General features: G+C 44.1%; 1 protein-coding gene and 12 pseudogenes across 4 annotated transcripts; 7 read left to right on the plus strand and 6 right to left on the minus strand.

Moving 5' to 3' along the window:
• Positions 1-33441: 33441 nt before the first annotated feature.
• Positions 33442-734207, plus strand: NRG3 (neuregulin 3). Of its 4 annotated transcripts, XM_066620602.1 has the most exons (10): positions 33442-34183; positions 334732-334861; positions 556560-556635; positions 613638-613659; positions 688193-688295; positions 702199-702325; positions 718443-718570; positions 721437-721439; positions 727258-727428; positions 733703-734207. In XM_066620602.1, exons 1-10 carry the CDS (start codon positions 33442-33444, stop codon positions 734205-734207), a joined length of 2007 nt encoding a protein of 668 aa, XP_066476699.1. The 4 variants fall into 4 exon arrangements, with proteins under 4 accessions (XP_066476699.1, XP_066476697.1, XP_066476695.1 ...); XM_066620600.1 differs by lacking the exon at positions 721437-721439; XM_066620598.1 differs by lacking the exon at positions 721437-721439 and having other exon boundaries at positions 556560-556633; positions 613633-613659.
• Positions 145650-145768, minus strand: LOC136646422 (5S ribosomal RNA; annotated as a pseudogene).
• Positions 179944-180063, plus strand: LOC136646846 (5S ribosomal RNA; annotated as a pseudogene).
• Positions 235879-236001, plus strand: LOC136646703 (5S ribosomal RNA; annotated as a pseudogene).
• On the plus strand, positions 252478-252594 carry LOC136646223 (5S ribosomal RNA; annotated as a pseudogene).
• On the minus strand, positions 309897-310013 carry LOC136646358 (5S ribosomal RNA; annotated as a pseudogene).
• LOC136646636 (5S ribosomal RNA) lies at positions 368615-368731 on the plus strand (annotated as a pseudogene).
• Positions 380309-380425, minus strand: LOC136646689 (5S ribosomal RNA; annotated as a pseudogene).
• On the minus strand, positions 411866-411984 carry LOC136646711 (5S ribosomal RNA; annotated as a pseudogene).
• On the minus strand, positions 413288-413407 carry LOC136647158 (5S ribosomal RNA; annotated as a pseudogene).
• LOC136646246 (5S ribosomal RNA) lies at positions 511392-511508 on the plus strand (annotated as a pseudogene).
• LOC136646955 (5S ribosomal RNA) lies at positions 653037-653156 on the plus strand (annotated as a pseudogene).
• Positions 715718-715835, minus strand: LOC136646755 (5S ribosomal RNA; annotated as a pseudogene).
• Positions 734208-1153433: the final 419226 nt, after the last annotated feature.

Below are 1153433 nucleotides of genomic sequence, written 5' to 3' on the forward strand. Positions count from 1 at the left end.
AAGCACTAGTTATTTCCCATGAGCAGGACTATTCCCAAAAGAAAAATAATCCTTCATAAAAGAAGGAAGCATCTTTTATGGCCCAAGATAACAATAGTTACTTTAGTATTATCTTGAGAAGCAAACTCTCTCTAAAGCAGGGGAAAAGCTCTCAGCCTACCCCTTCAGCTGGAACATTGATAGATGGATATTAATATTTGCTTGTGCATTTCGGACCTGATGGAACGCCATTCAGTTTAAATGAAAGGCTCTCATTTTCTTCAGTGGTTTTGGAATCAGACCCTCTGACCACACGTTTTTCTTCCCTTTTGGCACAGACTTTTTTTCGTATTACTAGCTGAAGCCCTGTTAAGTTTGACAGTTAGGCCATGAAGAATGAAGCTGGAGAGCTCTGCTTCAGTCCCCATCCCCACTCTCTTAGTTCTCTTTACCTACCTACCTCCCACCCTGCCCAGGGCCAAGCCAGGTGTAAGAGCTCTGGTGATTTCCTCCCTAAAAGGAGGGAGACAGGATCACAGAGGTGTCACACCCTGCCCTGCCTCTGCTGCCCACTCTGAAGTTCCCTAGACCAGCCATTTTCAACCACCATGCTGTGGCACCCTGGTGTGCCATGGATGGTGTGCAGGTGTGTCACGAGAGTCATTGGTTAGTAGGGGAGAGTCATTGGTTAGTAGGGCCACTGGGGGATGTGAGCCCCTACTGTCAGTGCGGTGTGCCATGTCAATTGTCCAAAAACTGATGGTGTGCCTGGACAATGTTTGCACCTTCTCAGTGTGCCTTGAGATGAAAAAGGTTGAAAATTGCTACTCTAGATTATAACATGAAACATACTGGCCTACCTTACAGGTGTGTTGTAAAGATGACTGAGATAATGCATGTGAAGAGCTTTGAATGCTTGAACTGGGTTATAGAAACTAGGTTAAGTAACTACTCTGCCCTTGATCTCTCTTGAGCTGCTAAGTATCCACACCCTTGGCATAGCTTATTTAATGTCCCATATATAGTTTGTACTGAAATTTCTACAAGGTCAGTAATATATAATATTTCCAGAGAGAGAGAGAGAGAGAGAGAGAGAGCGAGCAGGAGTGTCTATAGCTCTTATTTATACTGTTATCCTTTAGGGTGGGGAAAAATGACCCATGGTGGAATATAATGCTTGAAGACAGGAGTATGCGAATCTTTGCTTTTGGTGCTGTGTGATGTATAGTCCTGAAATGACATCTTCATCTAGCATGCCTAATGTGCACAGCTATATGTACTTGAACGCGGTACTGTTTAGTCTTGCTTCCTCTGCATGATAAAAGTGTTACAGGAACACTTAGATGGACTTCAAAAATAGGTTTGCCAACAATTGGTTTTTATTTAACTGGGCCTCCTTCTGTGCTTTTTACAGCAGCCTGGCATGCAAAAATCATGCAGGAGAAGGTTTCCAAACACTTTGCCAAGAAAATCTTTACCAGTTAAATTTCTGCATGTCAGGCTGTCATTAAAGGCATTGGAGCAGAGCCAGTAAAAGAAGTTGGCAATCACTTTAATAAGAGCATTTTATGTCTGCTCTGGTCATTAGCCAAACCTATATGCTGAGTTCAGGGAGTATTTTTTTTCCTTCCAGCTTCACTTTTCTGTTTTATTCCTTCCTTCTCTTGATTTTGGCTTTAGCACTACTGCATTAAAGTCTTGCAAGCTGCTTCAAAATAGCCATTAAACGTTGCCTAGCATAGCCAGCAGTGACAGCCCTGTGCACAAAGGGCTCTGGATCGAGCCCTCACTATGTTTGGAAGCAAGATTAGTGATTTATTCATTTAGTTTATTTGAAAAATTTATATCCCACCTTTCCCATTCTGAAGCAAATGCCCAAGGCGACTTACAAAGCTCCAGAATAAATCTACACTGTATCACAACAATAAGTAAAAAAAGAAAAACATCAAGCAAAGCATTAAAACATTGATTTTAACATTAAACATTAAAACAAAACAAAACCTGACACATATTGTTGAGCCATGGGGGAACAAGCTATTCCAGGGAAGCAGTCAAGCCACGGCGCTGTTGCAGAGGTGCAGAGAAATTGCCACTTCAAACACAGTGTCCAAAGTGTTGAATGAGCTTCATTGGCTCCCAGTGGAAGTGTGAGAATCTATCTTGTGTTTAGTGTTCTATGTGTTGGAAAAGTGACAGCAGGTGATATCAGCCACTCAGTGTGTACAGGTTGAGTCTCGGGGTATTTGCGAGGGTTCCATTCCCAGAACTCATGTGGATGGCAAAAAATCACATTAAAGCAAATCCATTTAAAAAACAATGTCCCTTTCCTCAGAAATTTAAAAACAGCCTTGCTGACCTTTGTGATAGATGATAGAGTCATTAAGCAGACAATCCATCAATCAGTCTCCCTCCAGGCGCTTAGAATGCTTCACTCTGAGCCAGGGACTCCTCCCTTCACACAGAGCAAAGTGATTTTCTTTCAAGTGCTCAGGGGGAAGGGAAAGGGTGCTTGCCTTGCAGAGACAGTGATGAATTGTCAGCCAGCTGCCCTCTCTCACATTAGGCTATTGTTAAACAACTGTTTCCCTTTAATTAAGGGCCCTTCTCATCAGCTTTGAGGTAGAAAAATCCATGGATAATTAGATTAATCACTTGCATGACTGTCTCTCTACAACAGTAAGAAAAGCAGTTGTTTTTTTTAAACTGTGAATTTAAAAGGATGCATTTTTCCCCTTCTCCAGGGATCAGCACATTCCTTCTCATTTGCAGGGGCCATTCGTGTTGAGTCAAATCCACATATCAAAAATCTGTGTATAACAAGGTTGAACCTGTACAGCAGCATTTTTCAAACTCTCTAGGAGAGTTTGCACCGCTGTAAGTCCTTGAGGGGGTGGGGGGAAGAAGTGGGGGTGAGGGGAAGGCAGCAGTACTCCCCCAACAGTGGGCTCCCTGCACCCCCAACAGGTTGCTGCAGGGACTGGTGAGTGCATCCCAGTCCCTGCAGCCCTCCTGAGCGGCGCAAGCCTGGGGATTGCATAGCTGCCTCCTCCCTGCCTCCCCCTCCCCCGCTCCTTAAGAGGAAAGAGGCCAGGACTTTCAGGCTGGGGTGTCGCAAAGCCCCATTCTGAAAACCACTGCTGTACAGTATATGGTCAGCAAGTGTGTTCGTGTTGGCTTCCAACAGTAGGGGGAGTTTGTTGTTTGTTGGTTGCTTCTCTCCCTACATGTGCTTAACCTCCCCTTGATTTCTTTTCCTGTCCTCTACCTATGTGTAACAATGGCTGCAGTTCTTGCCCTGTTCAAATAAAGCTCTTATAGACAATTTGCTGTGCATGGAATGGCTTACATAAGAAAAGCCCAGTTGGATCAGGCCAAAGTTCCATCTGGTCCAGCTTCCCATATCTCACAGTAGCCCACCAGATGCCCCAGGGAGCACACAAGACAACAAGAGACCTGCATCCTGGTGCCCTCCCTCACATCCCTCCCTCAAACTTTCCACTCTGCAAAACTGTGAAATGCCATTGGCCACCATGCTGGCAAACTGTCATGGAAACTCTGCAATTGGATCTCTTGATGTCTTTGGTTAAAAGAAGTCCTGGGGCTCTGTCTTGGATTGGAACTGTGGTGCTGGGGGGAGGGAGGCCTCATTTTTTCTTTGGTGCAATTTCCTCAATTTCAATGGCCCCTCCCAATGGGGGGAAAGATAGGTACAATTGTGTGTGCCAATCTTTTTTCCATCTGCAACCAGCAGTGGCTTTGAGGAGAAAGGGTGATTTAAGTTGGGAAGAAGCATGGAAGCGAAGGGTGAGCCCCTCTCCCAGTACTGTGATCACCAGGTCACACACCCTGGATTATCTGTTCGTGGATCATCACCTAGTTTGGGGCTCTTAAGGTGTAGAGAACAGGATGGGGGGATTGAAGAGTCACTCCCCAAAAGTATATCCCCCAAACTGCAACCACCATACTGGCTTTTAAGACACTATGGGTCCCATTGGCATGCTGGCCATGTGCATCTGAGTGTTGAACCACTTCAGTTGGCATGTGGGGGATCGCATGACTCGCATGGGGGCTCACTTTTAAAATATTTTTAAAATTTCACATTGATTAGTATGTCTGAGAGAAAGGCTCTAGTGCCTAATCTTCCCTCTGACATCCTAGTTATTTACGTGGAGGGAATACTGTCTTGAATTAACTCACGTGTATTACGAAGTGATATAGCTTGGACATAGGTTTGCCACCTCAGTGAGAACAAGCTCCAGTTCTCCGATGAAAGAGCAGGCTTGGGCAGTGCTGGTTGTATTTGTTTGCTTACCAGAAGAAGCCAATTTGCATCAAGAATGTAGAAGATAAGAGTGAGTTTTTTGAGCAACGACTGGGAAAAACATGTGAAGCTATTCCACTTAATATGTGTGTATTGGCCAAAGGCAAACTGTGATAGCCTATTCAGTTTTAAGAAGCTCTTGTGATACTACTGCCGAATAGGCAATGAAACTATTTCCGTAAATTCACAGGTTAATGATGGGTCTCAAGATTCCCTTCTCACTCTAGTCCTGCTCAACTTATATATTTATTCAACAGCAAAAAAATTCCATTAAAAAGCAGCATTAATGTAGCCAGTTGGGACAACTGACAGGTCAAAAAATGAGGACATTTACTGTCCCATTAAGCAATCATTAACTGGACACAAAAATCGTATATGTATTCTGTGTTTCCAAATCTCTATAAGGATGTGAAGAACTCTCTGGGAAGTTTTGCTTTCCTTGAAATTCCTCAGATGGTTGTTTTGGGGAGGAATCTCCAAATCTGCCCCAAAATCTTGATTGAGGGGATGTTTAGTGGCACCCCAAATCCAAAGTTGTATTATGAAAACTAGTGGTTGGCAGTGGCAGACCCCCCCCCGCCCTGCACCCCGCAGCAAAGGCCCATGATGGCGCCCCCCCCCTGTGGGCTGTTGCTGCCTCCCGCATGCAAATCCACCACCCTTCCCACTCACCTGAGACTCACAGAGCCTCGCATGACCCAAGGCTGCATCAGGGAAGCCTCTCTGAGGTTCCCTGATGCTATAAACTGTGTTTCTCAGAAACCAGAAGCACTGTTTCCGACCCCGTCGGGAGCCTCAGAGAGGCTTCTGCAGTTGGAACTGATGGTTGGAGTAAGGAAAATAATTGATGTGTTTATTACTATTAAATAATAAGAATATTTATATACCACTTTTCAACAAATTGTTCACAAAGGGCACAATCCTAAACCCTTATGTCACTGCTTTCCAGCACTGGCATAGCGGTGCCAATGGGATATGTGCAGCTTCCTGCAGTTGGGTGGCACTCACAGAGGCCTCCTCAAAGTAAGGGAATGTTTGTTCCCTTACCTCAGAGTTGCATTGCCCTTTTGTCAGTGCTGGAATGCACTGACATAAGGGGTTAGGATTGCACCCAAAGTAGTTTACAGACAAAATCAAATAATTAAATGGTTCTCTGTCTGAAAAGGACTTGCAATCTAAACAGATGTGGAGGAACACTAGCAAACAGCCACTAGAAAACACACTGTGATGGGGTGAAGAGGGACAGTTACTTTCTCCCTCCTAAATATAAGAGGTGCACCACTTGAAAAAGTTCCTCTTAGCCCAGTTAGCAGAGTTATTTTCCTGCATATTTGAATGAGAAATATGCATTTGTGTTTCCATAAAATTCACGTCTGTAATAGCAAAGGCAAATTCATAAATAAGAACTACAAAACGGCACACATAGAAGAACTTTGTTCTCATGAAGCCAGAGATCCCTTGGAATATATATAATACCCAGTTACTAATACTAATACAGTTACTAACACTGGTGTCCATTGTTTGAATCCATCCCTCCCAATTCTGCCACCTCAAATTCCGCCACCCATCCCCTATCCCAGCTGTGCATGCATGCTGGTGTGCACAAACCCCCAGCATGCAACACTGATGGTGTGCATTGGAAAGGTGCGTGCCTGTCCCGCATCTGCCAGAAAACCCCACCCTCTTTTTACACACTCTGAGGAGATCATGGATTGCTTACCTCCTCCTCCAGCATCCAGCACCACTGCCATCATTTCTTCTAGTGATCAATGGAGAGTATGCTGGGAGCTTTTTTTTTCTGCTGGCCACTAGAAGCAGCAGCGGTGTTGAATGTTGGAGGAAGTATTTAGCTGACACCAACGACCTTCACCTCTGCTTATTTCCTCCAGCACCAGTACTGCTGCTTCTCTCAACCAATCACTATGAAAACTGGTGGCCATGGTCACACTGAACATTGAAACATTGCCTTTCCATCCATTGAAACATTGCCTTTCCATCCACCACTTATGAGAAGAGGATGGGGCAAGTCACCAGGAAGGCAATGGGCTAGACAAGGTGGCTGGTGATTGCAGAGTATCTGCCCCAGCCCCACCAGCTTGTTCCCCAGCCAAAACTGCTGCCTCATGTGATATTTTCAACCAGTCTCATGATTAGGCTGCTCCTAAGCAACCAGCCACCAAAAGCCATTTATCAAGTATCCTCAACTACCTCTAGAAATATCAACTGATTTTAATCAATTTGAATGACCACTGAAGAAACATCTCTAGCTATTAGCTCAACAGAAATCTCACAATCTCTTCACTTGAACCAGTACCATAGCATTCAAACCACAATAACTGACTGCTGTACATTTGTGTGTGAACTAGGCAAAGAGTTAACAGCATGACCTGCTGAACTGCATGGATTCTGTCTAATTAGCATGCAATTGCACTGGTCCACTCTGATGCTTCCTCTCTCTCGCCTTATATAGACACATATCCAGTACTTCTGGGAAATCAAGATAGAGGAAGCCATGATGGATCCAACAGGAGTTCCACAAAGACCTTGATACTTACAAAGGTGCACACATATACTCTTTCAAAGCAACTCAGCCCAAGACAGGCTGCACATACCAGTTCAACTCTGAGCGTGAGGAGTTCATTCCCCCCCCCCCCCCCACTCAGAGTGATGATGGAGATCTTCCCTGGAAAGCCTGAATTTCCAAACACGTTGTCAGGAGAGATCACTGTCACCAAAATGGAACTGTCAACCCAAATCATATTTTGAAGTCAAAAGGGTAGGATAAGGCAGCTGGCACCGCATACCCCTTCAGCAGCCTTATCTCACACCAAGAGACAATCTGATGTCTTTTGAGGTGTCGTGTTATGCATGTCTCCCTACTTCAAGAGCTGTCTCAAATGTTCTGAATGACCCCAGACCACTGAAACCATGCATACGTGCTCTATGCACAGCTCCATTGTTTGCTCATAAATGATCTGGAGTTGAGAATAAGCAATGAGGTGGCCAGTGTGTGGATGACACTAAGCTCCTGATGGGATTGTGAAAAGCTCCAGAAGCCTCTCTCTAAACTAGGGGAATGGGCAGCAAAATGGCAGATGCGCTACAATGTAAGTAAATGTGAAGTGATGCACATTGGGGTAAGAAATCAAAATGTCACATATACGCCAATGGGTTCTGACCTGTCTGTGATGGATCAGGAGGCAGAACTTGGAGTGGTAGTGGACAGCTCGATGAAAGTGCCAACCTAGTGTTCTGCAGCTGTGAAGAAGGTCAATTCCATTCATGGAATCAGGGATTGGGAATAAAGCAGCCAATATACAGGCATTGTACAAATCGATGGTAAGGCCACGTCCAGAGTATTGTGTTCAATTCTGGTGCCACATCCCACAGCAGAGCGCCACCAGGGTCAAACAGTCTCAATATTCAGGCCAAATGTCCAGTCTTGGGTGTCCGTACTGTGCTGTCCTTGAGGGAATGGGGATTTACCCAGAGGCTGCATATCATCATCATCATCATCATCATCATCATCATCATCATCATCATCATCTTCTTCTTCTTCTTCTTCTTCTTCTTCTTCTTCTTCTTCTTCCCTCTGCTCTTCCTCTGCCTTCTGCCTCCCCTTCCTCAGTTCTACTTTCCCCTTTCCAGAGCTCCCATCTTTGTTGCCACCCCGCCTCTTCTATTATCCCAGCTGATTCGCTGACTGCTGTCCAGATTCCCTTGTCACTTGAAGATGACATCCTTGCCAAGTCAATAGGGAAGACATGGAGGCTCTGCACAGCTCCATGTAGCAGTCATGGGGGTACTCAGCTTGCCAGAGCTCCTGCTAGCATAGAGAGGACATGGCCTTTGGGTGGCATTCACATTTGCAACAAAAGCGGCCCCTCAGCTAATTGGACGTCAATTGACTCTTTTTCCCACTGGAGGCAAACCATCCATGAAAACAGGATTTGAGACTGTATCCAGGATTTGCATGCATTTGTCCATCCCAAAACAAAAATGTGCATTCGCACACTTCTCAAGCAAGCATCCCCCAAAAACCCAGTGCTATCAGTTCTTCAACATTATACTTTTCCCATGAAGTTCCAGATCTGCTGAACACATTTGCCCTTGTGACATTGGGGTCAGTTGAATGATCAGCAGAATTAAGTGGTAAAGTTTTACTGGACTGTACTATTTCAGACTCTCAGTGGGGGGGTGGAGGTTGCATGCTTGAATGTTCCATAGCTAAATTCTGTTCCCAGGGAAAACTAGGATGTAATGTAGAAGGCTAGGCCAGGCTGGGGGTGGGTTGTTTTTTTTCTCTCTTAAAGGGAGTTTTATCCATTTTCTATGTACAGAGAGCCTTCAAACATAAAGGTATTTTGTTGTAGTCAGGAAGGTACAGTGCAGGAAAGGCTATACCACTTCATTCTTCTATAGCCCAATCCACATGATTTCCACATGTGGAATCCACATGATGTGCAGGCAGATTTCGCAGTCCATTCATGCATCACATAGGCTGCCATTGCTGCGGTTGCTCCAATAGTCTGCTGCCCGCTACTAAAAGTGCAGCAAGCTGGTAAACCCCACACTGGAAGCGATGGGCTGCAGATAAGCCATCAGCGCAAGTAAGTTGGCATTGGGGGGCAGATTGAGGTGGGGATCTGGCCAGACTGGGGGTAGGTGAAGATGGATTTCAGCAGCAGTGCCATCCATAGAATTCTATACACCCATCGTGGGCCAACGCACCCCCTTTGGCCTGACAGATTTGCACCAGCAAAATAGCTGGCTTAGGGCCCAATCCTATCCAATTTTCCAGTGCTGGTGCAGTTGTGTCAGTGGGGTGTGTGCTGCATCCTGTGGTGGAGGGGCAATCACTGGGGCCTTCTCCAGGTATGGGAACATATGTTCCCTTACCACAGGGCTGCATTGTGGCTACACCGGAACTGGAAAGTTGGGTAGGATTCGGCCCTTAGAGCTGAGTAGGCCCTTTGAGGACCAGGAAGAGGCAGAAGAGGTAAGTAAAAATTTTCTTTACTGGCCTCTCCTGGCCAGCCTGGCCCCCAGCTGGCCTGTAGGATGCAGTGGAGGCTGCACCATCATCTCTGCATCACGCAGGCTGGCTGGAGATAGTATTGGTCTCTGAACAGCATAAAGCAGGCTTTAGAAATAGGATTTCAGTCACCCTAAATCTGGCACTTGGTTGCTTCTTTCTCTCCTTATTGCTAATGTCATGATTTCTAGCTAGGCAGAACAGACACTTGAGTCACAGACATGTGCTGCTGGCATGGCTTCAGCTATAATTTGAAATATTCCCTGGTGCTCTGAGAATTGCAAAAGCAGATCTCACTTGATTTTGGGGAAGGGGGAGGACAAAAGACTGTGTCATGATGCATTTAAAAAGACAATCAAGATACCTGCTTGCTACAGAAAATGGGTGTTTTGCTGGTTTGTTTTTTAACCCCATTAGGTTGGCGAGGGAATTGATATTCGGTCTTCCTTTCATAGGCTGAGATAGCAGGCATCCCTCCCATGGCTGAAATGAACTGTCACTCACTTTGCCACCTGTACTTGCCTGACATAATGCTAACTGGCAGTTTGCTAACGTTCCAAATTGCCACCATGCTCTTTAACTCAGCACTGGAATTCTCACTCGGAGTCTGCTGCTTGGCAGTGCTCAACACCTGCTGCCAGGGAGCCTGACAGCACAGTGGAAGGTAGTCTACGAAACAAGCAAGAATGTATTCTAGCACATGGTGAGCTACCAGGTGGAGCTGCTCACAGGTGCTGCTGCTGCTGCCTGAGGCTTGGCATGGCCAGGGCTTCCCAGTTAAGAGCCCAGTGATGGCATCATCCTGGAGGCTTGGAGTGCCATCAGCCTTACAGCTGGCTGTGATTCCAAGGGGTGGGTAGAGGTGATTCCAAGGTGACTGGAGGGTTCAAAAGAAGGAAGGTTGGGGGTGGAAGGAGGATGCAGGAGCAGCAGTGAAGGGAAAGAAAAGAACGGAGATCAAAGGCAAGCAGGAAGAAGAGACAGAGTGCAGACGTAAGAAAGTTGGGAGGTGGCATGATCTGAGAGCTAGGAAGAGAAGAAGGCAATGTGCAAGAAAGAGGTCAGGAATACAACACTAGGAGAAAAGGGAAGCCATTGTAAAGATGAGAACCCCAGAGCTAGCCCTAAGTCCTAAGCTAACAGGTTCATCAGACATTTGTACCATCTCCAGGTTGCCCAGGGTAAGAGACCAGCAGTATTCCCAGGCAGGGATCCCCCTAGGGGAAGTATAGTCCAAAGAGCCTCCATTTGATGCTTTACTTATGTAGACGCTTTACTTATCTAACTAGTTGAAAGTTAACATCCAGCTGAGTTAGTCTAGTAAATTAATCTACTTAGTCTGAGTTAGTCTAAGCAGCGAAATGCTCTAATCCTGGAGAACCTGATTCCATGCCTAAGAACATAAGAACAGCCCCACTGGATCAGGCCATAGGCCCATCTAGTCCAGCTTCCTGTATCTCACAGCGGCCCACCAAATGCCCCAGGGAGCACACCAGATAACAAGAGACCTCATCCTGGTGCCCTCCCTTGCATCCGGCATTCTGACATAGCCCATTTCTAAAATCAGGAGGTTGCACATACACATCATGGCTTGTAACCCGTAATGGATTTTTCCTCCAGAAACTTGTCCAATCCACTTTTAAAGGCATCCAGGCCAGACGCCTCCATCTTCTCTGCCTGTGATTCCCTTCAGTAAATACCTGGCATTGAGTAGCATTGTCCGGCTTTCAGATTTGTTCTTGGGTAGAGATCTACCAAACATAGTTCCCCAACCCAAACAAAAGACCAAAACAAAATTGAAGAAGAGCACCAGCCATTGAACATACATTTCAGTTGGCAGGACTTGGAACACTGACCACTGAGAATTCTGGAGGATAAAAAAGGCTACCAAGCAGTGTTCTGATCTGGAACACTGGTCCTCAACTGGTGTGTTGAGATCCATATATAGGGAATGCTGGAGCGAAGATGGGTTTGAACTGGGGCACCATCTTAAGCTTTTCCTAAAAGTAAACAATACAGCTACAAGTAAGAGGGAAAAGAAGAAAAATAAAGAGGCGAAGAGAGAAAGAGGCATGTAATAACATACATTAAAGGTCAGTTCCCTGTTGGTTGGTGCTAAAGTTGGATCTAAAATCTTAAAGTCTGAAGAGTATTGTTCAAAAAATACAAAAGACCACTTGCCAAGAGGAAGGCAACACTTTTTGATCATCTGAGTGCTCTTGGTCTTTGGCTTAGCCTCATCATAGACCCACAACGCCCCACACTCTTTGGTTGTCTGTCTTGTGAGCAGTCAAATTGACAACATGCCTAGTGCTTGTGATCTCTCTCTCTCTCTCTTTCTCTCTCTCTCTCTCTCTCTTTCTCTCTCTCTGTGTGTGTGTGTGTGTGTGTGTGTGTGTGTGTGTGTGTGTGTGTGTGTGTGTGTGTGTGAGAATCCATTCTACCTTTAGGACCTAACTGTGAGTGAATGGCTAAGAAATATAAAATTCCATCAAATCTTTACTGTCCTCTGAGACCATCAGAGAGGTCACTCTTAACCATGCCACCACTGAGGGAGGTCAGGGGGAAGGCGGCAAGGAATGGGGCCTTCTTGGTAGTAGCACCCTGATTGTGGAATTCCCTCCCCTACGACTCCCTCCTTGAATGCCTTTCAGCCAGACTATAAGATCTTTTTTTGACATTAATTGGCTGACATTTTAAATCAAATTTTCACTGTTTTATGTGATCCTTGGGACTTACTCTGTATTTATTGTTTTCAATTATTTTTTTAATATTATTGTTTTTTTAATGCTGTAAGCCACCTTGATTGCCCTCACTAGGAGAAAGACAGGATATGAATGAATGAACGAACAAACGAATGAATGAATGAATGAATGAAGATGAGTTGCTTTATGTTGATTCCCCTCTCTTATTATTGCTAAATTATCCCCACAATAAAAGTTTGTTTGTTGGACCTTTCACCTTCTTCATTCTCCACCAAACCACTGAACTGTTTGGTTCAGTGCAGCACTGAACCAGCACATTGGTCACTGTGCAGCATCCCTGCACAGAACATTGTTTTCCCTCAAGTGCACGTTACATGTGTTTAAAAGCACACCTGGTTACAATGATCTGCAGATCAGAAAAATACAATGTATGGATTGTGCGTTTCGAGTCTATATGCATAGGCCATTATGCACATGCTCAATCAATGCATAAAAGCCACACATGCAAAGGGGAGGGGCCTGCCAACATGATTCACACACATACAAAAACACTAACATCTGCAGAGATGTACAATGAAGTAATATACACATGTATGTATCAGCTTAGAAAAGGAATCTAAGCTCTATCCAGGTATACAGAGCTTGCGTCCTGAGTACACTTCTGTACTGCAGCGAGTCATGGACTCTTCGCTCACAACAGGAGAGGAACGCTTTCCACATGCGCTGCCTCCGGCGCATTCTCAGCATCACCTGGCAGGACAAAGATCCTAACAACACAGTCCTGGAACGTGCTGGAATCCCTAGTATGTATGCACTGCTGAAACAGAGACGCCTGCGTTGGCTCGGTCATGTCATGAGAATGGATGATGGCCGGATCCCAAAGGATCTCCTCTATGGAGAACTTGTGCAAGGAAAGCGCCCTACAGGTAGACCACAGCTGCGATACAAGGACATCTGCAAGAGGGATCTGAAGGCCTTAGGAGTGGACCTCAACAAGTGGGAAACCCTGGCCTCTGAGCGGCCCGCTTGGAGGCAGGCTGTGCAGCATGACCTTTCCCAGTTTGAAGAGACACTTGGCCAACAGTCTGAGGCAAAGAGGCAAAGAAGGAAGGCCCATAGCCAGGGAGACAGACCAGGGACAGACTGCACTTGCTCCCAGTGTGGAAGGGATTGTCACTCCCGAATTGGCCTTTTCAGCCATACTAGATGCTGTTCCAGAACCACCATTCAGAGCGCGATACCATAGTCTTTTGGGACTGAAGGTTGCCAATGAGAAAAGGAATGTCCGAACTGCAGAAACTGCCCTGAAATTTCCAGTGACATACTATGATGAATCCAGCTGAGAAAATGTAATAATAGGGATTTCATTACAATAAAAGGTGTTAATAGATGCTGTTTTCATCTCTGTTTATAAGCTTACCATATATGCTTCACCATATGTAATTCAATGAGCCGTAAAAGAAATCGTAGTGTCAGTCACAAGCCAGAAGCAACACTATTGCATGAAAAGGAAAATCAGATATGGGCATAAAAAACAATCTCTGGTATGGTTACTCTGAAATCAATTTCCAATCACTGTGTTTTATTTGTATACATATTCTTAAAGAAATAGAATTGGCGCCCCTGTGAAATCTGATTGTCATTTTATCATCTACTCTTTATGCCCGCTCTCATATTAATGTTTTAAAAGAAGATGGAATTGAACACTGAACTGATGTGAATAATTCTTGTCCAGATAGTCTGTCTTTGCTCAATGAAAGACAAACAGAGGCAGAACATGCACACTCACATTGCACAGCTGCCTAATTGCATAATCTCAACCACCCCTCCACACTTGATTGGGATATTTTAAATTTAAAATAACTATTTTAATTGGATGGGGAGCAGCAATTTGGACAAACCCACACCACCACATGATTAGGTGGTGGAGACCCAGTAGGAGGGGAGGAGACAAGATATATAGGCTCATGGCACAAAGAAGCCATTTGGACAAGTATCATCTGAACCAATTCTTGTCTTCATTACCCTGAGCAAAAATCCATTGTAAGGAAGCTGGTCTTCAAGAGACAGTCATTTTGTAACAGATATAAGGACACCTTGATTGTCTGGCTCTCGTTATGCATGAAGGTTTAAAAATAGTTCATAAGGTGGTAGACCAGAATGCTGGCCAGGGATGGATAAAAGGTAGATGGAGATCATCTCGATTACGGGGTGATTTGCAGTAGATCAGTAAGGATTTCAGACAATTGTTCAATGGTAGCAAGAACCACAACAACAACATAAAAATGCAGCTGATAAATGGGACATGAACAGACACAGAAATAATTAAGCTCCCTGCTAGCCAAGCATGTAGCCAAAGGGAGCTTGAGGGACAGGAGCTCTGAGACTTCTATACCAGGAATAGTGATGTCACCAACAGGAGCTCTCAGGTACTCACCAAAGGCTACTGAAAAAACTCCACAGTAAGGGAATTAGAGGGTAGGTCCTCTCCTGGACTGAGACCTGATTGAAGACCAGGAAACAGAGAGTGCATGTCAATGGGCAATTTTCACAATGGAGAGAGGTGAAAAGCGGTGTGCCCCAAGGATCTGTCCTGGGACCAGTGCTTTTCAACCTCTTCATAAATGACCTGGAGACAGGGTTGTGCAGTGAGGTGGCTAAGTTTGCAGACAACACCAAACTTTTCCGAGTGGTGAAGACCAGACGCGATTGTGAGGAACTCCAGAAAGACCTCTCCAAACTGGCAGAATGGGCAGCAAAATGGCAGATGCATTTCAATGTAAGTAAGTGTAAAGTCATGCACACTGGGGCAAAAAATGAAAACTTCACATATAGGCTGTTGGGTTCTGAGCTGTCTGTGACAGATCAGGAGAGAGATCTTGGGGTGGTGGTGGACAGGTCGATGAAAGTGTCGACCCAATGTGCGGCAGCAGTAAAGAAGGCCAATTCTATGCTTGGGATCATTAGAAAAGGTATTGAGAACAAAACGGCTAATATTATAATGCCGTTGTACAAATTGATAATAAGGCCACACCTGGAGTATTGTGTCCAGTTCTGGTCACCACATCTCAAAAAGGACATAATGGGAATGGAAAAGGTGCAAAAGAGAGTGGCTAAGATGATTATTGGGCAGGGGCACCTTCCTTATGAGGACAGGCTATGGCGTTTGGGTCTCTTCAGCCTAGAAAAGAGACGCCTGAGGAGGGACATGACTGAGACATACAAAATTATGCAGGGGAAGGATAAAGTGGATAGAGAGATGCTCTTTACACTCTCACATAACACCAGAACCAGGGGACATCCACTAAAATTGAGTGTTGGGAGGGTTAGGACAGACAAAAGAAAATATTTCTTTACTCAGCATGTGGTTGGTCTGTGGAACTCCTTGCCACAGGTTGTGGTGACGGCATCTGGCCTGGATGCCTTTAAAAGGGGATTGGACAAGTTTCTGGAGGAAAAATCCATTATGGGTTACAAGCCATGATGTGTATGTGCAACCTCCTGATTTTAGACATGGGCTATGTCAGAATGCCAGATGCAAGGGAGGGCACCAGGATGAGGTCTCTTGTTATCTGGTGTACTCCCTGGGGCATTTGGTGGGCCGCTGTGAGGTACAGGAATCTGGACTAGATGGGCCTATAGCTTGATCCAGTGGGGCTGTTCTTATGTTCTTATGTACTGCCTTTGAAATGCTTTTTTCCAAAAACCTTAGCCAAGAAGGAAGCATCTGGCTCAGCAGAAGGGAAACTGAGAAATTAGCTTAGGGGTGTACGTTAATGTCTAAGCCAGGGGTGGCCAGCCTTTCAACTTTAGGTCTCCTGGACCTTGAACAAATGTGTAGAGGAGGTGCAGGTGCAGCTTGTCATCTTGATGACCCTCCTCTATAGGAGGAGTCCAGGAACCCTAAAGTTGAAAGGGCTGGTAACCCCGGTCTACTGTAGACAATTATCTTTTCCAAGAGCAGCCTGAGAGATAGCATGTGGCTCATATTACAGTGAGGACACTTTCCTGTGCAGATTTAGCTGGGAGTAAGTCCTACTAAACACAGTGGAACTTTTGAGTAAACATGCCTAAGTTAGCACTCCAAGGACCCAATGCTATTGGGCTGCTGCAGATCGAGTGGTATACATGCTTTACGGTGGTTGCAAAGTGGGACCCATAATTCAATGCAGCCAGGCCACTGCCACAAGCAGTGAGTGGCTGTGGCCACAGACACAGGAAAGGCCCCAGCTCCAGTAAGTCAGCACAGGGGGTGTGCTGGGAGTGGGTGAAATGTAGCAGGGAGGGGGAAGAGTGGGGTGGAGACTGAGGCAGGAAGAGGTGTGTTTCAAGGCCAGGAAAGTGGCAGTATCAGTGGGAGAAGCACTGCTTATATCCTATCCCCTTTTCCAACCGTGATCCACCTTCTCAGATCCACTCAGACTTGTGCCTGCAAAATCGCTGCTGCAGATTCAAGTAGACCCATTCAGGGCAGAGGCTTACCCCAGGCAAGAGAACAAGTGTTGCCTTCCCTGGAGGAAACCTCTGGGACTGCCCCCTTCAGGATGTGGCATGCACTCCAGTGGCACAGCTATACCAGCAGGGACAGGTTTAGATAAGATTGGGCTTTAATACACCTTTTATAGTTATCTGGGATTTTTTTTTTTTTTAATTTCCAGTTTTCACTTTTCATGCATTTGTTTTAAATTATTGTAACCCACTCTAAGAGTCTGGCATGAAATCAGAGAGATTTTTAGAAATCAGAGAGATCAGAGAGAGTGGTGATCAAACTCCTTTTGGATAAATTGCAGTATCCGCCCTGACCTTGACACCTGGGAAGCTCACCACCAAGGCGGTTCTCACCTTACGCCAACTAATATGTCATCTTGGCACCAATCAAAAGAGGTTTCATTTGCCCAGACGCAACCTGCAATTTAGCTCTCCCCCCCCCCCCCCCCATTATTCTGCTTGGCTGCTTTTTTAAGGAATGCTTACTGAATGCTGTGGGATGTCTAGCTGCCATTTTTATTTCTGGCGTTTTGTATCAATTTTGTGATTTTTTTTAAAATTGCTGTATTGTTTTATCTTTTATTAGGCACCACCCTGGTAGATTTCTGAACCATGGATTTTTGAAGGGCGGCTCAGAAATAAACATTCTCACATTGTTTATTGCCCAATCAAGAACAGAGGCTCAAAGCAAGTTCATGCTTAGCAAATCACCCCAGTTTACTGAAACACACTAGCACAACTTAACCGCACAGCATGAGCAACTGAAAAGTGCAGGCAACTTGTTTCTGCCTTGTTGACAGGTTCCTAAATGTCATTCATCTTTTTGTTTGCTCCATGCACTCCTGTATCCTCAGTTTACACAATCAGCAGAAATGACCAGCAAATCTTTTCCTGGACTCTGCTGCTCCAGGCTGCAAGCTGGGAAATTACATGTTTGATTGCTGCCCCACCAAAAAGAAACACCACATCCCTGCATGCAGAAAAACAGCACAACAGGGAAAAGGCTCAGCTAAATGTATCATATCATGGAAAAGGGCCCAGTGGAAGGGCATATGCTCTTCCATACATACAAAAGAACCCAAGTTCTACCTCTAGGATTTCTGGCTAAAGGCTCTTGATAGCCCACTGGGAAAGGCTTTTGCCTGAGGCCTTGGAGAACTGCTGCCAACCTTCCTGTGTGTCTTGCTGTCTTCATTTGTCCAGTCGGTGGTGATGCACTTTAGGGCCTTCTCCACACTGCAGAGGCAGTCTGCTTGTGAGGTATATGGTAGTAGTTTTGTTTGTTTGTTTGTTTTTTGCCATTTATTCTCAGATGTAGTGAATGTTGGAATCTTTGCCAAATGGCAAGGCTTCTCCATCTTTTCGCAGGGGTAAGCTGGACACCTGTAGTGATAGAAGTCAGGGAGGCTATCAAAAGAGAAAATGCTGTGATATTGGTGACTACAATTATCCTCATAGTGACTAGATAAATGTACATTCAGATAATAAGAAATAAAATTCCATATACGATAAATAACTGTGCCTTAGAGTAGTTAGTCATGGAGCTGACAAGAGGGGAGGGAAACCTTGATTTAATAGTGATCAGGTCTGATTAGTGATTGAGTGTCCAATTCTATGCATGTCTACTTAGAAGTAATTTCCATTATTGTCAACAGAGCGTACTCCCATGGAAGTGTGGATAGGATTGCAGCCAGTGTTTCCAAAATGCTAGGTGGAGAGCAAATTCCAGCACCAGCTTATGAAGGTTTACTTGGAAGTAAATCCCATCATTTTCAGTGGGGCTTACTCCATTGAAAGGACGTTCAGGACTGCAGCTTTCAACACATATGTGCATGGAAATTACCTTAAAAGTCCAGCAGAGTATAACGCTTAATTTCATGAGAAACTCTAAAATGAGGTGATTAGTTAAAAGGGTATCAAAGTGAGAAGGATCTCCTCAAGAAGCTCAAGGGTTATTTAAAACCCCTACAACAGAAGTTCAGATTTTTAAAAGGGTACACCATAGAAGAGAAAGGATGTGAGTAAAGAGGATGCCAGTATGATTAGAGTGCAATGCTGGGAAAGACGTAAATGGCAACACTTCCTTTGAAAGTGAAAGCACTTTAAAAGTGGAAGTCTCAGATACTCAAACGAGGAAAATAATAGCAACAAAACAAATTCAAGTTAATGATCAGACAAGCTGAGAAAGAATTTGAGGTTCAATTGCTAAAGGTATACAAACAAGCATTTATTTATGATGATATGATGATTGTTATTATTATAGCACCATTAATGTACGTGGCACTTTACATAGGGCAGTGTTACTGGTGGTGGATTTTAAAAAATGCTGTTTTGTATTATTCCCTCATATTCATGTAACCCATGAGCACTGCATTCTGCACTCTTTTCTTGGAGTCTCTATATGCATCAGTGAACTATGAACTATGGACACTGCCCATTTTGGAACTTAGCTCTCCACACTCTTGATCTCTGCAACTAAGATGCCAACTCACATATTCTGGAGAGGGAGATAAGGCTGCAAAAGTACTGATGCGCTGATGTAATGTTGCTCCCGTCAGATCTTTTAACTATAGATCTTTTAACTAACTATCTGATCCCGTCAGATCAGTCTTTTAACTATTGTGGCATGCCGTTATGTTTGCCTGATCAGTTGGAGGGTCAGGAAAAGTGTGGAACATCCTCCACCCAAAGGAACACACCCCTAAATACTGACCAATGCAAGCATGACCCCAGACACTCAATAGATAGCTTGCTTAGAGTCCTTCTGCTGGCCCTGCCTCAACCAGTACATATGCACTCCCCCGGACTCCCCATAAATATTGGGAGCCTGCCCAAGTGATTTTGTGATTCAGGAGTGTAGCAGAGACCATTGGTGTCCTTGCATCAGGGCCTGTGAGAAGAGGCCCAGGAGGCAAAGGAAAGGGTCCAAGGTTAAAAAAAATAAAATAAAATAAAATAAAATAAAATAAAATAAAATAATAATAATAATAATAATAATAATAATAATAATAATAATAATAATAATAATAAAAGGAGGCCTAGAAGCCAAAAGAGGACAGCTGGAAATTTTGTGGGATCTCATAAAATGTTTGCATATATTGTAGGAAGACTAGCATTCACATTTTGTGTAAGCTACATGGTTTTAGATATTGTGATTTGTAGAAATTCTGATATAATGAATTTGGAAATTATGATCCAGTGGAGAAGGGTACGGCCCAAAAGAAAGTTTATACCCCCTGATAAAATTCAGGGGCTCTGCGCTTTCCCTTCCCCAATCAGGGCAGCTTTTACAGGGTCTGTGGGGAAAGAGACCTGGAGACAAGTGGGAGGCAGGCAGCCTGCTCTAGAATCACTGGCAACAATGGTCAACACCATCCTTTTTTCTTCTTCTTCATGTGCCTGCTGGCGTCTGCACCAGAGGGAAGGCAGGCAGGCAGAGAGTCACAGCTGAAGGACTTTGATGCCAGCAGACTCCAGTGGAGCAGGGCTGTGCTGAAAGCCCAGTCTGGCACCCAGAGGGGTGGGCAGAGACACAAATAACAGCTGCTGCTCTCCCAGTGCTCAGGTGGCCTGTATATGGGACGGGGAAAGCCTTTCCCCCAGTCCGTCCGTCCCTTTGCTGCTCCTGGAAACCTCTAACAAGATTCGTAGGGGAAAGACAGGCTGAATGGGACCAGGATTGACCAACAGCGTTCTTGATTGACCAATAGCTTTCTTGACCAATCACTATTTACAGTGGATTTCTCCTGAGGGGTCGCAGAGTTCCTATTGCAACCCCTCAGGAGAAATCCACTGTAAATAGCGATGTAACTAGAAAAATAGCTTGTGCCTGGCAGCAAACTCTTGAGATCCCCTTGCCAGAGGACAAAAAGTGTTTTGAAATTTATGCTCTGAGGAAGGAGAATGAAAGTTTGTGCAGGAGTGAGAGAGAGAGAGATTTGTTAAGCCATTTCTACCCAATGTTGCATCTACGCAACAGGGACCAAATGTGTACACCAGCTGGCCTGCGGAAATGGGTTAACTCGTCTCTTTAATGAGGTTGTGGGTCTGCTGGGCCTGGGAACTACATTTCCAAGAGGCCCTGCTGTGATCTGGGACTCTGAGCCTGAAAGGAGGAGGAGGTCTTGCCAGAGGGCTGGAAAAGGAGGGAATCAGAAGGCCAGAGCCCTGTGAGAGAGGAAGGCCTATGAGCAGGCGGGTGAAGGCCCAGCAAGGAATGGAAGTGGCAGGTTGGGGAGAGGGAGAGAGAGCTGCAGCTCTGTGGTTGCACAGGCTGCACTAGGGAAGGCCAGAAAAGAAGGGCTGAGTGGACTCTCCTTCTGCAGCTGTGAAGTGAGACCTGTGCTGGACTGGCAGCCACCTGGTTTAGGACCTTATGCAGCTCCTCACAGTGATTGCCAGTCCCCCTGCATCGCCTGACCTATTAAACCCTCTGTTCTCATGAGCCACATATTGGGGTGATTGCTGGAGCCCCCCATCCCGTGTTAGGGCAGAGAAGCAAAGCTTCTCTCCCAACCCTCTTCTCAGCCAAGACGACAGCAATTTGGTTCATTGTTTGGTTAGAAAACAGCCAGAAGTGAAGTTGCAAGCATGCTTCTCTCGTGATTGTGTGAAAAAATGGTGTCCAGCCATTGAACCCTGCATGGAGGCCAGCTTGTTCCTACCATTAGAACTCAAAAAGCATGGAGGCTGCCATGTTTTCTAGTCTCAAGCTCAAAAGATAGACAGCTAGCTTGGCGTGTGTGCTGGAAGATGAAAAACAAACACAACCTTAGTGCGTTAGGAAAAAAAAGTAGTGCAGGGGTGTCAAACACAAGGCCTGCAGGCCAAATGCAGCCCCCGGAAGCAATTTATTAGCCCCCCCCCTTATCCTTGGGTTCTCCCAGCTTGGTGATCAGGCTCTCTCACATATCTTGAAAATATGTACAAGATTTGCACAATTTCTCTTCTGTCATTTGCAGATAATGACTTTCTATGTGAGAATGAAGTGCTTATTTCTGGCCTTCATCTGCTTAATGATGTCACTTTCTGCTTAACGATGTCACTTCTGGCTGTCAGTAGACACCATGAATACTAACTTCGGCCCTCTGTATGAAACGACTTTGACACCCCTGCTGTAGTGCTTCTAGAGCTGGAAGCAGAACAATGAACACAGCCTACATTTGAGAATTGTTGGTTTCTAGCCATCAGGACTAATGTCAGTTAGCTTCTAGCTAATGTTAGGTAGCTTCTAGCCATCAGGAGTTCAGGACTAATAGCCTGATCTTCTGTGAATCTCCCAATCTCCCTCTGCAGCCATCACTCCAAATAGCGGAAAGGAGTTCAAATATGTACAGGAAGCAGGTGTAAAAGATTAAAAAGATTCATACAGGTCTCCTTTCTCTTCCTGACAGATAGTACAGAAACTGAAACAAAGCAAACCAAAACAAACAGTTTGATAACAGAAATGGCTGCTGCTCATTCAGGCCAGGTAAGGGGGATTTGCAAATTTGGCTTCTCCTCCTGTAACATTTCTAGCCACAGTCTTTTTGCTTCAGTCTGGACTATCTGTACTACACTAGTTCCCCCCCCCCCCAACAGTCTCCTTTTCCTGTACGCTAAAGCCATCCTTCTTCCTGTGGAAAGCCTAGCTAATCTACCTCCATCCCTTTCCCCCCTACATTTTCCCCATCTCTGCACTTCTTCAGAGGTGTTTCTCTTCCTTCCCCTTTCCTTTTTACCTCCTTCTAGCTGACCTTCCTTAGGACTGTCTTGTGTGTGCATGTTGGTGATACGAGTCCCCCTGTATAATTTAAGAGTGAGTGTGTTAGAAACAGTTCTAGTTAAAACCCCATTTTGGTTCTTAAGAACTTTCAGTAAACTTTGGTACACTTTATTCTTGCCAAAGTACATAGAATGGCCATTATCTTCAATACCTGCACACTGTTGCTTTCCCCCTTGTGTGACACGTTATTTATTTTTGTAAAAAGCACTGCTGGTAACATAGTGCAAGGGCTTGAATGGGTGACCTCCACCAAAGCCAGAGCAGTAGAAAGTGATGTCATGTTTTTGAAAATGGGGAAAATGATGGGGATTATAAGGTATGAACGCCAATGTATAAGGTTCTCAGTCGTGACTATGCTTTCCTGGGAATACACCTCATTGGAAGCACTGGAGCTTACTTCTGGGCTTGCGTGTATAGGATTGTGGTGTCGGTTTGGAAGCTGGAATGGAAGGAAAGGATCCCCTTAGCCTCCTTTCAGGGAACTTGGGAACCTTCATTGGAGCTGGAAACCAAAAAGATGAGTTGAATACAAAGTTGAGAATGAATGTGCGTGAGAATGTGATTTCAAATTTAGAAATGTTTTGAACTTTCATGGAAATGAGTACAATTCTCCTTTTGGATTGCAGCCATGGCCAAGGTAGGTCCAGTGTTGCTAATAGGACATTTCTCCTTTTTCTTACAGGATCCGATTTCATTCACAGAGATAGCTCTGTATTTCAGCAGTGAAGAGTGGGCTCTGCTGAGTCCATGTCAAAGGCTCTTATATGAGACTGTCATGATCGAGAATTATGAAAATGTGAACTTTGTAGGTAAGGATGATCCTTTTGCCCTGAATTGATAAATGCCCAAGGTAGGAACTTTTGCTCCATTAGATGTTGCCAAGGGGAGTTGGTGGCCAGGCTGCATGATCTGGGCATGGCTGCTACTACACCTGATAACCCTACATCCTCCCCTTCTGGCAAGCCCAGACCTGGGTCTTTTGATGAGAAGGGTAGCCTCAACCTGGGGGTGTGATGCAATAAATTAGCTAGAAGTCCCTTGGCTGCCCTTTGGAAGAGGTGGATGATTTGCAGAGCACTTCCCCCTGTGTTTGGGCTCTTGTTCTGTGTGCAGGACCCAGCTGAGAAAGAAACAGCCTAAGTACTCCTACAATAAATAGTGAAGTTGCATTGAGAGCTCAGATGGGAGAGCAGCAGGGGTCAGATATCTCTGAGTAATTTGGAACTTCCTTATGTAGAGCATAGGTTGGAGTACAGACCACAGAAAGAGGAAAATATCTTCACTGCAGACTTATATCAGTGTACTACTGTGATCGCTCTTATAGGATCATGGGAATTGTGATTTGTGAAAAGCTTTGAGAAGTATCTGCAAGAGATGGTGACTGATTCTTCAGGTCCAGTGTTTGCTGTTGAAACCCAGGAACATGACTTTGAAACTGGAGTGATGGCAGGAGGCCTCAGATCCCAGAGGCCTGAAGGAAGGCCACACTTTTAATTGTCAGAGCAATCACCAGCCACCCTCACTCTATCAGTCAGGCCAGACATTTGAAAGAAGCACATTTCATGCATGATCGCACCTTGCTTGCACAGCACATTTGACTCAGTGAAGAAAAGCCACATCCTGGGAGCTTCCTAACTTGAAGCAGAGGCATAAAAAACATTTGAAAACCATAGGTGGCCTCACCAACTTCATGGCCATATTCAATCGAGTCCCTATTGATGAAGCAACTGACCTCCAGAATTAGCTAGTGCACCCTTGGTAAGTTGCAAAACAATACCAGCACTCATTTAGGGCTTATGGATGAGCCATCAAGGGCCATCAAGCTACAAAACCTTGATGAGCTCACTCCATAAAAAGTGATGTTGTAAACCCTAGATGGACTGCTGGCTACCCTGAATCATACTTTGGTTCCTTTGCAGTGTCTCATAGAAAGCATGGTCTGTGCTAGCAGGAAAGCCTAGCCCTCTCTGTACTGTCAAAAGACAAGAGAGTTGGATGTCCTTGTGAAGACAGGCTCTATGCACAGAGAACTGGAAATCCTGGCTCTTTGAAGTTCTATAGTATATCTATCTGCCAAAAGCAGCGAGGTGCCAATTACTGTGAGTTTTGCATTACTTTTAAATTGGGCATCCAGAATGTGTCTGATAGTTACTCCAGGTGAGAATGAACTCTTTATCCAGTAGGAGTGGGAAATATTGGGGCACTGTCATGGAAGATCAGAAGATCCTCAGGTGGATGATGTGGTGTTGACAGCGATTCCATGTTTTGACAGATGGTTGATAGCTCTGGGAAGGGCAGGGCTGGCTCCACAGCTGTAATCAATCAAGGCCAATGGAGACCTGGTTGGACACCTGAGCTTCATTTGACCTTGATGGGGCTCTGAATGAGCTAAGGAGGTAGCTCACAGCTGAGCTGCATTTGCACTTAATGGGACACAAAGGATAAAAGGCAGCTTCAGAAAGACCAAAGGAGCAGGATGCTGACCCAGCTGGAAGCTGGCCCAGAGGAAAACCCAGACCCTGATCCAGAGGGAGATGCTACCTGACCCGGAGGGAACCAGACCAAGAGGGCTACCTGACCCAGACCTACAGGAGAAGGGGACTGCCAGGACTCTGCTGGAGGACACAGAAGACTGGGAAGGCTGGACTGTGCTTTGGAGACCGGATTGGACTTGAATTGGAGGCTTCAGACCTTTACCCACTGAGTTAAGTGGAGTTTTGGGGAGGGAAAGCCTCTGAACAAGAGGACTTGCAGGGAGTGTCTGTGTTCATAGCAATAAATTTGGGTAGTTGCTATAGATAAGGAGTTCATTCCTTTGCACACCACAGTGGTTGTTCTAGAGATAAAGAGGGTGTTAATTAGCCAAAAAGTGGGCATTAGAAGGGAGCGGAGATATTTGGATGGGACAAATTGGCATAGTTGGCAGGATTTGAAAATTAGGATAGGACAGGCGCCTCTTTCAATCACTGCAGACAGTTGCCTATAAGTTGATCTCACAGATAAGTTAAGGGCAGGTTTTGAGCAAAAAATAATGGAATTTCTATGACCCCTGGATAAGTCAGGGGTCTGACTATAGTTTTGTCTGATTTTACCTGAGGCCAGATCCTGAAAAATAACCTACCAGTAATTGTTACCTGAGAACTGTAGTCTATAATTTATTAAAAATGCAGAAAAAGATTCTAAGATACATTTTTATTTAACTTTTTTAATTCTGGTCTTCACAACATCTTTGTAAACACTATTAGAGTAAGTGCACTGTAAACAACATACCAGTTGAACCATGAACCTTTAAGGTGCCTGGTGTGTTAAGCCAGAAGCTCTACATAGAACATGCAACATAAAACATGAAACTGGGAGTGTGTAATTCAGTTCACAGCAGAGAGACGCTCATCAAGAAATGAGCTTCAGCAAGCACAGCTACACAGAGCTGCAACCCTGTTTACTCAGAAGTAGACCCATTGCTTCCCATGGGTGGTATTCTTAAGTCATGGTGCACTGAATTGTAGCTGGGACTTTGTTTCAAATGGAAATGAGGATTCCATCCTGGTGTTTAAAAACCAGTCCCCTAAACTTAGGGGAGGTGAATTTCTTTGAAAATGACTTGCCAGGAATGTTCTGGGTCAGCAGCACAAAGAAAAAAAGGAGGCGCCTTCTCCAAACTGGAAGGGAGTCGAAGGTGCTTATGGGAGTTGTAAGCTTTGTGAGGAGTAAGTGCTGCACTTCCATAGCAGCAACCCTCATATAGACTACAATTCCCATAAGTGCCTTCACTTCTCCTCCTGTTTGGAGAAGAAGCTAAAATGGCTGCCTCTGAATATCGTAATTACTAGTAAAAATTTTCTCCACCCCTGTGTCCTGCTTCTCAGCCCAGTCCCACTGCCCCCCCCCATTTACCAGACAGCTGCTAAGCTTCCCAGAAGCTCTTGCTTTATTTACTGTATTGACCCAGGTATGATTCAACCAAGGTTTTCAGGCGCTGTTTTTTAGCCATAAATTTTTTAACTTGCAGTCAAACAGTTATGGATTAGAGATGGGGTAGGTCAAACAAATGATTTTCCCTTGTAAATGAAATTTTAACTGTAAGCTTTTTTTGTATATCTCATTTATGCCTATGATAGGATTTGGTCCCCCTACCTGCTTCTCAGGTAGCCCTGGCTTTATACTAGGGGACACGCACTCCCAAGAGGGGGAATCACTTTCAGATTCCTAACTTCATGTTCTCCTCCTTTAGTGAAACAAAAGTTGAGGCCCTTTTTTACATCAAATAATTGATGTTTGAAAAATTCCTGCTATTTATGCAGTGTTTGTTTGAAAAGTTCATTATCTTCTTGTGTTTCAAAAAATAAAATGTGTCAAAATTGCCCTGTTATTACATGCTTGAGAATATGGACTAGCTTTGCTCAGTCATTGTACAAGTTGGATTCCAGCACCAATCACTATGATACAGTGAACCCTCAATTTAAAAGACCTTGATTACACAGACTTCAAATGTTGATTTCAGACTTCAGAAATTGACACTTTCTGCTCCACTGAAAATTAGTTGTATACATTTTGCAGACGCACATCTCCATTGACTTCACTGTATTTGGGTTCAATGGACTTTCAGCATTAATAGAACCTCTCCTATTATTCCATTAAATTGAGGGTTCACTGTATTACCAATTTCATATTCCTTATTAGGATCCTTAGTAAGCTCTACCTGTCTGAGGGAAATTCCCAGCACACAAGGGGGAATTGAACTTGCGGCATGACCATGCCTTCCTGAGGGCCAGAATCAGTCCCGCAGGCAATCGAATGCCCACTGTCTGACCGATCCCCTTGAAAAGCTGCAGATGGTGTCATTACTTGGAGCCACAGCTCACTTTGTTCCTTATGCCATTCAAGTCAGGGGTCTAAAGCAGAACTTAACTGAAAGTCCTCATAGTGGAGAGTCGAGGCATTAACAGCATAATCCTTACATGTGTGGTGGATGTCCAAATGATCAGTGAGGGGCCCTGTCACGACAGAGCCAATAGGAGGCAGTACAGGAGTAAACTGTATCCGAACCCAGGGTCAAAGAGGGGACCCAGAAGCCAATGGTGGGGGCCTGGAAATTTCCTAGGATTTTCCATTTTCCTACCTCACCCAGACTCACTGCCCATATGGGATCCCTGCAGCTCTTGCTGCTTGGCTGTTGTTGACACCACTATCTTCTACTCAGGCTCCTGCAAGTCATTCTGTGGGCTGTGCCTCAGGGTCTGCAGCTACAAGCTGTATGTGCTGGGCGGAGGGATGCATACACAACACTCCTTAACATACTGTCAAATCAGGAGGAAAGTGGCCTGCTACAGTAGCACTTTGGCTTGTGAATCCACTTAGCATAAAGGAGTGCATAGGAGCTCAGGGACAGAGCTGCAGGACTGTAGATGTTGCAAAAGTAAGTTTTGGTACTTGGAAAGTTCATGGGATCTCATCTGGTCTTGTGAAATGCAAAAGATGGAGGCTGAGCTGATTGAGAGGTCAGGTCTACTAGGCAAGGAGACCTGGGCTCTGGAGACTATTTTGGTCATTGCCACCTTTGCCCAGTTTTGCCCCCTCCCTGCCCTGTTCCACCTGCCCCCAAAATCCCCATCCCCCTGCACTGTTCTGCCCCCTCCCTGTTTAGGAAAGGGGCCCCAAAAAACTTTGTACCCCCTGAAAAATTCCTCATAGAAGACCTGCTTTGCATCATTCTTAGCATTGTAAAATGCTGCACGAAGCCCTAGCATTAAGACTTGGCAATACTGGTGATCCAGGGCCAGGCTCGCAGAATGCTGCCTCCCCTCAGGAGAGTGCAGCCACTGCTGCCCCCCACCATTGTGTCTGGGGGAGTCTTCTGAGGGATGGAGAAGACTGCTAGAAGCCCTGTCTTCTATGGCCTCTGGAGGAACACCACTTCCGGTTTTCGGGCAAAAACCAGAGGTGACATTTTAGGCCCTTCGAAGGTCTTTGTAGGGCTGGGGAGGCTTCCCTGTCCTCTAAAGGCATCCTCTTAATCATCACTTCCAGTTTTCACCTGAAAACCAGAAGTGGTAAATAAAGGCCTCCTGAAGGCCTACACTGTCAACTCACCTCTATCCTTTTAAAAAAAAAAAGATGAAAAAGATGGGCTCCACTGTGGGGAGCAGCAGTGTGGGGAAGTGGATGGTGGAACAGCAGTACCCTCTCCAGCATGCCGCTTGGGGCATTTGCTATCCTTCTATCCTCCCCAGGTATGCTTGGCAAATTGTCTCCAGAATCAGTAACTCTCTTGGCACTTTCAACTCCCTTTTCTCTCCAGTGCCCTTGGTCTCTCTCCTTCCCTGTCTTAAACTTAAGGACTGGGATCAAAAGAGTAAGACTCCCTTCCCTGAATGTTGTCCTCTTTTCTTACTCTCTTGGTGCACAAAACAAACATTGCAGTCATTCATCCACCACCAACATAGTTGTTAGGATTGAAATCTCTTACTGCATGTTTATTGAACTATTAGTGAAAGGGTATCTTTGGCACACATTATTTTTGAGGCCTGTCCTTTTATAATAAATCTTTAATCTGTTAGATGAAAAGCTCTCTTTCTCTCTCTCAGACTATTCTTCAAAGGGGGTGTTCCTTTTTCTGCACAGCATTGGCTTTAGACCTAGTTTGAGATTCCTTGATCAAGGAGCTGTCTCACTTTGCCTTAGTTACTTTTTCCTTGGAATGGGCAATACTAGCCATCTTGTGTTTTTCTCAAGGAAAACATTGGTTAGATCACTTCCCATGCAACTCCCTTGATAATCACAGAAGCCTACCCCGAGAGGCTAACAGTCTAGATCAGGGGTGCTCAAACTTTCAACTTTAGGGATGCTGGACCTTTAACAAGTGTATAGAAGAGAGAATTGCAGCAGGTGCAACTTGTCATCCCACAGATGACAAGCTGCACATGCTGAAATTCTCTCTTCTATACGTAAGCTTAGGGCCAAATCAGACATTACTGCAATCATGTAACATGGTCCTTTTTTGCTTTGGCCAAGGGTGTCCAAACTTTTTGGCAGGAGGGCCACACCATCTCTGACACTGTGCTGGGGGCCGGAGGAAAAAAGAATGCATTTACCTTTCAAATTTGAATAAATTTATATAAATTTACATAAATGAATATACTAGAGATGGAACTTATATGATGAATGAATGTCTTTTAATAGCTCAAGGTCTATAAAAGACCTTGCACAAAGCAAGGTTGGCCTTTCCTTCACTGCCTCTGCTGCATCACAGATGTAAAACAGCAAGCAGTGGAGGGAGACCTCATCCTGCAGCTCACGCAAGAGGTTGAACAGTCGCCCTCACACTCAGAGCAGTTGTGTCAGGCCAGCACATGCTCCAGCAAGTCTCTGGAGGGCCAGAGGCTCATTGGAGACTGGGGGCTTCCTGTGGGCCAGACTGGGAGTCCCTGAGAGCTGCAAGTGGCCTCCAGGCCGGGGCTTGAGCACCCCTGGCTTTGGCTAATCAAACTTTTAGGATTCCTTGAGAAGATCACCAAGCAAACTGGTAGATGTCATATGCTTGAACTTCCAAAAAGCTTTTGACAACATCTGTTTCCTAAGGCTCCTGAGTAAATGTAATACACTGGCTCCCTGAGTTATGAATGTCCAAGTTACAGATGGCTGCGTCGTTGCTTTTTTGTGCAGGGATGACAGAGTTGGGCTGACAAAAACCAGATGTTTCAACTTCCATATAGACCCCTGAAGCCTAACCGGAATGTAGGAAGGGGGGCTAGTGTAGTTATTGGATAAGAGGACAGGTCTTCTTGTTTATCTTTAGCAGGTCAATGAGCAGGAAGGGGAGGAATATCAATAGTTTTCACAAAGGAGGAAAATATGCAGAGGGTTCCCTAAGGGTTTGTATTGGGATCAGTGTTTTTAACTTGTTCATAGATGACCTGGAGTGGGGGGAATCAGTGAGGTGGCAAAAAGTTGACAACAAAATATTCAGGATGGTGAAATCCAAAGCTGCTCCAAATGTCAGAAAGATCTCTTTAACCTGAGAACTTGGCAACAAAATGGTAAACAAGTTTTAACGTATGCACAAAACCAATTACAAGAGAACAAAATCCAAACCATGCAAACAGAGGTGGAATCTTCATTGACTGTGGCTACCCAGGAAAGAGATCTTGGGATCCTAGTAGGCAGCTCACTACAAACATTAACTCAGTGTGAAGCTGAAGTGGAAAAGACAAGTTTGGTGCTGGGAATGATTCTTCATTCCCAACTCAAAATAAAATGACCAGTATTGTTACACCTTTGCATACATCTATGATGAACTCACATCTGGAATAATGTGAACAGTTCTGGTCAACTCCCATCTTAAAAAAACCCAAAAAACATTGTATCAGAGGTGTTGTCAGGTACTAGCTGAGGGCCTATGTCCAGCAGATGGTTGGGCTGACCCAGTGGCAGTGCCCAGTGTGCCATTAGGAAGTGGATTGGGGGTGTGTGAGTGCAGGGCTTTACCCCAGAATCTCCAGCAACCTGGCCCTGCATTGAACAGCTGGAAAAAGGCCGCAAACATTATCAAGATGTGGAATACCTTCCGCCTGAAAATTCTCAAACATTTGGGGCTTTTAGGAAGAAAAAAAAAAAAGACAGCTGGCGTGACAGAGGCTATAAAATTTGGAATGGTATGGGAAGGGTGGACAAAGATTTCTCTCCCTCACATTATCCTAATCCTCAAGGTGACCTGATGAAGTTAGCATCAGTCGGTTTGAAACAGACATACTTCTGAAAAGGAAGTTATTGCACACAGCACTTTTTCAACCCAAGGAATTCACTGCCACAGGATGTGGCGATGACCACTACTTCAGATGGCTTTAAAATAACTGGACAAATAATTGTGTTTGTCTACTATTATTGGCTATAATTGTTAAATGAAACCTCCATGATCAGAAGCATGAGAGGCTGATACAAGTCATCTAACGCTGGTTGGCAGTGGCTCTCCAGAGCTTGGGGTGGGAGGGAGGTCTTCCCCAGCCCGACATGGAGTTACTAGGGATTCGAGTTCCAGAGACCATCTACATGCTGAGCAGGTGCTCTCCCACTGAGCTCCAGCAGTCCCACCTTATGCTGCTTATGCTCTGATGCCTCTGAATATCAGATGCTGGAACCCTACAAGGAACAGGGGAGAACTGTTGCCTTCCTTCCCTGCTTGTGATCTTCCCAGATGTAGTGCCTGGTGGTTACCTTTGGGGACAGCTGTGCTGGGCTAAGTGGAGACTTCCTTTGATCCTCTTCTCAAATGAGGCTGTAGGTGGCGTTCTCAATCAGAATGTGCATTCTTATCGTCCTTGAGCACACAATCCTTACAACAACCCCACGAGGTGGGTCATTCAGGCTGCGATCCTATACAGCCTTACCTGGGAGTAAGCCCCCCCCAACACAGTGGGACTGACTTCTGAGCAGGCGTGCATAGGATTGCACTGTCAGCCTTGCCCAGAGGGGGCGGGGAGGGGTTGGCCCCGCCTAAGAGATCCCAGCAGGGGTGAGCGTTCTTCCACCAGGGGGGATTCCTAAGCCCCATCCGGGTCCCCTCGTTAGTGCAGCCCAGGCCAGCTCCACCTCTAGTGGCGATTGCCAGGAATGAGCGCGTCCCTGCATTGACGGGTCTTCAGTAATTCCACACCCAAAGTGCTGCCACCCTCCCAACGCCTCCCTCCACTCCACACACACACGTGTCCCTTTGGACATGCGGATGCGCCGCAGCGGCAGATCCCCCCAACCAGGGCTGGGCGGCAGCAGCAACCCCCTGGATCTCCTCCACCCGCGCCCTGCCATCCCCGAGGGGGTGCGCCTGGATCATCGATTTATCTTCGTGCGCATTAAAAGAAACCACCATTAGGTTGGAGAAAGGGGGAGGAGGCTTCCTTGCCAAGCCAGCAGCAGTCGCGCCGCCCCCCCTCCGCTTCCTCCCCCCGCCTTGCACCGCAAGAGGAATACACAATCGCACCGAGACAGGGGAGTTTCGAGCACCCCCTTCCCTGCCCGGAATGCTCCCTCTTCCCGGCTCTCCTGGGTGGGTCGCGGCCATTGCGAGGGGTCTCTCCGGCTGTCCCCCTGGAGGCTCCCGCCCCCTTTCTCGGATGCAGCCTGACGAACTGCTGCCTGCATAAATTCGTGCCCGAGAGGCGATCGCCACCACCAGCCAGAGATCTCCCCCTGCGCCGCCGTCTGTAGTCCAGCTTGCAGCGGGAGGCGACGCTGGGCTGGTGGTGCCTGCGCGCTGCCTGCTGCTGCTCTCCTCCAGCTCTTGCCTCCGCTCTGGCTCCGGATTGGTCTCTCCTCTTTAAAGTGCTGTCCAAGGGTTGGCTGCAGGGCTGCTGAATAACAGGTGCAGTTTGCTGCTCCGTCGCCTCGGAAAGCAAAAAAAAAAAAAAAAAAAAAAGAGAGAGAGAGAGAGAGGGAGGGAGGCAGCCCAGGAATGTGGCCGCCGTCGCTGCTGCTGCTGCTGCTTCGGGGGGAAAAGGGGGGCTGCTTCTTCTTCATCATCATCAGCACCACCACCACCACCCCAGCTCAGGAGCCAGAGGAGAGTCTTTTGCCCCCCTCCTACGGAGACATGGGCTTCGTGATCACTGCTGAATGCGGATCTTTGGGCTAAAAGAGGCACAGGCGCAAGAAGCATCCTCGCCTGGGTGGCGGATTCTTGGGGACTCTGCTTCTCTGTTCCTGCGCGGTGGGGGTCGTGGGGTTGGAGGGGGGGTGAGGCTGGAGAAGAAGACCACGCCGGGATCCTTTTGGGGACAGGGAGGGGGGAAAGCCAGGCGACCAAGGAAGGGAAGAACCGAAGGTAACCCGGAGAAAAAAGGTGGATACTTCTTTTGCTGCTGCTGCTGCTGCTGCTGCTCAAGGATGATGGGGAGAGCTTGGCCGTTTCAGCTGATTCAGCAGCGGCTGTGTGAATGCGTGTGTGTGTCTAAAGGCTGAAGGGGGGCTCGCTAGACCGTGCACTGGATGGGAAAATGTCCTTTTGCTAACTGGCGGCCGATCCCCCCCCCATCCGTCGGATCTTCCTGTTTTTCTCTCTTTCTCCCCAGCCTCCCCCCCTCTTTGCTCCGCATGCTGCTCCCTCCCCCCCGATGCCTTTTCTTTCCCCCGGGGGAGGGTGTGAAAGGCACCTAGGAGGATGAGCGAAGGGGTCGCCTCGCCGCCTGGTGCCGCAGCTGCTGCCGAGGAGGGGGCGGCGGCTGGAGCCGGGGGTCCTGCGGACGGCGATGGGGGCCCCGATCCGGCGGCCCGCGAGGTGCGCTGTAGCGACTGCATCGTGTGGAACCGGCAGCAGACGTGGCTGTGCGTGGTGCCCCTGTTCATCGGCTTCGTGGGCTTGGGGCTCAGCCTGATGCTGCTCAAGTGGATCGTGGTGGGCTCCGTCAAGGAGTACGTGCCCACCGAGCTGATGGATTCCAAAGGGATCGAGCAGGACCCCTTCTTCCTCTCCAAGCCCACCACGCCGCCCAAGAGCATGGAGACCACCACGTCCACCACCGCCGCCACCACCACGTCCAGGACGCCCAACCGGATCAGTACCCGCTTCACCACCCTGACCAGGGCGCCCACTCGCTTCCCGGGCACCCGGGGCCCTATCCGGGCCAGCCCGCCCAGATCCACCACCGCGCGCCACACAGTGGTGCCCCCCACCGTCCTCGCCACCACCACCACCGTCCCCTTCAGCACCACCGTCCTGGTCGCCCGGCCGGCCCCTGGCACCCCGGGGACCCAGCCCTTGCCCATCTGGCCCACTGCGGCATACACTACCTCCTCCTACAAGACCTATCTTCAGGACTCCGCTCCATCCTGGACCTTATCGCCCTTCCAAGAGGCCAGCACCACCACCACCATGCCGGAGGCCAACACCAGCCCCAAATACCGTAAGTGGAGCAAAACTTTGTCAGCAGGGGCAGGCTTCCCCCTGCCGGCTTGGGATGTGACACCCTTGGGGCATTGGCATGACTGAGGTGCGAGCTCTCTTCTTCCAGGTTGTTTCCTTTTCCTCTTGGTTTCAGCCCTGGGGCAGCATCAAGGGATGCCCAGGGTTGGGTTAGCTGTGGCTTTCTTGAAGTTTCTGTCTGGCTTCCTGTCTGTTCTGGATTCCCCACCCCCTTCCCTTCCCTTCCCTTTGAGGTGCCTGTGATGATGGAGCTAAAACCTTTCTTTGTAGCAGCCATTAGAGGTGGAGCTCATGCACCAGAGGAGATCAAGAGGAGCCCACCTTCATCTCCCACTTTCTCCCCCTTGCCTCCCTCCCCTGAAAAAATACACTCTAAGGGCAAAGGAATGCATGGAGTTGGGGACATCAGTGGTCCTCTCAATGGCTGGTCTGGGCAATCTGTGAAAGATGTTGACCTTTGTGATTCTGTGGCTTTTAGGGTGATGAGGAGAAGGAAGTTCACACTGATGAGAACAAAGTGCTTTGGATGAGAGCTTTGCCTCAGTTGTGCTCAGCGCCTGCATGTGCGTGTGTCTCCGCCTTCCACCCAAGCCTCTCCATTCCCTGTTGTAAAAAAAAACACAATCCTCTCCAGCCCATCTGATCCACAGCCCCCTTATGTTGGGTGCTCCACCATTGCAAAATCATGAGTGCCAATGCCATTTCACAGAATGGAGAAGAGCAACATCCCATGAATATATGTGTCCTCTCTGGGAAGCCGCCTTTTCTGTTCTTTTCTGAACAGAAGAACAGATGTGTCGTCTCTGGGAACCAGCCTTTTCTGTAAGGCTGGCTTATCAGATGAGTCCATTGATAGATTATATATATATTCCTCCTGGAATGTGGGTGGATGGCTTGGGATCCTCTTTTGCTCTTAACTGGGGTCCCTGTTTCCTACATGAATGCCCCCCCTTCCACCAAACCCTTTACACAGAGTCTGTCCCCCATCCCCATTTGAAAAGGCATTGGATTGTGTACAGTCTTCTGTGAAGGTTATCTGGGACAAACATCATTTCTCTGCGAAACCAACTTCTGGGTGCTGCTATTTCCGTGAAAACAGTTGTGGTTGCAGTCTGGTGTCTTTTGACTCTCCTTAGATACAGCATAGGAGGCTAGGAATTCTGGCTTTCACCATTAATTTTTCTTCTCACTGAAGATCCAGTTCCACTGAATGGTACCATCTGAAGCAATTTCCCTGCCTTATGCCACCTCCCTTTTTCATCTTAATCTGGGGTTATGCCACTGGTGGGTGTGCTTATTTAAGACTTAGATAGATTCTTTTTATCTGTCTATCTTTCAAAACCTATTTGCTGTTTATCATCTGGAATGGATAATCCATATGCGGAAGCCAAAAGATGCTGTCTTTGGTGAAAGAAGCGGTGGGGGTGGGGGGTGGGGAAGGAGAGACTGGGAAATATCCTGGAGGGTCAATCAGAAAGGGAGTTTGTAAGGCAATATGATACTAGCCATGATCACTTGGGGGTCATATCCTGAAGTCAGTGGGCAAAAGGCTACTGAAAGACTGTAAGAAGCATCTGATAGGTTTTTGTTATTGGCAAGGGGAAAAAACCCTTCTTTTCAGAGAATCAAGCTGTGACTGAAATGTATTAACACCTTCCCCACTCCACTCCCCCTTTCCCTCTTCAGACTGCCTGGTTTTTCATTCATTCTGTGCCCCCCTCCTGCGTATAAACCTCTTCCAGAAAACCTATGTGGTGTTTCCCAACTGCATTGATTTTGTGTAGCTCTGAGGCTGGACTCAGGGATGCTGGACAGGCAGAGTGCTGTGAAATTTGGAAAAGCCACCTTGCAGTTCATTTTCTTCCCTTGTTTTCTCTCCTATGTTCCCCCCCCCCCATCTGTAAGAAAACTGGAAAATCTGCTATTGTTTTCTGTTCTTCCATGCTGAGTTCTTAGATTATAGAACCTGCTTAATACATGACTGTCAGCTACTCCCCACCCAAACTCATTCTCTCTCTCTCTCTCTCCCTCTCTCTCACATGTGCACACACCCTATGACACATATGTGATCAAGGGCTCTTTATACTTGCAAACAACCCCTGGTCTAAATCTTGCTAATCTTAACTATTTGAAAATCAAAGGTTAGATCAGGGTGTTCTCTCCCTCTGCTTTATTCTCCCTCCCCCCACCATGCTTCGCTGAAGCACAAAATATAAGAAGTGCAAATCCACCAGAAATTGACCCTGTTTGAGCACATTGATAGCCCATGATTATCATTAACTGGGGATTAAATAGATTACATAAAAAAGGATTGGAATTTATAGGGCATGTGGAATTTCTCGCTCCCCTTCCCCCTATGAAGCGGCACTATTTTCTGATTCAGATTCAGATAATCTTTTCATCAGGTTACAGTAGGAGCAGAACAGAGTAGCCACGATATTGTAATCTTTCTTTTGAAACATGGGGTGCATGACCCTCTGACCTGATACCTGTATCCGCCATTCACTTTTATCTTTAATGTGTTTTTTTATAAGGTTTTTTTTAGGAAGGAAAAAAACAGATATAAAGGATTCCATTTTCTGAAAATTCCATTCTGGTTACCAGACTTTGCTGTCTGGTCCTGTTCTTCTCCTGACTCTTACTGCTTAATTTTTATTTTTATTTAGGAAAGTCATGGTTCCTGCAGAGTTGTGTGAATATGAAAAATGGGTGTATCGGTGTTTGGTGCTGTAATTCCAGTGTGATCATGTGATCTGGAAAGGCACATATTGAAGGCAAAGATGTTCAAGGCCAATTAGCAATGGCATAATTTAGAAGATGGCCTTTCTTTACAATGACTTGGGTTGTCTTTAATTAACAGCCCAATCCGGTCCCCTGCCAACCTAGACCATGCAGTACTGCTGACAGAGCATGTGCTGCATGCTGTGGGGGGGATGACCAGACTGCCCTGGAGAGGTATATAAAAATCTTTGCTACTTACCTCCCCATAGGCTATCTGGCCTCCAAGTGGTGTCCTAGGATCTGTGTCAGCTGTTTAGCTGGTGTAGGTCCAAGGAAACTTGGGGGGCAGTTCAGGCCGGGGAAAGTGGATAGGATCTTGGCATGCAGGGCTGCCACCAAGATAATTCCCACTTCCTGCCTGGCCCAATTCCTGCCCCATTTGACCCCACTGCCACCTTACCTGCTCTGGCAGGTGATCTGTGGCCCACTCCTGTCCCTGTGTGGTTCCTGGCTGCCATGCTATGACTAATAGGCCACAGAATGGCAGTGAGGCTGGGCAATGTAGTATCACATGATGTGCTAATGTATCGCGAGATCTGTCAGCATATTGCTCTCATAGGATTGGGTCACCAGTCATCTTAAAGGCAGAAAAACAGTGTTGTTGGAGAAATGTCAACTGGGAGAACAGAAATTCTTTCTCCTTATGGTTCCTGCACCCATGGGGTATAGCACACTTCTAGCTCATAGTGGTTTAACAGTCATCATCCTTTGCTTGGGGAACCTGGGAAATTTTATCTTTGTGAGGGGGTTGGTCTTGAGATACTTCACAAATTCTCAGCACCTTGCCAAACTACAATTCCCAGGATAATTTAAGGGAAATCAGAAAGGTTAGAGTGGCATAAAACTGATACAGCTTTTTTAGAAAAGAAAGGCTCTGTGTATATCCCTTTGGTGTGTTTGGAGGAGTCTCTTTGATATGCACTTAGATGATGTTGGAGAGTTTGGATGGCATTTTGGAGGAAAATTGTTCTTAGTAAACTTACTCAGTTTCCTCCAGCTACTCTTTTGAACAAAGAAGAGCCATTTGGTCACTATCCAATGCTTATCAATAGCAACCATAAGCACAATGTCTCTCTTTCAGCATCATCCATAAATCTGCTCTAATTTATTCTTTACTTCATGGATGTCAGCAGTATTGCTCAAAATGGGACACCTGACACGTTTTGTGACCCAGGAGGCCTGATTTGTGGCATGTGGACTGGGAACAAACAAGCTCTGAACTCTGAAGTTGCTTGACTTTTCTACTGAAACAGAAATGTATATAGTACAGACAGCGATAATGGGAAGGTGGAAGAAAATGGTTGTGGCTGGAGGGGAGAAGTAGTATCGCTAGGATGGAACAACAAGGGCACCTGCCCTGGATGCAGACTGGACAGGGACATAAAATGGATACAAATGATCCTGCAGTACAAGTATGTACCACATAGTGACATTCCGGCGACTGACTCACCTGGTGGTTCCTCCAAACTCTTTCCCTCCCTCATTGCTGGCTCAACTGGCTAACTGGCACTTCTTGCACTTTCCTTTGCACTTTTGCCAGCTAGCTGCATTCTTCCTGCTTTCTCGGCTCCACAAGGTATTTTGGAGTGCATTCCAGCTGCCATTAGCAGTTGTCTGGGCAAGAAAGGATGCACCTAATATCAGGGTTTGCAGAATGTATCCCCGCTGTTAAGCAGCATATACCCTCCATATTGGAAATTATGATAATCAGATAACATTTATTGTCCAGAGGCATAGTGAGGGTAGCAGGCCAGGTAGTGCAGCCCCATGGTATTTTCTCACAGGACTGGTGCATACAGCTTGACACAGTAAAGCAAGTTCACTTATCGGACACTGCTGGTCTAATTTGCTTCCAGGATACTGAAGACATGTGACATTGGACAATGACAACCAGCAGGTTCTTTATATAGCTTTTGGGAAGGAGCAGTCTGAGCAGTGAGAACTTGGAATTTCAGCATTAGAATCCTGAACAGCCCATGACCATTCCATTCTTAACCCATCCCAGTGCCAGTTTAAGGTGGGCGTAGAAAGAGTGCCAAAAATCTGCCCTAAGATTGGGCAGTTATGGCACTGGAGGGCAGAATTTGCTGAAAAATGTGGTAGTGGCTTTCCATCCTCTGTTGCAGAAGGTTGAGAAACTCAAGGGGTGGGGCTGGGTCTCTGGAAAAAGCCTTGACAACACACACATGCTTGTGCATGCACATGTACATGCGTGTACACACACACTCAAGGACTGAGAATGACAGGAAGCGAATATTCATTAAAGGAGAATGCACCTTTTTCCTGACTACTACTTTTGTTTGCAATTGCTAACATAAGCTGAGGTGATGGGGGGATACATGCTCTTGTAGGACTGAAAGCATTGATCGAATGTGTAGATTAACTGACAGGTTCATTCACTGCAGATAAAAAAATGGATCAGTGACTTTTAATCTGAAACACCTCTTACATTCAGGGCTGTTGTCACAGTGTGTACTATATATGACTCTTTGACTTAATCAGTGTGCTGTGGTTCATTTTCTAAATAACTTGCTTGTCTTTTGTAGTTGAGAAAAGCTGTAATCTACCAGTAACTCGGAGAGTCAGTTTACAGTAGTTGGTATGCTGTGGTATTTAATCTGTTAATGAGTCTGTTAGATGAAGCAACACAGTCGACTGACTTGGGGAAACTAACTGGTTGATAGTCTTAATTTTTTTCCCCTTTGATATTTTTGGTTCCAGCATGACTTTGTTGCTATGTAAAGCTGAACGATTATACTTCTACTCCATCTGTAAGGATTCATCTGTGTACTGAAACTGCTTCCTCTTGTTTAAATTTATGGCCTAGTAGAGAAACTCAGAGCAGCCAATTCTGGATCACAGAATGCAGAAGAGCCAAGAGATGTCACAAAACTCATAATCAATACCCTTCGGAGAAATGCAACAGAAAGCACTTTATAGGAGAATGAGTTGCTGCTTGAGATGGCTTAATTTTCTTTTTGTTCTCATTCAAAAATGTACAGTTTCCTGACGGTAATCAATTAGGTACAACTTAGGTGGGACAACCTAAAGTGTCAGGTGCCCCATTAGGTGCACCTTGCAATTAGGTACATCAATTAAGCGCAATGCACAATGTGCATTGTTATGATGGGCAGGAAGGCCTGTAAGCTGTAGAGACACCTGCAGGTGGATTGCAAAGAGTGCACATAAGTGCATTCCATCTTATTAATGGAGGTTGAGCCACCCTCTGTCATAGGCTATGATTCATAGCTGGTTAGGAAGTTTTGCTTTTACTGGAACATGGGTACCATATGCAGTTCTTTATTTTTCCAACAGGAGTACATGGTAGTCATCTGCGTATAAGGGAAATGCACATTTAGGGACAACGTTGAAGGGCTACATCTGCCCCGAGGAAGCACAGTATCTGGGATAAGGTATAAGTCCTCCTCTCACAAGTCGTTTCCCAGATGACATGCTTCTCCCCATGGAATATTTTGGGAGCCATCAAGAACTCAATCAGTGGTTGTTTGTACAGCCTCACCCTTTGCATATTTCCTGCCACTGCTTCAGTTTTTTTGTGCAATGCTGGTGCAGGATGGAATTTTGGAAACACTGGAGTGTGATGGTATGTTGGGCTTCTAAGGGCACAATCCTAGCCAATATTCCAGCACTGACCTAGCCACAGTGCAGGCCCAAGGTAAGGTAACAAACATGCCCTTACCTTGAGGAGGTTCCCCTTGACTGCCTCCCACTGCAGGATGCAGTGCACGCTACATTGGCACAGCTATGTCAATGCTGGAAAGTTGGTTAGGATTGCACCATAAATGTGCAACAAAGAGCACAACCAGAGCCAGAAAGGAGCAAGCACACCCTTAACAAGTGCTCAGCCCCATCTGCTCTCCTTCGCCAACTCCAGTTTTGCTAATTCCATCAAAACTCGGGACCTGCTTCAGGAAAGATATGGTTAATGTGAGATAAATTCTTATTTCTTTTTCAGAAGCCTAACTTGTGGGTCAAGGTTTGCTCCCTGAAATGCACTTTGTCCCTTTCTGTGACCCCCTTCTCCATTTTTTTTTTTCTGGTGTCCCTACTGACAAAAACAGAATGTTGTGATGTATAAATAAGTAATAGTTGTTTGGCTACAAGACATAACAAAATGAAGATAGCACACAAACTAAAAACAATACTATCAAGAACTATGATTAGAGAAGTAGACATGTACATTCTAGACCAGTGTTTCTCAAACTATGGGTCGGGACCCACTAGGTGGGTCGCAAGCCAATTTCAGGTGGCTCCCCATTCATTTCAATATTTTATTTTTAATCTATTAGACTTGATGCTACCGTGGTATGTGACTGCATTTGGGGAAATGTAACAGACCTGTACTTTTAACAGGCTTTTATGTATATGCTTTTAACAATGATAGTAAATGGGACTTACTCCTGGGTAAGTGTGGGTAGGATTGCAGCCTAGGATTGTTAAAAATTTCCCTGCTTTATGATGTCACTTCCGGTCATGACATCACTTCCGGTGGGTCCTGACAGATTCTCATTCTAAAAAGTGGGCCCTGGTGCTAAAAGTTTGAGAACAACTGTTCTAGACAGATATACTATATTTGTTATTAATACAATGAATGCTTGATTTAATGGACCTCAGTTTAACAGACTTCACGAATAACAGACATTGTTCACTTTTTAAAAACTAGTCATATATGTTTTGGCTATGCACTGTCATAAATGCATTCAGATTTACATGGCCTTTTGGCATTAACAGACACCCCTTTCCCCTATTAGTCTATTAAATTGTATTATTAGTGTTAGTATTTGTATTATTTAGAATTTTGGTTCAAGTAATCGGTTTTGGCAAATTAATTGGGAGGAGGGGATTCAATATTGTAATTCTAGTGTTATTTAGATAACACTGTACTTTAATGAGAAGGGTATTTTTAAATAATGATTACAGGACTGAAGGAAATGATCACCAGTGAGGTTTACACAGAAGGTAAATCACATGGAGGCCAAGGTGCACACTAGTGAAAGTCTATTCTTTGCATCAAACACCTCCCAATTTAATTGACACACCATTTAGCAATGTGTTGAGACCTTGGTCAAATACAAATTGAAATCAGTGCACTTCTTTCATTGGGCAGTGGATTAGACACTGAACATCTGCAAGGGATTTTGTAATTGAATTAATTTGTAATTGAATTCTGAGCAGAACTCTCCTCCTCTTTTTTTATGTTCATGTGCATACATCCACATCATAATCAGTTTGAATTATGCCTCCTTGGAAAATACATAGTGAAATTGTTATGTACAGGTGTGCACCACTTAACGATGGGGACACGTTCTGCTATCCCAGTTGTTATGTGATTAGGTTGCTAAGTGAACATTCAGCCCAATCTAGTGCCTTTGTTGTGTGAACAGACACTCCCTGCCAGACACTTACTGGCTGCACAGACTACTGGAGACTGATTGCCTCTTCTTTGCATTAAGAGCCTCTCTGTTGTGTAAACAGACACTCTGCTGCAGGCTATGGGAGACTTGATTGCCCCATTAAGAACCTCTTTGTTGTTCTTTGACCACCATCATATATGCAGTCCATCATTATGCGGTTCATTGTTAAGCAGCGCATGCTTGTAAATTATTATCTCCATAAGGACATATGATACTGCTTAAATGAATCAAACTTTGACAATGGCTTCAAAGGTCTCAAGCAGAGATCTTCACCAGTTCCTGCTTGTTGAGTTGATTTTAACTGAAGATACAAAGGACATTCTGCATACATTCTACCACTGAGTTGTAGCCCATTCCTTGAATGTTGGCAACCTTCAGTCTCGAAAGACTATGGTATCGCGCTCTGAAAGGTGGTTCTGGAACAGCGTCTAGTGTGGCTGAAAAGGCCGATTCGGGAGTGACAATCCCTTCCACACTGGGAGCAAGTGCAGCCTGGCCTGTCTCCCTGGCTGTGGGCCTTCCTTCTTTGCCTCTTAGCCTCAGACTGTTGGCCAAGTGTCTCTTCAAACTGGGAAAGGCCATGTTGCACAGCCTGCCTCCAAGCGGGCCGCTCAGAGGCCAGGGTTTCCCACTTGTTGAGGTCCACTCCTAAGGCCTTCAGATCCCTCTTGCAGATGTCCTTGTATCGCAGCTGTGGTCTACCTGTAGGGCGCTTTCCTTGCACGAGTTCTCCATAGAGGAGATCCTTTGGGATCCGGCCATCATCCATGCTCACGACATGACCGAGCCAACGCAGGCGTCTGTTTCAGTAGTGCATACATGCTAGGGATTCCAGCACGTTCCAGGACTGTGTTGTTTGGAACTTTGTCCTGCCAGGTGACAGCTGGCAGGACTGCTATAAGCCCATTCCTTATAAAACGTGATATTACTACATTATTTTATTTTTATCCATTTTTATGCATATGACACTTTATATGCAGTATGAGAGCAAGATGGGTTCCTTCCCCATGGCACTTACAATCTAAATTTTTCTGCAGATAGCTGGAGAGGAGGGAAACCACAGAGAGAGGAGAACAGGTGACAAGCCACAGTGTGAAGAGCAGCACTGGAGAGTGATACATTATCATGTTTCTCCATGCGTGACAGAAATTTTGCCTTCTTTGATGTTTATCATTCATTGTGATTTGTTATATTTATATTGAACTAGTTGCTACGAAACTGAGGCCCAAATCCTAACCAACTTTCCAGCTCTGACATAGCACATGTCCCACTGGCACAAATGCAATCCTACAGTTGGGGGTCAGTCACAGTGGCCTCTTATCTCAGATCTGCATTGCTGAAAAGTTGGTTAGGATTGCTTCCTGAATGGCTCAGTGCATGGGGTGTTGAACCTGGAAGATCCATGTTCCAAACTCAGTGTCATTCATCATGGACTTGGCAAGTTGGGCAGCTATAGAATGAAGAAACAGCACTGTCCCTTCCTGGTGGATATTAGCTTTAGGTCTCCAAAACAGGAGAAACTGATTGTACCTTGCAGGGTTTTGTGAAGATGAATGAGAAAAGGCTGATAAAAGCACCTTGTCAACACTTCTCTTTCCACACAGCATAGTCAACATATTACTTTTCAGATGTATGATTGCTCCATAAAGGCACTGAAGTAATCTTTTCTCTTTTCCTTCCTGTATTTCTTATCAACCTTTGAATAGGTTCTCCGTCTACTGTAGGTTCTCCATCTGCTCCATTCACTAATAGTAAAATGCCTGTTATGATGCTGGATAATGTGCTGTGAATTTGGAGCTCAAGGGCCTCTGATGGGGAGTAGTGCTTCTTCATGTTTCACAGAATTCAACAGGGTTCGTTAGGAATTGCAGTCATCACTATCTGTTTACCCCAATCCCTTGATCTGAATATTTCTGTGCAGGGTTTCATTTCTTGGTGGGACCATTTTTTGATAGCCAGAATTGTGCTTAATTGTGCAAGTAGGTCAGATTTATTTTTTTTTTTTTTTGGAGGGGGTGGGTAGAATTAAACCACAAGTCAGGGGGCACTTGGGGCAGCAAAATAACTCCCTCAAAGCCTAACTGTATAGGCACAAGGATTGTGTGAGGCAGTAGATTAAGAACCAAGTTAGATGTGATACTGGAATCATGTGGAGTGATGGCTCATGGTTTAACTATAATACAACTGTGATGTGTATGTGTGAATTTGGTCAGAGTAGCCCCTGAGAAAAAGAATGAGTTACCTTTTCCCCAGAGGCCATTTTCTCACCTACCTGCAGGGGAAAAGATACCAGATCTACTTATCTTTTCTCCTGTCAGGAAAAAAAATAACTGGGGAGAAGGTATGGCCTGTGGGGAAAGGGTTAAACACATATACCCTAGTCAGTGCTCTCATCAAATTTGGAGTGTGTGTCTGTCTGTCCCCCCAATAGCTGCATTAAAATGCAAACAATACTTGTTGGGTGATACTCCATGAGTTTACATTATGTCTAGTTTGGCTTCAAGGCCTGCAGATTGATTCTACATCCCACTGAAAATGAAGCAAAAAAGAAAAGAGGTACAAAGGCACAATTGAATGGAATAGTTCACTAAATTGCTTGTTCTTGGTTCATATTACTTAAGAATTCAGCTCTGCTTCCATGTTTACAGCTGAAAACTTTGCTTCACCTTTGGTTAAAAAAAAAATGGCCTAAAGCAGTGGTTCTCAAATTCTCAGGGAGAGTTTGAGCCGCAGTAAGCGTGTGCGGGGGAGGCAGCAACCCAAAGCGCTAGATCACGCTGCGTTAACGAAACTGGCTGCGATTGCCATTTTGACTGTCTCCACATGTTGGGGAGCTCTGTGGAGGCTGCTGCAGGCTTTGGTAAGTGGCAGCAAGCCCCTGCGCCCTTCCAAAATGGTGCCATCTAGTGCATCATGTCACTGCCTTCCCCCCCCTCCCCACCACTTAAGGGGGCAGAGGCCAGGGCTCTCTGGGTGGGGCATTGGGACGCCCTAATTTGAGAACCACTGACCTAAAGACTATGCTTCCGGCTTTAAGAACAAGGTTGCCAGGTCTTCGCTTGGGGAAAGCATCTATGCATTTACTGTATGTGTTTTGAGTAGGGTGTCTGACCAGGATTTCTGGCCAGTTTCCAAAATAGAAGATAGCAAAAACTAGACAAAAAAAATAGTTGTATGTTTGGTATTTTTGTGCTCCCACTTCATTATAAATTGTACTTTGTTTCTTTTTTTAAAAAAAACACCCAGAAAATGTTTCTTGTACACATCAGTGAGACCAATCCCCTGCTCAGAAGCATTTTGGTCATGCACCAGTATCTTTCAAAAGAAGTTATATCTGTAAAAGGGACTTCAGGCATTCTGAGGCACTTCAAGTTCTGCACTCTTAGGCACAATCCTAACCCGTTATGTCAGTGCTTTCCAGCACTGGCATAGCAGTGCCAATGAGGCATGTGCTGCATCCTACAGTTGGGTGTCACTCACAGAGGCCTCCTCAAAGTAAGGGAATGTTTGTTCCCTTACCTGAGAGCTGCATTGCCCTTTCTAGCACTGACATAAGGGGTTAGGATTGCACCCTTAGGATGTTAGATTTTTTGAAAAGGCAAACACACCAGAACAAGTTTAAATTGTACTAGATACTATGAAGTACTGCGGAAGATTGCAACCACTGTGCCTCTCACTCTGTTCCTCCATTGGTTGTCTTCGGTGGGAAGCTAGCAGGTTATTAATTTTGCCTTGCAATGGAAAGAGAAAGAAATGGCTGGGGGCATCAGCGGAGACTCAGCAGCCAGAGTCTAACTCAGTATTTTCTATTTATCAAAGCAATTTTTACCCACCTTCCACACACACACAATGGGGTGCCCAAGACAGCCTAAAATATACAATAAAATATACAACATCATAAAATAAAATGTCAGAAGTGCAATAAAATGCTAATTAAAAGGTCAAAAGACACAGCACAAAACACAACAGCAGAGCAGATAAAATAAACATTATAAGAACAAACTCAGTGCTAGGAGACTATAGACAAAAGCAGCATAAAAACAGGGCACATGACATCAGCAATAGCAACACTATACCCAAAAACAAACTTACCCCACAAGGGTGACCAGGTGCAGGAATTTTGGCCAGCACAAACCTTTTGGCAGGCATAAATTTTGGCAGGGTTTTTAAACCTTACCATGTGAAGCTGCACCTGCCAGAATTCCCTCTTCTGTTCAATGGTTAAAGGCATAGGCACTTTGGGCCCAATCCTATCCAATTTTCCAGTGCTGGTGCAGTTGTGCCAGTGGGGTGAGCGCTGCATCCTGTTGTGGAGGGTATGGGCCTTCTTAAGGTATGGGAACATGTGTTCACTTAACATGGGACTGTATTGTGGCTACACCGGAGCTAGAAAATTGGGTAGGACTGGGACCTTTGTCCTCCATTTTATCTGGTCACCCTGCACCCCGCTCACTCACCAACACTACAACAAAAAAGACGTCCCCAAAATAAAGGTCTTCAGACCCTGTTGGAAGACCCCAAGGGAGGGCATTGATCTTGTCCAAAGGAAGGGAATGCCATAATTCCAACACATTTTCAGTTGTCACCTTTTCCAAGTAAGGATCCAACCATCCTCTTTCAAAGCTCAAGGTTAGTGCAGCAGAAGTGCTGCCTCCTGTTCTACAAGTCTCCTGCTTGCCTGCTTTGGGATGATACTTGTTTGAAGTTGAGCTTAATTCACCAGGCAGAATAGAAGGGCAAGCAACGGAATCATCTGAGCACTGCATCAGGAGGCAGAACTGCTGTGTGTTTTTCACTGCCCTGGTATTCTTAACACTTAAGAACATAATCTCTGGGCCTGGAGACTGTTTAGAAATGAGAGCCAGCGGGTCAGTCAGAGCACTTGTCTAGCACAGTGGCTAAAAGACTGAGCTGCAATGCAAACCAAGGAGTCCCCAGTCGCCAAAATCCTGATTTTGCCATGGTCTTCCTAGGGCTGCAGTACCAAAAGATATTTACTTGGGAGTAAGGTCCATTGAACTTAGTGAGTGTTACTTTTGAGTAACGAGGTTAAGAACTCAGAACTGCATTTGGCTTGAGACAAGCCACCATCCCTTATTTGCCCCATGGGAATAAGCATACAGGGATGCTAAATGTAAGTGAAGTACCTCTAAAAAGCTGTATATAAGCACTATTGATGTCATATTGTTGTTTTATTATTGATCAGCCATTTTGTTTCTGGGATGTCCACTGTGTTACATACGGGGCAGCCTAAAAATACAATACATGTATCTTAAACCAGAACAAATTATCATTGGCTGCTTTATATGCTTTTATTAAAAAAAAAAAAATTGGCAAGCCTATCTTTGGACTGTGCTCTTGAATTTTTACTTCAACACTTTAAGCACATGTGCTGCCCCATTTAACAGGTTTGTGCAGAAACAGCAGACGTTCTAATTTAAGGACTGTTTGTATAACACTGTCAGCTGCAAGGAAGATGGTATGTATGGTTTTGTATATGTGGAAGAAAGAAAACAGATTCTGTGTTTGAGGCTTTACTGTTATCCAAAGTGATATAAATACAGTAGTCTTTATCCTTTACCAGGGGTCTTCAACCTTTTTTGTGCCACTGCCCCAATCAATCAATAAAGTATGAGACTGGGGACCCACTGCCGATCCTACCTCCTCCTGGGACCCTAGCTACCCACCCAGGCTCCCCCTACCTATTTTTTCTTCACAACAACCCTGTGAGGTAGCAACCTGAGCAAGGCCAGCCTTAGGAGCTGCAGTGCAAGACAGTGAGAAGAGGCTGCATAGGATTATATCAATAACTCAGTTTTGATAAGGCAATTGTTGGACTGGATCCAAGCCCTCTCTTGCACGGGCTTTGAAAGGTTGCCATGACCCCCAAATGAGGCTTTGTGACCCATTTGGGGTCATGACCCACTGGTGGAAGAACTCTGTCTTATACTATGCTGTGTGTATTGTGATGTCCAGTTTCTATGGCCGCAACAGCCATAACAGAATGGGCTGCACCATTCCAGACTACAGGTGGGAGGTAACATTTTCCAGTGCTTCCCTGCTTTAAAAACTCTGTGTGAATAGGTTCTAGTTCAGCTTAATGCACTGTGTGAGCTAGAATTGGTTCTCTAGCTCAGCTCAGTTGCAGTGAAGTATCCAAAAGCGGTACCCCAGACACACCTGCAGTCCATTCCAAAGCTTCATTCTGTTGCTTGTGTAGCAACCACCATGCCGTTTTCAACCAGTGCTGTCTCTGTGATCATTGAAGCACCATTTAAACCAGTGGTGGTCTGTTCACTGTTTGAAGCCCCTTCATGGCTTGACAGCTGCAAATTTCCGAGAGCTCCTCTCCCTATGTGAGTGCCCCCCTACTTGTTAAGGCTGTTCTGGTTGGGGCTTACTAAATGCCCCTATGCTGAGATAAGGTGAAAATATAAGGAAGCAGGGCATTCACTATGGTTGTTCCAAGACAGTGGAATAATTCTACTAGGCCTGGTTGCTGAATTATCCTTCTCTCTTTGGCTTTCTAGAAAAAAATGGGAAATATATACTTTGGGGTTGACCTATGGAAATTGTGATTGTTGATAATTGCAGCACAATACTATGCATGGTAAAATTCAATGGGACTTACTCCCAAGTGAGTGTGTATAGGATTGCAGCCTGTGTTCTGGGTTTATGTGTTTGTTTTAAGTGTATGAATAGATTTTAGTTGCTGGAAGCTATCTCGCGTTTTTGGAGAGGCAGTATTCCAATTGGGGTGTTGTGTCTGGGTACCAGAAGAGATTGCTCAAGATATGTTGGTGCCTGAGGCAGAAAATTCAACTGGTGCCCCCCTCCACTCACTGACAATGGAAAAGTGGTAAACTAAGAGCCCAATCCTAGGCTCAACACGCTGGCTAACTGCCAGCGCGCACTGTCACAAACATGCCGTAAGCACCCGTGCTAGCCCAGTGCTGGCCGGCAGGGAGGAGGTGTTCTGGGAAGGAGGTGTTCCGGGGAGGGGGGAGGCAGGGAGAGAGTGGGGAAGAGGTGTGCCAGGGGAGGGAGCGGCTCGGCACCCTACATGAAAGCTCTTCCCTCACCGCTGACATTTGCAGGGCTACTATCCCATTGCGGGGCTACTTCCTTTACCTGGGAGAAGGGGACAATAGTCCCCTTCTGCTGAGGTGTCGCCCGCAGCTGCCGTAAGTGTGCTGGATGTGGTAGCAGCCGTTTTCGGTGCTCCTGCAGCCGAATGCCACAGGAGTGCAGGATTGGGCTGTAAGGCTGTAGTCCTGTACATGCTTTTTTGGGAGCAAGTACAACTGAACCCAGTTGGACTTCCATCTGAATAAACAGGTGTAGCGCCAAGTCACATGTGTAACTTGAGTAATAATAAACTCAAGGAGACTTACTTTTTAAGGAAGCATGTTGAAGACTAAGGTGGCAATTATTGACAACTTGGAGCCTTCTGGTACCCTAAAAGAAACCACTTCAGGTGTGCCTCCTAATTATGTCTACCTGAATGCAGGGCCTAAGAAGAATTGCACCTGGGGGTACACAGTTTCTTTAGGACCCCTTTCCTTCTCCATGGATCATAATTTCATATGATCCTTGGATCATAATTTTTACAAATTACACTATATAAACCTATGTAGGCTTACACAAAATGTGAACGCTACACAATTTATGCAAACATTTTCTGAGATCTGGGGAAATTTCTGGCTTCCCTCCTTTGGCTCTCAGGCCCCCTTTTTTATTCTGGGCTAAGGTATGATGTACCCCCTGCACCCCATTCTCATGGGCCCTGGCAAGATTGGAAAATATAAGATTCCTGGAAATTTTTTGGGCCGCCTCCTTTATAACCCTGGGCCCTTACTCCCTGCACCCGCTCTCATGGGCTCTGCCTGGATGCAAATGAGAGCCGAGTAGGAGAAAGCGAATGGCAGCCAAGTGGCGGAGCCTTCAGCTTGGCCCATGTAGGCCTGAGGTTCTCACCTGTGACTTAAAAGCAAAACCTTGATGTACAAAGCAAGTGATTATTTCCAATGTTGGCTGCCCTCCTGAGATGTGTGTCTGCTGCTGCAAAGTTCATTCTGGTTTCATTTGTACTGACAGACATAAAGGATTGTTTTCAAAAGCCCTGTAGGTACTGGAATATCTCCTTGAACTTTAATGGTACCTTTTTCACACTATGCATTTTTTCCCTCTTTAAATAGCTCACTCCAGTGGCCTGAAATCATTTTGGATATTTTCTAATTCACATCAGATTTCCCCCTCCCCTCTCTCTCTGAACCTTTAGAATCCTCACTCATTACGCACTGAGACTTGATTGCTGCCTGTTACCAGATAGAGGGGCTCTAGCACTGCATAATAGCATGCCATTAAATTAGCATTAATAGCAGCAAGCTTCTTTCACAGATCGGATCCTTCTCAGGACTCGTAAAGCAAAGCAGCTGACCTAAGACAGTCTTACTCTCTTGCCTTGTCTTCTGCGGTCTCTTTATGGGAACAACAAAGGTTATTTCTCACTATTCCATTTGGAGGTGATTTAGACGCACAGAGGGTAGCTGTGGCTGCTGTTTTCTGAGATACAATCAGGATCTTAATGAAATCAATTTAGAATGATTTATATCCTGTAGCGCTGTGATGTCTCCGAATGACCTTGCAATCCGCAACACCAATATTTTGCTCCTCTTTGCATGCAATAAAAAACCTTGTGTAATTTATGATCTCTTGCTCTCTTTCAAAAGCTAGTTCCCTATATTTCATTACAATTTTGTGTGTAGAAAAGAAACAGAACCCAGGATTTGGCTATGTAGGGAGAAGTTATAGTCTTTTAGGAGTTATGTGGGGCAGAAAACAGGTTATGCTTTCGTTCCTCTGTAGTTCCTGAGCACACCCTTGACTTTCTACCATACAAGTGGATAATGGTTTCCTATGGGGAAAAATGAAAGGCTGTACTTTATCTGGAAAAACTTTTAGTGAGGGTAAAGTCTGCCCACAACTCTTTTTTTTATTACATGAATAAAAAAGAAAAGAATAAAAAAGAGCATTACATGGGTGCATAATTATAAATTACATTTTTTGAAAAATGAAAAAATATATATACATATACACAACCAAAGTTAATCTGCAGATCAACACACTTCATGGGGTTTATATCAAGGAATTTTATATTATATCAATGAATGGCCTCCAGATAGACTGAAATATATCCATGCGCAATATGCCATTCACTCGAATACTGATAAGTGCAAAATATCATCCATCTGTTGGGCATATGTTAGTGGGCATCCTTCCTTCCAATGAAGTAATATAAGTCTTTTTGCTACCATGAGGGCACAGAGAGTCTATTTCAGATGTCTAGGTGTAAGTCTCCAAATAGCAGGTAAACAGTTGAGAATTACATACGTATCTGTAAAAATCAAAGGTTGCTGTAGCACAATCTTTATAATATTAATTATTTCATCCCAAAGTCTGCCCACCACTCTGACACTGAGGGCACAATCCTAACCTGGTCTGCTTAGAAGTAAGTCCTATTTTGTTCAGTGGGGCTTACTCTCAGGAAAATGTGGTTAGGATTGCAGCCTGGGTGACCTGGCCCTCACTGACACCACATGGGGTTCAGTGTGCTCTGAATGCAGAATAAACTGAAATATACTGCAGTTCCTAGAAGCCTTTGAAATATGTAGATCCTCCCTTTTATAAAGGTGTCACCCTGTATTTGCTGGGGATAGGTTCCAGCTGCCACAGCGGATACTGAAAACCGCAGATAGAAGTGAACCCTACAAAACGCAGTTCAAAAATCCTCCCCATTGTGCAAATGACTTTTCTTCCTGTGATTGCAGACCTCCTGTTCTTGTCTCCTGTATCTCACTGGCTCTTTGCTGTCTACAAATGCTAGCAGGAAGCATTAGCAGGAAGCATGCTGGGGCAGAAAAGAACACAGCATTAAGCTTTATGAACTCCATGATACACATATTATTTTCAGCCCTACAACTTGCTTCCTGCTTCCAACAGCCAAGCTTTACAGCAGCCAAGCTTCAAGTGATAGCTAAAGAGGGACACACAAAGGTACTATCTATTACAGTGGTTCTGAGTCTATGGTCCGTGGACCACAGGTGGTCTGTGAGACATGAAGAAGTGGTCCACAAGGTCTCAGAAAAAAGATAGCCTTTGATCACGTCTGGTATCTCACTGAGCAAGTGCTCCCACAGAGACCACTTAACTATCAGCTAAGGCTGCAGGGGGAGCACTCACTTGGCGAGACTCTTACCCATGGACACTAGAGCTGGCAGGGAACAGACCACCCTCAGCTGGCACTTCAGTGCCTCGCTGAGCGCTCCTCCATGAGCCCATTTTTAAACCAAATTTAGTTGTATTTTTTTGTGTGCAGGGGGTTGTGCATTGCCTATGGTTCACCAGTATTCCAATTTTTGCCTCAGTGCTCCACGGTTTCCTAAAGGCTGCGGATCACTGATAAGATTTGGGACAAATCTGGTATTTGCTTCTTTTCAAACAATAAACCAGATGAAACCTAATAATAGTAGGCTGCAATCCTATCCATATTTACATGGGAGTAAGTCCCATTGACTAGTTAGTTAGTTAGTTAACCTCTGAATAGTCATGCATAAGATCGAGTTCTCATTCTGATTGCTTCTTACGGGCTTACTACATGGTGTGTAGAAGCGTGTGTATCAAAGCACTGATGCAACTTTTTGAAATAGAAGAACAACTTTATGAGGGGACTGCAAATGAATGAGTGCACAAATGTGGGCATGCAAGTACACTTAGGGCAAAATCCTAACCCCTTATTTCCAGCACTGGCATAGCGGTGCCAGTGGGACATGTGCTGCATCCTGCAGTTGGGTGTCACTCACAGAGGCCTCCTCAGAGTAAGGGAATGTTTGTTCCCTTACCTCAGAGCTGCATTGCCCTTATGTCAGTGCTAGAAAGCACTGATGTAAGGGGTTAGGATTGCACCCTTAAACCCCTTTTCCATCCAGCTTTCGCTGCTCCAAGTTGCAGCACAAACCCTGTCCATGAGTAACTCCCAGGACATTCAATTGGACTGACTCCTAGGTAAGTGTGCATACGCTTGCCCTATATGCACTTACTTGGGAGTAAGTCCCCTTGGACATAGTGAGATTTTCTTTTGAGTCAGCAAGTATATGATTTCACTGTCAGTGGTTGTACTACTGTGCAACTAGTTAAGCACAAATGATTGTATGTTGAGTAAGTAAAAATGGTTTGCTATACTTTTTCTATGACGGTGGTTCCCAAACTGTGTGTTGGGACCCATTGGTGGGTTGAGCCTGATTTTGGTGGGTCACCAAAGGGTGATGGAAAGATCAGATAATGAATTTCCTCAAGCCCTGAGGCTATTCAAAAATCAGATACTGTAGCTGCTAATTACCTTGCAAAGAACTCATCTCTTGCAGTTTGCAAGCATGTGTAGATATCGGCAGGGCTTTTTTTCTAATGGAACGCAGGGGAACGGAGTTCCAGCACCCTTTTGCAGGGGCCCCTCCCCTTCGGAGGCATTGGGGGGGGAGCAAAACAGAGCCATTTGCTGGGTGGGTGCTAGGGGGTGCAGGGTGGGCGGGTGGGCGCCTGGCCCCTGCCTGACCTCACAACAACCCCCTCCTGCCCCCATCTCCAAGCTCTTGCCTGAGCCCAGCCCACCTCCCTTCCCCCTGTGCACACGCGCTGATGCCAAGGAGGAGGACGGACAGCCAGCCAGCCAGGGAGACAGGCTGCGGCACCCACGGAACACCCAAGTACTGGCTTGGCGGCGGAGGAGGAGGGGAAGGAAGCTGGCTGGTGCAGCCCCCCCCCCCCCGCCAATCTGCAGCAGGAGCCTCGGTGTGTCTACTCAGAAGTAAGTTCCAGTGTGTTCAATGGGGCTTACTCCCAGGAAAGTGTCATAGCCTTGCAGCCCGAGTAGACAGGCAGAGGAAGGGCTCTGAGGCTGCAGTCTTCTCCACACTTTCCTGGGAGGAAGCCCCACTGCCTCTAATGGGACTGACTTCTGAGTAGACAGCCATAGGTTTTGGCTCTGAGGCTGCAGTCCTCTCCACACTTTCCTGGGAGGAAGCCCCATTGACTCTAATGGGACTGACTTCTGAGTAGATAAGCACAGGATTTGGCCTATCCTATCCACAGTAAGCCCCATTCACTATAATGGAACTTACTTCTGATTAGACAGGCATAGGATTGGGCTCTTAGGCTGCAATCCTAGGCACTTTCCTGGGAGTAAGCTCCATTGACTAGAATGAGACTTACTTCAGAGTAGACATACCTAGGATTGGGCTCTTAACCCTGGCAGAGATATATATCTGCACCCGTTTTCATATGCTAAACAAAACAAAAAAGCACTGGATATAGGGTGATAAATGCCTGAGGGTCTTTTCTGGTTATTATTATTCATCAATAAAATATTTTAGTCTAGATCTCCTTTTTTAAAAGTCTGGTAAACCTTGTGGGTCTCAATAGAGTGTCATTTTAAAAAGTGGGTCCTGGTGTTAAAAAGTTTGGGAACACTGTCCTAGGAGGTTTTCTTTCCTTTTTTCCCCCCTCCTAAAATCAATTTCTTAAACCTTTAATACACTTAACCTTTGTGGGTTTTTTTTGTAAATTGAGATCTGTTTCTAAGTTGTTGACATCTGCATTTAACTTAATTGTATGTAATGTTGGAGAAGATTAAAATAAATCGTTTCTTAAAAAGGACTACACGACTCTAGAAAACCCCAACAGCACCCCTGCCCTCCCATCAAATCGGTTTGTGTATAAATGGGCTAAGAATTACAGCTAAAGTAGCAGTAAATTATCCCAGCTGTTTGACATTGAATCCTTCCAGTAATAGCTATTAAACAAACAGCAACTAATGGATTTCCTAGATGCTGTGTTATATATGCATGGTTCCTCTCTTCCCTCCCTCACCTCATTTGATATTAGAGAAGAGGGGGAATTAATGCCCTCTCTAAGTCTGCAAGTGGCTTTGCTATAGAGAAACGGGATTTTTATTTGAATGTTGCCGAGATAAACTGTGTGGAATGGGTATGGTAATTTTTTCTTCATTTAATAGTATTGGAGACAAAGGCTTTGTGGTAGTAGGGTTCAATGGGGCAGGAAACTTCACTGAGTGGATTATCCTTATAAAATGCCATTGCTACTGGCTTAGCTTGGAGGTGGCTTCATAATTATTGCATTTAGAAGCTATTTTTCAGGGTCTCTCCTGTGAATGGCTATTCATTTCTGGGTTAGGGCTTTATGTTTTTTCCTCTTTTTTTTTTTTTTTTTTTTTGCTATTTGACCTCTGCCTAAAGAAGGCTTAGCACAGCCATTAGGGATACTGTCTTCTCTTGCTTTCTTTTGCAGCACAGTGTTATGTGTATATATAAATTATCTTATTCCATACTAGAATGCATGTACGGTGACCTGTAACATCAGCTCATTTGCTATCTATTGGCAAAATACTGACCCCTTGCCTCAGCTTCCTGTATATAATAGGAGGATAAACACTGTGGTCTATCTTACGAAGATGTTTAAGCTAAGAATACAAAGATAATGCTTTCCTCATCCCAGTAAAGTACTTAAGATATTTTCAGTTCTCTGGATGTAGAAGCAGAGGCATATCTAGGGTATGGTAAGTAGGAAGCATATCTTGGGCAGCACTTGAAGGGAGGTACCACTGACTTCTGGCTGACTCCTGTGGAGTAGCTGCAAAGCGCAGTGCTGTGCTTGGGGGAGCCTGCAGTGGCTCAGCAGAAGCTGAAAATCAGCCGTAAAAGTTGGATGGTGAAGGAAGGGGGGGCTGCAGCCACTTTGTGAAGCCCTCCTCCGAATTTGGAAGTGATGTCACAGCCCTTTGTCTTCAGAGACTAAGATCTGACATGCTGATGCCGGTCCAGCTCAAGGTGAAGTGGCACCATGGTGGGGTGTGTGTCCCCCCATTTTTGTGTGTGCCCATCAGTGCATGAACACCTGACTTCTGCCGCCACCACCTTTCTCACGTGGCCTATTCTGAGGAAGAGGCCAGTCAAGGAACTGGGTGAGTGGTGGACAAGGAGGTAGCAAACAAGTGCAGGGTTCTGGGCACCCCACTGGAGAAACTTTGCTATCTCTCTATTGCAGAAGCTGCTTCACTAGAAGCTGCTTCTCATTAGTGAGCCAGCCCCACACTGGAGCAATCTAAGGTAGGGCTGGCTATGTACACTTACATTTTAGTAAGAAACATGGGGAACATGGTTAAGGTTGCGCTCATTGTCAATTCCCTTTTTTTCTAAAGGGGGGAAAATTATGGTTGGCAACCTTCAGTCTTGAAAGACTATGATATAAGCCTACAGCACCCAGTATTCCCAGGCAGTCTCCCATCCAAGTATTAACCAGGCCTGACCCTGCTTAGCTTCCAAGATCAGATGAGATCGGGCATGTGCAGGGTAACAGTTGCTATCTATTTACACCTCTTCTCAATTGTTGTGAAGAGTTAAGGCTTCTTGAATTAGTCACTGTGTGGGCAAGAAGTGTTCAATATTCACTCAACTAGAATTGATTTGCCTGCTGCATGCAATTCAAGAAGTCCATAGAACGTTTTTTGTTTTTTGTTTTTGGAAGAACCTTAGCAGGGTAGAAGCAGCAGGCTCAGTCAGAAGGAAACTGCAACATTTGTCAAGGTGCATAAGTGCCAGTCAACCTCCCCCCTTCCCAGATGGAAGGGGACAAGATAGATGGACAGAAGAGAGAAGGCATGAGTGGGTCATGCTCCCCAGGGAGGGAAGTGGGACTTGTTTCTGTCTTTTGTTAAATGAGAGGCCCCAGGAGATGCAGATGATGGTATAAGTGACAAATTACACATAGGATTATGTTTTAATATATCATTTTATATTTATTTGAGATGACTTTTTTTATCCCACCTTTCAATTTTTACACATTTCATTTATATTCTTGCTACCTGCTCCAAGATTCTGAGATGCTTTCATTTAAATGAGTATTTAAATTCTGAAATACTTTCATTTAAATGAGGAATAAATTGGGAATAAGCAACTGGAGAAGAAAACCCTGCAATAATGAAATTTAAAGTTCATTGTTGGTTTAAAGCAGGGGTGTCCAAAGTTTTTGGCAGGAGGACCACATTGTCTCTCTGACACTGTGTTGGGGGCCGGGGGGGGGAAGAATTAATTTACATTTAAAATTTGAATAAATTTACATAAGTTTACATAAATGAATATATTAAAGATGAACTTATATGAATGAATGAAGGTCTTGCAATAGCTCAAGGCCTATAAAAGGCCTTGCACAAATCTAGGCTGGCCTTTCCTTTGCTGCCGCTACTGCATCACAGACGTGAAACAACAAGCAGTGGAGGGAGCCCTTATCCCACAGCTCACGCGAGAGGTCAAACAGTCGCCCTCACGTTGAGAGCAGTTGCGTCGGGCTAGTGTGGACGCCAACAAATCTCTGGAGGGCCAGAGGCTCACTGGAGACTGGGGGCTCCCTGAGGGCCGCATTGAGAGGCCTCGAGGGCCGTAAATGGCCCCAGGGCAGGGGTTTGGGCACCACTGGTTTAAAGTCTTAGTGGCATGTGACTGTGGGGGAATCATGACAGCTCCTGCATTTCAAAATTAACTACTGCAACACTGTAAGTGCTGTATGGGATTGGAATCTCCTTGAATAATCCAAACACTGAAAGATGAGATTGACCAGCATCGCTCTGGATCTGGAACTCATAATTGTTCAGTAGGTTTTGTGGAAATTCACCTACTTTGCAGTGTTTATTATATAGTATCTGAGTGCAATTCTGCCTTTTGGGGTGTGTATTCTTGTCTGAATGAATTTTTATACAATTTTTTTTTCAGTGTTAGGTGTAGATTTTTGGCAAAAGCCCTTGAAGATGTGTGTCTACAAGCAGGAATTTGAGCTAGGTTGAAGGTGTGGATTTAAATTCTTCCTTGGCTATTGGTTTTCTGAGTAGCTTTGCGCAAATCATGATAACCAGACTTCATCCTACTTTTTTCTGCATAAGGCCCATTTCTAGATGGTTATGAAGTCAAATGGGATTAATGCTGGGGTAAATGGTTGAAAACACAGTGTAGGTGTAGCAATAATTATATATTTAAACTGAATTCCAATATTACTCATTATCAAATTATAAATGAATTCTGCCCAAAGCAAAGCACTGAAGGGGTTGGTCATTCATTTCATTAGGTCTATGATTTCTGCTTTAGCCGTGGCTCACCTGTGCAGTGTTAGGTATCCCTTTCCAGTGTCTTTATTGGCATGGAAATCATTCTACTGATGCTACCCATCTCAGGAGATGTCTGTTTAGCTAAAGGCAACCTCCTGTGACTTGAAGAAAGCTATCGGTGGCTATTGCATCTGTTGGTGTTACATATGGGGCTAGTTCTGACCCTCATGTAAAATCCTCTGCATGATGTATCCCTGTGGTGGTATCCGCATGGACAAAATAATGTCCAGTGGAGCCCAACTGAACTGACAAACACTACTTAGAGTAACTTAGCCTTGGAGTAACTTAGCCTCGTGAACTCCTTGAGATCATAGATGTTCAGGCCTTAGAGTCTCCAATCCAAAATGGATTCAGATATGACTCGCCCTGACAATTCTTTACATTGACAAATTTCAAGGCTTTGTAGCAGCCATTTCCAGTTCACTTGTTCCCAAGCAATCCAGTTCTCAGAATGATGTTTCTTAAAGGCTGCTTGTTTCTTGCTCTTTTCCAGCTAGCTAGAATGTGAAAAATGAAGTGCACAGAGATGCATGATTCTGATCCTTAAAATGCACTTACGCTAATGTTAGAGATGTTTTTTTTTGGGGGGGGGGGTGACTGTGTTTGTGCTTCTCTTGCTGTATTCGGAAAAGGGAAGGATTTGAGAGTAGGTAGAAGCAAAAGTATAAAAGCTTTTGGAAAAATAGATTACTATAAAAGTAAGCTTTAAAGAGAGCAGTTTATGGGATTCTAGAAAAAAAAATTACTCTTGCATAATAGTTAGGTTGCATGCTGTGAATATTTTGCCAGTGTGAAAGCAGTTGTGGACGTATTGCAGCGTCTTAGCATTTTTCCTCTTAATGCCAATCCTATAAAAAGATTCTGTAAGATTATATCTAACTAATTAAAAGTATATTACATTGGAATTATTTAACTGGAGATTATTTTCTAGCAATCCGTTTTCAAATCTTGCTTTTCTATTGTGCTGCAACTCAATTGAAGAAAATCATGTGATTGTTTTATAATGCATTTAGATTTTAAATGTGATACCTGCTGAGTCAGTATTTTGTTTACGTGATCAAAGATACCCAAGGTGCTTTTGTGCATGATTACTCTGTATTGGGAATCCATGCTTACCTTGACAGAGAATCCCAGGATATGTTTGCTGTACGTTCTTGATTTACTACTTGTAAGAAAATTTGATTTCCATCCACCATTCCATAAAGAAGTCCGTATAATCAGTTTTGCTCCTGTAGAAGACGAGCTGTTTTCCGAAATTTAGGGCGCAATCCTAACCGGCACTTATGCTGGCAAAGGAGCCCCGGGAGGGTCGCAAACGTGCCGTAAAGCACGTTTGCGCCTCCGTGGGAGGAAGCTGCGTTGGCGCTTCTAGAAATATTTCCTAGTGGCAGGATAATTTAGACAGTGAATGCTGATGAAGGAAACAACTGGAGACTGAGGGTTCTGTGAGTCTTCCCACACAACAGATTGTAAAAACCTCATTGAAAAATGGTGGTTTAGATTAGCCTGACTATGTAAAGTACCTTAAATGCTTTGTAAACCGAGAAAGGCGGTATAGAAATACTTACGTATGTATCTATGATTCACACATGCGGTCTACGGTATGGTCACCACTTGACAATCTTTGCCTTTTACACAAAGCTTTATTTCAAGTCTGTGGGCCCAATCCTATCCTCTCCCCCTCCCCAGTAATGCAGCTGTGCCAAAAAAGGCTTGTGCTGTATCCTTCAGTTGGGGTGGGGATTAAGGGCTTACATATGTATACTTGACTCTTGGTAAGCCCTAGGGTCCCCTATGGGTCTCCTTGGACATACACTACCACTTTTAGATCCACCCCCTTCTGCCACCCCCGTTACTCCCCCTCCCGCTCTCTGCCTAGTTTTGCTCCCAGTCTACGCCCTCCCTCCCCACCCCTGCCTCCACTGCTGCCATACCTGGTCCAGGATCCAGCGGTGGACTTGCGATGCTTGTGGCAGCGCTTTCAGAAAGCGCTTTCCATTGACAGTCATTTCTGACAGCAGAAATGACTTCTGCACAAGGTTGGGCTGTAAATTGCATTAGAGTCATAATACTGTGAGTCTAATCCTATGCATGGAAATGTTCCATTATAGTCAATGGAACTTACTTCCAGGTAAGTGTGGATAGAATTGCAACCTGTATTTTCCAACTAGGCAGCCTGTTAGCCCAGGTGAATGGTATATACACCTAGAGCTCAACAAACTTATTTGACTAAGGGCATTTTTTTTTCTTAATTTTTTTCAAGGGCTTTTCATAAAATTAACTGAGCCCACTGGGAACTTTCAATAAAACTCTTTGGACAAGTGTAATTTTATTTTGGAAACATCTGATAGGGCATCCCACATGAAGCATATCTTGTGTGTGTGTGTATGTTTAATATAGTTATATGTTTATCCAGGAACGAGGACATTTTTCAATGTTATCTTATTTCCTAAGTTAAGCCTCAGTCCTATCCCCTACCAGTTTATGTGGTGCAACATCATCAAAGGAGCACATATTGCATTCTGTGGTGGGGGGAGGGGAGGGACCCAGACAGCCTCTGTTTTTTACTTACCTCCTGGTAGGCTGCTTTTTCACCAATAGGTCTCCTTGGACCCACACCAGTTGTTTAGCTGGCATAAGGAACCTCAGAATGGGGTCTGGGCTGGGGAAGGGGGATAGGATCTTGGCAAGGGCAATTGTTGCTCCTCACCCCAATCTTCCCTTGAACGGAATTGTGCTATTTATTCATAAAGGAGAAAACCTGGCACTTATCTCATTGAAAACATTGATCAGTATATTTCTTGTATTTTTTTCCATGAATTTGTAGAGACAAATCTCTTTGTCTCAGATTTCTTGCCCATTTCTTTCGGTTATTTGATTGCTAGGTTTGATTAGAAGGTTGGAAACAAATGACTACTGATATAGGAAAAACCCTGCTTTGTCCCCGAAACCTGTTGTGTTGGTTTGTGCATTTCTTAACAAGGAAAAGGCATTTGGGGGCATTCTGCCAAATGAAAGGTTTCAATGCTGCAATTCTTTCTATTATTAGCAGCACAGTTAGGCCTGTCTACTCAGGAGTATGTCAATGAGATGTCACAAAGGCAGTGCTTTTGCCCTAACAGAGTCACAGGGATGGGAAGCGGTTTGATGGGGCTTTCTCCCAGGGTAGTGTACATAGGATTGCGTCCAAGGTCATCACTGTAAAATGAAACTGCTAAAAATGTATGCAACACTCCTGAAGATTGCTCCTGGCACAGTGCAGATACTTCTCTCTTTCTTTGGAGTTCTGGTTGCAACATATTGTCAGTACAGTAATAGGTCATCTTTTGACTTTCATTTATTTTGGGTGAATGACCCAGATCTCAAGAGCTGCATGCATCATTTAGCATGTTATCTGCTATGTGTGATGACCAGACTGTGTGTCTCTTCACACTGTCCATGAAGACATAATACTAAATATTTAGTAGAATTGATAGAAATTTTATTAGGGTTTTTGTGGTCATTGTTTTAAATTTCTTGATTTGGGCTGCTGTTTATTTACTTACAGCCCAATCCTATTGGGCTTGTGATGGAATGAGTGTTCTGCCAGTGTAGACTATCTTACAGCAGTTGCAAAAAACTCTCCAACAGCATGCGATTTTGCTGGCACAGGTCTGAGTAAACCTGTCAGCACCACTGAGGCTTACCTCTGTGTAAGGGAACAGATATTCCTTTACCCAGAGGAGACCTCTGCAACTGCCCACTCCTGCAGAATGCTATGGTAGCCATTTTGGCATTGCTGTGTCAGTGGGGGGGGGGGGGATAGGATTGGGTGGTTAATATTATTCCAGAAAGAGGAGTGGGATTTTTTTTCAGAGTTCTGGAGACGGGCCGTAACTGAGGGACAGAGCACCTGCTTTGCATGCTGAAGATTCCAGACTCAGTTCCTGACATCTCCAGTTAAAAGGATCTTGGCAAGTGAGCCTGGGAAAGACCTGTGACTGAGACTCTTAAAGAACTATTGTCAGTTGGAGTATTCAGCAGTGGGGTAGATGGACCAGTGGTCCAATTTGCCACTACAATTCATATCCCTGTGTCTGATGAATGCTTTTCTGCAGAAACACATTGGTGTTCCCTACTGAACTGGTTTCCATTTCCCAACTATTTCTGCTCTTTCTGTCTCTTTCCCTCCAATTCCCATGGATTGTTCCAATGGCACGGGCTTGTTTTGTACATATAGACTTTCTAATGCATTAAGGGTGCAATTAGTTACCCCTGGGGGCTGGGGGATAAGAATAGGCCCTCAGTTTGGCTGTACTTGTCGTAAGAGGCGACTAAGCAGCCACCGGGTAGATGGGACTCGTCAGCCTGGGAAGGCAGCTCATCTGAGAGAAGGAAAACTCTGATCCCAAACCTCCACTGCCTTGTGGCTACATCCAGTTATGGAAAAGGCTTCAGGAGTCAACCTCGAGGCAAAATCCGGAGCTGGAGTCCCTGAGGCAGTTCATGGCTGAACACAGTCACGTTCTGGCAACTCCTGTGACGCCGCTGGAACCAACCGTATTGGCCTCTGCCTTTCCATTGGACCATTTCAGCAATGTGGAGGGGGGGATTTGCTGCATGGGAAACAGTCTCTCCTCCATATCTACTTTACCCAGGCTTCACGCACTGGAGAGAACACTCTGTTCCAGAACCACCATTCAGAGCGCAATACCATAGTCTTCCAAGACTGAAGGATGCCAACAAAAAAAAGGGTGCAATTCTAACCAACTTTCCAGTACTGGCATAGCTGCGCCAGTGGGGCATGTGCTGCATCCTCCAGTTGGGGGGCAGTTACGGAGGCCTCCTCAAGGTAAGACAATGCATGTTCCCTTAGCTCGGAGTTGCATTGCCTTTATGTCAGGGCTGGAAAGTTGGTTAGGATTGTGGCCTAAGTGTTGGAAATCTCAACCACTTGTTTAATCCTCTTCCATTATGTACAAGACTGCAGTGCTTACCCATGTTGTCATATCATGGGGGTTGTGCATTTTCTTGGCTTCTGCATCATTGAATGCTGCTGATGAGGTAACAGAGCAGACCATGATGTCAAGATATTGGCATGGTGTTCTAGATGTTGTGGAGGATGGAATTAAATGCATGACTGCTGTTGCAGTATCTTGTTCAGGGTTCTGCTGAAAGTATTTGCTCTTTGGGGGAGCAATTTTAGCGGGTTAAAGAAGAACTTTTGCATTTGGTGACTTCTTTCAGCAGCACCTGCAAAAATGTTGACTTATTCATATACATTGTCCTCTCTTGTACACACTTTTTCAGTTGACTTTTACCCCAATTTTATAAGGCCTATCTGCTGATGGAGTCAGTGTTCCACCAGTGGATACTGTCCTACAACAGGCACAAAATCCTCTCTGCATGTAGTAGGCTGGCAGAGGGAGGGTGGAATGGGTTAGGACAGAAGGGGGTGGCGATGGGGGCAGGGGGGAGTGTGGATTAGGTCCAGGAAAGGAGTGGGTTCAGCAGTGGTAGCATCTGCCGAAACCAAATTCCCTTCCCGGACCCAATCCCCCAACTCAGATCCATGTGGACTTTCGCCAGCAATATCTGTGGCACAGTGGCATCAGCAGACCTGTCTGTGTCTCAAATGTTTACCCCCAGGCATGAGAACAAATGTTCCTTTAGCCAGAGGAGCATGTGCTTCCATGGCGTGACTGCATTGACTGGGAAAGGATAGCATTGGGCCATTTGATATCACTGGTGTCATAACATGGTCAAATCTAACTGGCTAGATAGTATAGTGATGTAATTTGTGATCCCTGGTTGGCTGAGATCACCCACATGACTCATCTAGGATCAAGGATAAAGCAGCACTAGCCAGATATCAAATGATTAAAAACGTTGTTCTCCCAATTCAAGAAATTTTATTTGCACCCCACATGGCCCAAAAATTGAAATGGGAATATATTCAGTGCAGTTTTTGAAATGTGTAGTTCCAGATTTAAATTGTCAGTTCTGAAAGTTCCATGCGTTCTTTTGATTTTGAAATACCCTTCATATCATTTTGGATAGTCACTTTAAAAAATAAAGTACTAGATGTGATATTAAGCGTTTACGATAATAAAGCGTGGAAGGTCTGCTTTTAGAAGGTACACGTAGTAATAAGATGGAAAACACTATTTGTGTGTTTAAGCTTTACTGTGGATGGAGCTTTTAGCAGCACTAATAAGAAAAGCGATTTTATTCAGCACAAACAGAAGCTGTAAAAGGTTAACTCTTTTGTTGCTTCATGTTTTACTGTGTGAACATAAATGCTGGTACTTGCTGAAATGGACGGATAAATCCTGTGTATGCTAAAACTTAGCACTTAATATGTTCTGTTTACTGGAAGAAAAATGTATGAAAAGAGCTGATGAACCTCTGTGACAAGAGAAATAAAATTAAGTCAGTCTTAATAAAGATGTATTATTTTTTCAAATTCGGTTTTATTTTTTCAGAAATGGGTTCATGCCACTCTTGGCATTCTGTAGGTCCTGGAGCCATATAAAATGGGCTTTGCATTCAAAATGCTGCTTGCTTTCTAGTGCTAAACCAAGTAACCTGAGGAAATTGTAGCCACTACCACTTGGAAGAGTAAGTTGATGGGGGCAGCTCGTTGTCACAGTGCAGTTATCATGCCAGTCAATGATGGTGTGTTCTGTCTCGCAGAAGCCATTGGTTTAGCTTGCTGATGGTCTTCAAGGCAGGCCAGACTCCATTTTTTTTTTCCTCTAAAAGGGAAATTTGTATGCCTTCAAGTGGAGGAAAACATGTTTATCCTTCTGCTCCCATAAGTCAAGGTGGCTTTCAAAAATCTTAACATAATAGCAACACTGTGCGTTCTGGGTGTGGGGGGGAAGCATGTATACTTTCACACTTTAAGTAGGGGCAGTCTTGGGAATCAGGTTGGGCTTGGTGGATAACTACTATGAAGAGACAGTCCTGTCTCTGCTATAGCATGCAGCCACATCAAGGATGTACGCTATACCCTTGGGGGAGTGCATGCAGAGGCCCCCAAGGACCCTATCCATGGATAAGTGAAACTGTGGATACAGTGGCCCCCCTGTATGTGGAAACCCCACTGAAAAATGAAACTAGCAGAACTTTATCAACATTCTTGTAACTTCCCTCAAAGAGATGTTTTGCCTTCATTGGTTAATCCCCAATCTTTGCAGCATTCTCCCCCTGTCTGCAGTTACATCCTCTTCACTCTTGGCTTCCCATGGTCCGCAGCCGCCGCCTCTGCGCAAAAAGGCATTTATGTGTGACTGCAAACTTACAGTTGCACACCAGTTTAGCTGTCATGATTCCTCTTCCACCATCTTCTAAAATCTTCAGTCTGCAGTTTGTAGTAGTGGTGAGAACAGTGGCATCTCTAAGCAGGGTCAGCTGGAGCAAATCACCCAGGTGCCACAGCCTAGAGGTGTGATAGACATGTCGCTTGAGCCCCTGGCGAGAGGAGCTCCGTGCTGCATTTGGCAACAGATGTGCCCTCCCACCTGCCCATGGCTCCAAACAGCTACAAATTGCAGTCCTGGAAGCAATTCGGTGGTGCACATGATGATGTCATCAGCAGTGCCCACCACTGCGTTGTAAGGGGGTGTCGTACAATGGGGAGGGGCATCATCGCCCTAGGGTGGGATGCTCCAGCAATGCCAATGGGTGATAATTCTCTGGCAGAATTTTGTCAGAGATCTTATTGTATTTGCAGAACTACATTTCCCAGGGCTTCACATTGAGAGAAAATAACTCTCTTTAAATCTATATTGCCAGTATATCCATGGAGGAATGCAAGAGTCTTTATGTTGCACAGCTTTATATATAACTTTAAAACTCTGCAGAGTGATTAATTGCCACAAGGGTACTAAAGATTTTCCCTGGCATCCTTTGGCATGAAATGATCTGCAAAAATTGAGGGGAAAAAATTTAAAAGCAAAAGTCCTTAGTCATGTACTGTGTTATTTATCCTTAAAACCGTTAAAATGCCAGTCTGCTTATCCCATTCACAAATGAACCTTGTAATAAACTTTTATGTTTGTTTGTGGTGCTTTCAGTCTCAACTGTTAGTACTCTGTTAATGTGTCAGTAGAGTACAAAGAGCTTCTAAATGTACCACAGCCTTCAGTGTTCTAAGAATTTTTCTGAATCTTTAAATTAATTTTATTCCTCTGCTCCGTCTTTTCCCCTAAAAATCTTTAAACCATATTTCTGTTGAAAACTGTGTACAATTTATTTTTTTCAAGCAGTACACACTACTCTTTACTACACTTACCACCCAATCCTATGACTGATTTACAACAGCAGAATCTCTGTTCAGCTGTCGTAAAAAACCCAGTGATGGTGTGAAGATCGTACCACTGCTGGGCCAGTTGCAGCCACCACAGCTAAAAAGCAGCAGCTCTGGATCCATGCTGCCATGGACATTTTTTCACCTCTAAGGCTCAGTCTGAGCCTGGCAGAGGCCGCGGACAGATATCCATGGCCTCTGCTTGTCTCAAAGGACCCTTTAGAGGTGAGGGGAGCAGAGCTCCCTTCACCTCCGGAGCTTAGGGGTAGGCGTTCCCTCGTATCCACAGATTCAAGTATCTGTGGGGAGTTCTGGAACTGAACCCCTTTGGATACAGGGTCACACCTGTACTTCTCGCTTCCATGAGAATGCAGAAGATCCTCCCATCCTCCAGCATTAGAGTTGTCATCTCTGACTGAAGTGGGTCCTGAAGATTTTCTTTCCCTACATGATCTGAAGTTGTTGCACTGAGGACAAAACACGTAGACGAACAGGCCTTGCTGAGGGAGAATCAGCATGGCTTCTGTAAGGGTAAGTCTTGCCTCATGAACCTTTTAGAACTCTTTGATAAGGTCAACAGGCATGTGGATGCGGGAGAACCCGTGGACATTATATACAGGTGGAGCCTATTTATATGCATTAGTTCCGTTCCGTGACCCAGCTCGATTAAGAAAAAAACGCATTGTGCTAAATTCCATAGAGTTAAGCAAATACGCTGCAGCCTGACACTTGGGGCTGGAAGGAAACTAAGGCAGCTGTTATCAATCCCCTCCCCTCCACTCCTTCGCCTCCCCCTCCTCCGCTCCATACTCAACCCTCACATTACCAACTGTCCCCGCTTCTTTCACAGGTGGGATGCTAAGCTTTTAAGAGTCCAGTCCTATGCATTTCTACTTAAAAGTAAGCCCCATTGTAGTCAATTGTATCAAGCCCCTAGTCTCCAATGAGCCTCTGGCCCTCCATAGATTTGTTGGAGCCCACACTGGCCAGATGCAACTGCCCTCAGCATGAGGGCAACTGTTTGGCCTCTTGAGTGAGCTGTGGGATGAGGGCTTGCACCCCGGCTGTTTGCTTTCTTCCCAGTTCCCCATATTTCATGTCTGTGCACCTTTTTTTATTGCTGTTTCACACTGTCTCTGGTTCAGTCTCCTGATGGGTTGGTTCAGAGGTGTTGCTAGAAGGGAGGGCTGTGCACTAAGTTTTGCAGAGAGCCTCCCTGCAGCGTGCAAGTGGCTCCTCACCTCCCCTTTGGAGCCATGTGGGCAGGGGGGTGAGGAAATGGAGGCGAAAGGCTCCTGAGGGGAGGGGGAGCAGCCGCTTGCACACTGCAGGGAGGCTCTCTGCAAACCGTAGTGCATCTTCCCCCCCCCCCCTTTAGCGACGCCAGTGGGTTGGTTTCTTGGCTTCATCTCTGGCCTGTGATAAACTCTGGTGCCAAACTGATGGCTCACGTTTTCTCCAGGTCTTCCTTTATTATCTTCTTTATTTTGTGCTCCTTTCTAGCTGTGGTCCCAATCCTGCTGGTGCCTGTAGTTGCCAACTCTTTGTGCTCAGCTGCCTGTAGTTCAGGGCTGACACTCTTTTTCTCTCTCTTCTCAGGCTTTGGGTCATGCTTAAGCTGATTCAAGCTATTACTGCTATTACACCTTAAAATTGGTTAATAGAATTAAGTTGTAGGAAGGTAGCTTTTAAAGCAGATCCAAGGAATTCTACTTCTTTATTCATACAATAAACAAGTGATTTCCAGGAGTGCCCCAGGGAATCATGGGCTTCCTCCAAGCTTTATTAAGCACCCTCAATGGAAATATCAGTAACAGTAGATACATTTCCCTTACGTCAGTTTACTGGAGAAAAATTAATAGTGATAGACAATGTGCAGAGTATCAGGAAGATTCAAGGGTCCGATCAATTCATGGAGCAACAGAGAAGAGCCTAAGGGCCCAATGCAATCCAACTTTCCAGCGTTGATGCAGACATGCACTGCATCCTGTGTGGAGAGGAGCAGTCACAGAGGCCTCCTCAGGGTAAGGAAACTTTTGTTCCCTTATCTCAGGGCTGTGTTGTGCTGCATCAGCACAGGAAAGTTAGATAGGATTGAGCCCTAAAGCTGCATTTTTTATCTCATTGTGAAATTATGAAATGCACTTTGCATTTCTGAACACGTATTCTTTTGTCCTTTTCTCTCTTTCTCAGAACACATCGACTCTGCAGATAAACTGGCTTAGCATGTGTTCAAACTGGCAATTGTAGTTTTAGGGTGTGGGATCTTGAAATTGCGAATAAACTACAATTTATAATAGTAGTTTATAATAAAAACTCTGGGGAGTCACAACAGTTAAGCTAATAAGAATTTGATATAAATTTGCAGTGCAGAATGCTTTCTTTATTTCTCACTCCCCTTCCCCTTTTGGTACTTTTTAAGGCAAATATTGTAGTTTTGTCTACTCTGTGTCCCAGTCTACTTGTTGAAGACCAACAACTTAGAATGTGACCTAGAATCCTTTGCAACATGGAAGGCTTCCGTGTCAGAGAAGTAATGTGGAAAGTGTATCCTGAAAAGTTGGATATCATTGCAATAAAAAATGTTTGGTTTAGCTCATGTACCCAGACTTAAACCTTGCATCCAGTTCCGGAACTCATTCTACTGAGGACCCTGGAGATAGAATTTCTTTGTCCATTTCACTTGAAGCAGGCTTCATTCCTGCTTGTAAGGCAGTAAAAATTTCATCCCTGACTTGTGCTTAATGTTTTATGAGAAGTGTATCATCTGAAGAAAAAAATTTACTGTAAACAGCAAGTTATTTTCCCTCTTCATATTCTGTGAACATGTTTGCAGTATTTTTTTTTCTGTAAATGCAATACCAATAACAAACCTGATAACGCCTAAAAACAAATGCAAAGACAAAATGTCCAAATATCGTAGAAGTCATGAGGATACTGATGTCTGTCGAAAATGATGTGGTGGTGTCTCTCGGCCTCTGTTTGAATGTGCACCTACCATTTCTCTGAAGGCCTTAATGTACCCGTATCCGTGGTATTGCTATTGTCCTATATACTAATCTTTATTAATTTTAGAAGTACTAAATTCTGTTTATTTGGAAACATAGAAGGTTTCTATGTTCCAATCTATTCAGTTTATCACTGGTGTGATCCAGTGGGATTCTTCTGTGAATCTGCAAGTCTGCAAAAAAGAATCCCACTGGATCACACCAGTGAGCTCCGTTGTTAACGGTGGCCAACCAGATATTTCTGAGACGTCTGGCACTTGAGACAATTTACAGCCCAATCCCTAACTCCCTGCAATGCAGTGGCATCAGCACAGCTATCTCTGTATCTGGTAAGGAAGTTTCACCTTCAGGAGGTCTCCTCGGGGTAAGGGAACATTTGTTCCCTTGCCCTGGGGTAAGTCCCAGCAGCTGCTGTGGGTCAACTTGGACCCACGCCAGCTCAATAGCTGGTGCAAGTCCATGTCGACCAGTGCAGGCAGATCGGGACTGGGAAGAGGGTTAGGATAGGGCGGGCACTGCTCCCACTGGACATGAAAATATCAGAATGCCCATCCTTTGTCCAATGATCATCTGCTCCTTCCTTCCTATCAGAGGTAGGAAAAGAGAGCCCAGTCCCTCCTCTCCCCTCCTGCTCACAGGAGCTCCCCTCCTGCTTTAACCCTTTCTTGCCTCCTGGCTGAAACTTCCCTGATGCTCGTCCCGTCGGAAAAACCTTGTCCCAAAGGTTTTCCACTCCATGAAAACAGTAAGCAAGCACACCCAGACATAGGCAGACTCATGTCAGCACGAATGGGGACAAGTGCTGAGTTAGAGGGGCCCTGACTCAAGTCTTTTTCAGAGTCTTCCATGTGCACAACTCCCAAGTCAACAAGTCACCCCAAAGCATGCATTTTTGCAACTCAAGTCCAAGACACTGACTCGGGTTCCCAACCCTGATAACGTGAATGCTCAAGGGTTAGAAATCAGATAGCAAATCATGGGGGGGGGGGGGGGAACATACACATTTTTGTTGTACTTCAACACTATATAGTGTAATCTACGTATGATGGTTTTTAAGGGCTAGTTCCAAGTTTTTCATTTGAGGAGAGACATTTTTCTAGCTTAGGAATCTTTGGGCCCAATCCTGTGTAGGTATACTCAGAAGTCAGTCCCACTGTACTCAATGGGACCTACTCCCAGGAAAGTTTGCATAGGATTGTAGCCTTTCATGATACGTGGAATGTTCTCATACGTATAGCTTGTGACCTCATGAAGATTATATATTAATGGTGTTAACGAGATGCAGCTACTAAATGCAAATTACCTGTGTCCTTTCAGTTATGTATATATACATACAGTAGTATATGAATGTCTATATTAATATTATAACATATGTAATAAATCTCATTACATTAATTGCGCGCAATTATCAAATGCAAATTGTTGATGGCCGTCCGGTTCATTTTATGTGTCTTTGAATCCGAATAAGTGCCTATTCCAGATTGAGAGAGTGAGGCATCTGAAATGCTCCTTGATTGATTGTGGGTCGGGACCCACTAGGAGGGTTGTGAGCCAATTTCGGTTGGGTCACATAGCACCTAGTTCAGCCACCGTTGAAAATACAGAGCTGAAAATACAGGATACAGAGCTGCTAAGCAGGATGAGCTCATGGTGGGTGAGAACATGGTGCTTTACCCTGAATATGTGGGAAGATGGGATGCTGGAGCCGGGGAAGGGCTGTGTGGTTGGAGAAGGATCCAAGTCTGCATTCTACGTTGACCTCCGAGCTGGATTGTTTTAATTCCAAGCTATGCAAAATAGCAGCACAGATGTGCTGTGTAATGGGACCTTTGGCTGACCATGGCTTAGGTTTGAAGCCTAAATTGATGACATCACTTCCACATTAATGACATCACTTCCAGGGGTCCTGACATATTGTCATTCTAAAAAGTGGTCCTGGTACTAAAAGGTTTGAGAACCACTGACCTATGCTCCATAGTATTTGGAGCGCTCCAAATACTGAAGTATCGGTGCTCCATAGTATTTCTGTGGTTAAGCCATAAAGAGCCTCGGTAGCAGATAGAAATGGCCAGAATTAATAGACATGTAGGTTAAATAGTTTCATCTGACTTGTCCATAGTAGAAGGATGTAAAATTGCTTTAAAAAAAAGTCACCAAGGAATTGCAGCTTTGGGGAATAGAAAAAGCAGGATATAGCTGGTTTGGAGCTGACCTCAACCACAATTTGCAGATAATTAGAATGGGCGGATATTATTGGAGGACTAGCAGTTTGCTTTTTAAGGTATTCAGGGTTGACAGCTAATGGATGATAATCTTTGATAGCTCTTTCTGGAGTTGAGCGCAGCTGGTGAGAAATCGATAAGAAAGTGACTTTAATTTTGCATATCCATTAATTTTGACTTTAACAGATGTGTTTGGGATGCCATAGTCACCTCTTTAATTTGTTGTCCCTGTACACCGTGATCTAGGTAACCTCAATTAGCAAAACCGATTAGGACTTTAATTCTTTGCCAGGAGTTTTTCCCCATGACTACCCAATGTGACTGACACCATTCCTGGGACATGGCTGAGAAGCTGAGGTTGCCCATGGAAATTGAATTATGGGTATTACGGTACATTCAGAGCACCCTGAAATTTTGGAAATGTTTCTATTCTTTACCTGATTTGTGGTCATAAGTACCACTTTTGTTTGCAGGAGTTTATGACATATAAGGCAAGAGTTTCGAGTATCATTGAAAGGGCAAGTGCCAAACTAATGAACGTTACACTTTTAGTAGTACCTCCATATAACGTTTCGATGGCACACTTTCATAAAATTCGATTAAGTAGGTCGGTAGAATTATTATTAGTACTACCTCTGTTAAGTATGAGGTACTTTCAGTAACTTCTCTTATCTCATTTAGAAGTGAAAGCCTTTCAGAGAATGATTATCTGTGCTTTTTGGCAAATTATTATTAGCTTACAATAGAGGCTTTCCGTGAATGACTTGGCTGATTTTATTTCGAATTGATGAGTGAACTTCCTCCCCTTGACAGCTCCCACTTATGTGAACCTCCCATCTCTCTCTCTCTCTCTCTCTCTCTCTCTCTCTCTGTGTGTGTGTGTGTGTGTGTGTGTGTGTGTGTGTGTGTGTGTGTGTGTTTCCTTCCCCTTTCAAGCTCATCCCCTGTGACCTTCTTGTCTTCTCCCATTTCAGGGGACCACTTAAGCGTTCCTAGTCATTATCCTATTTACCTTGGCCTGCAGCCTTTTTGGACCAGAGTCTCCTTTCCTAGGCTCTCTAGCTTTTTCTGCCTCTCCTTTCCCAGGCCCTTCCGCCTTTCTTGGACCTCTGTGATATTAGAGGAGTCAGGCCAACCCCTACCAATGTCTTCATTGGCAGCATCACCAACTCCCTTAAGTGCATTGCACTTTAGAGTAGTTCAGCTTCCCTAAGGATTAGCTAATGATGTGTGTCAGGTTTACAGGATCTCCAGTTATTATTTTTCAAGTATTACCCAGTTTCCAGCCTGCATCATAAGTTCTTTCTGCCTCCTATTTATTACACTCCTCATTGGGTTGCATTTCCTTGTGTCCAAAGTGTATCTCCCTACCCCACAGATAAAGAGCTATTGCTTTGTTTATTTATGGAGAGTTATCAGCATTTATTATTTATATAGCAAAGGAAATGATCTTCCCCATTCATGTGTTCAAGGTCAAAGCCTGTTGGATCTTGTTTCCTGCAGATTGCTTGTAGCCAGTGAAAGGCTCAGAATCATTCATTCCTTTTGCCTTCGGCTCCGCCTTCTTCTGCTCTTGTCTTTCTATGAGAGAAATGTCTTTGACCTGCCTTATTCCTCTCTGTGGCTAGTAGCCAGGATAGCACAGAAGATGAATGGAGGGAGGAAAGAAGACAGAAAGGAGGGCTGGCAAGTCTTCTAAACAAAAATCCTTTAAACGTGCTGTAATAGAAAGAAGCATCCAACAAAAGTAGTAATTTTGTGTGTGAGTTGAATGCCATTGTACGAGATAAAGCTTTGGAGAAAATATAGACAACAATTTTATAAACTAGACAAATTATAGTGCATGAAAGATATTGTGGGTAGACTGTAAAGTAATCCATTTTACACGATGGAATAATAATCCATTTTATAATTTCTTTAAAAAAAAATAAAAAAAAACACTACTCCCCCCCCCCCCTTGAGTAGAAGTGATGATGAAGTGCTTCAGTTCATAGTCAGACAAATCCTGTAGGCTGGTTATTTGTCACAAGGAATCTTTGTTGTGCTGAAGCTTCTGTGAACGTGTTGCATTGTTTCATCCCATCTCAAGGATTGCAGTGCAAATGCAAGTGACACTTGCATGATGATATCATTGGCTGCGGTAGCTTTGCAGCACTGCCCCTGAAGTGGCACCTTTTCAATGAAAGTTGGGTGAAGCGATGCAGTGTGATCTCTCGCCACAGAAAACCAGGATCAAACCCTTGCAGCTGGATCCCATGTGGTTTGTCTCTGGAGTCCCACTGTTCCGTGGTTTGCTTTTCGGAACACGCAATATTTGTATACTGCTTTTCACCAAAAAAAGTTGACAAAGTGGTTTGCAGAGAAAATCAAATAAGTGAATGACTCCTGTTCCAAAAGGGCTCACAAGATACAGGAGAAACAACAGCCATTGGAAAAGATGCTGCACTGGAATGAAGAGGGACAATCACTCTCCTGCTAAATATAAGATGAGCACCACTTGAAGAAAAAAAAATGCCTCTTTGCTCAGTTCGCAGAGGATGCGCACATGGTAGAAATCAGTTTGTGTGTTGGGACCAGTCCTTGGTGAATGTGCATAGGATTGCCAGATTTATAAGCAAGAGGACAGCAGCTGTCTAATGATGTTAGGACAACTGTTTCTTCCTTTGGATTGGAAGGGTCCCTCTTTGGCAACAAACTAGTTCTGTGTTTTTTAATCATCCTTTAAGCTTGCTTACCAGTGTTAGAAAAAGAATATTGGGTTACGCAGACCTTGATGTGATCCATCAAGTTGGTACTTAATGTTCTTATCATCATCACAATTTGCAGATTCAAAGCCCGTCGGGAACTAATGATTTTCACTTCCATGTTTTATGCAGCAGTTAGCACACTGTTTGCATTATTTAGCTGTTAAATGGTAATAATAAATCTGCAGACCTGTTAATACAGGTATGGAAAATATTTGGATTATGCAGTGCATCTGAGATATCCACTATATTTGCTAGCAAACCTTTGGTGTGTATACTATGCTCTCTCAGCTTCCTACTCTGTAATAATTCTTTTTCCCGGTACAGGTTCAGATATATACCTAATGACGTTGACATAACATTGCTGGTATCTTAAAGAAGCAAGTGAGTGATTCTAGCTGTGTGGAAAATTATTTGAACTGCATAACCTGGATCATAATATAGTTCTGAGTCTTGAGTGATACAGATCTCCTAGCCATCAATTTTTAAGCATATTTAATTGAACCATGTATGATTGTTTGTAGGTTAAGGCTGCATTCACACATTCACTTTCAACCCCAATATTCTTGGTATTTCCTAATCATGTTCCCCCTCTCACCCATTGAACCTCTCAATGCCTATGGGAGATAGTTGTTTATTGCAGCACCCAAAAGCAGCCCCATGGCAGGAAAAACACATGAAACTTTTCATTGTAACTGAGTGTGTGAATCCAGCTAAAGAACTACTTTCTCATGTCAAAAACTCTGAGATTTACCAGTTCTTAAGCCAGCAAGACCATGCTGTCTAGTAGTCTTGACCCATAGAAGCAGATTGGAAGTAGGGAATTTTTGGCTCTCATAATTTTTGGTTCAGATTGGCCTCCCTTGCATTTGTCTCTAGCTGTCAGTTGTAGGACGTGTGTCCTGCTCAGGGTGTTGTTAGCATATGCACAGGGGACACAACAACCCTGTTTGCTGTAAATTCCCTTTCTGGAGCAAATGACTGTTTTGGGGGGAATGAATTTCAACAGGAACAATGGCACAATGTGAAGTATTAATAGCCCATTCCCTGTGCACTATGGTTCCCTAACCCTTCTGGCTTTTGTCGTAAAGAAAATTAGCTTTGATAAGAACAAACCTATTTCAGAGAATCACTGGCAGGGTGTGTATGCCTAACTCTTTTCCTGACCCCACTTGTCTCCTTTTCAAATCGCCCATTATGAAATGGTTTCCACCCCACGGGGATTAAAACATTCACAGCACAATCTTATGCATGTCTACTCAGAAGTAAGTCCCATTATGTACGAGCCTCGTATATAAGCCTCGTACAATGGGGCTTATTCCCAGGAAAGTGTGCATAGGATTGTAGCCATATCTGCTAATGCAAATGTAAATTTTTATTATAGAATCTTAGCATTGGTAGGGGTCCACAAGGTCATGTAGTCGAACCCTCTGCCTGTAGCAGGAAATCTTCCTAGAGCATCTCCAGCAGGTGCCTTTCTAGCCTCTGTTTGAAGATCTGCAATGAGGGAGAATCCACCACCTGCCTCAGTAATCTGTTCCACTGCCAAATCACTGCTACTTCAGCCCCACTGGGGAAGAACATTTTGAGGAAGGCACTATTTGGTGTGGAGAAGGTGTGGTTGGGAAAGAGGGGAGTGCACTGCTGGCCACTGACTCTGCACCCCAAATATTCATCTTCCAAAGGTGCTTTGAACCCATTTCTGCCCAACCCACAGGTGTACACATTTGATCCCTGTTACGTATAGGCAACGCTGGGCAGAAATGGCTTTTAACATGGAAGCAGCACTAGAGCCTCTTATGATTAGCTTCCTATAGAAGCCAAAGTTCACTCCGCTTATGCAGAGGGAATGTTTTACCTTGGGGAAGGCTCCAGGCAAAGATGCAATCATAACTTGAAACACATAGGTGAACATTAGAAGAGCCCCACTGGATCAGGCCAAAGGCCCATCTAGTGAGTTCCTGATTATTCTCACTCATGTACCCCTTCTTGAGCTTTGCTTGAATGAACACTTACATTAGCAATGACACACACACACACACACACACACACACACACACACACACACACACACAGAGCGAGCCATGACGAACACTAAAGGAACTGTGGTGCCCCTTATTATATGGTGAACTTCTCATATCATCATCATCATTTCTTCAACATCTGTGCATTCATCACTGTTCTGCCCTGGCACACACACTCTGACCAGGAGATACAGGGGCACAACCAAATGATAGGGGCCTGGTCCTTTTGCTTGTGCAATTGTGCAGAATCTAATCAAGAAACAAGGGATAAAAATGGAAAACTTCTGCTCTGGAACTAAGCGGAATTCTCAAAAGGTCTAATCACCAAGTGTTTATTCAGACAGAACACGAGCATCACTGCGTTATGCATCCGCTCACTTCCCCAAGAGGGAAGATGTCCCACAGGTAGGTAATGTCACCTAATTTTATTTCCTTTGGGTGAGAGAAAGCCTTTGAGACTTTCTAATATCTATTTGTTTATTTATGAATGTGCATACAGAACATCTTGGAAGCGAACCTATTTCCAAAGCAGACAGCACAACCCCTGTTCCGGTATCAGTTTCAGAACCAGAACAGTGTCAATCTCCCTGCAGCCTACCAGTTTCAGTGTAGCTAAGGACTCTCAGCATTGTCTGCTTCTGATTCCATATTCAAATTGCAGCTTCTTCTAGCTGTCTTTCAGTCCCTCCTCCAAATTATCACAGGTGGCTCATTCTCAAGACTTGAGAGTGATTCAAGATCGTTAAGGACCATTACACCCTTTTCAGGCATCTTTGATCACCCATCAGAGTTTTCAGGTAAAATCATAGGATGTGTCTATGCAAGCTAATTGAGATAGGAATTCTCATAATGCCTTATCATAATTTATTTATTGCCCAATCCTGTGGGTGTGCAACACTGCCAGAACAAGCTGTCAGGTGGCCAGCTCCATGCACCAGCAGCCAATGGACACCTGTCAGCCCCAGGAAGTGCATAGGGTAGGAGGGAGGTGGGGTGAGTGGAATGGGGGCAGCCATGGTAGCAGGGAGGGCCAGATCAGGACAGGGAAGGGGGCAGGTTTGGCAACAGCAGTGTCCACTGAATCCAAACCCCTTTCCTATCTTGATCCACCTTCATGGGTCAACATGGAACTGTGCCGACTATGGCGCTGTAGACCTGATGGTGGCCTGGCACAAGTTTACCTTAGGGCAATGGAACAAATGTTATCTTACCCTGAAGGCCACCAGAGGCTAAACTCCCCTGCAGGATACGGCAGGTGCTCGTGCCACTGCATCTCCGTGCAGAACCTTAGTTAAGATTGGGCTGTTAACCAGCCCCAAAAGTTTCTAAATGCTGTACAACAACATACTAAGAAACAAAAAGAAATGCAGTGCTCTTGCTCCAAACTTGCAGTCTGGATTCTTGGAGCATGATTAACTGAAGAGGGAAGCCTTCATCTTTTTATTTTCCTATCAAGAAATGTTTCAATATCCACGATACAAGAAAAACATTGCCGAATTTCAGTGCGTCCTCTTTCAGCATGCCTTGAACAAATTAGGATTTCCAAACAGCACTTTGCAATGCAGATCCCTGCAATGGCAAGATTGCCTCAGTTGATCGTGCCAAGAAGCTTATTGCTGCACTTAAGTGTTCACAATCTTGCAGTGAAAATTGTTTGCTAAGTTGTACTTTACTCTAGGCCAGGGGTCCTCAATAGGTGGATCGCGAGCTACCGGTAGATCGCAAGGCAAAATGAGTAGATCGGGGAGCCCTGTCTCTCCAAACTGTTAATATGTCAGTTTCGTCTAGTGACTAGACGAAACTGACATATTTAGCTAAACTGACACTGAAACTGACACTTTAGCTGCTCTTCAGGCATGCAGCAACAAAACTGACGAAACTGACTAGACTCCAGCAGGGGCTCCATACATTAAAGGGGATGTCTGTCAGACGCTTCCTTCCCCCCTGGTAGATCTCCGGGCCTTGCTGGGTTTCAGAGTAGCTCTCGAGCCAAAAAAGTGTGAGCACCCCTGCTCTAGACAATCTCATTGGTGTCCTTGAAAAGGCAAGTGCATTTCGCAAATGTGCACCAATCCCTGTTCTCAAATTAGGCCTGAGGAAAAGTCAGAGAGGTTGAGGGTGAAAGGTGGTGGAATGGGTGTTGATGTCAGAAAGGCACTGCCTCCTCGCTGTACTATGGACTTGGAAAGCAATAACACACCTAAGGAAATGTGTCCATAATCAACATGGCAGCAGTGTAGCCTATACTTGCTGGCTCCACTTGCAGCTGGATTTTTATGGGCTCCAATGACAGGCAAACCTGTTGTTTTCTTTGCCTTAACTAATGTCTGCAATCCTTGTGAAGAGATGATATTTCTTGCACTATGAACTTGTTTCTAAAAAAATAAATTAAAAAAAACAACATGAATGGTTGGTTTTGCATTGGAAATTCAAGCTTTGGAAGGTTCTGCCTTAAAAATATCTCCCACTGCTTTTGCTTTGCAATGTCCCAATGAGAAATTCCATGCATTACCTTGTTGTGTCCCTCATTTGGGGCCTAGAGTTCTGTTCTGCACAGAAACACTGGCATTGTGGTTCATGAAGTACTTAACATGGGAGAAATATTGGTCAATAAGGTGTTTATCCAAACTGATCCCATTTGTATAACATGGCCATCCCATTCACATATCCCATCCATGGAAATAATAAATGGACGGTTCTGGCCTTGATCTGTATTCTTGTCAACACTATTTATGCAAACTGGCTCACACAAACATAGGAACCTTGGCTGACAGCTGATGACAAATTGCCTTTCCCTTGCCTTTTCTGGTCCCCATCCAGATTCAATTTTCTGTGATGCTGTTAAGAATCAGTGATGATGGTATGAACCTGAGAGACAGTGAATGGAAATTTCTGCTTGCTCACTTACTGAAGTCCATTAATGCTGATGATTACCGGCATGCTAGATTCAAACCATTACTGCAAAGTTAGTCCGGCTTGCTTCCTGCTTCCCAGTTCTCAGCCTGGCAAATTGAAGGATGGGTTTTGTTTTCTGCCATTCTCATTAGTTCAGTGGTTGTCATACATTTAGCACCGGGATCCACTTTTTTAGAAGGAGAATCTGTCAGGACCCACCAGAAATGATGTCATGACCGGAAGTGACATCATCAAGCAGGGAAATTGTTAACAATCCTAGGCTGCAATCCTACCCACACTTACCCAGGAGTGAGTACCATTTACTATCATTGTTAAAAGAGTGAGGGCCCAAACCTATCCAACTTTCCAGTGCCGATGTAGCCTCAATGCAGCCCCTAGATAAGGGAAAAAGATTCCCTTGAGGCGGCCTCTGTGAGCATGCAGTGCATGCCCTGTTGGCATGGCTGCATTGGTGCTGGAAAATTGGATAGGACTGGTCCCTGAGTCAGTCTGTCTTTCTGCCCCCCCTCCTCTCTTCTTTAAGAGATAAAATCATCATGGAAAAAGGAAAGCTGGAAGTGTCGTCTGCATGTGTCAGATATGTCAGGACCCTTCTGGTGTCACCACAGCAGCACAAAATAGGAGGGTCCCATCAGCTTTATTGAACATAGCCACATACAAATTGCTTCTGGAATGAATGCTGCAATCCTGTATACACCTACCTGAGAGTAAGTCCCATTAAACCAAATGGGACTTACTTCTGAGTAGACATGGATAGTAGTGCACTGTAAGGTATTGGTCTTCCTTAAAACAATACTTAACTTCATTCTATGCAGAAATCCCTGTCACCTTCACTTCCAACTCAATGCTAAATATCTGTGGGGTTGTTTGCTTGCTATGTGTGAGTACATGCGCATGTGCGTGTGAATTTAAAAAAAACAACCCTGTTTGTTTGCTTAGATAATTCTACTGAAGCCCAAAAACAAGGTGTAATAAATTCTAAAGATTTATATCCTAGATCAGTCCTAGAAACTGTTGAATGATCTACGTAGTTTTTGAGTGAGTTAATATGTTACACAGAAGCAGAGGAAACCGCCGATAGGAGTGAGACATGCTTGTGCTGTAGTGGAACTTGCAGTTCCTGCCTGTGGAAGGATGTGTTGACTCCAAATGTTGTTTCAGGCTCATGGATCTTGCGGTGGGTGAGACGGATGAGTCCCAAGTACACATATTTTGATTCACAAATGTGTGTTCATCATTCAAGTATGGAAGAATGCTGAGATAGTAGAATGGCATAATGGCAGAAGGTGTGGATGGGATTTCATTTTTAAGAATTCCCCTGTGTCCAGGGCACTGGAAGAGGGAATTCTTACACCCACAAACATTTTCGCTGGGAGGCAGAATTTGCAGCCTCAGTCTAAGGAAGATTGGGGCTTGCTTCCTCACCCTATCTTCCACCTACGGTAAGCCCAAAAGACTGGTGTTCCCTCAGCCCAGAAACCAAATGCCACAGGAGCAATCTGGGAAGCCCACTGACTAGGTTAACCTCAACCTCTCTGCACCCATGCATGCTCTGGGTAACGAAGCCCCAGGTAGCCATCAAGGACAAGGGGAGATTGCTCTTGGCAGAAATTCATGGGTACAAATAGAAAAAAAAATGATTAAAAACAAAATAGAAAGGCGGAATGGTGAAAATGACAGAATGGTTGGAACTTTCTTACAACTTCTGTACCCATAGCCTGTCAGTTGATAAGCTCATTAAGAGATATAAATCTTATTAGTCAATAACTATTCTTTCATCTGAATTGATCACCCAAATTGCTGCAAAGTTTGATCTCCTTTACATTAATCACCGCTCTGAGCAAATCTTTTTCTGAATGAAGAAGCAGATGTGTGCTAGTAATGGGTGAATGCCTCATGGCTTGATTTGAAATTGGCTTGGTAATTGCTAGTTTTCAAAGCAAGTGTTTAGGAGAAAAACCATCTGTTTCTGAGAGTTCTCTTCTAGCTTGTAACGCTGGTGCATGTGCACCAGTGGTGTTGTGCACTGATGATGTCATGTACATAAGCCTCATCCTGTTGCCTCTTGTGTATTATAATCTGCTATGTGGTAGGCTGTCTCCAGGTTTACTGACAAAGGTCTTTCCTTACCAGCCTTACCTGGCAATTGAAACAGCAACTTCCTGAATGAAAAGCGGATGCTACAGCTGTCTTCAAAAGTTTGGTATTAAAGAACTTTGGAGCATATGATCCCAAAGCAGCTGATACTGGGTGCTTTGTTGCCTGTGTGCAGAATCTCATTTTGCATTTTGGTTTGTAAAAATGTATGGGGGAGGTGATGAGAACCTTTAAGGGAAATGGTGCTCAGTTCCTAAGATAGCTGAGCAGTACATGCTGAAAAAATTCATATGTTAGTCCATTCAGATGAATTAAACTCCCTTTCAAAGTTCTCAGTGCTTATTTATCTAAAAAAAAAGATGTGAATCCTATGCCTGCTTACCTGGAAGTAAGCCCCATTGAACATAATGGAACTTTTTTCAGGAAAGCGTAGTACACTGTACATTTCTCTTCATTCAAAAACCAGTGGCGCTTGAGGGAAGCATCACACCATTCTTAAGTTCCTTTAACACTCATTGATTCTTCTGAGGGGAAAAAAATTAAGCACACGCTTGATTTTTCCATTGGAATCACTGGGTACTTAGCTGACTGGATTGAATCCTAAATTGTTCACTTTCTGATGTGAAGCAAAGACAACTGTAAATGTCTTTCAACAGATCACCAAAATTGGGTCCAGAAATGGCCCACATTCCACGACTGTGCTTAATTTATTCACATGCTGCTTGCTGAACCATTTCGAACCAGAGTGAATGTAGATATCTACAATACATAGTAAGTGTAAAAACCAATGGTAGAAAAGAGGCCAGATTCCCCTTGAACATTCCATGCGCAGCTTAGTTCATGTGCTGTTAGGGTAAATAAGTGATTTTCTTCTTTGGAACTGCTAATGGTGGCACTTTCCCCCAGCAATAAAAGTTCCTTAGAAATATTTGCCTAGTCATCAAATAGTCGCTTGTTTGCATGTGGCTTTATACTGTATTTGCAAGATTTAGATGTTGATACTTGGCCAGCTAGCATTAGAAATAGATGACCTCATTACTGCTGAGCAGTGATTAAAGATCAGCAGGGAATGTTTACTTCTTTGAGCAGCTGCCTCAGGAAGCAGTGGAAATGAAATTTCAGCGAGTGTTATATTTGGGTATAGTGCGGGCTTAGTAAGCATCAGTGGTGTGAGAGAACTTTGGATGTCTTGGCGGGGGTGGGTGGGCTGTTGGCAGCTTTCACTGTATTGATAATCCAGATAGCTCTTCCTGTTTTCAGTATTCCTAGATATTATTAATGTTGCTGCTAAGAATACTTTTCAACTAAAAAGCTCATGGAATGGTTTTATATAGCTAAATAAATATTATCTGTGACAAAAGGGCATAAAACCAATAAAGGTTTGCAGTGTTAGATGTACTTCATATCTTCATGTGAAACCAAGTGATCCCATAGGAGAGAAGTGGTTCTGTCACTAGCTGCTTTTGTAACCGAAATGAGTGTACTCGTAGCTCTTTCCTTTTTAGATAGTCTGTCTTTTCTTTGCTAGCACTGGACCCCCACCCACATGAACACAAAGCCCACATTTGAAGTGTTTGACAATAACAATGCTACACTTCAAATGATGATATTGAACATCGGGGCCGGAAAGATCTCTTCGGAAATATTATTAGAATGCTACTCACGGCTGGGCTGTCGGATGGAAAAAGATGAGAACTTTATGGAAAGAATTGTGTATGATTAATGTCTATGAGCTGAATTGTGGTTATTCCAAGACACAAATGCCTAGTTATACACCTATAAACAAAAATAATTTGGTAACATCTCTGTGCATGATTTATTAAACATTAGCATATTTTTTCCACATAAACTACTATGTAATGAAAATGTACTTTGTCGCACCTAAGTTCTAATTATCTGTAAGTTGTATTAATATCCATTAAAGGCTGAAGAATAATACAGTGATGGCTATTTTGTATAAAGAAAAGCCTTATAGTGTGTGTGTAAAAGAGAAAAACAAAGCAAACAGTGTGTTTGTTTACCAAATTGTGTTTTAAATGTCAGGATAATCTACTTGACTGGAGTGTCTCAGGAATAATAAAAAAACATACCTAAAAACCAAGGCACATATCCGTTAAGGTGGATAACAAAAAGCCTTATTAACGTTATTGTTCATCACAAGCTTTGGATGGTTATTAATTTCAATAACCCTACAGTGATAAGGATGGTTTTCAGAGCCAAAATACTCAAGACACTTATGAAACAATATTAGACCTGAAAGTGTTACTGCCCAATTGTCTCTCCAACCATTGGTGCTAAGGCAACTGAATCCAGTGGTGTGGGGGGTGAGCGATCAGACAGCCAGCAGGAGGCAAGTTAAAATATATTTTACTTAGAGCCCAATTCTGTGGTCCGCCGCACGGCTCTGTGCCGCGGACCATAATCGCAAATGTGCCATAAGACACGTTTGCGGGGCTTACTACCAGGCTCCTGCCAGAGCTAGCCCAGCACCAGCCGGAGCTGGGCTAGCACGTGGTGGTTGCCTGGGTTCTGCGGCTCGGCAGTCTCCCGGACCGCCGGGCTGCGTAGCGGGAGGCGGGGGCATGGCCGGGAACTGAGCTCCGCAGGATCCAAGGCACTCGTGGAGGGCTGTGCCCTACATGAGTGCTTTGACTTTAGCACTGACCTTTGGTCGGCGCTAAAGAGAGTAGCCACAATGCGGGGCTGCTTCCCTTACTTGGGGGAAGGGGATGAACGTCCGCTTCTCCTGAGGCACCTCCCGCAGCAGCCCTTCACGGAGCCGCTGAGCCTGGGCACTGCGGGCAGCTCAGGATTGGGCTGCTAGCTGCTAAGTAGCCTACACAGTAGGCTGCTGGTTAACCTAGCAGTGTTTCTCAAGCTGTGGGTTGGGACCTACTAGATGGATCGCAAGTCAATTTCAGGTGAATTCCCATTATTTCGATATTTTATTTTTAATATATTGGACTTGATGCTACCATGGTTTGTGACTGTATTTGGGGAAATGTTACAGATCTGTACTTTTAACAGTCTACTCTGTATATGCTTTTAACAATGTTAGTAAATGGGTCTTACTCCTGGGTAAGTGTGGGTAGGATTGCAGTCCAGGATTGTAAAAATTTTTCCTGTTTGATGATGTCACTTCCAGTCATGACATCACTTCTGTTGGGTCCTGACAGATTCTGTTTCTAAAAAGTGGGTCCCAGTGCTAAAAGTTTGAGAACCACTGGCTTATTGGTTTCCTTAGACCTGTGTTGGCCATTTTGTTGATGTATGTCCAAGGAGAGAGAAGGGATTGACAGCCCAATCCTGAGCTCCTGTGGCGTGCAGTGGCGCTGGAAATGGCTGCCGCCACATCCATGGTTAAAGCCCCCCTTCCATGGTTTCAGTTCATGGGGACCCCATCCAATTGTCCTTCACTAAAGGACACAAAAGGACTTCCATCTGTAAACAGGGAGTAATGGGGATTACTAGGTGTAGCAAGGGCAAACAAGAATTAAAATTGGAAAGAAGATTTCAAGTTCCATGCAGTTATGACTTCAGATCACCTCTGTGGAAAAGCTGGAGACGGGGGGGGGGAGGGGGTCTGTGGTTTCAGACCTACCTTTAGCAGTACTGCTGGAGAACATGTCCTTCATTCCTGAGTGATAAAATATGGTGTGATGAAGGCAGTCTGTAAAATATCTAGTTATAGCTAAAGACAAACATTGGCTGTGCAATTTCAGTTGATTGTTGTCCCCATTTTAATGAATGATGGAACTGAGAGGCATATATTTTATCATTAGGGACATCATTGCCTGTTGGCATTTGGCTGTTTTTCTTTCTGCCAGCAAAGACAAAGACACTTCTGAAACAGCTTCAAATGGTTTCATTTTTTAAAGTTAATGATTTCCAATGCTCTTGTTTCAGAATTTAATCAGTTCCTTTTTCCATTCCATGTTCCTTCTGCCAGGGCAGACACTCTTCCATATGTTATGAAACCACTCTCTCTGTATATGCGTGTACATATATGTGTACACAGAGAGATCGAGAGAGAGAGAGAGAGAGAGAGAGAGAGAGAGAGAGATCTTGCACTTTCTTTTCCCTTCAGGGAGGCACCCAAGGTGACTAATGGAACAGATTTAAAACAACACTAAAATCAGTAATACAGCAAAAAAAAAAACCAACAGAGTGTTGCAGGACTCTGAGTCTAACATGGCCAACTATAGCTAGGCATGCTTGACCCAGGAAAGGATGCAGCTGACAGATGAACCTAAACTGGGGGAAAGCACCTAGGGCCAAAACTGACACCTGGACATCCCGCTGCAACGTCCGGTCCAGGAATACTCCTAAGCTGTGAACCTGTTCCTTCAAGCGGAGCACAACCCCTTCCAGGAATTCTTGGAGTTGGGCTGCTTGAGCACCTTGATCCAAAACATGAGGATGGAGAGCAGCTGATAATTTCCAGTATGATGGGGGTCAACGAAACCTCAGGAGAGGGCAGAGCTCTGCCACTTTAAGGCAAGGAAGTATTACATCCTCTCCCATATCTACATGAGTGATTGGCTAAACAGAGACTATTTCAGTGTTAATGTGAAATGTTTCAGCTGCTACCTTCATCAGTAACACAGTTATGACTGAGATACAGGCCAAGGTGGTGACAGTTTGGAGAATGCTGGAGTTAGTTGAATTCTCAACCGAGTGGCTCATGAGAGAATTAAAGGGAGATACACAGACGAAGACATCTGCCTTTAATTCTTAAGATTGAGATGATGGGGTGTGTTAAGGTCTCTAGCTTGTAGATCCAGAATTTTTCTCTTCCTTCCAATACTCCAGGATTTGATTGTTTCTCAACGGGAAACTTCTCTGAGGCTGCATTCCTGTGCACACTGGGAGTCAGTCTCACAGTGGAACTCAGTGGAAATTAGAACTCAGTGGAACTGAACTCAGTGGAACTCAGTGGAAATGAACTCAGTGGAAATTAGAACTCAGTGGAAATTACTTCTGTATAGGATTGTGTTGGTAAGTCAGAGAGGCTTTGTCCCTCAGAACTGAAAATTTTTTCAACAGGCTTATTGAGTGTCTTTGTTGTTGTTGATTTAAGATTTTGGAAATATGTGCGAAACACAATAAACTTGTATTTATTCTTATTATTATTGCCAACATACTGAATGTGGAATTCAGGATGCTAGCATTCAGTAGTGTATACTCCATGGATTGCTTTGCAGTTGATGTTGTGTTTTATAAAATGTAACATTTTATATATTTTATATATGGGTGTTGGTTTTGTGATGTGGCCCAATCTCTCATGAGCAATTATCTTGAAGTAGGTTGTAAGGATTTGGTACCTTGCAATGAGTGGATAGCTGCTCTCCATTATCATTATGAGGACAGCAGGGAGCAAAGGAATCGCAGCAGGCCTGGATGCAAATAAGCCTCTCTGAATGGTTTGGGGGAAGCATTTTTCTTTTTTAAAACAGTTATTGGCATGAACATTCATTTTGTTTATCTGCCTCAGCAATACACCCATATAGCTTGTAATGTTTGCAAATGTAAAATAAAAAATCATACGGCTTGTTCAAGCAATTACGAGAAGTTAAATGATTCAGTCTTCCGTGCAGAAGATCTAGCATTTAATTCTTCATGGCTTCTTTGCTGTTTTACTGCAATGAGATAACCCCCTTTTTAATTCTTCCTTTTTCTCTGCTCCCTCTGCAATATCTAGAGTCTGGATAACACTTTTGAGCAGGCTTGTAAATAGTTGCTTGCCTGGTCACTGGTGGTGAGCACAAACTGGATGAAGGTGAACACCATGGAAACACTCTTCATCAATTACTTGGATGAGGGGATATAAGGGAGCCTCATCAAATTTGCAGATGACACCAAACTAGGAGGAGTAGCAAACACACTAGAAGACAGCAGAAGCCTTCAGGAAGACCTAGACAAAATGGAATACTGGGCTGAAATTAATAAGATAAAATTCAACAGGGTTAAATGCAAAGTTCTGTACTTAGGCAAAAACAACCAAAGATGTAGGTATAAAATGGGAGATACGTGGCTCGGCAGCGCTACATGTGAGCAGGATCTTGAAGTTGCAGTGGATCAAAGGATGAACACGAGTCAGCCGTGTAATGCAGCTGCAAAAAAGGCAAAAGAAATTTTAGCCTGCTTTAACAGAACTGTAACTTCAAGCCACAAGAAGTTATGGTTCTGCTTTACTCTGCACTGGTTAGACCTCACCTGGAGTATTGTGTCCAATTTTGGGCACCCCATTAAGAAAGATGCCACCAAACTGGAGCAGGTTCAGGACGAGGATGATCAGGGGGCTGGAGGACAAGCCCTATGACAAAAGGTTGAGAGAACTTGCCATGTTCAGCCTGGAGGCTGAGAGGGAATATGAGAGCTCTCTTCAAATACCTAAAGTGCTGTCATATGGAAGAAGGGAATAATTTCTCAACTGTCTCTGAAAGCAGAACTAGAACCAATGGGTAACTACAAGACTACAAACTACAAGAGAGAAGATTTTGAGTAGACATCAGGAAAAAATTCCTGATGGTCAGGGCAGTTCGGCAGTGGAACAGATTGCCAAGAGAGGTGGTGGACTCTTCCTCATTAGAGATATTCAAGCAGAGGCTCAACAAGCACCTGTTGGAGATGCTCTAAGAGGATTTCCTCCCTAAGGCAGGGGGTTGGACTATTAGGCCCCTTCCAACTCTATGATATGTTTGTGCACTGTAAGAGAGATGATTTTTTTTTTCTTTCATGCCATTGATGTGCCATAAATACAATCACTAACATCAGTACATGTTACTAAGGTGGGCAAGTGAACATTTTTGTATACTGCTAGCTTTTAGGGCATTATTTGCAAATCTGATTCTGAATATCCTATATAGATTCTGAACTATTAACTTGATACTACGGTATATATTTATTATCAGTCCTGACCGTCCCATTTTAACCTCACATGGGAAAACATAATGTGTCACTAGCAGAGCATCGATTCCCATGCTGGCCTGAAAAAGTAGTGATTTCAGCTAAATCAAGTTCGTTGAAATTACCTCTCCAAGACTGCTATTAGCACCAGGCATTAGGAAGAGTGGTAATTAGATTGTTGGCATTGTTTAGTACCTTATTGACCCATTTGTATGGTTAGCTGAACCAAGTGGTAAAGTGTTTACTGGACTATCCCACTTCCCCAGATTGCTGATGGAGTGTATGTTTACCCATGGCAAAAACAACACCACCACCAGAAATAAACCAATGACCTCTGCATGTAGTGAATTAGATGTCAGGGATTTTGTCCGAAGTTTCTTGATAAACTGTTTTTCTAAGGGCAATGAGTTCTGTGGTCAGGGAGGAACATCAAAACATTCAGTCCCCCCTCTGCAATCCAGGATGGACAGGTTTTTGTTTTTTTTTTTCTTATGGCATAAACTGGCTCCAGGAATGAGCAATTAGAACATTTATTGCTGTTGAACTCATTGGAAGAGCATAAAATTTAAGAATCTTATTAAATGTGTGCTTCAGTTTTCTCCCTTAAGCAATACCTGCCCATAATATATTTTTTTTCTTCTGGGGCTGGGGTGTAAAAGATCAGTATCTACACTGACTTGTGTATGTGGAATACCATGATGCATGGAGACATGTAGACTTACATGTAGACTTGTTAGCAACTTACTAACAACAGTAATAAATGGGAATCAAGTGTTTGGCATGTTCTGCAAGCTGAGTGGATGTTTTTTTCCACCTCGTTCTTTCTGCTTGTAGACAGAAGACAATGAAACTTGCTGGGAAATCACATAATAAGGTGTAAATGTCAGATTTATACCGTTCATTATCCTCATTTGCAGAATATCTGAGTCATTAAAAATCTGAGATGGTTTCAGTTTAACAAAGATAATGAGAATGAGATGAGACGTTGCATGTATTAATTCTTCTGGCTTGCTACTCACCAAATTAAAAAATAGTACAGTGAATCCTCCTTACCCATGGACTCAGCATCCATGGATTGAATATCCATGGATATCAAGCCCACAGCTGGAAGAAGTGGCATCATTAGGGTTTGTGTCACCCAGTGTGGAAGGCTAGTACGTCACCCTATGGTGAACTTCCTCCCTTGCAACACCCTGGACGGTGGGCATGGTGATGCACTATTGCCCCACCCCACTGGTTTTTGGCTATAACTTTTAATAGAGATATTTGAATATGGTTTGTTTCATTGGATTCTGCATGAAATCATGCACTGAATGATATCTAACATGATAGTATTATTCGAAAAGACCAAGATTTTAAAAATTTTGGCCAGCAGTGGTGTCACCCTCCTGAGCACATCATCTTGTGCCACCTGCATCCCCCACACCTCCCTAGCGACACCACTAGCTGGAGAGCCTCACAAGGCCTCCCAGATGTGACTGGATGTGGCTTCCGGTCATGGCTGGAAGGTGATTGAAAGTGCAGGGAGGCAGTTTGCAACCTCTGGAGGGCCAGGCATGGCCATCAGGTAAATATTTGTGGTGCTGTGGAGCCCCCTATGGATTTCATTATCCACATATCCGCAGGGGGTCCTGGAATGGAGGGCCAACTGTATATAAAGTTGGGATACCAGTTAAATATTGTCAGTTTAACCTCTACTATATAACCAGAAAAAAATATTCTATATAATTAATGCCCCAATCCTATCCTAGGCCTAGTTGGCACACACACTCTCCCGGCACACACTGTCACAAAAGTGCCATTTAACCCTGGATGTGTATTGACAGAGCTATTTGGCTAGCACCTCACCCGAGTAGAAGAATGGGAAAACACCATTATCTTACTGGGTGGGGAATGGCATTCCCTCCTCCACCACTGGCAGAGGAAGAGAAATGAAACAGAAAAGCTGGCTGTAGGGAGTTTGCATTGGAATTTGATTTAGTTTTCTCTCCAGTTTCAAGGATCTGTTTTTGGTTAGTCCAGAGCAGGAGTGTCCAAAGTTTTTGGCAGGAGGGCCGCATCGTCTCTCTGACAGTGTGTCGGGGGCTGGGGGAAAAAAATAATTAATTTACATTTAAAATTTGAATAAATTTACATAAATTTGCATAAATGATTATGTTAAAGATGAACTTATATGAATGAATGAAGGTCTTGCAATAGCTCAAGGCCTATAAAAGGCCTTGCACAAAGCAAGGCTGGCCTTTCCTTTGCTACCACTACTGCATCACAGATGTGAAACAGCAAACAGTGGAGGGGGCCCTCATCCCACAGCTCATGCGAGAGGTCAAACAGTCGCCCTCATACTGAGAGCAGTTGCATTGGGCCAGTGTGGGCTCCAACAAATCAATGGAGGGCCAGAGGTTCATTGGAGACTGGGGGCTCCCTGAGGGCTACATTGAGAGGCCTTGAGGGCCACAAGTGGCCCCAGGGCTAGGGTTTGGGCACCCCTGGTCCAGAGGTTCCCAACCTTTACGAGCTTGTGGACCACTGAGGCAAAAATTGGAATTGTCATGGACCACGTGCAACTGCACCTATCCCTGCACAAAAAAATGCAATTCAAATTTGTAATAATTAGAGAAGATTTATTAGAGATGTATTATTTATAGAGAAGATTTGAAGATTGCTGTTTTGTTGCTGGCTATGGGCACTCCATTCTCCAACCCCTCTGGTGGTCCACGGGGAAATATCTCCTGAGCTATCACTCCCCCAAGGACTACCAGAGGAGGCAGAGAACGAACTGCTCATGGTCGCCATTTCATTGCAGGCTGTGGCTGTGGTCAATTTGTTCTCAGCCTTCTCTGCTGGTGCATGGGGGAGCACTTGCTCGGGTGACACTGAAAGTAATTGAAGCCTATTCTTTTTTTCCTGAGCCCTTGCAGACCATTCCTCAGGATTTCATGGACCACAGGTGGTTCGTGGACCATAAGTTGGAAACCAGTGGGTTAGTTGAATCTTGCCTACTTACCCCCCTTTTCCTTTTTCTTTTTAATGAACTCTTTCTATTTTTTGAAAGTGCCCCATCCTCTTTTATTCAGAGCAGTGATCTGTTGCCATTCAGTCTCTTTCAAATAGGTCATGAGTGATTATGTGTGTTTGTAAAAGTACAGAGGAGTAAGGGTGTATCTGTTCAGTTGACTCCTCAGAAGCTGATTGCTAAAGAAATATCTGTGCTATAGGAACCCTGTATTGGGTTCTTTTCAGATAAGTGGATGGCTAAAGCACACTTTCTGTTCTGTCATCTCAACTGAGTAACTAGAACAATCCTAGTCTCTTGGTATGGTGTTTCGGGTCATATTCTCCAACTGGTTTGCAAATATCCAGGAGTAATGTTTCAAGTATCCCTGCCCAGAGTCCTTTTGATGAAGCCTGACCTGCTCATTATTTGTGCATTATCAGGCACACATTATTGTACTCATTATTTGTGCATTATCAGAGAACCAACTGCTCAGGGTAAGAGCCATAAATAGTAGCAGCCATGACCATGCAAGGAGTTCTTGGTACTGAGTCAAAGTTAAAATTGCCTAAGGCATTTGGATGAGAAGTCGAAGTTCTTCCTCACCACAGAATAGAAACAAATTTCCTCCCCCAGATGCTTCTTTTTGTACTTTTGATGTGGAATATAATCTTATCACTTGAATAGTCAGTCAGTATTCCATATCTTTACTGATAAGTGTTCCATGTATTTGATTTCAGTATCTGATTATCATTGCCGTGTAATAGTACGCAGGGACCAAAGTGCAGCAATGAATTATCAAAGCTGAGCTGCTTTCTGAGGTGTGATTTTTCCCACCTAGAAGTGGATTAGAAAAAGAGAGAATCCAGAGTCATTTCCTCTTCTTTTTACCAGCTTCCACCTGTGTGTGGAAAGTGGAACTCCCTAATAATCCATCCAACTCACAATGTGAATTTCAGATAATGTAGGGGTCCGATTTGTAAGCCTGACTATAGCAATGTGAGGAATGTACATTAGAGGGCTCTCTCAGTAATCCTTACTGATTTCCCTTATTGACTTGTGTTCTTGTTCATGTGCTATGTGCGGGTGGAGGACGGAGGCTGAGAGAGGTGGGCCTGCTTGAGGTTGCCTGAAGAGTTAAAGGTGTGTCTAATATTTGCACTTGAGACTTGCTGGTTCACAGCGTAATCCCTTTACTGCTACATGCCATTTGAAGAATTATTTGGGCAGCCCAGTCCTATCCTTTTCCTCCCAGCCGATGCAGCCGTTCCGCCAGAGCATGCGTTGCATCTTGCAGCAGGGGCAGTCTCGGGGATAAGCCTCGGGGGGGGGCCTACTCAGGGGTGTCTACTCAGACCTGCACCTGTGATTCACTGGCACAAGTCCAAGTGGACCTGGGAAGGTGAATCGAGGCCTGGAAGGGGGGTGGAATATCTGAGGTGCCCCTGCAGCCAATACTGCCTCCTTCCAGGCCAGAATTCATTCCTGTTCTGTCCTGTCTCCTCCCTGTTCCTCCCCCTCCCTGTTCTGCCACATCTCCCGCTCACCTCTCTTCCATGCTGACTTCCTAGGGACATCCAGGGACTGCGGGCAGGCTGCCGTAGCTGCTTGTGGTGGTAGCCTGGCTGCTCAGACTGGAGTGCTGTGCTTTGCGACAGCTGAGAAGGACCTTACACTGCTAGAACTATCTTGGAGTGTAAGGTCTACATAGGATTGGGTTGCTAGATAACATAGGAGTCTGCCAAGTCACCTAGCTCTGTATTATTTGCACCAATGGATAGCAGCTGTTCAGGCTTCCAGGCAGGGGCCTTTCCCTGTCCCAGCTGGAGAGGGCAGGGATTGAAACAGACCTGTGTGCTGGATGTGTCCCTGCATGCTAGGGAACTCTCAGTGCAGAAGTAGTTCTTCAAATGTAGTGTAGCAGCATGTCCTTAGTTCAAGTATTTCTTCCATTCTAAGATGTCTGAAGTCAGAAGCTTTAAAGAGCAGTTTGTTCCTTTAGCCAGCAGCTGTCCTTTTTTGGAACTGTTTCCTCTCCATCTTAATATGTGCCCTCTCAACATTACTTTTTGAGAATAGTTGATAGTCTCGAGAATCCACAGAGTGCTGTCATTCCTGCTTTGTGTGTCTGTGTGTGCTTGCCAAGAATGTGTATTGGCTCTTTCTCAAGAGTGATACTTATTTTTTTCTTCATCTTTATAAATTGTCTTTAAAGGAAGCTCTTAAAACCAGCAGAGAAACAATAACAAGCCACAGAGCCTTGTAACTCCTAAGGTGGAACCTCTCTTTATTTGCAAACATTCAAGGCCCTCTACCTCTTCGCATGATTGTTGTACCCATTACAAGCAATTACTGTTTAGTGAGGAAGTCAGAGAAGAGTTCTTCTTCTTTACCTCTCCATATGAGTAATTACCTCTCTAATATTAAAGGTAGTGAAGTGCATAATAATTGCAGCCACAGAATGGTCTGTGATTCATTTTCAAGTAGGCACGTAGAGAAGAAGCTTGGTGTTGGTTGCCTGGGTCGGCCAACCATGAGGTCAACAGAAGCAGTTGCTTCCGGCAGCACCTTGATGGGACATGCCCATCTCTGTCCACCTACTTGCCTCCACTAATCCTCCCCCTCCTTCTACTCACTGGATTGGAAAAGGAAGAGAAGGACAAGAGGAAGAGGAAATATGCAGTGGAGTGCTGAGCTGGAACATTGTTTACTTGAGAAATGTTATACAGGCGTGCCTCAGTATTCCATTCCAGAACCCCCCGCAGTTATGTGAAACCGCAGATATCAGGGATGCCCCACCCCCGCCCTCCGAGGGCAAGGGGAGCTGCACTCCCCTTGCCTCTGGAGGGTATTCTAAGTTCTGCAGAGCCTGTGTGCATCCGCCCGTGGCCTCGATGGGCCACAGAATGACTGTTTAGGGGGAAAAAGATGCAACTTCTGGTTTTTCATCAAAACCAGAAGTGACGTTTTTATGCCTTTAAAAGGCTTTAGGAGGGGCGGGTAAGTAGTTAACTGAAACTGTAGATACGGGATCGATGGATACGGGGGCCACCCTGTATCTCCTTCCACTGAACTAGTATGGTTTGTTTGCTCGAGACTGTCCCACTCATGACGTGAAGTGAAATGGCTGCTTTGCATCGCAAGTTGGTGAACTGGCAAGGGTCAGCCTGCATCCCATATCTGCCTGCTACTTCCTGTGGCCTGCAACCTGCTGTCCCATTCACTTCTTGCTTTTTCTCTTTACAGAGTGAGCAAGAGAAGAACGGGGAGTCACTTACTCTCTTCTTCAGCACCGCTGCCCAAAATCTCAGCAGCAGTGTTGGAGAAGGATGTATCCTGTCATCCTATTTCCAATTGGCCAGGCCTGGTCTTGTTGTACCATAGATAATGATGGAAAGAGTAGCTGCTTGGGGAGGCTAATAATCTCTCTTTCTTGAGGGATGATGGTTGTGTTCCTTACTACATGTTGCAGTATAGCTGCAACCTGAAATGCTATGGGTTGAGATACCCATGCTTTGTGGTGTCATCCCCCATAGCTGGCTGCTTTTCTGGCTCCTCAACATGCTACTACAGTCTGCTCCTGGATGGAGGCAGCACTGTAGAAGGTATGATGGTACACTACAGATTAAACATTTCTGAACACTATAGCAAGGCATGGTGATATTTTCATTTTCATTTTTTTTAAAGTGACCTCTCAAGATACCACAACCAATATTGCAGCAATTTCTTTAAAAAGAATTAATGTCTAGAATCTGATGAAATCTTGTTACATTGAGAACAGTATAATAAAATTATTTTGCAGAACACCAAGAACAGAATTTATTTCCATAGAAGAAGGGAAGGGGGCGTTTTTCCACCAAAAATGTTTTTCTTGAAGCTGTTTATGTTAATGCATTGCTTGGGTTGACTTGAATGGTTTTGGTCTTTTGCGCTTGCATTTCTTTGCCAGCTTCTGGATTTGAATATTCAGAAGCAGTTCTACTCCTTTTAAAATGCAAGTTGTCAAGCAGAATTTTTTTTCTCCTTCAGTTTTTCTCTTAAGTAAAACGGGGATTGCCAGCTGTTGACCGATAGGAACATCTGGTGCCTGCCAGTTTTATTCAGACACTGGTAATGCTGCCAAATGTTAATCCAGGGGTTGTTAAAAGTGTGCCTGTAGTTTCATTTGTAAGAAAAGGATGATATGTATGTGTGTGCGTGGATGGATAGATGGATTGAATCAAGTTTTAAGAGAAAGAAAAGCCCTGTTCAGGCATGCAGAAACTGGGTAGATTGAACTCTGGCATGGACAGGTCCATAGCCATGCTGTCTTCTTTGCCTGGGTTCAGCGCATAGCTGCAGAGGCAAGCACTGACCTTGGATAGAGTGACTCCCTTTCATTTGGAATGCTGGCTGCCTAGGGCTCCAAATCATAGGGGGAGAAACTCTCTCCAGGGTCAGCACTTGCCTGCACCTAACTCAGGGGAACAGGAATTGTGGCTGTTTAGAATGTTGGTGCCAAGAGACATGGCTCTCATTTGACTTGGCTTGGGTACAATGTACCCAGTTTCTGAGCACCTGAACAGTGCAAGAGAATCCACACTTTAATGTCCTGTTTTAGTTTGGATAGTGGATGGAATGATCCAGCCATAGCTGAGTGTCTGTGCACCATCACGGTTAAACCCTGAACTCTGCATGGTGCCCATTTGACTATGCAGCTGTAGCATCCTTAAGGCGCCACAGGTTGTGTGGCAAAACGCACTTTTAGTCTCTGGAGTAGGCAGTGAAGAATAAAGTGTTCTCCACATTTATTGGCTATCTCCTGAATGAGAAATTAGCGCATGGGAAACTGGAGGTAACTATAGTAGCAGCAGGAAAACAGTGGCATGCCAACATGCATTTTGGTACCTAAATATAAAATAACCTCTATATGTGATTGTAGCAATCAGCCATCATTTAGTACTTGCTGTTCCCGATCATTACAATCAGGTCTGTGCTCTATGAGTTATGAATGCCTGATTTCACATTACCTCTACAATTTGCAATCCCCTATCCTTGGAGCTATGTAACTCTCAATGTAGTAGATTGTGTGGATGTGGTGGCAATGTGCACACTGGACATCCCTCTTTTGGAAACCTCGTCATCCCTTTTCTTCCTCAGTCATAAACCACCAAAATAGGTAGTGTATGTCTGAGAAGACCCATAGGTGTCCCTAGGTGTGGAGATCTCTTACTGGGATTTGTTGGGAATGGGTTACCCAACTTCAAATAACTAAATTTTTACATACCTCCTGTTTGCCTTTGGGTTGCCCTCTCACCGTAGGATGCAGTGCACGCCTTTTTGGCATTGCTGCATTGGCCCTCGTGGTGATGGACAGGATTGGGGCCTTAATTACATGGGGTACAGCTGGTCTGAACTTTTCCAGTGAGTTTAGTAGTGCATGTAGGATGATCCACTTTCCATCCGATCAATAGTACTAACCAGAAAGCAAGCAGAGGGACCCAGAGATGCCTGATTCATGAGTGTGCTTGTCCATAATTGCATGGGGCTGGTTCCGGATATGAAATATTGTCTGAACACCATAGTAAAAAGAATTGGAGAATAGCAGCATTGCTTTATAAATAAATAAAAAGACCAAATCATCTGCCAGAAAGAACTTTAATGGTTTCCTTGGGGAGATCTTTCTATAGAACTGGTGATACCCCTGAAAAGACATCACCTCATGCCCTAGCAAATCTTAACTATGTACGGAGGTAGCACAGAGCAGAGCCTCTTCAGATGCCCTGAGCAAATGGGAAGGTTTCTGTAGGAGCAGGCACTTCCTGAGATATGCTTGCCCCAGGCTCTGTAGGGCTTTGCACAGGTTGAATAAATGGGTTGCAAGTTATACAGTGAGATCTATTTTTCTGCAGTCAGTAGATATGCTCTGCTGCTCACACGGAGGTCTGTACAAGTGTACGTACATCAATGCCAGGGAATGTATCCCATGGTAATGGTCAGCACAGAGCATTCTTCAGCGTTGTCAAGAAGGAAGCAGCAGCTGCTCACATGGGAACTCTGGGTGCAGGAGACTGTTTTTTTAAGAGCTTCCAGTAGTGTGCAAGTAAATGCTTGGGACGCGGGTTGCATGTCTCAACCTGTCAAGAGTCTCTCCAGGTTCTTGCTTCCCTGCACTATTGGGCCTGATTCATGCATGTCTGTTCTGGCTCCTCCCACTTGCTTCCCCTGTTTTCTTTCAAAATCTTAATCATTTGGGGGATGCATACAATTTGGAATTTTTCCAGGTAAAAGGGGGGCGGGGGAGTGAAATGAAGGGAAAGGCTAGCATGCACTTTTAACATGAGCATGCACATTATTTAATTCACGAGGCTGGTTTGGGGGATAAAATAGAATCTGAACCTGCCCAAAATCAGAAAAGAAGTATTTAGTGTTTACAGGTACATTCTGGTAAGTTACAATGGTTGCCTGAAAAATCCCCCTTTGTTTATATGTCAGAATCCTGAACTGAATATAAGAGTTGTTGGATTGGGTCTTTCTTGGGTTAAATGCATTGCCTGTTCACTGGAGAAGGTCCTCTCCCTTCGTAATAAATATTAGCAGGAAATGATTGAGCAGAGAAAATTAAATGATGCACTGACTTCTATGAAGTCATAATTGACAAACTAAATCTAGCATCTGTCTGCGCAATCTTATCCAACATTCCAGCGCCAATGCAGCTGTGCCAGTGGGGTGTGTACTACATCCTGCAGTGGGGAGGCAGTCATGGAGGCCTTCTCAAGGTAAGGGAACATTTGTTCCCTTATTTCGGGGTTACATTGGTTCTGGAAAGTTGAATAGAATTGGGACCTGTCTACCACTCCAAGAGCATTGGCAATATTTGATTTTATTCTTGCCAAATACTGGTGATTTATTTGTGATGCAGTCCCTCCCATCTCGCATCTAGGAAGGACAAATGCTTTAATTTTTTTTCATTTCCAGCTGAGGCTTAGACTTGAAGTGTGATAGCATAAATGAAATGTCCATGATTTATCCACACTATCTGTGAAGAGCTTCATTTTCTATATATCATCCTGTTAGCCTTTAGATTATGTTTCCTGGATTCTGTTAAACAGCTCTTTGATTTCTTCTTTACTAGGGATTTTTAAACATTGTTAAAATGTTGCAGGTGATTTTGTTATCAGTGCCAATAGCAATAACTCCCATACATCAGCCTGGAACACATTTGCTATGTGGAGGAATACTGCCTGAAATTCAAGTAACCTTAATTTTGTTTTTCAGAATGGGATGGTTCATTATATGAATCTAACAGCTTTTTTTAAAAAATCCCATATTGCCTTTTTGTTTCATTTAGATCAGATCTATATTTGAAGTTTCTGTTTTGGGGTACATACAGGTGACTACTTCACCACACGCCTTTAAATGATTTGTGGTAAAATTCTCCTTTCCACTTGGCAGGAAGATGTTCTGGCTTACCATGTGGCACATATAGTGGTAAGGTACCATGATAAATAATGTGTATTAACATAAGAACATAAGAAGAGCCCCACTGGATCAGGCCATAGGCCCATCTAGTCCAGCTTCCTGTATCTCACAGTGGCCCACCAAATGCTTCAGGGAACACACAAGACAACAAGGCACCTGCATCCTAGTGCCATCCCCTGCATCTGGCATTCTGAAGTAATCCACTTCTAAAACCAGGAGGCTGCACATACCCATCATGGCTTGTAACCTGTGATGAATTTTCCTTCAGAAATTTGTCTGATTCCCTTTTAAAGGCATTCAGGCCAGAGGCGTAGCTAGGTCATTTGACCACCGGGGCCCATAAATTTTTGTCTTCCCATGCAACATAATTAATTAATTAATTATATTCTTAATTAGTTGTTCAATTCGCATTTTTATACCACCCTTCCTTTAAGCAGCTCAGGGTGGTGTACATATTTCCTCCCCTTATTTTGTCCTCACAACAACCCTGTGAGGTAGGTGAGACTGATAGTAAGTCATGACATGAAATGGTCAATAATGGCCAGAAAAGAAATGCAGTGAATATTTCCCCACAAGCAATGGATGAAATTCTGCATCAAATCGTATATAACATGATGGTATTATTCCTAAAGCCAGGATTACCTGAACTTTGGTCCCTAGGGCAGTGGTTCTCACACATTTAGCACTGGGACCCATTTTTTAGAATGAGAATCTGTCAGGACCCACCAGAAGTGATGCCATGATCAGAAGTGACAGCATAAAGCAGGAAAATTTTTAACAATCCTAGGCTGCAATCCTACTCACACTTACCCAAGGGTAAATCCCATTTACTGTCATTGTTAAAAGATTATACGCAGTAGCTTGTTAAAAGTACAGGTCTGTAACATTTCCCCAAATGCAGTCACATACCATGGTAGCATCAAGTCTAACACAGTAAAAATAAAATATTGAAATGGATGGGAACCCACCTGAAATGGACTCACGACCCACCTAGTGGGTCCTGACCCACAGTTTGAGAAACAATGCACTAGGGTGTCACCCCCCCCCAATGTCTCATTACCCTGTTTTGAGTTAAGGCAGTGCTTCTCAAACCTTTAACACTAGGACCCACTTTTTAGAATGACAATCTGTCCAGGACCCACCAGAAGTGATGTCATGGCTGGAAGTGACATCATCAAGCAAAATAAAATCATTATAAATAATTAAAGACACAATCCTAACCCCTTATGTCAGTGCTTTCCAGCACTGACATAGTGGTGCCAATGGAACGTGTGCTGCATCCTGCAGTTGGGTGTCACTCATGGAGACCTCCTCAAAGTAAGGGAATGTTTGTTCCCTTCCCTGAGAGCTGCATTGCCCTTATGTCAACGCTGGAAAGCACTGACATAAGGGCTTAGGATTGCACCCTAAGTTAAAGAAAAAAGATAATTAAATAAGGGGAAGCCAGCCCTGTTTCACCAAGTGAATTAGTGAATTTTCTCTGTAGTCTGCCTGCAATAACACCCCCCCCCCCGCACAAAAAATAAGTGAGATTTTCAGCCCTCCCCAGTGCCCACCTTACCAGCTCAAGCCTCTGTTTTATTCTGGGGGAGGGATGTTGCCTTCTGGAGCATTTGTTGAGCTCCACTTTCATCAGATTGGGACCATGCAGCAAGCTTTGCATTCCCCTTTGCCTGACTTCACCAGCAATCAAGGCACATTTGCTTACTTTTGAGTAAACACAACCGTGTGGCTTACTTTCGCTTTCCATAGGGCTCAATACATTCATCTGCTTGGAGCAGTGGTACTCAAACTTTTCCGGCCAGTGGCTCCCTTGACTCCTGTGGCTGTTGGCCATGACTCCCCATCATGTTCCTGAGGGCTGGAAGTGACATCATTAAACAGGAAACGGCCAGAAATATTAACTATATTAAATATATTAAATATAATATTATATTATTATATTTATTATAATATAATATTAAATATTAAATATATTAACTATATCAATATTAATTATATTAATCATATCATTAATTAAATGCAGATCTTAAGATATATATTATTAATACACAGCAATATACATGCTTTACCCTGCACATGCCTGATCTTGTCTGATCTTGGAAGCTAAGCAGGGTTAGGCCTGGTTAGTACCTGGATGGGAGAGCGCCTGGGAATAATGGGTGCTATAGGCTTATACCATAGTCTTTTGAGACTGAAGGTTGCCAACCATAAATGATCAGCTGCTGATCACTGTTGGAGACAGGATGCTGGAGTAGGTAGATTTTGTCTGGTCCAGGAAGACTCATTTTTTTAACTTCGTAAGCATACAAATAGAACTGTTTTATCAAATGAACTTTGTGAACAACCAGTCTGACCAACATAACACACACACACACACACACACACACACACACACCTGTGGACCCCAATCCAACTAGTCATTTCTATCATTCTCCTTGGATAGGATTGAACCCTTTATTAATTTAATGAGATTAAATTTTTCCAGCAGCTGGTGGGGAAAACAAAAATAGACTATGAAAATATATCAGAGCTGATAAGGGTTTGGTTAGGAAGCTGATTTGTCTCCTATACTAGGAGATGCACAGCTCAAGCCTATGCATGTCTACTCAGAAGTAAGTCCCATTAGAGTCAATGGGGCTTACTCCCAGGAAAGTGTGGATAGGACTGGGCTAGCAATCACTTCATCAATGGCTGATAAGTATTCCCTTCAAGTAGCAAGATTCATCACTTTAAAAATACAGCCTCTCCTCTTCAGTCAAACAACAAGATTAATAAATCACTTTAAAAAGAGTCCCCTTTTTCTGCTCCTGGCCAAGTAAAGTGTGTGCTTGTCTCTCCCCTCCCCCTTTGCCAACTGCATGGAAGCAACTTTAAGACCCCTGGTGACTGGTAAAATAGGAAGTGTTTTATTTGGGGATGGGGAGGAAAGCAGGAAGGTTTGGAGATTGAAAGGGGGGAGTGGAAGAGGGAGGGGTTGAAAAGACAGATTTCACTTTGATGAGAAGCGATCCCAGGCTGGGAACCAACCAGACAAGGATCAAGGAGGGTTTCTTTCTGACGGTCAACAAGGGCAAGGACTGCAAACTGAGCGTGCTCGGTTCTTGCCAGATGGGGGGGTTGGAGTCAAAGAGCTTTACAAGCAACATGCAGTTAACACAGAAGGCAGCAGCCTCGGAGTGGAGGGAGAAGAGGGCGGGGCTTTTCTTCGGCTTTCAACTCCCGTTTCTTCCGCTTTATAAAAAGCGCAGACCACGGGCAGAAGACGGGCTCATATTCTGCCCAGGGGTGTGACTGTATTGCTGCGAGAGGACATCCCACGCCTCCCTGGTGCCTCCCTAAGGAGCCGCACCTCCCAGTTTGAATAACACTGGCTTGGAGGGAAGGACTTACTTCTTGGGTGTTTTTTGGGGGCTGCTTTCATTGGATAGGAACCATTCTGGTGTCCTTGAATTCCTCTCTGCCTGCCCTTTCCGTTGGACTATGGCACATTTGCCTACTCCTGAGTAAATGTGCAACATGGCTTGGGTTCACTTTCCACTTGCCTTTATTGTGCTTGATGGAAGGAGACACTGAGCACATGGTTGCAGGGCCTGATGACCATGCTTTTCTTTTCTAGAAATTAGTTTCCAAGCTTCTTCTAGAGAAAATGAAGACAAGCCAATTTTTCTACTCATTATTGACAAATAAAAATAAGCTATTGGACTGGAAACACACAAACAGCCTAATCCTACGTGGGCCTTATACTTCCGGAATTAGTGTTCTGGCAGAGGAAGGGTGCAATCCTACCCTGTGCTGGAACAGGCAAGCCAAGAGGCTTGCACTGTATCCAGCACAGGATAGGGGCCCAAGGCGGCTCAGCCAGAGGCAAGGGGAAACTTTTCCTCTTACCCCTGGGTAAGGCACCCTTGCCCCTATGGGTCTCCTTGGACTTGCATCACCTCCTGAGGTGGTGCAAGTCTGAGGAGAGCGGAGTGGCTTCAAGCCCTGTTCTCCCCAGGAACAGGGGTTGGGATCTGGCATAACTGCCTGATCCCAATCCCGTGTCTCGCTCCCTGCCTGCCTGCCCCTGGGGCCACCTACAGGCTTACAGTGTTTTAAGCAAGAAACCCACTGCATGAAAAGCTTTAAAAATACTAAATGGTTGCACGGTGGGGTCGTGTGGAGGGGGGTGTTCCCGTATCTGTGGGTAAGTGAAACCGTGGATATGGGATCTGCAGATACAGGCACCCCCTGTACGCATGACTCTCCAATATGTGAATTCAGCAAAATAGTCAAATTCTACTCAAAATGATGGATCTGTCAAATTTCTCTCCATTCTTCTATAGATCAATAAATGATAAATGAATGGCAGCTGAGTCACGAGCACTTATAAACATACAAAAACACACTCTTTTCTCCTACTGTTCCCTGAGCTGCAAATGGGTATCTCAAAGTCCTCTTTTATTAGACTCTAATACAATAGGAAGTGCTTTAGATTAAAAGCTCTGTTTTTCTGTACTTTCAGAGGAAATTGGTAGTTCCTCAATTTTTGAAAACCCAATAGGCTCTCAAATGCTATCTTCGTTGACAAGCTAGCTTTTTTCAATGTTTCTTCAAAAGGTGAGCCAACAGCTGAAACAGAAGAAAATATAGACAGAGCCAGCTGGGTTTTTTTTTTAAAAAAGGGATAAAGGCGTCTCTACTGAAAAAAAAAAAGAATCAGCGTAAACTGTTAGAAGCAACATGGTGATATTGAGATGATATGGAGTTGGAAAAAAATGTACAGTCATTACTACTATTACTTGTGTTTTGTCAAAGTGATTTAGGTGTCACATGATTGATAAATAGTTGAAAGCTATTTGTAAAATCTGTATGTTTGCATATATGTTGCTTTGGGGAGAAAAGCAGGATAAAAATATAGGCAGTCAGACAGGGGCAACCCAATACTAAGCTTTCCAGTGCCAGGAGGAACACTGGCACTGCCAGAGGTCTCCTCGGCGGAAGGGGAGTTTTCCCAGCCCCCACAATGGGGCTTCTCATGTCCGTGCCAGCTATTTTGCTTTGCAGCCTGACATGGAGGATAAGATCCAGCTGAACAGGGCTCTGCAGGTCCCACCTCCCTCCCGGACTGTTTCTTTCCCTGTCCCACCCTCCCCCACCCCAGAATGCCTCCCCCCTGCCCCGAAAGCCTGCACTGCTGCCCAGATCTCTTACCTTGCTCTGGGTGGCATCTTTGCTCTGGACAGTCGACTGGTGCTGACCCAGCACTGGTGCTCCTTCTTCCGAAGGTGCCGTAAATGTGCTTTACGTCTTGTTAACAGCACCCGGTACTGGAACTCAGCGCCGACACTTGTCCCATTCGGATTGGGCCCTAAGTAAGTAACTGTATTGGCCATTATGTGATTCCTCTAGTGTATGGAGAAATGTTTATGCCAACAGAGTCCTTGTGTCAACATCACATGAGCCTCACCCATGTTTGAATAATTTGAGAACGTCAAAACTTCCCACCTCCCCCATCAAATTATCTTCTAAATTGTTCAAGGTGAAATGTCAATTTCACTGTATTAATTTATTAGTAAATATGAGCTTAACATATATTTAAACTATGCAGTCCCTGGGGAAAACCTAACTACTATACTCTTCTTTCTTTATAAGTACTTTTGCTATACGGATTTTGACTTATTCATGCTGTACATATTAATGCCATAACTCTTTATCCATACCAAGATTTTGAGTATGGAGAGAAGAAAAGACCAAATCCCTCATGGAGACAAAGTCTACCTCCCATTTTACCCAGTTGAGTCAGAGACAGAGAAGGGGACAAATTTGTCTCACTCCCCAAAAGGAGGTCCAGGAGGTCAGATCAAATTTTGGATTTCTCCCCCTGCTGGTACATATGTCCAGAGGTGCCCCCTTTCTCAGGTGTGCTCCTACTGGCTTTAGGAGAAGTGCACATCAGGGCCTTTGGAGAGCTGAGCACATTTAGGGAAAAGGTATCCTCATTTGTGTGAGATACACTGCCTGATGGATAGCACATTCCCACACTTTCAATGCACATGCACTACATGTTCCCTTTTACAGTGTTCCTTTTTTTGTGTGCTGTGTTTTTACAAATTACTGTCAATATACATCCCAAAGAACTGAAGATGAAAAAAACTCATGGGAAAAGGGGAAAAACAGGTTGCCCATAGTCTGTAACTAAAACTTGAATTGCTAAACCTCATTATGTCATGCTAGAACTTCTGAAACATTTTCATTGTCAACCCTAACATTTGATTCTGTATAATGTTATTAAATGTTATTTTTTCTACTGTGGGCACAATCTTAACATGTAGTTCGGCTGGCCCAAGGGATGTTTGCACCTCTTTGGGAGGAAACTAGGCTGACGCTCCCAGAAGTGCTAGCCTGCAGAGGCTAATGGAAGCCTCCGCACTGGCTTCCTCCCATTGCCTTTCGTTGGCTTGGGTGAGCTGATGCAAGGATGAAAGGTAGGTGTGGGGGAGGTGGAGAGGAGGAGGGACGGAGGTGTTCCTGGGCGGGTGGAGGGTGGACGGTGGGCGGCCCTAGGGGCGGGCGGGCAGGGAGAGGGAGGCGGGGCTGGGATCTGGCAGTTATGCTGGATCCCAACCCCTGTTCCTGGGGAGAACAGAGCAGCTTCGCTCTGCTCCGCTCTCCTTTGACTTGTACCATCTCCAGAGGTGCCACCTCCAGAGGTGGTGCGAGTCTGAGGAGACCCATTGGGGCCAGCATCCCTTACCCAGGGGTAAGGGGAAAAGTTTCCCCTTACCTCTGGCTAAGCTGCTTATGGCCCCTATCCTGCGCTGTATCCAGCACAAGCCTCCTGGCCTGCCTGTTCCAGTGCAGGATAGGATTGCGCCCGGTGTCACGCAACTATATTTTTTGCCCAGTGGTTCCCAAACTGTGAGGCACAGCTCCAGGGGCAACTTGTCAAACCCCCAGGGGCATTGTGGAATGCTTACTGCCCCCCAGAGCTGCTCAGCAGTGGGAACACAAAGACCACACACTGACGGGAGAATTGCAATAAAAGGCTTGATTTGGAGAGTAGAGCTCCATGAGTGCTGTTTTTGGCGCTTGAAGGGTCCACCCACCTTGAGCTGCTTACTACTGCTTTTTCAGTTGCTATGCCATCTCAGACAAGGAAGAAGTGTGGTTGCATGGACATCATTGCGTCATCACCATCACTTCTGGGTCTGGAGCTCTGCCTTGGCAGTGGTAAGGGCTGCACGCAGTAAAAATGTGTGGGGACTTTTGCCTTATGCTATTAGGCATTTAAGGTGATTTTGAGATGAGCTTGGAATGGCTTTGGAATGCCATGTAACAATTGTACTCATTATCCAGATTTTTACTATGAGGCTGTTATCAGGAACAGATTAGGTATATCTGAAGAGGGAAAGGTGAGCATTTGTTTCCATTTTTAATAATAATTTTGATAGTCTCTCCCTATTTTCCTCATAAACCCTGTTATTTTTATTGTACAAGTTTCATTAGCGCAAGGTTGAGACCAAGAATGCAACTACCATGTTATAGCATAAATGAACGTATATTTAGGCTTTTAGGTACTTTTAGGCTTTCAGGTCTAAATCTGAACAATTCCGTTTTCAAGTTTGCATCCAAGGTTTGCCGTTTTTGAAATGCAAAATAGATTCAAAGCATTTTGGAGACAGATCAGTCCGTCTTGTGGTTCCGATGAGTCATTCATTTCTTTGTGGATAATAATGAATGTGTGGGGTGGGGGACTAAGATTGCATATGCAGGTCCACCCTTCCTTCAAGAGTTCACCCTGGTGGCACAGGGGCCACACCCTCCATGTTTTCAGGGGAATCGCATCTAATGGGCCTTTGGGTATTTGGGTTATACATATTGTCTGCTTGGTCAGATGCGGAGGCAGAAAACACAACCCCCATTTCACCCTATCTTTAGTTTTTCATTTGCAAAAATGAATAGCTTACCTTGTGTAACACAAAGTAGCAAGGATTGGATATATGTATTTCTCTCAAATACTATTAGTAGTACTAGTGGTACTGCCAAAGCTGAGATTAACTGCTGCACCTGAGACCTGCAGTGATAGGATCCAAAGGTCCTTGTGTGCACAACAAAGTAGTTGCGAAGTTGAGGCTCTGCTGGTTTTCCTCAACATGCTGCACCCCCTTCATACTGCAAAATATATTTGATTATGAAATTTAATATGAGTCACTTTTTGAGAACCCAGTGTCAACTGGATATAAATGAGCTGGATATAAATTTTGGAATGAATAAATAAATATTGTTTGCAATGCATGTATGCAATGCAATGGGCACTTCCTTCTATTTGAAATACTGTACATAATCTAAGGTCCCCTTATGCTGAAGGACTGGGAAGCAATAGCCATGAGAGAATGTTCGGCTGTCACTGGGCAACTAAGCCGTAATGCCTTCATAGCACTTTTGGCTGGACTTTTTCTAATTCAGCATCTATCTTTTTGACAGCCCAAGGAATGCTTTCACACAAGGCCACTTTGTTAGCTAGAAACACAAAGCAAATAATTCAAATTCAACATGTCAGGAGTGTCGAGAGGGTGCTTTGGGCCTCAAACGACTTTTGCTTTTTTGATTCAGTGTATGGACAATTTCATCTCAAGGCTCTCAAGAAATGTCAGTCAACAACTGCAGTACCCAAATCAATGTAGAAGTTAAATTCATTACTTAAATGAATTAATGTTAATAACTATATTGGAATGAGGAGGTTTCCATAAGGAGGAAACCTTATGGTTTCTTATGAGGAGTTTACCATATATAGTATAGTTACCCCCCCCCCCCCGTATCTGCAGATCCAGTTATCTGCAAGTGCCTCTGCTCCCCTTGCACCAAGCATGTCTTCCCTTTACTGAATGCTTAAACAGAAATGCAAAAGGCAGGCAGGCAGGCAGGCAGCCTGTACCCTAGGGGAACACAGAATGTTAACAGGAAACCGAACAGTTCTTGCTTCCTGTTAACATCTCTCCATCTAGTGTGCAAGCTTCTGCTTGCCTTTTGTATTCCTGTTTTAGTTTTCACTAAAAGGAAGACACAGACCAGATGTGGGGCACCTGTATTAGGATTGATTCAAATAAACAAGGAAAGAGAAGCATATTGTGGGAATACAGAAATTCAAAACAAGAGATACCGTAATTAAAATTACTATACTTCTGTCAGCAGTTAGCAAATAAGAGCTTAGACGGACATTAAAGTAATGACAGAAAAGGTTTTTAGTTGAAAATAAAAAAAATAAAATTCTGTCTGACTTTGACTTGAGCTAAGGCAAAACACAATGTAATAATTACCAGTTATGATGGACTGCTGTGTTTCCTGGGGAGTCAGTTCATAGAAGTGACTGACTGGTGGTTTGACCATCTTTTTATTGACCAAAATCACAAATTAGAATTTTAAAGGTTAAGCCACAGGAACTGCTAAAATGAACTGTATTCATCTTGTTTCTGTGAGTCACCCCAGGGCTGCATATGAAATCATCAGGTTACTTTTACCTGGGAAATTGGAAAGATCTAACATTAGCTTGGTGTCATCAGTTCTCTATCCATTCATAACTCCATTCTGGCCTTGACTTCTTGTCTGAATTTGAACTCTTCCCTTTTAGAGCTGTAAACAGAATCTTACTTTCAGCTCCTCTTGATCAATGCATCATGCAAGCTGATGCTGAGCTTGACTAGATGCAGTTCTACAACTGAAGCGACTCAAAGTTCATTGCTGGCATGAATCATCCAATCTGTGACCTTCATGTGGAAACCTGTTACACCAAGCAAAGTCACAGCTGCTGGATGTGAAAATGAACTGCATATTCAAAACATGTTTGGAAATAGCTTTTCTTTGAGAAGAAAATACTGGGCTTAAAAAAATATTTTACAGACACAGACTTGCAGCTCAATCCTATCCTCCTCGCCCGTGGGATTAATTAGCACTGCGCCAGTGGAGGCTGCTTTACAGCTGTTGCATAGCAGCCTTCCCACATGCATGCTGTAGGTCTGCTGGCAGGGAGGCCAGAGTGGCCACCCATGTGCTGGCAGAACCACAAAGACCCATAGGAGCAGGTAAGCTTGCACAGGGGATTGGAGGGAGGGGTTGAACAGGATGGAGTGAGTGGAATGGTCTGGTCTAGAGGGTAGAGCCTCCGTCTGCCTGAAGATAACATCCACAAGGTCGCCAGTTCGAGGCCACCGGCACCGTGCGACCTTGAAGCAGCTGACAAGCTGAAGCTGAGCTATTCCATCTGCTCTGAGCGTGGGAGGATGGAGGCCAGAATGTGAAGCCAGATTGGAATGAAACACCTTGAATGTAGTGGTTCTTGAAAGAACCTTCTTTCAAATTGTAAAAATCCCTATTTAACAAGGGATTTAAATAAAAGCCTGCCTATGTAAACCGCCTTGAATAAAGTCTTAAATAAAGAACAAGAAAAGCGGTATATAAATACCTGTTGTTGTTGTTGTTGTTGTTAATGGTGCAATGATGTGGTGGGGAGGAGGGTGGATCAGGCCAGGGGGTCAGGATCAGCAGTGGCAGTGCACACTGAATCCCAAGCCCATTCCTGGGCCTTATCTGCCTTCCTGAGTCAATGTGGACTTGCTCCAGCAATCACACTGGTGCAGGTCTGAGTTGACCCATACTAGCTGCTGGGGCTTACCCCGGGGCAAAGGGATAAATGTCCCCTGACCTGAGAAGACCTCCAGGAGCCAAAAAAAAACCCCTATAGAATATAATGGTAGCTGCGCCGGTGCCACTGTATTGCCACATGAGGATTTCAATAGGATTGGACTGCCCATGTCTCAAATCAAACCTTTGTGTATCTTTCGGCCCAGTCCAATGGTGGTCTTATGCTGATGAATCTCATGAACTGTTAGTGTAAGGCCATGGCTGCCATGGTGCAAGCCACTCTGACAGTGGATGGCTTGCTAACAATAGCGTGGGAGTAGGGAAGCCCCATGTCACCAGTAGCAGGTCACTGAACCCATACATGAGCAGGTAGGTCAGTAGTGGGGAAGGTTTGTGGGGCAGAGACTGGCCATGCCAGGGAGTGTGACAGGGATGGGAGGGGAGGATCTTGACAGCATCAGCACATACTGAAATCCTACCCCCCTTTTCCTGGCCCAGTATGCCCCCTGACTCTCCTTGGACTTATCCCACCAGCTAAATAGGTAGCGTAGGTGCAAAGAGACCCATTGGAGGCTATACACTCTAGGGGGTGGGGGTGGGAAAGTAAAAAAGATTTTCGCTTAACTATATATACTTGTGTACAAGTTGAAAAATTCATGCCTAACAATTGAACCAGAAAACCTGAGTCGACATATACGCGGATCAATACAGTGAATAAGGTGGGAACTTCTGGGAAGCTTAGCAGCTGACTGGTAAAGTGGGGGTGGGTGGGAATGGACTCAGAAGCAGGACACAGGGTGGAGGAAAAGGAAAAATTCTCCTAGTAATTATGGTATTCAGAGGCAGCCATTTTAGCTTCTTCTCCAAACAGGAGGACAAGTGAAGGCACTTATGAGAATTGTAGTCTATATGAGGGTTGCTGTTATGGAAGTGCAGCACTTACTCCTCACAAAGCTTACAACTCCCATAAGCACCTTCGACTCCCTTCCAGTTTGGAGAAGAAGCTAAAATGCCTCCTTTTTTTCTTTGTGCTGCTGACCCAGAACATTCCTGGCAAGTCATTTTCAAAGGATTTCACACACCCCGCAGTTTTATCCCCACCCTGGTTGAAAGCCAGCCAGGGTTCAAAGCTCCCTTTGAAATCAAGCAAGCCTCGTTCTCTTTGGCAGACCCTGTTGCAGCCTCATTCCACTTGGCAGAGGTCTGGTTTTTTAAAACACCAGGATGGAATCCTTGTTTCCATCTGAAACAAAGTCCTGGGCTACAATTCAGTGCACCATTACTTAAGAATAACACCCATGGAAAGCAGTGGGTCTACTTCTGAGTAAGTAGGGTTGCAACCATGTGCAGCTGCACTTGCTCATGCTCATTCCTTGTTGCTTGTCTCTCTGCTGTGAATTGAATTCCAGTTATGTGTTAAGTTTTATGTTACATGTTGATCCTCTGGCTTAACACACTAGGCAGAGAAGGATTTGATTAATGGTTCTGTTGGTATGTTGTTTACAGTGCACTTACTCTGACAGTGTTTACAAAAAGGTTGTGAAGACCAGAATTTAAAAATTAATGACTAAAAATGTATTCTGTGCTCTTTTACTATATTTTAAATAAATTATAAACTGTACAGTTCTTAATTAACAATTACTGGGAGGTTATTTTTCGGGATCTGACCTTGGATAAAATTAGACAGAACTATAGTCAGACCCTCCCAAGTTTTACTCCCGACTTATCAGAGGGTGATAGAAATTCCATTATTTTTGGCTCCATATCTGCCCTTGACTTATCTGAGATCGACTTATAGGTGAGCATCTGTCCTGGGCCTTCTGATTGCCTTCCCCAATCATAGCATGCAGTGCATGCTTCATCAGCAGTGCTGTGTGCTATGGGCAGGCATGGATAGGATTAGGCTGTAAATGTACCAAATCAAACACATAATTTTAAATAAATAATTAATTAAAATGCTCAAGTAGACCATAATGCATTTGTATGACTGCACAATGTGACACATTCATGGCTTCTCTGGAGAAACACCAGTGTACTAAAAGTGTGGATTGCAGAGAACAACCTGCTGTGATTATCACCTGTAAATGACTGTCAGCCCAATCCTAAGGGGCAGCCCAATCCTGAGCTGTCCAGGGTGCCCCTGCTTGGCAGCACCACAAGGGCTGCCACTGCATCCAGCACTTCCTGTGGTACTGCGGGAGGCACCTCGGGAGTAGGGGATGTTTGTCCCCTTCCCCAGGGTAAGGGAGGCAGCCCTGCAATGGGGTACTCTCTTTAGTGGCGCCCTTTGGGCACAGTGGCCCAACTGTGACTGTGGTCCACACCACGGAGGCGCGATGCAGACCAGAGGATTGGGCCCTGAATTGTCTGCCAGGGTACCAGAAGGAAAGACCTGGGTGACAGAGGACACCATATTTTTAAAATTGTGGAGAATGTAGCTTCATCAGAGGTGAAATCTAGACTTGCTCTGTTTATATGTGCTCAAATCATTCACATTCCACAGTCACACGCAGGAAGTAACCTACAAACTGATGGGCCCATATACTTTCTCTGTGATAAGTTGTGAGAGACAGCAGCTAGTTTTCTGTCTGCCATACTCATGTGAATTACCAGCAGGAAACTCATACAGTACTTGGAGGAAGTAATATATGAAGTTTCTGCTGGCAATTCACATGAGTATGGCAGATAGAAAATACATATGAGGTTGTAGCTGTGGGACCACTTGGAGGGGAGAGTTTCATATACAGTATATTAGCTGGGCTCGAGTCATGGAAGTGTGTTCCCCTGTGTGGGGATTCCATGTCATTAGAATGTGATCATTCTAAGTTCTTTATGATGCATTGGTGCATGTCTTGTGCATGTACAGAAGACATCTGTGGGGAAAGCTAACGGTGATGCTTTTTCTTTATTCTTCATTTATATGTTTTTGTGGGGGGGATTTAGAATGGTCAGGTTCTACTTTATGCACATGTATACCTTCCCCCAGATGAACTCCTCTAGGCCAGTGGTGGCCAAACTTGCCACCTCTGCGCAACAGAAATGCAATTCTCATTTGTACTGCTCTGCCCAGGCTCCACATGTAGTCCTCCTCAGTTGGGGGACAGGGATGCTCTGGGCAGTCTTGTCTGCAGCCCAGTGTCCCAGAAGGCCACACAACAGGGTGTCTGGGCAGATGCAACTGCCCAGAGGCTCCCTGTCCCCCAACTGAGGAGGACTATATGCGGTGCTTGGGCAGAATGGTAAGGTCCGCTCACCGGGAGGATGGGTCCCTCTGAACCATGGATCCGGCCCCCGGACCGGGGTTCAGGCGGCCCTGCTCTGGGCCATTAAATCAGTCAGTGGAGGTTTTTTTTCTGGTGGAATTCTTTAAGGAGGTAACGTCTGATCTTGCTGACACTCAGAGCAGGTTGTTTTCTGCGATCCACACTTGCAGCACATTCATTTTTCCCCAGAGAAGCTTGGCAGGGTGCCTCACTGTGTAGTTAGTCAAAGAAATTATTGTTTACCTGAACATTTTAAATAATGTTGTTGGCTGTTTGATGCTGTACACCAAGGGGAGTGGAAGTCTGTATTGACAAAATACAAAGAGAACCAGCATTTTCCATTCAAAATTAAAATAAATTCAATTTCTTAACATGATTTAAATATGCAGGCTTCATCAGGGGTTTTCCAAACTCTGTTTCAGATGCCTTTCTGTCACCTGCTGTGGTATAGAAGCTCATGGCCTGTCTCTGAATAGAACTTGCTAGGGATTGTGTGGAGGTGTGTGTGAAATTTTCAAGAGAAAGGACACCATAACACACAACTATTTTTAGGATATACATAACCTATAAATTGGTTTTGTTATTTTCATATGCTGCTTTCTCACTCCACTTTTAAATTAGGTCATAGGAGGACCCACAGAAAAGAGGCTGTGCAGAAAATGAGTTTTTATATACATGTCTGTATGCACTGATACTTGGGTCGTTACTAAATGCCCAGAAGCTCTGGAGACTTACAGAGTTCCTGCATCCAGGACTTGTTGTTTCATCACTGTTGCTTCTTTGTGCTGCCAGGTTAGTTTAGGGGGGAAAGGAAGAGGAGAGTGGATGGATTTGCAAGATTATGGGGGGGGGGGGGGCTTGTGATGTTGATGAGACTTGTTTTTTGTTTCTACTAACTTCTGTAAAGCCACCTTTAAAGTCACCTTTAAACACCTGTACAGCTACACATCTTTTTAATCCCACTTAGTTTTCACTATGTTGGCACAGATGAATCTGTGTGCATTTGCCAAAGGTTTTTGTTCTATATAAACACTTTTTCTGTACCTTCCAAATGCAATTTGCAAGAACATAATATTGTTTTTTATCTTTATTCCAAGTCTGAAGCGAAATTGAAACAATATCTTACATGCTTTAACATGGTTATACTATGAACTAGAAATAAAATCTCTTTCTAGATATATGTATTAGGCAACCTTAACTGCTATAATGTGGAAAGATGAATTTACTTTGTCTGCTTTCTTTAACCAATTATGTTGTGCATGTACTAGACTCTGAATGGCAATGAAAATGCTATTTTCCTCTTGTGCACTTGAAGCTCTCCCACAACAGGTCTGTTTGTGTAGGAATGATCCTCATAACCCTCAAATGTTGGTTTCTGGCTGAGCACTTTTTACTGTGGGTAAACATGTCCTACCCATTCCCAGTAATCCAGTCAGGACTCATATATGACACATTCCTCTGCAGGTGCCTTGCATGCAATATATTTGGGCTCCTCATGGGAGAAGCCTATTTTGAGGGGCCTCAGAGGAGAGTGTGCTGTTTAACACATAGGAGGATTTCATGGGAAGTAATAGTAGAATACTAGGGGACCCCTCTGGGTACCCAAAGACTCATTTACAGAATATCCTGTATAGCTTACTTAGGGCCCAGTCTTATGGACATGCTGTGCTGCTGGAATTCACATTCTGGTGGGTGCTTAGTGGCAGTCGGGAAAGGTGATGCACCAAAGGTGAGTGGTCATGGCCATGTGCCAGTGGCCCCAGAAAAAGCCCTGGCACCAATAAATCAGTGGGGGGGGGGGGTCAGGGGGGTGATCAAAACAGGGAGGAGGAGAAACAAGGCAGAGACTAGGGCAGGAAGGAGTGTGTGTTGAGGCTGGGAAGGGGTCGTATCAGCGGCAGCAGCATCGCCAATATCCTATCCCCCTTCCCTGACCTCGATGCTCCTTTCCAGGTCTACCCAGACTTCTGCCAGCAAATTGGTGGTACAGCTCCAAACAGACCCATTCGAGCAGCAAAGGCCTACCACTGGGCGAGGGAACAAGTGTTCCCTTAGCCAGAAGAGACTTCTGGGACTGGCCCCTTCCCACTCAGGATGCAACATGTGCTCCTGTGGCATGGTTGAATTGGTGTGGGGGATATACAGAATTATTATTATTATTATTATTATTATTAACAACAGTATTTATTTACCGCTTTTCAACTAAGAGTTCACAAAGCAGTTACAGAGAAAAATCAAACAACTAATGGCTCCCTGTCCCAAAAGGGCTCACAGTCTAAAAAGATGCAAAATGAACACCAGCAGACAGCCACTAGAAAAGACACTGCTGGGGTGAGGTGGGCCAGTTACCCTCCCCCTGCTAAAAAGAGGAGCACCCACTTGAAAAAGTGCCCAATTAGCAGGGGAACTGTTAGTTTGGTCAAGTCTCAGGCTATAAAACTTCCAGTTCCACCTCCTAACATACACAAGATGCAGTTATGGGGTGCTTTGCTTCACATGTTGCCCATTCCTTAACTTTGGGTGATTTTTATTTTTCATGTTTTCACCTACCTTCTCTTCCAGCTTCAGCATCAACTTCATGACCTGACCAAATGTGATCTAACCTGTGAATGCTGCAACATCAGCCAATGCCATTGGCAGGCAGTATGAAGTCTCTGGGTAGCATAAACATGTTAGGAGCCTTGCTGTCTGCCTTTGCCTGGTCAACAAATGAGTGTCTCCTTTTGGACTCCCTAGCTGTTGCCAAATGTAGCTCCCAACGAAGAGACTCCCAGCCTGGTTTGGGTATGCCTGTTCACACACCACTAACACGCTCTGTGTGTGTGAGTGCATGTGTGTGTGAGAGTAAGTGTGCTGTTCACTTAGAACAGGGGTGTCCAAAGTTTTTGGCAGGAGGGCCACATCATCTCTCTGACACTGTAGAGGGGGCCAGGGAAAAAAGAATTAATTTACATTTAAAATTTGCATAAATTTACACAAGTTTACTTAAATGAATATATTAAAGATGAACTTATATGAATGAATGAAGGTCTTGCAATAGCTCAAGGCCTATAAAAGGCCTTGCACAAAGCAAGGCTGGCCTTTCCTTTGCTGCTGCTTCTGCATCACAGACGTGAAACAGCAAGCAGTGGAGGGAGCCCTCATCTCACGCAAGAGGTCAAACAGTTGCCCTCACACCGAGAGCAGTTGGGCCAGTGCGGGCTCCAGTAAGTCTCCGGAGGGCCAGAGGCTCATTGGAGACTGGGGGCACCCTGAGGGCCACACTGGGAGTCCTCAAGGGCCGCGTGGCCCCAGGGCCCAGGTTTGGACACCCCTGACTTAGAAGACCATTGCAAACATCCAAGGAAGCAAGTGCTAATGCCATCATTAACATGCTAGTCTTGAAAATGCCACAGCACACTTTGTTGTTTTCATGACAATGAAGTATTTCTGCTATGCTCTAGAAATTAGACTCATTCTTTATTTCCTGCAAATGTCTAAAAGCAGAGAGAACTGTAATGAGCTACTTATGACATTAGAAGTCTTTGTTCTTATATCAATGATAAAATTATTTTAAACTTTTTATTATCTTCAGTGAAAATCTTACAAAATGCCATGAAGTGCTTGAAATGCATTTACCAAGAGGGAGGAGAAGCCCTGGAATCCTCAGATAAACCTTTAATGCACTTTAATGCTTAAAGGAAAGCTTTCAAAAGAAATGTGGGCTTCCCACATAGTAGACTAGTTCCAGAACCTATAAATAAGATTGGAAAGGTTAAAAGGTCCTCTGGTTATTTTTTAAAGAAAAAACATGATCACAGCATCTTTTCTTGCATACTGACATGTTGAATAGTGGAAGAGAGATCTGATTTTTTTTTTTTTTAAAGGCTGGTCCTGTTTCAAAGTCATAAAAATAATGTATATGACTTGGGGCGCAATCCTAACCAACTTTCTAGCATGGCCATGTTGTGAGGTGAAATGCGAAGTCCGCAGCAAACTTCAGAAACAAACTTCAAAAGCAAAGTTGAAAACAAACTCAAAACAAATTTAAAATGAACTCGGTAGGCAAGAATGATGATCGTCTGCAAGCTTTATTCGTTGCCAGCAATGGGCTTCTCAAGAACATCTGTTCAAAATGGGGAGCACAGAGAGCTGTGTTAACTCTCAGTGCCTCCAGAGAATAGCAACGTTTCAATGGGTGTCTCTTGCTTAAATAGTTCTGGCTTCTTTGTCTGAAAAATCTCACTGTCATTGGTTAAGAGGTGGGTGACATCAGAAATGGGGCTTTTCACATGATTGGCCACAAGCTTTCAAACATCTGATTGGTCTGTGCCATATATGGAAAACACATTTCCAGAAAACACTGTTTTCCACCAACCTGTAGGTGGCACTGTTTACCCATTTATTACAATGCTATTTTGAATTATTCACTATTAATTAATATAACCCTTCGATAAACTACATTTTAAGTTCTCTATGATCCTCAGTATGTATATTAACTCAATTTGAGTTACCAAACAATCCAAATTCTTAAAAACAAGGGCTTTTAAGAGGCTTCTCTCTCTGTTAAAGTCTGCTCTCTCCCTTAACTTTCAAAATGCAGGCAGAGTTTCTGGAATGTTTTTGTTAGTTTGGGCCCCAAATGATACTCTCCAGATGATCTTACTTATCAGTTCCTGTCCACCAAGATTTGTAGATGTTTGCCTCCTACCAAGCTCCATATCTGTCCTGTCATACAAGATTGACTGTAAACTACTTCTGAACCCAACTATCTGCTTCTTGGGTCCACTATCTGCCTCTGGCGCCAGGAGAAAGTCGTTAATTGTCTGATCTCTCCCTTATTCTCTTGTCTGCTGTCTTTGAGTTATAGTCTGTCTCTGCTTTGTGTTTAATCTTTCTTTGTATTTTCCTAGTTCCAATTATAAGTCTTTAAATCTGTCACTTGAGTCTACAGAGTTCTTATCAGTAAACTGTAACTTCTCTAGTGTCTTCCTGTCAAACTTCTATTTGGCATCTGCATTTTCAAGGCTTGAGACTTAAGTCTTTTACTACATTCCAATATTCTATGTTTTTCATGCTTTAACTAATTTTAAAAGCTAGAATTCACTCTTCCTTATATTGTTAATTGTATTCTCTAACCATTATAGCAGTGAAGAATATCAACATACATGCTGACCTTCATGATTCATTTGGCATTCCTATGAACCTTTGGATGTGAGGCTTTAGCAGCTTCCAGATATCTCTTTCTGTTAATACACAGTAGCCTGCTAGTAGCAGGATCTGTAACATCTTCCTAATTTATTGCTTGTCTTACTGGCTGCAACTTCAGAGACCAAAAATGCTCTCTTTGCTCTAAACACTGCTAAGCCTAATATTTTCCTATTCCTTGAATCATAGAGACAAATAACTAATTTAGCTATAAACACCCATTAACATTTCGTTAATTACCATTTGCATCTTTTATAAAAGGCTTGGGGTGCTTTCCAGAAAACATATGTAAAATATGTTTTACATATGTAAAATATGTTTTACATATGTAAAATATGTTTTACATATTTTTAAGCAAAAGGGAGGATTTTCTTTTAAAATGAAACTTAGTCTGTTCTGCCTAGCTGCATCCATCAATCTGATAGCTACTAATTCTAGCCTTCTCTTATCTGATGATGTGACAATTAAGTTGTAAAACATCTTAGATTTATGGTTTTTGCCTCAGCCCTCTGTTTAAACTTCTCCAGAGGGGGTGAATTAAAGTTCATATGATTTCCTTTATTTCTTAATCCATATAAGCCTAACTAATCTAACATGGAGCTTTGGTGTATTTTGATTCTAGAAGAAACCTTATGAATATTATTTATAGCTATAGGTTTTCTTGCTATAGGTTCTAAAAGAATCAAAAGGAACTTCTTTATATACAGGCTGGGGCCAGCAGGAGGGAGAGTGTGTTAGTCCATAAATCTCAGACAGTGGCTCTAAAGGAGCATCTCTTTCTCGCAGGCTGTCACATTCCTTAGATAACAGCCAATTTGCTGATGTGCTTGAAGCAGACAGAGGAGCAAAATGAGATCCAATTTTTCCTATAGCTGCCAAACATGTGAACATGGAATATTTTGGTTCAGCATAATGGCTTCACATGACATTATGACATGTGGCTTTTGCTAGCTTCTATCAGCCATAGCTGTGCCAATGTGGCATGCGCTGCGTCCCGCAGTGGGGAGGCAGTCAAGGGTACTTCCTCAAGGTAAGAGCATGTGTGTTACCTTAACTTGCATTGCGGCTAAGTCAGTGCTTGAAAGTTGGTTAGAATTGCGCCCTTATTTGTACAAGGGAGCAGCTTGACTCATTCCCCAAATCTGGGATCAGTTGCACTTACTTAAAATCTTAACTTTGAATGTATACATTTATCTGAACATAAGAACGGTCTTGTGGGATAAGAGCAGATTTTACTATTCCAGCATTGAATTTTTAATAGCAGCCAGTCTGATGTCCCAGGAAGCTGCCAAGCAGGGTTTGATTATCCTCTCCTAATGTTTGTATCTAACAACTAATAATAGAAAATATTTCTGATCATCTTCACCCCTATCAGCTCCTGCCTCCACCATACCTGCTCTGATGGCTGGTCTACAGCCTGCTGCTACTGGCAGAGGGCTTACCAGCTGCTGTGCTGTCGGCAGCGAGCTACAAAATGGCAGAGTTGCTGCCATACCAACAACCCATGAGATACGCTAGTGGACCTCACAGTCTGGTAGTGTAAGTTGTAGATTGGATTGGGCTGAAAATTGTTTCTTGCTAGATATTTTCCCTTTCCACTCAGGTGTGTGTGTGTCTATATTTATACTTACAATGTCTCTTGATGCATTTGATATAGCTGGCCTTGCTGTGACAGTTCACAATATGGTATCTCTTGTTTCAACAGTCTAAAACAACTACTAACATGGATAATTATTTTTGGATTCTTTATCTGCCTTTCTCTTCTCCTCATCATCTGCCTTTTCTCCTCTTCTCTGTCTTTTCTTCTGTCTTTCTGTTAAACCAGGAATAACTATTCTGGCTTATAGCAGCTCTCCAAAATCTCAGGCCAGAGGTTGTGCTCTTTTAAGTGGAGAAGTTAGAGTTAGAGCTTAGGGCCTTCTTTATGCAGTACATGTGCTCTGCCACTGAGCTATGGGAATTCCTACCTGTCTTATCTTTCCAGACCTCTTTAAAATGGTGAGCATCTTCTATGAGATGGTGAGTCAGACGTCTTAAAATCCTTTGGAATCTTCACACAATGAGGATGGTGGCATTTATATTCCATTTTTGGAAGAAGCGAAAACTGTTTGTTCAGACTAGGGAGACATCTGTCAGATTTCTTTCCATCTATACAAGCTGGGCTTCTGTTTGCTATGTGCCACCCATCATTGGGTATGATGACTATTTCAAAACATAACTTGTATTTTTTATTTTATTTTTTGCACAGTACTGTGTTTTTGGAAGTAGGTGGAGGATGTGTAGCTGTGCTGTGAAGGAAGGAAGAGTAATCTATGCTGAGGCTAGATTACTGGCCAGTGCTTATTATGGGGAGAGTGCAAATGCTTTAATTGGATGCCAATTCATTCTCAGCCTCAATTAGAAGTGCTGGTTTTGACCTTTATGTGACTCTATGTGACTTGGGTCTGGGATACCTAAACATCTGCCTTTTTTCCACAGTGAGCCTACCTGTTAATTTGTGGAAATCCTGTTTAGTCTTCCACAAAGATGTTTCTCCATGTCCAACTTTGGAATTGCATTTGGCTGGGACAATTGAGAAGGCCTTCTAGGGGGCAAAATCTCAATTTTGAAACTCCCTGCATAAGATCTGCCATGCTCCCTTTCTCTTTGGTGGCCTCCTGCTACCAGAAGACTTTTTTTGCTCTGGAAGTCAGAGAAAATATTGACACAAAGCCCAGACATCTTCTTTTTCCAGGATGTGTCCTCTTTTTTGTGTTGTGTCCTAGAAAAGAACTTAAATGTCCTCTTTTCCCTGTGAGTGGGGCATAGCCTCCTTGTAATTGATAAATTATATGTAATATAGTTTTAAATTTAATAATTAATATAGTGTTTAAAATAACCACATAAAATAATATACGAGTGTTTTTAGTTTTTATTTTACCTACATTTTTCTTGGATGCCCTACATTTTGGGATGCCTTGTCCTCTTTTGTGGTTATGACATCTGGTCAACCTGCTGTCTTGGCAATGATTTGAAAGCATGAGTGATTTCTTAACATGATACAGAGACATCCTATATGCTGTGAGAAATGCAAAAGAATTTTGGTGATGACTAGCTATCCAAGCACATTCTTCCCTCCCTTATCCCCAAGAAGTTGTGCAAGTGTTTTAAAAAAACTCTCCTTGACTCCCTCAACATGCCATAGATGCTTTGTCACACAGAGCAATTCTATTGTCTTAGAAATTCTATTGCCTCAGACTTCTATTCTATGAAATTCTATTGTCTCAGAATTTTACTTTATGTGAAACTCTAGTGATGGGTGTTGTTTATCAAACTAATATTCCATTGTTGCAATACTCTGTGAACATCTGGCAAATACTCTTTAGGTTGCTCCACACATTCATTTGGGTTTTTGATTTCTCAAGGCACACAGTGACTGGAACATGCCATGTAAGTTTTAGCAACACACCTTGGCATACCAAAGGGCTTTTCAAACTGGGGCGTGACACCCCAGCCAGAGGGCCCTGGCCTCTTTCCCTTTAAGGGGCGGGGGCAGGGGGTAGGCAGTGACACAATCCCCAGGATCGCATCACTAAGGGAGCTGCAAGGACTGGCATGTACTCACCAGTCCCTGCAGCAGCCTCCCTGGGGTGCGGGGAGCCCTGTACGAGTGTCTGCAAGGCTCCACGAAGCTTAAAAAGTGAAAGCACAGTGATCACGCTCCACTTCCAGATTTTGTGCTGTGTTTTCACTTTTAGCAGCTTGGGGAGCCCTGCAGATGGTCGCGCAGGGCTCCCCGCACCCCCAGGATGCTGCTGCAGGGACTGGAGAGTACATTCCAGTCCCTGCGGCCCCCTTAGCGGTCCTGGGGATTGCATCGCTGCCTGCCCCAGCAAGAACTTACAGGCATACCACTGGCATACCACATCGAACAGCTACCCTGTGGTAACTTGAGGCATGCAGCTAAACATGGTCACATGGGTAATCATTGTTTTGAAAATACTTAAGTTTGTGCAACTGACAATGGGTATACTGTACATATTTTTTATCCTGACAAGTATCATTAACTTGTTCAGGATCGCAATAGGTATTTATGCTTTTCCCAGCCCTTACTTATAAACATAGGGAGCTGCAGGTCAGATCAATGGACTGTCTAGCCCAGAAATGCCTATACCAGTGGTTTCCAAACTTTTTAGTACTGGAACCCACTTTTTTAAATGACACTGTATGCATTGGGACAAGACTTTTAAAAAATCTAGAAATAAATAGTACTTTTATTTATTTACACGTAATAATAACCAGAAAAAAGATGCTCCAACATTTATCTTTCGATATTTACACATGCTTGCGCACTGCAGGAGCTCTTTGCAGGGCAATTCTGATTTTTGAAAAGCCTCAGGGCTTGAGGCAATTAGTTATCCGATCCTTGCAGCACCTGTGTTTTCATTGGAGGGTCTGCTCAGCTGCTATGGGACCTACCAAAAATCAGGCCGTGACCCACCAGTGGGTCCCAATCCACAGTTTGGTCTATATTGACTGGCGGTGGTGCTCCTTAATCTGAGTGGTCTTTCCTAGCCCTGCTGCCTGAGCTCATCCTTAACTGGAGATGTCAGCGACCAGATTTGGAATGTCCCATATGCAAACCATGTGCTCTGAGCTATGGCCTCCTGCAGTCAATATATCGGAATACAAAAACATTAACTCTTATTTTTGCACTCCATAAAGAATAATATTTGAATTGACTTTATAAGCCCTTCTGAAAACACCAGATTGCACAGATACCATTATATATGGCAATTGTTCTCTCTACATTTTTTGTAGCAAATGTGCCATTAATGAAGTATGACAGCGCTACTCCCCTTCATGCTACGGTTCACACAGAACTCCCAGTGCCATAGTAGGGATATTCATTTAGACTGCTGGGCTGTGGAACAGGTAGCAGTGCAGAGCAGGAGAGCAGTGCAGGACTCTGTGCCTGGCTCTATGTGATAACATAGTACTAATGTCTTCTGCCCATGTCATAAGTTCTGCTTACAAGGGAGCTGCTGAAGGGTGGGGTGGGGTGGGGGAATACTGGCCTTTGTGGCAAGTGTAGCATCCAGCTCAAGCATATGTACATAGTGTTGTATATTATATGCTTCTGTTTTAGTATCTATGCACTTTCTCAGGCTAATTGGAAGCCATGAAAAAGGCAGGATGTGAGGGGAAACTTTGCAGATTAAAGAGATGTATATACAAGACATAAATGTGGGTGGATGAAATCTTGAAGTTTCATCAGTCAATACTCATGCATTATCTTCCTTTTGGTTTCTGTACTAATTTCTGAATGGGAGCGATGAATGTGTGGGTGGAAGTATAGCATATATTCTCATGTATCTCTCTCTCTCTCTCTCTCTCTCTCTCACACACACACACACACACACACACACACACACACACACGTAAGTTCTCCTGCATAATGTATTATTGTGGTCCCTTGTGTAAAAACTGGCGATTGGGGAAAAATCCTGCTTCCTTCTCAGTTCTTAAACCAAGTTATTAGTCCTTAAGGTTTTAAAGAGACCCTTAATATGAACTTCATTACTCTTTGGATGGAGCTTCTGTACTTGGTTTGACATATGCCCTTGTTTTGTGCCACGACATGATACTGATCAGATTTATAAAGGCAAGTTATTAGGTTGTGTCACTCTCCTCACACTTAAGGATTGCTGCAGAACTTAACTAAGGCTTAACCTACGCATGTAGCGGAATGACAGCCCAACCCTGTGCTTGGTGGCACTGCTCTGTGGCGCCGAGCACTTTTGCCAACGTGCCATAAGGCGCATTTGCAAGGCTCACCACTGGATTCCCGCCCGTGCTAGCCCAGTGCCGGCCAGGGCTGGGCTGGCGTGGGGCGGGAGCCCAGCTTCTGCGGTTCGGCGGTCTCCCAGACTGCCGAGCCATGGCACGGTACGCGGCGACAGGGACGGGAGCGGGGAAGAGGTGTTCTGGGGAGGGGGAGGGTGGGGGAGGCGTGCCGGGGAGCGAGCGGGAGGCATGCCAGGGGGAGGGAGGGAGCACCCCCTGAGCACCTACTGAGTAAACCCTGATTTCATTTAGGATGAAAATGAACATAAGAACCAGAATAATGGTCCTGTTGGTTCAATACCCCTTTCAGCCCAATACCAACCTATGTTGGAATAGGTAGGCTGACTGACCTGCCTGACCGGAGGTAGCTGTGGCACAACTCAGGGCAAGGAGATATTTTTCCCCTTACCCTGAGCACTACCCCAGCTACTGCAATGGGCTACTCGGATCTGTGCCAGAGAAATTGCTAGGTTAAGATCTGGCCGAAGTGCCAGAGACTGGTCCCACCCCCCTCCTGGGCTTGGTCTGCCTGCTGTCTGCTGCTCACCCTCCTCTTGCCCTGGAATGCCCATGAAATACCCTTCCCTGCCCTCCTCAAACCCCTGCTCCTGCCTCCCAAGTCTGCACAAACTGACCCTTGTGCTGCGGAGGCCAGATCCGGCCTCTGCTGGCTGGTGCACATCCGTACACTGGCCTGCCAGTTCCCATGTCATCACAGGCATGCCTTACGGTACGTTTGCAACAGTCCTGGGTCAGCGCAAGGGACCTGCGCTGGTCCATCAGAAGGCTGGGATTACGCTCTAAGATTCCTAATATGTTTTTTACAAGTAAGAATTGTTAGAAATGGATTAATGATAAATCCATAAGCTCAGAAAGCAGAGAGCATTAACTTTCAAGCAGTGCTGTGCAAGCACAATCAAAAGTAACTTTTCTGAAGGTATTTCTGCCGCTTAGCTTAAGTAGCACACCTGTCCATCACAAGGAGGAAAGAGGTTGCTCAGTACTCAGCTTACCATATGAGCCATTCCTCATTCTATAGATTCTTGCTCATGCTTTTGAAAAATCAATATGAATAATCCATGGCAAAAGTAATTCTGCTCATAATAATCTACAAATGAAATAAAAAAGGACAAGTGTCTCATTATTAATACTGTTGCCAGCTTCTGACAGTTCTGGGGATAAGTTAATTGGATCGTTTGTGGCAATCTTTTGCAGCTCTTGTACTTTCTGACCTAAACTGACTGGGAGTATTTATGTGCAGCAAGTATCTATATATGGGTCTACAAATGAATAAACCATCTGGAGGTGAGTTGAATGGCTTTTGTAATTGGCTTCTTCTGACTTTAAAATTGCTTGGCATGACTGAAGTCTTCCATCTCCCACTGAACTCCATGGCAAAATCCCCCACTGTACTGAAAGGGAAACTGGATTTTGAATCCCTGAGGAAATATTGATCTGGTTCACAATGTACGTCTCTCTCTTGGTTTCTCAGGGTTTGATTATTCAGCACTTGATGACTGGCAGCACATGTGTCAATGAGCTCTGTGGAAAAAGCACTGGTCTGAGTCAGTGTAAAAGTAGGATCCATGAAGGTTCATTCACAGACATTAAAGTTGTTGTATCAGGAGGTCAAGAATCAATAGCTTTTCATTCCTTTTAGGAAAAGTAACATTGGCCCACAATAAGATCCAAAATTGATTTTCTTGTTTGTGGCAGAGACCCTGCCATTATCCAGAAATGTAGTCATCTTGGCTACAAGACATCTCGCCCTCAAAAAAATATAGCAAAATTTATGAAAGAGAACGTTGTCTGTTGGAGAAATGGCATTTTGTAATAGATGTGTAGAGTGAAATATTGTTGCTTCTTATGATGGTGGTGTTTGGATGTTTTGTGTTTTTGTTGATATGGCAGACTGCTTAAGGAAGAATCCCTTTGTCAATGATGATGCAGCCATCAAGGGAAGAACAGGTGTGTGGATTAGACTGTAAACCTAGTTTGGCCACAATCCAGGACAACCCTGCACATGTGGGGTAGAAGCTGATGTGATTTTTCCATGTTGACTTACAATGGCTTGCTTGCCTAGGTTATGTATGGCTAGAGCAATCCTGGCTGGAGCTCCAATGCCACCCAAGCCACCCTCACAAAATGCTCCCTGCACACATTTGCCCTGATGCTGCTGTCTCCTCCCCCCAGATGGAAAAATAAAATTTTTGTGTGTGTGTTAGGATCTGTCCACCCACCCAACTGTGCTCCACGTGCTTCCATATGGTCATTTGGAACAGCCATAAAGCAAATCCCAGCACCAGAATGCCAGTTCTGGAGGTAGGGAGAGAAGATAGGATTGTGCACTATATTACTATAGATCAAACTGGCCCAACTCCTAATCCACCAGGCCAAAAACAGGCTTGCAACCTACCCTGGATATCACAAAGCACCTGTGTTTCTTTCCTGCACAAAACTGCAAAAACAAAGGAGTTGCCCGGTAACGTATCAGGTCATAATACATGGCTGGCGGGTTGTGTTTGGCTTGGTGGGTCATAGGTTGGATTGCTGTGGACACTCCAAGAATAAGAAACAAACCATACAGTACTTCAACTATTTTTTTTATTGAATCTGGGAGGGGGAGGCTGCATGATGTCCCACCTCTCTGGAAACCACTGGCTTTGGAAAGGAAGCATTAAACGGTTAAATTTTCCACTGTGGAATCCTGTCTGACGGCTGTTGTGTGGGAAGATGACCCTGTATCCTTTCACGGCACATAAGCTGCCCAAAATCAAACAAGGGCATTGAAACTTTCCTAACAGTAGATAAGGGAGAGCTAAGCCTAGAAGCTCAAGACCTGCAGTACTAAGTGTATTATTTTTCCTTGTCTTTTTTCCCCCTCTCCTTGAAAGCAATCTCCTGGACACAATTATTGAGGACACTTTCTTACACTACCAGTCCTTACTGTGGAATCAAATATCACTTCTCAGTCTTCATTTGTCTTCTTATGTTGCTTTTCAGTGTCAATAGTGCCTGACCTTTTCTTACTGGAGACACCTGTCAAGGGTTTTGACTCTGGACAGCCTTGTGTGCTGATACCACAAAGATGATCCATCCATTGTTAAAATGTGCAGAGAATACAGATAGCAGAGCTGTGTCAGGTCCACAGCACTGATGTCTGTTGTCACACAAGTCTGTCTTTTATCTTTAACTAATGCTATTCAGTTCAAGAGGTGATAGTACATCCAGTGTGGTATACAAATGTGCTGCATTACCCATTATTATGATCCCTGTAATTAGATAAAGTAGCCCTTATGGCCATCACTGTAAAATGCATTTGATTAACTAATATACAGGTCCAACCTCGTTGTACATGGATTTTTTATTCACGGATTTGACTCAACACGAATGGCCACTGCAAATGAGAAGGAATGTGCTGATCCCTGGAGAAGGGGAAAATGCACCCCTTTAAAATCAGTTTAAAAAACTGCTTTTTACTGTTGTAGAGAGATAGTCATGCAAGTGATTACAGGTATAACCTAATTATCCACAGATTTTTCTATTTCAATGTGATGAGAAGTACCCCTTAAATTAAAGGAAAACAGTCCTTTAACAGTAGCCTCATTAATTCGAGACAGAGCAGCAGGCTGACAATCAAGCAATCATTCTCTCTCCAGCTTCACTCCTCTCTTCCCCCTGAGCAAGTGAAAGAAGGCTAAATGATTAAAGGCAGTGATTATCACCTTCTCCATTCGTTCCCCCTCACTGCAGCTCCTGGTGAAGGGAGAGATTGCTGCCTCCTAGTGAAGCCTAAGTGCTTGAAGAGAGACTGATTGCCTCTATGTGCATTTCAAAAGGTCAGCAAGGCTGATTTTAAATCACTGGAGCAAAGGAATTTTGTTTTTTAAATTGATTTGCTTTAGTGCTTTTTTTGCCATCCACATGAGTTCTGGGAACAGATCCCTCATGAACAGGGGTGTCCAAAGTTTTTGGCAGGAGGGCCACATCATCTCTCTGACACTGTGTCAGGGGCTGGGAATAAAAAAAGGATTAATTTACATTTAAAATTTGAATAAATTTACATAGTTTTACATAAATGAATATATTAAAGATGAACTTATATGAATGAATGAAGGTCTTGCAATAGCTCAAGGCCTATAAAAGGCCTTGCACAAAGCAAGGCTGGCCTTTCCTTTCCTGCCGCTACTGCATCACAAACGTGAAACAGCAAGCAGTGGAGGGAGCCCTCATCCCACAGCTCACGTGAGAGGTCAAACAGTTGCCCTCATGCTGAGAGCAGTTGAGTCGAGCCAGTGTGGGCTCCAGCAAATCTCCAGAGGGCCAGAGGCTCATTGGAGACTGGGGGCTCCCTGAGGGCCGCATTGAGAGGCCTCGAGGACCGCAAGTGGCCCCAGGGCCGGGGTTTGGGCACCCCTGTTCATGAATAATGAAACTCAACCTGTACAGGTCATGCTTCGTTATCCATTGGGGTTCTGTACTGGAATCTCCAGTGGATTAAAAAAAAAATCAGTGGATACCAAATCAGTGGACAAATAGCTTTAAAGGCCCACTTCCAGGTTTCTTGCTTCTCTATTGTTGCCCCAGAATGCATTGGTATAGACCAGCCATTTCCAACCACTGTGCCGTGGCACACTGGTGTGCTGTGAATGGTCTGCAGGTGTGCTGTGGGAGTTTAGGGGAGGAGCCCTCCACCAACAGCATGGTGTACCTTGATAATTTTAATACCTTGTTAGTGTGCTGTGAGACGAAAAAGGTTGAAAATCACTCGTATAGACACTATACCACATTCAGCCACTAGATGGGGTGAGTAATGGAATCTAGTGGAATAAAATTATAATTATTTAACAGTGTGAAGGTACAAAATTAGATTTTGGTGCTTTTTTTTCCTTGTTACAAGACATTAAAGGTGGATCTTGGTATCAGTGGTGAGTCAAATCAGGCGATACCAAATCAGTGAATATCGAGGTCCCACCTGTAGTTCCTTCTGAATATGTATTGTATTCAGGTATTTCCCTACTTTATCCACAGTTGCACTTCACTTGGTGCTTGGGGAAAGGATAGAATTGAACTGTTAATCACCCTAACATCCAATTCTTTCCTTTTCCTTGCTATATTATGCAGCTATGCCAAAATAGGCTGTGCTGGGTGCTATTTGGGAGGGCACTTGGGAGGCTTGGGAAAGGTCCCTTCTATAAGCTTCTGAATTGCCACTCGGTGTTTTTTGACCTGTACCAATTGTATAGCTGGTGCAAATCTGAGGAGACAAAGGGGGTGTGTTGGGAGGCTCCAGAGGAGATAGACTCCTGCACAAGTTGCTTCTGCCAGGAGACACCCTTTCCCACCTCTGACACGCCCCTGCCCCTGCCCCGCTAGCAGGGACAGGGAGAGACGTTTGCTAGTGGAAGCACAAGGAGAGTAAGGGGGCAGGGAGGCTGCAGGGAAGGGGGATAGGATCTGGCACATGCTTTTGCCACAGGCCTTTGCCACCTCCTTCAGCCTTCTCCCCGTTATGTCCCTCCCTGTCCAGGTTTTCTGCCTCCCTGCCCCTGTTCCACCCTCCCCCACATCCTCCAGCCACTCCTGCTGACTTATCTTCTCCGGTGGGCGGCGAAAGAGGTGATGACATGCATGGGAAGTCTCCAGCCTTCCAGCCAGCTAATGAGCGCACTGTTGAAAAGTGCTTTACAGTGATTTGTCATTAGCATTCTGCCAATGCTGAAACCCAATCTGTAAGTCCAACTCCAGAACCAATATGTGATTGAACATGGTATATACAATTGAACCTTGCTTTGTAACGTTCTGATCAGTGATGGACCACATATACAACGGTCCATCACTGTTCCAACCCAAGCCTCCAGAGCAGGGGTGCCCAAACCCCGGCCCGGGAGCCACTTGCGGCCCTCGAGGCCTCTCAATGCGGCCCTCAGGGAGCCCCCAGTCTCCAATGAGCCTCTGGCCCTCTGGAGATTTGTTGAAGTCCGCACTGGCCCGACGCAACTTCTCTCAGCGTGAGGGCGACTGTTTGACCTCTCCCATGAGTTGTGGGATGAGAGCTCCCTCCACTGCTTGCTCTTTCACATCTGTGATGCAGCAGCGGCAGCAAAGGAAAGGCCAGCCTTGCTTTGTGCAAGGCCTTTTATAGGCCTTGAGCTATTGCAAGACCTTCATTCATTCATAAGTTCATCTTTAATATATTCATTTATGTAAACATACGTAAATTTATTCAAATTATAAATGTAAATTAATTCTTCCTCCCCCCCCCGGCCCCCGACACAGTGTCAGAGAGCTGATGTGGCCCTCCTGCCAAAAACTTTGGACACCCCTGCTCCAGAGCGAGGCAAGCTATGCTTCCCTTGCCTATGGAGAATTTTCTGAGCTCTGCAGAGGTTGGGCATGTCTGCTCGCAGCCTCTGCAGGATTCAGAATGGCCATTAAAGCAAAAAAGAAAGGGGAAAAAACCTCCCAGTTTCTGGAGGGAAACTGGAAATGATGTTTTGATGCCTTATAAGGCATTCTGAAACCCACAGAGGTCAGACTGTGGTCAGACTGGCTATTACCCATTTTAAGATTACAGTGGTTATACAGTATACTGCTCAGGTCATTAATGTTCCAAACAGTGGGGAAAAAATCAGAAAGAACATTGGGTACAAGGTCATTATGGAGAAGAGGGACTGAGGAACTAATGTGCTTCTTATACGATACCCTCAAGAGGAAAATGGACGATGATCCTTTGCATTAGTATCTCATGTGCATTTTGATATTCACACATTCAGGTAGTCCTCCACACACATTCAGGTAGTCACCAGGATCTCCAATCAACATCTGATAAGAAATCTGATCTGAAATGCAAAACAGTGGTCAGAAACTTTTGACTTCTTCCCCCATAGCACAAGAAAGAGGCAACAGGAGCCCAAGGTTTGCGGCTGCTCATTCTCAGAATGACATCCATGGCTTCTCATTGATGAATTGGGCCACTGTCTTATCGTTCTTGTTCTTGCAGGTGAAACGGGTCCTGTTTTTAAAGCACATGCTTAATAACATTTGACTGAGCACCAGAGCCAGATTGTGTGACTTTGATAATCTGAATCTCGCTTGTCGGTTATCCTTGCCATAAAGGGCTTACAAATCTCTGAGAATGTCCGTGCACGTGTTACTCTGGTCTTTGGCATGTTGTTTTCATCTCCTTAAGAGACTGAAATTAAATAAGCGAAGCAACAATTTTCCTTGTTCATTCCACTGAAATGTTCATTCCACTAAAATTAGCAATATTCCTATCTGGTGTGGCTAGATACAGTTTATCAGCATTGATGCTGCAGAGCTATATATAGAAAGAAACTGATTACGTAGACTGATTCTGTTTGTACCAGTCATTGTGAGCTTGGAGAGGAGGCAGGGAGTGATTTTTATCCCTGAATCCAATAGATTTTTATTCAAAGCTATTATCTCCAATTTGCTACATGAGGAAACTTGTGCATGTTCAGTTCTTTAAATGGAGAAGCTTTTTTTTATTTTGCCAATTTTAGTTTGACGTTAATTCCCCTTTCCTTCAAATGAACGAAGCATTGTAGAAGCTGTAATTTGTAGATCAACACTGCATCTGTCAAAGGATGATAAACAGTTAGGGCTGAGCCATGCTGTGGTATTCTTGTGTGCCCAAGGAAATAGAAACACCAAAATACTTTTCTCCCCAGTTTTGTTTGCCTCCTAGTGGATGGCTGTTGATTAGCAAGTGGCTAATAGGGGTGCATTATAGATCAGAGACAGATTCCACTTGCCAGAGTCCAGATCAGGGGTTGCCCAAGACAATCTGCATCCTGAACCCACCTCCAAATTCTGCTGTTCACCCCAGAACCCCACCAGTGCACAGTATTTGTTGCAAGGCATTACCCCATCAGCAGCCTGAAGTGAGGGGTTCAACCATCCCTATGGCTGATCCTGACACCTATTTTATTTCTAAACCACACAACTATGCATTATCCTTTATTTAGCTCCCTGGATGGCTATGCACTGTATCAGTCTTGTTTTTTCTTTTTCGATTCTGTGTAACTTTGGAAGTTTGTCTCACACTTAAGGCAGTTTTTTCCCCCCTAGTGTGTTCCCTACCATGCATATAAAAGCATGTCCCTATCACCCACTTCCAGCATCATGCACAAACCACATGCCAGAAAGCAGCTGTCGGCTGTTTTAAAGTTAGAAGCACACCTTTGAAACAGTCTCTGTGTATAGAATAGTGATATCTAGTACAGAATTTAGATTCATAAAACGTTTTGCTTACATTTCTTTAGAGGAAAAAATAAGCACAACCTCAGATTTAGGGGAATGCTGAAGAACATACAGTTACTTGTAATATGGGGTAGGGATATGCACACAGAGAGGAAAATAATTTTGGAGCCCATTTGTTTCCAATTAGCTTTGTTGTCATTAAATTTAATCTGTTTATTAAGGACCAGTTTAGGGCAGTGGTTCTCAAACCTTTTTCACCGGGAATCACTTTTTAGAACAACAATCTGTCGGGACCCACCGGAAGTTATGTCATTGACCTGGGAGTGATGCAATGGCCGGAAGTGACATCATCACGCAGGAAAATTCTTGTATCCACACATATACTGCAACATTCATTTCAGAACAAATGGAGGCTGAACAAATGGGATCTATTCAGTTGTTTAGGTTCCATCCATTTAGAAAATAAGTACACACCCCTTTGGGATATTGGGATAAAGATATGACTTGCCTCACAGTAAGTACTAGTGATCAAATGTATCTGAAGCTAACACTCCAAGTACTATATACATTTACAGGATTGTAGCATATACTGGAAATATGTATCCAAGCAGTGGCTGGTGCCAAGTTCAAAATGTTGCCCCAGAAGTGATGTCACAACCAGAAGTGACATCATGCCTGGGCTTTTTAAAAAGTGAAAATTGTGAGGAACCTACCTCCTCCCCCATCAGCTCACCACCCACTTGCTCTGTTGCCTCCCCCTAGTTAAGTGACATAGCTAAGGCATCTACCTACTACATGGGGTCAAAGAAGATTTTGTAGCCCCCCCTGCATGACAAAATCAAATTTAATTAAGTAAATAAATATAAAGTTATTGGTTCCATGCTGTATCATAATAACATCTCATTGGCATTCAGAACAGTCAGTCTCATAGGTCAAAACTCAAGTTAAGCAAATCTACTTTTTGTTCTACAAGGCAATTGTGTTTTGATTTTCTGGTTAATTGGCCATAACTTTTGATAGAATACAGATATTCCAGTGCCGTTTGTTTCATTGCATTCTGCATTAAATTACCTTTCCAGTGTTATAAAACATGATGGTATTATTCATACATACCCAATTTTCACAAATTTGGTCACTAGTGTCAAGCTCAGCTTGTCCCCCTAAAGCTTGATGCCCGGTGCAGCTGCTACCTCCTGCACCCCCTTAGCTACGCCACTGTATCCAAGCACTAAAAGGAAACATTAAAGATGCAATCCTAATAAAGGGGATTATTTGCATATGTGTTATTTTTGTCACAAGTTATACTCAAGTGTAAAACACACTCTTCTTGGTTCTGAATGGTGCCTTTAAGTTTGGCAAGATGTACGCCTCACTGAAGATAGTGGGGGAAAAACTCAGTGGTTGCTAAGCAATTGTTGAAATATTCATTTGAACAAAAAGTATTCATAAGTTGCATGTCACAGTCGTATACTAAAGAAAAGATCTCATTTAGCTGGCTTAATGAGTTGCACAATATCCAAGACCTACCAGCAGTCAATCAACACACAGCTACTCAGTGTGTTTTACATACAGGATGAGTCTTTTATAGCTGAAAAAGAAGTGCTGTTTTAATAATAATAATAATAATATAATAATATACAGTATTTATATACCGCCTTTCTTGGTCTTTATTCAAGACTTTATTCAAGGCGGTTTACACAGGCAGGCTTATTAAATCCACGCAGGGATTTTTAATTTGGGATTAAAATAGTTTTTAGGATTTCCTTAGACTTCAGTGATTTTCCAGTCTTTGGGCAACCCACATGATGGCAACCATATTCATAAGGTCTTCTATAGTGATGCTCACAGAAGGAGTTTCAGTGGTGGTAGTGGTGATCTGCAATGTTGCCCAACGACTAGTGGAAGAGAAATGCTTTGATTTGTGCAAGAGTTAGTACACCACACTAGACGCTGTTCCAGAACCTCCTTTCAGAGCGCGATACCATAGTCTTTTGAGACTGAAGGTTGCCAACAACATAGTACACCATATTGCACAATGTCTTCTGCTAACATAGTGATTTTCAACCAGTGTGCTGTAACACACTGGTGTGCCACAGATAATCCAGAGGAGTGCCACAGGAGTTTGGGGGAGGATCATTTATTAGTAGGGCCACTGGGGGATGTGATACCCACCAATAGCAGTGTGGTGTCCCTTCTCAATAGTCAAACTGGTGTGCCTTGACAATTTTAATAATAATAATAATAATAACTTTATTTCTACCCCGCCTTTCTCCCCGAAGTGACTCAAGGCGGCTTACAACATATTAAAAACAATTTAAAAGCAAATAAAAACATATTAACACATACTAAAAACAGCAGTCAGAGTAAAAATAGGTAAAAAGAGCATAGAGCAGCAGCAAGTCATAAAAGAATCAGGCCTGTAAAAAAATATTAAAAGATGTTAAAAAATGTTAAAAGGCCAAGAACTCAGAAGGCCTGTTTAAACAGAAGGGTCTTCAGGCCTTGCCGAAAGGTCTCAAGAGAGGGAGCCATTCTTAAGTCAAGGGGAAGGGAGTTCCATAGCGTTGGTGCCACTACTGAGAAGGCCCTATTTCTTGCAGCCGCCCCACGTACCTCCCTAGGCGGCGGCACTTGTAAAAAGGCCTTCTCTGATGACCTGAGAGGGCGAGCCGGATTGTACGGGAGCAGGCGATCTCTAAGATACCCTGGTCCAGAGCAGTATAGGGCTTTAAAGGTCAATACCAGCATCTTGAATTGGGCCCGGAAACGAATGGGCAGCCAGTGCAGCCGCTGGAGAAGCGGACTGACAGGGTCGAACCGCCTACCTCCAGTAACCACACGGGCCGCCGCATTCTGCACTAGTTGCAATTTCCGAACCATCTTCAAGGGCAGCCCCACATAGAGTGCGTTACAGTAATCTAATCTCGATGTCACTGAGGCATGGATCACCGTGGCCAGGTCTGCACGATCCAAGTACGGCCGCAGCTGGCGCACCAGCCGAAGCTGAGCGAAGGCCCCCCTAGCCACAGCCGCCACCTGGGAATCCAGGAGCAGCTGCGAGTCCAGGTGGACCCCCAAGCTGCGGACCTGCTCCTTCAGAGGGAGTGCAACCCCATTCAGGGCAAGCCGATAGTCCAGCACCTGCATCGAGGATTTCCTAACCAGGAGAGCCTCTGTCTTATCCGGATTTAATTTCAGCTTGTTAGCCCCCATCCAGATCCTCACTGCCTCCAGACAGCGCTCCAGGTCCTCAACCGCCACCCTGGAGTCTGGAGGAAAGGAGAGATAGAGTTGGGTGTCATCAGCATATTGATGGCACCCCACTCCAAACCCCCGGATGACCTCTCCCAGCGGTTTCATGTAGATGTTAAATAGCATGGGGGACAGAATTGAGCCCTGTGGCACCCCGCATCTCAAGGGCCAGGGTGTCGAACAGGCATCCCCCAGCACCACCATCTGGGACCGACCCTCCAAGTAGGAGCGGAACCACCGCAAAACAGTGCCTCCAGCTCCCAACTCGGCCAATCGGCCCAGAAGGATACCATGGTCGATGGTATCGAAAGCCGCTGAGAGGTCCAGCAGGACCAACAGGGACGCACTCCCCCTGTCCAGTCCCCGGCGTAGGTCATCCACCAAGGCGACCAAGGCGGTTTCCGTCCCAAAGCCCGGCCTGAAGCCAGATTGAAAAGGATCCAGATAATCCGCTTCATCCAAGACCCTCTGGAGTTGGGATGCCACCACCCGCTCAATTACCTTGCCCAGAAACGGGATGTTGGAGACTGGCCGGTAGTTATCCAACACAGTGGAATCCAGGGAGGGCTTCTTCAGGAGGGGGCGAACCACCGCCCGTTTCAAAGCGAGTGGTAACATCCCCTCCATCAAGGAAGAGTTGACCACCCTCCCTGTCCACTCAGCCAGCCCACCCCGGGCAGCTCTTATCAACCAAGCTGGGCAAGGGTCGAGCAGGCAGGCAGATGGCCTCACACTCCAAAGGAGTCTGTCCACATCCTCAGGCTGTACAAGCTGAAAAGAATCCCACAACACAGGACAAGCAGTTGCCAAGGGGACATCGTCAGACACTGTCAATGTGGCATCCAAGTTGTGACGAATACGATCGATTTTATCTGCAAAATGTTGCGCAAACACGTCACAGCGGCTGACCATGTATTCCTCCTGGTCTACTGGGGGGGCCTGATGGAGGAGGCCCCGCACCACACGGAACAGCTCTGCCGGACGGTTGTCAGCAGACGCAATGGTAGCAGAGAAGAACGATCTCTTCGCTGCTACCACCGCCACGGAATAGGCTCTGTAATGGGCTCTACTCCGTGTCCGGTCGGATTCATCCCGAGTTTTCTGCCACCGTCGCTCTAGACGCCTGCCCTGCCGCTTCATCCTTCGCAGCTCCTCAGTGAACCAAGGAGCCGCTCCGAGTCTGCGACGTGGCAGAGGTCGCTCCGGAGCAATCTCATCCACTGCCCTGGTCATTTCCCCATTCCAGAGGTCAACCAGGGCCTCAGATGAGACGCCAGTCTTGGCAGTGGGGAAATCCCCCAGAGCCCTCAGGAAACCTTCAGGATCCATTAGCCTCCGGGGGCGGACCATAGAAAACGGTCCCCCGCCTCTGCGGAGGTAGGAAGTCGCAACAAGCCTAAACCTTACCAGGAAGTGATCTGTCCATGACAATGGAGTGATCTTGATCACCTCTACGTCCAGATCACTGCCCCCATGCCCAGCTGTAAACACCAGGTCCAGCACGTGTCCTGCAGTATGTGTTGGGGCCAAGATCTTCTGGGACAGGCCCATGGTTGTCATGGCGGCCATGAAATCCTGAGCTGCACCTGACGCAGGTGCCTCGGCATGCACATTGAAGTCCCCCAGCACTAATAGGCGGGGGGCCTCCAATGCCACCCCCGAGATCACCCCAGTCAGCTCAGGCAGGGAGACTGTTGGGCAGCAGGGCGGACGGTACACCAACAGAATCCCAATCCTGTCCGGTCCTCTCAACACAACATGCAGGCACTCGAACCCAGCAAACTGCTGGACAGGGCACCTGGTAAGGGAGATGGACTCACGATAGACCATTGCAACTCCCCCTCCCCGTCCCTGCAATCTTGGCTGCTGCAACACCTGGAAACCTGGAGGAAACCTGGAGGACATTTTAGCACCTTCTCAGTGTGCTGTGAGATGAAAAAGGTTGAAAAATGCTGATCTAGAAGCTGGTCAAATAGTCAATGCCCTGCAGCAAGTTCACGACCCTTTTAGATCCTAGTTGGGATGTGCATGAAGAGAGATTGCTATACTGCAGGGATCATTGAAGCAGGGTGCAGAGGAAGGAGAGATGTTGTCTGCATGTTCTGCACACTGAGGCACATTGCATCCCTTTAAGGAACTCTGTTGGTGGAGACTCTGCCACCAAACGTTGAAGGTATGTTTGTTCTACTACAACACTGTTTGGGGGGGGGGGGAAAGATTTATAGTGCAGTGAGAGAGCACATGCTTTGCATGCAGAAGGCCCCATGTGCATTGTGTGACATCTCCAGGTAGGTCTGGGAAAGACTTGTGCCTGATAACCCTGGAGGTCTGCTGTCAGTCAGTGTAGACAATCCTGAGCTGGACAGAACAATGGTCTGACTTTGTAGAAGGCAACTTCCTTTTTTCCTAGGTGTTGTGACGTAGTTTTCCCTTGGCCATGTAATGAAATTCTCCCATTCACTTAAGTGGGAGAAACTAAAGGGGGTGTCTTCTGCACCATCATTGGAATGGAAGGGCTAAACCTGTCCCTGATGTATTCACTTGGTGTCTCAAGTACATTCCCTCATGTGCCCTAAATGTACTGCATAGTCTATTAACTGGGCAGCCCAGTTCTACCTAACTGTCCCCTTACCCTAAGTAGACCTTGTGCTTGCTAAACCCCTGTAGGATGCAGCATAGCCCATACCGTCACTGCTGCATTTGTGCAAGGAAGTTAGGTAGGAGTGGGCTGCCGAGGTACGTAGGATCACAGCCTTCCACAGGACTGTTCAGCTCAAATGATTCCAAAAGCGACATTACTACATTAAGAACATAAGAACAGCCCAACTGAATCAGGCCATAGGCCCATCTAGTCCAGCTTCCTGTATCTCACAGCGGCCCACCAAATGCCTCAAACTACAGTTTCAGGTAGACTTGTGCAAAGTATGTCTTTATTTGATTGATGGACTTTTTTTTTTGGTAGTGAGGTGGATGGTTCCTGCTGATCAAGGTCTGGCTGGTTGATGGACAAGGAAAGCAATGGAGAAGCTGTGGCTTCTGATTTGTGTGGTTGAGGATAGATGGACTCCTTCTAACCACTGATCTGATCTTTCTTGCATTATGTATGCAGAATGGAGAATGTTTCATGGTTACCTAGGTAGTGCGCTTCCTTCCTCAGTCCCTGCACAATACATTTATTTTATTCTGTTTTTTTAAAAATGTACAGTCTGTCTTATTGCCAAAGACAAAGCAACTAACAATAAACCATGAAGCAGTGGTTCTCATACATTTAGCACCAGAACCTACTTTTTAGAATGAGAACCTATCTGGACCCACTGAAAGTAATGTCATGACCAGAAGTGACATCATTAAGCAGGAAAATTTTTAACACTCCTATGCTGCAGTCCTACCCACACTTACCCAGGAGTAAGTCTCATTTACTATCATTGTTAAAAGCATATACAGGCATGCTCCACTTAACAACCGTTTGCTTAACAACAGACCGAATATATGATGGTGGTCAAAGCACAATAAAGATGCTCTTAATGAGGCAATTGTGTCTACCATAGCCTGCAGCAGAGTGTCTGTTTACACAACAAAGAGGCTCTTAATGCAAAGAAGAGGCAGTCTATCTCCATTAGCCTGTGCAGCCAGCTAATGTTTGGCAAGGAGTGTCCATTTACACAACAAAGACAACAGATTGGACTGAATGTTTGCTTAATGACCTAATTGCATAACAACAGGGATAGGAGAATGTATCCCCATCGTTACATAAGGGGATACATACGGGTTTCAAGTCATAGTAGGTATGTGCAAGCTCTTGGTTTTAGACAAGTAATACAGCTATGTGCAAGCTGTTGGTTTTTGAGGCAGGCTGCCTCTGATTGCCAGATGCAGGGGAGGGCACCGGGATGCAGATTGTATCTATTGTCTTGTGTGCTCCCTGGGGCATTTGGTGGGCCACTGTGAGATACAGGAATTTGGACTAGATGGGCCCTTGGCCCGATCCAGCAGGGCTCTTCTTATCTTCTTATGTTAAGTGCGCACACACCTGTACATAGTAGCTTGTTAAAAGTACAGATCTATAACATTTCCCCAAGTGCGGTCACATCCCGTGGTAGCAGCAAGTCTAATATATTACAAATAAAATACTGAAGTGGATGGGGACCCACCTGAAATTGGCTTGCGAACCACCTAGTTTGTCCCGACCCACAGTGAGAAACACTGCCATAAAGGAATCACCAATGCATAAAACTATAGCAGCGGCGGCGGCAGCAAGTGAAGTGATAACATCCAACATATCAGGATTAAATGCAACAAATAAAATACCTTAAAAAACCAACCTATATTAGAACCTGGAAAAAAGGAGGGGACATTTTTTGAGGGGTCATAAGGCTGATTGCAATGTGTGATCTAATTCCAAGAGGAATGATGATAGCATCATGTACTCCTACTTATATAATCCGAAAATGTAAGCCCTTCACAGCAGTCAGAAATCAGAAAAGCTCCAGGCTGGCTTTCCTTGTGTTTGACCTCCTGCCCTGCTTCTTTGAAGAAGTGAGTCTGTCAAGGGGACTATTCTTGAGAGTGAGTAGAAGTAGCTTTTCTGAATTTGGGGGAATCTTCTCCCAAGGCTGCAGGGGTTTGGAGTCTTGCCCTGTTACATAAATGTGGTGACTGAACAGAATATTACTCAGCAAGACCAAGTGGGAAATCGATTATGAATGTTTGCCAGATACAGTCCAAGGTTTGTAGCTGGACAGATTCCTTTCAGTTTCTTCCTCAAGAGTTTCAGTGTTCTTTAACCAGAAGTGTTGCCAAAGTTCTTTGGGTCTGGGTTAAAAAACAAATTGAAGGAGTTTTAAATCTACCCTCCCTGAGTGGGGCACTCTCAAAAATCAGCTTCAGAACCAGATCATGAAGAGTCTCTGTCCTGCTTCACCAGCCTTTAATGCCACCCTTTAGTGCAGGGATGTTAAACATAACGCCTGGATGTGGCCCGCACAAGCTCTTTATCTGGCACTCAGGATCTCCCAGCACCACCATCATTGGGTGAGCTGTGCTGAGGTGTCACTGCTGAAAGGGGAGCCCACATGATAAAATATGAACATGAAAATATTATCAAGATTTACGTATTTTGCCATTTGCAGCTAATGAGCTGCTAAGTGGAAAAAAAAAAATGCTTATTTCCGGTCATGACCTGATTAATTACATCACTTCCTGCTTAATGACATCACTTCAGGTTCTCAGCAGGTGTCATGAATGCTATTTGGTCGTCTGTATGAAACAAGTTTGAGACCTCTGATCTAGTGCATCCTTTCCTCACCACACCAACAATGGGGAGCAACTTCCACTGGCAGAGATTGCATAGTGGATTGAAACTGCAGCATGGGACTTTTTTCTCAGGAAGAAGGGGCTTATGGAATGATAGCCTTTGTGAGTCTTTGCTACTTCCACTGTAATAGCCATCACAAAGACTACAATCCTTCCTATTTGAAGAAAAAGGGCGGGGAACTGCTGCACAGTTTAAGCTCAGGCTGCCTCTGCCAGAGGGGAGGGGGAAGAAAGGACTTCCTCACTGCTGTTGGGGTAAGTAAAGTTTGTGTTGGGGTGGGATGGAAAGATGGTAGAGAGGGAAGTGCTGGCAAAGGCATTTACCAAGACTCAAAATGTGTCACTGAATGCTCCAACATTTTGGAGAAAAGTGTACATCATTTTTTAATCATTTAGAGGTGAACCTCAACCAGCTCACTCAGTGCTGTTAACAAATGCTGAATTTTACACAGGATATTATCAATTTGTTCCCCACAAATGCTCCTGTTGTCCTTCCCTTGACTCTGACATGTTGCACACTTTACAGTTGCTTCAGGCCACAACATTGAGAACCATTGGTACTTCCCCTTTCCCCTGCTGGTAGAGAGATACAGTACCTCCAGTGAATCCGTTCAATATCTGGCTTTGAACTTTTGAAGTGTTGTGAAGCATATGCTGGTATTGTAGGAGATCTAAAAGCTGCAGTAGTTGCCTCTACATTATAGCTGTGGCATTCCATGAATGGGCCGTGACAAAGATCTAAGAGAGAGAGAATAGTTGGTTTAGAGATTCATGGAGAACTGGTGCTTGATTCTTTGGCTTGCATGATATATCAGTATGTACAGCACAATTAGAACTGGCCACGGAGAGCACCTCTTTAAAGCACTGAACATGCTCTTTGTTTAAAAAATAGTCATCTGAAGAGGCCAGTGGCTTCACTTCTGGTGTAGGACAAACTGTTCGCAGAATAAACATGTCTTAATGGAATGTGCAGAATGAGAGTTTACATGAACTTTTAGCACTGATGACCTGTGGCATTTGTGAGGAAGGGGCTAGGGCAGTGACGTGATCCTGGATCCCCAGGACCGCGTTGGTAAGGGGGAGCAAGGGGTGTGTGCTTCTGACTTACATTATGTTCAGGGCTGTAGAAGGGGCAGGGAGCCCTGCGCAACCGTCTGCAGCATTCCCCAAGGCTTGGAATGTTCAAAAACAGCAGGAGCACAGCACCTTGTGCAAAACGGAAGTGCTTTGCGCCCACTTTTTCTGAATGTTCTGAGCCTTGGGGAGCACTGTGGAGGGCTGAGCAGGGCTCCATGTGCCTCCTGCAGCCTGCTGCAGCCCTGTCTACATGATGTAAGTCAAAAGCACCCAACTCACCCCCCCATATAGATGCGATCCTGGGGATCACTTCCCTGCCTCTCCCCTTGCCCTGCCCCTTAAAGGGACGGGGGAACCTTTACACAAACTGGTGGGTTGCAACCCACTACTTTGAGAACCACTGGGTTTGAGTGTTGTGTGTATCGGGCAGCTACGAATGGGCCAGTTTCCTTCTGAAGAGAGCATACTGGAGTTTTTTGGGGGTTTTTTTGCCTCTTTGAGTTAGCAGTTTATTTACCAATATACACATTGAGCATGGTGGAGTAGCCTAGCATCCAGGCAAACAGTGCAAGCATGATTCCCCAAAAGCAAAACTGTAGATGCTTGAAAAAATTGTGATGTTGCCTAATCATGGAATTAACCACGTATGAAGGTGGATTTGGTGTGCTCACAAAGAATTATGTGGCAAGTTTGGGGATTCCCCTGCCCCAGTAGTTTACCACCAACTTGGATTGTAATCCAAAAGGGAGAATCATTCCTCCTTTCCATTCTGATATCCCTGGTGGCAGTAGTAGAGCGGAAGAGGCATTTCTTTTTCCCTTCCTCTGGAGGAACACAACATTCCAAGCAAACAGAGAGAAGGAAGAAAGAGTCTTCTCTCCCTGTAATTATTGTCATCACCATCACTGCAGCTGCCCATATCTTGTAAGGGTGGTCAACTGGGGGCAGGATTCAGATTCTTTTGCTGTCCTGATGATATCATTAGGAGTGTCCTGTGGTCTGGATTGGCTGAGAATGGGTCTCGGAATTAACTGAGCTTTGTTTTCCAACTTGTCTGAAGAATAGCTCAGCTTGCTGAGCTCAGTTCTTTCTGATCAAGCTGTGGAGAGGGATTGTCCATCACTTGACCATCACATCAATTGACCATCAGTTTCTGTTAGCAAATAATAATAATAATAATAAACAACTTTATTTCTATCCCGCCCTTCTCCCTAAAGGGACCCAGGGCGGCTTACAACATATAAAAACAGATTAAACCATAATTTAACAGATAAAAACATATTAAAAACACATTAACAGATAGTCAAGTTATACAAAAAGTAGTTACCCCTTCAGTTGACACAACTGAATGCAATTTCCATTACAATATTTTTGTTCTTATTTAAGCCATCTGGGTGAATTCAGAGGCAACTCACAATAGCTGGATGCTAAAGAGAGACCAAGAAGGTCATTACCCTTGTCTCTCCCCTTTGTCTCTCCAGACTTCTTCTTCTTCTTATTATTATTCATTTAGTTCTGGTCCCAGAGTGCTATTTAGGACATTCTCCATGTTCTTTGTGTCTCTCCAGACAAAAGGGTATGGAGCATGTGCTAAATAGTACTCTGGGACCAGAGCTAAATGAATAATAATAATAATAATTTTTTAAAAATCATCCCCAGTTTGCTTGCTGCTTCTAGGTAACGTGACCTGTGTTCCCCCTCTCTCCATTTGTGATTGCATCTTTTCTTCCTGCTGAGGAATTTAGAAGAGTCCTGCTTTATCAGATCAAAGATATATAAAGATGGGATCTAGCTCCATGATAGAGCATCTGCTTTGCATGTAGAAGGTTTCAGGTTCAAACCCTGGCAACTCCAGATAAGACAGGAAAAAAAAAAACCCTATCTGAAATCTTGGAGAACTGCTGTCATACAGAGTACTAGCCTAGATGGGCCAATGATCTGATATGGTGTGAGGCAGTTCTGTATGTTGGTAACAGGTCTGTCTACTCCAGCAAGTTTCTTCTAGCTGTAACCAGCCAGATGTCACTGGAACACTCATATGCAGGGCATGTAAATGACAGTAGCCTTCAGATGTTTCTCCCTATACCCAAAAATATACCATTTCTAAACATGTAGATTTTATCTGGGTAAATCACTGGTGACCTGTCATCTGTGAATTTGCCTCATCTTTTTTTTTTTCAAGGTAGTAGACTTTACCACATTTTTTGTTGATGAATTTCTTAAGTTAAATATGTATCATGTGAAGAGCCCACTGTTAATCCATCTGCCAATCAGTTTCACTGTATGACACTGAGTTCTGGTGTTATGAGAGAGGGAGAATCATTTCTCTCTATCTACAGCCTCCACACTATGCATAATGGATACAGAGAGGTTTTATCTTTGTTCTCTTGTCTCCTTTTCTGCCTCCTGTAACAATACAATACAGGCAAGATCTCTGAGTTGTCATCCCTTCTTCAGACTTGCATAATTGCAACCCAAATATTGTCCTAGTTTTACTAAGGTTTTGCTGGTGAGTAATTAGGATGAAATTACTGTTAAATGCACCACTGGCCCTGGCATGCTTAACTTTTGTTTACTCAGCAGCAGCCACTGGAGACAAGCTGGATGGGAATGGTGGCATGAGGAAGCTTTAGCCCCTTCCCTTATCATGCTCCCAATCTGACCTATTTATCTCTGTCTACTATTTTCCCTGGGAGGGGAAAATTCCATGGGAACCAATGGGAGCTGCCATCTCAGGACAAATAGAAAGGGGGGACCCCAGGAGGGGCAAAGGCTTAAAGCCCTCTGCACACCTTAGTCCCAGTCTGTATTGGGTCCTTCCCTGTCTGCTTTTCAGTAAATGGAAATTAAGCACATCAGGATCAATGATTTGTTGAACTCACAGTCAAAAATTGGGCTCCCCATAAAACTTGTGTCACTGTTCTACAATTCCATGCTCCGGTAATTCATTAACTGTGAGGAAGTTTGAATGATGGTGCATGAATTCTGGGCCTCCCCTACCACATCTAGTGAAAAACGGATGTGTCTATTTTTACAGCTTTAGATTACCTGTACTGTTTGAATGATGCTAAAAAGTTTGGGATGCTAAAAAGTTTTAGTGTGCTAAAAAGTACACACTATACTGCATGAAGAGTTAGTCCTCCACCATCCAAGAGAGATCTTATATAAGCAGCTATCGTCAGCTCCGTATCCCAAAAGACTAAGTGCAAATCCTGACACATGTTCAAGCTATTATGTCATAGTTTGGGTAATCAAGATTGCAAGCTTTGAATTCGATAAATCCCCCTTTTAAAAAAACAAACAAAAAACACTAGCAGTTTTTATTTTCCTTCTCATTAGTGCTCAGAATAAATCACTGATGTATGTTTCAATACTCTGCTGTGTGCCACAAGTAAATGTGCACTTGGAAAACAGATTCTATTGTTGACACGAATGTGCCAGAACACATGTGCACTCAGCCTCCCTTTAAAAATGAAACATAACAAATGTTATTCCCACAGCAGGAAACAATGTCATAGGAGAATAACTGCATGGTTGGCATCCTTCAGTCTCGAAAGACTATGGTATAAGCCTAAAGCACCCAGTATTCCCAGGCGGTCTCCCATCGAAGTACTAACCAGGCCTGACCCTGCTTAGCTTCCAAGATCAGATGAGATTAGGCATGTGCAGGGTAACAGTTGCTGTCAGGGATGTTATGAAAGGTTTATTCAGATAATAAGAGTACATTTTGAGGGCAGCTCTTTATCAAAGGCAGTTGTACTGAATCCTGCTGTGTTTTAACAAGAGAAGCATTGTTTTTTGAATAAAATCTTGGAAAACAGATTGCCCTGCTCACTGGGCAAAGAGGCAATTTTGCAAGTGGTGCTCCTCTTATATTTAGCAGGGGGAGAGTAACTGTCCCTCTTCAGCCCAGCACAGTATCTGTTCTATTAGGTTCTGCTTGTGGGCCTCTGCATCTTTTTAGATTGTGAGCCCTTTTGAGATAGGGAGCCATTTAGTTATCTGTAAATCACTGTGAACTTTTTTTTGCTTGAAAATCATATATATGTATTCTGAATAATAATTAATTGCTGGAAAGTTGGTAGCAGAGGCATGTTGTCTCTGAGGCATGTTACATCTGAGGCATGTTGTGGGCAGACCAGGGGCGGGAAGGGTAGATCTTAGCGGTACCAGCATGTGCCAGAACCTATATCCTTTCCCAAGCCACCCCACAAAATGGCTGTGTCAGCACCAATGGTGGGGGATAGGAATGGGCAGTTCCTGTCATAAGAAATGAAAAAGATATGGCAGGAGTGGCAGACTTTGTTTATAACTCCCTGGATTTCAGTATTATAAAAAAGACACCAATACTGAGATTTAGAAATAGGTGCATTTATTTCAGTTCAGTTGATTACAGGGCAGATTTCTAATCCACTTAGAAGTGTTTTGTTCAGTGGATGGTCCTAGTATGAATTGGCATCTCTTATTATACCTTTTTCCCTGTGCAAGTCTGAGCTATGATTACATTTCAACCATTTTGATGGTATTTTATATTTTAATGTACCAGACAAAAGAGTGAAACTCTAGTCCTTCGAAGAAAGAAAGCCAAGATGGTTGCATAATTGTGCCAGAGTAGGTCAAGTACGTACTTTGATCAGGAGTATAAGTCTAAATGATGTCCCATTTTATCCAAGGGCAAAACCATAATGCTTCATTAATGCCTTGTGGCTGCTTTCATACACAGCTTAAAGATGGGCGTCAAGAGAGCATGCAGAGTCTTTCAACTAACTGAGGGAAGAGGATGGAAATAGATGGAAATAGAATATCTCTAGCCCTGAAAGAGACAGAGGGCTAATGAGAGCCAGCTACACTGAGACTTTCATTCATGAGCAGAGATTGCTTTGGAAAGGATGCTTACAAGTCATTAGACCATTATTAAGCAAGGATTTAAGGATATAAAGGACACAGGCTGCAATCCTATGCACACTTACCTGGGAGTAAATACCACTGAATTCAGTGAGGCTTACTTCTGAGTAGACATGTTTAGGCTTGTGCAATCAATCAGATAATAACATATTTAACTTCTGTGTTGGCATCCTTCAGTCTTGGAAGACTATGGTATCACACTCTGAAAAGTGGTTCTGGAACAGTGTCCTCTCCAGTGCGCGAAGCCTGGGTAAAGCAGATAGACTGTTACCCATGCAGCAAATCCCTGCTCTCCACGTCGCTGAAATGGTCCAATGGAAAGGCAGAGGCCAATACGGTTGGTTCCAGCGGCGTTGCAGGAGTTGCCAGAACGTGACTGTGTTCAGCCATGAACTGCTTCAGGGACTCCGGCTCTGGATTTTGCCTCGAGGTTGACTCCTGAAGCCTTTTCCATAACTGGATGTAGCCACAAGGCAGTGGAGGTTTGGGATCAGAGTTTTCCTTCTCTCAGATGAGCTGCCTTCCCAGGCTGACGAGTCTCATCTACCCGGTGGTAGTGATGCCACCGGTGGAAGTGGTGCTACTTCTGTGATGCCATGTATATTTGCACATGGGGGAATTCTATTTTGTGTGATAGCGGGGGGTTGTGGGTGCTTGATGAGTCTGCGCCTAGACCCAAGATTACTTGTCCTTTCTCTATTGATTCTTGTCACTGTGTTGCAGAGAACATGGAACTTGAATGTTAGACCAAGTTGAAAACAGAGCATGAAATGCAGAAAAGAGGCTTGGAAGCAAACCCAGAGGCTAGGCCAGCAATTTTCAACCAGTGTGCCGGGGTGTGCCATGAATGGTCCTCAGGTGTGCCACTGGAGTTTGGGGTGGGTCATTTATTAATAGGGCCAATGGGGGAAGAGAGCCCCCACTGACCATGTGGTATGCCTTGTCAATTGTCAAAAAGTCTATGTCAAAAAACCTTGACAATGTAGTGCCTTGTCAGTGTGCCGTGAGATGAAAATGGTTGAAAATTGCTTGGCTAGGCTGTAGCCACAGACAGAAGAGAAGCAGGACGCAAAAGCCTGAGTTGCTTTCCTCTGAGGAGAAAGAGGAGCATTGCAGGGCAGCTCACAAAGGGTGGCTGTCCAGCCCAAGTAGCAGCATTTGGTTGCGCTCATGGGAAGGGAAGGAGGTTGGAAAGGAAGAGGGAAGCAGGTGGCTACCAGTCCTGCTTGGCATGGTTCTTCTTGGGGATTGTCTGATGACTTGGTTGACTGCATGTCGAGAAGTCAAATGTGGCTTTTGTTCCCATAGTGAAATATGATGTGCAAGGAAGTTGTGACCACCCATGAAATGGTCCAAAAGTCAGGCAAACCACCCCCTCTAAGCTAGCATGATAGAGTGGGGGGGGGGGTGATTTAATTGTCAGAGCAAAGTGAGGCCTTCCCCCTAGGCCTGTGGGATTGAAGGCCTCTTTCCATCAGTGCTGCTTCTAAAGTCACAGTACTGGCCTGGGTCATGCTCTCCTGGCAAGCATCCAGCGCCAGGTACACATGTGTGTCATGCTGTACATATTCGCTAGAAGAAATAAAATGGTAGTCAGGTGACATGTAATAAGAGAATTGGGCACAAAAGATTGTCCTTGTTAAAGAAGGCAGTGTATCTGTGGTGGGGATTAAAGCAAACCTGTCATCAGTTGAAACAATGTTAAACTTTTTATATTTGTAGAAATTAAAGAATCCAGGTTTATATAATTTTTTACTCTAAAATAAATGTCCTTGAGCCAGAACTTCATGTACAAACCCAGAAGGAACATATTATGTAATGTTCCTTGACTAGAATGTATTGTTGTTCTTTCTAGTATTTGTATGTCATCTTTTTATAAAAAATATAATTAAAGCAGCTCTGTATAATCAGTTTGCTGTGAGAAGGCCTTTATCATCTAATGTGCTGAAACAAAGTTTTAAAGAAGGACTCTTGGCTTCATGAAACATGTTGTGTATTGCCTGGTGCTTAGCTAGACCTCGCTGTTCTGGCTAAACAAGGATGTGGATTGTGGAGTTGTTGAATTTCAAGGTCATTTCAGTTATGGTTTCCTCATAAGAACATAAGAAGAGCCCCGCTGGATCAGGTCAAAGACCCATCTAGTCCAGTTTCCTGTTCACAGTGGCTCACCAAGTGCTTCAGGGAGCACACAGTAGGACACAACCAGCATCTGGGTGCCCTCCCCTGCATCTTCTTTGCAAACATGTGGATTCCAGGATGCCTAGCTAGTGATGTTGCTCTCTCAGTTTTATCTCACATCTTAGCTAGAGTTGCCACAGAACTTCATCTAAATGTGAGTCACAATACCATTTCACCAAAAGTGAGGTGAATTTTTGGTGGGCACAAGAAATGGATGAAGTTATGGCGGGGGGGGGGGGTAACCATAACAGTTTTGATAGCATAATTTTGGGGTGGTGTTTTACACATACCTAATAACTCCTACCAGTGAATTTGCTCATAGGGGTGTGTGTGTGTGTGTGTGTGTGTGTGTGTGTGTGAGCTTTATTTGTAATCTGATAGATGTAACTCAGAAAGTTTTGATAAGTAAATAACCAAGTAACAACTCTTTCGATTATAACTTAGGAAAAGTTGAATATGTCTGAAAGTTTACCTTCCAGGGTGCTCTTCCATATCTTTGCTCATGGGCATACCTGAGGGGGATTTGCCCTGCATCGGACTGTTGTTGAGCATTTGGATCAGGAATTAGAGGCACACTGCCCAACGAAAAGCATGTGATTACCCCAGCAGAATCACAGAGAAAATAGGATTTTCATGAACATCAGACTGGTCATTTTTGTAAACACTTTGGGGACCTTACAAAAAGTGATGAAACTTACACTGCTAACTCCCCTGGGCATAAGGAAGACAACTTTGTTCTTCATGAAGTTCTGCGGCTTTAGAAGGAGATATAGATGATCAACAGACTTTGCATTCAGATATTCAGTGGAACCTATGTCATTTTCCAGAGATACTTTCTACATCACACACTTCTCCTTCAGATCGATGACTGTGAGGCAAACAATGAAAACTGTTTTATTTAACTGAGCAACTGTTACTGGATCAGACAATAAATCAAAACACGATGGTCTGAAATCCATACAGAGCAAGTTCAAAGACTTGAGCTGACACATGTTTCTTTTTGACAAAAATGAGTGTCATATAGATGAAAATGATGAAACGAGGGCATTTTTGGTACCCATGGCAAAACTGCATTAGAAATTTAAAAATGATTCCCCACCCACCCTCCATCCAGCTTCAGACTGTGGTAATCCCTTTTTCCACTTAGTGTTCCAACTTGTAATTTATATGTCTAGGATAGGTTCCCCATACCGCTATCCCTGGGAACCCATACCAGGGGGAATTAAAAATAGTTGTGTAGCCTATAAGGTTGCTGCTGCTGCTGAAATTCTCACTTTTCAGATATACTGCTCCTGCTTAGAAACTATTTTGCTTCTTCCACCAAATCCTGTCCTTCCTCTCAAGCATGGGGCTGCTACCAGCTCCAGCAATGTACCTGGCACAGATCTGAGAAGCCCACCAGCAATTCTACCAGCAATGTAACTGGCACAGATCCGAGAAGCTCCATAGGACAGGCTGGGGTGTTACTCAAGGTAAGGAAAAATATCCCCTTACCTCAAGGAGATCTCCAGCCTGATCCTCATGAGCACTGGATACAGCAGAAGCTGTGTAGATCCACTGTGCCTGCTCTTGTTAGGACTGGGCTGCCCATCTCAAATCCAGCTTTGGCCCCCCATGGGGCACTTCAACCTTCTTTTTTCCTTTCATGTTCACTGGTCCTTCTTACCCCTATGTAGCAACATTATCTCTGTGTCGTGGAGTGCCAATGCATATTTTGATTTTGTGATTCTGTGACCTATGTATTTGATGTTGCAGATAAGCATCCCAAACATGCAACAAGCTTGCAAATACTATCTGCACTGTGAGGTAGACAGTGTCAGCCTCACGCAGGCATTCCAGGAAATCTGGTCAAGGCCATGTTAGACCACATTCCAAGAAGTGGCAACTTGATAGTCAGGCAGATACAGCCGAGTGAACTATGGATAGCAATACCCATGCGATATGCAGTAATGATTTGGATCTGCTCGGAGAGAATGACATTTAAAGGTTTTGTAGGCAAGCATGCTGATGGCAGCATGTGGGATGGTGGAAATCAAGGGGCATGTTTTGAACAGCTCTGTCTTTTTCCTCTGCTTTTCCTTTTCAGTAGGAAAAGCTGCACTAAACCACAGTCGACAGTGGTTTCTTTTTTCTCTTTCCCACCTGCAACACAAAACAAAAGGCAAGCCTTGCAGAAAGCTGCCTTGGGCAGCCTTGCAGAAAAACTGGCCTCAGGTCTGTAGCGTCCTGTGTTGCTGCTGCCAAATCAGCAGGACTAGCACAAAGCCCCCCTGGCAACTTTGGGTAGGAAGCAGCCACACAAGAACCAGCCAAGCCAGCTTTTGTATGTGCAGTTTCTCTTGGTGTGTGTTAAATCTGTCAGATTGTTGACAGATTTAAATCTGTCAAAAGATTCCTTTTGAAAAGGAAGCCTCCTAAGGAATTGGAGGTTGGACTACAGAAAGTATCACTGTAGGAGAACTGACAGCTGTTAGCGCACTTGTGACAGATGTGGCAGTGCAGACCACCTGGCAGTGCTCCACAGGGGCTTTGGGTTTGAGGATCACTGCAGTAAGTTAAGCATTTGAAGGCTTGTCCATCACTGGGGGTAAGATTGCCCTCTCGACTACATCTAACATGGCCTTGACCGGATTTCCTTTGTGTGAGACTGACACTGCATACCTCCCACTCCCCACCAATTTCTGGGACACATTGTTACCTGTGCGACTTGCTATCACTTGTCTAAGCCTCATTAGCTTTCAAAATCCTCACAAACAGCTGCTTTCTGGCTCATTTTTTTTCAGGCTGCCAAATTAGAGCTTAAAGGATTGTTCAGACTCTGGGGCCTTAGCAAAATAAAGGACAGTAAATGAATTCTGGGATTATTAGTCTGTGTTTGAGATCCGCAAGGCATCTCTTTCTCAGTAATCTTTAGGTAATTCCTTGGGTAAATTTCCTCAAATCCCATATGGCTCCATTTAAAAAATGTCAGGCTCACTTGCAGTTCCAGTACAAGTTTATCTAATCTGCAGTTTTGACAGTGCTGATGTCAGGTGTGCTACGTCTGGCAAGGAGATTTCAGTACCCAGGTAGCAGGGATGGGCCAAGGTTCAAATGATGTGGACTCAAGTCATAAAAATATGCATTTTTTTCGACTTGTACGCACTCAAATTACACATCTTTGAATCTGGAAGTGTGAATCTTTGAATCTAGACTCGTGTGTTTTTCTCAGACACAGGTTTTAACTTGTTCATTGGAGGTTATTAACACGAGCCAATTGCCCTCCAGTCTTGTCCGCTGTGTGTCTCTGTGTGTGCTTGCTTACTGTTTTTGTGGCTTCCTCGGCGCCCCCAAAACCTCTTGGGCGATCCAGAGGCCGCATTCAGAGCAGCATGAGTGACAGGCTTGGTGAGAGGAGAGTGGGTTGGTTCCAGGAGGTGGAGGCTGGAGGAGGGGCGGAGAAAGGAAGGCTGCACGAAGCTGGGGGAGTGACCAAAGGAAGGTGTGGGTAACCAGGACACTGGGGGAGCGGGCTCTCTTGTCCATCTCGGAAGAACCAGGCAAATGATTGGCCTCATGGAATGGCCAGATTTTTTTCTTGTCTCTGACAAGGGAGGAAAGAAGGAGGAGCCCAATGGAGAAATGTCGCTTAGGAAAGGGGGCTAAAGAGGTGGGCAAAGCAGGAATAAGGAGGTGTTTTCTTGCAATAGAATACCTTCCAAACTCATAACTCATTTGAAGTGACAGACTTCAGCACACTGCTGTTGGCTGATGGGATGGGAACATCAGGGCAGTGTGAAAGAGAAATCTGACATGCACCTCACCCCCACCAGCACCTCTGTTTTTTTCTGTGGCTGCCTCACAGTTTCATTCGGTTTTTGAAAAGACTCATAGCAACTCTAAAAATGGCACCAGATGAGTCTCTAAGGCTGCCCGTTATGCAACTCAAGCTGGGGGGGGGGCAGAAACTTGGGACTTGACTCTGGCACATCCCTTCTAGGTAACCCTCACTTGACCAACAGGCTGCAATCCAACAGATACCCCAGGTCTAGAGGAAGGCAGGAAAAACATGCCTTCAGACATGGAATCAATCTCTGCTGCTAGAGTGATACTCAAAACAATCCAAAGACATCATAATTAATCTAAGATTAGAGACTAGTGATTAAAAAAAAACCTGGCCAGTGTTGTCTAATGAATATGTTAAGTTCACCCCTTTGATTTTCTGCTCTATAATCCTCTTTGCTTGGTTGGCCAGTTGCATCTGTGGGCTGATTCAGATGATACTCCATGAACCATCTTGTCTTTGCATGATCAAGTGTGGGATTATACACATCTTCTCTTTCCAATGTGTTTTGCCCTTTTTGCTAATCCGCTCCCCCCACAGTACATATACTAATTTAAACTTCAGATGACCGCCTCCACACACAGGATTAGCAAAAGTGGTAAAAATGGGGAAACTTGATGGGATGAAGGAGTGGAACATGGGCAATCCTACTTCTCACAGTGCAGAGAGGGGCTGGTTCTGCAGGCATTGTCCATACCAACCCAATATGAGAAACACATTCCCTTTCCATGCCCCTCTGTCACCTTCTTTGTGGATGGTCTCCTGCTACTCGGGGTCCATGTAAAGACTTCTTTCCCAACTGTGTGTTTAGCATAGAACACAGGTGATACTTTTTCCATTTTTGTGATATGCTAAACACCCTGCTAGAGGAGCCATGTGGGTGGAAGTCTTACCTTTTATGCTGACCTTGACCAGCATGGAAGCCACTTAGTAATAGCAACAACCACATCCCTCAGGGTGCTTGGTCCTTCTCATTCCCAGATTGTGAGATGTGTAGGTGCCTTTAGTCAGTGGAGGTCTTCGAAATCAGAAATGGCTATTGAGGAAATAAGAATGATTGATGCTAGAAATATTGATTCTAGCTGAATCATTACCAAACCATCAATTCTAAAATTTATTTTGGAAAGATGAGAGTTTGGTCTTATTTCTTTTGTTTGATCTCCTTAGAACAACAATTCCCTTTTCTAAAATGCCAGCTAGGGAAATGATACTTTCCCAACTCACCCAGAGTAGTCAGCCCCTGTGTCCTACCAAAGCTATCCCTGTCCTAGCCCCAAGGATTGTGTAATTGACTGGCAGGGGCTCCACAGACTGTACTGGGGACAAGGCTACAAAGTCTAATGAAGTCCACAGTCTTATATTTGGCATTTCTGGCATCTTTGGTATACTCTCCGAATAATGGACGGCATCCTGTAACCCACCAGTCACAACTCTTCTATGGATGTTGGTGTTGGGGATAAAAATGTGAATATGTCATTGAGCATTCATTGTGCAAACTATAATTTAGCCTTCATATTCCTGAGGAGTGTGCAATCAATTGTATGTGACAGTAAGAGTCTACAGTATTCTTTCTTAAATGTAAAGCTTATTCTTTTCAAGGATATAACGTGGTCAGCATCCAGGATGTACCAAAATTGATGATGGCAATTGCATTTATCCAATAGTGGAAGACAGTTTAATCTTTTTTTTTTTTCCAGTAATATTTTTGAGGTACATATTCCCCTTCTGACACTGGTGCAATATGTTACAAGGAAAAATAAACAGTACCTAACTGTACCTACCTTTACTTTTAACTTGTTACTTTAATTCAGGGTCTGTGGCAACCATTTGCAGAAAAGATCTGGCAGGTAGGACAGGATGCTTAACTCTTCTCCTGCCCATCAATAATTATTTATTTTTCACGTTTTTATACCTCTGTTTCTCCAAGGAGCTCATGGTGGGAGTTTACATGGTTCTTCCTCTCCTTTTGTTCTCGCAACAATCCTGTGAGGTAGGTGGGGCTGAGAGATAGTGACTGGCCCAAGGTCACCCAGGAAGTATTATGTCTGAGTGGGGATTTGAGTCTGGATCTTCGTGGTCTAAGTCCCCTGCAAATATCTCATAGGTAATTTTCAAACTCTTCCGCCCCAACTTGGATCTGAAAGAAGAAGTATGTTCAGCTGGGAAAAATGGAGTCTCCTTCAGGGATGTATTTACAGAAGAAAATGGTGTGCAGGGGAGAGTTGGTGAATCATGAGCAGCCTCTACATTTGCTGAAATATTGTGAACTTACAAATTTAAGGCACAATCCAAACCAGGTCTATTCAGAAGTAAGTCTGAATTTTCTGAAGTAAGAATTAATTTTCACAATGGAGAGAGGTGACAAGCGGGCTGCTCCAATGATCTGTCCTGGGACCGGTGCTTTTCAGCCTCTTCATAAATGACCTGGAGACAGGGTTGAGCAGTGAGATGGTTCAGTTTGCAGATGACACCAAACTTTTCCAGGTGGTGAAGACCAGAAGTGATTGTGAGGAGCTCCAGAAGGATCTCTCCAAACTGGCAGAATGGGCAGCAAAATGGCAGATGCGTTTCAATGTCAGTAAGTGTAACGTCATGCACATTGGGGCAAAAAATCAAAACTTCACAGTGTGACAGATCAGGAGAGAGATCCTGGGGTGGTGGTGGACAGGTCGATGAAAGTGCCGACCCAATGTGCGGCGGCGTTGAAGAAAGCCAATTCTATGCTTGGGATCATTAGAAAAGGTATTGAGAACAAAACGGCTAATATTATAATGCCGTTGTACAAATCAATGGTCAGGCCACACCTGCGTCCAGTTCTGGTCCAGTTCTGGTCACCACATCTCAAAAAGGACATAGTGGAAATGGAAAAGGTGCAAAAGAGAGCAAAAAGATGATTACTGGGCGGGGGCACCTTCCTTATGAGGAAAAACTATTGCATTTGGGTCTCTTCAGCCTAGAAAAGAGATGCCTGAGGGGGGACATGATTCAGACATACAAAATCATGCAGGGGATGGACAGAGTGGATAGAGAGATGCTCTTTACACTCTCACATAACACCAGAACCAGGGGACATCCACTAAAATTGAGTATTGGGAGAGTTAGGACAGACAAAAGAAAATATTTCTTTACTCAGCGTGTGGTTGGTCTGTGGAACTCCTTGCCGCAGGATGTGGTGACAGCATCTGGCCTGGATGCCTTTAAAAGGGGATTGTACAAGTTTCTGGAGGAAAAATCCATTACGGGTTACAAGCCATGATGTGTATGTGCCACCTCCTGATTTTAGAAATGGACTATGTCAGATGCAAGGGAAGGCACCAGGATGCAGGTCTCCTGTTATCTGGTGTGCTCCCTGAGGCATTTGGTGGGCCGCTGTGAGGTATAGGAAGCTGGACTAGATGGACCTATGGCCTGATCCAGTGGGGCTGTTCTTATAAGTCCTATTTTGTTCAATGGGGCTTACTCTCAGGAAAGTGTGGTTAGGATTGCAGCCTTATTTGAAGAATGCAAACTACATGTTTTCATCACATAGGAATGAAGTTTGCCATGCTTTTTCCAAACATTATCTGTCAATTTGACTTGGACAGCCAATAGCAGCCATAGCAAAGGTCCTATTGGAATGAGGAGGCTAGAGGCTAATGGAATGGTTTGTAAGTGACAGCCAATCAGGTATTGTCAATTTGCATACTCCAGAGTCTGGACTTATTAGCCATGTACACTAGAATGTCCAGTCCCTCTGTGGCATCAGAGGAGGTCAGCATGTAGAAACCAAGAGAGCTACGGGAACTCTTCATGGCCTAATGTGACAACTGACAACATGGTGAACAGCCTAAACAGACACTGGGAAGTCAGGTCAAAAGTTGAGTTATAATCAGAATGAAGAAGGCAAAGGACAAGAAGAGGGATATGGGAGAACATGTACAAAACCCATCTTAATATCACATATAATTGTGTATATATAGTGTGCACAGTTGTATATACCTCTACAATCAAATCTTTCATAATATCTCCCTATGCCTTTCAAAATGTTGTTTGTTTCAACATACAAAGTTCATCTGTTTGAGTTATGTGAGTCTAGCTACACTTCTTATCGCTAATGGGTGACTGTATAGTTTAAAGCCTTGCAACAGATTGAAACTGTGGAAAATGATGTTAGCAAATAAATCTGATAAACACCTTGCCATTTCATGAGGAAATTTAAGGACATTTGCCTGCATTATGGTAGGAAGGTTAAAAGAAAAATGGAAATATGCAAGGCAGGTAGCATGTAGATTGCCCACAATCATCTACAGAAAGACATAAATTGGCATTTTCTAAATTACTGTATTTGTTCTCATAGTGCAGGATGTAAATGCATTAATGAAAGAGCCTTTTGTATTTGCACAATCTAATCTGAACTTTTGGTCATATAGCTTCCTAATCAATTTTGGTGTATACTGTGTGGAACAAAAAGTTCTGATTGTGTTTTACAGCAGGATAAGCAAAAAGGAAAAAAAAGAAAAGGAAAAAAACCTAGAATTTCAGCTTGAAGCTAAATACAACTAAAAGAGCACCCACTTTGTATGCAGAAGAGCCCAGGATCAATCCCTGGCATCTCCAGGAAGGACAGGAAGCCACTCTTAGGGCACAATCCTAACCCCTTATATCACTGCTTTCCAGCACTGACATAAGGGCAATACAGCTCTAAGGTAAGGGAACAAACATTCCCTTACTTTGAGGAGGTCTCTGTGAGTGACACCCAACTGCAGGATGCAGCACATGTCCCATTGGCACTGCTATGCCAGTGCTGGAAAACACTGACATAGATTGCGCCCTTAGACAACAACTGGCAGTCAGTGTTGACAATACTGAGCTAGATGGACCAATCAAGCAAGCAAGGAAGCAAGGAAGGAAGAGGTGATGTGTGTTTCCACCAATCAGGGTAGGGAAATGCCCCAAACGTTGAAGTACGGTTGTGGTAGCTAATAATGGCTTGCATCCGGTCTGGTACTTTGTAAATGCAAACTCCAGGAGAACTGCAGTCATTAAAGTGGTCATTTTGTGAATGGAAGGGGCTTTTGTCGTGTCTCAATGTCGGCCCCCCCAGATGCCCTGACCCCCGACTTACCCTGGAGTAGGCACCCAATGCCCAGAGTGGGGAGGCTTCCCTGACCTTGAGGGGGGCAAAGAAGGCTGGCTCACCCCAACCAGGCAAGGGAGGCTGGCGAGGCAAACAGGTAACACTGAAGGAAACAAGCCAGCAACAGGAAAGGCCTTTTCTGCCCCACCGGGAGGAAGGGGAGGGGCCAAAGGGGGCAGGCTTGCTCCATAAAACAGGGAAGCCAGGGATGAGAGGCAGTCACTGTGAAGCTGAGAGCTGTGAGGTGAACGGCTCCTGCTCCTAAGCCAGGTTTGGCAGCTCTGCTAGGGAGGTGGACAAGGGTGCTGGAACCCCCTCCCCCCTTTAGCCTATCTGAGGCCTCCCTGGGGGTGGGACAAGCCTGCTCCAGGCCCCTCCAGGGGTGGGACCCTACACTCAATTTATGTATTCTTTCTGTTAATTTATTTGTATAGCCTCATCGGTGTCCATGTTGCCTTGCTGAAATCAAAGCAGAGACCAAGCCAGTTGAATTTTCAACATTTATTTAAAGTTGAATTTGAACTAGTGTTTCATGCATGTTCTGAGGAATGTTGAGTATTTGAGAATATTCATTTTGTCGCAAGTCCTTTTGACTTTTAGAAGAGTACATGTCTCTCTGCCCAGTGGCGGGGAGGGGATGGGGGGACAGGGGACAGACTGTCACAATAAACCAAAAGAGTGTTTGAAACTCCTGATCTCACTTTCTCATGGCTGCATGAAATGTTAACATTTGGACCCATGGCACGTTATGGTTGAATGGATCCTTTTTCTAGATGGTACCAGAATTTGGAGACTGCAGCAAACTGGTGTTAATTATGGGGGGGAACCATGACTTTTGTGGCATTCTAAGAACTCTAGACATACTACAACAAAAGAATATCAAAAGACCAACAAAAAAATATTTATTTAACCTGTTTTTACCTGGCCCACAGGTGTGTACATTTGGTCCCTGTGGCGTATATGCAATGTTGGGCAGAAATGGTTTAAGTACATCAAAAACTGGAAACTGGTCAGGGAGGCAGTTGGGCTAGGACAAGAAGGAGGATAGGGAGATAGCATAAAGATTGAATGAATACTTTGCATCAGTCTTCACTGCAGAGGATGTAAGGCATATATACCCATGCTAGAAGTGACCTTTTAGGGAGGGAAACTAGGGACCTGAGTCAGACAGAGGTGACAAACGATGACAGTTTAGGCTTTACTCTAAAAGTTGCCTTGTTTTAAAGGGTTTGGGACCTACAGCTGGTATTCCAAAAGAGCTACTTCAGATGTTTCCAAGGTCTTGCGCATGTCTTGCACTTGGATTTTTGCATGTCTACAGTGCATGAGATCATGCTCGTATAACCCTGCCACCAGGTCCAAGTAGGATTGGGCGGGAAAGTGCACAGAGTTCAATGAAACTAGTTTTGCTGAACGTTTTTGAATTGTGCTATCATTGTGAAACAGCAGCCCCTTTTGGAGATTCCAAGAATAGCTAGAGCGTAATTGTTATATAGTGGGTCCATGCGAATAAAGGAAGGCTTAGAGATAACAGCTCAATACATTTATTCCATCTTCAGAACAGGACCTGGCAATGAATCTGAATGCATCTGACACAAGGCAAACACCCCTGGCTTTTATAACCTTTAGCTCTGCCCAGACTTCCCATGATTGGTGCAGTTGAAACATTAACTAGAGGGCCAATCAGATGGTAGGATTTCAATCCATCACCATAAGTCTGGGCCAATCAGTTATGCAGGATTTCGATCCTGCATAACTTGCATACATAACACCCCTTCCCACCAAAGTACAGTTCAAGGTTAACAAACATAGTCCTCAGGGTGGCGGGGCTGTACCCACATTCGCAAGGTGTGGCGAAGCTTTGGTATCTGGACCTCTAGTTCCTTAATCCGCTCTGGAGTTGGCACAGCAATGGCAGAGGGACTCCCCATAGGTGCACTGACATCAGGTGGCTCAGATAAGTCCAGGGAGGTCTCCGGTTCCCACGGTAATACATCAGGAGCCTCTCCGGTCTGTGGCAAGACCTGATGCTGGTTACCCGGGACTGGAATTGGCCCGGCGAGTGCTGAATCAGCCAGGTGGTGACGCATCTGGTCCGCGTGATGGCGGAGAGCAGCTGTCCTGGATGGCAACCACGTATGAAACAGGACTGGTGACAGTTGCTGGGATCCATGCTGGACTGTTCACATAGTTCCGGACGTACACTTGGTCACTTGGGCTGAACCCACGAATGGCCTCTCATATCTCAGAAGTCGGTGGTCTTTCCGAAGTTCTGTCTGGCGCAGGATGAATGTTGTTAGCATCAAAGTCTAATTTGCAGATACTCTGGGTCCCAGTTACCTGGATGCCGAGAGGATCAAACCACGCAAGGCAGCTGGTGGTTATCTGGGAGGGCACCAGGATGCAAGTCTCTTGTTATCCAGTGTGCTCCCTGGGGCATTTGGTGGGGCCGCTGTGAGATACAGGAAGCTGGACTAGATGGGCCTATGGCCTGATCCAGTGGGGCTGTTCTTATTTTCCTCTCCTAGGCCCACCTGTCCAGACGGAGGGGCTGCTTACCACCCTTATCTTTCTGGGAATCCAGTTTGCCACTTAAGGTGAGTGCTGTTGCCCTCGGTGGTAATTAGGCAGGTAGGGCCTGCTTAAAGCAGGAACCTTAGGAACCTTAGTTCATTAGGTTCCTTAGGGACCTGCAGGTGTTTGTCAGGCAGTTACTCTGCTTACAGGGTAATAGCCCCAGTAGCGATATTGTTTCAGAGGTTATAAGCAGCATAAAGGGGTGGAAAAACCCCATTATTGTCTGTGTGTACCTTGGGAGATGTGGGAGGACGTGTGCACCTGGCTGCAGTTCCTGGAATTTTGTAATACAGGTATCCTTGTGGCGGACAGGGCAGCAGGTTTAAGCAGAGCTGCAGTCCATTCCTACATAACTGGTAGCTAGGGGTTTAGCATTTATTTCAGGGACAAGTGGTGCTCTGCTCCATGGCCCAATGCATTGGTTGAGGATAGGAACACCAGAGATATGACCTGGGAACAGTTCCCACTGGTGGCGGTGTACACCTGTGGGCAGAGGAAATTTAACAAGCCTCAGTGCATTTATTGCATGACAACCAGGCAGCAGAGCTGGTTGTCAACCAGCAAACCTTTAAACCACCACATGCTAGGTGTTTAATGGCGAGCTACCACAGTAAGGCGAGGGAGTTTGCAGCTTATAGGGCAGACCTGCACTTATCTCAGGTAATGATACTTAATATTTATGCCCATAATTCCCATGCCCATAATACTTCTGCACTTTATGGGGTTCCTTTTGTCCTTCCAAGAGATCCAGTTGTTAAGTGGTCTCTGGCTGTGTACCTAGCAGCCCTGGCCTGCTGTGCTGGTGCCCCTGGGTTTGCTGAAGCCATCGTGGACTTTAATGATAGACAGCTGGTAAAGGGTCTTACGCGGAAATGCCCCTCAGCCCCAGACTGACAAGAGCCTGTCACACCGGGGCTTCTTAGACTGGTCAGGCATTTGGAGGTGCTATGCTTAATTACCTATGAGGCTCTGGTTTTCAGGACAATAAGCATTTTTATATTTTTTGGTGCCTTCTGTCCCATTGAGATTTTGCTATGCCTCGGCAAGGGACAGATCTGGTAGGACCCTCCAGCTCCATGAGGTTGTTATCATGGCTAAAATGGTGATTAACCTCAGTCATTAAAACTGTTCAGAGTACAGCTTGAAGAGGCAGCAAACCTGACTTTGGGCCTCATGATGACCCTCGGGTCCTATCTGGTGGTTCATCCACCCACTCCTGATCAAGCTGATCAAGTTTGATCAAGCTGACGTTACCCTGGTAACCTTTTTCCATTTTTCCAGTCTTGTCCCGCAGAGCTTTAGCTGATCTGAGGTTGCAAAGCGAGGACTATGACCTGCACTCCTTTAGTACTGGAGCCGCATCTACAGCAGCTGACCTCGGGCTGCTGGCACGTGACATCAGCGAATTGGCCATTGGCACACAGGCGCATTTATGTATTATATCAGAGACCCTGACAAAATTGTAAGCCGTTTTTGGCATCCAGCTGCTCACAGCTATGACCCTCTCTCCTGGTGGTAGGGGGAGAGGGCTAGTTAATACCACAACATTATATGGGCATGGTCCATGATCGTGGTTAAATGCAAAATGTCACACTGGCTCTGCTGGGAGGCACTAGTTTGGGCATGTGTTCATGGCCTTGGACTACATCCCAGTAGGACCTGACCAGTTTAGGTTCTTTTTGGTGGGTACTCCATTGTCTTCTGGGCAAGGAAGAAAGTGGCCTCCAGTTGCTTTCACACCCAGCTATGGCTGGGTCCCGTGGCTTGGGTGCACTGGGTCACAAGGAAAGGAACGTAGTCTGCGGCGAAGAAGTTGCCCCAGACTGCATTTTATGACTTTTGAGGTCCCAGGCCCAGTCTTAGGTAGTTGTAATCCATCTGGGGGAGAATGACCTGGGCCAGAGGGCAATGGTGTCCTTGAGGCTCCAGGCCCATAGTGACATTCTTCACATTAGTTGGAGAATTAGCTGTACCCCTGCTAATTGGGTAAGAGGCACTTTTTCACGTGGGTGCTCCTTTTTTAGCAGAGGGAGAGTAACTGGCCCATCTCACCCCAGCAGTGTCTGTTCTGGTGGCTGTCTGCTGGTATTCATTTTGCATCTTTTTAGATTGTGAGCCCTTTTGGGACAGGGAGCCATTTAGTTATTTGATTTTTCTCTGTAAACCGCTTTGTGAACTTTTAGTTGAAAAGCGGTATATAAATACTGTTAATAATAATAATAATAATATTAATAATAATAATTAATTAGTTCACTTTTCCCTGGGATGGTTGTCTTATGGACCGGCTTCCTGCCACATAGGGCATGACATCATGCCAAGAGTGTCAAAAAGATAGAGTTAGCTAGTAAAAAGTTAAATATGCTCTTAAATCAGTTGATTCTAGGACAAGGTAGTGAAGCATTCCTCATCCAGACTTTGGGCATTATGTGCCGGAGTTGTTCAGAAGCAATGGAGTATGCCACTCAATTTGGGTAAAGATAATTTTCTTCAGGACTTGCAGCAGGGATTGGTTGGCAACCTTCAGTCTCTAAAGACTATGGTATAAGCCTACAGCACCCAGTATTCCCAGACGGTCTCCCATCCAAGTACTAACCAGGCCTGACCCTGCTTAGCTTCCAAGATCAGACGAGATTGGGCATGTGCAGAGGGACTGTGGAAAGTGATTTCCTTATGGGGCAGAGGGGGCCAAGCGCTAGGCTGACCCCCCCCCCCCGTGTGGCATGTGTTGTGCGGGTTTGGGTAGGTAAGGCAATCTTGGTGTACACCGCGGGGTGGCAAGGGCTGGGAGGACTCCATGCTCGGTCATGCTGGCATACCCGGCTGGGTGATGCGGGCTGGCCAAATCTCAGCCTGGTGGCAAAGGTGCACTGCGGGTTCGCTCGGGTGGCCTGTGCTAGCCAGCCACCCTGACCCCTTTGGGGTGACAAGGAAGGGGGTAACAGGCATTGTCCTGACACAGCCTGGAGTCGGATGTGGTTGCCCGAAATGGGTTTAGGGGGAGGTAGACAGGCAGCTCCGTTTCCCCCACATAGAACCCGCACAACTTAGTCCCAGCTGCAGTTTGAGCTGTAATTTAAATAGTTAATAAAGTGACCCTTTCTACCATAGACCTTTGCCTGTGTCTTTATTGTGGGGTGCGGGGTAAATCAATGGTTTGGCATGTAAACCTTGTGTTTTACATAGCTTTTCAAGAGAACCACTTTCTCACTCCAACGGGATTATTTGGAAGTTCCTTTCTCTCAGATATCCAGAGGACAATTTCATTAAAAGGATCTTTAGAACAAAACAGAGCCACCTTCATAAAAGGAGTTCCTAAAATCAGTGGTAGTGAATGCGCACAGCTAAGATTGCAGTTTGCTATTCACATTTTTTAAATGGGCATGATTTTCCCTTGTTTTCGTGAACCACACTGCGATTCTCTATTGTTGTTATATTTTTTGAGAAGGCATAATTAAATCTTACAAAAAGCCAAAAATAAATAGCCTTTTCTGGTGTTTAATAAGTAACTCTGAGCACCATTGTTGGGAATGTGGTTTTATTCTTTTCAGTAACAACCAAATGCATCTACTCCTTTGGATTAATTACAGCCTAACAATGATCTGGTTTGTCTTTTCAAGGTCTCCTGATTATTGACCCAACTGATTGGATTTCAGCAAGTGTTAGAAATGATGAGTGAGATGCCATTGTTTCTCATGCCCTTCTCTCCTTTGCAGTGTTTTCCTCCTGTTATTAAGGGCTCTAACAATGCCAGTTGCACTTGGGTGTTTGTTTCAGGTAATGAGATGGCTGACCCTTTCATTTAGAGAGAAAAAAGAGGGGAGGGGAGAATTCCATCATTGCAGGGAGCTGAATGAGTGCCTCAAGAGCAGCTTCATGACAAAAGGATAAACAGTGGGCCATTCACATTACATCTTAAGACTGCTGCTTGCAAACTGTTTTGTACCCTGGTGCAGATACCAAAGTACAACATATGCACTTACAAAGAGTGCAGTTGTGTATGAACCTGCTTTTTAAAATACATACAATGGAAGCCCGATTCTTTCCTAGTTGCCACTTGCATGTATTTCTCAAAGGAAAAGCTTTGATGTATTGTATACAGTGTATATGTACGTTTTCTTCATGAGGCACTGTGATACACGTGTGTTTGATACCTGAGCACCACTTGTCCCCTAAGAAGCGACCCATCCTGAAACAACTTCTTGTTTTGAAAATGTTATGCCTGAGTAGGATTGCTTGTAATTGCGTTTGCATGACTGGAATTGCGGAGCATCTGTGATGTATCATCCAACATTTACAGCAATCTATGCAATTCCAGTCAAGTGCAGATTTTATTATATATTTCTTATCTGTCAGTTGATGGCTTCTATCTAATCTACAGGTGCCACTGTGTTTCATACTTTGTTTTCTTCCTGAATGGAAAGCATACATCATACCAGGAAGAGCTCTGTTCTTTTTTAGAGTGTGGGAAGAAGAATGACCTGCCTCTTCTGAGCCAATTGCATGCCTTTCTGCATGAATCACTGTTGTGAGCACACTTCCTGATTTGACAGAGAGCTTGCCCAGAGCAGTGACCTGTTCTGAATATGATTAATTCTGCTACCTCTCTGTATTGAATGACGCAACCACACCTAATGCACAGATTCAGCCTAGCTACTTGCTTGGCTTGCTGGCTTACTTGCTGGCTTACTTGCTTACTTGCTGGCTGATTGGGGGCCCAATCCTATTCAACTTTCCAGCACCAGTGCAGCCGCAATGCAGCACCAAGGTAAGGAAACAAATGTTTGCTTACCTTGAGGAGGCCTCCTTGACTGCTTCCCCACCACAGGATGAAACACACACCCCATTGGCATGGCTGCACTCGCACTGGTCAATTGAATAGGATTGGGCTCTGGGAGAGTAGAAAGCTGGAGCAGCAAATCAAGCAGAGCTTCAGTGGGCAGCCTCTTTAGTGGCTGAGCACTTTGGGCTGACAGAAGGCTTTTATTGTAAATGTTTTTCTTATAGCTCACTTTTGACCCTGGACACAATTTGAGTATTTTTTATTTTTATTCTTTTATTTTCCACATTTTCATACCACCCTTCCTCTGAACAGGAGTTCAGAGTGGTGTACCTGGTTCCTCCCCTCCTTTTGTCCTCACAACAACCCTGTGAAATAGGTGAGGTTAAGAGTGAGTGACTGGCCCAAAGTCACCCAGAAGCTTCATGGTCAAGGAGGGATTTGAACCTGGATCTTCCAGGTCTAACTCCCTAACCACTACACGATCCTGGCTCTCAGGATCTATTTACTGTTAGAAATATTTGATGTATTTTTTTTAATAACTTTTAAACAAAAGTGATCTATACCAAAGTGTTGTTTTAAATAGCAACCTACTGTTAATAAACTAAAATTCCTGCCCTGCAATATTTCAGGATGGATAACAAGATCTGTAATTCCACTATTCTGTGTTCTGTTTGCAATTCCATTGTTCTAATGTTCTAATTCCCACTGCAAAAAAAGTAAGCAAGCACTCCCAAACTCAGACAGACTTGAATCTGCATGCGTGAGGACTCAGTGTCAAGTCAGTGCCAGAGTCATTGACATGCCTGACTCGAGTGTACACGAGACAGCAAAAAACACATGTGTTTGCGACTTGGACTTGAGTTGCCTGACTTGAGTTCCCATTCCTGCTGCTTGTTCTTTCCCCTACCCAGGGTAACCAAGTTGCAGTGGCGTAGCTAAGGATCCTGTTGCCCGGTGCAGAGCTCAAGATGATGCCCCGGAAGTGACGTCACATCTGGAAGTGACGTCACTCCCGGGTTTTGATTTCACACTCACCTTTTTTTAAAAGTGCAAAATAAAAAAATCTGCCACATCCCCCAAGCTGCTTGCTGCCTCCCCCCAGCACCAGCTCCCTCCTACTCACCCCCAAGCCACTGCCACTTCTCCAAATGAAGAGGTTGCTCCACATCTCCGTTCCCTCTGAGGTCTTACACTGGGCTGCTGCTGCAGCCCTGCCAGGCTCGTTGGACGGATGGGGGGGGAGAGAAGCAGTTGACCACCACCACTGGCACATGCTCCACCAGCCAGGCACATTGGACTACAGGGGGCAATGGGCTACAGTGAGCAGAGCCTTGTGTGTGTGTGTGAGGGGAGGTCGGGGCATGCCCCCCCATCATTTTGTTTGGTGGCACAGCTCAGGTCCTGCAGCTGCCTTGAGGGGGAGGGGAGAGGAGGCTGTGGAGAAGCCACCAGCCTGCTCGCTGGTTCACAGTGGCTGTGTGGGAAGGAGAACTCAGCACAGGCAGGTGGGAGGAAGCTGCGCCTGACTGACTGAGGCTCCAATCCTATCTACACTTACCTGGGAGTAAGCCTCATTGACTATAATGGGACTTACTTCTGAGTAGACCTTCCTGTGCTAGGCTCTCAGGCTCCTGTCCTAGCCCCACTTTCCTGGGAGTAATCCCCATTGACTATAAGGAGACTTATTTCTGAGTAGATGTGCCAAGGATTGGCTCTGAGTGGGTGAGTGAAAGGAAGGCTTGCTCGCTCACAGCGGTTGGGGGGAGGAGAACTTGGGCCATGCAGGCTGGAAGAAGTTGTGCCTGACTGAGTGAGACTGCAATCCTGTCCACACTTTCCTGGGAGTAAGTCCCATTGGACACAATCGAACTTACTTCTAAGTAGACATACATAGGATTGTGCTCTGAGGCAGTGCAGGAGGTGGTGGCGGTGGCGGTGGTGGTAACGCGCCTCCTCCTCCCTCCAGCTGCTGCCTCTGATGGGAACAGTGGCAAGCAAAGCAGAGGTGGTTGGCAGCCCCACCTTGACTTAGCACCCTCAGGCGGCTGTTGGTTCTCAGCAGAGGGGGCTGCAGTGTCCTCCCCCCACATTGAAGCATCCCACAAAAGCCTCCCACAGCCCCGCTGAAGTCTCAGGCACAGCGGAGCAGAGCCGTAAACTTTCTCTGCTCAGTGCCTGCTGTCGCCGCCTCGATCCCCTTCCAGGCTCCACCAATGACAGACACGCAGCGCATCTCCTCACCTCTCCTTCCCGCCCAAACGCAGAGTAAGGCCAGCTCAGGCAGGGCTTTCCCAACCCTGCTCCAGGGAGCTTCCCTGTTCCCTCCTGGCTGCTGGAGGCTGCAGCAACAGTGTAGCTCATTGCCTCAGGAGCGCATACACTTGGCTTCTGGCCAATGTGCCTGGCGGGTCTGCAGCAGCCCAAGGTAACTTGCGCATGGGCGTAGTTGCCCCAATTTTGCCCCCCAGCTCCTGATGTTGCCCTCTCAGCAGCTGCAGCCCGATGCATTTGCTACCCCCTGCACCTCCTTAGCTATGCCACTGCCAAATTGTTAGGATAGGTATCATCCATTTCTCCTCATATCTGTCAGGACTTGTGCCACACCCCTACTTTGGACCTTCTCTGCTCTCTTTGGCTTTAGATTTTCAGCGGTCTCTGCAAAAGCAAGTAGGAAGAAGCTGCTTGCAGCCTGATTACAAGTTCTCTGGCCATTCCGGATCTTTTCCTTCTTTATCCTTTGTCTTGTTCTGTCTTGATCCTCCTTGAATCTGTACCTGCCCTGAATTGTGTGCCTGCTGCATGCCTTTTGATTACTTAGGTATTACTTGAACCTAACTATTCAGGCCCCTGTTCTATGCTATCCGCATCCCAAGTCACAGTTACCTGCCTCTGGATTCTTATTTACCTTTACTCATTGCAATGGTAGGTTTTCAGCTACACTGACAGTTTCTTGCTACCATTAATTTGCTCATTTAGCCATATAGGTGTCTGCATATACAACTGCATATACAACGGTGATCAAAGCACAACAAAGAGGCTCTTATTGAGGCAATCAGGTCTCCCATAGCCTGCAGGGGAGTGTCTGTTTACACCTCGAAGAGGTTCTTAATGCAAAGAAGAGGCAATCAGCCTCCAGTAGCCTGCTCAACCAGAGAGTGTCTAGTAGAGTGTCTGTTTACACAACAAAGACACTAGACTGGGCTGAATGTTCACTTAATGACCTAATTGCATAACAACAGGGAGTCATCCCTGTCATTAAGTGGCACACACCTATATTTGAAGAAAAAAAAAAAAATCCCAACTCCTCCAGAGAAGACAGTATAAGGAACATAGGATGTTGTCTCAGATATATTCTGCACTGGAAAAGCTACTGTGTGAGTAATTTAAATTAGCAAAAAAACTTGATTATCTGGCCATCTAAATTTTCCAAACCAGTTAACAAAGGAAGGAATGTGTTTTTGCTTGAGTTCCTTGCAGACTGTCATGTAGAGGTTGAAAATGTAACCTCTGTCTACTCTCTTCTTATGCTGCTACGTGCTATTTTTCATCATAAACTCCTTTTTTTCAGTACTTCCTGGAACTCTGATATGCAGGTTATGCTAATTCTTGCCTTATTCAGCTTCTGTGCATTTCCCTATTAGCTCTGCTTTACTTGCATCTTTTCCAAACTTGTCATCTTTCTGAGTCCCAAGCACCTTCACAGCAATAAACATTCAGTCCACCTCTCTGTGTTCCTGCTTTTCATTTTTCATTTGGTAGGATCAAGCATATTTCCAGCTACTGTTTCCAGGAAAAGAAAATGATTATTAAAAAAAAAAAAGAGTCATATTTGTTAATGACAGGGGAGTGGTTTTTAATCTGTTAAAAAAATGGTTTGATGGCTTTTCAGGCATGTTTGTCAGGTGCCAATTTCATGCCTTGACATGACAGGAGATTTTCTTTTTTAGGCTGAAATGCAAAGTCGCTAGCTGTACTTTACTTAACCTCTTGCAAGAGACTTTTCTCACCAAATAAGCAGTCGGCCAGAAGTTAACCTTTGTTTTAAGCCTGCTGAACTTTACTCTTTCTGTGCCCCTTGTTTACTCTCTAAGGGCCCAATCGTATCCATCTTTCCAGCACCAATACAGCCGCAATGCAGCCCAAGAGTAAGTGAAAAAATGTTCCCTTACCTTGAGAAGGTCTCTGCAGAATGCAGCATACACCCCTTTGGCATGGCTGCCTCAATGCTAGAAAGTTGGATAGGATTGGGCCCTAACTCTTGTGCCAAGTCACTTCCTGGATGCTGTTCCCTCAGTCTGTGACTTTCCTCTGTGTCACTGAACTATTCCTCCTGTCTGCTTTCCCAGCTCTCCTAGGAGGTTCCACTTGTATTGATACATAGTCAGGATATCAACATCTTAACATCTAATAGCATGTCTAATCACTGATCAGATCACACTGGCTCAGAGATGGGCCTGATGGCACCTGACCCACTTCTGCTGTTGAAGACATACTTTCTAAACTCCTTCAAGTGTAGTGTTGCAAGAAGTGCTGCAAGAAGGTGTCATATCTGCCGCTGCAGGATCTCTCAGTTCATTTTTTCAATATGCATGAATGGCAGCCATTAATTTGTATAGGTACAAGTGTTTTCAGGGATGATTTTATGTGAGAACTAAACCTGTCTCTGATGTCCCCAATTTCTTGGGCAGTTGTGGTTTTGCCATCCATCCCCCCCAGCTTAGCCGATTGTACCCCATGTACTTTTTGCCAGTGGGTGCACACTTGGAATGGTGTTCCCTCCAGTTTGCTTAGCCAGAGCCCTCCCTCTTTGTCTTGGCCACAGTTAAGTGTGACAAAGAGGCCAAACCCAAGAACTAGGTTTTGTGTATGCGACATCTCCTAAACCAATGTCACTGTAGGTAGTGTTGCACTGAGGTAGATGATTAGCATGCTAGCAGCATGGTGACAAGTGAGTGGGTGAAGCACAGTGTTCCAAATTCCATTAGAGAAATAATGACCTCCTTGCTTGAGTAAATTTTTTTTAATTAAATACCAACCTTTCCTAGTAATCAGTGAACCTATTAGCCATGAAATTTGAATACCTTATCTTGGGCTGTTCATAGGAAAGGATTGAATGCGCATACCATTTGCAGACAAATGTTGTGTAGAGTTTCCAAAACACAGTGGATCTGACAACATTAGCTTCTCTGCAGTCCATAATTTTTTTTTTTTTCACTGCATGAATTGCCAAAAAATTAACAAGAAACTATAGTTAGCATTTCTGTTCTTTTGTGTCAACAGTCTGCTGCATTGATGAGAACCAGTTTGATCAGTCTGTATGATGGGTTTTTGTCAGATGGCTGTGATTGGCATATGCTGTTTCTGATTCACTGGATCTGCTCACAGGAAGCAGAAGTATCTTTCCAGGGAGTGAAATTGCACAGATTGCAATGGCATCCTACCTACATTTTGGAAATCGGCGACAATGATTTGTTTCAGTTTATTAGAAAGGTAGCGTTGCCGTAATTTGCCATGCATTGATTAAAGAAGGAAATAAGAAAGTACTCAAGGATCTTTAGGCAATCATATTGATGAAGGGTATTTCATACATGAGTCATAACATTTTTTTCCCCAATGGGTATACAAGTTACTTTATACCCATGTAGGAAGCAGCCACTTGAGTCCTCTAAATCAGAGCTGATTCGAAGTGAATTACATTTTTTTGCAAGCCTTTTCATCCAGATAGATTCTTTAACTGATTTTTTTCAGTGGTTCTTTGCAAAAGTGTTTGCTTATTCATTTACGTTGCCATCCCCCCCCCCCCCATTCTTGAATTCTCTTTATTTGCACTCAGTGATGGGATCACATAACCAGATTTGATGTGCTACATCTTGGTGATATCCTGTTCACTGCATGATCACTGATGGAATAGGATCATCCATAAAACTAATTCAGGAAGGAAGAAGCCTCAGCACAGGGGTGAAGTGTCAGCAGTCATAGGAAATAATGGCACCAGTGATGGTGTCAGGTTGCTGATGGTCCTAGGGCAAAGCCCTTCACTGGTCCCCATGGCATTCCCTCTCAATCCAGAGCTATTTAAAACAAATGAAGACTGTCAGAGTACCTGACCAGGAATTCAGTGAGTCGTCTTAGCTATGTCACAGTCATAAAAACTCAAGAATATGCCATACTTAGTGACCTCACACCAAGAAACAACAAGCTGGTAAACTAAGGCTACAACCCTAAACAAACTTTCGTGGGAGTAAGCCCCATAGATCACAGTGGGTCTTACTTCTGAGTAGACATGCATAGGATTATGCTATTAGCAGATAGGGACTTAGTTCTCTGCAATTTCTACTGAATTTTGTATGATAATGTCAATAAATGACAACAGGAGACACCAACTTGCACTTCTCCCCAGACAATGGTTCAACAAGTTCCTTTTAAGTTTTGATACGGAGACAGTATTGTACTGTACAGGCATGTGCCACTTAGCAACCATTAGCTCTGCGGTTTTCAAACTCTTCAGGAGTTTGAAACCCACAGTAAGTCTTTGCGGGGGTGGGGGGAGGCAGCAGGGGTAGGAGGAAGGTAGCGATGCGATCCCCAGGATCGCGTCACTCAGGGGGCTGCAGGGACTGGGATGCACTCACCTGTTCCTGCAGCAGCCATCCCCGTGTGCGGAGACACCTGCGTGAGTGCCTGCAGGGCACCCCAGGTCAGGGAAAGGGAGAGTGGAGCGATCTGCTCTGCCTCCGCAAAAGTGGAAGCGGAGCGCAATCACCCCACTTTCCCTTTCCCTGACCTGGGGAGCCCTGCAGGTGCTTGCGCAGGGCTCCCCACGCACAGGGACAGCTGCTGAAGTGACTGGAGGGTGCACCCCAGTCCCTGCAGCCCTGTCAGAAGGGAAAGCGGAGCGACTGTGCTCCGCTTCTGGTTTTGCGGAGCAGGGCACAATCGCTCTGCTCTCACTTTTCCTGACCTGGGGAGCCCTGCTGAAGGTTGCGCAGGGCTCCCCGCACCCCCGGGAGGCTGCAGGAGGCTTGGGCAAGTGCACCCAAGCCCCTGCAGCCCCCCTGAGCGGCGCAGTCCTGCGGATTGCGCCACTGCCTTCCCCCTGTCTCCTGGCTGCCCCCGCCCCTTAAGGGGGCAGAGGCCAGGACCCACAGGCTGGGGCATCGCAACACCCCAGTTTGAATACCACTGCATTAGCTTAATGACGGACTGCATATACAATGGTGGTCAAAGCACAACAAAGAGGCTCTTAATCAGGCAATCAAGTCTCCCACAGCCTGCAGCAGTATCTGTTTACAGAACAGAGAGGCTCTTAATACAAAGAAGAGACAATCTATCTTCAGTAGCCTGTGCAGCCAACTAGTGTCTGGCAGGGAGTGACTGTTTACACACCAAAAGCAATAGATTGGACTGCATGTTTACTTAATGACCTAATCGCATAACAACGGACATTGAGGTATGTATCCCAGTGGTTAAGTGGCGCACACCTGTACTTTTTGTGGACTGTGTTGTTATATAGTGTGGCAGTATTAAATGACAAAGAACCATGCATTTCTTTGAAAGGAAAGTGCTGCAGTTTAAGCATAAGCACTGTTCATAAAGGATGTGGTAATCATATGTGTTGTGCTCCAGTGTTGGAACCTAAGTACAAAATGTCTCATGAGTTGTCCTTAATGGGAATGTGGGTGTAAATTTGCAGCACTTGTTCTAACATTAAATTGTATTTTAAGTCAATGGGTATTAGGAACATGTTAGGGAAATGCAAAACCCTCCTGAGAAATTTACAGCACAATCCTAAATTGTGCTGGAACAGACAGGCCAGCGGGCCTGCGCTGTATACAGTGCAAATTTGGGGCTGGCTGTGGCTCGGTCTGAGGCAAGGGGGAATAATTCCCCTTACTCTGTGTCGTGCTGTAGCAGCCCCAATGGGGCTACTTGAATCTGCACCATCTAGATAGGTGGCGCAAATCTGAGTAACCCGGAGCTGCCCCAGGCTGCTTTGGATTGGGGCTAGGTTCTGGCATCAGCGCCTGATCCTGGTCTCACTTCCTGCTCCTCATCTGCCCACAGGAGCGCCTGCCACCTGCCCTCCCCCCAACCTAAAACACCTCCTCCCGCTTCTTCCCCATCCTCTCCATGCCCCACCAGACCCCTGCTGTGGCCTGCAAAGCCTGGAGTAAATTTACTGGGCCCAGAGCTCACATTGGTGCAGGGAGACCAGATTGCATCCTTGTGCCAGCCTCCCCAACTCCCAAGTCGGCGCAAATGTGCCTTATGGTACGTTTGCAACAGTCCTGGGCCGGCGTAATGGTCTTGTGCTGGCTCAAGGGCGTGTTAGGATTGCGCCCTTAAGTAGTTTTATTGAAAGGCCTTGTATGTTTCCTTGAAGAAGAGCTTGAAGAAAATCTTCTAAGCTCTTTCTGAATGTTGCCTATATGCAAAATAAAATAATTGGGATTTTAACAATGTGTAGACCCTGCCCAAGAAGCTTCACTAGTTCTCTTGAAGCTTCACTTCCTTTCCCTTGAAATTCATTTGTTTTGCTTGGGGAGGAACCCGAAATTTGCTTGAATTTTGCTTGAAGTAAAATTTTAGTAGCAGCCCTATAAACTCTGCCTGTTCCTTGCTGCACAGCTATTCCTTGCTGTGCATGAAATTTATGCAGAGACTGTATCTGATATTATTATGAACAACTGGCTTCTATCTCTCTTTCCAGATATAGCCTGGTAGAACAAGTTGTGAACCACAATAACTAGGTATTTCTCATCTTCACTGAATTTTGATTATCAAGGGGCAAAGGTCAAACCACGTATGTAACAAAATCAGAGATGAGGAAGAACATGATTTCTCTGTTGTGTGTTAACTAAAAAGGGATGGAGCATTTTTTTAAAATAAAGGCTTAAAGAGTTGAAGGTGTTTGAGTTAAGTAACCAAAACAGTAATTGAGGGTGGCTATGAATGGAGGTTAATAGGAGTGCATATTGCATAGAGAGAGTAAAGAGAAATTATTCTTTTTTTCTGATGGCTAGGATTCAGGATGAGCTAATAAAATTGATTAGCAAGTAGGTGTGGAACAAATGGAAGTGCTTCTTCATACAATACATAAATAACTTATGGAATACATTTCTACAGGATACTTTCCGAGTCACTATCATAGGTGGATTTAGAAAAGTCTGGACACATTTGTGGAGGATAGGTTTCCAAGTGACTATTAGTCATGACAGGTGAGAGTGGTGATCCACACACACCAGGCGGTGTATCTCTGAGTACCAGAGATACTGCACAGACAACAAAAGTTCTCAGTTATGATCTGATAGAGCAGCGGTCTCCAAACTAGAGGCTGCTGCACACCGCAAACAACCTCCCTGGCACAACTACAGCTTACCGTTCCACAGGGGAGACTTCCATTGTCACCGCCGATTGCTCCCTCGTGTTCGCTCTGCCCCTCTGTGTCTGCCAGGAAATCCTGGAGGCCCTGCTGGGGCAGCAGAACACAGAAGTGGCAGGGCAGAGTGAACATGGGCGGCAATTGGCGGCGACAGTGGTAGCCTCCCCTGTGGAACACATCTGTTCATGCGGGTGAGGTATTTAGCAAGGGCACTGGATCCAGTCCTTGGGCTGGAGTCTGGAGAGTCCTATGATACATGGAGTGCCCCCATGATAAAGAGGGAAGGAAGCATGAGTGGGTTGTCTGTTGCTGGAAACCAATTGTAATAACTGGTCTGATTCAGTGAGGTGGTAGGTGGTACGTTTGTTCCTAGCGTATTGTTGTTGAACTGGGAAGAAGCCCTGAGGTTAGCAGGTTTTTCTTTTTGCAGATATTTTTAATGGGGAAGGGTGAGGTGAGGCTCTCTGCAGCCCAGTTTTATAAGTTCTAAAAATCTGGGGTGGGGTTTGTGTGGGCTTCCCCCATTTCAGTACACTGAAAATACTGAGAGAGAAGAAAAGCTTTGCCAAAGGCTTTCCAGTAGGGTTTGAATCCAGGTCTTCTTTATCAAAACTTCACACCCTAGTCAAGCAGGACATGTGCCTTGCAATCTGCACCTTACATGTGCCTTGCAATCTGCTAATTATGAAGTCTCAGGTGGCTATGAGAATTTAAGACTGGGTCTTAAGAAGGAAGGAAAATGAACAGCTTTAACCTCTTGTCCAGTTTCTGCTGTGGTGGAATCTGTGGGTTCCAGAAGTCATATGGAGCTCACAACCTTCTGAAAGTGTGCTCCAGATAAGATTACTGGGCTGTAATCTAGAGATCTGTTGTGCTTGGGTTTATCCTTTAAATTACGTCATGTACCAAGGAAGGAAGACCAGGGTAGCACACTTTTGATGAAGAAATTGTCCTTTAAAGTACTATAAAACATGTCGAGGTTGTGTGTGAGATGATTACGGGGCTGGGGCACTTTCCTTATGAGGAAAGGCTACGGCGTTTGGGCCTCTTCAGCCTAGAAAAGAGACGCCTGAGGGGGGACATGATTGAGACATACAAATTATGCAGGGGATGGACAGAGTGGATAGGGAGATGCTCTTTACACTCTCACATAATACCAGAACCAGGGGACATCCACTAAAATTGAGTGTTGGGCGGGTTAGGACAGACAAAAGAAAATATTTCTTTACTCAGCGTGTGGTCGTTCTGTGGAGCTCCTTGCCACAGGATGTGGTGCTGGCGTCTAGCCTAGACGCCTTTAAAAGGGAATTGGACACGTTTCTGGAGGAAAAATCCATTACGGGTTACAAGCCATGATGTGTATGCGCAACCTCCTGATTTTAGAAATGGGTTATGTCAGAATGCCAGATGCAAGGGAGGGCACCAGGATGAGGTCTCTTGTTATCTGGTGTGCTCCTGGGGCATTTGGTGGGCCGCTGTGAGATACAGGAAGCTGGACTAGATGGGCCTATGGCCTGATCCAGTGGGGCTGTTCTTATGTTTCTTATGTGTACATGTTTATTCAAGTTTGACCTATTTAAGAGTTGGCCCTTACGGTTTGATCTCATGATGCTTTGGAAAATGAAGCAGCTATGGTTTCTCCTACCTGTAAGCCCCCTTGAGTCTATCTCCCCATCTCATTTGCTGTAACGAGGAAGCCACTAGGCATGGTGCACATCACTTTGTGCACATGGTGTTCATCCCCAAGGGACAGGTGCGAAAGGGATGGATGACAAGACTAAGGAAGGAATACGCAAGAGAAAGTACAGCTGAATTATCTTCTGATGCATTGAGAGACTTAAAGCTACATCGAAGAACTCCAGGTTACAACAGTGCAGCCCTAGGCCATTCCCCATTTCTCCTCCAGCCTGGGAAATCTTGGAAGAAACACAAGCCATTCATGTGTGGCCTTCGTTTTCTTCAGAAAAGATGCTGAGGCCGTTTATTTAAAAGTACCTGAGTTACAGGTGTGTTTTTCTTTGTATTCAGAGTCATCCTGTGGCTGAAATAATTGACTTCCAGAGCGGTGAAATGCAGCACTGTGTGGCTCTCTGTGTCTAAAAGGAAGACAAGAGTCCTCCACATAGCCTTTAAACTGCTGATGGGTACTATGTCTTTGAAATACAGCCCTGTTTAAATCTAATGAATAAATCTATTCTCCTTATGAATATTAATCTCTAGGCCAAGCACAGTCCAGAAACGGAGTACAGAATTAAGTGCTGCGGTAAATAACTTTTATATGGAATGGAGTTTATTTCCCACCAAGTGGGCTTTGATTAGTGTTGTCAGATTAACCTTGACCTATTTGTTCTGAAGTCAGCACAAGAGCCATATTGAAAAAGTTTTGGATTTACCACGTGGGACCATTTTATGTGGCTTCTGGGAGGTCTGTGATCACTGTTTGTTTTAAATAACACACCAAATAAATTGATACTTTAGAGATGAATCATTCGTTGTCTTTCTCTGTCGGTACAAAAGCTGCTAGAATTATAGTCCAACAAAGTAGCAAGCCATCACTTTGAGTGCATTATTTTCCCTTGTGGTGTGTGAACTGGACTAATGACCAGAATCCTCTGAAGATACTTGCATTGCAAAGCAGCTTTTTGTGGCACACCTTGTTCTCTGCTTTGGCACATGGAGGTTTGGGCTGTGTAGGAAACAATGATGCGGGGAGCAAATGGAATGGAGCCTCACAGGGCTGTGGGCACCAGCACCAAAATCCAGACCCAGGATGCGGGTGTTTGAACTTTGCACTTCTGTTGTCAGTTTCTGGTAGAGTTGCCATATTCCAGATCACTGAATCTGAGTCTGACTCTGGCTCCAGGTCCAACTTCATGCAATTGACCCCGCTCCCCCTTAGCTATACCATTGTTTGGACAGTCTGATTTTCGCGCCTTGCAAATCATTGGCTAATAAGGAAATCTGAGTGGTGGATTGTGGGAGGGAGGGGATTTAATCATCATTGCTGCATTTGCATTCTAAATTGCCCCCTCCCAATGTTGCTTTGCAGCAAGGTAATGGTCCTGTAATTTTTACTATGTATGTATGTATGTATGTATGTATGTATGTATGTATGTATTGTTGGCATCCTTCAGTCTCGGAAGACTATGGTATCACGCTCTGAATAGTGTTCTGGAACAGTGTCCTCTCCAGTGTGCGAAGCCTGGGTAAAGTAGATATGGAGGATAGACTGTTTCCCATGCAGCAAATCCCCCCCTCCACGTCGCTGAAATGGTCCAATGGAAAGGCAGAAGCCAATACAGTTGGTTCCAGCGGCATCGCAGGAGTTGCCAGAACGTGACTGTGTTCAGCCATGAACTGCCTCAGGGACTCCGGCTCTGGATTTTGCCTCGAGGTTGACTCCTGAAGCCTTTTCCATAACTGGGTGTAGCCATAAGACAGTGGAGGTTTGGGATCAGAGTTTTCCTTCTCTCAGATGAGCTGCCTTCCCAGGCTATCGAGTCCCATCTACCCGGTGGCTGTTTAGTCGCCTCTTAGGACAAGTACAGCCAAACTGAGGGCCTGTTCTTATCCCCAGCCCCAGAGCTGTATGTATGTATGTATGTATGTATGTATGTATGTATGTATGTATGTATTGCAACTTATCAACCCTTTGATTTGCTATAAAATGGCTTCAGGGCAGTTTACAGTAATAACGTGTAGTTGAAAACTCAAAGGCGAAAACAAAAGAAATTAGTTTTACAGCCCAGTCCTATATATGTCTTCTCAGGATTAAGTCCCATTGAATTTGGTGAGACTTACTCCCAGATAAACAAGTAAAGGATTGTAATTATATAGCACAATCCTTAACAGGTTTACTCAGAAATAAGTCTCACTGAGATCAAGGGGTTTGCTCCTTAGTAAGTGTGTTTAGGATTGCTACCTCAGGATCTTATAATCCTTTCCTGGAGTAAACCACATTGAGCACAATGGAATTTACTTTTAAGTAGACAGGCACAGGATTGCACCACCAGTCTAATAAGGATGCAATTCTATATCTACTTCTATGGGAGTAAGTCCCATTGAATTTAATGGGGTTCACTTCTGAGCAGGCATGCATCAAAATGTGCAGAAAGTTAACTCTTAACTCACTGCACAAACTGCAGTATCTTCTGCAATATGTTTTTTCTCTGTTTAATGAAACATGGCAATTCCTTGAGGGCACAATCCTGACCAATTTTCCAGCATTGAGGTAAGGGCAGTGCAGCTCTGGGGGTAAGGGAACAAACAGTCCCTTACCTTGAAGGGGCTTCTGTGACCACCACCCAACTGCAGGGTGTAGCACATGCCCCATTGACATAGCTGAGTCAGTGCAGGGAAGTTGGTTAGGATTTTGGCCTTCATGAAACATAGTAATTCATGGTAATACTCATGGCCAAACCAACAGATTTGATTTTCTGCAGGTTTTGGTATCCACAGGGGGTCCAGGAACGAATCCCTCATGGATACTGAGGGTGAACCTGTACACAAATTAGTGCAAGGAATTCTGTTGCTTCTTTGCTTCAGCTAAGGTCTCTGGGAAAGCCAGAGTAGAGCTCTGGTGGTGGGTAAGAAAGCAAGTTCTTAATAGTTGCACCATAGATACTTCCCAGATTCTTTGGAAGGCTTTCTCTTACCTCCAGGAATGTAAAAGCAAAGACGGGGTTTCAGCTCTTGCGGCTGTATTTTTTTCCCTTGGGGCAGAAGTGAGAGCTGCACATAGAATACAAGTAAGAAATCCAGAATTTTAGCATACTCATGATTGACCAGAAGAATGTTCCCATCCCCACTGACCAGAAGTATGTCCCCATTCCTTTCTCACTCCACCTAGGTATCAGGAAAGATGTTTTAAAACTTTTTTTAAAGCTTCTAACCATTTTTTTAATTGCCATTGCAATGCCAGTGCAATCTGTTTTGCCCATATTACAGTTTGGGGAGACTGATTCAGGGACAGTTGCTTATGACAGATTCGCAGCACAGTACATTATTATTATTATTATTATTATTATTATTATTATTATTATTATTATTATTATCAGTAGTAGTAGTAGTAGTAGTATTAGTAGTAGTAGTAGTAGTAGTAGTAGTACAGCAACTGTTACCCTGCATGTGCCCGATCTCATCTGATCTCGGAAGCTAAGCAGGGTCAGACCTGGTTAGTACTTGGATGGGAGACCACTTGGGAATACTAGGTGCTGTAGGCTTATACCATAGTCTTTTGAGACTGAAGGTTGCCAACCAGTATTAGTAGTAGCAGTAGCAGCAGTAGCAGTAGCAGTTGTTAATGGAATTATTCCTGCATTGGAATTAGCACCTGCCTTTGCTGCCACCTTGGGGGGGGGGAGCATAAACTGCCACCTAGGCACAGCTAAACTAAAACTAAAATCCTGTGTTTCTCCATTATGTTCTGCAAGGTGGGAGTGGTTTCTTCTCAGTGAATGATTGCACTGAAAACCATCTGCTTTATTATTATTTGTCTAATAAAAACTTTTTGCACATGGTGGTAGTATATATAAGATTACAAAACAAGCAGACAAAGAGAAGACTTTTGTGTTGAGGTATTGCCCCTAGATGCTCCTTGTCAGCTTCTCCTCACAGAGGCCAGTAGAACCACCATCCACCAGTAGAACCACCTTCTGAGGAGGAGGAGGGCAAATCAAAGTCAGGAAAACAATAAGTTTTAGGCTTTTTAAAAAAAATAATGTAAGCCATTCTGGGAGCCATGTCACCTAAAGAACAGGGAAAAATGCTCAAAATATAAATAAGTACTGGGAAAAGCTTTGAGAAAGATAAGCTCCTCCTAACCTATCAATGTGAGTGTCTTTTGTAAGCAGGGTATAGTGAGTACTGTATACGCACCTCAATCTCTGAGTCCAAGCTCACTGTTCTAGCAGCAGAGCCAGCACCATTTCCCTCCAATGCTCTTACTCTAATGGCAACATATGACTTGGGCACATAAGAGAAAGTTATGCCTCTTCTATTTATTTTTGTCCATGTCCATGTTCTTGTCTTCCATGTCCAAGGGAGGAGGAAGCATTTGTCCTTTATTATTGTTAACTCCTGTTGAATTTTCTCATATGATGTGCATCCAGCCAGAGTGTGAAAAACAAATCTGTGAGCTAGAGAACCTTTCTAAGGCAAAAACCAGCAGGGAGTTTATCTGAAAATTACAAGGGGTTGGAAAAGGTGTAACTGCTAACAGAAATTTCTTCTGCATTACGAATGCATAAGGCTGTGCTATTTTGGGACTGACTGTCCTTTATTCCTGAAGGCCATTAAATGCTAAGGATAAGATGGCGGTGTTGCCACCTCACCCGCATCCCAATGAGTCATTTCAGCTCTTTGACCAAAAGTAGAAAAGAAAGGAAAGGCAACCACCAAAAACAAGGGATCCTGACAATAGGGCTTGTAGTAGAAATAGGGCTGAGTGATACCTGACCTTTGTTTTTGTGCTTCGGAATGCACGACATGTTTGGGAGAATTTATCTTCAAATAATAAACATGTAATTTTTGTTTAGCCTTGTGTCATAAACCAAAAGATGGATCCTACAAGGAGCTTATATAGCATACATTTTGGCAGTACCAGGGAAAACCAGAGAAGCAAAGAAAACCTTGTGGATGTGACTGGACATGCAGCATTTAAATACGTAAAATGAATGCAGGGCTAATCCAAGGCATTTTGCACTTTACAGTGCTATCAGAAAGACTCACTAAGGCTGCAACCCTGCACACGCTTTCCTGGAGGTAAGTCCCATTGGATACAATGAGACTTACTTCAGAGCAAACGTGCATTGTGCTATGAAACAGGAGAAGACCACCAAAGCTTGTGCTACTTCCATGGGGGTGTGTGTTAACAAATAAGTTATCCAAGCTGTTTTAGATCATATTCCCATGAACAATATGCATGTAAACGCATGGACCTGATAGTCATTGCAGCAGCATAGTTGTCAGCATAAAGGAAAGTATCATAGACCTGCAGTCAAGTGAGGGAGAGTGTTTTCTCAGTGACAGAGGTGTGCTACCCTGCATTTGGGCAAAGCGAGGTCTGGTAGCCCAGATTTTATAGTGATGACTGGTGGACAGTCCTACATCATCACAGGGATTGGAAGTCTCATGACACTTCGGAGGAATTCAGGGAGTATGCATGATATGGGAGGCTGCATCTAAGGGCAGATGGGTCATAGCCACTTATAAATCTCCTGATGCTTTGCTAAGAAAGTAGGACTTGGGTGCAGGCTCTCTTAATCTGAGGTTACATTAGGGAGCACTGGGCAACAGCTATCCTACGGCTTTTACAGACAATTCAAAGAGACCTTGCTGATTTTTACCACCCCTCTTACTTCCACTTCTAAAGGGCTAGTGGTGTTAACCTGTAGCAGGAAAACTAAGAAAGGATGTTGTGGCATCTAATTCTCACGTGATCAACTGCTGTGTATGTTACTTCCATACTGAATTAGGTTTATAACCAATGAAAGCAAACTTGTATAGATCTGTGTATGAGCATCTCTGGAGTGAAATAGATTTTACATGGGCATTTTCATCTCCCCCCCCCCAATGTTCTTCCTCCGTAAAAGAAAATAATACAGGCAGTGAAATTAGAAAGCGTAACCTAATTTTATAGAATATGATTCTTCTGTGACAAATGCAAGCTGATGAAGCAGGGTAAAAAGAATCTGAAATGTACACCCACTCGCTGGCTAGGGTCAGTGCAGAGTATTCTACAGCTGAAGGTAAATTAGAACAAAGAAGGCTTTAGAAATTCAGTTTGTAGTGCAATAAAGCAGCAAAAGAAAAGGTTACTCTTTGTGATTTGCTGTTTTGTGATCCAATAACCGTCTGTTTACATCTAATACATGAAACAATGCAACTGCATTGAGAGAAGTTGATACGTGGTGAGCAGTAGGAGTGGTGACAGTGAAAAGTTGTATGCTGAGCTTGGCATTCAGCACTATATCTCTTGCAGTTTGATTTGTTTTGTTTCTCTTCCACCTTCTGTCCATGATGAAACCAAAAGTGGCTCATGGACTTCCCAGGCAGTCTCCTTTCCAGGCACTGACCAAACCTCAAGCATTTGAACATAAGAAAAGCCCTTCTGGATCAAGCCAAGGCCCATGTAATCCAGCATACTGTGACCCACAGTAGCCTGCCAGCTGCCTGTGGCAAGGCCACAGACAAGAGAAACAGGAGGAGGAATGCCTCTGTCTTACCATTGCTCCCTTGGAATTGGTATTCAGAAGCAGGGTCAGCCTTAGGAGCTTTAGGGCCCAATCCTATCTAATTTTCCAGCACCAGTGCAGCCACAATGCAGCCCCAAAGTAAAGGAATAAATGTCCCCATACCTTGAGGAGGCATCTGTGACTGCCCCCCCCCCAACTGCAAGATATAGCACACACCCCATTGGCATGGCTACACCGGCCCTGGAAAATTGGTTAGGATTGGACCCTTAGGACGCAACTGGAAACATTTTTTGCACGGTTCACAGCCACGGTCTGTGGAATCTTAGGGCTCAGTCCTAACTGCATCCTATGCCAGCACAAGTCCCTTGGGCTGGTCTGGGAGGGCCGCAAACGTGCCGTCAAGCATATTTGTGCCTCCTTGGGAGGAAGCCAGGCTCCAAGAACCACTGGCCTGCGGAGGCTGACAGAAGCCTCCGCACCAGCTTCCCCCAGCTCCTTGCTTTGGCTCAGATAAGCCTTATTGGCTCGGATAAGCCGACGCAAGGATGAAAGGTAGGCATGGGGGGCGGGGAGGAGGAGGGAGGGAGGCGTTCCTGGGTGGGGGGAGGGCGATGGGTGACCCCGGGAGCGGGCGAGTGGAGAGCGGGAGGTGGAGCTGGGATCTGGCAGTTATGCTGGATCCCAACCCCCATCCCCAGGGAGAACGGAGCGGCTTCAAGCCACTCAGCTCTCCTCGGACTTGTGCCACCTCAAGAGGTGGTGCAAGTCTGAGGAGACCCATTGGCGCCAGCAGCCCTTACCCAGGGGTAAGGAGAAAAGTTTCCCCTTGCCTCTGGCTAAGCCGCTGCTGGCCGCAATCCTGCTCTGGATACAGCGCAAGCCTCCTGGCTTCCCTGTTCCAGCGCAAGTTAGGATTGCGCCTTTATAAATAAAATTTAGTATAGACTTAATATCTCTATGGTCAAATGGAAAGCAATCAAAATGTAGGCTTAAAATACATGTATATTTACATATTTGTCTTTCAAACTTTTCAGAGAAATAAATTTTTATGCTGCTTTATAATTAATTAATACACTGTTTCTTAAACTATGGGTTGGTACCTACTAGGTGGGTTGCAAGCCAATTTCAAGTGGGTCCCCATTCATTTCAATATTTTATTTTTAGTATATTAGACTTGATGCCAACATGGTGTAAGACTGCATTTGGAGAGATTTGTATTTTTAATAGGCTACAATGTATATGCTTTAAACAGTGATCAATGGGGTTTAGTTAGTGTGGATAGGATTGCAGCCTAGGATTGTTTAAAAATTTTTTCCTGCTTGATGATATCACTTCCAGCCATGACATCACTTCCAGGTTGATGACATTACTTTTGATGGGTCCCAACAGATTGCCATTCTCAACAGAGTGAACCCTGGGTTAAAAAGTTTGAGAACCATTGAATAAATATATAGTTCAAGAATTCTTTGAAGTTCCAGAACAGAGCGGATGATTCTGATCTCAAATGCATATGAATGCTCATACCAGAGACTCATACCATGCCCAGGACCAGCAATTGGTGATCTTGACACTGCCCCCAGGCCAGTTTGTTGACTCAGAGGCAAGGGAAATGTGTGGTGGGTAGTAGCAGTTGTGGTCCTTCGACTTGCCAGCAGTCCACTTGGAGGGGTGGTGGTGGGAGTTTCCTTTCTCCTTTTACTCCCTCTTCAGAGTTGCCTTCCTGAGAAACTAGCTTTGGGCAGGGGTGGGGCAGGGGCTCCTTCCTATTAGGAACATGTTGTCGGATTCTTGTACTATGCTTGCTGAAACTATAGTGTTTGTGTCCCATATCTGAGAACATGTAATATGGATGGATGCCACAATGTACTCCTAATGGGCCATGGTTCTTTTCAACCCATACCAGTATAGAAAAATTGTTTTTCTATCTCACTGTGTAAAACAGCTCTGAATCCTGATGCATATGATTGGGTTGTGAAAGAACGGAGGAAAATATCATTAGAAATTGAGACCCTGGATACTGTTCTCAAAACCACACAGAAGGGAATGAGCTTCACAGAAAGAAACAAAACGCTGTGTTTTGAAGGGGCCCAACTGCTTAAAGTGAAATCAAGAAAGGTCTACCTCTGTGGAATATCCAATACAATCTAAACCAGTGTTTCCTAATCTCTGGGTCAGGACCCACCAGTCCGTTATGACCTGATTGTTGGTGGTTCCTGAGACTGAAACAGACAAGCTGATAGCTGACAAGGAAAATGTATTGGGCCCTATGGAAAGTGAAACTTAGCCACATGTGTGTGTTTACTTCCAAGGCAAACATGCCCCAGGCAAAGGGGAATGCAAAGCCACCAGAATGGTCCCAATCCAGAGAATGTGGTGCTTAGCAAATACTCCATAGTAAAGTGAAAGGAGAGGCTTTGACCTGCTGGGAAAGTGAAATTTTTTTTGTCTCATAAAGCTAGGTGGGTCCCAACAGAGTGTCATTTTAAAAAGTGTGTCCCAGTGCTTAAAAGTTTGGCAACCAGTGATCATAGTAAAGTGAAAAAGAGAGGCTTTGACCTGCTGGGAAAGTGAAATTTTTTTTGTCTCATAAAGCTAGGTGGGTCCCGACAGAGTGTCATCTTAAAAAGTGTGTCCCAGTGCTTAAAAGTTTGGCAACCAGTGATCTAAGATATCCTTGGCACCTAAGCAATTGTGTATTAACATAAATTCCCTGAATCTGTTTGTGGTGGTGTATTAGGAGTTGAGAATATTCCCGTTAAGTGAAAAGAGAGAATTTTGGACTCTCGGGATATTTACACTTTCTTAAGGGAGCAATATATGGCTCTGGCTGACAAACAGCATATACAGCTATTGCATAAAAAGATGTTTTGAAAATCTACAAGTATCATAATAACATGGTATGGACATTGCTATGTACCTACTTTACCACCAAATACGTTATTAATCTACTTGATCTACTTTCACTGCATGTTTGTTTACTTAACTTGAACACTGAGCTCTGTACAGTGATCAAAATGGGAGAATCTCTTTGCGCAGGTTTACAGTCTAATAAAAAGCCAACCAACACTGGACTATGACATCAGCTGCCACAAAGGGACCAGAATACCATATGTACCCCTCCACATACCCCTATTGTGATTGTACAGTTGTGTTCATTTTAATTGCAAGCTGCTTTGAGAGCCAGTCTTGACTGAAAAAGTGGGGTGTAAATAGAAGAAACTAAATAATAAAAGACTTCTCTGCATGAAAGGCTGGGGAACGTATGAACTGAGACACACAAAAACCATCAAACAGACAAGACTTTACAGTAATTGAGGCTGTCACAATAGAGCCCCCAAACTGGGTCTTAGTTAGCAGGGAAACTAACCAGCCCTGAATGAAATCTCATAATCAGTTGAGATAGGACTTTACTATAACTGAACCTAGCATCTCTTGGTTGCCTCAAACCTGGAGCCAGACCCCTAAATGCAAACAGTGGTAACAAATTTAAAATATGTGGTTCAGAAATTAGGCACTGAACTGTCCAATGTATAGTTACTGTTTTATTTTCCTGTGTTTTACACTGTTGTATGTATTTTGTTTATCAGAACCTTAAAAAAACAGTTTTAAAAATGATAAATATATTTTCTCAGTATAGGTAGTTATGGTCTTCATTTTATAGAGTTACACTGCAAACAAGGAAGTGTGATACTCTCAAGTGGAATGCATCTAAACCAGTTCAAAACTCATTCAGTGAGTCTGAACTGGTTACAAAGTTGCTTTTCAAAGTTAGTATCTGAAGCAGAACTGAACCAGAGTGTTTAAAAACTACTGATGAAACCAGAATCATAACTGAACCAAATGTTTAATGCAGTGGTTCTCAAACCACTAAACTGAGAGTTCCGCCCCCACTAAAGCGGAAGTAGAGCAGGATCGCGCCACTGCCTTCCCCCCGCCGCCAGGCTGCCCCCGCCCCTTAAGGGAGCAGAGACCAGGGCCCTCAGGCTGGGGCGTCGCGACGCCCCAGTTTGAATAGCACTGGTTTAATGGTTTGACTTCCTAGCAGTAATGACAGAAACAAAGTTCAAGGTGACAGAGAGGCTGCAGAAAACGGGGATAGAATCTGGGGCATGCCATCCTGCTGGATCCACTGCCCTCCCACAGCCTCCTTGCCCCGTTTTACCCCCTTCCCACCCATTTTCCCCTGCCTCCACCACTGCCTTACCTGCTCCAGCAGATGGCTGGCAATTTGCTGACAGACTGGGAGACTGGGAGAGCTACTGTCTCATGTGACATAGCACAGTGCTTTGTTGGCAGCCATTTCGTGACAGCAGAACTTGCTTTTGCTGTTGCAAGAGGCTGTGTGTGGATTGGGCTTTCAGTAAAGATAAGAATTGAATAGAAGAGAAAGAGAAGATGTAAACAAGTCCTTGGTGTGGTTTTCTATAATATGAGCAAGGAGGCAAACTACTGTATCTAACTCCAGTGTGAACTCCTCTTCTGGTTCCCCATGATAAAATGTCAAATGCAGGTGAATTTTGGAATATGAAAACTTGTTAGTGTGAACAGTTTGGAGGAAAAAAAAGACACAAGATCAAAGGAACAGTTACTTGCATACTCAGCTCCTTGAAATGCTTGGCTGCTTACACATTTCCATAAAAATGACAAAAGTGTAACTAAACTGAAGTGTAAAATATGGATGATCTCCATTTTTGTTTGTAAGACTGTTTATTTCTAACCCACACCTGCCAAATTAAAGGATCTCTTACGGATACATTTTGGAGATAAAGACTGAATAATGTGGACTGGAAAGTCATTCTATTGAACGTCTAGTCTTGAGAATTGCAGGTGAATAAAGTCCTCCAAAATGGTTTTCCGAAATTGTAATTGCCTGTCAACATTCTGCCTCTTCTTTTAATCCTCCCAGCATCAACCTAGACAGCAGTGCATCAATGGGGAATTGGTTTTGACTTTTCTAGCTTTTGAAAAGAATATTTCCAAAATGTCTTCCATCATACTTGTTGAAAATATCCCAAAAGGGAACCAAGTGGCCAGTCGCTTCAATTGCTTTATTGAGGTCAGTGCACTAAATCCAAAGACACAACTGTTGGTAGCAATAGATCAGAACAGCAAGGAAGGAATTTTTACACCTCTGTTTGATACACCATAATGCAGACAACTGTTAGTGTGATTTCTTATTTGAAGCATGCCTACCTACATTTAGTGCTTATGGTTTGCTTTCTGGCTAGCATTTTGTGATTAGTTGTTTTTTTTTTCCTTTTGACATATGCCATGGGATTTTGGGAGTTTGATTTGCTAGAAGCAGACAGCGCTGACATACACAATAAAAGGAAAATCAAATTTCCTTTCCAGATTACTGGTGTGAATTTGGTTAATGTTAACGACGTTGCAGAAGGTGCACGCCTAAATTCCCCTTGAACGTCTTTCATTTGGTAGGACTGAGGTTTTTCAAGCACAATTATTTCTGAAAATAAGCCAGTGGTGAGTTTAAAAAAGAGGCTTTATGTTAGCTTCATGTACTGTGCTTTTGATATTGGGATCACTTTTTCAAACAGTTCTATGCTACATTTTTTTTTCCCTCAGGGAACTACTAGGTACAGTAGACTCCTGCTGTCTGCCAATTTCCCTTCCTCTGTGTGAGTGGATGGGTGAGGGGGCTAATGGCTCACTGCTTTTAGTTTCTTGACTCTAGGCAGCCATTTTTACCTGTGTACCCTTAACACAAAATAGCAGACCATTCTCTCCAGATAGAATGGCTCTTGTCAATTTAGAGCAGGGGTCTCCAAACTTTTTGGCCAGAGGGCCACATCAAATATCTGGCGTGGTGTGGAGGGCCGGAAAAAAAAATTAAATATAAAATTTAAATAAATAAATTTGAGATGGAACTTAGATGAGTGAATAAATGAATGAATGGGTTCATTTATTCAACCTCTCTGGCCCTCAGAATACCCCCCAGACACTATTAGAGCACAGTTCTGGTCATGTTCTGTTGAGTGGGCCAGAGGCTTTCAGGGAACAAGAGGTTGGCCGCGGGCCAGAAAGAGGCTTGCTGCGGGTTGCATCTGGCCCCCAGGCCTGGGTTTGGAGACCCCTGATTTAGAGCACCATGTTCTTCAGAGGAAGTTAAGGTGAGGTGAGGTAAAAGTTTGTGACAAGAGATGAGGTAGCACAGCAGCTCTCTTGTTGCTTGGACTGAAGGCTTAACAGCCTAATATTATCAAGAATTGGGCTGCTGACTGGAATGCATTGTGACAGCAGAAGGCACTTCCACTGTCACAAAATGGTCTCCAACAGTGCCCAGAGCACTCTGTTCGTGGCCACTTTTCGTGTGCTGCTGCAACAGCAGTGCTACCATGTCACCATGAGTTCCTGCCACAACGGCATGAGCTGGTAAGGTAGAGGTGTAGGTAATGCGGGGTAGGGAGGATGAAACAGGAGGGGGAGGGGAAGGAACAGGGCAGGGAGGTGGCAGAAGGTGTTAGGTCTGGTGGCAATGGCCTGTGATGGATCCTCTTCTCTATTTTCCAAGTTTCCCCACTCATCTCCTTGAACGTGCGCCAGCTGCAGAGCTGGCACTGGTTTGAGGCAACCCATTGTGGAGTGGGAGGCTTATGAAGAGGTAAGGGGAAAGAATTCCTCTTTTCCCACCAAAGCCTCCCAATCCCCACCCCTGCTGGATTTCTTATTGGCATGGCTGCATCTGTGGTGGGGAGGATAGGATTGGGCTCACAGTCTGAGTTAGGAGTGGTTACAAGGGTCAGGGCTCCCAAATGCCTGCATGTCTTGCCCTGTTAACCCAATTCCCTTTCCTTGAGCAGGTCTTCATGACTGCCCCCCTCCACTGCAGGATGCAGCACACACCTCATTAGCATGGCTGCATTCACACTGGAAAGCTGAATAAGATTGAACCCTAATAGTACCAGTACTTTAGTGGCGCATACATAGAACTTACTTCTTCAACGTACAGGTGGGGCCTACATATCCACAGATTGCATAGCCGTGGATCTAGTTCAACATGGTTCCCCTGGACTTGCATTGAGCCAGACTTGGGCCCACCTGAGCCCTCTAGAGGTGACTGGAGCTGTACTCCTGTCACCTCTGAAGTTGAGATCAGAAGTAGCATTTTTTTTCAGCCAAAAAGGTCATTCTGAAGCCCGCAGAAGCCGCAGGTGGATGCATACAGCCTCTGCGAACCCCACCAGTATATTACATCCATTATCTTGATAACCTGTCCAACATCCCTATAAGAATGGCAAATTTTTATACTGAAGAGGCAGAGAGGGCACTGAGAGTGAGAGAGCGGCTTCTCTTAGGCCATCATGCAATGAGTTTACACCTGATGCAAGATTTAAATTGTAGATGTCTTGTCTTATGTCTCATTTCCTTAAATACTAGAGCAGTTATGGCACTTTCACACAAAGAAGTAGGTGGCGAAAGAATGTTCTTTCCCTTACCTCGGAGCTGCATTGCGACTGTATTTGCACTAGAAAGTTGAATAGGATTGGGCCCCTAGTAATTGTACTCAGGTAACTCAACCACCATTGGGGCTGCCAGGCCTTCACTGTATCCAGACTTGTAATTGAGCAGGTAGGAGGTCTCCTTGGGGTAAGGGACCATTTGTCCCCTTACCCTGTGTAGTGCCCCAGCCTGCTCAGTAGGGCTACTCAGTTCTGTGCATTGGCTGCTCAACTCCAGCTTTGTTTTCAGCATCAATTATGGATGCTGCTGAGCCTTCCTAGTGGAGGGTTTTTGAAGGAGTTGCTCCATAAGAAGAAACTAGAGCTTCCTTTCACTTTTAAAAGTGCACTTGACTCTCAAGTCATCTGCAAATTGGGGATGGATGTAGTGGGATGGGGGGGTTTTTCCTCCTTTTTAAAACTAACAGAATAAAACCTTCCATGTAGATTCAGAATGGGGGAAGCAACTCTTAAGAACACTGCAGTGTAAGAGCTGTCAAGAGGAGATAATACCATGGAGTACCACAGTAAAAATCGGTAGGGAACATAAAATGTATACAGTAATTGGAAAGATCTGAATATGGGAGATCTAGATAAAAGACTGTGTTGTAATTGTGCACACTATTAAGAAGTAGGGAGAAAAAAGTTTTAAAACTTTGTGCATACAGGCAGTGCCCCAGCATAATATCTCTGGGCTTGGGAGAAAGGTGTAACAAGGTTCCCTTTACCCTACTCTCCACACCATGATTCCTTGTCAGTTCTGAAAAAAAAAATGACAGAAAGGACCTTATTCTGGAAAATTGGAGGATTTTTTGGTATTCTTTAGCTTCTTTTGATTCCCTTTAAGCTGCTTATGTTGCTGGCTGTCAGACACATTAAGTATAGATGAGTACACTCAGACATGCCCTTTAGGTGTTGCTCATTGTCCTTGGGATCTAGTATCAGCTCTTCCATGTCTGCTGGAGACCTGATTCCTTGTCTAACAAATTAGTGATCATATTGGTTGTTTTGGGTTACTTCAATTATCCTCAGTAGACTGGGTAAATTCATATTCAGGCTATGATAGAGAGAGAAAATATATAGTTCTGTAAATGACTTTGCCCTAGAACAGGTGGTCTGACAGAGGGACTTTGATTGTCGACTTACAGTCCAATCCTATGTGACCCTCCCCACTGATGCAGTTGTGCCAACAGAGGGGCCAGTCCTATCCAACTTTCCAGTGCCGGTGCAGCTGCAATGCAGCCCCAAGGCAGGGGGACAAACATTACCTTACCTCTGTAACTGGCGTTCCACCATAGGATGCAGTGCACATTGCATTGGCACAGCTACACCAGGCTGGAAAGTTGGATAGGATTCAGCCCAGAGTGTGGACTGCATCCTGCAGGGAACGGTGTTGGAGGTTTCCTCTGGGTAAGGAAATTTATTCCCTTGCCAGGGGTTAAGCGTCTGCTGCTTGAATGAGTATCTAGACCTGCACCAACTGTTTTGCTGGTTCAAGTCCAAGTGGATCCAGGAAGGGAGATTGAGGCTGGTAAGGGGGCAGGGGAATAGGCTATCACCAGTGCTGCTGCTGATACTCTTTCCACCTGGCCCTGACACCCCCTTCCCTGCCTCAGTCTCTGCTCCATTTTTCCTTAAATGGAAAAGCTACTATGTTGGGCTTCTTAGCTTGGAAGAAAGGCAATTAAGGGATCATGATGGAGAGTTATAAAATTTTGCATGGTGTAATGAAGGAGTTTTTCTCCCTCTTTTGTGATATCAGAACCAGGGACCATCCACTTAAATTGACTGAGAGGTGATGTAGGATGGACAAAAGGAGGTACCTCTTCACACAGGGCATAGTTTGTGGCATTCATTGCTACTAGATGTGGTGATCAGCACTAGCTTGAATGACCTTAAAAGGATATTGGACAAATGCATGGAGAACACATGTATCAGTGGTCACAGGTCATTATAGTTGGGTGCTACCAGATCCAGTGGTACGTAGTATATCTCGAAATACCAGTTGCACAGAAGCAGAGATGAAAAAGAAATATGCCTATCTCTCTTGCTTGTGGGCTTCCGGGGTGCAGTGAGCAAAAAAAAAAAAAAAAAAAAAAACAAGTGCAAAAAAGACTGCTGAACTAGATGGACTCTTGACCTGATTTAGCAGGGCTCTTTTTCAACATATACATAGAGGTCTGCAGATTCTATCTGTAAATCACTGTCCATGGGCTGGTTTGGGACGTGATACTTTGAAGTTCATACCTATATGACAGGTTTGTGCTCATGGCGTGCACATTAAGAACTAAAGAGGAAAAAAAGTTTTAAAACTTTGATGTTCCTTTGTGCTTACAGATCCTGACCCCTCCCACTGAATCTGGTCAAGCGTGTTTCATTGCACGGACAGTGACAGTTCATCCAAATCACTCTTCTACATTCCAGCTCCAAATACTAGTACCAAACTCACACCTCCTGATGGCACGTTAAGTGCTTCTGCTGCCACCATCAGGGGCTGGCATGGCAAGATGGGACCTGTGGGTGTCTGAACCTTTGGGAAGGGTCCGACCTGGCTGACCCATTACATATAAATATGTATTATATATACTAGAACATAAATTTGCATAAACACTAACATAACCTACAAGTTAGCCTCATTTTTTTTTTTAACATGGTAGTGGCACTTGCATCTGAACCCCACTGGACTCCTGGACCCTGGTAAAGTGGATCCCTTTCCCTCCCCACAATGCCAGGTTTGAGCTCTGCAGACAAGTAAACCTAGTGACAAATTATAGAAATGTAACCAACAAAGAGCCCTGTAGCATTATAAACACCACTAAATTCATTGCAGTTGTGGGCCAGGTCCCATTTGATCAGGTAAAACCAAAGAGCCCCAAATACACTTTGATGACACAGAAAAAGTGGAGGGGGATCACATTCCTTTTCTCAGCCAATTTTGGCCTCCATAGTGCCAATCCTACTTTTTTGATTAACTAGTTAGGTTTCTATAAATGTCACTTCTGTGCTTTGATCCTGCAGTTATTTGAATATTTGGAGAACAGCTCTTATGTCATTAAAGTGGCCACCTTAAATCAAAACTGAGAATGCACCCCCAGGGGAATTTAAAAACCTTTGCTGTTCAGGGTCTGGAAACCCAGCTGCTTTGTTAACCTACTTTGCATGTTTCTGTGTGCATATCTGAGCGCTAGATTGTGTTGTTGTAAGTACTTTCTACCTTTAAAACCTCCTTATTGTTATTTTTCACTCTTTTACGCTGTGCCACTTGGCAATTTGTGCATAGCATGTTTCCCTGTGCTGAGCTGTATATGTGGCTTATGATTTATGACATGAGTTGGGAGTCTGCTGCGTGACTTATTAGTATCAAATCCCTGACTGGGTCATGCTATTGTAACTCATCCTCAAACTGAGTACAGAAGGGGAACACTCATCGCCATCTTCAACAGAGATATATTTCTGGTATCAAGCTCGATGGGGAATTTTTTTTTTATTGTGTCAGGTTCTCGGGGAAAGCAGCTGTATATTTCTGAAATGTCCTGGATGAATGCAGCTGAAGTGATTTCCTACCTGGGCAATTATCTTTCAGGAAACATACACACTGAGTCTGAAAAAGCCCCTTTGCCAGTCAGAATCCCCCATAAAAATGGTTTCTAATAAGAAATAACATTTTCACAGTTACCCATCGTTAACTGTGTAAATATAAAGTGTGTAAAAAAAAAGTGTAAATATGTAGGTAGTTGCTAGTGATAACTTCAGTTTAAACATATATGGAGGCTTTGTTATCTGTATATTAAGCTATGTGCAAACTACTGAGAGCCTGACCTTTTGAAAGTGATAGAAATTATTTCAGTTAGAGCCCCATTTCAGTGTTATAAATCCAAGACTATTATATCCATAGTAGGGGAACATGGGATGCACCAGTCAGCCCTATCCCCTCTGCTGACACATTTCTTAGTCACACCCCCTAGCCACACCCCACAGACATCCTTGCATTTAGTGCTTGTCTGCAGAAACGTGCTGAACACAGGAAGAGTTTCTGCCTGAGCATTCTTGGTTCTAAATTGTGGGTGAGAAACTCTGCAGACGTGTTGAATGCAAGGGTAGTTGGAAGCTAAGTAGCATCCCAACGCAGGGGGAGGGCTAACTGGCATGTTTCCATTTCCCCCACCATGTGTACACTAGGAATGTTAATAAACTGTCCCTGGAATCACTGTTTTTTGTTGTTGTTTTTAAAATGACTCAGGGCTATCTGTTTGGCAGGGGGGAATTCAATTTGGAGGCTAGGTCTATGCACTGCTGTGAATTCTAGGTAGAGGTGTTATCCCCCAGGAGTTCTCAAGGCAGAGGACAGATCTGTCCATGGCTTCAAGCAGCCAAGGGAGGGTCAGTGGGAGCAGTATGCCTCAGGTACCAGTGGCACTAGGTATGCCACTGTCCATGTCTACAGAGAAAAGGAAAGGCTGATAGCTAAAAGTGCAAAAAAAAAGAAAGAAAGAAAAAGAAAATAGAAGACAGACTCAGAATGGGGCAGATGATATAAAATGTATTATTAAATGTTTAGTTTATTTAAAAAATTTCTAGTCCTTTTTTCAAGAAATTACCAAAGCAGCACACAAAATAATTAGAAATAAATAAGTAGGAACAATAAAGATAATCTTTTTTAAATTAAAAAGGGGCAGCCTAATCCTGAGCTGCCCGGAGCTGCGGGACCCGGCGGCTCCACAAAGGGCTTCTGCCAGATCCAGAGCCTCCCGCGTGACCATGGGAGGCTCCTCAGGAGAAGGGGACATTCGTCCCCTTCCCCTGAGTAAGAGATGCAGTCCCGCAATGGGACTACTCACTTTAGCGGTGACTGTTTGGTCGCCGCTAAAGTGAAGGCACTCATGTAGGGCGAGCAGCCCTGCCTGAGCGCCCTGGATCCTGCGGAGCTTGGCTCCGTGGACCCGCCTCTCCCCCACCCCCGACACGCCTCCCCCATGCCCCCAGCCATGCCTCCCCCCTCCCCGGAATGCCTCCCCCACACCCCCGACAACACCCCCTTCTCCCGTTCTGCAGCCCAGGGGTCACGGAGACCGCCAAGCTGCAGAACTCAGGCACCCGCCGCGCACTGGCTCAGCGCCAGCCGGAGCTGAGCCAGCTCCGGTGGGAGCCTGGCGGTAAGTCCCGAAAACGTGCCTTACGGCACATTTGCAACTGTGGTCTGCGCCGTGGAGGCGCATTGCGGACTACAGGATTGGGCTCTCAATCAGACTAGAAGGTCTTCATTATTCACTGGAAGTCATTAATAAAGGGAGCCAGTCCAATATTCGTCAAGAGGGCATTCCACAGGTAGGGCACCAGAACAGAAAAGGTCTTATTTCTGGTTAAGTGATGTCTGTCAAATTTCTGTGAGTGGTAGGCCTGATGAAAAGCTGATGATCTTAAAACAGTGTGAGAACTACTGTTTTAAGATCATCAGCTTTCCATCTGGCCTGCCACTCATTTCAGTTTCAGCACCAGGACCCACTTTTTAGAATGACAATCTGTTAGGACCCACCAGAAATGATGTTATTAACCTATAAGTTATGTTATAGCTGGAAGTGACATCAACAAGCTGGAAAATTTTTAACATTTCCCGTACAACAAAATCAAATCAAATTAAGTAAATTAAAAGTTTACAATAAGTATTTTACAAAAAGTTTAAAAATTTGTTTAAAATAAAGAACCCCCCTCCTAACCCTCCCAAGCTGTTGCTGATCTGTTTTAAAAAAAATCCTCCTAACATGCCAAAGCCTGCAATCCTATCCACACTTACCCAGGAGTAAGCCTCATTAACTAGCATTGTTCAAAGCATGTACATAGTAGCCTGTTAAAAGTGCAGATTTATAACATTTCCCCAAATGCTGTCACATATCATGGTAGCATAAAGTCTAGTACAGGGGTGTCAAACTCGTTTTGTACTGTCAAATAGCATTCTTTATGTCTGCTGAGGGCCAGAAGTGAATGTCATTAGGCAGGAAGTAATGTCATTAAACAGGTCATAACCAAAAATAAGCACTTTTTCCTCACTTAGGAACTCATTACCTGCAAATGACAGAAGAGAAAATATGCAAATCTCAATATATTTCAAGATACAGGTCAGCCCAGTTTTTCAGCACTGCTCAGCAGCTGAGAGCCTGAGGGCCCAATAAAAAGCTTCTGCGGGCCACATCCAGCCCCCAGCCCTTATGTTTGACACCCCTGGTCTAATATATTAAAAATAAAATACACATTGAAATGAATGGTTTTGAGAAGAATGGGCAGGCTCATATGGAAGCAGATGATCCTTAAGTTCCTTATGCCTCCAAAGCAAGAACTACTTAGTGGGAGTCTTTGCCACATTGGGGCATAGTGGGGTATATGCTACATTAGTGGGGACACGGTGGCACCTTGGGTTAAACCGCTGAGCTGACGAGTCTGTTGACCACAAGTTTGGAGGTTTGAATCTGCATGATGGGGTGACCTCAAGTTGCTTGTCCCATCTCCTGCCAATCTAGCAGTTTGAAAGCATGTAAAAATGTGAGTAGATAAATAGGTACCACCTTGGTGGGAAGGTAATGGCGTTCTGTGCGCTTAGGTGTCTAGTCATGTCGGCCACATGATCACGGAAACTGTCTATGAACATACACCGGCTCTTTGGCTTAGAAACGGAGATGAACACTGCCCCTAGAGTTGAACACAGCTAGGCTTAATGCTGGTGGGGAACCTTTACTTTTATGCCACATTAGCATTTCTTTTGTGCCCATGAGGAAGGCAACAATGGCAAAGCACATTCAAGCTAGACAGAAATTTTAAAAAGAAATTTCACATCATTTGAGCCAAGGTTTTCAATCTTTTTAATCTCATGGCACACTGACACCTCGCTGACAGCAGGGGCTTGCATCCCCCAGTGGCCCTACTACAAATGATCCTCCCACAAGCTCCCACAGCACACCTGTAGACCATTGTGCCACGGCAGAATGGTTGAAAATGGCTGCTGAGCCCTTTGGTGTCCATCTCTTCCCCATTTTGTTTTGTTTCCTTTCATAATGTATGTCAAGCAACTGTTACCCTGCACATGCCTGATCTCGGAAGCTAAGCAGGGTCAGGCCTGATTAGTACTTGGATGGGAGACCGCCTGGGAATAGTGGGTGCTGTAGGCTTATACCATAGTCTTTCGAGACTGAAGGTTGCCAACCACCCAAACAGATGATGGGGCCAGAGCAGGGCTTCACTTTCTGGGAACTAGTTTGTGAAATAATACAGATCATTCTGTTAGAAATAATCAGAAGTTAAATATCGTCCACAATTGTTTTGCAATAAAACCACATTACTGTTTAATGTGCGACAATAATCAAAATGTCAAGCTAACAAAGCTGGTGATGCAGACAGCTTCCAAAGGAATTACCTTAAAATGTTTACTTTTAAAAAATGCAATAAAAAAATGTGAGTGCATTCCTCAGGTATTTGCAGTGGGAGACCTTCCCCCCCCCCCCCCGCTCTTTCAGTTACTATACTTCGCATTGGAAATGAATCAACACTGATCTTTTCAAGGGCATGAATATCAAACATCTCTATAAGCAGATGTTTGGAGATCAGTGTAAGGGATGTGCTTTCATTTCATCTCTAATGCAGGAGGCCCTGTAAGGGAATTATGTTTTTTGCGAGCAAAAGTATAAACTGGGATTCTCTGTGTGGCCTGGGAAGCGTATTGATCTGGTCCTGAACTGCCACTGCTCAATAAACACAAATGGAAAGAGCCACTATAACGGTGATTCTAAAGATAGAGAAGAAATGACTGACTGCCAATTGCCATGAATGCCTTGGGTTTCCTGCTATTGTGAATTATAGATTAAAGAAGCCAAGAACGTTGTTTCAGATATGGTTTGAATGCATGGTATACAATCAGATGGTTAACTTCTCAGACAGGGTCCAATCTCTGCAACATGGGCCTGGGAAGAGTTTCATAATTTAATTGTAGGGTAAGGCAAGACTCATCAAATCCCTCTTGTGCCTCCAGGGAATTCTGAGGCTGGTTTTGTCTGGGGTGTAAGCTGCATGGAGAAAACCACTCCTGGTGGAGCTCATTAGGCATTTTAGTCTGCAAATGAAGTGTGCACACTTTCATAACTACCTGTTAGCCAGCAGGTTTCATCTTTAATTTCTGCAACGTGTGAAGGAGCTGCTGTGCATGTGAGGACTTTGGCACATTTGGGATCTTTAGACTCCTAAATGACAATTATAAATTTTTGAGGGCTGCAAAATTGCATTGGTTTCAAAACAAAGATAGATTGATGAAGGATTTTTTTTTTCCTTATTTGAGGGCTAGAAGCTTCCTTGATCTCCATGCCCCCTCCCCACCTTTCCTCTGAGAAACTAGAGACTAATAAAACTATTGAGTGAACAGATTTGGGCTGAGGGTCCATGTCTTTTCTTCTTCTTCTTCTTGGAAAGACTCATCTTTGGATAAACATTGTTTATGGCTTCAGGCCATCCATAAAGCTAAAAAAGGAAGTGCTTTGCAGGTCCTTGTTAGGATGCTTTGTGATGGAGTATCAGGATCCAAAAATGGTGCTTTAGGATGGTGAGGAATTCCCCTGGAGGAATTTCAGTAGTCTTATTAGCCTGTCTCCAAGCAGGAACTTCCAGTTAGTATAATCATTAAGTGAAACTTTGGTGGCAATTCTCCCATTGCAGATGGATATGAGGGCTGAAGCAGCATTGGTACAAGTTTGTACCTGTGCTCAGTTGGTTGCATTATCAGTGTTAAGTCACACAGATGTAGCCACATTCAGGACCATTAAAAAGCAGCTTTCATATCCCTCAGCACACACCAAACATTCTCAATGACATATTTCACCAGGTATGCTATGGGGTGTCACCCCTGGAGGGGCCTGGGGCAGGCTTGTTCCAACCCTAGAGAGGCCTCAGATTGGCTGGAGGGGGTTCCAGCACCCTTGTCCACCTTCCTAGCAGAGCTACCAAACCTGGCTTAGGAGCAGGCACCATACACCTCACAGCTCCCTGCTTCACACTGCCTCCTCTCATCCCTGGCTTCCCTGTTTTATGGAGCAAGCCTACCCCCTTTGGCCCCTCCCCTTCCTCCAGGTGGGGCAGAAAGGCTTTTCCTGTTCCTGGCTTGTTTCTTTCAGTGTTACCTGTTTGCCTTGCCAGCCTCCCCTGCCTGGTTGGGGTGAGCCAACCTTCTTTGCCCCCCTCAAGGGCAGGGAAGCCTCCCCACCCTGGACATTGGGTCCCTGCTCCCAGGTAAGTCAGGGGGGCATCTGGGGGGGCCCCGACACATGCAAAGCATTGCATGCTGAATGAGTAAAAATGGATCTCTAGCTCATGAAGAATAATCCCCTTTACTACATCTGTTTAACATCACTTTCTTATTGGGAGTAGGTTCTTTACACTGGTATGTGAATGGGAGATTCATAAAATAGGAAAACTGTCTAGATTGACATTTTAAGAGGTGACTAAGACCTATTACAGGAAGAGAGTCTCTTTGATGCTTTTTCACCTGAAATAATAAGGTGCTGAGTCAACTTCCAAGCCAAGTCCTTCTAGTAACAGTGGACCATTCTGTATCCACTGGTGGATAAGTAGGATTCATTATTTCAACTTCCTGTTAAACAGGATTTTCTCTCCTTTTTGCCTTGAAGCAGATCTAAATCACATTGTCAGCATGCTGCTTTTGAGCTATCAGCTTTAAAAAGAAGATCTTTATAGCTTTGCTGTAGCCAGCCAAAGGCAGAGATAGCATTAAGCTGTTTCCAGTATGCATGTAATTTTCTTTTTAAGAAAAATCTTGTTCAGGAGTCAGTAAAGTCAGAATATAAAGCTGTCAGGTGATGGGCACTGAATGACATGGGGGAAGGGTGTTAACATTCTTTTGTTAACTGAGAACTGGATTCAAAACAGCACAATAGATGTAAAAATGCCCCATCTCTCCTGCTATGGAAAGGAAGAGTTGATATTTTGTGTGTACCTGCTGATATAATAAAAATGTCAATTTGGGGGAAACTGTGAGAATATGTAAGAATGTTTCAGTGGTTTTAGAGATATATGATGAAATAAATTAATTAGAAGAGAGGCTCCAATCCAGCTGAGCGATATTACAGATTTTACTAATTAGTCCTTTTTGCAAAATCATCCGCAGTTAATGAGTCAGACTATTTGTTTTTTTTAATGTAGCAGCTTTATTTAAATAAGTTACTTTTTATTCAGACCCTGCTCTTTAGCTTTTAACAGCTAAGTATCATTCCCCCCCATTATTTACATTATTTTACTCTATTTACATTATTTATATGTCACTTCATCTAATGTATGTGAGAATTAGTCCTCAGAATTGATATCTTGGGAACACAAGGAAAGTTCATGAGATGTTGGGAAGAATAAGTCCCTTTTTTGGCTTCGGATGTTGAGCTCCATGAAAACTAGAGAGGGCGAAGCTCACTCTGACTCACTTTGTAACTGGTTATGAGCTTTTGTGGATAACTTTGAGGGAAAGCTTGGGTTTGTTCCTGAGAATTCTTTTCTGCCTCATAATATTGTTGACTTGGAGCTGGGAGACCTCCCTAGCAGCCCTCCTCAAGGGTCCCCAGAGTTTCCATTGCCACTGGGGAGCATGTAATTAACAGAATGCCACGAATAACAACTCGTAGAGCTGCAATTTTCAACCCTTCTCATCTCACAGCACACTGACAAGGCACACCATCAGCTTTTTGACAATTGACAAGGCACATTCATTGACAGCAGGGGCTCATATCCCCCCAGTGGCCCTACTAAGAAATGACCCTCCCCCAACTCTTGCAGCATACCACATACTAGTGTGCCACAGCCCAGTGGTTGAAAATGGCTGTCATAGAGTATCTAGGTCTTAAAGATGAAGCTGCTTTTCCTGCTTCCCATAGCCCTTCACCACTGGTCTCCCTTTATAGCTACAGGGTTAGGATGGAGAAGGACCAACAGTGGGGAAGGTTGCCAGGTGACAGGAATAGCTGGGAAATTGCAAATAGCTCTGAACTCCAGTGGGGCTTTGGGCTCAGTTCATAATATGCTCAGAGTGCTCTGATCTGAGGCAAATTCACTTCTAACAATTCTGAACTTCAGTATTATCACTAATAAGAAACAGGAGTCTTCCCTTAGTTGCCCATAAGTAATATGGACATCCCATTTTCAGTTCCCTGTTGGCTTTAAAAACTGGCATCCATACAGAAAGTCAGGTCCTTAATCATCTCAACAGTTCTATATGCTATAAAATTGTAACTATGATGCAAACATCACATTTTTTTTTCAGCTTTCTGAGTAGCAAAGCTATGTTAAAGCTAATACTGCTTTCTAAGATATTCATGGTTTTTATTTTGTTCCCATCTGCCTGAAAGATGGTGTTCTGATTTCAATATTCAGTTCTGTGCATGAGTTACTCATAGGCAATAGTAATGAAATGAACAAAGACTTCTAAGGCACCTCTTGCTGGAAATGGTGTTGATAGGGAGATAGTGTGACTGATTACCATTTATTAAGGGAGGAGATCAAGCAACACCTTGCTCCTTCACTCAATGCCAGGGTTGGTTACTATGGCAACTCTCTGAGGAGTGACCTCCTTTACTGCTTAAATAAACTAGCTGTGTGTGCTTAAATAGTGCATCATATTCTTTAAGACAAACTGCAAATTAATCTACAGTATTATCAGTCTCTCTATTGGGAAAAAAGATATTAAAGATTGTGTTGTGCTGGCTTAAATATGTCAGTTTAACATATCTGAGAAAAACTGAGGTTGATGAGGGCATGATTCTTGTATTCCATGTCTTTGCTATCATTTTAATTGTTCATGTTAGAAATGGCTTCATAAAAGGAAGCTGGAGATATCGTCCTGAATAATTAGCTTCACCACAAACACACTTCCACAGACTTCCACACATATATCAAGCACTTTCAAATGGTTGCAATTGTTGCATCCATTGGCATGAATTTAGCAGAGAGTACTTGAGGAATTGCTTAGAGCTTGTTCATTCTTTGGCACGTCGGTTGGTTTCCCCAGTAATTCAACAATTGCTCTGAATGGATGCTTCATCTTCAGCTTGGAGTTACCATAATGCTAAATGATGATGATGATCGTCCATTGTTTTTGAAGACTTTGACATCTAACGGGTTGTGGACTTAATGCTAAATAAGCTACTGACCGAGGCCTCAGCCAGACACAGTGCCTCTGCACTTATTTTGAACTTTCCCTGTGTGAAATGTATCACCATCTTGAGACTGGCGTGGTACCCCTGTAAAATTCCTGCGGTGCAGCTGCTGACCCAGTTCTGAATTGACCTGAAGGGAGTTTGCCTATCACTAGTTGAGATTATTCAGTGGTTGAGAAGATTTCAGGGATACAGCAGGATAAAGCTAAAACAAGGAGAGCCCAGTTTTCACAGAGATATTAAATTTGTGTCTGGGTTGTACTACTTTGGACTGCAAGGGGAGGCTCACATAACTGAAAGCTCGTCCATCCACAAGCATTCAGTACTAACTTCTTAGGGAGATGAGTTCTAGCCTTACCTTTGACATGCTGGTTTTTTATATGTAGGTACTTTTTTCATGGCAGAACATTCAACCATATGAGTATCCACATACAGTCTGAAATGGTACCTGTTTGGGGGAGGGGGTAGAAATTGCAGGGGAAGTGAAGATGTTGACCCTAACTCTACCCCCCTAAAAGCTGCTCTTGTAGGCTTAGGAACTCTTGGGGACAAGATAACATGGAGTGGGGGGGGCTGCACAGGGAGTGGGGAATCCACTGAAATCAGGCAGAGGTCCCTTGAATGAGCCCATTGCATCTGTTCAGGGGGGGGGGGCGCTGCAGAGGAGAGGAGAGAGAAGGAAAGTTCCCTTCCATGAACTTTCTTCTTCTCTCGCTAGTCTGGATATAATCCATAATTTTTTTCTGCATGCATTCATTTCCAGGAATCCTGCAAGATTTCATAAAACTGCTGGGGACATGTAGTGTGGAGTAGGGCAAGCAGAGGGTTGCCTAGGCAACCTTGGAGGAGGCTCATTCATTCAGTAGGAAAGCCCCAACCTACAAGGCTTACCCTCCTTTCCCCATCTGATGCGCAAGCCACCATGAAGCATACAAGAGAGACCTTCCTCCAGCAGAGCAAGAGAGGCTTTGAATTCCTGTCCTCTGCTCCCCTGCTAGCTGTTTCATTGAGAAATGCTTGCTTAGCTAGGGCAGAATGTGATGGGTCCATCTACTCTATTGATCCCTCTCCTTAGCCAGAATTAAATCGCATGTCACCAATGTATGCCTGTGGGGCATACTAGACTATTTTGAATTTGCAAGTTCCTTAACCAAATGATCCTCAGGACTGGAGCTAAGTTACTGTTTTACGAATCGTATTCCTATATTAAAACTGTTCAATCCGCCACAATTTCATTGAGAGTAAGGGGTTAAATTGATACCTTGAGCATGTGCCAAACATGTCTGCCTCTTTTGAGTACTTCGTATGATGAATGCAGATTGTGCAGGTGCAAAATGATGCAGTAGTTCATAATATTCTTAGTTTAAGATCTTCACTAAAATGCAAAATGGATAGCAAAATACAACAGCAGTAGTACCGCCACTGGGCCTTTGTGGGGCATTAGCCAATTACCCATAGTCATGCAAAGACCCAGCATGAGACATGGCAGTGTAAAGCTCAGGATAAATTTGAGAATTGCATGCTAGGGAGCTTCATTGTCCAAGCTTCCAAGCTTTTTGAACTTTGGAGATGTTGATTTCCCTTATTCCATTGTGTTTTCCTTTGTTCCAGATCCTGTTGTCCCAAGGTTCTCGAACGGATGTAGGTTCCTATGGAACCTTGCATCACTGTGGCATCCTGCTGTGTGTGTGTGTGTGTGTGTGTGTGTGTGTGTGTGTGTGAGGGGGGGAGCAACATGGGAACGGTTCTGGTGGCATTGCCAAGCATTGGAGGAATCAAAGGGAGGCGTGGGATCCCAGTGGGCCTCTGTACCAGAGGGATGGAGTCTTGGGAGAGCAGGGGATTTAAAGAGGAGGAAGCAGGAGGAAAAAGAGGCAATTGAGGAGTGAGGCAAGGTGGAGCAGAACTGTCACTAGCACAGTTGTCAACCTCCTCATGCTGTGCAACACCCCCCCCATACATACCCAGAGTGGCATGTGACACCCAGGAATGATTTGGTGATATCATGTCATCTTGTGCTTGGGATGGTCATTTCAGGGTGTTCAGAACCTCAGAGAGAGCAAGATGGCCCATCTGCAGCCAAATGTGGCACAGGCCTCCATTCAGAGGGGACTTGGGTGGTGAGCCCGTCACACACACACACACACACACACACACACACACACACACACACCCCAGGGGCAGACTGTCCCCCTGCCTGTTATGCTACCGGAGTAGAGTGAGAGAGAGATACAGACGAAAGGAGACGAAGGAAAGGTGCAGAGAGAGCAAACAAGGTGAGAAAGGAGAGTGGAAGCGGAGGAGGCAAGTATGAGGTAGTGGCCAAGGGAAAGGAAGCTGAGAGGAATAGGTGAGGGAACTGTGGAAGGGAATGAGAATGGCTGAGAGAAGGGGTGCTGGAAAAGAGGCCAAGAGCTGAGACAAGGTAAATAAGAGATAGACCAGGAAGATGGAAGGCAAGGTCAGATGAAGGCTGGGAGAGATTCAGACAAGATAAACCTCCTGGTCCAGCTGCCCAGAGGCAAATGCAAGGGAAAGGAAATCTCTCTTTGTGGTGTATGGCTGGTCAGTGGACAGAGGCTATAGCGCCATCATCGGAAGTAACTGGTGATGACATCATCGCCAGTTACTTCTGTTTTGGGAGGCCAGATGTGACCCAACAAGCACCAGAAAGAGGCTCAGGGTGGACGGGGAGGGCTTTTTGAGTGTGGAAAAACGTGCTTTGGAGCTTCCTACTGCTATTTGTTGTGTGATGTTCCTGGTCTTGCTGCTGGGCAGCAGGTGCCCAGGGGTCCTGCAAGTACCACCAGACACCATCTCAAACACCACTGGTAGTACTCATCCCACTGGTTGGGAAACACTTGATCATCATTCTCTATTTCTCCATGCTTCCTTTCCTTCTCCGCCCCCCACTTTTCTAATTCAGGGCTGGGGAGGAGGAAGAGCAGTGGAGGCGAGTGAGTGAATGGAAGTGCCTCCACCCACCAATTTGCGGTTTGAAGCAACTGTTTCAGTCAGCCTCATGAATTGGCTGAGCCTAACTCCATTGTATGAAACAGAAGGAAGTATCTTCAATTGGGTAGCCCTCAGGAAGAGAATAAAAGATCTCTCTTCAGCATATGAGAAGATGGTGAGGAGTAGGAGAACATTTTACCTGGGGAAAAATAGATTTAGCTACCTCTGGGTGTCTATCCTAGCTGAATTAGTGATTCTCAAACTTTTAAGCACCAGAACCCACTTTTTAAAACAACAATCAAGACCCACCTACTTTTTGGGATTTTACAAAAGGTTTCCCTTTACTAGCTGCACAAGCCTTTGTTTTTATCTCTTTTACTATGGTTTTGGGAGGGCACCTTCTAGAGCATTTGTTGAGCTCTATATTCATCTGATCAGGACCATTCTGGTGGCTTTGGCTTCCTCTTCGCCTGGCCTTCAATAAGAGATGAGGCATGGTCATCTCGCATGTAGCATCTCGCGTGTAGCACCCGCAAGTAAATGTGCACATGCTACTCCATTTTGCTTTCCATGAGAGTCAATACATTTTCCTTGATAGCTTGGAGGGGGTATTTCCTTCTCAAGAGTTTGTTGAGGCCTGTGGTCTTTGGATCAGGACCATTCTGGTGGCTGTGCGCTCCCCTTGGCCTGCCCTTCAAAGTGAACAAGGCATGTTTGCCTACTTGTGAGTAAATGCACACATACTGTTCTGTTTCATTTCTCCAGAGGACTCAATACAATTTCCTTGTCAGCTATCAGCTTGTCAGTTTTGCGACCCACCAAAAATTTGGTCATGACCCACTGGTGGGTATCGACACACAGTTTGAGAACCATTGAGCTAAATGAAAAAAGAGGAAGTCATGATATTTAAAAATGAATACAGTACTACAACCTAGCAGAAGCGTTCCAACACAACCCCCCCCCTTTTTTTTTACACCAGTGTATTAAATTACATGGTTAAGGAAGAAAAGCACTTTGAAATTACAGTTGACATGACAGTTTGAATTGAACTCTGGGAAGAGAATGATATGCAATTGTCAGAGCTTTGAAAAAAGAAAAGATGTTTATGTGCAAAACCTGGCTTCTTGGGATGAGCGGAGATAATGTGCTTTTTTTAACACGTGATTTTACAGGATTTGTGCGGTTTCTGCCATACTTATTTATGGTTACTTTTTCTCCACCTGAGAGAAGCAGGTTCCCCCCCAGTTTCCTCAGCGGTTCACAACCGCAACTGTACTGAGTCATACACTTTGGTAAATGTTAAATCGGAATTCACAGTGCTGTCATCATAAGTAATTTGAATATGTGGTTTTCAAATGAAAAACCTACAAGTTTATTAAATACCAAAGGTTGAGGACAGGACAGTCACTCAGACCAGAGTTACGCACACCTCTCTCTCTCTCTCTCTCTCTCTCTCTCTCTCTCTCTCTCTCTCTCTCTCTCTGGATTCAAACAGGCTCTAGAAGGCAATAGGGCCCCTAGGCATAAAAACACCTGATGAAAGGAGAGTTGGGTGTGGGTAGCAGAAGGAGGAAAGCTGGAGACTGGTTTAATGGCTAATGGAACTGCTGATGGACTGATTGGTGAATGGACTTTGGAGACTGCTGGAACAGACTGCTGGACACACTGAGATTGGTGTTTGGCTGCCACGCCCAAGACCTTAGGAGGACCAACCTGCTGCTGTAGTGGCAGGAGGAGCTGCTGGCAGGAAAGGGGAGGAAGGAGGACCTCTGCAGGTGGAACAGGCTAGCTACCCTGGTTGTGGGGTACAGCAGTGCTGCAGGGCAGAACTAGGGTCATTCTTGGGGAAAAGAAGGGGAGCTAATCAGCTCAAAGTGGGCATAATTCTCCAGGCGGAGCTTGGATTGGGAATCTGGCAGAACACCATCCAACCATCCTCACATAAGAAATATGTGCACTTATGGACCAGTCCACAGTGTTTTGGGGAATATGTATTCTTGCCTTTAATTGCATGACGGTGGTTTATCTGAATTGCTCCTCTGTATGCTCTGATAAACCTGCTCCTAGGGGGTGATTATGTTGTATCATAGTCCAGTGTGATTAAAGAAAATGCTCTAAATTTCCCCAGATGTGAGGAGCAGAGCCAGGATGTGCAAGTAATGTGAGCATGCATGCTGCTAATTGGGTGAGGTCAATTAAGACACTAAAATATCCTCCAAACCAGCCCACATGTTTCCCAGAAAAGGATAGTATGGGATAAGGAAGTAGGTGGAGGGAAACATTTTCAGAAACAAATCATCAGGTGGGGGAGGGGGTAATAACATGGTTAACTCTCCCTTTGCTCATTAATTCTCCCCTGCAACATCTCCCTCCCAGTCCCACCCCCAGTTTATTTCTAGAGTCAGGTGGAGAAATGTAAGGGGAGGAAATAGATGGAGAGAATCAAATGGTGGGGGCTAAGCATCTTCTCATGTCCACTGATTCTCCCTTGCAAATGTCTTTCCCTGCCCCAGCCTAATAACCACGGGTTTGAGATCCTCATCGTGTCTTTATAACATACAGCTCTATGCTAAGCTCTGGCCAAATAATATTTTTCTTCATTTTATCCTGCTCTGTCTCCCAAAAGTTCCGTGTAACATACATGGTTCTCCCCTCACATTTTTATCCTTACAGCAACCTTGTAAGGTAGGTTAGACACAGGTTGCAATCCTAACCACACTTTCCTGAGAGTAAGCCCCATTGAACAAAAGAGGACTTACTTCTGAGTAGACCTAGTTAGACTTGTGCCCTAACAGCCCAATCCTATGGTCCTCTTATGCCGGCAGGACATGCATTCCACCAGCATCACACGCTTTACCGCGGTTGCAAATGTGACCATGCCTGTGAGTGCAGCTTGCCACTGCTGCAAGTGGCAGGGTCCATGCTCTGACAGACAAGGGGCACCGATGGGGTGCAAGTAAGGCTGCACAGGAGGTGAAACAGGGCAGGAGGATGGTGAGAGTGAGCAGAACCTGAAGGATGTGCAGGTGGGAGGAGAGCAGATCAGGCCTGGGAGGGGAACACGTTTGGTGACAGTGGTGCTTGCCAAATCCTAATCCCCTTCCTGAGCCTGATCTGCCTTCATGGGTCAACATGGATTCGCACCATATATAGACTCTGAGCTGACTATAACAGCTGCTGGGGCTTACACTGGGGCAAGGGAACAAATGTTCCCTTCCCCCAAGGAGGCCTCAACATGCCAAAATTCCCCTGTAGGACTCAGCAGACACCATTTTGTTGCTGCTGCACTACTGCACAGGGAGTTAGGTAGGATTGGGCTTTTCAAGAGTGTAGCTATCCCAATGTCACCCTGTAGATTTTATGGCTCAGCCAAGATTTGAACTTGGGTTCCCTTCATTTTAAGTCCATCCACCACACCACATGGACTATTAAAGAAGGGAATTGCAAGGTAACCAGGCAAAACAGCGAAAGGAAAAAAACAAAATCAGCATGGGCTAAAGAAAGTCATTTGTTTGAGCTTGATTCAAATAAAAGAGTATATATCCCTTGGTTTGTTCTCTGGTATATGCAACTTGTATTTCCTGACTGTGCCTAGTCTTGGCTGGCTCCTAGGAATTTCACCCATTTCCAACTTGGCAGATGCTCACAGAGTTTTCAGCTGGCTAGAATTTACTGGCCTGACCTCCTCCTGGACAACTGCTGGACAAGAGAAATTTAAAGCGAAAAAAATCTTGTGTGTGTAATGTGGTTGTTCTTTTCTCTGCTTTCTTTGACAGTGAATTTCAACCCTTTTCATCTCATGCCACACTGACAAGACATTAACATTGTTAAGGCAGACAAATAGTTTTTTTGACAATTAAGGGCCCAATCCTATCCAGTTTTCTAGTGCTGGTGCCAATGGGGTATGCACTGCTTCCTGTGTTGGGGAGGCAGTCATAGAGGCCTCCTCAAGGTCTGGGGACATTTGTTCCCTTACCTCCAGGCTGCATTGTGGCTGCACCAGTGCTGGAAAGTTGGATAGGATTGGGCCCTGACAAGGCACACCACACTGCCTGTGGCTTACAAAGTTTGGGAAAGGCAAAGAGGCTAGAATAGGAAAGCGAAGTAGTTGGAGGACTGTGACTTAAAACAACAATAACATCTTTTATTTTCTCCATTGTAAAGAAAGTTCTCCATTTAAAAACAAACAGATGCTTTGTATTTGAAAAATGAAACCCAGGTAGAACCTTTTTGGATGGTTTGTGTATGAATAAATTTAACAAGTGATTATCTGAAATGGCATATCGATTTGCTTGGTGAAAAGGTTTTACAGCTTTCCCAATACACTGTAGGAGATAATTGCTTGGGTTGGAAACATGCTTACCCCATCTAATCACTTCTTCCAAGTCACCCAACTTGATTAAGAAAAAAGCTGGTATTTTATCTTGTATTCTTATCTTACCATGTGTAATGGCTGCAATGCATTGATCCTCCAAATGAGTATTCCAGAATGCTCTTTGTTATCTACAGGCTGGTCCAGTCCTATCATTTATACTGGACTGGCAAGGCAGAGGATGCCACTTGGGAAGGAGGAGCAAGAGAATCATTAGTTATATATGGAAACTATGGTATTAAATCTACCATTTTGTATCTTTCAAATGCTAAGCCTCTTCTTATTTTCCACTCATCAACAGGGTACACATTCCTTCAAAAGACATTGTCTTTTAAAATGAGCATGGCATCAGGGTCTGTTCATCCTCTCAATACTCACAGTCTATTTTTTAAAAATCTTTCTAAGTAAAGATAATTTAAGACTTGCTAGAACCCTCTTCAGTTTTGGTGACAGACTAAAAAATGGCTAGTAACTACGGTAGTTTTGAAGCAACTGTAAGCTACAAAGTCGCATTTAATTTTGGTTTTTGTTATGACTTTGATTTTAGTTTGTTTTAAATTTAGTTTTAACTTCCCATTAATGGTGTCAGTGAAAATAATTCTGACCCTTAAATTAGCTCTCTGGTCCTCTCTAAGTTCGCTTAGGATTACAGATGAGGGCTTGTGTTTGCCAGCATCCTGGCTGATTCTGTGCTGGGAAGGGGATTGAACCAGTGCATTGACCTTACCTGTGTCTCTGGGGGAGGAGCTTATTTTACTCATTTTGGTGTGGCCCAGGCCTTTACAGTGAATGTAAGACAAGAGGAACATGCTCCATGTTCTCTTGAGAGCAGGTACAGGTTGTCAGCTGCTAAACCTGGGACTTACCAGTAAAGGTATTTTGACAGTGGAACAGACAGCCGAGGGAGCTGGTGGATTCTCTCTCACTGGAGATCTTCAAGCAGAGGCTTGAAAAGTACCTGCTGCAGATGCTGTAGGACAGAGGTTCTCAAACTGGGGCATTGCAATGCCTCAGCCTGAGGACCTTTACCTTCGTCCCTCTAAGGGGCAAGGAGGAGGAATGACATGATCCCCAGGATCGTGCTGCTATTGGGGAAGCCAGAGGCTTTCTTTTACTCACAGGAAGGAGCAGCAGGATCTCAGGTGTGTGGGCAGTCCCGCGAATGCCTTTGCAGGTCTCCCCAAGGTGCGGAGAACGAAAAAATAACAATTGCAACCCACTTCTGGTTTGTGAAACTGGAAATGGGTCACAATTGTTATTTTTTTCATTCTCCACACTTTGGGGATCCCTGTGGAGGCATCTGCAGGGCTCTCTGCTCCCCTGGGATACTGCTGCTCCCAAAGAAAGCTCTGCCCCCCCCACAGCAGCACTATCCTGGGGATCATGTCACTGCATTCCCCCCCTCCACCGTAAGGACTTGCCTCATGAGTTTTACTCCCAAGGAGTTTGAGAACCCCTGCTCTAGGAGGATTTCCTGCTACAGGCAGGGGGTTGGACTAGTTGACCTTGTAGTTTCCTTCCAATTCTATGTTTTAGGTGAGAAGTCTGGAAGGCCTGTTACCACCAAGCCACTGTCTGCTGCTTTAGAATTTTGTGGTTGAGAAAGTGTGACTTGACCTAACTGTAGTGCACTAGTGCAAGTTGCAACACTGTCCCTTGAAATTTAGGTATTTATTTATCGAGGTATTTGTATCCTCCCTTTCTGTCCCCAAGGCAGCTTACAGTCTTTACAGTGCAATAATTAAACTCTCAGACCAGTGCTGGTCTCTGTAGGAGCCAGTGTTTTAAGCTCCCTCAGACCTGGGTGCTTCTTTTTCCCCTCAGGGCATGTAGGCTTCAGTCCTTCTTGTGGGCCACCAAGATTTGTTTAAGCCATTTCTGCCCAGTGTTGCATATATGCAACAGGGATCAAATGTGTACGCTTGTGGGCTGGGCAGAAATGGGTTAAGATCCTAGTCTTTGTTGGTGTAGCCTCTGTTCAGGTGCTCTAATCTTTGCAATCCTGCAATTCCAATATCTTTTTATTCCCTTCTCTTTCCTTGTTGTGTCCACTCAGCTGATCTTGAACAGCATCCTTGTCTGGCTTGTACCCTTCATTGGCTAGTCTCCTAGTGACAGTGTTATATATACATTTGCCTCTACCATTATTGAGTAGGCGAAGTGTTCTGCAGTTAGTCCCAGTGCTTCTAAATTACCATTCAACCCAAGTCAAAAGAAGTAAGTTTACAGAACCACTGAGAATTCTATTTTGCTTTAAGGCAGGGTACAAAGTTATCCCTGTAATCCATTCTTTAAGCTATCTGCACCAAGTAGAAATGCTGTGAGTTTAAGCAATTAAATAGGATCCTTTATCTCTGTGTTGTTTTTTTTCCTCTCCTGTTTGGAGAGTGCTTTGTATCACTTGTTTTTTGCTGTTTGAGTTATATGATAAAAAACTGTCAAGTGGTAGCCCTGTTATATAAAATGCTACAATAAATTGCTTTCCTCTCTGTTGAAAGACGGGATGCCAGAACAATGAAAAATACCATATTGGGTCTTTTGAGTTTTCTAGGCTGTAGCTGCAGTTGATAAGTCAGTTAAAAAACAACCACCAACAACAAACCACAGGAGGTTGGTTGTAATTTAAACGTTAAAACAGTTTAGGGTATGTGATTATCATCTATCCATAGTCTGTTTACCAGTTGATAATTTTGCTGATTCTGCTACTAATCATTAATTGCCTCTGCCTGCTCCAGAATTTCATGATGGTAAAGTGAACGTCATGCTTCTTAAGTAAAATTCAGCTTAGACTTCTTGTTTTCTTCTCAAAAACCAGCCTTTATAATGAGTAGACCATATGGTACAAATGAATGCAATTCTGTAATTGGGGGACACTGAATGGAAGCAACCCTGCAACTACACAGTGGATTTCAACCCTGATTAACTCTGTGCAAAGCCAGGAACGGCTGTTTGGCCATGCACCTCGAAGGAAGTGCCCGAGGGGTGTTGAGAGCTTATAATGTTGGAGAGCTAAGGAAGTCTCAGTCTGATCAGTGCTTGAATGGGAAGCTATGAAGGAGCCTTCTCTGAATTTCCCAAATGAAGAAGACCTCCTGAGGCATTGTGTCAATGCTGCTATGCCTTTTATGTGGCCATGTCAGATGTTGCCCTCCCTTTTACTCAGCAGCACACCAGTTGCTGCTGCTCCCTCAGTTTGAAAAAAGAAGATGAGAATGAAGCAGGAGAGGAAAGTAGGGGGGCTAAGTCCCCTCTCCTCTGCTCCATTCCCCACTTCCATTTCCTGGATTTGAAAAGCAACAGACGCAGATAGTGGGGGCTTCCACCTGAGGCAACCTCTCCCGTTGGCCTCATGAACACAGCAGGATACAATGTAATGAAAATAAAACAACAATTTCTAACAAATCTTGGACAACTGTGGTATTTTCTGACAATCTAATGGTGTCCAGAAGCTTCACTTTAGGAGCAACAAGCATCTAACTGTTCAGTAATAATCTGTGGGGGTGGTTGAAGGTAATTGTCAAATGATAATGGACTAGTGCTTTGGAACTGTGGCATATGCAACAGTCGATAACTTGTTTGTGAAGAACTGACATGTGTTGTTTTCTGCAAAGGCCAAGGTGTCTTTAGATCTGACTTCAAAGTGACAGAAACAGTTAACATGATCAAAAGATCCTTTTTGGCAAAGAACTAGGTGTGGGGAGATTTTTTTATTTTTATTTTTTGCTTTCAAGGTTTCTCTTTTATTGGACGTAAAAAATGTTTTATATTGGATGGTTTCTATATGTCCTTAAACCTTGGGGGCTGATCATACTTCAGGAAACCTACACAGAGCAGATTTTTTTACCTACTGTCTAGTTATGTCTTTTGGACTTCTTACTTCTCTGTAACCTCCTCTTCTCGGGCATAAAAGCTACTGAAGCAAAGCTCCTATGTTAACCTCAGCCTTTTCTCTTGTGAAAGATGGCAGTAAGGGAGATATGTAATAAACCCAGCAAGAAACATACCCATAAATAACCATTTCCCGTGAACTATTCAGAATTGAATTAACCCTTGTGCGGAGTAGGATAGTCTCAACTAGAAGACAAAGAAGTAGGATTTGTCCTATTTTCTGAATAAGACCTCTGTTTTCAGAGGCACTGAGAAACTTGCGGTCTCTTTTTGAATAAAAACAATACTATTTACCGCAGTAGTTTTCAAACTTTTTACCTTCGCAACCCACCTCAGTGTCTGTGATACTGTCAGGCACTCGGTTTTGGTGGAAACTTTTGGGGATGTCTCTTAAAAACTGATTAGCTTGAGTTATTGAAGTTGCCATTCTTCAGGTATCAGTCTGAGGAGCTTGCACAAATACTTAGTTAAGGGTGTGTGTGTAAGCTCAATCTCCAGATATCACCAGGGGTGTGCGTATTGGGGTGAGAATGGGTGTGTGCTGCCTTTGTCAAATGGCCAGCTGTGCAGGACATGCAGCAGTTGATGAACTGTGCAGTGTGTAATTGCTCCAGTGATAATCCTTGGTGTAGAAGTAGCAGGATTGCTAGTACATAAATGAATCCCTATTTTATCGGTGAAATGTTTGAGGCTCGACATTTGGTGACAGCCTGGCTTCATGAGGCCCTTTTCAAGCTGTTCTGAAAGCAGCTGCTGTCGAAAGACCGGTGGTTATCTAAAAAAAAAAAAATAAGCCAATCATTTGACAGGCGTTGGTATTTGCTGTGGTGTATAAGACAGTGTTTGAGAAGGGTATCTTTTTGTGTGTGTGGTGTGCTTGATAAATGAATGTGCTTTGTCATTATTGGCTTGAAATAAGCTCCAAGTGTGGAAGTATCATAAAGTAGTTAGCACATTATCCACTAAGCCATGATGATTCAAAAAGTGTCAAAAGCACTTGGTAGTAAATCAGTGTTTATAGGGTGACAGACTTAGTACTTGGTTATTGTTCCCAAGGCAAGTGATATTGCTTCCTTTCATATCTGGTGATGGCATTTGTCAAAGGCTATTTACTCGTTCAGCTGTGGAATGGTATCACGGTCAACAAAAGAGGGAATTGCTTGCTTTCCATAGGGTATTGGTAATCCAATTTCAGTGTGTACTTAGGTAGGCAGATGAATGACCATGGGCAACCAGTTCAGGCTGCATGTCCTTTTCATGACCACCAAACAAGAAACTCTGTTCTGGACCATGTCTGCCGTTCAGGAGTGGTTTCATCCTTCAGTTGCAAATTTTGTGCCTCCCGCTACAAGCAAATCCCATAACCTGTGGTTATGAATGCAGCTGAATACTGCTCGCTAGCCATACATGGGCATTTTCCATGGGCTTGGATCCCCTGACTCTCCAATCTCACACAGGCAGCACGACTCTAAAAAACAGAATCACAAAAATGTTAACTGCTATTTGCAGTGGATACCACCCCAAATATTTACATACCACTTTTCAACAAAAAGTACAGTTTGCTCTTAGTATCCACAGGGGATCTGTTCCTGGACCCCCAGCGGATACTGATATCCACATATAATGGAATCCTTCCATTATACTGGAAAAGCTGGAAATGCCTTCAACACCATCGACCATGGTGTCCTTCTGGGTTGGTTGGCTGCGTTGGGCTTGGAGGCATTGTTCTGCGATGGTTCTGCTCCTTCTTGGATTATAGATTCCTAGAAGGTGGTGCTGGGGGATGCATGTTTTGCATTCTGGCCTCTTAGGTGTGGGGTGCCACAAGGCTCCATTCTGTTCTCCATTTACATGAAGCCACTGGGAGAGGTCATCCAGGGGTTTGGGGTAGGGTGCCATCAATAGCCTGATGATGCCCAGCTCTTTGTCTCCTTTCCTTTTGATTCTGAGGAGGCAGTCCTGAATCGTTGTCTGGAGGCTGTCGGGAGCTGGATGTAGGCAAACAAGCTACACAAAGACCTGGGTTCAACTCTCGGCATCTTCAGTTTAAAAGGATCTTGAGCTCAAAGTAAACAGAAAGACTTCTGAATTTCACACGTTCTTCCAGGTATAGTAGCCAATACGGAGCTAGATGGGCCAATGGGCAGACTGTATAAAGCAGCTTAGTATGGGGTAGATTTTGCCCCAAGGCGATTAAATATATATTTAGAGTTTGCATGTTTCTTCCAAACAATGTGCAAAAATAAAATCCCTTCTGGAGATTGAAGATAATATCCCTCCTGAACATTTCTAATCTGTTTATGTGCAATATATCACTGTAATTATCGAACAGACAGAAGTGAATGCCATAAGCACCTATCTTTGGTGCCCCATGCTTCACTACATCTCATAAGCTTGTCTTGTAAACGCTAATTAAAAATATACTGCAATAAAGAGCGACATAACTCACAGCTAACAAGTTTCTGTTAATTTGACTTCCTGTTTATGATGGAGCTGCTTGAAATGCAGTTTTATTTAGAAGGCATGTCTATTGTTGGAACTCACAAGTCTTTGAAAATGAATACAGGGCTCACATGGAACATCATTCACCAGCAGCCAAGTGCACATCAGTATGGCTGGTTACATTTACCAGGTCGAAACCACATCGGCCTTTCACTTGTCACCGGTCTCTCCTCCGGCATCCCATCTTACACTTTAACCCAATGTACAGTATCTCTCTAACATATAAAGACCCCAAAGCTGTTATGCTCATTCTTCATAGCCCAACTCCAAACATGCAAGAGAATAAGGGTGTCTAAAGTCTAACATCAGCCCCTATGAAAGGCAGCCAATATGGAATATCTGCATTGCCCATAAATTGTTTAAATACTTGGAGTCTGGCCTTTCTCCACGCCTGGTTGAAATAAAATGACATTTCTTTCTGTTCCTGTCCCAGCTATACCAGCTGACCTCAGGCCTATGAAACGGAGAATATGCACTGTAGCTTTGCGTTAGGCCAGGGGTGTCCAAAGTTTTTGGCAGGAGTGCCACATCATCTGTCTGACGCTGTGTCGGGGGCCGAGGGGGGGGGAAGAATTAATTTACATTTAAAATTTGAATAGATGTACATAAGTTTACATAAATGAATATATTAAAGTTGAACTTATATGAATGAATGAAGGTCTTGCAATAGCTCAAGGCCTATAAAAGGCCTTGCACAAAGCAAGGCTGGCCTTTCCTTTGCCGCTGCTACTGCATCACAGACGTGAAACAACAAACAGTGGAGGGAGCCCTCATCCCACAGCTAATGTGAGAGGTCAAACAGTCGCCCTCACTCTGAGAGCAGTTGCGTTGGGCCAGTGTGGGCTCCAACGAAGCTCCAGAGGGCCAGAGGCTCATTGGGGGCTCCCTGAGGGCCACACTGAAAGGCCTTGAGGGCCGCAAGTGGCCCCAGGGCCAGGGTTTGGGCACCCCTGCATTAGGCTATGGCTTTTATGGGCACCTGCATCAGTCATCCTCAAAATGTGCAACCAACATACTGAACACAGGCCAGCATCACTCTGCAGTGGCAGCAGCCATGCTGCAGTTGATTTGGTCCTGCAAAGGAAGGGGCAGTAAATCTATGTGCATGTAATATATGGCAACACCTTGTCCTCTGTCTTCTGCTGAGCTTTCTGCAGATAGGAGGGTACACTGAACAGTGTGGTCTTCAACTGACTCTTTATAGATAAGTAGGATGTGTTGATCTTTCCCACAATTTCTTTAGATCAGAACAGTGGTTCTCAGACCTTTAGCACTGGGACCCACTTTTTAGAAGGAGAATCTGTTGATGTCATGACCGGAAGTAACATCATCAGGCAGGGAAATTGTTAACAATCCTAAGCTGCAATCCTACCCACACTTACCCAGGAGTAAGTCCCATTTACTATCATTGTTAAGAGCACACACATAGTATCCTGCTCAAAGTACGGATCTGTAACATTTCCCCAAATGCAGTCACATACAATGGTAGAATCAAATCTAATATATTAAAAATAAAATATTGACATGAATGGGGACCCACCTAGTGGGTTCCAACCCACAGTTTTAGAAACACTGGATCAGAGCATAGGGTGGATTGAACATGGGCATTTATGTATTTGTTCACAGACTAAATTGCAGTCCTGCAAAGTATTAAAATTCTGAGACATGTTTCAATTCATAAATTACACTTGACATCATTTACTCGTAACAATGAACTCTGAATGAAGAAGATGAATTTTATATTCTGGAATGAGCTGGTTATAAACAAAATATCACCCTGTATTTTTTGTGATTTCTTGACTCTTTCCCTTTCTAACATATTAGGCTTTGAGAATCTAGACCTTATCGACTTCTACATTTTGCAGTAACAAAGTGATGGGCATCAAGTGGGGTTGATGATCTGAATGGCTTAACCTGGCCAGAGAATGAATCTATTGGAGCAGGTTACCTACAGACAGCCAGTTTCCACTGGATTCTCATCCCCTGTGGACCAAGTGTAAAATGCTGAAGGATGTGTTATGGTTACAAACTGTTTCCATATGTTGTATTTTTAATGCTTGCATTTCTGTTTTGGTTTTTGTATAGCTGTTTCTGTAAATTCAAAGTGTTTTTTTTTTTCCTAAGCAATTATTACTTCATTACTGTAAGTGGCAATTAAGAAAACAGCATATTGTCCAAAAGTTGATTATAATTGTGTTGGCTTTTATATGAATTTAGAAAATATGTGGTGTTACCCTCATGGCCTCTATGTGTATACCTCTGCTTTGCAGGAAAGGCTAGGTTCCAATCCCAAAACAAAGCCTTCCTATGTTATGTTTTATTATCCACTCAGTTTTATAATAATTGGAATGTTTTTATTCTGTTGCTAGGAATTATTATTTCAATTGATGCTGCTGTCATAACTGAACTACACTCCTAATGAAGCTATGCTAGGGGTTCCAGTTACTGTCTTTGAAACCACTAATGAAGACAGAAGTACTTAGTCACTGCATGACTGCCTGTTACATTTTTGCTCTCCTACATTTGGGATGAAAAGGTGGTGAGCAACTGTGAAGTCCATGGATGGTTGCAGTGCTATCCTGATGCCTAATGCTTTGAATCATGCTTTTCAGCACTCCACCTTAGGTGCATATTCTGATCATCAGATGCATAGTCTTTTAGCATTTTCAGACAACCATGCCAGCTGTCGCCTTGAGTCCTAACTCCACCTTTTAGTTTCCCAATAATAATAATAAACTTTATTTATACCCCGCCCTTCTCCCCAAACCCAGGGCAGCTTACAACAGGTTAAAAGCAGATTAAAACATAATATTAAAAAACAGATAAAAACATTAACATAATAACAAATATCATAAAAGTAATCAGATTAAAAATCAAGTAAAAGGAGCATAGAGCAGCAGATCATAGGAATCAGGCCTGTAAAAACTTCTAACCTCTGACTGACAATTCTACCTGTATAAATTGCTGCTTAAGAATTTTGAAACAGCTTTGATCTGCGCTTGGGTTTCAGGCCCGAAAACCTATCACCTCTGTTATCATTTACTGTTCAGTTCTGTTGGTTAAAGCGGTTAGAACTGGGAAAATAAGCATGTGAGTTTTTCTTATTATGGTCTGTTGCATAATATTATTGACATGTCAAAACAGCCCAAGAATCAATCCTCAGAACAACATAGAGATCAACAAACTGTTTTTGGCTGACTCCTAATTTTTAGAAATGGGCAGTCCAATCCTGCCCCTGCCAGTCAACAGCATACAGCCCTGCTGATGGTGCATGCTCTGCATGCTATGGTGGGTGGAGTGATCGGATGGCCAGCAAGAGGTAACTACAGGCATCCCCCACTTTCGTTTTTCTACTTCTGCTCTTCCAACACATTTCAATTACACCAAAACTCTTTAGCTCTTTCAACCTCTCTCTGCTGGTTGAAAGGCTAAAATTGCCCTCCCCCATATTGATTTGCATATGGCCTGGTGATTCAAACTGTTTTGGGGTGCTTGTGAGAGAGAGAGAGAACACAGGCCAACTTTAGTTCAGGGTCTATTCCCATTCCGGAAGGTGTTAATGGGAGTCCATTTGCAGAAATCTTTATGTGACAGCAGGAATTTGCAAGATAAAAAAGGCATTTGCAATTTGTTGACTTAAAAAACATTGAAAGCAACATTTGTAAACTAAAAAAAAGACCAGTGTTTCCGCTTTTCATCACGGCTCCCGTTCCTAACATGTCAAATGAGCGGGAGATGTCTGTAAAAATATTTTTTTACTTACCTCCCAGTAGACTGCCTAATTGTCAAAGGATCTGTTTGGGTATATGCCAGCTACTTCGCTGGTGTAAGTTCAGGCCAGGAGAGCAGGATAGAATGCAGCATGTGTAACTGCAGCCAATATCCATCTCTCCCACCCTTCAACTGCCTGCTCTGATCCTTCCCTGAATGTTCCATAAACAGCTCCTTCTGCCACTTCTGCTCCTCTGGCCCACTCAAGTGAGCACTAGAGCTGTGCTAAGGTTGTGTCTGGAGGGTGTTCTGAGGGCAATCATGGAGGCCTCCTCAAGTTATGGGAATGTTTGTTCCCTTACCTTGAGGCTGCATTGGTGCAGGAAAGCTGGATAGGATTGGGTCCTTAGTTTCAACCATTTAATGCCAAATTGCCTAGATCCAGATCAGAAGGGTGATGGATTCTGTCCACGGCCACTTAGTTTTTAGTAATGGTATACGATTGGATGTGCTAGCCATTCAACTTGGCCCCAACTTTCAGTATACCACAGAAGTAATTTGATCACAGTGCTTCATTGCTAGAGAATGAACAGCTGGCTTCATTGTTTGAAAACCAAACAAACAAAATGCTTGCAGACAGAAGTCTCTAGAGGAAATACCCAGAGGACAGCACATCACAACAGTACCTTGATGATTTTTCTTCCAATGCAGTACAATACAGGGTGATGCAAATGTTAGCTGTACCCCTAGGGTAGTATTCACCAGCGCCAAGACATTTCAGCCTTGCTCATGCATTGACCTGCTGTTCCAGCTCTGATTTCTTTTTTTCTGAAGCAGTGATTGTTATGTGAGCCAGAAGACTAAGCTGCTAGTCAGATTTGTTGGCGTGTATTTGAATAAATAGATTAGAATGTATATTAGAACATCCCAACTGTTTCTCTGCTGTGTCCATTTTTTTTTGTTAGTGCAGAATGGGGTTTTTTTTTCAGTCTGCCCCCCCTTGATAATCCACAATTTGTATTACCAACACACAGCACGGATAGAACCTGGGGGTTGATATGCGTCATAAGCAGAACACTGGTTGGGAGCTAGAGGTAGCACAGGTATTTTTGTTTGTTCTCTTGTACATTCTTCCTACATTACCTTGAAGGACACACATGTTCCAAATCAACAAGGGGTGAAGCAAATGCAGGTTTGTTCTAGTTAAAATTTGGCTTGTTAAGTCACAAAATTGTCCCCTCCTTTCAATGATCTGGCCAATGAATGCAAAGGTACTTGACAAGCATTAGCTCCTGTTTTTAAATGTTCAGTTGTTCGTGTTTGCTTTATCAACATTAAGCAATATTAAATAACTGCAAACATGGTGGGCTACCTGTATTTATGTTCCAGCCATTCTGGAAGACCTCCCAGGTCTTTTGACCACAAAATATCTGCCTATGGTTCAGTCTGGAATGACACTGAAGTTTAAAAACCTTGAGGGATGTGTGTGAATTGAAAGATTTCCCTCCAGGGAAGAATAGAGGGGGAAAAAATGTGGCTTACTGTGATTATGTAAGCTAACAAGAAAAGAGGTCTGGCTTTTTACATTTCTCAAGTCATTGATAAGTTTAATCAATGGCTTGAGAAACGTAAAAAGCTGGACCTCTTTTCGCAGTGTATGGCAACTGCAGTTGGCGTTTGCAGCTATTCTCAGTAACCTAGGGAGGCCTCCCTATCCAGACTAGGGAATCTGAGAATAGTTGTTCATATTTCACCTGCATTATGTTTGGTACCCAGAACTGCATCTCAGTTCTCTCTCTCACCATGAAATGCTTAGAAAGGCTTACCATGTGATCCAACATCACTGCATAGTGAATTTCTGCCCCCTGCTCCATGTCATTGGCCCGTTTTACATAGCGGCACCTGAGAGGTGCATAGCATGTGCACCTCATTTCAACCCCATTTCAACCCCAAGGCCTTCCTACTGATGTAGGGTTGCTATAGTTGTAGTAGCTGCAAATATGACCTGTTGATCAGGAAGCTGGGCACAGCCCAGCAGCCTTATTAGCAGCAGTTGTGATTGGGCAGTGAAACCCTGACACTATATGGAGCCTTAGTCCATGGCTGACAGATTGATTTCAGCTTGGTGGGCTGCTACTAGTGTGGGCATGACTTATAACTGCTTGATATGACAACTAATTAGGTAGCTCTAACAATCTCTGGGGTATTTATGGATCCTTTAAATTTCTTATGCCTATAAATAATCTCTTGTAAACCTATTAAATGCAACCTAAACACAGTTAGACAGACATTTATAAGCCTTCTTTCTAAGTGTTCTTTTTTTTGGTTAGCAGTATGTGTGGGAAGGGAAAATAACCCATCCTGTGCTATTCTGTTATGATCCCAATAACCCTGCCTGTACTGTCACATTTTTCACTTTTCTACTCTAGTGATCATAAATTTGTGATCACTGATCCATTGAAGTGTGTACAGTAAGCTGTACAAGGACATTTTAATTCCTCTTTTGTCCTTTTGGCTCTCCTTTGCTCTGCTTAAATGTCCTGCTAAACACCAGTGCTTTTTCCCTTATCTGGCCAGCATTAACTGGAGTAGAAAGGAAGCTTCTGAAATCTCAGTACTGGGATTTGGAGAGAGAAGTGGTTTAGGCTTGAATGGCTACCTTTGCCACCACAAACAGAGCAATGTTAACTATTTCTGCACTTAGTGGTCCTATAAGAGAAGAAAGGTATGTGGCAAACAGTACTATTGTCTATCATTAAAATGTGTATGTTACAGCCCTGGGGGCTTTCCTGGGCCTCCTAATGCCTTATAAGGCATTAAAAAGTCACTTCCAGTTTTACAGAAAAATAACACAGAAGTTATATGTTTTTCACTCTAAAGCTCAGTCTGAGCCTGATGCACGGCCTCTGCTGGGCTCAGACTGAGTGGAAAACGTGTGATATGCACTTGCAAAAGTATGCGCTACTGTTGTCTGGTGGTGAACCAATTTGGCACCTGTTTTACCTTGGAGTTAATTCTCTTCCTTTAATAAAAAAAGTGTACATAGGTGCAAGATTTTAATTAATGTATAGTTTATTTTCTAAACTTTTTTGCTTATCTTGGAACTTCTGAGACGTTCTGCCTGAGAAGGGGCCCCTACCTTTACCTTGTTTTTGTTAATTAGTAACTCTGATGGGGGGGGGGAGTGCAATGACCTCAGCTCATGTTCTGTGCACATGAAATAGTGAATGAATGGGTTGGTATCGGAATGGGGGAAAGAATGGTCGCAGCATCCTTTTGTGTTGTTAGTTCTGTTGTCATTAGTCTTTAGCCCTGTTAATATCAGGGCTTATCTCTCTCCCAGTTTCCAAAACTCATAAGATATAGTGCTATCTCAGACACCACTAAAACTTTATTACATCCCAAGCCCACGGACTAGTGAATATATAGCGGAAATAAGGTCCCTGAAGATCCGAAGTTCAATTTTTAGTACCACTGTATATTACTTGCATCTTGCACACGATATAGAGTGGGAGAGAAGGCTATACTTATTTTAAGAAGCATTTTGTTGTTTGTGTGATGCTGTATCCAAAACTGTATGTTTCACAATGGAAATACTCTTGACTGTAATGTATGTTACCATATTTTTCTTTTTTCAAGAGAGGGATTGGTTAGTGAGGAGAAGACCGTAAAAAAACAAAGCATTCACTGGTAGCAGCTCCAGACCTTTGTTGACAGCATTGGTGAATGAAATGGAATACAATGCATGAGGGCCAGTTTAGATGTGTGGAAATAGCATATGATTTGCTCCTTAGAAATACCAGTTGTGCAAATTATCCTTAATGAGTCATCGAAGTTTCCATTTGCTATTTGAAAAAAAAAAAAAAGTTGATGAGTTCTGGGGGGGGGAACCCAACAGTTCTCAGTCCTCAGCATACTCAGAGGGAATGATCACAAAACTTAAATGAATTGGGTAATTCACTCACACCCACCCACAAGTTTCTGGGGACAAACTCTGTCTGGGGTCCCCCCTGGTGCTTCTACCTGTCCCTTGATGGCACATTCGGTGCTACCACTGGTGTTGATGGCTCAGAGCTTTGTCTGACTAGACAAGCCCTCTCATGGTCACAGACCCTCAGCCAGTAGTCAAATCCTGATGCCACTTCTGTACACCTCCAGTGAGCTACTAGACTCTCCCTCTCTTCCCTGGCAGTGGGATGGAGGCAACAATGGCAGCACCAAGATCTCACTCCCTAGTGTATATCTCTTCTCCCAAGTGCAAGAAACTCTGGGAAATATAAGTGTGGGAGGAAGGAAATGGGTTGTAGGAACAGAAAGGAAAACTGACTGGCAGAAGAAGGGCAAAGCTTAGTACAAGGTAAAACATGCCTACACCCAAATTTTGAATGGGTTTAAATTGGGATGAAGCTTTTCTTCAATTCCAGATTCAATCTCATTAATAAGTGCAAGTGGGGAAATAACATGTCTGAATACTGTGTCCCCTCTCCTTCTGTCCTCATGTTTAAACAACCAACCATCCTTGCATATTTGTATATAAATTGCTAATGTTGTTTCCCTGGTATTCCAGTTTTTAAATGCATAGGATTCTGTTTTATGGGGATGTGCTTGCACCGCCTCTCACACCCCAGTAATCTGAAGTATGGTCCAGGAAGGACAGCATCAAGTGTGTTTTTTCTGCATGTTGGTGATGCTACTGAGCCATCATTATCACTTCTTCAGTAGATCTCAAAGGTTCTTGAATGGGTGTTGCCTTGTTTGACGTCTTAATCCTCATGCACGCAGAAAACACCCTGCTGCTTCATAGAAGCATGTTCACCATTTGATGACTTGTATGTGGTCTATAACTCCACGTAAAATACTGCAGTATGGTTTCAAAAGCACCACTTTTCATTGGAATTGGTTCACCCGTTCAGTTGCCAGCCATCGAGAGAGATGCACATGTGTGAGTGAGACTGCCCTATTTCTGTGTGGTCAAAATCTTAAATGTACAAGCACAAAATGAGGGCTGACCCAAACATTCTTTTAATACAATATTTTTGAACATGAAATGCCTTTCAAAACATGAAATGAAGCACACAGGATGTACGGCAGCATTAGATATTCCAAGACAAAGTTTGGGTGCCCTACACTGTTTTCTTCTGGAGGCTGAGGGCATTTTCAGGGGAGAATCACAGGACGGGAGGAAGGAAAATGACCTGGAAATGAACTCCAATGGCTTATTTATCTCCTCCCCCACCCCACCCCCCCCCCCGCTGGAAATTAGAAAGTGGAGATGGGCTGAAAGTGAAAGCTAGGAAGTAAATAGCAGTGGGAAGTTTTCAGAGGAGCTTTGCTCCACCAGATCCAGAGCCTTCGTGTTGGGCTTGCTGCCCTTCATGGAGACTCTTGATTCACCACCAACCTTTGGGAGGGAGGCGGGACCGGTGGAGCTTTGCTTGCCACCATACATGGAGGTTCTTGATTCACCCCCCGATCTTTGGGTTGGCGATGAATCGAGTAACCTCATTGCGGGGCTACTCTCTTTACCCAGGGGAAGGGGACAAAAGTTCCCTTCTCCCGAGGAGGAGGTGGTGGCTACCCAGAATGTGCAGGATGTGGTGGCAGCCATTTTCGGTGCCACTGCAGTCCCGCACCCCAGGCAGCTCAACTGAGTGTCTAGTCAGACTTCCAAGGTTCTTCTGAGCAGCCTACTACTAGTGTACTAGAAAGCCTTTTGTACTAGAACTGAAAGAATAAAACTGCTCCCAAGGTGTACAGTACTTCTCTCCCTACAGTTTGGTTTGGATGAGGATGAGACCTCAGTCTCTATAAGAGTTCTGGCCCCAGCTAGTGGTGATATGACATCATAAAAGTGATAATGACACATATGGATAAGCAGCACTCTAAGAGCTGCTTGAGATTTTCTGAATTCAACTCAACTCTTCTCTGCCCCGAGGCCAGAAATATACGAATGAAGTGGAATTTAGAAGTTGTTGCATAGTGATGTGGTTTTAGATAAGCAATTTTTTTCCTCTGCAAGTAATGATTGTCCCCTTATGCCAGGAGGAGGAGGAGATGTTAACCAAACGACCACTTCATTAAGGGATACACAGAGATGGGTGCAATAGTGTTTACTGTATTCTAGGCAGTCAGCTACACTCCTTCCAATCTTGCCTCTTTGCTTTCTGGTCTGGGGATGGAATTGGCTTCCCTGGCTTCTTCTCACAGCCATGAAGGGATCTGCCAACCCTAGCAACCCATGAGCCATCTAATTAACTAAGCCTAACCAGTCCCAGTATAAAGACCTACATTGTGGTGAGCAAAGCAGAGCTTTGATGCAGCTTCACATAATTGAAACAGAGCAGTGGATCAGTCCATACATGTGCAATTTAAGAGTTCATTCAAACCAGTAAGATTGTATCAGCCTCAGTGTTGTTCCCAGTATTTTCTTTCATCTTATATTGTATTAATACTGTGTACATCCTTTCAGCATAAATAAGTGTTATTTCCTGCACTGTCTGCAACATCTGTTGAAACCAACTAGGTGAAAATTGTTTGCCTGTTCTAGAATTTACCTTTTTTAAAAAGAATATATAAATGTGACAGTTTAGCAGCTACTCTACTACGGTTTTATGCATTAGTTTTAAAAAGGACCTAAAAAGTGCTGGGAAAATATCTTGAAGCTAGAATTGTTAATGCAGTTCAGAAGACAAATGTCACCACTATCTGTACACTATCGCTACACATGAAGCATGGAATAAATACCAGGGGCAGATTTTCTTCCTGGTTTCTGATTTCATGGCTGGTTTCTGAAACCAGCATTGAGTGCTCTTTCCTCTCATCTCTATTAAGTCCCTTTTTCTTGCTGTTTTAAATATTGATTTTATTCAGGAAACATTGCATCTTGCTTTAAAATCAGGTGGCTTCATGGTTGGGCTGGCAGTGCTTTTTCTGGATTGGCAGCAACCAGGTTGGAATGTCTTTCTGCTAGAGCAGTGACTTTCAACCTTTTTTGGCACACTGGCAAGGTGCTAAAATGGTCAAGGCACACCACTGTTTGTTGTTTTTTTGGGGGGTGGTAATTGACAAGGTGCACCATGTTGCTTGTGGGGGACTCACATCCCCCAATGGTCCTACTAATAAGTGACACTCCCCCAAATTCCTGCAGCACTTTTGCAGACCATTCACTGCACACCCATGTGCCATGGCACACGGATTGAAAATCGCTATGCTAGAGACTTAAGATTTAGAGACTTTCTAGCAGACTTATGTCTGCTAGAGATGTAGAGGTTGTGGCCTCTACAATCTTTTCTTCCAGTTATTGTGTACTTGACTTTCTCATTCTATTTTTGAAGACGGATGAGTGAGTGATGTTGTGGTTTTATTGGGGGCTTGGATGGTTGAGCTGTTTCTGTCTTTTGTTTTAGTTACGTTTTTTAAATTAAGTGTGATAAGCCACCGTGAATTACTATGGCGAGAAATGCGGGGCACTCATATTTTACAGAAAGCTGTAATACTTAACAATAACAGAAAACCAATCCATTGATTATCTCCAAATTACAAATGTTCCTTGAGCTGGTCTGTATTGTATTGTCCTAGTGATGCTAAAAGCCATGTAATACATAATGTGTGTGTGAAGAAAGTTCATAAGCAGAAGTCACACTGCTGTTACCCCAGTAATAAAGGGGGAATCGCAGCCAAAAGTAAGCCAGAGATATTGGGGACTTGCTGAAGTGCAGAGCCAACCATGTCATTGGCAGAGCTGAATGGTGGGCATCTGAAAAGGAGGTGGAACCACTGTCCTTCAAGCCTCCCTGCTAGCAATTTTATCCCATGCCTCCCTCTTTCCTCTGTGTCCCTGTCAGGCACTGGTAGAGATGAACAGCTTTCTGTGCATCTCCCTGAAAAGGGGGCATGCAGGCAGAGGGTGACCAACGTTCTACAGATAAAAATAGGGAGACAGTTGTGTGCTTCTAGTCCCTATTAGCACATCAAGGATCATTCTCCCTCCCTCTTCCACAGTGCTGGAGGCACTTCACCACTCACTGTATGCTGTTTATGAATTTCCTGTGCAATAAATCAGTGTCGTGCATGGATATAAAAGCAATGACTGCAGTCTTTTGGATTAAGATGCTCTAGAAAGCCTAATTGTCCTGTTATAATACATTACCAACCATTCCAAACTGGTGTCACTCACCAGCTGCAGTGAGGGAAGTGGCAGCTGTGAATGACATGGTGCCTTAATAGCCCTGTAGCTTTTATATATATGGAAATGTGCCTGTCTGAGAGTGAATGCATTGGCCCTCCCTTTGGAGACTGAACTTTCAGAAACCTGGGCACCTTGAGCAAATGTTAACAAGGCAATCTCCTTCCCAAAAGACAAACAGCGATTTTACCAGAAAATGGGGACAACTGATACTTGTATGAACATATAACCCCAGCTGCTGTCTGCTTTGGAACTGGAAGTCTCAGATAGTGCCATGAAGGTAGCAGTGGCACTATTCCCTTTACTGGTACATACCTCTGGGTGGAAATAGAATGAGAAGGTGTGCAGTATTGTCTCTAGCCATGCAGTTGTTCTGCAGAGACCTTGAATAATCCTTTAGATTGTGCATGTTCTCAGTTTATTTTCGTGAAATACTTAGACACTTTTTTTTCTCACTAAGAAAAACCTTATCAAAATTTCCTGTGACTTTTCTTGTAAAGTGATAATTTCTTTTAATAAGCATGCCGTTAAAAGGGCTTTGATGTAATAAAAACAGGTGTCTGCTAATATTATAAGAGTGGATCATTATGCTTACTAAATGTTAATTTTATGAGTGTGAAACAAGTGCTCCCCTCTCTCTCTCTCTCTCTCTCTCTCTCTCTCTCTCTCTCTCTCTCTCTCTCTCTCTGAGACTTGGTGCCAATCAAAAATGCCTCAATTTTTTCATTTTGTAAGAAGGTGTAGTACTTCAGCAGTAGTGGAAAATTCAAGGAGGAGTTGCTTCACCCATTCTTTTATGCTTCATCCATTAATTATACTTTAAAGTCAATCAATATCTGACTTCCAATTGGAGATGGAAACTAGAAATCAAAATTTGATCAAAGTAATATGGAAACTTGCAGTCCCATTTTTGTATGCGCAGGAAGTCTTTTCTTTAAATTGGGAGAGCAATCAAACATCTCCTCCCAGTCTTCAATTTGTACATCCTAACAAGATTCCAACCTGTGAAATCCTGATAACTCAAGACCAGCTGATCAATTCCATGCCACTGAAAATACAGCTTCATTATTAGTGCTGGGTTGAAACTTTGAACGCCTCAGTGGGACCCAGGTTATTGTGGAATCATGTGTAGGAGTACTCTCATTAGCATTTAGCCATTAGAGGGTCAAATGCACAACAAAGAGCACTGTATCGAAAAGTTGAGAGTTGTGCTTTAGAGTTGTTGCTTAACAAGCCTCTCAGTACTTCATGCTGACATTTTGGTGTCTGGTTACAACACCCTAAAGTTCAGAAGCATGAAAGCAAAGCATCAGTGATATAAGAATATGTATGTTATGCTTTCAGTAATTACAGCATGTGGAGGTGGTGGTCACTCCCCCCCCCCCCCAAAATTAATTCACCAGCTCAGTTCCAGTAGAAATGTAGCAATTCACTCCTAAGCAATAACAAATCTGTGTATGTAAATGTCATTCAGAGTGAAGAATTAAATAAAGAATAAAGAGGTGTGTGTAGGTGGGGGAGGATTTTCATCACAAAGGAGATCTTATTCCTTCTTAGTTGTAGTGGCCAATTGCTGTATTTCTGAGACTCATCTGGTTTGGAGAAAATAAGTGTGTTTTGCTACACTATTCAGTCCCATCAGCCTCCTCATGAGGCTAACATATGGAGGCCAAGCAGGCTGCAAGCAGGCACATATGAGCAGTTTGAGAATCGCTTGGCTATTGCTCCCATGTCAAGACTGAGGAACTAGGCCTGCTTAGTGACACTATAAGACAGGGGTGTCCAAACATTTTGGCAGGAGGGCCACATCATCTCTCTGATACTGTGTTGGGAGCCAGGAAAAAAATTAATTTACATTTCAAATTTGAATAAATTTACATAAATGAATTTTTAAGAGATGTAGCTTATATGAATGAGTGAAGGTCTTGCGGTAGCTCAAGGCTTATAAAGGCCTTGCACAAAGCAAGACCAGCCTTTCGTTCACTACCACTGCTGCATCACAGACGTGAAACAGCAAGTAGCGGAGGGAACTCTTATCCCACAGCTCAGGTGAGAGGTCAAACAGTTGTCCTCATGCTGAGAGCAGTTGCATCAGGCCAGTACAGGCTCCAGCAACTCTCTGGAGGGCCAGAGGCTCATTGGAGACTGGAGGCTCCCTGAGGGCCGGGTTGGGAGCCCCTGAGGGCCGCAAGTGGCCCCCGGGCCGGGGTTTGGGCACCCCTGCTATAAGACCATATGGAAGTCTCCTGGCCCTTTCATATCACTCGACAACTGCTGTACCAAAAGCCTCAGTATCTCTTTTCTGGCCTGCAGCGTTGCTGAAGAACACCAGAGTGAAGGTCAGCAGTTCCTTCCTCTGTCAAACCACCAAATGCCACAGAAAGAAAGGCATCTGGGCCTATTTGCAGGAGGCTTCAGTGAGAGGCTTATGCTGCATTATAGTGCATGCAAGCAAGCTCAGCTTTGGCGTTGCGAAAAACAATGCAAAAAAACTCAGTAAATGTACCATTGTGTAGCATTTTTCTCCCCTGCTTTCTAATGTATATTCAGTTGACTATTTTTCTTATTGAGCAGACCTGGACAAAATGTTTACAATGCCTTCATTAAGATTTGGTAGGCTAGGTCAGTGGTGCTCAGACTTGCTCCTGGAATGTGGTCCCCATCCAGGCCACGTCTGCTCAGGTGCTGTGTGATGTTCTCCTCTTTCAGAGGACAGGGATGCTATGGGCAGTCGCGTCATCTGCCCGGTGACCCAGAAGGCCACACGACAGAACATCCAGGCAGATGCGATGTCATGTGGCACCCAAGCGGAACCGAATGGTCCACTCACCAGGTGGGTGGATTTGCGTGAATGCCGGATCTGGCCCCCGGGCCTGGGTTCATGCAGCCCTGGGCTAGATAACAGGCCAGATGCAGCTCAGAGAACATCAGTTGCCCATCTTTTTATTATTAGTCTAGCTCCATTAGTCTAGCTCCATTAATGTATATTTTCAATCTGACAAGGGTTAACTATTCGCATTATCCATGCAACTATTGCACTGCATCCAGCTACCAAAAATGTAAATTGTTTTAAAAAACACACCTGTTCCAAACCGATATCCCCAAGTTGTCTTTGCTCCATTTCTGTTTGGTAATGATTTCCTTGCTACTCTTATGTGCTGTGCTCAGCAGTTAAGCTGAGGTTTGTATGGAGAAAAAAAATCTCTATTTTCCTGAGCTGCTCTTTTGTTAAATTCTCTGCCAGAAATGTCAATAGGTGTTGGCTTTCATTCACTGCAGTAAATTTGGCTGCAAGCAAAAAGCATTGATTTTATCCAGACCACCTTTCCTTCAAGCGTCACTTCAATAAGAGAGCCTGAAGAAGTGAGCTGTGCAGAGCTTTTTGTATATTATGCCAAATAAAGCTTGTATTATATATACTTAAACCTTGAAATGGTAGCAGAGGGTCTGACAAAGGGCTTTCCTGTATCTAGATATATCCAAACGTGAAGTTACATTTAATTACCTGCTGTGAAATAAGCACTGTTCAGAAAGGTGGGGCATGCAACCCTCTTGCTGCCTCCTTGTTTTCTCATGAATTTCCCCGTTTCTCCTTCTAGACAAAGCAGGGAGTATTGCTGTGGCAAAGATTTATATCCCACACACCCCCACAACAACCCTTTTCAACACTGCTTGTCATATCATTAGCAATTTGACACTATTCCCTCAGCACCTGTGCCATTTTTTGCAATTGCAGTATTCGAAAGTAGTTCATTTTTTCATCAGTTCTTGAGTTACTCTGTGGCCTCATGGTAAATGGTGAAATGCAGGAGCTTGTCATGACACCCCTCATAACCCATCCCATTAAGACTATACAGCAGGAAAAAAAAATCAACTTTAAATATTTTCATTGGCGTGCTAAGCCTGCTGCTTCTTTTTGGTGAGGGTCTTTTGAAAAAAAAGTTTTGAACGCAGCACCTCAGAGCTCCTCCTGATGATGAAGATGATGCCACTTTAGCTTGTAGAATCCCAGAGTTCCATTCCCTCTTGATGATGTTCTTGGTTTTACTGCTTAACAGCCCAATCCTATTTCCCACCAGCCCAGCCCATGCAGCATCACTGATGGACTGCATGCTGGGGAAGGAGGAACTAGACAACCCTGGAGAGTCAAGTTAAACTCTTTCTTTACTTATTTCCACATAGGACCCTTAGCCTCCAGTGAGGTCACCTTGGACCAATGCCAGCTATTTAGCTGGTGTATGACCGAGTCTTGGGGTAGAGATAGGTTCTTGGCAGTATGCATGGCTGCCGCCAAGATCCTCCCCCCTCTTCCCCCTGCCTGGCCATATCCCTGCCCCAGTCTGCCCCTGAACCACCTCTGCCACCACTTGATCTGCTCCAGTGGGGGATCTGCAGTCTGCCACTAGTGGCAAGGGACATCTGATTGCTGCTCCATTGCCAGCAGGCTGCACAATGGCAGTGATGCTGGGGTGACATCATATTGCACCCACACCATTGGGCTGTCAGGGAATGAGTGCTCCTGCCTCCCTTATATTATTCAACTACAGCAGCCACTCAGATACACTTGTTAGAAACAAGAAAGGTATCTTCCTAGTCTTTGGCACTGCTCCATCATATTGTGGATATTTTACTATGCATTCTTCAAAGACAGTACACCTCCCCTGGTTGTGTTTTTAAATGTACCGCTCCATGTTGTTCTCCATGTTATTGTGAGGCTATTCCCTCCCTTCCCTGAAAGAGTGAGGCTATCCCCTCCTTTCCCTGCAAATAAGGATGTTCTACTTTTGCTACAGTGGACCTTACTTCCAGTGATCGATTGGTCCAGTGGTGAATAATAATAATAATAATAATACATGGCAGGTGGTCTGGTCTAGAGGGTAGAGCCTCCGTTAGCCTGAAGATAACATCAGAAGGTCGCCAGTTCAAGGACACCGGCAGCTCCCTGAAGGCTGAGAATGGCGAGACCTTGAAGCAGCTCACAAGCCCAGCTGAGTGATTCCACCTGCTCTTGGTGTGAGCAAGAAATGTCTTGGCTGCCCTTCATGTGAGAGATGGAGCTGCTTGTCAGCCTACATGGGAGAACTGGATGCCAGAAGTGAGACCAGACCAGGAAGATCCACTCTGAAATGTTGTTGGTTCTTGAAAGAGAGAACCTCTATGATTGTAAAAATCCCCTTGAGAGATTTAGAAATGCCTGCCTATGTAAACCGCCTTGAATAAAGTCAGAGGAGCAATCCAATGACCAGAAAGGCAGTATATAAATACTATTATTCTTATACTGCCTTTCTTGGTCGTCAGATTTCTCCTCAGACTTTATTCAAGGCGGTTTACATGGGCAGGCTGTTCTAAATCCCCGTAGGGATTTTTACAATCGAAGAAAGGTTCTATCTTTCAAGAACCACAGCATTTCAGATGGATCTTTTTGATCTGGTATCACATTCTGGCCTCCGATTTCCTCCCATGCAAGCTGACAAGCAGCTCCTTCATCTCTCACATGGAGGGCAGCCAAGACGCTTCTTCGCTCACACCAAAGAGCAGGTGGAATAACTCGGCTTGTCAGCTGCTTCAAGGTCTCACCATTCAGGGTGCCGGTGGCCTCAAACTGGCGACCTGCGGATGTTATCTTCAGGCAAACGGAGGCTCTACCCTCAAGACCAGACCCTCCTGCCTCCTGCCCTGAATATAGCACAATGGGAAGTGCCTCAAGCTTTTCAATATCTGGCAAAGCCCTAACAACACCAGGCAAATCTTAAAATGAAGGGTTAGCTTTAATCATTAGCTCTATGGTATGAAGTGCTTCAGTGTACCACCTTCTCAGTTCATGAAGGTAATGCCAGAGGGCTGCAGGAAAATATTATATTTATATTAATATGTATGGGATTCTCAAAATGGCCCTCAAAGTAAATGATAGTCAAAATCAGAAAGAACACCACTGCATTATTAAGGCCCAAATCCTAACCAACTTTCCAGCACTGGCATAGCTATGCCAATGGGATGTGTGGTACATCCTGCAGTTGGGTGGCACTCACAGAGTCCTCCTCAAAGTAAGAGTCCTTGTTTCTTTATGTTGAAGCTGCATTGCCCTGATGTCGGTACTGGAAAGTGGTTTAGGATTGTGCCCAAAAACACTGACACAGCAGTAGTATAACATCACCATAGAGACATAAGAGATTTCAACAATAATTGAGCTAAAACCAAATGCCTGCAGGTAAAGAAAAATCTCAGCAGACCTTAGCTTAAGGGCCCTGTGAGCCTCTAGGGGGAGTGGTTTCCATAGCTTAGAGACCACTAACTAAAAGGTCCTCTTCCATGCCATGCCAACTGTGCCTACATAGGTGGTAAGATGCAGAGCAAGCCCTCTGCCCAAGATCTTAACAAGAGGATGTCTCAAAGGTGGTTTGGACAGAGAGGACTGAAGAAGTGTGTCCCCAAGATACCCCGGGCCCAAATCATACAGGGCTTTTCACCAGTACCTTGAACTGTTTCCTGAAACAGGTTCAAAGCATTCTGGACCAGTAGCAGTTTCTCATCACTTTTCGGGGACAGCCTTGTGTCATGTTGAGCCTAGATGTGCTCAAGGCATGGTTGAGCCTTTCTTTTCCAGGAAAGGAAGTATCTAGTGCTTTGGCTGAAGCTGTGCCAAAGCACTCTTGGCCACAGCCGCCCAGGAACAACACAGGATCCATAAGCACCCCCAGACTGCTAATCTCTTCTACAATGTTTCATATACATAATGGAAAAGGGTTTTCCTGTTAATTGAACTTGAAGATAGGTTCAGCTTGGGTGTTGGTGGGGATAATGCTTAACTACTTCTGTAAAGGTTTTATGACTATTAATTTAAAATGTATGAAGATGTCTTAAATATTAGAAGAAAGCATTCATTTTGCAACAGTGAGATTCTTAGCCTGCAAGAAAGGATTGTGACTCTTTTTAATGTCCTTGGATTTGTTGAAGTGTATCTGGTATTTATCATTTTAGCTGCAGTGAAATATTTATGTAATCCTTTATATGCTCTAATTACATCTCAAAGAAATAAGCTCCACTGTAATAGAAGTCATTAAGTGTCATTTTCATTGGTTTCCAATATTTTTCCCCCTCAGTAAGTATAATGATGCTCTATAACTAGCAGGAAAATCACTTTAAAAACAAGAAACAACCAAAAAAGAAAAGAGGCTATAGAACAGAGATGTGTGGGAAGTGACACGCTCGCAAGATGATAAAAATTATCCACATACCAGTTCACAAATTTAGATCCCAATTTATTCCTTGTGAATATCTCCGGGAACTTCAAGTGAAAGTCTGCTATTCCTGGTGAAAGAACTATTAGTACTCTCAGATTAAAGCCAATGTTAGACTGTAATTAACTATTTGAACTGTAATGCTGAATTGATCAATCAGATTTAGTTTTTTAAAAAATGCTCCCAGTTAATTAGGAATACTTTATAAGAATTTTTTTTAACATATTAAAAACTCCAGAAGGCAGGTTCCATCTTGGAAGAAGTATCCCCCCTTCTCTCATACACAAGGGGGAATGCCTTTTCAAATGTGGTTCCTCCTGCAGGCATAATCTAAGTTGCTGGAGAACCGTGGGGCAAAGCTCTCCACCCTGCAGATACCTGATCTCGTCTGATCTTGGAAGCTAAGCAGGGTCAGGCCTGGTTAGTACTTGGATGGGAGACCGCTTGGGAACACCGGGTGCTGTAGGCTTATACCATAGTCTTTCGAGACTGAAGGTTGCCAACCAGGCCACCCCATGGCATCTTGGGACTCTATGGCCTCCAATCTTACTAGAAGCAGGTAATGGCCAGTAGCAGCAGCAACTTCTCCTTCTCCCTGCCCCACTGGCCTCTGGTGGATACTACTATTTGTAGATGGGGTGCCAGGCACAGTCTTGAACTGCCACTGGTACTAGGGAGTTCTGTAGTCAGTCTGGCTGGACTGGCCGTCTGCTGAGCCCGAGCCTTTGGCTGCTGCTCATCCTGGCCACACTGGAACTCCTGCACTCCACAGGAAAAGGAACCTGAGTGAAAAGCCGCCAATGTTTCCTCCTTAACTAGGGCAGAACCTGGAGGCTGTCTTATGCCCCTGCTTGGCATAGCACCCAGGACCACTGCTCCTCAGGCCCTGCCCCAGTTATGGCTCTGATCCTGGCCATCCTCAGCACCATGACTGATAGCTGAAGAAACAAAGCATGCTGTTTTTGTTAACACTATTTGTTGTATTTTTGTATTAGTGCAGATCTTATTAATTGAGGTAGGTTCCCATGATTCTCTGACTAAGGGCGCAATCCTAACCCCTTATGTCAGTGCTTTCCAGTGCTTAGTCCTAACTAAGATTGACAACATTGGAACAGAGGTTCTGATATCATAAATGGACTCTGCTGACGGTCATTTTGGAAACACTGTCCCAAATGGCAGTTGTGTCAATGGCCCAGTGCCATAGCCGGCTACCTGAGAGAGCACACCTAAGCAGGTGTGAGGGAGCAGGCAGTGGGAGCAACGGGCAGGGAGCATAAGAGAAGAGTGTCTGAGCAGGGAGAAAAGCAGAATGGGGGAGGGATGGGTCCAAGTGGCACTGGCATGTGCCAGGATCCTACCCCCACTCCCTCTCCCTTCCCTCTCCTCTGTTCAATGCCAGCAAAACCACTGGGGCAGATCTGAGGAGACCCATTTGGGCAACAGAGGCTTGCCTCAGAGTAAGAGGACAAAAGTTCCTTTACCATGAGGAGACCTCAACAAATGTCCCACATAGGATGCAGCACACACTCTATTAGTGTGGCTGCAGTAGGGGATTTTTTTTTTTAAGTAGGGATTGGGCTGTTAATGTTAATGGAAGAAGTTCTTGCTGTGGTTTATGTGCTTCCTACAAACTAAGATTGGCCTCCAACAATGTGGTTTGATCCTGATTTACGAACCTGGTTTGCAGGAAGCATACATCAGTTTCTTGGTTTGGATATCACGGGAGATGGTGATTCAACAGATCAGAAATACTTCTATGAACTGGGTGTTCAAGTGGAGAATGGAGCACTCAGGCTCATTGCTTATTCTTCTTCCAAACAATCATGGCCTATTGGATTAGGTATGTGATGTCTGATATGTGCCAAAGACTAATTATTTGGAGGAGCTGGAAAGCCTGGTATTACTGAGTCACTGCCGTCATAGTTGTCTTCCAGTTCTACAATTATCATCCTAGTGAGAGAGACTTCAGGAACATCAAATTATAGGATAGCATGCTGAGCTTTGAGTCATCATAACATTGTTGGGAAATGAGTATGTGATTAGGTTTTGATTGCTGTTCAACAAAAACTCAACCCACCCATTGTTCAGCAGCCATCCTGCTGTCTGTTGAGTGAATCACATATCATGTAATGGGTTCTCCCCTACCTCGTATTGGGTTGATGTTGCACCACTGATAAACTGTATGGATAAGATAATGAAAGAGATGAGAATTATGTTTTGTTTTGGGTTTTTTGTTTTTTTTAGAACACCTTCCTTCTCGCTTGCTTCAGACTCATTCTTGCTACACACCGCTGTCCAATTCCCACTGATTGTCTGGTTTTTCTTACCTAATGTCTGTAAGGTTCTAGGAATCTAGAGCAAGGAATTCTGTTATCTAGTCCCTACTCTATGTGTCACCAGGGCATCCTGTCAAAAAGAAATAACTGATGTGGTGCTGTGCTGTAGTTAAAGCACCACTGGTATATCTGGCCAGAAGGAGGTGTGGGGAATTTTAGGGGTTAAAAGAATTATAGGGGATGATTTAATTCATAAAACAAAGAAGGGGGTAGGTTAGTATGAAGTAGCTGAGGGAAATTACTAAACAGAGAGGGAAAGGAAGTGAGAACCTTTGAAGTTAGAACTGTAGGATTAGGCAAAGTAAGGGGGGAAAAGTGTGAAGCAACAGGAAGGGGGAGGAAGAGTTAACTTTGAAGTGGAAAGGAAAAGAAATTCAGAAAGCCAGTTGGCCTTGAGGAATAGGAAGGATAACACCAGGGCACGGAGATAACACACAGGTGCAAATGGTGAGATCACGCCAGGGAAGAGAAGTACGTGCAGGAGTTTTGATTGGATTGATGGTGAAAGCGGACCCGAGCGTATGATTGGTAGAACAGCATAAGGGGGATGAGTATGACTTAGCAAGGTTGTAAAATTTTGATTGGCGGGTGGCAAGATAAAGTTGCACCAAGCCTTGTCTCTTAGTCCCCTCTGGGGTTGGCAAATGCCAAGGAAAAACTCTGCTTCTCTGAACACGGTAATGAAAGGAGTATGTAAGTGTATATAGGCATGTGCAGAGTAGAACTAGTGAGGTTTATTATTTTCTCTGTAGCTATGCATGTACTGACATCTCCAACTCCCTTTGAGGAGCCCACTGTATTGGGTGGCAGCTGATTAAGTTGCTAACCTCAGTTGCAGTAAAGAACTTTTTACTTAGATTCTGGTGAGTGTGTGTTCAAAGGTGGGATGGGATGGTTCAGAAGAACCCAGGGGCTTGCACGGGCAAGCAGCAAAGGGAGCTGGGGCGGCCCAATCCCTTCACAGGAGGTAGTGCAGTTTTTAAATTTATCATATTAAAAAATTCAACACAACCCATTTTTGTGACACACAGAGTTATGTTACAGAAACATGGGGACCTTTCTGTAACATAGCACTGTGTATCACAAAAATGGTTCATGTTGAATTTTTAATGTTTCTTATACAATCCAGAGGCACCGATCCTAACGGTAATCTTAGTATTTTTGTATCATCAAAACGTTTTTAGTTAGCTTACATTTGGTGTTTTTATCTACCCTATTGCCTAATGCATTGTAATACACGTATTATACAACTGCACAGTGTAAATTGTGGCTAAACTATTGATGCTATGCCAAAAATAGTGGCGTTTTTGAAATCTTCCCACCAAAATGAATAAAGAAACATTGAAATGTTCAGATAAACATGAAGTTGTTCAAATTTTGTTACACAGTGTAATCAGAGTAGCTACAAATATTCTAGAAAAATATCTCAGTGAAACAATAAGTTGGCCTACAACACTGATATTTATTTAAAACACATTTTTTAAAAATCAGAAAGCAGCAAATTTTCAAAATAGCCTTAACAAATTTCAGTTAAGAATGGCATCCGAAAGAGTCCACTGAATAAAACTGTCTTTGCTGGAAGGTCAGTTAGGTGTACTTCTCTCAGGTATCCATTCCTAACTGAAGGCAGCATGGCAGGGAAAGTTCTTTCCATCTTTTGTTCTTTCCATCCACTGTACTTCTTGTTGTGGGAAGGGGGCAGATTTGGAGCAGGGCCTCAGACATAGATCACTGGCAGGTGACACAAGGGGTTCATGTTTTCATTAGGACTACATGAAACTTTGCCTTGGCTCTCCAGTCCACATCAGATCCCTTGAGTTTGGACCAAGCTGCTATGTGATCGTCTGTCCCTACCATTCTCCTGTCTGCTTGCCAGCAAATCCTACCTGCCTGCTCAGTATTGCCTGCCTACCTGATTTGGATGCAGCCGTATCTCCAGGCTGTTAATGTGAGGCTTATCCACTATGAATGCATGCAACTATCAAATGGCATCATGGCTAGCAAGATTATCTCATTATTTCAAGTACTCCTGTCTAGCAATGAATGCTAAGCTTAAACTGGCAGAGAGCTATTGGAAAGCAATATCATTCTCCTCTGCCCACTTGATGGTTCATTTACAATTGACTTTCTATGGCAGAAGTTGTAAATATTAAGATGCAGTCAATTTCCTTTTGCCTGCTGAATGGTTTATATTTGCGGAACTGTCACTGCATCCAAGATGCACATGGGGGTGGGGAGCCAATAGACTCCCCCCTACTGTGCAGAAATTGTTTCTAATTTACGTTAACGAGTCATTTGGCCAATTTTTAAAATACAATCCTATACATTTCAGTATGTTATACCAATTGCAAAATCCATTGTACCAACATGCAATTAGTTCTCCTTTAGTTGGGAGTGAGTGAGTAGAAACTTCGTTCTTCACAATAGCAGGGAACACATTTTCCCACAACTCTTCTTTTTGTAATTGTCGCACAATCTAATCAACCATTCTGTGAAGAAAGCAACAGGCTGCTTTGTCTTCCTGTGTGCCAGTCCTCCCCCCCCCCCCAAATTTGAATTGTTGCTTTGATCCCCATCCTCAAAATCCTAGGCAAAATCTATCCCTGGGTCCAATCCCAGGTTGTTCCCAGGCAAAATCTAGAAATGCCCACTCTCTATATGCATATGTTGCAGAGCCCAAAAATGTTGCTTGCAGGTTGTCCTGTGCCAAGATAACATCAGTCCTAGAGGGAAGTCCTGGACATGTCAGTCAAATACCAAGAGCTATATATATTTTATCCTCTCCTACCTTTTTTCTCTCTCTTTTTAATCCCTCCAAGCATATCACACATGCACAAAGTCTGGAATTGCTCAGCAATAGATATTTTGACAGTGGATTATTTTATATTTTATTAAATCTTAACCTGATGTTTGCAGTTGAAGTTTTTTTTAGGGTGTAGAATATTAAGTATGGTTAATACACATACACAAAAATGCAAAAACATGACCACCACTGTGTGTACTCTGCCCTAAAAATTAATATTATGTTGGAAAAAAGTAGAGGTAGTTTAAACCTTGCAAATCTGCTTCTACTGCCCACCGGGAGAGTCTATGAATGCCCCACTTTCCATGAAATCAGTGAGAGTTTTATTCAGGGACCCTCTAGGTTCTGAGATTTTACTACATATTGCCCATACCCACACTCAAGAATGTTGTCACAAGGGCTAGAAACTTGAACACAAAAGTTGAGATTCCCAGGGAACTGAATTCTGTACCTAATGCCACATTTTGTCCATGGCTTTTTTTCCCATACATACATAGAATTGCAGTATACACAACATTGGTGGTGTCTATTTTTAAAATTATTATTTCCATGTATCGGGATGTAGAAATACAGTGTATATTCGTATCTCTTTATAGTTGCACACATACTCTGTAATATGATTTATTTCTTTGTGTTTGTTCATGAAACAACAGCCAAATTGACAGTCATTTTGCAAACTTAACAGCTCTTTAAAAGACCAAATTCAAACCTGCTAAATTACGTACTTTGATCTAAGTGAAAAACAGACTGGAGATGAATAGAGAAAGACTGTTGCCTTCATTTAAATGTCCAGTGGCATCTCTTTGGCTGCTGTTGGAAACACAAGACTAATCTAGATGGACAATGGACTAAATCCAGCAAGGATGCTGCTATGTTTTCAAATGATTACTGGCTGATTTCATGGCTAACTTCCAGAGTAAAGAAAAGAAACCGAGAAGCTGCCTTTATAGGCTTTTGATGTCTGGAAAGTGCAATTAAATAGATGTCCACAGGGATCATACTGTTCAGAATAGATTGTAAACTGAGGTGAGGGCTTTAGGCTCATAGAATATAAACTTTTGGAAGCTTTCTATGTCCAAACTGCTATTTTTGAGTGGTATCCACAGAGCAGCTACAGCCCCAGGAAGGCTGATGGGCATCTGGCAACTTGGAAAATCCCAGCTTTCCATCAGTCTTCAAGGGCAGCCCCCAAAAGAACATGGTCCATTGGTCCACCATCAAGACTCCAAAGCATGGAGGGACTTTTTTTGTAACAACCTTACCGACAAGTCCAACCTGGGTTAAGCATCATTTTAACATGCAGGGCATGTTAAATGTGCCATTATCACAAATGTTACGGTGATCCACTTTTTCAGGAATTTTTGCCCACAAACAAAAAAGCACAATTGGGCAAATGGCAAGATCGTTGCACTGAAGAATCAACTTATCTGTATGCTCTGTATGCTCACCTCTCATTCATCATCTTAGAAATAAAGTCAAGCCACTTTGTGCCTCATAACAATTTAATAAATATTGCTAAAATATGGCGACTGCCACAATTGGCCATTAGCAATCTGCTAATGTCATTTGAAGAAGTCTGACATGGACTTTGGAAACTGTTCTGTAAATGTAACATACAGTAATCAGGGAAAAAGTCTAGAAACATATGGTGAGCTTTCATCAGCTACCCTCAGGGGACTGCACCAAAATCTCTCTTCTTACTACTTCATGACATTGAGAGGAGAAGCAGAGAAGATGATTTTTTTTCTTCTTCAACAAAAGCTGAATCAAATAGAATTGCAATTCAAAGGCCATGAAAGCATAAGGGTCTGAAGGAGTCATTCCTAAGAATCAGTCAGTGTTCTGCAAGGGAATGAATGATTTGTGTCCTGTGCTGTTCATTCATTGATTCAAATTCTTATCATGTACCCTTCAGGTCCAGCCTTGTAGTGTCTGGTGTAAGTGGAATGGAAGGTACTGGTGGAAGTCATTGGCTGTCTATGACAGCCTGACAACCCAGACAAGGCTTGCCTGGCCATAATACCAGGTCCCCTGAGCTGCCTTTGGAGGCTCTGACTCTTGGGTGTCTGCCTTGAGCTAGAATAGTCCATTGGAATAGGGCTGTGTTTGTGCCTCCATGATGCCATGATTCTGTCCTAAAGAGGAGCAACTTACTTTTTATGTATCATTAGGGATGCTATGGTAATTAGAAAGATACTATTTCCAACCCAGAAATTTTAGTTGCTTTGGTGTGACCGGTTATCCCCAAACCTCTTATATGTGATTCTGTCTAATTTACATACTGTCAGGGGAAAAGAAAAACCCAGTGCTTGTATTTGCAAATGCTTGCACAAACTAATTGAAGTCTTTGCTGAAGAATCATTATGGGAGTCAAATGTATTTCTCACTGAAAGTGATGCAACTGTAGACAGCGTCTGTATTAGAGAGTCTGTCAAACTTCTCCATGCTTGACCTTAGTAAAGAACTAAAAGCCTGCCCCATTAATAGTCAAGCTGTTCATGTCCCGGTTTCTTCTCTAGCTTGGAATTAAAAACCAAGCTGGAGAATAATTGTGGACTTCCCTCCTTGTCCTGATCTTTCCTGTCACCAAAACACCCTCTTTGTCAGTCCTCAGAATATTTTCCTGCCTTTTCTTACTGGCCAGCATACTTTTTTCTTACTTTTGTTATAGTGGTAGTGTCAGGAACATGCACTGCTGAAACAGAGACGCCTACGTTGGCTCGGTCATGTTGTGAGAATGGATGATGGCCGGATCCCAAAGGATCTCCTCTATGGAGAACTCGTGCAAGGAAAGCGCCCTACAGGTAGACCACAGCTGCGATACAAGGACATCTGCAAGAGGGATCTGAAGGCCTTAGGAGTGGACCTCAACAAGTGGGAAACCCTGGCCTCTGAGCGGCCCTCTTGGAGGCAGGCTGTGCAGCATGGTCTTTCCCAGTTTGAAGAGACACTTGGCCAACAGTCTGAGGCAAAGAGGCAAAGAAGGAAGGCCCATAGCCAGGGAGACAGACCAGGGACAGACTGCACTTGCTCCCAGTGTGGAAGGGATTGTCACTCCCAAATTGGCCTTTTCAGCCACACTAGACGCTGTTCCAGAACCACCTTTCAGAGTGTGATACCATAGTCTTTCGAGACTGAAGGTTGCCAACTGGTCAGGAACAGCAACAGCATATCAGAAGATGGAAAGAGTTATCGTTGTTCCCCCCCATTGCCCTGACGCCCTGGTGGGAGAGTATACTGGGGGAACAGGGCCATGAAACATAGTACTTGTAGTCTTCCCTAGGTCTAGTGTTATTGCAAGCCTCAAGTCCCCAGGGACACTGCATGTTTCATTCTAGCACATTGCTTCACAGTGCATCACAATGATAGTGGGCGGGTCCTTGCCAACTTCCATTTCCCTACATGACACTATAGCTGCATTGAACTACATTGAACTATTAAGCAAAAGGGCCGGGGGAGTGTGTTTTAGGGTAGGAGGAGCTGGTCTGCAGGGTGTTTAGGTGATGGGAATACTGGTGGAGAGTCATTTTCCACAACTGAGATTGACTTGGAAAACGATCGAAGTTCTGGTGCATCTAATAAGGAATGAAAATTAAAACTAGAGAGATTACCTTTCCTTCTAAGAACAAGTCACAGCTTTTGGTTTATTACACTACACTGTAAGTAATCTTACATGTTCTTCAGTATCTCAAAATATTCTTGTGTTTTTTTGTTATGGTCAAACATTTACATTTTAACATTGGAATTTTCAGGCAGATGATTAATCCCTGTTGACATGACTACAAATAAAATGTTGAGGGCAGGAGAATACACAGAAACTGTGTTGTTAGTTGAAACTTGTGGCAGACCACAGAGATGGGCTCCTGTGTTTATAGCTGAGGAAGCTAGTTAAAGAAGTTTCTAGAGCCAGTTGAATGAGGACATCAGAGCCAGTCGGATGGTATGGTGACAGCATACTGAGCTAACATATGGGGGAAACTAGGGCACTGTGAAAGGGAATGCATGCAGCCTTTGGGGAAGGGAAAGTATATAGTGCATCACTAGGCAGCTTGTCTGATGGAATAGTTCATCATGCAACACTAATTCTGACTCTGGAGGAAATTGCTTTCTCGCTATGCTAGTAGTTTGGGTGTGGAACCAAAAAAAACAAAAACCAAGGATGAGCCTTGGGAGATAAAAATAGAATGGAAAGAAACCAGCAAGCCCTTGAAAATACTGTCAAGGAAAGGTTGTACAAGGAGGCAGAAGTTTGTGAAAGTAAATGATATTTAGGATGCGCTCAGATTGCTGAAATGGAGACGGTTGCCCATCAGTGTTCCATAGACGAGCTCTGCGACACTACTTGAGATCCTTATATCTTTTCTTGAATGTCTGTGATCTACACATGCAACAGAATGAATGTGGAAATGGTGATCTTCAAACAAATTCTTCAAGTCATTAAAAGAAAATATGTCCTAGCTCAGGTTACTGCCCATTGAGGGTGTGCGCATGAGCGAGAGAGAGGGGGAGAGCTTGGAGGTGTTTTTCATGTGGAGGGGCACACAAAAATGGGAATCTGAAGTACTCCCATCCATTCTGTACCCTCATTCCCACCTGCATGTGTAGACCTGGGCTTCTTTAAACATTTCTGAGTTTTGGAATGTGGTTTCGCAGCAAGTTTGTCTTCAGTTTGCTGCCTCTGTGTTTCATGTATGTCCATTTGTCTGGAGGTTTCTCCAAGGTAGCTGACCTGTCTTCAGTATCAGATGTATCTGTGTTGCCGCATGTCTTCCTCCTAGACACTCCATTGCTATCTCTTGCTCAACCTCACTTGTTAACACAATGCAGCAGTGGTAGTATTCTGGGGGAACATTACAGCGCTGGTCCGATGTCTGTCGTGGCTCCTGGTAGTTTGAATGTGTTTTAAGATGCTGCATTTGAATGACAGTGTCCTAAAAGAGATTGGCCTTCCTGATTAAGTACCGGGTGGGGGAGTTGTACTTAGCAATGGATAGCAGTGGAGTGTCCAGGAGGAAGACATGTGCAAGTATATATCTGCGGATCCCCTATCTGCAGATTTACTTATCTGTGAATCAGGTCTGCAACACTCCCCACCCCCACCTGTGCCCTCTCAGGAGACAAGGGAATCTCTGCTCTCTCCGCCTTCGGAGGGTCCTCTGAGCCCAGCAGAGGCAGTGGACTTTCACTGAGCCTTAGACACAAAAAAGTCACTTTTGGTTTTACAAAAAAAAGTCTTCTAAGGCCTTAGGTCTGGGGAAGCAGATCTCCCCTTGCCTCCGGGTGGGGGGGTGGAGGTAGGCATCCCCTCATATGCATGGATTTCGGTATCTGTGGGGGGTTCTGAAATGGAACTTCCACAGATATGAGGCATGCCTGTATAGTTTCCTTCACACTGTCCCAACAACTTATTTGGTCTCCAAGATGATCCAAGAAGGCTCCCTTAAGGAAATACAACTTGTATACCACATTCAAAGAAAAGAGCATGAAAAGCTTTCAGTTGTGGCTGATCCCAGCTGAGGTCTGATTCATTCAGTAGTCTGAAGGCTGACTGCATGTTTTCTGAGTTAACATAAGAACATAAGAACAGCCCCACTGGATCAGGCCATAGGCCCATCTAGTCCAGCTTCCTGTATCTCACAGCGGCCCACCAAATGCCCCAGGGAGCACACCAGATAACAAGAGACCTCATCCTGGTGCCCTCCCCTACATCTGGCATTCTGACTTAACCCATTCCTAAAATCAGGAGGTTGCGCATACACATCATGGCTTGTAACCCATAATGGATTTTTCCTCCAGAAACTCGTCCAATCCCCTTTTAAAGGCGTCTAGGCTAGACGCCAGCACCACATCCTGTGGCAAGGAGTTCCACAGACCGACCACGCGCTGAGTAAAGAAATATTTTCTTTTGTCTGTCCTAACCCGCCCAACACTCAATTTTAGTGGATGTCCCCTGGTTCTGTTATTATGTGAGAGTGTAAAGAGCATCTCCCTATCCACTCTGTCCATTCCCTGCATAATTTTGTATGTCTCAATCATGTCCCCCCTCAAGCGTCTCTTTTCTAGGCTGAAGAGGCCCAAACGCCGTAGCCTTTCCTCATAAGGAAGGTGCCCCAGCCCCGTAATCATCTTAGTCGCTCTCTTTTGCACCTTTTCCATTTCCACTATGTCTTTTTTGAGATGCGGCGACCAGAACTGGACACAATACTCCAGGTGTGGCCTTACCATAGATTTGTACAATGGCATTATAATACTAACCGTTTTGTTCTCAATACCCTTTCTAATGATCCCAAGCATAGAATTGGCCTTCTTCACTGCTGCCGCACATTGGGTCGACACTTTCATCGACCTGTCCACCACCACCCCAAGATCTCTCTCCTGATCTGTCACAGACAGCTCAGAACCCATCAGCCTATATCTAAAGTTTTGATTTTTTGCCCCAATGTGCATGACTTTACACTTACCGACATTGAAGCGCATCTGCCATTTTGCTGCCCATTCTGCCAGTCTGGAGAGATCCTTCTGGAGCTCCTCACAATCACTTCTGGTCTTTACCACTCGGAAAAGTTTGGTGTCATCTGCAAACTTAGCCACTTCACTGCTCAACCCTGTCTCCAGGTCATTTATGAAGAGGTTGAAAAGCACCGGTCCCAGGACAGATCCTTGGGGCACACCGCTTTTCACCTCTCTCCATTGTGAAAATTGCCCATTGACACCCACTCTCTGCTTCCTGGCCTCCAACCAGTTCTCAATCCACGAGAGGACCTGTCCTCTAATTCCCTGACTGTGGAGTTTTTTCAGTAGCCTTTGGTGAGGGACCTCCAATCTGCTCTCAGAAGTTCTCCCAATGATTGTAGCAGCTGCCTGTCACAATGGATAGCTGCAGGTATCCCACAGAGCCCCCTTAACACTGTATACCAGTGTTTCTTAAACTGTGGTTTGGGACCCGCTAGGTGGGTTGTGAGCCAATTTCAGGTGGGTCCCCCTTCATTTCAATATTTTATTTTTAATATATCAGACTTCATGCTACCCTGGTATGTGACTGCATTTGGGGAAATGTTACAGACCTGTACTTTTAACAAGCTATCATATATATTTTTAACAATGATAGTAAATGGGACTTACTCCTGGGTAAGTGTGGATAGGATTGCAGCCTGGGATTGTTAAAAATGTTCCTGCTTGATAATGTGAGTTCTGGCCATGACATCACTTCTGGTGGGTCCTGACAGATTTTCATTCTAAAAAGTGGGCCCCGGTGCTAAATGTGTGAGAACCATTGATGTATAGCTATCACTACTTGTTCACTTGCCCTCCAGCAACACCTGGCTGCTTTTAAGAGCAGAGGGGAATAAGGAAGCCCCTGATAATTCTGAAATTCCTGGTAAACTAGAATTTTTAGAGTTAAAACCAGATACCTGGAATATTGCCAGGTGCAGCACCAGGAGTGTGTCTATGTGGGGGGAACTTTAATAAAATCTTTCACTCTGGAAGCCTCTCAGGCACATGCATGACAGACAGTTCCAGTAAAGGAATTTAACCCTCTTTTGTTCATCCAGACCAGGCATGGCTTTAGTGCAGTGTTATTCAAACTGTGAGGCTCTTTAGGGGGGGCACCAGGAACTCAAAGGGGAGGCCGGGGATGTCCTCTTGCAGTGATACAGTCACACCCCTGGGCAGAATACGAGCCTGTCTTTTTCTTTTTTTTTTAAAGCAGAAGAAACCGGAGTTGCTCAGCTTCGAGAGTGGTTGCTGCAGCCCTGCTTTCTTCCGAGCATGCTCGGCTTGCAGTCCTTAACCCTCGCTGATCCTTGTCTGGTTGGTTCCTAGTTCCCAGCGTGGGATCATCACTTCTCATCAAAGTGAAATCTCTTTTCAACTCCCTCCCTCTTCCACTCCCCCCTTTCGATTTCCAAACCTTCCTGCTTTCCTCCCCATCCCCAAATAAAACGCTTCCCATTTTGTCAGTCACCAGAGGTCTTAAAGTTGCTTCCATGCAGTTGGCAAAGGGGGAGGGGAGAGACAAGCACACACTTTACTTGGCCAGGAGCAGAAAACGGGGACTGTGATTCATTAATCTTGTTGTTTGACTGAAGAGGAGAGGCTGTATTTTTAAAGTGATGAATCTTGCTATTTGAAGGGAATACTTATCAGCCACTGATGAAGTGATTGCCAGCCCAATCCTATTCCTGGAAGTAAGCCCCATTGACTCTAATGGGACTTACTTCTGAGCAGACATGCATAGGCTTGAGCTGTGCATCTCCTAGTATAGGAGACCAATCAGCTTCCTAACCAAACCCTTATCAGCTCTGATATATTTTCATGGTCTATTTTTGTTTTCCCCACCAGCTGCTGGAAAAATTTAATTTCATTAAATTAATAAAGAGTTCAATCCTATCCAAGGAGAATGGGAGAAATGACTAGTTGGATTGGGGTCCACAGGGGGTGTGTGTGTGTAATGTTGGTCAGACTGGTTGTTCACAAAGTTCATGTGATAAAACAATTATATTGGTATGCCTACAGAGTTAAAAAAATGAGTCTTCCTGGATCAAACAAAATCTACCTACTCCAGCATCCTGTCTCCAACAGTGATCAGCAGCTGATCATTTATAAAGCATGTATATTTCTGTGTATTAATAATGTTTTTAAGAACTGCATTTAATTAATGATAATATATTTAATATTTCTGGCCACTTCCTGTTTAATGATGTCACTTTCAGCCCTCAGGAACATGATGGGGAGTCATGGCCAACAGCCACGGGGGTCAAGGGAGCCACTGGCCAGAAAAGTTTGAGTACCACTGCTTTAGGGCAACAACTTAGGCTCCTGCCACATACCAGGGAAGAAGGGAATTTAAACTGAAATCTGGGAGTGGGAGGGCAGTGCTTCCCCCACAGAAACGAGGATCACTCTGGGGAATGGTGCTTGTTCAGTCAGGAAGTATGGAAGCAGGTGCTGGAAAAAAGGAGGTTTAAACAACGCTCAGGGGAATGGGAGTCCAATACACCCACCCACAGCAACTAATATTACATCACACTCCCTTCCCACCCAATATGGGAGAACACACACACTGCCACACAATTACTACAAAAACCTCAAGTTCTCTCCCACCCCACTTCTCACACACTGCCTTTAAGATGGCAGACTTCTGGATAAGTTTAAAGTAATTCTGACTTTACACTGAGAATCCAGATTGGGAACCACTGAGCTAGGAGAATAGTTTCAGCTGAAACCAAGACAGAATTTCCAACCAGGTGGGATGCCAGGACACCATTACCAAACCAGGACAATCCTGGTCAAACCAGGATGTCTGGTAAGCCTATCCAGATGCAACTGGAGCACAGCTCCAGTCACATTCGGAGCAGGCTGCGGGGTGGCCCTCAGACCACCAGCCCTCAGCAGGGGCTATGAATCTGTTGTGGCCCCTGCAGTAAAATGAATTTGATACCCCTGCCCTAGGCAGGCTTTAGGAGCATGTGTAGTAGGGAAGAAGCAAGGCTTTTTTGAGCCCCATGGGGATCCCTCCATTCAAAGGTGCTGTGTCTGTACAGGGTAGGGTCTTTACTTAAATGTGTTAGTCTTCAAGTTTTCACAGGTTTCCTTGAATGATTGATGTCAGTGTCAAAGACTTCATAAGCTGTAAAGGGCTCAAGCCATCCAGGGCATACCAAGAATACCAAGTGTTCATAAGTCTGACACTCCAAGCGTCTTGAATACTTTAGAAGTACTATAAAAAATTAAGCTTGCGCTCCTAGGCAGTAGTATTTGCATCAGAATGTGCTGTACAGTCCATGACTGGAAAACCCATTAAAGATCACTTTGGGTATCAAAAGCTATGTAACATGTGTACTGCCTGGAGGCAAACACTGTTGACTGTGTACGGCAATAACAAACAATGGCAAAAGAACTGAAGCTGCACCATGGAAATGGGAATGAAAGAGATCCCCAGGAAGTCACTGAACTTTGTTGCAAAGGTTTAGTCAAAGAGGCAAAATCTCTGATGACAGATCATTTGCAGTACAAGTGTGAAGAGAGCGATGATCCTGTGAACAAATGAGAGGCAGTGTTACAGCTGCAGTTGTTCCATGCTCTTATAAATTATAAGAGACCAGAGTTAGAACAGAGATAGCGCTGGGCGTAGTATGCTTTTGTGCTGACTTTTCCATTTGAGGAAGAGTGGAATGGGTAAAGCGTTCATGTGACCCTTAATTGTGCAATTTTTCGAACCAACAGTTTGTTCAGGAGTCTCATCTTGAAGAGGGCAAAATTACTGTCATCCTGGGGTGTACCACTTTATCCGAATGTGGGCTCTTTCACTCTTTCATTCTTGTGTCCTGAGAGACATTAGTGTATGTGGGAGACAGATATGTTCAAATAAACATAATGGAGCCAAGTTGGTTATTACCCTGCTCTGCACACATGTTTGTGTGTGTCTCTTCAGATGGTGCCATAAGAGCTGGGTCGCCTGTGTGATTAAGGATGCCCTGCTCCTCCCTACTGGTATATCATGCCTGTGGTCCGGTTTGAACAAACCATGTTCTATCGCAGCATTTCTGAAACTGGATCCGGACCCACTTGCTAGATCATGACCTGATTTCTGGTGGGTCCCACAGAGCTTCCAATGAAAACGCAGGTGATGGAAAGATCAGATAACTAATTGCCTCAAGCCCTGAGGCTATTCAAAAATCAGAGAGTTACTAACTGCCCTGCAAAAAACTGAGTTCCTGCAGTTTGCAAGATAGCTGCTAATTGCCCTGCAAACAGCTGAGCTCCTGCCGTTTGCAAGCTTGCGTAAAGGTAGGAAGATAAATGTTTGAGTGTCTTTTTTCTTGTGTATTTTTTTCCAAGTCTGTCAATCACACATAGTGGGGGCAGGTGAAGGATGGGTCTCATAACTAAGCCCCTATAGCCTTGGGACTATTCATTAGGGCTGCCTCATGATGAGAAATATATTGGTTTTTTTTACAAATGAATAAATAAAATATTACTTGTAAATAAAAAATATTATTTCTTTCTAGATCACCATTGTCTCTTGAAGCCCAATAGAGTGTCATTTTTAAAAAAATAGAGACAACGATTACCAGTTGAGCTTGTATGGTTTATTTTTCAATCCACAGAAAGTAGGCTTTGTTGAATGATAACTATAGCTTATTAAATACATAACTAACAACAAATATTAACTTCTTCAATAACAATTTTCACAGTAAGCCACTGACAACTAATACCAGGAAGTAAAATAATCTGTTAATATGTAGGGCTTTTTGTGTTGTTTTTTTTAGGATGAGCCAGGAGAAGTGTTAACTGTGCTGTTGCTTTACCTGGTATTGATAGACCTGGAGTGAAGACCTACTACCGTCTCTTCTCTTTTGCTTTGGAGCTGCTAGGGAGGTGAGGGGGTGCAGGCCGCACTGGGTGACGCGCATGGGAGAGGATACCACTATTGACCAAATTATTTTAAATCTTGGTATTTTCGAATAACACCGTCATGTTATATATCACACAATGTGAGATTTCATGCAGAACGCAATGGAACAAACCACATTGAAATATATCTATTCTGTCAAAGGTTATAGCCAAAAAATGAGCGGGGGTGGGTGACGGTGCATCACCACGCCCACCGGCCAGTGTGTTGCTCCGCCCACTGCATGGGAGGTGGTCCATCATGGGGATGACGTGCTGCCTCCCACACAGGTGTCACAAACCCTAGTGACAACACTGCTGCTGTGTGCCAATCAATGCTTGTGGCCAGAATTGTAGTCTGTAGTCCTTAACTTGTGGTTGAGTATGAAAGTCCTAGATGTCTCTTTAGTTTGTCCATAGCTGTTTCCCTGCAGATGCCTGATCTTGTCTGATCTCAGAAGCTAAGCAGGGTCAGGCCTGGTTAGTACTTGGATGGGAGACCGTCTGGGAATACCGGGTGCAGTAGGCTTCTACCGTAGTCTTTCGAGACTGAAGGTTGCCAACCAGCTGTTTCAGCTGAAATCTTTTCTTTCCCATGATGTCTTTCTTTTCCTTTCCTTCTGCTAAGACATTCTGTCCCGTTGCCTTCACTGTCGTGGCATTCTCCCATTCTGCCCATGTCCTGCATTCCAACAGGTCCTTATGCATACAGATGAACTCTGGCCTTACTTCTGAGTGCTCATCTGATCTATAATCCAGTTTTCAACGGGTGCAGTATTTTGACTCCAGTCAGACCCTTTCAGTATGTCCTTTAAAGGGGTTTCAGTGGATTATTTTCACCTTTCTGGAAGGAAGGGGGGGGGGGAAACCTGCCTTGGTGTTGATTATAAATGATGTGATTGTTCTTTCTCATTGATTAATGAGTGGAACCGCCTGAATGACCATGTCCTTTAGAGTGGTCTGCTTTTAAGAGCTGGAGAATGTGTGCTTCGAGCACTTGGATGAGTGAATCTTTTTCTTCACAATACAAGGCATTTATCATTACAGGCAAGATGTCTCAGAGCAGTAGTCCTGGCACTGGGGTGCTAGCTTTCCTAATTGTCCTGAGCGAAAAGTGGCTGTTTTTACAAGGTCATCAGGGGATGATTGCTGATTTTTTTGGGAAACTCTTTGAACCAGTGAAAATGCCAACGTTGCAAGATAGAATGGAGGATAATAGTATATTAATTGCATGTTTATCCTATACTTTCTCCAAGGAACTCAAGGAAGCACGTTCGACTTGTGCTCTCTCTCTCTCTCTCTCTCTCTCTGGCAATATTGTAGATACTGTTGGGCCCCTTCAGCTATAGAGGCTCAGGGCCCAATCCTATCCAATCTTCCAGTGCTGGTGCAGTTGTGCCAGTGGGGTGTGCTCTGCATCCTGTGGTGGAGGGGCAATCACTTGAGCCACCTCAAGGTTTAGGAACATGTGTTATCATACCATGGGGCTGCATTGTGGCTACACCAGAGGTGGAATTTGGATGGGATTGGGCCCTCAGAGCCTAATCCTATTCCCCACCACTTACAACAATGAAGCCATGCCAAAAGGGCATGTACTGCATCCAGTGGGGGGGGGGGGCAATCAGGAGACCTGCCATATGTAAGTAAAAATATTCTCTACATATCCCTGCGTAAGCTTCCTGCTGACCTATAGGTCTCATCAGACCCATTACAGTTATATAATTGGCATACATCCGAGGAGCGAAAAGAGGCAGGATGGGTTCAGAGAGAGGAGCTAGGATTCTGGTGCAAGTTGCTGCCTCCGAGATCCACCCCGTCCCCTGAACTGCTCCCTGCCCTCCCCCTTCCCACTCATGGCACATCCCTGCTACCACCTTGCCAGGAGTGGTGGAGCCTCTGGGAGTCACCACTGCATGAACCACACTACTGACCATATGCAACAGCGATCCAGAAGTGCATGATGGCGGTCCATAAAGGACCCTTCTCTGCTGGAACTCTAGTTCTGGCAGCGCAGCCCAGGAAGGGTTAGGCCCACATTGTTTCCATATTAAAGTAAACGTTTGGGAACTAAAATTACATCGGTTTGCACCTTCACTTCAGTCATTGGTATGAATATAGGCAACAGTCTGAGGCTCTAAATTACCTCTACAGCAAACATTTCACTGAAAGGTGGGGGGGGGAAGCCTTTACATCAGCCATTTTCAACCACTGTGCCATGGCACATTGGTGTGCTGTGAGTTGTCCACATGTGTGCCACAAGAATTTGGGGGAAGGTCATTTATTAGTAGGGCCAATGGGGGATGTGAGCCCCCCCCCCCACTGGCAGCATGGTGTCAATTGTCAAAAACCTGATGAAGTGCCTTAACAATTTTAGTCCCTTGTCAGTGTGTGGTGAGATAAAAAAGGTTGAAAATCACTGCTTTTATCCTGCAATAAGTGGCATCGTAATACAAAGAAGCCCCTGGGGGCTGGGGGCTAAGAATAGGCCCTCAGTTTGGCTGTACTTGTCGTAAGAGTCGACTAAACAGCCACCGGGTAGATGGGACTCGTCAGCCTAGGAAGGCAGCTCATCTAAGAGAAGGAAACTCTGACCTCAAACCTCCACTGCCTTGTGGCTACATCCAGTTCTGGAAAAGGCTTCAGGAGTCAACCTCGAGGCAAAATCAGGAGCCGGAGTCCCTTAGGCAGTTCATGGCTGAACACAGTCATGTTCTGGCAACTCCTGCGACGCCGCTGGAACCAACCGTATTGGCTTCTGCCTTTCCATTGGACCATTCCAGCGACGTGGAGAGGGGGGATTTGCTGCATGGGTAACAGCCTATCCTCCATACCTTCTTTACCCAGGCTTCGCGCACTGGAGAGGACACTCCAACTTCGCCATACGGCGTCGGCACAACACGGGAAGCAGCAGTTTACCGGTTATAAGTCTTTGCTAAGAAGGAAGGCCCATAGCCAGGGAGACAGACCAGGGACAGACTGCATTTGCTCCCGGTGTGGAAGGGATTGTCACTCCCGAATTGGCCTTTTCAGCCACAAGGTTGCCAATACAATAAAAAATAATACAAAGAAGCCATAACTGAAAGACTTTACTATGGGAACTATTCAGTGACAGAAAACCCGTCCAATCCCCTGTGTATATTGGAGCAGATAGTATATTGGAAGCTGGATTATGTCTGTAAAATTTGGAAATATTTATGTGTTCCTATTGTCACATTCAAGGCAAGCTAATTAATAGTTGGTTCCAGCCATGCAATTTTGAAGATGGCATCCAGGATTGTCATTTGCTTCATATTTAATCCGTTCGGCTTGCACACCTTGTGAGACCCAGTTGCCTGATCTTGGATTTGGCAGGTCTGAAGACAGATTACCAGCAGATGATTCAGAAGGCAAGTGTGAAGCTGACAAGTCTTGCATCACTTATGTATTCCCTTTCTACTAGGGATGTTGTTTCCATGGATATTTCCATTTGTTTTTCCATTATGAGCTTGAAAAACTTTTCCCTAAAGTGAATATGCAGTTTTTGCATCTTTACAGTTTCTGAAGGTACAAATACTAGGTATGATAGCAATGCACAATCATTGTTCAGTTACACACCATTCTCATTCAAACCGCAGCAGGATAATGCTGATCTGAGTTGTCGTGCAATTATTTTTGTGTTCTCCCCTTCATGGATACATCAATACTAGTTGCAAGTCTACTGTTTCTTTTTGGGACAGCTAACCTGAGCTTACTGCTCCAGAAGTGGCAGTGCATGGCTTGAATAATGCATGGTGCGCTGATGGATCTTGCATTAGCTCCCAAGATTTCACTAACTGATGTTCTGAATCGGTGAAAAGTCTCATTCTTTAGTCGAAACTGAAATGTGTAAAAGGAAAAGTTCAGTTCAGTTTGGAAGTTGAATTCTGTGGTGATCATCACACATGCTCTGTGGCTTTTCAGTGTTCCCACAGAATCCTAACATACACTCAGCCTCGCTTGTTATATCTTACATGACATTAAGATCTCCTGTGCTAGTACCGGTGCAATTTTACAAGACATGTCAGTGCTGTCATTTTATACTGGCATGAAGCTGTTGCCAAAGCCTGATATGATGACACAGGTGTTTTGAGTGGTAACATTTGAATTCTAAATACAAGCATTGTGACTCTCTTCTGTGTTGAGGGCAGAATTAATGTGTTTGTCTTGGCATCAGCAATGGAGAAGTGGCTGGGCATAGGCTTAACCCATTCCTGCATGCCAGTTTTCCTTTGTAATCCCTCCCTCTATCTAGGGCTCATCAGGTGGGTTTTTCCAGTCAAATGAGAAAAGGCAACTGAGAGACGAAGTGGAAAGTGATGGGTGAGTGAGGGATTAATCACATACACACTCCTGCTCAACAAATGTGCTTCTGCTGTGCATGCAATTGACAGACCAGCATTTTGCTGCAAAGTGTCCGAGTTCACCCATGGCAGTGACAGGGTCTTACCTGAGAACAAATGTTCCTTCAAGGAGAACATAAGAACAGCCCCACTGGATCAGGCCATAGGCCTGTCTAGTCCAGCTTCCTGTATCTCACTGTGGCCCACCAGATGCCTCAGGGAACACACAGAACAACAATAGACCTGCATCTTGTGCCCAAGGAAGCCTCAACACGCCAAAATTCCCCATGTTGGCGCCAGTGCATCACTACGTGGGGAGTTAGGTAGGACTGGGCTGTTAGTGTAACCTAAATCTGAGCTTCCCACAGCTCTTATGACAGTTGCCAAATTCTGTTTTTTTTTAGGAAAGGACACGGCTGGCCCACCTACAAAAAGACACTCTTGCGACTCCCAAAACCATCTACCACGTAGCATTATGTATCTGCAAAAGAATTGTGATTCAATCTATGAATAGAACAATAAGAAAATATTATATTTCTATAGTTATATTTCACATATTTTAACTGGGATGTTTCTTCTCTTTCCTGTGTTGTGCAACAAATTACAGCAGTGGTATCATCAGAGTTGTTTACACCTTCAAAATAATCAGGAAAATGCAGCTGTCTTGCTTCCCCTAATGCATCTTTTGAATTCAAATGTTCTCTAATGATGTGTTTCCCCACCCCTGCAGTGCCAGAAGCAGGCACACTGCTATCAAAAATCCACCATTGAGAACAGAGCCTAGCGTGCTTGGAGATGCTAACCTGGTGAGCGGGCTTGCTCTTCAGCTGAATAGAAAATACTCAGGGCATTCAGAGAAGGCTTAATTAAAATCTGTGGCAGAATTAAAATGAGATGAACATTAATGCAAAGTTGGACAAACCAGGGAGTGTACCCCTGGAAAGGGTGGAGAAAGGCATGTGATAGAGCTTATGTTTGAATTGATTTTGATCTGTTGTGCACACATAATAGAAGATTGGGATTTTTATTAAATGGACTCATTTAAAGGGCAATCCAAACCCCGTCAAAGCTAGACTGGTTCAAATGTGCAGCCATGCATGCGATACCATCTTCTTGGAGAGCTTTATCATCTCAAAAAATTGTATAAGTCAGTGTTGGGTCTGGGACCCATCAGTAGGTCATGACCCAGTTTTTGGTGGTTCGTGAAACGGACAGGGTGCATCAAGGGTTAGACTAGCTGCTACTTGGGGGTAGGAGCAATGCATCCCAATCACCATTATAATCACACCCCTTGGCAGTCATAAATCAGGCATCAGCCTCTCAAGGGCCTCTAAAAAGTTTGGGAACCAGAGATTGTTGGATTGCAATCTCTTGCAAGTGCACTCGTGGCAAAATCGAGGTGAGAATCAAAATCTTTCCTTTGATGTATTGGCTTTAGGAACTCTTGACATCACCATGCTTTAAAAAAAAAAAATTCCATGGACATTTTGGGACAGTAAAGTCTTGGATTACAGTTGTGTTACCTGCTAGGCTGCATATTCTGATATGATAATTCCTGTTATTTTAAGGGTTTAACAGTGCTTCCAGGTGAGAATGCATAGTTTAAAAATAAAATTCCATGAGTATCCCAGAAAAAGGCAAGTATTTTTCTGGGAGACTAATCTGTTGATCAAGGCAAAGTAGCCAGTCAACATGTTCCACACTAGTCATGTGGACAACAAGGACCAGCACAGATCGAAGCATTGTGCAGGCCTGGTTTCTAAGGATTAGCAGTGTTGAAACACGGCTTCAGGCCCCCACTTCTGTTTGGCAGGAAGTAAGAATTAAGTGCTACTACTCTAGAGCAGGGGTGTCCAAAGATTTTGGCAGGAGGGCCAAATCATCTCTCTGACACTGTGCCGGGGGCGGAGGGGGGGAAAGAATTAATTTACAATTAAAATTTGAATAAATTTACATAAGTTTACATAAATGAATATATTAAAGATGAACTTATATGAACGAATGAAGGTCTTGCAATAGCTCAATGCCTATAAAAGGCCTTGCACAAAGCAAGGCTGGCCTTTCCTTTGCTACCGCTGCTGCATCACAGATGTGAAACAACAAACAGTGGAGGGAGCCGTCATCCCACAGCTTACGCGAGAGGTCAAACAGTCGCCCTCATGCTGAGAGAAGTTGCATTGGGCCAGTACGGGCTTCAACAAATCTCCGGAGGGCCAGAGGCTCATTGGAGACTGGAGGCTCCCTGAGGGCCGCATTGAGAGACCTTGAGGGCTGTAAGTGGCCCCCGGGCCGGGGTTTGGGCACCCCTGCTCTAGAGACTGAGCATGCGGCAAAGAATATATCCAAGTGTGCAGTCCTGTGGGTACAGACTGCTCCATCCACTCTCTTAAAGGAGACCAACGAGCTCACAGTCCTCACAAATAAGCTTGACCCCAGTTGGAACTGTCTTTTCATTTCCCCTTCATAACTTACCTTCCAGCAGCAGTGATTAGAGCTGGAAGAGGACTGTTCCTTGGGCAAGAGAGACCCAGTGAAGGTAGTCTTGGCAAGAAGATTCAAGTGTGGAATCCGATCCTCCAGGTCTCCTCATCTTTCCAGTATATCATCGTAACAGGAAAAGATCAGTCACCTGGAATAGGGGTCAGCTTTAAAATGAGCTAATTTGGGCCCAAACAGAACCCAAACATATCTACTTGCTTTAGGAGACCTTGTTCCACACTGCAGGAATCATTGCTAGCTTTTATTTATTCAGCATGTTTGGTTTATTTATTCAGCATGTCTAGCCTAGTTTGGTTTATTTATTTTAATAAATAATTTTAATAGTTTGGTTTATTTATTCAGCTAGCATGTTTATTTATTCAGCATGTCTAGCCTAGACGTCTTTAAAAGGGGATTGGACGAGTTTCTGGAGGAAAAATCCGTTATGGGGTACAAGCCATGATGTGTATGCGCAACCTCCTGATTTTAGAAATGGGTTAAGTCAGAATGCCAGATGTAGGGGAGGGCACCAGGATGAGGTCTCTTGTTATCTGGTGTGCTCCCTGGGGCATTTGGTGGGCCACTGTGAGATACAGGAAGCTGGACTAGATGGGCCTATGGCCTGATCCAGTGAGGCTGTTCTTATGTTCTTATGGTTATTTTAGATGGTTGTAATGGTTTCTCCTGTTTATTTACATGTTGTTGTTTTATGTGAACCGCCTTGGCGATCCTTCTTGACTGAAAGGCAGAGTAGAAATTAAGTTGATGGTGATGACAATACACATTTGATTGCAGCCAAGAAGAAGGAATTCTTGTGTGTTGATGTGATTTTCCATGCTGAGAACTTTAATGATAACAATTTGCAGCCTCTTCCTCCCACCTTTCCCGCCACCGCAGTTATTATTACACCTGCAATATATTATGAGCAGTTGCCCACTGGTGTTTAAAATCTGTCAAGTGACAGGCTCATGGGAGCAAATACACTGCTGTCAAAGAAGTAATGGATTAAAGGGAGAGAAACATATGTGAACTGAATTATAGGGGTGGGAGGGGGTAAAGCATTAGGGAGTCTTCAAGTTTTTGTCCCATGTAGCTTTCTCTTTGTGGAATTGCATAGCAGGCAGGAAGAAAAAAAAGAAGGAAGTCCACAGTGGCTCACCTATACCACACATAGACAAGAGCTGCTTTATCGCCATTTTTGTTGTGCTAGCTGCTGAGCAGACACATTATAAGGCACAAACCTATAACATTATATATCTCATCATCTAGGAGGATCAATAGAAATGAAAATTATGATTCTTAAGGGTCTTCATAGTCCCTAGTTGATATTATATTTTCTCCTGTGTTCTTGCAAAGCCGCACCTGAAGTTCTGGTCCTATCAGTTTGCTTTCTGTGTAAACAATTGAGCGTTGTGGCATGTATATAGATTCCAGTGTTGTTGCTTTTTGTTTGACTTCATGTGCTTCATTTTATGCTTTTTTCCCTCCCCACCCATAGATTTGCATATGTAAATGCAGGCAGCTGAAGCAAAGAGAATTTTGAGCAACAACATTTGCCTCATCATGTTTCCCAGTGGAAACACCTACACACTTCTTTTTTGCTGAATGCAAAATTGCCTTGAAGAGTTGGCAGTCTCGTTTAGCAGGATGATGTCAGTGAACTTCTTAGAGCCCAGTCCTAACCAACTTCCCAGTGCTGATGCATGCAGAATCTTACCTCCTCTTCTGTCCTTTACTGATCCCCCAGTTTGGCCCACTCCTTCCATGAACCAATTCCTCTACCATCTTATCTGTACTGAAGGACCAGTCAAGCTGCTCCGGCATGGGTATGGAGCTGCTGGTGGCTCCATAGTGCGTAACTGCATCTTGACATTTGCACCGTTGCAATGCAACTAATTGTAACAGATCACTAGATCCACTGCCATAAGTTCCCCATTGCACTGGGGTTAATCTTATTCATTTTCTGTGTGATTTGCACAAGAACAGTCAATGTTCTCAGACACAGGTTCCTAAGTGGTGTATCAAACACATCTATCAAAGGGTTTTTAGAGGTGATAACCCAGCACCTAGTCTCTCACCTTAGTGCCCACTGCTAGCACCCAAACTACTCATTAATAAGGCTCATGTGATCTGCTCTGGCATACAGAACCACCCATGTAAATCACTGCTCTAGAAATTTTAATTGTATTTCACTTCTCAGTCACAGTTTCTTTTGCTCACAGTACTGTATACTTTTCTGGAAGGTAGATGTTTAAAATAAATCTCTCCATGTGTCGTCTATCCAGATGAATTTTGTGCAAAGCTAGAAGAGAAATTCTTACGGCACTGAATGAGCACAAAGCGGAACACAGTCTAGACAAATTTGGCTTGCATTTGTCAAATGTGCTGATGGTCTTACATTAGGACTGCTATCCATCCTGGTAGTAAATGGGTCAAATCCTCCCTGCCAAGGTACTAGAGCTACCTTTTGATATGCTATCACAGTATATTTCTCTACTCCATTGAATAAACTCTACTCATGTGTTGCAGATCTTTTAGACGAAGTGTCATTCAATGTGTTTGTTCCAGCCTACATCAGTCTTGTGTCAACAGTAGCAATCATACTGATCTGCCTCTGAACACTGTTTCTCCCTGCTATTTTGTCTCAACACAGAGGATGCACAGCACCAGGCGAGGCGGAAGCTACAGGACTAGGCAGCTGGGCACACTAGTGGCACAGTGTGGGAAAAGAGCAAGTGTTGTCCAGTTGTCTAGACAATGCAGGCGTACTTCTCCGATTCCGACCTGTGCAGCACATTACAGAAGCTAGGCAGGCATTCCTGCATTACTTAGGGCCCAATCCTATCCAGCTTTCCAGTGACATAGCAGCTGTGCCAACAGAATATAGACTGCATCCTGAGATGGGGGGGACAGTCACAGAGGCCTCCTCAAGGTGTTTTTTCCCTTTACCTCCAGGCTGCATTGCAGCTATATCAGTGCTAGAAAGTTGGATAGGACTGGGCCCTTAGGCAACTGAGAAATGCTTATTATCATCTCTTGTAGTCTTGCTATCCCTGTGAAGCTGCAGCAAAGCATGGGACGATAGGAAGCATTGTCCAGTTGCCTAGGCAATGTGGAGATCCACTTCCTTCCCCTGCTCAATGGGAACTTTGCCTTGCTTTGAAATGGGGGCAACTTCAGGGACAATCCATGCCAAACTGCTTCCTGAACCCCCCCCTTTCTGCCCCATCCCCTAACCCTACTAGTGTACAACCTCCCTGACTATGTGCACACACACTTTCCAGTGAAGACAGCTTACCTCTGAATTTGTTTAGTGGCAATGATGACCACCCACCCACCCCATGGGCTTCTCTTACATGTATGCTGTCATCCAGCACCACTAGTTCTCCTAGTAGCCAGTGGAGGGAAGGCTGAAAGTGGAATCTCCCAGCCTGCCCTCCACTGGCCACTATTGGAAGCAGTTGAAGGCTATCTCTCCTCACTCTTCTCTTATGAGCTACTCCACAACAGTTGCGTGCCTGCCATAGGCTGACCTGGGGCAAATGCACCGAATGCCAGCCTCTAGGGTCCTGCAGAAGCTTCTCTGAGGCTCCCGACAGGAGTGGAAACTGTGCTTCTGGTTTGCCGGAAGCACGGGGGAACCTCACAGAAGTTTCCCCGGCATGGGAGGAGGTTGTGCGAGGCTCCGTGAGCCTTTGGTAAGTAGGGGGGACAGATTTCTGCCCGAGGGGGGCAGCGATCACCTGTGGTGGGGGCGGCATCACAGAGCTTTGCCCCGGGTGCGGAGCTGCGGAGGTCCGCGGCTGCTCCACAAGAAAAAGATGGACCTGGCCTCCAGGTGGGTGGCAGATCAAGAGGTGGTGGATGAATGTAGAGCAGTGATTCTCAAACTTTTTAGCACTGGGACCCACTTTTTAGAATGGCAGTCTTTCGGGACCCACCAGAAGTGATGTCATTAACTGGGAAATGATGTCATGGCTGGAAGTGACATAATCAAGCAGGAAACATTTTAGTATTCTCCACATGCCAAAATCAAATCCAATTAAGAGTTTACAATAAGTTTAAATATTTATTTAAAATAAAGAAGAACCCTTTTAACCTTCCCAAGCAGTTGCTGAACTGTTAAAAAAAATTCCCCAAATGTCCAAAAAGCTGCAATCCTATCCACACTTATCTGAGAGTAAGCCTCATGGACTATCTTTGTTAAAAGTACATATATAGTAGCCTGTTAAAAGTACAGATCTGTAACATTTCCCCAGTTGCAGTCACATCATATGGTAGCAGCAAGTCTAATATATTAAAAAATAAAATACACATTAAAATGAATGGGAACCCACCTAAAATTGGCTCGTGACCCACCTAGTGGGTTCCAACCCACAGTTTGAGAAACAGTGATGTAGAGTATACGGAGCCCCCTGCTACTTCACCCAGCCCCATCTGAGGTTAAGTTTTCAAATTACCTCATGGCTATGCTGGCCCTGGGCTGCAAATACTTCAGTTTATTTGGACAATTAACAACATCAGCATGTGTGCCTAGACCAGGGGTGTCCAAAATTTTTGGCAGGAGGGCCACATCATCTCTCTGACACTGTGTCGGGGGCCAGGGCAAAAAAATTAATTTACATTTAAAATTTCAATAAATTTACATATGTTTACATAAATGAATATATTAAAGATGAACTTATATGAATGAATGAAGGTCTTGCAATAGCTCAAGTCCTATAAAAGGCCTTGCACAAAGCAAGGCTGGCCTTTCCTGGAGGGAGCCCTCATCCCACAGCTCACGTGAGAGGGCAAACGATCACCCTCACGCTGAGAGCAGTTGCATCGGGCCAGTGTGGGCTCCAGCAAGTTTCCAGAGGGCCAGAGGCTCATTGGAGACTGGGGCCTCCCTGAGGACTGCATTGGGGGTCCTCGAGGGCCGTAAGTGGCCCCAGGGCCGGGGTTTTGGGCACCCCTGGCCTAGACTATGCATACGTAAATAATAACTTCCAGCCTGCATGGAACCACAGATTTAGGAATGGAAAAACTACAGATTTGCACCATCCCTATTTTCCTCTTGCATTACTTTGCTACATGAAAAAGCACTTATTGGAACACGATTTCTCAAATGTTATTACCTGCAGAAAGGAACTCCATAAATTAAAACACCAAAATACAGGCTGTTTTCCATGTACTGTACATTCTCACTTGTACGGATTTCTTAAAATTTTGAATGTCAGAGAGCCAGTTCCCATAATAAATTAGGTATTTGCACTGATACCTGTGATTATTTATTGTGATGTTGCAACCTTTGCTCAGTTTGTAGTGCTGGCTAATTATATTTGGTCGTGTCAACTCATTAGCCTAAGTAATGATAATTAATTTTCTCAAGTGACTTTAAGATGGATTGTATATTCATATGAGAACCACAGAATGCTGGGGTAACCTTTCAGTACATGAAACATGTTTGTGAATGCCATCACAGCCTTTGCTATAGTTTTAGATAATGCTTTTAATCTAGCCATTCAAAACCTCAAATAACTTTAGAGAGGATAAGGAGTAAGATCAGTTCAGTTCTTCAGTTCTTCTGTCTGTTCAAAGCACAGTGAAATTATCCAGTTCTGCAAGGAGAGAGAGAGAACATCAAGTCAAAATTTAGGATGCTTTTTTGGCAGACTGATAGCTGATTCACAGGCATGTGCCCATGTTCACAGAAGCATTCAGTCATGGCCTGGAGAGATAAATGAATCATTGGAGAACAAGAAACCTTCTCCATATCATCCCTCTCATCATGTTTTTCAGTGGAATCAGTTTGCATTTTCAGCTGTCAGTCATCAAAGAGTGAGAAAGATACAAGTGTGTGTAAATGAGGTGGTAGGTGCTGGAAAAAGCGTAGGCCCTTGGACATAAGAACAGCCCCACTGGTAGTAGTAAATCTTTATTACGGTCATAAGACCAGCCACATATAGAATGTCAAAATATATAAGCATATATATAAATATACAAAGATATGCAATATATTATTATGATTAGGTTTAAAACAATAAAACAATTTATCATTACGTTTATGTTTAAACATAAATGAGCCCCACTGGATCAGGCCATAGGCCCATCTAGTCCAGCTTCCTGTATCTCACAGCGGCCCACCAAATGCCCCAAGGAGCACACCAGATAACAAGAGACCTGCATCCTGGCGCCCTCCCTTGCATCTGACATTCTGACATAACCATTTCTAAAATCAGGAGGTTGCGCATACACATCATGGCTTGTACCCCGTAATGGATTTTTCCTCCAGAAACTTGTCCAATCCCCTTTTAAAGGCGTCCAGGCCAGTCGCCATCACCACATCCTGTGGCAAAGAGTTCCACAGACCAACCACACGCTGAGTAAAGAAATATTTTCTTTTGTCTGTTTTAACTCTCCCAACACTCAATTTTAGTGGATGTCCCCTGGTTCTAGTGTTATGTGAGAGTGTAAAGAGCATCTCCCTATCCACTCTGTCCATCCCCTGCATAATTTTGTATGTCTCAATCATGTCCCCCCTCAGGCGTCTCTTTTCTAGGCTGAAGAGGCCCAAACGCCGTAGCCTTTCCTCATAAGGAATATGCTCCAGCCCCGTAATCATCTTAGTCGCTCTCTTTTGCACCTTTTCCTATTCCACTATGTCTTTTTTGAGATGCGGCGACCAGAACTGGACACAATGTTCCAGGTGTGGCCTTACCATAGATTTGTACAACGGCATTATAATACTAGCCGTTTTGTTCTCAATACCCTTCCTAATGATCCCAAGCATAGAATTGGCCTTCTTTGCTACCGCCGCACATTGGGTCAACACTTTCATCAACCTGTCCACCACCACCCCAAGATCTCTCTCCCATCAGCCTATATCTAGTTTTGATTTTTTGCCCTAATGTGCATGACTTTACACTTACTGACATTGAAGCGCATCTACCATTTTGACAGTTGATACCAGGTGATAGGGAAGTCTTTCTGAGGTACTGAGATCGTGTTTCACAAGTGCATATCATCACTGTGGTACACATCACGGAGTGATGACAATTCAGGTGAGACATTGTCCTAACTGAGCAAACCCATCTGTGTTAAGGCACAAACCTATGCATTGCAATTCAGAAGAAAATCTTGTTGTGTTCAGTGAGGTTTACTCTTAGGATTGCAGTCCCAAGTGGACACTTGCTGAGGGGCTTGGGAGTGCTTCTGCCACCAGTTGGGAACACTGTGTCACCACTGTAAGCAAGGATATTATCAGGTGCCTCCACACACCTCTCCCTGTGAATTGTGGTAGAGAAATGGAGGTGGGTGAAGTATGGGGGGAGAAAGAATGCCCTGAATCTAGGGGTGGGGGCAAAGTTTACCTGTGTGCTCTGCATGCAGATATGTTCCACACTATAGAGTTCCTGCCAGTGGAAGGTGGACCACCCAGGATCAGATAGTGTGGGCCGGGCTTGCCTCCCCCTGCAATTCTGTACCCTTGTGCTGTACTCCGCTTTTTGAATAGGAGTAAGGGACACCCATTCACTTAATAGAGATGCTCTTGAGGACCTCACATGGATAGAGACAAAACTTGTCCATAATGATCCCTGTGTCTGGTGAGTGTTAGATTTTGTACCCTCTGACCCGTGAGCCAGATGGCGTCTTGCCTGATTTGTCCCATAGAACTAAATGAAAGTCACTAAGAAGCAAACCAGCTCTTATAAGTCGAACTCCAGCCTGAGTTCTTTTCAGAGACAATCTTGCATGTATGAGGATGCATTCAGACAGCCTTTGCAACTTGTTTCTACAATGTACTGTATACGTTCTGAATGTTCAACTAGGCTATTGAGATCAATGTGATTGTGTGATAATCCTATTTAAATATCAGATAAATCTCCTTTTGTGCTTTATAGTTATCACCAATACCTAAATGGATAGCAAGAAACTCATTTTGGTGGAACTATGCTAAAAGTATCTGAGTGGTACTTTTGGGAGACAATGGGAGGAGAGGGAGAGATGCAATTCTGCATTTTGAAGTTGGTACACCTGAACCAATAGGCCTCTGCTTAGTGATATTTCTCAGTTACTGTTATTCCTAACAGTATAGTTGCCTCCATTTGCCCCAAGAAGACAACTAGTAGAAGTCTATAAAAAGGGGTAAGGTGATGCTGTTGTTATACAACCACCCCTCCTGTTGCTGCCCCCCAAGGTAATCTGCAACAAGGTTGTAGAGCAGGAGTGTCAAACATAGGACCCGTGGGCCGGATGCGGCCCTTGGAAGCTTTTTATCTGGCCCTCAGGCTCTCACCTGCTGAGCAGTGCTGAGGTGTTACTGCTAAAAGGACAGCCCACAGGAAAATTGGGCTCTCTCATATCGTGAAATATGATCAAGTTTTGGGTGTTTTCTGTCATTTGCAGCTAATGAGTTCTTAAGTGAGAAAAAGTGCTTATTTTTGGTTATGACTTGTTTAATGACATCATTTTCTGCCTAATGACATCACTCCAGGGCCCTCAGCAGGCACGCTGAATGCTGTTCGGCCCTTGGTATGAAACGGGTTTGACACCCCTGTTGCAGAGGGTACGTTCCAGGTCCATAGCTATCTGAAAGCATCCTCATACACAGAATTATCCCCCCCCCCATGCCAAACTGCTGCCAGAGGAGGCTGTCTGAATCGTGATGGTGTTAGAATCATGGAACTGTGCTATAAGGGTAATGGCAGAGGTGGGAAAAGATGATTGGCAGAAAGAAAGCTGTTCTGGTGTGCTTTGAAACCATGTTTGAAATGATGTGTGAAATGTCTGTGTCGGCTCAGTGCAAAGAGAACAAAGGATTCAGCCAGCATGTTCAGCCAGACTGATCATAGGGAACAGGCACATGGTGAATGTTAAGTAAATGTACTGAGCAAATAAAAATGGTAGTGCAGGAAAGCATCGGAGATACTGACGATGCAGCAATGATAGAGTTGTTGAGGAAGATAGCCGGATGTTGTCAGGGGTGGCCGTCTGGAGGAAAGGCAGCACCAGATGGGAAACCAGCAATAAATAGACTGTCTAGTTTGTCTTTGTGTCAAGTTATGAGCTGCCTAAAATCCAGGTCAGAGGCTTTTTAGAGCCAGGTCGAACCCTACTGATCCTTTCATTCCATCTGACCACTATTGAGCTAGAAGCTGCAGTTCCACCCCCTAGCACTGATGCTGCCGAAGTGCAGCAGAAAGCAGAGCTCCTTTGTCCTATGAGCAGCTGTTGGTAAAGGCACTTTGATCTCCTTAGCAGAAGCCCTGATTATGACCCCTGGAACTGTGTTGGTTCTGTGGCAGTCAGCAGTGCTTCATTCTAGTTTGCGTGAATCGGATTCACCCAATAGAGTACATGAAGTGCGTAGTAAAACTTTTCCTTCTGTACTTGAGCTGCGAAGACCATCCCTGAGCATACAGTGGACAGATGTGCTTTACAATGCAATCGTACGCATGTTTATTCAACAGCGAGCCCCACCTAGGCACATTTCCTAGTAAGTTTGTTTAGTAGAGTTACTGCCTTCATGTGTGAACTGGACAATCATTTATTTATTTGCATTTTTATACCGCCCTTCCTCCACAGAGCTGAGGGCGGTATACACAGCTGCTCCCCTCCTTTTGTCCTCACAACAACCCTGTGAGGTAGGTGAGACTGAGAGAAAGTGAATGGCCCATGGTCACCCAGAAAGCTTTATGGCTGAGGGGGGATTTGAATCATGGCTGGAAAATAACGTTGTGGAAGCTCCCTGAAATAAATAAGCAGATATAAAACAAGACTAGTGCCTGTCTTGTTAATTCATGTTTGCATGCAAGTTTGGTTGAATTTCTTTAGATCGCTTTAGTACCATTTCAGTGATATTTACTCCTTTTGTTTATGCAATGGAAGCTTCTGTGAAAATCAATGCCTTATTATGAAATCCAAGGTGTATTTTTGTGTGCCTGTGGCACTATGATAAGGAATATATCTGTCCTAGAAATCTCTGTACTAGAAAAATAACTTGAAAGTTTTGTGTAAGAAAATAATCAATTGACTTCTCAGCAGGAGTAGGTTATAAAAGAGGATGACCTCCATGTACGCCACCCTAAGCTCCCCGAAGGAAGGCCAGGATACAAAATTTAGGAATTTGGGGGGAAGCCAAAATGACTTTTGTTTAGATCAGTGAAATGCAGTATATCAGGGTCTTCAATAGTCTTTGTTTTTATGAAGTGGATATTGGTTTAATGATGCATTAGCAGTGCAGAAAATATTGACTGCCTGGCATGCATTTGTGTACCCTGTGCTGGACTACTCCAATGTCACATAAGCAACCTAGGACCAAACAGGCAGGCGGACCTCATTCTCCCTAGTCTGAGGCTAGCATCCTGAGTCCTACATTGTGTTGTGTTCTTTTGTTGCATCTTGGTAATAGAGTAATCATAGTAAAGTAAGTCATTGCGACCGCTTAGATGGAGGATAATATGGTTTCCCCCCAAAAAAACATTTTTATGAGTGACTTTGATGAATCAACCTGTCACTGGTACAGCATTTGATAAGGTCAACCATCACCATTTTCTTTGAAATTACCCAGCACAGCCTTTTGATAGCGCTTGTTAAATTCTTATGGTCAGTGGTCAGGAAGGAGAGGAAAAGTGCATTACCTTGCACAGCGAGAGAGTGATCGGAGGGTATGTGGTATAAGTCTGTTACGGAAGGTCAGCAAACCTGGGCCTGGCAGCTGCCTGGATAGGAGATCACCTGGAAAGTAAACCATGTGTTGGCTCTGGAGAGAAGCAGAGAAAAATGTGATAAATTAAGTAAAGAAACTTTGATTTGCCGCAACTTCCTTAACCCCTAGGGTTTAATGTAAGGTATACAGTAGAGTGCTATGTCCAGTGGGGGAGGCTTTAATGAAATATTTTGAAAAGGGAGCATTTGGATATTATATTGGGGTGAACATGAACAGAAATAAAGATGGTTATTTCTGTAAAACGACCAGTGCATGGTGTGATCCTGCTCCAAAGCACTCACCAAGAGGGTAGGAGGGACTGCCCTGCGCATTGCTTTTTTCCATGCGGTAGCTTGCCTTTTAGCAGGTTACTTCCTGTGATTCAGCCCAATACGAGGATTAAAAGTGGTCTGCCTTACCAGGTGGGAAAGAGGATTGTTGAGTACTTAAGTGAAAAGCTTTGAATGCTCAAGAGATCTATACAAATCCTTATTATATTAGAAGATAGTGATATAGAGTTTCTGACTGCACCTGGAAACGACCAGAGAACATTATACAGCACAAATCCAATAAAGTCTTCCTGCCCAAATACATAGAGTGAATTTATAATAATGTACATCTTCACACAGAAGGTTGTACATAATGTGGCTCTGTGATGTATCTATGAAGTTCTCCTGCTCTTAAAGTGCTATTCTTATAGTTTCATCTCTTAGGACAGTGGTTATGAGTACATCAGTCAAGACTGCAAGATTTGCCTTCAGCTACACTTTGAAAGAGTAGGCATTCTCAAAAGTAATCCCAACTGGAACATACCTTTGGCCAGGAGAGCCAATTAGTCTGGAATTGCAAGCCAGTCATTCAAATTCTTCCTCTTCTAAGATATATACAACTTTTGGTCAAGTTTTTAATGAATGCTAGAGAGGTTTCAGCAGGTTGAGTCCAGGATAAGGACAAACCCTTAAATTACCTGATAATATGACATAATAATATGTATGGCCTCTGCTACACTTTTCATGTACCCCGTCATGGCCTGAGAGCTCATTTCAAAGCAAGGTCCTCCTTGCCTCCTACTGAAGCGTTCATGGATGCAAGCATTCTTTCCAACCCCCAGTCCTGCCTCTATTGAGAGTAGGCTACATGCCATTGTCTGGGAAGGAGGCAGTTGCTGCATGCTTAAATGTAAGGTAAGGAAATCCTCATCAGTGGTGTCACTGGGGAGTGTGAGCTGCAGTGGGTGACACACATGGGGAGTGACACACAAAAAAATTTAAAATTTTTAAAATCTTGGAGTTTTCGAATAATACTATCATGTTATATATCATTTGATGCATACTTTCATGCAGAATTCAGTGGAAAAAAAACACATTGAAATATCTCAATTCTATCAAAAGTTATAGCCAAAAAACCAGCAGGGTGGGAGAATGCTACATCACCATGCCCACCCCCTGCGACATTGCTCCGCCCACTGCGTGAGAGGAGTTCCATCATGGGGGTGATGCTTTGGCCTCCTGCACCGGGTCACTTACAGCCCAATCCTGAACTGCCCAGGGCACGGGACTGCAGCGGCACCGAAAATGGCCGCCGCCGCATCCTTCGCACTACAGACAGCCCCTGGCGGCTCCTCGGGAGAAGGGAACTTTTGTCCCTGCCCAGCGGTAACCCAGCATCAGCCAGCGCTGGGCTACCACCAATGCTCACTCAGTGCTAGGGCCCACAAACGTGCCTTATGGTACGTTTGCAATAGTGTGCACCGGCAGTAAGCCAGCGCGCACTGTTCAGGATTGGGCCCTTAAACTGTGGTGACGCCACTGGTTCTCATCTTGAATTCTAGGCTGTAGAAGTCAATAGCAGCCAAGTGTCAATGTGGCATAATGTGGGAGAACTATGCTGGCCTCTCAGAGAGCCAGTCTGCTCATACGGATCACTCAGACTGCAATCTTATGGATACTTTCCTGGGAGTAAGCCCCATTGAACATACTGGAACTTACCTTGGAGTACACATGCATAGAATTGTGCTGTTAGCAGCTAATTTCTTACAGCCTTCCAATCAGAGTTTTCTGTTAGTCAACATGTACTGAAAGCTTCCATCTTCAGCTTCCATCTTCAGCTCCATGAAATCAACTAAAATCCTAATCAGAGCATCGCCTTATTGGTGATATTTATAACACAGTATACAGTATGTACTTTTGGGGTTGGGGGAGGAGGGGAGATCTTCAGTTGCAGAAACATAATTCCTAGCAAAATAATGCCTTATTTGGAAGCATGTTTTACGGAGATTGTCATCGAAGATTCTGTGGTTGGAATGTTGGAGCAAATTTGCTGTAAACAAAGCAAGAAAACCATAAAAGATGGTTTTAATGGTTGTGCTGCTGTCTCATTTTCTCTAATTACAGCAATCTCAGTGATGATTGAATGGGATTAATAATTAACTACTGCAAGATTTCATTTTGTTCTGTTTTAGTCCTTAAATTAAAGATTTACACAGTTGGCAATATTTAATTAATTAACCCCTACGAGATTCATAAAAGAAAGCCATTTGGATCCAACATAGAATCATCTGCTTGGTCGTCACATGTGAAGAGTTTGAGAACCATTCATGACTGTAAAACAAAGGAGAATGAAAGAAAAAACTGAAAGGGTGAATTTGAATAATTATGTATTTGAACGTGTAGGCCGTCCCATCTACAAAGGCTACAGTGAAATGTGATGACTGTCCACATTAACTTGTAAATGAATGTTGACCCAGATGAATTTTGTTCATGTCTAAAATTGCAGAGATATATCAGTGAATGTTGTCAGTCACCTGCAGGAGTTGTCAGCATTTATCAGCGTATGTTTGACAAGATAAGATGTACACTGGTGAATTCTCACGTTTTCAATATTTGCCTGGGATTATCTCCAGTAGCATATGAATGTTGACATTCAGTCAATGTGGGGCATTCCATGTATTAAAGCACATGTATTAAAAGGCATAGTGATTGTTTAATTGAAATTGCTTGAAGCCAGCCAAAATGAGGTCTTTTTAGGAGATTCTTTGTCAACCCTTCATAGAAACAATTCCATTTCTTAAATGACAAAATGTGCTCTCTTGCCAGATCATGCATGGTGGTACAGGGGAATTTGCTTGCTTTTACACACTGTGATGGGTCATAGAGAAATGTCTTAGATTTGTGGGGACCAAGTTTTGTCTTTGGTAAAAACATCTTGGAGCTTCTCCAAGCTCTCATTTTACTAAGGATAAATTTGGTTTTGCCTTCAGTGTCATAGAATTTGGCTTTCCAAGTGTAAACAGGCCAAAGTAGCAAGAGATCATAGTTCCCATCCCAAGTAATGCCTTGGATGACAAGTTACTGAACTGGAAAAGGCTGGGAACAGCTGTCTTGCCTAATTGTCCAATCTGTAAATAAGTAATTAGATTACAGGTTGAGTCTCATTTTTCATGTGAGTTCTCAGAACTCATTTTGGATGACAAAATGATTTTTGGATGATAAAAATCGCACTATAGCAAATCCATTTAAAAAACAAAGTCCCATTGCTCCAGTGATTTAAAAACAGCCTTGCTGACCTTTGTGATGTTAAGATAGTCATTAAGACAACAATCCAACAATCAGTCTCTCTCCAGGTCCTTAGAAAGGATTATCTGTTCAGGGGGAAGGGAGGGGGTCGCTTGGAGAGAGATTGATTGATGGATGGATTGTCAGCTGGCTGCCTCTCTCTAACTATTGTAAAGAACTGTTTTCCTTTCATTTAAAGGGACCTTCTCATCCTGTTGAGATAAAAATCTCTACAACAGTAAGAAAAGCATTTTAAAGGGGTGCATTTTTCCCCTTCTCCAGGGATCAGCATATTCCTTCTCATTTGCAGTGGCCATTCGTGTTGAGTCAAATCCGTGTTTAAAAAAATTAGTGTATAACAAGGTTAGACCTGTATTGTGAGTCTGGCTCAAAGGGGGGGGGGGGAGCAGGGCAAGAGCTAAAAAATAGCTTCAACTCAGAGGGCCAAACTAGACTCATGGAGTAAACACGTGCATGTTATACATCTGTTTTTCCTTGCACGTTTAAAGTGGGGGTGGGTGGTTGGAATCTACACCAAAGGGAAGTGCACAGGGAAGGGTATGAAATCCCTGCATTTGCACTTCTGATCAGAATTACCCCAGTCTGGCTCCAACAGACAGACAACATATACAGGCATGCGCCGCTTAACAACCGTTCACTTAATGATGGACTGCATATATGATGGTAGTCAAAGCACAATAAAGATGCTCTTAATGAGGCAATCGCGTCTCCCATAGCCTGCAGCAGAATGTCTGTTTACACAACGGAGAGGCTCTTAATGCACAGAAGAGGCTATTATCTCCAGTAACCTGTGCAGCCAGCTAGTGTCTGGCAGGGAGTGTCTGTTTATACAACCAAGGCAATACATTGGACTGAATGTTTGCTTAATGACCTAATAGCATGACAACGGGGATTGGAGAACGTGTCCCTGTCAGTAAGTGGCGTACACTTGTACATGGTTGCCCTGCTACTCTATTTTGGCCCTAAGACAGCCTTCCAAATTTATGACGACTGGGAAGGGGCTGGTGGCCAGTCAAAACTTCCCTCCTGGGCCAAAGAGCAGCTATGGGGTGGGGTGGGGGGTGGATGATCCACATCAAGACCATGACAGGGAGCAAAAGATTAAAGCTCCTCCTTTTTCACAGTGAATCCAAACCAAATTGAGTCCCAATACAGCTGCTATTGTGTCTGGCTGCAAACTGAGGGCTTATACTGGCCCATGGTCTGACTTTTTCAGTGAAGGTAACTGTGTCCTTGAATGGCTGGACAAACTGGACATTGACATTTGATCTAGTCTAATTGATATATAAGTCAATGTAGTATATGCCACACGTTAAATAAATAAACAGCTGCTATAGACGTCCTTATAAAAAACAGACCTGCATGTACATGCCTCAGTGTAGCTATCTGCTTTTTTTTCTTCAGCCACAAGAATGCACCTTTTCATCCTGAATTAAAATCAGAAGCACACGTCATTCATACTTGGAAACATTCACTTTTACCTGCCTTCTAAGGAGTCTTCCCCCCCACCATGACTGTTCTCAGTGTCTCTTGTCTGAGGGCAAGTAATTCTGCTGTGTGTCTCCCTAAGAACAATTGAATGATCCAGTCATAATCAGTGTAAACGTATGGTGAAATATTCCAGCCCACTAGTGGGCAGCGACTTCTATTGCCTGCTGTTGTGGGATCGTAGGAGCCTTTAAGTAGTTCTGATGGCCCTTTCCCTGGGAATTCCTGATCTCCTCTCATTGTTCCGGAATTATTTTCTATGATACCAATGAAAATAGACCTGTTTAAGTCTAGTTGGTAGAAACCCAGCCACTGTTTTGCATACAGTCAGCCAGAAACCCACAACAGTATGCTTCGGCAGACTGAGAAACCACAGATACGCATTTGTTCTGCAGAAGGACATCTTATTGACTGCTGTCTGGGATTTTCTGTACTAATAAAGCTAGACAAGATTTTGAGGGTTTTTTGATTCAAAATTAATGCATTTCTCTGGGATTGACCAAGAATACCTTTTTGTAATTTCTGATGTAGTCTCAGCCACAAAAGAAATATAGGCAGATGAAAATCAGTTTTTTTCTCTTATTAAAAAGAATGGGTAGGGGGAGGTTTTCAACAGCCACAGAAATGCAGTACCCCTTTTCAGTTTCTCTCAATATTCGTCTTAGACGAGAAAAAAAAAGATCCTATACAGTTAAAGTTGAGGTACACACCATCTTGATTGTAAGAAGAAACTGGAGAGTGATACTTGACCTGGAAATCCCTGCCCCAGGCCATGATCTGTGAAGTACAATTTGGCTGTGATCTCTCCATGGTCTCGCACTGAAGCTTCTCAGTCAGGAATAGAATGTTGAGGCGGTCACAGCATTGCTTCCAATTGGCTGGTCTGGCATGTTGTCATGACTAGATATTTGAGGTCATAGAGGACTTTGCTGTTATAAGTAGTTAGGCATGGTCTAGTTAGTTGTTAGGCACACTCACAACTGATGTGAGCTTTTGGTTCTTTCCTTGGATGTTCGTTCTTCGTGCCTTGTCATGTTCTGTTTGGGTTTTAACTCTGCTCCTTTGGTCTTGCTCCCTTCTGGAACCATTGCTCCTCATGGATCTCCAGGTGGCAGCTACGGCCCAGCATCTGGTGGGGTGCCAGCTACACCCATACCGGAGTCATGTGGATCCAGCCATGGTGATCTATGCCTTGGTGACATCTCAATTAGATTACTGTAATGCATTCCATGTGGGGCTGCCCTTGAAGATTATTCAGAAAGGGCAACAAGTGCAGAATACAGTGGCTCATGTGGTTGCTGGATCTCAGTAGTCTGAATCTGTTGGGCCGCTATTACAGTGACTGCACTAGCTACTAATTTCTTTTGGGGGTCCAATTCAAGATGCTGGTGTTAACTTTTCAAACCTTTTACAGCCTTGGACCAGGGTACCTCAGGGTCTATCTGCACTTGCATATTCCTGCCCATTCTCTAAGATCCCTAAGGAAGAAGTTAGAGGGGTGGCAATGAGAAGCAGGGCCTTTTCTGTGATGGCATCACAGCTGTGGAACTACCTCCCTTACTGGTTGAGAACAGCCCCTTCATTAGAGCTATTCTTATTGGGGGGTGGGTCAAGGCATTTCTTTTTCAGCTAGCCTTTAGGATAGGTGAGTTGTTTTTATTCTTTTTCCCAGTGGCATGACCAGCATACGGTTTGTATTCTGTTTTGGTTGTCTTTTTTTTTTTTTTTTTTGAAGGTTTGCGTTTACTAGTTCTTTTTGTTCTGAGATTTATTACTCTTTATTACTATTGTTTGGAGATATAGTATTAATTTACATTCTGCTCAGTGCTGGTGTAGTGATCTATGGGGTACACACTGTTGCTTTGGAATTTTATTGACTACTTGTTGTGCTTTACTATGTATTTTATGGTGGTTTATGATTGTGTTTTATTGCATGCGAATTTGTTAGCTGCCTTGAGCTCTGGAAAGGCAGGATATAAATCTAAATAAATAAATAAATCATCTTTTTCACTGTCATCTTACGCAATTTGCCCAGCGCATGTTGATTATTGAACCCCTTCTGGAATTATGACTCAAGTCCTCACTGCACGGTTCGCATTAGATACCACCAGTCCTTCTCACTGTGTTTGCCTTGACAACTGTTGCCGTCTCTTATGCTTAGTTTTTAATTTGGGTGCTGGCCAGTTCATTGTGATTCCCTGTTGTTTTCTTTTTCATGGACCGTTCAGATCGAGTCCTGAAAGCACTGCCAGCTGGACTTTGTGCAAGCTCTGGATTTGAACAGTGTTCTCAAATTCCTACTGAGACCTTTTGCTTATCTATTTATTTATTTCAGTATTTGTATACCACAGTTTACATTGGCAGGCTGACCATAAACCCCATTTTATTCATATTGGTTTGAAAAAAACAAAACCCCCAAAAAGGTGTTATTCTATGAGAGAAACTCATAGAACACTCCATTTCTCCAGGTGTTTCTCTTCATGGTGCAGTTACCTTTCTGACTGCACAGCTCCTGCCTTCCAAGCTTCCATGGGCAAACACACATCCAGCCTAAGACAAGTTCTCAAGGTGTTATTCATTTCTTGCCAGTGGACATTTCCACAGTCCACACTTCTTCATGGAGCTCCGTCAGCTCCATCAGTAGCATTCTAGTCGCCCATTCAAAGCAAAACCAGGACTGACCCTACTTAGCTTCTTCAGGCAAGGTGGCGGCTCAACCTCCAGACCACACCTTGAGGCCAGACTCAAACAGCTAGGAGTTGACACCACTCCACAGGCAATGCATTGCCACCCAGTTGGAGGTCCCACTACTTACACTACGTGCAGGAGAGGGTTTTTACCCCCTTTCAAGGAATTTGAACCTGCTCCTAACAAGCAGCGCTCTCCACCACTGGCTCCCTAATTACAACAGGAATCATACTGTGGTGAAGGCCCAACTCAACAGTGACTCCTCCTCCATAACTGAACTGGCATTTAATGTTTGGGGTTTAAATAATTTCCCATCTTTGTCTCCTTTTTATCTTTGTTTGTCTCAAATGACTGACATGTTTCAAATCATACTTTCTCCAAAAAAAAGTTATAACCGTATCTATATAAATCTTCTAAGAGTGTGTGCATGTGTAATGCATATATATAGTGGTGGTGATGTAGTGGGAGGTGATTAAATGCTATAAACAACAGATGCTGTAGTTACACTGCAGCTCTGAGACCCATGACTATATTTCTTTAAATTCCTTCTGCTTTTCATTTAAATGAACTGTCACTCTTTCCAGATTTGCACTTCCAGTTTTTTAAAAAAGAACATGCTAAATGTTTTAGTTTAGAGGCTGACATAGTGGAGGGCATAAATCTCCACGCTCCTCTCCGCATTTCAGAAGCTGTCTTGAAGCATTTTACTTAGAGTTTTAAGTGCTCTATGAAATCTAAAGGCATTTTCATAACGTAAGAGCCTCTGATTTTTATAAGCACTTAGAGGTATGCTCCCGGTTGAATCAACAATGCCAAAGGAAATGGAAGAAAATAAGCTTTTGTCACTTGCCAATGAAAGAATATACAAGGCGTGTGGATTTAAGGAGATGTGAATGCAATGTTGAATGCTGACTTCTCTCACATTCTCAGGGGCATATTCACACTGCAGACTTAATCTGGTTTGGCAGTCTTGCTTTCTAGGATCTTATACAGAGCCTTTCCCAGTCCTTTAATCTCTTTTGAACTGAAGATTCCTGGGACAGTCATCATACAAATCATATCCCTTACTATGGTCTTTCTCCAAGACCATTGATCTGTGGCCCCTGTCCAGCTTTCTCTAGCCCTGGGGTTAACTATAGCTAGTAGTTGTTGCCCTTAAATGAGATCATAGGCAAATGGGTAAGAGTGTTTGGAAAGTAACATTAGGATGGGCGAACTGCATTGTCGCCAACAAGATGGCGCTTGACTGCACGGCTGTCATGAAGTGCTATGGCCTGCTTTTGCCATTCTCCCACCTGGATAACCTCCAACTAAGGCTTGGGGAGCTAACAAAGACATTTGTTTAAGGATCGCCTGGAACCTGGGTGGTCTTATTTCAAAGTTCCTGATGACTTTCATTTTGACACGCACTCTCTCTGTATAGATATATGGATAAAGCCCAATCTTGCATATATGCAACAGGGACCAAATGTGTACACCTGTGGGTTGGGCAAAAATGGGCTAAAGTCAACAATCTAGCTATCATAAATGACACAACGTATTTGAACCTATAGTTCTAGCCTAAAGAAGGCTACTAACGGGCATGGAAAAAAAGGCAAAAGCTGATTTTAGGAAACGAATGGAAAGACCAGCATTCAATTTATAAAATGGAAATTGTCTTGGTACTTTTGCCCTTTATGGACTTCTCTGGCTCCATTAGTGTGTGGACATTATCACACTGTTTAGAGATCGGCAACCCAGGCTGGTTTTAGGCCATGCAGAGAAGTTGTTTGGCTAATGTTGCTCCGTACAGCAACGTTTCCTTTGTCTCCTTGCATAATGTTAAGCAAATAACTTCAATTAGTAAATTGATTGGCATGGTCTCTAATTGCATTCCAGTAATTCTCCTTGCCTGTTTACAAACAGGATAGTTTTGATGTTCAGGCTTTGGCATTTGCAAATTAAGATTATTTTCAAAGAAAGCACACTTCTTCATCTCAGGAATTGTGCTTCCTGTGGGAACCGAAATGCTTTCCAACTTAACAGGATGTTGATTTTAATAGGCAGAGTCTGTAAATGATTATGTGCCGATGGGACCGGTTGCCCACATCGTGGCTTAACTGATTCTGAGATTGCATGCTGAAAATTCTGGACATGTTTACAGCTATGATATGAAGTTGTGAAGGCACCTGGTTTGTGGAGAAAGGGCAGGCAGAAAAGGAAAATGAGTATTTCGAGGAAGGGCATGGAACTTCCATGGAATGAGTACTGAGGAAAGGGATTTCCTAAGGCTGTGTTTCATCTGCATTTCTCCTACAAAGAGTTTTCTATCCCTGTTCCCCGTCCCCCCACTTTTTGTATGAATGGGTGGGAATGACAGGAAGGACCCTCTTCACACTGGGACAGATTCTGCAGGTTCAAAGCTTTATGGTCTTGTGACAGCAGGACAATTTTAAACCAGGGACTTGATCCTTAACAAATTCATGAAATTGGATTGCCCAGATAATAAATCCAGTTTCCCTTGTTTATTATCAAGCTGCTATCAGGTGGGGAATAGAGCAAGGCAAAGACAGCCTGTAGCATGAACCAGATGCAGCATAAGCAGAGTTTTCTACTTGCAAATGCAAACTAGCAAGCAAGTCTCATCCAGATCAGGGAGTACCACTTGACCTGGTCAGACCTATGGCTATTAAATAAATTCCCTGCTTGTGTGGCTGATAGCCCTAGAGTTCTCTTGACATGCCGGAACTTGATGGTGGTACTGAATCCCCAGATTCTGGACCCACTGAGTTCAGAATGTGTACTCATAATCTTGTGAATTTGGATTGGGAGTGTGCCCATCCTTTATAAAGATGCATCTCTTGAGAAATACATGACTCAATATGTACCTACTGAATACCAAGGTAGGGGGAGGCCATGACTTGATATAAAAGGACTCTGTTCCTGTTCACGTAACACTGTTTCGCTTTTAATTTCCTAACTCTATTATTCAGTGAAAACCATAATATTGTAACTCACCTGTGGGGGGGGGGGGAGAGAGAGAGAGAGAGAGAGAGAGAGAGATGACCCTTCCAGATGACACACTCCAGAACATCTATAGGATGTTCACTCACCATGAAAATAATTTTATGCCATCCATGATCTGATTTTGTTTTCCTTCAGCATGACTGCACAAATGGATATCCTAACAGAAACCCAGCCTGTATGAAAGGAGAGGATTGCCTTTCAGCCACTTCTATGTACCATTATTTTTAACCTGACAAAGACAAGGGGCTGTGCTTGCTAACTAGCCAAATGTTTTTAAGCATCTTCCTGTCAGGTTGGGAAAGATGAAAGGAAACTGTCAGCCCAATCTATCCCCAGCTCCCTGCACAGTGATGCGGTGGTCCTAACATAGTGTCTGCTGAATCCCGTGGGGGGGTTTTGACCTCAGGAAGCCTCCTCAAGGTAAGGGAACATTTTTCCCTTGCACCAAAGTAAGCCCCTGTGGGCCCAGTGGGTCAACTTGGACCTGCACCAGCAATATCAGAACATGAGTTCTGCCAGCATAGCATCCATTAGGATTGGGCCATTAGAAGACTTGGGCCTTGAGCTGAGAGTCTTATTTGATGATGTAACAACTGCTGTTGCATTTTCCAGAAGTGAGGCTCGTACCAAATTCCATATTGCATGTTCCAGCGTTCATATTCCAAGTGCTGAGAAGATGGGAGACTTGTTCTAAAAGAGTTAGCCAAACTTCTCAAATGTAATTACCATGATCCGGGCAAAGGTATGTAGAGCCTCCCCGGAAAACATCACAAGTCTTTTCAAAACATTTTTTGCTTCCTGCAAAATTTACGACCCAATTCTGATTATGCACTGAATCCAAACTCCCTTCCTGGGCCTGACCCACCTGCATCGGTCAACTTGAACTTGCACCATCTATAAAGCAGGTTCAGGTTCAGGAGGACTCATTACAGCTACTGGGGTTTACAGATGTCACCCTGAGGAGACCTTCAGCAGCCAAAAAAAACCCTGCAGAATTCAGCGTAGCCCATGCCAGCACAACTGCATCACCATGAGGGGATTTAGGTAGGCTTGGGCTGCCCGTTTTGCTGTCACTTTATTCAGATTGAAACTATCCCACCTAGTATTTCAACTTTGCAAAATGCAGTTGCAACCCTTGTTCCAGGTCATACCAACTGGCTTGCTGTGTGCTGAGCTGGGATTCTGAGACACCCAACATGACATCCAGTGCTGGCCACATTTCAGTTCCAGTACACATTCCTTAATAAACTATATAAAAAATTTCTGCAACTTCTAGCTGTTTCACCTGAGCAGGAACCTTCAAATTTACCTTGACATTTCACTTTAGATTAAATTTATTGGAACAGGAGCAGCAGGAGCAGAAAGTGAGCAAGTGGACCTGAACCACTTGGGCAACTGTCCAGCTGGAGCTGGATTTGAAAGGCTTGCCCAGCGAACAGTTTATAAAATCCTATTGTCCCAACAGCTAGCAGGAAGAGGCTGATAGATTTTATGGGATAGCTGGTCTGAATGTCAGCAAGGCCTTGATCCAAAACACATACAGTACTTGCATTTGTTTTCTTGAGTAGGGTGGTTGGAAGGAAAACCTCAGGCTGCCAAAGAAATACTGCATCACTATATCTGGGCTTCTGCATGGGCCTGACATCCCCACTGATATATGGGTTGATGAGCAGGATATGCAACGGTAAAGTGGTTGTCCTGATAGGTGATGTTGGGTCCTTCATTATTTCAGCCTCCTCAGGTTGGGAGGGAAAGGCATCTGATGGGATACCTTCGATCAGTTCTTCCGTCAGACCCAGCTGGAATTCCCTGGGGTTCTTGTCCACTTTGGAGTGGGGGCACTTTTGTTCTCTCTTCCAAAGAGATGTCATCAGACTTGGAAATGTAGCATAGCCAGGTCTCGACAGGATGTAATGTGTAGATGTGTTACACATATTTGGGTTTTGTTTTTGTGGTTTTTTTACTTCTGCTGCTTTGTATCCCTATTCATTTGTTCATCTTAATGGAAAGATGAATGTATAGTGCATCGACAAGGTGCACACTTAGCTCCACCCTTGTAATCACAATTTGTGTGCAGTGAATGTTCTTCCAGCTTGTGGAGACAAATGAGTGAACAGTGCTATAGTCTTACTGGAATTAATGACCCTATCCTATCCCCGTCTCCCACATTGCATGGATGGAGGCTGCTTTATGGCAGTTGCAAAGCATCCTCCACAGTGCGCACTGCAGGCCTGCTGGCAGGGAGGCCAGAGTGTCTCCGGTGCACAGGCGGATCCGTAAATCTGTTCAGGGGATTGGAGGTAAGTGGGGGGGGGGATTGAACGGGGCAGAACAGGGGGATGGGCAGGAAGGAGGATGGATCAGGCCCAGGAGGCTGATGGGATCAGCAGCAATGGTACACACTGAATACCAACCCCCTTCCCATACCTGATCCGCCTTCCTGGATTAACATATACTTGTGCCAGTAGTTGACCCATAGTGGCTGCTGGGGCTTACCCGAGTGCAAGGAGACAAATGTCCTCTTACCCCAAGGGAACCTCCAGCAGCCAGAAATTTATTGCGGGGTACAGTGGTAGTTGTGCCAGCACCACCACATTACCGCACAGGGATTTAGATAGAATTGGGCTGTAAATTCAATTGTTTGATGCTGCAGCGGCTTCCTTTTTTGTTTATATGCCATTCATCCAGTTTGTACCACCCCCACCAATGTCTGACATAAGTCGTTTCATGTCTCTTTGTAGTCTTCATTCTTTAGTTCATTTCTACGATAGGAAGGAGAGTGGGAAGACAACAGTATTCTTGTCTGGGGCTTGGTGAAACTTCTGAACACCCTAGTGTAGAGATGGATGAACTAGGAAAGAAAAGAGTTGCCAATGTGGAGAAACCTTGAGACTGACTGGAAGGACAATGTGGGGACCGAAGAGAGATGGGTTTTAAAAGGGTACTGGAAGAAGAACTATAGGAATTTTTCTAGTAAGACTATTCTGAGAAACTGAAACTGAGAACACTCTGCACAACATTGACACAAGTCACTACAGATGAGATTGCACTTCATTTCATTCATACTGTCCTAGCTGCCATGCTGTCTTGCTGTGAGTCCAACAGGATGAAGGGATAATGATTGTCATTAGGAGATATGCAGACTCCTTTGCTCTTCCATATGGGCAAATACAATGTGTGAATAATTTCAGCTGTGTCTGTCAGCGCTTCAGGTAATTCCATTGGCATTTGAGTAGCATTTACAGTTGCCCTGCCTGCTGAAATTCCCACTAGCTGTATTAGGGCCCAGTCCTATCCAACTTTCCAGCACCTATGCAGCAGCAATGCAGCCCCGAGGTAAGGGAACAAATGTTCCCTTTCATTGAGGAGGCATCCATGACCGACCCCTCACTGCAGGATGCAGGGCATGCCCCATTGGATAAGATTGGGCTCTTAGTGTTCTGATTGACATATTAAAACGGTTGGCAACCTTCAGTCTTGAAAGACTATGGTATAAGCCTACAGCACCCAGTATTCCCAGGCAGTCTCCCATCCAAGTACTAACCAGGCCTGACCCTGCTTAGCTTCCAAGATCAGACGAGATGGGGCATGTGTTGACTATTGGAGTCCATGGGGTTGGCGGGGGGAGTGGCTGTACCTCCATGGCTCGGCATATCCTACTACTGGGTAAAGTCTGTGACATCGGGCCAAATCCTAACCCACTTTCCAGCACTGGCCTAGCTGTGCCAATGGGACCTGTGCTTCATCATGCAGTTGGGTGGCACTCATGGAGCCCTCCTCAAAGTAAAAGAATGTTTATTCCCTTCCCTCAGAGCTGCATTGCCCTTATGTCAGTGCTGGAAAGTGGGTTAATCAGTTGCGCTCTTAGTCACTATAGAAGCCTGTACCTACAGAAAGCCTGGATAGCTCATGGTGAGAAAAGTATTGTGTGAACTAGCCTGATGTATACAGGAACTAGCATGTGTGTTTTCTTTTACTCCATAGCTTATTTAAAATGCATAAAACATTCCCAGAAATGAAACAATGAGAAACTACAAGTGTCAATGGAACTTTCTAATGGGGGAACACATTTTTGATTATTTTTGTTGCAGTTCAGGGTCTAAACAGATGGCTGTAAAGGAAAATAATGTAGTGGTATTTTTTTCAAAATGAGATCTAGAGTTAAATTATTACATGTAATGTGGGTTTTTTAATGCTTAAATAAAGGCAGTATAAGATTCAATATGGGTTGCTTCTCAAATCAAATATAAAAGACTGGCAGTTACATTGATCAAACATTTGCATTTTATGTTCATTATACCATCAAGACAGTTAGAATTAAGACAGAAGTGCAAATTACATTCAGATTATTGTTGTATGAGAGAGATACACAACCTGTCCGCACGCGCATGTGTGTGTATTCATTCATTCACTCCTTATTGGAATTGATTTGCAGGGTATCAAAATTGCTGAATACTTTCAAACTACCTAGCAACCAGATGTTTGATATAGTCCAAGATCCAGAAATGGGGCATTTGTGTATACAGTGTATCTCATTTTCCATATAAATAACAATTTGGACAAAGAAAGGGGCAAATGGCCATGCAAACAGAGGTTCTTTTATAAGTGTGAAATATGTTCAGCTACTTAACATTAGTTTTTTGATTGATGTTTCTCTTATACCCGGTTAGGGCCCCCAAGGCTGCTAACGCCTCCAGTGACACTGAATTTCAATTACAGGCAGAAATCTGATTTGAATGGGCAACGGGCACATGAAAGGTTCTTTGTCTTTCCCTTGATATCATTCCCTTGAGTCATCCAGCCTGTATGAGACAGATATTTTCTTCTACGAGTAATAAAATTTCTTGAAGTGAGTTTTAAAATAATCTTATGTCAGGTCCAGTGTGCAATGACATCAAAGAAACTGTCGTTAAATTAAGGGAGTAAAACTGTGTACTCTGTGTGTGCACAGATTGCCCTTTGTTATCCATAGGTGTGTTATCCATAGGTTTGCGATCTGTGGAGTTGACCAAGTCAAAAACTGGAAATGCCTTTCAGAAAGCTCCAGCAGGTCTTCTAAGCCGCAGGGAGGTCACATGCGGCCTTCCCGCACCTCAGAAGGCCTGATAGAGCCTTTTGAACCCGGAAATGCTTTTCAAAAGGCTCCAGCAGGCCTTCTGAGGTGCGGGGAGGATGTGCACGGCCTTACCCCCAGGTAAGTTTTTTAAAAAAACCTTCCTACGCAGCGGCAGCTCAATTGTGGCAATCGCCGCCAGTTTCTGCAGATTGTGTTGCTGTTGATTTCTTGGCCATGCCTCTTAAGGGGGAATGGCCTTCTTCCTGTTCCCTGGTGGGTCGCAATCCACCAGTATGAGAACCGCTGGCCGGAAAGCTCCTCTCTTCATTTAGCACAATTGTCATGCTATCCTCTAAAAACAAGTAACTGAGGGGAAGTGTCAGCATTCTTACGAGGGATCAAGCTAGCTAGTAGTATATACCCAGACTTCTGAAATATTGGACTTAATCCTATTTGAGAGCTAGATTTGTGTAGCGTAGAAGTGTGGGAAAGGTACTGATATTGTGCATCAATCTTTTAAAATGTGTGTCTTCTAGGTGGGTGGGGAAATATACATGTTGTGCTTCCAGAATGCTTTGGGTCTGTGTCAGTCATGGAAGCCCCTCATTTCAGATCTGTAGATGTCTTTGTGTGTATGTTTTGTTTTGTTTTGAACAGACATTGCATATTAGTGAGTGGGTTTTGTAGCTTTTCTTGCAGTCCTTCTGCTTATCTGCTCTGTGTGTTTGTGTGTGTGTGTGTGTGTGTTTCAGACTTCAGTTTCCTGAGAGTTAGCCCCATTGACCCCAATGGGACCTACTCCTGAGTGGACATGTGCAGGGTTGTGCTGTTAGGGATTTGTTACTGCCTGCAACTTGGCTCCCATTGGCAATTTCTTTCCCCTGTTTGGGTCTAATTTAAATGCTCTAGTTACAAATGGGATACTTAACTCCAACTACTGGCATTTGTGAACAGATGATGGTTTAGTTACGTAAGGAGACGTGCCGCTCTGGCTCATGTTGCCCCTGTCAGCTGGGGTGAGCTAGGATTGCTAGCCTCTCAGTTAGCAGATGAGCACAGGGTGGTGCAATCTGTGCTGGAGATTTAGCATTCTGTTCATCGCTATTGAAAAAAAGCTGCCCACTGCTCATTGTAAATCAGACACACTGTGAGAGATGGTGATGCATAATGCCTACTGAGCACCCATGGATGACTCTTAATCTGCATGTCCAGATTTCTGTTCTGCTTGTGGCTTGCAGGAAATCTTAATTACTCTGTGTAATGGAATTGAGACCACAGGGCACATCCCCTTTACTTAATATGGCTGTGCAAGCCAGGTAAGTCAGAATGCCCATGTACCTGAGGCCCCTGCCCATGGATTCCCCACATCCTATGAGCTCTTGAATACTTTACAATTTGGAGCTTACAGAGATTATACTAGCTAGTATTTTATTTTACTGGTCTTCCAAGCAAAACTATGAGCTGGCCAGTAACCCATGTGGAGTTCTGAAATCAAGTTGAGATTCTGCCTGGGATTAGATGCTAGATTCTCCAAAGCTCCTCCTATAATATGTCAGATTTCACTCTGGCTTCACCCCCTTACTTGTCAAATTCCTCCAGGTGCCACCAAATTCTGCTAAGGTTTCCTAACCTGACTCTGGCTGACCTTTCAACTCTGTGCATAATGGAGAAGTTTTCACTGAGGCTGAGGGGGTGCGGAATATAGATTTTTAAAAAAAAGTTAAAATGCTAATATAAACAAACAAATGTTATGAGTGCTCCCCCCCCCATAATTGGAATAAGAGTCCTAAGTAAATAAATAAGTATATAAGTAAATAAGCAACAGCCCAATCTACTTCTGAGTAGACACACATAGGATTGGGCTGTATGTAAGTGTGTGTGTGTATATATATACACATGGTTTTTTTTCCACATTTAGTCCAAATTTTCACTTCAGCTAAAATGGAGGATGGTAGCATTATGGGGCTGTTCAATTTCATTTATTATATATATATATATATATATATATATATATATATATATATATATATATAAAATTGAACAGTCTGAGTTTGTGCCCAAGGGTTTATGACACTTACTGTAACTTATTAAAAATGTGGATTTCTGCTAGCAGCTGAAATCATTCTTTCATTTGTAAACAACAATTATAAGTGAGTAATTTAAACCCCACCTCCATTTTAGCTGAAGTGAAAATTTGGACTAAATATGGAAAAAACCAGGAACTAAAAACATTAAAATAAGAGGAAAGGGGTGGGAGAGAAACCTCACCCCCTACTTCCAAGTTTGTATGTCTTGGAAGAGCTTGGAAGAAAGGAGAATACATGAATAATAATCCACTTCAAAGAGACTATGCAAGGCGAGAGATTTCCAAGTTATTATTGCTGAGGAGCTGAAATGAATCAGTTCCAAGGTAGAGCCTTCAAGCTGCATGCCAGATGGACAATGGGAATTGTTTGTTTAAAGTCTTTTATAACCTATTTTCCAAGCTGGCCAGGAGAACTCTGGTGGATGACCCAACTGATTTAATGCTTAAGCACCACATTAAAGAGGCTTCCCAGCAGAGTTGCTGAAAGAGACTCTTCCCTAAGTGCTGTGTTTCACAGAGGCTCAGCTCTTGAATTGGAAAGCAAGGAGGAATCCAGGGAAAAAAAGACCAAGGCCCTTCTGCCATTAACAGCTGGCAGATTGTTGATGGAAAAACAGATCAAGTAATTAAAATGATTGCCTTGATGTCAGGGTGAGGCTGGGACCATGGGCAGCCGTGCACACATCTAGACCTGGAGAGTGTGTACAGCACGGATGTATGAGCTCTCTCATCCAGGGGCTCTTTTGAATGTTCCAATCATATGCTTTGAAAACCTGGGTTTGCTTACTTACAAGCTCCTGGAAGGAAATGACCTTGTTGGGCTTCTTCTGTCTGAAGGGGGTCTTATGCCTCCTGTTAGCTCCTCCTGTACTGCATTTTTTTGTTTGTTTGCTTGCTTGTTTGTTGGCTTCAGGAAAGAAGGCTAGTGGGGAATGGGGCAGCAGCAGTGATAGGAAGAGGTAGGCCCAGATCCATGGGGAAACTTGCATTACTGGAGTTTTAATGCTGCTGGACTGCTGTTACGAACGCCAATGGTCACTGCCAATGTGATTTTAGTGCTGCTGGAAACATGTTATGTTCTTCTATTTGCTGCTGGTGGTTTGTCATGTGTTTGTGATTTTTGTGTTTAATTGCTAATTCCTTAGATGTATTTTTAATATGCTGCTAGCAGCCTTGAGCATTTTACTGGAATTGGAAAGGTGGGATGTAAATATTTGTAGTAAATCCCCCTTGATCAAAATTCCACCCAAAGCTGGAGGCAGAAAGTATCACTTTGATCACCATACAAAGGCAGGAAGCCAAGCTTCTAATATTTAAACTAGTTCTGACCAACCCAGAGGCTTCATACTGTACGCCCTTGGCAGAGGAAAGTGTTGGACACCCTTGTTCTCAACTATGCTTGAAATGAGCTCCAAAGTCTGAACGCACACAGTCCATGGGAGCTCACTGGCATTGAACTATGAAGCTCCTGATTCAGTCTGCAAATGTTCCCTTACCTTGAGGAGGTCTCCATGACTACCCCCCCCAATGCAGTACACACCCTGTTGGCACGATTGTATAAGCACTGGGAAGTTGGATAGGATTGGGCCCTTCTTCGACCCTGCTCTGTAACCTTCACTGTCAGTCCAAGGTATCATGTATGTATAATATGCATGCTCCTCCCTCACAAACAAGTTAGTGCTCTCTGCTTTATGCATTCTGTATGTTGATATCTATTAAGATCAGCGTGTTGAAATAATAGGAGAGGATGCTCTCTCCTTCCATATTCATGGTTTAGATTATACAAACTGCTTCTTGTTTAATGCATATAAAGTAAGTAGAGAAACTGGATTCTGATAGCCACCCATATTATTCATTTCTTTATTTAGATTTATAGACTACCCAATTCCCTAAGGGCTATGGTGGATACCATTATTTTCTTTCCATTTCACAACTGTTCTCAGCATTCTTATACATGTATGCCAAGGTTTTTTGCTGGTGCAAAAATATAATGTGATAGAAATATATAATAAAGTATGTAATATATGTAGAAAATTCAAAGTAAAAATGCTCATTAAAATTCTGTTGCAGCATGATCATGATCTATATTTTATTCCATGCAATTTCTTATAGTCCAATCCTATTCTGGATTAGACTGTCATGCACAGCCGTTTATGACAGCAGAGTATGACAGTGGAATAGCACAGCACTCTGTTGGTGGCCATTTTGTGAGCACTGCCTCAAGAGTCAGCAGCAGTGCTGGAAAGACGCTGAACTTACCTGGACCTACCAGAGCAGGTAATGCTGCAGCGGGGGTAGGAAGGGAGTGAAGCAGAACAGGGAGGGGAAGGTATGGGGGCAGAGGGTCTGAGAGAGGAGTAAATCTGGAGTGATGATTCTAGCCTCCTTTTTTGCAGCCAAAGGGGTAGCCCTTTGGACTCCCTGTTCTTGGAAGACTGTAGGTCCAAGGAGACCCATTGCAGAGTGGAGCCTTACAGAGAGTAAGGGAGTCTAAATCCCCTTTCCTTTCCAAAGACTCCTAACCTGCTGCTGGATACAGCATGTGCCCTTTTGGCATGGCTGCACCACCACCGGGGGGGGGGGGGAAGGTTATAGGCTTGGGCTGTTAGAATAGTTGAAAGGTCCTGTTGTTTCTTTATGTTCATGCAGACCTGTGGCTATCACAAATATTATAAATCGCTATAAATTCGTGGTCTTCAACCTTTTAAGTGCTATGACCCCAACAAATAAAGTTTGAGATGGAGGCCCACTGTTTATCCTGCTCACCTACTGGGACCTCCCTCTCCCTGCCCCCATCATTATCCCCTTCCCACCCCCGTTACGCCCTTCCAACACTATCTAAAGCAACCGCCTATACTTCTTAGAGAGAGCAGAAAAAGTTACATAAGAACATAAGAACAGCCCCACTGGATCAGGCCATAGGCCCATCTAGTCCAGCTTCCTGTATCTCACAGCGGCCCACCAAATGCCCCAGGGAGCACACAAGACAACAAGAGACCTCATCCTGGTGCCCTCCCTTGAAAGTTACCATGAAGTTACCATGAAACTTGGCACTAACAAAAATTATTCCTGCACAATTGCTAAGGACCGGGACACAATCTCCTGGTACCTGAACGGCTGGCACTCGACAGCTGATTGGACATCCAAAGCCAACTTCTCAGGTCAAGGCAAAGGCAGGGGTGCCCAGGGAATTGTGAATCACCCAAGTAAATGGACTTATGTCATCATTAGTCCTATTGTTTTAATGTCATGTATGCGCAAGCATGCTTGGGTGTGACTGTTATTTAAAGCAGCTGCTGTTTTGTGAAAGATATGCCCACTCAATGTGTAAGTGAAGAGACCAGACCTGGATCAGTGTAAACATCTAAAGCAGTGATTCTCAAACTTTTAGCATTGAGACCCATTTTTAGAATGAGAATCTATCAGGACCCACTGGAAGTGATGTCATGATCAGAAGTGATGTCATCAAGCAGGAAAATTTTTAACCATCCTAGGCTGTAATCCTATCCACACTTAACCAGGAGCAAGTTCCATTGACTCTCATTGTCAAAACATATAAGTAGTAGCCTGTTAAAAGATCTGTACAGATTTGTGACATTCCCCAAATGCAGTCACATACTATGATAGCATCAAGTCTTATTAAAAATAAAATATTGAAATGAATGGAGACCCACCTGAAATTGGCTCATGACGCACCTAGTGGATTCCAACGCACAGTGTGAGAAACACTGAGCTAGAACAAAGGTAGCAGGCAGTGCATTGCAGCAGGGGGTTTGTTTTGCTTCTCACTGCCATTTTAATATCCTTGTCACCAACTCTCCTTTGTCATTCCTGGTGCTTTTGGTACTTGTCTGGCTTTTACTCTTGGATCACAGCATCAGTTGAAAATAGGTTCTGCAGTAAGCAAACAAAACATAAGTACTAATACATTGCACATTAAAAAAAAAGTCACTCCAACCTAAACCAAAGTTCATCCCTCCTGCCATATAACCAAAGGCTATCTTTCTTCCTACTGCTGACCAAGATTGGGCTAAGCAAATTCTTACAATGCATAAAATTATACCTAAGTAGAAGTTGAAACCTGCTCAATTTCTTTTTCAGTCTTCCCCCCCCCCCAAAAAGTGTTTCGTTGTCATCATTAGGCCCATTTTACAGGTAGAGAGATGGGACCGAGAGAGAATAATTTGGCCAAAACTATACGGCAAGTCTGTCAGCTGACATAGGAATTGAGCTTCAGTCTTCCAATCCTATGTTTCTTATATCCTGGACCACAGTGTAGCACCAGTTTTTCTAAATGTTATGGGTAGAATTAGTCCATCTGCTTCCGAGCTTGTAATTTGCTGATGCAGTTGTAATTAGGGTTCATTTCAAAGACCTCTTTCTTGCTACCAGGTCTGGTTCCTGGTAGGTGTGGAATATTGCTTATATTAGCTAAGGAAGAGTAGTATATGGTGGCGCTTATTTTTGGACCATGAGAGCAACAGGAAAAGCAATATTCATGCATCTTTTTGTTGTTGTCTGGGAACTCTGCCCACTAAACAAGACATTTGCTGCACCATAGGGCAGACTAGCCTGTAAAAATCTTTTAAATGGTCAGAGCATTATAAAGAAATAATAATCATAAAGACATGGGGGGAAAACTCCAGGGGTTTTATTACTGCTCCTGGTGTGTTTTAATTCCACCGTCCCCAATTTCAATCCATACTGTTGTGCCTCATTTAGCAAAGTACACGAAGGTTCTGCCCAATCAAAACACCTAGCAGTATCCTTGAACCAGCTCAGCATTGATCTTGTAATGGTTTCCAAGGAGTGGTTACAGTGTGTAATGATCCATGGCCACCGCATAACAGACACACAAAACACAAGGCACCAGCCAGCTGAAGAGTGGGAACATGGGGGGGAAAAAAAAAGAATGAGTGGCTTCCAAGCACTGTGCTGAATGGAACTGCCCCAGTAGCCCAAAGCAACAAGAATTGGTGACACTTCATCTTTCATGCAGCCAGGGCTTAAATTAACTGTGTTTAAGTCAGGCCATCCAATGGTAATATTGTTATGTTTGAAGCAAACACTGCAACAAAGACAAACATGGCCAGGCTCAACATGCTTTATAGTGCACAACCAGGTCATGTATTTGTTCTCCCCTGCACGGGGTCACAGCAGTGGACCTCTTCCACCCTTCCAAGATCTCCTTTGTCATTCTCTTCAAGCAAGACACAGTGCAGGAGAAGCAACACCTACTCCCTCTGGGCAAAACCCCATTTGAACTGGGCATCCAGAAGCAAAAACAGCAGCACTCTTGGCTCTGTGACAGCCCACTCCTATGAATGTCTACTCAGAAGTAAGTTCCATTATACTCAGTGGGACTTATTCCCAGGTAAGTGTGGACAGGATTGCAGCCTGAGCTCCTAAACATTTTTGGGTCTGAAGATCTGTCCAACGTTGTTGTCAGCTTGTAACAGCGATGGTATAAAACAGGGGTGCCCAAACCCCAGCCCTGGGACCACTTGCAGCCCTCAAGGACTCCCAATGCGGCCCTCAGGGAGCCCCCACTCTCCAATGAGTCTTTGGCCCTCTGGAGATTTGCTGGAGCCCACACTGGCCCGATGCAAGTGCTCTCAGCATGAGGGCGACTGTTTGACCTCTTGCATGAGCTGTGGGATGAGGGCTCCCTCCACTGCTTGCTGTTTCACATCTGTGATAAAGCAGTGGCAGCAAAGGAAAGGCCAGCCTTGCTTTGTGCAAGGCCTTTTGTGCAAGGCCTGAGCTACTGCAAGACCTTCATTCATTCATATAAGTTCCATCTCTAATATATTCATTTATTTAAATTTATTCAAATTTGAAATGTAAATTAATTATTTTTCTTCCTGGCACCCGACACAGTGTCGGATAGATGATGTGGCCCTCCTGCCAAAAACTTTGGACACCCCTGGTATAAAATACTACCTGAGAAAGTAGGAGAGCTGTGGAGCCATTGATGGTCTTTGGAAATTGGGTTTCCTCAACCTGTGTACACACAATCCTAAGCAACTACAATGCTCCTGAGAAATGCCTGTCAAACCTACAGGGAGATCCCAGGCCCTACAGCCTTACTTGTTTGCAGAAAGAACTATGCTAGTGATTCAGATTAACAATAACAATATCCCAATTGTTTCCCGGTCATAGGCAATAACTCCTCAAAGGCAGCTGTTTTCAACCAATGTGCTGTGAATGGTTTGCAGGTGTGCTGCAGGAGTTTGGGGGTTGGTCTTTTATTAGTAGGGCCATTGGGGGATGTAGACCCCTCACCAGCAGTGCAGTGTACCTTTGTTTTGTTTTGTTTTTAAATGGTGTGCCTTGACAATTATAGTGCCTTGCAATTTTGCCATGAGATGAAAAAGGTTGAAAATCACTGCTTAAGGGATCCAGCTAGTGTGTGGGCTCCTTCAACTATTGTGCCAGAATCCTGGGGCATTTTCAGACACATGATGCCATGCTTGGACTTCAAGGAACGCCAAACTCCCAGCTGTGCAGAGCTCCCAGGGCTTTCAGCTGCATGACCAGGCAGCTTAGAGGGAACAGTGGCCATAGGTACTTTCACCCTGCACCACTTTGGCAGCTTTTCATGAAAAAAGGAAACTCTACAACTAGACCTCATTCATTTTAATCACTGCTGCTGCTCCAAGCATGGAAGTGCTATTCAGAACTGCTCACCTCCATGAAATGTGGGATTGGCAAATACCACTCGCCACCATGTTGGCAACCTTCAGTCTCGAAAGACTATGGTATCGCGCTCTGAAAGGTGGTTCTGGAACAGCATCTAGTGTGGTTGAAAAGGCCAATTCGGGAGTGACAATCCCTTCCACACTGGGAGCAAGTGCAGTCTGTCCCTGGTCTGTCTCCCTGCCTATGGGCCTTCCTTCTTTGCCTCTTAGCCTCAGACTGTTGGCCACGTGTCTCTTCAAACTGGGAAAGGCCATGCTGCACAGCCTGTCTCCAAGCAGGCCACTCAGAGGCCAGGGTTTCCCACTGCGAGGTCCACTCACAGCATCTAGTTGAATGGACAATCAATGTTCCTTCAGCAAGGCAGAACAAAATGGTGGCCTTGCATCCTTTGACCTTATTGTCATTTGTGTTGATCATAAAAAGTGGGAGCAGGGATTGTTGAAGGTGAGGGTTTAGTAGTAAGTTTGCTTTATTCACATAAGTAGTTAATAGCCAGAGCTGTCTCCCTCCTACTGGTAGCTGTAGATATGACAGACCTCATTATTAATTAAATATAAAAGCACAGTACTTTAACTGGACTGACATCTACTCCTTTCACTCTCCAATTACTCAACCACAGATTAATTGGCAGTAACACAAATGTTTCTGGCAGCATAAAATGTTGTTGACTCCAAGCTGGCTGGTTCAGAAGCATGAAAGCACAGAGAAGTCATGCATTCTGTTTGGAAGTGCTGGTTATAGCGTACTGCGGGGCTTGCATGCTCCCTGAGTAGCCCTGCAATTTGATGAGAAGGCAGTTAAACACAGTAAATAATATTTAAACCATCTATGTTGGACTGCTGTTTTGGTCTTTGGGAACAACTTAATGCTAGGTGTCTGCTGGGCAGTTGCAAGGCAGAGCTTCTCTCTCTGTCTTCAGTTACAACTGAAACCAGTCATTATTCCTACCAAAACATTCATTGGTTCTCAGATAAGCTTATTTCCTGGTGGCTAATTTCTAAATGTAGAGCCTCCATGTCATGACCTGGATCCTTCTGATCTTGACCTTCTACCTTAGAAGCCGTATAGCACTCAAACTCACTTGAATAGACATTGAGAAGGAAGTCTTCTCTGAGGAGGACAAGTTGTGAGCTGCAGAACCTGGTGTGGGATTTCAGATCTTCCTAGTGAGAGCATTACTACATCAGCCCACCAAATGCCTAGACTGACCACTCCCCAAGAGGAGGCAACAGGCATAACTTGAAGTCGCCCAATGGTGCCACAATCTGCAGCTGCAGATCAAAGCACCGTCCCTTTAAATACATTGCATTTTCAACCTTGAGTCAGGGCTCCATAATCTGGCCTACTTGTTTGAGTTTAGGTTATATTTGAGAGCTGGTCTTTGTCATAGTCATGTGGTTTTTAGGGCATAATCAAAATAGGGAGCGGCCACCTTGATTGTGTTTACCAGCATTGAAGCAATGGCATCTGCTTAGTCTAGCAGCCCTGCTTTGACTGTTCACCCCCCACACTAGCCCAGTTGAACAATAAAATTGTGATGAAAAAACTGCCTTTTGGTCAACCAACTGCACTTAAAATTAAATGAATAAAGAAGTGAGCAAGGGGAAAGGTGGGGGGAGGTATTTCAGTTGTTTCTGAAAGCACCAATTTCTTGCCTAAAATATTTACTTGCAAACATTTGAACCACCCCAGGTGCTGCAGCTACTGCCTCAGAGCTGATCAGCCTTTCTGCTATCCTGCCAGTCAGATGCCTGGTTGCCTTATTGTAGTCTCAATTCCTAGCCCCTTCTCTCTAGTGGTATAGTGGCATGGGAAATAAAAACGAGGCATGTTGAAAATGAGGTTGTGTGCCCTATCAAGAGCACAGCAGACAGGAGCTGTTTCGGCCCCAACCGAGAGTGTTTTCTTGCTTGTGGCTTAATGAATTATACACAATGATGGAGAATAAGGTTGGAAAGGGGATGCGTATATGACTTCCATATTAAGGAAAACCTTCTGGTGGCCCAAATGCTGCATATATTATTCAAGAGCACTCATTCCTCCCCAGCTCTGACCCCTGCCTGACTGCCAAGGTTGATGGGATCAGGAATTAGACCTTGCCGCTTAAGACTAGATTGCATACATTTAACGCTGATTGAATTAGAAACGTTCAATGTGCAGATCTACTGAAAATGACTGTTCAGACTTGCAGCTCCCTCTTTTTCTGCTCTAAGGGCAGCTGTGACCTTGTGCTGGTTGGTCATGTGTTTGCTCTGGATTAGAACTGAAACCAATCATTCCTCAGTGTTCTTCTCCACATGTATCGAAGGTGACTAATCTCTGAATATCTTTCGGAAGTGTGGATATTTGGTGAATATTTGCTGTTTAGCATCAGCATCAGGCATCTGGAGATGTCACAGTATCAATACTTGGCAGCAGGTATCAGCATTCAACAGTATCAGACAGTGCAGCAATTAATTATTGCCTGGTGGAGACAAGTGTTTAATGAATGACACTACTGAAATACAGAGTATACACTCAAATAGAAGGTGTGTTGCTCTCATGCTTTCCAGGCTAATTTGGAACGACTTAAAGAAAGGCATGTGTCATTTTACTGGTAAGGGGGTTAATTCTAGACCATTCTCTGAACATTATTCCGCTCCCACCAATGTCCACCTCCTTTGCTTCTGCACTTCCTATGACTTCAGCCTAGTACCTCCCCTCCCAATCTTACCTCTTTCCCTCAAGGACATCTTGAGGTCACATTTCGTATGAAAGTAGGCAGGTGTGAGGGTCAATGTCTCTGTTCAGATGGACAGCAGCTGTGAGAGGGCACAAGGGCTGGTTTCTCTCTCCAGCAGGCAAGCAGGCTCATGAGGTCACAATGGCCAGATTCTTAAGATGTTTGCATAGGCACTGACATCTATCAGTCTCTGCCAGTTTCATTGAAGTGGGCAGCAACAGCAGGGTGTAGATATAATGGCCACCAGCGTCCCTTGCAGTGAAATGGGCAACAGCATGTGGGCACAGAAGCTGCAGGCAAGGAGAGGAGAAGATGAGACATACAGAAATCCCAACTATGACAGGGCTTCTACTTACAGCAAGTAACCCTATAGTACCTTACATTTTGTGACTTGAAAATTTTCCCTATGCATGTTTACCAAGAACTAAGCTATGCTCTTTTCCATGTTGCTCTGTGCTAAGCCTGCTAGCCAATTCTCTCTTGCAGGGGTCTTCAAACCCTGGCCCAGGGGCCAGATGCAGCCCGCAGCGAGCCTCTATCCAACCCATGGCAAACCTCTGGTCCCCTGAAAGCCTCCGTCCCACTCATCCAAATGTAACCAGAGCTGTACTCCAGTCGCATCTGCCGGGGAGGCCATGTGCGGAGGGGAGGACATCCCCTCAGGGATGTCTTCTAAAGGCCTAAAAGCACACTTTGTTGTTTTCTCTACGTTTTGGGCCATCTGAAAGCCTTAGACTTTCTGAAGTTTTCTAATGTTTCTATTTAAATTTTATATTTAAAATTTATTTTTCTGGCCCTTGACACCATGCCAGATATTTGATGTGACCCTCTGGTTGAAAAGTTTAGAGACCCCCCTGCCCTACTGCCATTACAGTGGGGGGAATGGTGCACTCATTGCAGAGGTGTGGAGATTGTTTTTTTTTTGAGATGTGCACTGCTTTTCAGAAATGTAACCCTGTGTAAAATTAGAGGTGACTGTAAATGATTCCAGTTTGTAACATTTTATGCCCCAGAGCATTGATTGAGTTTCCCAAACTGCAAAGCTTGGTTCACACAAGCTTGTGTTTCACTTGATTTCTCTAAATTTCATTTTGTACACTACATTGATTTGCAAATGAACATGTGAACTGTCTCCATGGACAAACATTATATTTCAGGTAACATTAAAGTTACGCCTGTGATTTAAGATCCTCAGTAGCCCATTCACACATGCTAGTCATTGTTTGATGCTGCAGTCATCAAGTGATGAACATGCCTGTGCAAACTAGCCAAAGAATATTGTCCCTTCCTCACCACTGAGGTTTTTGCTGTGGTCTCATTTTGAGCAGGCATGAACCTCAGAGGGATGGCTGATTAGCAAGAGCATCTGAATTGGTTGGCTCTTCCTCAGCTGATGTCTGCAATAACATTAAAGCATAGAAATGACCCAGTAAGAAGATAAGGGTCCATGTGTGTTTAACTGCAGGTGGAACCAGGGCAGAAAACAATCTACCGTGATATAATCACGCAGTGTAATAATGCCAGCCACATAATCGTGTCTCAGAAACATTGTTTTTGGGGAAAAAAATAGTTCTGAAGTAGTAGGTAAATGAACTTCTTGCCTGAATAAAATGCAGGCACAGTTCTTCCTCTTGTGGGGTAGACTGGGGAATGTCATGACCCCCAGGAATGGAGTCCTTGCAATTGGGGGATGAAGCAAGCGAGTCCAATGAGGTGGCAAATCCAGGATACCCTGCTCTGGTAACCCCTACACAGGAATTGGCACCCCCTTCATGGCCAGAGGACATAGTCATGCCCATTTTCCTTGTGTCACAGTCAACATGTGAGAAGGCAGGGGTCATAGGCAGGGATCCTTCTAAGCCAGTGGTTCCCAATCTTTCCAGCACCACAACCCATCTCATCCTCTGTGGTGGGTTGCAATGCTACTGGCCGGAATGACTTACTAGGTGGCGTTCCGAGTTGCACCAGACTGGCAACCCACCCCATAGCTTTGTGGGCTTCAGAATGGTCCCAGAAGCATCCAAAAGCTACATCCAGTCAAACCATAAGTTTCCACCAAATACGAAAGTTGCTTTTGGATGCTTCTGGGGGCTATTCTGAGACCTACACAGGCTAAAAGAAAGGGTCGCCAGGCCAGCAAATTCCAGAAGAGGCCTCCAGAGGTGCCTGGTAAGTTGTTCCAGCCAGCATTGTCACTTGACCAGAACAACCCCCCCCCCCCACCGCACTCAGGCTTCCTTTTTTTCAGCAGTTTTATAAACACATACTCTGCTAGAGCAAAATTCCAGTTTCCTTGGAATGCTGTTTCTGGTCCATTATGTTCTGCAGTTTCCTCAGAGCTGTCCATTGTCCTGTCTTTTGGCACCTGCAGGAACTGCTGAATCCTTGGAGGCCTGGCTGTCCTGATTTGAACTCATACCATGTCTTTGGTCTCATACTGCTGCCAGACCACTCCATGGCTGCATCTAGAGCAGGATAGGAAGGCATGTTTATGCCCAAATATTGTTACAGACAGAAGCATTTTGCCTGTAAACCAGCCACACTTACACAGACCCATACCTTTTAAATAAACTGTTCGGCTCAAAGTACTCCAGGTGCTCCAGTATGTCCCTAATAATCATGAAAGCAGCTCTCCCCCCCTCCCCCTTTCAGGCTGAGCATCTGGAAAGATATCGGAGATAGAAGACTGTTGTGTCTTTTGTAAATTAAATAACACGGCTTCCAAGCACCGTGGTGGCAAGCATCTGTATTTTGTCTTCTGCTTCCTGTGTGAAGTAACACTGTGGCAAATCAGCCCCTTGTATGAATAATTTAACATTAGAAAACCTAAATCTAGCTACAAGCACACTGATACCTCCAAGGAGTGCCATCTGCATATGAGTTTCGTAATGTCTTTGTCCCTTGTGTCCTACATCATTTCCCTTTGCCTCCTCCTTGTTGGTCTCCACACCAATGAGCCAATTATTCCACTGCATACTATAATTTGTAGGAAGTTTTAAAGCCTAAGAACCTTTACACAAAACCATCATATGTGCGAGAACCATAAGATTGCAGGCCTCTTTCCAGCACCTCCCTCACAGCCCTTGCTACTTCTGCTTGTCTGTCCTGAAAATCAGTGGCATCTTCAGGGTTTGTGTCACCCAGTGCAGGAGGCCAGCGTGTCACCCCCATGATGGACCTTCTGGACCTTCTTCTATGCATTGGGTGGGGCAACAACCTGGGGCAATGTGCTGTACTGCCCCGGCTGGTTTTTTGGTCATACCTTTTGATAGAATACAGATATTTCAAAGCGGTTTGTTTCATTGCCTTCTGCTGTAAATTATGCATCAAATAGTATATAACATGGACGGTATTATCGATTTTGGTCACTAGTGGTGTGACACGCCCCCCCCCACAGGTATCACCTTAGTTATTGGTTACATGCTGTTCCATCCCCAGGATCACGTCACTAAAGGAGGCTGCAGGGACTGGGATGCACTCACCAGTCCCTGCAGTAGCCTGTTGGGGATGTGGGGAGCCCTGCACGAGCATCTGCAGGGCTCCCCAATCTTCTAAAAGTGAAAGTGGAGCGATCGCACTCCACTTCCAGTTTTGCAGAAGTGGAATGCGATCACTCCACTTTCACTTCTGGAACGTTGGGGAGCCCTGCAGAATGTTGCAAAGGGCTCCCTGCACCCCCGACAAGCTGTTGCAAGGATTGGTGAGTGCATCCCAGTACCTGCAGCTCCCCTTAGCGATGCACTCTTGGGGATAGCGTCACTGCCTTCCGCCTACCCCCGACTCTTAAGGGGGCAGAGGCCAGGGCTGTCAGGCTGGGGCATCGCGATGCCCCAGTTTGAATAACTCTAAGGAAATATACTTTTTTGTTACATAAGACAGTTGCATTTTTGTTTGTTTTTTACCATAGCTTTTGATAGAATGGAGATATTTCACTCCAACATTTTCATTGTATTCTGCTGTAAATTGGCAAAATTCTGTAAATTCTGCTGTAAATTGTGTTGGCGAACCTATGGCACGCGTGCCAGATGGGGCACGCAGTGCCATCTGTGTGGGCACGCAGCACTGAGCCAGGAAGCCTGGAGAGGGATGCTGAAGCTGTGTGTCACTTTAAAGAAAACAGGCTTTTTCCGAACCCTGTGTGTTGGGAGGGCGAGCTGCTTCCCTCCGTCCCCTGAGCTCACTGCCCTCCTCTCCCTTCAGCCCCACCTGCCCCGCATTTGTTTCCCTTTTCAATTTTCCCAGCTCTGCAGGCTTAAGCTCCCTGTTTTTCCCTTCCCCAACTCTCCAGCAGGCTCATCCAATCAGCATCCAGCAAGCTCCTGGCTTTTTCTGTAGGAGTGGCTCAGGGCCCTTCACTGGCAGACCACCAGCCAATCCTGAGCCATCCTCCTCCTCAGCCATTTCGAGCGCCCACCTTTCCCTGAGCAGCGCCAGGAGAGGCTTTTCCTCCACAGCAGAAGAGACATCCTGCGTGTCTACTCAGAAGTAAGCCCCATTACAGTGGATGAGGCTTACTCCCAGGAAAGGGTGCCTGGGATTGCAGCCTTGGAGCTACTGCTGTGCATGTCTACTCAGTATTAAACCCCATTACAGTGGATGAGGCTTACTCCCAGGAAAGGGTGCCTGGGATTGGAGTATACGCCTGTGCGTGTCTACTCAGAAGTAAGCCCCATTAGAGTCGATGGGGCTTACCCCCAGGAAAGAGTGGCTGGGATTGCAGCCTCAGAGCCAACTCCTGTGCATATCTACTCAGAAGTAAGCCCCATTAGAGTCAATGAGGCTTACTCCTAGGAAAGAGTGGCTGGGATTGCAGCCTTAGAGCCAACTTCTGTGGGTGGGGTTTTTTTTAAAAAAATATTTTCTTATTTGAGAAAATGAGCAGTGGGAAGATCTTGTAGCCACCCCCTCCCTGACAATAGTTCTTTACCCAGCATGTAATTCGTCTGTGGAACTCCTTGCCACAGGAAGCAGTGATGACAACTTGCCTAGTTGCCTTTAAGAAGGGATTGGGCAAATTTCTAGAGGAAAAGTTCATTAAAGGTTACAAGTAATAGTGGGTAAAAGATGTTAATGTTTTTTCTAAACTAAAACCTCAATATTCAGGTTAAATTGCCGTGTTGGCACTTTGTGATAAATAAGTGGGTTTTGGGTTGCAGTTTGGGCACTCCGTCTCTAAAAGGTTAGCCATCACTGGTATATAACATGGTGATATTATTCCTAAAAACCATGATTTCCACAATTTTGATTACTAGTAGTGTCACCCCCTAAGAGTGTCACCTTACTAACACCTTTTTGCAGTTGTTCTTAAACGATTAGCACTAGGATTCACTTTTTAGAATGACAAACTGCCCCAGACCCACCGGAAGTGATGTCATGGCTGGATGTGACATCATCAAGGAAATTAAAATAAATAATTATAAATAATTAAAGTAAAATAAATAATTAAATAAGGGGAAGCCAGTCCTGTTCCACCAAGTGAATTTTCTCTGTAATCTGCCTGCAATAACAACCCCCCCTCACCCAAAAAATCAGCAAGATTTTCAGCCCTATCCAGTGCACAGTTCAATTTAAGTTTTTATATTTAAACCATATCATTGTCAGGACCCACCTAGCTTTACAGTCTCAAAAAGAAGAGAATTCACCTTACCTTCTCAAGCCTCTGTTTTATTCTTTTTATGGGGAGGGGGGACAACAGCTGCCTTCTCAACCATTTGTTGAGCTCCACTTTCCTCCAATCGGGGCCATTCTGGTGGCCTGGCATTCCTCTTTGCCTGACCTGACTATGTTTTCCATAGGGCTCAATGCATCTGTCAGCATGGAGGGAGGGACTTTCTTCTCAGGTATTATTTGGGGGCTGCATTCATCAGATCAGGACCATTCTGGTGTCACTGGATTCCCCACAGCCTGCCCTTTCCAATGAACTAAGGCAAGTTTGCCTACTTGTGAGTAAATGTGCAATATGACTCAGTTTCACTTTCCATAGGGCTCCATGCATTTAAGACAGCTGCAGTGTTGTTTTCTAGGTTTTTTTGGCCATAATGTTTGATAGAATGGAGATATTTCACTCCAGTTTTTTTTAAATTGCATTTTGTTGTAAAATTCCACATTGAATGGTATATAACATGATGCTATTATTCCTACAAACCACAATTTTAGCAATTTTACTCCCCCCAGTGCATATCACTCCCCCAGTGCGCATTGCTCCCCACATCCTCTTAGCAATGCCTGAAAATAAGTAGCCCCCATGCTCCTGATGCTGCTTCTCCTGTTCAAAATAGTCTCATTCCTTCGGCTGGCCAGCCTGCGCATTCCCATAAATCTGGAGATCCCTTTTCCTTGAGAATGTACCGCTATCAGTATCTGTGTGGCTTCTTTTGAGCTGGAACACATGCTACATTTGCCTTGAGATGATTCCAAAATTGTAAATAAATCACTTACTCATCATAACATTTGGAGGCGCTTTTTAGATGGGTCAACAATGTCACACTGAGAATATCCACACTTTTTTCTATGGCTGTCAGAAATTTTGGGTAGAGGTGTGGAGAGACTCATCATTCACAGGGTGAGATCTTCCAAACCCTGGAAGTTTGTAAAACCCTGGAAGTAGGGAGTTGTATCAACCACCAAGGGGAGGTCGTTTTGGGGGGCTGCCCTCCAGCAGGTGTAATGTGTGCTGATCTTTAATCCCAACATGCTGAGCAGCTTAATGCTCTATTGTTTTCTTTCCACATTCTTTTAAGATTGGTGAATAATGTTAATTAGCTACCACAAGGTGTGATGATGGACAATAGCTTAGAGAACTTTGAGGGGAAGGATCAGAGAAACTCATGGAAGACGGGCCTCTTAGCGGCTATTAGCCACAATCCCAACTCAACCACGTTCAGAGATAATTGCCAGATGCTGTGCACAAGCAACAGAAACAGAAACGGTTTCATCATGCAACAGAAACTGGTCATCTCTCTTGATCCACTGCATAGGAGCTTGAAAGCAGAATGCTGCGGTCAACGGCTGTGCTTACAACTTTGCTGCAGTGGGGAGCCATTTGAGCAAAATCCCCCCCCCCCCACATAGAAAAAAAAATCAAATGAAAATGGGTCCCATTTTGAACTTTTTGCTTATGCTCCAAAATGGGGGAGAGGGAATGTTAGAAACTGGGGAAAAAAAATTGTTATATAATCCTTCTCAGAACAAATGGAATTTTCTAGGGCAGAGGTTCTCAACTGATGGGTCGCGACCCACCAGTTTGTGTAATGCTTCCCCATCCCTTTAAGGAACGGGGGAAGGGGAGGGAGGCATCGACATGATCCCCAGGAGGTTCGGGTGGTGCTTTGCATTTACTTTAAGAAGGCAGGGCTGCAGCAGGCTGCAGGAGGTGTGGGGAGCCCTGTGCAGCCCTGCACAGCGCTCTCCAAGGCTTGGAACTTTCACTAAAAGCGAGCGCAAAGCACCTCCTGCAAAATGGAAGGGCCCCTCCCCTGCAAGAGCTTACTAAGGGAGTAAAGCTCCCTCAAAGTTTGAGAAACACTGTTCTTGGGGGGGGGGGGAAATGTTGGCCCTTCTCAGAATACATTAATAGTTTTAGAAGTAGAATAGCTGCTTGACAATATGCATAGTTTAGATACAGTTTAATGTTCACATTCCTCATGACAGAGGTTATCTTTTTTCATTATTTTTAGATTTTTAAAAATACCCTATTAGGTTTCCAAACTTTTTGGAGGCTCTAGAAGCTGATTTATGCATGCCAAGGGGTGTGGCTATAATGGTGATTGGGCAGCAGTGTTCACCACCCCAAGCAGTAGCTTGTTTAAACTTTGATGTGCATAGCCTAATCTACCCTGTCAGTTTCGCGACCCACCAAAAATTGTGTCATGACCCACTGGCAGTTCCCAAACTCACAGTTTGAGAATCAGTGCCCTATTATTAATTGAGATATATTGCCTGATTTATCCTAAAGAGTCAGTGTAGATTTGTAGCAGTGTTTGTTTATTGTGGATATAAAATACAACAATTGCATGTCAAGCAATATATTTGACTTAATGTGAAGCAAATTATCCAGAAGCAGAAGTGGGTTTCAGCTTCCAGATCTCTTTCATTGCTACTGCAAAAGAAGAGATGAGAATGACATGATTGTCACCAAGTCTCTTGGAAGGGGGATGCTTACTGAGAGCTTCTCACCTGCCTGGATTGCGGTCTCTCTCTCTCTCTCTCTCTCTCTCTCTCTCACACACACACACACACACACACACACACACATATGAGAGTAGAAACACCCATGTAAGAACATAAGAAAAGCTCAGCTGGATTAGGCCCAACACCCATCTAGTCCAGCCTCATGTATCTCACAGTGGCCCACCAGATGCCCCAGGGAGCACACATCCCTTGCATCTGGCATTCTGAGGTAGCCTAACTCTAAAATCAGGAGGTTGCACATACCCATCACGGCTTGTAATACGTGATGGACTATACCTCCAGAAATGTGTCCAAACCCTTACATAAGAACATAAGAACAGCCCCACTGGATCAGGCCATAGGCCCATCTAGTCCAGCTTCCTGTATCTCACAGCGGCCCACCAAATGCCCCAGAGAGCACACCAGATAACAAGAGACCTCATCCTGGTGCCCTCCCCTGCATCTGGCATTCTGACATAACCCATTTCTAAAAAGCTTTTAAAGGCACCCAGGCTAGATGCCATCACCACATCATGTGGCAAGGAGTTCCACAGACTAATTACATGCTGTGCAAAGAAATACTTTCTTTTGTCTGTCTTAACTCTCCCAACGCTCCATTTAGTGGATGTCCCTTGGTTCAGGTGTCGTGTCAGAGGGAAAAGAACTCCCCCGTGTCCACTTTATCCATCCCCTGCATAATTTTGTATGTCTCAAACATATCCCCCCCCCCGACGCCTTTTGCTTGTGATGCTTTCAGGCTTTCTTCCAACGATGTGTAGTTGATTGACTTTTGATGTGTAGTTTGAATGACGTTTTGGTGTACACTTATGATATGTAATTAATTGGCCAGCATCAAGGACCTGCAATGTAACTTGGCAATCCCTGAGACCAGCTTTGTGCCCTTAACTTTCATGTAGCAGGGACAGAGTTAGTCCCTGGACAAGAAGATAATTTTCATGATGTTGCCTCCCTTGTGCCTCCCATTCTAATTGCCAAGGTAAGCCCCATTATTAATCTTAGAGTACACTCAGGGTGGTTGCATAGATGGCAGTTGCCGTGGGCTCCCACAAACCTGAACCAGCCTTGAACCAACATTCTGTGGCCAGGATATTGCCCCAGTCCCTAACAGGAAAGCTCTGGGTGACTTGCTGTGCAGACAAATAACACGGCAAGGATTTGTACATATGGGCATACCTCTGGTTTTCTTGTCAATAAATATCTATTTACATTCCCATATGATTTCTGGAAGTTCTTTTGTGACTTGACATTGCCCTGAGTGAAACAAATTGCTTCTGAGGTTAGCTTTAAGTGCGAGAGCTATTTGCAACCCATTCCTCTGACTTGGATTGCTTTGACAAGTGCCATAAAATGTTAGGACCCAAATGTGGCTGAACTTCTGCATTTGATAAATCGTATATGCCAGGGAAAGAGGTCGGGCAGCTTGTTTTAAATTTTAAAAGTCATTGCAAAATACACGTGTTGATTTCTCTTCAGAAATTGTATATCAAAACTCTTTTGGCTCCCCTCACCATTTCTCAGATGGAGAGAGGGATGAGGAGGAGAATGGATTGGGACTGGGAAGGGGGTGGGTTCGACAGCAGCAGCATTTGCCAAACCCTAACTCCCTTCCTGGCCTCAATTCCCCAATCCGGGTCCATATGAACTTGCGCCAGGTATTGAGCTGATGCAGGTCCTCATAGACTGGCGGCCTGGCATGAGTTTACCCCAGGGTAAGGGAAGAAATATTGCCCAACAGATGCCACGTTGGCACTGCCGCATCACCACACAGGGAGGATTGGGCTGCCGATATGCAGCTTTAGCTTTAATCTCTCATGTTTGACTTTATTTTGGTTCATTTGTGCTGCTGTTGTCCCAGTTACATGCTGCTGAACAATTTTCTTGTTGGTTTTGTTTGTCACCATATTTTAAGCTAGTAACTGTTGCAGACTACCAAGAAGGCCTTTTCTAGTTTAAAAGTAGTCTATCATGTAATACAAATTAAAATAAGATGAGTGATCCACATGGAACCTGTTATGACTGGCAGAAGAGTTCTGGCTCTGTGGCATGTTTATTTCAAATGTGTGTGGGATTGCAAGCTTTAATCCATAGCTCAGGGCTTCTCAAACTGGGGTGTTGTGACGAACCAGTCTGCGGGCCCTGGACTCTGCCCCCTTAAGGGGAAGGGGCAGGGGGAAGGCAGCGATGTGTTCCCCATGATCACATTGTTAAGGGGGCTGCAGGGACTGTAATGCACTTACCAGTCCCTGCTGCAGCCTCCCAGGGGTGCAGGGAGCACTGTGCGAGCCTCTGCAGGGCTCCCATGTCTTAAAAAGTAAAAGCAGAGCTATCATGCTCCACTTCCGGTTTGCGATTGTAAGCTGCCTTTTCCCCGTCCCCACTGCCTTCCTTGCTCCCCCTCAATGACTTACTACAGTCCTTAGACTCCCTGTGAGTCTGAGAACCGCTGCTTTAACTTTATCAGCTAAATATTTATCTGATTGATCAGTGAGGGGAAATCATCATTGAGAAGACTGCAAGATAAAGGCACACTTGTACACTTCAGGAGGCGAATGTATTATACTAGTCCAACCTTGTTCTACACCAGGGGTGCTCAGACTTTTTTGGCTCGAGAGCTATTTGGAAACTCAGCAAGGCCTGGAGATCTACCAGAGTTTTTTTTTACAATAATAGCATTTGCCATAACAAAATTAGACATGTTGGGGTCAACCTTATGCATGTCTACTCAGAAGTAAGTCCCATTAGAGTCAGTGGGGCTTACTCCTGTGTAAATGTGGACAGAATTGCAACCTCAGAGCCCAACCCTATGGTGTCTCCTCAGAAGTAAGTCCCATGCTAGTCAATGGGGCTTACTCCCGGGTAAGTGAGGAGAGGACCGCAGCCTCAGAGGCAGATCTACTCAGAAGCAAGCCCCATCCGAGACAACGGGGATACTCCCAGGTAAGGAGTAGCGGCTAGGACTGCAGCTGCAGCCACCCTGGCGTGCCAGGACCGCCCTCCCTGCCCCGCGCCGTGCCGCGCCTCCTCCCGGGCTCCCCTTACCTGTCCTCTGGCAGCGCTCGCCCTCCCGCCGGCCTCAGCCTTGCAGCACCCGGCGCCCAAGGAGAGCGAGATGCAGCTGGGGGCTGGGAAGCGAGCGAGGCCGCCCGTGGATGCTGGGAGGGAGGGGGACGGAGGTGGCGGCGAGGGGAGGAGGGGGCCCAATGCCCCCCGCCTGGCTTACTGGCCTCAGCAGCAGTGCCGCCTCCTCGGGGGACCCCCCTGCCGGGCTCACGGGGTGCCACCGCACGGGAGTCTCCTCCTCCACCTCCCTCGCAGAGCGCTGCCCGCATCCTGGGGGGCGAGCAGGACGGAGGCTCCTCAGCCAAAGGCCATCTCTGGGGGGGCTGCGGGGAGGGCCGGGGCTCCGTCGCCGAGGCAGGCAGGCGGGCAGGCAGCCCCTCGTCCTCCCCTCCCTCCTCCCCCCACCCAGCTGCCGCTTGGCTCCGCCGCCCGCCCACCCGCCAGCCAGCCAGCTAGCTCTCCTCCTCCTGGCTCGCCCACCAAGCCCGAATCAGCGGCCGCGTCAGTGAGGCGAGAGGGAGCCAGGCAGGGGGAGCTACGGCGGCAGCGCAGGGCTGGGGGGCGCTCCGGGGCTCTTTCCCGCCCTTCATTGAAGTTCATTGGCCTGCCATGTTGAAAGGGGCGGGAAAGAGCCCCGGAGCTTCCCGATTGGCCCAGCGCCGCCGAGTGTCCCGGATGTGATGGCGGGCCAATCGGGAAGCTCCGGGGCTCTTTCCCGCCCCTTTCAACATGGCGGACGGGAGGCTCAGCGCGCGATCGACCAGATTTTGCTTCGCGAGCTACCGGTCGATCGTGATCGACGTTTTGAGCATGCCTGTTCTACACGGATTTTTTATGCACAAATTTGACTCAACACGAATGGCCACTGCAAAAGAGAAGGAATGTGCTAATCCCTGGAGAAGGGAAAAAACACATCCCTTTAAATCACAGTTTAAAAAAAAACAAAACTGCTTTTCTTACTGTTGTAGAGAGACAGTCATGCAAGCAATTTCAGGTATAACCTAATTATCCACGGATTTTTCTGCCATGGATGAGAAGGGCCCTTTAAATTAAAGGATAAAACTTGTTTAACAGTAGCCTCCTTAGTGCAAGAGAGGGCAGCTTGCTGACAATCCATCAATCATTCTTTCTCTAGGCACTTAGAACTGCTTCACTCCAAACTAGCAGCCCCTCCCTTCCCCTGAGCACATGAAAGAAAGATAATCACAGTGCATTCTTTTCCAGCTCTGAGTGAAGGGAGGGGTCACTGGCTTCACTGGATTGTCTGGATTCACTGGAGTAAAGCATTTCTAAGTGCCTGGAGAGAGACTGATTGATGGATTGTCTGCCTAATGACTGTTACATCACAAAGGCTGTTTTTAAATTGCCTAGCAAGGGAACATTGTTTTTTAAATGAATTTGCTTTAATGTGATTTTGGCCATCCAAGAGAGTTCTGGGAACAGAACCCTCGCGAATAATAAGATTCAACCTGTATTACAAAGAAATAAAGATGGCACTTCAGTATAATGAAGAGTGGCAACCTTTGTGTACTCAAATTGTAAGTTATCATATAATTCAGTATCATAAAAGGATATCTCTGAGATTTTCGTGACATACAAAATGTATTTTGAACTTTATTGATGAACCAATAGATTAATTGGTTGAAAAGCAGATGATTAGCGAATTACACTTCCTCCAGCTATTGACAACCCTGGTTGGCAACCTTCAGTCTCGAAAGACTATGGTATAAGCCTACAGCACCCAGTATTCCCAGGCGGTCTCCCATCCAAGTACTAAGCAGGCCTCACCCTGCTTAGCTTCCAAGATCAGACGAGATTGGGCATGTGCAGGGTAACAGTTGCTGTCATTGACAACCCTAGTGACCTTAGATTGGAAAGGTTAGGATCTGCTCTTAGTGACACAGGTTCTCTGGAATTATTTTTGAGGAGTTGCCGTGTTTGTCTGTAGTGGTTAAAATAGCAAAGGGTCTTGCCACAACTTAAAGACTAACATTTACTTCAGCATAACTTTTCATGGACTACAGTCTGTTTCATTAATGCATGAATGAATGCATTAATGCATGAGCTTTTGTAGTTCACAAGAGCTTGTGCTGAAATGAATGGGCTAGTGCTGCAAGCCTTTTTGCTGTTGTTTTTCTGAAACTCCTGTTCTGGAGGTGGTAAGGCCCACCTGACTTCTTCCTTTATGGGTCAGTGGAGGTGAGTGAAAATCTTTCCTTTGAATTCTGAAAGACACTATTTTCTGCTTAGCTATATTTGATTATTACACTTTTCATTAGGTTTTAATGTTTTATTGTGCTTTTGCTTTGGTTTTAATTTTGCATCTCCTTGGGCATAGATTTCCTTTGGGAAGGTGGCTAATTAAAATTTAGAAATTACAGGTGGGACTTTGGTATCCACTGATTTGATTCACCACTGATACCACCTTTAAACACCTAGTAACAAGGGAAAGAAAGCACCAAATGTGTTTCCCACCTTAATGCTATTAAATAATTATAATTTCATTCCACTAGATTCCATTATTCACCCCATCTAGTGACTGAATGAGGTATACCATCTATACCAATGCATTACGGGGTGACAATGGAAGAGCAAGAAATCTGGAAGTGGATCTTTAAAGCTATTTTTCTACTGATTTGATATCCACTTATTTTTTTTTTTATCCACTGGAGGTTCTGGAATGGAACCTCAGCGGATAACAAGGCATTATTGTAATACCATGTAATACGAATTTAGCGCAACACTATGCAAAAATTTCTTACAGTTCCTTTAAACTATGGCCTGTGTGTAAAATCCTGAAACAATGTAGAAAATGTGACATGAACACTATACCATGCTGGCCAATAGCCAGATACAATCCCTTGGCTGTTCCTTTGTTTTTGCTTATGGCTTCTCACTTCTCTGAAACTACTTAGTTAAGCTGTTTAGGAGAGATCTGCCCCTGAGATTCGACAGTAGAATATGATGTGGAATGTACAAAGTTTGTTCACAATTGAGGAGTGTGGGAGTATCTATGGGAAATGGAAAATGATTAACAGTCATGCAGATGCTAACCTTGGTTATCAGATTTACTACTGTGGCATCTGAAATGTAAATCAACTTGATAGCTGTCAGCTGTCAACAGAGAGAACTAATAGCACCTACATGGTACTAACAGCAAGATTGTTCATCTGCCTGATGTTTGGTAACACTCCACATTTCAAGCATATGACAGAATATGTCATTTATGAGTGGGTGTCAACTGCAGTGCCATTGCTATAGAACGGCACCGGGCCTAATGAATTGGTGTTTCTTGCCAGTCACATTACTTTTGATCCTCAGGAAACTGCACTATTCCTGCCTAATTTATACCTCTCTATGAACTCTATTCTTTGGTTCCCTAAGAAGCCTCATCATCTATCTTCATAATTTCATTTTCTTTCTCCACCTTGAGAAAAATAGGACTGAGTAAAAATGTTCACAAGTTGTGAAGTTGAGTGGGGCATTTCAGGGATTTTGGGAGTGTGGGGCTAATTTACTGGCGAAGGAATCACACTCTCCCTGCTTCTGGGTTGTTGTTGTTATTTTTTATAACCCCCCTTTACTTATAAGACTCCAGAGTAAGGAAGGAAGTTTAGTCCCCTCTCTGATTGGCTTCATCAAAATGAGTTGGTTTGGACAGTCCCCCATATAGCTTAATCAGCTTAATCACAGTTTAATCAGACCTGGCAACTGAAGGTTACGTACATATCCTGGCCCATCCCCTCTCTTCCAAGAGGCTTTGAGGCACTTTCCATGATTTTGTAGGTTCAGTTTTGAATTGGGTTCATCAGCAGATGGAGAGAGATGGTATGGATGAGCCCTCCTCCCACATACACACACAATTAAGCCGGTGCCAGATTTAAACAGTGCCACAATTAAACAGTGCCAGATTCCACCCCCCCCTTTTTTTTCTTTTGGAGCATACGTACCACTGCCTCCTTACCCAGTGGCATTGGTAGGGGGTGATTGGGGCAGACTACCTTGGATGCCACACCCCAGGGCTGGGGATGATATGTGTACTGCCCGAGTGTCTGCTGAGTGGAGCTCTGTGCCAAATTTGGCAGTGGAAGGGTCCTCATGTCCACCCGTACTTCCAATTGGCTGTAAATGTGTGTGTGTCCCCCACCTGGAAGCAATTGGCAGTGGCGTGATGTGCCAGTGTTGTCACATCACTGCTGTATTACTTCTGGGTGCTGTGCTTCATGCTTGTGCACCAGCCCTTGGGCCCACTGCTGCCAACAGGACATGCTGCTTGTTGTGGTAAGGGGATGTTGCGCCACGTGGGGGTGACGTGTAGCAAGGGGTGGCACCTGCCCTGTGGGAAAAGTATATTGGCAATGTCACTGTCCTCAGCTCCTGCACTGCTACCATTTCTTCTAATCTGCCCAGGTGGGAAGGATCCCAGAAACTCTCTACACTTAGCAACCTCTTCGCCCAACTAGTTTAAAAGAAGCAATAGATGGCAGAGGGAGAAGGGAAATTTTTCTTTGTCATATTTTAGACTACTTCCCCTTTGTTTACTGACTGTCTGACAACATTGGCAGCATTGGGCATTAAGTGAAGAGATCTTGTTAGAATCAGGGAGTTGAACCAAAGGTGAACTCCAAAACCAAAAACTGGTTCAGAAAGTGTTTTAAGTGGACTGGAATTGAAGCAGAACCTAAACCTTACGACACACAAAGTAGTAACTCACCTTTAGTTTTATGATTGTTTTATTTTTCTGTTTTTTTCTGATTGTAGTTTGTTTACAAAAACCTTTTAGAAATAGAAATAACTGATTTAAAAAACTGTTTAAAAACTGTGTAAAATAATGTGTATTTTCCTCAAGTTAAGTACAGGTGGAATTTCGATCTGCAAATCTGACTCCATGCGGGTCCCCAGGACCTGCATGGAGTCAGACTTGGACCCACCTGAGCCCTCCGGAGGCAACTGGAGCTCTGCTCCAGTCACCTCTGGAGGCTCTTCTGAGGCCTGTGGAGGTCGCACACAAACTTCATTAGCCTCAAAATGGCCTCCAGAGGTCCTAGAAGGGCATGTCCAGTTTTCTAGCTAAAACTAGAAGTGCCTCTCTAGGACCTCTGGAGGCCCTTCTGAGGCCCGTGGAGCTTGTGCGCAACATCTCTGGGCCTCAGAAGAGCCTACCTGCAGCTATAGGTGGTCTCCATCCTCTCTGGTGGTTCATCTCCCAAGCGCTCTCCCATGGACCATCAAAAATGATGGAGAATGGACCACCCACTTCAGTGACTGTGACGGTGGGCAGTCCATTCTCTGGCCTCTTTGGTGGTGTATGGGAGATTGCTTGCTTGGCAAGACACTGGAAGTGATTAAAGGTGATTTCTTTCCCCCAAGATCACATGGACCACTTCTCAGGGTCTCACAGACCACCTGTGGTCCACAGATCACAGGTTGGGAACCAGTGCTCTAAGGAGATTGCTTGTTGAACTTCTTCATGAGTTGCTACTTCTGGGCATAGTGCATTCTAATCAGGAAGTATGTCCACATAAATGACTCATGAAGAAACCAAGCAATGGAGTGGAATAACTCTTACACTTCCATAGTTCAAAACAAAGCTTTTCAGGTGCGCACAGTGTGCCTCCAATTTTAAATCAGAGAAAAAGTGTATCTAAAATATCAATTGTTTGCAAAACGCTTCTCTAAAATCTGTACCCATAATGCACATCTTTAGAGGATACCTAGCGTATTCCATCAATACACAGACAATAATGGTGATGATAACCAGCAGCCCTGCAAAAGAGTTAAGTGCAGAACATTTAAATAGAATATCAATCCCATCTTGGTTTGATTGCGGAGATTAAGAAGTTACCTATTTTCCAGTTCCACAAGGGGGAAAAAAATCAGCCAAGTAGCAGACATATAATGAATAGCAGATCCATGGAGACTGCTGTCATTCAAAATGAAATCTCACAAAACTACCTGATTAGATTCTGGCTGCTATTTCAAGCACCATCTCCAGGGCATAGGTTTGAAATTTTGGCACAAACTAATCTGGGCTTCCAGGGCTGAAGTAGCTACTCCAAAGCTTGTCTGAAAAATCCTGTCACAATCCATCTTCCTGATGTTAGCCTGACTTTAAAAAAGAAAAGAAAAGTGACCTATACTTCCAGATATGGAACTAAGAATGTCGAAGGAGAAAGAGGACAAGAGCAATGATTCGGTAGTTCACATGCGCATTGCGCAGCATGTGCGTGGTGCACCATGTGGCTTTAAGGCTATGGCAGTTGGGTTGTCTGATTTTGTTTTTCCATGATTTTGTACGTTGCTGCCAACTCACAAGCAAAGTGTTGCCAAGGGCGGGTGAAAAAAGGATGCCATTACTTTTTGGGGTGTGTGATGCTGGCCTGATGGTTTTAGCATGCAAATATTACAACCAAAGGACGGGGGCAAAATCTCAGACAAGTTGTTTTATATATTTATTACTTCTAAAGTAGGACTGGCCTTAAGAACTGTGGGGCTCAACTGGAAACTTTCTTGTGAGTTCACATCCTAGGTCTGTAGAATTTTAGAGATATAAATAAGGTTTATTATAGACTTTATATCTCTATGTTAGAATCTACAGCAATCAAAATGTACGCTTAAAAAGTGCATTCATGGGAGTTAATTGACCAAATGGATGTAAGCACATTTGAATACAAAATTGCATATGTGTAAGCCTACAAGTAAACAGACAAAAGGCGTGATTACCTTTGAAATATAAATACAGGTGGAGCCTCTTTATCCACGGGGGGTTCTATTCCTGGAACCCCCACCCCCACCCCAAGGGACACCAAAAACTGTGGATAACGAAATCTGTAGTTTTCAGCACCCACTTGACAGGACAGGATGCCATTCTAAGCCTTGGAGAGGCTGCGTCTTGTGCAACCTCTCTAAGGCTCAGAAAGCCACCTGGAGCAGTTTCTAGATGCCTTCCAGTAAGCCAGAAGTCATCAGAATACTGCTCTGAGCCTTGGAGAAGCTGAGCAAGTTGGCGTGCGGCCTCTCCAGAGCTCAGAAAACCTCCCAAACATAACCAGAACAAGGAGGTCTAGGCAGTCTGCTGGGGGGCAATCTGGGGGTTCGCCATTTGTGGTGGGGAAAATCCACGGATGTCGAATCCGCTGTTAAAGAGGCCCCACCTCTTTAACAAGCCCATCTGTTTTCGTGTCTGTGAAATGATATAGCAAAAATATAAATTGTATTATTTTAGAGGGAAAAAAAACACATTCAAAATATCCATTGCAATGTGGTGTTGTGTGTATTTGACAAGACTAGATTACCCTATGGGGCCCAACTGGAGTATTTGGTCCAATTCGCATAAAGTTGGCCCTGTTCTGAAGCCTTTATTTTGTTTTATTTACTTTTTAATAAGAGAGTTGTCCTCAGTGAACAGCTAAGATACTTTTCTTTCACGCATTTTAATGGTTGGTTAGAAATCATTTCTTGGGCATTGTTACTGAAGCTGATTTACCGCCAAGTATTTGCATGTTTTCTGAGAAGGAAGTCTCACTGGTTTCAGTGCGGCTTACGTCATGTTACTGAGCTGTTAGAGATCATAATGCATAAATATTTCAGTGGGTTGTGTCCTGCTAGGGTGTATTAAAATGAACATCCTGCGGTCTCTCACACAGGCGCCCTAATGTAGCAGTGGGGTGTGATCAATGTGGAGGCAGGTGTCTGTGTTTTGTGTGTGCGTGTGTGTGGGGGGTGTATCATTGCAAGCTGTACTGATGAAATGTGCATATCTGAAAACTCATGCAGAGTTGTCAGGTTGTTTAGGGTAAACTTGCCTGTAGAGCAAACATAGAACATTGATTAATTGACTGTCCACTGGTCTGTCTAGTTTCCTACAATCGCTGCCAGAGTTTTAAGTGTGTTGTCTGACTTGTGCTGGCACTCAGAAGACTTTATCCTGTTACGTGGAATGATAGCAATTGAACTGTTTATTTAAGGGTACAATCCATGAAATATTCTTTCTAGGAAAGTCTCATTGGTTTTGCTTACAGACGCCTAGAGTGAGGAGGTTGACGATTGTGTCCTAATTTTGGAACAGCATTCATGATGTTAATGTCAAAATAAGAGCCAAGAGTGTGGATTTCTGTGTTTATTATTGTTATTTGATAACATAAGAAAAGCGTGGTTGGATCGGTCAAAGGCCTACCTGGCCCAGCGTTCTGTTTTCCATAATGTCCCATCAGCTGCCTCTGGGAACCCTATGAGCATAAAATGTAATATATTTTTAAAACGTCATTCTTGAGAGTCATTTGGCTTCTTTTTTCATAAAATCCCTGAAACTATTTTTTTTTCCCTTTAAGATTGTGAGCCCCAGGGACAGGACCACTGGCACACAGAAAAATACTGTAAGCCACTCTGAGCCCATGAGCAGAGATGGGTGAAAACAGTTTTATTTTTAGCTGTTTTTGGTGTTTTCCAAAGTTAGAAGTGCAGAAAGCAGTGTTATGTGTTCTTACTCCAAGGGTGCATTTTTATAAATTACAATTATAAATTATGATCACTTTGAACATGAATTAGGTAGGTGAAATAGATAGTATAGTGTCAGTAGGGATGTGTCAGTGTCATGAGGGATGCAAACATCATCACGCTGTACAGGAACAAAGGTGACAGGGGTGACTGCAACAACTACCGTGGCATCTCTCTCCTTAGCTTTGTAGGAAAGTTGTTTGCCCGAGTTGCACTAAAGAGGCTCCGGGTACTTGCAGATAGCGTTTATCCAGAATCGCAGTGCGGATTCTGAGCCAACAGGTCCACCACTGATATGGTATTCTCCCTTAGACAACTGCAGGAGAAATGCAGGGAACAACGACAGCCATTCTTTATAGCCTTCATAAATCTCACGAAGGCTCTCGACCTGGTCAGCAGGGACGGCCTCTTCAAGATTCTCCCCAAGATCGGATGTCCACCCAGGCTCCTCAGCATCATCAGATCTTTCCACAGGGACATGAAGGGCATGTTGTCTTTGATGGCTCCACATCAGACCCCTTTGACATCCGAAGCGAAGCAGGGCTTGCACCAACCTTGTTTGGGATTTTCTTCGCTGTCCTGCTGAAGCATGCCTTTGGAACTGCAACAGAAGGCATCTATCCCCGGACCAGATCAGACGGAAAGCTCTTCAACCTCTCCAGACTGAGAGCAAAGTTCAAAGGCCAGCTGAAATGCCTACATGACTTCCTCTTTGCCAACGATGCAGCTGTCACTACCCACTCTGCCAAAAATCTCCAGCAGCTCATGAATCATTTTAGCAAGGCCTGCCAAGATTTTGGACTGACGATCAGCCTGAAGAAAACACAGGTCATGGTTCAGGATGTGGACTCACCTCCCTGCATTACAATCTCTGCACATGAACTGGAGGTTGTCCATGACTTTGTGTACCTTGGCTCAACGATCTCCAACACTCTTTCTCTCGATACCGAGCTAAACAAACGCATCGGTAAAGCAGCTACCACGTTTTCCAGACTCACAAAGAGAGTCTGGTCCAACAAGAAGCTGACAGAACATACCAAGATCCAGGTCTACAGAGCTTGCGTCTTGAGTACACTTCTGTACTGCAGCGAGTCATGGACTCTCCGCTCACAACAGGAGAGAAAACTGAACGCTTTCCACATGCGCTGCCTCTGATGCATTCTCGGCATCACCTGGCAGGACAAAGTTCCAAACAACACAGTCCTGGAACGAGCTGGAATCCCTAGCATGTATGCACTGCTGAAACAGAGACGCCTGCGTTGGCTCGGTCATGTCGTGAGAATGGATGATGGCCGGATCCCAAAGGATCTCCTCTATGGAGAACTCGTATAAGGAAAGCACTCTACGGGTAGACCACAGCTGCGATACAAGGACATCTGCAAGAGGGATCTGAAGGCCTTAGGAGTGGACCTCAACAAATAGAAAACCCTGGCTTCTGAGCGGCCCGCTTGGAGGCAGGCTGTGCAGCATGGCCTTTCCCAGTTTGAAGAGACACTTGGCCTACAGACTAAGGCTAAGAGGCAAAGAAGGAAGGCCCATAGCCAGGGAGACAGACCAGGGACAGACTGCACTTGCTCCCAGTGTGGAAGGGATTGTCACTCCCGAATTGGCCTTTACAGCCACACTAGACGCTGTTCCAGAACCACCATTCAGAGCGCAGTACCATAGTCTTTTGAGACTGAAGGTTGCCAACATTCATTCAGTGTCAGTAGATGCAGCCACAAGCCTATAGAGGTGTTAGAGCAGCCATTTTCAACCACTGTGCCATGGCACACTGGTGTGCCGCGAGTGGTCCACAGGTTTGCCACAGGAATTTGATGGAAGGTTATTTATTAATAGGGCCAATGGGAGATGTGAGCCCCCACTGGCAACATGGTGTGCCTTGTCAATTGTCAAAAACCTGGTGGTGTGCCTTGACCATTTTAGTGCCTTGTCAGTGTGCCGTGAGCTGAAAAAGGTTGAAAATCACTGTTAGAGAATGGATTTATTTATTTATTTATTTACTTACTTACTTACTTACTTACTTACTTACTTATTTGCAAATAAGTAATTTTCTTTCTTTCCAAAAAATGAGAAGTGCAGAAAGCGGTGTTATGTGTTTTTATTTCATTATCACTGAAAACCCCCCACCTCTACCCATGAGATAGATTAGGATAAATAACAAGTTCTTGTTGTGAGCCACCCTGGTGCTCCCTGTGAGGTCTGAAGGATGGAATAAATTTTTTTTAAATCAAAGCAGGTAGGAAGGTGTGCAACTTAACAGGACTGCATTAAAATTTGCATATAACATTACACTGTTGGATATTTATGATATCTGAGCATAGGCTGTGTGAATCTACAGAAGGAAATATTCCAAGAAATGTGTACAGGTGGGCCCCTGTATCCACTTTTTCACTTATCCATGGATCTGTTTCGTGGGATCCGCCTGCGCCTGCTCCCCTCGCCTCTGGAGGGTTGTCTGAGCCTAGCAGAGACTGTGCACTTCTGTCCGTAGCCTCTGCCAGGCTCACACTGTGCCTTAGAGCAGAGATGCTCAAACATTTTGGCAGGAGGGTCACATCATCTCTCTGACACTGTGTCGGGGGCCGAGAAAAAAAAAGAATTAATTTACATTTAAAATTTGAATAAATTTACATACATGAATTTATTAGAGGTGGAACTTATATGAATGAATGAAGGTCTTGCAGTAGCTCAAGGCCTATAAAAAGCCTTGCACAAAGCAAGGCCAGCCTTTCCTTTGCTGCCACTGCTGCATCATAGACATGAAACAGCAAGTAGAGGAGGGAGCCCTCATCCCACAGCTGAGGTGGAAGGTCAAACTGTTGTCCTCATGCTGAAAGCAGTTGTGTTGGGCCAGCACGGGCTCCAGCAAGTCTCTGGAGGGCCAGAGGCTCATTGGAGACTGGGGGCTCCCCATGGGCCTGATTGGGAGCCCCTGAGGGCCGCAAGTGAGCCCCGGGCCGGGGTTTGGGCACCCCTGCCTTAGAGCAAATAAAAGTCACTTCTGGTTTATTTGAACGATCAGAAGTGACTTTTAATGCCTTATAAGGCACTAGGAGGCCTGGGGAAGCCTTAAAACGTCTTAAACATCACTTAGACTCTTTGAAAAGAATGGAAGTGACTTTTTTTTTTGTTACATGGATCAGTCTGAGACTGGCAGAGGCTGTGGATGGATGTGCGTGACCTCTACTGAACTGAGACAACCCTTCAAAGGGGGGAGCCTTCCCTCGTATCCGTGGTTTCACATAGCTGCGGGAGGGGGGGATTCCAAAATGGAACCCCTGCGTATACCAGGGCACGCCTGTATCATGTTTAACAATACTATTCATTGTCTGTGCTATGAGAAAATATTACTGAATTATGAACTGGTGTTCTAAATGCTGAAGCTACTCCTGTAAACCTAGCGAGTCTAGCAATGGACGTATTAGCTGAAATGTCTGAAGTTGATTTTAATTGCTTGCCAGTGGAGGTGGGGTTTGTAGACTGAGCAGTTTATGAGCTACATTTATTTTGAAGCTGATAAATATTTTTTAGCATTAGTTTATGTAGTATCTGGCAACATGAGCTGCCCTTCCTTTCATTGGTAGAGCTCATTCCTGTCCTTGAGAAATGATCTTAAAAACAGTCATAGCAATTGAAGTAGTACCTGCATACTTCTTATCTCCTCAAAGAAGTCTTCTGAATCTGCATATGCAGCAGAATGGTAGAATGGACTGTGGGTATTGAAGGACATTTTAAAAAAATATATCTATATCTATATATAGATATAGATATAAACTTGTATATAGTTCATTCTACCACTTCATTTCCACTGAATTGTGCTGTAAGTCAAGATCCAGGCCTTTATGATATCTATAGATATCATAAAGGCCTGGATCTTCTTACAGCACAATTCAGTGGAAATGAAGTGGTAGAATGAACTACAGTGGGGAAATCATTTTTTTCCTTCTTAGGGCCTGATCCTGAACAGTGTGAAAATATATATAAAAGCATATATATATTTAGAACAGCATTTGTATGTATAAATGTATATATATATATAAACTCCTTGCAAAGAAAAATCTTGCAATCACGCCTCCTCCTCACCCATCGCTTACCTCCCCCTGCCCTGAAACGTCTCCTTCCCGCCTCCCCCCCATGTCCCCACTAACCTCTCCACTGCCAAGGTTCACGATAAGTGTTCACAAACGTGCCTTACAGCACGTTTGCGACAGTGTGTGCCAGTGGTGAGCCAGTGGTGTCCATGGGCAAGATGCAGTTCTGATGCACTTAGTAGGTAGGTGGCCTGAGTATCGGCGTCCATGCTGAGTCTTGCACCAAAACAGCCAATGCAGGGGAACAACCTCCAGAAGATATGAGTGCATGAAGCTCTTACTGGGTCTCAAAGTCTTTTTTTTAAATATTATGAACGCTTTTCAAAATGGTAGCTGTTTAGTTACCGTATTTGATTTTCTCTGTAAACCGCTTTGTGAATTTTATTTGTTGAAAAGCAGTATGTAAATATTCTTAATAGTAATACTGACACAACTAGAAACAAGAGCCTGAATCAGAAGATGATCTAAAATGAAACACTCATTAGTTCGTTTTCACATCATGGAACCCACCAGGTTTACCACTCTAGATGGATTCTTCCCCCTGGTGTCTGGGAGGAAGACTCCCCTCTTGGCACATTCCCTGGCAGAACCCATTGCTATATTCTTGCTCCAGGCAGATCTCATTGTTTGGTTTGATCATATGCTGCCCGCTTGTTTGGGTTGACAAAGGCTTGTGGGACTGGATGTCCTCCAAGATTATTAACAGAAGAGCCCTGCTGGATCAGGCCAAGGCCCATCTAGTTCTGTATCTCACAGTGGCCGCAGTCATCCAAATGCTGGCCATACAGAGTGGCATGTTTTCATGCGTACTCATCCTGAAGATCTGGATACACACTTACCTGACAGACATCTCCCCCCAGGTTTCCACATGTGGAAGCCTCTGTACCCTGTCCTCCATGCGCACAGCAAGGGATTGGTTCATATGCTTATACCTGTCTAATCCAGTGGTTTCCAAAGTCCTCCTTTGGAGAAGGGACTGCAGGGTTCCCCGCGCCCCCAGACCCCATCGCAGGCTTCAGGTAAGCCAGGAACCCCTCCTCTTTCCCTGGCAGCAGTGAGATCCTGGGGTTTGCATTGCTGTAATCATCCTGCCCCCACCCCTTCAGGGGCCAAACCTAAGTGCTTCACTGGCTGGTGGGTCAGTTTGAGAACCACTCAAACCAGTTTGAGAACCACTGGTCTAATCTAATAAGGGAGAGCAGATGGCTGGAAAACACTGAGGCACAGGAGTTAAATTGTGGGTGTGGGAACTTCCCCACAAGCCTAGAAATGTAGAATTTTGTACATATGAAATGCAACACACCCTGATCACTGGAAGAGATTGGCAGTGGGCGGGCTCCCCTTGGCCATTCTTCCCTTCCCTTGTACTTCTTCTGAAGTAAAAGACCCAAACAGGCAGTAAAAAGATTCAAGGAGTGAAAATGAGATTTAAAAAAAATACACAAACATAAAATGAATGATGTATGGGTCCCTTTATGTGAAGGGATTCTGAGAATAATGTAAAAATTTCATAGCCTGATTGTATATTCCCACACCATTAGGATGTCAGAATGATAGATGCTGTAGTGAATAATAATTTTTTAGACATGCTACCTTGGAAAAAGGGACCAGTTGAGGGTTAAACTTGTATTATTTATCTCCACCCTGCCTTTCTGTGGAGCATATTCCTTGACCTACTTCTCTAGCGCTCTGGAACAAGAGCATAGCATTGTTGGTGAGATAAGCTATTAACAAATCTTTGACAACAAATAGCTTTACTTACAACTTAATACTTCTTCTATGTTCAGGTGCATGCACTGACATTTTAAAAAATTTCCTGCCATATATGTTTTCATGAGAAGCATAATATTTTTTTTTATCACATCAAGGCTATCCCACATGTGAGTGAATCCCTCTCCCCCTTCCACTACCCCAATCTTCACATTTGTGTATTTTAAAACATTACCAAGGTTTGGTTTGTTGTTGCTTTTCCCTGACAGTATCTGAAACGTGAGAAATTGAAAGGAAATTATGGAGAGCGCAAATCTTCATTGTATCTGAACAGTCAAGACCCCCCTCCCATGCATTTCCCCCAGGGCTTAGCTTCTTTCCGTGCTAGCATGGTAATGTTTGCATGCCAGAACCATGTAGGTCCAGTCAGTGCACCAAACTTTTCTCCCAGCAAGGTACCAATCAGATCAGATAGGCTTCAAAATGTTGGTGAAACTGTATGGGAATGCGTCATGGGGAGAGTCATTCTTGCACTACTGCAGGAACACATGAAGGAGAGAATTTCAAAGCATTGGCCTTGCAACAGAAAAGGTTTCTGTCCTCCTGCACATGATCACATTTGTCTAGCTGATGATGATTTCTATATACAGGGACAGGCCTTCCCTAAGGTGTTTTGAGCCTGAGACTTGTTATATATTACAGGTACTTTGACTAGGGCTCAAATCTAACTGAGAAGGGATTTTGGAGAAAGAACTGGGATGGGATAAAGTTGAGTGACTTCAATACCCTGAGGTCACTCAATTGACTGCTCAGCCTTCCCTCATCATCAGTCCGAAGAAGACTGTCTTTTAAAATTTATTATTATTCTTTCTCTTTAAAGTACTCAGAGAGCCTCCAAAATCCTCCTGGTCAGCTTGAGGGAGGTGAGGATTCTGAAGCTTCTTTAGAGAGTTTGTTTCCTTGCTTGTCTCCTTTGCTCAGATATGGGAGGCTATAGGTGTACTTGGAGAGCTAGAGAATTGGTCAGAGGCCAGTCGACTTCCAGGGTGCTGTAATTGCTACTGTGTTGTCCTTGCTACAGCTGGTCAGTTGCCAAGGTAGGGCAGGAAGGAACAGCAGCCTTATTCCCACCCATACAACCCATACAACCTCTTTCCTTCAAGAGAGTAAGCCTCGTTGAACACAATGAGACTTAATTCTGAGTAAACATGCTTAGGATTGTGCTGTAGGGGATACAGTGAGTGTTCTCTGGCTGTTCCTATTCAACCATCTCTGACTTTGATCTCATGGATAGACTAGAAGAATAGAACAGGTACCCCTCAGGCTAGTCTGAAGTTTCAAAGGTTTTGCCTTCTTCTTAAGAGTCTCTGTCATAAGCAAGGGGGCTTCAACTTAAGCCCCAAAGTCTATGGTTGTTCTGCCACTGACCCCATTGTCCCACACTTACAGTAGTTCAGGGGCTTATGTGCACAGTTTTGGTTTTAGTTTGAACTTGTTCTTCCATTCCTTGCAATCTCAAGATGGCACCACATACCTCGAAACAGCAATGCACAGTTCTTAGCCAAATATACCAAAATACTCCTACAAAGTATGAAATCTTAGTAGGACTGCCACCACCCTGATTATGTTAGTTCCACAGCTCAGGGACTCTGTGGACCTCCAGCCCTACACCACCCTTGCAAACTCTTCCTCAGGGACCCAAGCCTCAAGGTGCTGTATTTTGGTAGCTAGGCTGGATAGCTGGTTCCCATTCCTTGGTACACAAGACCAAAAATAGGCCTGTAAAATATATTTTCATTTATTAAAGGATTAAGGGCACACAAACATCAAAATGCAATAATTGCATGAGACTTAACAGTACACATCAGTTCTACAACAAAGAAGCTAGTGTTCAAAACTACATGGTTCCTATCTGTAACCTGGGGTCCCAAACCACAAAGAGAAGGCAGAACAGCTGGTACTCATATTGGAATAAAGAGCCAAATGAAGAAGAGGTGCAAACCCTTCCTCCTGAGGGTCCTTTTTTAAACCCAAATGGTAATTACAGCCAACCAGAATGCCAGATGGTTCAAATCTTCTAGAAGGCTGGGCAAGTGACTATTTGTGAACACTTGTTCCTACCCTACCCAAAAGAATCCCACAGCTGAACACAGTTCCCCCATGAGCTAGTTCTTGGCAGCTAATCTCACCATCTTGTTATCTCTAGCTGGTTCTTTTGGCCAGTGAGAAGCAGATAACTTTTTCAACCTTCTAATTAGCTCAATTTCCACCAGCTGCACAGAGGTAGCTGCAAGTTCCCAAGATGAATACAGTCGTGGGGCCTAGATTTGACCTGTTCATGAGCATCTTCCCTGATAATGTTTATGGGGGGAGTCCGAAACCAAACTGACGGGTTATTTTGTGCTTGACTTTGAGCCTCTTCTATTTGCTTCACCTGTGAGTCACGTTTAGGCTTTCCCCCCTTGATGAGTCAGGTGCCATTTTCTGTTCTTTCTCAAAGCTTCAGCCCTATCTTACCAAGTTCAACCACCCAACATGTCAGGTATTATCACTTAGCTCTCATCCTCTGTCCCCTACACAGCTTCTGAGCTTCATAAGGCCTGGCAACCCCATCAATGGGATGTACGCTATGTTGCTGCATGATTCAGTGTCCAGAAAGGAAATTAAATGAATCTTTTCTTTATCTCAGCATTTAGGCTAGATTTAGATTTAGAGACTAGATTTAGGCCTCTCTCAAATACTTCATGGATCTATATGGACATCTCATTGCTGGGAATGATAAATGTAAACTGTTGAACAGGAGGAGGCCCAGTAAGAGGGAATAAATGCTCTCAGTTAATTATGCTAGCTACATTGATAATAAAATATTGGGAGTTAGTTTTGATAGCAAGAAATGGCAGCCATCCAGTCAGACCATTTATACAAATGGTAATGGTAAAGAGCTATCAAATATTTATTTATTACCTTTGCAAGACTAAATCGCAAGATGCACTCCCATTATTTTTAATCTGTGCAGCATGAACGTTAAAGTTGCAAGTGTCTGCAAACCTTAGCAAGATAAAGTGAACACATAAAAAAATTTATTCTCAGCAGCAGCAAAATGCGTAGCCTACAATTTGATTTCGCTTATATTGCAGTGACATATGTAGTAGCTTATTTGGGCCCAAATTGCCCCAAATTGCCAATAACAAAACCTTCTGGCCTCATTCGGAGACAGGGATCAGCAATATTGGACACTGTTTGAGTCTTGTGGTCACAAGAAGTCTGGGACGGATTTGAGAAAGCTGAAGGAGCTGCATTTCTTTTGTTTCAAGAACAAGGAGGTCAAGGAAGGTCATGCTGAAAATGGTGAAACTAATTTGATGGATTCCTGGAAGGTTACAAGAAGTATCAGGGAAATGATAAAAACCAATGGGTTTAAAATACAGACTACAGGAAGAAAGATAGAGATTAAACATTAGGAAATGCAGTGTGTAACAGCAGTTCTGCCGTGTAATGTACTTCTTTGGCCTGATTTAAGCAATCATCTAAATTTGTACTCCCGAATTGTGCAAGAGAGATGTCCTCCATACTATTCAGCCAGTTAGAACTTGAGTCGGACCAAAAATTGCTTCTGAAATATCTTCTCAGATTCCTTTCTATGAGTTCTGATGTCAAGCATTTTTGGAAGTTGGTGTGGCAATTGCGGTCTCTCATATTTGATTGTTGAGGTAAAAATTCTCATTCAAAAAATGAATTCAGAATAATTTTTTTACTTTGAAATATTTGAAATATTGTATTCAAAATTAGTATGGTGAAGTGGGGAAGATTGCCCAAACGTGGGGCGTTTCTGAATATAATTTTCAGCTTCAATGAGACCTGCCAAACTGGCTCTTCGACTTCCCTTGTTAAAATCCTTGATGGCTGTGAAATAATGACTAAGGAGTAGGTAAGGGGAGAGTGACTAATGCTTGAAGAACAATTGGTAGGACTTAATCCAGGGTACTTGTACACCAGGGTAACCAGTATTGTCGCTGTGCTGCATAATGTCACCTCCATGTTATTTTTTCTGCAACTATCCTGCCCTGCCTTTCTGAAATGCTGAACTTGATTAAGATTTTGCAGAGATGAATGCATAAATATAGAGGAAATTTCCTAGGTTTTGCACATACTAAAAATGTTCTCATTTGTATTCAGTGACAAGCTGACACATTTGTTTCTCTTCTGGTAAACATTGTATTGTAAAGTGATACCTACCTATATTTCTAATGCGTTATTTCTTTCGCTGTTTGCAAAACGTGTGCCACGTCAACTTGTTCTCCTTTCACATCTATCAGATATCAAAAGTGGTGGGAACGATAAGAGCAAGCATCACTTATGGGCAGAATATAGATACATCTGTAATTTCATCTGTGGGACAGTTTGTCACATTACACATTAAAGATGTTGGTACATTTTCATGAGTCACGCCTATGCCTGAAAATATATGCAGAGGAAATGTATGACTGGCAATGATAAATTTGGAGAGAAGAACCAAGAATAGCGGAATCAATTCCAGAGTAAGTTTCCTTCCAACAAAGTTCATTGTATTGCAAGATGGTAGCGTTGACCAAGCAACAAAATCAGAGTCTTTCTATCATCTCAGTCTTTCAGCTTGTTGCTATTCATAAGTCGTGGTCTACACGTGGTTTAGAATACCGTAGGATGTGGTGGTGGAGTTCTGAGGTGTTAAAATGGACTGTAGTACGATAGTCTGCAAGTGGGAGATACCACTGTGGAATGCTCCCTTGTATTAAAAAGAAAAAAAAGAAGTCCCTGTGAATTGAAAACTTTTGCAGTAGCAAAGTAGAAAATTTCAACTTTGTGTGCTAAATATCTATCTGCAGGCAGTGTGTTTATGCAAGAGGGTATCCAAAAATGACTCCTCCATGCAGTTCAGAATAGTACATCCTTGCCTACTACCTCAAGTTGGCTCCATCGTCTCATTCAACTGCATGTATAGAGCAGGCCTCAGCTGGAGTGCCACAGATAATAACGTTGAATACTGCTGTCTGTAAACTTCTGTTACTTTTGCAAGTTGCTTGCCTTGTTGTTTTGTCCAAAGCAAAGAGCTACTTCCCCTAATAGTTCCTGGCCGCCTCCTGATGCTAGAGCTATATAGGATAACTGTGAGTCCTAAGAAATTTGGGTTTACCTGCTCAGCTGGCTTTGTGGATTGCTCCTCCACTCATTGGCTTCCATATTGAGGGAATGCTAGTTCTGTGGGCTTACCAAGATGGGAGGTAGGGTGAGAATTGGCACCCTGGTTTTATCCTTTTATTTTTGGTTGGGATTAATCCCCCTATCTGCTGGCAGGGAATCTTCTGAGGGTTTTGTTGCCCTTGCCCAATGACTGCACAAAATTATAGCAACCACAGAGAAAGAAGTTTTTAGTTGCTAGAAACATACAATAGTGAAAGTTTATTTTAGTTTTTTAGATAGTAATTCATCTTTTCAAACTGCTTTCAGCTGCTTATGGAATGTATACTCTTCCACTGTTGCCTCTGGTGACTAGGTTTTTACATTGTCTTAATAATAATAATAATAACAACAACTAGGTAGTTATATACCGCGTTTCTGGTCATTGGATTACTCCTCTGACTTTATTCAAGGCGGTTTACATAGGCAGGCATTTCTAAATCCCTCAAGGGGATTTTTACAATCATAGAGGTTCTCTCTTTCAAGAACCAACAACATTTCAGAATGGATCTTCCTGGTTTGGTCTCACTTCTGGCCTCCAGTTCTCCCACACAGGCTGGCAAGCAGCTCCATCTCTCGCATGGAGGGCAGCCAAGACGCTTCTTGCTCACACCAAGAGCAGGTGGAATCACTCAGTTGGGCTTGTCAGCTGCTTCAAGGTCTCGCCATTCTCAGCCGTTCAGGGAGCTGCCAGTGTCCTCGAACTGGCGACCTTCTGATATTATCTTCAGGCCAACGGAGGCTCTACCCTCTAGACCAGACCTCCTTGTAGTGGTTATCTACACAGGCGCTAGCCTTAGCCTTAGTATGTTGACAATGAAGCAAAGCACACTTTGCACATGCGCAAGAGCAAAGTCGGCACGGCCGTGGTGACATGCTAGGTCTGAAGCTTTGTAGCCTGTCAACAAGGCGATGTTATAAAGAATCATATCTAGGAATGTGTTTGTGGTTTAGCTAGAAAGCCGACTGGTTACAGCCAGTGTGAGTCTCATCATCCTTGTGGAAATTTCCCTATTACGCAGACTATTGACTCATGGTTTAGTATTGTAAACAAGATCAGAGAATGGAAAACCCCAGCCTGTTGTGAATTGTATGAGAAGGAATAAAAGGCAGAGAAGGCTGAATCCCAGAAGCGCTTCTTCTGCATCTGGCCTTCCTTCTGCATCTCGCTACTATACTTGGCTGTTGTATTCATTGTTCTAACGCTTTGCTGCCTCGAGATCTAACTTTCAAACCCTCAGAGTGCTTCTGCTTTTAAAACTCTCCATCAGGCCACAAGATATAGTCTTGTGTGTCTCCCACCAAGCACCAAGGCCCTTAAAAGCCTTGGGTGCTCCCCAGAGCAGCATCTTGCGCTGCTACACCTTCTGCCCTTGTCTTGAGACCTGCAAAACATGTTTGACCAGAGACAGCAGTGGGGCAAAAGAAATATTTGCCTGTGCTGTGGCAAGCAAGCGCCTTCATCAAACCCAGAACAGTTCTTGAAGATTATGGGCTTATAATCATTATTCTTGCGTATGAAAGACCTTAGAATCAGTTTATGTTATGGTTCCTGAAGATTCTCTTAAAGACCCACTTAAGAGGGTCTTTAAGAGAATCTTCAGGAACCATAACATAAACTGATTCTACGGTCTTTCATACGCAAGAATAATGATTATAAGCCCATCAAAGTCAATAAAAGTAAGGATAAAAGCCCTAAAAAGCAAGAATAAGGATTAAACAAGTGTTATTGAAACTGTGAGGCGCGGCTCCTTAGGGAGGCGCCAGGAACTCAAAGGGGAGGTGCGGGATGTCCTCTCGCAGTGATACAGTCACACCCCTGGGCAGAATACAAGCCCGTCTTCTGCCCATCTCTGCTCTTTTTTTTTAAAGCAGAAGAAATGGGAGTTGCTCAGTCACTCCCTGAGTGACTGCAAGAGTGGCTACTGCCACCCCGCCCTCTTCTCCCTCCTCTCTGTGTTCCGCCTTCTGTGTTCGCTGCATGTTTCCAAAGCTCTTCCACTCCAACCCCCATCTGGCAAATATCAAGCATGCTCATTTTGCAGTCCTTGCCCTTGCTGGCCATCAGAAAGAAACCCTCCTTGATCCTTGTCTGGTTGGTTCCCAGCCTGGGATCGATTCTCATCAAAGTGAAATCTCTCTTTTTCAACCCCTCCCTCTTCCACTCCCCCCTTTCGATCTCCAAACCTTCCCGCTTTCCTCCCCCTCCCCTTAAAGTTGTTTCCATGCAGTTGGCAAAGGGGGAAGGGAGAGACAAGCACACACTTTACTTGGCCAGGAGCAGAAAAAGGGGACTCTTTTTAAAGTGATTTATTAATCTTGTTGTTTGACTGAAGAGGAGAGGCTGTATTTTTAAAGTGGTGAATCTTGCTGTTTGAAGGGAATACTTATCAGCTATTGATGAAGTGATTGCCAGCCCAATCCTATTTACACTTTCCTGGGAGTAAGCCCCATTGACTCTAATGGGACTTACTTCTGAGTAGACGTGCATAGGCTTGAGCTGTGCATCTCCTAGTATAGGAGACAAATCAGCTTCCTAACCAAACTTTTATCAGCTCTGATATATTTTCATGGTCTATTTTTGTTTTCCCTACCAGCTGCTGGAAAAATTTAATTTCATTAAATCGATAAAGGGTTCAATCCTATCCAAGGAGAATGGGAGAAATGGCTAGTTGGATTGGGGTCCACAGGGGTGTGTGTGTGTAATGTTGGTCAGACTGGTTGTTCACAAAGTTCATTTGATAAAACAATTATATTGGTATGCTTACAGAGTTAAAAAAATGAGTCTTCCTGGACCAGACAAAATCTACCTACTCCAGCATCCTGTCTCCAACAGTGATCAGCAGCTGATCATTTATAAAGCATGTATATTGCTGTGGATTAATAATATATTTTTAAGATCTGCATTTAATTAATAATATGATTAATATAATTAATATTAATATAGTTCTGGCCACTTCCTGTTTAATGATGTCACTTCCAACCTTCAGGAACTTGATGGGGAGTCATGACCAACAGCCACGGGGGTCAAGGGAGCCACTGGCCGGAAAAGTTTGAGTACCACTAATATAAACCCTTAAAAATGGGAAATAAATAGGTAAATAATAAATAAATAAATAAGTGTCCACTGCCAACAACTATTGTTCTATTCATTCTTCACCTTATGAAATATGTGCTTCAGCAGAATCTGAGAATCTGAAAGATTTCATCTCTTGAAAAATTTCAGTGGTTGGCAAGCCCTATTGTTATAGGGTGGAAATTAAAGCACTGCATTATTGCCAAAGCAGGGCATGGATATTGGAGATTGGACACACACTTTCCTTCTGTAGAGCAAATTGTGCTCCTGAAATTACTGTAATTTAATATCTCTAGGAGTAGGGTTTTTTCAGTAATGTGGTGCCATACCCACCAGAGAGTAGCTGTCAGATGAAATCTAATTGAATAGAATTGAATTGACATTGTAGTGCATGTTGAGTGTGTGCAGTGGTTTAAAGAGCTGATTAAAAATTAGAATGTAACTTCACACTGTTTGACTTGGAATCGGAATTCATGGATAGATGAGGAAAGGAAAATGCCTCCATGGCCATACAACTTGCATAGAGTCTAGGTTTGGCTGCATGCTTGCTTGGCCTTAGCCTAATCTCCATGGGGCATCAACAATGTTTGTAGTTTCTAAAAAAATGTAGGTAAGGGTTTGTTCTACATTTCCTTCCAGGGGATGTAAAAACAATGTGGGAAGATAAAAATAGTATTTGTCTCTGCTGGAAGGCAGAATTTTTCTTAGAGATTGCTTTTTTCCCTACTGTCACCAGAATCACTGCTGATAATATTGAACCTGGGGTAGCATCAGAGGCTGACCAGCTTGGATGTTGGCCAAAGGTTCACCTGGCCAGATAGACCCCTGAATCCTCAGTAATGCTGGCAGTGCCTGATACCCCTATGCGGGGCCCAGTGCAGGACTTTGATCCAGGATCTCCTACAATCTCTTACCAGCAATGAGTGAACCTGCTTTAATGCTGATGTTGGTTATGCTACCCTTCTGCCTGCACTTTTGTTTCAGGATTCTGGTGGTTCAGCCACCACCTCTATACTTTGGGGGACACTATAGAACCTGTTCTGGGGAGAGAGACTGGAAGAAAAGATCTTGAAGTTACAGTGCTGCTTTCTTCCTCCCCTGCTCCCAGGCAGCCCCCTAGTGCACTCGGATTGTGGGGTAATAATTGTCACATTCCCAGAGGCTGGCAGGATATGTGTATTTCTCATCAGCAATAGCTAAGAAGCGAGGCAATGAATAGTGCCCATGATGGTTGTATGATGGGGAAGCTGATTGAATAGTTTGTAACTTTCCATCACCAGCAGCAGCAGCAGGTGAGGGGCACCCTGGCACCTGGTAATGGAGCGGGGAAGCGCTCCAGGCTCCCTCTTGCCTCCCATGGGCTCCACGGGCGGTGGCAGTGTCCTCACCTCTCCCTGGCTCAGGCAGGCGAGGAGGCTGGAGGGGCGCTCAGCAGGTCCCCCGCTCCATCACCAGGTGCCAGGGTGCCCCTCACCTGCTGCTGCTGGTGATGGTCCTTGCAGCCCCCCAGCCCACCCCTCTCCCTCCTTCCTCTGCCAAGCTGCCGCCCAACATGGCAGGTTTGCCCCACTGTCCCCTCCTCCCTCTCTTCAGCCCTCTTTTCAGTGTGGAGCCCGACTGCTGAGGCACCCTGGGATGGGCATGGGTGGCATCTCCTCCCCCGTGTGTTTGTATCTTGCCAGTCAGGCAGTCATGAAGGCTACCTCAACCCAGCAAAGATGAAGGAGAGCGCTGTCACCATTGCCACCTCTCGCAGCCACAACAAGCGAGTGCTCCCTTCCAGTGTAGCTACCCCACTGTTTGGCTTCTTTTAGCAGCTGGGAGAACAGTGATGCATCCCTATCTTTCTCCTTCAGCAGTGAGGGGGATGCTCCACCGCTCCCCGACATTTCTCTGATGCACACCATTAAAAGTAGTCAAACAGGTATGATGCATCTCTCCAAGTGCCTTGGCCTTCTCTTCTGCACTGAGAATATGTCTGAGAAGCTACAGACAGGGGGTTGGACTAGATGACCTTTTACTTAGCTTCCAGTTCCATGACTTTTGTGATCTTTGGGGTTGTATGTGAAATGGGCTGAAAGTGAGGTCAGAGCATGTGGCTGAGAGCATTTTGGTGATCTTCAGGGTTGTATGTCAAATGGGCTGAAAATAAGTACTGAGCAAATGTCACAAATATTTTTTTCCAGATGTTTTATTTGTATTCTTTTTGCTTGATAGCAATGGTAGCAGGGAGAGGAGAATTGTAAGAAGTTTCTGAGCTGGTATATTTTCTCTTCTCATTTACAGTTTGAGTTCCTAGGTAAGAACAGTGATGTCACTTCCTGCTTGATGACATCACTTCTGGTTCTGGCATCACAGTGATGTTGCTTCCTGTTTGATGATGTCACTTCCGGCCATGACATTACTTCCAGGTTGATGACATCACTTTGGGTGGGTCCCAGACAGATTGTCATTCTCAGAAGTGGGTCCCGGGCTGAAAAGGGTGAGAACCACTGGTGTATAGGGCTGGAGCCTAAGAAGGCAGCATTTTACCTAGCTGTTGGTGTATTGTAGCCCTCGTGCAAGAAATTTTAATTAATCTCTCCTAAATAGTGGGGCATTTTGGAAAGCATCATGCCTTTTGTCTGGTAAAGTGTAAAGCTATGGGTGGCACAGAGTGTGGAGACAGTTGGACATTCATACCTTTCAGTCTTCCTAACAAGTGTTGGTCTCATACTTCTGAATGTGTTGTCTGGAGTAAGAAGTTCAGTCCACAGTTTACAATTATTACTTCAAGCTCTGTTGCTGCCACTGGGCAATGCTAATGTTAATTACTGAATATGTGACACATGGGGGGGGGGGTCTCCAAGTAATGTGTGAACAGCACCATTGGTCTTAAGGTGGTGCAAGTTGAAACATTTTTAACATTCATGCAGGTATGAGCATTGCCAACTGTGAGTTTTATTGATCCAGTGCGTATGACTGATGTAAACAGTAAACTTTTGTTCATGTCAGATGTTGTTCCACACTTGCTAGATTTTGTGGTGTACGCAACAGTTCTGTAAAATAGTGTTTCTTTAACTGTACGGGACAATTTTCTGCTGGTTGGGTCTGGAGGACGTGAGCTGTGTGTGCAGTTAGTGGAGAGCGGTAGGCCTGAAAGTTTGTTCTTCTTAGGCATTTATCTTTTGGTCTCTAAATACAATTAGTTGAGATGCTGCAATATCTTTGGTGTGAAGCCTGTACTTAACAGAATTATGTGGTGATAAAAGTGGGATTGCATTGAAGCATAAGGTGAATAAGGAGGGAGAAAATGGTCACGTCTAGAAGGATGGAAGGTTTCCAATTTAATTTAAAAAAGAAGAAGATATTTTTATTCGTGTTTAAAAGCTGGAACACTATTTTAAAGCAAGTGGCTCTGAAGAAGTTGACAGGGGAAATGGTTGTGTTCCTCCTATTAGTATGGAGGTGAACTTTTGCTGGGGTGAAGGGTTTAGTTTACTTGCAAGAACATGAGTAAGACTACACAGAGTCCATCCTGGCTTTACCCCAGTCTGCATCCAAAGGATAGAGAACAGTGCCTTAAGAGCATTTGTCTCTCACGCATGCCATCCTGCCATGTCTGACTATAGATACAAATTGGGCATTCAGAAATGCAAGGAGCATAAGTAAAGTGAACCAAAAGAAACCAAAGGATACTAATAAATCCACCTATTCAAAGCAGACAAGGCCTTGCTGCAATCTGGCTCAGGCAATGCGCTTGCTGGATGGACAAAAGCCGTACAATGGCTTTATGTCATTTCCGAGATAAAATAGATTTTTTGACTGCCATGACTCATGAGATTGTATGGATGGGATGAGAATGGAAATGGGGGGGGGGACTGTTACAAATTTATAAGCAGGCCCAGAGAAATGAGGCTTGGGCAGTGCAAGGACATAGATCTTTTATCCTATACTGATAGCGTTTTTTCTCCATTGTGCTTTCTCTCTAGATACCACAACGTACTCCACTGAGCAATCCGAGCACTTTAAGCCATGTAAAGACAAGGATCTTGCATACTGTCTCAATGATGGGGAATGCTTTGTCATTGAAACCTTAACAGGCTCCCACAAACACTGCCGGTAAGTCTTCATGCCAGGGCATTGATAATAACTGCATTTGTGATAGTTGTATCCCAGGAGAACAAATGAAAAAAAAAGAATCACTTGCCTACCTGGGAATATTATTTGCAATCATAAATAAGTGGAAACGGCAGCAGGTTGGGCCTGTTACTTGAAGCTTGTGATCATCTGTAACTGAAAGTTGGAGGAAAAAAAGCAGTGGATTCCCACATGAACTGGTAAAAATGCATTTTCCAAAACCACTGAGAATATATTCATTGTTGGGGAGTGTTAATACAGTATATGCATTTGTAGGTAGAAACTGATGTTGTGTTTGATTGGCTTTCTGGAGTGAAAGTTCTGCCTTTCATGTCTGAAAACAAGGAAAGGATTTTGATCCTATCATTTCAGGTGTTCAGTAAAACATGTGAATGGTCTGTCAAAGGATCAGCACATCTGGTCATCAAGGCTCATGGTTATATGCAAAGTTGGCTTCAGAATTTTTAGGGCTTCTGAGCAAGAGACCATCAGTGAACTATCTTAAGCTGCAGGGGGTGTGGAGATGTGCAAAAAAGAATTGGCCATTAACAAACTGATTTTCATTTTGCTAACTACACCCTCCTGAGCGATGAGCAAAATTTGGGGGAAAAGATCAGATCAGATTTACCTTTTCATATTATCCAGCGATGTCTGTTTATGATTATTCAGGACATTTGCATCTCTTTCTAATGTGGCCATGAAGTGCCATTGGAGTGCCCCAGAACTAGTAATTAGATATGATTTTATTGCACGTATTGGTTTAATGTACATGTTTGGCATCAACTGCAGGATAAAAACTGGATTAGGAACAGCTTAAAAGGAATGTCCTTTAGCCCCGGGGGCCTTTCACGTGTATGCATCTGAGGGGAGAAAAATACAGATGCTCTCTATCCCCTGATCTGATTTGAACTGAAGCCCATTACTGGTGTTTTTAAACAGAGCATAGAACTGAGGGGGCATGAGTGTATTTCTGTAATCTGATACCTGAAATAACTGCTTTGTGGTAAGGCTGGTCCTGTTGATGGACCATATATTTTATTTACCTTATAGTTTAAAACATAGAGTTGCTCACTGGATTGTATTGTACAAAACTTTTGATAAGATGCTCATGATTGGAAATGGTAGTTAGCCTGCAGGCTGTATTCAGCCTCTAAAACAATTTCTCTGGCCTCTGGAGGCTGTACCAAATTCTTTTAATAACCAAGATTTTGTAGAGTTTGCTCTCAGTTTCATTCAAAAGAAAATTGATCAGGGGTGTGTGTGTGTGTGTGTGTGTGTGTGTGTGTGTGTGTGTGTGATGTGGGATGAACTTCCAGGCTACAGTATTCTTTGGGTTTTGTTCTGAGAGCATGTGCTCTGTTTATGATGCTCTCTTACTTCTCAGTAGCAATTACAATGCAGTCATTATTAGCTGTGAAGGGGTTACTGTGTGTGACAAAATTGATTTAGCCACTGTCTACAGAATAGAATAGAAAGAAGATGGACACGAGACTCTTCTGCTCTTAATTAAAAGAAAAATTAAGACTCAAAAGTTCCTACTCCAACTGTAAGTTCACATTTGGGCACAGTGATTCAGCCCGAAAGCAAGACAATACAGTAGTGCCTTGGCTAGAAACTGCTTGGCTAGAATTAAGCAACTGATTTATCTTGCTTCATGGAGCATATACTACTCTGTTCTGCGATGGACATGATCATTGTGTTGTGCTAAATGGAACGTTTGAGGCGATTTTTGAATAAAAAGGCAACTTAATGGATTTCAGCAAATTGGAGGCTATCTGGCAGGGATGGCCCAGTGGTAGCCTATTGATCACCTCCAACCAGCATTCCTTGTAAACTGTGTGGCTGGAATTGGAGCCCCACACAGCTGCAGTCAGGGCGCTTTGGAGCTGCTCCTGCACAGTCCCTGTGAAAATTACAGGGGACACTTCCTAAAACTCCTAAAGCAACTTTACATGGTCCCTGATGTCCCTACCAAGTTTTGATTAAGATGTGTTTCTTAGAAGAATGCTCATGGAAGTGCTTCCCAAACTTATATTTGTCACGATGCACCGGCAACTGGAAGGAAGTGGTGATGATGCGTGATGATGTCATCTCCACTTTCAGGTTTGAAATCCAGAAGTGACCGTACAAGCAGTGGTAAAGGGCTCAAGGCAGGCAGGAGAGCCTTTTCACGCACAAGAAAATTGTGCGTAGCAGCTCTTGCCTCTGTTGTCAGGGTCACAGTGTGATCTCACTGCTGGGCAGCAGGCATCCTGGAATGCCCCAGTGAGTGCCTTGCAACCCGCAGGGCATTGTGACATGCACTTTGGGAATACTTTGGAACAGTCACATTGATATCTAATACTGAGAACCTCTGGCTCACAGTATTTGGTATCAATGTGACTGTATTACTATGTCATGTGCATAATGGAAAGCTGTTGCTGCCAAGTCAACTCTTCAGGGGATCTTTCAGGAAGTACTGTCCTGCTGAGTGAGGTTCCTCCACCCTTTGAAGACGTTGCTGCAAATCGATTTCAATTTTATTGTTGCAAGGCCATGACAGGGTCTGACTGTGTTTAAAAATGAATTGTGGACTGGTGTTGGGAGAACAGAGTGGCCCATGAGAATCTAGAAATTGGCCACCCCCCATATAATATTTGAGGAGGAAGACTTGACTTTGCCAGCCCAAATAACATCGGAAAAATAAAAAGAAACACATCAAGCTTTCATATCAGTGTCTGGCTGGTGCTTTTGTTTTTCCGTTCAATCATGTCCGCTCCACTGATCAGTCACTTCTCCCCCTTATTTACTTTCCTCATATGACACACTTATTAAATTAATTATTCGGAATCATGCAGCGTGGAGATTTATAATATTAACTCACTAAACCCATCATAAAACTTTATAGGTACTTTAGGAAACCATTCCATTAGTAGCCAGGTCAGCCTTATCGCTAGGCTTAGGGCAACAGGGGAGGGGAAGAGCTTTCCTTCCCTTGCACCGCCTTAGTCCACCTGCTTTGGTTTTTGAGCAGGAAGCAAAGGCAGGATAGATGACCTCACATTGTAGAGAAACAAGGACAATGAAGGCAACAGGCATGAGATCCTTGACGGATCTGGGATATGGATAGGGTAGGTGAATGGCATTCTGGGGCCAGTAACCAGGGCTCCTTATTGGAAAGGGAGTGAACTGGGGACCCCAGTAGAGGATAATTGCTGAGTGAGGTTTTGGAATAGGGCATATGGATAAATAATCCTCACTGTAGCCAGATGAACGAAAAAATCAAGTGGGTGCTGCTGACGAGGGGCCACTGAATTCATTATAGGGGAAGAGTGGTTGGCAACCTTCAGTCTCGAAAGACTATGGTATAAGCCTACAGCACCCGGTATTCCCAAGCAGTCTCCCATCCAAGTACTAACCAGGCCTGACCCTGCTTAGCTTTCGAGATCAGACAAGATCAGGCTTGTGCAGGGTAAGTAGCACTCTTTAATTCATACAGTGGACCCTCTATCTACAGGCTCAGCACCTACAGATTTGACTATCCCTGGATGCCGAGACCACCTCCGGAGGGACTCAGAGAACCCTTCTGGTCACTTCTGAGAGGTGTTCTGAGGCACAATTTGGTATCCATGGTGGTGTTCCTGGAACTGATATTTGACCTTGAAATGCTCCAGGCCAGGTTCACCTACATGCAAGTCCAGCGTAAGAGCACCTGAGGACTGCGCCAGAAACTGGCCCCTTCTTGCCTAGTGGCATTACCAGCTGCCACCACCATCCTGTCTCCACTCACTCCCTGAATGTGAAAAGGGGGAGGGGGGCAGAGTTGCTGTGGAACTCTGGAGGAGAGGAGAGTGGTCAGCTAGAAAATCAGAGAGATACTTGCACTCCGTTATCCTCTTTCTTTTTGCATCTCAGGAGTGGGAGGAGGCGGAATGGTGGAGGCAGGCATAGGTGCCACCACCAATCCATCACCTGAAGCAATGGCCTCAGGCCTCATGGACAGGCCATCACGTAAACTGGCTTACTTCACACCCTTGAAGACTGACAGCTGCCTTGATTGAAAACACTGTGGCTGAAGTGGTATAAAGGTTCTGTATGTGATGTTGTGTTTTAGAGAAGTGAATCAAACGTGCGGTTCAAACTTTGAAGCTGCAATTCTTGGACGAACATGCATGTGTGGGCTTAGTCTCGAGTCAGTACAAGCCAGCTGATTTTCAACCAGTTCAGGTATCTGTCATTTCAAGCAGTTAGGTCCCCCCCCCCCACACACACACACATTCTCAGTCAAGAGAGAAACAGGTGGTGCAATTCTGGTAGGAAATAATTAAATAAAAATGAATATAGTCATTATGCGCTAGGTCAGTGAATATGTTCTTTTAGCAGATGCTTGGCACAGATTCTATTAATAAGGGTAAAGATTCTATTGATTAAGTGCCAGCAGGAATAAATATCAGCCATGAATTGCCTTTTATTTGCTGCATTTTCAAGGTTGTTACACTTCATTTTCCTTTCCACATTTCTGGTATGCTCACTGAGGCAATCATGTTGTTTGAGTGATAGGTCTGATAGAATAAGGATGTTCTGTTGGCACGACAGGCCTGCTGCTATTTTGCTGCACTAAAACATGCTCTCTTTCCTATTACAGTTTCTCAAAGGAATATTTAAGTGCCCCATGATGAGTGTCTCCAGGCACTGATTTGGGTCATTCACAACTTTTCCAATTGGGGCTGGCAAAGAGATGAATGGTTGGGTGTCATTGTATATTTCTTTAAAATATATCCTGTTTTTTCCCCACCCTCATTTGAAGATGCTTGAGATTCCTTGTACCAGTGGTTCTCAAACTGTGGGTCCATGGTGACCCAATTTGTGGATCTTCCTCCTTTTCGCAAAGCAAGTTGGTGTTTCTCTGTGAGGGGGGAGGACAAAAATCTTTAATAGGCACCAGGAGGTTCTCATTTTGCATCCTGTTGGATTTGACATAAAGAGTAACCTAACTGTGGCTGCAATGCTACACATCAGGGCTTTTCAAAGTGGGGCGTCGCGACCAAGAGGCAGGAACCAGGAGGCAGGGTCCCCAGGATCATGCCACTCAGGGGGCTGCAGGGGCTTGGGTGCACTTACCAGAGCCTCCTGAAGCCTCCTGGGGGTACCAGAGCCTCCTGCAGCCTCCCACGCGAGCGTCTGCAGGGCTCCCAGATGCTTTAGAAGTGAAAGTGGAGCAATCACGTTCCACTTCCGGTTTAGCGGAAGTGGAGCGTGGAAGTGGAGCATGATCGCTCCACTTTCACTTCTAAAGTATCGGGGAGCCCTACAGACACTTGTGTGGGGCTCCCCGCAGCCCTGGGAGGTTGCAGGAGGCTCTGGTAAGTGCACCCAAAGCCCTGCAGCCCCCTGAGTGGCGCGATCCTGGGGATCACGTCGCTGCCTTCCCCCTCCCCCGCTGTCTCCCCCCGTTCCTGCAAGGACTTACACACTTTCCTGAAAGTAAGCCCCATAGAACAAAATGGGACTTACTTCTGAGTAGATATGCATAGGATAGCACTGTGTGTTTTTTGTTTGGGGGGTGGTGGTGGTAGTGGAGATGGCTGGAGAAAAATGGAGCAGCATGAGACTCACATGAGTCCTCCTTCCCTCTATCATTCCAATGGAACACAGCCAATTGTTCCTTTGAGGGCATGAGGCAGCAGTGAATTAATGTCCTCAACTGAGCACAGGATCTCACTGCTACCCGAAGCTAAGATAGCTGCTGATGGGGAGGCTTCAGGAGTGAGCACAGTGGACATTTGGGAGCTTGTAGGCCCTTTGACTTGTGCCTGGCCTGATCAACCTCTGACTTCAGCCCTTCACATGAATAAAGGTAAACTGTTAACTACATGGTTGTGCGGTAAATGTAATGCATGGTTTAGGTCTCTGTTGAAGTGTATTGCATTGGAGGCAGCATGAGGCATGTTCTGGCTACAGTGTTCCTTATGTAATGACTCAAGTGTGTAGGTTGTCAACTGATGTTGCAGTTGCCAGGTGATTAAACATGCAGGTGTGAAGTAGCTCTTAGTGTACTCATAGATTATTGCATTCTATTGTGCTGCCCTTCCGCCATACAAAGAGTGTCATTCTCTGCTAGTTCCTTCATGAATGTTTCATGTAAAGATTTCTCCCCACATCTGAAAATCTGTGTTCATCTTGGTTATTGATATTCCATATGCATGAATTCAGTCTGAAGAAGACAGAAAGACGAGCAACCACACTAATTATAGCTGTAGAAAATTGTTGTGAGCAGAGCGGAATAGAGTTTGAACTAGTTAGCACAGGAAGAAAGAAGATGCCACACATGAACCTTTTTAACAGGGTTAAACTACACATGACCTGATTCCCAATTATTGGAATTGGGGGGGGGGGGGAAATAGCACAGAGGTAATGTGTTGAAAATCCTCTGCCTCCATGCTGAGGTCCTGATCCAAATCAGAACTCTGTGCAAGTTCTCCTCATAAGTAAAACTGAACCTGCAATTATATAAGGACCGATTTACTGTTGTATGTAGTTTGACCTTAAGAGAAGTAAAATTTTGAAGAATTTCTTTCTAACAGTTCTGGTAGCAGAGAACTTACCTGGTTTTTGCCCTTGAGGCTACCACTGAAATGTGTGACATGACATAATTTGGTTCCCAGAATTCACTGAGGAATGATTTTCTGGCGGTTTTCCCTAGACTTCTAATAGCTGTAGAAGTCACTATATACGTATATAGGAGGCACAGTTCATTCATATGCCCTCAAAATGCTTAAGTTTAGATAGTGTGTAGGAACAAGAAATGCCAGTCTTTGAAAGTGCTCATCCTTTGTGTTCCTACTGGAGCACAATTTTGGCTTCTTGACTTGGAAGGAGGCACACTCAGAGAAGTGACTCATACAAAGTCACAGAGATGATGGACAGAATGCAGAGATGAAGCCAGGCAGCCTTCTCGGAGGGCAGTCAGTTCTGCTGTGTCTGTAGCTTCCGATTTAAGCAGTGATGCTGCAGAATTTTCCATGCTCAGAGTTGGCATTCTTTAGTGATTTAAGCCTTTAGTGATTTCAGCTGCAACCCTAAACACAATCCTATATTTTCATTTTCAATCTTGCATTTTGTAAACAAAGAATGCTGTTCGTCACTGAGTTACGGCCCTATCTCCCTCGTATGCCTGAGCTCACCCTCTGGGAAATGTTCAACAGAGAAAACTGTTTCTCATCTTGATTATGGAGCAGTCAATACTGCAGACTGTTAACTAGAATAAAAAAGGTTGTTCTGAAGATGCCTGGCTGTCATGGATTTGATGAACGAAATGTTTAATTTTTTTAAGGCACAGCATCTGCTCACCGCATACACCCATGTATAAGTCTATCTCATGCGTAAGTCCGGGGCACGTTCTAAGCCAGAAATCATAGAATTTGCTATGGTCCGTAGATGTCAAGGCTAAAACTTAGCAGTGTGTAAAATTCTTTGAAAACCACTTACCAGTCATTGTTCCGAGGCAGCACTAGAAAGATTAAAAGGGGGGAAGAGAGACATTTTACCTTCTTCTCCAAACAGAAAGGTAGATGGAGGCACTTATAGGAGTTATATTCTTTGTGAGGTGTTTAGTACAGTACTTCCCTGGCAGCAGCCCCAATTGACTACAATTTCCATATGTGCCTTCACTTTTCCGGTTTGGAAGAGAAAGACCGTTAGCGCTGTGTGCGCTATCGGCCATTGCCCCGCCCCACCTCGTGCGGGCAGGCTGAGGAGGCAGGCTCCCATTGGTCTGCGCAGTTTGGCGCGGTGGGGGCTGAGCTCACGCGGGCGATTCCCGCCCACAGGAGTTCACTCAGGGGTGCAGCAGCAACCCCCCCCATTTGCACAGTCTGAGATTAGCTGGTCGCTCTCGCAGGGCCGGGTAGGAATTTTTTGCTGGCACCTTGATTGGCCATAGGTGTCAGTTTTTTTGCCTACCCCAGACTGCTGTAGTGGGAGGTGTGGTTTTGATAGGTTCTCTTTCCTCCGGTCACTTGGTGTGATGCGTGCGGGGCGGGGTAGGTAGGGCAACTCGGTGTCCATCCAGGGCAGCAAGGTCAAGGGGGGCGAGCCAGAACTGCCCACATGAGGCCTAGCCGGCTCGAAGAGGTAGGCTGGCAAACTCCCCTGACTGGTCTGGCTACGCTTGCATGGTTTGCCCAGCGAGCCAGCTGGCCAGCTCCCCTGCCCCCTTTGGGGGGTGACGTAGACAGGCTATACCCAGTTGATCGACTGGTGGCAGCCCGAGTCAGTTGGTTCGCCTTTGAGCCCCGGGGGAGGTAGATGGCTAGGTCCGTTTCCCCCAATTTTAGGCCCCCGCACGCTGGGGGGCTAGCCCCCTGGCCCCATCTAGCCCTGCTGCTGTTTGTGTTGTTGTTGTTAATAAAGTGGCCCTAGTTCAATCAAAGAAACCTCAGCCTGGCGTCTTATTTGGGGGGTCAGGGGTAAGTGAAAATGGCTACCTTTTTCTTTGTTTGCTTTCTGTTGCTGCCTCAGAAGAATTACTGGTAAGTGAAATCCCTCCATTCCCCCCCCCGTGGCCTGCTTCTCAGCCCAGCCCCCCCCCACCAAGCGGCTGCTCTTAGTAGCTTTATTTATCATATTGACACATGTATCAGTTGGTCTGTGTTTTCAGGGTCAAATTTAAGGCATTTTTGCTTATACCCAAGTATACATGGTACTTTTTTTGCTAACCCTCTGCCTGACGAAAGGCAGTCATTAACGACTGTGCTAAATGCTGTGCATATAACTATTTGAGAAGGTGCTTGTTTGCATGAATCTGCTTTGTTAAGGGTTAGTTCAGAGTATATGTGTCGTCGTCCCCGCTCTGCTTATCACCCAGTCCCAAGTGATAAGATGCATGCTATCATGTCATGTGCACATCTTGGTTCTTCCCTCTATTCTTAGTTTCTCTAATTGCTTTTAAAGTGCTGTAGGTTTAGTAATAGATGCACAGTTTAGATGAACTGACCCACCACACAATTAGAGAAACTGACTAGAAAGGTAGATGAAGGGGCAGATTGTAAGGACAGAGCAATACACCTGACAAAAGACAGCATCAGCGAGTACCAGACCTGTATTTTAAACAACGTTTACAGCAAGTGACTTTCAGAGCTGCAGCTTACATTATTACCTAAGCAACTGATGAAGTGAAGCATCCACTGGTGCACAATAGAATTACAATGATAAAAATGTTATGGTGTTAACTGGAAGGAAAATAACATTCTGTGACAACAGTTCTATTTTATTCGCATCTTTTCCGCAACTCCAAGCTCTGAGAAGGGTTCCAGCTCCTAGAAAAACTTCTTTAAAACTTCCACCAAGGGGCATTGGGGATAGTTTTCTTTTAATTCTGTCTGACAAGTAATTAATATTGAAATATGGAGCCTCTTCAAAGCATTGTCTGTGTTTTCAGAGTGGAGGAAAAGACGAAGTAAGCTGAATACATTTCTCACAGTGCATTTTGAGTGCATGTCTTGCAGGCTTCACAGAGTCTTGACTTTGAGAGGATCAGTCTAGATCACTTATGCAGCCTTTCCTCTTCCCTGCTAATTTTGATGATCCCTTCTGGGCAAGGTGAATTAAGAATGGGTGAGTCAGCTCCGCTGAACTGAATATTCCATTTGGCAGGATTTTTCTTTTTTGTTAGTCATTAAAATTATTTTAAACTCTCCCAAGTTACAAACAAGCAAGCAAAAAGTTTGGTAATGTAATGGAGGAGTTTTTCAGAAAGGAAATAAATCAAATTATATCACATTCTGTTTCCTACCTTCCTCTAAGGCAGTGTTTCTCAAATTGTGGGTTGGAAACCCATTAAGTGGGTTGTGAGCCAATTTCAGGTGGGTTCCCATTCATTTAAATATTTTATTTTTAATATATTAGACCGGGAAACTGTAGGCCGGTCAGCCTAACATCTATACCGAGTAAGATGGTGGAATGCCTCATCAAAGATAGAATTTCAAAACACATCGACGAAGAGGCCTTGCTGAGGGAGAATCAGCATGGCTTCTGTAAGGGTAAGTCTTGCCTCACAAACCTGATAGAATTCTTTGAAAAGGTCAACAGGCATGTGGATGCGGTAGAACCCATAGACATTATATATCTGGACTTTCAGAAGGCGTTCGACACGGTCCCTCACCAGAGGTTACTGAAAAAACTCCACAGTCAGGGAATTAGAGGACAGGTCCTCTCATGAACTGAGAACTGGTTGAAGACCAGGAAACAGAGAGTGGGTGTCTATGGGCAATTTTCACAATGGAGAGAAGTGAAAAGCGGTGTGCTCCAAGGATCTGTCCTGGGACCAGTGCTTTTCAACCTCTTGATAAACGACCTGGAAACAGGGTTGAGCACTGAGGTGGCTAAGTTTGCAGGCAAAACACAAAATTTTCTGAGTGGTGAAGACCAGAAGTGATTGTGAGGAGCTCCAGAAGGATCTCTCCAAACTGGCAGAATGGGCAGCAAAATGGCAGATGCGCTTCAGTGTAAGTAAGTGTAAGATCATGCACATTGGGGCAAAAAATCAAAACTCACATATAGGCTAATGGGTTCTGAGCTGTCTGTGACAGATCAGGAGAGAGATCTTGGGGTGGTGGTGGACAGGTCGATGAAAGTGTCAACCCAGTGTGCGGCGGCAGTGAAGAAAGCCAATTCTATGCTTGGGATCATTAGAAAAAGTATTGAGAACAAAATGGCTAATATTATAATGCCGTTGTACAAATCGATGGTAAGGCCACACCTGGAGTATTGTGCCCAGTTCTGGTCGCCACATCTCAAAAAGGATAAGTGGAAATGGAAAAGGTGCAAAAGAGAGCGACTAAGATGATTAGTGGGCTGGGGCACCTTCCTTATGAGGAAAGGCTACGGCGTTTGGGCCTCTTCAGCCTAGTAAAGAGGCGCCTGAGGGGGGACATGATTGAGACGTACAAAATTATGCAGGGGATGGACAGAGTGGATAGAGGGATGCTCTTTACACTCTCACATAACACCAGAACCAGGGGACATCTACTAAAAGTGTTGGGAGAGTTAGAACAGACAAAAGAAAATATGTCTTTACTCAGCGTGTGGTTGGTCTGTGGAACTCCTTGCTGCATGATGTGGTGATGGCATCTGGCCTAGATGCCTTTAAAAGGGAATTGGATGAGTTTCTGGAGGAAAAATCCATTACGGGTTACAAGCCATGATGTGTATGTGCAACCTCCTGATTTTAGAAATGGGCTATGTCAGAATGCCAGATGCAAGGGAGGGCACCAGGATGAGGTCTCTTGTTATCTGGTGTGCTCCCTGGGGCATTTGGTGGGTTGCTGTGAGATACAGGAAGCTGGACTAGATGGGCCTATGGCCTGATCCATTGGGGCTGTTCTGTTCTTATGTTCTTGCTTGATGCTACCATAGTATGTGACTGCATTTTAGAAATTACATTTCTAAAATTAGATGTTCTCACATTCCTCCGACCTCTGGGGAAGTGGCAGCCTCTGATGTGGAAGCCCAGCTTCCTAATCCCAGATATTTGAGGACTAACTGTGATTAGTAAATGGTGCGAGAAGGGAACTCCACACAGGGAATCTCTGCAGAGGGCATCACACAGTGCCTGGCATGTTTCACATGTTTTTGAAAGGTCCTGGAGACCAAGAGAGTGGAGATTTAATGGACAAACTGTAGAACAGGTTAGGACATTCAAATACCTGGGCATTCTTTTTTCGCATAATTTAGCATGGACGTGCCATCGTTATATGGCTCGCTCCCTTGCCAAAGCCTCTTCGCAAGCCATTGTTAAATTTTTCCATAGCAAAGGTGGCTCGTATATTCCAGCGGCACTGAAGGTCTTTAATGCGAAATGCTCCCCCCAACTTCTGTACGGGGTGCCACTCTGGATCCAATCGTTTAATAGCTCACTGGAGCAGATTCAGTCAGTCTTTTTAAGAAGCATACTAGGTTTGCCCCGGTGTGTTTCTTATGAGGTGCTCTGTATAGAATCAGGTCAAATCCAACTTGAAACTCTGGCATGGATTAGAGCAACTAAATATTGGCTTAAAATTCTCTACAACACTGATTCCAGCACTCTTCTATTCCATCTTCTTGATGACCCTTACTTTACAGATAAATTTTGGAGTACAAAAATAAAACAACTGGGAGTCGAGCCTGATTTACTTGGCCAGTTGTCACAAGACGAGGCATTTAGGCTCATCAAAGAGAGACTCCTGGATATTCATACTTCCAATATTTTATCTGCTGCCAACAAAGTCTGCTCACCATTATACTTTCATTTACCGGTCAGAGTAGGGGAAATTCCCAACTATTTATACACTTTGGAATGTCCAAAAACTAGAAGGGCCTTTTCTATGGCCCGTAGTAATTCCATTCCATCTGCTGTCCTTTGGGGCAGATTCAATGGTACTCCTCCACATGAGAGAATTTGTCCATGTTCTCAGCGTGCTGTAGAAACTTTAGTCCATCTTCTTTTCCATTGTCCGCTTCATTATGAGGCCAGAAGGAAATGTCCAGCTCTCCAACCCTATCTCAATTTTTTCTTGGAGGATTCTGCTATATTGCAAGCCTTATTAGCTTCCACTGACCCTAACACCATTTCCCAGATAGCCACATTTATCTCGCAAATTGTGGCGTCTAATCTGAAGCGTGCCCCCATTTCTTTGAAGTCTCTGAATTTTGGGAGTTAACTGCAAGTTGGTGTGTTATGTTATAAGCAAACTTTTTTTTTTATTAGCTGTATGAAAGTGTTTAAGGATTTTTAACTGTATGCCAATAAAGGTACTGAAACTGAAACTGACTGCATTTGGGGAAATGTTACAGACCTGTACTTTTAACAAGCTATTATTGTATATTTTTTTAACAATGATAGTAAATGGGACTTATTCCTGGGTAAGTGTGGGTAGGGTTGCAGCCTAGGATGGTTAAAAATTTTCCTGCTTGTTGTTGTCACTTGCGGTCATGACAGCACTGCTGGTGGACCCTGACAGATTCTCATTCTATAAAGGGGGTCCCAGTGCTAATGTGTAAGAACCACTGCTCTAAGGAATCTGGGATGACTATGTGAGAATTTCCTTTTCTATCTGCCTACCCTAACTCTTCTATCTGGTTGTTATGACTTTGTAATGCTGATTTGGCTGATGTTTTGGCCTGGCTATCACAGACCCATTCACTGGATCTCAACTACGAACAGCAACTTAGAGCTTTTTTTGTGCTGCCTGCTGCTTTATGCTCCATCACAGCAGAAAAGAGGCCAGGGAGGGTATCAGAATTTGTTCTTCTAGCAGGAGGAATACAAGAATTTTGTTGTTAACAGGCTGGGAGATCCTCCTTTGGCTATTTATTCCTGCTGGTGTCCATGTGTTCCACTCCTGTTTTATTCCACCTCTCACCAAATGCTAACTTGACTTTCAGATGTGCCCTCCTTTGGTGTATGGACAGAAGGAGGAAGGTATTATTAATTACACTTGCCAACTCTATCATCAACTGTAGATTACAATTTCTGGGGCTGAACTACTTTGCAGTTGATCTAGGCAGGGAGGTTTTAATATTCATGCATATAAACAAATACAACTGAGATTCAGCTTTTCTTCTGATAAGTTTTCTCCTTATGAATCACTGAATGTTTCTTGCTGACATAATATTTCAAATGTTGACATTTTTAACTTTGAAATTGCATAGTGTGGTCAATATTTGCAAGTGTGAAGATTTTAAATGTGTTCTATCGTGTATCAAATGCTATTAGAATTCCAGCAAATGTATTGTTTTGCAAAGCATGAAAAGGCAAGATATAAATTAAAATAAATAAGGAAAATATGCATGCATGCCAGCGAATGCATTATGTCAAATAGTAAATACTAATGCATGATTGCTCTCAAATTCAAAATTACTTTACCACAGTTTTCAAATACTGACAAATGCTAAAAACTTTCGGATGCAAACTAATACTATTGCATGTTAAATGCTACTGAATGTCATTTAAGAAATACTGTCAAATACTCAACATTGTTGTATGTCAGTTTTCAAACAATAAAGGCTAGCTAAAACCCTAATACTAAATACTAACACCTTGCATGTCAGCTATCAAATATCAGCCGCCAAATGAGAAATATTGCAGTGCTTCTATGCTTGTTCATACATGTGTCTGTACACATATGCACCCATAAATTGCATGTCCAAGGCAAGATCACTAACTCAATTCGAGAGGGTGGGGGCTTTCTCACTAAACTGGGAGAAATACCCTAAGCCGTGTGTGTAACAACTTGGTCTTGAGCAGTTGAGCATCACTATAAAGTACCCTGAAGGATAGAGTCAAGGGATACTTTTCTTTTTGTAAGAAAAGGAGTTTTATTAAATAAAAATAAGTAGATAAACCAAACAGGCAATGGGTTGTGAAGGCTGTTTTTATAAAGGAGAGAGCAGTAGCAGTGGGAGGATCTTAATGTGGTGGGTTATGGGAGAGATGTAGAGGGGGAAACATGAGAGAGAGAGAGTTTTTCATCACTTAGTTTGTTGGGATACAATGCAACCTCAGAGGGATGATCTCAATGGAAGATCCTGGCAGGCAGTGAACCAGGCAAGAACTTATTTTCTAGTATTCAGAAGTGTCTGGTGGGTGCCCGGTGTTCAGGCTTCCAAGCGGGGGGGGGGGGGGCTTCATGGGATCAGAGTTTCTGATCACCCTGAGCTGCAAGTCGTTGAAGAGAGTCGTTGAACAGAGATGCAGGAGTGCAAACTGTTGGTATGACTTGGTCAAGGGCATCCTACAGAAGGAAGCTGGCTTAAACATTGGGCCTACCAGATTTGTCTGCAGAAGAAAGCAACACTGATTTCAGATGTGGTGGACCAGTTGTAAGCAGCCGATTTACAGCGGCGGGCCAGTGTCCTGCTGCTGTAAATTGAATGTTAAGAATGGACTGTAAGGAAAGGGCGGACACATCTCTTGATTTTGTGCACTTCTCCGAAAATGCATACATATGTAGAAAAATGAACACTTAGTATGGTGCATAACCTGCCAGTTCACATGCTGGAGCTGGTGAGATTCATATTGAATGCTCACGTACTAGTACTTTTTCTCCATCTCTGCCCCACCCCATAACCTCCTGTGCAGAAAGTGAATGTTACTGACAGCCCAATCCTATGCATTGCGTTATTCAGAAGTAAGCCCCACTGAGTTCAATGAAATTTACTCACAGCTAAGTGTGTATAGGATTATAGCCTGAGTGTATTTGTGTTATAGCTATTACAGCATTCTTACAGCCAATCTTAATGTAAGGTTACACATTTTATTAAACTTCCTTAAATAATTTTTTTTAAAAATAAGGGAGTGTATTTCTACCCTTTGTTTCAGCAGGGCAAGATATTGCAGAATAAAGGAATCATCTTTCTTGTAAGACAACAGGACATGTAAATGCTGTATATTCAAAAGTATTCCTTTATTCATCTGTGAAATGTTGGAGGACATGAAGCTAATCTGTGGGTATGCAAAAGCAGTCACCCTCCCCCTATTTTTACTTCAGACATTCTAGGACTCAGACCTGGCACTGAAATCAGATTTAAAGGCTGTGACTTCATGATATCTCACACCAATTAATGTGGGCTGTAGTTTGACAGAGAGAGCTCACTAGCACCAGTCTATTTTTATGTCTTTAATTTGTTTGCGGTTTTTTTTCTTTTTACATATTCTACTCAATTCAGCTTGTATCCCTCCAGCACAGATGCGTGTGGCTGCTACTGGAAAGCTGCCCTTCCCTGACTGCTTTGAATGTGTGAAGGAATAATTGGTCTCTCCCAATCTGACATGCCACCTCCCACAGTTTGTGTGACTTGATTTGTTCTGTGCTGGGTTGCTGCTCTCCATTATGTGGGTAGACCCATGTCGCAAATTTTGATAGTTCACAAGGCCCTATTTTAAGACTTTTTCTTTTAATGCGTTTGTCTTGTCGATCATATACAGAAAATGTCAGGTGTGTAGCTTACCTGTTTGAAGGATTGGCCGCTTTTTACAATAGCCTCAAACACCCAGGCACGCACAAACACATACATGTATATATAATGATAAACAGTTTTGCTGAATGTTGAGAACAGCAAGATCGGAGCCCTATTTAGGGAGTGAGAAATCCTTCATTCTCCCCCCCCCCAAACAGGTGTTGAACTCGGTATGCACTGTCTAGTGTTTTATGTAATGAAGCAATTTTACTTTCCACTGAGCACCTTCAGAGGATCTGATTTTGCTAATGATTTCCCTTTGGACAACTTTGTTTACTAAACATTTTAATTTGCTGAATCCCTTCCTATTTTTGTAAGCACTGAAGCTTGCACTCACAACACAGGGCAGGTTATGAATTGCCAATGAAGGTGAAACTCTGCAGTTGCAGGATTATCTTAAAGGCACCACACTCTACTGACGGGATCTAATGCAGAGATGTTTTAATTCCAGGCATAACTCATTTGGACAGTTCAATTGACTCGTAATGCCCCAAAGACAAGAGGAATAATATTCAGAGCCTATTTTCGGTTGTTTATTTCAAATAGTCATCCAGATTAATAACCTCAAAAGGGGGCCATGAGGAATTAAATGTTATATACATACCTAAGCAAAGGGATTGTTGAGGTGCCCAGAATATATAATGGTTATGTATTTTTGCCAGCCTACATGAACAAGAATCAGGGCTGTGAATTATGGCTCCTGAATCAAGAGAATAATTATAGGCCAAGATCCAAAGAACCATGGAAGCCATTTTCATTTCCAAGGTGACTCTGCATTTTGCTCAGTCTGACAGTTTATAACTTTGATAAGGTCTCTGTACTTTTAAAGCCTGGCTTTTCAGTTGCTCTTTAGGCACTCGGTTTGTGCATAACTGATTGAGGACGATGTAGACCAGTCTGCTCAAATCCTTCTTCTATAAGATGAGTTCTCTCATCTGAGTGGCAGCAAGTATTATTTGAGGCAGGAAGACACCAGCGGCAGACAAAAGATACCAAACTGTACTATCTCATTGGTTGGTCACCATTGTCCTTGACCATCACAAAAATCACAGATGATTCGCTGCCAAATTTCAAGCACTCTGTTCTTATCCTTCTGGTCCTCAACAGCATTGGTGCCTGTCAGGGGTGTGTGTGAAACTTACGAATGAGAGGATAGAATAGCAAGAAAGAAAGATGAGAACCCCTTGTCTAATCTGGAGTGCAGTGGACACTTTCCTTATGAAAATGATTGAGAACATATGATTACAAAAGACCAGTGTGTATCTCTACCTCAGTGGATCAGCATTAGCATGAAGTCACAATGGTCAGTTTCTCTTCTTCAGTTGACCATCATCAGCATGAGGTCGCAATGGTCAGCTTCTCTTCTTAAGTAGGGCAGCATCTGCATGAGATCACAATGGTCAGTTTTTTCATTAAACCAGGCAGGAGCATCAGTAGTCTGTGGGGACAATCTCCCTCACTCACAGAGGCAGGCATGTGCAGGAGTATCTGGACATAGCCTGTTATTGAGATGGACATCTATAGGAGCATATGAGCTCAGTTGCTTTTTATTTTATTGAGGTGGGCAGCAGAAGTGTGTGGGTACAGTGGCTACCCATGTCTGCCTTATTGAAATGGGCTGTAGCTTTGTGAGTAAAGAAACATCAGGCAAAGACAGAAGGAGAGTTGGCAGCCAAGCAATCCAGCTGTGACAGAGCTTCTACTTACTGTAAGTATCCAAGCGTTGCCTAGCACCAACTGAAGTAGAAGAAATGGTGACAGGCACATGCATGTTTGCAGTGCCCCAGATATAATAGGGCAACATCTTTCTGACAGAGCGACAGACTGGCAAGGATGGGCACTTGACTTGTGGAGAATTGACTCGAATCACCAAAAAAGGGGTTTTTGGACAACTGGTGTTGATTCAAGTCATGGATGCCGCTGACCCCAATTCAACTCGCGACTCTGGGCCAGTGACTCTAAAAATAAGCCAGGTCTTGAAATGACTTAAGTCCCTCCCTTGTGTGTGTTCTTGCTTACATTTTTTTTACCACTTCTGCTTTGCACTGAAAGACTTCCTGGTCAATCCAGAAGCCGGCATTCAGAAGAACAATAGCAGCAGGGTAGGTTGGTTCCAGGAGGTGGGGATGGGGGGGGGGTGAACTTAAGACTTAAGATTTTGTTGTTGTTTTGTTTTTTACTGCACAAGACTTGTCTGTCAAAATGACTCATGACTTGACCTGAAAGATTCAAAATTTTTCACAAATTGAGTTGCGACGGCCGGACACTACAACTTGCGAGTCGAGTCACGGGGTCGCTGACTCAGAACCTGACTTGCAACATGGGCTCATGGACTTGAGCACATCCTTGGCAGGCTGAAGATGGGCAGAAAAGTAGGCACTGGATTAACAGCTCAGACATGGTACTTCAACTTGCAGCTTGTGCCATGGAGGGAGTAGATGCGGGAGGGGGAAGAAAAAGAGAGAGAAAGAAATGAGATGGTGGTTGGTGAAGAGCAAGAACAGGAAGAACATGAGAGAAGAGAAGAAGGATGAGAGGGAGACTGTCAGAAGGCATTGAGAATTTGGGCAAGAGGAGTTGGGAGCAAGGGGGGGATTTGCACAGGACTTTTCACCCGGGACTTGGCAGTATGCCATCCAACACAAGTTGCAAGGGTGCATAGGAAACCCCAACGCATGGAAAATTTACTTTTAGAGACACTAGCCACTAGGGAAGGGGAATTATTATAATAATTATAATAATTATATTATATATTATATTATTATATATTATATTATTATATATTATATTATTATTATAATAATAACTGTCTCACTGACAGTCTGCAGAGCACAGCCACTGCACAGGCTAGGAGGCCATGCGCTAGCAGCGACATCACACAGACTAGCCATTGGCATTGTCATAGTGGGGGTAGATTGGGGTGGGATGGAGTGGATCTCGGTGGCAGTAGTGTCCACAGGATCCAGGGCCCCCATACCAGGCACGACTCATGCCCTTTGCCCTGACAGGTTTATGCCAGCAAAAGAGCTGGTACAGATTTGAGTAAACCCATAGGGGACCACTGAGCAGCAGAGGAGTTAAGTAACAGTTTTTGTTACTTCTCCCAGCCAGCCTGGTCCCCAGGTGCCCCATCGGATGCAGCAGAGGCTGCAACAGTGATCCTGCACCCTGCAGGCCGGTCCATGATAGGACTGAGCCGTGAGACTGGTGAAGATTAAGGTGACAATTTGCAATTAAAACAGAGCAATACCTAGGTAAAGCTGGGGAGGAATGAATGGAACTCAGACAAAACATAAGAAAACTGGATTAGGAATGAGGGCATTTGGGAAACTCTGTGGCAGACTGGGAGCAAAAGTAGCAGTCCCAGACTAACAGATGGGGTGTCCAGAGCCCAATGAAAGGATGAACTGCTGCATCTCCCGAAAGGAAGGCATTACTGGGTCTCGTGTTAACAAAGTCAGGTTGAAAAAGGATCTTAGGATTCCTTTGTTCATTGGGAAAAAAAATGTTTTTAATGGCAGGATGATGATGATGATGATGATAATAATACAGGTATTTATATACTGCCTTTCTTGGTCTTTATTCAAGACTTTATTCAAGGCAGTTTACATAGGCAGGCTATTTAAATCCCCGTAGGGATTTTTACAATTGAAAGAAGGTTCTGTCTTTCAAGAACCACAACATTCAGATGTTTCTTTCTTGATCTGGCTTCACGTTCTGGCCTCCATCCTCCCACGCTCACAGCAGATGGAATAGCTCGGCTCAGCTTGTCAGCTGCTTCAAGGTCGCACGGTGCCGGTGGCCTCGAACTGGCGACCTTGTGGATGTTATCTTCAGGCAAATGGACGCTCTACCCTCTAGACCAGACCTCCTGCCCAGACCTGCCCAGACCTGTCCAGACCTGCCCAGCCCAGACCTCCTGCCCATTGTGACCAGGATATCACAATGTTTGTGTCATGATACTTTGGGTCCAGTTAAACCTTCAGCATAAACTGTGATCACTTTTGAGAAAGAAAAAAACAAAAAAACCCATGAGTTTCGCAGAGTGGAAGCGGCAGGGGGAGGGAGAAGAAAAGGAAAAATGGCTGCTAACCATGTTGGGGCTTTCATGCTCTCCTGGCATTAACCGTGGATCAAAAGACATATACCTGATGCCCCATATGAGAATTGGGGAGTTCTATAACAGCTTCATTAGTTGTGTGAAGCCATAAAAGCAAAGGGGTGTGTGTGCTCCAACTTCCAGTATCATTGTTCGAACCCATGCTATGGGAGCTGGAATAGGACAGAAACAGAAAATATGGAGAGATCAAAATGATCTGCGGAACACACCATTGTGAATTTGTTGTGAAGGTTATAAATAATACCATTACTGATGAGTACTGAGGTAGAGAGAGTTTTAACCATGGCATTTTTTTTTTGTGGTCTGCTTTATCCTGGCAGTCAAAAGCCTGTCTTCAGCTGACAGTTTGGAAAACAGAGATTTTTCAAATGTTTGAAAGCTTGCTTAGGACATAGGGGTTGGAGGTAGGAATCAAAATATGGTTGTCTGTATACATTGGATTTCTTTTAGCCCCCCACAGTTACAACACATTGACCTGAAAGGTCAAATATTACAAGAATTGGAAGCAAATGCCTCTGAGTCACTTCAAATCTTTAATAAGGCAAAGGGAATCGACATTGATCCTAATCAGAATGGATGGCACCATCTCAGAGCTCTCGTTTTTGACTGTTTCAGATTTTGTTGTACGCCGCAGTTCAGATGTGTAAAGTCATTTAGCTCGGCGGCAGTGGTGGGAGTTGTAGAGTGCCTGGGAATGGCAGTTTTCAACTTCCACACTGGGATATCATTATGCAAATTAATTTCAGCACAGAAGAAAGTCTGTTACTTATTTTCATTGTTTTTCTCCCCTGCTGTCCCTATTTGATTGTACTGTGTATTTTTGAAACTCTTTCAGGTTCAATGTTCAGTCGTCAGATTCAGTATCTGAAATGGATCTCTCCATTTATTTAGAGTGGTAATTCCCCAACTGTCTGCCTCTGCTGTGAGAGTATGGCGAATGTGCTGTGAGAAATAAATCAAATAATTAAAGGCTCCTCAGAGACCATCTAAAGAAGAGCAAGCACACTACTTCCATGCATGGTCCACAGGTCTGTGGACTTCCAGTCAGCCCAAACTGTAGCAATTTGTGTACTTTAGGATCTCTGGGTATGATTGAGTCTGGCGCAGGTCTGAGGAGACCTGTTGTGGAGCGGGAGGGTTACAGAGGGGTAAGGAGATTAAAATCCCCTTTTCCTTCTGAAGCCTCCCAATCCACACTTCCCCCCCCCCCACACACACACACTGGATACAGTGCACATTTTTTGGTGCAGCTGCACCAGCAAGGGGGAAGAATAGGATGGGCTGTTAGTACCATATCCGTGATTTTTCAATGGGAAGAGAAGGGTGCTACGTTGCTGCAATTGTTTTTGCATGTAAACAGTGTAACATAAGGTTATGGCATATATAAAATGTCAGTGTGCAGAAAATAATAATGTTTTTAAAAGGCCATCCCTCTGTACAGCACATTTTGCTGCTGCTTGTTTGTTCCGGTTGTTGTTTCCAAGTGCTTCCTTGTATTTGATTTGTCTCTTTCATTTCCTCAACCATTTGATTGGTTCGTGCATAACAGAATGATGGAATAAGACATTATCTGCTAGACACCATGATGTCTACTGGCCCATAGGCAGCTGAACATGTGGAGAGCTGGAAGGCGTGACTGGGGTTGAAATGGAGTACTGATTTGATCTGCTGAATATGTCTAAACAGAGCCTCGGAAGTAGGACTGCATTGATCAAGAGTATCAATAAACAGGCAGGGTCTGAGCTGAGTAAGCTATTGGAAAGGGGGTGGATCAAGGGTCTTAGGAGGCTGAAGACAGGAGGGCAGGCAGGTAGATCAGAAAGCTGGGAGAGAGAGAAATTGGTGGGCAAAAGAGAGAAAGGAGCCACACAGGAAAGGCCAGAGGCAGGCTGTTCCCTGGCAAGGGATCAAGCCTAACTTGGAAACATTTATAGCTAGGTCAGGTCTTGAGGAACCAATGAGGTATCCTATGGGTTGAAACTGGGGAAAACCCTGCTTCTGCTTTCCCCACTTTGCAACTACTAGTGACTCACTACAGGGGGCAGCCATGTTTAGACTTGTAGTTTGTGTTCCAGCTGATCTTGATACAGGTGCTGACAAATTTAGGAACAATCCTATCCAACTTTCCAGCACTGATGCAGCCCCAAGATAAGGGAACAAACATTCCCTTACCTTGAGGAGGCATCTGTGAGTACTCCTTATCACAGAATGGAGCGCATGGCTGCATCAGTGCTGGAAAGTTGGATAGGATCGGGCCCTTAGTGTGCAGTCCACAAATATCTCTCTCTCCGTGTGTGTGTGTTTTATACTCTCTTTATCAGAGCTTATGTGAGAGCTGCCAATGTTAAATATTTAAAAATGACAGTTACTGCTATACAAGTCTATCTGGAAGTCATATCCATCATGTTAGAAACTTCTTCTCCCTAACCCATGGTTTCTACTTGGAAAGGCAAAATCAAACACTATTTGATTCCGTCTGAGATTTGCTACACTCAGTGATGAAGTATACAATTCTTGTAAACAGTTTCTAGTAACATTGCCAACTACAGTTCACCTGCTTTAAAAGATTGCAGCGGGGAGAAGGGTTCTCAGAATTTCACCTGGCATTTTAAAGGCTTGTGAGAGAAAGTACAGGTGGTGTAATTAAAATGTTCCAAAGTGAAGACTTTCTCACCTCCTCCAAAGGCAAGTGGTGATGTGACTGTCTTGGGCAAGTTTTTCCAAATAGGTTTACGCAGAAATAAGTTCCACAGTGTTCAGTAGGGCTTACTCCCAGGTCAATGTAGATAGGCTGGCATTGTAAGTAATTCACAGCACAATCCCATTTGTGTTTACTCAGAAGTAAGTCCCACTGGCTTACTCCCAGTGTGTAAGTGTGTATAGGATTTTTTATTTTTTATATGTAAGGAAACCTTTAGCTGGAGAAACTGACATGTGTTTCCACATTTGCCCCAGACCAGTCTTTGCCCCAGTCAGCAGTGTGTTGGGTCTCCCCCTCCATAACAAACAGAAAACTTACCCGTAATCTTGGGTCTTACCCTTGTCAGCACATTACTCATTTTCCAGCCCCCGTCAAAGTCTATAACTGTGACTTCAGGGTATAGTATGTTTTACTACATGTTATGGAACAAAAGAACTTGACAGAGGACAGACATTTTGTCGCAGCTTTATGTAGTAGCACCTTATGCTTGACTTGAAAGGAAGGAATCTACATTTTTCTTGACATTTGTCCTGAACTTTGCCATTTGTTTCTGGTTCTTTTTTAAAAATGAAAACACATTTCTCTAACACGTGTACAGCAAAAGACTTGTTTTTCTCTTATTTAGCCACTGCCCATCTATTCCTTTACTCTGCCTTCTAACCCAAATTATCTCTGCTGAGTGAAGTTGATGGAGCAGCACAGATGTGTTTTGAACACTCCAGGGGGTGGCTGTCTCTCTATGGAGCAGCATGCTCTGGGCACTACAGTACAGCAAAGACATAAATCCCCTGCCTTCCTTTGTCTCTGATTACATTTTATTGCCTTGTGTTGACCACTGGTAATTGCTTCCTGAGACAGGATTCGCTCTGAGTCTGCCATTTCCGCTGATCTCTTCCAACTGTGTTGTAGTTTTCTAGCCTGCACTGTTCTCTGCATGACAGCAGTGCATTAGGGAACAGGTGGATAAGACGCAGAGAGCTTTTTAAAGGTATTCAACAAAGGGTAGGCAGTGATGTGCCCAAAGTGATGTGCTGCCTGCTTTCTGCCACTACTTTTGCTATTTCAGCCTGACCGCTACAAGTTGAAGCCTGCAGCCAAAAATCCGGGCTCTTCTGCTCTTTTCCTCAAGCATAAGAACATAAGAGCGTAAGAAAATAAGAACAGCCCCACTGGATCAGGCCATAGGCCCATCTAGTCCAGCTTCCTGTATCTCACAGCGGCCCACCAAATGCTTCAGGGAGCACACCAGATAACAAGAGACCTCATCCTGGTGCCCTCCCTTGCATCTGGCATTCTGACATAACCCGTTTCTAAAATCAGGAGGTTGCGCATACACATCATGGCTTGTACCCCATAATGGATTTTTCCTCCAGAAACTCATCCAATTCCCTTTTAAATGCGTCTAGGCCAGACGCCAGCACCACATCCTGTGGTAAGGAGTTCCACAGACCAACCACACGCTGAGTAAAGAAATATTTTCTTTTGTCTGTCCTAACCCGCCCAACACTCAATTTTAGTGGATGTCCCCTGGTTCTGGTATTATGTGAGAGTGTAAAGAGCATCTCCCTATCCACTCTGTCCATCCCCTGCATAATTTTGTATGTCTCAATCATGTCCCCCCTCAGGCGTCTCTTTTCTAGGCTGAAGAGGCCCAAACGCCGTAGCCTTTCCTCATAAGGAAGCTGCCCCAGCCCCGTAATCAACTTAGTCGCTCTCTTTTGCACCTTTTCCATTTCCACTATGTCTTTTTTGAGATGCGGCGACCAGAGCTGGACACAATACTCCAGGTGTGGCCTTACCATAGATTTGTACAGCGGCATTATAATACTAGCCGTTTTGTTCTCAATACTTTTTCTAATGATTATTATTATTATTATTAACAGTATTTATATACCGCTTTTCAACTAAATGATCCCAAGCATAGAATTGGCCTTCTTCACTGCCGCCGCACATTGGGTCGACACTTTCATCGACCTGTCCACCACCACCCCAAGATCTCTCTCCTGATCTGTCACAGACAGCTCAGAACCCATCAGCCTATATCTAAAGTTTTGATTTTTTTGCCCCAATGTGCATGACTTTACACTTACTGACATTGAAGCGCATCTGCCATTTTGCTGCCCATTCTGCCAGTCTGGAGAGATCCTTGGGGAGCTCCTCACAATCACTTCTGGTCTTTACCACTCGGAAAAGTTTGGTGTCGTCTGCAAACTTAGCCACTTCACTGCTCAACCCTGTCTCCAGGTCATTTATGAAGAGGTTGAAAAGCACCGGTCCCAGGACAGATCCTTGGGGCACACCGCTTTTCACCTCTCTCCATTGTGAAAATTGCCCATTGACACCCACTCTCTGCTTCCTGGCCTCCAACCAGTTCTCAGTCCATGAGAGGACCTGTCCTCTAATTCCCTGACTGTGGAGTTTTTTCAGTAGCCTTTGGTGAGGGACCGCGTCAAACGCCTTCTGAAAGTCCAGATATATAATGTCCACGGGTTCTCCCACATCCACATGCCTGTTGACCTTTTCAAAGAATTCTATAAGGTTCGTGAGGCAAGACTTACCCTTACAGAAGCCATGCTGACTCTCCCTCAGCAAGGCCTGTTCATCTATGTGTTTTGAGATTCTATCTTTGATGAGGCATTCCACCATCTTACCCGGTATGGATGTTAGGCTGACCGGCCTATAGTTTCCCAGGTCCCCCCTCTTTCCCTTTTTAAAAATAGGCATGACATTTGCTATCCTCCAATCTTCTGGCACCGTGGCCGTTTTGAGGGACAAGTTGCATACCTTAGTCAAGAGATCTGCAACTTCATTCTTCAATTCCTTAATAACTCTTGAGTGGATGCCATCAGGGCCCGTTGACTTATTGATCTTTAATTTATCAATGAGGTCTAAAACATCTTCCCTTTTAACCTCTATCTGACTTAACTCCTCGGTCAGGAGGGGCCGTTCAGGCAGCGGTATCTGCCCGAGGTCTTCTGCCATGAAGACAGATGCAAAGAACTCATTTAATTTTTCTGCCATCTCTAAGTCTCCTTTTATCTCCCCTTTCCCTCCCTCACCATCCAGAGGGCCAACCGCTTCTCTGGCGGGTTTCCTGCTTCTAACATTTGAAGCTTTTATTATTCCCCTTAATGTTGCTGGCCATGTGTTCCTCATAGTCTCGCTTGGCCTCCCATATCACCTTCTTACATTTCTTTTGCCACAGTTGATGTTCCTTTTTATTCTCCTCATTAGGGCAAGACTTCCATTTACGGAAGGAAGCTTCCTTGCCCTTCACAGCCTCTCTAACTTGGCTGGTTAGCCATGTGGGCACCCTCCTGGATTTAGTGGAACCCTTCTTTCTTTGCGGTATACACCTCTGCTGGGCCTCAGCATCAGTTTCACCTGCCCTTTCCTCACATTTCTCCGTATCAGTCCAACCTACTACTGCAACCTTCCTCCATCATCCTTTCCTCTTTGTTTTCCTTCATCCCCAAATTTTGTCCCTAAGTAAGGTTTGATCCTAGGCAAACTGATAACATTCTGTTGCTTTACCACAGCTGAATTGCAGACTGGTGTGTTTGCTGAGCAACTGAATGCCACCACTTCAACTGCTACTGGCATTGCACATCTACAGTGTAGGTGGGTCTAAGGGCCCCAGATCCAATCAACCAATGAAGTGTCTGCTCTGTGTATTTTTCCAGTCAACATATTTCATTGCAAACTTTTGCTTTTAAAGTCTTTGCTTTTAAACTTTGCTTTTATACTTTTTTTGCTGGGGCATGAACACTTAGATTAATAATTACTGGTGGTGACTCACCAATGCTTTTGATTGAATCTGATGAAAGCTGAGCTCATAAACTTTCAATTCAAACCCTTCCTCCTTTTGTCATTTTTGTCACTACACAAAATGAGGGGTCAATTGAACTAGTGAAATTCTAGGCTATACTGCTGCAAGTGCTAGGGAGGTCTCATATGTTTCTCCTCACCAAACCCCCCCCCCCCAATGAATTTTGTGTTGATAAAATCAGCCCCACTGCACACACACACACACAAAATCTGCCATTGTACAATTCAGGATTCTTTCTTAGTCTGCCACATTGTTGACATAGTGTACAGAATGTTTCTTGGAGAACTAATTTCAAAGCTTAGATGAGTCAAAACTTATTATACAGAAGTATAATTAACATGATAAATAAGAAACGACATTAGATTTTCCTCTTCTGTTTCAGTCATATTTGATATATGGTATGTTGTTTGACTTGTTATGAACATTTCTGGAAAATTGAATACAAATTGAAATGTGTGGAAAGGAATAACACTGAGCTTATCAGTTATGAAAATATTAAATTTCACGTCTCACTTAAGCCTAGACCCTTCAAGACCGAAAGAAGTATTGTAGTAATTTTTATTCCATTGGGGCAAGCAGGGATGCTGTGACAATCCATGATTTTCAGATTCTGAAATAATACCATACATTTATTTTTGTAGAAAGGTGTGCTGGTTATGCAGCAAGTTTTAAAAAATGGATCCCCCCAGCAAATCCCCCCCCCCCCAGATTTTGAAGTTCTTGTGAATTATTTGGCCTTGCTTCAGAAGTAGAATCAATGCATTAAGATTCTTGAATTGTTCCTTATTTTTATTTTTATTTTTTACATTTTTTTGCTCCTTGGACTTAAGCCAGCTATAGCTGGTGTAGGTCCAAAGAGACGGATCGGCGACCAGGAGGCCTACAGAGATAACGGAAAAAAATATCTTTCACAAATCACTTTCACAAACTCTAGATAATATGTGTGCTTCTCAGTGTGAAATACCAATACAGCTATAAGCCCATTTCAGACCGTACCATAACCAATTTTAGTGGTGTTCACACTGTTTAGAACTGTATTTTCTGATGGAAAAATTTATTTATTTATTTATTTAAAGGATTTTTATACCACTTTTCTAAAAACCCAAAGCAGTGTACAACATATCATAAATACATCAAAATAAAAACACATAAAATAAATTAAAATCATAAGACAATAAAAAATAAAAATAAAAGAGAAGATGGCTGATAAAATACTGTATAGCAACATTAAGTTAAGGGGCCTTTAGGGAGTACCTCCCTCCGCAAAGGCTAGGTGAAACATGGATCTTCAAACTCCGCCGAAAACCATACACTGAAGAGGCTGCCCTCTTATCTTCTGGATGCCGGTTCCAGAGGTGTGGGGCCTACAACTTGCTGCCATCCCTCAGCTACAGATGGCGGTGGTATCCTGAGAAAGGCCCTCTCTGATGACGCAGGAATATATGGGGTAGGCGCAGGAATATATGTGGGAGGCAGAACTTGAGGTATCCTAGTCCTATGCTGTATAGGACTTTAATGGTCATCACCAACACCTTGAATTGGACTTTGAAAGGAATGGGCAGGCAGTGTAACCACTGGAGCAGTGGCATAGCAGATTCCACAGGCTGAGCCCCAGTGACCAACTGAGGCCTAACCAACTTTCTGACACCACTACAGCCGGGAAGGGAACAAACATTCTTTTATATTAAGGAGGGCTCTGTGACTGTCCCTCCACTGCAGAATGCAGCACACACCTCATTGGCATGACTGCATCAGAGCTGGAATGTTGGATAGGACTGGGCCCTGAGCTGCTGCATTCTTCACTAACTGCAACTTCCACACCGTTTTCAGGGGTAGCCCCACACAGAGTGCTTTGCTGCAGTCTAACCAAGATGTCACTAGGGCATGGACCACCATCGCCGGATCTGACTGACACAGGTACGGCTGCAGCCTGCTCATCAGCCAAAGCTGGGCAAAAGCGCCCCTGGCCACAGATGCCACCTGAGCATCCAGGGAAAGCTGTGGTTCCAGGAGGACTCTCAGGCTGCAAACCTGCTCTTTCAGAGGCACTGCTACCCCATCCAGAACAAGTTGTGCGTCTAATGCCTACATAGCTGTCTTCTATATCAGGAGGACTTCTGTTTTATCTGGATTTAATTTCAATTTATTAGTCCTCATCCAGGCCCCAACTGCTTCCAGACAGTGCCCCAGAACTTCAACAGCTCCCTTGGAACATGGCAGAAAAGAGAGATAGAACTGGTGACAGAGATAGAGCCCCATCCACATATTGGTGACACCCAACTCCTAGTCCCCGGATGACCTCTCCCATTGGCTTCACATAGATGTTAAACAACTTGGGAGGCAAGATAAATCCCTGAGGCACCCTACAAGTCAATGGCCAGGAAGCCGAACAGGTGTTCCCCAGTCCATTTGGGTCCGATCTGTTAGGAAGGTGTGGAACCACTGCGAGACAGTGCCTCCAAGTCCCAACCCAGTCAGCAGGTCCAGAAGGACACTGTCATCGATGGTGTCAAAGGCCACTGAGAGGTCGAGCAGGATCAACAGGGGTGTACTACCCTTGTCCAAGCCTCTGCACAGGTCATCAGCCAAGGTGACCAAGGCCATCTCCGTCCTGTAGCCCTTGAAACCAGACTGAAAGGGGTCCAGATAATCATCTTCCTCCAAAATTCCCTGAAACTGAGATGCCACCACCTGCTCAACCACTTTACCCAATAATGGGAGGTTGGACAGAGGTCAAAAATTGTCCAAGACCGTTGGGTCTAGGGAGGATTTCTTCAGAAGAGGGAAAACCACTGCAGCCTTTAAGGCTTTTGGCAGCACTCCTTTCCTGAGAGATGAATTTACTATCCTCCCCAACCAGTCCATCAACCCCCCTCCCCCCCAGCAGAATATAATAACCATGCTGGGCAAGGGTCAAGAGGACAAGCAGCAGGTCTTGCACTCAAGAGAATCCTGTCCACATCCTCAGACTGTATAAACTGAAATGAATCCTAAATAACTGGTCAGAAAACTTGATGCAGCTTTAAGCTAATCAGAATTTACACAGATGTTTGTGTATTGAACACCACTTTTAAAAATATCACATGCATTGTGATGACTCAAATGTGCTCAGAGATTCATCTGATGCAGAACTATCAACTAGTATCAGGAGGAATATAGGCACAGTCATGAAAATAAAAAGTGAGATTTTGATGCATCATGAGAGATAAGTGTGGGAAGTTCTCAGACTGGCTAAAAATCAACTGTGTGGTGACCCTTTCCGAAGATGAATCCCTCTAGACCTTCCTTGCTTCCACTGCCAGAACCCTTCACGTAATTAAGGACATAACATGAAACCATAAGCCATAAATTATGGCTTCTACTTTTGCACTAAATTGCTTAGCTGCATAACTTGCTAACAAGAAAACAGTGCCAAAGGCATTACAACTTTACCCAACTACTGTTCCTGGGGTCTGTCTAATATGAACTTATTTAGAACAATGAAGCATTTACTTTATAAATCAGAGTGTGTGTTGCCTTAGCTTTCAAGCTGAGAGCATTAAATCAATTATTATTACTGAACGGAGGAAGAATGCAACATTACAGCTTTTCTGGCAGAACATGTATCAATGAGATATTGATCTGGCTATGATAAAAAATGCGCTGAATAGACTCAGAAGGAGTGTTATCTCCATCCTGCAGTTTGTGTTAAAATAAGACACACTCCCAGGAAGAGAGCTGTGTCCTTTTTCTTTTCTTTTTTAAACTATCTTTACATGGTCTAAGTGACAGCATTGACCATGCATCTAAACCACAGAAGCAAGAAATAGGTATATTTCAGAGTGATGCTTGCTTTCAGATCATTTAGGAATGATAGGTCATTGTCCTCACTACCCCACCCCACTTCTTTTAATGGTTTATTTTGTCCCACTAGCAGGCTGTGTGGTGTACATAGAAATCACATAGTAGTGCTGAAAAGACTTGCCGTTTCTTGGGCAGACAGCACAAGTATTGAGTGTGGTTGGGTGAACCATGCAGTAGTGCTGGCTGGATGTACATGATCAGGCCTGTATTTGCTGGGCAAAGCTAATTCAGGGACTGGGCAGTGAGCTGTTGCAAGGGAGAAAGGGGTCCACTTCACTGTGATAATAGTTGATACCTGCAAAGAGGCAAATAAGGTTTTAGTATAAAATATGCCAGAAAATCATGAGCTCCTTTATGGGAGCAAATCAGTGGGGTTGCACATGGGAGCTTTCAGTAAAATGTCATAAGATTGATACGCAGCCTGAAATTTGTTTAAAGGGGTGTGGAAGGCCTTGCTACAGGCTTAGTACTTTATTACTAATACCACTCATTAGTCACTCAATTAAGCATTAGCCACCACTCAATAATACCCCATTATTGATACAACTTTTGCAACCAAGACCTTCACGAACTTGTATTGCCTGCTTCAGCTTTATATTTTAGCCTTCCTATGTAAAAGTTTTTCTCTTCCACTTGGTATATACTTGCCAAGTTTCCATGCTTCTTTACTCTGATAAGTGCAGCTGGAGACAGATGTCTGCCTGCACCCCAAACTTGAAGATGCTTTGAGAGGCTGTATGTTGTTTATAGTGAATGTTGCTATCAGTTGTGAGGAACATTGTTAACACAGGTTTGGGAAGTCAATGTAATTCTTTATAAACATGTAAGACCTGTTATCAGTGGCATTAAAAATATGTCCCTTCCCCTGGAAATGATGCCCCTACTTTCATCTAATCTTCACGCTTATGAAAATCCTCAAGCCTATGAAAGCTCGTGCCAAAATAATTGTTTATTTAGTCTTTAAGATGCCATAGGACTTTTTTTTTTTTTTTTAAATCTTTGCAATTGATGTGACTGAAACCCTGGGAATCATGCAAGTCTGACCTGCAGGAAATTTCAGTAAAGACGTGAATAACAAGCAGTGCTGAGGAAATGGCACATTAGAGAACACTTCCTTTGTTTAATATGGGCTTTTAAAAGATGTAATCTTAAAACTAGGGAGCTGCATGAGTTGTGGTATTCAGATGTTTAATCCTGAAACTGCTGAGCACTTTGGTTCAAAGGTGTCGCGGGAAGAGGATCCTCTGCTTCTCAGAGGGCTGTTGGATCCATTCTTAATACCCGAAGGACTGTGGAGACTAGATTTATGTTTGAGGTAGAACAAAATGGTTGAATTAGGAAAGGGAAGTAGGTGGGAGCATGGATAGTATCAGTGTAGACTGAAGGTGAAAGAGACTATGTAAAATGCTCCTTTATGTGAAAACCTGCCTGCAAGTAGAAAATGAACACAGCGAAGTATCAGCCCAAGCTAGCTACTTCCACACATGTGCTCCAACACTGACCTCTGTTTACCAGGGACAACAGTACTTATTTTCTAATACCTGCTGCAGGTAAATCATTGTCTCTATTTAGTTTTTTTCCCCCTCTCTTTTTTTTTTGGGGGGGGGGTGCCTTTTAAAAATGTTGTTAGCCTGCATATATATGCTGTCATTCAATTTTCATCTGCCAGAAGCTAAATCTCTGTGGGATTTAAGGGGTACATGGATCTTGACACTAATGTGCAAAACTACTCTATATGCATGAATGTCAAGGCATGAGGTCGTGCACAGCCTGGTTCCCAGCATGTAAGGTTTCTTTCTTGTTCTGCCTATTTAGATAGTAAAAGCTATTGAACATGTTTAAGCATCATCATCATCATTAAGAATGTGTATATACCGTTTCAACAAAATGTAGTTCACCAAACAGTTTATAAATCAAAATAAGTCAATAAATGGTTCCCTGTCCCTAAAGGGCTCACAACCTAAAAAGAGGTGCAGAATTGACACCATCCACTGGAAAAGATGCCTTGCTGGAGTGGAAAGGGACAGTTGAGTTTCCCCTGCTTAAATATAAGAGGACATCACTTGAAAAGGGGCCTCTTTGCCCAGGTAGTAGGTAGCTGGTAGCTAGGTACTACCAGGTAGCTGCTATTGAATCATAATATTCAATATTCATAAACAGCCTATGACACTGTAATTTCTTAAGGAAACTTTAGTGGTCAGTTTCACATAGAGAGCTGAAGATAGCAATCATGGTGCCTGCTGAAGGCAGGACGTGACATCATTAAGCAGAAAGTGACATCATTAAGTAGAAAATGGCTAGAAATAAGCACTTTGTTCTCACACAGAAACTCATTAGCTGCAAATGAAAGAAGACAAAGTGTGCAATTCTTTTTTTAATATTTTCAAGATATGGGAGAGCCCAATTATCACTCTGGGAGTACCCAATTATATCAGGAGCCAGATAAATTGCTTCCAGGGGCCACATTAGACCCATGGGCCTTATGTTTGGCACCCCTGATCTGACACATCCTTCATCAGAAGTCATGCAATTACAGAGTAATTATTTTTCATATGAGAAGGGCATTAATTATCAAGCAGACGTCTCTATTTTTTATGTGTTAAATCTTTCAGAATATTCTGAGGGTTGTTTTTGTCTGTTTTTAATATATAAAGAAATACTTTTTAAAAATGACACATCATCTACCTGTAGCCTGAGATCTATAGTTAGAGTTGTTTGTCTCCAGTAAAATTTGATTACAGCCAGGCAGCCCAATCCTGTACTTCCCAGTGCCCAGGGCTGCAGCGGTGCCAAAATGGCAGTCGCTGCATCCCATGGGGTTGGGAAGTAGTGCTGGGTATACTCAGGGTAAGAGAGCCAAGCAGCACCAATGGATATCCTTGGATCTGCATCCACTATTGAGCGGGCGCAGATTCAAGGAGACCCATGTCAGGTTTCCTGGGTCAGAAGGGAGATTAGGATATGGCAGCAGGGCCTGCTGCCATCTCCACCCCCTCCTGCCCTGCTCCCTCCCCCACCCTGGAATGCCTACTGTCCCCCACCCCAACATACCAGTCTGTCACCTGGCACTTGCCCAGAACTCCAAGCAATGTTCGTCGGTCTTTCGCCCAGTGCTGGCTCAGTTTGGGCTCGCGCTGAGCCAGTTTCAGCCCAGCAGTAAGTGTTGCAGGCATGCTTTAAGGCACGTTTGCAACACTGCGTGCCGGCACTGGGCTGGCGTGGGCCATTCTGGATCAGGCCGTTAGTCAGCTGCTCCCAAAACTGTGGGGCAGCAACTGTTACCCTGCACATGCCTGATCTTGTCTGATCTTGGAAGCTAAGCAGGGTCAGGCCTGGTTAGTACTTGGATGGGAGACCGCCTGGGAATACCCGGTGCTGTAGGCTTATACCGTAGTCTTTCGAGACTGAAGGTTGCCAACCAACCCAAAACTGTGGGTGCATGGTCCACCAGTGGGTCATGACTCAATTTTTGGTGGTTCATGAAACTGACAGGGTAGATTAGGCTATATGAATCAAGGGTTAAACAACCTGCTACCTAGAGGGAGCACTGCTGCCCAGTAACCATTATAGCCACTGAGGCTTGAATGCCTGGTAAAATGAAACTTTTTTTAGGTGGGTCCTGATGCTAAAAAGTTGGGGAACCACTGGCCTAAGATTGAACACAATTAGCTTATGTCTGAGTAAGATAAATATCACTGTTTTCAAACACCTCTAGGTATAGTCCATTCCTTAACAGGACACTATTAGCTTATTCCATTGTCATTCTGCTGACTAGATCTAGCCTGATGAGTCATCTAGGTTTGCAGAGGTAGTACCAAGGAATATTGTTTGACCAAGAGCAAATGCATGAGACAGCAGTGATGTATGCAACATGGTCCTTGAAACCAGACTTCATGAATTTTAGATAAAGTGCAAAGTTAGAGCCCGCCGTTCCTCATGCATGATGGATAACTACGTAAAACCCGCAAAGATAACGTCCCCAATAAATCTTATAATAAGCAGAATTTCAGGCAGTGAGATATTCACATTCTGCTCCAGAGGGACATTGTTCCATTTTCATTGCTGGTGGTGCATTCACCTCCCACCGAATATGTGCAATCAGTAAAAATATGCTGGCTTGTTTGAAATAAAATCTAAATCCTTCAGTTTTTCAAAACAGAAACGAAATACTTACTGTAGTGTTGTACCTTGAATGCACCAATAAGATGCTTATAAGTGTGCCCCGCATCTGTGAGGGTTCCCTGCAGTTACCTGAAACTGCAGATACCTGAAACTGAAGATCCCTTGCCCTCCAGAGGGTCTTCTGAGACTCTCAGTGGCCATGCACATCCGCCCACGGCCTCTGTAGGCCTCAGAATCACTGTTTCAATTTTTAAAAGCGACTTTCAGTTTTTGGCAAGACCGGAAATGACATTATGCCTTTAAAAGGTATTATTAGAGCCAGGGAAGCCAATGAGGGCAAAGGCATAAAAACATCACTCCAGTTTTGCCGAACAACCAAAGTTTGTTGGTTTTTTCATTGATCCAGATATATAAAACTGTGGATATGGGATCTGCGCATACACATGCCCCCGTACGTACAAATGGGAAGGGCTGTAGCTTAACAAAGCTTATGTTTTGCAATGCAGAAGGTCCCAGGTTCAGTTCCTGGTGTCTCAAGGTGAGGTAGAGAAAACTTACTGTCTGAAACCTTGGAGAGTTGCTGCCAGGCCATGTTGGTGATACTAAGCTAAATAGACCAGTGATTTGCTTTGGTATAAGGCCTATTCCTATAAAACTTCTCACACGCCGTATGTTGTTATGCATGTGCATAGATTTTTTTTGGGGGGGGGGGGGTGAGATTAATCCTTAAGAGGATTGTATTACTTCTCCAGCACATTGCCTTTGTTACTATGGATAAAAAACGTGCAGCACAGTTCTAGACGTATCTACTCAGAAGTAAGTTCCATTGTGTCCAATAGTGCTTACTTCCAGCAAAGTGTGTATGGGATTGCAGCCTTGGTTGCCTGTGGAGGTTATTTTGTCAGGAGGAAATATTATGGATGTGAATGTGGAATACAAATAGGGTAATATGGCAAATATGAAAATAGCCAGAAATTGTTATTGCAGATTTATCAACATGGGAAAATATTTCCCAGTTAAACAGCATTTTCTGACATGGAGAGATGACATGCAATGCAGAGCTAGAGAACTCATCAGCCATGTGGCAGCCTTGCAACTAAGCCTATAGAAGTTACTGGCCCGCAACAAGTTCTTGTTTTCTTGCCTACACAGAACTAAGAGCCCAGTTCGATCCAATTTTCTAGTGTCGGTGCAGCTGTGCCAATGGGGCATGCACTGCATGCTATGGTGGGGAGGCAGTCACAGAGGCCTCCTCAAGGTCTGGGGACATTTGTTCCCTTACCTTGGGGCTGCATTGTGGCTGCCTCGGCACCGAAAAATTGGATAGGATTGGGCCCTGTGTTATTTGTTTGAGTAACTTGAGTGTCAGCTCCTCTGTCTGGTTGCTTTAAGGCAATTCTTCCTCACACCAGATGAGTAGCTGGTGGCCTGTCATACAGTTGCGTGCTAATTTGTTTTTGTCTCTGTCCCTTGAGATCTGGGAGAACAGATCTTTTTTTTCTCTGTGTCCCAACTCTAGTCCCAGTAGAATTATTGAGGGCAGGGGGCAGGGCCTTCTGTGTTGTGATGCCCATTCCGTGAAATATTGCTTTGTATGCTTTAGACTGGTTGCTGATGTTATGATCTGGTATTGCTGTTATCTTACTACTGCTGCTGCTGATGCGTGGTTGTGCTTAAACTGGATGTGGATTTTTATGTTTATGTACCTTGCATGTGGTGTTCATTTATATCTCGCCTCAGGTACCTTTACAATGTTGCTATTGGAAATAAATAAAATAAAATCCAGAATGAAATGTATTCCTGCATGCCAAGCAAGAGAATCAGTTTCTCTACTATCATTTTTCAGCCACATAATTCTGGTATCTCTGTGTGCTGCATATCTCTAGTGGTGAATTCCCTTTTTCTCAAACCCACAGAATATTTCTGGAACTTCAACACTCTGTGTAGGAAAGAAGTGCACTGGGAAGGGGACTGGGCTGTACCTGCTGGCCCTCCCCTCTCATGGTATCATTTGCACAGAGGTCAGGATGCTGGTGGGCTTCTTTGGACTGGGTAGGTGACAAGTTGTGTGGGTTTTGCATATTGCTTTCAGCATCCTCTCACGATTATCTGTTGTGGGACCTAAATTATATGGCTGTTTGTTTCAAACTTAAAATTTGCTGCATTGTTCAGTATCCACTTCCAGAAAACTAATATCTTGCCATTTGGGCCTTGTTGAGGACTAGTTTGCAGAATGAGCTGCAAGCCTCTGGCTCTACACAATGCCTGTGATATCAGCATACACTTGTCTGAGCTTAAGTGCCATTGTAATAAATGGAACTTCAACCTGTGTAATGAGGTAGTGGATTCCAGCCAATGATTAATTTAATTAAATTTTAAAAGCTGTGTTATGCCATCTTCATTATCTCAGATTTAAGCCAACTTAACTGGCTCATGCATTAGAGTCCTTGTCTGTTTCCTGCATTATCTTGTAACCTGAGGTTAGATGAACAGAACAGTGTGGAGAATAGCCTGGGACTGATTTATTTGTTAAAAGTATTTATATCCTCCCCCTCCTTGCCCCTCCCCCAAAGGATATACTCAAGGCGGTGCGCACTGTCTTAAAAAGCACAATAAAATGCATTAAAAATGAGGTCAATAATTATCACCAAAAAACCTCTGCATGAAACAGTATGCAATACCCGGGAAAATAAATAAATGAAATAAAAAGAGTGTGACTAAGAGGAGTTGTGGTTATATCATGTCTTGAAGTTATGCACATAAATAATGAGATTGACCTACATTGCTCAGATGGAACATGTCTGGTAAATCTGTGAAAAGGCAGAGCCTTTAGTTTTTGTTTTTCTTTTCTGATGACGCTGTCAAAATTCTGGAGGTTCACAGGTTTATGCCAACCAAGCTAGAGGTCTTGTGTATGTGCGCTGTACCTCAGAGCAGGGGTGCCCAAACCCTGGCCCTGGGGCCACTTGCGGCCCTCGAGGCCTTTCAATGCGGCCCTCAAGGAGTCCCCAGTCTCCAATGAGTCTCTGGCCCTTCAGAGATTTGTTGGAGCCCGCACTGGCCCGACGCAACTGCTCTCAGAGTGACGGTGACCGTTTGACCTCTTATGTGAGCTATGGGATGAGGGCTCCCTCCACTGCTTGCTGTTTCACATCTGTGATGCAGTAGCAGCAGCAAAGGAAAGGCCAGCCTTGCTTTGTGCAAGGCCTTTTATAGGCCTTGAGCTATCGCAAGACCTTCATTCATTGATACAAGTTCATCTTTAATATATTCATGATTGTAAACTTATGTAAATTTATTCAAATTTTAAATGTAAATTAATTATTTTTTCCCCGGCCCATGACACAGTGTCAGAGAGATGATGTGGCCCTCCTGCTAAAAACTTTGGACACCCCTGCCTCAGAGCAATTAAAGACACAAACATTTATATGCTAATGGAGAGCCGGTTATCAACCTCAGAGTTATGTCTGTCTTTGGATATAATATATCATTTGTAGACATATATCATTTAGGGCACAATCCTAACCAGGTCTACTCAGAAGTAAATCCTATTTTGTTCAACAGGGCTTACTTTCAGGAAAGTGTGGTTAGGATTGCAGCCTTAGTGTCCAAAAGACTTCTCTAGAAGCCAGTTATGGAAGTGTAAGAGCCACAAGTGCCATGCTGGTGCTCCCCACATGCTCTGCTCCCTTGTGTTTACATCATGTGCAGAGGCTGCAGCTGGGACACCCTTTCTCCCTTAGTGTGTTTAGGCAGTAGAAGCCAAGCACTACAAGAGAGAGTAGGTGGTGTATACTCATAGTACATACACTTTACTTACTGTACCAAAATGGGCTGGTTGAATAAGTCTCTTTCAAACCTGCCCAGTGATCCCAGGGACAGTGGAAGCTTCTTAAAGTTGCAGTTCTGATGGAAGTTATTCCTTGAGATTTCTCTTTTGAACTTGACATAATGTTAAGCCAAATAATCCTTGTTAAAATTTCCATTTCAGTAGTGACCTGGAGATTGATGCTGATTTTTGGGGACTCCAGGTCAATCTGAGGGGTGAGGTGGGGTCTGGCAATCCTTGAACCTGTGCTGTTCCTAGGATGTATAAGCTCCACAATATATGTGAGCAAGTGATTTAGGCCTCTTGTTTCCAGAGTGCATGGAAGAACTGACACTAGACTCCAGAGACAGAAAGCAGTGCATAAAGGGCGTTTATAATGCTTGTGTAATTAATATACATACATTCCATACTGCTGTGGCTGGCCATAAATACAAATCAAACAGCCATTAATGCGAGAGACCTTAAACTAAGGCTCTAAAGAAGCTAAAAGACCGAGGACCCAATCCTCTCCAACTTTCCAGTGCTGATGCAGCACCAGTACAGCCCCAAGGTAAGCAAACAAATGTTCCCTTACCTTGAGGAGGCTTCTGTGACTGCCCCCCCCCCACTGCAGGATGCAGCACACACCCCATTGGCACAGCTGCGTCAGCGCTAGAAAGTTGAATATGATTGGAGCTATAGTCTGTTTTCCAGATTTTCAAGACACATTCTAGGCCTCTTGAGGCGTTACTTACCCCGTCTGACCAGCCTTGTGTGTTTAATTATGTACATGCTCCTCATGTGCACAGGTCCTGTTCCTGCCTCTCACATGTTTAATAAAATCACTTTAATCATGGGGAAGGGGTTCAGACAAACTGCTTTCATATACATCCTGCTACACCTCTTTTAAATGTAGATTTAGCAGCACATGTAAGGGAATAGTTCAAAGGAACCCTTCTCCCACACAAATAGTGAGTTTTACAGAGGAAGTGAAGGCACAGATTATGCGCATGCCATGAGCATGTATATCACTGAACATGTGAGGCCTATCAAATAGGGTAGGTATCATCCAAGATGTTTCATGGGGGTGGTGACGGCGTATTACAAGTTCCTACTGGGCCCAGAGAAATGAAACTTGGGGACCCAAGGAAGTGAAAAGAAAAGATTGTGGATATATATATATTTGGACACATCCACATTTTTCAGACTCACAAAGAGAGTCTGGTCCAACAAGAAGCTGATGGAACATACCAAGATCCAGGTCTACAGAGCTTGCGTCTTGAATACACTTCTGTACTGCAGCGAGTCATGGACTCTTCGGTCACAACAGGAGAGGAAACTGAACGCTTTCCACACGCACTGCCTCTGACACATCCTCGGCATCACCTGGCAGGACAAAGTTCCAAACAACACAGTCCTGGAACGAGCTGGAATCCCTAGCATGTATGCACTGCTGAAACAAAGATGCCTGCGTTGGCTCGGTCATGTCATGCGAATGGATGATGGCCGGATCCCAAAGGATCTCCTCTATGGAGAACTCGTGCAAGGAAAGCGCCCTACAGGTAGACCACAGCTACGATACAAGGACATCTGCAAGAGGGATCTGAAGGCCTTAGGAGTGGAGCTCAACAAGTGGGAAACCCTGGCCTCTGAGTGGCCCGCTTGGAGGCAGGCTGTGCAGCATGGCCTTTCCCAGTTTGAAGAGACACTTGGCCAACAGTCTGAGGCAAAGAGGCAAAGAAGGAAGGCCCATAGCCAGGGAGACAGACCAGGGACAGACTGCACTTGCTCCCGGTGTGGAAGGGATTGTCGCTCCCAAATCGGCCTTTTCAGCCACACTAGACGCTGTTCCAGAACCACCATTCAGAGCGCGATACCATAGTCTTTCGAGACTGAAGGTTGCCAACAGCGTTTTGTAAGGGGAGATTATTAATTTTTCAATTAACTTTAAAATTTAGCTAAAGTTGCAAACAATATTTGATATATACATAAAAAATTCTTACCCTAATCTTTCAATGATTACTATTAGCACACATGCATTTCCTTAACTGTAATATATATCAATGCGTTTTATAAAACATTAAATATATGATTAACATCAACTGAAATGCGCGATTCATTCCATTAATTAATAATCACCATTTCTCACTGAAACAGTTACATCTTCATCTTCCCTTTCTTTAGCCTTACATAATATGTTAATTTAGCCATAATTTCATATTTATGTAATTTATTCTCTCATTCCTCAACTGTGAGAAATTTTCTTCTCTCAGATATTTAGCATGAAGAATTATAGCTGCTGTTTCCAGCATCCACTACTTATGGATTTTTATATATATAAGGAATATCAAACAGAATGAACAACCGTTGATTATTCCAGTTATTCTCTTAATTGATGATGGTCATTAGTGCAAGCAGATAAGCTCTTTTTAAATGGAAATTTGCTTTTTTTCCTTTTTTTCCTTTCTAGTGTAGGAGATTATAAGTATCTCTAATTTTGCACCATACTTCAGGTGTTAAATATGCCATCTGATTATCATTTGGTTTCAGTCTTCCCCTAAATTAGAAAAAAAAACACACACACACAGAAATAGTAAAACAAACAAAAAAGATGCCATATCTCCAGATACATTTCCAGACATCAACATTTAATTTGGAAGCCATCTTGTGATAATTCTGCCTTAAAAGGAGGGAACATGGATGCATTTAAATAAATAAATAGATTGAATGTCCTAGTTCTTGCTGCTTGTACTCAGCCTAAGATAAAATTTCTTATGTGTTTTCTGTCGTAGCATTAAAGCAGTATCTTATAATGATCTGACAATAAATGTTTCTTACCACCAGATCTCTACATCTCTCCACCCCAGTATAGTCTCAGACAGCCCAATCCTGAGCTTCCTGGGATGCGTGACTGCGGTGGTGCCGAAAATGGCTGCCACCACACCCTGCATCCCCAAGGCAGGTGCCGGTGGCACCTCGGGAGAAGCAGATTTTCGTTCCCTTCCCCCGGGTAAGCGCAGTAGCCCCACAATGGGGCTACTCAATTCATTACCAACCCAAAGGTCGGTGGTGAATCAAGTGCCTTTGTGTCAGGTGGTGAGCCCAACACGGAGGCTTTGGATCCGGTGCAGCAAAGCTCCCTCCCCCCTGCCCTCTCCCCAGCTCCCGCCTCCATGGAATGCCTCTTCTCTGCCTGCCTCCCCCCTCCCTGGAACGCCTCCTCTCCGCCTCCCCCACGCCCCTGCTTACCTGTCCGCTTCTGAGCGATCCATGTGACTGCTGAGCAGCGGAGGTTGGGTGCCCGCCCAGCAATAGCCTGGCACCGGCCAGTGCTGGGTTACCACCAGCGCTCACCCAGTGGTAGGGTCTGTAAGTATGTTTGCTACAGTGCGTGGTGAGCTGGCGCACTGAGCTCAGGATTGGGCTCTAAATCCTCTAAGCTGGAAATGTTGTTCTGTACATTTCTTTGCACAGCTTTTTTAAAGAAAATATTTGAGATACTCAGACCAATCTGGCTTTTGATTTTTCCATAGCATTGAATATCTTCATAAATGCTTAAGTGATTATAATATATTGAATTCATAGCTCTGTAAATGTTCTCTTTCTTCTCCAATGGGAGATTACATAATTTTTTTTTAAAAATACAGTCTGTTAGCAGAGATACCATATAAGGTGCAGCCGCCAGCAATCAACTTGATTGGGATGTTGATTTCAATCAGTTGAAATAAGCTTTCTTACTTAGGAACTCATTAACTGCAAATGACAGAAGAGAAAATATGCGAATCTTGATCATATTTCAAGATATGGAAGAACCAAATTTTCATATGGACTGCCCTTTCAGCAGTAACACTTCAGCACTGCTCAGCAGCTGAGAGCCTGAGAACCAGACAAAAAGCTTCCATAGGCTGCATCCAGCCCCTGGGCCTTATGTTTGACATCCCTGATATAGTGTCTTCGACTTACTTCATATGTCTTTTACCTGGGTAAGATCTATTATCTCACTTTCCTTCTCTCTCAGGCTCCCATCATTCCAGGTACTATGAAGCAATACAGGCATGCCTTGGTATGCACAGTTTCAGTTATCCATGGATACAGTGGATACCAGCAAAGCCTCTTGAAAAGATTGGGGAACATTAAAAAAAATCTTGTTTTACCAAAATTTTTAAACTTTCCCCTATCTTTTTAAAGGCGTCTCCAGTATCCATGGGGATATCGAAACGGAACCCCAGCCAGATACTGGGGCACACCTGTACTATATTTGAACATAAGAACAGCCTCACTGGATCAGGCCATAGGCCCATCTAGCCCAGCTTCCTGTATCTCACAGCGGCCCACCAAATGCCCCAGGGAGCACACCAGATAACAAGAGACCTGCATCCTGTTGCCCTCCCTTGCATCTGGCATTCTGACATGGTTGGTTGGCAACCTTCAGTCTCGAAAGACTATGGTATAAGCCTACAGCACCCGGTATTCCCAGGCGGTCTCCCATCCAAGTACTAACCAGGCCTGACCCTGCTTAGCTTCTGAGAACAGACAAGATTGGGCATGTGCAGGGTAACAGTTGCTGCATAGCCCATTTCTAAAATCAGGAGGTTGTACATGCACATCATGGCTTGTAACCCGTAATGGATTTTTCCTCCAGAAACTTGTCCAATCCCCTTTTGAAGGCATCCAGGCCAGATGTCATCACCACATTCTGACATAGCCCATTTCTAAAATCAGGAGGTTGTACATGCACATCATGGCTTGTAACCCGTAATGGATTTTTCCTCCAGAAACTTGTCCAATCCCCTTTTGAAGGCATCCAGGCCAGATGTCATCACCACATCCTGTGGCAAGGAGTTCCACAGACCAACCACACACTGAGTAAAGAAATATTTTCTTTTGTCTGTTCTAACTCTCCCAACACTCAATTTTAGTGGATGTCCCCTGGTTCTGGTGTTGTGTGAGAGTGTAAAGAGCATTTCTCTATCCGCTCTGTCCATCCTCTGCATAATTTTGTATGTCTCAATCATGTCCCCCCTCAGGCGTCTCTTTTCTAGGCTGAAGAGGCCCAAACGCCGTAGCCTTTCCTCATAAGGAAGGTGCCCCAGCCCAGTCATCATCTTACTCACTCTCTTTTGCACTTTTCCACTATGTCTTTTTTGAGATGCGGTGACCAGAACTGGACACAATACTCCAGGTGTGGCCTTACCGTCGATTTGTACAAAGGCATTATAATATTAGCCGTTTTGTTCTCAATACCTTTTCTAATGATCCCAAGCATAGAATTGGCCTTCTTCACTGCTGCCGCACACTGGGTTGACACTTTAATCGACCTGTCCACCACCACCCCAAGATCTCTCCCCTGATCTATCACAGACAGCTCAGAACCCAACAGCCTATATCTAAAGTTTTGATTTTTTGCCCTAGTGGGCATGACCTTATACTTACTGACATTGAAATGCATCTGCCATTTTGCAGCCCATTCTGCCAGTTTGGAGAGATCCTTCTGGAGCTCCTCACAATCACTTCTGGTCTCCACCACTCGGAAAAGTTTGGTGTCATCTGCAAACTTAGCCACCTCACTGCTCAACCCTGTCTCCAGGTCATTTATGAAGGGGTTGAAAAGCACCGGTCCCAGGACAGATCCTTGGGGCACACCGCTTTTCACCTCTCTCCATTGTGAAAATTGCCCATTGACGCCCACTCTCTGTTTCCTGGTCTTCAACCAGTTCTCAATCCATGAGAGGACCTGTTCTCTAATTCCCTGACTGTGGAGTTTTTTCAGTAGCCTTTGGTGAGGGACTGTGTCGAATGCCTTCTGAAAGTCCAGATATATAATGTCCACGGGTTCTCCCACATCCACATGCCTGTTGACCTTTTCAAAGAATTCTATAAGATTCGTGAGGCAAGACTTACCCTTACAGAAGCCATGCTGATTCTCCCTCAGCAAGGCCTGTTCGTCTATGTGTTTTGCGATCCTATCTTTGATGAGGCATTCCACCATCTTACCCGGTATAGATGTTAGGCTGACCGGCCTATAGTTTCCCGGGTCCCCCCTCTTTCCCTTTTTAAAGATAGGCATGACATTTGCTATCCTCCAATCCTCTGGCACTGTAGCTGTTTTGAGGGACTAGTTGCATATCTTAGTCAAGAGATCAGCAACTTCATTCTTCAATTCCTTAATAACTCTTGGGTGGATGCCATCAGGGCCCGTTGATTTATTGATCTTTAATTTATCAATGAGGCCTGAAACATCTTCTCTTTTAACCTCTATCTGACTTAATTCCTCGGTCAGGAGGGTCCGTTTGGGCAGTGGTATCTGCCCGAGGTCTTCTGCCGTGAAGACAGATGCAAAGAACTCATTTAATTTTTCTGCCATCTCTAAGTCTCCTTTTATCTCCCTTTCCCTCCCTCACCATCCAGAGGGCCAACCGCTTCTCTGGCGGGTTTCCTGCTTCTAACATATTTGAAGAAGCTTTTATTATTCCCCTTAATGTTGCTGGCCATGTGTTCCTCATAGTCTCTCTTGGCCTCCCATATCACCTTCTTACATTTATTTTGCCACAGTTGATGTTCCTTTTTATTCTCCTCATTAGGGCAAGACTTCCATTTACGGAAGGAAGCTTCCTTGCCCTTTATGGCCTCTCTAACTTGGCTGGTTAGCCATGCGGGCACCCTCCTGGATTTAGTGGAACCCTTCTTTCTTTGCGGTATACACTGGATTTGACTTAAATTAATTGACATCTGATACAGTCTCCAAATAGAAAATAAAATTAGAATGTATAAGACACATTAGTGTGTGTGTGTGTGTGTGTGTGTGTGTGTGTGTGTGTGTGTGAGAGAGAGAGAGAGAGAGAGAGAGAGAGAGAGAGAGAATGCCTGCCTGTCCCCCTCCCTTTAGCACGAAGAGACTAATTTCAGTTATACTGTGGGGAGAACCAGAAAATGTTTCCAGCCCTCATACAAAAAATGTTTTGTATTAGCCCTCAGTTATTCTGAAGTTTAATAATGGTTGGCAACCTTCAGTCTCGAAAGACTATGTTATAAGCCTACAGCACCCGGTATTCCCAGGCGGTCTCCCATCCAAGTACTAACCAGGCCTGACCCTGCTTAGCTTCCGAGATCAGACAAGATCAGGCATGTGTAGGGTAACAGTTGCTGCCCACTGGGTAGATGGGACTTGTCAGCCTGGGAAGGCAGCTCATCTGAGAGAAGGAAAACTCTGATCCCAAACCTCCACTGCCTTGTGGCTACATCCAGTTATGGAAAAGGCTTCAGGAGTCAACTTCGAGGCAAAATCCAGAGCCGGAGTCCCTGAGGCAGTTCATGGCTGAACACAGTCATGTTCTGGCAACTCCTGCGACGCCGCTGGAACCAAACGTATTGGCCTCTGCCTTTCCATTGGACCATTTCAGCGACGTGGAGAGGGGGGATTTGCTGCATGGGTAACAGCCTATCCTCCATACCTACTTTACCCAGGCTTCGCACACTGGAGAGGACACTCTGTTCCAGAACCACCATTCAGAGCGTGACACCATAGTCTTCCAAGACTGAAGGATGCCCACAAAATTCTGAAGTTTGCTCAAACTGTTTTTCCACCATTAGAAGAATTCAGAGCTCTTTAAGTTGTGTAAAACATATGGGTGTTTGGTGTAGAGGAGATGTGCTGAAGAATGTAACAACCAATTGGGGAGTTAATCAGCTGGATACAAATGTCCTGCCTCTTTGTTCAGTTCCAACAACATAGCAAGGAAAATGACTGCTAGATTGGTACTATTTCCTGTGTTCAAGGTCAAACGAGAAGGCAGTAAATTGCACAATTAACTCATTGTCCTATGAGACTGTGTTTACCAGATGTTCCCTGTACTTAATAGATGCCACTCATTTAATAGGGCTGTCCCTGATCTTCAGAACTGTCAACCAACTGCTGCACATCCTCCACATGCAGCTTCCGGGCTGCTTAAGAAAGCAGAACCCCCCCCCCCCCGGTGTGCACATGTGGTATATACTTAAGGGCTCATGAAAGACTAGCTTTTACCCAGTCCCTAGCCTCATGCTGAAACAAGGCAGCTGGCTTGGAAAGGGAGGCAGAGGTAACACTGTCATTTGTAGACGTCAAGGCAGGAAGACCTTGGGGATTGTGAGATACCCTCAGGAAAGGATGAAACTAGATTCTGGGGGTGGAAGGAAGTAAAGAATTCACATTAAAAAAATTTTTAAAAAAATTTTCTTGCTGTCTTACATCAGCCTTGTGGTTAAGGTCACAAGATGTACCCAGGGGGAAAAAAAGTGTGTCACCTGTTTCAGGGAGCTTGGTGGTGGGTGCTCTTTAGCAGAGTGTTCGTTTTTTGCTGTGCCACAGGCAGTAGTTGTTTCAGTTGCAGAGTGTGTGCTGTTGGAGGAAATTAAAAATAGTTTCCTCTTTGGGGGCGGGGAAGCAGAGTAGCTTAAGCAGCGGACCCCCCCTTTGGGTATCACCCCAGGGAACCTCCCTCACCCGGCTGTCTGCTAATCAATCAAAGACAAAGAGACAATGGCTTGTTAAAGTTGCAAAAAAAAGAAGTTATTTACTTACAGTTCAATTGAGTGTATATTTACAGCATCTGATTAGGATCAGAGGTTCAACTAACACTTAGAGATAGCAAGGCCCTGGAGCTACCTCGCCCTGCATGCCTTGTGCTCAAGATGGGCTGGGCATCAGAGACCTGGTGTGTGCCATCTTAACAGGTCGGTGGTCAGAGGACAAGAGGAAGTGCTCAGAGGAGAAGAGAAGGATAAAGGGTTAGGGCCATACCCCACAAGGATCACAGAGAGAACAGGTAGAAAGGTCAGAGTCACTGGGCCATAGCTTGACCCCTTCTGGACAGCATCTTGCCCCCTCTGGACAGCAGACGGAGTTGCATCAACTCCAACATATGCGGGAAGAGCTCTTTTTAGTTTTTAACCTTTTTTGTCCCTGATGTGGAGAACTGTTTCCCGTTACATTCTAGGGAAAAAAATTGACAGGCAGGAGTCTGTCATTGAGAATGCTGTCCTGGTGGTTATCTTGTGAAACCTGCCTTGCCTCTGTAATTGAACTGAGGCAGAAGCCAGAAGGTGCTGCATAGTGGGAACAGTTGGCATCTACATGTAGCTCAAGATATCCAGCCTATGGGGGGCAATAAAAACGGATTTCAAAATTGGTGTCAAATGCATTACACATAATGGGTTCCCCCATAGCACTGCAAAGGCATCATTTCTGGTAGATTGTGCCTGTTGTAATGGAGGAACCTTCCTTTTTTATCTCAGTTCTTGGAAGAGGATCTTTGTAATAGAGATCTATAAGCAATGTCTTCTTTGAGGCCTCAGATTTCCCTCAAAAGATCTCCTTGTACAAGTATATAAAGAGAAAGACCCCTTTTGCTACCATAGCTACTACTAGTTGCGTCTCCTCATCCTTTCTCCTTCCTGATCTCCTCCCCTTCCCTATTGTTTCTTGTTCACATAGAATGGGACTTTGTGGGGCAAGGATGCTCAATGATAATCATAGTTATAAAATAACAATAGGAAGGAAAGTTAATCAAGGCTCTAAAAAAGACAGACTTGTCTCCTAATTTTCTAGCAGCTACTTTCCCAGTGTTGTAATATAGAAGAAAGACAAAACATACACAGATTTATAATCATACATACACACATACATACATAATCCACATTTTGTTGTAGTGTACACCGTTTGTTACAGGATTCCCAGTGTAATCCACTTTTTGTTCTATAAGCTAGTTGTGTTTCCCTTTTCTGGTTTTTTGGCAATAACTTTTGACAGAATAGAGATATTTCAATGTGTTTTATTCCATTGCATTTTGCATGAAATTGCTTATCAAACAATATATAACATGATGGTATCATTAAAAAATACCAATATTTTTAAAATGGGAGGCGGCCTCTGTCATCCCCCTGCAGCTTGGCACCCTGCGGCTGTGGCCCCCCAACCCCACCATTTGTACATCACAGATAATAGATGAAATAATTCCAGGTTCTGTGGATTGCACCCACAGTTTCTTTCTTCAGAGGAAGGACTCCTTTCTTCAAAGAAAGCTGCTTTCTTCAGAAGAAGAGAAGGATTGGATGCAACCCAATCTTATCATACCAAATAGTATACTAAAGAAAAACCCTGTGCCTGAATATTGTTTGATAAGGGTTGAAGGTGATAGCATAGAGTGATTGCAGCTCACAGTCCATGCTTTCTTTTCTTTTCGTTTCCCTTTCATCTTCATCTCTGCTCATATAGTTTTGACAAGATTTTTTTTTTAAGCACTAGAAAATATGGATGACCATCATTGATAGTGGGGCAGAGAAAGAGCACACAATCAGCAAAAATGTCTCTATCGTATCGGTTGTCTAAAAATAAACCTGTCCTCAGCCTGAAACGATAGAACCAGATAAAAGGAATTTTCTGATTTATTTCTGGTATCCATCCATAGTTTCTTAGCCAGTGATTGTATTGTTTAATCATATGTCCAAAGCATTGTGAATGAAGGTGAGCTACAGGTCTTCCTCTTGTGCATTGAGAAAATTTAAGACCCATGAAAAATTCATCAGAGAGCAGAACAGGGAAGGGAAAATATTGTGCACTGTGCCAAGAAAGCACTTTTTCCCAAAATACTAGGTTATTAATTTATGTGTGTTTACACAGAGAGTCAACTTCAGCAGCTGGTTATATGTGGATCATAAAAGGTTATTATCCATTATTTATGTCCTCCATATCCTTGTCATGAAATTAAATGAGTATATTTATATGTTTTCCCGTTTCTTGGAGGCAGGAATTTAGGCAAGTAAGGAACCCATTTGAAGTTAATACTGGGGTGCTTATGCAAAGTATCCTTTTTATTATGCCTCAGTTCCTAGACCCTGCTTGTGGGTGGGTGGTGTGAAAGTCTTGGCCAACAGCTGCCCTGGAAGTTCTGTGTTCGTGAAGAGGAAACTGCCTGGTGGGTGAATCCTGGGCAAGGATTTCAAATGCGTGGGAACCAACAAGGAGGTGAAAATGAACTTCAATGAGGTGATTGACATAGATGACAGAATCAGCTGCAAGCCAGGCTGTTTTTTATACACCCAGGAACTCAGAACCAACACTATCTGTATTGGAGCTCCGTTCCTTTGCATCCAGAGATGTGGCCCTGACACAGAGGCTCTTGATTCTATGACAGTCCAAGGGTTGCCGCGGAATCGAGTAGCTCCATTATGGGGCTACTTGCCTTACGTGGAAGAAGGGGACAAAAGTCATACTGGAATGATTCCTAAAGCCAACTGTTTTGAATATGCTGTCTGGCTTCAGAGCTTTCTCTCTGGTCACATTACAGTTTGAAGGGTGGAAATGTCAAGGAAACTGTGTTCCTGAACCTCAGTTCCTCAGAAAACAGATTATAGCAACTGCTGTTCTTCATAAAGGTTATTTGTTTTTATTTTCTTAGGGCCAAATCCTATCCAACTTTCCAGCTCTGCTAATGGGATGTGCACTGCACCCTGTGGTGGAAAGGTAGTTATGGAGGCCTCTACAGGGTAAGGGATCATTTGTTCCCTCGCCTCGGGGCAGCATTGCAGCTGCACTGGTGCTGGAAAGTTGGATAGGATCAGGCCCTTAATGTGGTTATCCTTTTGCAAAATTTGTGCAGGAGATGAGGAGGCCCATAAAGAATCTAAAACATTTTGTTGAAGGTAATCCTCTGTTGGTTTTTGTACACTGGGTTACTTGGTATTGTGTTGCAGTTGCATAATGCAGTTGGGGAAACATTGGATTTTAATTATGTGCCATAAAGCTCAGTGTTCTCTTCCTCATTTGTATTCAGCACAGAGTAAAGCCAGGCCTGGCGCACAGGCAAGAGACTGACAATTACGTGGCATAAAATTATTAGGCCATTTGAAGCATTGTTAGTGAAAACTGCCCATCATCTAAGAACAGGTTGAGATGCACGTGACTTATTGCAAAGGGTCTGTGGATGGAATGCAAAATGAATCCCTCTGCAGAGAAAAGAAAGAAATAATTACTACTGCTACTAATGATAATAATAATTATTAATATAATAATTATTTCACACTGACAGAACAGCTCTGTTTTGAAGCAAGTGTATTTTAGTTTTGGTATCAGCCACTGTTCTCTTTGACATTCTTCAATGAATGCAAGGACATGTCTTTAAGCAATTACTTCCTTCTTCTTTCACACCAAAATGTTTGACACTTTCTGGCGCTTAGCATTTTTGCTAGCTTTGAGGTTTGCTAGCTTCAGAGAAGCCCAAACTATAGCCAGCTAGGGATAGAATCATAGCTTAGTAGAAGAGTTCATGCCTTGCATGTGGAAAAACCCAATCTCCCTGTCTGGCATCTCCCACTAGGGTTGGGTAAGACTGAAAACCTGGAGAGCTGCTGCCAGCCCAAAGAGACAGTAGTGACCTGGAGAAGCCCATAGTCAAAGTAACTTCATAAGTTTATTACTGAACAAATACTAGCTTTATCAGCGATTCTGTGTCCTCTTAGTTTTGTAGTTGCTGCTTCCTCTTGGTGCCAATTTCTTTGTCCTACTTAAGGACAAAGTTTCATTTTGAATACGGAGACAAAGAGCAGACCAGTGGGAGACAGAGAGAAGCCAATATTTGTTACTCTGTACAGGTGAACCTTTTCCCTTAAATCGATAATAGCAAAATACTGTGTTCATATGTGCCTCTGGGTAGATGTAGCCTTCTTCTGCTGGATGGAGCCCACTTGTGGCCCACAAGTTTCCTATGGCTCATCTGCAGCTGGCCACAAGTGTTTTCTTCTACTAATGCTGTTAAATGGTGTCTCACGCCCCCTCTTATATCATTCAGTGGGAAGAAGTAGCTGATGTAATCCTGGGAAGATGACTTCACCCAGCATATGATCTTGGCATACTGCCCAGTCTTTCTTCTGATAAAATTAACCTGTGCAGACTAATTGAAGCAGGACTTCTCCCAAAGGTTAACCCAACAATGGAGGGACAGACTGACCATCAGGTAGAAACTGTGCAGACCACTAACTCCATAGCATGACATGGTTCTTTCACAATCTCCCAATACACTCTCACAATGTTTGCTCGCACTGCTGTTTCAGCAACATATGTTTTTTGTTTGAGTTCCTGTGATGTCTGTACATCAGGCATGATGTCTTGTTGTCATTGTTAAATTATGTGGCTCACCCCGCCCAGCTGTGATGCGTCTCTGTAGCACATGTAGGAACCATTGCCTTCTACAGGCTGTTGAAGTGTTTAAGCTCATGGAGGCTCTAGTCCTCCTATGTGTACCATGTCTAAATAGATCTGTTCAGGTCTGTCTTGAATTTATATGTACAGCTCTGTCAAGAACAGATATGATGCCATACACAGTCAGTGTATTTTGGCCAATCTCATTGATTTTTGGCCCAATCCTAGCTAAGTATTTACAACAATGGAATACCATTCCACTGTTGTAAATGACCACACAGCAGCCATTTTGGAGCTGCTGCAGCAAAGCTGGTGGTGTTGGCAGTCTGCTGCCATTATTGACTACTGATGGGAGCACACATGGCATGGGGGTGGATGGTGGAAGGAATAGGGTGGGGAGAGAAAGAAATGGGGAGTATCTGGGTGGGGAGGCATATTGGTGGGAGATAGATCTGAGGAAGGAAGAGGTGGATCCTGGTGGCACCAGTTTGTGCCAGAATCCTATCCCCATTCACACTCCCTTAACTCTCCTTGGTTCTGTACCAGCAAAATGCTTGGTGCAGATCCAAGAAGACCAATTCAGGCACGGAAGCTTGCCCAAAGGCAAGGGAACAACATTTCCCTTACCATGAGCAGATGTCTCTGATTCCCCCCTCTCATTAGGATGCAGTGCAGCTTCACTGGTCCAGCTGCATCAGTGGGGATGGGGAGAGTTAGAATTTGGCTGTTAGTCTTCTAGCTTGACCATGTTCTTCCTAGGTTAGAATTGCCTGTCAGAGTTCAGCCAAGTTTTTTGAAACTTGTGGAATGTATCATTTCGGCTAATAACTCTCAACATCCACATAGAATATGTTATGTTTCCACTTACGTGTGGCGTACAATGAGTGAAGTGCATTAAAGGGCTGAGTAGCCATCAGAGAGCAATTGCTATGCCCATTTAATGTGCGTGTTTTTTGTTTCATATACCTTAATGAATAAATGGCTTTTCCATTTCCTCAAAGTGCGAAGTAGATAAATAATGAGTAATCTGAGTGGTAATTACTAAATGTTGGCATTTATAGCAAAATCAGTCACACATGCAGACAATAGATCAAATTAATATTTATGAAGTGCTTATTTCCTACAATTATTAAAAAATTGGTAATTATCACCAGAGCTACTTAGTATTTGTACATTTTTGAATAGTGTGATATTGGTGATTCCTCCCTGCACACCTTACTAGATATTCAGTCCTTGCAAAATTTATCTTCATTTCTTGTTTCAGTTGAGAATTCAAACAGTGTTTTCAAACTTCCCTTTATTAAAGCTTCTTTTTGTTACCTAAATTGCTATGGATGGAATTTTAATGGGACTGTAAGAGCAGCAGTTCTAATTTCCAGAAAAAAATTGTGCTACTGAAATTAATCGTGTTTTCTAAGCTGAATTAGTGTCTGGACAGTAATATCTGGAATAATTGCAATAATATTGCAATATCTGGATAGAAGGAATTTACAACCCAATCTTGAGTTGCCCGGCACGCGGGGCTGCAGTGGCACTGAAAATGGCTGCTGCTACATCCAGTGTGCTCCAGGCAGCCGTTGGAGGCTCCTCTGGACTAGGGGACTTTTGTCCCCTTCCCCTGGGTAAAGTGAGTAGCTCCGCTATGGGCCTACTCGATTCTCTGCTGACCCAAAGGTCAGTGGAGAATCAAGAGCCTCTGTGTCTGGCAGTGAACTTCACTCTACCGGTCCTGCCTCTCTCCCGTCCCACTCCCTCCCTCCAGAACACCTCTCCCTCTCCCCATCCTCTGTCTGCCTCCCCCCACCCTGAAACATCTCCTCTCCACCTCCACCTACCTCACCCCTGCTTGGTGGTCTGCATGACCGCTGAGCGCTGCAGCTCCAGTGCTTGCCTGGTAGTAGTCCAGCACTGGGCTTGCAAACATGCCATAAGGCATGTTTGCGACCATGCACACCAGTGGTGAGCTGGCGCACCAGACTCAGGATTGGGCTCTTAGACTCCACCAAACCTCCACCAAGTACAGGTATCCATTTGTCTCAGTGGGCTCAGTGTGGTCTTATACCACATTTTTACCTGGTGGCTTTGACTGAGATTAGAGGTCAGGCAAATGGAGGACCTCTGGGCCAAATATGGTCCTTTGAAAGGTTTTTCCTGCTCTGCCTCCCCTCCATTTGCCAACCCAGTGTTGTCTGCAGTTACAGAACTTGCTACCAGACCATTTAAGGAGGCAGAGGGTGGGCTTGCTGCCCCCACCACTTTCCTCCTCTTTCTCAAACCTCCAGAGAAATTGCTCACCGGGGACTCAGTGATGAAATAGGCACTTTGAGAATGCTGTTTATTTTGCTGCTGTTTGGTTTATTTATTTTTACTTTGCTATTTACCCCTCTTGTTCTCAAGGGCATGAGAATTGTGAAAGTCATGAAAACAGTAGTGAGTTCCCACCAATGGTGTAGTTTGCCTCAAATTGAAGTATATGTGAAAATTTTCTAGTGATTATAATAGATTGGGATTGCAGCATAGAATGCATATTGAGCACAGAACCATCAAGAATAGTTTGACTTTAGCCCACTGAATATGTGTGTTGTGTTTATATTCTGTTTTTTCTCCAAGGAGTTGAATGAGTGACAGAGCAAAGACGAATGCCCTGTTTTCATCCAGTTCATACATGGACTTTGGTTGTTCATGTTTATAGTGAGTTTTGATCCTGAGAACACACATTTTCCTCTTCTGTCATGTTGGGCAACAGCCTATCTGTTTTAATAATCATGATGGGCTTTAGCGAAGGGTATCTAAATATCAAAACAAGTATAGTTGGTGAAAGACCAACAGTACAATCCTATGCATGTCTACTGAGCGCATGTAGACATACAGGTGTGCAGAAAAATGTGTTTAGGATTGCAGCCTAAGGCTACAATTCTGTCCACACTTTCCTGGGAGTAAAACCCCATTGACTATAATGGGACTTTCTTCTGAGTAGACATGAATAGAATCCCATTTTCTAGTGCCAGTGTAGCCATGCCAATGGGGCATGTGCTGCATCCTGTGGTGGGGAGGCAGTCACAGAGGCCTCCTCAAGGTAAGGGAACATTTGTAAGGGCTGTATTGCAATTGCACTGGTGCTGGAAAGTTAGATAGGATTGGGCCCTTAGTCCTGTTTTGTCTTCAACCGGGGTAAGCAATGAAATATGGTAGAGAAGTGGCCCAAGGCATTCGTGTGTGAGCAACCCATATGTGGAAGTCTGGTTCGTGTGATTCTTCCCCTCTTTGTTGAGGAGTTCAAGAATGAATTGGAGCTCTTTGTGATTTAGGTGTATGCACAGAGGACCTGAAGCTATGTATATGGTGGAGGAAAAGGATCAGCACCATTCCTCAGTCTCATTACTTCATTCCTACTTCTGGCTGAATGTATGGACTGGGACTAACTCTCTGGAAAATCAAGGAGTGAAAATGTCGGCCATCCATGTGCTGCATTGAGCACCTTCTCTTACTGCACTTATATTTATATGCACTAAGTGCACTTACGTTATATTCCTCCCCACCGAGTTTCCTAGCAGGTGGCTATTACAAATTATACTCGTAACTGAGAAGTGTACATTGCCTATCTCATTTTTCTTGTTCTCTCAATACCATACGTCTGCAAGTGAATTTGAATGCTGGTGGCTGCGAGAGGTGGATCAGAATGTGAGATCACGCACCTGAAATTTCAGAAGGCATTTTGTCTTCCTGTCATTCCAGGTTCCTTCTTAATTTGAAGACTGTCACTTGAGATCATTTTAACTTCTAATTGGGAATGAGGCTTCTGGAGCTGATGTATAAATCCTGTCAGTGTGTTTTCTCCTGGGCTTCATATCCAAGCCAGCTCATGACATCTGAGTTTGTTTGTAAATAGAACCATATAACAACAACAACTAGGTATTTATATACTGCCTTTCTGGTCATCGGATTACTCCTCAGAATGGATCTTCCTGGTTTGGTCTCACTTCTGGCCTCCAGTTCTCCCACACAGGCTGGCAAGCAGCTCCATCTCTCACATGCAGGGCAGCCAAGATGCTTCTTGCTCACACCAAGAGCAGGTAGAATCACTCAGCTGGGCTTTGTCAGCTGCTTCAAGGTCTCACCATTCTCAGCCGTTCAGGGAGCTGCCGGTGTCCTCAAACTGGCGACCTTCTGATGTTATCTTCGGACTAATGGAGGCTCTACCCTCTAGACCAGACCTCCTGCCCTCCATATTGCATATTGCATATCACAGGTCTCAAGTTCTATGGCAGGCTGGAAGAGCATAGCCATTGCCCTTTCCTAGGATCAGGCACTTGGCAAGTGCAAGTGTGCACGAAGTCAGTGTCTCAGAAAACCTGCAATCTGAAGGGGCAGCAAAGGGAGAAAAGAGGGCCAACTTTATGAATGGACTGGCTCAATGGCACGCCAGGCAGCCAAAGAGAAATGGAAACTTTGCCCCCTTCTGAGTTTGACCAAACAAATCTGGACTTCCTATCCATAACAGCAGCTGTTCTTTGTCGTCTTCTGCTCCCTCTCTGATATCACTTGCCACTTCTCTGGGAGTCCTGTCACTGTTTGGTATGTGGCACCAGAATGTTGAATTATTTAAAGCAACACTTGGTATCCCAAATATACAAATGACCCCCCCCACCCCACAAAAACCCCCTTGAGATAAGGTCTCTAATAAGAGAAATGTATATTTGGAAATAATAATAATAATAATAATAATAATAATAATAATAATAATAATACAGGTATTTATATACCGCCTTTCTTGGTCATCAGATTTCTCCTCAGACTTTAATTAAAGGCGGTTTACATAGGCAGGCTGTTTAAATCCCCGTAGGGATTTTTACAATTGAAGAAAGGTCCTATCTTTCAAGAACCACACAACATTTCAGATGGAACTTTTGCAGTCTGTTATCAATTTCTGGCCTCCTCCCACACAGGGATTGCCGGTGGCCTCGAACTGGCGACCTTTGGATGTTATCTGCAGGCGAATGGAGGCTCAGCCCTCTAGACCAGACCTCCTGCCCAGTCCAGTCCTCCTGGAAAGAGGTTGTAATGCAGAAAACATACTCTAAATAAGAGGATCACCAAGAGACAGAACATCAGGTTTTTATATTGTTGGTTACACATATATGATTAGGAGCGCAGGGAAACAAAGATTTATCATAGTCCCTAAATCTTACCAAACTTGTACATTTTTAGGGCATACCTGAAACATGTGAACCAAAGTGCTGTGCTATGTTTTAATGATGTTCCCAGGGTGCCTGTTGTATTTATGTTATCCATGACAGATTAACTCCCTGGCTATCATATCATTTAGGGATCTAACTCTGTCCCAGGATCTCTTTCCATGTATGTAAACAGATTTATGGGAGACTTAGGGCCCAATCCTAACCAACTTTCCATCATCGATGCGGCCGCAATGCAGCCCCAAGGTAAATGAACAAACATTCCCTTAACTTGGCAAGGCCACAGTGGCTGCCCCATTACCACCAGATGCAGTGCATGCCCCAATGGCATGGCTACATCGGTGCTGGCAAGTTGGATAGGGCCCTTACAGCCCAATCCTGAGCTACCTGGGGTGCTGGGCTGCCGTGGTGCCAAAATGGCTGCTGCAGCATCCTGAGCATACTGGCACAGAGTAATAGAGTTCTGTGTCAGGCTGAGAGGCTTGACATGGGGCTCCGAATCAGGAAGAGCTGAGCTCCTCCACTCTTGCCCTGCTCCCTCCCCCACCTTCCCCCTGCTTTCCCCCTGCTCCCACTTACTTCTCTGCCGCCCTGCACCCACAGTACACAGCGTGGCAGTCACCTGTCCTCTGCCTGGCGCTGGCTCAGCATTGGCTTAGCGCCTGCATTGGCTGGGCAGAAAGTGTCTTAGGCAACATTGCACACCAGTGCTGAGCTGGTGCGGAAAGGTCAGGATTGGGCCCTTAATTCCTAAAGCAGATTGGTATGAATGTAGCACCTTTATTGGCATAAACAGACAGTTAACAGCAAACATATACACAACAACAAACAATAAACACAGACCGCAAGAGCAGAGTGAGTGACAATAAAATTAGTTAAAACTGACGTTCTTTACTTTCTAAGTAGTTACTACAAGACAATAAACACTTATAGTTTGGGGGAAAGAGTAAATAGTGTTTGGTGTCATTGGATAAATAACAGAAGATAAGTGGCAATCTCTCTAACGTAACAAAGTACTGGCATTCTGAAGCTAATAACAGACGGATACTGCTGTCGTCCAAGTTCCATAAATGCAGTGGCAAATAAGGATACAGGTTAGTCAAAAGCAGATTGGTTTCAAGAAGCCAACTTTGCAGTGTCACAGGAAAAAAAAGTAACCACTGTAACAGAGCAGGTCCTCAATCTCATCATTACTAAGAGAGAGCAGCAGGAATTAGAACTAGAAGTGTGTAACTTCAGTGAATGATTCTTTATAGCAGCTGCCTTAAATTAACATATTCATTATATTTAATAGTATTGTATCAGCATCATTAGCCCTGACAGGCAGAAGCCATGGGCAATATGGCTGGGAGCGGGAACATGAATGTGGGCTGGCAAGAATTTTTGAACAAAGTACCCCATGGTTTCAAATGCACAATGCTAAGCATGTTTCAGTTCATGAAAGATGTTCAGTACTTCAGTGAGCTCCACTTTTTCAGCTTCAGCATGAATGCTTTCCAGATCCGTAGTGAGATCATGGCATCCTGGAAGTAACAGGCAGTGACTGCAATACCCAAAAGCTTTCCTATGGGGTTGATTTGCCAAAACAACTTAACCAGGCTGCTCTCAGGGTCTCCATCCCTGTCAAAGAGTTCAGAGCTGACTGCAGTGGTTTTATACTCCTGGTCCTTTGGCCCTCGAGTGATGCAATACAGCTGCCAAGTTGGCTTTACTGATTAGCTGGCTTTTAAAAGGCCAACACTGTAGCTCAGGGGATATAAAAACACTTAAATTATCCAGAGTGTTATTCACAGCTCAGTGTGCATGTGTAACAAGTACTCCACGAATCATTGTGCCTCCTTGTGATCATTCTGGTTGTGTTTTGAGTGTGAATTATTAGTAATTGTGAATCATTTATATATTTCTATATGGCAGGCTCCTACTTTAATGTTTGAGCATTTTGGTTTGACCCGTTCAGAATTCTTTTTGTGTGGTGTGCTCCTGCATATTTTTCAAACCACTGGAATTTTAATGCAATTAGAATACAGCCACACTGAGGTTGCTTTTGGCAGTGTTTTATCAATGCTTATGGGCCCATTAGTAGAGGAGATGCGGGAAAAGTTATGAAGCATCTGCAAACTGCTGCAAACTGTATGCACAACTGCTTGCAAAATATTTGGAAATAAAAGAATGGTGCAAAGGATAATTCATGAAGCAGAAGGAACAAGAGCAAGTAATTTGGAATTCCAAAGCCTGGATGCAACTTGAATGAGAACAATTGTAGGACCTTCCCTAGATGACATACCACTGGAACCTTGGATTTTGGTAGGACATTTATGGCTGTCTAATAAGAAGAAAGGATTTTCTTTGGAATTGCTCAGAAGGATTTTTTAGCTGGGATGTGAATTAACCTTTCCGAAAGGTTCTGAACCCTCTCTGAAACCCTCTCACCGCATAGAATATGTAACTTTGTTTTGTAAGCAAAGATGATAATAAATGAGGCTACTGCCACCACAAAGAGGGAAATAAATTGATACTCAACATTGTTATCTATGTTAACAACAAGATAATGCTGACTTCTATTGCAGCAGCAACAGTCCCAAGAGCAAGTGATTACAATGTGATGCTTCTCTGATGGATACTTAGCAGCCAGAAGCTGATGTTAAAGAATGGCGTTTAGTCTCTTGACACTTTCCACATTGATATGGGAGAATTAAATCAAGAGCATGTTCACATTTTAATCTTTTCCCATCAAAATGAATAGATTTTCTAACGTCAATAAAATACAGTAGAGGGACATGTAATGAATCTCAGCTGGCTTACTAAAGATAAGTCATGTATCAAAGGGATGCAAACAGATATTTAATGATACCGTGGTATTTTTTCTTTTAGTTTCAGAATTCAGCATAAAAAATAATAATAATAATAATAATAATAATAAAAAATAGATCTTAGACATTTATTAGAGAAAAAGGCTTCACCCACAAACCTGAAGACGTGGTTTTGCCAGCTCTTCCACAGATGTCAGTGCAACGTCTAAAGGCTGAATCCTATCCAACTTTCCAGCACTGATGCAGCCACGCCAGTGGGATATGTGCTGTGTTCTGTAATGGGGGGGGGGGGGACGACAATCACAGAGGCCTCCTTAAGGTAAGGGATCATTTGTTCCCTTGCTTTGGGGCTGCATCAGCGCTGGAAATTTGGATAGGATTGGGCCCTAAGTTTGGCTGAAACCACACAAAGGAAGATGACGTAGTGAACGTGGTGAATTTAGATTGATGTAGTGAGTCTGGATTGTACTACATCAGACTGCAGAAGGGAACTCATGTGACTGAATGCTTATCCCCTTCCCCCCCCCCCCCAAATCCTTCATCTAGAACAGGGGTGTCCAAACATTTTGGCAGGAGGGTCACATCATTTCTTTGACACTATGTTGGGAGCCAGGAAAAGAAGAATTAATTTACATTTAAGATTTGAATAAATTTGCATAAATGAGTTTATTAGAGATGGAACTTATATGAATGAATGAAGGTTTTGCAGTAGCTCAAGGCCTATAAAAGGCCTGGTACAAAGCAAGGCTGACCTTTCCTTTGCTGCCACAGCTGCATCACAGATACGAAACAGCAAGCAGTGGAGGAAACCCTCATCCCACAGCTCACACAAGCGGTCAGACAGTCGCCCTCACACTGAGAGCAGCTGTGTTGGGCCAGCATGGGCTCCAGCCAGTCTCTGGAGGGCCAGAGGCTAATTGGAGACTGAGGGCTCCCCATGGGCCAGATTGGAAGCCCTCAAGGGCTGCAAGTGGCCCCAGGGCCAGGGTTTGGGCACCCCTGATCTAGAAGATTCATCTAGAAGATCTAGATTTCAAGGAGAAGAGTATTAGGCCAGCCTTTACTGTGCCATCTAGTGAAACAATAAGATAGAAGCCCATGGATGAAAAACCATTAACAGCTTAATCCTTGGTGCCAAAAACTAGTGATCGTGGTGAACTTTTTCCAACCCACATTTCAGGGGCTTGTTCAAAGAGAGGCAAACTTTACAAGCCCTATGAATTATAATTATTTTTTTCCTACTCAGATCAAAAGTGGAGTCACTTTTGTGGAGCCCTCCACCCAAAAATGTCTGGTCCCTAACTCCTCATTTAATGTAAAGCAACTCCCTGACTCTGTTTCATTAAATAGTGGTCAAGGGGGAATTTCTGAAGGGCTGCCTTCAAAGGGATCTTGGTGGAGATAATCTCCCACAAGGGACCTTCTGACCCAGATGAAATGTTTGCCCATCCTTGCTAAAAGTCGCTCTTAACACAGAGAGATTATATAACTTGTGCAATTGTGTTTGGCAAATCTTAGGTGAATTGACCTTTCTACTGTGTTGCTGACATGGGAAATTCCTTTCTAGTTCCATTTGTCAAATGGACAACATAAGTGAATGATCTCGGACAGTGGTTTTCAATTCTTTACACATCCCCTTGCCTGCTGTGAAATGTCTTTTTTGCAAAACAAGGAAACATCATGTGTAGTAAAAGATTCTGGGTTTTTGCTGTAGGGCAGTGGTTCTAAAACTCTTACGGCGTGTTACTCCCTAAGTAAGTCTTTGTGGAGGAGGGGCAAGAGCAGCGGCATGATCCCTAGGATCACATCACTAAGGGGGGGGCGAGGGGGGGTGCTCTTTTACTTACTATGGCCAAAAGCAAACAGCAGGAGGTGCGGAGAGCCTTGCACAGCCCTCCACAGGTTCTGCAAACCAGAAGTGGTTTGCGTGTTCTGTTTCTCAACAATCCAACACTCTGGGAGCCCCGCGGAGGTCTGTGTGGGGTTCCCCGCACCTCTTGCTGCTTGCCCTAGCCACCAGTAAGTAAAAGCACCTCCCTTGCCCCCCCCATAGTGACGCAGTCCTGGGGATCATGTCGCTGCCCTTGCTCCTCCCCTTGCCCCTTATAGCTTTACATGCACTAGTGGGAGAACCACTAGTTTGAGAACCACTGCTCTAGGGAGAATAGTCATCACTGGAGGATTTCTGGACAGACTTGAATTTGACAAATTCTTGTAAAATAGATCTGTCAACATATGTTAGCAATCATACTTAAAACCTGCTCTGCTCAGAAGCAATGCACCTTTATCAGGTGCCACTGAGGCACCTGAAACAGAGGTCCACTGTCATAAATGTTCATAGGGTGTTGCACTGTGTGCACTGCTTATGGCCATTTTGAAGCTGTTGCAAATAGAGTAGGTGGCCAGCCACTGCTACTGGCTATCCATGGGAGCGTGCAGGTAAACCTGCATGGGAGGTGGAAAGGTGGGAAGAGGGAAGAATGGAGGAGTCTCTGGGCAGGGAGGGCTGGAGGTGGAATAGGGGAGGTAGTTGGTAGATCCCAGTGGCAGTAACTTGTACCAAGATTCTGTCCCTGATCCTTCTCCCCTTCTCCCTTTGAACTTACACCAGCAATTAGCTGGTGTTGATCCAAGCACACCCATTGGTGAAATGGAGGCTTACTTTGAAGAGGCTCTGATGACTGCTCTCCCATTGGTGTGGCTGCATCGGCTCTGGGGGAGTTAGAACCTGGCCCTTAGTAGCTTATATTAGGTTAGAAATAGCCTCTACAAGAGTGAGCATGGAAGCCTTTTTGAGGCCACTGATGTATGCCACAAATGGCTAGCCAAGTATATATGGATAGGTAATATGGATAGATATCTGTACTTCCGCATTAAGTGGTACTTTGAATGTATTTGTACTTAGACAAATTCATCAAGGATTTATCACATGAGTGGTTATTAGCCATGGCCACCAAATAGAACCTGCACATTCAGAAACAGAGAATATGCCTCTGAGTACTAGGTGTGGGTGGGTGGGGGGAAGAGCAACTGAGGAAGTCTGTCAGCTTTGCATCCAACTTGTGAGCTTCCCAGAGGCACAGTCTGGGCACTGTTAAAACAGAGTGCTAAGCTAGATAGACCTTGTTTGAATCCACCAAGACTCTTTGTACAACCTCACTTCCACTATGATTGATCTAATCCTGGCTGAGATCCAGTTCTGTGCTGCTGTTTCTCATCACAGCCCCCCCCCCCAAGTCTCATGAAGGGGTCTACCAAAAATTTTGCACTCCATATTGCCTCCAGGTTATAACAAAAACTGCAGCTTTGGTCAAGTGATGCTTTGCCGTTTGGGTGATGTATATTGTGGATCAAAATTCCAATCAATGGCTAGCATTATGAAGAAAAAAGGGAATAAGACTGGGAATAGCTGATATTTGGGATGACCTTGGTGCCTGTATTCTTCACAAACTGTAAAATATATGCAAAGAGCAGTCAGAAAGTCAATAAAATAAGCCGTTGCTGTAGTCCAGTATGGAAGTCGGGTGCATAAATTACCACTTTAATGTTGGATCAATACCCCAAACAGTTATCCCTGAGGTCATAAAATGTAATTGGAACACAAATGTTCTTTGCAGGACAAAACTAGGAGAAACAATATTTTCCTTAAGAGGCCTGGCCAAGCTAGTGATGGTGCTTGGTATGTGGAAGATTCTGGTTCGATGTTAAATCAATCTCCTAATAAATTTGATAGCCAATGCAATGCTTATTACACAAATTAGGTTTATTGCATTAAAGCCCAAACAGCACATCATCACAGGTACAATCATATCTCAAAATCCTATTCGCATGAATTCAACAGAGTCTCTTCCTGTGCTGGTGGTATATCAGGTAGACAAAATTTCTTAAGCCTTACTGTATTTTTGATACTGAGAAATGGAGGAGGACAGATATGTGTAAGGGAGAGATCTCTTTATAAAGTCTTCCATGTAGAAGGACAGAAAAGACTTCATCCCATGGTGCTTTAGGAAAGAGAGGAAGCTTGTGACATTAGGCTGGGCAAGGGAAAGGCAAGGTATTACGTGAAAATCCCCTTTTTCCTTTTAGTTGTGATTTTCTCTCTGTCTGGTTATGGACTATGGACTAAAATATCATGCAGGTTAAACCTCAGCACACAGGCCACAATCAGGTCAAGTCACAAGGTTACAAAAGCTCCACCTCCCTGTGGTCACACGTTATGGGAGGAAGTCTGGCATAGTAAATCATTGTTTAAGTGTCTCCTATTCATTGTATTGTTTAACTCAATCACTGCTTAAGTACTGTATGCAAACCTGAACTGCCTTCTGAACTGCAACTGTGTTGCCCATTCATTGTATTGTTTAAGTTCCCCCATCTAGGAAGCCAGCCATTAGACCCCATTGAATTTTGCTGATAAGGGACATCCTGACTCCAAACACCCTGCTGGGTGGTAGTAAGCAAGCTACAATCCAGCTCTGTCTGAAAACCCCTTTTTAAGAGAGGGCTTTCTCTCACATGCTCTCTCTGGCTCTCCCTCCAAGGACCAACACATCTGTGTTGTGTCAGAGGGTCCTCTACACAGGACTCTCCCCCCCCCAACTGCTCTACAGGACAGGCAACTATCTTGCGCCTGAAACTCTTTCCCTTCTTTCCCAACTTTTCTCCCCTTCTCTCCCCATCTTTAGTTAGCAGCTGGATTGGCAGATCAGCGACCCCTAAAATCCTTCCCTACAACCTTTTTTCTAATTTCCTCGGATGCACCAAATACTCTCCACACGCAACCACCATGAAAGCTAGGTACGCTGGATTCAAGTATTAGGACCAAGAAACATACACTTATCATTTTTCCATGTGCATTATGTTTACCTTTGTGCTTTTGTAATAAAACTATAATATTTTATTAAAAGTTATCTTTCTCCCAGTCTCCTCTTTAAGCTAAAGGGAATTTCTCTGCATAACGCCGTCTTGTTATCCAGCCTGCAATCCTGAGGTTCCAGTAAGGGTAGTGTAATAATTCCCCTAAACAAAACAGCCCTTTTGGTAACAAAAGGAGAGGAATCAATGGCAGATTTTCAGTAGGTAAAGCAGGAAGGACTGAAATAGGAAGTTGGTGAGAATACCCAGATGCAGAATTGGGTTATACAGGAGCGCTTAAGCCATAACTCTTATCTATTTGGTCAATGATGAGTTAAACCTTTTGTAGCTTTTCTGATCTGAAGGAGCCTCAGCTTCCCTTGCTATAGAATACCATCATTATTGTTAATATAGCACCATCCATGGACATAGTGCTTGATGCCGTGTTCTTTTGGTTGCCAGTTCTGGGGAATCTTAAAAACACTTTGGGTTAAATATTACAGGATCCCTATCCTGAGTACACCTTTCCATATATGGGACCTTCAGCAGTTGGCATCACTTCCTTGCAGTGTACTAGGTGCACATCACAGAAATTGCTGAGGATCTTGGGGAACTGAAAAAAAAAAATTCTCACTGAACTGAAAAGAAAAGCAGAACTTTTAAATCACTGGGTTTTACAGAGGTCTTTTCATCAACCTTTTGACATATGGGAAGTTGGTTTGTAGACCCCAGAGGTCAAATCAACAGTTGTTTCTGGTTTTGTTGTTTGTCAGTTTGACCCGAAATAGCCAGCCCCAATGGCAGCAACCATTGCCATGAAGACAGTGCAAATGTTAATTAGAGCAAATGGGTCATTCACAATTCCCTTTTGTGCTCATCTTGGGTTGGAGCATGTCCCGGGGTAGAAATTATGCAACATCATTTCCAGCTGATAGATTTTCAATGGCTTTTCTAAATCAGCAAAGGCAGTCTCATGCCAGCAATTTTGGACAGTGTGGTGCACTCAGAGCTTCTTCAAAGAGCAAAGTTGTGAACTGAACTTAGGAACGTGGTCCAGACAAAGGATTCCTGAATGATCAACCTGATGCCCATTTTTTTTTTCCAAACAGTATAGAGAACATTACTGCTGATTGTACCTTAGGCTCTTGAGGGAAAACACTGAGGGATGATTGCTTTGTGACTTGTCAGAATTGGACTGTGTGGGCATCTGTGCCTTTTTCTCATGGAAATTTATGAGACAGGAGCACAAATGATGCAGGTATATTTTGTACGATGGTTTCAAGAGTGGTGCTACAGGTCAGCCACGCAGGCAGTGGCCAAGGGCCCGTGCCCACCAGAGGACCTGGATCTGACCAGGCTAACCACTGAACACTTTGTACTAATTGCAGTGGTCCTGCCCAGTGCCCATTCACAGGGTGGACAGGAGTGCCAGAGGGAGTTCCAGTGCAGGGATTTTTCCCAGGACCCCCAGCAACCAGGCATTGGCACTGAGTAGCTTCATAACTGACTTTCATGAAGTCAGGTAGAATCAAATTGGTCACATTTGTTCTTTCATTATCATTTGACTTATAATATGGTGGCTTTGGGACCCTAAATAGTTGTATCAACACCTTTTTTTGTTTTGTTTTTGTTATAATGCTCATGTAATGTGCCTCCATGTAGTGCATGTTTACTCAGAAGTAAGTCCCACCGAGTTCAAGGGAGCTTAAAGACCCCACCTACATTACACAGACTGAGGGCCCAATCCTATCCAACTTTCCAGTGCTTCTGATGCAGCCATGACAATGCAACATGTCCTGAGACCTGTGGTAGGGAAGTCGCCATGGAAGTCTCCTCAAGGTAAGGAAATGCTTGTTCCCTTATTCCAGGGCTGTATAGCATCTGCATCGGCGCTGGAAAAATGAATAGGGTTGGGCCCTGAGGGGGTAAGATGTGGTGATCAAATTCTGGATTGTCCCATATCTGACTGCAGGTGGGGGATCATATTTTAGAATGCTTTCCCATGCAAAAAATGTGTCACTGTGTGTAATGGATGAGCACACTGGAAGAAACACAAAGCACAGACATCTCCCTCATTTACTGGTTTACTACATGCAGAATGTTTTGGGAAAGAGGAGGGTTTTAAAAATAATTTCCACCTGCAGACTGAAGCAATCCAGAATTCTTCCACCTCAGTTTTCCAGTGTTCTATGTGTAATGTGAAGATTGGATCTGGTGTGTGTAGGATTGCAGCCTTAAAGTCATATCTGTTGCACTGTATTGAAATATGGCCAGGATTCAGTGAACCATGGAATTTCAAAAGCCCCAGGGACTTCCAGTGTGTTCTTCTCCCCCTCAAAAACAAATAAAAAAAGAAGCAGCCCCCATCCCTGAGGGAGAATTTTAAAAGCCAATGGTGATACTGCATGGTGGGAACTTCTAAAAGGGGGGGGGGAGGCCAATATTCCACTGTGTCTCCCTATAACTCCCTTTTCTGAGTCTTTGGATCCAGGCCATGGTTTCTGATATAATACTAAAATGTTGTCTTCCCTAAAGGTTTTAATTCATTTACTGAAAAAGAAGAGCAATTTTATTGCCTCCCCTCAGTGTCTGTCACCTCAGGAAAAAGAAGGTATTTTACAGCTGAAGCAAAAATGAAATCCATGCATGATATTAGCTTACAGCTGTTTAATGTGTGGCTCTTGGATCAGTGAAGCGAGATTGCATGGAAGAAGGGATGCAGAATGGCTTTGAAATTTCTAATGAGTCAACACAATCTGGAATATGTTAGGAAGGATCAAGTCAAGAGCTGGTGGAGGAATGTGACAAAAGGTGCCAGTGGAGTTGGGGGGAAATCAGTAACCTTTTTTTCAATAGTGATTTTTTTCACCCATTCGACTAGCCCTCTTTTTGTTCTTGTCCATGCACATGTAAGATTGGTGCTATCCCAACCATGTCACATACTTGAATTCTGTGACTATATTGTCTCTAGCACAGGGCAACTTGCATGCCCATATACACATCTATCATCTATCTATTGACATGAAACGGGTTTGACACCCCTACAACAGAAAGTACAAACATAGGTTGGAAGAGAGAAAATCTATTGATTGATAGATTGATCATAGGTTGGAAGAGAGAAACAAACATAAGTTGGAAGAGAGAAAATCTATCCGATTGATCGATTGATAGATAGATAGATTTTCTCTCTTCCAACCTATGTTTGTACTTTCTATTGCTTTCTCTCCCGCCTTGTCTTCCTCAACCTCTTATAAGGAATGTAACTTAAACAAACAAACAAACAAAAACCAGCATTTGTACCATGTGCAATGTTTACATTTAGTGCTTAAAGATATGAAAGTTGCCCTGCTGGATTACACACATCCAGCTAATTCAAAAGTAGTCACCCACATGCTTTTGGAGCAATCCATAAACTGAGCATGAAGGCAGTAGCCCTTCTTTGTGAACACTGCTATGTGGTGGTATAACTGGCTTTGTACATAGAAACTTTAGGGCCCAATCCTATCCAGTTTTCCAGTGCTGGTGCTGCTGTGCCAATGGGGTATGCACTACTTCCTGCGTTGGGGAGGCAGTCACAGAGGCTTCCTCAAGGTGTGGGAACATCTGTTCCCTTACCTTGGGGCTACATTGCGGCTGCACCGGTGCTGGAAAGATGGATAGGATTGGGCCCTTATTTAACTACCTGTTTAGTAGGGTGCTACCTGGGCCCACAGGAGGGCTTTGTCCCAGGACCACCAGGCTGGGTGGGGCGCCAATTTTGTCTTTTGCATCAGGTAGTAAAATGTTTTGGTCCACCCCTGAGTGCCACCCTTCAGGAAAAAGAAGTTGTGGGTTCCTCCCCCCCCCCCGTGTCTGTTGTTCAAAAGCGTCATTGCCATGCTTGCAGAATAAGCTTCTTCTTTTAAAAATGTTTTATTTTTTAAAAGAAAAACTAGGAAGGATTGATTTGTGTCAAGGTCATGCTGTATAATAATCTCAACTTCTAGCTCATCTTTTTGATTTATTTTTCTTTCACTAGAAAGACCAAAAAAATCAGTCTTCAAATATAGCACAGACTGGAGTGCGATAAAGAAGCAAGTAATGGTGAAAAAAATCCCAAACAACAGTACTTGCTAACCTTTTATGTGCTAAAATGTTCAGGGTTGAATTCAATATTGGGAGCAGATTGGAAAAAGAAATGAAGGGGTAATTATGAGCCTAAAATGAGTTTTTGTCTGTTGATGTTAGCTATTGTAGGGGTAGGGGGTAATTTTTAACGTGTTATTCGCAAAATCCATCTCTCAGTGTATGCTGGCTGACTTTGGCCCTAAATGAATGCCTTGTTTATTCCTACATTGCTTGATTTGGTTTGTATGCTTGTGTTGACTATAGCAGAACATTTAAAATGGAATAATCCTCTTTTTATGAAAGATGATTTCAGTGAGCAGATCTGGGGGAAAAAACAGTTGCTCTTTTCTCCTTTGATTCTTCTGTATAGAGCAGTAAGAAGCTTCTGTATATTGCTAGATGCTTTGAGCCAAAGAACTGGCTGGATATTTCAGATCAATTAATGACTATCAATGGTCCTCACCCCTGCAGCACCTAGTACTATGCATTTCTTCTCTCTCCCAGTTTTCCTCCCGGATTCCTCCCTTCTAAACCAGGGGTGGGCAAACCCTGGCCAGGGGGCCATTTGCAGCCCTTGGAGTCCCCATTCTGGTCCATAGGGAGCCCCCAGTCTCCATTGAGCCTCTGGCCCATCGGAGACAGTTGGAGCCCACACTGGCCCACAACTGCTGGTCATGACTGCCAGGCGTGAGATGTGGGCCAAGTTACAGCAAGGCCTTTTATTGCCTCCATGTGTTTTCTGCTTTTCCCTGGACATTATATTCACCACCACCACCACTCCCCCCGCCCGCCTCTGAACAACTTATGTCTCCTTGTGTTTCTGGCTTGGTCTGTATGTTTTCACTGTGCAAGAGGTGTGTGGCAAACAGTTCATAGTTCTCATGTGGTCAGGGTGACCAGATACAGTGGAGGACAGAGTGCCCCTACCTTTAACCATTATATAGAAGAGGGAATTTGGGCAGGTGCCGCTCAACATGGAAAGGTTTAAAAAGCTGCACCTACCAAAATTTCCTCTTCTATACAATGGTTAAAGTTAGAAGCATTCTGTCATCCATTGTATCAGTGACATCCAGTGTCACTCTGCATGTGGTTCTACATGCCTGTTTTATAGTTCTCATGTGTATTATAAATAAGCTCAGTAAAATTCATTCATTCATATAAGTTTCATCTCTAATGTATTCATTTATGTGAATTTATGTAAATCAATTCAAATTTGAAATGTAAATTTCAAAGCCCCTGATACAATGTCAGATGTGGCCCTCCTGCCAAAATGTTTGCCCACCCCTGTTCTAAACAACTGAGGGCGCAATCCTACCTGCACTGGAACAGGCAAGCCGAGAGGCTTGCACTGTATCCAGTGCAGGATAGGGGCCCAAGGTGGCTCCGCCAGAGACGAGAGGAAACTTTTCCCCTTACCCCTGGGTAAGGTGCCCTTGCCCCATGGGTCTCCTTGGACTTGTGCCACATCTTGAGGTGGCACAAGTCTGAGGAGAGTGGAGGGGCTTGAAGCCGCTCCCATCTCCCCGGGAACGGGGGTTGGGATCCGGTATAACTGCTGGATCCCAGCCCCGCCTCCTGCTCCCTGCCTGTCCCGGGGATGCCCACTGCCTTTATGGCATGCTCACGACTCCCCTGAGCTGGCGCAAGTGACTTGTGCCAGCCCAACTCATTTTCAGGATTGCGCCCTTTTATCCCTGTTTTGTCGCCTTCTCTGTTTCATCTGCTGCTCTCAGATTGCCGCCTCCTGTTCTAGGCCCTGTGTGTTCTACCTTGCCACGCACAGGCCCTTCTGCATAGTTTGCTCCTTTCTACAATCAGATCTACCAAATGCAGTTAGGCCTTTTACTTTTACCTGTCCAATCCCTGCATGAAATTAGGGATCTCAGCCAATTATGGCTGTCAGTTGTCGTCATCCCGCCGCACATGTCTTTATTTCAGGCCTTTGGGTCTTTCGTACATTACCTAATAGAATCTCTTCATAGGTCTTCTGGCTTTCCAGATCACTCCTTTCTATAGATCACTGATGATGCACAGTTTGAATTCTTGCCTAACCTTGCTCGGTTTCTCTGTTTAAGACCTGCTGTAGGTTGAAGTCCTTATGTACATGCATAAGCTTCGTTTCAGCTGAGGATGGAAACATGGAGGTTAAGCCAAATGTGCAGTATTTGACAGTCATCTAAGCATTCAGAAATGGTTCCAGCACAGATGTTACCACCAAGATGCATGGTGAAATGTAGACCTCATCATATGCATAGCCTCCATGTATTAATCTCTATAAGAATATCTAAAGAACATTTTCCTTCATTGCAGCCCCATTCAGCCTGACTGAATGATACATATTTCACTGCTTCACCACCGCAGCTATAACAGTGCCTGTAAAGGAGATATTTACTCCTTTCTTTGAAAGACTCTTCTTTGCGGTTTCCAGGCACCAAAAAGCTCACCATAAAGAAACTCATTCTTCCCTCATCCCCACCCCACCTCCAGAATGTTACCCTTGAAAAAGCAACTAGTTACTATCCAGCCCGCTTGGCATTTTAACAGGAGCAAGACAATGAGACAATTAAATACCCTGGTGAAGTTAACACATTGTAGATCTTGCCACTGTTCAGGTTTTAACTACCGTATTTTTCGCTCCATAAGACGCACCTGACCATAAGACGCACCTAGTTTTTAGAGGAGGAAAACAAGGGAAAAAATTTTCTGAACCAAATAGTGTAATAAAATATTTAATAAACTATAACAGAATAACATTTGAACCATGTAAAGTGAACAGCAGTCAACAGTGGCATTAAGAACCATTATCACTGTCATTAACAAATGGAGAGACTTAAAGGTTTGAGTACTCTAGTTTTCTGGAAACCCCAAGAACTCATCATCGCTAGAGTCAGAATTTATGAAGCTCACAAAAGCAGGTGCACACAAATAGGGGATCACATTATCTTTCTGCTACAATGATGTTCTGCCAAATTCCAAACCACTGGGCCTCGTGCCCGCTTAAGGCTGATCAGTCCCCCTTGTGCAACTCACCAGTGCAGCAAGCAAAAGTGAGTCCAGTTCCAGTCCACAGATGCCAAGTAAATCAGTCCCATCAATCAGAGTTACCAAATCAGAGTCCAGAGCCAATAAGCCAAATTACAGTCCAAGGTCAGGTTCCAGGTAGGTCAGTCAAATCCATCAGGGTATCCAAGTCCAGTCACAATCCACAGTCAGATTCCAAATTCAATAAACCCAGTCAGTCTCCTCTCCAACCTGCACTCCTTTAAAACCCACAAACCCTTTCTGCCTCTGGTACTCCTTATATCCCTGAGGGCCCTATTGCCTTCCAGTGGCTGCAGCTGTGCAGCACACTCTGCTGGATGCCCAGGCCTTACCCTTAAAGGGGCCACTGCTACCACATCTACCTCCTCACCAGATATTCCTGGATTCCAATACAAGGGGTGGGGGGAAGCAGATCTCTATACAGACCAGTGCAAAAACAGGGGAAAGGTGTGGGGGAGAGAAGATCTCTGTATAGACATCACAGCAAGACCAGTGCAAAACCCCTTGCACACAGAACCAACAGATGGAAGTGGGGGGGGGGGGCAGATCTCCATACATACCAGTGCAAAAGCAGGGGAAAGGTGTGGGGGAGGGAAGATCTCTGTATAGACATCACAGCAAGACCAGTGCAAAACCCTTTGCACACAGAACCACACAGAACCGTCAGGTGCTCACTCCCTGGGCTCCCTGGACTCACTCCCTAGGCTCCCTCCCTGGGCTCACAAGCCTGCCAGGGGCTCACTCCTAGGGATGCTTGGATGGGAGAGAAGCCTGCGATTGACTCATTTCGCCTGGAGATCGACTGGTAGCTCTCAATCGACATAATGAGTACCCCTGCTCTAGGGGCTTGCTCAGCAAGACTGCCACCCCACCCACGCTTTCCTGGGAGTGAGCCCCAGTGACTCTGAGACTTACTTCTGAGTAGACAGGAGGGCTTGCTCAGCAAGACTGCCATCCCACCCACACTTTCCTGGGAAGGCGAGCAGAGCAGAGCGGGCCGGGGGTGGAGTTGTTTTTTTTTTTTTTTTTTGCAGTATTCGCTCCATAAGACACACACACTTTTCCCCCCACTTTTTTGGGGGGAAAAAGTGCGTCTTATGGAGCGAAAAATACGGTATCTCAGAAAGAGCAAAAAACAGAACAGGTTGAGTATCTCTTATTCAAAATGCTTGGGACCAGAAGTGCTTCAGATTTCAGATTTTTTTCAGATTTTCGAATGCAGGCCTACCCTGGTATCCGTGTATTTGGTATCTGCGGTTTCAGTTATCCCCGGTTCTGCAGAAACCAGGGATGCCCTTTTAAAAGATAAAGTGAAGGAGAGTGCTAAAAATGACTCTGTTAACCTTAGCGCAGCGAAACCGCTGCGTTTTCTATGATGGATGACATCACTACTGAGTGTCTAGCGAAACCACCAAGCTGCCATGCAGAGAGAGAAGGGGTCTGCACAGCGGTGCAGACCCTTTACTTGGAAACTGGTCACAAGGTGCCAAAGAATCACAGAGTTGGAAGGGCCCTTCAAAATCATTGTCCCACCCCAATCAAACAGGCTGTGAAACCACAGGAGCTTGGAAGGCTTTATCTGAATGTTGAAGACACGAACACTCCATTTGAATTTAAGAGTAAACAAGTTTCCATTTGAATTTGGAGATTTGGACTTCATGGCTCAATTAAGGATGCTTACAAGTTTTTTTTTAAAATGTGGTCTTTCTGGTCTGTGGCCTCTTACTTGTCTGGGGCTTCTCTCCAGGTAGGTACATGGCACCAAGTGCTCAGATGCGTGTCTCCTGCATTCCTTGAAATAAAAGGAAATAAATAGAAATAAAATATTGACCATCTAACCAGAAACTTCCACCAATTCTTAGCGCACTGATGTGCTAAGATGATGATGGCACCCAATACGTATGCCTCTCTCTCCTTCAAAGGCTCAGAGTTCTCACAAAGTGATTTTTCCCCATGAACTTGGCAAGCCATTACTCCCTGTTTACTAAGTTTTTTTTAAGCCGTTGAACTTGTGGACGGTTCTGCACACTGAAAGGAGGTTATCTCATCCATCATTCCAATATACTATACAAAGGAATGGTGCATTAGAATGTTCTCAGCTCGGTGATATATAAACCTTTTTTGGATACATTATTTGGGGAGAAATGGAGAATGCATTTGTCGCTGAAATCAGACCAAGAGTGCCTTATTTTAAGTGCAGTTGTGGCTGTCTAGAAAATAAGTTTCAGGCCTTTCAGTGTATCCTGTGACATTTTGTTCTTTTGCATTAACAAGAGCCATAAAACTAATTAATACAAATTAAAAAGAACACTGGTGCAAAACTAGATCTTTTTCACTGGTCTTTTGTGTCAAATATAGTTGATTAGCCAAACTGGATTACACTTCAGTATTCTGAGTATTTATAATAACTGTGTTGTCTGGAACAAGAACAAGCTACCTTGTTCTTTATCATCACTTTCAATGACTTTGAATCACTCGCAGAATTAATTGACATTTTGCTAATAAAGGATTTGGGCTCTTCTGCTTTTCTCTCTTGCTCAGAATGCAACACAGAGAGACACCTGGTACAAAGCTGATGATCAGCGAATGTTGTCATGTTTGAGAAAATCCATGTTGCAAATACCGCTGGCAGTGTTGTTACCACAGAAGCTAAGTTTAGTGGGTGTATAACTGGAATGGCAACATGAAGTTTCAGAGAATCTGGTCAAGACAGTAAAGACTAAAAAGACTTCTGCACATTGTGCAAGGTATTCCAAAATCTGCATGAAAAAAAAATCTGAATTCTCCAATCTATAAATGGTGCCAATTGGCATCATTTTAAATCTTACAATTTATGCTACTTTTTTTTTTTTGAATCATTACAGTTTCCTTTTACTAGGCAAAGATTTCCAGTCTTAGATAGTTGAAGTCTCAAAGTGCAAAAAGGCAAGAACACAGTAGAGCAGTGGTTCGCAAACCCACTTTTTAGAATGAGAAACCTACTGGAAGTGATGTCATGACCGGAGGTTGCATCATCAAACAGGAAAATTTTTAACAATCCTACCCACACTTACCCAGGAGTAAGTCCTTTTGACTATCATTGTTAAAAGCATATACAGAGTAACCTGTTAAAAGAACAGATGTGTAACATATCACCAAATGCAGTCACATACCAGGGTAGCATCAAGTCCATTAAAAATAAAATATTGAAATGAATGGGAATCCACCTGAAATTGGCTCATGACCCAACTAGTGGGTCTCGAACCAAAGTTTGAGAAACACTGCAGTAGAGGGATCAGTGTTAGAGCTGGCAGAAAGTGAAGGCTCAGTCCCCAGATGTCTTTTAGGTTTTGACTGATTCTTCCCTTCATGTTTTTTGAACCCATAGCAGCCTGGAGCAAGCTGTGTCTAATGGAAGGATGTGTGGGGAGAGTCATGCCCTTTTTTCAGGTCAAAATTGCTCTCCTTAAATTTCCTTCTCCCCCCCCCCCCCAGCTTCAGGGGGAAAGATAGGGGGTTTCATTAAAAAAAAAATTCTTTTCTTTTTTGTTTGCATGAAAAGTGGTTGCTTTCGTTTATTTACGACAGCAGGATAAGTTTGAGCAACATATTCTTTTTCATTCGTCTTGTAAACATATTTTTTTAATGTTGACTTTTAAAGGAAACATTAAATAGTGTTTACTCCTGTGAATTTTCTTTAAAAAAAAAACAATCAAAAGAAGGCATCGACCTAGCAGACTTAAGCTGATAGCACATCACCTTTCTCTTTAAATCAGCAAAAATATTCTCTCTGAAGCCAGGGAAGAAGCATCCATCCTGCTGGCACAAGAGCCACATTAATTATCAAGCTCCATTTAGAGGATGGCAGGTGGCTGATAAAGCTCTTAAGGGAGTTTCCCATCTGTCTGTCCATCTTTCTATGCATTTCCAAGTGTGTGCCATTTTACCTCTCTAGCATTTAACTGAAAGTCAAAAGAGATGTGAATGATTTACTGATTTCTCCCCCTTGCAAATTTCAAAAGTGCTGTGAAAATGTGCTGGGTACTACAGAGGCAGAGCTCTGCGGGGGAAACAAAAAGAGAATGTACAAAACGTTCTGCACAGAGTCAGACAGTTGATTCATGTTGCTCAGTATTGTCCCCTCCCACATGCAGTGGTTCTCCAAGGTCTTTTGCATCTCTGTTATCTGGATGCTATTCATTGGAAGAGATGCCCAGCCCTGAACCTGAGTCCTTCTGCATCTGTTCTGTTCCTACATGCTTGGATGGATGTGTTCATAATATCCAGTCATTTTTTTTTTATTATTTAAAAAAAACACCTTGATATGTAATGCTGTTGATGAGAAAATATGAATTACACAGATCAGAGTGTGTGTCAACAGTATGCACTGGTTATAAGTATGCTACATTATGGAACAGTATGCAACAGCGCACTGGTTATGAGTGGTTATTTACTTGTTTGGGATGCCTGAGTACATGGAGCTGAGTCTGTTGACATAATCTATTGAGATATTTAGCTTGAAGATGCTACTGACGTTTCACCTCAAGCAAAATCTGAAGCAAAGTTGAAAGTTTTCTCCTCAGGCAAAAACACTGGAAAAAATATTAAAAGAAGACCAAAGAATTTTGATATCCCTGGAATAAAAATCTTGCACCTGGGGTGGAGGGGAGGAGAGCAGTTTCCACATATTGCATAGGTTGTCATTGGATTTTGCCTAAAGCAACATTTGAAACAAATTTAGAAGTCCCTCCTCAGGTGCGATATTTGAGAAACTTCAAAGGAAGACGAAAAAGTCTCAAATTTTTTCCGGGGCACTTTCACGTATCCCTAGTATGTTTTCGAGCACTGAGATTGCCACCATTGAAACCTCCTGAATTATGTTAACCAACATTTGCGTATGCTAAGAAAGGTGGTATTATAGGTATTAAAGAAAAAAAAAGTGACCTGTCACACAAACTATCAGGTAATAATTACAGTTCAAACCCAAAGTCTGTGGTTGTGTGAATCTGGTTGTTTCTAACCTAAACTGAATCTAGTTCACAGGTCTACTTTTAGTTTACGGTGGTGCAGCCACCGTAGCTTAGTGCAATGGTGAAAGCGTAAGAGCTGTGCAGCCAGGATGATGACTGCACAATGAATGAAAACATCTGGAGAAATAGAATAACATATGCAAAAACCCCATGGAGTTTATGGTCAGCCTGCTTATGTAAACTTTCTTGAGTTTACAAGAAAGGCAGTGTGTAACTGTAATAAATAAACTGCAGTTGATAGCATGGTTTTGTGAAATAGTTGCCACATATAATTCTCTTATTACATGAATACAAAACTCATCTGTGACAGGCAAAACAATCAAATAATACGTTGTTCATGCAATAATTACCATCTTAAGTAAATGGTTGACAACCTTCAGTCTCAAAAGACTATGGTATAAGCCTACAGCACCCAGTATTCCCAGGCGGTCTCCCATCCAAGTACTAACCAGGCCTGACCCTGCTTAGCTTCCAAGATCAGACGAGATTGGGCATGCGCAGGGTAACAGTTAAGTAAATATGCACATTTTGGAGCAAATGGTCCTTTCTATTTTATGCAGCTCTAAGGGACACAATCTTCTTTGTTTTATTTGCTGGGTGTGCCAGGCCTGGTTTTTCTTCATATCGTATAGAAGAACATATGGATTTGATCCTAACCATTCTCCAATGGTGTCAGAACATGTTTTGCATTTCAAACATTCCTCTATTGAACCTGCAATTAGGCCTGTGCAACTTGTGACCCACCAAACTGAACGTGGTCAGCTAACCATGCATTGTACCCCACCAGAGCCTCTCTGTTAGATGTCTCTTGGGGGCTGCAAAAACAAAAACAAAAACACGTGAATAGAACGTCTAGGCCATGACAGTTGTCAGTAGTGTGCCAGTAGTGTCCCTAAGGGCAGATATGAGGAAGGGCAGATATGAGTTGATCAGGAAGACACTGTAATTCTGTGCAAGCGTACTTGAGATTAGTGAGCGGCAATTATCTTTAGGACAAGGATGAATGGCTCTAAGAGTAAAGCACTGTGATCAGTGTTTTATTCAAAAGTGTTTTGAAACTTGGTCTGGTTCAGGGTTTGGTTCAGCACTCATTCTGTTTCTGTCTCAGTTGTAAACAAATCTCAGACTTGATCCAAATGGTTTCCAAACGATATCAACAGATGGAACATGTGTACTGGGTCTATGCATTATGCCATTTCAGTAATTCTATTTTTGTCAAAGCAAGCTACATTTGTGAAAATCTGAATGGGCAATGTGGAGCTTAATGTGTGAGCCCTGGCTCCCATTTATCAACCTGGCATTGGGCAGGCACATTTTATTTCATTCACTGCATCAATTCTGCGCTAAGGACCAAACTAGATGTGATACAGTCCTGTGCTTTTTTTTTTTTCCCCAACTTCCCCCTCCCCCCAAATCAAAAGCAGCTTTTTGAGACTGTGAGTTTTTGTGTAGTGGAAAACAGCTGTGGGAGAGAGGCAACTTAACTATTTCCTTCCAGGACTGGAAAATCGGGCTGCTCCTTTTTCCACCCCCAGAAGAGCAATAGGAACACTGTGTATCTACCAAATAGCTGGATGTCATCTGCTCAAAAGTGTCATTCCCTAGCATCTTTTCTCCTGTGGTGTTTAATCTGTGGTAGTTCCTTTCAACAACTGTCAGTGTTGCAGCTTTGGAGTGCTGAGGATGCATGTTATGAATGAGCCCTTGAAAGCAGGGTGGTAGCCAACCTTCCTTGTTCAGTGGGGCAGCCGCATTTTTCGGTAGAGCCTCAAATACATGGAGGGGTGGTTGGCAACCTTCAGTCTCAAAAGACTATGGTATAAGCCTACAGCACCCGGTATTCCCAGGTGGTCTCCCATCCAAGTACTAACCAGGCCTGACCCTGCTTAGCTTCCGAGATCAGACAAGATCAGGCATGTGCAGGGTAACAGTTGCTGGAGGGGAAATTTGTGCCTTATAGTGAGGCCAACTGAAGCAGTTGCTTCAGCCAGAAGGGGATCCTGCTGCTAGGTCCTTGCTCGCTACAGCTGCCTCACTTCCTCTCCCAGTACCTCACGTGCCCTCCATCTCCTGTTACCTGCCTCAATGGCAGCACAATGGGAGTCACACTCTTCTCTGGCTCACTGCATTTGAGAAGGAGGAGGCAGAACAAGTAAATGAAGTCTGGGAGAGAGAAGAGTGGTGGGGTGGGGTGTCTTCAAAATAGAGGCAACAAACAGATGAGATTGCAGGCAATGATGGCATTTGGTGCCCTGCCTCAGTTGCCCAGAGTTCTTGTATCTCCCCTGCCTCAGAGCCAACAAACTTACATTGCAGGCTCTGTAAAGGTTGATAGGGCAAGTGGGACTTGAAGCCTTGATTAAAACCCTGCATAGAAGCTCCAAGGCTCCTATTTTTCCTGGGCGTATGGCTTCCATTACAGAGATCTCTTCACTGTTTTTGCCATATTTAAGTTCTTTAAGCATGTTGGTCTGTGTCCTTCCAAACTGAGCTACCACTAAGTAAACCAGCCATTGGAACACGCAGATCGCAAGAATTAATGCTCTTGAATGGAAAAATGCAACTCTAGGATGTAATGACATCCAAAAGCATGTGATTTAGAACCAATGGAAACTTCGGGTACAAATTTGCATTTTACAACCATCACTCATGCAGATGCACAGGAAATCTGATTAAGACAATCTATTCAGGCCTATTGTATAGCTGTCAGACCACATGAATCAAAGTGAAGGAATACAATGAATGTTAAATAGTTTGAATCTACACTTCCCATGATCTCTTTGCCTTCTGGTCTAATCCAAGTTGAAGAGGTAAAATGGAAACTTACCACCAAGATGGCTACAATGTGGCTACTATAGAACAGAGGTGTCAAACTGGTTTCATACAGAGGGCTGAAGTTAGCATTCAGGGCTCCAGCTGAGGGCCAGAAGTGATGTCATTAAGCAGAAAGTGACATCATTAAGCAGCTAATGGCCAGAAATCAGACCCTGTTCTCATATAGAAACTCATTAACTGCAAATGACAGAAGAGAAAGTATGCAAAACTTGATCATATTTCAAGATTTGGAAAAGCCCAATTTTCATGTGGGCTGCCATTTCAGCTGTAACACCTCAGCAGCTGAGAGCCTGAGGGCCGGATAAAAAGCTTCCGGAGGGGCCACATCCGGTCCCCGGGCCTTATGTTTGACACCCCTGCTATAGAATTATGACTACTGCATTCTGTGAAAGTCAAAAAGCCTTGATCTTCCAGTGGAACATCGCTATTTATAAGCTTCCTTGTGTTGATCTCCTGCAGGGCAAACTGGTTTTTTTTAGGGGAAGTAGAGACCTTTCTTCAAGAAGAGTGGCTTAGTACCCAATTCTATTCAGTGTGTGCTGGCTCACCGCCCTAGCACCGGTGGAGCACTGGCAGAGCACAGGAGCTCTGCTGATTGGTGGTCGTGTGGACTGCTGGGTAGTGGAGAGATAGGTGGGGGCATTGGGGGGAAGATGGGGAGGAGGCGTTCCAGGGCAGGGGGAGGCAGATAGAAAGTGGGGAGGAGGCATGCCGGGGGAAGGTGTGGGGCAGATGGGACAAAGCTCCACCGGATCCTGAGCCTCCTTCTCAGGCCACCCACCCGCCCCACAGGCTCTTCGTTCTATGCTGACCTTTGGGTTGCAGAATCAACATTACGGGGCTACTCACTTTACATTGTGGGGCTATTCATTTTACCCAGGGGAAGGGGACAAAAGTCCCCATCTCCCAAGGAGGCGGTGGTGGCTGCCTGGGGTGCACTGGATGCAGTGGCAGCCATTTTCTGTGCAGCCCTGTGCAGCTCGGGATAGGGCTGTTACTCTAATACGATGCTTTATACATAAGTACAGCCTTCCAAGCACTGCCAAATGGAAGATTAAGAGTTGGTCTAGATAAAACTCCTACTGCCAGGATCAGCTTTCCTGTGGCAGGCTTTCCATGCACATGTTGCTTAGTATTGTGTTGGTCAGGACAAATCACTTCATGTCTTCTCCCACCTATGATTCATTTCTGTGGCACTCCCCAGTGAGGGCAGGAAAGCTCACAATGGTTCCTCCTGAATATTCGCTCATTCTCCCTCAAATAGCCAAGCCTGCTACTGGTAAGCACAAGTGACTGAAGAAGAAGAAGAGTTCAGACTTCTTGTCTGTGGTGTTAGGGGGGTGAACACACGTGAATTTTTCCTCCGTAATCAGAAGAAGGAAGATGGATTTACAGCAGGATTTGGATATGTTTAAAAGCAGAATTGAGAGCACAATCTTAGGCATGTGTACTCGGAAGTAAACCCCATTGTGTACAAAAGAGTTTACTCCTGTGGCTATGCATGCTTAGGATTTGTAGCCTAGTGGCTCAGTCCTATCCAGGACCAGCTGCATTGTGCGAGCTGACTGGGAACCAGGGTTTTGTTTGTTTGTTTTTTTACTTACCCTCCTCTGCTCCCTGCTCCCTTATGAGCCTTCTCAGATCCCACCTGTTAAGTGACTATTTGCTGGCATAGATCTGAACTACCACAGGGAGCATGTCAGGCCTGGGAAGGGGGGGGCACTTCTGGATCTCACAGAAACTGGTGTTGCCAAGATCCATCCTGTCTCCCTTATCTACCCCCAGCCCAATCTCCACCCCAGTCTGCCCCCACCAACACCTTAGCTGCTCTCACAGCTGGTCTGCAGCCTGCCATTGCCAGTACAAGTCTTACCAGCTGCAGCACCATCAATTGCGACCCTCAGAATGTTGGAGTGGCTAAAGTGATGGTGACCCGTGCAATGCGTTGGTAGCGTCTCGTGTGGATAGGATTGGGCTGGGAGTCTAAGGCCCAAATCCTAACACATTTTCCAGCTCTGGCATAGCTGTGCCAATGGGACGTGTGCTGCATCCTGCAGTTGGGGGACGCTCATGGACGCCACCTCAAAGCAAGGGAATGTTTATTACCTTACCTAGGAGCTGCATTGTCCTTATGTCGGTGCTGGAACATGGGTTAGGATTGTGCCCTAAGGGTCTTTGCTTGCTTGTCTGCTTCGTTTTTGCTTCTCCTCTAGCTTCCACACTACCTCTAGTTGCTAGTTTTCCATTTGTAGTGATTTTTCCACCCAGGAAGGAGCACTCAAATATATGAGCCACATTGCCACCATCTGCATTCTGCAGTGGTACCATCCAGGAACTGTTTTGCTATCTCATCTTCTGTTTTTATAGACCAAGTCGGCACTTCTAGAAGAAATCAATGCCAATTTGAAAACTGATTTCTATATACTCAAGGTCAGCCCATTTTAGTACAAGAAAATATACTCTCCCTAATAATATTAGAAATCAAACAAAGTTTTGCTGAGTTTGTTTTCCTTCTCCTTGTTTCATTTAAAGTTCATAAAACTCTTATCATTTTCCCCCACAGGAACCCCTTTAGCAAAACGAAACATTCATTCCAGTTTCATTCTTCTGATATAACACATTGTTTTTCTTGCATTGCATGCCACTTGTGTCAAGTTTTTGATCCTATTCCACAAGAAAGTATATTCCATTCCAGTAAAGTATGAAATGAAATGAAATTTTATTATATAACCATAGGTCATTACAATAGATAAGAGCACATATTCCAATATGTACATATAAAAACACAAAATAACATTTCAGCCTACATAACGTAAAGAATAAGGCAAGGGATTTTAATACTTAACGTGGGTCAGAACCATAAAACATTCCAGTAAAGTATAAGGCAGGCAACAGTTTATTTTTAATTTCATCAGCACAGATGTGAACGCAAAATTTAATGCTAATTCTCTGTGACTGATTTTCACTAAGGGCATAATCAAGGCATGGGCTTATGGGGAACAGAGCACTGGAACATACACCACAAGAGAAGCAGTGGTATTGTTGTAGGAGTACTCAGGTGCTGCCTTGAACCTATTTTCAAACCTATTATCCAAGAAGAAGAAGCAGGTTCAGCAGGAGAGAAATTGAGAAATTTGCCTTAGGGCCCAATTCTATACACCTTTCCAGCCCTGATGCAGCAGCAATAGAGCCCAATGTAAGGGAACAAACATTCCCTTTCCTTAAGGAGGCCTCTGTGACTGCCCTTCCACTGCAGGATACAGCACACACCCCATTGATATGGCTGCATCAGCTCTGAAAAGTTGGATGGGCTTGTGCCCTTAACCTCATTCCATGGTGAGTGGTTTCTAAGTTTATAGAGAAAAATAAAGTGCTGTATTCAGAGGGTGGGGGCAGAGGACTGTTGCCATGAGATAAAACTCTGCCCTCGACATGGAATAACCCAGCCCTCACTGTCAAAAAATCCAAGAGGAGGCACAATATGCCTCTAAGTACAAAGTGCACTACAGAGAAGCACTACTCATCTTCTATGGTCCTCCTTCTTGCTTCGTTGCATGCATATCCTATCCATCACAGTAAGGAGCATTTTGCTGGCAGAAATGTGCTTAGTACAATTTAGTAAGGGAACAATGGCATTGTCGTGGCAGTTTAACTTGGCTGGGAATAAATTGGCACCTATAGTTAGGAGGCTTAGACTGCCCTCCAAAATTAGATTCAGAATTTTAATTTTGGCGTCCTAAGTGACTTCGCATTCTGTTACATGCTTCTGCCAACATATTGATTGTAACCTCTTTGGGGTTATGATAATTAAAGGCTAGAACATTGCTAAAATATTCTGAACAGTGGATGACTTCATAAAAAGAGTGATACAGCCTTTGCCTTATTGCATTAAGCATGATTTGAATCAATGGGACCTAAAAAGTTAATTAAAATTGTATGAACTCATTTAATTTTTGTTACCCAATGGGAGCTAGAGACCTAATTATGAGCTTATTTTTGGTGCTGTAATGAACTGTCCTTAGAAATGGCAGAAATGTATCAGATTGCTGCGATTTAGTTTAAGATTAGGAGGTTCCTCTCCCCTGGCCCCCCCCCCCAGTCTTCAAAAGATCGAAAATGCAACAGACCAAAATGTCTCACTCCTCAAGTTTGGCAACTGTTCAGCAGAGGAACGTACTCATTTATCCAAGGTCAGGTTGTGCATTGTGTTCCTTGGTTGGGATGTCCTATTCTAGGTTTATATTTAGCCTGCACACAGAAAATCTCTAAGAAAATTCTCCTCTTGCAACAGCATGCCAGAGGACTATTTTTTTCCTGAAGGATTTGCCTGTCCTTTGCCTCGACAGCTGAAAGTTTCATCACTCGATATCACTCGACTCGACATCACATCACTCGACTCAAGGCAAGAATAGCTTTAATGGGTGGGCAAGCCAGATCCTGCAGTATAGCAGCAATTTCAAAATATGTCTGTTTCATATAAGTTGGATTGTCGTAAGAAAAATATTGTTATGCCCCACAGTCAGTTCAGCTTTAGGGCTGTTGGTTTGGGACAGAGCATAGGGCTTCCAACTCTGGCTAAAACTTTCTCTGCATATTTTTTCCCTCAATATGACATCATGTCATTCATTATGCCGGTTAAGATCTCCAGGGCTCATTCCAATAGTCACCTGGAGATTGATGCTGACTCCTGGAGTCTGCAAGCCAATCCTGGAGGATTGGCAACCCTAGCTGAGCAGCTCTCTCACTCACTCCGTCTCTGTCCTGCTCAAGGGAAAGAAAGGCTCCTGGATGGAGATATTTCACTAATCTTGTCAGAACTCATTTTTGTTTCCTTTGAAATTCCTCCAATGTTTTGTCTAAGGAGGAACCTAGCTGGCCTCAGAATTTGGCTTTCCATCTAATCCTGGATTGGACTGCAAGGCTTACTTCTCTGGGTCCAAGAAAGTAAAAAAAAGATAAGCGCAGAGGCTTGAGCAGCTGGTATAGTGAAACTTAAAAAAAAATCTTGTAAAGCTATGTGGGTTCCGATACAGTGTCATTTTAAAATGGGGGTCCCAGTGCTAAAACATTTGGGAAGCACTGTTTTAGAGCACTCAAATATTTGGGTGGTGGTGGTGAGTTGTATTTGGTGGGGTGAGGGGTTGAGTTGTTTAACCAAGGATCTTGGCATATGGGTTATGTGCTATTTACATTGGCATTTACACACATCAGTCCAGCTCCCATTTGCATGTCACATGCACTGTGAAGGCAGTTGATTGTACAGCCTTGAACAATCCAGGCCATGGGTATGGCCTCTCGCCTATGGAACTGGCCTCTAGCCCAGTCATTCTGGCAACCATTCTTTGAGAGGCAATGAAGGGTACGTTGTGTTCTCCCTTTCAAAAATAAGGGTTGATTTTTCATCACAACAATTAATTATTTTCCTCATTTATTATTCACAGCCATAAGCCAATAAATCAGGAGAACCAAAGCTTTTATAATTTGGAAGATAACTTTCATGTATCTACTGCACACAGTAGCATCACTAGGGGGTGTGGGGGGGGTGTGCCGCACCGGGTGACGCGCATGGGGGGGGAGACACGTACCTGGGGAGTGACCTGCTAAAATTGCAGTGGTTAGGAGTAACCCCATCATATTATATACTGTTGGGTGCGGAATTTCTCCTTTATATCAAAAGTTATGCCCAAAAAACTGGAGAACAAAAAATGCATGGATCCTTGGAAAGTGCAAGTGAGCCGTATCGCATGTTTACTCGCGACTAGGCGAACATGCCTTAGTCCGTCAGAAAGGACAGGATGAGAGGAATCCAATGACACCAGAATGGTCCTGATCCAATGAATGCAGCCCTCAAAAGCACCTGAGCAGAAAGTCCCTCCCTCCAAGCAGACAAATGTATTGAACCCTATGGAAAGCGAAACTAAGCCTCACGGTCACGTTTACTCATGAGTAAGCAAACATGCCTTGGCTGGTGGTCAGGCCAGGCAAAGGGGAATGTGAAGCCACTAGAATGGTCCTGATCCGATGGAACTGGAGCTCAACAAATGCTCCAGATGGCAGCCTCCCCTGCCCCCCCCCCCCACTAAAAAGGATCAAAACAGGCTTCAACTGATAAGGTGAACTTTTTGCCAAGATTTGCCAAGCCAGGTGGATCCTGACAGTGATCTGGTTTAAACAGAAGTTCTTAAATTCGACTGGGCACTGGGTAGTGCTGAAAACCTTACTGGTTTTGGAGGGGGTGTTATTGCAGGCAGGAGGAAATTCACTTGGTGGACCAGGGCTGGCTTCTGCTTATTTAATTATTTGTTTTACTTTAATTATTTATACTTATTGATTTTAATTTGCCGATGATGTCACTTCCACCATGACATCACTTCTGGTGGGTCTTGGACAGATTGTCATTCTAAAAAGTGGGTCCCAGTGCTAAAAGTTTGAGAACTGCTGCAATAAGGTGTTAGTAAGTTGACACCCTGGGGTGTGTGTATGATACCACTAGTGACCAAAATCACTAAAATCACAGTTTGTAGGAATAATACCATCATGTTATATATCAATCAATGTGTCATTTCATGCAGAATGTGTTCTATCTTTGTTCTATCAAAAGGTACAGCCAAAAAACCAGTGGGGGCGGAATGATGGTACATCACCACACCCACCACCTGGGGTGTTGCCCCGCCCACTGCATGGCGGGTGACACGCTGGTCTCCCGTACCGGGTGACGCAAACCCTAGTGATGCCACTGCTGGAGGCAGTGAGGATCTGGATAGAGGCTAACAAGCTGAAATTAAATCCAGATAAGACAGAGGCTCTCCTGGTTTGGAAATCCTTGATGCAGGTGCTAGACTATCGGCTTGCACTGAATGGGGTTGCACTCCCCCTGAAGGAGCTGGTCCACAGCTTGGGGGTCCACCTGGACTCGCAGCTGCTCCTGGATTCCCAGGTGGCAGCTGTGGCTGGGGTCTTTGCTCAGCTTTGGCAGGTGCGCCAGCTGCAGCCGTACTTGGATCGTGCAGACCTGGCCACGGTGATCCATCCCACAGTGACATTGAGGTTAGATTATTGTAACGCACTCTATGGCGCTGCCCTTGAAGACAGTTCGGAAACTGCAACTAGTGCAGAATACGGCGGTCCATGTAGTTACTGGAGGTAGGCGGTTTGACTCTGTTGGGCCGGTTCTCCAGCGGCTGCACTGGCTGCCCATTCGTTTCCAGGCCCAATTCAAGGTGCTGGTTTTGACCTTTAAAGCCCTACACTGCTATGGGCCAGGGTATCTTAGAGATCGCCTACTCCCATACAATCTGGTTCGTCCTTGTAGGTAATCAGAGAAGGCCTTTTTACAAGTGCCGCCGCCTAGGGAGGTAAGTGGGGCAGCAGCAAGAAATAGGGCCTTCTCAGTAATGGCACCAACACTATGGAATTCCTTTCCCCTTGACTTAAGAACTGCTCCCTCTCTTGAAACGTTTTGGTGAGGCCTGAAGACTCTTCTGTTGAGACAAGCCTTCTGAGTTCATGGCCTTTTTAACATCTTTTTAACATCTTTTAATACCTTTTTAACGCCTGGTTACAAGCCTGATCCTTTTATAATTTGCTGCTCTATGCTCTTTTACCTGACTACTTTTTTTATCTGACTACTGTTTTTATGATGTGTTGTTAATATGCTTTTATCTCTTTTAAATTATGTTTTTTAATTTGTTTTAACCTTTGTTGTAAGCCGCCTTGAGACCCTCCAGGGAGAAAGGCGGGGTAAAAATAAAGTTGTTGTTATTATTATTATTAGTGCAGAAAAGAGATTGGGCTAATGTTACACATTTCAGATGTCAACTCTCTTCCCTTCCAGCTGTGAGACTTCGTTTCTTGGACATGCAATAGAAATGACTCTCAGGGCGCAATCCTCAGGTCACAATCTGCAATCCAGCAGGTCTGCACTGCATCTAGCGCAAGCTTGGGGCCAAAAGCAGTTCAGCCCGAGGCAAGGGGAAACGTTTCCCCTTACCCCCTGTCACGCTGCAGTGACCCCAATGGGTCTACTCAGATCTGCACCACCTGATGACGTGGTGCAGATCCGAGCAGCCCGGAACTGCACCATGCTGCTCGGGAACAGGGTTAGGATCTGGCATAACTGCAAGACAGTTATTTAAGTCACAATACTACAATACTTGGCCTCGCCTCCTGCTCCCTACCAGCCTGCCTGCCCTCCCCCTGCCCTGAAACACCTCCCTCCTGCCTCCTCTCCACTTCCCCCATGCCCCCGACCCCTGCATCGGCCAAGCTTGGCTGACACAACTCACCTTGTCCCTGGGATCCGCGGCCTGCGGCAGTGCAGAAAAGTGCTTTACGGCACTTTTGTGACACTCCTAGGCCAGAGCAAGGGACGTGTGTCAGCCCAAGTGCATTCCAGGATTGCGCTGTCAGTTGCATACCACTGTCCTGGATCTGTGTCCCAATCTATCAGTCTCTCTGTCAGCCAGCCTCATGGGTGAATTAAATTAACTTGAAGATGTAGTATTGTGACTTAAATAACTGTTTTCCGTTTAGATGAAAATATACATCATTGATAGCATATAACAGAGCAATAGCTTCAGTGGCTTCAAGGCAAGGTGACTGGGACAAATCCGTCTAGTTGTGTCGCATGTTAGTTCCAGCAGTTTCTAATAGATTATTTCCATGTATCAGATGCATCTACTTGCATTGACATGAACAACCTGATAATGGAGTTGCAGGTATTTGTAGGTTGCTAAGTTATGTGCTATCTTTAGTCAGAATTAGGAATGGGTTCCCTGATTATCCAGGGGCTCTTTACTTGCTTCAGTTCATTTTCAATTTAATCATTTAACCTCTGCAAACAAATAAGAGATTAGAATAGGCCCCGGGGCTTGTGCCTCGGGGCTGTTCATGTAAACAAATCCTCAGGGAGGCTTTTCAAGTGAAAACATGAGACCATGCAATCCTGCACAATAAGAGTAAATGAGTAAGATGAGTAAAACTGAGCTAATTTGAACTTCAACACACTGCAAAGTTTGGGCCTTTTAAGTTTTGAAGGTTAAGCAACACCTAAGGTTGTCAAGGCCTCTAATCAGCCAGAGGTAAACGAAATCGTGGTTGTAAATGTGCTTGGTTGATACTGCAGAGTCTTTCAGGTCTGATGCCTTTCCCCAAAAACTTTCAAGTTTTTCTTGACCCACATTTCTAACTCCTCTTCCCATTATCTGCGGTTCAAAGATTGAGCCATCAATCACATAATTCTAAGTGACATTCAGGGCCTTGACCGTAGCTATTTCACAGCCAAGAATATGATTTTAAAAATTAATGCTGATCCTGTGTCTCCCTAATATATAAATTGCAATTGTAAGGGGAAAGGAACCCCCCTCCAAAAATCTAGTACTGTTGGCAGCTTACAGAATAACAATACAAATACAAATCCCCCGATCTTGTGAATTAGTCTTTATGCAAGTTTTACTGATAACTGTGTGGAACGTGGAAAGAGGTGCACAGTACCTGCAAGAGTAATTTCATTATTTAATGGCTTGACATTGTATATGTGTACTCATTCAGAATCATATTTGAGGCTTTAAGATTAAATGGAGCTGTCAAGAATCGCTTCATACCACATCATTCAAATGTTGCCAGCTGGTGGGGCTTTGGAAGAAGATTCAAACCTTTTCCAAAGAGAATAAAAATTTGATTTGCCTTGTATTGTTGCTTCGTTATATCTAATGATGATATCCTTCTAGAAAACTAAAAAAGACTGCCAAATGCTTCTTGGCTTTTGAAAAGAAGTACTTGTACATCAATTCCCACTAGTTCCCACTTTCTAGACATTTTATTAAGATTCAGAGTCTCACATTGTGGGCGGTGATGGGTCACCCACCAGTGGTAACACTGAGAGTGATCTACTGTAGCTGAAAAGATTAATAATTCATGATGAGGTTGCCCTCCCTTTCTGTCTCAGGTTAGGGTGGTGACTATACATTATGGTGAGTCTCAGTGCAGATCTGTAAAGGGCAGGAAGTAGAGCGATTTCAAGCAAAAAAAAAAAAAAAAAAAGTAGATAACTGTCCCATGCCAACTGCTTTTGTTCTCATAGGCCCCCTTCCCACCCACTTTTCTCCACACCAGGCCTATTTCTCGCCACAAAGTCACAGTGCTCTATCATTGCCAGAACTAGTATTCCGGCAGCGGTAGATGCTTTTATGGGAGTTGTAAACAGTGCTCTGGAAGTGCACGGAGACGCATACTTCCAGACTTCTGCCCGAAAGGCTGAAGCAGCCCTCTGTACCCACCAACAAAGGTGAGTCAGCTGGGAGGGAAGAACAGGGTAAGGGGGATACAAAGGCAGTAGAGGGTGTCACCTGGCACAAACCATTTGGAGTGGATGCTATCCCCTCTGGTAGCAGCCGACATGCCTCATTTGTCTTCTCAGACTTGCACCAGTTAAAGAGATGGCACAGGTTCAAGGAGACCCATTGGCAATTGGGAGGCTTACACTGGGGTAAGGGAAAATGTTTTCCTTTAATATTTGCTATAACAAGGCTTGTGCTCTTGTTTCATCTGACCTCTCTTCCAAGGGCACTATCTTTCTCCCCTTGCTCTGCTCTGCTCTGGAATGTATTCCTTTGATGTATCTGTTTGTGTGAGTGGGTTGAAGGGGCTTGAACCCTGGTGCATGGGCTCCTAGCAGCTCCTTGCTTTTGTCCCTTTGCTGCTGATCTACTGTAACTCCTGTAGGAGAGAGGAGTGCTGAGGCATCTTTGTGTGTGTGTGTGGGGGGGGGGGGGTTGTCTTTGAGGCTTATCTCCATAACTGGAGATGTTGCCTGTTGCTATGTTGCTCATTCCTATTGGCTGCCACGGGGGTGTCACCCTAGCATTGGTTGTTCATTGGTCCTGCCCCTGCTTTTTCTCAGTTCACTGTGGCGATGCTTCTCTTGCCGCCAATGTTGCAGATGATTCGATATGCTGATTGGCTCCTTGAACGTCACATCAATGGTGACATGCTGACATGATAGTGATAATACATGAATGTCACACCAATGATGTGCTGATGTCATGGCAATGAGGCAGAAAACATAGCACCAATAACAACACCGAATCCACGACTCAGGTATTGAACTATTGCCCTTCTCTGAATGGGGTTGCACTCCCTCTGAAGGAGCAGGTTTGCAGCTTGGGGGTGCTCCTGGATCTGCAACTATACTCTTGAATTTCCCCTGTGGCCAGGGCAGCCATTGCTCTGCTTCGGCTGATTCGCCAGCTGTGACCATACCTGCGCCACTCAAACCTGGCCATGGTGACCCACGTCCTAATATCTAGATTAGATTATTGCAATGCACTCTGGGTAGGGCTGCCTCTGAAGATGGTTCAGAAACTGCAACTAGTGCAGAATGTGGTTGCTGGGCTCGCCAGTTTAACTGAGTCAGGCCGTTGCTTTGGTGACTACATTGGCTGCCAGCTTGTTTCCAGGCTCAATTCAAAGTGCTAGTTTTGACTTTTAAAGCCCTTTATGGCTTTGGTCTAGGGCAGGGGTCTCCAAACTTTTTGGCCAGAGGGCTGCATCAAATATCTGATGTGGTGTTGAGGACTGGAAAAAAAATTTAAGTATATAATTTATATAAATAAATTAGAGATAGAACTTAGATGAATGAATAAATGGGCTCATTCATTCAACCTCTCTGGCCCTTAGAACACACTCCAGATGCAACCAGAGCACAGCTCCAGTCATGTTCGGCCAAGTGGGCCAGAGGCTTTTGAGGGACAAGAGGCTGGCCACGGGCCGGACAGAGGCTCGCCTTGGGCTGCATCTGGCCCCCAGTCTGGGGTTTGGAGACCCCTGGTCTAGGGTATTTGAGGGACTACCTCCTTCCATATAATCCTACCTGTCGTCTCAGGTCATCAAAGGGGGCCCTTCTAACAGTGCCACCACCAGTTGAGGTGAGGGGGATGGTGGCAAGAAATCAGGCCTCCTCGGTGGCGGCACTCCATCTGTGGAATTCCTTCCCCTGGAATTGAGAACAGCTTCCTCTTTGGAGTTACGCAACTCCACTGCAGCCAGACACTTCCGGATGGAAGGAAACTAAGGCAGCTGTTATCAATCCCCTCCCCTCCATACTCAGCCCTCCCCATTGCCAGCTGTCCCGCTGAGCTTTTAAGAGTCCAGCCCTATGCGTTTCTACTCAGAAGTAAGCCCCATTGTAGTCAGTGGGGCTTACTCCCAGGAAAGTGTGGAGAGGATTGTAGGCTATATCTCATGCTTTGCTTGGTGGGAAGGCTTGCTTGTGTCAGTGATATTATTATTATTATTATTATTATTATTATTATTTATTATTATTAACAGTATTTATATACCGCTTTTCAACTAAAAGTTCACAAAGCGGTTTACAGAGAAAAATCAAATAACTAAATGGTTCCCTGTCCCAAAAGAGCTCACAATCTAAAAAGATGCAAATGAATACCAGCAGACAGCCACTAGAACAGACAGTGCTGGGGTGAGGTGGGCCAGTTACTCTCCCCCTGCTAAAAAAAGGAGCACCCACTTGAAAAAGTGACTCTTACCCAATTAGCAGGGGTTAACTGATAGCCTGCACCATGGGGGGGGGGGGGTTTGCTTGTGTAGGTGATTGTCTGCACCATCTCAATGGGGGGGGGGAAGAATTTGGCAAACACTCCCTGGGTTTTTTAAAGCAATCCCCTCTGTTGCTACCGCACCTGCCCCTGTGTGTGTGTGAGTGAGTGAGTGAGAGTGCTCCACCTTGCTGCAAGTGTTCTGGCTACAGAGGTTTTCTGCCCCCCCCCTTCCCCTCTTCAGCCTCGGCTGGCTCAGGGGCTCCAGGAGTGATACTGTTCCTTTGCAAGGGGAACCTCTTCCAGGGCTATTTCCCTGCCTGGTCGAGACAGAGCCTTTTTGCGAGACGCCAGCGCAGGGCAAAGGAGGCAAAGGAGTGCGTGACTTTCGGTTCCCCCACCCCATTCACATTGAGACAAATCTGCAGATAAAAAATCCGTGGATAAATAGGCTGCACCTGTAGTGAATAACAGATTGATTAGTGATGACGTTCCAGTTCACATTGGTAGCTTGCTGATGTTGTGATCATGTGCTAATGTCATGGTGATCATGTACTGATGGTGTACCAACATCACATTGATAATTCACTAACATCAGGATGCTAACAGGCTATGGGCGCAATCCTAACCCCTATGACATAAGGGCAATGCAGCTCTGAGGTAAGGGAACAAACATTCCCTTACTTTGAGGAGGACTTTGTGAGTGGCACCCAACTGCAGGAGGCAGCACATGTCTCATTGGCACTGCTATGCCAGTGCTGACGTAAGGGATTAGATTGTGCCATATGTCAGTTTTTCCATGTATACTCGTTACTTGGAAGGGCTGCACCAGTGTTCTTGGCAAAGCTTGGCATATGACCTTTGCTGCACTGGGCAAGGGTCTGTGCCATTGTGCCATTGGTATCGCATTGCCAGGGAAAGCTGACAGACATCTCACTGGTGTCCATGCACCCTTGATGTGGTGCCCAAATAGGATTGAGCTGAAAATTAGTACCCACTGCAGGTGAGCCAAGACTGAGGCTGTGGCTACTTGTCAACCCACCTTACCCATAGGCTGGCTGCTGTATACTACACTTAGCTGCAGCTTCTGAATTTTTTTCCAAGGGCTGTCTCAACACAAGACGTAAACTAAAGGTTACTACCGTTGCACATAAACCCATTTTTTTCTCTTCCTTATAACCTTCACAAACTGCCATAATGAAAAACAGTGTTCGTATTTATTTTAAAATACAATGCAGTTATTTCAACAAGAATTCTGTGACCTGTCGGTTGCCATTATTGCTAATTATGCCTTGGTGGTACTTAAATAGGTGTTTGTAATAGACATATTACAATAACTGTATATTAATTGATTTAGCTCTCCTATGTTTACAGCATGAGTGCGATTATGGAAAAACCAACCCAAATTTAAAGAAAACAAAACATTCTGCATGCACACCTTTCTTTAAAAAAAAAAAGGGGGGGGGGAATAAAATCTACATATTTAATATATTTGCTGAACGAATTGTAACCCTCTCACCCACCTCCAAATATGAGAAGGTGTGCATTTTCAATAGCAACTTTATTTCTGTTCCTTCCTTAATTTAATTTTTTAATAAATGGTTTTGAGAGTTAAATCTATTGTACGATCGTATTTGCTGCTTTCAGTATATACTTTATGAGAAGTAGGCCCAATCTATGGGGAAATGGTGTGTACTGCCTGCCCTCTCCCCACTGCAACTCCCCTTGAATGTTTGGGTGAGCGCACCCCAAACTTTTCCTCTGCTTCAATGCAGGAGAGGCAAAGGAGGTGTCAGCACCCTCCTAAGTTCTCACCCCCCTTTTTCTTTGTTATATTAGTGTTCGGATCATTGCCTTCTTGTCCTTCTCCTTGTCAGCCCAACCATTTAAAGCAGGCTGAGCAAGGAAGGGAGGGAGGAGGGAGAGTGTTGTGCCATTCAGCACTGTTCTTTTCTTGCCTTGCAATTTGCTCCCTCCTAGTTCCCAGCATGCTCTGCTTAACTTCTGCATTTGAAGAAGGAACAGTGCAAGAGGAAAAGGTGGGGTGAAGGTGCTGCTCTGCCTTCTTACTGTCCTGGGAAAGAAGGGAGATGAAGCAGTCCTGTTTGGCTCAGTCTTCCAGAACAGTTGTTCTCAACTTCTTTTAACTTGTGTACCCCTTGACAGCTCATTTCCACAAATTGTACCCTCATATCAGCAAAATGTTTGTAATAAATATAGTTGCTGTTATTTCAAATTTATACATTTTCATCTACTACTCCATATCTGATAAAATACAATTTGATGACCAAAAACTTGCAATTGGTGGGGCTTCGCAGCCAGCTAGCTGCCATCCTTCCAGCCTTGCCAGTACCACAAAGCATTCTAATAGAGACCTGCCTTTTTCCGCCATTATTCAATTTTTTTTTAGTACCCCTAAAGGTCCTGACAAGTACCCCTGGGGGTACATGTACCCCTGGTTGGGAACCACTGTTCTAGAGGGAGTGATCAGAATGACTCTGCCTCCTTCCTCCAGCACAGTCACTGTGATTGCTTATGGCAGCAGCGCTGGAGGAAGAGGCCAGTTGTTGCTGCCCAGTTCTTTTCTTTCTCACTGAGCAAGCAGAAGATGAGCAGCTGGGTAGAGGGCAGGCTGTCGAGGTGTGGTGGGCATACACAGGGCCCAGGGCACCCCTCGTCGGTTTGCTGCATCTTCCAGCCTGCCATTTCAAGCAGCTGCTTCAGTCTGCCCTGCATCTGGGCTGGCATGCAGAATCCCTTACTTGCTTTTGCAAGTGGATAGAATATAATAATAATAATAATAATAATAATAATAATAATAAACTTTATTTATATGCCGCCCTTCTTCCCGAAGGGACCCAGGGCAGCTCACAACATATTAAAAACAGATTAAAAACATAATATAACCACAGATAAAAACATATTAAAAACACATTAACATATACCCATAAAAACCATAGGCAGATAAAAAGTCAGATAAAAAGAGCAAAAACGTAGCAAATCAGAGGAATCAGTCCTGTAAAAACACTAAAAAAGATACAGAAGAGATGTTTAAAAAGGCCATGCACTCAGAAGGCTTCTTTAAACAAAAATGTCTTCAGGCCTCACCGAAAAGTCTCAAGAGAGGGAGCCATTCTCAAGTCAAGGGGAAGGGAGTTCCATAATGTTGAACTCTTTGACCAGATTTCCTTTCCAGTCCTTTCAAGTCCATAAAAAAAGATTAACTGCAGTTTCTCTGCTTTGGTCATTTTATGTTGAAAATTCTGTTTTTTGTTGGTTTTCCTTTAATGTTAACCACTCATGGAGCGTTCTGTAGGAGGAAAAAAGCAGAATATAATTTTTTAAATTTTGTTTTAAAAAATTATGTTGTGCATTATTTTTTTTAACTTCCTGATTCTGTCTAGCGCCTTTGTTGTGCCATAAGATACATATGCATTTTTATGACTCTGTTCTATCCAAAATGCTAATTCTGGTCTGCAAATACTGGGAATAGAACCATGAATCACAAAGGTATTGATCTGCTGTTTTGACTTGTTTTCTTAGTTTTTTGTGCATGTCGTATTGATTCAGTGTGGAAATTGTATTTCTAGATATTGCCATCAACAGTCTTATGATCAGTTTTTTGTGGGACACTCGTTCCAAGTGTCCATCCAGTTGGAACTATCCATCTAGAAGGATCATGTGTGCAGCATCATTGTGCATGGATACAGAAATCCTGAACATGAGCTTGTTTTTAACTCTTGTACACAACTGGGAATCATACTCTAGGGATATTAAAAATATGCAAAACATTCTTTCTAAGATGTGCTACATCATACTTTTATGTATTCTCCCACTAAATAGGTTGGTCTGTAATATTTTCAATTCTCTTCCCATTTAGTTTTCATTAACTAATTTCTTCAAGGTTTTTGCTGAAAGGGCTTTAGAATCATCTCCTTCTTAAAATTCAGAAGAATTGTGATGGAACACTAGGTGCCTGTGGTATTCCTAAGGACCATATTAAATGTTACCCTAAGCCCATGTCTGCCGGTATCACCCTGTTTGCAATACTGTAAAGGCATGAACTGTGATGTACATGCCTTTATGATGTCGCAAAGCCCAGTTAGGATTGGGCCCTCAGTGACATTTCTCTTTCAACAACACAGTCACTACTTTATGCTGATATGACAGCTACGAGGAGGAGACATTAATCATTTAGCATTTCAATTCGTCTGGCAATGACATTTTGAGTTGAAGGAAATGTGCTTGAATATGGTATCGGGGTATGAAGAACTAATGTGAGTATGAGGGGTATGAGGATGGAAATTAATACCTGGGGGTATTTCACTTGGGAAAGGACCAAACTACAGCAACATGGGCAGTCTATGACTCAACCTCCCACTCTTTCTTTCTTTCTTTCTTTCTTTCTTTCTTTCTTTCTTTCTTTCTTTCTTTCTTTCTTTCTTTCTTTCTTTCTTTCTTTCTTTCTTTCTTTCTTTCTTTCTTTCTTTCTTTCTTTCTTTAAAGCAGCTGTGGAGGTACTTCAATTGGATTGTAGCTACAGTGCTGGCGAAAGGGTGTTTAATTCATTTTCCCCATTTTAATCCCTCCTGGTGCTGCTGTTAAACCATGGAGAGGGGAGACGTGTGCAAAAGGGGCACCTGGCTCTCTCCCTGCACTTTTGATAGCACCTGCGGAGGGGTGGCGTAGGGCCCAATCCTATCTGATTTTCCAGTACTGGTGCAGCTGTTCCAGTGGGGCATGCACTTCATCTTGTGGTGGGGCAGTGGTCACAGAGGCCCCCTTAAGGTATGTGAACACTTGTTCTCTTACCTTGGGGTTGCATTGCTGCTGCACCGGTGCTGGAAATTGGATAGGATTGGGCCCTGAATCAGGGAAATGGCACTGGAGGAATGATAAATCCTCCATTAGCACATCTGATGCCTCCTTCCCTTCCTCATGACCACTCTGAAGTAAAGACCAAAGATATGGGGAGGTTTAAGGAATTCTCTCCATCATATGTAGTTTGGCCTGCTCTGGTGTTTAAAAGGCATTTTAGAATTCAAAGTACTCTTTTGCTTACAAACCTCATAATTTGCCTGTCCCTCTCTCTCGCTCTCTCTGTCTCTCTCCCCCCCCCCCCCCATGATCTTTTTATAATGGTTAAATCCCTTTGGTTGTTTTAGGTTTTTACACCCCCCCCCCCCAATTTTCAGATATTCTTAATACCTTTTAAATATTTTTTTACTTTAAAATGAATAATGGTTAAATACATATCTGCATTTTTTTTTAAAAAAATTGTTCATTGCTTCATTAGGACCTATTTGATCCCAATATCAAAATTGGGAAATACTTTCATAAGCATGGGAGTGTTAAAAAAAATGCCTGTTTGTAAAATTCTGAATTTTTGGCTTGATGTCATGTTTTGTTATAAAACTGCAAATGAATCAACATAGTAGATTATAAGGGCAAATGAAAGGATGAATGCCACTTTTTATTACTTGGGAGTTATTATCTTCCCAGGCACTGGTTAGGAAGTGCTTGTTTCTTCTCAACCCAATGTGTTTGGAAGATAGAGGATAAAATACTATCATTATTTGACTGGTTTTTGCATATTATAATTCTGCTTTTATTCTCGGTATAATTCAGTTTTGGCATTTTGAATATAATAGTTTTTGAACAAGAAGTGCATCAGGATTAAATTATCTTTGGATTTAAACCCATCCGCTATAGGCAAGTGGCAATTCTGTAACTTGGGGAAGCTTTTTTGTTTTGTTTTGTGCATTTTTTAAAATTAAGCCTATACATGCCTTCTTGATGTTAAAATTATCTCTGTTTAATTATGTGAGCAATAACCCATGAAGCACAAAGTTTTAAGCAAGGAAAATGAACTATGGGAACTGCGTTGTGTGCTGGGATAAATGGCAAGCACTTGCTCTTCTGTTGGCCCAGCCCTAATCATCCTAGTTCTGATCACATTGAAGGGCCCTGGACTAGAGAAGCAAGCTGTCAGCCCAAGTGTCTGATGATTGCATCATCACTCTGCACCTGCCAGGGCACAGTGTTGATGTAATTGCATGTAATTACGATTATGATATAATTATGCATGATGGTGCTTCATAAAGTTCCGTCTAGTCCAGCATATAGTGTTACTAATGGTTTCTAATGGTGATCATGCAAACAGTTGGGACTGAAGAGGGCAAGCGTTCTCTGTTCCTTATCCCAGCATGTGGTATGTGATTGATTTGGCCAAACTTCTGTGAAATTTTGTTCATTAATTTGTCTCATGAATCCACATATTCTGCTCATACATCTTGCGTGTCCGCAAGCCTGCAAGAATGACTTTCCAAAACTCCCTCCCTGACCAACCATACTTGCTTATTAGTCATTTATGGCACATAAGACTCCTCCAAAACATCTTCGTTGCCTAGTGTCCTTAGTGCTGGTGCCTGGGTAAGTGTCTGCTGTAGACATGCAGTGGCATTGCTGGGGGGTGCGGCCCACACCGGGCGATGCACACTTTGGGGGGTGACGCATACTGGGAGGGTGACACCACTAGTGACCAAAATCGCAGTTTGTAGAAATAATACCATCATGTTATATACCATTCGATGCATAATTTACAGTAGAATGCAATGAAACAAACCAGAGTGAAATATCTCCATTCTATCAAAAGTTATGACCAAAAAACCAGGAAACAAAAAATGCAACTGTCTTATGTAACTAAAAAGTACATTTCCTTAATTCAAAATGGACCAATGAGACTGATTGTTCGAAGAAGCAATGAGATGTTATTATGACACAGCATGGAACCAATAAGGTGATAGTAAGGTGATACCCTGGGGAGGGGTGATACCATTAGTGACAAAAATAACTAAAATTGTGGTTTGTAGGAATAATAGGAATAATGTTTTAGTTTGTAGGATCATGTTATATACCATTTGATGCGTAATTTACAGCAGAATGTAATGAAACAAACCACTTTGAAATACAGGTGCAACCTATTTATCCATGGATTTTTTATCTGCAGATTTGTCTCAATGGGAATGGGGTGGGGGGAACTGAAAGTCGAACACACCTTTGCCTCCTTTGCCCTGCGCTGGTGTCTCCCTTCCTTTCCCAGCAGCCCAAAACACTGCAAAAAGGTTCCGCCTTGCACAGGCAGAGAAATAGCCCTGGAGCCATGGAAGAGATTCCCCTTGCCAAGGAACAGTAAGACTCCTGGACTCCCCTGAGCCAGGAGGGGAAGGGGGGGCAGAAAATCTCTGTAGCCAGAACACGTGCAGCGAGGTGGAGCACTCTGTCTCTCTCTCTCTCTCTCTCACTCACTCACTCACACACACACACACACACACACACACACACACAGGGGCAGGGGCAGTAGCAACAGAGGGGATTGCTTTAAAAAACCCAGGGAGTGTTTCCCAATTCCCCCCCTTCAGACTGAGATGGTGCAGGCTCTCTGTGCTCTAGCCTACGGAAACAAAACAGCTCAGCAAGCAAGTCTTCCCAGCAAGCCAAAGCATGAGATTTAGACTACAATCATCTCCACACTTTCCTGGGAGTAAGCCCCATTGACTAGAATGGGACTTACTTCTCAGTAGGCAAGCATAGGACTGGGCTCTCAGGCTACAATCCGATCCACACTTTCCTGGGAGTAAGCCCCATTGACTACAATGGGTCTTTCTTCTGAGTAGAAATGCATAGGACTGGACTCTTAAAAGCTCAGCATCCCACCTGTGAAAGAAGCGGGGACAGCTGGCAACGGGGAGCGCTGAGTATGGAGCGGAGGAGGGGGAGGCGATTGAGAACCACTGCCTTAGTTTCCTTCCAGCCCCAAGTGTCAGGCTGCAGAGTATTTGCGTAACTCTATGGAATTTAGCACAATGCGTTTTTTCTTAATGGCACCGGATCATGGAACGGAACTCACACGTATAAATAGGCTCCACCTGTATCTTCATTCTATCAAAATGTATGGCCAAAAAACCAGCAGGGGTGGGGGGATGGTACATCACCATGCCCACCCACCTGGGTTGTTGCCCTGCCCACTACATGGGAGGAGGTCCATCATGGGGGTGATGTGCTGGCCTCCCGCACCAGGTGACACAAACCCTACTGATGCCATTGCTGTTGCGTCTCTGCCTAACTTGCTCTTCTGTCCTGGTCTCCTTCCAATTGGCCTGTGCTGATGGTAGGTAGTTCTGTATTGGAGTGATTGGATCATTCAGTTATCCCTGATGTAGAGATACAGCAGAATTATTTACTCTCATGAGGAGACAATGTGATGATTCAGGAAAGCAGATAATTCTTACACATTTGTTAAGTTGACCCTTTCTAGTGTAAGATTGCTTTGTGTCTGCAATTTTACTATACAGTGTGGCTTATCTCTCAGATGTTTGACAAAAAAGTGCTGAACATAGCAGGTTCGATGGACTAGTGGTCTTACATTAAGTGGACTTAATGTAAGAGAACTTCATATATATTAATGCATACTTTCCCTAAATTAGATTCTTTTTCCAACAGTTCACCGGAGTCAATTTCAGATAAAGGCATGAGTTCCTTACCATCTCAGAGTTACTAGCTGGAATCACAGCTCTGTAGAGTGCAGAAGTCCAGGCGGATAAACTCACAGCCCAACCCTATCCCCTGCCACCAGCACCAATGCATCTGCACCAAAAAATGAGCACACTTCATCCTATGGTGGGGGCCTACAGTGAAAACATTTTGTAACCTCCTGGTAGACTATCTGATTGCCAATGTGTCGCCTCAGACATACACCACCTATTTGGGGGATAAGATCCAGCATGCACCATTGTTCCTGAATCCACCCCCTTCTGCCTCTTCCCTGCCCCTGCTTCCTCCCCTCTTCCTGCTCAGAAAGGCCACAATCCTCTCATTCCATATCCCTCCCCTTCCACAGCTCACCCTACCAAGGCCAAGGGCTCCAGGAAGACCATTGTTGCCTGACTGCGGCTTGTTTTGCCTTTCCGCACTGCTGAGAGATCTGGAATTATTTTCCCTTTAAAGCCCTGATGTTTGTTGTCATTTCTGTTCAAGGGTGAAAGCATCTGCATTTAAATAACAAAATCTGCCTAAGGAAATTGCTATTTCAATATTATTACAAATACAACTGATGGGGGGAAAATAAGGGTACAGGCTTTTACATGTTAATTTTCCTATCTTTTAGATTGTCCTCAATCTTTGTTGTTTATGTTTTGCTGCAAATATTCTTACCTTTCTAGCTATCAGCATATTCTTTTGTAGGAAAGTTATTGGCACATCTGCTCATAAATATACATAGGGATGCATAGGATTGTTCTAGTTAACAGCTCCGCATGAACATTATACGACTTGATGGGTCTAGATTTCCATGGATCAGAATGGCTTTTGTATTAAAAATTTAATCTGTGTGGATACACTGTGGCATGCACACACATCACATGCAGTGCATTCAGTTGTCTCCCTAGATTCTCTCTATGAGCCCAGCAGCTAACCACTAAATTCCTTACCTTGCATCCTCAAATGTTTCCTCATTAACATTCAAAAATGACACACATGGTAGTATTCACTGTCACAACTTGAAAAAGTAGGACTACATAATTTCTTCTGTGTTGCTTTCTGGACATATAGAGTTTGTCCATATGGGGATAGGGAAACCAGGGACAGGGAAACTGAATTACCTCAGTTTCTCGTATAAAAATGAAGTATCTGTTTACTAGTAGCATATAGCAGCAAGAGAATGTTTAAATGTGTATGTATGTAGACCAAAAAAGGGGGACCCTGCCTCACTTTACCTCCCATCTGGAAGGAGCCCAGTTACTGGGGTTTCCTTAGCAATGAAACCAGCTGCTAGAAGTATGATCAAAAATGCCAGCTAGCCTGGCTGACTCATTTCTTTGCACCAAGTGTGCCTTTCATTAGGCCTGGGTGACACACCAGGAAGCACAGGACAATAGTAATTAGCTCCAGTCAAAGAAAAACTGGCAAATTACTAGAAAAAATAACTGGAGTTATTGTCACCTCAGTCCTTTCCCCCACTATTGTCTATGATGCAGCTGCGCTGATAGTGTGCGCTGCATGGGGGGGGGGGCTCTGCCCAGAAGGCCAACCAGAGGTAAGTAACTTACGTCTACGTTGGCCTTCTGGCTACCTATGGGTCTCCTTGGATCCATGTGAACTTAATGTAGCTGCTGTAAACCTGAGGAAAGAAAGGTTGTGGGAGCAGCCAGAGGAAAAATAGAAAGGATCCCAGTGCAAGTTACTGCCACCCAGACCCACCCCAACCCAAGCAAGCAAGAAATTACTTGCATAGCTTCATTTTTCATCTCCTGGAGTAGGAAGGGAGGGTGGTCAGATGACTTCTATGCATTATGACTGAGACTAGCCAGTTCCTTCTATGGGATTTGAAGGAGTCAAGATTTTACCCTTTGATTCACTAAGGCTGCAACCCGATACACTTATTGTCTGCTTATGTGGGAGTAAGTTCGATTAAACGCAGTGGAGTTTACTTTGAGTAGACATGCATAGGATTGCAATATAAATAAATGGTGGAAAAAACCTAGGTCACCCCTTGAGCCTTTCCTTGTCCCTCCTCAGGTAGATGGACTTGACTGCTGGACTGGGGCGGGGGCAAACAAAATCCCACCAGGTGTTTTCTTCCTGGTCCTTAGGGCTAGGTGTGAGCCACACTGTGCTTCCAGTACACATCTAGATTAAGCATTTCCTGTGGATGTGTAGGTTGCTATGGTCAGAATGGTAAAGCTACACATGCCAAGTCATCCAAGGCAGCAACACACACACATACACACACAGAGAAGCTTTTTACTAGGGTAAAGAGGTCTCATCCACCTCAGTATTTCAAGGTGAATGACATTTCATTGACTAAGCCAGGTGGAAAAGGGGAGAGCTAGGGCAGAAACTTAGTGCAAAATTATTTCAGTTATCAGTGCGCAAAGGTTCTTCATATCCTTTATCTCAGTAATTCATTCTAGAGCAATCCTGCAGGGAAGGCCAGTATCATTTTCCTCATATTACAAATGGCATGGGGGGGCTGTGGCCGAGAGACAATGACTTCCCTAGAGAACTACAGTGGTTTGAGGACTGTAAATGTAAATAGAAGTTATTTGATTCAAAATACCCATGGAGCACTTTAGTGGAGCAGATGATAGGTTATGTTGCAGCTGACTGGCTTTCCAAATTAGATTTGCATGATTGTAGTGATTAGATACAACAAACAAGCTTGAAACAGGAGCTTTATTCTGGTAAGTGGGGGCCACAGCCAAACATCTTTCTCCTCGTAAATAAGCTGATTTTGATAGCATCATGCCTGGGACAAATCTTAACGGCTTTCCTCTCACTCGTTTATAGGATCTCATATTAATGGAAGACTGAAACCATTGACAGGGCACGCACACACTGCCAGTTTAACTGCATTGCCTCTTTCATTTTGAAATAATTGACCACATAAACAATAGCGAGGTCATTATGTCTGAAGTTGAGTAAAGAATGTGGTTAACACTCTTTCAAATTTTTCACCTATCAAAGCTTGGAAGGTTAATTCAATATTACAAACAAGGATCCATAACTCTTCTTAATAGTGTAACTTTGGGCCAGGTCTCTTGTTCGTGTTTCTTTTATTATAAAAGATTTGTAGCCTACCTTGCTCTCAGAAGAGACAGGTGGCTCAGAAGAGAGAGGTGGCTAACAATATAATAACAATACCATAATTCTAAAAAGGATACAAGACAATAGAACAAAAAACATCTAAGATAGCCCAAGGGAAAGAGCAGAGGTCAACTGAAATTAGACATAACTACAAAATGCCTGACAAGACAAATAGGTTTTTAAAGAATGGTGGAAAGAGAGAATAGACACAAGGGGAGCATGTTCCACAAAGATTCCTAGGGGATAATTCCTAGGGGAGCATATTCCACAAACAGTGAATGGACACCATGAAAGTTCTCCCAGTCGTTCCTTCCTAGTGCACTTCAGACAGGCTCAGAATGCTTAAGAGAACACTTCTGGAAAACCTCAAGGCATGGGTAGACTCATGTGGGGACAGGCGTTCCTACAGGCACTTTGGTCCCAGGCCATTTTGGGCTTTAGAGGTCATAACCAGCACTTTGAACTGCACTGGAAACGAACAGGCAACCAACGCTGCTAGTTCAAGAAGGCTATAATGTGATCACAATATCTCACCACTATCAATAATCTTATGCACCATAATGTACCATCAGAAATCAGTGTGCACCATCTTTAGCTGCCAGGTGGTCTTCAAGAGCATCTGATTTATCCCTTGATGCTTGCGGCATCGATTGTTGATTACCACTTAGCGATAAACCATCCTGGATCAAATACCACAGACAGAACGTTCTTGTCATCTTGTATGCAGTGTTTTTAGTTGAATCATTTTAAGTGATTTGTTGCCAGTTGTCAGGTAAAGAGGAGTAACGCAGTGTACGTGAAAGTGTGGACGGACTCCATTAAAAGCATGGCATTTGTGATGCTGAAATGGTTTTGTTTATCTTGAGATGGCTCATTTTCACATTCAGCTTGTCATTCAGTGCTGCAGCCATCAAGTGATACACATGTAAACCAGCCCTAAACCTATTTAGTTTTGTCCTTGGCATAGATCAGAGTGGAGAGGAGGTTTGCTGATGAAATGAATTGATCATTGCTGATGACAAATGGTACAGGTAACTTGACTTTAGGTCATGATAGCAACATTTTATTATTAATGGCTCAAGTGATGGTTTAATTCATTGTGGCACCCAACTGTTCGGAATACTCTGAGGCAGATTCAGGAAAAAAAATCCATTCTGGGTTTTGGAATACACTGGATCCCTGAGTTATTGACATCCAAGTTACAGACAGCTGTGCCAGCACTTTCACACAGGCACAGTCCATCTACTGAGGTGCACTTATGCAAGCACAATAGCTCTGGGCCAGCAGGAGTTGCCTGTTTAGACTTCTATATGTTACTGTTTCTGAACAAGCCTCCGAATGGAACTGGTACGTAACTTGAAGCCTTAGGGCCTAATCATATGAGGGAATTGCACTGCGGGAACTAGCATTCCAGCAGTGCAAGGTTCTTTATGGCTGCCCCCAATTGCAACATGCCATTCAGTGTAGCCAGGCCACCACTGCAAGTGGCTGTGGCCCCATACCTGCAGCCTAGAAAAGAGCCCCGGTGCTAAGTCACTGTGGGAGGCGGGAGGAAGGCAGGTGATGGGGAGAACAGGATGGAGAAGAGGGAGGCTCAAGGCTGGGAAGGGGGTAGTATCAGTAGCAATGGTGCTGGTCTGTTGTAGAAAGATTCAGTTAGTGGAGGCTTACCCTAGGCAAGGGAACAGAAGTTCCCTTACCTAGAAGAGACCTCCAGGACTGCCCTTCCAGCAGGATGCAATGCATGCTCAGGCAATGCAGCAACACTTATGGAGGTCAAGGCTATTTTCTTCCCAAGGTGGGTTCTTTCAGTTGCCCTGTAACTGATGGCCACGTTCTTGCTGGTGGATCAACACGTGTTCAGTGAGCAATACTGATTCTCAAAAAAATGTTGGAGGATGTTGGCTTGTAATGTGAATGCACGTTCAGGCATATAGAATATGAGGATGTATGTGAATGCTGCTTGTCATATGACTAATGTATGGATGTTGGAAAATTTTGCTAGCAAATGATCACATATGACCCCCACTTCACAAACCTGTGGATCAGAATTTTGGAGTCCAAGATTGGTGTCCACCATTTGCATTGTGCTTGTGTTTTCATCCCAGCATATGTTTTAGAATACATGTTTGTGTATGTGCATCTGCATACAATTAAAAGGCCATCCACAGTTACCTGTATGTGCCAGTGTGTTAGGACCGAAACACAGCCTCCATGGGCATCCCATTCTCCCAGTCTGAGAAACACTGCAGTCATTGTTTTGTTCTGCTTTTCTTTAACCCATTTTTGCCTGACCCACAGGTGTACACAATTGGTCCCTGTTGCATATATGCAACGTTGGGCAGAAATTGCTTAACTAAAAACACCTATGCTGATTGGTGAGATGGTTAGATGCAGTTGTTGTCATCATCTTCATCATCATTATCCCTACCATATTTATTTCAGCTCTTTTGTACTATAGTATGTTTTCTTTTGCCTGCTATGTTTGCTCAAAGTACTTTTAAAGGTGCCTAGCAACTTCAGGTCATCTAACAGTACTTTCCATTTATTCCTGCTTGATACTTCCATTGTACTAGTTTTCTTTTCTCTTTACAAAAACTTTTAGCTTTCTAAAGCATATCACGCTGACTGCAGCTATCAGGATAAAAAATGTTTAGAGGATATCTGTTTAATTCTTTGTCTGTCAAGCTCTCAGTCTATCATTATTGTTGTCTTTATTTGGCATTCAGTTGCATATTTCATATGTGACATATGAAGTTGTCTATTCTTTTGACATTCTTGTTTTTTTTAATCTGTACTGCATTTCCATAGTAATATTTATGAATATGACTCCTGTTGCTAGGCTAAGTAATAGGTCTGTACTTCATTGCATAAATCAGAAGGTATAGGATGTATACCAGCAGGTAGACATATGAGGCAAGAGACATCAAATTGGAATTAATTGCTCAAAAAAAGCCTCTTTTCTCCAAGGCTCATACTTCGAAGTCACAAAACCAAAATAAAATGAGCTGCATGCTTTCATGGAGGACAAATCTGAGTTGTGGAAATGTTAGTTAAATGGAAAGAGCAGTGACAGGGCTGGGAGAAGCTTTCAAGCTCTGTCATGCTCCCTGATATATCATTTGGAGAACGTTGGTGGTGAACATCACAATGATCTGGAAAACAATGCAATTTGTTTCCATTAAAAAAAAAAATTGCCTGCATCCACTATGGACTGAGTCAGCAAAAGACTTTCCTATCTCAAATTTTGTCTCCTGTGTCACATATTGCAGCCCAAGTACCCAAAGGAAGGCATTGAGATGCCAGTCTTCACCTTCTGAACCTTGTGTCTGGTAAAGCCTATCGTGATAATGATCTTCTTCATGCTGTATTGAGATGGAATATTGGGAGCTTGCATCTGGATTTATATTTTGGGCAAAACAAACTGGAACCACTGTTTTAATTGCAATCAGAATTGCATCAAAGCCCCCAGAATGTGGTTGGGGCGTGCAGGTGATAAAATTTTAATTTAATTTTAGTTTTTACTGAATTTAGAAGGCTGGTTTGAAGGTTTACTCTTTCACCCAGACACCAACCATTCTCAAGTTTGCTATCTAATTCTTCCTCATTCTCAAATGGTGACTGATCAAGAAACTGGAAATCAGCAGGTGGACAAAGTATAGAGAGATACTACCACTGGCAGCCAGCAGGAGTTAGAGGGCGGGCATCCCATGTTCTAAAAAGCATTGGTGGACATGTCTGAAGAGGGGTGAAATAGATCATGCAAGTGGTGGGCAATGTGTGACCACAGGGTGTAGTGTGGCTTTGTCCTTTGTGGGGAATTATTAGTATGAGAGGACCCAGGTGAGTCACAACCCAATCCTGAGCTACCCAGCACCCGGAGGATCAGCGGTGCCAAAATGGCTGCTGCTGCATCCTGTATGTGCCGGGCAGTCATTGGTGTCTCAAGGTAAGGGTGCAGTTTCCTGCAATGGGGCTACGCAAGTCTGTGACAGCTATTTTGCCCATGCAGAGTTGAGAGTCCCAATGTCAGGCTGGAAGGCCCAATGCGGGTCTCAGGGTAAGGAGGAGCAGAGCAGGGAGTGCCTTACGGCACGTTTGCGACACTCTATGCTGACATAGGTCCAGCGCCAGGAGCTCAGGATCCTGGCAGATATCAGCATCTTATGTCACAATGGCCAGTATCTCTTTCCGCTAGGCAGCATCACCAGCCTGAAGTCCCAATGGCCAATCTGTCTCCTTCAGCTGGGCAGCATCATCAGCACAAGGTCACAATGGCCAGGCTTTCTCCTTCAGTTATTGCAGGGCTCCTACTTAGAGGTGAGTTCCCCAGGATGGCCACCAAAAGAGATAGCAGTAGGGGGTGGGCACAGACAAGCTGTCACCCCAGATATAGCAAGACAACAACTCTCAGAGTCTCCCAGAGGTTGACACCATTTGGAAGGCAAGCTGGCAAGCTGCAGATGAGCAGAAGAATTACAGGCACTGGTGTGACATTCCAGGAGCAGCAGAACTTCAGCTTTCAGCTTGCATCCCATAGGAAGCTTATAAGGAGAAAGACTTCATGGCAAGTGGTGAGCACAGGAGCATCAAAATGTGAGAGAACTGAATAAAGAAGACAGGGTAAATTGACCCGTTGAGTTGAGAACAGACAGAAAGGTGTGCATAACCTGCAGTGGCAGTGCTCGCCCTGGGTGGATAGCCACCCCAAGTGGCAGGGTAGCTCAGGGAACCGCATCAGTGGCACTTTCAGGAACAGTAGCTGTTAGAGAAGGAAAAGGATTAGGAAGTGTAGAGGATAGGGAAATCCACACCGATAAACTGAGACAGGGAAAAGATTTAAGTGGGGGATGGGGGACGGGACAGAACAGCATCTAGTTAAATCTAAGGAAGAAGGATTGAAGTAAAGTGTAAAAATGAGTGGCTTTGAAATGAGGGCATGATATGGGAAACAGTCACTGGAGGGGGAAAATTGCCAGGCTTTGGGCTCATAGAAGTAACAGCAGACTGGAGCTCAAATCAACAGGACCCTGTAGTAATACCTTCCTCACTTTTCTTCTCCCCAGTGCCGCTGACTGGGAATTGGCATATTATGTGGCACCATCAAGCATAGCTTCATGACAGAATTTCTCTGTGCGTATCGCAGAGTTGGCGAGTGCATTTTTAGTGCCATGATTCTTGTTCGCCCCTCCCTCTGCTCAGATTTCTACATCATTTTGCTTCTAGCCTCATTGTAGACAGTGAGGCAATACTAAAATGAATTTGCTTTCTTAGTTAATGCAACGACTAAAATAAAATTGACCTATTTACTGCCTAAGCCTATCCCCCACCACAGTGAAGCATGCAGCCACACCATGGAGATGCATACTGTATGCTATGGTAGGGCATGATTGGGAGACCTGCAAGACGTAAGGGAAAATATTTAAAGCTGGCATATGTCCAAAGAAAGGTGGAAGTAGGGCAGGAAGAAAAATGGGGTGTAAGATCCAGTGTGTGCAACTGATAACAAATCCACCCCCTTCCTCTCTGACCCTCCCTCCAAATGCCCCATTACTCCCTCTCTCTGCCCACAGCCCGCCTACGTACCTCCTCTAGTGACGTGCATAGGCTCTTGCCGACGATTCATGCTGGTGGCCCTGTTGCACAGGTCGGCCAGAGAGGGCCTTCCATTGACTGAATGCTGGTTCCAAAAATGGAAGGAGCCCATAGGATTGGGCCCCTAGTTTGGTTATTGTATTAACTAAAAGTAAATGCACATTCTTGGTGTATGTTAACTGTTACACATTTGGTTATGGTGGGAAGAGCATGCAAACTTGCATCAGGCAGCCTCCCGGTCACAGAAGCCTTTGATTATTTTAATTCATTTGTTTATTATGGAATAGTACTGTGTCTTGGTCTATCTGTACTCTTGAGCAATGACTCCTCCCTAACTCTATACGAGTTAATGAGCGAGAGTTGGGAAGCAAAGGTGTCTCTGCTAATTAATTTCTGGTTACCTGAGGCACCTTGCCCTGATGATATCTTCCAATGACTATACAGTACATCATTTGTCCATCACCCTCATTTTGCTTTTGCTGTAATGAAAGTAAACCAAACTTTAGACATTGTTTTGCAAGTTCTGACATATAAGCATTTATTGTAATGGGATTTTGCTAAGTAGCATTGCTACCTGGAATATTTTTAGCATTGTCCTTTTTAACACCTCATTTACAAATGTCTGTCCCTAGGCTGAGCCTGCAGAGCTGAAAGAACAAGTCATGGGTTGTGACAGCGTGATTCATATGTTTTATGAATTTGTTGGTTTTTTTGTTTAAGATCTTGAGTTGATGGTGGCCTGGGCTGGCCAAGACTTGATAGAGATCTCCTGATCACTGCCTCTGATCATCTTTGTGAAGTACAGCCTCTCCTTGCACGTATTAGCTTTAGTGAGCAAAGTTAGTGAGCCATTTAGGATCCGACGAAACAAAAAATACTCTTTAAGGTTGCGCCAGAAGCCTCAGAAGACTTTTCAAGTGCCTCGGAGCGCTGCACTGGGCTTTGCCTGCGGAATGGCTCCAACAGGTGGGAGGAGGCGGCAGTGATGGGGTGCAGTGGATGCAGCGCCTGGGGCTTTTGCTGCTCCTGCCTCCCCCCCCCAGGCCCGCCACTGGTGGATGTGTAAAACCCTCCTAAGAAATATTTTTAGTCCTATCAATTCCTTTTACTTTTCTCAAAATTCTCCTTTAAGTGAAATTTGGTGGCCAATCAAAATACAGGTCACCTTTGCTCAATGAATATGTGGAATGTGTCTTTATCAGTTCTAGACATGACATCCAGTGCTAAAGAAAGGAACATAACATAACTGAACTGGCAACTTAATGTTGCATAAATGTTTACTTTGGACCCAAGCAGTGGCATCGCTAAGGGGGTGAAGGAGGTACAGACTGCACTGGGTGATGCACTCGGGAGGGGGGAACACCACTAGTAGCCAAAAATGTGAAAATCTTGGCATTTTCAAATAATAACCTCATGTTATATATCATTTGATGTGAAATTACATGTAGAATGCAGTGAAACAAGCCACGTTGAAATACCTGTCTTCTATCAAAGGTTATGGCCAAATAACCAGAAAAGGAAAACACAACTGCCTTATGTAACAAAAAGCAGATTTTCTTAATTCAAAACTGAGCAATGAGACTGATTTTCTGAGAGCCAATGAGGCTATTACAACACAGTGACCACTCTGATCAGTACAGAATTAAGTCCTATTTAGATTATTTATTTAATTAATATATATTTTTAAAATGTTTCACAAAGCAGTGGTTATGACATTGTGTGCAGTGGATGAATGGAAAGGAACACAGCATTGCAATTGCTGACCCATCCCTTAACTTTGGTATTTTCAGCTGAACTTCTGAACTAAGGCCCAAATCCTAACCAACTTTCTAGCACTGGCATAGCTATGCCAATGGGACATGTGATGCACTCATGAAGGCCTCCTCAAAGTAAGGGAATGTTTGTTCCCTTCCCTTGGAGCTGCATTGCCCCTATGTCAGTTCTGGAAAGTGAGTTAGGATTGCACTCTAAGTCTACTTGCTTCCAGTTTGTACCCAATTTGCCTTTCTTCATGGGACTGAGAGTCTTGGCCTTTCCAGGGTTGCCCCTTCTGTGTACAGAGGCTACATATATCAAGCTGTATACACAGAGTTACTGCTCAGAAGTTTGGCAGAGGTTATGAAGGGCAGGTCCACTGGCTATGTTCCCACTCACCCATATATATTCAGGGTACGAAGAATCACCATTGGAATAGGACAGTTAAGGCTGTTAAACTTGATGGGGAGCAGAAAACAGAAGTCTGCTAAAGTAATGGAACTGAATTCTGAGAAAGGGGTTCTATAGCTAACATGTTCTTTTCTTTTCTTTTTTTAAGCAATTAAATGTATGGGGCATAACTGACTGCCCCTTATGAACAGACATGATAAAGATAAGGTGTCTGAATTTCAAAAAAGAATATATTGACTTTTAAACTGAGAATATAGATGCTGTGGAATTGTAGCACTGCAGGTTGAATATGATGATAATAAATATCCCAGAAAATTCTGAAGGCAGAAATGCTGACACTATTGCAAGCAAATCTACTTAAAGAATTATTAAGCACAAGAAAATCTTCCCTCTGGAGCATCAGAGAGGAAACTGCATCAGGTCTTAATGGGACCATCTAATCCAAGAGTCTGACCCCAGTTGCCTTCTCAGCAAAATATCTGGACAAATAGATTAATTTATGAAAAGTCAGGGAAAGTTGTGAAATGTGTTGGAATCAAACAAAGATGTATTTCTCTCCAGACTTTTTACTTTGCTCTTTTGAAAAGATGACAGATCTGTAGAGATAAAACCTCAGCTCTTGTCAGCTTATAAACCATGCATTAATCAAACATAAATGGAAGCAATGGAAACATTTTTCACTTGCAGCTTCCAAATGTTTTGCTTTTTTAAAAGAATCATAAGGACAATAATCCATCAAAGGTTTAACTGAGGCATAAATTTGGTGCAACTTTTAAATGGATCCCCCCCCCCCCAAATAATTCACAGTGTGCAGTCAGTGGTCGCACTAGGGTTCATGTCACCTGGTGCGGGATGCCAGCGCTTCACCCCCCCATGCAGTGGGTGGGGCAACACCCCAGGTGTGGCCGTGGTGATGTGCCATCACTCCACCCCCACTGGTTTTTGTCTGTACCTTTTGATAGAACAAAGATAGACCACATTCTGCAAGAAATTGATATATAACATGATGGTACTATTCCTCCAAACTGATTTTAGTGATTTTGGTCACTAGTGGTGTCACACACCCCCAAGGGTGTCAACTTACTAACACCTTATTGCAGCAGTTCTCAAACCTTTAGCACTGGGACTCACTTTTTAGAATGACAATCTGTCCAAGACCCACCAGAAGTGATGTCATGGTGGAAGTGATATCATCAGGCACATTAAAATCAGGAGGGCAGGAGGTCTGGTCTAGAGGGTAGAGCCTCCATTTGCCTGAAGATTAACATCCACAAGGTCACCAGTTCGAGGCCACCGTGCGACCTTGAAGCAGCTGGCAAGCTGCAGCTGAGCTGTTCCATCTGCTCGGAGCGTGGGAGGATGGAGGCCAGAATGTTAAACCAGATTGGAGTGTAACACCTTGAATGTAGTGGTTCTTGAAAGAAAGAACCTTCTTTCAATTTGTAAAAATCCCTGCGTGGATTTAATAAGCCTGCCTATGTAAACCGCCTTGAATAAAGTCTTGAATAAAGACCAAGAAAGACGGTATATAAATACTGTATATTATTATTATTATATTATTATTAAAATCAAGAAGTATAAATAATTAAAGTAAAACAAATAATTAAATAAGCAGAAGCCATCCTTGTCCACCAAGTGAATTTCTTCTGTAGCCTGCCTGCAATAACACCCCCACCTCCAAAATCAGTAAGGTTTTCAGCCCTACCCAGTGCCCAGTTCAATTTAAGAACTTCTGTTTAAACCAGATCACTGTCAGGATCCACCTGGCTTTGCGCATCTCAAAAAAGTTCACCTTATCAGCTGAAGCCTCTGTTTTGATCCTTTTTAGTGGGGAGTGGGGGAGGTTGCCTTCTGGAGCATTTGTTGAGCTCCAGTTTCCATCAGATCAGGACCATTCTGTTGGCTTCACATTCCCCTTTGCCTGGCCTGACCACCAGCCAAGGCACGTTTGTTTACTTGCAAGTAAACTTGATAGTGAGGCTTAGTCTCGCTTTCCATAGGGCTCAATATATTTGTCTGCTTGGAGGAAGGGACTTCCTTCTCAGGTGTTTTGGGGGGCTGCATTCATTGGATCAGGACCATTCTGATGTCATTGGATTCCTCTCAGTCTGCCCTTTCTGATGGACTAAGGCATGTTCGCCTACTCGTGAGTAAACGCGCGATACGGCTCAGTTTCACTTTCCATAGGGCTCCATGCATTTTTGTCTCCATTTTTTTGGCCATAACTTTTGATAAAAAGGAAATATTTCACTCTGGGTTTTTGCATTGCATTCTGCTCAAAATTCCACATCTAACGGTATATAACATGATGGGGTTACTCCTAACCACTGTGATTTTTGCATGTCACCCCCAGTGCGCGTCACCCCCCCCGTGCACATCATGCAGTGAGGCCCGCACCCCCGTAGTGATGCCACTGTGTGCAGTAGATACATGAAAGGTATCTTTGAGTCTCCTGGTCTCAGATATTTTATGATTTATTTTCAAACTATAGGTGAGTCCCTGTTGCAAAGGGTGCAGGGAACCTGAAATGGGGCACAAATGATATGAGAATGAACCTGCAGAAGCCCAGTTCTCTCACACTGCTTCTGCCTCACTCTCCCTCCTTTGTGCATGACAGAAAGATATTGAAAGCTTCTGCTTCTAACTATACTTGGTTGACAAACTAGGATGTCAAATTGTGATTCAGTCCTAGTTGGTTTTAAATAACTATAGTCTCACAATTCTCCAAGTAAACATTTTTGCCTTTTCGGCTCTCACCTATCCTTCTTGTAAAAGGAATTAGTTTGTGGAATTCCTAGCGTGTAATTAGTTTGTGGAACTCTTTGCCACAGGAAGTAGTGATGGCATCTTACCTGGATGCTTTAAGACAGAATTGGACAAATTTCTGGGGGAAAAGGTTTATTACAGGTTACAAGTCATAATAGATATGTGCAAGCTCTTGGTTTTAGAGGCAGGCTGCCTCAGATTGCCAGATGCAGGGGAGGCACCGGGACACAGGTTGTGTCTGTTGTCTTGTTTGCTCCCTGGGCATTTGGTGGGCCACTGTGAGATACAGGAAGCTGGACTAGATGGGCCTTTGGTCTAATCCAGCAGTGCTCTTCTTATGTTCTTATGTTCTTTTAGATTTGCTTGGGCCCAATTTAAACATCATCTGAATGGTCAAGTTGCTCCAATAACATTAGAAAAGTCTGCCTGTGTGATTAGGGCAAGTTGTATGGGGGGAGAGAAGGAAGACTTTTTTTTTTTTAAGCATTGCTGGGGTATTGTGAGAGAATTCATGGGATGGCGGCAACCACACAACTCAGGTAACGTTTGAATTGGGCCTCATTTTATCACTCATCCGGCCCATAGTCTATGTCTTATTCTTCCATTGGTTTTTAAGGATATATTCCAAATCCCCTTTCAAGAAATATCTTTTCTTTAAAAGGAATGTAATTCCTTTTCACTCTTTCCCTTGAAGATGCTGCTATTTTTGAATACAAAAAGTTTAGAAAGGCTCGTAGTGGATGAAACTGCAATTTTTAATCACAAAAGACAGTATATTCTATTATCCTTATCCAGATTTGATGCTACTAGGTCAGTGGTTCCCAAAGTCTTCCTCAGCAATTGGAAACCAGAAGTGATTTCCAATCAAATTTTTTACACTTACACAGGCTTGGGAAGCCCTGTATAAAGCTTCATGGGGCTCCCTGCACCCTGCCCCTGCCCTGGCAGCAGTGCGATCCTGGGGATTGAAATGCTGCCATCCCCCTGCCCCTTAAGGGGCCAGAGCAGAGCGCTTCCCTGGATGGTCAGTTGCAACCCATGAGTCTGGGAATCACTGTGCTATGTAGTTCTCAGTCTCATCTTGATGGTACATCTGACTACTCTTAAGTTAATTTCAGAAAATATATTTGTACAGTGTGTAAAGCAATCAAATGTCACATATATAGCCTGTGGTAGAATTCTGTTTCAATTGTACAACTGTCTTTCTAAAATTATTTGTTGAAACTTGATTTCCCTGTCTGTTTATGGATACTGAACAGTGGAATGCTACAGCCATTTCAGTTTACTGGCTTCCTGCAATTTATTTGTGAAACCATGGACAGTAAAATCATGGTAATCAACACTGCACTTTAAAAACTGAAGGGGAGCATAGGCTGTACAAATCTTTCATTTAATTTGTGTTAGTTTTAATATCTGTTAACCACCTAGGACAGTTTGTAGAAAAAAATTCTCTGTGCATGATGCTGAACAGGAACCCTTAAAAATATACAGCATGGCCCAGCCAAAATTTACTATTTCTAAGAATCAAATTAGATGCAACTTTAAAAGCCATTCCTCCCCAACGTTGCATATTCGCAACAGGGAACCAAATGTATACACCTGTGAGCCGGGCAAAAATGGGTTAAACATGTATGACTTTCTGGGTTATTTTTTATCATTTAATATTTTTGCAATTGCAAGGAGGTGTGATTTTAATCAGCATCATGGTATATTTACACACAAGAGCGGTGTATGTGTGAGAGAGGGGGGGAGGTGTTAAATTAACACATTTTTTAATTTAGACAGAGTGAGACAGAACTGTGAGTTTGATGAATGCACACTAAGGTGATGTTGGATTAGTGGTTTTCTTTCCTGTTCCTAGGAGCCTTGATTGCTTCCAGTGTGTTTATTTTAAAAATATACAGATTTTTTTTTTTCTGTCTGAGAACAGCACTCTCTAAGATGGCCAACAATAAGATAAAATCAATGCATGTTAAACATAGTATGGATTTTAAAAAAGCAGCGGCAAAAACTGTGAGGGAACCATGATGTAAAATATACACTCTCCAGTCCTAGGATTTTCCTGCTGCTGTGGCTCTTCCAGTATTTCTCATCAGAGGTGACCATGGGGAGACAAATGACCCTATTCTGCAAATTTTTTTTTTCTTCCTCTAGTCAGTGGGATATTCCTTCACTTACGCAGCTCGACATTGTGCAGCTCCTGGCTCTTAGTGTTCTGTTGTCAAATGGAAACTCAACTCAGTAGTGTTGTCCCTGTATGTCTCTGCTCTCAGCCTCTTAAGTATTGTAATAAATTGCCCCTGTTCAGACTGAACTGTTCAGTCAGATGCTTAGTGGAAGTCGGACTCTCTTCCTGTACTTTAAAATACATTGTTCGACGTTTATGAAAAGCAATCTATTTAAATGGGAATCCACACCTCTAACCAGCGCCCTCCCACCAAACAATATTAATCGTAAACATCCTCTACTGGTTCATAATAACTGAAGAGAGATAAAGTAGAAGCAGGACAGGTGGCTGATTTACTGCCTAAAGTGGCATCACTGGGGGGTGCGGGCCGCACTGGGTGATGTGCATGGAAGTTGGTGACACTACTACTGGCCAAAATTTTTAAAATCTTGGTATTTTTGAATAACACCATCATGATATATTAATCAATGCATAATTTTATGCAGAATGCAGTAAACCAATCTGTGTTGAAATATCTCTATTCTTTCGAAAGTTATAACCAAAAAACAAGCAGGGGAGGGGCAATGGCACATCACCACACCATCACCTGTGTTGTTGCTCCGCCCACTGCATGGAAGGAGGTTCATCATAGGGGTGACACGCTGGCCTTCTGCACTGGGTGACACAAACCCAAGTGACGGCACTGACTGCCTGGCTACTTTTAACTGGGAACTTACTTCAAAAGTAGCCAGACAATACAGACCTGGCGAAAAGGGAGATCACCTTTTGCACAAGCTCTGTTGAAAAGAAAGGGACCTGTGCGTGATTGCTACTGTGTGCTTGCCCAGTTCCCATTTGTAGCAAATGGGATGGAAAACCTCCCAGTGGGCTGTGCTCCAAAGCTTTTAGAACTATGAGCCAGCTGACATTTTGAAATCTGCTCAAGCATAACATAATGTAGGTGGAGGGCCAGGAGAAACATAAATGGACTCAAATGAAAATCTCGAGTGGATGGCCATTGACTGACTTAAACCTGTTTTGTTCTTGCCAAGTAAACAGCAAAAGGATTGGGGTGCATCTTTCTAATGTTATTAATCCCTGTGGCCTTGAATCCTAAGAAGAGTCCTTGGTTCCACGGTTCATTTTCCAGAGGTTATGAACTTTCTGTACAGTTGCTCCATGGTTCTTATTTCTCTCTCTCTCTCTTTCCCCCTCTCCCTGAATAATGATACAGGCACAATAACTACACAAAAGTGCATTCTTCTTTTCAACAAAAACTTCTCCCAGAAAGTAATCAAAGGCCATAGGTGTGACCTCTGAGAACCTGAGCATTTGGGCTTCTGAAATATTCATCCTGAAAATATGGTGCTTCTTCTTTTTTTTTTTTTTTTTAAGCAAGCTACCGTTTAAGAATGGGGAGAAATATCTGGAAAGAACTGATATTGCTCTTATTGATGGAAGGTGGCATTGTTCCTGCACGACTTGATCTCTCTTTCCCCCCTCATAACTGAACATTGTCTAGATTGCTTCTAAGAACTAAGCATGGAAGTGACATAGCACAAGTAAGTTATTCTAGGGAAGCGATTCTCAAACTCTCTGGTTTCTTGCAGAGTTCTGGCAAACCGGAAGTCACTCCAACCAGATTGGAGCAATAAGTTGCTTGGGGGGGACCCACAGAGGGGGCTGCGGGCCTCTCAGAACCTCTCCAAGGTTTGCTGACCCCTCCTCCAGTAGGGAGACAAGTCTCTGGGTGCCTGCAGTGCTGCAATTGCTGTGGCGCTGCTGGGGCACCCATTCACATCCTATGGTTGGTTGTGACCTACCAATTTGACAACCAGTGTTCTAGGGCAACGCAACTTGACTGCATGCATTTTCCAGTGGCAGGTGCTACTGCAATGCCAACCCCCTTTGTGCATTCATTGTATGCACCACAATGTCTGAACAGGGGTATTTTTGGCACGCAATGCTGTTGAATAGTTGACTATTTTCTGTTCTGTTCAAAAGATCCCATGGCCATGTCAGAATCAAAGTAGTCAAAGGATGGTCAACCAGTCTAGCACTCTCAAATTTGCAAGTAAAATGTCACATTTAAAATCTTGAATGGAAAGCCATTTACATGTACAGTAGTGATTCAATGTGTGGATAAGCAACCCAAACGTATTCTCCCCCATGCGACATTATGCGTGTCAAAACAGGCAGCAGGGTGTGCTTTGGGGGGAGGACTGATTGGGGGAAGGTGTTAGAGAGATAAGGGAAAATACTTTCCTTTGCTCCTCCATAAGCCCTCCAATCAACTATATAGCTGGTGCAAGTCCACAAAGAGAAAGGGGGTATTCTGGGAGAGTCCGAATAGCATCCCAGCACATCACTTGTGCCAGGAAACATCCCCTTCCTCTCCCAACATGCCTTCTTCCTCCCCCCCCCAGTCCACTCAGGAGTGTCCTCACCCCCTGTCCAATCTTAACTATTACAGACACTTGGGATAGGAGCAGGTTTAGGGCCCAGTTGTATCCACCTTTCCAGTACCAACGCAGCCACAATGCAGCCCCTTATCTTACCTTTCTTACCAGGCCTCTGTGAATGCCCTTCCACTGTTGGCATGGCTTTATCAGCACTGGAACACTGGATAGGATTGGGCCCTTAGTCTCCTTCACACAGAAGTCTTTCCTTTCCCTCTGCTTCAACCATGCTATTATGCCCATCACAATGATGGGAATGTTTTGCTGGTGAAAACTATGCATTTGTGTGCTTACTTCATACTTAAAATGAAGCCAACTTTATGCCTACTCTGCAAATATCTCTAAAAGTCTGTGGTATGCTAATGTAGTGAACTCTGAGCCCAATCCTGGGCTCAGTGCACCAGCTCACCACTGTTGCGCACTGTCACAAATGTGCCATAATGGACGTTTGCGGGCCCTACCTCCAGGCAAGTGCCAGTGGTAGCCAAGTGCTGGCTGGCGCAGGCTACTGCCTGCGCGCATCCAACCTCCACTGCTTGGTGGTCTCACGGACTGCTGAGCAGCGGAGAGGTAAGCAGAAGGTACGGGGGAGGCTGGCGGCTGGCAGGGAGAGGGCAGGGAGGAGGCGTTATGGGGAGGTGGGAGAGGGCAGGTGGAGGCATGCCTGGGGGAGGGAGCGGGGAAGGAGGGAGGCAGGACCGGTGGAGAGTTGCTCCTCTGGATCCAGAGCCTCCGTGTTGGGCTAGCCACCCTACATGGAGGCTCTTGATTCCCTGCCGACCTTTTTGTTGGTGGTGAATCGAGTAGGCCCATTGCGGGGCTACTCTCTTTACCTAGGGGAGGGGATGAAAGTCCACTTCTCCTGAGGAGCGCCCGGCAGCTGCCAAGTGTGCAGGGTGCAGCGGCAGCCATTTTTGGCAGCTCAGGATTGAGCTGTCAGTGAAGGCACTCAGAAGCAGCATTATTCCAATGGGTGTGGTTTTTGGCTTTTTATTGTTTTAAGGGAAAAAGGAATTTATTGTGTCTATGTTAGAGGTTGGTCCCTCACACCCCAACAGGCACGCATTTATTCAACTGCAATGCCTGGATTTGGGGTGCTTTGGTAATGCAGAAATCATCACCAATACCAGAGGCATTGGATTATTAATCATCTAAATACTGATATTTATTTGTTAAATTAAGGGAATCTCTATTATTACATTATATAAGTCAGGCATGCCTGCTACAATTAGTTTAGCATTGAAGTACTGATTAGAAATGATGAACTATCTTCTCCCTTCAACCAAATCTGGGGATTGAATGTTGCTGCAACTTTCCTGATTCCGTTTGCTCCCCCCCCCCCCGCCCCAGGTGCCTAAATATAAATAGAATTATTAGGGGATTATGCAGTAAATTATGTGCTGTGCCTTGGAATGGCACAATATATGATGCTGACTCTGTGTGGGGAGGGGGGGTTGTATTTGTGTGTGCATCTTTGGGTGGAGGGAATGCATCCTTTTTGCTATGATAAGTGAGTCTCTAGCTGCAGGTTTTCTGGTGACATATAAACAGCCTATTTGGCATTTCTTTTGCTTTTCTACTGTTCAGAGAAATTTGTCAGTACTTCCAGCGCAGATCTTTCTCAGCATTACTAGTATGGAGTTCCTAATATTTTGCAAAATAGAACATAACATTGGGAGTGAAAGTAATTGTATATTTTGCATTTTTGATTCTTCATGTGCATCATAATTAAACCTAGCATTCTTGATTTTCAAGACTTTCTAAAAGTTTAGCAGGAAGAGAACAATAACAGATACATATTCATCACCATTATTAACAATGGTGAACAATGCTCCCTGTAAGGAGTCTGAACCACACTGCACCCAGGTGGGAACCAGAGCTTCCAGTGGAGGCAGAAGCATTTCTGGAGTGAACCCAGGACCCAAAGTCTTTCTGGTGGGTTCCAAATCAGCTCTAGTAATAAAATTGAGGGTTTCAATTCAAAGAAGGGGAGTAGTTTTGCCTCCTCCCTGCCTTGGATGTCTTGGAATATACTGTAGCACAGAGGTTCTCAAACTGTGGGTCACGACCCACTTGGCAGGTTGTGATTCAATTTCTGGTGGGTTGCGAGAAGCTGGCGGCCGCCATCTTGAAAAAGGGCAAAATGAAGTAGGCAGTGCCATTTTGAAAAAGGGCTAACAGACCCTGGGGGCCCCATAGGCTTCCAGGCACAGAGTAAAAAAAGCCTAAGACCCTTAGGCTTCCAGGCACAGAGTAAAAAAACAGAAAGAGCGACTTGCACATGCGCAGGGTGGGCAGCGTGCTGCTTTTCCTTTGTGAGCATGCTGCTGCCCAGCCCCATTTGAAGCCGAGGAGAGCGTGCCTGGAGATTTTCGGGTGCATGCTCCCTCATCATTGGGGGGTGCAAGCCCATTTGTTTGGCTCCCTTTTAACCTTAGGCAAGTGAGAGGGAGCGTGGAGAGGCGCCCTGGGGTGGAGCCCGTGGGTGGCAGCGGAGGCTGCAGTGCCCTTACCTCTCCTGGCTGAGCCTCTCCTCTCACCTGAGTGTGTTGGTCCCTGCTCCATCACCAGGTGTGCCGGTGTGCCCCTTGCCTGCTGCTGCTGGTGGTGGTGGTCCTCACAGCCCCCCAACCCACCCCTCCCTCCCTCTGTGAAGCTGACCCCGCTGCGCCCACTGTGGCGCGGACCCCTCCCACATGGCAGGCTTGCCCCCACCCCCTCTTCTGAGCATGGAGCCCTGTCCCCCATTTGCTTGCATTTTGCCAACCAGGCTATCATGGAGACCCCCAATCGTTGAACCTCGCTACCTCTCCCAGCCAAGACAAGTGGGCGCTCCCTCCCAATGTAGCTACCCCACTGTTTGGTTCCTTTTAGCAACTGGGAGGAGAACAGTAGGGCATCCCTATCTTCCTTCTTTAGCTGTGAAGGGGATGCTCCACGCCCCCCCCCCCCACTTCTCTGATGCACACCATTGAAAGTAGTCAGATATGATGCTTCTCTCCAAGTGCCTTGGCCATCTCCTCTGCACTGAGCATATGTCTGAGAAGCCACAGACAGGGGGTTGGACTCGATGACCTCTTACTTCCAGCTCCATGATTTTGATGATCTTTGGGTTTTTATGTGAAATTGACTGAAAATAAAGTCAGTGTGTGTGGCAGAGAAGCATTTGGAATCTTCAGGGTAATTTGTGAAATAGGGTATGTTACTGATGATGGGAATGGTGGTGGTTGTCCTGGCAGCTGAGTGATTTCAAAGCCCACACTCCTTGCTTGTATCTCTGGTTCAATCTTCAGAGAACTACAGCTCTGCCATGGTCTTTCACCATGGCTGAACCTTTGTATTTCTTCCACTTCTTTCCCTCTTTCCCTGTTCCTTTCCCTTCCCACTACTGCCAAATCGCCAGCTTCTGAGCCGCAATATTTTCTCTTGTTATTTACAGTTTGAGTTCCTAGGTAAGAACAATGATGTCACTTCCTGCTTGTTGATATCATGTCCAGCCATGATATCACTTCCAGGTTGATGACATCACTTCCGGTGGGTCCCAGACAGATTGTCATTCTCAGAAGTGGGTCCCGGGCTGAAAAGGGTGAGAACCACTGCTGTAGCAAGTACCCCACCAAGTCGTATCCAAGTAATGTCTAATTCCTCTGAATTGTGCTAGATTAGCATTTCCCATTCTTCATCCCCCGATGGACCACTTCACATGGTTCACCTATCAGAGGTACCACCAGAAGAAACTGGTGATGATGTCATGATGATGTCAGATGTTATGCAACAAACACTGGTAAGAGGCTCAGGGTGGGTGGAAGGACTTTTTCAAGCGTGTAAAACCTGCACACTAGAGCTCTGTCCACTGAGCAGACTCTCCTACCACTGTTTGTCAAATTACGGTCTTTCTGCCAGGTGGTGGGTGTCCAGGGATGCCATGCATACCACCAGATATGGATACTACTCTGAACACCACCTCACATACTACTGGTGGTACGTGTTCCACTGGTAAGTGTACATGTTCCACGGTGAAATGCAGTGCTAGATGGCTTCCTCACCAGCCAAGGGTTCTCTGATGCAAAACAGCAACTATGTTCTTAACACAGGCACCAATTCTTTCAATGCCTTGCACTTTAACAGTAACAAACTCAACTGTCTTGATAGGTTCGTTGTCTTGAGTAAATATTACAACCCACCTGTTGGCTCAGAAATATTCCTATTTTCTGTAGTATAAATTCTGGACCTTGTTTTGTGCAAAGGCATGCCAAATTTGATACGGTAAGCAACATTTAGAGAATAATTTTTGAGTGCAGAGGCCTCATATTTCAACCAGAAACTCAATATTAATGAAGTTGGGCAGTAGTCCTGTCTGAAAGGCATTTGTCTTTTTCTCATTATTTCATTTTTGTTTTTAAGGCCTTGTTTCTATCATGATAAAGCAGAATTACTTTCACTTCACTTCCCCAACCTGTTGTTCAGCACTATGTTAAAACAGGCTTCGGGCCTGCCTGACACAACAGGCATTTCTTGCTCTGCATCTGAGGCTGGGTTATCTGCAGGGCAAGCTAATGAAAATTTGACACCTGAGGCAAAATCCTAGTGGTGCTTTTCCACACAGTAAAATAAAAAAGTTAATACATGACTTTTGAATGGTACCCAAATGCTGCCACCCGAAGCGACTGTCTCATTACCTTTTGGCAATGCAAGCCTTGGTAATTTAAATCTTCCAAAAATATTTTTTGTATTCCGCAAGTGCTAGGAAGTGTAGCAAATTGAGCTTTGCTTATCTCCAGAGCAATGGAGGTTATCCTTTTGTAGGCTCCTGAGAGCATAAGAAGCCACTTCTAAGTAAGAACGTAAGAAGAGCCCTGCTGGACTAGTCCAGAGGCCCATCTATTCCAGCTTCCTATATCTCGCAGTGGCCCACCAGATGCCTCAGGAAGCATGACAAGGCAAGGCACCTGCATCCTGTTGCCACTCCCTTGTATATTGCATTCAGATATAGCTTACTTCTAGAACCAGGAGATATACCGATCATGGCTTGTAACCTGTGATGGAATTTCCCTCCATAAAATTGTTCTATCCCCTTTTAAAGGAATCTAAACCAGGTGCCATCACCACATTCTGGGGCAAGGAGTTCCACATATTAATTACATTTTGGGTAAAGAAATGTTTTCTTGTATATGTTCTAACTCTCCCAACATTCAATTTAAGTGGATGCCCCCGGTTCTGGTGTTGTGTGAAAGGGAAAAGGACATCCCCAGTATAATTTTGTATGACTAAATCATGTCTCCCTTCAGGCGCCATTTTTTCTAGAGCCCAAAACGCTGTAGCTTTTCCTCGTAAGGGAGGTGCCCTAGCCCAGTAATTGTATTGGTTGCTCTCCTTTGCACCTTCCCCCCCCCACTATATCCTTTTTGAGATATGGCGACTAGAACTGGATGCAATATTCCAGGTGTGACGTTACCATCGATTTGTACAATGGCATTATAAATATTGGCAGTTTTATCCTCAATCCCTTTTTAATTATTCTGAACATGGAATTGGTCTTCTCCACTTCTGCCGTATACTGGGTCAATGCTTTCATCAAGCTGTCCACCAGCACCCCAAGATCTCTCTCCTACTCTGTCACAGACAGCTCAGAACTCATTCACTTATATTTGGATTTCTAGCCCTAATGTGCATTACTTTACACTTGTAAGTTAAACCTTGTGATTGCTAACAATGTTAGTATTAGGAAGTAAAGCAAGGATAACTATTACCAGATCTCAGGTTTTTGACCTGAAATTCATATTCTGGAGGACGCTTTTTCTGGCTTTTTCACCTCTCATCTCCCCACACTAGCATCACAATGGAGTGTGGTAGTATGGGAGGGGTGACTCCACACTGCCCAAGCCTCCATTCACTGAGCCTCCATTGACCCACTCTGGACCCAGCTGCCTCACATTCTCACCAACAATAGTGTTTCAGCCGATCACTGGCAAGAACATGAAGCGGATTGGGCCTGGAGCAGCCTGAAGATTGCCAGATGGAGGTGGTCCAAAGGCGAACTTTTCACTTTCAAAACAATGCGATTGCCTAGAAAGTCAGGGACAATGTGATTACATCATTACTTCACCCCTGAACACCCCTTGGAAGAATGCCAAGCTTTGATAGCACCCACCTCAGGGACGCTTCTGCCTCCCCGTCTTCATTCAAAATTATTATTATTATTATTATTAACAGTATTTATATACCACTTTTCAACTAAAAGTTCACAAAGCGGTTTACAGAGAAAAATCAAATAACTAAATGGCTCCGTCCCAAAAGGGCTCACAATATAAAAAGATGCCAAGGAATACCAGCAGACAGCCACTAGAACAGACACTGCTGGGGTGAGGTGAGCCAGTTACTCTCCCCCTGCTAAAAAAAGGAGCACCCACTTGAAAAAGTGCCTCTTACCCAATTAGCAGAGGACTTGAGTGCCCTGACTGAGTGCATTCTGCTGATGTGCCACCTCCACCTCCTCTAAATGACCTGAAAAGAGATGAGGAAGCAGATTGTTTCCTCAGTTTTTGATGTCACAGCCATTTGACATCATCACGACCTGCCTTATGATCACACAAGATCCTCCCTTTCATGCATATTGCATATGTGAGTGAGGGAGAGAGCATATGAGAGTGAGTGTGATTGATAAGCACTAGAACACGGGTGTCAGACATGAGGCCCATGAGCCGGATATGGCCCACGGAAGCTCTTCATGATGTAGCTGCGGAGACCTACACAGCCAAAGTTTGGAGGTCTGCAATGATGTTCTGAGGTGTAACATGACTTCAGAACCCATGATCTCAAGGAATCATGCTTATGGTAACATCTAGAAAAACAGCTTTAAAAAATAATAAATCAGAAACATAACTTTTGAAAAATAAATGAGAACAAAATTGTGGCCACACTATCATTTAATAGTCAAGAGCAGCAATTTTCAACCTTTTCCATCTTACGGTACACTGACAAGATGCTAAAATTGTCAAGGTACAGCATCAATTTTTGGACAATTGACAAGGCACACAGTGTAGCCAACAGGGGGCGCATTCTGAGGCCTGGGGAAGCCCCCTGGAGACTCTTGGGCCTCTCTGGACCATTCTGAAGTCCGCAGAGGCAGTGTGGGGAGCCCGGCGCGACCTGCAGCAGGGCTCCCCGCAGCAGTGAAACTGGATGCGGAGCAATCGCGTCCCGCCTCCGCTCAAAGCGGAAGTGGAGTGTGATCGCTCCGCATCCACTTTCACTGCTGCGGGGAGCCCTGCTGCAGGTCGCGCCGGGCTCCTCGCACCCCCGGGAGGCTGCAGGGGCTTGGGTACGTGTACCCAAGCCCCTGCAGCCCCCCTGAGCGGCGCAATTCCCGCGCTGCTGACTCCTCCCTGCCTCCAGGATGCCCCCACCCCTTAAGGGGACAGGGGCCAGGGCCCACAGGCTGGGGCATCATGACGCCCCACTTTGAGAAGCCCTGCTATATGACATGGCAGGATTTGCATATTTTCTCTTCTGTCATATATAGCTAATGAGTTCCTAGGTGAGAACAAAATGCTTGTTTCAATTCATTTCCTGCATAATGACATCACTTCTAGCCCTCAGCAGTCACCATGAATAGATGCTATTTGGTCCGCTGTATGAAATGAGTTTGTCACCCCTGCTCCGGAGCATGTTTCATTTCATGTGTTCCAGTTTGCTGCGATATGGTGATGAGATGTAGGGAAACCACTCAGCTAGAGATACTGATGGTGGAACTACACATTAGGTATCAAATGAGGGATGCCCAGACCCTTGTTTGCTATTCAAAACAGTGAAGAGAAGCAGCAAGTGGGGCGGGGGGGGGGTACTTGATCCAAACTGGTCACTTTTTCTCTGCAGGTTCTTCCCTCCAATCATTTCTCCTCACTTGACCTGCAAACCTCAGAATGCCAATTGAAGAAAAAGCAGTCAGAGAGAGGAGAAAAAGTTAAAACAGGGTTGACCTCCACCCATCTTTTCTCACTTACAAATGCCTCCAAGTATCACCAGTTTGTACTTTGTTCATCAACATAAGGCTGGGAATCCCACGTGTGCAGCTGAATATATAGTTCTGTCCTGGCACTCTTTTTATTCTTACAGCACAGTCAAGTGCATGTCTACTCAGAAGTAAGTCTCCTTAAGTTTAATGGAATTTACTCTCGGGTAAATGTGTAGAAGAATTGCCTTAGATCTGTGTTTCTCAACGTTTGTCCCCCACCATAGCACTTTGCATGGTCCACCTATTGGAGGTAGCACTGTAAGTGATGATGTCTCCCGAGTTGGGAGGCCAAATGCGATGCAGCAAAAACTGATAAGAGCTCAGGGTGAACAGGAGGGCTTTTCTGAGCGCACAAAAAGTGCACAGTGGAGCTCTGCCCGCTGAGCAGAGCCTCATACTGTTGTTTTTTGCGTCACGTCACTGATCTTGCTGCCGTCAGTGGGTGTTCAGGGGTCCTGTGCGTACCGCCGGAACCACCAACCACCATTGGTGATGAGTGAACTACTGGTTGACCAGTTCCTTAGACTATGTTGTTGTAAAACTTTTAAAATGTTTAACAAAAAGGGAGAGCAGCACAAACAAATCTGCCTGTGGAGAAAAATACAGAATATTTGTTACTGATGTCTGATTACCTAATGTATCCTCTTTGCACAATAACTCTCTGCTGCGGGGACCTCTTCTTTTTTCCATTCAATTGACTGTTAATTTGTGAAGTGTGAGGTGTTTACAGTGGAATCCATGCCTCTGGTGTTTGTTTTAGCCCGTGGGTCAAATAAAATTAGCTGCAAAAAGATAGTGAATTTGCGGGTGGAAGGTCAAATTCATTACGTTTGTCAGGGATGAAACTCAGCTGAAGGCTGAGCACAATTTGTTGTTTTTGTTTTGAAATTCCTTCCTGTGTAAGAAAATGAAAAGAGATTGAACAGAGAGATCAGACAAGCTGCAAGGTCAGAGTTTGTGCTCTGTATCTTACTTTCTTTCTCTTTCCCAGAGAGGGATTCTCACGGGCAATTGCCCATTCTTACAGAATATCAATCATACTGGTGCTAAGTGAGTATTAACTCCAACTCTATTTTGGGCTCGTTAAATATTCCATAAATTAATTACGCCTGCTTTCTAGACATTTCGTAGCGCAAAGGCAATATAACTGGACTCACTTTGGACCTTCACACGGCAACTAATAATTTATGGGGCATTTCTCTTAATGAAACCTGTGTGATAAAATTGACTGCATTGCCACGCAGAAGGGAATTTTGGGTGTCCTGGAATTTTTGCTAAGGAAAAAAAAAGAAGCATAGACTGGAGCAGTGGCCCCAAACTTTTTAGAAGTCCTAGAGGCTGCTACCTGATTTATAAATGCCAAAGGCTATGACTATAAAGGTGATTTGGGAGCAGTGCTCCCCCCCCCCAAGTAGTAATTTCTTTAACCTTTGATGCAGATAGCCTAATCTGCCCTGTCACTTTTGCAACCCACCAAAAGACCCACTGGTAGGTCCCAGATACACAGTTTAGGAACTGTTGGACTACTAGAGGTAGATCAGTATATAATCTCAAGCGGATATGGGGATGGGGGAGATGGGTTATAATGGCAACAAGGATCCAAAAGGCTGCTTGAGGCAAGCCCTAGGATTTGCAGTAGCTATGTCGACTCCCCCCTGCTTTGGATGCCAGTCTCCAATGTCATATCACAAAATGCTTTTGAAAGTCCTCTCTGCTTCAGAAGTGGGTTGCCATATAGCATGAGAGAAGGTGCTGTTTGAGAAACACAACCCAAGGCTCCCATTGAAATTCATGGATTTGGTTTAAATGTCCATAAATGACAGCACGACAACTAGAATATCTTTATACCTTTTAAAGAAATGAACAACCCAATCCTAACCAGTGCTGCCGATTTGGCCCACACTGTATTCAGTGCTGAGAAGGAGCAGGCTGGAGGTCTCCTTGGAGTAAGGGGACATTTGTCCCCTTACTCCAGGTAAAGCTCCACCTCATGCAGTGAAGCTACTCCGATCTGCTCCAGCAAAATTGTGGGTGCAAGTCCAAGAAGTCCTGTGTTGGGCTTCCAAGTTCAGGAGCAGAAATAGAATTGGGCATGCGCTAGCACCACTTATCCTTCCCCTCTCCTGAGCCTGATCTGCCTGCTTTGCCCCTCACTTGTTCCTGTTTACCACACCCTTGCCCTCCCCTCTCCCCTTTGCCACCCAGTAGGAGTTTATCTGCTCTGTCACACACTCCTTCAGGATTCAGCACTGGTGGGAAGGTGCAGGCCTTCCCACCAAGGCTCCTTAAACTCCAGGTGTCGCTATGTGCTTTTATGGCACATTTGTGACACCCTGTGTCACTGTCCAGATAATCCTGCACTGGTGTACACGGAGAACAGGTTTGCACCATAAGAGGCACATATCTATATGTGTTCACATTCTTCACCTTAAAAGTAAAAATTAAAATGTTGCAGAACATTGCTGATTGGAAGAGTGGCATAATTGCATGTGGTGTCCTATTCTCGCTCTCCTGAATCACTCTGCATTTAAATGAAGGGTATTCTGAATACTGGTTTGAATCATTGTTGCTCAGGGCTGGGCTGGGCTTTGTTTTTTTTACATATGCAATGTGTGATCACTCCTTCCTCCCCTTATGAATTTAAACTGTTTGCAAACTTGTTATGTTTCTTGGAACACTTTTCCCAATAGTGAATATGTGATGATCACTTTGAAAGCAGAAAATTACAGATGTTCATGGCTTGCCTGTTTACTGCTGAGGTCTTAGCAATAAAGCTGTAGTCTTTTTTCTATAATATGCTTAAGCTTCAGTATACAGATCAAACCTGATTATCCACAGGGGGTTGGTTCCCATAGAAAAACCACGGTTACCTGAATTGGAACTGGAAATGGCGTTTTCTGTAATTGGGAGATCGGGATCATCAGCTGTCAAAACAAAGAGTTCACTAAGAAACCTCATTCTACATTTGCTTTTCTTGCAAGAGTTCAGAGGCATACATTTTCCAAGCAGTTTATTTTTTATTTTTTAAATCTTGCAAGTACATTTACTACATGCAGATATCTGTGCAAAGCACAGAATAATCACATCATTATTTATATAGCCCCCTTAAGCAGGGGTGTCTAACACAAGGCCCGTGGGCCTGGGCCAGACACAGCCCCCAGAAGCATTTTATCCCACTCATTATAATTGGGCTCTCTCAGAGCCACCTTTTCAGCAGTGCCCGCTTCTACTGAGGCTCTGGGACAGAGAGACGGAAGGAGGCCTCAGACAATAAGGAATACAATGGGGGAAGAGGCGGACCAAAAGGGGTGAGCGACGGAGATGCCACTGAGGCTTTGGGAGAGCCCAATTATCACTAGATTGGAAAAAAACCCATCACACAAATTTGATGCAACACTGCTCTTTACAGTTAGCCCCATACTGCAGTTAGGGTTGTTAGAATGTTAACATTCCATACTCTATATGAATGCACTAAAGACCCAGCTGATAACAGGTTAATCCAATTTAATTTAGTGCAGCACATAAGGTTACACCAAAACAAAAGGCAAATTCAACATCTCAGAGGACACTTAGGGCCCAATCCTATCCAACTTTCTGGCACCAGTGCAGCTGCAATGCAGCCCCAAGATAAGGGAATAAATGATCCCTTACCTTGAGGAGGCCTCTGGGGCTACCTCCCCACTACAGGATGCAGCGCACCCCCCACCGGCATGGCTGCACTGGCACTGGAAAATTGGATAGGATTAGGGCTCTTACTTGACACATGCAGTTGAAAAATAACCAGGACTAGATGTCTTACATGAACTTATTCTAACTCTCATCTCACCTCAGCTTCAAACCTTAAGAGCAGTTTCCTCAGCTTATCACACCCCCGGCTGAGGCAAATATTCAGGTTAAAAGAATTAAGGAAATTAAGGATTCTCCCCACAACCACATGCACTCCCTCTTTTTTACTTCCAAACTCTAACCAAACAATTCCTTCCCCACTAACCTTAATTGCTAACCACTCACAGCTACTTTAATGAGTGAACTGCTCAAAGTAAAATCAAGTCTGAGCTAAAGCAGCAGCATGACAAACCTGTTTAAAGGGGAATTGGATCAAGGCCAGATACATTTACCTATTCTTCACAAGGGTGCTGGTATGAAAGTCAGTGGCTTGCCTAAGATACATATTGGTCCATTCTTCTTATCTGCACGTTCAGGACCTGGGGATTTTGCCCAAGGTGTGTCAGGAGGGCCAGTCTGTACCTACTGGACATGATTGGAACTGTGTTCTGTTTGTGTCGGAAGGAAGGCTTTCTGAAGTACAGAAAACCTTTTAAAGGCTAAACCGGATGTGCACTTTAGAAGGCAGGTCTTCTGAAGTGTGGGGAGGCAGCACACCACCTCCTCGCACTTCAGAACACCTCTAGACATGGGTGTTTCCAGAGGTCTTTGATGGACCAAAGCCATGGATTCCATTATCTGCAGTTTTCTGTTTCAGTGGGGCGGGGGGGGCCGAGAATGTATCCCCTACATAGATTCCAAGGTCCAACTGTACTTAGTGATTTTGAGATTGAGGGAAGACTTGAAATGGGAATTTCCTGGATCCCAATCTTAGCTGCTTATTTCAGAATTTTGTGTGCCTCTATTCTAATATTCTAGTATCTTGTACATTCCAAGACAGAAATTATTCGCTGATTGTATTTAATGAAGATACATGCTCATTGGTGATTACCCCATCCCACTGTCAGGGAAAGTCAAAAAGCTGTGTCAAAAAGTTAACAAATAATTCCACTTGCTTTCATCGTCGACAATATATAATAACGCACACTAGAAGTGGGTTAAAAATCATGTGTCAAAGAATAATCTGGAGTCAGTGCCTGAAAGTGTGATTTGTGCTGTCCACTTTGTAGCCTCTTCGAATGAACTCCCCATTCATTTCTGAAAGCGAAGCGTATTGAGCCCTGCACATTTAATGGAATCATTAAAAATGAATATCGAAAGCAGTAATGTGAAACGGGTAATCAATTACTAATCCGAGCAAGCTACTTGGGAAATTCTTCTTGCTCACAGCTTTCTTGTTAAATAAAAGTTACATCTATAAACTTGAGCTACGATGAAACTGAATGAATCAAAAATTGCAAATGTAAACACAAGTCCTTGCCAGCAGCAGTCTGTTTGTCTCTGTTGCATATGTTCCCTGCCCATGTTCCAATAAATTTGGGGGAGGGGGGCACACATGGGGTATTTCATTTTATCCTTGTAACGAGCTTAGAAGATGGGCTAAGTTGAGACATTGTGATGCAAACCAAGCCACTCAGTACACTTCATAACTGAGCAGGGATTTGAATTAATATTAAAATATTTGTAATTTTAAATGCATCAGCATGCTCTGCGGTAGAATTTGTTTGACATGCCTACAATTGTGCTTTAAGGCTGCAGTTCCATGCAAACTTACTTCAAAGTATGTTCCATTGACCTCAGAGAACTTCTGAGTTTACCTTTATGCACTGTACTGCTCATATATATATATTCCACTTTTGGCAGTTACTGGGCAAAATTGTATGTGGTCTAACATGAATTTGTAACAATATTAATATATGTTACAGAGAAATGTTTGATGCGTATTGGTACTATTACTTCTGAATGCTGATAATCTGAGATGACTTTTGTGACTGCCTGAAAAGAGACATATATATCTTCACTTTTCATCCACCAAAAGTGAATGCTTAACTGTTCACTGATCATCAGCATTCACTTTGTTCTTCCTGAACATCTTCCTGGAATTATCAACAGATATGAATGGGACATTTGGAACATTAAGGGCACAATCCTAACCCACTTTCCAGCACCGACATAAGGGCAATGCAACTTATGGGCAGGGGGACAAACATTGCTGTACCTTGAGGAGGCCTCCGTGACTGCCCCCCAACTGCAGGATGCAGTACATGCCCCACCCTACATTATAATATAATATGGACACCACCACCTTGACTTTGCTATTCGTGTACAGTATGATTGTTGGGAATGAATTCAGAATGATAGTGGTGGTGAGCCTTGTTCTAGTGAGGCTACCCTTGGAGACCTTGTCCAATGAGTTTGGTGTGTCCGTGTATATTTTAAATAAAACTCCTAGTTTGAGTCAAAATGGCCTGCAGAAATTTAGTATTCTGTTATACTGAGCAATACAAAATAATAGTTGTGCTTATGCAGCCTAGGACTTGATCCGTAAGTCTATGTATGGAAGAATTCTCAGTAGAGTTGTAGAATTCTTCCCCATGGTGCACTCTGCTAAAAACGCAGAACAGCAAAAACAGCGCACACGTGTGCAGGCACTGAACAAAGCCATTATGCCAGGTCTGTACATGTGTCTCCCATTTATCCGCCCACATTTATCCCACGTTTATCCCACATTTATCCGCCCTTCCTTACACAAGGAATTCATTGGAATATCTCCCATTCCCCATAATGGTATGGTACATTGAGCACCCACTTTGGACTGGAACATGTCCCTATTGTACCAATCCTAGCACGTCACAGTTTGCTCGATGCTTGTCATTTCATTTGTATGTAAGGGGAGGGGGCTAACTTTTGTTTGAAATTAGGATAAAACCAACATAAAAGTAATTTGATGTTTGAAACGCATTTGATTTCATTTTCTTGTCCTTCATCGCAATACATATTTCATTGACTTTGTTTATGGTGTAGTTGGCACTGATGTGTGAAGCACTGCTAACACTGACAGTGCGATCTGTATTTGTGTTTTTTGTTGTTAATGAGGCATTGTAATTTCTGGAGGAATGTCATTTTGCATGCTGAATCCTAAAAGGATGTAGTGTTCTTTAAAAGCCGCTTCCCTCTTTTAATGTTAGAGGTTGCAGGTATCCAGTGTCACATCTTAAGATGTGGAGCAGATTGCCAAGGGAGGTGGTGGATTCTCCCTTGCTGGAAATCTTCAAGCAGAGGCTCGAAAAGCACCTGCTGGAGATGCTCTAGGAGGATTTCCTGCTACAGGCAGGGGGTTGGACTAGATGACCTTAAAGGTCTCTTCCAACTCTATGTTCATATGATTCTATGTGTCAGAAGAATAACACACGCTTTTCAGAAGTACATGTAGATTTTACCTTACCCATGTTGTGTTTTATTCATCTGAAAAGCGCATCTGTCTGTGCAGTCATTTCTCAGGGTCAGGCTGGCTCTGGATGTGATCTGTTTTACTTGTTTGTATACTACAGATTTCCTTTTATGATCTCTGTAGAATGCTAATTGAGTGGGTGCAGCAAAAACAATTATGCTAGCAACTGACCTACAGAAAGGTCACTTCTTTTCTCACTGAAAGCACAGAACCCAGTTTGTTGTGGTGCACTGTGCCAGGCGACTGCTCAGAATTCGTTTTTTGTTGAAAGCAAAGATGCATCTGGAACACAGAAGCCACTTTACTGAAGGGAAACCTGTATCAGTTACAGCCATTTTTAGAGACTAGGCATTTTGCAAACAAACCTGGAGTGGATAAGCACTGCTGGTGTCACTAAGTATGTGAAGGAAATCCAAGATAGTGACATCGTCACCCAGGATGACACATCTATAGTGTTTCGAATTTAGACATGCTTAACAGCTTACCATTGTATAAGCTTAGATGCAAGCAGATAATAATTGATAAGGCGCAGCCACCCGCAGTTTGCACCCTGGAAGTTGTAGTGCTGCATTGGAGAGATCTGAGCACTGCGTTATATCATCTATCAGTGACACTGCTGCATGTTGAAATGGGGGACTGTAGAAGTCAGGGAAGTGTGATGACGGGCATCAGAGAATTCAGTGCAGAGATTACACCCAACAGACAGATCAGTATAAAAGATTTGCAGACTGGCATGAATTATATCAAGTCACAACTGTGATGGGTTCCATCTAGGCTACTCCTGATAGAGATTGATGAGAGCTGCTTCTTCTCAAGGTGTGAATGGAGTCCTTCTGATTTAGGTTTGCCTGTGTCTGGCAGCTCCCATTTCCTTGAATCCAGTTGTAGCTCTATAAGGAAAAAAAAAAGTGCAGGATGTCTCATTGCAGATTAACAATTATGTTTGGTCAGATAATGATTCGTTTATTTGATTCCTTGGTAGGAAATGTTTCTGAAGCAATAAGGGCTGTTTCGTATATCAGTTAATTACAAGGCAGTAAGAAAGTCATATTTGAAAAAGGCTGAGCTCCCAGTTGGGCCAAAACACTATAGAGATTAGTCAGTATGTGCTGAACATTTGAGCGCTTCCTGTTCAAACTACAGGAGGGGAGCTATCACAGAGTCTCATTAGAAGGGATCAAGCACTGTAATGTCTTGGAAGTCAAGGATCTGCCTTTTTGGCTTATTGGACTTCAGAAAGTGATTGATGCTGCTCAATACAAAACCTTAGTTTCATTTCCATTGTTTCATAAATGTGGTTATTGGTTTAGTACAGGGGTCTCCAAACTTTTTGGCCATAGGGCCACATCAAATATCTGGCATGGTGTGGAGGGCCAGAAAAAGAATTTAAATATAAAATTTAAATAAATAAATTAGAGATGGAACTTAGATGAATGAATAAATGAATGAATGGGCACGAACCTCTCTGCCCTCAGAACACCCTCCAGACACAATCACAGTTCTGGTCATGTTCGGTTGAGTGGGCCACCGGCTTTCAGGAGACAAGAGGTTGGCCGCGGGCCGGGAAGAGGCTTGCTGTGGGCTGCATCTGGCCCCCGGGCCAGGTTTGGAGACCCCTGGTTTAGTATATTGTGCAGTTTTATATAGCTCCAGGGAAGACAGTGCTGAGGCCTTCATGTAGCCCAGCTTGATGTTAATCTTATAGATCTGTTTGTTTCCTGGATGTGTTGATAGTAGACATGCAATTTTCACATTTGCAATCTCTTAACAAGAACCAAAATGTTTACCCAGATTTAATTGACACAGCCATTTTAATGTGGTGGAAACTGAGTTGAGTTTTGCACATGCGTATGCAGTCACCATGGTTTACTGCAGATTTGGATTGTATGTGCCTGTAAACCCTGGTTAAACTAGCCGTCTAAAATATGCTGCCAAGTGCTGCACAGGGTGCCATGATACACACTTGTTTGAGTCCTGTCTGGATACAGAGATATAGTAAAATTCTCTGTTCTGTTTGGGAGGTCAGAACTACCTCCAGGTTTAAGAAGGTGAAATTTCAGGGGAGGGGGGAGGCAATAGTGGAGGTTCACACATTCTTAGAATCTATTCTTCCTCTGTATTGATTTAACCCTTATTTTATTGAAGGCAAATCGAAAAAATTGAAAACTGAGTTAAAGCTGAGAAAAATTAAGCTGATTCTTTGAGTGTTTAAACATTCTACTGCATTAGGTTTTTGTATTCTTACATCTCTAGTTATTATAAAATTGTTTATAGCTACAGGAGGGGAGATTTAGTTGACTATCAGAAAAAAAAAATTCTTAATAATTAGAGCAGCTTGACACTGGAACCAATTACTGAGGGAAGTGATGGGTTCTCCCATGCTGAAGGTTTTCAAGTAGAAGCTTGACAGGCACTTTTTGGAGATGCTTTCCAGGATGTTACCCTGCTTTAAGCAACAAACTGATTGACCTTAAAGGCCCCTTCCAATTTTATGATTCTCTGAATGGCCATTGTCGGTTTTAAAAATCCAGGCAGAAATGTACACTGTCATAGAATGGACTTTCAGGTACAGAAATTGAAGAAACACTCAGATTTCAAATTGCAGAAGAAGAAAGATGGTCACTTAGGCAACTCCTGCCAAAACCCTCAATGTCAATGGAACATATAGGAAAATGATGGTTCTGTGTTGACTGAAGAATAGAGTACCAATTTACAAGTGAATACAAAAGATCCTGTCATAAGGAGAAACTTGGGTTTTTAACATCTCTGTGTAGAAGATAGTACCAATCGGTTGTACCTATATTATCCTGCTCTAAGTATTTTGATGAAAATTTCCTCTTTTTCACAAATCTTTTCAAGAATGTTGGAAAGTATCAAGGGATTACAGCCCAATTCTGAGCTCCCATGGCACATAGCTGAGGCGGCACTGAAAATGGCTGCTGCTGCATCCTGTGTGCCAACAGCAGCCACGGGCGCACCTCGGGAGAAGGGGACTTTCGTCCCCTTCTCCTAGGTAAGGGAAGCAGACCTGCAATGGGGCTACTTGATTCACCACCAACCAAAAGGTCGGTGGTGAAGTAAGAGCGTTCATGTTGGGCGCTGAACCCCACACAAATGCTCTGGATCCAGTGGAGCGGAGCTCCACCTGACCCACCTCCCTCCCTCCCTGCTCCCTCACCCGGCACGCCTCTCGCCCTCCCTCTCCCTGCCTCCTGCCTCCCCATCACACCTCCTCCCCACCCTCTCCCTTGTCCCCACCTCCCCCCAACCCGCTTTCCTCTCCGCAACTCAGTGGTCCATGCGACTGCCAAGCAGCGGAGGCAGGGTGCCTGCCCGGCGCTAGCCTAGCGCCAGCCAGTGCTGTGCTGTCACAGGTGCTCGTCCGGCAGTAAGCTTCACAAACGTGCCTTACGGCACATTTGCAACTGTGTGCACCAGCGATAAGTCGGTGCATCAAGTCCAGGACTGGGCTCTTAGTCAAGATTGTTTTGAAAGTATTTACTTTAAAAAAAAATTTCACTCACAGTTGGTGTTGATTTATCTCAGTGCCCTCACATGCCCAATCCTGATTGACTACATAACAGTAGAGACCCTGCACTATATATAGCTGCACATATCAATCCCTAAGATTGGTAGTGTGAGCATCATGTGAGCAGGAAGAAGCAGAAGCAGATGGCAGAAACATTTATGAATTTATACGTTTTTATTTACACACACTCAAATACATATTCCTTTTCTCCTTTTCATCTGTGGCAGAACATTGGTGCAACTGTAGAACCTTTGTGTTTCACTCTCCAATCAACTTTCCTTTGCACATACACTTTTGATACTGCTGCTTAGGGGACACCCTTTCTCCTGAATTGGATGGGCTTTGGCCATCTGCATCACTTTGCTGCAACATATGGTTTCTGTGGCTGTAATAGCCAGGCACCTTTGGCTGCTCATCCTCTAGCTCAACAAGGCGGTTTATAGATGCAAATGATGTTTGCCTTTGGAGTGCTTTTTTGATAGCAACATATTTTGCAAATGCAACTCTCGCCAGATGTCAACAGACTCCTCTAAGGTAAATATCTATTGACATGGATGTTTTACATAGATGAGGTATCATTTGACTGAACGATATAGCAGATCAATGGGAGAACTTAGGATAAAATCTATGGGACCTCACTCTCCAAAGCAGACACACCGTCTCCAGTGACAATCATCATCCAGGAAGAGAGAGAGTCACCTCGAAGTAATTCCGTATTTCAAAAATCAATTTCATTTTCATCTTGGCATCACCCAATGTCATCTTTATGCTGACAGTGTTGAGTATCTATCCCCAAGAAATTGCATTTCCATGCCGAGTCAGATTTCCTCCCTCTCTCTATATTTGTGCTTGTTCTTCTCTGGTTTTGATGTGGCAGTTCACGTAGGTCTCCAGCATAGAGTGTCCAAATTTTAACTAGTGAATGGATTTTCTTACTTACTTAAGGTTCTGTTTTCATGCAATTTATTATTATTATGCTCTCAGTATTATAACTTAAGTCCATTACGACATTATCCAGGCTCTAAGAGTCTCAGAACTTCAAAATCCTGGAAGAACAAGATGCCACCTTCACTTCTCACTTCATAAGTTCAAGATGCTCTCGAAAAGACTGTAGTTAGATCCAGTACTGATGTCCCAATCCAATAGGGGACATAAGTCGCAACAGCGTGAACATGCACACTCTGGAACTGTTAGTGAAAATAACCCAAGGCTTCATGACATGTCACAACCACCCAGACACCCCAACAGTGAAGGAAAGGTGTGATAGGGGGACTGTTCATGGGTGGTCCAAGAAGGATTGAGGTGGGGAGTGGGCCAAACAGGGGAGGTGGTTTGAGAGCAGGGGGTGTATCTCAGGGGTAGTCACACACGCCAGGTCCTGTCCGCTTTTCCGGCCCAGCCCCAGCCCCTGTGGCTTCTCAGACAACAGCAGCAAAATAGCTGTTGAGTACTAACAACTGAGAGCTGAATCTTATGTTACAGGGGTAGTGTAGTTGCTGTGTTTCCATGGCTTTGTTGCATAGGACTTTAAGGGCTTAGAAACTGCTTGAATGGAGTAGGATATCATGTGAAAAATTACCCTTACATCTGAGGCTGACAGGTGTAGGTGGCATTAGCAAGGTTATTCCTGTGTGTCCCATCCATCCATGCCTCATAGTTTTCTATATTCATACATTATCAAAGCACATTGAAATGCAGCCATGGGAGAAACTGAGACAGCATCAATTACGCAATGTAAGAATCGAGTCTCAGTTGTTGGTAATTGCTAGTTTCATATTAATATTACATGGACCCATAGAGTGGTTTTGCAAATAAGAGCACAAAAATCACTAGACCACAACAATATTTACTAGCTCACACATACCAGTTCTCCTGTTGTTAAAAAAAAAAAAAAAAAAAGGCCTAGCTTCTCTCCAGTTTGGTCACATTTAAAAGGTTCTACTCACTATGGGCAACTAGGCATATTTTGCTTTCAAGTCTACTGTAGGGGGGTGAATAAGGGGGAGATCTTAGAAACTCCCTGAGAAATTTTACTTATATTAGTTTCCCTTAAAAATCTGCAGATACCTTATCCTTCACATGAACCCTGAAATATGCTTTGAATTTCACTTTCTTGACGTTTTGGTGCCAGCCCTAAAATAAATGAACCAAATAGTTATTTAGAGGGAAAAATCCCACAGATGACTCCAGTAAAAGAAGGTGACTGACTGGCTGGCTGGCTGGCTGCCTGCCTGCCTGCCTTGAGACATCTCAGATATGAGGAAAGGAAAAATGTTGTAGTATGAATTATTCAGCAAATTGTGGTCTATGGCCAGCTTCACTTGAGTAACTTTTAATTGTATGTCTAAGATTTTTTTGATTACATTGCATTAAAAATGATGGAAAGGTGACGCTTCCCCCCCCCCCACTAATTTTCCCCTGTGAGGTTCTGAGGAACTAGAAAAACAATTATCTGATCAGATTGCAAGGTGTCGTCTGCAGTAAGGCGTATAATAGATATTCTGATATGAAAGGAAGGGCAGGGGAATGAATTGAAGCTGGCAGTGGTGTAATGGGGTTTGTTCCTATCTGTGGGGAAAATGGCTTGTAGAATTCGTAACAAGTACACACAGGTTATTGTACGTGCCACAGTATTGCATTTGAAATCCCAGCTCTGAAGAGGAGTCCATTACTCTGCACACACCCTTGAAATAGAGAAAATGAGAAGCCCTTGTCTGCTAAATCAGCAGAGCAATTCAAATAGATTTGAATGTTCCATTACAAAATATGTGTCAGCTGTATTATATTATAAAATATTTATATACCACTTTTCAAGACCAAAAAGTCACTAAGTGATTTACACAGCCAAAGAAATTTTAAATATAGGTAGACCCAGAGAGCCATGAATACATATATGGATCTATCTTAATGGTAGATTACAAGGAACTAACTTACAGCACAATCCTTTTTATCGCTAGCACCGGCGCAGCACGTCACAAACGTACCATAAAGCATGTTTGCAACCACTTGTGTGTAAGTGCTGGCGGAAGGCCTGTACCGTCTTGCCAGCGCTACATCCAGATCCCCTCCTGCTGGCGGAGGTAAGTGCTGAGCAGCGTAGGGGCTGGGGAGGGTGGAACAGAGGTGGGGAGAGGTCTTTCTGGGTGGGGGAGGATGGAACAGAGGCAGTAAAACCCAGGAGGGGGTGAGCTCAGCAGAGGAGGCGTCTGCCATATCCTAACCCCCATCCTGAACCTGCAAGTCAGTTATGAACTTGTGTCAGTGGATTAGCTGGTGCAGATCTGAGTAGCCCCATTCAGCAAGCAGGGGTCTGCCATGGGGTAAGGGAGCAAATGATTCCTTACCCCAAGGATACCTCTAGTTATCTTCCAAGCTGTACGGGATATAATGCAGGCCGCTCGGCCCTGCTGCACCAGCGCAGTTTAGGATTGGGCTGTTAGAATCATGGAGTTGGAAGCAACCTATCTGCAGGCTGTCCACAACTACAGCATCCCTATAGATGGCTGTCTATCCTCTGCTTATAGACCTCCAATGATGGGAAAGTCTTCCATCTTCCAAGGCAGACTATTCAGTTTTATTTGTGCAGAATCACTATTTCTACTGTAATTTCAGTTGTAGGGGTATTTTGTTTCCCTCTGTGTGGGTCATTCTTTCCCCTTTCTACCCTATCTAGAGAAATCATGGTGCTATACACATTTGGATTGTAAGAGGGGAAAAAAATAAAAAGAACCGGAATAAGTATAGCCTTGTAGGGACCTGAATGGTTAGCATGTTAAATATGTGCTGAGAGTAGTATCAGATCCTGTCAATGTGTACAGACTTGCTTGTTCAAATCAGCTGGTTAGCTTCAACTCAATTCCTGTAGCTACTGCACCAGAACAATGCATGTGACCTCCAAGAGTACTATCTTTGTTCAACAGATATGCAGAATTAAGTAAATTTTTAAAGATGAAGTGTTTTAACATTAAGTTCAGGGGAAAGATCCAGCAATTTGATGCTCCAGTAACTTTGAGACAACCTTTATTTCACAAGGTGTCCCCTGCCCCTTTTCTGGAGCTGTGCTGATAACTGCATTTAAAGGGAAGGAAAGGATGTGACTCTTAATTGGAATTGCTTCTGGCTTCAAGTGTCATATTGCCTTCCATGAAGAAGGGTGCAATGTGGAGGCTACTGACAGATCTACTGTGGAATGCACAGTAACATGGAGCCCTCTGCAAATGGGCTGTTGAGCAAACCATACTTGCACTTTTTCAGTGGTTCCCAAACTGTGGGTTGGGACCCACTGGAGGGTCGTGACCTGATTTTTGGTGGGTTGTCAAAGAATGATGGAAAGACCAGATAACTGGGTTATTGATTACTGGGCTGGGGCACCTTCCTTATGAGGAAAGGCTACAGCGTCTGGGCCTCTTCAGCCTAGAAAAGAGATGCCTGAGGGGGACATGATTGAGACATACAAAATTATGCAGGGGAAGGATAGAGTGGATAGACATATGCTCTTCGCACACAACACTAGAACCAGGGAACATCCACTGAAATTGAGAGAGTTAGAACAGACAAAAGAAAATATTTCTTTACTCTGCTTGTAGTTAGTCTGTTAGGAACACCTTGCCGCTGGATGAGGTGATGGCATCTGGCCTGGATGCTTTTAAAAGGGGATTGGACAAATTTCTGGAGGAAAAATCCATCACAGGTTACAAGCCATGATGTATATGTGCAACCTCCTGATTTTAGAAATGGGCTGTGTCAGAATGCCAGATGCAAGGGAGGGCACCAGGATGCAGGTGTCTTGTTGTCTTGTGTGCTCCCTGGGACATTTGGTGGGCCACTGTGAGATACAGGAAGCTGGACAAGATGGGCCTATGACCTGATCCTGCAGGGCTGTTCTTATGTTCTTTGCTAATTGCCTCCAGCACGGAGGCTGTTCAGATACTGTGGTTGCTAATTATTACCCTGCAAAGAGCTCAGCTCATACAGTTTGCAAGCATGTGTAAATATAGGGAGATAAATGTTTCAGGGTCTCTTTTTCTGATTATTATTACTTATAAATAAATAAAATTTTATTTCTTTCTAGATATTTTTTTAAAGTCTGGTAAACCTAGGTGAGTCCAGATAGAGTGTAATTTTAAAAAGTGTGTCCCAGTGCTGTAAAATTTGGAAACCACTGTATTCTGTCCACTAGGACCATGAATGAAGGGCATGGTCATATGCTGCCTTTTGAGGAGGAGCATGCCCCCCCCCCAAATAGGATTGTAACCCAAAACATTGAACCTAAGTTGTAGGTCTTGTTTGAGAAAGCAAATGTGTGCCCTTATATCTGTCTGGGGTCTTCAGATCTTAAAAGATGTGTGTGACATTAACTGGAGTCAATGAGAAGCAGGGTTAGAAGAGAACAAGCAGCATTCAAATAGTGAGTACTGACTTCTAGAACAGAGTGGGGAAGCAGATAGGCAGGCAATGCTTGTATAAGAAACAATAGGACTTGTAGTTTGACAGAGAGATGTGAGCCATTTGATGGGACATGTTCTCTTAAGAATGAAGTCACACCAACAAGATGTACGCTCCATTCTATGGTGGGGGTCAATCAGACTGCCAGCAAGAGGTAAGTAAATATATTTTCCCCCAACCTTTTTTACTTATCTCCTGGTAGGCCCTCTGAACACCTATGCATCTCCTCAGACCCACCCCAGCTACTTTGCTGGAGTTAATCTGTGGAGACAAAGGGGGCAGGGTGGTTGGAAAAATTGGGGGTAGGATCCTGGCATGTGCCTTTGCCATCAAGTTTACCCCTCCAACTCATCCTCTGCGCTCCCCCTATACATCATGAACCTCCCTTAAATCACCCATGACCTGCCCATAGCCTGTCCCCCACCTTCCCTGGGCTTTCAGAGCATCCAGGTGAGTCTGGTGATTCCACAATGCCATTGACCATTTCCTCCAGCAGTTATGTCACGTACAACAGCAGCATGGCTTTCAGGCTGCCACAACGGGACCTATGGTAGTGCATTATGAGATCCACTACTGTAGGCATTTGGTAGAATTGGGCCAGAAGAGACTGAGCTGCATGCTAGGACTTCCTTGGTTCAAATTGGAAATGTTGGAGCTTGAACCTGGGACCTTCTGTTTGACTAACATGTGCTCCACCACTATCCTTTCCATAGAAACATTAATTGGGAAAAGTTAGTGAATGGTGTGACCTCATGGCAGAGTTTTGCCATGCTGTCTTTTGCATCCTCTATTATAGCACATTGCTTCTCTGATTCTTAGGAAAATTATCACCCAGTGATGGGATGTGATCTGTTTGACACCTTTTCACTAGAGCCATTCTAACTACAGGGTCCAACATTCTGGAAACCTGACTATAAATTCAGTGGTTCACAAAGCCCTTATAGGCCTCCTGGCATACTCCATTTATTTCAGGCTTCCAGCCAGGCAGCTAGCTTTCCAGCAAACAGCACATTAATAAGCAGGCAATCAATCACTTTCTCCACTGTTGATGCAGTGAATCTGAGCCCAAATCCGGTACACCATGTGCTGGGTCCTAAACAGGTCAATATGATTGTTTAAGGGGATGTGAAAAGTCACTGAAACACTGCCAAAAACATTTGACAGTCTTAAGGGTGCTTGAATAGTACAAATGCAGATTAAGAGTATACACAAACTTTCTTTTGTGTTGTGGAATGGGAAAATATGTGAAAAACAGGTATTATGTCAGTAATGCTCACAAAATCCCATAAGGAAGGCTAGTGTTATTTCCCCCACAGTACAGACTGAGGATCTCAATCGGGTAATTGCCTTTCCTATTCTTTATAGTGCTGCTGTTATTACCTCCTTTCTGCAGTTGCACTACTTAAAAGGGGTAGTTGGCTTGCATTGGGGTTGATGAACAGATATGTTACATTGTTTTTTTCTAGATTAGATCAAGAAAATTAAAGAATAATAGATGTAGTGATCGGAGTAAGAGGCTGACCCTGATGCACTTTGATGACATTTATTTGGAAGATCTGACTGCTTTTCAGATGATTTTTTCCCCCCCAATTAAACATGTTTAAAATTATGGGGAAAAATAATAATGAATTAGCTTTGAAGGTCAGCCATGGTATTAAAAGACAACAAAATTGATGCAGATAGCCTTGTTTATAGATAAAATACTGGTGCACATAAATGTACATTGCCTTTCGGAAAAGATAAGCAGGCGTTATTTTGCCTTGTGATTATTCTGTACACTCTTATGGTGGCTGCTGTGATGTTGATGATTACCCTTTGATTACAACCCCTCCCCTTAGACTCTTTCCGTTTGATCAAGTGGTGTCATATCACTTCACTGGCAAAGGAGCTTTTAGCACATCTGAAACCTTTTTGATGGCTAACCCGTTTTCAGGCCAATTGAGGATAACTCGACAGCAGATTTATGTAATCGTCTCCTAACTGGTTTTTTTTTTCTTTTTTTCTTCTTTTTGTTAATGAAACATAGCCATGGGAGGCTGGCATTCACTGAGGAAAGGGGAGTAGAGAAAAGGAAAGGGTTACCTAGCTTTTGCCCCCTGGCCATTTTCCAAACAAAGTTGGCATTTCCAAGCTGTGCTTCCACTCATGGGGGAAGAGGTTGCAGAAGTGCTTGGAGAATCTTTCGAACTGACCCATGAGCCAAAGCAAATGTATTTGTCCACAAGAAGTTCCACTAATAGTAGTCATGTGGTTAAAAGTTTGCTCACTGTTTCACTTATAAGAAAAAGAAAAACATGTTTTCAGGTGGTAAAAAAAAAAAAAATAAGGCATCCTGTAAGTTACATCTCCCTTACTTGGATTTTGAACCTAGAGTCCCAGCAGTGTTTGAACAGATTTTCCCATGACTGTGAAGCTTTTATGCCAGATGTTGCCTGCTAATTTTATTATGGAAGCTTAGCATTGTTTGGGGATCAGTTTGTGCAGCAAAATGCATCTCCAGCCCCACCCCTCTCACTGTACATAAGAAAACCCCTGCTGGATCAGACCAAAGGTCCATCTAATCTTGTATTATGTTTCAAACAGTGACTAGCCAGATGCTTCTGGGAAGTTTCCAAGCAGGTTGTGCAAGCTGCAGCCTTCTCCTGTTGCTGATCCTCAACATCTGGTGTTCATGCAGGTTTTGTGTAGCTATCCCGTTTCTAGCATCACTTAGGAGTCAAACTAGACATTACACATGAGGCATAAATAAGTTTCCTTTTTCAGAAAAAGTGAAAAACAGCGATGGAAAATGACAGTGAGTGCTGGTTGCTTAACTCTTTATCCCACAGCCATTCATCCCATATGTTTCTCTACCTTCAAGGAAAAGATACAGATGTCCATATCTTTTCATCCAGGAGTGGAAAAGCAGAATGGAGGCTTATTTTGGGAAAATACCTGGAGGAGATTGTGCAACCTCCTCAACCTTACATTTTCATCTTGAGCTTTTAATTTTTTAAAAAGGACAAAAACGACCAACACATTGGAAGACTTAAATGTGTCTCTGATGTAACATCTTATTTGTCTCTGAATTAGTGGCCGTTACTACATCTTGTGATATTGAACACCATGTTAAGTTATGTATTGCGTAAAAAAAGTCCTGTTCTTGATTATAAGGGAAGTTCTTTCTGTCTTTCTTCTGCCATTCATGATTTTATAAACCTTAATAATTTCTTCGTTCATAGTGTTAATAAAGAGTTCCACCTCCTTGAGGACATAAAAAATTTGTCCGTCCTCTAACAGATCATACTGTACTCATTCCATGGGTAAATCATGCTAATCTGTAGCGGGGAAAAGAGAGGGATTTTGAGTACTATGTTTATAACAATTAAGTCATAAATGATGTGAGTGGAATTGCCATCTTAGCATATTAACATATTATAGAACTTTATGGCTCTGACTACTATAATTCAGAATGGAGGAAAAATAATATAGTCCAAAATGACCTAATAAACTATAATTATCTTAAAAATCACAATTTTATGGTAAATGCTCAGGTTGTAAAGGAAACTGAGCCATCTTAATAATTCATGCAAATCAAATCTCATTTCTCCCAGTAGGAGAATAACTTGAAAAGATCATTCCATACTACAAACTTCAGGAAATACACTTACAAACTGGGTCAAGATTCACATTTCAGATATAGCCCAGCAGCAGTGGCTTAGGTCCAAAGGCCTACTTAGACCCACTGGAGGGCTTGGGCATGGCTAGTAGAATCTTTGACTTCTCCTCCTTTTGAGTTCCCCTTGCCATGTGGCAATTGGCTTTTCAAGGGTTCCTCAGTTTCAAATAAGTTTTGCCATGCAGTGTGGGAGAAGGGCTGCTATTCAAGAAACTCGAGCCCCAGTCTCTCTTGGGTGCATGAAACTGGTGATGTAGTTCTTTGGATACATTTCAGTGAAAAGTTTGTGGGTGGTGTGATGTTCACACTCTCTTCACTGGAGGAGTTGTTAGAAAAACCATGAAACTCTCTTGGTCTAGTTTACCCTGAAGGATAATTGCAAGGATTAAAAGAGATTGCTCCCTCTGCACTGCCCTGTTTTCTGTGGAGGAAAGGTGGTGGGATAAGATGTGATACAGAATGATCAACAAAATAAGGAAAAAACAAGCAGTGACCCCCTCCCCCAGTAGAAGAAATTCAGGGAACGATACCTACAAAAGTTTAGTTTGAATTTGAAAGCCAATGGGAGCCTGCCTCCCCCCACCCCATGCTTAAAATAGTAGGGTGGACATGATTGGGAGTGAAACAGGTGGCAATAAGTTCAAATGCCCCAACCCCCTCATGGTGTGCTCTGATTTGCCTCCCCCCCCATGACTGCTATTAAAAAAAAACAAAAAACAACCCACTAGGCCGCATTACATATTTAGAGCTGGATCCAGCACTGATGCAGCCTTGCCAACAGGGCATATACACTGCATCCTTTGGGGGGCCAGTCACAGAGGCCTCCTCAAGGTAAGGACATGTTTCTTCCCATATATTGGGGCTGTACTGTGGCTGCATCAGCACTGAAAAGTTGGATAGGATGGGACCCTTACCCTAGTGTAATATGTTACTTGACCAAAGATGCTACAGGACATGTTTCTTTTTATTTTTTTGCTTCAAGCAACTAATGTGTTCACTAGAAGTTCTAAGAGGTGGCTCATAAGTATCAGAAAGAATGTTTGTATATTCCAGAACTTTTGGACATTCCAGAAAAAAAGGGAGACAAAGGGTGGAACTTGGTAAATTCTATAACTCCTTTGGAGTAGTGAGTTACTAAAAGTAGGGTACCACCACCGTGAAAAATTCCACATAACTTCATAGTTCCAATGAGAGGATTATTTATGCGACCCCCACCTTCCCAGGGTTGGCTTGAAATCTGTGTGCCCCGATGGAGGAAAGAAGGAGAGATGCCCAAGCCAGAGGGAGCCTATAGCACTGGCTCCCATGGAATCCATCAGTAACCTGTGAGTTTTGTTATTTTGTCATTGCACTGTGATTTGTATTTTGTTAGCCATGCTGGACATTTGCTTTGGCGAGGGAAAGGCAGGGGTATAAATTCTTTAACTAAATAAATAAGAGGGTGCAGAGCTGATCTGAGGAGTCTGGAAGATGTGTTTGGGAGGATGCACTCCCTCAGTTATATGCAGGGCACAATCTGTGTAGGGCTATATGTATATGCTACATCAGGTTCATTGACCTGATGCTGCTGATTTTCAGTCATGGGGAGTGAAAGTAAAGGAGAGAGGTATGCCTTTCTCTCCTGCTTGTGGGCTTCCCAGAGGCAGTGGTGGGACACTGTGGGAGCTGAACTAGATGGGTATTTGGCTTGATGCCGCAGTATTCTTCTTCCATTATGTTCTCTTGTAAGAACCAGCACCTTGAATTGCACCTGAGAGGTAAGAAGTAGTCAGCACAGATGGCTTAAACTGCTTGCTTGCTCTCTCTCTCACCCCCCCACCCCATGGTAGCCCATGCAGCTTTGCATCCACCTTGATGTTTCAACTGGTCTCATATCTGTGCCTAACAGCAACTGAATCTTCAGCAATTAGCAAGCACCTGTCTCTTTGTCATAAAAAGCCTCACCTGCTGATTTCTGCTGTATTTCCAAAGGCACAAGAGCTGTTTTTCCAATTTGTTGCCATGGGGCTCTATCTTGGGAGTGCAGCTCATGTTTGTCATGGAGATGACCCCAGCTCACATCCTTGGCTTCCCTGGTTAAGAAGATCAAGTAGCTGGTGATGGGAAAGACCTCTGCTAGTCAGAGTGGATAATAAATGGGCCAAGCATCTCACTTGGTATAAGGCAGCTTCACTTCTATGGATCTGAGTGAGCACTCTCTAAATTCATTTTGCCTAGTCAACTTCACTGTTCGTAGGTATAGCAGATACAGAAGTGGGTAAAGAACAATTAAAAATACATTTGCCAATGTCTTCCATCCCATACTTTTAAAATCCATTAAAAATTGTGGTTAATAATGCAAAACCTTTATAAATTTAATTTTGGACCCCTTGACACCTGCAATTAACTCCCGATCATTTTAAACTATAATAAATGTCCTTTTGAGGATTACAGAGTTTAATTACAATAATTCAGTGAATGTCTGATTATGTATACAGAGTATTCATATATTGATTTTCTAATGATAGATTAAAACTCCCCCTAATAAATCTTAATTGCAATTTTATACTACAAAGGAATTGGTTTGATTTAAAGTTAGAAAACTAAAAGCTAAGTTAATCCTTATATCCACTGGCTGTCTTTAAATCTAATGTAGCTGCTTGTAGCTTAATATGTTTAAAGGACAGGAAACTGATCAGTCCAATATATTCTCCTAGTAGTGCTTTTAATAGTGTTTCTTTTTTTCTGAAAAAGTAAAGGTGGCATTGAAATGATTGCAAAAATGTAGGACCTGCCCATACAACATTCCTTAGAGTACTGGTAAGCTGATTTCAGTCTTTAGTATTTTATTTTAAATTTGTTTTTCACTTGTTTATACTGCTCTTCCTCCAAGGAGCTCAGGGTAATGTATGTACATGTCTCCTTCTCTCCATTTATTCTCATAATAGTCCTGTGGGGTAGGTTAGGCTGAGAGATAATGTCTGGCCCAAGATCACCCAGGGAGCTTCATGGCTGGGCAGGGATTTGAATCTGAGGGTGCAATTCTAATCCTGCATTAGGCTGGCCTAAATCTCTTGCGCCAGCCTAGGAGGGTTGTCAACATGCCATAAAGCATGATTGCGCCTCCTTGGGAGCAAGTTGCACCAGTGCACGGAGGTTTGTGGTGGCTTGCGCCAGGGAGGTTGCATCAGCCAAGCTCAGCTGACGAAGGGATCTGGGGAGGGCAGGAAGGAGGGAGATGTTCTGGGGTGGGGGGAGGGCAGGCAGACAGCAGGGAGATGTTCTGGGGTGGGGGGAGGGCAGGCAGACAGCAGACCCGGGGGCGGACGGGGAGCAGGTGGTGGGGCTGGGACCCTGCTGTTATGCCAGATCCCAACCCCGTTCCCCAAGCTTGAAGCCACTCCGTTCTCCTTGAACTTATGCCTCCTCCTAAGGTGGCCTCCTCTAATTCCCATTGAAACCCTCATTTGCAGGACTTTTCCATTTCCCCAGGTTTTGATGCTTAGAACTTTTTGGCAGCCATGAACATTGAGATAGTCACAGAACTACTACCAGCTCTGTTTCAAGGATTTTTGCTTTGATTCTGAAATAATTTTCGAGCAGGTTTTCTATAAGTTGCCATTTTAGAGTGGTTTTTAAATATGCTTGTATTGTGTGTACATGAAGGTAGGAGAGAGACCACCAAACACCCAGTGTTGTCTTGCTATCCTTGGACTGCAATCCTGAAAACAATTTCCTGGAAATAAATCCCACTGAACACATTAGAATTTCTCGGCAGATATGGCCAAGATTGGTGTAAGATGGGTGTAAGGCACTTCTGCATATTGTTAAAAGTGAGGATATGGAATTGTGGTAGAACAATCGGATAATGTTTAAAAATGTAATTGAATTTATGAACTTGATAAAAAGAATGATTGATTCCAAACACAAGTCAATTTTTTTTTCTTTTTGCATCTCTTGTTTTTCTGAGTCTGATTGAGGCACTTGGCATTTAAAAGAAAGGGCCCTTTATGATTCAGTGCACCTGCACTGGCTTTATCAGAATCGGAAAATCTGCAGGACCAGATGTTGTAGATTTGATGCTAAAGATTCTACTGTCTTCTTAAAGATGTCATTAATTACCTATGATATTAAAAGGTTTAATTGACTGATATATTATTCATTACTCTTGCCTGCAAAGCTGTGTGGGTGCAGATCGTGAATTGAGAAAGCAATTTGTGGAAATCTTCAGAGTTATGAGCAGACTTTTAAATGGATGGACATTTTCATTTTTCATGACTGTGAATATCTCGCTGGAATGCAAGAATTTTTATTTGGGTGGCAATATTATACATAGCCCTGGGGAGTCCGTCTCCTGCACCACCTTTGCAGAGCTTTTACCACTTCCCCTAAATGTTTGTAACTTATTTGGAAACCAGAAAAATGATCTGGATTTCTTTTGTTATCTATCATACCAAGTCATACCATTTCATACCATAATCATACCATTATTTTGTAGTTTGTTTGGCATTTCCTCTTCTGAGCTGTTAACACAGAAATGAAATGTCATCATCATTTGGCATCCTGCACATTTCAATGTCAGAAAATCTATTTTCTGCAGAAAAAAAAAGTTAAAACTTAATTTGGATAAGCAAAGAAGCTTCCCCCATTACTTTGGTATGTTCTTGTTCTGTATGTTTTGTTTATAATGTGATGAACATTTTGCTGATGTCTCTTGTGTGCAGGTTGAGTCTCAGTTTCCAGGAGTGTTCTGTTCCCAGAACCCACATGGATGCCAAAAATTTCGTAAAAGGATATCCATTTAAAAAACAATGCTCCTTTGCTCAGCGATTTAAAAACAACCTTGCCGACCTTTGTAATGCAGGACATTAATATCAGGCAGACAATTAATCAATCAGACAATCAATCATTCTCTCTCCAGACACTTAGAAAGGCTTCATTCTGAGGCAGCAATTCCTCCATTCACTGGGATTGAAGCATGGGGAAAGAATGCAAAGAGAAGGTGATAATCACTTCCAGTGCTTTTTTTGTAAATAAAAAGGTGCAGGAACTCACAACTTGTTAATCTTTTTATTTATTTATTTATTTATAAACCATTTTTTAGTGGAGAAATAAAATATTTTTTATGTGCTTCCCCCCTAAAGATGAACTTACTTCTGAGTAGACATGCATAGGATTGGGCTGTCAATCTCCACATCCCCTTCCCCCTAGCTACTTTTTCTACACATGGGGAAAAATACTGTACAGGTGCACTTGTAACGTGTAGTATGTAGTGTGGCACTACTTCGAGGAGAGGAAGCAGTGAATGGATTCCGGAAATTGGCTTACATGAGTTCCATGTAATAAAATTACTCTAAGCAACTGTGGGAGTAAGAACAAAAAAGGAATTCTTACATGAGAGGGGTCCTTAGGTGCACATAGAAACAGCTACGTTTGCAAACAAGCGATTAAATATGGTTTAATTCAGGTATCAGAATATTCTGTGTCTTTGGGAAGGGGTTTGGCATGCAATTGTGTGTCCTCTGCTGCCCTGAGCTGCTGCTGTGCATTGCTGGAGAGGAGCTGCAAACGCTGGCTGGCGGAGGGCATGCTTGTGGGGGGAGGATGAGGAGGATCTTTGGCAAGGCTGGACAGCACGTTGTACACATGGAGAATCCCTTTTCACCTGCCCTTAGCATGTGAAAATGGTACAGATATATATTTCTGCCAGGATTAAGAGCCCAATCCTAGGTATGTCTACTCTGAAGTAACTCTCGTTCTAGTCAATGGAGCTTACTCCCAGGAAAGTGCCTAGGATTGCAGCCTAAAAGCCCAATCCTATGCATGTCTACTCAGAAGTCCACTTTAGTGAATGGGGTTTACTGTGGATAGGATGGCAGCCTCAGGGCCCAATCCTGTGCCTGTCTACTCAGAAGTCAGTCCCACTAGAGGCAGTGGGGCTTCCTCCCAGGAAAGTGTGGAGAGGACTGCAGCCTCAGAGCCAAAGCCTATGGCTGTCTCCTCAGAAGTCAGTCCCATTAGAGGCAGTGGGGCTTCCTCCCAGGAAAGTGTGGAGAGGACTGCAGCCTCAGCGCCCCTCCTCTGCCTGTCTACTCAGAAGTCAGTCCCACTAGAGGCAGTGGGGCTTCCTCCCAGGAAAGAGTGGAGAGGACTGCAGCCACAGAGCCCTTCCTCTGCCTGTCTACTCAGAAGTCAGTCCCACTAGAGGCAGTGGGGCTTCCTCCCAGGAAAGTGTGGAGAGGACTGCAGCCTCAGAGCCCCTCCTCTGCCTGTCTACTCAGAAGTCAGTCCCACTAGAGGCAGTGGGGGTTCCTCCCATGAAAGAGTGGAGAGGACTGCAGCCACAGAGCCCTTCCTCTGCCTGTCTCCTCAGAAGTCAGTCCCACTAGAGGCAGTGGGGCTTCCTCCCAGGAAAGTGTGGAGAGGACTGCAGCCTCAGAGCCCCTCCTGTGCCTGTCTACTCAGAAGTCAGTCCCACTAGAGGCAGTGGGGCTTCCTCCCAGGAAAGAGTGGAGAGGACTGCAACCACAGAGCCCTTCCTCTGCCTGTCTACTCAGAAGTCAGTCCCACTAGAGGCAGTGGGGCTTCCTCCCAGGAAAGAGTGGAGAGGACTGCAGCCTCAGAGCCCCTCCTCTGCCTGTCTACTCAGAAGTCAGTCCCACTAGAGGCAGTGGGGCTTCCTCCCAGGAAAGTGTGGAGAGGACTGCAGCCACAGAGCCCTTCCTCTGCCTGTCTACTCAGGCTGCAAGGCTATGACACTTTCCTGGGAGTAAGCCCCATTGAACACAATGAAACTTACTTCTGAGTAGACATGCTTGGGCTCTCAGGCTGCAAGGCTATGCACCCTTTCCCAGGAGCAAGCCCCATTGAGCACAATGACACATACTTCTGAGTAGACACACCTAGGCTCCTGCTGCAGATTGGCACAGGGGCTGCACCAGCCAGCTTCCTTCCCCTCCTCCTCCGCCAAGCCAGTACCTGGGCGTTCCGTGGGTGCCACAGCCCGTCTCCCTGGCTGGCTGGCTGGCTGGCTGTCCGTCCTCCTCCTCGGCATTGGCACGTGTCCCCCACACCCTCCACCGGCTTGGAAGCTGCGCTGGGAAGCAGAGCGCGGGGGGAGGGGAGGCGGGCTGGGCTCAGTCGAGAGCTTGGAGATGGGGGCAGGAGGGGGTTGTTGTGCGGTCAGGCAGGGGCCAGGGGCCTGCTCGCCCACCCTGCACCCCCCAGCACCCACCCAGCGAATGCCTCTATTTTGTCCCCCCCTCCTGGAATGCCTCCAAAGGGGAGGGGCCCCTGCAAAAAGGTGCCGGAACTCCGTCCCCCCGCGTTCCATTAGAAAAAAAGTCCTGATCACTTCCCTCTGCATTCTTTCACATGCTCAGGGGGAAGGGCGGGGGTCACTTGCCTCAAAATGAAACTGTTCTAAGTGTCAGGAGAGAGAATAATTGATGGATTGTCTGTCAGTTGCCCTCTCCCACATTAACAAGGCTATTGTTAAATGACTTTTCCCCCTTAATTTAAAGGACTCTTCTCATTGTGTTAAGATAAAACAACAGGTGAAAAAGCTGTGAATAATTAGGTTATAACTTTTTTTTTTAATTGTGAGCTCTTTAGGACCAGGGAGTCATTTATTGGTTCATTTTACTATGTCAACCACTTTGTGAACTGGTTGAAAAGCGGTATATAAATATTCTTAATAACTTAGGATGTGAACGATGGACTCCGTATGCCTCCAACTTGAAATTCCTTCCTTTTTTTAATCTAGCTATGATCAAATGTTTCACTTGCCCTTTGCAAATCATGCAAGAAGAAATTATTCCCTATATCTCAAAAAGTTTTGAATGTGCCTTCTTTGAAGTCCTTTATTAACCTGAATAAATGTTCTTACAATCTTATTCACTTCTACTTTACAAAACTGTATCAAGGAGTCAGTGTATTACAATATATCTGAAATCCCCCAGAGGAACTTTAATAGTGTTACAGAAACTATTTTGGCTTCCATTGAAATGAATGTTTCACCTGAGGTGGAATCCCCGAATCTTCTCTGAACTTCACTTTATCAAACACTGGAGCAGCAACTCTGTTACTTGTCTTCTTCTCTTCCCTCTACCACTTCTACATAGCTAGGCAAGAGGCAGCCCAATCCTGAGCTGCCTGGTGCACAGGGCTGCAGCAGCGCCGAAAATGGCTGCCACCGCATTCTTCGCGCTCCAGGCAGCCACCAGCAGCTCCTCCTGGGGTGCGGGGAGCTCTGCGCGAAAGTCTGCAGTCCTCCCGAAGCTTAAAAAGTGAAAGCGCAGTGATTGCACCCCGCCTCCACAAAACCAGAAGTGCTTTCACTTTTTAAGCTTTGGGGAGCCCTGCAGATGCTCACACAGGGCTCTCTGCACCCCAGGGAGGCTACTGGAGGGACTGGTGAGTACATGCCAGTCCCTGCAGCCCCCTTAGCAATGCGATCATGGGGATCGTGTCACTGCCTCCCCCCCACCCCACCCTTTAAGGGGAAAGAGGCCAGGGCCCCCTGGCGTCACAGTGCCCCAGTTTGAAAAGCCCTGGATTATATTGTTGAATTCCATCATGTAGTTCATCTGACGGCATAGCTAATGCCCTCCTCCCACCTCAGTCTCTACCCCATTCTGCCTGCCTCCCCACCCCCTGCACTGACTTACTAATAATGCCATGCACAGCCTCCCCAGGCCCCAGAAAGCTTCTTGGAGGTGTCAGAAAAGCACTTCTGATTTTTGGCAAAAACAAGAAGTGCATTTCCTGCCCCTCTAGGCAACACTCTGAGATCCTTCAGGCGTGGGGGTGGCACCCACAGTGAGTCAAATCCTCAGGTGTCAAACCCGCAGATGACAAGGGCCAACTGTAGTTGCATTCATGCCAATGTATTAATTTTGAATTGGGTAATTGTTTGTAAATGGGCAAGTTATGACATTTAATGGATCACATAGCAAATACAGAGGCAGGTACATCATGACCCAAATCTAATATCTGGTTTGTTGTTTGTGACCAGGGAAAAATAACCTTAAGAGTGGAAGTTGCATCTTGATGGAGCACGATACATAAGAACCAAACACATCTTAATCTGCTTGATCCAAAGATGAATTTGTGTCCCTGCTTAGTTCAAACAGACGGGCTTCTATGAAGAATGGTGTTCATTTCCCTGTTAGCTAGAAGCAACGTGCGTTCTGCAAATGGCCTTAGCTGTTGCATGTTTTCTGAACGCCTGGCTGTGAATGTGAAAGAAGAATATTTAAGAAAAGAAAATGTTATTTGTGTGAAGTACATTTTTTTTTGTTAGGATGAATGTTGGCAGCAAATTGTGAAATGGGTGCGTAATGCAAAGGCAATCATTCCTTAGGCAGTTGGGAGAACAGAAATGTTTGTTGCCTGTTCTTTTCACCATTAGTCTGGCCTTCACAGAGCAGACCAAATGTAAATTGCAGGCAGCTTCATGGTTTTCAATCAGATTTCCTGCATCACTAGGCCAGTCATTTCTCTGCCAAGCTCATATTGCTTTGTGGCAGATTGGAGGCATGTCTGAGTGTGTTTTTCTTTTTACTTCCAAAGATCAAACCAAGCTTCGGCATGACATATTGCAGATTGTTTAAAAGGTGTACCAGTGGTGTTTTGAAAGGTCAGGATGAATACGAGGGGCTGTGAGCACAATCCTGCTTGATGCACATGTGGAAGGTAGTGTTCCCAGAGGGGGAACGCAGCACTAAGTTTTGCAGGGCACCTCAGTGTGCTGTGTAAGCTGCCCCTCCTTCGGAGCCATTCCAGGCGGCAAGAGCAACAGTGTGTTGGGCAGCTTACACAGTGCATTAAGGCACCTTGCAAAACTTTGAACGGGAACGCTATTGTGTGTGAAGACCCGGGGCAGGGAGCATCTCGGTTGTAGCCATAAGAACATAAGAACAGTCCCGCTGCATCAGGCCACAGGCCCATCTAGTCCAGCTTCCTGTATCACAGTGGCCCACCAAGTGCCTCAGGGAGCACGCAAGACATGTCCTGCATCCTGGTGCCCTCCCTTGCACCTGGCATTCTGACGTAACCCATTTCTAAAATCAGAAGGTTACAAATACCCATTATGGCTTGTAACCTGTAATGGATTTTTCCTCCAGAAACTTGTCCAATCCCCTTTTAAAGGCATCCAGGCCAGATGCCATCACCACATCCTGTGGAAAGGAGTTCCACAGACCAACTACATGCTGAGTAATGAAATATTTTCTTTTGTCTGTCCTAACCCTCCCAACACTCAATTTTAGTGGATGTCCCCTGGTTCTGGTGTCATGTGAGAGTATAAAGAGCATCTGTCTATCCACTCTATCCTTCCCATGCATAATTTTGTATGTCTCAATCATGTCCCTCCTCAGGCACCTCTTTTCTAGGCTTACGAGGCCCAAATTCTGTAGCCTTTCCTCATAAGGAAGGTGCCCCAGCCCAGTAATCATCTTAGTCGCTCTCTTTTGCACTTTTTCCATTTCCATTATTTCCTTTTTGAGATGTGGTGACTAGAACTGGACACAATACTCCAGGTGTGGCCTTACCATCGATTTGTACAACAACATTGTAATATTAGCCATTTTGTTCTCAATACCTTTTCTAATGATCCCAAGCATAGAATTGGCCTTCTTCACTGCCGCTGCACATTGGGTTGACACTTTCATCGAGCTGTCCACCACTACCCCAAGATCTCTCTCCTGATCTGTCACAGACAGCTCAGAACCCATTAGCCTATATATGAAGTGTCAGGGCAGCAGGGGAGGATAGCCCTTGCCTTCCCGATAGCAGAGTGGCACAGGAGCAAAGGGACAGAGCCCAAGAAGCAGGCGATCCCAAACAGAGCCAAAGAAGCAGACACAGGCTTGTTTGTTGCAGAAGCAGGTATTGGTAAAAGGAGCAGGCAGAAGAATAGTCAGTCAAATGGTCCAGAAGTCAGGGATTCAGAGAGGCACAGTCACAATAAGCAGTCAAAGTCAGTACACAAACCAGCAGCACAACACACAGAAATTCCACCACGGCAACCCACATTTGGTGTCTGTTCTTACCCCCATATATACCGGGGCCAGCCAATCAGAATAGGGCGACCTCATTGTCACAAGACTGTCTTGTGACCCTTTCTGATTGGCTGTCCAGTGGTGCACCACTCCACCATAGCCTATGTGACTCTGCACACATCCTCCCAGGTCACATGGCTCCCACCTAACACAGGTGCAGTTGATTGCTAATCACACACAAATACAGTGAAGCTGTTCCTTCGTTTGCATTTCATACCAGGCCTGGACATCAAGGCCCCTCCTGCCACATCCTGGCTTACAACAATTCAGGGCCTGGGATGCCAAAGGCCTGACATCATTTTGATTTTTTGCCCCAACATGATTTTACACTTACTTACATTGAAATGCATCTGCCATTTTGCTGCCCGTTCTGCCAGTTTGGAGAGATCTTTCTGGAGCTCCTCACAATCACTTTTGGTCTTCACCACCTGCAAAAGCTTGGTGTCGTCTGCAGACTTAGCCACCTCGCTGCTCAATCCTGTCTCCAGGTCATTTGTGAACAGGTTGAAAAGCACTGGTCCCAGGACAGATCCTTGGGGCACACCGCTTTTCACCTCTCTCCATTGTGAAAATTGCCCATTGACACCCACTCTCTGTTTCCTGGTCTTCAACCAGCTCCCAATCCATAAGAGGACCTGCCCTCTAATTCCCTGACTGTGGAGTTTTCTCAGTAGCCTTTGGTGAGGGACCGTGTCGAACACCTCCTGAAAGTCCAGATATATAATGTCCATGGGTTCTCCCGCATTCACATACCTGTTGACCTTTTCAAAGAATTCTAAAAGGTTTGTGAGGCAAGACTTACCCTTACAGAAGCCATGCTGATTCTCTCTTAGCAAGGCTTGTTCGTTAGCCTGAGAGAGATGTTCTCTCCTCCTTCAGATCTCATCAATACCCAGTTATCTCTATATGCTGCATCACAGCCCAAGTATTCCCTTGGAGGCAAAACCTTCACCTTGCACTTACGCACTCCGCGTGCTACTTGTCTTCCAGGTCCTTGGATCCATCCTTTGATCACAGCTTCTCATTTGTCTTTGGTTTCTGTCTATTCAGCCTTCATAGTCTCTCCATTCTGCTAGTTTTCTGTGGTTGTTAAACCTTGCAGCTTATTTCTGTTTTACATCTTTATGTGTGCTCCCCCCCACCTCGTTCCTTATTTATGGAATTCATTGCTTGCTAGAACTCAGTTAATTAATTCTCTTCCCATGCTTAAAAAAGTCTCAAGGCACATCTATTTCAGCTAACCTATGACTAAGTCGTTATGGATTTAATTTTGGCACATTCCTCCTCCGGTTTTTAATTATCTTTTTACTTTGTTTTTGTTGTTTATGTTAGATTGTAAACCAGTTTGGGCTGGGCCTGTCTTCTGACCTGATGTGTGCAGTAGCTAGCTTTTTTAAGGCATTTTAGAAATGATAAATATGTACTAATGTTATTTCTACAGCTAGAACATCTGTTACTCAGGGTTAGTGTACGTCTGAATTACAACAGAAACCTGAGCAAAACCTGAGGCAAATTTAGAGGTCCCTAATCAGATGAAACGTCTGATACATTTTAAGGAAAATTAAAAGTTTCTTTAAAACTACTGCAGTTCTTTTAGCAATGTGTACGTGTACAGAAATAACCAATTAAAGCTAAAAACATGCTACTTTGGGGGTTTATGCCCAATATGTGTCTACTCAGGGCTGGTCTTTCCATGAAGTGACCTGAAACAGTCACATGGTTTTTGGTCAAAAAGCAGGAGCTTGCATTCATTGACTATGGAAGGGGAAGTCTTGTGCGTGCGTAGAAGGTACGCACAGGCCTCCCATTTACTGGCATAGCAAACTGAGGGTTTGTGCATGTATCTTGAGGGGTAAGTGAATAATAATAAAAAATAATAACAAGGTATTTGTATACCACCTTTCTGGTCATCGGATTACTCCTCTGACTTTATTCAAGGCGGTTTACATAGGTAGGCGTTTCTGAATCCCTCAAGGGGATTCATAGAGGTTCTGTCTTTTACAATCATAGAGGTTGTCTCTTTTAAGAACCAACATTTCAGAATGGATCTTCCTGGTTTGGTCTCACTTCTGGACTCCAGTTCTCCCACCAGGCTGACAAGCAGCTCCATCTCTCACATGGAGGGCAGCCAAGATGCTTCTTGCTCACACCAAGAGCAGGTGGAATCACTCAGCTGGGCTTGTCAGCTGCTTCAAGGTCTCGCCATTCTCAGCCATTCAGGGAGCTGCCGATGTCCTCGAACTGGCGACCTTCTGATGTTATCTTCAGGCTAACGGAGGCTCTAGACCAGACCTCCTGCCCAATGGATGTGGCTCTGTTACAATGGTATCGCTAGGGAAGTGCAGGCCACACCGGGTGACGCGCATAGGGGGGTGACACAACTACTGGCCAAATTTTTTTTAATCTTGGTATTTTAGAATAGTACCATCATGTTTTATATCATTTGATGTGTAATTTCATGCAGAATGCAGTGAAACAAACCGTGTTGAAATATCTCTATTTTATCAAACATTATAGCTGAAAAATCAGTGGGATGCTCGGGGCATTGCCACGTGCATTGCATGGGAGGAGGTCCATCTGGGGTGATGCACTGGCCTCTTGCACCAGGAGATTCAAACCCTAGTGATACCACTGCTCTGTTATGCCTTGTACATATCACTTCACAAGTACTGGGCCTACAGAAGGAATTTTACCTAAGATACAAAGGTAAAATATTTTACAGCATTAAAATGATCTGAAAACCAAACTGAGGATCAGTAGTGTAGGCCAGTATTCATCACTCAACCAAGTCCTCTCTATCATCTCAACAGTGAAAAGATTTCCCAATAAGGAAACTTTTGGGCTTCTCTTTTACCCTCTACTACAGATCATGTCTATCCCTAGCAGGGAAGGTGAAGGAAAGGCAGTAGGAGAATGTTTCAGATCCATAAGGCTTAACAGCTCAATTCTATCCTCTCCCCCACCACAGGATGCAACTGCTCCAAAATGTGGGGGGGGGGAGGTGTCAGGAGGCTTGGGAGAGCTTGGACTTGTAAGCCCCTCAATTGCTTTTTAGCTGGTACAAATCTGAGGAGTTGGCAATTCAACTATGAGGGAAGGAGGTAGCATGGTTCATTGAGGGAAAGGGAATAGCTATTCCCAGACCATTTATATTGGGGGAGAGATCCAGCAAGGCAGTTTTGCCTTTGTTTGAGATCCTCAGCTTTCAACCAACTTCATAGCTATTTCACATAATTCTCAGTCCTCTCCACCGGTGTTTCTTGACTCTGATGCAGAGAAGAGTGTTATGGCCTTCTCACAAAGGCCATGAGGACTCAGTGCCTTGGAGTAATTAACAGTTATCGTTGTTGAATGCTTTTTATATTCCTCTGACTTTGAAACCTTCGTTTTAACAACTCTTAGCAAAAAGTACTGAAACAAAATATTAAATGACGATGAAGAAACCATATTAAAATGAATTCCCTTTGACATGGTAATAGTGTTTAATTGAATTTAAACAGCTCTTTGAGAACCTTTTATGAACATGCTGTTAATGCAAATGAATGAAACCCTTCCATTTTGTTGGATCAACACTTTCTAAAGAATATATGTCAAAGGAGGAAATTAAGATTCTAACATTTCCAAAGTGAGTGCAGTATAGACTGAAACGGTACAGACTGATCATGTTGTACTGTTACGTATATTAGATTTTGCAAAATAAAAGAGCCACACCACTAGTGCTCACTAGACTCATATACACCTCTGGTAACTAAACAATTTTTAGCATGGAGTTCCATTTTGAATTGATCAAAGGACCACTAATAGTGCTGTAACAGATTTTTACACAAGCACAGACATAGGCATAGGTCACTTTAACCTCCTGCTCTCCCATGTGAATACCAATAGAGGCTCTGTTAATAATTCTTTCATTATTAACCTCAGGGTATTCTCCCTCACTTACTTTAAGCCCACTGATTAGCAGAATAGGTTAAGCAAAGGATACTTCTGGAAGAGAAAATTTTCAGGTTATAGCAGACTAGAAGTTCTCCATCTTACAGGGCAACGGTGATACTCATTTTCAAACTACGTTGACTGAGCTGTGTTCAGTGATGATGTGTAAATTATAGTTTGCAATTTGACACTGATTTTTCTTCTTCTCATCATTGTGTTTCTTTCTTGTGATGCTGGACACTTGCTTACCCAACAGACCCAGGAAAAAATGAAAACCTTTGTCATGGAAGTTTGAAGGGACTAATTTATCTATTTGCTTTGTCACACCAACTGTTGCAATAGGGTAATTTTTAGACCAAAGGATTGTTTGGACATTGGTCACAGTGATCTAATCATAAATTACAGAGCAGCGAACCACTTGAACCTGTCATAGCAAGGTGCACTGGAGAAGCAGTCACTATAGTAACAGGCTTGTGGAACAATGGATGAATGCATTTCAGAAGGAGAATGTTTAGCTTTTGGCCTTAAGCACCAGCAGTTCAAAAACTATTGAGCTTTGTGACATATGCTGGCTTGATCCTCATAAAATTGGAGGCTGTATAAAACCTCAAATCATCACATTCCATTTGCAGGACACATTGATGTGTCGGTGTACTTAGAGTACAAACTTGGCCCTCACGGAAACAGAGTGGAGTGCTTCACGTAGGGTTTTCTATGCAGATGAAATCTGAGGCATGAGAGGAAAGTAATGTTGGTCCTTGTCAATGGGCAGAGGATAAAGGGTAGCTGGGATGTCCCCCCCCCCCTTTTTCAAAGAAGACAGCAGAGGAAACATCACAGTCTGCCTGGTTCTAGCTGTTGCATGTAGAATGAATGAGTACTAGGCACATGAGTACTAGGCCCTAGTTTCCACCAGCTCTGCCAAAAAGACCTCCCGTTTTCACTTGCCCTGTGGTTGCAACAATGAGTGCAAGAAGACTCTGATCCCTATATCACTGACCGGAAGGCCAGAGGCCACTGGGTAGTTATGATATTTATTACTTTCCAACAAGAACATAGTTACAGAGAGGCAGCCTAGCCTCAATTACGTGTTGTAAATGCCTGGCTGCAACTTTGTTTTAGAACTGGCATCTCCCACTTCTACCCTTTCATTTCACGTCATTTCTTCTCATGTGTCTAAATGTACCTGTACTAGAACTAATGACACTTAGGGCAACCAAATTTCTAGCACCGAGATAAGGGAGCAAACATTCCCTTACCTTGAGAATTGCCACTCAATTGCAGGATGCAGCACATGCCCCACTGGTACCATGTGTCAGTGCTGGAAAGTTGGTTAGCATTTGGACCTTATTAACCTGCTTACTTACATAGCACCATTCAGTGGTAGACCTCTCATTCGTTTGATAGGGCAAATGCTCTGGGTAAGGAACCTTGTGCACCTTTAGGACCCTGTGGAAGCCTTTCTGAGGCTCCTGACAGGGTCAGAAACTGCAAACTGGAAACACAGTTTAAAGTGTTGGGAAAGTCCCAGGTGGCTTCCCCAACACGTCTTGGAGTTGTGTGAGGCACCATGTACTCCAGGTATGTGTGGGGGCAGATTTGCGTGCAGGGGGTGGTGGCATCCCGCAGGGAATGCCATCACGGACCTGTGCCCTGGAGCTTAGGGCTGGTGAGTTCTGCCACTGGCACCATATATGTACAGGGTACTTTTCAATAGACGAGAGAACATGGTCCTGCTCTGAGTGCTGCAGGCTGGTGAAGGCCATGGGCCAAACAAAAACTAAGTCATTTAAACAGAGCAAGTGCTTGGCATTTTGATGGGGAAAATGTTCAAATGTTTGCTTGTGCTGATGGGCCAGGTGTTAATGCAATGTTAAGGGTATTTATAGCTGAATTAGTTAAGTTCATATGTTTAAGGAATAGGGAAAAATTCATATGCTTAGCAGCTTAATAGGGAAAATGTATGCTTAGAACAAATCAAATGTTATGTTTATATGTTTAGCATGCCCACAAACAAATTTGCAAAAAATCCATTTAGCTCTGAGGCTTTTCTGAAACTGCAAAAGCCAATAAGCAGGTTGTAAATTAAGGAATGTTTCTTAAGGAATGTCAAGGACACAAGATAAGGTTCAAGCTTCAAAGCACTGTTTATGAAAGAAGCTGGAATTTCCAGCTGTCAAGTTTAATTGGTAAAATGATAAATGAAAGCTAAACTGAACAGATGAAACCCATGGCAAGAATAGGCTAATTGGAAACCTATTATTCTATTAATTCCCTTTAAAACAAAAATATGCACTGGGAGAGCTATTTACACCAAAGCTTTATGTCAAGAAAGGTATTTAGATGGTACTAACCAGAGTTTCATGTCAAAGGATCACAAAGTTAGCATGTAAGCCTAATGATGCTTCAATATTTTAATAGTTATTGCTTAGAAGTGTAAATTAATGTTAGTAGTATCAGAAGAGAATTTTAGCTGTTAAAATAGTTTGATTATAATACACAGAATAAGTGGAAGCCATTAAATTAAAAGCCACAAAAGTGATTCAGAATGCAACCTTGAAAAGGCAGATGTATAGCAAAGTTAATTAGGAGAGTCTGACAAGAAACACTGGAATGTCGTATGAAGTTACAGTTTACAGATAAGACTCTTATCTAGGCAAGGGCATTCCTAACTTTGTATGTCCCGCCTGTCACTTTTAATTGGAACTAGAAAGAATTATAACTCAAAGAGAGACAGATAAGGAGTAGTCAGGATACACTTGCACCGTTAATTAGGAACAGTTATAGCAGATAACTAAGAGTTTATACACAGGTGAAACTCAGTTTTAATGGAGAAGAAGACCTTGACAGAGACAGTAAATCTGTTGCTAATTAAAATAGAGTTTGACAAATACAGACATCAGCAGAAACAGACAGGAACAGATAAGCAAAAATAGACAAAAACAAGATAATATAAGAAAGCCCCTAATTAGCAAACATTCCTGAAGACCTCTGTCAGAGCCTCTAAGCTGACAGAGGAAGCTAGATTTAATTAAAATAAAGAGAAAAGTCTCTTAAAATCTTTATTTACAATAAAGTTAGTTTGTTTTGAATTAAATATAAGTTTACACATAGAAGATACCACTATACATCACAATAACAAAGTCACATATTGTGAATCACACATGGGATAGAGAATTAAAAACCAAGAGGCTTAGTTCAAACAGAGGTTAGCCCACAGAGTTTAATAAAACCAGACAGAAAAAATGTTGAATAGCTAAGCAGATGGCTGTTTGAAACATGTCAGGGTCGGGCCAGTGAGGAATGGCCAGAGATAAGCAAAGACATACCAAAGGCCAGTAATAAATAAGTAAGATAAGAGCAAAAGACATAAAGTTATCTGTGGCCAATCCTGAGAAGGCCTCCATCTCTGATGTCACACATCAGCCAATGAAATGTAAGACTCCTCAAACAAAGGAACCAGAATCCAATATAAGGGAAAGACTCACACTGGAAAATTGTGCTCTCTCTGAGGGCTTTGAGAGTTCCCACATGGCTCTCATTGCTCTCTTCACTTTGGACAAGGAATCCCTGAGAGGCCCATTGCTGGCAATGAAATAGAACTTGCAGACGATCACCACTCTTGCCTACTGAGTTTGCGTTTGAGTTTGCTTTTGACCTTGCAACACAAGGAGCTCACAGTTTTGAAACAAACATGAAGGTGACAGCAAAGGAAGAGGAGGGAAATGATGGCAGGATAAAAAAAACAGAAAAATATGCTGTTTCCTGTACTGTGTACATAACCTTACTGTTTATTACATACTGCTACTATTACTACTTAGGATTAGTGCTGGTAGTAGTCATTGGGGACAGCAAATGTGATAGTGTACTTCCCAGTCAAACCAGTTATTTTTCTGTGGACATGCTGGCAGACACAAGGCCATCAAGTTGAAGGATGGAACAGAAGACATGGTGATTAAAAATAGCACCTAATAAATGAATAAGATCTCTTGTTTCTTTTAAAAGGAGAGAAGAAGACATATTACAAAGATGCAAATGTGTTATATCATGCTGGTTTGTAATCTCTAAATATTGTCACATTTATATGACAGCTATTTAGAATGCAATCAATCACAGGGAGAAATCCAGTTTTGTGGTCCTCATGGAAAAAAAAAATCCAGTAATCTTCTTCCAAATGCGGACCATTTGCACAATCTTATGTCAGTAATGTGGCATATAAATAGTTCTCCTGACAAACGCAAATCATAGCTCCTCTGATTCCAGCTCTGACACTGTACTTTGCTCTTTGGGATGAAGTTCCATTTTGCAGATCTATTTCAACCCCACAATTGACTTCTTGTACTTGTATCTACAGCAGTTCATGAACGAACCCCCAGGTGAAAAGCAAGGTTCACCCCTCCCCCAGTCAACATGCAGTTCCATTCCAAGTTGTGCTCCCTACTGTTTTACAAGAGTACTATTTTGGCTATATCAGTTACACACACAATGAGTAACACCTTCTCTGTGACTGCTCAACAGCTGTTGAACTTCCTTGCATTCAGAATTGCTTGTGATCATAGAAAATGACAGATCTTTTGCATGTTAATTCCAGGATGTAGTTTCCTCTGAGCATTCCTGAAGTTCATCAGATTTTAACTAGGCAGACAAAAGCAACAGTCTTAATGTTCCAAACCTACTTCCTCGAAATGGATTCAGACAGAAAGAAATGACCACTTGCAACAAAGCATTATTTCCAATATGAACTCTTCCCCCCCCCCCCCATTTCTTGATTTATGTCTCAGTAGGAATCTACATCTCTGGACAAGATGCTAGAAACAAAAAGTTATTACTATATTGACTATAAAGAACAATTAATTGACTAGTATTCTGGTATCATTACAACAGATCTTGCCTCTTGCTGATATGTTTTCGCATTTTTGGCTATCTTTTTCTGTCGGAATCTGTGGTGAAGAAAATCTTAAAAATTCATCATCTGCTCCCTAGAATTGAATTTTGCTTATTAATGTTAAAGTGTGTGTGCTGCATGTGTAGGGAAGGGGAGATGCAGTCAAATACTCCTCTTCTCCTTTAGGTAAATTGTCACATGACAGTATTGCACTAGCCACATATTGTCAACTATTATGCCTGATATGATTGCACACTCATACATCAATATATATTTTAAACTTATTAATGTTTGGTTGTTCACTTTGTGGAATCCATGGCTGCATGTGGATTAGAAGCACCCTTTGTCCCCGAAAACCAGTTTCTAGCATCATCACTATTGAATTAATATTTTGGTTTAGATCCTTTCACAGGGCATGACACATTGCTTTCATGTTTTCCTTCAGGGTCATTTTCTTGTTGCAAGTCTGGCCACACTGATGTGATACTATTTGTAAGGCACTTGCTATATGAGGAAGTCTTCAGAATGTAATGGCCATTTTTAACATTTGGCGTGGGCAGTCATTTTGCTGTTATTTTTTGAGCCTACCTTGCAGAGGATTATCTCTTATCACACCGTAGAATGTGCATTATGAGGGATAGTATCGCATGGATAATATGATTCACATTTCAGCCAGGGCCTATAAAGGGACCTGGGGAAGTTTTAAAAATTGCATTTCTGTTAGTGAAGGATTGCTGCTGTCACCAGCTTCCCGTGTTACTTGAGCCACTGTACATTGAAACATTTGTCATTCTTTACATTTGTGTGAGTGCTGGGAAAATGCAGTCCACATAAGGGGAAATATTTGGCTATTTGACCTCATGAAGCATGGCCTGGTAAACTGTCTTCTTTTTGCAAGCCCTGTACTTAACATTTACAGTACTTTTTGGTCTCAGGTAATTGTTTACAGAATCCAGGATGGGTTTTTTTTTTACTCTTTGCCAAGGATTTGCCAGAATCACTTTCCCCGAGTCTCATGATGAGACTTGAGTCAGCAACCCTGTGACTCGACTCATCCACAAATCATTGTGTATGCCTGTCATGACTCACCTTGAGTCACTTTACCAAGATTTTGAGAAATGTTGAGTTGCAGAAGCTATAGGGAAGAAAAAGCAAGCAAGTGCACGCACAAAACAGAGTCACAAACTTGCACAAAAGCGACTCGAGTCTATTCAAGTCACAACTCTTTTCTGAGTCACTGCCATGAGTTGCAAGTCAGCTCCGTCACTGGTGTGCATGACTCAAGTTTCCCACAAATCGTGAAAAACCAGCTTTATCACAATTTGAGTCTGAATCTCAGACTCGAGTTCCCATCCCTGCTTTTTGTACATATGTATTTAGAAAGACAAGGAAGTGGACACTTCTTAATTCTGTAGCATTTCAATAGAGATGTAGAACCAAAGAGACAGATCAGTATATGAAGCCTGACTATGAGCGATCCCCTCTCTGCCTAGTCTCTCTCTCTCTCTCTCTCTCTCTCCCCTCTCACCAATTTCCTACCCTCTTAAGACATCTCCTTCTGTTTTTCTTCTCCCTTCTGGAAATCTTCTTTCTCTGGTTCCATCCTAATTTCTGTCATTCCCTTTGGCCTGGTATTTTCCTAGGCCACTATTCCAGGTATTTTTGCCCATTCCTTTTTCCAGTTCTAAAGGCAAGTATGCTGCTGTTTAGCTTATGCTAAAACAGATATTTTGTAAGCCAAAATGGGTCAGTCACCTTTTCTGGCTGTACACTACACCAATATTAATCCAATTCCACCATAGTCTTGACAGCCATTAGGCATATATTGCTGCACTGAAGTAGATGGCTCTACAGTGGCTGAAATGTCTTTACAAAATACCTAGTGCTATTTCAGATTTGTTTCTGAGCAGTGACAGAACATTCAGTTTAATGAAAAAAAGAATCAAACTTCCATAGATAATCTCTTGCCGGCTCGACTGGAGAAAGGGTTTGTTTTTCTAAACCCTCTCTCCCTGTGGCAAACTAATAAAAAATTAGTATTGCCCTGTAATAACACTTGCTTTTTTTCTTTTTCTTTTTTTAAACTTTACTTTCCTTTCTTCCAAAAGTTTCTTTTTCAACGTATTTTTGGAGCGTCTATTAAAATATTTGATTATTTTGTCAGTTATTAAAATGTTTTAGTCTTTCAGTGGCATCATGATGTCATCATAGTGATATATGGCCTAACATCATATATTTATTTCATGAAGTAGAGAAAGGTCATGCATCATTGTGAAATAACATTTGCCATTTGATTAGCTGTAGAGATCCATGTCATGTTGTTTATGAAAGTCACTGAAATAAACATGAGAGCAGTAGTCGCAGCCTCAGTGGTTCTAGGGGCAACAGCTTCCTTTTCCTGCCCACAGCATCAATCTTTTCACATGTGGTGTGGCAATTCATACTAGTGCTTGTGCCAGATTGCTGGTGACACTGGAACAAAGCCCTGCACTGGGCCTCCATAACATCCGTTCTTTTCCATGATGGGACATTTGGCACTGCCACCAGTATTGAGAGTTCAAGCGTTAATCTGGACAGATAGGCTTCCTTATTGATGCCCCCACTGGCCCATATTTAACACCATATTGTAAGATATACATGACAGTGGGTGCATGACGGCAATTGTGTTAGGGTTCTATGCACCATTGTTAACACCAGGATTTGGGAGAAATTATCTAGCTAGCTATCTAGCTAGCACAAGATAGTGGCCATAAGCAGTTCAGCCAGAGGTAAGGGCTGCTGGCCTCTATGGTCTACGCAGACTTGCGCCACCTTTTGAGGTGCTACAAGTCCGAGGAGAGAGGAGCGACTTGAAGCTGCTCCTTTTTCCCTGGGAATGGGGGTTGGAAACCGGCGTAACTGCTAGATTCCAACCCCACTTCCTGCTCCCCACATGCCTGCCCGCCCGCCCACCCGCCCAGGAATGCCTCCCGCCGCCTCCCCCACCTACCTTTTCTGCTTGCATTGGCCCAGCCAGGCTGACACAAGCATCTGAGAGGAAGCCGGCATGGAGGCTTATGCCAGCTTCCTCAGGCCGCCACTTCTTGGAGTGCCAGCCCAGCTTCCTCTCTAGGAGGCGCAATCGTGCCTTATGGCACGTTTGCGACCTTCCTGGGCTGTTGCAAGGGATTTGCGCCAGCCCATTCCTGGATTTGGATTGTGCCCTACACCTCTTAATAGCCCTTGTGCTCATAGGTTATTCTGATAAGATGAATTATTACCTTATGGTGTTGATCCAAAAGGACTGGAAACAGAACCTGATGGAAATTGCTGTGTCAAAGAAGCATGCTTTTAAAGAATTTGGCAGCTCATGTACCTGTGGATATCATCTGGGGAGGAAAAAATGGCTAACCATGTTGCATTCAAGTAAGCTTTGGATCCTAGCAGGGTGTAGTCGGTCACAAAAATGTGTATATAAAGAAGTAACTGACAAAGCAGAGAGAGGCTTAACATTATTTAGCTGAATATTTTGGCTTCTGCATTTGTCAGCAATGGAGTTTACCTTCAGAACAGGCACTGGGAGCCAGGGTGATAGACCTAAGAATGCTGAGGATGGAGAGAATTCTCACAAAAGTGACATCTGCTGTGTTCCGTGCAAGAGTTCTTTGCACTTGTTACAGCAGATGTCACCTTCCTGAGAATTCTCTCCATCCTCAGCATTCTTAGAACTGTCAACCTGGCTCCCAGTCTGGTCAGAAATCTAGCGGTTATTGAAAGAATCAGAAGCATTTTCCTTTAAAGTAAGTCACTTATTACTAGTTATTATTAGTTATTATTAATACAAATGTTTAAGAATATTTTCAAGTGTCCAAGTTGCAGTACTGGCCTGAGGTTGTACTGGCAGGTTCCTAGCACATCGTACACGTGTATACAGTGGGCCCTCAGTATCTGTGGGGATTCATTCCAGGACACCACAGAGGCTGGAAGGAAGGAAGGGGGGATGTGTGGGGGAAGGGGAGGCTGGGAGACTGGGAGGCTGTGTGGGGGAAGGGGGGACCTGGCGCAGCACCAAAATAACTTACCTGAAGGCCACAGCTGGCCTTCTGGAGGTCACACCAGCCTCCCAGTCTCCTCAGAAGGCATCCCAGATGTGATCATAAGCCACTTCCTGTTTGCATCAGCAACTTCCAGTTGCATCTGGAGGATTATTGAAGTGCAGGGGAAGTGGCTTCTGGTCACATCCTAGAGAACTTCTGAGTCGCAGGTTTGGCATCCATGGAAGCTGAAATTCGTGGATTCCAAGCCCGCAGATAAGGAGGGCTCCACTGCACATGTACCAGGCATTTCACCTTCAAATGAAAAGAAATAAAAATGCTTTTCAAGCAAAAATGGAAACTAAAAAATAGCACAACCTTCTTAAAGAACCTTTTTTTCTTTTTTCTTTTTTTTTTTTTAAAGAAAATTATACTTTTGATATATGCAGGTTAGTGCTCTGAAGGTCCCCACCTCTACCCCAGTAAGGTAGGGAAAGTTAGGTGTAGAAATACTTGCTCCAGCTATGGATAAATGTTGGTGGGCCTACACCAGGGGTGCTCAAACTTTCAACTTTAGGGATGCTGGACCTTTAACAAGTGTATAGAAGAGAGAATTGCAGCAGGTGCAGCTTGTCATCTGCGGGACGACAAGTTGCACCTGCTGCAATTCTCTCTTCTATACACTTGTTAAAGGTCCAGCATCACTAAAGTTGAAAGTTTGAGCACCCCTGGCCTACACTTATTTAATGCTGCTTCAGTTACCTTTTTTTTCCCAACTAAAATATATGATTTACTGAACTTCTGAACTACATACTGGAATTCATTGGCTTTTTCTTTTTTATTTGGGTCCCTATTTTCTTTCTTGTTTAGCATGATAGCTAATCTGGAGTTTAACCCCTCATCCCCTTTCTTTTCTTTTTAAGTGTTCTATAATATTGTAGTTATGCTAATTATATTCAATTATATGCTAATATAATATAATTAGCATAATATAATTATTATTATAATATAATATATTTAATATATTAAATATAATTAATATTATATAATTATATTATGCTAATTATTATTAGCTCAAATGGAGAAGGGGGAATGTTGAGGAGAGAGTGCAAAGCAAACGGAGCTCTGTTTCCCTGAAGAATGAAGGGCCACTGGAAACCAATGCTGAGTTTCATTTCTCCAAAGTAGTTTGAATCTCAGTGGCAGTGCAAAATTTGTAGCCCTAAAGACTCGTACATGCAGTAGTTATTCAAGAGAAATAAATTACACCTGCAGGTTTAGGGTCTAGGAAATAGATCTACAAACAATATTTTCGTCTCTGTGTTTCACTAGATGTTATCCTATGTAGCATTATATCGTAATGACAGGTCTAACATGCCTCTCTTCCCCACATCCTTGGCTTGGCAGCACAGAGCAGAGGCTATGTGAAATGCGAGAGAAAAAGAAGAATACTGGCTTGATTGTTGCAGGGCAGTTTATCTTTCATTGCAGGTTTTTTGGCATGTACAGCCAAGTCAGCCTTGAAGCAATTTCTGAAGCAGTATATTTGCACAAACCAGTTGCTTATTAGGCTTATGCTGTGATGCTGGGTATGCCTGTTTTGAAAGGCAGGCAGATTGCACTGAGATGTTGTTGGGTTGCAAAAAAATATTTAAATGAGTTTGGCGTTGAAAAGAGAGCCACAGAAACGTTATCATTCTAAATGAGAAAATGCTTAAAGCTCTGTCACAAAGGACCATTGTGACTAGTCTCCCAAATCCTGTGATGCTGACTGTAAGAAAGTACAGAGCACCCAGAACCCCTTATAAAAATTGATTTAATTCCCTTTGCAAAATACCTTGGATGTTTCTCTTTGGTAGGAACTTTGCCAATCTATCTGAATTTTTTAAAAAAAAATCAATATAAGCCCTAACATAGCGAGCATTTACAGGGTTCTCTAGGAAGGGAATTATAACATATATATCTTGTTTCACTCACCAGCTAAAGCATTTGTCTCCTCTTAAATTGAGAATTCATAGCATGACCTCGTTAGCTGCTTTCAATGATTTAGAGCAGGGGTGTCCAAACTCCTTGGCAGGAGGGCCACATCATCTCTCTGACACTGTGTCAGGGGCCGGGGGGAAAAAGAATTAATGTACATTTAAAATTTGAATAAATTTACATACATTTACATAAATGAATATATTAGAGATGGAACATGAATGAATGAATGAAGGTCTCATGATTGCTTAAGGCCTATAAAAGTTCTTGCACAAAGCAAGACTGAACTTTCCCTTGCTGCCACTGCTGCTTCACAGACATGAAACAGCAGGCAGCAGAGGGAGCCTCGGCCTGCAACTCACATTAGAGGTCAAACGGTTGCCCCTCACACTGAGAGCAGTCACTTCAGACCAGAGGCTCATTGGAGTCTGGGAACTTCCTGCGGGCTGGATTGGGGGTCCCTGAGCGCTGCAAATGGCCCCCAAGTTGGGGTTTGGGCACCCTTGATTTAGAGAGTGACCAGTTCTTCTGATCTGTCAGGACGAGGGAGTGAAGAACACCAGGAAAACCACATGTAGGAGGATTGGGTAGGGCTAATCCGATATTCTTGACACAGGGTTGCTAGGTGTCCTGAGGCTCAGAACGTCATTGGGCAGAGCCTAAACACAATGGGATTGCGTTTTTACAGGTCAAAGTGTGGAACCTGATGGAATGATGTAGAGCAGTGGTGCTCAGATTGGTGGGTTGTGACCCACCATTGAAATTTAAAAGGGTCACTTTCCCTTTAAGAGGAGTGACCCAGAAATGGGTGTCCTGATGGCGTGACAATGGTCAGGGCGCCACAGGCACCCAGAAGCATTTCAGTGTACCTGGGGAGACAGAGCAACCTTGCAGAGGGTCCTGGAAACTCGTAGCCCCTCTGCAATCCTCCCCTTTGTAGCAGTGGGCTCCGATCTACAGTTAGGGCTCGGTTTGCTGCTGGAGCTCTGGAGCTCAGAGTTTCCTAAACTGGAAGTACACTCCGACTGCAGATCGGAGCCCATTGCTGCAGGGGGGAGGCTCATGGAGGGGGCTTTGAGCCTCCAGGACCTTCCAGGAGGCTGCACAGGCCCCCTAGATATGTTGAAATGCTTCTGGGTGCCCATGGCACCACTGCAGCGCCATCAGGATACCCCCCATCTCAGTCCCCACCCCTACATGTACTTACCAGTGCTTCTCAAACTCTCTAAGAGTTTGAGAACCACTGATGTAGAGCCTAATGAGGGGGTAGAAGGGGGGTGAGTTGGACTGAAGGGCAGAGACTGGTTTGACCTCCATGTTTATCAGGTTCCATATTAAGCCAAAAGGGAAACTAACATCAAAAGTTGTCAAGTCAAGCAGAAAATAACTTTGGGATCTCCCCTTGAGATTGTATTTCTTCTTCTGAAATCTGTGAATGGGAGACATGTAGGTGCAACCCAATGCATGCTTACTCAGAAGGAAGTTGTATTGAGTTGAATGGGGCCTGCTCCCAGATATGTGAGCTTAGGAGTGTGGCCTAAAACTATGCAGTTTCAGGTCAAACTGTGAGACTTGGGGTGCAATCCAAATGCATTATGTCAGTGCTTTCCAGCACTGGCATAAGGGCAATGCAGCTCTGAGGTAAGGGAACAAACATTCCCTTACTTAGAGGAGGCCTCCCTGAGTGACACCCAACTGCAGGATGTAGCACATGTCCCATTACACTGCTATGCCAGTGCTGAAAAGCACTGACATAAGGGGTTAGGATTGCGCCCTTTGTAACCCAAGAAGTTCTCTGGAGGTTGGTCTTGGGTCCCCTTTAACCATTCAGCTAACCTCAAGGTGCATACTATTCTTAACCCTATACCTGCACCAAACCTGCTAGCTGTGACCTACCAGGCTAACAAAAAATCCATTCCAACCAGTGGCATAGCTGAGACATCTGATGCTCAGGGTTTCTCAACACAGACAATGCAGAGTAGGTGGGGGGGGGGACGACCACCAAGGCAAATCAAGAGGAGAGCAAAAAGTTTGTACTCAGCTCTAAAGAAAACCAGCTCATTTTGCATTGTTAATGGGAAGGAGGGGAATTTGAACAACTCTGCTCATCTTCAGGTGGCAACTAATGGTGGCAAGAGTATGTGTACTCCAATGGCCCAGTAATCCCCGCCCCCAGCCCTAAACTACCAGTGGGTTGATCTTCTACCATGCTCATCAGCATGAGGGATGGCAGCAAAAATGATCCCAGCCCTATTCCTTCTCCACAGATTAAACGTCTGCATAAGGCTACAGCTTCTCAAACTTTGTCAGAGTGGTTATCTCTGACTCCTCCTTTGAGGCAAAGAACAAAAACATGCTGCTTGCTTTAATACAATGTATCAGCTTAAGTTGTTTTTTTCAAGCAATATACAAAGACGCACACACTGTTCATTGGCAGCTCATGGACAAACATCCTCTGAGGCTATGGAATTGGAGCTTACAGTTTGTATTCCCTGAACAGCGCAGCATGGCTCAGGGACAGGGAAAACTAGAACTAGGCTAGTCTATCTGCAAAGACATTTTGATTTTTTAGTCCAGTTCCATTAGTGTTATTTTAATCTTGTTGCTTTGAAATATTTGTTGATTGTGTTGTTTAAAATGATTTCAAAAGTGACTAGGAAGAGAAAATCTATTTTTTTTCCCCAAGAGCTCCCAAAAAGGCATTGCATTAGGCTCACACAATTTTTCCTAAAAAGTGTACTTTACGGTATATGCTTAAAATGTAGTGTGGAGTGAACATATTTATGGAGAAAAAAAAAAATTGTGGGTTTGCCAGTCAATCTTGTCTTGTTATGCCACACACTTTGCCTCTTTCTCATATGGACCAAGAGGGGATTTGATCCACCTAGAATATTCTGGAACTTTCGTGAGAGGTACTTGCACTGATTATTCTCTTCCCCATCCTTCCCTTTAGATTCAAGTTGCCACTGAATTTTACCTGAAATGACTTTTTAAGGCAAATGTGGAGAGTTGTGCTCGAGCAAAATAATCAAGGAGTTTCAAAGGAAATCCAAATAATTTCAATAGGACTCATTGTAGCAGGGTCTTGTATTCCCCAAGCCTGCCACCAGTTTTCGCCTCAGACACTATATTGACAGGTGTTTTGGAGATTTGGGATAACACAGCACAGTAACTCCAGGGGAGCAATTCTACATAAAGCTGCACTGTAAAGGGACCACAGAAAGGCAGCACGTGTGGGAAAACTGAGGATGTGTCTTGGTCATAAGAATTCAGCTACAGTCTGAGAGTAGAGTTCCTCAACCTTGTTCCTACCTCTTTGGGCTCTGTCACACATCACTTTCCCCCACGAAATCCAAGTAAAGAGATGCTTGTACCTTTATTATGCAAAAACCATAGGAGTGCTGCCTTCTCCCATTTCCTCCCTGCAATGATATGTTCCTAGATAGAAAATGGGGAACTGTATCTACAGTTTCCATGCAATGCATAAAGACACATTTTCCTACTCATACAAATGCATATGTTTAAGGAAAAGGTAACATATGAAGCAGCCCTTAGGCTACAGTGCTATCCACACTTTCCTGGGAGTAAGCCCCTTTGACTGTAATGGGACTTACTTCTGAGTAGACATGGATAGGATTGGGCTCTTAGTCTCTTCCCAATCTTATCCTCAGTACTATTAGCAATTGTAGTATTGGCACTACCATTGCCACTATGATTCAGTGTTTATATAGCTCCACCATTTTCTCCCTGAAAATGGGAAGGATACATTCTTTGCAATAGTTTACAATTTCTTTAGTTTTTTTTTCCATTATATTTCCCAATATGGTTCCCTTACAACCCTGAGGTAGAGTAGATGCAGTGCAGTGGCTGAGAGCAATAGCTGCGACCCTGGAAGACACTGTTCAAATATTACCTCATGCACACACAAAACAATATGGAGGATAATAGTAATAGATTCTCATATACAGCTGTGAGAAGGCATAGTGAGCTCATGCCTGTGAAGGGCTTTGGATGCTCTGAAGTGTCATTAAATAATAATACAACTTACTCCCAGTAAAATTTGGCAGATGAGTCTTCATCTTGGCTTGCTCCTTCACCTTACCCAGGTTGGTTAACTTAATACATAACACCTTCAGCACTTACCCTGCACATCCCTGATCTTGTCTGATCTTGGAAGCTAAGCAGGGTCAGGCCTGGTTAGTACTTGGATGGGAGACCTCTTGGGAATACCGGGTGCTGTAGGCTTATACCATAGTCTTTCGAGACTGAAGGTTGCCAACCATCTCCATCTCTAGTAGTAGTTCAAGTGGGCTCTGCTCAGGACACAGGAGGCTGACAGAAGACCGTCTATGCACCAGAGTTCTGTTTCTGTTGATTCAGTATACAAATTCGACAACACATTTTTCCCCCAATGAATTAAATCCAGCCATGCAGATATATAAAATAACATGTTTGGAATGTTGGTTTTGCTCTTTATACTCAAATGCTAGTAAACAAAGATACAACTAAAATATGGGCACCCTCCACAAGCTCTGTGGCTTTGAACTTATAAAGTAGGAGAAAGCCAAAGACCCTGGTAACATTGAGGGCTTCCTTCTCAGTATGATGGGCCAAGGCATTACTGACATTGCTCCCAGGGAATGCTTTGTGCTGAATTCTCCAGTGGCCAAGAATACCAAAAGCACCTCCCTCAAAATCAATACATCAAAAGAGCAAAGCAAACAGTCTGATACCTTTAGCATTATTGATTGGATGTGTCTTAGACTTGTTACCTACCAAAACAACACCATATTCAATATAGCATTGTCTTGTCTTTTGAAAAGCAGCAAGCAAAATTCACTCTTTAATTCTGTACCGTTTATTGTATTAAAGAATGATTTTTTTTTTTTAGTGCTTTGATAAAGATTGCATAGAGTGGCATCACATGAGGGGCAGAGTGAACTGAGTGACAGATCCTATTAAATCCTATATTGTTAGGACATATTTCCTAATGGGAACTTTCCATATCAGTAACCAGTAGCAGAAGCCTCACTATTGATGAAGCCATACGTCGCATTGTGCATAACGCAGTTGTTGGTCTAGGGACACTAAAGTGATTTATAGATACAGCACTGTATAACTGCATATATAGTTGTGGGGGGGGGTGGACACACATTGAAAACAGGATATACTTTGAGATTTTAAAACTGTAATGAAATAACTGTGTGCACCATGAAATTACTTGCGCATCTGCGAGTGTTTTCTCTCTCCAATCAGTATTTGACCAACCTGATTAACTAATGGAACTTTCTAATTGAAAGCAGTTCAACATAAGGTGCAGAAGGAGATGCCTAACAGAAGGTTTTATGGTTCCTAAATTGAATTTAGCCCACCCTTCCAATTACTTTTTAATCTGCCTCCAAACTCTGGAGCACCCTAGTAATTTGTCGCGATGTTATTACCAGGTGGCCACTACCAGGCAAATTCCAGGCCATAAAAAAATGTTGCCATTGACAGAAACAGCCCCACAGAGACATATTCATCAGAAACTTGAAAGCACATCTAGAAGCTTGAAGCATATGGTCTCCAGCTTTTGCCTGAATCCAGTTGACAAAAGAAGACTTTTTCTAAATTAAAGAGTTATTTAAAAATTGCACAGTCTCAGTGCTTTAGGTTTCTTTTTCTTTTGTTCATTCAGATGTGAAGCGGATGGCAAGGTCATCCTGAAAAACACAGTTCACACTTGTTGCCAACACCGCTCATTCACATGTTCCTACACATGTCATACGCAATAACTCAAATTGAACCAAATTGGGGGAATTAGCAATACAGCATAAGATTAAAACATACTTAAAAACAAAACTTTAAAAGCCATTTCTGCCCAACGTTGCATATACGCAACAGGGACAAAATGTGTACACCTGCGGGCCAGGCAGAAATGGCTTAAAACCACAGTAGGCAGAAATCTGCAGTTAAAATAAAAGTTCAAGACAAATAGCAGATTAAAAAAGTGCAGCAAGCCCCCAACATTCTCAGCCATCAGAACTTCCCCCCATCCTACCCACCACCGAAAGCCAACCTGTATTCTATTTCCTATTTGAAAAATGTATGTATGTCTGTAGGTAAGGTAGATGGGACTTCCAATTTATCTTGCTAGTCTTAAATAAACTGGTTATGTTTTCATACTTTTGTGAATTTTAAGACAAATAACAATTGGAACATGCAGGCTTTTGCACTACACTGGTCTGTAGCTTGACTCATTCAAGATCAGGAGTAGGAAGCACCAATCCAAAGATCCCTGACTAGACTTTCTCATAACCATTTCTGACAGGTAGTTTTTCTACTGGGATGTTTGTTTTGTTTACATTTTCCATTATACCTGACCCTAAACTTCCTTTCCTGTCATTGGGGGAAGGAACTTTTTTAAGTGACTTCTTGCCATGGCTCTCATCACACAAGGGATTCATTCATTCATTCATTCATTTTATGGTATTTTTTATACTGCCTTTTTCCCCAAAGGGACTCAAGGTATAATAATATACTAGAATACCTGGACATCAAATACTTACTGGAATATTTACTGTTTTGGTAGATGACTAAGGAAGATGGACAAGAAGTCATAAACCGACACTTCGTGCGCTTTCTTGCACATGCATTTACAAACGTGCTCCAGAATCAAGATAACTGCTCCACTCAGAAGCAAACTAGATGTAACTTTAAGCTCGTGCTAACATGTAAGGGTGATCAAGATCCGGACCACAGGGAAGGTGAATTTAAATCCAAAGTCCCAATTTCCACTGGAACCCCCTGCTTTTGCCCCGGTGGGGGCCTCTATTTAAATAGGAAAGAAATTACATCTCCAAGTTGAAAAGCAGCTACTAGGCAACATTCTGCATTAGGGCTGCCTTCTTTTTTACACAGAGCTGTGTATGCACACTACTATTTGCATGTACTTAAATTAACACTCAGAGTGGTGTGACACTCAAAGACTTACATCCCAGACATTTGGGGAGTGGTCTGAAACCAGAACGACGGCAATTCTGGCAAACATGTGAACACTAGCAGAATTTTATAAAGGTTTTTCTACGAAAGACAGCATAGGGCCAGTATTTTACCAGGGATGGTCCCTAATAAACAGGAATACTTGGTGTGTATATTCATGGTACCTGTCATCCTGAAGATCAGGCAGTTTAGCATATGAAATCTAGACTACATAATGCTAAAGATCACATTGTAACTCTGTTCTTTTCCCCTCTCACATGTCTTTTCTGCACATAATGGAGCACATGCTTGGGAAAGTGACCCTCATCTTTTTTGTGTAATAGCACCCCTCTTAATTAGTATTAGTAATTCTTGCTTACTGAGTAATCTTTTTTAATACTCTGTTGTTTCAAACAATTCCAGATATTCTGTCACTTTGAGAAACCAAGAAAAGTCATTCTGGTCAGGCGCAACTTTGTGTGTGTGTGTGTGTGTGTGTGTGTGTGTGTGTGTGTGTGAGAGAGAGAGAGAGAGAGAGAGAGAGAGAGATGAGCAAAATGTCAGTTGGAAATTCAACTCAAAAGAATGGAATGTCCTTTACAGAACATCAGTGGGCAGAAGTGGCATTCTTTTGAATAGCAGCTGTTGAAAGCAAAGAAGAGGGACCAGTTATTTCTCTCATATGGCCTTGTGAGCTTCCATGGGGCATTTTGGGGGCACTGTTGGAAACAAAGTGTTAAACTAGATGGACCCTTGTTCAGATGCAGGAATGCAGCTCTTGCATAATCTACAACCACCCCCTTTGTCTGATTGATTGCCGTGCAGTGGTTCCTGAGTCCAAGCATGCTTTATCACAGCAAAATACTAAGATGTTAGCTTACGCCTGTGAAGTTTTGAGTTTAGAAAAGTGCGGGTGGGGGTGAGGAATAGAGTGTTCCAGTCTTTTTCTCAGTACCACTCCCCATGTCTCCTATCCATCACCGAGGCAGTTTCCTCAGGCATTTCAAAGCTGGGCTCTGACTCCTTTCCCTCCAAATGCAACATGGACTGGGAAGAGGGCAGATAATACCTCCCCCTCCAATTAAAGAAGGATCTGTATTACAAATGGAGCCAGCTAGCGCCCTAGTCTATATACCGCAAAATGAATTGGGTATGAGATAGTAAATTTTTGAAGCAGTATACAGTAAACTGTGCCATTTCGGACATTGTTGAATTATCCCCTCCATTAAACTAAAAGAAAAAAGAAAATCTTTTTGGATTAAAACACAACCTTAAAACATATTGCCACAGTGTGCTAGATTTGTTTTTGTTTTGCTAGCAGAGAATGTTTTTTGTTCCTTTTAAACAATGTGTGTATAGCATTCAAAAATGGCAGCCCTACCTACACTCTGAAGGGATAGAGCCCAATCGGCTATCTCAGAATCCAATTACATTCTAATGAATGCTGGCTGAGACCGGGGTGGTGATGAATGCTGGGACAATGTTATGGGAACCGGCTTTTGCAGAGAGTGGGAATAGCAAAATATGTGTCATTGTGATGAATAGTGTATGAAAGGCTGTATACAAGTAACCCCGGGACCTTTCTGCACATAAGTACATTGATTGCTTTCGTAATTCCTGGAAGTGAGAGACACCAATTAAAACTCCTATCTGCATAGCTCCTTCTGGGTTCTTGTTTTTGATAGATACAGCAAGCAGTTTTAATAGGCTCCAGTGAACACATGGACACAATGATAAAGTTGTAACATGTTATTGAATCAGGTAGCACAAAGAGAAAATGAGTATCAGTCTCCTTTTGCTTCCCACAACCTTGTTCCTTTTCCAGTGTCCCCTGCTGTGATTGAGCTGTCTTCAATCTGCCCTGCTGTCTCTGCCTGCCAATCACCACCCTCAGCAGTCCATCTAATGGCAGCATTTCTTCTCTCCATCTTGGAAGGGGTCATTGCCCAAATCATTCCATTTGCCATTTGAAGCAAAAGCTATAGGAACCCACTGGGAATCTTTAATGGAATGCTATCCCTTTAGTAGAGAGCATTATGCATTTTTAATAAACAGTTCACTGAGATTATGTGGGAAAGACATTCTTATCTGAATGCCACTTGAAAATAATTCTCAGTGTAAATCCCTTTGTTACCATTCATGAATATGGGTTGATTCAGTTTAGAAAAAACTCTTTATTGGAAACAACTCCTTTTTTAAGAAATTTGGTTGCTTTTGTTGATGACTGGATGTGCGTTCCATGAGGTTTGTAATCAGTGGTGGCTTGATGGTCTTTTTTGATGGTAGCTTTTGTTTTCTTGTAGATTGATTGCTTGAGTCGGTGTGCCCCTTTGAATTATACACTTAAAACGGTTCCTTTCTGGCATGTTTTTCATGCATTTTTTTTTATTTTGTTTCTTGTAACCCCTGCTAATTGGGTAAGAGGCACTTTTTCAAGTGGGTGCTCCTTTTTTTAGCAGGGGGAGAGTAACTGGCCAACCTCACCCCAGCACTGTCTGTTCTAGTGGCTGTCTACTGGTATTCCTTGGCATCTTTTTAGATTGTGAGCCCTTTTGGGACAAGGAGCCATCTGGTTGTTTGATTTTTCTCTGTAAACCGCTTTGTGAACTTTTAGTTGAAAAGCGGTATATAAATACTGTTAATAATAATCTTGACATTTTTGGGGTGCAACAGTTAGCTGGTTATGTGCAGCTTTTAAAAAAAAACACAATAGGACTTTTTCTTTGTGTCATTTTTTCAATTATTTCTGACTGTCTACTTAGCTATGTGTTTTTATATATTACTGCAGAACTTAGGTTTTGGCAAACAGAATTCCTGATCTCTCACTTGTTCTCAAGATGAGAGTATTGGTGGGGCATTTGCTGGTGAGTGGTTGAGGGCTTGATGGGATACTTACAGTATCTCTTCTGTTAAGCACAGACTTAACAGATTTGTCTGATGGTAGACAAATCCCTTAGAGGTGGATAGGTTGAAGGCAGGCAGTAGACTTTAGAAAGATGAGCTACCTGATGCACAGAAGGAGAACTGCATGGCCTCTCTCAGTGACACTGGCATGTTGCCCAAAGTGAGGAAGTCAACAGCTCTGACAATTCTTATAATTGCTGAAACACCAGATTGACCCTCCTGCATCAACCTACTTCCCAGGCCCGTAGGATTTAGGTTATGTTTTGAATATTCTGCCCGCAATTACGGTCAATGCCCCTCTGTTTTGAGCCAGTGCCTAATCTGTAGGTCTCCTGTTTTGAGCTCTGCAGTGTCTGATAGACTCCCCTACCTACTGCTTTCCCTCTGCAACCACTCATATTAAGCTATCTTATGCAGAGTCAGACCATAGGACTGTCTAGCTCAGTATTGTCTCCACTGATTGGCAGCAGGTCTCCAGAGTTTCAGATGAGAACTTTTTTTGGTCCTACCAGGGCAGAGTGTGAACCTGACACCATCTTCAAGCAAACCAGGTGCTCCACTGCAGAGCTATGACCCATCCCTTGCCCCCTTCCCAATGATGGACTTTGAGATATATATGCTGTTCAAGTGGGAATGAAATTTATTGACTAAAGATTGGTCCAATAACCTAATTTCCTCCTTGGCGAAGAAACCTCTAGGTCTCTGACCAAGTGCATTAATGTTTTAACATACTTTGATAATGTTTAGGAAAAACAAAAAACTTTGCATGGATAAAAGTTTCCCCTAAGATAACTGTTTGTATCTGCGAGCCCTTCAGGCAATTTCTACATTTCTCTCTTTCCTGCCAATTTATTTTTGTTTGCCTTGTTTTTACTGTACAGGGATACTTACATAAAGTTGTCGGCAGAGATTGGCATCTCAGTGGGCTTGGGGGTGTGACAGTAGAAAATTCACTACTATGAGTTTTGGACAGGAGTGTTAATATTTAAAACAAGCTGATTTGTTTTTGCAGTTTATCACTGATGTTCGATGCCAACTGGGCCCAGCTAAATATGCACTGCTCAAGGGCAACTGCTTAGAGGTAAAATAGAAGGAAAAAGCAAACAAACTAAAACCCAGATTAAAATCCACATGAAAGGTAGTAGACGATTTCCTTGTCTCATTGTTTACAATGTGACCTTACTGACAGATTTTGCCAGTTTGAAGTGTCAATAGTGGCTTGATGATACTGGTATATTATGTGAAATGCTGAACTGAGAGAGAAAGGAAACATCACAGCCCTAAATGGCTTGCAATGACTAAATGGTTGCAGTGACATTAACATCAGCAAGACGGTGGAGAGAGACCCTATAGACTAAGGACAGAATTAGGTATGGTGGCAAACAAGCGATAGCCACCAAAAACAGCAGCCTCACCTTTCCTCCTCCTCGTACCCTTGTAATGTCTAATAATAGTACATCTGTGATATGGTTGCATTTCACTGCCTCTGCTTTACTTCAGTGCAGAGCACGCTATCATCCTTTCACACAGGTTGCTACTGTTGCTGGATGCCCCTGGGGAGAGAAGGAGAACAAGACATAGGGAGGCTGGTTTTGGCAGTAGCCCTGAGCCTGCTGTTCCATCTAATAGTGTTCGTCATGGTTTGGCAGTTCTGTGAGGAGCCATCATGCTGAACAACTGATCTTGCCTTCATTGTTGATGTCATGTTAAACTGGAAGACTTTCATTCCAGGTTTTCCATAGAGTTAAAGGGGGGCTTCAAGGCCATCTAGTCCAATCCCCTGCTTGAAGCAGAAAAATTCTCTCTAGAGTGCTTGTCAAGCCTCTGCTTGAAAATCTCCAGTGAGGAATCTCCCCTGCTGAACCGGTCTTTCTGTTAAGCATGGCTTCCTGTTGTAATGGAAATGAGTGAGGATCTGGATGGGGGCTAACAAGCTGAAATTAAATCCGGATAAGACAGAGGCTGTCCTGGTTCGGAAATCCTCGATGCAGGTGCTGGATTATCGACTTGCTCTGAATGGGGTTGCACTCCCTCTGAAGGAGCAGGTTCGCAGCTTGGGGGTCCTCCTGGACTCGCAGCTGCTCCTGGATTCCCAGGTGGCGGCTGTGGCTAGGGGGGCCTTTGCTCAGCTTCGGCTGGTGTGCCAGCTGCGACCGTACTTGGATCGTGCAGACCTGGCCACGGTGATCCATGCCACGGTGACATCAAGGTTAGATTACTGTAACGCGCTCTATGTGGGGCTGCCCCTGAAGACGGTTCAGAAACTACAATTAGTACAGAATGCGGCGGCCCGTGTGGTAACCGGAGCTAGGCGGTTTGACTCTGTCAGCCCGCTTCTCCGGGGGCTACATTGGCTGCCAATTCGTTTCCGGGCCCAATTCAAGGTGCTGGTTTTGACCTTTAAAGCCCTATACTGCTCTGGGCCAGGATATCTTAGAGACCGCCTACTCCCGTACAATCCGGCTCGCCCTCTCAGGTCATCAGAGAAGGCCTTTTTGCAAGTGCCGCCACCCAAGGAGGTCCGGGGGGCGACTGCAAGAAATAGGGCCTTCTCGGTAGTGGCACCAACATTATGGAACTCCCTTCCCCTTGACTTGAGAATGGTTCCCTCTCTTGAGACTTTTCGGCGATGCCTGAAAACACTGTTGTTTAAACAAGCCTTCTGATTTCTGGCCTTTTTAACATTTTTATACATCTTTTAGTTTTTTTTACAGGCTTGATTCCTCGGTGACTTGCTCTTTTATGCTGTCTTTTAATCTGACTACTGTTTTTATGGCCCTGTAATGTGTTTTTAAATGTTTTTATCTGTTATGGATTAATGTTTTTAAAATTTATTTTTTTTAATATGTTGTTAGCCGCCCTGGGTCCCGTTAGGGAGAAGGGCGGGATAAAAATAAAGTTTTATTATTATTATTATTATTATTATTATTATTATTATTATTATTATTATTAAATGCACAAGGTATCCCTCAAGGAGATAGGGTGTGGTGTCAAATGTGGCCCCTTGCTCTGGCAGGCATGCCTTAGATTGCAGTGAGTGTGCTGCACAGCTGCAACCACTTGAAGGCAATAGGGCCTTCAGGGATAAAAGCAGCATCTGCAGGAAAGAAAAGGGGTGTAGGTAACACAGGCCAATACACATTTTGCTTCCTTAAACGTTACACCAATTCCTGGGTATATTTGGGGTGCCGATTCAAAAAATGTCATCCGTTTTGCCCTATCACGTCTAGTTTTGGAGACATGGCATAGCCTCTTTAGTGAATGGTTCAAGCAGCTTCCTCATGAAGAAGTCTACACCATGGCTTCCTCATGAGGAAGCTGCTTGAAACATTCACTAATGAGACTATATTATAACTCCAAAACCAGATGTGATAGAGCAAAACAAATGCCATTTTTGGAATTGGCACCCCAAATTCATATCAAACCACCATAAAGTTTGGGAAAAACTTTTCTGACCCTCAGTTTTGTAGGCCTGTGTAATAGGCAGAGGAAAGCTTGAGGAAGGAAGGACGGACAGAAGGAAAGTAACTGAACTGAACTGATGGATTAATGGACTGAGGAACTAATGGCTGATGGACTAACTGACTAAAGGATAGATGGGTGAATGGATTTTGGAGACTGCTGGAACAGAGACTGCTGAAGACATTGGAGATTGGTGTGTGGGTGCCATGCCCAAGACCATCTGAGGACCAAGGTGTTGCTGTAGTAGCTGGAGAAGTGCTGGCAGGAGAGGGGAGGAAGGAGAACCTCTGCAGGTGGAACAGGCAAGCTACCCTGGTGGTGGGGTCCAGCAGTGCAGAACTAGGGCCATTGTTGGAGAACAAAGGGGAGCTAATTAGCTGAAAGTGGGCTTAGGTTCTCTAAGCAAAGCTTGGACCAGGAATCTGGCAAAACAACTGTTACCCAACCGGAATTAGCTTCAGACCTTCCCATTCACCATGTTCTGCTTGGCCAAGGTTAAAGAAACAAGGCTGATTCTGACTTGTACAATTGGCATGTGGGAAGTTAGCACTGACCTCTCTCATAGAGGAGCTTGTGTTATTCTCCACTCCTTACAAATGTCACTTATTAAGTGTTAAAAATTTTACTAATTACTGACCAAGCAACAAAAATAGACAGGTTTCTTCTAGAATGGTTTACATAGTCTAATAGACTCACAAAACAAGGCAGTGAAGTGAGGAAGGAAAACATACAAATTGGAAGTTAAATGATGATCACGTTACAAATCATCAGATAGGATTGGGTGGAAGAGCCTGTTCTGTGAGGGGGAAACCCACAGCCCAATCCTAACCAAAGGATTAGCAATCCTAGCAGGACCTGTGTTCCACAGGTGACGGCTGCTGCAAAAGCACCATAAAGTGCAAAGGCAGCTGGCACGCCAGGGGGAACTCAGTAAAATGCATACAGTAGACCAAGAAGTTCCAGTGCACAATAAAGTTCAGCACAAACTCCACTACAAGTGTTAATATTTATTTATTTTTTAGATTTTTATACCACCCTTCCTCCAAGGAGCTCAGGTTGATGTACACAGTTCCTTGCCTTTTTTGTCCTCCCAACAACCCTGTGAGGTAGGCAAGGCTGAGAGATAGTGACTGGTCCAAGGTCACCCAGGAAACTTCATAGCTGAGTGGGGATTGGAACCTGGATCTTCCAGGTCTAAGACCAACTTCCAAACGATTGCGCCATCCATCATCATGAGAAAATAGTTCTTCTACCTGTGAATTTGGAACAAGTTGGAAGCTCTGTGTTAAAAGGAGGGAAAGCCTTTTTGTCCAAAAATGAGTCTTCCTGTACTTTGTTTACATTTAAACTTTCTGCTTGCTTCAGTGACAACTTGTAATTGCAGTGTGTTGAAGACTCATTCCATTCCATGTGTGTATAAGAGGGCCTCAATGGAAAAGAGAATTGACCCTATTATGTCACATAACTAAAGACTATAATGTAAGTAGTAGCAGATTGAAAGTTTAGCATGGCCCAGAAATTGAATCTCTCCACAGAGCAGATGTGCCGTGCTAGTAATCACTCAGTTTCTTGCAAGTTCAGCACACTCCTGGTTTTCTTTTTTAAATATATTCAGATCAAAGTCCCAGTCTTCTATGACCAGCACCAAAATGTGTAGTCCCTTCCAGTTTTTATACCACAATGCCTATAGGTGTAAAGCAGCATCACACTTTGTTGATCATCTATCACCACTTGATGATAGTTATTCATAACTAGAGATATCACTAAGCATCATTTCTTGGTTCATATTACAAATCTTGAATTGTCATGCCCTGCTCAAATATAGCATGGAACTTTATGACATTACTGTTGTGAGTTCTTTACAGATTCAGTTTTTAATTGGAGTTGGAGAAGAACTTCGTTCCTCCATCCCATCCACCTGCTTTCTTCCAACTTCCCAGCTACCCATTTACCTTGTTGCTACATTGTCAGTAGCAAGAAGGAAGAAATTTCACTTTCAAAAAAAAAAATCTGTATTATCTACAGTGATGATTCTTGTTCCTCTGGCTATATTTATTTAAAAGATGACAATTTTTCTTATGATCAAAGTGGTGTACAACAATAAAAAACTAGATAAAAGATCAAATTAATAAGATACAATTAACAGCAATTAAAACACACTGATGCCACTCTGAAATGTGACATTTAGGAACAATGCCCTTTGGCTTGGATGATTTTGCTCCTTTTTCTTAGTTAGTAAAAGCAAATGTTCACTCTGAAAATCAATGTTCTGTCCACCTCATTTTGCAAAAATATGAAAAATTGATTCGCAATTCTGGCAATTAAACAATAAATTATCAAAGCATCTTAATCATATAGACTTCCTTTTCCTGCTAGCTGATGGTACGTGTTGCCTAAAAAATGTCCTCTGGGACAATATAAACATAAAGGAACAGCCACTGTGGGAGCATGAAATGGTCTCCCAGGTACCTCGAGACAGATGCACATTTTTGTTATTTGTCAGCAAATGTGAATAACCATTTCCTGTCAGGGAAATGCAAGCACATTCAATTTAACACACCTGCTGACAAACGGCAACATTTCATCTTCTCAGTTAGTTAGCCGTGATAGACTCTCAGGCAGTCACCTTAGACCAATCAATATGTGTGGCTCAACTCAAGAGTGTTTGTCTATTTTGTGGTGCCAGTATTAATAGCCTCCCTATTCTTGGATGTTGGGTTTTTTAATGGTTTAAACAATCATTCCAGCTTCACTGGATTTATTGTCTTGCACAGCAACATCCCCCAGTGAGGTACTTCTGCAAAAGTGTATTTAGCTGGGGGGAAAAGGAGTCCACTGTGGTGATTTCACTGATAGGCTACAGCTGCTAAAGATAGCAATGTTGCTGCCATGATGGTCTTGGAAAATGGGACCATTTAGGGAAGATTGAGCCTTCCTACTGAACCGATGCTTCTCAGCTGGCTAGATAACAGTTTCACCCACAAAGTTGGTCTGATTACTGAGAGAGAGAGAGAGAGAGAGAGAGATCTTTGGAAGGCGAAACATCAGTAGGAGTTTTGAGGGAAGGTGTTCTGATAAGGGGGGTGAAATTTCCCTGGAGTGCTTCACATGTATTTGCTTTTTAGCCTTGTTCCAGACAGTACTGCTGAGTTGACAGAGACAAGCCTCTTTTCAAGCCAGTGTGGCCAAGTCAATGAGGGATGCCAGGTTCCTTAGAAGCATTGTTCTCTCACCTGTCTCACTACTAGATTTGGTACTGAGTTTAGCATAAAATAAAATTTGTGGCGATTGTGTCAGTTTCTGCTAGGGCAAAGCAGCAAGCAATTGCAAGAGGAGCAAGAAGCATTTTAGCGAGTGACACATATTTGTCAGGGAATGGGGCATACATCCCCCCGTTGTGGTCCTATTCCATGGTCACTTGTGTTGGGACCATTAAAACATTGTTTTGTAAGAGAGAAAGCAGTGGGTGCTTCAGGCAAATAGAGGAAAATGAGGAAGGTAGCAGTACTGTTGTGCAACTGGAAGGAAATGCAAGGAGAAGGAAGGCACTATAACCATCTTCTATATACTGGGTTGAAGGATCTAGCCCAGCGGTTCCCAAACTGTGGGTTGCGACCCCACTGATTTCTGGTGGGTGGTGACCCCACTGATGCTGCAACTTAAAATGACAGACCTGGTAGTCGTGCCTGGGTCACACGTGTGTACCGCCACATCATTTTCTGCATCGCGACGTGTTTTCCAAACTGTCACACTATGTGAACTGCGGCCCAATGTGGAAAATGGCATGGGGGCATGCCTGTGACCTGGTGCAGCTTCTGGGCCTGCCATTTTAGGTTGCAGCCTCCTCAGCTCGGTGGGGTCTGGTTTCACCATGGATGATACAGTGGGTTGCAAAGGCAAGGAGTTTGGGAACTCTGGCCTAGCTGAAGCTCTCAGGCCCAGACTATGCTGGACATAAGGAGACTACTTGAAATTGTGATTGTTTCCCACCTCACAGAGCAGGTTTCCATATTGTCCTTTTCTATTATGTTGTCATGGGGCAACAATGAAGCCCCAAGGTAAGGGAACAAAACTTTCCATAACTTAAGGAGGCCTCTGTGACCGCTGCCCCGCCACAAGATGCAGTGCATGCCCCATTGGCACGGGATAATTTGATAGGATTGGGCCCTAAATTATGAATTTCTAGGGAGGAACCAGCCTTTTATTTATTTTTTCCTGTTTTTGTAAGGACAAATTGCATTCTCCCCTCTTTGAAATTCTCAGAGTGACTTGCTACTTCCAAACATTTGCAGTCAACTGAGTGAATCAAGCACCTGTTCAAAGTTTTAAAATTATTTAAGGAGACAGCTGGACTCTTCTGCAAGAGCACCCACAAGTGCAGTAAAATATTACAAGGGCTCTGTTTACTGAAAGCCTTATGTGAATCAAATACCCAACCAGAGAAGGAGCTGGCTTGGTGCCAAGGGTGGAACTAGATTACTGCACATATTGGTTGAATGTATGTCGTAGCTGTGTTTCTCGTGGGCTTATTTACTGATGCTGCCTCCTGAATTTTCTAAATTCTCTGCTGTCGTCAGAATTTTACATGAAAGAATGTGATCTGTCCCAGAGGGAAACTTGTGAGTATGAGAGAGATTCTGCATTACATTTAATCATGTCACATGGTAGTTATCTTTCTTTTTATATATTTCTTTCTTAGTGGCAGGATTTTTGTCAGAGCAAATAAGCCTTTGCAGATAATGTACACACCTAGGGTCTTTTCATACAGTACTCTGATTGTGCATAGGTCAAAGATAGGCTTCTATAATTTTGCTGTTCCCCAAACTACAGTAATGGGACATCTGGATGGGGCTCGATGCCAATGAAGTCTATTCAACGACTTAAGTTCTGATATTATTAGAGACTGTCTGTTCTTTCTCCACACCGTTCACGGTACCTTACAAACCTCTGTGTTTGTTCTTGTAGACTAAAACGCCCCAACTTCAGCCTTTTCTCCTAGGGGAGGTACCCCACCTCCCTGATGCCACACCTTTTTCAGCTCTACAGTGTCTTTTCAAAATGAGATGAACTGTACACATTGTTGCTAGTTTGAGTGCATCATTGATTTCCAAAACAAAATTGTGATAACTTGTTATTTTCCAAACATAACTATTTTTACTAATGATTCCAAACTCTGTTTCTTCCTGTCTTTTTTTTTTAAACACTGCTCTGTTGATGTTTTCAAGAAAAGTATTAAGAAGCAAAGACAGGAATGACTATAAATAACACATTTGCATGTGTCATTCGATCTGATGGTTTTCCTTAAGCTTTTGCTGAAACCTCTTCTGTTAGTTTTTGTAAAAGAAGCGCTAAGCTAAAACACCTGATTATATCCTTGAGCATGTTTTCTCTCCGTTCAATGCATCTTTGAATGGTCTGTGGTCTCCCTACTTAGAAGGCAATACTAAAGGCGGCTCAATAGGCAATGTTCATGGAGGCCCCTTGTGTACAGTAGATGTATGATTCCAAAATTGAAGTTCACTGCACAGTCCTATGCATGTCTACACAGAAGTAAATCCCATGGTGTTCAGTGCAGCTTACTCCCTGGAAAGTGTGAACTGTATAGGATTGCAACCTCAGGCTCCACTAGAAAGCTGTGGGACTGTAGGGGTAGATGAACTTGCTGTTGGTGGTAGATGGTAAAGTTAGTGAAACAAAGCTTGTTAACAGATATCAAGGTAATTTCTATAGATATTTTTTCCCTTGTAGAAATCTTTAGATTTCCATCCAATGCTGTTGTGCAGAAAATGATGTGCCTTAGGGTCAGATGAGATGTTCCTTTTAGCACGTTTGGAGCTAGCATGCTTCTTTTTTCTTTAGTACATAGTCGTGGAATAGGGAACATGGTGTGAAGGAGAAGGCTTTAGCCCTGATCTTGATTACACACACCCCGTGCCTGTCTGCCCTGGAAAATTAAACAAGCAGCCCAAGGGAGCTTTCCATTGCAGGGCCAAATGCAGTGCAGGGGAAGGGGGTAAGAATCCAGTTCAGGACCATGGTGGGGCATGGGTTAAACCCCTCCCCTCACACCATGATCCTGCTCTTCAGGGTGGCTATTCAGATGGCTATTTACCAAATAGCTCCAATTACATGTTTAAAGTAATGTCACCTCCACCAGCTTTTAGGATTTGGGTGTTTGGGATAAACTCAAGGGATTGAATGATGAAATTGAAATGTTTGCCTGTTCCTTACTTTAACAGAGTACAGTATTGCTTGTATTTTAATCACACAGTGAAGTGCATTCAGCTACTGAATACATGTAGTAGAGGAGCCAAAAATCTGAGATATCGCTCATTGCAACTAGCAGAACATGTTCGTCTTTTGCTCAGCAGCTTTGACCTGTGAGAATTTTGCATTTCAGCCACAGAACTGTTTAAGATTTGCAACTATTCTTAACTTCGTTCTGTTGCTAGAAGAAAGATGAGTACAGAACTGGGAGCATGCCTTGGGTGTAAAAATGGCTACGGCACTGTGGTCTCATTGCTGATTTTAATTTTGTCATTAGACCCTCATTACCTTTAATCAGGGCCTATTCAAGCAGCAAGACAACTGCTCAGACTGATCGGAATTCAGCCTCTCCGCTACCTTTTTGTTTCTGCGAGTTTTTGGCAACTGATCTATGTCTCGGATCATTTGCTAAGAGTGTTCCAAAGATGCACTGCTGGTTTCATTTAAGATGCATTCCGCTACTAGGAACAAGCAGTTCATTTGTGCAAATCTCTTTTTTTGTTATGACTGAAGACAGGGAATTTTTTTATCTGAACAGATGGTCTGAAAATCTTGAAATATTGATTTAATTAGCAAATATCCTGCCAGCAGATGGCAGTTTTTGTGGAATGTGACACAGGAATCCAGGCCTTGGGCCTGGGGGCAACACTGTCCATTTTAAATGAAATTGACTAAGATTTAGATCATCCTGACTATAATCAGGTAGGATAAAGGAATGAAGAAGTCACTTTAGAGAACAAAAGGAAGCCTTTTCGGGTTGAAAATCACCAATCATTGTGTTTATTGTTCAGTAGCCACACAATGGTGAACTTTTGACCTTTAAAGGAGAGGAAGCACCTGTCAGTGGCAAATCACTAGTTGAAAACCAGTCCAGCTGAATCATTGACTCCCGGGGACTTTTTGCTTGAGAATTGCTTGTCTTCTCTCTTGTAATGTGCAGTAATTGAAATGATGCTCAGCTTCCACTGCATCCCATAGGGGATTTTCTGCTGTTGGAGATATCCTCGGGGTAAGACAACATTTGTCTCCTTGCCCCTGGGTAAGCCCCAGCAGCTTCTATGGGACAGCTTGGACCTGTGCCAACTCAGCCGTGTTGCTCCATGAAGGCGGTTCAGGCTCCTGCACGGCAGTCAATCCTGTCTCCTTCCAGACCTGATCTGCCATCCTCTCCATCCCTGCCCCATTCCCATTCAAGTCCCTCCCTGCCTCCCTCCAACTCCTCCATGGGCTTACCTGACCCTGCAGGTGTCCATGAGCACCCACAGTATGTGAGATGTCGCTGCAGACTTCCCTCCATTAGGCCTGCTGCATGTGTCATTAGAGGCTTGCTGTCTCTCTCTCTCTCTCTCTGTGTAATCTTTGGAACTGGGAAATATTAAAAGAAAGTCACTTTTGTATCCTCTAGTCTAAACTAAAATTGTGCTAAGCTTTTGACAGAGATTGTTGTAAAGTAGATGGCAGCATTATGTTTTGTAAATGTTAGTATTATAATGAAATCATTTTCTGGAGGTGCCTTCTGATAGTCTAATTAGTATAATATCAGCCATGCTTGAGAATAGTTTCCTTCTACTTTTTTTTTTTGTTAAATCACCATCTGTTTTGTCATAAAGTCCTCTTTACAAGCCATATGCATGCCTTACGCTTACTCTTTGTCTGTGATTTCCCTTTTGTTTGCTCTGCTTGCCGCATTCCATAGTGTGGTTTACTAAAACAATCAGACTAGGATACAAGGGTCAAAAGTCTCACATGCTTTCATACAGAGGCAGAAAATAGGGGGGGGAGTATCAATGGAATAATTGATAGATGGGAAGTTTTACTTGCCTCACTTAAAGTGATCAGACTTTTTAACCAGCCTGACCCCCCAAAATCAACACAACACCAAGACAACCTAAAAAACATAATCAAAAGTCCTCTTTTGTCAATAGTAATGAATATAACATGCTTAAGATATGGGTGATGGTCTGCTTAGGGCAAGGCTGGTATCAGGATTGGTACTGTTGGGGATTGACAGTGGGACTCCTACAGAAGCAAGGTCCATGCTTCAGTAGGGGTCCCACTGCCAATCTCTTTAGTTCCCTGGCTCTGCTGTGGCTTCTAATGCATCTGAGTGGGTAAGGAGGAAATTAGTAAGGAACAGCAGTCTCTCCCTTTAGGTAACCTTGCAGATTGGGCTCAAAGGGAAGAGGACTACTGAAAGGCTAGTGAGGAGAAGATGGGTCCACTTGGAGGGGGGCCCACTGAGGGCATTGTGAGGAATAGGTGAATATATCAGGGTTTGGCCTGATCCCCTTTTAAATAAGTTTGTCTTGCTGGTGCTCTAGCTCAGACCTGATTCCACTTGGAGCAATTTGCTCATTTTAGCAGCTGTGAGAGTTTAGTAATTATAAAGGCAGTGGGGAGGAATTGCTTGATTAGAGTTTGGAAGTATAAAACAGTGACTACGTGTGGTTGTGAGCAGAATCCTTCCTCTCTTTTACTTGAGTACTTGCCTCAGTAAAGGAGTGCGGCAAGTTGAAGGAAATTGCACTTAAGTTTTGAGGCTGATGTGGGGTAAGCGCTAGAGTAAGTTAGTGTAGACAATTTAGTCCTTGTAAATTAAACTGTAAGTGTCCTCTGTAATCTTGAATTTGTCTCTGTGGGGAATAGTAATGTCTTGAAAAATTAAACCACAATGCTGAAAGCATCTTGTCGTATATCCACTGAGGCAGGGAGGCCCCATGCAGCTTTGACTCCCTCCTGTCTCCTAACAATATATGACCAATATATGATTGTTGTGTGTGTGAGAGAGAGAAAGAGAGGAAGGATAGATGCATCTGGCACAGCCTGAACTAGAACAAAAGGTCGTTTTCCTTACAATTATGGGGTGCAGAAAGCATTGGACAAAGGAGGTCACTTCTTCTGAGAATAGTTTAAAAAAAAACACACACACCTTGGGCTATTCCACAGTTGCTAGCAAGGAAAATGCTTGCTCACTGCTCTGGAAACAGGTTGAGATGGTATGTGTGTCAAGCGTGCAGCTATATTCCACATGTCAAGGATTTGGGAAATGCTGGCTCAAAGCTGTGTCTTATCTGGTACTGACCACTGAACAGGAGCTTCAGAGCAGTAGAATAGGTAATTAAAAACCCAAAAGTTACTGTCCAGTATTGCCTTGATCTGTTAGGCCCATGCACACTTCGAACTATCTCCTTCAGTCTTAATGAAACAGACAGTTTAACTCTAATATAGTAATAGTAATAAATAGCACCTAAAATAATTCCAAACCAGAGAAAAATGTCCATTGACTTGCACCAATGGCTGAGGAGAAGGTGCTTGCTACACAGTAGTGCAGAAGAGAGACTGCTGAGATGAATTTGTTAAACCTGGGTGTGATCTCACCTCTGATGCAGGCTTAGATCTGGATTAATGACTCTGTGCAATTTTAATTCCAGAACAGCCTCAGCTGCTCTGCCTGAGGAAGAATGGAAGGCTGGTGGTGCTTTGGAAGGACAAGTGGATGAAGCTAGTGAGGACAGAGAAGCCATGAACGAGACAAGGCCCAAAAGAGGGCAGGCAGAAAGAAATGATTCTTTCTTTGAGATCTATGGTGTAGCAATGGCCCTTTACAACAAGTCAGCCACGAAAAAGGCTATTTGCTTGCTCATTTCATTTCTATCCTGCTGTTCTCCCCAAAGGGCATCCAAAACGGCTTACAAAACATAAGAACCACATTTAAAACAATAACTTACATCAGTGGTTCCAAAATTGGTGTTTTGCGACACACCAGCCAGGGAAGCATTTCTTTCTGGCCCCTTAAGGGATGGGAGCAGGGCAATGACAGCAATGCAATCCCCAGGATGGCTCCACCACCAAGGTCAAAAGGGGTTTTTCTTACAAAAGTCAATGCCAGGCTTCTGGGAGTACAGGGCGCACTGCGGACACCTCTGCAGGGCTCCCCAAGCCTCTGATTGCGTAAAAATAATGATTGGAAACCACTTCCGTTTTTTGGTTGTGGAACTGGCTTCTGAACATTATTTTACTCAATCGGAGGCTTGCCCTGCAGAGGTGTCTCTGGGGCTCCCTGCACCCCCAGGAGCCCGGTTACACTTAACCTTTGTTAAGTGTCTAAAAAAAAAAAAAAAGGCGGCACAATCCCGGGGATAGTGTCACTGTTAATGCCCCACCCCCGCAAACACTTAAGTGGTTCCCAACTCCTCTGTAGGAATTTTGGAACCACTGATTTACATGTAAACATTAAAAGAAAACATTAAAAGAACCTTAAAAATCTTAACAAAACCCCAAACCGGCAGCAGTGGTCACCTCTTAAGAAAGGACAAAACCCATAAAATCTAAACAGCATGGAAATAAAAGGCACAAATTTAAAACAAAACAAAACATGAACTCAGAAGGCTGATCTGAAAAGAAATGTCTTTAGAGCTTGTTGCTGCTGGTGGTTCTTCCATAGCAACACAAGACCTTACACTGGTACAGGTGGTGTCTCAGCATCTGTAGGGGTTCTGTTCTTGGAAACTTTGAGGATGCCAAAAAAAGCGTTAAATAAAATCAATTAAATTTAAGACTGCATTCTTTATGCCGCAAAAAAACCCCTTTCTTACAATTGTAGCATGGCAGAGCAGCAATTAGGAAGTCTCCAGGTCTTAAAAGCTCCATTAGAGTTTGCCTTGAGTCAAGGACCCACCCTGGACATGAAAGAATGCAAAGCAGAACTTATTTGGCAAAGGGGGAGGAGTTCTATTTCCAAAAAGTGAAAGAATGCAAAGTGGAAGTTCGCATTCCATTCTTTCGGCTCCACAGCAAACAGGGAGGAGGTCCCTGCCTCAGCAAGAACTCAGATGGAGTTCTCTTAAGCTCTGGATACTTCCTGATTGCCACTCTGTCATGCTATAATGGCAAGAAAGGGGTTTTTTTTTGCAACATAAAGAACACAGTTCTTTTTTAATTTAAAGGGCCCTTCTCACCCGCGGTGGCCGCGTTGAGTCAAATTCGCGGGTGGTGAAACTTCGGATGAGAAGGTTGGGCATGTACTTCTTACCTGAATCTCCCCACTCACTTTTTTCTTACCCCCCTGTTTCAGAAGGATACAGGGGTAATTATAGAGTGCTTTGATCTTGCAATGTAATACTCATAGCTTTGAAGGATGCTCAGATATTTCACCTTAGATCAGCGGTATTCAAACTGGGGCATCACGACGCCCCAGCCTGTGGGTCCTGGCCTCTGCCCCCTTAAGGGGTGGGGGCAGTCAGGAGACAGGGGGAAGGCAGCGGCATGATCCGGATCAGGGGGGCTACTGGGGCTTGGGTGCACGTGGTGTAGGGAGCCCTGCGCAACCTTCGGCAGGGCTCCCCAGGTCAGGGAAAGTGAAAGCGGAATGATCACGCCCCGCTCTGCAAAACCGGAAGCAGAGCACGATCGCTCCGCTTTCCCTCATGACGGGGCTGCAGGGACTGGGGTGCACTCACCATTCCCTGCAGCAGCCATCCCTGTGCAGCATCACCTGTAGGGCTCCCCAGGTCAGGGAAAGGGGAGAGTGGGGCGATCGCGCTCTGCTTCTGCTTTTGTGGAGGCAGAGCAGATCGCTCCACTCTCCCTTTCCCTGACCTGGGGCACCCTGCAGGCACTCGCGCAGGGCTCCCTGCACACGGGGATGGCTGCTGCAGGGACTGGTGAGTGCATCCCAGTCCTTGCAGCCCCCTGAGCAACGCGATCCTGGGGATCGTGTCGCTGCCTTCCCCCTGCCCCTGCTGCCCCCCCGCCCCCGCAAAGACTTTGAAAACCGCAGCCTTAGATCAATTATCTGGAATTAAAATTGCACAGAGTCATTAATCCAGATCTATGCCTGTATCAGAGGTGAGATCACACCCAGGTTTAACAAATTCATCTCATCAGTCTCTCTTCTGCACTACTGTGAACTGTGTTATGGATTGCCTTCTTTTTTCTCTCCCAAATTCTGAAATTTGGTCACAACTTTGGGGGCCTCTGTAATTCTTTCTGTCCTGTTGCCTTTTAAGCATCTTGAAGGAAAGATACAGAAGGGATGTTATATGTGTTTTGCCAATATGAAGCAAACTGTAGGATAAGACATATGATCCCCTATTGTCTTTCCAAGGGTACTCTGAATATGTGTGTGTGTGTCTCTCTCAATCTCTGATGAAATTAAAATGGAGAGTTCTGAGCTGCAGGGAGATTGTGGGCCTTTAATTACCTATAAGTTTCTCTGTGGGATGAGATAGTTTTGAAAAGAGTTTTTAAAAGAAAATTACTTATCACTATCAACGCTCTTTAATTTTCCCTGATATGGCTCAAGAGACAGAACTGAGTAGATTAAGCTTTAACTCTCTAAAGGAACAGTTTGTTAAAATAAGAATGTACATTTCTATTTAAAACAACGAGCTAACTTTGTCATAGTCAAGAAACTCTGACCTTCTCCCAATGCTGCAGTATCCATTTGATCATGTAGTTGGTATGTGGTCACAGGAGGGGTTGAAGACAATGTTACCAAATATTTGCTCAGTAGTTGCACCATTAATGGGGAATACAGACAACCAGCTACTCTGTGCTAGGAAAGCTTACCTTGGGTTCATGTAAAGACTATGTCATAGAAGAAACTTCCCACAATGCAAGTTGCTATTTGCCTGGTAACTGTGGTGAGGAAGAATTATAACAAGGGTTGTTGTCAGCCAGTTAAAGAAAACTTACAGTACCCTCACCCGTAGTGGTAAGTCACTCAGCTAACCTCAGGGAGAACTTTTTGTCATTGTCCTTTGTTTTGAGATTTTTTTTTTCTAGATTCTTTGCAAAGCTGGAAGGATTTGTTCTGTAGGGAAGAGTGATTATGAGACATGGGACTTAAAAGAGTCTTCATATGTGAGCCGTTACTGGGATCCCTTATAATCAAAGTAGGTGGAGATATTTTATCTCTGCTGATAAACACCAAAGGAGTAGAGGAACCTCAGAGAGACTACTTGCAGTAAACCTATTTCTGGTGGATTATTCAAAGTCCCATACGTGACTAGCAATGCTTTTTAAAAACACATATGGTATGTGCACATGGGGGTGGGGTGGGGGTGGAATGCTTTGTGTGCAGGGATCCTGTGTAGTGGCCAATGGCACAACTACATGATTTGGTAGGAAAAGGAAAAGAGGTGTGATTGAAAGATAACATAAATGGATATTTTTGTAATAAAAAATGAATTAAAAATTGGGCTTCACTAAACGAGGAGATGTGGGATTAAAGAAGTAAATGTTTCAGGGTATAGAGAAGAAAGAAGGAGGGAGGAAATTTGGGGAAATCAGTGGAAAAAGAAAGGAAGTTCAGACCAAAGTGAAAGTCTATGACTGGACAGCAACTCCCTGCTCAGGGCTACAAGCAAGGTGTGAGCCTAAATGCAGTTCATGAAATCCCTTCATCCACTTTGGTGATGAGTGTTTATCCAGTGGAAGAGATTAGCTCTCCCACCAAACACTTGTCACCCAAACCTTGGAAGGTGTTCCAGTATAAAAGCTCTGTTTGGGGGAACTTATGGGGATTTGTTCACTATGAACCTGGATAGAGCCTTCTTTTCTCCAAACTTCAATAATCGTTCATAGGGTTAGAAGAAAGAGGTGTGGATAATGTATTAACAATGTATTTCAGTGTATTAAAAGTGCAATAATATGAATATCTTATATTCACTGGAATGTACACCCAAGAAAGCATATAAACTAAAGGATTGTGGCATTAATTATCACTAAGTTGAAAATAGCGATTGATGTGGCCTTCCTTCTTTGGGAGCTGCTTTGGAAGTCTGATCTGAACCTGGGAGCCCCCTCATTCAGGTTGCTTTGGCCCTTATTTGGAACCTCATTAAGATTGTCACCTGAGGTGGGGAACCAGGGTTCCTGCCTTTAACTGGCAAAACAATCAACCATTGAAGCTTTTCCAATCATGGAACTATAGGAAGGGACAAAATTAATTTATTTTCCTATTTGCCACACAGCTGTTTCAGATACAGAAGCACAATCGAGAAGCAAGAGATGGCAACGTGCAGAACCCATTCCTAATTAGGATTGAGCCAGTGTGCAGAGGCATTAATTGTTTCACTGTCATAGTGTTCCTCTGTCATAAAATGGCTACCAAAAATGGATACAGTGCTCCGACGGTGTCCATTTTGCATGTGCTGCCACAAAAGATAGCGCTGCTGCAACCTAGCCACCAGAACCCACCAGAGCGAGGGTGGATGGAATGGGGTGGTGCTGGACTAATCAGGGCAGGTATTGGGGGCCTTGAGGGGGGTGTCATGAGTGGGTAGTATCGACAGAACCTTCTCTGCCAATATCCTGTCCACCATTTCACCCTCAACGCATCTCCTTGGGTGTGCTTGGACTTGCACCAGCAAAATAGCTGATATAGATCCAAATAGGCCCTTTGGAGTGGAGTGTGGAGTAGGGCAAATAAAAAAAAACCTTTTACTTACTCATCACCTCCACATGGTTTCCAACTGCTCGCAGGATACAGTGGAACCTATGTTGGCACTGCTATGCCTTGTGTGCGTCATTTAGTTAGGATTGGGCCCTTAGTCTCATAACTGCAGCTTGAATTTTAATCTGCATCTGTGTACTCTTTGAGTGTGAACATCATGAGCAATGCCAGAGTAGCTCTGATGTTTTCAGCTCTGCCCCTTTGAGTATGATGCTTTTTGCATATAAAGGCTTTGCCATTTTACTGAGAAATTACAAGCAAGAGAAAATGCAATATATACTGAGCTTAACAAAATCACAGTTTCAGAGATAGATATGACACATCTCTAAACACAAATTATAATGGCTTTTCTCTGTAATAAAATGGATTATATTTCCTGCCACATTAATTTTCTTCTGGATTTTCTCTTTAATAAATGGAAAGGAAGGGGTTTCATTTTAACTGTCTTTGTTTCCTAATTAAATAAATTGATACTTGGACATGTGATGGGTTGCATGAATATATAAGCAATGCCTAAATTGTGTGCATGCATACACGTGCAATTTTCAACTTTTGTCCATGATTTAGACTCAGTCCGTGTGCCTTTACTCAGAGGTCCCACTGGCTTCAGTGGTTCTTTTTTTCAGTCAACAGTTCAAAGGACTGTAGCCCTTTTGGTTCCGTTATAACTTCAGAGAAGCCCAATTCTGTGCTGGCCACTGCCCCACGATACATTGGTGCCAAAGTGACCCCACTGTGTCCTGTGGGGCTGAGGCATCATGTCAGGCTCCAGCAGCCTCTATGGGTCTCCTTGAATCTGCACCAGCTATTTTGCTGGCACAGAAATGAGGAGGCACATGTAGGGCTCTGAGGCTCAGGAGGGGGGATTCGGTGGCAGCAGCCTCTGCTGCCATCCCCACCCCTTCTCCCAGGCCTGAACCACCCACAGCTCTTCCTTCCTCTTGTCCAGTTTTGCCCCCTCCTCACCTTCCCCCTGCCCTGGAATACTTCTCTGCTACTCAGCGGGTTCCTCACTGCTGGTGATTCCCAGTCATCATCCCACTGGCGTTGAGTTCGAGCTACTCCGCAGTGTGAGCGTGACAGTTCACAGAGCAGAAACTTTGCTCTGTTAGGTGAGGGCTACACACAATTTGTTTTGGAACTACCTGACCTCTCTGACTGTTTTTATGCCAATTTTCGAGCGCGACCCGGAAGTAAGTACCAATGTCATTGTGTTGTGCATCATCGGCATTTACTTCCGGGTTGCACATCAGGCGCAACTGGAGGAAGGGCGTCTCATTGCAGGTAAGTTTAGGAACACTCAGATGCCGTGCAGTACAGCAGCCTTCCATTTCATTTAATGGCCCTTTATTAGCATGACCTTGCCTAAGAGAGCTTTAGCCCCTGGTTGGTTCCGAAGAATGTTAGCCAAGGAACACACATGTAGTTAGGAGACTTTGCACATTTTGGATAGTGAGGACACTGGCAACACCTTTCAGTGGAGTAGCTTTTATAACGCAGATTCAACACCAAATAAGCACTGACCAGATGGAGCCCATAAAATCCATTTATTGCATCAGTAAAAAGGCCAAAATACATGGGCGACAGCCCCACTTAAATACGCCTATGCTTCACTCCCCCCAGATTCCCAATAATCATTCCCACCTGTCCTAGACACCCAAGTACTGGGATCATTCTGAATTCCTCAGCTGTTCTACAGACCCTCCCCCTGGCAGTTAACCCTTTCATACACAACAGCAGCAGTGGGAAAGCCTCATGAAGTTCTCCTCATCGCAGAACTGCATGCCCCACAATGGATAAACTGTTCTTGCACTGCTGCCTGCATTTACGAAGGAGGCCTCAGCCACTTGAAAAACTGAAGGATGCCAGAGGTAGGCTTCATCTCATCATCCAAGGCTACTAGCAACTATCTTACACTGTAATTATTAGAGGCATCATGATGGGGATGTTTATTTGTGGGCCCCTAGCAAGGCAAAATGGCTGAAGTATTTTAATAGTGGCTAAAAGGGTTTAGATGACACTAGTGACGTGAAGGCCGCTCACCTCTTCTTTAAGTACAGAGGGCCCCTGTATCAGCAGATCTCATATCCACAGTTTCACACATCCATGGATACGGGCAGCCCCCCTACACTTGAAGCCCTGTGGGGCTTCCCCAGCCCTTTTAATGCCTTTTATGGGCATAAAAACGTCACTTCCGCTTTTTGGCCGAAAACCAGAAGTGACTTTTTCAGCCTAAAACGGCTGTTTTGAGGTTTGCTGAGGTTACAGGCAGATGTTCGTGGCCTCTGCAGGGCTCAGAAACCCCTCTGGAGGGGAGCGGGACTGGGCTTGCCTTTGAAGACTCCAGTCCGCAGGGATGGGCGTTCGCCCATATCCACGGTTTTGGCTATCTGTGTGGGGGTTGTTCTGGAACGGAACCCCCCATGGATAAGGGAGCATGCCTGTACGTATCATTATTTGTTAACTTAGTCTGTTTAGCATTACTAACAGATTATGCACTTTGTAACAGGAACATATATACAGTCATGCCCCGGCATCTGCAGAGGTTCCATTCCAGAATCTCCCACGGTTAAGTGAAACTGCGGATACCGAGTTTCCCTCCCCTCTCCTCTGCAGGCTTTCTGAGCCCTGTGGTAGCTGCCTGAGTCCGATGCAGGCTTCAGAATGGCCTAAAATGTAAAAAACACAGACACACACACCTGTGACCAGTTTTATGATAAAGCCGGAAGTAACGTTTTTAATGCCTTGTAAGGCATTGGGAGACCCAGGGAAGTCTGGGGCTTAACTGAAACTGCAGCTACAAGATCCATGAATATGGCAGCCCCCTGTACCCCCTTCTGCTTTCAAACACTGCAGAGTATGATATAGCAAGTATAATTTTGACTACAGTGTACATAGAGAGGCTTTTAATCTGGGCTTCAGAAACAGAGTCCTGAAGATGCTTTGTAGTATAGTTCAGATTGTGAATGCCCAAGTCACGTGAAACAGTATTTCTCTGAGGGCTCGTTGCTACAGTGTTGATTTATCTTATATCCCAGACCTGATTACCGCCTTTGCTCCCCATTACTTCACAAATGGTGTCAATCATGCAGCTGCCCCTATATGAGTGGCATTTTAGCAAAGCACTCATGCCTAATCAGTGCTGCTTGCCACAATTAACCCTACTAGTATTGCTAAGTGTGTTGTCACCATTCCTTTCTTAGCAGGTCAATTTTGATGAATTGTGGCCTGCAACGGCTGCTCACTGTGTGAAAACAGGCCCTGCAAAGTGTAGTTTGTCACCTGCCAGCCAATGAGAGATACATTCAAGTACATCTGTCACTCATTTTATGCACTATTATTTCTTAGTTTGGTGTCAGTTTGGTTACTACAGTTTGGCCCTATGAGTGGCACCAGTGTAAACACTGAGATTATTTATTTATTTACTTATTTACTCATTTTGTGCCCCACTTTTCTTCCCGGAGAGCACCCAAAGCGGCTTGCAGAGCCGTAAAATCACATTTTCAATAATAGTTTAAAATATAAACCTTAAAATACCCTTATCTGCCTTGGGATCTAAGGGTTGTTCATGTTTATTATTTGTTATTTTTTTTACATCTCATTCTTCCTTCAAGGAGTTCAGGGCAGTGTAAATAATTCCAGGATGGCATCCGGAACTGACCAGGTTGGGTATTGGCCAAAGGCCCAAGTCCTTCAGAAGACCCACCTGGCCAGATCAACCCCTAGATCAGCGGTTCTCAAACTCTCAGAGTTTGAGCTGCAATAAGTATGTATGGGGGTGGGAGGAAGGCAGCACTGGATTGCGCTGCTTTGGAGGGGTGCAAGGGCTTGCTGCCACTTACCAGAGCCTGCAGCAGCCTGCAGAGGGTGTAGGGAGTCCCCACGCCAGCCTCTGCAGGGCTTCCCACATTGCAGAAGTGGTTGCGATCTTGGTTTTGAGGGTCTCTGCAGTGTGGGAAGCCCTGCAGAGACTGGCACAGGGGCTTCGTGCACCACCGGGAGGCTGCTGCAGGCTCTGGTTAGTGGCAGGAAGCCCCTGCATCCCTCCAAAGCAGTATGAGCCAGCGGACTGCAGTGCTGCCTTCCCCCCTCCCCGCCCCTTAGGGGGCAGAGGACAGGGCACTCTGACTGGGGTGTTGTAACACCCTAGTTTGAGAACCACTGCCCTGGACTCTCAAACTAGTGGCAGTTGTATCCAGCATACCATTAGGGCTGGAAGGAGGCATCATTGGGATCACAGGTCACTGCGGAACCAGCTATCTACATGTCTCCTTCCATGTTATCCTCACAACAGCCCTGTAAAACTGAGGGAGAATAACTGGTTCAAGGTCACCCAGTGAGTTTGTGGCCAATCAGAGATCTGAACCTGGATCTCTTCCGCCCTAGTCCAATCAACATTCTAACCACTACATCACCCTGGCATATAGAATCATCCTATCCATGCTCAACCATACAAATGAGTTCTGGGAGGAAATAACACAGAATCAGGATGAGATACTGGGAAAATCACACAGAAAGGCGCAGGGAGAACATAAGAAGTAAAGCTCCATAAATGTAGCACAGAAATTGGAACACACTAGAGGCATAATCCATCACATGCCAGTGTCCAAATGAAGAAGTCCTTCTGAAGGAAGGTGATGCAGCAAAGATGCAAACAGAAAGGCTGACCTGGCTTATGACCAAGAAAATGAGAACACCAAGAGTCAGGCAGGGAAGCAGGTAAAAGAAGTAGAGGCTGCACAGAGAGGGTGGGAGAGGAGTAACACAGGCCAAAATCATCTAGAACAAAGAACCAGGTCTGTTGAAAAATCATTTATTGTAAGGCAAGGAGAGAGAAAGTTAATGAATTGCGCCACACTGGAGACTTGTGTGGACTGTTGGGTAGACAATACTGTCCTCATCCTCTGCGGAATCATTTGCTGTACAATTCTACACCATTGCCACACCATTTTAGTGAACAGACATAGTATTGCTGGAGATGAGACTCCTGGTTTGAGTCCTAGTAGACCCTGAAAAGGGTTGAGCAGGACAAAACTTTGGGGTCATGGGTGGAACATGCCTGGTCCAGGTGAATTGAGCCATCACCAAAAAGTCTTTGATCAGTTCTGTAGTTTACTGACCTTTTATATCCTGAGAATGCAGTTTTACTAGCTCATAATGGATGGTCAAAACTTTAATCTATGGCAGGGGTGCCCAAACTCTGGCCCGGGAGCTACTTGTGGCCCTCAGGGACTCCCAATCTGGCCCACAGACAGCTCCCAGTCTCCATTGAGCCTCTAGCCCTCCAGAGACTTGCTGAAGCCCGTGCTGGCCCGGCACAACTTCTCTCAGTGTGAGGGCAACTGTTCAGCCTCCCACGTGAGCTGTGGGATGAGGACTCCCTCTACTATTTGCTGTTTCATGTCTGTGAAGCAATAGCAGCAGCAAAGGAAGGGCCAACCTTTGCTTTGTGCAAGGCTTTTTATAGGCATTGAGCTATTGCCCGACCTTCATTCATTCATATAAGTTCCATCTCTAATACAGTCATTTATGTAAATTTGAAATGTAAATTAATTTTTTCCCCAGCCCCCAACACAGAGACATGATGTGGCTCTCCTGTCAAAAAGTTTGGACAACCCTGATCTATTGGGGCATTATTGGGTCAGTTAGAGCGTGGATTATATGATACTTGGTCTTGTATAAATGCTATACAGGGTCATTTCCTTATCTGAATGAAATTCTGGCTCCTTCATAGTTTCTTCTCATTCTAAACAGTACATGTTTTCCATTTTAATAAAACCAGCTTTGGAGGGAATGAAAGCATCATATTTTCTGGTTACAACTTGTATTTTTGCTATCAACCTGAAATGTTTTGGTTTGGTTTGTTTTCTTGGTGTTCTAGCACTGATAGAACTTAAGGTTCCTACATCACCAGCCATACATAGCATCTCTGCCTCTGTCCTTTTCTTTCTTGTCCTGGTGACTCACTAGAGCCTGAATCAGTTTCTGGTAATTCTAGCTTTCATAGATCTCACCCTGGAATATGGAGCTGATAAGTGCTATTTCTTCCATTTGGAGTTCTTTTGCCTTGACAGCACAATATGTTAAAACTCCCTAATTGTTGACATCTTTCTCCTTTCATTCCAACTCACTACCACCAATTACTGTACATCCTCCCAGCTGATCAATGTCAGGCTTTTCTTCTAATCATTTTAAACTGCTATGCTTTATGCATTGATAAATCCTGAGTGTGGTCTTCCAGAAAGAACATTTGCAGCTGAGGCACAGTGACCTTTGACCCTAGACTGCAAAGTCATTGGATAGCCCAGTAAAGTATAAACAAAGACAGAATCATTTTAAAAGTCTGGCTAAAGCATAAAGGCATATAGAATAGTAAAGCATAGTAAACGCTTGGGAGTCTCACAAAAGGCTGTGTTAATAAGGTTATTTAGAAGCTGTTTTGCTAGTTTCACAGAAGTTTCACAGAAGCTGTATGTTGATACACTTTGGAATTTGGAAAAGGGAGTCGTATCTAAGGCAAAGGAGATAGGCTTCATCTTGGCAGAAGCACACGTCTTACCAAGGACATCACAATGCTGAGAAATATGGAAACATTGTAGTTATTAGAAGTAATTTTCGACTGCTTGATTTTAGAAAAGCCTTAAAATTAGACAAAAGCTTTAACATAAGGTTTATCAGTTGGCAATGTTTCTTGGCAAACTAACAAAGCATCTAGCTAGCTAACCACAGACATCTGCAAGGGATGAATTCTAGAAGACGGAGGACAACACAAACTTCTGCTTTTAGAGTCCCTTTGTTTGAATTGCAACTGAAATGGAGAAATGTATGTTTAGAGGAATTGGTCCAGGTTTGTTAGGAAGGTGCAGAGAAAGAGAGAGGCCTAGTGCATGTAATGTAAAGAAATCTGAGTAACTTGTTTAAAGGTAAATGGGAGAAGGATTTGTTAAAAAGGAAAATGTGATGCAGTGAAAGTTTGAAGAATCAAGCAGGGAAAGTGACATTGCTGTGATGCTTCAAGGATATAAGAGAGCAGATTGCTGGCTGAAGCCTTAGCTCAAAGAGATTACACTTTAGCAGGTGCTAGGCAACCACTAAAAAGGGAAAGAGATCACTTCTTAGCAAGGATATATCCCTCAACACCAAAGTACACAAGGTAACTGGTCACAGTAGTCATGTAGAATTATGTTAGTGAAATTGTTAAAGGAAGTTTAAAGGACTTCGCTTCGCAGAGGTTTGTAAAGAGATCCACAGTGTTTTACTAAAATCAGGAGATAGGTGGCTCAAGCAAGGCCATCCTAATTAGGAAGGGTCTGAAGAGAATATATGCCAAATTGGGGTCTCCACACCTGTGTTTAAGCGTTCTAGTGTTAATGAGGATGTTACAACGAACCCTACTGGTTTTTGAAAACTTTTGGAAATTGTGTAATTTTGGCTAAGTTTTAAGGTGAAACCCCACCTGTATGTAAATCAGAGCCAATCAATGGTTTTGCTCACTTGTTGCCCACCTATTTTCTATCTTCTGTGTAAATGGTATTCTATATCCTATTAGGAATTAGCCCCATTTATGATGTCAAACTTTCAGAGAATGGGAAGTCTGGATTTTCAGACAAAGGGCCAAGAGTCGTATAAGAGTTCCGGACACAGTCAAACCAGGACCCATGCTTTGGACATGAGTCCCATGGACCAATTGTATACAATTCAAATAAAAGCCTGTGAACCTTCATCCCTGTGTACCGAGTCGTTCTGAGTTGCTTATCTGAGTTGCTTATCTGCCTTGCAACACAGCCAGGAAACAGTCCTAAAAGAGCTTATACATTTAATTCCCTCCCAGACTCAAACTTCCACTGGTAACGTGATCTAACAAATAATAGGGAGATGTGAGCAATCTTTGCTGGAAATTACAGTACAATGGTTCAGAATACTAGATTATTAAATTAAGATCTGGAACTTTTCGCTGTCAGGTCACCAGTTCAAAATCTAGGCCAAACTTGATGGAATGTTCTAGAATCTGTGAAGCTAGCACATTTTGAGTGAAAAGGAAATTATTTGTCTATTTACTTAAGTTCGTAGCATTTATTACTTTGCTCTTTTGCCCCAGAAGAACTCCTAGAGCAATATACGATGAAGTCGCTAAGATTAAAACAGAGCAACTAAAAATTATCTGAGAATATACATGGCCAGTCAAACAAGTTTCGGTTAGACAAGTGAAATTGCTCAGGAGGGTTCAGCATATATCCTAAGGTAGATGCTGAAATTGTACACACAGTGAAATCTGAAGCAATTTTGAAGGGTTCCTCCTAAAATGGAAAAAAAACTGAGAATTTTCAAGAGATACCAGATGAGTTACATGTTCCCCACTGGAATTTCTGCACATTATTCTTTTGCTTTGGCCAAATGCTTTGTTTTATAAAAGATGAAGCAATTCTATTCTCTCATTCTCAAAAGCTCTGATTTGGGCCCTCATTCCACATTCAACCCTGCTGCTCAGAGTGCTTTCAGTAGTCAGTCCCCTGATTTGCTTTGGCTATTCCCAAGATCAACCCCATTGTTTACCATTCCAAGTCTGGGATTGCATTGGGCCAATGTAAACATCTTGAGGACTGCTGTTTTCTGTTTCTCTCTGAACGACACAAATCTTTCAGAAGGCAGAAGTCCTTATTTCTCTGATTTCCATCAAATTTGCAGCTGCATGTATAAAGAGCAGGCACTAGTATTTCAGAGCTACCAGATTCACACTGCTGATTGCATCAGCCACAGAGTTTAATTACATGTTTCATCTTACTAAATTTGAAACGAATAACACTAAGAAAAATTATCCTGAACTTTCTGAAATGGCCACTATGACACACATTTGAGAACAACAGAATTTAATATTGGTCTAGGTGACAGCGATATGTTGTAGACCTGCCTAAGACTACATTGTAAGAGAACCAGTATGGTTTCAGATAAGAATTTTTTAAACAATGTGAAGACTGGAACAGATTGATAGGAATTTGACTACTTTTGAGAGGTTAGTAATGAATTGTTTTAAGAAACTGTGGCTTGTTTTAAGATATTGTGAGTTGCATCATGCTCTTGTGGGATGGCAGAATAAAAATAACATCATTGAAAACATAACAGGGCCTAGAGGCCTTGCTGATTTTGAATGGTCAATTATTCAGTTCTAATCAGACTCATTGCAGATTGGATGTAGGGGAGAGGGATCCACTCATCTCTACTCTTAATTAGTGTCCAACTTATTCCACAATTGCTGCCCCTCACCCGTGTATGTGGAAGGGGCTGTCCTTTGCCTTGGTCCCAGCTTGCACATGAGATTAGGCTGGATGAGATTGCACATGAGATTTGTGCCGAAGTAAGCTGAGGGCAGGGCCAGAGACATGTAGCTTGCTTGTGGCCTCCATCCCGGCATTCTGAGACTGGAGGAGCTCATGGCCCAACCCACCCATCATGAAAATCTGGGATTTGCTGGTTGCCATTAGGCGCTGTGTAGGGATTTTTTGTTTTATATCTGATTGGCTAGTGGTGTGGAGTTTTTTCCACCTACCCCAGACTATCCTTAATGTGTGGTGTTTAACCATGGTAGCCATGACAAGGAGCCGGAATTTGGTGTCTATCCTTCAGTAATTGAGAGTAGAGGGAGAACCAGAACCAGAACCAGTTAAGAGGCTCAGAGATGTGTGCTGGTGATCCTTCAGGCTTGAACTGTGATGTCTATCTCCAAGACTTGGAGCAACAAGTTTGGTGTAGGTGGAGCAATTCGGCTTCCTTGACCCCCTTCCAGAGGTTGGTATGGGAAAGCAGAGGCACCCTCAGTTTGGAGCCAGGGTAGTTTTGCCCAAGGGGGTCTGGACAGATTAGTTGTCTCACCCAACATAGATGCCTACACTTGAGTGGGGAGGAGTTTGTGTACATAGGACTCACTACATTTTAAAACTGATCCATTGTTATAGATCAGTATGGCCCATATTACTGCAAAACACATGGCCTTGTGTCTTCTGTGGTGGATTCCTGGGCAAAACACAATATCAAATCTCTGCAATCATCTCTTTATACCCAGTCACATGGCATGCTAAATTGAAGCTACAGTTTTCTTGGACTGGCCAAATATTTGAGATCTCCTCTTGTTCATTCTTGCCATATGTCTCTAATAAGCCAGTGTGACAAGGTGAATTCCCTCATCACAGAAACTGGGGATAAAATTCTGTTCTTTTTTTTTTTTTTCTTTTTCTTTTTCCCCCCTGGTACTTCCCTTTGACATTATCTCAGTCTGGTCTGGCTTGAGCTTTTGTGGCTTGGATGGAAGCCAGCTGGATAATCTCTCAGACTTTGAGAACTTGCCAACCACACTGTCTGAGTCAAAATAAATAGAAACATAGAGCACTGTGTTGCTCATAGTCCAGATAAATCACATCTGACATCAGTTCCCTATATCTTTCATGAAGGGTGCCGGAAGTAAATCCTCTGGTATGTTATGTTTCAGCTTTTTAAAAAGCTAAATCTCTAAGGAGTTCATGAATTTATAGATTATTGTTATCTACTTTCACCCACCTACAGAGATGAGTGAACTTCTTCCATAATGGTATTAGTCTATGGATTGACCCTTCTCTGTATTCACTGTCTTCTCATCTAATTCAGGGGTGTCAAACTCATTTCATACAGCGGACCAAGTAGCATTCATGGTGCCTTGCCTGCTGAGGGCTGGAAGTGATGTTGTTAAGCAGGAAATGATGCCATTAAGCAGGTCATGATCAGAACTAAACATTTTTTCTCACTTAGGAACTCATCAGCTGCAAATGACAGAAAATGCACAAATGTCAATATTTTCAAGATATGGGAGAGCCCAATTTTCATGCAATTTTCACTGCCTTTTCAGCAGTGACACCTCAGTACAGCTCAGCAGCTGATGGTGGTGCTGGGAGAGCCCAAGGGCCAGATAAAGAGCTTCTGAGGGCCACGTCTGGCCTGTGGGCCTTATGTTTGACACCCCTGGTCTAATTTAACATGGAGAATTTCTAAAATTATTTTAAGAATTGTTGCAATGTAGCTTTCCACAACTTTCAGTTTCTTCTATTAATTTGTGCATATTTTTGAGACTTTCTTTTGTTCTTGTCCACATCAATGAAACATGGCACATGTGCCGTGTCAGTAACCTAGATAGAAATAAGAAAAGATCTGAAGGAACAGAAGGCAAGGAAAGCTTCAGCCCTCTCCCACGTGCAGCTGCAGTCTGTACAATAACTGGAAATCAAAAATGAATGAACAGTAGGTTGCTAATCCACTAGGGGTGCTCAGCAAACAAGACCAGGTAATTTGAATCTTAAAAGAAATTTGGATGGGGAGAATTTCACAAGCATCTACCAAAGCAGATGGAATGCAAATGGATGATGCAAAGCAAATGGATGATGGCCGGATCCCAAAGGATCTCCTCTATGGAGAACTCATGCAAGGAAAGCGCCCTACAGGTAGACCACAGCTGCAATACAAGGACATCTGCAAGAGGGATCTGAAGGCCTTAGGGATGGACCTCAACAAGTGGGAAACCCTGGCCTCTGAGCTGTCCGCTTGGAGGCAGGCTGTGCAGCATGGCCTTTCCCAGTTTGTAGAGACACTTTGCCAGCAGTCTGAGGCAAAGAGGCAAAGAAGGAAGGCCCATAGCCAGGGAGACAGACCAGGGACAGACTGCACTTGCTCCCGATGTGGAAAGGATTGTCACTCCCGGATTGGCCTTTTCAGCCACACTAGATGCTGTTCCAGAACCACCTTTCAGAGCGCGATACCATAGTCTTTCGAGACTGAAGGTTGCCAATACTACCAAAGGAGAACAGATTGTGAAGAAGAATGTCTTGTCTGTTGGCTGTCCACTTCTCTAATGGTTGCCTGCATTCTACTATCCAAACATTTTTCACATTTTGCTTTTGGACATGGACATATGTCTCTGTGGGAAAGAATGATTGTGATCCTCATCATCAGTACCCCATCTACAGATTGAGAATTATTTGTGCAAATCTCATGGTGATTAGATCAAGTAAATTAATAATATTATGCATCCCAAGCCTTAGAAATAGGAAGTGCCTTACAACTTAAAACAACTTGCAAATATTGCAAGTGACATGAATACTGGAATGTAACATAAAATCATGACCCCTAACAGCTTGGACTCTGTATAACTTGTCAGCTGTATATCTCTCCATGTCCCATGGTAGGTTTTATGATCACCAGAGCAACTATGGTAGGGGTGTCCTCCAAGCAGTGTTAGCAAATGGGGAAAAAGCCACTTGAGATATTGTGCTTCAGGATGAACTCTCAGCTAGTTACAAGAGATGAGAGAGAGCACAACATGGAGCAAACCTAACAGTTAAACTGAGCTCTACCATGTTTAATTTAAATTATCTCTCTGGCCATCTGATTTAAACCCAGGTAGTATCTTCTGCTTCATGAACTTCTGTACATACTCAGATCCCATCCTTCAAAATCTTTCTCCACATTTTTGAGGCCACTTTGAAGGTCACAGAAATCAAGTCTTTCTTGATAGGGAGATCAACATAGTGCCTAAACCAAGAAATATTTTGCCTAGAGAAGTTTTTGATAACCATTTTCTCCAGCCCACTAGACAGAGAGGTTTCACAAAAATTAGAGCTTAATCCTATCCTTCCCCCTTCCCCGGTGCAGCCGTGCCAAAAAGCATGCTGTATCCAGCGGGGTGGGGGGATTGGAAGACTTTGGAAGTCTTTAAAAAGGGGATTTGAAAGGGAATTTAAATCCCCTTACCCCTCGATAAGCCTTCTGCTGCTCAATGGGTCTCCTCGGACCTGCACCAAGTCTAGTTGGCACAAATCCAAGGATAGAAAGAGAGTGGAGAAGCTGCAAAAAGAGGGAATAGGATCTAGTGCATCACTGCCATATCCAACCCCCTCCTGCAGCCTCCCTGCCCCCGTTCTTTCCTCCTCCCCACCCAGTTTCACACCTTCCCCACCTCCCCTGCAGCTTTAACTCTTCTGATGTCCACAGACAGATTTGGCAATGGCTGTGGAGCGCTGCTGCCTCTTGCACAGCACTCCCAAAATTGGCTACCAACAGAGCACTCCACATTCCATCAGCTGCCATTTTGTAAAGGTGGAAGTATCTTCTGTTATTGCAACACCCTCCATGGTACAACCCAAATAGGACTGGGTTATCTGTTAGTTATCCTTTGTTTTCCTTTTGCATAAGGATGACCCAGAACTATTCACAACTTTTTGTGACTATTTTTGACATGGTTGAAAAATATCATCTGTGGGGAGATTTTTCCATATTCCTTGAGAATGTTTGACCATTTAAATTGTCCTGACTTCCTTCTTGCTGGATGTTTTCTGCCATCAGTAATGTCAACATGTAGCCAAATCCGGTTAGCTTTGTGGCACTATGACATCATGGTGTTCATTGCATGAACCTAGAGGAGTGGGGATCACCCATGTGACTGATCTAGGAAGGTGGCAACAAGCAACAAAAAGCCAAAGGAAAACATGGCACTCAAGTAGCAACCACTGTGAGAAACAATGGCACTGTATGTGATGTCGCAAATGCGAATATTCACATGATCAGAGTATTTTGAGGAAAAAGATTTTTGCTCTGCCAAAATTATTATTTGAAAGCCTTTTGAGATGTCTTGAGAATGTTTAATTGCAAGCTGAGACGGAATGTGTTTAAAATGAATAAATTAACGCCTGAAAATAAAAACTGGAGAAAATTCACTGGAGCCCTCCTGACATGATTGTTTGTGGGCAGGCTTCCGCTAAAATTTGTGGTGGCTTAGGAACTTCTGAAGACCCCTTAATTTGTGCCCACAATCAATTATGTATGTCAGATATGATAAAGTGATCAACCGGCAAATAGCCCATAGCTGCTACTTCTGTTGCTTAGGAACTGTCATGGAAGTTATAGGATGCATATTGGATGTATATTGGGTGCAGCTTTGTGGTTTGCATGCTTAGCAAGAAGAGGAAGAAAAAATTGAGCCGTTCCCAATGCATACCCATTACCTCACCTAAGAAACATAGCATATTGTTCCCCACTTTTAATAGTTGGCTTCAAGTCAGGCAAAGTGAGCTTTCAGGAATAGCACAAAAGTTCTTCATTTCCATCACGGTGTCTAAGAATTGTAGAGTCATTTCTGACACCACAAAGGGGGAGGAGCAAGAATCTATTTCCTCTTCTTGACAAAGTGGTATGTCACCAAAACCCTATAATTTCTGACAAGACAGCCCTAATAATTACCTGATTTGGAGTTTTGAAACAGTATCTTTATGTGGTATAATTCTGTACGTGGGCTGGTGGGTGAGAACGCTCGTTTGGTAGTAGTGTGATATTTCTCCGCCAAATCACTCAGAGCTATCATCTTTGATGAGCCCGCCCACGGCCAGAACTTATGTCAGCTTGCATGTTCTATGTGAGTCAGCAGATCTCAAAAGCAGTATCTATCTTTGCAATTGTATGGATCTTTTTTTTTCCTCCTTTCTCATATGCTCTGACTAAACTGAGAATGGAAATACTTTCTAAGGCACTAGAACAAGTCACTTGGGACTTCAGAAGCAGGACTCAGCAGTCTCTCCATATCATATATAGAGCCAGCTGGCTCTCTGTATTGCTTCAGAGTCACCATTGGCCAGGGGACCGTATTACAGCTCAGCAGGGTCCATATGATGCTGGAAACAACTAGTGTTCTGCCTTGTCTTATACAGCATCCGTCTGACTTTATTCTTCAGTCAGAGCCGCAGGTCACTCTAGCACACACTGAGTTCACAAACAGGCACATCTTTGTACAGGTCCATCATCTGCAGATTTGGGACCTGAGAATTTAACTCACCATGGGTTCCAAACCCAAGGAAGAGGGCTGGTCCTGAGCTCCCAGATGTGACCAGAGAACACCTCTGGTCATGTCCAGAGGTAATATTGGACCAACCCATGGATTCGCTTACCTGTGGGTTTCTATATCTGTGGGGGTCCTAGAATGGATTCCCAATGGATATCAAAGTCCAACTGCATACTAGCTTGGCTGCCTGCCTGTTTATTTCCTAGCTTTGTAGCCTTGACACATTTGTGTACATGAAACTGGTGATGGGTTTCACCCATCAACTGGAAGCTCATCACACTTACAGCATCATCAGGAGTGTTACAGATCTGAACCCCTCCCCATATCCCCCCTCCCCAGTAAAACACAAATACTCTTAACAGGTGGTGGCATTGGTGGACAGCTGCTGTTCTAGCTGTGGAGAGGAAGGTCTCTTTTCTCCCCCTTCTCCCACACGTGAAACATGACTACTGCACTGTCACAAGCACCAGGAATGCTGGGAAATAGAGTTTACATTGCCAAAGAAGACAGGATAGTGAGAGAGATTCCAACTTTTGTAGCTACCTTATATTGAATCAGGTCCTTAACTCATCTAGGTCAGTATTGTCTATGTTGTCTGGGAGTAGTTCTTTGGAGTTTCAGGGTGGCATGTCTCCCAGCCTCACCCAGAGATGTCAGGAATTGAACTTGGAACCTTTGGCATGCACAAGTGGTGCTATACCACTGTACTGTAGTTTTTTTCTAGCTCCCCCCCCCCGCTACCATAGCCAGATAAATGGGGGAGAGGGCATAGTTCTGTTCTGAATCAGATTGCAACCCAAGCCAGTAATGTTGGGGTGGGTTGGAGAAAGAGCCTGGCCCAGAAAACTAACATGCTTTATGAGCATGCTATATTTATATACCCAAACTGGGTCACTATGGAGTTTTGGCATCATCACTATTTCTAACATGCATATTTTCCTATCCAGATCATTTGGTGTCCCTCTCCACTATACATTTCTGAAGGTTGTTCTCCACCTGCTGTATAGTTGCTTACTCTGCAGAAAGCCTGCCCTGCACTGAGTTGTGAAGCATGAACAATTGGCTTGTATACTTCCTTCTGATGGTCAAGATCAGATATTATGTATTTTCATACCATCTAGCAAAATAGTTGGGGGTCCACACAATTGCATATATTTGTATTGGATTAGGGAGTAGAATTCTGCATTCTAAGAATCTCAGTTTTCATTGTGTGCAGGGATGGACTGTACAGTCCTTAAGACTGTGAAGATAGAATTGAACAGTGTAATCAATACCTGGTGAAAATGCAAAAGGAGAGAGACTGAGCAGGATGATCAGTGGTCAGAGGATATGTAGCCCCCCCCCAGCCTTTCCCCATGAGTAAAGGAAAGAGAATAAACCATGTAGAATATACACACAGAATATATCTGCAGATTCTCTCAGTTTTCACAATATCAGATAATTTTGAATACTTTAGTATATAATTTAACTTTAAGCATGGTGCCTTTTATTCAGACAATTGAAGTTTATGCTCTACAGAAAAGGTGAATGAATTTAAAAAGTGTGCTAACTTTTGTTAAGAATGAATAGCAGTGACATCATAATAACTGCAGTGTACTCTACAGAAGCTACTCTTAAAGAATGTTCCGAAGCCATGGCTGATATTCTGAAGGGGGTCTTCTTATGGAGACAGTACAAAGAGGAACACATAACTCCAGCTTATAGCTTAATTGGTATATTTGTTTTTGAACCCATTCCAAAGTATTTGTACTTGCATTTAAAGTCTGAAAGGCCCAGTCCTATCAAGGACCTATGGCAGCAGACTGTGAGATCCACTGCTGTAGGTCCTGTTGCTGTGATGCAAAAACCCACGTCACTATCATGTGCCTTGGAGCCACCGGCACACCAGACCTGTCTGGACACTCAATCCATTCAGGTAAGGTGAGAGAGAGAGAGAGCAGTTTGTGGAAGGATCAGACCAGAGATTGGGCCAGGCCAAAGGTGTGTCAAGGATGGATCTCAGCAGCAGCAATGGTGCTGATATCTTATGCCCCTGGTCCAGGCCCAACACACTCCCTTGTACTTACTTGGATTCAGTTAGCATAAGAGCTGGTATGGATACAAGTAAGCCCTCTGCAGACCAGGGTGCAGCAGCGTAGGTAAGTATAAACGTTCTGATCTTACTTCTGGATCAGCCCAGGATAGGATGTTACTGTAAGTGGCTTGGATCCAAGTGCATCTTGGGAATATCTGCCTCTTTGTGTTCCATCCCCCCCCCCCTAAGATTAGCAAGAGAATCTGTTCCATCATTCTTTTTATTTTTATTTTTCCAGATCAAGTGAGCAAGGGGTAGGAGCATGGCCTTTTCCACTCTTATGCCCCCACTCTTGACCTCCTTAGATACATACCACCTCCTTCAAACATGTATTGGTGGTAATGCTGCTGCTTTGATTATTGATTTTTGGGGGTTGGTTTACAAATTTATGTCCTGCTTTATCTCCCAAAAGTGGGCATTCAAAGAGCATTCAATTATAGGTTATTGTGCTTTTTTAAATTGTATTTTCCTGTTGTCCATTGCATGTGTTTATTTTTCACATTTTTATATCACCCTTCTTCCAAAGAGCTCAGCGTGGTGAATATAGCCCCTTCCTTCCTTTTGACCGCATGACAATCCTGTGAGGTAGGTTAGACTGAGAGATAGTGACTGATCCAAGGTCACTCCAGAAACAGAGTGGTGATTTGAACCTGGATCAACTCTAGAATGTGTGTTTTTTTAAATTATTCTTGCTTTTCACTGTTTCCTACTTTTTATATTGTCTGCCAACACTCTTTTATATAACAGGGCTACTTTCTCACATTCATTATGAATCCTGTGATATTCCTTCCCAGGCATCATGCAAATATCTATGGAATTCTATCTAACTTTGGTGCATGTTACTGCCTAATTCTAAATATGTTGAGAACACAGGCATACTGAATCCCTGTGTAAACAATGCATACTTAAGCCAGAGGTCATTTTATTTGCCAATTCAATTAGATGATGAATTAACACAGTGTTCACATTACTTTAAAGAAGTACATCTTTAGAGTTTAGTATATCAATAGTTGTTGCACTGCCATCTATTTATCTGATAATATTTTAAAGCCAGCTAGTGACGGGCAGGGAAGGATACAGGAACTTAAGGGTGGGTGTGGCTGGGGCTTGATATATGCAGTCTATTGCAAAGACATGAAACAAAATTCTATTATGGCTCCTTCTTCCAGAGAGTATGCAAGACCACTGTCTGAGATTATGAAGATCTGTGAAATTCCATGATAGAAGTATGCTGATTTTTTACTTTTCATCCAGTCTCTTTCTTACTAAGTGTCTGATGGCTGTGGATAAGTGAATTGAAACTGAAATCAGATAAGAATGAAGCAATAAAGATTGTAAGACCTTACAGCTGGGGGATGAGATTTCTCATTACTGACTGGATTTGACTTTTTAAGATTTCTAACCCTGAGTGTTCCTGGCTTCACTGACAGAAAGAAATTGAAGAGATTACTTGGAAAACATTTCTCTGCTGAAGTAGACTTAATAATAATAGTCAGAAGTAAAACAGTAACTCAGAGAAGTTGAAGAGTCTCTTGAAATTTCAGTTAATCTGCATTCAACATTGCCTTCTGTAAACACAAGCGTCAGTTTTGCAGTGCACCCAGGACTAGTTCACACACACACAATTGATTACCATGCATTTGAAGACTAGCATCAGAATGTGAGAATTGGCTCAACTGAAAACCATTGTATTTGAGGTAATGTATGAAAGTTCTGCTCAGTCTGCAATGGCCCATGTAGATCATCCACTTAATGCTGCCATCATTAGATAACATGAAAGTATGAGCATGTAGTATATGTAATCTCCTTGCTAGATTGGCATAATCATAATTTGCTTTTAAAAAAACAAACAAAAACATCATGTCCTGTTCTATCCTCTAAGTGGGTGCTGGTGAAGCAAGGCAAGGCAGGGTGAGTTAGGATCAGTACCCTGGACAGCTCCCAAGCTAGCAACTTGCTCTGACAAGAGATCAATGAAGTTCTAGAGACTACTCTTCCCAGACTCTTACTGCCTATTTCAACAGTCGAAATATTTAAAGGGGCACGCTTCTGGCCTGAAGCCTGACATTCTTCCATCATTCCTTTGCATTCATCCTGGTCCATTCCCAGCACTGATACACACGTTCAGGAGATTGTGAGGTGCTGGGTATGGGAGCGGCTGCTTTTTGAGAGGCCCTGGCTCTCAATGTGCAGGCTCTGTGGTTTCCAGTTACAGGGTTACTGGCTGTGAGGTCTTCTGACCTAGGGCGGGGGGTCATTAACGGGGGGGGGAGTCTCCAGGATGGGGTTGAGGCCTAGAACTGGATCTGGGGCTTGTCATTCTGACCCTGCTGCCCCCCTTTCTCAGGACAGGACTTTAAGGTCAGGGCAAGGGTCATGTTGCATATGTTGATTTAGTTATTGTTTGTTATTTGTTAACAAATAAGTTGTTATATTGTTATTTTTTTTAAGAGTTGGTATGATTGGACCATAAATCTTACTAGAATTTAATAGATACCAGAATTTTCCCAACCCAGACCTGTGTGGAATTGGGAAATGTTTGAATCCTGTGCTCTTATAGGTGCTTTCACTATAATGTGGGGCTGATGTGACACGATTGTTCTGCTACTTGTATTTGCAAAATGTGTGGAAACCACGGGTCATGTTGGCCACAATTTGGTAGTCTGTAACCTTTCTCCCATGCCATCTTCATAAAGCTGACAAATGTACAAAATGCAGCATGAATATAGTTCTGAATCAGCCTACTTTAGGCAGAACCTAAAGGTGGACTGTGGCTGTATGATTATACACTAAGAGAAGTCTGTATGTATTTCTGAAATAGATTTTTGGGTCACACGTGCATGGGGTTTTTTATTTGATCTTCATAACAACCATTTGAGGTAGATCAGACTGAGAGGTAATGAAGGAGCAAAAGTTTCCAAATGAGATTCATGGTTGAGGGGGATTTGAGATATATCTCCCAGACCTAAATATAACACTTGATCTATTATTGCACCATAATAAGATGTCTGTAGATTTGCTCTTCTTCAGGCATGGCAAGAAAACACTGGAAATGTAATGACAAAGTATTCACTAGGTCTACAAGCTCCATTCAGTTTAGTCAACAAATTAGCCCACTTAAAGTTCAGGTTGATTAATCAGTAGAAGCCAATTTTGATCAGCAAGAATGAATTGCAGTCGGTAGGACTGCAAGTTGGGTGCACACATGTTTATGTATTAAGGCTATTTTGTTTCTGATGTATTACTATGAAAAGGAATGCAAACTGAAATACTTTATTTTTAATAAGGAATGGTAACAAATGAGCTGGTGCAGCCTAATGGCTAAGAGGCTGTTTGGGGCCTTGTGCTACCAGAATTAATGTTCCAGCAGTGCAGTGACCTTTAAGGTAGCATGAAAGCCAGGCTGCTGTTCGGGGCTGCTGCAAATAGCCAGAATCATGGTAGGCTGGACAACGGCTCCAGGAGGCTCCACAGGTGCCAGTAAATTGTCTGCAGTGGCAGGCCATGGGCAGGGAGGGGAGTGATCAGGTGTGTTGGGTGAGGAACCAGGGTGTGTGTCAAGGGAGGTAATCTGGAGGCAGTCACACATATTGGATTTTATCTCTCATTTTTATACCTGCCTCACCTTCTGGCTCTTCTTGTACCTACACCAGCTATATAGCTGGCATAGGTCCAAGGCCATCAGGGAGCCTACACAGAGGTAAGAAAAAATACCTATGCATAGGCTCCCTAATGGCCTACATTTGTTTCTGGTAAGAGAGGCTTGCAGCCCAAGTCTTACTGAACACAATGGGCTTACTTCTGAATAAAATAAATAACACAGTTTTTAAACACCTCTACCTATGAGCCTCCTTAGACCTGCGCCACCTATATAGCATGTTAGGAAGCATGTGAGAGGTAAGGGAAAATATAGCTCTTGCACATCTCCTGATCACCCCCCCCCCCAATAGCATGCAGTGTGAGCCTTCACAGCACTGTTATATGGTTCTGTGTGGTGGCGGTAAGTTGAGCTGGAGCTTCAGTGAGGCATAACATACCTGGCCAGTGCCCCATGTAGAACTGAGTGCATGCAGTTGAGCATGCCATGGAATCCTCCAAATGGCTGGTTTTATGGCAGGTGCCTGGGTACCTCAGCGGATGAATGGATGTTAAAAGAACTCCCTGAAAGCAGGAAGTTCAAAAACTGTCACCACTGGTGTCTCAGATGGTTAACATTTTAGCTCATTCTTAGCCTTGTGAGTTGTATGTCCAGTTGATTGATGTCTTGAAATTAGCCTGTTACTACCGCATGTGGATGTTTGTCATTTTTCCCCTTTTTCCCAGGTGCAAAGAGGGCTACCAAGGAGTCCGCTGTGACCAATTTTTGCCGAAAACCGACTCAATCTTGTCAGATCCAAGTATGTCAAATGTTTATTTTACTTCTATCTTTATTACATACTGGAGGCAACCTTTGCCATGAGAAATCACCACTTGTTCATTGTCAAGATTCTATCAAAACCCATTTCAGGAGCTTGTAAAGTATTTTGTATAGTAAAATAGCACAAGTCATGTTGTTCATAATGTCATGTTTTTTTTGGGGGGGGGGGGAGGCTTGCACAGAATGAAAGATGGTTTTTTGCCACTTGATATCCAAATGGGGGTAAATGTTACAGAGAAGGAATGCAATCTATTTTAAAATAACTAGGAAACTGCCTATCATTATAGCTGTAAGAGCGTTTTTGAAAACAGGATCTATGTATTATTGTTATATGTGTAAACCACCTGGCAACACAAAAGTTACCAAAGCAGTTTGCATAGTAAAGACAATATCAAAATGATTTCTTTCTTAAAGGACAACAGTTAGAATGTGGGGACTTGTTAAGACCTGCCTCAAATAGAACACAAGTTTTGCAAGTCCAGTTTAGGAAAACTTGACCAGTATCTTGGACTGTCAGCTCTTGTTGGTTGGTCTTATTGCTCTTGTTGTTCGTCAGACAGATGCCATCCCCAGCTCTACTGCCTTTAACTGAAGATATCAGAGATTGAGGGTCCAATGTTATTCAACTTTCCAGTGTTGATACAGCCCCTTACCTTGTGGAGGTCTCTGTGACTGCCTCCACTTAGCAGGATGTAGCACACACCCCATCGGCATTGGTACCGGAAAGCTGAATAGAATGGGGCCCTGAATCTTAGAACCTTGAGCTGTGCTCATTTCCCTAATAGCCAAGTCCTGAAGAGCTATGTATTTTTATTTTATTTTGGAGTATATTGATTGAGCATGTTTATGTACTGGTTTTGTTTTTTTTTAAACAAAAAAAGGTTTTCTATGTGGTTTACACAGCAAAGACATGATAAAATGATTTCCTATCCCAAAACACTACCACAATCAGGGGAAAAAAAGCAAAAGGGGAGACACCAGCAAACAGACACTGAATAAGATGCTACCCAGGGATAAATAGGAACAATTACTCTCCCTCACCTAAATAGAAGTCACCACTTTAAAAGATTTACCCAGTTGTCATGGATATATTGTACGCTGGAGGACATCTTAAACAGTCCATTAACTTTCCATCACCAAAGCCACTAAGAAAAGAGGCACCCCTGGCTTTCATTTGTCTAGCCTGTCCTGGATTTCATTTCTTGGTCATGCTACAGTGTGATAGATCTGTGGGATCTATGGAAAAATACGACTGCATGGGTTTGTTGCATATGTGGATGTTTATGTTACAGGGTTTCTATTATTATTGCTCTTTTTTATTGGGCTAATGACTATATGTTGGATGGGTTTATTTTCATTGTTTTAAATGTTTCATGCTAATTTTATCACCATTAGCTTCTCCGAGCATGGGAAGGGCAAAAGTGAAATGACTGAGTACATTTGTGCGTACACATGCCAAGGCTCTAACCCTCTTTTCTTGGCCCAACATACCCCCCTGACTCTACTTGGACTTACACCAGCTAAACAGCTGGTATAGGCTCAAGGAGACTCACTTGAATCCAGGCAGTCTTCAGGAAGGAAAGCAAAAAAAGATGTATACTTACAGATAACTTTCTCAAGCTGTCTGGTCTCATCCCTCAACCATAGCATACAGTGCTCACTCTGTCAGCGGTGCTGCATGCTATGGGGTAGCAGGGGATAGGAGTGGGCTCTTAAATATATTGTGGCACCCAAAACAGCTAGTTTCGGATAAACATTAATCCGCCAGCAAGGCAAGAAGGTCTTCAGCAGGGGTCTGCTGTTTGCTCCTCACCATCCTTATTCAGGGCTGCAACATCACTTCCGTATTTGAAAGCACAGAAAATACCATTATGGCTATTGATTTCAAAAGGAAAGGATTCCAATTTGGATTTGCTCACAGGTAAGCCCAACTATTTCCTGATTTAGGAGGACTAACTTGACCTGTTTCCAAGCCAAACTAATGTGGGCCCTGAGGTGTTCTCCTGTTTCCACTTCTGAATTTGATATCTGCCAACTAACAGCTTTATTCTTCCTTGTTTTCATACACAAGAAATGTAGATATAAAGCCAATTGTCACTGCTTCACTTTTTAAAATTCTACAAAACAGGAGCATGTTTCTTGAATGTTGGGGCTCCCCCAACATCTGTTTCTCTCTCTTTGTGATTTGCGAGTTAAATTTTTGTGGTTTTGCCATATTTGCAAAGGTGAGTTGGACAACTGGGGTCAGACACAACCTGTTGCTCTACGACTGTAGAGTTGTTGACACATTACTGCGTGTCCGAGTACAGCCTATCTGCACCTGGGTATATATTTTCACATGAATGCATGGAGCAGGGTTGACTTTTATATATCAACTATCTACGTACACTATCGACAGATTGTACTTGCTTTGAATGGAATATGTGAATAACTGTACCCGAATATAGACTAACAATTATACCAAATACTCAAATACAATCTACCTAGGTACAGTGTAACACATACACAGCCCTACTATGTGTCTGTTGGCTTCCATCATAACCTTCACATTTTGGACCAACTGTATTCCATTACCTTTAGCTACTATCCTAAGCTGATCTAGGACAAATGTATTGTTACTTCATCCCCTTAAGTGTGGGAACACACATGGGAGCTAAGGCTGCTGGGCAAGCTAAATTCACTGAGCATGGAGCTATGTGGGTAATAATATTGAAATAGTAAGCAATGTTAGGCCTAAAAGAGTGTCTACACTATAGACTCATCCTGCCCATCAGGGATTTAATAAACCTCTTGCGTTTGCTTTGACAGGACAAGCTTTGCAGGCTTGTAAAAGGTTTCAATTAGATTAACAATTGTTCCCTTCCCCAGGAAACTGTAATTGAAATTTTAGTTTGAAAGTGTAGGGAGGCAGTGCTAGGGACTTCAAACAGAGAATAAAAGTAATTGTTGGTTTCAGTGGGACTTGCTTCTAGATGCATGGAATCTGGGTCTATCAGCCCAATCCTTTCCCCTGCCTGCTGAGAGCATGCAGTGCCATTATCACCACTTATGCTGCTTGCTGTGGGCTGGTTGGATACCACATAGCCCAGGAGCTGTAAGTAAAAATATTTTTTACTTGTCTACCTGTAAACTGCTTGATCCCCAGTGGTTCTCTAAAGACCTACCCCAGCTCTTTGGTTAGCATAAGTCTGACGAGCCTCTGGGGGAGATCTGGGTCCCAGATCAGGCATGTATAACTGTGGCCAAGTGCTACCCACAAACCACCTTGCCCTGATCCACCATTGCCACCAACTTATGAGTAACAACAGAGGTTCTGTAGGCTGTCACCCATGTGTGGCTTTCGGGGCTTTGTGCTGGTAGCAGCAACCTGCAGAACTGATTGGCTGCCACAACAGAGAGCCCTGTTGGATTGCAAGATTCAACAGTGTAAGGCTCATGCAGGATTGCGCAATAGGGCACACAAAAAGCATTTCTTCCTGAGAGTCACATGCATTCCAGTGTCTTGTTTCAGCAGTCTGGAACATGTGTGGCAACAACCTCTTTGAACATGTACATATGAACAGTGGTGTCAGTAGGGGGTGTGGAGGGTGTGGGCTGCACTGTGTGAGGTGCACTACCAGCCAAAATGTTTACCATCTTGGTATTTTCAAATAATACCATCATGTTATATATCGATGGATGTGTAATATCATGCAGAATTCAGTGAAACAAACTGCGTTGAAATATCTCTATTCTATCCAAAAGTTATAGCCCAAAAACCAATGGGGGGCAAGGCAATGGTACGTCACCACACCCACTGCCCAGGGCATTGCCCCGCCCACTGCATGAGAGGAGGTCCATCATAGGGGTGATGGCAAATCCAAGTGTTGCCACTGCATATAAAGCTGAATGAGACCATGTGGACCAGCGCTATGGGGTTGCAGCTCTTGCAATTCAGGCAAGGACTTTCCCAGTCTAGTTGCCCGAGAATCTTTGCATTGAAACTGCTGGGGACGGAATCCTGGGCCTACAAATGCAAGGCCCTCCAGGCCTTGGACTGCTGGCGTGTGAATGCTGTGTGTAAAGTGGTCATGGCACTAGGAGAGGAACCTAAACGCTGCACCTTGTGGAATCCTGCATAGGTAAGAGCTTTTGCATGTGCCTCCTGTATCATATAAATCAACCCCCTGTCATTGCCTTCTGTGCATCTACAGCTCTTTTCATGTATTATAGATTTTTCTCATGTTGTCAGTCTCATTCCAGCTGTTTTCAGCACTGTTCTTATTAGGACACCTGCGTTTTTTTGTCTTGGGTTCTGTTTCTTAGAAGAAATGGCTTCTTTGTGTCTGTGGTTAATCATGTAATTGGTGTGTGTGATCAGTAGCCTCATGTAACAGTGTCTGTTGAAATCTAATTGTCAAACTCATTGGTCGTAGAGGTCACTCAGTTTACTTCTTGGGCATTGTTTTACTGAGTGTAAGGGGCTGTGTCCCAGCGAAGCTACTGCAGCATCTGTGAATTAAGAACTACTTGATCCTCAAGATTGCAATTGAAGAAACAGTTGCTTTGTTAGAACCCGTCTTATCTGGTCAGGTTGCACTTGGTTTAGTATGTTCAGAATCGCAATCCAAACTCTGGGCTGGTTCACATCTTAATTAGAGACCATGTGTGGACTAGCCTCCCTCTGCCACAGCAAGAAAGAGGGAGTTCTCTCATCAGCATTTGGTAGAGGCTGTGAAGACTGCCCCTCACACTCCTGGTGATTATTTTTCACATTTTTATACCAACCTTCCTCCAAGGAGCTCAGGGTGGTGTACACAGTTCCTCTCCTCCTTTAGTCCTCACAACAACCCTCTGAGGTAGGTGAGACTGACTGGCCCAAGGTCACCCAGGAAGCTTCATGGCTGAGGTGGGATTTGAATCTGGATCTTCCAGGTCTAAGTCCACCTCCCAAACCACTACACCACCCTGGCTCTCCACTGCTTAATTACGTATCCACTGCTGTTATATTCCCCCAGGCTTCAGCTGACCTTTGGGAGGCAACATAGGAGAGAAGATCAGCAACAGCAGCAATGACTGTCTTGGTCATTGCAACTCTCTTTTCACTGGGTATATACAGAAAGGCAAGAGGAACTCTGGGCTTCTCTCAGCTTTACTGCCCGATAGTAGTAGGAAGAACAGCTTCCATACTGCCAAGTGAAAAGGCAGGGATCAAGGTGAAGGACCACTGCTGTAGGCTGTATGTGCCTAGGCCCAGTGAGGGGTTAAAGTCATGTACTGGGTCCCCTGGGAGCCCCTGATCATTCCCTGATGCCACTGGTACTCAAGGTTCAGGGGCCAACCTGGTCAGATGGTCCCTCTGTTGGAAATGATTCCTCAGTCAGTAGTCAGACTCTGTCTCTATTCCTGCTCACGCCTCCAAGTGTTTATGAAGTACAGAATGGAACAGGAATGTACAACATCAGCTTCTGCTATTGACAGGAAGCCAGACGTTTCTGGAGTGGCCAAATCTGGCATAATTACTTGGAGCTTGTTCTTCAGCCATTACCTGCTCAACATAACAATACTTCCTACCTTCTCCCAAGCTTTAGCTTTAGTGTTTTCAGCTCTAGTATGGACTGGAAGGCTGCTGACTGCACCTTTCAATTCTAAATTCAGGTGCAACTGCCCAGAGTCCTGTTCTGGTCTAAAGACCGTGTAATTAATGGGGAAACCAGCCCTGAGACCAAGTGTTAAGAGGCTTATTTTTGTAGCCAAGATTCTTGTGGGCAGTCATAGAAAGGGCCAGCCCAAGACCTCTCCATGCCTGACATGGTGCCCCAAATGTTGCCCCCCCTTACCAGACAGCCCATTGGTTGTTACCTATACCATTCCTCTCTCTCCCTGAATTTGAAAAGGAAGGGGAATTGAGCAGTAGAGGGAGTGCAGAGGAGAGTAGAGTGCTGGGCTAGAACATTCCCAACATTCTCGTTCAGTGGTGCTCAAAGTTTCAACCACTGCGCCCTGGGAATGCAGCTGGCACTTTGCATTCCAGAGTGCCGCATCTCCAGGTTGGTGTAGTGGTTTGGGAGGTGGACTTAGACCTGGGAGATCCAGGTTCAAATCCTGCCTCAGCCATGAAGCTTCCTGGGTGACCTTGGGCCAGTCTCTCAGCCTCACCTACCTCACAGGATTGTTGTAAGGACAAAAGAAGGGGAGCAGCTGTGTACACCACGCTGAGCTCTTTGGAGGATGGGCGGTATAAAAATGTGAAAAATAAATAAAAAAATCTCTCCATGTCCCCCAGTTGGGATGATGAGACACTCTGGGCAGTCATATCTGCCCGGAAATCCTGACTCAATGACCCCTGAGGCATTGCACCATAGACGTGATTGACCACAGCATTACGTCATCCCATTTGGGGGACATGGAGATTCATGGCTCTCTGGAACAAGGAGCACTGGTCATGGAAGGGATAGATTTAGGCATGGATTTGATTGAATGCCGGATCCAGTCTTCAGGCTGGGGTTTGCCCAGCCCTGCTCTAGTCCACCAGTCTACCTTTCTCCATGCTTCCTGTTTTGTTCCCCTCTTTTTTCCAAATCACAGATGCAGGAGGAGGAAACATGCTGGGCAAGAACAGCTTATTTACTGCCTGAGGTTATCGCCTTTTGGACTGGCCAACCCTATCTATAGGTGTTAACTCTTGGCTTTGTGTAGTGTCAGTTGCTGTTTATAAGTTGGACAGGCTCAACAGGTGGTCTTCAAACACGAAAGAGAGATATATTGATCAGCATCTTATAGCAAGGGTGAATGTGGGCAAAACTTAGAGTAGACCTTGATCACTCTCTTCATACTCCTTGTTCAAGGGGCATCTGAAGGTTATTGCTCATATGCCTGAATGACTTTTGCACCTAAGTAAACAAAAAGGAGCTGATTCAAATCCTGTGATTCCATTACTTTGCATGTTGTCTGTCTAATCTGTTTAAATGCTACAGCATGCCGATTTTTAAGTAGTTTCAATTATTAATCTTCATTGAATGACAGTTCTGATATACTAACAATACTGTTATGGCATGCTAGTGATCAGCCAGCATGAAATACTAAATGCTGTTACATATCTGCTTTCAAATAGAGCCAGATACTAAAAATTATGCATGCTATCACTTCTTCTAAATGCTAAATACCATTGTATATCCGTCATCAGCCTCTGTCATAACAATAAATATTATGGTCTGTCAAATACTAATATCATGTAACTGCTATCCAATACACAGTAAAATATAACATACTGTTGCATGACAGCTATTAAATTATGTCCATTGCAGTTCAACACTCAAATATTGAATATGAAATACAGAAAAAAATACAAATTATAAATATCAAGGACATGATTCAAAGGGCCCACTTGTCCTCGTGTCCATTCCTTAAAACAGCAACCTCTCACAGAACCTCTTTCCCTCCCCACATTGAAATCTCAAGGGGCTCTGTAGGGTAGCATCCAGCATCAATGTTGCATGGGAGGTTGCTACTGAAAGTTAAAAAAAGGGTGGGTGGGTTAGTGTCTCTATATGTACTTGGAAACGTTTTAGATGCACGTATAGGATTCTTTTGACCAAATTTTGAGATCAGTTCTAATACGTTTAAGGCCAGTACCAAATAAAAATAGAACATTATAATCTTCAGAAGTATTTTGTGAATAAATCAAAACTCAAAGAGAATGGTTTTGAGAAGCAAATTTTTCCAGTTATGGTTGCAAGACAATTTTGTATCAAAACCATGTCAGATTTTAGTTGTGAGCCAGTCATTAACAAGATTTTTTTTTAATGTTATGCAACAAGCACAAGGCAGAGGAATCAGTGTAGGGTTGAAAGTTTACAATGTCAGTTTGACTTCTGGCCTCTTTTCTCCATACTTTCTGACATGGGCAGCCCAATTCTAGCCAACCCTCGCGCAACTGGGCCAATTGGCCTAGGCCGTATCCAGCACAGGTTATGATCAGGCTGGAGATCTCCTGGGGGTAAGGGGATATTTTTTTCCCTTACCCCAGGTGGAGCCCCAGTCTGCTCAATTGGGCTACTCAGATCTACACCAGCTGTTTAGCTGTTGCACATTGGGGAAGTCCCATGTAGGACTTCAAAGCCCAGGAGGGAGGATAGGATATGGCAGAAGCCTGCTCCATCGATTACACCCCTGTTCCACCCTCCACTCACTCAGAAACACCCTTCCCCACTTGACATAGCACTCACCTCTGTTGGTGGCCACAGGTTGGGATACAGCATCAGCGAAATGGCGCAGCGCCTTCCCCTGGCACTGCTCACATGCAAATTGTCGCAAACTGGCGCTAGCGAAAAACAGGATTGCACTGTCAGTCACCAAACGAAGTTTCCTTCTTCCAAAGACTGCTGCAGCTGGCCCTTCAGCTGGAACTCTGTAACAAGCATCATGAACAAAACACATACATCTGCCATGCATGATTGGAGGCCGAAGTCAGTGGATGAGCATCCTCACAGGCTTTTCTCACTAGAGTCTATCATCAGTGCTGGTGACAGGTTGTTTTGGGAGCCTGGCACTAGGCCTCCATTCCTCCCCCCTCCCCCCATTCTTGCAAGCTGAAAAGGAAAACATAGCACTAAACTGAGACTTGTTGGCTTTCTGTTAGTTTCCAGCCATGCCAAAAATGCCTCCCTTTTTTGTGTGATTTTTGACACCTCTGAAAAACTGTGCTTATTTATTTATGGCATCATCAGTGACACCATCATGCAGTCAAATCATATTGCCTAAATACCACTGTGACATCATCCTCTTCACTATATGAACCCTCCTTGGATGACCTCCTTGGTTCATACATGTAAGTAAGAATAAAACTAATCAAGACATTAAATGGGTTGTTTCCTGTATGTATGTTTTTCTTTTAAAAATAGCAGCTGAGGCAGGCAGTTCAGATGAGAACCACAGCACAATTAGAGATGGTCCTTAACCCTTTTCCCTATGCCATCTTTCTGCTAAAAATCTCTTCTCAGTGTGGCTGCTCCTGAAGGTGTCATTGCAACAAAGAGCACTTTCAGGTTCATGTAGCTACATAGAATCAAGTCCCTTCCAGCCTGTAGCAGTCTGGATGTCTGCTTCTGTTCATCTAGTCCATCCTGTAGAAAGAAATCCTGCTACATTTCCAGCAGGTGTCTGGCGAATTTCTGCTTGAAGATATCTAGTGAGGGAGAATCCACCACCTTCTTCAGCAATCAATTCCACTGCTGAACTGCCCTTTCTATCAAGAATTTCTTCCTGATGTCCAACCAACATCTCCTCTTTTGCACTTTGTACCATTGGAACTAGCTCTACTCTCAGAAGCAGTTTGTTCCTTCTTCCATATGACAGCTCTTCTGGTACTTCATATCTCTTCTCAGCCTTCTCTAGGTGAAACATACCAGCTTCCTTCAACCTTTCCTCCAGCCCTCTGTTGTTCAGTGGGAAAATTGTATGGGGCAAAGAGTTAAAATAACAAAAAACAAAAAACCTTCTTATGGGCTCTAGTCCCTATACAGATCCCCCTACCCCAAAAAGAACTTACAGGCAGGAGATGATAAGTTTAATGTCTTGTTTAATTTGGCCCTGATCTAGGGAAGAGGAAGCAGCAGCAACCTTGGGGGAGAGGGGGTAGAAATGGACATCAGAAAGCTGAAGGCAGGGGAACAATGGAGCTGTACAGGATCATTCAAAGATATGATTATTCACTCACTTGGAAGTCTTTGGGGGAGGAATTTCTTCCCCTATGCAAATAGCTAGTTGTGACCCAGGAAAATGAAAATTATTCAGTTCAATCCTTCAAAAGCTGATTATGCTAAAGCATTTGAGTGTGGAGATACACAAGTCTTGTATAAGTTGTGAACACAAGCAGCTGTGTGAATCAGGCTGTGTGAATCAGTCCAAAGATGAGCATTTTTGGACCTCCATAAACACTGGCACACAATGAACCCGGGGAAGCACAATGTGGCATATGCATCCTGTTGCAGAACTCTAGTGCTTCTGGACTCACATTTCACCCAGCTAGTCCAACTGGTTTCAGTGAGACCTCATGCTTGCCAACATAAGGAAGGCACCATCTGTGCTGGCACCCTCTGGTCCTCAAAAGAATAGGGTAACGACATAGTTTTGTAAATGCAAAACCTTTTTCAAAAGAGCTAGCTACTTCTGGTCCATCCATCCCCCATACACTGCAATTAGATTTAAAACAAACAATTAGCAACCTCCGGGTTATGTAACTAGACTTTTGCTGATGCTTTACTTTGTGTGGTTAGGTTATGATTACACAGATCAGTAATGAAGTTTCTCATCTTGACACTTCTGGATTTTTTAAAATCATTTTTTTTTTTCAGCTTCTTTAACTCTGGCCTGGGTTACATATATAGCCAGACACCGACTTGTGGCCACACACGCATGAGTAACATGGTCTCTTCCTGTTGCTGTCATTCTCCTGGTCTTTAACAAGTCCTTCTGCATGGGTGGGGCAAGGTGAAATGGTTCCAGTAACTTGTGAGATCATATTTATTGACCTCAAAGCAGGGAAGTTTCAGTGTTTCAACAGTCATAATTCTTGATGCCCAGGGAAATGAACATAAGCTGCAGAGAGGGCGTTTGGAGACAGCGCTGGGGATAAGCAGGAAAGCACTCTGTGTAGATAATTAAACTAAAGAGGGTTCTTACTTGTGTGGTACAACATCTGCCTCAGCTTGTGCTAAGCCCAATTTTTGCAGTGTACAAATTTCAAGTAATATTTTTTAAAAATGACTGTTGGAATGAGCAGTAGCATAGCTAAAGGGGGCAAAATGGTAAGTATTGCAGGCACTGCAACATGATGTGTAAGCAGCCCCTCCCACTTGCCATCGGAGCCACTGAAGGCAGCAACAGCAACATGCAGGAGATGCCATTTGATTCGGCAAGCACCTGCTTGTTTCCATCGCTGTCCAGAATGTCTCTGACGACAAGTGGAAGGGGTACTTACACAGTGCATTGTGCTTACCCAGCTTCAAGCTGCTCCCCTTTCCTCTTACTTGTTTCACCTCAGGTGGTGGCACAAGTGCGAAGAGACCCAAAGGGGCCAGGGTGCCTTACCCAGAGGTAAGGAGAAAGGTTTCTTGGCTTGCCTGTTCCAGCACAGGATAGGATTGCACCCAGAGTTACTGAACCATCATGATCCAAACGAAAGTGAACACAGAGAAAGATTAGGAAAGATGAATTGAAAACTATTCCAGAAGGAAGCTGGTTTTTTGCAAAAGACAAAACCAGCGAGAAGCCTTGGCTTAGTGGATTCACAATGCTAGTTTTCTTTGCCTTTAGCAACCTTCAGAATAGTGGCACAAAGGAAATGAAAAGCTAGAGCATGTGATGAACCACCTTGCAGTTAGGGCCTGAAAACAGTGGTTCTGGCTCAGCCTAAACTGGCAGGTTTTCCAGATTTATTTTATTCAGACTCTAGATTTAGCATGATTGATGATCAAGCCCTCTAACAGGATGGCTTTCTGAGAAGTTTTAAGTGTTAGCATTTCTCAAATGAAACAGTAATGAGTCAGCTCTTTATAAAATAATGTGCCAATATTGCCGGCACAGCACTCCCAATCTCACCGCACAGACTAAAGCAAGGAGCACTGACCTTTCCTCACAGAGCAAATTGAAACTACCTGTGGTGACCAATATGGAATATTTATGGGAGTCCAGTTGGTAGAAAGGCACTACTTATAAATGAAGCTTATGCAGTTGCACACTGTTCTCCTGAATGGCTTTAAAAGTCCAAGTAATTCAGTGAGTTGGACTTCTACAAAAAGAGACCTGGTTCAAATTCCAACCAGGCCACTGACTTATTGGGTGGCTTTGGGCAGTTTATACAGAATGAAAATAGCAGTTTTTATACTTTGCCCATAAGGATAACCTCTGTAAAATGTTGTGCTAGACCAGTGGTTCCCAAATTTTTTAAGCACTGGAACCCACATTAAAAAAGAAATTTCACTTTATCAGCCACTCAAGCTTTTTGGGTTGTGACCCACTGGTGGGCCAAAGTCCCACAGTTTGGGAACCACTATGCTAGACAATTCCAGTGTGAGATCCAAGATAGCGCCATGGGCAACCATGCCCAAGTCTAAACTGGGAGGATGCATTTCCCTGATCAGGCGTGCTCTGGAAACAAGCAGCTAGAATATGGAGCCAGAAGTGCAGAGGACCATTTCTGTGTTGAATTGTGAAGATTAGAAAGCCAAAGCAGTGGCATAGCTAGTGGGGGGCAGGGTCGGTCTGCCCCGGGTACCACCCTTGAAGGGGTGACAGACCACAAATGCCCCAACATCGCTAATATCATGAAGGTTAGATGTGACCCCCATCGTGCCATATACCATTGGATGTGGAATTTCCAGCGGAATGCAGTGTAAAAAACTGGACTGAAATTTCTCCTTTCCATCAAACATTATGGCCAAAAAACCGGAAACAAAAAATGCATGGAACCCTGTGGAAAATGAAACCGAGTCTTATTGTGTGTTTACTCGTGAGTAGGCAAACTTGCCATAGTTTGTTGGAAAGGACAGGCTGAGAGGAATCCAATGACACCAGAATGGTTCGTATCCAATGAAAGCAGCTCCCAAAAAACACCCAAAAAAGAAGTCCCTCCCTCCAAGCAGACAATGTATTATTATTATTATTATTATTATTATTATTATTATTATTATTATTATTAATAATAATAATAATAATAATAATAATAATAATAATAATAATAATAATAATAATAATAAATACAGGCATTTATATACCGCCTTTCTTGGTCGTCAGATTTCTCCTCAGACTTTAATTCAAGGCAGTTTACATGGGCAGGCTGTTCTAAATCCCCGTAGGGATTGAGCCCTATGAAAGAGAAAAGCCACACAGTCATGTTTACTCGTGAGTAAGCAAACGTGCCTTGGCTCCCAGTCGAGTCAGGCAAAGGGGAATGCAAGGCAAGCTGCATGGTCCCCATCTGATGAAAGTGGAGCTCAACAACTGCTCCAGAAGGCAGCACCCCCCAAAGAATAAAACAAGCTTCAACGGTAAGGTCCATTTAATTTGTTTTTAGACCTGTAAAGCCAGGTGAGTCCTGATAGTCTATGCTTGAAATGTAAGAATTTACACTGAAGTGGGCACTGGGGAGGGCTGAAGATCTCACTGATATTTTTGTGTTTGGGGGGGGGTGTTCTTGCAGGCAGGCTACAGAGAAAATTCATTTGGTGGAACAGGGCTGGCTTCCCCTTATTTAATTATCTGTTTTTCTTTAATTTAATTATTTATAATTATTTTATTTTGCTTGATGATGTCACTTCCAGCCATGACATCACTTCCAGTGGGTCCTGGACAGATTGTAATTCTAAAAAGTGGGTCCCAGTGTTTGAGAACCACTGCCTTAACTCAAAACAGGCCAATGAGACATCCGGGGGGGGGGGTGACACTCTAGTGACCAAAACTCTGGAAATTGTGGCTTTTAGGAATAATGCCATCATGTTATATACCATTTGATGCAGAATTTCATCCATTGCTTGTGGGGAAATATTCACTGCATTTGTTTTCTGGCCATTATTATTATTCATTCCATGTCATAACTATTACTAACTCTCAGTCTCACCTACCTCACAGGGTTGTTGTGAGAACACAATAAGGGGAGGAACCATGTACACCACCCTGAGCTGCTTAGAGGAAGGGTGGTATAAAACTGTGAATTAATTAATTAGTAATAAATAAATAAATAAATAAATAAATAAATAATATAATATAATATAATATAATATAATATAATATAATATAATAAATAATTAAGTCATATGGGGTGACAAAAATTTATGGGCCCCGGGTGTCAAATGACCTAGCTACGCCTCTGGGCCAAAGGCCAAAGTTGTACACTCTCATAGGGCTAGAGCACCCACATTTCAGAGTAAGAGTCCAATCCTATCCAACTTTGCAGCACCAGTGCAGCCACAATGCAGCCTTGAGGTAAGGGAACAGATGTTCCCATACTTTGAGGGGGCCTCTGTGACTGCCTCCCCACCACAGAATGCAGTGCATGCCCCATGGGCACAGCTGCACCATCACTGGAAAAATGGACTCTGAGTCACTAAGGGCCTGATCCTATCCAACTATCCAACGTTCCTTTACCTTGTGGAGGCTTCCATGACCAAATGGAACAGGAAAAGCTGCATGCTTGGTACTTAGGCATCAGGTTGGAACTACAGCACTTGTATTCATTTTAAGCATCTTTACTCAAGCTTTAGGCTGCTTGAGTGGCAAATCATTAAAACAAGAAAAAAAATGGGGGCTGCTGCCCTTTCCTCTTCCTCACAAGGCAGCTGGTGGTTCTTTTAGGAGCGGCCTCTGCTAGGAGATGCGGTGCTTAATTCTAGCTGGAGATGCTAATGGTGATACCAGCTCACTGGTGGCTTCTTTGTCATCATCATCTTGTTCTGTTCTCAGCAGTCTCTGTGCATCATCCAGGAATAACGCTTTCCGGACACTTCTAAGCTGCTGAAATATCTGCACCATTTCAGCTTTTAAAAATCTATGTGTGAAGCTGGAACCGATGTAATATATTTTGCTTTGCATAAAAGAACAAGGCTTCTCAGCAGTTGTTACAGATCGCCCTTTAAATAAGTTCATTACTCTGATGGACTTTTCCCACACTGGTTATGCTGTACTTGAATTTTCTTTGATATCTTCAAAAACACTTTGCAGATTTCAATAACACTTGAATCCCACAAGGTTCTGGGAGGATTAATTGGCTAATCACCAATTTAAAGCTTTAATTGAACGAAATAGCTGGTACTTACTGTCAACTCTCAGCAAAGTGGTCACAGGAGCAGGAGTCAAGGTCGAGGAACATCCTTTGGTATGTTCAAAAGAATGCCAACTACTAGGGGTTCTGTCTACCCCTACTAGGAGTAGCCACTGGAAAAAAGATTAGCAGGTGCTTTTGTTTCATTTTTTCCTGAGGTAGTTGTAAGGAAAAATAAAATATTTTAGGTTTTTAATAGTTCTAGGAATATTCAAGCCTCCTTCCAGTTCTTTGTTTTACATATTAAGACTGAGCTGAAACTTCTCATCCTGTTTGCAGTCTTTCTTTTTGTCAAATCCTTTTGTTTGCAGGATGAAAATAGGTTTGCAAATAAAAGATGTGCATCAGGGAGAATTGTGTATTGCTGTTAAATTAACACTGAAAAAGAAAAATTACAAGGTTCCAGATAAGAGAGAGAAAAAAATGCCACATGTCGGTTTCAAATGAAGATTAGAAAGTGGTTTCAAAAATGCATAGACATGATCCAGTCAGATTCCACAGTTTTGAGCTTCATTGGTTTCCGTGGAAGAGTTAAACATACGGTACATGTTTCCCTTGACATCAGTGGGACTTTAGTGTGATTCTGTGTCCTGTTTTGACCACAAGCAGGAGCTCTGAGCAATTCATAGATCTGACTCCCCCTCCCAAGCTCCACCTCCCCTTCTGAGGAATGGAGATCCTGGCATGGAGCACGTGGCCTCTCTTAAACCCCACTTTGTGCAGGGCCAGTAGTGCAAACAGGCTGTATATTCCTTGGGGGAATCTGGCTCCACTGATGGTGCTATTGGAACTCCTAGTTGAGCGAACTCTGGCTTGGGGGAGATTCCTTACTAACAGGCTCAGGCATAGAGAGCTGAGATTCAGCACCTCTGCAGCTGGCCTGTTTGGTCAGGCCGGCTCTCCTCCCTGTTTGAGACCTCATTGTCTTTGGGGAACCTGGATCACAGAATTGTGGCTGGATTGCAAGACCTTCCGATACCTGAGGCAGTATGCCAAATGAAGCCCCACTTACCTGATGATGGCTCTGCTCGTTCCACATTTCCTCTTTCTGTGTCCCTTTCTTCATTTTCCAACTGAGGGACTAGAAGGAATCCCCCATCAATCTGGTGCCTGAGGCAACTGCTACATTTGGCCTCATGGATGTGCCGGCCCTGCTGGATTGTGCCTTGTATTTCATTTGCATTGCCCTTTCTTGTGTGAGTGTTGTCTCAATTGACCTCTTTGCCGAGAACAGTTTCAGGATTTCAAAAGAAAAGATTGCTTAATGTGGGACTGGGGATTAACAGCATGAAACTCAACACATGCACACATGCTACCTTTTCAGCATGGCATTTGAATTTATGTTTTCAAATCTGAATGTTGTCTTTCTCTCACCCCAACATCCTGCCCCGGCTCATTTCAGGTGTATCATACAAACAGCCTATACAACAGCTTCTCCAAATGACTAATACTCCATTATCAAAACTTGCCTTCGGCTACATGAAAGAATCTCTGAGGCTCCCTGACTCAGAGCTGGCATCTCCTTTAAGGAGAGTGAGCATCTTTTAACTTCATCTCCTTCACGTTGAGCTTCTTTCTTGCTTCAAAGATCCTTATTAAGAAAATCTTTATTGTTGCACCGCTCCTTTCACATGGGACTCCGGTCAGACGTTCATTCGAGTTCACTGCAACAAAATGTAACGTTCATTAGAGAAATTGTAGAATCAGAGCATCATGGGATTCTAATAAGTGTTCTCTCCTGAATTTGCATAATGCTTCTATATGCGTCGCCTCCGCTTTGGGGGATTTTTGGAATCATACGCAAAAGAGCATTATTATGACATTTAACTTTTTATTGAAATAATTAGCAGTTACCATGAGGACAGTGCAGAATACCTAAAAATTATTTTATATACAACATTTTATATCCCAGATTGTTCAAAATGAAACAAGAGAGAAGACAAGTCCTCTGTAGTGAAAAGCACACTGCACCTAAAATATACCACAATTCAAGGCTCTGCCTACGCATGCGTACAAAGATGAGGGCCCTTGGTCTATAAGATATAACTGAATGCATCAATGATTTCTGAGTTACTTTGTGGAATTACATTGGATAACCTGAGTATTGGTTATCCAATACCTGCCTTGGGTGCCTCTCGGGGAGGAAGGCAGAGTATAAATCAAATAAATAAATCAAATAAACAAATAAATATTGGCTGGTTTTTAAAAACAGTTTCGCTAAACTAAGTCTAAGCGAAGCTAGGGCCCAAGACTTAGGCTGTAACCATCATGATTCTGGGCAGGGTGAGAGGATACTTGGAGTTAGCTTTGGCATATTGCAGGTACCCTAAAGGGTGTGACAGGTGGGGCTACAACACACATTTAATAGCTGCGAGTTCCTGAAGTGGATTCCGGTCACTATTTTTTGTCATTCTGAGGCCCAAGAGGCTGGCATTGCCATAGCTGAGTAGGAAAAAAAAACCCTTTTCCCTTGCAGCAGCGTGATCCTGATGGTCGCATCACTGCCATCACTACAGGACACTTCCCTTAAGGGGGAATGCCCTGCTTCCAGTTCCTGCGGTGGGTCCTGACCCACCAGTTTGGGAACCATTGGATCAGATTAAATGAACCAGAGGGAAACCAAACTGTGTTGTTTTTTCTTAAATAAGGAGGTCAATTAAGTACAAACATTTTATTAACTAAATAATAATTGGAGTAAACATGAAAACCTTGTTCTTAACCTGTATTGCTGTATGTCAGCTTTCTCATAAAATTTGACTGCAATTGGGTTTAAAGAAATGAGCCACTCTAGAACTCAACAAGCCACCATGAATTGGATAATTTTCAAAAGCTGATTTAAGTTGCACAGGAAAGATTTAGCTCATGCAGAAGTCTTTAATGATGGGCGATTACACTTAGCTTTCAAGAGCTATATTAGCATTTTGAGTTCTTCTAGTGTTCTGGCACTGAATAGTCAGAAACCTCAGAAACCTTCAGTTTGCAGTGCCATCAACCATTTCCAACATTTGCTTCCTTTTGCTAAGATAGCTCTAGCTCATCTCAAAGAAATTCATCTTTGCTAGCAACTCAATATACTGTTCCAAAATGCTCCAACTTGTTAAAGAGATCATTTGAGTGATGTTTCTATTAAGGAAACAATATGAATGCATTTTACAGAGATACAATAATTAAGGATTTCCCCCAATTGCACAGACTACGAGAAATTCCCAATTGAGTAAGCAACATGGCAGAAAGCACTTTTTCACTGAGTAAATATTCCTCCCCTCTTTCTGCCCCTACAAACCCAAAAGTATTGTGGTGATTGGGGAAAAACAAAATCATTTTGAAAAAAAAATTTATGGTTTGATTAGTCTCCTTCAGTAGCTACTTACATTGTCCCCGGAATCCTGGTCTGTGCACTTGCTGGATAGTAAGTGGCTGGTGTCACAGAAATGGGGGTGACTTTGTGCGTTACTCCTCCACACACCCCACACCGTGATCCGCTTTGGCTAGAAGCACACACCCAGAGGCTTCCGTGCACTCCCAGTCAAGTACAGCCCCAACCCACAGAAGCTTTTCCCCCATAAGAGGACTGATGTGTGGAAGAGTGAAGTATAGATTTGCTCCACAAATGGGGAGGAAAGTCCTTGCTGTCCTAGCCCAGTAACACTACCACTACTCCTTTAAAACAGCATTGAATCTTCCCGAAAGGGAGCTGAGGAGTACTTCCCTCCCTCAGAGCTAATGGAGTGGAGAAGTATGCAGAGTATGCTGCTTGCACCTCACTCCCTCTGCCAATTCAGTAGTACAGCCAATGGTCAAACGACCCAATTTAGATGAACAGATTCAAACACAGTGGGTTTCAATATTGAATAGAATTTTAAGAGAAATAAATTCCAAGATTAGTAAGTAAGTGTTGGAAAGAAAGGGAGAGGGGGAAGTACAGAGTAATGAGCAAAAGACCCCCTTCCTATGGTAAAAGGATATCCCAAAACCCAGGCTAGTTACTACCCATAAACCACACATCAAGGAGTTGGGGCTTGGTTCAGGTTTCATAAGAAATACTTTGCTTACAGTTTATAGTTGCATATTTATATCTTCTAATTAGGGTCAGAGGTTCCAACACCGGGGAAACGGAAACCCTAGAAACCCGGTTTCCTTCATGTGCAAGTGTGGTGAGGATGGCCTGCAAAACAAGGAGCTCCAGCTGGGCAAATCCTTCTCCTGAGATGTCTAGAGAGAAAATGTGAGAAGGAAGGAGGAAGGAAATAGAGCTAAGGACCACACCTACTGCAAGAACCACAGAGAGGGGCAGGTAGATGATCTCAGGTAACTGGACAGTACATAAGAACAGCCCGCTGGACCAGGTCATAGGCCCATTTAGTTCAGCTTTCTGCATCTCACAGTGGCCCAACAAATGCCTCAGAGAGCACACAAGATAACAAGAGACCTGCATCCTGGTGCCATCCCTTGCATCTGGCATTCTGAGGTAACCCACGTTTAAAACCAGGAGGTTGTACATATACATCCTGGCTTGTAACCCATGATGGACTTTTCTTCCAGAAATGTATCTAATCTCCTTTTTAAAGGTGTCTAGGCCAGATGCCACATCTTGTGGCAAGGAGTTCCACAGACTAACTGCATGCTGAGTAAAGAAATATTTTCTTCTTCCAACTACACTGCCCTCCAGAATCCTGCAGACAGCATTGCACCCAAATTCCAACAATAAGGAGTCTGAGCTCAGAATGTCAGTTAAGCATTTTCCACATAGTAAAGAAAATAACAAAGTCTAGCTAAACTATTCTAAGACTTACATTTCAGAAATTGAGTCTAAGTTCCAAGTCTGCAGTGATGAAGCGTCTGGTCTGTGCAGAAACCAGCAGCATGTCTCCATGCTTGGGGACAGATAGCCAAAATATAGCTCTAAAGCTCTAAATTTTTTTTATTAGTCCAATCAAGACAGCCCAGTATTCTGCTGAATCTTACTGCTTGGGACATTCTTGCAGTCACGTAGTCCCTGTCACTTGAAAAATTCCTTTATGCCAATATAGGTCTTACTGAACTGAACTGAACTGAAAAATTCTTATTTTAATTTTTTTACCCAAGGTCCCTTTCCGGTCTTCATAGCTGGACAGTATCAAGATGGCAATCACAGCTTCACAGCTTCATGTCACTACTCCAGATCAGAAGACCCAAAGGAGTGGAGGGCCTGAGAAAAGTGACTCCACAGATATAATTTACACTTTTAAATCATTCTTTCTTTCAGCTACCTTCCTGCAATAAAAGTGCAAAGAATTCCACAAAGATCTTATACATTCTGTTTACCTCAACCGTTTAGCAGACAGAGGGTGTAATCCTATCCTGCACTGGATCAGGCAAGCTAGGAGGCTTGCGCTGTATCCAGCGCAGAATAGTGGCCATAAGCAGCTCAGCCGGAGGCAAGGGGAACATTTCCCCTTACCTCCGGGTAAGGGCTGCTGGCCCCTATGGTTCTCCTCAGACTTGCGCCACTTGAGGTAGCACAAGTCTGAGGAGAGCAGGCTTGAAGCCGCTCCGTTCTCCCCAGGAACATAACTGCCAGATCCCAGCCCTGCTCACTCACCTGCCCCTGGGGTCACTCACCGCCCACCCTCCCCCCCCACCCAGGAACACCTCCCTCCTGCCTCCTCCCAGCCGGGCCGACGCATGTGTCCAAGAGGAAGCCAACATGCTGGCACTTATCGGAGCGTCGGCCCGGCTTCCTCTCGGGGAGGCGCATGTTTGCAACCCTCCTGGGCCAGCACAAGGGGCTGTGTTAGCCCAAGGGCGCGTTTGGATTGCGCCCAGAGTCCATTTGCATTCACTTGCAAAGCACTTAACATTTCAAATGACTAACATTTCAAAGGGATTGCATTTCACAAAGATTGTAACCTAACTCAGCCACTAGGTGTTGATTCTAAACTGTTTGTTGAGAATGTTCACTGCCAATACATACTAGACACAGGCTATGTAAAAAAAAAAAAAAAGGATTATAAAACTACATCTACGTGACAGGTGTGCCTTCCCCAAACCAGCGCTGGCAGAAGAACACATGAGCATCCTTGTAATTGAATTTGATCTCAGTTTGATTATAGTTACCTGATTAGACAAGTGGATCCCCCTTGACCACACCATCCCACCCCTATACTGAGACAAAAATGGCTGCCCAATTATCAAGCACCTGCCAATCTCAAGAGGAGGTTTGGCTAGTCCAGAGATATAAAGGTATAAAGACTTCCCAGCATGTTCAGGCTGTTTAACTAGCACAGAAGCTATGGGGGGGGGGAGTGAGATCCCCCCCCCCACCAAATAAAGAGGAAAATAGGACAAAAAAGGAACAAAAACAGGGCATTGATCAAAGGAGTACTGATCATTCTGTAGTGGAAAGTGATATTTGTGTAGCCTGGCTACAACTCACAGCTACTTGTGTAGGAAACAGACTGTTAGGAATCCTGAAAGTCGCCATCCTGCATTTATTCCAACAAGCAAGTAAGACTGCAATGGACTCTACCCTTGCCTTTCCCTGCTATCCCTGAAAAGAGAGCGAGAGAACCATGAGAATCAAAGGACTGGGAAATAGCTGCTTGCTTGAGGGAAGGAATCAGATTGTCATCTTACTGCATTGTCTGTCTTTCATCTTCCAGTGCTTATTGGGGGAAGAGGAGTCACTTGCTCCCACACAGTACATATCCCCTGCTCCCTTGATAAACAAAGAATTTTGATACATTTCTCAAGTCTGTATATGTGGTGGGGGGGGGGAGCGTGTCTTGTACAACTTATGGCAAAAATCCAAAGGTTTTGTGACCTGTAATCGTATCTCTACCTCACTCATCTAACAATTATTCTTTATTCAGTTATGCCTATCAGTCCTTAAATACCTCTTTGTGACCTGAGAAATTCATCAAGATCTTTAAAAAGAGCCTTTTAAAGAATTTGGCAGGCTGTATAAGGGTTAATGTACTCTCACTGCTTTCTGTACACAATATCCTGTCCTTTCCATATTTTGCTGCGCAGCACTGTCAAGACAGGGCATTATGAATGAATGAGAATTCAAAAAGAAGAAAGAGCTGCCAATGAGTGGCATTTAAAATGTTTCATTGAAATATCAAAAAGCACCCTTCATCCCAAGAATAAGATACTCAAAGAAAGAAAGAAAAAAATCACCTGCTCAATAAATTTCAGTGATGTCTCCTTTAGTGTGGATGAGCATTTGCAGGTCTACTCTATGTTTTAAATCCCCAACTAGAGTTGAGAATTACTTGAGAGGCTGTGATTGGGAATGAGGATCTGTTCATCAATGGGTTTTAGCTGGGGATGTACAGCAGCGCCCTCCCACCTCAATGTCTCTAGTCTTTTTGTTACCAGCAAGCAGTGAGATGTGTAACAACAAAGTGGGTGGGTACTGAAATAGAAAATTTAAAATATGCCTCAAACTAGTTTTCAGTTCAGAGTGTTTGTGTGTAACATTTTAAATGAACAATGGAAAACTCACTTAGATTGGAATACTTTATAAAGTTTATTTTAACACTAAAAAAACACTGAACAGAGGAAGTTGTCTTTTTTATCATTAATTCCGTATTAACTTCTGTCCATATGTTTGAGTCTTTATAGTAGTCCCTTCCATGTCCACAGCCCAATCTTATTCAGTCCCCCTTCACTGATGCTATTTCTTAGCTGTATCTATTGCACTGTATCAAGTTGCATCCACAGGGCCATAATACGTGTTCAGTAATGTTGCAGTTAATCATGTCTCAACTCCAGCCCTGGAGTTTTTCTGTACTATGTTATTGTAGACTTTAGAGATGCTTATGAACGTTTTGGGCATAGCAGCGCTGCTTGCTGTGTGTCCTGGTATACCGACACTGATTCCTGACCCTTTACTTCCAAGACTGCGAAGTATATCAGTCTTTGCCTCTGTCCTGAGTGTGAGCTGTGTTGGTTGCTATGCATGGAAATAGGTCTGATGTGGAGGACTGACACAATGTCTGGTGACGTCCAAAAGACACAGGTGATTTATGGTCCAATCCTATACTTACCTATGCCATAAAGCACTTTGCAATGGTGTACCCACAGGCTGCACAGGTGGAAAGGCCAGATCCTTCCTGCCAGCACCAGCGGATGGAATAGTACCCACTGCAGTGGTAGTAGAGCAGTAGTTCCAGTGCAGAGCACAGATCTGGGTGGGATGTGTGGGGAGGGGTATAACAGGTCAGGGGGCAGTGGGCGTGTGTGGGCAGATCCACTGACACAGGTCAACATGGACTTGTGCCAGTGATATCGCTGGTGTAGGTCCAATTTGACCCATAGCAACATCTGGGGTTTTCCTAGGGGTGAGGGGACAACTGTTCTCCCGTGGAATGTATCATGGTGTACTCTGGTGCCACTGCATTGGCACAAGGAAACTCATGTAAATTGGACTGTTTTTAATGTGATGGTGTATTGATTCTCTAATTCATTTTCTAGAAGCAGGGACAAGCCTCCCCACCAATAGTTTATTATCTCAGTGCGCATTTAGTTCTGCAATAAAACCTCTACTACCGATTCCAGCAAATAGTTCAACAGGAAAGGCAGAGGCAGAAGCAGAGATGTGGGGTGGTGTTATACAGAAGCAGAGCCTATCAATGAGAAGCCTGGGGAACCTCGATAAAACACTAAGAATTGTCTTTATATTGTATATTAATTTAACTTGATACAGCATAATGCCTCATTTTCCTATAGAAGCCATTTTCAACCACTGTGCCGTGGCACACTGGTGTGCCGCGAATGGTCCTCAGGTGTGCCGCGGGAATTTGGGAGAGGGTCATTTATCAATAGGACCATAGGGGGATGTGAGCCCCCATTGACAGCACAGTGTGCCTTGTCAATTGTCAAAAAGCTGATGGTGTGCCTTGACCATTTTAGTGCCTTGCCAGTGTGCTGAGAGATGAAAAAGGTTGAAAATCACTGTCCTACAGTAAGAATAAAGCATTTAGTTCACAAAATAGCCATATGTTCTCCTAAGAGAACTAATTGATGACACTATCATCTTAAGTACAGAAACAATTATTGAAACATTTTCTTTTGCTCAAAATTATTAACAGAGTAAGATTACTGTGATTAACCAAGCAACTGGGCTTTAAAGAATATTGCATTGATTTCCTATAAATTACTGTGTGATACAGGAACAGAAATATTTTGAATTAATGTTCTTGTACTTGTAGGCCTTTGAATACAGGAGGCTGATGATGTTCTAGGGCAGTAGTTCTCACACATTTAGCACTGGGACCCACTTTTTAAAATGAGAATCCACCGGAAGTGATGTCATGACCGGAAAGTGACATCCTCAAGCAGGAAAATTTCTAACTGTCCTAGGCTGCAAATCTACCCACACTTACCAAGGAGTAAGTCCCATTTACTATCATTGTTAAAAGAATATGCATAGTAGCTTGTTAAAAGTACAGATCTGTAACATTTCCCCAAATGCAGTCACATACCATGGGAGCATTGTGGTATGTCCAAATGTCAGGGCAGCAGGGGAGGATAGCCCTTGCCTTCCCGATAGCAGAGTGGCACGGGAGCGCAGGGAGATAGCACAAGAAGCAGGCGATCCCAAACAGAGCCAAAGAAGCAGACACAGGCTTGTTTGTTGCAGAAGCAGGTATTGGTCAAAGGAGCAGGCAGAAGAGTAGTCGGTCAAACGGTCCAGAAGTCAGGGATACAGAGAGGCACAGTCACGATAAGCAGTCAAAGTCAGTACACAAACCAGCAGCACAACTCACAGAAACTCCACCACAGCAACCCACATTTGGTGTCTGTTCTTGCCTCCATATATACCGGGGCCAGCCAATCAGAATAGGGCAACCTCATTGTCACAAGACTGTCTTGTGACCCTTTCTGATTGGCTTTCCAGTGGTGCATTGCACCACTCCACCATAGCCTAAATGACTCTGCACTCATCTCTCCCCAAGTCACGTGACTACCACCTGCAACAGGTGCAGCTGATTGCATCAGCATATATGTACAGTGCTGCTGTTCCTTTGTTTACATTTCACAGCAGTCCTGGGCATCGAGGCCCTCCTGCCACATCCTGGCTTAAAACAATTCATAGCCTAGGATGCCAAAGGCCTGACAAAGTCTAATATACTAAAAATAAAATACTGAATTGAATGGGGACCCACCTGAAATTGGCTTGCGACCCACCTAGTGGGTCCCGACCCACAGTTTGAGAAACACTGTCTAGTGCATCTAGTGATGCATTTCTTACTGCCTAGGGGAAAAAAGTTAACAGAACATGAAATGTTTTGTAAGGCTTTATTCTCTGTTCCCTCTCATTCATTTTGCGTGACTGTGACTCCATTTGCTTCAAAAGAATTAGGTCCATGCCTTGTAAAAGCAAATCCATGCCAAAACCATGAGAACTGGGCAGGTATTTCAGAGGGCTTTGCAGCCAAATCATTGCCTCTTTTCAGAGATCTTTAGCATCAGCCATAGATGCAAGAGGCATTCTTTCTGCTTTTACAGATGTTAGAAAGATGGCTAAATCTGTCTCATTAAGGCATACTCAGTTGCTTCCTTTCTTCCTCTCCTCTCTGTTCTTTCTCTTCTTGGTAAGGTTGAAGTAAGTGTTCCCCACATTTCTGCAGAAAGGAATTGAGCACAGACCTGCTCTCCTGACTTCCCTCAACTTCTTTGTAAAGAGAGGTTTGATTTTTTTTTCCTGTGATAACAAAATAAAAACACATAGCAGAACTTTCTGCACTTCTCATTATTGTAAAAAAAAAAAACAAACCCCAAAATCTGCAAGAAATAAACTGGGAAATATGCCTATATCACCTACCCAGTGCACTTTTAAAGCAATTATAATTTATACAAAATGTGCCCTTGGAATAAAAACTTTTTACACTTTTCCGCCTTGGAAAAAAACAAAATCTGTGAAAAAAATTAAAACTGTCATGAACACCTCTACTTATAAAAAGATACTTTATGCTGAATATGGTTCATCTAGTTTGGTAGATTAATAACACAGGCCAACACACATTTTGCTTCCTTAAGCATTGCACCAATTCCTGGGTATATTTGGGGTGCTGCTTCCAAAAATGGCATCCGTTTTGCCCTATCACATCTAGTTTTGGAGACACGGCATAGCCTCTTTAGTGACTGGTTCAAGCAGCTTCCTCATGAGGAAGCCTACACCATGGCTTCCAGAGATGTTCCTTAGAAATATCTGATGGCAAAACACTGACTATGAAGTTGGCACAGCAAACCGGATCATGCAAATGTCAAGAAGGAAGGAGATGCAATATTGATCAATTCCGAGTACCCTTAGTGCTTGGTGGGTATGATATCCTTGCTCTGTGTTGTGAAAATAGGTGGTAAAAGGAACAGAAGTTATTTTCTTTTTTTTTCTGTAAAAGTTTCTGCTTTTATGGTTACAGATGATTAGGTGGACTGTTCAATGTATGTCATTGGTTTAAACGGCTATTTTCCCTCCATTAACTGCATAAAAAGTAATTCACCTAACATGTTTGTGTGACATAACTACCCTCTGGCACTGCTGTCTGTGCCAGCTATCCTCTGCCTTCCCCACCCCCTGTCCTCCTCCTTTTACTTCCTGTACCCCCCTCATCTCCCCTTATTTGGTTTTACGTGTATAGGTGGTGCCTCGGTATCTGTGAGGGATCCATTCCAGGACCCCCCTCCCCCAGATACGGAAAACAAACAAATCTGCTGTTTTGGCAACTTTAAACCCTCCAAAGGTGACCAGAGCTGTGCTCCGGTCGCCTTTGGCAGGTTCAGGTTGAGCCAAGTCTAGCTCAACACAGGCTTGGGGGACCCATGTTGAGCTAGATAAAAAATCCGCCGATAAACAGGCACAATCTGTATCTCTGTTGCCTAGTGTGTTGGTTGCTTCACTTGTTATTTCTGCACATTAAAAACATTTTAATAAACATTTTAATAGAAACTATATATTCATATGTACACACATGCACGTGTGTGTGTATACAGAGAGAGAGAGAGAGAGAGGGAGAGAGACTTGTGTGCCAGATAGTAAGATAAGGGACTACTAAGCCAATAGTGGCACATGCTCAAGGAGCGACCCTAGCTTAGTGGTGGACCATGTGCTTTGCATATGTAAGGTTCGGTCCCTGGCACCTCCAGTTAAAAGAATTTCAAATAGTAAGTTTGGGAAAGCCTCTTGCTTAAGAGCTGGGAAAACCAGAGACAATCAAAAATTGCCACACTAGATTAGTTAGACCAGTGATCTGGTACATGTAAAATTATACTTACAGCACAGGCAAAATGTGATTATTTTCAGAGCACATGGGATTGATCCTTGGACAGCACATTTATGTTTCTCTTCCACCAAGTAAAATACAAAAAGTCTATGATTTAGGCTAGCACTAAAGAATGACCTTTCTTCATTATGCTATGGTGTAACAGATACACTGGCATTAAAGTCATCTTTGGCAGCTGAAAGAAATACTTTCTCAATACAGGGTTGTTGTTTTTTTTGAAATGTATGATGTAGTTTTAGGAACCAGCTGGCTGTCTGGAGCTTTTTTGTTTTCTTTACATTTTATCAGTAAATTTGGATCTGCTGTCCAGCAGTCTGATTGATGGACACAAAATGCATCTGATATAGAGCCAAAATCATTTGTTTGTAGCATATTTTCCATTTATCTTCCAGACTGGGCACCAGCATTTGCATCACAGCCTGGCTGTAGCATAGCACATATATTCTAATCTAAAAGAATTGACTGTACAAAGGTAAAAGTACTAGATATTTTTAAGTTCATGAATTATTTCACACTGTGAATAATCCAATTTTCAGATGTAGTTTCCTAAAGTATATTCATGGATTGCATGACAGAGAGCTAGTTGGCACCACTACTGGTCTAAACATAGTGGCTGTAGGAGCACATCAGGCTGCTAGCAGTCTTGTGATCCAGCCAGGATGGCAAAGATGCTAAGCGAGCAAACCAGTGTCTCCCCATGGGTGTTGCACATGGGCACCATGGATGTTCATGATCACAGTGGTCCTTTTTATTAGAGTTGTGGCAACTGCTTCAGTTTTCCTAGCCATATTTCTGTTCCTCATGGGAAGGCAACTGTGCGTAGACTTGTGGGTGCATTTCTGTGGGGACCACTTCATGTATAATTATGTTTAGAATCCTGAGCTCATTCACTCTGGCTGTAATCCTGTGAAGTGGTGGTGGAATTTACCCAGTTATCACAGCCGTTGTGTCCTATATGAAACTAAACATTCAAATTAAGAACTGACACGTTTCTGTTACCAGTAGATAAAAGGAGCTGGTTTGTATACTTGGACTTCCTAGCTGTTATTCCCAACCATGGAAAACTTTTATTTATGTATTCTTTTTTAAAACCACGCAGGGTTTTCTTTTTTGCATGGTAACGAAGTACATCCTTCACACTAAAAACTGTATTCTTGCAGCTTCACCATGAGGCAGAACAGAGGAATATCCCTTAACAACTCGTGAATGTGAACAACTTAAAACTGTCTTGTGCTAACCTTCCTTGCATTCTCTTGACGTGTTGCCTTCATCCTATTCCTTGGAATGGCCGGTCATAATATTCTTGCAATACTGGATGTGACAAAATGGAAACAATGCTTTAAAAAAAATGGACTCCTGTCAATATATATTTGAAGTTGTCAGTTCCTCATCTCTTTTGCACTGGTTTTGCCTGGCAAGAAAGCATCTGAAAATAATAACATATCCAACTATTCTGAAGTCATAATCTAGGTTTTAATATCAAAAGTTACATTCAAAAGTTACATACAAAAGTCTCCCTTAATACCAGTGCTTACCATATCATGATGGAAGGTGGCACCTTCCTTCCTTGGGCCCAATCCTATCCAACTTTCCAGCACTGATGCAGCTGTGCCAGTGGGATACACACTGCATCCTGCGTTGGGGGAGGCAGTCCAGAGGCATCCTCAAGATAAGATAATTTTTGTTCCCTTACCTTTGGGGGGCTTTATTGCAGCGGCATCAGCACTGAAAAGTTGGATAGGATTGGGCCGTATATATCAGAACTTCCCTACTAGATTAATAGAAAATTCCAGCATGCTTGGAGCAATTTTGAGTGAGGATTTTCAAGGAGACAGAGAGATCTTTCTTGCCAGCATCACTCTTGACATCTTTTAGAACTGTCTGTCAAGGCCAAGTATTTATTGAAAAATTCAATGCACATCATTACAGAAACTGGCTAAATGCCAGGGAACTCTTGCTCTCTTGTACGCGTTATTGGGGCAAAGGTGTAATAAGCTTCAACTTTGTAGAAATGGGGAAAAGTAATGCCACAAATATGTGATTTTCCATTTCGGATGTGGCAATCAGGCATTTAATGCTGCTAATAGGGCCAGATTGGATAGTCAGGGAAACTGCATGTTGTTTTAAAGTACCAGTTTCTAAAAACACAGTCCAATAATTAGGGTGAATGGTCCAAGAAAGCAGAAGATAGCACAATCCTGTGACAATTAGCAATACGTTTGACAATGTGTGCCAAGCCCAGCACAAATGAGCAAATTATTGCAGGGCCCCCTTTACTAACATTGATCTTGTTTCAGCCAAGTTGTTCTAGGTTTGGAATAACTCTCCTTCAGGAGAATTGTCCCTTTTTCTTCTAGGCTCTCTCTCAGGAAAACCTTGCAAGTCCACCAGCAATTTGTGCAAAAATTAAACCAGAAGTCCTTAAAGCAAAAAGATCCCCACTTACCTTTTCTTTTAACATATATTTTCGAGTAAAAAAAAAAAAAGCCTCTGTTTTCATTTACCTTTTTCCTCCAAACACCTGGAAAAGTGTTCACTCATTTTTGCTGTCTCTTGAACCCCCTTTCTCAGTTGCCCACATTTGCTTAGCCAAATCTGTCTTGTTTCTGCTGATTGGTGGCAGCAAAGATGGTGGGAGGACTTATGCGCTTCCTATCTGCCACTGTTAGGCAGGGTGGGGCCATCTAGGAATCTAGATGCAGGTGCCTGCATTAGCCTGTGATGTGTGCTCCTCCCACATTTGTTCCCATTGATCCTAACTTAACAGCATGAGAATTGCCTGGCCAGATCAGACTGAGGGCCATCTAGCCCAGAAATCTGTTTCTAACAGTGACCAGTGTGGTACTTCTAGAAGCTCATAGAAGTGTGGTCTGGAGGCTCAGTCATTGCCTTGCCTAAAGAAGCTATGCAAGATCAGTTCGAACCTTGCCTTGGATGGGTGACCAGAAGCTACTGGCTAGAGTTCAAGGAATGTGGACTGGCAAGAAATGGATAACATCCTGAGGCATGTTTTGCAGCTGCCTGTGGAAGCTTGGAAAGTGCAAGAGCTGTGCAGCCAGGATGATGATTACTCCACAAAGGGAAACATCTGGAGTAATGGAGGATCCTATGAGTTTCTCTCATGGAATAACACTTGTAAAATCCCCATTTTTTTTAATGGGGTTTATGATCAGCCTGCCTATGTAACCACCTTGAGTCTATGAGACTCAAGTCTATGAGACTACAAGAAAGGTGGTATATAAATACAGAAATAAAATAATGTCCCTGACATGTAATTTGTTTTCATCTCTCAGTCCGAGGTGTGCTGCCTTGGAAGGTGGAGGTTCTATTTCGTTAACATCAGTGTTGGGAAAACCCAGCATGGCTGGACTCAAGTCTCCGAGTCACCGCCCCTACAAATAATAATAATAATAATAATAATAATAATAACAACAACAGGTATTTATATACCGCCTTTCTTGGTCTTTATTCAAGACTTTATTCAACTAGACTCCAAAACTAGTCCTAATGGGCCAGGAGGGCGAGGAGGGTGGGAGGGAGTGAGAGAGCAGGGACAGAAGTGTTGAGAGGGAGGAGGGTCACAAGCAGCAGCTGCGAGGCTTAGCAGGATGACCTGATCCTTGCAGCTCTACTCAGTTTGTAGTCCCACTGAAGCCAGTCATTCAGTGGGGCTTCCTCTCCCAAGAAACAACAGAGCCATGCCTGCAAAGTGTGATTGCTCGCCTGCCTCCTCTCTCTCCCTGGGCTGCGGCACTCCCTTTAATAAGCCAGGCATGGGGGAAAAGCAACTGCTGTCTGTCTGGGATTTTTCTTTACTCACTGCTGCCCCCTTCCATCGGTAACTGGGTGGGAGGGTCTGAGTGAGAGCTGGGACAGAAGCAGCGAGAGGAAGGAGGGTCACAAGCAGTAGCTGGGAGGCTTACCAGGATGATCTGATCCTTGGCAGCCCTATTCACAAGTAGTCCCATTCGCGCCAGCCATTCAGTGAGGGTTGCCACTCCTCTGCTCCTCCTCCTGCTCTCAATCAGCCAATGGAAATATGAGAATGCCCATCCTTTGTCCAATGATCATCTGTTCCTTCCTTCTTACCAGAGACAGGCAAAGAGAGCCCAGTTCTGCCTCCCCCTCCTGCTCGCATTAACCTTTTCTTGCCTTCCGGCTGGAACGCCCTACTGCTTGCCATCAGAATGCTTGCCCCATGAGGTTTTCCATGCAGCAAAAACAGTAAGCAGGCACCCCCAGACACAGGCAGACTCGAGTCAGCGCACGAGAGGATGAGTGCCGAGTCAGGGGACCCCAGATTCTTTTTCAGAGTCTTCCACACACGCGACTCATGAGTTCCTGAGTTTTCCAAAATCACACATTTTCACAAGCCAAGTCTGAGTCAGTGACTTAAGTTCCCAACACTGGTTATCATGACCAAGCTGCATTGCTAGATCTGTTCTCCATTAAGCGTCTCCTCCTCTCTCAAAATGCACCTTGTGGCCAGAGAATTCCAGTTATGTGCTGCTTGAAGAACAAAATTCTATCTGCATTCTGTCTCTTCTCTTGTGAGACAGGCAGAGAGCTGAATTATTGCTCTTTTCTTCCTTTCAAAGAATTTTGTGCGCTTTATGCAAATTTTACCTGCTTTGCATGAAACACAAGTCACAGAAAATGACTAGGTCTGTGTTATTTGTTTCTTTGGGGTCATGAGCTACACACAGATAATCATAATAATACCCAAGCTCCCTGCCGTTTGCCTCCGTGGCAGCTCATCTCCTTTGCAGTCATAAAAGACAATAAGTAGGTTTTAACTTTAATGGCAACATCAGTCAGAATCTTTGGTGAAGCAGCCTTCACTCTGACCACAGATGCTTCCTGCTTCCTTCATTGAGTAGCTTTTACCATAAGTTGCATGCTGCCATGATGACTGGTGGTATGTTTCATCATTACCATTGATAGATTTGTCATAAAAGCTAAGTTGGCAGGGACTTGATCTCTTTCTTTCTTTTTTAATTGCTGAGGTTTCTTGTCTTTCTCATCTCAGTAATTCAGGTAACAGAAGCCTAGTCTATAGAAATGACAAAAACAGTACAAAATGAGATGTACAAAATTATGCAAGGGATAGAGTGGATAGAGGGGTGTTCTTTTCCTTCTCACACAATACCAGAACCAGGGGATATCCATTAAAATTGAATGTCAAGAGAGTAAGAATAGACAAAAGAAAATATTTCTTTACCCAGAGTGTAATTAGTCTGTGGAATTCCTCGCCACAGGATGTGGTGAAGACATCTGGTCTAGGTGCCTTTAAAAGGGGATAGGACAGATTTCTGGAGGCAAAGTCCATCACAAGTTACAAACCAGGTTAGGTATGTGCAGCCTCCTGGTTTTAGAAGTAAGCTATCTCAGAATGCCAGAAGCTAGGGAGTAGCACCAGGATGCAAATCTCTTGTTGTCTTGTGTGCTCTCTGAGGCATCTGGTGGGCCACTGTGAGATACAGGAAGCTGAATTAGATGGGCCTTTGGCCTGATCCAGTGGGGGGAGGGTATGGTCTTGGATTACCCCACTTCAGATTGCAGGTGAGGGGTGAGTGTTCCCATGCAAAATTAGCATATTAAATTTTTCTTATCTAGTATTTTTCTTTCTCTGAATTTTAGTTTTCTGAGTATAGAAAAATGTGTGTGGGTTTTTTTTTCCCTCCCTAACACACATGAATTGGTACAGCCCAAGTACAGTTTTTTCACCTCATCTATGCCTCATGTGAACTAGAGTATAATGATTTTCCAATACCAGTGTGAAAGCAGACAGCCATGATATAAGCATCAAATGAAATTGAGCAATGGATGTTATCTTATTTTTCAGATTCTTTTAATCTGAACTGCAGACATTTTCTCCTTAAATAGCAGAGAGGTTCCCATGAAAATTACCCTTGGTACTGTACTTTATTTTACCTTCAAAAGGAATGCATTTCCCTGAAATGAATGATTGACCTCATTTGCAAAGTCATCAGTTGAATGGGATACAGAGGTGTGTGTGTACAGATATCGGCCTTTCAGCTATGTTAGGCATCAGAGGTTTAATTAAAAACGATGAATTTGGGACTGGAAGAGAATCATCCCAGGGGTGCATTCTTGAAGCATCAGAAGAGGGGTGATTAGGGAAGTCCGACTGGAGGCAGAAGGAAGTCTCCATGTGCTGAAACTTCGTGGGCATGGAGCCTGCACCCACAGGATCCACCACCAGTGGGATTCGATTGACACCATGCACTATGTTACTCGAGGGAATTCAGGTGTGTGTGTATTTGAGAGGGTGTGTGCTTAAGCAACAAATTGGGTCCTAGGGGAGTCCTAGAAGTGCTAATGTGCCATTAGAGTAATCTTAAAATAGCTCAACTTCCTTTATCTGAAGGGAAAAAAGAACAAAGGAGGAATTGGTTTGGGTGTTGCCACTGGGGAAATCACTCTTTTGTGTCAGATATTTCAGGAGCCTGTTTATTAGAGACACTACTGAGCTACAAAAGGAATCGGACACTTAATCAGAAATTACAGTTCTACAATTAGACTATGTTCATATTAAAATAGTAATAATTTTGTGCTTAGAATAACCAATGAAGCCCATACAGTACCAGCTTGCCCCCATATCCACAGGTTTCAGAACCCACCACAGTTACCTGAAACCACAAATATGGGCAAACGCCTGCCCCTCCAACCCTCTGGAGCCAAGGGGAGCTCTGCTTTCCTTGATTCCAGAGGGTCCTCTACCTCTGTCCACATCCTCTACCAGACTCAGACTGAGCTCAGCAAGTAAAATAACACAAATTTTTAATGCCTTATAAGGCTAGGAGACCAGGGGAAGCTCTCTGGATCTCCCCTTGCTTCCAGAGGGGCAAGTGGACCCAATCTGCAGATAACTGAATCTGTGATATGAAATCTACAGATACCGCCCCCCACATTGTGTGAATGTGTTCTTATAGTCCACTGGTGTTGAGTGTTCCTACCCTGAAGGAATCCTTTCCACAGGGACTTCTCTTCTGAGAAATTCCTACACTTGTGTCAGAGAACTCATGCATTCTGCAGAGGATTATGGGGCAACTTAGGGCCCAATCCTACCCTTTCCCGCTGATGCAATGGAACTAATGGCTACTACTGCAACCTGCAATGGATGCAAGTCATGGACATCTCCTCTGGGTAAGGGAACATTTGTGTTTCCTTGTGTTGGGGCGGGGGTGTTCTACTCAGACATGTCCTAGCTAAATCACTGGTGCAGGTCCACTTAGACCCGCACTACAGGATCAGGTTCAGGAAGGGGGTTAGAATTTGGTGGTGGTGGAACCATCCCCTTCTTGAATCAAAACCCATGCGATCTCCCATGAATCTGCTTTTTCCCTGATGGATGCATGTATTGGTACCATTAGTAGCTTTCCTACTGGGGCAAATAAGCAGATACAGGGGAGGAGAGTAATTATAATCGGAACCACAACAGAGCGGAAAATGTTCTAGTTCTGATGTGGATCCTCCACAGCTGCTATTTTGGAGGAAAGAAGGAAGACATACAATGCTTTCAACAGCTTGTTTGGTTAATCCAAACACACCCAACAGTCCCTTGTGGTGTGCATTGCAGGGGAAGATTGACAATATAGGACATGCTTTCAGGACAGCCTTGTCTGCTATTGCTGATCTACTCATTGAATAACTTGATAAGCTTCTGAGGAACCCCAGGGTTTCCTGGAATGCAATTTGAAAACCATTAACTAGCCAGTCTGTCTCATTTGGTTGTTACAGATATACTTCAGCTTTATGACGACATCCCATATCAGCCATGAACTAAGTGCCCATGACCTTAGGCAATAAACTTAATTCTCAGTCTCAGTTTTCTCTCTGTAAAAGAGATTTAATGACCGTGCAGCATCATTATTATGATATAATAACGGGAAAACACTTCGCATGTTAATTACAGAAATTAGTTAAAATGATGTGTTTTTTATGATTTGCAAAATTCTTTCTAGTAACAAAACTCCATGATTCTAACAGTTAAAGATCCGTGATTGCAAAAATATTTCATGTAAATTGAAATTGGGAAGTAGAAGCCAAGAGACAAAAGATTAACAGCCCAATCCTAAACTGCACTAGCGCAGTCAGACTGGTTGGCCTGCGTGGCATCCAAATCAACTTAGCTGGAGGTCTCTTCAGGGTAAGGGGATATATTTCCCCATATCTCGAGTAAAGCCTAAGCCACCCTATGGAGGTTCTCGGATCCACGCCAGCTATATTGATGATGCAAATATAGGAAGCCTGTGTAGGGCTGCCCTGGTTGGGGCCAGGGGTTAGGATACAGTGTACACTGCCACCACCAATCCCCACACCCTCCTGGGCCTGATCCTCCCCCATTCCTCCCTCCCCCTGCCCAGAAATGCCCCCTCCCCTTCCAATATGCCCTTGCACCATCTTCTCCCACCCCCGTTGCCACCTGGTGCAAATCTACCTGTACCAGCCATTTCAGGGTCAGGAACCAGCCTAGCTGGGCCAGGTTGGGCCTTTGCGCTTGCCCAACCAGCTCTTGAGTCATTGCAGATGTTCTTTACAGGGCCATCTGTGCTGGCCCAGCACTGGATTATGATTGCACTGTAAAAGCATTAAGTTGCAATACCAGAACATCCCTGAACATGCCCGATCTTGTCTGATCTTGGAAGCTAAGCAGGGTCAGGCCTGGTTAGTACTTGGATGGGAGACCGCCTTGGACCGGGTGCTGTAGGCTTATACCATAGTCTTTCGAGACTGAAGGTTGCCAACCAGGTCAGTATATGAAGTGAAGTGAACTACATACTGAATTATTATCCAGAAAACAAAAAAAGGTACTTATGTTTAAATGCAGATAAAATTGCTGGGGCAAATCAGTTTGGGCCCATTTTTGCAACTATTTTATACCCCCTGAAAAGTGCCAGCTTTTTTTTGAGATTCTTGCATGGACTCAATAAAACACAAATAACTTTGTTGGAGTAGGAGATTGAAGGCATCCCTTTCTCAAGGCAATGTAGTCGATGCACCTTGTCTTATCACTCAGTGCTGCAAAACTGCCCCAGTGTGGCATGACAAGGAGAATCTCCATTGCGGTGCCAGTTGTATTGCTGTGCAGTAGTGTGGGAGTTACCACCTTTGTTGCTAGGGTTGGTGCTGACACTTCAAAAACGTGAAAACCAAAGCAAATGTCAGGATTCCCCCAAGGAAAAACTGTTAGCAGGTGTGCTTTCAAACATGCATTAATATGCGCACAAGGGGAAAATCTATCTCATGCGCTGGGACCCCGTGTAGTCGCCAGTGGTACAACTCAGTGGTTCAACAGGGAAAGATCAGAGTGCAATAAACACCCTTTTACTGTGAGGATAATTTACCAGTAATAGGAAAAGGGAATCAAAATGAAACAATTCACAGTCCAATCCTATCCACACTTTCCTGGGAGTAAGCCCCATTGACTCTAATGGGGCTTACTTCTGAGTAGACATGCATAGGATTGGGCTGCCAGTGTTTTAATTTATACCCATACAAGAAGAAAAATGAAGGGTTCAGTCCTAAAAAATACGAAAGGTCCAATCCTAACCGCACGTTGTGATGGTGGCACATGCAGTATATAGGGCAGTTTCAGAACTTGCTTTCCTCCCCCCATCCCACTCCACCAGAAATCACACAGAAGTGCTTTGGAACTTCATCCTCTTACAATTGTAGCCTGAATTTCACATTCATCCAGTTGCACCCCCTACCAAATGCTGTCTGTTCGACATGCTCACATTTTTATTTCATTGTTGTCACTGGCCTGCAAATTATATACCGCATTGCTGCCAGCAATGTTAATTGGTAGACACTGTGCTGGAAATTATATATTTGCAAGGACAATCAGCTGGAATGATGGGGTGAAATGCTGCAGGGCTATCCTAGCTTTCTGAAAAGCTGTAGAACAGCCAGTTTTTAATTGGTAAAATGAGAGGTGTGGGGTTTTAAGCCTGCTAGAAAACACACTCTGACCTGGTCAGCAACTTGTTTGGTTTGGTTTGGTTTGGTTTTCATGTGTGGGTGTTTGAAGGGCTGCTTTGAGAAGGGAAAAGGGTGTGTGTGTGTGTGTGTGTAAGCCACGGCCCTCCATTCCTCCAACGTAGCCTGCTGGCTGCAGCTTCTTCAGTGTTCCCAGGTTGACCACTGAGAGGCAGATATTACCTCCCAGGGGACTGGATTTGGCCCAGAGGTCTCCAGTTGCTGATCCCTCATGTAGAAACAGATTTTGATTATTCGAGATTGACGGATGTGAACTCTGCTTATGCTCCAATATTCATTCCTGCAAGCAGGCTTGTTGTACATGAGGCATAAATATTGTTGGATACTTGCTGGGAACTGCTCTTGTCTTGTGCAGAGAGAATTGTGTGTCTATTTCTCATGGATGAAAGCAGTTTGAGACTTTGACCCCACTAAGCTGTACTATTCCCTTGTTGTGCTGCCACTGCCTGTACCAGATTGTTAGTGAACCCAATCTAAACAAGAGCATCTTTGAACTAGTACTGCCATAATCCTATCATGCAAGATTAACCCTGGATGAATCCTTCACAGCAAGTTGATCTGCCAAAAGTGGGAAGAGAGATACAGGATAAAGAATAGAATTTCAGCATCTTAAAACATTGGTGAAATTTGGCGCCCAGCAGCTGGAGCGAGGAAGGTTACTACAGGTTTGCCACAGGTAGCCTTGGAGTAAAGAAACAGCTACCACAGATGGCAGTGTTGACTGTTGCCAGAAATAGCTGATACAACTGAGGAACTTTGCAGGGGCAGTGGCTAGAACTTCTCATGCTCTTTGTCTTCTTAGTAGCAAACATGTAGATGAAGAACAGGAGCAAAAAGGGTCTCAATCTGCATATGTAAACAGCAGCCCAGTGTCAGAGTTGGGCTGTGGGGACAGTCAGGTGTGCAGGGAGCTGAAATGCCAATCGTAGCAGAATTTAGACCAGTTCTACTTAGAGGGTCATTGCAGAGGCAGAGTCAATGGCAGACCAGAATTTTGAACAGAGAAATTATTTATTTATTTACTTCACATTTTTATACTGCTCTTCTGCCAAAGAGCTCAGGGTGGTTTATACAGCTGCTCTCCTCCTTTTGTCCTCACAACAACCCTGTGAGGTAGGTGAAGCTGAGACAAAGTGACTGGCCCAAGGTCACCCAGGAAGCTTCATGGCTGAAGGGGGATTCAAACCTGAATCTTCCAGGTCTAAGTTAACCTCCCAAACCACTACACCACCGCTGGCTCTGTCTGAAATCTGTCTGAAGCAGGGTGTGCATGGAATAAACCGGCAGGGAGAAGGCAGGCAACCAAGTGGATGAGAAGCTGGTAGACTTGGGGGACATTAGGTAGGCAGAGCAAGAGAGGAGAAACAATAAGTTGGATAGGCAGAGGTCCCTGGATCAAGTCTAGAGAGCCATATAACCAAGGCTAGAATATTGCTTAGGCAAAGCCTCAGGCATCATTCTGAAGCACTTGTAGCCAATGAGTGAAGTATGAATGAACTAATGGTGTGCTGAGATCTGGGAAGACCACTCCTTCCTTCACTCTCAAGTGTCACAAGAGGCTTACAGTTCAAGGTTTATTCTATTATCATACTTAACAAATTTATTATATGTTGTATCTCACATTGTCTTCAAGAAGATAGGGGCAGTTTACATTGTGGCTTTTGTCCCATTTTATCCTCACAACAACCCTCTGAAATAGGTTGGCTTGACAGATAATGACAGGTTTAAGATTACCTCAAGAGCTTCATGCCCAAGCCAAGATTTGGACTCTTGTTTCATTGGTCCAAGCTCAACACTTTATCTACCCCATAACGCTAATTCTCAAAGACAACAACATGGGGCGTTTTCCATGTGGCATAGAATTTACCAGAATCATTGGGACACACATTTTTGTCAGTTTCTACAGTGGAAATGGATTGGCCTCAATAAACTTACCACAACAAAAGAGGTATTGCAGTGGTCTGATGAAAATAAAATCAGATATGTTGTAGTTCTCAAGTTAGGGATAAGTCAAGTTATTAAAGGCTCCGGTTAGGGTTGTATTAAAGGACCTCCTGCATAATAACTAATAATAATAATAACTAGGTATTTATATACCGCCTTTCTGGTCATCAGATTACTCCTCTGACTTTATTCAAGGTGGTTTGCATAGGCAGGCATTACTGAATCCCTCAAGGGGATTTTTACAATCATAAACGGTTCTCTCTTTCAAGAATCAACAGCATTTCAGAATGGATCTTCCTGGTTTGGTCTCACTTCTGGCCTCCAGTTCTCCCAAGCAGGCTGACAAGCAGCTCCATCTCTCACATGGAGGGCAGCCAAGACACATCTTACTCACACCAAGAGAAGGTGGAATCATTCAGCTCGGCTTTGTCAGTTGCTTCAAGGTCTTGTCATTCTCAGCTGCTCAGGGAGCTGCCGGTGTCCTCGAACTGGTGAACTTCTGATGTTATCTTCGGGCTAATGGAGGTTCTACCCTCTAGACCAGACCTCCTACCCTGCATGGCATACATGCCCTGCAACTGCATGGCATGAGTTTCTGATGTATAGATCTACACCCCATATGCTGTAATAGTTTTATGCTTATTTCCACATGAATCTACTTTTTATTCAGCTTAGGGCACAACCCTAACCTGCAGCGGACCTCCCCAGCCCTGTGCCTGGGGCAAAGGTCCTCGATGGTGCTCCCCCGCGGGCTACTGCCCCCCCAGCAGAAATCCACCCCCCCCCACTCACTTGAGGCTCATGGAGCCTCGTGCGACCTCCACCTGCGTCGGAGACACATCTGTGAGGTTCCCAGACTCTATAAACTGTGCTTCCGGAAAACCGGAAGCCGTATTTTTTTATTATTGCCGCCTTGCAGATAATGAACTTGGAGAGACAAGTCAGGCCAGGAGAATAGATGTTAGATTTGAACTAGGGGCTTCTAAGCTCACCAGTAGCCGCTACATTACACCCACCATTAATTTGGCCTCTCCACCTAGGAAGTTACTTATATCCTTACAGTTATTACATACAAGTACTTTTGGAGCCTCTACTTGGTGGAGTCCTAATTTCTGAATTAAACCTCAGTCCCAGCAGAGGTTGGCTGTCACCTGTTTGCTATGGCACCTGGTCTCTGTTAGCGGCATTGGTGATATCCTCTGTTCTATAGGAGTTCACATCTGATCTTGATGTGAACTGCTTTATTTGCTATGTGCCTATATGTGTTCCATACTGCATCATACATATTGGAAAGTAGTATAATTATATTGGAATTAGACTGTAAACGTGCTAGTATTCTACATATTGCTTACTAATGCAGAGGAATGGAAGTGATTTCCACCTGTTCATTTCTCATAAAAAATGCTAATGAGTAGATTATGCATAAATGTCTTGGGATTTGATGGTAATGGGATGATTGCCATTGACATGTCAAGCCACACATGGTTGGTTTATTGTTTTATGTTTTCTAATCGTCTGTTGGAATAGCGAAGCGGTAAACAGCAGGGGATGATGCAACATAAAACTTTTGTTTTAAAGCTTTCCCTTTCTAAAGGTTATTTGCAGATTTATTTATTTATTTAGATTTCTCATTTAGCTGGATTAGTCTCATTAAACGCACACCTGTTACATTAAAAACAAAACTGAGTATGCTTTAGCCAACTTCTCCAGCCGGTTGGTCCTTTGTTTTGATTGCAGCTTTTATATTAATCCAAATGATGGTTTGCCCAAGTTAAATTTACGAGTTAGACAGACATCCAGGCACTTCTTTACAAATTCATTGACTCCATGGAAAATTCTGGAATGAGGAATGGAAATTGGAAACTTTTATGAGGCAGAAGGTAATATTCAGATAATAACTCTGTGTGTGCATGTGTGTTAGTTAAGAAAAGGAGAAGAGATTTTGATTGGTATCACAAAAATGTATTCTAGTCATCTTAACTTAGCTGAGGCCACACACTGTTTTTCTCAATCATTTGCAGCAGTGCCAAAAACACCTTTTTTGGGCAATGTTCAGACTCCCTTTTAAAAATGTTCAACCACTCATTTAAACTAGAACTGAATGGAAAGTCCTTTTCAGAAATTTTTCAACTGGTGGGGAGTTCTGGTGGGGGGTTTGTGCAACATTGCCACCTAGTTTGTGGTGTTGGAGTTGGTAGTTGCCATATTCATGGTGCTGTTCCCCCCCCCCCCTCAAATTCAGAGCAGCATTGTCCTCACTCTGATTTGGCTTCATTACAAAGCCATGTTAACATGTGACAATGTCATAAAGCATGGAATGGGGCAGGGAAGAAGTGTTGGTTGTGTCTGTAAAGGGGGCACATTCAGCAGCAGAGGTGCCTGCCGAATACTATCTTCTTTCCCAGGCCTGATCCGTCTTCTTGGTTCACTGTGGACTTGCGCCAGCAATATCACTGGTGCAGGTCCTAGACCAATCAGGCCAACATGAGTCTTCCCCAGGGCAAGGGAACAAATGTTCCCTTATCCTGGAGGCATCAACATACCAAAATCCCCCTTCAGGGTACTGTGGATACCACATTGGTGCTGCTGCATTGCCACACAGGGGGTTGGGATGAATTGGGCTCTTTAAGTAGCTGCGCTGGTCCATAGACCACATCCAAAAGCTAAGCATTGTTTTGGTTTGTCTCAATAAATATGTTTCTAGAATGTAACTGGTGAAATATTTGTTTCCTCTAAAACCCCATGAAATCTAACATTCATGAATGCCAAGCATTGCCCAGCTTTGAAGGGTGCTAGACCATACTTCCTGTAGCAGCTTTTGAAAAAGGGGAAATAACCCTCTACCCTTTCCTGTCCAGTTATTTATAAGAGAATGCTGTTTAAAAAAGTAATATCAACTCTTGTGGCATGAGGGTCTTCTCTGTTCCGGAGAAGATAAGAAAGACATTTTGATTGCTCCATTCCTATCTCATAGGCAAGCATCAGGACAGTATGTCAGCATTAAGCCCTATCCACCAAAGAGAGATGACTACTTTTAATCTTGTTGTCCTGGGCATGCCAAGGCTTTCTGTCACGCCATTCTAAAATTCAAGCAGAACAATAGCATATGAAAGTAGAGTCCACTGAAAAGCAAGTTTAAATAAATGTTGCCTTTGTATTGTTATCTTTTATATGACTGACGTTACTTTAGAATTGGTAAATCATGGCACAGTGAAGATGACTGTAAATTACAAAATCATATAACTGCCACCAGCTCTGTTACAGCAATGGAAACATAGATTGTGAATTAATGTGATCATTGTATTGTTTGTTACTAAAGCCAACAGACAATTTCTCAATTAATCTGTCATCTTTCTGTCTTCCTTCCCTGAGTTTAATAGATATAGCTTTGATTGGTTTAAAAAAAAAAAAGTGACACAAACACATCATTCCAAAACTGAGAATACTAATCAAATAGATTGGATTGTCTTAGTTTTTATTTTTCAGTGATATGCAATGATTATTTTTTAATAAGACGATAGAGAGAGAATACATTCTAATGGCCTAGTCCTATCTCATGCTGGCACACCAGCAGGGGACCAGAAGCGATAGCCAGAAGAGATAAAAATTCTAGTTACCTCTCTGACACTGTCTGGTCCCCATGGCCTGCTCTTTTGCTGGCATAGATATGTAATACCACAAGGCGAGTTCCTTCCTTATGTATTTAGGGATAATAGGCCTGTGGTCTTCCTTCCCTCATTCTGCTAGGACAGTCTGTAGTAGAGATCAGCAACTGGATACCCCAAAGTCAAACTGGGCTCCTTTAGTAGGCCCCTTATTTGCCAACCCTTGGGTAAAAGTGATATTGATGGAGTAGTGGCTGCAGCCACAGGATTTGCCAGGAACCCACATAGGTGCTTAGGGGCTTAGCCTGCCCATCCTCTCCTCTTCATCTCCTTCTCAACTAGTAAACCAAGTTGCTCACCGTGGGTCTACAGGTTTCAGAAGAAATGGACCTGCATCTGTAAACAGTTGCATGCAATGGTGTCAGCAAAGTGATTTGAAATAGGCAATTCACTCTTGCAAACTTTCCTTCTTAAATTGTTTTTTAATAGATCCCCCCCAAACAGTATTTTCTATACGTGCCCATTGTAGTGATGTATCATGCCAGTTATAACACCTTTTACGATACAGGTATGAACATTTGCTGGATTTTTTTCCCCCCACTTGTTGAAATTAATAGAAATGCCTTGCCTATTTAGTCTGACAAAGGCACAGAATGAAAAACTGGAAATGCTTTTAGGACAAATAGCAGTTCAGGCAGTAATGAAAAGTGTGCTTTTCTGAAACTGGGATATTAATTGGAAAGTGGTAAGTGGCTGTTGCATCTTTGTCCATCAAATTTTTCATTACTGTCAGGTGAAAATGCTGCACAATGATGAAAGCGTGTGATTTCTTTCTGAAACTCACTTTGAGTTCTGTTTTCTTTGAGAGCGAAGAGAGAGTGAAAAGACTTCTTCTAATTATATTATTACCATTACACGGTACACAGTGCTTTTCAGAGTGTGGTAAGCAAAAGAAAAGAAAAGAAGCTAGCTTCCTGCATCCGTGAGTTTGCAGCCAAAAATTGACAGTGGAGAAGACAATAAAGGAAAGGGGAGGCCAAGGTAACAAGCACTGAATGCAACTGCACATAATGAGACTTTATGTCATTTGGAATTGAGGAGTAATGGGTTAAGCTGAAGGTCTGGGAATTGGTAACCAGATCTGATTCCCAAAGGGCTCTTGTGTCTAATGACACTAACAAAGTGTGCAAATGACAGGCTCATAGTTTTTTTAGTGCTTGTGATATTAATTTATGAGGTGAGCACCTGGACACTGAAACCCTGATTACTTTTGTAATTAAGGAGATGTGTTTTGCATTCCTATTCTCTCCCCCAAATGAGAGTTTTTTGTCCTTAGAAAAGTGAAGTTGTGGAAGTGGGGGGATTCAGATTGGGGATCACAGTAAGAGTAGGTTTAAAGATCCCTTCCTCTGCTATGGGTCTGATGGGAGGAGGGACAGACTGGCCATTATTTAACAGGCTGCGATGCTGTACATGCTTATACAGAAGTAAGTTCCATTGAACAGAGTGGAACTTCCTTCTGAGTAAATGTGCTTAGGATTGTGTTGTAAGAAAACCTCAAGTGCTTGTTTGCAAAGCATGTGCTATAATGTGTAGTTTCACCCTTAGAACAATGGACAGTGCTTTGTTGCTTGAAAATTTAGGAAGGGAGAAGCCTGCACTTATCTCTCAGTGTTCTGGTCAATGACTACAAAGGCAGTGCGATGGCTGACAAGCAACCAACAATTACTTGTTTAAGGTATTTGTGTTAACATTTACAAACTGTCTAATCCTGGGCCAGCTAATTATGTCTCAATCCACATCAACTTGCATCTAACTCTGCATATGATTGCACGGAGAATTACATTTACCTTAAACCAGGGGTGTCCAAACTTTTTGGCAGGAGGGCCACATCATCTCTCTGACACTGTGTCAGGGGCTAGGGAAAAAAAAGAATTAATTTACCTTTCAAATTTGAATAAATTTACATAAATGAATGTATTAGAGCTGGAACTGATATGAATGAATGAAAGTCTTGCAATAGCTCAAGGCCTATAAGAGGCCTTGCACAAAGCAAGTCCAGCCTTTCCTTTGCTGCCGCTGCTGCATCACAGATGTGAAACAGCAAGCAGTGGAGGGAGCCCTCATCCCACAGCTCATGCAAGAGGTCGAACAGTTGGCTGTCACACTGAGAGCATTGCATCAGGCCAGCACAGGCTCCAGCAAGTCTCCAGAGGGCAGAGGCTCATTGGAGACTGGGGACTCACTGAGGGCCAGATTGGGAGTCCTCAAGGGCCGCAAGTGGCCCCAGGGCCGGGGTTTAGGCACCCCTGCCTTAAACAGATGTATGTAAACTTGTGCTGTTTGGCACTGAATAATTAATATTTGGTCACCCTGCCGGATACCCTTCAGTCACCCATCATGATGGGATTTAATTCCAGTCATGCGGAATAAAAATTAATCTGATTTTAACATTTTTCCACTTTGATATGTTTAAGTGGAGGGAGTTCTACATAAATCTCTAGATAAAATATTCAGTTATATGAATTCCTGACTTCAACATTTTCTGGACTCACTCTGTTGTTCTCTTTAGTGGAGATTAAAAAACAACCACCACAATCACCAGGTCCCATGAGAATATGCTGCTGAGATTAACAGCCCAGTCCTATCTTGGCCTTCTGCTAACGGAACTCATGTTCCGTCAATGGAAGGCCCAGGCCACTGGTGCTACAGCCACAGTGATGGGGCATGCAGTGGGACTGACAACACAAATGGCTGGTGTCTGCATAAACCACCAGACGGCCAAGCCACCAGTGCCAATACGTTGGCAGCAAGGGCCATCAATGGGGAGAGGGAGGGACAGAGATCAGGGCAAGCCAGGGGCATGTTGGGGTAAAACAGGGAGCGTGTATTGGCGGTAGGGATGGTGCTGATATCCAGTGCCCCTTCCAGGCCTTGATGTGCCCCTTGGGCCAGCTTGGACTTATGCCAGCCAAGGGTTTGGTGCATATCTTAGCAGGCCCATTGGGGACTGCAGAGTAGGTCAGTAAAAAAATCCTTACTTCTTTTTACTTACCTCTCTGCCACGGCATGACCTTCTACCAGCCTCTGAATGGTATGGGCCAGTTGAGGGTAGGATTGGACTGTAAGGGCACAATCCTAACCTCTTCGGTGCCAATGGGACGTGTTGCATCCTACAGTTGGATGTCACTCACGGAGGCCTCCTCAAAGTCAGGGAATGTTTGTTCCCTTACCTCAGAGCTGCATTGCCCTTATGTCAGTGCTGGAAAGCACTGACTTAAAGGGTTAGGATTGTGCCCTAAATTACCTTTGCAATCTCTAACATGTGCTGTGAGCTATGGGGCTATTGCCAAGTTCTGTGTTCCTTGCATGATTGGAGAAAAAATAAATGCATACTTTTTGCAAAGGCTGTAGTCCTTCCCCTCAAACCCACTCTTTTTTGCTTCTGCATTTTCTTCTACATAATTTTCAAAGTATGCCTGACAATTTAATAACATTGTGCTCCATAATATGACTGAAGTGGTGAATTGAGTTCTGCAGGTGTACAGCCTGATCACTGCAGCCTTCAGCCACCCTGACTAATTCAGTATTTTTTTGCCCAGATAAGGACTGAAAGAAGAAAATCCAGGTCATCTTGAAAATTTACTTCATGAATATTATACATGCAATCGGAACAACAAGAACAGAAGTGGCCTGTAATATTAGTTTGTGAGATTGTGAATATTATTTTCTCCCTGTCTTAAAAATTCTTCTCTTATATTCTAATATTGAATGCATGAGGGGCCCAATTCTATCCAAATTTACAACATTGATGTGTCAGTACCAACAAGGCATATGCAGCATCCTGCGGTGGGAGGGGAGGAGTCATGGAGACCTCCTCAAGGTTTGTTTCTTTATCTCAGGGCTGGAAAGTTGGATAATGTTGGACCCTTAGATATTTGTGTAATTTGAGCTAAATTATTTTTAAAAGAACAGGAATTTAATGGAGGATAGGTTTTTCAGTGAGTATTAACTACATGGAACCTCCATCTTCAGATAGTGGGGACAAAAATGAACTGGGGAATGGTCTCTGTCCAGCTTCCTGGAAGTGCTTGGCTGACCACTGTTAGGAAACAGGACACGAAGATGGATGACTCTTAATCTGATACTGCATAGATTTTCTTGTGTCCTACTCATGTTCTTAGTCTCATGGTGTAGCTAAGGAAGTGTGAGTGGGCAAGCAGACGGCCAGTGGCAGAAGGAACAGGTGACAATGGGCCAGGGTCAGCTAACGGGTTGCAGTCAAGCAGAGGACAAAAGGCAGAAGATGTAGTCAAGGCTAGACTGGAGTCAAGCACCAAAAGAATAAGAGATGAAGAAAGCAAAGGCCAGCAAGGCAGGTCTAGGGAAGTCCAAGCCAATCTGCATCAGATGCTCAGGCTGCCAAGCTGACCAAGATGCAGTGTTTTCATAGAGTCCAGGAGCCCATTCATTTTATGCAGCTTTCATGGATTGCACCCCAGAGGGTGCTGTTGACCCATGTTATTTTCATCCCTCTAATTTGCTAATGAACCAGAATGTGGGTAAGGCACTGAAGACTGACTACTGGGAAACCTAGAAAATCATGCTAGTTTTTCACTTACATTAAGTTCCCTTAAGTCTGTGGAAGACAGCAGGAGGAACTTATGTATTCACTAAGTATCATGCATATCATTTTGGAAAGCTGCACCATATCAGAGTGCAAGGTGTGAGAACTGAATGTTTGAACATTTGGTCATGTAAAATCCTCTCCGCCCATTCAAAAATTAACATGTCAGGAAGAAAATTCTAGCCGAGTAGCTTCCCCTGATGTGTGAGTTCTGTAGGGAGCATTTTATGCAGTCATTCATGCCACTTGCAACTGGAAATGGTACATCCAATAACAGAGCCATCATGTGGGATTTCTGTTTTGTTTTATCTCTTTCTTCAGAGAATATATTCACATTTGTTCTTACAATTACAAGTCTCTAGATTCAACACACAGTTTGAATGATAGAGGAGGAGCCACCCTTTCTTTAATCCTAAATTTCTCTAAAGCTGATCCATCCCAGCTATTTTAGTCACACATAGAAGGGACTAATACACACAATAACCTCATTTGAACTCCCTACACAGCTTGACGTTTCTGCTTTTAGCATAATAAAACCTTGCCGTCTTTGCCAACAATTCCAAGTTTGTAAGGATTTACCAATCAGAACCTTTATTTCACACATTTTTTTAATTGTCTAGAAAAGCATGCTATGAGGATAATATCCCACTCCTTCCTTGTGACAATACAATCAACATGATTGCACACTATGCTTCAGTCTAAGGAAAATGTTGGCTTAATGTAATCTCTTAATTATATTTCTGTCATTAATTCAGCATTCATGCATTAAGCGTAAAATATTCTGTTTGAAGAAGAACAATGCTGGCTTGCAGAGAACATTTGGCAACTTTAATGAAACTTCCCCATCCCATCTCAGTTCAAATAGCATCAGGACGTCTGATGTTGGTGAATGCTCAATAGCAAGAATTTGGTGTTTTCAAACTGTTGTCTCAGTGGTGTGTGGTGTGGTGTGTGAGCATTTTTCTTCTTGTAACAACTTCACTTCATTTTTCCTCCTCCCCAAAGGGGGCATGTGCTGCTTTTAAAAATTTTTCCTGGAATCTATGGAAGTATCCTTACATTGATTTGATTTTAAACCATTGTGTACTGTGATGAATCCCCGTGTCTCCCCAAATCCCCCTATTTCTGTGCATTTTGTGACTCTTCTCCTGTGTTTGGGGCAGTTTTGGCTCTCCATCAGCATCTGTGGATTCGGCTGGTGGGAGCAGCTGGCTTGCAGCCCTTATCTGCTTATTTTGCAAAATGCCATAAGCCACAAGGGGGAGAAAAGCCATTTGAGTCAGAATCCCTGCCAGCATCAGGAAAGGACATGCTGATTGGCTCATGTTCCTGCCAGTTCTCCTCCTTGTAAGGACTTGTGTTAATTTGTCCTGTTTCCAGTCCTTCCAGCAAGCATACAAAGTCTCCTGTTCAACTTGCAGTCGTCCAGTTTACTACCCAATGCATGAGAACCAACACCATCTGCAGGCATCAATGATTATTGCATCTTTTAGAAACCCTCTTTGTTTTTCTGCCTAGCTTTTTTCTTCTTTATTCTCCCTTCTTGCCCATTTTGTTTATCCCTTTTTTGTTAGAACTTTAATAAACTGCTTATACAGGGGGCCCCCCATATCTGCAGGTCCCATATCGGTAGATTCAGTTATCTGCAGATCCTGTCCAGTCATGTGTGGATCAGGTCCAGCTCAGTCTGAGCCCGGCAGAGGCCGTGGATGGATGCTCATGGCCTCTGCTGAGCTCAGAAGTCCCTCCGGAGGCAAGGGGAGCAGAGCTTCCCTTGCCTCCAGAGGGGGTGTCCCCAGACCGCAAGGACAGGTTTTCGCTCATAACTGTGGTTTTGGCTATCTGCGGGGGTGGGGGAGTTCCAGAACGGAACCCCTGCAGATAAGGGGGCATGTCTGTATTTTAATCCTGGGTTTGCCTTGTCCCTGGTAGAAGAAATACAGTGAATTGTCACATCTCCACACTCTACTCTGCAGGCACTACGGTGAGAGTGATTTTGATGTTGCATGCTAAGGGGGACAAGCAGATGGCCCAAGAGGTGGAAGTAAAGCTTTTTTCTTACTTACCTCCTCTTAGGTTGCCTGACTGTCAATGAGTCTCCTTGGACCTACACCATATTTTTGCTGGTGTACATCTGTGGAAGCTCAAGGGGTGATTTGGGGTGGGGAAAGGGGGATAGGATCGCAGTGTGCATCGCCGCCACCAAGATCCTCCCCACCCCTGAACCATCCCCTGCCTGGCCTGCTCCCCACCCCAAACCCACCTATAATCTTCCCCATGATCCTCCTCTCCCTGCTGCCAGCCTACCTTCTCTGGTGGGGCATCTGGTAGCCATTGTCATATGCACAGGGCCTCTGGCATTTGCACTGGTGGCTTCCACAGCAGTCCAGCTTTCATGCTACCAGTATAGGGCTTACAGTGACAGATCACAGGATCCACCACCATAAGCCCTGGGTAGAATTCGAGTGCAGTTCACAGTGTTCTCTTAAGTGGAGCTAGCTGTTGTGCCCTACAGACAAATCACACATCCACAGAAGAAAACACAGAATGAACTTTATGCAAGATGGGCAACTGGTCAAGCAATCCAGATTGCTAGTTGAAGTTCAATAGACTGCCAAGCCAATCCCAGTGTAATGGAGAGTGTGACTTACTTTAATGCAATGGTGCAGCCATTTTCCACAGACCAAGTCCATTCTGTTGCAACTTTTCAGACTTTTCTGGGTTTAACTTTTGGTTCAGCATAGTAGCTCTTCTGTATAGTATATATACATATGCTTCTGTATAGCAGTTGCTTTGTGATATTTGAAAATCAGTTTTTGGATCTGAAGAAAACTGCATTGTATCAATTTTAAAATGTAATAAATTCAGTGAATTTGAATGTCTGTAAATGCAAAGCATTTTCTAATGCACTGAAGACATTTCTTCAGGGCCAGTCATTCCAACTGCCGGGGAGAAGGCATTTTGATGAGGTGCTTGGCTTCCAGAAGGCCTTGTTGCTGGGGTGACACAATCAATAGAAGCACTGGGCAGGAGAGTCAGTTAGGAGAAGAGAGTAACAGAGACAAGCGGCAAAGCCTGACTGCATTCACCAAATCTGATTGGCCTGTAGCAGCTTGAACCAGGGCTCAAACCAGTGACAACACCTTTAATACCTAGTCAACTGTCCAGCTCTGGAGTCATCTAACTGGCCACACGAGCCCTGACCCTGGCAAGAATCCAGTGATGCTCTGCCTGGCCACGCCAAAAGCAATGGAGAGAGAAAAGTATGCCTTGTGGATTTCCCAGAGGCAGCTGGTAAGCAACTGTGGGAAACAAGATGCTAGACTGAATGGGCCTTTGGCCTGATCCAGCAGGGCTTTTCTTATGTACTGATGGGCAAAGCATACCATCTGGCTTTTCAGGTCAATTGACCCCAAAACTCAGATAAATAGATAGACTGTCTACTAAATATCTACTAATCAAAAAACAAGTATCAATGTTTGGTGGAGTTTTCTAACATCATCGAGTGCCCAGTGACTTCATTGGGGACATGATGGGCCCTAGAGGCTTCTGTCACAACTTTCCTGATCTGGACTGAACCTTCCCCAGGATTCACCTTCTCAGAGTAGCTGGGACAAGGGAGACAATCAGGGAAAGTTGTGGTAGACATTTTGGTTTTTAGGATCCTTTGCACACCAAATGTCATCATTGGACATGCAGATCTACAGGTCTCTGAAAAAAAAATCAAGCTACTACCAGTCATTCTGTAAATTTTTGACCCTTTGGTCATCTGAGTCAGCAGACTCCCAGCATCTCATCTTGGGAGCCAGGATTTCCAGAAACAGCCTTCTTTAACTGAAGCAATTTATAGAGGGATGAGACATGCTCTTCGTTAAGAAAACTTTGGTGAGCTACCAAATATATTTTTGTGGTTTCATTGTTCAGATGCCTTGGGGGTAATAAAATGGCTAATGACTACCCTACCTTGCTAATGAAATCCCTACCTTGCTAATGGTAGCTCCATACTAGAGAGAAGTATTACAAAATTCTAAGATTACAAAATCATCTAAGCGACTAAGATGATTACGGGGCTGGGGCACCTTCCTTATGAGGAAAAGCTACGGCGTTTGGGCCTCTTCAGCCTAGAAAAGAGACGCTTGAGGGGGGACATGATTGAGACATACAAAATTATGCAGGGGATGGACAGAGTGGATAGGGAGATGCTCTTTACACTCTCACATAATACCAGAACCAGGGGACATCCACTAAAATTGAGTGTTGGGAGAGTTAGGACAGACAAAAGAAAATATTTCTTTACTCAGCGCGTGGTCGGTCTGTGGAACTCCTTGCCACAGGATGTGGTGCTGGCGTCTAGCCTAGACGCCTTTAAAAGGGGATTGGACAAGTTTCTGGAGGAAAAATCCATTATGGGGTACAAGCCATGATGTGTATGCGCAACCTCCTGATTTTAGGAATGGGTTAAGTCAGAATGCCAGATGTAGGGGAGGGCACCAGGATGAGGTCTCTTGTTATCTGGTGTGCTCCCTGGGGCATTTGGTGGGCCGCTGTGAGATACAGGAAGCTGGACTAGATGGGCCTATGGCCTGATCCAGTGGGGCTGTTCTTATGTTCTTATGTTCTTAAAATTCATTCAGACATTTTCTATTCTTGTGAGATTCATGGACGATGGATGGATGATAAGCGTGCAAGTGGAGCACAGAGACCTTGTGAACCAAAGTTGAAATTAGTGCTTCAGAGAAAGAAGCTTCCAGAACCAACTTCTCTGCTCCTTGGTTACTTCCTGTCTTGCTTGGGAACTCTGAGTGATCAGCTTCATATTTACCTAAATATCCTTGCTTAACTTTGCTTCTAAAGGACAGAAGTCTTGTGAAGGTGATCAGAAGAATTGTCTTCCCTCTTATCCTTTGTATCATGTTGAAACCCACAAGGCATTACTTGCAAGGAAACTGTTGATCTGACATGGTGCTGGCATACAAAATGTAAGGGCCTCAGATACTTGTTAGGTGATTTTGTGTGTTCATAACTCTGTGTGTACCCTACAGAGTACAAAAAAGGGTATATATTGAAGCTGTTCTGTCAAGGCATCTGCACACTGGCAGTATATATACAGGACCCTTATCTGCGTGCATGTGTACCTGCAATTGTGGGCTGATTTCCTGCAAAAGCCGAGACAACTCTTGGAGCAGTGTAATGTAGATCTGAATCATTGCTGTAATCACATTAAGCCAATTACAACTCTACTTGCTTATTCCGTCACTGCTTTTTGCATAGATATGATGATAATATTCTCAAACCTGCTGCCTGTTTGGGTTGTTTATCTGCAACTGTAGATACGCTTTGGAAGTTTTGCATTGGAAATAGAAAATCTCCAATATTCATGCCACCCATGATCAGGATGAGGTAGCAAAACAATAGTCAAGGGTTGGTTGAGTGATTGTTTTGAGTAGCCTAAAGTCATGCAATGCACTTAGTTTCACCTCTTGCTTGAAACATTGCAATGTTTCAAGCAAGCTTGCAATGCACTTTGTTTCACCTCTCTGATTGTGCTATAGTGTCCATACTATGGTCTAGATCAGGGGCCTCCAAACCCTGGCCCGGGGGCCATATGTGGCCTGTGGCAAGCCTGTATCCGGCCCATGGCCAGCCTCTTGTCCCCTGAAAGCCTCTGGCCCACTTGGCCGGACATGGCTGGAACTGTGCTCTGGTTGCGTCTGGAGGGTTGCATCTGGTCTAACGGGCCGGAGAGGTTGAATGAATGAGCCCATTCATTCATTTATTCACTCATCTAAGTTCCATCTCTGATTTATTTATATACATTTTATATTTAATTTTTTTCCCCTGGCCCAATATTTGATGCGGCCCTCTGGCCAAAAAGTTGACCTCTGACCAGGAGACCCCTGGTCTAGATTACAGGTTGAGTCTCATTATTCATGAGGGTTCCATTCCAAGTACTCACATGGATAGCAAAAAACGCACTATAGCAAATCAATTTAAAAAACAAAGTTTCTTTGTTCTGGTGATTTAAAAACAGCCTTGCTGACCTTTTGAAATGCACACAGAGGCCATCAGTCTCTCTCCAGGCGCTTAGGCTTCACTAGGAGGCAGCAAGTCCTCCCTTCACCAGGAGCCCCAGCAAGGGTGATAATTGCTACCATTTAGCCTTCTTTCACCTGCTCGGGGAAGTGAGGAGTGATCGGTTTTTCAGAACGGTTTTTGTTGGAAGTTTTTTCAAGCCATGGTTTCTTTGGTACTGAATCAAGGAGGGAGTGGACTGTGTAATGCAGCTCTGTTGGTGTCCATCCTTAAAGACTCTGAACAACCTTATATGGAAGGAAAGTAGAGTTACTGCCAGGGCCCAGTTGGGTCTGATGTGAATGGCAAGATCAAAGCAAACTGGCTGTTGCATTTCAGAGCATGCAGCCAAGGCTCAAAAGGACCAGAGGCAAATGGCCTGGTCTCTGTGTGACAAGTTAATGGCCAGCATTGGACAAACAGAAATCCAACATCTTGAAGCAGATAACAGAGTTTCAGGCAGGCTGATGGTCACATTATAGGTAGAAAGCAAGGTGAGAGGTGTTTTCAAGCACCTGGGGAGCTAGGTCCACAGGGGTTCTATGTAAAACCCCTAGGAGCCCTGCTTTTTTCCCAGGTCACGTGACTTTTTCTGGGCTAGCTGACTAGAATTCCTCTCCCAGTGACTGTCAGAATGTTGCAGAGCAACAGAGCTTTAACTCAGCCAGTTCTTCTCATGAGCTGCTACGGTGACACACAAAGCAAGGTGCATCATATGAGCCCTGTTGTTGTAGTACACAGTTTGAGACCCTTGGTGTCTTGGCATGTTTGCCTTTTTTTAAAAAAAAGGGGAAGAGTGTTCAGCAACTTTGGAACTAGTTTCCATGACTGCAAGTTGATCTAGTTTGCACAGAAAATTCAATGCAGAGAGCAGCTGACAGCAAAGTGAAGAGGTCATCCAATAAAGACTTGCCCTGCTGGATCAGACCAAGGGCCATCAAATTCTTCACTGTCTCTTTCCACTGGTGGCCAGCTAGATTTCTCTGGAAGCTAACAAGCAGGACATGGAATACAATGGCTGCCCTAAGTTCCTTGTCACTAGTGTCTGATAAACAGTTATACTGTCTAGAAATAGTCTGGCGCCAAAATTCCCTCATGAAGGCCCTAAAGTGACAGTAGAAAATTATTACTTTCCTATAAAAACACCTCCTCAGAACTCTTGCTGATCAATCTAAGGGCCTTGTCAACCTTTTTCAGGAAGTCTTCTGACATAATGTTTTAAGACATTGTTGACAGAAGTGGTTCCACATGTCATTTCTGTCTCTGAAATGAAACCTGTCTACATCCAAGAAAAACCTAGGAACTGCCAAGTCATTTCTGAGTTCTTACCATCCATGGGACTTCCTTAGAAGCAGACCTCTTTAAAAATAATGTGTTTGCCCTCAAAGAGGAACACCCTACCTAGAATTTCTGCTGAAGGTGTTGCCTAAGCAAAAGGAACCCTTAGGTGAAACTACTGAGGAATTTCAAGGGAAGGCAACATTTCTAGAAGATTGGTAACATTTCCCAGGGAAAGAGATCCGTAATATCCTACCCAAATCAGGCAGGTACTCCTTCTGGGAGAAATCTTTTGCAGCTTTTGATAATTGGAGAACACTGTGCCAATCCTGTTTCTTTTGCATATTTTTATGCACTCATCACTTCTAACATTGATTCTCACAGATTTAAAATATGCCTTCCAGCAAGGCTTCTTTTCCATTTAGCTTTTCCTCCCTAAGTTTCCTATTGGCTTCAGTTCCTGCTTAGCTTTTCTGGTTTTTCTGTTACTGGTTTTTGTTGAGTTTAATTGCTTAGTGCTGCCATCACTGCTTTTATTGTTTTTACTGTTGTGTTTTATTTGCTGGTTTTTTCCCCTATTTTTGTTGTATTCATATTTTTAGTGTATAGAGTGGGTTGTAAGCCACCTTAGGTGTTCTGGTTACAGGAAGAGAAGCAGGATAGAAATGCTTAAAAATAAATAAATTTCCTTAGGTGTAGAACTAACTCACCATTTCCTTGTGAAAGGAGAACAGCATTGTTCTTTACTCCTCCTGTTTCCCTTAGATCAGTGGTTCTCTTGAAGGACGTGAGAGATTGCTCCTGGAAAACATTGTTATGTATGCAATGTTTGACCCAATTTGGAAAATAAAATTTCTTATTGGCTCTTCTGCATGTGTATTTAAATGGAACGTGGCTTGATCTTGCAATATGTCTCAATATCTCATATCTTGGAGATCGGATAAATATGTTTGATCTTAGCTATAATTTTGAAAGTGAGCAGACTGCCAGCATCAGAACCAGTTTTACCAAAACAAACCAACCAACGCTGTAAGACAGTGAGCTTATTTGACCAATGGCAGACATTTGTATGAATGTCATTTTCATGTCATGTCATGTTCATGGATACAATATGAATGAATGAATATTGTAAATTATAGCAGGGAACCTTTTGTAGTTTCAAAAATTTGTGGCAGAACCATTATCCACTTGTCACTTATGATCCTGTATCCCTTTGACATGTCTGCATCTCTCTACCTGACATATGTACTTTTTCATGGATTTCAAAATGAGATTCCTCATATACATGCCACACAACACAGTCTAGAGAAAGTGAGGCACACCTGAGGGCTAAGCTACATGTACCATTATAAGATTAGCCCTGTGGGCCTTAGTTTTTCTTTAGCCAGTAGAATTCAGATCAGGGTATGGTGGGAGTAGGTAAACTTTAACCATACTCATTCCAATGGTCAGCATCAATGGAAGACCTTGACTTGGTTGCTGTTTAGTCTGGAACAGCACTAATTGGCACCAATGGATCTTTTTCCCAGAGTCAACAGCAACTGGATTGAGCTCCACACAGATCAGGACCATAAGCGGGTATGGTTAAAGCTTCCTGATTGTGATCTGTGGAAGTTCCTGACTGGTTGCTGTTGACTAATGAAACAATGACTCCATCAGAGTTAATTATGTTTGAAACGCCACATATAGTTAGTGACATTTCCCATTAAGTTCGGTTGTAATCAGTGGGAGCAGTGTCCTGCAGCCAAGAATGCTGTTAGCTATTCTGAATAAATGTATGCATCTCAGAGCTCTCCTCCATGCGGCTCTGTGTTCATCTCCTCCCTGCCAGTTGTCTTTTTTCTTTCTCAGACCCTTCTGGGTCCTCTGCTCCAAAGTGTCTCTTCCTTCCCCTTGCTTACGCCGCCCTCCTTCCCTAGAACTTTTTGCTTGCCTGTGCGCCCCCCCCCCCCATTTCACAATAACATAGCCAACAGGAACCTGGAAGCCAATCACTGTCAGCAACCAGTAACACCCCTCGATGCGCCCTGAGGCAAAAGTCCAGGATGTTACCCCCGCACCACGCCGCACACTATACTTGCTGAGCACAATGGGAAAATGGGAAACCAGAAGTACTAATGAAGTGCCTTCATTATCTGTGAGACATACAGACTGTTTTGCTCATCAGAAATGAATGAAATACCTAGCAATCATCTGTGGGAACAGTCCACTGGTATGTTCTCTTGAGCAAATCGGGAAACTTTTTAAAATACTCCAATAGATAATGTCAGCAATATTCTTGTTTCTTTCAATGAACTCCTTTCTAATGTATTCTTTTCTTTCTTTTGTCCTTTCTTTTACATGCTTTCCTTGGTATAGCCGACCATTTAGGAATTGAATTCATGGGTAAGCTTTTACTTTTATTTTCATGTTGATATTAACATTTTCAAAAGACTGTTGTGTCACATAGTGTGGAAGAATTTTTAGCACTGTGCAATGGTTCTAAGCATGGTCATGACCTGTCATGATGAAATATTAAAACAGCTGTGTTTTACACAAAAATTTTAACTTAAGTTTCATGAAAACATACCAGAAAATGAGGGGGAAACCATATCTTCCTCCTTGCAGATCCAAATGCTACTTGGGGAGGGTGGTTTTGAGCTGGAAAAGGACCAGAGTGAAATGGGATAATGGCTTCTCTGTGCATGCCTTTCTTCTCTTCCAATATTTGGGCTAAAGAAAAAGTGGAAGAAAAAATTGTGCAACTCTGTTTAATGCATATTTTTTGAACCTTGGAAAATCCTTTTGAAGATAATGAGAAACGTTGGCACTAAAAATTCTTTAATTTTACATAGTAGGATGGCTGAAACTCAGCATGCCCTTTAAGATAGAGGTGTGTTCTAGAAAATGTATCCGCTTCAGGGAAAGACATCCCCATGCACTAAGGAAGTGACAAGTAGAAGTGAAAGAGAGTTGAGAGCTGTGATAGATGACTATGCGTTTGTTCCATGAAATTATGTTACTGTTAGGAGGATTTCTGAGCAGTCCTTATTCACAAGGAACAGCAGATGATGTTGGGGCTGATATTTGTTTGGGTGGGGCTTGAAGTACAAACCCTCCCACTTGGAAAGGCATGCGCCATTAGGTCTGGGACTGACTCAAAGTGGGGTTCACAATACACTCCACTACTACCACCCATTTCTCAGCTTTGTCAGCAGCTCTCCCAACACCTCTGCAGTGCAGAAGGGGATAACCAATAGTGGGCAGGACTCCCAGATTGGTCCCTGTCTCGGAGCCTTCCCTGCTGCTGGCTATTCATTTCCCCCTCACAGAGATCAGGATTTACGGCTGGAGAAGAGGGTCAGGGTAGAGAGTAGCAGAATAGGAGTGTGTGCAATAGCAATTTGAGTTTTTGAGACTTCCTTTTCAACGGTCAAAAAAAACCTCTTCAAGTTTTTCCTAGCATTCCAAGGAAAAACATGAAAAACCCAAATGGTTTTTGATGTCAGCTAGGGGCAAGGAGTTTTACACATCACAAGTAAAAAGATATAGAAATCCCTCCAACATGCTTGCAAATCTAACCAACAAACAAACTGATGGAAGAAAAGCCTCCCTTGATTTGTTCAGCAGAAGAAATGAGATCTAAAATGGTTGCTCAAGGTTTGCGGTTGTTCTTATGATTTGAAATGGACTCAGTATTGTTGGCACATGGGGGAAAAAATGGACAGTGGTATTCCAAGTATGTTTTTTGACCTTTGGCTTTTGACTTTTGGTTTTACTTATAACGCTAGACTCTCCAATTCCTGCATTATGCTAGAGAAAACAGCCCAAGATGCCTCTTACATTGTTGCCCCAATCCTGTTCTCCATCAGGTAATGCAATGCAGCCATGCCATGGAGGTGCGCGGTGCATACTATGGTTGGGGATGACGACTATCAGATGATCTCCTTGATGTAAGGGAACTTTTGTTCCCTTACCTTTGGGTAGGCCCTCTGGTGATCTATGGGTTTTCTCAGACCTATGCCAGCTATAGAGCTGTTGTAAGTCAAAGAAGAGGAAGGAGGCAACTTGGGCCAAATTTTTTTGGGGGGAGGGGGATGAGATCTGGCATCCATGTTTGCTGCTGAGATTCACTGCTTCTGGCCTGCTCTCCATCTCCTGCCCTCCCCCTAATCTGCCCAGTTACTTCCTCTGCTCCCTCCCCCACCCACAGCATGCCTCCTTCACCTTCTTTCCCAGGTTGGCTCATTGTTTGCAACAGTGGCTGAGCAGCATACAACAGCAGCTGGCATTTCATACTGCCTTAAAGCAGGTTGTGCTGCCAGAAAGCGAATTCCAGCAAGGTGGGTGGCAATTGGGCTGTGTAACCCTAATACAAAGACTGTATTTGAACTATGTAAGCAAGCAAACGGGCAAGCTACAGAGACAACAAATGAATATCATGAGAGGCTTTAGCCACTTAGCAACAAGCAAAGCATCATCATGCAGCATTACTGTTTGGCCCAGCTGGGAAAGCACAGGCTTTGTAACAGTGATACCAGACTGTGGCTGCAATCTTAATCACACTTACTAGGGAGTAAGCCTCATTGAACACAATGAGACTTACTTCTGAGTAAACATGCTTAGGATTGTGTTGTAAGGCTACAATCCTATCACACTTTGCTGAGAGTAAGCCCCATCAAACACAACAGGGCTTACTTCTGAGTAGACATGCTTAGGATTGTACCCAAACAGAAGTACTAGATCTTGCATGCTCCATGGTAGCAATTGAATGCAAATGGCTACCACTGAAAAGTCTGTAGGAAACAAGATTGATAAGTTGCAGGCTAGTACATCTCACTGTGTTGAAAGGGGCTTAGTTCATAGGTTACAGCCCAAAACAAGTAACTCAAGTACCTGGGATGTGACCAAAGCTGAAACAGTTAGGAAAGGATGTTCCTGCTTCTTCTGTGATGGCTAAAACACACTCTCTAAAGTCTTTAGAGACACACAAGTGTCTCTAAAACACACTTGTCCTGTAAAAGAAAAAGTCAGCAAAAAATAGGGCAGGGAGAATCATTTTGCTAAAGCATGTGGAATGAAGCAAAAGCTGCAAGTGGAACAAACAAGCCAAAGCCCCAAGTAAATCAAATAAACCAAGAGCTGGGCAATGAAGAGGATTACAATTTTGGAATAAAAGCAAAAAGGAAAAATGCTCAAAGAGGTGCAGACAGCTGTATACATGGGAGGCACTGAAGTATAATCATGTGTGGGTACACCTACAAAATAGCACTGTAACTATAAAAACTATAACTGAGGCCGCAATCCTAACCAACTTTTCGGCACTGGCATAGCTGTGCCAGTGTGGCATGTGCTGCATCCTGCAGTTGGGGGGCAGTTACGGATGCCTGCTCAAGGTAAGGCAATATTTGTTCCCTTACCTCAGAGTCGTATTGCCCTTACCTCAGTGCTTGAAAGTTGGTTAGGATTGTGCTCTAAAACTATTAAAACTCTAGCTAAAACAGCATATGAGGGCCTAGAGCAATATCCAGCACTTGGACACACAACAGCATAGAGTGCGTCCGAGGTATCCTCAGGGGATCTGTTCCAGGATACCTTCCCACCCCCGCAGATATTGAATTCCATGAATAATGGACGGATAACAAATCCACAGGGGGCCAGGGTGGCCCAGGGTTGCAGCACTGCTCGAACATACCTGGGGGCTGTGTGTGGCTTTCCCACATCTCAGAAGGCCTCCTGGATGCAACCAGAAGGCACTTCCTGTTGTGTTTGGGAGGTCCTTTGAGGCCCTCCAGCTGTGGGCACAGCATCCACGGATAGCCAAATCCTGCAGATAAGAAGGGTCCAGCGTATTAGTCCAAGGAGAAAGTAAAAATTAAAGGCAAATTCCATACTGTGGTTAACATGAAGTTCACACAGGTTTTTGGGTAGCTGAAGGAAATTGAGGTTCCCTCTTAAGTTATGAAATAGCCAGTGATCTGAACATGATGCAGGCTGTCATCAAAGTAAACAACATGGTGAAAGAATTATGCAAAGAGTCAGATTTCAAGTCTGGGAAAGTCCAAGATGTAAAAATTAAAACACACATACATGAATATGTGAAGCCAGTCAGAAACAAATACTATTCCCTATTAGAGGGGGAAAAAAGAGGTGATAAAGATTAGAAGCTCTAGAGATCATAGAGCTGACTCAAGGACCAGGGATCAGTCACATATGACCCAATCTGATCTGGGGACAGTGCTTTGGATGCAGGGCTGTGGAGAGGCTGGGCAAGAAGAATGAGAAGAGGAAATACCTCAGTGTCAACTGCTGCATGGTCCTAGATGGGACTACTCAGAGCTATACCAGCTCTGAGGAGCCTGCTGGGGATGTCTGGCTGGGACAGAGCTTCAGAATCTGGCAGCATCTGGCTCCTCCTCATCCTGTCCCATCCCAATCCCTGTCCCTTTCCTGCCTTTCTACTGGCGGGGTTAAGAACATAAGAACAGCCCCACTGGATCAGGCCATAGGCCCATCTAGTCCAGCTTCCTGTATCTCACAGCGGCCCACCAAATGCCCCAGGGAGCACACCAGATAACAAGAGACCTCATCCTGGTGCCCTCCCTTGCATCTGGCTTTCTGACATAGCCCATTTCTAAAATCAGGAGGTTGCGCATACACCTCATGGCTTGTACCCCGTAATGGATTTTTCCTCTAGAAACTTGTCCAATCCCCTTTTAAAGGCGTCCAGGCTAGATGCCGTCACCACATCCTGTGGCAAGGAGTTCCACAGACCAACCACATGCTGAGTAAAGAAATATTTTCTCTTGTCTGTTCTAACTGTCCCAACACTCAATTTTAGTGGATGTCCCCTGGTTCTGGTGTTGTGTGAGAGTGTAAAGAGCATCTCCCTATCCACTCTGTCCATCCCCTGCATAATTTTGTATGTCTCAATCATGTCCCCCCTCAGGCGTCTCTTTTCTAGGCTGAAGAGGCCCAAACGCCGTAGCCTTTCCTCATAAGGAAGGTGCCCCAGCCCAGCAATCATCTTAGGCACTCTCTTGCACCTTTCCCATTTCCACTATGTCTTTTTTGAGATGCGGCGACCAGAACTGGACACAATACTCCAGGTGTGGCCTTACCATCGATTTGTACAATGGCATTATAATATTAGCCGTTTTGTTCTCAATACCTTTCCTAATGATCCCAAGCATAGAATTGGCCTTCTTCACCTCCACCGCACATTGGGTCAACACTTTCATCGACCTGTCCACCACCACCCCAAGATCTCTCTCCTTATCTGTCACAGACAGCTCAGAACCCATCAGCCTATATGTGAAGTTTTGATTTTTTGCCCCAATGTGCATGACCTTACACTTACTGACATTGAAGTGCATCTGCCATTTTGTTGCCCATTCTGTCAGCCTGGAGAGATCCGTCTGGAGCTCCTACCAGTGGCCAGTCTGCATTATATTGCCAGTGGTGCACAGCCTTCCAGCTGCTGTGCTAGGAGCAGCACAACTTGAAGAACTGTCTCGATGGCAGGCCGTCTTTGCACCAGTGTACCTGATGGTACCCCAATATTTTGAGTGGATAGGATTGGGCCATTACAGTTGTAGTGCTTCTGTGAAAGTGAATGATCAAGAAGTTATCTACTCCCTTCGTGGCCAATCTAAGCACTCTGAACATAAAGGATTTGTGATTACAGCAGAGGAGAGCAGAGATCCAAGCAATCACCAGAAATACATCTCATCTCATCTCATTTGCTAAGGAGGAAGATAATAAAATGAAGCTATCCAACAGATCAAATGATGAACACAAAGAGGGACAGAAAAAATGGACCTCCTAGAGCAGGGGTGTCCAAAGTTTTTTGCAGGAGGGCCACATCATCTCTCTGACACTGCGTTGGGGGCCGGGGGAAAAAGAATTAATTTACATTTAAAATTTGAATAAATTTACATAAATGAATATATTAAAGATGAACTTATATGAATGAATGAAGGTCTTGCAATAGCTCAAGGTCTATAAAAGGCCTTGCACAAAGCAAGGCTGGCCTTTCCTTCACTGCCACTGCTGCATCACAGATGTAAAACAGCAAGCAGTGGAGGTAGCCTTCATCCCACAGCTCATACAAGACGTCAAACAGTTGCTCTTATGCTGAGAGCAGTTGCGTCGGGCCAGTGTGGGCTCCAACAAATCTCTGGAGGGCCAGAGGCTCATTGGAGACTGGGGGCTCTCTGAGGGCTGCATTGAGAGGCCTCAAGGGCCACAAGTGGTCCCAGGGCCGGGGTTTGGGCACCCCTGTCCTAGAGCAACACAAAATTCTATAAAAAAGTCATCCACCAAAGTGTGTAAAAGGTTACATGTATTGTATTAATACTTAATACAGTATTAAATATTAATATTAATTAAGTATTAAGGATAGGAAATAGCAAATTAATAAATCAGTATTAATATTTATACAGTACTTTGTCAGCCCAATCCTGTTGTCGTCGTCCCCACACACTGTGGCATGCAGGCTTGCCAAAACAGGCAGCAGTGTATGCTATAGTGCGTTCTGATATAGATATGGAAAGAAAGGATACAGAAGAGATACAGCAAAGGACATCCAGAATGATCAAAAGGTTGGAGTACCTTCCCAAAGAGGGAAAGGCTAAAGTGTTTGGGAGTTTTATTACTTGGGGGGGGGGGGGAAGACGACTAAGCAGGGACATGACAGAGGTTTATAATGATCTGAATGTCACCGAGAGAATGGAGAGAGATAAAAATTTCTCCCACTCTCATATCACAGGACCTCAGGGTCACCCAATAAAACTGATTGGCTAAAGCTTCAGGACAGACAAAAGAAAGAATTTTTCACCCATGAAATTCACTGTTGCAAGTGGCAAAAAGCACTAGCTTAGATGGGTTTTGTAAAAGGACTAGATACGTTTGCAGATAAGAGGTATATGAAAAATGATTATCCATGACTGCTAAATAGAACCTCTGTGTTCAGATACAGAATTCCCATTTCTGGGGACATAAGAACAAGAGAGTTCTGTTGCTTTATACTCCACCTATGAGTTCTCTAAAAGAATCTGACTGGCCATGGAAACAGAATGCTGGATGGGATGTGATCCATCAAGGTAGTTATGTGTTTGTCAGCAAGCCAACTATTGCAGACCAGTTTTAAAATATTCCATAAAGCCAGTGTGAGAGCAAGTCAGATGTAGTGGTCAGAGTAGCACCTGGGTTTGATTCTTCAGCTTGAAGCTCCCTAGATGATCTTTTGCCCCAGTCACTGTCTCCCAGCCTATCCCAGTTCACATGATTGTTGTAAAGACTAAGAGAGGAGGAAGAATAATATGTGCGGTCCTAATCTCCTTGGAGGAAAGGCAGGATAGAAATGCAACAATTAATAATAACATAAATATTTAGAATGGGATTGCAATTGATTCTCACCTGAAAGGGGGGATAGAGCTGCCCCACTGGCATCATATTAAGGGAAATTGAGCTGCAATAAAGTCAGCAGCTGCCATGTGCCTGCATCAGCGACCCATATCTTAGGCAGGGGTGTTAAAAGCTATAAGACTTGTGTCCGCTTGGCTTAGACACTTAACCTGCATGAGACCCACCAGCCAGTGGGAGTGTTGTGTTTTGTAGGTCAGGACATTATGGGTCAGCGAGTACCTATCAGCTAACGTAGCATCTTTCTTTCGAAACCTCCAGCAAATGCCTCCCCGGGTTAGAAAACACAAACCTGTCATTTCTGTTAGGCAGTTTGCCTAATCCCCTTTGAAAGTGCTTGAAAAGTGCAAGGCACCAGAGTCAGCCAAAATTCTCCAGGAAAGAATTACAAGCAAACGTGTCATTTACCTGTATCGTTGCTGCAGAAGTTCTCCCACCATCAGCTCGTTTTGTTTACATCTCGGCTCACAGTGACGTGAAATAAAGCATTGTTTTGACACACTCCTGTGAAGGAACCTTATAAAAATCCGAGCAAACAGCGGTTAAATGCTGTGTGGGAAATCAGCTGATTCGGCAGGGTTTGGACACTGACTTTTGTGATGAGTTTGTTTTCCGTGGAAATATTTGAGTGTTTCACAAGTGGGACTTTATTGAGTGCAAGGGAAACACTACAAGTCTGGACTGCTTGCAAACAGACATGTGCTTAGCCCATGGCAATGGTCACAGGACACCATCTCAGGATGCTTTTTAAAAATTTGCACGCCTGAAACTCTCTAATGCATTGAATTAGCATTTTCCAAACCATGTCCCAAGATATCCCAATTGTTCGTCTTTTCATAATGTCTTTTTGTCATACTTGGTGGAAAGGCAATAAATAAATGAATAAATACTGAACATTACACAGATGAAAATAAGGACACCTCATAGGTTGCGCAATAACACTAATGGTGCAATCCTGTGCAAGTTTACCCAGTAGTAGGTCTCACTATGTTCAAGGGAGCTTATTCCTTAGTAAGGATGTTTAGAATTTTAGCTTCAAGATCATGGCCTGAGCGCTCCTCCCATTGCTGATGGCTCTTCTCCACCTGTAGCCTACTGCATTCATTTAATCTGAAATAGGCTGCCCTGCACTGAAGCAGGAATATTAGTAAACCAAATGGACCATAAGAGTTTCCTTTATTAATATTTAAAAGTGTTCAATAGAATGTTTAATCTTATAATACATCTAGTTGGACTTATTACAGAATAGCTGCAACTCAAATACATCCAGCAACGTTGACCGTCACACATAGGCAGTTATGGTGGGGTGGAGGAGGAACAGTTTGGCGTTTATGTTTCAACCGCCAAGAAAGAAGTGAGTTAGCTGCAGCCTAGGTCTGGGCAAATGAGATAGAAGCAAAGATGGTGTTTTTGTTAAAACAGGATTGCTACAAAAAAGAATTGTACGTGATACATTGTTGTATGTCACAGTTCGAGACAAATCTCTCTAACAGCAGCATGTGCAATGGCTGAAGCGCACTCAGTTTAATGCCTTAGAGCAGGTGTGTCCAAAGTTTTTGGCAGGAGGGTCACATCGTCTCTCTGACACTGTGTCGGGGGCCGGAGGAAAAAAGAATTAATTTACATTTAAAATTTGAATAAATTTACATAAGTTTACATAAATGAATATATTGGAGATGGAACTTATATGAATGAATGAAGGTCTTGCAATAGCTCAAGGTCTATAAAAGGCCTTGCACAAAGCAAGGCTGGCCTTTCCTTTGCTGCCGCTACTGCATCACAGATGTGAAACAGCAGGTAGTGGAGGGAGCCCTCACACGAGAGGTCAAACAGTTGCCCTCATGCTGAGAGCAGTTGCGTTAGGCCGCTGTGGGCTCCAACAAATCTCTGGAGGGCCAGAGGCTCATTGGAGACTGGGGGCTCCCTGAGTCGGGAGTTTGGGCACCCCTGCCTTAGAGCAGTGGTACTCAAACCTTTAGCACCGGGACCTACTTTTCAGAATGAGAATCTGTCAGGATCCCACCAGAAGTGATGTCATCCAGAAGTGACAGGAAGAGTTTTAACAATCCTAAACTTCAATTCTATCCACACTTACCCAGGAGTAAGCCCCATTTACTGTCATTGTTAAAAGCATATACATGGTAACCTGTTAAAAGTAGATCTTTAGCATTTCCCCAAATGCAGTTACATCCCATGGTAGCGTGAAGTCTAATATATTAAAAATAAAGTATTGAAATGAATGGGGAAATTGGCTCGCAACCCACCTAATGGGTCCTGACCCACAGTTTGAGAAACACTGCCTTAGAGCCCAGTTCTATCCCCCACCATGTTATACAATCCAGCCGTGCATCTGGAGTGTGCACTGCATGATGTGGTGGTGGTGGGTACGGCAACCAGATAGCCTGGGAAAGGGAAGTAAAAAAATATATTTTCGTCACCTCTCTGTCTGGACATCAATGGGTCTCCTCAGACCTACGCCAACTATTTTGCTGGTGTATGTCTAAAGAGAGGCAATGGCTGTGTCAGGCCAGGAAAACAGGGATAGGATCCCAGTGTATGTTGCTTGCAGCCAAGATTCACTCCCTCCCACCCCCTGCCCTTTCGCACTCCCAGACTTCCCCTCCCTCCACAACCCACCTCCCACTGGTACTTTACCTGCTCCAACACAGGCTGGGTCCGTGCCTATTGGGTGCACGGAGCCTCTGGCCATTTGTAGTGCAGGTACCGATGCACACAACTGCAGCTTGACATATACAGGCATGACATATACAGTGCAGCTGTGGCACCTCCAGTGGCAATCACAAGATCCACTGTTCTAAAGGCCAATTAAGATTGGGCCATCAACATTCTTGCGCATGTGTTTCTATGCCTGTGCACTTCAATCAAAACGTAACTATTCCCTTTCAGAGATTTACCTCCTGAGGGACTTGGGAGAGAGAAGAAACCCAAAGAACAGCACGTTTTAAATTTTAAAAGGCCTCCTACTAAATAGGTACCACAATGGCATCACTAGGGTTTGCATCACCCGATGCAGGAGACCAGCACATCACTCCCATGATGGACCTCATCCCATGCTGTGGGTAGGGCAACAACCTGGGTGGTGGGCATGGTGAGGTACCATTGCTCTGCCTCCACTGGTATTTTGGCCATACCTCTTAATAGAATAGAGACATTTCAAAGTGGTTTTTTTCATTGCATTCAGCTGGAAATTACACATCAAATGGTATATAACATGATGGTGGTATTCCTACAAACTGCAATTTTAGCGATTTTGGTCACTAGTGCTGTCATCCCCCCCCCCCCGGGGTACCACCTTACTAACACCTTATTGGTTCCATGCTGTGCCATAATAACATCTCATTAGCTCTTTAAACAATCTGTGTCATTGGTCCGTTTTGAATTAGGGAAATGTACATTTTTTGTTACATAAGAGAGTTGCATTTTTGTTTTCTGGTTTTTTGGTCATAACTTTTGATAGAATGGAGATATTTCACTCTGGTTTGTTTCATTGCATTCAGTTGTAAATTAAGCATTGAATGGCGTATAACATGATGGTATTATTCCTACCAACCGCAATTTTAGCGCATGACCCCCCCATTTGTGTCATCCCCCCATACGTGTCACTCGGTGCAGCCCGCACCCATGGCACCCCTTAGCGATGCCATTGTGATACCATCTCTTGCAAATGAGGACTGTACAATAACATGGATCAAGGGATGGAGAAGAAGCACTTCATAATAGAATTTGAAATTTTCTTCCCCCAGACAGACATTGGGAAATCTTAACCACTCACCTTGACTACTTGACTTTACCTGTACTCCCATCCATTCCTTTCTGAGCCACATAGGGTAGAATTCAGCTGTTAAGTCCTCATGTATGAACCAAGAATATCTTGCTGATAATCTAACTGTACTTATTATTCAGAAGAATCATCCTCCTAAGTCTGTGTCCAACCCAATGTCAACCGCATAAACCATAACCATAAACAATTTTATGGAGTAAAAGCATAAAACCAACCCAGGTGTGACTCCAAACGTAAATATTGCAGGAGCGTGGAGATAGTGGTTTAGCAGGTAGCATCACTGAATAAACTGGCATCTGGCAATTTTACTATGTCAAGATTATTTAGATAGAGCTTACCCCATCTTCAGTAAGGCTTGTTTGAATCTTATTAGTGCCATTCAGGAATAATTCATAGAATCCTCCTGCACATTCTTAAAGGCATATAACATTCTTAAAGGACTGTATTTTCAAAATTGGTCCCAATGAGGATGAGATTTGTGTCCCTGGGCTGGTTGTGCGTGTTGTGCTATTGGTACATGGATGAAAATGTCAGGAGACTGGCTCCCTCTGTTTTGCTGCCCTTTGAGCAATGCAGCATTTGATACCAACTGGCTGACCGGCTGTGGTCACTCAGAACATCCTAACTGCTTGGGGAACTGAGCTCAGGCTGTCACCAATAAACAACTCTGAGCCTAGCTTGCGTGACAAATGTCAGCCTGCGCGTCAGAATGGCTGGGCTGAAAAACCTGTAGAGAACCTAAGGGAGGGGGAGCTTCATGATTCAGGCTAGGCTGATGCAGGAGACAAATTTTTATTTTATTTTGTTTTTAGAGTTTTTAAAATTCTAGTCTTCATTTTTAATTTAGTCTTCCTCTGTTCTCTGTAAGAATAGTAACTCTTCTCAAGGTGTCTTTTTGGTGCTTCCTCCCTCCTCAAGTGGTGGCTGCTAAATCATCAGCAGCTCCCATTAATTAGATAAAATATTGGCAGGCAGACAAGGTATTAGAGGTCTGCTATCACTGGATGAGAACAGAATTTAGAGGGCAGTCATTTTGTGTACCAAAAAGGAGTAGCGGCAGAAACAGGGTCCTCATTGCCTGAAGAGGGTGAAACTTGAATTGGAGAAGATGGGGGAGTAAGAAAGAACGTTGGGCTGCAATCCTATACACATCTACCTGAAGTAGGTCCTGTTACATTCAGTGGTGCTTACTTCTGAGAAGACATGCATAGGATTATGCTGTTAGGAAACCCCATCTTTAAACAGCACCTTTCTCAGGAAAAGTAGTTGCAAGGTCCAGCGTCTCTCTCCTTCAGTGGACAGTGAGTCTCCTGGCAAGTGGAATTAGCCTGAGGTCACAATGGCCAGTCTCCCTCCTTCAGCCAGGCAGCATTGCCGTGAGGTCATAATGGCCAGTCTCTCTCCTTCAGGAGAGCAGAATGAGCATGAAGTCACAATGGCCAGGTTCTCTTCAGTTGGGCAGCATCAGACTGAGGTCACAATGTCTCATCTCTCTTCTATTGAAACAAGGAACAGACATGTAGGAGCACAGTCTCTCTGTCTCTCAAACACACACATGGGAGCATGCTAGCACAATCTCTTGTGTTAGCAGCTGTATGCAGGCAAGGTGGCTACCAGAGTCTCTTCCATTGAAATCAACAGAAGCTGGTGGACAGAAAAGCAGCAGGAAAGGTGACAAGGAGGTTGACTGGTAGGCACTTCAGCTTATACAGAGTTCCCCAGGGTGACCTTGGCACCAAGATGTGGAGATAATGGAGGTGGGCTCAGAAATAGCGGCACCCCAGATGTAACAAAGTGACAACTTGCAGAGCTTACCAGACATGGGCACAGTCTGAAAGACAATCTGGCCTGCTTGCAGGCAAACAGAATAGTAGGTACTGGCATGGCACCCTAAAGGGCAGCTTCAACTTTTTTAGCTTAACTCCCAGGGTGGGGGCAGATAAGGAGGAAGGAAAGAGATCGCAACATGGAGAGCAGTAGCCATGGACAGAAGCAGGGATTTTTTGGCACCCCAGATCCAGTGCAGCTTTAACCCATTTTTGCCTAGTCCACAGGTGTACACATTTGGTCCCTGTGGCGTATATGCAGTGTTGGGCCAATATGGCTTAACTTGGAGCATTTGTGGGGGGGACGGGACCAGGAGAGGGAGCAATCCAATGGAAGTTGGTGGGATTGGGAGCAAGTAAATTTGAATGTGAGTACAGAATTAGTAGCTTTTGGGTAAAGGTGTTTGAACTAGCTTGCAACATCTCATTTGTGACTGCCATTTCAACACCAGGTTTGCCGAGGCCCAGTGGAATATTAGGCCCTTCTTTACTGGACTTTTAAAAGCACAGCTTTTGTAACAAGGGTCCCAGACCTATATTTGTTTCCAATTAGCTATTTAAAGATCTTTCACTCCCAACTCCTCACTAGGCCTCCCCAGCCCTCAGCCCCTATTCTATGGGCCCCTCTCAGACTCTGTCCTGATTCCTGCCTTCTTCAGCTTGAAGGGTCCTCTCCTCTCTTTCCCGATCAGAGTCACAGGAGGGGCTGTTAGAGTCCCTAGACTGAGCAGTAATGGATAAATTAGTGGTTTTCAACTGTTTCCACTTACATTCACAGTTTTATATTCATGTAATGGAAGTGAGTTAGGCCCATCAAAAGAGCCAGGAATGAACAGAAACTATGCAAACCTACAGAAAAGGCCTTGGGTCATGGCTGCAACCAGGGCTTCAGCTTCAGCCTGCTTGCTCAGCAGAATGAGTGAAAAACATGTTTATGACCAAGGTATCAGTTGGCTATGGGCCAGGGACATTCCAGGGATGTGTCAGATAAGGAAATGGCCAGGGCAGAGTGACCTCCTAAGATGGGAAGTCCAGGACCAAGAGCCAAAAGCTGTCATAATAGGCCCAATAAGGAGGTGTAAGTGACTTATAGTGTCACCTGGGCCACTTGTTGACACGGGCCTATAAAAACTCTTGATTTTGGGGTGTGGTTCTTTGGAAGACAAGACTGTGTGGCAGACAGAGTGAAGTTTTGTATCCTGAGAGATCTGCAATTGCCTTGTAATTTGAATTGTAATTCAAAGAATAAAGCTTCCAAACCTTTCTAAAGATCTTTGACTGTTTTAGCAGTGTATCAAAAAAGAATTCCAAAATCTTTCTATCAGCAGTATCATCACATCTAAGAGAAGAAGGAAGAGAGGGGGACTGGCAAGAGGCAGCCAGAAAGCATTTGGCACAAGGAGTTGGAAGTGGAAGACAGGTGTAGCAGTCTCACTCTCCAGGCAGCTCAGGGAATAACCTTCAGGAGCACCAACTTCTAGAGAAGGAAAAGGATTAGGAAGAAAAGCAGATGGGGAAATATACATAAACAAGAAGTTTGAGCCAGTCAGATGTTGAAAATGAAAATCAGAAAGTGGGCAGGAAAGGAAATGTATGGAGGAGAAGGGGTGGTGGCCTAAGAACTTAAGAACATAAGAACAGCCCTGCTGGATCAGGCCATAGGCCCATCTAGTCCAGCTTCCTGTATCTCACAGTGGCCCACCAAATGCCCCAAGGAGCACACCAGATAATAAGAGACCTGCATCCTGGTGCCCTCCCTTGCATCTGACATAGCTCATTTCTAAAATCAGGAGGCTGCACATACACATCATGTCTTGTAACCCATAATGGATTTTTCCTCCAGAAACTTGTCCAATCCCCTTTTAAAGGCATCTAGGCCAGACGCCATCACCACATCCTGTGGCAAGGAGTTCCACAGACCAACCACACGCTGAGTAAAGAAATATTTTCTTTTGTCTGTCCTAACTCTCCCAACACTCAATTTTAGTGGATGTCCCCTGGCCTAAAGTGTCTTCCTGGAGATGCTCTCTAGCACTGTGCCTCAGAACCTCCCATCCATACGCTTCCTGGAGAAGCAGGAAGAGTAGGGAAAAAAACTGTGGGTGGTGCTGGGTGTGAGTGTTTTCTGTCTCGTGACTGCATTCTCAGGACCTAGTCAAGAAAGAGAGCAAGCCTGGAGGAGAAGACAGGTGCTGCTGCCAGTTCACACCCTTGCTTGCTGTTGGCCAAGCTGTGCCTGACTAACAGCCCAATTCTATGCATTCTGCTCAGAAGTAAGTCCCGTTGAGTTCAATGGGGCAGACTCCCAGGAAAGCATGCATAGGATTGCAACCTAACAAAGAGGGCCAGTGCTCAGCTCAGGCTGGTGGTAGTGCTGTTATTGTGACGGGGGTACTTGATCTCTGCCCTTTCTCTTGGCTGGGAAAGCAAGCAGTCCTGCATCTGCCTCCAGTTCATTTGAAAGTGAGCTGCAGCTTGTGCTGGATGTACTTTCTCTCTGTCAGCCAGGCATAGCACAAGTGGATAGAGAGGATGAGCCCCAGCAGGATTAAGGTAAGCAGTGGGCAGGGGTAGAGTGCACACAAGACACTCCTCCAGCCCTCTTCCTGAAGCAGATGCTTTATGCTGCCTCATGGGAAGTAGCTGTGGGGCAATACCACATCAGCCCTGGTCAAACTATAGTATGCAGCTGCACCAATAGAGTGTGCACTGCAAGCCATGGTTGGGGGGGGGGTGACCAGAAGTCCAATGAGAGGTATGTAAAAAAGCAACTTAATTACCTCCTAGTAACCTCCTACTTACTTCCTTACTTTCTGGCTGCCTATGGAACTCCTTGGACCCATGGGAACTGTGTGGCTGGCCTACATCCAGGGCTGGCTGGAATATGGAGGATAGGCTTTCACACTACCACAATGGGGCCTAAGGCAGCAGATCCACTGCCACATATCCCTGATACGAATGGGCCTTCAGTTACATTTGCCTTCTAGAAAAGTCAGCTTTCTAAACACACTGAACATATGCCCCATTGTGGCAGTGTGAAAGCCGCACTGCCACTGCGTGCAACAGAGATGCAGTCAGAAATGGCGAGTGGCATCATGCAGAGTTTCCTGAACTTTCTGCCAGCCCAAAGAGAAGGTCATTATCTCACCCTAGCTTTTTTTTTTTTTTTTAAACCTCTGAATGCAGTGCTGGTAAATTTGTATGCCCCTCCTGAAATAAAATAAAATAAATGCATACCTATTCCATCTGGAAGCAATTTGTTTTCCCCCTTCACCTTCTTTGACTTCTGTGAACCAATCTTTCCTGTTTCCAGGTGTGCTGATGATTGCAGGTGAACATGGATGGCCACAACAATATTGGGAATTTAGCTCTAGAAGTACATGATGTGCTTAGCTAAATTTCCTCTGCGACCTTGAATTCTATCCTTGACAGTGACAGCAAGCCAGAGAGGTTGCTTTTACCAATGCTGAGATCAGCAAAACTTCTAAAGCCATATGCGCTACATTTTGCAAGCCCAAATGAAGCTTGTTTGTGCATGATGCATGCATGTGGTAGGATCAAAAACCCTTCAGTTTAAGAGTTAGGGTGCTGACAAATTCATACACACTAACCAGCATGGGAATCGATGGCGAAGGTGCCCTGGTTAACTTCTGGGCTGTGTAAATAATGAACACATTCCGGAATATGGTACAGTGGACTTGGTAATAATTTGCCTCCACACTTGAGCACCCACACTTTTCTTTGGTCTGCTGTCACATGCAATCATGTGTCACATAGCATGTGGAAAGGTGCTACAACATGCCACATGCAAACTAGTAGGACAGGCAGGGTGCCAATCCTCCAAATTGACCTGAAGTCTCCAGGAATTGGCACCAATCTCCAAGAGACTACTGAAAGCAATCATGTAGATTTTAATGGGACCTCCAGAAATGTCCAACAACGCATCCTGTTGGACAAAAAATCTCCAGGAACAGCTTCAGTCAGAGCTGGTAACCCCACACATGCAAACTGAGATCATTTCCATAATCGGGTCAGATTATACCACTGACAATTTAGGTTTTCCATGTCAAATACCCTGTGAACTGGATAAACTGCCTTGTTTTTATGGTGTATGCTGTGGAAGCTGCCCTCCTCACGGTCGGAGCCATTTTAGACAGTGAGACCAAAGCAGACTGATAGCTTGTCCATAAGTAATTAACATACTCTCTATATCACTTTCAAGGAGGGTTGGTGTTAGAAGGTAAAACATGTACATTCTCACAAGTGCCCAGTTTAGACAATATTTACCAAGTGGGCCTGCTCCTTCGAGGTCAGGGCTGTGGATTCACCATGAGTGTGCCCATCTTGCTTTCTTCTCCTTTCACTGTTGCTTTTTGGGAAGATTTCATCTGAACCACTCTTCCTAGTGTGATTTAAAAAATGCAGCAACTGTATTTTCTTATTTTAAGTGTATGTCTGTGTATATCCTGCCTTGCTCAGTAAGGACTCTGATTTTTAACAGCAAGTCCAATAAAAAAACTAAAAAAAATAATAATAGAAGTACAGCTAAGCAACAAAACTGAAAGAGAATGAATTAAAAATAAAACTTCTAAAAAAAAATAAAGAAAACAAACCATGCAAAGGCCTGACAAAAAATCCCAGCCTTCAGCTAGTGGTGGAAACAAAAAAGAAGGTGCCAGCTGTAATTTCAGGGGAAGGGAGTGACATGATGTGGGTGGCATCACAGGTTACTTACTGCTAACTTCCCCTCATGTCTGCTTTTTTTTTTTGGGGGGGGGGGGGAGAAAAGCCTGTCAGCAGCACTAATGGTGAAATAATATGTCTAGTTAGGCCCTAATGCACTGAGGCTGAGGTCTGCTGTTGTCATCTAAACACTGTTGCATGCTGTCAGTTCTGACTGTAATTTGACCTTGGACTGTCAGCAAGCATCTAAATCACGTGGTTCTGTAGATGTCAGTATCTGTGCAGCAGGAGCCACACATTCGAACCGGCAGAGATTGATAATATTTAGCATTTGTTTTAATGTTTTTGAGCATTAATGTACCCGACATGCATTTTCTTGTTGTAATGCTTACAGGCTTGTTATTCTAGGATTTAAAAAACCTTTGGCTGAAGAGAAGGCTTAAAGAGTTTATAAATTCACTCATGCATTGAAAACCATGGAAATTGTAACTTACGATGGCCACCCATGTCATGTCAGCAGTACATGTCATATAAGCATAGAGAAACAGTTGTGAGCACGACGCATGAGGCTCAGTTCCAGAGCCTCACAACTTTTTTCTCTACGCAACCACACATGTGGTGCTGCAAGACACTTTATGCAAACCGCAACACTTGCACGCTGTATTCCTAGGGTATGTTGCAGTATCCTGCACACAAATGGATACTGCAACACACTTCACTCAGATGGGTACCACAACACTGTATGCATTCTTGCAACATGTTATACCAAACAGCTCTGCACACCACACGCAGGCTGCCAAATGCTGCTCTTGAAGGCTTGTTGCAGCATGCCATGCGCACACCACATACTTACTGCAACACATCACTGACAAACAGGCACTGAAAGGCGCCTCATGTGAGTGGTCCCACAACATGTTGTGCTATCACACACCATGAACACTCAGCAGCATGCCACACACACAAATGGGAGCTATAACACGCTGTATGCACACTGCAAAATACACAGACATGCACCAAAGTACACTGTAATTTAAGAGACACCACAACACTATAACACTACTATAGCAAATAGGTGAGGCAACATGGCAGGTGGAGACTGAACATCAGGCACAGAGGGGAGGGTTGAGAAGGGTGGAAAACAATTGCAAACAGAGTGAGTCAAAGCAAGGTTTTAAGTCTGCTATGATTCAGGCACAATCCTAATCAGGTCTACTCAGAAGTCCTATTATGTTCAATAGGGCTTACTCTCAGGAACGTGCGGTTAGGACTGCAGCCTCAGCCATTTAAAGTTGATTTTTTTTTTTTCTGAATTTGGTCAGATTATACGTGTCCTGTCCAAACCCTCCCCCCCCCCCCCCACACACACAATGTAGATTCTCCATGCCTAATTTCATTACTTGGCAAGTTGTCTTGATTTTATGATGGATAGACTGCTCGGGCACCATAATTGTAGTCTGCTGAAAAAACTCAGACTCTCCACTCAGTCATGAGCTGCCCACTGAACAGCTTTAAACAAGTCGTCTCCGTCTAACCTACACAAGATTTATTTTCCATTTTTTATACTGCCCTTCCTCCCGAAGAGCTCAAGGTAGTATACACAGTTTCTCCCCCCCTTTTGTCCTCACTACAACCCTGTGAGATAGGTGGTTGGCAACCTTCAGTCTTGAAAGACTATGGTAGAAGCCTACAACACCCGGTATTCCCAGGTGGTCTCCCATCCAGGTACTAACCAGGCCTGATCCTGCTTAGCTTCAGAGGTCAGGCAAGATCAGGCATCTGCAGGGTAACAGCAGGTGAGGCTGAAAGAAAGTGACTGGCCCAAGGTCACTCAGGAAGCTTCATGGATGAGTGGGGATTTGGTCCTGGATCTTCCATGTCTCTCCAGTTCCCAAACCACTACACCATCCTGGCTGAGGAGCAGTGATGCCATCGTTGTGAGAATAAAATTAGAGAATCTCATATATGCGATCCTGAGCTCTTTGGAGCATGACTGTGATGTATGCAACCGTGAATTAGGCTGTCATGTCCTCCCTCATTAGCATTGCCATTTTTAAGTGTCTTCTTTCCTTCTTTATCCAGCCTGTGTTCTCTGCTCCCACATCTTTGCTTCTCCTTATTCCACAAATCTAATCCATTGGTTGGACCAGTGTTGTTATGGAGATGATGGATATTAGCCACGAAGTGCAGTAACTAGGAGTCATTCCTAAGGAACAAATCAGCTGCGACTCTCTGTAATGTGGAGAGGGGCGTTCCAAAGTTGTGCTCATTTGCAGCTAGAATGGCTCCTCTTGTCAGTGCAAATGATACAACTGTTGAAGAACTGGAGCTGCAATGTGAGTTAAATTGCCCAGTTCATAAAATATGAATGCTTTGAAAATGAATACACCAATGTTAAGTCAGTTAATCAGCTTTAGAGAAACAAAAGAACATTTTACTTACTATAAGATGCTGTTCCATGGGATATTAATGAAGTTCTAACAATGGCAACTTGGTTTCTGCGTTGGCTTTTACTTATCCATTAGTTTCATTCAGGAAAGATGGTTTTTAAGCATACTTTAGTATGAAGGGGTTTGCTACATACTATCAGAGCTTAGATATTCCATTAAAGTAATGTCCATTATTTATTTATCACATTTGCATCCTACTCAGCCTCGGAGGAGTATGCACATAAAGGGATATTCCATCCCCCCCCCCCACAACAGCTCTGTAAGGTTGATTTAGGTTGAGAGTGATTTGTTCAAGGTCACCTAATGAATTTAATAGCTAAACAGGCAGCAAACCCAGGACTCCGCCATCCAAGTCCCCCTTCTACATCCACTATACTGTGCTGGCTCTCAGTAACTGACCAAATACTGCTCCCACAAAAGCACAGTGATTACAACATGCCTATACAATAGGGAGAAAAATTTTAAAAAAACTTTTCAGGATGATAAAATATCAGCAAAAAAATAAGCCGATCCATTTTTCTGTACACAGAGCTCTATACTTGCCAAGGGAATGAATGGGACCCGTGCTGGAGAAAATGAAGCATGCTCATGGGTACTTGTGGGGTGGGTATTGTCCTGCACCCATTGATTGGTGCCAATGAAATTCAACCAACCTCCTATGTGTAGAACCTCATCTTGGGTTCTGTTTCACTAGAGCATGGCAGAATGTAGATTTCTAAAACTATGTAGATACTTTTAAACACCATTTTTCATACCTTCTGAACTTGAATCCCTAAACTAGCAGTCCAATCCAGGGGTTCATAAATCTCAGGAGTAAACCTCTTCAGAAAAGTCTTTGTGTGGGGGAGGGGAAAAGGCAGCAACGTGATCCCCAGAATTGCACCACTGGGGGGCAGGGTTTTTTTTTCCTAACATATCTTACCTCCTGCCTGGGTCCAGGGGGTGTGGGGAGCCCTGCGGAACGCTCTGCAGGGCTCCCCACAACTTGTAAAAAGTGAAAGTAGCAATTGTGATCCACTTCCAGGTTTCTTCAGCAATAGCTGGTGCAGGTCTGCATGGACCCAGCCCATGGGATTGGGTCCAAGAAGCAGGTTAGAACTTGCCGGCTGCCGCTACCAACAAACCCATCCTCTTCCCAGAGCCAACCCACCAATCTCGCACCCCATTGCCTCCTCATTCTGCTCTCCCCTGCTCCATCACTGCTTTTTTCTGCCCTCCTTCTCCCCCTTTTTAAATAAACCAACTAGGGGTTGAAACTGTAGGGAAGCTGTTGTGGCCAGAATCTCCTGGATGTTTCCTGTTTCTCTATCCATGAGTAGCATATTGATTTTGCTGGCTGTAGTGCTAAACCTCTGCTGATGGAAGGACCATGCCTCTTGCTTTGTCTGCTGCAGGATCCTTCATCTCCCCTCCTCCCCAAGTCTGAGAACCCTGGCTTCTGAGGAATTCCTTTTACCTTGTTCTCGTTTCGATACAATTCTGTGCCCACTTTCTCATTGGATTGAGCAAGAGAGAATAGGGATCTGAGAGGAGTGGAGAAAACCCAGGAAACCAGTGAGTGTGTGAGAGAGATTGAGATCAGAAGCAGCTTCTTTTGCACTGAAGCTTATTTTAAAACATGGGGAAAGACAGAGCTCGCTAGTTAACAGTACCTCCTACATGTCACATCCTCAGCCTGACAATTTCAAGTTATTGTTGGTAATTGTTCTGAGATGGTGTTTAAGCCACTTCATATTATTAATGTACCCATAATATTTGGTGTTGATGCTTACTAATAGCTGTTGATACAGGAAGCTCACATATTCTGTGAACGTTAATTTGCTGCAGCCCACATACTTTGCCAGTGATGTAGCTTAAGTGAGCTCTTGTGGATATTCACTCAATCTCACATGGACCTTCATTATAAAGCACCTTGCAGACTGAGTGAAAAGCCTTGATAACTGGCAAACAACTCCTTAAGAATAATACTCTGCCATTTCATTTTGCATGTAGGTTAGTCATGTGACAGGGCATAGTAAATGAGCCATGTACCCCCTTTCTGTCCCTGCATATTCAATTAAAGGAGGATGGGGTGATCATGAGTAATTGCCCCTGTGAATAGGCCCCACTATCATAAGCTCTCAGTCATCTGGGAAAAATGGGTGGGTGGATAGCTCCCCCACATATGTCCATAGGCCAAAAGTTAAACGCCTTTCACTGTTTTGCTGCTGTGGGAAATGCCTGGGAAAATACACGTTTTTTTCTGAAGTGGCCCACAGCTGGCCCCATAGACACACCATTGATGCTCAGCAAGCAGTGCTCTCTCATACAACGGAGGCCATCTCTTCTTTCTTGGGTGAGCTACTGAATTGTTTTGGTTGGGCGTGTGCACGTGGAGTGGAGTGAGGTGGAAATGAGATCGTTGACTCCTGAGATGATAGAGTTGACTGTATCATTTCAGACTGCAGGTGGGGAATCACATTATTTGAATTCTTGCCTCTGTTAACAAAAAAAAAAAAAAACAAATGCTGTCCTTTAAGTAGAAAATTAGCACAGCAGGGAGAGAGTAAAGCTAGAACCTTTTCCTCTGATGTGTTAGTGTACTTCTTGCAGAGGGTTTTTATGAGACATTTCAGAAATGGTTTTTCCTACCTGAAGTCTACAGTGGCACAGTCCATTCTGCCTCCTCGGTGTGTTATAACACACCAAGGAGGCAGAATGAACTGTGCCATAGTTTTCCTGCATGTGTAGACCAGGGGTACATTCACATTGACAGCCCAACCCTACCTCCTGCCACGCTATAGCTCACATGCTCATCCGGGAGGGTGCTGCATGCTCTGGTGTGGGCATCATGAAGCCTGAGAAAGACAAGGGAAAATATTGTTCTCTTACCTCTGTGCAGGCCCCCCATGGCCTATGGGTCTACTTGGACCTTCACCAGCTATCTTTCAGGTGTAAGTCCAAGCCAGGGGTTGGGGCGAGCCAAAAAAATGGGGGATAAGATTCGGCATGCACAACTGCTGCCAGATTCACTCCTCATTCCCTTCCACACCCTCTATTCCTCCATCAAACTCTCCAATACTCCCCCTTCCTGGGCACTGCCAACCTCTACTGCCAACATACTGCCTCCAGTGTTGGCTGGGTTCTCCGGTGGTGTGCGTGCAGTTGCCAATCATTTGCACTGGTGTCCCTGTTGCGCAGATCATTGCTGCATCTGCAGCACCAACAGATAAGACCTTCTGCTGATAGAATGCTAGTTCCATGAGCAGTAGCCACCAATAGGATTGGGCCCCAAAGCTCAACTCTGTAGAAAATTTGGTGGTGGTTGGCAACCTTCAGTCTCAAAAGACTATGGTATAAGCCTACAGCACCCGGTATTCTCAGGCGGTCTCCCATCCAAGTACTAACCAGGCCTGACCCTGCTTAGCTTCCGAGATCAGACAAGATCAGGCATGTACCTTTCTCTCCCAGACATGCCTTGTGAACTCATAATGGAATTCTTTTTAATATTAAATATACTTCGACTAACAGCATGTTAATCATCTGGTTTGGAACTGCCTTCCCAGAACAGAATCCCAGCGCCCTGCACTTCATTCTTTATGGCTCCATCAGCACACATCATCCATCAAGTCCTTTATCCCTTTGTCATCTTTATTGCTGGCTCAATCTCTCCTCTTCAATCTCTTCATTTCCTCTTCCTCCTCTGATTTTGCCTGTCTTTTTTGTGTTTAGTGTTCTAAGGGAGGGATGCTGCTTGTGTTGATGACTTAGATGTGATGGCAATGTTTCTGCCTGTGGATTTGGGTTCAAGGAATGATCCCCCTGCTGTTGCTTTTCCTAGGGGAATTGCTTTTTATCACAGGAATGGACTGCTGGAGTCCTTATCCCACTGAAGTGAACAGTGAAATCCCCAATGATTTCAATGGGCAAGGATTGCATTTCTCTTTCACTATATAAAGCTCTTGTTTTCAACTTTTTCTTCATCTGGAAAAAAAATAAAATTTCCTTCAGGTGCTGCCTTTTTCATGTTTTATTTTACCCAAAATCATATATGTTATATTTCTTGCATTATGTATGAGTGAATATTTTAACATAGTGCATTTACTATGCATGACTTTTATTTCTTTGGTGTTAAGCTATGAACCTGCTGCTCTGTCTAATAATACATTCTGGGGTTTCTGCTATTTTTTGCACTTATTCTTTCTTCAGTCTTTAGTTTCATACTTCAGCAGAATCAGAAATTCTAGTATCTTAAGGTCATGTTTAGGAATGTTACAAATCTCCATGGATTTCATGTCCAGGACAAAAGCTGCAAACTTTCAAGTGTCCCAAATAACACAACTAGTATATAAGCAATTATTGTGGATCCACCCACAAAAAAGTGGCAACATTGTGATGATATTGATGTTGTGTTTTAAGACTATTTCATATAGTGATGGAATAAATTCAGAATTGGGGGACCTTGGAATATGAATTCCCCCAATTTGGAAAGCCCCACACCATTACAAACTGGACCCAAAGACTTCCAAATTTGGGTCCAACTTGTAATGGGATTTGTCTCCACCACTAGCAAAACATTTCTCTGCCAGTCTGCCCACTTCGTAAGCAAAAACCCATCTTCCCCTGCAGAGAAAAGAAAGGGGGTAACCCAGTGGTGGGGAGGGGCTTGAACTTTGCAGTGCTCATATTGAAGTGGAAATAAAGCTCCCAGACATGCTTCTAAGCATGTTTCAGAGCATTGCTTCCTGCTGGAGATAATGGAATTGAAGTTTCCACTGCTGTACCCTTTCTCAAAGGTAAGACATCTTCTTGGGAAGGGGTTGGGGAAAGTGGCAGGAGATGGAGGCAGCAGCATAGTTGAAGGGGGGGTCACAGTGCTAAGTTTTGCAAGCACCTAACCATGCCTTACAAGTGCCCCCCTGCGCTTTGGAGTCGTCTGGGTCAGCAAGAGGAAAATGGAAGCAGGAGGTGCAGCTTGCATGGCACGGTCCAGGCGCCTGCAAAACTTAAAGTGGTGACCCCCCTCCAGCTACGCCACTGTATGGAGGGTGCTATTTACCCACTCTCTCTTTTTTTGTATCCTCCTAGAAAGCTGGGGGGGGGAGGGAGGGAGGAATGAATTCCAAGGACATCCAAGGGGAGTGTGCCTAACTCTAATTGCATAAAAAGGAAAAAAAATTCACATTAGTCTAGCACAGTGTTACTCAAATGTTTTGGTCTCTGGAGCCCTTTATGCTCATAAACAGAGTCCTGGAGCCCTGCCAGTGCATGTGTGGAATCTTGGGGAGCTGCAGGGTGTCCCTGTATGCTTGGAATGATGCCGTGCCTAGCAAATGATGGCCACTTATGGTGTGCTCATTGAGTCCCAGAGCTCCTAAGAGCACACTTTGAGAACTGCTGGTCTTGCACAGTTAGCTGCTCTATGATGATGATGATGATGAACTGGAAAGGATGTGAAAATGCCAGATCAATGATTGCCCAGCCTTGCATTTCCAGGACAGCTTTTGTGATTTGTTTTTACAAGGAAAAGATATATACATATATGTATTTATAATAAAATTAAAAATAGTAGCCCCCCCCCCCCAAAAGCAGCAAAAATACTCATTTCCAAATTGAGTGGGAGGGAGGATGTAGCATGTGCTTTGTATGCAGAAGGTCCTAGGTTCAATCACTGGCATCTCCAGATAGGACTGAAGAAAGATTCTGTTGCAAGGCTGAAGAAAGCAACTCAGAACAACTCAAAGGTCATACCCAAGGATGAAGGTTCACAGACTTTTATTTGAATTGTATACAATTGGCTCACGGGACTCATGTCACAAAGCATGGAGCCCCATCTGAATGCTGGTCCTTAACCTTTGTACCTCTCACAGCCCTTTGACCTCAATTCTAGACTTCTCATTCACTGAAGATTTGACATCATAGATGGGGCTAACTCTTAATAGGCTAGAGATAACCTTAGAGACACCTCATAGGTGAGTTTCAAGTTACAGGTTTCCAAAAAAGTTGAAATTAAACAATTAAATATATTGAATTACGAAGTTTTCAAGAACCGGCAGGGGATGCTATAATATCATTTTATCCAGTACTGACCCAGTACTGACCCTTACTCGCATCCATCAATCCAATTAGGGACTTCCTTGACAGGTCTCCGTACCATCCTCATTAGAGAGATGACACAATGCACTTCGACTGGTACCTTTATCTTTCTCTGCATACCTTTCTCTTATGCTAATGTCAGCATAGAACACCTGTGAAGCCTTCCTGCAATGTTAAAGCTTTTGTCTGTTCTTAAGACTTTTCTAAAATCAAGCAGCAAAGGTTGCTTAAGACTTACTTCTAATGACTACTATGTCCCCATATATGTCCCCATATATGTTGGTTACACTTTAGGGCAAAGACTATTTTACCTATATGTTTTCCTTTTCCTTTGAAAGCATGGAAGAATAACAATTTAAAACTATAAACAAACACAGGCAGACTGTCCTTGCTAAGACTGCCAAGTTGGGGCCTATCTGCTCGTTACCTAGCAATTTTATCTATTTGCTTCCCAAGGTGTTTACGCCTAAGCAGCTCTGTGAGAATACAATTTTTCCTTTAAATGAAGTCAAACAGCCTCTTCTATTCTATGTTTTTCTATACTTTTGCAGTGTGGCTTTTGCTTTTACTCAAATGCTATGTCATCCTGGTCATCCTGCCTGCCACCTTCCATCAATTCCAGTTTTAAACCTTGGAGGGCCTCTGCCAATCAGTGTGAGCAATACTGTCTTAGCTGGACCAATAGTCTGGTTCAGTATAAGGCTGTTTCATATACTGAAGAAGGCTGTTGTTTCATATACTTCAAATAGAGAAGGCTGAACAACACTGGCAATCCTGGTCCCTGTGCTGCCTGGGGCCAGGACCGTAGAATGCCATCCCCCATGAGTTAACTGTCACACCCCCCATCAGGGGGCCTTCTGAGGGATGGATGAGACCATGTGTGGCCTCCTCCAGCCCTCTGGAGGCCTTCTGAAATCTCCAGAAGGCAAACATCACTTCTGGTTTTCACCTGAAAACCAGAAGTGAGCTTTAAAGGCCCTCTAGAGGTCTCAGGAAGCCTTTGGAGGACCAGAGGGAGGAAGAGTGGGGAGAGGAAGGCAGCTGGGGGTGAGGAAGGCAGTACTTCCCTCTGCAGGTGTGGCATCCTGCGGCATTTGCCCCCACCGACTTCCCTAGCTATGCCAGTACTGAACAATTAGATCTTCTAGTTGCTTTTGAATGTGAAACGATGCACATATTAAGACTGCAAGCTTATATGTACTTACCTGAGAGTAAGTCCCTTTGAAATCAATGAGTCTCACTTGAGAGTTGAAATGTATAGGATTGTGCTGTAAGCCAGGTTCCTGTGTCTTGTGCAATTACACTGGAATTTGCAAGTATGTGCAACAACAATTTGGAAGATCCTTTTATAGATAAGTATCTCAAACATGCAATGCCACTTTTAAAAATCAGGATATTCATATTAGTAGAAATAATTGGAAAAGTTTGTCACTATTGATATTGAATTCATATTTTATGTTCTTTGGAAAATGTTTTGGAAATTTCCTATGGTCTGTAATAACCTTATTTTTTTAAGGCAACATAAGAACTTCATCTGATTCTTTAACTTCTTCACTTGTTTTAGTTTTACTAGTTTAGTAGATAGTTTTAGTTTTCATTTAATTCCTGAGTGGCACAGTTGTTGTGAAAGTAGTTTCTCTTGCTGAGGGCCATGTGATGTTTTCCATCATATGGTAGTTTCATTTCCTTCTCTGTGGGTGCAATCCAGATCTATTAAAATCAATGGGAGTTTTGCCATTGTCTCCAATGGAATGTAGATTGGACTCTAAATCTGCTGTCATGAACTTCAGGAAATGTACCTTCCACAAAAAAAAACAAAAAAAACATTTCCAACCAATGAGTTCACTTTGCATCCAAAATCCTGAGCAGGGAAGAAAAATGAGCAATTGCACATTTCCATCTGCTATCAGCCATTTTCAAGTCGGCAGTATAATAATTTGTTCAGCTATTCAAAGGGGAGTCTTGAAACCAAATGGAAATGGGGTTTTGTTCATTATGATGGATCTTGAGCTTTTCAAGACTTTCCGTGGCGATTCCCTCCCCCTCTTTTACATGAGGTATTACAAGTCCAGGGGGGGAATTCAATTCACTATCTGTCAAATTCTATATTCAGATGCAGTTCTGTGAGAGATGCAAATATGCTGAAAACTGGGGGGAGGGGGGAGTTACATGTCGAATTTTCAGATAAATACCACTTTGAACTTTTTCAGTTGTTAGCAGTATGTAAAGTTGTACTCTTACCAGGCTCTTAGAAGCGTGGGTTGAAGTCGGCCTTGCACGGCTCTGCTTTTCTTTCCCGCACACCTAGAACGCTTCTCTGAATGTTCCACAATGCACAGGGGCTTTATGGCAAATGTGCAGGGCTTGCCAGCAGGCAAATTGGTGTGGGAACGAAGTACCGATGTGGAAAACCATTCCTCTTTACTGTTAATGAATATGCCAGAGCTATGTGAATGAACAAAGAGGGTCTTTTCAAGGTTTAGACAGTCATTAAAAGCTTCCAGCACATAGCCTCATGGAGTTTGTGGAAGGACCCTTCGGTGGGGCTAAGGAGCAAACAGGGCAAGCAAAGCCCTGTGGGTCAGGATCAGAGCTGAGGCATCGCTCAGTGGGTCCAGGGTGGGGAACCTGGCAGTTTCTTACTCCCCCACTGGTGTTTTTGTTTTTTTTTTCCTTTCCTGATGCTGCCACTGATTTGATGTAAAGAAAATCCAGTTTTGGAGGAGGCAGAGAGACAACTGCAGCTTGGGGAAGGAGCCAGTGACAGAGGGAGGTTGGCATAGAGAAAGGACCAGTGGGGTGGCGCAGACAAAGAAAGGAAGAGACTATTTCTAAGAAGCAGGGATAGGGGATTGAAGAGGGTTGGTTCAGAGCAACTCACCTGTTCAGTTGTCCTTTTACTAGTTCATTATATCTTTGAAGTCTAACTCTAATGCAGTGGTGGTTGGCAACCTTCAGTCTCGAAAGACTATGGTATAAGCCTACAGCACCCAGTATTCCCAGGCGGTCTCCTATCCAAGTACTAACCAGGCCTGACCCTGCTTAGCTTCCAAGATCAGATGAGATCAGGCATCTGCAGGGTGACAGTTGCTGTAATACAACTGTAATGAGAAAATCATTAGACTTTACCACTGCAGCCATGTTTTATGAGTTAAAGATTTTGTTTCATGGACAGTTTATAAAATACACTTTTTCAGGTATTCCTGATGTTTGTTTTGTTTAAGATATTTTGTGACACTCTATAAGGCAAGATGTGTCTGTCCCATTCTTATGGTGATCGGTGACAATGAACAAGCAATTGAATACATCCATGTGAAGTTCATACGCAATTCTTTTTCTCCTGTTGCCATGGCAATATTATCAGCAAATGGAGAAAATACTAATGGCCTCCCTTTGGGGATATCTTTTCCTTGACAAGCTTCCTTCTCATATTTTCTTGACTTCATTTGAAGATAATAAAGCCCTTTAAATATGTATTCTAAATTCCTTTACTCTATTATTCATTGAGATCATTATTCATTGAGATCTTCCTATGTGTTTTCAGTAACACGTACTATACAGAGGTTTCTTTAAAACAACTGAAGTGGACAAACACGTCACCCCAGAGAATGCACAGACTATAATTCTACTGACAGTGCTAGAAAGTAGATCTAGTGCAGAGTAAATGTGTTTGGCTTTCATATGAAATTTAGCTATGCTTCCCATTTAATCTTTGAAGATTATTCCAAGAAAGGCTTGAGGTTATTAGGGCTGGTAGTCTTGAGGCAAGCCAGAGGCAGGAATCATGTAGGTAAGTGGGTGATCGGCCCCTTGTGTCTCTTGAGTCCTGCTCCTGTGGCAACGGCAATGCTAATCCTGAATTGGTGGCCCTGATACTCAATGAAGAGAAGCTATTAGTTCCCTCAACTGGCAAGCCACAGAAATAAGAGGCCAGTGTCACACTGCAAGAGTCTGTGATTTGAGAGCCTGAACCAATAACAAATGCTTGAATGCTGGGAGTGCATCTGGGTTGCAGTCATAGGGAAAGTGAATACCTGAGAAGGGCTACCCAGTACTTTGTGACACTTTGAGAAACAGCTCTATCATTTTTCAAGGAGTCCTTTGACCAGTGATCTACACATTCTGAGTGATGCACACAGTCATAGAATCTGACCTGTCATAGAGATAATGCTTTCAAAATAATTCATGTGCTCCTGAAAATTCTGAAGAACGTTTCAGTTCAGGATGTATGTTCGTTGATTTCATAACTCACAAATATGGTTTCTGAGACTTTGAGCCCTGTTACGTCCATCCCTTGAGTGGGTCCAAGGGTTAGAGCCATCTCAGGTAAGGGACGGGTGCTAATGGACTTACCCCAAAGATGAAGAAAGTGAGGAGCTATGAAAAGTGGTTTTTGTATGTGATTTACTTTTGTCAATAGTTTTATACTCGTGAGAGGGCCTGTCACAGGAACCCCTCCTGGAAGGTTCCTTTAACTCAACTGGTGTCTTAGTCTCTGGATCCTATAGTCAGGTGGAAAGGGTTCAGGAGCTTCAGTTTCAGGATTGGAGGGTCTTCCACACCCATAGGGTTGCCTGCTGAGGTTTGCTGTCTGGAGAGGGTGTTGGTTGGTCTACTGGTGATAGCCTGTGGTCTCTCTGGTGGATGGCCTTGCCCTCAGTGTGGACAAAGAGGTGGCAGCCAACCAGTGGGTGGTGGTGTGGTTACTCCAGGGCCCTGGGGGTTTCTCCCTAGGGCTGGAGCTTGAGCTCTCACCGGGAGTCTGGGTTCTCCCTCTTGTTCCTGCCTCTGGTAGCCCAGAGTCATGCTGAATGACTTCAAGGGGGTTCTTGCTGGGCCTGGTTTTCTGGCTTTCCACACTGAACCTGGAGCTGAGGTTGAGTAGTCAGTCCCAGTAGAGCCCCCCACCCTGGGACCCAGGGATCCATGATCTGCTGCTGCCGCTGGCTGGTCCTGCCCAGCCCATGCCAAGGGTGCTTCCTTGCCAGGCTCAGGGCTGGTGTGTTCCCTCTGCTGCTGGCCACCCCGAGCTGGAGCCCAAGGTGGTGTCTCCCTCCCCGCCGGCCACCAGGCTCATTATGAGCCTCCCGGCAGGCCCAACTGTCTCCAACCCTTCCTGTTCCTAGCGGGGCCCAAGATCTCATGAGATCTCAGGCTTTCCCATATATCAGCTGAGCGTGGCCACAGTCGGATGCGTCTCCACCGTAGGGCTGCTTCCATGGCTGGCACCTCGCTCAATGGGCAAGGAAGCAGTGCTAGCACACCGCTCCAGAGCCCTGGCCTGACAGGGACGAAGCAGCTGCCTCCTCAGCTGGCCGACTAGCCTGCCTTCCCTCTGCCTCATGGGACTCCCACCCCCAGCTGCTCCTCCAGTCCGTCTCCCAGGACCGCCCTTGTCACAGGATGAGTACCTGGGTGACAGGCCCAATCCTATCCAACCTTCCAGCGGCGGTGCAGCTGAAATGCAACTCCTAGGCGAGCAAACAAATTTCCCTTACCTTGTGGATGCCTCCATAACTACCCTCCCACCACAGGATGCAATGTACACCCCACTGGCATGGCTACACCAGGGCTGGAAAATCAAGGTCAGCTGGACTTCTCTTTGCTGTCGCCACACGCAGGGTCCTCTTCTCCATCTATGGTGGTGACCCAGAAGCACTGGCTCTGTGCACTTCTGGAGCGTCTTTCATGATGCTGTAAAGTGCAACTGCTGCTCAAATGCTAGTGCTGCATTTTGGGATTGGGCCATTACTCTTCTTCCAGTAAATCTGCATGATTTGGTTTTCTGGAATACGGATTTTTAAATTTTTATTTTTTAACCATAAAGTAATCACTGAAGTTATGCCTTTAATGTAAACAAATTCAAAGGAGAATGTTCCTGCTCCTGCTTGGAAACCTTGAAAACCAGCATCCAGCAATTGGTTCTGCTTTGTCTGAAAGATCCCTGTAGCCAAATCGATCCCTCGATTCTACCAGAGAATGCATGGCCTACTATTGTTGGAGGCTACACTCTAAACACCAAGCTTTTATTGCTTTTGGAAAAAAATGATTTCTTGCTCAGAAGTGTGTTTGTCTTTCTTTGCAACATGTGCCACCCTCACAATCTAATTGCTCCCCCCAGCTCTTGTATTACAATTAAATTGTATAAATAATTAAAAGTAGAAACAGGCTTCCATTTATTCTAATAGTTCAAAGCCAAGAGCTCCCCATGTGGTAAAAGGTTTTGCCACTCGCTGCGATTGCCTCTCTCTGCTGAGGAAGTACAACCATCAGTCAGTGGAATGGGGGTCTCGCTTCCCAGGGAGAGTGGAAAACCAGAGAGAGTGTAAATAAATATCTCGTTAGTTAAATTGGGAAGAGCAAATGAATTTTGCCTGATTACGGAATCAGGTCTCTGAGCTTCAGAATGGGGTCTTGACTCAGAAGCTTCACAGATTTGTATACTCTTCCAAAGTCATGATTTTTTTTTGTTGTTGTTAAAAGGTGGAGGGTAGGTATATTTATTTACTGAATATGCCCACTGGATTATGGCACCTATTGAACTGGGGAGGCAGTGAGTGAATATCTAATACAATCTTGTCTTCTAGTATTGAGAGAGGGAACAAATACAGGAAACACTTTTGTTTGACGATAACAAAATATGATTTTCCAGCTAAGTGATGAATATCCAGGGTTGTGGCAGTCTTGCTGCTTTGTATATGACTACATGCGGACTTAAGCTCTTCGCCAAAGAAGTGTTTGAGATTCAAAATATGAACACGTTCCTCTCTCTTATTTTCCAAGAACTAACAGCCCAACTAAAGCCCCACACAGCAATACAGCAGCACCGTTGTGGCTTCTGATGCATCCCACAGGGAATTTTGGCTACTGGAGGTCTCCTCGGGGTAAAGGAACATTTGTTGCCTTGCCCCAGGGTAGACCCCATCAGCCAGTATGTGATCTGTATTTTAAAATGTGGCTATAAGAAATGATATCATAACTATCTGTACATATGAGATTATTCTTGAGAACTTCCCATAGAGTGTCTTGCATGAATGAGTCATTTGTCCCTTAGTTCCCTAAAGTTCAAATCTTATCCTTGAGATTCGCTGCTATTTCCCCATATACGCCTCTGCAACTGCAAGCTCACTCCTATAGAAGTTCAGTCACAATGGATGCATGACAGATGCCAGTGTAATGTCAGAAAAACACTGTGCTGATGTGGCTTGGACATCAATGAGACTGCAATGCAACTCTGCCTGTGGAGAGTCCAAAACAGGAAGACGATTGGCCCATGACATGAGAAGGGGCATAGGATGAAAGTAGGAGGAGTAGATGTACACTTGACCCTAACCCCCCTGAAGAAAATGGACATGCCCAGAATGCCAGGAAAACACTGCACCAATGATAGAGCTGGCATAGGTAGGGCTAACCCCATAAAGAACAATGTAGAAGAGGAAAACAGCAGGAAGTCGCACGTCCTGCCACCACCTTGTCCCTCCAACTATCCTACAACAGAGCATAGTATGCAGACTACATCTGACAACTAGTTACACCACATCAAACCCAGTACTAAAGTACTTCCAGTACTAAAGCCCTTGCCAGGGACATTACAGCTCAGATGATCAGACACGTGGCATGGGGCTATAGCTCTCTGGTACCTCCAAGGGGAACTTTGGTGATGGGAACCCTGGTGAAAGACACTTGGCACACAAAGGGCTCGCTTTGCCCAAACAATATGTATGGCAAGATATTTTGTTAACTCTTATCTTTTCAGAATTCTGATTGCAGATATTCTGCCCCAGGAGCTCTCCACACACAAACACCCAGCTGGAACCTCTACTTCACTAACCCAATAGGGAAAGCAACCACCCAGGTAACCAAAGGGAGGAAGGGAAACCCATGCTACAATGGATTGATACTGAATCTCCCTCTCATGTTGTTAACTCCCCACCCCCCACTCTGACCTTCTAGGTTTATCAAATGTGTTTCCACTGGTACTAGAATATTTGCATCCTGGACGATTGTGTCCCGGTCAAATGTGTCTTAGTCATTGGTGTCCCTGGGCATTTGCATCTGGTTTTTGTGTATGTTCCAGTTATTTGCATCCCACTATACCTGGACAACAAACCCCATGTTAGATATGCTAAACCGCTTATCCCAGCCCTAACCCTGACCCTACCTTTGCATTTGAAAAATAAAAAAGCACATCTGATATAAATATATTAGATTGGTACACAAATGTTCAGGATGCAAAAATAATGGATGCATATAATGGATGTCCAATACTGACTGTGTCACAGTTGCCTTAGTCTGTCACTGACTCTGTCTTGGTCCTGTCACTGACCATGCAATGGTCCTGTCACTATCTCCACTATCACCTGTGTCGCCAACAGTCCCTTCCCCTTGAAACAGCTAATAGCTTGGAGTGCCTGCTCTCTTTCAGGTAATGCCAGGAGCTCCAACCTTTGCTACTGCTGGTCAAACACTCATCAGAATCCCTTTGTGTTTCAGGGCTGCAACATTGCCACAGGTGGATGAACAATGGTCCTCTGCAGAGTTCCACTGCAGCCCCCACAGATGGTGGAAAGGCCATGTTGCAAGCCACCATGATCCTGCCCCATACAAGGCAACACTGCATGTACATTCTGATAGTACCTGTTTCCCTCCCAAACCCTGAGCATGCATCTCAGTCTAGAGAACAGGTGTGGCTGATGCTGTTGTGTATGCTTTGTTACTCTCTCTGTGTTTTGGCTTGCTCTTAAGAGGCAGCTGTCCCTCTGGTGACAACATCATCCAGATGCCTAGGGAAGCCTACAGCCTTCCTGAAGTGACTGGTGTGAGCCCAGCTGTTAGTCAGTGAGGTTACTGACCTACTCATTCCAATCAGTCCCCTATGGCTTTGTGAATTCCATGGCAGACAGTGAAGCAAGCAGTGCAGCTCGGCCTCACAGACGCCTGTTACTTGACTCTGTGTTGGACAACTTGCAATGGCACAACAACCCTGCTGGGAGGAGATGGTTGGCAACCTCACTTATGTATTTCTCTTTCGGATGCTTCTCTGTTGCCAATATAGTTCAACAGTTCAATAAAAGCTTTGGCTGTATCTCCCTTGTTGTCTCTGTGTTAGAGACAAAGGTCTCTAACAATCTCTAAAACTAGAGATAGAGATCCCTTCCTCCCACTGTAGTTGTTTCGTACCTCGGCTGGCCTCAGCATGGGACTCTGCAGTGGGAGGTGCATCTCTGCTTCTAGAGCCTGCAGCATCCTCACTCCATGACTTCTTAGGCTTGGGGGGGGGGGGAGACCACTGTGAGATATACAGGAAGCTGGACTAAATGGGCCTATGGCCTGATCCAGTAGGTTCTTATGAACCCTTGGTATTGGACAGACTTGTGCATTTGTTTCATTTGACTGCCATCTTCCAGGGAGCTACCTTTCTACGCTTGCTCAGTTCTGCTCAAAAAAGTATTCCTTGGATGTGTGTGTTTGTGTGACTGGGATGAGGAATCCTGGGTGCAGGGGCTCCTAGTAGTTCTTTGCTTGTACGCCTCCACTGTTGATGCCCCTGTTATTGCTGTAGAAGATGGGAATTGCTGTAGTGTCCTTGTGTCATTTCCCCATGGTTGGGGGTTTGCTTGTTGCTCATTCCTAGTGGCTGGTTGAGGGGTTCTGCCCCCCCCCCCTATTGGCTAGTTATTGGTTCTACCTCTGCATCTGCCCCCTGCTCTGGTGCAGAGCATCAACTCCAGGGATTTTTTTTTTTTCAGGCTGCGAGTGTTGGGGCTGATTGGGTGGAGTGATTAGCTCCTCAGACATCACAGTGATGCGTCATGGATGTCGTACAGATGATGTGCTGACTTCACAGCAATGGCACATGGATGTCACACAACTGTGCCAATGTCATGGTGATGATGCATTGCCATCAGGATACTGCTCAGATCACTAACGGGCTGTGTCAGTGTTTCTATGGACACTTGGGGGCATTACTACCCCAGCATTGCTTTGCCAGAACAGGCCTGGCATTTGACCATGCAGACTGAGAACTGGTATGCATTTTCACCCTAAAGTTCTCCTCTGTAAGTGTTTGACATAAAGTATCACTGTATTGTATATTTTGTCACTATTGTGTATATGAATTTGAGGTTTGATTCACTGTGTCACTTGTTCATTTTCATTGATACTTGATATTTAGTATCTGAGAACATCTAATAGGTGTTTTGCAGTTTTATTTTCCATGTGACAATATCTGAGAGCTTGCAGACAACATTTAGCACGTGACAACGGACTGCTTAAGCTTTTGTATGTGGTGCCTGTCAAAGTCAAAAGGTGCCCAGAGGTCTAAGGGCCCAATCCTATGCAATGCACGCCAGTTCACTGCCTATGTGCACTGTTGCAAATGTGCCATAAGGCACGTTTGTGGCCCTCAGCACTAGTGTAGCAGTGGAGACATAGATGGTAGTATGGGGGGTGGTGGGGGAGAGACATTCCGGGGCAGGGGGAGGCATAGGGAGGGTGGGGAGAGGGGAGGGAGGAGGCTTGCTGGGGGAGGGAGCAGGGCTGGAGGGAGGCAGGACTGGTGGAGCTTTGCTCTTAATTCTATGCCGACCCTTGGGTTTCCATAGAATTGAGTATCCCCATTGCAGGGTTACTAATCACCTTTCTCCTTAGGAGCTGCCGGCACTACCCGCTGAATGCGCAGGATGCAACAGCAGCCGTTTTTGGCGCTGCTGCAGCCCCGCTCACCAGGCAGCTCAGGATTGGGTTGCCCATCATGTGAATTTCAAGTCAGAATTTCATATTCGGATCTGATATGTTTGAATTCAGAAGTTGAAACGTTGGAGCAGTGGTTCTCACACATTTAGCACCGGGATCCACTTTTTATATGTCAGAATCTGTCAGGACCCACCGGAAGTGATGTCATGACCAGAAGTGACATCATCAACCAGGAAACTTTTTAACAATCCTAGGCTGCAATCCTTCTCACATTTAACCAGAAGTCAGTTCCATTTACTATCATTATTAAAATAATATATATGGTAGCCTGTTAAAAGTACAGATCTGTAACATTTCCCCAAATGCAGTCACATACCATGGTAGCATCAAGTCTAACATATTAGAAATAAAATATTGAAAAGAATGGAGACTCACCTGAAATTGGCTCATGACCCACCTAGTGGGTCCCAACCTACAGTTTGAGAAACACTGCGTTGGAGAATTTCAGAAATTGATATTTTAGTTCATATGCAGAAAGAGACGTTATTTGAGTCTGAGAATATTTTTGAGATGTACTGTATTTTTCGCTCCATAAGACGCACCTGACCATAAGACGCACCTAGTTTTTAGAGGAGGAAAACAAGGAAAAAAATATTCTGAACCAAATAGTGTAATAAAATATTTAATAAACTATAACAGAATAACATTTGAACCATGTAAAGTGAACAGCAGTCAACAGTGGCATTAAGAACCATTATCACTGTCATTAACAAATGGAGAGACTTAAAGGTTTGAGTACTCTAGTTTTCTGGAAACCCCAAGAACTCATCATCGCTAGAGTCAGAATTTATGAAGCTCACAAAAGCAGGTGCACACAAATAGGGGATCACATTATCTTTCTGCTACAATGATGTTCTGCCAAATTCCAAACCACTGGGCCTCGTGCCCGCTTAAGGCTGATCAGTCCCCCTTGTGCAACTCACCAGTGCAGCAAGCAAAAGTGAGTCCAGTTCCAGTCCACAGATGCCAAGTAAATCAGTCCCATCAATCAGAGTTACCAAATCAGAGTCCAGAGCCAATAAGCCAAATTACAGTCCAAGGTCAGGTTCCAGGTAGGTCAGTCAAATCCATCAGGGTATCCAAGTTCAGTCACAATCCACAGTCAGATTCCAAATTCAATAAACCCAGTCAGTCTCCTCTCCTACCTCCAACCTGCACTCCTTTAAAACCCACAAACCCTTTCTGCCTCTGGTACTCCTTATATCCCTGAGGGCCCTATTGCCTTCCAGTGGCTGCAGCTGTGCAGCACACTCTGCTGGATGCCCAGGCCTTACCCTTAAAGGGGCCACTGCTGACACCACATCTACCTCCTCACCAGATCTTCCTGGATTCCAATACAAGGGGGGGGGGAGCAGATCTCTATACAGACCAGTGCAAAAGCAGGGGAAAGGTGTGGGGAAGGGAAGATCTCTGTATAGACATCACAGCAAGACCAGTGCAAAACCCCTTGCACACAGAACCAACAGATGGAAGTTGGGGGGGGGGCAGATCTCCATACATACCAGTGCAAAAGCAGGGGAAAGGTGTGGGGGAGGGAAGATCTCTGTATAGACATCACAGCAAGACCAGTGCAAAACCCCTTGCACACAGAACCACATAGAACCGTCAGGTGCTCACTCCCTGGGCTCCCTGGACTCACTCCCTGGGCTCCCTCCCTGGGCTCACAAGCCTGCCAGGGGCTCACTCCTAGGGATGCTTGGACGGGAGAGAAGCCTGCGATTGACTCATTTCACCTGGAGATCGACTGGTAGCTCTCAATTGACATAATGAGCACCCCTGCTCTAGGGGCTTGCTCAGCAAGACTGCCACCCCACCCACGCTTTCCTGGGAGTGAGCCCCAGTGACTCTGAGACTTACTTCTGAGTAGACAGGAGGGCTTGCTCAGCAAGACTGCCATCCCACCCACACTTTCCTGGGAAGGCGAGCAGAGCAGAGTGGGCAGGGGGCGGGGCCGGGGGCGGATTTTTTTTTTGCAGTATTCGCTCCATAAGACGCACACACTTTTCCCCCCACTTCTTGGGGGGGGGAAGTGTGTCTTATGGAGCGAAAAATACGGTAAGTGCAGGGGGAACATATGAATTCCTTGATGGAAGATATCTTGTATTATTTAAAGGTTCTCAGAATGAATGAAAAAGATGTACTGGTTTTTCCCTCCCAAATGAGCTTCAGACTCAAACAATTTACAGACTCTTGTAGTCTTATAAAGTTTTGAAAATTTATTGAAGACATGCATTTGTTTCCTGGACGTTCCCACCCTTTCAGTTATTGGGAGTGTGAAATGGGAAGGGGGGTGTAATCATGTGTCATGAATGTACACCTTCCATAGAATCTTTCGCTCAGATATTCGGCCACCAGGCTTACCCCCAGTAATATATGTGGTGTGGCAACTGAAACGCAAGGAAGAACTGCTGTTTCAACATGCTACAGTGTGCACACAAACTCACTACATTGATCTTAAAGTACCTAAAGAGGTTGAGGTTGCACACTTATTCACGCTTTTCTGGGAGCAAGCCCCACTGAACCCAATTGGACTTCTGGTTAGACATGCTGTGAGTTGTGCTGTGAGTTTCTGAAAACGGGCACTGTGTGCATATACAGCACACGCATGTATAAATGTGCAATGTGTGTGTGCACGTGTGCATATGATCTGCAGATTTCATCTGTTTCCTGATCTGTTTAGATGCACGATCCAAGCCCTTCAGAAAGGAACCTAATAGTACAGCTCCTGTTAAGCATGACAGGCGCTTACAGCAGCACAGCGGTTAGTGGGTTTGCAGCAACTGTTACCCTGCACATGTCTGATCTCATCTGATCTCGGAAGCTAAGCAGGGTCAGGCCTGGTTAGTACCTGCATGGGAGACCGCTTGGGAATACTGGGTGCTGCAGGCTTATACCATAGTCTTTCAAGACTGAAGGTTGCCAACCAACTGCTTGCTTAATAAAGGCTCCTGCTTGGGTTGCCGTCGATCACAGATCAAAGCTCTGCCTTTTCATCCCTGCCTAGGAGGTGTGACAGATGTGCGCTTCCGTGGTTGTCTTCTGCATGCAACCACTTCTCAAGTTACACATTTCAATTCCAAGTTGAGCTTTGTGCACTTGTGATAAGTCCGTGGCAATCTTGAAGACCCTATGCTTTTCTGGCAACATTGGGTTTCTTAGGAATTGATCCCCTCCCCCCCCCCCGTGGTATGAGGAGCAAAGAGCAGCTTTTCCCTTGCTCTGGTGGTGAATAAAGGGGGGGGAAGGTGCTGGTGGGGAACAGCCACCTACAGCTGTATCTTCACAACATCATTAACACACTGGAGCCAACATGGCTTCAGAATAGTCCTTCAGTCTCATCTCTCTCCAATAAAATTCCCTCTATCAATTAAATTAGTGCTACTACTTATTGAGTGTTAGTTGACTGATCTACAGATTAAACTAACTGAATCGCGAAGTCCTAATTTCGAATGAGTGAAGGCTGGCTGAAGCATGAGAATATGAAGTTGTAGATTTGTATTACGATTCTTACAGTTTATTGTACTGCACATCATCCCCTTGTGGCTTCACTGAGTTGGAGCCATTCATTTGGTGCAACCAGCACAAGGTTAGACAGCAAGCCTTAGAGGGAATAACTGTCCCCTGCCGTATGTACTTAAGAGTGCCTTTCCCGGGGAGTGCACTATAGCAACAAGCACAAATGCAAGTGCTAAGCACTGCAAGGTTTGCAGTGGATATTTATATAGATAGTCTGGAGACAAAGTTATTTCAACAGCAATAAATGAAGAACATCAAGACTCTGCATGGGAGGCTCTTACTCTAATGGAATTTATTCACAAGCTGAAAATAAACATTTTGCAATGCAGAGTCAAATTCTGTAAGTACAACACAGAAGAGGAAGCCGCACAAATTGGATGCATTGTGCAAATGTTTGTTTAACTATCCATGTATCGATTTTGTGCTTCAGTCAAATGTGTGGACAAGCAAGGAGGCTGTTTAGGAGATCCACTAGGGCCCGCTAAGATCTTCATTGAAGATTTGTCATTGTGGGTTTGTCCAAATAGCCTTCCGGTGGCAACAAACCATCCCAGCACACCAAGAATTCTTCCAAAACAGTGCATGGGAAGCACATGTACTGTAGCCACTGGCTATGTGTGCTAGATGTAGGTCCATTGACGTGAGAAAGCGTTGAATGTCTTAAGCCGTCATTCACTTCTCCTCAACCTAACCAATTCTCATTCATGCACATAATCTTTTGTGTACGCTAGGCTCAACAATACAGCCCAATGGAGCATATATGACCACAGGAAAATAGGGCCAAAACATGACCAGTTGAGTGCTCCTTCCCACCTTCTCCTCATGTGTTTTGCCAGCCTTGCTTTGAATTGCACATTTAGACAGTATTTTGATGGCAACTCTCTGTAAAGCAACAATTCTGCATTTCTTCAAAGATAAAGCCAGCCCTTTATTAGTTTTAGGATAGCCCGACAAAGTGCTCAAACTGGGGTTGTAATCCCAAACACTTATACAGAAGTAAAATTCATTGATTGCAGTGGATAGCTGAATGCTATTAGCTAAATGCTATTCAGTGATTTTTAACCTGTTTCATCTCATGACACACTGACAAGATGCTAAAATTTTCTAGGCATACCATCAGTTGTTTTTTTTACATTTGACAAGGCACACGACACTGCCAGTGAGAGGCCCAATGGTCCTAACCAATAAATGACCCTCTCCCACAGCACACCTGCAGACCATTCATGGCACACCAACGTGCTGCACTATACACTTCTGATTTAGTATCAAACGTGGAATTGTCAGAGTTTGATAAGAGTGGTTTATTGGTTGCCAAACCTAAGGCTGAAGTGACGTACTTTGGTGATCCGGGCACCTTGGTCTCCATCAAACAGCTGTAAAGTGATCAGGTGGGAAGCAATGCACTCTGGGGAAAACAGTGGATGGGAGGGAAGACTTAACCCTTTTCCTATCCTCCAGTTTCCCCCCTCAGTCTCTTGCTGTCAAAGCTCTGGATGTGTGCATGCGGAATCCCAGGGAAAAGACCCAGTTCTGCAGCCAAATGTGTAGTTGTCATCTAAGAAATGAAGATTTATTTTTAGAAAGAAAAAGATTCCTGGGGGGGGGGGAAATATTGAATTAATATGACAAATACACCTGTTGGTCTTTTGTGAAGGGGCGAGGGGCGGGGCTGAAACATATTTTTTCAGGGAGAGACAGCTTAGGAAATTATTTGTTAGCGATATGTACAGCAATTGCAGTTCACAAAGAGGCTCTGAATACAAAATAGATTGTGATTGGAGCTGAAGACAATTAATCTACAACCCCCTTCTCTCCACTACACAGATGTATTTGTCATGATACATTTGTCATGTCATTTGTTTATTCTTTGTCATGATAAAAAAAGAGATTTTTCATAAGTACTGCACATTTGATCGGGATGCTCAAACGTTCAGGTACATTAATATTTATGATTTTTCTTGTCTGTGCCATATCTCCCAATCTTAACTCAGTACTAAAATTGTATGTTTGAAAAAAAGTAGACAGATGTGCTCTTTTGTTGAAGAAAGCATCTGACCTTGATTGCGAGAGCTTTTTTTTTCTTGTTTAAGGCTGCTTGGCAACAATGGAAGAGACCTTTTCAAAGGTGCATCCTTTGTGCTTGTTGGGAAACTGCTTTTGTATTGCAATCTTTTTCCGTGGAGAAAGCTACCCTTAGGGGTAATTATGAAAAAGAAAAAAGATTAGCACTATTCATGCAGCAGTTTGCAGTCAGTGCCTGCCTGTTCTTATGTGACACATACAGTCCAGCATTTGATCTAATCATGAAGGACAGGCAAAATAAAAAGGAAGAAAAAAAGCCACAACCTAGAGACATGTTATGCGTCTCTTTAATCTCTCTTGGCTTTCCTTAAAATTCCTCCAATATTTTGCCTGAGGGTGAATCTCCAAATATCCTTCCAAATTTGACTACTTAGAATTGTCGAACCCCCCAAGAAACTACACTGGTCAAATCAAAGCACAATTATTATTTTTCTGCCCTTAAAATTCCTTAGCTGATTTGCCTAAGCAAATCCTCAATTTTGTATACCCAAATCCACAATTCTAACAATAAGCTTGAACTCCTAGCCAATGAAATTGGAAGGGGATATTTGGGTTCAGGCATTGCAAGTTACAATATATAGTCTATTTCATCCAATGTGTGGAGATAGGTCAGGGTGGAACACAGGGCCAACACCCTTGCGATTACTCTACACACTTACCCGGTGTGAATAGGTCTGTGAAGTGCGAGGACCAATCCATAACTCTTTTATTTCAGTGATGAGTCACTAAGGGATTCCAGCCTACACTGTGCCTAGGTTACATAGTTCTGGGGGAAAATAATAGCTTTAAGAGCTCGTCTTCCACTTGGCAGGCAGACATAGCAACAAGAATTTGGTTAGGGAAGTTATTTGTAATACAGCTGAACGTTAGGAGCTGAACACATTTGTATACAGAACTAGATAAATGTAAACTAATCAGTGATGATTGAATTAAGATGTGTGTGGTTGTAGTTGAGAAGGGGCTCCTAGTTGGCATATCTTCATTTTTCTCATGTTACATTAAGGCTACAATCCAATGCAAATTAGATTGGGCGTAAGTTCTGTTTAACTCAGCGGGACCTCTAAGTAGCCTGGCATAAGGTAGCCTAATATTCCTTCTATAGTTAATTGGAATACTTTTTAATTAAATTTTTCAGTTATTTTGGGCAGGAGGTCTGGTCTAGAGGGTAGAGCCTCCATTTGCCTGAAGATTAACATCCACAAGGTCGCCAGTTTGAGGCCACCGTGCGACCTTGAAGCAGCTGGCAAGCTGCAGCTGAGCTGTTCCATCTGCTCGGAGCGTGGGAGGATGGAGGCCAGAATGTTAAATCAGATCGGAGTGTAACATCTTGAATGTGGTGGTTCTTGAAAGAGAGAACCTTCTTTCAATTTGTAAAAATCCCTGCGTGGATTTAATAAGCCTGCCTGTGTAAACCGCCTTGAATAAAGTCTTGAATAAAGACCAAGAAAGGCGGTATATAAATACTGTATATTATTATATTATTATATTATTATTATTTTAAGCCAGTGGCGCCCAAAGTTGCCCAAAGGGAGGGAAGTCTCGGGACTGGAGGACATCATCCTGGAGAGGAGGGAAACAATCCCCTAGGGGGGACCCCTTCTCCAGGGGATGGGCCCGTATCCGAACGCACTCGGGATACTCCTAGATGGGAGGGGGGTCGGGGGCTTCTTGTAGTGGGGGATTCAATAATTAGAAACATAGAGAGGGGGGTTTGCGACGGATGTGAGGACCGCATGGTGACTTGCCTGCCTGGTGCGAAGGTTGCGGACATCACTTCTTGTCTAGATAGGCTAGTAGACAGTGCTGGGGGAGAGGTAGCGGCTGTGGTGCATGTCGGCACCAACGACGTGGGCAAGTGTAGTTGGGAGGTCCTGGAGGCCAAATTTAGGCTTTTAGGCAGGAAGCTGAAAGCCAGGACCTCAAAGGTAGCGTTCTCTGAAGTGCTACCTGTTCCACGCGCAGGGCCAGCTAGGCAGGCGGAGATCAGGGGTCTCAATGCGTGGATGAGACGGTGGTGTAGGGAGGAGGGGTTTAGATTCGTTAGGCACTGGGGAACTTTTTGGGACAAGCGGGGCCTGTACAAGAGGGACGGGCTCCACTTGAACCAGAATGGAACCAGACTGCTGGCGCATAACATTAAAAAGGTGGCAGAGCAGCTTTTAAACTGATCCCTGGGGGAAGGCCGACAGGAGCCAAGGGGCATCCGGTTTGGGACTCCTCATCCCTATGGGGTGAGGATGGGGAGGTTAGAGAACAACAAGACAAAGGCAGAGTAGGAGAAGAAATTGGGAAAGGTAGGGTGATGGGATGTGATACACGGTTTGGCACAATGAGAGGATGCGGGGACAAAGGAGCGAATAAGCAGCGCATCCTGGGGCATTCCGTGTACAAATGCTTTTATGCGAATGTCCGAAGTCTACGAGCAAAGGTGGGAGAGAGAACTGGAATGTCTGGTTACAAGGGAAAATATTGACATAGTGGGCATAACGGAAACCTGGTGGAATGCGGAGAATCAGTGGGATACCGCAATCTCGGGCTATAAACTCTACAGGAGGGACAGGCAGGGGCGTGTTGGAGGTGGGGTGGCCCTTTATGTTAAGGAAGGGATAGAATCCAGCAAAGTAGAGATTGAAGGTGGGTCCGACTCCACCGTAGAATCTCTGTGGGTTAAATTACCAGGCTTGTGCAGCGATGTAATACTGGGGGTGTGCTATCGTCCTCCAGACCAGAAATCAGATGGGGACCTTGAAATGAGGAAACAGATCAGGGAGGTGACAAGGAGGGACAGGGTTGTAATCATGGGGGACTTCAATTATCCTCATATTGACTGGGTCAATTTGTGTTCTGGTCACGATAAGGAAACCGGATTTCTTGACGTGCTAAATGACTGTGGCTTAGATCAGCTAGTCACGGAGCCCACCAGAGGACAGGTGACTCTGGATTTAATATTGTGCGGTACGCAGGACCTGGTTAGAGATGTAAACGTTACTGAGCCATTGGGGAACAGTGATCTTGCTGCGATCCGTTTTGACGTGCACGTTGGGGGAAGAATACCAGGCAAATCTCTAACAAAAACCCTTGACTTCCAACGGGTGGACTTCCCTCAAATGAGGAGGCTGGTTAGAAGGAGGTTGAAAGGGAGGGTAAAAAGAGTCCAATCTCTCCAGAGTGCATGGAGGCTGCTTAAAACAACAGTAATAGAGGCCCAGCAGAGGTGTATACCGCAAAGAAAGAAGGGTTCCACTAAATCCAGGAGGGTGCCCGCATGGCTAACCAGCCAAGTTAGAGAGGCTGTGAAGGGCAAGGAAGCTTCCTTCCGTAAATGGAAGTCTTGCCCTAATGAAGAGAATAAAAAGGAACATAAACTGTGGCAAAAGAAATGTAAGAAGGTGATACTGGAGGCCAAGCGAGACTATGAGGAACGCATGGCCAGCAACATTAAGGGGAATAATAAAAGCTTCTTCAAATATGTTAGAAGCAGGAAACCCGCCAGAGAAGCGGTTGGCCCTCTGGATGATGAGGGAGGGAAAGGGGAGATAAAAGGAGACTTAGAGATGGCAGAGAAATTAAATGAGTTCTTTGCATCTGTCTTCACAGCAGAAGACCTCGGGCAGATACCGCTGCCCGAACGGCCCCTCCTGACCGAGGAGTTAAGTCAGATAGAGGTTAAAAGAGAAGATGTTTCAGACCTCATTGATAAATTAAAGATCAATAAGTCACCGGGCCCTGATGGCATCCACCCAAGAGTTATTAAGGAATGGAAGAATGAAGTTGCAGACCTCTTGACTAAGGTATGCAACTTGTCCCTCAAAACGGCCATGGTGCCAGAGGATTGGAGGAGAGCAAATGTCACGCCTATTTTTAAAAAGGGAAAGAGGGGGGACCCGAGAAACTATAGGCCGGTCAGCCTAACATCCATACTGGGTAAGATGGTGGAATGCCTCATCAAAGATAGGATCTCAAAACACATAGACGAACAGGCCTTGCTGAGGGAGAGTCAGCATGGCTTCTGTAAGGGTAAGTCTTGCCTTACGAACCTTATAGAATTCTTTGAAAAGGTCAACAGGCATGTGGATGCGGGAGAACCCGTGGACATTATACATCTGGACTTTCAGAAGGCATTTGACACGGTCCCTCACCAAAGACTACTGAAAAAACTCCACAGTCAGGGAATTAGAGGACATGTCTTCTCATGGATTGAGAACTGGTTGGAGGCCAGGAAGCAGAGAGTGGGTGTCAATGGGCAATTTTCACAATGGAGAGAGGTGAAAAGCGGTGTGCCCCAAGGATCTGTCCTGGGACCAGTGCTTTTCAACCTCTTCATAAATGACCTGGAGACAGGGTTGAGCAGTGAAGTGGCTAAGTTTGCAGACGACACCAAACTTTTCCAAGTGGTGAAGACCAGAAGTGATTGTGAGGAGCTCCAGAAGGATCTCTCCAGACTGGCAGAATGGGCAGCAAAATGGCAGATGCGCTTCAATGCATAGGTTTGTGCCTTAACACAGATGGGTTTGCTCAGTTAGGACAAAGTCTCACCTGAATTGTCATCACTCCGTGATGTGTACCACAGTGATGATATGCACTTGTGAAACACGATCTCAGTACCTCAGAAAGACGTCCCTATCACCTGGTATCAACTGTCAAAATGGCAGATGCGCTTCAATGTCAGTAAGTGTAAAGTCATGCACATTAGGGCAAAAAATCAAAACTAGATATAGGCTGATGGGTTCTGAGCTGTCTGTGACAGATCAGGAGAGAGATCTTGGGGTAGTGGTGGACAGGTTGATGAAAGTGTTGACCCAATGTGCGGCGGTAGCAAAGAAGGCCAATTCTATGCTTGGGATCATTAGGAAGGGTATTGAGAACAAAACGGCTAGTATTATAATGCCGTTGTACAAATCTATGGTAAGGCCACACCTGGAACATTGTGTCCAGTTCTGGTCGCCGCATCTCAAAAAAGACATAGTGGAAATGGAAAAGGTGCAAAAGAGAGCGACTAAGATGATTACGGGGCTGGGGCACCTTCCTTATGAGGAAAGGCTACGGCGTTTGGGCCTCTTCAGCCTAGAAAAGAGACGCCTGAGGGGGGACATGATTGAGACATGCAAAATTATGCAGGGGATGGACAGAGTGGATAGGGAGATGCTCTTTACACTCTCACATAATACCAGAACCAGGGGACATCCACTAAAATTGAGTGTTGGGCGGGTTAGGACAGACAAAAGAAAATATTTCTTTACTCAGCGTGTGGTCGGTCTGTGGAACTCCTTGCCACAGAATGTGGTGATGGCGTCTAGCCTGGACGCCTTTAAAAGGGGATTGGACAAGTTTCTGGAGGAAAAATCCATTATGGGGTACAAGCCATGATGCGTATGCGCAACCTCCTGATTTTAGAAATGGGTTAAGTCAGAATGCCAGATGTAGGGGAGGGCACCAGGATGAGGTCTCTTGTTATCTGGTGTGCTCCCTGGGGCATTTGGTGGGCCGCTGTGAGATACAGGAAGCTGGACTAGATGGGCCTATGGCCTGATCCAGTGGGGCTGTTCTTATATTCTTATGTTCTTATGACCACTGTGTACCGAAAATGCGGTCTTTGTTCGGACCACAGCTTTTTGTTCTGCGTCTGCATGGCTCGTCTTTTGGATGCATCTGGGCTCTGGGGTGCTCTGGGCAGTCACATCTGTTGCCCGGTGTCCCAGAAGGCTGCGCAACAGAATATCTGAGCAGACGCAACTGCCCAAGGCGTCCCAGAGCCTAGTTCTATCCAGGAGAGGAGCTGTGTGGAGGCGGAACAGACAGGTCTGCTCACTGGGCAGAGGGATCCACCCAAATGCCAGATCCAGCCCCCGATCCTGGGTTCACATGGTCCTATTTTAAACTATTGTAAACTTACAGCCCAATCCTGAGCTGCCAGGAGCACAGGGCTGCTGTGGCCCCGAAAATAGCTACCATGGCATCCAGAGCACCCCAGGCAGCCGCCGCCGCCTCCTCAGAAGACGGGGAACCTTCATCCCCTTCCCCTGAGTAAAGGAAGTAGCCTTTGAGGCTGTTCAATTCTGTGGCAGCTCTGAAGCTGCCGCAGAATCGGAGAGCTCCGTGTTGGGCTGTGGGGTCCAACACGGGGCTCAGGATCTAATGGAGCTGAACTCCACTGGTCCCACTCACCTCCTGTCCTGCTCCCTCCACTTGAAACGCCTTCCTCCTGCCCTCTCCCCACCCTCCCCCGCCTCCTCCCCATCTCACCCCACAACTTCACCTACCTCTCTGCTGCCTGGTGGTTCGGGCAACCGCAGAGCGGCAGAGCATCAGCTCTGCACCAGCACTAGCTCAGCGCCGACTGGGCTAGCTCTGGTGATGGGCTGGTGCTAAGCCTCGCAAATGTACCTTACAGCATGTTTGCAACAGTGTGCGTCGGCGGTAAACTGGTGAGCAGAGCTCAGAATTGGGCTCTCAGACAAGAGAGTTAACTCTAATAGAACATTCCTAGGAAATCTACTAGGCAATCTACTCAGAAATTAACCTAATTGAGTCGAAAGAGAATATCGGCACATCTAGTTGGCTATGACACCATTGCTGCTGCACCAAATACGCTGTAATTTCTCTCTGGTTTTGATTGGTGAGCAGATATTTTGTAGCTTAGAATTAGCATTCACACACCACCTGGTGGCCAAAGCAAGGACTGCATTTCTGTCAGGAACTGCAGACTTGAAAGTAGACATAATATTTCCAGGCTTTCAAGGTTTTCTCACTGAGAAACAAAATTAAGGAACTTGTTCTGACAATGTAAGGGTACAGTCCAGACAAAGTTAAGCAGTTTTAGGGCCCAATGGGTGAATTAATCCCAGCCTTACTGCCCAATCCTATCCCCTCCCATTGACTGAGCACATGCTGCATCTAGTGGAGGGAGGGGGAATCAGACAGCCAGCAGGAGGTAAATGCAAATATTTCCATCCATCCATCCATAAACCTTTATTGGCATTAAAAGCAAATATTTTACTTACCGCTGGTAGACTGCCTGATTGCCTATGGATCTCCTTGGACCTCTGCCAGCCAGTTTGCTGCTCTAGTTTTAAGGAGAGAAAGGTGGGGCACTCTGGGAAAAACAACATACAGTCTGGCACAAGTTGCTGCCTCCAGGATCCATGTCTTCCCTCCTCCTCACAGCCCTGAAATTCCCATGCCCTCTCCTCCCTACCTACAACATACCTACACTGCCAACTTACCAGCACCATTGGAGACTTCAGGGGTTGTTGCACATTCAGTGCCACTGCCCATTTGCAGCAGTGGCCCACGAGTGAGTGACAACAGCCTGGCTTTTGTGCTGCCATAAAGGGCCTTGTACTGATAGAATGCTAGTTCTGGCAGCTCAAGGTCCTGATAGGGCTGGGGCCGTAATTCTCTCCTGGTGAACTTAGGGGGACTTGAGTGCTTAACTTGGTCATTCCCCATATTGTTGTCAGTAACCTAAACAATACAGTTCACAACATAGTAATGCATGCCTCAGTTGTTAAGGCACATGAAAAACACATCTATTTAGCAGTCCCCCCTCTGAGGCTCACTGCTACTTTGCTGAGTGTTGGCTCCGCCCCCCCGGTCATTTAAAATTATATGGGAGTTCTAGTTCTGATTTGTACCATAACGTTCCATTTCCACATGCAAATTTTGAATGGATATTTCAGATATCAGCTTGCATGCATGAGGAAGGCCTAAGAAAAGGCACTGCAGTCACTCACATATAAGGCGATCTCACAGGTAAGTTGAGGGCAGGTCTTCAGTCAAAAATCATGGAATGTTCCATGACCCTCTGATAAGTCGGGGGGGGGGAGCTTAGGGAAAGGTGCTTGTGAGGAAAGGCTGCAGCTTGCCCTGGAGCCTGATTGAAAGGGGGGAAATCTGAACCATGCAGCCGTGGACCTCCGCAGGCCTGTGTCCGGGACAAAGCTCTGTGATGGTGCCCCCCACGGACTTTCACCCCCCGCCCACTCACCAGAGGCTCATGGAGCCTTGCGCGACATCTGCCCACATTGGGGAAGCCTCTCTGAGGTTACCCAATGCTATAAACCAGGGGTGTCCAAACTTTTTGGCAGGAGGGCCACATCATCTCTCTGACACTGTGTTGGGGGCCGGGGGAAATTTACCTTACAGATTTGAATAAATTTACATAAATGAATATATTAGAGACGGAACTTATATGAATAAATGAATTTTACTGAACTTTTTTGTAATACACATGAGATCCAGAAAAGGGGGGTTGTTAAAATAATTCTTGACACATATAACACACCTCTTCCTAGGGAAAAATACAGAACTTAAAAGGAGTCAGAGTGGGCTCCTTCCCCCCCCCATGCAGGAGCATGTTTTTACTCTCACTCTCCCCCCCCCCAGTCCTGGCAACAAGCAGCAGCAAAGGAACACAATCAGCCAGGGAGCTGGTGGGCACCTGCCCCCTCAGGACAGGAGTTTGTTTCTCCTCATTCACACAGAGAAGGGACCTGCCTGTCTCCCTCTCGCAGTCCCTCCCCCAGCCTGCATCCAGCACCAAACAAACTTTGAAGCAGGCAGAGAGCTATGTGTATTTCCCTATTCGCAAACGGACCCCCTAACTTCCTCCCTCTCTGCCAGCAACCCCAACAAGCAAAAGCAGTAGGTTTCCTCCCCATTCAAACATCCCATGAGTTCTTCCCTGCAGCGCCTGCCTCCAACACCGAGCACTCACAGCCCAATCAGATCCACACTTTCCTGGGACTAAGCCCCACTGCCTCTATGGGACTTACTGCCAAGTAGACATGCTCTCCAGCTGCATTCAAACATCCCCGGGACTTCTCCCCTGCAGTACCAGCCCCCGACCCCAAGCACACTCACAGTCCAATCGGATCCACACTTTCCTGGGAGTAAACCCCACTGAGTCTGATACGATTTACTGCCGAGTAGATGTGCTCTCCAGCAGCATTCAAACATCCTGTGATTTCTCCCTTGCAGTGCCCGCCACCAGCACACGAAAGCAGCACTAGTAGACCCACAGTTTCCCCTCCCTCCTCAGTGCCTGCCCCCAAGCCAAACTCAAGCAAGACAAACAGACCCGGGACTTCTCACCCCATCCAATGCCTGCACTCAGCTGCAGCCTCCCCAGCCTAATGGGAGGGTTGCGGATGGGTGGGGCTCCTGCTCTCCTATGAGTCTTTTCCTCGCTGACACTGCGAAGAGCAGTCGAGCAGTCGTGTTGGGGCAGTGAAGGCTCCAGAGGGTCTCCAGAGGGCCGAGTGCCTATTGGAGATTGGGGGCTCCCTGGGGGGCTGGATTGGGGCTCTCCACGGGCCGAAAGTGGCCCGGGGGCCAGGGTTTGGGCAGCCCTGCTGTAAACTGTGCTTCCAGTTTTCCGGAAAGGAAAGTTCCACCCCCATCGGGAGCCTCATAGAGGCTTTCATGGAGTCCTAGCAGCCAGCACCTGAGGCTTTTGCCCCATCCCTGACTATAGTAGGTACGCAACTAGAACCATGCCACTATTTTTGAAGACACTAATGAGGTGCTTATGCAGTACTGTGTGCTATTCCCTGCTTCTGTGTAATGGAAAATTCTGGAGGGAGGAAGGAAGCAAGGGGAATTTTTCTGATCTGTAGTTGTACTGACTTTGTAGATGGCAGGCTTTAAAACCCAGTAGCAGCCTGCCTGCCAAGCACATGGTGGCAGAGCGTCTTCCTGCAAGAGGGAGATTTTGGGAGAGGCAAAATATGGCCAGCTGGAGCTGAGCTCGTGCCCACCACTCCTATGGGCTTCTCCTGGCTGCCGCGACACCCCTGAACTACCCTGACCCCCTGAGTGACCCGCACATAGGATGAGGAGGACAATTGAAGCTAAAGAGGGTACTATACAAGCAGGTTCCCCCTTTCAGTTGAGATTTACAAATGATGATGTTGGACTAAGGTGCCCAATTTTCAGGGTTGGGAACTCGTCAGTGACTCGAACTCGAGTCACAAAATGCGTGATTATGGGTGACTCGGTGACTTGTGAGTCGCATGCGTGAAAGACTCTGAAAGAGACTCAAGTCAGCCCCCCCCGACTCAGCACTCATCCCCATGCTTGCTGACTCAAATCTGCCTGTATCTGGGTGTGCTAGCTTAGTGTTTCTGCAGCCTGGAAAACCTCGTGGGACAAGCATTCCAACGGGGCGAGCATCAGGAAAGTTCCAGCCACGAGGCAGGAAAGGATTATTGTGAGCACAAGGGGGGAGGTGGGACTAGGCTCTCTTTTCCCATCTCTGACAGGAAGAAAGAAACACATGATCATTGGATAAAGGATGGGCATTCTGATATTTTCATTGTCTGAGGGAGAGCTGGAGGAGGAACCGTGGGTTCTAGAGAAGCCCAAGGAGAGGGAGGAAGCATGGGGGGGGGAGTTCATAGTGATCAGGCTTGCCAACCGCATGGAAAGGGAAAAGAAATTCTCATTGAATGACTGGCTGCAGTGGGGCTACTTCTGAGTAGGAATGAGTAGTACTTCTGCAAAGGATTGGATCGTCCTACTAAGCCTTGCAGCTGCTGCCTGTGACCCTCCTCCTCCTTGCTGCTTCTGTCCCTTTTCTCTCGCAGTCCCTCCCTCCCTGTTCACAGATGGGCAGGGACAGCAGGGGAGTGAGTAAAGAGAACTCCGACACACACACACACACACCCTGGCAGCAGCCCTGCTTTTTCCACAACAGGTTTTTTTTTAAGGGGGGGGCAACTTCACTCGAGTCCATTAGAATCACTAAAGGTTGACTTGGAGACACAGAAAGTGCCCCCGTTAGGACTCTTTTTTGAGTTGAGTCGCAGGGGGCGGTGATTTGGCGACTTGACTCAAGTCAAGCCACACTGGATTTTCCCATCCCTGCCAATTTATTATATCATATCTTGCACAAGTTGCGACCCACCAACCCATTACAGTGTATGACTACCCACAGTCCCAGGCAGGCAGCAAGAGTTGATTGAGCCCCCAGTGGTGTGCCTTATGAAGCTGGTTTGCTAGCTTAGTGCAAGTTATGCAGGCTTGCCCTGTCATCAATCCTTAAAAAAAACAAAAAAAAAAACTGGAGTTCAGAAAAGTATCACTTTTCAAATTAGCCATTCTCATCCAGCTATGGATGTAATCAAAGTCAATGATACTACAAAACGTTATTTTAGCCATCAAAACACTTCCTCGGCATAAGTCCCATTAATTTCATCTGCATTACTCTGGAGTAACTGATTTGAAGCATGCGACCTATGATTAAAGGAAATGTGAATCAGATCACAGATGATTATGCTAAGCATGCTTTACTTAATTTTATCAAGTAAAAATTTGCATCATGTTGAAAATATTCAGAGCCCTTGATTGCTTTTGACCATTATGTTACATTGAAGATTGCAGCTATTATAGCCTTTGCATTTTTCTTTTTAAAAAGATGCCACGAGATGTAATTTGTAAAAGCATAAAATGCAATAATTTGAACAGCTTACGTGAATATCAATCTTAGTTTTTACTCTCTTGCTTGTCTATCCTTTTAAAATTATAAAACTGCATACAAATCCCACTCATAAGTAGCTACAATCTGTTAATGCAAAGAATAGTTATAATGAATATGTGTTTGCCGCGTATTATATCTGGTATCATTGCTTAGGAACAAAGATTCATATTTTAAACCTTTTTATCCTGGCTACTTGAACAGCATACAATGCAGGCAAAAGAAGCTCATAAAAAAGCTCATTTGTCACCAAGGGTCAAACTAGAACATACTTTAGTCATGTGACTGGTATCAGAGTGTTGTAAACAGGTTCCAAATCACTATCCCCTGTGACTGTTTTTTACCTGAAAAAAGTTCCCCCAACACCATGTTCCCAACCTATGGGGACAATATCCAGCTGCTGTTTTCTGGATTTTTTTTTTAAACAAAGCACATTAGCCCCAAATCATGTGCTTAAACCAGCCATTTTCAACCACTGTGCCGTGGCACACTGGTGTGCTGCGAATGGTCCCCAGGTGTGTCATGGGAGTTTGGTGGAGGGTCATTTATTAATAGGACCATTGGGGATATGAGCCCCCCACCAATAGCAAGGTGTGCCTTGTCAATTGTCCAAAAACTGATGGTGTGCCTTGACAATTTTAGTACGTTGTCAGTGTGACTTGAGACGAAAAAGGTTGAAAATCACTGGCTTAAACTTAAGATCTAGTTTTACCCAAAAAGGACAATAACAATCATAACCAATTAAGTTACACCCCAATCCTATGGCGGATTGGGCTGCCATAAGAGCCCAATCCGCAGAGTCCATTATGACAGCGGATGTCACTTCTGCTGTTCTAAGACAGCTGCTGATGGAGCACACAGTGCTCCATTGGTGACCATCCTGCGAGTGCTGCCACAAGAGGTGGCAAAGGGGGCCCAGAAATTTTGAACCCCCTGATAAAATTCCTCTCAGAGGCCCTGCACCTGAATAACCTTTTTAAAAAGCTGAAATCCTGCACGCTGCTCAGATATGTGGCAGAGAATGGGGAGGATCCCAGCCTCTACTCCCCTCCAGAATAGCTGATCAATGGCTTTTGAAAAAAGTTACACATTATTTATTATTATTATTTATTATTTAATTGAGTGCAGGTGCTTTGGCTGTTGGCTTTGGGCTGGGGAGTCATAGTCTATTTGCATACAGAATTCCAGTCAGAGTTATGTGCAGTGAAGTTTGCTTCAGCATGAATTTTTTCCCTAGGTGGATTGGATCAATGGAGGCATGTGGATCCCTCAACTTCATGTATGAAAAAGTTTAACATTTAAAAAAAAAAAGATCACAGTGGGTGGTGAAATGAATTTAAGGCAGATCTACTTATACAGGTGTCCCCCTATATCTGCAGATCCTATATCCACAATTTCAATTAACCATGCTTCAAAAATCCCCCCACCCATCATGCAAATCTGCCTGTGATTGCAGCCCTCTTGTCACTGACACTTGTATCTAGCTGGCTCTTTGCTGTTTGCAGAGGCTAACAGGAAGTAATAAGCAATTTGGAGGGTTGAAAAGAACATAATTCTTATTGTAGAGTTCATAGAGCTTAGCCTCATGTTCTCTTCAGCCCTAGCTTCCTTTGAGCGTTTCCTGTTTCCTGTTAACATTTGTTGGGAATCCTTTCATTTGCATTTCATATGAGATAAATATTTCATATGGGAATCCTTTCATATGTGTGGAATTCTGTGTGTGCATAAACATGCTCGAAAGGATGAATCATGTTGCTGCAAAATGTGGGTTTCATATTTCTTTTTTACTGAAGTAATTTTCTTCATTGAAGTTTAAAAACACCCATTCAGCTCTGTTTTGGGGCCATAATTTGCTGATTCATGAGGTCCATCATGAATGCGACAGAGAAAGTAGGTGAGATTCTCCTTGGAGGCTAATAAAATAAAAAATCTCAGAGAATGGTTTAGGCATTTCAATATTATACTGACCACAAGTATTCTGCACATCAACCACTGACTTTAAATTACGAGCTACTGATATAATATTTGAACTTTATTGTCTTATAATGAGTTTTTGAGCTGTGACTAAAGCTCAGGCATATAAATTTAATTCTTACGGAAGACTTGGGAGGGTTTGCTATTTCATTTCATTATCTATGCTGCTATCAGTGTTTTATTTATCTATCTATTATTTCAAAGCAACCATTAATGTAGCCTCCATCCATATCAAAACATTTTTTTAAAAAAAGGGAAAGTGTTTCAATTACAGTATCACTTAAAAATAACGTGGCTTAAAAGGAAAATTAAATATATTACAGAGAAACACAGTATAGGTTACATTTCTAATTTCTTAATACTGAAGCATGGCCATTAAAAATTCATCAGGTTAAAAGGCCATCTGTAACCAAAGGTAAAATAAACCAGTTGTAAGGCATGATGAAGAACACAATAAAGTATGCATTGCAACTACTACTGTGTCGGGTTTCCTACTGGACACAGTGACCGAAAAATAATCAAAAGGAATGAAACAATCCAGGAGATGTCACCTCACAATAATGCTATTAGCTTGTGAAAGGCAAATTTCAGGAACCTAAGCAAAGTCATGGAGGCAGAGCCCATTCATACACTCCAATGAGTGGAACCTGGCAGGTAGCAGGAGTGGCACCCATAAGGAGCATGGGGCTGAACCCTGTTGGGAAATAATCAGAGGGATGACTTCTCAGCATCTTTGCTTCCTGCCCTCTTCCTCCTCCCCTACTTACTACTACTCAGAGCCAGTGAATGAGTGACTGAGGCAGTCAGCTAGGCTCTGCCACTGCATGCAGGGGAAAAAAAAAAAGCAGTAAACAGTGGCTAGGTATAAGGCACTGTTGTAATCTGGCTTGCTTGAACTAGTGTCTCCTATAACATTAAAAAGAAAAAAGGAATACAGTGGCACCTCGCATAACGAATGCCCCGCACAGCGAAAAACTCGCAGAACGAAAGCGTTTTGCGAAGTTTGGTAACTCGCACAACGAATTTTTATGACCCGTGCTTCGCAAGACGAATTTTTTTTTGTTTTGCTTTGGTTTGTTCTAAGGGGAAGATCTTCATGTCAGTTTATGATCCTGTCCACCCTAGTAAGGGGAGGAGCTTCATGTCAGTTTATGACCCCGTTCACCCTAGTAAGGGGAGGAGCTTCATGTCAGTTTATGATCCCGTTCATCCTAGTAAGGGGCGGATCTTCATGTCAGTTTATGACCCCGTTCGCCCTAGTAAGGGGAGGATCTTCATGTCAGTTTATGTAAGTAAGTCCCATTGTGCTTGCTCCCAGAAAAGTGTGCACAGGATTACAGCCTTCAAGCTCCCCACTTAGCATCCCCCCCGTTTTTGAAATCCTCAGTACAGTATGTATGCCTTTAAAGAGCACTTAATAAACACTTTGTAAACCAAATTTGACTTTGTTCTGACTTTTTTTGCCCATAGGAACGCATTAATTAAATTTCAATGCATTCCTATGGGAAAACGCGCTTCGCAAAACGAAAAACTCGCATAACGAAAGGACTCGCGGAACGAATTAATTTCGTTATGCGAGGCACCACTGTAATCGGAAATAGGAAAAATGGCTTTCACCTTTAAGTCTTTGCTGTACCCCTAAATGGATATACAACTGTAGGTCTACTCAGACTTTATGCTTGCATGTTTAATGTCTATGCAATGGAGGGTAGAGCAAGAACACTCTGGCCAGCCCACCCCTACCCGGATGCATTCACAAAACCCATCAACTTGCACTTACAACATTTGCCTGCACATTCATGGGGGTGTGCTTTGTAAACATGTTAGTGAGGGGTAAGGCTTGCTGGCATGCTTTTGCTCCCCCCCCCCCCACAAAATGATTGGACATGGATCACATGAACATAAAGTTTGAACAGACTTTAAAAGATGGCTCATGCATACAGCTCCCATGCAATCACTTTGGAATATTGTGGGGCTGTCACTGGGCTCATATCCTGATCAGGATCACATGGAGTTGTGCATCTGTGGCCACTCCAATTTCCATAAAGTAAGATTTTTTTTTTTAATGAGCCAGCACAGGAATCCTCAATTGTTGCAGCCAGTTCTGTCAAGCCCATTTGTCTTCTATGAGTTTGCTGAGGTGCTGAAATTGTAGGCTGGCTGGTTCACAGTGCTGGGCATGTGTACATGTGTGTGTGTGTGTGTGCAAGAAGTGCATCCACGGTCAGATAACAGAGGTAAAAAAAAAAAAAAGCAAGCACCTACTGATAGATGAGATGCCATTTCAAAAAGTTTGGCAACCACAGTTTTAAATCTCAGTGCCTTTCAAAACTCCATGCATGTTTGATTATTTGAATCAACATGAATTGTGTAAATCCAGGGCTGAGCAACTAGAGAACATGATCACCAAATATTTGACTGCACTAAGAAATGAATTAACTTTTGCCAGGCTGCTGCCCTTTTAATATCCGCAAACATTCAACTTATGCATCAATTACTTGTGTAAATGATTGCAGGGAGGAGAACTTTCAGCTCCAACAAGAATTGGTCAATCCTGCATTTTAAATGAGTATTCATCTCTGACCTGGGTTCATAGAAATGCAGCCTCACAGCATTGTGTCTCATGGAACCAGACACAGCTTTAGAGGGTTTCAGGTAAATAGTTAACAATGTCCAGCTAGGGAGCCATATGTACACAGAAGCATGTATCCCTAGGTGGTGGGAGAACTATATACATGAATGCATCTCTGGGCAATCCCCTAAACCAGCAACATGTGCATAGACCTGAACAATAAGATTCCAATGTGTTGATCAGTGGTTTGAACATGGGTACAGAATCTGGATTTAGTCTACCATTCTTCACCAAAACCTTGCATATTGGATTGCAGATAATTTTTTTACGGAGTCCTGATTGCTGCACGTAGACAGACGTTGGACTGGGGATCCCAAGTGCAGGTTAATCCAGGCAATAATCCCAACCAAGTTTTTTTTTTAAGTCTTATTCAACTGCTTTAGCACTATCAGCACAATCTGCAACTTTACACCATCCTTACTAAAATGGTCTCCCACAGCAGAGATTTCTCCTATTTCTATCCTTGCACTTCTTGGCACCATTTTTGCCAGCCACTGAAGCTTACAGGGGTCCTCAAAGTCCATCACTGACATAATACCAGCCAGACCACAAAACATATTTCTGTGCCAACAGCAGGGCCATGGTCAGAAACCAGCACTAGCAAAAGGGAGAATGATGTATTCCAGAGATGATCTGAAGTATTTTTAGGTTTTCATGCCTGAAGCATCAAAATCCAATGGCACCTAAAACTAAATGAAACTAAAATAAGGGCCTGGTCCTATACTCTACCCCCCTGCCAATGCATCCACACTAAAAGTGCATGTGCTCCATTCAGATGGGGAGGGGGTGACCCAAGAGCAATTGAAAATTTAAAAGATTTATTTTTGGTATGCCGTGGGGCAGCCTATGGGTCTCTTCAAACATATGCCACCACTTTTGGAAGCGCATGTCCACAGACAGAAAAGGGTTAGGGAGCTCAGCACTAGAGGGGATAGAATTCAGCCCATGTCACTGCCTCTGGACCCACCCCCTCTCGCTGCCTCCCTGCCTGTTCTACTTCCTTCCCACTCAGTTTCACCTCCAGTCCATCCCCTTCCTGCCCACCCCCATTGTTGCCATACCTGGCCCAGCAGGTGTGGTGGGGTCCGATGGCAGAACTGAGGCATTGCCACCTCAGTTTCTGGGGCCCCTCCTTTAGCTCCTGGGCCCCCCTTTTTACCCTGGGCCCAGGTACAAATTACCCCCTTTACCCCCCTTTCCTAGGCCCTGTTCAGGTGCAATATGGACCACAAATGCTTCATCCTGCAGAGCCTCTGGTTCCCTTACCTTGTTCTCCTTGCTTATGAAACTTATGCCTTCTATACAATCAGGTTGTAAGTGTTGTATCTGTTTGCTAACATGCATGCCGCAAGCTTGTGAATTCAGTGGCTAGATAAGGGCAGAGTTGGTTGAAATTCCATTGATGTCACAATACAGGCAGCAGCTATAGTTTTGTGGCAAAACAGACATTAGAGCAGCTTAGCAACAGGTCGATGAGGTCATAATGGATCTGCTGTTGCAGATGCAACTCTCTCCAGATTCTCTCAGCTTTGCCTTTGATCCTGTAAGAATATTAGGGAAGGTCTTGCATCCCTAGCCTTATCACCATGATGACCATGTGACCAAAGTCACAAATCAAGCTGTCCCCAGTTTGAATATGCCATCTACTGATATGAATATGAACTCGTTTGTGCTTATGAAACAGGGCTTGCCCTGTGTAAGCGACTCTCTCAGTCTGACTAAGTCCCCCTCATCTGCAGAATGGGAATGTCCTATTTATAGAGTTGTTAGGGTGGGAAACCCTGGCCTCTGAGTGGCCCGCTTGGAGGCAGGTTGTGCAGCATGGCCTTTCCCAGTTTGAAGAGACACTTGGCCAACAGTCTGAGGCTAAGAGGCAAAGAAGGAAGGCCCATAGCCAGGGAGACAGACCAGGGACAGATTGCACTTGCTCCCGGTGTGGAAGGGATTGTCACTCCCGAATCGACCTTTTCAGCCACACTAGACGCTGTTCCAGAACCACCTTTCAGAGAGCGATACCATAGTCTTTCAAGACTGAAGGTTGCCAACAACTAGTCTTAAAACTAGGTAGTTTACACGAAGTACTTTGAACACAAAGCACAAAACAAGTGCTATATCCTGCCACATATTTGGCTAGGATCCATTCTGGTCAAGGCCTTGCCATGTGGAAGATGTGCCCTGGAAGATGGTCAAGTTGGAAGAGGAGCAAAAAGTCCAAGTGAAAGAGCGTATAGCATTCTGGCTGTACACATGCACAGAATGTCACTGGTTATTTGAACAGTGGGAGAGAGAATATCCAGGAGGAGCATCCTGGCCAGTGGTGTGGCTCCCAGATAGAAGTGGACCGAAGAGAACAACAACAAAAAGGGTTCAATCTAAAACCCCTCCCTTCTCCTGTCTCAGTTGTGGGGTGCAGCCTGGAGTAGTAGTCTCACATCCTGTTGTACTGTTGTTTTTACTTGACGTGGCACAGGAAGAAGGTAGGGTTATATGCTTCCTCCTTTCAGTGGGTTATATGCTTCCTCACTCATTCAGTGAGAATGAGTCCTTATAAGAAAAGATTTTTCTAGATATTGTTATTGCTCTTGGAAAAATTAAGCCTGTGATAACAATCTGCTGTAAATACCACAAAAAAAAATGTAAATCTAAGTATTTTTTCCATGTGTGGTTTAATCTATTGAGTCTTGAGAATTTTAAATCTATGCTAATAGCTTCAGAGAAATTTGCATAGTTTGTGTAAATGAGCATTTTATGACACTGTGATCGGATTGGATCAAGGGTAGAGAATGGGGGAATGAAAAGCAGTTGAGTAGTAAAAAAAATAAAATATAGGGCATTCTCAGGAAAGCTGGTATTCATTTGATCTTGTATTATAGATTCTTAGTTCGTTAATTCTTTTTGTGTGATTTTCTTGGAATATTTGATATTCTTCCTGAAACTAGTCCAGCTGAGGACCGTCAATAGGTTTCCAATTGACATGAATTGTGTCCTTGACAGAGTTTCTCTGCAGCCTCTATTGTATTTCTTTGAATAGATCATCTGATGTGGTTGAATTTAGTTGGAAGAAGAATCTGATGTTCTTGTTCAGAGAAGGGGGAAAGGGAGCTTAGGTGTGGCATAAAGCAGTTTCTCCTTTCAGCCTCAATCCCTTCTCACTCACCCTGATTTGTTCTTTGGCTTCTTGGGTGCCAGGAGTTCCCCTTCTGCTGTTTCTCATTGCTAACATCCATGCCAGTCAGCCATCCCCTGCCAGGTTAGAGGATGGGCCAATCAGAAGGCTGCCATGTGACACAAGGCACCTACTGTAGCAGCCCACCCAGCTAGTCACACTCACACACATGCCCTTTGCTACATAGCTGACACCTACTGGCATGGTTATCTGTATGCAGTCCACCTGCTTCGTTGCTACTGCCCACTATATAACAGCAAAGAACAAGGGCCCATGATTACTGAAGAGTGTCGTCCCCCCCAGAGCACAATAAATCATGGAGTGAGGATGCTGCAGACTCTGGGAGGAGAGTGCCACAGTCCCTTCCTGAGGTCAGCTGAGGTAAGAAACATCTATGGTGGGAAGAAGTGATATCTACTAGCTAACGAAAGGGCAACAAGGGTGAGTTATCCAACAGAGAGTCAAGTACCAGGTGCCTGTGAGATCTGGTTGCACCACTTGGTTCACTGTCTGTCGTGGTGTTTGCAAAGCCACAGGGGTCTGACTGGAATGTGTAGGTCAGCAACCTCACTGAACAGCGGTTGGGCTCACATCAATCACTTCAGGCAGGTTGCAAGCCTCCTTTGGCTTCTGCATGATGTCATCACCAGTGGGACAGCTGCTTGTGAAGAGGAACAAGGAACACACAGAGTAACAAGGAATAGACAACAGCATCAGCCACATCTGATCTCTGGATTGAGATGCATACTCCGTGTTTGTGAGGGAGAGTGGTACCACCAGAGTGTACATGCAATGCTGTCCTGTAGGGGACAAGCTCATGATGGCTTGGAACATGACCTTTCCATTGTCTATAGGGGCTGCAGTGGAACTCTGCAGAGGACTAATGTTCATCCAGCTGTGGCAATGGTGCAGCCCGGAAACACAGAGGGATTCTGATATTTGGCAAGCAGTAGCAGTGGTCAGAGCCCCTGGCATTTCCTAAAAGAGAGCAGACATTCCCAGGCACATCCCTTGCTCTTAGCTGTCGCAAGAGCAAGAGATGGTTAAGCAACACAGCTGATGGCGGAGGCACAATTGATAAACCTGGAAGGTCAGAATTGGGGTGGGGAGTGGGGAGGTAACAATGTGAGAGGGAGATTCAGTATCAGTACATTGCAGCATGGGTTTCCTTCCCCCCTTTTGCTTACCTGTGTGGAGTGCACTGTGGTTGCTTTCCCTGCAGGGTGCGTGAAGTAGAGGTTCCAGTTGGGTGTTTGTGTGTGGAGAGCTTCTGGGGTAGAATACCTGCAATCAGAATTCTGGAAAGAGACGAGTCAACCCTTTGCTACATAGCTGACCATACATACATCTTGCCATACATGTTGTGAGGGGTAAGAGGTTATTTGTGCAAAGTGAGCCCTTTGTGATCCTTTTTACCAGGGCTTCACCAAAGTTCCCCTTGGAGGGACCAGAGAGATATAACCCCATGTCATGTTTCTGATCATCTGAGCTGTAGTCTCCCTGGCAGGAGCTTTAGTACAGGTTATCAGTGTAGTCTGCATACTATGTTCTGTCTTAGGAAAGTTGGCAGGGCAGGGTGGTGGCAGGAGGTACAATTTTCTGAACTTTTCCCCCTTCCCCATTGTTCTTTATGGGGTTACAGTCCAATCCTATTTCTGGCATTCAGCCTATTCTGGCATTCTACTAGCGTAAACTGCCTTACATCAGTCGCAAAAGTGATTCTGACAGCATGCAGAGTTGCATGCTGCCAGGATACCAGCAGGGGAGCCAGAGTGTCCTTGCATGTGCTGGTGTACCGGAAAAGGCCCATAGACACAGGTAGGATGATGGGGGAGGCAGAAGAGTACTGGAGGAGAGCAGAGGGAGGGCAGGATGAGGTGGTGGTTTGGCAGATCAAGTCCACAATCTGAGTGGGCTTGGTGGCAGCAGTGGCTGCCGAATCTTAACCCCTTCTCAGGCTCAGTCCACCTTCATGGGTCAATGTGGACTTGCACCAGCGATATTGCAGGTCCCCACTGACTCACAGGGTTGGCAGGGGCTTACCCCAGGGGAAGGGAAATGTTCCCTTGCTCTGAGGAGGCCTCCTGAGGGTAAAAGTCTAAGCAGGATTCAGTGAGCGCTGCGTTGATACTACTGCCTTGCTAAGCAGAGGGTTAGAAAGGATTGAGCTTTTAGTCCTACCTATGCCACCTCTCTTAATGGCACAGCATTTTTCTGTCATCGGGACTTGTCCATTGTTTACAGGTAGGATAAGGTGTACATCAACTATTCCTTGTCCCTCCCATGTCCATCCTACTTCCCCTCCTGCACCAAGACCCAGTCTCCTCCCTCCGTTTTGACTTCTTCACAGGCAGAATTGTGCTGACATCTGAGTGACATCCAAGCTATGTTGGCACTGTGGTTTTCTGACATTGCACTAGCGCCCATGGTGCATACATTGGCAGGTAGGCTTCTACACAGCCAGGGCTGTTGCTGCACCAGCTTATGTGGAGATATACAGTGGTAGATCTCAAGGATAGGACTGGGCCTTAACAAATGCTTCTGCATGTTTGGCCTGAAAACAGCAGGGAGAAACAGCATTCAAAAACAGCAGTGGTTCTCAAACTTTTAGCACCGGGACCCACTTTTAGAAGGAAAATCTGTCAGGATCCATGAGAAGTGATGTCATGACTGGAAATGACATCATCAAGCAGGAAAATTTTTAACAATCCTAGGCTGCAATCCAGGCTTACCCAGGAGTAAGCCCCATTTACTATCATTGTTAAAAGCATATACATAGTAGCCTGTTAAAATTACAGATCTGTAACATTTCCCCAAATGCAGTCACATACCTTGGTAGCATCAAGTCTAATATATTTAAAATATTGAAATGAATAGGGACCCACCTGAAATTGGCTTACAACCCACCTAGTGGGTCCTGACCCACAGTTTGAGAAACACTGAAATACAGGATCTCATAAAGTTCTTAGGGTATTTACAAAGCGTGTATTTACATAAATGTCAGGAAGCATCTATTATATGTTTGAATGATGTAGCTTTCGTGGACCAGAATGTCCAGGGTTCTCTGAAGTCAGCATAAAACTTTTCATTGAGTTCAATGGTCCTTGGGTGAGACATTATATTAGAGGTACTACAAATAAGGTGTCCATGCCACATGCAGGAATGGACCATCTCATTGCAAGGCAGCTCAGCTTGCCAGAGTGTGTTCTTTTTTAAAAAAAATTCTTCTCTCTACATGCCAATCCAAGCTGGACAGTGACTCCAACCCCTCTGCAGTGAGCTGAACATCTGTGTATGGAGTTTTTTGTAGAGAATATATGAAGTTGCCTTATGCTGAGTCAGTCTATTCTGATGGGCAGTGTCTCTCAAGGGTCTCAGGCAGAGGTCATTCATAGCTAGCCCTGCTGTTAGGTAAGCCAGGGACTGAACCCTGCACCTCTTACATACTGTGACCTTTTCTCCAAAATACAGAGCTTCACATTCTTCTCTATAATCACCTTTCTCCCTGCTAGCACCTCTGCATTAGGAAAACTCCATTGTTTCAGCCCTTAATAAGAATGCTTTTTTCATGTTTAAAATGTGATTTCTTCCCCATCCTCTAATTCGTGTGACATTTACGGGATGCTTTGTTTTATCACACTGAGAACTATTTAATTAATGCAATCCTGTGCACACTCACCTGTAAATATTAAGCACCACTGAACATCATGGGAAGAACCTCCAGGTAAATATATTCATTAATTAGTTCATTCTAAAATGTCTAGCCTGCCTTTCTATAAAATGAAGCCACACTGCCTATAATAATACCTATATTTGTCATGGGATTATACCTCGCACTCAGTGCAAATATTCCCTGGAACCAAAGGATGTGAACGCAAAGGATATGATTGGAAGTGAACTTCAATCAGAGATCAGAGCTCAGGGCAGCCGTGTGGAGGCTCACAGAGGGGGCTGTGAGCCTCCAGGACCTTTATGGAGGCTTCAGAAGCCCTCCATGTATGTGAGACTATTCCCTGGGTCCCCACGGTGCCGCAATCACTGTGGCACTGTCGAGGCCTCCCCCCGCTCCTGCCCCATCTCCGCCACTACTTACGAGGTTCCAAACTCCCTCAGAGGCGTTTGGGAACCTCTGGTGTAAATCAAATAGGTACCTTATGGCATGACAAGGAGTTTTGACGTTCCTACAGGTATGCACTCCATCATCAACCAAAAATGTGTTGGCACACAGTGGCATCGCTAGGGGTTGTGGGGGGTGTGGGCTGCACTGGGTGACGCACAGGGGGGTGACGCGCACTGGGGGATGTTGTGCTAAAATCACTGTTTTAGGAGCAACCTCACCATGCCATATACCGTTGGATGCAGAATTTCCAGCAGAATGCAATGCAAAAAACCCGGAGTGAAATATCTTATTTCTGTCAAAAATTATGGCCAAAAAACCAGAGAACAAAAAATGCATGGAGCCCTATGGAAAGTGAAACCGAGCCGTATCACGTGTTTATTCGCAAGTAAGCGAACTTGTCTCAGTGTGTCGGAAAGGGCAGGCTGAGAGGAATCTAATGACACCAGAATGGTCCCCATCCAATGAATGCAGTCCCCCAAAAACACCCAAGAAGGAGGTCCCTCCCTCCCAGCTGCGAGTGTATTGAACCCTATGGAAAGCGAAACTAAGCCACACGGTCGCGTTTATTCGCAAGTAGGCAGGCGTGCCTTGGCTGGTGATCAGGCCAGGCAAAGGGGAATGTGAGGACACCAGAATGGTCCCAATCCAATGGAACTGGAGCTCAACAAATGCTCCAGAAGGCAACCTCACCCTCACTAAAAAGGACCAAAAAAAAAAAAAAAAAAAAAAAGAGGCTTGAACTGGTGAGGGACATGTTTTCTATTTTGCACTTGTAAAGCCAGGTGGGTCTTTATCTTGATATGCTTGAAATAGAAGAACTTTAAACTGGGCACTGGGAGAGCTGGAAATCTCACTGATTCTTTTTTTTGGGGGGGTGTTATTGCAGGCAGACTACAGAGAAAATTCACTTGGTGGAACAGGGCTGGCCCCCCTTATTTAATTATTTCTTTTATTTTAATTTAATTATTTATAATTATTTATTTTAATTTGCTTGATGATGTCACTTCTGGCCATGACTCCTAGACAGATTGTCATTCTAAAAAGTGGGTCCTGGTGCTAAAAGTTTGAGAACTGCTGCAATAAGTTGTTAGTAAGATGACACGGGGTGTGTGTATGTGACTCTCCAAGTTTTCAAAATCACTAAAATCAGAGTTTGGAGGAATAATACAATCATTTTATATATCAATCAATGCGTAATTTTGTGCAGAATGCAATGAAACAAAACCACATTGAAATATCTGTGTTCTATCAATAGGTACAGCCAAAAGGTAAAACCAGTGGGGGTGGGGCGATGGTACATCACCACGCCCACTACCTGGGGTGTTGCCCTGCCGACTGCATGGGGTGATGTGCATGCCTCCCGCACTGGGTGGCGCAAATCCTAGTGATGCCTCTGTTGGCACATACATCAGCACAATTATTTCTGCCACCATGCTGCCTCCTCTGCTTTTTCCTCACCTATCTGGCTGCTTAGAAAAACAGCCAGTTGGACAAGTAGAGAAGAGGAAGATGATGCGTGGCATGGTGGTGTGTGGCAATCCAGAGCCCACCCCTTGGCTCCATCTTCCTTACTTTCATTTACCAAGTACCACTTCCTCCTTCCATGCTTGCCCTATTTCAAATAAACAGGCAGAGCAGAGCATGCAAGGAGTTCCACCTTCTGTAATTCACCTATCCAGTAAGAGTGGAGCCACCAAAACACAGTGCTTCAATATATTAGTGCTTTGGTAATATTTATTTATGTAAACTATGCGAAGAAGGCCATTCTGAAGAGTGAGGGAACTCGCCATAAATATATCCAAGTTTTGCAATTAGGGTTCGTTTTTATATCAAGCCAGTTTTTTTTTTCTCCTTTCAAAGTTCAACTCCAATACAGGTAAATTGCAAGCATTTTTTGGTTAATAAAGCCAAAGTTCACCAGTTCACACCATTTGCTTTTAGCTGGCTCTCCATCACTACTTGCACTTCTGTAATGGATGCTAATGGGGAAAAGTCTTATGAATTGTGCTCTTTTGTAATTGCATGAATTGAATTCACACCTATGAAGCATTTTGACACAGCTGTCTTGTAGAATATTTTCCATTTGTTTCTGCAATTTTCTTAATATGCTTGAAAATGAATAGATCACACAGAGTCATGGGAAAAAATGTCCATGTTGTTTTAATTACTTACAAGTGCAACACAGTCTGTCTTAATTAGCTGAACAGTTGAGTCATCGTGAATTTTTTTTCATTTCTTTTTCAAAAGAATATGTTTTTGAAAAAAAATTCTGTTTTTCCTTTCAAATCCATAGTTACAAAGCCCTAATTTTTTGTGATATGTCTGTTATCAGATTGCTGGAAGGGTCCAGACCTATTAACAGTCAGGAGACATGCCCACTCTGGCATCATTTGAAGGGGTTGTTATATATGACGTATGTGATAGAATGCCCACACTGTTTTTCAGATCTTGTGATTATCTCTATATATTTCACTGGTTTTTTCCCCCATATTGAGCATGTTGATGTTTGTAAATAAACAGACTCTGGTATTATGTACTCAGGCTGAAAGTTTGATCTATTTACATGAATGGGTACCTGGCCGAAAGAAGGGTGACTGGCCAGAATGTTTTGTCCCTCTCAGGGCCTCCACCAAAGATGGCAGCCCAGTTTATTGTTCTGTAAGGGCCAAATCCTATCCAATTTTCCAGTGCTGGTGCAGCTGTGCCAATGGGGTATGCTCTGCATCCTGTGATGGGGAGGCAGTCACAGAAGCCTCCTCAAGGTATGGGAACATTTGCTCCCTTACCTTGGGGCTGCATTGCAGCTGCAACAATGCTGGAAAGTTGGATAGGATTGGGTCCTAAATCTGCTGATTAAAAATACATGCTTTGATGTCATTGCAGTGCAAGTTTATCCACCTTTGCAAGTAACAGCCATTAGTATGGAGTGGGGGCAAGAAAAGAACCGCACAACAATATTACATTGCTCACTTGAGATCATTAAAAACTATGTGTGAGGGAGGAGGAGGAGGAGAAATGGGGCTGCTATTTGTGGAGGTAGCCATGCCTCTGTCAAAATATCTAGTTTCAGGCTTTGTTCAGTATTGATAACATTACTATTATTATGAGATCTGAAAAAGTTACCGTGAGAAAGCTGTATAACAAACTATTGCTGTCATGTATGTATTTGCAATTTAATCTATACTGTATTCAAGGGCAGAAATGTAAACCTTAACAAGTATCTTGTCCTCCTCTCTTCAATACTGAACACACCCCGCCCCAAACATCTTCAGAAGGGACCAGTGAGCTTTTATAAAAGAAACTTGAAGCGTAACTGAAATCGTCTGGGTCCAGGTTCAGAAGCAAATTTGAGGAGTTCTGAACAATGGCCTAGGAGCAGAAAAACTCTGTCCTTTAATTCCAGGTATATTAAGGGGTCTGCTGGGGTCCCCAGTTATATTCCAAAGAGTCTCATATCTCATGGGACTTTCTCATATCTCATGGGATATGAGAGATGGACTTTCTTCTCCAAGCAGTCTACAAGTCAAATATACATGGATATTACTCAGTATCTTATTGCTAAATGATAGTGATGTGTGATGTCACAGATGAATGTGAGCTGATCTACATGTGCAGCAAAATTAGGTGTTGTAGCTCTGTGATGTCAACTGTACCACATCATATTGTGGTGGTTAAATGCTCTTACTCCACCTTAAAAGAAGCTCCCTTCTTACAGAAACTAAGGGAGAAAGTTTTAGGCATGCCATTTTCATGCCTTGCTAGTTTTTGATGTGCAGAGAATTGTTGGAGATGTATAAATGAAAGGATGGTTGTGCTGTGGGGCATTTTGAATTGGATAACCCTTGGGTTACGGGGAAAAAAGAAATGAGATTGAATGAAAAAGAATATTATACTATAGGTTTCAAATTATTTTACAGCCCTATGATCCTGTGTCTGTGATCTGCTGCCAGAACTAGCATTCCAGAGCACACTTTCTCAATGTAGCAAATGGTGATGTGGAAGCATGCGTAGCTGTGTGCTTCTTGATTGCCACTGGAGAAGCTTTGGAGGCCTTGTGTGCAGTGGTGGGAAGAAGGACCACTGACAGTGGTCAGATGGTGAGGGGGGACGGGAGTGTGTTGGAGGCAGGAGGGGGTGGCACCTGGCGCAGGTAACTTGCACTAGATGCTATCCCTTCCAGAGTGAACAGACAAACCCCCTGTGTCTCCTCGGACTTATGGCAGCTAAAGAGGCCCAAGGGGTCCCACTGGCATTTGAGGGGTTTACAGAGGGATAAGTGAAAATATTTTTCCCCTACCTCTCCCCCCCCCATCATAGCATGCAGCACAGCCGGTTCGGCACGGCTGCATGTTATGACAGGGAAAACTATAGAATTGGTCTGTAAATCATGTGTTAACTAAAAGGAAGTTGCTGAGAGGAGTTTGAGAAGAAGGGATCCAAGGACAACGATAATCCTGTGATAAATATGAGAGGAAGATGGTTGGGGGGTGAGAGCAGAGAGATTTTCAGTCCTTCTTTCTTTTGTAGTATTAGCATCTCATGGGGAAAGGGACTCAGGTTTTTTTTTTTCTTTTTTCCTGTAATCATTAATGTAAAATTATAGAAGTTTCTGCACCTTAACGTGAGATTTTGGCACGTTTTGCATTACACATTAATGAGAGCAGCTTAATCAACTTGATGAGCAAATCTAAAACGACAGATGTAGACGTGGGTTAGCCTTCCAACTCCCTCAAACCACTCACCTGTGCGACAATCTGCATCTGTAGAAATGTTAGTCAGCCAATCACTAAATCCATACACTGCCTCCTTAATTACTCATCTAAAATTACTTAACCACTTCCCGAGATAATTAATTGTGCTTGGTTTCTTAATTACGTGACACAGGGTAACTTACAGTTAATATGTTCAGTCCCTGCTGAATGTTTACTGTGCTAAGCATACCAGTTTCAGCTTGTACTCTTACGATACTGTGAGCCCAATCCTATTCTTCCCCACCCTTGCTGGTGCAACTGCACCAAAAACGTGTGCGCTGTATCCAGCAAAGGGGGTGGGGAAACAGGTGGATCAAATACCAACAAAACCTTACAGACAATTTATTCATTTTAAATTTAGAATGCAGCCATGCCAACAGAGGCTGTGCTGCATGCTATGATGGGGAGGGGGTGATCAGGCAACCTTCAGGACTTAAATACTTTCTTCCCAGTAGGCTGTCCAATCACCTATGGGTCTTCTCAGACCGACACCAGCCATTTTGCTGGTGTAAGTCTGAGGAGAGCCAGGGGGCATTCTGGGATGGAGTTTCAGAGATAGGATTTGGGTGCAAGTCACTGCCACTGAATCCACCCCCTCCCTCCCACAACATGCCCCCAATTCCTCCCCCAATCTGTCCTGTTACTCCCTTTCCCTACCCATTGCCCACCCCTGCAGCCAACTTACCAGTGTCAGTGGAACCTTCCAAAGCTGCTGATGTGTATAACACAAAGCTCTCTGTTTGCAGCAGCAGCCGGCAGTGTGTGACAGCAGCCCAGCAGTGCAATGTCTCAATAGGATTGGGGCCAAAGTCTGTGAAAATAATTGGCTGAACTTCTCTGGTGCTAGAGAGGGTAAGACAGATCGAAAGGCCTAATGAAGGAAGGGTGGGTGACAGAAAGGCTAAGGAAGGGGAAAGAAGTGAGGAAGATAGGGTAGTGGGGTGGTGTTGAGAAATGGGGGTGGGGAGGAATAGAAAGCTCAAAAGGAAGTTTCTGTGAGAGGAAGAAGACATGTCTGAAAGAAAATGGAAGATGATAGCCAGGATTTGAATACATCAGTAAAGTTGAAGTTCACAGGTTGATTTGAATAATACACCAGCTGAATATTTTGCTAGAAGCTCTAGTAAACATGCCATGCACTTTCATAGTACACAAACTGTTTCCTATGGAAACTTGAGATGATAAAGTTACTGCGTGTGACCATTTCATATTTCAAAAATTGTTCAGTGAGTTCGGCTTAAATTCCAAATGTCCAAGTTAGCAAATTATTGGACTTCAAAATCCCAATATCCTTATTCATTGGGTTTTGACATCAGATGGGCCCAGCAGAATACATTGCATGGAGTGAGAGAGCAGAGTTTAGGGGATGACAATTCCAGGATGTACACCTTCCATTGTGAAGGAAATGTTAAACTTGTTTCTGTTTTTTGTTTTTTTAAGAGACTCCCCCCCTTTCCTGATTACTTGGTCATTCTTCTTTCTCATACAAATCTATCCCCTTGGCCTCATCACTTGGAGAGACGATTAGGACATTGCCCAGTGCCAGAATACCCTTTAATATAAGGACAGTTAAAACCTTGACAGGGCTTCATTCATCCTTTGACTATTCAGAAGTATTATGAAGGGAGCATCGCATTAGTTTGTTACTTTGCAAACTCTACTGTGGATGAAAATTTTGGTGACTTCACAAAGCCACAGCTGTGTGGGAGCCTCTGTACTGTGATGTGACTCCACATGAATGATATAAATATGGGAGTGGGCATTCCGTGTGGTTCTTCCCGACGCGTTCAACCTCACTCATATGGCAGGTTCCAGTGAGTTCACTTCATAGGAAAGCCAATGCATCTGTGGCAGTGTGTGAAACACTCACTCACTCACTTACTCACTCACGTACGTCTGCCCATAAGGATACAAGTAACTACTTCTGAATCCAGTAATTCTAGTTTGCTCTGGCTCAGTACAGAAATAACTCATGTTGGTGCTGAACTTGAGTGGGTGAAAAACAAATACCCACAGTTATTTTGAAACGTGTTCTTCTCTACTTTAAAATGGTTTATTTTTAAATATTTTGTGTTGGTGATGCTTAGAAAAAGTAATAGAAGTGTCAACTGCTGAAGCGTATAATTTAGCTGAAAAATATTGAACATGATTTGGTCAAAGCTGAGCACTCCTAATAGCCACTGCAGAGCTGAAAGTGCAATGTGTGAATAAGAGAAACATACCTAGTACTGTGTATCAAACAGTTCTGCTCATCAGAGAAGCAGAATTGGCTGTGCTCCCTGTCAAGTGTGCACTCTGTTGCAAATCCAGTCTTACTCCGAGTAGTATGCAAATTGGTTCTTAGTTCTGTTGATTTCAATGGGAGAGAGTGCTTAAATCTTTCCTATTGAATTTAATGGGACCGAAATTCTTTAACATTTCGCTAGGTCATTCCCATTTTCCCCCAACCATTTTGATAATCTTTCCCAGTACAAAACTGAAAGAAGACATTCAATTAAAATATCTGTTTAATTGTTTTTAATGAAAAGTCAGTAAGAATTTTGAGTAGAATTTGTTTTATTTAGCGTATGGTATATAATCCATGGACTTATATATCAAGTAGACTAGATCAAATGTCAATGTCCAGTTCGTCCAGCCATTCAAGGACAGTTACCTTCATTTGAGGAGAAAGAATGATCTCACTCTGTGGTTTCCAAGGACACTTGCTGTTATGTATCACTTTCTCCTGGACACACGAGTCCAGGTTTCCCCACAGAGTCTTTGCCTCCTAACGATCCCCTGCACCTGCAATGGAGGAAGCAGCTATTGTCTTTTTCCTTTGTGCATGTGGATCAGCACCCTCCAGTGGCATGAATCGGAAATCATAGATTCATTCATGGATCTCTCTCTGTTGAAACATGTATTTTTTTTAATCGTCACTGAGAATATCGATCACTGTTTCTGAATCAATGCATTTCCCCTACAGCCTTATTTTAGTTTTCTTCTTGTGTAGAATGTTAACATGTAGCAATATAATCCAGCCAATTTGACACGTAGCTAACCTGAATTAAGAAAGCTTTTGGCATTAGAATAAGTCACTTAAGGAATAGTTGATTGATTTCACTATGTGGTGCTCAATTGCCTATTAATTGTTCAGTGCTCATCCTCACATGATCTGAATGTTTTCTTTTACTGTTGGTTTCCTTTTTGTCCCTCTCTCCAAAATTAATTATGTGACAGTGATGTTTACCGAGGATATTGCTTCAACAACAACAAAAAAAATCAACTCCCAGGAAAGTAATGTCCTGGGCAGTGAAGCACATCAGAGACTGTGGAAAGCCTTTGGCTTTCATCCAGCTCTATCAAATTGGACGAGTTTCCTTTTGGTTGGGTTTTTGTTCCTTTCTTTTCAGTGCTGTAAATCTTTCAGTGTTTTATGTTGTTTGTATCTGGGGGAAAACATGGAGGCTAGAGACAGGAGCACCATAGAGTTCAAAAGAAAAACAACTGTGTTTTAAGAGGAGGGGAGGGAGAGACACACACACACATGCAATTCCAGTGAGCTTTGTGCAGTGTAAGAAGTAATACTCAAATCACGTTTCAGAAATAGACTCCTTTTTCTTTTCTGTCCCCTTGATGTTATTTAAAGGCTGTCTGAAGAATTGGGTAATTACCACTTGGGCTAAATGCACTTGGTTTTCATAATTTTCTCCTAGGTCTACAAGAACCACTTGAAGGGAACTTCATACCTTTGTCAGAAGCTTCTCAATTCAAAATTTTAAAGGATATCAAAGGGTTGAACTACAGGTTATGGGAGTACAGAACTTCCCCTGGATATAGTATCCCTGTGATACAATCTCCCCCATGTCTCTGAAATGTATAGTAGCACTTACAGTCTGGTATGATCTAATCATGTCACACATATTCCTGCCTGCAGGGAATGTGCGATGTACAACTGCACAATCTGGTGGCACCATGTCACCCAGTGTGCTAGCACATATGATAGGGGAGAATTCAAGATAGGAGCATTTGCTTTACGGCAGTAGCCCCATGTCTCCAGTAACATGTAATTCCACCCTGAGCCCCTGGTTGCTTATCTTAGCCCAAACCTGCAAACTGTCCTTTGTATGATCAACGTCATACTGATTCACATCCCTCCCCCAAATGATCCTCCTATTTCTAGATGTGCTGTTTAATGTTGTCATAATTCTCCATTTTGCCATCCACAGAGAGCGAAGAGGTTTACCAGCGGCAGGTGCTGTCTATTTCCTGTATCGTCTTTGGCTTAGTCATAGTGGGCATGATCTGTGCAGCGTTCTACTTCAAAACAAAGTAAGAACCTTTGTCTAGTCTCTGTCCTGTCCTGAAGCCTTTTCATTAGTGTTTCCTTCCACTATTTTTAAAATCCATGGCATTATTCTGAACAAAGTGAACCACCAGGGATAGTTTCCTACGTATTCTTTCCTTTTGGGTCAGTGAGCAGAGGAAAAGTACATGTCCAAGTATCTCAGAAGTCTCTGTGACTGACAGCCATCCCTTCATCCACGTGCACAGGCACAGATGAATGAGGAGGGCTTGAAAAGGTTCTGTTTTGTTTCCCTGTTTTTTTATCTCCCAAAAAGAATAAGAAAGCAACATTTTTGTATGCTGTAGATCAGGGGTGTCCAAAGTTTTTGGCAGGAGGGCCACATCATCTCTCTGACACTGTGTCGGGGGCTGGAGAAAGAAAGAATTAATTTACATTTAAAATTTGAATAAATTTACTTAAGTTTACATAAATGAATATATTAAAGATGAACTTACATGAATGAATGATGGTCTTGCAATAGCTCAAGGCCTATAAAAGGCCTTGCACAAAGCAAGCCTGGCCTTTCCTTTGCTGCCACTACTGCATCACAGGCGTGAAACAGCAAGCAGTGGAGGAAGCCCTCATCCCACAGCTCACACAAAGAGGTCAAACAGTTGCCTTCACGCTAAGAGCAGTTGTGTCGGGCCAGTGTGGGCTGCAACAAATCTCTGGAGGGCCAGAGGCTCATTGGAGACTGGAGGCTTCCTGAGGGCCGCATTGAGAGGCCTCGAGGGCTGCATGTGGCCCCAGGGCCAGGGTTTGGGCACCCCTGCTGTAGATTAAGCATGCCTGAACAATTTATTAATACTTAAAAGCAATATGTGCACAGCACAGTTGTTAATGGCTGTGATTTTAAACAGGCATAACATGTGCACATGGAGGGGAGCTATTTTATGTGCTGGGACCCTGTGTAGTGGCCAGTGTTGAGCAAGGAACAAAGAGGGAGGCGAGGGTGTTGCTTTCCCATGGAGAAGGAGCATACTGTGAGGAAGAGGCAAAGATGGCTGTCCAGCCTGTGCTGCACATTGGCTTTGATTGTGTTTGGGGAGAGAAGCAGGAGAAAAAGCTGGAAAGGAGAGGAACATGGAGGGGGGAATCACCAATTCTGGGTCCCAGCTTGTAGTAGTCCTTTGATTGTAGCTGGAAGGGAGGTGGTTTTACACAACAGACAGACAGCAAGTCAGAATGAAGGTGAGGAATGAAGGCACATGAAGTTCTATGACCCAACTTTTTTACACCCATAGATTCCTCTGGGATCTTTTGTGAGATAAAATCATCAAGGAATCTTTCTTTATTGGTGGATGATCCGTGATGACTTTTCTCTGGACCTAAATGGAAGCTTCAATTGTTCTAGCACCTGTCTGAGTGTGCAGTAGCTGGCTCAAGAGGTCTGCTGGTTCAATAACATTGACTGATGCAGTTTGGCTTGATTGATTGAGTTGGTGAGGACAGCTAGGCTTAGGGATCCTTCTTTTGTTTTGTTAACAACTTGCTTTCTTGCGTCACAAAACTCATAGGATATGGCTTTTGTCACAGGGTCAAACCAGCAAGGTGTGATTGCTCATGGAATTTTGAGACAGACAAGGTTCCATTCACGTTCCATTCCATTCATCCAAGGCTTAATCAGACTAAGGGGAGGAGGTGATTGCTCTGATAAGCAAAAGTACTGTCTTTATTCTTGGCTGGTGGATCTGAGATGTTCTACCATCAATCCTAAATCAATTTTTGTCCCGGGCCATGCACCTGGGCACAACCTACAAGTGTGCACGTGCAAGTTCCTTTTGTACCTTTCGTGCCTCGAATCACAGGGTCTCATTTGTAACTGACTGGAGAGCATTCCATTTAATTCATAATGGATGTGTGGGTTGCAAGTAAATGCAAAAGATCTGGATGTTTGCATGGTTCAAATTTCATAAGAACCCGTAAGATTTGGCTATTAGAATATGCGTATAATGCTACCACACTTACTAGAGAGCAAACCCCATTGAACACAGTGGGACTTACTTCTGAGTAGATTTGCATAGGTCTGAGTTGTACGGATGGCCACCAAAAGCTTCTTCTGTAGAGCTCTCCCAGAAATTGCTTTGGAAATGAAATTTGGACTCAGTGTGATGGTTCCGACTTATTTACAGTGGTGCCTCACATAACGAAATTAATTCGTTCCGCGAGTCCTTTCGTTATGCGAGTTTTTCGTTTTGCAAAGCACGTTTTCCCATAGGAATGCATTGAAATTTAATTAATGCGTTCCTATGGGCAAGAAAAGTCAGAACAAAGTCAAATTTGGTTTACAAAGTGTTTATTAAGTGCTCTTTAAAGGCATACATACTGTACTGAGGATTTCAAAAACGGGGGGGTGCTGAGTGGGGAGCTTGAAGGCTGTAATCCTGCGCACACTTTCCTGGGAGCAAGCACAATGGGACTTACTTACATAAACTGACATGAAGATCCGCCCCTTACTAGGATGAACGGGATCATAAAATGACATGAAGATCCTCCCCTTACTAGAGTGAACGCGGTCATAAACTGACATGAAGATCCGCCCCTTACTAGGGTGAACGGGATCATAAATTGACATGAAGATCCTCCCCTTACTAGGGTGAACGGGGTCATAAACTGACATGAAGATCCTCCCCTTACTAGGGTGGACGGGATCATAAACTGACATGAAGATCTTCCCCTTAAAACAAACCGAAGCAAAAAAAAAAAATTCGTCTTGCGAAGCACGGGTCATAAAAATTCATTGTGCGAGTTACCAAACTTCGCAAAACGCTTTTGTTCTGCGAGTTTTTCGCTGCGCGGGGCATTCGTTATGCGAGGTACCACTGCATTCCCATTTCAGAGGAATCTTGTGGAAAAACAAAAGTAGATGAAATCAGCAAAATGTGGGAGATGGGTGGATTCCAGTGGATTTCACCTGAATCAAAATTTGAACTATCGGTAAATTTAAGCTCTTTCTTCTGGTGAAACACCTGAGGAATTTTTGACGAAAGCTAAAAGCATTTGTGCAAGGCCAGCAACATTTCTTGGAGCAGGTTGAAACAAATTGCACATTCTTACAATTTTCCTCTTATGGATTGTGTCTCCATAATAGCAAAATGTCTGGTGAGCACTGCAAATAGTCAAAGGATTTTCTGTATTATAACTTTACTCAAAACAAGTCCAAAGCACGCACATTCCCCTTCCCCATTCTTTTTCTATTGGCTACATTAGCCTGTAAATTCAACCCTCCTTTACCTAGCTCCGTGGTTCTCAACCTTTTAGTACCGGGAACCACTTTTTAAAATGACAATCTATCAAGACTCACAGGAAGTGATGTCATGGCCAGAAGTGACATCATCAAGCAGGAAAATTTTTTTTGAAAACCACATACGACAAAATCAAATCAAATTAAGTAAGTAAATCAAAAATTAACAATAAGTACAAGTTTAAACATTTATTTAAAATAAAGAGCAATCCTAACCCTCCCCCCCCAAGCAACTGCTGCTTAAAAAATTCCCCAAACATTCCAAAGGCTGCAGTCCTATCCACACTTACCCAGGTGTCAGCCCTATTGACTATCATTGTTAAAAGCATATGCACAGTAGCCTGTTAAAAGTTCAGATCTGTAACATTTCCCCAAATGCAATCATACCATGGTAGCATCAAAATAAAATGCACATTAAAATTAATGGGGACCCACCTGAAATTGGCTCATGACCCATCTAGTGGGTTTTGACCCACAGTTTGAGAAACATGGTCTTAATTAGAATCCAAATTATGCTAAAATGTATGCACCTTTCATCCAATAAAAATGACCTAAAATAAAACATGTGAATAATATATTGGAAGTGTCATGTAGTGCTGTTAAGTTGCATAATGTATTCAGTTATCAAAATATGCAGTTATGGGCCACAGAATCTAAAATTTCATTCATCTGAATTCCCTGAGTTCTAGCCAAAGAACTTCTTCCATTCATAAAGAAGAATGGAAGACTGGAAGTTCTATTTATGGAATGGGGGAGGGTTGACTGTTGCTATTTTCTCATCCGTCAACAGTTCCACATGCCCATCTGCTCCTGAAGGTTGAGGGACCCTCTAGAGCAAATTACAATACAACTTCCCAAGTTTGTTTATAGCATTCTGGCTTTATTGGAACTGCCGCAGTGAAAAGAGTTTTTTTTAAGGCTGTTTCTGTATTGATGCAAGGAGTGCAATTTTTCTTAATATGCTGAAATTCTATGTAACATTTCTGCTTACTGCAGTATGTAATACAGGAGATTGCTACTTTGAATTTCGACGGTCAATCCTTGAAATGTCCCATTTAATTCAAACATTCTGTTGAATGCACATTTTCCTGTTCTAGTTGGCTGCGATTGGCCTGTGTCTAGCTTGCCCAAGCTAGCTTTCATCTTGTGCTTTTCAGAGAGCAGCCCCACACCCCCAAAGCAAGTCCCATTGGGAAGTGGGGAAGCTTTAAACATAGTTTGCAACACAGCATGAATGTCTGGCACAAAGGAAGAAAATAAAAAATTGCATTGGTTATGCTTCCAATTGCCTTCAGTTTTGGCTATTCACATTACAAGCCCTGCCCTGGGATCCTTATCTCTTCTGACATAGAAAATGGCCCAGGTGGTACTTCTAAAGATATAAAAATGTTTGTATATAACGTAGCACAAGGTAACATCACTGCAAAGATGTGAGATATTCAAAATGTGATTTAAGTGTCGCTTGTGAAAGTGCCCTTTCTATGATGAACGTTATTCCCTTAGCAAGGCCATGCAGTACTTTTGTTGCTTCGTATCTTTTTCTCCCCCTCTCTTAGTTTCATCTTTCTTCCTTTCTTACATAGCGTCTGTAAACAAGAATAAATGTTTATACCATTGAAACATCTGAAGTTGTTCAAGGTAACTACGCTGGATCAAAAGGGTCTGATGAGCAGTTGTCAGGCGTGATCTAGCCAGAGTTATGTTCCGTTAATTTCAAAGAGAGACTTCGGGCCAAATCCTGTCCAATTTTCCAGCACTGATGCAGCCGTGCCAATGAGGTTTGCACTGTAACATGGGTGGTGGGGCAGTCACAGAGGCAAGGGAAAGCAAGTCACAGAAGCAAGGGAAAGTTTGTTCCCTTATTTCAAAGCTGCACTGTAGCTGCATCTGTGCTAGAGAGTTACAGCCCAATCCTATCCACACTTTCCTGGGAGTAAGCCCCATTGACACTAATGGGACTTACTGTTGAGTAGACAGCTGTTTGATAGAATTGGGTCCTTCAGTTTGTAACTTTCGCTAGAATTATGCTCACAAAAGTAACAAAGGCATGAAATAACATGAAGAAAAATATAATGCATCATTGTATGTTTTAGACCAGTAGTTCTCAACATTTTAGCACCAGGACCCACTTTTTGAATGACAATCTCTCCTGGACCCACCAGAATTATAAAATGGCTGGAAGTCACATCATCAAACAAATTAAAATAAATAAAGTAAAACAAATAAATAAGGGGAGATGAGGGGGAAGCCAGTCAGAAGTGAATAATCTCTGTGGCTGCCTGCAATAACCTCAAACCGCCTCCCCCCCCAAAAATCAGTAAGATTTTCAATCTGACTCAATGCCTAGTTCAATTTTAGTTCTTATATTTAAGCCAGTTCAGTGTGATTTGGGATGAAAGCAGTTTTAAATCTGACATGTTTTTAGTTTGGACTAGATTGAGATTCAAAGCTTTCCTCTAAACAGCATTAAAACCCTAGACTGATGAAGAGAGGAAATTAGGTTCTCCTGGGGGGGGGGGGAGAGAAACAGGGAGAAACAACCCTTTTCAATAAACTTATTAGCACAAGAACCACTGTTTAAAATGACACTCTATCAGGACCCACCTAGCTTTACATGTCTAAAAAAAAAAGAAAATTCACCTTACTGGCTCAAGCCTCATTTTACTGTACTATGAGGGGAGGGGCTGCCTTCTGGAGCACTTGTTGAGCTCCACTTGTATCGGATTGGAACCATTGTGGTGGTGGTGCATTCCCCTTTGCCTGATCTTCAACACCAGCCAAGGCATGTTTGCTTACTCATTAGTAAACAGAATGGTGGGCGCAATCCAGAGGTGCCCATGGGCCGGCGCGAGTCCCTTTCACTGGCCCAGGAGGGTCACAAACATGCCATAAGGCACGTTTGCTCCTCCTCAGGAGGAAGCCAGGCTGGTGCTCAGAGGTGCACTAGCCTGCGGAGGCTGACATAAGCCTTCGTGCCGGCTTCCTTGGCCAGGCTTGCATTGGCCTGGCTGGGCCGGCACAAGTCTCTGGGGTGGGCAGGAGGGAGGTGTTCCTGGGCTGGGGGAGGGCGGGCAGTGGGCAGCTCCAGGGGCGGGGAGCGGGAGGCCCAGCTGGGATCCAGCACTTATGCTGGATCCCAACCCTCGTTCGCTGGGAGTTTGGAGTGGCTTCATGCTGCTCTGCTCTCCTTGGACTTGCGCCACCTCAGAAGGTGGCACAAGTCCGAGAAGACTCATAGGACAAAGGTGACTTACTCAGAGGTAAGGGGAAAAGTTTCCTTTTGCCTGTTACAGCACAGGGTAGGATTACGCCCTGTGCAGCTTAATTTCACTTTTCATAGGGTTCAATACATTTGTTAGCTTGGAGGGAGGGACTTCCTTCCCAAGTGTGTTTTGAAGGTGCATTCATCGCATCAGGAACATTCTGGTGACATTGGATTCCTCACGGCCTGCCCTTTACAATGAACAAAGGCACGGTCACCTGCTCACAAGTAAATGTGCGATATGGCTCAGTTTCACTTTCCACAGGGCTCCATGCATTTTCCTTCTTTGTTATCAGTTTGCTAGTTTCAGCTTCTTGATCCACCAGTAATCAGGTCATGAACCAAGTGGGCTGCAACCCACAGTTTGAGAAACGCTGTTTTAGACCAGGGGTCTCCAAACCTTTTGGCCAGAGGGCCGCATCAAATATCTGGCGTGGTGTTGAGGGCCGGAAAAAAACTTAAATATAAAATTTAAATAAATAAATTAGAGATGGAACTTAGATGAATGAATAAATGAATGAATGGGCTCGTTCATTCAACCTCTCTGGCCCTGAACACCCTCCAGACACAATCAGAGCACAGTTCTGGTCATGTTCAATTGAGTGGGCCAGAGGCTTTCAGGGGACAAGAGGTTGACCGTGGGCCAGAAAGAGGCTTGCTGAGGGCTGCATCTGACCCTCGGGCCAGGGTTTGGAGACCCCCGTTTTAGACAATTATTTTAAAAAATGATGTCTCTATCCCTATACATCATGCGATCACATTGCACATCCCAAACAGATTCTATTTTTCCCAGATAATGCAAATCTGCTTGCATCCTTTCAAGACTCAGCTCAGCACAAATTGCACATGCACCAGTTTCAGAGCCCTTAAACCAATAAACCTGCAAACATCAAGTAACAATTATGAATGAAAGGTGTTAAGCCACACTCCAGTAGGAATGTCCAAGTACAGATTGTGGAATATAAACTGCGGGGATAGCCACTAATCCACAGGGAATGAAATGAGTTCTATATGATAGGTATATCAACAGCTATTGCCCATAACAGATAAATGGAACCACGATACTCAGAAATCGTGTATCAATAAATGCCAGCTATAGGATCATGTGTGTTTCCATATGCTGCAGTCTTTAATTAAGATTTTATGGTTTATTTTATAAATTGCCTTGGGATCCAAGGATGACAAGCAGTAATTAAATTTCTAAAATAAATAAATATGCAATATTTCCTCTTATATGGAATACGTTGATTAGCTAGTTTTCTGCTATAGAAAGGCAGTGTTCATAGAAACATAAGACTGGATAAGACCAGAAAGCAATCACATCTAACCCCTAGAAATTGGCAACACCCTCCCATCCCTTGGATTGTTGAAAAATGCCTTCCCTAAAATTTGCTATAGGTTTGGAAAGAGAGCTTAATGCTACAGCACATGCTTTGCATGCCCAAGTTAGCAGGTTAAATCAGTGGAATCTCTCTTTGCCAAGCAGCTCTGGAGCTCCCATGGATTTTGAAGGAGGAGCCTTCTTGGGGTGGTCACAGTGGCCTGCAGGAACAAGAGTGGAGCACCGAGCCAGAGGCTAGCCTACCATGCATTCACCCAGGGTGATGGCTGCTTCCGGAAGGGGCATGGCTCCACCCTCAGCCATAGAGACCAAGTGGTCGGTCAGAGGGCTATTGGGTCTTGCCCCAGTCAGCCTCCAGGAGGGATTTTTGGGGGGCACTGAACTAGGCACCAGGGCACTGAGCTAAACAGCCCAAGTACTTTAAAGGTGGGTAGAGGTGGCCCTCTGCTGGGCCAGCAGGAGATTTAATCAAGGTGAGGAGGCTGATGAGGAGCCTTTCCCAGGAGGGCAGATGGTAGTGCTCACCTTGTTGGGAGTGGCCAGCCCGCCCCATGAAAGGCAGAGCTGCCCAGGAGGAAGAGACAAAGTAAAGCAACCCCCTTCCCTGGGCCCAATCTGAAGCCTCTCTCTGGCTCTCCCTCTCCTGCATGTCCATTTTACAGTCCATGCATGGTGAACTGGCCCCAACCAAGAGACCCCCTCCAAGCCTTGAGGTTGTAGCAGCAGAAGCGGACAAAGTAGATAGGAGGAAAGGATAGTTGAGAAACCCCCATGCAGTCTGGGGTGCAAAGGGCACCTTTCTCGTGAAAGAAGCCATGAGTGAGTGGGCATAGGAGTTCGTGTTTCTTCTCAAGTGGGCAGCACAAAGCCACTCTCTCTTTCACTTAAACAGCATTAGCCTGAAATTACACTAGCAGGAAGGGAGGATCAGAATGAAGTCACAAGGGGGAGCTTGTCTGTCTCAGTTGGGAAGCAGCAGCGTGAGGTCACAATGGCCAGTCTTCCTGACTTGTTGGAGAAAGTAGTAGCATGCGATAATGGCTGTCTCACTAAAGCAGGCAGAAGCCTCTTTCTCATTGAGATGGCCAGATGTAGAGTGTGTGGGCACAGCTTCCCCTCTTTTTATAGAGGCAGGCAGCAACTAGGAGCGGGTACAGTAGCCACCGGTGGCTTTCTCGTTGAATAGGCAGCACCATGTCAGCAGGGAAACACTAAGCAATGAAAGGAGAACAGGCAAGCAGGCAGCCCCTTCGATAATGAGACTTCTCCTTACAGTGAGTAACCCAAAGGGGCTAGGACCAAAAAAGGTAGAGAGAATGGAAGTGGGCACCAGAATGTTGGCAGAATCTGCACCTGTGAAAGATATAACTAAAATGCACATAAAACACAAATAACCTCATGTATTCATATTACATTTTTTCAAATCCTTTTGACTAGATGTTTGTGAACAGCTCTCCAGATTAAGTGTAACGGTCTTGCCTCATTATCCACTGAGGTTCTGTTCCAGAACCCCTAGTGCTGCGGTTCTCAAACTCCCAGGGAGTTTGAGGACCGCAGTAAATCCTTTCAGGGGCGGGGGGGGGGGGAAGGCAGCGGAGTAGGGGGGAAGGCAGCGATGAGACCCCCAGGATCCTACAGCAGCCTCCCGGGGGTGTGGGGAGCCCTGCGCAAGAGTCTGCAGGGCTCCCCAGCCTTCTAAAAGTGAAAGTGCAGCGATCACACTCCACTTTTGGTCTTGCAGAGATGGAGCACGATCACTGCGCTTTCACTTTTTAAGACCTGGGGAGCCCTGCAGATGCTCACCAGGACTCCCTGCACCCCCAGGAGGCTGCTGCAGGGACTGGTAAGTAAACGCCAGTCCCTGCACCTCTCTTAGTGATGCGATCCTGGGGATCGCATTGCTGCCTCCCCCCTGCCCCCGAACCTTAAGGGGGCAGAGGCCAGGGCCCTCTGGCTGGGGTGTCACTATGCCCCAGTTTGAGAATCCCTGCCCTAGTGGATAAAAAAAAATCAGTGGTTACCAAATCAGTGGAAAAATAGTTTTAAAGACCCAATTCCAGATTTCTTGCTCCTCTGTTGTTGCTGCAGAATGCATTGGTATAGACGCTATACTACATTTAGCCACCAGATGGTGTGAATAATTAAATCTAATGGAATGAAATTACAGTATAATTATTTAACAGCATGAAGGTAGGAAATTGGATTTGGGTGCTTTTTTCCTTGTTACAAGGCACCTTGTTACAAGGTGGATCCTAGTATCAGGGGTGAGTCAAATCAGTGGATACCAAATCATTGGATACCACGGTGCCACCTGTACTCTTTTTCCATTTTGATGTTGAATCAGATATAACACTGAAATAGTACATCGTGTTGAACATTCATTTGGTCTAGCCACATTCATTCCTTCTTTCTGGTGTTTTTTAGCCCTTGAATGCATTTATAGTACTCCCTATGGTTTGATGCAAATAATATAATTGCACATGCAAAATAAGTTTTAGGTAGATTTCAAGGCTGTGATCCCAAGAATATTTATGGAAATTAGTTGTATTGAATTCACTGAGACGTGTTTGACTATACCAAGGAATTAGAGAACTTCTTTTCGACTTAGCAAACCACTGGCATGAATCCAAATTACTTCTGTCTCCAGAACTATGAAGAAGGAGAAGGGGCTATTTAGCATTGCCATTTTCATCTGAAATCAAGAACAATAGCAGAACACAGGAAAATATTTTTTAAAAAAATTGAAGAAAATAATAAGGTCTGCTTGTGGACACATTCAGCAAGGTTGGCTGCCAGTGTTTTCAATGCTGAACTGAGCATCAGGGCTATAGCTTTCCATGATAAATTGAGGCAACAGGCAGTCTGCTGATGAGATGTGGGGAGGCAGCCTCCTGAACCAACAGATTGGTGGGCAGAGGGAATGTGTGGGATGCCTGTGTGCCACCTTGGTTGACTGAACACCCTGCCTGAACCAGCCTTGTAGGGCACTGCACCAGCTGCAGCCATACGTTCTCATCTTCTCACTCCCATAATTGTAGAAAGGAAGCAGAAAAGGAAGTGTGTGAAGAAGATGAGTGGAAGCCTAGAGTGTCTCTTGAGATTCTTTTTTCCCCTCTTCTTTTTTCCTGATGGGGTGGGCCTCCTGGCAAAAATGTTTTGCATTGGGGCCCCCAAGTCTTAAGGCAAACTGGGTGAACTACAGTAGGTTGTTACTCAGAATTGGTTCCTTAATTCTAAGTAGGCAGACTACTGGTATCTTTCATTGGACTTGATCAAAGGCGTTTTGCAAGTGTACAAAGTACACATGGTTCTTCTTTCAGATGAAGTGTTCCAAGTTAGAAAAAAAAAAGTGTCAGGGTTATTTTACATAATAAAATTTGCTGGCTCATTATCTGTTTGCTATAACAGAGGCCATCTGTGTACCAGTTAGAATAATTGCAATAGTCTATTGTGGCTCAGGTTACAAGTCCTTGACTTGAAAAATGTTGCCTTCATTTCAGTGACACATGGGTGACAACAGTACAAGTGAATCTGATGCATTTTTTTCCTCCCTTGGCTCTACTGTTCAATTCTCAAAGCCATTTTAAACAAAATGGGGGGGGGGATCTAAAATGGAGCTGTTATGTACATGAAGAATGATAGAGAAATGACAAACTAATAAGCTCTAGTATATGTGTTGACAAAATACACAAGTATGCACATGTCATTAGATCATAGATACCTTGACTTAGAGTAGAATGGACATGACAACAAATATGTGTTTGTTGCTAAAAATGGCAGCCTTCAGTGTGTTAACTCCTCCCCTACCCATTCTATGTAGTTATGGAACTGCATTATATTATATCATCACTTTATGCTCGGGCTTCCACCTGAGAAGCAGGGATGAGGAAATGTACAACATGGAAACATTTCTATAGCTAAATACGATGGTCACAGAAGGGGGAAAAAGTTGGTTTTTGGTGTGGGCAGCAAATCTGCATTTTGTTCCTACATATGATTTCACCCTGCTTCATTTTGTCTCATGAAGTGGGGTGACCATGGCAGCTACATGTCAGTCTATTATTCAATTAATCCCTGCTCTCCCAGGAACTTCATACACCAAACCACCTAAAGAGTTATACAGGTCCAGCCTCTTTATACATGGATTTTTTATACACAGATTTGACTCAACATGAATGGCCCCTGCAAATGAGAAGGAATGTGCTGATCCCTGGAGAAGGGGAAAAATGCACCCCTTTAAAATCAGTTTTAAAAACTGAAGAGTCCTTTAACAATAGCCTCCTTAATGAGAGAGAGAGAGAAAGAGAGAGAGAGAGAGAGAGGGCAGCTGGCTGACAATCCATCAATCCTTCTCTCCCCAGTGGACCCCTCCCTTCCCCCTGAGCATGTGAAAGAAAGGTGATTGCATTGGTTCACCTTTGCATTGGTGAAGGGAGGGGCTGAGTGTAAGCTCTCAGTTCTTTGTAAGCTCTTGGAGGAGGACTGATTGATGGATTGTTTGTAAATGACTCTTACATCACAAAGGTCAGCAAGGCTATTTTTAAATCAAGGGAGCAAATAAACTTTGTTTTTTAAATTGATTTGCTATAGTGCGTTTTTTTGCCATCCACGTGAGTGCTTGGAACGGAACCCATGCGAATAATTAGTCTCAACCTATATTTAATGTTCAACCCATTATATGCAATTTTTTGTCAAAAAGATTTGAGAGAATCTTTTCAACTTTCTATAAAACTGTGACGATTCTCTGGTTGTCTCTACTATACACCATGATGGAGGAGGGACACACACGTTAAGAAGTCCTCTTAAGTATTTACTTGGGAGCAGACAGTTAAGTGTAAGCATTAAGAATGGTGTATGGAAAAGAGTGAAAGTGGGTTTTTGTTTTTCAGATTAAAGCCTGCTGTTTATGTGGCATTTTACAGATGTCACTGCACACAGTATAATTCCCCACAAAAAACCTCATAGTTCTACAGATGTTCTGCTAACATATGCAGTAAATGAGGCCTATTTGTTTTTCAAATAAAGTATCAAAATAAAGCTTTTAATTCACTGGTGACTTTTAAATAGAATCCAACTATCCCAGCTGCTTCTGGCTTTTAAACTCCCTGAAGCATTTTGTGACAATTTGTTACTGGAATGTAATCCATCATTACCCATCATTAACATAACATTGTGGGGGGAGTCTCTCTCCTCACTTGGATAAGTGATAAGTACCTGAACAGTTCTGCCAATTAGGTATAACTGGACATCCTTGTGACAAAAGTAGACCGATCAAAAGTAAAAAATACACACGCCTTTCCTTTCACTATACAAGGTACCACGTACACTGATGGCACCATATAAATAAATATTACAAATCTTACAGATTTAAGAATGTCCCACCAAATGTGCTTTGAATCTCACAGTTGCTGGCAACTCTAACTTGTGGTTGCCTAGGCTGATTGGCTCTCATACTTCCCAATCGCATTGCTTCTGCCCATGCTGAGACTGTCAGATGTGGTAACCTGGCTCTCTGCTGAACTGGCTTAAGCTAATGCAAAAGGCACACTGGTTTTTAACACTCAGTAAGCATGTCTGTCTGTCTGAATATTGTTGTAAAATCAGGTTGCAGGTTATGAGCAGCAGAGGATTGCCATTCAAGGTGGCATTGCCATGTTGGGTTGTCCCTCCTTCCCTGTTAACATGTAGGATCTCTTAACTCAGGTAAAAATGACATCACAGACTGAGTTTCTCCATCCCGCACTAGCAGTGGCCTGTGATGTTGAGTGAGGTCAGGGAAGCACTTGATATGATATGATGAGGGCACGGAGTAAGTGATCCTACACGTTACTGAGTAGAGGGGTGACACGGGAATGCCTCTTTTAACCACCTGTTTGCAATGTGTAGTTCCACTGGATGGAACTTGCCTTTGTGTAGTTATGCATTACCAGTTATTATTAATGAAAACATGGAATTATTAGAGAAGAGAAACAATAATGAGATTGGGATAAGCACCTATCATCATTGGTACACATCTGCTTCTTCTTTTTTTCCCTGCAGGAAACAAGCAAAACATATTCAGGAACAGCTGAAAGAAACCCAGAATGGGAAAACCTACAGCCTTAATGCTTCCAGCATGATGGCAAAATCAGAAACTAGGGCCCAAAGCCAAGTCCAGCTGCAAAATGTAAGTGACTTTGCCAACTTCAATCTGTAATCCCCTGTCTGAGCATTTGATGCTGATGGTTTGGGTGTTGTATCTTGTCTGTCCGTCCCTATGCCCCAGATGTGCCACTAACTTGCATCTGTGGCACTGTGGACCCCCCAAAATAGAAATCTTGTACTGCTCCCATAGAATGTGTTAAGCAATGCAAATGAAGCTTTATGCTGTTTTGTGTTGTATACTCCAGGCTTTTGATTCATTCTAGAATTTATGGGGAAACTTGAGAGGGCAATCTGGAACATATGACTTGTTGCCATGAAGAATCTGATACAGCTTCTATGAGAACCATTCAGGTTTATGCTAAAAAAATTAGGCTAAAAGAAAAGGCATGGTTCATTATATCTGTATAAAATATTCAATTATTTTTCTGCTCTGCACCAGCTGGTACAGTTTAGTGGCTTCTGCACATGAGCTGGGAAGTCGCCTATTCTAAAAGCTACACTCCCATCAGCCTCAACCCTTCATCTGCATTATGGGGAGAATAACTAGGGTTGCTAACTTTTTACTGCCTCCTAATACTGTGCCTCTGTGTGCAGTTTGATCTGCAGAAACTAGCAGGTGATAATGCTTCTGTCCCTGCTGTGATAATATCACCTGCTTATTTTTACAGACAAAGCTGCATGTAAAAGGACATGAGCAGGCCAGGCTGTTGTTGGTTGTTGGTTAGTCTTCAACCCTAATTCTAGCCTGCCTTACAGGCTAGGTTTGTAATGATTTTGGCAGTACAGGTCATGCCTTGTTATCCACTAGGGTTCTGTTCCGGAACCCCTAGTGCAGCGGTTTTCAACCACTGTGCCGCAGCACACTGGTGTACCTTGAGGCTGCTTCAGGTGTGCCGCGGGGCCAAGGAGTCAGGCACGCGTGAGAGAAGCAGCGGCTTGGAGCCTTGGGGCAGCAGGAGAAAAAGGGGCAGCTGCGAAGGGGCTTGGACGCTCCTGCTGTTGCTGGTGCCTGCCCCATGCACTGATTGGGCAGCCAGCCAGGCAGCTTGAGAACGTGGAGGGAGTTAGGCTGAGCGGTGAGAGCAGGAGGGAGTGAGAGCGAGCCAGAAGGTGGAAGCAGGTAGGAACCAGAAGCAGCTGGCTGGAAAGGATCCTGGAGAGACCCTTTTCCTTGCCTGCAATACCCCAAAGTGACCCTGCCTGCGTTGCCTCCCCTGGGAAGGCTTTGGCAGTAAGGGCACTGGGCCATAATCTGAACCACACTTTCCTAGGAGTAAGCCCCATTGACTATAATGTGCTTACTTCTGAGTAGACATACCGAGGCTTGGTTGCACTCTTTCTTGAATAAATGAGCAGGCAAGTGATGCTTTTCTTCTCCCCCACCTCCTCCCCTCCTGCACACTCATCCCCCCATCATAATAGCAATTAACCCCTCTCTGACTGCCCCTCCCCTCCCTTTTCCCCACCTTCCAAAATTCAAAACCAGTTGCCTCCCATTCTCTCTCTCTCTCTCTCTCTCTCTCTCTCTCTTCCCCCACCCCAGTGAATCCTGCACTTGTTTCAGTCACATCTCCTCGCTGTCCCTCATGGCACATTTCTCTGGTATGCTCAGTCTCATCTCTCTTTGCCAGCACCTCCTGGCATATCAGAGCACATCAATTAATAACAGTTTGAACAGACCTGCTTCAAAACATTGTTCTTCCTTTTCAGAAACTACATACACCTCCCTCTCCAAGCTGCTTGGGAATTTCTTTCATTTTCATGTAATGATCTAAGGCTGCAATCCTAACCACGCTTTCCTGAGAGTAAGCCCCATTGAACAAAATAGGATGTACTTCTGAGTAGACCTGGTTAGGATTGTGCCCTTAATTATATTTATTAAATTAATTGTAACATAATGTAGTTAAAAACTAGTAGCGTGCCTTGACAACTTTAGTGCCTTGTCAGTATGCCATGGCTGAAAAAGGTTGAAAATGGCTACCCTAGTGGATGAAAAATATCAATGAATACCAAATCAGTGGAAAAATAGCTTTAAAGACCTACTTCCAGGTTTCTTGCTCCTCTGTTGTCACCCCAGAATGCATTGGTATAGTCGCTATACCGCATTTAGCCACTAGATGGTGTGAATAATGGAATCTAATGGAATTATAAGGTGCTTTTTTCCTTGTTACAAGGCATATAAAGGTGGACCTCAGTATCAGTGGTTAGTCAAATCAGTGGATACCAAATCAGTGGATACTGAGGTCCCACCTGCAATGTACATGGTGCTTTGAATATTTGAAATTCACTCCATTGATGGATGCTAAGACGTATGTTTATTCTACTACATAGCAACATCAGCTTGAGACTGGGAGAATTATGATTGGAAAATATCGGCGCCTCCCCCCCCAATTCTTTTTCATGTTCTTCCTTCTCATTCTATCCTCTTACAATGATTGGTTTCTTCCTGAATCAAGGCAATGGGACAAAAATGCAGATGGAAATAAGTGCACATTCTGGGTACTACTCAGCATCACACAGCTTGTGAAATTAAAAGGGGAAAATATTTTTCTCTCCAGGTCTCCAGCACTGTTTTCTGTTTGTTTACAACTCTCCAAAATGTCACTGCCTCTTCTGTGAACAAATGCATCAAGGTAACAAAATTCAAGGCCTGTAAACCGGAATCCTTTCCATCTCACAGTTTGTTAAGCTCCATTTTCCTGGAGCAGATAGTTTGTTTCCCTCTCTTCTCACTTCACAAAGAAACAAGATTAATGGGATGCATTCATTATGCATTGCAATTGACTGTTTTGTAACTGAGAGTAGCTTATGACTTGAAGATTACTTTGCATAATAGTACAGGCTGTACATTTGACAGATATTGGAAGAACTTTTGCCTGGACAATTCTCTGGAACACCAAAAGCTGCTCCTGCATGACAGACTGAAAAAAGTAGTTTGTTTAAAAAACAGGTTTATTTATTTAGAATATATATATGTCCTGCCCTTTCCCCTTCCAAACAAAGGGATATCAAGGGTGGCTTACAGTGATAAAATACCATTAAAAATCCAGATAAATCTGCTTTAAAATACATACAATTACAATAAGTAAGATATTTTAAAAAAAAAAAAAAAACACCAAGGGGAGAAGAAAAACAAGAGCAGACTATCAAACCAAAGAGCAGAGAGAGTAAAATATGAGAAATTAAGGTGTGAAGGCTAACCTGAAGAAAAATATTTTTAACCCTGCTGGAAGGCCAACAGGAGAGCATAGATCTCCATGCAGCTGGGAGGTTGAACCATCATCAGAGACAGCACAAGGCATTATGATGCGCACTCTTCCCCATCTTGATTAAAAATATAGTACTAAATGAAATAATTGAGAATATGTTCATTTTTAAGCATGCCATAACATCTGTTGCCTACGGTAGGCAACTGCACCTTGCCTAATGATATAACCACCACCAACCATCATGGCATTCCTGTGGAATCCTGGGAACTGTGAAGGTACAGAGTTTCTTCGGACAAAGTTTGTAACACATACGGTAAAATTCTCAAGATTTCTTAGAGGAAAACCATATCTGTTTGCTGTATATCTATTAGTGGTCAATCATGTATCTCAAACTCTTCTTCTGAGGAAAGGAAGATTGTTTTATTGGCAATTTATTGTTTAATGGCACTGCAAGGAGACTTTAGATTGACAAGGGCCCAAGGCCACTCGGTGAGTGAGCTTCTTGGCTGATGGAGGATTGAAGTGCAGGCCAGCGACGTAGCTACTGAAAGCGTAACCCAGTACAGAGTGCAAAATAATACCCTGGAAGTGACATCACTTCTGGAAGTCACATCACACCCAGACTTTTAGGAAATGGAAAAATGGGGCAGTGGAATAGCTAAGCCATCTGCTACCTGTGATCAAAGAAACTTTGTAGCCCTCCCATGATGTAATAAAATTTAATTTATTAAGAAAATAAATAAATATGTGTAGTTAATTGGCCGTAACTTTTGATAGACTACAGATATTCCAGTGCAGTTTGTTTCATTGCCCACAGCATTAAATTACCTTTCTAATGTTTAACCAGCATGACAATACAAGCACACACACACAGCGACCTGCAAAATGGGTTACTAGCTGATTGAGCCTATCCGGAAAGTTCTTCATGCAGGGGATAAAGTTGCTTGCCCATGACAAGACAATTGCCTCAGTTCAGATGGAGACTGCATGGAGATGTAGTGTGGCCACAGTATTTAACTTCTGAGCAGTATTAAATTGTTTTCCTTAAGTCTTGTTTTTTAACAGCCAAGTGGTACTTAGCTTCAGAATAGCCCTCGTAACACAATGGTGGTATTCGTACATACCAAGGTTTTCACAGTGAAAATGTTTTCTGGTTAATCGACCATAACTTTTGATAGACCATCCCAATGCAGTTTGTCTCATTGCATTCAGCATTCGCCATTCATTGCATTCATCACCTTTCCAATGATAGATAACTTGATGGTATTACTTGTACATACCAAGGTTTTCACTATTAGGGTCAAGCTCAGCTTTTTGCTCCCCCAAAGCTTGTTGCCTGGAGCAATTGCTATCCCCTGCACTCCCTAGCTATGCCACTAGTGCAGGCAATGGGGGTGAAGAAAGGGCAGATCAGGTCCAGGAAGGGGCTGGCTTTGATGGCTGCCGAATTCTAGTCCCCTTCCTGGAATCAGTCCAATGGCTTGGGTTCACATGGACCTGTGTCAGCAAATTCACTAGCGTAGATTTGAGTAAATACCTCCCCCCCCCAATGCTGTGGAGGTCTACCCCTGTGTAGAGTAGCCATCCACAGCTGCTCCCCCCCACACACATAAGATAGTAGTCACCATTTTGGCATTGTTGCATGGGGGGTGGGAAGGGAATAGATAGGGTTGGGCTCCTAGCCATATACTTCACTCTTTCACTGAAATCAATGGGATGTAAAAATACTGTACTATAACTGGGGTTGTGTTTCCATCTACCAGCTTTGGGGTTCCCCTTTAGGTGAAACATCTAAACAATTTTAAAGGAAGAAACAGTATTGATATGGCTCTCACAGCTGCATGGTCAGAGGGTGTTTCAAGAATCTCTGAGTTCTCTCTTGATTTTGCCTAAACCAAAATCCCAATTAAATTTGGCGATTCTTCTTCAGGCTAAATATCTGAGGGAATTCAAAGCAATTTTCTTAAGACTGTCCAGTCCAGTCCTGTGGGCTCATAGCACTATGTGCTCAATGGTTGTTGTAAAAACACTTCCAGTAGATTGTGAGTAGTGCGCTGCTGAGGCACTGGAGGGAAAACCAGAGCCTTTCTGCACACATTGAAAGATTGCAGGCCACCTGCCGAGGGAGGTAGAATATTGGGAGAGGCAAGAGAGGGTGGGGGAGGATGGAACAGGGGCGTGGAAGGGGAGGGGTGGGGAGGCTGTGGGGCGTGGATTTGGCAGCGCAGACCCTTTTTCACAGCCTCCCCGTCCCTTTTCTCTCCTCCGACTTGCATCAGCTAATGAGCTGGCACAGATCCAAGGAGACCCATTGCTCAAAGGGAGGCTTATGGAAGGATAAGGCATTTAAATCCCCTTTCCCCTCTGAAGGTTTCCAATTCACCCCCACCCACCCACTGCCTGCCGCCCCCCCCAACTGGATACAGCTGCACCTTTTTGCATAGCTGCCCCAGCGGGGGTGGGGGAGGGCAAAGGATCGGATTGGGCACTATGAGATGTCTTAGTAGGGTTTTGTATACTCTGCAACTGGGATCACACACTTCACTTCTTCCTTTTACCTTGCATTTGAATGAATGTTTTTAAGGCTCTGTAGTAAATGTCTTTTCTGCATTATCATAAACATGGTTGATTTCCTTTTCTCATCACAGTGCTTATGTTCTTGTTTTCAAAATAATAACAATAAGCCCAAACAAAACTGGTCACACATGGCTTAGGTGTGCCTCTCAGCCTCTCCTATTCTGCTTATGGCCTGCATGAATATTGTTGGGGTGGAACACAAAAAAGAAATAAGATGTTTGTTGTAGCCAATGGAGGATATTACAGACCATTTAAAACCAAAGCCAATGTATTGGTGATTTTTTTTTTTTTTAAGACCAGGCAAAGTGGATCAGGTGGACAATTTAATCCGCTTTATGGGACTAGACTGATCAATACCAAAAGAAGAAGCCAGGTGGGCATTAAGGACCCTCTAGGGAAGGGTCAGAGAAAATGTTCCCCCAAAAAGTGAGGAACATTTTATTGGACCTCATTGCCATCAGTTGGTTCAATAAGTGGGGAAACGTGTTCCCCTTACGAAACTGATTTGAATGGGGAGGGGTGTTTAAACACTACCTTACCTCCATACCCAGGCAAGGTATATGCACAAACCTGGTGCTGGGGGTGTGAGAGGTTCACTTGGTTCACATTTAACCCTGTTTAACCACATTTAACCTTACAGTCCCCCTGTAAGTGTGTCAGAAGCACAATGGAGGAGGCTCTGATGGACTTCAGTCCCTCCGGTACACCCTTTGTAATTTGTTCAGCTTTGGCATTTGTTCAGCTACTGCAAAAAAAAAAAAAATTGCACTGGCCTTACACAGATACCATTTTAAATCATTTTGATCAATGAAGCCTCTGGCAACCCAGAACCATTGGTTTGCTTGTACAGAGAGGAGACTCCCTCAGAATTTTCACTTAGCACAGTGGCTTTCACACATTCTAGGGGCCCTAGACGCTGATTTATAAATGCCGAGAGGTGTGACTGTAATGGTGATTGGGCAGCAGCACTCCACCCCCTCCCCCAAGTAGCAGCTTGTTTGATGCACATCACCTAATCTGCCCTGTCAGTTTTGTGAACAATCAAAAATCGGGTCATGCCCCGCTGGTGGGTCCCAGACCCATACTTTGAGAACTACTGATTTTTCCATATTTCCTAGAGGTATTTGAAAACAGTGTTATTTTACTCAGAAGTAAGCCATTGTGTTCAGTAAGACTTAGGCCAGTCTTAGGGTGTGGTGACGTCCCAGCCAGGGAAGCTCTGTTGTTGCTCCCTTAAGGGGCGGGGTAACAGAACCTTCTGCGATTGCACCACTGCAGGGAGAAAAAGTTTTTTTATACTTACCAAGGGCAGCACAAGCCCTCTGGAGGTTGCAAGGAGCCTGTGGTCCCCTCTACAGGCCTCCCTGTGCTTCAGAAGACTGTTCAAAAATGCAATTGCTTTTTGACCTAGAAGATCCAGGTTCAAATCCCCCCTCAGTCATGAAGCTTTCTGGGTGACCTTGGGCCAGTCACTTTCTCTCAGCCTCAGCTACCTCGCAGGGTTGATGGGAGGACAAAAAGGAGGGGAGCAGCTGTGTACGCCACCCTGAGCTCTTTTGGAGGAAGGGCTATGTAAAAAAAAAAAAGGTGATGTGTGTGAATTGCGACCCACTTCCAGTTTTCATCACAAAACCAGAAGTGGGTCACAATCACATTTTTGAACAGTTCTGAGGTGCAAGGAGGCCCACAGAGGGAACCACAGGCTCCCTGCACCCTCCAGAGGGCTGCACTGTCCCTGGTAAGTAATAATAATAAAAGGTATTTATATACTGCCTTTCTGGTCATTGGATTGCTCCTTTGACTTTATTCAAAGTCACACAGTCAGGCTTTCTCTAAACCCCCAAGGGGTTTTGACAATAACGATGAGTTCTATCTTTCAAGAACTATCAACATTCCAGGTGAATTTATCACAGTCTGGTTTACATTCTGGCTGTCATCAACTTTCCCCCCCCCCCCCGACAGACAGCTCCTCTTCCCTTTCACAGAGAGGAGCTTCAAAGCCTGGCTTCTTTTGGCTCTTGTCCAAAACAACTCAGCTTGGCTTGTCAGCTCTCCAGATTTTGCTGCACACGGAAGCTTCCGGTGATCTTGAACTGCCAACCTTCAGATGATGTTCTTTGGGCTCAATCTACTCTCTAGACCAGACCTCCTGCCCTTTATAAGTATAAACAACCCTTGTTTCCCTTGGTGGTGGTGCAGTCCACAGGAGTGCCATTGTCCCTCCCCAGTCAGAACTTCCAAAACTCTACTCAAGAGTTTGGAACCTGCTGACTTTGGGCCCAATCCTAAGCTTTGCATGCCAGCTCACCACTGGTGTGCATGTTGCAAATGTGCCATAAAGTAAGTTTGTGGGCCCTAGCTCTGGTGCTCCACCAGAACTAGCCTAGTACTGGGCTAACACAGTGCGAGTGCCGGAGCTCCACCACTCAGCAGTTTGTTTGGACCGCTGAGCAGCGGAGAGGTAGATGGAGGCATTCCAGAGTGGGGGGAGGTGGAGGGAGGGTGTGGAGAGGGCAAGGAGGAGGCATTCCAGGGAAAGGGAGCGGGGCAGGAGAAAGGCGGGACGAGTGGAACTTCGCTTCACTGGATCCAGAGCCTGTGTGTCAGGCTTGGTTGCCCAACGCAGAGGCTCTTGATTCTACGCCGACCTTTGTATCACCGTAGAATCAAGTAGCCCCATTGTGGGGCTACTCAGTTTACCCGGGAGTAGGGGATGAAAGACCCCTTCTCCCAAGGAGAAGGTGGTGGTTGCCTGGAGTGCGCAGGATGTGGCGGCAGCTATTTTCAGCACCGCTGCAGCCTCGGGTACCGGGCAGCTCAGGATTGGGCTGCCCAGCTGTAATCCTGTCTTATTCACCAGAAACAAACACCTCTACCCTAAGGAGATCAGAATGCCTGATTTCAGCCATGTGGGATGCATTTAGTTGTCTATAATGGTATGAATGAGACAGAGCTGCTTCCTCTTTATTCTTAGTTTGGACTGTTCTTGTAAACCCCCCCCCCCCCCAATATCTTTGGCAGATGGTATGCATCTGGCAGAAATACCTGTTTACACATTGTGTAACATATTCAGAGTCCCTTTGGAATCTTTTTCAAGAGGCTACGTTATGTAAATATAAGAAAATGACTATAATCCTGCTACTTCCTTTTGTAGCCAGTTTTAAAATGCATTGCAAATTTGTTTTTCACTTCAGCTGGCCTCATTTATGCTTTCAGCTGTTTGCAGAACTGCAGTTAAATGCACACAAACAGCCCTAAACACACTCACTTTTTCTCACCTCTGTGCCAAGTAAAGCTCCAGCAACTTGCTTGTAAAAACCACAGGCAAGGTTGAAACAGGGGTGCTTGCTTTCAAGATATTTTGTTCCTTTGCAGCACAGTGCCTCTGACACAGTCTTACAAACTCTGTTTTCTAGTCTGGATTTTTCTTTCAAATGGCAGTGTTTCACAAATTGGTTGTAGCATCTGGACAGTCCCCTCAATTCATTACAGACTCGACTTAGAAAATTTATGTTGATTTTATGTTTGTGTTATAACAAGACGTGGAACTGATACCAGTCTTCGGGTGCAATCTTGGGTCACCCTTGTGCCGGCCCAGGAGGGTTGCAAACATGCCATGAAGCACATTTGCGCCTCCTCAGGGTGGAAGCTGTGCAGTGCACAGAGGAGCGCTGCATCCAGCCTCTGTGACAGTTTCCCCCATCAGCTGAGCTTGGCTGATGCAGTGGTCTTGGGAGGGTGGGGAGGAGGCGGGAGGGAGGCGTTCTGGGGTGGGTTGTGGGAGGTGTTATGCCAGATCCTAGCCCCCATACCCAAGCAGTGTGGAGTTGCTTCAAGCTGCTCTCTTCTCATCGAACTTATGCCGCCTCAGGAGGTGGCGCAAGTCCGAGGAGACCCATAGGTGCTGCAGTGGCTTACCTGGTAAGTTTCCCCTCACCTCCGGCTGAGCCACTTTGGCGCTATCGTGCGCTGGATACAGCGCAGACCTCCTGGCCTGCCTGTTCCAGCGCAAGATAGGATTGCCCTGTTCGTGACCTTGAGCTGCGCCTAAGATTGTAATTCTAGATACACCAACTCGGGAGTAAGCACTGTTGGACCAAGTGGGAAATACGTCTGAATAAACATGTGTAGAATTGCGCTGTAATTGTATGACATGAAAGAGTCTTATAATGAAGTTTTTATGAGGGAGAACTGGTGTGCTATCAGGGGCCAGTAGTGGCACAGCAAAGCGTGGAGGAGGGGCAGAGAAACCATTGGCAACCTTCAGTCTCGAAAGACTATGGTATCGCGCTCTGAAAGGTGGCTCTGGCACAGCGTCTAGTGTGGCTGAAAAGGCCAATTCGGGAGTGACAATCCCTTCCACACCGGGAGCAAGTGCAGTCTGTCCCTGGTCTGTCTCCCTGGCTATGGGCCTTCCTTCTTTGCCTCTTAGCCTCAGACTGTTGGCAAAGTGTCTCTTCAAACTGGGAAAGGCCATGCTGCACAGCCTGCCTCCAAGCGGGCCGCTCAGAGGCCAGGGTTTCCCACTTGTTGAGGTCCATCCCTAAGGCCTTCAGATCGAGAAGGGGCAAGGTGAATCTCATGGTGAGGGTGAACATTGTTCCATATGATAGAAATGGATAGATTTCCATATGATTTCTGAAAGAGAAATAATGGTATAGTTATTAATGTTATAAATTTATATCCCACATTTCATGTAGGGCAACCAAACTGGCTTGCAAAAATAATGTAACAGTATAAAAATCATTTAAAATATCAAGTGATACATATTTTGAAACCCATTGTTTACACACACACATGAGTGCGTGTGCACTCCCATCCTGAACGTATTTCTTCTGAAGTAAACCCTATTGATTTTTGTGGATTTAAAAGTTGATGGGAGTGAATCAGTCAAGAACTGCTTTTTATATACAGTATCTATGTTGATCGATGATAACAGAAGAAAAGGGCCTTTCCAGTAAACCCAGACTTCCAGCAATGGGGAAAAAGTGGGGCAGATGACTGGACACTAGAACCATCTGCCTCCCTTATTCAGAAGTTAACCTCTCATCTGTCAGTACTGTTTTTTTCAGATAAGGATTACATGTGATGAACAAAGGTGCTTCCTCAAATCTCTGCAAGAGATTTCTGTAGTGCTTAGATTTGTACCGCTTTACATAGCAGTAAAGAGAGTTCACATGTCTGAAAGCTTTTCTTTACAAAATAGAGATAATTTATTTGTGAAGAGAATCCTTTGCCATGACAAAGGAGCACCGCGCCTCACAATGGAAAAATAACAAACATAAAAATAATGGTGGCATAATTAGAGAGGAGGAGTTGCAAGAAAATATTGTCAAACAAGGGATGACAGCAGGTTGGGGAACAAAAAAGTATCTAGGAGATACACACTCACTCAGGAGAACAGCTTCAAAATAATAGATAAAAGGCAACCAGATTGCTATTACATTGGTATTCAAGGCTGGGTTTCTAGCTTGCCTAAGTTGAGGGCTCAATCCAATTCAATTTCCCAGTACCAGTGCAGCCAAAATGCAGCCCGATGTAAGGGAACACCACAGAATGCAACGCACACCCCCTTGGCATGGCTGCATCAGTGCTGGAAAGTTGGATAGGACTGGGCTGTGAGTTGTTCATAATCATGAATCCAGGATCTTCTCCACCCATTAAATTTTTGATTGAGCTGTTTTCCATTATCCCAGAATTACTGTCTTTGACTGGCAATAACCATGTCCCATAGGCAAAGGTCTTTGCCAATTGCACTTAGATCCAAGACCTGGAGTTGCTTGGGACCGAACTTGGAAACTTACATGTGCTATTATGAAAGGGATGCTAAGCTGCCATTTCTACTACGCTTGAGATGCACTGCCTTCCATCCATCTGTTTTCAAAGTATTCTTACAAATGAAGACACCATCCCTCTCTTCCATAAACTTGGAAGTAGAATTAACCGACATCACCCAGATCATTCCATGACAGTGTGAGGTGCAGAAACCGGCTGTGAGGCCAGTCTCCTATGTGCTAGACCATGCTGTCTCCTTTGATTTCTTTAGGACAGACAGCCTTGGGAGGTAGGAGTGGAAAATTGCTGGTGAGTGGCTGGGTAATTGTATTTGACAGTTGATTTTCTCCATGAAACTGTGAATAATTGGAAAATTTGCACAAAAGCTTATTTTTAAATGCTATCATTATTCATTAATTTATTTAGCCACATGCTTCGAAAGTGCTTTTCAGTAATTGCTCAAACAACAAGCACAAATATAATCAGCCCTGAGACAATACAAGCATCCAAAATAATAGCACAATTAAGCTTTGTACTGTACCTAAATGCCAAGCAAATTCATTGGCTAGACCAATACTGCTGCGCTTGGAGAGGGTATGTGGCTTACCTGGGGTGTGTAAAATGACAGGACATTTCTGAATTGAGGCTTTTTTTAAAAAAATAAAAAAGCACAATGGTAGATGGTAGAGGTAGGTATATCTTCTAGAATCTGCTCCTCAAAAATGATGACTTTGCATCAGGCTTGCAAAACAACACAGCCACCCTTGGAATTTGCCTCCAGCCCTTCAAAGTTTAGGCCAACATGCAGCCCAGTCCTACATAACGCCCTGTGTAGCAACGCAGGCACAATAACTGGGCATGCACTATATCCTGCATGGGATTTTCAGGTCCTAAAGTTGCTGCCTGAATAGTCTACTCAGAACTGTGCCAGCTCTTTAGCCAGCGCAAGTTCAAGGGGACGGGAAGGCAATTGAGGCCTGGGGGATTGAATATCAGCAGTGCTGCTGCCTCCAATATTGCCCCAGCCTTGATAACCCTCGTCCCTGATTTCTGCTTTGTTCCTATCCCTCTCTTCCTCCCTTCCTTCCCCATGCTGACTAATCAGTGCTGCGGGGACATAGACAGCTCACTGGTACTGACCCTGCCACTTGCAGAAGCAGTCAGTCCACATGGAATGGCATGGCAAAGCTCTTTACAGGTGTCATGGTGACAGCTGTAAAGAGCCTTATGCTACCAGAATGGCCATAAATGGTCTCATGCAAGCCTGACAATGGGAAGCCAGCATCATCCTAAGTATTTTCCATAGCCTGGGCCCTTCCTGAACTTTAATGTGAAACAGACTTGACGGCCTACCTGACTATCAGTCTGATAATAGGATCAACTTGTGATTCTTTGTTGTTGTTGTTGATATTCATGTTTCTGTATTGACCAGGAGGTGGTGTTTTTCCTGTTTACCAAGGATGTGCAGGAGTAATGTTTTCGTTCTAATGCTTTTGATTTTAGTTGTATGGGTTTTTAAATAGGTTTTGTTTTAAATTTTTCCTACTGCAATAATTACAGCCCTTCTCAAGTTGGCTCTCTGATGGTGTCTCACCTCCACAAATGGTAGCTGCTCAAGTTTTCAGTGGTTCCCATTCTTTAGGTCACAGTGGCCATCTCTCTCCTTCAGGCAGGCAGCCTCAGCGTGAGGGCACAATGCCCAGTCTCTCTCCTTCAGGCCAGCAGCATCAGCTTGACATCACAATGCCCTGCCTCTCTTCGTGAGACAGGCAATGATAGCCTAGCCAGCCTCCACTCCTCAAGCAGGCTGGTTGGTTGGTTGGCAACCTTCAGTCTCGAAAGACTATGGTATAAGCCTACAGCACCCGGTATTCCCAGGCGGTCTCCCATCCAAGTACTAACCAGGCCTGACCCTGCTTAGCTTCCGAGATCAGACAAGATCGGACATGTGTAGTGTAAGATACTGCAGAATGTGGAGATGATCTCTGAGATGCACCCATGCGGCAGTATGTGACCCAATGCCCCTTTCTCTGAATGGATGGGGAGCTGTAAGGTGTGGGCCCAGTGCCCATTATTGTTTCCTTGAAATGAGCAGTAGCTTGTGGGCAGAAAAACTACAGAGGAGAGTGAGCAAGCTGGGATCCTAGCAAGTACAAGGCAAGGACGATAATATTGGACACCCCAGGTATACTGGAGCGTCAGTTTTCAGTATGTGCCCTAGAAGCAGTTGGGGGGTGGAGGGAGAGGAAGAGAGAGAGAAACCCTGTGGTGGTGGCTGGTTGCCTCAAAAGACATTAAATATGTGAGAGAAGTTTTTTATCTGTATGGTAGGTGGAGTTTCAAGAAGAGGTATGTAGATGCAACCCCAGCTGCTCCAAACACAGTTGCATTGGAACTAGGAGACCGGTAGCCCAATCTTAAAGCCAGCAGCTCTGCCGGGTGCAGTGGCGCCAAAACAGCTACTGTTTCATCCAGTGCTACCATTGAGGCCACCAGAGATCTCCTTGGGGGGGGTGGGGAAGGAATTTTTGTCCCCTTCCCCCAGGGAAAACCCTAAGCCCCGCAATGGGGCTTCTTAAGTCTGTGTTGGCTAATCTTGAGAGATTCCATCTTGAGCCTTCCAACCTGACATGTAGTTCAGGATCTGGCAGAGTACAGCTCCTCCAGTCCTACTCCCCTCCTGCACCCAGTGTTTTAACAGTTTGTATTCCCAGTAATGAAATCACAAAACATGTTAAAAGCATTCAACTATAAGTTTTAGAAACTTACATTCGCTGATCTGCAGCATATTTAGTAAGGTCCCTGACAGATCTCCCCCACCTTCAGTAGAGTGCAGGAGCACCCACTGCTGAGATGAGAGCTAGGAAACATTATATCCTGCTGCCCGCCTTGCTCAGGCAGCCCAAACCCATCTGACATGAGAAGTGCATGGCTATTGATGAGATATGTGGTATGTGAGAAGATGTACCATCAACTGGGAAATACATACTGGGGAAGTTCAGAGGTGGGAGAGTTATAGTTATACTGATGGGTTAAATAAAATTTTACCAAAAGACTTGAGTGGAAGATCAAAAATGTTAATTCCACTCTGTGCTAGGCAAAAATATACATTTTAACAAAACCTTGGGCCAGATTAAAAAAGAAACATTTTCCAAAAGGCATTTTATGTGTTTCAAGATCCTGATTCTAGTCTGCATTGTGACGACAAATTATTTTAACAGCACTTCCAGTCTGAGTACAGCATTTGTCTTCTGAGAAAAATGCAGTAAGAATTATGAGTGGGGTGGTGGTGTTTCAGTGTGCACCAGGGCAAGCCTTTGAGGTGCATTCTTGTGGACTTTTGTGCTTCCTATACTGCCTGAATGGGGCTTAAAACTGTAGCAAAAAAAAATAGGTGGCTTCTGTTTGTTCTGACTCTACTCAGTGGTAATAAAGGTAATTACATGTGCCTGCACGCTCAGGGTAGTTTATCAGGCCATTTACTTTCCGGGTGCTCTGTTTACTGGACCTCTGAACCACTTTTAAAAGCCTCTTTTTAGCCTCTTTTAAATGCCCCCAAGCTGATAAAATATTTTGCAAAGGGGTGGGGAGGTTGAATTGCCAATCAACCAGTATTTTCCACAATTAATCACATTTTGCACACCACCGTTATCAGTGTCTGAGAAGTCAGTAAACTTTAGACCTAACCAGGACACCACTTTTTGCTATTTATCTCACCACCACCATCACATGGTGATCTGCCAGGCTGAATCTGTGATCTCACACTGTCACATTCTCCCCACCACCACCTCTCCTCTGACCCACATACTTGCACTCCACCTCTTATTCTCTTGCTCTGTTTCTGCCCTGTTATAGTTCAGTGCTAGAACGCATGCTTTACATCAATGATTTTCAACTGGTGTGCCCAGGTCCCCAGGTGTGCTGTGGGAGGTTGGAGCACAGCGGTTGAAAATGTTTAAAAAACTCTTTCAGGTTCCGCGGCTCTGTTCCTAGGACAACTGTCTGTAGTAACAAATTGTTCCTCTTTGTCCATCTGGTGGAGGACAAACAATTTGTTACTACAGACTGTTGCCCTAGAAACAAAGCCACAGAACCCAGAAGACTCTTCCAGAAGTGACATCACAAGAGGCAAAGAGCACAGAGGTCAGTGTGCCATGAGAAGAAAAACATTGAAAATGACTGCTTTACCTGTAGAAAGCCCCTGGTTCAACTGCCAGCACCTCAGTTGAAAAGGCTTCACATATTGAGGTTTGTAAAAAACTTTGCCCTGAGCCAGACAGTCAGAGTAAGCAGTTCTTGACTAGATGGGCCACAAATCTGACAAATAATGATGCTTCAACTGACCCTCCAGTTTTCATATTCTTGCACACTTCAACTGACCCCCAGCCCACTCAGCTCAATTCCATAGACTTGGGGTGTAGACAGTGTTTTTAAAATAAAAAAACTGGCAACCCCTGTGGAGGTACTTGAATGTATGCCCTATATCAGAAAGTCTCTCTCGCTCTCTCTGTGTAAGTAAAACATGCCAACGATGTATGGTTAATGTATACTCTTTTCTTTTCATTTCCTTTGCTCCAGTATTCAAAGGCAAACAGACATCCAGAGCCAGTGATAGAGAAAATGATGGAATCTAGTTTTTCAGGAATGCAGCCCTTTCCTGAAGCCTTGTCTCCTGACAGAAGAAGCCAGCCTCTGAAGCCACACAGGTAAGAAAACCGGTCTTAATTGGCTTTTGTTTTGTAATGCATATGCAGGATGGTTGTGCCTGGCAAGCAGGGATGCGTTTTGAGAGCATCTGACATTTAGGGAACCTCGCTCTGTTCATTAAGCAGCTGTCCTGCTTTTCCCCTCTCAGAGATGTAAAACAGCCATTACTTCTGCTCTCAAAATTCCACTTCTTTTTTGGGTAAAAGGCCTAGAGGAAGTATTAAAGGATATCATCAAAACTGTAGTCACAGACCAGTGAACGAAACAATTGTATTCTGAGAAACCATTGCAATGTAAGGTTTTCTTTTTCCGTGCCCTGTCTCCTCGCAGTTCATGAAGTCAATGACTCATCTACCCATAGGCGGGCTGTGATGCTAACTTTCAAACTTCAAACAAACTTCAGTGTGTGTGTTCCCTCAAACAAAGATCACTCAATATTTTTTTAAAAATGACCCTTTTGCATATTTGTCAGTGTTGTATAGAAGGCTGGGGACAGGCGGTGCATCCCGAAAGTGGCTTTTCAATTGTTGGCAGCAGAATCCTTCCAAAGCCACTGAAAAGCCACATTTAAAAAACGAGGGCCACTCGGGCACACAGACATCTGTCACTTGATGATTTACAGCATCAAATGAGGATTGTGAATGAATACCACAGATAGAGCTTTCATATAGGGATGTTAACAAATTCCATTCTTGTCAAAATTCAGGAAGAAATGCGTGAGTCTACACCCCTCTCACCCTCAAATGGATTGGATTTTTTTAAGATAGGGACATATCTATGGATTCTATTATGTATTCTGTTAAATTTTTGCAGAAGAATCTGTATTTGAATACCTACTGTGCAATATGTTACCACACCAGCTGTTTGGGTAGGAAATAACTTGACAAAACTTGAAACAATGCAGATTTAGAGGTGTTTTTTTTTTTAATGATGGAAAAAAAAATTGGAGGATTTTTAGAAGAGAATAGACTGTAAATCAAAGGAAACTGCACAAACTTTGGATGGAATGCAGAGAGATCTGTCCATCCATCCTTACGTTCATATTGCCTCAAACACAATGCTTATAAATGTTCATTCAGGTGTGAGTCATCAAGAAGAAACATGTGTTGAAAAATAAAAAGATATATAAGCACGCATGAGCCAGTCCTGAGAAGGCATCATTTTTCTTTGAAGTTCCGTTGTTTAGCACTGACTTGGAGGGATGCTGTTAGCTGTGCCACCTACTGCTCATTTGTGTGGGTCGCCTTTATATCAGGATCTCCATTCCCCATAACTAGAAAAATGATGGTAGGTGGAAGTATGTCTATTTTGATGTTATTGGGAGTTGATGTAGTTATTGGGAATCCCGAGGGCCTGTTGGGACCAACTTAGCTTTATGAGACTTAAAAAAAAAAAAAGTTTCACATTACTAGCTGGTCAAGCCTCTGCTTTTATTCTTTTTACCGTTGTAATAGGGGAGCACCTTCTGGTCCCTTTGTTGAGCTCCATGTTCTTCGGATCAGGATCATTCTGGTGGCCTTGTGTTCTTCTTTACCTGGCCTTTGATAAGAACTGAGACATGCTCGCCTGCTTGTGCGTAAATGTGCACATATGGCTCAGTTTCACTTTATGTAGTGCTCAATACATTTTCTTTCTCAGTTTGAAGATGAGGAATGTCCTTCTTGAATGTTTTTGGGGGTCTTCATTCATCATATTGTAACCATTCCTCTCAGCTTGCTCTTTGAAGTGAACTGAGGCACCTTTGCCAACCATGAGTAAAATGTGCAGGTGCAGTTCAGTTTCTCTTTCTATAGGTCTCAATACATTTTGCTTTTTGGCGATCAGCTTGTCAGTTTCGGTTTCACGACCCACCAACAATCAGATTGCAACCCGTTGGTTGGTGCCAACCCACAGTTTGGGAAACAGTGGTCTAAAATATGGCACTGACCCTTAAATTTTGTTGAAGTTTAGGAAGAATTCAACCCTCTGCATTCTTTTGTTATAATAAAACGATGATGTTCGCATCAGTGTAAATACAGTCCTTTTGTTCATGAAAAGCAGGGAACCCTTTCCCGTTTTTTTGTCAAGTATCTCTCGGCAGAATGTCATACATGTGTATATACAGCAGTAGTTTTCCTGCTTTAAAGATGCGCTTTCACAGATTGATGGGCTTCTCTTGATTTATAGGTGATTGCTTTTTGTAATTTTGTAATTTACTATTTAATATATTAGGCCATTGTTTTTCCAAGCAGGCAATAGACTTCCAAATGTCAGTGATTTATAAGTCTAGCATTGATTTTAGGCATCGTGCGACTGATTCATAAGTTACTTTATGCCACCAGATTACAAATACTGTACAGGTGATAGATTAGTCATCTGTCTAATAGTATAGTTGGGTTCCTTCACTTCAGCTGGGTGATGTACTGGTTTCTAAATGTATCACAATTAACACCTGCTTCTGCAGACAAAATAGTTGTAGGAATTTTAAAGAACTGGAGAGAACTTTTGTAAGACTGGCAATATTTCTCAGAGGAGGTGTTGCATTTTTCTAAAGCAGTGTTTCTCAAACTGTGGGTCAGGACCCATTAGGTGGGTCACAAGCCAATTTCAGGTGGGTCCCCATTCATTTCAATATTTTATTTTTAATATATCAGGCTTGATGCTACCATGGTATGTGACTGCATTTGGGGAAATGTTACAGACCTGTACTTTTAACAGGCTACTACGCACATGGTTTTAACAGTGATAGTAAATGGAATTTACTCCTGGGTAAGTGTAGGTAGGATTGCAGCCTAGGTTTGTTAAAAATTTTCCTGCATGATGATGTGACTTCCGACCATGACATCACTTCTGGTGGGACCTGACAGATTCTGACAGATAAAAAAGTAGGTCCCGGTGCTAAATATCTGAGAACCACTGTTCTAAAGTATACCTGAAATGAAATGGGAGATGAATTTGGAAGTCAGACAAAATTTCTGCAGGAATGTCAAGGGAAAAATGAAAGTAATAAGATTACTGACATTTACTGGAGGGAAGGGGAGTTGCATACCTCCCCTTGCCAGTGAATTTTGTGTAAATAAGAGCCAAGACATATCTGCATGATCCTGCTCAAGCTAAATACCTGTAGGCACACTGAGGGAAGTCAAAAAAGAAATTGCCCCTCTAATCTTTCTGTCAGGAACCTTCCCAGTACTGCACAGTGTAGTACCAACTGATTCATTCTGCCTCATCCCCTCACTGATTGTCTCTCTGAAAAAGTTAGCATGCTCCATGTCAACAAAATATTTATTCTACTTTCAGGGGAGTCTCATTTAATCACACATTTGAACACAGTAGCTTGGGTTGCAATCTTTAACCGATTTTCCTTGAAGTAAGCTCCATTAAAATATGTGGGACTTACTGCCAAGTAAATATAGTACAGAGCCCAATCCTATCTCCCCCTCCCCGCTCATGCAGCCATGCCCCCCCAAAAAAGGACAAACTGCATCCAGTGGGAGGGGTGGATCCAGGAGGCTTCAGATGTGAAAGGAGATTTAAACCCCCTTACTCTTCTATAAGACTCCCATTCTGCAAAGGGTCTCCTTGGACCTGCATGATTGATTTCACTAGTACAAGTCCGAGGAGAGAAAGGGGGCAGGAAGGTTGCAGGAAAGGGGGAAAGGACCCAGTGCACACTGTTACCACCAGATCCACTCCCTTCTGCAGCCTGTACCTCCCGTCCTGCTCCTTCCCCACCCAGTTTTTCCCATGTTCTGCTTTCCTCCACCCCCTTTCACCTCTCTTGCTGGCTTTCCTGCTCCGGTGGGCAGAGGAAGAGTTGTTGATGCAAACAGGAAGGTTCTGGCCTTCCCACCAGCATCCCCAGCAGTGGACTACTGCTGGAGCACCTTTTCAAATGATGCCAATTGCTTTACGGCAATCAGTGCCAGCAGAAGAGGCGACAGAATGTCAGCCAGTTCGGAAAGGATTGGGCCATAAGAGTTGTGTGTCAATTCTCTATTTCAGTGGTTTGAATGCCCTCTGCTAAATTACAGTACTTTGCTTTCTTTAACATGAGAAGAATAGTCGTGAGTCCCCCAGCATGCTGGAATTCCACTGAAAAATCAATTGGACGTAAACATTTAACCACATACTTTGTGTTGCTTTTATTTCAGTGAGTATTAATAAAACTTAGCTTTCTCTGGCTTGCACCCAGTGAGATTTAATAGAGAGAATGTTTGACCTATTGCTCCATTAAAATCAGTGGGGTTTTATCTGTTAGGGCGCAATCCTAACCCCTTATGTCATTGCTTTCCAGCACTGGCATAGCGGTGCCAATGGGACATGTGCTGCATCCTGCACTTGGGTGTCACTCACGGAGGCCTCCTCAAAGTAAGGGAATGTTTGTTCCCTTACCTCAGAGCTGCATTGCCCTTTTGTCAGTGCTGGAAAGCACTGACATAAGGGGTTAGGACTGCACCCTTAAACACTCAAACAGGTATGGCCAAAATCCATTCCCTTATTTCTATTGATTTTTCCATGTAACTTGGATATGTGCTTCTTCTGTGCTTGCATGAGGTTCCTGGAATGTTTTCCTTGAAGAAACCATTGGACACTTTTGGTCCAGGGGAGTACATGAGTGTTATCATTTTACATGCCAAATCTGTCTTGATCCAGCTCTACTTGTATTGAGCTATTTGTGGCAAATTTCACCAGCTGCGAGAGGGAATTTGTATACGAATACCCATGGGACCCACAACATTGAGAGGAATGTTGGAATGAGCAAATTTCCTTGCTTCTATTTTATTTCTCTTTGAGTTTGGCCTGTCCTGTTTCCTCTCCTCTTGAGTTTCAGTTTAACTAGGAAAACTTTGGAAAATTAATTCTGGGATTGAAATGTACCTAATTTTCTAAAATGTTATTTATTTGTATATTCCCACCTCTCCATGTTACTGATATGTATGTGTGTATTGATAAAGCACTGCAAAAAAATCATCTTACTTTAATTATATTGCTTGTATCATGACTCAAAGTTCATTTTGTTGTGTTTTACCGATGTGCACCTATGTTCATGTGCATTATTAAACACCACACAGAAATAATCTTGGTACATTTGTACCTCAGGTCACATCAAGACTGCTGTTTTGCAGTGTTTTATCAGTGCTCATAGGCGCACATACACATCATTTAAACATGGCACCCAAAAAATCTCAATGCAAACACATGTACTATCTTAGCATAGTTACTTTTTGCAGTGTTTTATCATTGCATGAGGTGTACAAAACAAACGCAGGCTGAAAATAGATGAATTGGCTGCTCTGACAAGTGGGATATGCACAAAGCTCTGTACAAAATACAGAAATGAAAAAAGAAAGCTAGAGAATTCCTAATGCATGATTTAACTTTGATTTGGAAACAACAATAGATAACTTGGAACTCCAAAATTTGGATGAGCAGAATTTTGGATGGTCCCTTATGATAGACATATACACTCAAATATACTGTATGTATATTCTGCCTCTTCCTCTAGGCCTAACTACCTCTCCTACTAAAGAGTTTATGCAGCTAGTTGCCAGTTTTTTGTTTAATAATGGAAAACTGTTAGATGAAATTAGAAAGTTTGCAATCATTTTCTAAAGCTGCGGAACAATATTCATTTTGGAAGTCAACTTTCTCTACAGTTTCCCCAGTTTCAATGGAATTTAGACATGCCTTCCTTCCCCTGGATTTGTTCTTTTGTTTGACCACAATTAATCACAGCATTTATTGCTGATTTCAGTGAAACTATTTGGTAACTGGCATGGAATTACCGACGGCATTTGATGTTGTATTTGATAGCTGACATGGATTGGTATTTAGTATTTGACAATTAGCAGTTCATCAGATATCACATTTGATACCTATCAAGTGATACTAAGAAGCCTAATTTTGAACTTTGGGCAAGCTTTTATCTTCAGAATGTGAATTTGTAATGTCACATTCAAACATTCAGTGGAAAATTGGAAATGTCTGCTAATTTTGAATAATATCTTAGTACTGGATTCAGAGTTCCTCATATCACATACCTTGTGATATTTCTTCCTAGTATCATATACAGGTTAATGAAAGGACAATGTAATGTGGCCTTTAAATTGGTGCCTGGAGCAAGGATATAATGTGTGCTCCTTGGAATCTATGGCAGGAGGAAAGCATTAAAAACACGCTTGCTTCTTTTCTGGAGATAACTGCATTTCAGCACAGCTCCCTGTCTGCCACCTGAAAAGCACTCTGGGATCTGTTTCATTGGTTGCGATTCTGTCTTGCACAGCTGTATACAAAGTTATCTGCCAACAGAACATGGATGCTGAAGGTTCAAATGCCTTCCTAGGGATCTTTCCAGCCAGCTAAAAACTTCAGCTTTTCATGCAGCTTCCTAGATAAGTAAGTGGCGGCATTTGCAGGTGTGCGGATCTTGCTCAGACATCCACATCACGTTTAGAGAGGCTTAGTTGCCGAACACAATAAATTACCTTTTGATTCGATCTCAAATTTTATCGCTTAAATAGTGTTCCCTCCTGTTAAAGCTCTCCAGGCTTCAGTAAACAAAAGGTGCTTCGGAAAGTGCTCATCCATAATGAGATGGATAATCAGTTTTGTTTAGTAACAAACTGAAAAAGGAGAGCAAGATGGTTCCCAGAGTTATTGTAAATTCAGTGTGGCGCATTTTTCTGCTTTGCGAACATGTTTGCCTCCGCTGGGAGTCAGATGCACGAGAGAGGAATGTGCCCCTCACTGAACATGGTTATTCTGTTGTTTTTGTACTTAGTTGCTTAGCTGAGAGAAAACGTCCACATAGAACTAATTATTTGAGGATCAAATAATCAAACAATTAGTTGTAATGAGCTGATTGACCGGAGGCTTGGTAGATGGGCTGTCCCCACAGAACAAGAAAGGCAAAGCAAAATTGCAGATGATTCTTTCCTCAAAGTTGGATCTCTAGGTGTGTGAATATATCTGGAATCTATAAGAAGATAGGAATTGTTTGCTGGATCAAACTGAAACCTGGCACTTTTGTCACAACAATGACCAAGCAGGTGTCTGTGGAAGCACAAAAGCAAGCTGTGATGGAAGTAGTCACTCTCTCTAGTCACCCCTTCTTATCTGATTCAGTATTAGGGAAGTTATGATCATTTGAGTAGCTCTGTTTACAAAAGCCAAATGGTCAAATGTCCGGAAGCAAAATTGCAGTGAATGTGTAAGCCATCACCTCCATCCTTTTCCCTACCCCAAGGCCCACCAGAAAATTACCTTGGTGGTAATTTGGTGGTGGTGGGAAGGAATTGCAGGGACTCCAGGCCCCAGGAGAGCACCCTTTCCTGCTGGGCTTACAAGTTCAGCATCCCTGGAAGAAAAGTGACAATATGCACATGATTCCCACTGAAAAGGCTTCCAATTTCATATGATTAGTGGGATGCTCATGTGTTTTTGTGTATGATTTTGAAACCTGAAATGCACTTCCTCTTCTTCTAGAGATTATCTAGATAGGATTGGGCTATTAGTGCTGTTTCTTTGGATACCTGGAACATGGGGCAACCACCTAATCGATTCAAAGTCAGTAGCCACAGTCCAATAGATAGTTATGGGCACTTGTCTCGCTGAAGTCATCAGGCTTATGTGCGCATAACTTTGCAATGGGTCATGGCCAATGTGTGCATAGGCTTCCCCCATATCCACTGGGGGTACATTCCCCTGCCCCTCCCTGCAGATATCAAAACCATGGATAAAAATAAAGCAATTAGTGCTATGGAAATGCTCTTACTTTTTAAAGTGTTTTGGTTTCTGTTGCCCCAAATTATCCCATCCAAATAATCAGTAACTATAAAAGTCATATACAGGCATCTCCCCATATTCGCAGATTCACTTATCCGCAGTTCTTCACCCCCATGGGCCCATTACTTATCTGTAAAAGGGGACCTTATACTTACTGTGGCACCAAGCACTCCTGTCTCTTCCATTGCAGCCTGTTACAGAATACTAGTGAGGAACTTGGGAACCAGCCATCCGGAACACTAGAGGAAGGAGAAAAAGAGAATGCTAATTGGAAGCTTCCTGCTTCCTGTTAGCGTTCTGGCTGTCTCCCTCCTCCAGTGATCTAGCTGACTGCTCCTTGTGTTCTTCTCTAGCAAAACACTTCAAAAAGTAAGAGTATCACCATAGCACAAATTGCTTTATTCAGTTTCTCTCCAGAAAGTCCCAACAAATAAAGCACAGATAAAACATGCGTGGTTGTGAATACAGGTGGAGCCTGTTTATCTGCAAATTTTATATCTGCAGATCCTCTGGACCCCTGTTGAGCCAGACTTTGCTCCACCTGAACCCTCTGAAGGTGACTGGAGCTGTGCTCCAGTCACCTTCAGAGGGCTTCTGAAGCCTGCAGAGGCTGCACATGTCTGCACATGGCCTCTGCAGGCTTCAGAATGACAGGCAAAAAAAGTGACTTCCAGTTTCTTAAGGGAAACCAGAAGTAACGTTTTTAATGCCTTATAAGGCATTGGGAGGCCTGGGGAAGCCCAGATAATCCATCTGAGAACAGATCCCCCGTGGATACCAAGGCCCCACCTGTACTGACATTCCTATTCCATAGAGACATAGATGTGACATCACAAACAGCTGTATTCTGCAGATGTAGTAATCTCTCCTTGTTACATGGTGGGAGCTCTGACGGTTTCTGTTATGTTCTTGTTCCCAGAAGTATCTCTTCATGCTGCAGCCCGGGTCAACGAACTGGGATGCTTCACAGGAATGCCTTTCGGAGGACTCCTCCCTTACCTCGGGGCAGGTTCAGTGGAATTACAGGACCAGCATACCAACAGCTAGAAGAGTCAAGGATCACAGATCAGGACACAATCCCTTGTCAGGGGTAAGTAAGGAAAACAAGCAAACAAACCGACATGCTTTTTTGACTTCAAAATAAAATGGGCATGACGAGAGGTGAGCAGATGAGTTATGCATTGTTATGAGCAATTACGAATAAGGTTGCCCCAATTCAGCCAGGGACTGGAAAGAGGATACGTTGTGTACAGTTCCTCTTCCTTATCTGGCAACTGGGGCTCCATGCCCAGAAGTCTGGAACATTCTTCAGAAAGCAGTAATCACACCGCAGTAATCACACCTTTGAAGTAATCAGATGGATGATTATGAAAGCAGCTTGTCATGATTGTCTTAGAGGACAGCCTTGAATTCTCCATCCTTAAAATCTTCAGCAGGCTGGTAATTGGATTATAGGACTTCCATTAACATGGTGATCTCAGTTGCCTCATACGCCAGTCTTCCCAAATATGAATTCTCTCCCTATGCACAGCCACAATCAGGGTACTTATCTGAAGCCAGAGGAGAATTATAGTGGAATTTGACAGGCATTAGGACCCCAAGGAGAACCAGGTTTCTATTTGCAGAAGCTGCATTTGCTACTTGCAAGGTATTTGGGAAAGATGAGTATAAAAAAGCTAAGGTGTGGTGTGCTATCTGGTGTGCTCCCTGGGGCATTTGGTGGGCCGCTGTGAGATACAGGAAGCTGGACTAGATGGGCCTATGGCCTGATCCAGTGGGGCTGTTCTTACGTTCTTATGTTATGTAAGGGACAGCAGCATATCTCAAGGGTAGGATTGAACCTTAAGTTTTGCCAGCTGTTTATCAGCTCTTATTGTGTCTCAGGGCACAATCCTATGCCTGTCTACTCAGAAGTAAGTCCTATTTTGTTCAGTGGGGCTTACTCCCAGGAAAGTGTGGATAGGATTGGATCTTCAGTTGGTTCATTAAATTACGGGATATGAGTATAACGAACATTAACCTGGTTTATGCAAATACTAGCTACTTATCTACAGTTAAGAGATGCAGGATGGGGTGGGAGGAATCTACTGGAATGTGAAACAACAATTTCAGGGGACCCATTCCTTGTGACTTTCCCAACTCTTTGTCGTGATGCTTGTTTGTAGATTATGCTTGATATCTTATGAGAATATTGATTTTAGTTTCTATGCTAGTTGTATGTAATCCTAATGAAAAGTGTTTTTGTTGTGTGGGGGTTTGGTTTTTTGATCTCAGGGTGTTTATGCTTATGCCTTTGTGATGCCTTTAATATTGATTTGTCATAACAGTGCCTTTCAATTGTTTATCTTCTGGAAAATAAAATAATTTTTAAAATGCATCTTCTACCTTTTAGGCCCTAAAACAGCCTCTTGAGGCTATTTAGAAGTAATACAGAAATAACACCACAGCCGCTTCCCCCAAGGGTAGTCCACTAACATTATTCTTATTTTTTCTTTTAAAATGATGATAAATCATCCAAAAGAACCACCTCTTTATTAGTGCCTTTGATACAGTGGTAGAATTGTATTCTCATTATCTTTTACATGAACTCAGGCTGGTAAAATGAATTACATTTCATGCATATGAATTAGGAGGCTGAAAGGATTGTTCTAGCTGAAGAGCTTACAGGTTTCCAGAGGGTACATGCACTGTTTTGTCTTTTAAACTAACTTATCCAACGCATACAGGACTGGCCATACCATGAAGTGTCCTGGTTGGTTGGTTGGCAACCTTCAATCTCAAAAGACTGTGGTATAAGCCTACAGCACCTGGTACTCCCAGGCAGTCTCCCATCCAAGCAGTAACCAGGCCTGACCCTGCTTAGCGTCTGAGATCAGATGAGATCAAACATCTGCAGGGTACTGAAGTAGTCACATGGAGCAATGTCTTTGGAGAGATGAGCCCCCAATCCCCTTCTGACTGGCTCCAGCCCCTTCTGATTGACAGAAAACAAGTCAGAAGAGGATGCCATCACAAGCTCTCAGTATCTAGTTTTAAGTAGGGCAAGGAGAAGCAAATGAGGTTCACAAGGTTGGACATAGCCTGAGGGCCGACACCCATCAGAAGGTCAACCCGGCCAGGTTGACCCCTGAAACCAGTATTGCTGGAAGTGATAGCACACATTGGGCCATCAGGGGGTGGGGTGCATCATGGGAAGTTATTACTGGGCTTTGTCTCAGGGAACCCAGCAGACAGACACCACCAGTGAAAGAGGCCTTGCCACATACATGACCTAGCTCCCCAAACAGCCCAGAATCCATATCTCTTCAACAGTTTCTGAAGCTGAGGGGGGGGCGGGGCGATGCAGTGAACTGAACAGGCATGAGCTCCGGGGCTCCGGATTTCAGCCTGTTTCTCACCTCTATTCTGCGGGTCCAGGAGATCCGATGACTTTGCCAGGAGAGGTTTAATCATCCTGACGGTGATACCTGAGTTGGTTGGAGCCCAGCTGGGGGGCTTGCTTCTCAGGAGTTGGCCGTTCAAGGAAGTAGGGGAGGAGATGTGAAATCACGACTAACTGCAAACCCCTGTGGAGATACCATCTACTGAAACAGATACCATCTATTGAAAGAAGATACTTGGAAGAACAAAGTAAGTGCTGTTTGCGTTATGCAAATCCCGGCTTTAAACAACTGACTTTGGAAAAAGGAGAAGGGGGGGAGGATTCCTCCACCTCACCGTTGATTTTTCAATCTGAGAAGAGACATTTGGGTTTTTGGCACAATATGAAGTGTAACTTTATCAATACAAGTTTACAAATCTGCAACCCTGTATGAGATATAAATTTTATTGGATGTTGAATTCTGGATTATTTGAGCGTGGAAGGATTTCTTATCACTGAGTGGTGAGTTGAACATTGTCTGTGGGAAACTAAATGTTTGCATTCCATAGCAAAGAGATTGCCCAGGACATCTAGTGGACTAAAAGAAACCTGTAAGGGAAAAATCATGGATTCATCAGGAACAAATTGGGAAAATCTATTACAACAAAAGCTGGAATATTTGCTTGATATGAGTCAACAAAAAGTGATCCAAATTTTACAAATCCAAATTAGCGTGGAAACCCTAAGCCAACAGATAAATAAGCTTAATGAAACGGAAGTTAAAGCTACAACAATGAAGAATAATGACCAACAAGTTGAAATGACAATTTCAGTGGAGATACAGAAAGATGGGGCAGACTGGAAGATAAGTACCCAAAAGGTATTGGACCAGAACGGGGAAGAGACATGTCAACCAACAAGTGTAGTTGACCAAGAAATTGACCAAGAGGACCTGCCAGGATCTGGATTTATTGGCAGGAATAAGAAGACTAAGAAGAGGATGTATATCAAAGCATGAATGCTTAAGAGACATTTTTGTGAAGTTTATCAGGAAAAAAAGATGGAAAAGAGAGAAAAAAAAAGTTGAGAGATGATTTGCAAGATCTGAATTGCTATTCAAGATAATGACACAATTTGGTAGCGGTGTAATATTTGATTTGAGAGAAGAAAAAATATATCTAGGTATTTTACAGGTCAATTTTGATGAACTAGGTTTAAATTTGTTTGATATGTTTTGGAATCTATAGTTGGGGAAATGATATGAAGGTAGAAAGTTAAGTTTAGAAAGTAATGGTTATGTAATATAGGAGTGGTTTGGTAGATTTGTTTATAATTAGATTTATGGTAAGTGTTTAGTAGTAATTTTGTATTAGAATAAGTTGTATTAATAAAAGAGTTTAAGATTTTGTATTTTATAGGTTAATTTTTATGAATTTAGATTTAGATGAATTTTGATGAATTAATTTTGATGAATTAGAATTTGTTTGATATTGTTTTGGAATTTATAGATGGGGAAATGATATGAAGGTAGAAAGTAAAGTTTAGAAAGCAATGGATATGTAAGTGGTTTGAGTGGTTTGGTAGATTTGTTTATAATTAGATTTATGATAAGTATTTAGTAGTAAATTTGTATTAGAATAAGTTGTATTAATAAAAGAGTTTAAGAGTTTATTGAAAGAAGGAACATAAAGAATGATGGGAAAAGATGATTATGATGATGAAATGGTGTACATAGAATATGAAACAGTTTTTCATAATGAGTATGTATTTTTGAATATCCTTTTTTCTTCTTTTTATAATAGTTTTCTTTCTTTCCTTTTTTTGATCATATTAAGAGATATGAGAAATTATTGGTAGAATGAATGATTAATTAATTGGTATATGGTATCCTGCAACCTCAATGTTTGTATGTATGTGTTTGTATGTGTGTTTGTTTATGTGTTTATGGAAAAATAAAAAAAAATAATTAAAAAAAATTTCTGAAGCTGAGCCAACCACAATTTATCAGAAAGGTCATGTGAGGGCAGTTACATTGAACATAATCTGGGGAATCTACAGTTGTTCATGAGCTAAAACTTCAGGCAATAATTTTACATAATATGCCCTATTCTGGTTGACACAGTATGCGGTTGACATTGTACAATTTCCAATTGTAGTGCAGCTGCAGGAGTGTTGGCTGACAACAAAGAAGGAAACAATCTGAGGAGTTTATTATGAAACGTATCAGTGAGGGACAATTTACAGTTGCCCCAAATCTAAGCAGTATATGACAGGGAGCCTCAAACATTCTTAGAGCAGCATAGGTCCAAATTTCCTTCCTTACTTCAAAAAAGTGATCAATTGTCTAAGAGTTGACAACAATATTAAACTTAATATATTTTCTTTTGCCTTTGCTTTTCAATGTCTGTTGGCTGAGAAATAAATGCCCAGCTATTTGAAGGAGTCAAGCAGATTGACTGGGTGGCCATCTATTGCACAAGTGTAATGTGGAGGTTTACATTCAAAAGCCATTATCTTTGCTTTGGCATAATGATTGGCTAGATGTTCTGCCAAACAGTAATCACTATATATTTTTTCCCTTCACAACCTTTGTAATTCTGATTGATTTTATGCCAATAGAATCATAGTGCCTGCATAAAGCAGAGCAAATAATTTATTACCCTTCACTTCTAACTGGAAAGAAACAATCTCTATTAATGGCTATTGGCCTAGTAAACTGACCATCCATCAGAATTCATGCCACCGTGGATCTCTGCATTATGTTAAAATTTCCTTAATAGAAATAAAAGTTGTTTATGCTAATTGTTCCCAGTTTCTACCATAAGGGGTCTTGGTTATTATGACTGTACCATGATGACAGTGCAACAAAAGAGGCAACAACAAATTGTAACGTATGATTAGTATATGTATGCAGGTGCAGCAGATATCCCCACAGCACCTAAATTCCCAAATGCTGCCTCTGCACAGACCTCCCCCTCATGGATGCAGGGCAGATGGGTGGGCAACAGGCCAACAAGAAAGCACATCCTGTCCCCTTTTCCTTTACTTGTGAAGTTGACATAAGAACCTAAGAACAGCCCCACTGGAGCAGGCCATAGGCCCATCTAGTCCAGCTTCCTGTATCTCACAGCGGCCCACCAAATGCCCCAGGGAGCACACCAGATAACAAGAGACTCTCTCTCTCTCTCTCTCTCTCTCTCTCTCTCTCTCTCTCTCTCTCTCTCTCTCTCTCAAACAATCCACTAAAAAAATGTGTGTGTTTTAATTAGGCAGCATAGTGAAAAATTTCAATGAAAGCCAAAAGTTTCAAGAAGTCTAGTGAAATTTCTTGGAGCAGGGACTTCTGAACGTTTTATTTATTTTTAGGATTTGTTTCCTACTTGTTTCCTATTTGTTTGTACTGCCTCATCAGTACTTATCAAGGCAGCTTACAACAGAAAAATAAAATATCATTAAAAAAGAATTGCACAAACAATAAAACACAGCAGACAGGACAAATTTAAAATCACAGCTGATTTGGAGATCACTACTGTTGAAACCCCTGCCTTCCCCCCAATCGCTACCTGCATTACCTTGGATGGTGGGGCACCCAGAGAATAGCCTCTGAAGCTGAGTTTAGCCTTATGTCAGGGCCTTTACCTTTAAGGTTAATCACCTTGAATTGTGCCCAGTAGCAAACTGTTAGCCAATCGCAGCTCTCTCAGAAGTGGCATTATGTGATCACAGCAGAATGTTCCAGTGAAGACTCCAGTCACCACCCTCTGAATTGGCTGCAATTTCTGAACACTCTTCAAGGGCAGTCCAATGTATAACACATTACAGATAACAAGCTGGATAGCGCAAGGGCATGGATAATTGGAGATTATGTCTATCTAGACAGAGCCATATCTAGGCTGCAAGCCTTGTCTCACAGTATGTCTTCACAAAATAGGAGTATCTGTTCTACTGTGTCAATATGTCTTAAGGAAAACCTAACTGTTCTCATGTCTTTTTTTCCCCTTAGGTTATCCACTGGTTTGAAAACACCACAGAATACTTCAATAAATATGCAACTGCCTTCACGAGAGACAAGCTCTTATTTTAATAGTGTGGTTCAAAAGGACATGGTTGGCTACTCATCTCCAAGGGCCAGTTCTGTCCCCATCATCCCCTCCGTGGGCTTGGACGAAGCCTGCATGCAAACACAACATGTTTCAGACATTACAGGCATTCAGTGGTGCAAAAACTCCTATTCCAGTGAACTAGTCCATGTGAGTGCCCCAGCCAGCAGTTGTCTTATTGTGGAACAACAAGAAGTCAAAATATTGTTAGAAACTGTCCAGGAGCAGATCCGAATTCTGACCGATGCCAGGAGGTCGGAGGACTTTGAACTGGCCAGTGCTGAAACCAAGAACAGTACCAGTGAAAACACGGCTTTTCTGCCCCTGAGTCCGGTGGCAAAATCAGAGCGAGAGGCACAGTTTGTCTTAAAAAGTGAAACTCATAGAGACTCAGCATTGATTAAGTGACTTTGACTTGGGGGCGGGGTGGGGGGGAGGGCTGGGGGACTGTATGGATCTGTGCATTTGAAGCTTTGCTAAACAGGAAAGAGAGGAAATTAAATAAAAATTATTTATATGCATTAATTTAAGAGCATCTACTTAGAAGAAACCAAATAGTCTATCGCCCTCATATCAGTGTTTTTTAACAAAATATTTTTTTAAGGGAAAGAGGTACCAGGAGGGATAACAATCAGAAGTTCTGGATTCTTTTTTTTTTTCTTTCCTTCTCCACCCCCCTCCTTTCCTTCTGTTGGTTTCTCCAGGCTTGCACATGCAATTTCAGTATTAGTTTTACTTACAGGTGTCCTGTTTGAGCTATGAAGGTTTAGTCTGGCACCAACTTTAGATGTGTGAATTCTACAATAGTGCTACATGATATCTGCTGGGACTTTCTCCTGCACGTGCTTCATTGAAATGAAGGAGAACAGCACAGGAGCCCAGCTGTTGTATAACTCCCATTGACTACCATGGGCTTTGCGTGGGTGACATTTCCATTAACCATGTGCCCATTGTCAGTAGTCCTCCATGCCTTGTAACCAGATGTGCAAAGTTCTTTTTTATTTGTCTGACTCCTACATACTGCATATCTACGTACTGCGCCATGTGAGGTTGGCCACAAAGTTTTAAAACAAATACAAATGAACTGCCACCAAAATATCCCCTAAAGTGAAATCTAAAGACGATGTGGGGTTTCTTCCACAGGTGAAAGGAATTTCAGAAGTCACAAGAGTTTCACCAAGACCAGTGAGGTTCACTGCAGGGGAAGAGGGGATTTTGAAATGTGTTTAAAAGTCGCTTTTGGGGTGAAACATCTGCAGAATGTTGAGGAAAGCCAAAAGGGGTTTGATAAGTTGAGCAACATTTCTCAGGGGAGATTCTCACATCCCAAATTCAGGGGGGAAAAAAATCCTGTCTGAATTTAAATGTGTAGTGTCAAGACTCAAATCCTGGCACTCCAACAAGTATGGCTCTTTCTCACCTTTGTCATGAATACTCACTGGGTGGCCTTAGGCAAGATGCTCTCTCTCAGCATCAGCTCCCCAGCTACAGTATGGGAATAATACTAGCCTACCTTACAGGGTTGTTGTAAGGACAACATCAAGATGACACACACACAATGCACCTGGCGCACTCAGAAAGTGCTATTAAAATGTTGCATATTATTCAGTCTTGTAATGCCCTTGGTTAACTGATCATTCACATTCATTAACAATGAACTCACATTCATTTGTGGTACTTCTTAATTTAGAATGATGCAGGTGGTGCATATATATATATATATATATACACACACACACACACACACACACACACCACCTGCATGCATATTTGAGAGGAAAGTAATACATGGCTGATATGCAGAGTTCTATATACAGATCACATATTTTTTTAACACCCTCCCTTAAACCACATTATCTTGCCATTGAATTCAGAGTATTATCAGAATGTTATTTCTAGAAGTCCAAAAGACTGTTCGAGTATGTAATGTTAATTTTATTAACGTTGTGCCCAGAGGCCTGGAGGATGCCATGTGTTTCCGTATTCAGCATATATTTGTGCTTTCCACTTTCATTTACTTCTATTTCTAATATCCCTGTTCACTTTCAGCCTGGTCCACAACAAAGAGATCTTCACTGAACATGATCCAATGCTCCTTTGGCCTCTTTGAAGAGAAATGTTCTATGTCCATATCCATTCCTCAGTGTGAGGAATTCCATGACATAGACCAGAATGAAGTAGTCTCCCTCTATGTGGGGGTCTATGTGCAATATCAGAGCCCATACATACACTCCAGAGCCTCTGGATTGTGATCATTGACTAATAGGCTATGGATACAGGCACAAGGAAAAGCTTTGGATGTTAAAAAGAAGACATTCAAGTATCTGTCGTTTCCTGGCCTCCACACTTCTAATACCCTTAGAAAAGTTGCCAGTTTCTCTATAGGCGGGCATGTTACGAAAGTTGCAAAGAAATGCTTTGCCTGAGCAGTCCTCAGGCATTTGGCCTAAAAGGCCTCACTTACAAGCATAAGTAGAACCCTGAACTTGGATAGACTCATTAGCAACCATTGGCATTCAGACATATCTGGCACATCATACAAGCCACTGGGCCAAAGTGGTTTTAGAAAAATGTTCATTGATTTTAATGGTGTTCTGGATGGGCACAGAATCAGGTCCTTAAAATAAGAAATTCAACTTGCCAGTTGGGGTTTTCCTAAGAACTTGAAATTTCTTTTGTATTGTTTTTATTTAACCACAAACCACACAGTATGGCATCAGAATAAAGAACTTGTGTTCAGTAACGATCTATGTATTAGCACTTTTTTTATTTTTTTAAAGACAACCATAATCTGCTTAAAACCTGTTTGTACAAATGACTGTAGCTAAGAGACCAAACAGCCTTTCCTCTTTAATAGCAGAAAGCTTACCGTCTAAAAAAAATGCACAATATAGATGAATTGCGTTAATACCCTGATCCACAGCCACAAAATGGTTCAAAGTATGAATGCGTTATCTGAGTTTCCAAGTTATCGCAAAAGCGGAGTTTCCCAAATAGGACAATTGATCTGTCCTCATGTTGAAGCAGACGAAAGCAATATTTTAGCCTTTGTCAAAGAGTCTGGCAAAAAGATGCTACAAAAAAAGTTGTCATTTAGTTTACCTCCCACTACTGCTCACCCCTACTTAGGGCAGCAATGAATTAGTGTACACACAAGTCATTTTAATTTTTTTTCTGAAGTTGATGGAATTGTCTTGTTTACACAACTTTCTGTGGCTGCAATCTTTGCTGTGTGTTTTCAGTAAAGTTGTACTGGAAGGCAAGCCCCGATTGATCTGTTATGCCCCAGAATCGTACTTTGGTTCTGACTCCAACCAATGTCAGTAGGCCTCATAAGGTTGGATGAAAGGAGGGAGCTCTCCAAGGTGCTACCTAGAAAGGAAGAAGAGTACAGATAGGCCAGAATGGGTTATCTTTGCCAGGGGAAATCAATTCCCCTTCTACATCAGTCTTATTTATTGGAAACACACTGCAGGATTTCTGCTGGAGAAAGAACTTGCTAATTTAGGCAATGCCTGTCTGACAACATAATGTCATTTTTGCCATCCTCAAAAGGAGGAAGAGTAGAAGAGCGATGTGTTAACGGTCATTTGATGTGGTTTTGATTGACTTGAGAGACAAAGATCTGATATGGTGGGAAATCTTCCATTTGTGTTAGCAATGCTCTCTGTACCCAGCAAAGGATGTGTGACTGTTATATGTTAACTGTTCTATTCAGTTTCAGCATGTTTGAATAGAGAGACATTAATATTAACCTTATGACAGACTAGTGTACTTATTTGCCAAGGCTATAACTTCATCTTGCAAATTCTGTGGCGGGGTGGCATGCCAAGATATGCAGACACAGTTAGCCCATAATTTGGTTTATATGTCTGTCTTATAATTTGTTTTAAAGACTTTACAATGATTTTTTTCCCCTCTGTGGCCCAGCACTTGAATTGTACAGACTGTTCTAATTATTACATAAAGTGACTGTGCACATGCTCAAGAGGTAGTAGGCCTAATTCTGCTCTGTTTTGTCCATTAAGTGAAACAGGTCAGTTTAAGAGCTCAGGGGATCTTGAAAACCACTGCAGGATGTCAAATAGGCCACGACTGCACAACTTCTGAAAACCGGTAATCAAGCTCATCCAGTCGTTCTCAAACTTCCCAGGAGTTTTACTCCCAGGGTAAGTCTTTGTGGAGCAGGGGGTAAGGGCAGCGATGTGATTCCCCAGGATTGCTTTGCTAACAGGGAAGAAGGGGGCTGATTTTACTTACAGGTGGCTGCAGGACATTGCAGGAGCTGTGGGGAGCCCTGCGCAGCCCTCCACAGGGCTCTCTAATGCTTAGAACGTTGAGAAAAAAAGTGGACACAAAGCACTTCCTAGTTGCAAACACAAAAAGCAAGTGCTTTCGGGCTGCTTTTTTAATGTTCTAAGCATCAGGTGGCTTGCAACATCCTGCAGCCACCTGAAAGTAAAAGCACCGGCTTTTCACCACCTTTAGTGATGCGATCCTGGGAATCATGTTGCTGCCCTCCCCACTCCCCCGCCCCTTAAAGGGATGGGGGACCCTTTACACAAAGTGGTGGGTCATGACTCACCAGCCTGAGAACCACTAATGTAGCCAAACCATTACATTCCTGGGCACTAGGCCAGGTGGATGTGCCTTCTTTGCTAAGCAAGATAGGCAAACTGATAATATTTTGAGAATGTTATTTTGAATCATTTTACAAGGAAAACACATTTTAAGAGTGTTGACGCCAATATACATCCTACATGTTTCCTGCAGTTTGTGATGCTGAACGGGCCTTTGTCAAATATGTATTCTTGTTCATGATGTTGATAGCATTTCTAATAATCCAGTGTGTACAAGGTGGGGAGTAGGGTTTAAAAAGGTCATTGAAAATGAGCCTAATGTTTTTGCAAAGCTAGACTGTGATCGTTTGTGCATCTCATGTTTCAAACAATGCCACTGCACACTGTCCAGAAGCCCATTCACACGTGCATCCCAGAATGATTTGTGGCACTCAGAAACAGCCATGGTCCCACCAAGCTTTATAGTCACCCTCAAGTTTCAAAAGCTGTTTGGTGCAACGAATGCTGAAAGGGAAAATGGGCACCTGGGAATTTCCCAGTGAGCAGCTCTCAGACTCTTTGAAACATTTTGATAGGTCGAGTTGCTTTTAGGGAAACTTCTGAAATAAGTCACATGCTCACATCTCAAGGATCTTGGCACGTGGGTGCCTGCACACACAACCAGGGAGAGCACTGGGGAGCCATAGTGCTGTGACACTTAAGTGAAAGATAGAGTATAAAGAAGTGGCAGTGCTGCTGCAGCCATAACCACTCTACTGCTGCTTCTTTCCAGTAGGACTGCTTATGGGGGGACCCTCATAACTGTGTCGCTGCACTGAAGGATTACCAGTTACACACATCACTGAAGGAACTGTTCTCTTTTGTGAGGCTGCTCTGGGGGAAAAAAGGTATGAATCAGAGAATAGTGCTCAGTGAGGAAATCAGGGTAGACAACTGGAAACCTGCATAGATTCATGGATGTGACTTGTGTGTGTCCAAACTTTTCCTTGTCCATTCTCTCTTTATTCTTCCACAGCTTCCCACTGACATATATACACACACAGTTATTTCTTAGCATTCACTGCCATATACTGTACACACAACATCCACAGACAGTTGGCTAACACTGAACTAGAGGTGCCTACGTCCTTCTAAGCTGAACTCCTCTCCAGCAACAGTACATAAGCCCATTTGGTCACACCTTTTGTGTACTGTTTTTAATACTTCAGAGTAGCAGCAATATTCATACATCTTCCATTTCACTTTGACTCAATGGCTAAGGAGCACTCTTTACAATTAAAAAACAAACAAACCCAGAGCTCGCTCAGCCAATAACTATGGAGTTTTCACAAACAGCAACTGGTATGTCCCTTTGGCCACATTCATCTGATACGGGGACAGATCCTATTTTCAAACATAAGAATTCTGCGCTGTAAATGGATACTGCTTTTGTATGTTTCTGTGACCATAGTAACAGCCTTAAAAGATTGTCCAAATCTGGTTTAGAGTTTTGACTTTGTAGATGGATATTTAGATAGGGAGACTTACATTTGACTTACATAAGGTGTTTAGGCTCTAGCTCTGTGGTTTTCAAACTCGCAGGGAGTTTGAATCCCGCAGTAAGTCTTTGCAGGGGTGGGGGGGAGGCAGCGACGTGATCCCCAGGATCGTGCCACTCAGGGAGGCTGCAGGAGCTTGGTGCACTTGCCCAAGCCCCCTGCAGCCTCCCGGGGATGTGGGGGGTCCTGCACAACCTTCGGCAGGGCTCCCCGGGTCAGGGAAGGTGACAGCGGAGCAATCGCGCCCCGCTCCGCTAAACTGGAAGCGGAGCGCGATCGCCCCACTCTCACTTTCCTTGACCCGAGGAGCCCTGCAGGTGCTTGTGCCTGGCTCCCCGCAGCCAAGGACAGCTGCTGCAGGGACTGGAGGGTGCACCCCAGTCCCTACAGCCTGGTCAAAAGGGGAAGTGGGGCGATCACGCACCGCTTCCGGTTTAGCGAAGCGAGGCACGATTGCTTCGCTGTCACCTTCCCTGACCTGGGGAGCCCTGCCGAAGGTCGCGCAGGGCTCCCCACACCCCCGGGGTATGGACATTGTGGACATTGAAGTCAGGACACAGATAACTATGAAAGGTTCAGAACATGCTCTACCAGACGTTCAGAGTTTATATCACACCTGGAACAGAAGCACAATTGGCTCCATGAACAAACATTGCAGCTTCACCATCTTTTCAGACACCACTCCCCAAATCTATTTCTTTAACTGAAAATTCTTTGCAAGTTATTAGGATTATAAAGAAAATAGAATTTCTTGCATCCACAGGGATCAGGTTTAGGGAGCTAGCCCCACCGTAAATGATCCCAAGATGGGATGTCTAAAATTAATAGACAAGAGGAGCAAAGCAGAATTTTCTTTCCATACCACTAATCAAAAGAACAAATATACGGATAAAAAGTTTCTACCTGTGCCGCTATCCTTTGAACACATACTTGAGACTAACTACTGTGTAAACACGTGTAGGTATGGTCTGCGTCTTTTTTGCTTCTTCTTTTCGCCTTCAAACAAATTGAAAATATTTGTTTTTTTCCCTGTAATTTACAATTTAATTTCAGGCCCAGCATGTTCGCAGGGAGCCACAGACTGGGTTGGGGGGAAGGATAATGTAGATGCTCCACTGTGTTTGTGCCATTTATCACCCAACAGTTGAATAAAGCATCAACAGCCATGGTTTAGCTGGGCAATGGTTTGCTTTTTAAACAACAGCCAAGAAGCATACTGTGTTTCTGATAGATGTACATGACAAAATGCTCTTCAGGAAAAGGACAACTGACAGCCCAATCCTATCCAACCTTCCAGCACCAGTGCAACCGCAATGCAGCCCCGGTGTAAGGGAACAAATGTTCCCATGCTTTAAGGGGACCTCTGTGACTGCTACCCCACCATAAGAAGCAGTGCATACCCCATAGGAACATCAGCTCCGGCACTGGAAAACTGGATAGGACTGGGCTGTGAGTCAGCAATCCCAGTTGAGTCAAAATCAGCTCTGCCAGAAAACCCAGAGCTCAATCTTTGCGGGTTAGCCTACCAAAAGGGCTCCGTATCTCAGTCTGGAACAATACGTGAACAAAACCCAGAATCTTCTTGGTGAGTTAAGTTAGTGTTAACTAATCAATGTAGGACTTTTCCCTGTTAACATTTGGGCAGGAAGGGAACCTAAAAGTCTTTTGTTGAAAAAGTGTGCATTTCGTAAAGCACTCAAATTATATTGAAGCTCAAAAGGCCCAAAGCAATGAGCGAAAGAGAAAGTTTTGCTTGGGTCAAGACAGAACAGCTGTCCATTTCTAGAGTGTTCAGCACTCAGGCTAGAAATTGTAATCCCATTATTACAACAAGGAAACATGAAGTTCCATTGTGAATATCCTTGGAGTGCTTGTAAATGTCACTATCTTCAAATAGTATATACAATATTAACAATAATAATAATAATAACTAGGTATGTATATACCACCTTTCTGGTCATTGGATTACTCCTCTGACTTTATTCAAGGCGGTTTACATAGGCAGGCATTTCTAAATCCCTCAAGGGGATTTTTACCATCATAGAGGTTCTCTCTTTCAAGAACCAACAACATTTCAGATGGATCTTCCTGGTTTGGTCTGGCCTCCAGTTCTCCCACGCAGACTGACAAGCAGCTCCATCTCTCGCATGGAGGGCAGCCAAGATGCTTCTTGCTCACACCAAGAGCAGGTGGAATCACTCAGCTGGGCTTGTCAGCTGCTTCAAGGTCTCGCCATTCTCAGCCCTTCAGGGAGCTGCCGGTGTCCTTGAACTGGCGACCTTCTGATGTTATCTTTGGGCTAACGGAGGCTCTACCCTCTAGACCAGACCTCCTGCCCAACAAGTGTGTGAGCAGCTAAAACAGTATGTGCACTGAAGTTCTTGGAACACATCCTGGATGATTTCAGATGGCAAACAAACTATGGTTTATTCAATCATGCATATAGCCCAAGCCTGCACACTTCCTCCTCTCTCACCTCCATCGCTCATGTTCATCACCAGCACAATTTGTTTAAACCACAGCTCCACAACTCACCCAAATCTGGAGCTGCCCTTTAACTGTGGTTTATAGACCATAATTAAAACTCTGGTTCAAATGCATAGTTTGTAACCTATAGTTAAAGTTCAACTTTGGGCTCAAGCAAGCCACATTGACATTGTAAATTTTCTTTGTTTTTAATGAAGGTATCCTTAAAATAAGCGATTGATGCAGCTAGCTTTGACTACTCTGGAAGTGAGGGTAGGGACTGGAATGTCTGAGTTCCAAGAGCATACATGTCTTTTAACACATGGGGCCAGTTTGATCGTAGAAATATCATCTGAACAAGCACATTCCCTTTCCAGACTGTCAACAACTCTCTCTGTTTCACATATGGTCTTTTCTAGCCCTTCCTGGAAATGCCAGATATTGAAACTGGGGCCTTCAGCACATCGAACAGGTCCTCTGCCACTGAGCAACAGCCCCAGGACTAAAGGTACTGGACATCTTGAAGTATTGGACCTCATCTTTCAGGTCTTGCTGAAGCTTCATTTTTAAAAACCACCCACTTGAAAAAATATTTTCCCCTACGGAAGTAAGCACAAGTACACAATACCTAAGCAACAAAACAATGGTGATCAAAAGTCATCAACTGAAGGTTCAATCTTTCCTGCTCTGACATTCTAGCACCTCTGCTGCTGGCTGTCATTCTGCTGGCTCTTCATTCTAGAGACTGACATTCTAGCACCTCTTCTGCTGACACTGCAAGGGGGGATGCTGGCAAGAAGGCCGGAGCAGTTCCAGCCATATCATCAGCCCTCCCACTGCCCACTGGAACAAGTAAGTCAACAGGAGAAGCAGAAGGGGTGGGAGGAAGATGGAATGGAAGAGGTAAGGGATGGGCAAATTGGGTCCTGGAAGGGGGTAGATTCAGTAGCAGCGGTGGTGGCCAAATCCTAACCTTCTTCCTGGACCTGATCCCATGGTGCGGGCCCATGTGGATTGGTGTGAGTTATTTAGCTAAAAACTCCTTTCTTAGCTAGTGAATGCCCCCTTTTTCTTGAGGAGACCTCCAGCAGCCTCGTTGCCTCTACTGGCTACAGCAGAGTCCTTTTCAGTGCTGGCATCACGGTGCAAACATTTTGGTTAGGATTGATCTGTAAGGCTGCAGTCCTCTACATATTTACCTGAGAGTAAGTCCAGATGAGGTCAATTAAACTTACTTCTGAGTAGACATAACTTTTTATATTTCATCATAGTTCGTATCTCAGTAAATGAGGGAACATGGAGTATGGCCACATTTGCTGATTTAGTATGAATGAGGATAAGCACGCAGGAGAAAGTGATCGTGATACCCTGTTCTCAATCTTTCATCAGTTGTGTTATGTTAGGAAAAAAAGAGAACATGTTCTTTAAAGCAGAGCTAATGTCTCGAGTAGCTGGCATTGCAGAGATGGCCCGACTGGTTTTGATAGTTGCTAAGATCCAGGCAGCATGAAATATTTGACAGGCAGCCCTATGTACAGTATTAAAGCTTCCAACCATGCGCTGCTTAAAACTGTCTGTAGCGAGACTTCCTCTTATGTTCTTACTGAAACATTTTCACAGATCAGAACAACATGAATTCAAGTAATGGCACAGCAAACTCAAGGACTACAAGAGCTAGTAATTTCACAGTTTCTCGGATTCATCTGGCTATTTTCAGCCTTTGCCGTTGGTAGAGCTTCAAACCATCAGGGAATCAGGCTCCAGAAACCAGATCATGGGAAAAATTAATAGATTTAAGTGAAACAAAAGTCAGAGTGAGTTATTCAGGCCGTAGCAGACCTATTGTGCAGGGAGCCCTTCAAGTACCACTTCTTGGGAGTTGTGGTTGGCAACCTTCAGTCTCGAAAGACTATGGTATAAGCCTACAGCACCCAGTATTCCCAGGCGGTCTCCCATCCAAGTACTAACCAGGCCTGACCCTGCTTAGCTTCCGAGATCAGACAAGATCAGGCATCTGCTTGGGAGTGTGCCTGAACAATTATCTGATGCTGTGATTCTCATACTACGTGGTAGAGCACACAAACATGATATGAGGAAATGTTATGAGAAATGTATTACAATCTCCTGTGAGCTCATAGAAGAGGCTGCCTAGAGCAGCACTGTATGATGCACTCTTCTGCCCATGCCCCTTTCCAATCAGCGCTGGCAAACCAAGAGTGCAGCCTAGAAGTTGCTCAACCTTCCTTCTTGGCCATGCATTGCTGGCAAAGCTCAGTGGAAGGTCAAGCTCTCTTTCAACCATTCAGGAATCCCCAATACCAAATAATCTTGGGTACCCCAGAAGCTCATTTGAAAAGCACTGGTGCGTCTCTTTCAATAGCATTTGATGCCATTTTAACATTAGGCAGTATTCAACAGTTGATGAGTAATCATATTTTTATCTTCTGGCATTTGATAGATAATATGTAATGGCATTTGTAGAGAACAGTGTGAAAAGTAACACTCAGTGGTAACTAGTGTGTGACCGTTGGCAACTTTTGAAATATCGTAGTTCAGGCCTACTGATAGCAGAACAATCAAGAGATCTCAGCAAATGAAAAGCAATCCAGTTGGGGATTTTGAATTAAAAGTTTCATTGTCAAATCATGAAATGATATGTTGGTTCAAAATTTCTCATTCAAGAATCTGGATGGTGAAACAGGAAAAAAAAATCATCAAGTTCTTCTGAACACAGGCAAATACGAGTTTCCTGCTCTGGCAGTCTTCATGAAGGGTGGATGACTCTTAGGCCCAAATCCTGACCAACTTCCCAGCACTGGCATAGCGGTGCCAATGGGCCATGTGCAACATCCTGCAATTGGGTGACATTCATGGATGCTTCCTCAAAGTAAGGGAATGTTTGTTCTCTGACCTCAGAGCTGCATTGCCCTTACCTTGGTGCTGGAACATGGGTTAGGACTGAGCCCTTAGATACTCTAAAACTGAACTGGTCCTTCTATTTGAGGATGGGTTATTGGCAGAGGTGAGCGTTTGTACTCCAGTTTATACTAGGACTAAGGGTTTACTGGCAAACAAGGAGTGTGTGGGGAGAAGGTGATTAGCTAGTCTGGATGACTCCCGCTACTCCTCCTGCATCACTTTCCTTTCTCTTCACTTACTGTCTGATGAGAGTGTGGGGGAGGGGCCGTAATGGTAGACCACATGCTTGTATGCAGACGGTCATAGGTTCCGCCCCAGTATTGCTGCACAGGTCGGAGAAAGAGTGATCTGGTACTCTGTTAAGCCACTGCCAGTTGGCAACACTAAGGGCCCAATCCCATCCAATGTTCAGCACTGATGCAGCTGTGCCAATGGGGCATGCCCTGCATCCTGTGGTGGGTGGGGGCAATGGAGACCTGGTCAAGGTAAGGGGACATTTGTTCCCTGGCCAGGAAAGAAGCACATGTAGTAACAGTTTAATGAAAGGGAGAAGAAAGAGAAGAGGAATAGAAAGCCAGTAAGCTTTCTCCCCACACCACCCCTTGCTTGCATCCCCCCTCCCCACCATGGCAACTTCCCCTTCTCTACACACAAAACCTCTATTCTGTGCTCTCTGTGCGCGTTGACTAGATGGCCCATGGCCCATATTCACTACCTGTACCAATTTAAACTGACATAACGTTGGGGTTGGTAAATAACAGCTTCTGTACAGTATATGAATGTGTCATTAAAGTTACGGCCGGCATATTTTATTAATGCCATGTTCTTGACCTTTAGCGCTGCTACTGCCGCCACCTAAAGTTTTTTTATGACTGCTGCGGTTTCGTAACCAGCAGGAAAATTGTCTCATAAACTAATTTAGCGCCATGCAGCCTGTTTGTAGGATGGATACTGCCTTGAGCTGAAGTCTCTCTCATAGACGCACTGACATATTCTATGCAAACAGTGCCCAGATGGTAGTTTATGTCTGATAAGAGCGGATTTCTGTCAAAGTTATGGTAAATCTGAGAGATTATTTTCGTTTCAACGGATTCACTGCATTTTTTAATTGGGGCCACATGTCAAGAGTACAATGGTCTGCTGCTCATTGGGTAAACCTGGGATATACTGCACAATACATAATAAGGAGGGCTGGCTTCTCATTTCTCATGAGAACATGTTCTCATGAGAACAAAACGGCTAGTATTATAATGCCGTTGTACAAATCGATGGTAAGGCCACACCTGGAGTATTGTGTCCAGTTCTAGTCGCCGCATCTCAAAAAAGACATAGTGGAAATGGAAAAGGTGCAAAAGAGAGCGACTAAGATGATTACGGGGCTGGGGCACCTTCCTTATGAGGAAAGGCTACGGCGTTTGGGCCTCTTCAGCCTAGAAAAGAGACGCTTGAGGGGGGACATGATTGAGACATACAAAATTATGCAGGGGATGGAAAGAGTGGATAGGGAGATGCTCTTTACACTCTCACATAATACCAGAACCAGGGGACATCCACTAAAATTGAGTGTTGGGCAGGTTAGGACAGACAAAAGAAAATATTTCTTTACTCAGCGTGTGGTCGGTCTGTGGAACTCCTTGCCACAGGATGTGGTGCTGGCATCTAGCCTAGATGCCTTTAAAAGGGGATTGGACAAGTTTCTGGAGGAAAAATCCATTATGGGGTACAAGCCATGATGTGTATGCGCAACCTTCCAATTTTAGAAATGGGTTAAGTCAGAATGCCAGATGTAGGGGAGGGCACCAGGATGAGGTCTCTTGTTATCTGGTGTGCTCCCTGGGGCATTTGGTGGGCCGCTGTGAGATACAGGAAGCTGGACTAGATGGGCCTATGGCCTGATCCAGTGGGGCTGTTCTTATGTTCTTATTTCCACAGATCTAACCCCTGTCTATACAAACAACAGTTCATGTTTAACAACAGTTAAACAGTTTCTTGACTCTACCAGTTGATTCTGCATGTGGAAGGTTATAAGACTGAATTGAGACCCATCTCCTTCAATTGGAAGCACACTTGCCCTGCCTACTGAAGGTCTCAGGTTCAGTCTGGCATCTCCAGGTAGGATTGTAAGCAAAAACTCTGACTGAAACCCTCCTTTCATGGCAGCCAAAATAGTAAGGGCCTGGTACTAGAAAAGGCTCCATACTATAACTATCAAGGAACAGCCAATAAAGCCTTGAACACTACTGCTGAAATGGTCAAACTGACAAAATTTATAGACACATTGGGTCTATCACTCTCTCTGAATCTGGAGAAAAATTTCCCACATTGATCGCATATTGGAGCACACATTGTAATAATCTAAGAATAGAAAAGAACCGTTTATATGGTTTTGTCATGGACTCTTCGCTCACAACAGGAGAGGAAACTGAGTGCTTTCCACATGCGCTGCCTCCGACGCATCCTCGGCATCACCTGGCAGGACAAAGTTCCTAACAACACAGTCCTGGAACGTGGTGGAATCCCTAGCATGTATTCACTGCTGAAACAGAGATGCCTGCGCTGGCTCGGTCATGTTGTGAGAATGGATGATGGCCAGATCCCAAAGGATCTCCTCTACGGAGAACTCGTGCAAGGAAAGCACCCTACAGGTAGACCTCAGCTGCGATACAAGGACATCTGCAAGAGGGATCTGAAGGCCTTAGGAGTAGACCTCAACAAGTGGGAAACCCTGGCCTCTGAGCAGCCCGCTTGGAGGCAGGCTGTGCAGCATGGCCTTTCCCAGTTTGAAGAGACACTTGGCCAATGGTCTGTGGCAAAGAGGCAAAGAAGGAAGGCCCATAGCCAGGGAGACAGACCAGGGACAGACTGAACTTGCTCCCAGTGTGGAAGGGATTGTCACTCCTGAATTGGCCTTTTCAGCCATACTAGACGCTGTTCCAGAACCACCTTTCAGAGCACGATACCATAGTCTTTTGAGACTGAAGGTTGCCAACATGATGTGATTTTGAATTGGGTGGACATAATTTTTTTTTAAAAAATGCTTAACGCTCATTGCAAAAAAAAAAAAAAAAATCACAAAATGCCAATAAGTCTAAAGCACTCATGGTGCAATCCAAACCTCAACAAATGTCGGTGCAGAGTAAACAGCACCAGTGGGAAGGCCTGTGCTGTCCCACTGGCACTGAATCCCACAGTAGCACTGGATGGAGTAAGTAAGCTCCTCCAGGTGGGGCAGGGGCCAGGGAGGATGGTGGAGAGCAGAGTGGGGGCAGAGAGGGGAGGGTGGAAATTCAGGTCTGGGGCAGGATCAGTGTTCTGGCATTTGCCAAATCCTATTCCAATTCCTGGGCTGGAAAGCCTGACCCAGGGCTTCTTGGAGTTTTGCCAGCAATTTAACTGGTGCACATCTGAGCAACTGGTGCACAAGGCTGGGACTTGACATGGGGTGAGGGGACAAATGAGACCTCCAGCCTGCTCCTAGCCAGTGTGGGTCATGAGGCTCTGCTGTACTGGTGTTAGTTAATATTGGGCTGCCCAGTTTTAAATTTTTAGGAGAAAATGGCACATCTGAAGTTTCTTTATCTTGTTTCAAATATCCCTGTGAGGTGCTGCTGATATGCCCCATATCTATCCATCTATCCATCTATCTATCCGACAAGCCATGTTCAGTGGAGTGGAGCTCATGCAGGGAAAACGACATCATTGTGCTGAACTCATTCGACTTTCTCAAACTAGGCCTCTGTCCTTATACTGAAGAAAGGACCTAAATGTTCATTTCCTTTCCACCCAGGGGTAAGTGGTAGACTTCTTGCTTGTCACTTTCCAACTTAGAAAAAATGATACTTATTTTGAGAGTGATTGATGGTCACGACAGTCATCGCTCTGAGTTGATCCATCCATGAAAATGGCTGGCCTCTGGCATGGCAAAGCACTGCGCTGACTTCCAAAGGAGCTATTTAAGTTGGGAGAAATAAGAAGGTAGTGTAAGCGGTTCATAAAATTCCTATTAAGAATCAGACCTGACACTTGGTTAAAATTTAGCTTGCTCGTGGAATTCTATTTGCCATTGTTAAAAACACATTAATTATTAGTGCCCGCTCAAGCATGAGTACAGTGCATGGTATATAGCTTCCAAAATGTCCTGTGACAATAATTCCAAGCATTTTTTCTTGTCCACTTGGCTGTGGGGTCTGAAACTTTGCTCAGGCATTGAAAGCAATTTAGACTCTGTAATGCAGCCAGTGCCGAGGTGAAAAATGTATAGCCCTATCCTGTGGTCAGATCAAACTGGCCACCGCCTGACTATCTGCTTCTACCCTGAGAGGTGGAAGGTGCAGACTCAGCAAAGAAAGATAGTAGCAGATTGTAACGCTGAATCAAGCTGCATGTTATGAAAACACCAGTATAGGCACCCTCATGAGAAACAATGACTGCTGTTTGAGAGAACTTACAATTCAATAAATGAAGCAGTTATTCTTTGTTAAAAAGAAGGAAACATTCCCTTTTTCATTTGGCAGCATGGAAACACTCCAGAAGCAAACTAATCTCAAAAAGGAACAAAAAATGCACCCTGAGCACATACAAAGTTAATGCACTAACTCAGGGGTGCCCAAACCCTGGACCTGGGGCCACTTGCAGCCCTCGAGGCCTCTCAATGCAGCCCTCAGGGAGCCCCCAATCTCCAACGAGCCTCTGGCCCTCCAGAGATTTGTTGGAGCCCACACTGGCCCAACGCAACTGCTCTGAGCGTGAGGGCGACTGTTTGACCTCTTGCGTGAGCTGTGGGGTGAGGGCTTCCTCCCCTGCTTGCTGTTTCACGTCTGTGATGCAGCCATGTCAGCAAAAGAAAGGCCAGTCTTGCTTTGTGCAAGGCCTTTTATAGGCCTTGAGCTATTGCAAGACCTTCATTCATTCATATAAGTTCATCTTTAATATATTCATTTATGTAAATTTATTCAAATTTTAAATGTAAATTATTTCTCCCCCCCACCAGCCCCTGATACAGTATCAGAGAGATGATGTGGTCCTCCTGCCAAGAACTTTGGACATCCCTGCACTAACTTAAACTGGTCAAATAACACATTTGTTGACAAATCTTTCAGTTACAGCTGTCAGCCTTAAAAATAATAGAAAGAATTTAATCTCTTCCCCAGACACTACAGAATCCTTAGAAACCATGTTTCCAACTTTCAGTCTAGAAGTTTTTGAAATTGCCTCTGGCCACACTAGCTGGGCACATCTCCATGATGAACTGGTGACAGACCCCAATCTCAAAGCAATGGCCTGATGATATGGAGGATGTGGGCACAAGAACCACCATCACAGATCCATAGAAGTAGCTATCTCACCCAGACTGCCAGGGGTGGGAGATCCAAGGCTCAGGGATATATTTTCATCGGCCTTGACTGAGGAGGTAGCCACGTTCAAAGGACAGGGGCATCCTCGGTAGTTCAGTAGAGAACCCCAGTGCTACCATACCACATCCACAGAGGCAAGAGAGAGAATCCAGCAGAGCCAGCACCTGAGCAATAGGGCATGGCCCCTTTTTCCACAGAGGGGGTGGAGTCAGAGACACTAAACTACCACATGGACTATTTAAGCTCTCAGTCAGCCTCTGATCATACCGAAAAAAATGTTTTAAATTTGTAGCTCGGAGTTGGCTCATTTCCAGTCTGACTTGGTTATCAATTTCACACTGAGATTACCATAGTCCTGCTGCTTTCTAGTTAGGTACTCTGACTCCCCAGCGAACATACTTTGAATTTCCTGTGGATCCCAAAGATCTTAACAGCATAGTATCCTTCTTGTGCCTATGTGGAAACTGCAGAGGGAAAGTTCACAGTGAGTATTGGAAGCATAATCCAACACCAGTAAAAGGTACCTGCTCACCTGGAATAGCTGTAGGAATTTAGAGAAACATTTAAAGAATGTCAACAAGATAGGTGAAATTTCTCAGGGGACCAGGGTCACAATCCAATTAAATCATCAGCACAGAACATACACATACACCCCTAAGAAATGTTGCTTGTTTTCACCAAAACCTTTTGAAATTCTTCATATGTTTCATATAAAGAGGAAGCTTCAGGTAAAAGCCGATGATAGCCTAGAGCTGAGTTGTTCCCCACCCACCTTCAAAAATTTTGCTATGGAAAAATGGTGGAGTTCCCTTGGAATTCCTTATATATTTTTGCTGAGAAGGAGCTCTGTTACTGGCACTGTGTGAAACTAGAGTATGGTATACGAATACTTTGCCAAAAACGTGCTAGGTGTTCTATAGAATACCTAGGCATTCTGTTAAAATCCCTAGGTAAGGTATATAAACGGTCAGAATGAAATAAGCTCATTTCATACATTGCCAAAAAATGCTGGCAACCTTAGGCGGCAATCCTAACCACACTTTCCTGAGAGTAAGCCCCAGTGAACAAAATAGGACTTACTTCTGAGTAGACCTGTTAGGATTCACACAATGTTTCACACAATGCCAACAACATCTTCCAAATTCACTTGGAATTTAGCTTTAGGCAAATTAGTGGAAGCTTATCCTGTTTGAAACTCTTTGGTACAATCTTAGGTATAGATATAACCCTATTTGCACCCTTCAGAGTTTGGCTTCCCCCTTTTTTCCAGTGAAATATCACACCCAAAGATATGGCTTTGGCACAAGGGCCTTGATCGTATTAGATCTGCCCAGCCCTTGCTAGAGAGGAATATCTGAGAGATATACAACAAGATCCTATTCCTGTTCACCTATTAACAGTGCTGCTCAAACTTTTGAGCACTGTACACCCACAATGTACTCCCTTGTTCAGACCACTTTCAAGTATTCCACACAGCCATTGTGCAATGTCCTCCCTGTTTGGAGGACAGGACTGCTCTGGGCAGTTGTATCATCTGCCCGGTGTCCCGGAATGCTGCGCAACAGGACATCCAGGCAGATGTGACTGCCCAGAACGCCCCTGTCCTTTGAACATGGAGGACATTGCATGGCGGCCATGTGGAACCAAAAGGTTCGCTCACTGGGCAGATGGATTTGCACGGACGCCAGATCTGGCCCTTGGGCTGCTAGTTGCCCTCCCCGACCTATAAGTACATTCCACAGAGCTCAGTTGGCCTTACACCCAAGTAAGCATGCATGAGATTGCCATCTTGAACACGCCACCTTGACATGATCCTTTTCTTGTGCGACTACAGTTTCTCTCATCTCAATTTAGATATTTATAAAGCTCCCTCCCCCCCACACACAATAGATCCACTACCTGTCATGTTTGTGTACTTCCCAAATGTCGAACTGTTCATGAACAGGGGGCCTTCCTTGAATGGTTTCTAAACATCTAGGGGTGAAGGACCTCAAGCAGCTCAGATGAGTGTGGGAGCAACTGCAGAATCAGTGGCAAGTCAAGGCAACTGCAGAATCAGTCAAGTAATTCCAGGCACATGTGCAGGGATTCTTAACCGTGTACTGGAGGCAAATAACAGTCATTCTCTCTACAGGCAATGTTCTAAATCAATTAGCCGCGAACAAAGAGCAGTGCAAAATGCTCCTGAGAATATGACAAAGAGTTCTTGAAAAGATGTGCCCAACTACTTATTTCAGGATGCTGCCTTTAACCAAGAGAGAGAATTGGTGGGTAGCAGAGACACGAAAGTGCTGTTGCTTAAAAATTAATGTTGGCACTGTCTGGAGAAAGGAAACAGAATATTATATTCATTGCCATGTGATCTAATGGGTTATCCTTCATAGTCACAGCTTTACTACTGTAGTTCAGTATCTTTTCTGCACATGATCAAGAAAATCACTATTAGGGTGATTCAAAAGAACACAGGAAGCTGCCTTATGTCCTGAGCCAGATATTGGTTCATCTTGATCAGTTTTGGCTTTGCTGATTGGCAGCTGCTTTTCGACTTTCCACAGAGCAGGCCTTCCCCAGCTTGACCTGATGATGCTGGGGCTTGAACCTGGGACCCACAAAGCATGTGGTCTCCCACTGAGAGATGCCTCTTCTGTGCCTGCTGTCTGTTTCAGCTCTCACATATATGGATAGCAAAGACAGGGGAGGACAGAGGGAGAAACCAAAGATGTGCACATTTTTTTTTCTTTTTGTTGTTGAGGGTATTTCCATTTTTCCAAAAAGTCTGTGGCTTCACATGTTTGGGGGCGCTGCTGATCTGCCCGTGGTCTGCCAAATGAGGGTGCAATGGCCAGTGACTTTGATTATTTTAAAAGATTAGACCGATTCTTGGAGGATTGGTCTATGAGTGGCTATTAGACACAGTAGCTAAATGGGAACTCCAGGGAGAGAGGCAACAGGCCTCTAAATCTCAGTTGGGGGCAGAAGGTAGCGACAAGCCATAGGATATGGCTGTAGCCTTCATAGACTGCAAGCTTCCAGCTTCCACCTGGCTTGCCATTATGGGAAACAGGATGCTGGACAAATGGATAGTTGGTCATAGCCAACAAAAATGTTGTTATGTTGTTAGGATGTTCTAAATATTTAATTGGCTGATTAGTTCACATCACAGCAGAGGGGCACATCGTTCCCCATTTAAAGGCTGGTTGGCTTTTGATCAGGGAAACAGGCTGTTGCTTGTCATTGTATCCCTGTTATATGCTGACTGGTTTCACATTGCATGTGGTGTTGGGGCTGTAACTTGTTCTCCATCAAAATTCACTACCTTGTTATTGCCTTGAATGTGCATACATGCATGGTACTGGTCTGGTTCTCAACAGGCTGGGCACTTTCTCACCATTTCCCACCCATTGCTTTGATACAGATGCACAACATCTTGTTTCTTTACTCAAGACACACCTCAATAGCTGTGAACAGAAGAGGTTTGCTTTGTGAACTAAAAACCACGGACATTCATCTGCATCCCTAGTATTTTGGTGGAATTGACTAACAGCCCAATCCTATCTGGGGCTTACACTGATTCATCTCACAGCCCATCAGTGTATGTCCCAGAATGATGGTAGAAAAGTGGCTCTACCACTGGGTAGGCCATGGCCATCACGGCAAATGGCCAGAGGCCACAGAAAAGCAACAGTGCTCCAATGAACTTCCTCCATCCCCTGTTGTTGCTGGTAAGTTGGCAGCACAGGTAGTTTGGGAGAAGAATGTGAATGAATGGGGGACAGAATGGTCTGGGGTGGGGAGGATCTCAGCAGCAGCCATGTATACCAAGATCTTTCCCCCTTCTGGTCCCCCACCCACCCATCACTTGCAGCACACACTGTGTCAGTGGCACTGCATGGTCTGAGCTGGTGGGGGATAGGATTGGGCACGAAGAGGAATAGCTCCTGTTTCAACAATTGCTCAGAGGAGACCAAGAGATATCTTCTTCAATGATTTTGTGCAGTTTATGGCAGAGGAAGGTGGCTGCTACAAAACCATGGCAAGGGCAGCTCACTGAAGCTGACAGCTTTGCAGGTGAGTCAATTCTGCTTTTTCAAATGTGCCTAAGTTTTGCAGTGCTCTTCTCTCCTCTTGCCTGCCCTGAAATATCAGGCTGTTGGAGTGTTGCAATCAAACTCTCCAGAAACTTGAAGGGTTTTGGAGTGTTTGATGGAGCTCTTCAACAACTGGATTTAACAGCAGCTCCTCCTTCCTGGTTATCCCTTCTCCTCCCCCAAAGCCAAGAACTTCTTGGAGTAAAAGAAGGAAGTAAGAGAGAGAGGGAGAAGCTATTTCAGTTTGTAACTGGGGCTAATAAGACCTTCAAAGCTAACATCACCTTGCAAGTGATGTTCCTTTCAGCAAAGGAAATTCCTCTTTGGCTTTGTTGATTTGTCATTTGCAGGTGGTGTGGATCTATGCTCAAATGCCTTGATCTCCAATTGCAGTTGGTGAAGCCATGTGCAATCCCCAACTCATCTCATGCTTGAAAGCATCATTGCCTGACCAAAATGGGGTCTGCCTTATTCAAGAGGTGGGGGGACTTTGCCCTTTAAGCTCTTCCTTGTGAATATTTACTTCCTCCCTCCTTAAGCAGATTGGGAACTGTATAGGGGAACCATTGAGCAGGTGCCATTTTCCAAAACAAGAGTCAGGGACAGTGGAAGGCCCCGTGGAAGTATGACTAAAGCCAAAGGATATGTGCCTGTTCTGTGCCTGAATAAAGATTACTAGGAACGCCAGGCAAACGGCTGTGAACTGTCCAAGGATGAGTAGCATCTCGCAATATGTTGGCTATAAAAATAGACATTAGGACCCAGACACTGGTCTTTCAGCAGGATATGTCCATCCTACAAGTGCTTTGAGATTGGGCGTCCCTTCCAGTAAATAGGAAAAGTAACAGTTACTCCTGTGAAGATTTGTTGTTGCGTTCTTCTGCGAATTGTTTGTTTCTTATTGAAATTCTTCTCAGGACTCATTAGTACAGGCCATTACCAAGGGCCCATTCTAGCTAAACTTAACTGTTCTGGGCAAATATTCCTGAATGTGCAGTGCTGGACAGAACTGCTCTCTGGCCGATCTGGAATGGACTCTGCTGACTATTACTCTTAGAAATAAAACGGTTGCTGCAGGTTGATGAGATATTAGTGCTGAATGGGTGTTTTGGTTATTCAAAATAGCCCTCTCCCTAAGACATTTGTGTGCTCCAACACCTTATGGTAGCCAAAAGGGCCCTGATTAATTGGATATGATGATCAAAGCTGATTGGGTCAAGTCTCCCTTGCTTGGAAAAGAACTGAATTAACAGGTCTTGCAGGTCTCAACACTAGCAGAGCAGCCAACACTTTCTGAGTTGGGAACCTGGAAAAGAGAAAATTGGAATGGGAAGCGCATGGCAACCACCCAAAGCAGCATCTCCTCCTCTCCCCTGTAGCATCTAGGAATATAAAATGTGTTTTGTGATGACATCATGGTTGCACTTCCGCATCTCACTCTGTTTAAGTAGATGAGGGAACTCGGAGTGCCATAACATTATATCACTAATACAGGGAAGAAAGAGGTGCAGGGCTGCTATGATCATTGGAAGGCCAGTGTCTGTGCTAACACCAGGAATAAGAGGCTTCCGATATGCAGAGATGGCTTGTCATGCTGGACTGATATTACCTTGACATCGATCAAGGACTAGGACTACCTGAATGTACATTGCTTTTTCCTATCAACTCAAAACTGTTGCCAGTAACCCCCATCTCACAAGGAATGACCCTGTAAAGCTGGCCTTGGAAATTCCTACTGTTTACTCATATGGGAGAGTGATTCAATGTCATTGTACAGCATGAAGGTTCAACCTCCAACCCAGCTTAATTTGACATTGACTGAAGTCCAGGAATATGAAAAACTCTGTAGATTGCTGAATAAACACAGTTTCTCTAATATAAACTGCCTCCCTTTCTCCAATTAAATGTATTCACTGCCCCTTGGATACTATTGCTAACTTTATTACCAGCATACTGCTACTGGGCTATTAAATTACCAGTGTTATTAGTCTAAAACAGCCCAAGGTAAATTGAACTTGAATATTATGGGAAATGTTTGTTCTTGAACTCCTTTTTCCATTTCTGTGGCTCCAACTTTCCAAACTATGATTCATGGGACTCTAAGATATTGTTGTACTTGTTTGTTTACCTCCATGGGAATACATGTCCCAGGAGGAAAAGGGGAAAAAACATAGTCCAATTAAATGTAGTGTTACATCTTAAATTGTATTCTGCAGGAGAAACTAATATTTGCAGCAGGGTACAGCTCCCAGAGTTCTCCAGTGGGAGCGGAACAGATCTGGATGCAAAGGTCAGTTTTGGACTTTGTATAAGGCAAAAGATAATTTAGGGATTGACACCAACATTTCATTTCACATATGATACTCAGGGAATATCATTCTGTCTCCCACCTCTCAGGAGAAATATCTGAGAATGTTCAATGGAGCCAAATAAATTTCTATACAACAGATGATGTCACTTAGATAAATTATGCACATTTCCTGCAGAATTCTGTCGGTCTCCAGACCGACAGAGCTTTACGTCCATGTTTTGACACTTTTAAATCACTTTTGCTGGAGAGTCAATAGTTCTCATGTCCTTTGTCTACCTCCTCATTTTAAAGGTACTATCTAGTTGGGATTGTCAGTGGATGTACAAAGTTGCAGCCTATTGGTCCGTCTTGCTCAGTATTGTCTAATTTTATTGGCAGTGGCACTCCATGTTTTTAGGCAAGGTTTAGAATTATTTTTCTGATGGAAAGCACAAGAAAACTGTTGCTTTCCAGCAACTGGTGACAGCCAAGTCCTGTGTGGAGTGGCAGGTGCTTGTTACCAAGTGGGGAGAGAACATGCCAGATGCTCATGTGAATAGCCCAAGTCAAACAGATCATCAGTTTGTTTTTAGTAGTTACTGAGTTCTAAGTAGTTACCTCAGAATGCCAGATGCAAGGGAGGGCACCAGGATGCAGGTCTCTTGCTGTCTTGTGTGCTCCCTGGGGCATCTGGTGGGCCACTGTGAGATTCAGGAAGCTGGACTAGATGGGCTTTTGGCCTGATCCAGTGAGGCTCTTCTTATGTTCTTACGACTGAGCAGGAAACTGACAATTTGCCAAAAGCTTTAAGCCTGTCCATATCAAAAAACTGAAGAACATTGAGTAGTGCTTTAAGAGTGTGTTACCACTCGATATTTTAAATTTCAGAATTCAAAGATTAATGGAAAGTTAGGCCTTGATGTTTGTCAAAGGTGCCTTTTCATTTACTTTCATAGGTCTGGACTCAGTAACAAAGCAACAACAATCACTTTATTGCTATAGTTGTACAATGAACGAGTGCAATATAGACAACTAGAATTACCTCCAGTTATCTGATAGTTTTTCTGAAATAATTCCTAAATACATCAGTGATATTCTTGCCTTCCTGATTGCCATCACTTCTCCCAAGCTGACAAAAATCTACCTCATCCCAGGTTCCAGGAGAGCAACACAGGGAGAAGTGATGTAAAAATTAGTCATTTCCTTTATTTTCAGAGCATTTTGAGGAAGTCTATCATGGAGCAGAAAGACATGAGGAATCATCATCACAGTAGAGGAAACTCTTAATATAATTTTAATCAGGATGATGCCTTAAGTAGCCTATTTAATCATTGTCATCATCAACATCATCAGAGTGATTGAAATCTTCATTGCTTTGCCAGTTGATTATCTATCTGGTGGTACTGTTTCCCACACCAGAGAAGTAGTTCATTAGAATTGTTAAAGAGTGCTGGAGAAAGTGTCATTCTAGGGCAACTCTGCATTGGACGATGTCTAGCATGAATCAGTTGTCCCAGATAGCATATTTGGGGTGCCATTAAAAAAGTCAAGTTGTATATACAGGTAGTCCCCTACTTATGTACAAGTTGGGTTCTGGAGGCCTGTACTTAAAATTGAAAGTATATGCATGACCCAGTATGGGGGCCCCGGGGTTAACTGAAACTGCAGATACCAATAAACACATCCCCACCTCCAGAGATCCTCCACGTCTGGAAGGGGCATGTGTGGGGGACCCCACAAACCTGATCAGTGGATAAGTGGATCCATGTATATGGGACCCCCTTGTACTTGAGTTGAAACATTTATTTCATATGTGACCTGACAAAATTGTGAGCAACTTTCTGTAGTGGCTCAAAAACACAGAAATATTATTTCGATAAATCTACAAAATAGGTAATAATTAACTCCCGAGTGAATGTACAGTTTGTGGTCACAATGCTTTTTTGGTTGTGTAATGTATAAAATGGACCTTAAATGGGTGTGCTGCATTTGTTTTAGTTTCATTTTACATCTTGCATTTTACAACAAGTGAGAATTTGCATTTGAGTACAGTTCTATTAAGTACTGAACAGACTCTCTTTACCCATCACTACTGTCAGCCCAGTCCTGAGCTGTCATGGGCGTGCGGCTGCAGCGGTGTCAAGAACGGTTCCTGCCGCATCCTGCGCACCTCAGCCTGCCGTGGGCAGCACCTCAGGAGAAGGGGACTTTCATCCCCTTCTCCCGGGTAAGGGAAGCAGCCCTGCAATGGGGCTACTCACTTTACCGCCGACCTTAGGTAAAGGCGTTTGCGTAGGGCGCCGAGCCCTACACAAACGGACAGGATCTGGTGGAGCTGAGCTCCACCGGACCCACCTCCTGCCTCCCCACTCCCTCCCCCCTGCATGCCTCCTGCCTGCCCTCCCCCGCCCTCCCCATGCCTCCCCCCTCCCAAGAACGCCTCCTCCCAGCCCCGCTCCCCTTCCCCGCTTACCGTGCCGTAGCTTGGCAGTCCGTGAGACCACCGAGCAGCAGAGGATGGGTGCCCACCCAGTGCTAGCCGAACACCAGCCAGCGCTGGGCTAGCACAGGCGCCCGCTCGGTGGTAAGCCTCGCAGGCGTGCCTTACGGCATGTTTGCGACAGTGCGCTCTGGCGGAAAACCGGGGTGCAGCTCAGGATTGGGCTCTGAGTCTCCAAAACTCAGTGTCTCTCTCCATCCACAAAACATTGGGTCTTGCTCTGTCCCAGTGTTTGCTCTGTCCCAAAGAAAACACATCTTCTCTCTTCTTCTCCACGCGGGCTATCATGCCCATGTAAAAACAGGAATGGGTGGATTGCAGCTGACCAAAAGCATGACACAGCTGTCTTTGCTGGGACATCCTTAAGTTGGATGTCCTGAAGTCTGGGACTACCTGTAATGATAATTATGTTCTGTTCAACTGAAGGATGCCATATGGCTCTCCTGACCCAAATGTACATTTCCCTGAAGGCTGTATAGCTCAACACAATGTAGGACAAAAGGGAGGGTGAAAGGCACAGAGCTATGAGAAAAGGCACCAGACAGAAGCACAGGGACAAGGGAAAAACCTATCAAGAAAAAAAAGCAACCTAAGAAAAGGGGGTCATGCTCATGGAAAGTTACGAGGAACAGAACACGTTAAGTTATTTGAGTTCTAGATTAGTCCATATTTGAATGGGTAACCTGTCTCCATTTACCAACGAGCAGGACTTTAATGTAGCTGTTGATCTTCATTTCTTCATAAGCATTGGATGTGCAATGACTAGAACAAGTCCAGACGGGCCCTATAATGTCTCCTGTACCAGAGAGGCATTCCTAAATCAGTGTATGCCCTTGAGTTAATATCACGGTCAAGTTTTTTGCAAGAAATTTTTGATCTGGCCTTAGTTGAAGTTATGTTTCCTGGATTCCTCACTATTTTTTTTGCCAAGAAGGCAGAGAGGGACTTTAATTTCTGACCCAGAATTGCTAAGTTCAGAACAGCTGTAATCAAAAGGTATTTAAGACATAACCTTCCTGCCTATTATATCAAGTATATGAAACTAGAAACTTTTTCCTGTCTCTGTTTTCGTAAGTATAAGTCTATGTTCACTGTGTGTGATTATAAACCTACTTTATTGGTTAAATAAACCTGTGTGTTCTAATGGGGTGAAATTCAAGCTAAGCTTATCCCATGTTAATGTCTGTGCCATTGAGATTGAATTACTGAGTAAGTGTGTGTGTCAGCCTTTTAATGGAGTTGAGTGATTAGAGATGGGAAGCTTGCAAAATCTTCACTAGTACTTGAGTTAGAGCTTTCCCCTGTAATTTATGAGCCCTTATGGTCTTCAGTCCAATAGGTATTAGCAGTTACTCTTTGTGTCCAACAAAACTCAGTTTGATGGCTATCTGGTCATTCCACTTTCATCCTTTTTAGGGTGGATTAATATCATATGTGAATCTGGAACAAGTAGATATCTACCTAATCAGATTTAGCAAATGGATTCTTGGACTTCTGGGGCAAGGAATTCTCAGTGGCCCAGGAAATTTACATTGAATATGGAGAAGAAAGTCCCACAGGAAGAGCAACTGGGTTGGGATAGGCTTGAGGGTTCTCAAAAGGAAGAGGAAATCGGAAAAAGGGGTAGAGGTGGTAGGGCACTGAGGGAAGCAAGAAGGGAAAACACAAGGCCAAAACAAAAAGACCACTGAATGAGGGGAGAAGGAATGAAGGAAAGAAAAAAGAGCAAAGACACCGCGGAACAAGGGAGGGACTCTAGGTATTGACATTCCACTTGTGCCCACTCAAGTTTTGTCTGGCTCTGTTTTCAAAAATATTCCCAGTTTTTGGCAGGCATCTAGTTGGATCTATATCTTGGGCTTGGATAAAATTCTTTCAAAATGGTTACAGTATTTAAAAGGAGACAATATTTTTACTAGGGAATGGACTGGGAAAGATCAGTGCACATTTAACAGACCAGAAAATAACTCCTCTCTCTCTCTCTCTCTCTGGCTCTGCCAGGGCACTGGGAGAATGATGGAAAAAGGGGCGGTGGAAGAAAATGCCTTTGGTACCCATTACTGATGGCTCATAAAATAAATCTTTCATTTTGAACATTGTGCTGAATTTCACTCACTAAATGAAATTAGTGGAGCCTCAGCGTAGGAGTTAAAAGTTCAATAATATGTTGGCAGAGATATCAAGTCTCCCCCACCAAGCAAGATACATGCACAGGTCACCACCTACACTTACTGAACTGCTCCTCTGTATCCAAGAATAAATGTTCTCATTAGTGGGTACATGAAAAATTACAACTTGAGCGATTGGTCTGAGAAGCTGGATAAAGAATAAGGGGGGGGGGAATTACCAATCTAATGTATTTAGCAACATTGATTGCCTTACACCTGGGAAAGGGTGGAAAAAATAGGTGCTGAGTATGCTGTAGGACCATCCAAACACCAGGGCAGTGCCGAAACCACTCAATGTTTTTGGAACAAAAAACTCCACCCGTCTCAAATCATATCCCTTTTCCAGAAATAAACTGGCCCTCCTTGCAAAAATATCCACATTCTTTTAAATTGCCCTCATGCCCAATTGTAATCATACACTCGGTAATGCCATGACCACACCTGACTGGCTTCTAAGTCCTTGAACATCTTGTTCACTATGTGATTCCTGAGTTAGTGGGGATCACCCATGTAACTATTCCAGAAAGGAAGAAGCAAAGGGGGGGGAGGGGAGGAATGGTAGCCAAAACAGTGGCACCCAACTGAATCGAAAACATCTCAAACAAGTCTAAATATCTGGGGGCAGGGGATTTTCTACCACATTGAAATAACTAATTCCGACCAAAAAATTTTAAATGGGGAATAGCTGGTGAAGTAGGCTGGACACAAATCATCCTAGGCATGTCTACTTAGAAGCAAGTCCTATTTAGGTCAGTGGGACTTGCTCCCAAGTAAGTGTGTTTAGGGTTTCAGTTCTTCCTTTTGGGGAGACTGGCAACTTATTTTTATCTCAGGCTATGCCATTGACAGTGTCTACCCAAGCTGCTCACTTAGTGCTCTTGCATAGCTGCTGGCTACTCTTTGCCAGTGAAATGTGTGCCATGTTCCACCTGCCTGCTCCCTTCTCCACTCTGTTCACAGTGACTGCTCTGGAGGGTTACTTGGCACTTTAGGGACCAGCCATGGGTTTCCTTTTTATTCATGATGATTCCCCATTTGCCCAGTTCAGTTTAGGGCCATGAAATACTTTTTTTGCCAAATTCCCATTCCGTGCTTTACCTAGAGAACTTATGCTCACTTTAAGCCAGGGCTTCTCAAACTAGGGCGTCGCAATGCTCCAGCCAGAGGTCCCTGGCCTCTTCCCCCTCAAGGGGCAGGGGTGGGGGCGGGGGGAGACAACGATGCGATCCCCAGCATCACATCACTAAGAGGGCTGCAGGGACTGGCATTCACTTACTATTCCCTGCAGCAGCCTCCCAGGGGTGCAGGGAGCCTTGTGCAACCATCCACAGGGCTCCCAAAGCTTAGAAAAGCTGAGTGATGCGCTCCACTTTGGTTTTGCAGAGGTGAGGTGCAATTGCTCCACTTTCACTTTCTAAGACAAGGGGAGCCCTGCAAACAGTCACACAGTCGCTACTTTCTGAGAAGCCCTCTTGGGATAGGTACAGCTACTTTGTGGAGGTTGATACTGTTTTAGGAAGTAACATTTCCTGCATACAGGATTGCTCTCCCTTTCCTCAATCTGCTCATTTGTAAATAAAGAACAACATATGTGGGCTTGTCGTCTCCCATTATTTTGAATCACATCTACCAATTCTTGGAGTGAATGCCCACATCCAAACTCCTATGCGTTTACTTCCCTTATTTGTATTTCATGTGGATCTTATAATTTTTAATGATATCCATATAGATTGGGGTTGGCAACCTTCTTTGGCGTAGGAGCCAGACATTGGGTCCATTAATAGTAAGAATGCATGCACATTTGATATATGTGCATAAACCTCCTAATTAGGCCATATTGCGAAGAAAAAAGAGACAGGCAAGGCAAGGCACGGAGAGATGCATGCCCAGACAGAATTTAGAAGACTGAGAGAATGTTTAACCTCATCTTTGCAATTGCTACACTGGATGCACACCAAAACATGGGATTTCTGAGGCAAGTCCTGATGTTGTCACAAAGTGAGGACTTGTAATGACATAAGATTGCCAGTCTTGTAAAAATTGAGGGGGGGGGGGGCTAGCACAAGGGCAAAACATGGCATTGTTGAAAAGGGGCATGCAGTGGTACAGAGGTGGAGTTCAGCACTGGCCTGAACATAGCCTTAAAGATTAACCTTTGCAATCCATCTGCCTGAGAAAAAAAGCTAGAGGATCTGGGTCACTTTGGGCAACCGTGAAACTGAAATGTTGTACTGCTAGCTCAAGAAAGGTTTCTTTTTTCTTTTTCTTTATTCTTATTCAAAGTTATTGTGGAGTGTGTAATGCCCTGCGATGAGCCGGGCTGGGGAAACATGCAGCATAATAATGTCAGGCCAGGGTTACAAAGGACAGAGTCCCGTGTACCTTGTAGAATGTAGGGCCTGCCACATGTAGCATAAGCGTTCAGCAGCCTCAAAGAAATGAGACTTGACATTTCCAGAAAAAGCAAAGTTTTTTTTTTTTTTTAAAAAGGAATTAAAATAATTAAAGGCTATTTCCAAATGTTAATGCATAAAACTGAAAGCCCGCATCTCCATGAGGCATCGGCCACACACCCAGGTTGCAATTAGTGATGCTTATCACCAAAGAGAAAATGCATTTTCTTTAGAATGGTAAGAAGAATGCATTAAAAAGCAGGCATAAATTGGATTACCACTCAGCTGGCGTGCTGAGGGAAAAACAGATGGCACTCATTCTATCTATGTAACACAATTATTAAGGACTTTAATGGGCGGCCATATAAGTTTTAATAATTTTTTAATGAAATTTATAAGGCAGTATACCCATCAGAACTAAAATTTTCAGACAAGAGGACAGATCTATTCAATCAAGGATTTTGCATTGCTTTTTAATCACCATGGAAAACTGCAATTACAAAAAAATAATGTCTTTCTAAAAATGGAGAGATAACTCTCGTCTTTGGTGTTTCCCCCTCTTCTCTCTCAAGAAATACTTACCCCATTAAGGCCTTAAATTCTAAGAAGCTTCTAAAAGAAGATAGATTCTCACTAAAACATTATGCATATTTTATGGGGCAATTAACTTCCTCTTTATGATCTTTCACAGCAAGCTTTTTCTTTCTATAGGATGTGCTGGATTAAAAAAAAAAAAATCCAAAACAACCTTTTCCCCCATTGCACACACTGTAGAACAGTACTCAGATTCATATAACAGGATGACAAGTTAGCAGGTGGCAACATTTATTGGACAAAAAAAATGAATAGACAGCATATAATACTATGGATGGGTTGACACATATGCCTGTTCATATTGAAGAACCCAACATGCAGTGGTGGTTACAGGCATCTGTAAAGAACAGGGATGGGCACTAGACTCCAAATTATTTAACTTGAGTCATGAAAAACGCTGTTTTTGGCGATTCGTGTTGACTCGAGTCATGGATGTCACTGATGCCAACTTGACACGCGACTTGGGGCCAGTGACTCAGAAAAGAGTCATGAATAAAGTATCTAGGGCCTCTAGTGTGTGTGTTTTTGTGTTCTTGCTCACTTTTTTTACCTTGTGGGTAGTTCAGAAGTTGGCCTTCAGACCTATGGTACAGCAGATGTGGTGGGAGGACTGTAGGAGGTACCAATAGGCGGGGGCTGGGAGGTTGTAGGGATGAGGAAGACTTAATTTTTTATTTTTTTATTTTTTTTGCTCAAGGACATGGCTCATTGCTCAAAATAACTTATGACTGGACTTGAAATGACTTGACCTTCTGCACAAGTTGAGTCGTGATGGCACACAATATGCATTGTGACTCAGTTTGAGTCATGTAGTTGCTGGCTCGTGACTTGGCCCAGTGACTGCAACACTGGTAAAGGAACCATCACAGAGCCAACATCAGACAAAATCCATGGTGTCCAGTTCAGATTAAATTGATGCTGTATCAGTTCACACATTCCATAGTCAGGGATCAACCAGCTGATTTGTATGTGCCTGTTCATCTCTTGACACTTGATGAATGTGTGAACAGACTCCTTTGGAAAGCAATGTAAGTGAAGAGACAAAAATCAGGGTGGGACACATCTCATGCTTGACATATGATATGAGGGTATATGACACCACAATCTTGCTGAAACTAAGCAGGGCTACATCTGGTCAGTTCCTAGATGAGTGACTTGGAACCTCTATGTATAGTCCCTTAAATTCCATGAAGGAAGAAAGACAATTTATAAATGTAATAAATAAATAGTCATAAGAACATGAATGTCCCAGCAAACTGGAAATATAGATTGCCAGGAAGGATATATTCATGAACCAAACCAAAAGAAAACAGAATATGTTCTTATAGTTTGTATTATAAAAACAATTTTTTCAGCTCTACAAGTTTTCAGTGCAGCCAGTACAGTACAGCTTTATACAGTATATGCACACATACATGGTTGAAAAGATAATCAAGGCAAAATGTTAAATGCATGTAGGAACACAACAGTAATTGCCAAATGGGGTACAGTGATTTGATTCCAGTATAAGCTGAATGAAATGTGGCAAAGCTAAGACAGTAAGGGCGCAACCCACTTTCCAGCACTGACATAAGGGCAATGCAGCTCCGAGGGAAGGGGACAAACATTACCTTACTTTGGGGAGGGCTCTGTGACTGCCCTCCAACTGCAGGATACAGCACACGTCCCATTGGCACAGCTAGGCCAGTGCTGGAAAGTTGGTTAGGATTTGGGCCTAACGGTGCAATCTTGACCTGGGCTTGGGCCGGAGCAAATCCCTTGCACTAACCCAGGAGGGTTGCAAACGTGCCGGAAGGCACATTTGCGCCTCCTTGGATGTCAGTTAGGCCAGCACGCAGAGATGTGTTGGCCTGCAGAGGCTAGAACAAGCCCCCGCACCGATGGTGGCACTGAGCTGGACCAATGCAAGGCTCTGAGGTAGGCGGGGAGGGGGTGGGTGGGGGGCGTTCCTGGGAGGAGGGGGGGTGGGCAGTGGGCAGCCCTGGGGATGGGTGGGGAGCAGGAAGCGCGGCTGGGATCCGGCAATTATGCCAGATCCCAACCCCCGTTCCTGGGGAGATTGGAGTGGCTTCAAGCCTCAAGAGGTGGCAAAAATCCCAGGAGGCAAGGGGGAAAGTTTACCCTTACCTCTGGATGAGTCGTTTTTGGTCCCTGTTCTGCACTGGATACATCACAGTCCTCTGGCAGTGCAGGATAGGATTGCGCCCTAAATCACACAGCCCCCTTTGCAAGTGGATAGTTCACGCTCAGATGACCCTTTAGTTACTTCATTCATTTATTTCTTGGAGCTCATGAGCCATTTGTTTGGCTTACAGTTAGGAGTTGCTGCTTCAGAGGCTCTTGCCTATCACAACATGTGAAAGGAATAATAGAATCATGGTGTCAGAAGGGCCCTACAAGGTAATCGAGTCCAACCCCCCAGTCGATGGAGGCTTTCCACAACTACAGCAACGCCAATAGATGGCTATCATTGTGTTGGCATCCTTCAGTCTCGGAAGACTATGGTATTGCACTCTGAATAGTGGTTCTGGAACAGAGTGCCCTCTCCAGTGCGCATGGCCTGGGTAAAATAAATATGGATGATAGACTGTTACCCATGCAGCAAATCCCCGCTCTCTATGTCGCTGAAATGGTCCAATGGAAAGGCAGAGGCCAATACGGTTGGTTCCAGCGGCGTTGCAGGAGTTGCCAGAACGTAACTGTGTTCAGCCATGGACTGCCTCAGGGACTCCGGCTCCGGATTTTGCCTCGAGGTTGACTCCTGAAGCCTTTTTCATAACTGGGTATAGCCACAAGGCAGTGGAGGTTTGGAATCAGAGTTTTCCTTCTCTCAGATGAGCTGCCTTCCCAGGCGAACGAGTCCCATCTACCCAGTGGCTATTTAGTCGCCTCTTACGACAAGTACAGCCAAACTGAGGGCCTATTCTTATCCCCAGCCCCCAGGGGATAGATGGCTTTCTAGCTTCTGCTTAAAAATGAGACTGAGGTTTAAAAAGTGAAATATCCTTGTTTGAGGTTCAGGGGCATCTACCAATCTCTGCTAGCAGAGCAAACGTCTCTGCAGATAATGTGTTAATAAGTTTGCTGTGTAGGCAATGTTTCTGAGTAAACTATTTGTACCTGTAAAGCAGGTTGCAAGGATGGAAAAAAAAAAACACCACCCAGAGATTCATTAGCAAGTATCTTCAGTGTGTTATCTCTCTGAGCCATGCTGATCCTATTATCTGGTCCTGATTATTACTATATCTCTTTTAAAGACAAAGACAGAGGAGAAGTGCAGTGGGATTTTAATTGGCCATAACCTTATGTGAATAGCCTGATGATGAATATAGATTAAAAAGTTGGCTATCTTTGCATAAGAACACTGGCAAAGGCTTCCTTTCATGCAAAGCAGAATGGGCCCAAATGGCCAACAAAGATATTCCTTGTGCTTATTATCCCTGCTATTAAACAGGAGTGAAGTGGTCTGAATTGGGTGACAGATTTGGGGGCACATCAAAAGGCAGCACAGGAGGGGTTGGGGGGAGTTTTGCCTCAGGAACCAAGATGACTGACATGCTCACTAAGGGCCCAATCTTGATCTTTGCACGCCGGCTCACCACTGGCATGCACTGTTGCAAACGTGCCCTAGGACACATTTGTGAGCTTTACTAAGGGCCCAACACTGGAGCTAGCCCAGAGCGAGCCCACGCTGAGGCCAGGTCTGGTACTGAACCTGCAGTTTGCCACCTGGCGCTCCGTGCGAAGCGCCAGGCGGCAAAGCGGTAAGACAGGGTGGGGGGAGGAAGTGTTCCTGGGTATGTGGAGAGTAGGGGAAGGTGAGGCAGTGGGGCTCAGCTCTGCTGGATCCATAGCCCCGTGTCGGGCCTCGTGGCCCAACATGAGGCATGTTGATTCTGCACTGGCTAAGTAGCTGCTGCTGAATTGAGTAACCCCATTGCAGACCTACTTTCCTTACCCAGGGGAAGGAGATGACCCTTCTTTGAGGAGACTGTGGGAGGTGGCAGCGGCTGCCTGGTGCAGTCAAGATGTTGCAGCAGCCATTTTTGGTACCATGGCAGCCCCATGCACCAGGCAGCTCAGGACTAGGCTCTGAATCTCCTATGTGATTAATCATCATGGTAAGGAACTTATGATCACTGGTGTCAGAACTGAATGGCCATGAGTTCAAGGTCATGTGTTGGGTACCCCTTGATTTAAATCTCAACTCATTGGATAAGTTGGGGAAGACCACCGTGGGCCAGGGCTGGCAGTCTGGAGCCTAGCAACAAGCAAGTCAAACCCTGTTTGTTTCAAATTTTCATTTGTTATGAAGTGAATATACATCCCTACTGAGTTATAGCACAAGAATCCTTGTTTAGCGACTGCTGGCACTTTATATTTGCTTCAATCTTGCCTTTCTCATCTGTGATATGCAAATAGCACGAGTCTATTTTTCAGGGTTATTTTAAAGATGACCAAGAAAATGCATATTATCCTCCTTGTGCAGGGAGGAAGAGCACTGTATACATTATTTTGTTTCTACAAAATATTTGACTAATTTTAATGCAAATGCAAAAATGTTTTGATAAGGCTGGAGAAATTTATCTGCTGTATTCTGCACCTCCATAGTAGCAACCTCTGTAAACTGAAGGCAAGCAAATAGCTATCCCCTTCTTAATAGAATTTGAGAATTCTCCCCAACGCATTATTGAATTAATTCTTGAATTAATTATTATTGAATTGGTCTGATGCAGTGACCTCAAGTTGATTTTTTTCCCTTTTCTGTCCAAAAACATGTCCAGTCTTCCCTTTCCAACATTAGTTCAATAACACTCCAAAGCAGAACCTATGAAGGTAGCAGAACGAGTGTAGGATTAACTTATGTGCTTTCCTCATCAAAACTCTTCCCTTGTCTGGAGATGCTCTTTCCCATGCTTCAGTTCCAAGTATCAATCTTAAAAATGTATAAATATCATTCCTCTTCATCCTGTGGGGGAAAATAGCATGAGGTTATCTAGACTTGTATTGATCGGCCAGCTTTATGCTGCTTATTGATGAAATCTCGCCATCAGTCTGACACCAGATCATGAGATGCTCTGGTGAATTTGGGGAGATAGCTTTCTGATGGGTGTCTCCTGTGTAGGTCTAGCAAGAGGGATTATCCTTGCAAAATCCGGACAAGCGCTGTTCCAACTTGAACTTTACTGGAGGTTAGTATTAAACATTAACTAGATAGAAGGTAAAAAGAAATTCCCTGGCGGGATGGAAGAGAGAAAACTTTTCTCAAATTAAAATCCTATGGAAAGACACACATGTTCTCTTTTGTGGAGAAAAAACCACATGCATCTGGCAGGGCACAACATTTTCAACACCCGCATATTTATTTATTAACTTCGTTTATACCGCACCTTCCTCCCTGAAGAGACCCAAGACCGCTTACAACAATAATTAAAACACAGTTAATAACATGATTTAAAAACAAGATTAAAAAAAAACCCTATACCCTCCGTAACATCCCCTCTCCCAATTTTAAAACCTCCACCTGGGCCTCAGAAGGCTTCTTAGTGAAGTGTGAGGAGGCTCATAAACCTCCATTTTTAACACACACACACCCCAGATCAGAAGGCCTCTTGGGGAAAAGACAAGAAGTACTTACACTCTGGTGTCCTCTGACTGGGATTTAGGGCACAATTCTAACCCACGTTCCAGCACCAAGGTAAGGGCAATGCAGCTCTGAGGTAAAGGAACAAACATTCCCTTACCTGGAGGAGGCATCCGTGAGTACCACCCAACTGCAGGATGCAGCAGATGTCCCATTGGCACAGCCCTGTCAACACTGGAAAGTTGGTTTGGATTTGGGCCTTAGATCCACTTCACAAAACCAACTTCCACAAAACATTCCAGTTTGTAGCAACATGGAGAAAAAGCAAATCTTTTGCCAGTTGAAGTCTAATGAATTCAACATGGATAAAACATTGTATGGTCTCCCTATACCTCCACCATCATGACTTACTTTTGGTAAGTATTTAGGATTAATTATGGCACATCATGTGTTTATTTACTTTGGAAGTGATTGTAAAAGGTTGAATATCATCATGTACAAGCATTAACAATTCTCAGATGACTATCTGCCTGTTGAGATCCCCTCAGTAGCATTAAACAGCAGGGGGGACAAATTAGAACCTCAGGCAACTCCCTCACATGGAGGACCCAGTCCTATCCAGCTTACCCACATTGATGCAGCCACAACACAGCCCCAAAGTAAGAGAACAAACGTTCCCTGATCTGGAGGAGGCCTCCATGAGTGCTGCCCCACCACAGGATGAAGTACACGCCCCATTAGCATGGCTGCATCAGCACTGGAAAGTTGGATAGGACTGGCCGTGAATGCATTATCCCTCTGAATAAACAGCCATATGTCTGGATTGCAGGAGTCCTTTCGTGTTCTGTGGGAATAAAGAGATTATTTTTAATAACTGGTAAATCTAAGCAGCTAATATACCCTCCCCCAACACTGGAATTATTCCTAGGTCTGTACATACGTTGAACATATCCCCAGGGGGCCCTGAACATATCCCCTGGGGGCTGGGGACAAGAATAGGCTCTCAGTTTGGCTGTACTTGTCGTAAGAGGCGACTAAACAGCCATCGGGTAGATAGGACTCATCAGCCTGGGAAGGCAGCTCATCTGAGAGAAGGACAACTCTGATCCCAAACCTCCACTGCCTTGTGGCTACATCCAGTTATGGAAAAGGCTTCAGGAGTCAACCTCGAGGCAAAATCCAGAGCCAGAGTCCCTGAGGCAGTTCGTGGCTGTATACAGTCATGTTCTGGCAACTCCTGCAACGCCGCTGGAACCAACCGTATTGGCCTCTGCCTTTCCATTGGACCATTTCAGCAACATGGAGAGGGGGGATGTGCTGCATGGGAGCCTTGACTTGAGAATGGCTCCCTCTCTTGAGAGCTTTCGGCGAGGCCTGAAAACACTGTTGTTTAAACAAGCCTTCTGATTTCTGGCCTTCTTAACTTTTTATACATCTTTTAGTTTTACAGGCTTGATTCCTCGGTGATCTGCTCTTTTACTCTTTTAATCTGACTACTGTTTTTATGGCCCTGTAGTGTGTTTTTAAATGTTTTTATCTGTTTGTATTAATGTTTTTTAAATTCTATTGTTTTTTAATATGTTGTTAGCCGCCCTGGGTCCCGTTAGGGAGAAGGGCAGGATAAAAATAAAGTTTTATTATTATTATTATTATGGGTAACAGTCTCTCCTCCATATCTACTTTACCCAGGCTTCGCGCACTGGAGAGGACACTCTGTTCCAGAACCACCATTCAGAGTGCGATACCATAGTCTTCCGAGACTGAAGGATGCCAACCCACATCTACTTTGTTTCCAACAGGAGTCAATCTAAACTTTGGTTTGTATAATTGACCTACTATAGATTAATGTGAAAATATTTAAAGTTGACATTGTTCCCCCCCCCATAATGGGATTTTTCACTGAAATTTAGGCTGCACTTCTGTAAACACTAACCTGCGAGTATGTTCTATTGAATTCAGTGGATTTTCCTTCTAAGTAGGCATGCAGAGGATTGTGTTGTAAGACAATGTTCCTCAAAACAAAATGGAAAGTATTGTTGTCTTCTGTTTGTTCCACTTGTCCCATTGCTACAAAAGAGGTTGGGGGGGGAGGGGATTGTTCTCAGGCCTGGGATTAGGACCCAAGCTCTTCTAAATGAATGCTCTTGACAATGGTCCTTAGAAAACAACATAGGACAAGATAAATTTCTGCTGACATCCGTATGGCTGTCTGTGAAAGGTCTTCTCCACCCTTCAAATAAAAATGCTCCAGGGTGGCTAGACATCACCTCCAAAAGATTTTGCATTATTTCTCCGTTGTTAAGAACCCAGGTTGGCTGGTTCCAGCGAGCTCAACCCATCACCAGCTTGAGCCTTGGTAAACAGATGCCAGCATCCTTTTGTATATGTTGGAAGCTTCTTTGGATTATTTATTTGGAGCAAGCACATCAGGGACTCTCCACAGTGCCTTTTTCTTTACAAAAATGTTTTGTATTTTATGCATGCGTGCCTGACTGCAGAAATGGAACTGGTGGTACAATCAGATCTCAACTAGGCATGATGATCTCTGCCAGACGCAGACAGCATCACAAAACCATAGGCCATTATATTAAGGAGAAAGCAATAATATAACCAGTCACTAGGCTGCTTTCATTTCCATATAAATGCAGAGCATTATGGTAGGCTGTGCACCTTTCACATGTGAAAAATGAATAGGAAAGTCATTTTCTGTCATTTATTTTTCCATTTTGATTTAATTACTAACTTGACGGTCTTTTCTGTGAAATGATCAATGGTCTACCATGTCACCTTGCTGTGTACAACTCTGAACAATGGAGTTGCAAATCTTCAGCAATTTTGGAGTTTTGTTTGCCGTAAGTTGATTACATCTACAAGACACCAGGCTAAATGGAAAATGGAAAGTCAAAAAAATTACAGGCTGGAAAGAGAAGCCAGAAATGACTGCTGGAATAGGAGGACAGGAGAGATGCCTGCGGCTCTTTGTAGGTTTGGTCCATGTCCAAAATCCAGTGACTGACGTGCGCATGTGCCAGTTTTGATGCTAACTGTCAGACTGACAATGTCTAGTAAAGGGAATGTGTTGCCCCAGTGGGCGCAGCAAGATGGGATTGCTTCAAACACTTCTTTTGACTGCAGGTAAACCGAATCTGGAAGAAGGCAGAACAAGGCCTCTCAGAGTTCTGTCCCCCCACGAGAACTGGAATAGAGGGCAACTTTGTCTCACGCCCAATCAGAGGTGTTGATACTTTCCTATTGGTGGATTTAAAGTTTCGGGAGGGGCTTGGCAGGCTGCTTGGAAGCCACACAGCTTGTTGCTCATCAGTACGCTGGTGACTTTCAAAGTGGCAGGACATTTTCATTTGTAGTGCACTTTGGTTGGTGGCCTGATCTGTGGCAGTGCGCAGCTGGCAGTGTTGGTCCTTTGGAACAGTGTGGAATTCTGTGGAGGCTTTGGCTCCTGTTTCCACAAACACATATTCCCTTGGTCTTGAAAGATGATAGGGGAATACTTCATTTACATTTCCTTTACATTTCTAGTCAAGGGGTATGACTGTAAAGCAGGGGTGCTCACACTTTTTTGGCTCGAGAGCTACTTTGAAACCCAGCAAGGCCCGGAGATCTACCAGAGTTTTTTTTACAATGTTCACGCCATCATAGCATATAACATTTATGTGTACAATGTATGTTGGTGTACCTTGAGCCCCACTGAGTATAACAGGACTTACTCCTGACTAGACATGCCTAGGATTAGGCTGTGAGGCTGCAATCCTAGCCACACTTACCTGGGAGTAAGCCCCATTGAGTACAATGGGCCTTACTCCCGGTGTTTCCTCCCAGAGGCACCTGAAGGGGGGGGGGTCGGCACTCCGCAATCTACTCATTTTGCCTCGCGATCTACCGGTAGATCGCGATCCACCTATTGAGCACCCCTGCTGTAAAGGGAGTAGAGAAGGGGTTTGTTCGCATAGTTCCCCATACGGGGGACTTATGCCCTGTGCTGTCATGTGTTCAAAAAACAAAATAAACAATAAAGCATTCCCTGAGGCACCCTCTTTGTTGAGACTTGGACTGATAGGCCTCCCAGGTAGGAACTCTAGAGTTAGGCCTATTCAAGGAGAAGGCTATGGCTTGGAGGTTCATTACTCACCTTCCTTCTGAAATAGAATTGATCTGCGTAGTTGCTAGATGGGACCTCAACAAAGTTAGGTCTGGGATGTCCAGACTCTGAAATTCATGAGTATGAGCAAAAGTATGCGGGAAAGGAGCCCTAAGCACCTGCCACTGGGCACCTGTGCTTTTGTCTTCTTCCTCCGAAGAGAATAATGAGTGGAGCCCAATGAGATTTGGGGCACAAGATCCTGCTTGTCCCATTTGGCCCACTCCCTGCCACTCCCTGCCCTCCACCAGCTTAACTCCACTGCAAGAGGTGGCTGGAAGTGGTAGCTGGAAGACCTTTAGGACCACCATTGTTTGAGGCAGCAGAACTCAAAGTGGTGCTGGTGGCACACACAGCACACCATCTTATACCCATTTACAACAATGGAACTTGCAGCCTAGTCCTAGTTTAGGTTAGACAGACATTTAGGTTAGATAGTTCCCACTGCACAGAGGTTCCCAATCTGGGGCATTGTGATGCCCCAGCCAGGGAAATCCTGTCTCTGCCCCCTTAAGGGGCAGGGCGATTGTGAAGGCTGTGACATGATCGCTGGGATTGTGCCACTGCCAGGGACAAAAGGGTTTTTGTTTTTGTTTTAACTTATCAGGACACTGCCAGCACTGCCCTTTGTAAGTACAAAAACACCCTTTTGACCCTGGCAACAGCACTATCCTGGCTATCGCATTGCTTCCTTTGCCCCCACCTCCTGCAATGACTTACAGTGGTTCCTAAACTCTAAGCGAGTTTGGGAACTGTTGCCATTGCAGATTGATTTTATTATTAATAAACGGCGGCCATTTAAAACCCACAACCTCTTGTCTTATGTCTTTAGTGTAGTGGTTCCCAAAGTCCTACTGAAATAAGTTCTTTCTTTCAGAAAGTCCTACTTGGACTTTGGGAACCCTGTAAGAATTTGCAGGGGAGGGGACAGGAAATGGAGGGGGCAGTAACATAATCAGAATGATCATGCTGCTGCCAGGGATGGAAGGGTTTCTTAAACTTACCTGGGGGTCTCTTAGGCTCTCTGGAGGGTCTGGGGAGCCCACGACTCCTTCTGCAGGCCTCCTAGCAGCTCCAAACTGCTGTTAAAAACAACAACAACTTCCTGTTTTAATCGTGAACCTGGAAGTGGCTTTTTTCCTCTTTTAACAGAAGTTTGAAGCTGTTAGAAGCAACCCACCAATTTGGGAACCACTGCTTTAGTGGGATATGCAGGCACATTACTATCTTCTTGAGAGAGCAGGGCTGATGCCCTTCTCTGAGAGTGACTCTGTTGGTCTTTACCTCTCCGCTCTTTGTTTTAACTCTGTCTTGGGGGTTGGCAGATCCTTGAGCTGCCATTGGCCAGTGTTGGATCTCCATTCCACTTTTAGCCACTCCTTATCTTAAGGTGCGGCTGATTGTGCTGCAGCCTTGTCAGTCAGGCCTAAGTAAGGCACAGAGTTCCATGGAAACAGAGAAAGTCATATTCTCTTCAGTACTGGAAACGCCCCATCAAGTCTCACAACCACACTGCGAGGACATTTTTCCTTGGCATGTATATGAAAGCAATTACAAAGCTATAGCTGATTTGAGTGCAGTTGTGTGACTGTTTTATGGCTGCAGATGCAGACCACAAATTATTTCAGTTTTACTGCTCTGCAATGGCTATCCACTTGCTTTGTAGCAGCTGCATAACTAGAGGAGGGCAAGATGGTAAGTACTGCAGGTACCGCAATGCGCTGTGTAAGCAGCCCCTCCCATTCACAATCAGAGCCACAATTGGGTAGCAATGGCAACACAATGGCTCGCCTTACGAAACAGTGTCTCCTGTGAGTAGCTGTTGCTACCTGGAGTGGCTCCGATGGCGAGTGGGAGGGGTTACTTACTCTGTGAGTTGCAGTGTTTGCAGTGGGTACCATTTTGCCTCCCTCTAGCAACACTACTGCTTTGGAGATGAATTCAACATGCCGGGTATTATCCATCAAGTTTCAGACATCAGGGTCCAGTGACTCTTAAGAAGCCAGGGTTCTGTGTCCCCAGGAAGTTTGATAAGTAGATACATGCAGGATGGTCTTACAAGCTTTCCAGGCTCTGCTAATCATTAGGGTTGCCAAGCAACCAGGAAAAAAGAACACAGCCTGCATTTGCACACAAATGTTGCACAGCAACATTTAATAGATGTGCAGTGCAAAACAAATGCATGCCTATTCAGAAGGAAGAGCCAGTTGCAGTCAGTGGGGCTTGTCCAAGTACGCATTAATAAAATCGCAGCCTAAAACAGAGTCATTATTATTTTATTTATTATTATTTTATTAATTTATACCCCGACTTTTTGCCCAACGGGCACACATATATATTTATATGTGCAACATAATAAAATTGTTCAGATGGTGCATATTATGCATATTATGTTGCATATTATAGTGCAACATAATAAAATTGTTCAGATGGTGACAAATAATTGCATAAACCTTGGGTTGTCTTCAAGAAAATGTTTGACAAATTTTATTTGATAGATTTTTAAAAAAATTATTTGAAATGATCTAGGTTATGTGATTTTTTTTAAAAAAAGCTTATTAGTATAATTTTGTATTTAATTACTATCTTAATAAAATAGAGTAGTGCATAATTGACTACTGTACTATGAAGTCTATTACATTCTAAATGAAATTAATTTTTGACGTCAATTTAATATGTCAATTTAATTTGAAATTATTATATAATTAAAATCTTAGTTCTTTTCCCTTCGTTTTTATTATAGTACTTATAATATTTAAAGTCAAGATTACAAAGACACAGATATGTGGATATTTATAGGCATGCAATATATGTAAACTATATCAATTTTTATAAAAATCAGTGGTACTAATAAATAAAAGTCACTTTAAATAGTGGAAATTGCAGCCCAATCCTATCTAAATTCTCTGCTGGAGGAATGTGCGATCCACCAGCAAGAGCCGGAGAGATCCAGGCAGAAGTGCCTAGATTCTGCCAGAATTCCCACAACGGTATCCCTTGCTCTGGTGCTGCCAGTCAGTGTTGCAAGACTGCTAGCCCGGTTGCCAGCACATTGAATGGCAAGCTGCAGTGGGACTACTTCTGAGTAGAGCTGCCAAGGATTTGGTCATCCTGGTAAGCCTCCCAGCTGCTGCATGTGACCCTCCTCCCTCTTGCCACTTCCTTCCCTGCTCTCATGTGTTCCCTGTTTACAGATGGGTGGGGACATCAGGGGAGTGTTTACAGTGAACTCTGATGCACACACTCCCCGGCAGCAGCCCTTTTTTTCCACGGCGGGCTTTTTAAAGGGGCGACTCGAGTCCTTTCGAGTTGCAAAAGGGCAACTTGGCGACTCAGAAAGTGCCCGTTATGCCTTGTTTTCGAGTCAAGTCACGGGAGGGGGCAGTGACTCCAGACTCAGCTCGAGCCAAGCCACGCTGGGTTTTCCCATCCCGGTTTATTAGTAGGGCCATTGGGGTATTTGAGCCCCTCACCAGCAGTGTGGTGTACCTTATCAATTGTCAAAAAAACTGATGGTTTGCCTGGAAAATTTTAGAGCTTTTTCAGTGTGGCATGAGAAGAGAAAGGTTGAAAATCACTGTCCTAGACTCTCCCTGTTCAACTGTGAAGACAGTACCATGTTAGATAGAAGGGTCTGACTCAGTAAAGAACAGTTCTTCTGTAAAACCTATGTTGGACTGCTTCCTCAATTTGTTTCTATCCATTCCTTTGGGGTGGTCTGTAGTATGTGTATCCACCCAAGATTAAGCTTTATTTTATACTCAGAACTAAAACCTGCACAGCCCCCCCCCCCAGTCTTTAGTGAACTCTGAACATCTGTGGGGACCAAAATATTGGGTAACTAGATGCGGCTTGTCAGGCCTTTGGCACCCCAGGCACTGAATTGTTATAAGCCAGGATGTGGCAGGAGGGGCCTTGATGTCCAGGCCTGGTGTGAAATATACTTAAAGGAACAGCAGTACTGTATGCTGATTAGCAATCAGCTGCACCTGTTACAGGTGGGAGCCACGTGAGTTGGGGAGAGATGAGTGCAGAGTCACATAGGCTATGGTAGAGTGGTGCAATGCGCCACTGGAGAGTCAATCAGAGTGGGTCACAAGACTGTCTTGTGACAATGAGGTTGCCCTACTCTGATTGGCTGACCCTGGTATATATGGAGCAAGCACAGACACCAAGGTGTGGGTTGTTGTGGTGGAGTTTCTGTGTGCTGTTGGTTTGTGTGCTGATTTGGAATGCCTTCTCGTGACTGTGACCTGCTGTATCCCTGACTTCTGGACTGTATGACTGACTACTCTTCTGCCTGCTCCTTTACCAATACCTGCTTCTGCAACAAACAAGCCTGTGACTGCTTCTTTGGCTCTGTTTGGGATCGCCTGCTTCTTCCTACACTCCCGTGCCACTTTGCTATTGGGTTTTGCTGGTTTTGCTGCCCAGTTTCTAGTACACTATTGTTTTCCCTGTAAGCCCCATGGCTCCTTCTGAAAGCCTGGCTTACTTCACAAACTGTATAATTTGAGATGACCTTAGATTTGTACATCCTAGAATCTAGATAAATAAGACTGTTAGCACTCGGGGCTTTTCTGCAATCACATTTAGGTTAATGTGCACTGCTTATTTCAAATGGTATATGTCATAACCACAGACCTGCTGATGTTGTCTCACTGTTTAGAAATGTAGATAGCTATTTTCATGGCCACTTTCATAGAAAAACCTCTTATAAATCTAAATTGAATTTCATGGAATAATTTTTCTCCCCATTTTGTGCAATGCTTGGAACGCATACATTTTTTTCTGCGTCCCTTTAACTGTAATTCCAATCTTAACTCCTAGACATCCAGTCTTCAGCTGAAAGGCTATACATTAATTTCTTATATTCTGGAAGGGACATTTTGGGTGCATGTTCTGGGTTGTGGGCTTCTGCATAACCCCAGAGACAGGAGCAGTATTTAGGATTGGGTACTCATAGATGGTAAAAAGAAGGAAACAAGAGACATCCCTGAAAAGGGACTGCAATTCCAACTTAAAAACAGAACTATAAATAAAAGACTACAGGTGGGGACTTTGTATCTGTGTATCCTGCATCTGCTGATCTGGCTCAATGCGGGTCCTCTATTTCGCCTGCTGACTCTGTGGGCTTCAGAATGGTCTGCAGAGGCAAAAAAAAAAAAAAAAGCCACTGTTTTAATGCCTTTTAAGGCATTCTGAGGCCTGGGGAAGCTGTCTTTTATGGAGGGCATAAGGGGCCAAAAATAGTGGATTTGCTTATCCATTATTTTCTGTATCCACAGGAGAGGGGGTCCATGAACAGATCCCCTGTGAATATCAAGGCCCCACCTGTAATTGCAAAGTACTTGAGAAGGCTGGACTTCTCTTTGGAAGAGGTGGAGTTTGAGGGACTCTTCAATGTAGAGCTGCCCCATAGTGGGAGGAGGATCCCATGACTACAGTAACATTTAGAAACTTTTGTATTTGTAGGCTTAAATGCACAGTTTAAGTGTTACTCATTTAAAAAGATTTAGGAGATATGGTTGTTTTGGGATGGTTGTTGCTTTTTGTAATCTCCTCTGAACCATTGGAATGGATTGGGGTAACGATCTAAATCAGGGGTGTCAAACATAAGGCCCGGGGGCCGAATGCAGCCCATGGAAGTTTTTTATCAGGCTCTCAGCTGCTGTTACTGCTGAAAGGGTGGCTCACATGATAATTGAGCTGTGCTATATCTTGAAATATGATCACAATTTGTGTGTCTTATCTTCTGCCATTTGCAGCTAATGTGTTCCTGAGTGAGAAAAAGGTGCTTATTTCTGGTTATGACCTATTTAATGACATAATTTCTTGCCAAATGTCATCACTTCCGGCCCTCAGCAGGCATCATAAATGCTATTCGGCCTGCTGTATGGAATGAGTTTGACACCCCGATCTAAATAATTAAATGTACATGCTTTGTGTAGCAGTAATTCTATGACAACATCAGCCAAAGGGTTGGAAAGCATAATATTTTTTGAATGGTGTGATCAATTGTCTTCAATAAACAGATAGCAAAGAGCAGATTTTTCACTTGCAATACCACCTCAATAACATGAGCAGTAGTTTTCCAGACAACCATGCTGACGTTTTGAGATATGCTAAGGCTGTAGTCAACTTTAAGAAATAATTTCCTAGAGAAGGTTCTTATCTTGTATAAATGAGATTTATTATCCAGTAAGCATTTTCCTCCATACAGAACTGAAACTGACTTTCTGTTGTAAACGCGTAAGTTGAAAAGACATCAGTCACTCACTGGAAGTTTCTTATGCTCTTGAAATGCTCAGCCCATATCTTCTTTTCTTTCCTGAGTGATGGGCAAGGGGTTTATTGGTTTGAGGTGCAGCCACTGTGCTTTTGTTACCATGCAGTCCTGTTGCAGTTCTTCATTTTGAGACTTCTGGGAAACCAAAGTAGAGTTTTCTGTGTGCGGTAAAGTGTCAAGAGCTTTTATAGCATTTGGGAAAGAAGCTAATCAAAAATGGTTCTCTTGCTTAACCTTGTGTTCACATTGTAGCCCAAGTGATCTTGTTGCACCCATCTGCAGCCTGTTTCCATCTGTCCTCTGCCCCATCTCTCTTCCAGGACCGCCTTCAAAACCTAGAGAGTGCAAAATAAATGAAACATGGTATGTATGCTTGACGAGAAGATGAAGTCCCTGTTGTGATGTTTGGAGGCTCAGGGTAATCGCTCTAATGATCCTGGACTGATTTGTGTTCACTCTAGTCACTAAACTCCCCCTTGCTTTTCTTATTTTCCAACAGAGTTCTCTCTCTCCCTGCCCCCCCCATCCAATGTGCTATATACATAGGATAAGAAAATTCCTGTTGGATCAGGCCCAAGGCACCTCTAGTTCAGCATTCTGTTTCTCACAATGGCCAACCTGATGACTCTGGGGAGCCCACAAGCAGAAGAGAAAGACACGCTTATCTCTCTCCATTGCACCCCTGCAACTGCATAGATGTATGTTGCTTTCTGAACCACCCCAAGGTAGTGCATCACCATCATGATTAGTAGCTATTGATAGACTTGTCCTCCATTAATTCATCTAATCCTCTTTTAGAGGCAGAGGCCTCTACCAAACTACACTTACATGTAATGAGTATTTTGGTAGCTTTTATTTTGTTTACTTGTTTTAGGATGCAGGGCACAGCAAAGCCACAATAGGGGGCAGGGGACTGTTAGTACTTTGTCCCTGGCATGGTTTCAACTGGACCTGTGCTCCCCTGTGTGCTATTTCCAGAAGGAGAAAACCTACTAGATACAATTCATGGGGGTGGCATGAGCCAGACAGGATCCACTGTGGAGGCAAAGTATTAACCCCCCCTCCCTCTATGGTTTTGTTGCACCCACATTCTACATTAAGAAAAAAATAATCAAAAGCAGAGTGGCCAAAACTTGCATTACTTGTTCTGTTAGCTTCCTATGAACATTCACAGATGTTTTGCTGGGGAGGAAGCCCCCAATTCATTTTGAATTCCAGTACAGGCAAAACACAGGAAAAAAGAAACGAAGTATTTTCGGTATTCCAACCAATGGAGCTACATTGTGAGTGGCAACTGCATGGAAAATACTGGGTTCACAGCAGTGGTCTTCAAACTTTTTTGACTGGTGGCTCCCATGACCGACTGGGCCATTAGCTGCAGCTCCTCACTAGGGCTGTTGGCATCCTTCAGTCTTGGAAGACTATGGTATCGCGCTCTGAAAAGTGGTTCTGGAACAGAGTGTCCTCTCCAGTGCGTGAAGCCTGGGTAAAGTAGGTATGGAGAATAGGCTGTTACCCATGCAGCAAATCCCCCCTCTCCATGTCGCTGAAATGGTCCAATGGAAAGGCAGAGGCCAATACGGTTGGTTCCAGCGGCGTCACAGGAGTTGCCAGAACGTGGCTGTGTTCAGCCATGAACTGCCTCAGGGACTCCGGCTCTGGATTTTGCCTCGATGTTGACTCCTGAAGCCTTTTCCATAACTGGATGTAACTAGGGCTACAATCCTATATATTATATAGGGCAGCAGGTTTTTTGCGAGGATTCTGTGGCTCCCCTGGCTGGTTTCTGTGGCTTTCCAGAGAGCCATGGCTTATGTAGTGGTTTGGAAACCACTATACTCTAGGATGAAATGCTGGGTTCCCAGCATATATGTGGACTATTAAAAGTTTTTCAAAAACAACAAAGAGCCTATTGTCACCTTAAAGACTTAGGGCACAAGCCTAACCAGGTCTACTCCGAAGTAAGTCCTGTTTTGTTCAGTGGGGCTTACTCTCAGGAAAGTGTGGTTAGGATTGCAGCCTTAAGGTTGTAATCCAATATACCCTTACCTGGGAGAAAGTCCAATTGAATTCAATGTGATTTACTTCTGAGTAGATATGGATAGGGCTGCACTGTAACATATTTATTTTCACATATGTTTTCATGGACTAGAGCCAAGTTTATCTTAACATAAATGTGTTACTCTTTAAAGCCCCACAAAATTCTTTTGTTGTTTTCACTTGCTTTTGAATGATTTCCTTCAAGCATCTCAAGCTTGCAGAATAATACATTAACATGATGGGATCTTGAAATCAATGAAGAATAGAATCTGCTAGCTAGAATGCTGTTGGGATTTTATCTAAAATGGTTAATGACCATCAAATTATTCTGGTTGTTTAAAAAAATACCAGACATATTATTTGATCCAAAGACCTCTTGTAACAGTGATGGATGACATACAGTGTGTCCTGCATTAATAGGCATTTCCAGTTCATTTTACACCTTGATTTCACTAAGAAGCTCATTATTCTTTTTTAACTTTGTGCTAATGTGGGGCATGGAAAGGATAATGGCATGAATTATTTTGTAACCAGAAGAGAGAGAACAATTGTATATCTTGTTTACCTAGGACAGGACAAGCAGCAAAGGGTTTAAGCTGATCTTGACATAGGTCCATTTTAATGGTTAGGAAAACATTCCTGATTATCTGGGCAGGTCAACAAAGGCATGCAATGTATTGATGGAATATTCAGTTTCCTTTCTGGGAGTCTTTGAAGAAGAAACCTTCTATTTAAGTTATATAGCAGTTCTCGGTGCTTGAGGAATATACGTAGCAGGGCTTTTTTTCTAATGGAACGCGGGGGGGGACACCGAGTTCCGGCACCTTTTTGCAGGGGCCCCTCCCCTTCGAAGGCATTCCAGGAGGGGGGGGAGCAAAACAGAGGCATTTGCTGGGTGGGTGCTGGGGGGTGCAGGGTGGGCGGGCGCCTGGCCCCTGTCTGACCGCACAATGACCCCCTCCTGCCCCCATCTCCAAGCTCTCGCCTGAGCCCAGCCCACCTCCCCTCCCGCTGTGCTGTGCTTCCCCGTGCAACTTCCAAGCCGGTGGAAGGCACGGGGGGACACGCGCCGACGCCGAGAAGGAGGACGGACAGCCAGCCAGGGAGACGGGCTGCGGCACCCACGGAACACCCAGGTACTGGCTTGACGGAGGAGGAGGGGAAGGAAGCTGGCTGGTGCAGCCCCCGTGCCAATCTGCAGCACGAGCCTAGGCATGTCTACTCAGAAGTAAATTCCATTGTGTTCAATTGTGGAAAGTGTCATAGCCTTGCAGCCTGAGAGCCCTAGCCTATGCATGTCTACTTAGAAGTAAGTTCCATTGTGTTCAATGGGGCTTGCTCCTGGGAAAGGGTGCATAGCCTTGCAGCCTGAGAGCCCTAGCCTATGCATGTCTACTCAGAAGTAAGTTCCACAGTGTTCAATGGGGCTTACTCCCAGGAAATAACAACAACAACAACAACAACAACAACAACAACAACAGGTATTTATATACCGCCTTTCTTGGTCTTTATTCAAGACTTTATTCAAGGTGGTTTACACAGGCAGGCTTTATTTAAATCCCTTATTAAATAGGGATTTTTACAATTGAAAGAAGGTTCTTTCTTTCAAGAACCACTACATTCCGATGTTTCATTCTGATCTGGCTTCACATTCTGGCCTCCATCCTCCCACGCTCAGAGCAGATGGACTAGCTCAGCTTCAGCTTGTCAGCTGCTTCAAGGTCGCACGGTGCCGGTGGCCTTGAACTGGCGACCTTGTGGATGTTATCTTCAGGCAGACGGAGGATCTACCCTCTAGACCAGACCTCCTGCCCCTGGGAAAGTGTCATAGCCTTGCAGCCTAAGTAGACAGGCAGAGGTGGGACTGACTTCTGAGTAGACAGGCAGAGGAGGGGCTCTGAGGCTGCAGTCCTGTCCACACTTTCCTGGGAGGAGGCCCCATTGACTAATGGGACTGACTTCTGAGTAGATAGGCACAGGATTGGGCCCTGAGGCTGCCATCCTAACCACAATAAGCCCCATGCACTATAATGGAACGTACTTCTGAGTAGACATGCATAGGATTGGGCTCTCAGGCTGCAATCCTAGGCACTTTCCTGGGAGTAAGCTCTTTTGACTAGAATGAGACTTACTTCAGAGTAGACATACCTAGGATTGGGCTCTTAATCCTGGCAGAGATATATATCTGCACCTGTTTTCACATGCTAAGGGCAGGTGAAAAGGGATTCTACGTGTGTACAACATGCTGTCCAGCCTTGCCAGAGATCCTCCTCATCCTCCCCCCACAAGCATGCCCTCCGCCAGCCAGCGTTTGCAGCTCCTCTCCAGCAATGCACAGCAGCTGCTCAGGGCAGCAGAGAACATACAATTGCATGCCAAGCGCCTTCCCAAAGACACAGAGTATTCTGATACCTGAATTAAACCATATTTAATCGCTTGTTTGCAAACGTAGCTGTTTCTATGTGCACCTAAGGACCCCTCTCATGTACGAATTCCTTTTTTGTTCTTACTCCCACACTTGCTTGGAGTAATTTTACTACATGAAACTCATGTAAGCAATTTTCCAGAATCCATTCACTGCTTCCTCTCCTCGAAGTAGTGCCACACTACATACTACATGCTACAAGTGCACCTGTACAGTATTTTTCCCCATGTGTAGAAAAAGTAGCTGGGGGAAGGGGATGTGGAGACTTTTTAACATTAACATTAACATTAACTTTTTAACAATAACAGGGGATTAACAAGTTGTGAGTTCCTGCACCTTTTTTTTTTTTTTTTACAAAAAAAACACTGTAGCACTAATATTTATCCTACGCTTGATCCACAAGTCCAAGTTTCATTCCTCTTCCTGGAGGCACACCCTCCCCAGGAAATGCACCCCTCATCTGTATAATGATTTCATTATGCACAATGATTTCATATATAGCCAGGGTGGCCAAACATATGATAAACATTAGGTGTTGGAGATCCGCAATATTTAAGAAGCATTTAAATTCTTAAATATATGTATTCACCATGAACATTAAATTTTCTCCCCCTCCCCACCCTTGACCTCCCCCCTCCACCACCTTACCTACTCCAGTGTAGTCTGGGTGGGCCACTGGCAAGTGGGAAGACATCGTTTCTGCTGGTGACCCCCTCATGCTCGGCAGCACACCATTTACAGTGGTGTCTATTACTTAAGAAGTTATAACCTCTAAAATGAGGCTCCATCTGTATGCATGCTTATTTGAGGTACTTTCCACTGAAGTAAGTATTATTAATTATTTTTATATTTTTTTTATTAATTTATACCCCGCCTTTTTGCCCAAAGGGCACACAAGGCAGCTTACAAACAATTTAAAATATACCATTAAAAACAATTAAAACAATTTACAATAATTAAAAATCTCAAAAAACAAACATACCCCGTGGATTCTCATATAAAAAAGCAGGAACGCCAGCCAGCCTGTCAACAATTAAAAGCTTTTTGAAATAAAAAGGTCTTCAGTCCACGCCGAAATGTTAACAACGAGGGGGCAGTTCTCAATTCTAAGGGGAGGGTATTCCACAGTTCGGGGGCCACCACCGAGAAGGCCCTCTTCCTGGCCGCTGCCCCTCTCACATCTCTTAGTGGCGGCACAATAAAAAGGGCCCCCCCAGAAGATCTAAGAGCACGGGCCGGATTGTAGGGAAGGAGGCAGTCCCTCAAATACCTTGGACCCGAGCCATAAAGGGCTTTAAAAGTCAAAAACTAGCACCTTGCATTGGGCCCGGAACAGAACCGGCAGCCAGTGTAGCCGCCGAAGCAATGGCTCAACAAAGTCAAACCGATGTGCCCCAGCAACCACACGAGCAGCCGCGTTCTGTACTAGTTGTACAGAACTAGTAGAAAGTAGAATTTATTAAGCCTGCATAAGATTGTACTGTTACTACTATTAAGTAGTACTTACTCCTACCCATATTCCTAGTAAGATTAGAAGGATCAGCTTTATGAGATACTACTCTTTGGCATAAATCAAATCTTTACATGCCTGGGAAATAACCAACCTTACATCTGTACACCTTGTTCCTTATTTGGACATTCAGGATGTTCTATCTCAAAATTGATTTCTAAGTAATATATAAATACTGTCCATTGACTGACCATCCTTGAAAGTTTATATGCTCTTGAATCTCAGGATGTGAATGATAAATGCTGCTGGTGTGCTTCCCAATGAATCATAGACTACATTTCTGGACCCCCCTCCCCAATATCCTTGGAACTTTAGCAATTCAGAGCTGGCTTTTGGTTTACCTACATGAAAACTGGCCAACGGAAAACTGACCGCCAACATTTATTCCATTTTTAATAGGAAAATGCACAGAAAGTGATGCCATCAATGTAACTACCTATTCCATTTAGAATTAACACTCATCCAAGCTTTGAACTGTGGTATGGCTTTGTCAACCGTGGTCTGTTTGCTTTTCATGAATAAATCCAAATGTATGATTTCTGATACAGTAGCAGATCAAACTAGCAAGGCTGAAGGAAGAGTGATAGCTTGCAATGATTATGATTAGGTCTACAGAACAGATAACTCCCCTCCCCCATGTAGTTAGAAAACATTTTAAAAGACCTATTCCTAAACAAATGTATGTAATAACAGGTATCTCAGGCTGTGTAATACACTATGTGTGATTGTTGCTCAAATAGTGGTCATATTACTCCTAGTATTATTGGTTTCTATCCTCTATAATTTCCATGCCATTCCTTGATAGGATTTAGTGATCAAATCTGTATTCTGATTACAAATGTGTGATCCTCCCCCCCTCTCGAGTTTTCTTTTGGCTTAACTTGGAGTGCCTCAGATATTTCTCCTAAGAAGCAACCTCCACATTCTCTTTAAATTTCACTTTAGTTAACTTCTTACATTGCATGAATGTTACCCTTGAATGTCAAGATATTGGAATGCAATGGGCTTCATGCATGTTCAGAACAGAATTGTACATTTCAAATTTAAATGCCACCTTGACCTTTCTTGGGCACTGACCTTAGGATACCACTTTGTGCACTTAAGGTCTCTGTCATAATGCAGCAAGTAAAGGCGCATTGAGCCCCTGATGTACTTCCAATTATTTCATTACATTGTACTGCAGTTAGTTTTGCAACATATATAGACTCCGTCAGTCTTGCATCTAAACAGCCTGGATGCTGACTGGAATGATGTGGCATCTCTAACTAGATGATGTTGCTTTCTCTGTTGACTATGTTGGCTGTCTCCTTAGTAAGGCGGATACAAACTATTTTTGAGCTAACATTCCCAGTACTGATTTTTCACCCACAACTTCCTAATGTCATGGGTGAGAATCAGTATTGGGAATGTTAGCTCGAAAATGATGGAAAGCAAAGCAATGATATTGTGTTGGTATGTATTCATTATTTATTCAAAAGATTTATATCCTGCATTTTTCATGTTGAAGCAAATGTCCAAGGTGGCTTAAAAATACCACATTAAAATGTACACCATGTAGAACATAAGAACATAAGAGGAGGCCCTGCTGGATCAGGTCAAAGGCCCATCTTGTCCAGCTTCCTGTATCTTACAATAGCCCACCAGATACCTTAGGGAGCACACAAGACAACAAGAGACCTGCATCCTGGCCATCCCTTGCATCTGGCATTCTGAGGTAGCCTACTTCTAAAATCAGGAGGTTGCACATACACATCATGGTTTGTAACATGTGATGGACTTCTCCTCCAGAAATTTGTCCCACCCTCTTTTAAAGGCATCTTGGCCAGATGCCATCACCACATTCTCTGACAAGGAGTTCCACAGACTAATTACACGCTGGGTAAAGAAATATTTTCTTTTGTCTGTCCTAATTCTCCCGACACTCAATTTTAATGGATGTCCCCTGCTTCTGGTGTTGTGTGAGTGGGAAAAGAACATTCCTCTATCCACTCTAACCATCCCCTGCATAACGTTATATGTCTCAATCGTGTCCCTCTCAGGCATCTAGAACAATAAAGTCATAATAAGAACAATAAAACCATGGGAGAGGGGGAACTATTTAGACCACAGCATTATTATAGATACTCAGATATCAGACAACAAAGCATCACTCAGAAGCTAGATGAAACAGGAAAGACCATGAGGGAGGGGGTAGTTCTTAATTCCCCTGGAAGGGTATTTCATAATTGAGGTGCTACCATAGAGAAGGCTTGCCCTCGTGCCACTATCCCTCTAACTTGGGATAAAGGTAGCACTTGTCGGAGAGCTCTATTTAAAACAGTTATGTTAGTACAAACAGAATCCAGGTGTTAATGACCAACTACGGTTGATCTTGGCATAATGAGTAGAACTGTGCAATGATTAAACAATCCGGAGAAAAGGATCCTAGCTCATTTGTGGGGAAGAATCCATGCTATTCTATATATTTTTTTCAGGATTGCTCAATTGTGGAAGTAGCAGCTTGCATATTCATGCGATCAATGAGTAAGAATTAGATTTTGGATCCATTCATCAAAATGAATGGATAGGCGTCACTAGAGGAAAACAGAATGGTCTGCAAAGGACAAAGTGAATGCCTTTCCATTTGGTGTGGTATATTATAATGCAGTAAATCAGCAGTTAGGGATACATGGAATAGGGTATATTATGTATAATGCAAGGTTGTATAATAACACGCTTGGGAGATTTTTAAAATTAATCATTTTTTAACCTATTTGAGAAAGACCAAAACTGGCAATATATAGCATTTTTTTTTTCAACAAACCTTTATTAGGCATATAATACAGCATATTTAATAGGACTCCCATATGCCCTCCCTCACAGGGCCAAACTAGACACACACTACTAACAGCCCAATCCTGAGCTGCCCGAGGCGTGCGGCTGCAGCGGCACCGAGAATAGCTGCTGCCACATCCTGCGTGTCTCAGGCAGCCATGGGCGGCACCTCAGCAGAAGGGGACTTTTGTCCCCTTCTCCTGGGTAAAGGAAGCAGCCCCGCAATGGGGTACTTAAGGGAAGAGCGTTCGTGTCAGGCGGCGAGCCCTGCCTGAACGCTTTGGATCCGGTGGAGTGGAGCCCCACCGGACCCACCTCCCTGCCTCTCTGCTCCCACCCCCGACACACCTTCTGCCTGCCCTCACCCCGCCTCCCCATCATGCCTTCTCCCTGCCCTCCGCCAGCCTCCCCCCTCCCTGTCACACCTCCTCCTCGCCTCTCCCCCCGCCCCCGCTTTCCTCTCCGCAGCTCGGCGGTCTGTGAGACTGCCGAGCAGCAGAGGCTGTGCACCTGCTTAGCACTAGCCTGGTGCCAGCCGGTGCTGGGCTAGCACGGGCAATAGCCCAGCGGTAGCCCTTATGGCATGTTTGCGACAGCGCGCTCTGGCTGAAATCCGGAGCACCAAGCTCAGGGTTGGGCTCTAAGTCTGCTGCTGCTGCCACCAAAACCATCACATCTGAATCTAGCGCCCCCATTCCTTTGCAGCATTGAGTAGAAGTTAGTCTCTCATATCCTGATGTCCTGCATTTCTCCAGTGACTTGGAGCTGGAGAGGTCGGGTACAGAACGTTTTGACACCGCTATTAATTTCCACTTGATGTTGCCAGTGTCCTCTAGCTATGCAGCTGCCATTTCTGATGGTAGCAGCAGGTTGGTGAGCATCAAATATGTTCAACCTCTAGTTTGAAAAGGTTTCCACATGTTAATTGTTGTAATATTATTTGGCAGGTTATTCACTAGACTCGAATTTTCTGTACAGTTAACTATCATGGCTTTATGAGATAAATTTTTTTTTATAGGCCCTCAAGAAAGGAGGTAAGGTTTGTGTTGTGACCATAGAGTTTCCTAAGAACAAATTCTGATGTGGTCAGTACTACTTGAACCTTGTGGGGGAGCTTGCACATTTGAATGTGAAGCTGAAACTACTAGTGTTGGCGGAGAAAATTCTCCTTTGAAATTGCTTAGAAAAAAATTGGCTATCCACAGAAATTTTCAGAGTGTGACTCCTGAAAGTTCTTCTACACCAAAACCACATTTTCTGGACTTTCCCCCAGTTTTTTCATTCCTAGTCTCACATGACATGAATGGAACTGAGATCTGCTGTTGGCTTGGCATGGGAAAGATGCTCCCTCCCCTGGCTGGGCAAATTATATCATAATAAATAAATAATCAGCAACAGCACAGTTCTCTGAAGGCTCCATTGAATTCAAAGCACTTTATGTTTATTGTAGAGAAACTGGATAGAGATAATTTTCCTGCCTCTCTTATTCCTATAAGAGAACCTAAGGCCATCCAGTGAAAAAGGTTAGCAGGAGATTCTGGACAGACAATAGGAAGTACTTTCTAACATAGTGCATAATTGATCTGTGGAATTCTCTGCCACAAGATGCGTGGATAGCCACTAACTTATGGGGCTTTAAGAGGGCATGAGGCAAGGTCACTGAAGACAAGACTGCCAATGACTACTAGTCATTGTTCAGGAGGGGGCTATGTTCTGAATTCTTTAAGAGGTAAATTATTTAAAAACATATATATGTGACTGAAAGCTATAATTGCAAGACAGTGGTTAAACCCTTTTAGAGAAAACCCATTACCAGAAGATTGGGTCCATTTCAATTTTTTCATGATATGGTCCCAAATTTTGGGTCATCGCTATTCGTAATATTCTCATTCTGTGCTTACAGGGAGATTGTTCTTTTCAGTGGTAAGCATTCAAGCATGCTGTGATGAAGAGATCCTGTTTTGGATATATTGCAGTACCCCAGCTATCTGTATATTGAAAACTGGTCGGACAATGTCATCCTGAAGTGATAAAGTCCAGCAACAGCTTTACTGCTTGACTATGCTAATTTTCTAAACATGCCCTAATAATTTTGCTCCAATAGAACAATATGAAAGTAAATTATGGGTAAAAGCAATTTAAAAACTGCACAAGCAATCCTATAACATATACATTTGCAGATGTAATTTCTACTAAGGATGTCCTCTTGACTTCTGCATGGCCCATACCACTGTAAGAGATTATTTGAATTTCTTCCAAAAGCACTGAAAATTGAGCCTCTGTAGATATTGTTTCTGAATTGGGCCCTTTAGGATAACTGAACAACCAACCACAGCTTAATGGTCCTTATGCTTTTACGTTTAACATAATCTCCCTTCTACTAAAACTAATACCCAAACTATGGCTGTATTGAAAGGCAATTTGGCACAATCCATCCAATGTTAGATCTCATTAGATATGGGGAAAGAAAACGTATTCCACACAAACATATATGCTGGAGATCCATGGAGCTTGGTCCTGTGCAGATTTACTCAGAAATATGTCCCCCTATGTTGAATGCAGCTTGGGCTGCAATCCTATATACATGTTCCTGGGAGCAAACCCTATTGAACAAAATGAAGCTTACTTCTGAGTAGACATGCATAGGCTTGTCCTGTTGCTCCCAGTTAAACTGCCTCCGTGCTTGACCTTGATTTTTCAGAAATAGCAAGTAATGTGGTTCTAAACTTAAGTTCTGGTCTTTGTTATCCTCTTCACGTTAAAATGACCATCGGTACTGGCAGATAACGGACTCTTATATCACATTTTCAGATTTGTTGCTTACTTTGAAGGATGCTGTTATTCTAATTGAAATGTATTGATTTTTTTCAGCAAGTGTACACATATTAATATTGACAGCTTGAAGTTCAAGGAACAGAATTGCTTAATGCTGCAATGAATTCAAGTTTTAAATTATTTTTGGGATGATCATTGTCACAGGCCAGCAGCTAGAGATGGAAAAGGTGTATTAGATCACTCATCATTTTCCCCCCTTAGTGCAAAGGAGATAAGCATGCCTTTCCACTCACGGTCCTCTCTGGATTATTTACCTGGTATTAATTTACTTGGATTAATTTACTTGGTAATTTTAGATGATGAGATTTCCATTCCTTTTAATCCAACTATTCTATAACCCTGAGGGTGCAATCCTAACCAACTTTCCAGCACTGACATAAGGGTAATGCCACTCCAAGGTAAGGGAATAAACATTCCCTTACTTTGAGGAGGCCTCTGGGAGTGCCGCCCAACTGCAGGAGGCAACACATGGCCCATTGGCACAGCTATGCCACAGCTGGAAAGTTGGTTAGGATTTGGGCTGAAGTCTCAAGCAATTTTTCCACGTATCCAAAAAGAATGTTAGGCAAAATGCCTGAAGGTTTGCTTCAGTGTGGAATACCAGCTTTGAAACTGCCAGTTCATGCATTTACCCAGCTGATTACTATACTAACAAAGAAAAAGCACACATGAATTTCCATACTTATGGTAGTATGTCAATATATGAGGCAGATTTTTCATGTGGCAACTTGATTTATACATTCTCTCATAAAAGTGGGAGAGCGTATTAATTTGGCCACAGCAAGTAGAGGCCTCTGCATTGAACATCCACTTCACTCATCATCTTATGCACGCAGTGAATTAGGGTTGTGCACTCATGCCTCCACACAAAGAAGGCTGTTGTGCAGTCAGTGTGGGAACATAGCCTGTTAACTACTTGGAGAACCTGAAGGAAAACCACATCAATGCTGTGGCTCGTCATTCATTACTTCCCAGGTTAGAGGGTATCACAGCACCCAATATCCATGGAGTCATGCATACTAATCTTTCTTTAACAGATAATTCCTTGTGAGTGAACTTAGGATGGTTAGCTGATGCTTCTTCAGTGGAAACTTTAATGGTTAATGGCAATGGTTTGAAATGGGAACTACTGTAGATACTCAGGTATAGTACGTGAAATTTTTGCCAACTAATCCAGCTCCAATTCTCACTTCGCCTGATCTCCAGGTCAATCAGAGGGCAGAACCTTTCCACTCTGAACAGTTTCATTTCTCAACTGGCAGACAGGCAGGGCAGAGATCCTTCCTAAGGCAACTGGGAAATTCCAGCCAAAGTTCACCTTTTAATCTCCTTCCTTCTGCTGCAGCCTGGTTCTGGTTCTGCTTGGCAAATGCTTGCAAAGCAGGTCTGTTTTTGGAAACACCAGGATGGGACCCTCCTTCCCAGGCTACAATTCAGTGCACCATTACTTCAGAATAACACCCATGGAAAGCAGTGGGTCTGCTTCTGAGTAAAAAGGGCTGCAAATATATGCAGCTGCATCTCTCTGCTGTGAATTGAATTGCACACTCCCAGTTATGTGTTATGGGTTGTATGTTGTACGTAGAGCTTCTGGCTTAACACACCAGACACCTTAAAGGTGGATTTGATTCATGGTTCAACCTTTTTCGCTTGCATATCCCTTGGCAGCCCATTTCCATAAATTGTACCCTTCCTATTAGCAAAATGTTTGTAATTAGTAAGACAAGCCCTCCTCCATATGAAAACCCAGACTTCATGTATTCATCACATATTTTCTCTTTTCATCTGTTTGGAGAACTGAAGACTCTGCCTTTGCACTGTTTTGCACCAGAAGTATGCTGAGCTGAGAAATTCTGGGTGATTGATCACTTTCCATATTATGTTTCAGCTTTTTTACTGTGCTGGTTTTCCATCACTGGTTCATACATGAATTGTTGACCCAAAACTAGCTATTGATAGGGCATTCACAGCCAACTAGCTACTTCCCTTCCAGGCCGTGCATTCTGGAGCACGGCCTGCCTTTTTCTGCCATTATTCCATTCTTTTTCAAGTACCCCTAAAGGTCCTGTTGAGTGTCCCTGGGAGTACATGAATACCAGGTTGGGAACCACTGGTATGTTGTTTACAGTGCACTTACTCTGATAGTGTTTACAAAAAGGTGGTGAAGACCAGAATTTTAAAAAGAATAAAAATGCATCTTATGATCTTTTACTGTGTTTCTAATAAATTAGAGAATACAGTTCTTAGGTAACAATTAGTGGTAGGTTATTTTTCAGGATCTGACCTCGGGTAAAATCAGACAAAACTATAGTCAGACACCCCCCTAGGTTTAACCCCCGACTTATCTGAGGGTCATAGAAAATTCCATGATTTTTGGCTCAAAACTTGCCCTCGACTTATCTGTGGGGTCGACTTGCAGGCGGGTGACTGCAGTAATTATTAGGAAGTCGCTGGAGATTCTTCCTGAGCATTTTCGATGAGAAGTCTTCAACTTTGGAAGGTGGCATGTCCAACTTCCCCAAACTAACAGGCCACCCCCAGAATGTCTTTTAAACTTTATCATCAAAGGAGACTGAAGAACAAATTTTGATCAGAAATACACACAATAGCAGTTTTTACTATCTGTTCTGTTCTTCCCTTCCATTAAATATACAGCACTTGGGGGATTTCAGTTTCATAAAATGGCCTATCATTACATAATGCTATCAGTCTTCTTTTCACTAATAAACACCTGCAGGCTATCTGTCTCTGAGTAGTTGTATTATGTAATCTAATCTCCATTATGAAGAGAACAACTAATTCCCTCGGTTTTGTTATATCAAACAATGAGAAACTCTACAGGGAATCTATCCCTTTAGCAAAAGGGTGGGATACAGCATAAGAATCTTAAGATAACCCTCGCCTCCTCTATTTTTCTTCACAAGTGCCTATTTCAAACAGCTCTTGCTCAGACATAGGTCTCACTGAGTTGAAGGGGACTTGCTGCCAAGCCTGTGTGTGTAGAATTTCGGCTTAAGTGGTGTGCTATTGTCTCTTTTGCCACCATGAATGAAGTTTCAGTGTGGGAGGGTTCTTCCCATCAACAAGAGTTTGTCCATTCTTGATCAGGTTAAGAACATATTAAGTGAGGGAGTGTGAACGAAAGCCCTTATCCTCTACTCCAGCCACAGACACTCTTAACTCCTAAATCAAGATACTTTATTGCCACTCTTGCTCTTTGTGTGTGTATATGTCTCAGAAAAGGAGGAAACACAGATCAATCGGTCAGTGTTTCTGTTAATTACTGCTGTAATTGTCATTACATTGTGGTTGTGGACTATTACTTATCTCTCACCTTTCCCTTACAGTGTGAGTGCTTGAGACAGCTATCAGCAATGCAAATATATCATGAAACCCATCACTAAAAGCCCACATATTCTTCTTCTCTTCTTTAGCGTTTGTTCCATGTGGTGGCTATAAAAGTTCACATATTATTGTTATTGATAATGTTGTTATGAAATAACAGCCAGAAGCATGTATAAACAATTATTATGGTGCTTGCCACCAACTGTCATTTCCTTATAACTTTGAATGGGTTATTGGTTGTCCTAGACTTGGTCGCCCATGGCACCCCTCCCCCACCTCCATAATGCTGTCTATCACATTTAAAGTGTTCAAAGTACTCCACATACATGATCTAAGTGTCGGTTCCCACACCCCAGCCCAGATTTGGATGGGTGGGCTTCTCCCCATATTGTACTCACAGAACTGCCCTGTTGGTTTTCACAGTCATCCCACTTCATCCACCTAGTCGGGTCCTGCCAACCTCCTCTGTGAACCTTCTCCCATAACTTCCCCTATAACTCAGGGCTGTTTTGAGAGCAGAGTGAGTTACACAGCACCCATTACTGCTACTACCTCTCCCCACCCCCCGCCCCTCAGGACTGCTTCGCTGGGCTGCTGCCTCTCTATGACTATAACGACTTAGGGCCAAATCCAATCCAATTTTCCAGTGCTGGTGCAGCTGTGCCAACAGGGCATGCACTGCATCCAGTAAGGGGGGGCAGTCATGGAGGCCTCCTCCAGGTAAAGGAATGTTTGTTCCCTTTGCTTGCAGCTGCACCAGCATTGGAAAGTTGGTTAGGATTGGGCCCTTAATCCCCAGAGTTCTGTCCCTTCAGTCACATCACTGGCACTGGTTGAAACTTTTGTCCTGGAGCCTGCCTTATGGGCATGTGCGACTCTGCCCAATTTCCATCATAGAGCGAAGCCCTACTTGTATTGCCCAAGCAAGCAGGGACCCTATGTTAGAAGTCCTGGAGTAGGTTAAGTAGCTGCAGGATCTGAGTGTGACTAGTTCAGTGGCTGCAGTGCTAGACATGGAGTTGGCAGCCAGCTTGTTGATGGTGTGCTCCCAAGTGACCCAGTAGTGGGTCTGGCAGCCATGCATGGGGGTGGCTGATTCCCCATGGGGGCTTAGCAGGTGCAAGTCCAAGGGAAGCAGCACTTCTTCTGGACACTAAGTTATCCTTACAAAGGCCCTATATCAGTCTTACAGAGACCAAGGACACGTAGTGAGTTTATGCCTGATTCTGAGACATTCAACTGGGGACTTCCCAGGTCACAGCTAACACTCTTAGTCATGAGACAATACCCTGCCTCTCAGACTGTTAAAAAAGCTGGCACAGTTATACTTTCTAAACAAATGCTTCAAACATACTTTCAAGCAGCCTTGCAAATAGGCACATAATATTTATCACTGCTCAGGAATGTTTATGAGTCTGTCTGTTTGTTCACATGTGCCCATGAGTTACACACCAGCTATAACCATTGGTTTGGTAGACCACTTATCGAGAAAGAATTATGACCAATCTTCAATGAATAGTGAAGGGGCTACAAGCAAGGCTAATCTTAAATATCATTTAAGCACCTGATTTTTGACATCTCCAGGGCCATCTATATACCCTAAATATAGTATAGTAATAGGAAGCTAGATGAATGATAATGCTTGCTCCAAGGTTTTAAGTCAATAGGAGCAATTGTAACCTATTGATCTTGTTAGACCTTTTCTTCATGTTAAACCTTTGACATAGTTGATGGTTGATGATGAGATATTTATCTACTGGGTATGTGAGAACAGCAGTGCATCTTAGACATCTTCTAATAACTCAACTAGTTTCTGCTCCCAACTCACTGAAAAGGCCCAGGCGGAAGGATGTAGATTAATGAAAACAGACGTACAGGTTATCTGAGGACTGTGACTGGTTACTGGACCATCTAGGACTAGGATAATTTCAGGCTCCTGTAGAGATTACACAGACCCAGTAGATGTATGCTGTGAAGGTGAAGCTGTTTCTTCTTTTCTCACAAATGGCCTGTCTCATTCAGAGCACACAACATTGTAGCTTACCCCCTTCCCACATACAATTTTACTGGTCTGGATCAATCTTTAGACATTTAACAGCTGGTTTCACACATCCATATCTGATTTTATTAGGATTTCCTTCTATGGGAAATGGGCTTTGGCTAGAAGTACTGTTCTAACCATCAAAATGATAGCATGAGGGGAGAGAATTGTCAGGAGGAGATTTGGACAAAGTTGAAAGCTAAGGATTTGTTGCATGTTGCCTGGGAATTTGCTTTGTAATACAAGATAACGGTGTTATGTTTTGAAGCTACGTTTTGGTAAGATGATGTAGTTTAGAGCCCCATCTAGTGATACACCCACTAAAATACTTTAACACACTGCTGATCAGACAGAACGTGAAGATAAGCCCATTGGCCGTTCTTATGACAACTGCTTGTGAGAGTCATCCACACTGGATTATAACTGTAGGGAAAAATAAATAAATAAACCACCAAATGGAAAGAAGCTGGTGATGCAAAGATCTCTGGCAATTAAAAATCCACAATGTTTGCTTTAATAAGCTACACGTTAATTAGACTTCTGTAGAAGTGAGCAAAAAAAAACACAACATGTTTTCAAAGCTACCAGAGCAGCAAGACAAACAAAGTTCATCAATTGCTGTTAATTTTGGTAGCACTTTTTCAATGTGCTCGTGTTACCTCAGATAACCTGAAAGAAGATTAAGCTAAGGAAATGTGGTGGCTGAGGTCTTACAGGACAATACTACCTCCTCCCATGCCGTAGCATACAACTGTGCTGCTTGCTTTGGGGGGAGTGTGACCAGAAGACAAACTGGAGTAAGAATCTTTTTTACTTACCTACATGTAGGTCTTCTGGCCATCTATGGACCTCCTTATATCCACACCAGATATGAAGCCTGTGTAAGTTCAAGGAGAGCCAGGGAGCATTCTGGGGCAGGGTTACAGAAACAGGATCTGGTATGTACAACCGCTGCCAGATCTACCCCCTCCCTCTCTGACATCCTCTCCCCAGTTCCTCCCCTGAAATGACCCAATCCTCCCTTTCCTGCCCATGGCCTGCTCCATCCATCTGCAGAGCATCCATCTGAGTCTGGTGTGTGTGGCTGTTTCCACTAGCAGCTCTGTCACACACAGCAGTGGCATGTATCCACCATCACAGGGCCTTTTGCATCAGCAGTATACAAGATCAGTTGATGCAGAAGGCCCATAGGATTGGGCTGTCAGTGAGCTTCAGGTGTGAGCAGGGACATGGACCTGTGTCACCAAGGTTCATACTCAATATTTTACACATGGTATGAGATTATGTGTGAGGATCTCTGCTCCAAAGGATACCTTAGAGAAGGTACAGTCCTGATGTAACCTCAGTGCCTCTCAGCACCTAGAGACAGTTGCTAGAGAAGTGAATGCTCACCATGCCATTAAAGTGATGCCCTCTAGCATTTCTGTTTTGCTCCATGTTGTACCTTGCAGATCCCTGACCTTGAGTGAACCAGAAGATTTTCCAGCTGCTATTCTAGATCTCAGTGAAGCACCTTAGAGCCACCATAGACTGCACGATGCCTCCGTATATGCTAAGGAGAAGGTCTGCTTGATGGGATTTCCTTCAGAGCAATGGTCTGAGAGTTTGGGTGGGAGAAAGGAGCTTTTTCTGCCTCTTTATGGACTCTTGGTGCTGCCTCCTTCTCAGATCACTTTTCAACCTCTGCTCCTCTTCTGTGTATGAAAAGACATTGTACAGTCCGCACAGGCTCTATGCAGTGACACCTAGTACAGAAACTGTACAGGCTGCAGATCTTTTCTTCTGCCCAAGAAGAATAAGTTATTACTTTTTTATACTTTATGATAAGATTAGTCACGGCCCAACCCTATACCTGTGCTGATGTACTGCCAGGTATACCAGTACTACAAGGGTATCACAGCTGCCTCTCTGGCAGTGGCTGCTTGCATGGCTGCCAGTGCAGCAGCCGGAAAGCAGTGCACTTCTGGCAGTGTGGTGGAGACCAGCCACTGGAAATGTTCCGCTGGTGGAGGTGTAGACTGGGGTGGGATGGGGTGGATTGCAGCAACAGCAACGTCCACCATGTCTCAAACCCCAGTCCTGTCTGGATCCACCCTCAACAGGCCGGCCAAAGAGCTGGTATAGATCTGAGTAGTACCATTGGGGACCATGCGGCATCCAGGAAGGTAAGTAAAGTTTTTCATTTCTTTCCTCTCCCGGTTGGCCTGGTCTCTGATCAGGATGCAGTGAATGCTGCACCGGTGGCCCAGCATTGTGTGTGCCGGCCTGGAATAGGATTGGACTATCAAGTTAAATGTCTTTGTCTGAACTGCTGCATCAACATAGGGTAACTGAGATTTTTCACTTTGTGTGGGTCATTTTAGACCAGCGATTTTCAACCTTTTTCATCTCATGGCACACTGACAAGGTGCTAACATTGTCAAGGCACACCACCAGTTTTTTGACAACTGACAAGGTATACCATATTGCTGGTGAGGGGCCCACATCCCCCAATGGCCCTACTAATAAATGACCCTCCCTCAAACTCCTGCAGTACACCTGTGGACCATTCATGGCACACCAGTGTGTCATGTACACTGGTTGAAAACCACTGTTTTGGACCCTCAATTCACTGGATGTAGAATCTTTCATCCCCCAACTTCATTTTAATCAGACTCTGACCCCAATATTCTATTTTGTGAAACCCTCAAACTAAAACACACACCCACACTGGAGGAAGGGGGATTGAATCACTTGCAGAACAACCAATTTCTTAATTGCAGAAACCACAGAGTAGGAAGTGGCACAGAATAGGGAAAAAGAGTTTCATAGTTTTATACCCCTGGGGGAGTCCGTTATGACCCCAGATACATAGGAAGATTGAAGAACTGATATTCACTGAATCTACAGCATGCAATATTGCCATGCAGAGATTGCTCTGGAAATATCTACCTGCCCCCCTTCCCTTGAAGCGCTAGAAAGAAAACTGTAGCAATTCCGATTATTCTGTTCACTTAACCACACACAAATGCAAGTGTTAAGTTATTGAAATCAGAAAAGCAGACAATCAGCTGGGGCTGCTTTCATTCAAAATTGGGTCTACACTACTTGACATCATATGAATATTTTGTGCAAAGCCAACCAAAAGACCCATAAACATAATACTCAGAGGAGTCAAATCAATAAATGTTTTTGTTTTTTTTTCTCCCCCTCCTAGGCTAATGGTGTATGCACATCAGATAAACTCAGCCTCATATTTCATCCTGCCTTGGGTTTGTTTGCTTATTTTTCTTCCTGCACCTTTTTAAAAAAAAAAAATAGCAGATGTTGATTCATTAATAATTCAGTGATGAAAACTCATAGTAAAAACCAAACACGGCGACACTTGCAGCTGCAGACGGCCAACACGAAACAATTTCATTGAGCTCAGCAGGCACAACACAGGTAAATATCACAGGCTATAGACCAAAAAGTGAAGGCATCACTGGAAAGTTGCAGGGGTTGTAGCTATGAGGACAAGCCTGGAGGCAAGTCAGGAGGTCACTTGGGTTTCCAGGTTGTAGTGGTTGCTCCAACTACCAGGTTGGAACGGTTGCTCCAAGGGAGTTCTAAGACAGGACCGGATGGGCTTCTCAAGTCCTCCAGGGATGTGCAAGCTTTGGTCCACTTGGTTACTCCATTCATTTTTATTATTAGACATTCCTTTTATTTAGTTATTCAAGTATTCACCTTACATTCTTTACATTCATTTGTTCTCCTTAAGATGGGGTCTTACTTGTAGTGCAGGAGCAGTAGAAAGCTTTTTTTCATTGAGCTTTTTAACACTTCAGGGCACAATCCTAACCAACTTTTCAGCACTGACATAGCTGTGCCAATGGGGTGTGCACTGCATCCTGCAGTGGGGATTCAGTCAACGGGGCCACCTCAAGGTAAGGGCATGTTTGTTACTTTGGGTCTGCATTGTGGCTAGATCAGTGCTGGAAAGTTGGTTAGGATTGCCCTGTAGACAGGTGGGAGCAAAGCTCTCTTTCCTGTGGCTGCCATTGTGTTTTTCCTGCAATGTGGCATTTTGAGGGGGAAATAGTGATTGCCTATGGGAGTTTCCATGTTTCTGTTACACCCATCAATTTTTTCCCCATAGTGCCTCTGATGCTGCTGCATCCAAGGCACTGTGGGGGAAAAAAACAAAATGGCAGCTTAGTATTTAGCTTGACAGAATCAAAATGGATGATACAGGATATAAACACTTTGTAGAGTTGGGCTCAAACACCATTTAATAGTGAGGCAAAGGATTCCCACAATGCCTTAGTTTTTGAATTGTTCTTTCGTGTTCTTGAGGTGATTGATGGTTGTTCTTCTAGAGAACCGTTACAATGGGAAGGCAGAGAGACTCACTGGCACCGAAAGCTAGAGAGTGATGAAACCAAATGTTGTTAACTTTGGTCTGTTTTTGTAATCCAAAACAAAATGGCACCAGAGAAGTTTGCAGTTATTTTTATGATATTTGATGTCCCCACCCCACCCCCACCCTCAAATTAATCACATTTATGGTGATTAAAACTCCTGTCTGGTCTTGGGTACAAGGCCACATTTCTTACAAAATTGTTTGGCAAGATGCAGGCATCAGGATCACTGTCTTGCTTTTCTACAGGCAGGCAGGCAGCATCAGACTGAAGTCACAAGGGCCAGTCTTTCTCTACTCTGGTAGGCAAAATCAGCATGAAATCAAAAAGGCCAGCTTCTCTCTTTCAGTTGATCAGCATCAGGATGAGGTCACAACAGCCAGTCTCTCTCTCATTGTGAAGTCACAATGGCCAGCCTCTCTTCTTGAGTTGATTAGCATCAGCATGAGGTCACAATGGCCAGCCTTTCTGCTTCAGTTGACCAGCATCAGCATGAGGTCAATTGCCAGTCTCTCTCCTTCAGGTAGGCAACATCAGCATGAGGTCAGTCTTTCTCTTCTCAAGTAGGCAATATCAGCATGAGGTCACAAAGAACAGCCTCTCTCCTCCCATTGACCAGCATCAATATGAGGTCACAATGGCTAGTCTCTCTTGCTCTGGCAAGCAGGATGAGAATCTGGCATGCAGGATGATAAACCTCTCACTGAAACAGGCAGCATCAGCAATGTGCAGACACTGTTTTTCTCTGTTCCCCCCTCAGTGGGCAGACAGGTGCATGCGGGAAGGGTCAATTTCCTACTCAAATGGTATGTGCAGGAGCATGTGGACACAGTTACTCTTATTGACATGAGCAGCAGCAATGAGAGGGAACAGCAGCCACTGGTGTCTCTCTGATATGGGCAGACATGTGGCTAGAGAAGCGGCAAGGAAGGAGAGGCAGAGCCTTGGCAGGCCAGCATCCCAGACATTCCAGGGTATCTACTGGCAGTGAGCACCCCTGGATTGGCTGATTCCACAGTAAGTTGTGATAATGGATTCAGGCACAGGAGGTTTAGCATCCCAGTCAAGGTGAGAACTTGTAGAACTGCCAGAGGTGGGCCTGGTTTGAGAGATCAACTGGCAGCCTGAAAATGCCAGCCAGGGCTGGCATGACACCAAGATTCAGTGGGACCTCAGCTTTCAGTGTGTGCGCTGCACCAGGCAGATTAAGAGTAGAATTGGTTTCATTAACTCCTGGCACTGTGTGTGCGAGTGTACATGGCCACAAAGCTATAAAATGAACATTCTTCTGCATTTATGCATCATGGCAAGAGGAGCATCTGCCTTTAACCAGTTCTGATGCATTATGCATCTGGATGCATCCCTGGTCCCCCACATATGCAAGTCAGACATAATGACCTCCTGCCTTATAAACTGGAATTAGCATCAATTGTTCATTACTGAGATGTTTAACTGCCAGTGATCAATGTTGTGGGGGCAGCGAAGAAGGAAAGAGCAACAGTGAAATTAGTCAGCATGATTTTCCCAATGCAACCATCAAGCTGCTTGGATTAACTGAAATATTTCATAAAAGCGATGCCACAAGCTGGATCTTTCCATTATGGAAAGTATAATGTTCATTCTCCCAATCTATGTGGTACTGCAACACAATGAAAAAGGTGTAAAAATGAGCATAATTAAACAAGAGGAGAAAAATTCTTTTTACTTTATTAAACTTGGATCTCTGTTTCAGATAAAAGAATGAATTTATGTCTGAGAAGAGAAATCTGGGCCTGCAGTCACACCTAGTAGGCTCATATTCATATCCTCTGAGTGTTTGGGCATTTTTATACTTAAAGGTACTATTTTTCACTTGGCCCAACACAAAGATGAGAAAATTCCTTAAGCTACTTTGCAAGTCTTATCAAAATTTATTGAGTGTCCCTTAAAATTCCTCAGACGTTTCTCTTGAAGAGGAAACTCATAATTTGTTTCAAATTTTGCTATAACTGAAATTTTGATCACAGTTCAAGTTGAGGAGAACAGGGTTATATTGGAAAAGAATGGGAAATGTCAGTGCATTTGATAACATTTTGTCCTGTTTGCCTAGGGAGATTTTGCCTTTGTTTTCTGTGTTTGGAATGAAAGAAATATCTGAGTGAATATCTGAGCGAACCAATGTGGTGGCCATGGCTCTTCATATTCAGCACCTATGTGCTGGTGTCATGGCATGAGAACACAGCAAATGTTACATTTCCTAGCTTTCAGAGTCATCTTTTGCAAGGATACGCCTTATTTTTAGAGGATGCTTGAAGGTGAACCTTTTCATTGTGCTTGCGTTTTGCTCAGAATTATCCTAATTATGCATGCATCGTCTTTGCAAATAATTTGTGCATTAACTGTCACTAAAAGCATCCTTTCCTCACCTCTCCCGGAACAGATGGTGCTTTTCAGATTGAATGGGACAATCAGCTGTCCCTTTGCATTGAAGTCACATATGAAAAATGAGGCTTCTAACACATTCATTCAGGCTGCGAAAGAAAACAAATAAAACCCTCTTGATAATCAGAAGCCGTTTTTGCACTGGATCAACTGTGGTGGGTTCCTGCTATAAATCTCCTCCCTGAGAGGCTTAAAGTTGCACTGTGAAATGTGACTTTGAAGATCAGCTTTACACTTTAGCAGCCTCGCAGGATATTTTCACTGTGTATGTGTGTGTTTTTTTGACAGTTTGTCTATAGCATTCAGTTATTATGTTGGAAAATGTTGCCCCCGCAGCTGCCATTCTAGGGGGGGGTGGGCATTCCTTGCCCTGCCCCATCTTTGCACAAAGCAAGGGAAGGAGAATGCTGACCACTTTTTGGGTGCTACGTGGGGGGGGGGGAACCATTCGCTGGCTCACTGATCCATCCATGTCGGCGTGGTTTGGTTTTTGACCTTTGGCCTTTACTTCAGTGTGGAAGATCTTGGATCAATGTTGGCCAGGTTAAATATTCAGTGGCTTTGATTGCTTGTACCCTTTGGTTTCAACACCCCCACCCATGTGTTAGGGCTTCAGCCAGTTGAATTAAAAAAAAGAAACACATTCACCCTTGTTGCGGGGAGAGGGAATTTTGCTTTGCAGTGGACTCTTTTTTGCAGAGGGAATATCTTGTCATCATTATTGTTGTTGTTTTGTCTTCATCTTTTATCTAGTCATGACAATGCAGCATTGGAAAATGAAACTTACCACTCGATCCTAGTCCTGTGCCAATATAGCCAGACCGTACTGCCTGCACTGTATCCAGCACAGAGTAGGAGGCTGCTGGAGGTCAACCTGGGGCAAGGGGATATTTTTTCCTTTACCCCATGTGACATCCCAGCCTGCCCTATGGCACTACTCAAAACATGTAGGGCTGCCTGGCCTGGGAGCAGGGGTTAGAATATGGCATGTGCTTCTGCTGCCAATCCCTCCCCCCCAGACCTGATCCTCCCCCTGTTTCACCCCCACCTAAATACACCCCCTCTCTACCCTCTTACCACCCTCTCCCACCTCCTATACTGCCCAGCGCAATCCTATCTGTGTAGGCCAGCACAGCTGTGGGATCTGCCACCAGCAGGTTAGCACACGTCCTTGTGCCCAAACTGCCAGCTCTCAAGTCAGTGCAAATGTGTCTTATGGCATGTTTGCGACACTCCAGAGCTAGCACAGGGGGCCTGTGCCAGTGCATGTCAACTTTAGGATTGGGCTGTTAGTTGACTAACTTAAGTCCTGTTAATTTCAGTGGAATGTAGGCTGCAATTCTAAACACACTGACTTGGAAGTAAATCCCATTGAACTCAATCTGACTTTTGAGCAGGCATGTATGGGAGTGTCTTGTGAGTCATGATTAACATCCTTAGGATACAACCCACAATTGTTGTGGCACAGCTACTTTGAAAACCACACCTGCATGTCCGCACTCTCCGCAGCTCAGCAATAGTTTTACCGTCCAAAGCAGATCCACTGCCAGAACTAGCATTCTGGCAGAAGAGTGAGCTTTATGGGGTTGCAAATGCCATTCTAGAAGTGTGTGTGGCCATGTGCTTCTGGGTTGCCTCCACAGACAGTGGGGAGGATCCCGCATGCAGCGTCAGTGAGAAGAGGCCCCACCAATGTTAGTAAGTCAGTGGAATGGCAGAATGGGTGAATGGGGTTATAGGACAATGGGGTATATCAGAGGTGGGAGGGGATGGCACCTGGCTTGAGTGACTTCCATCAGAAGGTATCTCCTAAAGAGCCTCCTGATGTGCGCCCTTTGTCTCCTCAGTTTTGAGCCAGATATTCAGCTGGCACAGGTCCAAGATGATCCGTTGGCAATTGAGGGGCTTATGAAGGGGTAAGAGAAAATATTTTCTATTACCTCTTCCCCCAATCACTTCCCCCCCCCAACCTGGCATGCTCTTCTATGGAAAAGGATCAGATGTTATTTCTTGCCTCAAACTAATCACTATAGCTTTTGTCCACCTGATGAGACGATTATTACTTCATCAAAGAAATGGGGCACAATCCCTCTCCCCATGTAGCCCCATTGAGGGTGTGTGGAAACCTCATTGAGAAACGTTGCTCATCTCTTCCTGTGCCCCTCAGACTGTGTCGAATGCTTTGCCTGAACATGAATGCCAAATTCATTTTGAAATTTTGCTTCAGGTAAAAGTCAGTGGCAACAAAGGAATGTGAAGAGCACTCCCCCCAGCCCCAATACGTTGTGTTATTCTTACCTAAACTCTCTTTGCTGCCGTCAAAATTCCTCGGATGTTGCACCCAAGCAAAAGCCTTCACATTTCAGAAACTGTCAAAATGTCAGTTGAGGCAAATTTGGTTAGTAGTCTATGAAGGAGAACAAGAGTACAACACTGTACTCAAGAGTTATACTTACTGCTTTGCATGACCGTGAAAATAGTTATTTCCTTTCATTTCAGGAGAAATATGTCACGTACAAAAACTCACTTTTTGCAGTCCAGGAGATCAGGAGACAAAGACCCTAATTCTACATTTTCTACATTCTATATTGATCGTACAATCAATTTCTGTTCCTTGACACAATGGCCATGATGCTTAAAGGCAAGCCTAGCAGTGTGAGTAGTTCTCTATGTGGAATCATCCATGTATATAAAAATGAATGTCTTGACTGAGTCATCAATGCCCAGTCCAAACCACTGGACCTAGAAACATGAAATTCAGGGAGTATATTCCTTCCATGATGTAAGGACCCACTAAGAAGGAATTTTTTTTTGAAATTTGACCCTGAAGGGAGTGAAAAGGGGTAAAATGCATTTTCACAGATTCCCCAATATCTCTTAGGCCGGGTGAAATATCAACTTGGCTTTTGCTTACACCCATACAAAAGCTTAAAAACACAATTCAGGATTTTGCCCTAATCAACCCCTAAAGGGGCAAATCAGAATTTGGGGGTGAATTATAGAACCCTATTACTTAGGCCTGGCTGGCTTTCCCCCCCGTGCTACTGCCTGAGAAAGGCCTGTGGCCTACATGGGAACTGAGGTGAAGCTGTCCCTTTTAACTTAACCCTTTTAAAGTCGGTATGGCAAGGAGTAGGAACAGTAAAATAACAGTCATTTTAGTGTTTACTCTAGTGCAGTGGTTCTCACACATTTAGCACTGGGACCCACTTTTTAGAATCTGTCAGGACCCACCGGAAGTGATGACAGGACCAGAAGTGACATCATCAAGCAGGAACATTTTTCACAATCCTAGGCTGCAATCCTACCTACGCTTACTGAGGAGTAAGTCCCATTTACTATCATTGTTAAAAGAATCTACATAGTAGCTTGTTAAAAGTACAGGTCAAAGTTATTTGCTTAATATTATCCTAGATATTATAGATAGAGAAAATGATGTGTATTTAGTTATTATGATATTAACTGCTGTAAGGATTTTATATGCTAGATACTGGAAAGTTATTAAAATTCCAACTAAAGAGGAATTAATAGAGAAAATAATGAATGTGGCGGAAATGGATAGGCTTACAGTGACTTTGGATCAACAGCGTAAACCAACACAGATAGAGCATGGAGATCATTTTATGCTTGGTTGAAAATGGAGTTGTAGATGTATAAGATAGGGCATTTAGATGAATATATTGTATTCATGATATATTATATGATATGATAGATATGATATGATAGATAAATGATAATAAGAGGCTAAGCTAGAAGAAAAACAAGATTAGAAGATATGTATTGATTGATTAGATACGTATATTGATATACGATTGCCTGCACCTTCCAACAGGGGTGTGTGTGTGTGTCTGTGTGTGTGTGTGTGTGTGCGCGCGCGCGCACGTGTGTGTGTTGTGTATTGAGTTTGTGTTTGTTATGTGTTTGTTTATATTTGTTGTTTGTTTTATTTTGGAAAATAATAAAAAATTAAAAAAAAAAGTACAGGTCTGGAGCATTTCCCCAAATGCAGTCACATACCATAATAGCATCGTCTAATAGATTAAAAATTAAATATGGAAATGAATGGGGACCCACCTGAAATGGGTTCGCAACCCACCTAGTGGGTCCCGACCCACAGTTTGAGAAACACTGCTCTAGTGGACTGTAAAATGAAGTGTATTTCTGGCTCAATATGAAGTTCTGCTACCCCAAGATTTTGACAAGCCTTTTTCCTGAAAACATGTGCTATCAGCAGCCCTTGCTCTACTTATCCCTGTGTTGCAGTGAGTGGAGAGTTAGGGAGGATACTGGCTCAAGAATTTTGTGCTGCAGTCTTGCTTCCCTTACAGGAGGCAATGCTTATTCCTGTATTCCAGTGAGAGGAGAGTTAGGGAGGGGCACTGGCTTGAGAGTTGACACTCTACTTAAATGTTTGAAGGGACAGAAATGTACAGGTCTGTGGACTTGGTGGTGCAAACTGATGACATGGTTCACTACCTCATGAGGTTCCTCAACTCTCTCACCCTCCTGGCTTCCCAACCCACAAGCTTCTCTTCAAAGCGGGGGCTCTAGTAATGTTGCTTCAGAACCTCAACCCACCCAACCTCTAGTAATGTTGCTTCAGAACCTCAACCCACCCAAACTCTGCAGTGGCAACAAACTGTGAGTGAAGGACCTTCAAAGGAATGTTATCGAGACCATAGTGTTCATTGGCTGTGATGAGGGGGGAGTCAGTGTTCATACCACATGTACCATTCACACAATCAAAGTACCTCTTTGAGTTCAAGAGGCTGCAGTTACCCCTTAAGGTCTGCTTTTCTACAACCATCAATAAGTTGCTGAAGGTGGCAGTTGCTGAAGGTGACAGGGATTAACTTGAGGGAAGTCTGCTTCTCGCATGGGCAGTTCTACATGGCCTACACGAGCTCACCCAGTAACCTGTTGATCCAAGCACCTGAGGGGAGAACCACCAATGTGGTCAACAAAGTGGTCTTTAAGAAGAGAATCAAAGGTTGTAGGTGTTTTTCATGATTTTTTTCTTTCATTACAATCTTCTCTTGTTATTTCTTCATCAAATGTTATATTTCAAAATTCACTTCATCATTTTTCTGCATCAACACGCTTCGTTTTGTTCAAACTGTGCATACTTTTTTTTCCTAATTTACTTTCTTTTACTTTTGCAAATACCTTTATGAAGCACGGGTACTATGCTACTATAACACAAAGCCTATTCAAAATACAAAAATAACAATTTAATAAACCAAAAAAAAATGGATGGAACCATCTTTCAATAATTACAGGCTGTTGCCTGACATGAGGTAGTTTTTGCTAAATTTCATTTGTTCATCGCGATCAAAAGAAAGTTAATTCGAGGAGTCAACATGGATTTTAAGTTAAATACCGTAACGAAGCACGGGTATCATGCTAGTAAAATACGTTACTTCTTTTTTGAAACACACAAGCGTGCACACAAGTGTCCACCCTGTATACATGGGGGTTCCATTTCAGTTTCCCCCTCCCCCCACAGAGATGGGAACAGTGGATACAGGAGAACTCTATATAAAGCACTGTACAATATGCTGCTCATGCCCATACCTTTGTTTTTCTTTATTCTTAATTTCTTGCTTAACACAGGAACATGACATGCAGACGGAGAGTACAAGCCTGCACACCAGAGGGAGGAGACTAATTGTACATTAACAGGAAGTAGGAAAATTAGCGTTCTGGCTGTGTTGCTCTAGTGTGCAGGCTACCTGCCTGCATGTCCTGTTCCTCAGCTAAGCAAGAAACTCTTCCTGTGTTAAGCAAGAAAACACATGCTTCCACAACATAAAGGAAAACGAAGATAATGGGTGCAGATAGATAACGAAGATAACGAAGGCATGGGGTGTGTGCTGTTAACCATGGATAAGTGAAACTGTGGATACTGGATCTGCCGATATGGGGGTATGCCAGTGTGTGTGAATGCAAACTTTTTGTGATATCCTAGGCTTGCCCCAGAGTGAGCCCATGCTGGCAAGTTTTTTAAATCTTAGACATAGACAGTAAAATTATCTAAAGGAACATTCAGACATATTATTTCTCCCATCCGCATTCTCAGGTGGTACAGTCTTTGGGCATCTGAACTATTGGGCCTGAATGAAACGGATTCATGTAAACAGGATGAGATTGAGCTTCCAGTAGCTCACAAACACACACACAGATTCAGTATTCAGATTGATAGTCGCAAAGTCAAAGACTTACAGGCAATTTTAGCTGAAGGGTAGGAAACAAATGCTCCACAGCAAGCATACAGTGGCTCTAGTTTCTGGGCAGTAACAGCCCAGGCTTCTGGTACCAGTTGCTGCTTTGATGGATGGCATTTTGCAGCCACAATGGCACCAAGGAGAATAGATTCTTCCCGGTGATGGAGGCAAACAGCATAACAAGGCGCTGCACAGGAATTCATTCCCCATATTTTCCCTACAAGACGGATTATGTTCTATGATGTTATGTGAGCATATCCCAAACTGTAGCGTGATGGTAGATTTGGAAGTGCAAGAGCTCATCATGAACCTCCTATGGCCATAAGCCCATCGCCACATCGCACTAAGGTTACGCAACAACATCAACTTTTGTTTTCTTCACTAGAGTGTTGAAACTGTTTATACTTCATGTCAAATGTGCCTGGTTCCAGCTCAAACTCTTGGAATAGGTTGCTATAGTTCAAAACAAATAGAACTAGAAACATGGAATTTAAAATCCCAATTAAATATAAAAGCTATGTTAGCGTTGCCAGCCTATGCATGTTTATTCAGAAGTAAGTCCTGCTATGTTCAATGGGTCTTACTCCAAGGTAAATTTGCATAGGATTGTGGCCTTCATGTAACATGAACTACATATTGTCTCTCTAGAAGCCCTTGGGAAATGCAACAATCTAGACCAGTGGTCCCAAAACTGAGGGTCTGTGGCCCACCAGTGGATCACAACCCAATTTTGGTGAGTCATGAAACGGACAAGGCAGATTAGGCTATATGCATCAAGGATTAAACAACCTGCTACTTATGGGGAGCACTGCTGCTCAGTCATCATTATAGCTGTAGAAGCTTGAGTGGCTGGTAAAGTGAAACTTTTTTTTTTGTGGGACCTGATGCTAAGACGTTTGGGAACCACTGGCCTAGACATTAATGTTGACCTGTATGCAAATTTCTCAGTGCCCAATCCTATCCCCCACCCCCACTGGTGCAGCCACACTGAAAAACCTCACAATGTATCCAGTGGTGGGGAATGGGGTTGGGAGGCTTTGGAGGGGAAAATGAATGTAAATCTCCTTACACCTCCATAAGCCTCCCACTTGGCAATGGGTCTTCTCAGACCTGCACCATCTCTTTAGCGCAAGTGCAAATCTGAGGAGCGCAAGTCTGAGGAGATAAAGTGGCTAGGGAAGCTCCCACAGGCTGTGGGACAGCTACCTGTGAGACAGAGGGAATAACAGGGTCTTGACTACAGCATCAGCCACACCTGTTCTCTGGCTTGAGATGCATATTTGGTGTTTGGAGGGAGCATGATGCCACCATAGTGTACATGCAGTTGTGTCCAATAGGTGCAAGGGCCTCTGGGAATATTATCTTTTCCTTTAGGGGAGGGGGGGCAAGTGCCGCGGTGGAACTCTGCAGAGGATCAGCCTCTTGTGGCAGAGATGCAGTCCTGAAACACAAAGAGAGATTGAGCACACCTTGAAGGTTCATGAAAATCAACAATTGCTCTTGCTATTGGCATGACTGGCTTCATTGATTTGCTTTGGAAATGTATGCAGTTACTTCATCAAAATGCAGAATATTTAGGGTTTTTTGAGCTGAAAATTTCTCAGCGTCTTGAAATATTGGTTTACTCTATTGGGAATTTGAGCATTTTCTAATCTCAATTGAGCAGAAACCAGCTGTAGATATTTTCTGGCTCATTTTGAGAGTGCCTTTGGCACAGAAATGATAATTAATTAAAATAAATATGTGGCCAAATTTACACAAATCTCAATAAGACATGTTATTCTTTATGGCAAAGATGAAGTGAGGCAATATTTTCCATTGAACCAGCTGTTATTTCACTCATTCCTGCATTTATATTTTCACCATTCCTCTGACATGAATTAGTGAAGGTACAGCCCCACCAACCCCTTTTCTTGTTCCTTCTGACTATTAATGAATGGACAAACATGTTGCAAGTTCATTCATGAACTACAACCAGTTGTGAAAGTATACAAGTATAAAATAGCCAAGTAGACGTGGTCCTGATGCAGTTACTGAACTTTCTAAACACTAGGGATGCAAGCAATTTCTGTGTTCTTTGATGCCCAAAGTATGAATTGCACATTCATATTTATGGATAAGTGTCTTGAATAAACTTGTTGGTTTCTGAACAAAAAATGAAAATGATGGCATATAGGAAAAATAAGCCAATTGCACAGACTGTGAAAGAGGTTTCAATTAAACTGAGCCATTTTATTAAAAGCCAATTGAAATAAAAAAGAAAAAAAAACCTTTAAAAGGCAAATCCTGGAACTCATCCATATGAAGTGCAGGCAACTAAAACAGCAAATGGCAGTCTGTTCCCCAAAATGGGCACTCACACACCCTGATTCAAAACTACAGCCCCTGAGCTGTAACTGAACCCTAACTCTGAAGGGTTGAGCAGTGGCGAACCTTTCCAGCCCTGTGCCCCAGGGCAAAGGTCCATAATGGTGCCCCCCATGGGATGTTGCCCCCCTGCATGCAAATCGAACCCCCCCACACTTACCTGGAACTCACAGAGCTTTGCAGAACTCCAGGACGTGTCAGTGAAGCCTCTCTGAGGTTCCCTGATGCTTTAAACTGTGCTTCTGGAAATCCAGAAGCACAGCTTCTGACTCCTCAGAGAGGCTTCCGCGGGGTCCTAAAGGTGTGCGAGGCTCTGCGCCCAGGGCATTTGCCCCATAGAATGAATGGGAGTCCGCTACTCTGGTTGAGGGAGCTGGTCTGCACTAACTCCCCCATGTTGGAAAGCCTTTAAGGTAGCCTTTGCCATTAAGCCAGAGCTCAATGGCCATCCTGCCCAAGCAGGCAAGCCTCTGAGGAGCAATACTGGCTCACCCACCAGCTTTTGCTTACCTCAAGGTGCACTCAGAAATTTCGCCTCCTTGGCCCACATAAAACCTGCCCAAAGTGACCAGAAAAAGGCAAAACACCTCAACCAAACATTATTATGGGGTGGGGATACTCTGCCTACTAAAGCTAATCAGACAGCAAAAAATTCCTACCCAGCTTCTGAGGGCAACCAGCTAATCTTAGACTGAATAAAGGGAACAGTATGGAGGGGGTGGTCAGAAACCAGAGCCAGGCTGAAGAGAAATTCTCAAAATGGTGACTGATGGTCAGCTAGACTCTTCCTCAGTAGTCAAGCACCAATCGGCTGCCTGCTAAAACCCACCTCAACCTTGCATGGTGAAGTCAGCTGAGATCCTATCTCCCTTGTTTGGGCCAAATACGCCCCCGACAGTCCTCAGACTTACACTAGCTATGGGGTGAACATTAAAAAAAAATTTTTTTCTTGCTTCCTCTGGGCCAACTAGACACCTCCTATACTATAGCATGTAATGCTTGCCCCACTGCATGTTGTGGGCTGGCAGGTGATGGAATTGGGCTCTGTTCCGCCGTATCCTCAACTCTGTTTCAGGCTGAAAAGTCCGATATGCTCTCAAGTCTGTGCCAGCAAAATAGCCAGTGCACACTTGAGAAGCCCCATTGCAAAAGTTCCCTTCCCCTGAGAAGACTCTCTGTGGCTTCCTGGTGCCCGCTGGACACAGCAATACCCGCTGTGGCACCACTGATCCAATGGGTGCCAGGAAGCTTAGGATTGGGCTGCCCGCTGGTTAGGCAGCATAAATCTTAGCAGCAGTTACTGAGTCAATAATAGCAACTAAGCAAATGTTTTGCAGAGTATTTGAAGTGCAGTTCTGAATACGCTTCAATTTCCCTGGATCAATCACCTTGTGTGCATGCAGTTGTTTGCTTATATTTTCATTTGTACATCTCAGCAAGGATGAGATGTTCACCAAGCACTTCTCTCTAATTATTGGGAAAACAAGCCACTGCTATGTTACGCAGTTGAAATTTTGGATGCGTTAAGGAAGTCTCTTTGGAATGGAAAGCGCCTTCTTGGAGAACATTGCAAGGCCTTGTTTGCAAAGATTGTTGCTCCCATGTCAACAATATTTATTATAGATCAATGCATAATTCAAAGCAATTAATCTGTTTGAACAGTTTCATTCTGTTTTAATGCTTATGCGCGAGCCGCTATATTTAGCTTTTTTCAGCCTTCTGTGTGCCTGGAGCAACTTGCCAGTTTATGGCAATGATGTTCAAACTTTTTGCCTTCTGGGCAAACTTTCCACATTGACTTATCTGCGTGGTCTTGCATCACTCTCTCATCTTCCCAGCCAGAGATGGATTCTTTAAGCAGTAGTGGTGCAGGCACAACCTAAAAATGTTATTCAGGACCATACAGCTCTTAGAACCACTGCTTGCTATGTATGTAGCAGCAGAACATGGTTATAGCAGAAATCTGTAAGCCCATTTTGGATGATTTGATATTCAAGCTACCCCCACACAATTAGGGGTGGGACTGAACATGTTGTGCTCCCTGTCATAAGAACATAAGAACAGCCACATTGGATCAGGCCATAGGTCCATCTAGTCCAACTTCCTGTATCTCACAGCAGCCCACCAAATGCGCCAGGGAGCACACCAGATAACAAGAGGCCTGCATCCTGGTGCCCTCCCTTGCATCTGGCATTCTGACATAGCCCATTTCTAAAATCAGGAGGTTGTACATGCACATCATGGCTTGTAACCCATGGTGGATTTTTCCTCCAGAAATTTGTCCAATCCCCTTTTAAAGGCATCTAGGCCAGATGCCATCACCACATCCTGTGGCAAGGAGTTCCACAGACCAACCACACGCTGAGTAAAGAAATATTTTCTTTTGTCTGTCCTAACTCTCCCAACACTCAATTTTAGTGGACGTCCCCTGGTTCTGGTGTTATGTCCCCTGGTTCTGGTGTCTCAATACAGGTGGTGCATCGCTTAGTAACAGGGATGCAAACTAGCACCCCCATCATCAAGCAAGGCTTGACACTATACAAAGCCCCTGAAGACAAAGGGGAGTTGTGCTCACCTCCGGAGGTTTGTAATGCCTGAATCATGTGAGAGACGCAACTTCCAGTTTCTTGAGGAAACCAGAAGTCATGTCTCTTATGTGATTTGGGCATTCTGAGCCTCACAGAGATGTGCATTGCCTCTGTAAGTCTCAGAAAAGCCTCTGGAGGCTGGGTGTCGCATATGCAGCCTGTTGCTGGTTAGAGTGTCGCAAAGCGGTGCTCACCTGTATATCATTCCAATTTCTTAATCATGTGGGGAAGGTGTTTCATTTGAACCACCAGCTCACACACAATCTAAATACGTAGATACTCAGGTATAGTACGTGAAATTTTTGCCAAGTAAACAAGCTCCAATTCTCACTTGCCTTATCTCCGGGTCAATCAGAGGGCAGAGTCTTTCAACTCTGAACAGGTTCTTTCTCCCCTAAGCTTAGGCAGGCAGCTGGTTAGTTGCTATAGTTACTTTCCTGGGACATTTCAGCCAAAGTTAACCTTTTATTCCCCTCCGTTCACTTTTGCTGCTGCAACCTGATTCCCTTTTGCAAAGGCTTTGCATTTGGCAGAGGTCTTTTTTTCAACACCAGGATGGGATCCCCTTTCCATTTGAAGCAACAGTTCAATGCAGCATTACTTAAGAATAACACCAATGGAAAGCAGTGGGTCTACTTCTGAGTAAAAAGGATTGCAAATATATGCAGCTGCATCTCTCTGCTGTGAATTGAATTGCACACTCTCAGTTATGTGTTATGGGTTGTATGTTAAGCTTCTGGCTTAACACACCAGACACCTTAAAGGTGGATTTGATTCATGGTTCTCCTGCAGTGGTTCCCAACCTTTTTCACTTGCATATTCCTTGGCAATAATAAATTGTACCCTTCATATTAGCAAAATGTTTGTAGTAATACAAGCCCTCATCTCCTCTCTATGAAAACCCAGACTTCATGTATTCATCACAGTGTTTTCTCTTTTTATCTCTTTGAGGAACAGAAGACTCTGCCTTTGCACTGTTTTGCACCAGAAGTGTGCTGAGAAATTCTGGGTGATTGATCACTTTCCATATTAAGTTTCAGCTTTTTTACTGTGCTGGTTTTCAATCACTGGTTCATACATGAATTGTTGACCAAAAACTAGCTGTTGGTGGGGCTTTCAAAGCCAACTAGCTACTTCCCTTCCTGCCTTGCTGGTCCTTGCAAGGTATTCTGGACCATGACCTGCCTTTTTCTACCATTATTCCATTCTTTTTCAAGTACCCCTAAAGGTCCTGTTGAGTGTCCCTGGGAGTACATGAATACCAGGTTGGGAACCACTGATTTACTGGTATGTTGTTTACAGTGCACTTATTCTGATAGTGTTTACAAAAAGGTGATGAAGAGCAGAATTTAAAAAGAATAAAAATGTATCTTTTTACTATGTTTTTAATAAATTAGAGGCTACAGTTCTTAGGTAACAATTAGTGGTAGGTTATTTTTCAGGATCTGGCCTGGGGTAAAATCAGACAAAACTATAGTCAGACACCCCCCTAAGTTTAACCCCCGACTTATCCGAGGGTCATAGAAAATTCCATGATTGTTGGCTCAAGACCTGTCCTCGACTTATCTGTGAGGTCGACTTATGGACGAGTGTCTGCGATAATACTTGAGTGGCATTTAACCTGTGTTAAATTAAAGGAAGGAAGCAAGAGGGTGGAGTCTGGATGAAACTATCATGTGATTAGGATACTGCCCAGGTGGGCCCAGAGGTTGAACCTGGGACCTACTGCATGCAAAGCATGTGCTCCATCACTGAGCTATGACACCTCTCCTTTTAGAAGTCACTAACCAAAAGGGGGGAAAAAAAAACCACATAAATATTATCAGCTAGCCCCCCTCTTTCATGTGTGGCAGCCATCATTAAAATAACTAAATGATATGTTGGACTACCTCAGTGATCTTCAGTCAGTGGCTTCCATATCAACTCAAATGATTAGACTGCAAACAAGAAAGAAGTTTCTCTAATTTTGCTTTGATGTCTGCCAAAGTCAGGTAGCTGAAAAATTATGCTGTGTTCTTTCTGCTTTATGCATCCTGCTAATGGAGAAAGTTCTAGAATCAAAACTTTATTGGCACTGCTGTTAAGACAGCAAGAGATGGGAAGGAACACAGGTCACTCTTCCAGAATAATAAGGTGCTTGCAGCTCAGGAAAACTTGTTCATCCTTAGTAATGTGGGATAGTTAGAAAAGGTAGTGTGCACAGGGTTGAAATATGCAAAAATACTATAATTGGTGATAGAGATCCTTCTTTTTGGAACCAACTACCCCAATAAAACACTGATCAATACAACAATAATAATACTGGTATTTATATACTGCCTTTCTGGTCATCGGATTACTCCTCTGACTTTATTCAAGGCGGTTCACATAGGCAGGCTGTCTCTAAACCCCTGAGGGGATTTTTACAATAACAGAAAGGTTCTATCTTTCAAGAACCGCACAACATTTCAGATGGATCTTTCACGGTCTGGTCTCACTTCTGGCCACCAGTTGCCCCCCACACTGGCTGACAAGCAGCTCCTTCATCTCTCACTTGAAGGTTAGCCAAGACACTTCTTTGCTCACACCAAAGAGCAGGTGGAATAACTCAGATCGTCAGCTGCTTCAAGGTCTTGCCATTCACGGAGCTGCCGGTGGCCTCAAACTGGCGACCTTCAGATGTTATCTTTGGGCTAACAGAGGCTCTATCCGCTAGACCAGACCTCCTGCCTGGAGGCAACAGACCAGACAATAACAATTTAATTTTTAAAAACCAAGAAAATAAAATAGCAATAATAATTTACTTACCCAATCAAATTATCTCACAGCAGCAACCAGTTAAACATTAAAAGCAGCTGATCGGGTTCTCCTTGACCTGGACCTATTATAAATGCATCCAGGTCAGGCCTGGGAATGTTCCTGAGCAACAGTGTTGATTAGGTCTTGACTGATTAGCTCAGGGGTGTCAGCATAAGGCCTGCGGGTCAAACATGGCCCCAGAAGCCATTTATCCAGCACCCATTATAATTGTGCTCTCTCAGCATGATAATTGGGCTCTCTCATATCTTGAAAATATGAACAAGGTTTGCACATTCTCTCTTCTGTCATTTGCAGCTAATGAGTCTGTATGTGAGAACAAAGTGCTTATTTCTGGCCATCATCTGCTTAATGATGTTACTTCTGGCCCTCAGCAGGCAACATGAATGCTTTGGACCTCTGTATGAAATAACTTTGACATCCTTGCGCTAGCTCACTTCCCTCTTAACACATCTGCCTTCAGAAGTCTATCTTGTCACCTTCCTGTAACCAGCACCCTCTGGGCAGATGCTTCAGCTTTGCCTGGCCATTCAGTTTGGAACTGCTTTCAGTACAATATTTTTGAATATCCGATAAAGGCTCCTGGACATCCCTGACAAGGCCAGTGCCCCACCACCAATCCTGCAGATACTTATATTAGGCTGTGCTTTGACAGCACATAGCATAGGGCTGACATTCAATTAGAACCCTACCCCCTCCTCCCACACACACACACACACACTCACTTTGAATGGCAATACTTTGCAGGCAAGAGAGATGGTTAGCAACACACAGATTAGAATTTCAGTTTATGGCAGGCCTCAGCCAAAATAAATATCACTTGTGGGATGCATGGATCTACTTTCCCTGAGGCTAGAAACAGGTCTGAACACTGCTGGGACAACTGGATATTTGTTGTCTTTTCCTCTGCCAACTATTCTCAGTGATAAATGTACTTTGCATTTGCAAATAAGTGCTGTGCACTTCATTAGCTTAAATAGGTTTTCATTAGCTAAATTAAGTGTTTGTTGGATATGGTTTCCAGATTTAAATGCACAATAATGTTCTCTGTGAAGAGCAAGTTAGGAGTTTTTTAAATTGTTTTAATTTCCTTTAAGAATTTTAAATACCGTATTTATGCCCTTGGTGATAGTAGCCTGTGCATCAGCAGCTTGGTGAGGAAATGGGCCCACTGTGAGATTCAGGAAGATCTTGCATCAGCCACATGCATTAAATTATCCCTGGCACAGTGGCTGCATTTCTGGTTCAAGACCAGAACCCCCAATGCAAAATGGATGCCATCTGCATCATTTGCACCTGAGATGGGAAAGGACCTTTCTAGGCTGAAATTACGGAAATAACATTAATTTCCTAACAGGAATTCTTGGGCTGGGATTTCTACTTCCAGTTCCCATCAGGAAAGAATGCTGCCATGTTCTTCAACACCAAAGGTGTTTGCTTTGGGGGAAGAGGGATGGGGAGGTGACAATGATACCAGAGATGCGCACTTGTCACATCGCCCCACCCCTGTCAAATCGTCCCATCGACCTGCCGTCAGCCTCCCCGTTAGGTGGCAGCAGGACACTGAACAGACTCCCTTAGGACATACTTTTGATACCCTGCCCCTTTCAGAACCACTTTTGCAGACACACTTATGATACGATGCAATGCCAGGAGAGTTTATCAGCAAGGTGAATACATGCCTGCAAAAGGACAAAGACTTCTCATCGTCATGCTCGGCCTGGCTATTGAGAGTATCTCCTTCTTTCTACAGGTGCACTGTTTTGACAGGAAACCCACACAGCTGAGGAATTTTACTGCCTTTCCAGGTAAGTCAGGTGGGGATTGGATCACTGGCATCGCTAGGGGGGTGTGGGGGGTGCGGGCCACACCGGGTGACACGCCGGGTGGGTGAAGTGCCCTGGGGAGGATGCGCTAGCTTCATGGGGTTATGTGCTATCCTGTCATGCCATACACCACTGGATGTGGAATGGCCAGAGGAGTGCAGTGCAAAAACAGAATTGAAATAGCTCCTTTCCTTCAAAAGTTATGGCCAAAAAACCGGAAGGAAAAAATGCATGGAGCCCTATGGAAAGTGAAAGTGAGCTGTAGTGCGTGTTTACTCATGAGTAGGTATACTTGCCATAGTCAGTTGGAAAGGGAGGCCGAGAGGAATCCAAAGACATCAGAATGGTCCCGATCCAATGAATGCAGCCAAAAAAACAACACCTGAGAAACTCCCCCCTTCCAGTTGTCTAAGCCTGAAACGAAGCCACGTGGTCATGTTTACTCACAAGTAGGGGGACTTGCCTTAGTCAAGGCAGGCTGAGAGGGAGGCTGAGAGGCTCCAAGGATGTCGGAATGGTCCTGATCCAATGAATGCAGCCACCAAAAACATGGAGAAGTAGGTCCCCCCTCCCAATTGCGAGTCTATGGAGCTCTAAGGAAAGTGAAGCATCCTCACATCACGTTTAGGCAGACATGCCTTGGCTGGTGGTCAGGTCAGGCAAAGGAGAATGGGAGGACACCAGAATGGTCCTGATCCATGGGGCTGGAGTGCAATAAATGCTCTAGAAGGCAGCCTTCCCCCCCCCCTAAAAAAGACAAAAAACAGGCTTGAACTGGTAAGGGAAAGTTTTCTATTTTGCACTTGCAAAGCCAGGTGGGTCTTTATCTTGATGTGCTTGAAATAGAAGAACTTTAAACTGGGCACTGGGGAGGGCTGGAAATCTCACTGGTTCTTTTTGGGGCTTGTTATTGCAGGCAGACTACAGAGTAAGGTCCTTTGACCACTATGGGACTTACTTCAGAGTAGACATGCATAGGATTGGGCTCACAGGCTGCAATCCTACCCACACTTTCCTGAGAGTCAGCCCCATTGACCACAATAGGACTTACTTCAGAGTAGATTCACTTGGTGGAACAGGACTCGCTCCCCCTTATTTAATTATTTTAATTTAATTATTTATAATTATTTATTTTAGTTTGCTTGATGATGTCACTTCTGGCGATGACATCACTTCCATTGGGTCCTGGACAGATTGTCATTCTAAAAAGTGGGTCCCGGTGCTAAAAGTTTGAGAACTGCTGCAATAAGGTATTAGTAAGTTGACACGGGTGTGTGTGTGTGTGTGTGTGTGTGTGTGTGTGTGTGTGTGAGAGAGAGAGAGAGAGAGAGAGAGAGATTCTACAAGTTTTCAAAATCACTAAAATCAGAATTTGGAGGAATAATACCATCATATTATATATCAATCAATGTGTAATTTCATGCAGAATGCAATGAAACAAACCACATTGAAATATCTGTGTTCTAACAAAAGGAATAGCCAAAAAAACCGCAAGGGTGGGGCGATGGTACATCACCACGCCCACCTGGGGCGTTGCCCCACCCACTACATGGGGTGACACGCAGGCCTCCTGCACCAGGTGACGCAAATCCTAGTGACGCCACTGGATTGGATGTCTGTTCTATGCTCAAGCAGGGTGAGTAAGAGGAATTGCTGCCATGGGGGTCTCATGATCTTTCAACCCACTTCCTTCCCTCTTCCTCCTCTTCATCTTTAGGAAAGCCCTCATTCTCTCTCTTATAGCTAGAAGTGGGAGAAAACAGTATAATGAAATAAAAAACACATAACAATTTCTGCGCTTCTCATTTTGTAAAAAACACACAAACCCCCCTGTAATCTATAAAAAAATAAAATTGTTCTATTTGGTTTTTATTTATTATTTAATGGGGTGCATGGGTAATTACTGTGGCTTCATTTGCTGACACTATACCACTTGTATCACCTACCTAGTATACTGTTTAAACCAGTACACTTTTAAAGCAATTAAAATTTATAATTATAATGTAGGTTTTGAATAAAAACACGTAAGACCACTTTCTGCTCCTCTGAAAAACACCTTTGGAAAACAATGAAATCCTTAAAAGAATAAAACCACTTTCTCCCACCTCTACTTATAGCTGGTCCAGGCTGTCCACGTATCCCTGCCCCAGTCCAAGAAGCCTTTAAAATTCCAAGACTTTTTGCACTTTTCTTCTCTATCCTCTCTCTGCTTCTGGGAGTTTTCCTTTTCCATGGCAGCCTCCCCTCCTTTCTCCTCAACTATGGCAGCACTTCCTAGTTTGTCAGAGCCTCCAGTCCCATCTTGCGAGGCTTTATATTCCTTTCCTTCCATGAATATGTGATCCTGGTGAGTGCGGGATTGGTGTTTCCGTTGAGGATCTCTTGTTGACCATTGCAGCATCCCATGTTCAAGCCTTTCTGAGTGGTCACATCCTCACAAAAACTCAAGTCTATGTAAGTAGGCCCATGTTTGTCTTGATTTTGCTCACCAGCCTTCAGACACAGTGATGGAAGGTGACAGAATAACCAGGGTAATATGCCATTGGGGCAAAAGCTTAAAAGCCACACTGCTAAAGCATAAAGGCATACAGAATAGAAAGGCTGTTTTTATTTAGAAAAATCATAGTTAGTGTAATGGAAGATCAGAAGATCATCAGGTGGATGATGTGGTGTTGATAGCGATTCCCTGTTTTGACAGCTGGTTGACAGCTCTGGGAAGGGCAGGGCTGGCTCCACAGCTGTAATCAATCAAGGCCAATGGAGACCTGGTTGGACACCTGAGCTTCATTTGACCTTGATGGGACCGGAGCTAACGAGGTAGCTCACAGCTGAGCTGCATTTGGTCTTAACAAGGGACTGCAGGATAAAAGGCAGCTTCGGAAGGAGCAAAGGGCTGACCAGAGTGGGACGCTGACTAGAGGGAGGACCCTGACCCAGAGGGACACCCGGATGGACTCACACTGGGAGAAAGGGACTGCCAGAACTCTGCTGGAGGACACACAGAGGAGAGGACTGCCAGGACCCTGCTGGAGGAGACACTCTTCTGGAGAATATAATAATAATATAATATACAGTATTTATATACCGCCTTTCTTGGTCTTTATTCAAGACTTTATTCAAGGCGGTTTACACAGGCAGGCTTATTAAATCCACGCAGGAATTTTTACAAATTGAAAGAAGGTTCTCTCTTTCAAGAACCACCACATTCAAGATGTTACACTCCGATCTGGTTTAACATTCTGGCCTCCATCCTCCCACGCTCCGAGCAGATGGAACAGCTCAGCTGCAGCTTGCCAGCTGCTTCAAGGTCGCACGGTGCCGATGGCCTCGAACTGGCGACCTTGTGGATGTTAATCTTCAGGCAAATGGAGGCTCTACCCTCTAGACCAGACCTCCTGCCCATATAGAGAAGATAGAGGAAGGGACTGCTGAGACTCTGCTGGATACACACTCTGCTGCATTGGACTGCTACTGGGAATACTGGACTGGGAAGATTGGACTGCTTTGGAGATTGAGCTGTGGACTTGGACTGGAGGCATCAAACCTTTACCCACTGAGTTAAGTGGAGTTTTGTGGAGGGAAAGCCTCTGGACAAGAGGAATTGCAGGCAGTGTCTGTGTTTGTAGCAATAAATTCTTGTTAATTGCTATAGATAAGGAGTTCTGTGTTCATGCCTTTGCACACCACAGCTGTTGTTTCTTGGAAAAGGAGGGTGTTAATTAGCCAAAAAGCGGGCATTAGAAGGGAGTTGGGATATTTGGACAGGACAAATTGGCGAAGTTGGCAGGAGTAGAAAATTAGGATAGGACAGTTAGTCTCACAGAAAAAGCTGCTTGAAAGACTCGTTTTTTTGCTAGTTTCACAGAAGCTGAGACCTTGGGGCTTCAAAGGCTGTGCTATACACTTTGGAATTTGGAAAAGAGAGTCGTATCTAAGGCAAAGATAGATAGGCTTCATCATTGGCAGAAGTACACGACTCGCCAAGGACATCACAATGCTGAGAAAACACATATATGTAACAATTGTAGTAATTAGAAGTAAGTTTTAGTTGCTGGCTTATCAGTTCGCAATGCTTCTTGGCAAACTAATATAGCGTCTAGCTAGCTAACCACAGACACCTGCAAGAGACAAATTTAGAAGACAGTACACATTTTAACTGAATAAACAAGAGCCTTCTTGAGAATCAGAAAACTTCTGCTTTTAGTCTCTTTGTTTGACTTGCAATAGAAATTGAGGCAAACCATAGGGGACCCAAAGTTACTTGAAAAGTTTAAGAGAATCACAAGAAGTTGGCTGAAGCCTTACACTTTAGCAGGTGCTAGGTAACCACACTTCTTAGCAAGGATATACACTACTATACCCCTTAAATGTACTCAAAGTAACTGGTCACAAATATAATTAAGACATAGAGTGCAACTGTTAAAGGACGTTTAAAGGACTTTGCCTCGAAGAGGTTGGCAGAGGGCCACACAGTGTTTTGCTAAAGCCAGGAGAAGGAATGCAGGAGAGATAAGACAGGTGACTCAAGCAAGGCCATCCTAAGAGTCTGAAGGGAATATATGTCAAGAAATGGGTTTGAAGTTCTGCCAAGAGGGAAAGTCCTGGATAAAATAATGTTATAGCATCTCCTGCTGGTTCTTGAAAACTTTGTAATACAATATGTTTAATTGTTTAATTTTACCTTATTTGGAAACCTGTAACTTGAAGCTCACCTATCAAGTGTCTCTAAGGCTGTCTACAGCCTATTAAGAATTAGCCCCATCTATGATGTCAAACTTCAGCCAATGGGAAGTTCTAATCTTCAAACAAAGAACCCAGAACGTTATAAAGAGTCTGGTTAACACTGATATTTGCTCTCAATGCTTTGGACATTAGTCCAATGAGATGCCCGTTGCTGGCAACAAAATAACGCTTGCAAACGATCACCCTTGAGTACTGAGTCTTGCTTTTTAATACCTTGCAACATCAGTGTGTGCTTGTCTGAGCACCCTGATCAAATGTTCATGGAAATCCTTCATAAAGCAAACTATTTCTCAGTAATGTCATGGCTGAGATTCAACAGAAGCAGTTGATTCTTCTCCCTGTGTTTGGTTTAGATGCAAATCAAAGGTAGATTCTGAGTCTGGTGCTATGCCTTGTGGGTACCCTGGGATCATCAGCAATTTGCAGGTAAGGTTCATCGGAAAACACTGGCTGTCCCAATGTTTTCACCTTTACAAGGAGCTGGCTAATTTGTTTTCAGTGGAACAATGCCAGAACCAGCCAGGCATGAAAAGAATTTTAGTCAAGGATAACCCAACAAGGCTTCTGAGGGACCATATTTGTTTACCTGTGACCAAAGGAACATTGCTCATAGCAGACCCCTGGGACTGCTATTTGACAGATTAATCTAGATTATTTATTTTTTAATTAGACACATGAATGTACAGTGTACATTGGAGAAGGCTTTTTGTCTTTGTCTAATTTTTTTAAAATTTCATATCCTAATTCCTGTATAAGTAATTATATTCTGTAAACACATGCAGAGAACCAAGCTACTGAAGAGTAAGTGTGGATGATTGTTTCATCCTGCCAAGTGATATAGAGAATTCTCATTAGCTACAGATGTATGGCAAAATGAGCACCTGTAACTTCCCATTTTTGCTCTTGAAAACTACATTCTATGTGGGGATAACACAGTGCCTTACTTTATTGGCTTTCTTGTATGTCCAATCTATTTTTATGAGAACTCAGCCAGGCTTCAAAGGGGCACATCTATTCTGTATCTTGCAGCCCCATCCTTCTACGCTTGGCTCTCATAATGTTGAAAGGACAAATTCAATGATTCTTAAAAAGAAGCTAAGCGAAATATACCTCCGGTCTTCTATGAAAAGGGACTAGATTAAGGGAGAAGAGCTTCAGATTGGGGGTGAGCTTACAATTATTTTAACCACCAGCATTTCAAAAACACCCAGCAGACACTACAACAATTGGGGGCTTACTTTCTTAATCATATGTGAACCCCCAATTTTAGAGTGCTGGTTTTGTGAATCCCCCAGGAGAAGTGTCACCTAGTACTTTCAGAATACTTGTTCCCCATTTGTCATGAGCTGAGCTTAAAGCTTTTTCCATTCCTGTTTTTGTAAAGTCCTTGAGAATTCACAGTATAGGTTTCCCCCTAAAACAGTGTTTCCCAGACTGTGGTTTGGGACTCACCAGAGGGTCATGAGCCAATTTTGGGTGGGTTGCAAAAAGTTTATGGAACATTTTAAAAAAAACCCTTTGCAAGCACCCTTTCCTGATTTGCAGAAGAAAATCATAAGAACATAAGAACAGCCCCACTGGATCAGGCCATAGGCCCATCTAGTCCAGCTTCCTGTATCTCACAGCGGCCCACCAAATGCCCCAGGGACCACACCAGATAACAAGAGACCTCAACCTGGTGCCCTCCCTTGCATCTGACATAACCCATTTCTAAAAATCAGGAGGTTGCGCATACACATCATGGCTTGTACCCCATAATGGATTTTTCCTCCAGAAACTTGTCCAATCCCCTTTTAAAGGTGTCTAGGCTAGACGCCAGCACCACATCCTGATCCAGCAAACAAATCATTTGTTAGAATGCTAATGCTTCAATATGGCATGAGGTTCAGCCCCAAATTAAAATTCCAATTTTCTCTAGTAACTGGTGTGTCACAGATCACATGTGAACCCAGTTTCAGCTTTTTGTCTGGCCTGGAAGTCCCTAACTGCACATCTTGCTTTCCAATTCAGCCTTCTGGGTACCCCTGAATGACTGTAAAAGTTTGGGGAAACAGTCCTTGAACTCAATTTCTAGGAAGGTCAATTTCTGGGCAGGAGGTCTGGTCTAGAGGGTAGAGCCTCCATTGCCTGAAGATTAACATCCACAAGGTCGCCAGTTCGAGGCCACCGGCACCGTGCGACCTTGAAGCAGCTGGCAAGCTGCAGCTGAGCTGTTCCATCTGCTCAGAGCGTGGGAGGATGGAGGCCAGAATGTTAAACCAGATCGGAGTGTAACACCTTGAATGTGGTGGTTCTTGAAAGAGAGAACCTTCTTTCAATTTGTAAAAATTCCTGCGTGGATTTAATAAGCCTGCCTGTGTAAACCGCCTTGAATAAAGTCTTGAATAAAGACCAAGAAAGGCGGTATATAAATACTGTATATTATAATATTATTATTATTAAGAGTCTTGCAAATGTCTACACACATTCTATATGGAAAGTCTCTAGCCTTGGGAGCACAGGACCCTTATTTTTAATAATAAAATATTTCTTTCTAGATTTTTCTTTTTGTCTAGTGGATCGTGATTGTCATTTTAATAGTTGGTACACTGGTGCTAAAAAGTTTGGGATGCACTACCCTAGAACCATTTAAGTTTAAAGAAAGAGTATGAGAAGGGCAGTTTGGTTCTAAATTTCTTCCCAAATGGCCAACTGAAAGGGGGAGGAGAGCTAAACAACCCCAAAGTGTATCTTCCAAAGGAACCAGGCCAGTTCCTAGTCATTCAGGAAGGGAAGCTGGAGTCAGAGTTGAAACACTGAGTTGAATCACAGAACAAAATCACTGACAACCTAATCCTTACTTGTGTTGGTGCAGCCAGTCTGCATGGCCTGTGCTATATCCAGCACAGATTAGGAGGCAGTTGGAGATCTCCTCCAGGTAACGGTATATTTTTCCACTTACCCCGAGTAACGCCCCAGCCTGCCTTATGTGGCTACATGGATCTCACATTAGTTAGGATTGCACTGTGAACTGTATTGCTGCTGAATGGAACTGCTGAGCTTTTGGAGAGAAAAAGATGGCTACCAAAGTGTTTTTTGTAACTCAACCCAGCTTCAGGAGAAAAATTGTATTGTTGCTCCTTCAGTCCTGCCCTATGTTCTGCCTTATATTTTGACAGAGCTCTAGGTTACCAGATTATAAACAGGACTTGTGGTAGAAAAATGGGAAGATAATGTGCCTCATCCCTTAAGGCCTTGCAGCGATTGAGGCCCTGGCAAACTAGGGCCAGGTGGCAACAGACAAATGACTGTATAGGGCAGGGGTAGGCGACCTTAAACACTCAAAGAGCCATTTGGACCGGAGAAAAGAAAACCTTGGGAGCCACAAAACGTACACATGTAGAATCCCTTTTTACCTGCCCTTAGCATGTGAAAACGGGTGTAGATATATATCTCTGCCAGGATTAAGAGCCCAATCCTAGGTATGTCTACTTTGAAGTAAGTCTCATTCTAGTCAATGGAGCTTACTCCCAGAAAAGTGCCTAGGACTGCAGCCTAAGAGCCCAATCCTATGTATGTCTACTCAGAAGTCCACTTTAGTGAATGGGGCTTACTGTGGATAGGATGGCAGCCTCAGGGCCCAATCCTGTGCCTGTCTACTCAGAAGTCAGTCCCATTAGAGGCAGTGGGGCTTCCTCCCAGGAAAGTGTGGAGAGGACTGCCGCCTCCGAGCCCCTCCTCTGCCTGTCTCCTCAGAAGTCAGTCCCATTAGAGTCAACGGGGCTCACTGCACCCTCACACTTGTCAGCCAGAGTTGCCTGGTGCAGGAGGAAGCCTGCCTGGGAAAGGATGGGGTGAGGGGAGAAGAGGAGCCCTATGGGGAGGGTTGTGCTGGGCTGGGCTGGGCTGGGCGGGGGAGGCTGGGGGGACTCTCGTTCAGTGGCTGCGCTTTCAAGGGGAGGGAGGGAGGCAGGCAGGCGCCGGGCTGGGAGGCGGAACTGAGCGCGGTGGCTGCTTGTTGCGGGAGAAGCCCATCAAAAAGGTGCATAAAAAAGGTGCCAAGCCCTGCTTACATTCGCTCTGCTGTTGTCCCGGTCCCTGGATCGTCTCTTCTCTGCTCCTTCTTGGCGCTCTCTCTGTCAACTGAATGACAGAGAAGCACTCTGTCACCCCCTTTGCCACTTTCACGTGGACTCCGGAGCCGCAGCAGACGGCTGAAAGAGCCGCAGGTTGCCGACCCCTGGTATAGGGCAACATCAGATGCCTCTGGGGCCCAGGCAGAAACCTATGAAATAACCACAACATGAAACTCATTTGATATTTTGTATGAGTAGGAACTTCAAATTTCACTTCAAATTGTGCTTTAGGCACTACAACCATCCCCTGAAATATTACTTATCTACATTCTGTTTCCCTCAGCTTTGCTGACCTGATGAGAAGTTAAACATGTACATGGAGTACAAACATGTACATGGAATAAGCAAAATTCTAATTATGACTTTAGTCATTTCTAGCTGTGTTGTCTCCTACAGTGGAGCTGCTGGGTGGATTCTACAGATATTTGAAAAGAGATATATGGCACAATCCTAACCAACTTCCCAGCACTGACTTAGCCACAATGCAGCCCCCCAAGGTAAGGTAATAAACATGCCCTTACCTTGAGGAGGCCCCCTTGACTGCCTCCCCACTGCAGGATGCAGTGCATACCACATTGGCACAGCTATGTCAGTGCTGGAAAGTTGGTTAGGATTGCACCCATAATACCATACATGTGCAGAACCCCCCTGAATCTTCCTTGAATCTTCTAGGAAGTCATGTGTCTTCCCTTGAAAAGTGTCTGATGTTTCTGCTTTGCAGGAACCTTGACATTTGCTTGAAATTTCTCTTCTTGAAACCCCATTACCTGTTATAATGTAGAAGGTGCATGTGCTCCCCACCGTGAAAAGGAACAGGGGTGAATGTTTCCCTGACCACATGAGATTATTACATGTAACTTGTGGACAATTACATGCTTTGTAAAGGAAGGGTACTTTTTACAGGCTGCTAAAATATCAGGAAGGTGTTTTTCCAGGCTGAATAAACATAGGGAGGAAAATCAGCTCTCCCCTAAATTAAATTTATCATAAGGCGATTGGAGTGTGTTACAGTCCTGAGATTTAAGAACATAATTATGAGCTGCAGCAGACAGTCAAGAACATAAATAAAAATGAGGAGAGTGAGTTCTCTGATCCATACATTTACATGCTAAGTTAACTATCTGTTATATAAAGGATGCTGCTAGCATAGAGTTTTAGTACATTAAACCATGATGCCTTGCTCTTTCCAATGGATTTGTGGGCTATAGAGATCATAATATTCCCAGAAGGCAATACCAAAAATGTAAGAGCAATAAAACAGCCCTTTTGTGAGCCATATAAAATGTACCATTTATTGCAGCAAGCCAGAGATACTAATGAATTTAAAAAACAAATTGCCTCTTCAGCAAGAAGCTGTAGTTTTAAGGAATTTTCTCCACTGGGGTTTGTGTGTTCCATCTATAGCCCCAATAAGAATTTTGAACCAGGCAAGATTTTCCTTCTTCCAATAGTGTTCTAGCATAGCTGAAATAATCATTCAGTGAAAAGAGCTGAAATAAATATTTGCAAACATTCAAGAGCTGAAATTCCCTGATCCAGGGACTCAAATTTAAATAAGAAGCCAGTGCAAGTTTCCCTTCTGAAGAAAATAGCAGTTTCAGCCCCCGCCCCCCCCAATCTGGATGGGGACCACAGTACAGCCCCATTTCTCACATCCCTGATACTTATTAAGACCTTGTATGGCTTCTATTTACATTTAAAACACATACATATAGACTCAAAGCACACTTTTAATGGTTTGATTTTTATACTACAAGTCTTATCTGTACATCCCCCCCCCCCTCTCCCCAGCCTATAGGAGTGCCTGAGCCTGCAGCCAAAGCCTCTGAGAGGAATCTTATCAGGGGGTACAAAGTTTCTTTTGAGCCCCTTCCTAAAGAGAAAGGGGGTGAAATAGAGTAGGGTGTGGCAATGGGGGTGGGCAGAATGGGGGCAAAACAGGCAGGGAAAAGTGGCAATAGCCAGAATAGTCTTTGGAGCCCAGGTGTTAGGCATGCAAGTTATGCAGGATCAAAATCTTGCATAACCAATTGGCCCAGTCTTATGGCTGGCCAATTGGGTGGTGGATCGAAATCCTACTGTCCAATTGGCCCTCTAGATAGTGTTTCAACAGCACCAATCATGGGGAATCTGGGTGGAGCAAAAGGGTATAAAAGCCAGGGGTGTTTGTCTTGTTTTCATTGCCAGGTCCTGTTCTGAAGATGGAATAAATATATTGAGCTCTTATCTCTATGCCTTCCTTTATTTGCATGGACCCACTATATAACACCAGGTCTACCAATCTTTCCAATGTGGAGTTCCGGTCTAACTGCCTGCCCAGCGTTGGCAGCTAGATACAATAATAAAGAAAACCAAACACACTCCAAAGTCTCTCTTAAATCTTTCAAATAGAGAAAATCACTGCAGGAGATTAGTATCATTGTACTTCGGCCCACATTAGAATGGAAAGTGTCCTGTGTGCACCAGAACTGACTTCTGCAGCAGCTGTAGTCCCGCAGCTGTGTCCCTGAGCTTTTTTACTCTCCTTTATGGGAAGCAAATCCACAAGCCAAAGAGCAGGTCAGTTTCCTCTCATATGTGACAGTGTTAAAGAATGCATGCATTCCTGGGCCTGGTGTATATGGCTTGTGGCAGTAGCCACCATGCGCCCATGGTAATGCCCCCAGTTTGGGTGAGATTGGAAAATGGAAGATCCCAGGAAATTTCTGGGTCCCCTCCTTTGACTCCTGGGCCCCTTTCTGACCCTGGGCCTGGGTATAAATTACCCCCTTGACCCCCCTCTCCTAGGCTCTGCCTGCAGCTCACTGTTCAGGTGTTGCTTGTCCTATTCTGCTACTGATTGGTTTTAGCAAATCTTGCATGATCTGGACAACTCATATAGATCCAAGGAAATACATCTGAATAAACAACTATATGTTAGCCTCATGTCCTGTTCCCCCAACCCCTCGCTAATAAATTTGCACGGAGGAGTTACTGAGGTGGGTACCACCCAGTGTGACACTAACTGGATGAACTCACTCGTTCTGAAAATTTTGGGGTGACATAATTATGTAATCACATCGTCCTGACCTTCTGTGCTATCACATTGGCTTTAATGTGAAAATCCACCTCTGGACTGCTTCTGTTCAGTGATCTTTTGGCCTCCTCCAGCCCAGTTGCTTCCTGTTCTCACCAGCAAGTAGCAAAAACACAATTGTTGATGAGAATGCAAGCCTCCCTGGCCTGGAGCAGGCCAAAGATAGCAGTGTGATGTCACCCCCCCAGGGTGACACTTGCACCCCGCGCCCCCTTGTGATGCCACTGAACTTACAGCCCAAGCCAAGGCTCCCTGGACCTTCAGGCCTGGATCAAGTTTATTGTTCTCTATAATTCATCCCACCGCATGGATCCCTTCCATGGCCATGCGGTGGCACAGTACTCTACAGTGCACAGTGTATGTCATGCAGCTCACAGGGTAAGTAGGGGGCTGTGCAGTAGGGGGACACCCTCCGCTCGGACCCTGCCTCTGAGGGAAACCGATAGTGATGTTTTTGTGCCTTATAAGGCATTCTCAAACCCAGGGAAACCCTCCAGGGGCAAACCCCTCAGGTGCATTCTTATAAGGCATTCTGAAGTCTTCCAGTGCACCCCCCAGGCCTTCCCTGGGCCTCAGCATGCCTTATAAGGCATAAAAATGTCACTTCTGGTTTCCCTTTGGAAACCCTAAGTTGAAGTTTTTTTGGCTGAAACTGCCATTCTGAGCCCCACAGATGCTGCAGGTAGATGCTCATGGCCTCTGTGGAGCTCAGAAAAGCCTTCAGAGCATGGGGGGGCATCTCTGGATATCTGCAGTTTCAGTTAACCACAGGGGTTTCCAGAACTGAACCCCTATAGCTACTGGGACATGCCCATATTCTCACATAAGATGTACAGTCCCCAAACCAGCCTCATTTAGCTAAGCTCAGGAAAGCACCCCAGCTTCAACAAGAGGAAGCTGTGTTATCCCTGTTCAGATGCCAAAGAATACAGCCCAGGGAAGTTGCTCCAGCCTTGGGAATGAGGGAGCTATGTACCTGGGCCCATGCTAAAGGAGCTGTGTATCAAATTAAGCAAATCCCAAAGAGAAACTGTATTGGTACTCTTGTCTTAAAGCTACTGCAGATGTTGCCAAGCTCCCCTGTAGTTTACATTTGCCTGGGATGGTTTGCATTTACAGCACACAGTAAGAATTTCTGACCCTCTGTCCTCTGAAGTTGCAGGAGGGAAGGTGTGACATGGAATGCCATCTTCACACAGGAGCATAATAATTGTACCTCAGAAGGTTCTTCTTGGACTGTAGGCATTTTCAAGACAAAATGTGTTGTTTTTTTAAGCAAGATGAAAAGATACTCCAAAATATCTGTAAGGCCATAGACAAAGAAACACTCCATAGAGGTAAGGGGAGGGGGGGAGAGAAATAGCTTGATGGAGCTACAGAGGCTGCTAGAGACGTGAGGTGGCACAAAGACCATGATGTATTAAATGATGAGGGACTCCCTGAGCTCCATCTTAGCTTGCTCTCCTCATTAACTCACCACCTGTATTTATCAGCACAGGAGAGCAATATACTTTGATTAGTGTTGCCTTCATAAATGAAGGCATATTATGGGAACAGACATGTGTACAGCATATCATTTCCTGGCTATTTAATCATAAACTCTGTGGCAAGGCAATGAATCTCAGCTCTTCACAAAATAACATTCCAGTAGAGGCCAAAGTAAACAGACAGTCCCTAAGGTTTCAAGGGGATAGCTCTCAAATGGAATTGCCACCAATATCTCATATTCAAAGAGAATTTGAACATGCTTCCTTGGGTAAAGCATCTGAGGAGCTTCCAGGGAAGCAAGCAAAAATGTCAATAAGACCATCACAAGATGGTCAACAGATGGTACTTAATTTAACCTGAACTTGGAGGTTTTCCTTCTGAAGCAAATCATCCAAGGAATTTTGATTGGAGGGACTTGTGTGAGAACCCTCAAAGAATTTCAATAGGATTTGTGAAATTTCCCATGGGAGTTTCACAGATCCTCCCATTTCAAATGCAATTATAATACTGAAGGAGTTTCTTCAGCCTTTAAAAAATCATCACAATGGTAGGAGAATAGCTTTGAAGAGCACCAGGGCCTTGTATTATGGGGATTTAAGGACACAAACAGACCAAGAATTGCTTAAACTTGAATCCAGTTATTCATGAAATAATTGGTGGTCTAACTAGTCATCAAAAGGCTCCCACTGCTGTGCTATCATTGGGATTAATACTCAGGTGTGTTAAGGATGCTGATGAACCTGTTAAGGGAAGTACTACTGAAATCCACATTCTTGCTCAGGCCCAGGCCTAGATTGGGCCCATCTATGGAGGACAGAGAATGGATTGCCTACAGCCACAGCCAGAACCTTTCATATTAGCAGGTAAGTCTCCATGAAGAGGTGATGTGAGGCCAACATGGTGAATGGGGTTTCATGGTAGGACGGCCCTCCCACCTGCCCCTACCTCTAGTTGGTCCAAAATCAGTACACTCACGCCATCGCCAATCTGCTTTTGAGTGCTGTGCCACTCATCATCAAGAGTAGGAGGGGCATGCAGTGGGCGGTAATGTCTGCCCCTGGGGCCTCACAATGTTTCAAATGTGACCCTGCAGCTCCTAAAGCTGACCTTGCTGAACTACTCCTGCTCAGAGGCTGTTATACAAACATATCTCTCACACGTCTCTGATGCTCTCCTCCCATAGTTTGCAACAGCTGAATGTGCTTCCCAGTGTTAGGCTGCTAGCACAGGCCTAATAACAAACAGCAGCGTCGCCACCTGCCTTGATATGTGCCTTCATGGAGCAAGCTGTTGTCTGGGTTTGTTCATCTGCTGCCTTAAAAACACAGATACCATATGAGTGTGTATCACTTAACAATGGGGATACATTCTCTGCTCCCCGTCGTTATGAGATTAGGTCATTACGTGAACATTAAGCCCCGTCTAGTGCCTTTGTTCTGCAAACAGACATCCATGCCAGACAATCACTGCATCGGCTACTGGAGACTGATTTCCTCATTAAGAGCCTCTTCTTTGTGTTAAGGGCTTCTCCTCTGTTGTGTAAACAGACACTCTGCTGCAGGCTATGGGAGACCTGATTGCCTCATTAAGAGCCTCTTTGTTGTGCTTTGATCACCGTCTTATATGCGGTCCATCATTAGGTGACCCACATCTGTATTCTACACTCAGAAGAAATCATTGTATAATAACTTTATGTAAATATATTATGCAATTGTCACCCATGTTGTGACCTTGTTTCAGTTCAGCTTAGGACAAGTGCTCCTACCACCCCATTCTAGTTATACAACTGGGAAAAAAAATTATTTTTCACTTTTGCCTTTTCCTTATCCAATGGTAACTGGAAACTTCCAGGTTGTCCCTAACCTAACTGAGTAGCACTGAGAAAATATGAAATATTTTGGTTGTTTAAAACTTCCTCTGAAGCAAAGTGACATTAATGGACAATTGACAGAGCATATGTTTTTGAATGGAGTTTTCACAAGAACCGAAGCTAGGCACCATTGATATTGAGTAAGGCACTAAAATATATTCATGTAGTAAAAACACTTCCTAGGTAGGAGTAAATGTAACCGGGTTTGGAGGTTTCATGAATCAAGAGTTGACCCAACTGTAAGACAGGTAAATCAGTGAGTCATCTCACTGTATAACATCCCACGCAGATACCATATGAGTCTTCCTAGATGCAGCTGGCTCTAAGAACGGTATCATGCATCATGTTTTTTCCTCTTCATTCAACAATAGTTAGCATTCACTACCTGCTTTCCTCCCAGCCACTGACTTGGGAAAGCGATCAATCATACTGAGCTATTTTCTAGCATCCTGATCGTTTGGCTTCCTTCAAAATCTGCTACTTTCTGCTAAAGGTATGCTCGTAACAATGTCATATTTTATTTTAGACTAGTCAATCAAACTCATCTTTCAGTCTATTTTTCTGTGAAGTTTACCCACAGTTTCTCAAAATACATATCCTTCGAGAAAGGCACATGATGTTGATCAAAAGCACAACCATGTTCTGATTACCTTTTTTTCTTATTTATTCTTTTGCTAGGTGCCTTCTAACAATTAAATGATACTGGGAGAGATGGAGCACTGCACTAGAGTTGGCATGAATAGCTGTCCATATTACAAATGGGCAAATATTCCAGTGCTGACATTTCAAATTTTGGCTATACAATTTCAAGACTGGCATCTGGCATAATGCCAGATGCAAGGGAGGGCACCGGGATGAGGTCTCTTGTTGTCTGGTGTGCTCCCTGGGGCATTTGGTGGGCCGCTGTGAGATACAGGAGCTGGACTAGATGGGCCTATGGCCTGATCCAGTGGGGCTGTTCTTATGTTCTTATGTTCTTATTCAAAATGACCATTGTAAACATGAACCTGCTAATTCAAAATTGAAATTTTTTGTTAGCATCTCTTGTTTTGTGTCTTATGTGCACCTAATATAAAATCTCATAAGCTGTCAATGGTCTATGTGTCAGTTATTACATACTGTCATGTAGAAAAAAAATTGACAAATATAAAATATTTGGTAAATAATCAGGAAATATTTATCATAAGAAACACCCTGCAGGATCAGACAAAACGATCATTTAATTCACAGCCCAATCCTACCTAACACCCTCCCCTGCCAAAGCAGACACTCCTGTGGAGCACATGCTGCACCCTAGGGTGGGGGGGGGGTCGGGTAGTTGAAGAGGTATCTTCAGGGTAAGTGAACTTCTGTTCACTAACCTGGGGAGAGCCTCCGCTTTTCCAATGGGTCTCCTTAGTCCAGCGCCAGCTATCTTGCTGGTCTAAAATGACAAACACAATGTGTTGGATCGAAAAGTTTCCTAACTCTGGTGGAAGAAATCTTCAGAATGAAGCTCCATCTGTTAGAAAAGAGGAACCTTTGGATTCAGCCTAAGGAGTGAAAAATGAAATCAACTTAATACATGAAAAAAATCATGTCAAGCACATAACAATTTGCAAGACAGCAGTGGCCTACCCAAGGGGGGGCAAGAGGGACAGATGCCCGGATGCCAGGCAGGGGTGGCACCGTGCTGTCACCTCCCCCCCCCCCCAGCATCTCCTGTGCCACTCAGAGGCTTTTGCTTAGAGGTGTTCTGAGGACCGGGGAAGCAGAGCTCAATCTGCCAAAGGCCTTCTAAAGGCCTCGGAGGACCAAATAAATCACTTCCAGTTTCACGGAGGAGACCAGAAGTGATGTTTTTAAGCCCTTAGAAGGTGTTGTGAAGTCCGGGGAAGGGTACTCAAACATTACTTCCAATTTCCTCTGTGAAACCGGAAGTGATTTTATTTGGTCCTCCAAGCTCTTTGGAGGGTTGGGGAGACTGTGCGCTACCCTCCTGGGCCTCCAGAAAGGGGTGGCAGCTCTCCGGGGGATTGGCAGCCTGTTGTCTGGGCCCTGAGCACAACCAGGGCCAGGAGCACCACTGCAAAACAGGTCAAGCTGAATGTCAATCAATAATGTGTTTTTACTTTAAAAAGAGATCGTGGCTGTGATCAGAGCAAGAGCAAAGTTTACTACGTTCTGCGTTACCTTCTGTTGGAATTTGCTAACAGAATTTCTATTTTCTGAAGGTCAGATCAACAATCAATGCTATTTAACAATGGCACTTGCCTCCTTTGCATGTGGGGGAAGGGAGGGAATGATTCTGTCTGCACCTTTATTGAAAGATGAGGGATGGTTGGATAGGGCTTGTACATCCCAGCCAGTCAGAGGCAGCAGGTACAGTAGCATCCGTTTCAGAGACACAGTTTCCCAAGGCTGCAGTTGAAAGTGCAGCAGTAAGCTATTTGCCCATCTGCCTTTCAAGATTGCCTGTTGCCAGTGGGCCAAGGAGGACTGTTTTGGGACCATTCCTACATTGGTCCCAGGATGAGCAGAGGCTTCGCATCCATGCAATTCTTCGATGTGTGAACTGGCCCTTAAAGTAGTAGAGGATAAACAGAGCGGCAGCTATTTTCCTAGGAAGAGAAACGTATTATCGATATCGTCGGTAGGAGCCAGAGATGTAAGCAGTGTCTGCATTTACAGAATCAACAGTGATATGGTGCTTAAAAGGCTATAGGGAAATGCTAAATGCAAATGGGGCACATCGTATTATTGAACATTTCCCTTTCTGAAAAGCATTCACTTAAACAAATGCTCAGTTGTTCACTCTCTGTTGGCAAAGGAAACAAGAAAGCTGGCAGTGGTGGCTGTGTTGCAAAGGTTGGTTGATGTCCAGTCGGTTTAGGGTCAGAGAGCCAGATGGGAATGTAAATGAAGCAGCTGCAGGTGAAAACCTCGGGAGCTTAATATGCTCATCTTAGCCAGATCAGAGCAATGAAGATATCTCTTTCCCCCCACCCCACTAGACACACTTCCCTTCACATACGTTGCTAGCATATGTTCCTGAAAGCTGACCAAGCAGAAAAAGAAAACAGGCAAAGCATCGTGACCGTACACAAAGGAGAATCAAGACCTTGGATTGCTGAGTTAGAGGTTCCTATCCCGGTTTTAACCTCTGAGTGACTAAACAGATTTTGGGGGGAGGAAACTGTGTTGCTGAGTCAAGTATTTCTTAATGATTCTGCTGAAATTGGAAACAGTAGCAATAGACAAGGAGTCTATACAGATTTAATCCTAATTAACTTATAGTATGTCTGAGTTTTCTTTTCCCCATTTTAATCATATTTTCCAGTCCCAGAACAGTCAATTATTTCTGTTTACATTATACTTTGTTACAGGCAATGGCCAACCACTAAAGAGGAAAAAAAAAATTGAAAACCATGATTTCTATTAGATCTGCTTCAAGGCTGCAAATGAGACATTTGCAAATTTATCTCCAAATGAGTATTAGTTTTTTGGGTACAGCAATGCACTTTATGAAAGGAACAGGGCTACCAGTCCTAAAATCTCACCTGGCAAATTCCTCTACACAGTCAAACTCTGAGTCTTGGCTTAGAGAAACACAGACTGGGGAGGGAGGGAATTCTACGGAAGAATCATCAGGCACAGGATGGCCTATGGTGGTGGCAGCACCACCTCTTTTGGGGGGCCCTGGAGCAACAGCCCCCAGTTGCATGAACACTTCCACCCCATGCACACACAAGCATACCCAAGTGAACTGCCCCCCCCCCATACTCCCCAGAAGTAGGCAGCAAGCAGGGAAGAGTGCTTCATAGCTGTCCTGGTTGTGGAAGAGGAGAAGACATGTGCTCTGTTGCTACGGCCACAGTCTTTTCTGCCTCATGCTATTTTTCAATACCTGGATGTTGCACCCCATCACTGCATCCAAGAGTAGGGCATCCAGAAATTGAAAAATGGAACCAGACTAAGAGGATGACAGACTGATGCTGTTGTGCTGGTCCCTGGGAACTGCTACAGAATACCAGACCTGAGAGAGAGAGAGAGAGAGAGAGAGAGAGATCTGCTATTGCTGCTCCCTTAGCATCACCTAGGAGTCTCTCCTGTTGGGCTTTAGCTTAGTGTTCAATGCTGGGGAAGTAGTGAACAGCATAGCAGTGAAAGGTGGACTGGGTGTAGGCCACCACATGGGCTTGGCCCGCACGGATCGCCACTACAATTATTTCAACTGCCCCATATTTGAATTAACAAAAAAAAAAAAAAAAGTGTTTAGGAAGACAATATAAAATGTGCAGTTGCATCCTCTTTACCATGTCCCAGCTTAGTTTCCTAAAACTAGCTGGAGAAAATGTCCTCTTTATGAAAATAAATGTGGTTGTGCTTTAGTTAATCAAGATAAAGCATCTGCTTGGCCCTAGTTTGTCTACTTGTTTTCATGCAAAATTGATCAGTTAATGCTCCATTCTTGGGGGCGATAGCAACTTAGGCAAAACATTTCAAGGTCCCCTCCATCTGGTTGTAATGCTCACAGGCCCAGCTTCTCCTTACTCAGCCAGCCTGCCTGGTTCCATGGTTGCTTAAGCTCCAACAGGGTTTCTTTCAAGATCCATATTTCATCCCCTACCTGATTACCTCAATTTAAATTTTGTCCCTCAGGACAAGCTTGTGCTGCTTTTCTACCCATGTCAATATCAGGCCCAACAGAGTCCTGACACGTCTGCTTCTTCCCTCTACCAGGAGACCTCACTTTCTTGCCTGCCCCTTCTTCCTTTGCCTATAGCATCCAAACCTCTTTGTCGTTTTTGCATCCTCCACTGTACCTGAACAAAAAACTATGAGCAAAATGCTAGGAAGGTGGTGTTCTTTACTTTTTGCTCCTAAAAACACTACCCTGCAGCCCAATCTTGTCCGTTTTCCCATCATAACATGCAGCCACACCAAAACAGGCTGCACTGCATGCTATGGTGGGGAGGCTGATCAGGAGGCTTGGGAAGCTTACATCTTCGTAAGTCCCTCGACCGCCAATGGGTCTCCTTGGACCTGCTCCAGCTTTTTGGTTGGCACAACTCCAAGGAGAAAAAAGGAGGCATTTGACTGGCTCAAGATGGGAAAACTTGCAGCACAAGTCACTTGTGCTGGGTGTCAACCCTCCCACCTCCGGCATGCCTCCAGACTTCCCACCGTCCACTCTGTTCCACCCAATCTGTTGACTTACAAGCATCACCCCAGCTGAGTGATTCCACCTGCTCTTGCTGTGAGCAAGAAGTGTCTTGGCTGCCCTCCATGTGAGAGATGGAGCTGCTTATCAGCCTGCGTGGGAGAACTGGAGGCCAGAAGTGAGACCAAACCAGGAAGATCCATTCTGAAATGCTGTTGGTTCTTGAAAGAGAGAACCTCTATGATAGTAAAAATTCCCTTGAGGGATTTAGAAACGCCTGCCTATGTAAACCACCTTGAATAAAGTCAGAGGAGTAATCCGATGACCAGAAAGGCAGTATATAAATACCTAGTTGTTTATTATTATTATTATTATTATTATTATTATTATTATTATTATTATTATTATTATTATTATAGATGGTAGATGGGACTCGTTAGCCTGGGAAGGCAGCTCATCTGAGAGAAGGAAAATGCTGATCCCAAACCTCCACTGCCCTGTGGCTACATCCAGTTATGGAAGAGGCTTCAGGAGTCAACCTCGAGGCAAAATCCAGAGCTGGAGTCCCTGAGGCAGTTCATGGCTGAACACAGTCACGTTCTGGCAACTTCTGTGACGCTGCTGGAACCAACCGTATTGGCTTCTGCTTTTCCATTGGACCATTTCAGCGATGTGGAGAGGGGGGATTTGCTGCATGGGTAACAGTCTATCCTCCATATCTACTTTACCCAGGCTTCGCGCACTGGAGAGGACACTCTGTTCCAGAACCACCATTCAGAGTGTGATACCATAGTCTTTCGAGACTGAAGGATGCCAACAACCATTATGTATGTATGTATGTATGTATGTATGTATGTATGTATGTATGTATGTATGTATGTATGTATTTATTTATTTATTTATTTGAAAGATTTTTACCTCATCCTTCACCCTGCCCTGCAATGCAATGCCCAAGGTGACTTACAATAAAATCATAATAAATACATTACAACAATCATAAAACCAATACGGGCAGTGTAAAAACAGCAATCAAGCAGCAGAATAAATAAACAGCAAGCAAAGCAAAAAAACTTTCCTTTCTGTTTTTTTTTAGTTCATGGCAAGCAATCCAGGCCATGCTTGCATCTAGGAAACATCTGTCTGAAGTCTAGAAGCTCACTCCTGTGCAGCTGTACCAGCGATGGAACTGGTGTTCCAGTAGTAGTACATGCTTTCCGGCAGTGGTCTTCAAATTTTTTCATGCCACAACCCCAACAAACAAACAAAGAAGCAAACAAAGTAGGAGACTTGGGACCCATCGCAGATCCTGCCCCCCTCCCAGAACCCAATCCACCCATCCTCTGCTCCTGTCCACCCTGTTTCCCCTACCTTTTGTGTCTTTACAACAACTAGGTAGGTAGGAGCCTGAGCAAGGCCAGCCTTAGGAGTTGCAAGCAAAGGCAGCCAGAAGGGGCTGTGCAGGATTATATCAAGAACTCAGTTTTGATAAGGCAGTATTGTTATTGGAGTGGATCCAAGTTCTCTCTTGCACAAGCTTTGAAAGGTTGCTGCAACCCCCGCAAATGAGACTTCATGGCCCCATTCGGATCTTGACACACAGGTTAAAGAACATTGCTTTATGGCATCATAAACACTGATCCAGAAGTTTGCTTCCAGGCCACTTGCTTTCTGGCCACAGACAGCAGGGTGACCCCGTGCACAGCAGTGAAGAAAATTTATATATTGTTATATATTGTTATCACTGTGGTTTAATTTCACTTCAAACACCAGGCGTGGGACCACATGGCCATTTACGGCAGCATCCTGGCACCACGTAACAGCAGCCTGGCTTTTATGTTGCTGGAAAGTGCTCTGTGCTGCCAGGGTGACTGTAGGATTGGGCCATCATAGAAATGTCCTTTCAACCATAGGAGTCAGGATACAACCATTATTCTCTCTGCAATTTAATGACTGGAGTGGAATATTGGCATGACTGCTTTGCAACTTGGGAACTGCAGCTGACCCATATGAGTTTCAACAACCATCACAGCAGTGAATGCCTTGCACACACGCGTTTGCCAAAGCAGCTGTCTTTCAGAAGCTCTTGTGCGGAACAAAGACTGTACGGGTGCAGCAGCCAAAATAAATTGACCATGTATTCTGCATTTCTAGAGCAGGTAATTTTCATGCCTTTCCAGGACAAAGCAATTATAGAATCCAGCAGCATCAGCAGTACACACTATCTGTGAGCCAGAAAACATTGTCTCCCAGCTGAACGCAGCTGGACTAATTTCTCCTTAGCTTTGTTCTCACACTGGAGGGAGATGGCGCATAAAGTGTAAAGGTAAAACCTTTACCTTTACACTTTCATCAAACTGAGACAATCTTATTAGAGATATGTGCACATTATATCATACGCATATACAACATGTGTACAGTTATTCATGTAATGAAGTTCAATATGTGTACCATATTGAATTGGCCGAATTGGCCTTTTCAGCCACACTAGATGCTGTTCCAGAACCACCTTTCAGAGCGCGATACCATAGTCTTTTGAGACTGAAGGTTGCCAACACAAATGTGTACCACAGTATATACCATTTGTACTGTATATTTCAGAAGTCTGGTCTTCAGGTTCACTTAAAGTGAATGTAGCTTCAGTCATTCACAGAAAAATGCAAACAGGTGTACAGATACCTGCCTCTGTGTAACATAATAGATGAATAACCCTTGGCACAGAAAACTGGTGTTTAACAAGTGGATACACATTGTCTGTACGTCGCTCATGAACTTTAGTCTAATTTCATTGAGATTTGGCTTTAAATTATATGCTGAACCATAAACGCAACAAATTGAGATGTCAATTACAGAATAATTACAGATTAGAGTATAAACATTAAGCAACTATTCACATTCCTTCTTTCTCCACATGTTTGACCTTCCCTAGGTATATGGCAGCTCGTCCTCTCCAGCTCGTCCTCTCTGATCAGAGGGCCCTCTTACAGGTACTGCCACCTATGGAGGTGGGTGGGGTGGCGGCAAGGTATAGGACCTTCTCCATAGTGGCACCAAGTCTATGGAATTCCCTCCCTCTATGAACTACTCCCTCCTTAAAAGCTTTCCAACGGGGCTTAATGACATTTCTTTTTACTCTCAACATTTTCTGGCTTTTAATTAATGGGCTTGTTCTTTTTAGTGTTTGCTAGTTCTTCTGCTTTTTTGCTCCTGGCTTTTAATTAGGTTTTAATTAGGTTTTTTAGATTGTTAATACAAGTTGAGTCTCTTTATTCGGGAAGGTTATTTTCCCAGAACTCACTTGGATGGCAAAAATCACACTTAAGCAGATCCATTTAAAAAACAATGTCCCTTTGCTAAGCAATTTAAAAACAGCTTTGCTGACCTTTGTGATGTAAGACAGAGTCATTAGGCAGACAATCCATCAATCAGTCTCTCTTCAGGTGCTTAGAAAGGTTTCACACCCAGCGAACCTTCCCTTCACCCAGAGCACAGTGCTGGGAAGGAATGCAAAGCAACTATCTTTCACATGCTTAGGGGGAAGGGAGGGGTCGCTTGCCTTGGAGTGAAGCTGTTCTAAGTGCCTGGAGAGTGAATGATTGATGTCAGTCAACTGCCCTCTCTCACATTGAGACTATTGTTAAAGGACTTTTTCCTTTAATTTAAATGGCTCTTCTCATTGCGTTGAGCTAAAACCACAGATTAAAAAAACCATGAATAATTAGGTTATACCTGTATTTGTATTTTTATATTTCATGTTTTTATTGGCTTTTTGTAAGCTGCTTTGAATGCCCACTTGGGAGATAAAACAGGATATAAATTTGCAAATAAATAAATAAATAAATAAATAAATGGTTGTGGTCTCTGCTCCCACAAAAAGGTAGTCTATGGTTGCTGAAAATTTTTGACTTCCCACAGAATCCCTCAGATATTTTGCCTCAGGGAGAACCTCTAAATTTGCTTCAAAGTGTGCTCTACACAGCATTTTGGTGCCAATTCTTATTTCCAAGAGCCTGGGTCACACATTCATGTTCAATACTTGATGTCTGTAACATCAAGAGATGACTTACATGTGTGAAAGGTTAATCAGAAATAGAACTTTTGTTGCTCATCATATGACCTGTCACCCAATACAGTGGATTCTGTTCATACATCCAGCTGTCCGTTCACAAGTAAACGTGCAGTCAAGTGATCAATGTGCTTGTGAGAACCATGCCTATGTATGGACTGTCAACAGTCTTTGCATTTTGGCTGTTCCCTCTTAGCGTATTCAACACAGAGATATCTACCAAAAATCGTCAAAAATGAGTGTGCTAGAGAAAACGGCAAAATGTTCCTTCTCTGTAAATTGCAAGACTGGATAACTGAATAAGTCTGTCATGGAAGTGTTGGCAATTGTGAGGATGGCTGCCAACTACAATGCTGTCAGAAAGCACATATTCACTGGAGCATTTCTTTGGCTAAAATGTCTATATTTCTCGGCTATTTTTTCCCTAGATTGTGTTTGTATTGGACAATTGTGCTGGACATGAACATATAGTTAAAATCTAACTTTGCTTTAGGATATTGTTTTTTTCTTATTATACTCTTCATCCCCGACCCCCTGCATCCAGCAAACTAACTCAAAGCAATAGGTCTTGGACAGAATGAAATAATCTACTTTTGCATTAGGACTGACCAAGCAAAACTGGAATTATTTTCCTCTTAAAATCCTATTTTATCAGTTGTTATTTGGATTCATCATTTATAAGACTATATACTAGAATCCACCTAAATATTCAGAGCAATTTGGGCTGCAATCCTAACCATACTTTCCTGAGAGTAAGCCCCATTGAACAAAATAGGACTTACTTCTGAGTAGACCTGGTTAGGATTGTGCCCTTGGGCAGTACCATTGCAGATTTCAGGTGGAGGGAGATTGTATTCCATGTTTAATGTTTAAGAATAAGCATTTAAAAATGTTTAAGAATACCTTTCCCCAAAAACCACCAGGAGACCTACCCAGAGGTAAGTAAAAATGTTTTCTCCTTACCTCTGGCAGGCTTTCCAATCATCCGCCCACCATTGAATGTTGTGTGCATTCTGTTGGCGCAGCTGCATCATCATCAGTGTGTGGCAACTGGTAAACCAGTGGGCATCAGTTGGCCGCAGACCAGCAATCCGTGCAGGTAAGATGGTAGCAGGGGCAGATCTGGGTGGATCTTGGCAGTGGGAGTGTCGTGGGAGCCTATGCCCTTGTTCCAAGGATCCTATGCCCCTGTTTCGGGCTGGACATGCCTCCTTCAACCAAACACACATACCAGCAAAATAGCTGGCATAGATCTGAGAAGGCCCATTGGGGGCAAGTGTATTGGAATCGCGGAAGATCTGGCGAGGAGGTAGATGTGGTGTCAGCAGTGGCTCCTTTAAGGGTAAGGCCTGGGCATCCAGCAGAGTGTGCTGCACAGCTGCAGCCACTTGAAGGCAATAGGGCCCTCAGGAATAAAAGGAGCACCTGAGGCAGGTAGGGGTATGGGTTGTAGAAGGAGTGCAGATTAGAGGTAGGAGAGGAGACTGACTTGGCTTATTGAATTTGGAATCTGACTGTGGACTGGGACTTGACTCTGACTTTCGCTTGCTGCAGTGGTGAGTTTCACAAGGGAAACTAATCAGCCTTAAGCGGGCATGTGGCCCAGTGGGGAGAAGCTGTGGCAAGACAGCAAGGGAGAAAATAAGTAAATAAATAAGTAGAGAAATAAGCAGAGAAAGTAAGTTAAAAAAAATGTTTTTACTTAACTCTCCTAGCCAGCTTGAGGCCCAATCCTGAGCCTTGCATGCCAGCTCACTGCTGGAGCATAGTGTCGCATGTATGCCATAAGGCACATTTACGAGCCTTACCATGGGCCCAGTGCCAGAGCTAGTCCAGCATGAGCCCATGCTGAACCAGCTCCAGTTTTGGTTCTGCAGTTCACCACCCAGCAGCTCACCCGGACTGCTGAGTGGCATAGAGGTGAGTGGGAGTGTAGGGGGGAGGTGGGGAGGAGGCGTTCTGGGGCAAGGGGAGGGCAGGGAGGAGGTGTGACGGGAGAGGGAGCAGGGCAAAAGGTGGGTGGGTCCATCGGATCCAGTGTCAGGTCACGCAGCCGGACATGGGACTCCTTGATTCTGGGCTGGCTAAAGAACCACTGCAGAATTGAATAGCCCCATTGCAGGGCTACTTCCCTTACCTGGGAGAAGGGGACAAAAATGATGTGTTTAGGATGCTGCGGCAGCCGCAGCAGCCCTGTGTGCCGGACAGCTCATGATTGGGCTGTTGGTCTTAGCTGGTCTGCAGGATGCATCAGCATCCCTGCATTCCACAGGCCAGGCCTGGATTGGCCATTAGGAGCATCTAAGTTTTGTACTAATTGTGTGACTGGAGACCTGGACATCAGGCAACTGCAGAGCAAACCCAGGTTGGTCCCATTTCCCTCTGGCAAAGAGCTCACCCTGAAATTACTGAAATATGGAATGGTTCAAGAAATATGTTCTCATGTTTATACTAAATGATCCAATTTCACAGTAATTTTCATTATTCAGTTGCACTTTTCAGGCAATTCAATTGGGGTAAAATGCAAGAAGGCTTAAAGCTAGCTTTGGGACACGAGACTGAAATAACTTCCTGAGTATGTTTTTAGATCCTAGATGTTAGAGCTGGGAGAGCATTCTTGTGAATAAATCCTGATTAAAGATTCAAAAAGAGATGAAATTGGGATCCAATTGCTACTTTCATAATTGTTTCCCATTTTAGCAGGAGGGCAATGTACTTGCAGCTTCATAGCTGCAGAAATTGAGAGCCAGGTTGGTGGGTGTGGACTAGAGGGACCTGAGCTCAGACCCCGTCTTAGCCCAAAACCTTGCTAGATGGCACTGACTACTACCCTGAGCTCTGTATAGACAGTATGCTAACATGACAAAAGAGACAGATTGATGATCATCAGTTGAGTAGATGGGTGGCAACTTCTGAACATACAAAGCTGCTTTATCCTGAATCACTTTGTGGAACCATCCAGCTTATAAGGGTGGCCACAAAGTGACAAGTCCCTATGCAGGTTTAAATGGCTTCCATCCCAAATCCACACAACCTCATGCATAGGGACTGTGTGGTCACCGGTTCTATCTGGGTATTCTAGGCAGAGGTCTAAGCAGTGAGATCTTTCAAGTGGAGATGCTGCAGATTGAACCTGGGGCCTCATGAAGGAGACAATGCAGATTTCAGCATGCTACTTCCTCTACAAATGCAGATCTTGTAACCTGTCTCTGCTTAGCAGGTTGCTTTCCTCATTGCCAGCAAAAAAATAATAATAAAATGAGCTGATAAAGAATACCTTCTCTCTCTCTCTCTGAGAGAGATTCTCTGAGAGAGGAAGGATTCTGGGTATTTATGGAGGGGGTTGTAGGTGGGTCAGATCAAATCTTCTCTCTCTCTCTCTCTCAAAAAAGCCCCTTCTCCCTTTACTTCTCTTCCTTGTGGCTTCAGTAGTGGCAATAGAAGAACGGAAGGATGACTTTCTCCCTTCCCCTCCTTGGAAGGCAAGGGGAAGACATACTGGAGGCAAGAAGAGTAGATTAGAATCTGAGTTGGGGAAGAACTTTTTTATGTCATAATGAAGACCGCATGTGCCAGATTCCGTCTGAGCCTTTCTAACACTCCAAAGACAAACGTTGCAGTGTGAGGATAGCTAGTGACGTTGATTCTTGCACATGGTTTCTTGGCACCTTCTTATCATTTAGAGCAGGGGTGCCCAAACCCCAGCCTGGGGCCACTTGTGGCCCTCGAGGATTCCCAATCTGGCCTCGGGGAGCTCCCAGTCCCAATGACCCTCTGGCCCTCTGGAGACTTGCTGGAGCCCGGGCTGGCCCAACATAACTGCTCTCAGCGTGACGACCAACTGTTCAACCTCTTGCATGAGCTGTGAGACAAGGGCTCCCTCTAGTGCTTGCTGTTTCATGTCTGTGATGCAGCAGTGGCAGCAAAGGAAAGGCTGGCCTTGCTTTGGGCAAGGCCTTTCATAGGCCTTCAGTTATTGTAAGACCTTCATTCATTCATATGTTCCATCTCTAATATATTCATTTATGTAAATTTATTCAAATTTTATATGTAAATATTTTTTTTTCCTGGCCCCCGACACAGTGTCAGAGAGATGATGTGGCCCTCCTGCCAAAAGTTTGAAAACCCCTGATTTAGAGGGAGCAGTGGTTCCCCAGCTATGAGCTGTGGCTCACCGGGTTGCTGTGGAGTCCTTGCAAAAAACCCGCTACCTTGTATAGTGTTTAGGGTTGTAGCCCTAATAGGGAGTCCCAGTAGGTCAAGTGAACCACCAGTCAAAAAAGTTTGGAAACCGATGAATTAATTTCCATGAGCGCTAAATATGGGGGAAATTTTAAGCACAGAAATAGGATTGATGTGTACTGATTCTATGGGCTGTTTCTTTGCGGTGTTTTATAAGCATCATGTATATTGCACTCAGTGATGCTCCCTCCTTTTCTACCTCTAAGATTATACAACCACTTCATCAGTCTATTTACAGCTTTTTGCAGGTTGTACTTTCAAGGTTAACACTGGAGCAATCAAACAATCTGAACAGTGCTATGAATATTCATTCCAAAACATAATGAAGAAAGTACATAAAGGGCAAAGAGCAATTTAAATATAGACGGGAGCAGGAAACAGGGACATGGAAGAGTAATTCAGAAAGTGCAAATTAGCAAAATGACATGCTATTTATACAAATAAACATCATGGCTGGAGTAACATATGTGACCTTCTAGATAGCTGTTGCTCAGAAGCTTGGCTTAACCCTTTCAAAAAGAAATATATTCATAGTAATGAGTGCAAAGTGCATTTTCTGCGCAAAGTGCATGACGTAGGTTAGTCCATTATACAACTTTCCTGTACAGTTACAGTTGGCCAGCCAAACAATCAATACTATGCTCTTAAGTGAACACTCCCAGCAGGTGAGTTGTCTTCACAAAGTAGCTTCCTTCCCAAATCTCACATTACAGGGTTGGCATCAGAGTTCAGCAAGGTTGGCCGAGGGCCCAGAGGCCCAACTGACTATGCTTGAAGCTTCCAGTGCAACAGACAGTAGCAGCCTGACAGTGCACTCCTATGCGTGTCTGCTCAGAAGTAAGTCTCACTGTGTCTCATCCCAGAAAAGCAAGCATAGGATTGCAGCCTGAGTTCCTCAACAGACTGCCTTATTCTGCCCCCACAACAGGGCTTCCTCACAGGTCTCTCATGTGACTCAGGGGGTCTCTGAGGACTCCCAGTAATGGAAGACAAAAGATAAGGAGACCAAATGTTGGTCCGGGCCAGCAGCACTGAGGCAAGCATGTTCAAACCACTCTGTAGGGTGTGTGTGTGTGTGTGCGTGGCGAGTTTGTGTGTGCATTAGCAAGAATGTGTACATAAGTTCCATGGGGGTCCAGCAAAACCCCCTAACTGTGGCACCAGCACCATGACATTGCTTTGGAGTTGCAGAGAGAATCATGAGGTGCCATTTCCAACATTCAGTGGCTCATGAAGTATGAATGGAAGAGCCCATGGAAGAATGAATAAGTTATCAAATCTCATGTTTATGGGGTTGAAGAAACCAGCATAGTCTCAGGATGTCAAATACATTTTAATTAATCAACAGAGATAGATATGCATTTCAATGCTTGCTTCTACTTCCCTTCCATGCGTTAGCTTATGCATTTGTAAGTTTAAAAATGGCAAGTGGGTGGCATCAGATATAGGAGGTGGCCCTTAGACTTTTTGTATCAGACTAGCGTAGTATGTCACCAAAACACTTAACAAAAAATCTTATCATGTCGCTATGGATTTAATGTAACTGGCTTACATAGTGTTGATTTTGTTAGCTGCCTTAAGTATGTTAATGGAAAGGTGAAATAAAATTTAATAAAATTAGTAAATGCAGTTGACAGTGAGGATAATATAAATGACAGCCCAATCCTAACCTGTGCTAGAATAGGCAGACAGGCCCTGCGCTGTTGGAAATGTGCGAAATGTGGATTTTGGCTTGTCACTGATACTGCATTCCAGTAATGTTTGCAAAGCTCCAGTGTCCCTTCTCTAGAAATATCTACTGCATGCAATAACTGAAAAACAAACAGAGAGAGAAAGACTGACTTCCATTTCTAAAGAAATGTACTTTGCTCACTTGAAAAGATGATTCCGAAGAAAGGGGTCAAGTGCCTGGAGTTTTTCTTTGCCTCCCCTTTAATATTCTCTGTTTGTTTTTAAACATTTTATTTTTTTTAATTACAATGAAATAGAAAGGCAGAGATGAAAGAATATGTTTGCTCATTTAACATGAAAAAGGAGATGACAGAGCAATCTCCTTCTTTACTAATCTCCAAGTGTAGCATTACCAAAATTTCTCTTGGATGACACATTGGTAACTTCAAAAGGATGCTTTGACAGGCAACTTTACCGGCCCTGGTCTAATGAATTAGGACTGAAGGCTTATACTAAGGGCAATTCGGAAGGCTGTTCACACACTTCCTTGTGTGCATTTGAACATTAAATGCTATGAGCACAACTAAAGGCAAGGCCATTGTGTCTCCATCCATGTATGGTGCGCTCTGAATTATTCTGGGGCAACCATTATCATTAAAGCTCTTGCATTAATGGGTTTCAGGGACAGATGTCTTTTAGGGAAGGTAGAGGATGTGCTGATTCCTACTCAAGTGCCCTATTTCTGGCCAGTTGACTAGTTCTGCATACTGACTGATAATAGAAACAATTACTTGGTCCTCTCCACTATGTAGAAAGAACACCAAAGTTATATGCGCATCAATATACAGATATGGAGGGACAACTAACTATCTACTCTGGAAAGTGATCTGCGCCTAATAGCCCGATCAATTCCCCTGCCAATGCAGTGGCACCAAAATGGCTACGACTGCATCCTTTGGAGGGGCAGTTGTGGAGATCTCCTCTGGGTAAGAGAACATTTGTTGTTGGCAACCTTCAGTCTTGAAAGACTATGGTATCGCACTCTGAAAGGTGTTTCTGGAACAGCGTCTAGTGTGGCTGAAAAGGCCAATTCAGGAGTGACAATCCCTTCCATACTGGGAGCAAGTGCAGTCTGTCCCTGGTCTGTCGCCCTGGCTATGGGCCTTCCTTCTTTGCCTCTTTGCCTCAGACTGTTGGCCAAGTGTCTCTTCAAACTGGGAAAGGCCATGCTGCACAGCCTGCCTCCAAGCGGGCCGCTCAGAGGCCAGGGTTACCCAGTGGTAAATCTTGGTGGTGCAGGTTGGGGGTCTCCTTGGACTTGCACAAGCTAAATAGCGGGTGCAGGTCTACATGGACCCATGCTGTGAGATTGAGTGCAGGAAGGGGGGTAGGATATCAGCAGTACTGGTACTACTGATCTCCCCACCCCTTGGGCTGGACTTACCTTGTCTGGTAGGCATCCTGTGACTGCTGGCACCTGTGGAAAGGCTCCATCCTTCCCACCAGCACATCTGGCCTTCATGTCATCCCAGAGTACTTTACAGCACTTTTGCAACAGTGCACACTAGCAGAACGTGCATTCTGCTGGTGTACCGTTTCATTAGGATTCGGCCATAAACCACATAATCCACATAACCTTCCCACATAAGCAAACTTCATGCCTTCTAAGTCCAGTCCAAAGGCAACATTATCTTGCTATCAGCAGTTAGTTCTAGTCAATGGAGAACTAATAGGACATTGGACTTCTGCAAACTGCTCATCTGACCTGCCACGGCATGGCTGTGTATTCACAAAACGCTTAATTACTCTAATTTTTCAGTGAGCAAAATCTGACATTTGAGCATTTAAATTTTTCTCTGGATATTACTCAGTGTCCCTGGCATATTGTAGAGACAAAACAAAGACTAATTATAACATTTAATAATCGTAAGTGTTCAATTGACCTTGGAATTAAAACAAACAGGCAAATATTTGTTTAGATAATTATCCAGAGTTAAAAATAGCACTTGGCAAGCTTAAAAATAGTTTGACAACTCCAGTGTGGTAATAGCAGCTGGTTTAATGTAATTAAAAATCCTATTTTTTTAATTTAATTAGATCTAATACTTGCTTGTACAAAGGCCCTATAATGCAGATTAAACTGAATGGAATGCTTCCCATCAGTGGCCTGGACAAAAGAACCTGTATCCCTCCACCCTGTACCACTGTCTCCAGCTTGCATAAACAAAGACACAATCTGCGCGGAACATTTCATCATGGCCAATGGCATTGTGCCGGCATTCACGAGCTAACCCAGAGGGTCACACTGACCCAACATGATGGATTGCTGCTACCCAATCTATCCCACCCATGGGCACCCACTATTGCCAGATAGACTGTAATGGGATCAAACTGAGCATCTCTTATCCCGCTGTTCAACCAAATGGGACATGGTAGTGTCGAGACTGAAGAGGACTCATGTATGCATTATAGTTGATACAATCATTTCACTGGATATGAATTTCAAAGTGCATTTGAGGAATTTTGCTCTGGTGAAACATTTGAGGGGTTTTTGAAAGAGGTAAAAGGGTTGCTCTAAGACCAAAGCACCCTGAGGAAAATTAATTTTGCAATCACAACTGTGACTGGGCACAAAAGGCAATCAAGGCTGTTATTCTGTTCATCCAACAGTGCATCCTAACCCCTGGGTTAGGCCGGCACACGTCACTTGTGCTGACCCGGGGGTGTCGCAGATGTACCATAAGACATGTTTGTGTCAATTCATGAGTTGCGGAGTCCAGTGCAAGGAATTGTGTGGACCTCCCCATGCTGGATCCAGACCTGGCGGGGTAAGTTTGCATTGGCTGAGCTTGGCCAATGCAGGGATTGAGGAGGCATGGGGAGGGTGGGGAGGAGGCAGGGGGCAGGTATTTTGAGGTGGGGGGAATGAGTGGTGGATGTTCCTGGGGGCAGGCGGGCAGGGAACAGGAGGCAGGGCCAGGATCTGATGGTTCTGCTGGATCCTGACCCCATTCCTGAGCGGTGTCTGGCTGCTCCTTCTTTGTTGGATTTGTGCCACCTTCTGAGGTGGCACAGATCCAAGTAGACTCATTGAGGCAAGTGCAGCATGACACAGGGTAAGGGGAGAGTTTTCCCCTTGCCTTGGGTTGTGCTAATTCTGGCCCCAAACTTGCGCTGGGTGCAAGCACAGGACCACTGGTCTTCCTGCTCCAGTGCAAGTTTGGATTGTGCCCCAAATCTCTTAAACTGGAATTCCTGTCACCTGAAGTATATAAAGAATAACATCATCTTCTGTCACTTGAAATATACCATTCTACCATCTTCTGCCATCATCTTCTACCATACTCTACCCCAGTATGGAAGATATCTACACTTACAATGAAAATTACCTCAAAACATCCCACATACATAAATAACACCTTCACCTTCATGCCATCTGCCTGCCATTGACTGTAACATTTACTGGGCATCTGAGTTACCAAGAGAATTCCTCCTCCATGACCATAAGGAAGATCAGGGTAGTAGACAGACTCATGAATGACGAATTTATCAATGGCTTCTAGTCATGAGACTGTGTTCTGTTTTGGGGTAGAGAGGGGGCAGCATCCCTCTGAGTACTATGGGAGCAACCATGGGAATGAGGGCTGCCTTTGTCTCCTGTGTGTCAGCTTCCCAGAGGCATCAGATTATCCACTGTAGAAAACATGCATGCTGGACTCAGTGGGCCATTAGCCTGGTCTAGCAGGGCTCTTCTTATGTTCTTATAAGATACTAACAAGAAATAGTATATCCCTTGTGTGCTTCTCCTATCCAACTATCTCCTATGACCTTGTGATTATGGAGCCTTACCTTATCATAACACAAAATCTTGCAACAGCCATCAGCACGGTTCCATGTTTTCTTTGGATCCTCTCTCTCTCTTTCTCTCTCTCTCTCTCTCTCTCTCTCTCTCTCTCTCTGAGAGAGAGAGAGAGGATCCAAAGAAAACATGGAGCCATGCGGTATCTGAGAGAGAGAGAGAGAGAGAGAGAGAGAGAGAGAGAGAAGCACAGCATAACTTGTTCTTATCTTGGGAAAAATGTTAAAAGCAGACTTCACTGACAAGATCGGTTAGGTGAAAATGAACATAATGCAATAAGTCCAGCATCATAAAATTATGTTACAGTATACAAAGTCCCTGCATGCCACACACAATATGTTGAGTGAACAATGACAGATCCTTGTACTTGCCTCAGAAATCGCAATACACTAGCTTGAGCAACCTATTGCCAGCCATTTCAGTTTACATGATGGGATATTTCAGACATTTCAAAGTGCAAAACAAACACATGTAGTCCTAAGATGTAGAAGAAGCAAGAGAAAACTTTTGAAAAACCAGAGTGACAACACATTCCTAACTTGCTGTGGCACAGCAGGGATATATGCTGAATCCTGTGCTCATTAAGAGCAGGCTGGAGATCTCCTTGGAGTAAGGGGGTATTTTTTTCCCCCTTGCCCTGAGTAATGCCCCAGCCTGCCCAATGGGGCTACTTGGATCTGCATCAGCTATTTAGCTGAGCAACCCCATGTAAGGCTTTGAATTGTGTTGTCTGAAAAAACCTTTCCTGCAGTCTTATATTGCAGATGTCACCCTTCTGAGAATTTTGTCCTGCCTCAGCATCCTTAGCACAATCACCTTGTCTCCCAATTCCTGTTTTCAAGTTTTACAGATCTGTTGTTGATAAAGGCAGGAGCCATAGCATTTAAGTAAATAATTGTAAGCCAATTGCTGATTTGTCAGTGCCTTACCCTACGTAAGAGGTTAAGTATCAGGATGCAGCCATTTGATATTGTGCACCTCACTTCAAGCTGGACTGTGGCCCTAATATTCATACTCGCTGGTTTAGCAATGAATGGGATGTCTTCCTCCTTTTTCTCCAAACTGAACTTCCAAAACTGTCAGCAGTAACTGGTATGATAGTCTCCAGAATTTCACTGCTCACAGGTGGTTAATGTTTCCATAAAGTGCTTGAAGTTTCCAATGAGAAACTGGCATGTGGACTGAAAAAATGTAATAACTTTATCGTAAAAAATGAGAATTCTCCACTAGAACCAATGACATAAACTACCCTATTCCCTGCAAGCTGCTCTATATCTATCAAATCCAGTGATTGTGACTGTGCTTTGTACTTATTTCTACTCCTTAGTCCAACTGGGGAGGTAACGGCTGGACCATTCAATCTGATTCAAGCCACAGGCCACCATGATTAGCATTAGTAATGGTACTAAACTGGGAAATGGGTGGGGTGTATTCATGTGTTCTTGATACAGAAGCAGAATTGCCTACCCACACAAAGCTGATTGGATGTAGGCATGACCAGCACTCCACAGGAGCCATAGGGCCCAATCCTATCCAACTTTCCAGCTCTGGTGCAACAAATTTTCCCATACCTTGAGGAGGACTTTATGATTGCCTGCCCACCACAGTATGTAGTACACACCCCATTGGCACAGCTGCACCAGCACACTGGAAAATTGAATGGGATTGGGCCTTTAGTTATTGAATTAACACACTTGTGGGTCTCTCAAGTTTTGTTTTGTTTTCCCATTTGCTGGAATTTAACACTATAAATATAAAAAAAATTCAGGATTTTGGATTAGCCCAGGGCCCAGAGGCCAGATGCAGCCCCTGAAAACCTTTTATCTGGCCCATGTGACAATTGGGCTCTCCCTGTGCTGCCCTTTCAGAAGTGCTGCTTTTGCCAGAGTGTTGGAGGGAGAGAGAGGAGGAGACCTCAGAAGGCAAGGAATGCTACTGGTTAAGGGGCAGGCCGGGGGGGGGGATGTGTGTAAGAGGGAGATGCTGGCAAGGCATTGGGAGAGTCCAGTTATCATGCAGGCCATTCTTTCAGCAGCTTCACTTCTGCTGAGGTGTAACTTCTGCTGTGAAGCAGCACTGCTGAAAGGGTGGCCTTTGTGATAACTGGGCTCTCCCACATGACGCTCCCATATCCTGAAAATGTTATCAAGATTTGTATATTTTCTCTTCTGTCATTTGCAGCCAATGAGCTCCTATGTGAGAACAAAGGGCTTGTTTCTGGCCATCACCTGCTTAATGATATCACTTCCTCCTTAATGATGTCACTTCCGGCCCTCAGCAGGTGTCATGAATGCTATTGGCCCCACTGTATGAAATGAGTTTGACACCCCTGGCAGTCTGACACCACCTATATATAATCTTGCCAAGAAAATACTGTTTTGCTGAGCAATTTCATTCTATGAGATTCTTTTGATGAATACTCTCTGTCAAGTAGCACTTTAAATTTTTCACCAGCAAGGTGCATCCAATCCATTTTATGCCTTTTTAGAATGTTTAGCAGAGTTACACAAGGAAAAAAGGCCAAGCCTCTTTTCAAAGTTTTTTCTTTCCTCTTTCAAAGAAGAGAAACTATAAACAAAATTCTATCACAGTTTTTCATTTTCAGTGTTTTTAGATGAAAGTCTCCTCCAGTGCTCACATGGGAAGAAATCTATAGGAAAGAGGATGAAGGTCAATGCTGCATAAACATATTGTTGTCCTTCTTTAACTGATCTAAGAGTATAATAATATTATGAAATTAAACAGAATAAATTATACAGCAAAGGAAGCTGATGTTATTCAGGGCAAGGTTAACATTCTCTTCCTTGTGAAATGGAGCGAGATCTGTTCTCGCTTTTCATGAATGCAAGGAGAGTTCCAGCCAATGGAACTAGGGAGCCAGTAGTGGTATTTCTCCCACCACAAAATCAGAAAGAGGCTTATAGATTTCTTTTTCTTTATCCTGAAGTCTAAAGAAGACAACCAGAAAGAAAGAGTTTCTCTTCTTAGTGATTCAATCAACAACCGCCAAAATTTGTGGACTCTTCTCTGGGTTTCAACAAGGTCCTTTTCTGTCCTTTTCTCAAGCATCTGCTGACCTGCTGATCTGCTGATAAGGATGGAAATTGCCAGCAATCTCATTGATGAACTTGAATTTCATATGTTGTATTTTTCTAAATATTCTGAATTTCTAGCTAGTTTTGGGGATTCAGGGCTTGATCCTATTGGGCATACTGCAGGTGCTTCCGGCCCACTGCCAGCACTGGGTGTCATAAAAGTACTGAATGGTACTCTGGTGCTAGTGGTGAACCCACAGCACAGGTGGAGATGCCAGTGCCAGTCGACATGGAGGCCTCAGTGCTACTAGGAAGCAATGCTGAAGCAAAAGGTGGTAAGTATCCCCACTGGATGGCAGGGAGGCTTACCAGGGCAGGAGGAAGACAGGGCTGAACTTGGGGCAGGGCAGGCTGGAGGGAGGATCAGGCCCAGGAGGGGGGTGGAGACAGGAGGAGATCCATTGTGGCTGCCTGGGCTTGACTTACCTCGAGGAGGCTCTGATGGCTGCCCCAGCCCTGCAGAATTCAGTGGTAGCCATTTCAGCACCCCTGTACCTCACAGTGGAGGTGGGACTTAGGATTGGGCTGCTCATCTCACACACTTGATTTTGGCAACATCTGTATGCATTTTTTGTATTTCTGTATTAGACAGAATGGAAGCATGTGTAAATGCAGTTGGAAGTCAGTTATTTGTTCACAATCAGTCCAGAATGATGCAATTAAGGGCACAATCCTTACCCGTGCTGGAGCAGGCATCCAACGCAGGACTGCAGCTAGCAGTGGCTCAGCCAGGGACAAGGGGAAGCTCTTCCCCTTACCCCTGGGTAAGGGCTGTGCGCGCCTATGGGTCTCCTTAGATCCGCGCCACCTCCGGAGGCGGCCCAAGTCCGAGGAGAGCCGAGCAGCTTGAAGTCGCTCTGCTCGCCCCTGGGACGGGGGTTGGGATTCGGCATAACTGCCAGGTCCCAGCCCCACCACCAGCTCCCAGCGTGCCACCCTCCCCCCACCCAGTTACGCCCCTCCCGCCCCCTCCCCATGCCCCCCACGCCTACCTTTGCCGCTTGTGCTGGCGCGCTTGTGCCGGCACAAGTGGCAGCATGGGAGCTGAGGTGGAGGCTTCTGCCTCTGTCCACGTATTGGCGCATCTGGATGCACCGGCGCGGCTCCCACCTAAAGAGGCGCAAACGTGCTTTACCTATACTGGCATAAGTGCCGGTTAGGATTGCTCCCTTAGGTAGCTGAACTGAAGCGCAATTTTATTCTATAGATAGGAGTGCAAAACATTTTATTTTATATTACGTACTTAGTGAATTCATTTCATACAGTTTACTAATACATAGTTGGAAATAGATGATATTTTGAACAAAATCATTAAATGGTATCTGGAGTTAATTCCTTTGATTGCAGTTAGTGTACAGGGACATGGATCAGAGGCCACCATCATCATTGGAAGACCCATCACTAAAGGTACATAGGTGTGTTTTTGACATCCCACTAATTATGGTGAGGCCCAAGGCTATTTTGACCACATAATTCCTAATTATATCATCTGAAGCAGGAAAACTGGCACAAAATGTATTATTCTGGAGGCATTTTCCGTTTTTTTATGCCTGAACCTTCCTTCATGGACATCAGGGTAAAAGAACATGAGAGGCACTGTCAGTTGTTACAGATTGACAAATCAGCTGTGGCTGAACACGTGGCAAAGACAGGCCACGTCTTTGGATTTCTAACATACACAAGTATTGTCTACAATAACCCAATCCCACAATGAAATTTACAGGGAAGTGATAGAGATATAAAAACACCATAACAATATGAATAGGAAAGAGGAGCAATGCTTGGCTACCTGTCCTTGGACATGTTAGGTTCCAGGAATTTGGAACAGGGAAAGTATTGGGTTTGGGGAAGAAAGCGCATAGTTCTTTAAGGAACACATGGTGAACAAGATCAGTAGGCAGTTATTGTCAGTTGCACTGGGGTGGGATGAACAGTCTGTGGTTCTCAGCTCTAGTCCTTTGAAAATGTCCATCATAGTTGTGGGCGAAATGTTAGGAATTAAAAATCTTCATAGACCGTGGCCAATAAGCCTGAGCAGTTCTTACTGCAGTTCTTAACTAGTTGTCTATTGTTGTCTCTCAGCTACAAAATGAGCTCGGTGTCCTCTAAACTGCATCAATACAATGTAGTGCATATAGGTGCATTATACATATTTGATTTGCCACACGGTGTGCAGTGTGCCTCACTGCTTTTGTCATCTGGAGCCATCTGCTTGCCTATGTTTTTACTTCCCACTTTCTGTCTGTGGCACACTATGGGTGTAATTTAAGCAGAGTCATATGGAGGAGGGCCATGTTTCTGACTGCTCCCCATCAACCCCCACTCATTTGCTGCTAACAATAAAACGGCAGTAAAAATGCCGTTTACTTACAGTTTAAAAATATACACATCTCAGTAGTAGTAGTAGTAGTAGTAGTAGTAGTAGTAGTAGTAGTAGTAGTAATAATAACAACAACAACAACAACAGGTATTTTTATACCGCCTTTCTTGGTCTTTTTTCAAGACTTTATTCAAGGCAGTTTACATAGGCAGGCTTTTATTTAAATCCCTTATTAAATAGGGATTTTTACAATTGAAAGAAGGTTCTTTCTTTCAAGAACCACTACATTCAAGGTGTTACATTCCGATCTGGCTTCACATTCTGGCCTCCATCCTCCCACGCTCGGAGCAGATGGAAATAGCTCGGCTTCAGCTTGTCAGCTGCTTCAAGGTCGCACGGTGCCGGTGGCCTTGAACTGGCGACCTTGTGGATGTTATCTTCAGGCAGACGGAGGCTCTACCCTCTAGACCAGTCTAGTACAGGTTCTAGACTCTGGAATACGGAACCCTAGAATTATTTCCATTGCATATGTATATTGTGAGTTCATGGCATGGTGGGCTCCATGCTGGCTGGCAGAGATCAGGGCAGTAGCTTGTGAATGTTGGCAGGCCAGAAAACAGAGAGGAAGAAAACAAGGTAGCCCTTACCTCCACAGGTTGTAAAGGTCAAGTGTAAAGATCTGAAAGCCCAATCCTGAGTTTTTTGTGCCGGTCTTACACCGGTGATTGGTGTCATAAATGTGTCATAAGGCATGGCTGTGACACTCAGTGCCGGGTCAGTGTGGCCCAGCAACAGTCTGCGCTGAGCCCAGCGCCAGCCACACACCCACCGCATGCTGCCCAGAGCAAGGGAAGAGCTCAGGGTGCCAGACAGTTTCGTCAGGGTGAACGGGAGGCATTCCAGGGTGGGGAGCATGGGGAGAGTAGACCAGTGGAACTCTGTGCCACCAGATTCAGAATCTATTGTCAGGCCTTCCAGGCCAAAACGGTGATTCTCAACTGTGTGCCAGCAAAATAGCTGGCGCAGTCTTGAGAAACCCCATTGTGGAACCTGTGCCCTTACATGGGAAGAGGACAAATGTCTCCTTTCCCCAAGGAGACTGGTGGTTGCTGTGGCACCCATAGGATGCAGTGGTAGCCATTTTGGCACTGCTGCTACTATGGGCACTGGGCAGTTCAGGATTGGGCTGTGAAACAGGTAGCCTCTGAGTCATGTGCCTCCTGGACCATATACTGCCCTCCAGTGTCCTGCAGATGATGCTGTATCTACTTTCTAACAATTTCACCTATTATTCATGAACAAGAATATCCCTATTTTCATCTGTGAAATGCTTTGAGAGTTACAAACTAAGTTCATTGTATTGAAATCTTCCTGCCAAGAAGAAACATTGTTGGTAATTCTCTTACTATTTCAGTTAATAGTCATTTGGTGATAGATAAGTGGATCGTATCACATGTATGTTTTTTTACTTTGTTTATAATGTCCACTTACAGTTTTCTTAATGGGTTTCTGATTTTCAAATTCTGTAGATAACACTGAACTAGTTTGATTCTTACCCCCCCCCCCCCAGCAAAATCATAGCAGAGGATATTGGTTTTAAAATCATGGCATTATTTTATCAATATGCAGTAATAGTCACATACATACATACATACATACATACGTGTGTACATACACACACATTATATAGCCAGCTTTTTATGGCTATATAATTTGCAAGAACAGTACTGATCTTGCAAAGATCAGGAGAAAGGAGAAAGTCAAAACAGCCACATTTGCCCTCTTTTGGAGCTTATAACCACACAGGGATGCAGATGGAAGGCTGCAAGTTGATATGCCCTCTGGAATCTGCCCCCTGAAAATGCTCCTTCATGTTGTTTCATGGTCAGGCCAGCCTTTTGCTAGCACTAAGCACTTTGCAGCACAGTCTAGTTGATTTCCAAACTAATTAGTTTGCAAGAGACCTGAGCTTGGCTGTGTTGCACAATGAAACCAAATTGGCTTGTAAATCAACTAGGCTGTGTTGCAAAGAGCTAATTACCTTCCAGAGGGGCCAGAAGTGATACAAGAACTTTGCCTGAATTCAGCAAACTCAGCTTTCTGACAGCTTAACAGCCAAGAATCTTGTATAGGAGATATCAAGGAAAGTGCCTGCAGGAGTTGGAGTGGAGAGACAGAAGGAGGAGAATGTAATTCATTCACATTCCAATCTGTGGGCTGATACTTCAGTGCAAATTCTAATTATCTGAGTGGCAACTACGTAGATCTCCAAAGACTTCCATGTTCCCCTATTTGAGCCATTCATTTCTGAAGATGCTGCAATTTTTATAGTATTTTTGGCTTCCTTGTTTTTGGGTTGTTGATTGAAATGTCCTGACCTTGGTTTAGTTATATATTTAAAACAAAGCAAAAGCAATTAAAAATAATGTTTAGAATCATGTAATTTCTCAGCAAAACAAGAAAGGACAAGAAGGAACCCGGCTGCAACTCCTACAAACAGAACTGGAAAAAAGATACATTGATGCTACTGGTTATACTTTCTTTGGTGGGCAATTTTGTCTTCAGAATTTTACTGACATACATCAAAATTGCTGGCATTTGTCCAAGCATAACAGTGTACTAGCACAGCAAAGACGCAATGCAAATGGTAGCAGCTGCTTTTGTTATACGAAAATGCCATGTTGCTTGCAACTCCACAAATGCACCAGAAGGAAAGCAGTGTTTGTTGCAAAGTAGGGAACTCAACACTCGGATTAATTCATTTACAGGTGGTACCTCGGTAATTGCGAGGGACCCATTCTTGGACACCCCCCACATGAATACCAAAACTGTGGATATGGAAATGCATGGTTTTGGCTCCTTTAAACTCTCTGAAGGTGACCAGAGCTGTGCTTTAGAAAGCCCTCCAGAGGGTTTAGGTAGGGCCAAGTCTGGCTCAATGTGCATCCGGGGGATTTATGTTAAGCCAGATCCACGGATGAAAAATCCATGGGTAAATAGGCTCAACCTAAAAATCATACTGTTCTCTTCAAAGAGACACACAACAGCCTCTGTGCATGCACTGCAGCTAGGTCTCTACAAACATAATCCAGGTAGATAAGTGGCAGTGCTGCTGATCTGCTGTCTGACTGGTAAAGGAAGCTAGAATAGATGTGGTTCCATTCCCCTCGTCCTCTCCCAGAAGCTAACTGGCAATATTATGATTCTCTGATGGGGCTATATTGCATGAAACCCCAACTGCTAGCTTAGGGAAGTTCACATACAGCACTCATTTGCACGCATCCCAAAATCAAAAGGAAAAGGGGGAAAAAGTCTCCTTAACTCAAAAGGTTACCACTTGTGTCCTGCAATCCAATACAATTACAGCAATCACCTTTGCACTTTCATCTGGTTAGGGACCAGAGCATAGATGAAAGTAAAAAATAGATGAATGAAAATCTTTCAGTATAATTATGTCTGGACTCTAAAGAAAGACCAATGAATTGCTTGGTTGAATAAGAAAAAAAAAGTCTTATGCTTGTGCATGAAAAGTTAAGGTGCCAAGTGAGTATACTTTCATGTTTGTGGTGCCATGACCAAAACTTTTCTTAGTTTTCTATTCCTGGTTTCTATCCCATTCATAACTATAGGCAGGATAACAAGGCGAAGTGTGTCTGTGGCAGATCTTAACTCCCAGGAAGGTTCATATGGAAGAAAGCAGTCCTTCAGGTACCCTGGTCCTAAGCCATATAAGACTTTTAAGACTTGAGCTTTAAATTGTGCCTGGAATTGCCTGGGAAGCCAGAGGAACTGTTTCAGCAAGGGCGTTATATGTCCCCAGTGACTAGAACAAATCTAGCCACTGCAGTCTGTACCAGTGGATGTTTCTGTGTGATCTCTAATAGCAGTCATGCATACATCACAGTACAATAGTTAATCGGGCTGGCCAACTGTGACCAGCTACCTCTGCCCGGCTTGGGCTGAACTGGTGCACCAGCCTCAGCCAGATGCCTTCTGCCACATATGTTACTGGAGTAGTCAGAATTAAGGTTGTATCTAACCACACCCAAGCTGTGGATCTGATCTCTAATAAGGAGTGTCATCTCATCCATACCAGATGGAACATTTCCTTCACACCTGCTTCAGAACCTCCATTTTATCTGAATTATTTCTTTATCCAGGGGACAAAAAGATTTGGTTGTGTGCTTCCCCTTAAGGATTTACTCTGCTGCAACCCCTTTTTCCTTGCTCAATAAAACTGACAAATATTTACACTATGTGAAGTAAGGGCAATGAGGCAAACGAAAGAGGTACACTTGCCTCCATGTCTCAGTCCTTCTTGTGCCAAGGGGGAAGGGAATCATGCTCCCCACTGAGCCATTTCTTGTTAACCTAGAATTCTGCTGTGGCTGGCAGGTGATTTTTGTGCCTATATATTACATGTCTGGCCCCACATGGAGGATTTAAAAATGCCAAAACTACCCCGCACTTGATTTTGTTTTTTCTTTAGCCCTTGACAAATTTTCTGAACTGACTGAAACACATGTTCCAAACACAGCAGAAATTCCACCGTTGGAGAACTCTGGCTGTAGATGCATGACCTTCGAATTGTGGGTCTTCACATAACAAGGTAAAATCTGAATTCTGCTGAGGATGCATGTACAAAAGATGACAGGAAGATCCAGGAGGTTTATTTTTAATCATTCTACAAACTTAAAGAAAAATGTTCTCTGTCAGCCAGAAACCTTTTGCATTTGTTGCTGGCAAACATAAAGGGTAATAAATCTACAGATTTTATCCAACAAAAATGAGCCAGAATTGGCATGAAGCTGGGCCAGAAACTGTACATTCTGAATATACTGAAAATAGATCAGAAATTTTTGTACTGGGAATGAGAGCACACTGGTAGCGTGGTGTCCACTGGCTTCCTTTGGTAGGTTCATGTTTTCAAAAATAATTCCCTGCTTTAATTCGTTATTTATTTATGTATTTTTAAAGACTTTCATTCTGCCTTTTTAAATAACTTTAAGGCGCTTACAACCATAAAAGCCATATTAGCAATAAAATTAAGTTACAACAACCACATTGGGCACCTGGAATGTAAGGGGAAAGTCAGGATAGAAATATTTGAAATAAAGAATCATAGAATCACAGAGTTGGAAGGACAACAAAGTCATCTAGTTTGACCCCCAGCCTGTAGCAGGAAACCCTCTGAGAGCAGGATTGTAACTGATCAAAGACAGAAGACCAGCTTAACACCAAACATTATCAGGAAAAGAACAAAAGATGAAAAGATGCATCTTAAGTGACCATAACTGCAGGAGAGAGAAAGCAGACTCACCTCCCATGAAAGGGCATTCCACATGGAGAGAGAAGACCCTCTCATGTGTCTCCACAAGCCACACCAGAGGGCAAAGGAACACACAGGACAGCATCACCTGAGGATCTCAGAGCATGGGTAGTTTCCTATGGTAGGAGGTGGTCCCTCAAGTTGCATGATCCCAAGCAGTTTAGGGCAGGGTTGTCAAACATAAGCCCCAGGGCCAGATGCAGCTTTTGGAAGCTCTTTGCTTGGCCCTTGGGCTCTCCCAGCACGACCATCAGAATTCTTTGTAGCTTTACTCTTAACAAAATAAAGCTTCCCTGTTTCCTCCTACAGTACTCATCAGCGCAGAATTCAAATATGAGCCCCCCCCTTCTTTTTCAAGTGGGGGAGAGTTTTCCATGCTTTTGAATATGAAAGTAACATCTGGGTTTAGTTTCAACAACATTTCATGCAGCTGATGCAGACACAAGTTTCATTCTCAACACACTGTTTTCACATTGTTATACTCATGACAGTTGGTGCTTAGATGACCACTGATATAATGCTGTGCATTTGCGTGATCTTTCTTTTACGGAGGGGAGGGAAAACACCATCAATCTGCTATACATTCAGTCCCCAGCTTGATCCATTTTGGTCTGCTTTCCCTTTCAATGTGAGGAGCTAATTTGTGACTTCTAGCCTTCCTTGCTTACTACATTGTAATATTTCTGTGCACAAATATGCAGAGTGTTTTTCTGTCTTGACCACGCACATGGTATCTGGCATTTAAGTACGTCTGATCAGGTGATACACATCAATGGAAATCTTTCTGCACTTTCACAACTTTAAAATGACTTTAGGAAGAATGGTGTGAATTGCCTTTTATTTTTCAACTCTGATAATCTTAAGGATATTAAATCCTGCCATGTGTGTTTAAGTCATTTTTGAGCAGCGAGAGCACATTTTATTTTTATTTTTTTTACCCTTTTCTCATAAGCAGTATAATTCATCTTACAGAAGAATCTTCAGAAATAGTCTCTTCCAGGATGAATTCCCATCATTACACTGTTTTTTTTAAAATGAAATGCTGCTTGGTATTATATATGGTTGCTTTCTGTACATGTGAACTTTAGGCTGCAGTCCTAACCACACTTTCCTGGGAGTAAGCACCATTGAACAAAATAGGACTAAGTAGACCCGGTTAGGATTGTGCCCTCAGTTTGCTTTTTATGAAGGGTTCAGTTATTTGGCAAGTTTTGTTGAACTGTGAAATGCACTCATACTCTGGTACCATTGCAACGCCCTTTTCTCTTTGGCAGCTGACCCAAGATACTAGGGTTGGAATGCACATCTCCTGTTTGCATGTATATTAAAGGGGTCACGGCAGTTGTTTTCAACCTGAAAAGCTTCTAAAATAGTCAAGGCACACCATCTGTTTTTTGACAATTGACAAGGCACACCATGCTGTTGGTGGAGAGCTCATATACCCCAATGGCCCTGCTAATAAATGACCCTCGCCCAGACTCCTGCGGCAGACCATTCACAGCACACCAGTGTGCCATGGCACAGTGGTTGAAAATGGCTGGGTTGTGGGGAGGGAGCCCTGGTGCTGGTATTCCCGCCTTTTCCTGAGCAGCACCATGCCAAGGCCTCCATGTTGCTCTTGCTGCCTGAAATGGCTCCAGAGATGAGGGGGAAGGGCCGCTTACAAGGTACATTGAGGTTCCTGCAAAACATACCACTCCCCCCCCTTTGGGAATGCCATAGACATACTGTATGTTGTACCCAAGGAAACCTTCCAGATCATGGGGAGAAAGTTTCCTTGGTTGCAGTGTTTATCAGTGGACACAGATGCTATATGTGTGTTTTGGGGGGGGGGAGTCTAGGACAGGACTTAGGGAATGCAACGACTTGGGGTGGGACTTGCTGGCATGCTCTCATCCCTCTCCATGGTGTGGAGAGTGTCCAGGCACAATAATGACTGAACAGAGTTTATATGGCCTTTGAAGTGTTTTTCAACCCTTTCAGCATAACTCTGATCTGCATTCAGCCTTTGGAACAAGGAAAGTTTACGCAAGGAATAATGAATGAAACCAAATCCAGACTGCCAAAAGCATAAAGCTCTCACTTGACCCAGCCTAATGTTGGCGTGCCTTTTTCATTTGAATTCCTAAGCCTATCTTGCGCATGCTATTAATTAAAAAACAGTATCAGCTTCTAAATCCCCCCTGGAATAACTTCTGCTGTACAACGTGTTTTATTAAGGAAAGAGTGATTTTAGCAGCTTTGACAGCATTTCACTTTCTTTTCCATGGCCAATCTATGCATGGAAGAGAAGGTTTTCCCTTTAATTACCACTAGTAGGATTGTGCGGACGCTCCTCAAATTTTATTTGAACTCCTCCCCCCCCCCCAAATAAGAAAAAGCCTCCACAGGGAATTGCACTTAAAGAAAGGCATAGGAATGTATGGAAAGAGCCAGAGAAATTTTTCAAGACTCAGTAATAATGCTTTGGTCTGAAAATTTTATTGTTTTTATTAATGACTCTATTCACTGTATTTATATATAGTGTGGAACCTGTAAGCTACCTTGGGCATTTGCTTCAGCATGGGAAAGGTGGGATATAAATTTTTTAAATAAAATAAATAATTCAGGTCAAAGGATTGGGCAAGTGAGGGAAACAGGTGAATTTTGGGCCCAGAGCTAACCCATTATTGCCTGGCACCTGAAGTGATGTGCTAAATGACAGCCTTCCTTACCAAGTGATATGCCAGTCTCTGCTCACTCCACTCCATTGTTCCTCCAAGGAAGAGGGGAGTGAAGGGTGAAAAAGATCTAAGAAAAGTCAAGGGAAGGCAAAAGAGTTCCATACTAAATGTGCGGGATTTGTTAAGGTCAGCTATCTGATTGTGCTTGCATGGATTAGGACCACAGTGGGGCCCTATCCCCACCACAGTCTTGGTCTGCACTATACCCCATAGCTTTTTGCCAAAGGAATAAAGCTTCCATGGATAAATAGCAGCTACAGGTGGATGTTTTGTTGGGGACTATGGTAGGGTTAAAGCTCCCTGTGATACTAATCCATGGGGAGCCAATCTGGCTGCTGTTAATCCTTACAGGGAGAGCATTTGCACTCTGAAGGCACATGTCCTTGAACCCAGTATCATGTCCCACTTGGTGGTCCTTTCTGTCACTAAAATTACTTTTTTTTTTTTTGCAGGGAGCTGGCAGATAGAAGGACCCAGAGTCTGTGCAGCCACACGGAGGGGGCTGTGAGCCTCCAGAACCCTTGTGGATGTTTCAGCAGCCCCCCAGGTACACTCAACTATTGCTGGGACCCTGCAGTGCCAGCATCACTGCAGTGTCATCGGGGCCCTATTATTGGGCTGCTCCCCTTCAGGGGGAATGGCCCAGTTTACATACTCAATGATGGGTCGCGACCCACAGTTTGGGAACCACTGTTCTAGTGAGAATATTTGCATGGTCTGCAGCTACAGCCCGTTCCAAGTTTGTCCTTCAGTAGGCACACTGGAACATGCTCAAGGACAGCTAGTTTCTCAGTGAAGGGAAACAATTGCCTCTACCTTGGGCGAAAAGAAAAGTCCTGTTGATTTCTACTCTCCGGTTTGATTAGCCTGCCCATCAATTTGTACTTTTCTGGCATTCATTTCCTAAAGCTTCAAGGTTCAGCTTCTCCTCATTTGTCTTTTTTTTCCCCCCTCCATGGCAGAGAGACCCTTTTGATGAGCAGTTTTAGGAGAGGCCAATAAGAAACCAAACACAGCAGTGCCACGGGGAAGCATTACAGATGGCCTAATGTAGTGTTCTGACAGAGATTACTGCTGAATTGATTGTACTCGCTGTTTCCGGCTTGGTTGGGAAATGGTTACAGTGAAAACTGTTTGAGGTTTGGCAGGATTTTTCTTTCTTCCTGCTTTGAGAGACAGCTACCAAAGGGTTCCTTATTCAACAAGGGAAGAAATGGGAGTTAAAAGTTTTCTTGTCTATGATCCTTTCAGCATACTTGGGTGTGCATTTTCATTAGAAAAAACGCTGCTCAAAGCATCACTCCAGTGGCATGACGGAGCTCAACAAAGCACCAGCCTACTTAAACAGGTTTGAGAGAACAGTACTCTAGAAATGCCCCAGAGGCTTCTTTCTCTAGGTGCGGTCTCTATTAAATGCATACATTTCCCACTCATAATGCATTTCACGCAAACTCTTCTCCGAGTAGCTCTGTGGTAGACCCGAGACAGGACTCAGTGTGACTGCTCTAACAAGTGCCAGAGTATTGCCAGAATAGAATTTCCATCTCTTCTAGGGCTGCACAGATTGGGGAAACAATTATGTGTGAATGACCCTTTGCACTTCCTCACACACTCCTGCTTCCCACCTCTATGGAAAGCACTTTCAGAAAATTAAACCTCGACGCAAATAGTAAGCTGCCTAAATAATTTCAGTCTGCAGCAGGTGCAAATGCTATTAAAAAAATAGTAAAACCTCCTAAAAGCAAGAAGATTACAATGACAAAAGTTTATCTCCTGTTGCTTTTATTTGTTAAGCTTGTAGGAGGAGTGATCCAGCCTGGCCTGCTGAACCTTTTGCATTCTACATCATTCTTGGTAACTTATGATGTGTTGCCCTCACCTCTGAGAGATTTTGGCAATTCTAAGAAAACACTTTTGGTTTCCCTTAGAATTCTTCAGATGTTCCTCCTGAGCAAGATCAATTTATTGCACTGAACCAGTGTACTGTAGTGGTTAGAATGTCAGATTAGGATGGGAGAACCACTCACCTCTCTCTTCCTTATGCTGTCCCTTTAAACAAACCAGGGAGTGTAAGACATGCTAGGAGCACTTCCACTCTTCCTGATTTATTTAAAGGGACAATGGGGGAAGGAACAAGGTGAAGGAGTAGTAAGTGGATTGCTACCTTCCACACGGTTTTTTTTTGGGGGGGAGTGCAGTGTTTTCTGTGGGTACGAGGCCCCAATTTATAGTACATTCTTCAGAAATTGTATTAGTCTTCTTAGAACTCTTTTTGCTTCCCTCGTAATTCCTCAGAGGTCTCTCCCAGATTGGAACCTCCAAATTCACCATGAAATTTCACGTAAGATAAAAATCAGTGGGAATTCTAAACTTGAATATATACATTTAGGGCGCAATCCTAACCACTTACGTCAATGCTTTCCAGCACTGACATAAGGGCAATGCAGCTCTGTGGTAAGGGAACAAACATTCCCTTACTTTGAGGAGGCCTCCGTGAGTGACACCCAACTGCAGGATGCAGCACGCGTCCCGTTGGGACTGCTATGCCAGTACTGGAATGTACTGACATAAGAGGTTAGGATTGCGCCCTTTGTGAATTTAAATGCCATCTTTCAGTAACACATTGCATAATTTTCTCCTTCCTTCCAGGGAGTGATTGCCCCCTCCAATCACTCTCTTGCACCCTGTGGCAAATTCCCCCCCTACAATCACTCCCCATAGCAAAGTTCTCCCATCACGCTTTTTGATCATCCATGCTGATCTTCCTGCCACACAATTTATCTCCTCACTCTCTTGCTGCTGCCCTGGTTCCCATTTATTTCAAAAGGCAGGCAAAGGAGAGAAGTTCTTCCAACTCTGGACCTCTGGAAGTGTGATGTATGCAGTGTTTCTCTGTCCTTCACATGTTCATTATATAGCACTCAAAATAAGTCCTGCACGTTCTATAGATTGGTATTCTAGAACTTGTTTGGCTCAAAATTGTCATATATGATGTGTGCCTTAATGTGGATTGTCATACTGAAAAATGGTGTTTTTGCCCCCAAACTATCCTGTGCTCCTAACTCTTCCTCTGTCGATTGTAGTTTGTTAGGTAAGGTTTGGCAAGAGAGAAGAGAGTTGATTTAATGTGACAGCAACAAGAAAGTCTCCTTAGTTCAACAAGCTTTTCAACAAAGGAGTCCAGATTTCTTCAATTAGAAGAGACCACTCAGTGTAACAACAGTTCTGCTCAGTAGCAATGGCAATGATTTTATCTGTTCTCAGATAATTGTATGTCTTTCTTCCATGTTATCTTTTTTAAGTCGTGTAAAACACTACAGAGCTCTTGTAAAAGCAACAAGAACATCTGAAGATTTGTACAACCATTGCGATACAAGAGAAGAATTTATAGGCATGGGTTTTATTCATAGCTTTAAAAAAAAAAAACTATTCGTACAGGAAGAACAACTTGCTACCTCTGATTCCTGAGTAATAACTAAAGGCTGAGTTTGCCAGTTTCTGTGGCAAAGAATATTAATTTAGAAGAGGAAATGTTCAGGAATGTAAAAGTTAAGAATATATCTCCAGAGTTGAGCTGCACATAAATAAAACAGGAGTATTAGATGTATATCAAAGGCAATCTCAGTTCTGCTTCTTTGGTGTGCTAGCATCAAAGTCTAGAAATGGAGCACAGGGTGGGGCCATGCTGATGAAGGGGGGCACTATGCTGGTCTGGGCATCGTTCTCTGTGTTAGTTCTTAGTTCTCTGTGGCTCCCATTAGACATCTGTTGGCTGAAACAGTAAAGCAAATGGGCTACATCGCAATCAGGGACAGCACTGCAGAAGCAACATTTCTATGAGGGTTGAGATATTTGTAGTTGTTAGACTAGTCCTGGAAGGACCCTGGCTCTGTCATAGAGGGCACAATCCTAACCAATTTTCCAGCACCAAGGTAAGGACAATGCAGCTCTGAGGTATGGGAACAAACATTCCCTTACCTTGAGGAGGTCTCTGAGACTGCCACTCAACTGCAGGATGCAACACATGCCCCATTGGCACAGCTATGCCAGTGCTGGAAAGTTGGTTAGGATTTGGGCCTTAATGCTTGAAAGGTCAGCTGGCATCCTGAGCAGAAGTACGAACCAGAGGCATACCCAGGCTGGTTGGTTTGGAGTTTTTTTCCTGCTAAGAAAGTAGAATTTGACACAAATGAGGCTGCCTGAGAGGAAAGTAGAGATAGTGGTTTCTTCTTGAACAACAGATCACTAAGGAAAGTAGCTTTCTGATATCCTGCAACTAGGCAGTGGAGAACCCAGTGGTTCAGCTTCCCAAATTAGGCACACAGAGAAAACTGCACATAGTCAACACTTTTGAAATGATAACAAAGGGGACTTCATTAAGGGAGCATTGAGCCCAAAATGGGCGATGTGCAGAAATTGGTCACCACAAACACAAAATATGGAATATGTAAATTCTCGATATGGGAAGAACATGTTCGTGCACAATGGAATTGGGGGGCAATGGAATTGAGGACAAGGTTATAACAATGGTGTAGTTACAGAAAGAAAAGAGGTGATTTTCTTTCTCTTTTTTTCTAAACATCGGTAATCTTTGTTTTTCAGCTTGGCACTTCCTTGGTCCCCCTGAGTTCACGGACACACTTTTATGTTACCTTTTAACATGTCCCTTATGGATTCACTGTATTCATATGTTTTTCCTGCTTTTGCCCTAACTGGTTTTTCTTTTCTTATAAGGGCCATTTTTTCTCATCAAGTTTATGGATTAATAATCTTTTTTTCCCTAAAGGATCTTTTTCCATCTTCACCAATCAGTCTTTAGAGATTTAAGGAAGTGCAGTAGCGATGAACTGGATGATTTTCCTTTAACTCAGTGGGAATGACTTATTGGGTTAAATGGAAACTTCTAATGCCATTGTGTGCAGGATGGCTCAGAGCCAAATCTCATTACATTCAGTGGAGGATATGTGTGATATTGAGACCGAAACTAATCTAGCAGACTGTCCAGCAGGTTTAGCTCCACTGCAGTTCTTTGGCCTGCTTCTCGCAGCCAGGGAGGAGCCATCCTGGCCTGCTTCTCCAGAACGCAACAGGAGTCACTCTGGGACATCCGGAACATTCTCAGAGTCCTTGAGGCACTGGCAGCTGGGGTGGTACCTTCAGGTTCTGGGAGGAAAAGCTTGTGGGGAGAGCTTGCGCAGCTGGAGGTTTAAAACCTCAGCTGTAGCCAGTGATGAGGAGGCTGGGGAGCTGAGTTAGGGCCCAATCCTATGCAACATGGACCAGCTCACACTGTCGCAAACACGCCGTAAAGCATGCTTGCAGCTCAGTACTCTGGTCGAAGGCCAGCTGCCTCCTGGCGCTCCATGCTAGTTCTGGGTGGCTGAGAGGGGAGGCGTTCTGAGGTGCGGGAGGGTGGGGAGAAGGCAGAGCAGGGGGAGGGATTGGGGCAGGAGGGGCAGGACTGCTGGAGCTCAGCTCTGTCAGATTCATAGCCCCGCGTTGGGCCTCCAGGCCTGACACGGTGCTGCTTTACTCTGCACCAGCTAAACAGTTGAGTAGTCCCATTGTGGGGCCACTTCCCTTACTCTGGGGAAGGGAATAAATGTCCCCTTCCTCCAAGGAGATGTTGGGAGCCACGGCAGCTGCCCGGCATGTTCAGGATGCAGCGGCAGCCATTTGGCACTGCTGCAGCCTGGGCGCCCGGTAACTCAGGATTGGGCTGTCTGCCAGCTCTCCTCTGGAAGAGGCTGAGGAGCTCAGGGGAGCAATCCCAACGGGGGGGAGGATGGCCCTGATGAACTCAATTCCCTCTGAGGCATACTTCCTTTTGACTTCCCCACCTGCCCTGAGAAATGAACCTCCAATCAAGCCATTCCTTTCCATTGTGACCCATGGAACCCACTCTCCTTCACACCAAGGCAAGTAAGCACCCACTGTGGCATTACCCAGACTTTTGACATTAAGTGCAGGGCAGGAGGAATTTGCCTGTGGCTGTTTTGTTTGGTTGGTTGTTGGCTATTTTTGTATTTTCATTGTTTGAAATTGCCAGTAGTGACCTTGACCACTTTGGTGTCAAAGGTTGGAAGAAAATGTCTTATATAATAGAAATGAATATGCTCCCTCCTCAGTTAATCCAAGTGTGATTGCCTTGAGAAATTGTGCTGGAAGAACAAAAATAAAGCCAAATCAGATTAATTGAAAATATTGTCAATATTTAGATTTATGTTTTGCTAACTTTTATTGATATAAATTAGAAATATTTCTGATAACTAGAACTATATTGTCAATGGATATTGATAACAATATAATTAGAAATTTAAAATTTGACCTGAGTTTGGATTCTTCTAGGGCAGGGGTGCCCAAACTCCAGCCTGGTGGCCACTTGTGGCCCTCAAGGCTTCTCGGTGTGGTCCTCAGGGAGCCCCCAGTCTCCAATGAGCCTCTGGCCCTCTGGAGCTTTGTTGGAGCCTGCACTGGCCCAACACAACAGCTCTCAGCATGAGGGCAACTGTTCGATCTCTCACGTGAGCTGTAGGATGAGGGCTTCCTCCCCTGCTTGCTGTTTCACGTCTGTGATGCAGCCATGTCAGCAAAGGAAAGGCCAGCCTTGCTTTGTGCAAGGTCTTTTATAGGCCTTGAGCTATTGCAAGACCTTTATTCATTCATATAAGTTCATCTTTAATATATTCATTTATGTAAACTTATGTAAATTTATTCAAATTTTAACTGTAAACTAATTTTTCCCCTTGGCCCCCAACACAGTGTCAGAGAGGTGATGTGGCCCTCCTGCCAAAAACTTTGGACACACCTGTTCTCGGGTTTTGTAAAGAGAAACATAGAATTGCCTGTCCTGTCCTCTTGTTTGACTGAATTGTGCTTTGACCTTTCCTGTGCAGTCAGACCCAGTGTTTCACTGTAAACTTCAATAGGTTGTAAGGGACTTCCAGCAGACAGAAACATTTTGTGGAGACAGTACAAACTTTATCATTGAAGGTTGTATCCGGCAGAGCCAACAGAGGGCTACCATGAGGCAGATTATGAATAACCGTGGGGAGGGGAAATGGGGAGAGTGCTCTCAGATTGTCAGCAGAGAAGGTCCATAAAACAGAATCTGTTCTGACTATAAAGTACTATATATTTCCCAGCATTACTTTAAAACTTGACAAGGTCTTTTTTGATATCTACAACTTGTTTGAAAAAGGGAAAAAAAGAAAAGAGGAGGCTAATTGGGGCAAGGAGCATGGAAAAGAAACAGTGACTCTGTTTTTCCCATACCATCATTTAAAGCTACCAAGGGCAGAGATGTATTTATTTATATATTTAAAAATAATATTTTGCATGTTTCCCACCCAAATTGGAGCTAAACATGGGGTCCCTAAGACCAAAACCCAAGTATTCTGAACACCTCATCAAATATGAAATCAATGGACTGCCAAAAGAAAGAATAGAAACTGTGGGGTCTGTATGAGCCCAATCCTCTCCTTCCCCACTGCTCTGCTGATGCAGCTGTGTCAAAAAGGTGCGTGCTGCATCCATTGGGGGATGGATCTGGAGGCTCAGGAGGGGAAAGGGGAATAATTTGACTTGACTGCCAATGGGACTTCTCTGACCTGTGCTGGTTCATTAGCTGGAGCAAGTTCAAAGAAAGGGGTAGGCACCCTCAAGAAGGAGAGGGTAGGATCTGGCACATGTCATTGCCTCCATGCCCCCATTCCTTCCCCCTAACTGCCTACCTCCACTACTTAACCAGTGGCAGTAGCTGCTCTGGATCCCACTACCGCAGGTGATGCCTTTACTATAGCCGTAAAGCAAACCTTGCTGCCAGAACACTAGTCCCGGCGGCAGGGAGGGGGGGATAGGATTGGGCTGTTAGTTAAAACCGCCTCCTGGGTAGCAAAGAATCTTGGCTAGAGTTCCATCTGCCAAGTGGAAAAGTGAGCTATATTGAGTTAAATAGTTTCTGTTACTATAATTGGCGAATTGAGGGGTAGAATCACAAGTTTATTTCCTGGTTTGTATAATTCATCTGAGTTTTACTTGAGAAGAAAACCAGCTGATAAGAGATTTCTAAATTACCAGTTGCTTAAAAAAAATGGTTTAAATTCAAACTCCTGGGAGCAAACTTACTTTCAGTTTCATGTAACTCTGGGACCCACAGGCAATGAACTTTCAGATTCCTCCTCAACTTAGTAAGAGAATTACCTGGAGTCACTGCCCTATACACACATATATTAGCAAGATCCCACTTGCCAAAGGACCTGATTATAGGATGAAGTAGCCAAGACACTAATAACTCTGAGAATAGTACAGGTTGAATCTACTTATCTGCGGATTTTGGATCTACGGATTTGGCTCAGCGCAGGTCCCTGTACCCAACCCTGTACCCCCATACACAGGTCCCTGTACCTAACCTGAAGCCAACCTGAAGCTATGCTCTGGCCACCTCCAGAGGCTTTTCTGAGGCCTCCGCCACTTGTCGGTCGCATGGACCGCCGAGCAGCAGAGAGGAAAGCAGGGGCAGGGGGAGGCAGGGAGGAGGCGTTCTGGGGAGGGGGAGGTGAGCGGAGGGCAGGCGGAGGGCGGGGGAGGCATGCTGGGGGAAAGGAGCTGGGCGGGAGGGAGGCAGGACTGGTGGAGCGATGCTCCACTGGATCCTGAGCCTTCACATCAGGCTCAGCACCTGACACAAAGGCTCTTACCTCATCACCAACCAAAAGTAGCCCATTGTGTGGCTATTCCCATTACCCGGGGGAAGGGGGCGAAAGTCCCCTTCTCTCGAGTTGCTGCCTGTGGCTGCTGTGGGCATGCAGTTTGTGGCAGCAGCCGTTTTCGGTGCCGCCACAGCCGCATGCCCTGGGAGCTCAGGATTGGGCTCTCAGATCAGTGTGCCAGGAGTGGTTATAATTTTTCTAGGGTCATAAGCACAATGTACAAGTACCCGTTTCCCTCATGGGGAGAGGTGTCTGCAAGTTACGTTCCTCCATTGATGCTGTCTTCAATCCGTGTTAGTTGTAGCAGTTGCACCCCCCACAGAGAGCAGCCCCCTTTGCAGGCTGCTAAGTCATGTGAATATCCTGGCATTCCCCAACTCAGCTGAGTTGGGCCTTGTGGAAACCTTTCCATAGTCCCTCTGTTGGTATTTTGCCATTTCCATATTAGGCCTTCTGGAAGAACATTGTCAATGTTCTTCCCCTTAACAAAGGGGAAAATATTAGTACTTTCCCTTCAGTGTAGTCTTCAGATATAAAGAGCCGTAGCTAAGTGTATTAATATTTCCTGAATAATTTTGTTGTGTTATGACAATCTTATGGGAACACTCATTGTAACATGGGCATTTTCTTTAGGTAAATAAAGTCAATATGTAACTAAGGAAAAAGGGATGAAAACTTGAGTAGCATAGATTACCTTGCTTTATTATAGATTTATTATTATTATTATTTATATTTATATTATTTATAGATTACCCAGCATTTCTCAGTGTGTGCTCCTTGGGGTTCTCTGAGGGCACTGGAGACCAAAACATTTGAGAACCACTGTACTGGCTCACCACATTGTGAAAGTATATTTGCCACTTCACACATTAGATATTTTTGGTCTACACCTAAAACATTTTAAGTATCAACCTAAAGCATCCCTATAGCTTATGGGAAATACATCTTTCCAAATACATGTATCATACCAATACACTAGATGGGGAGCCATGATTGGTTGCAACTCCCTGATAAGCGTAAGCTTGATGGCAAACTTGTGTAATATGTGGAATGGTCCTTAAGGGTAGGGCACTAAGTAGTATGTAAGAATAAAAACATTGTCCATAGTCTTCAAGTTTAAGACCGAACTGAATAAAAGCAACAACATGCTGGAACAAAGGGTCCATCTTCCTATATATTGTTTGAAGATGTACCTACCCTAGGGGGATTGTCCAGTTAATTTTCAGATTCCTGTTGTGAAGATGGAATTCCAGCCACTGCAATTACATTAACACCCCGCTGTCCTTCCCTACACTGAACAGGTCTGATTAACATGATATTAAAGATGCCAGAGGCATCTGGCCAGCCCATCAACTCAAAAGCGCCTGACTTTGATAGCACCAGTGGAGTTCCAACTTCCAGTTGTAAGAAATGTGCCCTTGTACAGGAAAGGGTCATTTTTTTTTTTTAAAGGAAGTTCTGCTTCCTTAATTGGATTTTTGTCATTCAGGAGTAGTTTGGAATGTTATCTGGAGGGAACAACCACTAGATAGTTAAGATAATTCATGATCCTCTTCAGAAGAAATAACTACTGGAATACTCAAAAACACTGATGCGTTTATCTGCTTAAGGTTGTATAGTAGCATCTTAGAGAGTGCTGAGAACTGGCAAAGGGCAAGGCAACTGAATGCTCATTCATTTGAAGACCATATTTATCACTAAACAAATAGCTACTAAAGGAAAGTGTCTTTTCCTGCAGCTGATGATTAAGCTTAGGAAGTGAAATGCAATTCTCAACCCAGAAAGCTGCCCACCCTACTTGGACTGAGACAGCATCCACGTCCACTGGGCTACTATCCCCTCCCTCAAGCTGCAGATCAAAACTACAGTTCTGCATAGTACAGCAGGCAGGAGAAGATAATGGACCAATAGGCCACTGAGGGCCCAATCCTATCCAACTTTCCAGCATTGGTGCAGCTGCAATGCAGCCCTGAGGTAGGGGAACAAATGTTCCCAGACCTTGAGGAGGCCTTGGTGACTGCCGCCCCACCACAGGATGCAGTGTACACCCCATTGGCACTGGCATTGGAAAATTGGATAGGATTGGGCCCTAAGTACAGTCACTGCATTGTATCATGGAGTTCTGACGCTTTAAAGAAGCAGGTCCATCTCTTAGCTGAGATCTAAGAAATCTTTGTAGTGATTTAGTACACAATGAAGGGTCATTCTTTCACTTCCCCCTCCCATTTCATAAAGATGTCCTTTATAAACTGCAGTTATGAATTCAGATGGGATAGTATCCATTTAGGATGAATAATAAGAACTGCTTTTGACATGGAAGAGTGTTGCCAGACAAATGCACAGTGCCTCTAGTGTGTCCCCACAAAGTTTAAAGGGTAGCCTGCATCACCCCTTCTGTGTTCTGATGTGCATGCATCTGATGGAGGGACAGCTTGCGCAGCATGGAAGAAGATGCAGAAGTTCCTCTTCAGATGCTATTGAGGAACACCAACAGTTGCCTGCAAAAGAACTGTCAGCTCCATTATTTTTTTGACTGTAGCATTGTTGTTGAGCCAACTAATGGTCCATTCCTAAGCCTGGTAAATGCAGGTCTACTGCGAGGTACTTCCAGCACTGGCCACTGCACAGATGTTGATGCAGCAGCTGGAAAGCCGTGCACCACCAGCAACAGAGCTCCAACTGGAAACCAGCACAACCCTGCTATCAGAGAAGCGAGAAAGGGGCACAGCGAGATGAAATCAGCAGCCACCAGATTTTGAACCCCCTTCCTGAGATGGACAAGCCCAGCAGCTCAATTTGCTATTGCTGTGCCAGCAAGAGAGCTGGTGTAGCTCTGAGGAGCCCCATGGGGGGGGGGACTATGTGCTAACCGGGATGCAAGTTAAATCTCACCCCCTTATCCCTCTCAACTGGCCTCTCCAGTGGCACAGTAGGCTGGATTTGACTGCCAACACGTTGGCAGCCTTGTACTCTCAACATGGCAGCTGCATAGAATTGGGCCTTAAGGGAGGTACACAAGGGACATAAATTCATTGCACGAATTTGCCTGATCGCTTGTGGGGGGAAAAAAAACTACGTCTAAAAAAAGTTTCTCACCTGCCACTTCTCTACTCCATTGTAAAGAAAAATAATGAAAGGCTATTGATGCAGCTTCCCCGCCCCATTATGTGACTTTGATGTATGGAAGAATGTAACTGCTTTGAAATGCTACTATCCAGAAGCAATTCACAACAGTGCATTTGTTTTAGACCTATGAACAAGACATTAATGTCAGTGATTCTGATTCACTCGTGATCTCCTAGGCTAAGCAAAGCAAATTGATTGTACTCCATTGTTAGGTTTACGCATTAGGCAACCGTTTGATTTTGAGCCAATAAGGCACAGCAAATGATTTCATTTGGTGTGCGAGTTATTGCATCTCATCACTTAATTCCAGCTAGTTTGTCTTCAAAGAGCAGTTATGTTCCTTGGTGATGCGATTGCTTCTAAATGCTTCATATGGAACACAATATTTGTGAGAATTGTGCTGGGTGATAATGCTGATATGATTAACTCCTATTCTCAGCTATTTCTGCATAGCTGCATCCTATTTATTGACATGCAAGTCATGATCTCTTTCTTAGTTTACTCGAAAAATCCCTTGCTGATGAGAGAATTTCATTTTCATATAATTTTGACAGATATTTTCTGCATTGTCACCAGCATGCATAATACTGTCACAATAGCTCACACTTTTTACTGGACCAAGGAATTCCTCAACTCAGCCAGCACCAAACCTTAGTGCCAGCACTGGGTACCGTAAACATGCTGTAAATCATGTTTATGGCACCCAGTGAGTAAGGAGCACTAGTACTGGGCTCGCACCAGTCAGACACTGGGCCCAGTGCTGGCAGGAAGAGGACATGCCACAGCTGGAGGCAAGTGCAACTGCCAGGTGGTAGTATGGCCTCTGGGGGGCAATGGGAGGGCAGAATAAGGGCAGTGTGGGGGAGGAACCAGGATGGAAGGGGTGGGACCAGCAGAGCTCTGCTTCACCAGATCCTGAACTCCAGGTTAGGCTGGAAGTCCCAACACTATGTGTCTTAAGTCTGTGCTGGCAAACTAGCCAGCACAGACATGAGAAGCCCCATTGCAGGGCTTGGGATTTCCCCCAAGGAGTCCCCTGGCTGCTTCCTGGTGCCTGCTGAACACAGAAATAGCTGCTTTAGTGCTGCTACTCCAGTGTGTGCCGGGAAGCTCAGGTTTGAGCTGTTAATATGTTAACAAGGTACATCTGGAGCTGGAGGTAAAACATAAACGCTCTCAGCTTTTGTAAGAACAAGCAATCCAAGGGTCAGCCACCAGATCAGTAGCCAATTCACCATCTGAATATATTGATAGCCACTGAAATTAGTTGAAAAGTTGAGATTGAGCAAAAGGGTTGTGATTAAAAACTGAAACGGTTAGCTGCAAATATTTGTGATTAAAACTGATGAGGGTACTTTGCAAACATTTGAAATCGGTCACGAAACCTGTTTTGCCATTTTACTTTGGTATGCAAAATTTCACATTTGAAATACAAGATATATTAAAAATATGTACACTACTTTTCAACAAAATCTTCACCAAGCAGTTTGCAATTCAAGATTTGCAACTTCAGTCCTAATTTCTCCCTCCAAATTGAGATGCTTGAGAGTTTTGATCTTCAGCAGGCATAAGATGAGGACAGGCCATTTCTGAATATTCAGAGAACTGGTGAAGAATGTGTGACACCAAAATACAATGAAGAGAAATGTTGCCTGCAAATTTTTTTCAATCCTAATGTAGCACTTCATACTCCATGGAGAACTCGTGCAAGGAAAGTGCCCTACAGGTTCTTATGTTCTTATGTTCTTATGTTCTTAGGTAGACCACAGCTGCGATACAAGGACATCTGCAAGAGGGATCTGAAGGCCTTAGGAGTGGACCTCAACAGGTGGGAAACCCTGGCCTCTGAGCGGCCTGCTTGGAGGCAGGCTGTGCAGCATGGCTTTTCCCAGTTTGAAGAAACACTTGGCCAACAGACCGAGGCAAAGAGGCAAAGAAGGAAGGCCCACAGCCAGGGAGACAGACCAGGGACACACTACACTTGCTCCCAGTGTGGAAGGGATTGTCACTCCCGAATCGGCCTTTTCAGCCACACTAGACGCTGTGCCAGAACCACCATCCAGAGCGCGATACCCTAGTCTTTCGAGACTGAAGGTTGCCAACCCTGAATGTAGCACTATGCACACCTCCTTGGGAGTAAGCTCCATTATATTCATGAGTAAACCATCAGACCATAGGGATCAATGTACGTGATTCACAAAAGAGTTTTGCTATGCTAACACTATCTTTCCTTCTGTTTTCTAGCACTGGAAGCCAGGTTCAAGAGGCTGACCTTAGATATCTCTGAATTCAGGAGATTGCAGGGCACAGTCAGTATACAACAAACAATTGCTATGATTGGTTAGAATAGTCACAACAGCTCTCTGCTACCTAGGAATAGGGTGTCATGGGCCTGTGATTTCTCCCCAGCATCTGTGGCCTCCACCAGCAACAGCAGCATATAGCACAGCAGCTGGGACACTGAGGCTGTAAAGCTGTACACACATATATGGGAGGAAGTCCCATTGAACTCAGTGGGGCTGTGTTCTGAGAAGACATGCATAGGAGTGCACTTTTATGGCCTAAGCTTAAGGTAGTGGAGGGGATGGAGTATCAGGACAGGGAGTAAGCCAAATCAGAAGCAGTTTGAGGGCAGAAGTGGGTGGGTCTTGGCAGCAATTGCGCATGCCAGATCCTATTCTCTATTCCCACCCCAGACCCACCTCCTTCCTTTCCTCAGAGGAGAGGAGACCCATTGATGACCAGGTAGCCTATAGTTTTACTTACCTATGGTAGGCCACCTGGTCATCAATGGGTCTTCTCAGACAGCTGTTTTTCTGTCTGCATGCGGTTATGTGGGAGGGGGGATTCAAACACCCTGCGACAGGTAAGTAAAAAATAGTTTTACTTACCTGTCGCAGGCTGTCTGATTCCCCCCTTCCACATCACTGCACCGCGCACACTCCATTGGCACTGCTGCATGACAGAAGATGGTGGGGGATAGGATTGTGGTCTGCTTATTCAAGGTGTGGTATTATAGTTACTGTACATCAAGCCCAAGGTTACTTCTCCTTGCATATATTAAAATTACTTTTTTTTAACAGGCAAATTTAGTAGAAATTCAGAAAAATAATAAACTGCCTTGCTTTTTCAGGCTAAATCTTAATAGTTAGCAGATATCAAAGCCTCCGAAAGAAACACAAAATGGTATGTCAGGTGGCACTGGGTGTCGGGCTTATTAGCATTTCAAATGCTCCAGCCAGACACACTATTGATTTCGGAAGCTGAGATGGATGTTTCATTAGAAGGAGTGATACGTGCCAAGAAGAAGAAGATTTGCTTTTATGCTGTGCTGGTTAAGTGGCAATGCAGTGTGCCACTGAATGCAGTCATTAAGGAAGTGACCCTAAGGCCCCATGTGTCAGGGCTTCCAGGGCTTGGACTGGAACTTCTGAGGCTGGGACCTAGTCTAATGAACTACAGTGCATACTCCAGCTGCAGAGACCATTTCTAGTGCAGTTTGAAACTGAGTCTGGATGCAACGTTGTCTCCTGCTCATACTTCGAAGCATGAAGTCTTTGGGTGGCTATCAATACTGGGGGCCAGTTCGTCTGCCTTTGGTAAACGGAGCTGAACCTTCTGCTTTCTGTGCTCCAGTCTCCAGTTTCCAGCTCTAGCCTGCCCTAAGTAGGAGTCCCTCCAGGTCTAGATTTGGGTATAGTATCCATTAAAACAGGGGTGCCCAAACCCCAGCCCTGGGGCCACTTGCGGCCCTCAAGGACTCTCAATGTGGCCCTTAGAGAGCCCCCAGTCTCCAATGAGCCTCTGGCCCTCCAGAAATTAGTTGGAGTCCACACTGGCTCGATGCAATTGCTCTCAGTATGAGGGCAACTGTTTGACCTCTCCAGTGAGCTGTGGGACGAGGGCTCCCTCCACTGCTTGCTGTTTCACGTCTGTGCTGCAGTAGTGGCAGCAAAGGAAAGGCCAGCCTTGGTTTGTTCATGGACTTTTATAGGCCTTGAGCTATTGGAAGACCTTCATTCATTCATATAAGTTCATCTTTAATATATTCATTTATGTAAATTCATTCAAATTTTAAATGTAAATTAATTCTTTTTTTCCCCCTGGCCCCAGACACAGTGTCAGAGAGATGATGTGACCCTCCTGCCAAAAACTTTGGACACCCCTGCATTAAAAAGTCTGTCCTTGATGCTGTAATAAACCCAGTACATGGGAGAACATGAAAGCCTTTTGAATATCACAAGCTCTCATCTTTCCATGTTTCTTTTTGGAAGGAGATAAGGAATTCAGGGACGGCTCCACAGGTTGGGCTTGATGGGGTATGAGCAATGTAGCAGCTCAAGATGCTGCTTTGGGAAACAACCAAGGCTTCTGGGGCCTTGTTGTTTGATGGGAGTGCAGAGGCACTGAGAAAGTTTAGACCTAAACAAGAACAGCGAGGCGCAGAGGAATGAATGAGCCAGGAGACAGATTTCAGAGGGATGCAGAGAGACTGAGGCTGGAGCAGATCTGAGAGAGTCCGTTGCTCCGCCTCTACCAAGCTCTATTTATTCTTAAACGTGTCGCAATCCCTTGCAATACAAAGAGAGTTACTGAAGGTTATACTGTTTGGGAACCGGCTATCTCTAGCCGGCTTTCTAGCTAACCACAAATTCCATTGACATTGATAAGAAGCGCTTCTTCATAACATCCTCTTGTTGACAGGCTACTGGACTTCAAACTCAGCATGTTATCCAAGGCTGCAGCTTCTACTTAACAAGAACAGGGCAGGGGCTTTCCGATGTGTCAGAATGCCAATGCAGGTGTGCCTGCACTGTTGCCATGTTCACTAAAAGCCTAATATTCTATGCATTTTCCTACAGAGCAAGGGGCCTGTGGCCATGCAAGGGCCAATGCCTGAGGCAGTGAGAGTTGGCTGCTAAGGCTCCCTCCCACCGCCTGCTCAGCCAGGTCACTTGAGGAGCATGCTTATGAGACACTATGAAATAGTAGCCGCAGCAGTGGGCTGCTTTCTTCCCCCAGTGCCATTTTACAATGCCTGGCTTGCCTGTGTCCTGACACTGCATCAGGGGGCTGAGGCATCTGGGAATTGTCAAACAGTCCTGAAAGAGGGTGGTCCATTACTATGGCCTGCTCCAGGTAAGCCAGCCATGGCCCAATAGGAAGGCTTACCAGAGGGCAGTGGGGAGCAGGCCATAGCAATGGACTACCCTCTTTCTGTTCCCAGCTTGGTTGGTTGGCAACCTTCAGTCTCAAAAGACTATGGTATAAGCCTACAGCACCCAGTATTCCCAGGCGGTCTCCCATCCAAGTACTAACCAGGTCTGACCCTGCTTAGCTTCCAAGATCAGATGAGATCAAGCATGTGCAGGGTAACAGTTGACTATTTAACAATTCCCAGATGTCTCAGCCCCCTGATGCAGTGTCAGGACATGGGCAAGCCAGGCATTGTAAAATGGCACTGGGGGAAGAAAGCCACCGTCTACTTCCCTGATACCATTTTATGAATTTTGCTGCTGCTGCCCTCTATGCCCTGACATGTCAGCCAGGGGCACAATACCCAATAAAGCCTCCCACTTTATTAGGAGGTGCTGGGGAGCAGATAGCAGCAATTGATGCGAGTCCTTCACACTGTGACCCATAACTACGACAGCAGCAGTTATGAACCATATCCCATTAACTACTAGTCCCTGGACATGATGGTAGGGGGAGCTGGTACACATACCTGCTTTCCAATATATGGGAAGAGAGAATGATGGGGGGGGGGGTGGGCTTTTGGGATTTTGGACGAGTGCTGCCCAAAAGGTAGAACTGCCACTGATGCAATTAAATATATCATTGAATTGTTCCTAAAATTAATTTTTTTTTAAGGAGAGATTATTTCTGCGGACAAAAAACACCCAGAGAATTCTGAATGAAGCAGTATGTTTAGTGATAATTCTCAGGGAAGCGGGTGGGCTCTTTCTGTCTTAACAGTGCAATGAATGTTATTTCAGAAATCTGTTACAGCTGAATTTGCAATAGAGTTTGACTGGGTTCTTGATAACGGTGATCTCTGAATGCCCACAACACTCCCATCTAATCAGTGAGAGAAGGATGCGGGAGACACGTTACAAAAAGACCCCAGATAAGTTGTAGGCAGCGGTGTAAAGATACGGTAGCGGCACAGTAATCTTTACAAACGTAGCATACGTTTTCCTCCTGAGTGATTTGCAAGTTCTGAATGATAATTGTGACCTAAATAAATCTGCCAGAATTATCAATAATGACAAGTTGCTGAAGGGAAAAAAAAATCCAGCCTTGAAGATGCTTAGTCTCTTTACTGCTTGGAATTTAGTATAATTGGCAATTTATCCTATGAACTTTGTTTACTGATGTCTGAGGATTAACATATTTCTGTGTTATGCACAAATCATTGCTTTCTATGCTTCCCAAAAATAGCCTAAGTTTTCTTATGAGCTGAGGTGTTATTTTCATCAGACTTCATTGCCTAAACTATCTTTCTCCACCTTAGCACCCCTCGATAATTATTTGAGCCTGTAGCTGATGGCTTATAAGCAGATGTGCTTGGAAATTCAACTTTGCCCATGTCTGCTTCACAAACAGTACACGTGCTTGTGCATGGAAGCAAAGCGACAGAATAGAAAGGAAATTATGCTGAAAATGGAGGTCTCCCATGAGAACCCAAAGCCACGTTCAGTAAATCAGGGTGATCTCAAATCTGCATCTGAACTTGAACCAGAACCAAGACTGGCTCAGTAAGATGTCCTGTTCTGCTACCCACTGGTCACTTGCACCTGTGGCATACCAGGAAAACAGTGGAGGTGGCAGCTATCTTCTCATGTTCAACACTGAGAAGGACCCAATGTCTAATTCCACACATAATTTGAGTCACATCTGCCTGTGCTCATTTCTTTAAACAAGGCTTGGAAAAAGATCCCAAGTTCCGCTGTCATTTAGCATTGTACTCATTGATATGTCACTGCCATAGAAATGTGTGAATTATTAGGCATTGATCTATAAAACTGAGAAAAATTAGGCCTTTTAATGGGTCATTAGCATTTGGAACGGAGGCAGCAGTGCTCACAAAATGAATATAGGCTCTACAAAAAACTATATGCGTCTCATCCCCAAATGCTAACAAATATTTTGCATGCTGTAATGTCATCGAGCCAAATCCTAATTTGTACGTACAATGGCTCTACAACAGTATGACACCAGCAGCCATTTTGGGAGTGCTGTTGCCATTGGTGGTGGTGTCCACAGCATGCTGCTGCAGAGAGCAAACTGTGCTGAGGCAGGTAAGCTGTTGCAGGAGATGGATAATAGAGTGGGGCAGAATGGAGTGGGCAAGGGGAGGAAGAGGGTAGCTTCTGAGTGGGGAGGGAGGTGGGCAGGAGGCAAAATGGGGGACAGAGGGAGTGTAAATGGCTGGTACAGATCCAAGGTGACTATTGGGGTAGCACAGACTTACTCCAAGGAAAGGGAGCAAAAGCTCCCATACCTCAAGAAGGTTTCTGGGATTGCCCTCCACCTCCCACAGGATGCAGCTCGTGCCCTATTGGTGCTACTGCATTGCCAGGGGCTTAGTTAGAATTGGGCTGATATTGGCTCTCTTGTATCTTACTTCCATGGTTTTGATTTTTGGTCCTAAAGATACACAAAAAGGTGTGCCACAGTTTATCCCAGGTCAGTCCAGAAATACACCTGCAGTTATAATGTGTAACTGTAAGTGCATTTAAGATGTTCTCAAGAAGTGAGATTTTCAAACTTGTCTGGCTTGATTGATTTTGGATGCAACATTGTAGCACCATTGACTATAAGGGGAGTAGACATGACTTCTGAGTAGACATGCATAGGACTGGGCTGTTGGTCAGTCTTATAGCCTGCCCAGTGCCAAGGGATCAAGTAGGTTATAGAAACATTTTCCTGGCCACCAAAACCAAGTTTGAATAAAAATGTCTTCATTACTTCTAGAAGACATACAACCACTGGCTTTATTGAGTCTCCCAGGGAAGATAATCCCATAGCTTAGGGCCAGCTGTGCATGCCCTTTGTGCATGCCCTTGCACTTCAGCCTTGGGGTGTAGATGGTGCATGGAAGAGAACATTCCTGCATGATCTCACATGCTGTGATGGAATGTAGATGTGGTTGCTGGGCCCACAGATTTGGATTCACAGTATAGAAGTGGCATGCTGCATGGATTCCATTTGAAATTCTGGTTTAAGGCAAACAGCACCGAACCATAAATAATAACAGTTAATTAATACTTCCCATATGTGATTCACAGAAAATCCACAGCTTGGGGATTTGCTGATTTATACTGTAGTCTTCTGTTCCTGCTTTGTAACATCTGCTAATGTATCCTTGGGCACAATGTCTGACGCACTTCCCTACAAGCCCCACAAAGATGAATGGGCTCTTGCAAAACTCTCATTGATTTGCTTGGCGTTGGCACGGGAGATGATTCCTATAGATGCTACTCACAAGTTCAGCAAGCGTCAGCTTGAGCTAATTTATATTTCAGGCCCCTAAAACTGAATTGTTAATTTTGGATAACAACCTTGAGAAGACGAGGTTATTTTTCAGTGACTTTGATGAACCTTCCTGCTTTTTTTTTTTTTGGGGGGGGGGGGAGAGAGATTTGAACAGAAATGCAAATTGCTATCAATATTTTAGTGTTATTAAAGTTTTCTGGGGCTCTCTACAAGGGGGATTTTAAAATTGCATAATATGCATATTAGACTCCCACTTTGATAACACACACACACTCTCTCTCTCTCTCTCCTCTCCTTTGTCCTGCAGTCATTTACAAGCTCAGCATTGTAGTACTGTTCTTCATGAATGTGAGGACGGCTGTCGGATTGCAGAATATGAACTCACCATTCAAGCGGGGCCCATGGCAGGAAATGTATTCTAATTGCTCAGTGAATCTTCCCAAAGTAATATGTGGAGGCATAATATTTTCTTGAGGCTTTGTTTCATTTTTTTCAAATGCTGCTGAAATAAGTTTTCTGGGGACAAGTGTGATCAACATTCTGAAAGGATGTCACACCTCAGCCTGGGCTACAGCATAGCATGGTTACAGTTTCCTACTTAGAAAGCTCCCTCAAACACTGAAAAAATGAGAATCCAAGTTTGAAACCTTTTTAAAAAAAAATTATTATTCCACATATTTTTTTTCTGGAGATGAGAACCACGAAGGAGCAGAAGAAGACTTTGTCTTGGATAACACAAACTCCCTGATGAGCCTTCTACTGATGGCTTTTTGGTGCCAAGTAAAAAATGGTTTGTTTTTTTCAGAAAACACTCCTTCCTTCCTGAATAAATGCAGGATGAGGGGGAGGAGTTTCAACCTTTGCTTTTCTTTTCTGCTATGGATTTTTCCCCTCTGGCGGCTCTGACACTGTTTTCTTGATGTATGATTGATGAATTATGAAGTTGATGTTTTATGAATTGTGATCCCTTTCATGTCTTTAGATTTTTTTTTTCCAACCTGCACACTGCTTTGGGTGCCACCTTTTCAGCAGAGAATGTGGCTTATCAATATTCAGATGAGACCAGAACTTGCTTGATGAAACCCAAAGGTCCAAATCGGTGCATGCCATTGCCACTGACAGTATAGTTCAGGACCACCGCACTTCTTCAGGTTGGGCAGCCTGTTGTTGAGGGAAAACACAAGAAAGTTTGTGTTTCAGTCAGCCTACTCCCTGCTGTATGTCTGTCACCTATCACAGTAGCCTTCTGATTGGTTGTTTGGTATGCCCTTTAACCCCAGGAGTTGTGGCATTTGCTCTGTCTCCTTTCCAAGTGTCAAAATCCCATTCCGATCTACCTCCTCTCCTTTTAGGCAGTGGTGTCCTCAGACAGGTACAGGTGGGGCAGCCCTTCCTAAGTAGGGTGCTCTGGGGTGCAGCACAACTCGGCCTGGGAGGCAGCACCATCACCACCTGGGTCTTTTGACCCTTGCAGCATTGTCAGTGATGAGGCCTGGAGCAGTGAGCAGAACTCAATGCTCAGATGTTTCACCACATGGAAGAGTCCTCCTGCCCTCCCTTGCCTCCAGTTGGCTCCAAATCAGGGCACTCTGGAAGCAGTTGGCAGTGACACAATGACAGCATGATGTCACCTCTGAACTTTCGGAATGCTGAACCTCTGTCAGGTAAGCTCAGCAACACTGCTGCTTCCAGGCTTCTGCTATTTCTCCCGATAGTCTACCTGTAATATACCTACTTCACAACTGAAGCTCCAAATGACATTGGGCTATAGTCATCTGGTGCTGGTAAGATACCATAAATAATGTTAACAAAAAGCAAAAAAGTTTACACCAATGAAGATTTTCAAATGAAGGACAGGGGTGATGAACACAAACATTCTCCTCTATAGTTGGATACTCTGGGCTCACAGGAACTTATATTTATTTAACATTTCTTTAGAGCTCTCTGAAGGTACACTACTGGGTTCAGCACACTTTGAAAGTTACTGACCTGGAGGTTCAGAGGTTACTGCAATAAATACAATGAATGAAGCTAATTGCATTGGTTTTTCTGATTCTTACTTGTTCTCCAGAGTAATTTGGCTTGTAAGAGACATACTCAAGAGTATCATCCACAATCAGAAAAAATGGATCTTCCTGTTCTTCAAGGCCCTCCATTACAACTTCTTTGATCTCACTGGAAAATGGAGAAGACTCTCCAGAATTATTATTTTCTGTCAATATGGGACAGAGATGAAGTACAACAGATTTAAAGCATACCCAAGGAAATAACTGAAATTGCCTCCTGTAAAGCACTGAAACAATTAAGATGATGGTACAGGAGATGTAGGAGCTATAATACAGATGAGAGTATAATGATGCACTGTGTAGGCCATGACCTTCGTTCTACTTATTTACAAGATGTGGCTTGATATTTGCAGCCATAATATCCAAGGATAGAATAAATTAGAGCGCAGGACAATTCCGATCAACCAGCAAAGTTTTTTTTTTTAAAGCAATAAGAAAAGGGAAAGACTTAAAAAGGGGCAGCTATGTGCAGACCAGAGTCTTTGGATCAGAGACAATAACCCTGTGCAGACAGCACAAAAGGGTGTTGAAAGAATGTGTTGGGGGGGATCAGTGCCAGCATGTAGACAAACCCTGAAGCTGTGTCCCCTCACTGAAGCTGTGTCTTCTCACTCACACTCTCCATGCGTTTTTCATGGACCTTTATGTAACATCTGCTCAAGGCTAATGAAGACAAACCATGGGTGGAACCTTTTATGCATGCCTGGATTGATGTAGGAATATTTTCTGTGAATGCAGCAGTACATGTGCCACATGATGTGCCAGTCAATCATGAATGCAATCATTTTAGTTGCCCCAACCCTAACTGATGGATGTACATGCATAAGAAGCATCTCCTTGTACTTTCTTAGTTTTCCACAATCAGTACAACGCATATTGAGTCAATCAGCAGGTTTTAGCTGTAGTAGTAGTAGTAGTAGTAGTAGTAGTAGTAGTAGTAGTAGTAGTAGTAGTAATTTATTGTCATTGTGCTAGAGCACAACGAAATTTATGCACCTTAGAGATAAAAGCATAAATATATACTACAATTCCAACAATCACACTCTACACACTCACCCACACATTCTATACAACATGCATCATAATATAAAAACAATATAACAGACCATAATGCCCAGGAGCATGGTACCAACTACATCGCCTTATTCAACATAATTATGGCTGTGGGATAAAAACTGTTCCGGAATCGTGTGGTGCTGCTCTAATAGTTCTGTATTGTCTACCCAAAGGCAACAGTTCAAAGAACTTATGAGCCGGATGGAAGGGGTCTCTCAGAATACTATGTGACTTCTGCAGACAGCGAGATGTATAGATGTCCTCCAAAGCTGGTAGATGAAGGTTGATGGTGTGCTGCGTGATCTTAATAATTCTCTGCAGAGTTTTTTTTGTCCCCTGCAGAGCAAGTTCTGTACCACACCAAGATTTCATAGGTTAGGACACTCTCAATGCAACGATAGTAAGACACAAGCAGCTGCTGTGACAAATGGGCTTGACCAGTGTTATGTGATTCAACCTATCCAGGACAAGCAGGCAAGAACACATTATTCATGGCGCGCCCACCTTCGCTCTATACATACATTATGAATATTTCACAAATATCATAAAGGACAGAGGTAGGAACAGATGTGAAGTTTTCTGTTGAGCAATACTGTTAAAAAATGCAGTGTTCAAGAACAAAACGTGCTAAATGTTTATATATTGGGAAGATTCAGTAGTCTTGCAAGGTGCACTGTGACTTCATGGGAAATTGTTTGTTCTTGGTTTGGTTTATAGTAGTTGGTTTGTAAGGCTGTGACTGGGCACACAAACCCTGCAGGAAAATGAATGCATGAAAAATTACATAAGCTTACTACCAACCAGAGCCATAAGGCCATTTGAAGTGGTCACCTTAGACTACAGGTTGGTGGGGGGAGGCATGTCTGTCTACCTACCTGCATCTACAGCTCCTTCTTGCCTTTCCTGCATTGGAAAAGGAAGAGGGGGACTGAGAGGAAATGTTGAGGGAAGAAAAAGTGCTGAACTTGAACACTGGAGAGTGGAAGGAGCAGAGGCTGCCACATCATTGGGTAAGGGGCCGGAGCATTTGGCATGCTGCCTCAGGCATCACAAGGCAGGACTGTCTCCACCAACAGTATTGGGACTGTCTGCCACCAACAGGATTCTTGGGACAGCTACTACCACCAGCTGCAGGCAGAGACTGGAAATGTATGAACTCCCTTTGAGATATGTTGCTAGCCCTATCAAAACATTTCCTTCCCCTCCCCCCAACTTACCTGCAAGAGCTTACTTGTTGTTGGCAACCTTCAGTCTCGAAAGACTATGGTATCGTGCTCTGAATGGTGGTTCTGGAACGGCGTCTCGTGTGGCTGAAAAGGCCGATTCGGGAGTGACAATCCCTTCCACACCGGGAGCAAGTGCAGTCTGTCCCTGGACTGTCTCCCTGGCTATGGGCCTTCCTTCTTTGCCTCTTTGCCTCAGACTGTTGGCCAAGTGTCTCTTCAAACTGGGAAAGGCCATGCTGCACAGCCTGCCTCCAAGCAGGCCGCTCAGAGGCCAGGGTTTCCCACCTGTTGAGGTCCACTCCTAAGGCCTTCAGATCCCTCTTGCAGATGTCCTTGTATCGTAGCTGTGGTCTACCTGTAGGGCGCTTTCCTTGCACGAGTTCTCCATAGAGGAGATCCTTTGGGATCCGGCCATCATCCATTCTCACAACATGACCGAGCCAATGCAGGCGTCTCTGTTTCCCATGCTAGGGATTCCAGCTCGTTCCAGGACTGTGTTGTTTGCAAGAGCAGGAATCTTCAAATTCATCTTTGGGTTAGGAATGTTGAACATTTTTATCAAAACTCTTCCTGTTCTCCTTTGTCAGAAATGGGCTGTTGGCAACTGAGCATGTGGAGCACTGAAACATGACTCTTTGATGTTTCATAGAGAACTGAGTGACACCAGAGAAGAGCATGGGAAGGGAAGCAACCCCCAAATAAGCTGAACCCCACACTTACTTGAAGCAAAGGCATTTTGCACATATTCAGACTGCTTTGTTATCATCAATCAATCGCAATCTCCCATGAGTTCACTTAGGGCCCAATTCTATCTAACTTTTCAGCACAACTTCAGCACCAACTTTTCATTGGTGCAGCTGCAATGCAGCCCTGAGGTAAGGAAACAAACACTCCCATACCTTGATGAGGCCTCTGTGACTGCCTCTCCACTACAGAGGCAGCGCATGCCCCACTGGCACAGCTGTACAGCACTGGAAAATTGGATAGGATTTGGCCCTTACATCTCTGTTTAGGATGTGAGCATGAATGTGAAATATGCTATTATTTCTCTTTCAGGAATCAAATATACGGGAGAAAGTTTGCGCCCTAAAATGTACTTTGACCCTTCTGTGCTCTCCTTCCCATTCTGGGGTCATGTAACCACCACTGTACTCACTGCAAGAGGAACCAGTACAGAGACCAGAAAATATCCAGCTTGAGTTCTAGGTAATTCTGACACCCTTGACATTCCTTGTGTGTCTTCCCCATGCAAGAACCTCTGAGCTTGCCACAGAATTTGGTGATATCACTATCAACAATAATCTGATCATATTCCTCTAGGTACAATCCTGCAAATAGGTTACTAGAATCCCATTGGTTACAAGCAGCTGATTTGTACAGCAGAAAATTACTAGAGGCATCTTGTCAGTCAATCTTTAACCTTAAGAAAGTAAAGCTATATTGTACGAATAAATGAAGGTATAAAGCATTTAATGAAAATGCCTGAATCATACACATAAAGGCTCTCTGTAGTAATTGCATAGATCCTGCAGGTTAATTACAAATAAATTATTAAATGTCTCATGAGTCTTCCTGGCTAGAAGACTCAGTAGTGAAATTAAAGGACTTATCTACTATCATAAATGGGTGTTATAAATGAATGCATAAATAGCACTATTTTAAGAGTCCTATCAAGAACTGCTGATCATATTTTGGCACCAGTTCTTCTGGACACTCCAAATTGGTGCAGTTAAGAAACATCATCAGTTAAGAAACAGATAGTTAAGAAACATCTGTTCTGATGTTTCTTAACTGTTTTCACAACACAGCAATTCCTGTAAGCAAGCATCTGATCCATTCATTTGTTCAGCAATGGAAGTTAGATATAAAGCAAGAAACAAGTCTTCTTGGTGTCTGAGTCCCCAGATATTCAGAACAACCTTCAAAGGTCAAACTAGACATGACCTTAAATGTATCACTGAATCTTCTGTGTTTGCTCTCTAAAAATTAAGTAGTACATGGGCGGGCAACAAAATTGCCCAAATCTACAGCAGAGGATATGGGGGCTTGGGTACTTTGCCCCCACTATGGTTCCAGTCTCACTCAAGACCCCCCTATGTGCTATTTTTAATGTAAAAAAGGTTTCCATTTGAAACATTAAACTTTTAGCACTAAAAGTTGTGCTAAATAGAAACTGTGAAATGACATTTCACTTGTCACAGACAATAGTCCTGAACCAGCTAGAGGTCATATGAACAGGGAGGACAACCCCAGCTGCTGTGTGACTGCATGGTTGAATCAGGCCCAGCATTTTCAAGGAAGTGTAGGGCAGCCCAGTTAGACTCTTTGGGGTTGATGTAGCAAGGTTCTCCTTTCTCTAAATTCTTGGCAGATGTTTCCATGAATTGGAGTCAAGTTTGAAGAGCAAAAGAATTGTTTTGATGACAAATTTGCATAGTACATTTTAGACTAAGGCTTATTTTTACACACCTGGGGACTTTAACTTGTCTTGAAGCATTTGGTGGGTGTTTCAAATGAAGCATTTGATGTCTTGTTTTCTTGAAGCATTTGGTAGGCCACTGTGAGATACAGGAAGCTGGACTAGATGGGCCTTTGGCCTGATTCAGTAGGGCTCTTCTTATTGAAAGGTAGCTGTCTTGGAGCAGGATGAATGCAGGTTCATACAGGGGTCATGTTCCCCCACCTCTTAAGATGGCCCCTGTATGAACCTGCATTCATCCTGCTCCAAGACTATTACCCATTAATTGCCAAATGTAACACCAAGGAAACTTATGAATGGACAGCATATTGTAATGTACTGAACACTTCAACAACACATGAAAAGGTGTGAAGCCTCTTGGTGAAAGGCTGTATGCTTCCTTAGAAAAAGGATGATTGAAATCACTGGAGTTGGCTTTTGAATAAACATGCCTGAGAATATGCTACATATCAGTCAGACGCAGGGCCAGCCCATCCATGAGAACTTGTATACCCATGGTGGGATCCCACTTCTTCCCCAGGGGGCCTACTGGTGGTCCAGGATCTACTCACAATACACTCCACTTACCCACTTCAGCAGTAACCATTGGCTGTCTTGCCAAAGCTTGTTTATTCTATCAAATGCTTGACATTCATTAGGCCCCAGTCCCTTCACAGGGACCTGCACATTGCTCACAGGTAAGATACAACCCCCAACAAGTAGGGAATACAAAAGTCCACTGGCTATAGGCAAGTCCACAATCTACAGGTAAGTCCATAGTCCATAGGTAAGTCCCATGATCAAGGCTAGACCAAGGAGTCTGAATCACAGTGCAAGCAGAGCCAGGTAAGAAGCTGGGGTTTTAGCAAGACCTTCGGTGATGCTGCCCAGGGTTCATGGGGGAACTCTGAGGCTGCTTGGGGGCCAGCCTCCCAGTTGGCTGCCAAGCTGCATTGATGGTGCCCCAACCCAGGTTGTCTGCTAGACTTGTCCTCCTGGCTGCCCCTACTGCACAGGGGCTGTGAGGTCACCCCAGGGCCACCTTTTTGGAGCCCTTGTCTCAGGAAGAGCAACCTCTCTCTCTCTCTCTGCCTGCTGGGCTTCTTATGAACCCAGCAGCTAACCCAGCTGGTCTCACTCCTTCCAGCCATGTGATCTCAGGCCCTACTCCCAAGGAGACCCCTTGCCTGGGGGCTGGATGCAGGTAGTACTCACTCAGCTTCCCTACTGCCGAGGAGGCCCTTACTCCCAACAAGCTCTTTACTCCTGAGGAGCCCCTTGCCCTCAAGTAGGCCTGAGTCGCGGGGGGGGGGGGCGCCCTGGTGACAGGCCTACTGAAGTAGTTGCCTCAGGAAGCAGACTGGCTGAAGGGCACCAACAAACACCCTCCCAGTTGCCTTTCCAATTTTCCACCAATTTTTCATCCCATTCTCTGGATTGGGCAAGGAATGGGAGGGCTGGAGTGGAAGAAGACGTCAGGAGCAGAGAGATGTTCTAGCTCTCCCCTTTCTTCTCCACATCTGGTCTTCTGCCCCATCCTCCTCTTATATTTCTAACCCAGGGAATGGGAAGAGCAGAGGCTGGCACATCCTAAGATAAGAGGGGTCAGCATTTGGCTTGCTGCTTCATTTGTCAGGAGGCCTTGGGTTAGGGAACCTCCAGATATAGAAATGGATTCTTTTCGAACTGGTGTACAGGAGCACTTCCAGCAGTTTCCAAATAAAAGATGGAGCCAAATCACAGTCTATCTCAGCATGCTACCTTTGGGACTTTGATGCACTTGGAAATGCAGGTGATCAGTGGAGATTTCAACAGGAGCTGGTAACAGGCTGTAGCATCTGAAAGGCAGCAGGCAGCAAACCTTTGCACATACTCTAATGGCCAAATCCTAACTGGGCTGAGCACTGTGCATTTACAGCAGTCACAAAAAGCCGCCTATGCCAGCACTTGCTGCTGGGTCGCTGGTGGGGAGGCCTGCTGGCAGATGGCCAAAGAGCCACCAGAGCAAGGAAGGCCACACAGGTGGTTGAATGGAATGGGGGAGGGCAGAACGGGGCAGTGATGGGGCAGGGTGAAAGGTAGAGCAGGCCTGGGAGGGGGTGGGTTCAGTGGCGGTGGCACACACCAAATCCTAAACCCTTTCCTAGGTCTAATCTGCCTTCATGGATCAACTTGGACTTGCGCCAGTGATAGAACTAGTGCAGGTCTGAATTGAGCCATAACAGCTTCTGGGGCATACACTGAGGCAAGGGAACTATTGTTTCCTTACCCCAAGGAAGCCTCCAGTGGCCAAAAATCTCCTGTGCAATAAAGTGGACGCCATGTTGCTGCATGCATGTGCAGGGATTTAGTTAGGACTGGGCTGTGAGTTATCTTTCTCAACTAATCTGCACTTTTAACACAGTTGCTTTCATATTAAGTTTTTTTTCCCCCTCTAGGAATGGACAACTACTATTACACTGTATTCAACTTGTTTGAATGATGTCCAGGCTTGTGGTTTGTTATTTGCTTTCAGGAACACACACTGGAAATTCTTGTCAGTTTATGATGCTGTGAAAACCAGCGATTGCATCTTGCAAACAAGCAAAACCAATTCATCTTAATAAAGGGCTGGAGTGGTGAGATCTGAGAGAGGCTTCTATGGACATATGACTTGATAAAATAGGGCATCGTATATGAGAGTTTCTGGCTGACAGTCTCTTCTTATCCTCTCCACTCCAGCAGGGAAAACAACACTTGTGCTTCTCCACCTAAAATGGCACCCTATGTTCACAAGCAAGTGGGGCCTGCCTTGGAAGTTTGCACAGTTTGCTAACAATCCTGCCCTTCTAACAGGATTTTTCTAGCACAATTTAACTTTTCAGCAGTAAAATCCAAGGTGTGGTAGGGAGTGAAAGCAGGTCCAGACCTCAGAAATTCATGCACCATCAATCACATGAATGATGCCATGTATGAGTACAAAGTATGCATGATTTGCCCAATATCTGCAATCCTTCTAGTCTGTTTGGGGTGGGGTTGAGAAGATCATGGTTCCAACCTGTTCCAACCTGCTCCCCACCCCTGCCTTTCCCCTCCCTACCCATGAATCACCCCCCCCCCCTCCACTAACTTATCTGGTCAGTGGAGGTCAAGCTCCTTGATAGCAGGCTTTTGATCATTTGCAGCACCACTGCATTTATGGCAGTGGAAGGTGATTAGCCCAATTAGACTGGGCTATCCATAACTGAATTACAACTAACTATTCAATGAGAAACAACATCTTACATATGTGGCAGCTGTCCTTCAAACGCATTTTGCTAAAATGCCACTTCCCTATTCCTCCATTATTTTCAGTCAGTGGTTTTCCTACCAACTTTATCAGTCATTGTGCAGTTTGATCACACCTTGAGTCAGAATGGAATGATTGGTCTCACCCCACAAACATCTGTCATCTGTATTGATTTTTTTTAAAATTACTAGTAGCTGTGGAGAAACTTTAAACATGCTACTTTTTCAGCTCCTCTGGGCAATCTGCAGAAATAATATCTGCAATTTTATCTTTCTGAGCTCGCCTCAGCTATTTCCAGGAATAACTGCTAGTGAATTAAGGGCTGAGAGAAAACAAGGTACCTTAAAAAAAAAAATGTTTTGCTATTCCTGAAAATCTGCCTCCCTTTTATTTTTTCCTTTTTTATACGGCTTAATGAAATGTTTAATGTAATGCTATACATGTTTGAACTGTGTATCATGTAAATGTTGTTGCCTTGGGTGCCCTTCGGGAGAAAGGTGGATTACAAATCCAACGAACAAACAAACGAGCCAGCCAGCCAGCCAATGATATATTGCACTGGCATATATATAAGAGGTAAAAACAAAACTGCATGTCTTTAAATACAGTGTGTGCTTGTAGTCTAGAAAATGTGAGATAGCAAAGAACAACCTGCAATGTTCTTTGCTGAGGCAGGACATAAATGACATATACAAAATTATGCAGAGGATGGATAGAGTGGATAGAGAGATGTTCTTTTCCATCTCACACAACACCAGAACTAGGGGACATCCACTAAAATTGAGTGTTGGGAGAGTTAGGACAGACAAAAGAAAATATTTCTTTACTCAGTGTGCAGTTGGTCTGTGGAACTCCTTGTCACAGGAGGTGGTGATGGCATTTGGCTTAGATGCCTTTAAAAGGGGAATGGACAAATTTCTGGAGGAAAAGTCCATCATGGGTTACAAGCCATGATGTGTATGCGCAACCTACTGATTTTGGATGTGGGTTACCTCAGAATACCAGATGCAAGGGAGGGCATCAGGATGCAGGTCTCTTGTTGTCTTGTGTGCTTCCTGGGGCATTTGATGGGCCACTGTGAGATACAGGAAGCTGGACTAGATGGGCCTATGGCCTGATCCAGTGTGGTTGATCTTATGATCTTATGTTCTAATGCAGTGGTTCTCACACATTTAGCATCAGGACCCACTTTTTAGAAAAAGAATCTTGTCGGAACCCACCGGAAGTGATGTCATGACCAGAAGTGACATCATCGAGCAGGGAAATTTTTAGCAATGCTACCTACACTTACCCAGGAGTAAGTCCTATTTACTATCATTGTTAAAAGCATTTACATAGTAGTCTGTTAAAAGTACAGGTCTGTAACATTTCACCAAATGCAGTCACATGCTATGGTAGTATCAAGTCTAATATATTAAAAATAAAATATTGAAATGAATGGGGACCCACCTGAAATTGGCTTGTGACCCACTTAGTGGGTCCCAACCCACAGTTTGAGAAATACTGTTCTAACCTGAACCATTATGAAAATGGAAAGCACAAAGAGGGTTCAAAATGATGCTTGAAAATTTAACCTCCAGCAAATACAGTGAAGCCCTGGATAATATTATGACTAGAGCTTCATGTTGTTGTGGTAATTTCCTGAAAAGGTTGCTTTTGCACATGAGGCGTGTTGCTCTTGGCAGTTGTGGTCTGCCATTGATGTGGTGTTGCATTTTACCGGTACAGCAGAGAGAGACTTAACACAACAGTGCAATAATAGAGAGAGACACTCAGACACAAAATACCACACAGAAGTGTTCTATGGGGGACAATTTTCGGTGAGGAACATTAATTGACAGTGCTGAGGTAAATTATCCTGCCACTTTCTGACCTACCAATTTATCTGAAAGATCTGCAAGGGGCAAGACATTTCCTTGCCAAGAAGGTGAAATAATTCATTGCTTTCCCCCTGCTTGTTGGAACCTCAGAGGGGTTTCCTTCTTTTCAGTTTAATTCCTTAGCACTAGTGATTTCGCAGGCCTTTCAGGTATTACATTACATGCAATGTTCTTTGCTGATCATATTTAGCCAGTGGGACTGCTCTGAAACGTTGAGGAAAATAAAGACTCTGGAAAGAATTTGTGTTTACCAAATTTAACTCTCTAGCTGGTACGCGTAAATACAGGTGTCCCTTCATATCTGCAAGGGAAGTAATCTTCCCTCACCCTCTTTTCTTCTCCCATCCTTTTATTTGCAGATACAGAAACTATACAGACCCTATACAGAAAAGTATGAGAGAGAGAGAGAGAGAGAGAGAGAGAGAGAGAGAGAGAGAGATGGATGTTAAGAGGAAGCAGTTACTGCCCTGATTCCTGTTAACATTCTGACTGTGTCCCTTTAGCATGCAGGCTGCCTGCCTTTCACATTCCCGTCCTGTTTGAAAAGTTAGTAAAAGGAAGACACAGGCTTGCTTAGCGCCAGGGAAAGATCCGAAGATATGGGGTGATGCCTGTATGTTACCACTTGTTTCAAGGGAAAGCCATGCAACAGTTCCATTGTCATATGCACATGTTATTTAGTGCCGGGGGGAGGGGGGCAAATTTCCACAAATACGCCCTTAGCTTACTAGTCAAGCATCAATCTGCGCATACTGTTGCAAACGTTCCGTAAGGCACATTTGTGGGTCATACTGCCAGGTAAACGCCTGAACTCCGCAGACCTTGTGCAGACCATCAAGTAGCGGAGAAGTAAATGGGGGCGTGGGGGGAGGCAGGGAGGAAGCATTCCGGGAGAGGGGAGGCAGGTGGAGGGCGGGGGGAGGGGGAGGCGGGGAGAGGGTGGGAACCTGTGAAGCAAAGCTCCAACTGATTCAAAGCTTCCACGTAGGGCTCGCCACCTTACACAGAGGCTCTTGATTCACTGCCCACCTTTGGGTTGGCAGTGAATCGAGTAGCTCCATTGCAGGGCTACTGCACTTGCCTGGGGGAAGGGGACAAAAGTCCCCTTCTCCCGAGGCGCCATTGGCGGCTGCCTTGGATGTGCAGGATGTGGCAGCAGCCATTTTTGGCACCGTGATTCATGCTTCACATTCATGTCTTGGGTCTCTTTGGGGAGAAAGGTGGGATAGAAACACAGTAAGCAAGTAAATAAAAAAGGCAGACCATTAATTAATTAAATAATTAACTTACGAGTACTTACTTACTTAATTTAATTAATTAAAAAATTAATTATTTGAGCAAAAATAGATCGTATGAGTGAAGCCTAAGCACATATAAGCAAGAACATCTCGACTCCATGTCCAGGGGGATTAAGCCATGAGAAAGGCAAACCTTTAATTAATTAGTCCCCCTGGGACATGGAGTCGAGATGTTCTTGCTTATATGTGCTTAGGCTTCACTCATACGATCTATTTTTGCCCAAATAAAGGACACAGATTAAATGACTCTGCTGTACGTGGACACACTCTGCTTCCCATGATACTTCTTTACACTGTGCCTTGCCATGCATAGGATATTATGCCAGGCGAAAGATTCCCTGAAATGAGCCCCAAGAATAGTCCATTAAAGGATGAGGCTAGGAGTCCAGGTTCTGAGATCGGACCTTCCAAAACTTGCCAGGCTCAGAGATCTCACAGAATAGTCTTTTCAGGTCGTTGTAATCACATTCCTATGAAAATGGTCCAATTAAAATACATAAACATATGTAAGAATTCATAATCTTTTCCAAAAGAGATTATTTGCTGCTTTTACCTGGCAGGGAATGCGTTCTAATTAAATCCCTGATCTGTCAGACTAGCATTCTTATATTGCTTAGCCCTGTCTAATCACAATTATCCAATAATAAGGAAATATAGTGGCAAGCCCATAAGGGAATCGCCTTTGAGAAGAGCTTTTTGTTTCCGCGCTGTCCAATGAACACTCAAGACAACAGATATGGGAGAAAGGGCAACTTTATTTCATGTTACCAAGAGAAGCAGAGGCTGAGACCTGCAGCATCCGAGGCAGCAAAAGCCCCTGTGGTGCGGGGAGGGACCTCTGGGCGGTACCAGAAACCTCTGCCCCCAGGCGGGCATGCACCCGACTCCAAGTCGTGCCCCGCTACTGGGACAGCGCGTCTCATCCATGTCTATCCCTTAAGGGGAAGGCAGCCGGACCGCAGACTGCACCACCTCGAGCCGCTGAGCCTCTGAGGTGTGCCCCGCGGTCCCAGCCAGGGCCCCGTCTATGTCCTCCTGCCGCCAAGCCCCTGAGGACTGAAATAGGGTTCTGCCCTGCCTATGCCACCTGAAGGTGCATGCCAAAGTCCCATTCACGCCTCCTAACCCGCACCACCTGCCACAAGGAGGGGTCAGCCTAGCGCTTGACCCCCCCGCTCCCAAACAGGGGCAGAAGCGACTTAAGGCCATCCTGCAGGTCCTTAAGAAAGATGCTTGCACCTTTCTCCGACAAATGAACACACATCACCCCCGTACAGGTAAGGTAGCGACAACACAATTGCAAGATGCATTACCACGCTGCCACCGGCGCGAGACAACAAGCCACCAATGCCCTTGTTGATTTTCCTGTGCATCCTTTCAATCTTAGTGCGGCAGAAGGCCCTTCGCCATCCACAATGCTGCAAGAGGTCCGACCAGACCAAGGCGGTACCAGGCAGCCAACACATAAGGGTGCTGATGTCCTCACAGGCTCTGCTCATCAGAGCCAGACCAGACCTCCTGCAAAGGTCATTCTCGCCCGGGTGGAGCACCCAAAACGTTCGGTTGGTGGTTCACATTCAGTAACTTCATCAACGCGGGCAGCAGCTGGCCCCATCTCATCCCCTTCTTGGCTTACCAAGCGACCTGCACTGCCGGGCTGAGGCCCAAGTGCGATCTGAGGGGGGTTGCAGCCGCCCTCTTGCGGGCCCAAAAAGACCATGGAGTGGCCGCAGCTTAATACGCGTACAGGGCTACCACCGTGTCCTGCAAAATGAAAGCAGAGATGTTAATGCAAGGTATCCCTGCTGCTGCTGCTGCAGCTTAACACGCGCCCTAGGCCACCACAGCGTCCTGCAAGATGAAAGCAGAGAGGTTATAGCAAGGCATCCCCTCCAACGCTGCTCCCCCACAGCTTGGGGAATGCCCGGAAGGAATGCCCAGAACACCAGAGTCACTGAAGTGAACCATGCAATACTGGTCGACAGAACATTACCCCTTTCCTGGGTGGGGGCAGAGCACTCATAAAACAGTTGCTAATAGAACGCTCCCCTCTCAAAGAAGAAGGGGCCACAAATCCGTAAGGGGGGTTGTAACCAAACGTTGCCCCTCCCCCAGGGGCTGGGACAGTGCACCCATTAAGTGGGCTGGTAACGAAACATCACCCCTCTCTAAGGAGAAACGGCTACGCGTGTTGTTGAAACCTCCCCTCTTCCAAAGGCCTAGTGGCATTATGCCTACTAAGTGGGTCAGCACCAGAACACCCCCCTTCTCTGAAAGGAGTAGGGGCAGTACTCCTGGTAAGCACATTGTTGACAGAACACCACCACCCCCACAGAAGTCGGGTAAGCACACCCATTAGGCAGCCTGGTAACAGATCATCATCCTCCCCTAAGGAGAAGGGGTAGCATGCCTGTTAAGCAGGTTGGTAATAGAATGCCACTCTTCCCTTAAAGGCGTAGGGGTTGGCACACATATCTCCTCTCTCAAGGAGCAAGGGCGGCATGCCCACCAAGTGAGTTACTAAATGCCCTGCTGATGCCCAGGGAAAACATAATATTAAATGCTATACTCACATATTAAATGCCCCATCCACTCTGCCCCATTCCTTGGGTGCTGAAGCCTGGCCAGGCAGCTTTCAAATCGGCTTCCACATAGATGGAGTGTATGCTGTAAGCAATCCGAGATGGCCAGGGGTTCCCCATATGCCTCTAAATATCCTCCAAAACTGATGAAGTATTAACAAGGAGGAGGTCAGGTGCCTGGGAGGAGATTGTTGCGGGTGGTTGGGCTGGTGTATCTGTACTGGCTTGCATTCATTGGAGCTCATTTTATGCCCGTATACTCATAAGAACATAAGAACATAAGAACAGCCCCACTGGAGCAGGCCATAGGCCCATCTAGTCCAGCTTCCTGTATCTCACAGCGGCCCACCAAATGCCCCAGGGAGCACACCAGATAACAAGAGACCTGCATCCTGGTGCCCCCCCCCCTTGCATCTGGCATTCTGACGTAGCCCATTTTTAAAATCAGGAGGTTACATAAGAACACACCTTGTTCACCACGTTCCCGCCCGTGCTCAGCGCGTACCAGGCCAGGCACAGCACCGGCATGCGCAGCTGGGACGAGGCCGGGGGGGGCCCCGGCCAGGCGGGGGCGCGGGGAGGCGCGGGCGGGTGGAGCGGCGCGGGGGGCGACGGGGGCAGAGCGGGGGGAGGCATCCTCGCGTGGAGGGCACAGCAGCGCTGATGACGCCTCTGCCGGTCCGGCGCGCCCGGGCTCTCTCGCCACGCGTCACTTCCGCCCGGGCGCATCATTACTCATCATTAAGTCCCATTAAAATCAATGGAATACACTCCCAGGAAAGTGTGGACAGGATTGTAGCCTTAAGTCCAGCTATGTCTACCTGGATAAAAGACCCCTTATACTCCTGGGACTATTCCTTGGGAGTTGGAGCCAGGATCTGAGCCCTATGCTCCAAGCCTCTGCATGCCCCAACAGAAGCAAGCCCCCATTATCCCCCAGCGGCTTACTCCCCATAAAGTGGGCGAGGACTGCAACCCTATGACGGAGTCTCTGTGTGCCTGTTCAGAATTGTCATGAATATGTACAGTTTAGGCCTAGTAGCATTGCAAAGCCTGAACCACAGTAACCCAGTAACACAGAAGGGGCTTGCAGTCCTAGCTGCCAGGATTTACAATTCAATGGAAGGTGATAATGTAGCACCTAGGCAGCCAGAAAGAGTCCCATCAAGGATGGAATGCAGCTGTAGATCTCCAGGGGGGAGTGAAGAGCTAAGAGGGCGAGCTTCCAGCCCCACTTCTGGAGGACAGGGTTTTTGTTCTTTGTCTCTAGTGAGAGAGGTGGTGGGTGCGCCTCCTGCCCCACCAGGACCATGTGGCCTCTTAGGTAACTGAGGATCTACAAAAGAAGCTGACCCAGGTGAGAGTCAGAGATTAATAGAGTTAGCCAGTTAGCTTTGTTGCTTTATGCTTATGTTTCCTAGAAGTTTTTATGCCTCTAGCATTTGCTGCCTTTATAACCTTTTTGTAACCCTATGTATTTAATAAAGTAGAAAATCTTTTTACCATGTTGGTTCATTGTCTGTTGGGGACAAAGGTTCAGAATCCTGCCTAGCCATTCAGCAAGCTACCAAAAATCCTCATTGTGGACTAGAAACTTGAGGACTGAGACTTTAAGTAAAGGAAGTGCTCAACTATGGGGCTTACTCTCAAGAAAGTGTGTGTAGGATTGCAGCCAGAGTCCAAGGCTCTGCCTGCCTCCTCAGAAGCAAGGCCCATTATAGACTATGGGGCTTACTCTCAGGACAGTGTGTCTAGGATTGCAGCCAGAGTCCAAGGCTCTGCCTGCCTCCTCAGAAGCAAGGCCCATTATAGTGCAAAGGGCTTCCTCCCTGGAAATTGTGGTTGGGGTTGCAGCCCCCAGCATTTCAGCCTCTGCCTGGCTCCTCAGAGGCAAACCCCATTATGGTCTCTGGGGCTTACTCGCATGAAAGTGGGTGATGTGGAGGCGCTGAGCTGGCGCCGCCTCCCCATGTGCGTGATCCTGCATGCAGCAGGGATCAGGACTGGTCGGGACACCTCCTGGAGCCCCGTGCTGGCCTGCAGCCGCATGCAGGGAGCTGCAGCAGTCCTGCAGCTCGAGCCACGTGTGGCCAGGCGCCTGCTCCCACGTGGAGCGCACTGGGAGCCCTGGGCTTGCCTGCCAGCCGCATGCGGGGAGCTGCAACAGTCCTGCATCTGCATGGTCAGGCACCTGTGCCTTCGGGAGCCTGCTCCCACGTGGAGCGCACTGCAACCTGCTACTTGGGCAGGCGGGAGCCCTGGAGCAGCCCTGCGATCACAGCGCCCTTCTCCAGCAACCCTTGCGCTGGAGACCTGGGCAAGGCCAGCAGGGAGTCCTGGCTCTGAGCTAGAAGGCGGCAGCCTGCCCCCTCCGCCCACCAGGCCCACCAGGCCAGGGACTGAGAGCACACTCCAAGCACACTCCAAGCCCCATCTCCGGGGCTTACTCCCAGGAAAGTGGGAAACTCCCTGGGGCTTACTCGCAAGAAAGCAAGTCCCCCTGCACTCCTGGGGCTTACTCCCAGGAAAGTGTGCCTGGACTGCACCTGATCCTTCCTTGGGCAGAGCCTGTCCAAACCCCCATCCCCACCTTACAGATCAAACACACTGCACATGAGATCCATTGCAGGAGGCCTCCTCGGGAGTTGCACTGGTCCTAAGGTGGCTGGATGGGGTCAGGTCCACTCTAATCCCATGGTGCCCACATGCACAAGGAGGAAGAGGGCTGGGTCTCGTCCCCTTTCAAAAGGTCCGTTGTGGCTGCCAGACCCCGCCCCTTCACCTCCCCCTTGGGGAGGGACTGGACTCTCGTGTCCCAGCCAGGCAAAACAAACTCTGAACACCTCTTTAATTGGGTGTTCGGGATAATGTCAGCTTATTCAAATGCTGCTGTTGGGCTTTTCTAACCTGGTCAGACCCAAACTTCTAAAAGTAAAGAAAGTCAGTGGACCTGATCCAGCTAAAGTTAGTGTTTCTAGACCTTCCACTGAATAGCTACTTGTGACCCTCTTAAATCCCATTGTTTTAAATAGTACTGATAGCCCAATCTTATCAAAACCTGCCAATACAGTCACACCACTGGAGCCTGCATTGAATCCAAGGCAGGATAGGGGCTGAAAGCGGCTCAGCCTGGGGCAAAGGGAAATTGTTTCCCCTTACCCCAGGTAAAGCCACAGCAGCCTCAGTGGAGCTACTCAGAACTTCACCATCTCAAGGGGGTGGCACAAATCTGAGCAGCCTGTGACTGCCCAAGGTCGCCTAGGAATGGGGTTAGAATATGGCATAATTGCCAGATCCTGGTCCCACTCCCCACTCACCCTGGGAACGCCCACCGCCCACCCTCCCCTGCACCGAAATGCCTCCCTCCTGCCTCCTCTCTGCCTCCTCCACGCCCTCCCCAGACCCTTGTGTTGGTCAAGCTCGGCCGAGGCAACTCACCCTTTCTCTGGGACCTGTGTTGGTGCAGGAAGGCCTGCACAAGTCCGTGTACGATCCTGACCCCACATGTCAGTGCAAAAGTGCTTTACGGCACTTTCACAATGATGATGGGCCGGCTCAAGGGACTTGCATCAGACTATATGCAGGTCGGAATTGCGCCCTATGATAGTCATAAAGTGATTTTTTTTAAGTTGCTGATCTGATATATATTTATGTAAAGCTTTTTCTGATTGCTCCTCTAATCTTTGCAACACACCAGTCTAGAGTTGCTCTCAAATCCTGCTTAAGTCAAAAGTGTTGTAATAAATTTCAAGGTTCTTTCTTGAGATAGGAGTGACGGTTGGCGAAGTTTTGATAATACTCAAGACATTTCTCAGAAAGGTTCTGTATGTATATCCTTATTTGGGACCTGTAAGCAGTGGCATCACTAGGGAGGTGCGGGGGGTTCGGACCGCACCGGGTGATGCACACAGGGGGGTGACACGCACTGGGGGGTGACACACTAAAATTGCAGTGGTTAGGAGTACCCCATATACCATTGGATGCAGAATTTTGAGCAGAATGCAATGCAAAAAACCTGAGTGAAATATTTCCTTTCTATCAAAAGTTATGGTAAAAAAACCAGAGAACAAAAAATGCATGAATCCCTATGTAAAGTGAAAGTGAGCTGTATCTCGTGTTTACTCATGAGTAGCTGAACTTGCCTTAGTCCATCGGAAAGGGAAGGCTGAGAGGAATCCAACGACACCAGAATGGTCCTGATCCAATGAATGCAGCCCCCAAAAATACCTGAGAAGGAAGTCCCTCCCTCCAAGCAGATGAGTGTATTGAGCACTATAGAAAGTGAAACTAAGCCTCAGGGTTGGGTTTACTCATGAGTAAGCAAGCATGCCTTGGCTGGTGTGGAAGATCAGGTGAAGGAGAGTGCAGGACTACCAGAATGGTCCTGATCCTATGCACCTGGAGCTAAACAAGTGCTCCAGAAGGCAGCCTCCCCCTCCCCACTAAAAAGGATCAAAACTGGCTTCAGCTGATAAGGTGAACTTTTTTGAGACTTGCAAAGCCAGGTGGATCCTGACAGTGATCTGGTTTAAACAGAAGTTCTTAAATTGAACTGGGCACTGGGTAGGACTGAAAACCTTACTGGTTTTGGAGGGGGAGTGTTATTGCAGGCAGGCTATGGAGGAGATTCACTTGGTGGAACAGGGCTGGCTTCTGCTTATTTAATTATTTGTTTTACTTTAATTATTTATACTTATTTATTTTAATTTGCCTGATGATGTCATTATCACCATGACATCATTTCTGGTGGGTCTTGGACAGATTGTCATTCTAAAAAGTGGGTCCCAGTGCTAAACATTTGAGAACTGCTGCAATAAGATGTAAGTAAGTTGACATCCTGGGGGGGGGGGCTGACACCACTAGTGACCAAAGTCACTAAAATCATAATTTGGAGGAATAACACATATTTCAATCAATGCGTAATTTCATGCAGAATGTGTTCTATCTTTGTTCTATCAAATGGTACAGCCAAAAAACCAGTGGGGGCAGAGTGATGGTACATCACCATGCCCACCACCTGGGGTGTTGCCCCGCCCACTGCATGGGGGGTGACACACTGGCATCCCACACCAGGTGACGCAAACCCTAGTGACGCCACTGCCTGTAAGTAAAGTTTAGTGCAGACTACATGTTAAATTATGGCTGTGAGAGCTGAACCATAAGGCTGAGCACCAAAGAATATATGCTTTTGAATTATGGTGTCGGAGGAGAATTATGGTGTCCTCTGGACTGCAAGGAGATCAAATCAGTCAATCCACAAGAAATCAACCCTGACTGTTCATTGGAAGGACTGATGCTGAAGCAGAAGCTTGAATACTTTGGTCATCTCATGAGAACTCTTTAGAAAAGACTCTGATGCTGGGAAAAATTGAAGGCAAAAAGAGAAGGGAACAGCAGAGACTGAGATGGTTAGATAGTGTCACCGAAGCAATGGGCATGAATCTGGACAAACGCCAGAAGTTAGTGGTAGACAGGGAGGCCTGGCATGGTGTGGTCCATGGGGTCATGAAGAGTCAGACACGACTGAACAACATGTTAAATTGTGCAATAGGTATTATCTGACTAGAGTTGAATGCCCTGTTAAAAATCTGAGACGAGTCAAAGAAAAACAAAAAAATGCTGCCTAGGAACTCTGTGTATTTGGAACTGTGGTCCTCTTACAAGGGTGGTGTCATAAGTTGGCCAGGTAGGGCACTAAGAGTCCACACCCATCAGAGGACCCACTTAACTGGGACAACCCTTTAACCCTCAGTACCAATGGCAGTGCCAGACGCATCATCTGGGATGTCATGGAGACCAGTGCAGGACTCCACGGCTAGGCCCTCAGCTTTGCCCCAGGCCCTCAGCAACATGATCCTGACACTGCCCTCTTGTTCTGCACCTTGTCACGTCCAGTGCTTTGCTCTTTTCCAGACTTATTCTGCACGGTCTACAGTCTACTACTGTAATCGTGCATGGGTAACCTCTATGCTGAGACTCTGGAGAGAAGAGGTCCTGTTGGATAACACAACCTTTGTGCCTAATAAGTGACTAGCAGGGTGAGCAGATACCATGGAGAATAGAGTGCCTCTACCTTTAACCATTGTATGGAAGAGGGAATTTGGGCAGGTGCAGTTTTTTAAACCCTTCCATGTTGAGCTGCACGTGCCCAAATTCCCTCTTCTATACAATGGTTAAAGGTATAGGCACTCTGTCCTCCATGGTATCTGGTCATCCTGATGACCAGGCATGTTCACGGATGGCTCTAGGTTCAAGGGGGCTGTTGACACCGTGCCATCTGGTTGGTCCTCCATGTGGATCGTCCCCTAAAGTTCATGAGAGGTTTGTCTTTCCTTGGTGGCAGCAGCAAATTCCTCTTCTTGGCTACAGTTCAGCCGGCATCTGCCTGTGCTCCCTCCCCACACACCATGCCCTCAACACAGTATCATTCTGGGAACCTGAAGGGGAAAAATAGTGGGTCCCACAGACACCTGCAATTTTTCTCCATACACTTGGGGGTATCGGGATGATACATTGGGGGTATTGGGAAAATGGAATTTTCCAGCCAGATGGCAACTGAGCCCTTGTCCTGGGGAGGGGGGAGGAAAGGCAGGTGTCATCAGTAGTGGGCTCTGCAGGAGCTACCTAATGTCAAGGACAGATATCCCGCAAAGTGTGCAACACAAAAGCAGTACACCAACACAACGGCAACCAGGAAGGGGAGAGGCTTCTAATATACCCCTCTGCTGCTCTCCTTTTCACTGCAGATAAGGGAATGAGGACCATGAATTTTTACAAACACTGACAGCTGTGCACCAGATATCTTGTTTCCTGTGAACATAGGAAGTTGCTTTATACTAAGTCCGGTCATTGGTCCTTGCACTCATTACTGTCTATGCCAATGGTTCCCAAACATTTTAGCACCAGGACCCACTTTTTAAAACAACACTCTATCAGAACCGGTTTACCAGACTGTAAAGAAAGGAGATCTAGAAAGAAATAATATTTATTTATAAGTAATAATAACCAGGAAAAAAACTCTCCAACTTTATACCTCTGTATTCAGACATGCTTGCAAATTGCAGGAGCAATTTTGGCAACCCACCAAAAATCAGGTCGCGACCCACCAGTGGGTCCTGACCCACAGTTTGGGAACCACTGGTCTATGCTGATTGGCAGTGGCTCTCCAGAGTGTCACAGAGGAGGTCTTTTATAGTCCTATCTGGAAATAGCAAGGATTGAGCCCAGGATCTCCTATACATAAAGCATATGTTATACCACTGAGTTAGAGAATTCCACAATGGAACAATCCAATAGCACATTCATATCAAAGAAATGAGGATATTTCTTTTATTTGATATGATCCTTAATAGCTGTGAAACATATTACATTAAGCCAGATTTTGATGAAATTTAGCATGCCTGCCGAGACTGATAGGAGTAAGAGAATAATATCCCTTTCTCAGTTCAGCAGCCCTTTGTGCAATACAAATTAATTTACCTTTGTCGGTCTCCGTTTGTGGAGTGATGTATGTGGTCCTTCTTTAAGGCTAATTAAATGCCCAGAGATTCTTTGTCATTGCTGATCAAAGGCTTTACACAGTGTCAGGGCAAAGTTTACAGATTGTGTGTTTAGTAACCGGGGAAAATTTCACCTTTTATAAAGCCCTTTCTGTTCAAATGTGAGGTGCGGAAATAGTTGTTTATTCCTGAATTGATTTGCTTTGTACAGGAAAGGAGTCCAACTGATGAGAGGCGTTGTGAACATTTGATCAGGTATGCTTGAAAAAGCCACACCCCTGTCTGAATGCTTGTGAGGAGAATCAAGAGAAACACAGGTTTCTTGCTCACTGACTCAGGCTTTTGTGAGTGTCCCAACACTGGGATGACCAAGGCTGATATGTAAAATACCCACCACTGCTCATCTCCCTGCCCCTTCAGCAAAGTGCTTGGCTGGAAAAGATAGTGTCAACAGACACTTCCATGCCCTGGTAGCATCTGGTGTATATTGGTTATATACATATCTAGTATATATCTAGTAAATATTTAAATATTGATTATGTCATTCTTACATTTGCTCAGTAATGGAAAAAGTGGGTGGATGGGGGCGGACCCTAGCTACCAGGCAGTAGGAGGTTTCGGGTGGTGGTGGTGTGCACTGGAGTGACACACTCCCCCTCCATAGTGCTCCAGGTGTTTCCCTGGCTCTTCCTGGGGGGGGGGGTGCGAGTGCATTACTCATCACTGGAGGTGGTGAGCACTGTGAATTGGGCCCACCTACCCTCCCTTGGCTCTGAACAGGTCCAAAATGGAGCCATTCTGGAAGCGGGACGGGGCACAGGATGGGGCCAACATGATGACTTGGGGTGACATTTCTACGTCACTGTATCAGCCAGCCCTGGGAGTCAGGAGGCTTCTGTTCGCTGCTGCATTTCCTAGTTGCCCCGAGGAAAAATAGAATCAATCAAATAACTGTACTACAACTTTCCAAAGGCACAACTACTGTATTTAAAAGGCAGTGTTTTGTCACTATTTTTAGCATCAAGCAAAATGTATGAATTCTCATTCCAGCCTCTACAATACTGGATTTAAAAAAAATCCGCCATTCCCTTTTGTCTGCATTTTCTTGTTTACTTGTCTAAATATCTCACAAAATCAAGTAAAGCAGAGTTGTGTTATCGGCTGCAGTAATTTTATGGGTTTAAAGATTTTTCCCCCAACCCCATTTATTACAGTTGCAGACTTGCTGGTTATTTTAGGTTGTTCACCTAGGGCCAAACTACCACTATTGATTTGGGTTTTAGGCATGAACAATCCTTTGAAATACACACCTTATGGGAAATGCCCAGTATTGTAAGGTGAGATATAGTAGATCAAAACCAGTTAATAGCTCCACAGAAAAGTCAAGTAAGGGAAACAAAATGCTGGTTGGAATGGCCCTGCTTTCAAAGTGAACCAATCGATTGCCAGCTGATGGTTCCTTTGAATCTCTCTGCCCCTTGGTCACCTTAAAAAAAAGGTTTGATCATTTCTCATTATTTTGGCTTTGTCACTGGTGAAGGACACTTTCAAACAGAGAGAGCACAGATTAAAAGCATGGTGGGATTGTGCTATGTATATCACAAGAGTGCTCTTTGATGCTATTTTCTAAGAATTTGTTTCAGCACGTGGTCTGAAGGCACTTGATACAGCAGACTTGCCAAAACCCCAAATGAAGTGGATCCAACTGTAATGATCCACCATTCTGACCTCCTATGATTAGAGGAGGGATCTGAGGACACAGAGAATGGGAAGACCGTATGGAGGAGCCATTCTCAGAAAGGTGCCACTCGGAAAAGCCCTTCTGGCACCTGAAGCAACATGGCGTGAGGCCCTGCCCTCCTTCTCTTTGTGGTGGCGGCCCAAAAACACACACAGCTCAATATGCTTCCGGAATGGTAATTACAATACCATAAAGCATGTTCCACACCGGAGCACACAGTCGGGATTGAGCAGCTGAGTTAGGATTGGGCAGCTAGAATTGAGTGGCTAATTTTTATTGGACTACTGATGAAAGGGTATCTTTGGTGTACATTATTTCTGATATCTGGTCTTTACAGCGCATCTTTACTCCTTTTGACTGGAGGCTCTCCTTCTCTCCCAGTCTCTTCTTTCAAAGGAGTGTTCCTTCCATTTTCTGCACAGTGCTAATACGTAACCAGTCCAGATTCCTTTAGTAACAGCCGCTGTTTGACTCTGCCTCTACAGCTTGGAAGGGGCAGGGCTTGATCTCTGTGTTCTCCTCCAGGGAAATCTTTATTAAATAATTCCCCATATAGCTTCCCTTTGTAACAAGTCTATGGGTCCCAAAGGACATTGAAAAATTTCCTGAATTTCCAGTGCAGAGAGCAATGCGCCAGGATGGGGGAGGACGAAAAAGCCTCCCTGTTCCCATTGTGGCTTCTTTTGGTATGTGAATTTGCAGCACAGCATGGATATGAAGGAGGGGTTAAAAGAAAGAAAAACTCCACCTCACCACTTTGTTGCTTCTGCTGTTCTCCTGCCAGTGCCCAGTGCCCTACTATGTAAAGGGGGAAGAGATTCAGCATGCTTTTCTGGGCAGAGAATTTCAGAGGGTCTTCTTTGGAAGTGGGCTTACAAACCTGTGGAATTCTTCGCCAGATCAGAACTTCCAAATGTTCACTGGCATCTCTGCTTGGAAGCAAGATGGGCAATGTTCCAATTGGGGGAGGGGAAATAAATTCATCTTATTCTGAGCCCATCCTAGTTGAGTTTGGGGAAACTTGCCCAGCACTCACGTATGCAGATACACTAAAAGCATGGCAGGTTTTGAATGGCTGCCATAACTTCCATAGAAGTGTTTGAAATTATAGAAACTTTGGTTTTGTTCATTTTTTCCCCCCAGATTCGGGCAGTAAATCTGGTATATCGTTCTTTTTTTTCTTTTCCTTTGAAGTGTGCACTATTATTATTATTATTATTATTATTATTATTATTATTATTATTATTATTATTATTAACAGTATTTATATACTGCTTTTCAACAAAAAGTTCACAAAGCGGTTTACAGAGCAAAATCAAATAACTAAATGGCTCCCTGTCCCAAAAGGGCTCACAATCTAAAAAGATGCCAAGGAATACCAGCAGACAGCCACTAGAACAGACACTGCTGGGGTGAGGTGGGCCAGTTACTCTCCCCCTGCTAAAAAAGGAGCATCCACTTGAAAAAGTGCCTCTTACCCAATTAGCAGGGGTTATAAGATATATAACCTATATATAAGATAAAACTCTTTTTGCCTACTCTCTAGTTCTGGTGCCCAGCTGTCTGTCAATCTGTTCTGAACTGCAGTTGGAAGAGCTTTCACAAGTTCTTCTTGGTTTTCCTCTTTTCCAAGTTGTTTCTAATCAATTGACAGCCCAATCCTAAACTACGCTGGATACAGTGCAGGCCAGGTGACAGTGCAGGTTAGGAGGTGGCTGGAGGGCAACTCAGGATAAGAGGATACTTTTCCCCTTACCCCATGTCGAACCCTAGCCACCCCTATAGGGCTACTTGGATCTGCGCCAGCAAAATCGCTGATGCAAATCTGAGCAGCCTGTGTTAGGCTGATCAGGCAGGGAGTGGGGGTTAGGATTCAGCCTGCCCTGCTGTGGTCTCTTCCACCCTCCTCCCAGGCCTGACCCTCATCCCAGACTGTCTTTGGGATGCAACCCAAAAATGCCGCTCTTCATCCTGTTGTGCCCTCCCACAACCCTCTCCCACCCCCTGCGCCGGCCTTCTTGGGCCATTGCAAACTTACCCTGACCAGTGCTGGATCCAGCACCAGCAGGCTGGCACACATCCTTGCACTAGCCTAGATGGCTCTTGAGTAGCCACAGTTGTACTTTATGGTACATTTGCATGGACCAGCACAGGTGGCCTATTGCAGCCTAACTCAAAGGTAGGATTGCACTCTGAGGGTCCTATCCAACTTTCCAGTGCTGGTGCAGCCACAATGCAGCTCTGAGGAAAGGGAACAAACATATCCTTACCTGGAGGAGGCCTCCATGACTGCCCCCCAACCACAGCATATAATGCATGCCGCATTGGCACAGCTGCCTCAGCGCTAGAAAGTTGGATAGGATTTAGCCCTCAGTCATCCCATACTTCAGTAAAATACACTGGCTCTTCTTTTTGGTGCCACTGAAGGCTGGTGTGGATTGAATTGTAACTACTTTTATTTCTTGCAGTGAAAATATCTTTGTATACTCATTGGCTACAATCAAGTCCTCTTTGCTGTTCTCCCCCCCCCCCCAATGCCATTTCTATGGTTGCCGTAGGTGACTCCAATATTTTTTCACAGAAGTTCCATTTAAACCACCTTTCGGAAAAAAACATCCAGCTTGATAATGTTTTGATCAATCAACCTCTTTTTTTTTCTGCTGCTTATCATTGTGACTCATTTTGCACAACTTTGTACAAACGAGTGGCTACAAAAATTACCCCATAATACCTCCAGAAAAACGTGTCCTTTCTGTGTCATTTGATAATTTTTTATTCTCACCCATACAAAGGTAATTCAAATCCTTCTTGATCGCGATTCTAGGGTGAGCGTTTTAAATTTTTTTCTTTTTAATTCACTCTCCCTAAGCTTCCCTGACCTGCCGCCTTCTCCTGCCCTGGAGTACTGCTGTAATTTCCTGTAATATTTCTAACCATATATCTTTCACTTCACTGCAAATTGGCTCAGCTATTGAAGTCAGCCTGCATACATTGTTCCTTCCTTCCTTTCTACCACGAACATTTTTTTCTTCTCCTGCAGTATATTTTCATGCTCAAATCTGTCCTTGCAGCAGGCGTTGTGCCGGGGAGTTAAGTAGTTCTGTCAGTTTGTTGATTAGATCAAGTCTCTCACATTCCTGTTTACTTCACATTTCTTTTGAAATGCACAAGCTCCAAGTCCTTTCCTATAAATGCCCATTGCATTCATGGATGGAAAAATACCCAGACACATCATTGAACGTGTCACTTTTTTCTAAGTGCTCATCCTTAATCCTTTCTTTTTGACTTGCTACCTGTGCCTCATTATTTCTTTCTGCTCCAATAACACTTATCCATCAGAGCCAGGCTTTTACGAAAAAAAGAATTCTAAAGCCCTTTGTTTTGGTATCACTTTCCACTTCTATAGCATGAAAATGTACACTTTGACCATGCCAGGGCCTGAACATTGCCAGGAGGCGATGGGTGGGCTGCAATCCTATAGTCACTTTCCTTGGAATAAGCCCCATTGAACACAATTAATTTACAACCCAGTCATATCCTGGGCCAGCCCATAGCATGTACTTCCACTGCATGCTATGGATCAACCAGGGACGAGGCAGTGAGACGTAAGTAAAAAACTTTTTTACTTTCACAACTCTGTTGCACCACGGTCTCCAAAGAGCCTACTTGGATCTGTGACTGCTCTTTTGCTGGTATAGATCCAAGTAAAGTGCGTTGAGGGTAGGTTGCGGACAGAAGATATATCCAGTGCTGCTGCCACTGATATCCACATCAGCCCACCCTCAACAAACTCCTGGCTGGCCCCAATCTCTCCCAATCCTCCCCAGAACACCCTACACCAACTTATGTGCATCTGCTGGGCAGTCCGTTGGCACTGCCCAGGGCTGCCAGTCATTTGAGCTATCAGCCCTGATCATGCTCTGTTGCTGCGGCTGCCATGCCAGCTGCCCAAGCCTTGCACTGATGAAATGCCATTTAGGAATGGGCCATTAGTGTTACATATTAATCAGTGTAATTCAGATTACAGACTTTCACAAACACAACGCAAAGAGAAACTTGATAGCCAACACCAGAGATGCTTGTCCCAACATAGTTTAACAATCCAGATTAGTGATGATGCCAAATCTCGGGAGGAGTGGAGAGCTTGGAATATGATTTCAAGTATTTACTCCCTGCCCCCCCCAAGTTCTTTCCCAGTCAAGTCTAAACTCTTCCAAAATTCAGGCCCAACTTGGAATGGGCTCAATTCTGCATCACCACCACCTTTCCAAAACTGATTTTGAGAGGACAGGCGGTGGTAGGGAAGTCCTGCAATAACCTAGGCCTCAATTCAGAAACTTTCGGTTGCTCGTAGACTCCCCGTAACATGACAGAGCCTAATTAAGAACAGGCAAGAAACTGAAGCAAAGCTAATTTAAGCATTCACTCAATGCTCACCAAATTAGGCTGCAATCCTAACCTCACTTTCCTGGGAGTAAGTCCCATTGAACACAATAGGACTTATTTCTGAGTAGACCTGTTTAGGCTTGTGCCCTTAATCTGTTCGACTGGGCCTATTCTGACTCAGATTTTTAGTCATCACTAAAATCCAGGTGTTATGTTGAGTTATTACACTGTTGAATCTTACGCCCCGTCCTATTCCTGCCACTGGTGCTGATGCAGCTGCATGGAGGAGCACACTGCATCCAATGGGGGGATAAGGAAAGCTTCTCAAGGTAAGCAAATAATTGTTCCCTTACCTCCAGGTATACCCCCTGATGGCCTATGGGTCCCCTCCTCTATAGCTAGCATAAGTCTGAGGAGATTAAGGAGGCAGTGTGGATCTTGGGGAACCACTGGGTGATGACTACAGTGGAGTGTTTGTGGCACTGTTTTCATGCCTATGTTTTATTTCATAGACCAATAAATGTTCTGGACTGTCGTAAGGATGGACATGTTTATTCTGTCATCTATGTCCCCTTTAAAGTTCAGTTCAAGCAAGAGCAATGAGTAACACAAATCCCTTACAATTAATTGGGGTTAGGCTCCTTCTTGCAGCTCTGTAATGCAAGAAACTCAGTTAGCAACCCCTGCCAAGAGGCACTTTTTCAAGTGGATGCTCCTCTTTTATTTAGCAGGGGGGGGGGGAAAGTAACTGGCCCACCTCACCCCAGCAGTGTCTCTTCTAGTGGCTGTCTGCTCGTGTTGCATCTTTTTAGATTGTGAGCCCTTTTGGGACAGGGAGCCATGAGTTGTTTGATTTTTTTCTGTAAACCGCTTTGTGAACTTTTTGTTGAAAAGCAGTATATAAATACTGTCAATAATTAATAATTAAATGTGCTGCTCATTCAGTATGAATTACAGAAGTTTCTCACTATTCTCAGAGTCAAAGGCACTTGACATATTTCATGCCATTCAACACCAAGCAGGATCGGACTCTTTAGAGCAGTGCTTCTCAAACTGTGGGTTGGGACCCATTAGGTGGGTCACAAGCCAATTTCAGATGGGTCCCCATTCATTTCTATATTTTATTTTTAATATGTCAGACTTGATGCTACCATGATATGTGATTACATTTGGGGAAATGTGACAGATCTGTACTTCTAACAGGTTACTATATATTTAACAATGATAGTAAATGGGTCTTACTTCTGGGTAAGTGTGGGCAGGATTGCAGCCTAGGATTGTTAAAAATTTTTCCTGCTTGTTGATTTTACTTCCGGTCATGACATCACTTCTATTGGGTCATGACAGATTCACATTTTTAAAAGTGAGTTCCAGTGCTAAAAGTTTGAGAACCACTGTCAGAGGAATTCATTGTGAGAGCAGAGCTATCAAAAGTCAGAACAGGTTGAGCGTATGGATTTTCAATCCTCCAGGGCTTCCTCAGCATTAATGTTTTTTAAAGGCATAAAAATGTCACTTCCGGTTTTCATCTGAATACCGGAAGTTGCCATTTTTTTGCCTCTAGAACAGTGATTCTCACATGTTTTAGGCCGGGACCCAGATTGAATGACAATCTGTCTGGGACCCACCACAAGTGATGTCAACAACTTGGAAGTGATGTCATGACCAGAAGTGACATAATCAAACAGGAAGTGCCATCATTGTTATGTTTCTGAGCCTGACTTTCAATTTGTGGCTTAGGACACAATCCTAACCAGATCTACTCAGAAGTAAGTCCTATTTTGAAAGTCAGGCTCAGAAAACTGTGTCTTGCTTAGTACAACTAGAAAAGCCAAACAAGCAGTAGGCTGCAAAGAGAGCCCAAGGAAGGACTGTTGCCTGCCTTGCATTTCAGAGACCATTCTTTGCAACAGATGCATCTTTTCACATACATCTCTCAACAATGTCATCAACCAGTCTCTTAAGAGTTGTATTGCATACTTTGCACATGTTCTATTAACAGGACAATCCTATGCATGTCTACTCAAAAGTAAGCCCCATTGTGTTAAGTTGGGCTTACTCTTTACTCCCAGGAAAGTGTGCAGAGGATTGCAGTCTAAGCGTATGGGGAAAGAGGGATGAGAAGGGCTAGAGGGCAGGGTTCAGTCATTGCAGAGGTGGGGGGGGATAGAAAGAAAGAAAGAAAGAAAGAAAGAAAGAAAGAAAGAAAGAAAGAAAGAAAGAAAGAAAGAAAGAAAGAAAGAAAGAAAGAAGGCAAAGGGGTGGCCAGATAAAGGGGGTAGTATCACAACATGGACCACTCAGCATCACACTGCAGCTCCAACTTGTGTGAGTGGATATTCTCCCCATTAATTTGCTTAAGAAAAAGGAAAAAGATCAACCTGCAGTCTGACTGCCCCATTTGAAGTGAATGTCTCTTGTTCTTATTCCAGAAACCAAATGAAAAAGCAGACAAGCAATATTTGAATCCACAGTAGGCCATTTACACTTCACCTGAATGGAGGCAAGATGAGATCAAATTATACTAAATAAATAGTTAAATTCCTAAATTTAACTCTCAGGTTAAAAAAAAAAAAAGCTGGAGTTTTGCCATGGGTGTTATGCAGCCCAGTTGTGTGCAAATTCACTTGTAAGTCTCACAAAGATAAATGGGGTTTATACAAAAGCAAGTGTGCATAAGATTATAGACTCTCTGTTGTCTCTGCTATGATAATTATTTATAAGCTCATTGGGGCAGGGACCTGCTGGGAGGTTCTCCATGTGCATCATATGATATTATAATATCCTCCTGCCATCATATCACTTGCAGAATCCACCTCTACACATACCCACATGGACACATACATGACCATTTTCTTCACCAGTATTTTGTATCTGTGTGATCCACCTGACTCGGGAGCAAGTGCCACTGAACTCAGAAGTAAGAGTAGGGCAGGGAAACCTGCAAAATGGCTCTGGTCCTCAAAGAGACCCCCTGAATGACCAAGGAGAACAGGTGTGCTGGAAGTAATTACAAAGGCAGGCAGGGTGACTCCAAGAAGAGGGATTCAGCCGCTTCTCTGCACTGCCTTAGAAGGAAGCAGAGGGGTGAAAGGAGCTAGTGCAGGTCCCTCCGTCATCTTGAATAATTAAGGGGGTGAGATTAGCTATTCAAAAAGAGAACTGCCACCCCCTCCCAATGATTGCTGCAAGTAGTTTGCTGCAAGTAATAACAGAAGTGGGATCTTACTGCTTTTCCAGCCGGGGAAAGGCTGTTACAGCTTCAAAGGTGGAGCCAACAGTTTATTTTGCCAGGCTCCAGGTTCCAAGATGGCGGCGCCCACTTCAAATGCCAGGTTCCAAGATGGCAGCTCAGACCTTCTTGGGACCCACCTGACATCAGCTCACGACCCACTTGGTGGGTCGCGACCCACAGTTTGAGAAACCCTGCTCTAGAAGGCAGTCTGAAGTATGCAGAAGCCACAGGTGGATGTGGCAACCTCTGCGGGCTTCAGAAACCCCTCTGGAGGTGACCAAAGCACAGCTCCAGTTGCCTTCTGAGGTTTTAAAGGGGCTAAAACAGTGGATTTCATTATTCACAGTTTATGGTATCCGTGGGGGAGTCCAAGAACAGATCCTCATGGATACTAAGGCCCCACCTATAATATCAAGTCCCCTCTTCATATAAGATAATGGTAATTTAGCACTGTTTCTAAATGTTTTTGATGTGGTCAAGTGTAATACAGACTAGTGAAAGGAGAAATGAAATCCACCTGAAGCAGTGTTTCTTAATGTTTGTTCCTTGCTGTACCTCATTGCATGAGCCACCTATTGGAAGTACCACTGGAAATAAATGGTGATGACATCATCACCAGTGACTTCTGGGTTGGGAGGCCAGATGCGACATGGCAAACACCAGTAAGAGGCTCAGGCTGGGCTTTTTCAGTACAGAGAAGCATTCTTTCAAGCTCTGCCCACCCTGCCAAGTCTCCTACTACTGTCTGTCATGTCACAATGCTCATCTCACTGCCAGCTGGCAGGAGTCTGGGCATCATGGAGTACCACCTGACACCATGTCAAGTACCACTGTTGTACCCATACTACTGGTTGAGAAATACTGACCTAGAATGAGAGAAATACTTTCTGTATTGGTCACGGGGGTGACCCTAGATGACCCAATTTTCCAGTGCTGGTACAGCTGTGCCAATGGGGTGTGCACTGTATTCATTGGGGGGGGGGGGGAATCACAGAAGCCTCCTCAAGGTATGGGAACATTTGTCCTCTTACTTCGAGGCTGCATTGCAGCTGCACCGGTGCTGGAAAGTTGGATAGGATTGGGCCCTCAGTCAAATACTTTTTAAATCATTTTTGCAGTGACTCACAAAAATCACTTATGGGGCCAGCTTTTGACAGGCTGATGAAGATTTTTTTTCCAGATCAGCTATATCCTATGATTCAGCCCTGATTTTTAACCCCATACCTTGCAGCAGAATGTGCCCTGTAATTTTTCCCCCCCTGCAGATCAAAAATGGCTGTAGAACATTATCAGTTTGACGGGGATAGTTTCATTCTTCATCTTAGATAAAATTAACCTCAGAGATGGTTTTCCTTTAGCAAAATTTGCAACCCTGAAAATGGAAAATAAAAGCAGAACTAAGGCTTTGAACAACTATTATTCCATTCTTCCTTTTAAAGTTCTTTGGTGAACAGTCTGACCAAACTGAAAGAAATTCAGTTTTTAACGTCCCTCCTTCCTCTAGTCCAGGGGTGCTCACACTTTTTTGGCTCGAGAGCTACTTTGAAACCCAGCAAGGCCCGGAGATCTACCAGAATTTTTTTTACAATGTTCGCGCCATCATAACATATAACATTTATGTGTACAATGTATGTTGGTGTACCTTGAGCCCCACTGAGTATAACAGGACTTACTCCTGAGTAGACATGCCTAAGATTAGGCTGTGAGGCTGCAATCCTAGCCACACTTACCTGGGAATAAGCCCCATTGAGTACAATGGGCCTTACTCCCGTCGTTTCCTCCCAGAGGCACCTGAAGGGGGGGGTCGGCACTCCACGATCTACTCATTTTGCCTCTCGATCTACCTATTGAGATAGATACCTATCGCGATCCACCTATTGAGCACCCCTGCTCTAGTCCCTCCTCTGAATGCATTAACATTTTCATAGGATTTTTCAATTCTTGCAATTGAAACAAACATCCTGGATTGTTGGGCTGCTGAGATCCTTACTGGTTTCCATGCAGCACTGTTCATTTTCTTGAAGGTTGCACTCCAGTGCCTTATGAATTAATGAAACGAGAAAATGAAGTGGGCTTCCATTTGTTGCTACTCTTGGCAGATAATCTATTGCATGGTTGCACCAGTGACAAAACCATGAGACTTTGCTCTCACGGATCTGTGAGTTCCATTACACCTAAACAGGCGCCTGCTTTCTGGAAATCAGGGTCTCCCATGGTCTCTCATCTTTATTTAAATAAAGTGCCAGCATCTCGGAATGTATCTGCAGTCAGAAGTCTTATTTGGTTTCAACTACATGTAGAGCCAAACTTATCAATTCTGAGATAAGCTTTCACATGGCTAAGAATGGCTTGAAATAACCCCAAGTCTATATAGGTCTACTCAGAAGTAAAACCCACTATAGTCAATGGGGCTTACTCCCAGGAAAGCATGGATAGGATTGTAGCCACCATCACTGAGGCCTGTAGAAACTGCATCACTCTTATCATGCACAGGGTCATCAACAACTTAGTACTGTCAATATTCAAATTTCCCCCTTTTATGTGTTTTTTTTTTAATTTTAATGTTAAATCACAAGAGAGGAGTGCAAGCAAGAAGAGGATCAGAGCAGCAGCAGGGTGAATCCTCCATAATGCAGGATCTGGGGTGGTCACCTTGATTCAGCCTACTATAAGATGGCTCTGTCTCCAGGTACTGCTAGAAAGAATTCTTCTCAGAAATGGGGAGGATTAGCAAACTTACAGTGTTGCAACATCACATCACACATTTTGTTTTACCAGATTGTTTTGAGGGGAGGAAGGAGGTGGAACAGGAGATACGGGGTTGCAGTTTTTGGCATCCACACATCTCCTGTAATATTTAGTTCCAACATAAGAAACTTGTCTGCTGTAGCAGACAGATTTCCCCACCCCAAGCATGCACAACCGCTATTCTTCACTGCCAAATATGCAAATGTAGAAACACGTATTTGCATAATATAGTCTTTCACTAAACGGATGTTAGCATTGAGAAAGTTTTGGCAAGGCAAGAAGCAGGCAGAGGGCAGATAAGGTACATAGCAATTGTCAGTGTTTCTACACTCCTAACCATGCCTCCTTCTAAGACATTTAAAAATAACAACACTCCTTTGAGCACCCTTCTTGCCTGAGAAAAGGGGGGGGGGGAAGACCCTGTCATCTGCCTATTTTTCTAAAAAGATCACTTAATGGCACATCCTATCAAATAACCTGCAGGTCGTGATAATGTGCTCTTTTCCTGTTAAGGGTCATGGAGAACTTTGAATCAGCCACTAACACAAATTACAGGGGTTCTTTCTATAGGTGCCCTTTCAGAACGTGCTGCTTTTTTGTTCAGCCAGCAAGCGATGCTCTTCCTTTACCTTGAGAATTATTATTCTTTGAAGCCCAACAAAGACAACTACTCTTGAAATGCTTTCAGGGGGAAGCCATTATAGGAAACTCATTTTTCCCCTTTATTTAAAACCTAAATAACCACCTCTGGTGCCTCCCTTGAAATGAATTAGTTATCTTGTTCATCTACCACATCCCTGGGATAAATAATTAATCATAGCCAGGTGCAGCTTGCTGGATTTGTTGTTCCTGAGAAATGCAATAGCGAATAAAAGACAGGGGAAAGCTGTTCAGGGACATTATGTCAGTGAGAGAATGGGCTAGGAGGATAGTTCATCTCTCTCTCTCTCTCTCTCTCTCTCTCTCTCTCTCGCCCATGCTCTCACATTTCTGTGACGGAGGCGAAGTGCTAGTGTCTGCAGAAGTTCTCCGCTTTAATAAAGTTAGGTTCTGGTTGGAAAAATTTCTCAGTGATTTATTCCATTTAAATCTAGTAATGAGTTAGGCCCTCCAAGGCAGGCAATCATTATGGTTTTGCATCACCTGGCACTTGATCGGTACCCAGAGCTCCACAGAAAGGCTCTTTAATGGCTGAAGCTCTCTCCAGGTTTTGGAATTTCATAGACGCAGAGTTCCCCCCCCCCACTAGTGGGAGGAACAGAGAAACAGTTCAATATGAATTTGGGCACAGCCATAGCGGGGAAAGTGAGAGAGCTGGGAGTTTGAGCTGGAGTACGTTCGCTGAAACTGGATAGAACTGATGCTGTAGTTATGGCTCTTTGGGAATCTGAGGCAGGATCAGCTGTTGTAGTGCTATTTGGACAACTCTGTTCAGTTTCAACATGGTCTCCTTATATCTCTGTTAATTACATTGACTCACGGCTTATAAAATATGAACAGATTCTTGGCATGCTGCCTTAGTTAAAGCTCAGTGGTGGGAGCTGACCATGCATCCCCACATCACAACTGGTCTCTATTCTTACTTTCTTCTTTTGCTGGTTTTTGATAGTTCAGAGCCAATCCAAAATAGAAATGTCAATAAGCACCTTTTAATGTTGGTAATATGATGCGCCTAGAGCCTTTAGGTTGGTCTACACATCTAAATTAAGGACATTTACAGCTTTCCCCCATGCACAAGCTCTGCCATACATGGGATTCCTAAATTACCAGAACTTTTTATCAGATCAGAGTCCACAATTCTTCTTTTACTTTAAAAAAACAAAAACTGTTCAGTTTGTACAGTACTGCAGAAGTACCGTAATGTCTGTAACATATGAAAGACATTACAAAATGAATAAAAAGACATTACCAAAATACATTACAAAATGAATAGAGCAAACTTTTGTGCCTAAAAAATTGTTATAAGACCATAACCTTCTGGTACTTGTTACCCTTTAAACTTTCAAACACTTATTCAGACTGCAATAATGCCTCTTAGAGATGTGGTCAAACAGAGGCAGGTTTCTTTGACCATTAGTGGTCCTGCAATTTTGGAAGCAAACAGCAATATAAATTTCAGAAATTTGGAATATTAAGCCATTTCTGCCCAGTGTTACATATAAGCAACAGGGACCAAATGTGTACACCTGTGGGCTGGGCAAAAATGGGTTTTAAATTCAATCTCCTTCCCCTGAACCTCAGCAGAATCCCTCAGAGAACTCTCCTACTGCAGCCTAACAGGACCAAAACATTTACAGCCCTAAGGGGACAATCTTATGCATGTCTACTCAGAAGTAAGCCGCATTGTGTTAAGTTTGGCTTACTCCCAGGAAAGTGGGCATAGGATTGCACCCTAAACCAGATGGGGGGACTATCACATAGCTTTATATGTGTTTCTTTCATTTAAATTACTTGTTTATTATTTACTTTGCTAGCCCCTCTCCAGTCCCAACCTTTAAAAAGTCCCTCAACAATTCGAACTGAAAGAAATTGATGTAGGCAATGAAATAAAATAAGCAGTGAAATAAAATAATATAAAGCTAGAACTTAACTAACCTGCTTTCCTGATCTGCCTTGGCACTTGTGAACAACAACCCTCAATATGGGCTGAGTAACTTTACCTGTGATACTCTACTGACTGAAGAAATATGTAATTAGCTGAACATACAAAGTTGCCTTCTGCAGAGTCAACTGAACTGACCAGTTCAATACTATCTGCACTGAGTGGCAGCAGCTATTCCGGGTTTCAGGCATGAGTCCACCCCACCCAGAAATACCAGGGAACAAACTAAAGATCTGGTTCACACAAAATCAATAATCTGCCACTCAGTTACAGCCCACACCTTCATTAGATGGCAAGCATTATTTACAGCAATTGTTGCAAGCCACAGAGGCCTTGGGAGGCAGCAAAAGCAGGCCCAAGCTAGCAAACAGGCAGCATAAATCCCCTGCTAAATGGGCAAGTTTCAAGTGGTGCTCCTCTTATATTTAGCAGGAGAGAGTAACTGTCCCTCTTCACCCCAGCATAAGGTCTTTTCTACTAGCTGTTGGCTCTTTTTAGATTGTGAGTCTTTTTAGAACAGGGAGCCATCTAGTTATTTGATTTTTTCCCCTGTAAACTGCTTTGTGACTTTTTTTGTTGAGAAGTGATATATAAATACTATCAATTATGATGATAAACCAGGGTAGGCACCAGTGAACCGGAGGGGGCATCTAAGATTGAAATCTACATAACAAAATGAAGGAGGTGCGGCTTCAACAACCTTCCCAAACCATGAAAAGTCACTGATTCACATGGCTTATAAGGTCTTGTAAGGCACATGACTAATAAGCTAGCCTTACACTAGCTAAGGAAAAAAGAGGTGGAGGCAGGTCAGCACCCTGACCACAAAATTGCTCTCTATCAGTCTGAGACAATAGTACAGGAGGTCTGGTCTAGAGGGTAGAGCCTCCATTTGCCTGAAGATAACATCCACAAGGTCGCCATTTCGAGGCCACCGGCACCGTGCGACCTTGAAGCAGCTGACAAGCTGAGCCGAGCTATTTCCATCTGCTCTGAGCGTGGGAGGATGGAGGCCAGGATGGAGGCCAGATCAGAAGGAAACATCTGAATTTGTTGTGGCTCTTGAAAAATAGAGCCTTCTTTCAATTGTAAAAATCCCTCCAGGGATTTAAATTAGCCTGCCTATGTAAACCATCTTGAATAAAGACCAAGAAAGGTGGTATATAAATACCTGTATTATTATTATTATTACATGTTTAACAAAGGGGGGGAGGGTGCAGTTACAACCATAAACTGGGACACTCCCAAACTCCAGGGTGAGTCTAGATGGCTGTTTCCTTCCTGGTAACCCATCCAAGATTGCTGCTGAACTCAGTTTCGTGGTAGAGAAAGCTAATTCCATGGCTACAGGACCTCATCCATCCCTACAAAACGTAACACAAATCCACTCCCCAACCCACAAATAAATACTACAGACCAATTATTATCACTAATTTATTTTCTTTATTTGGCATTTTTATACACATTTCTGTGGTGTTTTTTTAAATCAATGTATGCTGTTTTGCTAAGTTCACTGCAGAAGATTTTCTTACAAATAATAATAATGATCTCCAGAGTAACCAAGGCTGATGCTACTTAATTTTCTAACAAATGGTAAGCACAGCCATAAGACTATCCTCTGAATGGGAAGATTTGAGTTTACCTGTGAATTCCCCTTCTCCGTAGTTCCAGGCAGGGCCAGTGTGGTACACCTGGGAAACTCCTCCCTCTCACGCAAGCCACAGATCAGTGACAGAAGTCTTGTTGAGAGGGGAGGGCACCCAGTTACCCCAGTCTGCATGAAGCCTCAATGGCCCCTCCCCACGTCCGCTTTGCTGCAGCAAAGCTGAAACAGCTGCTTTTTGCCAGCCATGTAAAACATACATTCCCTATCAGTTGGGAAAAGCAGCTAGGAAGACAGTGAATCGTCTCTCCCTACCTCACCCCTTTCGGAGAACAGCCTTCCTCCAAAACCTGGAAGTGAGGGTTCTGTGTCTCGGACTATCAGATTGTTGTCCAGGATGACTATACTATTCCCTTATTCTAAGGATCGTCAGGATAGAGATAGGAGTGCCTCAGAACCCATGGGTGGGAACACTGATCCTGCCTGGAACTACTGAGAAGGGAAATTCACAGGTAAGCTCAATCTGGGATGTACCAAAGCCATACCATATCAAGGGTGGGATTACTCTGAGGTACCCTGAACGACACTTTGAAGGACCCATCTAGCAAAGGCGGTGTCCCTCGCAGCCAACGTGTCTACCTTGTAGAGTTGGATGAAGGTGTGAGGTAGTTGCCCTTCACACCGCCTCCAGCAAGGAAAGGCTTTGTAGGCCACTGATGTGGCTTCACCATGGAGAAAGTGGGCACCCCACTGGGCCCTATATGCTCCCTCAATCGCCTTCCTGATCCACCTTGAGATTGAGGAGAGAGTAACCTTAAGTCTCTGGTTGGGGGCTTTATAGGAGACCAACATTGCCTCCAGTTGTCTAAAGGGGGCTGTCTTTGATAGGTAAAATCTTAACATCCTCTCCACATCTAGGGTGTGCCACTGCCTCTCTAGGGTGTCTGGAATTAAGACAGAACAATGGAAGAATGACCTCCTCTGACCGGTGGAATATGGAGTTGATCTTAAGAAAGGTAGGATCTGTGCGCAACACTACCCTATCTTCCTGGAAGGAATGGAGTGTCACCAAGGAAGATTCCAGTTCCGATACCCTTCTAGCAGATGTAATCCCTACCAGGAAGACAGTTTTCTGCAAGAGCTCTCATAAGGGGAAGTGGCCACAGGTTCAAATGGATGTCTGGTAAGTGCCTTGAGCACAAGAGTGAGATTCCAGGAGGGCCATCTTGGAATTGGAAGAGGATTTATGTGCCACCCCTTTCAGAAACTTACATATGTGGGGGTGGACCATCTCTAGCCCCGTACAGCTCAGAGATTGGGAACGCACAATCCAGGGTGGGAGTCCTCAGCGATGTGCCATCTCCAACCCTGTAGAGCTCAGAGATGTGAAAGAGCAATCCAGGTTCTTGTGCCCAAACAAAATGGTGCCCATCTGTTCTGCCAAATTCTCAACTCCTGCCGACCACGGCAATTTGTCCCGTCCAAATATCCCAACTCCCTTTTAATGCCCGCTTTTTGGCTAATTAACAACCCCCTTTCCCAAGAACAACAGCTGTGGTGTGCAAAGGAATAAACACAGAACTTCTTATCTATAGCAATTAACAAGAATTTATTGCTACAAACACAGCCACTCCCTGCAAGTCCCCTTGTCCAGAGGCTTTCCCTCCCCAAAACTCCACTTAACTCCAGGGGTAACGTCTGAAGCCTCCAAGTCCAATCCGTCTCCAAAACACAGTCCAGTCTTCTGCAGTAGAGTTCCTCCTCTCCAGCAGTGTGTCTCCTCCAGCAGGGTCCTGGCAGTCCTCTCTTCCTGTAGGTCTGGGTCAGGTAGCCCTCTTGGTCAGCATCCTGCTTGACCAGCCCTTTGCTCCTTCTGAAGCTGCCTTTTATCCTGCAGCCCCTTGTTAAATCCAAATCCAGCTCAGCTGTGAGAAGTCCAAGTTAGGCTCAGCTGAGCCATCTCTTCAGTCCATTCAAAGTCTCATCAAGGTCAAATGAAGCTCAGGTGTCCATCAGAGTCTCCATTGGCCTTGATTGATTACAGCTGTGGAGCCAGCCCTGCCCTTCCCAGAGCTGTCAAACAGCTGTCAAAACATGGGATCACTGTCAACACCACATCATCCACCTGATGATCTTCTGATCTTCCATTACACCATCACTCGGTGCTCATGTCTCTTTGTGCTGAGGCCAAGAGAAAAGCCTAGCAGGCCTTGTTGATGCTGCTCACCAGCAGGTGAATAGCTCGGCCAGTCTCTCAATGCTTCTGCGCTGACAAGGGCCTTTGCCTGATGCTGTGCGGCTAGATCACTGGCCTGAAGGCCCAGGACACCTAATATGTGCCCTCCTTTCCTTTCCATTTTTTTTTAAAGTGCTCTGCAGAGCACGCTGAAAAAAATCTGCTAGTGCGTGATGAGGCAAGGTCAGATTGGGTTAACTGGGAACCCTTCCCCTCTCGACATTTCTGTCACCTAACCTGCCTGCCTAAGAGGAAGAAGCTTCCCCAGATAGTCCATGCTGATCCTGCCTGGAACTACCGGAGAACAGCTTATATATAACATTTTACTATGTTAACCTAAATTTGATTTCCTTCTTTTTTTTTAATTTAAAAAAAAAAAACCCACCTCAAATGGGTAAGAGGAAGAAATCAACCTTCAACCCTCTAACAACCAGCATTTTATCATTTAATCCCTTTTTAAAATTAAATCCTTTTGCACAACTTCTGTTTATTGATCATGTGGAGGGGGCCTGAAGGGAAGGGGGAATTGCACAGAAATCACCAAAAAGTTAGTGTAGGCTAGAGGGAAAGAGAAGAAGTGAGAAAAAATGGGGGAAAGTGCGACAGAAGGTCATAATCAGCTAGCAATGTTCCCCAGTGGCCCACTCCACTCCCGCCAACCTTCAGTCATAACCAACCCCTGGGGCCCATAAGACTACACAGAATGTCCTTGCTCTATCTTGCTGTGCCCAAAAAACAATCCCCAATTATGAAATTCTTGATGGCAACTTAGGGTGCTGCCTCCCTCTCACCAAAAGAAAGGGGAAACACTGGGACAGCAGCCCAACCCTCTGCTGGCCTGGCAGCTCCAAATGCCCACCCCTTTGGTGCCAAATGGTGTTTTTATGGCTTGATAGATTAAAGTTCTTTTCTCAGCCGCATTTGTAGGTCATGTTGTTTGTTTTGCTTTTGGTGCGTTACTGTAATCTTTGAATACCTAATTAAAAATAAATACATAGCTCAAAGGATTGTTGTTTTTACTGCTGGGAAGTGGGGTCTTAAATTTTAATATTTTTTTTTTAATGCTTTAGTCCTTGCTGGTGTAGAAAAGTAAAAATGAAACCTCGAAGAATAAGCATGTTCTTCTTCTGAGTAAATAGGGGTCTTTTCCATTTCACAGGCCCACTATCCATTATCAACCGTCTGAAATTCTCATTTCCTGCCAAAAGTCAACCAGAGTCAAGGCATTAACAGAATGGCTGAATAATAATGAGGTGGAATTGAAGCAATCCTCCTTTGCCTAATCAAAATGCATTGCCCTGACTTCTCTGCTTCTGTTTTAGAGCCTCCAAGTTTAAAACCCTCATTTAAGTCCAAAACTCCAAAAACCCTGATCAGTTAGGCCTGAGTGAGGTAATATCGGGGGGGGGGGGGGGGTGATACATTTTACGACTGATTTATACTTTGCCCTACATTCTTTTATTGATTTGTTTATGTATGCTGATAGAGGCATCCATGGCGTCCCTAGGGTTTGTGTCACACTACCCCTATGGTGGACCTCCTCCATGCAGTGTGTGGGGGCGATGCGCATGGTGATGTTTTTTTGGCTACGTTTGATAGAATAGAGACATTTCAACACAATTTGTTTCATTGCATTCTGCATGAAATTACACGTCGATGGATATATGTGATATATATATATATATCCATATATTCAAAAATACAAAGATTTAAAAAAATTTGGTGAGTAGTGGTGTCACCCCCCCCCCTTTGTGGATCAACTGGTGCAGCCTGCACCCTCCACACCTCTTAGTGACGCCACTGAGAGGCACTTCATAGTTTTAAACACCTCCACTACAGTCCCAGAGTCAACAAATACACAAACTAGCTCATGAATAGTGATACCACTCCAGAGAAACAATTTGAGGAATCCAGATTAAATATCTTTCTGAACACAGTCTTAAAAGCCACTATACCAGCACATGTCAGGGTTATCAGCTTTCAACTTCAAAAAATTATTGTATCTGGGTAGGACAGGTCAGCAACATATGTATTGGCAACCTTCAGTCTCAAAAGACTATGGTATCGCGCTCTGAAAGGTGGTTCTGGCACAGCGTCTAGTGTGGCTGAAAAGGCCAATCTGGGAGTGACAATCCCTTCCACACTGGGAGCAAGTGCAGTCTGTCCCTGGACTGTCTCCCTGGCTATGGGCCTTCCTTCTTTGCCTCTTTGCCTCAGACTGTTGGCCAAGTGTCTCTTCAAACTGGGAAAGGCCATGCTGCACAGCCTGTCTCCAAGCGGGCTGCTCAGAGGCCAGGGTTTCCCACTTGTTGAGGTCCATCCCTAAGGCCTTCAGATCCCTCTTGCAGATGTCCTTGTATTGCAGCTGTGGTCTACCTGTAGGGCGCTTTCCTTGAATGAGTTCTCCATAGAGGAGATCCTTTGGGATCCGGCCATTATCCATTCTCACAACATGACCATTAGGGATCATTAGGAAGGGTATGGGATCATTAGGAAGGGTATGGGATCATTAGGAAGGGTATTGAGAACAAAACGGCTAATATTATAATGCCGTTGTACAAATCGATGGTAAGGCCACACCTGGAGTATTGTGTCCAGTTCTGGTCGCCGCATCTCAAAAAAGACATAGTGGAAATGGAAAAGGTGCAAAAGAGAGCGACTAAGCTGATTACGGGGCTGGGGCACCTTCCTTATGAGGAAAGGCTACGGCGTTTGGGCCTCTTCAGCCTAGAAAAGAGACGCTTGAGGGGGGACATGATTGAGACATACAAAATTATGCAGGGGATGGACAGAGTGGATAGGGAGATGCTCTTTACACTCTCACATAATACCAGAACCAGGGGACATCCACTAAAATTGAGTGTTGGGCGGGTTAGGACAGACAAAAGAAAATATTTCTTTACTCAGCGCGTGGTCAGTCTGTGGAACTCCTTGCCACAGGATGTGGTGCTGGCGTCTAGCCTAGACGCCTTTAAAAGGGGATTGGACGAGTTTCTGGAGGAAAAATCCATTATGGGGTACAAGCCATGATGTGTATGCGCAACCTCCTGATTTTAGGAATGGGTTAAGTCAGAATGCCAGATGTAGGGGAGAGCACCAGGACGAGGTCTCTTGTTATCTGGTGTGCTCCCTGGGGCATTTGGTGGGCCGCTGTGAGATACAGGAAGCTGGACTAGATGGGCCTATGGCCTGATCCAGTGGGGCTGTTCTTATGTTCTTATGTTCTTATGTTCTTATGACCGAGCCAACGCAGACTTCTCTGTTTCAGCAGTGCATACATGCTAGCGATTCCAGCACATTCCAGGACTGTGTTATTAGGAACTTTGTCCTGCCAGGTGATGCCAAGAATGCACCGGAGGCAGCACATGTGGAAAGCATTCAGTTTCCTCTCCTGTTGTGAGCGGAGAGTCCATGACTCGCTGCAGTACAGAAGTGTACTTAGGACGCAAGCTCTGTAGACCTGGATCTTAGTATGTTCTGTCAGCTTCTTGTTGGACCAGACTCTCTTTGTGAGTCTGGAAAACGTGGTAGTTGCTTTACTGATGCGTCTGTTTAGCTCAGTATCGAGAGAAAGAGTGTCGGCATACATAGCCTGATAGATTCCAGTGGAAACATCATACTGCACATTTTATACCTATGTGCAAGCACAATGGTTCTCAAACTTTTTTGCACCAGAACCCACTTTTTATCATGACAATCTGTCCGGACCCATGGAAGTGATGTCATTAACCTGGAAGTGATGTCATGGCATCAAGCAGGAAAATTTTTAACACCTCCCATATGACATGAGAGGGGCTAAAGGGGGTAATTTGTACCTAGGCCCAGGGTGAGAAAGCAGGCCCAAGAGTCAAAGAAGGGGGTCCAGAAATCTCCAGGGATCTTATATTTTCCTAACTCACCTGGATGTGCTGCCTGCCTGGGATGTTGGGTGCATGACTGCTGCTACCAAAAGCTATATGTGCTGGGCAAAGGAAAGCATACATGACACTCCTTAACACAGTGTCAAATCTGGGAGGGAAGTGGCCTGCTACAGGAGCTCTTTGACATGTACATCCGCTTGCCATGAAGGAGTATATAGGAGCTCAGGGACACAGCTGTGTGGCTGCAGCTGCTGCAGAGGTATGTTTGGTGCACTTTCCATTCTAGGGTGAGCCTAAATATGATGATGCAAATTTTCTGCAATAATTTCTATATTTAAAAGATTCTAGAGAGACTTATTATTATTATTATTATTATTATTATTATTATTATTATTATTATTATTATTATTATTAATAATAATAATAATAATAATAATAATAATAATAATAATAATAATAATAATAATAATACAGGTATTTATATACCACCTTTCTTGGTCTTTATTCAAGACTTTATTCAAGGCAGTTTACATAGGCAGGCTATTTAAATCCCCGTAGGGATTTTTACAATTGAAAGAAGGTTCTATCTTCCAAGAACCACAACATTCAGATGTTTCTTTCTGATCTGCTTTCACATTCTGGCCTCCATCCTCCCACGCTCAGAGCAGATGGAATAACTCAGCTCAGCTTGTCAGCTGCTTCAAGGTCGCACGGTGCCGGTGGCCTTGAACTGGCGACCTTGTGGATGTTATCTTCAGGCAAATGGAGGCTCTACCCTCTAGACCAGACCTCCTGCCCCTTAGGAGCAGGAGTTCGTATGGTTTTTCATATTACTGTATCTAGCTGCAGATGCTGCACAGGCAGGTAGACCTGGGCCCTGCATTGAGAAGCCCAGTAGACCTAGGCTCCAAAACATTTCTGACTGTTGCCACCTGTTTTACCCCCTCCCCACCCCTGTTCTGCCCACTGCTGTCATCACCCTCCCCTGCTCTGTTTCACCCCCTCCCTTCCTCCTTTGGGAAGGGGCACCAAAGAAACTTTGTACTGATAAAATCCCTCTCAGAGGCCCTGAATGATATCCCCTGGTTTGATGTTATTAGAAATGATATCTCCTGGTTTGATGTCATTAGAAAAGGTATTGAGAACAAAACGGCTAATATTATAATGCTGTTGTACAAATCGATGGTAAGGCCACACTTGGAGTATTGCGTCCAGTTCTGGTCGCTGCATTTCAAAAAAGACATAGTGGAAACGGAAAAGGTGCAAAAGAGAGCAACTAAGATGATTACTGGGCTGGGGCACCTTCCTTATGAGGAAAGGCTACGGCGTTTGGGCCTCTTCAGCCTAGAAAAGAGATGACTAAGGGGGGACATGATTGAGACATACAAAATTATGCAGGGGATGGACAGAGTGGATAGGGAGATGCTCTTTACACTCTCACATAACACCAGAACCAGGGGACATCCACTAAAATTGAGTGTTGGGAGAGTTAGGACAGACAAAAGAAAATATTTCTTTACTCAGCGTGTGGTTGGTCTGTGGAACTCCTTGCCACAGGATGTGGTGATGGCGACTGGCCTGGACGCCTTTAAAAGGGGATTGGACAAGTTTCTGGAGGAAAAATCCATTACAGGGTACAAGCCATGATGTGTATGCGCAACCTCCTGATTTTAGAAATGGGTTATGTCAGAATGCCAGATGCAAGGGAGGGCACCAGGATGCAGGTCTCTTGTTATCTGGTGTGCTCCCTGGGGCATTTGGTGGGCCGCTGTTGGATACAGGAAGCTGGGCTTATGGCCTGATCCAGTGGGGCTGTTCTTATGTTCTTATGTTATGTAACCTGTACTGGTAGACTTGGTGAATGGAGGGCAAGATACAAACTCTTTAAATGAAACTGAGGGGAAGCAAGGGATGGGGCTTGGGATTTCATGAGGGGCCCTCTTCCCTTTCTCCCCAGCATGTGAGCAAGTTTGTCAGCTGGCCCCTGGTTTATGAAAAAAGGTTATTTTTGCTTTCTTTCTGATTGGCAATATAAATGTGAGGAATATAAATGAGAGCAATGCAATGCAATGCATGAGAGATAAGGATTCCTGCTCCCAATGGCTGATGACACTGCACAGATGCTTGAGTGGCATGTGGTGCTGTATCACAGCACAAAACATCAGGACATGGACGGGTGGCTTTTGGATCAGATCCTCAAGAAGAGAGGTAAAATACAGAGAAGCAGGGACAGAATATAATAACAATGGGTGTGTGGTTTTCAGATGGCAACAGTGAATATAAATGATACAAACAAGAGTATTTGGGGAGGAGGCAAGACAGACCAAGCAGGAGTAGCACTGTCACCTGAGTTCCTTCAGCTGCAGTATTCAGCAGACTGGCCTAAGAAGAAGAGGCATTTTTTTTTTCCCTTTTGTTTCTTAGCTGGAAAAGGGAGGATGTTCTGCAATTTGGCCCCAAAGTGATTGGGAGGGGAAAGGAAGAAAAATTGTCATGTGCAGCTTGAAAAACTGCCTGGGGTGAAACAGCCACCAAGGTCATGCTTACAGAACAAAACCCCTAACCCTTTTCCAATAAGAGATTCTGATTCAGTTTCAGGGCAATTACTGTTAAGTGTAAACAGAGCAATAAAGTTTATCATACCTGATGCCAGCTGAAATTGCAGTCTTGAGCCCTCTCGAAGCACTCACAGAACTGTAGTTATTGTTTGACCAGAAATGCTTGTTAAAAACCTGGGAGCAGACAGTTTGCCTCCGGGGAATTAATTCTAAAACACAACACAATGGGAGGACTGTTTCAAAGCATGGATCAGAACCAATCCTGCAGTTGTTTGTGGAATGATGAACATCTTAAGAGTGTTTTGAAGACGGACGACACTGGACCAGTTTGGACAGGTACATACTGTGAGTGCACACATCCTACCCCTCCCCTTGCTTCCATGTGGAGTTTTTAATTATATGTGGGGAGGGGGCTGCAACCTAAGTAAAACCTACTTACTAGGGTTAGGAACATGTGTTCCCACACAGCATAAGGAACTAACAGTACATGCACTGGACCTACGCATATCCTATACCAGGGGTGTCAAACTTGTTTCATACAGAGGGCTGAATAGCATTCATCATACCTGCTGAGGGCTGGACGTGATGTCGTTAGGCAGGAAGTGATGTCATGAACAGGTCAAAATTGATGCTATTAAACAGGTCAAAAATAAGCAGTTTTTCTCACTTTGTAACTCATTCGCTGCAAATGACAGAAAAGAAAATACGCAAATCTTGATCGTATTTCAAGATATGGGAGAGCCCAATTTTCACGTGGGCTGCCCTTTCAACAGTAACACCTCAGCACCGCTCAGCAGCTGAGAGCCTGAGGGTCAGATAAAAAACTTCCGCCGGACACATCCAGACCCTCGGCTTTATGTTTGACCCTGCTGCCCTTTACCATATGGGGCAGGTTTGGGGTTAAAAGTGTTGTCCAGACTAGCCCTCATACCCTGTTCATTATGTCATCAACAGAATAACAAAGTATCCCACAAATGCCTACCCTCCAACACCCAGATTACCACCAAAATTTGGTGCTCCAAAATCTTCTGCACAGCTGCTCCTGCCACAGCCAGTTACATCAAACATGCTTACTCCATAAATTGAAACAGGAAGGGGCATTTTTATTTATTTATTTATCACATTTTTATACCGCCCTTCCTCCAAAGAGCTCATGGCTGCTCCCCTCCTTTTGTCCTCACACCAACCCTGCGAGGTAGGTGAGGCTGAGAGAAAGTGACTGGCCCAAGGTCACCCAGGAAGCTTCGTGGCTGAGGGGGGATTTGAACCTGCAGTTCCTGAAACGTCCACCCACTCTTTTAGAACTGTCCCGTTCTGGCATGCAGGAACACATATCCAAATAACAGGCAGCCATTAATATACAGACATCAATTTCAGGACTCCCCTTTGAGAAATGAGAAGAAGGCCAGAACCTCCAGATTCACTTTGAAATGTCACTTTAGGTAAAGTGTGATGGCAGCTGTAGTTGGTTACTGCTCAAATCTTCCAATTTTTTGTTGGGAAAATTGGTTCTAGCAATAGTGCAATCAGTAGAAGGTCCCTTTTCCTATGGAGAATCCCACCATCCAGCTGTTATCAGTAATCACACTGGTGCAGAGGTAATTAAAAGTTTCAAAAAGGTACCTAACTTACAATTTCTTAAAAGCGCATATCTTCTGAAATACCAGAGGTCTTGAATTTAAGGAACAGAAAACCCTATAGTGGTTCTTTTGGTGGAAGTTAAGGGGTTGGTACTTTTCTGTAATGGCTACCTGCCACTGAGCTCAGCAACATGGGTAATTCTCCTTTCAGAGAGAGGGAGGGAGAGAGAGAGAGTAACGTGAGAGGAAGGGAAGGTCCAGTGCCTGGTGTTGGCACTTCAGTCCCTCTGCTGGTGCTGGGTGTCATAAAAGTGCCAAAAGGCACTCTGATGCTGGCGGGAGGGATCCAGCGCTGGCGGAGATCTGATTAAACCCATCAGGGCCAACCATGCTCAACACAGGGTAAGAGAACCTATGTTCCTTTACCCAAGGAGGAATATGAAATTCCAAAATAATTGTCGGGCATACGAGAGCTGTGAAAGACACTCCATTGTGCTTCTCCTTTGTAGCACAATGGAATTTCCCAGTCCTGTTGGGGTCAACATTAGAGATCCTATGACGAGATCTTTGAAAGTAAGACTTCGGTAACTCATTGTGCCCAATAGTTTTTGCCATGGTTCTGGTGTTACCAAAAAGGCTATTGTGTTTAGGGGAATTATTATATTAGCCTTTTGGAAACTTTTGGGACCATAGGCTGGATACCAAGACAGCGTAGAGCAAAGAGATCCCTAGTCTAGCTTAAAGAGGAGACTGGGAGGAAGGTAACTTTCAATCAAAGGATTATATTTTTATTGCAAAAACACACAAAGGTAAACATAATACACATGGATAATTGATAAGTATAGATTTCTAGTACTTATGTATAGTGTACCTAGCTAGTGGTGGCTGCATGTGCTATGTATTTGGGTGCATCCAAAAAGGAATCAGAAATGGATAGGGTGTAGGGAAGTATTTAGGGGTTCCTTAATCTGCTAAACCCAGTTGCTGACTAAAGATGGGGGAGAAGGGAGGGATAGGGAAGAAGGGAGGGAGTGTAGACGCCAGATATATTTACCTGTCCGGGGGGGGGGGCAGTTGGAGGAAGAGTCCCATGTAGGACCACTCTCGCAGGAGAGCAATCAGAGAGAGAGAGCATGTGCTCTGAGTTCTCTCTTATAAGAGTTGTTTTTGACCTGGAAGTTGACCTAAACTGACCGGAAGTATCCCAGAGCTGTGCACATGCTCAGTAACATGGAGTATGTAAAGAAAAGGTGGAAGGGTCCAGAGATCAGCTATCAGCAACGCCTGACTCTGGGGGAGGGGGAGTAGCTTACTTCCTGTTGCTACTGGATTTTGGAGTCTGGAGGTGGCTTAATGGCTGTGATTTAATTAACAATAGGTGGTAGACTTTGCTGCTAAAGTCCTCCTCCTTTAAGGTGTTTGCATATTCAGTGATTGACTTAAACAATAAAGACATTTCCAGTGTCTCTAGAGGAAATGAGTCTTCCCAGACTGACAAACAACATGAGAAATGAGTGAGCTTAAGATTTGACTCCTTTTGTGGCCTGAAAGAGAAGTTTTAGGCCTGCATTTTAGTCCAAAATACATAACTAGATATAAAAATCACAACTTGGAAGGGAAAAGGGGATTTTCACGTAACACTGGGTCTTTCTTGCCTATATCATTAGCCCTTTGAGAACTTTTATGTCACAATGTCATTTATCATAGCTCTCTACCTTACTGTTACATTAGTAAGAAAGTGTTGTGATCCTGCAAGTACCGCTGGTGGAGTGCCAAATGGCTGAGGGGGTGCCATCTTCTTGCAAAGACCTTCTGCCACAGTGGTACGAAATGTCCTAAAATACACAACAGGCACTAAACCAAGAATATTTTCACTTTGAGTCCATGCAAAGTTCCTGATTCAGAGGTATTAAGTAGGTTACTGCCCAAGAGTTTTCTGTTCAACTATCTTGGTGTAGCAGAGTGCCAAGAACTCCTGAAAATAAGACTGGGTGCGCAGAATGGTCTGAACGCAATGTACAGTATGTTGCTGGAGTTCTTTCTTTGCAGATGGACACAAACAGGCTGTTGTCCACACCTGTCTCGAACCCACCCTGCCTCCTCTGCCTAGTGTAAATCCTGGAATAGGTTGCTACTCTATGACCAATCCAGGGCACTGTCCTGGACCAAGGAATGGCTCCATCACAAACACAACACATGATTGAATTCAAAATACATATGAAAGGTAACGGCAAGAATTCAGGCAGGAGATTTGATTCTCACCTCCTTATCTACCTTCAGCACACTTGTTCACAGGGGACTTCCACTGAATGGGGCAATGTCTTGGCAATGTTGATGGGGAGAATGATGAAAAAGAAAAACCTTTGAGAAAAGCACTTGACAGCACTCGGGATTAAGGTTTCCAGTCCGAAGACAAACAGGCAGATTGAAGTTGTCTGTCAAATTCAGTGGCAGAGGCAATTTCCTCACCCAATCCCATACAATCCCCAGCAGTTACAAACAAGTGTCAGTTTTGTGATCCCCCTTTTAAATCTGCAAACCGAGGCTGGTTTCTCACCTGCTCTCTTGAAATTCAGGGGTGAAAAAGAAGCACGTTAATTATCACTGCTGCAAAAGTCACAGTTAACATATGAGTGGCAAAACTTGGGTTCTATATCACCAGATCAAGGAAGAGGGCACAGGGCAGCAATGTTAATCTGCTTCCCTCTAGTTATGTCCCATGCCATTGCTAGCTAATTTGTATGCTTGTGAGCGACAAATATGGAGACTTGTAAATAAATAATAAATGGATTGAAACTACAGTACGGATCAGTGGCGGACCACCCCAGCCCTGCGGCCTGGGGCAAAGGTCCAAGATAGCGCCCCCCTGTGGGATGCTGCTGCCCCTCATGTGCAAATCCACCCCCCCTCACTTACCTAGAGCACACAGTGCCTCATGCAACTTCAGGATTTGTCGGGGAAGCCTCTCTGAGGTTCCCCAATGCTTTAAATCAGAAGCACAGTTTCCGACCCCATCAGGAGTCTTGGAGAGGCTTCCGCGGGGTCCTAAAGCTCCGCGCCTGGGGCATTTGCCCCATCGAGCCTTTGGGAGGTCCGCCACTTGGCACAAAACTTTCAAGCAGAAGCAATTTTGATGGCATTCCAATGTATAGATTCTGATCAAAACTAGAGCCTGTCTGCCTTAGACAAAGTTTTCGAATTTTGTGTTCAGGGGTAGAATTCAGTGTTGGCTTGACTTACCTACTTCTTATTTTGGGATCTCAGTACAGAGCTTTTCACTATGTTGGGTTAACAGAATACAAAATATTTAGAAAATTTAGTGTCAGTTTAATGGTGTGTGTGTGTGTGTGTGTGTGTGTGTGTGTGTGTGTGTGTGTGTGTGTGTGTGTGTGTGTGTGCGCACACACACACACACACATGCATAGGATTGTGTAGTGAGCTCCATAATCCATATAACATGATGGCCTAATCCTGTCCTATCAGACCTTTATGCCAATGGGTTTCACGATTCATCAGTATAAGGCTGGACTCCCCTCCATTGCACAAACAACTCCAACAGTGGGTGGCTCGCTACTGACAGCCAGGAAACTCTGTGCCAACAGTGGCTGGCTGCTGAGCCTCAGTCAGAGCAGGTAGGTTGGGAAAGGATCAGGGCAGGTTTGAGATGGGCCAGGGCGGACTGGGCGCAGATCTCAGTGTCAGCTGTGTCCACAAGACCCTGTGCCCCTGGATTGGGCTTAACACACCACCTTGGGGTGTGTTAGGCCCACACATCTACCAAATTTAGGACACCACACATCTAGCAGATTTAGGCCAGCAAAATAGCTGACATAGATCTAAGTATGTCCATGGTGGCCAAGGGAGTGGCAGAGTAGGTAAGTATAATATTTATTTACTTATGCCCCCACCACTGCCTGGGCCTCAGCCTGCAGGATGCAATGGAAGCTGATTCAGCACCACTGCATAACACACTGGTTTTAGATTGGATTGGACCATAAATCAATGGTCCAATGAAGCTCAAAATGTTCAGGGAAGCCTAGAGAAGCCCTGTGATGTGAATGCACATCCAGGTATGAACCTGCATCTGTGTGGATTCTGGATGCAGAAACCTGATTCTGTCCATGGATCTTTCTTGCTGGATGGGGAAAGTACGTCTTACTGGAACTTAGCCCGACAAATGTAGGATTTAGGATTGCCAACTCTTGAAGTGAAAAATACTGATTTCTGAATCAGCCCTCGGTGTGAAGTCCACGTGGTCTAGGGGTGGAGAGCAGGATGGATCTAGGGCTAGGGATGGTCTAGAGGCAGCATACAGTGTAAAATTCTATTCCCTCATGTACAGTGCACTATTGTGCATTTTCATAAGCCCCCCACTACCAGGGCCTATGAGAGGAATTTTATCAGGGGGTACAAAGTTTCTTCTGGGCCCCTTCCCAAAGGGGAAGGGGGGCAATGGGAGCAGGCAGACCAGGGTGGGCAAAATAGGGTAGGGATTGGGTGCTGATAGCCACAATAGTCTTTGGAGCCCAGGTCTACTAGGCATCTTGATGCAGAGCCCAGATCTGCCTGACTCTGCAGCATTGGCAGCTAGATAAAGTAATATTGAAAACCAAACACACTCCTAAGTCTTTCTAAATTCTTTGAAATATAGAAAATCCATTGCAGAAAAATAGCATCATCGTATTTAGGCTCACACTAGAATGGACCAAAATGAATTTCTGCAGCAGCTGTAGCCCCGCAGCTGGGTCCCAGAGCTTCCATACACTCCTTCATGGTTATGGGATCCACAAGCCAAAGAGCTGCTGTGGAATGCCAGTTTCCTCCCAGATTTGACACTGTGTTAAGGAAGGTCATTGATGCATTCCTAGGTCTGGTGTGCATGGCTTGCAGCAGCAGTTAAGACTGCATGCATGTGGTTGTGGCCCAGCACCATGCGTAAGCAGCGAGTTCAGGTGAGATAGGAAATTGTCAGATCCCAGGAACTTTCTGGGCCCCCTCCTCTGGCTCCTGGGCCCCCTTTCTGACCCTGGGCCTGGGTACAAATTACCCCTTTCACTCCCCTCTCCTAGGCCCTGCCTACTACACAACAATGACATGAGCCCTCACAGACGACAACAGCCTAAGAGGTTTTGCGACTTTGCCCTGTTGATGCACAGCAGCGCATATCGCTTCCCTGAAGGAAGGAATGCCTAATGTTTTTGTTTGCTGTTTTCTCCCCCTAATCCTTACAAAATGTTCTGTGGTTATGACAGTCTTTCCCTCCATTATCAGATGCTGAACTAATTAGGTACTGAATTGTGGTTTTGTATTTATTTTCTGTATCATGAGTAACAGTGTAATGTTCCCAGTTTTCTAGTTTCACGGTTCAAGGCGATTTGGTTGAAACAGCGTGGAAAATGCTAGTTAAGAGAAAACGCCAATGGAGGAGGTGAGCCATCAGAATAAAAGTTACTCCCTTTGTTTGATGCCCCTTGGCCAAAGGTCAACCTGTGCTTGTTCACGTGTACCCAGAATGGTAGAAGTGATGGAAGGGTCAGAACAGAAGTTACTTTTAATGTGTCTGTTGACCATGTAGTTTTACTCCTTTTAGGTTAATTACATATGGTGGACACACAAACCCAGTCAGATAGCTATAGGGGGTGGCACAGTGAGTATTGCAGGTGCTACAATGCACCCTGTAACTGGCCCCTCCCACTCGCCATCAAAGCCATTCTGGGCAGTGATGGTGAGTGGAAGGGGCTGGTTACATAGTGCATTGTGGTGCCTGCAATATTAACTGCTCCATTTAGTAGCTACACTACTGCATAAGCCTGTTCAGAATGGTAGCCTGGGGTGGAGTAGTGGAGTTTTACCACTTTGCCTGTACTTTTCTTCTGTCTCTATGAGATGGATAAGATAGTAAACGTTTCTTTCAAAAACTGAAAGTTGAGAATTCAGGGACAGGATCTAGAATATCCATGAGAAGGCCAAGCTTCTTCCAATTACTGTTGCTGGGGCAAGCTTTTCTTGTTGATTTCCTGCCTCTCATCCAATTGCTAAGGAGGCATTTGTTACCTTTGAGGCTTGTGGTCTATATATTACTTCTCATTCAGAGATAATACGTTGTGGTTATGTGCATGAGGATAAATTTCCCTCCTTCATTTCAGGCTCCAGTTTTCTGTTTCTACCACTGACATCAGGAGCCCTGAGCTGAAAAGCAGAACAATCTCTCACCACTTCGGTCTTGCCCTATCAAAGGATTTTGATGTTCCACAAAATTTCATAATAGAGAGAAGGGATCTGTTTCAATGAGAAAGAATACAAATCTGAGAGAATATTTTGCATTATCTCCAAATATTATCTTCTTTGCAAATATGGGAAGTCTGTTGTCAATAGATTTGCACCAAAATGTCATCCCTGGCTATAGATCTCTATGAAGAATCTGATCTTCCCCAAATTGTGACTTCTTGGTCATTAAAAATCCCAATCATTCAGTAGATTCATGCAATACTACACACAGAACATTAACATTACACTTGCTGTAGTACTGTACTTCTCAAAATTATTCCTCTGATTGCTGTGTGTACACCAAATACATTTAGTTGTCATAACACGCAAAATAAATTTGTTTTTCCCCATTCAGAGATTTCAAAACCCTACGCATTGAGTGTAACTCATTAATTTATCTACTGGGAATGCAAAACTTAGCTGCTGCCTTTAAAAAAGCTGTGGAAACTGACTGCACAATCAGGGTTGCTCTACCATCATTAACTGATATAAAGAAATATACTTTCCCGGTTGTCCTAATTTGCATTGTGAATGCAATTCCAGTTTGGGAGGTGGGGACCTAGGAGCTCCAGTGCACACACAGAGATTTCTGTGCATACATTATCATAGTTCTGCTGAGCTGATTTTATAAAGGAGTATGAAATAGTCATGCAATAAATATGTGATTAAAATGTATTGGGAACCACAAATAAAAAAGGAACACCAATCCTAGCAGCTGCTCTGTGTATATATTCTAACAGTTTTCCTTCTAGCTCCTGGGAGACCTCCTGTGCTGGTTCTCTTCTTCCTCTCCTGCTTCTCCCCCAGTTGTCCTATGGCTAGAGGTGGGTGAAAACTGTGATAACAAAATGAAAACACATAACACCGCTTTATGTGTGTGTAAAAATCATTTTTCGTAAAAAACAAAAACAGCCAAAAGAATCCTGAAATCTGTGAAAAATAAAACCGTTTTATGTGGTTTTATTATTTAATGGAGGGTGCATGGTAATGACTGTGGCTGCATCTGCTGACACTATACCAACTATGGGCCCAATCCTATCCAACTTTCCAGCGCAGATGCAACTGCAATGCAGCCCTGAGGCAAGGGAACAAATGTTCTCTTACCTTGTGGAGGTCTCTATAAGTACCCTCCCACCACAGGATGTAGCACACGCAGCGGGCACAGCTACACCAGGGCTGGAAAGTTGGATAGGATTTGGCCCTATATCAACTATCCAGTACAAAATTTAAAGCAACTATAATTTATAATTATAATATAAATTTTGAATAAAAACACACAACACCGCTTTCTGCACTTCCACCTTTGGAAAACACGAAACTCCACCCCCACCCCCCAAAAAAATTTTCACCCTCTTCTACCTGTGGCTCTTTACTGTAATCCATTGTTACGTGAAAATCCCCTTTTTCCTTTTAGTTGTAATTTTCTCTCTATATCTGGTTATGTTACTATGGACTAAAATATCATGCAGGCTAAACTTCTCACACATTTCCAAAACTCTGGTAAAGTCATGGTTACACAACCACCACCTCCCTATGGTCACACATTATGGGAGGAAGTCTGGCATCGTAAATCATTGTTTAAGTGTCTCCTACATTACTGTATTCATTGTATTGTTTTAACCCAATCACTGCTTAAGTACTGTATGCAAACCTGAACTGTCTTCGTGTGTTGCTGATTCATTGTATTGTTTAAGTTCCCCCATCTAGGAAGCCAGCCATTGAATTTTGCTGATAACTGACATCCTAATCCTTTCAATGTTTTACACACATCAGGCTACCAGCACTGTCTGAAAACCCCTTTTTAAGAGAGGGCTTCCTCTCACATGCTTTCTCTGGCTCTCTTAACAAGGACCAACACATCTGTGTTGTGTCAGAGGGTCCTCTTCGCAGGACTCCCCCCCCCCCCATCCAACTGCTCTACAGGACAGGTAACTATCTTGCGAGTGAAACTCTTTCCTTCCCCCCCTTTTTTCTGCCCTTCTCTCCCCATCTTTAGTTAGCAGCTGGGTTTGGCAGATCAGGGACCCCTAAAATCCTTCCCTACAACCTTCCCTTTTTCTAATTTCCTCGGATGCACCAAATACTCTCCACACGCGACCACCATGAAAGCTAGATACACTAGATTCAAGTACTAGGACCAAGAAACATATACTTATCATTTTTCCATGTGCATTATGTTTACCTTTGTGCTTTTGTAATAAAACTATAATCTTTTATTAAAAGCTATCTTTCTCTCAGTCTCCTCTTTAAGCAAAAGGGAATTTTTCTGCATTACGCCATCTTGTTATCCAGCCTAATGTTCCAGTAAGGGCAGTGTAATAATTCCCCTAAACAAAACAGCCCTTTTGGTAACACCATCCCTTCTCTCTGCCTGATCAACTCCTTTCAATACCATTCCAAAACCTTGTCATCCAACTCCTTTCTACTCTCCACTTCTCTTTCTTTCCCCTCTTTCCCTTACTTTAAACCCCATGTGAGTGTGGAGCAAGGGGAAGGGGGAACAAAGTGCTCCTTTCTTGCATGGCATTTACAGGTTAAAGCAGTGGTCCCCAAACTGTGAGCTGTAGCTCCCTGGGGAGCTGCAGAATCCAGTCAGAGGAGCCATGGAAGCCTCACAATTAAAAAACCCACTGCCTTGTACAGTCGTGTGCCACTTAATGACAGGGATCGGGACCATGATCCCCGTCATCAGGCGGGGCTTGATGCAATTTGGTGATGCAATTTGGACGACCCTCTGGAGTGTCATCGGAGCTTCCCAGAGGCAGCATGCATCTGCTCACTGACTCTGTGGAGCTCAGACTGAGGGAAATTGTGTCTCTCGTGCGACTTCTGGTTTCATGGAGGAAATTGGAAATCGTGCAAGAGAAGTGATTTCCCTCAGTCTGAGCCTTGTACAGGCAGCACGCGGATATGTGCTGTCTCTGGAAGGTTCAGACAACCCTCTGGAGCAGTGGTTCTCACCCTTTTTAGCCTGGGACCCACTTCTGAGAATGAAAATCTGTCTGGGGCCCACTGGAAGTGATGCCAACAACTTGGAAGTGATGTCATAGCCAGAAATGACATCATCAAACAGGAAGTGACATCGCTGTGATGTCAGAGCCAGAAGTGATGTCATCAAGCAGGAAGTTCTTGCCTAGAAACTCAAACAGTACATGACAAGAGACAGTATTCCAGCCCAGAAGCTTCTTCCAATTCTCCCTGCCCTGGCTACCATTGCTATCAAGCAAAAAATAAAACATCTGGAACAAAATATTTGTGCATTTATTTACTACTGTTTTTATTTCTGTCTTTATTTACAAAATCTCAAGCTACTTCTAGTATTGTGCTTGAAACCAACAAACACTGATGTGGCTACTGATACTGTGCTCAGCACAAGGCAGAAACAGGTGAACCCAACTCATGCACCTCAATACAAGAAGTAGCTTGAGCTTTTGCAAATAAAGGAAATAAAAACAGTAGTATCCCCCTCAGAAGGAAGATAAGCAGGGACGCTTCCCCTCATCTCCCCCACACCTAAGCATGTCTACTCAGAATTGACTCCCATTATTGGCAGTGGGGCTTACTCCCAGGTAAGAGTAGACAGAATTGCAGCCTGAGAGAGAAGTAAGAAGAGGGGAAGGGTGCACATCAGAGAAGTGGCTGGGGGAGCAGCACTCTCCCTGGGTGCTTCCCCCCCCCCACATGCCAGGCTTGCCCTCCCTTCTCCCCCCCCCCGGCTGCTCTCTTGGCAACCAGGCAATCAGGGATCCCCCCTCACCCCAGCAAAGATATAAAGAGCGGATGTGCTAGTCAGGGCAGGAAAGGATCATGGCTTCCAGGCGATTTCAGAGAGGGAGAGAGGTCCTGATGCAGAGGATGAGAACAGCAGTGGGGTGGCGGCGGCAGCGATGCTGCTTTCAAAGCAGGCTCACAAGAGGGGAGATCGCGGGGGTCTGCCTCTACTCACCTAAGCCCTGTGTTCAGGTCTCTGAACCCATGAGGATGGAGTGTAGGGAGGGAAAGGGATGATCTAATCTCAGCTTGCATTTAGTAAGCAAACTTGGATTGATGCCGCTTGCATCCATGGTGGGCTGAAGGGAAGCAGTGCCAGGGTAAAAGCTACCACGATTCTGTTTGTATACACTCTAGATGCAAACTGCAGTCCAGGCCTTTTTGAATGGGTTTAAATTTAGAGAAGTCTTTATGCCACTTTGCTTCCTTGTTTATTACACTCTTGGTACACCATAATAGATTTTCAAAATGGCTCACAATCACACAATCCCAGCATCAGACTGAAAAGTGGGTCTTTATTGCCCTTACAGTCATTAATTCAGGATGCTGGAGGATGCTGTGATAGTATCACATGTTCCCTGAATGGCAATGGTGGCATAGAGGGAGGTGAAGGTGGGATGAATTTTTTTCACAGTCCCTTCCCCAGTCCTAAAGGTATTCCTGCCTGCTCCCATTACTAGAGCTGCTCTGGAGGTACTGTGGGGGATGTAAGCCACTTTGGCACAATCCTAACCACTTTCCAGCACCAACATAAGGGCAATGCAGTTCTGAGGTTAGGGAATAAACATTCCCTTACTTTGAGGAGGCCACGTGAGGTGTCACATAGGTGGCACCTATGTGAGTGCCACCCAGCTGCAGGATGCAGCACATGCTCCATTGGCGCTGCTATGCCAGTACTGGAAAGTTGGTTAGGATTTGGGCCTTTGACATTTATATATTGCCAAGACAAAGTAAATATAATGTCATTTAACTTGCTTGCTGTGTGCAGAGAATTTGTTTTGTACGGACAACAAGAATTCAGTCTCTCAAACTTCCATACAAAGTGGTGGCAACATGCAGATGCAGGTTTATCAGCTCAGGCAGAACTAAGCCAATGGAATTGGTACATTCAGCATAGCAGCATGGCTTTCTGATGCAGGATTACATTTGAAACAATTGCATGTATAGGTCTATGTGCCTTGAACACATTACATGGAACCAGTAAAACAAAAGTGCCTCAAGGAAACAGAATACTGCATACCAGAACAATGCTACCTTCTGGACTTTCTGCAGTCTGGCTGGCTTAGCCAAATAATGGAATTGCAGTGGATTGATAGACTACTAGAGCTTCAAAGCCCAGCTAACTACCCCTCAAGACTCATATGGAAAATCTGATCTCCAAAACTGACAACATCAATGTCGGACTGGGTCACAGGGTCTAATCATACTGAAGTACCAGTGGGCCCATGAGAGGGGATGGAGTGGGTACATCTTCTCCATGCCTAGGGTCAAAAAGGGGGCCCAGAAGCCAAAGGATGGGAACTGGAAATTTCCTGGGATCTCAGGAAATGTTTGCGTATATTGTGTGAAGATTTGTTTAAACCTACATAGTTTTATATATCATAATTCATAGAAATTGTGATCCATAATTCTATGCAGTGTTGGGAAATGTAGGGCTTTCATCATTGCTTCACTGCATCAGTGTGATTTAACCCTTAAAGGATAAGTGGGGTCGTATTTACCCCACCACTTCCATTTTTCTTTATCACCACGGCAACCTCTTCAGTACTATTTTATGACAGTCTAATACAGTGTTGCCACATTTGGTACTAATCTACCAGATATTGGTACAATTTTGACAACTAAAGTTCAGAAACAGTCATAATATATGGTAATAGCATCAAGGAATTATTCAAGGCCTACAGTGTCTCAGGAACATCTTGTGGATTTGGCTAGGCTAAGTACTAAATCAAACATTCCCAGAACAATTAATTTCCATGCTATGATTTGAAATTTTTTTCACAAAAAAGGCCAGCAAAACTCTCTTTTTAAATAGTAAGTTTATCTACCTTTGTTTAAACTAATACTTATGTCTTCTGATGATCTGATCTGCACTGAAATATAAAAGGATGTTTCAATGTGAATTCTTTCTCCTTATCTGTACTGAAGCATAAACAAAGATGATCAAATCAAATGTGCTTTCTTATCTCTGATGCTCTTTTATTTTATTTATATGTATATGTCATGGAGGGAGAGTAAGAGCATAGGGCCTTCAAATGCAGAAAATAAACAGAGAGCTCCACTCCACCCCTCTAACCTTCCATACCCTTTTTAATCGTACAGGAGACAGCTCATGGCATAAAAACTGGGTAGCCGCTAAAACAACTAATAGGGAAGGGAAGGGGCCCAAAAGAAACTTTGTACCCCCTGATAAAACTCTTCCCTGAGACCCTGCCTGCAGTCTTCACTGGTTTTGATGGTCACCTCAAGCAGCATCCTTCTGCCCATTTCTTTGCTCCTAACGCACCACAGTAAATAAACTCCTGTCTTCCCCCACCTCATGCAACAATGTCTCAGGCAACATACGAATCCTTCTCCATTTGGATGAAAATGTTAGGCGAGAGCCATATATGGGTTAGGTCTTCTTATAAAGACAGATCACTGTTTCTGGAACTTCAGGGACTTGTGGCACACTTTGTTCTGAATTAAAATTGGAGGTACCATTCAGTCTTAGGCCTCAGAAAAACCACCTCTGGGTTGTGAAACGGTAGCAATGATCTAGTTCTCTACTACCTTTCTGCCAAGGCATTCAAGGTAGTTCACGGATGAGTCATACTGGAGCGCAATGAAAACAGAAAACCAAGTTGTCTCAGTCCCTTCAGGAGCCAATGGCTTGACTCCCTGACCTGGGATTTTTTTTATGCACCTCAGGGCATTCTGGCCCTGGGAAGCTGGGATGAGGGCTATCCAATTGAATTATATCAGGCTAGTGCTACTCTCTTTAGGAGACAATAACATGAGCTAATGTGAAACCTTTTGAAAGGTGGAGGACGAGCAGTCCCAGTAGTTCTCTCAAGCTATTGGTGTTCTACAATATCAACATCTATACCTCAACTGTACTATTCTATATCAAAAGCTGCATGGACACTGTCACTTCCACCAGACAAATATGGGTGTTTCCCAATAATAAGCCCTGGGTCACTAGAGATGTGCACCTTTTGATAAGAGCTCGGAATGCTGCTTTCCGTTCTGGAAACACACTACAGTACACTGAGGCCAGAGCGAACTTTAAAAAAGGCATCAGGGATGCAAAGGCCATGTACAGGCGGAGGATTGAGCAGCATTTTGAAAGTTTGGATACCCGCCGGGTATGGCAGGGGCTGCGACAACTTACTGGGCAGAATTATAAAAATAGTCTGCCCAGCAGTAGTGATTCCATGGCAGAGCGGCTTAATCAGTTTTTTGGCTGCTTTGAGGAGGAGATAGCAGCCACTAACATTCCAGCTGCAGCCACTGATGGTCAGTCACTTGTCCTGCAGCCTGATGATGTGAGACGGGTTTTACAGAATATTAACGTCCGGAAAACAGCTGGCCCAGATGGAATTCTGGGACGGGTCCTTAAAGACTGCGCTGCAGAGCTGACTGAAGTTTTTACAAATATTTTCAATTTATCTCTGTCACAGTGCTCTGTCCCTACTTGCTTGAAGACATCTGTTATAGCGCCAGTTCCTAAGCAGACAGTAGTTGCTTCTCTCAATGATTATTGACCTGTGGCTCTAACTTCAGTAATTATGAAGTGTTTTGAGAGGCTGGTGTTGAAACACTTTAAGTCTGGTCTTCCACCCACCTTGGATCCTTGTCAGTTTTCATATAGGAGTAATAGGTCAACTGATAATGCCATCTCTATTGTTTTACATACAGTCCTTCGTCATTTGGGACAACAGGGTACATATGTACGGCTGTTGTTTGTAGATTATAGTTCTGCTTTTAACACCATTCTACCTAGCAGGCTGTTTTTTAAAATGACTAGTTTGGGCATACAGCAAGACATTTGTCTGTGGATAAAGGATTTTTTGACAAATAGGCCACAGTCAGTTAGGATGGGCTCCTATCATTCTTCCACTCTGATATTAAATACAGGAGCTCCCCAAGGCTGTGTGCTGAGCCCCTTCCTCTATTCCCTGTATACACATGATAGTACCCTATCACATCACACCAATGAAATTATAAAATTTGCAGACGATACCACAGTAGTGGGGCTTGTTAGCGGGAATGATGAGTCTGCATATAGGAAGGAGGTACAGGAGTTGTTACTGTCGTGCAAAGAAAATAATCTCTCACTTAACATAAAAAAAAACAAAGAAGTTATAATTGACTTCCGGAAAAAGAGGGATGTACACACACCATTATACATAAATGGTGAGAAGGTGGAGAGGGTTGCTAGTTTCAAATTCCTAGGTATTTACATCACAGAGGACCTCTCATGGACTATTAACACCAGCATGTTGATTAAAAAGGCACAAAATCGTTATATTTTCTGAGGAAGCTTGGGAGGTTAGATTTGTCATAGCAGCTGCTTGTGTCTTACTGTCTTTGTACCATTGAGAGTGTCCTAATCTATGATATCTTGGTGTGGTACGGAAATTGCTCTGCAGGGGATAAAAAAGCTCTGCAGAGAATTATTAAGATTGTGCAGCACATCATCAACCTTCATCTACCAGCTTCGGAGGACATCTATACATCTCGCTGTCTACAGAAGTCACATAGTATTCTGAGAGACCCCTTCCATCCGGCTCATAAGTTCTTTGAACTGTTGCCTTTGGGTAGACGATACAGAACTAGTAGAGCATGCACCACATGATTCCTGAACAGTTTTTTATCCCACAGCCATAATTGCGTTGAATAAGGCGATATAGTTGTTACCATGCTCCTGGGCATTATGGTCTGTTATACTGTTTTTATATTATGATGCATGCTGTATAGAATGTGTGAGTGAGTGTGTAGAGTGTGATTGTTGGAACTGTAGTATATATTTATGCTTATATCTCAAAGGTGCATAAATTTCATTGTGCTGTAGCACAATGACAATAAAGTTACTACTACTACTACTACTACTACTACTACTACTACTTTTCAGGGGCCAATGGCATGAACTACTTAGCTTAGGTCCAAATCCTAACCAACTTTCCAGCACTGGCTTAACTGTGCCAATGGGACATGTGCTGCATCCTGCTATTGGGTGGTACTCACGGAAGCCTCCTCAAAGTAAGAGAATGTTTGTTCCCTTACTTCAGAGCTGCATTGTCCTTATGTTGGTGCTGGAAGGTGGGTTAGGATTGTGCCCTTGGTCTTCTCTTTTTCTACAATTCCCCAGGGCATCTTATCCTCAAGGGAACCCATCTTTTTGATCATAAGCCTTGTTGGATCAAGCCAAAGGCCCATCTAGTCCATATCTGGTCATTTATCTCACAGTGGCCCACCAGATACCTCAGGGAGCACTCAAGACAACAAGATACCTATATCCTTTTACAGTTCCCTTGCCTCTGTCAAAGATGCAAGGAATCAGACTTCTGAATGCCACTATTTTGAGTAGGTCCGGAGGTGACCCAAAGTGCTAACTAAATTGCAACGGGCAACCAACCTCTGAAGGTGGATAATTCTGCAGCATCTCTATCTCAAACTTGGTTGATACCAGCACCTTGGAGAGGGGGGTAAAGGGGGTAATTTGTACCCGGGCCCAGTGTCAAAAAGGGGGCCCAGGAGGGGGCCCAGAAATTTCCTGGGATCTTACTTTTTCCTATCTACTCAGACTTGTTGCCCACACGGGATGCTGATGGGTCATTCCATGTCAAGTGGTCTAGGGCGCCCTGCGCCACCATAACAAATTTTAATGAAATTTTGTGTGTAGAGTGCCACGTGTCTCAAACGAACTTTGGTAAAGTTTTAGGTTCGCCGGTGGAATATTTGTGGAGATATAGCCATTTGTTTGACCCCATACTGTGACCATGTTAAAAAAAATTGTTAAAGAAAATCAGCATGACCTGAAAAATGACAGAATTGCATGTTGAAATATGTCCCTATTTTTCAGGCACTGTTTGCCTGCATTAGAAAATCAAACTCATTTTTCTGGGGGGTCTGAAACATGCTCTTTCTAAGATTAGTTTAAAAGCATTTCTAGAAGGTACTTCTTTGTAAAAGCAGGTTGAAAATACCCTATTTTTGCCTTTTTACAAAAATCATCAACTTTACACTTAATTTGTAAACTAATGGAACGAGCTAGGAGGCTGAAATTACACATTTGAAAACAAGGTTATATTGGGATATTATGCACTAAATTTCACAATTATTACTTAATTATTGCTGGAGCTATTCAACATTAAACTTTGGATTTTTTTGGAACACTGATTTTTTCGGCCAACCTTCCTGCAGTTTTAACCACTTTGGACAGGCTCAACAAAGATTGTTATTAGTTTAATTAAATAGAGCACAAAAAGTTGTATAAAGTAGCTAAGTTTCATTTGTTTTGAAAAAAATAGCAAGGGAGATATTCTGTCTCAAAGTTGTCAAAATCTCACAATCGTACTGAACATGGTCGCAGTATGGAGTCAAACAAAGGGCTATATCTCCACAAGTATTCCACCGGCCAACCTAAAACTTTACCAAAGTTCATTTGAGACATGTGGGTCTCTACACACAAAATTTCATTAAAATTTGTGATGGTCGTGTGGGGCACTTTTCAAAAACTAGACCACTTGACATGGAATGACCCTGGTGACACTACCATGAGCATGCGGCTGCAGTTACGGCAAGCCATTTATGCTGGGCAGAGGAATGCATACATGACACTCCTTAACACAGTGTCAGATCTGGGAGGAAACTGACCTGCTACAGGAGCTCTTTGGCTTGTGGATCTGCTTACCATCAAGGAGTGCATAGGAGCTCAGGGACACAGTTGTGAGGCTACAGGTGCTGCAGAAGTACGCTTTGGTGCAAGCCGGACACTTTCCATTCTAGTGCGAGCCTAAATGTGATGGTGCTAATTTTCTGCATGATTTTCTATATTTAAAATTTTTTAGGGAGACTTAGGAGTGTGTTTGGTTTTCCATATTACGGTATCTAACTGCTGATGTCACACGGGTGGGTAGACCTGGGCTCCAAAGACTTTTCCAGCTATCTCCACCCACCCCCACCCTGTTTCACCCTTCCCTGTCCCCATTCTGCTCACCTGTCACACCCTCCCCTGCTCTGTTTCACCCCTCCCCCTTTGGAAAGGGGCCCGAAAGAAACTTTGAACCTCCTGATAAAATTCCCCTCAGAGGCCCTGGCTGATACAATAACATCTCATGCAGAGAAAAGAAACAGAATTTGTTACTCCAGTGGAGACTATTCAGAAAGAGGGGAGGCAGACCAGCAAACCATACAGAGATGCAGCAGGGAAACTCTTGTGCTGAGGAAAAGTTGATTGTTTAATTAAATAATTTCTCTCTGTACACTTGCAGTTCTCTTGCTGTGGGCACACTAAGGTGTCATGACATACAGTTTTGGAATTACTGAGACAGATGTACTGCTTCTGTTGCCACTCTCTTTTCTGCAACATTTGTAGTGTGTCAGTGGCTTATCTGCCTCCTAATCTTGAGCAGCCTGGCTTTGAACAATCTTGGTACTTCTTGGCAAGGGTATCTACTGTCCATGCAAAGTTCACTGTGATTCACCCTCTTTCAAGAGCAACGAACAGCTGGGCTTGCGAGAGTGCTTTTCTCCATGTCACACTTGCCCAGCTGCCAGACAGTAAAACTCTTTTTTGAAAACCAAGACTTGTCAGTGTTGTCCACTTTTTCCTTCATTACTGCTGTAGGGGTCCATATCGTAAATTTACATAGTGAGAGAAGACCAAAGCGTCTTGGAAAAATTATTCAAATCAAGGGGATTGGCTCTCTCTGTGTCATGCCCCAGTGGTTATAAATCCCTGTTTCACCAGTTTAATGTGCTGTGATTCTCAGTAAGTAATCTTGGGTAAGGTTGCCGGATACCCCTTGATGAGAAGGAACACCACCATAACACAATTGGTTGTGTCTTTTTCTTCAAGTCACTCCCGCTTCACAGAACACTACAGAACAATTAGGCCTGTAGATCACAGTGGTGGATTTCCCCAGCCCCTGGTCTGCGATGGTGTACCCCACAAGAAGCCACTGCCCCCCTGTGTGTCAATCTGCCCTCCAGACTCACCAAAATGTTGTGGAACCTCACAAGACTCCAGGAGGCATCAGAGAAGCCTCCTGAGGCTTCCCAGACATCTTAAACTGTGCTTCCAGCAAACTGGAAGCACAGTTTCAGACCATGTCAGGGGCCTCAGAAAGGTTTCCGCGTGGTCCTAGAGGGTGCGGGTCTCCGCGCCCAGGGCATTTGCCCCATTTAATTAATGATAGGTCTGCTACCAGTAGATCATGCAACCCCCATCTCAGAGTGCTCCCATATTTTTTATATAGCACCAACCTGCACAACTTGTGACCTACCAGGTTGAATACAGTTCAGCAGCCATGTAGGGCTATCTTCCAGGGAGCAGATAATCATCTTGCTCTTGCTCTCTGTTTGGTCATACAAAACCTTTCCCACACACAGCATTATTTGTAAAAAATGAAAAAAGGGAAAACAAAAACAGGGTCAAAATCATGCCTTCACCTGCACATCTAATTTGACCCTAAGTTGGAAAGTGGTTCAGTACATGCAGCTCAACCCTAACAGGGCATTTGCAACAGCAGAACACAATTCCGCTGTCGTGAATGGACATATGATGGTGCCAGAGGCTTGCTTTCAGATCCAGTTACTTCCACCACCGATGATGGGCTGGCACTTGGGCTGGGGGTGGACAGAATGGGGAATGGATTGGGGAATGGCAGTGGCAAGCCAAGGGTGGATATCAGCAGCAATGGCTCTGCTGATATCCTCCACTCTGTTTTGGACCCAACATGTCCCCTTTGTTCTACTCATACTTGCCCCAGCTAAAGAGCTGGCATCGGTCCAAGTAGACCCATATGAACCCATATGGGGGTGCAGCGCAGTGCCCCTGCATGGGGACCACCCGCAGAAATCTTATGCTGGCATTGCTGTGCTTTTAGTTAGGACTGGATCCTAACTTTTTAAAAAAAGTTTTCAAGACCAAAAAATTGTACATACACTATACAATGTACGTACATACAGAAACACAATATAAAATAACTACAAGCATTTTAAAAAAACATAATTTAGCACAACATTCATCTATCATGAATATTTTCTGACCAGCTAAACCAGGTTCTCCCCTATTCCATCTCAGAATACATACATAATTCAAGTATATCACTGGAAAGTAGCTTCCCTTAGCTGTACCTAATTCAGCATGTTCACTTTAGAAGACTGATTACAGACCATGATTTATTAATCCCAGCGATGAATCAAGGGTAATTCCTTGGATCCCCATTTATCTGCAGTTAAGACCCTCGCTGTGATTAATAGATTAAAAACCAACACAGTCTCACTCCTAGCGCTGATTTCTTTTAACTAAGCACTATAGTGAACAGATCCAGAGGACCCATACTTCATGCAGGCTGAAAGCATATGTCTTATGACCTGTTTCAAAACTCTGAACCTGTTTCGAGGGTAAATAATGAACAACTTTATGTGTATAAGTGTCACTGCTGATGTTTGTGTCTGTGGAACGTCGACACTTGATTCCAATATTTCTTCTACTGATTTCTGCCCCCCCCCACAATCCACCTTTAAATCGATATCCCTTCTGATAAAGAAGAATTGATGAACTCTCTCCCATAATGGTAACATTATAATAAAAAACATGATCAGAAATGGAATGGGTTTTTAAAAAATGTAAATTTACTGATGATGTTTTAATAAGTAGCCTGAACTTGTAAGTAATATTTCTGAACTGATTGGATTTGGCTTTGTCCTATTTTTAATGACGTGCTGAGACAATAACCTGTTGATTAAGATTGCTGTCCTATACATGCTTACCTGAGTAGTTCCCGTTGAACTAAACAGGACGTCTTTCTGCATAGACTTGCATAGAATTGGACTGTAATCATACTAACGGCACAATCCTACCCTGTGCTGGAACAGGCAAGCCAAGAGGCTTGTGCTGTATCCAGTGCAGGACAGCGACCCAAAGCGGCTCCTTTTCCCCTTACCTCCTGAGGTAGCACAAGTCCGAGGAGAGTGGAGCGGCTTGAAGACACTCCTATCTCCCCGAGAACGGGGGTTGGGATCCAGCACTTATGCTCCGCCTCCCACTACCCACCCGCCTGCCCGCCCTGGGGCCGCCCACCCTCTCCCCACCACCTGCCTCCTCCCCACCCACCCCAGAGCCTAGCATTGGTCCAGCAGGGCCAACGCAAAGCTTGCCGCAGAAGCCACCACAGTGGCTGTATTAAGCCTCCATGTGCCAGCACACCTCTGTGCGCCGGCACAGCTTACTCCCAAGGAGGCGCAAAGGTGCCGTAAAGACATTTGTGCCTCCTTGGGAAGTGAAGGGCAGGATTGCACCCTAGGCAAAATAATGGACAAATCGTCTTTTAATGGAATTGTCTTTTGGAACTCAAAAATCTGCAACTGAGACAGGTCAGGCTGATCTTGTTGATGCATTTTTTTAGTGCTCCCAACCAGAACTGACATTTGGTACCGTCTCACTATATGAGACTGAAGGAATAAAAAATCCTCAGGAACGCTGTTATTGATGCAGCCTAAACGCATAAAACGTACATTTGCTGACCATTGTTATCACAATAAACGCCCTGGATTCTTTAGTATAACTCTTTTGCAGAATGCCCTGAGCTGATCAATGAATACCAAGTGCAAATAGTTCCCCCTGGAGCTGTATGGTTACCATTTTCAACTTGCAATATATCCCATATGTATCATATGGAATATTGATGCAGCAGGTGATGGAAAATAACAGTATTGAAGGGGGGAGGGTTGTGACGGATCTTTAACTGCTGAGAAATTCAATAAGCAAAATGTGAACTGCAGCTTCAACTGCAGACTTCCTTTTGTTTTCCAGCTTGGATTGTCCCTGTACATACTGGTGTGCCATTCTGTTGTACTTTTGTGCTTGCTCCTTTTGGTGATTGAATTATATCCAAGTTATTGATGTACTAGAATGCAGCAAACAAGCTATTGATTGCTGTAAGAGAATGAAAAAAAAAATCTAACTGCCTGGCCTGTTTATGCTTCCAAGAGAAATGCATGCACTCATACATTATCTTACTTGTCCATCCCTTTTCATGTTGTCTCCCCTATATAAAGACATTGTAAACTTAAAAAATGTTTATTAGTTTGCAAGTGACCAATTATGATGTCGGAAGAGGTGCTGCTCATTTTAACATTTTGGGTTTCTTTATTTCTGGCCAGCCCTTATTTGTAGCCAGGCCTTTGCTAGACCAGAACAGGGAGTGGTGATTCCTCACTACAATCCACTGAACTAAGTGAGATATAGTGATTAGTGCAAGATCATCTCATGAACTTCAGAGTAGAACAGGATTTGAATCTGAGTTTCTCCCATTTGTCAGGACATGCCATACACCTAAGCCTGACTGGGGTTGCTGCAACTCTGCTGGGTGGCTACAAAAATAGTGGCAAGGGCTGGGTGCTGTGAGAGAGAGAGAGAGAGAGAGGAAAGTTTCCAAATGCCGGTGTTTAGAATTAAAAGGGGGGGGGGAAATCTGGTTATCAGGGCAGTGACAAAGAATAGAGAAAGCCCAGAGTGTTTCAGGAGTAGAATCTAGTGGTTTGGGTAGACCAGAGGCATTCCTGTAAGGGGGCAAAACAGTAAGTGTCTTCCGGTGCCCAAACGACCCTGTAAAGCAGCCCCTTCTCCTCTAGTTCCAAACCATTCGTGGCTACAAAAGTGGAGGCATCTCCTCCGTTTCCCTCTTGCTTTCCTTGAATGGCTCAGAAGCAGAGGGGAAAGGACTGCTTTGCACGGGCATCCGGGCACCTGAAGACACTTATTTTATTTATTTATTTTATATATTTACAAATTTATATCCTGCTTTTTCTCCCAAGTGGGCATTCAAAGCAGCTTACTGTTTTGCTCCTCTCCAGGAATGCCTCTGGGGCAGACTCAGGGCACAGCCCAGAAATTTGGGGTGGGTCTGGGGGTATAGTCTAGCTGACTTGTAAGTGGCTTCAGGGGGGCCATGTGCCTCCCCCTCCGACAAATAGCTTGTCCCCCATGCCAAACCCTTGTCAGACCTGGAACTGGAAATTCTAATTGCATCATAACTCCTAAGTGTGCTTTCTTGAAAGTGAACTTCATCAAATTCAAAATGTTAAGGATGGGGGCATGAATGTGAAATGCATTTCTTTCTGCATTCTTTCTGCATTTCTTTTTCAGACCCTAATATCTCCCTGTCTGAAAACTCTGGAGAAATGCAGACAGTGCTGATCTAAATGGACCAAGGGACTGATTTAATACAAGGCACTTCTTGTGTTCTCAGAAATCAAACATGTGGGTTGAAGCTCATCCATGCACTTTGCATAACCCCTGTCCAGGGCCTCTGAGAGGAATTTTATCAGGGGGTACAAAGTTTCTTTTGGGCCCCTTTGCAAAGAGGGAGGGGTGAAACAGAGTGAAGGAGAGTGGTGATAGGCGAGCAGAATAGGGGCAGGGAGGGGCAAAGCAGGGTGAGGGGAGGAAGGACAGCTGGAAAAGTCTTTGGAGCCCAGGTCTACCCACTCATGTGGCATCAGTTGTGTCCCCAGCATCCCCAGTCATGGTAGTGATCCCAGCATCCCGTACAGGCAACAAGACAGAAAAATGTCAGATCCCAGGAAATTTCTGGGCCCCCTCCTTTGGCTCCTGGGCCCTCCTTTTGACACTGGGCATGGGCACAAATTACCCCCTTTACCCCCCTCTCCTAGGCCCTGCCCCTGTCTACCTTCTACTGATCTTAGACAAGCCTGGAGACGCAGCCTGGCTTAGACCTTGTGTGTGCGTGTGCCGTACAGCTTAAAGAAAAAAGAAATAACTGAGGGAGGATAAAGACTTGACTTCTTGTTGATCTGGCAACTGGCCCAAAAGCAACAAAACAAAGCTGCTAAGCCTTTTTTTTTTCTGGTGTTGGTTGGCAATCCTAGTCTTATCTCACCCCTGAGAGGCTATTCACCTGGTCAACTGAGTCCTATATTTCTGCACTAGGACTTGGGGGCAAAGACCCCTCTTGTCTTGTAAGAAGGAAGAAAGGAACTTGAAGGAAGGATGCATGCCCTCAGCACATGGAAATGTTTGTGACAAATGTGTATAGGAGCATGGCCCTGGCCTTCTCTCTCCTGGTTGCAGATTTGGGGCAGTGATCCTGGAAAGGAGCAGAAGATGGATGATTGTTTTCTTTGCCAACTTTTTTTTTAAATGAATGAATTGCCTTGCCACCAAACAACCCCACCTCCATGCATTTTTTGGAGATACTTAGGGATGCATAGCAATCCAAGCACTGCTTACTCCAGTATGTGTGTGTATGTGTTTTAAATTCATAGCCATAAGCTTCTTCATCTGCCCCTAGTCATCAAGACAAAATGCATATTCCTGCACAAAGATTGCTCACTCCTCTGTTATTATGAACGCCTTATAAGAACATGGCAGTGTACTGAGAATGTTCTCTCTCCTTCACATTGTACACCCTCAGGCTATGAGGTGAGGGGTTACGAGCAATTTAAGAACTGATAAAGAGCTCCTGTAATTTGCATCCTGTAGAATTTTGATGAGCAGCTGAAGCACTCTGGTTAGATGTTTCCGTTTTTCCCCCTTTTAATTACAACCTTGCTTTACAGCAACATCATTAGAGTAAATTCCTGTGCTTTTGCTTCACACTAGCAAAATTATGACAAGTGTGTGAGGGGGATTAATGGGTGTATATGGTGTAGAGACACCTGTGAGGACCCCCCCTTCCCGGGGCCCATGTCAATGGAGGTGAAGCTATTCACTAACAAAAACAGTGGTGGGTTTTTTTCCATGCTACAATAGTATCTCTGAGTTCCCATTCATGGCTACAATAGAACTTTGCAAAAGTTCCGGACTGAACTGTCTTTCCGGACAGAATAGGCAAAAAACCGGACTGAACTGTCTTTCAGAAGCTTTGGCAGGCCTTCTGAGGTGCAGGAAGATTGTGTGTCTCAGTTCACCCCTCAGAACGCATCCCTCCCAACCCTGTTGCATCTGGAAGGTACACTAAGGTCCTCCTGATCACATTGGGTGCCCCAAACCTGTGGAGAAGGAAGGCCGACCTGTCTATTGAAGTGTAAAACAGATTCATATTCATGTTTGATGAATACGCCTCACTAAAGCAAGTAGGAGTTACAATTTCATCTTTCCTGTGTTAACCATCTTTTATCGCAACACCAGGTGTGCATTGGCTGTTGTTACTGCTCACTGATATAGCTTTAAAAAGAGTTAATCAAAAATGGTTTACAAACAGAGAAATTACGCTTGTGGTTCCTCTACTGCTATATCAAAACAGCATGTTCATCCACGTAATTTCCCCAAATGTATAAATAACACCCATCTTCTTTGAAACATGTTGTACTGAGGTTTTGTCTCTTTGATCTTGACATAGAATATGCTTCTCCATTACTGCAATGTGTCATAGTCTTAACAACCTGTCCTTAATCCCAGGAATTGGAGGCTCCTTCCAAATATGTGCAAAGCAGAGTTTTACTACAAATAATAGGTTTTAGACCAAAACAGTCTTTAAGAGGAACAACTTACACAGTACATCAATACAATCAGAATACATCATAGTATCAAAACTCCTGGTACATCAAGAATCTATAACCAGTAACTTGACAATTTTGAGATGTCTATATAACATGTTCTAGTTTGTGGGCTACCCCACCACACGTGGTCGTGGTGTTCTCTTGTTCCACATTATTTCCATCAAAGACCTAGATCAGTTCCATTCATTTTCTTGAAACCACCAAATGGTGAGATACCATCTTGAAACTAATCCTTAATAAGACTGAAGCATATTGGGAAAACCAACCCTTATTGACAAATATACTGCCAAGCAATGATCCAAACTCTTAAGAACGGTGTACAAGAGAATTTTGTAAATATTGTAAATATGTCTCTCTTTTACCTGCATTTCAACATTTTTTTCTTTAACATGTGAAATATTTACTCCCTTTATTCTGTTTGCCCTCTCAACAATTCTCTGATGTAGGCTACTATTTCTGTTTTTAAAAAATGAACTGTCTTTTGCATTGGAATCAGGTGGAGGAAGTGGGGCTCTTTCCCAGTAGTTAGCTCCCCATCCCAATATTGCAGGTGGTTGACAAGACAGATCCATACCCAGCCTGGGCTACTTGTTATTTACTTCTGACAGTAAATAACAACTCCTTTTTTGGTAAATGTTTTCCAGTGTAAACTACCACCTTTGAATTATCCACTTCAGTTTAATTTTGCAGCATCAGGCTTAAATAAAAGAGGGAAGGCAAAGGAATGCTCATGCTGGACATATAGCTAAACAGCCAGACTTTCTCTGCCTTCACACCTAACTCTTGTCAGTCCTCCTCCTGTCATAGCGCCTTGGGCATGTTGAAGAAGCACAAATGATATCCTGCATATACTCCAAGTCTCCCTATTTAACAGGGGTAATATCATCCATATTCTCTGGTAGACATTTCTGATAAATTTCTTTACCCTGGGGTGGCCCATGGCCTCCTGACACCTGAGGTGGCATGCCATATGCTGCCCCCTTACCCAGTGTTGTGCCAGTGTCTGTTCCTTCTCCAATGTTCTACCTCAGCACTCTTCTCTCCTCTCCATTTTCTGTTCGTAACTGCTCCCCTCTTCCTTTTCTAATCCAAGGAATGGAAGGAGGAGAGTTGGAGGCAGGGCCAGGCTTGAGCTGATGTACCCAATTTGACAGAATCAGACTCCACCCTCCGGGGTCCCCCATATTGGGATGGCAAGCAGATCCCCACTGCGGCAGCTAGGATCTCAGTATTTGGGAGGCCAATGCAGCGAGTGGAGCATCTGCTCCTGTGGGGCCAGCCGCCCACCCCTGTGTCCATTTGGCCTGAAATGGGCCTCCCGGAAGCAGTTGGCAGTGACAGCATCACATCACTGCCAACTATTTCTGGGTGCCACACTTTGCACACAGCACCACTGGCCCTGAGCTTTTCATGGTTGCTCCACACTGTGCTACCTAGCAAGTGGGGGGCCCCAAGGGTGGGTAGGACCCCACAAAAATGTGTCACATTGTGTTCCATCACTTCTGAGGCCAGCCCTGAGTAGAGGGAAGAAGGTGGACAGAGAAGAGCACCCCCCCCCATCAATCTGTTGCCTGGTATGATCGCTTAAATTGGCCTAAAGCAGTGGTTCTCAAACCATGAGTCCAGGATCCACCATTAGGTTGTGACCAAATTTTTGGTGACTCATAAAACCGACAGGGCAGATCAGGCTATGTGCATCAAGGGTTAAACAAGCACTGCTCCCAATCACCATTATAGACATACCGCTTGGCATTTATAAATCAGGTAGCAGCCTCTAGGTCCTCTAAAATGTTTGCGAACCACTGGCCTAATGGATGGGCTGGCCCTTGACTTTGGATGATACGTTGGGAGTGCTTTTACAACATTGTACTGGCATGTGCACGTATGCACTGGAGCTATTTTTTTTCCAATTTTAATCCCCCCAAGAGTGGAACTATATATTGCAAGAGCGTACAAAGCTGTGCATCTAAACCAGCACTGTCTAGTTGCCCAGAGTCTTAGGTAAGGGTCACCCTCATCTCCAACTATCTCTTTTGTTTGTTTGTTTGCTTGCTTGTTTGCATGTTTGTTTTAAGACAGTGGAGACTCCAGGGATCTTTTGCATGCAAAGCCTGTGCTCTACCACTGAACTTTGGTCCTTCCTCGAAAGAAGGTACAAAGGAGAAAAGTGATTGATACAAAGTATGATACAAAGGAAGCAATGGTTGGCTGGTAAAATGGTTCTCTGATGAAAGAACCAGCATGCCTGATGGAGTCTTCATAATAGATAGACATAATAGAGGCGACAGGGGTGGCTGCAACAACTACAGCGGCATCTCTCTCCTTAGCGTTGTAGGAAAGCTGTTTGCCCGAGTTGCACTAAATAGGCTCCAGATACTTGCAGAGAGCGTCTATCCAGAATCGCAGTGCAGATTCTGAGCCAACAGGTCCACCACCGATATTCTCCCTTAGACAGCTGCAGGAGAAATGCAGGGAACAACGACAGCTACTCTTTATAGCCTTGATAGATCTCACAAAGGCTTTCGACCTGGTCAGCAGGGACGGCCTCTTCAAGATTCTCCCCAAGATCGGATGCCCACCCAGGCTCCTCAGCATTATCAGGTCTTTCCACATGAAGGGCACTGTAGTCTTTGATGGCGCCACATCAGACCCCTTTGACATCCGAAGCAGAGTGAAGCAGGGCTGTGTTCTTGCAACGACCTTGTTTGGGATTTTCTTCGCTGTCCTGCTGAAGCAGGCCTTTGGAACTGCAACAGAAGGCATCTATCTCCAGACCAGATCAGACAGAAAGCTCTTCAATCTCTCCAGACTGATAGCAAAGTCCAAAGTCCAGCTGAAATGTCTGCGTGACTTCCTCTTTGCCGATGATGCAGCTGTCACCACCCACTCTGCCAAAGATCTCCAACAGCTCATGATTCATTTTAGCAAGGCCTGTCAAGACTTTGGACTGACAATCAGCCTGAAGAAAACACAGGTCATGGTTCAGGATGTGGACTCACCTCCCTGCATTACAATCTCTGCGCATTAACTGGAGGTTGTCCATGACTTTGTGTACCTTGGCTCAACGATCTCCGACACTCATTCTCTCGATACCAGGCTAAACAGATGCATCGGCAAAGCAGCTACCACGTTTTCCAGACTTACAAAGAGAGTCTGGTCCAACAAGAAGCTGACGGAACATACCAAGATCCAGGTCTACAGAGCTTGCGTCCTGAGTACACTTCTGTACTGCAGCGAGTCATGGACTCTTCGCTCACAACAGAAGAGGAAGCTGAACGCTTTCCACATGCGCTGCCTCCGACGCATCCTCGGCATCACCTGGCAGGACAAAGTTCCAAACAACACAGTCCTGGAACGAGCTGGAATCCCTAGCATGTATGCACTGCTGAAACAGAGATGCCTGCGTTGGCTCGGTCATGTTGTGCGAATGGATAATGGCCGGATCCCAAAGGACCTCCTCTATGGAGAACTTGTGCAGGGAAAGTGCCCTACAGGTAGACCACAGCTGCGATACAAGGACATCTGCAAGAGGGATCTGAAGGCCTTAGGAGTGGACCTCAACAGCTGGGAAACCCTGGCCTCTGAGTGGCCCGCTTGGAGGCAGGCTGTGCAGCATGGCCTTTCCCAGTTTGAAGAGACACTTGGCCAGCAAACTGAGGCAAAGAGGCAAAGAAGGAAGGCCCATAGCCAGGGAGACAGACCAGGGACAGACTGCACTTGCTCCCAGTGTGGAAGGGATTGTCACTCCCGAATTGGCCTTTTCAGCCACACTAGACGCTGTGCCAGAACCACCATTCAGAGCGTGATACCATAATCTTTCGAGACTGATGGTTGCCAACTATCACTATCAATAGATAGCCCTACTCAAATGCCTAGGAAGTTACCATGATTAATCTGTCCCTGGGTGTAAGCTAATAAAAAATATTTATACATCAAAAATAGGACAGCAATCCTCCAAGGTTCCATTCTCTGCCCTTCTCTCTTTTTGTGTGTGTGTTATTGCAAAGCTAGGAATTTACTTCACATTATCTCTTCAAGAGGACTATGGCATTCAACAAAAGCTTGAATAAAATTATATTTGCAGCAGTTTCTGGATCCTTTGAGGCCTATATATGATTGTATTCTGCAACATAAAAGTGCCACTCAGATATAACTTTTAAAATTTGGTACACAAAATTCAGCAGTTGCCAATGAAAGATCACTTGGCAAACAGCATGATCTCACAATACTCCATTTGATGTGATGCTGTCACCAGGTGTCAGTAAATAAAAACATCTGGCAAATGAAGACATCACTGAGATCAAGTGAGGGAACAGAGAATAAGGGCAAACGAGGGAAATTGAAACATTTTCAAAAGGGATGCAGTACGAACAATTGCCAAGTGATGGCAGCATTTTTCAGCACTGCCAAATGGGTTTCCCCCCAAAATGGTGATGAACGTAGCTCTGATTAAAATATTCCACAGGGCTCCTGAAGTGAAACTCCGCCAAGCTGCTCTACAAAAGGGCTTGTTCTAAAAATATTTTCTCGGCAGCCTTGGATAAAGTCCAATGAGGCATCTACAGATACCTTTCTCATTTTGCTAGTAAATACTGTCTCAACAGTGCTATTTTCTCCCTGAAGAAATTGGTGGCTTTAGGAAGGGTTGCATTTTGTGGAAGTGTGTGGTAGATCTGATGGCTGACTTTATGACTAATGGCTACTATTCATACAGAATGACAAACTCTAAGTTTAAGTGCTTAAGTGCTTGTTCATATTGTCCAAAACACATGCACATGCTCTCTCTCTCTCTCTCTCTCTCTCTCTCAATCACAAACACACACACACAGACAGCAACAAAATGAAATCAGTTCCCAAATCAGAACATGCACGACTTTATCAGCTGAAGAAGAAACCCATAATTCACTTCCAAGGTCTCATCTACGCTTGCTTCTTCCACAAAGGGCACAATCCAAAGGTGTACATGGGACATGCAAGTCCCTTGTGCTGGTCCAGGAGGGTCGCAAACATGACGTAAGGCACACTTACGCCTCCTCAGGAGGAAGCCAGGCCAGTGATCAAAGAAGAACCAGCCTGCAGAGGCCAACACAAGCCTCCGCGCCAGCTTCCTTCCATTCCTGGGCGGGGGGGAGGGCAGGTGGTGGGTGGCCCTGGGGGTGGGTGGGCGGGCAGGGAGCAGGAGGTGGGGCTTGGATCCAGCAGTTATGCTGGATCCCTACCCCGTTTCTGGGGAGAACACAGCGGCTCCAAGCTGCTCCGCTCTCATCGGACTTGTGCCACCTCAAGAGGTGGCGCAAGTTCAAGGAGACCCATAGGCGCCAGCAGCCCTTACCCAGAGGTAAGGGGAAATGTTTCCCCTTGCCTCTGAATTGCTTATGGCCACAATCCTGTGCTGGATACAGCGCAAGCCTCTTGCCTTACGTGTTCCAGTGCAGGATAGCATTGCACCCTAATACGGTGTGGGACATCAGCTATCACACCTGTATATCAACTATGGTCACAGAGATAGACTCCTCTGCCCCCTTCTTAGACTGGGATAAAGTCCAGTATTGTTTGTCTGGATGACTGTATGTGTCATGCCCAATAATAAGGCTGAGATGTTTGCAATGTCAAAATGCACCAACTGCAATTTTAAATTTCATGTAAAAATAAATTTGCTTCGTTAATGGCCCAGTCCTGTGCAGGCCTTGTCCTGATAGAACTTGCGTTCCATCATTGCAAGGCCTGAGCTACTGGTACAGCAACTTCAGAGACGGTGCTCAGGCCAGAGCACTCAGCGTGAAGGGCTCTCAGCCCCGAGTGTGGGCCAACCAAGACCTTATGCCCCCTTCCTGGTCTTGACATACACCCCTGGATAGATCTGGATTTATCCCAGCCAAAGGGCTGGCACAGAACCAAGTAGGCCAATTAGGGACCACGGCATGGCAGAGTAGGTAGATAAAATGTTTTTACTTACCACTCTATCGCCCCATGGTCTCCAACCAGCCCATAGTATGCAGTGCATCTTGTGCTAGCACCACTGCACCCACTATAGGCCAGCTCACGATAAGTTGTGGGAGCAGGTTATCCTCTCAACCAATATGCTGCTGTCGGTGTTGCTGGGATCCGTGTGTTATTCATGACACACAGTTGGATTTATGTGCTTTGCTTAGGGATGAGAACTAAGAGTTAAACCAAAGGCATAAGAATAACTGCAATGCCCGTAAATCTGAAGACAAATGTTTATCCTAAAAGTATTTAATATTCTTTCATAAAGCCATAAGGGCAATGCAATTCCCAGAAATGTGGCATCTCTGGGCACTGTGTGTATCGTAAACCAAAATTAGCAACATCTCCATGATCAGAAAGAACAAGGTGACTTAGTGCATATGCCGCACCGACCCAGAAGAGATGAACAAAGCTGGAAGTTAAGTCAAGGTCATTCGGCCACCAGTGCAAAACACGGATACTCAATTAAGCTAAGCACCAAGGAAGCAGTTGCTTTCCTTACCTTGCTTAATATCCCCACCATTAGAGAAAGCATAAGTGCCGGCAATAATAATGAGAGATATGGACAATAAAAACAGCAGAGGGATGGTTGCTTTGGCCAGCTACTTAAGAAAAGAGCCACAGTGGGGGTAAAGGATATACCAGATAAATACTGGCTAAATCTTAACTCCAGTACAGATCGTTAATTAGGAAAGACAATAGCCCATCTAATTCTCATACAGATTCAAAAATCTATGCACCAGCCTTGAAATCTGGAAAAGCTGGATAAGGCAGATAACTTGACATGGAATTGAACTCTGTTTAAAGCACTGAGTGCTGGAAGATATCAGTATTGTCCAGTCTTAGGACAGTCTTATCAGCTTTCCAGTACATGCTTAATAATTCAGAGACCTGACACTTCCAAAATCCCCGTGAGCCAAATGTGTGTGTATTTTCTCCAAGAATGAGACTGATAAAAAAGGCAGTTAATGTGGCTGCTGTTTTCAACCAATATGTGGTTTTTTTAACCACTTCGAAGAAAGGGGGTGGGTGGGAAGAATGCCTTAAATGTGTCCCTTAGTTAGGAGAGCCTCATCAAAGTGATGTCATTCCCATTTGAGTAGCCGCTGCAAAACTGTTATTATTTTTTTAATGGCAGAGAACATTTTGAATCCTATGCATGTGGCAGAGAGCTAGTAGAATTAAAGAGCATTCATTTTCATGGTCACCAGGAGAATAATTGGACACAGTTTATTAGGCTACTGTCAATTTTATTTGCTTCCTGTGAGGAGCAGCTGGGTGGTACTGGAACCAAGAACCATCTGTGTCTTCTGCTTCTGCTTCCCTGTGTGGTGAACCATTTAGCACTGCAGAACAAAAATGTCTTCTATTCCCAAAGCTAGGAAGTCCTTTCAGGCTCCAGTGTAACTCCACCCACCCAGTCACTCCATTTGTTTGCCGTGACCTGATAGGTCTTCAGACTTCAAGGTTGGCTTGAAATTTGTCCCAGCAAGAGCCAGCATGAACCCTGCTTCCCCTTTATATTCTCCTGCTTGGTGGATTTCCATCTTGCTGACTATCATAGCAATGGAGGTGTCACTGAATGTATCTAGATTTTGATTCTGCAATGAATTTTGGAAGTTCTAAATTCTCCTTTGGAAATGAGAGAGGAACTCTCAAAATGAGGGTAGCATACTTCAGTCCTGACATGCTGCCTCCATAGCAATTGGGAGAGGGAGAGAAAGGAGTCCTCCCAAGTTAGTTGGGGCAAGTAAAGGAGTACTTATCCCCTTTACTTGGGGTAAGAAAAGTGCTTGGAAGAATGGAAGGCTGGTGGGAAAGATGTTTCCAGGATGGGAGAGCTGGGAAAGGCATTTACCAATCCTTGGAATGACTTGATAAACTTTCCAATTTTTCTCAAACTTTTCCCAGTTTTTTTCCAAACACAAGAACTGCAGACATCTGTGTAGATCCCACTCCCAGACTTCTCATCACTGCTTCTCAACCGCTCATTAAACAGGGTTCCCCCACCACAACATATATTGGCAAATATTGGGCCAGGCAGCTGTTCAGCTGATCAACAGGTCAAAATGAATCAGCATGGGACCTGTTGCTGTAACAATAATCCTGGGTATCTCATCACACATTGCTTTAGTGAGCACAGAACACAGATGTGGGAAACAGCACATGAATCCCTAATGTTATTATAAGACAGTTTCAACTTTCAAATGACAAAAATGTTTCATTTTTATCTATTACATTTATACACCATCTTCCAGCCAGCAAAGGCTCACAAGGCAGTATAATGTATTTCAATAAAAGAAATCAAATTTTCCCTTTAAAAATAAAGCTTTTTCGTGTGTGTGTGTGTGTGTGTGTGTGTGTGTGTGTGTGTGTGTGTGTGTGTGTGTGGTTCACATCCCACCAGTTCGTGTAAAGGTTTCCCCGTTCCAAGGGGAAAGGCAGGGAAGCGATCCCCAGGATGATGTCTCTATGGAGGGGTGAAGGGGGGGTGCTTTCACTTACTTTATGTAGGTAGGGCTGCAACAGGCTGCAGGAGTTGTGGAGAGCCCTGTGCAGCCCTCTGCAGGTCTCCTTCAGGCTTGGAATTGTCAGTGGGTGCAAAGCGGGTGCAAAGCAAAGCAAAGCGGGGTGCTTTGTACCTGCTTTTAGTGAATGTTCCAAGCTTCAGGGAGTGCTGCGGAGGGCTGCGCAGGGCTCCCCACACATTCTGCAGCCCGGTGCAGCCCTACCTACATATACTAAGTAGCCCCCCCCCCCCACAATGCAATCCTGGGGATCACGAAACAATGTCCAAAATAAGTTATCTCCTTCTCAAACTATAAGCATACTATAAACATTTTGAATGGTACAGTGGCTGCCATTTTGCCCAGCATTTTCTCACACCTTCTCATTATTCCATTCTTGTATTCAAAGAAGCCAGAAGCTTCTGAAGGGGAAGTGACCAGACAACAGTGCTTAAAGAGGTGGAAGGGAGTTTTGTGGGTCCTTGTAGCTATCACGTCTAACAGTAGCTATTAGCATCAGCTGGTGGCTGATTCATAAGGTGTTGTGTGAACTGGATCTAGATCCCACCCACCTAGGTGTGAAGCCAACTAACCAATCCTTATCAAGGAGAACATTCCAATGGTGAAGCCCCTTAACAAAATACTTTCAAGGCAGACTCTCTCCAGGCAAAAGATTATGTTGAAAGCTGTGGAACCAATTAATTTCTGTTCACTTTAATGGCTCATGGCCAGACTAAGCTAAGGATTTCTGGAGAGGCAAGGCAATCAGTACAGTAAGCTTGCTGTGAGGGTGTTTTTTTTTCCTCCTTCCCTCCCATAATGTTTTATAGCACTGGCTTCACGCCAGATGCCAACTTGTTGATCTATAGTGCAGTTGTTTGCGGTCAGATGCAGGCAACAAATAAAGCATCACAATGGCTGGTGTTTGAAAGGCAAACAATTGCTTTAAATTCTGATTCCTCCCTGTCACTTTGGGGTAATATGAACAACATTAACATCTTGGCAGATAGCTTGACAACTGGATTTTCACGAGACTCCAAGGGCCAGGCTCCCAGCTTGGGAAGACTGACAGATCCATTGAAGTCAATGAACTGTAGTGATTTACATTGGTGTCAGCAATGAGGAAACAAGTTGTTCAATATGGCAACAGCCTAAACTTCGATGCACTATTTTGCGGCTGACATGACAGGCATCCCCCACGCTGGGTGCAGAAAGAGAGAGTGAAACCCTAGGGATCTAAGAGGCAGCAGATAAACATTGACTGGATGTGACAACTGAAATTTAAAAATGAAATGTTGGAATTCAGAATGTCAGTCACCGTAGAAGTAATTAAAATGAGGTTTGGGCCCAGCCTCATTCCTCAACTTCAGGTAAGGAACCACTGTAGAAGCCAGCAATAAGAGTCAGTATTCTTCAATCACATGAGATGGTGTGCACCAAAATGGAGTGAACAAAAAAGACAGAAGATATCCTCACTGGAAACCATATTTCTTTAATGCAATAGTGGCTAATATTTTCAGTGAATCTGAAGCCCAAAATATGAGACTGTCAGCCCAATCCTAACCTGCCCTGGAGTAGGCAGGCAGGCTGGCCAGCAGGCCTACCCCACATCCAAGGCAGGGTTGAGACTGAAAATGACACAGTCCAGGGCAAGAGGAATCACTTCCCCTTACCTCAAGTAAAGCGGCAGTAGCCCCAATGGGGCAACTTGGATTTATGCCACCTCAGGAGGTGGTGCAGATCTGAGCAGCCCAGAGTTGCTTCAAGCTGCCTGGGAACAGGGATAGGGTCCCTCCACCAGCCTGCCTGCCACCTGCCCTCTCCCACCCCAAAACACCTCCTTCCTGCCTGCCCCACCCCCCCCCCTCAGACCCCTATGTTGGTATAACACGGCCGGTGCAGCGGGGCTTGGGCTGGCTTCCCTCCTCTCCTGGTCGCACGAAAGTGCTTTATGACACATTTGCAACACCAGTGGTCCAGTGCAAGGGACTTGTGCCAACCCATGCCCATTTTAGGATTGCGTCCTAAGCCATTTAAGGCCCAAACCAAACACACACTTATTCCATTGAAAAACACATCTGTGGATCATATCCATGGTTCAAATCATGTGGGATTTGCAACCACACATTCACCACAGTCCTGGTCTATCTATGTGGCATAAGCCACGCCAGTCCCTCTTTCCCACACTTCCCATCATCCTTCAGCAGACTTCCTGGAAATCCCAGCAGCACTTGCCCACTGAAAAAGGGTGGGAGTTTTTCTCTGAGGGTTTCCCTTCTCAGGGCAGGAAACTTCCTAGTTCCGACAGATTCGGTAACATGATTTCCCACCCAGCTGTCACAGGAGAGTTTTTCCTGCATGATTCCCCCCCCCCCATGATAAATGCAGTACTGCTTTTTTTTGGGGGGGGGAAGGGCTCCCCTCCCTGCTCCCAAACAGGATGCTTCCCCCAGAATCAACAAAAGTTCATTTTGGAGACTGATTGGGAAAGGGAACTTTCCCATTCAGAAGCTGGAAAGGGAGTTCTTGAGTATCCTCTGGAAGCCCAATCATCCCAGTGCAATTCACTCATGCCCAGTGGAGGGAGGTCAAGTGCACCACTGCCTCAACCCCCCTCCCGCATACTTTAGGTTCTGAAATAAGAGAAAGAATGGGGAACGTTTCAGTGGGAAACATGGCCCAAAGAAGGAAAGGGTCACAAAAGCCACACATTCCACACAAATCAGTATCATAGGATTTTCTTTTTGTGTGGGGAAAAAAAAAACAAGCCCCAATATGACCCAGAGCATGTCTGTTCTGCATATTGGGAGTTCATGTGCCAGTATGCATGATGGCATGCTCTTCTCAGGACAGTGTGACTCCAGGATATCCCCCCTCTTTATAAATCCTGCAATAATGTGTCCAGGAACCCAGGGTACATTTGGGATCCTCCCAAGTGGAAATCCTTTTTTTCCCAAATATTTGAGATCTCGCCAACCTTGACTGGGGCTAATAGACACTCCCATGTTGGACCCCACACACAAAGTCAAGGTGGATTGAACTGACAAAGACCATCCTCAAAACTTTGAGTGGGTAGTGGGGTGAAATGACCCCCCCCCAAAAAAAAAAACATGCAAGTGTTTATTGTTGATTTTTAAAAATTAAGAGTTTCTAGGTGAAAACCTATGTCCTGAGCTGTTCCAGTCAGCTAAAGATTTAGGTGATCAGGAGGGCTCAATAGTCTCCCACTTGTTCCTATAAAAGTCAAAAGGCCTGCTTTTCCTCTTCATCAAAGCACTTGGCTGCTCAGTTTTATATGTCTACTCAACTCACTTGAGTCCTCTTTTGATGCTTTACTTGGCCCTGTCTCACTGAGATCTCAGAGTTCCTGGCTTCACTTTAGGAGATGCTGCTATTCATTTTATATTATATTATATAGATTAAATCTATATTATAACATTTTTCCCACTGAAGATGAATGGTGTAGAAAGACAAAAAGCACATCTTATCACTGCATATTTAAGTTAAAGAGTTAAGTTAAAAAATTATTTAAATAAGTTAAAGAATTCACATGTGGTGATGGCCACTGGTTTAGATAGCTTTAAAAGGGAATTATAGTGGAGGATTAGTCTAGTCACAACTATCAGCTAGATTGAAGCATCTGTTTCCAAAGCTGTATACCTATCATTGCCTCTCTTTGAGAACTAAGCCCATTTTGAGAGCTTCCTGAAGCATCTGGTTGGCCAACGTTAGAAACAGAAAGGTGGGCTAGATGTATCTTGGCTTGATCTAACAAAGTAGTTCTTACAACTGGGCAAATAAATATGTGCCATCCACAAGGAGGAGTTTTTATTATCTTTTGTGGGGCAAATGTATAGGAAGTCCAGGTAACTTTTCTTACTCGAGCTGTAAGATGACTGAGACACTTGGTCAGCTTCACAAAGACCATGAAGCTAATGACTTGTGGTCCCCAATGAATGTAGGTGGCGAACTCTTGCCATCTTTTTGCAGTCTCCTGAGTCACAGCGCTGGTATATTGTTCTTTGTGCACAATCATCAAGCCTTCCTTTCAAGGAGCTTTGCTTGCCCTTGTTTTCTGGGATGCAGCTCTTTGGTTTAATAGGTTGTGCACGGTTTACGCCTTAAGCAGATTTAATATTTTACAAGTTTACATTGATTTTTGGGTCTGTTTTGCATTTGTGCTGCTAAAAATAAAGCCTCTGACATTCCATAATAAAAATTATGTTCTTTTGTTTGAGCCTAATGAAAAGTTAATAACTTCCCATGGGCTGTTTTCTAATTTGACTTGCCCCCCCCCAAAAAAAAAATCCCACACATCCTCTCCTAACTGAATTTGATTTAACCTCAACTCAATGCTCCTTTCCATTTGTCTGTAGGGATGGCAGGCACCTATTAAACCTGGGGTTAAATGCTTTTTCGCTTAGGCGACGCGCTCAATTGAATATGGTGTCTTAATGTCATCGCCTTTGGGTAGGAGCACAGCAGGTTTTCTGTGTGACAGTGTCATACTGGGGAGAGCATATTTGGGGGAGGGGGGAGTGATGGATCTGAAATGTCTCTGACTTGCAGCTAGCAGAGTGCAATCTGCTTGCAAGATTGACTCCTAGCCTTCCCTCCCACCACGGCCAGAGGCTTCTCAGCCTGAATTTCTTCAGCAGTTAAACACTAGAGCCTGGTGCGGACGATTATGCCAATCTCTAGCATTAGACCTGTCAAACAGAGTGTTGTTATGTTATAGTGACAAACTGCATCAGCCTTTCTAGCTGAAGCTTTCAAAGGCACCGCGCAGATTGTAATGAGAAGAGAGCATTTCCAATCACCTTCTCCGTCTATAAAGGAAATAGCCTGCTTTGTATTAGAAGAGAATTAAGGATATATGAACATGACCCACCCCATGACATTTTACTAGGCTTATGGTCTAATCCTATCAGGGCCGTGCGCTGACGGAGTTCGTGATCCATCAGCATAAGGCCGGGCCTGCCATCACAGGAGCTGCTTCCACCTGCTCCCAACAGTCTCCATTGCAGAAGACAGTGTATCCTCCACAGAGCGATGTGTACCATCATCCCAGCTGCATTATACTGATTTATACCATGAGTTAGTCCTCTCTTCTGAGCAGAAGCTGCTCTCCAGGGTCTCAGGCAGAAACCTTCACCTGGGGTTTGGGGACTGAACCTGGAACCTTATACACGTAAAACAAGAGCTCTACCACTGAGCTATGTTCACTCCACAGCCTATGACAGCTCTTTGATACAGGGATGGGGGAAATCCTGCAGAGTTCCAGTCTAAAAATAATTTGAACCTGAGGTTGAGAGAAAGCAAAACTTCTACTGTAAATCACTGTAATCATAGAGTGAAGACAAGGCAATTTAAATTACCACGCTTGGGAGATCCATTGAGCTTGGGGCCAACAGACACTCTGAAAGTGTAGAGAGCAGTATTCCTGTGGTGTAAGCCAGCTTATCTCCATTGTCTGTAAAAGGTTTTCGCTGCATTTGGATCTCTTCCAAAGATCCCTCCCAATTAATGAGCTGATCAGTACTTCTTCATTTGTGAGAAGACCATGAAATGAGGATCAGTGCTTCATAAAGCTTCTTTCCTTCACAGTGCCTATTACACACACTTGACATTGTGTTAACAGTGCTCTCTCAGTGACATCAAAATGAGTTACCATGGAAATTTTTTCTCTGTGTTGAAAGCACATGAGTCAAGAAGTAGCAGACAGAGTGCAGGAATTCTTAAGAGATAAACAATTCTGCATATGTAGAAGAAATGATCATAAACACACTGCAGCCAGAAGTGAAGAGTGGATGGTCAGTTACAAAATGTTTGAATTCAATTCCACGACTCCTCCTTGTAACCTTATTATTAAGAACATAAGAACAGCCCCACTGGATCAGGCCATAGGCCCATCTAGTCCAGCTTCCTGTATCTCACAGTGGCTGACCAAATGCTCCAGGGAGCACACCAGATAACAAGAGACCTCATCCTGGTGCCCTCCCTTGCATCTGACATTCTGATATAGCCCATTTCTAAAATCAGGAGGTTGCACATACTGGCTTGTAACCCATAATGGACTTTTCCTCCAGAAATTTGTCCAATCCCCTTTTAAAGGCATCTAGGTCAGATGTCATAACCACATCCTGTGGCAAGGAGTTCCACAGACCAACCACACGCTGAGTAAAGAAATATTTTCTTTTGTCTGTCCTAATTCTCCCAAAACTCAATTTTAGTGGATGTCTCCTGGTTCTGGTGTTATGTGAGAGTGTAAAGAGCATCTCTCTATCCACTTTATCCTTCTCCTGCATAATTTTGTATATTCTTTAAGTTGTCTCAGTGCTGTTGGCTGTCTCACACATGGCACTAAGGTGAATGTTGCTTTGTGACGTTCTGACCAGTGACGGGCTGCATATGCGACGGTCTGTCGCCGGTCACTGTGAGACACACACTACCTCTGTGAGGCTCAGAATGGCTGTTTCAGCAAAAAAAAAAAAAAAAAAAAATGCAAATTCTGGTTTCCCAAGGAAAACCAGAAGTGACTTTTTCACCCTATAAGGCATTCTGAGGCCTGGGAAAGCCCCTGGAACCTCCCCAGGCCTCCAAATGGCTTATAATGTGGAAAAAAAATCACTTGTTTTCCTTGGGAAACAGAAGTCACTTTTCTCCCCCGCCAAAATGGCCATTCTGAGCCTTGCAGAGGCAGCATGCATTTGCGTGCTGCTTCTGCAGGGCTCAGAAAAGCCCCCGGAGGTGAGGGGAGCAGAGCTCCCCTCAGCTTCAGAGGCTCCTTTCGTATCGGGCGTCACTTGACGACAGGGTGCAGGAATATGTAACAAATTTTGGTTTGTCACCAAATGAACACTCAGCTGGGAGCTGTGGCCAGTTTGGGCTCCCTGGCAAGTGGACCTTAATGATACATGTTTTTGATCCTTTCATACTTTACTTGTTAAGTTGTACGCTTACTTCAAATTTAGATATGCACCAAAAACCATAGAGAAGAACCTATGGTTTTGTGAATTGTCTTATACAGGGGGATAAGATTGCCATTTCCTTCCTTCCCAACTGAGATTTCCAGTTACTGAAGTGAAGAAAGACTTCAGGCTTCCTGCAGGCAGCACCTGCAGTATTTACCATGCCCCCTCCTACACTGTTCCAAGACAGAGTTTCTGTACTTTGAAAAGCTGGGCGACACCAAATGACAACTCATCCCTCTACAAACACATGTCCTGTTTGTGGACATGTTCTCTTTCTGGAACATAGTCATACTATATTTGGCCTTCAAAGCTCAGGTTTTATGGGACGTAGCCAGAGACCCTATTATAAACTGCATGATGCAACTTTTTTTTTTTAAGATTATGGGATCGATCATGCATGTTTCAACCAAAGTGAGTGAGCCACCAAACTTTCAAGGTGGCTTAAAAAATAACCCTAACCCAAGACTCTAGTATCTCTGGAAAAAGAAAAATAGAACCAATGTGGTCTGGTTTCTTGGTATCCTTAGGGGGAAAAATTACCTTGTCAGAAATTGTTTCATAATGGCTTGAAGATCACCATTTCTACTGGGTATGTTGCTAAATATAACAATTACAAAATTACTAATGTTCCTATTGTTTGTGGTACCCCTTTCCTTTTCACACAGGGAAATCTTTTCACAGGGAAATCTTTATCCACATCTTTTCCTTTTCTGGCAGGGAAAACCACCAAATGAGACCAGGGAACATGGCGTTGGTTTTGTAGTCAGAAATACCCTGCTGGGATTCATCATCCCACCTACTGCAGGAAGTGAAAGAATTTTGTCCCTGCAGCTCCACTCATCAGCAGGACCTGTCACTCTTATCAGTGCATATGCACCGACTCTGTCACCTTCAGCAGAAGCTAAAGACAAATTCTATGATGACCTGGCCACCACTATCAAGAAAATCCCCCCAAAAGAGCCATTGTTCATCCTCGACAATTTCAATGCTAGAGTTGGTGCTGATCACAGTTCATGACCCACTTGCTTAGGGCAGTTTAGCACTGAGAGGATGAACAAAAATGGCCAATGCCTGCTAGAGCTTTGCTGTCATCACGGTCTCTGTGTCAGCAACACATTCTTCAACATGGAGCTCAAAAATAGAGTCTCTTGGAGACACCCAAGATCAAAGCACTGGCACCAGCTCGACCTGATTCTCACCAGACGCTCCAGCCTTCCCAGCATCAAGATCACACACAGTTATCAGGGTGCTGCCTGCGACACTGACCACTCCCTGGTGTGCAGCAGAGTGAAACTGCAAACTAAGTGACTGTATCGCACGAAAAAGGAAGGAAGACCTCACATTGACACCAGCAAGACCCGGGAACAGGGAAAAGTGGAGGAATTTGCATGAGCGCTTGAGGAATCTCTTCCAGGCCTGGCCGATGCAGATGCATCCAACAGATGGGAACATTTCAAGAATGCCATTTACAACACTGCCTTGTCCATATTCGGCAAGAAGACCAACAAGACACTGGTTTGAAGCCCACTCTGAAGAGTTGACACCAGTCATTGAGGAAAAGAGGAGAGCTCTAGCAGCATATAAAGCCTGTCCCAGTGAGCACAACCTGCAGGTGCTCCGAGCTGTTCACAGCAAAGTCCAACAGACTGCCAGTAGATGGGCTAATGACTACTGGTTCCAACTCTGTTCCTAGATACATATAGCAGCTGACACAGGCAACATCAAGGGGATGTATGATGGTATCAAGCTGGCCCTAGGTCCAACACAGAAGAAAACTGCCCCTCTGAAGTCTGCCACAGGCGAGGTCATCCAGGACCAGGTGCAGCAGATGGAACGCTGGGTGCAGCACTACTCTGAGCTGTATTCCTGAGAAAATGCAGTAACCGAGGAAGCACTGAACACAGTCGAGTGCCTGACTGTGTTGGAGGAACTTGACAATGAACCAAACCTAGCAGAACTTCACGTGGCCCTGAACTCCCTTGCCTCTGGCAAGACACCTGGGAAAGACAGCATCCCTGCTGAAGTCCTAAAGTGCTGCAAAGAGATCATCACCACTGAGTTGCATGAAATTCTCTGCCTCTGCTGGAGAGAAGGTGGAGTACCACAGGACATGAGGGATGCAAACATCGTTACGCTGTACAAGAACAAAGGCAACGGGGTGACTGCAATAACTACCGCGGCTTCTCTCTCCTTAGTATTGTAGGAAAGCTGTTTGCCCGAGTTGCACTGAAGAGGCTCCAGGTACTTGCAGAGAGCGTCTATCCAGAATCGCAGTGTGGATTCTGAGCCAACAGGTCCACCACTGATATGGTATTCTCCCTTAGACAGCTGCAGGAGAAATGCAGGGAACAACGACAGCCACTCTTTATAGCCTTCATAGAGCTCACGAAGTCTTTCAACCTGGTCAGCAGGGACGGCCTCTTCAAGATTCTCCCCATGATCGGATGCCCACCCAGGCTCCTCAGCATCATCAGGTCTTTCCGCAAGGACTTGAAGGGCACTGTAGTCTTTGATGGCTCCACATCAGACCCCTTTGACATCCGAAGCAGAGTGAAGCAGGACTTTGTTCTTGTGCCGACCTTGTTTGGGATTTTCTTCGCTGTTCTGCTGAAGCAGGTCTTTGGAACTGCAACAGAAGGTATCTATCTCTGGACCAGATCAGACGGAAAGCTCTTCAACCTCTCCAGACTGAGAGCAAAGTCCAAAGTCCAGCTGAAATGTCTGCGTGACTTCTTCTTTATCAATGATGCAGTTGTCACCACCCACTCTGCCAAAGATCTCCAGCAGCCATGGGCTGTTTTAGCAAGGCCTGCCAAGACTTTGGACTGACAATCAGCCTGACAAAAACACAGGTCTTAGTTCAGGATTTGGACTCACCTCTCTGCATTACAATCTCTGCGCATGAACTGGAGGTAGTCCATGACTTTGTGTACCTTGGCTCAACGATCTCCGACACTCTTTCTTTCGATACCGAGCTAAACAGACACATTGGCAAAGCAGCCACCACGTTTTCCTGACTCGCAAAGAGAGTCTGGTCCAACAAGAAGCTGATGGAACATACCAAGATCCAGGTCTACAGAGCTTGCGTCTTGAGTACACTTCTGTACTGCAGCGGGTCATGGACTCTTCACACACAACAGGAGAAGAAGCTGAACGCTTTCCACATGCGCTGCCTCCGACGCATCCTCGGTATCACCTGGCAGGACAAAGTTCCAAACAACACAGTCCTGGTGATACAAGGTGTTATCAGTAGAAGTTTAGCAGGAATGCTTACCTGAAACGTAAACAGCATGGTCCATCTCTGAATGTTCAACTTGAGTAAAAAAAATTGTTAAAATGGTTTCGGTTTTCCTACAAGTCAAGCGGTGGCTGGACTTGACAGCATGTCCAGTGTTCTCAGCAGAACAAGATAAGAATGTATTTGAATGAACAGGCCTTTGTGTGCAACAGATAAGGAGAATGTCCTCTCCGAAGAAGAGAGAAAAAAATTTTCCTTGGTGCTTTTGAAATCAGTCTGTTTTGCTTTTCAACACACAGGCTCAGTATTTCATATAGGTTCTTTAGAGCTATAAGTTGCACACACATGCTGGAACAGTATTAAACACCAGATCCCCCATATATATTATAGAGGATCATTGTTTTAAGCTTAGCTCTCCTTATATTTTTGTTCTTCATTTCAAACCAGTTTTGATGCATTAACACATGTAAGTAACACATAACAGCCTTTTAAGTAAAATTTAGAGGTCTAACTACATTCTAGGGTTTAAAAGAGAACACACCAAAATCATTTCCGGGTTAACATCAAAAGGTCAGATTCCCAGAGAAACGCATTAGGCAGCAATTTCGTTTCAGTAAGTAAATTGCAGTTCGAAGGCCAGAAGAACGTATGATGAGATGAGGTCTGCTTTTGAACTAAGAGGTTGCAGTACCACCTACGGCCCGCTCAAATCTGTATGAACAACTGGTGATTTGTAACAGACCAATGAATTGTCTCCATGTATGTGTTTCAAGGAGGGAACCCCACATTGAAATAAAAGTCAGCTAAAGGAGGCGTTACACGTTTCTCTTCTCCCCACTTCTGACGCACACAGTCTCCTTTGGAGACATGGATGGATTTACAACCTTTTGCTGATGGATTACAATAAAGGCCTGGATTTGATCACCTTTGTCTACTGAGTTTGCTTTGGAACCTGGGATTACATTGCAACATCTGGGATTGGTTTTTTGCACCTTGCAACACTGGAATGAGCTGGAATCCCTAGCATGTATGCACTGCTGAAACAGAGACGCCTGCATTGGCTCGGTCATGTCGTGAGAATGGATGATGGCTGGATCCCAAAGGATCTCCTCTATGGAGAACTTGTGCAGGGAAAGCGCCCTACAGGTAGACCACAGCTGCGATACAAGGACATCTGCAAGAGGGATCTGAAGGCCTTAGGAATGGACCCCAACAGGTGGGAAACCCTGGCCTCTGAGCGGCCCGCTTGGAGGCAGGCTGAGCAGCATGGCCTTTCCCAGTTTGAAGAGATACTTGGCCAAAAGTCTGAGTCAAAGAGGCAAAGAAGGAAGGCCCATAGCCAGGGAGACAGACCAGGGACAGACTGCACTTGCTCCCAGTGTGGAAGGGATTGTCACTCCTGAATTGGCCTTTTCAGCCACACTAGATGCTGTTTCAGAACCACCATTCAGAGCGCGATATCATAGTCTTTCGAGACTGAAGGTTGCCAACTGTGTGTTCCTTTTCACATGTTGAGAGTTAGCTGATTGCCCAGATCTATAATTATTAACATCAAAACACTTAATCAGATTTCAAATGACTGCAACACTCAGTAATGTCACTGTGCCAAAGTTCTATAATAGATTCCATGACAACCAAGTGGTGCTGTAAATACACCATTCTGACATCACTTGGGATCATGGAGATGGAGATGGTGGGCCATAAAAGGAAAATAAATGGGCCTTTTCAACACTATCTTTGAAGAGTGACTAACAAGAGCTCTTAACCATGTTGGATGCATTTACCTTTGTGCAATTGTTTTTCTTCCCAAGGTTGCTGTAGTGTTCCTTTTTAATTGCTTATATTTAGAAAGACAGGAGCTTTTCCCTAATACAGGTGAGAGAGCAGTGTTCAAACTATCAGTATGTATTTGTTTTGTTTTGATTTCCCAACTGAGCACTTGTATTGGACTTTTACATGAACCACCCACTCCTACTTTGTGGTAGAAGAATCACATGAGCAGAGCATGTGTCTCACATTCAAGGCCCTACAGATGTAGCGAGTATATGGTATATGATAATACCATAATTCACATTGATATGTGCAGAACTTGGGCTCAGTTGACTGCTGTAACTTGGCCTGGTGGGATCGTAGCTGTGCCTTTCATGAGCCAATAGACAGTTTGTCTGAGCCAATAGTAAGAAGTTTTGTCTGAGCCAATAGGCACACTTGCTGAGTACCTTGTAACAAGCTCTTAAGAGTTGGGAGGGGCTGAGACAGGAGAAAAGGCTGCAGTACCACAGGAGGAAAGGTAGAGGGCTGTCGTGTGCAGCACCACTGAGGCTATAAAAGGGGCTGCACCAGCACAGAGAGCTTGGAGACCGCTAGGGAAGAGCTGCTGAGAGGAGCTTCAAGATCGAGCTGCAGGACCAGAGACCACCAGGGAAGAGCTGCTGTTAGGAGCTTTGGGGAGCGTCTGCAGAGAAGGAGCTGGAAGCAAGCTGCAGAGATCTCTAGGAAGAGAACCTGCGAGGAGCGAGCTGGGAGAGACCAAGCTGCAGAGCGGAGCTGAAACCTGAGCTCTGAGGGAGAGCTGAGGTCAGAGCTGCTGGAAGGAGCCCTGAGAGAGCCTCTTGCTGGAGCTGAGAACCAGAGGGGAACATCCGTCAAGCCTCCAGCCTTTGGCCTGCCTCAGGTCCTGTCTCATTTGGGGGTAATTTGAAACAAGGTCTTTCCATTGTTTGGTTCAGGTTCCATTCCTCCTACTAAAGGCCTTAAACTTAGCTTGGTGTCAGTGGTCTCTTTTGATCCTGCATAACAATACCTATACTGCATATGATGTACACAGAAGCCATTGCTTGATCCAGTTAATTGACTGATTGATTTAATTAATTTGTTAAATGATTGAATAAAAAATATCAAGTGCTCAAAATGTTGCCCACTGGTTCTATACACCACTGATATTGTTGATGGGCAGCCCAGTCCTAAAGCAGGTGACTCTGCTGCATGCAGCAGCGCCAAAATGGCTACCGCTACATCCAGCAGCACCGCCAAGGCCATCCGAGGTCTCCGAGGTCTCCTTGGGGAAAGCACCAAGCCTAGCAATGGAGCCACTCAAGTCTGCGCCAGCTATTTTGCCGGCGCAGTCTTGAGAGGCTCTGTGTGAGGCCAGAAAGCCTGACACAGAGTTCAGGATCCGCCAGAGCAAAGCAGAGTTCCTGCCTCCCTCCGCCCTGGAACTATTCACTGCCGGCTGGCAGTGCTGGGGCGCCAGCCAGCCCTCCACGCAGCTCTGAGGCTCAGCACTGACTGGTGCTGGCCCGCACCAGTGGCCCCTCCTCACCAGGTGCCACAGCCATGCCTTATGGTACATTCGCAACACTCACCACTGATGCTGGGCATATTTAGGATTGGGCCCTAAGGGATCTGCAGGCATCTACCAATATGTGTGCTGTGATGGTTCCACATGTCTCTTCAATAATAATAATAATAATAATAATAATAATAATAATAATAATAATAATAATAATAATACAGGTATTTATATACCACCTTTCTTGGTCTTTATTCAAGACTTTATTCAAGGCGGTTTACATAGGCAGGTTGATTAAATCCCCGTAGGGATTTTTACAATTGAAAGAAGGTTCTATCTTTCAAGAACCACAACAGTATCGCGCTCTGAATGGTGGTTCTGAAACAGCATCTAGTGTGGCTGAAAAGGCCAATTCAGGAGTGACAATCCCTTCCACACTGGGAGCAAGTGCAGTCTGTCCCTGGTCTGTCTCCCTGGATATGGGCCTTCCTTCTTTGCCTCTTTGCCTCAGACTGTTGGCCAAGTGTCTCTTCAAACTGGGAAAGGCCATGCTGCACAGCCTGCCTCCAAGTGGGCCGCTCAGAGGCCAAGGTTTCCTACCTGTTGAGGTCCACTCCTAAGGCCTTCAGATCCCTCTTGCAGATGTCCTTGTATCACAGCTGTGGTCTACCTGTAGGGCGCTTTCCGTGCACAAGTTCTCCATAGAGGAGATCCTTTGGGATCCGGCCATCATCCATTCTCACAACATGACCGAGCCAACGCAGGCATCTCTGTTTCAGCAGTGCATACATGCTAGGGATTCCAGCTCGTTCCAGGACTGTGTTGTTTGGAACTTTGTCCTGCCAGGTGATGCCGAGGATGCATCGGAGGTAGCACATGTGGAAAGCATTCAGTTTCCTCTCCTGTTGTGAGCGAAGAGTCCATGACTCACTGCAGTACAGAAGTGTACTCAGGACGCAAGCTCTGTAGACCTGGATCTTGGTATGTTCCGTCAGCTTCTTGTTGGACCAGACTCTCTTTGTGAGTCTGGAAAACGTGGTAGCTGCTTTACCGATGCGCTTGTTTAGCTCGGTATCGAGAGAAAGAGTGTCGGAGATCGTTGAGCCAAGGTACACAAAGTCATGGACAACCTCCAGTTCATGCGCAGAGATTGTAATGCAGGGAGGTGAGTTCACATCCTGAACCATGACCTGTGTTTTCTTCAGGCTGATTGTCACTATATATGAATTAGAACTCATTAAATGTGTATTCATTTTTTTGGAGACACCTTGCATTTAAATCTGGCCAAAGAATATGATTTGGGACCCATCTGAACACCTCTTGATTTTACTCTGCACCCCCGCTATCTTGTCCAGTAATTCAATTCATTGGAAAAAAAACCACATGATGGATACGGGTGAGATTTGTTTTGTGCAAAGCATTAGTTATATAACTAAAGAGAGCTTTCTATATATACGTGTATCTATAAATCTTTCTATACCCCCTCTCTCTGAATTTCTTCTTTGTTTATATCCCACTGATCCCTGTTAAACAAGCCCAAAGTGTCTAGCATAGTTTCTCAAACCTTTTAGCTCAGGACCCACTTTTTAGAATGACAATGTGTCAGGACCCACTGGAAGTGATGTCATGGTCAGAAGTGACATCATCAAGCAGGAAAATTTTTTAACAATCCTAGGCTACAATCCTACCCACACTTGCTCAAGAGTAAGCCCCATTGACTATCACTGTTAAAGGCATATACACTGTAGCCTGTTAAAAGTACACATCTCCCCAAATGCAGTCACATACCACTGTGGCATCAATACTAAAAATAGAATTTTGAAATGAATGCAGACCCACCTGAAGTTGGCTCATGACCCACCTAGTGGGTCCTGACCCACAGTTGGAGGAACAGTGGACTAACAAAATCAATGACACATTAAAATAACAACACAATAGATAGAGGTTGAGATGTTGGGCCTCCCTTCAGGTTCAATGGTTCTTTCTTCCTAGTGCTGGCTGCAGCAACAGGAGGAACTACACAGGTTATGCTATTCAGCCCTCTTCTCCAGGCCTCCCAGTTGCACCACTTTTCCATACCTCACAGGTTTACCAGCAATCTGGTCAGTGTAGCTTTCCCTTTCTGGAAATGGGTGCCTCAGCAATCAGGATATTGTTCTTCCTGGCTGGGCCACTCTCCACCAAACTGCATGGTTTTCTCTGAACCATATTCAGTATGTGATACAGACATAAAAGAGCAGATGGTTCTTTGCCAGTTGAGTTCTGCTCTTCCTGCCTGACCACCCCGACTACCCCCCCACACACACACACAGGGCAACCAGCTGCTGTTTCTCTTTTGCAAATGCTCACCACAAAGTCACTAATGTCCCAGAAGATATTGGGTCTGTGAAAACACTTTGTTGTTTGTTTTGCACAGTGGCTAGTTGTTATGCTTATCCCCGCATTCACTGAAAATCCATTTCTTTCTCCTTTCAGTACATTCAATACACCCAAACTGAAGTCACTCTGTGAGTGAATACCAACTATTATGCGCTGCCTGCTAGGATTTTCATCACAAAGCCTTGTTTGCAAAATGCTTCTAAGCTAGATTTCTATCACTTGTGTATAGATAGACTTTTTGGCAAATGGGATTGGAAATCTGCAAGCCTATCTCTTGATCCCCCAAAGTGTTTGGTACACTTTAATGGGTACAGGTTGTACTTTTAATACCAAAGTGGCCAATACTAACTGCATTCTGATAGGTATACCAAGGGATAGGGAAATCACATGGTAGAAAGTGAAGGTAGGGAGGTCTTAGACATGCCAGCGCACCGGTAATGAAAGCAAAAATGACAAAGTTCTTCCTTCTCTTTTGTTCATTCCAATTACATCCCACCCAGAATTGCAAACCCAACATTCAGGTCTGGGTTTCCACTTTGTAAATGAAATCCAACAACTGCTTCTGGGCCCAATCCTATCCAACTCTCCAGTGCCGGTGCAGCTACAATACAGCCCCGAGAGAAGAGAACAAATATTCCCTTACATTGAGGAGGCCTCTGTGACCGCCCTCCCAAGCACAGGACACAGCACATGCCCTATTGGCATGGCTGCACCATCACTGGAAAATTGGAAAGGATTTGGCCTTCTGTTCCTTATCTATACATTTAACATTGGAAAAAATACAATGTAGAAATATGCAAGAACTGTTTTCTTCATTTCAAGACTCCATTGGTTTTTTTCCCTGTTTTAAAAAAGTTCATTTGCTTAGTTATTCATTTGTCAAGACTAATTCATTATTCATTTGTTGCTATTTCATTCATTTTCCTAATGCACTTTTTCATTTCTTGTTGCTTTCCATTAAATACCAGGCTGCTGGGATAAGAGGGCCTCTTGTAGAGGTGCGTGAGGGGTGCCCTGCAAAGGGGGTCTCTGGGGGTCACCCGTTGGGGTGCCGAGGGGTCAGCTGGTTGGTCTCTTGGGATCCCGAGTGGGTGTGTCCACCTCCCTGGGGCTCCCCACAGGGGAAGCCTCAGACCAAGCCAGGGGGAGGCATGACACCCTTGTCCTCCTCCCTGGCTGCAGGACCTGAGGCCCTTGGTCTTCAGGCAAGGGTTCCAGCTCCAGCCTCCTGCCTTCCCTCTCCAGAACTACCTGTCATCACAGGCTTCCCTGCTTTTATCCCCCCCAGCCACACCCTCGGCTCCTCCTCTTCCCCCTCTCTAGGCTTAAAGGGGCCCCGACCCTAGCCTGCTGAAGGTTAATGGAGATCCTGCCCTGCTCACTGCTCCAGTCAGGTGAGCTCTGGGGGGACCATCTCTCCCACCCAGCCGCCCTGTGTCTCACCTGGTCAGCTAGTGAGGCAGCGGCAGCTCTGTAGACAGGTGGTTCTGTCCCCGGCCTGCAGCGAGGTAAGGTGGGGGTCGGACAAGGGCTCGACCCCTAACAAGGTGGATTTTTGTAGAGGTGGACTTTTGCCCTACTCCCAGAAGCCAATTCCTACACTGCGAAGTGTTTGATAAAATTACCCACAGTTTAAGAAAAAAAAAAGGTATCTGTTTATATTGCCATTCGGTTAAATTTTAGAATTTCATTCAATGATGAGTTAAAAATGCAACAGAAACGAATAATTCCAAGTGCAAGTGCTGCGCAACAGTCTCATGAGGTAGAATAGTGAACCAGAGGTTAATAAACCAGTCAAGGTGTTATTATGGAGCATATGTAGGGAAGAGGTTTGCATTAAAAATGAAATTATCTTTCGTTCTCTCCTATAAATATACAGTGTAAATCCATTTTGACAGAAAAGAAAAATGAAATATGAAATGGCTACAGTTTGTGGTATTTCGAAATTAATGGACTCTCTCCCTGTACTCTGGAAGGTCTTCGGTTGACACAAGTCACTTTTACCTTGGAGGACTAGAATAAGAGGGCCAATCCTATGAACTCTCTCAGGATGCCTTATGGTGGCGTGAAAACTGGGCTGCTCTCCCCTGCTACTAAGCTGCTGCCTCAAATGGCAAGAGATGCAGTGGCTGTGAGAGGCTCTGCCAGTGCCGGTGAGTTACTGGTGGGGTTGGGCAATGGGCAGAGAGGCAGCATAACAGGGGCATTTTTGAGGAGGAACTGGGGCGTGAGAGGGAGGGAGGGAGGGATCTGTCAGCAGGCATAGGCGCAGGATCTGACCCCCCATTGTTTGACCAGCTTTGCCCTCCGGCTCTCCTCAGAACTAGTTCAGAAGAGATCCACAGGCCAACAGGGGGCCTATGCAGAGGTAGATGAAAAATACTTTCCTTTACCTCTCTCAGGCTTCCTGATCACCCTTCCCTCTGTAGCATGCAGCACAGTCTCTAATGGTGCAGCTGCATGCTATAACATGGGGGAGAGGATTGGATTATCCACAGAGTTATCCTGTTATCATTTATCACTGTAGTGATATACAGTGTTTCAGCACTGATTACAATAGGATTTGATACATCCTTTCTCAGAGAAAGGACGGTGGTGATTTCATGCACAGGAATTAGAAACAAGGAATGAGATCACACCAAACACTACTGACCAGAACTCTCCAGAGTTTGGAAGACAGGTGTTCAAGGAAAACCAATCACACTCCACTTTGTCAATACCCTCTGCATTCCCTTTGCCTGGGCAACATTTTGCTGTGGGAAGACACTGGATTGTCTCTCTCTCTCTCTCTGCATTCAACTTGACTGTTCTTCTGCTCGCTTCTTTGTTGTCTCCTTGCTCACTCAATTCAGGGCCCGATCCTGACCTTTAAGGCACACCTGTGACACGTACCACCCAGCCAATGTGGGCGCTGGCTCAGTGCAAGAGATTAATGGGGGCATGGGGGGAGGCAGGGAGGCTTTCCGGGGTGGGGGAGGGTGAAGGAAAGGCGGGGCGGGGCAGGGGAGGAGTTGGAGGCAGGACTGGCAGAGCTCAGCTGTGCCAGTTCCGAAGCCCTGCAGTGGGCCTTTCACCCCAACACGGCACTCCATTACTCTGCCCCAGCTAAATAGCCAGCACAGAGTCAAGAAGCCCCATTGCTGAGCTACTTTCCTTACAAGGGGAAGGGGACAAAGCTTTTCGAGCAACTAATGCACAATCTTACAAAGACACAGGTCAGCCAGCCTCCATGTGGCAGTCCCTTAAAATCATGATGCAAGCTCAGGAAGAATGAGGTTTGACCATCTATGCCTAAACTGTGCTTTCAGCCTGAAAGTGTCTAAAGCTCGGTTTCAGTGCACATGCAAGCACATGGTCCCAGCATTCATCCTCAGCTGAAAAAGATAAATGATCACTGGGCTAGGAATATCCCCATCAGTAGAGACCTGAAAACTCTGATACCAACCATAGCAGACAATGCTAGGCTGGATGGGAGCAAAGCTGTATCTTTCGAAGAGAAGAACATTGCAGGATTCTGTGAAATTAGTGTTTGACACCACAAAAGAGAAATGATATTTATAAGATCAATCAAAGTGCTGATGCAGATTTTTCAAAACCTGCCCATTAATTCAGACATATAGGCTTAAAACAATGAAGGCGATTGAAGTCATGGTGAATTACCCTTAAATCCAAAAGTCACTCTGCTTTGGCATACTGGATGATACAGTACACAATGTTTGTCAGCCTCTAATTACAGGTGTGTAAAGCCCAGCTGAAATCATTGCCATGAACCCTACAATTCGAACAACAAAGGAATGGCTCCCTAAAGTTTGGTGTTTTATTGAAATGTCCTCTCTGAGTGAAATAAAAGATTTTTTTTTTCAAAATCTATGGGACAACAGACCCACAATTCAACTCAGAAGACTGAGAGCCCATTCCTAAGCTGTCCGCACACACAGGAGTAGTGGTGCAAAATGACTACTGCTGTATCGTATGGGAGCTGTGGCAGCTGTTCATCCTCTTCCCCCAGGTAAAGGCACAGGTCCCACAATGGGTCTCCTCCAGTCTGTGCTGGCTATTTTGCTGGTGCAGACAGGAGGAGCTCTGTGTCAGGCTTTCAGCCCAAGATGGAGCTTTGGATCCGCCAATCCCACCCCCCATCTTTTCTCAGTTCCTCCCCCCACTCTCCCCTCACTCCAGAACTCTTCCCTCCACCCTGACAAACCTTTCTGCCATCCGGAGCTCTTCCCTTGCTCAAGGCAGAGGGTGCTATAAAGGTGCTTTATGGCACATTTATGACGCCCACCACTGGTGACACACTTGTACTGCTGGTGCAAAAGAGCTCCGGATTGGGCTTTGAGGCAGCTTTATATGGGCATTACAAATGGCTTTGCAGGTCGTAACTCACACTTCCAACAGTCATTAGTACAAGGCAACTTTTGTGGATTTCTTTAATCATTAGGAAAGTGTTTGACTTAGGACTCTGGAGTTTTGTATAAATGGACCATACAGATGAGAACCCTAACAAATACTTGTGCAGAAATAGTCCTGACCCAATTCACCAGAGTTTAGGAAACTAGTTTAACCCCTGCTAACTGGTTAAGAGGCACTTTTTCAAGTGGGTGCTCCTCTTTTTTTTTATCAGGGGGAGAGTAACTGGCCCACCTCACCCCAGCACTGTCTGTTCTAGTGGCTGTCTGCTGGTATTCCTTTGCATCTTTTAGATTGTGAGCCCTTTTGGGACAGGGAGCCATTTAGTTATTTGATTTTTCTCTGTAAACTGCTTTGTGAACTTTTAGTTGAAAAGCGGTATATAAATACAGTTAATAATAATAATAATAATAATAATAATAATAATAATAATAATAATAATAATAATATCATCGCAACCCTTAACAAGAAAAAAACAACAACTGTATAATGGGATATCAGTTTTATGCAAATAAAACCATTATGACCATTACTGGTGTATAACTAAGTGGAAAGCGGAAAGACCTCTGCACTCACAGATAATGGGAAATGTGTATTATTTATTTGTATTTCCTCTTTGTATTTCCTCTTAGGATTTCATACACAGTTTCACAAAACCCTCCAAATACAATCTTGGTTGAGAAAAAAGGGCTCCATATTAATAAGATGCTGCATTAATTACAGTATTTGTGTGGAAAGAAAATTCTTCTGAGAATGTGAGTTTGTTTTGGTGCTTTTGCAAAAGATAATTCTGACATTTTAAGACCACTTTTGATAAGAGATACAATGAATATTCTCAAAGTTCAATGTTCACTTTGAAAGCAGCCGCTTCAATGCAGACAATTGAATGATAATGCAGATAATTGAAAGAATAACAAAGTCCCATTGTTTAAATACACTTTCTCCCCCCACCCCCGGCTACTCTGTGGTTTTCCTTCTTCCACTGTGACCTCACAGTCCTCACCCTCATTTAATTGAAATTGCTCTTTAATCTGATTGGCTACAGTGATCCACATGGTTTTGTTTGTGAGCTTCAGTGACATCATAATGTCAGAGACAGTGTCATTATGTCATCAGCAAAATCTAGTGACCATAGATACTAGAATGAGAGGCAATGTGGGCAAAAGAAATGGAGAAAAAACTGGTGCAGAGATGAATGACATTAAAACTGCCTGAATCGCTGAAAATGGAAGACGCTTTTCAACACTCACAAAAAGAACATGAAACGAGACCTAAATATGAACATTACACCTTAAGCAATACTGTAATAATAGTAATACTGTATTGCTGAAGTTCAGGCCTAGATTACTAGCTTCCTACTTACCTAGACCAGTATTTCCCAAACTGTGGGTCAGGGCCCATCAGTGGGTCATGACCTGATTGTTGGTAGGCTGTGAAACTGACAAGCTGATAGCTAACAAGGAAAATGTATTGAGCCCTATGGATAGCAAAACTAAGGGAACAATCCTGACTTGCGCTGGAGCAGGCAGGTCAGCAGGCAAGTTTGGGGACAGAATCAGCACAATCTGAGGCAAGGGGGAAATTTTCCACTTACCCCGAGTCAAGCTGCACTGGCCCCATCGGGTCTACTCCGATCTAAGCCACCTCAGGTGGTGGTGCAAATCCAAGTAGAATGGAGCAGGCTGCTCTGCACCGCTTGGGAACAGGGTCAGGATCCAGCATAACTGCCAGATCTTGGCCCTGCTTCTCACTCCCTGCCCACCCTCCCCCTCCCCTAAATGCCTCCTCCTGAGTTTGGCTGACACAAACTTACCCCGCCGGGCCTGGATCCGGCATGGGGAGGCCAGCGCAACTCCTTGCGCTGGCCTCCCTGACTCTAAAATTGGTGCAATGTACCTTATGGCATCTTTGCGACACCCCCGGGTTGGAACAAGTGACTTGTGCCGGCCTAACCCAGGGGTTAGGATTGCACATTTACTTGTGATTTTGCAAACATGCCTCAGCTGCTATCAAGTACAGGTGAAAAGGAAATCAAGGTCACTAGAACAGTCCTGATCCAATGAACACAGAACTCAGTGACACTCCAGAAAGTAGTCCCCACCACCATAGTCAAAACTAGGATGAAAACAGAGCCTTGAGCAGCTGGTAAGGTGAAACTGTTTTGTTGTTGTTTGGTTAGTCTCATATAGCTAGATGAATCCTGATAGAGCGTCATTTTAAAAAGTGGGTCTCCGTGCTGAAAGGTTTGGGAACCACTGACCTAAACCCAAACACCAGCAGTCAGTGTATGAGACAATTGCACTAATGAAGTCATTATGAGTGGTAGGTATGTGGGTTGCTACTCATCCAGTCCCAGAGTTCGGTCCTTATGCCATTGTGGAGAGGGAGGAATTCCTGATCACATATTTCTGATGTGCCATACCGCAGGAAGGGGTGTGTGTGACAGACCAGGGAGGAAATAGGCGATAGGAACTGCAACTGCCTTTTTCTCCTCTGCATCAGAAAGTGTAATGTTCTTGCATTCCTTGCCTCTGGCTAACTGTCCACCTCTATTCAGGATTGGGCTGTTGTGTGGAAGGCTTTATGACAGCGGAACAGAGTTGCTGCTCAAGGCAGCAGCACCAAAACCACAACAACAGACCTTCTGCCGCGCCTGCTAGACCAGGTAGGGTAGTGGTGTGGGGCAGGCAAGGAGGGGGCAAAACTGGGTGGGGAGGGAGGAGGAACAGAAGGCAGGGAGACTGTGAGAGGGGGTGAATCCAAGGCAATGGATCCTAACAAACTTCTCTGCCCTTTTCTACTCTTCAGACTTGCAGCATCTGAAGAGCTGGCGCAGGTCTGAGGACACAAATGGGAGGCTTAAGGAGAGGTAAGGGAAAATAATTTCTTTTTCCCTTCCGAGGACTTCTGATCCCCCCCTTCCTGGATACAGTGCACACCTTTTGGTGTGGATGCATGGGGGGGGGGGAGGAGAAGGACAGGATTCCTTCTCCTCCAAAATAACAAACTCACGTTACTCCTCCACCTCAGCCAACCTCCTGTACTTCAGAGTGGCCTCCTCCTTCAACAGTGATGAGCCTATATATTGCATAAAGATTTCCATGAGTGGCTATTCTGGGGTGGCCCCAGCTTAGACAAGATGGCAGTGCTTTGGAGTAACCTCTTGGAAACCTGTGCCCAATGCCCCCACCATCACTGGAGGAGAAGGATGCCAATCAGGTGCATGTCAGGAAGGATGTGGCAAACTGTAGTGGAGGCTAATCTAGGAAAAGGAGGACAAACAGAGAGCAGGAACTCAGTCTCAGCTGACTTGTGGGGAGAAGGGAGAGCCAGGATGGTGTAGTGATTTGGGAGTTGGATTTAGACCGGGAAGATCCAGGGTCAAATCCCTGCCTGGCCATGAAGTTTCCTGGGTAACCTTGGGCTATTCACTTTCTCTCATCTTCATTTACCTCACAGGGTTGCTGTAAAGCCTAAAGGAGCAGAGGAACTCTGTACAGTACCCTGAACTTCTTGGAGGAAAAGCAGTATAAAAATGTGAAAAGGAAAAATAAACAAATAAGGGAGAGACCATGCCATTTTGACAGAAATGAAGCAGCACACTGCATTCCCCCCCCCCCCCTGCATTACATAGTTCTGGGAAATGGGGAAGTAAAAAGATAGCTTGTTGGATTTTGGGAAGTCTGCATTCATCAGATTCTGTGTGAGGCCAATTCAGATCTCCCTAAGCAGATCAAGCTCTGCTCTTCGTTCTGACTGTGGCAGCCTCAGTGATGGACAGCAGGTCAGGTAAATGTGAGAGGTGTGAGAAAAGCCTCCCATCCTTCTCACTATCCCCTGATTATACTAAATGCAAGTCATTTTGCAGCTGTTACCTAAAGTGATGTTGCCACTCATCTTACAAACAACAACCACTTCATAATAACATGCAAATCATGTCAGATGGAAATGTAACTAATGACCTTTAGGCACATGGATCTCTAGGGTGAGACCAGGCTGCATGTCTAAAGCCATATGAGTGCAATAGCAGTGTTGCAGAGAATGTTTGCCATATCTGTATTATAATCACATATACTAATAGCAAACTCTTGGAAACTCTTGGTGTGCTCTTCCACCACCGTCACTGGAGGAGAAGGATGCCAGTCAGGTGCTTGTCAGGAGGAGGTGGTTGAGTACCTACATAGTGTAAGTCCATGGGACCATTAGTGAAGCCAACATGAGAATGGGGTCAATTTGTACATTAGATCATGCAAATTACACATTTCAATGGTGAGTGACTCACACCCCTTGCAGAGCGGAGTTAATTAGAAAACCAACATTGTTCACATTGTTCTAATGTGAACAAATACCATTCCCATGTTGGCTTCACTATATACTATATATACCATATAATGAACAAATACCATTCCCATGTTGGCTTCACTAATGGTCCCATGGACTATATATATATATGTATATATATATATATATATTTTACAAAATGATGTCACAAAAAGGCAGTTGTTTCTTATACTTTTATACTTGAGTGACATCCCTAGATATGCAGAAGCATTTACATTCAAACGAAATAACATTTTAAAGACTTCAAAAACAGTTAAGTGAGATATCAGGACTGTTGAGCTTCAAGGACCTTGTAGAATGCCAAGGGCAAAGAGGTAAGAAAAGATAAGATTGATGGCCCTGTCCTACCCTCAGCTGGCCTATAGCATGCAGTGGTGCTAGCATGGGCTCTGTTGCATGCTATGGGCTGGATGGGAACTGTGACATGATGGAGAGTACTCTGCTGTAGCATGGTCCCCAATGAGCCTCCTTGGATCTGTGCCAGCCCCTTGGCTGGCTCAAGTCTGTGTGGGCCCCAAGGGTGCATGTTAACCCATGGCATAAGATATTGGCACCACCTCTGGCAACAATATCTGCCTCCAGCCCTCCCTTGACGAATCATTGGCTGGTGTGTCTCTCATCAGTGGGAGATGGAAAGGGGACACACTGCTGCTGTCACATAACTATGCTAAAGCCCTAGTTTTCCCCACTTTCATTTCCACCCCAGAAGATGAACATCAAAGCTCTAAATGAACCAGGAGTCGGCCAGGCTGTTTGAGTCTATCATCTATGATTATGAGCAGTCGAGACATCATCTACTGACAGAAAAACACACACAGGAAAGATTTAGTCTGCTGAAACCCCTGACAGCTTGAAGTAAGGATCCTGAAGGTGACAATTAGGGTTGGGCAGATGCATATCATGATTAAAAAATACTCCCATCTCTACACTATAGGGATGTTTCAAGAAAAAAGGAAAGAAAAATAAATACTTGTTTTTACAGCTTTTTGTGTTATGATTGTGGGTTTATCATAATGATGTTTTCATGTTGTCATTTGTCTTGATATTGATTTGATAAGACAGAGTGGAAATCCTTTAAAACAGTGGTTCTCACACATTTAATACTGGGACCCACTTTTTGGAATGAGAATCTGTCAGGACCCACTGGAAGTGATATCATGACCAGAAGTGCATCATCAAGTAGGACATTTTTTAATAAGCTTAGGCTGCAGTCCTACCCACACTTACCCAGGAGTAAGTCCCATTTACTATCATTGTTAAAAGCATATACAGAGTAGCCTGTTAAAATTATATATGTAACTTTCCCCAATGCAGTCAGATGCCATGGTAGCATCAAGTCTAATATATTAAAAATAAATTATTGAAATGAATAGGGACCCACCTGAAATTGGCTCGCAACTCACCTGGTGGGTCCTGACCCACAGTTTGAGAAACTGCTTTAAAGGAAACACATACCTCAGTTGAAAGATTCCTTTTCCTTTTCCCACTCTCCAGAAGCTCTCCCACCTACTTCTCCAGTACTACACACTAATTCACATATTCAGATTCAAGATTGACAGCCTGTTCCAAATCTCACCTTCCAACATAGCAGAGGGAAGCTGTGAGGTCATGGAAAAGAAAAGAAAAAGTATCATTTTCCCCTTCCACACTCCTGAAACCCAGCCCTGGCAAGGCTTGAACAAGGCTACAAGAGTCCTGTTCCAAGCTGGCTTAAGACATACACTCCTGGTTCTTAAAACCCACTTTTTCCATGAAGGCTTTGGGGCTATGCATTAATTACCCTCGCATCCCACCAATAAACACACCAGACTGTGACTTGGGTTTAAAACTGGGCCACTTTATTGATTTTAAAACTTATAGCAGGGCAGATGAAGGGGGTTATAACAAAAACAGCCCGCTCCCACAGCTTGCAGGGCTATAATGTTAGGTGAAATTGACCTAGCCATCTACTTCCCCCAGGGTCTTTTGGGCAAAATCATGCAACTTATGGCTGTCTCCAGGGCCCAAGAAAACCTAGCAACATTGCCTCATAAGGGTAAAGGCAACAGGATCGCTTAGCCCGCAGGACAAGCCTTGCCAAGTCTGCAAGTCCAGTCAAAGGGGCTTGCCAGCCTTCCTCTTTGAGCCGGTCAGGCATCATGTGAGCAATACTGACTCACACCTTGACTTCGCTGACTAGGATAGACACCGAGTTGTACCTATCTACCCAGACCCCGCATGCTTTGCACCAAAGTGACTGGGGAAAAAACCTAATGTGACAGACCCTAACAGACATCAGTCTGGGGTAAGTGAAAAAAACTGACTTTCAAGAGCCAGTCAGGATGTCAGCAAAAAATTGGTCACCCCAAAGTGACCAACTAGTCTTAGACTGAAGGGTGGGAGGGCAGAGTCGCAGCTGCTCCCAGAGGGAGCCAGGTAGGGTGAAACATGCTCAACCCAGGCTCCGTTCCCGCCCCACCAATCAGGCTGCAGCCACTGGGGGCACCCCGCCACAGCCTGGTTGCACGAAGCTGGGGCAGGGGCAACTGACAGCACCGAAGGCACCAACGCTATTTCCCATTCTTTTCTGTAAGTAAGTTTAGGGTCACGTAACTGAAACAACAACATATGTTCACCCAGTGGTGTAGCTAGAGGGAGGTCAAAATTCTAAGTTTATCAGGCACTGAATGCCTGTATAAAGTGGCCCCTACTTGCCTTCAGAATCATTTGGGGCAGTGAAACCCATGTGGCGATGCCTCTGTGTTGCTGCCTGGTATGGCTCCGGTGGCAAGGGGGAGGGGCAGATTTACATGGGTGTTCAGGTTCCAGACAAACTTAGCATTTTGAAACCCCTCTAGCCATGCCACCCTGCTCAGCCTGTTTATAGCTGCCTCCATCCCTGCCCTGTTGTTTCCCTTATTCAGTATCTAGAATGTAATCCCCTCAGGGAAGGGACCTATCTTTTAACTCTATGTAAACTGTTAAGTACCTTGATGGCATTATTTAAATAAAACAGCACAACAGCATTGGTGTCCATGACCATTTGAACAGTACTGTCAAGAACTAGAACCAGTAACCTTTGGAACTGTGCCCTGCTGCCCCTTCAAGTCAGTCACAGGGTTTCAGACAGAATGATTCTCAGAACTTAATTTACTCCCAGGCTGAGGGTGACTCCACCCACTCAGACAGTCCATTGGTTTACCCTGTCCTGGTGGGTACAAAATGCTTCAGATTAGATGAATTTCGGTTTTTCTTGGCCTAACCTTAAGAACATAAGAACAGCTCCACTGGATCAGGCCATAGGCCCATCTAGTCCAGCAGCCTCACCAAATGCCCCAGGGAGCACACCTGATAACAAGAGACCTGCATCCTGGTGCCCTCCCTTGCATCTGACATAGCCCATTTCTAAAATCAGGAGGTTGCACGTACACATCATGGCTTGTAACCCGTAATGGATTTTTCCTCCAGAAACTTGTCCAGTTTCTGTCCAGTTTCTTTTAATGGCATCCAGACCAGATGCCGTCACCACATCCTGCGGCAAGGAGTTCCACAGACCGACCACACGCTGAGTAAAGAAATATTTTCTTTTGTCTGTCCTAACTCTCCCAACACTCAATTTTAGTGGATGTCCCCTGGTTTTGGTGTTATGTGAGAGTGTAAAGAGCATCTCTCTATCCACTTTATCCTTCCCATGCATAATTTTGTATGTCTCAATTATGTCCCCCCTCAGGCGTCTCTTTTCTAAACCTTGCTTACCTAGCAGTTAGATCAAGCTCTTGATCTTGCACCTGCTTGTCAGATTACCCTAGTCCTGGTGACACATGGCTCCTGCTTCCCACCCTGTCAGATTCCTAGGCTGTCTATGGCCTAGCATCACAACACGTGCACAGGGCCAAATTTCCTTGTCTAAACCTGCAGATGAAATGCATCATCAAGCTATTCATCATCTCACTACAGTTTTAACACCTCCTGTCTACAGCATTAGCTTTCATTGATGATCTAATTTAAACCAACTGTTTTTGCTAATTCAGAAATTAATGATGTGGCCATCACTAATTATGGTGAGGGAGTAGATGAAAGTTGCATGCCTAATGACAGATTGAAATTAGAAAATGAACTTTCAAAGAGGGATCAGATCTTCCAAAAATGCTGCTATGCTATTGCCCTGTTCAGAATATATATATATATATATATATATATATATATATATTTTAAAGAATCAGATTTAAAGGGCAAGCCTAGCAGGGATGGGCAAATCCAGTATGGCTTGGCTCAAATCAAGTCACAAGTCTCAGACTCTCCCATGACTCAAAAACGAGTCCTAATGGGACACTTTCCAAGTTGCTGAGTCAACCTTTTGCAACTCTAAAGGACTTGAGATGAGTCACCCCCTTCAAAAAACCTGCCATGGAAGAAAATGGGGCTGCTGCCAGGGTGTGTGTGTGTGTGTGAGAGAGAGAGAGAGAGAGAGTTCTCTTTAAGCACTCCTCAGCTGTCCCTGCCTGTTATACCAGGATTGAAGGAGAGACCACTGTCACCAAAATGTTTCAAGACCCTTTATTTAAAGGAATGGCACCTTGAACCAAATATAATGGAAACCTTATCTGAATTACCCAATTGAGACAGCAGGACCTGAGACACGCAGTGGGCTGGAGGCAAGGCAGGATTTGAGGCAGGCAACTGGGTTGTAGGCTTGGCGGAGGTTCCCCTCTCTGGAAGTCAGCTTCAGCAAAAGGCTCTCTTAGTGGTCTTCAAGCTTACTTCTCCAGCTCCTCTCAGCAGCTCTTCCCAGTGGTTCGCTCCAACAGGGCTTGTCCTCAGCTCCTCTCAGCAGTTCTTCCTGGTGGTTTGCTCCAACAGGGCTTGTCCTCAGATCCTCTCAGCAGCTCTTCCAAGCTCGCTCCTCAGCTCCTTCTCTGCTCCAAACTCACTCAGCTCCTTCTCAGTCGAGCTTCCCTGGTGGTCTGAGAGCTCTTGCTGAGGCAGCCTCCTTTTATAGCCTCAGTGGCTCTGAACACAGCACCAATTTTTGCAGATGGCCCTCTAGTTTTTGCACACAGCACTATGGCCCTTTTGCACTTCGCACTCAAGTCCTCCAGCTGAGCCCCTCCCAACTCTCAGGGCTTGTCTCCAGGGGTCATACAGTTTACTTTGCTCAGCAACAGTTAGCCTATTGGCTCAAACAAACTCAGTAACTATTGGCTCACACAGAGCACAGAGAAACAAGGCCAAGTTTCACTTATAACATCGACCATCCGTAAACAAGGTGGGAGGGTGTGGGACAGACTGCGAGAAAGCAGGGACAGAAGTGGCAAGAGGGAGGAGGGTCACATACAGCAGCTGCAAGGCTTGCCAGGACAACCCAGTCCTTTGCAGCTCTACTCAGAAGTAGAGCTGGTTGTTCAATAAGGCTCCCTCCTCCCAAGCAACAAAGGAGCCATTAAGTACTTGGGCACCTCCTCCTGCCCTACCTCAGCCAAAGAGAATATCAAATCTCCCATCCTGCATCCAATGATCATCAAAGGAAAATAGAGCCTGCTCACGCCTCCCCCCTCCTCCTTGGATGCAAAAACAAAACATTAACCCTTCCCTGCCTCCTGGCTGGAACCTCTCTGCTGCTATCCCAGTCTGAATGATGGCCCCACTAGGTTTTCCACACCATGAAAACAGTAAGCAAGCACACCCAGAAACAGACAGACTCTAGTCTGCATGCATTTCGATGAGCGCCTACTCAAGGGGCCCTTGACTTGAGTGTTTTGCTGAATGTTCCACGTGTGTGACTCGAGTATAAATGAGTCAGTGAAAAATACACATTTTTGTGACTCTGAGTTGAGTCACTTGACAGTTCCCATCCCTGAAGCCTAGGCACGTCTACTCAGAAGTAACTCCCATTATGTTGGGCTTACTCCCAGGTAAGTGCTTTTAGATTCTAGAATTAGAAAACCAGGGTGGGGTTGGACAAGAGAGAAACATCTGGTAGAAGCCCCTTCAGGCTTGGGAATGGTTATACAGTATCCTAGAATGAAGGGAACCCTTCAAAATTATAATATGGTATGGAAACAGCTTCCCCATGGCTACTATGCATTTTGCAATATTAATATCTGAAAGTTTTAATCTACTCTTTCTCTCGATACCGAGCTAAACAAACGCATCGGTAAAGCAGCTACCATGTTTTCCAGACTCACAAAGAGAGTCTGGTCCAACAAGAAGCTGACGGAACATACCAAGATCCAGGTCTACAGAGCTTGCGTCCTGAGTACACTTCTGTACTGCAGCGAGTCATGGACTCTTCGCTCACAACAGGAGAGGAAACTGAGCGCTTTCCACATGCGCTGCCTCCGACACATCCTCGGCATCACCTGGCAGGACAAAGTTCCAAACAACACAGTCCTGGAACGAGCTGGAATCCCTAGCATGTATGCACTGCTGAAACAGAGACGCCTGCGTTGGCTCGGTCATGTTGTGAGAATGGATGATGGCCGGATCCCAAAGGATCTCCTCTATGGTGAACTCGTGCAAGGAAAGCGCCCTACAGGTAGACCACAGCTGCGATACAAGGACATCTGCAAGAGGGATCTGAAGGCCTTAGGAGTGGACCTCAACAAGTGGGAAACCCTGGCCTCTGAGCGGCCCACTTGGAGGCAGGCTGTGCAGCATGGCCTTTCCCAGTTTGAAGAGACACTTGGCCAACAGACTGAGACAAAGAGGCAAAGAAGGAAGGCCCATAGCCAAGGAGACAGACCAGGGACAGACTGCACTTGCTCCCAGTGTGGAAGGGATTGTCACTCCCGAATTGGCCTTTTCAGCCACACTAGACGCTGTTCCAGAACCACCATTCAGAGCACGATATCATAGTCTTTCGAGACTGAAGGTTGCCAATATTGTAGGGGAATCAATTGCATAGCTCCTTCCCAACCTGCTACCACAATACTGGCTAATTAATAAGTGACTGAAGATTTTTTTAAAAAAGTCTTGTCCATTTCATTGTTGGGCTCCTGGATATTTGTATGGTGGCATGGGTATGAATGAACCTTGGTGAAGCCACTCACACATCACTGCAGGAATATATGAAAGGCAAGTCTGGGACAAGATGGAGTTGTTGAGTTTCATGAACACTTTAGTCAGCATAAAAAGTCACTTGCTTGTTGTGATGCATGAGAAACTGCTGACAGAGACAAAGTGTTCACTTACTCAGGAAGCATTGTCTTGTGGACTGGCTTCCTTTTCCTTCAGTGACATCAACATGTTCAATATTATATCTCTGATTGGCTAGGATCACTCATATCACTGGCCCAGGAAACAGAGACCAGTATCTCTCATCCTTTCAGATGTTCAGCAGCTATGGGAAGAGGGCTCAAGGGGCAAATTTATCTGTCCCTCAGGTGGACAGCATCAGCATGAGAGAAAATGTCATAATGGCCAGATTCTCTTCTTCAGGCAAACAGCATCAGCATGATGTCACAATGCCCATTATGCGCTCACTCTCCTTTTGTTCTCGTTGAAGCAGTCAGCAGCATGTGGTCACAGGGTCTCAATCTCCTATACCACGAGGGAAGCAGAAGGAAGCTTATGTAACTGAGGTGGGCAGCTACAATGTGTGACCACATTAGCTACCTGTGTCTCTCAAAGGACAACGCAGGTCTATATTCTGGAGTTTTTGTGAATAATATTCTGGGGGATCTTAAATTAGCCAAAATGGTGGTGGTGGAGGATAGGGGACTTCAGCATTTTGCACCAGCCATAGTTCCGATCCTGATCACACTCTTCCCCTGTGCACATGCTATTTTTATTGGGAAAAACTTGCAAAAATGTGAGCAGAGAAGCAGCAGGTAGATTTGAGAGGTGGCACTCCAGATACTTCAGGGCTTCTACTTATGGTAAGTAGTTAAGTACTATATCTGTACTGTGAAACAATGCTGACATCTTCATTTAAGTTGCTGTCACTAGTACAGCTTTACGCTTTCAATTTCTTTTTGTTTTTCCACAGTGATTTCCTCACGTAGCCAATCAGAACCTAATGTTTTGACACTCTTTCCATTCACTACACAATCCCTAGCTGGCTGACATCGCTAACCAGTTCAGTAAAGCTTTTTTTGCTTGCCAGAAAATCTGATTGGCTATGATATCATCCCATTCCCTGTGTGATCTATATTTGGGATTAATTGCCCATATATTGTTTCTGTGTCTCTAACTGTAAACTGCTTTAGGTAGAGTTTTATTTTTAGAGAAGTGGTTATAGTATTAAATAAATTTCATTGACTGGTTGATTGATTGCTAACTGGGCAAAGAGGCACTTTTCAAGTGCTGCTTCTTTAGCAGGGGAGAGTAACTGTCCCTATTCACCACTTTTCAGTGTCTTTTCTAATGGCTGTTTGCTAGTATTTCTTTTCCGATAGGGAATTGTTTAGTTATCCATCTTGGAAGTTTTTGTAACCACCTCATAAGCTTTTTTATTGGGGGAAAAAAAAAACTTGTATACTTGCGGCATACAAGTACTCTTATGGCTCGGACTTATGGACCTTTAATAACGCTGAGATTAGCATCCCACAGCATAAAAGGCCCTGCAACGGTGCAAAAATCACTCTGCTGCCAGGCCATTTGACACTGCTGCCAAGGCAGCTGCAGCAGTGGACCCCACCACTATGGTCCCCAGACTGCACCAGGGCAGGAAAGCTTGGACAGGGGGTGGTTCATTGACAAGGAATGAGAGGGTAGGGAGAGTAACTGGGTGGGGTGGGGGTAAGGAACCGGGTAATATGCTGAGGGCAGGAGGGAGTGAATCTGGTGGCAGCAACTTTCATCAGATTCTGTCCCCCATTTTGCAACCCAACATGCCCCTCGGCTACACTAATCTCAGCAAACAGTGGCATTGAAAAAGCAGGAGCCAGCGGGCAATGATGCTGAAGGAAGTTGAGAAAAAGTTAACACAATTTGACCATTTCTTGGGGGAAAATCACTATCTTTTCAAAATGGCTACTTTTTACATGAAAAAGTAGAATATTTCACACAGTACTGAACATTTTCGTATTCAGTATATAAAATGTCGACTCAGGCCCTTGCAGACATCACGCGGCATGAAGTTGACCTGAATTATCTCCCCTTGCCCGTATTTCCTAGTTAAAGGGATTTTGTCAGCATTGCCATTATAAGCAGCTGGGAAAATCCAAATCTCTCATCACTTCATTTATTGATGCTGACCTAACCATGTGGCAATGGGCAAAAATTGCAGAGAAGGCCCTTTAACTAAGTCACACCGTCAGCAAACCATCTTCTCTTATGTATGTTCTGTGACATCAAACATCCCGGTGGATCTCATCAAGCAAACGCCATGCAAATCTGTGCATACTACTAACTGACCCTTTTACTCTCAGCATTAAATGTACTCCATGGATAAAAAACCATTTGAAGAGTCAGTAACTAGTTACAGAAAACTTCTAAAATCCATCTGGCCCTTAATCCCATCCTATCCCCCACAAACTATAGTGCCGCTGACAGAGTGTGTGCCACATGTTATGGGGATGATAACGAGATGGCCCAGGAGAGGCTAGGTGGCGTATATTGGATTTTGGTGGTGTATATTGGACAATAAATCAGAGTCCTTTAATTGGTCCACAAGACCCTTAGGTTAAAGAATCAATTTGTGACCCAGAGAACTAGGGCAGGCTCAGGCTGGGAAGGGGGGGATAGAATTTCAGCATGTGCTACTGCCACTGAGACCCTCCCACCCCCAACCAGCCCACTTCCCACCCCACTTTACCCATGATCCTCCCCCAAACTGTCCACACCGCTGACCTACCTGCTCCATTAGTGGTTTGGCAACCAGTGGCTGCCAGCATGAGGTTTCCCAGCTCCCATGTTGTCTACCCACTGTTTGAGTGGCTTATGTAATGGTGTGCCCAGCCTTATGCTGACAGATCATGATATCAGTCAGTTACTGTTCAGATTGAGCTGTAACTCTGGTTCCTGGTTCCTGCTGACAGATGCAAGAAGCACATTGGAGAAGGAGTTTGGAGGGACAAAGACAGTTACAAGCCGCTCTCCAATTCTCCTATGCTCCAACTGCCATTCTGCTGTAGAATATTTGGGCCAGATCAGATCTCTTTGGAAATAACCCTGAACTGGAAAAGGCTGTGAAAGCTACCTGATGTTAGTCTGTCACAGGCTGGGGATTCGTCAGCCAGCAATTGTTGATGTTTCTTGTAGCTTCTGGCTCCTGGTGACAGACATAAGAGTCCTTGGGGGATGCAAAGCTATTTTACAAACTTTTCCAAATCCTGAAGCATTCTGTCTGCCACTATGATAGAATTTTTTGCAGTAATCTCATACTTATGAAAATCCCTGCCATCGGAGATGCAACAGATTTGATACCCTGGTCCATTCAAACATGCAGACTTTCAATTAAGTATGCTAGTTTGGCTGTGATGGTGTATTTTAATCTCCCTAGCTGGATTATTTTAACAACAACATCAACCACGACAATAAATCGAGTTCTCTAGTCGTATTCTAGCACTGAACTAGAATTCATAAATTGGTAAAACATTGTGGAGTTCAGTAAAACCTCCAAAAGTAAGGAGTACAAGCATTGCTAGTTCTTATACTGCAAAATGGCAATTAGGCATATGCTGCAAACGCACGTTTCTGCAACACCATTAACCTACTCATAACATGGAAAAGTCAGTACGAATCTGGAAGCATGTAAAATGTGTTCCTTAAACGACTGCGATTATGTACTCCAAGAACAATGCAAGCCTTTGCTCGCCCTCTTTTTATGAGGCTGAACGCTGTGTCTGTAATGGTTGTGTGTCTTTGAAATGGCCGTGTACATTCGAAATCAACACAGCACTCATAGACACAACAATATAATTGTTTGAGTTCTTTGCTATCATATGGGGAAATGTTCAAAGCCAATTGCAATTATGTCTATTTCAACCTAGAGATGAGTTCCCCCTTCCCCAGACTAGATCTGGAGTTTGAGACGCTACACAAACTTCCCTAAGAATATAAGAGGATGCTTCAAAGAATTTGTGGTGGCTAAGGGAGAGCTTCCATTTCCCAATGAGAAAGATGCTGCCAAGTTCTTCTACTTGGGTGGGGGCTAGCCAAATTGCTTGAAAGGTGAAAGGGCAATAATGTCACAGCCAATGGAAGCTGCGTGGTTAGGTGTGCCATTTTAATGATTTAGGCTTAAATAAGGGCGGAGCTAAAATGACACACCCCATTTGATGTTCTTTTCATGAGAATTGACATGTCCTGTGTTTTCAGCAATGTTGAACATCTGCACTGAGCACCTCTGCATTGTTTCAATGTGCTTCTGCTTCTTGCCACTATTTCCATTCTTACAGTTTGTCTTTCATATTATTGTGTCTTTCATATTTGTAGGAGGGCACAGCTTGCACAGAAGCATCCTCTTTTAATAGTCTAGTCTTAACCAACTTCCCCCCATGGTGATGAATTTCTGCCAGTGGGCCTGCAGCAGTGGACAGTACACCATGGTGATGCATCCTGTGAGTGGAATTTAAGCTGCTGGAGGTCTCCTTGGTGTAAAGAGACATTCATCCCTTTGCCCCAGGGTAAACCCCCGCAGCCACAATGGCTGGTGCAAGTCCTCATTGCCCTGTGTAAGGAAATCAGTCCCTGGAAGCAGGATAGGATATGGCTCATATCAGCATTGCTGATCCCGCTACCTACCTGGGCCTGATCCTCCCACCCCCACCTTCATCGCCACCCTCCCCTCCCCTGTTCTGCACCCTCCCTGCCCTCATTCTGCCCTTCCCCCACCTCAGTGCTGTCCAATGGGAATATGTGCTGTAGCATGCATCACTCCTTGTTCTGGCATTGGCAAGATGCCTCTGTCCTTCCCGTCGGTGGGCCTGGAACCTGTGGTGTTGCAACATGCTTTATAGCATATGTGCAACAGTCTGTGCCTGTGGAGCACATGCTCCGCCATTGCAGAAGGGGGAAAGGATTGTGCTACAAGTTGCATTTAAGTTCAGTCCCTGATGAAGAGCTATTTGTCTCAAAATGCAAATTGGGACTCCAGCTGTGTTTTTTTTTATTGCATTTTGTCCTTCAGAGCTGCTGCTGCTTTTGCTTTCTGCCTTGCAATGCTGCCCTTTTGTCATTTGTCACATGTACATTTACTCAGTCAATATGGTAGCAGTCAAAGTCACACATTTCATTCTATCAGTATTGTATTGCCTCCTTGAGCATCCTTTATGATGAAGGGTTAGAAATGTTAAAAACAAATGAACCCCCAATGACTACCAAAAGATGCAACTGTAGCATCTTTACTCATACTGTAGCATGTCTTCTTTCAGTGTTTCTTTAGAGGCTGCTGAGCCCTTAATGATTTTTACCTGATCACAAAATCAGGATACAAACAGGATTCCATTAATTCCCAAATAAATCTTAAGCTCTTTGTCATTTTTTTTCTAAATGTTTAGGTATTGCCCCCCATCTCTCTCTCTCTCTCTCTCTCTCTCTCTCTCTCTCTCTGTGTGTGTGTGTGTGTGTGTGTGTGTGTGTTTTGTTTACATTGCTTAAAGGCTGTAGTAAAAAATCTGTTTTCATATGTTGCCGACACCTACTGTAGAAATATTTTCTGCAAGACTGAGTAGCCTTGCAGGGGAAACAGCATTGATCTTGAAGTTAAAAGGAAAAAAAAAAACCTGATCCCCATAGAGCCTCAGTATGTGAATTTTCCCTAATCTTTTCATGCTTCCCAAGTAATTTGCATCTTTAATGCTTACTGTGAAATTGGTCTTTGCTGCAATGGACTGGGTCGTCTGACAATAAGCATAGTCCCCAAAGACTGCCAGGACTGAATGCACCATAAGTGCCATAATAGTCTCTGCATTGAGTTCTACAAAAAGATATGCAACACTCCTGGATTAAATATGGAACAGCTCAAAGCTAAGCTAGTATGGAAATTTCATGGATGCAGATGCCAGGACTTTAACTAGGCTTTATTGATCATTTGGGAAACAATCAAGCTAAAGTGAAGCATTCTTAGGTCTCCATGGTTGCAGTGGAAGAGATTTAAGAGCAATCGCTTGACTCTCCCTGTGAACTCTGTAGCATTTGGTACTTAAATTTAGGTTGGTTGAGCTCTCCACAGTCACATTACTGCATTTGCTTTTGTTTACCTTCTTATTTTTTGTCTCTCCCCTTCCCCTTCTCACTCTCTTCCCTGTGTTGAAATCTGTAAACTCTCAAGGTGTCAGCAACCTTCTCTTTGGGTTGGGAAAAAACTCTGGAGGATCAATAATGCTGCCCTAGACAAATGGGGAACTTCTAACACACACACCTATTTCTTCTCTGAGCATGAACTCAGTGCATAATCAACCCTAAATATTTCTAAATGAGTGCCCTCTTTTCTTTTCCAAGTGATTTCCCACTCAGTGTCATTCAGGGCACATTTGCACATCTCTGGTGCATGATGTCATTCACACAGTATCATAGCTAGAGTGGGGGCAAAATGGTAAGTATTGTAGGCACCACAATGCACTATAGAAGTGGCCCCTCCCACTTGCCATCATAGCCATTCCAGGCAGCACTGGCAATGCGCAGGTACTTGCCAAACTAAACAGTGTCTCCTGTGCATTGCCATCACTGCCCAGAATAGCAGAGCTGCTTATAAGGCACATTACAGCACCTATAGTACTTACTGTTTTGATGCCACCCCAGCTACACTACTGCATTCACACTTTGCCAACTCTTATTGGCTTTTCACAATCTCTGTCCGACTATTGCACATTTACTTTTGGTGCTTTGTTTTGGCTACCTCGTGCTCTCTCCACAGTTATGGGACTGCATTTATATATGTTCATCTTATCATTCTTGCCTCTCCCCTTGCTCTCCTCCCTCACCTGCCTGGTTTGTCTCCATTGTTGAAATTAGACTATCAGCTCTTGAAATGTCGTGTTGCTAAGGGGGTGATGGTCAATCTTTTCCCAATTCTGAAAGCTTTATCCCATTCACAGGTCGGACTCCAGATTGTGGGAGATTGCTATTCATCACTGAAGATTCTGTTTTAGTTGAACCTTCCTTCACAGGGTAATTCTCTTATTCCTGGGCAACTTGGATGATTCATTATCCAGCTAACCTACTCCAATGCAATAAGAGATGTTTGCTTGCAAAAATTCAGGGTGCTATCTTTAACAGCACTGATAAATGAATTCTGAAAGATGTTAATTTGCCTCTGGATTTAAACTTTCTGAGTCTACCTCTCAGTAGTGCTATGGGCTTCTGGCAAATATTTTGATTTTATATAAGGAATTGAAGCACCAACAAATGTATAGAGGTCAATAAGTATAGCCTGTTTGGGGTGCTGGCAAATAATTACTACTTTTGTGATTCTAATTTTTGAAGAAGAACAAATACAAAACAGAACCATTTGGAGGTGCAATGTAAGGAATTTAGTTTTAAAAAATTTTAGCTCTCTCTGAATATCTTGTTGGCATCCTTCAGTCTCGGAAGACTATGGTGTCACACTCTGATTGGTGGTTCTGGAACAGTGTCCTCTCCAGTGCGCGAAGTCTGGGTAAAATAGGTATGGAGGATAGGCTGTTACCCATGCAGCAAATCCCCCCTCTCCATGTCGCTGAAATGGTCCAATGGAAAGGCAGAGGCCAATATGGTTGGTTCCAGCGGCGTCGCAGGAGTTGCCAGAACGTGACTGTGTTCAGCCATGAACTGCCTCAGGGACTCCGGCTCCAGATTTTGCCTGGAGGTTGACTCCTGAAGCCTTTTCCATAACTGGATGTAGCCACAAGGCAGTGGAGGTTTGGGATCAGAGTTTTCCTTCTCTCAGATGAGCTGCCTTCCCAGGCTGACGAGTCCCATCTACCCAGTGGCTGTTTAGTCGCCTCTTACGACAAGTACAGCCAAACTGAGGGCCTATTCTTATCCCCTGATATCTCTGAATATAGGTGTAAATAAACAGTAAATAGCTACAAGTTCTAGTGTAGAACTTGGAATTATATAAGAAAATAAGTTTTAGTGGAGATGGACTGATGTGGGAATGTTGGTCAAGTAGCTGTCGCTACGGAAAATCACACCAGTATCTTGGGCAGTCTATAAATAAAACATTATTCTACTGGCAGCAAAATGCCATGAAAGCTTTGGGAATCAGAGTCACTCAGAACCTTACATTGCATTTAAATGCCTCTTTGACATTAACCAGCCGGCCTCTGAAAATTCTCAGAACTGTTAGATGCAAGACTTCATTGTAACCAGCCCCAAATCTGCCAGCCGATTTTAATACTTCTAACCCAAGGGAACCAATCATTGTGAATTCTGAAATATGGAGGCAAGCTCTTTGGCTCTGGGGGAAGTAAATGTTATTTTAAAATGTTTTAATATGTTCAAGCAAATGGAAAACAAAATTTCCCAGAGAACACAGATTAAGGTTTCATACAAACAAACCATTAGCGGTTGACCTTAGCCCTTTCCACTTGAACTGGTATTAAAATACATGAGATTTTTTTTTTTTTTTTGGCTGCTCAATCTGAGATCAGTTCGTCCTACCAGACATTTTTCTTTTCTATTCTCTTAAAGCTAGCATTCCAATTACCATCTACTGCATTCCGTCCCATGAAAAGAAGCTTACTTTTAATGTAGTTTTTTATTTGGCTTGAGAAAATGGTTTAACTTATTCATATATTCTGCATTGTTAGAAGGGATTTTTGTGGCTGTCTTTTTAAAAGGCCTTCAGGAATGAATCCGATCAATAGTAAAGTCTTTGGACTTTGCATGCTCTCCCCCCCCCCCCCCGGGGCTATATCAGAATCATTTTAATTTTTATGCCAATAGGCACTGGGTGGATTAAGTATTTTGCTTCCTTTTGCTTTCAGGGATGTGCATCTGCTTTACTGAGATTGAGAGAACAGGGAACAAACTGCTGATCCAGCTAGTAGCAGTTTATGATTTATACAAGTAAATTTGTGGTGTTTATTTTTATACAAAGTTGCCACTTTGCATCGTATTTATTTTGCATCTGGTTTTGATGACAATTGCTTTGATCCTATAAGGAAGATCCATACAGGAGTGTTCATACAGCAGTCTTCCTGACACGTAGCCAGTGCAAAAGCCCATCTGGCTGTGCATCCCTACCTGCATGTCAGAGTTTCTCTGGACTTCCTGGAACTCACTGGATGTGGATCTCCATCTAGCGCCACCAGTTACATAATGTGATGAATTAACCATACTTGAACTGGATCAAGGATAACATCTTTAATGCTGATAATGTTTTTGCTTTGAATTTTGAATTATGAAGGTAGGATTTTTGATCAGGATTTGAAAGCATGATATATCAGTGAACTTCTATTGAGACAATTACAGCACAAGCCTGCGAGTGCATACTTAGAAGTAAGGCCCATTAAATTCTTTTTAAAAAAATTTTTTTAAAATATTTTTCAAAAACAAATATAAACACACATAACACAAAAAAAACAAAAACAAAAAACATAACACTTCACTACACACAAACACACAAAAAAAGGTGCAGGAAATCATATATCATCATATATCACTAAAACTAATAAATCATTACATATCTTAATCAATTTCCTCTTCTAAATTTACCTCTTAATATCATTTTTCATTCATCATTCATCTATCATATCATATCAAATTATATATGTAATACAATCATCTAAATCCCCCGATGTGTGCCGAATACTATGGTTAGGCTGGAATCCGGTACCCCAAGTATAGAGATGTCGATGTGGCTAAATGCCTTGCATTATTTCTTGAAGATTCTCTCAAGACAGGGTAATTTTACTCATTTGATCTTTTTGGATCCCTTTATAGGCTCCTGGGAAAAGAGGTGCCTGGACTACTTTAATTTTTGCGATCTTTCCCCTGAGTCTTTAACGATGATGAGCCTGGGAGACGCAAAAGAAATTTTGTGTTAGAGGTTGGTGGATCTTGAAATGAGATATGCGAGAGCCAGACTTTCTACATATGTTTTTCTTGGGGATCAAGCTCTTATGCTTTCTCCTGCCAGATATTTTTATAACATCGTTATTCCAAAATTCAGGATTGCTTTTACTAAAGCCAGGTGCAAAGCACTTCTATCAGCAGTTCTTTTGGGACATTATGCAAGGCGTCCTTATTCAGAGAGACTGTGCCCCTGCCATAATAATGTGGTGGAGACAACTGCCCACATGCAATGTCCAAATTATGATGATTTGCAATCTAAATTTATTTCCCCGATTTTTGGCGCTGTAACGGGGATGCAGGTGGAGGAGCAGCTTGCTTTTCTGCTATCTGATGTAAATCCTAATATATCGCTCAGGGTGGCCCGTTTCTGCCATGCTGCACATTTGATAAGAAAGAAAATCGAGAGTATAAACTGATGATTTTATGATTTTATATATGTGTAAAGGGATGTTGGTTTTAATTTTGGGTATTTTGTTGTGTTGATTTGTGACTAGCTGGTCGGATGACCGTTAATAAAGTATCTATATCATCTAAATGCCCTATCATATATTTCTAAAACTTCATTTTCAACCAAGCATAAAAAGGTTTCCATTGCTCAATTTGTGTTGGTTTTCATTGGTGATCCAAAATTTCTGAAAGTCTGTCCGTTTCCACCACATTCATTATTTTCTCTTTCTCTTCTTCCTCACTCTCCATGGAACATGTCTCAAAATTTTGACTTTCTAATCATCCGCTATCCATTCCTTTTCCTCTGAGGCCTTCAGTAATTTATCTCTGTAAAAGGTTCTGATGAATTTCACATAAATTTCTCTTGGTAATTCGTGTTTTCTCAGATAAAAAGTGCTCACGCTTCTCACTGGATTCAGTTCTGTAGATATCTCCTCCATTGGTATATCAATCCATTCTAATATTAATCTGTCGCAACGTATCTTCTCCTTTCTCTTCTGGTATGTTTTGTATCCTCACCACTCAAGCTGCACTATCCATCTGAATTTCCATTAACGTTGTCTCTGTGTCATGCTGATTTTCTTCTGTCTCTGATATTTTATCTTGATATAAGTTCATCTAATTTTTTAGTTAAAGCATCTATGCTGGCTTGAGTCTATAGAGATTGGTTTATCTGTTGCTGTACCATTCCCAACAGTTTTTCCATATTATCTTGCAGTCTGTTTCCAGCTTGCTGGCAAGCTTTGGACTTTTGCTGTTTTAGCCGCCATTTTCATTCTTCCTTCCTGTAGAGCTCAAATATCTTTTGCTTGCAATGTTCTTTACGACCACTAGATGTCCCCAGTGTGTTATCTTCCTTGCTCCACTTATAAACACAAATCCAGTTCTTGCAAATGTCTTTTTAAATTCACTAGATGTTACTGGCGCACTGTTCTTGTTTTATTTTTGTTTCTCTTATCTACTGTGTTTATACTTGTAACCTTGGCAGCCACATTCCTCAATCCTCAAGAATGTCAAAACATCCAGCGGCAAACCAAGGTAATAAACACTCCAATACACAAACTTTATCCAAGGACAGTTAATTTATAATCCACCGAAATTAAAAATTGTAAAGTTGTAATTATATTTTCAGATAAACAGCTGGGGGGAACCTCCCCCCTCCTCTTCTTCTCACAGCAAAAAAACAACAATAACAAAAAAAAACACCAAATCAGGCAACCAAATTATTCACTCCATACCAGGCACACACAAACGGAATAACACCTACTTGTCTTTCAATGTCTTTCCCTGCTGGGGCCGTCAGCTTGATTCAGCATGAATTCTTCACCATTGCTGCCAAGATGATGGAAGCTCCTGGGAAAGCCCCCTTGGCCGGGCTTTATCTCCTCAGGGATCAACCATCACACGGAGGAGTTTGTCTCTCCTGACAAACAATCCTTGGGTCGCCTCAGATCCACAGTTTTGGGAGAAAAACAGAGTCCCTTTCAAGAGCTGGAGAAAGGCACATCTGCTCAGCTGCTGGCTGTCCCCTCCCCCCAGAGCCATTAAATTCAATGGAATCTACCAATAGGGAAATGTGTACAGGCAGGGCCGCTGTGAGCTGACATTGGACCTGCGGCAAGCCTGATTGCTCCCCCTTCCTAAATTTTCCTATAAACCACTGTTTTATTGTATCACTGTGATTTGAATTCTTGTTGGCCATTGGGTGAATTAACAGGAAATCCTGAAATCAGTGTCTAGAAATAAATAGGGTTTCAGAGAGTATCAGTAACAATTTGCAGGAAAACCATTTTATTTATGCTGCAAATCCCTGGCATTTGCTGTCATCTTCAGTAGCAGAGGTGGAAATATGGAGGCCTTGTAGAGTGACTGCCAGTGAGAACAGAAAACACTGGGCTGCAGGGACCAGGACCAGGACCAGGAACCATTTCTCTAATGGTTTCATATGTTCACTTCTTGAAAGCCACTTGAAGGTAAGTGTGGTAACAATGCTCTAAATCAGGAGTGTCCAAACACTTTGGCAGGAGGCATCTCTCTGACACTGTGTTGGGGACCAGGAAAAAAATAATTAAATCTACATTTAAAATTTGAATAAATTTACATAAATGAATTTATTAGAGATGGAATATATATGAATGAATGGAGGTCTTGCAGTAGCTCAAAGCCTATTAAAGGCCTTGCACAAAGCAAGGCCAGTCTTCCCTTTTCTGCCACTGCTGCATCACAGATGTGAAACAGCAAGTAGTGAAGGGAGCTGTCGTCCCACAGCTCAGGTGAGATGTCGAACAGTCGTCCTCATGCTGAGAGCAGTTGCGTCCGGCCAGCATGGGCTCCAGCAAGTCTCTGGAGGGCCAGAGGCTCATTGGAGACTGGGGGCTCCCCGAGGGCCTGATTGGGAGCCCCTGAGGGCCACAAGTGGCCCCCGGGCCAGGGTTTGGGCACCCCTGCTCTAAATCAAGTAAATAAACTGAGTAAATAACCCCACAGCTCAGTGGATTTGAACTCATTTGCCCTAGTTCCAGGCCCAATACCTCAATGAATCTTCAAGAAATTAATCTGTATTTCTGCCTCTTCCATTAATGTAACACCCAACAAGGCACTCATTTCAACAACATCCAACAAGTTTCAGTAACGAGTGGCGCAATCCTCACCTTGGCCAGCCCATCACATGCAGCAGTGCTCGCGCAGGCTCCACTGCATGCTATCAGGGGCCATAGAGATGTCACTGGCACGACAGAGAGGTAAGTAAAATAATTTTTTATTTACTTGTTCTTCTGCGCCATGTTCTCTGAGGGGCCTGCACAGATCTACACCAACCCTTTGGCTGGTACAAGTCCAAGTGGGCCCAAGGCCATATCAAGGCCAGAAAAGGAGCATGGCTTATTGGTGGCAGCAGATATCTGCCCTCTGCACTCCCCAACATGCCTTCAGTTAGCCCCAATCCTCCACCTTTCCACCCTGATCCTCCCACAACCTGCCCATAGCCCAGCTCTGCTACCAAGCTACTGTACTGGCAGGGATGATGGCCGCACTGTCACTGCAGCTGCCATGCCAGCATCAGGGACCTTCCATCAATGGAATGTGAGTTCCATCAGCGGAATGCCCTGCTACGATTAGGCTGAAGTTTTATTAGGGAACAGTTTTGAGAAAGTAGAAGGGGAGGAGAGGGCAAGGGCCCAGTTCCCCTTCCATACCGCAAATGATCTGTTAACACAGCCTTCCACTGTTACTGCCACCATGATACTCATTTGCTTCTGTCAGGCCCCCTCCCAGATGCCCTGACCCTTGACTTACCCTGGAGCAGGCACCCCATGCCCAGGGTGAGGAGGCTTCGCTGCCCTTGAAGGGGGCAAAGCAGGTTGGCTCACCCCAACCAGCCAGAAGGAGCTGGCAGGGCAAACAAGGAACATTGCAGGAAACAAGCCAGGGACAGGAAAGGCCTTTTCTGCCCCACCTGGAGGAAGGGGAGGGGCCAAAGGGGGCAGGCTTGCTCCATAAAACAGGGAGGCCAGGGATTAGAGGCAGGCAGTGTGAAGCAGGGAGCTATGAGGTGAAGGTCTCCTGCTCCGAGGCCAGGTTTGGTAGCTCTGCTAGGGAGGAGGACAAGGGTGCTGGAACCCCCTCCCCCCCTTTAGCCTATCTGAGGCCTCCCTGGGGGTGGAACAAGCCTGCTCCAGGCCCCTCCAGGGCAGGGACCCTACAGCTTCTCATTTGTCATTTGGGAGAATCAGGCATTACCCCATAGACACCGGTTTTGAGCCAGGGGCACCAGCTGTAGATCTATACAGTCAGATCTTAACAGTCTCAGCAAAAGAATCAACAGTATCTTAACAGGCTCAGCAAAATCTACAGTGATGTGGATATTCTGGGAATTGATCCAAGGCTCTTCCTTGCTTTAAGAAAAAAAAAATGCAGAAGCAGAGGGTATCACTGTAGAAACCTTGTCACTCTCCCTTAACGGCCCTGGAGCCCTCAGAACTCTAGGGTCACTGTTGGTGTGCTTCAGAAAACTAATGACTAATTAAAACCAGACATCATTTTACTGTTGATTTTCATAACCTAATTGTGCACTTCACCATTGCTGTGGGCAACATGATTAATAGAAGATGTTAGAGCAATCAAGCTGAAAGAAAGCGATAATGGCATACACTGGGACACTCTTGCTTTCTGTCTTTCTATTTCCAATTGTGTTACGAAAAAGCTGCTCTGTCAAACTGAAGTGACCCAGGCAGGCCAGCTATATCTCAATTGCTAGTATTGTTTAGAGCAATTTAATGGCGCCATTGGTATCAGTTCTGTTCCCTCATAAACATGCATTCCTCATGTCCTTCTTGGCAGCTTCTCAGGAAAAAATGCTTTGCAGAAAGAGATTGATCAAGAGCTTAGGAACACAGGGCATGGGCCATGAACCTCATGGGCTGAGACTGGGACTTGATGTCGTGGGCTACCTAGGACTGTGGCTGCTTATGCCTCAGAATCCTCTTCACGCACAGAAAAGAACAGGGGTCTGCAACATGGAACGCCCCAATCCTTTCTGTGCCTGAAGGGTATTCTGAGACATCAACACCACAGCATTAGGTACTAGGCCAAGCCCAGTCTCAGCCTTTGGTTCCTAGTTCATGCCCTGAGTAGAGTTACATGAACTTCTCTACATTCAATTTGTATAGCTGCTATTCAAGTCGGGCATGGAGAAGTTCATGCAATTCTACTCAGGGCAAGAACTAGGAACCTCATAGGCCAATGGTAAAGTGTGGTCCAACTAATGATTGCCTCTCATTTGTTCTTATGGTAATCATATCTAGTCTTCCAGTATTTGTATCTGTCCTAATTTATCCTATATTCCTGGCACTGTAATTGTGTGATGCATGCATGAGATTGCACAGCCACTTTCTGGTTCAGGGGAGGCTGTGCAGTCCAGCTTCCTCAACACTTCAGGATTGGTGTAGAGATGTTCAGGCCATCAACTGACAGGCTGCAGTTTTGAGTGAGGGTGGGAACACTGAAAAGGGGAATAGGTTGTGGTTTGCTGCCTCCTCTGGGTTAGATGCCCGTACTGCAAGGGAGAGTTGTGAGGCTTGGCCAACTGCAGGCTTTAACAAATGTCTGATTAGCTTTAATACAGTGGCCCAATTTATATCCCAGACAACTGGTCTTGGGTGTTCATTAGGGGGGGTCATGGGCAAAACCTGCTCAGCCAGGTAACTGCTAACTCTGGGTCAATAACAGTCAATGGGCCAACCTACCTTTCCTGAACACAGTCAGAACAATTCCTGACTTCAGGACAATTGGCATTCATAGAGCCTCATGTTCTTTGTGTGTTCCTTCCTACTGCCGCTAACTCATCAAGCCAGTTTCCCCAGCCACCTTTAGAGCGTAACCTTTGTTTGCCTGGAACTTGAAAGCCAAAAGTCCTTTCCAGATTCTGTTTACGTTACCTTGAAGCCACCTGAGTGCCATATATTGGCCTGGCTTTATTTTACTGTGAGCCAAAAGCCCCTTCTGCAGTTCATAATTAAATTATCCCACCCAGCCAACACTCAGATCAATCTGTGGACAACCACTTGGGACAATAGCATGAAAACTTTCTTGCTTTTTGTACACCACAAAGCTCTTTCTCAAATATCTCTCTTGCCTTTGTTTTCTTTGAGCCCTTGTAACTGACCCAGCAGATTTGAAATCCGTGTGCTTTTCTGTAGAGAGGCTGGCAGACAGACACAGATTTGGTCCGCTTTCTCTCTCTGGATGTCACCTTGAGTGCCTCATCATTTTTTGCACTTCAGCATCCCTGCTGTTTGCTGTTCACACTGAATGTTAGCCCTGCTCCCCAGAGATTCTCTCCTTGGAAACAGCTCATGCCAGACCTCAGCTTGGAAGCCAGCCTTTTGCCCAAGTCCCCTTCTCTGCATTGAAGTTACATCTTGGAAGACTAAGAGAGACATAGTTGGCCCTTCTTTCTATCCTTCACCCTCAAATTGTTTCGCCTTCATAATGCACTTCACTGACAGCCTGCTTCTCCCCCACTCTTCCGAAAACAGCTTTCACAACCCATTGCTTCTTTGGCTTATTTCAGCCATTTTCAACCATTGTGCCATGGCACACTGGTGTGCCACGGATCGTCCGCACGTGTCCGCAGGAGTTTGGGGGAGGATCATTTGTTAGCAGGGCCTCTGGGGGACACAAGCCTCTGCTGTCAGTGCAGTGTGCTTTGTCAATTGTCAAAAAACTGATGGTGTGCCTTGACAATTTTAGTGCCTTTGATAGCGTGCCATGAGATGAGAAAGGTTATTCACTCAGTTTTCCTGGTTACTTGATTCTGTTTGCCTTATAAGTAAAGTATCAAGGTTTTTATAGTAAGCTTTCTCATTGGTCCCCAGATAGGGTTCCCATTACAATATCATTCTGTCCAACTTCCTTCCTTACCAGGGCCTTCTAGGACTCTCTGCTTCCTAAGCAAGGCCCTCATGAGAGAGCAAGTGGGAAGTCTTCATTCCTAGAGGGTCTCCATTTCTCGAAAGAAGGTTGAAATTGCACCATGGGAGATCTGTCCAGTAAGCATGGATAGAGGGGACTGGCAGATGGGCAGGTGGCTTGTTAACTGATACTTTTTAAAGCAGCAAACTCTGTTAACAGATTGGCAGAGATGCAAGTGACCAGTAGCCCAATCCTGTCCTTCCCCCCTCCCCACTCATGCAGCCGTGCCAGAAAGGAAGTGTGCTGTATCCAGCTGGGGGGGGGGAACTGAGATGCTTTCAGTTCCATGTTATTGTTACTGTTCCCTTACTGGGGTTGTTTTTTTTTTCATAAAATAGTACGAGGTACAAAGGTCCCTTTGATGGTGGCCTTATTTCCTGCATGCCTCTATCAGGCAGCACAAAATGCCTCTGTATGAGAATCAGGTGAGGCTGATTAAATTGGGAATCTTTTTGTGAGAGACACTAGAATTAGACTTTTAAATTGCAGGCCAGGATTAAGCTAGGTATGTGGCAGTCCTCTTGGAAGATATTTGAAGTCCAGTTCAGCTGGCAGCTGGCCTAGAGTCATGGCGTTCAATTGCTTCAACAAACCGGCAGGGGAAAGCATGACCTTCACATCTTTGCTTCCATTCCCTTGAAATGAAACATGGTCCCAGTTGCTTGTGGAGGGAGGGGGGAAGGCGGGGGGAAGGCATTGCAAAGCTTCAAGGGATTAACACTGAGACCATTTTTGAGACCAAATCTGTTTACCTGGGAGCTGAGCTAAATTCCACAGAGGTGTAGAAGACACTCTGTTCTGAATTGCTCATTTGTGTAAGCCGTACATGGCACTGTGATCCTTTTCTCTCTGTCAGCTGAGTGAAGGTTTGCACATTGGATTTCTTTGGATAAATTATTTGCTTTTTAAGAAATAAGCTAAATCTACAGTGGTTAGGAGGCTACTCTCCTTTCATCTTTTTATTTATATATGAGGTAAATCAACTTACCTACAGAAGCTTCACACAAACCATTTAGTTCATCTGCAAAAACACCAAGTCAATAGGCTTTGGATTTGGTCGGGGGTGGACTGGATAAGGGGTAGAAAGAAGAGACATTGTGTGTGGAGAGTGACCTAGGCCAGGGGGAACTTACAGCCTTAACTGACTGCGGGCGCAATCCTAACCCGGTATGTCAGTGCTTTCCAGCACTGACCTAAGGGCAGTGCAGCTCTGAGGTAAGGGAACAAACATTCCCTGACTTTGAGGAGGCCTTCGTGAGTGACACCCAACTGCAGGATGCAGCACATGTCCCATTGGCACCGCTATACTGACTGGAAAGCACTGCTGTACTGACTGGAAAGCACTGACATAAGGGGTTAGGATTGCACCCTGCTGGGTTTAAGCCTCTAGGCAGGCTGGGAAGGATATGCAGGCTTTATATCTTAAAAAAAATATAATGCTTGAAGTGAACCTTACAGCATTCTACACACCTTTACGAAGAAATGTCTCAATGTGCTCAGTGAAGTTTGGGGCCCAATCCTATCCCCACCAGTCCATGGCATGCAGCACTGGAGACAGAATATGCTATAGTGGGGGAGCGATAGCCTACCATAGCTATCAAACAACCCAGAACGAAGAGTGATGTAAACAGTGCTAACGGAAGCCACATTATCAGCGGTATTACACCCAAGGGCCAACAAGGATTTGGAACCAGTAGTGCTGTCACCCCCATTGCCACCATATAGTGAGGGATAACACAAGTGAATGGGAGCATTCTTCCCACAGGCTTCTCACAACAGTGCTCTACTCTCCCCGTCTGCTTATTAGGACTTGGCTTTCCTTGTCTGTAACATTGGGATGAGCAAAAACTGTCCTAGTTTCAAGGCAACGCTGACCTTGTAGAAACCTCATTTACTTCCAAGCACATGAAAGTCGAAAGCCCTGAACAGGGAGCAAGGACCAACTTCAAATATTTCAACACACTTTTAAATATTGCCTGCTCCCTGTACTTCGCTCTTTTTTCTTCCTGCATCTCACTTCTTTCTTTACAAGCCGTGATTATTTTTTTTATGAATCAAGAGTTTTGTACTTTTTTTTGACACAGTTATCTTTTTAAATTTCATTCTCCGACAAAGCGAGCATTTGTGCAGAATCTCCTGAGCTTTTTTCCTATAATCTAGCAGAAGATCCCTTTGTTCAGAGAGAAATAATCAAGCATTCCATGCACTCCCCTTTCACGTGTGCATTTGTCTATGTCTTTCCGTTCCTTTGAGGGATAACTTCACACTAGTGGCTTCACTTATCCCTATGAAACTTGCATGCAAATTCCACACAGAGTTCAACAATGTTTTCCTGGGGGTGCATTGTTTCCACAAACAAAATCTTATGAGTATTAAGTTCAATTCTCATTACTGCTTCTGAATATGTGGACAGGCAAACCACTGCCTGCTGAGGCAAAGCCCTGCTCTTGGCCCCCATACCACTCGCACTTCCCCCAGTCATGCACTGGGCTTGCTCCCAGTTCTGAAGGCGGGTGGCCTGGCCTGGTGGGTTTGCATGGGCCCCCAAACATTGCTGGGCCTGAATAAACCAAGCCTTGATACCATCTGTGGAACACACACAGACACACGGGGGGGGGGCAGCCCAGTCCTATCCTGCACTGGAACAGGAACTTGCATTGCTTCCTCCGAGCGCCTTGCGTCAGCCTGGCTGTGCCAACGCAAGGCTCTGGGGTAGGCAGGGGGGCAGGCAGGAGGGAGGTGTTCCTGGGCGGGGAGAGGGTGGGCAATGAGCGGCCCCGGGGGCAGGTGGACAGGGAGTGGGAGGTGGGGCTGGGATCCTGCAGTTATGCCAGATCCCAGCCCCCATTCCTGGGGAGAACGGAGCAGCTCCAAGATGCTTCGCTCTCGTCAGACTTGCACCACCTCAAGAGGTGGTGCAAGTTCGAGGAGACCCATAGGGGCCAGCGGTCCTTAGCTGGAGGTAAGGAGAAATGTTTAACCTTGCCTCTGGCTGAGCTGCTTTTGGCCCCTATCCTGTGCTGGATAAAGCACAAACCTCTTGGCTTGCCTGTTCCAGCGCAGGATAGGATTGCGCCTTGTATGAATTGGCAACATGTCTACGGGCAGTTGATTCCAATATGAATTAAATGATGCTTGTGTCTAGAACACTCCACACAATCAGAAACGCCATCCTAGCAATTCCTAGCTTTGTAAATGTCGCATATGCCTGTGATGCTAGGATATAATTCAGCAGCTCCCTTCCCTTCAATTGATGCCAAAGGGGCTCCAGGCTTGACTTTATAAGGAATGTCTGGACTTGTTGATGTAGAAGGCTGAAATTGGGCATTCTAAAAGAGAGACGTTTAATATACCTATGTTGAAAGTGTTGGCCTGATTTTCATTCCCAGAAACCAAACTAGAATGAAATCTGGGAAGAGGCTCCTTATGCAGTCAATAAGAATAAGAATAATTTGAAAATGCTGCATTTTCTGAACTGGAAAAGAACCTGGCTCTGGGTTCTTACTAAGCATTCTAAAAATAAAAAAGAGGTGAGATCAGATGGTGCGGTAGGCAGGGGAGCACTGTGTTATGGCTTGATTAACTCATAATTATATGTTGCAGACAAAACCTCCGATTGCAGATTTAAAAATAGATTTAATTTTAGAAAATAAAAATTAATCTCAGAAGAACTACCAAAAAAGACCGATCACCTTGCAATCAGTGTTGCAAATACTGGCATTTGAGAAGTCTAAATAAATAGGAAATAATTAAATTCTTCCAGAATTTTTCATTCTGATACTAGTTATAACAGGCATTTCAGTATGCAGTCTCACCGAAAGTATTCCAAAAGCTCTTGTGTATAACGCTGGGGTGGGGAGGCCATGATTATCAGCCACTTGTGGCTTTTAGTATAGGCATTAGAAGTGTCACCACCAGCCCAATCTTATTCTTTCTCCCCTCCACCATCACAAACTGGTGAAAGCTGTATTCATTGATGGGGCAGGCAGGCCAGGAGGCTTCAGCAGGAAAAAGTGGATTTTAAATCCCTTTACCCTGCATGAGCCTCCCAACCCACAATGGGTCTCCTCGAACCTGTGCCAGCAAGTTTGCCACTGCAAGTCTAAGGAGGCTGCTGCCAGAGGGGATAAGTTCCAGCGTGGGCTGTCCAGAATGGATCCTATCCAGCCTAGCTGCTTAGTAAAGCTACCAAAGTTAGTAAGTCCAGAGCCTTGTGGCTTGGTCTCTGAGGGAGAGGGAGCCCAGGACCTGTAAGGGCTGGTGTAAGCCCAAAGGGCCTCAGAGTCCCTGAGCTGAGGAACTGGCGTAATCATGGTGGTGGCAGTCCTACCAAGATTCAGTACCCTGTAATTTGGTTTAATTGGCTAAGAAGTGTGCCTTGCGGTCTTAAGGTGCTTAAGGTTGATGCCCCCTCATGGTTGCAAGGAATGGAACAACTACAAACTATAGGCCTGACACTTAAGCTGAGATTGGATCCCTAAAGTACCTAGCCTATCTAAGAACTAAATTGGCAATGTTAAGTCCTGGACTACTGCGGGTTGGGACAGTGGGATCCGGGCAGAACAACTACCCATTCTGAGTTGGGTGCCTGGATTGAGGGCCTGATCCTGTACAACAAGATTAAAATATTATAATAAATAACCCCAAAACTGTTTCTCTGTAAATATGTGTAATGTGAAACCACCTCAAGACAATTGTATAAAGGTTATGGCCCAATCCTACCGCGCCCCCCCCCCAACTTGGTCAGGTGGAGCACTTGCTCCATCAGTATGTGTTCTTGCAAAAGTGCCATAAAGCGCTTGGCGACAGCAATGGAATCCTCTTGCTGCCTCTGGTGGCCACACAGAAGTCAGCTGGAGCACATGAGTTCAGCACAGGGGCAGGGGGAGGCTGGTGATGTGGTGTGAGATGGGCAGACCAGGCCTGGAAGGGGGCTAGAACAGTGGTGCCAGCACATGCCGTATCTTACCCCCCCTTCCTATGCCTGATCTGCTGACGTGGATCGACACAGACTTGTGTCAGCTTTAGAACTGGTCCAGGTACAAGCTGACACATTTGCAGCTGCTGGGGCTTACCCTGGGACAAGGGGACAAGTTTTCCTCATGGGGTGCACTGTTGCAGGAGTCTAGTTAGGATTGGGCTGCCCATAGCCTACAGTAAGGTCTATCAAAGTGTGCTTCAGAATGCCTTTTAATGCTCGAAGGTTTTCAGAATGCTAAAGAAGGATGGGCTTCACATCCAGGTTTCTCCCTTTGCCTTTTTCTTGTGCCCCATTTTCTTTGCTCCAACCTTAGAAATAAAAGCGCGTGCTGGCAGCCGTTTCCCAAAACGGCCTGTTTCATTCATATTAAATATTTGCTTCCTCGTGCCGCTGCCCTCATCAAGAATGATGATTTGCTGAAGCTCAGTCAGGAAAGTTGTTGCTCATTTGCTATCAGTTGATGCAGCTTCGCTTCTAATTTTCACATCACACCACTGTAGTCTCTTCTGAAATCTTTCAAGCCGCCCATGACTGCCTTTGAACTCCATCTTGCCCACAGTCTCATCTCCGTCTTCCAGTGCCGCCGCCTTCTTGAGGTCCCCAAAAAGTGTTCGGCCTTTCTCTTGAATTAACATGGCAGACAAAGGAATATTGCAATTTCTGTGCAAGTCTATCCACCACCCTAAAAGGTTTTCATGTCTCCCACACGTAACTTTTGTATGCTTATCACCAACAACCATATTCTGAGCTCTTGCTTTAATTTGTGCTCCTGATACGTAGATCATGTTCACTGTAGATTTTTGATAAAGCAAGAGATGGCTTTTTGTCACCACGTTCAATGCGATTTAGCACCTCAAGATTTACTTCCAAATGATAAGCAACTCTCTTATGTTTCACTTGTTTTTTCCATTTTTCCCATGAGTTTTTTTTTATCTTCTTCTGTTGTTTAGGATCCATATAAACAATAATTTGCACAAAAACAGATGAGAGAGCATGTGCTGTGAAATCCAGCAGGAAACTGAGCATGGGCATGCATGTATCAGGCAGTATGTCTCACACAGCTGCATCCCAGATCATATAACCAAAGTTTTGGTATCAATAAAGAAATTTGCTCTTAATATTTGCAGTATATGTAAGTGTAAACCCATATACTGAATGTATGGATAGCAAGGAAAAAGTGGAGGTGGGTGAATTGGGCCTGGAAGGGGGCTGGGTTCAGTAATGAATGCAGACTGAATCCTGAGCTCCTTCCCAGGTCTGATCTCCCTGCATGTATCAATGCAGACTTGCACCAGCAATATTGCTGGTGCAGGAACTGACCCACTGTGGCTGCTAGGGCTTGTCTCAGGGCAAGGGGACAAATTGCAGCTTAACACAGGGAGACCTCCAACAGCCAAAAATCCCCCACGGGATGCAGCAGAAGCTGTACCAGCATGGGGATTCAGGTAAGATTGGGCTCTAGGTTTCTCTGGCATCCCTCAAAAGTTGCACATGGATTTTTGCACGGAAGAAAAGGGTTTGGAATATACAACCATCTACGTGGACTTTGAATCATAAATTGCCAATAGAGCAGTAGTTCTCACACATTTAGCAACGGGACCCACATTTAAGAACGAAAATCTGTCAAGACCCGCCAGAAGTGATGTCATAACTGGAAGTGACATCATCAAGCAGAACCATTTTTAACAATCCTAGGCTGTAATCCTACCCACACTTACCCAGGAGTAAGTCTCATTTACTGTCATTCTTAAAAGAATATACATAGTAGCTTGTTAAAAGTACAGGTCTGTAGCATTTCCCCAAATGCAGTCACATACTGTGGTAGCATCAAGTCTAATATATTAAAAAGAAAATATTGATGAAAGACTTACCTGAAATTGGCTCGCGACCCACCTAGTGGGTCCTGACCTACAGTTTGAGAAACACTGCAATAGAGTATGAACCCTTGGGAGCGCCTGATCTATAAGAATCTTGATAATGATCAATTTTTCAAGTGCATGCCTTTCCTGTGGGTTTGCAGTGCCTTACACAGCATGGGATTTTCCACTGAGTGTTGAGCAGTTTCTGGCACTGAAGATTCTGCTAAACACGTTCAGTGTTGTTGAAGAAATAGCTGCTTTGATCACATGCTGTGTTCTCAGGTATGGAATTCCATTAGAGTATTACAAATGTGCAGTGCAGCCTCGTAAGCAAATTATCACTACTACACTTGTGGATCAAAACACAGACACACACACAGAACTGAAGCCTTTCTAGCTTGGTGGGTGTCTAAGAATAATCTCTTTAACTCCAGCTGTCAAATCAATGTGAAAAGATGGCATACATTATGATTTGAATTGTAACCATCCCATATGTCCCAGTATACTAAAAATAAACTGACTTTTCTTAAATATGCCATACCACAAATCTGTCACTCGCTAGCTTGATAGTACAAATTAGAGGCAGATGGGGGTTTGATCCATCCAATTAATTTTGTTGTCTTAGCCAACTTCGGGGCAGGGAGAGACTAGAGGAACTCGACCATGTGCTTTTATGCTTGTGATTCATAAGACCTGAAAATTGGAGGACTGTACCTACATCAGAGCTGCAGAGCTTATCAACTGACACGTCTATTTGCTTCACATTTTGACTGAAATCTTTATCTGAATTGTGTGGTTTGGGTACACTGCCAGCAATGAAAGGTTAAGCACATTTAACAGATAGAACGGGGTTATGCTTGTGTTTGGGTGCAAGCATGCAGCAGAAGTGCATTATATAGAGAGATCCCTTGATATAAAGAACTTTATGGAGAGCCATGTGGAAGACACACAGGGCGTGGATTGAGGGAACTGCCAGTTTCCTTTGGACAGTACAGCAAATCACTGAGTCCCTCCCTGTCATTCATTATACACCTGTCATTTGCATTCTCTTGAAACCCTCCTTATGCACCCTAAAAGGTGAACCCTCTATTAGAGATAGAATATTAGGGTGCAATCCTACCCTGTGCTGGAACAGGCAAGCCAAGAGGCTTGCGCTGTATCCAGCATGGGATAAGGGCCGAAAGCGGCTCAGCCAGAGGTGAAACTTTTCCCATTACCTCTGGGTAAGGAACATTGACCCCTATGGGCCTCCTCGGACTTGCGCCACCTCCTGAGGAGAGTGGAGCAGTATGAAGCCGCTCTGAACTCCCTGGGTACGGATCCCAGTCCTGCCTTCCGCTCCCCACCAACCCACCCCTGGGGCCGCCCACTGCTCGTTTCTACCCTGGAACGCCTCCCTCCTATCTCCCTCCCTCTTGCGCCAGCCCAAGTAGTTCTCAGGACTGCGCCCTTAATGGTACAATCCTATATTCAGCTTGTACTGGCAAAGTGTGAGCTACACCGGCACAGGCTGTTGCAAATTTGCTATAAAGCAAATTGCGACAGCATGGGAGTTTGTCACACTGGCAGGAAGGCCTGTGCCGTCCCACTGGTGCCAGTTCAGGCCACAGTGTACACCAAAGCAGGTAAGCTCCTTGCTGGGCAAAGAAGGGGCAGGGCGGGGAGGGGATTAATGGGATGGGGAAGGGTAAAGAGGATGCAGGGAATGGGTAGATCAGGCCTAGGAGGGGGCAGATCGGCAGCAGTGGTGCACACTGTATCCTACTCCCCTTCCTGGGCCAAATTTGCTAGAAAGGATCCACTCGAACACGTACCAGCGATTTAGCAGGCACAGGTCCAAGAAGACCTGTTACCGTGGCTGGGGACTTCCCCACGGCAAGGAGACCTTGAGGAGACCTCCAGGCTGCAGAGATCTCCAGACTGCAGCACAGTGCAAGCCATGCTGGCCCCACTGCATTGAGGCAAGGGAGTTTCAGTAGGATCGGGCTGCCCATATTACTGCAATATTGTAGTGATTTTCAAGGTTTTCGTTACAATTCAACCAAGGAAATGAAATCCTGTCAGACTACTGAGCAACAAAAACAGTTGTCACAAGCCAACATACCTGATATCTCCTTTCTTTCTTTTTTTAAGGACATGATATTTATTAAAGTACCTAAAATAAAGATATATTTTCTTTCCTTGGTATCTATTGTTTCATCAGTACTGAAGAGGAAAGCTGGGAGGGCTTTGATAAATGGACTGCATCAACATCTGTTTTCCATGTTGCTTCTTAAATTGTGCTCTTAGTTGAAATGCTGTTTTGCCGCCTGCAACAATCGTCCTCAGGGAATCACAACAGAGATTTCAGCATCTCCTAAAACAGCAACACTCTGCAGGGGATTAATTATCCTCCTTCCTCAAAAATGGGGAAGACACCACTAAGCAATACCAAGCTATGTTTAATTAATATTGCGACTCTACATATTTCCAAGGAAATGGGGTACTGCGGTAGAATAATTTGTGTGAAGAGGAGACACATGGGGGGTGAAGTTAGAGGCACTGATGAATTACAGGGAGAGCAGCACCCAGCAATAAGGAACGTGGTTGCCTGCCTGCAGAGCATCTCAGTCATGCACATAGCACTTGAGATTTCAGAAGGTGAGTGTGCTAGTTGATTGTGAAGTACAGGTATTGCCTTAGCGGCCACTAGTGGCTCATCAGGTTACTATATATATTTTTAAAAATGTAACATATACTTTGTGCCACACCAAACTGCGTGGGTTGTGTGTATGAGGGATAGTTTGGGTGTGATGGACAGATTATGCCCTGATAAGTGTAGACAAAGATAACATTATGGGGGTTTGGCTGGTCAGAAGCAGCTTTATGGAGCATGGAGCATGAGCATGGAGCAGCTTTATGGAGCATGAGCTTTCAGGGGACTAATATTAGAATATGACTCAAACAGTCTGCTTACTTGTTTCTTACCTGCTCTATCTGCAGATTGTAAATAGACCTGGATTACAAATACACTACAAGTTTCCAGTACACTTTCCATACAAGGATGCTGGCTTTCTATCTTTTGTGTAAGTGTGGAGTGTGAAACAATATGTTTTAGTAGTAGCAATACAGTTTTACACCTGTTATGATGTGCTTCTAGGGATATTCTGTTTCTACAGGTTCCTAGGAAAAGACAAAAGTTAGGTATAAAGAACATCCTCTCTCTCTCTCTCTCTCTCTCCCTCTCTCACTGGCAGTAAGCCCCATTTAACACACAGTAGGGTTTTCTTCTGCATAAACATGCATATCATTATGATGCACACTTAATTCTTACAATATACAGCTAGACCCAGAGGGCTCTGATCACTACATCATACAGACATTTTGCATACCTCCAGAAGATTCTATTTCCCATCACTAGTTGGTAACATTAATCCTTAAAGAGCAGAGAGAGAGAGAGAGAGAGAGAGAGAGAGAGAGAGGTGTTCTGTCTTAAGTCAGCTGCCCGCAAACCAAGTTTTGGGTCTGCAAAAGTATGCTGTTGCTTTGTGGGGACTGATGCTACCTCAGCCTGCTCCTAGGTATTTGTGCTTCCCACACCATGTAGAGGTATAACATAATTATTCACCGATTTTTTTACCTGTGGTTGTATCTAAATGCGATGAGAAGGGTCCTTTAAATTAAAGGGGGAAAGTCCTTTAACAATAGCCTTGTTAATGCGAGAGAGGGCAGCTGGCTGACAATCCATCAATCATTCTCTGTCCAGGTACTTAGAACAACTTCACTCCAAGGCAAGTGACGCCTCCCTTCCTCCTGAGCTCGAGAAAGAATGATAATCACTTTGCATTCTTTCCCAGCACTATGATCTGGGTAAAGGGAGGGACTGCTGCCTCGGAGTGAAGCCTTTCTAAGCACCTGGAGAGAGCCTGATTGTCTGCTTGATGCATTACAAAGATCAGCAAGGCTGTTTTTAAATCACTGAGAAAAAGGACATTGTTTTTTAAATGGATTTGCTTTAATGCAATTTTTGCTATCCATGTGAGTTCTGGGAACGGAACCCTCGCAAATAACAAGATAACCTGTATTTGTAAATAATTAGATACTGCAAAAATGAGACACTCTGGTACTCCGACCTCTCAAGGAGTCTGACCCTGCCACTTCCTACCACTTGGGAGACTGCATAGAGTTGGCAGAACAAAATCCCATATTGGAGCAATTTGAGTCAGTTAATGACAAGTAAAAACAACCTTCTTCCATGCAACAAGAGTTTCTGAAATCACCCAAAGACCTGGTCATATCATTATGGTGATAATGTGTATGTATACAAGCATTTGGCGCATTCAAATATACAATTGCTATATAAATGCCAAATAAAAATATGCCGGCCTGGGCAATGAATGGCATCAGGATCAGCCAACCAGTAAACTTCTGGTCCGTGTGCCGGTATCAGTTGTGGTGAGTGGAAAGGGGGTCAGTGCTGTCCATTTCCAGCTCAGAGATAGCTCTAATCCTAGATAATCAATATACCCTCACCAGGTCTAGCTAGACATCATTCCAAGCCAGGTCTGCCTCTTTTTTGGGAGGGGGGGGGATCTGCATTCTCCTTGTTTTGACAGGTAATTTGACTTCAACCCTGATCACTGACCGACTCCCCTTAGGATGTTGCTTTCTATACCACACCTTCAGCCTTAGACCAAAGGCTTCTGGAGCTCTCTCTAGCCGTGCCATTTCGCTCCTAATTCTGCAGATGATCAAGTCTGGTTCTGCCTTGGTTACTTGTGGCCTAGTGCTGATACATGGAGAGAAGTCTACGAAGGAAAAAGAAGCCTGACCTCAAAAGTTTTCAAGGCACAGAGTGTGTCCTCGCTGACTTCACTAATGCACAGATTTTGTCTTCCAAGTTAAATGCTCATTTGTCGGCTTTAATCAGAATTCATGCAATACAACACAAGTCTTTGAAGAAACTTTTTAAAATGTTAGCCCCAATCCTTCCTCGTGGGTTTCTCCAAACACAGCAAAAGGGGAACTCTGCAGCTGTCAGTGCTATAAATTAACAGTTCAAGGAAATTATTTTTGATTGTCTCCTTACTGTAACTGCTCTCTATAATGACAAGTGTGATGCATTTGAATGGAAACAATTTCCCAAGGTCCATCACCCAGCACTGAACTCAGTTTTAACACCACCTTCTGCATTAAAAAAATCACTGAGGGGTGCTTTGAAATAGGAGGTCTGTAGTCAAAACATGTACAGGTCCAGCCTATTTATACAAGCATTTTTTATACAGGGATTTGACTCAACACGAAAGGCCCCTGCAAATGAGAAGGAATGTGCTGATCCCTGGAGAAGGGGAAAAATGCACCCCTTTAAAATTAGTTTAAAAAACTGAACAGTCCTTTAACAATAGCCTCCTTAATGAGAGAGAGAGAGAGAGAGAGAGGGCAGCTGGCTGACTATCCATCAATCCTTCTCTCTCCAGGCGACCCCTCCCTTCCCCCTGAGCATGTGAAAGAAAGGGGATCACTTTGCATTGGTGAAGGGAGGGGCTGAGTGAAGCACCTTTGTAAGCTCTTGGAGGACGACTGATTGATGGATTGTCTTAGTGACTCTTATCTTACATCACAAAGGTCAGCAAGGTTGTTTTTAAATCACCGGAGCAAAGAAACTTTGTTTTTTAAATGGATTTGCTATAGTGCGTTTTTTGTTTTGAATGCTTGGGATGGAACCCACCCGAATAATGAGTCTCAACCTGTATTTTTGTACTTTTTACACGCACTTGTTGCTTTTTGGCCCTCCAGAGGCCTCCAAGGTAGCTTACAAAGCAACCAATTCATAAATACTACATATTTCTACTACAAACAATACTACATAAAATGGCACATGGAAGCATATGCAAGAACATCCTCTTTATTTCAGCCGTATTGTCATAATGGCCTGGAAAACGGAGACTTTTAAACTAACCTTCTCAATGTCCTAGAATGATGACTGATGGAACTTCCTAGGGAGGGAATTCCACAAGGAAGGTACCACCATGGAAAGCCCTGCTCCTTCTTGCTTGTCACCTTCTCTCTGGTGAACCCAACTATATCAAGGAAGCCCTCATTTGAAGATTTTAATACTTGAGTGAGTTGGTGTTGGAGGAAGCACTTCCTGAGCCTGCCTGGGCCAAGGCTCTTTAGAGTTTCAAAGGGTATTCAGGTTTCAACTGTGCCTGGAAACTGAGTGCTTTTAATATCAATGTGTTCATCTTTCCTCCCGCTCCTTGATAACATTTCTGACAATATTGCAATGGTTTCTCCATCTTTGTTCAGTCCACCAACAGGTCATACGGCTTCTCTCTCTGCAGAAACTCCTTGCCCTTACCGTTAAGGCTCTCGACAACCCTGACTACTTTTCAACCCTGATTTCTCATTATATGCCTCCCTGTGACTGTTGCTCCTCTTCCTCTGCCACTCATAGCAATCAAAACATCCCTTGATCTCTTCAATTCCTGTGTCCTTTCCCTGTGACCTTTCCTACCTTTCCTGTGACCTTCAGTTGCCACCCCTTATACTGGGAGCTCCCTCCCTAAACAGCAACATAGCACCACCGCCCTTCATTCGTTCAATTTGCTCTACAAAACCTACCTTTCACGTGCAGTTTCTGGTTTAGCTCATTGGTTCTTATTCCAAAACAAAACTGAACCTACATAATGACACTCACATAGGAGTTGCAGCTCAGAGTTTGAATGCAGGAGGCCCCAGGACCAATCCCAACTATCTCTATGGATGGCCAGGAAAGACCTATCTGAAACCCTGGAGAGTCACTGCTAGCCAGTTTGGACAACTGATATATATATGGACCAGTGTTCTAATTCAGTATAAGGATCTTGTTGTTTGTTGCCCTTGGCTCTCTCTTCCTTTCTTCTGTTGTCTCCCTCTTGATCACAGTCTGTATTGAAAGCTCCTTGGGGGAAGGACCTGCCTTTCTTGATGTGGTGTTTTGGAAAGTGCCAAGTGGTTGGATAGCTCTACACCTATATATAAGGTGGTTTCCAAAATTCCATCCCGTTCTAGAGTTACACTCTGGTGTGACCAAAGAACACAATTGAGGATACAGTTGGCAAGAGGCTAAATTGCCCCACACTGGATTATCTGGGGCAGGGGGCAGGTTAAGGCTCAAGTGCAGGCCTATACTTTCTCCCACTGGAGTAAATCGTTTCTGTTGGATACAATTAAGAAGGATATAGTTGGGGACAAAACATAATCTTTACCACTGAGCTGGGTGGCAGATCCTGCAGCTGTTGCAGAAACCACTGTGTGCCACATCTTCCAGGAGCCTTCTGCTATCATAATTTTTATATAGGCCTTTTCTCCTTGTATGCCAGCCCATCATAAGAATGGGTATTTTGATAGCAGTGATCATTCTGAGTCAGCCTGGGAGGACAAAAGCCTGACCATAACATTTGCTGTTTTGGTTTTTAAAATGCATTTGGTAAAGCCCATCTGCAGAAATTGTACACATGCCAATTAAAGGCAATGAGAATACACCTTCACCTGCTGGCTACTTATTTCGCTTTGAAAAGAAATAATCCATTTTTTAACTTCCAGCACAGTAACCTGCTCAACGCTGCCTCCCTGCCATATAATAGCAGGGTCACCTGAACTAAAAATGTCCCCAGCTGACAGTTCATTCACACAAAGTTCATAAAACTGATACATGTAAGTATGGGAAGGAGATACTAATCGGTGGTTAAGACACACCTGAAAGGGAATGGAAAGACTGGAGCTGGGGAGAAAAAAGGGATTGTAATTAAACATTTAAGAATCTTAATTGTTCTGCTTCCGTATGCTCAGTTTCCAGCAGCTGAGAACAAAGCCAAGCACAGCTCTGAATGAAACAGCCACCTACAATAAAAGAAAGACCAGCTGTACAACAATCCTATTTAAAATTCCCCTGTTGTCAAAACAGAAGTGGGAGTAGTTTACATGTTTTTAATTCCAGACTCAAAGTTTGTGTGGATACCATTTTAGGACTCTAATGGCTCAATTGTATTCAGATGCTGGGCCCATGTTTCATGAATGCTGGTGTGACATCAGTTGTATCGTGGCAATGCCGCACCGACAGTCCACAGACGCAGGCACAATCAGGGTCAAATGCCAACCTTGTCCTGGCAAAGCAACACTGGTGCAGCCCTTCCCAATAACATGCCCAGCATTCATGGAAACACCAACACAGCCAACTGGCTGTATCCATGGAGCAGTGTCACACATGTCATCGCCATGACATTGGCGCATCATCCGTGTGACATGAAATTCACAAATCATCCAGGTGTCATCGGTGTGATGACCAAGGAGTCAATCAATACATCCCATCAACCCAAATATTGGCAGCCAGGGAAGCACAACCAGGGTGAACTAAGCAGGGGGTGGGGCAGATGAAGGCCCAATGAGCTGCTAGGGACTCAGGTACCCAGGGTTCATGCTGCCTCATCCCACCCATGTTTCTCCCATATAAACATATACATCCAAAAAATACCTTTCCATCAGAGCAGAGCAGAACAAAACAGAGCAAAGCAAAGATAGAAATATATTGCCCCTGGAAGAGGGTGGCCATTTGAAACAAACATCCAATCCTAGGGTGACCAGATACAACAGAGGAAAGTGCCTATACATTTAAACATTGTGTAGAAGTGGGAATTTTGGTACATCTGGAATGGGGGCTTGGGATATGGCAGCAACCACTACCACTGAGAACCACCTCATCTCACCCTGATCTGCCCCTGTCCTGGTCCAAAGCCTGTCCTGAAGTGCCCCTGCCACTAACAGAAACCAGCTGGTGGTTGGTTTGCAAGGTGTCACTGGCAGCATGCAGCCTACTGGTCCTTGCACCACCACCAGCACTCCACAGACTGGCAGAGAGGCTATAATGGCAGCATACCTTGGGGTCTGCAGTTCTACTGCAGAGATAGGATTGGGCCGCTAGTCATCAAAGGCCCCCAGAAGCACACCCAACAATTTGGGAGCCATTGTCCTGTGGAACGATCTTATTTGTTTACCACCTTACTCCTTCCAAAAAGAAAATCAAGGCAGCTTGCACATTAAAAAGAGACAATCTGAAAACAAATAACTTGACAATATAGAATTCTGATGAACTAAAAGCGGAGCAGCAACTATGCAGAAAGGACGAAACACACTGAACTTTCCCACCTGTTTGGCACTTTCCCTTCTGGCACAGACCACAAGTTCAACAAACAATACTTGATGTCACTGTACATTATGAATACTGAATGCATTTTACCAGTTCAGGGACTAGGTTGAGTTCAGAAAGGTGGGATATTCTTTTCATTTTGTAAGGGCAATTTGTGCTCTGAGTTGTTAGGTTTTGTTTTATTTCAGTACAGTGTATGCCCCTCCTCCTTTAAGGTATTCTAATATATAAACCTCCCTGAATTTGGTGGGACTCACTTAAACTTTGTCATTGATGGGCCATTAGGCTGCCTACATGAAAATGCTAAGTGTTTGTACTTCCAACCACAAATACATGCCAGAATGCATATGCAAGGTTAATAGAACAGTAGATGACAACCAGGGATACTTTTGAAGTTCTCTGCATCTAACATGCTCTCTAGGTTTTGGAGTTCCAAATGGCTTGAACTTATGCAATCATATTGCCCAATCCTGATGGGCTGCCCTGTTGGCAGAACTAGCATTCCACCAGTGCTGGCTGCCGTAAGCATGTTCTGGATACAGCAGGGGTGAAGGGAAGGCCTCCTGCATGCCAGAGGGCCCACAGACACCTGTTGGCAAAGGTAAGCCCACTCAACAATTTGGAGAGAGGCAGGGAGGGGTTGAATGTGGCAGGGGAGGGTGGTATAGGGGAGGGGTCGGAGAAAAAATGTGGTGATGGGGCAGGGAGGAGGGTGGATCAGGCTAGGGAGGGGGACATCCAGGACTGGCAGCAGTGGCGCACATCAAACCTCAAGCCCCTTCCCACATCTGATCTGCCTGCACAGAACAAGATGAACTTCCATCAGCAATTGAGAGGTGCAGCTCCTAGTTGCTCCGTAGTGGCTTACCTTGAGGAGACCTCCAGCAGCCAAAAGTCCCCCACAGGAGGCAGGTGAAGCAGTGCCGGCACCACTGCATCACCGTGCATGGATTTAGTTAGAATTGGGATATTAAGCAGTTCACAATATGTGTGAGGCCACTGCGCTCTGGTGTTTCCTTCGTATTAGCTAATGCTAACAGTCCCCAGCACTTTGCGTTTGTTTCTCATTTTTTGGAAGAAGCACTTGAAGAGTCTCCTAAATGAATGCTTGAATATTTCATGCACTCATCTGCCGTTTTAATTATGCCGACATGCTAAAAAAGCTGCCTGTGTCGATGTACATTTTGCAATGCCATTATATAAATGTTTAACGAGCTGCAGTTGCATGTATCTTTCTCTCTGTGTGCGGGGGGACGACGACGACGACAATTGGGTATGGATGGCTTTAAAGGTGGGAAGGTGACTACAGAAATATATACCTGAACCTAAGGTCAGATGGATGAAATGTGCCAGGCTCTGAATTATATAAACTTCCAATAAAAAAGTCAAAGATTTTAAAAGTTAGGCTGCTCAGGTTAGTATGGACTTGCCTCAAAGCCTCTCTTATTCATGTATTTATTTTTAAGATTTATTGACCCACCACTACTACCTTTCAAACAAATGCTGTCTACACTGACATCCCAGTAGACAAAAACTCGGAAAAGGAATGCAGTTCCATCTGACACCATTGCTGTTTCGGGATTCAAATGCTAGACAAGACCTTGGGACATTCTTGCTAAACTTCCTACTTAGCTGTGAAGCTCAGTGGGTGGCCTTGGACAAGTCTAAGAGTGCAATCCCAAGCACTCTATTGGCCGACACAAGTTCTTTGTGCCAGCCAAGGAGTGAGGCAAACATGCGCTGTTAGGCACGCCTGCAACTATTCAGGAGGCATGCTGGCCTCACTGCACCAGAGTAAGCTCCACGTTGGGTGAATTTGCACTGGTGGCAGGCCCTTGGCATGGGGGCCTGGAGAGGATGGGGGGAGGGTAGAACTGGAGTATTCTGGGCAAGGGGAAGGGCAGGCTGTGAGTGGGCCAGTGGGCAGGCCTTTGAGTGGGTTAAGGCCGGGAGAGGGGTTGAATCGGCACTTCAGCTGGATCCTAACCTCCTCTCCCTGGAGGCCCAGCCTAGTGTCAGGCTGCTTGGATCTGCGCCATCTCTTTAGGTGGCGCAGACCCAAGTGGCCCCATTTGGGCCACTGCTGAGTTACCCAGGGTAAGGAGAACCAATTCCCCTTGCTCCAGGTTGCGCAGCAGCCAGCCCCAACACTACACTGGATACGGGGCAGGCCAGGTGGCCTGCCTGTTCCAGCATAGGTTAGTATTGGGCTGTTAACTAATTTACTCTGAGCCTAGCTTATCTCTGCCACTGAAGTCCTGGGCTGTGTTCTCTTCCTCTGGTACATCTATTAAATCTTACCCCATGTCCCGGGAACTTCATATTCTACAGATCTATCTTGTGTGGCTCCTGACAACAGGAACGAAACAAAAGGTGTAATGACATCAAGGGTATGTTATAAAAAGGGAGAACCCTGATTTAGAAACATGAAACCAAGAGTCCAGGCTGCTAGAATGGGTGTGCTCTCTTTGAAATTACTGAATCAATTCAAATTACGACGGAGCTGGGCAGGTGGAATGGACGGTAGTGGTTGCTTCGAGCCAATGAAGAAGGAAACTTGGATGGTATGGATGTTTGGGCTGGGAGGATTTAGAAGAATTTTGTACAGGGAGCAGTGGCATGTGAAAAGGGTGCTTAGATGGTGAGAGCTTAGGAGCTGGGCTGTATGCCTTTGGGTAGGCAGGAAAAGAGAAAGCTGTGGTGCTGGCAGAGGGATTTTGGGAGAAGAATGGAGTGGCACCATGACAGAGGGGTTGAATGGTGAGTGGTGTTTAAGCCATCTGGAGCACCATGGTGAAAAATGGTAGACATGGCCTGTGAGCAGCAACTGAGTGGTGACTCTGGCCCATGAACCTTTTTGAATTTGGCAGTCCTGATTCACAAGAAAAGACATCCAGCAGCCTCTTCAGCCTAGAAAGAGACGCCTGAGGGGGGACATGATTGAGACATACAAAATTATGCAGGGGATGGACAGAGTGGATAGGGAGATGCTCTTTACACTCTCACATAACACCAGAACCAGGGGACATCCACTAAAATTGAGTGTTGGGAGAGTTAGAACAGACAAAAGAAAATATTTCTTTACTCAGCGTGTGGTTGGTCTGTGGAACTCCTTGCCACAGGATGTGGTGATGGCGACTGGCCTGGACGCCTTTAAAAGGGGATTGGACAAGTTTCTGGAGGAAAAATCCATTACAGGGTACAAGCCATGATGTGTATGCGCAACCTCCTGATTTTAGAAATGGGTTATGTCAGAATGCCAGATGCAAGGGAGGGCACCAGGATGCAGGTCTCTTGTTATCTGGTGTGCTCCCTGGGGCATTTGGTGGGCCGCTGTTGGATACAGGAAGCTGGGCTTATGGCCTGATCCAGTGGGGCTGTTCTTATGTTCTTATGTTACCACTTCACTTCAGCACACGGACAGAAAGCATAAGAGCCTACAATTAAGAAGAGAGTCACAAAATAATCATTCTTCCGCAAGTGTCTTCCCAGGCTCCCAATGGCTAAAGCAGAAAATTAACATGGCCCTATTTACTTTCTGTCTTCTATCAGAGCCATCAGTTCAGGGAATTAGGCTGCTTGGCTGCTGCAGGGCCCCCATATAAACCGCTCCGGTCTATTTTCTTGATATCTTTTTTTATTAGATATTCCCTTTCAATGCAAATTGTGTTCCTAATGTTCAAGGGCAGTTTAATGGACTGATTTAGCACACCCTTCCTGACATTAAAACCATCCCTTTAGTTTTCTGGGAGGGAAAGGCAAATAGATATAATTCATAGAAACACAGTGCTATTAAAAGTTAGCTTTACAGCCTAGGTACGTCCTGAAAGTTCCAGCATTAACAAGAAAGGCTCTTAAACTCCTCATTATAGCAGTGGAGGTTTCTGGTTCCAAGTTGATAAGACTGTAATAACTATTAATGGTCTGAGCTTTGTGGTGGTGCCCATGCTTTGCCTGGAAGAGACCCCAGGTTCCATCCCCACCTGGGGATCACACCGCTGCCTTCCCCCTGCCTAAACTCCTTGGGAGTTTGAAAACCACAGGAATAGCTGATAGTATATTCAGAAGTGCCAGTATAGTCCCAGTTCAACTCCCCTGTTTTGGTTCTTGAGTACTCTTTAGTTAACTTTGGGGCACCATTAGCTTCGGCACATTTTCCCTGCATAAAATAGTTTCCCCTCCTTCACATGCACATGTTATGCCTGCTTTTAAAAAGCACTGCAGGCAGCAATCTGTAGAAATAAATCCAAAGCATGGAAGTTGTTTCCCTAAGTAAGTATCTCTCACTAGGCCTGTGCCATCTAGTCAGCAGTTTTGCTTGTCAAATTGACAGTAAATATTTTCGACAGAAATTTCTCCCCTCCCACAAAAATAACCAGATTCTATGAGTATTTCCCATTCCCATATTCCACACCCATTTTTACCTGCTACTTCCTCCTCCTTCCCGAACAGGATAAAAGTAGACATGACATGGGAGTCCCATGACTTGAACGCCCAATATTTTCTCTCTTCTTTTCAAAAAGCAGCTGTGCACAAGGGAGGAGCGGGAGAATTTGGTTTATGGCCATGGTAAGGGGGAGTAGGATTTAAACCCTTGCCTCTGCACTGATTCTGTGTTGGGCAGCCCAATCCTGAGCTCCTCAGTACCCAGGGCTGCAGCGGTGCCGAAATGGCTACCACTGCATCCCATGGGCTCAGAAGCAGCACCGGGGCTGCTTGGAGTAAGGGAGTTTACACTCCTTTACCCCATGTAGCAACCAGGCAGCCCCAGTGGGTCTCTCGGGCCAGGCGGGAGATAAGATATGGCGACAGGGCCTGCTGCCATCTCTGACCCCCTCCTGCCCTGCTCTCTTCCTCCACCACACCTTCCCCTGTGCTCTGCACCGACTTACCTATCTGGTTACATGGGGATGTCACTGGGGATAAAGAAGAGTTGGGGGCCATTTAAATGAAGCGAACATTTTTTTTTGCAAGGAAGTCTGAAAATGTTTTCTTTGGCACTGCCAAAAATGTTTGTGGAAAGTGAAGAATAGGTACAGCTCAGCCCTATTACAAGTACAGCCAATATTAGGACCTAGGCATTCCTTTGAGCACTGCTGCTACGCCCTAGGGAGATTGACTGACAGAAGGAAATTTTACCCATTGATAAAGCACCTGAACAGACAGTAGCTGTAATTTGGAGCAGTATTGATTTGCTTGTAGCAAGAAAATAACTACTCTTTTTGTCCACATGCCTGGGTAAAGGAGGGTAGGGTTCAAGTGGCAGACACTCAGATATATATCTGATTTTGAGCTGCTGAGACAATCTGCAAACAGTGATGCTTCAAAACAGAGGCCTCGCAAGTCTGTCAAAGCCGGCAGTTATCTCTTTCACCATATGCAGTATCTTTGACTTACTAAGCCTCTGCACAGCAATAGCTGAGAGTGTCTTTCTCCTGCTTTTCAACATCTCTAATATCTGCCAGAATCCATTCTGCTCACAGTCAAGGAAAATAAAGGCATTTGCATAAATTATGTCAGTAATGACATGTCTCAGGTATCCAAGAGATAATAGCAGTAATCTCAACTATGGGTGATTAGTTGAATCAAGACTTCCCCACTCAGAGGAATGTTAACAGAACTCTTAAGACAGCCATATTCAACCACTGTGCCGTGGCACACTGGTGTGCTGTGAATGGTCTACAGGTGTGCCACAGGAGTTATTTATAAGGGGAAGGCTTATTTGCCCAGGCATCCCCCCACAAACATGCATGACACAAAAGACTTGGCTGAAACAGGGCCATGATTTATTCCATTACAAGGCTGCACAGTGATTGGGGCAATGCAACGGGTCCTGACTATACTCCACCCCCCTTTAGTGCGGGCACCTAACCAGGAGGAGACAGTTCCTGTCTGAGCCCTCCTTTGGGCAAACCACCTTGACTCAGAACCTGAGTTTGTCCAAGGCTCCCCCAGATTCTTCATCACCAACCCCTGGAAATGGGGTCCAGCCAGCTGAATTGTTCTGCCCACCCTGAGCCGGGGAACCACAAAGGTGAGCATCCCAATTCCATTCCGGGGTCAAGTCAGGCTGCCCCCGATCCCCAATGCCGAGGAACAAAGAGGCTGGGAAAGCATGGACACCAGCCTTTAAACTACGCCCCAGCTTGCCCCCTCCCGACCAATAGCTGCTCACCATGTCATGCAGGCGGGGAACCGGACAAGTTTCCCTCCACCTGCATTAACAGCTGGAGGGCTTTTATTAACAGGGCCATTGGGGGGTGTTAGCCCCCCACCAACAGCATTGTGTGCCTTGTCAATTGTTAAAAAACTGACGGTGTGCCTTGACAATTCTAGCACACATTGTCAGTGTGCCATGAGAGGAAAAAGATTGAAAATCACTGTTCTAAGAACAGGATGTATTCAAGGGTTGAGCATGGCTGATCAAGAAATCCAGTAGCCTTTTTGCAACCATTTGAGAAAGTCCTTAGAATTCCAATTCATGACTGGAATCAGCTTTCAGAAACACAATACTAACATAAAAACATTTTGCTTAAGAACAGTAATTAGAGCTGGGTCTACACATGTTGCAGAAAGCAGTCCAGAATCTGGATGTGGTAAGAAGAGCAAGATCTCACTTCAGACTGCAGATTGGAAGATCACATTTCAGAAGCAGAGGGAAAAACCCCTCCTTATGTGTACAATAGCAGCATCTTAGGGAATGGGTAGTCTGGAATCCTTCTCCCTGATGTGCTCATTTTCTGCTTACAAGGAGTTTTTTTTTTTTTTTAAGAAGATGAGCGAAAATAGTATCATGTCTGCCATTTTAAGTAGCCCAGGTCATTCTATCACTTTATTCCATATCATGAGTCCATTCAAGTAAAGGGTGAGCTCTCCCTGTGTTTTAGGACTACAGAACTACAGACTTGTTTTTTCCCATAAGGGAATGTGGAGAAAGATACTCCTGACCACTGACACAACCCAGGCTTCAGCCACAGCTGCCAATTTAGAAGTCCTCCAAGACTGTGAATATGAGAGAAAAAGAGGAGGAAATCCCATGGGCATGTGATGTGGCAAACACTTCATTTCTTTCATGTCTATAATTGTTCAAAGCACAGGAGCTCTGCTAGAAAATATTGCAAGATGATACTTCTAAAACCATGTTAGAGATGGAAATGCTTTCTTGGCAATGTTCCCATTCTTGACAACATTGATGTTATGTCCTCTCATTGACATTGCTCTAAGCTGAGGATGCTTGTATGGATCATGTAGGAATTGTCACGAGCAGGAGTCCAGTGTGTACCCAAATGATCATCTTAGCACTGAAGCACCATCTGATCTCTTGATGGTCTATATAATTTCAGGTCGCAAGAGGGTATCACATTTCTGAATGTTTCCCTCTGACTTCAGATGGCTGGAAGTTACCACTGGGTATACTGAACACAACTATCTGGTAACAGGAGGAAAAAAGGAAACTATTGACTTCGGGCCCAATCCTATCCAATTTTCCAGCACCAGTGCAGTCGCAATGCAGCCCCAATGTAAGGGAACAAATGTTCCCATACCTTAAGGGGGCTTCTGTGACTGCTGCCCCACCACAAGATACAGTACATACCCCACTGGCCCAGTTGCACTGGCAGTGGAAAATTGGATAGGATTGGGCCCTTCATCCTTAAACGCAACTAAATGCAGTGCTATCTAATGACTGAACCATACAACCATACAATGAACTATACAATGACACACACTGCTTTAAAAAAACTCAAAAATTTCCCTACACATACAAAACAAAGATAACCAAGAAAGGGTTTCTGTCTTAGCCTTCTCCTTATCCTGCTAGTGTTCTGTGAGCATGAAGTGGTTTGTTGTATGGGTGATCATTCAACATGACTACCTACGTTGGGGACATGGGGGAAGTCATTCAACTTGACTTCCCCCACCGACAACCGAAACGGTGCAAACCAGCAAAAGTTCCACCAAGCAACTCTTCTTAAAGTTCCTGTTCTTGGACTACTTGCCACAGGTCTGTTTCCTCAATCCTAATTTGTCTATTTGGATATGGTTCATTCCCAAGCACCGTTCAAGTGCCAAACTCTATTATAGCTGAAATTATTACCCTCTGGAAAATAAACCTTGACTCTCTATCCAGTCCTACGAGGGGAATTTCTTGCCTGGTTGTATTCCTGTCCTAATTAAACTTAACACTCTATGACTGAATTTCAGAATTTAAAGAGCTGTCTCATTTAAAAAAAACTGAGAGGGAAATTATTTTTCTCAGCACTGTCAACAGAGCTCCCCAGTTTAATTAAGTGGTTATTTCACCAGTTAATCAATCTTCAGACTGTAACCAGGACCTGTTCTCTTCCCACCCTGGTATTAACATACCGGTACGTTGCCATTAAAAGGCAATGTCTCTAGGAAAGGTGTGGGCTGTTTGTATTTTGCAGGGAAAACTACTCTCCTGGTACAGTCTTTCAAACGTAATGCCACTGTTTTGTACTAATCATCAGACACTATGTGTTCATGGATTCAAGGAGTATTCTGTTCCTGCAATTCCCAAACCGCATGCTGGTTTATTTTAATTAATTGATTGCATTGATTAGGTGTACTTGTTTTAAAAATGTATGCCCCATTTTTCTGTGTTGAAAATAAGCTCAGAACAGCAAACAGTAACAATAATGACAATAACCTGTTGGGGTTCCCCTCCTCCCGCAAGTCCCCAACTTACCAAGGGAGAAGGCTGCTGGACCAGAGCAGAGGCAACAGCCTTCCCAGCCCTCTCAGGAACAACCCTGGTAGCTCCAGGTGAGAGGAGGTGGGAGGGAAACAGAGAGAGGAAGGGGAGGAGTTGTGGTAAGCCTAGGGAAAGGCAGTCCTAGAGACAGGCCCTATTTGTACCCTCCCTGTGAGGGAAGGGGAGGGGCCAAAGGGGAGGGGTCTGTCCTACATAAACCTGGAGGCCAGGGATGACAAGGCAGTTGGGAGTTAATGGAGCAGGCAGGAGGATCTGCTGCTGCTAGCAGCCCCTGCTCTTGACTAGCTAATGCTGCCAACCCAAAGAGGGGGAACTGGGTGATGCAATCCTTCCTTCTTGTGGGGGAACTAGTCTGAGACCTCCACCAGGGGTCCCCCTCAGAAAGGCCAGGTGGGTCCTCCCCCACAGGGAGGCCTCACAAACCATAATCAAACAGAAAAATGAAATAGATAATAGTGGCAGGGAAAAACAACATCACAGTGCCGACAGCTCAAATAACTATGCAGTTAAAGACATAATGTACCAGAGACCATTGGCCCATAATGCCCCTGTTGTCTGGGTCTTGTGTGCAGTCAAACTGACAACAAGCTTAGACTTTCTACCCCTTCCTCCTTTGTTTGGTGGAAGTGTGTTGTGGAGTCGTGTACTCTTTGACCTATCTTTTAAAGGGCTTTGATAAGTCCAGAGTGACCGCCCAGAGAAGAGACAGTCTACCAAGTCCCACCATGAAAGCAGTGTCAGTCAAGTTCAAAGGTTCATTGCATGCTACCACCAGGGTGACCAGATACAATGGAGGACAGAGTGGTTATACCTGTAACCATTGTGTAGAAGAGGGAATATTGGCAGGTGCAGCTTCTTACACTCTTCCAAGTTGAGCCAAAATTCCCTCTTCTATACAATGGTTAAAGGTACAGAAACTCTGTCCTCCATTGTATCTGGTCATCCTGGCTACTACTGCCACAAGTACTGAGGGTTTAGGGGTTAGTTGGTCCCCCTCCCCATTCCACTTCTGCCCAAAATACTGAGGTTATTGGACCCTCCCAAAGCCTCCAGAATTGCTCCAATTTGGAGCCAATCAGAGGCAAGGGCAGGTGTGACCCAGCTTCCAACCACTATACTTGGGCTTGCACTCCACCAGTGGGCTGCAACCCACACTTTGAGAAATCCTGACTTGGAGGGCACCTGTCTAAGGGCCCGATCCTGAATAGTGCTCGCCAACTCACTGCTGACACACACTGTTGCAAACATGCAGTAGGGCACATTTGCAAGCCCTTACAGTAGGCCCAGCACCGGAGCTGGCCCAGCAGGAGACCACTCTGGTGCTGGATCCGTGATTGTTGTCTCTTATTTTGGAAAGAAATGCTTTCCTGATTCAGAGGGAGACAGGTGGCTGTAGCTCCTCCTGCCCATTCAGACCTGAATCCTGCGTCCACTCTCTCCCTCACCTGCTATGGCAAATAGATTTTCGAGTGTGCCACTAGGCAGGTGAGGGAAGGGGATGAAAGACAGGTCTAGGTAAAAAGCTATGGGTGACTTTTTTATAACAGGAGATTTAAAGCTGTCAGAATGATGTCTGGGGTAAAAGGTGCAACCCGATAATTCAGTCTTGTCAAGATTTGATGGATGTCTACGGTATGGCCACATTCAAACCCATTTAAGTTCATTGATTTCAGTGAGTGGAAGCACACTTAACTCTGTGCTGGATTATGATGGACAGATTTCAAATCAACAGCAGCAATGTCAGGATCCCCCATGAGACAGGAAGTTAAAAACAAACAACAATATCAACCTTGTAGGCAGCTGGTTTGCTTGAAATCTTAACTCTACTTTTCAGAGGGATTTTGATAATGAAGTACTTTGTTTCATAAGCAGCCTTAACCTTGTGTTTGATGGAAACAGAATTAAATGCATTTCTCAATGCTGTCAGTAAATGAGTGGTTGCAGCAAGACTTATCATGGCCCTCCATATGAATCATAAACATAAACGCCACCATTTATGTGGATAATCAAGGATTTGGGGGAGTATTAAATCAGCAGGAAAGAAGTTTAATCCCACTTTGACAAGTCCCTAGCCTGTAATAGCATAACACCTTAAACATACCTATCGAGTCAGGGAGTTCCAGTCTAAGCCTTGTATAGTGAATTGATGTCTTTTGTATTTAATGTATGAGGAATGGGATTATGGGAGGTAAAATTATAGAATTTAGAGGCCCCAGTGACATGGAAATCCTGGTGAATTGTCATATTTTCATTTTGTAACATTTTGTCATTTATTATTATTACAGGAGCAACATAGCCCTAGTGGAAAGGTTGAAACCTATATTAAAGACAGCAATACAGTCTTCCCATGGTGCCTCTTTTTTGAGAGGGCTGAGTTCATTTGTGGCATCCATCACTCACAGCTTTGGGGTGCTTTGGCAGTCATGTCAAGACTGGCTACAATGAGGGTAATTCTATATTTTACATCTACCTGTAATAGCAGTGTTGTAAATCACAAGACCCATAGGCAATGGGCAAAAACTTAGGGTGTGTTCAGATATATAGTATCCATTGTCTGAGGATTGCAATATTAAGGGATGATTCTTTATGTGTGGAAATAGCATGGCAGGGCCTCTATTATAAAATTATTATTATGAAAAATATGTATATATGCTTTTAAACAAAAAGTAGTTCACAAACCAGTTTACACAGCAAAACAAATCAATAAATGATTCCCCGTCCCCAAAGGGTGCACAGCCTAAAAAGAGGTTCAGAGGAGACACCAGCAACAGCCACTGGAAAAGATACCATGCTGGGGTGAAAAGGGACACGTGTTGTCCCCCTACGAATTATTAGAGGATACCTCTTTAAATGAGGCATCTTTGCCTGGTTATCAGGGGTTACCAACAGCCACCTTTTGGTGATGCTGGGAGAGAGTGTACAATGTATTTCTTTGCCCTTGTTCTTAGACTGAGGGAAATTTCTCTCAATTTAGGAAATTTTTTTTAGAAGGAGAGGAAAAGAGAATTTTCCTTTCAAGGGAGGAAATTTCTCAGAAAACAGTAAGCAGGCAGTGATCTAGTTTTGCCAGTTCTGAGGTAGTAGCTGTAACTCCTGTTCCTGTATCTACATAGTGTCTTCAAAATATATTACTAGTCTCAAACCATACTTTACAGAATTATGCAATCCCTTTGTCAACTGCTTTTTCACCAAAGGGAGGAAGGTGCATGCCCATATCTTTTCTCCCTATGGAGGAAAAGCAGATTCATGGGGGTGAATTTGATCTGGAAAATAACCAGAAGGGAAAGGGAAAAGCTGCCTATTGTTCTTATATTCAGATGGTGTCTATCCCAACCTACTCTGGGCCTTAAAAAAATAAGAGAAAAGATCACAGAATTGCAGAATATACAGTATAAGCCTGAGTGAAGTCCACTCCTTATGCTTCACATTCCTCTTTCCCTTTATTTTAAATAAATAAATTTCATTTTCCTTCCTCTGTGCAGGCCATCCTTGGGAAAGTGGTGGCGCCGGGTGGACTGACATGCTAGCCCTGAGAACTGGCCCACAATCTGCCACCTGAACCATCTTACTTCACCTTGCTTTATGAAAGCACTGCTATCACATACTGATGTCATGATTGGGCATTGTCCATCTCAGACTGCGAGGCAAGAAGACTTGAATGACCAGGTGTGCTTAGTGTGGAATTAGATGCCCCAACAGATGTATAGCTGTGACCAACGTCAACAGTCCTAGGTGTTCTCCTCTTGCTTGAGTAACGTCTACCGAAACAGATGTATGACATGATTGCACGCCTTCCCAACCCTGCTCCAGTCCCTGCCACTTATGGAGGTGGGGAACACCACAAATGTCCCAAGTTTTACATCAGTGGATGTTAGTGGGAAGCAGGGAAAAGCATGGCAGGGGCTGCTGTTTGAGCCAGAGTGTTAGAAGATCAGCTTTAATTGTGGACGTTTGGTGAAGCATACACTGATAGTTTTGTTATGCTCATGGTGATCTTTTTAGTACATAAAACATGGCCCACTATTGTTTGTAATAGCTTAAGAAATGGGTTTTCTGATATGTTGCCCACTCAGACCATATAATACATCTCACTCCAAGTACTTGAGCATGTTGTAGCTCCTCACTGAAGCCAAAACTTCATAGAGTCACTTTACAGTCAAGATCAAAATATACATCCAGAAGAAAAGAACAAAACATGCCTTAATTATGTGGCTCTACTTAAAAGATGAACCAGCAATCTTTGCTCCAAATGTTTCAGGCATTGCAGGCACTTCCCATTTCTCCCAGGAACATTGCTGGATTGGAGCAGATCAACGGAATAACTTATATCAGCTCTGTCATATTTGGAGCTTGATGCTATCTGAACAAGTCACCCAATTAGCTTGCTTCAAATGCCCTATTTCAGGATGTTATTTATATAGGACAGTCTTTTTGCGGCAGAGGACGTGCCTAGCAACTCTCTGTGCAAATTTGAAGTTGGAATTGCAGAACGAATGAAGCAGCTGCTGTTCTTGAAGCAGATGGAAATCCTGCTGAAGAGTCACCATATTTTTGCCAGTAACCATCTTGATTCTCAGTTGAACAGAATGCCCATCATTCAGATGAATGGGCTGTGTGTGTGTGTGGAGTGAGGGACTCTTTGTTACAGGGGCTCTTGAAGGAAGCGGGAGACATTGTTTCTCTCATGTGAAATATGTGTGGATGCCAATACAAGGAGTATAGAAAGTTAGCACTCATAGCCCCTGTTCCCTGGCCTCCACAGATATATGTGAAGCTGTGAACAGAACATGTGCATTCAATTATGCATCCATAGGATTTGTATGTACAGTCAGGAACCTTGAAAAATGGAGGGTTCCCAGTTGCAGAGAGAGTCATTGCATGTATAACCTGAACACACGCAGGGTCTCTCACTGCAATTAAACTTAAGATCAGCCTGGCCTTGGGCCATTGGCCTGGTCAACTTCAGATGCCACCCCTACTGGAAGACTATATTCAGCTTTGTGGGTCACAAGCTGTGTGATCCTGATACCTGTACAGAAGGACCATGCACAAGGACCATACACAACACAAACGATGGGATGCAATTAGCCAGATGTGAGGCTTCACATCCTTTTCCTGGATCTCTTTGGAATTGCCTTGTCAGGGCCCAATCCTACCCAGTTTTCTGGTGTAGCTATGCCAGTGGGATGTACACTGCATCCTGTGATGGGGAGGCAGTCACAGAGGCCTCTTCAAGGTATGGGACCATTTGTTTCCTTATCTCAGCGCTACATTATGGCTATACCGGTGCAGGAAAGTTGGATAGGATTGGGCCCGCAATTGCTCCTATAATAATAATAAATGACAAAATTGTCAAAAAGCTGACGGTATGCCCTGAATATTTTTGTGCCTTGTCAGTGTGCCATGAGATGAAAAAGAATGAAAATTGCTGCTTTAGAGACACTGTGTTGGTTGAATTTCTATCTGTCTTCAGCTGTTCATGGCCGTGGCACAGCATCCAATATGTGGTGACTTTATTTAAGAATGCATCCAGTTTTATTTCCATCAGAAGTTCTTTGCTGGATCATGGCAAACAGAAACTGTACAACTTTGTGTCCTAGTTGTTATGGAAACATGGATTGCTTCCTGCTTGGTCTCTGTGTTCTCCACTCATATTTCATGCCAATTTATGACTGAACTGTAAATGTAACAAGCAAGGAAAGAGGTATGAATCTCCTTTTTTGTTCTCAGATTTGCTGCACAAAGGTGCAGTTTTTTTTACTTAGCACACACACACACACACACACACACACACACACACACACACACACACAAATGTGTGCATGAAAACCCCCATGAAATGGATCTATGCAGTTCTTTCCTGCATGGGGCATATCATAACATAAATGTTAATTCCACTGTAGTTCAATCATTCTGCCCGGTGTAACTAAATTACCAAGCAAGATGTCATTCACCAGAAGAGAAACAACCAGTTGTTTTGATTTAGAAAGTCATCAGAACTATGGAAATGCTCGATATAATCAGAATTGTAATCACAGCAAAAGTTGCTTCAGGAAAATTTATTAACGGAATAAAGATTAAAAGGATGAATGGAAATTGTTTGCTTTTTCTTGATTTATACATTTCTGGAAAAGGAGGTTTTGTCCCTCTCTTCCAAATAAAGTGAGGAAAATGATACAAAATTACAGGCAAAACCGCAGTTTCTGAGGGCTGGACACTGGTTAACACACTGGCTGGGATTGCCAACAATTTTTACTGGCCTGGCTCCTATGCCTTTAACAGCATTCTGACTCAGAAACACAGTAGGTGAAAATTTTCCCCATCACTTTATCCCTTGCCAGGAAAAACCCCACCTGGTATGTTTTTGTGTCTCAGGGCTTTTATACAAGGCATCAGAACTGTTTAGTATGAAAATTGTGTGGCTTGGAGTGAACTTGCATATTCTGTATCAGGGGTCTCCAAACCCTGGCCCGGAGGCCACATGCGGCCCGCGGAGTGCCTCTATCTGGCCTGTGGCCAGCCTCTGATCCCCTGAGAGCCTCTGGCCCAGTTGACCAAACACAACTAGAGTTGTGCTTGTGGGGTGGGGGAATTGGGGTCCATTTAAGTGTGTGTGCTTTATTTCTTGGGCTGTGTTGGTGCTTGAAGAAATCCTGAACATTTGAGCCGATTCATTCATTTCAGTCTTTCATCTAAGTTTCATCTCTCATGTATTTATTTAAATTTTCTATTTAATTTTTTTTCCAGCCCTCGACACCATGCCAGATATTTGATTCGGCCCTTCTGCCGAAAAGTTTAGCGACCCCTGTTCTATATGCATAACGCATGAGCGTGAGTCTCTGACTTGCCCTCTTCCAGTTACAGCCTCAGCTTAATACTAGTCGGTTCCAACCTCTACATCTACTGCATCTTCATAATGGAGGGATGGAATGAACAGGGCCTGCTCATATGATATAACATGTGCATTTGTGCATAAACCAGTCCTAAGAGCCATGTGCAGAAATCTGATGTAGGCCCAGATTGCCAGTTTGGCACCTTATTCCTGGAAACCCGTTTGTTCTATGGCCTTTGTGTTTTAAAAGACAAGGTTGCCTACCTGGTACTTTCATTTAATACTTCAAGAGACATGCTTCTACTGAGGTGCTTCCTTCCTTCAGCCAGGTGTGGCATCACTGTGCCAAATACAATGTAACATGACTAGCCACCCATGTGAGGGGAGACTTCCCTCACACCACTTCCCTTACAGTTTGTCCACGGCCTTCAGGCCCTCAACATGGCAGACTGCTCCCACAAAAAGTACATGGATACAATGCACCAGAGTCCTATAAAAAAATAGACTATTTGGATAACCGTGGGCCCAATCCTAAGCAGGTCTACTCAGAAGTAAATCCTATTGTGTTCAATGGGACGTACTCCCAGGAAAGTGAGGTTAGGATTGCAGCCTGTGTGGGATACACAGGACTGCCTCATGTTATCAGAAATGAATGGAAGCTTGCATGATCCCACCCTGTAGCAAGCCAGTTAAATGAACCAGGCCCCAAACGGCTTCCTATACATGGAAAAAAAAACAAACACCAAGGTGGCTTTGCTGAAAGACTTCTCTAAAAATGAAATGGGAGGAAGGTTTGTATTCTTTCACACCTACAGCAAAGCTTTAGATGAAAGAGCACATACATAAGTTCAAAGGCTTCGCTGTTTGATCATTATTCCCAGATGAAAGATGGGGTGAGTAAAAGGTGGACTGTGAAGACCTGACTAGAATTTGTCATCAGCCTTGCAGGCCAAGGGAAGGTAGTGGTAGTTTCTGGACTTTCTCACCTTAAAATAAGGAAACCATACTCTCTTTAGAAAACAACAATATGGACATTGTTGGACAATATGGACAATATGGCTGAAAAGGCAAACAAGCACAAGGAGACAGGCAAATTCATAATCCAATGCTCAGGAGTTACTCAGGGTTGGAGTAGCAACCTGCAGAAGAAAAAAAGTGAATGGCACCATTTCTTACACTGAGTCAGAGCATTGGTCCATCTAGCTCAGTATTGTTGACACTGGCTTGCAGTGGCATTCCAGGGTTTCAGATGAGGGTCTTTCCCAGCACTACCTAGAGATGTCAAGGATTGCATCTGGGGCCTTCTGAAGGCAAAGCAAGTGCTCCACCACTGAGCTATGGTTCTGCCCCAGTAGAAGGCGAGGGGAGACTGGAGTGGTAGTATTCAGGAAATTCGTGTGAGTGGCAATGTCTATGAACAACTAGAACTGAAAACATGTAGGAATTTCTAAAATATCATGGATAAGTTTCACAACACTTATGAAACACTTTCTGGTTCTCCTCAAAATTTATTAGTGGGCAACTACAGATACAAATGCCATACTGAAACTTTCATATCACCTTCAACACAATACTTTTCCGGGAAGTAACCTCACATCCTGTGATGCCAGATCAACGGCTGGGCTCACAAGTGCATGCACATCTTTTATTTCTGTGCATTTATATGCGTGCAGAGCTTCCCAAGTTACACTTTAGCAACTCACCTAAAAAAAGAGTTTCACTTTAGCTTCTGTAGCTATAATGGTGATTGGGCAGCCTGCCCCAGTAGCAGGTTGCCTAATCCTTGATGAACATAGCCTTAGCGAACCACCAAAAATTGGGACCACTGGCCCACAGTTTCGGATCCACTGAATTAATGCACAAGTTGTGGCTGGCAGGTGAATGTGTGAACTGACACCAGAAGCATTTGTCTGATGCAATATGACATTTCTATCCATGATGGTATATCTATGATAAACACGGGCAATGACTTGATGAACATGTGTACATGAGCCAGCCCCAAAGGCACAGTAATCAAATGCTGTGAAATCAAACACTGTGTGCACATGAATAAACAAGACCCACTCCTACCTCCTACCACAGCCCCGAGCCCCAGTATTATCAAATATGAGGAAGTACATGATGAAAAGCTTCCAAACCGGCAGCTGCTTACCATTCAAATGGAGGTTTATAAACAAGCTTGTTTTTGCAAAGTCCCATCAGCTGTAGTGTCTACCCAGCCACTAGGCTTGGATACATTTACCGCACTTGGAAACCATTGTAAATTGGACTCATTTTGTTGATGTGAGTCTCTGCAATCCAGAGCCTGGTTTTCAGCCTTAAAATATCTTCCTCCGAGAAACCCGTCACCATTAGCAAACTACGCATACAATTGAGGAAATCTACAGCTACATAGAGCGTCAAGCACCTTTCTGTCTTCTTTAGGCAATTCCCTAAAAACGCTTTCCACCTTTAATGATAGAGTATTTCGAAACTTAATCTGTGTATGGACTTCAATTTGAAACTTCTGGGCAGAATTCAAAGTGTATTTGCTAGTTTGGAGTCCCTAGTACTTTTCCTTGGGAGTCCTTACAAGGGAACTGATTGAGATTGAGAAGTCGAAAGACAAGCAGAATGCCCACATGACATAGCCCTTGCTGGGTTGTACTATTTCTGGCTGGGGGGGGGGGGCTGATGGTTTGAATGGTCCCCTTGTGTAACATAAAAAAATGAAAACCCCCACCCTAGGTATTTAAAACTAGCACTTCAGAAGAAGAGGTTTATGAGTAAACATGAAACTGGAACCCAACAGGGGAACGCAGTGAAAGAGCCAAGACTGGTGGAAGGTGGTCCACACCTCACCCCAATGCCCACTTCTGCTGAAAAGTTGAAACACCATACCCCTGCTCAGTTGTTTCACGAAGAAGCAAATATCTGGGGTTTTATCACCTGCATTTGTGGGTATTTGCATATATTTCTGTCCTTGGGAAACTGCTAAAAATTGAAACGTCGGCAAGGAGAAATTCTTTTCAAAGAAAGGAAACTATCAAATTCTATGTGAAGCTACAATTTTACTGCATTTCATTAGTCTTTTAAATAAATAAATCACACACACAGTTTCTTCATTCAGATTTCATCAACTATATACACACAGGGAGGGGAAAGGGAGGCAGGAATCACCCAAAAAGGCCACAGTGAAGCTCCAAAGGAGGGAGAAGGGGAGGCTACGGGATGCTGACACACTCTTTTCCGAGTGGCACTTGCTATTAACAAAGCCAACAGCGCCGTTTCAATGGCCCTCTCTCATTAGCAGTGTTCACCTGTTGTCATGTGCTCCGAGTGCCTTTGATGATAAATTTGCTCTGGTGGGCTAAGCAGATCTGGGTCTAGGAGGTACACTTTCCATCACTGATGAAATTGAAATTCAATGCGGCTGCTGGCGTGGCTCTGTACAAGGGGGAAGGGCTAGGAGGCAGCAGACCTTGTGCAGCTTGCAAGCAGAAAGTGTCTGCCTGAAGAGCATGCCTAAATAGGTCGCTTTGGTTCCTTCAAGTATTGGTGCCAGGAAGAGATGTTTCTTGAAGGAATCATTGGAGTGGAATTACAGCAGTACTGCATGAATGGTGTAAAGCGTGACTGAGGATCCTGGGCTAAAACAGTCCCTTGTGAAATGGCTGGAAATGTATTCACCTGAGGCACAAGTTCAGTCCAAAATAGAAGATATTAGTTCTCCTCAAATGTTAAGAGATGGAGGGTTGAACGTGTGAGATAAGGAGGGAATGAGAATACAGTGGCAGGCCCCACCAAGCCCCACCCTATATGCATTCACTAAACTGTGGGCACAGTCTGTAAATTGACACATGTACAAGCCATGCATGCAGTCAGGAACTATACAGACTCACCTCTTTCCTGGTGGCTTCTCTTTTGTTTGAACATCCCTTTCCTCACCTACACAGGGGGCCCCTTCAGACCAACAGAGGGAGGAATCACTCCACTGGATCCAGAGCCTCCATGTTGGGCTTGCCACCCTACACGGAGGGTCTTGATCAGGGGTGCTCACACTTTTTTGGCTTGAGAGCTACTTTGAAACCCAGCAAGGCCCGGAGATCTACCAGAGTTTTTTTTTACAATGTTCGCACCATCATAACATATAACATTTATGTGTACAATGTATGTTGGTGTACCTTGAGCCCCACTGAGTATAACAGGACTTACTCCTGAGTAGACATGCCTAGGATTAGGCTGTGAGGCTGCAATCCTAGCCACACTTACCTGGGAGTAAGCCCCATTGAGTACAATGGGCCTTACTCCCGGCGTTTCCTCCCAGAGGCACCTGAAAGGGGGGGGTCGGCACTCCACGATCTACTCATTTTGCCTCGCGATCTACCGGTAGATCGCGATCCACCTATTGAGCACCCCTGGTCTTGATTAATTGCCAACCTTTTGGTTGGCAACACCAGTGGCTGCCTGGAGCGCAAAGGATGCAGCAGCAGCCATTTTTGGCGCTGCTGCAGCCCCACACACTGGGCAGCTCAGGACTGGGCTGTCACCCCCGCCCAGCTTGACCCCAAGAGAGTCAGCATCACCATGCAAAGGTTATGGGCACTGAGATGGCCTCAGGAAACAGGAATGGGGCCTCTGGCATCTATCCAATGATGCCAACCCCAGATACAGATCCTGGCTTCTGATCCATTTTTATTTGCAGCTGGGTCCAATCCCCGTTTTTATGCAATTAGGTTGTTAAGCAAACATTCAGCCCAATCTAGTGCCTTTGTTGTTTAACCATCACTCCCTGCCAGAAACTAGCTGGCTGCACAGGCTACTGGAGATAGACGGCCTCTTCTTTGTATTAAGGACCGCGTTGTTGTGTAAACACTCTAGTGCAGGCTATGGGAGTCCTGACTGCCTCATTAAGAGCATCTTTGCTGTGCTTTGACCACCGTCATATATACCATCCGTTGTTAAGCAGAAGGTTGTTAAGCGGTGGATACCTGTACTTTAATAAATAGTTGTGAGTGAAATCTGCACTTAGCTGATGAAGGCCTCAATCCTATCCAAAGTTCCGGTGCTGATGCAATTGTGCCAAAAGGACATGTACTGCATTCTGCAATAAGAGGGCAGGAACAGAGGCCTCCTCAAGGTAAGGGAACATTTGTTCCTTTACTTGGGGCTGCATTGCGGCTTCATCACCTCTGGAAAGATGGATAGGATTGTGCCGAACTGTGGTTAGTTATATTTTAGTATGAAAGACACTGCAGACACAAAAAGAACTGATTCACGTGGTCCATGGCATTCAAGCCCCGCCCTCACCACTGGCATACCTAGCTATACTTCTGCAAGAGCCACTTCCCCTTGTGAGATCCATGCTGTAGCTGCATGTCTGTGGTGCAGCAGTCCAATTACATGGGTCTTTCCCATACAGCTTCTTTTCTCCCTCCCACCTGCTGGTGTTGCACTGGTCAAAATGCCATTGATCATGCATGTTTAAAATGGGCTTATTGTATTTCAAAATCTTGGGGGGAGGGGAATTCCGTACAATATTTTTTTTGGGGGGGAACCTCTTTTGTTCATCTGATTTCAGCATTTCATTTCCTTCTAGCATCCAAAATTAGATACACGCGCATTTGTGCCAGCAGGAGGTTAACAATTGCTCATTTTAATCAAAAAACTTTAAATTTCAAATGCAATCTAGATTTATGCTAAGGGCAGCCTCTTCATATCCCATTTCTTATAAAGCTGCTGTGTCAGGAAAAAGAGCTGTTTTCGTTAAAAACACACACACACGCACACAGGCCCAAATCCTAACCAACTTTCCAGCACTGGCATAGCTGTGTCAATGGGGCATGTGCTGCATCCTGTAGTTGGGTGGTACTTGTGGAGGCCTCCTCAAAGTAAGCGAATGTTTGTTCCCTTACTGCAGAGCTGCATTGTCCTTATGTTGGTGCTGGAAAGTGGGTTAGGATTGCGCCCACACACATACCCCAACTGACTAGTTTTGACTCCAGACTCCTAGGCGGTTTGCACAGGCAGGCTTTTCTAAAACCCCATAGGGATTTCTACAATACAATAGTTCTAATCTTTTGTAGAATGCCTTCATTCCAGCTGGATTCTTTCTCAGTTTGGCCTCCCTCTGGCTCCCACACTTGGCTGACAGCAACTCCTTTCTCTTCACCAAGGGTCCCCTCATCAGCATTACCAATGTGTCAACAGCTCTCAGATACTTCCAGTTGTTTCGAACTGGCATCCCCAGATGTTCAGGCATACAAGGCGGCAGCTCTACCACTTGACCAGATCTCCTGCCCCCTTCATAGTTGCTCTCCTTCTCCACAGTCATGGCCCAAGGCCATTCAGGAAATTGTGAAATATTTTTTACTATTATTTACAATGATTTTTTAAATTTGCATGGAACAGCCAACATGTGGAGACTATACAGTTTCCTACCAAGTGCCTGGTTCCTGTTCTGTACTGACATATAGATTGCTCCTAATCCCCTATGACCTCAGACTAATCACTTTACAATTTTATTTCTTCCATTTTTTCTTCTGTTTGTAGCCTGCTTCACCCTGAAGCCTCTAGTTTAACATGTTGACAACAAAGACACATCCTGATAGAAAGAGGCCTGAGTCTCCCTGACAGCCTCTCATGACATCAAAATGGTTAGGCTGCTTCCCCAATTTGCAGGAAGCTAGTGTAGCATTGTGACTAAGTTCAAAAATGATTCAAAGTTCCCCTTAGCTAATAGAAATTATTCTCACCTCATCTATGGATTCATGAAGTCACATTGGGTACACAGCAGTAAGAGTCAATAAGAGTCAATAGAGCAATAAGAGTCAATAATAGGGAATAATAAGAGTCAAAAGAGCAATAAGAGTCAATAATAGGGAATAATAAATAAAGTTTATATGACTCAGAGCTCAATCCTGTGCTCAGTGGCACGACTCTGTGCCGCCGAGCACTGTCGCAAACATGCCGTAAGGCACATTTGCTAACCTCACCGCTGGGCTCCTGCCCATGCTAGCCCACTACTGGCCGGTGCTGGGCTAGCATCGGGCGGTTGCCCAACCTTCGCTGCTCGGCGGTCCCCTGGCATGGTAAGCAGGGGCGGGGATGGGAAGCGTTCTGGGGAGGGGGGAGGCTGGTGGGGGCGGAGAGAGGGCGAAGGAGGCATGACACGGAGGCGTGATGCGGGGAGGGGGGCGGACTGGAGGTGTGCCTGGGCGAGGGAGGGAGGCAGGTCCACGGAGCTCTGCTCCGCAGGATCCAAGGCGCTTGTGGAGGGCTCCGCGCCCTACGCAAGCGCCTTTACCTTACCATTGTGGGGCTGCTTCCCTTACCCGGGAGAAGGGGACAAAAGTTCCCTTCTCCCAAGGTGCCTCCTGCGCCTCTGGGGTGTGCAGGATCCAGTAACAGCCGTTCTTGCTGCCGCCAAGCCTGGGCGCCCCAGGCAGCTCAGGATTGGGCTGCCCGGGTGCAATCCTAACCCACTTTCCAGCACCGACATAAGGGCAATGCAGCTCCTAGGTAAGGAAACAAACTTTCCCTTACCTTGAGGAAGTCTCTGTGAGTGCCCCCCAACTGCAGGATGCAGCACACGTCCCATGGGCACAGCTGTGTCAGTGCTGAAAAGTGGGCTAAGATTTGGGCCTTATATGTAGAATGTTCAGTGCACCGCACATACATTGAGACTGCAATCCTAGCCACACTTACCTAGCTGGGAGTGTGACATCAATGGGCCTTACTTCTGAACAGACATGCATAGGCTTGTGTAGTCATCCTTGATATGTAAAAATATAAGGTGCGTGTAAGTCATGCAAACTTAGGTCTCTATTGTTGGCATCAAAAATAATTAGAAATTATTATTGTTTTGTGTACATTTTGCAGAACAAAGTGGTTCATTCTTTTGTAACACTTTACAGCATACTAACCATCTTGGTTTGTCACATTCCCTTGTTTTCTTATATCCATGTTCTGAAAATGGTGGCTCAGTGCTGAGCTTGTCTCCAAATAAAAGGCGCATTTGACTTCCGAACGCATTTCTGTTGTTGAGGGCTTGCCAATTCAATTCCAAATCCCAGCTGAGAGACAGCTAGGATATTCCATTCTGATAATCAATATTTACAACTCTGCTGCAACGGCACCTACATTGCTCAAGGTAATGTTTTATTGCGGGCTTTCAAATATGTGTTGCCACACTCTTGAAGCCTCTCCCCATAAATCTTTTCCTTTCCACAGCAAGTCAAAAAGTTTACTTTTTCTGTGATTTGCCAAGACATTCTCCACTCCCCTGCTGCACCTCTGCATATGCCAATGAGAAATAGCTAGTCTGGGTATCCTAGATGGGGTCAAGGGAGCTCTGTGTTTCCTTTCTCCCCCCCCTCCTTCCTGGTCTAAGCTCCTTTCCTCCTCCACTTTTCCTTTTTCATCGTGAAATATGCAGGTTGTTTTATATTCCCTGCTGGGCTGGCATAAAGGACTGGTGTTTGGAAAAGGGCAAATCCACACAGCACAATCGAATTAATGCTTTGTTGACAAGTTTCTCAGAAAGTCATTCCAGTGGATTCAGGTCAAGCAATATCTGTGCCTCAAGTTCATTCAATAATATTTCAAAAAAAAAATGTAAGCAAATAAAATATGTCCTTAAATGTTTTCTTTAAACAACAACAACAGCAGCAGCAGCAGCACAGAACACAGCACCATGCGTCCTGAGCAGGCATCTGACTAAAATGATTACCGGGTTAGAGCATCTCCCTTATGAGGACAAGCTACAGCATTTGGGGCTCTTCAGTCAGAATCAGAACAGCCTTTATTGGCATACATCCCAATCACAACAACCCAGCGAAAAGCATTGCTGGAAAGGTAACAATCTCTTACAACTATGTCAGGTGTCACGGTTAAATAAGTCCTTAATAACAGCAAAACATAGAAGAAAAGGGTGAATTAAGTCTAAAACCTAAAATATCCACCATAGGTTGCCTAACTATTTACATTACTTTTAGCTAGCTGTTTCCAAACCACCAAGGAACTTTAAAGCACTATCCCATACCATAATTTTATTTGTTTATCGCCTCCAACACAAACTTCGAGACCACCTCCATTTTCTCAGGTGAACAATCATTAAGAGAAGCTTTATTTTCACCTACTGTGTTTCTGTGTCAGGATGCTTTTAAAGGCATAGGAGTCATGCCACTAAAAATTGTTGGCAATCCCAGCCAATGTTCTGTGTTAACCAGTGCCCAGCCCTCCGAAACTGTAGTTTTACCTGTAATTTTGTATCATTTCCCCCACTTTATCTGGAAGAGAGGGACAAAAGTTCCTTTTCCAGAAACGTATCAATCATTTATTTTTGCCATGTCTGATAGACCATCCTGTTAAACATCTCTGCTAATCAGAATAGGTATCAAATTGGTAGAGCAAGAAGTATCATGCTACGGGCAATACAAGAATATATGCAGCAGAGATTCAGACGACCCCTGACTACAGGGACAGCAATGGTCTTGGTAGACCAGGGATCCTGAGATATCTCCCGGCCGTAACCCTTGAGGGGATTATGCTGAAACTTTCCACAGTCAAAGTGCACCTCTCTCTGGGGTCTATCATCAAAGACAAGCAGGTTGCCATTTTCCCAAACTGATATGGGATGGAATGATTTAAGAGGGAGCAGACCTTAGTGGCCAGTTCACAAAGACTTTGGAATTTGGTACCCAGCAATCTATCTACAATCCTTCAATAAGCCTCAGAGCATAAACACGTATTCAGGTAGTCCAGGGAGAATCCAATTGACCCAATTTTCTCCCTTACGAAACTCAGCCATTTGGAAAGGGCAGGCTCTTCAGTCTTGAAAAAAGGCACTTCAGGGACAGACGGACATGGTTGAGACGTACAAAATTATTCAGGGGCTGGATAGAGTGGGTAGAGGGATGTTCTTTTCTCTTTCACACAACACCAGAACCAGGGGACATCCACTAAAATTGAGCGTAGGGGGAGTTAGAACTGAAAAGAAAATATTTCTTTAACCGGCGTGTAATTACTCTGTAGAACTCCTTGCCACAAGATGTGATGATAGCGTCTGGCCTAGATGCCTTTAAAAGGGGACTGGATAGATTTCTAGAAGAAAAGTCCATCACAGGTTACAAGCCGTGATGGGTATGTGCAACTTCCTAGTTTTAGAAATAGCTTACCTCAAAAGTCCTGCTGCAGAGTGGCAACAGGAGGCAGGTCTTTTGTTGTCTTGTATACTCCTGGTGGGCAGGAGAATCTGGTGGGCCACTGTGAGATATAGGAAGCTGGACTAGTTGGGCCTTTGGTCTGAACCAGTGGGGCTTCTTCTTAGAGGTCAGACCAGCCAGTGGTGTAGCTAATGAACGTGTGGCCTGGTGCAGAGCTCAAAACGATGCCCCAGAAGTGATGTCACAACCGGAAGTGACATCACAACCGGGCTTTGTAAAAAATGAAAATTGGGGGGAAGCCTGTTTCCTCCTCCTAGCAGTTCAGCACCCACTTGATCTGCCACCTCCCCCCAGCCAGTGTCATAGCTAAGGCTTTTATCTGCTACCTGGGATCAAAGAAGAACTTGTAGCATCCCCTAATAATAATAATAATAACTTTATTTTTACCCCGCCTTTCTCCCCGAAGGGGCTCAAGGCGGCTTACAACAGGTTAAAACAGATTTAAAACATAATTTAAAAACAGATAAAAGCATATTGACACATATCATAAAAAATAGTAGTCAGATAAAAAGTAGTAAAAAGAGCATAGAGCAGCAAGTCATAAAAGAATCAGGCCTCTAAAAAATTAAAAGATGTTGAAAAGATGTTAAAAAGGCCGAGAACTCAGAAGGCTTGTTTAAACAGAAGGGTCTTCAGGCCTCGCCGAAAAGTCTCAAGAGGGAGCCATTCTTAAGTCAAGGGGAAGGGAGTTCCATAGTGTTGGTGCCACTACTGAGAAGGTCCTATTTCTAGCCTCAGCCCCACATACCTCCCTAGGTGGCGGCACTTGTAAAAAGGCCTTCTCTGATGACCTACGAGGACGAGCCGGATTGTATGGGAGTAGGCAATCTCTAAGATACCCTGGCCCAGAGCAGCATAGGGCTTTAAAGGTCAAAACCAGCACCTTGAATTGGGCCCGGAAACGAATGGGCAGCCAATGTAGCCACTGGAGAAGCGGACTGAAAGAGTCAAACCACCTACCTCCAGTAATCACACGGGCCGCCGCATTCTGTGTTCTGTGTTCGTACTTGAAACACAGAGTGGTGTTTTGAACCTGCCCAGCAACTTTCGTTCTTCAACTGAGATATCGCGTTACAGTGTGTTTTAAGTCTTCTTGGGTCCTACTGAAGATAGGTGTGGGTGTGAACAGGGTTCAAAGTTGAAGGGCAGCCTCTGAGTGGATACATCAGTTTTCATTCCAATGTCATCTTCTTTAAAGGAAATATTGCTTTGTGCTGTATTCTACATCTTTCCGGGCTCCCTTGCAAATATATATGGAGGTTCAGCTGGAGTTTGTCCCTAAAACAATGTTGTCCTCATCAGACACAAAACTTTCATCAGCAGCAGACCTCCCCAGCCCCGCGCCTGTGGCAAAGGTCTGCGATGGCACCCCCCATGGGCTAAAATCACCTTCCTGCGCAGAAATCCACCCTCCCCACTCACCTGAGGCTAACAGAGCCTCGCACAACCTCCACCTGCGTCGGAGAAACCTCTGTGATGTTCTCCAATGCTTTAATCTGTGCTTCCGGAAAACTGGAAGCACCGTTTCCGTCTCTGCTGGGAGCCTCAGAGGGGCTTCCACAGGGTCCTGGTGCCTCTCACTTGGGGCTTTTGCCTCATCAGACCTAATGGTAGGTCCACAGCTGACTTTCATTCTGCTATCTCAGCATGCCACAAAGTCACTGTATATTGTACTTTAACTTATATCTTTCCTGGCCCATTTGAGGACATGTGTGGGATCAGGGTGAGGTTTGTTCTTGAAACACAGAATGTTGTCCTAATAGTTATTCTGTGTTGTATTTTGTATCCTCCCGCTTGCCCCCTGTAAATGAGGTTGGGGTCAAGCTGGTACTCAAGCTGAAATGCATCATTTTGTCCTGAACATGTGTCCCAAATTTCACTCCAAAAGCAAAATGCTTCAGCTTAGCACTGAGGGGGATGATTGCATTATAAACCAGACTACAAACAAATGAAATGTCCACTGTTTGAAGGAAGCCAAAGACCCCACTTCACTTGGCCAATTAAAGGTCCTCCATGTTGCTTAATTTTAGGTCATCATGGATAGCATAATCTCTCCACTAACAGAGATGAAGTCACACTCCAAGATGCACTCTCATTCTATACCTGACCTCGCTTTTCCATTCAATCAGATGTTTACCGGAATCCAAGAGACACGAGTCAAGGCCACATTAGGAACAACCATTGTACTTCAAGGTTTCAGCGTTCCAGTGGCAATGCTGCATAATGCGCTGGGATGACTGAACAATCAGGAAATGACACGAAGTCCTTCTCCAGAAGCCAAGCTACAAAAGGATGAAGAAGGATTCTACCTGGCTCCTTACGTAGAAGGGCTGGGAATTACTGCTGCCTGAAACTGTGAAGAGGCTAGTCAGACAGACAGCTCTGGGCTAGATGAAAAATGGTCCCTCCTGTTGAAAACAACTTCCCATGCATAGCTATGTATGACATGGTTCTTGAGCCAGCCTGACCTTGGGCTTCTGTCAGGAACACATGAGCACAAGAAGGCATGCAGATTAAAACTATTGATCAGGATGACCGGAGTAAGTTAACTAATCTCTCCTCCCTGGGAGCTGGCAGGGAATCAAGATTTGCATTTCCTGTTTTCCAAGTGATAATTACCCTTCTGTCATTATGCATGCTTGAGAACTGATTTATAATATGATGCTTGCTAAGGTTGCTTCCTTAGGAGAAGCAGATAAACATTTCTATCTTTTACAAGCCTTCCGGGAAGAGCCAGTTCAACCAGGTTACTTGTGATTTATGGTCCCTTATTCTAATCGGCTCTTCTGACAAGCCTGATGTTGATACCGTTAGGCACAGGCAGAAGGAGAGAAAGTGAGGGAGCACAAGAGAGAGGACACAAACAACAGTTTCTGTTTAGTGTGCTGAGGTGTGTGTGTGTCACTGTAAGTTATTGAGAAGCACTTGTGAACCTAAGAGCCATGTTGAATTTGTTCAAAAATCCAATTTGTCCAGAAAGTGCCTCTTCTACAATACACCCACACATCTGCTGAGGACATCTTCAAATACTGTATATGTTTCCTCACTTCAGAATGGTAGAACTTCTGTATCAAGGACAGGAGCAGGATCTCCTTTGTGGTTGCCCCAAACTTATGGAATGACCTTCCCCAGTAAATATTTATGTACTCCTTCTTCCTCAAGTTTTAGATGCTTGTGAAAGAGCCACTTGCTTGTGAAGGCTTTTGGCTGGTTAATTACAAGCTCTTGTGGAGGTCTGCTTGTCTCACTGCCTCTGCTTTCTTGTTTCTGTCGCTTCTCTTATCAGCTTCACTGGGTGATTCCAAGTTTGAGTATGAAAAAAGGAAGCTTTCTCCACATTATCTTATAAACCCAAATCACATTCCCAACTTACAGCCCAACTATCGGGGGCTGCCTGTCCTGCAGTACAGTGGCACTGAAACAGCCAGAGGTCTCCTTGGGGAAAAAAACCAGTGGTTCCTTTACCCCATGTTGGACCCTGGCAGTCCCCTGGGTTTTCTCGGAGCAGTGCCAGCTCAATCTATGGTACAGATTTGAATAGTCCAATCTAGGACTTTCAGGTTTGGCAAGGGGATGTGATAGCAGCCAGGCTACAATTGCAGCTGTGTTGCTTGTTTGTCTTAGATTGTTCATACTGAGAGTGAAAACAAATGTTGGTCCCTCCTGATGTATCTGTTACTTATCTGTTCCATGTTAAACAGTAGGGCTCAAATGTCTGAATGATTCCCACATTTAAAAAACTCTCTTTACACACCCAAAGCAAATATTTATGGAAGAAAAATTCCCTAACCCTTAGTCTTTGACATGCCAGTTTGACATGTGCAAGGAGGGTTTTTAAAAAAAAAAAATGTTTTCAATTGATCTCCCTCTATCCTCAGTTGAAATTGGTACAGCTAAACAACAGATACAACATGTGAGGCTTCTGTTCGCCCATTTCAGCCCTGTCTTTTTGACTACACTGCCCCTGGCAAAACTGAACAGGAATCAACTTCATGATATGTGAATAAAATTCCTACTGGGGAATGAGCAGGCATGTTATGATAAAGCTGGAAACAATGTGCTACAAATGATTACGGCTTTACTAGGTGGCTACAGCTTTGTTTTTCCAACCCACAGCGATAAAGGACAGGGCATGGCTAGCACAAGCAGTGCAAGGCCATATTGCTCTGCCTGCAGAGCTGTGTAATACAATAGGATGCTAAATCCATACAAAAGAACTGGCAAAATAATTCATAAACAGGAGGATCATGCATAAATTTTCTCTCTTTCCCTTTAGCATGGGGGAGAACCCTCACAGGAAAATTTGCAACCTTTTTTTATTAGGTGTTGGACAAACTACAGGTAGCATCATCATAAATTTGAAAAGTCTTCTGTTTTATTTCACCAGGAAGCAGAAGAACATGAAACCAGTTTCACAAGCCAAAGGAAGGGGTTATAAACTTGGTTCCCCCCCCCCAAAAAAAAAAAATGCAATCCGCCCTCAACCATGTCATATGACAACCTGCTTTGGAACCTGAGGAAATTTCCAAGAGTATTTGGCTGAGGTATGTTCACCAGCATAGCTAGAGGGGGTGGGTGCAAAGCACTAAGTTTTGCAAGGAGCTTCCCCACGGCGTGCAAGCAGCCCCTCCCCTTTGAGCCATTCCATATGCCTTAGTTTTGCTCCCCCCTGCCCAGAATGGCTCTGAAGGGGAGAGGCCACTTGCACACCATGGGGAGGCTCCCTGCAAAACTTAGTGCTTTGCACCCCCTCTAGATACACTACTAGGGTGTGTCAGATGCTTAATGAAGAAGAACCAAAAATTCTACTGGACCAGTCCCTTGCCCAAATCCAAGGAGCTCTTTGGACCCTGGCTTATAAAATTTCCCTTGCCTACACTGAGCATTTTTGTTTACAAAAGGAGTTTACTGCAGCAGAAAATTTTGATTGTTACCAGCTAAAGAATGATAACATTAAATTTTCTAACCAAAATTACATAAATTGACATTGATTTATCAAGTGCAGTGATTGACACCTTCATGAAATATACTTTGCCAGCTATACCACACAACATACAGGTGGAGCCTATTTATCCGCATTAGTTCCATTCTGTGACTCGGTGCAATTGACTAAAAACACATTGTGCTGAATTCCATAGAGTTACGCAAACACGCTGCAGTCTGACACTTCCGGATGGAAGGAAACTAAGGCAGCTATTCTCAGTTCCCTCCGCTCCGCACTCAGCCCTCCTGTTGCCAGCTGTCCTGCTGATTTCACAGTTGGAATGGTGAGCTTGCTTGGGAAGCCTCATCCTCCGTGTCCCAGGTGGCCTCCCAACAGCGCTGCAGATTCTCCTCCTCCTCTTTGCTGCTGCCGCTCCTGCAGCCTGCCCTGGCCACCATCATGGAAGCTCCTCTGCCCTGGAGCATTCTGGGACATAGTCCGGCTCTCTGCTCACCCTCACCTGTCTCTCCAAGGCTTCCCAAGGTTTGCTTGGGAAGGCTTGCTGGAGTAGGAGAGCCTGCATCATGGGGGGGGGGGAATTCGGCAAACACTCCCTGGGTTTTTTAAAGCAATCGCCTCTCCTCCCCCTCCTGAGCCCTCCCCATTGCCAGCTGCCCAGCTTCTTTCACAGTTGGAATGCTGAGCTTCTGAGTCCAGCCCTATGTGTTTCTACTCGGAAGTAAGCCCCATTCCAGTCAATGGGGCTTACTCCCAGGAAAGTGTGGAGAGGACTGTAGGTTAAATCTCATGCTTTGCTTGGTGGGAAGGCTTGCTTGTGTCATGATTGCCTGCAACATGGGGGGGGATTCGGCAAACACTCCCTGGGTTTTTTAAAGCAATCCCCTCTGCTGCTACCACTCCTGCCCCTGTGTGTGTGTGTGTGTGTGAGAGAGCGAGAGCGAGAGCGAGAGCGCTCCACCTCGCTGCACGTGTTCTGGTTAAACAGAGTTTTCCACCCTCCTCTTCAGCCTCAGCTGGCTCAGGGGCTCCAGGAATGTTACTATTCCTTCACAAGGGGAATCTCTTCCATGGCTCCAGGGCTATTCCCTGCCTGGGCGAGGTGGAGCCTTTTTGCAGTGTTTTGGGCTGCCTGGAAACAGAGTAAGACACAAGCCAGCTAAGGGCAAAGGAGGCAAAGGTGTACGTGACTTTCAGTACCCCCACCCTATTCGTGTTGAGACAAATTCGCAGATAAAAAATTCATGGATAAATAGGCTGCACCTGTATATCCTAAAATGTAATAATTGTCCAGAAAGGATCTCCCTCTAGAAATGTGCCATCCAAAATATTGTTTTCCCCAGTTCTTCTGACTTGCTTCTTTTAAAAAAAAAAAAAACTATTCTGGAACAGGGATTGAATCAGAAAGGAGAGGGAAGGGAAGCATAACAGACAGCTAGTGAAGCACAGTGACTGAGAGATTGAACTGTGAACCAGGAAGTCCCCAATTCCAATTTTACTTCTTCCCCAAACATAGTTGGTGTCCTTAGGCCGGAGGCATATCTAGGAAAAATGGTGCCCATGGCAAGCACTGAAATTGCAACCCTATCAAAACACCTAAAACGAATCTTCCAGAATTCCTCCCCCCCCCTTTCTGAAGGCACAAGGAAAGCAAGGCCCCAACAAGGCAACTGGGGGAGATGAAAGCAAAAGGGCCTTCTGTTCTGGTGGGGCAAGCTCTGTCTGCTCACAGAGTCTGGAGTGCCCCCCAACCCAGCCAGCAAAGCCTTTGGAAAGCCACTCTTGCCTCTTGGTGCCCTCCCACTTGGCCCCTTGTGTAGGCTGCATGCACACGCGCACACACAGTGGCAAAAGGGGCTGCCAGTGCTCACCCGAAGGCTTGGGGTCCACGGAGGAATGGAGGAAAGCTGTGTGGAGGCTACATAGGGGTTGTGCAGGGCTGAAAAGGATGTGGTGCCTGCCAATGAGCGGGGAGGAGGGTCAGGGTGCACGCCGCCAGCATGGTTGAGTGAGATGGAGGAGTTTCACTCACTTGCAATGCGCCTGCACACCCTATCCAGCAGCCTCCTCATAGCAGTCCCCCTCCTGAAGAACACATCTCCCAGGAAGCTCTGCAGCTTCCCTATTGGTTATGGCACCTCCCAGTGAGTGGCAGGGGGAGGGTCAGGCTGTGTGGAGCTGCCAATGAGTTGTGGTCCCCAGAGGGTAACTAGCCAGCGCTGGGTGTGCGGTGACAGTGCTGCCGGCAGCGCACTTGTGTGGGAGGAGAGCCACCACCATCTAGGTGAACACAGCTCAGGTCAGTCGGCTTTTGGTGACCCTCCAGAAATGGTGCCCAGGTCAGGTGCCACACCTTGCCACAGGGCAGTTACGCCATTGCCTTAGGCCTTCTCCACCATCAATGCAGTATTTTGTTATTAGGATGTACTTTCATGTGTCACAGTAAGAATTATTGGAATACTGTACGTGAAGCACTTTAAAAACTTGAAATATCATTTATATCAATGATGGTAATGTTGATAATGTTTATATCAATGATGGTAAGTGCAGACTTCCTTTCCTGCCCAACTCCAACAGACAGACTGCTCAATAATATATGACTTCTGTGTCTTTCTGAAAGCTCAGGTAATGTGTGCATGCTAATCATTAGCTCTTGAGCACGTAGATAAATGGTTCATCAGTGGTCTCCTGGTAGAGCAGACAAATGGTGATGTGTAAGGTATGCACAAACAATAAGGCAGATGAATAAATGGGCAGGAAGAATACTAACACTGCAAAAGCAAATTAGGGCTGTGGTTGGTCATTTGGCTGTACAGTGTGTCTGAAAGTCCAGCATAAAAAGTCATCACACAAGTATCAGTGTGGACAGGAGCATAGCCAGAAGATTGCTTTAAGGGGAAACACTGCTCTCAATAATGTTCCATGGTGTACTTAGATGTGGAGAAAGGGCTGTGCTCCGTCCCTTTTGTTACAGAGATTCGACTGATGATTTATAGAAGCCAAATCTTTTTTTGTGATGGCTCCTGGGATTTGGAATGAGTTTTTGTAGGAAGTTGTCAGGGTGCCTTTAACATTCGGGGGGAAAAATGTAGACCACATCTTTTAAAAAACAAATGTTGAGGTCTAACGATGGTTTTATGCTGCTGTTGGTGTGTTTGTTTCTCAGCTGATAATTTAATTTGCTTTGCAGTTTTGCTGTTGTTTGAATGGTTAGTTGCCTTGAGCAGAGGATAAGGAGGGTTATGAATTTTTAAATAAAATAAATACCAGAAGGGTATCATGCATCTGACAATTCGCTTTCAGAATATAAAGTGTTCCATTGTGCTAAGCAAGGCATCACATGTATTTTTAAGCCAAAAATGAGTAAAGAGCACAAGAGATTGTGTTAATTTGTACCAGGAATGGAGAAACAATGCAAAAAGGGAAAATGGGAATTATGCCCTTACAGAGAGGCTACAGTTCAAAACAAAAACAAAAAATTTGTAGCACATTTTGGAATTAGCAGGTATTTGAAAAATGTTTCTTTGCATTCCCACGCTTGAGTTAATTTTCCAGTTGTAAGGTCTGTATCTCACTTTGCTCATAAGAACTCCCTGCTTGGGAAGAATTGTGCTGGATTGCTCGGTTGCGCACCATTAGAAACAGAGGCCCAAATCCTAACCAACTTTCCAGCTCTGACATAGCTGTGCCAATGGGGCATGTGCTGCATCCTGCAATTGGGGGGCAGTCACAGAGATCAGGGAATGTTCAAGATAAGGGAATGTTTGTTCTCTTACCTCAGAGCTGTATTGCCCTTACCTCGGTGCTGGAAGGTTGGTTAGGATTGCGCACAGAAGGATTTAGTATTTTATTTTACTTGTGTGGTGGCACAATTTGAATTTTCTGCCTCAGGAACCAAAAGGGTTTTTTTTTTTTTTAATATCTCTGTTTGACCAAGGTTGCCAGTTCTAATGGAGGCAACTTCTGGTGATTTCTTTTTCCAATATGACATGATGTCATTGACCCATGGAGACCAGTTAAAATCTCCAGGATGGTTTTCAGCAGCCATCTGGGGGATGCTGTGGATTCCTGGAGACTCCAGGTGGATTCTGGACTGTTGGCAACTCTAACCTCAGCCCCTCCCAGCAGATGTGATGAGCCTTTCACTAGTAATATATCACCTTTAGGAGAGCTTCATTTCTTAAGTGACAACAGATAAGCACAAATTCAGGACTTCGGGGTAAGGGGGGTGAGCAGGTGATGCTTGCTCTTGGATTGCCTCTTTAACTGTCCTGACCGACTTTGCCTGTCCTTTCCACAGATCCATTGTTGTTTGATAAAAGGGGCAAGTTGATTCTTGAAGCATTTCCCTCTGTAGAAAGCAATTGATTTATATCATATAAGATGGAGCCCCCTTCTGATACCATCTGTGAGAGGTTGTAGTGTAATTGTTTTCGCTTGTGTTTTAAGTTGTGCAATTTTGTGAATATTGCATTTCCTCTTCATAAATTACAGCCAGCATCACCACCTTGAAGAGCAATTGCTGAGCAGCAGAAGCTTCAGGCCTCTCTTACGGGCTAGAAACGTAGACCTTGGCTATCAACACTTCTGCTGCAGGCATCTAATCTTTATCTTCTGAGTATAAAAAGCCTGTCTGGTTCCAAATGCATGTTGTATTGAGTGTATATAGTAAACTTCAGTAACCAATCCCGTAAAAGCCAGAATTTTTTGCCCTCTGCATTCTACCCCTCATGTTGGGGCTGCAACTCTGGATTTCACTCCTCTTTCTGATTTCCAAAATGCTAACCAAGAACAAGATGTTCTTCTGTTCATAAGAACGTGCTTGATCTGTGGCCTCATTAATACCTATGCATTTCCCATCATGTTTGTGGCTATGTACATCTAGCTGCCAGAAGCAGCTTGGATTCTCCCAGAATCACTTTCAGTCACCCAGCAGAGCTTCCTCCACAGGACCAAATGGACCTTGGCTACTCCAAGAAGAGCTGGCATTGGATCTGGGGTGAGATTCCTGATTCCTCCCCTTCCTAAATGCTCTGGGGTCATAGAAGTGCATTGAGAATGGATTAATACTGTAGTGGAAATGCAGCCCTGAATAGGTTGAGATTGCGGTATCAAATTTTATTTTGTAATGGTGGTTGGCAACCTTCAGTCTCAAAAGACTATGGTATAAGCCTACAGCACCTGGTATTCCCAGGCGGTCTCCCATCTAAGTACTAACCAGGCCTGACTATGCTTAGCTTCCGAGATCAGGCATGTGCAGGGTAACAATGCCCACACTCTGGTACTGGTATTTTGTAATAAATTTGTTTTATATGTAGTTTGTTTTGTCATGTCCTGGAAGCCTGGTCCCCCTGAAAGCCCAGGCCCTGAGGATTTTGCCCTCTGCCCCCTCCTTGGGCTGGACAGCCTGTTGCAAAAACACAACCTGCCATTCTGTGCAGCTGGAACACTTTTGCAAACAGTGAGCGGTGGTAGCCAGGTGACAGCAGCCTCACTGGAGCCCCCAGCGCCACTCAGGCAGTGGTAGAGACAGGCCATGGGCAAGGAGTTGAAGGACTGGGAGCATTTCTGAGCAGGAAGTGGGAGGAACTGGGGTGGGGAAATCCTGTGGCCGGATCCTATCCCCTCCTTTTCAAAGCTCCTGCCCTTTTGCTCGCCTCAGGCATTCACCACCAAAAGTCATTTCAAATGTGAAGGGTCATCAGATTATATGAAGAGTCCTGCTGGATGTCAAGGGTCCAGCTTCCTATTTCCAACAGTGAAAAACTGGTATGTTTCCAGCAAGGCCCACAATGTGAAAGCAAGAGCACCTCTGCTTTGTTTGTCCCTCAGCCGCTGGTGTTCAAAGGTATACAACCTCTGAATATGAAGGTTCTCTTTAGCTATCATGGCTAATAATCACATCATCTACCAAATACTCATTAATATTGCATATTTTCAATCAGTTGCTATTAATTTTTTAAATAACACTACATGCTATGAAATGACTGTGACCTGCCAACTGTGGAAGTTAGGTTAAATATTGGATGTTAAATTACTGTCATCTGCCAGTTATCAAACCATTTTCTGGGGAACCTGAAATTCATTATCTGGCAAATGCTGGACATGAAAATTTGCAAGAGACTTTTGAGAAGTCTAATAAAAGCACATTATTTCCGTCTCTACTAAGGACTTGTCCTTGTGCTCCTTGATCACGAAAAATACACCCTGGAATTATCATTCACCACTTGACGCTTCTTACTTGTTTGGTTTTTAAAAACCTTCTCTACCTCTCTGCCAGTGAACGTTTATTAGAGGGTTAAAAGCAACCAGGCCGTGGCTTGGAAGATAAAAGCCCGACAGGGTGCAAGCTTATGGGATTTTAATTGGATAGCAGGTGAACATAAATGTGGAGGCTAGGGTGATTATTTTTGGCAACGATATTTTGGATGAAAGACCTGGGCAGATGCAGGAATCTGTTATAAAAATAAGTTGAACTTTATTTCTCCATCTTCCGTCTTTGATGCTCCTTATCATTAGTTCCTTAAAGATCCCAGGCAGGTGGGCTGACACAGTTTGAACTGAACTGAATCAAGTAATTATGCTTGGATTTTGTGTAATATGATTAGCATCCATTTAAGATTTTTCTCCTCGCTGTATGCCAAGGAGGATATAAAATGGCAACTGCAGAAATACTCCTGCCCCAGGAAAACATCCTAATTGTAACAGTGGTTTTGGAGCTGAAGTCCCGTTGCTTTTCCTAACAGTTTTGCAAATTCCTGATCACCTGACTCAAAAGGTACCTTGGCAGCATTGGCACTGATCCCATTCCATGCCAGTCCAGATGTGCAGGATCAGATAGTGGATCTTATGGGCCTGCTATTAATCTGTTTAGAACTGGACTTAGGATCTTCCAGGGTCTGGGCCAATCTTAAATGGATGCATTTCTGCCTGTTGCCACCTCTTGGCCCCATTCCCTTCTCCTTTCCAAACGTTTCACGAGAAGAGATGGCACTGGGGAGGTTCCAGGCATTGGCAATATTAATAGGGCCTCAAGATATAAACCCTTGATTTGCCACATATCCCTGTATGTTAAGAGAAGGCATGGGTGGGGTGAGCTCGTAGTTGGGGCTGAGCAGGAAGGGTGCCAGACTTTGTTCTGCTCCTGATGGCATCATAAGGAGGCAGGACTGATAACAGGGCTGATGAATGGAACTACTTTTAATTCATCTAGTATACCCAAAAGATTCATCTAGCATACCCAGCAGAGACCTTCTAAATTAGCCACAGTTGAAATGTCCTGATTTGAGGGTGGAATAGATATCAGCCCTGGAAAACAGTTAATATAAATTGGAGGTTCAGTGCTTTAAAAAAATAAAATAAAGACTATTTAATATTTAATAAGTGTGTGTAAGGGCTATAAACATGACTCCATAGAAGATGAGATACTGTGGCTTTTACAAACATGAAAAAGAGCTTGGTACATAAAATTTGGCACATACTTTTCTTAGTACATCAAAAGGAGAATGCATGAGCATGTTCAATAATGTTGAATGTAAACCTGGGAGAGACAGGATTAATTTTTTAGTTCCAGAAAGCAGCCCCCCCCCCATAGAAAGAATGAAACAGAGGCTCGAGAGGGTAAGGTGAATTTTTTTTCTATTTTAGATTTGTAAAACCAGGTGGGTCCTAATAGTGATATGCTTGAAACCTAAGAACTAAATTGAACTGGGTACTGGGTAGGGCTGAAAATTATACTGATTCTTTTTTTGGGGGGGTGTTATTGCAGGCAGGCTACAGGGAAAATTCACTTGGTGGAACAGGGCTGGCTTCCCCTTATTTAATTATTTGTTTTACTTTAATTTTTTATAATTATTTAATTTGCTTTATCATGTCAATTCTGGCCGAGACATCACTTCCGGTGGGCCCTGGACAGATTGTCATTCTAAAAAGCGGGTCCTGGTGCTAAAGGTTTGAGAACTGCTGCAATAAGGTGTTAGTAAGTTAACATCCGGGGGGGGGGGGGGACTGACACCACTAGTGACCAAAATCACTAAAATCAGAGTTTGGAGGAATAATACTATCATGTTATATATAAAACAATGTGTGATTTCATGCAGAATGCAATGAAACAAACCGCGTTGAAATATCTTTATTGTATCAAAAGGTACAGCCAAAAAACCAGTGGGGGTGGGGCGATGGTAGATCACCACGCCCACCACTTGGGGTGTTGCTCTGCCCACTGTACGGGGTGATGCGCTGGCCTCCTGCACCAGGTGACGCAAACCCTAATGACGCCACTGGCCCTGGGCAAGTTGATGTCTTCCTGCCACTGTGACCCTACCTGATAGGGTTACATACATTCAGCCAGGGCAGTGCTAGTATAATGTGCTTGAGGAGTGACCCAAAGCCCACATGATACCGATACCCATGTAGAGACACTGGAGACTCTCTGGGTGCTAGAAACAAGGGGCTCGCCAAGTTTCTCCACCACATTATTGCAGCAGTGGCTGGACGTATGGGCTGTGATTCTGAGAGAGAAGGAAACTGTTGCTTGCATTAAGGTTTCCTTAAAGGCTGTAAATCCAAATACATTGGCAGTTGGAGAATAGTTCACAGCTGTGTTTGAAAACAGTGTTATCTTACTTTGAAGTAAGTCCATTGAGTTCCATAAGACCTAGGCTGTAATCCTCTCTTACTCACTGAAAACAAATACCTCTAGTGATAGGAATAGCGCAGGGTCCCTGGTATCATTGTAGTCAGAAGCCACGTCATCAGCACTCCTCAATTTTTCTTTGCAAGTTATTGCATTCTTTCAGTGAACAAAAAGGATCTCTGCTGGCTGAAGGAAACCAATAAGGCCAATCTTAATTTCTTTCCATATCCCCCCTCCAAAGAATATGCTTTGATTTATTAGTGATTCCATTCAGTGAAATGGATTTTAATGTGTGGTTTGAAGCCACGGCATGGCCGCTTCTGATGAAAGGATCCTTCATAATCAGCATGGACACCTCTCTCATTCTTTTCATCTCCTTGTTTCTGATACCCTCTTATCAGTGTGCAGCTAACCTTCCCACTTCACAGGCTCCGCAGGGGATACTGGCGATTCTGTCTCCTGTCTGTTTCAATTATTACTGTGTCTGAGACAGATGTTTTTGAGATTTCTAGCTTGGATCCTCCACACACTTTTGGAGGACCCCTCTGTCTGTTTCCCCCCTGATTCTTTCAAAGATTGGGAACACAGAGTGCCAGCAAAGAGATTAGGCACTTTGGACTGACAAGAAGCAACAGTTCAAGGAAACGTCATACAATTTAAATCCTCCCAGGAAGTGCTATCTGGATTGTTGGACATCAGTGCCTGAGCTCTGTTGGCAAGCCATGCTGGGGCCCTGACACAGCACTCTATGTTTGGAAATGGAGGCCTTGCTCTTCTGCATCAATAAATAAGGCTGTAGCCTCACTGCAGGAGTCCTTTGTTGTCTTCTCCCACGTCAGTGGCACAATTGGTTCTGCCTTTCTATTTCTCATGAGCATTTTTGCATCAACACACATTAGGTTATGCAGCAGAGGTGAAGCCACTATTCTGAAATAGTTGAAATTCCCCCAATTTCAAATGTTCCCAAATGTTTGAATGTGAAGTGAAGCAGCTGTTACCCTGCACATGCCCTCGTCTGATCTCGGAAGCTAAGCAGGGTCAGGCCTGGTTAGTACTTGGATGGGAGACCCCCTGGGAATACCGGGTGCTGTAGGCTTATACCATAGTCTTTCGAGACTGAAGGTTGCCAACCGAACTTTTAACTCAGAATTTAAATCCAACCATTGGGAGTGTTGGCGTCTCTTGACAGGTTTGATTGGTAGCTGCCAAAAATTAAGAACCAATCTTACCCCTACTGCCCATAGATGCTGCACCACTGACGGAGCACATGCTACATGCAATGGGGGGGGGTCGAACAGACAATTCAGGAGAGGTAAGGAAGACTAGAATCTCACATACACCACTGCTGCCGTGATCCTCTCCATCCCACCCTCGAACTGCTCGCCTGCCTGGTCTGCTCTTCAAATTCTATCCAAATTGTTGCAGCAATTTTGTCCCTGAAGTGCCTTGCTTCAAGGAGAATTTCTAAAAAGCCTTGTCCACTCAAATGACTACTCCCACTGAAGGCTGACATTAATGGGGAAGCAATGACACAAAACACAGAACCAGAAGTGCATTGAATATTGCTGAAATAACACATGGATATGCTCCTCTATTTCCCACACATGCGCATACACACATATAAAGGAAACAAAGAAGAGGAAGACAACTCAAAACTTTTTTCTCTCCCTTGAAAACTATTCTTCCACTCCATCAGCCCTCCAAAGCAGAAAAAAAATGACCAAAATGTAAAAAGAAATTTCAGATCAGCATTATAGGTCAAGTATTAAAATATTATATTGCATTCCAGCTAACAAATGTGACCTGCCTGTGAGCTACCAAATATTTTTCAAATACTAAGTATCAACTCAGGCCAACCATCAAATATTACAAAATACTAAATGCAATTACATGTAGCCCATCAAGTACTATCACATAATGTATTACATGGCACCCGTCCAATATTATCAAATCTCACACTCCACGTGAACCACCACCAGTCACGTCTGGTGAATATTCAACATTAAATTCAGATTGGAGAATGTGGATGAAATTGGTGGGGTGAGGTGGGGTTGTCCAATTGTGTTATGCAGGAAAAACAGGTTGTCCCAAATGGTGTCAAGATTTGCCTTGCCTATTTCACTCCAAATGCAATAGGATGTCAACCAGACAACATTTCACAGACAAGAACTCTTACACTTGCCCAGGGGAAGCAGCAGTGTCAGTTCCAGTAACAATAAACTTTGGACAGCCAAGTTTTAGATCAGGGGTGTCAAACTCGTTTCATACAGCGGGCTCAATAGCATTCATGACACCTGCTAGGAGCCAGAAGGGATGTCACTAAGTAGAAAGTGACATCATTAAACATGTGATGACCAGAAATCATCACTCATTAATCATATTTTTGTAATATATGGCTCATTTATAAAATACCCGAGTAGGGCATCAAGTGAGGACACAAAGCATGTGCTCTCCTACCAGGAAGTAGATCCGCTGCCTCACAGCAGATCCTCAGTCCATGTGTCTCAAGCTTCTTTCGGCTGTCAGTTCCACACTGTCTCTCTTGCTAAGTTATGTTTCATCAGGGCCAGGGCAGGCTGCATGTTTGATATCCTAAACAAATAATGCAACCTGGTGGATTGTTATTTCGTAAATAGCAGCCCAGTTGTGTGTATGCAAAACAGAGCAGGACCATGGTAGTGTGATGCGGGGGGGGGGGAACGGACTTTTGCCCCTGATCATACTCCCATTTACCCCACTGTGCGATTTTGAAAACTGAAAAAAGCATCAACTGAAAGCCAATAGAAACTTGTTTTCTTTTTTAAAATAGTGTGGGGGGAATGTGTGTGCAATCAGGTGCAGAACAGTACTGGAGACAAATTCCTAAAGTTCACAAGCATCAACAGTTGGATCCCACATCTATTTCCAATAAGTAAATTTTCCAAATGTGATGCCTGCAAATCTGGCATTTCGAGGATTCAACTTGGCCCTAGCAGGTTGCAACTTGATGACATTTCATAAATAGGGCCTTTTTTTTTGCTTTCCAGATTTTGTGCAATAGAGTTTATATTATAGCATCTTGAGGGCCTTCCACTATGAATAATTCCACTGTAGTTCTTGATCTGTGACAGCACAGTTCATATGGATTTCAAGATGACTATGGCAATACCACAACTATCTTTTCAAAATCCATTTTTTAAAATGGAAGCATTTTGTTAATCCGCACAGGCTAGCAGCCTGTCCATGTGACCCTGTCACAGGTTGCACATTGTCTACTTGAGATGTATTAGATAGTTAACAGAAAAGGTCATTCAGCTCTTATTAACATTAGAATCTCATTTAGGTTCCTTAGACCCTAAGGGCATTTTAACTATGCACGATGCAGTAGGTTTCATACTACTTAATGGTGAATGCCTTTTCCGAACCAGAGGCATCACACTGCTCTGTCTGAAGGTTAATAACAGCACAGAAAGGTTGAGCAGCCTTTCTGGTGCATGTAGATCAATTCTACTGCGATCACAGTTCAGTTTCACATACATTTCTTCTTCCACTGACAACTGAGCCATCCAAGGATCAAATACATGGCTGGGGGAGATATGATACATGATGTTCTCTAGAGTAATGTTGGTATAACTCTTGACCAATATACATCTATACTGCCTGGCCTATTATGAAGATTAAATTCAAATTGAGTACTAATTAACACAATCAACCTCAGAAGGCTTGTGGATCCTGATGGATTCCTAACAACTGTGAGGGATTTCCCTACAGCTAAGTTCAGCAATTCTGCTGATGCAACCATGCCAACAGGGCACACACTGTATCCTGTGGGGGAGTCAGCATAAGGGAACATGTGTTCCCTTGCCCCAGGGTAAGCCCTCATTGGCTTGGTGGGTCTACTTCAACCTGTGCCAGCTATATTGCTAGAGCAAGTCCATGTGGACCCAGGTTAAGGCTGGGAAACAGCCCCTCTGAGAAGAATTTTATCAGGGGGTACAAAGTTTCTTTTGGGCCCCTTTCCAAAGAGGGAGGGGGTGAAAGAGTGGGGGTGTGGAAATGGGGGTGTCCAGAATGGGGGCAGAACAGGCAGGGGGAAAGAGGCAACAGCTAGAATAGTCTTTGGAGCCTGGGTCTACCACTCTTCCCAATGCAGAGCTGAGGTCTACTTGCCTGCCCGGCATTTGCAGCTAGATACAGTAAATGGAAAACCAAACACACTCCTACGGGCACAATCCTGAGAATGAGTTGGGCCGGCACAAGTCCCTTGCACATAAGTAAACAGAGGCTGAATCCAGCCTCCGTGGTGGCTTACTCTGTGAGCCTTGCGTCAGCCCAGCTGGGTTCTGGGTTCAGGCTCTGGGGTGGGTGGGAGGGAGGCGTTCCTGGGCAGGGGGAGGGTGGGCAGTGGGCAGCCCTGGGGCAGTCAGGTGGGCAGCGGGGAGTGAGAGGTGGTGCTGGAATCCAGAAGTTATGCCTGATCCCAACCCGTTTCAGGGGAGATTGGAATAGCTTGAAGCCGCTCAGCTCTCCTCGGACTTGTGCCACCTCAGGAGGTGGCACAAGTCCGAGAAGACCCATTGGGGCAAGGGCCCCTTACCCAGGGGGTAAGGGGAAAAGTTTCTCCTTGCCTCAGGCTGAGCTGCCTTGGGTCCCTATCTTGCACTGGATACAGCATAAGCCTCTTGCCTTGCCTGTTGCAGCGCAGGGTAGGATTGCACCCTAAGTCCCTTTAAAATCTTTCAAATATAGAAAATCCTTGCAGGAAATTAGTATCAGTGTATTTAGGCTAACTCTCAAATGGAAAGTGTCCTATGTACACCAAAATCGACTTCTTCAGCAGCTACAGTCCTGCAGCTGTGTCCCTGTGTATACGCAGCTGTGTATACACTCCACATGGTAAGCGGATTCACAAGCCAAAGACCTGTAGCAGGTCTGTTTCCTCCCAGATTTGACACTGTTAACGACCCAGAGCTGCACACATTTGGTCCCTGTATGCAACATTGGGCAGAAATGGTTTAAGGAATGTATGCATTCCTGGGCTTGGTGTGTACGGCTTGTGGCAGTAGTAGTAGTAGTAGTAGTAGTAGTTATTATTATTATTATTATTAACAACAACAACAACAACAACAACTTTACAACAACAACAACAACAACAACTTTATTTCTACCCCGCCTTTCTCGCCGGAGGGACTCAAGGCAGCTTTCAACAAGGTTAAAACAAATTAAAAAACATAATTTCAAAACAGATAAAAGCATATTAACAACATATCATAAAAACATTTGTCAGGTAAAAGAGCATAGAGCAACAAATCATAAAAGAATCAGGCCTGTAACCAGGTATTTAAAAAGATGTTAAAAGGTGTTGAAAATAAGTTCAAAAAGGCCGGGTACTCAGAAAGCTTGTCTAAACAGAAGGGTCTTCAGGCCTTGTCAAAATGTTTCAAGAGAGGGAGCAGTTCTTAAGCCAAGGGGAAGGGAATTCCATAGCATTGGTGCCACTACTGAGAAGGCCCTATTTCTTGCCGCCGCCCCACGTACCTCCCTAGGCGGCGGCACTTGTAAAAAGGCCTTCTCTGATGACCTAACAGGACGAGCCAGATTGTACGGGAGTAGGCGATCTCTAAGATACCCTGGCCCAGAGCAGTATAGGACTTTAAAGGTCAAAACCAGCACCTTGAATTGGGCCCGGAAACGAATGGGCAGCCAATGCAGCCACTGGAGAAGCGGACTAACAGAGTCAAACCGCCTACCTTCAGTAACTACATGGGCCACCGCATTCTGCACTAGTTGCAGTTTCCAAATCATCTTCAAGGGCAGCCCCACATAGAGCGTGTTGCAATAATCTAACCTCGATGTCACCATGGCATGGATCACCGTAGCCAGGTCTACACGATCCAAGTATGGCCGCAGCTGGCGCACCAGCTGAAGCTGAGTGAAGGCCCCCTAGCCACAGCTGCCACTTGGGAATCCAGGAGCAGCTGCAAGTTCAGGTGGACCCCCAAGCTGCAGACCTGCTCCTTCAGGGGGAGTGCAACCCCATTCAGCACAAGCCGATAGTCCAGCACCTGCATCGAGGATTTCCAAACCAGGAGAGCCTCTGTCTTATCCGGATTTAATTTCAGCTTGTTAGCCCCCATCCAGATCCTCACTGCCTCCAGACAGTGCTCCAGGCCCTCAACCACCACCCTGGAGTCTGGAGGAGAGATAGAGCTGGGTGCCATTGGCATATTGATGGCACCCTACTCCAAATCCCCAGATGACCTCTCCCAGTGGTTTCATGTAGATGTTAAATAGCATGGGGGACAGAATTGAACCCTGTGGCACCCCGCACCTCAAGGGCCAGGGTGTTGAACAGACATCCCCCAGCACCACCATCTGGGACCGACCCTCCAAATAGGAGCGGAACCACCACAAAACAGTGCCTCCAACTCCCAACTCAGCCAATCGGCCCAGAAGGATACCATGGTCGATGGTATCAAAAACCGTTGAGAGGTCCAGCAGGACCAACAGGGACGCACTCCCCCTGTCCAGTCCCCGGTGTAGGTCATCCACCAAGGCGACCAAGGCAGTTTCCATCCCAAAGCCCGGCCTGAAGCCAGATTGAAAAGGATCCAGATAATCCGCTTCATCCAAGACCCTCTGGAGTTGAGACGCCACCACCCGCTCAATTACCTTGCCCAGAAACGGGATGCTGGAGAATGGCCGGTAGTTGTCTAATACAGTGGAATCCAGGGAGGGCCTCTTCAGGTGGGGGCGAACCACCACCCATTTCAAAGCACATGGTTACGTCCCCTCCATCAAGGAAGAGTTGACCATCCTCCCTATCCACTCAGCCAATCCACCCCGGGGCAGCTGTTATCAGCCAAGCTGGGCAAGGGTCAAACAGGCAGGCAGACGGCCTCACACTCCAAAGGAGTCTGTCCACATCCTCAGGCTGTACAAGCTGAAAAGAATCCCACAACATCGGACAAGCAGTTGCCAAGGGGACATCATCAGACATTTTCAATGTAGCATCCAAGTTGTGACAAATATGATCAATTTTATCTGCCAAATGTTGTGCAAACATGTCACAGCGGCTGACTGTTCCTCCTGGTCTACTGGAGGGGCCTGATGGAGGAGGCCTCATACCACACAGAATGGTTGTCAGCAGACGCAATGGTAGCAGAGAAGAAAGATCCCTTCGCTGCTACCACCGCCATGGAATAGGCTCTATAATGAGCTCTACTCCGTGTCCGATTAGATTCAACACAAGTTTTCTGCCACCATCGCTCTAGACACCTGCCCCGCTGCTTCATCATTCACAGCTCCTCAGTGAACCAAGGAGCCGCTCCGAGTCTGCGATGTGGCAGAGGTCGCTCCGGAGCAATCTCATCCACTGCCCTGGTCATTTCCCCATTCCAGAGGTCAACCAGGGCCTCAGATGAGACACCAGTCTTGGCAGTGGGAAAATCCCCCAGAGTCCTCAGGAAACCTTCAGAATCCATTAGCCTCCGGGGGCGGACCATAGAAAACGGTCCCCCGTCTCTGTGAAGGTAAGAAGCCACAACAAGCCTAAACCTTACCAGGAGGTGATCTGTCCATGACAACGGAGTGATCTTAATCTCCCCTACATCCAGATACTACCCCCTTGCCTAGCTGTAAACCCCAGGTCCAGCACGTGTCCTGCAGTATGTGTTGGGGCCAAGATCTTCTGGGACAGGCCCATGGTTGTCATGGCAGCCATGAAATCCTGAGCTGCAGCTACTGCAGGGGCCTCGGCATGAACATTGAAGTCCCCCAGCACTAATAGACGGGGGGACTCCAATGCTACCCCTGAGATCACCCCAGTCAGCTCAGGCAGGGAGACTGTTGGGCAGCAGGATGGGCGGTACACCAACAGAATCCCAATCCCGTCCGGCCCTCTCAACACAACATGCAGACACTCGAACCCAGCAAACTGCTGAACAGGGCACCTGGAGATGGACTCACGATAGACCATTGCAACTCCCCCTCCCCGCCCCTGCAATCTTGGCTGCTGCAACATCTGGAAACCTGGTGGACAACGTTCGGAGAGACTAACTCCTCCCGCCATGTCCAACCAAGTCTCCAACTCCTATGTTGGGAGTCTGAAGAGTCGGCAGGTCTCCAGGGGTCTCAATTAGAGTAACAGTTTTTGCTTCTTTGTTACACTTCCCCCCCAGCTCTCCTTTCTCCATCTCCTCATTCCGTCCTCTTCTCTTTTTTCTCCCTTTCATAGTTCGTTAAGTGCTCTGTCTCGTTTTCCCCTGTCCCTTTGCTTCAGTGCCTGGTACCCAGCTGAAAGTCACTGAGCAATATCATCAGTTCCCGAGCAGCAATGCGCACCTTGTACAAGAAACCTATGCTTACTAATGCAGACATCTGACTGTTTACCAGGACCTTGTCCATGCTGATTTGTCATAAATCTGTCAAGGACCCAAGATGTCGACTAGGAAGTGACAAACATTGGCTTTGCATCTTTACAAGGTCTAACAACATTTGGTTGGGACTGAGTGGGATTTGCTTTATCTTGGTGGCACAATAAATAAAATACAGTAATGCAAGGAAAGGTTAACATTTGTTAACCTGACATAACACGCTGTTTTCCACCTCAGAGTGGCAAACCAGCCCAGTTTCTTTTGTAACATCAAGTTGCATGGCATCCTCTCCAACATATCACAGATTAAAATATGAAGGTGACTTGTAATGCTCCTATAGTCTCATACCAAGGATAATTTGTAAGGCCTACAGATGTACCCCATTACTTGTATATTACGCATGCACTCCATTTTGTATTGATCAAGGCTCTGCTTCATCTGTTGTATGCTGTATTTGTTAGCTCTGCAAAATCCAATTGCTTTGATCAAAAGCAACCTGTCATTTCTTTCATTTTGGGGTGTTTGGGTGTTAAAGTTCTATAAAATCAAACAACAAAAGCCCCATATATTCTAAATATTCTTAGAATACCTTCAGCCAATTTATTTTGCAAAGTAGATGGTCTTGTATATTTTTGGAAGACAAATGATTGAGATTATGGATGTGAAATCTTTATACAGATTGCTCGTAATATATTTCATATCCCTGCATTTCCCACCACTTTTGACCTATTTTTCAGACACTCTTAACCCACCAGAGGCTTCTGTGATGTCAGCACACTAAAAGCAGCTGAGATATTCTTTTGCCATAGTTCATGTTCTTTTTGAATTCAGCAACATTAAAGAAAGGCCACATGGCATCTCAGATAATCCTGACATGAATTAGCTGTCTCCTTATATGGATTTCCCTCAAAGAAAGGATTCTGGCCAGCCATCCTGCTGAGATTGGTATGTTGCCTACTGAGGGCCCAATTCTATCCAACTTGCCAGCACTGATGCAACCTCAATGCAACTTGAAGGTAAGCGAACAAAAGTTCCCTAAGCTGGAGGAGACCTCTGTGACTCCCCACCACCACTGGATACCGCAATGCCCCATTGACATGGCTGCATCTGTGCTGGAAACTTGGGTAGGATTTGGCCCTGATTGTGCAGCCAAGCTCACTGGGTTAGGTAAAGGGGTGGAATAGGATGGGATGCACTAAGTCATCCATTCAATTGATCCTATGACATTACCTAGGTTTTCTAGTCCACTCACAGGGATGCTCTGAGTTGTTGCCTCTTGTTAATTGTTGATATGTCTATACATTAATAAAAGGATCACCTACTTTTCACAGTAGTGCAGGAACTCAACACCCTCCCTTTCTCCTGGATAGTGTGAGTAGCTAAGGATAGGAAACAATTTCAAGCAATTTGCCTTCAGGAATTGTGTTTTCTAATTCATTTTCTACTTTCAAGCTCTGTGCCAACTGTTTGCCATCCATTTGTTTTGGTCAGTTCTGTTTTGTCTTTCACGTGAGCTTTGCTTTTTGATCATCTACCAAGGAGAATAGGAGAGCTCTGAAATAGCTCTCTGCATTTTTATTTACCCTCTGAAGGTCAACAAAACACATTACATGAACAAGTCGGTGAGAAAAACCCAACAGTTTGTTTCTTTGCTGCAAAGCAGCTTTTAAAAGCAAGTGACTTCAAATTGAGACATGGCAGGGGGTTGCTTAAACCCCACTCCATCACCAACCCGGCCCATCACTGAGAACTGTTTCCTTTTTAAATATTCATGTATCTCAATGATCCTTACAAAGATCCTTTCAGTAGGTCAGAATTATGAACATATTGCAGATGTGATGGGGTGGACAATACCCAAAGTAAGTAATGGGTTTAAACTATCAGGTTCAAGACACAGGAGAAAAGCAAACACACACAGGCTACGATTCTATACCCACTTTCCTGGGAGTGAGTGCTATTGAACACTGGGAATTACTTTTGAGTAGACATGCTTAGGATTGTGCTGACACACACACTTCTACTTGCACATTAATTGAGAGGCACAGCATCATGTTGTACTGCTGGAGAGATGGAACAATGAGAGACAGTAGGGCACAGCAGCTTGTCAGATCTGTCCCTGACAAGCTTTGCTGTTGTCTGAAAAGTACAAACTCTGGTATGGCAAGAGATCAGGTTAAAAGATGCTTCCTCTGAGCCTTTCCCAGCTGTCTGAGGTGGCTGCCAAGAGAACATAAGAACATAGAGCAGCCCCACTGGATCAGGCCAGTGGGCAAACAAGAGCAGACAAGACAACCATTAATGTGTCTGATTTGCATAGCTAGCAAAGTATTTTGCATTATATGCAAGTTTCGTTTCCTGCTTTGGGGAACTGGAATGTGGCAACCCTAGTCAGGTGGGTCTTCCTCTTCCGCAGTGTTCTTGTGGAGAGAGAGCAGGTACAACCTGCCAGTGACTGTCTTTGCTCTTCTGGCTGATGGCAGAGGCCGAAAGGGCCTTTTACTCCATTCAGGAGTCCCAGGGCAATTTCGCCTCTAATGGTCTTCCTGAGATCTCTCCTATATAGACGAATACATCGATTTATTCCTATAGTGGAAAGTGAAGTGTTGACAAGAAAATCTGCACATCATCTCTGACATGGAGTGGCCCAACATAAGCATGCTAATGTTAATGCTGAGATGAGTCATGCCCTACCTTTCTCCTGGGAGGGAGCAATAGGCCTCTCTCTCTCTCTCTCTCTCTCTCTCTCTCACACACACACACACACACACACACAGAGCAGCTGCCAAGTGCCAGGTTTGAGTGAGGTGCAGAGTGAGGGCATTGCCTTTTCTCCATCCCCACCCTGATGGCAAGTTCTAGGTCAGGAGGGGGAAATATTGCATGCCTCCTCTTCCTCAGGCTGGGAGGCAGGGTTTGGACTGAGGAAAGAAAGGGCATGGTCAGGGTTGGAAATGGGGGCATGGCTTGCTTTTTTGCTCTGCCTTCAACAGTGGTCTTAATGATGGATGAGAAGGTGGGAAGTAGAAACAGAGATGTGGAGTGATGAAAAGATTGGAACCCTATATCCCTTACCTGCTCACCACCTCCAAGGGGGTTTTAGTTAGTCTAAACATAATCATTCCTTCCCACCATGTTTTACAGTAGCATGCTTAAAAAGAGACACCAGACAGGTCTAAATAGATGGGCATGGGGCTGTACAGCTAAAACAGGCTTGACTCCAGATACACCCTAATAAAAAATGGGCTGCACTAGACAGCCCTGTTGAAGAATGGCAAAGCATGTTCTCCTGCAAGAGGAAAGTATACTGGGACAGGGACTCTACAATGTTCTGTAATAGGCTGCAGTGCTCCACAAAAGGAGATGAGTTTCAAGTAAACAATCTCAGTTCAGTTGGTCTCTTTATTTTCTCTGGCTTCTGTTTTTTTTTTTTACGTCTTCCCAGAATAGGCTGGATTTGCCAAGACCTGTTACTGTATATGGAAAGCTCTGCCTGCCAGCTGTGCTATCAATAATCATGCGGCTAAATCTGGTTATTTTATTACCAGCCTGAAAGATCCTTGGGTTTTTGGGGGGCTTTGGGTTTTTACAATGCCACTGATCAGTTTTTATAATCATAGGAAGAGACTCCAGGCCGCTCTCTGTCGCCTCCTAATCACCTGCCTTGTGTGACTGAGACTTCCAAGTGAAGTCTTTTGTGCCTCGATGCCCAGCCTGGACAGGTGATTGAGACAGACGAAGCAAGCCTGTTCTCAGTTTTTAATATCTCCCTTGTCTTTGGGGCCTACTTGGAGGCACCTGTGAAAGTCCATCATCATGAAAAGCCCCAAATCAGATTACCAACGCTGCTGCCATTGTCATATCTTTCACATTAATCTGTATCCCAAAACAATTTGCGCTACTAATAGAAATGTGGACAGCTCTAACTGATAAGAGCCTAATCCACACACTTTTCTGAATAGCTTTTCTAAGAAACATGACTAGAACAAGCCAAACTGCCTTTGGATGACTGAATAGGAGAATCACAGCAAGAGACAGTCCCTCGCTTTTTCACCCTCCTATGCGTCAATCTCCGGAAGTGAATATTAGGCCAGAATTTCCAGTAGATCTAGCTATTGTCTGTCATGCTTCTAGACTAGTACTGCTATCTTTATTCTGATGCTTGGCCTAAATTCTGGGAGAACAACATTTTGTTGTATGAAGTCCAAAGCTGGAATGAGTGCTTTCCAACCAGACATCCATAATTAGCATTTGGTTTCATACTGGAGCCTGAAGTCTAGTCAGTAGAAGGCACTACTACTACTGCTGTGTGGCCCAGGGAAAGGTAGAAAGCTGAGCTTCTAGCATTTATATCAGACCTGGCCAAGCTAGAGGCTTCATACTGCCTTCCATATTCCCTCCCTTCTGAATATGACACTGACGCCTAAGCACAACTAAACATGGGCACACTCTAGGCTAGGATGTAGTCCCTCGTGCAAGTCCGTGAGACAAACTAAATCAAAGATGACCAAGGCCATAGCACAGTGATTTTCAATCTTTTTCGTCTCATGGCACACTGACAAGGTACTAAAATTGTCAAGGCACACCATCAGTTTTTTGACAATTGACAAGGCACACCATGCTGTTGGTGGGGAGCTCACATCCCCATTGGCCCTACTAACAAATGACCCTCCCCCAAACTCTTGTGGCACACCTGCAGACCATTCAAAGCACACCAATGTGTCATGGCACACTGGTTGAAAATCGCTGGACTATGCGATAATGTCATTAGAATTCCTAGAAAGAAGATGACCAAGGGTGTAATCCTAACTTGTGTTGGAGCAGGCAGGCCAGGTTTGGGGCCAAAATTGGCACAACCCGAGGCAAAGGGAAAAGTCTCTCCTTACCCAGTGCCAAGCTCAACTGACACAAACCTACCCTGCTGGGCCTGGTTCCAGTACCAGGAGACCAGCACAACTCCTTGCGCTGGCCTCCCCGGCTCCTGAGTTGATGCAAACTTACCGTATGTCACATTTGTGCCCCCGGGTTGGCACAAATGAGTTTTGCCAGCCTCACCAGGGGATTAGGAAGTTAGGAAAAAAGATGGCATTTGTTTGGGACCTTTATGACATTTAATGATGCCATGCATTAAATGATGGCATTTAATTGATTTGGGATTTAATGGAGACTCAAATATTCAGCAGGTTCTGAAGTTCTGACCTGTGGAATAGCAGGTAGATTTGCCTTGTGATGCCAGTACCAGTCCTTAACCAAAGGAGGAACCGAAAGGATAACCAAATCATCCAAAAAATCATATGATAGTCTGCTCCTTATGAGTTTTGCAATTAGAAATGACTCCCTCCAACAGTCTTGTTTCTGCCTCATTCTGCCATTTTCAACCACTGTGCAGTGGCACACTGGTGTGCCGCGAATGGTCTGCAGGTGTGCCACAAGAGTTTGGGGGAAGGTCATTTATTAGTAGGGCCATTGGGGTAAGTGAGCCCTCTACCAGTAGTATGGTGTGCCTTGCCAATTGTCAAAAAACTGATGGTGTGCCTTGACAATTTTAGCACCTTGTCAGTGCCATGCATTGTCAGATTAATGCATTGTGCTGAAAACAGTGCCATGAGAAGAAAAAGGTTGAAAATGGCTGACATAGTCATTCAGATTTGGCCAGCTGACATCATCAGGAGAGAAAATGAAGATAATTCAGAGTGAGGACAAAATTTCTTGGATCATGTTACTCTCAGGCTGAGCCAATCAACATAATTGTGCCACAATGCAAAATAGCCAACCTGATTTGGCTGTATGATTGTGTCACTGAGGGTTTTTTTTTTTTCCTTTTCAAAAAGGCAATTCAGAATGTGGGCAATGCTTCCTTCACAGTATTGCCCTCTTTTGGAATGCACAGACACATTTGTACCCTTCTGATCAGCCCTCTCACTTCACCAAAGTGTTTCAATTGTTGTAGGGGAGAGAAGTGTTCATAAAAAGGACATGTCCTTGCTCTTTTACTCTTTTCCTAAAACATGTATATCTCCCCTTTCCCCTCCTTATCCAGCTACAAGTTCAAGGTGCTAAAGCTACAGTTGCTTTTTTTCTTGTGATCCGCAACTACATGCCTTGTGACTTGTGCACATTTTATTATTAAGAATATTTATATACCGTTTTTCAACAAAAAAAGTTCACAAAACAGTTTTACAGAGCAGCTTGAATAATTGAGGGCACAATCCTAACCAGGGTCTACTCAGTAGTAAGTCCTATTTTGTATTTTGTTCAATGGAACTTACTCTCAGGAAAGTGTGGTTAGGATTGCAGCCTGAATGTCTCCCTGTCCCAAAGAGACTCACAATCTAAACAGCTACAGAAGAATCAGCAGCAACAACCACTGGAAAAGACACTGGACTAAAGTGGGCATGTAGTCATACCTGCCTGGGGGCTTACCAAACTTACAGGTATACCCCCAGGTATAGATTTTTAGAAACTTCCTCCTCCTTGCCTGTTCCTGTGTAATGTACAGCCCTTGACTTTCAGGTAAATCATATATGTTCTTGATTTTTTTCAGCTACAGTTCTCCAGAATTCCAGGACTTTACCACCTCTTTGGTTTCATTCCATCATTACCTTTAATTTATTGCCATTCCATACACTTGCATGAAGCTCCTTAATGTTACACTGCAACTTGTCACCAGACATAAAAGTGTTATCTCTCAAAAGGTCATGCCTCCTAAGATTAATGCATTGTGCTGAAAACAAATACCACTTAGCAATTATAATCTGAGCACAACCACTACCACCAGACTCTATAAAAGAAAGGTGCTGGTATTAATTCCACACTACTCAAAATCACTCACAGAGTGACTGTTGGCACTTCCCGCAATGAACCCACTGGTCACAAATCACATTTCATCAGCTGGAGCAAAAGCAGAACAACACGAAAGACCTTGAAATCTGTGTAATTCTCTATCACGAACATGGCTTCAGGTTGACATTTGCAAGTTGCTTCAGATGGATAGCTATTCTCTGTTAGCTTTTATTGCACTGTTAAAATACACAGTCAATAATATGGAAAGTGATGAGAGTGGAAGAGATGCTGGTAGGCTGTGGACAAAGGCATATTGCCTCTTCAATGACAACTACTTTGCTTTATTTGTTCACTTGTCTGAAGCTGTCACTCATTTTATGGGCACTCCCACTGGGGAAAATTTCATCCCAGGTGATTCCTAGTTGGACATGAGTGTGCTGAGAATCTCAGAAGTAGTGTAGAGGTAGAACTTGTAACTATTGTGTCATGGGAGAAGTGCTGTGGGAAAACAAATCCTTAGCCCCATGGTACCCACCCACAGAAATGTTATGGTGAATAATTCCACTCCAAAATCTGGAGGCACACCTAGAGATCCAATATGGATTCCCAGCTGTCAGGGAAAAGGACTCTGGAAAAAGTAGGCTACTGAGGGGAGTAGTACCTAATGGTTAGCATGCCCACATCCCCTCCTGCTGCATGCTTTCCCTTTCCTGGACCAACAGCTGAACAGAGGAGAATCTTGGCAGTTCCTTTTTTTTTTTTTTAATAATTCATTTTTATTGAATAGGCACTGAAAAAGAAGATATAACAAATAAGATAAACAGATAAGAAAAGTCCCTAAAGATCCCTACAAAACATAAACAAATAACATAAAATTGCCAGAGTGGAGCAGTATATCCTAAATACATAGAACATTCCTTTTGTGTGCTCCATAACATCAAATATCAAATATAAATCCTCGACGGTTCTTTCTGGTAAATTACTTAAATGACAACTTAAGTTTTGATTTGTGATGATTTGTGTATTTGAGGAGTAAAGATAAGCTAATTTAACAATCTATTGGGAAGGGATTAAGAGAAATAATTGATATGAATAGAAAATTTAAGAATCTTGGCAGTTCTTTACTGCTACCACCATCCCAGGCTACAGAGAACAAGCAGTGGGAAGCCATCTGAGAAAACCCCTTCCCATGACAGCGTTGACCCCTAGGGGTTCTAACCCACAGTAGTATTTACAGGGTGAAAGTATGTAACAATCCACTGAATTACCCATGAACATAGATTAGGCAGGTAAAAAGTCAAAATATTACCAGTTTACTAAAAGAAATGTGGTAGGACTTTTTTAGGACTGTGCTACTTCAGCGTGAGAAGGGAGGTTGTATGTTTTAATGCTCTCTTATACAAAAAATATCTTGTTGCACGTAGACCAACAGTACACCACAAAGGGGACTAGCATTAGAATACCCTGACTTTTTTTTTTTTCTGTAGGCAAGGAGTTTCTTCTTGGAGAGACAGTCAAACATGCCACTTCCCACTGTTGATCTGAAATGGCACTGCCCAAGAAAAGATTCCTCCCATCCCGCTAAGTCGTGATTGCTTTGTAACTGGTCACAAGAACAATCACCCCTTCTTCCTCCAGTTTAATGGTCACGTGGAAAACACTCCTGTTATGGTCCAGCTGAGGTGGACACCCAGAATATGGCTGAATATGGGGTACCAACATTTTTCAACTAGCGCTGAATAGTGCCAGAGGTTTAATGGAAAGTTAGCAGGTGTGGTATGATGGATGAGACAGCAAAGTTGGTCCAAGGCTAGACACAAAGCAATTGTCTTTTCGGGAAGCATGACAGCAGGATTCTTTTTTCTTTACAGAGCTTTTATTCCAAAATTTCACAATAAAGAACAAGCGACAGCAAAGATGAGATGGTATCATTCTTCTCCTCTCTGGACTGAAGCTCTATTAGTCCTTTCATAAGGCTCAAACTGCATTCAAGTGTGACAAGTTCCTCAGAAAGAAGCAATCTCTCCTACCCCCAGCTCACCTACTTTATCAGCTCACCTGAACCACATTCCTTTCTTTCAACACTATGGTTAGGTTTCTATGTAGTGGTTTCTGATCCAACTGGAAGCTTGGGGAGCCCTGTGGAGGCATCCATAGGGCTCCCTGCACCCCCCCTCCCAGAGGCCAGCGCTGCTGCCAAGTAAGGGAAAAAAACAAAACCCTTGTCCCTGGCAGTGGCGCAGTCCTCAGGATTGGGTCACTGCCATCCCTGCAGGGCATGCCCCTTAAGGGGGAATGCCCTGCTTCTGGTTCTCCTGATAGGTCATGACCCCCCAGCTTGGGAACCACTGCTCTATCATAATTGCCAATATTTTTCCAGTATCTTTATATTTTGCTTGCACACAAGTCATCAGTAGAGATGGACGGCCCAACTAAGCTTCTTCAAAACTGCACCCTGTTGTCAACTTCTAATGCCTGTTCAAAATCTCAGCCATGAAGTCACTAGGTGCCATTAGGCAAGTCACCGTTACCTTAAACCCAGTGTACCTATGACAATTAGAAGAGTCAACTTTTTTATTTATAATTTTATCCGTGTTGTGACTATTTCACTGAAAACGTAAACTTTTGAGCAGGCTCCTGTACCGTGTCCCTTTAACAGAAGCTTAATCCATAGCAATGAATGACATGCCATGAGAAGTATCACCTGCTAATTCCCACATACAGACCTCAGATAAAGTACATGAGTAAACAAAGCTTCTGGCCAGTTGGTAACCCTGTCTACAAGAGGGGAACAATAATGCTGGCCAGCCTTATTGTGAGAACTGCAGACCTTATGTGCATGAAGCAAGCTGAACCCTTGAAACATGCTATATTAAATGCTCCAAAATGCTTAGCACTAACTACTAGAACTGCAATAATTCCAGACAGTTAAAAATGATTGGCGGGCATGTTTTCAGTATAAGTAAAATAAATTTTATTTATCACTATCTCTTAGTAGCCATTTTCTCTCTGTTTGCCATTTTATGCCTATTTAGATTACAGCTCTTTGAAACTGCTCCAGAGAGAAAAAGAAAAATCTATAAATGTTCTATGGAAATAATTCTGTAAAGATTTTATAGAGTGGGTTATGAGACACAATTCATGCTTTTAATTCGGCTCATATCATGCTAAATAAAGAGCTTCTATCCCTCCTTATCCATATATCTTGTCTGAACGGTTTTCCCATTTGTGCAATGCCAGTGTTTGGGACGACAAAAATATCCGCAGTTAAAAACAAACAAAAACAAAAAACCCTTGAAAAGTTTTGCTGTAGTCTTTCCCCTACGAGCTGACACAGGTTGTGGGTATCAGGCCCTGTAATTACTTCTCAGATGAGTGCAGGAACTGAGCAGGACTGTAGGCTACCAGAAGAAGTCAGGCTGACTGCTTCTGGCCAGGGCCAGCGTACCCATGAGACAGGTACTCTGCCTGTTGACCTTCCCACTGCAGCTGCCTCACCTTGCCTCAATCTGTCCCTGAGTATGTCTTCCTCTTCCCTCTGCAGCTCTGTAATTTCAAGCAGAGCAACAGAATGGGGCTGGAGCAAGAAAGCCAGAAGTACTACCCTTCTTCCTTTGGCTATGGAATGGATGTATCTGCTACACTAGTAGCTCAATTCTGTGCAACTCCCTGTGCAGCAATGCAGCCATGCCAATGGAGTATCCTGTTGGGGTGGTTTTGGGCCCTGAAAGCCTCATCGGAGTAAGGGAATATTTGTTCCCTTGCCCCAGGGCAAGCCCATGCCAGCCAGCTGGGTCTACTTGGACTTATGACAGCAATTTTGCTGGTATCTATTTGAGAGAACCCAGGTTGGAGGATCAAGACCAGGAAGTGAGATAAGTTCTTGGTGGCATCACTGCCGCCTATACCGGCCACTTCCAGGCCTTGATCTGCCCTCCTTTCAGTCCCCATCTCCATCCCATTCCTTCCCCTTCCTGCCCCATCCAGCCTTCCTCACCTCTCTCCTACTCCCTGTGCCAACTTATTGACGTTAGTGGGTGTTTTCTGGCTGATAGCATGTAGACCCAGCTGCTCACTGGTTATGGAGGCAGCCAGGCTGCACTGAATACTGTGTTGTCTTTTGTGACAGCCATAAAGGGCCTTATGCTGCTGGAACATGTTCCAGCAGTGTAAAGCCATAATACAGAGGTTCTCAAACTGGGGTGTCGTGACGCCTCAGCCAGAGAGCCCGGACCACTTTCCCCTTAAGCGGTGGGGTTGGGGGGAGGCAGTGAGGCTATCACCAAGGTTGCGTCACTGTGAAGGGGCACAGGGGCTTGGCTGGACTCACCAGAGCCTCCTGCAGCCTCCCAGAGGTGTGGGGAGCCCCATGTCAGCCTCCATAGGGTCCTCCGAAGTGCGCTGTCTTTGAAAATATCAATCCTGACCCACTTCTGGTTTCACGATCGCAAACTGGAAGTGGGTTGCAATAGAAATTTTCAATGTCAGCATGCTTCAGAGGGCCTCACGGAGGCTGGCATGGGGCTCTCCGCACATCCGGGGGGCTACAGGAGGCTCTGGTGAGTCCAGCCAAGCCCCTGTGCCCCTTCACAGCAACGTGATCTCGGTGATCGCATCACTGCCTCCCCCTCTCCCACAATGACTTATTGCAGGGCTCAAACTCCTGTGGAGTTTGAGAACCACAGCCCTAATAGGACTAGGTCAATAGATGTACATTAACACCAGTTTTATAGTCCTTGCTTTCTCCAGAATCTTGGAAATTGTACTTTGCAGAGGGTGCTGATCATGTTCTGTTAGAAAACCCCAGCTCTCCTCACTCAAATGCAGCCCTTATGGGTTCCTGGAGAGAGGGAACTCAATATTAAAACAGTTTGAGCTTATGGTAGATACATCCCCAGAGTATATATAGAGGGACTCCAGAAGCAATTTAAGCAGAGGACATGTGTAAAGATACCCAAGGTAGTAGCACATTCTATAGGAAACCCGCAGCAGCTGCTATATGTAAGAGCTTCACAGGAATTCTAAACTGCTGAAAGTAAAGTGAGATTTTGGATTGCCTGACATTTTAGCAATGACCCAAACTAGCTCAGAAATATTTTAAGTACAGTAGAATCTTGATTAGCTGTCTCAGTTGGAGGACATCTGTAGCTATTTGAGGAGGTGAGAGCTAACAGCTGAGTCCACTAATCATGTTACCTATGCTAATCAGTGCTAATCAATTCATGCTGAACACTGATCAGCAGAGGACATGACCTCATTTCAGTTAATCCAGACACCTGTGAGAGCAGAAGAACAAAGATTATAGAAAATTAATTTAAATCCAGGCTTAAATTCTGTACAAAATGTTATGATTATTCTTTACTGACTCGAGAAAAATAAGGTGTAAACTAGAACTTTGAAATGACCCGGCCCATAGGGATTTTGATTTGTTACAGTCTTTATCATTAGTTTTATTGTTTTGTTTCATAAATCCTCCCCATGTTTCTCCACAGAACTCTCTGCATGAGAGGTGACTTTGGGAAACAATAGGACATTGCCCTGCTGCCATAAATTCATGGAGAGGATCGGGCAGTAAGTGTATTAGGTCTGTAATAGTTTAGATGTCATGTTTTAATCAAAATCATCCTGGAAATGGTTGTTTGGTGAGGGTGATGAGATTAGGGAGCCCTCATTTTCTTCACACAATTTTTATTGTTGTTGCTGTTATGATAATGATGCTGCACACTTTTCTGGGAATAAATTCTATTAAATTCATTGAGACTTACTGCTGAATATACTTGCCTAGGATTGTGCTGCAACTCGGTCATGTAGGTATACCCTTTGAGTCCTATTTAGCAAAAGGGAAAACAAGACCATGGATAAAGGTTCCTAGATTAACGCTATAATTTGTGTGCAGATAATCTCTGTGCATTCACTGAACATGGGGAGATGGAGAATGAGCACATGTAAGCTAGCTATGCCACCCTTATTGATGAATTTCCTAGCTCTGCTCACAACTACTCCTGCACATGTCTGATCTTGTCTGATCTCAGAAGCTAAGCAGGGTCAGGCCTGGTTAGTACTTGGATGGGAGACCGCCTGGGAATACCGGGTGCTGTAGGCTTATACCATAGTCTTTCGAGACTGAAGGTTGCCAACCATTTTTTTTTTTGTAGCTGTAATCCCTCGTGCAGTGCTGGGCTACCGAGGCAAGCGCTGGCATGATAGTGACCCTTGGGTGAGTGGCTAAGTTTCTAAACTGCAGGGACAAGCTCTTCATAGGTCCAGCATTTAGCTCTGAAACAATGTGGAGAGACCTGGGGTAGTGGCGTATCCACAGTATGGTAAGCCAGATGCAAGGGATGCAAGGGAGGGCACCAGGATGCAGGTCTCTTGTTATCCGGTGTGCTCCCTGGGGCATTTGGTGGGCCGCTGTGAGATACAGGAAGCTGGACTAGATGGGCCTATGGCCTGATCCAGTGGGGCTGTTCTTATGTTCTTATGTTCTTAAGCCAGGGCATGAGCTCTGGGTGCCACTTAAAGCTCTGGGTGCCACTGCCCCTGAGAGTGCAAGCATACTCCTGTCACTTCCTGAGTTAGGGGGCAATGGGAGTGCCTGTCCATCTGGGCGCTCATAGCGGCTGTGGCTATTTCATCCCAGGCACCACTATGAGTGCACTCCTGTTGCTACCCAAGTTGGGGAGTGATGGCAGCACAGATGGAGTTGATTTCACCCCAGCTGCTGCTATGAGTACTCACCCCAGTGTTTAGTATTGCAGACAAACCTTTGTCCTTCTTTTGCTGTATATTATTTTGATTTTGATGGGTATCTGATGTGGAACTTGTTTCCAACTAATGCTGTAGGTTTTAGCGTATCTTCTTAGATGTAAGATGCAGTGGGACATATGCCCAACCTAAGCCTGGGTGTTTCAGATCCGGGTTGCAAACATGTTCAGAAACAAGGCAGCCTTCAGAAAATAGGCATTTTCTCTTCTAAGCAAAAACAACAGCCAATGAACTCCTTAGCACTTCATTGATTTAACCTGCATTCCTGTAAATCAGCCATACAGATCAGTCATGGCAGCTCCACTGAGAGCAAAAGCAAATAAAAAGAAAAAACCCCTTTACAGTGTTCAAGTTCCATTACCAAAAATGAGGATAACAACACAGCCCACACCTTCATCAAACCTTCTTATGCATAATGGATCCACTTTGATTTTTTCCAATGCTAGAGGTTGTGAACTTATTGGATTTATGTCAAGAACGAGAATTTTTGCAGGGGCTACTATTTGCTGCACAGATTGTTATTGCAACAGTTTGGCAATGTGCTTGCTTCCAAGCTTTGTCCATCAAACCGAGAAGAGTGTCTTCTTCACTGAATCACAAGACCGAGAGAACCGAAGATAGTTTACATAATCGACAGAAATGTCATACTCACTGCCAGTATCAGGTTGCTGGTGGGTCATGGGGAAGTCTCCTGCATCAGGCCCCCAACCATATTGCTTTCCACCAGCCCCTTGATGGTGCTATTGGGTGCTATTACTGTCACAAGTACAGAGGCTTCAGAGATCATCCCTGCCAAGTGGGCCCTCTGATGGGGTCAGCCTGTCTGGCTGACCCCAAAACATAGTGCAGTTTTTCCCGGACTATTCCACTTCAGGCTTTAGGTGTAGAATGGAATGATTGAATCATCCTCCTGAAACAAACTTCCTACATGAAGAAAAATGGAATGTTAGGGAGACGGGAGTCAATGTAGCCGATCAGCATACACAATTTTTCTGTATACAAGGAAGGGTTCTTTGACAGAGAACATGCAAGTCTTGCCACTTTGCCACCGACATCCTGAAATGGAACAGACTTCAGAAAACTTTTACCAATTGATGCTATGGAATGTAGAAAACAACACACTGCCCTGAAGTCAGAGCTTCAGTGGTGGACATCTCTAACACCTCGGTCCAAAACCTGCTCACTTGGGGACCAACATTATATCTGTATATCACAATTCTGAGGGCTGCTTTTGTTCCTGCAACGATTCTGTAGAAGGGAGTGATTTTCAAGAGAGAAGTGGTATGAGATCCTCAACCTTCTTACACTATGTCCTCTCCTTAAGCTACTTTTCTGAGAAATGTTGCTGGTCTCATTTCCCAAAAACCCATTTAGGTTTCCTCAAACTTCTGTACATTTGTGCCTGAGCAGAAACCACAGCAGAGATGGTCAGCATTGCCTAAGTATAATTGTGTGGAAGAATGAGCATGGAAAGATAAGGAGAGCTATGCAAACTATTCTCTGGTTTTTATTTTAGGATAGAAATAAGCTGTTTAGTGAGATAAATATCTTTTCCCAAAACACTTAAGTTGTGGATAATGTCACCTTCCTTTGTTCCTGTTTGGTGCCATTCTGGTGGCTGTTGCTTTGATGCTGCTTTTCACCCCAGGATCTTGGTTACTCCACCTTGGATTAGTCACAGGGAGTGATCACACCCAAGAAAGACTCAGGTGGTTAACAAGGTGATGTCACAAGACTGCACTGTTCATTGGAGTTGGCAATATGAAGAAGTCACCGAGGGCAAGTGATAATGAAGGCAAGCATGGACTCATGAAAATGTAAGTCATTTTGGCTCCACTTTAATTACAAGCTAAAATTCATGGAGAAAACTTAAGTTATGGGTGTGAACTCCTGCACTTTAACACTGAAGAATCAAAGGCATGCCTTTGTTTCTAGCCTCAGCTAGAAACAGTTCCCCTGAAGGGGTGCTCTCTGCATCTGTTAATATGAAGTAGTATTTACATAGCAGCTTTATCATGCAAAGTAAGTGGTTCTGTTTGCTATAGCTACCAACATGCAATGTGATTTTCTTCAGTGAAATGCAATTTGCTGTCAAGGGGACAGCCGATATAGTTGTTTTGATGCAATTTAACTTAATTCAATGCAAGCCACGGGATTTCTGCACATTTTTATTGGTATTGTTTCTGGCATTAATGCTATAACAATTAATCTTCTCTGCTTACTATGCAAAGGGCTTTATGGCCTTTATTACATTTTGTTCTAAAATGCCCTTAGATATATTAGGTAGAAGGTGAGACTTGAACTTATGAACCCCTGATTCAAGTCGTGTTGTTGTGTCCCGTCCCGTCCCCCTGCATTTTGCACCCAATCTCTGTAGGTGGTAAGCTGTTGTCTCTGAACACAATGTCACAGACTTGTAGTTAGGGTGCAAAGCACTGTAAAACATTTTCAACGCTGGAAAAGGTGACAGCAATTATAAATAATTACTACAGTAAGTGTCAAAAACTGGTAAATGTTGGTATTTAATAGCAATTCTTAAGATTTTAAGGGCCCTCAAGGGGAAATATAAAAAGATTTAGAGATTTATTGAAAAATGTCAAAGCCGAACAAACCCTGAAAGTCTTCAAGTAAATAACCAAATAGTTACTGTAACTATTCCCATCCTTCACTGGTAGACCCATGCCCCAAACAAACATTATGACTGAAACATTTCTGATATTTCACAGTGGGACATTCAGAACGACTGGTTTCTGATATTTACCACTATATAACTCTGGGTACAATTCAAACTGGCAGTTAGGCCAGCGCAAGACCCTTCTGCTGTCCCAAGAGTGTCACAAAAGTGCTGTAAAGCACTTTCGTGCCACTCTGGAGGCAGTTAGGTGGTTGCAAGGAACTTGCGCTGGCCTCTGCGCCGTCATGGGCCCCGGGGAAGGTGAGATTGCATCAGCCTAGTTTGGCTGACGCAGGAGTCTGGGGAGGGCGGGAAAGAGGCAAGAGGAAGGGGTTTCAGGGTGGGGGAGAGCAGGCATTCCCGGGGTGGGCAGGCGGGCAGGCAGGCAGGGATTAGGAGGTGGGGGCAGGTTCCGACATAACAGGATCCTAACCCCGTTCCCGGGCAGTCTGGGCCAGCCATGGGATGCTTGGATTTGTGCCAACGATTTTGATGGCGCAGATCCAAATAGCCCCATTGGGGCTGCAGTGGCTCTCCCTGGGGTAAGGGGAAGGATTCCTGCCTGTTCCAGTGCAAGTTAGGATTGCGCTGTCTGTGTGATGTTACTGTCATAGCAATTCTGCATGGAGTGAACTGAATCAGAGTGACAGAGCAATGTCCAATGTTGCCATCCCCACAAAGGACAGAGCAGCCCACCTTACCTGTTCCCTCCACATGGGCTCTTGGATCAGAGCAGGAAAAGTGGAATGCTGGGATGCCAGGCCTTCATGATCTACACTACAGTGACTCTCATTGGCATGGGGGAGTAGTCAAAAATGCAAACTACAACCTGTACTAGGATTGAACTGAAATGCCTGCCTCAGATTGCCATCTCTTTCACAAGATGCAAAGTTGTGGAGCCATCTCACCCCACAACAGTAAATGCTTCCAGATGAGGGTAGACCACGTTCATTAAGAAAATGGCACAATGAGTCAGTCTTCCCCCTTCCCTCATGCCATACTCTTGATCTGGATTGTCCCTCTCCTGTTGCTATTTCTAAAAGAAAAAGAGTGGGAGAGAGACAATTGTGTGTTTAACATATCATCTAGTTTGACCTGATTGAGATGCCCCAGGATTCTTTGAAATTTCCAGGTGTTATGTGGTGTGAAATGTTCTGTTCACATGATTTATCTGCCTGAAATTGCAGCCCTCTTGTTGCTGTCAATGTTTCTTGCTGGGTCTTTCCTGTCTGCAAATGCCAACAGGAAGCAGGAAGTGCTCACAGGAAGTGAGATGGAGGGTTGAAAAACAATGTGATGCTGGTAAAAGAGAAGTTTTATTTTGCTAAAATGCTCCAGTTGAAACATAGGTGGAGTGAAGTTTCAGGTAACCATAAACACTGAAGCCTTATTTTAATTGACAGTTTCAGATTCAGCAATAGTTCTAGCAATGAAGTGAATACCCCCTCAGACAAGCAACTTGGAAGTCTGCCTTGCAGTCAGACTGAGAGGGGAGGAGATACTGGTGTTGGCTGGTGTATAGTAACTGAGGGAGACTGAGGAACTGGAGAGAAGCTGAAGGAAAAGCCTGCTTGCCAATAACATCTTCAGTAGCAGACCTCCCCAGCCCCGCACCCTGAGGCAAAGGTTCATGATGGCACCCCTCTGCAGGATGCCACTACCCCCCATGCACAAATCCCCCCCACTTACACGGAGCACATGGCTGTCATTATTTCTTACCTCTTTGCTCTTATATATGCTGCATCCCTTCCTGTTACCTTTGTTCCTCCAACTCCACCATCCTCAGTCATCCAAAAGTATCAGATTTTCTAAAACACCTCCACTTTTTCTCCCTTGCTGCCCCTGATGCCTGGAACTACTTCCCAGAACAGCTCCATGACACCACCTCTCTTACTTCCTCAGTTGCTCCTCAAAGCCCACCTTTTCTGTGAAGCCATTAGCTCAGCTCTCTAGCCCCCTTCTTCTATGGTGTAACTAAGCCTAAGTGAAAGAGTTGCACCTTTTCCCCCAGTTCCTTTCCACCACTTTCCTCCTCCTGATGTCTCCCATGGGTTGCAGTTAGATGGTGAAACCCTTGGGAAAGGGACAGGTGTTTTCCCTCTCTGTAGATGGTTCATACAGTTCAGGTATCTCCCTCTGAAATTCTGAGAAGCAAGGAATGAGCTAGCCACTGCCACAGACTTTAGAGTGATTTGCCTGCCAAAACTATCTGATATATCAATCAGCTATCCAAATAACAAAAGAAGCCTTCTATTTTTTTTTAACATCTGGACAATGGGCAAAGGACAAAAAAAAAAAAAAAAGAGGAGAAAAAACTCACTCAAAACAAACAAGGGGACCAAGGGGTATTTCATCTGAACCTCAGCCGATCCCTGCGATTGGAAAGCCTGAAGCTGTGCTCTTCAAATATTAAAGAGCACAGTCCAAGTATATAAGGGGCTAGGTGAACAGTAAATTTTTTAAAGCTTAATAAATATAAAAGGTACAGGGCATTACATAATTTGAGAGGCCTTTCTGCCAGTAAGCAGACTGGTGATGTATCGTCTTGTCAGACGGCTGATATAGTGTGCAAAGCTGGGGAAATACATACCCTCAAGACTCTCATTGTGGAAACACCAACTCCTTTTATTTTTTTTATTTTTGGGGGGGGGGAGGGAAAAGTAGGTAACAATGGTACTTAGCATTTATAAAGCAGACTTTTAAGAGTACATCATGCTGCACACACATCATCTTAGTAACTCATACAAGCTCCTTATAAGGCAGGCCAATATCATGGCTTAGGCCTTGGAAATAGAAACTTCTGCTTCAGACGAGGAATTCCAGGATTCTGAGGACCCTGAAACTGATGGAGAAGCCTTAGTTCCTATGATGAAGATCCTCTCTTTAGACCAGTTGCGTATCTCCCATAGACTTCCCTGGGTCAAATGCCCAGACGCCGGCCGCTAGGACCCCGCGGAAACCTCTCTGATAGTGCCAGGGAACCTCAGAGAGGTTTCCCCAACGTGGGAGAAGGTCGTGCAAGGCTCCGTGAGCCTCTAGCGAGTTGGGGGGAATTCCCACACGGGGGCAGCGATAGCCTATGGGGGGTGCTATTGCGGACCTTTGCCCTGGGTGTGGGACTGCGGAAGTCCGCAGCTGCTTTAGACTATCTCAGAAAGCAAATATTATGGGACAGCTCCCAGTTTTCCTGAAGAGAACCTCATAGACTACTTAGTCCTATGCTTCCTCTGTCATTTGCCCTAGTGGTTCACCTCCCAGATGATAGTTCACCCTCATTCTTGTATGCAGTGGCTCCTCTGAAGCTTTAGCTATCTATGGAAGAAACACCCCTATATTGCAGATGGAGAGCTGAGACTGAAGGATACTGTCTGACCTAATGAGTTCTTGACTGAGGTGAAATCTGAATCAGGGACTTCCTATCCCCCACCTCACATTCTTAGCCATTATACCAGAGGTTCCCAAGCTTACTGACACCAACACACCCTTCTTCCACAGCATCCTCTTCCCAGATGCCACCATCTTGGTTTGCCTGATATCTCATGCTATTCTCATGAGATCCTGAGGATAGCTCGAGATCTCACAAGGATAATGTGAGATCTTGCATGATCCAAGATCATGGGAAGTACCTGGGAAGAGGACAATCCACAGTGCCCCTGTGAGTACACCGTAGCTCCCTTTGGAGCCATGCCTCACAGTTTGTGAACCACTGCATTATGCTATACCAATAGTATTAAGCAGAATTAGGAGATATACAACCGCTCCCAAACTGCCAGCTTGACCTGTTGGAGTGAGTAACTGCCTTACTGAATCGTAACTGAATCGTAACTCTCTCCCAGTAGCTTGCTTTCCTTCTGGTTGGTACTCTGTTCTTATGCCTATCGTTTATAACTTTACCAAGGTTTTCTTTAAAAAGTGATTAGCTATTAGGAGAAACAAGTACAGTTTTGCATGAGCTGTAGATTAAACCAGAGCTCCTTAAAAGTTCTTCAAGTTAATTAAGGTGAGCAACTTAAACACTGCCAAAGTTCAGCCACAAGTAGATTAATGCTGGAGCTGATAACAGGTGTACCCCAGGATATCTGGTGACGGCTGCTCTAGAAACACTTCAGGTTGAATATGGCAGTTCTATCTCTCCTGAAATCTGATCCAAATATTCTGATGGCACTTCCAAGAATCGACTAATTTTTTTTAAAAATAAATATTTCTGACTTATGCTTGCAAAAAAGAATGTCATACATATGGCAATATCTGGATTCCCATGAGCTAATATTTTCAGACCAAACCATCTCCCATCCTGCTGCAATTTTATTTTGCAGGAGAATGACTTAGATCTCTGGAACCCGAATTGCAGTCCAATTCCCAAGTGAGACCTGCATGCATGAATGTATCCTGGGCTCTTGATTTAAGTGAATACTTGAATTCAACCTATCACTGAATTAATTGATGTGCTACTTGCCAAAACGAGAATTAGCAGCTTCATTTTCCTGGAAATCCATTGCTCTAGATCAGGGATGCCCAAACCTCAGCCCAGGGTCCATTTGCAGCCCTTGAGGACCCCAAATCCAGCCTGCAGGGAGCCCCCAGTCTCCAACAAGCCTCTGGTCCACCAGAGACGTGCTGAAGCCCATGCTGGCCTGACACAACCTGCGGGTCAAGTTTTCTCTTCGATACTTGCTGCTTCATGTCTGTGAAGCAGCAGCGGCAGTGAAGGAAAGGCCAGCGTCGCTTTGTGCAAGGCCTTTTATAGGCCTTGAGCTATCACAAGATCTTCAATTTTCTGCCGCAGCTGCTTCAGGTTCTCTGGGACCGCCCACATGCTCAACACCCTTAACCCTACCTATGGAGAAGAGAAGAACGGTGAGTTTCTCTTGTCTCAAAGCACATCCCTGATTGTCGCTTGATTAGCATTATTTTAACCACCCCCATGTCCCAGGTACACCATTGCCTCTGAACAATTTATGTCTCCATGTGTTTTATTTCTGGTCATGAGGTGTGTGGTCAGGAGCTATGTTAATCCACGCTTTTCTGGCTTGGTCTATATGTTTAGTAAAAGCACATCCCTGATTCTTCCAAGTGCATCATTGCCTCAGTAAAATTCATTCATTCATATAAGTTCTGTCTCTAATGAATTCATTTATATAAATTTATTCAAATTTTAATGTAAATTAATTTTTTCCCCAGCCCTCGACACAGTGTCAGAGAGGTGATGTGGCCCTCCTGCCAAAATGTTTGGGTACCCCCAAACCAAATTGAACCAAAAAACAGAATTTTTACACATGCTCTGTGACTCCCATATCCTGCCATGCCATTTATTTCACTTTCTTTAGTGAACTTCATCATGTCGCTGAAGCGTTGGGTCAGTTTTACTAGAACTACCATTCCCTCTGGCCTCTGAGCAGGAAACCAGAGAACCACCTTGTACTACTCAGCAGTTTAGACTTGACCTTGAGGCCTCCAGTTGCTGAAGCCTGGAATAAAACATGCCATCTCTTTGATTTTATTTCTCCTTGTTGCAAAGCCCTCCACCACACTGTTTACTTTACCCTGCCAGATTGCGGCAACAGGCCCATGAAACTGCACAGGTACTTCCCAGAACAATAAAACAGGATGGTCCGCTTCAGTCATTAGGGTCACTCACGTAAAGAGCTTGAAGGTCATCCAGTTTGATGCCCGGCCCCTTAGACAGGTTCTTGGAGCAGCCCTCCCCACTTCACTGCGCTACGTTCAACATTTTTGAGCGCGGCACTGTGATGAAATTACAAATCAAGCAGGTACAAAAATGGGTGTTGTCACAATTCCAATCTAATGCTGGCACTCAGCCTAGCTGCACCTGCTGGCACTGTTTTGTTGACAGGTACAAATCACCAGCCATCAAGGAGAGAACCACAGAACTGACAACAGCCCACGTTCAGATATCTGAAGGTAATTACTCAGCTTGGAGCCTTTGGAGGCCTCTTTTTCTAAAGAGAAGCAGGTGGGTTGCCTGCGCAGTTGTTTGGAATCTAATCACATCCAAACAATGCAGGGATATTTTGCAAAGGGCACAGGAAAAGGCAGCATCCTATGGGTCTGATGAACACCTTTCCCCCCCTCTATTTTCAAAACTCAGTACAGACTATCCTTCCAAGTTATTTTTTTAATAACAGCTTCACCCCCTCCCCCGAGGTTTTCTCAATGTATACTAATGTATGTTGGTGTAAATCTAAAGACGCTCAGCTTTGGTATGAGGCTAGGGAATTGGAGGCCCCCTTTGGCCATTTTGTTTAATTAGGTGGTTTTTTTTTTAATGATGTGCATTGTGTAGGCTAATTAGCACGATCTGGACTAGAGCCATCCACTGCTTGTTGCTCCTCCATCATCCTTGGAATGGATTTTACTTTGTGGTCAGGGATGGTAATGAATGAAGACCACAAAATGGTCAAATACCATTGCATAATCTACCTGGCTTTGTTTATGAGGGAAGAGAACCAATCCAAAATGGATGCGTTTGGCATTTGCAGACGGGGAAAGTGGATTCCATTCCTCATTGCTTGTTAGATGCCATTTAGCAGAATGTCAGGCGAAGCTAAAAATCAGAATAAATGGAGAACAACTCCAGCCACAAATTTGTGTCAGTTCATATATGGAACAGCTATTTGTTTTTATTACACGGCTGTAAAAAGACTTGCGAATTCTGCACAAAGCTAAGCTTGGTGAAATGGCTTGCCAAAAAGAAAAAAAAATCACATGGGAGTCTGTAAGGAACATATAAAAGGCTAGAGCTCTGGTATCTTATATCTAAAGATATACAAAGATAGATGCATGGCAGTGAAAGAGAGAAATAAAATCAATGGAAAATACAGCCGATGGAGAGGGTAGCAGTCAGTCTATCCAACCATTTCCAATACTTTTTATTATTATTTTATATAAATTATTTATTATTATTGTATATAAATTTTTGTATATAAATTTATTATTATTGTTATATAATTGTATAATTTTTGTATATAATTATTATATGTATATAATTATGTATATAATTATTTATTATTATTGTATAGAAATGTACAGTCTATCCTTCTACACATGGGGATGAGATAGAGTCCTGAGTCTGTTAGCTAGGACAACCACATTTTGACATGGGGCCAGTGGCAGTGTCATGCACTGGCTGAAGACAACTGCCCATCAGAAGGACACTGCAAGCTAAAATTTTATCCCTGATCCTGCCATCATCAACAATGGTTGCCTGGGAAGATTAAGCGACAACTGGGAATCAGCTTCATGAAACATGCAAGTGAATCTTTGACGCTCATAGACATCCTCCCTACAGACAAATTACTTTTTCCATTAAAAAAACAATCTTGAGCGGAGAGCCTTGAAATAAAAACATTAATACTCACTAGAAAGCGACTTATTGCCAGATGGGAAAATCAGATTTTGGATAGTGCTATTTCTCCTTTTTCCTCCGACCCAGCAGAAACATGTAAATCAGCCAGCTTGGAAGTATGTTTTTCAGTCATTGTTTATCCAATCTGTAGTTGTGTTAACACCACACTTTGGCATGAGCACATTCAATCTAATAGGCTGGCAGTCTCTCTGATTTAGTCAATGAAGTTATTCCTTCAGGTTGAATTCCATATCCTGAAATGAGCCAGAATACGTTCTTCCTTTGAAGTGTTTGTTTGAGTGGCAGCTTACATCTCATTTACATGGTTCCTTTAAAAATCAAAGCCTGTGTACCAGCAACAGCCAAACAGTTGAACCAGAATAAATAAAAATGGCTTGGACTGAAATATTAGGACCAATATACTATGTATATAGAACTCTTATGTATAAGAGTATATATATTTATTTAAATATATATATAACTCTTATAACAGTGTGTGTGTATGTGTGATTTAGAGATGGCCAAACCCTGGAAACTTTGCTTGCTGTTCCCACAGCAATGATTTGATGTTAATCATATTGTTCTTTCCATGCCCAATTTCACAAGGACAATTTAATGGGACCTGACATATTCAAGAGACAAGATGCTTTTTGCGGCTGTCTATTGGCAACCTGATGGGGCCTAGAAGGCTTGGGACCTGAAGGGCCTCGCCTAGGGCTGAACAGGACCTCCTTGCTGCCTCCACCAGCCCCACATAAGGGCTGTTCACACATTATGTCATACCCAGGCACCCATTTACAGATTGGTTACTGTACCTGGGTTCATATTTACAGATCAACAATGCATGCATAGTACTGTATACAGGTACTTTAGTTAAATTCATTGGAACATGTGAGTAAATGTTCTCGGGTACAGACTCATAAAGATTGTGCCTGAACACACAGATGTATCCAGGTACAGTTAACATGTGAACAGCATTTTGTATCTTGTTCCTAGTAAGGATGTAGCTTCAGGCCCTGAACAACAAGACAGCAAATTCTTTCTTTATTAACAGATAGTGTCGTACCTTTTGTCTTCTTTCTCTCTTCCATCCATTCTGCCTCCCACTTGCTGGTGCCGCCTCTCCTCCCCTCTTCCTTTCTATCAGGGCTCTCTAGGGACAAATGTATAAGAAACAAGTTGGAGCAGCTATAAGGGCACAACACAGCTATATAGTAATCCAAAGGGATAGGGCAAGAGGAAGGGACTGATCGATAACAAAAGGAATGCAGGAAACTTCTGGGACTTGAAGGTTTCAGATGACATCAACAGAAGCCTGACACAGCATAGAAGTCATTGGGATCATTTAAGAGCCCACAGACTCCAAAGTGGAGCTGAAAATGCCAGCTCCCCAGAATCCATCCAGATCCACTCCGACATTAGTTCTAAATGACATGCTTTGCTGCCAAAGTTTGTGAAGAAAGGCAGTTTGCAGATTGCTTTAATTTGCAGGATTAGTGACAGATAGGCAAATAAGAGAGAGGCAGTGCCAATAGTGGGCAAAAGTGGGTGATCAATTCCTACTTGCTGTTCACCGGAGTCACAAAAGTCGATCAATTATAAATCACCTGTGGAAGACTAGAAACGAAACCTCTGAAACCCTGGGTACCGGTAATTGGTGAGAATGTGGGTTATATTTTATCAATTAACAGAGTAAGTATTCTTTGAAGTATGTCAAGGAGAAATACAACCATTATTCATCTGCCTAAGGAATTGTCTCTGCTTGCTGCAAACATTAAGATTTTTTTTTAGTAAGGTGACAACATCCCCCCAGTTCCTTCTTATTTATGTCAACGGAATGCCTAATGGCTGTTAAAGTTTATTTGCTGGCTAGCCGCTAGAGTTGTGTGGCTTATCCTCAAGAATGAAACCTCAAGGCTGTTTATAAAAATAAACAGCAAGAGCATTACTCTCAGAAATGTCATGCTTGGGAAGGACATCTCATTAAATTGCAGAATTTCTCTCCCCAGCCCCATTCTCCCCACCCCACCCCCCCAAAAAACAATGAAATGCTGCATTTACAAAGAATAGACACAACTCTGAGCTAATGAAATGGGACTCAGAAAGTTCGTCTTTCTGTGTCATTATTGTAGTCCACCTAATCTGCCAAGGGACTACACTGCATCAGCTAGGGAAAAGAACCTTATTGATCCTGAGGAAAGTTTGTTCTTACCAAAACCACAATTCCTAGCATCTAGGTCACAGAACTGATTGAAGCAAATGCAGCAATCCATCACACCAGGCAATCAAACCAGGCTGGCTTCTCTGCTGATGTGGGAACTTGCTAGAATGTTTATAATACAACGATTGGCTGGTTCTGTGGTCATTTGATGCCCAGAGTTACTGGCAGTGCTTTTTAAAAGCATGCATAACATGCACACAACAACTAAACAAATGCAAACAAACTACTAAACACACACAACTAAACATGCATAACATGCACACAACAACTAAACAAACGCAAACAAACTACTAAACAAACTAAACAAACAGCTAAACAAACGCATTGGTAAAGCAGCTACCATGTTTTCCAGATTCACAAAGAGAGTCTGGTCCAACAAGAAGCTGACAGAACATACCAAGATTCAGGTCTACAGAGCTTGCGTCCTGAGTACACTTCTGTACTGCAGCGAGTCATGGACTCTTTGCTCACAACAGGAGAGGAAACTGAATGCTTTCCACATGCGCTGCCTCCGACGCATCACCTGGCAGGACAAAGTTCCAAACAACACAGTCCTGGAATGTGCTGGAATCCCTAGCATGTACGCACTGCTGAAACAGAGACGCCTGCGTTGGCTCGGTCATGTTGTGAGAATGGATGATGGCCGGATCCCAAAGGATCTCCTCTATGGAGAACTCGTGCAAGGAAAGCGCCCTACAGGTAGACCACAGCTGCGATACAAGGACATCTGCAAGAGGGATCTGAAGGCCTTAGGAGTGGACCTCAGCAAGTGGGAAACCCTGGCCTCTGAGCAGCCCGCTTGGAGGCAGGCTCTGCAGCATGGCCTTTCCCAGTTTGAAGAGACACTTGGCCAACAGTCTGAGGCAAAGAGGCAAAGAAGGAAGGCCCATAGCCAAGAAGACCGACCAGGGACAGACTACACTTGCTCCCGGTGTGGAAGGGATTGTCACTCCCGAATTGGCCTTTTCAGCCACACTAGACGCTGTTCCAGAACCACCTTTCAGAGCACGATACCATAGTCTTTCGAGACTGAAGGTTGCCAACAAAACATGCACACAAGAGAAGCAATTGTGTGCAGGTATCCCATGCTGAAGCTAATGGTGCATCTGTGAAATTCATTGGTGAAAAGATGAGGCAACAAAGGCCCACCAAAGTTTACTGAAAATGCTCAAGAATGAAAATGGGGGCAGGGGGTGTTGAACTGGGACTCACTGTATTATCACTTCTCAAATATACAGAGGGTTTCTATCACTAATATGCATGAATAATGGAACCTTAAGGAAAGCAGTTAGGAGAAAAGGAGAGGAGAGCAGAGAGGATCTTCTTAGAAGGAGAAGGGGCAGAGCAAAAAGGGGGGGAAACATGGGGACAGAAGAGACATCGCTAGATTAGCTCAGCTTCCCAGAAGAACCTAGGAGGATACTGTGAGTTACAGAGAAGGAAGAAAGAGGAGGAACAGTTAGGGGGTTAGTAGCAAAGAAAACGGTGGGGTACAGACTGTCCAGGCCATGGTGAAAAGGCTGCTGCTGGGAATGGCTCCCTGTAAACTGGACCAAGGGTGACAGGGATGGGGTGAGCTTGAGAACAGGCCATGAAAGGACTTCACCCACTTGCTTTAGGGGAGCAAACCTCTCCTACCAAACCAACTCCCAGGACTGATGCCACAGACTTCTAGGATCTGCTGGATATCTCAAGAGAGTTGGCTTGGTAAAGGAGGCTTGAGGCTGAGCTTGGGTCTCCAACAAAAAGCACAAGGAGTAGGAAAAAACCTCCACACACACACACATACCATAACACTCACAGAGACAAACTAGAGACTATCAGTAAGTGTGCCGTCAACTTGACTTCACATGAGACACAGAGAAGGAAAGAGGGTGGAGATTTGGTGATACTTGACAAAGCTTCACCACAGACCAAAATTGCTGTTTCTTTTCTGCAAAGTTTGAGAGTATTGTGTCGCAGGGGTTGTGGCAGCAAGAGGCCAACTGCATAAATCTCCCTGGACGAAAAGGGGACACAAAGACCTAAAAAATAAAAAGAGGGCTATGAAGCAAGTCCTAAACATGCCAGGTTCCACTTCTCGCCTTGAGGGTGCTGGGCAAGGGAGCTAAGCTACCTTTCTTCCCAGGAGGGAGAGAGGAGGTAGGGGTACTTAAGAGAGGGAAATGACTGGCCAATCTATGCTGGCTTCAGCAGCTTGGCAGGGGAGAAAAGGAGGGAAACATTGGAAGGGGAAGGGGGTTAGTACCCTGTTACTGTTACCATCCTGGGTGCTGGCTGACATGGTGTTTCTTGAATGGAGACTGGAATGGAGGGGACTTGTTGCAGCCCAAGGAGGTTAACAATCCACACTTAGCAAGATTGGGTACAGTTGTGAAGGACAAATAACATGAGGCTCTAAAGCCAAGGGTATATATGCATTTTAAGAATATAAGAAGAGCTCTGCTGGATCAGGCCAAAGGCCCATCTAGTCCAGCTTCCTATGTCTTACAGTGGCCCACCAAATTCCTCAGGGAGCACACAAGAGACCTGCATCCTGATGCCCTTTCTTTCAATTTTCATACTATAGAAGCCAATGAGATTCTTAGATAGGGGTGACTCAATCAGAGCTAGGGACCCCTGAGGTGTTCTGTATTTGCCACACCATCTAGTTGAGGATGCAGTGGCTAGTCGGATATCGATTGGATTGTTTCGAGGATTGCACTTCACCATGAATGAAGGAACGCTGGAGGTGTGAAACCTTTTGTTTACCTTATAAAGTTGTTTCTCTCAGGCTCATGCGTCCAGGGAAGCAGCTAGGGTCATAAACCATTAAGCATGCTGTTCCAGCAAGATTAAGAGATGGAAATCTTTGTCTCCATTTTGGAGGCATGAAAACGACATTGAATATTTAAGCAGTAAACAAGCTCCATTCAAATATGGAGTATTAGGCTTCCTTGGATCAATTAAGGTGCGGGTATTACATGATTCAGACTGGAAATGTTGCCTTCCTGGCCTATAGATCTGTGGCAACTTGTCAGCAGTCATGCGCACGCACTCCAGATCCATTCCCATTCCATTAATGAATGGGCATTCATGGCATTAATGAGAGTCCATTTGCAGCAGTCTTGGTGGGACAGCAGGAATTTGCATGCTTAATAAAGTATTTGCAAGCTAAATAAGAATTCTGAGCAGAATTTGCAAGCTAAAAGAAAGACCTGGTTCTGCTTTTCAATGGCTTCCTGTTTTTGCCAGTGCTCCAGTCCCTAACCTGTCAAATGAGTGGGAGACACATACCACATTTCAACAACAACAATGTTCATAAAAAACTTTACATAACTAAATAACTAAGTAAGTAAGTAAGTAAGTAAGTGGTTCCCTGATAAGCAAATATTTGCTGGAAACACCAGGGAATACCTGAAAATTCCTATATAAACCCACAACCACAGAACACCAATTTTATTGGAGACCTATATTGGAGTATACAGGCAAGAGCTAACCCATCCCTCCTGTTACCATGAGGTACATGTATGGGCCCTATGGCTGCTCAACAAACCTGCAGATCCCTAAAGCAGTGGGCTATCAATCAATTGAAGGATTTGAGTTGGTTGACTATCCTTTTAATCAATTTCTTGATTAACTAAATTTAAATAAATTTCCCATCTCCATTTGTGTTGTGTTGACAGTAGTTACCAGGGCCTGTGAGCTGAGTTTGATTCATTCTCCATTCATTCCAAAAACATATGAGCACTTCTAATAATTAACAAGGTTCCACCCATTGTTGGTTGATACAGCCCTATTTAGTATTTTCAGTTCCTATTATAGCTACTCACCAGAGCAAAAATAACCTTAAGTATTTATGTAAGCAACTCACAGACTCATCAGTTCAAACTTCCTGCACCAAATAAAATCTTGGATCCAGTCATCTAGTCGTTTAGCTGATTAATCTACTGGTTTCAATCTTACAGGCAGTTCAAACTTAACATGCACTGGAACAGGCAGGTCAACTGGCCTGCGCCATATCTAGTGCAAGATAAGAGGTAGCTGTGGGGCAACGTGGTGTAAGGGGATATTTATCACTTTACCCTGTGTCATGCACCAGCCACCTCCATGGGGCGTAAGAACATAAGAAGTGAATCACGCCAAAGGCCCATCTAGTCCAGCTTCCTGTATCTCACAGTGGCCCACCGGATGCCTCAGGAAGCACGCAAGACAAAAAGAGACTGCATCCTGGTACCCTCTCTTGCATATGGCATCTGGGCTACTCAGATCTGTGGCAGTGAAATTGCTGATGCAAATCTGAGCAGCCCAATGTAATGCCAGGCTGGCAAGGGGGGGGGGGGTTATCATCTGGCCTAAGGTGCCAAGGCTGGTCCCATCCCCCTCCTGGGCATGGCTCCCCCACTGTCCCACCCTCTGCCCCAAAATGCCCCCATCCCACTCTCCTGTCACCCTCTCCCACCCTCCTTCTGTAGCAGGATCTGGCCTCCAGGAGCCAGCGCGGACCTCTAGGCCACCCTGATCAACTCACAAGGAGGCGCAAATGTGTCTTACAGCACATTTGTGACACTCCTGAGCTGGTGCAGGCAGCCTGTGCCAGCTCAGCCAGCATTCAGGATTGCACTCTAAAGAACAGAAGTTATCTTTATTTTACTGAAATGATAAACAAAGTCAGGAAAGGCAAGAAACCAGGAGACAATATAGATAACTTTTATAATGCTATTGTACCTTCTCCCAAGCCCATCCCACATACCATGGCGCCAAACCAAGCAAGCGTCTGCTTCAGATGTTCAGGACCTTCCCACTTGGCCTGGATATGGATGGCTACCGATTTACATCAGGGTCCTGTGAGTCTTTGTTGTTGGAACAGCAACGGGGCAATTTGCTTCATCTTTCCTATGGCAATTGTTTTCCAGAAAGGCCTCCAAGTGCAAAGGGACTAGGAGCACTACCAAATGTGCACCTGGGATGTGAACATGCTTCCGTGTGTGTCTAGATTATTTCTAGAAAAGTCTTACAATAAAGATATTTCCCAAAGGGAATGTCAGTATTCATGCATAAAACTCCATGAAGAGAATGGCAAGGTGAATCTGTGGTACATTCCGCCATTCGCTATGAAAAACTCATTTGTTTCACACTGCTTGTATGAAGAGGCTTTGAAACCTGCTGAAATTATTTACAGCTTTGTTCTTTGCTTTAGTAAAATCAATCCAAATGTATAAACAATGAAAGGGGGAGAAAAAGAACCATTCATTGGGATTAAAAGCTCTATGCTTGGTGCACTGAGGATTTGAAAATTACCTTTTTTCTATGCCATCCAGTCGGCCTGAGCAAAACATAACACAGCTATTACTGAGATCACCTGTGGTTTCACAATGACTTAACTGAGTCTCTTTCAAAATGTATTAATGTTTTCCCCAGGTGCCAGTCTCTTTGGTAAAAATCCACATGCAGCACAGACCACATCTCCTTACTGAGCTAAGTCTGGCATTGCGTTATGTAGTCCAGAAGTAAATGTGCCAAATCCTTCTTTTTATGCACTCTATAGGAGCATCTGTGTGGCATTATTATCGGGGCAAACACAAATTAATAAATGATAGCCAGGAGACCATATACTTCTGAAGCAGGAAAGAAATTATGTGAGAGGGCAGTAGCCTTCATGCCCTTCATCTGGCTGACTGCTTGTGGAGAAACCATGCTGGGCAAACTGGACCCTGGTCTGATCCAACAGAACTTTTCTTATGACCCTACATCTGGATTATACATGTTCCTTCCGCAACCCTACAGAACATGCTCCTTAGCTCCTTAGTGATGTTTGCACTCTTTGTACTGCTAATGAAAGGCGACCACAGCAAGACCAGTGCAAGGCGTGAAGTCTGCACAGCCAGGTGCACAAGCCTTGTGGTTGTGATACAAAAAGTACTGCTGCTCTTTCTAGGCATGCTGTCTAGGACTATTGATAAATGTACTCAGTGGAAAGTTCAGGGAGGTTACAATGCATGGCCTCCAGTTTTTGAGAGGGGAAAAGCAGCATCCTTATTTATTGATTTGATTTAAATTACATACATCTTGTCTTTCCTGTCCCCATCAGGAAGTGCCCAAGGCTTATAGTATTTTTCCCCCCTACAGGGCAGTTGTGGGTGCCTGTGAGGAGGGAGGAGTAAAGTTCCCCTTAAAAAGGCACCAGCAGTTGGAAATGGCTATGGTGACTCTTCACCTTGCTGGCTTCTTAATACCAGCAAACTCCCTTCAGCTCAATTCAGAATTGAGCTTAAGCCATTTCTACCTAACACTACATATATGCAACAGGGATCAAAGGTGTACATCTGTAGGCTGGGCAGAAATGGATTTAAGAAACAGGTTTATTTTGTAATGGTAAAACAGCTTTATGGGGGGGATTCGGATTCCATTGCTCTTTGGGTTGTGCATCCTCACTGGGAGAGTGATGAGCCTGGACATGTCCCCCTAACCTCCTGTGTCATGAGAGCATCCTCAGTGCCAAGAACCTGGGAACTGAGTTTTCCACAGTGCCCACTATGTCCTATGGCTTTCTGTGACTTGGATGCTGCTTAGCATGTTTATTTCCAGGCTGCCTGACATCCATTCTAAGCAGCCTTGCATCCTACAGAAACTATATTTCCCAGGGTCACTGGCACCAGAAATGCTTCTACTGAAGCATTCAAGGAGACGAGAATGGAGTAAGGCTTGTAAACCCAGATTAGAATGTAGTCAGAGAAGGATTTCTGAGGGGAACTCTCATTGGTTCACAACATTGCTGGGCAATGAGTATTAGAATCCAGATGCATTTGTATTCTGAACCAGATAAATATGCATTTCAGTGTGAAACTGAATGTTATGCAAAATGGTAATGCAGTGCAGTGTTTTTGTTTTGTTGGGCTGTCTGTGCCACAGGACCTTCTCCTTGAGTAATTCTATTTCCTCAAGTTGGACCCCCTCCTGGCTCTCATGTGATGACTCCTTGTGCTATTGTTGCGCAACCAGTGGAGAAGACAAGTGGTGAGAATGGTGAAGGACAGCAGCAGGGGTTGGCCAGGGAGGTCTTCCATGGTGATGGGGCCTCCTCAACTGTGCAAGACTGCCAGCCCAGTGTGTGTCTCTTCTAGTAATACTATCAGGCCTTGTTGAGCTGCAGGGAAAGTAATGGTTCTAAATTAGATGTTTGTCTTCAACAAGCTTTCAAAAAGTGCATGACACAATGAAAAGAAGCCTAGAAATAAGATCTTTCCTGCCCCGCCTCACCCCACTCCCTGGCTTTTTGGAGGAGAACAGATTGCAGATAGATCAATAGGAGAAAGAGTTCTGTTACTCGTCACATGTGAACTTCTCTCAGCCTTTCAAGCTCAGTGTAACGGCTTGAGAAACATGCTCAGTTATGGTGGCTAAATGACAGATTGTATCCTACATCAGAGGCTGGGGAGATGATGACAGCCTCAGAATATCAAGAGGAGAGCGAGCTTATGATTTTGATAATTTCCCCGTGGCTTTCAAGTGCTTCAGACAGACAGCAAAATTCTTGAATGTTTCCTACCTTTTGGGGGGTACATGTTTATCGCAGCATGCAAGGAGTTTGGCATGACAGCCTTGACAGGTAAATAATTTCCTTTCTGGGCCTATATGAAGGAAATTACTACATTTACTAATTACTACAGCAATATCGTGAAAAAAGTCTCAGTAGGTTTTCTCCTCAAGTAAAGAAATAAAAGTTGTCATATCACCTCTACAGTGTCCCAGATTAATCCCATCAGTTTATAGTTACTTGGGCAGATTAAGAATTAGGATAACCTTTGCATTGCAAACAGGTTGAGGCGGGTCATTGTCATTGATAAGTGTTCTCTCTCTCTCTCTCTCTCTCTCTCTCTCTCTGCACCAATCTGGGTAAAATGAAATCTTGTTACAAAACAAGAAAGCAGGCCAGTTTTCTTATACCAGTTCCTTTGGGGAAGATAAATTTCTTCACAGGAAATTGAGGTGGGGTACATAACAACTCTTGCATTTTCTCTATGAGTACCTATGGCATATTTTAATATCAATATTATTTATTAAAACATATATATGCATGTGTTACAAACTAACAGATATTTACAGCATATAAAAAGAAATTCATAACCTTGATAAATAAACATCTGACTGAGCTCTGTCTTGATATATTATTCCAGTGCATAACAAATAAAGACCATCTTCCAATAAATCTATTAGTACAATTCTCAAAATAACATGGTTAAAAATAAGTACTTTCTCAAGTAAATAAACAAAAATCAAAGTTGTCATGTAACCCTATAGTCTCTCCTGGGCAAGAGCAAAGAGAAGATTAATCCCATCAATGGCAATGCCCCAGATCTTTTTGAAATCAGTCTTTTAAATCAAATAATCAACAGTGCAATCCTATGCATGCCTACTCAGAAGTAAGATCCACTGAGTTCAGGGGGTCTCAGATGCTTATCATTGCAGCCTAATTTATTTGTATTATTATTATGAGTAAAAGTTTTCATTGATTTTTTTCCAAATGTCAAAACAATCACAAGCATCATATGGTTAGTCTCATATCTCCGATTCCATCCCAAACATCCTCACATTAAGCTGCGGTATCCCCTTGCCATTCTTCAGATTATAACTCACCCCATCCACCCCCCACATCCCTGTCGCAAATAAGATCTGAAAATAGGGAAAGGGGGGAGGAGAAGGAGGAAGTGTGCAAAGCTGTCAGTGTTAGATTTAACAGATATCTTTTGCAGTCCTAGATCAGTTGCATGACCTCAAAGCTGGGTCAAATTATTTCACAGGACATGGGAGATTCATTAACACAGTGGTTCCCCAACTCTGCGCCACAGCACTTGAGGACACTGTAGCGAACTCAAAGGGTTGCCACGGGATGTCCCAAGAGGTCTTCATGGCTCTCGTGAGTGCCACCATTTTGGATTGCACAAGAATTGCACAAGATCTCCCACAATCCAAGGTGAAGGTGCCCAGGAGAGCTGGGAAGCTGCCGTGAAAGGAGGACACTATGACTATAGTAAGTTTGGGAACAAAAAAAAAAAAAAAAAACTGAAAAGCAGCTGCTAGGGGTGGGAAGTTGGACTGCGGCACTCGGAAAAGAAGTGAGTCTTCCCCCATACCATTTCTCCCATCAAAATCCCTCCAAAACTATTATTCACCCTGTTGGGGAGGGGAGTAAGATAGAATCCATGTACCTGTCGCTTTTATCCCCAGTGGCACTAACAGCGGCTTCAGAGGCAGTTTCTACTAAGGAAGTGGCATGGGGGAAAGGGTTAAATATTCAGACATAGCACTGTTACTCTTGCAGCTGATTTTACATTTTTTTAAATGGGAGGTCCAATCATAGATCTCCTATATTGCATGTCATTTGACCCGGAAAAAATGTACAATTGTAACTGAAAGTGGTTTCATGAATCTACAGGGTAGCCCAGTGGTTCCCAAAATGTGAGCAGAGGCTCTCCAGGGAGCTGTGGAAACCAGCCAGGGGAGTCATGGAATCCTCATGAAAAATCTGTTGCCCTATACAACGTATAGGTTTGTAGTCCTAATGGAGAAGTATGGCCAGTGGCCCAGCGTGTCAAGGGAGCTGCCAGTCAAAAAGTTTAAGAGTCACTGGAGGAAGATGTCATTATGAGGATGCGCTTAAGGACATGGAATTAGTACAAAAACACTGACCTGTAGGAGCACCAGATGTTGGAAGAGGCTGGAAGATAACCCAAGCATGGGAGACGTGACCCCAGACACAGACCCTGTCCCCACCGGACAATAAACATGTCTTCTGTTTACACACAACTGGCTGTTATCATCTCTTGGAAAAGACCCTGCCTGGCTCAGCTGCTGGACAGTCTTCTTAACACAGTTTTTGGGAAGACCATACAGAATTCTTCAAGAAATCTAGATTGTAGTTTCAGAAAGTGAATAGATCCTTGTTGGCTTCTCTTTCTTTAGCTCCCCATTTCTTCTTCTGAATTGGCAATATTCTGTGTTTCAGGCAGTGATTGTGGTACTCTGGACATCTAGCCCAAGGCATTATAAAAAGCAAAATGGAGGAGCCCCTTCATTTGGATTCCATAGTAGTCTGGCACACAGTGGAGGTATGGCACAGCTGTATCACTTAGACTTGTGAGGTTGTGGTTATTGTGATTCAGCAACTTGTCATCTCTGATTGTGACATGTCTCCTACTGTTGAAATTTTCCCCAGTGCTCAAAGCAGCTTCAATGCATGCTTAAGATGCTTTGTTTTCAGTCAGGGGCAATCTGGGGGAAGCCATGTAAGCAGCACAGTATTTCCTCCTGAAGCCCTCAGGCAATTATGGTTCAGTGGTGCCTTCCTCCCTGCCCTTGCTGCGTCAGACATCATTGTCAGGTCCTGTCAAAGCCTGGCCTCGCATGCCAAAAAACAAAAACAGCCACATACACCCCGCACATCTGCAGTTGTTCAACTGTTCAAACAGAACAGTCATCTGGCTCCTTCCGCCGTTGTGTAGCCTGTATTGCAGGGACATCTGCTGGAGTGAAATCTCAGTAACAACAGAGAGAATAAGGCTTGCCACTGTCAATAATTGATAAGACCTAAAATTGATCTGAGAGAGGCTTCTCTTCCCATGGAGTTCGTTCGGTGTTTCTTTGGTCCCTCTGTTGCTTTGGGTTACTACCTTTTTTATAGACAGGCACTTATGCCTTTAAAAGCTGTATAACACCAGGAAATACCCAACTTTCCCCAATGCTGCAACTCCATGTTCAGCTGTCACATGGTTGCTTCTTGACTGTCACATTTCTTTCTTTCATATGGTTGTTAAAACCACAGCAGCATGAACATAAAAAGGTGGCAACCAAGTTGTTCTCACTGTTGAAACTCACCGTGTTCTAGTCGTGAAAAAATTTATAATATTTTAATGATTTTTTAATCTTTAATAAGATTTTAATAATATTTTAATGACTGACATTAAACGGCAAAGGCTTTGGGGGAAAAAAGAGTTATGAATACAAATTTTGATGTCTCAGGGGAAAAATATCTGTAAAAACCAAATGAGATTTTTTTTCCCAACCATCACCATAAATTGAAATAAAACTCTTTGGGCCCAATCCTATCAACCTTTCCAGCGCCGATGCAGCTGCAATGCAGCCCCAAGGTAAGGGAACAAAAGTTTCCTACCTTGAGGGAACCTCCAAGGCTGCTCCTCCACTGCACACTGCCAGTAGGCCCCACTGGTACAGCTGCATCAGCACTGGAAAGTTGGATAGGATTGGGCCCTGTACCGCATTTAGAATAAATTATACTGCTTCACAGTTCAAGCGTTCAGTGGTGGCAGTGCCATGCTCTAAGTGCAGGCTTGCCGCCTATTTGAGGGCACTGCAAAATTATTCAAACATTTTGAAAAAATGAGATGGAAATAATTCAGGCAGTTATGGATGACCTGATCCCCAGTACATTACAGACATAGTGACTAAGTATCTATAGGAAATCAGTCAGAAGAGGTAACGCTTTTGTGGAAAACTTACTGGCAAGGATGCTAATTGTTAAAAATGAGAAAATCTAAATCTGCCATGAATTGTTGATTGTTGTGAAGAGTGGCACTCAATTCCACCCACAACGTTGGAGATAGATAGATAGATAGATAGATAGATAGATAGATAGATAGATAGATAGATAGATAGATAGATAGATAGATAGATAGATGTTTGTGCGATGTATATGGATAATTTTTCATAAATGAACATCAACTGTTCTAAATGTGTATATTTCTTGTAATCCTAAAATCTGTAGATCAGACACAGAACAATGTTTGCAAGTACAGGGCCTTGGGACTGTGATAGAAAGACCATGAGCAACTATGAGGTCATGAATTTTCCAGGCCCTGCTCACTTTCAGTGTCCATTATGGTATCTTACTGTGGATCTTGAAACAAACACTAGAGTGAGGATTTGGTGCCACATCTGGACTTATAACAACCACCACCACCAGTATTTATATACCACTTTTTTGACCTTCCAAGATGGCCACCTGGTAGAATCCCTGCTATTGTGCTCCTGTTATATGCCCTGATATTTCTCTTCAGTTGGATCCATTGACTCTTTTTCCTCCTCTGGATGCTTCCTGAGTCCTGTTAGAGCAAAACAACACTACCAGTTGTTTCCAGTCTGCACCCTTGTCTTTGGATTACAGTGGATTTTAAAAAAAACTGCTCCAATGGGGAAGTGGTGAAGGCATAAACACTCCCCTGGACAGGGCAGGGCAGGACACTCCCCTGCTTGACTCTCCTACCAAGTCAGTCAAGCAGCTACGCCTGGAGGACCTCCCAGTATGGTCAGACACAGTAGGTGAGCTCATGAATCTTACTTCTCCCAACAGATATGAAGCTCTTCCTGTTTCCGAATCAGAGGTGGAGAGAAACTACCAGTCTCTTTCCAGTCATATTGGCACGGCTTCAGCCTGCCCTCCTTCACCCACCCCTTCGGCTCCCTTTCCACAGAACAAGCAGTCATTATCTGCTAATCATTCATTTACCCCTGCTAATTGGGTAAGAGGCACTTTTTCAAGTGGGTGCTCCTTTTTTTAGCAGGGGGAGAGTAACTGGCCCACCTCACCCCAGCACTGTCTGTTCTAGTGGCTGTCTGCTGGTATTCCTTTGCATATTTTTAGATTGTGAGCCCTTTTGGGACAGGGAGCCATTTGGTTATTTGATTTTTCTCTGTAAACCGTTTTGTGAACTTTTAGTTGAAAAGCGGTATATAAATACTGTTAATTAATTAATTAATTATCTCAGGAGAATAGTCTCAGTATTTGTTTCTTATCCTTGTTGGGTGATTACAACATTATTATTGGAAACACAGTTCTTTTTGTATGTAAACAGCTTAATACTATTCTTGCCCAGTTGGACTCACTTCATAAGGCCATTCAACTGCCTTTACCTTCCCTCTCTGCTCAAGCTCTGGGTTTGAACTCGATCAAGCCAGGGGAAGCTGAACTGCTGGGGCTGCGTGAGAATCTGGATTGTGGTAAAACTGCCTATTGCTTGTTGAAAAAGTAAATACTGCTGGCATTCCAGGACCCCCCCCCCCATCCATAAGGGGCTCTGGGTCAACAAATGGAGGGCAAAAGACTCTCTATACAGATTATTATACCTTGATCCATCCTAGGCTGACTATGTTGATCTGCAGGAAATCATAAAACTCCCTTGGATTCCCCAGTCTCCAAATTGGACTCGGCTTCTTTTGAAGTTTGGCACCTCTTGGATCCCGGGCCAGCTGCATGGGAAGAGTTGGTTTCTTTGGTCCTTTGGCATCTTCTTGCGGAGAGTCTTTGCTGACATGATCGTTAAACCTTTGCTCCCAAGGCATAGAATGCAGCCTCCCCTTCCCCTCCTTCCATCAGCCTTGAAGCCTGCGCAGGCTGGCTCTGTGCCCAGTCGCTGGAGGAGAGATAACCATCCCCAGAGCGTGGGAGTTGCCAATTGCTTTTCTTCTGATTCAAGTCCTTTGGTGCTGCCTAATGTTAATGAGCTAAAGGCTGCCACTGATTCTTTAGGAAATGCTTTGCTTCAGTTAAAATCTTCACTGCATAAGCCACAAGCTTCTGCTTTCTCCCAGCCAGTTAATTTAATAACTGGTTGTTCAACTAGTGCAGCTTCTAATAGCGAATGGCAAGCCCAGCCTTTTGGCACTAGCACCAAACCTCAAGCACCAGAACAGGCACATTCTTCATTGATATCTCAGATGGTGGGAGCTCAGTCACCTTCCGTCTGCATACCCCCCCTAACTGGAGCAGTTGAGCCTATGGATAGCTCTTCTTCTGAAGCCTTTAAGCCTGTGGTGATGAATGAATCGGCCAGTGAGGTGGACTACCTCAGTGGGGTGGGTTTGATGTGCCATTCAACTAACGGAGGAGGACTTGCATCATTTTGTGGCTATCTAACAATTGCCTAGAGACTCAGCCCAGGTCTTGTCATATTCCCCAAGATCATCACAGCCTAATATGAACTCCTTATCTAAAGCCCTGGATGGGGTACCATCGGGGGCAGCGTCTGCTGTTCCGTGCGATGAAGAATTGGAATCAGCTCTTGAGTCCTGAAAAGCTTTGCCAGAGATTCCTGGCTTCCACCGACCCTCCAGGTCCCTTGTGGACACAGAAGTGGATGGCCAAAATTCAGGATCAATTAACTCAATAACTAATGACCTCCCAATGCATTTACCTAGTAGCTGGGGCAACACATATGCCCATTAGGCTGGCATCAGTATAAAGAGTTCAGTCAGTGCCAGTGATGCGCAATAGCAACAGGATGTAAGGCTGAGGGCTCTGTCTCTGCAGCCATTGGAGGAGGCAGAAACTGGAGAATAATGAAACTGCATTATTTCATGCATTGTCATGACTTATTTCATACAGAAGGAGGAGGGCCTCAGAGAGGAATTTTATCAGGGGGTACAAAATTTCTTTTGGGCACCTTTGCAAAGGGGGGGGCTGAAACAGAGCAGGGGAGGGTGGTGACAGGTGAGCAGAATAGGGCAGGGAAAGGTGAAGCAGGGTGAGGGGAGGGTAGAGACAGCTAGAAAAGCCTTTGGAGCCCAGGTCTACCCACCCATGTGGCATCTGTAGTTTCCCCAGCATCCCCAGTCATGGTAATGTCCCCAGCATCCCATATGGGCAACAAATCTGAGTAGATAGGAAAATGTCAGATCCCAGGAAATTTCTGGGCCTCCTCCTTTGGCTCCTGGGCCCTCCTTTTTGCCCTGGGCCCAGTACAAATTACCCCCTTTACCCCCCTCTCCTAAGCCCTGGGAGGGAGCAGCAGTAACAAGTGAAATGTAACCCTCTTCCCCTTTGAGGCAACAATCTGAGGCAACAGGGGAAGACTCTTCAGGCCAAGCAGTGCAATCTTTCCCAGGTGGATGGAGAGGGATGATTCAGAGGCCCAACAAGTGGGTACTGTGAGTACAACAAGGGAGTAGCGTCAGGGTTGGAGCATAACCCAGACAGAATTTGCAGGCCTGAATAAGGCAGGGCCTGACGCATTCCATGCAGCCTATATGTAAAGTGCTGAGTCATGACAAAGGGTCCACAATGCAGTGTAATGTAAATGTATGTGGCTGATGCAATCACAGGGATGAGATCATGCATCATAAGACATGATGAGGTAAGAGGACGCAATACAGATCCTGACTGGCTCACAAATCCTTATAAGGAAGGCTGTGAGAGCCCTCATTTGTGGGTCGTTGGTGGTTGTGGAAAGTTGTGTGTGGTGTGTTATTTGCTGTATCCTCTTTGCTGTGCTGCTTAGTCTGTCCTGCTGCTGCTGCTATGAATATTTGTAAATACAGACTTAATTGGTGGTGGAAATCTGCCACGTCTGTGTATTCACTGCTTGGTTGCAAGCTCCGTCCTTGAAGCCGCATTCCGCTACTCTGCCTGATAAGGAGAAACTCCCTCCTCGACAAGTAGCCCCATCCTACCTTGTGGTGGACAAGGTTAGCCATCAGGTTTTTGTTTTATTGTGGGGCACTGCCTTCTGCCCTCTTGCCTGAGCAATGCCATATAAGAAAGTGAAAGAAGGAGGACTAGGGGTTTGGGCCCTGGGATTGTTCTTGGCAACCTTTGTCTCCTATAACTTTGGCAACTGGGCGAAATGGAGGCAGGGGCCGCAGGAAGGGGGAGCCTTTGCATCTGTATGGGCCCAATTCAGAGACACTTGGGAAAAGATGACCTGGGGATAGAAATGGTGGGCGAAAGAAGAGATGGGATACGTACTCACTCAGGCGATAAAATGATCTTTGCCAGAGTACATGAGGGAGGCGGTGACTCGATGAAGGAGATGGGGCTCTCGGCCAAGCCGTATAAAACCAGCGGGCTGGAAGGGAAGCAGCTCAAGCATTACATGTATGAAACGATGGTACAGGAGTTATCATGAGGCCTCACCAAGAGAAATAGCAAAGTAAGACGCACCTTTCCGCGTACCTCTTGCAGGAGAAGGTTGCGCACAGTGCCTTTAGCAAGAAGAGAATCCCCTTTAGTTTATGGGAATTAAGGTGGAGGGCTTTCCATCAGGTCCCCAGGGTGGGAGCAGCAAACCCATGGTTGCAAGAAGATCAGAAGAGGTGCAAGAGGCCAACCTGTTTGGGGTTGGGAACCTCTAGATCGGTAGGTGCCCCGCCGCTGATAGAAACGGTAGCCCATTTCGTCCAAGAGTGTATGCTGGTGAAGGAGTTGTGGAGGGGCATAGCGAGGGCCTTTAAGTGGACCGAACTGGCCCAACAGGCCTGGGAGACTATTGTCTCTAGGAAGGAGCCAGCGGGAGGTATGAGGGGACCCAGGAGGATGAGTAATGCGGGACAATGGAGGGGAGGAGACGATAGGTGGGAGGTGCCGTGGTCTACGGTAAGATTGATAAATCTGTATGTCCTCTTTGCGCTGGGCATCCAAAGGGGCAAAGAAATAAAGGAGAAAAAGTCCACCAACACGCAGGGATGGGGTCGCTTTGTAGTCTCCAGAGTATACGGCGTTGCAGCTTATGAAAGGGCAAGAACCGGTAGAGACAGGTGGAAAAAATGGTGGGAGTGGTTAGATGGAGTGAATCCACGTATAATGTGATTTATCTGTGTTCTAGTTAAACAGTTGATGTAATGTGACTGTAGTTAAAAATGTAAAATGTGATTTATTTCCTTTGTATTATTTATTGTAGTATTAAACTTTTTAAATAAAAATCTATATCCCCCCCCCCCCAAAAAAAAAAATCTATATTTCCCATTCTACCTGAACCAGGGGCTGGGAAGACATGCAGACAAACATCTGGTTTACACAAACAGGCACATCATTTATATCTCAACCCTTCCGGCCTCTCAGCTGACTGGGTGAACAGCCCTATTAATTGGACGCGGGGATGTTATGAAAGTTCATTCTGTGGCTACTGAACCTGTAATGGCTCATTCACACATACAAGTCATCAGTTGACGTAACAGTCACTCAATGATGAATATCACTGAACAAATTCAGATATCAGCATACCTGCAGATATGCTTCTAATAGCTGTATAACGTGGAAATATTTTTCAGTATCAATAAACTACAGACTTTGATGGGATACCAATTTTTCCCTCCCAAAACACAAGAATTTCATCACCGCCAAAAATGTCCAAAAACTGTGAATAGTTTCAGTTCTGCTCTCATTTATAGTGTTTCAGGTGGTATGGGTTATTTTACTAAGTGCTTCCTGAAAGCAAAACACTTAAGAACAGGTCCCTTTCAGAACATTCTCCCAATCTGGCAGCTTGGCTTAATAATGCTTGCAAGGCAGAAGTTTAAGGGAGCCTCCAAACCATTCAGAATTTGGTTTATGCCTGCTTCCGAAGCTTAGCATTCAGTAAAATATACTGCAGGACATATGCTGCTATAATTTTTTTTAATGCTGTGGATTCCCTTGAAAAGATGACAGTTTGTCCCACGGCAAGTCTTTTTCCGCATAACAGAACTTGAAAAAATGATTTAAGGTCTACAACAGGAGTCTGCGGGCGCAGTCCTGACCAACTTTCCAGCACTGACATAGCTGTGCCAATGTGGCATGAGCTGCATCCTGCACTGGGGAGGCAGTCAAGGGGGCCTTCTCAAGGTAAGAGCATGTTTGTTAGCTTGCCTTGGGGCTACATTGCAGCGAAGTCAGTGCTGAAAAATTGTTTAGGATTGTGCCCTATGTCACCTAGGATGCTGTTTCATTATTTATGAGTTATAACCAAGAGATTTTTTAAAATATACTTCTGTCACAAATGTGTGACAGCCAATGGGGAAAGAACCCTCCAATAATACCTGTTTGCAAGGATAGACTTGACCATCAGGAACATGATTCGCAAAACAGAGACTACCATTTAGTTTTACTTCTGGTATCGCCATGCATCACTCTTACTCCAAAGTAGACCACAAATGTGAACATTCCACCTATTGAAAAAACGGACTCCCACCTGGAGAGAACGGTACCAGATGTTTAACAGCACAGCTGCTACAGTACACAAAAGAGAAAATTCTTGTGCCTGGTTGTAACAATGAGACTGTTTTGGCATCTAGAATGCAAAAGGCAGTATAGAGCAAATCCTGGACAGGATTCAAAGACAATAAGAGCAGAACTAGACACTAAGAACATGGGGCTTCTGCCAAAAACAGCAACTCCATGTCCAAGCCCCCCTCCTCTACTCTAGAGGATGTGATGGAAAGCAACACATGATATCATCACATGCAGTTCTATGCCCCCTCTGCCACATCACTGCTGGGGAGGCAGCAAGAATGACTCCAAGGGGTAGCGGAGTCTTTCTTTAGCTTTCAGTCTCTATTCATTTAATAAAGCATTGATATGTTGCCTTTCTGTTCGTCAATCAGAGGGAAGCAGGGCAGCTCACAAAATCAAGATAAAAGCAATGCAATCAAAACAATGCAATCAAACACCACTGCCCTCCCCCCCAAATGCAGCGCCTTAAAAAAATAGAGAGCGAAGAATCAGGTTAATCCAAATGCCTGGTGGATTGTGAGTCGGACAACAACTTGGACACACAATACAACCAGTGACAATGTACTTTCAGGGCCACTTTCAAGTTCCATTCTCTAAAACAGGCATAGAACAAGAACATTTTTCCATACCTGCAGGAACAAAACAGGGTGGGAACTGGGCAGTTGTTTTCTGCCAGGGTGTTCAACAACATGGATGCCACAACAGAGAAAGCCTGCCTGCGTGTCACCACCAGTCGTACATCCATTATAGAGGGCCTCCATGGATGACTTTGATGGATGGACAGGACAGCTTTTTTTCTATCTGCAGCAGCCTTTCTGAAGCTAGTCATGAACATTTTGCAGCATCCACAGCCATTCTGAACCTAACTGCTTCTGGCATTCCTGACCAGGCTAGCTACCCCCTGCCCTAACCCCACTGATCCTATATGATCCCTCTCCCATAAAATCAATGCTTTGGGTTCTGTGGGCTCACTGTCCGCTGGGGTTTCCAGGATCCTAACCCAAATACATAACAAAAATTGGCTGTAGAATTATCCTGTCCTCGATTGATCTATCTGCTAAAAGAATCTAGAGAGAACTGCACTACTCTGGTTAAGTTCAGCTGAAGAACCAAGAAAAAACAAAATGAAAGTCTACTGGCAAGAACTGTACCTCTTAGAGACTGTGGTTGGATTCAGCTTGCTTGAGTGCAGCTTAGCCTTCACTTGCAGCATGACCTTTGGAAAGAATCTCCTATGAGCTAGAACAGTGGTTCTCAAGTTGTTGTTCTGTGGAGCCCTTTTCACCTCTAAAAATTACTGCAGAGCCCCAATCAGCTTTGTGAATTCTAATTTATGCCTACCTCATTAGAATTTAACCACTGGCTTAGGCATTAAAACATATCAGGTCAGGGCTTACGGAACAAACTGCAGGGCTTGCATGTAAGCTACTTGCAATGCTTCCTAGGAGAGTGGAAACGCTGCATGTGTGTGTGTGCGCGCACACACAGTTTAACCCCTGACTTAGGCATTAAAACTAAGGCTAAGGCTCAGGGCCTCTGAGAGGAACTTTATCATGGGTACAGAGTTTCTTTTAGGTCCCTTTGCAAAGGGGAAGAGGTGAAACAGCGGGGAAGGGTGGTGATGGGTGAGCAGAATGGGGGCAGGGAGGGACAAAACGGTGGAGGAAGGGTAGAAACAGCTGGAAAAGTCTTTGGAACTCAGGTCTATCAATCCTTGTGGGATCGGCAGCTAGATATAGTAATAAGGGAAAGCAACCTTGCTCCTAAGTCTCTCTAAAATCTTTTAAATATAGAAAATCATGCAGAAAATTAGCATCATCGTATTTGGGCTCACACTAGAATGGAAAGTGTCCTGTGTGTCCCTGAGCTCCGATGCATTCCTTCATGTTAAGCAGATCCACAGGTCAAAGATCTACTGTAAGAGGCCAGTTTCCTCCTAGATTTGCCACTGTGTTAAGGAGTGTCATGTATGCATTCCTCAGTCCAACACATATGACTTGGCAGTAGCTGCAGCCGCACATTCCGTGGTAGTGTCCCCAGTGCCCCGCGCGGGCAACAAGTCTGAGTAGATAGGAAAATGTAAGATCCCAGGAAATTTCTGGGCCCCCTCCTTTGGCTACTGGGCCCCCTTTTTGACTGTGGGCCTAGGTACAAATTACCCCCTTTACCCCCCTCTCCTAGGCCCTGCTAAGCCTGCAAACCTATCCACACTTACATGGGAGAATACCCATTGATGATCATGGAACTTCTGAGTAGGCATGCATAGGATTGGGCTGTTAGATATTAAAATGTTTGGGGTCAGAGCTTATAGAACAAACGTTTTGGGAAGAGCATGCTTATAGAACAAACAGCAGAACTTACATGTTAGTTACTTGCTACAGGACTTGCTTCCAAGTAAGCATGACTCAACTGCAGCCTTGACTGTTCATGAAGGGCTCTCATGAACCCTCCCACCCAGCCAAGGCATTGAAGGAGGACAGGATTTTGCACAGGTGGGGTGGGCTGTGCTGTGTTGATGCCTGTAATTGAAGTAGGTGTTTTATTGATTTCTTCACATTGCAGATGGGGGTCAGAGGTTGAGAGCTGGTGGCTTACTTAAAGGCTAAAATGACATTCAAACTGGAGGCATCCTGGCTCATAGAGCAGCCTCTTAACCCTATTTTTCAGTGAGCCAACACAAGCCAGCTCAAGTCTCAGCTGTATTCCGCCAACCTCTGTCAGTTATTTCATGTTCTAACCATTTCCTGTTACTCTCAGTAAATAACATATTTGCTCTTCTAAATTTCATTTAATGCACACAAATGGTAATCACCAACCAAATGAACATTTGTCCAGAAGAACAAATACCAAATGTGGCTGGGCAACTGCTGACAAACTTCTTTGCAATGTTACAGCTGTACTGATTATTGTCAGCTGGATAGCTTTGGATAGAAGTGACTTAAGTGCTTCTCTGTGAAGACCCCCCTCCTTTGCTAGAACAAATATTTTGTCAAAAGCTAAAGAATTTCTGGATTCTTCTCTAGTACTTTTTTTTTTTTAACTTTTAAAAGCCGACCAGAGGGACCTACAACAAAATGCAGCATCTCCCCAGCCTCAAACTAGCAGATGGCTTCTCGACGGAAATCCACTGCTCAGGATTAGGATATAAGCATGAAACATTTCAGCAAAAGGAACATGTACTCAAAAATCACATCCCCCCAACCTTAACACCCACCTCCAGCTGTTAAAAGTGCACACAGGCTAATTTCCTTCCCCTGATGTTCTGCTGCTGGTAATTTTCCATTTGCCACTCCAACTTTCCATGGTTCATGAGGTCTACTCAGGGCTGGTGCCAGGCTATTTTGTGCCCTAGGCAAGGCTAACTACTTGTACCCCCCCCCCAAAAAAAAAACAGTTTTCATAAGACTATAATTAATTATATTCCATAACAATGATGTGGTATTTATCTTGAAAAATATAAATATATAAATTGTCAGTTGCATTTTTTTTACATGGGTTTAAAAAAGTAATCTGTCCAAAAGTCAGTCCTACACACACACACACAAACACACACCCCAAGGTCTGCATCCTAAGCAGCTGCCTAGTTGGCGTAATGACAGTACTAGCCGTGGTTCTAGCGAGAATGTTCAGTCTGCATCAGTCTGTTTTACTGGATTTGTTTTTCCTTATAATTTTAATTTATTTTAATTTAAAAATGTATATAACTCTGCACACTTTTGGTACCTGGAAATCAGTATGTTTTGGAGGGGGAAGGGATGTCTCATTTTGCTTGCAATCTATGGGCACCCAACAACCTGAGTTTTTTACTAGTAATTTTTTATATTAAAGTTATGCATGACATTGATGATGATATTACGCTGGGAGAAAACAGCTTCAGCTTTTGAATACTGCATCTGATAACACATTACAATTAAACAGAATGAAAATCTGGAACCAACAGAACTGGATTAATCCCTATATGCTATGCCCCACCCAGGACTGGTGCCATGCTATTTTGCACCCTAGGCAAGGTTAATTACTTGCACACGCACGCACACACTTTTTTAAAAATAAGGCTTTATAACCATTGTGGTATTTATCTTAAAATAAAATATATAAATTGTCAGTTGCTCAAGGCTGCTGCCTTGTTGGCCTAATGATAGCATCAGCCCTTCCCCACCACTTTCCTGCCAGGACCTGTACCAAGCCATTTGTCTTCTCATGATATTCCTTTTTGTACCAAGCCACAAAATGCACAGGCACAGGGGCCAAACCATTTCAATTATCATATTATGAACACTTACCTTCAGATCATACTCATTGTCACGAGCAACATACAAAGTTGAGAATGACTAACTAGGAATCTTTAAAACTACTGAACCCACAATGCAATGCAATTGTGAGCCACTGTAATTTGATTTAAGTAAGCAATGAAATGAAATTAATGAAAGCGAGCAATGCAAAATTCCAACTAACAGATGGCTTCCCTGCAGAAAGCCACTACTCAAGATTAGGATGTAGGCACGAAAAAATTTAGCAAGAGAAACATTTACTCAAAAACCTCCAGTAATTATATCATTTGGATTATGGATGCAAACTGTGAAAAAAAATGTAAAATATCCCTTTACCTTAATAACCAATTTATTAGCATTTTCCATGTCTCTAAATAAATCTCTCGAGGCAAGTTTGACCTTTGCATACAGTACAGGAAAAAAAAAATCACCAACCATGTTTTTCTCGGAAAAACTAATAATTTGTTTTAAGATTGTGCTTTGGGCTCTGAATAATCAGTGGGATGATCACTTTTCTTTTACACAGACCCATGTGCCTCTGACAACTTCCTGACATGCAGAAATCCAGCAGATACAATTTTGTGCCTTTCCCCCCCCCCCCAAAAAAAAAAAATAGGAATGCAATGATGTGACAAACAAAACCTGTCAAACTTCTGCCTGTCATTTAGTTCTTAGAGGCACAGCAACTGAAGGGGGGGGGGAAGATTAACACTCTGAATGGTGGGTATGCTTGCTTTAGGTAACAGGATAATCAAAGACTCAAAATGAGAATCAAGACAAATGAGGCAGCAGACTAGGGGAAAAAGGGGCAAGTTCCCACATCCCAACATGGCTCTATCCAAGCAGCTCATTGGTCACCTGCTTCTTCTTTTTTATTTTTTTTATTTTTCCATAAACACATAAACAAACACACATACATAAGAACATAAGAACAGCCCCACTGGATCAGGCCATAGGCCCATCTAGTCCAGCTTCCTGTATCTCACAGCGGCCCACCAAATGCCCCAGGGAGCACACAAGACAACAAGAGACCTCATTCTGGTGCCCTCCCTTGCATCTGGCATTCTGACATAGCCCATTTCTAAAATCAGGAGGTTGTACATACACATCATGGCTTGTAACCCATAATGGATTTTTCTTCCAGAAACTTGTCCAATCCCCTTTTAAAGGCGTCCAGGCCAGACACCATCACCACATCCTGTGGCAAGGAGTTCCACAGAACAACCACAAGCTGAGTAAAGAAATATTTTCTTTTGTCTGTTCTAACTCTCCCAACACTCAATTTTAGCGGATGTCCCCTGGTTCTGGTGTTATGTGAGAGTGTAAAGAGCATCTCTCTATCCACTCTGTCCTTCCATTGCATAATTTTGTATGTCTCAATCATGTCCCCCCTCAGGCGCCTCTTTCCTAGGCTGAAGAGGCCCAAACGCCGTTGCCTTTCCTCATAAGGAAGGTGCCCCAGCCCTGTAATCATCTTAGTCGCTCTCTTTTGCACTTTTTCCATTTCCACTATGTCTTTTTTGAGATGCAGCGACCAGAACTGGACACAATACTCCAGGTGTGGCCTTACCATCAATTTGTACAACGGCATTACAATTTTAGCCGTTGTATTACATGTATTAGCAATACATACAAACATTGAGGATGCAGGATACCATATACCAATTAATTAATAATTCATTCTACCAGTATTGGCAACCTTACTGGTAGAATGAATTATTAATTAATTGATTAGATAAGAATTAATTGAATTGAATTGAATTGAAAAATAAGAAAAAAGGATATACAAAAAATACATATTCACTTCTAAAAGCCCTGTTTCATATTCTATGTACTTCACTATTTCATCATCATAATTATCTCTTCCCTTCTTTTCCCATCATTCTTTATGTTCCTTCTTTCAATAAACTCTTTTATTAATACAACTTATTATAATACAAATTTACTACTAAATACTTATCATAAATCTAATTATAAACAAATCTACCAAACCACTCATATGTTGCATATCCATTGCTTTCTAAACTTTACTTTCTACCTTCGTATCATTTCTCCATCTATAAATTCCAAAACAATATCAAACAAATTTAAATCTAATTCATCAAAATTAATTCATCAAAATTCATCTAAATCTAAATTCATAAAAATTAACCTATAAAATACAAAAACTCTTTTATTAATACAACTTATTCTAATATAAAATTACTACTAAATACCATAGATAATCGCCTATAAGTCGACCCCTCGATAAGTCGAGGGCAGGTTTTGAGCCAGCAATCATGGCATTTTCTATGACACTCAGATGTCAGGGGTTAAACTTGGGGGGGTGTCTGACTATAGATTTTACCCAAGGCCAGATCCTGAAAAATAACCTACTACTAATTGTTACCTAAGAACTGTAGTCTCTAATTTATTAAAAACATAGTAAAAGATCATAAGATACATTTTTATTCTTTTTAAAATTCTGGTCTTCACCACCTTTTTGTAAACACTATCAGAGTAAGTGCACTGTAAACAACATACCAATAAAACAGTGGTTCCCAACCTGGTATTCATGTACTCCCAGGGACACTCAACAGGACCTGCAGGAGTACTTGGAAAAGGATGGAATGGCAGAAAAAGGCAGGTCGTACTCCAGAATACTTTGCAGGGCCAGCAAGGCAGGAAGGAAGGTAGCTAGTTGACTGTGAAAGCCCCACCAATAGCTAGTTTTTGGCCATCAATTCATGTATGCACCAGTGATTGAAAACCAGCTCAGTAAAAAAGCTAAAACATAATATGGAAAGTGATCAATCACCCAGAATTTCTCAGCTCAGCACACTTCTGGTGCAAAACAGTGCAAAGGCAGAGTCTTCTGTTCATCAGACAGATGAAAAGAGAAAACACTGTAATAAATACATGAAGTCTAGGCTTTCATATGGAGGAGATGGAGGGCTTGTATTATTAATTACAACATTTTGCTAATAGGAAGAGTGCAATTTATAGAAATGGGCTGCCAAGGGACATGCAAGTGAAAAAGGTTGAACCATGAATCAAATCCACCTTTAAGTTATCTGGTCTGTTAAGCCAGAGGCAATACATACAACATACAATCCATAACACACAACTGAGAGTGTGCAATCCAATTCATAGCAGAGAGATGCAGCTGCATATATTTGCAGCCCTTTTTACTCAGAAGTAGACCCGCTGCTTTCCATGGGTGTTATTCTGAAGTAATGGTGCACTGAATTGTAGCCTGGGAAGGAGGGTCCCATCCTGGTGTTTCTAAAAACAGACCTGCTTTGCAAGCATTTGCCAAGCAGAACCAGAACCAGGCTGCAGCAGAAGGAAGGAGATTAAAAGGTGAACTTTGGCTGGAATTTCCCCATTGCCATAGAAAGGATCTCTGCCCTGCCTGTCTGCCGCTTGAGAAAGGAAACTGTTCAGAGTGGAAAGGCTCTGCCCTCTGATTGACCTGGAGATCAGGCGAAGTGAGAATTGGAGCTGGATTACTTGGCAAAAATTTCACATACTATACTTGAGTATATACGGTACTTATCATAAATCTAATTATAATATTACCAAACCACTCATATATTACATATCCATTACTTTCTAAACTTAACTTTCTACCTTCATATCATTTCCCCATCTATAGATTCCAAAACATATCAAACAAATTTAAACCTAATTCATCAAAATTGATCTATAAAATACCTAGATATATTTTTTCTTCTCTCAAATCAAATATTACGCCACTACCAAATCATGTCATTATCTTGAATAGCAATTCAAATCTTGCATATCATCTCTCAACTTTTTTTCTCTCTTTTCCATCTTTTTTTCCTGATAAACTTCACAAGAACGTCTCTTAAGAATTCATGCTTTGATATACATCCTCTTCTTAGTTTTCTTATTCCTGCCAATAAATCCAGATCCTGGCAGGTCATCTCCTTCTCTTGGTCAATCTCTTGGTCAACTACGCTTGTTAGTTGACATGTCTCTTCCCCGTTCTGGTCCAATACCTTTTGGGTACTTATCTTCCAGTCTGCCCCATCTTTCTGTATCTCTGTTGAAATTGTCATTTCAACTTGTTGGTCATTATTCTTCATTGTTGTAGCTTTAACTTCCGTTTCATTAAGCTTATTTATCTGTTGGCTTAGGGTTTCCACGCTAATTTGGATTTGTAAAATTTGGATCACTTGTTGTCGACTCATATCAAGCAAATATTCCAGCTTTTGTTGTAACAGATATTCCCAATTTGTTCCTGATGAATCCATGATTTTTCCCTTACAGGTTTCTTTTAGTCCACTAAATGTCCTGGGCAATCTCTTTGCTATGGAATGCAAACATTTAGTTTCCCACAGACACCGACCAAACAATGTTCAACTCACCATTCAGTGATAAGAAATCCTTCCACGCTCAAATAATCCAGAATTCAGCATTCAATAAAATTTATATCTCATACAGGGTTGCAGATTTGTAAAATTGTATTGATAAAGTTACACTTCATATTGTGCCAAAAACCCAAATGTCTCTTCTCAGATTGAAAAATCAACGGTGAGGTGGAGGAATCCTTCCCCCCTTCTCCTTTTTCCAAAGTCAGTTGTTTAAAGCTGGGATTTGCACAACACAAACAGCACTTACTTTGTTCTTCCAAGTATTTTCTTTCAATAGAAGGCATCTGTTTCAGTAGATGGTATCTCCACAGGGGTTTGCAGTTAGTCGTGATTTCACATGTCCTCCCCCACTGCCTTGAACGCCAGCTCCTGAGAAGCAAGCCCCCAGGCTGGGCTCCAACCTACTCAGGTATCACTGTCAGGATGATACTTTGCCTCTTTGCCTCTCCTGGCAAAGTCATTGGATCTCCTGGACCCGCAGAATAGAGGTGAGAAACAGGCTGAAATCCGGAGCCCTGGAGATCGTGCCTGTTCAGTTCACTGCATTGCATCGCTCCGCCCCGCCCCCAATTGGTCACTTGCTTCTGACCTGATTTGAACATAAAGATGTCTAGGTTCGCTTTGGGTCTTTTTCTTGCAAAAGTGGGGCTCTGGCCCTACTTATGTCACTTCTTAGACTTGCACCTGGCACTTCTGCTGATCGTTCTGTCTGTTTATCTTCTACCTCTCTGCCTACCTAACCATCTCTGAGTTTGCCCACTTCTCTTTCTTAAAGCACTATCCTATCTATTGCTAGTGCCAGTGCAGCAGGCGCTGCACCAGTGCAAACCAGCATAAACATACCATAAAGCATTTTTGTGACAACTTGTGAGCAGGCAGTGCCAGTGGGAAGGCCTGTGCTGTTTCGCCTGTGCTGTATCCCACTGATGGCTGCCAGCAGAGGTGAGTGAAGCACTGAGCAGCACAGGGGTTGGGGGAGGGTGTAACAAAGGTGGGAAGGGGATGTTTCTGGGTGGGGGAGGGTGGAATAGGGATGGATCAGGCCCAGGAAGCTGGCAGAATTGGCCTAGAGGCCTTACACCAGGTTCTCAGACTTGGCCAGTGATATCACTGGCACAGATTTAAGAAGCCCCATTGGGCAGGCTGTGGCCTTAAATAAATATTCCCTTACCCTGAGGAGATGTTCAACTGCACTGGTTGGCAACCTTCAGTCTCGAAAGACTATGGTATAAGCCTACAGCACCCGGTATTCCCAGGCGGTCTCCCATCCAAGTACTAATCAGGCCTGACCCTGCTTAGCTTCCAGGATCAGACAAGATCAGGCATGTGCAGGGCAGCAGTTGCTGCTCAACTGCACTGGATACTGCATTGGCCACTTGGTCCCACTGCACCAGTGCAGATTAGGATTCGGCTGTGCATTACCTGCCTTCATACTAATTCCACTTCCCCTTTGGATGTGCTTCTCAGCTTGCATTTTGCTCTGGCTCTGCCACTGCACTGACCCTCGTATAGATTTGGCCTGATGCTCCATTCAACTCCATTTTCAAGCCTCCTGGGACTCAACACACAACATGCGGCTGCCTGTAGCCCAGAACAAACAATAAGAGATATTGCACTGTCCTCAAGTTCATACATGTTTAGGCCCCATTTGTTGGTTAGCATGCTCAGACCCACATGGAATTTTATTCTTTTTATTAGTATTGTCTCCTTCAATTTTTCAGTGTGTTCCTGTAAAACTTACTGTATTATTAATGGTGTCATCTTGATGCCATGGTGACAAGCATATTCAAAATCTGCAATAAGCAGAAGGTCTTAAATGAAAATTGTCACTGGAATGACATGAAGGTAGCTAATGTGGACCTTCTCACATTTGTGAAGATACTCTAATCCCAGCTCCAGTTTCCCACCCACACTCAGGTAAATGAAGGCCCATGAAAATCTATGCAAAGTCGATTAATAGGATGAAGGAGATTACATTCAGTCTCATTTTTTTAAAAAATCCAGTCAAGGATATCATTTTAGGATTTTATATTATTAATTAATTCATGTAGGATATTTATATTCTGCCTTTTAATTTATAATATAATGCACATTGTATAAAATAAGATCATAGCATACTGTATCAATAAGGGCGCAATCTTAACTTGCACCGGAAGCAGGCAGGTCAGTGGGCCTGCGCTGCATCCAGCACAAGTTGGGGCCAAAAGGTGTGCCGCCCAAGGCATGGAGAAGCCTTTCCCCTTACCCTGTGTTGTGCTTCAGTGACCCCAATGGGTCTACTCAAATCTGCACCACCTGATGAGGTGGTACAGATCCGAGCAGCCCAGAGCCGCACCATACTGCCCGGGAATGGTGTCAGGATCTGGCATAACAGCCAGATCCTGGCCCTGCTTCCTCTTCCTTGCCTGCCTGCCCCCAAGAATGTCCACCATCCGCCCTCCTCTACCCCAAAACACCTCCCTCCTGCCTCTCCCCGCTCTCCCCATGCCCCCCTGACCCCTGCATCAGCCAAGCTTGGCCGATGCAACTTATCCTTCCTCTGGGGCCTGCATCAGTGCAGGGAGACCAGTGCATGTCTGTGCTCCGGCCTGTCTCCCCAGAAAGTGGTGCAAAAGTGACACTTTTGCATCACTTTCAGGCTGGCACAAGGAACTTGAGTTGGCCCAAGTGAAGGGCAGGATTGTGCCCTAAAAATTATGCCAGCAAAAGCAGCACAATAGAACAGAGAACCAGCAAATAAACATCAAATCCACCAGAAACATTTCTCTAAAAATAGTTTTCTCTGAGAAAATTCAGAACAGCAGTAAAATCATGACAAATATGAAAAGCACAAAAAAAATTGCCCTAAAACACCACAAGGTGGGTGCCAGATCAACATCCCAGCAGAGAATATTTTGTTGCTGGAGGCTACCACAGAAAAGGCCCTCTCCCCAGTCAGTATTGTATTGGCAACCTTCAGTCTCGAAAGACTATGGTATCGCGCTCTGAAAGGTGGTTCTGGCACAGTGTCTAGTGTGGCTGAAAAGGCCAATCTGGGAGTGACAATCCCTTCCACCCCGGGAGCAAGTGCAGTCTGTCCCTGGTCTGTCTCCCTGGCTATGGGCCTTCCTTCTTTGCCTCTTTGCCTCAGACTGTTGGCCAAGTGTCTCTTCAAACTGGGAAAGGCCAAGCTGCAGAGCCTGCCTCCAAGCGGGCTGCTCAGAGGCCAGGGTTTCCCACTTGTTGAGGTCCATCCCTAAGGCCTTCAGATCCCTCTTGCAGATGTTCTTGTATCACAGCTGTGGTCTACCTGTAGGGCGCTTTCCTTGCACGAGTTCTCCATAGAGGAGATCCTTTGGGATCCGGCCATCATCCATTCTCACAACATGACCGAGCCAACGCAGGCGTCTCTGTTTCAGCAGTGCATACATGCTAGGGATTCCAGCACGTTCCAGGACTGTGTTGTTAGGAACTTTGTCCTGTCAGGTGATGCCGAGAATGCGCCGGAGGCAGCGCATGTGGAAAGCATTCAGTTTCCTCTCCTGTTGTGAGCGGAGAGTCCATGACTCGCTGCAGTACAGAAGTGTACTCAGGACGCAAGCTCTGTAGACCTGGATCTTGGTATGTTCTGTCTCCCCAGTCAGAGAAATCTGATTCCGAGGGTCCTTCGTCTCCTTGAAAGGGGAAGACGCACACTACAATCCACAGGAGCAACCTCAAGGTATAGATTCTTACAGTCCAATTTTAGGCAAGTCTGCTCAGAAGTAAGTTCAATTGAGTTACTGGGGACTTTCAGGTGTGTATAAGTCAGGTGTGTATAAGCCTCATGGTGGACCAGCCCTGGTGTACACTCATACATATTCATCACTTGAAGACTACAACATCAAGTGCTGACTTGCTCGCCTGAAAGAGCCACCACAAATTCAACAACACAAAGAAACTTTTCCTCTCACCCAAGGTCACCTCAAGGTTTCAGTGGAGTCAGTCTATGTCTTCAGATACCAGTAAGCAAATGTATGGCAGCATTCATGCCATCACCTGCATCAGTGGGCAAGAAATCCAGTGGGGATCACAAGGAGGTCACAATCATATGAATCTGCACTTACATGGTGGAGTCTAAGTGGCTTCTGCCACTGCTTCAAAAAAGCCACCATGACCCATGATGGAGGAACACATTTGTATCCTCAGCACTCTATGCAGTCCTCTCAAGCTGGCCGCACACACTCTCGCAGCCAGACATCCCAACTGGTCCACATGTTAAAAAGCTATAAGAAATAAAGCAATGCACATTGTTGTGTGAAGGCAGCTCAATGTTTCTACATATAAATATGCAGTATAAGGTATATAGTCATTTCCCTTTATAATACATTGTCACGAGGCAATGTGACTTAATTTTCCTTTCCCCCCCCTTTTCCCAACACAGATGAGAGTCTGTCCATCACTTTCAGTGAAATCTCTCTCATTCTTCTCTTTGACTAGCACTCGAGCATCTCATTCACAATCTTTTCTCTCTCTTTTTCCACTTGATTCTTCCGTCTTTCTGGGAAGCTGCCCTTCTATGGCATGTTTTAACTTCTCTGATAAATTCCTTCTGTTCTGCAAGCTAAATTTATCATGCTGTGCAGTGTGTTTTTCCTGCTGATTATTTATTTATAGACCTTTATAGATTATTTATTTATAGACTTTTGATTTTCTCACAGCAAAAACCCATGCATGTCTACTCAGAAGTAAGTACCATGGAGTTCAGTGGAACTTACTCCCAGCTAAGCGTGCATAGGATGGCAGCATTAATCTTCCCCTTCCTCACAAGACAAGAAAGTTGCTGTCAGGTGCAAAGTATTTTTGAAAAATGTATATATTTTTAAATTTTTTAATTTAAATTTTTAAATTTAAATTTAAAATTTTTTAAAGGGCAGGAGGTCTGGTCTAGAGGGTAGAGCCTCCATTTGCCTGAAGATAACATCCGAAGGTCGCCAGTTCGAGGCTCCGGCACCGTGCGACCTTGAAGCAGCTGACAAGCTGAAGCCGAGCCATTCCATCTGCTCTGAGCGTGGGAGGATGGAGGCCAGAATGTGAAACCAGATCAAGAAAGTAAAATCTGAATGTTGTGGTTCTTGTAAGATATAACCTTCTTTCAAAATTGTAAAAATCCCTACGGGGATTTAATAAGCCTGCCTATGTAAACCGCCTTGAATAAAGTCTTGAATAAAGACCAAGAAAGGCGGTATATAAATACCTGTATTATTATTATTATTATTATTATTATTATTATTATTATTATTATTATTATTATTATTATTATATTTTCCTTTCAAATGAAACTAGAATTTTTGCAGTGCAATGCCTATGTCTTAACATGTGATTTGTGGCTAGGCATGTGCCGGGCTTGGCTAATGGGATAGACGATGCTTTCTCTCGTTTCCAGGAGGAACATTTTTCGCCAGTTTGCACCCTGTGTGAGGGAAGAGCTGGACCCCATGCCCCAGTGGTTGTGGAACCTTGGGTGCGAGAAGTCAACAGGGCAGGGAATGCCTCCCTGGCCCCAAGCACCTGGGCAAGTTATAAAAGGAGAGTAGGCGAGTTTGAGGGCTTCAGGGCTACTGCTGGCCTCCCAGGTGTTTGGCCCATCCCCCCAGAGCATGTGATGCAGTTTTTACTCAGACTCAGGTCAAACGGCAGGGCAAGTAATACACTTGGCGGCCCTGGCTTTTGAGGCCACGGCGCGCAGACTGTCTGACTGCACTGGGGATTTTCACATTAGGAGAATGTTAACAGGGTGGTCACGTGAGTCCCCTAAGGGAGGGGACAGTAGGCAGCCTATTACGTTTGTCCTCCTGGCCTCACTATGTGAGTCATTCAATGCAGTCTGTTTCACTGCATTTGAAGCACTGCTGTTTAGGGCTGCCGCCCTTGTTCTTTTTGGGGGGACCTTATGCCCAGGTGAGGTTTTGGCACAAAGTAGGTGGACTCCTCTGAGCGTGCCGTATGGGTCACGGATGTACACTGGACCCAGGCTGGCGTGAGGCTGAGGCGGTCGAAGACAGACCAGGTTGGTCATGGACAGTGGGTCCAACTGCATGGGGCAGGGAACTCCCCACTTTGCCCAGTGGCAGGGCTGCGTGAGTATGTGGCTCAAAGAGGCGTGTCCGATGGGCCACTTTTTGTGCACAAGTGCAAGGAGCACTGTTGTGCTGGGAATGGGGCCGATGTAGTGCAGGAGGCTCACAAAGTGAGTGGATTCCAAGATGTCAATGATGGTCCCCCAATGGGGCAGAAGAGGCTGGAGCCCCTCATCAGGTCACCAGGCAGAGGAGGCTGGAGCCCCTCACCAGTTCCAGGTTCCAGTTTCTGGCTGTGGTGAGGAAGTGTTTGGATGGCCTTGGCCAGGACTCAGTCAAGTTTGGCCTTCATTCATTTAGGATAGGGGCAGCAACGGCTGCTGCTGGCATGGGTTATGATAGTGGGGAGATCAAAAGAATAGGTAGGTGGAGATCTCGGGCATTTAAGAGCTACATGCACCCCAAGGCTGGTGGGTCATCTTAGTTATCACCTGATTATTCGTGTTTACGTACATTGTTTTGTTTTTCCTTCTTTAATTGTTAGGTTTGGGCCTTTCCCTGCCAGCGAGGGCACTGATTTGTGGCCACTCCATTGTCTTCTGGGCTCACAAGCAAGCTCTCCAGAGTGAATTTGGATCCCAGCTGGGCCTGGGAGCACAGCTTTCAGTGCAGTGGGCCGCCAGAAGAGGGATGAAGTGGGGGCAGTTACTGCCCATGGTATATGAGTGTATACAGGGAGCTCCTTCTCCCCAGGTGCTTCTCATACACCTTGGCGGTAATGACCTTTGCCTGAGGATGGGGCTGTCCTTGAGGCAGCAGGCGGCAGAAGACCTCACCACACTGAAAAGCTGAATGCCTGGCCTGATCATCATATGGTCGGACCTGCTTCCGCGCGGGGTTTGGAGGTGTACCACAAGCCCGGCTGGAGTTAATAGAGCCAGAAGGAAGGTGAATGCACATCTTGGGAGGGAAATGTTGGCAGCCGGTGGCCTGGTACTTCGCCATCCAGATATAGTGAGCTCTCTGCCACACCTTTACAGGAGAGATGGCGTGCATCTCTCAGAGGTCGGGAACCATATCTTTCTGTCAGACTTGCAATGGGTCCTGCAAGGACTCTTAGATGGGGCGGGGGGATGCTAAGCGCTAGGCTAGCCCCCTCCCCCCCTCCCGTGTGGCAGGGTAGTGCAGGAACTGGAGGAGAAATAGGGAACCGGTCTATCTTCAGGCAAGCAACAGGATGGGTTAAGGCCAGTGCTGAACCCCAAGGCTACCCGGACCAGGGGCAGCCTGGCTTGACCCCGGAATGGAGTTGGGATGCTGACCTTTGTGGTTCCCTGGCTCATGGTGCGCAGAACAATTCAGCTGGTTCCCTGGCTCATGGTGGGCAGAACAATTCAGCTGGCTGGACCCCATTTCCAGGGGTTGGTGGTGAAGAACCTAGGGGAGCCTTGGGCGAGCTCAGGTTCTGAGTCAGGGTGGTTTGCCCAAAGGAGGGCTCAAACAGGAACTGTCTCCTCCTAGTTAGGTGCCCGCACTAAAGGGGGGTGTAGTCAGGACCCGTTGCATTGCCCCAATCACTGCGCAGCCTTGTAATGGAATCAATCATGGCCCTGTTTCAGCCAAGTCTTTTGTGTCACGCATGTTTGTGGGGGGATACCTGGGCAATATTATCATAGAATATTCCATACATTAGAATCTTGGACAGCTTGGGTACAAGTTGGTTGTCAAGCTGTTCTGTGGATGTTTATTTGCCTCTCATCAACACTGAGTATCAGGAGCCCAGCAATGGTGATGAAACTTTACTTTCCACACAACAAAGCCAATTTCAAGTAAAGCCTGAAGCCATTTTTAAACAGTGTCATTTCACTCATCTTGATCAAGGAGCACAGCCAGAAATCAAATTATTTTGCATTGCTTTTTTTTTTTTTTTAATTTGCAAAGTTGATAAGACCTAGGGCTAGAGTTACCAGTGAATTTTGCCTACCAATAAATCAAAATTTAGCGGCAGACTTGGAGGTTCCTGCATGGGAAAAACATCCCAGAAATCTGAAGGAAAACAAGACAAATGTCAATAAGACTTCCAACATTTCTCAAGAGGGTTCCTTCTCAAGTGACTGGTGCGGAGATACACATTCTGTATATATTTATGTGTTAATGACCAAATAAACTTCACTCATTCTTTTGTCAGTGATTGACTCAACACATCTTGTATTTTGTAACTTGTATTTTGACACTCAAACGTCATGAAGCTTTTCTAACAGATAAATGTAATGAACACTACGCTATTTTTCAGCCATCTGATCCTTGAGTTCCTCAGCATCTGAGGCTCAGAAGTTACTCTTTACTACTGAAGGGTGAAGTAAATTAAGAGAGAAATTCAGAATCTACAGTTAAGTTGATAGCATATAAGTGAAGCCCCTAACTAGCTTTTAAAGCATCTCACTTACTCTTCCTCGGTTCAAGAGCACTGCCAGAAATCAAGTCATTTGCGCAGCTTTTCATGTGCTGCACTCCCTGCACTTCCCAGTCTGTTAGGACTCCTTTCGTTGTCAGTGAATCCTGGGCATCCTTTTTTCAAGATTGCTTCTGCCTGAACAGGGCAGTGGACTAATTAGTAACATTTGGACCACAAAAGATGTGAAATTTATCCTTCCTGATAACATCTTTATAGCGGGATTTTGCCTGGGCCGGCGCAGCAGATGTCACATTAGTGCTCCAAAATGTGAAGTTCATTTTATCAAGATCTGTGGCGGAGCCCCGAGGGTTTCCTGATGGAGTGTGAGCTCGGGTTGGCCTCAGTCTTTCACTCGGCTGATTAATAATTCATCTGGTGAGACTTACTATATGTTCGTTCTGCCCTCCAGATAGCTGTCAACACTCCTTTAATTAAGACTAACTTACTGACTTCGGGCTGCATTTCAAAGCACATTCTGGAAAGAAAAGACACCCAGTGTTCCAGGCCCCCGTTAGTATGACCGCATTGATTTGCCATGGTCACGAGGCCACAAAGGGGTTGTGGCATGCCCCTGAGAACTGTTCATGATGCCATTTAATTTGGGCTCGGAGCTCAGCTAGGTTTTTTATATCCAGACGTGAGCAAAGAGGTCATCTGAAATTATAGTTTCTTCTCAGATGAAAATTTTGGCAGAAATCACTGCTCAGTTTGCTGTCTGGAGATGTTTTCAGGGGGGGTGAATCCTGGGAAATGAGTGGCTCTTTCATAGAAGCAAAATTTTACCCTCTCTCAGGTTATCCTCGGTGGAATAAGTGCATGTGCATGTGAGCTAAACTAGAAAAGGTGAAGTGCTTTCTGTGAAGTATTTGACTCTTGTGAAAATCCCCTCTCCTTTCAGCAGTTTTTCCAAAGGGGAAATGAAAGGATGACTTGTCAATAATGCAGCAGCACTTGCTGATGACTTCAGAGTGAGGGCAGAAAGCATTGCTCACACTCAGAATCGGTTTCATGTCAAATAGCCAAATCTGACTGGCTACATGGTGTTGTGATTTCATCGTGCTGGTTGCGCAGTCTCTGGTTAGTTGTAATCATGTTGCCAACAACAAGAAAATGTTATAATAAACCAACAATGTTGTCAGAGCAGCTCAGAGGATCTGCCAACAGACACAAGGTAAGCATTTGGGATGCTAACTGCATAAGGATTTCCATCTGAACATAGATAAATGAGGGCACAATCCTAACAGGATTTAGGATCCTTAGGATTTAGGATCCACCAGTGCAGACTCACAAATGTGCTGTAAAGCATGTTGCAACAGTACCCCACTTAGTAATGCTGGCAATGAAAGGAGCACTGCATGCTAGATGAGGTCGGTCATGCACCGGGCCATGCAGGGTCCTGGGAGGGCAAGGAAAGGGTGAAAAGGGTTGGGGGAGGGCGGCGATGCAGGCAGGGGTGAGTGAATTGGGCTCTGGATCAGCCGTGTTGGTGCATGCCATAACCTATCCCCATTCCCAGACCTGATTCGCCAACATGGGTCAATGCAAACTTGCGCCTGAGTTTGTTCTTTCAGGCTGAGTGACCTCATGCCATTCCCCTCATTCATTGTACTGCTGGGGTATTTTTCTTCAGTTTTCTAGTCATCAGTTAAAACAGGAATTAAGAAACTATATTGTTCTTGTTCTTTGTAGAGTGTGATGTACAAAATTGCCTTTTTCCCCCTGACCATTTTATTGCTCTGTTTATGGTTCTTATGTTGCCTATAAAGTCCAAACTTTATAAATAAAGTGCTTGAGTTTCAAAGACACCATTTTTTTAATATCCATAATGAATACAAATGTCTGTAATCTACTTCACAAAACTTCAAACAAAACTTGTAAAATGTACTTGGGATGGTTGATGGTGTTTGTCCCCTTTATTAGGCACTTAATATAATGCTGTAATGTCTTTCACCTTGGGCTTAAGCTCTCATTCTCTCAATTTGTTAATTGTTTTCTAAAGGACTCATGTATAGAGTGCATCTTGCCCAAATAAAATCTAGCCAACGGCTCAAGATCAACTTTCTCAAGAAATGAGGCACCAAAAGCACTTTCTACAGAGTGTGAAACTGAACCACAGATAATGTTCTTACTGAAATGATTAAAGCATCTGTATCTGTATCATCAATGTGTCTGAAAACTACAGAGGTAAGAACAAACTCACGAACAAATTCACATCTCAAACTCACAAACACACTCTCTGCAGGTAAGAGAAAGAACATCTCAGGTTAATAACTCTCTAGTATGCTGAAGTCTGAAACAGAGACTAACCTTGCATCTTGGGACAGTTTGCTTACTCAGAATAACAAAAACAAAATTGTATTACTAAATATAGATTTTAAAAATATGGTTCCATCCTTTTGTATAGTTGTGTTTTTGGTCAGCTGTTCAGACTCAAGATCAGACAATAACTGAACAGACTGGTGGTCTGGGGATACTGAGGGAAACCTTTGTGGCTTCTCAGTTATAACTTGGCTAGACTGAGGAAGCGCAATACATCTGGGAGCTTTAAGTCATACAGCAGTGGCTCTCAAACTTTTAGCACTGGGACCCACTTTTTAGAATGATAATCTGGAAGCCACCAGAAGTGATGTCATGACTGGAAGTGACATCATCAAGCAGAAAATTTTTTAACAATCCTAGGCTGCAATCCTACCCACACTTACCCAGGGGTAAGCCCCATTTACTCTCATTGTTCAAAGCACATACATAGTAGCCTGTTAAAAGTACAAATTTGTAACATTTTCCCTAATGCAGTCACTTCCTATGGTAGCATCAAGTCTAATATATTAAAAATAAAATATTGGAATGAATGGGGACCCACCTGAAATTGGCTTGCAACCCATAGTTTGAGAAACATACAGGATTGGCTATCTAGTGTCACTCAATCCTTTACCAAAAGGATTCTGGGTTGTTCTGCAAGTGTTTCAGCTTGAGCATCTTAACAGATCTCTTTTCCAACCAGTAGCCTGGTGGTGAAAAGAGCAAGGAAACACTACCAAGTCTCCTAATTCCATCAGAATTTACCCACAGGTATTCCCACACATACAGGTGGAGCCTATTTATCCACGTTAGTTCCATTTCATGACTCAGCACGATTAACAAAAAATGCATTGTGCTAAATGCCATAGAGTTACGCAAATACGCTGCAGCCTGACACTTCTGGATGGAAGGAAACTAAGGCAGCTGTCTCAATCCCCTCCCCTCTGCTCTGCACTCAACCCTCCTGTTGCCAGCTATTTTGCTTCTTTCACAGTTGGAATTCTGAGCTTTTAAGAGTCCAGCCCTATGTGTTTCAATTCAGAAGTAAGCCCCATTCCAGTCAATGGGGCTTACTGCCAGGAAAGTGTGGAGAGGATTGTAGGCTGAATCTCATGCTTTGCTTGGTGGGAAGGCTTGCTTGTGTCATGATTGCCTGCATCATGGGGGGGGGGGGAATTCGGCAAACACTCCCTGGGTTTTTTAAAGCAATCCCCTCTGTTACTACCACATCTGCCCCTGTGTGTGTGTTTGAGTGAGTGAGAGAGAGAGAGAGCTCCACCTCGCTGCATGTGTTCTGGTTACACAGGGTTCCCAGCCAGCCAGCTAAGGGCAAAGGAGGCAAGGTGTATGTGACTTTCAGTACCCCCACCCCATTCGCATTGAGACAAATCTGAAGATAAAAAAATCCGTGGATAAATAGGCTGCACCTGTACAGAACAATTGTGCATTCTTTGCAGGAGGCCCCAGAAACATTGGATATAGGCCTCATTCCAGCAAATGTGAAAATGGTAAACAAGGTGCTCACTGGGCTAAAGGGAAGGCAGAAAAAGGAGAGAGTGAAGAGTAGCATGTGGTTGAGAATGCAAGCCTGGGACTGATTGAAATGTATAAAGAAGGGGCAGCAAAGCAGGAACCAAAATATCTAAAGCCAGTCCTGTTCAGTCCTTCGCTCATCTACTTGGGTCTACATCTTGACTGTAGGATCTCAACATGTAATACAGATAACAACTCAAAGGCTGAAACTACATATTCAAAGGAATGAATCTGCCACAAACTCCTGTCTCCTCAGCAACATGTAATTAATGATTCAGGATGTGACACCCAAGACGACCCTCCCTTAAGGGCTGTGTAATCTGTTTATTGCCTTTAGGGTAATCAAGTGGCCATAAACCCATATAACCACTTAACACCCCTCAGGTCTTTCCAATTTCAGTTACCAATGGCATTTTAACCATAAGAGCTTCCAACCCTGGTAGCCAGGCCAAATTTGGGGAACCCTCTCCTGAACCGTGCTCCAGCCTGAGCCCCCTTGGACTCTGCTTAAATCCAGGAGCAGGCTCCTGGTACTGGGTCTCCAGGTTCCACCCAGTCACACTGGATTAACTCCCACAACCAGTCCCCTTTGCTTCAACAGTCCCAATAATCCAGTCAGTTGTAATAGATAGGATTTATTGAATATAGATTTAAAGAACAGTTATACAGACAGCACTGCATCAGTCAAAGTTTTCAGAATTTAGGATAGAGCATATCAATACAATACCCAGAGCTAATAAAACAATAACGAGATAGCTCCTAACTCTACCACTCACCAAAGTCTTAGCTTTCCAAAGTCCAATCTAACCCATCCTTGCTGCAGTCAAGGCGGGTACCTCTTGTCAGAACGGTCAAAGCTCAGGCCCCCTTAGCCAGAGGCAAAGCTCAAACAAAGGAAAGCTCTTTTCCTTCACCTTTATAGGACTCCTGACCCACCCACCAATCAGAACTCGGTTCCAGCCGAACATTCTAGGGGTGGACGTGCCACAAGCCGACTTACTCATGGTGGAATCCCCCCTCCCAACCTGAGAAGTTCATAGCTGAACCCTGTTGTTAATCAAGTTGGCCTTGAAGCCCACTTGGTAGAACAGATGTGGCCTTCTCCACAGTTCTCTCAGACCTAGTATGCACTAATTAGAAGTTGGTTACAGCTTGGGCCTTGCACTCAGGCCTAGCAGCATGGCTACAAGCAGAAACTTTCCTTGTTCAGATGTTACTGGGTCCTCAATATTCACTTTTCTGTCACACATGACTCGACATCATGACGCTCAGAATTTTCTCACCTCCTAAGTTGCAACCAGTTAAGTGGAGTAGGAGGAGTGGGGGCAACACAGAGACTCTGAGCATGGTGTCATGTCACACTTCAACTTTTTCTAAACATTGCCAGGGAGATGCAGGGGATATGGGTCACAGCCAAACAGCCTGCTTAGATCAGAGTAAAAAGAAGCTCAGTTATCCTTATATGTTGGAATTATATTCCTATTATATTTGACTGTTACTTTTCTGCTTAGAACCTTTCTCACCTCCCACCCACCTGCTAGCAATTTAAAAAAGCCAACCACATTCTCACACTAATTAAATGATGGGTGTAATGTGTTTTTAAGGCCAAGATCATGCTTGGCAGAAGAAAACTAGTTTACCCTGAAGTCTTTCCAAAGTAGGCTTCTTAGTGCCAGTTCCTGCAGTGATTCCCAGAGAGTGACAGTTTCAGGTCGGAAACATATGCCAACTCAATGGTCCTTGAATTTATTTTTCTCTCCCTGCAAGGTACCCATTCATCCATGGAGCAATTTCTTTAAATGAGGCATCTTAATCTGAATTGCCAGTTGCTACCTGTGGTGTCAACTTTTCCCCCTTTCACCTCCGGGAACAAGGCTGCAGGTTGAATGTTGCTCTCAAGTTTCTTCTTGCCGAAATTCCAAGTGAAAACTTTGGGACCCAAATGTGCAAGGCAGGCTTGGGGGTTAGAATTCTCAAGAGCACAGGTTCTTTACAAGACTAACAGCACCATTCTAACTTGCACTGGAACAGGCAAGCCAGTGGACCTGTGCTGTATCCAGCTCAAGTTTGGGGCTGGCTGAGGCTCAGCCTGAGATGAAGGGAAAAAATTCCCCTTATCCTGGGGAGAGCTGTAGTGGCCCCAATGGGTCTACTCAGACCTGACAAGGTGGCACAGATCCAAGCAGAACAGAGCAGTCTGGAGCTGCTCAAGCTGGCACAGATTCAAGCAGAACAGATCAGTCTGAACCCAGGAATGGGGCTAGGATCCGTCATAACTGCCTGATCCCGGCTCTGCCTCCTGCTATCACAGTCCCATCCACAGGCACAAGGGACTTGTGCCTGCCAAGTGCATCTTTAGGATTGCTCTCTAAGTTCTCATGTTACAAGTGAAACACAATTACACCTGGACATTTTGAGGCCACCAGTGTGTCACCAGTGAGGCCACCAGTGTGTCAGTGTGTGACAGAGGCCACCACCTCTGTCACTGGACAGAGGCCACCAGTGAAAAAGGAATACTTTGGCATGTGAGAAAATAAGTGTATGTATCTATGTATAATCTTGTATATGCTCTTTGCAAAAGAAAAAAAAATGGTCAAGACATAAAAATAGGCTTGTTGGTTTTGATGAAAGCTCAATTTAGCTTCTTACAGAGATCAGCCAGTTATCTCTGGAAAGTTTGCTAAGCGCAAAAAGGCAACAGCCCTCACTTCTATGGTTATAAGCAATATAAGTGTGTTCATGGAGTAGGAATGCATAGCAAAAGCCCAAGTCTCTTTGCATTTCCCCTCCCCATTCCCACTGCAGCAGCCATTTGTCACTGTTGCTGGTGAGGTATCAAGAAATAGAAATGTTGTGATTGTACACTGCATTTTGTCTGATGTCATCTTCAATATATTCAAGAACTGGTTTTCGAACCTTGCTGTCTTCCTTGTCTTCCCACCCCCCACTCTAGTGGCATCTCATATACCTTTGTGGGAGACCCCTCTTTACTCCCTGAACCCAGCTGAACCTTCTAAGATAGTACCACTTCAAAATGAGAGCCTTGACGGTGTCGTCAATAAAGTGATAATAGATAAGACTGATAACAGATAATGGATAAGACTGGTGACAACTGGCTTCAATTCTCTGCCCAACCATGAAGCTCATTTAGGCTGCAATATTATACACAATTTCCTGGGAGTAAGTCCCGTTCAACTCAACAGTACATACTTCTGAGTAGGCATATCTAGGTTTGCACAGTGAGTGACCTTGCCCAGTTTTTACCTTATAACCTAGCTTGCAGAGCTATTCTGGGATAAATGGAGGGGAGACCATGTACGTATACCACCCTGAGATCCTTGGAGGAAAGGCAAGACAAAAATGTTGATTGAGGTTGTGTGTTTAAATGCCTCCAAGCATAAAACACGTCCTGTCTGTGAAAACCTAGCATTTCAAAGAGGAGAGCATTAGCCAGCCTCTCCCTTCTATATGTTTAATCGTGTGCATACTGACTTCCAAGCAAGCCCCATTGAATTCAGTAGACATCTGAGCAGACATCACAGGTTCAGGCTGTTCGTCCATGACGTTCCATTATCAGACTTGCCCTTCTAGCAACCTGTCTGTAATTATAACACAAAACAGTCCATCCAAATTGTAACACACCTATCTGAGTCAATAAGTATTCTCCATAAAATGTGATTGCTCTGCCCCAAGCATGGATCATAAGCACTGAACCAACTGCTTTTACTTTTCAAAGGGAATGGAAAGCAATTGGAATTCATATGCTTGGAATGAAAGTGGCTGGTACCTCACCGATTCTAATGTCTAACAGCATTTTGGAATAAAAATATTCCAAATATTGGCACTTCTGAATACAGTGAAGTTTAATCCCAGTTTCCCTGGAGTCAATTGCAGCACGGCTGTTCTTAAGCAGAATTTGTGTTTGGGTATGGGAAGGGGAATTTTAATAAAAATGCTTTTTGGCGGCATTCATTGAAGGAGTGCTCCAGGGGAAAGGCTGAGTACAAATAACTTACAGGCTTATCATTTCCACTGCTGTGCTGGGAAAACAGGGTTCAGGATGAGATCCAGTGCTTATTACACTAATGCAATCACTGGGCCAGCTTCAGAAGCCAGCATTAATAACTACAGGTAGAGCCTACTGTACGATACAATCAATCACTGTCATTTGATGTGGCACAGATGTGCCAGATGTGCACTTCAATTGGAAGATAATTGGCATTTTGTTATATTTATATTGCACCATCTGGCTGCATGGCACTTTGCAAAGAATTAGAGGACAGGTTTGGGAAGGGCTATCCCATGCAATCCTACTATGCGATGGATATTTCGGCACCACTAAACTATCTATGTAGGTACAAAGCTACATAGCTGATATGTATATCACTGAAACCTATGATGCAAACATAAACCATATTATGCTTTTATAATGGGCAGAATTGGCTTGACTTGCACTGGATACCACCAATCTGGATATCAAAAATCTTTTGTTGCTTCCCTTGACTGTTAGAGAAGGTAACTGAAAAGGGTTGCAGGCTGAGGGGAATAGCTCCTAGTGGTTAGCAGAATGCTCACACACCCCTACCTGCTCTCTGCTTTCCATTTCTACTGGGTCAGCAGCTGAATGGGGGAGGGGAGGAACTGGTAGCTCTATCCACTGCCACCATTTCAGGTTAAGGGGACTAGGCAGAGGGGGGCAGTCTAGGAAAAACTACCCCTCCTGGAAGAACAGAGAATCCCATGGTTATGAGAATCCCACACAAATCTAATTGTAGTAGCGCCCACATATGATCAGATGTGATAACATATTGAATTGCTTGAGAACGTGGACTAGGCAGGCAAAATGTAGAGTCAAACTATAACTAGGTTATTGAAAATCCAATAGAAAAAGAATTGTATCAAAGGGGGGGGGGGTAGAGAAAAGTAGAACAAGCAGG

This window comes from Tiliqua scincoides, chromosome 3, assembly GCF_035046505.1.
Source record: "Tiliqua scincoides isolate rTilSci1 chromosome 3, rTilSci1.hap2, whole genome shotgun sequence".
In the NCBI taxonomy this organism is placed as follows: domain Eukaryota; kingdom Metazoa; phylum Chordata; class Lepidosauria; order Squamata; family Scincidae; genus Tiliqua; species Tiliqua scincoides.

Excerpts from the sequence above, each read along its gene's own strand:
- NRG3 (XM_066620602.1), top strand. The coding sequence starts at position 33,442 with ATGAGCGAAGGGGTCGCCTCGCCGCCTGGTGCCGCAGCTGCTGCCGAG. Across the intron at positions 613,660-688,192 it reads TTTAGGAATTGAATTCATGG|AGAGCGAAGAGGTTTACCAG; the intron begins GTAAGCTTTTAC and ends TGCCATCCACAG. Across the intron at positions 702,326-718,442 it reads GCCAAGTCCAGCTGCAAAAT|TATTCAAAGGCAAACAGACA; the intron begins GTAAGTGACTTT and ends CCTTTGCTCCAG.